The sequence below is a fragment of the Puma concolor genome, chromosome C1 (genome assembly GCF_028749965.1).
Source record: "Puma concolor isolate L17-30 chromosome C1, mPumCon1.1.hap2, whole genome shotgun sequence".
Lineage (NCBI taxonomy): Eukaryota > Metazoa > Chordata > Mammalia > Carnivora > Felidae > Puma > Puma concolor.
This window is the reverse complement of record NC_141674.1, coordinates 148,349,574-149,401,774: the sequence shown is the minus strand read 5'-3', so window position 1 is coordinate 149,401,774 and position 1,052,201 is coordinate 148,349,574. Positions and strand designations below refer to the sequence as shown.

Here is a 1,052,201-nt window from a genome sequence, read left to right as displayed (position 1 = left end):
AGTAGAGTGAAAATTTCAGAGATATGAGAAAATGACCTGGTGAAGGGGTAACCCTGGAGCTGTACTTTGTAGCTTTCCTGCAGCATAAAGAAGTAGGGGCCGTGGAGAGCCCTCTGAGGGCCAGTGCTGGCTGTGGCAGGGTTGGGTCCTGGGGCCTGCAGTGTCACCATCTAGGGGCAGGGTGGGGGTGGCACCATAGCACTCAAGGGCACAGCAGGCACTTCCATCACCAGGGCCACTTCTGCAGTGGGATTTTGTCTTACCTCTGAGTGTGGCTCTCCAGACTTCCTGGCAAATTTTGGATGAGCACCCCCAATCCTTTATCATAAATTCCTTTTCTGCTTAAATCAGCCAGGGTCAGTTTCTGTCACTTGCAGCTGAGCACCCTAACTGATTTGGGCACTCTGGAGGGGAAGCCAGTATTTGCATGTGGACATGTGGGCCAGAGAGGTCATATCTTTCAGCCCTCCGGGGACACCATCTCTACTGCAGGCTCATCGCTGTGCTAGCACCAGACTGGAAGTGCTTCACCCAGGCTACCATATAGATTATTGTCCAAAATGGGACATTTTTGAGAATGGAAAAGCCTTCCATTTATAATTATGCTAGCACTATCCTGGGCAAAAAAACGGTCTTCCTACTTACATATCCTACTGAGAAATTATGTCTTTTTCCTTATACTAGAGAGGCTAATGGGATTGGCTGGAAACGGTAGGTGTCATTTAAGGCCCAGGGCTAAGGGTCAGACTCACTTAATTCTATTTTCAATTTCCCAAGATAAAGTCAGTAATGTCCATTCTGCTAAGTGTCCATTTAATTTCTTTACCAGCAAATATTAAAATCCAAGAGGAAGTACTTTTCTAGAGGGACAATGCCTACCAGTCCTAAAGTATATATGCAGGAAAGTTCTAGATCATGCTCATCACAAACACTAATTTTATGAAAAGCAAAAGGGTAAGTGCTGTATTCTTTTCAATGAACTCATGAAAGTAACAAACCAGGAAATTAACTGGTAATTGAAAACACACTTGAGATAAGGTTAGTGGTTACAGGGAAATTCACGGGGGGGGGGGGGGGGGGGGGGGGCGGGGGGGGGGCAGAAGCAAACAGAGACATTTTACTCTCTTATCTGCTGGTAGATTTCTTCTTGAGAAGGGAATTGTATTTGTTTGGAAGAAATACATATGATAAACTTGGAGGGAAGGGTGAGTCCCCAAGGGGTAGAGCCAGGCAATAAGACAGAGTGGGTAAACTATCTTCCAAAGAGGGTTTCTGGGGAAACCTGGGTGGCTCAGTCGGTTAAGCTTCCAGCTTTGGCTCAGGCCATGATCTCACAGTTCATAGGTTCAAGTCCCATGTTGGATCAGCTGTGCTGACAGCTCAGAGCCTGGAGCCTGTTTTGGATTCTGTGTCTCCCTTTCTCTCTGCACCCCCCCCCCCCAAGATTAAATAAACATTAAAAGATCAAATTAAAAAAAAAAAAAAAACAAAGAGGGTTTCTGTCAATGGCTAGGCCTTTGGTTGAGCACCTTGGGGAATTTGAGTCTGCAGAGATGGGCTGTGCAAAAATGGGCTCAAAGCTGAAGGCTCTGCACAGAAAAAGGCATAGGAAGTAGGGAGGGAGAATGAAGCAGGGAGAAAGCAGAGGGGCTAGGAGCCATATGGAGACCTTGTGAAAAGAAAACGGTTCTGGTAACAATGCTCCTGGGGGCAAGACCAGAGGGCCTCTGGGAGAAGAGAAGGATCTAGTGTGCTGCTTCATTTGACCTCTCTGTGTGAGCCACAAAGCTTCAGTGCTTGAAGTAATGGGGTTCCTGTGATAATGAGTGAAGGATCTACATTCTGCCTCTCAGTTGACATGGGACGAAGACAAAGCTAATACCCTTAAAGAGATGACTGACCAGTGGGTGTCTTCCTGATGAAATGCGCTTATTTTGCATCTTAACAGAGAGCCAGGACAGGTGGGAGCGTGGAAATTGATGAAATGAGGAACTACAGAAGGGAAGACAAAAAGGGTCAGTGTTCTAGGAAGAATGTGGGCAGAGAGTGCTGTCAAGGTTCTAGCTCAAGTACAGACAAGGGGTCACAAAAGGGTGGTGAGGAAAGGGACAGGTCAAATGGATATCTCTGCATCAATGAAGACTCGAATAGCTCACACCATGAGTCCCCGAGAAACATGGTTAAGAGGCCCAGCAAAGAACACAACTTGGGAGACCTGGGGACAAATCTCGGCAATATGAATGCTGAGCTTTGGTGAAGCCAAAGGGCATTTTCCTCCACCTTCTTTTATATTCATTCTCCAATTATGTCAAGTAGATAAGCCAGGTGGATATGCGAAGTGGAAAAAGGCAAGCTGGTAATTTATTTTTTTACTTACTTCCTACTTTCCCCTATTCATGTCCAAATTCTGCCCAATTCCCAGAGTATCCCAATATTTTTAAGGATAAAGATTTTTTAGGATAAAAAATCTCCTGGAAAGCTGCAATAGCCATTATTTCAACTGATTAAAAAATACATATTATCAAAATATTGCTAATGTAATAACCTTTCAATTGGACATTTATTGTATTCATTATAATGGCATCTAAGTACAATTGAAAAAGCAGTAACACATATTTGTCAGGATTGGATCTAACTGTAACAGATATCTGAAAAGCAGGCACACTTAAACAATATAGACATTTATTTTTCTATCACATAAAAGTCTGGTGTGGGGGCTCCTCAGTCACTGGCAACCAGGCTACATCTAGCTTTCAAGTTCACAGTCAATAGGGTGCGACGCTTGGCATCATGGGCCAACAGAGGATTCTATGTAACATTTCCACATCCCAGGAAGTAAGGTGGGAGGAGGAGAGGGAGAAAAAGCAAAGGGCACATGTCTCTGTTGTTGCAAGGAAATTTCTGGAAACTTCCATGTAATCTTGCCTCTTCCATCCCATTGGCTAGAACTTAGTCACAGGGCTACATGTAGTTTCAAACAAGGCTGGGAAATGCAGTCTTTAGTCCTGGCTATCATGTGCTCAGATACATTTTGCCTGTTGCCAGTTATATACAATTGCAAATGTATATTGGGGTGATTAGTACTTTTTGCCCCAACAGATGCGTGTGATTTGTCTGCGGCCACATACCAAGTGACTGCAGAGTCAGGACTACATAAAACCCAGTTCTCCCAGATTTCCTGTTGCTTGTTGTCTGGTATCATTTTTATTCTAGCTCTTTATCTTGTCCACTGAACAACATACATATCTGTACCATAGGCAGATGCCTCTCTGGTGACTTACCAGGTTTCCTTAAATTGGCATTTTCCTTTGTGTGTGTGACATTCTGGAAATGAACGTGATGTGATGTGTGAGTCCTCTTGCCACACTTAATACCACATGGCAGAATATTCTCAAGTTACAACAGACGAGGGATTTGGGGCTTAGGATTGTCTCTTGGGCACCTAAGAAAGTGCAGAGAAAGCAAGGAGGCAGACAAGAATTACTTGCAGTTCATGGAGGAATTCACGAGATAATCAGGAGAAGCTGCATCTGGTAGAGACAGAGATGAGACCCTCGGGGTATGTAAAAGGGTGAAATATGTGAATAATAAAGGAAGTCTCAGTGTTTGGGAGATCTCTTGTGTAATATACTTTCAGAAGGTGGAAAGATATTTATGATGACTATGTTGTTGGTGTGCATAGCTCACAACTAAAGATGGGACTCTTACTATTTAAACAGAACATAATAACCATGGCTTCCAGTTTCCTTTTTCTTTGTGCACTTCTGTGAACTAGCAGGTAAAATTGGGGCATCAACATTTGCAGAAAGCTGACACCCATCCTATTTAACTATCTTTGAAATCAAAAAGGACAATTAAAAACTAGTAACTTCTTAGCCCTTTTACAAAGCCAGGCTCTCATTTTAGAGCTCAAGAAAGAACGTTTACGTGGAGTATTGTCTTACATGATTCAGCTTTATTTTTGCTGAGAATTAGTAACAGATACTGAGTTTAGCACTGTACATCTTTCTGCAGGAATGAGAAGCAGGGAGCCAACTCTTAACTCTGCTGTGAAATCTCTTTGGTTGGTTCACTGCTTCCAACATGGTGAGGCAAAGGGACTCAATCAGGGTTCAATCAGGGAAGCAGAATTACGGAGGAAGGGATTCATTGCACAATTGTGGGAGAGGCTGGGGAAGTAAAATCCTGAAAGGAGGGACTAGAGGACCAGAGAAGAGTTACCAATCTGCCCTCTTTAAGAGTTGGCATTGTGAGCAAATTGCAGGGGAATCTATCTGGGAAACCGGATACATCCAGTTGCCAGAAGAGGACCGTGAAAGATGTCTTCTATGTGCAACTGTTGCCTCTCATGGTCTCTAGTCAAGCTTCTGCTGGGGGCCCTAGGGAGCAGTTGGTCAATAGTGTTGGCAGTTAGGAAGAGCTGGACACAGAGCAGGAGAGAGTGAGGATAAGCTGGAGCTTGTCTGCACCACTGTGTGTGTCTGTCACGTTCAGAGAATAATGGATACTGCTTTACTCCTGCCTTCCAAACCTCACACAAATTCCTCTTTTGGCCACCTCTAGCTCTCAGAACCATAAGGGGGTTCTGGAAAACATAGTTCTAGCTAAATCCAGTTGACACAGCACACATCCCCATTATAAAATAGCCAAAAAAGTGGGAAATCATAGTTTGTACATTTCAAGAGACATGCTAACGAGTCTCAGCCCGCCAGTTTCTTATATTTACAAGTATAAAAATGACAAAATCATTGCAAGTTAAACAGTCACAAAATATCACACAATATTTACATTTTATAAGTGTGCAACAGCTATAAAATTTTGCCCTTAAAATTCCCATCATAGTTATGGTTTTGATTTCCAGTAGTTACAGGGGGGAAAGGTCCAGGAGAGGTGAAACACTGAATGCTTTCCTGGGTTTGACAGAGTATCAAGAACAGAGGGCTGTACTCTGTGGACCACAACGTATCTCACACCATTTAAAACGGCGATTTATCCCAATAACAATCCCACTAATGGTTTCACACTTAGTGCTTATTAATGCTCATTACAGATTATTTCCCTCAGCTCCATTAAGTTTTAATCTCCACTGTTTTCTGGCACATTAACAATATGGCAGACCACCAAAGGAAGGCTGGTCACAGACTTAATGTTATGTACAAGATAATTTTGCCAGTGAATTGGATGTATTGAAAAACTAGAGCAGGATCCCATTCTACTCAGAAGACTTCAAGGTGCTGTGACATCTCAAAAGTGACAGCCTTGGGGGCGCCTGGGTGGCGCAGTTGGTTGAGCGTCCGACTTCAGCCAGGTCACGATCTCGCGGTCCGTGAGTTCGAGCCCCACGTCGGGCTCTGGGCTGATGGCTCGGAGCCTGGAGCCTGTTTCCGATTCTGTGTCTCCCTCTCTCTCTGCCCCTCCCCCGTTCATGCTCTGTCTCTCTCTATCCCAAAAGTAAATAAAAACGTTGAAAAAAAAAATTAAAAAAAAAAAAAAAAAAAGTGACAGCCTTGTCCTCTTCACAGAGGAAAGGCCTAAGAGAAGTATTAGGTTGAAAGCCTCCAAAGAGGCCTCTTTAGTTTTGGGAATTCACACAAAATGGAGAGCATGCTAGCATTTCAGCATTGGCACCCTGTTTGTTCTTTCCCAGGCAGAGGCCAGGTTGGGAGGCACCGGGAGGTGGTGTCCCTTTTCCACAGGCTTCCATTAGCTGTGCTCAGGGCTGGCCCAGGGCCAAACCATGGAAGAAGCCACTCCCTGTCTTGTGCCTCTCCTTCCATTCTCTTTTGCTTTTAGATACACTCTCCCCTGGTAGTCCTTATTAAAGCTTTGGTTGCCCAAGGTCACTCAAAATTGTTTCCTCCTCAGGCCAGCTTTCATTGGTCAATGCTTCACGCTTCAGAGTTTCCATTTTCTCTGCCCCATGTACCATTCTGCTGTTCCTCTGAGACCTTCCTTCAGCTGATATCACAATATTGCTAATGGGTCCAGAAATACTCAGTCAACAAGAGTCTCTTTAGTGGTAGCAGTTGGGTGTGTCTGGCTTCCCAGATTTGCCTGTGAGTTCCAAATTGGGCAGTCGGACAGAAAGATAACTTGGGTGAGCCTTTGGCAGTTTCCACTGGCCACCTACTCCACCCACATATAGGGTAAATCACAGACATAAATATCTGTTTAATTATTAATGTGATCGATGGTTACTGCTTGCTCAAACTCAAGGCCATAAGTGTTTTGCACCTACTAGCTGCTTAATAAATACTTATTGGATGACGTAGTCTTCAAATTGTCCAAGGATTTTTAGTCTCTGAAATTACAGGGACAAGTGGGGCACTATTACTCTAGGACAGAGTGAGTAATAGCTCCAGGGGAAGAGAAGCTATCATGGATGGCAGGCTGGGCGTGTGGCCTAGTGGGCAGAATCCATAGCAACGATGTCTGTGGCTCTAGGCCAGGTTTGTCAGCACACCTAACCTTGTGGCAAAATTTGGAAAAGGAGGTGAGTCATTGCTGGGGTCTACCACCGAAAAGGGCAGGGAAGGCCCAAGTGCAGCCGTGCAAGACAAAGCAACAGACTGAGACCAATCAGTCAGTGCCTGGAAGGAGTTCAGACCAATCAGAGGAGCTCATCTTTTTCTAGAGGGTCTTGGGTTATTGTGTAGATCCTGTCTGTTCACGTGCCAGGAGTTGTAGGGCACGTCTGCAGTATTCATTGCCTGTACGGTATATTTGGTGATTGGCATTAGCCACTTCCTATTGAAAAAAATTCCTCTTTTCTCAATGAACCATCTGTTTGGGGAAGGGGCTAAGTTTTGGCACTGTAAGATCAGCTCCAGATCTCGCCCATGGTAGAAAGCCAAAAATGGTGGTTACCAATGGTATTTGGCTAATTGCTTTGACCTGTGCAGTGTAGTAGAGCAAGAAATAGACTTGAAATAAAGATATTTTGAAACAAATCATGGTTTTCTTGATGGGTGACTTATAATTTTGGGCCATACACAGCCACTCTGGGTGTCAATTTTCTCATTTATTACATGACGGCTTAATGAGCCTGACTACCTCCCAAGATTCTTGGCAAGATCAAATCCGATCACGCTTGTAAAAGTACATGGTTGACTCTAAAAACTAAAATGTAGGAGGGATATATACATATGTATAACTATATCAAAATTCTTATATGTGCCAAAATATATTTAGAGTGAGTACTTGTTCAAAAAGAACTTTCTGGTGAGCTTTTTTGGGGAAACAGTTGAAATTCCAGACTCCAATGTTTCAGAAAAAGGAATGAAAATACTCCACCTGAGAGGAGTTGAACGTGTTTTGGTTTTGTTTTGTTTTGCTGTTTTGTTGTGTATGTGTGTTTAGAGGAAGGGAGGAAATGGAGTGAAGAGAGAAGAGATACAATGACAAGAAATTATCATACCTAGGCTATATGGGCCAGATTCTTTCCACTAAGAATTTTTAGAAGCACAACTTGGGAAATGAATTCTGCCCCTTTAAGTTCATTGTCATCCTTAGAATGCTATCTGCCAGGACACAGGTAGGACAAATGCTTTTTATTTGTTCTGTATAGAGCAGATTGGCATGCTGAGGGGCTTTAGATGATGATAATGGTGGGTGTTGGTGTAACTAGAAGTCAGGACTGACCTGTAGGGTTAAAACATGGAAGGGCACCTGAGTGGCTCAGTCGGTTGAGCATTCAACTTCGGCACAGGTCATGATCTCATGGTTCTTGAGTTCCAGCCCTGCATCAGGCTCTGCGCTGACAGCTCAGAGCCTGGAGCCTGCTCTGGATTCTGTGTTTCCCTCGCTTTCTCTGCTTCTCCTCTGCTCACACTCTTTCAAAAATAAATAAAGATAAAAAATTTTTTTAAAAAAATGTGGAGGGACAAGGTCAGCCAAAGATGGCTGCGCCTGGGCTAGTTAAGCAGAGGTCACCATGGGTGCTGGTTGTGGCTGGGGGAGACTAGGGAGGTGGCAGCTGCTGAGAGAAGAAGAGTGTAAGGCTCAGGATGGAAAACTGTGAGGCAGATGACACTATCAGGCTGATGATACTAACAACTTTTGATATCATAGCCAGAAAAATTAACCAACTTTCAGAAGTAGAAAAGGATCTACTTGAACATGGATCAACATACGTTGGACTTAATGCTGCTCTCTGTGGCCTAATGACAGCCTTTGAAAAATTATTGTGGTAAAATATACATAACATAAAATTTATCATGTAAGTCATTTTGAAGTGTACATTAAATAGCATTAAGTGCTTTCTAACTATACAACTGTCACCACCATCCATCTCCAGAACTTGTTCATGTTTTCAAATAAAAACCCTATCTAGCCACTAAACACGAACTCCCCATTCCCTCCTCCCTCTAGGCCTGGTAACCACCATTCCGCTTTCTGCCTATATGACTTTGACTACTTTCGGTACCTAAGTGGAATCGTACAATATCTGTCCTTTTGTGACTAGCATGTTTAGCTTGTCTTCAGGGTTCATCCTTATCGTAGCATGGGTCAGAATTCTCTTCATTTCTAAAGGCTGCATAATATCCCATTGTGTATATATATACCACATTTTGTTTACTCATTCAGCCACTGATGGACCACTGAGGTTGTCCACCTTTTGGCTAGTATGAATCATACCACTATGAACTTGGGTGTACAAATGTCTCAATCCCTACCTTCACTTCTTTGGGATATATACGAAAGTGGAAGTGTAATTGCTAGATCAGATGATAATCTTACCATTTTTCATAGGGGGTGCATCATTTTATATTCCCACCAGCAATGTGTTAAGGTTCCATTTTCCCTGTATCATCAATAATGGTCTTTTTATTTATTTACTTATTTTGAGAGAGAAAGAGTGTGTGCAAGGAGGAAAGGGCAGAGAGAGAGGGAGAGAGAGAGAATCCCAGGCAAGCTCCATGCTGTCAGCACAGAGCCCAATGCGGGGCTCAAACTCACGAACCATGAGATCGTGACCTGAGCCTAAGTCAGATGCTTAACCAACTGAGACACACAGGTGCCCCAATAACAGTCTTTTTGATGCATCTTAAATGTGACATGAATTAGTATAGCTAGCTTCTGGTTTCCCAATGGCAGTGATCTTATTTTTTTTTTTAATTTTTTTTTTCAACATTTATTTTATTTTTGGGACAGAGAGAGACAGAGCATGAACGGGGGAGGGGCAGAGAGAGAGGGAGACACAGAATCGGAAACAGGCTCCAGGCTCTGAGCCATCAGCCCAGAGCCCGACGCGGGGCTCGAACTCACGGACCGCGAGATCGTGACCTGAGCTGAAGTCGGACGCTCAACCGACTGCGCCACCCAGGCGCCCCGGCAGTGATCTTATTTTTGATGACACCTATATCTTACAAAGATTTTGTAAGGTCATCTTAGTGCAGGTGATTTGAGTTGTGATATCTGTACTATAACATGGGGGTGGATTGGTTGGTCTTGTCTTTGGTAGTCTCCCCCTCCTAGCAATAACCTGTGACTGGTGGCCTTGGGCCAGGTATAACTCAGCCCTGCTCCCAGAGAAAGAAGCATCTCAATTCACTGGATTCAAATTTCTTTTTTTTTTTTTTAATGTTTATTTAATTTTGAGAGAGAGAGAGACCGAGCATGAGCAGGGGAGGGGCAGAGAGAGGGAGGCAGAGGATCCGAAGCAGGCTCCAAGCTCTAAGCTGTGTCAGCTCAGAGCCCAATGCAGGGCCCAAACCCACAAATTGTGAGATCATGACCTGAGCCAAAGTCAGACACTCAACTGACTGAGCCACCCAGGTGCCCCAGATTAGAATTTCTAAGCTCTCTTTAGGAAGATGTTACTTTCCACTCTGCCTCAGACTGTGTTTGCAGCAGTTGTGTTTGCAACACAAACTACATATGAAGCCCCTCTGCTACCTAAACCTGGCCTGGAAGTTTGCTGATTTTAAGCAAACATGCACGTAAAAATAGGATAGTTTAAAAGAAGTGGAGGACGAAGACCCTGCCTGGTGGCCAGGGTGGGAATAGTGAGATTTGTCCTTTGATGGGGGTGTTAGAGGGGGAAGGGGAAGGGGAGTGGGTGGGCACAGAGGAAGCTCCACAGATTTCCTCCCTAACAGCCTCCCCCCAACACCCCCACTCTCTGCCCAGGGCAGGTGGATGCCTGCAGAGGAGCTCTTGGCAAATCACAGGATGTTAAGGAACCACCTTTCCTGTTTGGGCTGCTGATCGTTGATGTTGGCATTTTCAATTTCCTGATATTAAAAGAGTGTCAGAAATGTAATACAGGGTATATTGTTTTCCAAATTGATTTTTATCTTTAATTTTATTTAATTTCTTAATTAAATCCCCCAAATGGGGATTCTTTATCTCTGCCTTTAAGAAATGTTTTCTGAGCCAGTTATTCCTGATTCTTCATGGTTTCTTCTAATTAGTCCGAGGAGGATCTCATGATTTATGCTCCTGATGGCCTTTCCCTAGGCTGGCAGGGAGGGGAACCTCAACCAGTCAAGAATCCAGCTCTTGCTGAGGGAAAGAAGCTCAGAACATGCTTTCACCTGCCTTCAACCCAAGGACAAGCAAGCTTTGGACTTGACCATTGACCTCATATGAATTTCATGTTGACTTAGATGGAGTCTGATAAACTTGGGTTGGTCTGGGCAAGGAGTGTTCAAGCTCCCATTGAACTTGTCATCCAGTGCCCGGTCTTGTTTCACAGTGTCTTTGTAGCCAGTGACTCCCCTATTTACCACTGTGGTAACTCCCTTTTCCTACACACATTCTCTGGACAAGTTTTTACTTGACCTGGGAGGGATGAAAGGGAGGAGAGAGGGATTTTAGAGGCAGGAGGCCACCTACTTGTTCAGGCAGTCATCAGAAACTTGTACTGACTTGGTTAAGAGCACCTGCTTGCAACCATGATGTTCAGTGATGCATGTTCCTGCACAGGCCTTGGAAACCTATTAAACTTTTGGTTGTCCTTCTATGATTGATTAAAATGTTCACTGATTTTTGAAAAAAAAAGTTTTATTTGAAAATTAACAGGGTTTTCTGTTTGTTGGTAAGCAAACTGCACAGAAAGGTAAAAAGTAAAATTCCCATCCCCCCACCCTCCATCCTAGCTTCCCAGTGTTGGGTGTGATCCTTTTGGGTATATTCCCAACACACACACACACACACACACACACACACACACACACACACACACACGTGTGTGTGTGTGCATGCACTTCAAAAAAACTCAAAAAGTCATACTCTAATACTGCTATATGATGTACTTTTTACAGGAATGTCTATGTTAATTCAATTTTTTTTTTAAAGAAAAAATGTAACAAGACAAATAATCAGCTTTCTGATAGGTTCAAAACCTCAGCTAAACCAGAGCATTTAGCTGAGAATCGCTCGTATGACAGGCCCTGGGCTATTGGCTCCCTGGCCACTATTGCCTGCCCCATCTACTCATGAGTACCCACCACAAGGACTCTGGCATCTTGTTAGGTGCTTATCGAAGTGTGGGCAGGGACTCCTGGCGAGGGAGAGTGAGCACATGGCCAGTTTGGCAGGAAAATGGAAAGACTGGAAGATCTCCTGGCTTCACGGTTTTCCTGAAGTTGGCAGAAGTACTTCAAACATTGTCTGGTTCAGTGGATGCTGATGCCATTTCTCCTTATGAATGGTCCAACATCAGCTGCCGGTCTGGATCTCCAGAAACTTACGGATTGCTAGTGGTCCAGACATGCCCACGGAGCCAGATTGCTAGAGTCCAGGTTGTTTTATCCCTACCTGTACTGTGGAGAAATCTGGGAGGGGGAGGGGGGCTTTGTTGTTATGTGTGACAATGATGAAAGAACTTGAGTAGGACACGTTCCTTTGGAGAGTCCTAATTTAAATGATTTCTGGCATTTCAGAGGTTAATTCTCTCAACTAACACTCTCTTCTTCTGAACTGCATCTCTCTAATGACTTCCGGGCCCTCTGTCCTTGGCCCTGACCTCTTTCTTGAGCTCCTGGTCTGTTAGGCTAACTTCCTTCCAGAAAGTTCACCCTGGATTCCCAGGCCACTCACATCTAATATGTTCAAATTGAGGCTATTATCTCTACCTGAAAACCTGTACCTATTTCTTATTTCCACCCATCTGGTCACCCAAGAGAGAAACTGCTAAATCATTTTTAATTCTTTCTAATTGTTTGAGAAGTCCTATAGATTCTAGCTCAATGTCTGTCCAAATTACTCCCTTTTTCCTAGTCCCCCTGCTACTGCCTTCACTGAGACCACCACTGTCTCCCAATTCAATAAATATTATTAAATACTACCATGTACCATGATAATTCTGCCATCCAGGGCTTCATAGTTGAATGATCCTATTTAACCTCCAGAGGGATCTTTCTAAATTATACATCTGCTCATAACTCTTTTCTGCTCAAAACTCCACATTAGCTCTTTGCTGCCTACGAATTAAAACCCACTCCTCAGCTGGACAAGGTCTTTTTGCAACACCAAAGCCATAGCCTCCCCTCTTACCATCCCCCTCAGCTACGCCTTCTGTGGGCTCATGTCCCAGGGCACCCACCCGGCCACTTCATTTCACAGATGCTTGCTTTTGCACATGCCAACTCCTCAGCTGGGGACACCATTCCCCAGACCAAACTCCTGGGAAATTCTCACTTCGAGACTCCACTCAAATGCTTACTCCTTTGTCAAGCCTTCACTTTTTCCCTGTCCTCTCAAGCTTCTCCTTCCCTCCTCTGTCTTCCCACGAGACTTTGCTGATGGCTCTGTGATGGCACTTACCATCCTTACTGCACGATTTGCTCACATCTCTCATGCTCCACTGGCCCTAGCTCCCAGCCTGTCAGCAACTTGAAGGCAGGGGCTACACCTGCTTCATGTTGGTATCCCTGGCACTCAGCTTGATACCTGGCACAGAATACTAGAATATGGGGGTACTATGTTGGTTAACCTCCAGACTGCAACAGGGTTTGTGAGAAGTGTCCTAATACCTGAACGTATTGGTTGCATGTGACAGAAACCAATCTCTATGTAAGCGTAAATCGACTTACACCACTGGTGAAGCCAAGGGTGCATCTGGGTTTGGGGAGCCCACGCAGTGCTGTCAGGGCTCTCTCGCACCAACTCTCATCTCTGGTTTTCTTTTCAGGTTGGTTTTATATTTTTCCTGCTGAAGCCGGCAGCTTTATGCCTATGTCCTTGCAGTTTATGATCCAAAAGAAAGATACCTGCTCTCTCTCTCTCTCAGCATCCACACATCAGATCTCAAGGAAGTCTGCTTGGACCTGCTTGGTTATATGCTTTGATGAACCACAGCGGACAGACAGAGGAGGTACCATGATTGGCCGGGCCTGGGCCACGTGTCCACCCCTGTGAACAGTAGGTGGTTGATGGAGCATCGCAAATGACTCACCCTGTGGGAACTACATGGGATAGACAAGTCCTCCAATAGGAAGAGGAGTGCTAGACAGACAAAAGCATTAGATGTCCACTCCAGTTGCGTGTTTTGGTCAATTAAAAAAAAAAGTTTCATCTGATTTGTCTGTTAGCGCTCAATATAGCTGAGGTTCATGAATGGCCCATTGTATCAAAAGCAGAGTAGAGTTTTAAGACAGTTGATATTCTAAGACAGTTCATCTGAAACTACAGAAATGTGAAGATCTGAAACCACAGAAATCAACCTTTTTTTGTTTTTGTTTTTGTTTTTGAGAGAGAGAGAGAGAAACAGAGTGCAAGTGGGGGGGGGGGGGCAGAGAGAGAGGGAGACACAGAACCCGAAGCAGGCTCCAGGCTCTGAGCTGTAAGCACAGAGCCTGACGTGGAACTCAAATTCATGAACCACAAGATCATGACCCGAGCTGATGTCAGATGTTTAACTGACTGAGCCACCCAGGAGCCCCCTGAACGAAACTTTTTAAAATTCAGGTTCTCATTCAGTAGGTCTGGGGTGGGACCTAGGATTCTGCATTTCTTACAAGCTTGCATTAGTCTGCTTGGGCTGCCGTAAAATACAGAAGACTAGGTGACATAATCAATAAAAATTTATTTTCTTACAGTCCTGGAGCTTGGGACCATGGTTGGTTTCTGGTGAGGACTTCTTTCCTGGCTTGTAGATTGATGCCTTCTCCCCATGTCTTCACATGGCCTCTCCTCTGTGCATATGTGGAAAAAGCAAGAGCTCTGATATCTCTTTTTTTAATGAGGATACCAGTCCTATTGGATTAGAGCCCCACCCTTATAACCACATTTAACCTTAATTATATCTTTAAAGCCTCTATCTCCAAATATAGTCACATGGAGATTAGGGTTTCAACATATGAATTTGGGGCGGGGGGGGGGGGGGACACGATTTAGTCCAAACAACATGTAGAGTTGAATCTGTGTCCTGTAGCATCAGCAGCACCTGCCTGACAAGCAGCGCCGAAGACATCAGAGGTGGATGCAAGGCAGCTCAGCGCCCAGAAACCCATGCTCAGGGGATCTGGAAGGACCAAACACTGGTTGATTCTCTAAGATCCTTTGGGTATTGCTCTCTGAGGAGTTCCCCAGTGAATATTAACACAAAAGTGTCTCTAATTTGGTGATTAGTAGTTGTTCAGTTATTTTGAAATTCAGTGCATACTGCACTGGGTTGGATGTTCTCCTTATTCTATGATGTACCTGTTTTTTTTTTTTTTTTTTAATGTTTGAGAGAGGGGGGAGGGAGGGGCAGAGAGAAAGGGGGACAGAGGATCCAAAGCAGGCTCTGCACAGACAGCAGAGAGCCCGATGTGGGGCTTGAACTCAGAACCGTGAGATCACAGCCTGAGCCGAAGTCAGACACTTAACCAACTGAGCCACCCCGACACCCCAGTTTGAAAGTTTTATAAGAGCCTTTGTTCCATTTTGAGAAGGTGTAACTGTGGAATGTTTTCTAAGCGCCCCTTTAACTCCAGGCCTGCCTGGGAGAAGTTTGTTGATAAAGCTACTATCCCAGCAAAAGGGCCTGTGCCCATGTATGTTCAGTCTCAAATTTCTGGGCTTTATATGCATTATGATATTTAAACGGAAGCGTAGGAAGTAGGGGCAGAAGAGGGGGTGCAAACCCATTACACTGCCTCAGGGCACCAGCTATCGTGCTTGACAAATTGTTCCATACTCGTTTGGGCTGAACGGTGTCTCCCCTCAGAATGTGATTGTATTTGGAGAAAAGAGCTTTAAAAGGGGATTAAGGTAAAATGAGGCTGTTTGGGTGTGGCCCTAATCCAATAGGACTGGTGTCCTTATAAGAAGAGAGAGAGATGTCGGGGCAGGCATGCACAGAGAAAGGGCCACGTGAGGACACGGTGAGAGCTAGCGTCTGCACGCCAAGGAGAGAAGCCTCCGGAGAAACCAACCAGCGGCCACCTTGATCTTGGATTTTTTAGCCTCCAGAACGGAAAGAAAATGTTTCTGTTTGTTGAAGCTACTGAGTCTGTGACATTTTGTTATGGAAACCTGAGCAGACTGATAGAAGACCTCAACAGCTACATTCTATGGTGTGTGAGGAGTAGGAATTTGTCATTCAAATGTTAATTTACTCAACAAATGTGCAGTAGTTCTCTGCTGGTGCTAGGGAAACAAGACACAGTCCCCATCCTCACTTGGTGATGGAGACAGACCCATAAGGGGCCAGAGTAGTGGAAAAAGGTCTGGAGGTTAGGAAGCCTGGCACATGAGGGAAACTGGAGAAGTGGGCGGCTCAGTCCTGCTGGGTGTCCAGTGACGATGGCAGAAATGACTCATGAAGAGGCTGTTGGTGGGGAGGTCACTGGAGCCAGTGTATGTTGGACCTTGGGGGCCAAGTTGGAGAGAGATAGCATTTTGGCACAGAGTGTGGGAGGGCTAGAGGGGAAAATAGGGGCAAGGGGTGCACACACGTTTAATGGCCATTCTCCAGGTACCCGTCATGGTCATTACACGGAATGAGGTTTTTTTAAAATAGTGAGTGGATTTGCATTATGGTTGAATAAGAAGCATAGTGCACTGAGTTGGGTGTTCTCCTTATTCTATGATGTGCCTGGTAAGAACAACTTCTGGGGAGTTTTGTTTTTTGTTTTTTTTTTTTCCCTATATATGTCTCATCCCTAAACACACATGCATATATACATACACACACACAAAGTTGCTTGAGAAAAATGTCATTCCTAAAACGCTTAGTGGAGCACAAACCCTATTGAGCAGGACTTGCTTGACCAGTTAGTTCTACAGAGAGAAAATTGCAGATGCCATCCCCTTCCCAGCCATCTAAGCAGGTAGGAAACCAAAGTGTCACCCAGATGTCTCTTTCTTGCTGACTGTTCCCTTTAAAATCTCCCCCTCTCCCAGGGCCCGGCACTGCTCTCCTTCAGCTCATCCCATCTCCCTCTGCCTGCTGTCTCCAATCCAGCTGAGAATAGATCTAAGCCAGCTTTGCCATGCATGGGTTTTCAATTCTTTTTGTTAGACACCAGTGACAACCAGTCAGTTCAAGGAATGAGCATTTTGGCTCCTGCCTTCTCCCTTCTGGGTTGTAATACAGGGGTTCATAAACCAGGGTGTATGAAATACATCTTTATTTTCATTAGCTTCGAACTGAAATTTAGTATTTCCTTCAATCACGCATAGAAGCAAAACCCACCATACTGTTAGCATAGTGACTCCTTCAGCAGGAGAAATCATGGGTATTTTTATGTCACGCTATACTTGTTACAGATATCTCAGAACACCATTTCTGCTTATCATGACAGTGTAATTATTAGAGAGCCATGAGAAGATTATGTTCTCAATTTCCGTTAATGAAGAAGCACAGAGGGGTGCATGGCATAATAAAGGTTAAGATCCTGTGCCCTCAAGGAGCCCGGGTGGCTCAGTCAGTTAAGCCTCCAACCGTCAGCTCAGGTCAGGATCTCACAGTTTGTGAGTTCCAGCCCCCTGTGGGGTTTGGTGCTGACGACTCAAAGCCTGGATCCTGCTTTGGATTCTGTGTCTCCCTCTCTTTCTGCCCCTCCCCTGCTCATGTTCTGTCTGTCTCTCTCTCTCTCAAAAATAAACAAATATTAAAAAAAATAAAAAGATCCTGTGCCCTAGAGTGTAGCCAGCTATGTGAGGAGACCCCAGCACAGAGGACTGCGGTGTGGAGTACAAGTCGAGGGTGTTGATGATGTTCAAGTGGTGGTTAGAGGCAGACCTAAAACCAATGGCTTCCAAGAGAGATCTTGGTCCTGGCCTCAGGTGAGGCTGGGTCTGCTCTGTCTAGATCTGTGTGGCCCCCTGGTTGGCCCCACTGTTACTTCACTTGCTCAGTTGTCTAAGCATCTGGAATTATAACAGGACACTGTAACAGACCACAGGAACTTAACAAAATATACCTGTGAACTATTTGCTGTCTAATTCTCTACTCCCTGGTAGAGCCCCCCTCACGACTAACGTCCCCTGTTCCAGCCAACGTGCGGCACCAGGGACCCTCCAGCAGCTCCAGATACACTGCCCATCATGTCTGTTTTGTGCTGCTTTCCTCTTAGACACCACGCTCCGTGTGCCTCAGATGCCCTCCTGCAGGCCACCTGTCAAGATCCCGCTGTCCCATTCCCGGTCACCTGTGTGGCTCAAGCTTTACTTTAAGAAAACATTTATGGAGGTGAAATTTAGACAAAAAGAACCACTATAAGCAACTTTGTAGCAACCAGTGTATTCATGGTGTTGTGCAACCACCATCTCTGTCTAGTTCCAAAACATTGCTATCATTCCAAAATAAAACCTCACGCTCATTAAGCAGTCACTCCCCGTTCAACACTCTCCCCAGCCCTTGACAACCACCAGTCTGCTTTCTGGAAATATTCTGGATCTGCATATCGTGTAAACGAAATGATACAATATGTGCCTTTTTGTGTCTAGCTTTCCACTTAGCATAACGTTTTCCAGGCACATCTAAGCTGTACTAGATATCAGTACTTCAGTCCTTTTTATGGCTGAGTAATATTTCACTGTATGGACATACCACAATTTGTTTATCCATTCCTCCATTGATGAACATTTGGGCTATCTCCACCTTCTGGCGATTATTAACAGTGCTATGAACATGTGCGTACAAGGATTTGAGTACTTGTTTTCAGGGTTCTTTTGGATAGACCTAAGAGTAGATTTGCTGGGTCGTACGGTAATTCTATGCTAACTTTTTGAGGATCTGCCAGACTGTTTTCCACAACAGCTGAACCATTTTACTTTCAAACCAGATCTGCACGAGGGTTCCAACTTCTCCACATCGTCAGTAACACTCGTCATTTCAAGCTTTACTTTGTGTTAGGGGGATATTTTTTCTATTTATTTTGTGATTATTAAGGAAAATGTACGCTTGTCAATCAAGCATAGAAAACATATAAGTGGAGTCATTTTGGTGAATGGAAATTGATTTAATTAATTTAACTAATTAAAAAGGGTTTAATACTGTCTTTTTAGTTATTTCACTTAGAAGCTTTACTTTTTAAACCCTTCAGTAACTCCCTCTCTTTTGTGCCCATCCCAGACTCCCCACACCCACATGTGATCCAACCCCACAGCATTGCCCTTATCACACTATATTGCAATTCTGCCTTCGCTTGTCTGTCTCCATTGTTAGCCTTGGCTGGGATTGCGTGGGGGAGGGGATCCTCTGGTGCTTGCAGAACAGGGCTGGCCACTTCAGTAGGAACAGGCGGCTCCTGCTACAAAGCGTGAATGGGGGAGCTCATGGGCTCCCCCTTGCCGTAAGCAGGAATAAGCCTACATACGCTCTCACCTGCCCTGGTCCACCTAACACCAGCTTCACACCCTTTGTTGATTTTCACAAGGATGAAACGAAGACAAATGAGACACCAGATGGGCAAGCATGCTGAGCTCTTGGAGAAGAGAGGCTGTGTAAATCCAAGTCTTTCTTTTATTGGGGCAACAAAGCAAATGACTCCAAATTGTCTTCACTTTATCCTGCCTGCACAAGTCAGTTCAGAGGATGGAAATAGCATTTGGAGGCATTTGAATGAATCATTATACAATTAACATAAGACTCTGGGGAAACTGTGACTTGGATGTGCAGTGCTCCAGACTAGTGATGGGGGGAATGTGTGCCCCTACCTGACTGAGCCCTTTCTTTTCATTTGTTATGTCCCACTGAAAAATTGGAGGAGCATGCTTCTTCCTCCCACTGCCCATGGCCAAGCATTTGCCCACTTCCTATTTACCAAAGGTGCCCAAAAGGTGTTAGGCCCCGGAAAGTAAAGATAAAGAAGATCTCACCCTGCTCTCAAGGTGTCCATGTGTAAGATGATATATGTTAAGAAGCCACATACCAGGATTATTTTGGAGGAAAGGAATCTCGGTGGAAAAGAATCCAAAATGTGTTTCTGGGCATGCAAGAAAGATATATATGCTTTATTTTGGTTTTATGTGGTCAGTTGGGTCCCATCCTCAGACGAAGGGCTAAATATTTCTCAGATGTGTTAGCAGTTCTAGGGCTGTTAGAACACTGATTTTTCTAGTCCGAAAAGAAAGCAGATTAGGTCAGAGAGAATGATTTGACTATGGGTTTTTCTCACCTGGAGCTATTTCACCATAAAAAAAACAAAAACAAAAACAAAAACAATATAAATGGGCTTTCTGGGGGCACCTGGGTGGCTCAGTCGGTTAAGCGTCCGACTTCGGCTCAGGTCATGATCTCACGGTTCTTGAGTTTGAGCCCGTGTCGGACTCTGTGCTGACAGCTCGGAGCCTGGAACCTGCTTCAGATTCTGTGTCTCCCTCTCTCTCTCCTCCTCCCCTTCTCGTGCTCTGTCTCTCTCTCTCTCTCTCAAAAATAAAGATTACAAATTTTTTAAAAAAGGGGCTTTCTGTGTGGAAGAGGCAACACAGGCTATGAGAAGAATGTGGGATTTGCAATTAAAGACCGAGATTTGAGTCCTAGATCTGTTATTCATTTGTCATGTTCCAAGAGACAAGTCTCTGGACCTCGGGTCGCTCATCTAGGTTTGTCTTTGTCATCCCTCAGCCACCTTGGCAAATTAAAAAAAAGCACAACAACTAAATCTGAAGAAATTTCAGCAGCTCACCACATTGTTTTAAGACCACAGGCTTTGTTCCTGAACCCAAATGTCACATTCTTCATTTCTGAGTTGGCAAGGACCATGATTAAGGTGCCTTATCGTTGTCATTATCACGTACGTTTTGGCATTAGGATTGGAGTTGCAGCTATGTCTGATACTTGTCGCTGAAAACCCAAGCCTAAACATCTACTTTGACCACATTCATGCCTGTCCAACTTTACTAGATAGTAACCTGCTCAGAGATCTGGTTAAATTTAGATAATTATGGTCCAGTCCCTTCCCCTGATACCTGTGAATTCCTGGGGCTTACTTCCTTGTGATTCTCTGGCCTCCTCCCCAACCCTGCCCACCTCCTGTGCTCACTGCTTTTATTTCTACACCGTCTCTGGTGCAGAGCTCAGCAGCCCTTCGAGATTCCCGGGAAAGACCCCCTCACACACTAGTGGGCAGCAGAGACCCATCAGAAGGCTTGATGGGGCCGGTGGCCGGCGCTGGAGCCCTGGGAGCACTCACACACTGAGGGGTGAGCAGCCTTCCCTCATGGGGCTTTCTCACTCTTCCATTTGTCCTTCTCACCTTCCTTCCCTCAGGCTGCAAGAAAATGCAAACCCTCAGAACCACTTTGTCCACACAGGTTTCAGCTTTTTCACAAATATTTCCCACTGGAAACAGCTCTCCCTTCCCAGGAGGAATTCTGGTGAGTGGATTTCTTCCAGCTCAGCACCCTCGCTTTGGGAAGCCATCCAAGCCCATGGTGGGGCTCAGGGCTAGGAGTCCAATGGCAGGGCAGCTTCAATAAAACCTGCCAAGGATCTGTGCACAGCTGGGATGTCCATTGTAACACCCAAGACCTGTATTTGGTATTTTAAGTAAGATTCTAAAGCAAGTGGCTCCCCGCCATTAAAGTTTATTATTTAAGTGTTCCGAGGCCCTCTGTCTTTTTGTCTCCCACACTCCCTGCCGCTTTTCTGGGGAAATGACCATCTGGCGGGGACTTCCTACAAATGGCCACTAGAGGGCACATGATTTCCAGCTCACAAGACCCTCGCCGCGGCCAATGCCTGAGGCTTTGCTGCGGAAAGGACAGTTTTTGTTTGTTTGTTTATATGTTTGTTTTCTTTCAGAAACAGGAGGAAAGCACTTGAAATTCCCTGGATGCAGCTAAGGCATTTTCTACGGCATTCATCTGTGAAATGCTGGCTGCAAGAAGCACACATTCTGGCGGGTGGCGGAAAGAATGCATTCTCTGTTGCTGTCACTCATTCTCATCAAGGGGAGGAGAAGAGGGCTGCAGATAGCTGAACGCATGAGTTTTGCTGTTTCTAAGATCACTAGGAGAACATACTTGTAGGCTGCATGTGTCTACGCAGGCCTAGAGATACGCGGGATAATGAGCGGAATGCATTTTGGAATTCAACATATATGGGATTCATTTCCCACAGCAGGGCTTCCTGCCAAATGGCAAACTAGAGTGGGTTGTGGCAACCCTGGAGAAACTCCAGTACTAACTTGCTGGGAGGCAGGAGAGGAGTTGAGATCAAGTGACATGGGAGTGTTGCTTGGAAAGCCCCTTGGGCCTGTCTCTCAGAGGAGGGGTGAAGCACCCTACTAGCTGGGGGGAAGACAGAGACAGGAATGGGATTGAGAAGTTAGTAGGGGTGAATAACATCATGAATTTGAGCCAAAAATTAGGAGTGACCAGTATAAATCAAAATTAGAATACTTAACTTCTAAATTAGCAGGCAAAAATTCAATGGTAAGTGGAAATGAAAAAAAAAAAGGGGGGAATTAAAAAAATCCTGTATTATAAATGAAAGTCTCTTGGGGCACCTGGCTGGCTTGCTTGGTTAAGCGTTGGACTCTGGGTTTTGGCTCAGGCCATGCTCTCATGGTTTGTGAGATCAAGCCCCGCATTGGGCTCTGTGGTGACAGCACAGAACCTGCTTGGGATTCTCTCTCTCCCATTCTCTCTGTCCCTCCTCCTGTGTGTGTGCTCGCTCTTTCTCAAAATAAATAAACAACCTAAAAAAAGAGAAAAAGAAAAGTCTACACTAAGATGCTGAACTAAGGGGGCACCTGGGTGGCTCAGTTGGTTGAGTGTCCAACTCTTGATTTCAGCTCAGGTCATGATCTCATGGTAGGTCATGAGATTCAGCCCTGTGTCGGGCTCTGTGGAGTATGGAGCCTGCTTGGGACTCACTCTCTCTCTCTCTCTGTCTCTCTCTCTCTGTCTCTCTCTCTCTCTCTCCCCACCCCTTCTGTCCTTCCCCACTTGTACTCTGTCTCTCTCAAAATAAATAAACATTTTTTTAAAAGATGCTGAACTAAGTCCTCATAAAACAATGATTAAATAATTCCCAGCTTCAGCACTTACTGACTCTGTGACCTCGGGTAGGACACAAATTTTTTCTCAGCTTCAGTTTCTTGCCTCTAACATGAATAGAAGTACTATGGGTACAAATTTGCTGAGGATTAACATAACGTACATAGGAGAGTCCTCTCCTGCCCGCCCTTGGAAGATGGTCAACTTTCTAGTTCTCTTCTCTCTTCTCCCTCTTTAACATGTTTAGCTCATAATCGTTTATGCCTTTAAGAATATTTACATATTTACTGAGTACCTGTGTCAGCCAGGTTGTTTTCAGCAACAAGTGACAGACCACCTTACCTAAGGGGCAGTCAACAATAAGGAAAAGGTATTATCTCATTTCAAGAAGTCCAGAGATAGAATGGCTAATGTGAAGTCTTAATGAAACCATCCAGAACTCCAAAAGATTCCTCCCACAGTTTGGTTCTATCATCCTCAGCAGGTTCACGTCTGTCCTGTTGTGTCTCTTGTAATGGCTGTGGGACAACTGCCACACCAGTTACCTAGAGACAAACAAGCAATGGGCTCCTTCACACAACTCCTTGGAATTTTCCTGGGACTGTTTCCCAGAAGTCATCCCAGCAGACCTTCCCTCATGTCTCATGGACCAGAAGTGGGTCACTTTGCCCATCCCTAAATCAGTTCCTGGCAAGGTGAATGGGTTTCCATCACTGGGACAGATCGGTCATGATTCATCCCTAAGAGTTCACTTAGTCTTGTGGGGTTGTTGATATCAGAACAAACTAAGGTTCAGTTGGGTTAGAAAAAAAAAAAGGAAGAAATGACTATTGGCAGGCCACCAAGAGTGTTTTCCTGGCGCTGTAGCTGATGTTGAGCATATAGTAGTTAATAAGATGCCATTCCTAGGGATCTTGTTAGGGGAGGTTACACACAAGTAAACTGGCACTAACAATATAGTGTGTAAGTGCTATGCAGGGGGAACTGTGAGGCACTAACCCATAATCAGTGGTCAGGGCAGACTTCCTAGAGGAGCTGCTCTTTGATGGAAACTGAGAGACAAAGTAGAATTTTTCTGGATGATTAGGGGTAGGAGTAGAATGAGAGCTTGCATGAAGCCCTGAGAGCAAAAGCGGTGATGATATGCTTAGGTAACTGAAAGAAGTTCACTGTTGGAAGGGAGCCTGGGATGGAGGAAGCTGAGTGGTTAGCAGGGGCTGATCCTGAAGGTCTTGGAAGCTTTGGGGGGGGGGGGGGGGGAGGGGAGTTGGAATTGTGTTCTGACAGAAATGGATCAGATACATTTATAGCAATGACCTTCAAAATGTGGGTATAAAATCAATACAGTGGTTTAAAATGAGCATATAAAGATAAAATAACACTGGTAAATTCTTTGGTAATTATGACATTCAAGGCGTTGTTTTGAGAGTTTGTGTGTTCTCTATTGACTCGATGATCCTCAGGTGGGTACTGCTGTCATCCCCATTTTGCAGATGAAGCACTTGCCTAAGGTCTGTTATAGGTGGAATTGCGTCTCCCCCAAAACAGACACAGTGAAGCGCGGACTCTCACCATCCCAGAGTGTATCCTTATTCGGAAACAGGGTAGTTGAAGATGTCATCAGTTAAGATGAAGGTCATACTGGAGCAGAGTGGTTCCTTACTTCAACACGACTGGTATCCTTATAAGAAGATGGCCATGTGAAGACCGAGACCCAGGAAGAACACCACGTGAGGATGGCGGCAGAGATCGGAGTGCTATGTACACAAGCCCAGGAACACCAAGGGCCGCTAGCCGTCATCGGAAGCTGGGACAGAGGCATGGGACGGATTCTCCCTCACAGCTCTCGGAATGAACCAACCTGGCCGCAACTTGATTTTGGACTTGTAGCCTTCAGAACTGTGATAGAATACATTTCTGTTGTCTTAAGCCACCCAGTTGGTGGTGCTTTGTCATAGTAGCCAGAGCAACCAAATAGGGCCACACAGCTAGTAAGTGAGGAATGGAGACCGAAGTGAGTCTGGCCCCATAGTTAAACACTCAACCACCCTACTTTTCTCCATAGAAAAGAGAAGGCAGTGTAAGTAGTTGAGGGGAAGGTTTTAATTGTACATATGTACACATGTGTGTATGTTGGGCTGGGTCATAACGTAAAATGTATTTCTTTAAAGTGTGAAAGTCCCTGCCTTAAAGGAGTTAGAACGGAGTAAGAAGACCAGTTTGCATTAAAAAATTTTTTTAAGTCTTTATTTATTTTTGAGAGACAGAGAAACAGAGCGTGAGCGGGGTAAGGGCCAAGGGAAGAGACACAGAATCTGAAACAGTCTCTAGGTTCTGAGCTGTCAACACAGAGCCTAATGAGGGGCTTGAACTCACGGACTACAAGATCATGACCTGAGCCACAGTCAGACGCTTAACCAACTGAGCCACCCAGACCTCCCCCCACCCCTGCCCCAGTTTGCATCTTAGAAAAAAACTATGAAACAGGTCAAGATTTCAAGACTAGAAATCAAGAAGGGTGAACTCTCTTTTGTGGATGAGTTCGAAGGCTTCATTTCTTGGCAGGGTGGGGTGATAGGATATCTGCATTAGGTAGATGGTGGTGGGCAGAAGTATGACCTAAGGTCGTGCAAGTCCAGAGGGAGCTGCTGTCATCTAAGTGTACAGTCTCCTAGAACATGGTGCAATGTACAACCTGTCCATCTGTCTTTGGTGGTCCTAGGATTGGCTTAGAGATATTCATTGAGAAAGAAGCATAGATTGGGGGTGGGGGGAAGCACTCCTCTTGAGCACATTCTTTAAAAATGGTTCCTTGTCAACAGATCCTTAAAGGTAATATGTTGGCATTCTGGGTATAAAGTCTATAATGAACAGCCAATAAAGGCAGCAAGACTGTGAGACCCAGGCATTAGGATGTAGGCTACTCTGGAAGGTTAGTTCCCCACCAGAATGTAACTCCATGAGGATACAGCTTTGTCTATGATACTACTAATCCTCAATGCCCAGAATAAATACTAAGCAAATGCCTGATGAGTATTTGTTGAAGGAATATTGAAGGGAATATAGTAAGTAAAATGAATGAAACTAAGTCACATGGTGGTCATCTTTAATGTCCACGCTCCCCCACTTGCCCCCACTACCCTCTGAGCACCATCTCCTGCCCCACAGGCCCCTGGCTGCCCATCTCTTCTGTGTTCCTTCCACCTCTGAGACTCTACAATTCCATGTCTGCCTTTCCTTTCATTACACAACCAGAGGAAAAGGATGCTGGTGGTAAGTCGTGTGGCCTCTACTGAATCACATCCTCTCTGACAACAAGCCGAACACTATTAACAGCTCCGAGTCAGCTGCAGAGGCGCTCGTGACATTTGTGGATGCCCTGAGCCCTGTTCCACGGCAAGGGATTATAGCAGTGTGCACAAATCCTTGTCTGCTACGACCACAGTGCTGCCTCACAGTGACTGACAGAATTAAACGTGGTCTAGACTGATGGGAAGTCCAAGGGGGATTTATGGCCCAATATAAAGAAATGTAAATTTTGTTCTCATTCATTGCTATCATTGATTTTTTTTTTTTTCTCTAGGTGTCAGAATTAATTCTGCTTCCTGCATTAGAAAGCGGACTCAATCCGAGGCAGCCCCTTGCATAGCCGGGCTCTGAGTGTCCAGATTTACTGCTTCTTGGTGTGCTCCCTGATGGGGGGGGGGTTTGTGGCTCACAGATGTATCATAAGGACCCAATTGTCACCTGAGCTTTGTTCTGAGGGAGACTGTCCCTGCAGGCTCCAAATACAGGGACCCCTTTAGGGTGACCAACTCTCCCAGTTTGCTTGAAACTTTGCCAGTTTTTAGCATCAAAATTCCTGTATGAAAGGAAACCTCTTGGTCCTGGGAAAGGGATGGTTGGTGACTAGAGCACGTCACACTCAGAAGGGGACAGGAGCTTGTGCCTACCTGTTGGCACAACCAAATTGGCTGAAGCCAACTGTTCAAGGGCCTGGCAGGTTAGGACTGTCTTTCCTCTTTGGCCAGGCCACATTTTATTAATCAAATGGAAATGCAAGATACCCAGAGCCAGAGAGTAGCCATAATCGTTTTGCTCCTCACTCCTCCCTGCTGCCCCCAGTCAAATGGGTGGTAGGAAAAATTCAGACTGCCTGCATTCAAATTCTGATCTGAACACTTAAAACTACAAGTTCCTCAACCTCTGTGCCTCAGTGTCCTCATCTGTGGGAAGAGGATAATGAAAGCATTGGTCTCATGGGGTTGATCTAAGGGCTAGAAGAGAAAATATATATACATATACTATAGTCTTTCAACTGTAACTAGTTGAAGTAGGTGCTTAGGAAGTGAGAGCAATTATTACTATTACATCTCTCTGCAGAAATAGGATTCTTATAAAGCTGGCACGGCTTCCAAAGTGATCGGGGTGTGGGGCAGAAACAATTCCGCAGCTATCTGCAGGTAAACGTGACTAGGAAATAGTTCCAGTGGGAAGGTGTAACCTGTCCATCCTGCCCCTTTTTAACCGTTTCTCAAATGTGATATGAATACCAGAAAATGGCATAAAACAAATGTGTAGCTTCATAAATTACTATATGGTGAAACCTCACAAGTGAGTTTGCTAAAAGGTAGAATGTTGCCAGCCATCCAAGGAGACCTCCACTGCTCTGTCCAAACTCTATTCCCTCCCCCTCTGCCCTGCTAAGAGTATCCTCATTTTTGCTGTATCAAGAAATGATTTTTATTTTTTTTTTTGGCTTTTTTTGTTTTCTTCCAATCGTCCATTGGTTTTGTTTCCTTCAGGGGAAAAAAAAAAGTGGCATTGTGGTGCTAGTCAATCATGACTCTTACTTCTTCTAGAAAACACATGGGCCGGGTCTCCTTTTTTATTTGGAGGAAATAAAAAACACAGAAGCATGATTTCTAAAGGAAAAGGTTTAAGTAGGAATTTGCAAATGTTACCTTCCTTTTTGTGACTATGCATGCTATCTCCTGGAAGGGGCGCATAGATCTCTGTGTATGTTGCTTAAAGAAAATAGACAACCGTCACAGTTCATTAAAATGCCATCTGCTTCCCATAAAGTGGAAAAGTCATTACTGGCTGAGTCAGGGGGTCTCAGCTCATGTCGAGGAAGAGATCACCTACTGGTTCTCCCTTACAACCTTGCAGCTTGTGAAGGGCAGAGTCACCTCCTTATCCTTCTGCCAGGTCAGTGCTTTTTACACCAAACCATGTGTCTCCCCAAACAGTTGTTAGTATAAAACATTCCTAATACAATTTTTTCAGTGGTGCTGAAAAAAATACAAGGCCTAAATGTGTGATTACAGTATTAATTGCTAGATTCAGAAAGGGAGAGGCTGCAGGGATATGGGAAAGGTCACTGGGACTTAAGACTAGAGTCAGACAGGGAGGAAACACACTTCCCTAGGGAATGAGGTGTGGAAGGGAAACATGGTTTAAATGGAGGAAATTGTTCGTTGATGGGGCAGGCAGTTAGAAATTAAGACCAGGACGCAATTTGAAATACCTCTTGTTGTATCTGTTAGGACTAGCTTCATCTTTAAAGAACAGAAAACCCAAATAAGAGTGGTTTCAATACAATAGAGGCTAATTTATTTATGCAGCGCATACTGGGTGTGTCGGTTCCATGATGGGCAGGAATTTTTGCCTTCCTGCTTTATCATCCTTAACAAGTCATGTCCTGGGAATGCAAGCTGGTGCAGCCACTCTGGAAAACAGTATGGAGGTTCCTCAAAAAACTAAAAATAGAACGACCCTACGACCCAGCAATTGCACTACTAGGCATTTATCCACAGGATAGAGGTGTGCTGTTTCGAAGGGACACATGCACCCCCATGTTTATAGCAGCACTATCAACAATAGCCAAAGTATGGAAAGAGCCCAAATGTTCATTGATGGATGAATGGATAAAGAAAATGTGGTATATACTCGGCAATCAAAAAGAATGAAATCTTGCCATTTGCAACTACGTGGATGGAACTGGAGGGTATTATGCTAAGTGAAATTAGGCAGAGAAAGACAACAATCATATGACTTCACTCATATGAGGACTTTAAGAGACAAAACAGATGAACATAAGGGAAGGGAAACAAAAATAATATATAAACAGGGAGGGGGACAAAACAGAAGAGACTCATAAATATGGAGAACAAACTGAGGGTTACAGGAGGGGTTGTGGAAGGGGGGGATGGGCTAAATGGGTAAGGGGCACTAAGGAATCTACTCCTGAAATCATTGTTGCACTATATGCTAATTTGGACATAAATTTTAAAAAATAAAAAATTAAATTAGAAAAGTTTAAAAAAAAAAACAAAAAAAACAAGTGATGTCCATCCTTTGGAACCCTATGTTCCAGGATGGCTGCTGTAACCCACACCTATCACCTCCAAGTTTTTAGGCTAGAGGAAGCAGAAAAAGCAGAACAGGGTGTGTCTGGCAACAGTATAGTCTTCTTCTTTTTTTTTAAACAGTATAGTCTTCTAAGTAGCCTCCCCGAAGCTACAGCCTACAACCTCTGCTTACATCTCATTAACATACTAATGAGATGGGAGGCATTAACATACTAATGAGATGGGAGCTAAAAGGGAGGCTGGGGAATATAGTCTTGGCCTTCTGGAATAAAACAGTTTCTTCTGGAAAGGTAGACAAGGAGAATAAATAGGAAGGTGGGGCAATGAATAATCTTCTACATAATTGGAGGCAGTGAAACTTTATAGTGAAGCGTGGAGCCTCTAGATTACCTGGGTTAACATCTGGGCTCTATCACCTATTGTCTGTATGACCAACAAGTCACCCAACATTTCTAAGACGTAGTTTCCTCATCTGTAAAATGAAGAAAGTAACGAAACCTCTCCCAGAGGATTTTTGTGAGAGTCAAGTATGAGCTTGGGCATGGAACGCTCACTGCAACATTTGGCTCCCTGAAAGCACCTCAAGTGGCAGCTGTTACTAGGACTCTGACTTAAGAGAACTGGGGAAGCAAAATCTCAACTACCTCTGTGTTTACACATGATCAAAATTAAACTCAATGCAAATACATGTGTCATCCAGAAAGCATGACTGAGGGGTTTCCAAGCCTGTGTTGATGGCTCCTTTTGAGTGCAGTCCCATAGGAGTAAGTGTTGTGCAGTGCCCTTGAATTCCCATAGGAACGTGTTTGACCAGCGTGAGGGACTCCACATGAACTTGAGGGATGTGGGCTTTCCCTCATCCCATTGCTGTCATCCTGGTGGGGATAGATAGGTGGGTGCTACACTGACCACCCTCCAATGGACCAGGTTGCCATGGAGGTTCTAGAGGACATTGTGCCTCCAGTCTTGATCTGCGCTCACCCCAAGAGTAAGTTTCCTCCCGTTCTTTGCTCCTTCTCTGGGCTTCAAACCATTCTACTTAGACCTTCAGCCTCCTTTACCCCTCTGGAAAGCATTTTGCTTCTACCTTTTGCTGGTCCTAGTCTCACCTAGGGCCCAGGGATCCACTCTCTTTAGTCACTATTTCTTCTTTCTTTCTTTCTTTCTTTCTTTCTTTCTTTCTTTCTTTCTTTCTTTCTTTCTTTTCTTTCTTTCTTTCTTTCCTTCCTTCCTTCCTTCCTTCCTTCCTTCCTTCCTTCCTTCCTTCCTTCCTTCTTTCTTTCTTTCTTTCATTATTTGAGAGAGAGAGCACACACAAGCAGGGGAGGGGCAGAGAGAGAGGAAGAGAGAGATTCCCAAGCAGGCTCCACACTGTCAGTACGGAGCCTGACTCAGGGCTCGATCTCACAAACCCTGAGATCATGACCTGAGCCGACATCAAGAGTTGGATGCTTAACTGAGCTACTCAGGTGCCCCAGTCTGTATTTCTAAGGTTTGTCTTCAGGAACATTAGTCTCAAACTGTGATAGCCATTCCATTACCAAATATGTGTGAGAAACATTATATACTCTAGCCCTCCCTTAGGAGTTCACAATGCACAGAACCAAAGGCTCTGAAAGTCCTGCAAAGAATGAAATTAATGCTCTCTAACTCCACTTTTGCCACTTACTGACTAAAAACCTTGGCTTGGATGTTAGCTTCAGGAGCCTGTGTCCTGCACATCCCAAATCTGCTAAGATTCCTAGTCAAACGTGCATTTTTCTTATGTCCAGCTCTCATTCCTGAGAGGATCTCCTGTTCAGTCTCAGTTTTCAGCCAAGGAGATATCTTTGGTTTGAAACCCATTTTCAGATCCGAGATGATCACCATTGCCTTAAAACCAAGACATGATGCATCCCACTTATAAACTCTCCCTGCCTTCTTATGTTCTTGAGATGAGAGATGAGATCATGTCTGTGAACAGTGCTTTAAAACCATTAAATGCTATATAAATGTTAGTTGTTACTATTACGATGACTCACTCCGGTGCTGCGATCCCCCTCTCCCCGGGAAGTGACATTTTCAGAATTACTGTTTCATAATATAAAAATAACCGAAACCTACACATATAGCAATAGCCATTTCTATAAAAGGGTCCACTCTGTTCATGCAATAAAATGACCGTGAAGTAGTACACCGTCAGTTCTCTGTAGAATGGGGGAAGGAAGAAGCGTAGAGAGCATCCCCTTGAATTCTCAGGTTATCCCCATACACATAAACCTGTAAAGCACCCCACAAACATGTCCAGACACTCGGGGCTGCCTCTTGCCTTGTCTGGCCCAGACCCCCAGGGTCAGATCTCTGGTTCCCCACAGGCTCAGCAGTGGTAGCCCCTCCCGTCAGATTTCACAGTGACAGCCTGCTCAGGATCCCTTTCAAACCAGGCCAGGAAATGCCAGCCAAGACCTGATTCCTCTAAGCCCCCAAACAATGGACGGTTCCTTGTTTGTTTTGAGAGATTGGAGCTGTGGCTCCCCCTTTCCTCAACACCCCAGCAAGGTTCAGAGGCACACCCAGCCAGAGAGCACAGCTAGGGCTGGCAGTGGCTCAAGGGCAAGGTTGAAGTTCATTTTGCTGACTTCATTCAAATCTCTACTCCAGGGAAAACAGAAGAGAAAGCCAGGCCTCTATAGCCCAAGGAAACCAGCCACAACTAAAAATATTTGGCTAAGCTAGACACAAAAGGACATAAATGATATGGTTCCATTACCTAGAATAGGCAAATTATCATAGAGACAGAAAGTAGAATAGAGGTTACCAGGGGCTGGAGGGAGGAAAGGGGAGTTATTGTTTAATGGGTATGGAGTTCTGGTTGGAAATGACAAGAAAGCTCCGGAAATAAATAGCAGTAACGGTTGCACAGCACTGCGCATGTACTTAATACACTGTACATGAAAACATGGTTAAATGTCAAATCTTGCATTATGCATATTTTACCACAGTAAAACAACACAAACAGCAATGGCACCAATACAACATTTGGTATCAGTTCCCCTAACTTGGTGTCCATCCCTGGGGACACCCATCTGTGGTGGCAGAAATGCAGTCACAGGAGGAAGGATAAGATGGATTGGAATTTCAGTCCTGGCCATTGGGCCCCCACAGAAGAATCCCACCAGACTGCAGCACTGAGAGAGCTCCTGTAAGTTTGGGATGTGTGCAAGAAGTCTCCTCTTGTCTCTCTAAAGCATCTTCTTTTTTTAAATGTTTACTTATTTTTGAGAGATGGGGGGGGGGGCAGAGACAGAAGGGTACAGAGGATCCAAAGCGGGCTCTGCGCTGACAGCAGCGAGCCTGATGTAGGGCTCGAACTCATGAACCGTGAGATCGTGACCTGAGCCAAAGTCAGATGCTCAACCAACCGAGCCACCAGGCTCCCCTCTCAAGCATCTTAAGTCTTTTTTTAAATGTTTATTTATTTTGTGAGCGAGAGACTGCAGGGGAGGGGCAAAGAGAGAGGGAGAGAGAGAATCCCAAGCAGGCTCCGCACTGCCGGCACAGAACCCGACGTGGGGCTGGAACTCATGAACCCTGGGATCATGACCTGAGCTGAAATCAAGAGTCAGATGCTTAACCGACTGAGCCACCCGGGCACCCCTCTTTCTTAAGTCTTAAGACAGTCTGAAAAGTTCTATTCCTTTGACAGAGGCTAGAAAGTATTGGAAAGACTCTGTGGTTATACGGTCTCCTTGAGGGTGAGAGCTCTGTGAGCAGAAAGCCATTTTTGAAAAGATAGAAGCAGAATGGGGTCTACCCAGTAAAGATAGGTTTTCTGAAAATGAAACATGAAAAATGAAACAGGAAGGAAAAAGATACAATAGGTTGGTGGCTGGAACTGAGGCTCAATTCAAGACAATGGCCTCTAGGTGGTGCACACACCGTAATAAAGACCCTGAGGAGAGAGTTCATTTGCAAATGAAGCTTCAAGGCTCAGATCAGAAGAGGGGGAGCTTTTATAAATAAGCTACCCCACCCCAGCTGAAAGATAACCCCCAGATCTAAACACTCTGGGTCCGATTTAAAGATGGTCGAGTTTTGATCGTCTCGAAGACAATAGGAAGAAAGGTATGGCATGTACTTGAAGACCATGGAGCTGTGAGCTGTGGCTTTTCCTAGAGGAGAGAAAGAGAGGTACTGTGCACCCATGGAAACGTTCAGCTCTGAGAAAAAAGGGCCTCATTCACCAGGACTATTGTTATTCCCGAGAGAGTGTCAGTGGTGGTGTTTTCTGAACACACAGGTAGAAGGGGTGATTCTCTCAGCTGTCAAGCGAGAGTGTATTCAGTCTGCTCGGCTCCTGGCGGGTTTTTTACCCCCTCCCCTTTTCAAGCCTGCTTGCTCTCAGCAGGTGCCCAAATGAGCGGGAGACCAGGAGGAGGAAGAGTCAGAAGGCAGGACCAGGAGCCAGGAAGATGAGGAGGGGCAGTTCTGCTCCCCCTTCTAGAGCTATTCTTATTTATACAAACAATTAACAGGCACACACGCAAACCCAGGCAGGGACAGACTTGATAATGACCTGGATAATGAAGCAATCCATTGCAGCAGAGAGTGGAGCAAACAGCACTTCACTCTCAGGGCCCAGATTAATTCTATTTTTCTCCATTATACCACACAGCAGTGAGGGGTCACTTATGTCACCTTTGCTGAACAGGTCTATTCATGATTCTGTGCAAACTGGGATCACTCAGTCAATCGGTCAGATGCATTTACGAAGGACTTGCCAAGGGCCCCATGCTTCACTCCTGGCTGTGGTGAGATGTGGAGGAAGCAGAAACTTCTGTCTCAGCTTTTATGAAGCTACCGTCTAGGGCTGCGTTATCTATTATGGTAGCCACTAGTCACATGTGGCTACTTAATTTAAAATTAAAAGTAACGAAAATGGAAAATTCAACTCCTAAGTCGTACTAGTTACACTTTAAGTGTTCAATATCACATGTGACTGGTGGCTACTGTCCTGGGCGGCACAAAAAACATTTCTGTCATTGCAGAAAGTTCTATTGGACGGTGCTACGGCATTTTGGGCAACTTTGGGAACAGAATGAGGCCACGTGCAACAGACATGTTGCATCTCGCAGCCAGTAGGTGGTCTTCTGATTCCTACTCTAGTTTTTAGAGGCATTCTGAGAATGCCTGCATTTGAGATGGGGCCTCAGAAATGTTGCCTTCCATTTTTCTCTTACCTCCTTTTCCTCAGTGAAAGCCAATTCAGGTATGTGTTTGCCCCTCAGGGCTAGTCCCTGTGGAGATTAACCGTTAAAGCCACAGTGTTATATGAACTATGGCTTTGTCCAGTCCAGGATACAGCTCTTCCTTGGAGTTTTGTCCCCAGGTTATGGAATCCTTGCTCAGTTGATTAAGGCCACCTATTTCTACCTCAAGTCCTGGCATTGGTTCCCAAGAAGTTCCTATTTTCCTACTTCCACTCTGCAGTGACCCATGGGCCAGGTTGTCTTTTTTATTTTTTAATTTTCTTTCATGTTTGTTTATTTTTTCATTTTTACTCTATTTTTAATTCATTCAGAACTTTTAGTAAAAACAGAAAATTAGAGCAGTCCTTACATTCTCTGAATTCTACATATCAATCAAGTCTTTAATTCACATATTCTCAAATTTTGATTAATAAGAAATTACAAAGAAAGAAGAAAGCTAAAAAAAGAGTAAAGCAGATAAAAATAGGCATAAAAACAAATTGTAATATAATCCTTTTATATGTGATAGATATTTCAATTTCTTTTTTTTTTAAATATTTATTTTTGAGAGAGAGAGAGAGAGAGAGAGAGAGAGAGAGAGAGAGAACGCGAGAGAGAGCGAGTGGAGGAGGGGCGGGGGGTGGGGAGGTGGCGGTACAGAATCTGAAGCAGGCTCCAGGCTCTGAGCTGTCAGCACAGAGCCCTACACGGAGTTCAAGCTTATGAACCATAAGTCAATGACCTTAGCCAAAGTTGGAGGCTTAACAGACTGAGCCACCCACGTCCCCGGGCCAGGTTGTTTTCTTACCAACTGCCCTGTAACCCCTCAAGGGAGCAGCTGTGTCCCCCATCTGCTCAGCCTCTGCCGACAATCTCTGAACTCTGGCTCCCTGCTCTCTGCTTCTAACTGTTCTCTGCTTCACCCACAAGCCTTTGTTCTTTTGTTCCAGCAGAACCATTCAGCATCTTTCACTCACCCACCGGACGTGGCAGGAGTGGTGACTCCTAACAATGCATTCAGCCGAGTTCCCTCACTAACGTATGCAGGGGAGGGATCTGGTGGGCAGACCTACAGGAAGAGCAGGTAGGTAGCTTACGAATTACACACGGAGACAATACCAGCTACAGCTACACGAGGCAGGCTCTGGTTTCTCCTCTGTGGTTTCCGAAGCCTGGCGGGTAGATGCCTGGCTGAGGTAAAAGGAGAGAGGGAGCCACGAGTCCTCCAGGACCACACGGCTGCTTTGGACACGATCTGAAGCGAGTGGACTAAGGCAGGCTCTTTGGAGCTTAGTTCTGATTTTTTTCTTTCCTGAGAGTAGAACTTGTGTGTGGGGAAAGCAGAAGCTGGAGTCTCCCCAGCCCTTTCAGGGTCTGTGGCTGCTGCCTCTTCCTTGCTTCACCAGCCACACCTGTCTGGGACACTCTGATGGTTTTTTTTATGTCACCCGATCATCTATCTATGGCATTAGCTACAAAAATCTTGATCCCAAGTGCCAAGACTACACCAACTCCAACCATCCTATTGGGCCGAGACGGTGCCTTTGTTACCACTTCCCTCTGGTTGGATGGGTCCCTGGATGTCGACCTGACAGAATTCTAGACCCATCTGGTGCGCCCCATCTTCATATTCAAACTATGGAGAACTTTGAAGGTCAGAACACCTGGGTCCACTTTCCAGCTCCTCCACCGTGTGCCATGTGATCTCAGACAAGTTACCCTACCTATCTGTGCTTCAGTCATCTATAAAGTGGGATAATTTTAGTACCTACTTGATAAAGTCATAATAGGGATTAATAAATTAATAACATGATGTGTTTAGAACAGTACTTTGAAAGTGTCTGCTGTTGTTGACAGTAGACACAGCATCATGGCCACATATGTCCTAGTATGGCTGCAGAGCAAGCCACCACAACCTTCTAGAGTGGGGACAGCCACTGCTTGGAGACCAGCTAAATCAAAAATGAAGTGTGATCTTCTCCACGAATAAATGCACACGGCTTGCTTCCTGCTGAACTATGGCCAGGCTGTTCCCAAAGACATCTACCCTGCCCCTGTCCCCATCAGGGCTGGGAGAAGCATCCCTTTAGGAGAGTTGAGTCTCTCTGGTTCTGGGGTGGCTTCCACTTGCCAGGCTTCTGCTGAGTTGTACCCTATGGCCACCAAGCATTGCCTTTGTTCCTCAGATGGCAAGAACCCGACTGTCCTAGAGGCAAGTTATGAGGAGATTCATGATTCTCGATGTCGAGTGATGTCTCTCCAGTGAAGGGGAGAATAAAGAAGGTGGGACAGTTGCCAGTCCCTTGCTCCACTTGGCACTGAGCATGTGACAGCTGCTGATCTTTAGCTAAAACCCTCTAGCTAACGGTTGCTGCCAGGTGAGACTGTCTTCCCTACCAACAGAGATCACCTCTCAAGTTTCTTTCTATCTTTTCTTTATGTCTATGAAACTTAAGGCTTTGGGGTGAGGGAGGGGAAACGTGTGTAATGATCCTGTCCCAGACTTGTGGAACCCAGATCTCCGAGGACAGAGCTCAATCCCCTCCCTGATTCCCATGCACTTCTCTGCGGGAAAACTATGGATTTATGGGAATCATCTGACCCTGAGGGGTCTGGAGCCAGATGGTCATTTAGTATAAGCTTAGCAGATTTTGTCCAAAGGCAGAAAAGAACTGTCATTTCTCTGTCCCAATTCTAGTTTTCTGAGAATTGCCTGAGGAAGTCAATAGTTGGGTCCAGATGAAAATTGTCTTATCTTTTCTAGTTGAATTTGGACTCCCTGCTGCCTGGCTTCCCAGCCCTCCTCCTGCAGGATCCTATGCCGAGATGGGTACCAGCGCCTACGTGGGGTTCTTTGAATATCTGGGTTGAGGTCTGCCTTGGGTCAGAGTGGCAGAAAGGCCATGGGAAGGGACACGCTGGTCTCAATGGGAGGGAAAGTGGGAGCCACTGTAGGTCATTAACCCAGGTCCCACCCCTCGTTAAGAGCCTGGGGGCTTGACAGGGAAGCCCAGGCACCATCTCCAGCACACCCCTCACTGGATGCTGTTTGGCAGCCTTTGGCAAATGTGAGAACACGTGGCTGAGATATTTCCCCGCAGAGCCCTTCCCAAGAACAGCCGTCCTGGCAGCCAGCAGGCAGCTCCTGGACAGACCACAGGCCTAGGAGGAGGAGGGCTCGGGATACACATAGTGTCAGCCCAGCTCTGAGGAATGAAGCTCTTCCTGGGGCAGGACCAGCCAGGCACCTAAGACTGTGAGAACAGCCTTGTAACGCCCTCCTCAGTGGATTTCATAGGAGAGCCTGCAAGGGTTGAGGGCCACACATTTGCCACTCTTTAAAACATCAAGAGTTTTGTAATCTTATATACTGTTGGTGGGGCTGATGGATAATGAGGATTAAACATCTGTGATGTGCTGTGTTACTTTACCAGAAAAACCACTGAGGCCTGTACTGTTAATCCCGTACCCTGTCAGCTGATAAGGGTGGGCACTCACTGATTTCTAAGGCTGGAGAACATCTGTTGCCATTGTTTGAGTTGTCTCCTCTAGACTTGCTGCAGATAAGCTTTGTAATAGTTATTTGCAAAAGCAGGTGGAGTGTTTTGAAGAAAAGTCCTGTATAAACAGAATGAACAAAACACCAGAATGTTTCACTTTGAGGCTAATCCTACCCCATCCCCGTTCAGGCTCTGTCATGTCAGGAAGGTTGCCACCTTCCCTGCAGAAGGGCCCTTTGAGGCAATGGGCAGAACCACATGGCATCGTGGTCAGAAGATATGAAGATGAGCCCTAACCTGACTGTGTGACCTCGACTAAGTCATTCAAACGTTTTCCTTATTTTGTCATCTGGAAAATGTGGGGAAGCAGAGATACTTTGGTGTTGTGGAGGATTAACTACACAATGCTTATGAAATATATTGGCTGATGGCTAAAAAAAGTCCATAGAAAGTTCTGGTTTCAGGCATGGCTTCATTCAGGGCTCTAAGGATACCACCAGGTTTGCGCCTTGGTCTTTCTTCCCAGGTCATTCCTGGATACATTTGGCAGCTCTGGCCTCAGCCTCTCACCATCACAACACTCAGGGAAGCAGAGAAAAACGTGTGCCTGCAACTTGGCATCCTGGCATTCATCAGATTCAGTCTGCCCACACCAGGTTAAGTCACCTGCCCATCCCTGAACCAACCAATGTGGCTGGGACATTGAATGCGTTGAATCCACTTTACTCGTTTCCTCACCCACTCACCAAGTGTGAGCACCTGCCATCCTGCCAGGCACTATTGTATATTCTGGGGACATAGTAGGGATAAGATAGATCAGACCCCTACCCTGTTGGGGCTTTCTTCCCAGTAAGAGAGACGGAAAACAAACAAGTACATTGTGTAAGATGATACAAAATTGGGAAATGATGACAGCTATAAACAACAACAACAACAACAACAATAAGAAGGTAGAGAGTGAAGTGGGGTGGGGGTGGAGTGCTGCTTTAGAGAAGATGGTCAGAGAAGTCCTCTCTTAGGAAATGACATTTGAATAATGGTCTGAATGAAATGAGAATAGAGGCTGTGTGAAGATCTGGGTATAGAACATGCTGGGTGTCGGGAGCAGGTGCAAAGGTTCTGAGGCAGAATAAGCCAGGCTTATTAAGGAAGAGCCACAAAGGCCCATATAGCCAGAGTCTCATGGACTGAGCAGAGTGCAGTGGGAGAGGGGGAGAGAAGGGGCAGAGCCATGCTATACTGGGCTCTGCAGGCTTCTGACCATGGTGACAAGTCTGGAGTCTTTCCAAAAGGGCAGAGACACAACACACCATGAGTTATGTTTGAAAAATATGTCCACATACAAATGGCCAACAGGTGTGTGAAAAGGTGCTCAACATCATTAAGCATTAGAGAAAGGCAAATCAAATCTAAAATAAGGCATCACATCACACCTGTCAGAATGGCCGTCATTAAAAAGACAAGAGGTAATATTGTTGGCAAAGACATGGAGAAAAGAGAGCCCTTGTGCACTGTTAGTGGGAATGTAAATTGTGGCCGTCATGATGGAAAACAGTTTGGAGGTTCTTCAAAAAGTTAAAAATTGAACTACCATGATTGGGCAATCCTACTTCTGGGTGTGTATCCAAAGGAAATAAAATCAGTATCTTGAATGGATATGTGCACCCCCATGTTCACTGCAGTATAATTCACAATAGCCAGACTATGGAAACAATCTGAAGACCCACCAACGGATGAATGAATAAAGAAAATCGGTATATTTACAATGGAATATCATACAGCCACGAGAAAGAAGGAAATGCTGCATTTGCAAGGACACGGATGGACCTTCAAGGCATTATGCTAAATGAGATAAGTCAGATAGTGAACGGCATACTGTATGATTGCATATGTGAAATTTTTAAAAATCTGAACTTGTAAAAACAGACTAGAATGGTGATTACCAGTGACTGGGGAATGGGGGAATTAGATATGCTTTAAGGATACAAATTTACAACTAGCAGGTAAATAAGTTCTGGAGATCTAATGTACAACATAGTGATTATTGTCAACAATACTGATGATTAACTTCAAAGTTATGAAGAGACTAGATCTGAACTGCTCTCAATGCAAAAAAGAAATGATAAATATGTAACATGATAAAGGTGCTAATGCAACTATAGTAACATATTACAATATATAAATGTATCAAACGACATGTTGTAATTATATCTCAATTTTAAAGAGACACACATATAAAACAACCCCGTGCAGTGTGGAGAGGGCTGGGGGAAGCAGGGATAGACAAGTGTCTGGGACAAGGGGGTGGCATAGAACTGGTAAGAAGTGGCAAGACTTGGGAGTATTTAAGTTATGGGTTCCATCCCTGGAAGTGGAACCTTGTAACCTTCTCACATGGAGATTAGAGACTGGTGCCTGAAGTCGTGAGGGTAGATTCTGGGGGACAAAAAGCATGAACTTTCCATGCTTTGACCATTTGTAGTAGTTTCATGCAGGTTTTTTTTTTTTTCCTTTTGGAGCTATATTCTGACCATCATTAGCCTTTTCTGGGTTGGGGACTGTATCTTCAGTCTTGTTTCCTTCCTCCAAGCCCCAGAATCACAGTGAAGGGTTTTAGAGAAGTGGTCGACCCCAATCTCTTAACAACAGGGGAGAATCCCGAGGCTTTGAACAATTCTGGGATCGTGCAAAGTCCCTCAGCTGCTGAGAGCTGGAGCCAAGATGCAGCTTTTGCGGTTCCCAGGGCTGGCTTCATTCACGAACAAAGGGTACTGCCACGGACTGGTGGGGGTGATAGGAGAGGGTTTAACCCTCCTGCAGTCCCCATCAGCATCTCTCAGATGAAGTATGCTCAATAAACAGGGCTGCCCTCAACCATAATGCCCCCCCCCAAGGCCCCCCAGACAAAAATCCTTGAGACACCCCTATGCGTTTCATCAGCACCTCCAACGAGAGTCAAGAGTCCAGGCCAACGAGAGGCAGGCACACAGATGGAAAACACTAGGGTGTGCCTTATTTGTGTTATTTATTTTTTAGAGGAAACCTCATGTGAAGCGTAGACTTTTCATTCCTGCTGGGAGAGCTGCCAGCGGACAGTTCATTGCTCTTGTGCCAGAGGGACACACGTTAGCTTTTGAGCAGAGCTGTGGTTCTCTAGTCTGTAAAGCAAGATGCATGGGCTGTTCTGCAGGATGGAACAGCCAGAGAGGGGCTGCCTGAAACCCTCCCCACACACTTGGGGGGAGCCGGGGCCAGCCTCCTGTAGGAAAGGGAGCCGGGGACACCTTGCTATTGCACTCAGGACCCAGCACAGCCCCTGACACTCAGGGGGAATTGACACATGCTCAGTGAGAGCAGGGCCAGAGTGGCTCTGCCCCCAAGATAGGCACACTTACTGGGTGTGTAGGCACATGCCCGCTGGGCCGCCTCAGGGGTGATGGGGACATGGGGAGGGGGGAGGAGGGGCTGGGTCTTGCGAGGGTGGAGAAGAGCTGAGTCATCTATGGTTCTCACCAAGGGCATCACAGCCAAGGGCTCTCTCTCATTCTTTCTCTCCCCATCACCCATCCCACGGTTTTAATTTTCTTCTAAGAAAAATAATCCAGCGTCTTTTTAATCAGTAACCACGGTGGTCAGGAGAAGCCAACACAGAGGTCGGGAGGAGTGGTTAGTGGGTTTAATCAAGAAAATGGCCCCGCTGTCCTCTCTGGGGAGGGCAGGGCAGGGCAGCGATGCCTTGGATGGCTGTCTTTCCTCACACTCATTTCAGTGGTGAGCCAGCTGGCAGTGCAGGGCTGCTGTCTCTCAGCGTCTGTGTGGTGCTGAGGGCACAGGCAGGGTGCATAAATATTCAGTAATGAGCTCCCTGAGAGTGCAGGGAGTCTTGACGGAACATACAGGCAGGAAGCGCAGTTCCTCTGGTGTGAAGCAGGGAAATGGGGAGCGGGTCTGAGGTCCACAGGGGAGGGAGGCCTGACCACAGGACGCACTGCTGGCCCTGAGCACTTGATCGAAGATTCTAATGGGCCAGCGGATGCCAGCCAGCAAAACAAAGAGGAACATGGCCCTGGAGGAGTGGTGCAGTGGGGAGAGGATGGAGGTGAGGCTGGTGTCCTGTGATTTGGTCCTATGGTCCTGACTCCTTAGTATGGACTTTAATAAAGAAGGGGTGGGGCACCACACACACACACACGCACACACATGCACGGTTTCCTGCTTCTGACCTCAAACAGGAGTGTGGGGGCTGCCCCTGTGCGTTGGTGCAGGCAGTGGGCTTCGGGATAACGCTCTCTGTGGCTGCTGGCCACCGGGAGGGCACCCTTGCCAACAAGGAGGATAACTGCTGCAAGTGCCCAGGGGGCTTCAGTCAACGCACCCTCCAAAGATGGGCACCGGGAAGGGGCACAGTCGTGCTCCGACCTTCCTGTGTCATTCTGCCCAACAGCGCAGCCCCCTTCCCGGACAGCCACAGAACACACTGCTGGCCTTGAGCACTCAATCAACCTTGTTCCTGGGCCTTCTCATCTCAGCCCTCCGCCCAATGTTGTGTGGAGCCTCCGTAGCTGCTGAGGACATCCTCGAGTGCTCCCTTTGTGCGTGTTCCTATCTCGTCATTCCTAACATTTCCTTGCTTCTTCTCTAGGTGGCAAACACAGCCAGGTGAAGGGTTGACTCCCAGGTTCTTATTTTTCCCCTCCCGTCCCCTGTACCCGGGGAAAGCTCTGAAACAACACACCTCCTGCTCCTTGAGCCCCATGTGGCCTAGAAGAGGCTGCCCATCTTTCCTTCTTACACACAAAATGCAGAGAACACACATATTTTTCTAGCCATGCTATATGGAGATTTCCCTTTATTCAACATTTCAGCTCCCAGTCTATGTGTCTATGTGTATCTGTGTCTATATACGCATGTTGGCCAATTGTTGCCTATCTTAAAAACAAATCATCTCTAACATTTCTGTTCGCATCACAGAAACCCAGCAGGTACCATAGTAAAGTCTTCCTAAAAGGTGGCAAGTTCACCAAGGGCTTTTTTTTTTTTTTTCCTCCTGGAGAGCACACTGAAATGTTTAGAGAAAATAACACCAGATCCAGAGCACAAAGGGCCTCTCTCCTGAAGGAGAGCAGTTGCTATTATTTTGGTTCCACGTGAGCAACATAAAAATGCCAATCGTCTTTTCTCTGGTAACCACTCACGTCAGAGGTACCTCTGTGGCCCTCCTCTCACAGATCAATTTAATTACAGGCACGAATGCCCGCTGAGTGTGGGGTGCAAACTGGGAGCCTTGGATTTCAATGAAGTCCAAACTGCTTTGAAATCCAAATACGGCCAACCCTCAATTATCCACGCCGAGGAAAGGGAGCGTGGATAATCCTGAACAGCAGATGATTAAAAAATCATTTCTTTTGGCTTTGGGGAGGTACCATATGCTATTTGCAACAGAGCAGCAAAATTTCCTCTCTAGTTATGTTTTGCTGAGATTAATATTGCAATGTGCTTGCATTTCTCCTCATGCACCAGCTGACAGCAGTGGGAATAAGACAGAGGAGTGAGTGCAGGAGCAAATTGAGTGGCAGGGGAAGCCAGTGAGAAGGGGAGGAGGAACACAGCCTGAAGTACTGATGAAAAAAATGAAGGCTCCGGGTCCTTCCTGTCTTAACTTGAAAAGAGAGTAGAAGGGAGGAGAAGGAGAAAGAAGAAAAAGAAGAGTAAACAAATTCTAAAACTCTAAATGGAGAGGCCAGCTTTAAGAGACCAAGCTCCCCTGGGGCACTGCCTTACTTCTGTCAAGCTTTCTGAAAAATATAGGATTCTGTGACATGATTCATTTTCTTAGAATACCCAGTCTACTCTGATCTCTGGAGCATGACTAGTGCTTTCCTGCCTCGTTGCTTTTGCTTATTCTAAATCACCTGCCTACAATGCCCTCTTCTTCTCCCGTCCTATCCAAAGTTCATCCATCTTTCAAGACCCAGCACATTTCCTGCCATTCCATAAAGACTTTTCTTCTTTTTTCAATGTTTGTTTATTTGTTTATTTATTCAGAGAGAGAACGAGCGACGGTGAGCAGGGAGAGGGGGTAAAGAGAGAGAGGGAGACAGAGAATCCCAAGCAGGCTCCACACTGTCAGCACAGACCCCCCTGACATGTGGCTCAATCCTATGAACCACGAGATCATGACCTGAGCTGAAATCAAGAGTCAGACCCCCAACAGACTGAGCCACCCAGCTGCCCCTCCATAAAGCCTTCTGTCCTCATATCCACTGGAAGCAACCTTCTTCCTCTCCCATCCTCCTTCTCAATGCCCACAGCACAGTGTTCTGTCTCCTCACCTATCTGGAGTGTAAGCTTCCAGAGCACAGGGAGAGATGTGCCAGGCCAGTTAGTGTTTCTCTTTTTGGTGCATGGTAGGTGCCCCCTACCTGGAGATTGAGAGACCGAATCTTGCAGCAAGGTGTGAAGACACTAAACCAATGATTCTCAAGCTTGAGTGGTATTAGGCTTTCATGGGGGACTTGGTGATAAGAGTTTCCCCAAAATCAGACCCCTGGGGATGCTGCTTCAGAAGGTTGGGGGACTCAGAGTTTTCAACAAATTTTTCGACAAATACTCAGGAGATTGACCCCCGAGAAGTCAGCTGTAAACACATACATCACCAAGGCTCACACACTGAACTTCCATCCTGGGATGCCATTTACACAGCTGAAACCAAAATGTAAGAACAGAGACACTAAAGAACACACTGGCATTATTACTGTTCTAGGTCATGCTTCCTAATGCTGAGGACAGCATTTTCTTAAGTAGGAAAAAAAAAAAAAAAAAACCCTGCTAAGAACAGTGGTGAAAACAGTACAGAAATTTGCAACAGATTCTCCATATTTCCATCAGCTGAAGCTGCACATTTTTGTACTTTTTAGCATCTCTGATGTTGGGGTGCCCCTTACAATCCGCATTTGGGGCACAGCACTGACAGCATTTACTGGCTTGGTCCTAGCTCCTCACTCTGCAATCGTGTGCATCCCTGGGGCTACCTAGGTTGAATTTCACTGCCATTTACATAAGTTTTGAAAGATTATACTATAATTTCGTGTTGAAATGAAAAATTGTGTACACAGAAGGGCATGAAAACAGAATAGCAGGATATAAGTTTGCTGTTAGTGAAACAAACATTTACTGGAGGAATAACCATACCTCTATACTTTCTTGCAAAGAAGTAACCAATTGAGCCAATCGTGTTATAGCTTTGTTACTCAGACTGTAGTATCAGCTGTGTGGCCTCGCCTGGGAGTGTGTGAGAAGGACGGAGTCTCAGGCTCGAGCCCAGACCTATTTTATATCTGCTTTTAAACAAGATCCTCAGGTGATTTGTATGAACATGAAAGTTTGAGGGGCGCCTGGGTGGCGCAGTCGGTTAAGCGTCCGACTTCAGCCAGGTCACGATCTCGCGGTCCGTGAGTTCGAGCCCCGCGTCAGGCTCTGGGCTGATGGCTCGGAGCCTGGAGCCTGTTTCCGATTCTGTGTCTCCCTCTCTCTCTGCCCCTCCCCCGTTCATGCTCTGTCTCTCTCTGTCCCAAAAATAAATAAAAAAAAAAAAAAAAAAAAAAAAAAAAAAAAACGTTGAAAGTTTGAGAAGTATAGCTTTATCCACCAGTAGATAAACCGAGTTATGTTTAGTTACAGAAGGATTGCCTATCACACGCTAGGCAAAAAAGCTTGTAAAAAGAGATGCCAATGACTAGAAAAAAAATTCAGGTGAGGGTGCCTGAGTGGCTCACTTGGTTAAGCATCTGGCTCTTGATCTCAGGGTTATGAGTTCGAACTCAGCATTGGGGTCAATGTTGGGCATGAAGCCCACTTAAAAAAAAAAAAAGATACAGGTGATAATAAGGAAACATCATCAATTCACTTGCAAGCTGGGAGGACATCATTGTAGGAAAAACTATGGCCGTGGATGACTTAAAAGTGATTCTAAAAAGTTCAACTGAACGTGAATACATTTTGCGGAACACCTTAACCAATTTATTTCCCTGTCTTCCTTTTTAGATACGTACAAGAGTGATTTGTGGTAACAACAGATGTTTAAATTAATCTAAAAGAGCTCTTTCAATCAGAAGGAAAACTATGAGGAAAGAAAGCATCGTCATAATTTAATTAGGAACATTCTTTGTTCTTAATGATACATCAAATGATGGTGAATTTTACAAGCAAAGACATCTCAGATGTAAAGAAATACAAGTGAAAGTCCCACACACTTTACCACATTGCCTTTTTTCTTAGAGTTTAAATGTCAATAATAACTGTTTCAACTCTGATAATTCTTAACATCAAATTATTTTGCATAAAAGATGAAATTTTGAGGTTAACTCTGCTTTTTACATTTTCACATTTTTTTAGGTCCACCATTTTTTAGGTCTGTGCCATTCATCTCTTACTAAAAACAAACAAACAAACACAAACAAAAACATTTAGCCTGCTCTAGCCACCATATTTTAGAAGCTAGCTACAGAAGAATGAAGAAAATCTCAAGTGAGAGATGGAAACGAGGCAGAAAGGCTTTGGTCCAGAAGGACCCAAACAGCTATCACACCTTCTTTTCCTATCTCAAACAATGGCAACCACAAAACATTAAAAAAAACCTACTAGCCGCTTTCACATGTTACTGTATTTGATCCTGAGAAACCTATCAAACAGGTATCATTATCCCCTTTTCCACAAGTGAGGAGAGTGAGGTCAGACAAATGAAATAACTCACCCAAGAAGACAAGGATCATCAGTGGTGGGACCAGGATTCAAAGGAGGCATCACCGCAGCCCCTCTGAGCCCAAGCCTCTGGAAGCACAGCTCCTGAAAGCACATCGCCATCTGTAGCCTGGGCTGTGTTGCAACCACTGCCAGCCTGCGATGGCAGATAGTTCGAAACATAGTCCTCAGGGTTAGTGAGCAATCCATACGCTGCCTTCTGTGGACCTGAAGGTCCGCAGCAGTTACTGGCCTGACAGTGCTCTTCTCTGAAAGCGATGGCTCAGAACGCAAAAGCCCTTGCCTCTGAGTGTAGTACAAGGGCCTACCCGTTCTTGACTGGACCTCAGGTTTTCTTTCCATGTAACGTGTCCCTATTTCCTGCAGAGTTTCTTGGAACTTTCTTTCAGATTGAGTTTAGCTCACTTCACACCGGGCTTTCATTTGAGAGCACATCATATGACTGACACATTGCCTGACCATTGGGGCACATCTCATCGCTAACGTTTGAACCTGCTTCATGGCTTCACCTCAAGAACCTTCTCCCTGAGATTCTTCCTCCTTTCTAATTAACTTTCTAATAGTGGCACCTGGGTGGCTCAGTTGATTAAGCATCCATCCAACCCTTGATTTGTTTCAGGTCATGATCTTACTGTTTGTGGGTTTGAGCCAGACATTGGGCTCTGAGCTGACAGCTTGGAGCCTGCTTGGGTTCCCTCTCTCCCCCTCTCTGTCTGCCCATTCACTGCTTGCATGCTCTCTCTCTCTCTCTCTCAAAATAAATAAACTTTAGTAAAGAATGCTATTCTGAAAAGTGATCTCTCTTCTCAGTAATTAATGATTCTCCATCGTTGCTGGCATTAGAATCACCTGAAGAGCAAGAAAAACTCTCCAGAGCTCAGACCACACCTCCTGCCAATTAACCAGAATCTCCAGATGAATCTCTGGAGGGATCCAGGATCAGTATTTTTTAAATTTTTTTTTTCAACGTTTATTTATTTTTGGGACAGAGAGAGACAGAGCATGAACGGGGGAGGGGCAGAGAGAGAGGGAGACACAGAATCGGAAACAGGCTCCAGGCTCTGAGCCATCAGCCCAGAGCCTGACGCGGGGCTCGAACTCACGGACCGCGAGATCATGACCTGGCTGAAGTCGGACGCTTAACCGACTGCGCCACCCAGGCGCCCCAGGATCAGTATTTTTTAAACTGGGCCGGTGATCTCAATAGGCAACCAAGTTTGTGAGGGATCAAATCACAATCCCTTTAGTAATCTTCCCTCGACTACATAGCCATTCTTCAAAAATAGCTTTTGTTTTCATTCTAAAAAAGCCCCACACATTTATTGTACAATTGTTAGCCTTGCAAATACAGCCAAGCAAAGGGAAAGAAATACTAATCACTAGCAACCTCACTCTGAAGCAGTAACTACTGCTAAAGTGTTCAGGAACATAACGCCAGCATCTTTTCTTTGTATCTCTTTTGTACATGTGTATTTTATTGTATATCCGTTTTTGTAGCCTGCTTTTCTCACCCAAACATCCTTTCTCTTGTTCTCAACCTCTTCCCTTTTTCTCCTCTGTCCTGACTTCCGTAGCTTTAATAAGTCAGTCTTTGCTGGGCTTTTCAACAAGGCCTTCTGCTGTGAGTTCTGAAGCCTCTTTTTATCCTAATGGACGATTCAGTTCAGAAGCACTAAACATGTTCCTTCTGGAGCCACTGTCTTTCCAAATGACTCTACCATCTGGCTGCCCGACTGCTCAAGCCAGATGTACCTGAGGTCATCCTAGATTCCTTGGCCATCTCACACTTTTGTTTCTAACCAATGATCAAAGCACACCCATTGTACCTCTTAATATTTTTTGAATCCATATACATCTCTGTATCCTACAGCCGCAACTTCCCTCCATCAAGACATTTATCATCTTTGCCATGGTCTCCTAACTGATCTTCCTCCTCTGCTTTTCCTTAGTCCACTCCCCACACCATCTGAGTGAGTTCATAAAGCCATTCCCATTACCTTGATGGCAGAGTCCATGTGCCTTACTAAGGCTTTCAAAACCTATGGGATCAGCACCTGTTTAACTCATGTCTCCTCCAACCTCCTCCCACAACCCCCCACACACCTGGTCCACAGTGCTTCAGGAACACAGAACTGTATCCCTCTTTGTCGTGCCTCCAACATGTCTTCCATTCCTTTTTCTGGTGGATGCCTACTCATCTTGCAGGTCTCAGATGGTTTCTCACTTCCCTGGAGAAGTCTCCTCTGACTCCCTAAATCTGGATCAGGGGCCCTCTTTGTGTCCCCCCCCACCCCATAATGTCCTGTACCTCTGCGCAGCAAAGCCCGCAATCACAGAGTTGCAATCATCTCTGTGCTTGTCTATATTCCTCTTGAGACTGGAATGAGGGGCCACGTCTGTTTTGCACACGACTATGTCCCCAGCATCTAGTAACAAATACTTCAAACATGTGTTGAACGAACAATGAATGATTGCATTGCTTCATAATATGTCCTATAGTCAATCTTTAAGCACAGAAGGGGTTCTCTTCTCTGGATTGTGATCTTACTTGCTACTTAGAACATTAGCAGAGGCTGGGTGATGTTTTTCTCTGTGCTACAAGGGGAACGCTTGCAAAGGGGTTGGATTTCTCCTGTCCTATTGACCAGTCTCCCAGGCTTTCTCTGCTTCATACCCTTTCCTACTTTCTTTTTTTCTCCACTTCCTAGCTGCCTCCTGCTTTGCAACCTCAAACAACCTTTGCAATTCCAACTGAAACTAGCCAAGTTGACTTTGGTATAAGCCTCATTTTATTTTTCACAGAGGGAAATAATCCTCATCGCCTCATTAATAAGAGACACCATTGTCATCCAAAGCTCGGTAGCTTTTCAATTAAAATCGTGAATATCTGATGAATAGCTGATGTTTGCTTGTTGTTGATACCAGCATCTTCAACACTTTAAAAGTGGGAAACACCAAAGGAACTGGCAAAAGTCGAGATAAGATTGTACGATTTCCAGTCTTTCAGAGTTTGGGTTCCTTCTTCAAAATATTGTGAATCTTTAGTGCCTCTCAGGTAGCTACTTTATTTATTTATTTTTTTAATATATGAAATTTATTGTCAAATTGGTTTCCATACAACACCCAGTGCTCATCCCAACAGGTGCCCTCCTCAATACCCATCACCCACCCTCCCCTCCCTCCCACCCCCCATCAACCCTCAGTTTGTTCTCAGTTTTTAACAGTCTCTTATGCTCAAGTAGCTACTTTACACCACTGAGGATGAGTGGGTTTTTACAGAATATTAGGCACGTGTAATTTAGGGCCCTTTAAAAAAAAGAATACAAAATTAGAAATACAATATACTGTAAGTCTTGAAAAGCGCTTGTGCAGGTTGGAGGCCTCTGAAAATAACCCTTCATTAGGTAAGTCTGTTTTCTGTCTTATATGTCAATCTTTTTTTTTAAGTTTATTTATTTATTTGAGAGAAAGAAAGGCAGAAAAAGAGAGGGGGGGAGAGAGAGAGAATTCTAAGCAGGCTCCGCACCATGAGCGTGGAGCCCAACCTGGGGCTTGAACCTGTAAACGGCAAGATCATAACCTGAGCCGAGACCAAGAATCAGATGCTCAGCCGTGTGAGCCACCCAGGCTCCCCATTCTATGTTAATTTTTGTAACTGGAGAAACTGAGGCCCAGAGTAATAGGTCCATCTGTGAGTTGACTTGAAGACTGATGACTGACGACTGACCTACCCGTCCCCCCTGGAGGACCTCCAGCTTGTTATAGAGCTAGATGGACTTTAAAAATCAGCTAAATCCTCAGTTCCTTATTCCATTTACACAGGCCATGCCAGGAGGATAAAACTATGGATACGTAGGGAAGCCTGGGTGGTTCAGTTGGTTATGCTGGGACTCTTGATTTTGGCTCAAGTCACGATCTCACGGTTTGTGAGTTCAAGCCCTGAGTCAGGCTCCACACTAACAGAACAGAGCCTTCTGGGGTTTCTCTGTCTCCCTCTCTCTCTGCCCCTCCCCTGTCTGCTCTCTCTCTCTTTCAAAACAAATAAGTAAACTTGAAAAAATATATAGACAGGTAAAAAATAAATCTTTTTTTCAGTGAATTCAGGTTCTGCACAAGCAAAAGGCTTCTTAGTCCAGTTGGAAGAGCTGTGGGCCAGGAGGTGGGGGACAGTTCTGTGGGAGCTTGTTTGTACTAGTAAGCACCTACAAAAATTGACCTTCTTATGCTGATTCTGAAACTGATTAACCTTGAGTCAGTTAATAAACTTCTACTCCATGTTCACAGGAAAACAAGTGGATTCTGAACTTGGTAGAGTGGAGCAGTATAGACACCCCGTCAGTTTTATAAGAAGGGAGCAAGAGCCTCTCACCACTTAACCATCCCATTGCTGTCACCCTACAGGGGTGGAGTCCCTTCTCAGACCCCACCTCCCGGCCTGCAAGCCATCCTGAGGCCTGGATTCCCTGTCTGCCTCACTTCCTGAAGACACCCTCATCAGTCTGCCCATTTGTGACTTCAGTTTTGTCTCCCGACTTTCTCGTGGATCATTTCCACTTGTCCAGGGCTGTGGCTCAGGATCCCCGTTTGAGGACAGGACTGCGGGGGGACTCCAGTCTCCAGCTGTGTCAACCCGGTTGTCATCTTGTCAGCAGGAGTCATAACATATTAGGGGGCTATCATTTAAAACTCCAGTCCCAGCTGTGTGCTTTGGAGGGCATCCTTGCTGCAGGTTCCTAGTTTATAAAACTAAGGGCTGGACTTCATGCTCTGGAAGGCCCTTGGCAGCTCCACGGTCTGCAGATGCTAAGCAAAGTTGTAATAAAAATGAAGGAAGTTTGCTCCTTCACATGTTAAGAGTACTTTTATTTATTTATTTATTTTTGGTTAACGATGTCACAGATGAGCACAGTCAGTCCTTATGGGGCACACTGCTGTACCTGCTGCACTTTTTATTTCAAAGGATTAACTTTGAGACTTGTCAAATTTCGATGAAGAGACCAAGGGCATGCTGCCATGAGGGCTGAGCCCGAGCCCCGAAGTCAGCATGCACTGGCTGTTTATATTTGGGTAAGACTCATGACAAACAGGAACGTGTTTGGCAATGAACAGGCACGGTGCTGAGTGAGCTCGGCGGGGACCGGATTTGTCCCACCATCCTCTCTGAGGTGCTGGGGTACAGGCCAGTTCGGGATTCAGGGCAGGAACTAGAGACACAAAGTAGGAGCAGGTAGGTCTAGAATTGAGGGCAGGAGGTTCATTTGGGAAAACCTCACTGAGGCCTTGGGGCAGAGCCATGGGGAATTTTTATAGGACACTGGCCCCTCACCTAGGATGGGGAGGGCAGGGGTGGCATACAGTGGTGCTCAATAAAGGGCAGATTCCTTCCTTTCTGAGTGATTGTGAGGTATAGCTAAAGCATAATTATGGGAGTCAGCTCCATGCCATTGTCCACCCAGGCCTCAGGGGCTTGGGATCACTAAGGCAGTGCCACAGTGGTTTCCCTGTGGGCGCCCTGGGCTTAGTGACCTCCAGAGTCAATGTTAGGCTATTGTTGGGCCAGTTGTGTTTGCTAAAGCTCTTTAAAACAACTCGTACAATTGTAGGCTTGTCGCGCACTGTATTCATGGTCCTGAAAGGGGTTCTTGTGTAGGCAAACCCCCCAGAAGGCCGGAGGCAGGGATGGGGTCACTCCCTGCTTTTCCCGGTCTGGCTGCCAGCCCTGTGTCTGCAGCTGGCACTGGAGTGAGGCTAGGCCTGCTGCAGGCCCTGAGCAAGCTGAACAACACTGTCCTTGAAACCCACCAAGATCCACATTGGCATTGGTAGTGGAGAACAAATGGGGAATTATCTGCTGAGGGTTAATAATGGAGTCCTTGGGGAGACAGAAAGGCAAGAACTAGAAAGGACCACTTGCTGCAAACCCAGGTGCTCCTCTGTATAGAAAACCCCTTCCTAAGTAGGCCAGCTCAGCGGGCCACATGCCTGCCTCAGTCTCTGTGGCTGGGGAGGGGAGAGAGGATCCCAAGCTAGGCTCTACTCTATGTACCTGGGCAGGGCTGGGAATATCAATATTCATTATCTGGCAAAAATGCCAAATGCCAAATGCCCAGCACCACACTTATCTTCATAACAGTTGACCTCACGAGACAGATGCTTCCTGAAGCAGAGCTTCCCCCCCGACCCCACCCAGCCCCCAGGTTAACGATGAGGGAGCAGTTGCAGACAGGCCATGTCCAAAGCTACATGGCCAGCAAGTACAGGGCCAGGATGTAAAAGCAGGTCTGTCCAACTTTTTGGAGCTCTTCATGTTAATTGGACTCAGCAGAACATGCTATGAGCAAGTTGCTTCTCTTCTCTGAGTTGCAGGTGGCTCATCTGTAAAGGAAGGCTAATATACCCCTCTCTAGAGCTGAGGCGGGAATTAGATGAGTATGGACAGAGCCAGGCTCTGTGCTTGGCACACAGTAGGAGCTAAATTTGGCTCTTTGTCCTTCCTTCAGACATGGGATAATCTCAATGGAGTCCAAGATGGGTATGAGAGAGGTTGTGGTCACTTCCTGCTCCCCTCTCAGCCCAGAGCATGTAACAGTGGGAATGCCTGGGTGCCCGTAAGGTTATCAGGTTAGCCGTGGAGGATCTGTGAGGCTGTACAGTGACCTTGACTCTTGACTGCATCCTCACCACTCTACCCTGACGAGTGGACCCATCTTAAGCTGGCCCTTCCTGCTGGGTTGGAACAGCACCCCCAACACTGGAAAGCTACAGAGCAGTGCTCTCATCTGCCCAAGGTGCCAATCCTTCCCCTGGATTTGCTCTTCCTGTGGCTAAAATCCTGGCTCATGACCCTCTTTTCTTCTCCTCCCCATCCCCCGGCTCCATTTCCTCCAGGGTCTGGAACCCTGACAGAGTGTGTAGTAGGCTAAAAAATGGTCCTCCAAATATATCTACTTCCTAATCCTGGAACCTGTGAATGTTATCTTGTATGGCAAAAAAGGACTTGACAGATGTGATTAAGGATCTGGAGATGGGGAGGTTATCTGAATAGATAGGTCTTAAATACAATCACAAGAGTCCTTGTAAGAGAGAGGCAGAGGGAGGGGAGCCTGGGTGACTCAGTCGGTGAAGCATCCTACTCAGGCCATGATCTCACAGTTGGTGAGTTCAAGCCCCGCATCAGGCTCTGCACTGACAGCGTGGATCCTACTCGGGATTCTTCCTCGTTCTCTGCCCCTCTCCCACTTATGCTTTTCCTGTCTCTCAAAATAAAGAAATAAAAACTTTAAAAAAAGAGAGAGAGAGGCAGCGGGAGATTTCATACACAGAAAGAAGAGAAGGCAATGTGCAGGTGGAGGCAGAACATGAAGTGATGTGGCTACAAGCTAACGATGCTGTCAGCAACTAGAAGTTGCAAGAATCCAGGAACGGATTCTTCCCTAGAGCTTCTGGAGAGAGTGTGGTCTTGCTGACACCTGGATTGAGGCCCAGTGATACTGATTTTCAACTCTGGCCTCCAGATTTGTGCAGGTTTTTAGTTTTAAAAATTCTGTTAAAATATACATAACATAAAATGTATTGTTTTAACCACTTTTAAGTGTCCAGTCTGTGGCCTTAAGTACATTCACATGGTTGTGCAACCATCATGTTCATTCACCTCCAGTGTTTTTCATCATTCCAAACTGAAAGGCCATACCAATTAAGTGATAACTCCCCCTCCTCCTGTCCCACAGCCCCTGGCAAATTTCTACTTTCTGCCTCTGTGAATTTGATGACTTTGACTACTTTGGGTACCTCATAAAAGTGGAATCATACAATATTCTTTTGTGTCTAATTTATTTCACTTAGTATAATGTCTTCAAGTCTCACCCATGTCATAGCATGTATCAGAATTTTCTCCCTTTCTAAGGCTCAATAATATTCAATTGTATATATACACCACATTTTGTTTATCCATTCATCCAGCAGTGGACATTTGGGTTGTTTCTACCTTTTGGCATTTGTAATTTTTGTTGTTTTAAAACCCCAAGTCTGTAGTAATTTGTCACAGCAGTGAGAGGAAACTAATACATTGATAATTTGATCCCTGGCACCCCCATTTTCCTCTGTATAGGTCAAACAGTAAAGCCATGTTTCTTAAGGTCTGGTCAGCTGATTCCCTGCATCAGAATCACCTGGGAGAAGGGTGGAGATGAGACACTTTTTTTAAACGCACAGATTCCTAGGTTCTATCTCATATCTTCAGAATCAGACTCTGACAGGACAGGACTAGGGAAGCTGTATTTTTAACCCATGCATCAGAAGATGTTTATATACACTAGTGTTTGAAAACTAGCTTACTGAGTTGCTTCTTTCAAATACAATGTTTGATTATATGTGTCTTCTGGATACAATCCCTTAAACTGAAGGAATGACCTTTCTACTGGGAGTGTCAGGCATAGAGGTGAGACACAGCTCTCTGAGCAATCAGATCACATGGCAGATAGAGTGGACAGATAACAGAAAACACCTGTTATGTCGGAAGTTGAAAGCAATTTTTCTTTTTTTTTTTGGTCTTGAAGGAAGAATTGTTCTTAGTAGGAGAACTGTACATTTGTTGTTTCTCACAACTACAGGAGCCTCCCTCATGCTCAGAAATGTGTTCCCTTGTCATTTCCTATTGCAAGTATATGTCAGCCTATGTGCCACACCGGGCTGTGAGCTCCTCAAGGGAAAGGACTGTCTTCCTCATCTTCCTCAAGGGAAAGACTATCTCTCATTCTGTGTGGTGCCAGACTCCAGATTCCTGGTGTATGGCAGGTACCCAGTGTATTGCTTATTTATCGCCATAGTAGACTGCTGAGCTGGATGGGTAAAGAGAAAACAAAAGAAGGCTAAACAGCTTTTGGAAATTAGGAAATGGTGATGTTTTATTAGCATCCAGAAGGGGAAGAGATGAAAAGATAGAAGAACAGACTAGCAGGAGATGGCCCAGTGGTCTGGAGGGAGCTCTTAGGAAAGCATGGGGCACAGTGTCATGGCACAAGGCTGGGGCATCATATGACAGAATCAGAAAGGAAAGCCCTGCTGGTGAGCAGAAGCAACCAAAATTAGGAACAGTGATGTCTGTCTGAGAGTGAATTTACTTCCTACTTTGTGCTGTAATTACCCTCTATGGCCACTAAACCTTCAGGAAAATCTGTTACACAAAACTGTGTACAAAGAACTTTTCAGGAAAGGAGGACAAAACGTTTTGAACCATGCCAGGAAATATTAAGAAAGGAGAGGGGTGGGCACTGCAGGAAATGGGGTGACAGTGAGGAAGCAGCTGGTAGCAAGGAATGACCAGAAGAATGTTGAGTCCCTTCCCCTGAAAAATTCACACATATTTTGGGGGATGCCAGACTTTCTGTAGTAGGTGGAATCCATTTAATTTTGTATTGGTGAACCTCTCTGATATATGGTGTGTGTGTGTCTGTGTGTGCAAAACAGAAGAGTCATCAAATTATTGAAAGGCTGATAAAAGATATTCTGGAGGCAGAGATCAGTAAAAAATATCTTTTTGATATTTTTCCTTTGTTCTTCCAGGCCAAATGCTCAAGTGTGTGGAATTTAAATTATTGTTTTTAAGTCAAATCAATTTTGGAACAGAGAGAGCTAGAGGTTTATAGACTCCCTTGGTCATCAGTGATTGCTGATTAATGATGCTGGAGTCTGTAATTATACTGCTGTCAGGAGGCTGAGTGTCCTCGATAACTCCAGGCTCATCTGCCTTCCCAAGACACTGGCGGAGGAGTGTCTTGATTTATCCCCCAATTGGCACATGTTCTCTTTACTGTACCTTAGAGAACGCTCAATTACTTAATGGTTTGAGAGGTCAATTTTCATCTTGCTTGTATTGAGCAACCTAGAATTTAAGTGTCCTTGCCCACAATGGTGAGGACATAAATTGGACTTTTCTTCTTATTACCTTTTTGGTTCATTTTTCTCTCCCTAACCTCTTTCATGGAAAAAAAAAAACCAAAAAACTGGGTGTGGTAAACTGTAAAAACGGTGACAAATCACCACTCCTCTCTGAATCATTGTCTGTTAAAATGTGACTTTGCTGCTCTCCCCCTTAAGAGCTGGTATGATGGAGTCTATTTTGCTTCCCTTTGAGTCTGAGATGGCATTATGACTTGCTTTGGTTGACAGAATGTGGTGGAAGGGACAATGTGCCAGTTTCAAGGCTGGTCCTCAAGAGGCTTTCACTCTGCCACTCTGAGAACCCTTCCAGCTGCCATGCGAACAGACTCGGGCTCAGCTGTTGCTCGATGAAAGACACATGTCCATCACCCTTTCCCACTGTCCCCTGTCCTCAGGTCAGAGCCTATATGACGTGCAGCAAACCCCAGCCCATACCAGAAAAACCACCCAGCTGAGCCTAGTGTAAACAGCCTAACTGCTGAATCATGTTTTAAGTTTGGTTTGCTATGCAACATTACTATGGCGATAAATAAGCAATACACTGGGTACCCAGTGTATACTAGAAATCTGGAGTCTGGAGCCACACAGAATGAGAGATATAGAGATGAGGAAGACAGTCCTTTCCCTTGAGGAGCTCACAGCCTAGTGCGGCACATAGACTGACATATACTTGCAATAGGAAATGGCAAGGGAACACGTTCTTATTGGGCATCATCTATATGTCAGGCAGGATGCTAGGCATTTTACTGCATTATCATCTCACTAGTCTCTGCTGCAAGCCTACGAAGCTGACACTATTATTAACCCGTTTTAGAGATAAGAATACCGAGGCTTACAAAAGTGACATCAGGTCCTGACACCAAAGCCCATGCTTTTCTTGCCAGCTCCTGATGCCCCTCTACAACATGTCTAAGTCTTAAGGAACCAGATGAAGGGGCAGCTGGAACTCAGGAAGGAGGCAAAACCTTACCGGGACCTGGCTGTTGGAGGAGACTTGGACCCTGAGGTCACTGGCCACTGAAAGAGCCCAGGGGTGAGCTGTTATAATGGTGATCTGGAGAAGCCCGATAGTACAGTTCAGGCTGGGGGTCTGCCAGGGAGCTGGGAAATGTCTTCAGCTCATTTCCACATGGAGACTGAAGGAGGGAGGCCATAACCTGGGGGAGGCAGGGGTGTGTGGGGACAGGAGAGATTTTTCTTGCTCTCTTCGTCAGAAAGCATTTCTGCTTCCTCTGCTTCAGAGTATTCAACACCAGACAATGCCTGATTGGGAATTTCTGCATCCAGTGGGCTGTTTATTTATTAATTAATTAATTTTTAACATTTATTTACTTTTGAGAGACAGAGTGCAAGTGGGGGAGGGGCAGAGAGAGAGGGAGACACAGAATCTGAAGCAGGCTCCAGGCTCTGAGTGGTCAGCACAGAGCCAGACCCAGCGCTCAAACTCGCTAACTGTGAAATCATGACCTGAGCCAAAGTCGGATGCTCAACCAACTGAGCCACCCAGGTGCCCCTCGAATGGATTATTTATTTATTTTTTTAATAAATTTTTTTAGTGTTTATTTATTCTTTTTTTAAAAGAAAAATTTTTAACGTTTATTTATTTATTTATTTATTTAAATTTTTTTTTCAACGTTTTTTTTTTTATTTATTTTTGGGACAGAGAGAGACAGAGCATGAATGGGGTAGGGGCAGAGAGAGAGGGAGACACAGAATCGGAAACAGGCTCCAGGCTCCGAGCCATCAGCCCAGAGCCCGACGGGGGGCTCGGACTCACGGGGCTCGAACTCACTGACCGCGAGATCATGACCCAAGCCGAAGTCGGACGCTCAACCAACTGAGCCACCCAGGCGCCCCAAGTGTTTATTTATTCTTGAGAGACAAAAGTGTGAGCAGGGGAGGAGCAGAGAGAGAGAGAGAGAGAGAGAGAGAGAGACAGAGAGGGAAACACAGAATCCGAAGCAGGCTCCAGGCTCCGAGCTGTCAGCACAGAGCCCGACGCGGGGCTCGAACTCATGGTCCGTGAGACCATGACCTGAGCCAAAACCGGACACTTAACCGAATGAGCCACCCAGGCGCGTCTTGAATGGATTTTTTAAAAACACATCATTGTTAATAGGAAATTCAGTTTTTCCCTCTGGTGTCTTTTCTGCAATGCTATTTTCAGATGCTTGTTTTTTCTTTCTTTCTTTCTTTTTTTTTTTTTTCATTTTTTAAAAGTTCTTATTTATTTACTTTGAGAGAGAGTGAGCTGGGGAGGGGTGGAGAGAGGGAGAGAGAGAGAATCCCAAGCAGGCTTGACAGTGCCAGCGCAGAGCGGATGCAGGCCTCGAACTCATGAACCACGAGATCATGACCTGAGCCGAAATCTAGAGTCAGATGCTTAACCCACTGAGCCACCCAGGTGCCCCCAGATGCTTGTTTTTAAATGGATTGTCCAGCTTCTTTTTGAGGACTCCTTTGATTGAAGGGATTGCACACTGTCACTGTGTGTGGTATAACAGTCCTGGGAGGTTCCTTATCTACTCCCTGCTCAAACTAGCATTTCCTTCTTTCTGTAAAATATCCATACAGAGGGGCATGGAACAGACACAAAGTGGTGCTAACATTTGCCTGGGCTGACTCCTTGCAGGTAGCACCCAGGTCTGCTCTATTTATTGTTCTTTTACTGTAAGTGGAGGTTTGCTGCAGTAAAAACAGCTAATATGTATTGAATACTATGTACCAGGCGGTGTTGTGTTAATTCATAGTAACAAAAATACTATCATCATCCTGGTTTTTCAGTTGAGGAAAAAAGCAGGGGAAGACAGCTCTGTTCAGGGCTCAGAGCTGGGAAGGAACAGGAAGTGGATTTGAACCAGTGGTTCTAGGGCCCATGGTCTTAAGCTCTAATCCAATTTGTGTAGTAATGAAATCGAAGGGGCAATGGTCTGAGAGGAGTGGGTCCAGGGAGGTGGGCGGGGATGTTTCATGCTTTACTTTATATACCTCTGTAATTGGTTGAGGTGAGTATGTAATAAGAATGCAAATCTGAGGAAAAAGAAGAAAATAAAAAATACCCCAAAATATTCTTGACAATTCATGCAGTGTTAGAGCTGAAAGTGACCTTGGAGATGGTGTAGCTCAAGGAGGGAGTTGCCTGGAAGGTGAAGCAATTGCCCAGGCCACACAGCTAGGTGCTGATGACACAATCTGGAGGAGAACCTGGCTGTTTTTTACTGTGTTTGTTTCTTGGTTTCATCTTCACCTACAAGACAGTATTTATGCCAGGGCCCCCTGAGGGTGCAGCTGTGGTCTGAGGTGAGCTTGCTCTGATCTTCCACTTGACATTCCTCACTTAGCATAATATCCTCAAGGTTTATCCATGTTGTTGCAAATAGCAGGGTTTTCTCATAACGGAATGATATTTCATTGTATATATATATGCCACATCTTCTTTACCCATTCATGTTGGTGAACCCTTAGGTTTTTTCCATGACTTGGCTACTATGAATAATGCAACAATGAACATGGAGGTACCGATGATATCTCTTTGCTATCCTGTTTTCATTTCCTTTGGATATATATATACACAGAAGGAGGATTGCTGGATCACATGGTAGTTCTATTTTTAGTTTTTTGAGAAACCTCCATATTGTTTTCCATGGCACCTGAACCAATTTGCATTCCCACAACAGTACACCAAGGGTCCCTTTTCTCCACATCCTTGCCAGCACTTATCTCTTATCTTCTTGATGATACCCATTCTAATAGGTGTAAGCCAGAGAAAGACAAATACTGTATGATATCACTTATATGTGGAATCAAAAGAGACAAACTTGTAAAAACTGAGAAGAAAATGGTAGTTATCAGGGCCTGGGGGGGTGGGGAATGGGAGGCAAGTTGTTTATGGGTACAGACTTACATCCAGTAGGCAAATACATTCTAGAGATCTGGTGCAGAGTATAGTAAGTATAAATAATCACATATTATAATCATCAAACTCACTAAGGCACTTGGTATTAATTATTCCCACTACAAAAAAGAATTATGTGACGTGATAGAGGTGCTAATTATCATCACAATATACGCAATAATAATCATGTTATAATATACAAATGTAGCAAATCAACATGTTCTACCCCCTAAATTTACACAATGTTTTACATCAGATGTATTTCAATAAAAAAATAAATAAAGTATGCCCCTCCCTCATTCTCACTGTCTGCCCAGGCCAAGCACTTGGGGCTCTCACACTGGCTCCAAGCTGACCACTGTGGCTTTCTGGGCCCTGCTTGGGCCTACTGTTTGGACGTGTTCCACACTTTTCTGATCTTCTTCTCAGTCAAATCTGTCTTGTGTCCACATTTGCTTCCTTGAGCATATCTGGTCATGCTGGAAAAACTAATTCAAGCTAAAGAGTTAACGACTGACACTATTTCCCCCCCTCACATTTTATAGCTGGATTTTAACAGCAGTCATCAGTGACTTAAAGCCAAGGATTGTTATAGCCATTGCACCAGTCAGGCCTTGAGTGAAGACTATTTAAGAATGTAATGTCTCAGTTAATGTCCTCAGCAGTAAGAAGAATTGCTAAGCAGAAGGGAAGAACTAATTGTGGGCAACCGTAAATTCCATTCTCTGGCAAGGCAAGTCAGAGAGAAGTGATATCAACCCCAAAGTCCCTTGTTCTCTCTCATCTCATCCCCCACTGAAGAATTGCCCTCCTCTCTGACCATTTGCAGAGATAAGGGGAGCTGCAACATCACCACAGAGGAAAATGAATATCAAGACCTTCAGACAGGAGCTCTTTTCTGGGACAAATGTTTAGTTTTTACAGCATCATCCAGTGTCTCACTTTATTCAATGATTCTGCCCTCGTGCTGAACCTTCTTCAAAATAAGAGAGTGGTCATTTCCTCCTCCTGATTCCCTGAAGGCAATGTGGCAGACAAATTACTATTGTGTTGTTCTGGGATCACGGGGTTGCTGCTTGGATGTTATGTTTACTGGGAACATTTCTTCTCTGTAAATGCCTTCTGAAGTCCCAGCCACTTCCTGTCTTGAGTCGCACAGTAGGCTGTGGTGGCCAAAGAGGAAGTGAGGGCCAGGGAGCAATTTTGATCCTCATCCTGTATTTAGGATTCTAGCTTCCCCTCACCTCCCCAGAGGTTTTGTTCTGGAAAACAGCACTTGTTTTCCGTGGAACAAAGTTTTCTGGAAAGCAGGAAGACCATCCTGGCAGAGCCCTGTGTGGAGTAGTGAGCAGGGAGCAAGTTTCTAGATGCTCTATGGATATGCTTCTGCCAGAGGGGCCTGAGGGAGGCTTGCTAGGATTCAGGGCATACAACGTCAAAGGGTTGGCCCAGGAGGTCAGACTGCCCTCACGTCTGGCAGGACAGGGCTCTGGTCAGGAATTGCAGGGACTCAGTAATTATGAAGGATCTTTGTAATCTAAAGGCGACAGAGCTAGTTCTGGTTCTTCTAGGAACATACGCACATTTCTTTGGGTCTTTGTCACCTATGGAATAGGGATAGTCACACTTTCTCCTCCAACCTTGTGGGGGTAGTGTACAGATAAAAAGAAATAAAAAGGTAAATAAAAGAGAGTAAAAACAAATGTTACTAGTGTTGGGAAAATGCAAAAGATTATTATGCTTCCTCTACCACTCTACTGTACGTGCTCCATCAAGAGAGAAGGTCCACCCTTCCAGAGACAAGGGAGGATATTTCATAAAGTAAGATACCAGTCCCTCCCTTGTAGATCCTGGGTGCTGAGATAACTCCCTGGATTATGTGTGTGTGGCTCAGTATTTCCAAAGTGGATGCTATTACAAGATATTATTAGATATTCTGGGAAAACATGTTCTATGCTTAAAATAATTTAGAAAACACTGGATAAAAAAATTAAACATATTCTTTACTGCAGATCTTCTCAGAGCCTTTAATATGTCCTCAAAGGGAGGGACATAAAATGAAGACTTTCCCAGATGTTTTTGATCATAAAGGGAATATTATTTGCAAGGCACAATATTAATGGGAATCAGAACAGAGTGGTAAATTCTGATGTTAATTCTCATGCCTTTGGCTGTTCAAAATTTCTGTAGTCTTTATTTATTTTGACTAAATAAGACTATGCTATTCTTGATATCAACTTCAGTACAAAAAACCAGTTTCATTCTCTCAAACTTCTACTTCTGGGAAGATGGACATACTTTTCCCTATGTCTTCTATTAACTACAATTGGAAACCATGGACTTTATATATAAACCAAACATAAGAAGACTTTGAAAGGTAGTGAAAAGAAGGCAGACAGGGTAGAGAACTTGGGACCCAAGGGAATACACAGTGATGAGTTCTCTGCGTTTTCTTTTTGCCTCAAAGTTCTAAGATTTGGGGCTGAAAAAATTGGAAACAGCAACAAGCGCAGGCCAAAAAAGTTCCTGTCAAAGTCTGTTTTCTCTAGCCAAAGGACCAGGAGAGTGGTTTTCTAAGACAGAAAACTTTTAGACAAGAACAACACCACAGAAACAAATTGTGGCCCTTCCTCTGCCTTTAGCAGTGAAGGCCCCATGGGGAATCTAGACTTCCACCTTTATTAAGCTATAATGAGGAGCCCCAACACCCTCAGCAAAGTGATATTGGAGAAAGCCACATAGGAGGCCATGCTGGCTGGTAATTTTGCACCCTCCCCTCCCACAAAGTTTGTGGAAACCACATAGGAAACATGGAGTTCCACTCTGGCCCAAGAATAATAATGCATCTCCTCCCAAACCCCCCCCCCCACCCCGCCCCATCCCTGACTGGGTAGTGTCACAGGAGACCTAATGGAGAGTCAGGATTTCCATCATTGTCCAGTGGCAAAAAGACCATCCCCACGATGATGGCAGTGGAGACCATGCTGGGAGCCAGAACTCCCACCCAGCAGTAAGTAATAAGGAGACCCATCACTCCTAGATATCAATGGAAGCTGAATGAGAAACCTGGAATTCTACCTCCACATGGCAATGATGAGGCAGCATGACCACCCCCTTCCCCTGCTTGTGCAGTGTCAAAGAAGACCAGTTAAAACAGAAAATAATATAAAAATGTCCCAAGTTTCAGTTGGAAATTGCTCATCATACCAAAGACCAAGAAGATCTCACATTGAACGCAAAAAAAAAAAAAAAAAAAAAAACCAATTGATAAATGCCAACACTGAAATGACAAGATGTTAGAATTATCTGATGAGTTTTCTTTTTTCTTTCCTTTCCTTTCCTTTCCTTTCCTTTCCTTTCCTTTCCTTTCCTTTCCTTTCCTTATAATCTCTACACACAATGTGGGACTCAAACTCATGACCCTGAGATCAAGAGTCACATGCCCTCCCAACTGAGCCAGCTAGGCGCCTCTGATGGTGATTTAATGCAATCATGATCAAAATGCTTAATTAAGTCATTATGAACATGGTTGAAATAAATGAAAAAATAGAAAGCCCCAGCAAAGAAGCAGAAAATACAAGCAATGCAATAGACAATATAAAGAAAATCAAATGGAATTTCAGAACTGAAACACATGATAACACCCCCCCCCCCCAAAAAAAAATCCTCAATAGATGGGCTCAACAGTAGAACAGAAGCGACAGAAGAAAGAGCAAGAGGTATAAAACTACAGATTCTGGAAGCTGAGGAAAATACAAATAAGACAAACTCAAATAAAACCACATCAAGACACATAATCACATTCCCCAAAATCAAAGACAAATAATAAAATATCTTGAAAGCAACTAGAGAAAAATAACACCATACCTATAGAAAAAAAACTTATCTGCCAGGCGCCTGGGTGGCTCAGTCAGTTGAGCACCCAGCTCTTGTGTCTCAGGTTATGATCTCACAGTTTGTGGGTTCAGCCCCGCATCAGGCTCCATGATGACAGTGCGAAGCCTGCTTGGCTGCCCCTCCCCTGCTTGTGCTCGCTCTCTCTCTCAAAATAAGTAAACTTAAAAAAAAATTTTTTTAAAGAAAAAAAACCTTATTTTTTCATTTCTTATCAGATTTCTGATCTTCATCAGAAACAATGGGGACCAGAAGGAATCAGCATAAATTAATTAATTAATTTATTTATTTATTCATTTTAAAGTTTTAATGTTTATTTATTTTTGAGAGAGAGAGACAGAGCACAAGCTGGGAAGGGGTAGAGAGAGAGGGGTCACAGAATCCGAAGCAGGCTCCAGGCTCTGACCTGTTAGCACAGAGCCCCTTGCAGGGCTCGAACTTATCAACAGCGAGATCATGACTTGAGCCGAAGTTGAAGGCTTAACCCACTGAGCCACCCAGGTGCCCCATTTTATTTTATTTTTTTATTTGAGAGAGAGTGAGAGAGAATGAGTGTGAGCTGGGGAGAGGGGCAGAAAGAGAGAGAGAGAGAATCCCAAGCAGGCTCCACAGAGCCCAGTGAGGGGCTCGATCCTACGACCCTGGGATCATGATCTGAGCCGAAATCAAGAGGTGGACACTCAACCAACTGAGCCACCCAGGCACCCCAGCATAATTAAAATGCTGAAAAAAAAAGAAAGAATTAGCATTAAGGTTAGCATTCTATAGCCACTAAAAATATTCTTCAGAGATGAAGAGGAAATCAAGATACACTGAGATGAAGAGAAGCTAACGGAATTTGTGGTAAGCAGACCTATCCTAACAGAATGGCTAAAGGAAGTTCTCCAAACAGAAAGGAAATGAAAAAAGAAGGAATTCTGGAATATCAGAAAGAAGAATAAAACATGGTAAGCAAAAATATAGGTAATTATAATAGGCCTTACATCTTGAGTTTTCTAAATTATTTTTGATGGTTGAAGCAAAAATTACAATGCTATCTGATGTGGTTCTAAATGTATGTAGAGGAAATATTTAAGACAGTTATACTGTAAACAGAGGAAGGCAAAGGGATATAAAGGGAGGCAAGGTTTCTATACTTCCCTCAAGCTGGTAAAATGTTACCAGTAGACAGTTACAGGTTGTGTATGCATAGTGTAATGCCTCAAGCAACCACTAAAAAGCTATATAAAAGATATACTAAAAAAATAATAGATAAACCAAATGGAATTCTACAAAGTGTTTAAGCAACCCAATGAAAGTCAGGAAAAATAAAAAGAGAAATTAAAAACAGAGAGAACAAACATAAAACAGAAATAAAATGGCAGGCTTAAGCCTTAACATATTAATAATTGCTTTAACTGTATATAGTCTAAAAAAAATCAATTAATTAAAAGGCAGAGATTGGCCAAGGGGGTAAAAAAAAAACATGATTCACTTATGTAAGAAACTATATAAGAAATTCACTTCAAATATAATGATGAAGGCAAGTTAAAAGTAAAAGGATAGAATCACTTCACATCCATTAGTGTGGCTGTTTTATAAAAAACCTACACAAACAAAAAGAGAATAACAAGGGGTAATGAGGATATGGAGAAACTGGAACTCTTTTTTATTTATTTATTTTTTTAATTTTTTTTTTTTTTAACATTTATTTATTTTTGAGACAGAGAGAGGCAGAGCATGAACGGGGGAGGGTCAGAGAGAGAGGGAGACACAGAATCAGAAGCAGGCTGCAGGCTCTGGGCCATCATCAGCCCAGAGCCCGACGTGGGGCTCGAACTCATGGAACTCTTTTTAAAAAAAAAAATGTTCTCGAAACTAGAACAAGCAATCCTAAAATTCATATGGAACCACAAAAGGCCCCGAATAGCCAAAGTAATTTTGAAGAAGAAGACCAAAGCAGGAGGCATCACAATCCCAGACTTTAGCCTCTACTACAAAGCTGTCATCATCAAGACAGCATGGTATTGGCACAAAAACAGACACATAGACCAATGGAATAGAATAGAAACCCCAGAACTAGACCCACAAACGTATGGCCAACTCATCTTTGACAAAGCAGGAAAGAACATCCAATGGAAAAAAGACAGTCTCTTTAACAAATGGTGCTGGGAGAACTGGACAGCAACATGCAGAAGGTTGAAACTAGACCACTTTCTCACACCATTCACAAAAATAAACTCAAAATGGATAAAGGACCTGAATGTGAGAAAGGAAACCATCAAAACCTTAGAGGAGAAAGCAGGAAAAGACCTCTCTGACCTCAGCCGTAGCAATCTCTTACTCGACACATCCCCAAAGGCAAGGGAATTAAAAGCAAAAGTGAATTACTGGGACCTTATGAAGATAAAAAGCTTCTGCACAGCAAAGGAAACAACCAACAAAACTAAAAGGCAACCAACAGAATGGGAAAAGATATTTGCAAATGACATATCGGACAAAGGGCTAGTATCCAAAATCTATAAAGAGCTCACCAAACTCCACACCCGAAAAGCAAATAACCCAGTGAAGAAATGGGCAGAAAACATGAATAGACACTTCTCTAAAGAAGACATCCGGATGGCCAACAGGCACATGAAAAGATGTTCAGCGTCGCTCCTTATCAGGGAAATACAAATCAAAACCACACTCTGGTATCACCTCACGCCAGTCAGAGTGGCCAAAATGAACAAATCAGGAGACTATAGATGCTGGAGAGGATGTGGAGAAACGGGAACCCTCTTGCACTGTTGGTGGGAATGCAAATGGGTGCAGCCGCTCTGGAAAGCAGTGTGGAGGTTCCTCAGAAAATTAAAAATAGACCTACCCTATGACCCAGCAATAGCACTGCTAGGAATTTATCCAAGGGACACAGGAGTACTGATGCATAGGGGCACTTGTACCCCAATGTTCATAGCAGCACTCTCAACAATAGCCAAATTATGGAAAGAGCCAAAATGTCCATCAACTGATGAATGGATAAAGAAATTGTGGTTTATATACACTATGGAATACTACGTGGCAATGAGAAAAAATGAAATATGGCCTTTTGTAGCAACGTGGATGGAACTGGAGAGTGTGATGCTAAGTGAAATAAGCCATACAGAGAAAGACAGATACCATATGGTTTCACTCTTAAGTGGATCCTGAGAAACTTAACAGGAACCCATGGGGGAGGGGAAGGAAAAAAAAAAAAAAGAGGTTAGAGTGGGAGAGAGCCAAAGCATAAGAGACTGTTGAGAACTGAGAACAAACTGAGGGTTGATGGGGGGTGGGAGGGAGGGGAGGGTGGGTGATGGGTATTGAGGAGGGCACCTTTTGGGATGAGCACTGGGTGTTGTATGGAAACCAATTTGACAATAAATTTCATATATAAATAAAAAAAATGTTTATTTTTGAGAGAGAGAGAATGAGTGGGGGAGGGGTAAAGAGAGAGGGAGACAGAGGATCTGAAGCAGGTTCTGCACTGACTGCAGAGAGCCTGATGTGGGGCTCTAACTCATGAATTGTGAGATTATGACCTGAGCCAAAGTCAGACGCTCAAATGACTGAGCCACCCAGATCCGAAACTGGAGCTCTTATACATTATTGACAGGAATGTAAAACCCTGCAGCCACTGTAGAAAATGGTATGCTGGTTCCTCAAAAAGCTTAACAAAGAATTGCTATTTCATCCAGCAATCCCACTTCTGGGTATACACCGAAAAGAAATGAAAGTGGGGATTTGAACAAATATTTGTGTATCCATGTTTATAGCAGCACTGTTTACAATAGCCAAAAAGGGAAGCAACCCAAGTGTCCATTGATGGATTAATGGATAAATAAAATGTGGTACATATAGTGGAATATTATACAACCTAGAAAAGGAAGGATATTGTGATACATGGGAACACATGGATGAACCTTGAAGACATTATACTAAGTGAAATAAACCAGTAACAAAAGGACATGTAAAGTATGATTCCATTTATATGAGGTATCTAGAGTAGTCAAATTCAAAGAGGCAGAAAGTAGAATGGTGGTTTCTAGGGGATGGTGGGGAGAGGAAAACAGGGAGCTGTGGTTTAATCAGTGTGGAATTTCAGTTTTGTAACATGAAAAGGTTCTGGATGTGAATAGTGGTGATGGTTGCACAGCAAACAATGTGAATGCTCTTAGATGCCCCTCAGATGCCACTGAATGTACACTTAAAATGGTTAAAATTATTTTAAAAAAAAAGTAAAAGCACAGAAAAGGATATATCATGCAAACATTAATCAAAAGAAAGCAGGGGTGGCTATATTCATATTAGATAAAGTACATAACAGAACAAAGAAAAGTACCAGAGACAGAGAAGGACATTATGTCACGATAAAAGGGGCAATTCACCAAGAAAACAATTTAGCAATTCTCAGTGCATACCCACCAAAGAGAACAGCAAAATATGTGGAGCAAAAATGAACAGAATAGAACGGAAAAATAGACAAATCTATGATTATAGTTGGGGACCTCACAAACCCTCTTTCAACACTTGATATAAACAACATCCTTGGCATATCTGAGCCTGATTCTGATACTTGCTCTGTCTCTTCAAATTGTATTTTTTGGCCTTTAGTATGCCTTGTATTTTTTTGTTGAAAGCCAGACATGATGTACTGGGTAAAAGCAACTGAAGTAAATGGGCCATTAATGCTGTAGTGGTGAGATATGGAGGGAGGGGGGTGTTTTGTAGTCTTATGATTAGAACTCAGTCTTTCAGTGATCCTGTGTCCCTGGGCTGTGACCTTCACAGATGCTTCTTTCTCAGTTTTTCCCCCACTGTAGGTGGGACAGAAAGTAGAGGGGGTGAGGTTGTTTGTCTTCTCCTAGGCTAGTTAGGTTCTGTTAGAACCTCAGTACGTAAGGCTCTGGTAAAATTGTTTCCCTTGAGGGAAGGCCTTGTTAAGAACAGAATATTCTAGTGTATTTTAACATGACACTCTTTTCCCTTTTCCTGGAAGCACCAGGGGATCTTTTTTTGTGAGAATCTCAAAAAATGTTCCCCACCTCATCCTCCACTAAGACTGGAGCCCCCGGAGTTTTTAACTGTTAGACTTGAGATTCATGAATTATTGACCATCCACCAATTCATCACTTATAGTTTAGGTTTTCCTATCCCAGTAATGGTTCCCACAGATGTTTTGCTCTGGGGGCAACAGTTTGTCCCGTGACCTCCATTTTCTGGTGGGTGTAAGAAGAGTTGTTGTTTGTCAGTTTGTTCAGCTTTGTACTTATTGTTAGGATGAACTGATGACTTCCCTACATGCCACACCAGAAAATGGAAGCCTGAAGCGTTGCTTAAAATAATTTAATACAAAATTGTTTCTCCAACCTTTCTATTTTATTTTATTATTATTTTTTAACGTTTATATATTTTTTGACAGAGAGGGACAGAGCGTGAATGGGAGAGGGACAGAGAGAGAGGAAGACACAGAAACTGAAGAAGGCTCTAGGCTCTGAGCTGTCAGCACAGCCCGATACGGGGGCTTAACCTCACGAACTGTGAGATCAAAACCTGAGCCAAAGCCAGTCGCTTAACTGACTGAGGCACCCAGGTGCCCCATCCACCTTTCTATTTTACAAGTCACATGGTAAACAAGATACATTTATTTTCCTTTTGTATGAACTGATCTCAAGGGATATGAAGAGTTTTAAAGCCCTAGGGCCTAGACTTGGAAAACAGGACTCTGTCCTTTGCAAGGTCTCTCACTGTCAAGAAGAATATTTGTTGTGAGCTTGTAAGAAAACATCTACACAAGGGAGCCAAATGAACACTGGTTGTACTATCTTGGGGAAAAACATGCCTGAGGATGTTCTGATTTGATTAAGCCTTCCTGAGATGCTATGCCGCTTTCAACAATGCCCTAATTTAGTTTTATTATAAACACAAACTTCCAGAAAATTTAATTTACCTGAAGAGAGTGTAGGTAACCATTCTAGGTATGTTGTGCATCAAAGCAAGGCAGTGTAGAGGCTAGGAGCAAATGCCATAAATTCAGACTGGACTGGCTCCCGGGCCAGGTTCCACTACCTGTGCTGTTTACTTTTCTCCCTCTCTATTAAAGCAGACACAAGCTCACCCAGATTCTGGGGCAGGGGACTGCTATAGACTGAATGTGTTTGCCCAAAATTCGCATGTTGAAACCTCATCTGCAGTGTGAGGGTATTTAGAGGTAGGGCCTTTGGGAAGTGATTATATCATGAGGGTGGAGCTCTCACAAATGCAATTAGAGTCCCCATAAAAGAAACCCCAGAGAACTCCCTCACCTCTTCTGCCATGTAAGCATACATCGAAAAGAGGGTCTTTTGGGAGCTGGGAGGGAGACTCTCATCAGTCACCAAATCTGCTGGTGACTTGATCTTGGACTTCTCAGACTCCAGAACTATGAGACATACATTTCTTTTGTTTATAAGGCACGCAGTCTGTGGAATTTTGTTGTAGCAGCCCAAATGGACTAAGACAGGGATATGCTCTCCCCCTTTCAATGGGAGCAGTGCCAGAGAATTCGTTACCATGCTTTAAAACTGCCATGGAAGGCCCAGACTCCCTACAGGCCCTGGTGTTCCTATGAAGTTCATTTTCCTATGCTATCGGGGAGAGAGAAAGGCTTTGAGCAGGAGAAACACACAAAAGAGGACGGGCTTACTTTTTCTGGCATCTAAAATTGGTAGTAGAGAGCTGGGTATTGCTAGATTTACCTGCTTTACTTTTGATTCTCTGCAGCTGCAGCCTGGGTATTTAAGAAGTAAGAGTGGGCACCGAGGGCTTTTTGTTTTCTAAATCCACTTCCACTCCTCTCAGCTAAAACGTCACTCCTTTCTAAAGTCTATTGAGTTGAATTGTATCCACTCCCCCCCCCCCGGCCCCCCCAATGACAAATTCATGTCTCCATGGAACCTCAGAACCTGACCTTATTTATAAATTGTTTTTTTTGCAGATGTGATTAGTTAAGGATCTGGAGATAAAATCATCCTAGACTTTGGATCATCCTAGATTCAGTGCTAGGTTCTTTATAAGACGACGAGAGAACAAAGAGAGACACACGGGAAGAAGGCCATGTGAAGATGGATGCAGAGATGCAAGCCAAAGAACGCTCGGGGCCATGAGAAGCTGGAAGAGGCATGGAGGTGTCCTCTCCTAGAGACTTTGGAGGGAGCATGGCACTGCTGACACCTTGATTTTGGACTTCTAGTCTCTAAAACAATGAGGGAATACATTTCTGTTGTTTTATTTTATTTTTTATTTTATTTTTTTTTAATATTATATTTGTATACTTACTCATTATACTCTTTTTTTTTTAACGTTTATTTTTATTTTTGAGACAGAGAGAGACAGAGCATGAACGGGGGAGGGGCAGAGAGAGAGGGAGACACAGAATCGGAAGCAGGCTCCAGGCTCTGAGCCATCAGCCCAGAGCCCGACTCGGGGCTCGAACTCACGGACCGTGATATCGTGACCTGAGCCGAAGTCGGACGCTTAACCAACTGAGCCACCCAGGCGCCCCCATTTCTGTTGTTTTAAGCCACCCCACTTGTGGTTCTCTGTTATGGCAGCTGTAGAAAACTAATATATATGGTATTATAAATGAAGAAAGCCCACTGACGGCAATTTTGGACTCAGAAAAATTAGAGCAAGCTTTTAACTTCAGCAGTATTGAAATTTTTGGATAGAGAATTCTTTGTTGGTGGTGGGGGTGGTGGCTGACCTGTCTATTATGGGCTGTTTAGCAGCATCCCTGGCCTCTACTCAGTAGATGCCAGCAGCACTCCCATTTCGGTTGGCCCTTTGGGGGCCAGAAACAGCTCCCTGGTTGAGAACCACTGTGTTAGACAGAGGAGCCTATGACAACTGCTCTGAAGAATGAGGAACAAACACTTAGATTTTTATCTTTTGGGTGGTCCTATAGGCTGGTAAGACACATGTGATAAAATTGATTTGATGAGGCTCTTGGTTGCCTCTTCTGCTGATTTCTCTCTCTCTCTGCTGTGGACACATTCTATAGCTCATCTCCAACGGCTATCTGAGCAGAGAGGGGGAGAGAACAGGTGGTTGCAAAAGCCAATATGGCTTTACCTGGCCTTGGCTGGGGCCCTCCTTGGAGGCCATATTAGAAATCATTTGTCCCTGGGGCCATAGCTTCTATGGCTGGGAGGGAAAGTCACACAACCTGAACCTAATTTGACTTTTGGGGAACAACTATGGGAGACAGGGGAGAGGAATGTTGAATGTAGGTCCAGCTTAATTCCTCCAGAGGTTCAATTCCCCCTCAGGAGAAGACATCTGGTTAAAACTGGACCTACACAACCACTGATTTTTTCCCCCCTTTAATCTTTCTTTTCCCTTTAATCGTGAAATTGTTTGTTTTCATTCTTTAAGAGACAGCTCATTAATTGTTAAGGTGTGGCTGACTTTTTTATTTATAGTGACAGGAGTCCCTGCTGTGTAGCTAGTGGGAACCACAGATAATACCCACCTTCACTAGAGTCCCTCAGCATTGCTTTAACATTTCAGTGGGGGCCAGGGTGAGGAGAAATGACCAAATTCAAACTTCAAACGACAAGGAGGGGGAAGTAAGACACCTGGTTGATTCATAAGAATAACCCGAAAACCAGCTGTTTGTCTTGGTTTCTTGATTTTTTTTTTTCGTGCCTTGGTTCTTTGAGTGGGAAAGCCAGGCATAAAACCAAGTCAGCAGTCAGCACACCACCTGGTTCTGGTCAATATTTGGGGCATCTCTGCCCTTTCTCAGTGCTCTGGTATCCAGGAAACAATAAGACATGCACTGGGGCGCCTGGGTGGCGCAGTCGGTTAAGCGTCCGACTTCAGCCAGGTCACGATCTCGCGGTCCGTGAGTTCGAGCCCCGCGTCAGGCTCTGGGCTGATGGCTCAGAGCCTGGAGCCTGTTTCCGATTCTGTGTCTCCCTCTCTCTCTGCCCCTCCCCCGTTCATGCTCTGTCTCTCTCTGTCCCAAAAATAAATAAACATTGAAAAAAATTTTAAAAAAAAAGACACGCACTGTCCCACACTGGGTGGGAGAACTCACCAAGGCCCTTTGCATCCCTGTCCTTCGAGCTGGGCAAAGGGGTTTCTGCTCCAGGCTCCACACATTACACACACACACACACACACACACACACACCAGTCACTCAGGACCTGGTGCTTTGCTGGCACAGCCTAGACCCAAACTCCCCACCAACTGCTATCCAGACCAGTACTGTTCAGGCCTCACAGAGAAGCTTCTCCACACCTCTTGCACTATGAACTTAAAACTCCAAACTACCGTTACAGAAGGCCAGGAAGGTATAGGTAGAACTGTGCACTGGGTCAGAGACAGATCTTGTTTCAGAGTGCAGGGAGAATTTCAGAAGTGAAAATCCTCGGGAAAAAGTTAAGTTACAAGATTCTTGTAAAGTATCATATTCCATTTTTTTAAAATTTTTTATTTGAGAGAGAGAGAGAAAGTTGGGGAGAGGGGCAGAGAGAGGGAGAGAGGGAGAGAGAGAGAGAGAGAGAGAGAGAGAGAATCCCAAGCAGGCTCCACGCATGGATCCCGACACAGGGCTGGATCCCATGACCCTGGGATCATGACCTGAACCAAAATCAAGGGTTGGACACTCAACCGACTGAGCCACCCAGGAGACCCTCATATCCCACTTGTGACGAGCATCCATTTATTGTTTCTCTTCAAGTTCTCCCCATGGGTCTGCACCTTATTCTGGAATGATCATTAAAGTCTAACACAAGTATGGTTCTGAAAAGTAGTAATGAAGGGACATCTTTTCAGGGGGCAGAAGTTCAGTATGTGAATCTGGCTGTACACATCTTATAGAAGAGATGGCCTGAAACCTAGATCCAACCTTGTTTTAGTCTATTTGGGTTGCTGTAATGAAATACCATAGACTGGCTGGCTTACAAACAAATTTATTTCTCATGGTTCTGAGGCTGGGAAGTCCAAGATTAAGGTGTGGGCAGATTCAGTGACTGATGAGGGCCCATTTCCTGGTTCTTAGATGGCCATCTTTTTGCTGTATGTTTACATGGCAGAAGGGGTAAGGGAGTTCTCTGGGGTCTCTTTTATAAAGGTACTAATTCCATTCCTGAGGGCTCCACACTCATGACCTAACCACTTCCCAAAGCCCCCCTCCTGATACCCTCACATTGGGAATTAGGTTGCAATAATTTTGGGGGAAACACAAATATTCAGTTTATGGCACACCCTATTCTCATCTTTCTTGTGAATTATTGTCTAGTCTCTTGAACTATTCATTCATATTTTTCCTCCTTTTTGCTTCTCTGTGCTGCATTTGGGGTAATTTGTTTAGAACTATTGTCTAGTTCATTAATTCAGACCTCAGCTCCAGCAAGGTATTTAACCTTTCAATTGACATTACTTATTTAAATTATATTAATTTTCATTTCTAGGAAATCTACTTGGGTCCTTAAAAAATATAAGCAGTCATTTTTGAAAGCATCCTGTTCTGTGCACATTTAAACATTATTTTATTTCTTTAATGATATTAAATATGTGTTTGGAATTTTTCTCTGACAATGTCAACATTTGATGCATTTTTACATCTGTTTTTCTTATTTGCAGTTTCTGCTGACTGTTATTCAAGGGGGCTTATTTCCTTGTGCATTATGTAATTTAAGAATATTATATAATCCATTTTGAGTTAATTCTTGTGAAGAATTTGTCTAGATTCTTTGCTTTGCATGTGGATGCCATATAATTCCAGCACCGTTTGTTGAAAGACTATCTTTGCTCCCTTGTATTGCCTTTGTTCTTTGTCAAAGATCAGTTGATTGTATTTTTGTGAGTCTGTATCTGGGAAAGCTCTTTATTCTGTTCTGTGAATTCATTTGTGTATTTCTTCTTGAATATCACACTGTCTTGATTATTGTAGCTTTACAATAAGTCTTGAAGTTGGGTAGCATCACTCCTCTGATTTTGTTCTTCTCATTCAATATTAAGTTGGCTATTCTGGTTTTGCTTCTCCATATAAACTTTAGTTTGTTGATATCCACAAAATGACTTGCTGGGATTTCGAATAGGATTGCACTGAATCCATAGATCAAGTTGGAAAGAACTGGCATTTGACAATATTGAGTCTTCCTAGCCATGAACATGGAATTTCTTTCCATTTATTTATTCTTTGATGTCTTTCAACAGTTTCATAGTCTTCCCCATATAGATATTTTACATATTTTGTTCACTTTATACTTATTTCATGTTTTTGAGGTCCCAATGTAAATGGCAATGTGTCTTTAATTTCAAATTCCACTTGTTTATTGCTGTATAAAGGAAAGCAGATGATTTTTGTATATTAACTTTGTATCCTGCAACATTGCTATAATCATTTATTAGTTCCAGATTTTTTTGTTGCTGATTCTTTCAAATTTTTTACATAGACATCACATCATCTGCAAACAGCTTTATTTCTTCCTTTCCAGTTTGCTTACATTTTATTTCTTTTTCTTATTGCATTAGTTAGGACTTCCAGTATGATGTTTAAAAGCAGTGGTAAGGGGCGCCTGGGTGGCGCAGTCGGTTAAGCGTCCGACTTCAGCCAGGTCACGATCTCGCGGTCCGTGAGTTCGAGCCCCGCGTCGGGCTCTGGGCTGATGGCTCAGAGCCTGGAGCCTGTTTCCGATTCTGTGTCTCCCTCTCTCTCTGCCCCTCCCCCGTTCATGCTCTGTCTCTCTCTGTCCCAAAAATAAATAAACGTTGAAAAAAAAAATTAAAAGCAGTGGTAAGAAGAGATACCTTTTTCTTGTTCCTGATGTTAGCGGGAATTCTTCAAGTTTCTAACCATTAAGTATGATGTTAGCTATAGGTTTTTTTTTTTTTTTTAATTTTTTTTTTCAACGTTTTATTTATTTTTGGGACAGAGAGAGACAGAGCATGAGCGGGGGAGGGGCAGAGAGAGAGGGAGACACAGAATCGGAAACAGGCTCCAGGCTCTGAGCCATCAGCCCAGAGCCTGACGCGGGGCTCGAACTCACAGACTGCAAGATCGTGACCTGGCTGAAGTCGGACGCTTAACCGACTGCGCCACCCAGGCGCCCCTAGCTATAGGTTTTTTGTAGATGTTCTTTATCAGTTTGAGAAAGTTCCCCTCTATTCCTAGTTTGCTGAGATAATTTCATTTTTACAATTTTCAACACGTATCTTTTTGGCCAGATAAAGAGTGGCTGCTATTGATCATGAATATTTAGATGGAATTATACACATACACAGACTTTCTTTACTGTGGTTAAAAAAATAAGCATAATTTGAAATTAACTATCTTCAATATTTTTAAAGGTATGGTTCAATATATTATTAGTATATTATTAAGATATTAACATTATATATTTAGCTAACATACTGTTATAGTGTTAAATATATTCACATTTTTGTGAAACAGATCTTGAGAATTTTTTCATCTTGTAAAGCTGAAACTCTATACTTATTAAACACCTTCTCCCTTCTTCCTCCCTCTAACCCCACCATTCTACTTTCCATTTCTATACATTTGACTACACAGGATTTGTTTTTTTTGTGACTGGCTTATTTCACATAGCATAATGTCCTTCAGGTTCATCCATTTTGTAGCATATGACAGGATTTCTTTTTGCCAAGGCTCAATAATATTCCATCTTATGTATATGTGACAGTTTGTTTACACATTAATCCATCAGTGGACATTTGGATTGTTTCCATCTCTTGGCTATTGTAAATAGTGCTGTGATGAACCCGAGTGTGCAAATAACCTCTTCAATAGTTTGCTTTCAATTCTCTTGGATATATACCCAGAAGTGTGGTTGCTGGGTCATCTGGTATTTCTACTTTTATTTTTTGAGGGTCCTCCATACTGTTTTCCATAGCAGCGGCACCAATTTACAGTCCCACAAATAGTGTACAAGGGTTCCAATTTCTTCATACCCTTGCCAACATTTGTGTTTTTTATTTTCTATTTTTTTTAAGATTTTATTTTTAAGTAATCTCTACACCCAGCATGGAGCTTGAATTCACAACCCTGAAATCAAGAGTTGCATGCTCTACTGACTGAGCCAGCCAGGCACCCCTTGTTTTTAGATAGTAACCAACCTAATTGGTGTGAGCTGTGGTTTCAATTGTGGTTTCAAATTCAATTTCAATTTCCATTTTTTTGATGATTAGTGATGTTGAGCATCTTTTCATATGCCATTTGGCCATTTGTACATCACCTTTGGAAAAATGTTTATTCAAATCTTCTGCCCATTTTTTAATTGGATTATTATTATTATTATTTGTTGTTGTTGTTGTTCTTGTCTCTTCAAGTTCTGATATGTGGTTCTTACAATGGTCAATAAGGAGCAGTGTACTCACAACAGTGGCACATGGTAACTGGGGAAGTGTTGCAGTATTAATTTATGTTATTTTAAATTTATACATATTATGGTCTACAGTTAACATGCATAAAACATGAAAATGATTATTTTGGTAACTAGGTAGACATGCATTTAGAATTGTAAAGTTTCATTTTTATCAAGATAGGTAGCAAGGTTTAATCAAATTTCAAAAGTGAAATTAATGTCAGGTTTACCTGAATTCTTAGATTTAAAAATTTTTATTTACTAATTAGAATTTATATTTTGGCTTTTATAATTTTGAATATACTAGGAGAAAAATATTTTGGAAATGTGAAAAGCAATTTATGTTTTTGAGTTTTACATGTGCTTTAGTTTACATTTCAGAAAAACCTTCTCCTACACTTTGAATACATTACACTTAACGACAACTATACTTTAGTAAACATTTTATAATATGAATAGGACACAAATTATGTAAAAATACTGATCACAACTATATCATTAATGCTTTTGCCAAAATGAAGGCAAGAAAGTATTATATGAAAAAAATACAATAATGTTGTGTTTATTATTCATCCAAATAATGCTGGCCTCTAGATGTGTGCAGTAATTAAAATCAGTCATATTTGATATTTTATAAATTTTTAGTCATATAAAAACCATGCCTTTAGGCATGTTTAAAAATTTTTGTTTTTATGAAGAAAATCTCATCAAGATAAATATACAAGACATTTTATATAACAATTTTAGCAGATTTAGATCTTTTAAATGTCTATATATTTAAATGATATGTGGGTCTCCATCTGTATTTCCTTGTGTGCTGCAAATGTTAGGGTGACTCTAATCTTTTTAGATTTTTAGGCACTTTTGTGCCTCTAATCATGTTAGAGGGTTAACTAGAGCGCAAACTAATGGCCAGCATTTCCTGAGTGCTTATCGTAAGTCAGGCACTACGGAAAGTGCTTACATGCACTATCTCGGCAAATCCACCCATATTACAGGTGATGAAACTAAGACTCAGTGGGTCATGTGCTTTGTCCAAGGTCACCCTGCTCGTTAGCAGGTGAGCTGGGACTATGTCCTATCCACTCAGCTCCAAAATCAGAACTTCTGACTCGAGTCTCATAAACACGTTCTTGCAGAGGAAGCAGGTGTAGCAGCTACTGCCATGGTATAAAGCAAGATCCTCAGGGTTTCATTTTCTCTCATTGTAGCCCAAGGCAGAGAAATGGTCAGCTGTGCCTGAGTGGTCACCTGGGGACTCTACAGAACAAGGACCCACTCGGGTCCTACTCATCTAGACCCACCTCTTGCTTGGTCTTGGGGGTTGGACCAAGGCAGTGTCTCTGGCACAGGTGAAGCATGTCACCTTTATGCTCAGATCTCCCAGAGCTGGTGTCTGTCTTTTCCTCTGTTCTCCTTTGTGTCTGGGCTTCAAACCTCCCCAGGGCCAAGATGAAAGACCGTTTTCATCCTCTTCCCGTGTGTGAAGAAAAAGAAAAGATAGCTCTTCTTGGCTCATTCATATCGTGGGCCCACTCAGGCCCTGCAGGAGAACAGGACATGGGTTATAGATAAAGCTTAAATCCATTTTTTCAGGAATTAGGCAGCTTACAAATGAAGGCAATATCTGTGTTTGCACAATGGCTACCTTGGGGCCCTCCTGGCTTTAATGAAATTCTATACATCAAAGCTCTTTAAAAGCTTCTGAGTCAAGAACATGCAAACTGACCTCTACTCCTTGGGGCTCCAGTAACCCCAGGGAGAAGTGATAGGCAGTGGAGAGGAACGGGTATAGGCCAGGTCAGAGGACTGGGGCTCCCTGAGAGGTAGATCCTCCTGATCAGAGACATGATATTCCCAGGAGCAGAGAGACCCATCAAGGCCTCCACTCCTCTCAGGTGCATGCAGAACAAGAAGCAACTGGGCTAATCATCTGAAGCAGCAATTCTCCATATGTGTTACAAGGATCCTGGGGATCTGAAGACCCTTTCAGGGGGTCCACAAAGTCAAAACTATTACCTTCATAACATGTCATTTTCTTTTTTCACTCTCATTCTCTCACCAGTGTACAGCGGCACATTATGAAGGCCACATGACATGTGACGTCAGAACAGATTGAATCTAGAAGCAGGTATGAGAATACAGCCATATTCTCTTTTTCAAAGTTTATTTATTTTGAGAGAAAGAGAGAGGTAGAGAGAGGAGGAAAGAGATAATCCCAAGCAGGCTCTGTGCTGTCAGAGGAGAGCCCAACAGCAGGCTCTATCCCACGAGCTGGGAGGTCATGACTTGAGCCGAAATCAAGAGTCTGATGCTCAACCGTCTGAGCCACCCAGATGTCCCTACAGTTATATTCTATTAAGCCAGACATAAAGAGATTTTCAAAAATGTAAAGCAATGCCATTCTTCTTACTGATTTTTTTTTGTTTTGCAAAATGATAGTTACTTTTCCTAAAATGTGTACCTTATGTTAGCATGTAATGAATTTATGTTAAAATAAATTATATATTTAAAATTTTTCTGAGTTTTTAATTTCTAACATCATAAATATCCATAGATATAACCCACATATACAAGAATACTCTGGGGTTCTCAGTATTTTTTAAGAACATAAAGGGATCCTGAGACCAAAAAGTTTGAGAACTACTAAAGTTATTGAGTGTACAGAACACCCTACCTCATTTAGAATTGGTACCTGTGGTCATATTATATGCCTATTCCTTACAGCTACAGAATAAATAAATGGGTCCAAATTTTAATTAGGCTATCTTATATTTAAGGGAACCTTACAGTCTAAGAAGGTAAATTTTAATTATAGAAGTATAGAATATGTAAGTAAAAAGGAAGCCTCACCTATGAGTGAGGGGGAAAAAAACCCTTTTATCTACTTTCATATTGCATAGAATTCTACTGAATACTGTTTCTAAAGCAGGTACCCACTCCCCCAAAGAAAAGCTTCTTTGGTCTAATAAACTTGAGAAATACTGGACTTCTGAATCCAGTGTTTACTACAAATCTTCTCAAAGCCTTCAATACAAGCATTAAAGATATTGTGAATCTCTGAGATACACTAGGCTGCATTTTCCAGACTTACCTGACCGTAAAACTCTTCTTAGGGACAACTTGTAGAACTAATCTTTCAAGCAACATGGGAAACTTCTCCACTCAGCAAAAGGATGAAGTGGTCTCCTGAGCGCTGAGAGCTGCTTAGTATCCAGACATCCACCTGCTTGCTTCAGGGAGGGAAGTTAGGGATGGCTGCACCGAGGTGTGCAGATCTGAGTTTGGCTGGGGGTAGTATGGACTGGGAAGTGTTCATCCAACCCAAAGAGAATGACGACTGGGGATAGAGAGAGGTGATTTGGAAGTCCAGGGCAGACCTGGGCAGAACAGCAGAAATGGAGGCTTTCTAAAGCTAGTGGAGTACAGAGATACCGGGGACAGGAGAGCAGAGCTCCCCAGAATGGGGACAGCGACACAGTGAGGGAAGCCCATGGTAGGCCTGACCTGTCCTACACACCCAGTCACATGGGAGAAAGCTGGAATGGAGTTTCCACCTTGGTCCATAAAAGATGAGACGTCCATGCTCATTCCCCAGAGCACCATGGCTGCTTGAGAGGAACTCCTGACCCTTAATCCCTACTCTCCCCAGCAGATGGGCAGTTGTTAATCTGATAGGTGAGAGACTGGTATTCATTTTGGGATGTGGCTCTGGAAACAGACACTCTGCCATTGTCACTTGGGGTGAATTTCTTACTCTCCCTCTACTGGGGTTCCTCATTTGTGGAATGGAGTCAACAGTGGCACTTACCTCATAACCTGAGTAAAATAATCCACGTGAAGGGCTTTGCTCAGTACTTGAGACTAACCATGAATGTTGTGGCGTTATTATTTCTTGTGCCACCGGGGGTGTATATGGGAGTATATGGGGGGCTAAAGGGACCCCACCCTCGAGTGTTTGCTCCGATGGTCTGCTGCTGCGGGGACGCCTGCCACGTGGCCTTTCTCTAGTCTCCCTTCAGGCCTCTAAGGGGTGGTAAGTTATGCTCAGGCTGAATGATGGACTTGACTGTCAATGTCAGGCTGAGAGGGGAGAAGAGGAAAATCTGCATTCAACACCAGATCCAGGCATGTACTGCAGAAAGAACTCACCAGAAGCTGGTTCCTGGGTTCCGGGTGCTGCCCAGGCTAGGGAGGCGGGACTTCCGCCCTCGGTGATGGTTGGCACACGCGCCGGAGACAGACTCCTTTGTCTCTTCCCAGAGAGGGGCCTGATTTACAGCTTGAGGGTCAGTGTGGTGCTGCGTCCTGAGGAGGCTAATCCACACATTCGGGTGTGCCAGACACAGTCCTCTTCTCCCTGAGGAGTAAGCACGGGAGCTCTAAGTATTAAAATGCCGGATCAGCGTTTTTCTTTGCGAAGTGGGACCTATAGCTTGAACCAGAGCAAAAAGGACTGTTCTGTAGATACCTGGATAAACCGAGGTCGCCCTGAACTTCCCAAAGCAGGACTTCAAGCCTCCCTGAGGGCAGAGAGGGCCTGGTGATCCCACTGTGCGGGTGCTCTGGCCTTTACCTCAGACCGGACCATTGAGCACCCCGAGCTGACCTTCCTCATCACCTCACCACATGGCCCCTCCTTTGCCCTTGAAGCAGAGTGAGGAGTAAAAAAGTGAGTGGAGCGCGAAGGGAAACATAAAAAGTTTGTTTCAGCGTCTTCCACAATGTCCGTAGTTACCCTTTTAGACTTTGGGGGGCTGTGAGTGACCATTGTTAGGGAAAGTCTTTCTCCACGAAAGCTTAGGGCAGCAAGGAGGGCCCTTCTTTCCGTCTGAGGCTGAGTTGCCCCTTCAGGCCGAGCTGGGGGCAATGGGCTGGCCCAGGTGGGGAAGGGGGTACAGGGTTCATTTGACATGTGAGTCTTTTGCTGCAGTTCTGCTGAGACTCAGAGCATATATAGTTCATGAACAGGACACTTTATAGTTTTCTATAGTTGTAAAAACATCAACTTTGATTTGTGCAAATAAGGTATTTTCCTAGTTATTTTGCTAAGCCAAACATTAAAACTAATTTGCATTCTTTGAGACTAATTTGGCCCAGGAGCTAGTAGGAAGCTGGAGGGGATTATGCCCTGGAAGAGGGGTTGTCACATGGATTTACTTTAGCATAAACATAGACTACCTGAAGGCTGGAGCCTTCTGGTCTCCTCAGGGAGACCCAAAGGGCTAATGGGGGCTCCAGAATCCAACAGATCTAGGTTATAATCTCGGATTGACGTGAGCTTGGAGCACTTCCTCTATCTTTCTGAGGACTGTTTTCTTTTCCTCTTGTACGCTATTTTAGGACTGTTGCAAAGACCAAATGGGATGTGAGTAGGGCACTTAGCACAGTCTTTGACACCTAATATCCTAGTAAACTCTCGACAAAGGGTTATTCCTAGGTTTGTCTTTACCCAAAACCAGTGAGAGAAACTCACTGTTGTTTCCATCTCTCTCACTTGACCTTCTTCCTGTGCTGGGTTCAGCTGATTTTCTCCTTAGCCCCCTGCCATTCCTATTTATTCCCTGGCACCTTTGCTTAGAATTAATCTTAAGTTCTGGGGCGCCTGGGTGGCTCAGTCCGACTTCAGCTCAGGTCATGATCTCACAGTTTGTGGGTTCGAGCCCCGTGTCGGGCTCTGTGCTGACAGCTCAGAGCCTGAAGCCTGCTTCGGATTCTGTGTCTCCCTCTCTCTCTGCTCCTCCCTCACTCATGCTGTCTCTCTCTGTCTCTCAAAAATAAAAATAAACATTAAAAAAATTAAAAAATAAAAGAATTAATCTTAAGTTCAGCTTGAGTCCTTCTTATTCTCTGAGGCTTTCCTTGACAACTCAACTCAGACTTGATGGTTGCTCTCTATTCTGATGGGTTCAGTGGGGCTCAAATTCTTGAGGTGATGGCAGCCTCATTGGCCTCTAGGTTTCTCCAAGTTGCCTAGGACATTGTATGGGGATGCTCCATAGACTCATGGTGAGTTAAAGTGACTCACTGAAGAAGGCTGCTGCTGTGACTCCACCAGCCTTGCCAGTCAGGACCACACAGAGCTATAGGTCTCCAGGGAGCTGCTCGTAAGGTCATTCATGGACCATACAGTGGTTATCACTACTTTGCTTGGTTTTTAAGCCTTAGAAACTTTGCTAAAATAATCTTACATGGACATATGATATAGGAAGCAGCTCATGGTGGGCTGCTATTGGTACAGTGGAGAGAGGGGGCCACAGTTCCTCCCCTTGACTCCTGAGGTACTTTTGTGGACTCCCGTGGCGTTGCCCCTTGGAGATTGGAAGCCATAATGAAGGCAGGGTTTCTGACCACAGGTTGCTGATGGTAACTGGCTTTTGAAGGTTAACAACTGAACTGAGATGGAACAGTAAATTGAACCTGACCTGCTGGGAACAAGCTGAATTTGAGAAATTTCATCCAATTTTGGTTATATTTCATGTCTAGGGAGGGATGGGTACTATGGCTTCTCCCCAAGCATGGAATTAATACAACACAGGTCTCTGGCGTGGAGCCCACATTCATAGGAACCAAAGTAATGGAAGTGTAGGGGATGCCCTCATAGAATCATCTGTATCCTAGGCAGAGACTGATCTCATTTTCCTTATCCATCTCATTTTCCTTATCAACAGAACCCCTGCATGAGTAGAGACAGCAATTGGCACAGGTAAAATAAGATGGGTGAGGATTATAAAGGTCTTTTAAGAGAATGACTCAGTTGGCAGGTTCCACTTTTGTAACTCCTTGTTGAAGAATGAGGATGTGATGACTGGAGCTTCAACAGCCAGCTGGGAAGCCATGAGGGTGAGGCCCATGCCCAGAGATAATTAGGGAGCCTGGGTCCATGAGAACATTATAGAACTACCATACTCGCATTGGTCTGTCTTTCTCTGTTCATTTCAAAATGTGGAGGAGAAAAACCCCAAAACCTTCTATAACTTATCTTGTTGAAGCCTCAACTTTAGGGAACTTTGTTGTTTCAATTAAATATAATTCCTTAGTGATGATACATCACTACCACAACCCAGTGATGTGGACTTGGAGGACAATATTAGTAGTTTCAAGTGGTGTTGGACCAGCTTTTCTCCAATTAAGATGTTACATAGTGACAGGCTTGAAGGGTTTCAGTACCACCTTACATTTCCTTTGATAGCTTTTCTCCATAGAAGAGTTAATTATCAAAGTTACAATAAAAAAAGTAGGGCACATGAGAGAAAAATGAAAAAGGAGTCACCTAATTATTTGTAAACTGAATAAACACATCATTATCTTTTGACCATAGTTTACAGACCAGAATGAGCCTTCTGGCCGTGACTGCAGTAATGTTGGTGGACATGTAAATATTTTAATCACTTAGCTATACAATACACTTCCTGGTTTGTTTTCACAAAATATTTTTTTAAAGGCTTGAAATACATTCCTTACAGCACAACCATCTCTATAATGGCCAGATCCCCTCCTATGATGGTTATTTCCATCCTGGAGCCCATCTGGGTTGAATTCTTTCCTCTAGTCTTCAGGAAGCTGGGCGTGTCTCACTACTCATTCTCATTTGTAGAAAGGAGAGAGAGCTCCCTGGGATTGGGCTGGGACAGCCACTGACTCTGAAGAGCCCTGAAGAGAGATACTAGAGGGATGTCATCCTCCCTGAAGTCATTTTATTAGATCAGTACTCAGTGGATGGCAGCTCATCAAGGCCAAAGCTCAACATGTTACATTTTATTGCCAGCAAATGAAGGCAAATTTTAGGGGTGTATGCCTGTGGGGGGAGTAAATAATCAGCTAAAGGGGATTTCTGAAGGAAGAATTGGATATTTTCCCATTGATCTCAGAATTACACCTTTGACCCAGTGCAAGTTGTGTTTAATTGTATTTTACAAGACAATGCGTTGGTCAGCTCTGGAATCAATGGGATGTGAATGGAGGGTGAAATAATCCATTGTGTCATGAAGTCTTTATCAAAATTCCCCCAACCGTTGGATGGGCTTTAATAATGAAAGAGCTAGTTATGGCTCATGCAAATGATTATGACAGCACAAAATGGTTTTTAGTGATTTCGAGTTAGAATTAGGCAACAGCAATAGGCACAAACAGCCACTTAGGGGACATGCCAGCTGCTTCCAGCGAAGCTGCTGACATAAAAACAGGGAATGGCACTAAAACAGATACAATTCAAGTCATAATTTGCTTCCTAATAATTTCCTTTTTGTGTCTGCAGCCTTGAAGGATTGTCCTGAATAAGTGCATTCATAAAGATAGCAAGTCAAGTCAAGCCATCCGGCGGATGAATTAACAGCAAACTGCTATCACAAGGGTGAGTGAGGCAGGGGACAAAAGTCAAGATTTCCTAAAGTGAGGCAGAACTGACAAGTACCAGCTGAGGAGTGTTATTCTGTATGATGGCAGCTCATGGCTGCATATAGTTCTCTGAGGATGAGTCCAGCCCTTGGCACAGGCCAGCAAAGGGCAGCTGTCCATCAGGGTGGAAACTACCTAGGGAATTCCAGACATGGTTGCATCCTTTGCTCTCTTCCAGCTCCCTCTGCAGATGCACTCTAATTAAGAGTAAGACTATTCATTCCTTCTCTAGCAAGGATTTCCTTGACTTACAGCAAAGATCCTCTCTGAATTCAAAGTCTGCTCTGCATTTGTAGAGTTTAAAATCCCATTAGCTGTTCTGCCTCTGATTTCACTGATCTGTTTGTTTTGCTGCTAACACCTCTCTGGTACCTTGCTGAAAGGACTTCCCTCCCCTTCTTCCCTGTGGCTTGGGTAGCACTGAGGCGGTGAGATGTTTATTTACACATCTCTCTGGATCATTAGGTAAAAGAGGTGACACACTTCTCTCTCTTGGCAACATGTTTAAACGTGAGCCTGTTTTACTTCTGAACTTACTTTCTTGTCAACACACACGTAAATCTGTACAATCATAGCTCATTCAAAAGACACTCCCATATAGTGCTTTTCAAATATGTATTTTCTAGAATTCTGTTTAAATTTAACTTTGGTAAGCTGTCAGCTTTTAAACAGACTTTGTGTATATAACTACAAAGAATTTTGTGCTAAAATCTTTTGTTTGAGAAACCACTTGTTGGTCTGCAAACTGGCCCCCGTGGATGGAGGGCCAGGGGAGACCAGAGGAGGCAGACCATCCAGATTCGTAGGTGTCAGATTTAATAAGCAAGAGAGTTTATGAAGCTTGTCTTGGGGGGTGACAGGACGAGCAGCTCTCTGCACCTGCCCACCAGGATCTTAGAAGTTTATATAGAAGCCTTAATGGGTTCAGTAACAGACGGCCTCACCACCACATTACTATCTCAAGGCTCTGTGGGGCAGCTTCCAGGGTAATGAAGGCAAGCAGAGTGCACATTCTAAGGACGGGGAGGGGGATGGGGAGCCTCTGACTGCCTGGGTCCAGCTCTCAGGTCAACTGGTGGTCACATCCTCTCAAGAACCACCTCTAACACCACTCTTAAGTAGCTATTTTGGAAGGTTTAAAATATATAAATTGGATTTTTCTCCACTCAGTAAAATCACTGTGATTCTAAGATAGAAAACTACGTCTCAGATGATGTCATCACGTATTTCTTTAGTGCCTTTTAAAACAAATGTTAGGGGGCGCCTGGGTGGCGCAGTCGGTTAAGCGTCCGACTTCAGCCAGGTCACGATCTCGCGGTCCGGGAGTTCGAGCCCCGCGTCAGGCTCTGGGCTGATGGCTCAGAGCCTGGAGCCTGTTTCCGATTCTGTGTCTCCCTCTCTCTCTGCCCCTCCCCCGTTCATGCTCTGTCTCTGTCCCAAAAATAAATAAACGTTGAAAAAAAAAATTAAAAAAAAATAAAACAAATGTTAGTAATTTTTTAAATTGGAATAAACCTTACCTGTGATGAAATGTCTTGTGTGAACATTTTGATGAGTTTTGATTTATGTATACACCTATGTAAAAGCCACCCCAATCAAGATCTAGAATATTCCATCATCTCCAAATTTCTCTAGTCAATACCCACCCCTTTAGGCAACATTGTTCTGATGTCTATCACCATAAACAGGTTTTACCTGTTTTTTTTTTTTTTTTTAACGTTTATTTATTTTTGAGACAGAGAGAGACAGAGCATGAACGGGGGAGGGTCAGAGAGAGGGTGACACAGAATCTGAAACAGGCTCCAGGCTCTGAGCTGTCAGCACAGAGCCCGACGCGGGGCTGGAACTCACGGACCGCGAGATCACAACCTGAGCCGAAGTCAGACGCTTAACCAACTGAGCCACCCAGGCGCCCCAATGATTGGATTAATTGATGGTTCTGTGAGGTCATTTCTGACACTCATGAGACATCCTTGGGCTTCAAAGGACACACATTTTAAATTTTAAACTGGCAAGAAGGAAAACCTCATCTTTCACGTTCCAAGTTTAAAATCTCAATGATAATACTCCAGATCTCTTACCACTCTCCCAGGCAAACTCCACACACCAAACTCCAACCACCAAAATTTCGGGTCACAGGGCAGGAAGGTAGAGGGTAATAGTGTGTGGGCCAAGTGGCTCTCACCTTGACTGCCCATCACAGTCATCCAGGGAGCTTTTCAAGAATACTGGTGCCGGGACCCCCCCCCCCCCCGCCCCCCCCCTCCTTGTGCTTTCGATTGGTCAGGATAGAGCCCTCTTAGTTGTGAAAGCTGCCCGGGTGATTCTAATGTATGGTCAGGGTAAAGACACACTGGTTTAGCTCTCCAACACTGGCTCAGCTCTCCAACACTGGCTCAGTTCAGCCTTGACCTGCAGGATGCGGTTGAAGTGCACTGAGGCAGAAACCACAGAACTCTTTTGGGGGGCATGAATTCCACATGCTACCTTGTGACATTAGGGTAGCAAAAGTCAGCTTTGTTCCAGCAGGGCTTGCTTATTCTTATACCTTGGAAGGAAGAGTAGGATGGCTTTTTGAGCAGGGATACAGTTTTGTATTTTTCAGGCTCTATCTATAGTTTCTTTTCTCTAGTTACAAGGAAGGAGCCATATAGGGCATCAGATCTTCTCTGTCCAATCCTCACCCAAAGGTCTCTTTCTGGCCCGATTAGGAGGTCTGGGTGGACGCCCACGTGGGTTGTAACCCAAATTTGGATCAGTTTTTGAAATCCTGCCTGTCAGAGTTGGGCACCTGTGACCACTAAGTTATCTCAAAGACAGATGAGGTCACTAAAAGCAACAGTTAACTGTGATTCAGCTTAGGCCCGCTGTAGATCCTCTTCTATTCCTGACTCGAGTAAGGGTCTTCAACCCAGACGTGAAAATGTCAGGTCCAAGGAAGTCAGTGATTGAAAGCTCAGATGGATACCGGACATCTCAAAAATCCTGATGCCAGTTCCTCAGGGAAATCTGGCAGTGTCTGCCACCTAGAGGGCTGTTTCTTGAGCTCTGCCAGGGCACATGAGGCCGGGGACATCCTGGCAGTCTTATTGTGTTGTCGTTTCAGATAACCTATACATCATTAAGTCCCCTCACCGGCAGACTTTAGGAATATTCCTGTTTGTACTTGGATTTCCATTTCACTTTGTACTCTAATCTTGGGCTACAGTCTGTTCAACAAAGGGAAACACTATTCTCCTACATCTCCTTCCATATACTCACAAACATAAGCACGCATGTTTTAATCTAGGATTTGTACCTCAGTCGCAGGATATACTGAGCGGAGTCAACAGCTCTGGGTTTGACTTGCCAAATGTGTTGTTTCCCATGTCAGATCCAGGGCGGAAACTGCAAAACTTGGGAAGGCCTGTCTTTGGCCCTTGTGGTGTTGGTACCCCTCGTCTTGATAAATGGAGAAAAGCTTACAAGTAATGCTGCTTGGTATTATTGGAACCCCTGTCACGTATGCAGGCCTTCCCCCACTCTGTCTCTAATCCAGAGATTATTGTCTCATGGGATCATTCAGCAAAAGAATTATTTCGAATTTCTTTTGGTTTCCTACACTGGTGCCAACCAGTTAGTGCCCAACCACTGTTCTTACGTAGTTATTGAGTTCTTTAAAAAATTGCCAAGAGGAGTCTTTGTCAATTTTAGTTAGGGCCGGTCTTGCCAGAGGGACTTTCACTCAGGTGAAAAGTGGTGTTAAATACATACAGCAGTCCGAAGGAAAGAAAAAAAAAAAAAAAAAGATAAAATGGCAATGTACAATAGATTCAAAATAGATCCCCCCAAATAAAAATACTAAGGTGGTTAAGGAGGAGGAAATTTCACAGCTTCATTCTTTGGTATTGTCCATCTTACAAAGTGTATAAATCTAGGAAAAGTCCATAATACGGATATATTTAAGCTGTTTCCAACATGCATTTAGATTCACATTTATAGCATGTGCTTTTCCATATTACACACAAAATAAAAAAAGAACGGGGAACAAATTTCCAAGGATGAAATTTCCACATTTATTTTTCTTTCATGTGCATAGAAAATGGCAGTGAAGTGTCCTATGAAAGAGGCAGGGAATGGGCATGGCGCTTCTATACCAGACTGGACTTTGTGCTTCAAAGGTACACTATTCATTTTGAAAACAAAGGATGTTATAGTTTGTTTTTAATTGCTAACAATTCCTCGGGTTTCCCATTTGTCTTTTAAGCTGTCAGTTTCTTCAAATCTCTTTTCAAATGACACACTGCATTACAAATGATGGCACTTAACCAATGTGGCATTTCCATATTTACACCAACAAAAGAAATTTACAAGACATAATAGCATACAATCTTGACATTTAGTAATAGCAATAAAACATGAAGGGCATCCATTTTATTATTTTTTTTCTGTACAAACTATCAGAACATAACTTTATTCACATTAAAAAAATCATCTTTAATTTGATTTGACCTACACATCCCCCACCTCCTTGCACCCATTTCTCAAACCTCTCATCACATCGCCCACACCTTCACCAGACTACAGAATCTATAAGTAATTAGATCTAACACCTAAATAGAGCTTAGAAAGTCCTCTCTCCCAAAGGTTTCCTCACTTCCCTGATAATTCCTCAAAAAAGAAAAAAAAATGCTCTTCACTCATTCCTTCCATTTCACTTTCACATTTCATCAGCAAATCAGCAAGACGGATTTTTCATCTCAATCCAAACAAGGTTAGAAAGAAGAGTTCCTCTCCCGAGCATCTTGATGCTACACCCATGAGTCCGGGGACCCTGGGTACTGTTCTGCTCTATAAGAAGGTCGTTTTGTGGAATAAAAGTCTACATAATTTGTAGTTGATTTCAGTCCATACTGTGTTGAATAATCAGTAGAAGCTGGAAAGTGAACTCGGTCATCAAAATAAGGATCTTCATAGCTATGAGGAGACTGCAAATACAATCTGTATGCGTCAAAGTTCTTTCTGTTGGAGTCATCTTGACTATAATACAGCTGTTGATGCTGTTGACAAAATGAAAAAGCAAATAAATCAAAGCAATTTTTGGCAATACATGTTTAAGGGAAATTAACGTGGGTTTCCTGCTTCATATTTTTAAAGCAGTATTCAATATTTGTGAACATATGGTTCAGAGTTGTTTCTGGTACATGCTATTATGTTTACTAGTAGATTGTAAGGATTTTAAACTATGTTTATAAGTAGGCTGGCAGAGTTTGCTCAAGCCCTGTTCTAAGGCCTCTAGACGTTGGTGTCTCCAGAGAGCCTGAGGTGGCCTCTGGCTACCTCCTTCCTCACTAGAGGACCAGTTCTGCGCTCTGCTGTGGAGGGGCTTGTTACCTGGGCATGCTCAGTGAAAGGATGGCCTTGATTTTTGCTTTGACACGGGAACCACTAGTACATCATGAATTTAGTTGGAGGCTGGATTTTCATGCTTCACATAGTTGTATATGTGCAGAACCATCTTTTAAAACATTTACCTCAGAGATGAAGATTGAGTCCATCCCTCAGTTTTAGGACAAATGTGAGGTACTATTAAAGGAGTAAGCAATCTCCAGGCAGCAGAGTAATAAAATTGGAAGAGACATGTGAGCAAATGGTTCGAAAGGAAAAGACTTCCCCAAGCCAGGACCAATCGATTTGTAAGGAAGCAAGGTGAGCACATGTGGGCATCCACATCAGGGTACCCTGCCCCCATGTCCTCTTGTGTTGTCTTAGCTCATCTCTGATCTCACATTAACTTCTTCAAATAGGTTTAGAGAAAAACTGTCCTGGTTGTTATGTCTGATTTCCCTCTTGATCATGTCCAAATCCCCTCACTTAGTAAGATGTAACAAATTTACCACGTAGGTATCAAAACATCATGTTCTGGAACTAAACACATTCTAACATTATAAGCATTTCAAAGCTAAATTCTCTTTTTAAGTTAGAGTTATGATTTTTAGTTCTTTTTTCCCCTCTCTTGACTTAAAAACTATGGCATAAATTATAAATAATTTGGGAAATTCTTTTTTTGTCCATCTAGAGAAAAGATGAAATGGAGGGAGGTTTTGGAGCATCCTTATCTGAAGTTGAGGATACAGGCTTGTTTGGAAAACCCCAGTTGTTCATGTATTTTTGGAAGGTAGGAGGAGAGATCAGATGACCCACGTGGGCATGGCATCAGGAAGGACTGAAATAAATTTTAGGTCCCCATGAAAGCAGAGACTGGATGTTATAATCACTAGTACCCACTCTGATGGAGAGTGGGGTCCACCCCAGTAGGGCCGAGTCCACTTTGACTTCTGAGACTAATGGAGACCTGGCCATGGACTCAAGCGTTTTCAAACCATGGCTTGGATATGGAGGGAGTCAGGGAGATGAGGAATGAGGTGTACAGAAAAGAGAACAATGAGATGAGAGAATGAAGTATGCTTACCAACCTTTCCCCACAGAGGATGGAAGAGATTTTAGAGGTGAACAGAAAAAAGGAGTGGGAAAAGGAAATTACTGGGCAAAGAATAGGAGTTAGACTTCTCAGCTGGTTCCCATCAGTGGCATGGTGGTCTCGGCAGCACCGATTTGGATATTCAAGCACCTGGGGCTACTGTGGAGGTGATTTGCTTAAACCACAGAGGAGATTCTGAAGCGCATCGGAGATGCCCCGGGAAAGCTCCTTGGCCCCTGCTGTGTTGGCCCAGCTCTGGTAAGTCAACCGACCCGGACCCCTTCCTATGTTGATCCCTGCTAATCGACCTTCTGTAAAAATGACATTGCAAATTCACCTGTAGCCGTCTATTTTGTTCTCTTGCTGGTGAGGAATAGGAACTGATGTAAATTGGTGAAGGTTTGCTGGAGCCTGTAAGAAAATATTTTATGAAATTAAAACTAGTGCTCATTACTGTGGTCCATTAGGCTGTGTGGGCTCCCTGACAGGGCCTGCCTTTCCCAGTGCCAGCGTAGATCGGGACAGTCAGCAGTCTGAGTTCCCTGGATCTAGCCTGGCTGCTGCTCACCCCAGGGTTGTTAGGGGCTAATGAATACGACAAAGACAAGTCGTGTGTGTGTGTGTCACCAAAAAGCAATACCAGAATACCAGAAGGTTTCCTTCTCAACTTCTGGTCACTGTGGGGAGCTATGCATACCTGTGAAGAGTTCCCTGGCTGGCTCTGAACAGCAGCCTTGCTCCCTCAGCCGAGGGACATCACTTTTCCAGGGCTTTGAGCTAGAGCCCTGGGTCAGATGGGGGAAGGGAAACATATTAGAACAAGCTCCATGCCTTCAGAACAACTTTGATTCCAAGTCCCAGGCCCTGGAAAGAGCAGGCACAGGCATGTTCTAAGCAGTGTGGCCACATGGAGGCACAGTCTTGTGTCTGCCATATTTAACTACATTTTCAAACAAAAAGGATCTGATAATCCGATGATGGTCTTCAAGAGTCCACAGCAGACTCCCAGTGACGTCACTGGCTACCCTTCTATTATTGTTAGGGCTCACAAAGATTTTTTTTTTTTTTAATGAGGAAAATGAAACATACTTGAGGCAAATTAGTTTATTGAAGCAAGCAAAGAAGATACAGAAGGGCATGCATGCTAAGGAGGCGATCTTAAAAATAAAGCAGGCTGCTGCAAATCTGAAGGAACAACGCACTTCAGTTTGTGCATTTCCTTTGCAAAGAGCTTGGTGTTTGAAATGTAGCATCTGCAATTTTCTGAGCTATTAATTGCCATAGTAACAACAGTCGATTAGTAAACAGTCCTGTGAAATCACAATTTCAAAGACAACAGCACAACTGAGACGGCTCCCCCAGCAGTTAAGTTGCCACCAGATTTTATTTATTTCTTTTTAATAAATAGGTTTTTTGAGAAAAGAGTACTCTTTTGTGGTAGCTCAGTCACACTGCCTTATTTGAAACCTCTAGAGTAGTTATAATTTGCAAGAGAGTCAAGAATGGGGACAGTATGAAATCCTGGGAACTCTTAGGGATGGCATCCTTTAAATAAATGTTATGCCCAGCTTTCTGAATGACATAAAAATATTAATACTGTGCAACATTATTTTTGTTATCTTAAAATATAATCACCCTGGGAAGAATCACATTATACATTGTGTTATTCATTCAAACTCTTTTCCATGAAAATGTAAATGAAATTGATCACCATTCTCAGGTTTGAATTTAAAAGAAGAACCAGTCTAGGATGTGTGGCCTTGCAAAGAGTCACAGAACTCAGAGTTCTGATACGTGGGACACACAGGGACACACTGCATGGATGGGGGTTGGGGGAGCAGAGCAAAGGGAATGCGCTGGGGGAGAGCCAGAAACCATCTCCCATTTGGATACAGTGCTCTTTTATTTGTGGTCACTAGGCCACTACCTTAGCTTGTTTTCCTTAAAAGAAGCGGAAAAGGCAACAGCCCCCCAAGCAGGAAATGCTGACGCTAGAACATGGTTTGCTGCTGGAGGGACCGTCTCAATACAGGCATGGGCTATTTCCCAGGCTGCTGGCAGGGTGCCTGGAAACACGTGGCTTTTCGAGATACTCTATCACACACCCAGCTGGCGTCTTACCAGGGTACAGGCCTTTATGTGTGGCATCCCCTTGGCTATTGTAATACTGCATAGGTGGCTGGGTCCTATCGTATTCAGAGCGAGGGTCTCTGATTCCTAACAGTGCTGGTGAGGAGGAGGTGCTGCCGACTGAAGGGAGAGGCAGAAGGAGACGGGAGAGAGAAAGGAGAAGAAAGAGAAAGCAGACTGTCAGTGTCTCTGCAAAATCCTCTCTGGAAAAATACAAATCAGCAATTAGCAATGCCACACAGCTGATGCTAAAAATCAGCCTTCAGAGGTACTGTGAGTTGAAGAGCAGCCAGTGCGACCTGCAAGCCCTGCAAGTCCGCTGCTTCGAGGATCAGTGGGTGTGGCGAGAGCAGAGCTTCCGGAGAGCTGAAGCCCGGGCTGCCCAGTTAGGGGCGCAGCGCAGAAACCATGCAGCTTTCCCGGTAATGGGCCTCAAGGACTCCGACGTGCCTTTACAGCGCCTTTACAACGGAGCGAGGGTAACTTCTTAGCCATGCGAGAGGTACATTTGCTATTTTATGATCTCGGTTCGGTTGCTTGTAAAACAGCCGTCTATTATCCTTTATGTGCAGTTCTTTAGTAAATCGATGTTTTATGGCATATTTTGATTTTTAATTATTTCAAAAATATCTGCATCTCTGAATGTGTTTGAGTAAGAGTACCCAGCCCATAACATTTATACGTCTTTTTATGGTGATCAGCTGTCAGGGAAATTTTATAAACTCAGTAAGCCTGGCTCCTTAAGAAGTTCAGCCTCACAAAACCCCAGACGATTTTTTATCCCAGCTTGAGCCAGATATTTAATAATAACATATACATCCACAGGTCTCCTTTTGAGCATTTCTGCACAGAAGGAAAGCTTCACGCATTTTTTTTTCCTCATTAAAAAGTCATCTTGCTTGCACTAAAGTTAATTATAAATAAAAGTGGTCACTTATTCACTTGATCCACTTGAAAGCAGCAGCCTGCAAACCTTGCCACCAGTGCTTTTGCACACCTTGATGCTTTCAGAGGCAGGACACTGAAATATTTTCCCTAAAAGGTCACTTCACTGCCGTAGGGCTGCTGTGTGTTAAAGGGAGGTGAGCATGCATGGGCTGTGTCTATGTGCTACTCACCTTGCTTACTTTCTAGAAGATAGCAGGACAAAGATCATGCCCACCCGACTCCCACAATTACATTAGCGCAAAGGCGTCAGAAGTGCCAGTAAGTCGAGACCACATCAGTGCTGACAGGTGGAGGATTAGCGCTTAGAATTACTGGAGAAACAAGTGCGAATTCTATCCTTCCTCTCAAACCGAATCCAAAAAGCTACGTTCAGGAACGTGGATGGGCTCATCAACACTGTCCAGTGTATATATGTGAGGCCCTCAAAATAAGTTCATTGTTTAGTAAGTATGCCCTAATCTGTCTGAAATTATCCTTTTGCCTGTGCTACATATGCCTTTGGTTAAGCAGCCAAATCTCTTGTTTCCCCTGACACCCCTATTCCAGAGTCCCTAAAGAGTTCTGAGCATTTTTATACAAGAAGACAGCCACAGGCTACACCTGGAAGCTCAGCAAGGATGTCAAAAACCAAGCATTAAGTCTCTTTGAAGAAAACAACTCATAATTTAAAAACTAAGATAAAAATATACACCAGACGCAGTAGGCACAGACACTTTTAAAAAACTCTTAGTACAAGTGGAGCTATCCAATTATGTGGTAAGAACCACCAGTCCTATATTTGTCTTTCTGGCCACATTTGTCCACATGACAAATAAGACTGCCAGCAGTAGCACAGTTGAATACAACAGATAATATTTATATGTCAGAATGGGAGATTTAAAGCCAAATAAAAAAAAGATACTACTTTTCCTGTTTCATTTAACTAAGAATTAAATTTATAGGACTAACTGGGCTTGGTAGTAATATTCTGTCCTTGTATATAAAAAACAGCCTGAGTCTCAGAACGTTCTTTCTACAAAATTAGGCACTAATAAGTAGGTCGTGTGGTTGCCAAGATTCCCAACTTACAAATCAAAGGGAATTCTTGCGAACCCACCTGTAGAGCCTATTCCCATCAGTCATGGATAAGGGGTGGGGGCAGGTGGCAGGTGGGGGTAGGGTCTGGAATACAGCCAGGGGATGGAGGTTTAACTGGGAAGAAGGAAGGTGCAGGAGATCGTGGCTTCCCCAGAATGCAGATGTAAAGATCATGTCTAGAGGACCTTGTTTCTAAGAGTTCTCACCAAGAAAACTAAAAAATCACTTTGGAGGAGATTCCAAACTTATAGCTAGTGGGCAGGCAGGGCAGCTGTTTTCAGGCATAATCCAGTGGTTCTCAAAGTGTGCTCCTCTACTCCTGCAGCCGCATCACCTGGCCAGCCTATCAAACACAGATTCCCAGACCCCTTCACAAACCTAGTAAAGCAGAATCATGGGGGAGTAGATGGGATGGAGGGCCCATCTTTTGTGGGTAAACTTGCATAAACTTTTAAAATGGAGGGAGGGAAATGGGTCTGTTGTTTATATTGGCATGTAATTCCCAAAGAAGGCTCTTCGCTTGAAAAGCAAATCCACCTCCTAAGTGTTTGGAGGTGACAGGCTTAATTGTCTATGTTCAATCTTCTCTGGCTGGAAAATAACGTCTGTCACACAAATGTTCTCGCGAAGGAGTGGAGTTTGCCTACTGACCTGACTGAATGATGGGTGACATCTGTTGGTTGGTGGTAGACAAGGAAGGATGTGATTTGAATCGGTCTCGCTCTAACGTTGACACAGGTGTAATAAAATGGTTCTGATTCCACCCATCCTGTGGAGTTAAAAGAGAAAAAGAAACCTCTCAAAATGAATAATGACATTTCATTACAATAAATGATTATGAATGTGTGCTCTGATGAATGCTAATTATGCCAAAGCTATTCTTGTTAAGTTACCTTTTTATAAATGCTCCGGAGGTCCCGATATTGCCACAATGTATTCAAGACCTGGGCTGCTGCCTTCACCACCTTCAGAGATGATCTAGGAGAGAGCGAGGTAATGTTAATGAATGTGGGAGGCACATCCTCAGGTTCCATTTGCAGAGATTTAAGCTGCAAACCAGTGATCAAGAGGCCCAGAGGACACAGGGGCCACTGCTGGAAAACATGACCGAGGAATCAGGTGTACCTGGGAGTTGGGCAGGTTCAGGGCTGGCCCAGGTGGCTAGGACCAAAGTGAGACTCTCAGGCAGTCAAGTCTGTGGTGAGAGGCTGTGATTGGCATGAGCCATGACCCTCTAAGCTGGAGGCCTCTTTCAGGTGTCAGCCCCTAGCTCCCCTCCATATCTCCCATGGGGCTGACTTCCCTGGGGCTTTGGGATTAACTCGACCATGACCTCGCATCCTGAGTACTGGAGGACCTTCCCACTTTATTATTTTTTTTTTTAATTTTTTTTTTCAATGTTTATTTATTTTTGGGACAGAGAGAGACAGAGCATGAACGGGGGAGGAGCAGAGAGAGAGGGAGACACAGAATCGGAAACAGGCTCCAGGCTCTGAGCCATCAGCCCAGAGCCTGACGCGGGGCTCGAACTCCCGGACCGCGAGATCGTGACCTGGCTGAAGTCGGACGCTTAACCGACTGCGCCACCCAGGCGCCCCGGACCTTCCCACTTTAAATGTTTCCCCCATGACTAGGTCTTCCTATAAACACCAGCATTGCCTTCTTATTTATGCCTCTGGGTAAACGTACATATGTGCTGTAATGTTCAATTTGGAAAATACGGTCAGTTGTAAGTTCTCTCTGAAGACGTTTGCTGAATGTTGGCGCTCTGTTCAAGCACTGCTCACCATGAGTCACTGCTTTTCACCTCGAGGGCTGCTCCTCTAAATCAGTGGCTTCGGTGATAAGTGAAGAGGGAAGTGCAGCCTCCTTCCTGAGCACAGGCCTGCAGATCACCACGTCAGGGGCGGATCAGCGCTTGGGGAGTCAGCGGTAAGGATAATGGGATACCTCTTCATAGTTCATCTCAACATCGAAAATTCGACTTCAGATGTGTACCACAGTATCTAAAATCTGATTTCCTCTTATCTTCCTAATGAAACCCTTAGGAAGGGGAGAAGTAGTGAGGTGGGCAGGCTGGAAGCACTTTCTCTGCCCCAGACAACAGGATATGGGTTGTAATGATTCTGAGGGCTTCAGGGAGGAGGGAGTATAGTCATGTTCAGGGATAGCGCTGTCCCTGTTCTTGGAGGTGGGGCATTTCTGCATCTAACTCCGCCCCCACCTCCCACTCAAGACTACCTCTCCTCAGTGTTCCTCTTGAGTCAAGGGCAGAACCAGGTCAAAAAAACCCACTCAAAGCTGTTCTAAATTGTACATTTTCAAAATGGACCACAGAGCAGGAGATATCTCAAAACAAAAAATGAACAGAGTTGAAATTTCTGATACCTGGGATGGCCTCACAGGGCCTTCGCACCTCACAACCATGCCATTCTCAGCCAGGTCCTGACACTGCTGCTGGTGTTTATCTCCCTGCCTGTAGGTGCTAGGCAGCCGGGAGGGGGCAGGAAAGACAGACCCCACGCCGGCTCCAAGGACTGCTCTGCAACACTCGAGCAAGCAGGAGTGTGCTGGCTATATACCTTGATACAAACTGCTAGGCTAGATATCTGCAGATGAATTCTATCAGCAGAAACCTAACTCTTGAGAAAATCAAGGAAGCTTCTGTGCTCACCTTTGCAGCACACCTCCTTGGAAGAGTGATGTATCCTCAAAATTCTAATTCTTATCCTCTAATTTCTCATCTTCTCTTAAACGTGTGACATCAGTAGCGTTCAACTGGACAAGTGTCAACTGTCGTTGTCCTATCTGGTTAAGCAGAGCATTTGACACGTGCTCACCTTTGAAGCACTTCCTTGGCTTCCAAGATATCACACGTTCCTGATTTTCTTCTGAATGCTCTGGCTACTCTTCAGCTCTTTTGCTGGCTCCCCATTTCCTTGGGGAAAATTATATCAGCCCTTAAGCCTCTTTTCTTTCCATTTACAGTTCTTTCTTTATTCATCTCAGCCCATTTCACTTTTCTAAATACGCCATTTATACACAAATGACTTCCAAATTTTATTTCTAGTTTGGACCTCTATCCTGAACTCAACTCAGGTATATTCTACTGTTGACCAGACACTTCACATGGATGTCTAATAAAGGTCTTAAATGTAACATGTCCAGAACAAACACCTGGTCTTCCCTAAAACCCTGTTCCTGTAGGCTTCCCCATGTTAGTAAGTGCAATTTCATCCTGTGGTCTTTTTTGCCAAAGACCTTGGGGTCATCCTTGACATTTTCCTCCTCTCCTGCTGCTCATCTAATCCCTCAGCAAATTTTGTTGACTCTTTCAACCATGTCAGCATCAACCACTTCCCCACAACTGCTGCCACCATTAATCTGTACTTGGTAGAGGGGAAGGTTCATTGAGCCACGATGACCCCTTTAAGGGAAGCCAGATTGTGTCCCTCCTCTGCTGAATGATCTCCAGTGGCTTTTGATTTTCCTCAATCAAAGTCCTTACACTGACTCACAGGGTCCTGTATTTCTGGTTACAGAATTTTCTTTTTTTTTAATATACAAAGGTTTTGGCACTGGTTCGCCACACCTTCCCGCACCACTCCTGACTTGCTCTGTTCCCATTGGCTTCCTGCTGCCCATCACATGCGTGAGGCACTCTTCTGTCTCAGAGCCCTTCCACTTCCTCCATTATCACCTTTCCTGTTTTTATTGTTTGCCCCATCTGCATCTGACAGGCTGTGTTTCCTACTCACGGGTACCTCATCTACCTTGCCCTTGCATGTAAGGTACCCAGGGGTAGGGGTTGTTGGGAGATGTGCTCACTGCTGTAGCACATAGCAGGTGAACAGTAAACTTGGTGAATGACTCCTAAGGGAAAATAAATGTGTGTTTAGAGGACAACTTGAGTTGATCAAGAACTTTCTGAGTCTCTTGTTTTGAAAAAAACATTACACTGGATGAGAATTTTTCTTTTTTAATCTACAAAGGTTTTGGCACTGGTTCAGCATTTCTCCAGCTTCTTATGCCTTTCACAAATGAAGGCCCTTTAATGAAATTTTAAGAGCACAAAAAGTGATTATTGGTTCCCTTAGCTTTATCTGTAACATTTCATTTCTTTTGAAATAAAAAGGTGTGTGTGCATTTATTACTAACGAGATAAAAAAGATAGGTAAGAAAAAAGGACTGAAAGGAAATTGGTTAATGTGGTTAATGTTGACAGGTGTGACTTCTAGGGGATGAGAATATGCTTTGCGACATTACTCATATTTTAGAAATTCCTTCAAAAGTATAAACTAAAAGATTAGACAAGAAATAAGGTGAGTTGTAGCACTGTCACTTAGTCAAGTAATAAATGTTTACTGAGCAACAACTGGGTCAGGTTGTTCTCCATGTAGAGGGTAGAAGAAAAGACAAAGTTCCTGCTACCGGGGGAGTCGGATGGCAGAGAAAGCCCTACGTTAACATATCAGGGGTTAATCAGTGCTGTGAAGGAGAACAGAGCAGGGGACAGGGTGGCAAGTGGGGAGAGAGGTGCCATTTTACGGATCAGGTGGCTGCTGTCCTGTGTGTTGCAAAGGCTCCAAGCAGTCCTACTTCCCACTTCCTTGAAGGATTCTTTGATCTGATACTAAGGCAAACTGATAGTCCACTGCTATAACTCTGTGACAAAAAAAATCTTCTATTTTTGCCACCAATTCTCTAATTCCTACTTCTGCTGCTTCATCAATTAGGTGTCACCCAGAAGCAAGGGGGAATGTATGATCCAAGCCCAGGGCACATCCTGAGGCCACACAATAGGCCCTGCTGCAGAGCAATGATTTTAATACTTTTTAGGCACCTGGCAGAGGCATCAGTCCCAGAACTGAGGATTCAATAAGATGTTTTTGCAGAACAGGCCCCAGAGGCTGGAGCAGAGTCAAAGGTGAAAGGGAAACGGTGCCCCCAGATTTTCCTCATCATAGCATTTCTGATTCTTCCTGGGGTCAGCACAACCAAACATGGCTTTAGAGACAAAAATGGATGTAGGGGTGTTACAACAAAGTACAAACCAGAAAAAAAGGGGCCACAGGACTGCAAATGCCTCTCCCAACAAAACAGGTTTTAATTGGTGGAGACTGTTTAGCTTATTAATAGTGTGTATGATATGCAGAAATAAATTGTTTCCAATAGGAAATATCCTCCACAAAAGCCCTTATCATAGGACAATCCCATCTCCCTGCGCCAGACTTGCCTGTCTCCTCTGCCCTTGGTTATGTTCACCAGCTTCTCTATCCCCCCTGAATCGGCCAGGGCTTTGGCATTCTCCATGTTTTTGCTGGTGACCTCATGCAGAGCACAGCAGATGGCCGCCATGGTCTCATCAGACAGCACACTGGGGCCGGTGCCGCCGGGAAGCCGGTTGACCAGGTCTCGCATGGCATATTTACCTGCCAAATGCAAAGGAGTTCATTCTGCTTTCAGAAGGTACAGGTTTTTGTTATTGTTGCTGTTGAAAGATCCTGATAGTGTGTTGTCTCTTGAAAATAGAACCTCAAAAGACAGTAACAGGAAAAAAAAAACATGGCAAAATAGGAAGTGACAAATATTATAAACGTAGGGGGGAACTTAATCTTTACGGCAAAACCACTTGGAGAAATAATTGGTTTATAAAACATTACAGTGAGCCACTAAAAGAAAATGTAAATCAGCATATAGTTTGGTATGCCAATCAAGTTGCTTTAGTTCAACTATCTTCATTAACAGTGAAAAATTATAAAAATAAATTTTACTTTCAATTGAATTCCTATTCATCAAAAATACCTTAACTTCCTCTTAATGCTTTTAAAAACTGATCTTTGAATAAGTTTTAAAATTGGACTAAGTAAGGCTGCCAAACAATACTTTTCATTAAATCTTTCAGGGTCTTAACATGTGAGCTGGGTACAATTACGCATTTTTATCAAGTGAAAGGTAAATATCAGTTCGTCTGACTTCAACAGTGATAACAGGTTAGTTTCTTTTAAAGGACACAAGTAACCTTTGGCGTGAAAATGATGGCTGATTATTTCATAGGAGTGATGCAATATAATAGAGATTTGTTTATTTTGAGAGAGAGCACGTGCACGCATGTGAGAGCAGGGGAAGGGACAGAGAGAGAGGAGAGACAATCCCAAGTAGGCTCTGAGCTGTTAGGGTGGAGCCCAATTTGAGGTTCGATCTCAAAATCTATGAGATAATGACCTGAGCCGAAAGTGAGAGTCAGATGCTTAATTGACTGAGCCACCTAGGTGCCCCAATGTAACAGAGTTCTTGATGGGACAATGCTGGGGAAGTCTCCAGCTATTGAAGCATTTCTTTACAGATACTCTGTTTCCCTTACTTCGCTCTCAAAAGAGATTATCTCTTTTTCAATTTCAATTACCAACTGACAAACTAGAATAACTGCATGACAAACAAAAGAAATGAACTAAAGCTCAAGTAAATATTTTCTTAGTTTTTTTTTTCTATGCTAATAATTGAGTGGATACAAAATGGGTTTTTTATTAAAGACCTATTTATATACAATGGTAAGCAGTAGAAGTTAGGCCCTGACTACACGCTGCATAATTTACTGTATTTCAAAGGGAAGGCTCTGGCTTACTCACGGTGAACATTGTTGTGAATAGGGGGAAAACAGTATTGACATTGTAAGCCAGAAGATAAATGTGGTTTTTAGAACAGATGGAAGTTAGCGCTGGTGATTTTGAATATTCACGAAAAACCAAAACGTTCATGACATGTAATTCGTCATTTTGCTAAGGCACAACTTTAAATTGCCCCCGGAGACTGGGATAAGGCAGCTCACTCCGCCTGTGAGTGAGCCTGGTGGTCCCCTTGGAGCCTGCAGCTCTAGACAGCTGGGCTGGTCCGATTCAGTGGAGTATGCAGTAACTTTCATAGAGTGACAAAACTTGGTTTCCTTGTGAAAAATGGCTCTACAGAGAAAGTCTATTGCTAGTGCTGGTGATGGACGTGAGTACAGAGTGAAGGAAGAAGGGGATGGTTCTCAGAAACAGAAGTACTGAATAAATTAGAGTCGAATATTGAATCTGGGAGGGGCTCAAACCTCAGGAAAGGAGGGATCTTTATAGAGAAAGAAATAAGAAAGTGATTCATGAAACCATTCAAGAATGCTCCAGTTAGGTAAAAAAAAAAAAAAAAAAAAAAAAAAAAAAAAAAAAAAAAAAAAAAGGCTCACAGGTGGAGAGAGAAAATGCTCTTGGAAGTTTAAAAGGGAGTCAAGACATTCACAGAAAACAGAGATGCTCTGAAAGAAGGGCAGGGCTTGGCAAACACGGTCCCCCTTCCCAGAGGTCTTGGCCCTCAGTGGCCCTGCACCTCGGCACTCCTGTGTCTACTCCCCAGCTGTAGAGTGACAGGCCACAATCCTATGTTGTCAGGCCTTTAATTTTTAGCATTAGAAACTCCCAAACTGTATGAGCTTCTTCTAAGAAATTCAAACAGTATGGATGTAAAAATAACTTAAAAAAAAATCTCTTTAGGGACCTGAAGGATTTCTCTCAAGAAGTATGGGAACTAAGAGTTATAATGCATACTGGCATCAGGCACCAGCTGGACTGTATGAACAGAGTGTGGAGGAAGCTCCTTTTCACTCATCAGGGGACAGTTTGGCTCAAAGGAATGGTGTGTTAAGAGCAGGTTAACCTGGGTGGTAATTTAAAATAGCAATATTGCCAGGCACTGTGTAGGGGCTTTCCTGTAAGCTGCCACAGTGAATCCTCAAGGCAACACTTTAAGGTAAATATTATTGCCCTTGTTCTTTGTCTCCCTCCCTCCATCTTTGTGTCCCCCCACCCACACCCCCCATCTCAGGGCAGGCATATTTTAATGAGTTCAGTACCTATTCACTAATCCACATGAGATCCTACCAAATCTCCCCTCCCTCTCTCCTGGCCTGTCGTCAGCTGTGAGGCTGGTGTGGAGCTTGCTGGTTTATAAAGGGCTGCTTCATTCTCTCATTTGATTTGCACAGCAAACCTGCAGCGAGGACAGCAGGGTGGTCGGCTCCCTTTCAGACACGGGGTCAAGGAAGTTTTCAAATTTAGATGAAAGAATTGGGGCAGGGTGGGCTCACCACAGCACACCCCAGGTTACACAGCCAGTGAGCAGCAGATCCAGGGGGTAACTGAGGTCAACTGGAGAGTCTCTGATCTTTCCTTTACCCCACAGTCGGCTTGAGTGTGGCAATGCCCTTGGAGACAAGCAAGCTAAGTTGGTGAGTGTGTCAAACTTGAAGAGGTGCTCAGTGTCAGGTTCATGCAAGTGCCAACCCTACAGCCCTGAGGGTGGATGCTTCCTGCCATTTTGTACCCAGTGTGCCTGACTTGCCTTACCCTAGTCCTGATGCCACCCTTGGGTGTAAATGGCCGTGGGACAGTGGTTCTGCCTCAGGGTGAGCACTTAACACAGATCTGAGAGGGAGAAGCTATAAACCATTTATGTCATTTCTTTTTTTACTTAGAACATGGTAGTTGGTAAATTAGCAGATACCAGTCTCAAATATCAGAAATGGAGAATTAACTTATTTTGTGGCTCAGGAAATGAACCTTTCTTGAAAATGTACCTTCCCTGATCAATGTTTAATTAATGAGCTTGGCTCTTGCTGAAAAGGGATGGTCACAAAAGATAGACACCACAAAGGGTACCCAAATATGCCAAGAAGCCAGAAAGTAGAATTCAGTTACTGATGATATAAAATGTCATCTTTTTATATAAATCAAAAGAAGAGTCTTATAAACGTTACTCTGTTTTTGTAGCTTACCTTGTCACCAGAACATACCTATGAGCTCCTTGTTGCGAACATCTAGTGCCATATTCCTCAAGGCAGTTGCCACAGAAGAAACAACTCTGTCATTATCCATTCTCAGAAGTTCTACAAGGATGGGGAGCCCTTTTTCTTTGCGGACGGCTGCCCGGATATACGCTGCAAACTAGTGAGTAAAATAGGCCAATAAGTAATATAAAATAGAGTTCAACTCAGATGTTACTATCACCTAAAAAAGAGGTTTCCAAAAGATAAACTAATAGATTAAATGTTTTCTTTCCAATTGGAGAATAAATCTGTGGTGTCAGTAAAGAAAAAACCATAGATGGGGATAAAGATAGGCTAGGATGACTGATTTAAAAAAGAAATTCTAAAGCCTAAAAATCTCAAACCACCATCTGCCAGATATTTTTGTGCAGAAAAGAGAAGGCAGTGATTGCTTTCTACCTCAGATACATAAATATGATTAAGGACGGATCTTGGGTCTTCTTGGCAATTGGCTCCATGCCAGGTCCAGAGGCTATAAATAGGATGGCAGAGACAGTAACTGATCACTGCACATTACAGGAGAACCTGTCTCCATCAAGTCATTCTTTTCCTATATTCTCTGCAACAATATTTAGAGTTCAGTAACCTTTCAAAGAGATTGACTGAAAAAAAGCCCTTGCCTCAGAAGAAAAGGAATTCTCCAGAAACACTGAGCATCATAATTCACACACACTGGTGAAAAAGTAAGTATATTTGTGTGCAGGATGCTTTCTTATTCAAGATTAGTTAGCTGCTTTTTTTAATTCATAGTCAAGAAATTCTTTTGTGACTATGAGGCAAGTTTGTTCAGCATGTGTACCATTTGAATTGGAAATGAATGCTAGCTAAGTCATCAGGGAAATAACCAAAAAAAAAAAAAAAAAAAAAAAAAGTAGCATTTGAAAATTGGGTCTTTAATCTTGTTTTGAGCTTTTATTGACATTTTTTACCAATGCAAATTGTTTTTCAAAATTTAGGAAAGTTGAAAAATGTTGCTCATGAAACATCTAATACTTTCCTGCTGTGGTCAAGACATAAGGATAAAGATCTGCCAGCCCTTTGTATTATTTTGAACATTAAAATATATGATTGACCACTCAGTTTCTTGAATGCCAACAGATTACTTAAATAATACAAGTAAGAGGAAAAGACTCATTCCAAAGACCCTATTAACATTCTTTATATGAAACGAATACTCCTATTTTTCTAAATCAGATGAAATCTATGGGGGAGGGGGAAGGGAAATGGAATACTTGATTTGCTATAAAGCACTCAAGGCAGCATTCTCAACTTCTCTCTGAAACCTGCAAGAACAGAGCCAACACCTGGCTCATGTGGAGACCACTTGGCTCAGCCCAGCCCAGAGTGCTTCCCTTCTGGGGCACCACCACTCCCAATTTAGCCTCTGACTTGATAGCATCTGTGGTTAGGATTATCTTAAAATTTTTTTTTAATATTTATTTTTATTTTTTGAGAGAGAGAAAGAGCACAAGCAAGGGAGGGCAGAGAGATGTGGACAAAGCAGGCTCCAAGCTCTGAGCTGTCAGCACAGGGCCCGATGTGGGGCTCGAACCATGAACCTTGAGCAGAAGTCGGATGCTTAACTGACTGAGCCACCCAGGTACCCCAGTATTTATATTTTAAGTGAGCTTGCCATCTAACTTACATTCACTAAATGACCATTCAACACAACTCAAATCATGTCTATGTCAATTATTATCTTATTTATTGTCATAAAATAAGCTGGATGTGAACACTGGGTCACCAACATAAATATTTATCAATACTTATGTGCCACACACAGTCCTAGGTCCTTCACATTTATTATCTCTCTTAATGCTCATAGCCACCTCATGAGGTAGGTCTTATCTCCATTTTACAGATGAAGAAACTGAGGAGAGAAGATCCAATGCCCCTAGCTAATAAGTGGAAGGATCAGGATTCAAAACCAAGGGGTCTGGGTCCAGAGCCAGCACTTAGATGCTAAGCTACTTAAGAACAACAACAAAATAACCCATTGGCTTAGCACTAGGCCGTAAATATCTGTGTACATTCATTATAGCAGCTGACTGCACATAAGAAACCATACCTAGCCTGAGCAGTGCTTTTCACTCTCATGGATAATACAGTGGCCAAAAGCTTCTCATTTGGGGAGGTGGTGGTGGCAGAAGTAGCCAAAAACAAGCATTAGAATAACTTTACTAAAATATACATGTCAGGAAATTTTTAGAGGTTAAAAATATTTCAGACAAGGACTGTCTGGGAAATTGCTAGAGGTTGTTTAAGAAGTTTTGAGACCCTGCTTACAGTAACAGTAGGAAACCACTCTCAATTTTCATAAAGAAGTCACACACCTTCAAAGGGATGTGGTAATGTGCATCATCCATATGTCTGTAAGCATCTGAGAGAGGAACGGTGGCCCCTCTCCCTCCCACCTCAGCCGTAATTCAGGCCCCTGACATGTCTAGCATGGAATCCTAGCCTCTATTTTCCTCTTCTTTGAATTCATCTTCTGCACCGTGGCAGAAGGGACCCAGTAGTATCCACATCTGTGTCACCTGTCTGCTTAAACTCCTTTAGTGGCCCTTGTGGTCTGCAGGTCATGTCCCAGCTTCTGAAGCTTGGCCATCAGACCTGTCTGCGATGGCTGGGTCTAACCCAGGCCACACTTGCCCTGCCCTTGATGCCCCAGCAACCATCTGCAGTCTCTGCCACACTGTCCTTTCCTCTCTTGTCCCTTTCTCTAGATCACTCCCTCTATATACCCAACCTCACACTCTGTTGGCTTAATTCTGCTCATTAAGATTCCATCTGGGTAGCACCATCCCTCTAGGAAACCTTCCCCATCTCCTGGGTTCCCTCTTTGCCTTTTTGTCACCTGCCAGGCTGGGTTAGGTGTCCTTTTTCAAGACGCCACAGTACACATATCCTGTGAAGGCTATGCTGTACTGACTCTATCTGTACATTTTTCTTGCTAGTCTTCAGCTTGTACAGGGAGGGCCGTGTCACATTCATCTTTGGATCTCCAGAACCACTTGCTACCTCCCTCCTTTTTGTGCTCCCACCCTTTCCCAAACTCCAAACAACTGTGTCCTTTTCACCATCATTATTGATCTGGCTGCACAGATGGAAAGAATTGTTGATAACTGGAAGACATCATACCTTCCAATTTCCAGCAGAGAGGTTCTGGAGAGATCCGGCAGAGCCTTCCAAGGTGGCTGGGTTGGAACTTTCTGCCAGAAGAGTCAAATATGGTTTTACCACTGATGGATGCCATAGCATCTCAACCCCTTTGGGGGACTTAGACAGTCCTGGGATAGGACCAACTCCATCCCACTGAAAGACAAAGAGCACACGTGAAATGGAAACAAAATGAACACAACATTCCTGAAAATATTCCTCTCTGCTGGATTCAGCTATAGTTAGGTAGAAAAACTGTATGAGAAATTTTTTTTTCTTGCCAAATATGTGATTTCTTACTCCTAGAAAAATGAAACCTTAGAGTTTCATGTCAAATAAAATGCTAACTTGATCCTCCTGTGGCGTTCTCTTTTTCTTTTTCTTTTTCTTCCCCCAGCAGCTTGGCTCCGAGTCCTTGCTGGGAGACTCTTTTCCTAGTAAGTCATCCAGCTCACTCAGCCCCAGTAGCCGGGCCTGTGGGACCTCCAGTTCCAGCCGATAGGACAGGTTCCTCAGGGTGCACACGCAGTTTTCCACAGTCTGAAAACCAACACGGTGTATAATTAAAACCATCGTAGCACATTACTGCAAAAATGCTTCTGTACTGAGCTGCAGTGATCATAAATAAATGTAGAATATGAGCTCCTTTTTTTACTTAAGGGAACCTGAAACAATCTAAGGAAAGAATTACAGTTCCAGAATTTCTGTGGGATACCCAAATGACAGTGCAGGGCTATCCTCGGTACATCTGTGGCCCCGATCGCAATGCTGCATCTGATGAAAATGTGCAGGGCTCTGGAGGAGAAAATGCCCAGTGTTCCTGCTTTAGCGCGGCTGCACTGGCAGGGGTGTACCCAAGTTGCCACGACGTCACTCCTTTTCGCCACTAGGAATCCTTGCCATGGCAAGAGGTGCGAGCAACCCCCTCTCTGGGGAAGCCCCTCCCCCCAAGTCCCATCTTCGGCCCTTCCATCCATCTCCCTCTGCCCTCCCTCTGAGGAAAGTTCCATCAGCTCTTTCTCTGTTGACATCTGCCTTCTGTACATGGTCTTTTGCTTCTTAAAATCTGTATCACACCTCTTGTTGGGAGGCCAACTGTCACTTCATTCAGAGCGCCTAATGCCAAGCTCAGCTCTTTCCCAGGATGGTCTCCTCCCAACTTGCTTACTCCTCTCCATTTCATCTGCACATCTTTTGGATTAACGAGGTTCAAATAAAAACCTGGCCATCACTTTGAGTTTTTCCCCCATCTTCTCCCTGAGCCTACCACTCATCATTCTCTTCTCTCAGACCCACGTCTATGACACAGGCCTATTTATGGCCTCTCCTTATCTAGCCCATAGCTCGCCCACTTGGAACTCCTGACACTTTTAGTCCCTCCTTTCTGTTTCTTGCCCCCACCTTCCTCAGCTACTGTTCCTGGGGCAAGGATGGGGAAAACTGGAGGGGAGCAGAAGGGGCTCCTACTGGGAACAGACTAACCAGCGAGGCAACAGAAGGAGGGTTGAAAGGGCCACACTGGGGATGTAGAGAAGGGTATCCATGAGTGTGGGGTGGGGGCTGTGGCCTGCACTGGGGCAAGAAGGGCAGAGAGGTTGGTGGGTTATAGTGCCTCAACCAGGAACATTTATTCAGTAATACTCAAATACAGATGGGTCTGATTCTAGGCACAGGGGACACAGGACTGGAGGCAACAGCAGCACGGGCAGTCACTGTGACAGCCCAGAAGAACCACAAAGAAAGTTAGGACCCTGCCACACCACACTAAGTCCTTGGCCACACGGAGTCACTCAGTTTTCATGGTTCTAAGGCTATTTTCTTAAGTTGTCATGTCCCTGTTAATTTGTCATGTCCCTGTAAATTAATCCCCTTAATCTGGAGTGTAGCCTAATGAGGAGGAAAGGCTCAAGAATCCCAGAAAGAATCAATGGCATGCAAGGAGCAGCATCAGGCAGCTGTCGTCATCTGCCACCATACCCCTCACATGGCAGGCCGGCACTGACCTTGCTGTCGTAATCGGATGTGTTCACACATGTGTGGATCACATACAGGAGCGAGTCCACCAGCCCCTCACAGGCGCGCATTTGCTTCCTCGCTTCCTCCCCTGCAGAGCTGAGGTTCCTGAAGGGGCAGAGACACGTGGGAGCTGCTGAGATGAACAGCTTACTCCTTAGCCACGGAGCCTTATCTTAACATCAGAGAAAACCGACGACAGGCAGCAACCGTGTAGATGCCGTGTGAGGAGGCATTTTAACATCGCGAGAACTCACAATAACTAGCTCCCTGTTGTCAACCCAAATAGAAAGGAGCAGGGGCATGTGAATTCTGTATCCCTCTGGTGACACCCTACTTTCTAACCTCCTAAAAAGTTGTTTTGGGGGCTATCCTCCTCAGTTTCCTCACATGTAAAAAGGGGAGAATATTGATCACCTCATAGGGTCGTGTGAGGAAGAGATGCTCCATATAGAGCAATTATTAAAGTGCCTGGTATGTCAGTTAGCTATGGTTGTTATTTGTAGACATGCTTTGCTTCCCTTGTTGGGCCACCAGATATGGCAGGCTCCTGTACCTATTGTAATGTTTTGCATGTAGTAGGTGGTCATAAATGCTTCCTCAATGAACGAACAGAAGAAAGGTCACTTGTTGTATAAATATTCAAGTTAAATATGGACATTTGCTTATGCTACACTTTTTCTCATCTTTTCAAATATAAAAAAACCCTGAAAATTGCTTTAGGTCTCATCCATATTGAAACTTTTTTTTAAGATTTTATTTTTTCAAATAATCTCTATACCCAACGTGGGGCTTGAACTCATAACCCCAAGACCAAGAGTTGCATGCTCTACTGACTGAGCCAGCCAGGCAATCCATATTGAAAATTTTGATACCAGTTTGCCTTCATGAACTGATACCATATATTAAGGATCTATCTCGTTTTATGTGGTATTAGCAAAGGTTCTAGGATACGCTAAGATTTTGCAAAAACTTAGGCTAGATAAGGGGGTCTGGAATGATTTTTCTTTTCATCTTTGTTTTTCTGGGGCCAGAGAGACAATGTCATCTGTGGTCCCTACTCTGTTCTTATCTTGTGTCACTTCTCAGTAGCACTTAACAGCTGCCATCTTCTATTCCTTTATAAGCCCCTGGGACCCTTCACTTCTTTGGTTTTCCTCCCATCTTGCTGCCTTTCCTTCTTAGTCTTTTCAGCCAGGGGGACCCCCTGGAGTGCCCAGGACTACTTTGGTCCCTTCTTGATCTTTCCATTCTCATGGGTGGTCTCCCTCTGCCCCTTGGCTTTAATACAACCCGTGGATCCATGCATGACTCCCAAATGTCTATCGTTAGGCTGACCCCTCTTTAAAACTCTGGGCTCCTTTATCCAACTGCTTTCCTGATATTACCACATGGATAGCTAAATAGACAACTCAAAATGGACATGGCCAAAGCTTTCAACTGTTCACCCCTCTACCCTTTCTTCTTCCTGTGTTGCCAATTTATCCAGCCAAAGATTGAGGTATTATCCTTATCTACTCCCTTTCCCCACCCCTCTATTCAATCCATTAGCAAATTCTGTCAGCTCTCCCTCCACAAAAATACCCCCTATCTCCTACCTCTCTCCAGCACCTGGTGTAGGCCACTGTCATCATCTGCCTGGATCTCTGCAACAGCCTTGGCCTCCAGTCTCTACTGTTGCCCTTGTTTAGTCTTCATGCTGAAGCCAGGATCCAGTCCCATCACTCCCATGATTAAAGCCCTCTGTCAGTTTCCCAAGGCACTTGGAATGAAGTGCAAAGTCTTTCCTCTGACTTCAAAAATCCTGCATAATCTATGGTACTACTCTGTGCCTTGCCCATTAAGCTCCAGCAGTAAGCCCATTCTTGCCCCAGAGCCTTCATACTACATGTTCTCTTCACTTAAAATATGTGTCCTGACCCCACTCCACTCTCAGATGAGCAGCTCCTGGTGGTATTTCAATGTAGGCTTTAATTTCACCTCCTATGAGGGGCCACCCGACCATCAGAATCATCTCCCAATAAATCCTACATTACCATGGCATTCATTGTTATTTTCTTGATTGTTTTCCTCAATAGAATATGGTTCTGTTGAGCAGGGTCCTGTCTGTCTTATTCATCACTCATTTCACAGAGAGGGCATGCACCAAATGTTTATAGTCCTGAACCTGAGGGAGCCTGACTGGTATGTCCTGCCTCTGGGAAGCCTGACAGGCTGGCTGAGGAGTGATCACATTCTCCCCAGATGCAGGGGCAGGGAGAGCATGAGGTGCTCCTTGCACAGATCATCAGTAGGGGATACAAATTGCCGTTTGATGCACACATCTGATTTAGGGAGCTAGCCTGCTTCCCAGGATCCTGACTCTTGTCATCCACCCACAGCAAGGGGGTTGACAGTCACTTGTCACAACAGTGGAAGGCTTCAGAGCAGCAGTCTAGGCTCCCTCTCCATCTTTCAAGCTCTGTTATAGCCTTACATTGGATGTATGGCTTAAATGTTAGCGCTATGTGTCAGATACTTCACTAAGCACTTTATATGGAGCTGATTCTTCACAAGTGTGAGATGGTGTTATTTTCCCTATTCTAAAGATGAGGAAGCTGAAGCTCAGAGTGGGGCAAGAAGCCACTCTGCCCAAGGCTCCTGCTTCAACTTCCCAGAGCACTGTAAGCCTGGGACACTGGGTAGAAACTGAGCTGATGAGTGTTAATGGCAAATAATAAGCACTACTGTCCATAAAGGGGCCTTTATGAATTTCACATGCTAAAGATAATGACTTAAAATAGTATTTGGGCTCATTTTCATTTATTTATAAAACTCAAACCCAATGATTATTTAAACCACACACCTTTTTGCACCTTTTAAAAGCAGAAAGGTTTTAACCATCACATTTTGAATTTAAACAAAAACCAGGCTGTAAACACATTAGCCGTCAGGATGTGATAACCAGAAAAATGCTGTTAAAGTGGAAAACACAGGAATTTTGGCAGTAATTCCGGACTGAAAGGGCCCTTTTTACTAATCCACAGAAGGGTCATTTATCAGATAATGTCTTTCAGGCCGCTAGTCTGTGCTCATGGTGTTTAACTCACAGGATAAGAGTCCAGTGGTCATTTACCTACATGGTAAACGTTAATAAAATGAAGTAAATCCTCTTAAAATCAATTTAACCGTAACACATGCTCTTTAATCAAAGAATTGGAAAGAAGAAATAAAGAACTTACCTCAGGCAACCTGTTGTATTACGCAGAACGAGTGACGTCTGAAATTTAATTTTATGATCATCATCAAAAGAAGAGTTATTCCATCCAGAATGTGGAACGATCACAGTGTTTGTTAAGGTCGAGAGAGCATCTCGAATGATTGTCATCTTTACAGCATCACATGAAGATAAATTCCAAAGAACTCCTTAAAAATGAGATTTAAAAAATCCAATTATCAATTAGAGATCCTGCAGGTTTAGGAATAAACAAATAAACATCAAATGTGAACTCGTTCTGTTCCAAATCTAATCTATGGCCTGAATTTGCAATCAGGCAGGGGTGGACCTCTACTAACTGCTGAGTGAACATATGTGAGCTCCTGGCAGCCCATCACAAAGCCGTAGCAGTCCATCTCTTAAGTTTTAGAGCCGACGTATCTATCAGACAAGATGACTGCGGCTTCTGCAGGGTAAATTAGAGCTACTCTTTGTGTGGGGGGGCACAATCCAATCAAGGGGCACAAACATACAAACATAACACATCTGTGGGTGTCGTAAAGCTGTCATTCACTGCATCATCCCTTACATTCAATGCTCTGTGTGGCAAAACCATTTTTAGACTTCAGTACATGGAAAAAAATTCTTTCTCAAAAGACTGACATGTTTCTCTACATCATGCTTCCTCTTCCTACTGGGAAGCTCAAGCTTTTTTTTTAATTCTTTTTTTTTTTTTTTTATGTTTTTATTTTATTTTTGGGAGAGAGAGTGAGAGCGGGGGAGGAGCAGAGAGAGGGAGACACAGAATCCGAAGCAGGCTCCAGGCTCTGAGTTGTCGGCACAGAGCCTGACACGGGGCTCAAACTCGTGAGCTGCAAGATCATGACCTGAGCCAAAGTCTGACGCCCAACTGACTGAGCCACCCAGGTGCCCCGAAGCTCAAGATTAAATATGCTTGCAGTAACATATATAGAGGGTGGTTACATCTGTTTCACCTCCACATTCAGATAAGGTTTAAACGTTTTTATTTCCACGTTAAGACTTTTACTGCCATGTGCAAGTTACTGCCATTCCTTTTTTGGATCTAGGCGAGACTGACACTACATTACGTCACTCCTACTATAATTCATATCAGGACTGAACAACAGACTTAAATGCAGCTTATGAGAGTATTATTTAAATTGTAAGCCTATTAGAGTGTCTTTATTTCTGTATCAACTATGAGGTGGGTTATTGTTACAGTACATATATTTTCTAATAATTATTCTATAAGATATCAGAGCAAATTCAAGATTATACCTACTCTATGACCCTTTCACATCAGTGCATTTTCCTAAGTCAGAGAAAAGTAGGTAGAGGAGAGGAGGGGCAGCTGGCACTGAGGTCCTGACGTCCCTCAGAGCCCTGCACTCCTGATGCATTGTTGACAAGATGCTCAAAAGCCCATACAACAGTGCTTTTAGAATTATCGACCAAAAAAAAAAAAAAAATGCTTCAGGCCCTGTGAAGGGGAAGGAATTGGCAAAATCTGCCCATTTCCATGGGAGCGTGTCAGGCTTGTGAACATGACTGATCAAGGGTGTTGGAAGAACTGCTGCCTCCAGTGCATGGTAACCGCGGATTGTCTGCTCAGCCTTCTCAGGGCCTGGAGAAATGGTGGGGACCTTTATAAAAGAGGGAGGTGTGACAGTGCTGACGGGACCTTTTCCTTTTAGAAGATGGAGAAGTATAGACAAAGGGCTTGGAGTGAAGATAGTAAACTGATATTCTGACTCTAAGCCGAGAGAGGACCACCCCTTCCCTGCAGGTCTGCCCTGACCTACCCACACTGTTGAGGGAATGGTTGGTAATGGAGGCTGATGCTTGGGCTCTGGCTGGGAAAGCCGTCTGCTCTGCCCTGTGCCTGGTTCCTTTCCTCTTTCACTTGGCTTTGACTTCTGAACCTGGCTGGATGGGTTTCCTTTGTCCCCCAAGGACTTTTACCCTTTCTCTGCTTACTCTTTGGGGTGGGATGGCTCACCATTAGCAAAGGAGTTCAGGCTCAGCAGTGGTTCATCTAGTTAGGCCCCAAATGGGAGGCGAATTTAGACAGTTTGGAATCAGGAAAGTAAAGACACTGCTTTGTCTCTGAAAGCTTGTTGTGTCCACCATTACAGGCCTTTGCTTATATAATACATGGCACACAATAGATAGGTTCTAGTAAAGAGTGTAGCATACACTGTGGGTGCTTATGAAATGAACTTAAATTCGTTAGGCAGAGTTATTTCTCCATGGATTCTGATAAAACTGGCCATGTTTCTATATAAAATGGCTTCAATCCAGGGAGGTTTTAATCTTAGGGAGGTTGTGTTACCTGTTTTCTGGAGGTTTCACTGGACTCTCTCAGGGGCAGCCATGTGAGGTGTGGGGGGAGAATTGGCAGCAGGCTGCCAGATCCCCACCCCGATTCACCCAGAGTGGCTCCATACTTATCTGTCCTCAATAGTGGGCTGCACTGTGTGTTTCTGTTTGAAAAAAGGGGTTCATGTTAAAAGACATTTGAAAAGCACTGTTTCAGGGGAAAGGTATCAGAGGACTGATGACCATGGGTGGGACCTGGGAGCTAACAAGTAAAAATGAGTCCTTGGAGATAGCAGAAGGGAGACAAGATGGAAGAAAGAGAGGGTTGAAGCATAGAAGGGTGGGCGATAAAGGCTGCCACGAACGGGGCTTTAACATTTCCTGCTAATGAGGACAGCCATACTCCACCCAGGATACTGCCGGGGCCTGCTGGGGCGTGAGGCAGCCGCAGGGCAGCATACGACCCAGATACTGTTGGGTGGGAAGGGTCATTTCCTAACCTCCCCTGACAATTTTATAACATGTTTTCAAATTCCTCACTCCACAGAATTCAACCATGGGGGAGAGTGGCATCTTCTAATACGCTATGTTGTACTTCATGGAATAAATGTATTCTAATAAAGTTAACTGTAAGGCAAGGCTTATGGAAAGGAAAGCTCGTTACATTATAGGCTATAGGTATAAAATTACATATATAGCTACAGAAAACGAAACAGTGTGAGTCACAGACTCACATGTGAAAACATGACTAAGAGGAGTGGTTCTTTACCATGATGGATCTAGGAGTTGATGCCTAGAATTTCTCTGATCACTAGCAGCAAATCTTGTTTTTCATGGTTCCTGCCTCCACTTCTGGCTCCTGCTAAGACCTACTTCTGTTAAGAGGCTATTTCCTAGATTTATGGATTTCCTTGATTTTCTGTGCAGGTAGAATTTTGTCCTGCTCTTTCTTTTATCAGGCATTTAGAATGATCAGTGGAGTTATATGTCATTCTACAGTTTACTACTAGCCCTTATCTACATGGGATTGAACAGCATAAATGTGCATAGGTCAATACAAACAATAGTAACATGACCATTTACTGTGATTTTACTCTGTGCCAGGCATTGTGTGCTTTACATATAGTAACTTAAAGAGTCAAGCTGCACAAAATGAATTAAATTCCCATTTAATTATTTTGTAGGACTGAAATTCTACATGTTGATTTTTTTAAAGGATGAGTATTTGTATTTCTAAATTTAATTTTAATTTCATCAGGCAAATACAAGAGGAACAAATACTCCACCATCATCCATTCTTTTACATGTCTTGTTACACATAAGCAGGGCACATAATGGGTGCTCAAAAATAGTTGTTAATGGATCCAGTTTAATAGCATGTATTTATTTTTGGATTTCCCTTTTATTTCCTGTCTGTCAGACTTAGTTCACAATTACCTCCCTTTCATGCCTTCTCTTAAGCTGAGTATTCAGGAGTGTCTTTAAGGTTTATAACTATGGGGAGAGGGTCAGAACAATGTTTTGTACCTGTAAGGGAATTTGCTAGTGTAGTTTTGTTTACCTTTCATATGAAAGCCAAAAGAGATGGCTGTTGAAACCATCTTAGCTCTGAGGATGGGAGAGTCCCATTTCTGTTATACCTCTAGAAACAGAAGAGTTAAATTAACGTGCCAGAATCCCAACCCCTCAAAACTGCAAAATAGAAAAGCTCAGGGTTGCCCAATTATAAAATGTTAAAGTGTTTAAAAGTATGTAACCCTTCTGTAGACCAGGTGACAAGGCTATCTTTTGGTTAACTGAGATGACTTACTCATCATAAAACCAGTCTACTACAAGCTTTCTCTAACCTCAAAAAATGTCCAAAATTATTCTTGACCAGAAAAAAGGAAAGATTCTATTTTTCCTAAGTTTGTGGCCTTCAGAGAACCCACACCAAGGCAGCTTTATCATCCTGCACTGAATTATATTATCCCTCTAATCTTGCACCTCTCCAGGTAACACAAAGAGCTACATCACTGGGTGTGGATTTAAACTAGCCACTTTGAATATCAAAGCAAGTCTCAAGACAGGGATTTTTTTCTTCCCCACCATCTATTTCCAAAGTAAGGTTATGGAAAAACTAAACAATCAGTTCCAATCAACCAATATTGGATGAAGAAGGTTCAATTACACTTAAAAGCCTTAGCTATGGAATGATTAATTTGGCTTATCCAATCAAAGTAAAAAGCACCATTCTTGAGACCAGCTAATAATATCTGTGTGTACTCCACCTCACCAAAGTAGTAATAAAACAATGTTCTCCCCACTTAGTCTGTCTAAGGCTTCATTTAATGGGTCAGGAAGAATGCTGCTAGAGCAGTAAGTAATGAATAGAAAATACACCAACTCCCAGATGTAGCAAGACTGTTGAGAAAAGAGAGAGCTATAGGATTAGCATTCTCCATTAACATAATAAACCTCCAACTCCTGAGGTCCTAATGAGAAATTTGCTTCAAAAAAATTTAGCAGCATACTCCTGGTTTCTAAAGGGAAAGTTAAAAATAAACTATAATTTGGTTTAGGAAACTTGAGTTTTTTTTTATTAATTTAAAGCAATTAGCTATTTGTTGTGAGAACTAAGAATATACACATACAAACTAATTTAGAAAATATCAGAGAATTTCATGCATACTGTTGTAGAAACAGCTGCTTATTCTCTACCACAGGAAAAAGCACACACAATTATGAGTAACCAATAATTGCAAGGAAATACTGCCATGAGAGATGAAAGTTCATTTTCCCCACAAAGAATGAATAAAGTAATTAAAATATTATTTCCCATAAATCCTACGCTGCAGAATTTTGAAAGAGCTCACACTTAAAACTAACTTTATAGCTATTCAAACAACCAACTGATAATCTGATTTTACTGATTAATTAAAATAATGGCACTATTTGAAAAACGTATTTCTTAACTGGCATTAAACACCAACCAAACAACGTTATTTCTCTGGTAGCATAAATATATAACAGCTTGCACAATTGTTTTCCTTTCTAATTTGGAAGAAATCTAAAATCACTAATTTTTATATGGCATTCAGTTTTTTCAGTTTCCTAATTTATAAACCCCTCCCACATATATTTGTGGACATTGCAAAAAGAAACATAAAGCAGCCCAAAGAACTAGCGCACTTCAAACAGTACCACTGGGCATGCTCCTGCATTTTCTTCCACAACCTAGCCTTATTCTTGGTGTCTGTTGTCGATGTCATGTCAGTCCTGCTCTTTCACAAGATGTCTTTCACAAGAGGTAAAAAGAACTGCCCAAGCCTTCGGGAGGCCGGGGGGGGGGGGGGGGGAGGAGGGGGGGGGTTTATATGAGAGGACAGATGAGGCACTGTTGTACCCGCACAGAGAGGCATCATGACTGGTTTCTATGCTTCAGTTCTGATATTTGCCTTTGTTCGCCCCTAGCAATTCTGCGTCTGTGTGCTCTTTGGAATAGGCTGGTGTGGGGATACCCACCCTGCAAGCATTCTTGATAAGTGGGGACAGAAATATTAGGCTAATAGTGAAAATACAGAAAATCAAAGTTTCAGACTGCATACGAAGGTCACAGTGTGTGTGCATCTCGCAAACTCAGTCTGTGGATAACAAGGCAGGAATGTGGGCTTCTGAATCTAGGGCCACTGCCTGCTCCTGCACATGCCTCCGATATTATTCCCCTAGACAGTCTTTGGCTGAAATACTCACGATCTAGCAAATACACCTCTCCACTTCTTCTCATCGCAGCTGCCCCCGAAGCTCTCCCCTAACACCTGTTAGGGTTTCTACAAAGCTCTAAGGTTTTCTCTTGGGAAGAGAGAAATGTTGTGACTCTATGGCTACTACATCTAGTCACACTATGGCCTCCTACGTCCCTGTCCATTAAAGCTATACAGCTCATGCCTTTCAGATGCATGTTACTTATACCCAAGCATGGTATAGATATGTGCTGTCCAACAGAGTAGCTATTGGCCATATGTGGCTGTTGAGCACTTGAAATGTGGCTAGTCCAAACTGAGATCTGCCAAAAGTATTAAGATATACAGTGGAGTATGAAAACTTGGCATGAAAAAAATGAATACAAAACATCTCAATTTTTATATTGCTTATAAATTGAAGTCATTTTATAGTTTAAGTTTATTTATTTTGAGAGAGAGCGTGCAAACCAGGAAGTGGCAGAGAGAGAGAGGGAGAGAGAATCCAAAGCAGGCTCTGCACTGACAGTGCAGAGCCCAATACAAGACTCGAACCCATGAACCATGAGATCATGACCTGAGCCAAAATCAAGAGTCAGATGCTTAACCGACTAAGCCACCCAGGCACCCCTGAAATGATTATTTTAGAAGAGTTGGGTTAAAATAAACTGCCCTGTTAACATAAATAAGACCTGTTCCTGTATCCTATTTAATGTGTCTACTAGGAAGTTCAGAATTACATGTGTCCTACATTATACATGTATTGGAAAGTGCTGGTAGAGACCCGGAGGCGAGTCCTCTGCTCTCAGAGGCCTTGCCACAAATGGTCACAGCACGAGGCAGCCATCACAAAGCATCCAAGAGTAGGAAGAGTGCCGAGCACAGCTCGCATGTTGTCTGCACTATGCACTCCACATCCATCCTCATACAAACACCAAGCAGCAGGTATTGTGTTTACACTGGGGAAGCTGGTGCCAGGTGAGGTGATTTGTCTGGGGCCACAGAGCTGGAAAGAAACAGGTGGATCTCACTCCAGAACCCAGTCACTCCTGACACCATGCTACTTCTCCCTGGATGTTTTTCTGTCTGGTAGGATTGAGGACCACGGCATCCAGGGTGGAGTATGAAGGGCAGAAGCCAGGGAGAAGCAGGCTGGGGCTGGGGAAACCCAGCTTGGGAGGAGCAGGAGTAGAAGAGCCTCGAGGCTTGGGCTGGCCTGGAAGGGGAGGGCAGGGGCTGCAGATGAAGACTTGCCAAAGGGGGGAAGTGTGGAAGGCAGGGACAGGTGTGATCCCAGGGATGAGGGGGAGGTTGATGGACCAGAAGGGGCACAGCCTATGTCCCAGGAAGCACTGTAGGGGGAATGTGATGAGGACCTGAAGGAGTGAGGAGACGGGAAGGCACAGAAGAAGGGCGGGTGCTTGTGATGAGAATCTGGAGCCTGATGCAAGGGGAGGGTAGCATCCAAGCTGAGCCCTGGTTCGGCATGTGTGTGAGGATCTGGAGGTGTAACAGGAATGAGGAAATCCAGGGGCAGTGGGAAGAGAGAAATACAGTGAAAAATGTCCACCATTTGTGGCTTCAGGTAAATCACTCAAGTTTTCCACCAGGACTGGAATGCTGTGAACAAATTATGAAACTGAAATGGAACTGAAATAATGGGAAAGCAATTATTATGAGTGGGACAGAAGGTACTGTCTTTAATCCTAGAAAAGCCTTTTTCCTCCCTCTGGATAAATGCTGAGGAAACGACAGTCATGGTGGTTTATAGTCGCTCCCAGGGTCCCTCAGATGCTACTGCCTCAGCAGGGGTTGCTGAACCGTGTGCAGGGACTCCCAGAGCAGACGAACGCGCAGTCCCGGGCCAGACTGAAAGGCGTGGCTCATGGCTTCCTTCTTCCTACCCTACCGCCAGCCTTGGGCCTGCTTGCTGCCCTCCTTGCTGGCTGGCACAGCTGGCTACTAAGGTGGTGGACGAGTCCAGTGGCCTGGAGGGCTGGGTCGCACAGGAGGCCTGGCCCGGCCAGCTGGGTGGGCCTTACTTTGCTTGCCTGGTTGTTCCCCTCGATTTTCTGCACACAGCTAACACATACTCCATGTCAGACATGGAAGAGCTCCCTCACGCCCAGCTGTAGGCATGGTGGTCACCACCGCTGGTTTCAGCAGCAGTAGTGAGAGGGTGCTTAAGTGGTGTGGGAGAAGGAGACTTCCCTGGAGGGGCAGTGTGGAGTTGATGATGGCCTGGGCCAGCCACCGAGGCTACATATTCAATTTGAAGAGGATTGCTCCTGCTGTTTAAATTCTTTCCCTGCCGAACGGCACGAGCGATAGATCTTTAAAGTCTTTAAAGACCATAAGGGTTAGCCTGCGTTTCTGTGATTTTTCAGGTACAAAGGTGGTGGATCACAGCATCTTTGAAAAGATCTATCAATTTCTAGAGATCCGTTTACAGACTCACATTTACATTTCAACATATTCTTTATTTCAGGTAATTTTCCAACTTCATGGGTAGGCTGAGAGGATTAATTACATAATGTAGTCACAGAGTCCTCTGTACCCTGGAAAAGCATTTCCGCTGAAAATAAATCAGCTTAAAATTCAGAAATGCTGACTGAGAATTGCCCGTAAGGGATGTAAAAGATGGTTCTTTTTGTCAGGGGGAGTTTGTAAAAGTGAACAGGTCGCACAAAGGAAAAATATACCCAAGAGAATCACAGGGATGCAGAGGTGGCAGGGAGGGCAGTCATGTGGCCACCCTGGTTGTTCTTCAGGGTACTTCAGCCTCTGGCACAGAATTAGGTCACTTACACTATCCTAGAGATTTGCCTGAGAAAAAGTCACTGAAGTGATGTGTTCCACGTCTGGCTTTGATGGGTTCCAGCAATGTGCTTTTCCATGTGCACTAAATCTTCAACCTCGTCATCTGGTACCAGCAGAAGAAGCTTACAGACAAAAGTACCTCCAGTCCTCAGCCATAAGAGTTCTATAGACTCAGAAACTGCAAGGTACTCAGGGGACCTGGGCTGGGTTCTCTTGGGCATTTTTTTTTTAGATTTCTATCATATGCCCTCATCTTTCTCAAATATACTGGTTCTCCAATATACTGAACACATGTGTCACTATGGGGTCTCTTTTGTACTGAGAAATTCTACTCTAACAGCTGACCACCTGAGTTCTGTAGGGACCTCTGAGGCTCCCCGTTTGATTGCTTCATTTTGCTTGATATTTAAGAAGCCTACATATAAGGGGCACCTGGATGGCTCAACTGGCTAAGCGTCCGACTTCAGCTCAGGTCATGATCTCATGGTTCATGGGTTTGAGCCCTGCATCCAGCTTTGTGCTGACAGCTCAGAGCCTAGAGCCTAGAGCCTAGAGCCTGGAGCCTGCTTCGGATTCTGTACCTTTCTCTGTTCCTCCACAGCTCATGCTGTCTCTCTCTTGAAATAAAAACATTAAAAAAAAAAAAAAAAAAAAAAAAAAAAAAAAGAAGCCTACGCATAAAAGAAGATCATATTCATCTTATTAGTTGAATCTTTTCATACTCGAACTATAAATCCTGAAATAGTTATAAGACAAAAATCACGTTTCATGTTTTCTAAGCAACCTAACACTTTATGATTATACCTTATCGGTAGTTTGATGTGACTGTGCTAGTGGCCAAGTTCAAACATATTTCTCTGTACTCGCAGATAAAATTCAGAGAATAAATTCAGAGTTTTTTGTTTTTTTGTTTTTTGTTTTTCCTTTTTTGGTGGTAATTTGAAAGAGTAAGGGAAAATGGGCAGGTGCACCCCCAAGTTGTGCACCTGCTCAGCACTTTTCAGTGGCCTGGGGGCAGGGGGCAGAGGCAGAAGAGGAAGGAAGAGCTGCATGCCAGGAACACAACCAGGACTCAGTCTCTCTGGATCCCTGTTTCTCATCTACAATATGGGGGAAAGAATAGATTTCTTTAAGTCCCTTTCCAGTTCAAAGTTGTGACTCTGAATTAGGAGTTGTCCCATCTGTAATACACCGTTTTGTCTTGTTACCTATTAAACTTTTTTGTCATGTTATTCATTACCAATTTTTATGGTTTGAAATGTTCAGTGAATAAGAAAGCAAATGATTCTGTTGCTCCTGTTTTATAAAGTGGGCCAAGTGTAAGGATCCCACTGACTTTGGCTGAGAACTGGGAGGAGATGTTGCTAGATTTGTGGAAACTACCCATGCAGCTCCTGATGGCTCTAGCGGTCCACAAAAAGCAGGATAGAAAGTAATAGGCCAACTCCTCTCTGGACCAAAGAACAAACGACTGTTTTGAAGGCATAATAATTAGACCAAGGGGACATATTTAGTAAATTATTTCATTCTGTAATGGCACTTAACATTCCAAATGGCTGAATGCATGTCCACTAAGCCCCAGCTCTTTATAGAACATCCTACTGTTTCCTAAACTTTAGCTTGGCCTATCCACCCTTCCTTAGTGCAGGACTATCATTTCCTTATAAATTTATTACCTAATTAGAAATATGGTGCTAATGATCAGTAAGGGAATGAACCTAATTTCTGCATAGTGTCTGAAATCCACTGCTAGCATCCAAAAATTTTTAAAATAAACAGTGTGGAAATATTGTACTTAGCCATATGGATGAATAATCACTTGCTAAATTGGAAAGAATGTGAATATAGCAGTCATTTAAACAAAGGCTATTATTATTCAAGAACAAGGGCTACTTTGTGGTATTTAACACCAGTGTTAACAGGGATAATAGAAATGTGGTAGTTTTAGGACATCTGGTACATTTAAAAAAAAAAAAAAAAAGGTAGGTCTCCGAATTCTGTGAAATATCAATTTCTATAGTTTTTAAAAAATGATGCTTTCAGAATGCTCAATAACTCAAAACTTATATTTCCTGGCTTAGAAACACTATTTAATTATCTTGAGCAAATGAGTTCAACATATCTTTTCTAGTGACAAGATGTTCCCACTTTCCACCCATAGCATGTGGCCTAGAAGACATTCATTTTATTACCCAACCAGGAACAACCATATTTCATGCGGCTCTCAAGTTGAAGCACAATAAAGGCAAAAAGTATCTTTGTAATAAAAAAAACCTCACCCTGAGCACCAGATAGATCAGCAATTACTAAAAGAAAAACTCATTAGGTTTCAACCTGGAAAATATTCAACAAAATGAAGAAAACACAAGAATCCTGTTACATATTAGAGGACCATTTTAATTAACAATGACAGCCATACTGTCTTGAGAAAACACACCTGGCAAAAAGTAGTTTTCCCTTTTTTCCCTGCAAGATGTGGCCCAAAATGCAGGTGCTGGGCAATTATTATATTCAAAGCAGAGGAGAGGCATCTTTTTAAAACAAGAGCTAAAATTTCTTCATTTACGTACATTAAAATGCCAAACTGAAACAAAGGGGACTAGAAAAAAAAAGTAAGTCTTCGGATTAATAACTAGGTTGAATTGCTTACATTAAGAATATCAAAATACTTAGTTTTCAAGGGGATAGTAATTTCTTCCAATAATACAATATTTTGAACACAGCAGTTCATTGTGCTTTGACATTTCATGATCTTAAGCCGACGATAATCTCCACTGAGGAGCTCCGACGCCATCCCTGCAAAGGGTAAGTACTGCACTAGGCTAGCCAGGGCCAGAGTACCTCGTGGAGACATTGGAAGAACACGGAAATTTAGAAGGATAATGTTCTGTTTTCAAAGAGGATTTTACAGGAGATGGGCAGCTCATAGGGAATGCTGAGTGATGTGGTCACATAGCACGCAGCTGCCCATGTTTGGAGCAGACACGCCTTAATGAGAATGGTTCAGCCTGAGGCACACTTTCCTGGTTAGGAGAGTCCAGGAGGCTGGATTTAGGGGCGACTGGTCTTCTCCTATGGGGCTATTCTTAGGCCAAATGAACTCCCGAGGGCGTACCTTGCTTGCTTTCTCAAGCCATACTTAATGTTTTCTTGTTGCTCTCTGGATAACTCTGTGCTCAGTCTTAACCCCACAAAGCAGTGAGCTCCCCGTCCCTATGGGTCCGAGTACATCAGGGGTGGCTATGTTGTGTGGAAACTGTACGGGGAATTCAGGCACTGGATAGCTGATGGGACAAAATTTATTTTGAGGTCTCCTCCAACCCTGTGATCGGTTTAAAGATGGTTTATGAGTGTTGACTCAAGGAAGAGTTACTGAAGGAGCTCAAGGAAGTCTTGATATTGTCAGGCATTAAAACACACCAGGGATTAGTTATTCTTAAAAAGTTACTGAACATCATTTAGAGGTGGTACCACTAAATTCTGGAACCGAAAAATATGAACGTATAATTTTTCTTGTCTTCATAAATCTTGGTCTACAAATACGTGCATACATGCAACACACACACATAACTGTGCTAGATTTATATTATGACTTTGTAGTTTCAAATTAGCTGGATAATGGTTATATACAAATCAAACTCAGGTTGACATTCAGCATTCTGAAGCTGGAAATTCACTTTTGAAGTCCTCTGATCCAACTCCTTTATATATGTCAACTGAATGAAGTGTTCACACACTGACCACTCCCATTCCAAAGCAAAGACTACTTTTGAAGAGAACATTTCATAAGCAATTGGTTCATAAATCAGTATAAATTATTGGGAGTAAAAATATAGAGTTATTAATTTTTCCTCCCCTACAAATGTAGACAAAAAATACTTCTTAAAGCCTAAAAGTTACTGGCAGTTGTTTAAAAAAAAAAAAAAAAAAAAAAAAAAGAGGTTGTTGCTAGTTTTACATTGGAAGCAATACGATCTACTGGAGAAACAGCCTTTTTGAATTAATAAACACTCATATCCTCCTTTCAAGGCTAGGACCCATGTCTTAAAACATCTTGCATTCTCAGCAACTAGTACTGCACTCACAAAGAGAGAGTGAAATATGGAGGGAAGCATCTAAATTAGCACTTACATCTGGAGTACGCACCAGGCAAATTAGTACATAAAAGCTCTTAGTGAAGTTTGGCTCTACTTCCAATAAATCGGATTTATTCTCAAATGAAAAAGAAATCGCCAAACTTTCATGTACTTGCTTCTTGTTTATCACTAAATCTTATACATTCCTTGAGCTCAGAAAAAGCACTGTAACCATTTCACCCAAGGATAAAACCTCAGAAACAAAAATCTACCAAACACCTATTCCTCCTGTGAGAAATTATGACAGAAGAGAAAAAACACCCTACACATCTATCATGACTAATCAAAAGAGAACCAAATCTGAGTAGAAGCTATGCTTTTAACATCAGGCTGTCCCCGGATTGCCATGATGTTGTAGGGAGCCCACACACATCAGTTTGCAGCCCTGTTGGCCACACAGGTATTACTGGGAGACGCTATTTGGACAATGACACAGGAAGTTCACAGTCATGGGAAAGAAACAGCAAACAAGGAAAGAAAGCACTCATGCTGCAAACACATGGTCTCCTCTGAGCCTCCCTTACAGAGAACTTAATGTAAGGGAGGGACTATATTGACTTCTAGAATGGATAGGTCTATATTCTTCCTTTTCTCTTAGTTCTATTTATCCTGTTCTAATTTTCATTTTATATACATATGCCATATGTATGTAAGTGTAAATAATTTATTTTTTGGTGTGAGAGGGTTTGATGCCTCGAAAGCATTTGAGAAAGAGAACATAGTAATAAATCAATAGATAATTTAGATGTGTTAAAGCATTAATATTCAAACTATGTTAAGGCAGGGAGTCTAATCCAGAGTTTAAGATTATATATAAAGTGTATTCTACTTTTAGTATGTAAATTTCATACCTTATTTGGAGTACAGGGTACTATATTTTAAATTTTAGTATCTTATGAGAAAGTTGATTCCCCTCAAATATTAGATTCATGATGGTTTGCTACATTCCCCAGTGTTACTGAATTATATGTGACAGAACCTACAGCTCTAATTTCATCGTGAAAGCCAGTGGGGAATGGGGTTAAGTTTTTAAAATGTTGTTAGAGATTTTTAAATTAAATATCTCAGGCATGAAAAATAGCATAGCAAATATAAGATACCCAGGTAACTACTATCTAACTTTGACATTTTGTCTTCTTTGTTTCAGATTTCTTTCTTTCTTTTCTTTTTTAAAGAAACAGAGCTGGATTAAATCTCCCAATCCCTTTTTCTCTACCTGCCCTCCTCCCCACCTCACAGGCAACCACTATCTTTAATGTCTCTTCTGTCATTTCAATGAAAAATTTTAACGTTATTGCATGTGTGTATATCAGAAAATAATTTATAGCCTCAACCTGCATACTGTGAAACTTTATACCAATAGTATCATGCTGTGCTTGCCATCCCACCAATGCTTCTAGATATTTATCTATACATCTATAGATACACAGACATTACAGCTATCCAGAGACAGCTCTAATGCATTTGTCTTAATTCTTATGTCTGGTTTCACTGTGTGAATATACTGCCATTTATTTAACTATTTTCCTACCAGTCAATACTCAGTATTTCCCTCTAATTCTCTATTATAAATAATGCTGTCATTAATTTGCTCTGCTGCAGAACTGTTCTTTCACCTGGACTTCAAGCACCCTTAAACTCAGCTGACAGTGCTGCAACATCGTCTCCCAAGACAAAGCATCACTTGCTTCCTCCTGTTCTCTCACTCCCCACATTGGACCACTGTGCCCTGACCATCAAGTGTGTTTCTCTCTATTCCCTCTTCTCGACCACCCACCCCTTCCTTCCTTTTTTTTTTTTTTTTTTTTAAAGTTTATTTAGTTATTTTGAGAGAGAGAGAGGGAGAGACAGAGAGTGCATGAACAGGGGGAGAAACAGAGAGAGAGGAGGAGAGAGAAAACCCCAAGCAGGCTACTGTCAGCACATGTCAGCCCGACATGGGGCTCAATCTCATGATCCGTGAGATCATGACCAGAGCTGAAATCAGGCATTGGACATTCCACCGACTGAGCCACCCAGGCACCCCAGCCACCCCTTCTTTCTATTATGAATGCGGCTCAAGCTATTACCTCAAGATTACAGGCCTCCCAGATACCACATTCATCTACTTCAAATCAATCCCCCACCCTGATACCTGCTGGAAGAATGCATTTAAAAGCCCAAACTGGCCACACCATGCCCTATAATCACCCCACAGTGTACGGGACACAAGTTCCTCATAAAAGTTCCCCAAACCAGGCCTGTGTTTCTCTTTGGACTTGTCTTCCTTCAGCATGCCTCTCTGGCTGGAAGCTCTGACCCCATATTCCATGCTGGCTTTGAGCTCTGCCTGTGACTGGAAGTATCTCCAGCCAACACCTCTACATCCTTCAGGGCAATTTTGGTTTCACACTGACCAGAGGACTTCCCTGCCCATCCTCTGTGCTCCTAGCTGCAGCCCCTACTGAATCCTGACACTTGCAGCTTCTCGCTGACATTCTCAGAACCACTCCTGTTCCTCCTGAGTCGGAGTGCTACCTGAGGGCAGGGGGTGAGGTTTATTCACGCGTGCATCTCCGGTAGCGAGAAAAGCATCTGACGTACTAACAGGGATCTGGAAACTGGCTGAACTCAAGTGGAAGGTAGTTAATCCATTAACTGTATTTTACTTTCATAATAAAGGAGAGCCAGTCTATTTAACACAAGTAGATTTACTATGGAATACATCATAAAAAAAGCTGTATTCAGTCCTTCACGCACAAGACATCTGTTAGCTGATACTTAACGCACTCAAGTACAATAACTGATACTAGTCAGGATGACCCTGTAGCAGTGCAAGTGCTTTCTGAATCATCGGATTAAATTAGATTCAGCCTTTGTCACAGTTGTGCACACTACATCATGATCTCCTACCTAGAATCTCCAACTTCTTCACTGTGCCACCACACAAGGACATCGGCTAGGTGGCTTTCAACATTTCCTTCAGGACAAGATCACATTGTTTACCCACCTGTAACAAGCTCCCTTACTTCTGCATCAATAGATTTTCTCAACAGTCGCAACAAAGCAGGAATCCCACCAACATTCTTCATTGCTATTTTATTTTCATCTGTAGACTTGCCAAAAACAAGGTTTCGGAGGGCACCACAAGCATTCTTCTGAACTTCCAAAACTCTGTGGTCCAAAAGGTCAACCAGATGCTTGATTCCCCCTAACCTACACACCTAGAATGAAACATATGAGGTACCAGGCCTAAGTGACACATGACTAAAAAGTGATCAAATAAAAGTCTGTTATGGAAATATCACAGGAAAAAAAAGCAAGGCAGTCGTAGGTGGATTAATGGCCAAGTGTAGGTAGCATAGTCCTACTCTACCCTCCTAAACACACAGAGGGGTTATGCTTATACTTCTGAGGGAAATGAGCAAATACACAAACACAGTAAAGCTGTATGGATTAGAGGTGAGGATTTTTGACTGAAGTCATTTGGATTACAGAATTGTTTCTGTAGACTACTCTCCCTAATTTTCTCCCATTTGCCAATTAATTAGTACATTACATGAATATATCTGGGCTTTATTTCCTTCATCCACCTTTAGCTCAGCAGCTGGTATGTTGTTTTGCATACGAAGCTGAGGAAAAACAATGAAGTTCCATTTGCCATTGCAGGGGATAAAATGCCAAAGTGTTAAGAAAGAATCTGTATGTCATAGGACACTAGTCAATAACCAATGACTCACTGTATTTCTATAGATGCCAAAAAACTTTAAAATCTGAAATAAAATATTCATTTATGTTCAGTATTAGTTAATAGTTAAAAATTCTCTGTAACAACTTAATTTCATGTCGGCACCAATCTTAACAGAATCACATAAAGTACATGAGCTCGCTAGTTTCATACACAATTTTTATCTAATAGATTTTTGGAAAATATTCTAAAAACGTAGGTTAAATCGAATTTTGCTTCATGTTTTATAAGTAAGCTAATGAGTAGACACGGGATTTGAAAATGCTAAAAGCACTCCAAGAAATATCCTCATCTTGGTTTCTCCTACAAAATACTGAAATGCACGGTTAAGAATGAAAGGGGTATCTGGTATCACACTATCCCTTTAAAATGGCCTGTGAATTGCAGCCAGTAATTTCTGAAGCACATAAGCACGTGATTGCTCCATGGAAGGCACCGCCCCCCGGGGGCGTGCCAGGCGCTGGGTGCGTACCTCCATTTTCACTTTGTTGTCGCCAAAGCACAGGTGCTGCAGGTAGGCGGCCGCGTTCGCCTGCACGGACGGGAACTGGTGCTGCAGCATGTGAATGACTTCGGGCAACTCGGGGTCACGCCAGGCAAACTCCCTGTGAGAGAAAGACACGGCTTCAAAGCAGGAACGACCGTGTTTTAACAATACACTCGATGAGGAGTCTGTCATAAAAAAAGCTTGGCTGAGACTAAAATTGGAAGTTACAAAGTCCCTAAAATATATAAATGTAAAGAGCTCTTCCCCCGCCCGCCCCGATGAACATACGCAGAGACCGATGCTACTGAACTCAAATAAATCATCAGGCACAGAAAGAGGTTCAAGAGAACAAAGGAAATTCTTAATATGAAAAACTTTTCCATTCTCATTTTCTTCCTCCATTCTAATTTTATGCCTTTCTACCTATGTCAGAAATTTGCAGGTGTGAGGCTCAGGTAAACAAGTGCACTTCAGTCAGGTGAGAAGTCATGTCTGAGCAGAAAGAAAGCTGCTGGGAATAGGCAGAACTGGTGTCAGCTGGGAAATCGCAAGTAATGTGGGCCTGATAATTTTTAAAGAACTTAATATATTTATGGTTGCTCTCGATTATAAGAAGTATAGAAATTTATAAAAAAATATTTTTTTTTCGGTAATCCTATAACCAGAGAAAACCACTGCTGACATTTCCTGTTGGTCTTTTTTCCCCTAATACATATAAAAAAATGTGCACGTGTGCATACAGAATTTTTTCAAAGAAATGGATTATATTTAAAGAGCACTTCGTATTTCATGAGTACTTATTCTGTGCCAGGCACTATTCTAAGCATTTTATATATATGAATTCATTTATTCTTTTTTTTTAATGGAACCACCATTTTTTTTATTTCAATTAAAAAAATTTTTTTTTAATTTGAGAGTGTGCATGTGAGCAAGCAGGGGAGGAATACTGGGGGAGAGGTTGGGAGAAAGAGAGAGAGGAGAATCTTCAACAGGGTCCATGCTCAGTGGAGAGCCCCATTCAGGGCTCGATCCCACGACCCTGGGATCATCATATGACCTGAGCTGAAATCAGGAGTTGGACACTCAACAGACTGAGCCCCCCAGGCACCCCATGAATTCATTTATTCTTATTGCAACCACATAGATATTGAGGTTGAGACAGAGAGGCTAAGCATCTTGCCTAAAGTCACTCAGCTAGTCAACAGAACACTCTGCTTTTAGAGCTGGTATGCTATCCCACTTCTTGTAGAGTGAGTATACAGTCACACTAAGCACGCACACTTATACTCTGCTTTTTCAGATAACATCACATTGTTGGAATTTGGATGTCAACTGATTGGCTCACTGTTTAGGATCCTTTTTAAATGTGCATTCACTCTTGTAACATATAGAGACCAACTTCTTAGAATTGGTTCACATGGGGCACCTGGGTGGCTCAGTCGGTTAAGCGTCCAAATTTGGCTCAGGTCATGACCTCACAGTTCATGGGTTTGAGCCCTGTGTCGGACTCTGTGCTGACAGCTGAGAGCCTGAAGCTTGTTTCAGATTCTGGGTCTTCCTCTCTCTCTGCCCTTCCTCCAATCGTGCACCCCCATCTCTCTCTCAAAAATAAACATTAAAAACATTAGGAAAAAAAAAGGAATGGTTCACAAAGCAACAAATTTGTGGACTTTGCAGAATGAACTATTATATAAAATGAGTAAAATGAATGCTGTTTATAATAAACTCTAAAAAAAAATCTTTAACAACCCAGTGATCCTTCTATTGCCTAGTTATTAAGGCCTAGAGTCTCTTTTGGTCTGGGAGCGCTCTATGTATTAACTTGCTTGTCCACTACAAGGGGCAACCTAAACCTGCACACACATACACGCCACCTGTTCAAATGAATAGTGCCATAGCAGGTGTCAGAGAGATACAAGCACTGAATGAGATGTGGTTTGGTGTACAAGGCTCTGTACATGCAACAATGTCTTATTCAATGAGTTTACCTGTGTCAGGCACTGTGTCAAGAGCTTTATATGCATTATCTCATTTACCTTGACTACTGCCATATGACATAGGCACTACTCAATTAACATTTGATAGAGGTAAGGAACCTGAGATTAGTAATAAGTGATAGAGGTGGGTGAAACCCACCCAGGTAGTCTGTATGTTGCCTCCACACATAAGGAACAGAAAGCAGAGGTTGTGAAGCAGAAGAGTGAGAGAATGTAACATATATAAGGTCACATTTATAAAGAAGAAAACTCTGGTGGCCAAGTAGAGAATGTATTAGAATCAGAAAACATTAGTGGCAAGAAGACTATCCACACATTTGCTCAAAACAAAATAGAGCCATCCTTGACTTCTCTCTTTCCTGTATTCTTCTTGTCCAACCTATCAGCAAACTTTATTGACTATCTCTGAACTATTTCATATAAGCCCAACCCATCCATTCTCTTCGCCTTGCCTGGCCCATCTAATAATCTCCTATGTGCTCTGTCTGTTTCAGACTCCCTTACCCCATCTACTCTTTGCATAGCAGCCAGATGATTTTTTTTGAAAACTGAAGCCAAGGGTAAGAGGGAGATTCTGTCTTGGGGGACAGACTTAATGACTTAATTCTTTGTTTTGTTTTTCAAGGTTTATTTATTTTTGAGACAGAGAGAGACAGAGCATGAACGGGGGAGGGGCAGAGAGAGGGAGGGAGACACAGAATCAGAAAACCGGACCAGGCTCTGAGCTGTCAGCACAGAGCCCAACGCAGGCTCGAACTTGTGGACCGCAAGATCATGAGCCGAAGTCGGACACCTAACTGACTGAGCCGCCCAGGTGCCCCAATGACTTAATTCTTAATAGACATTAAGAATACCACCAATGCCAAAAGAGGCATGAAAAAAAGCACACAATTTGGAGTTAGACTGCCTATGTTGAGGTCCTAGGTCCTTCATTTACTACGTGATTTTGAAAAGCACTTAGTTGTTTGGAGCACTACTACTTTGGAGCACTACATCTGTATAATAGGAACAAAACAACTATCAGTTGTACCTTCTTCTTAGGTTGGCTGTGATGATTAAATTGTGATGGTGTATATTAAAATATTTTCCTTTTAATTATGATATGTTTTGTTAATATTCATCAGCCCTGAAAAAGGAACTAAACAGGGTCACTCTCTATAATAAATTCCCTTTTATATATTGAAGCTATGTTAACTATTTCTGGTCAAAATCTGTCCAAAGCCTGTTATGTAAATCTGTGCTCTAATTAACAGAGTGCAAGGAGTGTGATTTAATTTTTCCTTGATGACTCACAATCATAACAAATACACATTTTTGTCCTCTTTAAGTGGCACAGATATGGTCAAGATTTTCTGGCATCACTGGGTACCATGAGGGCCAGACTCCAGCTGGAGATGGGCAGTTAGGCTTGGTTGGCATCAATTCCAACCCTGATTTTCAGCAGAAATTTACCCTGGAAACACTGCTATCAATTCATGGGCTGGTTGGATGGCATCAATGTCTGCCAGGATTTGCTTCATTACAATCTAAGCCCAGACTTCTGTTTTCAGCCATCATAGAATAACTGATCCTGGACTTGGCCTTTTCACAAAACACAACTATGAAATGTATGTATGAAGGAAGTGTTTTTAGGTCCTGGACAACACATAACACAAGAATGTAATCTTGGGGGACCGACTTAATGACTTAATTCTTAACAGACATTAAGAATACTACCAATGCCAAAACAGGCAGGGAAAAAAGCACACAATTTCGAGTTCCTGAGAGACAGGAACCATCATAGCAGCCCCATATTCCCTGGCTTTCTGCCTAAGGGCATTTTTTTGCATCGTGACATAGGAAGCTGGGCCCATGAAGTGGAGCAATGATGGACTTAGTGAGCTGAGGGAGAGAAGTGAGAATTGAAAATGGTTGGAATTTGAGGGGCAGGGAACTGGGAACTATGTAGAAGAGATTCTACAAGTCTATAGGAGGATTACTCACAAGTCTTTAACTGAATGCTGTACCGTACATGTCCATGACACATGCGTAGGTTGGATGGAGTAGCTGTTGCAGGACAGAGCTGAGTATAGGCCAGTGACTATGAACTTCCAGCCCAGTCAGACTGTAAACCTTTCTGATTACCTCAGCATTTAATTTCCACAAAGAACTACACCAAAGAGTGGAAGCATATGCTAGGACTAAAACAAATCTGAACAGACCCTTCTCAGAAGAACAGAACCAATCTTGACAGGATCAAAAGCATCTGTCAGTAATTTAGTTATCTGCCACAACAAAACTCAGAATCCTAACAGGTCACAACATAATACAGAGTCCCTACAATGTATCATCCACAAAAGTCAGCATATGATTTAAAACTGCTAGGTATAAGAAGAAACAGAAATGTGACCTATGAAGATGTAAACAAAACAAAACCAACCAACCAACCCCAATAATAGACCCAGAGCAAACCCAGATGTTGGAATTATCAGAGGACTCTAAAAGGTCATTATAGATGTGCTCAAAGATGGAAAGGAAAAGATGTATACAGGGAGTGAATAGATGAAGAAATGTCTTTAGAGACATGGAAACTATTAAAAAAACCCTACCAAATTCAAGTATCTGAAATAAACAATTCACTGGATGGGCTTACCAACAGATTGTGGAGACTACAGAAGAAAAGGCAGTATATATGAAGATAGATCAACAAAAAATATCCGGTGTGAAGAATACAGAGAAAAACTATTTTAAGATATACACAGAGCTTTAATAAGAGTAAAAGCATGTAGTACAATAATGTCAAGTTACTCCAGAAGGAGAGGAGAATGAGTTTGGGGCAGAAAAAAATATTTAAAGCAATTATGGTTAAAAATGTCCCAGTTTTGATAAAAATCACCGGCCAATATTCAAAGAATCTCAATGAATCCCAAGCAGGTTAAACGTAAAAAAAAAAAAAACCAAAAAAAAACAAAAAACCATAGGTAGGCCTGTCAGAATAAAACTGCTGAAAGTCAAAGATAAAGAGAAAAACCTGAGAGGCAGCCAAGAGAGAAGATACATTACATAAAGAGAAGAACGATACGAATAACGTCTGATTTCTCATCAGAAACAATCGCGGCTGAAGACAATGAATGACATCTTTTTAAAGTACTGAAAGGAAAAACCCATACCTGTCAATCCTGAATTTTATACCTAGCAAAAATATCCTTTAAAAATGAATGAAATAGTTGTATGGAAACCAATTTGACAGTAAATTATATTAAAAAAAAAAAAAAAGAAATAATGGAAACTCAGGTGATTCATTCTACAACCCAAAAATACTCATACAAAAATGATAATACTGTAATATTTTATAAAATAATAAAGGTAAATAAAAATAAACAAAAAAATGAATAATAACATTTTCAGATAAATTAAAACTGGCAGAATATGTTGCTAGCAGACACGCAACACAAGAAAGGCTAAAGGAAGTGCTTAGAATGAAGGGAAATGGGTCGAGATGGAAACTGGAATTTGTAGGAAGAATACATAGGATGAGAACTATATTTGGTAAACATACAGTAAATATAAAGACATTTGTTCTCTTAATTTCTTTAAAACACAATTGACTATTTACAGTAGAAATAATAACACTATATTATGGGTTTTATTATGTGTGTAGAAGTAAAATATTTGACAATAACATAAAGGTCAAAGGGATTGTACATGGTATTATTCTGCTGAACAGCACAGATTAAGTCCTGCTTAAAAGGAACACCATGAATGCTATTATTCTTTATGTTGCTATCGCTTTCCATAGGAAGTATTTTTGTTACTACTTCTAGATGTGTCACTTATATTACTAATAAATTTTGCTTCCACACTCAACAACTATTAAGAAACCCCACAGATTTCCATTTATATGGAAAATATTAATAACTTCTCCAGTCCTATAAGAAAATTTTCAGGGTAATTATAATACAGCATTAATGGTAAAGAATGTGGACTTACAAGTGAATAGAAATCACTTCAAGTTTGCTATTTTCAAAACTAAAAATTAAAAGCTGTCATGAGCTTTTTACTTTGGTTTGAATATTTAAACTTCAAATTCACCTGGATTCCAGTTTCATCGAGAATAAATGCATTTATTAGAAAATAATCATTTATTCATCTTACAAAACGCATTATCAGTTAAGTTTCACATAATCAAAGCTAGCCGTAACAGTTTTATGCATTAGACTACAAAATTATCATACTATGAATAGCTGAAGTGTATTATCATACATGAAATCCTTATTTATCATGAATCAACTCGTAGCAGAGGTCAAAACTGAAATCTTCAGGGACACCTATTAAGCTCAAAGCTCTAATCACACTTCACTGTCTTTCTGGATAGCTGTTCTTTTTCTCTGCAGGTTCAGCCGAGGTAAAGTCTAAATTGCGTACAATTCAAAACCCTTTTGGGAAATTCCACATCTATTAGGGTGTCTTAGTATTTTGGCATTTTGAGGATTTAAAAAAATGGAATGTGAAAAAATTTGTAAGTCAATTATATTGAAGGTACTGTAAGACAAGTTATTTTAAAACCCTTAAAATGACAAGGACATGGACTAGTAGAACCAAACACATGTGTGAACTATAAAGAATTTTAGGCAAAAGAGTCAGAGTGGAGTGGTTTTAGTGAAGCAGTGGGCTCCCACTCAACTCAAGAGTACCTTTAGTTATTTTGTTTAAATGACCAAAATCTCATTCACATTTTTAATTCACTTTCACTAGAATAAGTTGGTAGGTTGCTAAAAATGAATTGATAATTATAACAATTTTCCAGTAAAACAACAATTTGTGGGCGAAGAGTGAATGAAATCTTGCTAATTAATATATACCTTAATATAACACTCAAGCTGCTTAAAATTTAGTGATAATTCCATTCTTTTAGAAATTAAAATTCTTTCAGTTTCTAAATAATCTTTTTTATTTCCTAAATATTTTAAGTGGCTTTCATTAAAGATGAGACTACTTTTCAAAATCAATCAAGTAGTAAATGAGTCATACTTATCTTAATAAAACATTCTTTCTACATGGCCAAATAAAATGAAAAGGAGGAAACATGTATTACTGGCCAAATATTTTTTGCTTATGTGATATGAGAATGTCTTGTAAACTACTTTCTCCTAAATGGCAGAAAGCTTTTCAAAGGACCTAGTCAATAAAAGCACAACACAGCATTGACCAGTAGGATTCAAAATGTACACAACACTGGTCTTTTCTAGTTTAAAACACCATACATTTTTCTTTTTAATTTTTTTTTTCAACGTTTTATTTATTTTTGGGACAGAGAGAGACAGAGCATGAACGGGGGAGGGGCAGAGAGAGAGGGAGACACAGAATCGGAAACAGGCTCCAGGCTCTGAGCCATCAGCCCAGAGCCTGACGCGGGGCTCGAACTCATGGACTGCGAGATTGTGACCTGGCTGAAGTCGGACGCTTAACCGACTGCGCCACCCAGGTGCCCCAAAACACCATACATTTTTTTTCGGAAGCCCTTATCTAAAAAGTCAGTCAGGATTAAGGAAATTGGGTAAAATGATCCTTTAAAATCATGCGTATATATAATTCAGACAAAGAGGCTAACCCAGGGAGTGTTCCTGGTGAAGCACTTCAGTGATGAGTCCCGCAGATAGTGTGTGCATTCTCTAACTTGTTAAGGCATCGAAAGAAGGAATCGATCTTTAAGATGAAATTAACTTCAGTGACCTACAGTGCTAAAATACAACTGGAAATACTAGAGATTAGGAGTTAACTGATAGTATCATAGACTTGGCAACTTGAAAAAAAGTCAGATTGAAGGAACCACTGATGCCTGTGATACTGTAGCATCCTGGAGATTCATAACCAGTACTTGCCTGGGGTCTTTCTGAATGCTGTCTATCGACGGGGATCTCGTGGTGCCATCATCAGCTGGCGCTGCGTGCTGAAGCCTGTTATAATTGCACTCTTGCACTCGGTATTGTATTGGCCTGTAAGGCTCCGCGTAGGTAGCTGTTGTGTTCAGAGCATAATTATTTCTTTGGTATGTAAGGGTGCTTCGTTGGCTGGATGTCCTTTGCAGATTTCCAACACCTACTAGAAAGTCAACATTTTTCAAAAGATTAGTATACTTTCCACAAGGTGGTACTTTTCCAAGGAAAACTATTTTTTTTTTTATTTTTATTTTAAAAAAAAAAATTTTTTTTTTTTCAACGTTTATTTTATTTTTGGGACAGAGAGAGACAGAGCATGAACGGGGGAGGGGCAGAGAGAGAGGGAGACACAGAATCGGAAACAGGCTCCAGGCTCTGAGCCATCCGCCCAGAGCCTGACGCGGGGCTCGAACTCACGGACCGCGAGATCGTGACCTGGCTGAAGTCGGACGCTTAACCGACTGCGCCACCCAGGCGCCCCAAGGAAAACTATTTTTAAGAAAGATTATAGTCTTTAACAATTATGTAAATTGCTTTATAGATTTTTACCAGTATTTCCAATGTAGATTTTAGGTTTTACCAATCTAGCTTATCAGGGCTAAAGAAGGCACTTAGATTTTTAATATACACAACTATGTCAATTTTATTAACAGAAAAGAGCAAAAATAAAACTATAAATCTGCCTACATGATTGATCTTACTATGTTTAATAAGATTTTGTAACAAAAATGCAAGCAAGGGGCGGCGCCTGGGTGGCTCAGTTGGTTGAGTATCCAACTTAATTTCGGCTCAGGTCACGATTGCATAGTTTGTGGGATGGAGCCCTACATGAGGCTCTGTGCTGACAGCACGAAGCCTGCTTGGGATTCTCTCCCTCCCTCTCTCTCTCAAAATACTAAACTTAAAGAAAAAAAAAGTGCAAGAGAGATATAGGAAAAGAATTAAACTATTCCAAGAAATAAATGGCAAAATGCCATAATTTTACTTAGCAATAAAAAGCAATTATTCAAACCTGTAGATAATTGAGATGGTCAAACTGAACACTTAGTGTACACAGGTTACTTATTTTGAGACACATTTTATTTATAGAACTTTGGATTTTGATAATATTGGAAAATTTATTTCGTAAGAAGGCTGATACATCAAATTCTTCTCTAGGTACCCTCTTAAAATTTTGCATGAGGCTATATATAGAGGTATTGTACACTGCATATAACATTTCTTTCTTAATTATTACAGAAGCTATTTCTCCAATAATTGCAGACATGTTCTTCTCCCAATCAAAAGATTTTAATAACATTGTTTGTTTCTTAATACTATGAAAGAAATTCCTTGGGAGGAGTTCCCCTCTATTTCTAGACAGGAGGCTGAATCACTAATCATTTAAAAAAGCCAATTAGAACTTTAAAAAAATTCCTTAATTTAGAGAACATAACAAGTGAAATATTTCTTGACTGATATCTATTAAAAATCAGTACATTCTATTAGAAGAAAAATCCTGCAGTAAACCAAACTGTCAGTTTTTGGCAAAGAACCAATTTAAATATAGTCTTCTCCCTCTTGGTATTCTGGGAGGCATGCATCCTAGAATGGTGCCTTTATGTGTTATCATTGTGGGCATGTTCATTTGTGGGCATGTTCATAGATGCACTATCTCTTAAAAAAAAAAAAAAAAAAAAAGAGAAGAAAAGGCCTCTTGGGATTCCATGAACCAGGCCGGCAGCACAATCTGGCAGCTCACTTGGCCATGGGCCATAGCTTCTGCTCTGTCAGCCAATATGGGATGGCATAAATGTGAGAGTGGGGGTGCAAGGGTGTGATGCACTCATCCCTGTTTTTATAAATGCAGCTACTGTATTCTGCCTCAGACTGAGTCCATCATAAGGAATATTTCACATTCTACATGTAGACATTCAGAGGAAATCTAGTATCTGAAGAGGAGTAATACCAAATACACTTGGGATACATACATGCTGAAATAAAGATAGCCAAATAACTCATAAAGGAATCTCCTGTAAATACATATTCCAGGCAACAAAAACCACAAAGAAATATTCCAACTCAGGTTTTCCTTTGTGTATCTAACATGTTTCTAATGCAAGAAGAGTCATACGTGTAGCTCTACAAACTTATTTGTGAATTAACAAACTAATCACTGCATTCATTGATTAGACTAAGATGAAAATTTATCACCTATAAATAGGTACAACATGAACTTGTGTTGTACTGTTTATTGATCTACCGTGATAGCTGGTTATCTGACAATTGAATGGGCAACATGATTTCATTCTAACAGGGTACCAATCTCAATAAAATCCGTCTGCTCTTGGGCATTGCATTTGGGAAAACCAGCTAAACAGCACGAAGGCCCACCTGAGCCTGTGCGATACAATGCTGTCTGTGATCCCTGGAGCTCCACGGTCCCGTGGTTTGGGCTGCGGTACACGGGGCTGTAGTAGGTCCTCCCCTCATATATAGGAGTGATGTGCAAGTCAGGAGACACAGCTGAACGAAGGTCTTGCCCAAGCTGGCTGTGCTGACTAGCGTAGGAACTCCGTAAGCCTAGAGGCAGAAAATTACATCATTAAGAAATTGAGAAAATTGTGGAGAGGTTAAAAGACTTAATTAATAGGACCTAACCAATAGGACCCAATGTTAAGACTAAACACTGGACCTGGTGAACTTTACAAGAGAAGGATGCCAGCTATGAAAGGGATGTTATATACACTTTTTGAGTTAAACTTTCTCTTGGCGGCAAAATAAAGGTAAATTTTGTAAGAAAAAAATTATTGTGTGGTTTGATACTCTGAAATTCATTTCCCAACTGTAAGCTATTTTATGGTGGTGACCAAAGAGAGAATGCCCTCTTCTGTGGTTACATGATTTTCACAGTTAAAACATAAAAACGATGGTTCATGTCATTCTCTTTTCCTGCTCTGCAGAACTGGACAACCATCTCTTTGGGGGCAGGGCCCACCATGTCGCACGCCTCTTTAAATCTCAACATCTAAGACAATGCCTATGTAATAGTGCTTAGTGAAGGCTGAGATTCAAGAACACTTCTGAAAGATATCTCTCAATTCACCCATGATTTTTCAGTAAAACATGAAATTTTATGTTACAAAATTTGGAATATTATCAATGAAGCAATAACATTTATTTAGTATTATGAGGTATTATTTCACTATTTGTTATCACTGTATTTTTCCTTTTTAAAAAAAACAAACATAGCTGTTTTTGCAGGAACCCACATACCAGATTCTTGTTTACCTTCTTTCTAGTGCAAAGGAAAAATACAAAGTTAGTACATTAACATTAGATCATTTGAAATATTCTTTCATTCAAATTGCTAATAACTAAAGTTTACACATGGGATTTGTGATAAAAAAAGTACAGTTCAAACTCAAACATTTTATTTGCTTAAAGAAAGTGAATTACTACATTCTATATTAGGATGCTCAGAAGTTTGTGATCTGTCATCATTAGTAAGGACAATCTGTCACTTGGTAAGAATAGTAACTAAGGTTACATTCCAAATATGAATAAGAGAAAGCACAAACATATCTGAAGTCAGCACTTACTTCCTTTTAAAAAGATTGCAAATAATTAACACAGTAACTAATTACAAAAATATAGGTTCATTCATATCCTATTAGCTCAGTTAATCATATCACAACAAAAAGCAAATGGGCCTGAATATGAGTGATAATGTTGCTTAGTGAGGAGTGGCAAGAAAGTTTAATACGTAGAGCTCCTGAAATGAATGATTATTACCTACCCTGGACAGCAAGCTGACATGGTAAGAAACTAAATGAACCAATGTGGGCATTAGCTACTGCTCTCCACTTGCCAAAATGAAGATCAGAGGCTTAAACAATTATGTAATTGGGACATTCTCCAGCCAAACTTCATTTCAAAACCAAGGAAGCTGAGAGCCCAAAAGGAAATGTGATTCATCCCCATCAGAAAACTACCTCCTGGTAGGGCTGAGAGGAACCCAACACTGGACACAGTGAACCCTCCGGGTTCAATAAGACGTGGTGCGAGAGATCTGGAACTCGATAGAGCCCTCTGTGTTCACACAGAATTAAAGGGCAAGTTTAGCCCACCAGGGGTCCATGGAAGCCAATGTAACTCTAAAGATGATACCATGATTGTTATCGTAAAGTTCTCATTTGGAGATTTCAGCTTTTCATTCACTGGCAGATTTCTCATTCTTCTTAGCAGAGGTAAGCTCCATTTCTTTATGGGATGCATTTTGAATTAAAGTGCAGGCACTGTATTTGTTAATGGTGATAGAAAGTGGGCAGGTAAATGTACCTGGTCCTTGGTAATCTTCTCAATACAAGGTGCTATTTTAACTTCAATAAAGCCACAAATACTTGTGATTTGCTGTGATACTCTGTAGATCACTCAACACTTGGGCACAAACAAGCTGAGCACTGAATGCTCATGAAGTTGGCTGAACAGCCATGCCCTCAAACAAAGCATTTTGCACATAATCAGAATGTTACATTCTCACTATGCAAGAATCTGGCTGGATTCTTCACTGGAAACCATGCTATATGATATGATTTATAAATATTTGCAAGTATTTACTATAATTTCATGGGAAAGGAAACCAAATGAGCTTGTTGAGAACCATAAAAAGTATCCAGCAACTATTCACTTGTTATAAGATTATTAGTGAGATGAAATTACTACATGTGACAGACTGAAATGGGAAATAAAAGCCTTAGAATTATACTGAAATGAACATTTATAAATGAAATGTTCATTTCACTATAATTCTAAGGCTTTTATTTTGTGAGTAACATAATCTTTGTGAGTAACGTAACAGTGATGGCTACTAATTTTGTTCACCTGCTCATGCATGCAAACAAAACACACAGTCTTACAGATTTACATTTAAAAAATTATAAAATTACATAGCCTCCATAGATTAAGTAAAATGATTAAGTGTAGAAAGTCCACTGTAACTTAGTGTCTTTTAAACTGGAAGATAAGTAAATATGTTCCATAACTGTTATTAGAAATAACTTTTCCAGAAGCATTTATGCAAATTTTTTATAACCTTATCTCCCCCTCCAAATAATGGAAAATGCTGATCTACAGAATTATTTATGTAACCAATAGTTTCTATTTGCAATTCCACAAATACACATTAGTTTACCTATTACAATGACATATTCCCTGTGATTTAAAATCTTTAAGACATTGCAAATAAACATAAATTTATCTCCCAAATAGTATTCTTCATATTCTCAAAATTTTTCTTGACATGCTATGATTTTACTGAAATGAATATTTTAGGGCAGAGATATTTTTCTGTTGTAGGAAGTAATTTATACACATATTGTATCATCACTTAAATTATGATCACCAAATATCCACGTGTCTGAATCTATTAGAAAATATTGCTTCAGGCTTATCAATTAACAGGTTATTAATCCTTTGAGATCAAGAACCATAATAAATATCATGATAAGCACATGGCTTTTGGAAGTAAGAATGAAAGAAAGGAATTCACAAATTAGGATCCACATTCAGAATAAGCAGGCAGGAGACGATGGGAAGGCAGAGCTTTCCTAGAACCTTTATAAGGACACCCTTAGCTTCTTTTCAAGACTGTAGTAGATTAGGGCAAAAAATCTGTGATAGCCTAGCTCTAAACATAAAGTCTGATTTCACCTGTGATGGCAGAAGACAGGCTTTGTAGACCAAAGAAGATCATCCCTCTCAGGGTTAAACATAGAGACAGTAATTGATGTGCTCACTTCCTTCCTGGGTTTCCACTTCACTCTACGGCAAACATAGATTTCTGCATAGCTATTCTATATGTACACTGGGGGGAATACAGAAATCCTCAGAACTATTTATCTTTTAAGGTTTCCTTGGGAGACAGAATTTCATAAATGATTCCTACCTCACTTTGCTGCATACTTTCAGAGGCATGCCAGAAAATATCTAAGTCAAGTACACTCCTCTGATGACTGAATGAAAAAGAGGTGGTTTCTCCACTAGGAATTTTTTTGAGCTCAAAATCTAGTTCAATATGAATTCTTCATGCAAAATTATTCAACTAGAAGATACCTTTCCCAGAAGCCATAAGGAAATGATATTAATTTTGCTATACAAAATATTAAAAACTTCTGTAAATAAAAAATACCAAAAACAAAGTCAAAAGACAAGTTACAAAATAGAAAAAATACCCGAGAAGTATATTACTAGAAGCTAATTTACTTCAAGTATAAAAAGCTTTCATAAGTTAAAAATAGACAAAAAACCTAAACTTGTGGTTTGGAGAAAAGAAATAAAAAGGCTGATAAACATGTAAAATCTTCAACATCAGTCATAACTCGATAAAGGCACTTAATGAGGTACAGCTTTTAATCTACGACATTGGCAAAGATGAGGCGCTCTGACAATATGCAGTGCTAGTGAAGGTTTAGGAGAACAGATATGCTTAAACCTATTGGTGGAAATAGAAATCTGTGCAGCTTCCCTGGAAGGCACGAGGTAGGATAGTATTTCTTTAAGAACAAATAAGCACCTAGTTTGATCTAGCAATTCTACTTCAAGAAATGCATCCCACAGTTATCTTAGTATCTATGTGCAAATATGCAAGACCAATACAGAACTAGCTACATACACGTTACATTGTTGTCTCTAATGCCTAAATATGAAAAAACCTAAATGTTAATAAGGAAGAGATAAAATAAATTATAATACATCTATAAAAATAGGGTCCTAGGCATCTATTGGCAGAATGGAGCTCTCAGACATATTAAAAAAGAAGATATACATATATATTATACATATTTACATGGTATAAGATATATACAATATATAAATATATAATAGAATCCCATCAGTATAAAACACAGTGAGTGCACATTTGTAATACATACATATGTAAACACACATTCTTTAATTTTTTTTTTACCATTGTGTACATGTTAAAAATGTATTTTAAAACACTAACTAAAGATAAATTTCATTTTGATAAAAAGAACAATGCCTATACATTATGTGGGAAACCCTCCATGAAAATACCCTGGAGGAAATGGCTATAATATCAGGCACCTTGCTGGTGTCTTTCTGACTTAATCCGAATGGCATTTGAAGGTAACATAAGAGCTTTGTGCATTTCCCACTGGGATGCTAAAATCAAGGCAGTAGGTGAGAAAAATCCATATTCTGTATCATTAAAGCATTTCTTTTAAAAAAGCTAAATATTTCAAGAGATATTTCAAGAGAATTTTTAACATAACTTAGAGGTTTGGATATAGGTAGGCCTACCTGGTGAACAATTTTTCATTAAAAAAAAAACAAGCAACCCCCCACAAACCCCAACAAACAGCTTAGAATTCCAATCAATGTTTCTAAAATGCAAAAAAAGTACTTTTTATATCCTAATATTGGGAGGGGGAAAATGCATTCATTGCAAAAGATTTCTGGTTGATATAAATGTATATATGGTTTCGTGCATTAAGAATTATAGAGCCTGAAAGACAAGTCAGCCTGAAGTCAGCAGTATAAATTTTGAGATAAAACTATGAGCTTTTTCCATTTTATCATGCTCTGTTTCGGTGACGACTGCACAGAAGATTTCCTCACCGGGCTTTATGTAGTGCTGTCACCTTGAACTCACCTGTCAGGCTGTCTGGCCGAGGTGGAACCATCCTTTCGTAGATTTCATACTGCTGCTGTCCAAATTGTTCCATGTCGTGAACAGTCCTTTGCAGTGAAGGTCCCAGATGTTGTGGTACGGCAGTCATCCCTGAGCGTTTGGGGGACGACGACCCCACCTGGCCTTGGGATGGGGAAGCTACTCGAGTCTGTGCATCCATCAGGGTCAACGGGGACCCTACTCTGGCGGTGGTTTGGTACTGAGGGGTTGGTCCGTTGGGATTGGAGGTCTGCCGGGAGGTGACTGACCCAATCCGACGTACAGCTGTTGGGGACGCGGGTCTCTGTGCAGAGTATGGAGATGCTGCCCGCTGAGCAGGTAATGTGGTTGAGGAATATGCACTGGGGTTCAGTGGTCGGGAGTCTGTCACTGATGGAGAGCCAAATCCACTACCCAGAGAAGTTCTCAGTGACCCCCTTGAAGGAGACACGCCTGTGCTGATAACATAAGAAGGAGACTGTGCTCTAGATGGAACTGAACTAACTCTTCTCATGGCCCGATTGGCTACTGATGGCTGATGAAAGGGGGGGGAAAAAAGAGAACGGGTTTATCCAGGGTTTTGTGTCCACTGTCATTACAGAACAAAATGCACATAGCTCACTACAGAACATGAATTCACTGCTCATTTTAGGCGTCTAAGTTTCTTTCCTTTTTATGCTTTAGAGCTGGATATTAATTTGTCCTTATTGTGCTTCTCTTGGTCTACTTTTTTTTTTTTTGGTAGTTTAACCTCTAACATTTTCCCCCTCAGAATCAATTAATAAAGAGAGATCTGAAGATACTTAATATTCCTTTTTCTTTTGTCTTTATATTTTTTACCCTCTTGCCTATGCATTTTTCACAACAGATAAATGTTACATTGCCATTTACAACAACATGGATGGACCTAGAGGGTATAATGCTAAGTGGAGTAAGTTAGAGAAAGACAAATACCATATGATTTCACTCATATGTGGAATTTAAGAAAGAAAACAAATGAAGAAACAAAGAAAAAAGAAACAGAGGAATAAAAAAACCAGATCCTTAAATACAGAGAACAAACTGGGAGTTGCCAGAGGGGAGGTGGATGGGGGGATGGATGAAATAGATAAAGGGAATTAGGGAAACACTTATAATGATGAGCACAGAGTAATATACAGAATTGTTGAATCAGTACACTGTACACAATTAAAAAAACGCTGTATTGCAAGTGTAAAGCGTCACTGGATCAATGTACTTATTTTGTTCCCTGTGAGTCAATGTTTTTGGCCATGGTAAGGCATTTGTGTAAAACAAAACAAAATTTGAATGTACCAATCTAAATGTAGCTAGAGGAGGGTCTATAATTTTTTTGTCCTTATGGGTTGGCCCCATTAATGAAAGGAATGTGATCAAATGTGGAATAAATGAATGTCTGGATAGGGCCTGGGGTCCAAAGCGCTCCTCTGTGTATCTATTCTCAAGGGACAGCTCAGTTGCACAGGTTGCCCCCTTGCAACCTAACTCTTCAGCTCTAGGAACAAAATCAACTTACCTTAAGTTAAAAAAAAAAGAAAAGAAAAGAAAAGAAAAGAAAAAAGAGGTAACATGACCACTTCCAGGGAGATAAACAAATGTCTGTAGTTAAGATAATTATTATTCAAAAGTGTGACTTCAAACCAGCTGACATAAAAATTCACCTAAGCCGATAAACTCCTGTAAACAGTCTAGAGCTTCTCACACTTTCCCATCAAAGCATCCCTCATGCACTAGGAATATGATGACTGGAGAAGAAAAAAATAACATGCACTCTATTTTCGTTTGTTTTAATATAGAGATGTTTCTCAATACTTAAAAATTTCTTCTAAACTGTTGAGCCAAAGTGCCAAAGTCCTCTCCTGTTTCTCCTTTGGCACTGGGAAGCCTGACCCATGGCAGTGTTACCTTCAGGGCTTCCTCTACAACATTATGAGAGGATTAGTGTCTGCCTAACTTCTTGATCATCTTGGCATTTTTCAGTTCCAGAGAAATCACTGGGTACTTCGACAGACTGTTATCCCCGCTGGTTACTACCACTCAGGATCCTACTGCTTCCATGAATTTTGGTACATGCTGGTGGATCAAAGTCTGTGAAGTGGCAGTGAATATGGAGCTAAGGAGGTTTTACAAATACATACACAGGCAATCTTTTTTTGACCAACAAGTGAGAAAACCCTAACTTAACAGAATGGCTACACTTCTAAACAACTTTCTATAGGCAAGAGTATCTATATTCTAGCAAAGAAATGTGATTTCAGGGAACAATTCCAAAGATGAAGGCAAAGCATTTTGATTACAACAGGCCAGTGCCATTTTATTCAGGTGTGGGAATAGTGTTCTACCCTCTAGGACTCTTTAGAACATATTGTAGCTCTAGTATTTTTAGAAACGCATAATCCCTAAGGCACTGCAACATTCTACCTAGTTTTCTAATACTCCCCCCACCCCACCAATATTCTTCCTCTCATGCCAAACTTGCTTCCTCTAGAAGAATTACTCTCCTATATCTGGAATTTATTAGAATTTACTGATACAAGCTAATAATTCCTAAAAGTTCTTTTTACTATCACAGACTCTAATAACATTAAATTGATTTTGCTACTTTGTCCATTCTATAAAATCAATCCAGAAAGAATAGTTATGACAGATATTCAATTAGGGAGGTTATTTCGTCACAAGGATCTTGATGTTCTTGGCTTACCTGAACCAGTGTTTGTCCTTCAGCTCTTGAATTCCTCACCAAATGGTTATTAGTTGATCCTATAAATGAATGCTGTGGTCTATTATCTGCTTTACTCAAATTCTGGCTGTTATGGAAACTCCCTGCTTCCTGGTATCCACTGTCAGAATAAGAATTCATTTGTGTTGAACTTCTTGAGTTACCCAATGATCCTGCAGGAATGAAACCAGCAGGAAACACCTTTACTTTACACTTCGGATGCTCATTTTAAGAAAGCGTATATGAAAAGCAAATCGAATACTTAAAAGATAATACAACAGACCCTCACTTTCATGGAGAGATGTCTGCTCTGGTGAGTAGAGGGTCCCTTGTTCTGGCTCTGTCCTGATGAGATAGTTGTTGGGATGGACAGCGTCAGAAACTCTAGGTTTGTTTACACCAGTATTTGGCACATCTGTAAGAAGAGAAGTTTAAACAGTGAAATCTAATGACAGTATTACATAAAAACTTGCTAAAAAAAGGTTCAGATATTTGTACCTTCTTATAATCTATATGTTAATAAAAGACTATTTTCATTGTAAACTGCACAATGATTTACTCTTTTCTATATGGAAGTGTTCCATATACCCGTTGTATTAATATGTTTTCCTAAATTTCATTAAAGTTGTTCATCCGGATTACCACCCCAAGTGAACTTACAAACTATGTTAAATTAAAATCTGAAAACTACCTTGTTCCTCGTTCCTCCTTGGAAAACTCACCACTCAGGTGACATCCTCCAAGAGGACTAACAAACTCAGAACAGTAGCCAAGTGTTTAATAAAAGGTCCTCCATACCTCCAAACTTTTGAAATAAAAACTTGCATGGTGCTTATATTACTGAGCTTGGTAATGAAACCTCTGAAGGTAGAACTAGGCTTTTATGTCATATTTCACGTTATCTAAAATCAGTGGAACTCAGTACGGAGTTTTCAGATTTACAAATGATGGAAACTTTAATTTTTTATCCATTTGCTTATCTTACTTGTAGTCTCTTTCCAAACGAATACAGACAAATCTAACCTGATCCTTGTTTTCTCTAGCCAAATCAGTCTCTTCCATGATCTTATTTTCCTTCCAACTGTACCATTGTGCCATCTTGAACTTAAAAACAAAACTATTTACCTCCTTCCCTATTCCTGCTTTTTTTTGTATGCTACAGCATACAAATCGAGGTGGTGTAATTACACTGCCTGTCCCCATTTCCATTCATATATGACCTCTTTTCTCCATTACCTTCAAAATATATTAGCCCATGTTATGATTATCTTCACAACTCTGTCTTTCCTCAAATTTAACTCTCAGGTTGCTAGTAAACATTTTTTTCAGGAATGCCGGCTTCACTATCTCTTCAAAGATTTATATGAAGTCTGTATCACATTCCGAGTCCAACACAGAGTCCTAAGGATTTCAATGTCTTCATTTGTCTTTCCTTTCTGACTTTCTTCCTTTAGCTATTTTTTAAGGCCCTAACTATGCAGCTATGTGAAAAGACAGGTGTGTGTGTAAGAGAGAAAGAGAGGGAGTGCCTGGGGAAAAGGAGCTTCAGAAAAATTTCCTTAAGGAAGTAATATCTTACCACAGGAGGCCGGCTTGCCCCTTCTTTACTACACTTATACCTCCCTCCACTAGAACATAAGCTCAGCATGAGCAGGGACTCTCATCTGGTATGTTTACTGTTACTTCCTCAGTGCCTAGGATGGTACATTCCACTCAGTAGGTGCCCAGTAAATATGTGTGGAACAAACAAATTCCTAGTAAGAAGAACAACTTCTCTTTACTGAATGCTGATTCATGCCTGGCATAGTGCTGCAGCTTTAAAATGTTCAATAAAGTTTATCTATGTAAAGCGAAGTGAAACTTTTAGGAACTGCTGATCAAGCTAGTTTGGAAAGCAAATACAAGGTTTATAGGAGAGCCGGGAGCCCCACTGCATTCTAAACCTTTAGCTTGACGCTGAATTCAATCCAAGGTTTTGTTTCTTAGCCTCCAGAAAGATTCACTGACATTCTTAATATAGGCTTTTAACGACCTGTCTCCTGATTTATTATTTGACAGTACATTTCTAGGTGGTAGAGTTCTGTGACGGTTCTGAATTCTTAAGCTTGGAATTTCAATAAAGATTACAGATTGTGTATGGTTTCCCTGGTACACACTGAAACATGATCTGAGTCTCCGGCAGGCTGATGATCCTGAAGAGTGATCTGTTTCATTTGTAAGTCTTGTGTTACAAGTTCCAGGGTTCCACACGCTCTTACATAGCACTTCTTGACGGAATTTTACGTAGGACTGAGTAAAATATGTAGTTTGCTAGGCTACTAGAGTTTTCTGTAGAACTGGAGTGCCTGGGAATAGCAATGCAAGGGTCAGCCTGAAGGCAGGGCTGTGCTGAGTCTACCTGGGCTTTGTTCGTCCAAATGAAGCCCAGAGACATTGAATACGAAACGGCAGCAGACATGGAAGCACCCCTGCGGTAGCTCCAAGACTTCTCATACATGGAAAGGGTAGCGTTTTCAAAAGGAAGAGAGGTTTAGATAGTTCTTAGCTTCAGGTTTAGTATGAGATAAAACGTGGGACGCCAATACATCAAAGCTTTTGGCTTGGAAACACTAGGTGGCATGCAGTGTCAGGATCTGAGAACTTATCACCATGGAAACCGAAACCCATTAGAGTTCCATGTATGCCTCTTCATTTTTAAAAAACTATTAGGATCTATTATTTAAATAGGAAAAGAGAAAGAGGCACCCTACAAATCTGTACCTCAGCAATTGTGTCTCCTCACCCAGCACATTTTCTCACAAACCATGTGGCAAACAATTGCGCTCATTTAAACTCTTCAAGAGAAGCTATTTAAAATAATCTTGGGGCACTTGGACAGCTCAGTAGGTTGAGCGTCTCTTGATTTCAGCTCAGGTCATGATCCCAGGGTTGTGGGATCTGGCCCCACGTTAGGCTCTGAGCTGAGCATGGGGCCTGCTTGGGATTTTATCTCTCTCTCTCTCCCTGCCCCTCATCCCCACTTCCTCTAAAAATAAGATAAGTTAAGATAAAATAAATCTTAAATAGAACAAGCACAAATTGTGAGATACAGGATTCTATACTGGTCACCCTAATAAATAAAACTTAACAGAACTAGTATCTCAAAAAATACAAAAACAAACAAAATAAACAAAATTACCCTGAAAGTAGTATAACCATGTACCCTCTCAATGTTAGTACCTGTTTCTTATACTTTGAAATGCAATGCCTCAAACGATAGAATATAGAAAAGGACTTTGAGATGGTTAACTAGAGTACTAAAATACTAAATTCCCATGTCCCCCAAATCCAATTTGAAGATCTAAATAACTAGGTTTAGAGAACAGGATGTAAACTTCATTTTAAAGATTTCATTTTTAAGTAATCTATACACCTAACTTGGGGCTTGAACCCACAACCTTGAGATCAAGAGCTGCATACGCCACCAACTGAGACAGCCAAGCACCCCTATTTTTTATGTTTAAGTAAGTTTTTTTTTTTCAACGTTTTTTTTTTTTTTTTTTTTTTTATTTATTTTTGTGACAGAGAGAGACAGAGCATGAACGGGTGAGGGGCAGAGAGAGAGGGAGACACAGAATCGGAAACAGGCTCCAGGCTCCGAGCCATCAGCCCAGAGCCTGACGCGGGGCTCGAACTCACGGACCGCGAGATCGTGACCTGGTTGAAGTCGGACGCTTAACCGACTGCGCCACCCAGGCGCCCCTATGTTTAAGTAAGTTTTAAGAAGTTGATAGATAAATGAGATTAATCTAATATGAAGTACAAAACAACCAAATTTTAAACTATGAATGAGGTCTTCAGTCATTTCCCTATTTCTGTAATGAAGCCCAATGTAATCTACATATGCAAAGACAAAAAGATACTGACATCTTAATCATTAGAAGTTAGATAATTTTCAGTTTTACTATTATTTACTATTTTGTTGAAAACTTATAATTCACAAATTATATGCACATATATAAATGTATGTATGCATAGATGTTATACCTAAGGTAAGAAGACCCACTTCCTAATTACTGAATAAAGTATTCGTATTGTAGTATGGTAAAGTTCGAAATTATTATATTTTTAAGTTTATTAATTTTGAGAGAGAGCAAGCGAGCGAGCGCATGTGCGGGGGAGGGGTAGAGAGGAGAGAGAGAATTCCAAGCAGGCTCCATGCTGTCAGCGCAGAGCCTGATCTCACAAACCCAGAGATCATGACCTGAGCTGAAATCAAGAGTCAGAGGCTTAACCAACTGAACCACACAGGCACCCAGGTAAGTCTTGAAATTATTAATTATGCACTATTTGTGCAATCTTACTCTAAAATAAATGTCTTTTTAAAAGTTTATTTGGGGGGGGGAGGGGGAGCGGGGGAGGGGCAGAGAGACAGACAACAGAATCCCGAGCAGGTTCTGCATTGTCATTGTGGAGCCTGATGCTGGGCTCAAATTCATGAACCGGCTCAATCATGACTTGAGCCGAAGCCAGATGCTTACCCGACGGAGCCAGCCAGGTGCGCCTAAAATGAATGTCTTTTAAAAATACATACTAGAGGAATAAAAGATGACACTAGTCAAATTTACCAGATAAACCACAGAGCCTCACAGGATGGGATCACTTCATGCTCATTGCTATAAACTAAAATTAAATAGTTGGCATGGTGTGATTTAGCACAGTCAGAACATGCAACTGAGACATTTTTATGAGCAAAAATGACAAACGGATTGTCAATCTATTTCTTTAATCTGTGTACTGAAGAATATGTGTTACTTTTTCACAAACATGTTTTGTGGGACATCAGAAATATATTATGGGGCATTTTCAAACCTGAAATTATCATTTTCCATGAAAATACATGTTTAAAAATGTAGAATTTGAACAAGCTTCAAGGTAGAATGAGATAATCTCCCATTTGTGTTTACGACTAGGAGATTATTGGAAACATGGCCCTTCTTGCCTATTACATTTCTTCTGAGTGCTCCAATATCACTAAAAAAAAAAAAAAAAAAAAAAAAAAAAAAAAAAAAAAAAAAAAGGCAATTAACTAGAAAAAGTAGGTTGCGGCTAGGAAAAATATTAGTGGGTAAGGGATAATAATGCTGTAGGGCTATGTAAATCTCATGTATTATCCACCCCATTAAGCTTACAGAGAAAATACAAAGTGTATTATCTTTTCTGTGATGTATGTCCAAAATATACACCAAGTATGCATAAAAATATGCTCAGGAAACAGGGTAAGGTCTCACTAAAGAACTTAAATTACTGAAATTCCTCTGCTTTGTTAATCTATGTGTCTTACTGTTTAGAGTATATGAAACAGAGGTCTGTCTGTGCTAGGTGTAAAATTACCATGGAAACAGGAACCCAGAGATCAGTAAGGAGATTTTTTAGTATATACAACCCTGTAACTAGTCTTTCTTAGTCCAGCATACTGTAACTTTGTGTGAGAATCTCCTTGTTTGTGGCTGCTCTGAGTTGCTATGGTGTCTAGAGGTTTGCCCTTTTTCCAGGACTCCTGTGATGGTTAATGGAATGAATGCATATGGAGTATCTCACTTTTTTTTCTAACTCTGGACTGTGAATTGAAGTTAGCCTTCATATTCAGAGTGGCAACACTTTATGAAAAATATGAATAGAAAATTTTGTCTTATGGGGGACTCAACTTCCTACTTGGCCATGGTACTGTGGCTTCCTGTAGGGCTACAGGCTCAGAAAGGAGTCTATCCACAGAGCTGTAGAAATAGTCCAGTGCCTTCTTTGGCTAAGAAGTAAAGCTCTAGGCCAAATTCTGGAAGAGAACACGGATGATGGCCTTGAATACACTTCTCTTCAGTAACTTCTTTGATGTACATGAGTCACTTCTACAGCAGGTAACCCAATTATTGGGGGAAATGACATCATTGGGGAATACTGTTGCACAGTAAAAATGTAAATAGGGCAATGGAAACATGAATCATAAAAACATTCTTTGGTCTATAGAAGACATAGATAGATGTTAACTGATATTTTAAGAATATTATAGATACCCAGAGTTTGTTGACTCAAATATAAGTTGCTGTGTGTGTGTGTGTACCCACATATGATACCCTTTAAAAGTTGGGCTTTAATGGAAGTAAAAAATTTAGGAGAACAGGCAGAAGATCATGTTTACAGAAACTATTTCTAGTCTGGTTCTCGAGTGTGTCTAGGTTTCTGGGTCTTATACATGCTTATATTATCTTTTAAATATTAAGACAAAGACTCCAAAAATTTTACTCATCTAGAAAATGTTGAGTGAAAAGTCTTGGAAAGCAGAAACCATTAATGAAGTATCTTCTAGTTCACTTTACACTTTGCTCTAAACATCAATTAATCTGTCTTGAAAGCCACTGTAAAAGCTCATCTGTCTAGATTCAATTTCATGGTTTAAGCAAACTTTGTATCTACATAAGCTGGTATAAAGCACTTTCTTCAATTTCTATAATGACACATCTGTAAAGTATTTTATAGTTTTATATGTCACCAGAGAGATCTTTTGTTCATAACATTGTAAAACTCCTGAATTCCGTTCAGGAATACAAAATGATTAAAAGTATTTTTTAGAAAAATAAAAGGAATTTTTGCAAATAGTCATATTAAAATGAGTATTTATCAAGTATTTTTTTGTCTAGGCATGAATTAAAATACAGGTGTCATACTTACCATAAAGAATTTATATCTGTAAGAGGAAAACTAGAAAAACGAGGAGTTTAGAAATGTAAGAATGAAAAGAAATAGATCACACATGTCAAATTTCCAACACTGAGTTTATAGGTAGGTACTCATGAAAGGCCCTGGGCCTCTTGCTTCCTATAGAGAAAGCCGAAAAAAGAAAAGGATTTGCGGTAATGTCTATGAAAAATAAGTGCTCAAAATCATTCAAATATTTTTCCAAGGACACACTTTATTCCTTAGGGAAAAAGTGTTACCAAATATAAAAGTGGATATATTTGATAGCTGGAGATATAAGATAGATTCCCTCTGTTAAAAAAAAAATTCTTTAAAAAGACCCAGACAAATCTGTAAAGGAGGATATTCACTACCATAAGAAATGAATGGGTCTTCTGAAACTAGGTTTTTCAATAATTTTCTATTGGGTTATCTTTTTTGGTAAAGATTATCAAGATAAACCTAAATGCAGACTAACTTTCTGGCATAAGAATGAAATGTGGAGTTACAGATGATAGCCTGCCTCCTTGATATTTCCCAAAGCAATGACTGTTCACTGAGGAAGTATGGCTCTGTGTGTTGCAGAGATGGTAACAGAAAAGAAGGAGCTTTTAAACTTGATAATTTCTGTTTTATTTTAGGTAGTTAACAGAATATTTCTTCACATATCACTAAGAGCATGAGAACACTTAAATACTTATTTAATACATTTATATTAAACATGAAAGGTTAGAGGCTAGAACTGGATATGAGATTTTCATACAGTCCTAAATCACTGTATTTAAGTCTTTGAGGGATGTATGTAATCCATCCGCATATATTATGTGTAAATGGTGTAGGAATGGTCAGATACATTATTTGCTAAAGTAAAATGCAAATACTCTTATTTGCTGGTTGCCACACATCCATGAACCATGTCCAATACTTTTACTGTAAGTATCTTTCTTGCAGATCACTTTACCATAAGCATTTTCAACAGAAACATTTTCGCTGTTTAATTGGCCATAAGGCAATCTTGCCATAAAAGATAAAAAAATAAAATAAAAATAACCGGCTGACAATTTGGTTTCTTTTCTCCAGTGATGCACTGCTCCTATTTTTATATTACGTAAATCGTAGCCCTCATAATGTACCGTGGCGCAGAGGTTTGCACCCACATTTCCCACAGAACTCTGGAACATCTATCAAAAGACATATGACAATATGCTAAGAACAAACAAGGCTTATCACAGCACAACACAAAATTCAGTTTCAAATACACATCCTAGCATTTGAAATCTGATGCCTCTCTTAATAAAGAAATTTTAGTGAAAAAAGAAAAAGTGTGATGCCAAACGAGGAGACACATCAACAAGCAAAAAAAAAAAAAAAAGTGTTTAATACTATCAACAAAATACTTTGAAGACAAATGCTTAGGTACAACCCACAAAATAAAGTCAGTATTGCCATGATTCTGCCTTCCACATTTTGAATGTATTCAAATATTTTGTGTTTTGTAGTAGTCTTTTACATTTTGCTATTCATTTTTCATGTTTCATTCTGTCCTTTGAGTGAATGTCCCTCTTTTGTTTTTCGTGATTTTACCTTTACAGTGCAACTGCCTTATGGCTAGTTATGCTGTGAAAGTGTCTGTGGCCGAGATATGTACAATGAAATTACTTACAATCCACACAAACACAGTGATAAACGTAGAGTTCTAAACTAGCAGAAAGGCTGATGTCCAGCATGTTACAGAAAATTTTGCTTAAGTTAGGACTCATTTAACAAAATCCCAACTATGTGGAAATACATGTTAAATAGCATCCACTGGCCGAGAAACTCTCTCATCTACCTCAGAGTGGTTTCATTTGTGTCACAGCTAACCTTGGGAGTATGACCAACAGTTGGCTGGCTTTAACATGTGCCACTTTGATGTACTACTTTAACCCACAGTATGCTGAACCCTTTGTTTAAAGAATTTGTATTCAAGTATTCTAAAATTTAAGTTTTCAAACTTTCATAAAAGTAGAGATCAACAAACCACCTCCCCAATTTAAGTTACATTATGCCATACTTTTTATGCTCCATTTATCTTTCTTTTCTACTATTATAGAATTTTAAAACAGATCCCTCACATCAGATCATTTCAACTCTAAATACTTCCATATGTAGCTCTGTAAAATAAGGACTTTGCAAAACTACATTTATTCCACCATATAATGAGTTCACAGTCAAATTTTCCTGATGTCTCAAAAATTTCTTTCTTCAGTTGGCTTGTACTAGTCAGGCTGAAATAAGATTTACTGATGGCATTGGACTATGATTGCTACTTAAGTACCTTAAATCTAAAAAGAGGCTCTCATACCCTCATTTTCATGTTCTTGGCTTACTGAGGGAACCATAGCAACAAACTCATAGGATGCTCCACATTCCGAGCTTGTGTGCAGGTTTCTCATGGTGGCATTAAAACATCCTCTAACCTCAGTATGTCTTGTAAACAGAAAGTTAGAGCTAGCAGCTTTCAGGTCAAAAATTTGTGGTTAGAATACTTTATGGATGGTGCTGTATACTTTACATCTTGTCATACTGTAACGCTTAGAGTTGCTAAGGTCAGCCAATTCAAGTGATGGGAGCCCCATCTTTCCATATTTTCAAGTTCATCATCAACCTGTCTCCTAGTGCAATGGTTTCCAATGTTGGCTGCACACTGCAATCACCTGGGATGGGGTAGGTGCAGAGTTTAGAAACTATCACTGACTGAGTCCCATGCCCAGAGATTCCAATTCAAGCTGTGGTCTGAATATTAGAGATTTAAAATATTAAACATTTAAGATATTAGGAGTTTAAAAATTCCCAAGATGATTCTAATGTGCAGCCAGGATCAAAATACAGTAGTTTTTGCATACACTGACAATCTTTGCTTGAACCATTTCATTAGAGCATGCAAATTGGTGATTTTTCTAATTTTATTGTTCTTTCTACATTTATCAGCAGGAATTCCTTTGGCGTATTTAGATACCTTAAGATAGCTATTAATGGCCAGGATTATTTGGTTATCCTAAAAATAATCTGTACAGGATAGTAGGATAAACTTTTAATTCTTCTCTTTAATTACCAGTAATTAAATTAATTTACTTTTGAGTAAGGCAGTGATTCTCACACTGCACTGTGTGATCATCAGGGCATATTCAAAAAGTTGATGCCTGCTTCGGGCCCCAGACTTCAACAGCTCCGCAGGCAATTTTAATGTACAACAAAGTTGGGAACCTCTGGAGGTGTTAGTACCCGAATTACCTCCAATGGTGATAAACAAAAGTTTGTTGTTTGCTTGTTCTAGTAGTGGTTGTTGCATTTCTGTTGACAGAAAAATGTATGTGATCGTTTTGAGCCAGATATGAAAAGAAAAGAAAGAAGAGCTGACAGGAAACATGAAAATTTTATTAAATTCCAAGATCAGGTTGATCTCCAACTTCCATAAGAAATAATCAAATGATAGAAAGGTCAGTGGTTTGCTGGTCTCCGCACAATGTTCTGATTTAATGAATATTTAAGAATTATTTAAGTGATTTTACTGTTAAATCTGTCTATAAAGCTTATGATATAGGGCATTTGGAAACAAATGGCTTTTTAAAGCCTAATAACTCACTAAAATTTTATATATTCATGAAAATTTACGCTCCTAGACTCTGGCAACATAGCAAGCATGGATAGGCATAGCAGTTGGTATAGGTAGCAATATTTGTAGGGACCCCCTCAGACTCTGACAGTCAGCACGAAGGTTGTTTGGAAGTAAAGACATTTGAAATTCAACAAATGTAGAAACAAGCCTTCTTGGAGCATCCCTTATTTCACTAAAAGCAGAAACTTCTGGGAGTGAGGCTGCCATGGGTCCCTTCTGGGGGAGATTCATGGCATGAAAAAAAAAGTGGGAGGACCACTTGTACCTGCATAAACAAACATTATTGCAAAATTTCTTAGATCCCCATTGTTCCCCTAGGAACCTATTTGTTTTTCCCCCAGCAGCCTTTTCTGCCCACTTCCTCTCCCCCATTAAGCTAGGTAGATAACCCCTAGTGTAGCCATTTAGGTAAACTACTTTCGTGAGCTCCTATGTGTATCTGAATACTTAGGGATTATTTTTCTATTAATTTAACTATTGTCAGTTAAATTCACTGGCTCCCTCAGTCACTTAACCTAAGAAGGCAGAGGAAAAGCCTCACTCTTGCCACATATTGTTAAGCATTTTTGGTGGGCAGTTTGACAATATGTGCCCCCAAAGCCCCCGTATACACACTTGCCCAGGCAGTCCCACTTAAAAAAATGTAAGTGACAAAGATACTCAGATGTGCAGAGAAACCTTTTACCATTGTTCGTCAAAGTGAAAAACTGGAAAAAAAAATTTACTAATAAGGGATTGCTTACATAAATTTTCTAAACCATGGGTATTTAACCATTAAAAAAGAGGTGGGTCTTTATATACTGATAACAGAAACATATGCTTGGTTTTCACTATGCCGTTAAGGAAAAAACCTACATTATAGAACACTGTATGATATATCCTCACTGAATTAAAAACAAAACAAAGCCAAAGGTGTGTGTGTGTGTGTGTGCGCGCGCGTGTGAGTAGGTATCTACAGAGGTGTGTGGGGCAATGGCCATTGTATAGAAAGATGTGGGAATGAAGGAAATTTTACCTTTACTTCAAGTTCTTCAAGACTTACTTTTTGTAAAATATAGAAGGCCTTTTGTAATAAAACATTAACAAGAGAACCTTTTTGTGGTGATCAGGAAGCTATAGTGTTGTAGCTGTGGTAAGAAGAATATCATGACTATGTAGCTAAAAAGGCCTGAAAAAATAAGGGAGGAAAAACTTGGCTGGTTTTAACAGAAAGTCGTATTCCTCCTGTTATTTAGAAGAGAAACAGGAAGGAATGAATATATGATGAAATTTTGTCATTTGTACAATTTATAGCCATAATAAATCATAACATCCAAAATCCTCAATAAAATAATAGTCCTTTATACATGATTGCTAATCTAATATTCTATTTATGAACACGTATAATATAACTTCCTATTCTATCTCCTTTATAAATCCGGCACATTTCTACTGAGGCATAAAGTGTTCCCATTTAAGTTTGTGTCCTATCTCATGATGTGCTGATGCTTTTTTGTATTGTAAATTACTTGCTCCAGATGGAGGAAAAAAAGAAATAAATTGACTTAGGGCTAGTCTCACATTTATCTCTTATCTTCAGTATTTATTTATTTATTTATTTATTTTTTTAACCCACCGCAGTGGGAAGAAAGTCGTATCTATACATTTTAGGAACAAAATTTAAATATGTAAACAAAATACAAAACCCAACCCCTATAAAGTCTTAAAATTAGTAGTATACATTAACTATTAATGTCAGTATGTACCACACAATAATGATTTAATGGACAGTATGTTAAAATTATGGCACTTAAATACATACTCCACAATAAATGGATGTGGCACTGTGAAGTTAAATTACCCTATCAGTTTAAAATTTCTATTTTACCACCATCTTTTTCATTCCCTTTCACATTTTATTGTCAAATATCCACTATTTCAACTGAATGAAATCATTAATATTTTCTCTCTTACTCATTACTTATTACAATAGGCCCACCCAAGTCTCTCTACCCCTTAATGCCTTCTGGGTCAACCAGAAATTTCCCTTACTTTTATTCTCCTGTGTCCTTTGCTAACTCGTTGCTTTAGGAAAAACTCTAATCTTGTGGCTTCTTTATTTTCTTAGAAGTAGTAATTCCCAATCAGTTATTTAACATTCATTAATATCTGCTCTTGAGACTATTTCTTGAGCACTTTCTTCTAGTGAAAGGGAGCCAGATTCCTTGGCCTGTGGGCACAGACAGGTGCACTGCAGGGAAGGGGAGGGTGGGGGGCTGCCGGAAGAAGGCTAGGATTCTCAGGCTGATGCCATGCTGCTCCCCTCCCCTCATTTTACACATAAGTACTAAAACTGGAAACTGCCTAGACTCTAGTATTTTTTTCCTGGAACAGAAAAACTGTTAAATTGTGACTTGTGGCACAATTCACTTTACAGGATGTGGCTGGAGGATTTAAGTAACAGCCAATGAACACTTTGACAAAAGGACTCAATTTATGGCTTCAACAGCTTCTTTCTGGTGGGCAACACAAACTATGTATCTTTTGTGTGTGTGTGTGTGTGTGTGTGTGTGTGTGTGTGTGTGTGTGAGAGAGAGAGAGAGAGAGAGAGAGAGAGAGAGAGAGAGAGAATTGGTGTGCTTTTTCTTAAAAGAGAAGCCCAAGGGTTCCACCTCCTTTCTTTTCTTTAAAGACTATTTTGCATAATATTTTCCATCAAGAAGAATTATAATCACATGTGCATATATTTGTATTCTCACTTTCCTCCGGCTTTTACCTATTATTCTATTATATATGTTTATGATTATGGTGTTTATTTTCTATCTTATTGTATGTGTTCTTAAAAGCTACCTCAAATTTTGGCAGAACATAAGAGATTGTACAAATGCATCAAACTTTAAGAGAGGTGAAGATGTGAACAATGGAAAAATGGAACGCTAATAAAAGAGAAAACAGAAAGGAACATTAAGACAACATTCCCTCCTCACTGCTCTTTAGTGGAACATACATAAAAAAACAAAAAACACAAGGTTATAAGAAATGCAAGGCTATAAGGAAAAGACAGAGCCAAAACAAAATGATAAACTCTCTTCATAAAAGACAAAAGGATGCGCATTTTATGTTTATAGAGAGTAGATATGTAACACTGGTAAGCTAGAAAATATGGGATAATGAAGAGAGGGGAACAGAAAAGCAAGATAACAATAAAGCATAAATACTTCAAAACAACTTTATTACTTCCGGGGAAGCTTCTCTTTAAGACTCCTTCCCAACCAGCCTGAGAAAATTGTAGAGGGGATGGTTCTTCCTTGTGTTTTGGGAAGTAATCTCTTTGAGCCCCAAACTTAAAAAGCTTTGGCTTTTTACTTTCATACAGCCTACTATCCCTCATACAAAAATCAACCAAACAACTGTCAGACCAAAGGACCAACCAACCCTAGCAAACAAACAGGGATTCTGCTGAACTGAATCATAAAGAAATGGAAATCTTTTCAGCCTAGGGCATCCTGAGCTCTTCCTTAGAAAATGACTCTGCAGTAAGTCAGCTATTTAAAAACAAAATTCAGCAGCTGGTCTCAGGTTCTGGCATTTCAACAGAATGTGTAACATCCTGAAAACACCAGAGTAGGCAGGGATCTCTCCCAGGTAGTGATCAAACCATTGCCCTGTTAACAATTCACCTCACTGCTAAAAGGCAAATTTTTAAGTTCCAAGCTTTTCAACTCAAGTTTGTAATATGTATATAAAGGTAGAGCAATTGTCTGCAACAAAATGTTCAAAATATTGAAGAAAAATGAGGAACAATAAGAGACTTTTAATCCTAAATCTTTTCATGTAATCCTTTCTTATTTAGGAAACCAAGAAAATTGAACAAAGATGTACTTTTGTCAAGATCTAGTCAAAGACAAAGACTACCCCTATCTATCCATCTATCTATCTATCTATCTATCTATCTATCTATCTATCTATCTATCTATTAAATTTTAAGCCACCCCTGCCCTTATTCTGGTCAGGACTACCAAATTCTAAAAATGAGAGGATTTTTATACTACATTTAGTATTTCTGCATGCAATATGGTAAAGAGAAGATAAGAGTTAAACTTAACAGAAAAAGCAGCAAAACTGACATTTTATGCCATTATTTACTTGCAATCAAACTTCTAAAGATATCTATCACTACTTAGAAAAAGAAACATGAAACAAATCAGATTTTACGCCTTTATGCATACAATCAAATTTCAGTTTTCTACCCTTATTTTTGTAGCTTATTGCCATGGTTACAACTTAAATGTCATAACTGTGGCTGAAACGTAGGCAAATTTAAGAAGGCACACAAGTAACGTTATTATAGTTAAAATAATAGAAAGTGGAGTAAATAGCAGTTGTGATTGTAGTGTGTGAAGATTAATACACTCCTTCTCCCCCCAAAAGAAAAAAAACAAGATCAGTAAATGTAACTAACACCTGCCAGATCTGAATAGGAGTTTGGTATGAGTATACTCTGACAAAAGTAAGGGATGAAGCATAGTTATTAGGTGTGAATTACAAATGTAGCTGTGGTGAAGACAGATGAATTATTGGAGTTGTTATTTCCCTAACGTTAAAGTATTTGGGGAGGAACTCAGACAATACACACACACACACACACACACACACACACACACACACACACACTTATCTATATTTAACTCATTAGTAAATCGTGAAGATGGTGGTCGAACGACGCTGAGTAAATGTACTAGAGGGGAGGGAGGTAGAAAGGACAGCAAGGCCCCAAATATTTCATTCTGTTATGTGTCTTCCTAATCAAAGCTCATTCTCTCTATATGTAAATCAACACAGTTGTACACTGCCTGGCTGGCTTTTGGTAGTTAGAAACCACCGAACTGCCTTTTCCGGCTCGGCTCAGCTCAGCCGGGGCAGAATGGTGTGTGTCAGGAGCGGAACTGTGCTAAGAAGATCCAGGATGTTCTCCGGCTCTGCTCTAGGCAGCATTTCTGGCTTGGCTTTATCTCCTTCCTGGTTCCAGCTAATGCTGGAAATCTCCCCCTGCCCTACTTCTCACCACTGCTCCAGTTTGGAAACAAAACCACCTAATCCATTGCCCCCTCAGTCCTAGAAACAGTGGCAGCTTTGGTTATGATCAGTCTCATGGGCGTTTGAGTATGCTGTTTAAGTTTCCCAAACCTTCCAATGCGCCCTTGAACTATAAACCTCCCTGAATCAAATCCCTCATATGGAACTAGCTGCCATGGGCTCGGTTTTCCTGACTTGACTCTGACTAATACAGTTATCATCCTTGGTCTACAAAAAGCTCGTGCCTGTCAAACATTCGCACTGCAACAAAAAAGGGCAATATATAAAAGATTTTAATAAAACGATGATGCCAATGAGGAAGTATAAGAGGTTCAACCTCACATTCCTAAAGGGAGGGAAAAATAATATAATCTTTTCAGGCAAACAACTTGGTTGCACATATCAAGAGGCTTAAAAATGTTCATATACTCTAAATAATATTTTTTCTTTAAAAGTCTAGCCTACGATAAATCAAAAGTACGGATATAACTTTATGTACAGGGACGTTTCCCACAATGTTATATATAATTGTAAAAAAATTAGAAACAACCTTAATGTCCAGAAATAGAGATATCAGTAAATATGGCATATATCTGTCGTTCCCCTTTATAGCCCCCCTCCTCCAATTTCAAGTGGATAGCATTACATACCTCCACTAGACCTGAAGCACTTAAGAGGACAAGGATATTTGTTTTAAAGATTGACAGCTATGTGCTAGACAACTGTTTTAAGGCTCTCAAGAAATATTTCTGGAATAAATTAATGATGTACTGTTAAAGATAAACTTACAGAAGAATTTTATATGAAATGGCAAATTTTTGCCACAAACAAGTACGAAACGCACTACTGTGTGCTTAGTATTTTTCTTTACATTTTTCAAATCACTTTTTAATAGTTTTTAGAGCTATTTCTCCTGAAGAATATTTAAATCAGGCAACTTTTTTGCTCAAAGCATTTTCAGTGACTCTCCATGACCTGTGGGAGAGTTAAAAGTCACCAGTATTTACAAATCTCTATATTTTGACCCAATGTGGCTATCTAGACTTTGCACACTTTACCATCTCTCAAACCAGTTTTAAATGTTCACATGCGACATTTCTGTTGTCTCTTTTGCTGCATAGTGACAAAGCGCTCTCTGCAGTAGGCTGTCCATTTACAACAATGTCTCCCACACAATATACATTTGGCATCTAACCACATACTATTTCATGGTATGATTTTCCTTATATTAAGCTACTGTTTGTGAGTCTTATTGTTAAGTAGCTTTTCATATGTCTTTGCCTAATCTATGACTTGAGTAAACAATTCATGGGAATTGGGAATAGCTTCCTTATAAAACAGTGGAATGCCTTGTATGCACTATAAATAACCTTGGAATCCTAATACCAGGTTTTGGTAAACTCAGATATCAGACATTTAGTGATCTGGGTTTTATTCAAGATCAAAATCTGTCTAAAAATTGTCAAAGTATTTAGATAACAAGGCCTATTCTTTTATTTATATATTGATAACATTGTCCTTTATGTTATAAGTTCCAAGGAAGATGCAGAAACATGTACGTGTTGCACCAATCACTGTGTGACCAGCAATGTGTATAGGACTGGGTCCGTGATGTAGGTGCTCAACATTTAATGAATGAACACTGAATATGAAGTCATCAAATATTTATGAAGATGGCAGATACTCTCCTTAATGTAATTCATCCTTTCTACGAAGTGAATTTGGAGTGAAAAGAAAAATAAGGAAATTATATTAGAAGCTTCTGGATTCTATTAGAAGCTACCATATAGTCTGCATCTAGATACATAAAGGATATGAATGTTTCAGGCAACTCTTGAGTGCGGGAAACACTACGAAAGGAAAAATCTTGATTTATATAAATGATCAGTCAACTTTCCCAGATTATGCAGGAACTTTTGTGAGGGCATCCCTGTACTTTCTTATGATAGAAAAGAAAATATTCAGATGATATGTGCCGATATTAAAAATGTCCAGTGGTGATAACATTGATATGCTGATGTCCAGTGCTTTAACTTTCTTTATAGCTGATATCTTTAGGTCTACTCAACAATGTTCAAACGAATCAAGCAAAGTAAGAATTATTTGAAAGTGAAGGAGCTCAGGAGTGTCACCACAAGAGGCAGTAAACTGAGAAAGCAAGCTATATGAATGCTCTTTTTGTGTGTGCAAAACATAAGAAATATTTTTTGTATGATAAAAACTCATACCTGTTGATCTCCAAGGAAATGACTTCTCAGTTGAGCTAGAGAAAAAAGGGAAAAAATGAAATATTTACTTCCTTTGTCATAACATTTAACTGTGGACCTATTTTGCACATAAACATCTAATTTTCACATTACATAAAAGTATAAAAATCTCAAACAAAATTTAAAGCCACTCTTTTAACTAAGTTAATTTTAGACATATTTAAGCTTCCATATCAATTTGGGATGAAACTAGTTCTACTTGGAAATTAAGGCAAATTATAAAGTGATATAAGATTCTTCTTGGATAAGACAAATAAAATAGCACAACTATGCATGATATTCATGGTACTTATGTATTATGTTGCTTTTTGTGATATGAAAACTACATATACGTTAAAAAGAACATATACGTTATATACAAAGAACTTATTATACATGTATACATTGACTACAACACATTAAAAAGGACCCAAAAGGCTGTTAAAAACTTCATTCTAATTCCTGTTAAAAGCCCCAGAAACTAAAAATAAATACATACACACATGCACACATACAAACATAAATGTCTAGAAACTATAATTGACACAAAATTTATTGGTTAGTTTGAGCGGGATGTTAACCTTATATAAGGTTTTAGGGGCATCTGAGTGGCTCAGTGAGTTACGCCTCTGACTTCGGTTCAGGTCATGATTTCATGGTTCCTGGGTTTGAGCCCCATGTTGGGCTCTGTGCTGACAGCTCGGAACCTAGAGCCTGTTTTGGATGCTTGTCTCTCTGCCCCTGCCCCTCCCCTGCTTGTGCCCTCTGTCTCTCTCTCTCTCAAAACTAATTGCCAAATACAGTGAAGCATGGTGCTAAGGGGACAGTGAAGTAGAACACAGGAACAAGAGGCTGGATTATGAAGCATTTATTAAACTCTTGATGAAGCACTTTACATATATTATCTCCTTTTTATTGTCCACAACAACCTTCTGAAAAGATACATCATCATCCTTATTTTACAGGTAAAGAAACTGGTCAAAATCTTATGCTAGTAACCAGAACTGGCTGGGATTCAAACCCAGGGTGGTCTGATTCCAAAGTCAGGGCTTTTCACTAGTGTATACGGCAGAACGGCTTGCGATCTCATTTTTCCATTAAACATGTACACACACACACACACACACACACACACACACACACACACACACACACACACACACAATATGCCTAGAAGGAAAGAAGTCTGGAAAAATAAAAACCCAAGTGTTAGCAGTTATTTCTGTGGGGTACAATTAAAATGTCTTTTTTTTTCCTTCTTAAACATTTGTACTTTTTTGAAATCAGGAAAAATGCACATATTGACTTATTTTTAGGGTGTTTATTAAATTTAAGGAAAAGGTGTGTGACTTTGGACTTAAGGAAACACTATAAAATACAGGACATGGAACAGAAGAAGGGAGCAGTGTTTTTAGTGCTATAGTCCTCAGATTTAAAGTTCTTATTAACCCCCTGTTATTTCCCCAATTCATAAAGTGGTTAATGAAACTCTAGATTTAATAAGAACTCCCTGAACTTCAACTTTGTGTGTGATTTGCCTTTACTTTGGTCAGAGCCCTAGCAGTTTACATTCTGGGACCTTGAACTAGCAGCAAGCAGGGGAGGGGCATGCCCCCAGTGAACGCATATCTCTATTACTCTGTTGATGTTCCTTTATCTGCTGCACTCCTACCTGATTTCAGAAGGGACTGATGGGACAGGAAAAGATGAACATTTGGTCAGATACGAGTTAGGGCACATTTGTCTTCTTGCTCCTAAGGGAAGATTATTACATTCTGTGACTCCAAAAGTGGTTCCCTACACTGAATTTCAACTTCTCTTAAATCTGTTTTTATTTCACTCTATCATCTAAATTAGTTTTCTAAATACTGAGGTTGATATTACCCAACTGTGTTCCTTTCAAAATGTTCATACTTTTGCCAATATTAAAATATGTGATAAATTAAAAACTGCCATCTAGAATTGTTTAACGTACCTCAAGTTTCTTGGGAATAATATCATGAAAATTATTATCTTCTGAGTATGAAACTTACATAAACTTTAATGAAATACTTTCACAAGATTTTTTATTCTTATAATTATAGATAACAGAATATAATTCAGGTTGATTTCTCAAATTGGGCAAGGGTTGTGGCTATTTTGCTCATCTTTTTAATGTCAAGTGCCTGTCATACTATCTCACACATAGCAGATGCTTAATATTTGTTGTTGTTACAACAGATTGGGTAGAATATCAAGTTCTTAACTGTCCTGACTGATCAGGTATATATAAGTGATCAAGCAGGCAACGTATTCTCGTCCATTCTAGGTAGAAAATTGCAGTAGCCTCGGTTAGGCAAACAGCTTTTTTACTGCTGAAAAGGCCTTTGATCATCAAAATACAATAAGCCATTCCTAGGTGAAGTGAAGGCAACAGGAAGTCTCAGTTAATATTTTTCTCTATTTTAGGTAAAAGATAAAAATCATTAGGAAAATAAGCTAATATTAGGATCAAAAACAAGCAAAAATTTCCATGGTATTTTTTTTGAAGACCTCTGTGTTCAGCCAAATTACTTCACACTAATCTTACAATTCTGTTATAACTGGTCACAGCATGTTATTCAGAATGGTCAATTTTCTCTTGAATCATTCACTTTAAATGATTCTCAAATCGTTCTGGGATTCGGGGATCAGACAATAAATATGTGCAATTTTGAAATGCTATTTTAAGTCACTGAACATAACCTGCTTTTCTCAGAACAATTAGAGGTGGCCCCCATGTTAGACATGTAGGCTTCTTCTCCCTTCTTCCCTTCCTCTCTCCAACCATCTAATCCTAGAAACACTTGCCCAACTTGTACTGTCTACAACGTGTCCATAGGCACTGTGCCCACAAATGATTCCATCCTATTCCCTTTCTTATCCTAAGATTCCAAGTGACTCGTGTCCTAGGAGCTTCCCCTGGAATGTAAAACACATTTTAAAATACAAGAACTGAATCATCCAGGTTAACTTTGTTTCAGTGGAAAGATGCATTCACAATTTCTAATAGCTTAATTATCAACAACCTTCTAGAATGAAATTCTTAAGTCTGAGACTGTGGAGTCACACAGTGAACAATTAGAAGTTCATTAGCAAATGAGTAAATCAAGGCTGTTCGTTTTAATGTGGACAATATTAGTTTTGTTTTAAAGCAGACACCATGCCTTCCTCGTAATGTTATAAAAATATATGTAGTAAATCATTGTAAAATTAAATGTTTTATTTTTCATTTCGCAGACATAAATGGATGCAAAAATATCTTTGCTAGATGTGTATGGTTGCACAATGTCTTCAAAACCCCTAATCATTACCACCTAGTCACTCAAAGTGAAGAGCATGGAATCATTTTATTGTTTTCCACCCACTAGTGTGCAACCTCCATGAGGGCAGGAAAGTCTGCCTTATTCACAGATGTACTTCCAGAAACTAAGATAGTCCCAGGCACACAGCAGCCACTTAAAACATACACCTTTTGAATTCATCCCTGCTACCACAGACACAGTTCGGGCCTTCATCCTCTCAGTGTGTTGTGGCTGGATCATCCTTCCAGGCTCTCTTCCACACTGCCACTGCAGTGATTTTTCCAACCCTCGGATATCTGACATCACTCTTGTGATGCTAATGCATAACAGACCCACAGAGGAAACAGCTCAAACATCTCGGTATGCCCCTGACGGCCCTCCACCACCCTGGTTCTTCTAGTCTGCCCTTTTCCACACAAACCTACATTCCAGGCACTTCTAATTACTTGCAGTTCCCCCACATACCATGCTGCTTCATGCTTCCAGTGCAATTTTGGGGATAGAATGTGCGGAAACACAGTCTGGAAGCTCTTTCAGAATTACACAAATTCTAGAGTGGCCAATGCAGGTAACCTGTTACAACATATATGTTATACACCCATGAAACTGAATACGCTAATAAACTTTACTCCATATCACTTAATAACAGAAATTTTTTTGAAAAATAGTATACTTAAGTCTGCACCCAATTTCCTTCCAATTCTCCTATTTCTGATGTGGGCTAGCCTGCGTTAATGGACACTAGTAGGTAAACAGTAGTGGAGGGGACAGTAGAGAATTTGATGGAGCCACATAGAGTAATGTTAGCATGTCATTTCTCTCTCTCTCCTAGGTCTAGATGGGGTTCTTTCCATTAGTAGTAGTGCAGGCTACTATCATTACTCACTGAATTGAATAGAACCCCAGAGTCATTTTTCTGTTGAAAAGAAAGTCAGGCCTCAGCCTGAGACTAGAACGTGGTCAAACTGCAAAACTTACTGCTTTGTTTCATGGAAAACAAATTCTCTGTATTAACAGTGAAGGCAACCAACAATAAGACAAAAAGGTAACTTCCTGAATGGAAGGAGAGGTCTGCAAATGATGTATCTGATAAGGGATTAATAGGCAAAATAAAGAGAAAACTTACACAACTCAACACCAAAAAAAAAAAAAAAAAAAAAAAAAAAAAAAACCAAACAAACCCATATAAGCTGATTAAAATGGGCACAGAACTCAAATAGACATTTTTCCAAAGAAGACATCCAGATGGCCAACAGATATGTGAGAAGATGTTCAACATCACCATCAAAATAAAACCTTATATCTGCCAGAATGGCTAGAATGAAAAGAAAAAAAAAAGACAAATAACAAGTGTTAGGGAAGATGTGGAGAAGAAGTAACCCTCATGCACTACTGGTAGGAATGTAAATTGGTACAGCCATTATGAAAAACAGGATGGAGGTTCCTCAAAAAATTAACAGAACCACTGTATGACTCAGTAATTCCTCTCCTGGGTACTTAACCCAAAGAAAATAAAAACACTAATTTGAAAACATATATATTCCCCTATGTTTATTGCAGCATTATTTACAGTAGTTAGTTATGGAAGCAGCCCAAATGACCATCGAGAGATAAAGAAAATATGGAGTATAAATACACAAAGGAATATTATTCAGCTATAAAAAAAAAAAGAGAGCTTGCCATGTGTGACAACATGGATGAACCTAGAAGTATTATGCTAAGTGAAGAGAGTCTGAGAAAGACAAATACCATATGATTTCACTTATATATGGAATCTAAAAAAACAAAACAAAGAAACAAAAGGCAGAAACAGACTATAAATATGGAAAACAAACTGATGGTTGCCAGAGGGGAGGAGGGTGGAGGATGGGCAAAGTGGGAGAAGGGGAATAGAAAAAAAATCACCTTAAGAAATTTTACACACACACACGTACATGTGTATATATAGAACCCTCATTAATAGTTTAAAATTTGAGTATAGTCAATACAAAGGTAAATTTCACTTGTATTAATGGAGAGGAATCACTGTAATGAATTATTTGAGACTTTTGCTTATAAGAGTATGGGTGTGTGCCACTGTCTAGACTATGTACTCTTTACAGCATTCTCCCTGATGATCACCAATTATCCTTCAAGAATTAATAATAACAAAAAGAATTCAATGAAATTTGATCACATCCTCCTTTAAGCGAACAATGTGCCCAGTAACCTATCTCAATTTTAGGTCTTTTTGTATGACTTTAATTGTAGTAGTTGTTTACCTGCTTCAACTACCAAACTATGACCATCTTCTTGAGGGTAAAGTTTGTGTTTTAATTCTGTCTGTATCAACTAGCTAGCATTGAGTAGATAGCTGATCTTAATCTTAGCTCTTTGGATTCTTTTTTTCAAGGCTAAGTCTATGTGATTGTAGAAATTCTTTTACTAATTTTTTAAATGTTTATTTTTGAGAGAGAGAGAGAGAGAAGCACAGAATCCGAAGCAGGCTCCAGGCTCTGAGCTGTCAGCCTGATGTGGGGTTTGAACTCATAAACCATGAGATCATGACCTGAGCCAAAGTCGGATCCTTAATCGACTGAGTCACCCAGGTGCCCCAGAAATTATTTCAATTATTCTATGAAGGGATCAGAATTCCCCCACCTTGATTTGGCTCTATTATAGTAAAGATGTTTATTGTATACATAACATGAATCCAATTAATAAATATCTGATTATCTACTTGAGTGCCAGACATCATTAGAAGCTTCATTTGCAAAGTCCTTGTCTTCCAATGCTGGACTGTCTTATAATTACTCATTATGGTACTTTTGTGACACCTCCAGTGGATCACATGCCCAAAGGCAAGAAGGTGTCAAGAGACTTTGGAAAGGCTGTTCTTAAAGACAGAAACCTTTAAGAGAGGACTCTGATGGGCCCAGTAGTGTTTGAAGGAAGAAGCATTCACCTATCTATAACAACCCAAAGTGTGAAACATTTGTCTTTTACAACAAAAAACAACAAGATCTAGCTCTCCTTCTACTCACCTAGCAAGAGAAGGTAAATTAGTATTGGGACCACTCAGGTGGAAACCTGAACATGAAGGCTCCAGTGGGAGAGAGATATAGCAATATGAAATGTATTGCCAAATTCTAGAGTTCACTTCAATTCCCATGGATCAAAAATTGTAAAGGGCTAGTAATCAGCCAGTTTGGGAGACCACCAACATAATATTCTACATGTCCAAATAAAACATTTCTCCCTTTTGTATTATGACACTGTCTTCAAATGGTTATTTAAATCATTCCAATTTGGTAGCATTATATCATCTATTTATTTCACTATTACAACATATTCTTCCACAATGTTTTAAAAATGATTCTTAGGTGACCTTCCTTTACTGAACAGAGGTAATTAACAGACGAACACACATTAATCATATGTTCATTGACTATTTTTACTATTAGTTTTACTACTTTGAGTTCTGAGTATAAGTTCTGAGTCTCATACAAAAGTTCTGTATTTCTTCTGTACATGTAAACTCCTGAATTCAAAAATTATCACGTTTACAGATGACATCTCAGTTGCTTAAATAAATTCCAAACTGAGTATCTTTCTCTAACAATTCATTATTGTCTTATTTTCAATTTATGATGCGCTTATTTTAAAAATCAACTTTCAACTTTTCACTTGTTATTGGTGAATATCCCAATATTATATTGGGTTATATATCCCAAACTGGCTTTATTATTCTACTAATTGGTGCTATTCTATTAGCAAGTATGTAGGTCTCCTGGATTCTAAATCCATTGTGAAAACTTCTGGTGACTCTCTATTAGTTTGTTATAATTTCCTTTATAATCTGTTGCTCTAATATTTATGTCTAATGTTAATTGATTCCGAGGTCCATTTCTGGATTAAAAAGAAAACAGCGGAGGGGTGGAGGGCACCTAGGTGGCCCAGCCGGTTGGGTGACCAACTCTTGATTTTGGCTCAGGTCATGATCTCAGGGCTTGTGAATTCAAGCCCTGCATTAAGGTTGCTGCTGTCAGCATAGAACCCACTCAGATCTTCTGTCCCCTCCTCTGTGTCCCTTAATGTTTGTGCTCGCTTTCAAAAATAAGTAAATCTCTAAAAAAAAAAAAAGAAAAGAAAAAAGAGGGGTGCCTGCATGGCTCAGTTGATTGAGTGTCCGACTCTTGTTTCAGCTCAGATCACAATCCCAGGGTCGTGGGATCAGGCCCCATGTCAGGCCTGTGGAGCCTGCATAAGATTCTCTCTCTTTCTCCCTCTCTCCCTTGGCCCCTGTCCTCCACTTGCTCTCCTCTAAAAATAAAAATAACATAACATAACATAACATAACATAACATAACATAACATAACATAACATAAAATAAAATAAAAAATAAAAAGGAAAGTGGTTTATTTGGGTTTTTATTTTCTGGCAATGAATTCATATTGCAATTACTTAGCACCTTGTTATCCTTTAGGCATTACAAATTGCTTTTTAATGAAATGCATCATAATCTTCTTAGATATGGACTCTGGGCTCCACAGTTCCCAGGTCACTTCGTATTTCCTAATATGTACCTAGGATTTTCTACCCCAGAAATCTGGCAAAATAACTACTAATGACTCTTAAGTTTTAGTCTCTACTTGGGAGTATTACAAGATAAATTTAAAACAAACTTCCTTAACTGAGTAACCGTTCTGGTAAACGTAACTTTCTGTATCTTCATTAATTATAATAGTCAATTATGATATGGAGATAATACCATAACATACTTTAAGGTTTTTTTTTTTTTTTATTTCTATTTAGTATTGCTTTGGCTTCCCTTTTAATTTAGTACATTTAAAATTTAGCCGTGTTTCTCTTAACACATTTATAAAGTCTACTAGTTCCTTGTGAGTTCTTAGCTAGGTAGATAGCTTATTCTGTCCTTTAGCTTAATCTTGAGTGCTCTTGAATGCTTGAGAATGCTACTTCTTAAATATAATGTCTGTGGAAGTCCCAAGTCTTAAAAACATTTACCATGTAAGCAGGTCAAATTTCTCTTCACCCTCAGCAAGAATACCCTTGAGCTTATTTTATGCTCATAATTAGCAGGGGGGGAAGTGGGGTCTAGAAAACTGAGATGGAATCAAGACCTCTCTAATGCTATAAGCCAGCTTCTGGTGTTCCAAGAACTCATACCACCTACCAACAGGGAACTGTTGGGCTGGAACTAGTTTCATTTTTCCTATGTTTGGGAAACAAGGACATCACTTGTCACTTTTAGACAGATAATAATTAACTAGGAAATAGATCCTTTACGTTAAAAAAAGACTTAATCTCTGCCCTACCACCAGAACAACTAGAGCAGTTAGACAAAATTAAACAATATATTATGATTATTCTGCCTAAGATAGGTGTGGATAGCTCTTCCTTCTTCCACCAGGCTATATCAAGAAGTCAAAGATAGGAAGGCCAATATGTAGAACAGACAATGAAGGTGAATGCTTTACCTGGCTGAAGCAGAGGTGGGGAGCTGGAAGGCAAATAGCTAGCCCTACAACGACACTGTTTTTAAGGGGCTCTGAGGACCCTAGTTTGAAAAGTCACTAGCCCATACACAATAAGGTTATCTTAGCAATAACACCCAGAAAGCAATCCTTCTTAGCATCTAACTACATTTTTAAGAGCCTCGTCCAAATTTTGTCTATTCATAATCAATCTCAACAAAAACAAAAACTCTTCCTCTAAATTTATGATTTTTCCAGGACTCAGGTTCCTTTCTGTGTTTTTATCATGGTATCAGACCCTGCACAATTCTCTATTGGATGGAGACCGATTTCCTTCTTCCTAAGAAAGGACCACATGATCAGCAGCCAGGAAAAAGGAAACCATGATAACATGCTCATTATGGTAGTTTATTAATGTTTTTGTGTCTTATGGCTCTGAGTTGACCCTGAAATGGTATATGCTTATAATCTGGGCTAAGCAAGGCATAACATATGAGAAAGAGCAAAGGATCTCTTTTCATAATTGTTTATATGATCTGAGGCTGATATTGAGGTTAGAGAAAGGAAAGAGCACTTGCATGAAAAATGATGTCCTTCTCGTAGGATGCAGGTGTTCCTGACCCATCAGTACCAGGACACAAGCCCTGAGTCACCTTTCACTATTGTAGATGGATTTGGGCTGATCCATCTGCAATCTACACCAAGTCACCTGGAGAGCCAACAGAAGGTGCAAACAGAAAGGCTGTAGAAGAGAAGGAATGATACTTCAAGGAATCTGGGAAAGATCTAAGACTTACAGTCTGAGCCATATATTTCCTCTCAGTGACACTTTACCTGAAAAAACTGGTCATGCTCTCAAAATGTGCTTTACAATTTTAGTCTTTAAAAAATCATGAATAATAGGGACAACAAAGTCTTGGTTTTCATTGGCTGTCAGCAAGTTTAAAGTACAATGTATAACCAGCCACTGTGGTGAACATTTGTGGTCTCATTACTGGCTCTATTAGTGTTCACCCTTGTTTTAATTCTTCATTCCACTTCTCCCCATGCTACTCTACAATAGCAATAGTTTTAGACTCCTATAACGGCTATATAAAATGAATTCTAGGAAGACGTAAGATATAAATAAGTAACATTCTGACCAGTCTCCTAAGGAGAAAATTATGTATTTAATGCAGAGCAAAAACAGTAAAGGAACAGATAATACTAGCCCTTTTAACAATTCAAGTAACTTTCATAGGGACTGGAGGTAAACACATTTTAGAAGATGTTAAATATTCTTTGACAAAAGCATTTTGTGTTAGTGCTTTGAATCTATGAATAAAAGATCCAAAAGACCATATGGGAAGGGGAAGATCAAAAAGGATGTAGTACTAGACAAAAATGAGACAAACAGTTCCCTCTGGTATCCCCATAAATTATATAGGAAACATGATTTCTGGTTAAGTCCATCCCACAACAGGTGTTCCAACCAGTAAAAGTAGAAATCAGAATAGAAGGGTTTTCTAACATTTCAGTTGACCTTTGAAAAGAATGAAAGCTACTGAAAATAGTAAAATGGCTGAACACAATACCAGACTCTCTTTCCTAAGAATTGTGCCATGACTTAGGGTGCTATTTAGGCAAAGGTTTAGCCTTGGAATAGATGGGCTACTGCAAATTTGTGTCCATGGTCTAAAAACTGCTATTGTCTCTCTCACTTCTGTTCTTTCCGAAATCTTCCAAAGGTGAAAAAAACAGAAATGAGAAACAGTTTTAAAGATGGAAAATAAAAAAAAGAGAAACAACACACAAAAACACACTCTTTTTAGAAATGTATAAAACAATTTAAATCTTATATTTGAAAAAAAAAAAAAAAGCTACACTGGTAGGGAGCAGGAGAAGGGTCCTGTTTTTCTACTTGCTCTGCATGAGATTGAGCAGCGTTAACACAGAAAGAACTAAGCTGTGGAGATGTGTAGTAAGATATACTGGCTGGCATCCAAATTCCGTAAAACTCATCATTATAAATAGCTTTGTTTATGATGCATACAATTTCATTTTTTACTTTAGGCTTTAAAATGTTTTGAAAAGCCAATATAAAAGTTTACTTAAAAGGAATTTTAAATTATAAAAACCTAAATTTTTTATTAAGCATGTACTCCCCTGATTGTTTATCCCATTTAGACATTCAAAAGCAAATGATTTATTCACATACAATTCTTTATACTCATATAAAGACACTATCAAATTTGGCATATGTCTAAAGAACGATATTCACTTTCTTTCCATTGATCAGCCAAAGGATTGATTTTTTTTAATTTTTATAAACAGTAAAGTTTAACTTCTGAAAAAAACTTTTATTTTCACTATAAGTGTTAAAAGAAAGAACATGATATATTAAATTTCTCCTTTGCTTTTTGAAAAAAAATTATGTTTCTCACTGTAACAGCATTTTCAGTTCTTAATTCACGGACAAGCACCATAAATAGCTGTTTTAGTGCTGAAGGAGGAATGAATTCACACGTGGGATAGACCCAGGATCATCAATAACTGTTCTGAAAAAAGAATGGACAGAAGGATACAGTCAACATTTGGCATAGTATATGCTATGTTTCTATGTAGTAAGACCTATGGAACTTAGGAAAGTGGTTCCAGAATGCTTAAAAGTCTTCTGAAAGCCCTCATAGATCCCTAATTTGTCACACATCCCCTCTATTTATCTCTTCTCTGTTTATCCCCCACATATCAGTGTTTCCAAACTACCAAACAGGAATGAAAAAGAAAAAAAGCCTATTAGAACAAATGAGAAAGAGGGGTGCCTGGGTGGCTTAGTCAGTTGAGTATCCAGACTTCGGCTCGGGTCATGATCTCACAGTTCATGGGTTCAAGCCCTGCATTGGGCTCTGTGCAGACATGTCAGAGCCTGGAGCCTCCTTCAGATTCTGTGTCTTCCTCTCTCTCTGCTCTTCCCCCACTCGCACTCTGTCTCTCAAAAAATAAACTTTAAAAAATTAAAAAAAAAAAAGAACAAATGAGAAGGAATGACAACAATGATAATGGAGGGTCAGGATAAAGTCTCTTAAAACAGCATTTTGGATACAGAAAGGGTGATCCATAAACACTGTTCAGTGGTTGAACAGGCAATCTATGGCAAATAGACAAGGCAAGTATTTGGGCAAGACTGTGTTAAATTCCTAGCTTTCATGTCCAACATTATTCTTTTGAGAGATATGAATGAAAAGGATGACAATGGTTTGCAATATGACAGAAGAAGTGATTGATCAGCTTTATATTTCCTTCTCCCTTTCAGTGCCCTCCCATTCATTGCCATAATAAGCCAACATTATTGATGGAAAAGGCAGCAAGAAATGTGTGGTGCACTCTGTGAAGATTCATAATCTATTCAATTTAAATAGTCTTTATTTGAACTATTAAAGAGAACATCCACCACTCAAATGTTAAGAAATAGAACCATCTCAATTTTGTAAAAATGAAACAGATAAATTTTAACCATAATTTCAGTCAGAAAATAAAGAGCTCAATCACTTAACATTAGAAAACTTTTGTTATGCAATATTTACAACACACACACACACACACACACGTGTATAAAGAAGAAAACAGATTATAATAAATCCCTTATATATTCATTACCCAGCTTCACCTACTATTTTCTTTACATTACTAGATTATTCTGAAGTGAAGTCTCTCAGACATCTTATCACTTCTGTAATAAATACTTTAGATGTACCTCTAGATACTTTAAAGAGATCATAACCACAATAACATTATCACACCTAAAATATTAATAGTAAAATTCTTAGTATCAACAAATATCTAGTCATATTCAAATTCCGTGTTTCAATTTTTTTTTTTAAATTTTTATTTTAGAGACAGAGCAGGCAAGTAGGGAAGAGGAGCAGTGGGTGGGAAGGGAGAGAGAGAGGGAGAATCTTAAACAGGCTCCATGCTGAGTATGGACGTGGGGCTCGATCACACGACCCTGGAATTATGACCTGAGCCGAAATCAGGAGTCAGATGCTTAACTGACTGAGCCACCCAGGAGTCCCTCAATTTTTTAACACAGTTGGTTTGTTTGAATCTAATCAAAACAAGGTCAACACATTATGTTTGGATGCTGGTCTCTAAAATACATCTCTCTTAAGGTCTGGTTTCATCTTCCCTCTCTCTTAATTCTTTCTTTCCTGTTTGAAATTAATTTCATTTGTCCAACAGAAAGATCTGGCTGATGCATCAGCACATTGTCATTTAACATGTTCCCTCAGCTCCATATTTTCTATGACTTGGTATTTATATTTAGATGACTGAGAAATTCTTGGGCAAGAATATATCACAAGTGACGTTATGTTCTTCCAATTGCATCACATCAGGAGGTCATAATTTCTGACTATCTCCTGTTTTGCAATATTAACATAAGAATAGATTGATGGGTTCAGATGCTGTCAGCCTGATCCATTCAGTGTAAAGTTTCCCATCATCTTTTTAGCTAATGATTTTAACTGCTGTTCATGATCACTGATCTAGATATATTATTTTGTCAGTGGTTGCAAAGTTCACCCAAGTTTTTAACTTCTGGACATATTCTTAATGTACTACTTCTCTCAATAATTACTTTCTACCTTTATATTTACATTCATAGAGATACAATACTGTTTCACTATTTACCAGTAAGTCTTACTAAAAAGTATTTTGCTAATACCACTGAGAAAACAGATATAGATCACGTGTTGTCCTTCCTAAGCAACTAAATTCTTGAATCACGGTTGATAATTTTACTTGAATTTTCTCTGTGCCTCAAGTATCCCTATATAGATAATGTAACTGAAGCTGGGGTTAGATCAACCTTTAATTGACATGTTCTGAAGCAGAGATGACACATCGTAGGATCCTCGAGTAACTGGCTATTATTTGTTCTTTTTCAATAAAAACAAAGCTAAAAGAATTAAGCACACACATATACCCTAAAGTCATTCCTCCTTGGATTATGGGAGTCTATTAATGCAAACCAAATGTTGTATCTAAACTATGTGACAATTACACATTAAATAATGTGTAATTATTTAATATAAATTTTTTTTAGCTGTGAAAATCTGTAGCGTACAGGCTTTTATTCCTCTTCAGTTTCAAAAGTGTTTTCCCCCCTATTCAATAGTAGAGCAACACAACTGGAGAATAGAAAAACCCATGCAACAAGCGGATTAGACTGATTTGTTATTAAACAGACTGTGAAGCCTCAGGGAGGATAGCCATAATGACAATTCAGTCACTACAAAGTCTGGCAAACTTGTAGGTTGTCTCCCTCCTTCCCCTGGGGGGCAGACAAGCCATATCCATTTTTAGGGCAAGCTGATCAACTGCTGAAAATGCACTAATGGATGGCACTCACTTTTAGGTAGATAATCACATTCTCTATTTCCTTTTCCATACATCATTGGCTTAGAGCTGTATATAGTAGTAATTCTCTGAAGGGTTAAAGGAACATCTCATTACTTATATCAGTCTTTCCGCTCCATGTCCTTAACCTGCCAAATGGTAATGAGAATGTGAACTTAACACTAAACTTCCTTTATTTCATCACAGAGATTAAAACGATTAGATGAAGAAATGGCAAACTTTCCCCCCTTAAACAACGAACTCCAGAAAGTACATTAGGGGGAATATGTTGTTCAAGAATGTTTCCTAGAATCTTTAATATCTACATGACTTCTTTTAACATGTTTGTGATGGACCAAACTATAAATGGTAACCACTGCAATTTCCATAAGAGACAAAACAGTGGCAGTGGAGACGGGGCTAAGGGCACCATTTTATATAGGCTGTAACTATTGGGAGTGGTACAGTGGATGTAAGTGGGATGTTTAAGTCTTCTCACACCACTTATTGACACCCCGGGGAAAAACCAATAGAACAATGCTATCTTTGGGGGAAAATATCATCCTAATGATAAATTCAGGTATATAGTAATAATTAAAACCAAAGCAAACTAAAACACAAAACACCAAAAAGGAAACACTGCTGAACAGTTAAGATAATGGGTGTGTCTCTGGGGTGCCTGGGTAGCACAGTAGGTTAAGCTTCCAACTTCGGCTCAGGTTATGATCTGTGGTCTGTGAGTTTGAGCCCCATGTTGGGCTCTGTGCTGATAGCTCAGAGTCTGGAACGTGCTTTGGATTCTGTGTCTCCCTTTCTCTCTGCCCCTCCCCTGCTTGTGCTCTGTCTCTCTTGCTCTCAAAAATAAATAAGGGGCGCCTGGGTGGCGCAGTCGGTTAAGCGTCCGACTTCAGCCAGGTCACGATCTCGCGCTCCGTGAGTTCGAGCCCCGCGTCGGGCTCTGGGCTGATGGCTCAGAGCCTGGAGCCTGTTTCTGATTCTGTGTCTCCCTCTCTCTCTGCCCCTCCCCTGTTCATGCTCTGTCTCTCTCTGTCCCAAAAATAAATAAACGTTGAAAAAAAAAAATTTAAAAATAAATAAATAAAACATAAAAAAAATTAAAAGGAAAGAAAAAAAGAAGATAATGGGTGTGTCTGTTATGCAATAGGTGCCCAACGACTATTGTTCTCTTCCTTATAATATAAAGAAGTACTTTAACCTAATAATATAAGAATCAAAGACACCAAATAAAAGCCTTCTGGGATAGAGACAGGACAGAGAATGTAATCTGATCATCACGGAGCTCTTTACAAAATTAAAAATAATAAAATATAAACCTATATTTTATGCTGCTACTAAGGTGCTTTGTCATATTGCTAGTTATGCACAATGGTCCCTTCTGCAGGCTGGGAATTTCCAGACTTTTAGATCTTTATATCTCTACAGTAAAGCAAAGGTATACATATTTACTCAGTGAGTTTAGAGGGAAAAAAAAAAAAGAATCATGAAAGGGAATCTGGAAACAGAAAGCAATGTTCGTATCATCTGTTTGGGCTTTCACCTACCCTAAACTGCAAATTTGGACAATTAGGTATTTATTATTACATCTTTACATATTTATATTATTAATACATATTTAATATTTACATTACTACATATCAATTATTACATATCCTATATAGAATATGTAACTTCTACATACCTAGTAATGATACTAAGGGACTTGTATTCTAAAAACAGATTAGTATAGTAAACTTTTAGTGTTGTAATGTACTAAGACCTGTATTATTTTAACATGTACATTTCAGAGTTATTTCAGTGCAAAAAAAATAATGATAGAACCAAAGAGAATAAGCCAAATTACTCATTAGAAAAGTGGGCAAAGAATATGAATGGATCATAATACTCAAATGGATCATAAAGATACGAAAATACTCAACCCCATTAGTCATCAAGAAAATGCTAAGTAAAATAAGATAATGTTAGATTGGTACAATTTAAAGACCCTGCCTATTATTAAATGTTGGCCAAAGAAAGAAACAAAGAAAGAAAGAGACAGAAAAACAGAACACACACCCTGGAACTTTTCTGCATATTGCTTGAGAGGTTATAGTTGTTGTGCTACTTTAGAAAGCAATTCAGGAAGATCTAGAAAAATTGAAAATGTACATTTATTATAACCCTAATATTCTACTTATAATGCTATATTTTCCAGAACTCTATATGTGTAAACTAAGAGATATCACTGTTTCATTATTTAAAGTATTGGTAAGTGGAAGTTAAATGTTCTTCAATAAGGAAATGGCCAATTTATTATTCTAAGAAATATATATACACAACAATAGTTAAAAACATAAACTAGACCTACACATACCAACATGGATAGATCTTAAATACTGAGTAGAAAAATACTGAGTGCACAATGATACACACACTATACCATTTTGGGTAGGTTAAAAAAGCAACACAAAATACTGGTCAAGGATGTATAGGACTAAAAGTATGCAAAGTAAAGTGGAAGACTATATACTAGTGATCAGCTATTGGGAAGAGAGAAAGGGCAAAGAGGGCTTGAATTTAAAAATAATTTTAAATAAAAAAGGCCAATGTGATGAATTATCAATAATTTTCAATTCCGGGATGTGAGTAGTTGAGTTTTTGTTATATTATTCTCTGTACTTCTTAGTACTTCTAACATTTCTTAAGATAAAGATTAAAAGATGCAGATAAAACCCAAAATGATAGTAAAAAGAAGATATATGATTAAAGTAATTATTAATTCCTACGAAGCAGTAAAGGTCAATTTTTTTTTCAGGAAGTATCTTGAAATATACTCTGTATGGCCTATTTAAATTACTTTATAATTTACCAGTATATATACATAGTTAAAAAAAAAAATGACAGAATGGGGACTGGTAATATAATTAATGTATTGATTGAATAATTAATCACTGTTATATATTTTGAGAATAGTAATTACAGAATGTGAACTATGAAAAATTACAGAAAATGAAATAATGTTATTTTAATTAAAATGGTGTTTTAAAAGACAATTAAATCATGGCATGATACCTATATTTTAGAAGCATGGGCCCCTGACTTTTAAAAAGTATTTTCCTCTTCATTAATTAGTTAAATTGATACATTTGGGCTGCCTCCATATTTAATCAAACATAGTGAAAGAATCAAGATAATCTGAAACCTTGGGGTGCCTGGGTGGCTCAGTCAGTTAAGTGCCTGATTTTGGCTCAGGTCATGATCTCACGGTTCGCAGGTTTGAGCCCCATGTTGGGCTCTGTGCTGCTAGTGTGGAGCCTGCTTGGGATTCTCGCTCTCACCTCGCTCTCTGCCACTCCCCCACTTGCCCTTTCTTTCTCTCAAAATAAATAAATTAAAAAAAAAATAAAAGATAATCTCAAACTGTGATGCTAACTATAAACTTGATCTCTTTTCATGGTTTCTTCTAGCCATATCACCCACTTAACATTTTTAAATGTTCAGTCTAAGAAATAGGTAGTTCATTTTGAAATATTTTTTTTTTTACTATGATTAAAACATTTTGTTGTATAATGTCCATAAAAGACACTCTTATAAAAACTACTTGGCTTAAAATCCACATTCTACATGGTCACGTTCTTAGGTTAAAATAGGTTAGCTTAACAGAATACTGGTTGAATTACCTTGGGCTCACATGCCCTGCAGAAGACCTAGTTTATACAAGTTTAATTCAAATCAGTAGAGATAGTTGTCACTTGGATTTGTACGTCCCAGATGAAATTGGCTTGTGACTGGAATGGCAATGAGAAGTAATAATTAAAATGCCTTCCGGAGGAAATGTGCTTAAGTAAACTGCTCCAGATAAATGACTTCTGTAGAGCTGCAGGTCAGCCATAGACTCATTTATATCTTTCAGATGTGGTACTCTTTACTCTGCTTACAGTAGCAGTTGCATCATAAAAATTCAGTGTTACTAAATCTGCTCATAAGAGCATCCATTTCATAAATATTCACTGCAGAGATCCCCAAGAGAGTTTCTGATAATTACATTCCAATATCAAATAGTTTATTCTTCATCTGGTCTGAATTAGAAGTGAAATCAGAGATCTTTTATTTGTTTGACCATTAAGAGAGAGTGACCATTAAAAGACAACATTTAGGAATGGAATTGGGTGAATTATATTCTGGTGAGTATCACAGGATTCCCACATAGCTTTTCTTACTACACACTTAAAGTAACTCAACACAGACAACTAGTGCAGCAGTATACAAGGATTTAACATAAGAGAAAGCAGAGGAGAAAGGACAGAAGGCGAGTTCTCATGAGGGAGTGGGAGGATGGGTGGAGAGGCTAAGGAAAACTTCTGCCACTCCCTGACCCCCAAACTAAGAATGCTTACAGCAATACCCTTGGGATCTTCCCCTCTTAACACCCAAGACAATAGTAGCATTATTTACAACAGTCAAAAAGTAGAAACAACCCAGATGTCTATTAACTGGTGAATGAATAAACAAAATGGGGTATATCTATCTCTACAATGGAACATTATTTGGAAATAAAAAGGGGTTGAGTACTATACATGCTTACAACACGGATGAACCTTGAAAACAGCATGCTTGGTGAAAGAAGCCAAGTCACAAAAGGCCGTATATTGCATGATACTGTATATAGGAAATGTCCAGTGGGCAAATCCACAGACACAGAAAATGGAGGAGTAGTTCCCAGGGGCTGTAGGGAAGGGAGAATGGGAACGGGGCACTAATGGGTAGAGGGCTTCTTTTTGGGGTGATGAAAATGTTCTAAAATGGAACAGTGGTAATGGGTGAACAACTGTGAAAATTGTACCCTTGAAAATATTAATTTTAGGCTCTAAAAATATATCTCAATAAAACTATTGTTTAAAAAACTCAGGTTTTGACTGGTGAGAGCTCTGAAGGTCAAAGGGACAGAACTTTATCAGGCATCTTCTTGAAGAGGTGCATTTAACATGTAATAAACTGTCAAGGCACAAACATTCAATCTTTTCAAAGACCCTTCATTTTTTAAAGAATGTATCATTTGAGGAGGTTTAGCTCACAATGACTTGAAAATATTCGCTGAAGAAAAGACATGAACCATGAAAAGGCCCTTTTTGCTACTGTCAGCCTAAAACATTTTTAGAATTTTTAATAGTATCAGTGGAAGCCTGATGGGCACTAACAGATGACCCTATAAAGTGTGGGAAAAAAAATCTGAATGGCTGTGGGGAATCAAATCTTTTCATTAAAAAATAACACAGTTCTTTTCTTAAGTGGCGATAAGAAGACTATTTGTCAAGACTGTATGACCTTTTTGAAACCATAAAGAATTCTATTTTAGCAGGGCTTTAAACTAACTGAAAGGGAGAGATAATCTTGGGAAGAGTGTGAAGTTATTTAATTTCAATATTGCTACCCATTCCCCCCCACCCCCATTCAGTTGGTATGGACAGGATTTTTCCAAGTCTAGAATAACTTCCTGACACCAGCAGTAGCCAGTTAAAGGATAATGTGAAAGGACCAAACGCTTCCAAATAGGGTCATCAAAATTTAAGACAATGTATAAAAATCAAAATGAAAACTGAAAAACTGTACTTTGATTCCAAAAGTTGCTATTAATGTTTCTAACAATTAAAAGTCCATTTTTTAAGAATCTCTTTTTGACTTCAATGCAAAGGAAAAGTTAGTGTTTTGTCTTGATAAATGGACAAACTATGATGTACAAGATAAAATACATGGAACCAATTTATGTGTCCTAAAGAAACAACCTTTTTCTTTCACTATCTACAACTTGTCTAGAAGTAACTTTGTTTTGGGGAATGAATGGGAAGATCCCAAGTCTGCACTCAGGTATAGTTTTGAAATTCTGTACAACAGAATCTCAGAAATAGCCTGTTGAAGTCGAAGATGATCATATTTTCATTTATCGACTTTTCAATTCCAATTACATTTTCTTCTCCTTGCACAGTTTTGTTACACAAGTTGAACCACTTGTGTAATTCCTCTGCTTGCATGAAATGTGAAACATGAAATGTGTCTGTACACTTGAAAGCTGAATCTGCCTTGTAGTATTTGCCCTGACCAAGTCTTCCACCCACACCGTGCCCCTTGTCTCTGTTAGGCTGTAATGATCTCTAACCACTGCTGACTTAGCATCCCTAGGTCACTGGTTCAGCCTCAAGCTATCAGGCAGAGAGGGCCATTAAAAATGAGGCCTGGCATGTCAAAGTGCGACTTTAGAAACAAGACAAAACCAAAAGTTAGTGGAATTACCTCAACCTTAAATTAAAAAGATAAAAAAATTTTTTTTCAAAAGAATGCAATGTAGCAAACATTTAAAAGTGGTTGTTTCTTTTTAGCGTTAGTGGAGATGTTCTATATGGTGATGGTTACAAAACTACAAGCCAAAATGCTAAAAAATCATAAAGTTGCATGTTACAAACGGTGAGTTTTACTGTAAGTAAATTATACTTCAATAAACGTAACTTAAAAACAAAGTGGTGGGGCGCCTGGTTGGCTCAGTTGGTTGTCTCAGACTCTTGGTTTCAGCTCAGGTCATGATCTCGCGGTTTTGTGAATTTGAGCCCCGAGTAGGGCTCTGCACTGCCTGAGCAGAGGGATTCTCTCCCTCTCTCTCTGCTTCTCCCCCATCTGCATGGTCTCTGTCTCTCTCAAAATAAATAAATAAACTTTAAAAAAGAAAATAAAATGGTTATCTGAATGGCAGAATTATGGATTTTTCTCTTTATAATTTCCTGAACTTTACAAATTGTCTAAAATGAGCATATTTAGCTCCACAGTCAGTAAAAACCAAACCAAAACCCAAACCCAAACCCAAAAGCAGAGTGAGAATAATGCTTTGGCCACCCCTGCTCCTTTCTATCTGTTGGGAGTATAGGTGGGTAGGGGAAATCTAAGGGTGAGGAGCTGGGCCTCTCACTGAGGGCCACTGGGACCTTCTACTGTCACTCTATTCAGTGAAATCTAAGCTAGACTAGAGTTAGAATGAAACCCCATTGATGATGGGGATGCAAGGGGAAAAATAATAAAATTCCATGCTCATCAAAATTTGGATTTGAAGGTTGTTGCTTAGTCCATGGGAGGCAAGAGGTTTAAAGGGCAGTTTTCCCTGAGGTACCCGTGCTGAGATTCTCCTCCAATGAGCCGTACACACTTCAGCATCCCATGAGGGCCATGCCCCTTTTTAAGGCACTCACACCATGTACCTGCACAGTGACCTTTAACATAGGATATCTCACATTTCAGCACCCATTGTCACCCATGACTGTAAAAGGCGTGGCAGACAGAAAGTCTTCATGGCATGCTGCCTGCTTGGAGGACCTGAAATTAAACCTTCCATCTATACATGCTAAATTCAGCTTTGAGTCTAACTAGTGTCAGAATTGGCCTCCTAGAGAATTACTTCCAGGTAAAGTGCTATTCTATCCATTTATACTCCCATTTAACAATGGAAGAAAGAGACCTAGCAGTCTGATTTTGTAATTCAGAGGAGACTACCGAGGACGCTATTTGCCACATCATATAGTGGCCCCTCAATGTTGACTCACAGGAGAAACCACTCAAGTCCCGGCCTCAGGAATGGCAGATTTTCCTGAGCAACCTGGTTTATTTTTATACTAGCTAGAGACACTTGAATCATACAATTCATTAGTGTTTCTCTCTTTAGGATGGGTACTAGGTCACTCAGAGCCAGAGTGGTTCCCTACTTTTAGCGAATGCGTGGAATGTTAGCAACATACATTTCTTTTTTTTTTTTTTTTTTTTTAAATTTTTTTTTTCAACGTTTATTTATTTTTGGGACAGAGAGAGACAGAGCATGAACGGGGGAGGGGCAGAGAGAGAGGGAGACACAGAATCGGAAACAGGCTCCAGGCTCTGAGCCATCAGCCCAGAGCCTGACGCGGGGCTCGAACTCACGGACCGCGAGATCGTGACCTGGCTGAAGTCGGACGCTTAACCGACTGCGCCACCCAGGCGCCCCAACATACATTTCTTATACTATTTTAACCTTGATTTCATCTTGTTTTTCTAATCATTATCTTGCATTTGCTTTAATTTCCTCTCTCCATCTTTGGTTTTCGTATTTTTAAAAAAAAATTTTTTTTCTTAACGTTTTATTTATTTTTGAGACAGGGAGAGACAGAGCATGAACAGGGGAGGGTCAGAGAGAGGGAGACACAGAATCTGAAACAGTCTCCAGGCTCTGAGCTGTCGGCACAGAGCCCGACGCGGGGCTCGAACTCACGGACCACGAGATCACGACCTGAGCCGAAGTCGGACGCTCAACCGACTGAGCCACCCAGTCGCCCCTGGTTTTTGTATTTTTAAAAGATGTTTCAAATGCTTTTGGAATGAGGGAAAATATTAAATACATAGATGACTACGGTGTACTCAAAACAAATGAAAAAAAAGTGAGACCTTCTTTATTATCTGATTCCATAGCCCACTTTAAATGAAGTGAATATTAAATATATAAAGAACTATACTATACTCAGTATATATGAAAAAAAGTTCTAACTTCCTTATGAAGTATTTCCACAGCCTGCCCTCAGTGAGGTGAAATACTAAATACACAGGTAATGGTAAACGCACAAGTAACTGTAGTGTACTTGGGCACAAAGCAGTGAGGCCGTAACTTCTCTATTAACTAATCTCATAAGTCACTGTAGGCTTTTCAAAGTCACAATGATTATTTTTGGTTTCACATATCATCTTAGGATATAAGCACCATCAATTCCAGTTGAAGAATCATTCTATGTTGCTACTGCTTGGGTTATTAGGGCTTTTTTGTAGTAAATAAAGCAAATGAGAAATCCTATCAGAAATGGGGTTTTTATTAACCTTGTTTAGAACTAGATTTCCAAAGGGGCCTTAATAGAAAAACTAAGCAATTACTTTAATCATTAACATTTTAAAATGATTTTTAATGAATTTTGTTTTTAAGTTCTCAAAAAGGCATATTACAAGTAAACTGCCAATGACAATTGTTCACTTCTTTAGGACACTTCCTAAATAAAAACAAGCACAGGCTCAGTTTCTCCACCTATGAAATGAGAATATCTCACGGCATGGGTTAAAAAGTTATCTTTGGTACTGCAAGTGTAAGGAAATCAAACTGCTCGTTTGGAGGGCCATTCCTCTGGGAGAGGACTCCATAGTGTACTATTTGGCACAACAGAACAACCATTTATTAAATACGACCTCATGCCACTGCCTCCATCTTATTCACAGGGTGAGGCCAATAATGGCAAATGCTTCGAACAGAAAAAGTAAATAAAAATATGCTTTTCGTTTTCCTCTGAGTTATTAAGATGTCATCTTTGGACCAGGAAACATAAGAAAATCTTACGGTCACCTTACCAACTCTGACACAGGATCTAAATAAAATGATATAAAAGACAGATGGTTGTCAAATCCCCCATGTTGCTTACTTGACTTGATTCATGTAAGAATGTCCTGAATCTACTTTGTGACCATAAGCAGTGGTCCCACTTTTAATTTCCTTTGAGCAAATCAGAAATGGCTGACAGGACAGAGGGTTTGGGTCTGAGAGCTAATTTCTGTGTTTCTTTAGAATCTTGCTCTGAGATGAACAGCTGGTGGGGACTAGAAGACACAGGGGATCTCTCAAGTGACCAAAACCTATGCTCTCCTCACTAACATTGTTTTCTAATGGGTTCCTTGTTAGTGTGTAAACCTGGTGGTCACAGAGCAAAGTAATTATGTCAACAGGCTTCTCAAGGTCCACTGAAAAGCACACTGAAAAAGGGCAGAGAGAAACCCAAAGATGCCAACTAGATGACCTCATGATAAAGCATCCTTAACTTGATAAGCTTAAAACACATTGGGCTTCATTAAGTTTCATTATTCATTCAATGAGCATTTGTCTGAGTGCCTGCCCGCTGAGCACCAGGTACTGTGCCAGGGTTGTGGGGACAGGGTGGGCCTTACCACCTCACAGGAAAGCTAACAAAGGCACAGTTAAGAGTTCAGATGAAGAGAGGTGACTTTCCTGGAGAAAGTTGGGAAAGGTTGTAGGGAAGGGTTAGCATTACACGGGAGGCATCAGGAATACATGAAAATCCAGCGTGAGATTGGAGTAGGGCAATCAAAACGGATCACTTATGATTCTTAGCAATCTCACTGAGTGCCAAAACCAGGCTTACTCATAACCCTAAAATTCCGTAACAGATTCCTGTCCTGTTGTCTGGTCTCTCTTCATTCTGAACTATGTAGGCCCTACACTGCCAGGACACTTACCTCCAAAAACAACTTTCCACAGGTCTCCTTTATAGACCTAATGAAGGTTAAGATTCTCATCACCCTCTTTCCTTGTTCGCCACGATCAAATGCCAGATTTACCCTCCCAACTTCATAAGCCATCAGGTCTTTTTAGGACACATCCTAGACACAGGAGCCTCCTGGCACTCTAGTATAACCACAGTGTGGAATCCTATATACCTCTGTGCATGTTTTCCCCCTTCCTCTGGTCAAACCAGCTTCCCTTTCTGCAGGATCCATTCACTTACCCCAAAGTCACCGACCGAACCCAGTGACATGCCACACACCACACTAGGCACTGAGATTCAGACACAAAGCACCAAAATCACAGAGAGTAAATACTATAAAATGTATTTTTACTAACAGATTAGCTAACTAATTAGGAATAAGCTAATTCAACCATATAATCTTAAAATTATTTAATACTTTAAAAATTGAAGTGCAGAAAATGATCTAATAGCCATGAACATATCCACCCCCTTATTTAACGTATGTTAATATCATGTCATTTTGCTGTAGATGGCAATTTATTTTATTTTTTTAATGTTCATTTATTTTTGAAGGAGAGAGAGACATAGTGAGAGCAGGGGAGGGGCAGAGAGAGAGGGAGACAGAGAAGCTGAAGCAGGCTCCGGGCTCTGAGCTGTCAGCACAGAGCCCGATGCAGGGTTTGAACTCATGAACTGCAAGATCATGACCTGAGCCGAAGGCAGATGCTTAACCGACTGAGCCACCCAGGCACCCCTATAGATGGCAATTTTAAATAACATGTTACAGATTTGGCTAAAGCCTAATTTCTGATAGCTTCTTCCTCCCTTCTTTCTGAGAAATACCACTATCGTAAATTGGTGTCATTCCAAAATACTTTTTATACTTCTACACATGCATACATCCATAAACAATATCAAATACTGTTTAAATATTTCATAGTACTGCTGCATATATTTTTTTAAATGTTCATAATGATATACTCTTACATCTATTCTTTTGCAATTTGTGGTTTTCACTCAGGAGTCTGTTTTACAAAGATGTCCATGTTGATACATGTAAACCAATTATTTTATTTTAACTGTTCTGGCATTTACTCATCCACAGTTTATTTTCCATTTCCATCCTGATGGATAATTATGTTCTTTCTCCTATTTCACTTTTGCAAACAATGCTCTAATGCACATCTTTATACCTGTTGTCCTATGCACACTATCAAACTCTCTCCAATGATAGCATATTCTTGAAGTTGTAAATTGTACTCTTCTGCCAGTTGATTCTCACTCACTGTTGAGGTTTTTTTTGACTCAAGTTTTATAATATCTGGCTGTGAGCTCATCTTTAGTGATGTCAATTTCTCGGCTGGGGATTCCTGAACAATGCGAAGAATTACACTTGGACTCCAAACCCACATGCGGTACAAGCTTGGAGTCTGCGCTGGGAAATGGTCATAGGCTGCTTAATGCAGCTATCTTAAGGTCACATGTACCACCTTCAAATTATACCAGGCCTCGTTCTTGGGTCCCTGAATGGGTATTAAATCCAAGACTCTAGTGCTTTTACATGGAAGTGGGGTGGGGTTTGACTGTCTCTAGGTCTCCTGTACAGACAGCTCAACTGCTTCTGGCTCTGGCTTTCAGTTTATTTCTAGGACCTGGGGATTTTCCTTTCTATTTTACCATTTCCTCTAGGTATTGACTTGCTTATTGATGTATCAAGTATTTCTAGGGGTTTATCAAGAGAAATTCTATGTTAGTTTAATTAGCTACATTGCCAGAATAAAAGCCCTAAATGAATTCATTAAATGTTGAATTAAATTCTGTTAGTATCAAATTATATATTTTAAAATCTGTTGGCCTGTACATTTTGGAAACATACAATACTGTATTACTGAGGTTGTGAATTGCTCTTTTTGGTGCTAAAGATACAGATGGCTTTTTAAAAATACTGAATAGAGTCAAAATTAATTTTTCACAATTTTAGCTTCTTTGAAAAATTATTTCATTGAGTACCACAAAGCCAGAGTTAGAAATATTTGATTTACATTTTTATACCTTGCTTATAATTTCCCTTCCTATAAAAATAACTGTCTGGATAACTAAAATATGAACATGTAATTTTATATTTGTATTTTAAAATTTTTATTAATCTTATTTGTATGCTTTATGTCTTACTAAACATACCAATATACACAAACGTTAAGGGTCAGAGATGAAAAAATTCACAAGCACACAATTTATCAGCCTAATATTTTTTAAATCCATAGCAACAATTAGCCTGAAAGGAGAAACAACAGGCAGTACTCTTTCACCAAGAAGGATTTCTTGGCCATGAGTAATAGAAGATACTGAAAAGTAGAACAATGATGATGTTAGAAATAACTTAAGAGACAAGTTACTGTGGGTACATTCCTATGCAAGAGTAAACAAACCAAGCTTAAAAATGTAAGTAACAGAAGTTATTTTATGGTAGGCTGTACTAGAATATGTAATTAACAAGAAGGAAATCCACAAATAGGATAAGTAGTGATTTCACCACTTCATTCTTATAGCAATAATTTTTTATAGTAATGATGTTTTTACATAGCTTAAGAGGCTATTTAAACAGAAAACAGTAATTCTGATTAAACATGCTTTTTTTTCCAGCAATATACTGGTTTTGAATTTATTATGTGAATACACTAAATTATTTCATATGGTAATTATTTTTTATAGCAGTTTTACAGAGTTGTGGAAAACCTCAAGGTCAACTGGAGACATTTTTAAAAGCTACTTAAATGTTATCCTTTAGAAATATTTCTTATTTGAAAAAATCAATGCCAGGCTTTCAAAGCCAATTAGCTTTACCAAGTAATTAGTAATTAACTGTGCAAACATGCATTAACTGTATCTACATATGAGAACTCAAATTTCTAAAGGCAGCATACTAGCTTTTGCTACAGAAACTTACCAATGCCACATAAAGCACTTCAAGCACAGGACTGAAGGATAATCAATATTGCAAGAGGCTTCTCAAATTAGAATAAATTGACATTTTTGGTGTCAAATTCAGAAAGGCAAGTTAACAGTGACAACACTAACAGAATCATTTGCTGCATCCAGGACAACTTAATAAGGCATGTAACTTGAAGGCATGTAAAAAGATAGAGCCATCAGCCCTGTACCTGGTGCTGGCGATACTCGGGGATTCTGCTCCAAGCCTACATCTTTCTAGCTGACTGGCAACGATCTGCCTTTCCACTTCCAGTTCTCGGGTGAGTCGTTGAAACTGAAGCTCCTGTGATTCAAGGAAATAAAAGGTATATAAGGTGCCAAGACAGATATGTGAATTAATGTGTGTCACAGGAAACATGGGAACATATCCATAACAGAGCACTGTATACAGTGTGGCTTTGTGAAATTAAGAGTTTTGGATGGGAATTGTGGGCCTAGATAACATACTGATTTGTACCTGTTTCAAATTTAAAGGCACTAGAATGTTAGCCTTTGTTAGGAATGGGAAACATGTGGATATTTATCTGCTTTTTTGTTCTTTTTGTTGTTGTTAACAGTTTTAAAGGTTTATTTTGAGAGACAGCAATGGGGGAGGGGCAGAGAGACACAACCCCAAGCAGGCTCAGTGCTGTTAGCACAGAGCCCGACTCAGAACTTGAAATCACCAACCGTGAGATCATGACCTGAGCAGATATCCAGAGTCGGACACTTACCGACCATAGCCACCCAGACACCCCTGGTTTGTGTGTTCTTCTAATTGAGGTTTGCAAACAGTATTTCTGTTACAGTACTATATTAAATGTAAGGTCTGCAGAGTCCTTACTTGATGTATCTACATCAGGTGCCCACCTACCAACGTAAGCTCTTCAGCCTCAAGAGCAATTTTTATATCCTTCATTCTATATTGAAAAAATGTAAATTCCCATATGAGAATCACTTTTTCATGTTTGATACAGAGCCTTTTAATTGTTAGGGAAAAAAATCATTCCAATCCCACAGAAAAAAATCTTGCTATATTTATCTGCAATATAAGCAAGAAAAATTTTCTATTGTTACAAATGAATTCATGTGTCACTGTGTGAAGGGCAGAAAATAATGAAGCCTGAACCATAATACGGAATTTAAAACTGTATTTAGAAGTTTGGAAAGACTTTCTACAGATATTATATTATTCATTCTATGCTGCATTATGAAGGCAAGGAAGTTCTATCATAGAAGATGCTTTAATTTCATTTGTGCTTATCTCACTGTTACCTTGACAAGATTTTAATAAACAGGAAGCATGCCATGCTATAAAACATCTATAGATCAAATCAAGTGTACTCCAAAGGCTTTAAGCCACAAATAACATCTCCAATAACACCTCAAGCTCCCCTGTGCCATATTATCTCCTTACAAGTCTACTCAAAGCAAATGCTGAACTCAAAATAGTTTAATTGGGCAATGACTGCTAGTTCAAAATACCAGGTATATGAAGCCTAAGCCTAGAAACTAATCAGAAATAAAGCCACCTTAAATATTTATGAAAATATGTACATATCTGTTTGCCATGCAAAAATTTAAAACAATTTAACTGAAAAATGTGTTAGCGCCCCCTGGATTCAGGCAATCATGCTATTACTTGACAGCCCTGGCTTTGTAAATTCTACAAACTACTCTTACAGCAATTTTTTTAAACTACAGTCCCTGAACTCTTTACTGCTTTGTGATATGGAGAATACTTTTCTAATGAGCCTAGTTGGTGTGGGTATATAAGGCAGGGCCTGAATGAATAATAATAGTTGGCTCAATAATGCTATAGAACATGATCAAAGTGGGAAGATACCTATCTCTGCTCAACATTTCCTAGGCCTCTGTCAGCTTAGCAACAAAAGACCTGATAGATAATAACAACATTCAGTATCAAGCTAAGATAACTGATTTTAAGGACAAATAGTATTATACCTATCTCACACTTGGTTTTTCTTTGCCCTTAAATAACAGCACATTTCTTGTGACACACTTGCATCCTTTCAAGTATTTTACTCAGTTGTTTATTGTACCTCTTATCCGAGAAGATTGGTTGCTTGTATCAAGCTGGGCCAGAAAGGACCATCTGTGAATCCAAAAAATATTCCCAGAGCCATCACATTCACTTTGTGTTCTGAGTTCAGTGGCTACTAGGGATGGGGGGCTGTAGTGTTTTCTTCATTTTGGGATGGCCAAAAGTTACCAGGGTAGAATTGAAGTATGTTTCACATTACAACATAAAAAAAATGTTCATTCATACAAGAAAATTCCAATTCAGTGGATTTTTATCATGTTTGAGGTTGCCTATGACCTTTTGAGCATTCTTTCAAGGAAATGGTTGGGATATTTCCCACTTCAAGGCAGAAAGTTGGAAGTTACTGTCCCATCATTCCTTCCCTCAGAAGCAGAGAGGGTGACTTTGGCTCTGCCAAGATGTTACACTGTGACTCAGATGCTGAAACTAAGACTTTTACTTATTTTTTAAAAATTTTTATTTATTTTTGACAGAGAGAGAGGGAGAGGGAGAAGGAGAGGGACAGGGAGAGGAGAAGAATCCCAAGCAGGCTCTATGCTGTCAGCATGGAGCTTGATGCAGGGCTCGATCTCACGAACCATGAGATCATTGAGAGTGGACACTCAACCAAGCCACCCAAGCGCCCCTGAAACTAAGACTTTGACATCAGAAAACACAAAGCTTATTTTCTCTCTCTTTCACTTTCTTGCTGCAACCTCTGCGACAGGTGTCAAGGTCAAGCTCCCAATACAGAAATGACCTCCCCCAAAACTGCTATGTTTATGCCAGGTGGCAATGTCAGTGGTTTTTTTTTTTTTTTTTTTTTAACCAATTTGTGGTACAGATCGAGACACTGTTTCTGGAAGTTAAATCTCAAGGCTTGTTCTCCAGGCCTTGCAACAAATATGGGAATTCACAAATACACGCTTAATTTAAATGCCTTTTTCTGCATAATCAGCCATGTCAGTCTCTTTTTTTGAACTAGAAATCTTGACTGAAGCACCTACAGAAACCATTTACAGTAGTCGAGTTGCTAGCTAAACCTATGTACCCATGAAGTAGCTACATTCTTCATTTAAAAGTTGGGTAATTCCTTCAACCTTCATACAGACTGAGTAATGTCCACATTATACCCCTAGTGGCCATGGACCTATAATATTGAACATCACCAGCTGCCTTTATCAAAACCATTCTGCACAGTATTTGCTCACACTTCTCATTAGGAGGATGTCATTAAAGCCCTGAAAACAGATTATCAGGAAGCTATAAAACATGAAATTTGTAGAGGTTACCTAATACCTGTGAATATTTACAAGCAAAAATATATGCCTTGTTGCAAAAGTACTCATATTACCCCTACAGAATATAAATCGAACACCCATAAGGGACTGCCACCAAGATGGGTGAGCAGGATATAAATATTTGACAGTTCTGTCTCTACCAGCTTCTTAGACTGCCTGATGAGGAAGTTATTATTACAGTCATATAAAAATACACTTGATCATTTCTAAAATAACACTCATTAATATGATTACACAGAGATACCACCTACAAATTAAAAATTTTGTATTTTATCCTCTAAACTGACATTGTGGAGGGTAACACTTAAATCAGTATCCAAAACTGGGCATCTGAATTATAAGGGGACCCTATATTTGTTCTCCTTTGAGAAGACAAGGAAAGCAATGTTAAAAGCATTTGCCAATGATTTAGCATATGACAGTTTCCTCTTAAATTCTGGCAAACAAGACCATAAACAAACCCAGAAAGTCAAGGCTACTAATATGCTATAAAATGGAGTCTACATGTGTTTGAAACCTTTTCTTTATGTTTACCTCCTCTCTCTCAGGTAAATACATCAATAAATATTCTCTGAGAGTGAGCCAAGGGAATAGAAGAAAAACTTCATTTTCATGCTTTATATGGTGGACAGAGCTGGGCAGGAAGCCTGAGGAAGGACTTGTTGCCTGGCTGTCAGCCACTTCAGGGGTGCCTCAGTGGCAGAGAACGGTCCTTGCCCAAGGGCACGCCCTTCTGGGCGGTTGCAGCCAACCACTGATTGAGGTGGGAGTATAAAGGTGGAGCCCAGATTTGCTTCAGGGCTCCCCAGGGGCTGGGCCAGCCTGCTGAGTATTTGAACTTCCCCTCTGCCCCCAAGTGTTGATCTGTAATAGATACTCCGCGCCCCAAACTCCATCTCCGTGAGAACCCGACCTGAGACAGTATTGTTTTTTGGCCTCCTTTTATATGAAGATAGAAATTTTCTCTCACTCTTAATTTTTAAATTCTGTGAGACACTTTGTACAGAAAAAGTATAAACAATAACACAGTGAAATCTGGAGAACCCGACCCAGCTGTAGCAAATCTTAATGTTTTACTACATTTCCTTCAGGTTTTTTGATAAATAAAATATTACAGATACATTGAAATCCTGGTTTCTTTCTCATGGATCCTATTTCTCTCCCTCCTTTCCTCCCTCTTCAGAAGAAACCATTCACCTGAATTTGGTGTTTAATAGTCACGTGACCAATTTATATTCCAGTCAGCAGTGTATGAGTTTCTACACATTCTCTCTCCCGGGCATCAATTTGCATTTGGGGGCTTAAATCCCCCCTCCCTTTTTGATAATCTGATAAATATGGGCAGCTACTTTGCATGTGTTTTAATTTGTATTTCCCCGATAACCAACATCTTTTCATATGTTTATTGGCCATTCAGATTTGGAAAACCATAGGTATCATGAATTCTCAGGGGGGAGAATTTTCCCTACTTCCAATATCCATGCTCGTCCTCTTGTGTGGGACAGTTGTCTTATTACCCACCTACTAAGGTAGTTTGGTCAAGTTTTGGCTTTGGGCAAGGGACTTCCCATTTGACTCCCCACCTTAAGGATCCCTCAGTTGACAAGTAGCTTGTAGCTGTCAAGTGGCATGCTGAAGATCATCTAGGTTTGGCAAGTACCTTCAAGGTGAAAGCCAGTTTTACTTACTACTTACTTAGCTTAAGATTCCCACTTTCATTTTAGTTTTGGTTTCTGTGGATTCTTTACTTCCCTTCCAGCTTAGTCCTGCTTTTACAAAAAACAATGTAAATATTTTACTCAGCTTATTTAGTTTCCTTCAGGGAAAAGACTGGTTAGGGTATACGTCAGGAAAGAAGAGTCTTAACAGATTTTTCATATTTTCTCTTAATTTCTCTCAGTTATATTCAGGGAAAATTTCTTAGTATTACTTTTTTTTTTTTTAATTTTTTTTTTCAACGTTTTTTATTTATTTTTGGGACAGAGAGAGACAGAGCATGAACGGGGGAGGGGCAGAGAGAGAAGGAGACACAGAATCGGAAACAGGCTCCAGGCTCCGAGCCATCAGCCCAGAGCCCGACGCGGGGCTCGAACTCACGGACCGCGAGATCGTGACCTGGCTGAAGTCGGACGCTTAACCGACTGCGCCACCCAGGCGCCCCTAGTATTACTTTCAATTCGCTATTTCTCTATGGCCCTGTTAAGGGTTTATCTCATCTATTTTAATGACAATATTTTCCATTGCTGAAACTTCTACTTGGTTCTTTATCACACCCACCTGTTCCTGCTACTCACTGAGAGTGAAATCTTTCTCCCTTCTAATTTAGGTTTACCTTTCTTTACCTAAAGTCCCAGGCACCTCGGTCCTAAATTGGTGATTCGGTGTTCCTTTCAAACGGAAACACTACAGATCCTGCACATGTAGTCACGAGGCTATTGTCTACTTCCTCTGGTTTCCAGAAGCCCCAGGAAGCCTTCTACTATCATCTCCTTTAATAAGCACGAAGAGCTCCACCTTAGCTTCAAGGACTCTGGTGTGGGCACTGAAAACAGGGCACACTTTATTTTCCTGTGGCCTTTTTAAAATCCCCACTGATGGCCCGTGGTGACAGATCTCCTGACCCTTTCTAACTGTGCCCTATGGAAGCCTTACTCCAGTTTACAAATTCTCTCCTTATAAACTCTTCATTATTTACTCAGAATATTCTCCGTCTCTGGGTTACTAAGAAGACTCTACAGACTGTATGTGAAATGTAGTTCTTTCCTGAAAATAGTGCTTTTGCTGACCTCTCTCTCTGGCAAACACTATACATTCTTCACAGTCCATACCTGAAGTACCCAAAAGTCTTGGCTCCTCACTACCTCTACTTACTAGTGTAAAGTTGTTTATAATATTCCTCGTGGTCCTCGTGCTGGTAGGATCAGTAATTACATTCCCTCTTACATTCCTGATATTAGTTCCCCCCTTAATTGATAAAAACCATGATTCCTCCAAATATGTACAAAAGCTCATTGTGCTTTCAGGCTCATGCAATCCAACTAGAGTTGCCCACTTCCATCACTACTATCTATATTTACTTCTAGTTATTCTATCTGATTTACTGCTTCAGGGGTACCTACAGTAGTTATTACTGCCGTGATAATGACAAGAAAGAGCAGTGGGCATCACAGCAGGCCATTAGCCATGATGCCCTCAAATTCCTGTCCCCACACTCAACTAATCTTCAATCTCTTCCAGGCTGAGTGGAGGGAGTGGCCCCTTCCTGACTATCCCTAGCCTCTCCACGCCCTCTGGCCTCCTCTGGGATTTGCTTCTTTTTCCTGACTCTGAAGAGTTTCCTCTCAGTTTAATGTTCAAATCTTTCTCATTAGAAAGCACCTACTTGGTCTCAGGACTCCTTAATCTTTGTCTCCTTCCCTTTGACCTATACTACCTTTTTGGTAAATATTTTTCTTTAAGTTGACTTGTTTTTTAAAACACAGTATCTCAGACATTAAAATAATTAAAATCTGGTTTTTAATGCTTTTTACAATTCTAATATAAACTCAAGTACATAGTAATTTTTAAAGATGTTCATCTGTGTACTAAAAATCATTTCACATCAGCAGAGCACGTGGAACACACCAGGAGTCAACATGTCTTTCCATGCCTATAAATCTCAGCAGGAAAGTACTGAGTACTGGTTATGCTGAAGGAAAAAAAAAAAAAAACTGATACATGGTTATTATGTGATGATGCAATCAGTGGTTAAGCAAGAAAGCATTTTTATTTCAATCATTTTGCTTAAAAACCTTCCCCCAAAATGTACACTTCTGTCTTAGCGTGCTGAAAGAGTTTTATATCACTAAGAGACCAATTATCACCAAATAATAATATGTTAAAATTTTAAAGTACAGAAATTTGTGCTGGATATGTCCTGCTCTCAGGATATACACACTATAGCATTTTTTTTTTCCCTCATGTTCAAAATATGAACAAATTATGGCCATGATCATATCTTTGGGGGTCTTCAGCCAGGCCTAGGGATCCATTTTAAAAGTGATTACTTAAAAGCAAATAAGAAATCCTCAAAAACATCCTAAATGCCATTCTTTAATCTAGGCTGGTACTAAACCAAAGCAGCCATATTGTCAAATGGTTCTTGAACTTCTCAGCCTCAAAATAACCAGTCAGTAATGTAAAGGAGATTAAATGTCCTGACTTCCTATCATGGTTAAATAACTGACAGGGGCGCCTGGGTGGCTCAGTCAATTGAGCGTCAACTCTTGGTTTCTGCTCAGGTCATGATGTCACGGTTCGTGAGATGGAGCCCCAAGTTAGGCTCTGCACTGACAGGGTGGAGGCTGCTTGGGATTCTCTTTCTCTCTCTGCCCCTCCTGGATTCGTGCATGTGCACACGCGTGTGCTCTCTCTCTCAAAATAAATCAATAAACATTAAAAAAAAAACCCCAACCTTACAAATCATTATTAGGTCTACTTGGCAATCCCTAAACCATCCATAATTAATTGTAGAAGTGCCAGGCATATCATGGCCATCTCTTCTGTACTGGCTAGTTCCCTTTGTCAAAAGGAAATTCAAAATTAAAAAGATTTAAACATCTAACACTGACTTTCTCAAACTGTGTTCTGAGAACATCAGTGTGCCACAAAATATGCCCTGAAAGGAAGAGGTTCCAGGTCAACTAGATTTGGGAAATGCTGCCCAGAAGATTCCAATTCTTGGGGATTCACGGCAACACTTAGATTTTAAAAGATCTAAGACGTCTACTGATAGGAAATCAGCTTACCTTTGTATAACCTAGCAACTTTGATTTACTGAGACTAAGCACACTTTTTCAAGGAACAACTATTAACATCTCAAGAAACAATATTGTCTTGCAAAACACAACTTAGGCAATACTGAAAAATAAAGCTCATTTATTGTATTTAGGGATGGTTTAAGAAAGGGGTATTTAACCTGTATTCTACATTACAAACATATAAAGGAAAACAACATTTTAATTACTTTTGTCCAGAAAGAATATTTACAAAAGGCAGGGCACCACAAAGGGTTAACCTTCAAATGGAAACTGTTGACCTCCTCCCACTCTGAGGATAAGAAGGGTATGAATGATTAGGGCACCTCTGCAGGGCTAGCCACCCTACACTATATAGCCACAGCTTCTTTCATTTAGATATTGTTTGAGATAAAAGGAAAATACAAGATACAATTACCAGCCTGATTTTTTGTTATACTAGCTAACATTCCAAGAAGGATGAGCAATGTTAAGATCTTATTGTTTTATCCTCCTATCAAACCACACAGGATTATACCAGCTTCTAGCTTTGATCTCTTAGCTTTCAGTTTTAATGAAGCAGAGAGAAAGCAGGGGAAGTTTACCAGATGCTCTAAATTTTTATTCTAAAGCTCAGGCTCTTATCTGTAACTCTGTCACCAAAGCTCCTTTATTAGAAGTAAAAATAAAGGGAGAAAGGTATTCAATACAACATACGAGGAAAGCGTTTTGCCTAGAACCAGATGCAGATGACAACATCAAGGTAAAAAGGTAAAAGTCCAAGCATTTTTATAGTACCACTGATTGCTTTTAAAAAACTGTCCCCTTAATGGTAACTCCTTGCCAGTGGTTCTTCTTCAGTCTCTCACCTGGCAATCTGACCAGAACACAGGTCCATCTACACCTGTGATATACAAATTATCTCTCATCAGATCCAATGTTTGGCTAAGTGGCTGTACCAGCAGACACATCCTCCACCCTGCTACACCTCCCCCTTTCTCCTGTGTTTACTATTTCTCCACTGCCATGGTTTTCAAAGTGTTTGCCCTGAATCAGCAGCATTAGCGTCAACTCTACCTGGAAACTTCTTTAAATCAGAAGAGGTGGAGTCCAGCCACCTGTGCTTGAACAAGTCCTCCAGGAGATTCTTGTGCATGCAGAAGTTCAAGGACTAGCATGCTAATGAAGTCACCCTTTCCTTCTCACCCAGGCTCAAACTGCAAGTGTTTTCACCATTTCCCTCCTTTCTCTTACTCCCCACACCTCTCACGGTAAATGCTTTCCGAAATCGGTTGCCCTAGCTCTCTAACATGGACTGAATCCATTCCCTTCCTCACCATTCCTGTCATTTCCCCTAATTCAGGCTCACATTAACTTTGGACTACTGCAGTACCCCTCCCTCAATCTTTCCCCACCGGGGTGGTCAGGGACCTTGCCTCTGCTTTCACGTTTCTTCCAGCCATGTCTGTCAAAGGCACAATTCTAATCAATAATTTCTATCCTATACTGGCGGCTCTCTGGGCTGCAGGCTCTCTGCTAAGTGCTGTAAACGCACTACTTGGTTAACTCCCCCAATCAACCAGCAAGGAAGTCAGGGTTACCCTCACTCCATACAGGGATGACTTGCCTAAGGTAATTCAAAGCCAGGATTTGAAATCACATCAGCCTGACTCTGCGTAGTGCTAACCATTGTGCATCATGCCCTTCCTACCCCATCCACAATAGAACTTATGAAGTCAGCTCAGCTGTTTTTTAAGACCCAAGGTAGTGTGTGTGCCTCCCCAAATACCTTTTCTTGGTTTCCTGTCACTCTCCTTCAGGCACCTAAACTGAACTATTTATGGCTTTCTATGCACACCACTCAAAGCTTTTTCTCATGTTGTTCCATCCACCTGAAATATTACCTTTCCATGAACACCTACAGTCCTTTATTTAGCCCTTGGGCAAAGAGCTTGGCCCACTACATGTACTCAATACTAAGCTGGACTCTATTTCATTAATCTCAGCATCCTTCTAGCTCCCTGCAAAAGCAAAACAATAAAACCCTGCTAATTCATTCAGGGTGAATTTTATATAGCATATTTTATTTGTATGTTATAATTGATAGCATAAATTTTTAAACTGATTCCTGAGTATTTGTACCAGAGAAAGGCATAATATATTATGGCTGATCCTTTTTTAGGGTCTTAAAACATTTCAGATGTAATAATGATCATATCCTTGCAATGCAGGTAATCAATGGTGCAAATTAATGTTCTACTTTTATTTAAAGTCAAAGGGAGGGGCGCCTGGGTGGCGCAGTCGGTTAAGCGTCCGACTTCAGCCAGGTCACGATCTCGCGGTCCGTGAGTTCGAGCCCCGCGTCGGGCTCTGGGCTGATGGCTCGGAGCCTGGAGCCTGTTTCCGATTCTGTGTCTCCCTCTCTCTCTGCCCCTCCCCCGTTCATGCTCTGTCTCTCTCTGTCCCAAAAATAAATAAAAACGTTGAAAAAAAAAATTAAAAAAAAAAATAAAATAAAGTCAAAGGGAGATGTGGAGGCAGACCTGGGACTAGAATCTCGTTTCCCACAATTTTGTTGATTGCTCTGATAACAAATTAGTTCTATCAGGAATTTCCTATTATTCATGGTGACATGGGTAAAATAAGTTTTTATTTTTTAAAACAATGTGTGCATAATTTCAGTGACACGGTGGTTTATAGCCATTAGTATGACTTAGTCCATGCCACCGCTTACCCCCTCCCTCACAATTACTTATACCTGGTTTTTGGAAAGAAAGAAAGAGAGAAAGTGGGGGAAGGGCAGAGAGAGAATTCCCAAGCAGTCTCCTCGCTGTCAGCACAGAGCCAGGTGTGGGGTTGGAACTCACCAACAGTGAGATCATGACCTGAGCCGAAGTTGGCCACTTAACCCACTGGGCCATCCAGGAGCCCCTACTTACACCTGTTTCCACCTGCTGAATTCTCTGATCTCTCAGGCTTCATGCTCTGCCTCAGAGAAAATGAGGAGTTTCCCAGTGGCAACATGCCATTTTTAAAATCCTGCCCACCAGTCTACTGATCTTTTAAGTCATTGAACTAGCAATGCCTTGTTTTATTTTCATTTACTTTCTCCCCTAAAAAAAGGCAGAATGAATGTGTGTGTGTGTGTGTGTGTGTGTAAATAGAAATAATTCTAGTTGTCTTCTTTTAGTTGAGGTTTTACTAATGCTTAAAAATACATATACGTGAAGAAGTCCTAGTAGTAAAGGAAATATGGAGGAAGGACTACAACACAGAAAATGGACACCTGAGCCAGTATCAGTTGCAGTTGTCAATAACTGCTGCTGTTGTTTCTCTAATAAGGTAGTTCTCTGGTAGAATTAAATGTCAAACTTCTCCAAAGAAGACATCCAGATGGCCAACCAACATAGGAAAAAATGCTCAACATCACTCATCATCAGGGAAATATAAATCAAAACCACAACGAGATACCAACTCACACCTGTCAGAATGGCTAACATTAACAACTCAGGCAACAACAGATGTTGGCGAGGATACGGAGAAAGAGGATCCCTTTTGCATTGTTGGTGGGAATGTAAGCTGGTGAAGCCACTCTGGAAAACAGTACGGAGGTTCCTCAAAAAACTAAAATTAGAACTACCCTACAACACAGCAACTGCACTACTAGGCATTTATCCACGAGATACAGGTGTGCGGTTTCGAAGGGACACATGCACCCCGATGTTTATAGCAGCAGTATCAACAATAGCCAAAGTATGGAAAGAGCCCAAATGTCCACTGATGGATGAATGGATAAAGAAGATGTGGTGTGTGTGTGTGTGTGTGTGTGTGTGTGTGTGTGTGTGTGTGTGCGCACACACACATATTGGAGTATTACTTGGCAATCAAAAAGAATGAAATCTTGCCATTTGCAACTACGTGGATGGAACTGGAGGGTATTATGCAAGCAAAATTAGAGAAAGAGAAGTATCATATGACTTCACTCATATGAGGACTTTAAGAGACAAAACAGACGAACATAAGGGAAGGGGAAGCAAAAATAATGTAAGAACAGGGAGGGGGGACAAAAAAGAGGAGACTCATAAATATGGAGAACAAACTGAGGGTTATGGGAGGGGATGTGGGAGGGGGGATGGGCTAAATGGGTAAGGGGCACTAAGGAATCTACTCCTGAAATCATTGTTAAACTATATGCTAACTAATTTGGATGTAAATTTAAAAAAATAAAAAATAAGTTAAAAGAATTAAATGTCAAAAACATAAGGAAGTTTTTCTTTAAAATGTAACACTTATCTAAATTTTATTACTCATTACTTTAAAATTCATTAAGAAATTATGAAATAAGTGACTTAACAATTTATCTGGTTTTCTAGTATATAAATATTTCAAAATTAGTGAGATCAATGATGCATGTCACGTAATGTTAGATGCTTATTTGAGAGTTAATTGACTGCACAGTAGATGATGATAATGCAAATAAATCATTATTTGCTGAAATGGAAAAGTGGGAAGAATAAATGACCAATCTTCCACTTCCTCCATGTGGACTAGTTACTATAAGCATAGCATAAACCATAAAAATGGTAGCAGAAACAAAATCAAGCCTAAATTTAATCTTCCTTTCTTCAGTAGGTGTAATAAATAGCACTAGGGAATAAGTCTAATTTAAAAAATGATTAATTTAAGATTTGGTTAGTAACTTAATGAAACGTAATGGGGAAAGGAAACAAATACCCACCAGTACAGGTAGACCTTTTCTTGTGACGGTCCTTTTTTAATTACTAAACTTAGTTTATAGTTGTTCTTTCTGTTTTGCAGATATTTTATGGCTACAGTTTATGGGGAATTAGTAGAACTGGAATGTACATTGATCAGTTGGGCCCTAGACAATTAAATGGTTCCTTGTGAAGGCTTGTTACCTGGCTCAAGAGGTATGAGGTGTTCAACTTTTTTTGTCTTCTGAACTCCTTAATTTTACATTTTATCTTTATGGCTCCGTTAACATTATCTTTCCTTTCTAAACCTCCAGAAATTGTCCTGGGATTCTTGAGAAATAAGGTTAAGACAATCAATGTATTATTGATAACCATAGGATATATCTAACCTACAAAGAGCACTAAAGCCTGAGGACAGAACTGGGGCATGTCTAGCAATAGGCTGAGTCCAACTTCAGTACGTCTGCATCCAAACTCCCACCCACTGAAGTCTTCAGGTCCACTGTGTGCCACTCTGTGTTGTTCCATAACGTCTGTCTGTCTCTGCCTCTCCTGCTTTCTCCTCTGACATCCTGCTCCTTCCACCGGTTAGCTATCCATAAGAGCAATTTTCATTTCCTCTTTGTTACTCTTAGTAGTTATATTTCCTCCACTTATCTAAAAGAGCAGACAATATGCTGTTGCTTTTTACTTGTGTGATCTATATGACTTTTATTAGAAAAAAAGGAAAAACAAAAGATAAAAAAGAGACATTTTTAGAAAAACAAAAGTGTCAGGTTTGAACATGCTATTTTTATTGTCCAGATTAATACATCTGTCTGAAAGAATCTCTATTTTAATTTTTAAAATATTTTTAAGTAGGCTCCATGCCCAATGTAGGGCTTGAACTCATGACTCCAAGATCAAGACCCACATGCTCTACCCACTGAGCCAGCCAGGTGCACTGAAAAGAATCTTTAAATTACATTTAGAATTCTTTTTCTCTTACATATAATATATATTCATCAAGAAATATATCTGCTTATGTTTAGAACAGGTACAATCTGATATTAAATGTCTTATTTTCTTATTTCTTGCTAAATCATAACACTGATAATAAAAGTGGGCACCAATGAGTGAATGCCAACTGTGGGTCTGGCACTCTACATATATTTTCTCTAATCCTTAGTACAGGCCATGGAGTTGAGCAATCTTAGGGTGGGAGAGGAAAAATAAATGACCTGTTCAAGGTCACATAATTAGTAAGTGAAGAGCTAGGAATGGAATTCTAAATTCTTGCTCCTGCCATTACAGGAAGCTAAAAACACTGAGGTCTCATTTTCTATTCCTGAAGGTTATATTTAGAACTGTAATAGATTTTACTGCTTCAAAACTTTCTTCCCAAATCAAATAAAGCCCTGGAATGTAATAAGAATTAAAGAGCCAGATGCCGGTATATATGGGAACTTACTAATTATGACAAAGGTAGAATTTCATTCAATGAGAAAAGAACTCCTGGTATAATTAAAGAAAACGAAGTTAGATTAGTATCTCAAGCCACACCACACATCCACACACACACACGTTCTATAATCAATGTAGAAAAAACCCCCAAATATGTGAAAAGATGAACTAAGAGAATATGTCTATAACCTTAGGATGACAGAGACATCCCTAAGATAAGAAATCCCGAAATTGTAAGGGATAAGACAGCCATATTTAACTACATGAAAACAAACATTCATCTGCCAAAAGACATGCAAAGTCAAATGACCAGAAAAGCGAAATATCTGTAACATAATAGACATTTAAAATCTCATATAAACCAATTTTACAAAAACATAGTAAAATGAGCAAAGAGTATCAAACAAAACAAGTGGTCAAAGATCAAATATAAATGCTAATTAAAATATCAGAAAAAATTGCTCAATTTCATTTGTAGGGAGAAAGAAAATCAAGTAACGATGAGATGCCATTTTCATCGTATTAGCCAACATTTTAACAGTGGTAACATCCAGGTCTGGAGAGGAGCCAGCAAAGGAGGAGCATACTATACACATTAGTGTCATTTGTTGTAACCCTTTTGGAAAACAACCTGATAACATCTATTAAAATTAAAAATAAATATTCCCTATGACCTCACAATTCCACTTTTGGATACTTATTCTACAGAAATAAAAGCAACCATATATATGAAATATTAAGTGCAGCATTGTTAGAAAGAATTTGAATGTTGATCTACATAGCGGTATTTTAACAAACTATAGAATCTCCACACTCATGTAATAACTACTATTAAAAGGAATAGTTATTAAAAGGAATAAGCTGAACCTTTATCTGCTGCCTCAAAACGGCTATCTATGATTAAGGGAAAACACCATTTGGAAAGCTGAGTAAAACACAATAAAATAATAAGATAAAAAATCCTGAGTTTGAACATGGAGAAAACTGATAGAAATGTAGGTCAGTAAGATTGGTTATTTCAGGAGGTAGGATTCAGAAAAAGGACTGAGATACTATTTTTTTTTTTTAATTTTTTTTTTCAACGTTTATTTATTTTTGGGACAGAGAGAGGCAGAGCATGAACGGGGGAGGGGCAGAGAGAGAGGGAGACACAGAATTGGGAACAGGCTCCAGGCTCTGAGGCATCAGCCCAGAGCCTGACGCGGGGCTCGAACTCACGGACCGCGAGATCGTGACCTGGCTGAAGTCGGACGCTTAACCGACTGCGCCACCCAGGCGCCCCTCTAATCTCTTTATATTGTTTAAGTTTTTAAAACTAGCATATGACTTCTTTAATTACAATCTAATTCAGAAAATTAAAGAAAAGAATAAGAGGGCTAAAGAAATGAAGTATTATTTGAGCACTATCAGGACAGATCCTGCTTAAGAAACAATCCAATTCCTAGAAAATGGTATTCTGATTGAGAGGAGAAGAGATATTTTTGCTTTTCTGAAGCTATTAAAATAGTTTAAGGGGTTCAGTAATAGTCCAGTGATCTACAGAGGCCCCTAACCATGAGGAAGAGGACTTACCAGATTGCATAGTATGCAGCAATGGGAAGGCTGTGGAGGGAAGTTGCTTTGAGAATGTGCATTGGTGCAAACTCCTGGACAGCAATTTAACAACATAAACAATGTGCCTACCCATTGGCCCACCAGTTCAAAGGCTGCGACTCTGAATATACTTGGGAAGGTACACAAAACTGACCAAATAAAACTGGAAATAATGCAACATCCATCAACGAGGGACTGATTCAACATATTACATACAACTATGTAACAGGACCGCACGCAGTCACTACAGAGGACTGAAGTAAATCCACATGCATTAACGTGGAATCATTTCCAAGAAAGGAAAGCAGAGCCAGGCGGTTGTTTTTAAAAACAATTGGAGTATGCAAAAAAATTTTTCTTGACATGTACTCAAGAAACTTAATTTGGGGGAAAGTTTTAACAGTTTGGGAAAAAGAATTCTCCATTTGTACGATGGCTTACTTTTATACTCTTTATACATATAGATATATTTATATATATACTTTATATATACTTATATATATGTACACACTTTTTTGTAATTTTATATACTTTTGATGAATTTCTTTTAACTTGCACTTTCATTTCTGTTAATTTTATAAATGAAATAGAATAAGAGTTGTTTATTCATGTAAAACCACACAAAGTTTTTTGCTAATTTTTACAATTAGTTAAATGTTCCAATTTTGGCTTACTAAAGAAGACAATGTTTTAAGAATTAGTTTTCATGAAGGGCATGAAATACATGACAACAGTAATAACTATCTTACTTGAAAACACATGCTATATAATGAATTACTGATCTAATGGATTCCACTGTGTGCATTTCTCTTGAAACTCCTCAGGACTCTTTAAGAAAGAAGTGGTACCTTTAGAAAGGTGCATCTCAGCTTGATCTATGGTTAATTTTCTTCCATAAACTGCTAACAAGTAAGGAAGAAAAGAGCAACTGATGCCCAGTATAACCAAAAAATCAAATTTATACAATCTTTCTTAAAAATTCTATACATCAACATACTTTGTGGAAACAAAACACAAAAGAGGATGCTACACTTAACTTTAAATTTTAAATAATTTTAGGGCCAAAACACTTAGGTACTGCATACCAAATGGTAAATTTTTCATTTGATAAACTAAAACTATTAGTTTGAAAGGGTAGTCATTTTATTATATTACATAATTGATAGGTATTCTAAGTAGAAATGTTTTTTAAATGATAGCTGATCGTTTATATTAGTCTTTTTTATTGTGATAAAATATACATAATGTAAAATTTACCATTTTAACAATTTCAAAGTGTGGAGTCCAGTGGCATTAAGTACATTCACAATGCAGTGTAACCATCACCCCCATCCATATCCTGAACTTTATCTTCCCAAACTGAAACGGTGCCCATTAAACAATAATTCCTAACTCTTCCCTTCAACCAGCCCCTGACAACCATCACTTTATTTTCTGTCTCCATAAATTTGACCACTCTAGGTATTTCACATAAGTAGAATCGTACAGTATTTGTTCTTTTGTGACTGACTTATTTCATTTAACACAATGTTTTCAAAGTTCATCTATGTTGTGGCAGGTGTCACAATTTCTTTTCTATTCAAGGCTGAATAATGTTCTATCCTATGTATATACCACCTTTTGTTTATACATTCATCATTATACAATCCATACATACACATGGATTGCTTCTATACATTTTTAAAAACCCAAAATTCTATATAAAACTTAGGCCAAATTCTGCAACCAACCTCCACAAAATTCAGTAGTGAAAGGCTTTATCTACAAGGATAAAACTAGTATTATGACCTTTCTTTCTGTAATTTCTTTTTTTTTTTTTTTTTTTAAATTTTTTTTTTTTTTCAACGTTTATTTATTTTTTTGGGAACAGAGAGAGACAGAGCATGAACGGGGGAGGGTCAGAGAGAGAGGGAGACACACAGAATCGGAAACAGGCTCCAGGCTCTGAGCCATCAGCCCAAAGCCTGACGCGGGGCTCGAACTCACGGACCGCGAGATCGTGACCTGGTTGAAGTCGGACGCTTAACCGACTGCGCCACCCAGGCGCCCCTCTTTCTGTAATTTCAAAGACTGACTTGGCTAAATATTCATTCATTCATATTCATTCATTCGAGTGCCTACTATGTGCCAGGCACTGTGGTGGGCAGAAAGGAAGTGAGAAAGAAGGGAGGAGAGGAAAGGAGAAAAAGAGAGAATATGAGTGCATGAACTTCACAATTGGACCCCCCCCCCAGAGGTCTTTGTGGGGGTCACAGGAGCAGAACAGACAAAATCTGACATCAAGTTTCTGTTCATGACAGTTAGAAACTGGATTAAAATATTCAAGTTGAAATGTCAAAATAAACCCGTACTTTAAGATGCCAAATAAAATTAAGTACCTAGAAAGCTAGTGAACATGAAAAGCTGTGTGGTGCTGATGAGACCACATGGTTTGGCATCCACTTCCTGGTTGTCTGGTACAAGAAGGCAAACACCATCTGCCTCACTAGCTGTTGGGACCATCAAAAGACCTAAGGTGTGTGAAAGCCTTAATGAATTTTCATGTTCCATAAAAAACTTCTAATCGCAGATTTTGGTTTCAAAATCCTAGAGCAGGAGTTGGCCAACTTTTTCTATGAAGGTCCAGACAGTAATATTTTAGGCTTTGTGGACAACACACTAGGTCTCTGTCACAATGAGCCACCTCAGTCCTGGTAGTATGACAGAAGCCATAGAAAGTAACATAAAATGAGTGTGGTTGTTTTTATTTATGAACACCAAAATTTGAATTTCATCTCATTTTCTGATGTCATGAAAACAGTCTTCTGATTGTTTTTTATACAACTAAAAATGTAAAAAGAAAAAAAAAACAGGCCATAAAAAACAAAACAAAAAACAAAAACAAAAACAGGTAGAGGGCCAGATTTGGCCTATGCACAAAAGTTTGCTAACCTAGGCCCAACAGTTTAAAAGCTCATAAGCTTCTTTAAAGGCATATGATTTGAGAAACAAAGATGGCAGGATTATAGGATTTGGGGTCCAATCTAGATCTGAATCTAGGCTCTACCACTTACTAGCTGTATAATATTGGACAAATCACTTTAGCATTTATAAACCCTAGTTTAATCATCTGTTAAATGGGAACAATACCCATATCACATAGGAGTTAGTGTTCATACACGAACAAGATGCTGAGTGCTGTGTAAACTGTCAAGCTTTAAAGAACTAGGCATTATAAAGCAAAAATATACATTGAAAACTGTACCATATTCTCTTCTGAGGTTTATTTGCCAAAAATTTGGGAATGTATTTTCAATTCATAAGTAGAAGAAAAAAATGAAGTAATTTGGAGTATAGACAGATGTCTTGGATTCCATCTTCACTAAGCTATTAGTATTGTACGGTGTTGTTATACCACTCAGTTAATAATTTATCTTTCATCGTCTGATCATATTGTGTTCTCAACAGCTCTGCTTTGTCATTTTGTGTTCTCCCCTCTTAATCTTCATTTAAGAGGATCCAATTTTATATATAAAATCATAAGAGAACACTGGCTGAAGCACCTCTCATAATAAATGACTGAGAGAGGTTGCTTCTTGCTATCATATGCTCTACTTTCTATTTCTTAAATTTCAGAGCAATCAATCTCAGCAAAGCTAGGGACTCTCATGACTCTCAGAAAATTAAAATGCCTAATTTCTTTATATGGCCAGCTTGAAGATATCAAAACATCAATGCCATTAAACAGTATGGGGGAGGGGGCGCCTGGGTGGCTCCACTGGTTGAGCATCCAAATCTTGATTTCGGCTCATTTCATGACCTTGTAGTTGTGGGATTGAGCCCTGGATCAGATTCTCTCCCTTTCTCTCTGCCCCTCCCTCACTCTCTTTCTTAAAATAAACAAACACTAAAAAACAAAAACAAAAACAAAACAGTATGGGGATAGTGGGTAAATATATTAAGTTGTTCTTTAATATTCAGAGACCGAGCTAAGGCACAAAGTCTTGATTCGTATCTTTCATCATCTTACTCCATTAAGAAATTCCTTAATTAGACTTACTGTGGTGATCATTTTGCCAAATATATATAAGACTCATTATGTTGCACACCTGAAACTAATATGTTATGGCAATTAAATTTCAAATTAAAAAATTTTTTCTTATGTCTTTTATGAAAATACTTGAAAAAAAAATAAATAAATAAATAAACAAAACCTGTTTTCCTCTTGTTTTCTGAGGATAATTTGGCCAGTAATTTTCAAGCCAAAAACTCATACCTCTAGTTGAGAGACATGAAAAGATCAAGCTTGATTCTGTAACTGTCTTCTCTCCTTCTAAGAGCAGGAAGTTGATGTGGCAAGATGCTTCCTCTGACCCGAATGCTTGGTGTAAATGATCAGCAGACAATCAGGTTAGCCAGTGCTCCTGTCCAGGGCCTAAGGTTCAGGTAAGCAGAGGTCAGCATGCTGGTCTGCACCCACCTCGGGTGCCATCCTTAGGTCCTGGGACCTTGCCTGCCTGCACGTATATGAGCGGGGGAGGAGATTGGGTCCCACTGGACAGAAGGGATAATACGGTTTGCTACAGGATGAATAAAAGGGCTGTGGAGAGGATCACCACAGGCAGGCTATGGCTATTCCTCACCTTGAATCTACACCTAAATCATCAATTAAATCAACATTTGTGACATTTATCTTTTAAAATAAAGTATGTACAATTAAAATGAAACATTATGATAATATTGGGTAATGAATGTAAAGCATAGAAAAGAGTAGACAAAAATACATGATTTGGCAAATCAACGTTTTCTCTATGGTACACATCAAGTTGGTTTAGAACAGAACATACTTCACTGAATGGATTTAACTTAAGAATAGTGACATTTTCATTATAAAGGCTGCAGGGCAGATGACTGTAGTCCCAGCAGGCTTGCAACTCTGGGACAGTATACAGAATGGCTTGGATGTTTTCTGGCTCCCTATCCCATCTCATTCACGTGACTAAAATTTTTTATGACAGAATTATATCAAATTTTAACCATTCTCTTGTATTTCTTCCTGTTTTTAATAAGACTATATCTGGCACAGATTCATTTAAGAATTTATAATGACACTAGTATTACTGGCTATTATTTGTTAGGTATTTACTCTGAGTTACATATTGTCCTAATGCTTTCTCTACAATCATCCCCAATGAATGATTTCTATGCGTTAAGCACCTCTTGATTTTTATAACCACCCCATGAGGTATATATTATTATACTCATTTTTGAGATGTGGGTCATAAGAGTCGAAGGTCACACAGCTGGTAGATGGTAGGGAAGGGATAGGAAGTTAACTAGTGTGACTCGAGTCGGTTCTCTCTATATCACTGTCTTTCAGCCTCACACCATGACCTACAGAGTGTGGCAATGAAACAGATTTCAAGGTGGAGAGAGGAAGATAATAATCTCTGAAAAACAACACAAGCCTAAGTAATCCATCAAAAGTCTCACTGCCCAGCTTGTTACTTAACCCTAGTGTGATGATCTCCTTCAATTTAATAACTGCCACACATAAGCTCTACTTTGGCATTATCTAAAAAAGAAGGCACTACTAAATAGTACCCTGATGATCTCAAACAAGGAACAGTTTCTAAAGTTCCAGGGAAACAGCTGCAGATGGAGAAAATCTAGTTTGCAGTTTTCAGAGATGCAGTTTTCAGAGTTTTCTTCTCTATGGTTCCCATCTGATACACACAGTGCGTTCTATGACATCCAGTTCACTTTAACAGTAAGACAGTAATGCCTTCATTGTATCTTAACTCTTGGGATCATAAATAAAAACTCCTAAGTGCAAGCAGAAAAAGAAGGAAGAGCCACATTGCTTCATTTATCTATCTGGATTTCCCCATTCTGAATTTGCTGTGAGGATTTTGTTTTTTAGCTCATTATTGTCAATATATCTGATTGAGAAAGAAGCTAAACAAGTCCCAGGTGAGAATGCACCATAGCAACAGGCTTGCCGTGAATTCTTTGGGGAGCAGAATTTCACACAAGTATTTGATTGCCTATTCACACTCTTGATTACAACACACCGAGCTGTTAAACTAAACTGTATGTCATTAGTGTATTGAAGGAACTTTAAAAAATAAACTACCCTGTGTGAAGATATTTTTCACACATACATTCACACTGATATGTGTTTAATTGCACGTAGCCCATTTCTCTTTTATTCGGAAAATAAGAGACATCTTTAAACTATTTCAGAAGTTGCCAATGTCACTGTGTAGTAATGTGATAAATAAGGCATTACCTTTTATCACAGGTAAATATTGAATTCAGATTCTGGTTCATAAATATTTGTTTAATCCTTCATTGTTATTATGACAGAATATAAATGTACTACTCTTTGAATTTAATCAGGAGTATTAAAGTACCTTGAGTTAGGTAAACAGTGGCCAAAATAACTATAGAAAAAAAGGATCTGACATTAAAACCACCTCAGTCTCATAGATTTTGCTGAGCCTCTGGCTCAGCTGGGACAATACACTGATAACAAACAAAAAAGAGGCTGCAGAGAAAAAAAAAAGGAGTTTATATCTATGTATCACCACAGAATGTCAGCCACCCTACAAATCATGTCATGATCAAAAGTAAGACCAGGTGAAGATACAGATGGCATGGGCAAAATCCATCATAACCATCAGAAAATCAACTCAAAGCAAAAGTCCAGATGAGTGTCAATTATTTCCATCCATCTTCATGTCCAAACAGAACACACTTAACTTTCTCCACAGTTGGTTGTAAAGGCGCTGGAGACTGAGTATAACATTTTACAGATATTCAAATCAAAAGACTGAAGAGCATTCATTATTTTTACACAACCAATTCTGTTATTTATGCTACTAGAGACACCCAACGGTGTGAATATAATCCAAATTATTTACATTTGGTTTTGTAATGCATGGTATAATGTTTTGGTGGCAGACTTGCCTTTCTAATTACATTTTGCTTTATTATTAAAATCAGTTTACATGTCCTTAATATACACCTGCTGTATGGGAAAGGTGGTGTCACAGAAGCCTGCTGGGCAGGAGGACAGCTGGCTCACAATTTCAAATACTCCAGACAAGCTCCAGAGAAAAGAGCTGGCCAAACAATTTCAAGCTTTGTATTACTTTGTAAGCACTCAGAGTTTACATAAGATTAGTATAAACTACTTGTTTCTTTTCTTCCATTTTTGATGTTGTATTTGACTTTTGTCTTAGAAGACTGGGAAGTACCTTAAACACCTAGAGCACAATTAGAAATTATTACTTCACTAAACATGCACTCATATTTAATTGATTAGACATGGTTTTTTTTTTTAATTTTTTTTTTTTCAACGTTTATTTATTTTTGGGACAGAGAGAGACAGAGCATGAACGGGGGAGGGGCAGAGAGAGAGGGAGACACAGAATCGGAAACAGGCTCCAGGCTCTGAGCCATCAGCCCAGAGCCTGACGCGGGGCTCGAACTCCCGGACCGTGAGATCGTGACCTGGCTGAAGTCGGACGCTTAACCGACTGCGCCACCCAGGCGCCCCAAGACATGGTTTTTAATGAGAGACAATTTCCTTAGAATCTATTTATGTAATTAGAATATTCAAGACTATTTCAAGTAAGATAAATACTAAACCACAATACAATGGAAACATGCGATGAAGCAAGTATTATGTAGTGGACACCTGTTGATTTGCCACTGGGCTTTTTTTTTTTAATGTTTATTTATATTTTAGAGAGAGAGAGTGCGAGAGCAGGGGAGGAGCAGAAGAAAGAGAGGGAGACACAGAATCCAAAGCAGGCTCCAGGCTCTGAGCTGTCAGCAGAAAGCCCAAGGTGGGGTTTGAACCCACGAACCCTGAGATCATGACCTGAGCCAAAGTTAGACGCTCAACCAACAGAGCCACCCAGGTGCCCCAGCATCTTTTTTACCTTTCTTCTAGATACGGCATTCTGGTTTTCCTACCTTCCCTATTCTTGGACTATGTGAGTTTGGTATATTAAGAGTAGTGTTGGTCAAGGCAAGACCAAAGCACAGGAGCTTCTAATGAAGATGAAGAATTATTTTTGGAGGTGAGTGGTATTTTTTTGGTATTTTTGGACAGTGGTTTTTGGTCTAAGAATACAATGTTTAAAGGAATAGGACACTCAAGATAATGATGCCAAAGGACTGCTCTACCAGAGATTTGATGGGCTATCTGGAGGGACACTGAAATCACCTAGAGACACATGGCAGAGGCGAGCTGGAGAAGTGACTATGAACTGAGAGTTGAGTCTTCAGTGAATGAAACTGAATAACCAAAAGGCTGTTGAATGATAGTAATAAGAAGGAAACGGTGATACAACCAGTCATGGAAGTCTCAAAGGAGCAGGGTGCACATATGTAAATGATTTGAGATGGAGGAGAATAATGAATGGTCTTACTTCCTGAGCTTGAGCAACCCAGAGGTTAAGAGAATAATCAGATGTCCCTAGAGTGAGTTTTAAGGCATATGGAGTCCCCTCAGAGGACATCCAGACTGCTATAAATGGCAAGACGTGGGGAAGGAAAGATATGAGGATGTGACTGAGGATGTGTTGAGAATGTGGGGTTAGTGGTTTCCACAGGAGTTCCAGAGAACACAGAAGAAGAGTTTGGGAGAAGCATGAGGAGGATGGGGGCTAGACTGGGCAAGAGAATAAACAGAAAGAGGAAGATGGAAGACTGGCAGCTAACAGGATAACCAGATAGGAGTAGACTTCTGGTGATGAAAGAAAGAAAGACAATGTGAAGTGTGAGAGATGAAGTCCTTAATGTCTCTAGAAGTAGAGAGCAGGAACTTGCGGATTGTTCCTAGGAGAAAGGGAGGTAGACAGCTGAGTACAGATGTCTTGTTGAGCTTCAGGTGCAGGTATGATAGGTGCTCCAGGGTTTAGAAGGTCTTAGGCCTCAGGAGGTGACTTGGCAGTCACCTGTCCCATGGTATGATAGATCTCATACACAGTGTGCAGGTAGTCACAGCCTGAGTTAAGGGGGTCCTGATCCACAGTGTGATTAGGTAATGTGTGCGGATTACTGGACTTTGTAGCCAAAAGAAAACCTTACTCTTAATATTCTTAGAAGGGAACCCCAGCCAACAACTCCTTTCTGTTTCCAAGTCTTGCTTACTGTCCCCAGACACTATCCTGCAGAGATTACCAAATATTATCACAATTAGAAGGAAGTGAAAAAAATCAAGGCAGGAAGAGCCGAAGGAAGAGTATTCCAGGCAGAGGGAAGGACAAGTACAAAGGCCATGAAATGTGCCTGGCATGGGTTCATTGAGGAAACTTCATCTGAAGCAGTGACTGATAAAGAGAGGAGAAACCGTGGATCTGATCATAGAGGTCTTCAGAGGCCCTTGTAAAGACATTTGGCATCTACTCTGAGAATGGGAAGTCACTGCAAGATTTGGGTAGAAGGGTGACCAAACTTGATTTCCCCTTTAACAGCATCCCTCTGTTGAGACTAAACTAGACCAGACGGGAAAGGGTAAAAACAGGAGAACCAGTCAGAAGGCTTCCGCAAGTCTGGGCTGAAATTTGATGGGGGTGACGTGTGGACTATGGAGTGGCTGGACAATGCAGATAGGGAGTAGCTGGATTCTGGAGAGATTTTGGTGATAGAAGCCCATGAGTCTTCTAGTTCAAGAAACTATCCTACCTAGCTTAGAGGCAGCAGTGGGAAACATGAGGAAAAGAATATTCGTTCCTGTTTTAGCTTCACTGCCACCTCTTTGAAAAAGGCCTTATCTGAACATCCATTTAAAGTAAGTCCCCCTAGATATTTTCCTGTGATATCCACTCTTCATTTACAGCACTTCTCAAAATCAATTCACATATATAAAGTCCTTTGAGTTTATGTGTTTAATGTGTGCTTTCCCCTATCAGATTCTAATTCCAACATGATCAAAAACTCTGAAAAGAGAAGTGGGAAGGGGGCCATCATTAAATTACATAACGATAGATTCTAATGATAAGAATGGCTGAACCTGTGATACAAGTACATATAAGCTTCACAAGGGTAGGGAGCCATGCATTTAAAATTTTTCTTCACCACTGTATTTTTTCCAGTACTCATTCTACTAATCATACATTGAAAGAATGAATGCATCATTCTTTGTCAGTATACTTTTTAACCTCAAACTATTGCCTAACATTGTTATTTAACTACAATCATTTTAGGTCTTAATAACTAAAGTCCACATCTGATTAAAATAGCTAAGATATATTTCAATGTCTTTTAAAGCTCTTCTTTTGTCTTTTATATCTGAAAAACTCATAAGATAAATATAAATCAAGGTAACATTGTTAAAAATTATCTCTACCCAAGATAGAGGAAGAACAACAGAAGAATTCCTTCAAAAATGAAGATCATCAGATAAAGCAATATATATGTATCAAAACCAAGCATATTTTAAAAAATCAAAAGAGCAAAGAAAAAACTTTTTTACAAAAAGGAAAAAATATTTAACAGTACAATCAAGTATTTCCTTAAAATGTTTGATGAGTCCTAAGAATAACCTGGGAGAAATCAAATTGGAATGGAAAATAAAGCAAACATTTCTTGAGGGCTAAATGTAAAAGGGTCACCATATTAGTCTCTTCTGCCTGCTCTAACAAATTGCCATAAACTTGATGCCTTACAACAACAAAATTTTATTATCTCAGAGTTCTAAAGGCCAGAATTTAAAGATCAGTTTCGGTAGGCCAAAATCAAGGTGTCCACAGGGCCATGCTACCTGTGGAATCTCCAGAGGAGAATCCTTTCCTTGCCTCTTATAGCTTCTGGTTGCTGCAACATTCCTTGGTTTGAGGCTCCATCACTCCAATATCTGCCTCCACCTTCATAATGCCTTTTCTCTGTGTTAACTCCCCCTCCGCCTTTCTTTTACAAGGACACTTGTGATGGCATTTAGGCCTCACCTGGATAATCCAGAACAATTTCCCCATCTCAATATCTTTAATCACACGTGTAAAGACATTTTTCCAAATAAAGTAACCTTGACAGGTCCAAGAATAAGGACCCGGATATCTTCAGAGGCAGGGTTGGGGGTGGGGCAAGAGACGGGACATGGCATTATTATGCCTACCATAGTCCATCTGGCCAAAGATTTTTGTCTGTCTCATGTGCAAAATAGGTGGACCCCATCCCAACCCATGATAGAATCAACCACAAAAGCCAAATCTCATGATGTAAACCTCATCGGCTTAAAAGTCCCAAATCTCATGATCTAAACATCTATATCAGGTATGGGTGAGATTCTGGATATGATCCATCCTGGAGCACAATTCCTCTCCATCTGTTGATCTGTGAAACTAGAAGGCATGTTATCTGCTTCCAAAATAAGATGGTGAAGCAGGCATAGGATAACATTTATGACATCCCCAACTCCACAAGGGAGAAAATGGAAGCCACGCAGCCCAAGTAATTTCAAAGTCCTGTGGAACAAAGTTTCAAGGCCTGGAAGTAAAACTCCAGGAGTCCCTGGAGTCATTTTTTTTCCTTTTTCTTAAAGGGTAGCACATATTAGATCCTGAGTAGTTTTATAAGGCTGTTTTCTGCCTATAGAATTTTGGAGGTCCAACAGCCTTCTTATATTTCATCCTGTGTCCCTTTCAGTCAAGTTGGCATTGTTTCTGATTTAATATTCCCAAAAACTATGTGTATCCCTTGTGTATTCGTGCCATTAAAGAAGACGGTCCTCCACAGATCTTTCCTGGAAAATCCCATCTGCATTCCTGTTTCCTGTTGAGATGGTTGAGGGGATCCATGAGTCACACACCTAATTGTGTCAGCACTAAAGATTGTCCAGTTACACCTCTGGCCTACTCTCCAGAGCACACTTTCCTAACAATAAATTTCCTAATTTTAGTGTCTTTTGCAATCTGGATAGAGTGGAAATTTTCCAAATCAAGTTATAGCTCATTTTTGCTTGAAAGTTTTCCCCTCAGTTTATATCTTTCAGCTCACATTTTACTATGAACAAACAAGGCTGCACAAGCAAGAACAAGCAAGAACAAGCAAGAACAAGCGAGGCTGCACCTTCAGCATTTTGGTTGGAAATCTGTTTAGCTAAATAGTCAAGTTCAATGCTTACCTGCTTTCTATAGAACTGTGGTAGACAATTCAGCTAAGTTTTCTCCCACTATATATATATAACAAGGATCACTTTTCCCCTGGTTTCCAACTACATCTTCCTCATTTCCTTCTGAGCTATCACTAGAAGTACCTTTAAAGTCCATCTTTCTACCAATAGTATGTTTAAGGCCTTTTCTACTCTGTCCCTCAAAAATTTTCCAGGTTCTACCTACTGTCCAGTTCCAAAGTCACTTCTAATTTTTAGGTATTTGTTACATCAGCATCCCACCCACCAAATCCTATGCCTGCTATAATAAATCACCACAAATCTGGTGGATTGTAATGATGGAAATTTATATTCTCACAGTTCCAGAGACCAGAAACTTGAAATGAGTGTCACTTGGCTGAAATCAGGTGGTAAGTTGGGATATACTCATTCCAGAAGTTGAAAGGAAGAATCTGGTCATTGCCTCTTACAGCTTCTGATGGATAGTGGCATACTGGGCTTTTGGTCACATCACTGGAATTTCTGTCTCCACCTTCACATTGCATTCTCCTCTGTATATGTGTCAAATGACCCTCTGCTTCTCTCTTACATGGACAGTTGTGAAGGCATTTAGAGTTGACCTGGATAATCCAGGATAATCTCCTACTTTCAAGGCTCTTAATTACATCCATAAAGACCTCTTTTCCAAATAAAGTAACATTTACAGGCTATAGGTATTAGGACCTCATATCTTTGGGGAGGGAAGCATATTTTGCCCACTACAATCACAGTATAGAGGCACAGCATATTAATTTACTATAAGCCTATATGTCTAGAAACAAGTGTTAAAATTGAATTTGGCTCTCTAAAAGTGACCATTTGTTATTAATATTGCAATAAAAAGCTGCAGAAATTACTTTTCCAAGGCTATAATGTTAATGTGCAATACTTATTCTGATTTTTTCATATACAGATAAGTGTAATTAACTATACAAACAATTTTTAAATGAAGTCAATAGTACAGCTAAATACAGTAAGCAATGGTAAATTAGCAAATATAAATAGTTGCAAAGATTTAAAAAAAAACTGCAGAAAGTCAAAAGATTTTAGGATCAGATATCACTTTATTTTAGGAAACTACTCTTTAGGAAAATACTTTTTTCCCTTAGGGGTGGGTAAATAAGTGGCTGACCTCTCTCTTTAAAACTGAGTTCTATCTAGGTTATACCTTCATTCTTTTGAATAAAGAAAGGCCAAGGGTGATCACATACCAGATGGGAGAATACTGGCTGAGATGGTTTTGGTAGAGCAGCAGGCAGCTATTTTTGCCAATTTGATCAATTATCCCAGAAATGGCTTCGCAGCCAAGAAACTAGCTCCCTAACTGTATTTGCTGCTATAGGAAGGAAGGGAAGATTTACAGAAGCACTAGTAGTGCTAAACAAATTAATGCCTTTTCTCTAACCTAGAAGCAAATAGTTTGGGATTTTCCATCTAGACCTGTTAACTGCCAAATAAAAATGGTGTCCTTATTAATAGTTTAAATTGCTTTGGTAAAGTTGACCCAAGGGCCACAGGCCTAGTGCAAATTCGAACACTAAGAAAGGAGATTGTTCTTTTCCATTTAAGCCTAGCAGACAAACCAGAGTTACATTAGAGAATGACCATTAATACTTAATAGTGAAAAGAATAACGATCAACAAATACTTGGATTTGTAAAATATTATTCTAAAAAAGGGATTTGTGCAAGACACTTTGAGTATACAGTTGTATTTTTTATGTAAAAGAGCATAAAAAAAGCAGCAAAGCAACCTAATCTATCTTCTCTGTTATTCAAAAACCAGATTGCTTAGCCCACGAGTTCCCTGGTAGAGCACGCCATTTGTTTCCAAAAAGTTTATAAGCTTTCTCTTTTAGTATTTATTTTGCAAACCTAAACTAACAAAATAACAATAAATATTGATTACCTAAAATGTAAATGCCCAGTCCTGTATAAACTTAAAAATTCACAGCTGTAGAACTTTAGCGATAAGAGCAGTTTCAAACACTGTTTTTCACTGGAACAGAGTGCCAGAAATTCTCCATTGGGTCTGAGAGGAGGCAGACTCATGGAGTCTGTCAAATTGGAAAGGTCTTATGCTGAAAAGATCTCAAGCTGCCACCCTTGCAGACTGTGAAGCCACAGGGAAAGACTAGAGATCACCCTAGCAGAGTCACAACTGCAGTGACAAGTGATTGCTGGGTCACAGTGTGTTTGTTCAGACTATAGCCACCTTTTGGAAAACCATCTACAGAACATCTTCTTGGGGGTGATGGCAATGTTCTGTATTTTGATTATGGTTATACAGCTGTATGCATTTGTCAAAACTCATAGAACTACTCACTGAAAGTGTGCATTTTATTGCATGTAAATTACACCTTGATAAACTTTCCTCAAAACCATTAACACACAGCTTTCTATTTTCTTTTTATTAAGGTATGACATTTTAACCTACAGATGCATTTCTTATGTTTCTGCCAGTAAATACTGCTGTAGATTCACTCACTAATCCACCTTGATGCACATTATGTTTTAGGAATCATTTGTCCTCATTAATACATTGTCCAACTTAACTTCTCCTGGGCAATAGAATAATTTTTTCCTGAGAGATCTATAAACGTAACTTTGGAGCAAAGCCACAGAAAGGGCTGCCAGAGAGTAGGGTTTGGGTCCTCTAAGTGTCCCCAACCCTTCTGGTGTTTTCTCCTCCAAGATGCTGGAAAGATACTAATTACCATTAGCTACACTGCACTGAGGTAAAATATCATTCCCATTAGGTTGAATCATTTTAGAACCCTTTTAAAAGACCACAACCATATATATTAGGCACACTCATATTTTTCACAACTTAGATGTTTTGTTTCTATAAATTCATACAATTTTTTAAATAAGGGAAAGAAATTTTATCAAAGCTACTATATCTTCAAAAAAATCATTGTAATTAAATCAAGAAAACTTTTTAATCTTAAATTTCATTAATAAATGCAAAGATGGGCACTGGAATATTAATGACTCTTTCTGAACTGGTTAACATGAAAGATTAAAGTACTGGGCTATGTAGTTAAACCACTCTGCCTTCTCCCTCTGCTTAGTAATACATTAAGGAGAAAAAAAAAGTTGTCTGTTTCCGATTCCAAATTTGTCTGTGTAAAATGAGTTTCCTAAGAGGTTAAAAGACGTTCAGCTACCCATAAAGAGCTAAAAGGTCTTTGAGCTAGTATCTGGTGATTATGTCAAAATCTTGTATGTAGGCCACTCAGAGGGGAGAGGACACTGGTCTTCACCCTTATAGGAACTGAGAGCTAACAGATGGGGACTGCAGAATCTCACACTGAGCACCGGACCAATGAAAGCACTGATGTTTGCACAGTAAGTTAGTTCATCAAGGAAATGGATCAAGTGTTGGTGATGAATAATATATCCTGGGGGACATGGAGGTCTTACAGCAATATAGGAGTACTGCCAATTAGCTTTACCAAACCCTATAGAAGTCTGTATGGCTATCTGTGGACTGTGTTCCTTCCAAGAACCCCATCTGGGAACCAAAAATGTAACTGTTCAAAACTTTTAAACAGGTATTGGTACAGAGAGGCAAACACCTAGCTAGATAAGATCAAAGGTATCTGTATGCTTGCAAGGCACAAAAATACACTAGAATGTTGAAATATTCTGGCATATAGCATAGTCTGAAGAGAAACTAAGGCTCTTGCTTTGTCATGGAAATCATGGTCCAGAGACATTAGTTAGGATATTTTATGCACAGAAAAGACCAGAGGGAAGAAAATTAGACCTAAATTTTAGCTTATTCAAATTCATCTATGTATGTTAAACTAAGGAGGAGGGGGAAAGGGGGAGATGGCAGATACTGATTTGCTTCAACGTTTAGATGGTCTGTGCCAGGTTTTTCTATTGTTAAGATACTTAATTTCCCTTTGTAATTAATAGTATCTAGCAAGGAGATACCTTGAGACTATGTAAACAGATCATGTAAATAATACTGTTTCTCATGCTAACCCACCAGTTTTAGCAGCCACTGACAATCCTTGCCTGAAACAATTACTACTTTGGCGACTGCCAACTGTGCCACCCCCCCACCCCCATTCTATCATTTTAGGATTAGTTTTACACAAGCAGATACACTGGATGATTCTGAAGAAGACGGCCTATCAAACACACGTCAAGAAATCTGGATCTGGTTTTGACTACCTGGAAGTAAGGCTGCCAGAGGAAGGCTGGACTAACACCATTAAGACCCTCTCCCAGAAGGAAACAGTCCTCTCTGGCAAAATACCAGGTCTGGGGTGTTTTAAGTACCAACTGATTACAAACATTTCATAGGAAAATTGTAGGTAAATGAATGGAGTTGGGGAGAGGCTAATTTTCTTCTCTCTCCAAGGACACACATATGTTCAGTTACAAGAGATGTGTAAGTAGAATAAAATGCTTTCCTTGGATTAACCACATTTGTTGACCCAAACAAGGCCACAAAACCAAATATGTGAACTCTTCACAAAAGGCAAAGATGAGCCAATGAATTCTTACGGTAACAAAAAATAAAAAGGATGAAATCTAGAGGACTTCAACCAAAGCACTCATCCCTTACAGGGATGTAGGTACAGGGCCACTAAGAATTTTCCCCCAAACTGAAAAATACTGCAATAAAATTTTAAAGGATTAAACACCAAAATACACTGACTCAGGTTTATTTTTCACACATGAAATAAAACATGATCCTTCCCTGCGAAAGTACCCCTCTGGTAACACTGAAAACGTAACATTTATGGAGTTGTATAACCTAAAGCAATTTCTTCAGCATTAGCACAGAGAAGCCAAATACAAATATTAAATTTTTCCACAGGGTTAAAGTTTTACTTATCCACCAATTCTGTTTCTTCCTAAATAAATATGAACAGTTATATCTGTTTCAATCTTAAAATACTCCTGAAGCATAAGATGTTATTTCCATAATCTTGGCCCTCAAACAGATGAGTCAGGCTTGATTTTATTAAATCTACTAACACAGGCTTCCTTACGTTATTTCAATAAAATCGTTTCCTATATAAAGTACTCCACAGTTAATCGTCTGAATCCCTGTCTACCATCAAAAGACTTTATCTGTAATTCCAGCCGTGGCAGATTACATTGCACACATTCCTCCCCAATAGAAAAATAAATGTGAGGATGAACAAATCTAAAACAAAAATTTTATATCCAATAGCTTCGCCCAGTCTCTCCTAGACTTGAACTCTGGCCCTGGAGTCTTGCTGGCTGAACTCCAGGGAACTCTGTTCTTCTATTCCCAGCCTATTATGTCACCTTGTTTCTATCTTTCACTCAGGCATTTACTCAAAAACATTTATTGGGTGCCTATTACCAAGCTGCATGGGGAGGTAAAAAAAAAAAAAAAAAAAATCTACCAAAGGATCTGTGCTTTACTGAAGCTGTCTAGTTTAAGTCAAGCCATATGGGATTTAAAAAGACATTAATATTCTTTACCTGTAAAGCCAACTCTGTTGAGATATAACTTACATACAATAAAACACACCCATTTTAAAGGTATAGTTTGATGGATTTTATTAACTGTACACACCAATGAACCACACCTCAAATCATATTTACTTCCATCGCCCTCCAAACACTGTCTTAACTCCTTTGCAGTACTTCTTCCCCACCTGCTTATTGGCAACCATGATTTGCTGTCATTATAGATGAATTTCATCTGTTCTAAAATTTTATATAAATGAAATAATAGCAGTACGCCCTCTTAGGTCTGACGTCTTTAACAGCATATTTTGGAGACATTATCCATGTTGTATAAGGAATTTTTTTGTTGTTGCTGAGCAGTATGTCCACAAGATACTTTATCAACAATCAAAATTTTATTTAAACATTTTTTAATGTTTATTCATTTTTGAAAGACTGAGAGAGAGAGCATAAGCAGGGGTGGGGAGGAGAGAAGGGCGGGGGGACGGGACACAGAATCCGAAGCAGGCTCCATGCTCTGAGCTGTCAGCATAAAGCCTGATGTGGGGCTCCAACCCACGAACTGTGAGATCATGACCTGAGCTGAAGTCAGATGCTTAACCAACTGAGCCATCCGGGTGCCCCAACAATTAAAATTTTAATATGGAGGTACTATAAATAATGGTGCTATGAACATTCATATATAAATTTCTGTGTGGACATATTTCATTCCTGGGTTGTACCCAGAAGAATTACTGGGTCATATGAAAAGCAGACTGGTTAAGTTTAGAAGAAACTGCCAAGCTGCTTTCCAACATGGTTGTATCCACAATACACCTGCACAAGCAAATAAAGTATAATATCCACCTTAGGCACAGGTCATGCAAAAATAAGCGATAGACCAAATTTGGCTGACCCCCATTCTGGAGTTTATACATATAAAATCATCCTTTCTGTGAAAAAAGTCTTACTTTCGCCTTCATATCTGTGTGCCTCTTATTTCTTTTTCTTGCCTTATAACACTGGCTAAAATCTTAAAAGGTAAAGTCGTTAGTATTTCATCACTAGGTTTATGAGCTTTAGGTTTTCCATAGATACACATTAACTTAGTTTGCAAAAAGACTTCAATATAATTGGAAGTTTCATTTTATCACATGCTTTTTCTTTATCTATTAAGTTAATAACATGGGTTTTTCCATCTTTCTATTAATTTGTTGAACTACATTGCTTAATTTTCAAATCCTAAGCCAAGCTTGCATTCTTGGGATAAACCACACTTAGTTATAATGAATTAATTTTTTACATATTGTTGGATTAGACTTTGTATGTAATTTTTTACATATTGCTGGATTAGACTTTGTAAGGTCAAAGTCTCACTCTTTGCAGATGACAGGATACTCTATATGGAAAACCCTAAAGATTCCACCAAAAACTGCTAGAATTGATTCATGAATTCAGCAAACTGGCAGGATATAAAATCAATGCACAGAAATCAGTTGCATTCCTATACACCAACAACGAAGCAGCAGAAAGAGAAATCAAGGAATTGATCCCATTTACAATTGCCCCCAAAACCATAAAATACCCAGGAATAAATCTAACCAAAGAGGTGAAAAACCTATACACTGAAAACTATAGAAAGCTTATGAAAGAAATTGAAGACGACATAAAAAATTGGAAAAAGATTCCATGCTCCTGGAGAGAAAGAACAAATATTGTTAAAATGTCGATACCATCCAAAGCAATCTAAATATTCAATGCAATCCCTATCAAAGTAACACCAGCATTCTTCACAGAGCTAGAACAAATGATCCTAAAATTTGTATGGAACCAGAAAAGACCCCAAATAGCCAAAGCAATCTTGAAAAAGAAAACCAAAGCAGGAGGCATTACAATCCCGGACTTCAAGCTATACTACAAAGACACAAGAACAGACACTCAGATCAATGGAACAGAATAGAGAACCCAGAAATGAACCCACAAACGTATGGCCAACTAATCTTTTACAAAGCAGGAAAGAATATCCAATGGAATAAAGTTGACAGTCTCTTCAGCAAGTGGTGCTGGAAAAACTGGACAGTGACATGCAGAAGAATGGACCTGGACCACTTTCTTACACCATACACAAAATTAAATTCAAAATGGATGAAAGACCTGAATGTAAGACAGGAAGCCATCAAAATCCTCGAGGAGAAAGCAGGCAAAAACCTCTCTGATCTTGGCCACAGAAACTTCTTACTCAACACGTCTCCAGAGGCAAGGGAAACAAAAGCAAAAATGAACGACTGGGATCTCATCAAAATAAAAAGCTTCTGCACAGCGAAGGAAATAATCAGCAAACCTAAAAGGCAACTGATAGAATAGGAGAAGATATTTGCAAAGGACATATCAGATAAAGGGTTATTATCCAAAATCTATAAAGAACTTATCAAACTGAACACCCCAAAATCAAATAATCTTGTGAAGAAATGGGCAAAAGACATGAATAGACACTTCTCCAAAGAAGACAGCCAGATGGCCGAAACATGAAAAAATGCTCAACATCACTCATCATCGGGGAAATACAAATCAAAACCACAATGAGATACCACCTTACACCTGTCAGAATGGCTGACATTAACAACTCAGGCAAAAACAGATGTTGGCGACGATGTGGAGAAAGAGGATCTCTTTTGCATTGTTGGCAATTGCATTGGCAATGCAAGCTGGTGCAGCCACTCTGGAAAACAGCATGGAGGTTCCCCAAAAAACCAAAAATAGAACTACCCTATGACCCATCAATTGCACTACTTGGCATTTATCTACGGGATACAGGTGTGCTGTTTTGAAGGAAAATATGTACCCCCATGTTTATAGCAGCAGTATCAACAATAACCAAAGTATGGAAAGAGCCCAAATGTCCATTGATGGATGAATAAAGAAGATGTGGTGTATATATATATATGTGTACACACACACACACACACACACACACACACACACACACACACACAATGGAGTATTACTCGGCAATCAAAAAGAATGAAATCTTGCCATTTGCAACTACGTGGATGGAACTAGAGGGTATTATGCTAAGCGAAATTAGACAGTCAGAGAAATCCGAATATCATATGATTTCACTCATATGAGGACTTTGAGGGACAAAACAGATAAACATAAGGGAAGGGAAGCAAAAATAATATAAAAACAGGGAGGGGGACAAAAACATAAGAGACTCTTAAATATGGAGAACAAACAGAGGGTTTGGGTAAGGGGCATTAAGGAATCTAGTCCTGAAATCATTGTTGCACTATATGCTAACTAATTTGGATGTAAATTAAAAAAAAAATTAAAAAAAAAAGTAAAACCAGTAGGAATAATCCAGTATGTACCTCAACGAAAACATGATTTTAAGTATTACATATAAACCTTGATTGATCATGTGAGAAACTATATGTAAGAAAAATTGAGTCCTGGGAATTACATGAAGAAAGCAATCATAATTCTTGCATTTATCTAGAGATTTTACCTTCAAAGAATTTTTATAAACATTAATTAAACCATACAATGTATTTGTGAAATTTCATTAACAGTTTACAGGCACAAAAACTATAGCACCAGGTTTGAACCAAACATGACACACACACACGCACACACGTGTATATATATATTTATATATGTGTATGTATAAGTGAATATACATATGAATATGTATATGAATATGTATATGAATATGAATATACATATGAATAAAACTTTCATATATTAATATTCATACATTAGATAAAATATATTTTACAGAAATGAACAGCTATAAAATACATGTAAGTAGCTATATATCTATATATGAATAGCTACAGTTATTCATGGATATGATAAAAAACTATTCCAAGTGTTTTTAAATAAGTATGAAGACTACAAACTGAATACAGGTATTATTAGAAAAATAATTTGCATTTGCTTAGACCCCATAATAGTTGTGTTGTTACTATTAAAAGCATTTGAACGCATGAGATTCTATCAATGCTCTGCAAGAGGTAACAACAGCTTACACATTACCCTCCATCAGTTTACAACTTAAAAGAACACTTACCCATACCTCACATTTTAAGCTCTTCTCCACCTCCCTTTCTTTGAACAAACAATAGGAAACATTGCTGCTGGTAGGACTGTAGGAAGAGCAAAAAGGACAAAGCTGTGGAAGCAGGAAAAGGAAACGGCTGTTAAAGTAAGGGAAGACAGAGGGAGAGTGAGGAAGCCAAGCCTTCGCAAAGAGAAGACTTCCTCCAGAGGAAACAAAGCCGATCAGAAGTAATTCTCAACTGTCTTGTGCCCTGTGGCTCCCATATAAATGTGGAAACTAGACCTTCCCTCTTTCATGCTCTGAACTAAAGACTACAAATGCTGGATCATTGGGTGCCCAATAACACTGTGTATTCATGTGCAGAGGATGGAACCAGATACTGGTCCTTTCACTGAAAAGCCTTGAAGGTAGAAGGTGCTAGGTGGAACAGTTGAGATTCATTCATTAAACTCCAGCTTCCTTAAATGTCTCTTTACTATTACCATTTTCTGTTTCCACCAGCAGGTAAAGAGGGCTTTCTCTTGACATGGTTTCTTCTGTCCTGAAGTTCCAACAGATGATGAATGTGAAGAAGTTTGACATTTATTTATACATGGAAAATAGACGTGTATATACTGAGTTGGATGGATGACTGTATGTGAATACAGGACCTTTTGGCTTCTGGTGGCATGTTCAGTTCAGACCACATTCACTAATCAGAGCAGAAAGAATCACCAATCAAAACAAATTCTTCATTGTTGTCACTGTCTCCTTTACGCAGCCTACATATCAGTGGGATGAAGCAAACATAACACAACCAGGACTTTTTCATTAAGCTGGGGTGGGTGGGGAGGGTACAATAGGAGAATATTTATGGCAGGGAGAACCAAATTAAGATTTCTAACTTGAAAATATTTGAGGCCTAAATGAACCCTTATTTCTTAGTCCACAATGCTATATTATACCACTTCCTAAAGGAAAATAACTGTCATTTTGCTAACTATAAGGATATCATAACAGTGCTTTGAAACAATAAATTTTACAACTTAGAGGATTTCTATATAGTTGTATTCTCATGATGAGTCTTACCCCTCATGCAATAGGCAGTCAACTAATTACTCTTATCCCATTCATCCAACAGAGACTCAGGCTTGGAAACACTATGTGGCTGGGCTAGGGTGACACAACTAGAGAGTGGTTTTGCTTCACCTAAGCGTGGCTCTCCTGAACCTCGGCCAAGAGCACAAGCTCAGCAACTGGTAGTGGAAAGGGGGTCGAGGGATAAGGGAGAAGATTCTTGTTAACTGCATATGAACTGTGTGACCATGAACAGCAAGTCAACCCATTTACACTTCAGTTCTGCCATATTTAAAGTAAAACAATCCCAGGGTACCTGAGTGGCCCAGTAGGTTGAGTGCCCAACTTCGGCTCAGGTCACGATCTCACAGTCTGTGAGTTCGAGCCCCGCATCAGGCTCTGTGCTTTAGTTGAGATTACACTTTGAAATTCACTCATTTCCAATTATAAATTGTAAAGGAAAAAGTTTTCAGGTAATGGGGGGAATTATCTGCCTTCAACATGCTTACAAATATAAATTGAGCCTTGGAGTTCCCTGGAGAGAAACCTGATCATATTATACAAAATACTTAAATTTAAGACCCAAGGGGTAATGAAAAGAGTTTTCCAAATGCAGAAAATGAGAAGTAAAGAAATAGAAACAAAAAACATTTAGGATCTCATAGCAGCATCAATTATTATACTGGGCATATTCAGCAATTTCCATTACTATTTTTCAAGATGGTAATAGCATGTTTAGAGGCCCAGGGCAGGCCACCTCAAATATGCCACAGTGGCATATTGACATTCTGAATTGAAGCTACTTGGGAAACTGTGCAAGGACACTCACTCTTCTCTGTCCTCTCAAAAGCAGGAAACAGATCTTCCATACAAAAGGCACCACCCCTATACTAAGTAAAGAGATAGGGACTTTGAAACCGTGAAAGCTGTAGAAACAAATTTGGTTACTTTTTATTAATCTACTACCTCCACCCAAATTCCACTTAAAATTCCTTACTAACTGAAGTTCCCAAGCATCTGCCTTCTTTATCCTGACAATTCCACACTACTGTACTGTCTTTTTGTCTAAAATGTATAAAAACTGCTTGCCTTGGTCACTTCTTTGGGTCTCAATTTCATTACTGGGCCATCATGCACATTTAATAAAACTTGGGCTTTTCCTCCTATTAATCTGTCTCATGTTGGCTTAATTCCTAAATCGGCTGGAAGAATCTTAAAGAAAAAAAAAAAAGGAAAATTCCCCCAATACATGAAAAGCTCAATATGAGAATTTTTTAAAAATTTAATTTCCGTGGGGCGCCTGGGTGGCACAGTCGGTTAAGCGTCCGACTTCAGCCAGGTCACGATCTTGCGGTCTCTGAGTTCGAGCCCCGCGTCAGGCTCTGGGCTGATGGCTCGGAGCCTGGAGCCTGTTTCCGAATCTGTGTCTCCCTCTCTCTCTGCCCCTCCCCCGTTCATGCTCTGTCTCTTTCTGTCCCAAAAAATAAATAAACGTTGAAAAAAAAAATTAAAAAAAAAAATTAATTTCCGTGATCATTTTACAAATGGCAATATCATGGAAAGTTCAATATGAGGATTTTTAAAAATTTAAGCAGTATCGACAGGAAAGATGAACTTGAAGCATTTTAAAATAAAACGTTACTGAGAATACAAGGGAACCATATTCTCCATAGCACCTCTTTGTTACTAATGTTAAATAGAGAAACAAAACCATCTCTCAGAAAACATAATAATCAGTGTAATGATTCTGATTCTGGTCCTTTATGGACCTACCATGAAACATCCAGCATGGCACAGCCCAGTCTAATGCTAATCTAAAGGAAGGTACAGTAAGGCAGGTGGAAAAGAGCTGAGGAGCAACAAGGCCCAGGTGCCAGAGCACCCCTACTCTTCCCAAGGGGACTGCTGGCTATTAAGAATCATTTTCACCGATCTCATTGTTGCTTAACTGGCGCATGCGTTCCCAGCTTTGGACGCAGCTTGCTGTGAAGAACAAGTGTCGTCTAGACCATGTTCTCCAAAAGGAGTGTGTGTATGTTCCCCTGGTTCTTTACTGCTACCTGCCAGCCAGATCCTAATGAGAACTGAGCCACCTCAGACCCAGAGAAGGCAACCACATGGCAAAGCTGCTTTGGCTAGCTCTGGACCACTACTCTCTGGAATGTTTCATGAGAGAGACTCGATTTCCATCTTGTTTAGGCCACACTATTATGATGTCTCATTATAGCAGCCAAACCTGAAGCCAAGGGAACACATATTTATGACAGAGCTATTTTAGTGCCTACCTTCCTCAACTCTTATTCTGAAGCTTCGGAAACATATACAACCCTTTACTGGTTTGTAACCATCTTCACTGGATTGTGCATCTAGAGGGCTGGGGTCTTGTCTTCAATTTTGGTCTAATATAGGGCTGACTGAAGGAGGAGAGGAGCAGAAAAATGAAGTAATTCAGGCTGTAGGCTTTAGGGTCAGATATTCTCCTGGAACTGAATCTTTTGTTAGTCTCTGGATTCTAACCAGATTGGTATCAAACAAATATCAACTGAGTACCTTTTATGCAGCAGGTCCCATTCTAGGAACAAAGAATTCCGCTGTGGATGATTCTGGAGGACTTGGGTTTCACAAACTCCCTTATGACTCAGCTTCCTTAGTGGTAAACCAAGGCTTATAAATAACAGCAAGAGACTTATTATAGGACGGTTGTGAGGATACAGGAGATGATATGTACAAAGTACTTATTATCACACTGTACTCAATAAGTATTGACAATTAGGAACTGTCAATAATTGATGGTTGGTGAATAGATACTCACTGAATGCCACAGCATCAGAGCAGTATTCGTTAGCGCTCAGTAAGAAACACAATTCAGAACTGCTACATCCAATCAGAGTTTGGTGTTCATTTTATTTGTAGTGTTTTATCTTTTCTTATATCTGCCACCTGTCTGCCAGGAATTGTGGACATGTCTTACAAAGACTTATTGAATATTACAGGGCACTTGTGACCTAATACTAAAAATTGAAAATATTAAAACCTTCCAAGAAATAATTCCTCTGGATTCTTTCCAATATGATAACTTGGGAATCATCTTTAAGGGGTTCAAAACAGAACATTATCCATCTCCCTATGATGGTTTTAATACCTGGAACACACCAAATTGCTTGAGCACACCATCCTGCACTGTGAATCAGAACCTACTGCTTCTACCCAGCCACAGCTCATATTCTCAAAACAATTAATGGTTTCTCAGATCCAGCAGAGAGCGCTTATGGAACAATCATATTACATCATTTTAGACTACATAATGTTCAAATGCATTTCAGGTAAGAAGAAATCCTAAGGCAGGTTCTAGTAGGAAACAAATGGGGATTTTCTCAGCTCACCAAACAAAATTGGAAGATTGGGAATTAAAGATTTCTGGTAGATAAAGATGGAAAATAAATTTAATGCTCTGCAGGAAATAAAGAGCAACAGAGTAAACAATACTCCATACTGGGTGGGTGGCTTCATTTTGCTATAGCAATTTCAAGAGCAACTAGATTTCAATGTCAGCTTTATCACTGAAAAACTCCCCAAAAGATAAAGTGTCAATATTCATAAAACACCTCAGATAGCTCTGCTTCTACAGAGGGACTTGACCACCTATTAAGTACCAAGCATTATTTGCATTTTAAATATACAACCAACAAACTATACATTATTATTCTAATTGTTCAGAGGGGGCAACAGGCTATGAGGGCCTGCCCAATATCATAAAGTTATTTGTTTAAGTCTGGATGTGAGCCAGGTTGGCTGGACATCAATGCCTACATTCTTCCCACTGTACCAAGATGAATTTTGAAACAACTGAAATCATTAGAAGAATACACTGAAATTCTGTAAGAGCTCCCTGATGAGTTAGGATTATCAGATTCTTACCATAAATAATAATGAGGATAACCTCATTTAAAAATATTCACTAGGGTAAAGTGATGTCCTCAGGACAGAACGAAGCTCAGAGGGCTCTGTGTGCCTCTTCTAGAGGATCCTAGGTGCAGACTTGCTGGCTGAGAGGATACCTTGGCTAATGGGATGATCATGATCAGCCTACGTGGAACACCTTCCAAAATATCCCAGTGAAGTGTTAACAGGAGGGACCCGTGCTTTTTTGGCTCAGTTCTCCTGACTGGTACCCCAGACCCACTGCCTGGCCTAGGCTCTTAGGGGGCTATTTGCCATTATTTTTGGAGCTGTCAAGGTATTTGTAATGATGAACATGGTTTCCTCAAGATGTTTAAAAACCAGTCAACATGCTAGCTAAAACAGTCACAGAATAGCAAACTGGTTCTTGTGCTTTGCAATATTTTGTGGCCAACGTACTCATTTTTTGGTATATTTCTACTCTGTCTGGGGTAAAGGACTTTGAAATTGGGGTGGTATTTGTCAGACACAAGAACCGTATTGGATATAGCTCCTTATTTTTTGCATTGCTCTAGTCATAAAGTAAGCAGTCATAATTATTACATTTACCTTTTTGTGCAGGAATATGTCATAAAGGAACGTTTAGAATATACCAATGTGAGTTCTTCCAGGTTAAATAAATCAGTCCAAGTGATTCCAACTGGTTATGGACTATATCCGGGTTATGGAAGGTGAGAACAGATTAGGGGTATGGACCATCACAGCAGTGACAAATTCTCAACTCCTTTGTAAAAGCAAAGGATTTCTTCAGGTTTAGACATGACTCAGTAAAGCTATATTTTCAATGAAAATATAGCAGGAAGCATTTAAAAGGTAGAAAATATAATCATGACAGTACAGACTGACCCCCACCCCCACAAAAATGTATGACCTCATTTCAAGATGTAGTTATTCTTCTGTTGCTAGGCTGTTGGGTGGAGTTGCTGATATCTACGTGTCACACAGGAGAACCCAAAGTGTCATGTGGTTCCAGTTAAGGTGCAAGGACCACCATTACACTTTAGAAAAAAACATCATTTCTGAACAATCTCTTTGGACTACTGATTTTCTGCAAGACTGATTTTCCTAATAGCAAGGAAAAAGTAATCAGGTACAAGCTGTCCTAAACACATCATGAAGAAACTATTTACTTTGGATATGCCCCTCCTACTCTGTGTTCTAGGGAGGGGTTCCTACTTCCTCCTTCACCTTTCCTAGGTAATTAATGTGATGATGTGCACTAGCGTACTTGTGTTTTATTCCCTACTTGTTTTCCATGAATAGTCAAACATTTTGAACAAGTGTGTATTTTCTATAAGTACTGAGAGCTGATTAGTATCAGACACTATTCTAAAACTCTGGAATAAAGTGGAAAGCATCCTTGGAATTTATATCCTGGAGGGGGGCAGTCCAAAAAAATGGATATTTTATATACTTCTTTGCATCTTCCTTCTCTTACTTAATGATACTTGCTAGAATTCCCTCCAAGGCAACTGGTAAAGATGTATCTGAGGAATTTCTTAATGAGATTTCCGAATATATTCTAAAGATAGCTGTAAAGAGTTGAATTTGCAAAATTATATTAAGATGACATAACCTTTATCTCTACGGATCCAGACAGACATTGACCCCTCCGACTAGCTTCATCAGCATGATGACATAAGGGTCCTTAGGCATGCAACCTCAGCTTGGTCCTTTGCTTGGAACCCCTTTCATGGGCCACATCTTAGCCTGGGCATCTCCCTTTGAGTATTTCTCATTCTGGATCCAGGTCCCTCTTAAGTGGCCCCAGGCTAGAACACTGCGCTTCCAAAACCTTTCTACCTTCTCAAGGATAACAACTGTAGTAAATGTTATATTGAGTACTTGCTATTTTAGTAAGATTGGAACCATTATGAGGACACAGGAGCCTCCACCCAAAGTTCAAAGTCACACATCATAGCCAGGGGTAGAAGTGGGAGCTCCTGCTCTTAATCACTGCCATTATACCTTTCTGGATCTGAAGATTGCTAGTCATGCAAAATTTTCCATTTCAACCATGCTTCATCTGACAAGTTTTCCACATTTTATAAGTTATATAAACGTCTTTTCTTTCCTTCTCTGTCAACCATAGTCTGTAGTAACTTTTTTACGATAATTTTTATAAAGGCTTTCTCCCTCCTAGATTCTATTATTTTGTGGCTTTAGGATTTTTATTAAGCACAACATGTGTTCTGTAAGAAATTTGGAAAATACAAAGGGGAAAGCATCTGAAGATTCTTACATAACCTTCAGGAGTATCTCCTGTTTTATTAATGAGTGCATATGTGTGTTTATATACATGAATATGTATTTGTATAGCGATTCTATAACATATAGTTGTATTGTGAACTCTTTCCCCCACATCATTAAAAATTCTTTAAAAATGTGATTTTTAAAGGCTGTGCAAACCCCATCATATACATACACTATTATATAATCATTCTACTCATATTGGGATATTAGGCTGTTGCCAATTTTTAGGTATTAGAAACATCGCTATGATTAATATATTTGTGTTAACAGTAAATATTTCTTTAGACTGGATCCCTAGAATTGGAATTACTGAGCCAAAGACGCAAACATCTTTAATGCCTTTACTACAGATCATTAAAGTGCTTTCCAAAACGGTTGTGCCAATTTACTCTCATCAATACTATGTGAAATTGCCAACATCACAACACTTACACTGTTTTAACTGTTACTAATATAATAGGCAGATATATTCCATTATTCTTATTAATGTTTATTTACTTTTGAGAGACAGAGAGATCAAGCGCAAGAGTGATCGGAGGAGGGGCACAGAGAGGAAATGCAGAATCTGAAGCAGGCTCCAGGCTCTGAGCTGTCAGCACAGAGCCCGATGTGGGGCTTGAACTCATGGACCGTGAGATCATGACCTGAGCCAAAGTCGGACGCTTAACCGACTGAGCCACCCAGATGCCTCCCCATTATTTTAATTCATATTTCTGTGATTACTAGTGAGGTAAGAAAATTATGTCATATGTATATGTCATTTATATTCCTTCTGTCATCAATTATCTGTTAATATCAAATATCTTCCCTTCCCCCCCACCTTGTTTTTCGTTATTCATTTGTAATTACTTTGCACAGATCACCTTCGTTTTATTCATTCATTCAACAGGTATCTGCTAACCTCCTGATGCTTACCTTGTCCAGTGTTAAGGATACAAATCCTATCCTTTGTACTCCAGAACGCCTTTGGGAATTTCCTTACAAGACTTTTCTGAGTATGTATCTTAATATAACTAAGAGCATATTACCAACATTGATATTTTAAGCACAATTAAAATAATACTCACAGGTCAATGGAAGATGATAATAGGAATAGGAATTTGATCCCAGCTCTAACTTGAGACTTTTTTTTGGGGGGGGGGGGTCTTTGCAAATTCAATAAGCCAACAAATCATGACTCAAGTCATTCAATAGAAGTTTACAGGTTGCAAAACATCTTTCATGCTGGGACAATGAAAAGTGCCGCCAAATTTTATTTTAATTTTATTCAATTCTATTTTATTTATTTATTTATTTATTTATTTATTTATTTATACATACATACATACATACATACATACATACAAACAAACAAACAAACAAAGAGAGAGAGCATGTGTGCATGCTCACAAAAACAAGGGAGGGGCAGAGGGAGAGAGAATCTCAAGCAGGCTCCATGCCCAGTGCTGCAGCCTAAGGATCTCAGGACTGTGAAATCATGATCTGAGCTGAAATCAAGAGCTGGATGTTTGGGGTGCCTGGGTAGCTCAGTCAGATGAGTGCCTTGACTCTTGGTTTCAGCTCAGGTCGTGATTTCAGGGTTTTGAGTTCAAGTCCTGTGTCGGGCTCTGCTCTACCAGCACAGAGCCTGCTTGGGATTTTCCCTGTCCGTCCGTCCGTCCCTCCCTCCCTCTCTCTCTCTCAGAATAAATAAATAAACTTAAAAACAAAACAAAACAAACAAAAAACAGTCAGACGTTTAACCAACTGAGCCACCGAGACGCCCGCCACTGAATTTCTAAATGAAATTCTGCATTGACTGGGTGTTCTCCCTGTGGAGTATCTAAAACATGTAAGCAGTTTTGGGGCGCCTGGGTGGCTCAGTCGGTTAAGCGTCCGACTTCAGCTCAGGTCGTGATCTCGCGGTCTGTGGGTTTGAGCCCCGCGTCGGGCTCTGTGCTGACAGCTCAGATCCTGGAGCCTGTTTCAGATTCTGTGTCTCCCTCTCTCTGACCCTCCCCCGTTCATGCTCTGTCTCTCTCTGTCTCAAAAATAAATAAAGGTTAAAAAAAAAACTTAAAACACGTAAGCAGTTTAGCTGCTATTATCAAAAGTGAATCAGAATAAACAATGGCCTATAGTGATGGTCACCAGATTAACACATCCATCTGAACTACTTGAAGTATGTAGCTTGTGGACCACAGGAAACAGGAGAGTACAAGAGAAACTGCAAAATCTAACTGATAACATGTAATAACCCTTGATTCTTGGATTGGAATCTTAATCAAGTAAGGAAAGATGCACTACTTATTTTGTAACATGAATTTCTCATTCCTGAGTCTGAAATTTGGGGACTTTCTGAAGAAAACACATCTTCAATTATCAAAAGGATACCAGGGTGCAGGGGTGACTGTATCTCATGAGACCCTGAATGTCTGAGTATATCTGTTTAATCCTTCACACATTAGATAATTTAGCCCTGTGTAAAACTCTTGGATTGGATTAAAAAAAAATTCCCTTCAACACTCTAAACACATTGCTCTATGCTCTTCTTATATCTACTGTTTCAGCAAAGCTAGATCTCAGTCTGATTTTATCTTTTGCAGATAAATTGCTTTTTTTAATCTGGATTCTTAGGGTTTTTTTCCTCCTATATCTTTGTAAATACAAAATTTTGTCAAGGTTATTTCTAGACTAATCTCTTTTCCATAGGTGATGCCTGGAATGTGATAACCCCTGAGTACACTCACAGCTTTACTTTTTGCTTAGAAAAAACATTTTAAAATTATATTTAACTATTGCTTCTGTTCTAGCTACTCTAAAATGTTTACTGAGAACATTCATAATGCTTATGTTAGATTTATTTTCTATAGGCTCCATGTCTACTAACATTTATCATATCCTTTTTGCTCTTTTCCTTCATATTCCAAGATAACCACTCAAACAATCTTGTCACTGCCAATGACTCACTTTCCCTCTGTGTCCATTCTTCTCTTTATGGACTCCACTGCAGATTTTAACTGTCTAGTAAACATCTCTGTAACATAATTTCCTGTGAATCCTAGATTCCCTACTTATTCACTGTATAAGTTTGGGCAAATTAATCAACCTTCCTGAGTTTCAGTTTCCCTGTAAACAGGGGCAATAATAACAACTCTCTGAATAATTCAGGGTTTTAGGTTAAAAGCAACAGAAAATGCCGTGGCTAATTTAAGGGTTAAAAACAATTTACTAAAACAATTTACCTGTATCGCTTAAAATATTTCCCACCAAATCTATTGAGGAGGGAAAATGCATGGAACAAAGAAATTTGGATCAGATATGTTCAGTGGCCAAAAAAAAAAAAAAAAAAAAAAAAGAGATTTTCAAAGCATCAACTCATTAGGTTGGGATAAGGAATATAGGAGATCCTCAATGCAAAGCACTTAGCAAAATGCCTGGCACATAGTAAGTAATAATAAATGTTAGCTATTAGTCTCCTAATAGATTTCTATTCCATAGAGTTCATGGATTCTTATAAGCTATCCTTATGACAATATCTTTCCTAAGTTTTTCATTGGTTTCCAGTTGTAGTGGTGGTAATAGTGGTGATCATAGGGAGAGAAGAAATAGCAGTCTGGCTATTCGAACAAGTGGCAAAACCAGTAAAGCAACGGGGGGGGGGGGGGGGGGGGGTTGGTCTTTGTGATCACAAAAAGGCAGACCTGACATGGATGGTGCACTGACCATTCTTCTCAAACCTGTTCTACTGGCCTCACATTAGGAGAGCTCTAACTCTGACAACAGAGTGAGTCCTTCATCGTTTTTTATGGAAAATCAAAAGTTTTATCAAGGGTTCAGAAATTAAAAAAAAAATTCACCCAAATAAAATGGTTTCATATTAGTAAAATAGGTTTTCCTTATTCTGTAGTACAAATCAAAGAAGCTACATGTAACAGCATTCTGTTCGGTATGCATAGTTACATAAATATGTTTCCTATTCTTACCTACAGACCATCAAATCTTCTAATCAATCTGCTTAAAATAATGCTAACAGCAATTACTAAAATACATTTTTCTACAAAATAATTTAATAAGAATTCACTTGTTTCATTATATTTTGCTAACTGAAATAAAAGAGAAATAAAGATCCTGCTGTTAAGAGCTTACATCATATAAAGAAAACAGTATTCACCTTATTAAGAAACAGAGGAGAAAATGGGGCAATGGGAAAACTCCAGTGAGCTTCTCTCCTTACAACAATTATAGCTTTAAAGCAAGAAACATATGAGGTAGCTAAGGTCACAAATGAAATAAGGAGGTGTCAATTTACTCTGCACTTGGGCAAGGCAGGCTTACTCTTTAGTTATTATTATTATTATTACTATTAATTTATTTTTTATGTTTATTTGTTTTTGAGAACGAGAGAGACAGAGTGCGACCAGGGCAGGGGCAGAGACAGACAGGGAGACACAGAATCCGAAGCAGGCTCCAGGCTCTGAGCTGTCAGCACAGAGCCCGGCACGATGCTCGAGCTCACAGACCTCAAGATCATGATGTGAGCCGAAGTCAGACGCTTAACTGACTGAGCCACGCAGGTGCCCTAGTCCTTAGTTTTTGAATATAAAGTTAAAATAGTAAGCATCCATTCCCCTAGAACAGCTTAATAAAAGGCCCTATGCAGTGGCTAAGGACATTTATCTTGATTTAGGCTTTAGGAATGATCTTAGGAAAACTTGCAAATCAGATATATTCCTATTATGGACAATGATACCACACAATGAATACTTTTCTGATGTCATACTGCTCTGTGGGAATTTTCATATATAAAAGTCTGCAAATTAAAATATAAATTAAGTAGCCTATACATTAAAACATACCTTGAACTCCAATTTTTAAAGGAAAATTACAATTTCTTTCAACAGTCAAGAGATTTCAATTCTAAGAAAACGATCTTTCAATTTATGATAGCCACATTCATATCTGAAATATAACTTATACAGAATTGCATAACATGCATTTGTCTCCAAGTTTCAATAATGTGCTCTTTCAATTTGCTTGCAGACTGTTTCTATTACATGCAACCCCTGTATTAAGGTTTGAGTGCATAAAAACTCTTAAGATTCTCTAAGCGAAGACATAGATTTATCTTTGAACTACTTGAAAAAAAAAACCTATACGTTTTAAATGATTTTTCTTAGGAATGTCTAAAATGCAATAACCATAACCTAAATTACTTTGCTGAGGTACAAGCAGATCTGATCACTTTGGAAACAATACATTCCTAACATATAAACAGATGCAGCAAGACCATACGGACCCATTTCTGCAAAAGTAACAAAAACGGCAATTTAGAAATCGAGAGCACTTCAACATGAAGATAGACTGTTTTGCTATAGCTATGGAGTAACTGCAGGGTTAGACCTGAGGGGAAAAGAATGTTTCTAAAATATTTTTCTCTCCAGAAATGATTCTAAAAAGAAAAACGATCACGCAGTGCAGAGAATTCAATGCTGAATGATCCTGTCATCCATTTAATCTCACCAACTCAGCAGTCACTCATTTCAACTTTAATAGCATCAACTTTGCATGTACAGGGGAAAAAATATTCCATATATTCATAATTTAACTCTGAACAGGAACTGTTATTCAAGTGAAAAGGAAATTATCATTTTAAACATACAAAGTCAGGGTTAGCTTTAAGTGTTAATAAAGGAAAAATACTGCATTACTTTCAAATGTAAACGAAAGGTAATGCTAATTCAATGGCAAAAATTGAAGTTAAAAATGTCTAAGTTAACAAATTTACATAAAACTGATTCAATACAATACATATCTATAACCTGCTTAAATAAAAAAGGGGGCAAAAACACACATTCTTGGATTTTGTGGTTCCATAAATGAATATTCATACTTGCCAATTACTGCACATAAAGTATACAATATGGTTTGTGCCTCTGCATTCTTCTGAGGTGGCAACTATATGGAACAGATCATCTTTGTAGACCAGCTTACCATCCCTCCCTCCCTCCCTCCCTCCCTTTCCTGGACAGAGTGTTTTGTTTACAGGAGGCTCTCCACGGATATTTTTTACTTAGTTAAAAGCAAGCACTAAAGCTAATTACAGGGGGATACTGAGCATTTTTACATTCCCAGTTCATTAATACAGTAAGTATTTTTAGGCACCTACTATGTATTTCATGTCTACATATGTGATATAGCTATGTGTGCAAAGCCAGACTGAGCCTGTTCAAATTCCTGGAATTTAAGAACTCTTCACATCAAAACAAAGCAAAGCACCCCAAAACAAAACAAACAAAACCTACAGCACCCAATAAACCTAAAGAGTCTCCAACCGACTCAAATAGAACAAATAGTTACTCAGGATGCACTCCTGAGACATATAAGACTGGAGAACTTTGCCAATAGGTCCAGCTGATCATTTATCAGGCCATCACAAAAGGGATATAACTGTTGCTAGCTAACTTGGCAATCTAATTTTTTATCTTGCTGCGGACAATTTTTTTTGCATACACTCACATAATGAATAAAGCTGTTGGCCATACTCAGTTGTATTCCTTAACTAGAGAGACACCTGAAGTGAAGGATACCCTACACCATGAACACATGGAAGAGAAATGTTACAGTCTGACCACAGCACACTTAAAGAAGACTGATCTGAGAAGCAAGTCTCTGGGTTCAGAATTTTTGAATCCAGGCCGAACAGTATCACAGGTACTCTACCACCTGACCTCATCTTGAACCACACTGCCATAATATTGAGGAGATAACGCTTTCAAATTTGATGATCCCACAGAAATCATTAAGAAAAGATCCAATCTTACCTTGTGTTTGATGATGCAGTTCAGGCATGGAAGACTTCACTATACATTATGTGGTAATTACAATCGCCAGAATAATCCAGTTACCAGTAGGAGCAATTACTAAGTTACCACAGGAAAAATGCCAAGTTTTAGGCATTGTTCTTACAGTGCTTTTAGCTAAGCAAAAAACTATGCTTGTTTACAGCTGAAATAAAAATTCTGTCTTCTGCATGTGTTTGAGGTGTGTCAGAGAGAATGATTTTATTGTAAATAAACTTAGGGACCAAATAAAAGGAAGTTGCAAAGGCAGGTGCACAACAGTTGAGTTGTTTCAGTTTCGAAGGAATAAAGTAAATAATTGCACTGGAATTTGTTCAGTTCTGGGCATTCTGCCATACAGGAAGGGTGTGTAATTACTGAAGCTAACATATCCATGTAAAAATGAAGTAATATCAATAGGGCACAGTTGGCTCCAAATCTCCTTATTTTATCTTCAAAAATTAAGGATCTTTAATGACTCTTATTTCACTCTTTGATATTTAAGTATCACCTACATTAATATGGACACACTGAAGGCAGAATTGAAATTTTCACTGAAGTCAGAAAATATTGTCTTGAGGCTTCTCTCTGAGAGCCTCACAAGTAATGAACAGTGCAATTTTAACTCACCAAAGGCAACAAAAGAAGTATACACACTATCTAATTTAGGACTTTACCAGAGTTAAGAAACGTATATGTAAAACGAGCATGTTTTACCAAATCTGTTCTGTGCTTACAATTTCATGCTATCTGGATTGGCCTCAACCTTAAATGTGGTTTTCAAACTTCTTAAATCAGAAGCCAAAAATAAGAGTGTGGTTTGAGGGAACAGTAGAATGGAGGTTAGAGTGCCTGAGTATGGCCAAGTTCAAATAGAGGTCTCAATTATGCAAGCAACTGTTATGACAGAAGATGAAAGAATGTAATAATGTAATTATGCATGATCTACAGAATGCAAATCAATTTGCATCCTATATAGAGCTATGAAATATACTTGTTAACCCTATGATTGGCCACATAGTCTTTTACAGTGTTTCTATAATCCAGATCACTTCCTATCAGTTATAAAAACTACAATATACTCTTCCCATTGATAACAATAGCCTGTACATGGTCTTTGGCTCACTGTTTCCTTTGAGCCTGTGAAGTTAGCACACTGACACATCTAAGTTGCAGGGGGTGGCAGCAAAGTTCTGGATGAGCAGCCAATGTCTTATCAAATTCTAATTATTTTGCATCCAAATATGTACCACCCACTTCAAGGCGAAATCAATCATTTAGGTCTAAGGCTTTCATGGGAGGAGGCAGGGCCCTTTGAGGGCACCGCATTTGGCCATATTTCTTTACCTTACTATGCAAAAGACATTAAGCTAGACACCAGACCATTCTTAAATTTGCCATACATTTGAAAACTCTCAGGATGCAAAAGAATTCCTTGTTTTCAACAAAGGACTTGTTTTCATCGTGGACTACTGGATCCTTATTGGGAGTTGAGTTCAATAACAGAACCTGTCCAATGCTGATCTTGATTACAGCCAACTGGTGGCTTATGTTTACTTGGCTCTTCAGGTAATTTCAGATTTGAGTTCAAGGAGCACATTATTATTCCCATGGGATGATTTTTTATTTCTTTTAAAACATGATCCTTAACTGAAAGAGATTTCTTCGGTGGTTACCTGTATAACCAGGTACGCATGATGATGGTGGATATTTTGTGACATCACCAAGATAACCATAACCTTCTATTCTGTACACTTAATTTTCAGCTAAGTTGGACAGATGGGAGACGAAATTTATAACACGTATGTCATTATCTAACCATTAACAGGAAATAAAATTTTAGTTTGCTCCATGCAGAGATCAGATTTAATTCCTAGATCAGTATGAATATATACAAGTTGTCTGAAGGATAAAAATACACAGGTGAGTAACTAGTTTTCTAAGCGCTCCCTGTGAGATTCTCTGGCTTAGCAGTGTTCTATGAGTGTGGCCGCAGGTTCCATTATCTTCACAGAACAGTTAGCTGGTGACAAAGAAATCTGAGGGCCAGTATTATTCATTCACTCCCTTTCTGATCGATCATTTATTACAAGTCTAATATAGTAAAGGGGATGGGAGAGTAGCCTGTGACACATGTGTAAAACACTGTATAAAACATGGCTCTATCCTTAGATAGCTGACTATATCATCCAAAGAAGCATACAGTAAGAGTCAAAGCAGTGGAATAAAGTGCTAGAGAGGGATATAAAGCAGTGGAATAAAGCGGAGAGAGACCCGACCTCAGCTGGGGTGCAAATGGCTTCACAAAAGAGGCAGAACTTGTTTCCTTCTTTCTATCTGTCAAAAAGCAAGGACTTTTTCTATAACTGCACAGGTATGCACCTAAGTGACCGAATCAATGTGAAAGGTTATTACTTCACAAAAGGGAGAGAACATGCATCTTAGCATTCTGTCAAGAAATAAGGAACAGTTATGTCTTTGGGATCCTAGGGGAAGTGTGGCCCCATAGAGGAAGATTTAAATGTTTTTATGACACCCAAAATCCGATTAAGAGATTAATGCTTTGTTAACAAGATTGCTTTGGTTGCTTGCTATTTCCTTCCCTACTACTTATCTGTGAATGGCCCAGGGCAAGTATGTCTGAGGTGTTTTAGTGGCCTGGATGTACTTTACTCAAGAACCCAGACTTTTCCTCTCAACATTCAGGTGTGTGTTAAAAGGTATTACTCTCTAATTCTTTAACCAAATGCCTTGACATTATGATGGGGTTGCACTAAATCACCATGTAGATAAAATTTATTTTCACATGCTCTATTTCTGATAATACATACATAAAGCAGTTCTAGTTTGTGAGACCAGCATGGTGAAGTTTTCAAAGTTTAATGACATGCAGAAGTAAAATACTACCACAGCATAAACACAGCTCAATATTCAGAAAGTTGTTTTGTCTTCATATCCATGTCCAAAGAAGGTTCACTGAATCCTGATACATACTTAAGAGTAGAATCACCAGATCCTCCTAAGAGGAACCTTTTCTTCTTAGGTAGAAATGCTGATGAAAATAGTAATATTAGCCCTTACCATGAGCCCTTACTAGAAAGTGCCAGGCACCACTGTAAACATTTTACAACGGTTACTTCAATATCTTCAGGATCATTATCACCACTTTACAGATGAGAAACTGAGACACAGAGAGGTTAAGAAATCTTCCTAAGATCACATGGAAAGTAGTGATAGGAACCAGGGCCACTTCAGTTGCACTGAAGGGGTCTCTTCCTTCTGTGCCCTAATGAAACATCCTTCCTGAGACATGGCTGCCACCAAACAAGGTCTCTTCTTTGACAACAGAGAAGCTGATGTTATTACTCCATGGCCATGAACGTTGCATGGTAGCGAGGCTTTCATTTTTTAAATAATTATACATCCCACCCAAGAATATTATTCTTTTGATATAAAACATGATCAAGGACACAATCTAACATTAACTGTTTCATTTGAATCTAACACAATGAAGAATGTAGCATTCTGACTAGTTATTTTCAAATCATATATATAAGGTAAACAGTAATTGGTTTTCTTATTCCTAACTTTTCTGTGCTCTGTCTCATTGGGCAGATGATAGGGAGTGACATTTTAGGAAAGTCCTAAGAAATTTTTACCCCAACTACAAAGAAATTAGAGTATCTTGCCTGGTAGCACAAAAATGCCACAGAAGCTTGAGTTAGCTTTTTAAAATCAGGTAAGTATCTTGGAATGAGACATGGATATGGTGTCTTGGGTTGAACGAAATGCTGAGTGCTGAGCGATGATAAACAATTTTAAAAGAAATTAAGAATGAAAACTGCAAACATAAATTAATGGATTCAAATTCTTAGAACAAGAATAGAAGGGTAGAGTATATCCTCTTACTAAACAAACAGTCTGGGATATATATTTTAATTCTTCTAATAAATAACAAATACCTGTATTCCTCTGGCTATCTTCAGAAACAGGAACCCTTCTTGCTATCTCCTACAAAATATTCATTCAGAATACTATTTATCACCAAAACATAAAATGCTCAAGTCATCTGAGGCCATCAAGGAATTCCAGTGCCAAAATCATAATAGGCTTCCAATTTTATTCAACATGTAAGGTATGTGGTCTCAAAGTACAAATGCAAAGTTCCTGTAGCTATGTTTATGGGACACAGTTTCTAGCTTTAAGTGAGTTCTGGGCATTTTGATAAATTTACTGTCATGTTCCACCAAAATGTGGTATACACTAACAGCTCTAAATAAATCAGAGTCTCCTCAGTTTACAGCTCTTTGGGTCAAATCTTGACAACTAGGAAGTACAATAAGAAAAGAGTCCTTTGTTTTCCTCCTCAAAGGTGAGAGAAGCTTGGATAACCTAGAGTTTGGTGGAAAATGAAAACAGTACTGACAACAATTTTTTGTGTCTTCTCAAATTAGTTTGTGGAATGTTTTAAAAGCCTCACATTTTAGTAAGGGGATGGAAAATATTTTGATATCTTGTTACCAGAATCAGCTGTGAAATTCTTCTTGAAAACATAGCTCTAATGTCAGATATCATTCTGGAGTATTCTTTCACTCTACATACCTAGCTTTAAGTTATAGCAAACAGTGAAATAATGAGGTAGTGAATATTCCTTTCTTCTCTGTCATAATCAGTCATCTGAACTATTGATTTTATAAAAAATATTTCAGCAAATATACATCTAAGTTTATAACTCTTGAGAAAAAAAGAACCAGAGGTTTAACCATAAGATTTAAAAAAAAAAATTACTATTCAATTATTTCCAACAGAAAGAGTCTTATTTTTGAAGGAAGGGGCAGAAAAGAAAACTGTGGAGCTTTAAATTTACATTTACCTCATTAAGCTTTTAAATCTGAAGAAATTAAATGCAGGAGTTCCAATTTCTCTAAGCACAACAGATAAGATCTAATTTAGGAGGTTACTTGTACTTGAAGGATAAATAGTATCCTTTATTAAAAAACTGAACATAAACATGACATTGAAGCAAACTGGCACAGTTTGACAAGTTTTAGAACACTAGCTCACAAAATGAATATACTTGGATTCAGACAAACACAACAAATATAGCCTTTATCCAAAAAAATCACAGAGACAACCCTATAGAATACCTACATGAAAATGTTAGAAGGTTCAACATATCTAAGGATACTACAGGCCTCGGGATGCCAGAGCCCTGACAGAAAAGTCAGCAGCGTAAACTACGCTTCACAAAGCTTGGCGCGCATGCACACACTCTGCGATGTGGGAGAGACAGAGACACCAATCACCATCGATGTTGTCCTTACTTGCAGACGCACAAGTATCCTGCATGTTCCGATTCTGACTGGCACCTGGAGCGGCTCTACATGCCAGTCATCCCAATGTACTCAGGGATGTAAACACCTTATAATTAAAAAACGTGAAGGCATCAAGGACGTTAGACAAATTTAAAACACATCCAAAGATTAATTTTTAAAGGCATTGAAGAAAGAACTGATTGCAAATTCCAGCAAGAGGATGTACCTGCTCCTTCACGGAAGCTAGAATAGTGGTAGCTGTGGTCTCGGGTTCCATGCCTGGGCCAGTGGAGGCAGCTTCCTGGCGTGTCTGTGGCTGGCCCTCCTCCACCAATGAGGCCTGCTCAGGAGCGGGCATTCCTCCTGCAAGCAAGCAGACAAAGAGTTAACACGGGCTCACAGACTCCTATGCAGAGCAGGCAGTGGCTGAGGATGTGCAGATGGCTCCTGGGAAATACCACGGACTTCTACATACAAAGATCACAGCTTCTTACAGCTGTTTGATTTTTAAAGGCAACATCTAGGGCCCAAAGTACAGCTAGTACTACGAAAAAGTAAAATGATAATAAAAAATAATAACAACAGTACATACGAAGAAAATATATTAAAGACATCATAGGAAAAATGACATAAAAGTGTTGGGGAGGAGGGCTCTTAATTAAAAAATACTAAGGACACTAAAGCGTTTTTAGAAGCTTGTTGAATTGCTGAATATTCTACTCAGATAGCCAATAAATATGATTATATCATGAAACAAACAATAATAAATAGATTGTTATAGGGGCCAATTTATAAAGTATACACGTGACATCTACAAATATTCAAATGCTTTACTGGTTACAGAAGAGGCTTATGTAATAGAAAAAAAAGAAGGTTTATAACTTGGGCTTGAAAATAAACAAAAGTCTCCTGTATTTAAAAGAAACGGAAGGCATTAATGACTGAAACAAGGATATCTTTGGAATATTACAGCTAATTTGGTTTCCTTAGTGGATCTACTTTGCAGGCTCATAGCTTCTAACAGAAGAATGAGTTCTTGGCAACAGAGGGGGTGCCTCTCCTAAGATAACACACTGAGAACAGTGTGTTTGCCAGATCAATCACCTGACCTGTTATGGACTTTTCATAAATTTGGAAAAGATTGGGAAAAGATTCCCACCTAAAATGCTGTACCTTTTAGGTACATGTACTTAATCATGCATCAGTCTACCATACCATGAGACTAGCCTAGTGCCTGGCATATGTAATAGGTATTCAATACATGTTGGCTGAATAAATGAATATATAAATGAAGGACCGACCATGTTTTCCATGTCGCATTCCAGTCATTAAGCAAATCTCCCCAAGTGCTATGACGCTCATGAGACCTTATTTGCTCAATGTGTGACTCTGCATACTCATATATGGGTATCTCAGACTATAAAAACTCTTCTTGATATTCTTCAGTTTACTCCTCAAAATTACTCTACTGTTCCATTTCAGCTCTTTATCAACTTCCACAATGTTTAATTCCATAGTATGATCTGGGGATTCCAACCTCCCCATTCCCTCAAATTTCAATACCAGCTTGCTGTTTCTTTCTAAAATCATAACCTGTAAGACAAGGGAAGATATATGCACCACCTGCGCCTCTCTCCGTCTCTCATCTTCACTCTTCTGACTTATACAGTAAGTGAAGGTAGGTTTAAGTTCCGGGCTTTTTATTTATTTATTTTTTTAATGTTTATTTTATTATTGAGAGGCAGAGAGAGACTGAGCATGAGCATGGGAGGGGCAGAGAAAGGAGGAGACACAGAATCTGAAGCAGGCTCCAGGTTCTGGGCTGTCAGCACAGAGCCTGACACGGGGCTCAAACTCACACACCACGAGATCATGACCTGAGCCGAAGTCGGACTGAGCCACCCAGGCGCCCTTAAGTTCTGGGCTTTTAACAGTGATTGTTTTATTGTCGTCATATTAATAGGCAGAAATAGGCAGTGAATGTGATGAGTCTCTAACGCCAGCTTCATGAAGAGTCTGCATGCCTGCTCCAGCAAGTGAATTCTCTCTCTTTATTTCAATGGTGGCCAAGGCTCAGGGCAGAGCCTGGCCTTCAAGGGGGAGGACCTCCTCAAGTATGAGCAGAGGAGGAACTCCCTTCAGTGTTGGAGTAAGTGGGTCTAGGATCAAAACCTAAGTGCCCTTGGACAAGTTGCCATCTTGTTGAGCCCACTTTCCTCATTAAAAAAAGGGCTTACTAATACTTTCTACAGCACAATGGAAGTATTTTATGGTAATCTTTATTTTTTAGTATATGTGGTAGGCTTACTGAGATATGAAATACACTTAAAATATCATCAACTGAATAAAATAGCCCATTTCTATATTTACTGGGTGCTCACTAAAAACAAGATATGAAGTCTATGAAGAAACAAATGCCACACGAAATATCCTAGATTAACATTTAAGGCAAGTAAAGATATGAAAGTATTCTATGCCATTGAAAAACTACACACCTTAAAATAAGCAGATGGTTGCAGAGAACAAAAATGTTACTATGCAACAGTGAAACAAATAATGCCAAGAATCAAAAATTTTAAATGTCAAGAGTAAAATATCATGAAATACCAATGTGTAAGGAAAAAAGAAACGTAAATTCAATGAACAAAGAGAATTTGAGAAAAGGAGAATATAAATATCACTAGGGAAATAATTATTAATTGTTTACATAAATAGGAGAAGTCTTACTGAAAGATATAGAATTTTTTTTTTTAACGTTTATTTTTGAGAGAGAGAGAGAGAGAGAGCGCAAGCAGGAGAGGAGCACAAAGAGAGAGAGACAGAATCTGAAGCATGCTCTGGGCTCTGAGCTGTCAGCACAGAGCCTGATGTGGGGCTCGAACCCATGAACTGCAAGATCATGACTTGAGCTGAAGTCAGATGCTTAACCGACTGAGCCACCCAGGTGCCCTGAAAGATAAAGAATTATATTATTGTTATTTTATTACATTACTGTAAATGTACCACACTTAATTTCACAATATTTGATGATTCTGTCCAGAAGCAGTACTGGATGAGCATTTTCTGAATACCACTCTGCCCACATAATGTGCAGGGGGATAAGGGGATACAGGCATAAGGCAGGGTCACTGACCATTAGTGGCCTCATCACCCAGCTGAGGCATGAATCAGATCAAGGCCAAATATAGCAAGACACAAGTGATGGAGTAACAAACACCACCAAAGTCTATAGGTAGAGGCTGTGAAGAGCTTATAAATTCACAGAAGAAACTAGTACTCAGCAGGAGAGATTTTCATAGGCAGGGATGATGTTTTTCATTCTCAGATTCCTCAAGACTGAAAGGCATTGCAGGCAATTGCTAATACTGTTGGGCTAAAGAATGATGACCATGGTGCCCATGTGTAACTGACGTGAGACACTTCCCTGTCCCTCATCTCTGGAACAGTCTCCAAATACCACAACCAACACTGGGCAGAGGAGGGATGCCACAGCTCCGACAAGTTCTAAACCTAATATAGTCTTCTGTTCACTTTCTTGTAGCTCTTATAACAACTTAAGGAGCTGTAGGATCAAACTTAGAGTCACAGAATATTACTTTTTCCCATCAGCAAAGAAAAAAAACAAATAACAATAAGTGCTTATTAGCAAAGAGACTGTGAGAAATTAGGCTTCGTGCTTCCTTCAATGACCTCAGCTTGCCTGATCTGGACAATCACGTTCTAGGGACAGGAGAAAACCGAACTGTTGTGGGGGCTCTCTGGAGAATCAGAGAAAGGTAGAGGTGACAGAAAACTGGAAGCAGGAAAATGCCATTGCTGTTTTTGAGAAGACAAAAGTAGACTCTCTTCCCATTATAAACTAGAGAGCTAGACATACATCTTAGGTGAGATTCTTAAAAGGATTTTATCCAAGAGATGATTTGTGAGAACCAAAAAGGGGCCCACCAAAGAAAAGTCATGTTAAGCTGTTCTAATTTCTGTCTGTGGCAGCGTAACCATGGAAATGCAGTGTGTCTAGACTCCAGTGAGGCATGTGTATTAGAAGTCCCCCATGGTATTACAATCAGCACAGAAATGGGGCTGGCACAGGGCAACTGCTGACTGTCACAGTCTGGAAACGGCTAACAGAAACATATCATCCTATAAAGGTTTCTAATGTAATGCCAGAGAAGTTTGATCTTGACCCAATCCCAACCAAAAACTTAGGCTATAATGTAAAGAATAACACACAGGGCATGCTCAAATTCTTCAATCACTATGAATACTGAATTAATCTATATAATACAATTAAAATACAAAAACACTGTCACACTGTAGTAATGAGCTGCCTGGATGAGATAGAAACAATAGGAATAAATGTGGGCCTTATATTGAGGTTAGCTCAGCAACACATTGGGGAAAAGATTTAGGCTAGACTTAGGTTCAAGAGCAGGATGAGTGAACCATGCATGAGACAAAGCTGTTCCAAAACCAAGGTGAACGTATGCTGTATTGAGGTCAGTACTTAAGATGATAGGAAGAAAGGGACATGGGAGTGCACACCTCTCCTTCAGGCTCCTGGGGACATGTCCACATCCAGTTATAGATGGCACATTTCCAGGAATGGACACAAATGTATCGGTTCAGGAAACAATGAGTAGGATGGTGAAGGGATTCAGTCATTCTTTCCAGTCACAGGAGTAGGGACAAAATGAATGACAGCTCCTGCTCCTTATGAACTCCTTATGAACTCAGACCTTAATGGTGGGAGGTGGGGGGAGGACGACACAGAAAGAGCAGTTAATGCAACAAGAAGAGAAAGTCTGACTTCAAGAAGAGAGAGACTATGCAGTCAAGCAGATGTCTATAAACCTCTGAAGGGCTGCTATGGACAAACAAGGTTAGATGCTTTAGATTTATGATCCTAAGAGCTAGATCAAAAACTAATGGTTTTGTAACAAACTCGTATTTGCCTTTCATTACAGTCTTTATACTTTGAATCAAATTTGGCTGATGGTTTTATTATTTTTATTGAAAATTAAAGGCTGGAGCCATGAGAGCAAGCTCAGGAGGGCCTTTCCTTTTTTTTTTTTTTAATGTATTTTTTTAAAATATATGAAATTTATTGTCAAATTGGTTTCCATACAACACCCAGTGCTCATCCCAAAAGGTGCCCTCTTCAATACCCATCACCCACCCTCACCTCCCTCCCACCCCCATCAGCCCTCAGTTTGTTCTCAGTTTTTAAGAGTCTCTTATGCTTTGGCTCCCTCCCACTCTAACCTCTCTCTCTTTTTTTTTCCTTCCCCTCCCCCATGGGTTTCTGTTAAGTTTCTCAGGATCCACATAAGAGTGAAAACATATGGTATCTGTCTTTCTCTGTATGGCTTATTTCACTTAGCATCACACTCTCCAGTTCCATCCATGTTGCTACAAAGGGCCATATTTCATTCTTTCTCATTGCCACGTAGTACTCCATTGTGTATATAAACCACAATTTCTTTATCCATTCATCAGTTGATGGACTCTTTCCATAATTTGGCTATTGTTGAAAGTGCTGCTATAAACATTGAGGTACAAGTGCCTCTATGCATCAGTACTCCTGTACCCCTTGGGTAAATTCCTAGCAGTGCTACTGCTGGGTCATAGGGTAGGTCTGTTTTTAATTTTTTGAGGAACCTCCACACTGTTTTCCAGAGTGGCTGCACCAGTTTGCATTCCCACCAACAGTGCATGAGGGTTCCTGTTTCTCCACATCCTCTCCAGCATCTATAGTCTCCTGATTTGTTCATTATGGCCACTCTGACTGGTGTGAGGTGATATCTGAGTGTGGTTTTGATTTGTATTTCCCTGATGAGGAGCAACGTTGAGCATCTTTTCATGAGGGAGGGCCTCTCCTTTTGAAACAAACAGTCCAGTGTCCAACATTTCAAGAATCCTCTAAAGCTGGTACATTCCCTCTCATGAGAGGTCTTTAATCACAGTTCAGATGATCAAGTAGCAGGAATGGTATAGAAGGGATCCTGCCCTGGGTATATGTTAGAAATAGGAAACAAAGTCCTCTGAATCTTGAGGCAGACACTAAGATAAGAAAACAACTACATCTGAACTGATTTCAGTGTCCCTCATTTTTCAGAATGTTGTCTATCATACACAGCTATCTGTAAAAAGGCACCTGGAGGGCAGCAAGTTGTGCTTTTTCTTGACGAAATGATGGACAATGAAAATCTTAGTGTTGTTTCTCTGGCTGGTTATACAAAGCTCAGAGATGAGTTTGTGACCAACTCTTACACGTGTCTTCTCATTTTATTCCAGACTTTACTTATTAAATTTCCTCTTTGACCAGGTCTACTTTTATCATTCTGTTGAGCTGCATTCTTTTGCACCTTGCAAAACACTTTTTGGAAGACAGACTTGTGCTTTCTCTATAATCTTTATCGAAGACAAGCTTTCAGGTGAAACTGTTAGTATAACTGTGTGCATGTGTGTATCTCAATCTTATAGTGAACTATCACTGAGTTATGGGAAATCTTCCTGCTCAAGGTTGCAGGCCACGTATATTCAAGTGTGAGTACTGAATCTTGAGGCAGTGGGTGTAATATATGCAGGGTAGGGATGTAACATATAGCTATGGATGTAATAATATATATGGGTACAATCCATGACTCAATATCTACAATCCCTTTTATCACAGATGATATTAATCCATAAAATCATCTCTGTGCTAAACCTCTCTGGGATAGAAGATTAACTACATACCATATTTTCCTCTATTTACTCATTTCTACTCTCTTCACTGATAATTTTTATTTTTTATTTATTTATTTTTTTTTTTAATTTTTTTTCAACTTTTTTTATTTATTTTTGGGACAGAGAGAGACAGAGCATGAACAGGGGAGGGGCAGAGAGAAAGGGAGACACAGAATCGGAAACAGGCTCCAGGCTCCGAGCCATCAGCCCAGAGCCTGACGCGGGGCTCGAACTCACGGACCACGAGATCGTGACCTGGCTGAAGTCGGACGCTTAACCGACTGCGCCACCCAGGCGCCCCTTCACTGATAATTTTTAGCCAGAGTATACGAAGTATACTTTGTTTCATCTTATCCAGTGATATAAACTGGAGTCTACATATTTTTTTTCTTCTCCTCTTTTGCATTAGTATTTTGGACCATAACATATCTCATGATTTCATTTTCAACACTCACAAAATGTTATGATGATTGATGACCACCATTTCAAAATTGATAGGATAAAATAATAATGCCTAAGAACAGATGAAGAAAAATAATAAAGGACAGAAAATAATCATGAATATTTAAATTCAATTCAAATTAGGATATTAATAATATGGGATAATAAACATTTAAAAAAATTTTTTTAACCTTTATTTATTTTTTTGAGACAGAGAGAGAGAGCATGAACAGGGGAGGGTCAGAGAGAGAGGGAGTCACAGAATCCGAAACAGGCTCCAGGCTCTGTGCTGTCGGCACAGAGCCCGACCCAGGGCTCGAAACTCACAGACCGTGAGATCATGACCTGAGCCGAAGTCGGATGCTCAACTGACTGAGCCACCCAGGCACCCCGATAATAAACGTTTTTGAATAAGCACTAGATAAACAAAATACTATAAGAGAATAAATTACAGAGTATCCTATGTAGTAAAGACAAGTTTCTTTGCTTTACTTGTAACAAAACTGGAAGAATGAAGTACTGGGGAATCAGGAATGTGCCTGAGAAGTTAAACACCTTCAGAACCATATGGAATCTATTCTAGAATTCTAAAAGTAGTACTAGATGAACTTTTCACAGTTAAGAGTATTAAAATATCCTGGAAGTAAGAAGCATTACTAAAATCTGCAACTCTTTAGGAAGCTTACAGATAGTTGGTTACATACTAAACTTCTCATCAGACAGTTATCCAAAAAATTTAAACTTCTTGGCAAGAATTTGTTTAGAAGGAAGCTATATGCCAAACACCATAGTAATTCTAGAGAATAAACTATGTATAGCAGTTAAGTATTTTGACTTAATGGATTTATTTTTACAATCAAAAGATCAGTGAAAGATAACCTGATATTTTTTTTGAAAATGCAAAAAGTGTAAACAGACCTCTTTGAAAAGAGGAAATCTGGATGGCCAAAAATGAGGTGTTCGACCTCATTAGTAACTAGAAAAGTGTAAATTCATACTACAATGAGATATCAATACACAACCCCCAGAATGACAAAACATTTATCAAATGTTGGCAAAGATGTAGAACACTGGTAAATATCACAGGCTACTGATCAGTATGTAAAGGAGCCATCACTTGGGAATGCATTTTGGCATCTATCTAGTCAAGCTACTGATACATATATTCCCCAGCCCAGTAATTCCACTCCTGATTATACAGAGACATTCTTGCACACAAACTCCTGGAGAACCATATTAAGTAAGGTCATGGCAGCACTCTATGGAAGCTATGAATTTCAAACAACCCAAATGACAATTAACAGTGAAATGGGTCAATATATTTTGGTATAGTCATGCACTGTATTTTACCTACAGACATATAACAAATGAATGAAAGGTCTATACAAGAAGAATGACTCTAAAAAGCATATGGATGAATAAAAGAAGTCACAAAAGAATACAAACAGTAGAATTCCATACATGTAAGTTTAAAATATAGGCAAGATAAAATTGTTTATTAGGGATGTATTCATAGGTACCAAGAAAATGACTATCAAAGTCAAAGGAGTGGTTATATCTTCAAGGAAGGTGCAGGCTGTAATTTTAGAAGAGCACATTAAAAACTTTTGGAGAGCTGGACTGTTATGGGGAATTATTAATGGATATTTACACTTTTAGGTGGTTTTCTTAAATTTTTATTTATTTGTTTTACTTACTTATTCTGAGATGGAGAGAGAAGGGGTGGGGAGGGCCGGAGACAGAGGGAGAGAGGGAATCCCAAGCAGGTTCTGAGCTATTAGCACAGAGCCCGATGTGCGAACCCACAGACCGTGAAATCATGATCCGAGCCAAAGTCAAGAGTCAGACACTTAACCAACTGAGCCAGGCAAAAAAATTGTTTTTAATGTTTATTTATTTTTGAGAGACAGAGAGTCAGAGCATGAGGAGAGGGGCAGAGAGAGAGGAAGACACAGAATCTGGAGCCCGACACGGGGTTCAAACTCACAAACTGCAAGATCACGACCTGAGCTGAAGTTGGATGCTTCACCAACTGAGCCACCCCTGCCTTTTAGTGTTTTTTAATTGCATATATATTTTATGTACTCTTCTATAGTTTTTTTCATGAAAAGGGAAAAATATTAATATAGCAGAAAATGATAAATTCTTATTAGATATGATCTATAAAATATAAAAATTTAGAGTATTTATAAATAGATTGCAATAGTGTTTAATAGCTTGAAGACTAAGGAAATAGAGAACTGACATACTTCTGCATATAAAACTACACTAAATATATAACTCATAAATGTGAAGGTATTTATTTCAATAAAAAAGGGGCTTACATTACAAAATAAAATGCCTGAAACCTCATATATCATTCACTAATAATTTCTGAAAATAAAACACATACTTAATATATAACATAAGGGTCAACACTGCTCACACCTCAAAGGGAGAGGTTCACATCGTGCTCTATGTGAATGATGTGCCTTGGAGTGTGAAGAGTGTGGATACAGTCCCTGTAACACAGGCAAACACTGAAAAACTGTTAACAAAATGAAAAAAGATTTTTTATGTTTATTTATTTAGAGGCAAACAAAGGAGTGATCCAAACAGAGCAGTGCCTCAATCAGCTACTGATGCCCAGAAGGAATCAATTCCCTAAACAGGAAAAGTAAAGTGGCATATGTAGAAGTAACAGTGAATGATGCTGTTTTTAAACTGAAAGCTGTGTGCATGAAGGAGAAACAGCTAGTGGCCTTGAAATAAAAAGTTACAAGATAGGGGTGCCTGGGTGGCTCAGTAGGTTCAGCATCCGACTTCAGCTCAGGTCATGATCTCACAGTTCATGGGTTCGAGCCCCACATCAGGCTCTGTGCTGACAGCTCTAAGCCTGGAGTCTGCTTTGGATTCTTTGTCTCCCTCTCTCCGTCCTTCCCCCATTCGTGCTCTCTCTCTCTCTCAAAAATAAACATTAAAAAGAATTTTTTTTAAAGCTATAGGATAAAAATTAAAATCTCATTCAGTAGAATAAATATCAGAATAACATTTTTTCAAAAAGAGTATTTTATAAGAGGGGTGCCTGACTGGTTCAGCCAGTAGAGCATGCACCCTTTGATCTCGGGGGTTTTGAGTTCAAGCCCCACGTGGGCGTAGAGATTATTTTTTAAAAAGAATATTTCATAAGAATGATCTAAATAATTCTCTCAGAAACTTGAAAAAAAAAGACAGAAAAAATAGATGAAGAAGGTAAAAGAAGTTTGGAGACTAGAGACTAGTCCAGGGTTACGTTTATTGACTAGTAAGAGTACTAGGAACAGGGGGAAAAAAAAGAGGATAAATATTAAAGGAAATAAATGAAAATTTCTCAGAGCTGAAAACTAATCATTTAAAATAGGCCAATAAGTGAACAAACTGAATGAAATGAACTACCTCTAAACCAAATCCATTGAAATATCTAGGTTCCAAGGATAAAGAAAAGATTGTAAATGTTACCATGGAGGAAAAACAAATTGCTTACAAATGAATGAGAGTCCATTTGGCATCAGAGCCCTTATCAACTACAGTGGATGTAACAATAGCTTCCGGTACTGACCAAAAACTATGATTCAAATATGAACGCAAAATAAGAGCATGTTAGGACATATCGGGACTCAAGAAAGTTTGGCTTCAACAATCTTTCAAGGAAGTTCTGGAACCAAACAACATATTATAGAAGGACTAAGACACAATATAAACAATGCTAAGCAAGTAATTCTGGCAAGTGAAGATTAAAGTCTAAATAAACTGCCCATGATGTCAGAATGAGAGGGTGAAAAGCTGAAGAAAATAAATTGTACACATGTTCTTACTTAACCTGGTAGGAAAAAATACATACAGAGTAACTCCAAGTGAGTGTGCCTTTGCTGCTCCTCTCCAGAAGAGACAGAGACCACTGTTTGCCCCTTGAATGTGGGGTTGGCCTCTTGTGACTCACACAGTGTGGCCAGTGTGGATGAGGCTAAGTTTTAAAGGCCCTGTAGCTTCTTCATCTGGAACCCTGATATCACCATGCTGTGAAAGAGCTCAGGATTAAAAAGATACTGTGGAGACAGAGGCCCAGTGCTCCCAGCCACTCTGGCAGATACCTCAGAACATATAAGACAGGCCATCTTGGAAGAGTCCCACCCTGACCAAGCCATCAGCTTACTGCAGCCACCTGAGTGAGCCCAAGTAACACCAGAAGAACCTCCTTACCAACCTAGACTTGTGAGAAATTTAAAAAACTGTTGTTTGAGCCACTGAGATTTAAGATGGCTTGTTACATGATGAGCAAGTAATACTAATACAACCATCAAAACAGGAAATGAGGACAAGGAAAAAATTAACTTGTATTATTTTTAAGTATCATAAGATTAAAACATTAAATGCTAAATGCTAAATTATCTTATAAAGATATAATTTATTTAATGCATTAGCGATCTTCCACTTATTATGTATTACACTATAAACTAGATGTTATTGAAAGTACGACATATAAGACTCTGACCTCCAATCCAATTTACAGTCTAAAAGGGAAGACCAAAAAAAAAAAAAAAAAAAAAAAAAAAAAAAAAAAAGGCAACTACAATAAAATGTAGCTTGAGCTAATAAACGAGGCACTAAGAACTCAAACACAGAAGGCAGGTGCTCAGAGAAGGGTTTCGAAAAGGCATGTGTAAGTAGGGAAATTATTCCAGGTGTAGCAGAAGGATGCAGCTGGGGGGAAAGCCCACCTCTGATGTATTAATTAGTTTTATTAAGCTTTTACATTTAAAAATTTGCTTTAGGTTCAATAGATTTCTCAAAAACCTCCCTAGACTACTGTTTCCTCTCATTTGCAATTAAGAATATGGTAAGCCATATCAAATCTCAAGCTGTTTAAATAAAAGATTTGTTTTTATCATTAGTTTTTCATATCAAATGCTAGTGTTAACAAAGATTAAAAACCAATGAAATCACTAACACAGCACATATGGGGATTTAGAAATATGGTAATTTATAAGTGAATTACTAGAGGCAATAAAAATAATGCAAAATTGTTTAATTAAGGACTTGGGCATTTAATAATATTTATAAGGTCTATTAAAAATAAAAAGTATACAGCCCAGTAACAACTTCCTATCTTATACAGTGGTTGTCTTTTTAGTTCCTTGTATTTATCTTTCTTTTTACATGGACTAGCTAAATGATTTTTCAGTGTCTTAGGATTTATACTAAATTGTCTAGCTGAGAATAACCTAGTTCTGTATTAGATTTCTTAGAAGTTCTACAGTAGACATTTATTTAAATTATACATTCACTTATAATGTGACAGATTCCATTTAAAATTTAAAATTCTCTAAGTATGCTCCATAGACGACTTCTAGTATGTCAAAAAGAAGGTTCCTGTGATTAGTAAGTCTGGAGAATGCTACAGAGCCTGATTCCTCTTGAAGATCCCTAAAAACCTTGTTTTCTCAAGTGTGATCTGTAGACCAGTTACACTGGCAGCACTTTAGGGCTTGTAAGAAATGCAGAATTTCAGGCCCTACCCCAGAAGTACTAAATTAGAATCTTCATGTGAATAAGATCCCTAGTGTTTCCTACACACCTTCAAGTTTGAGAAGCAGTGGCACAGAGCATTTTAAAGATTTTGAAAGATCTTAAAATAAATGAACCTGTTTAATCTCATCTTGGTATCTTACACTTACTTGACCCCTTCTCTTTGTGTCACCTAGTAACACTTTGAGGAACATACTTTGAGAAATTCCACAGTATAGTAAAAATTATTATTATTGAACAAATATAGCTAGCAGAGGCACTGCTCCATCCTTTACAATTAAAATTTGGTTCTCCCCAGCTTTTCAATGATGTCAGTTTATTAAAAGAAAAACATTAATTAAGTACTTTTCAGAAAATGGGAAAGAAAAATTTAAGCTCTTTTCAATAAAGATTCCTGCCAACAAAATTAAGCATGAAATTGTGTTTTGGCTGTAAGTTGGGTACCAATTTCTTGGAAAACTTAATTTCTAAGTGAAGGAATAAATGACTTTCCAGAAGAAGAAGCCAGCCTGCTCCAGGCCAGGTGTTTTAATTATATTTTTCATGCTCTACTCATGAACACCCATGTAGAAAAGAGACTAGGTGTGTATATACATGTATGTATATAATGCATACTGGTGCTTTGGTTGGAGAGATCAACTCTCCATCTGGGATATAACAATTTCCTCAAAACAGGTCCAGTTTGGGCAGATGTTAATCTATAAAATGACTTACTGAAAGCACGGGTGAAAAAGAAAAGTTTACATTTTTCAATGACAGTATCATCAAAAACACTGGTTTTACACATGTTTAAAATCACTTAAAAAAAAGTTTATTTATTTTGAGAGAGGAGGGGGAGAGAGAATCTCAGACAGGTTCTGCTGCACTGTCAGCACAGAGCCTGAAGTAGGGCTTAATCTCATGAACTGAGAGACCATGGCCTCAGCTGAAATCAAGAGTTGAACGCTCAACTGACCGAGCCACCCAGGGACCCCTAAAATCACTTTTAATAATGCTGATTTAAGCAATGATGCATCTAATGACTTCCAATCTATTAAGCAGCTCTTTAGTGTAAAAGGGAAAATTCTAGGCATCAAAAATAAAGTTCCAGAGGTGAACAACTATACCTGTCCCTGTCTTCAGCAGGTTGAAGTTAGAGAACTGATGATTTTCTTTCAGTCTCATTTATTCATTTAGATTACGTTTAATGCCATATTTTGTTTTCAAGAAGACAAACACATTTTCACACTTAACATCTCCAAACAGCTTTTTGAAGAAAGCACAAGAAAAAAATACCAAAGGTTCTAGAATTTTGTTGATTACAGATGGAGCTTCAGTGAACCCTACTGTAATTTCCAGTCCACTGTTCTCTGTCCCTCAAGCATACACCTAGGTTCAGTGAGAGCAAGGGCTATTGCCATCTAGACCACCACCGTATTCTCCGCAGCCATAGAAGCGCCTGAAACATAGTAGGTGTTCAACAGAGTTTGTTCAGTGAAAGAATGAAACAAACTGAGGGAAAGGATCAAAGTATAGTATATTGCGTTTCCACTGAAGTAACATTTATATGGCAGGTAGTGTAGGTTTTAGAACCAGCAAGATGCTGAGGGAGCTCATAGTCTAGCAGGAAAGAAAAGAATAAAAATTGGTGACAAATACAACAGTAATGATGCATAAAACATACCACAGTAGGAGGGTCATCAGGAAAGATGACACTTACCACAAAGACAGAGGACAAAATACCACTAATGTGCTGTGTGCAGAGAATGCCAATGGTCTAACCTTGAGGTGGGGATGAGGAGGAGGAGAGAAAGAGGGAGAAAACACTGAACATGAGAAGATGAAGGAACCATAAGGGAAGGAGAGTGACAGATTGCTTCATATGATGGTGAAAGTTGAGGAAAGAGTTTGAGTCAGGTGCCTCTGCCCCAGAGAAGTTGGGAACGTGACCTGGATGGAGTTAGACATTATGAATAAAGAGGAGTGGAAGAGAGGAAAAACTAGATGGTGTCCACTTGGAGTAGCATAAAACATCTGAAAGGCCCAGTGAAGAGCTAGAAAGCAACTGTGGGGAACGGAGCAACTTCTCTTAAGACAACTTCAGTGCCTTGAAGGAGCGCCTGGGTGGCTTAGTCAGTTAAGCATCTGACTCTTGATTTCAGCTCAGGTCATGGTCTCACAGTTCGTGAGTTCAAGCCCCGCATTAGGTTCTTTGCTGTCAGCACAGAACCCACTTTGGATTTTCTGGCCCCTCTCTCCCTGAACCCTCCCCCGCTCACATGCACACTTTCTCTCTCAAAAACAAACAAACAAACAAACAAACAAACAAACAAACAAAAAAGACCATGCCACACAGAACCTGTAAGAGAAAACAATTCTTTCCTTCATGGGCCAAGTCCCAGGGACACAATGATAAATATAATCCTAGAAACCTTGTCCTCATTTGTCCAGGCGGTCTGTTTAAGATGACTACAGAGAAGTCCTCAAGTATCACTACTTCTAAGTTTGCATATCGTCCCAGGGCACATTCAGATGCAACAGGGCATCTCCTCAAAATCCAGAGAACAAGAAAACAGGGCTGCTCCCAGGAGAAGAAATTTAGAAAAACCACTAAAATAAGGATAAGATTAGATATGGGTGGGAAAAAAACCTAAAAATCAGTGCATGTGTTTTCCTAAAGAACTTTATAAAATAATCAAGGAAAAGATCATAACATCCAGACCAGAATCAGAATGTGATTACAACACATCGTGTGTAATTACCATCAGAATTGGAGAAGAGAACAGTCAGTATGGAAAGGAAAACCTAGATTCTGACTCTGTCTGGGGAAGTAAAAAAATATGAGATCTTCTCTATAAGGGACAGAGAGGGTCCTGAAATGAATTCTCTCTTGAAACTATCTCTTCACAGGACTCTAGTTTCACCACTCCAAAAGCTACCCTGATGGCTAAAAGGGAGAAAGAAGCCTATCTGGCAAACATGGACATTTTGGTAATTATGAATTTATAACTTAGCACTGTGCTTTCCATATTAGTCCTGATTCTTAGAACCACAAAACTGAGGACAGGCTCAGAACTGCAGTGACTTCAAAGCTCTGTGGTGTGATTTTGGAGACACCTCCTTGATGCCACTAGTTGTTCTCTCCAGATAACAATCTAGCTAAGTGGTCCCTCATTCTAATTCAGAAACTTAAGAAAGGTGGACACAAAACCCACATAAATAAAGAGGTTAGTCACCATGCACAACATACACCTGTCAGTCACGCAAGAACAGGAGAAAAAGAGCTACACACTTGCAGAGCTGCCGAGGAAGGTTTTCTATGCCAACCGTTCCACCAATCTCTAGCACTGCTGTGCATTTGCTACCCCTGTGCATTGTGTTGCCAACTTACGTTGTGTTATTTAAACTAGATTCTTTTAATATTCATTAGTTTGAATCAACTTTTGCAGAACCATACCTCAGTTCTGAGATGTCAATTATGTCTAATAATCTGTCCAAAAATTTTGCTTTAAAAAAAAAAAGTACATTTCATTATTTGAAATGCAAACAATTTCAAAATCAAGAACCAGGTTCAGTATTCCAAACATGATATCCAGAAAGCACATAGGCAATTACCTCTATTTTACATATTTTTAAATAAAGCCTACCACTAAAGTTCACAGTGCTTTCTGTGTTTCTGGTCTCATCACCCCAAGGCACGGACGCATACAAATGCATATATAACAAGATAGAACTGTCATCAAACTTGCAATAAGCAACCAGGAAAAGTACTCTCCACACACGGTGTATCATTTTAAACTTACAATATAATTCATACCATACCATTTCTACTGGCTTTAATACTACCCACTTCTATGACTAAATATGCTTCATTCATGATTTTTTTTAAAACACCCAACGGGACTGATACGGAGTGGGTATCTCTTACGACTAGCTTCTGTTACATATGCTCCTATTTCATGTGTAAACTTTAAATGGCATGTCTCAGTCAGAGGAAAGGTAATGTTTTCCATTTGAAAAGTTAAAAACTAAATTGCACAACAGAAACGTTGCACTTTGAAAATGTCTTCCTAACTGGCTTCGGTGTGTCTGTCTCCCTCGCTCTCTCAAATTTCCAGAAGGAAATTCAATCAGGTGACACACTTAACTAAGCAAATGCTATTCATCAGATAAATAATACATTAAATTGTTCAAAGTTACAGCAAATTCTCCAACTTGCTAATTTCCTCCAAACATTTGTTTGTTTGGAAGTACTGGTAAATTTTAGCATTCAAATCAACTTGTGTGTCTCAAATTAACTGAAGGGCATACTTTTGATCAACCTAACACAATATGTATAAAAAAATAAAGATCATCAGTTTAAAGGATTTGAGGAAGGGGTGCCTGGGTGGCTCAGTCGGTTGAGTGTCTGACTTCGGCTCAGATCATGATCTCGCAGTTTGTGAGTTCTGGCCCTACATCTGGCTCTGTGCTGACAGCTCACAGCCTGGAGCCTGTATCAGATTCTGTGTCTCCCTCTCTTCATGCCCCCCATTCATGCTGTCTCTCTCTCAAAAATAAACACTAAAAAAAAAAAAAAAAAGGGGGACTGGAGGAAAGGTTCTGTGGGGTAACAGAGTAGGGGACTCTAGCACAGGTTTTACAGGCCTTTGCATGTTCCTTCTCCCCTATGTTTCTCTTAGGGCTCCTCCCTCAACTCACGGAGGCTCACAGGTCTTCCCTGACCATGGTGTGCTCCTTAGGACAACAGGAACTGAAGGGACAACAAGACCTTGAAGGGTGAAGAATTGTAAGAGAATGGTGGGCCAAAGTTAGGTGGAAATTTGGAAGGGGCCCCTCTGTGTGTGCTTGTCCCCAAACTGTGGGCATTCTTGCTATCAGCAGGTCCTTCTCAACACAGCCCCTCTGTGGGGGAGCTATTCTCAAGCCTTTGACTCAGCCCTTCTGCTCCACTCCCCTCACAGAGCTCCAGCCCTGTGCTTGCTTCCTGCAGCTATTTCTAGAGCACAGCCCCTCCACCTCTGGTTTCTAACTTCACAAGCGAGGATAAAACTAGGTTCCCTGACTTTACTTCACCAAACCAACTCTTCCTTCCACACACATACTTTCTAAGAGCCTCACCCTTAAGAAGGCATTCCTCAATGTGTTCTGGAATTGCCTTTTTTTTTTTTTTTTGGATGACTCATCTCTCTAGTCCAACTAATCTAGTTAGAATCTTAACACACAATGCTCATTTTCACCCACTTGTGTCTGTTCCTTAAAATGCTCCCTCACCTATTTAGAGTTAAATGTACTGAAACCAGGATTCAGTTGCGTATGTATTTTCTCTGGTATCTAACACCTGCTGGGGCATTTCCTACATTGCCTGTTGACTGAACTGGTTTTACTATGTAAGGAGCTGAAAACAGAAACTGGCGTTTCACTGCTGCACTTGCTGAAAAATGTTTAATATATTAGATGGCTCCTATTCAAAAGCAAAGAACCCCTGAACAAAGGACTTCCTTAAAGAGGTCCTTTGTTCAGTACTTGGCACTAAAAGAAATGTCAAAAAGAATCAGATTTCTTTTCTATCTTCCTGGTTAGGTAACTTGTTTCTTTTTAGGTGAGGGTCTGACTTCCTTAAAGAAAGAATTTAGGAAGAAGAACCACAACTCAAGGAAGCTACATTCCATTTGCAGGAGATAACACACCCCATGCCAAGATGTGCTCACTCTGCTGTTTCTAAATTCTCAGCTGCAGATCTTAGTGTATAACAAAAGTGTACTTTAAATGAGACCCTATAAATCAGAGTTATGATTCCCACAATAATCTAGAAAGCTGTTAGCAAAGTCTTGTCTGTGTCTCAATATACTGAAACATTACCTGTTCAGGTTAAATGGGCAAGAAAATGAAAGGACTGGATTATTCCATATTATAAAAACAAATTTTTTATTGCTACTATTAAAAATATAGGTATCTGTGCCCTGATTTAATGAACAGATCCAAATCAGCCTTTAGTGATTTTAAAACACTGTGATAGAATGCCTCAAAGATTAAGTACATCCAAATCTTTTAAAATTTTATTTTTGAAAAAAAATTACTTTTTTTCTGCTTAACATTTATTCAGAATGCAAAGCTAACTTCAGTCTATCAAACTGATCACAAATTCAGAATCTAAGTTAATATGACATAACCACGTCTCAAAAAATAAGTATTTTGAGTTTAAAATGTTGTGCCCTACCCAGGTGGGTCAGTTGGTTAAGCGTCCGACTTCAGCTCAGTTCATGATCTCACAGCTCGTGGGTTCGAGCCACGCGTCGGGCTCTGTGCTGACAACTCAGAGCCTGGAGCCTGCTTCGGATTCTGTGTCTCCCTCCCTCTCTCTGCCCCTCCCCAGCTCGTGCACGTGCTCCCTCTCAAAAATAAACAAACATTAAAATGTTGTGCCCTAGATGCATTTTCATGTCATTTTAATTTTGAGGATAAGGGGATGTTTGCTTTTATTAATCTGAAGATCATGAACTGTGATTTGAAGTTCACTGACAGGTTGATAGGGATATGATCATATTTCTCTTAGATACTGCAGAGAACCTACCTAATGCCCTCTGAAAAGTGGAACATTCACCAATAAAGTATGGCATTACAGGGTATAAATAAGTAATGATTGATAAATATTTAGAACCCTGGCAACGCAAAGGAGGAGAACACATGTTAGACGACTTTCCACAACCACCCTAGAATCTCTCTACAATTAAGGTAATAGTGTGAATATAAAATTTTGATGTCCAATCAGCCTAGCAGGATTATAACAGCTGTGTCAAAAGTACCATCTGTCCAAATGGAAGTATGTACCCTCACAACTTGTTAAGAATTACAGCAACAAATATAAGTTTGAACATCAGAGGTACCATGATAAATTAGACATTTAATTTAACGTCTGATGAAGATGGAGTGAGCTGCCACTTTGATGGAATAGAAAAAGACACTGAAACGGCAATCTGCTCATTTTATAGCCCAACAATTCTCTCCTCTTTCTGAGTCACTACGATTATTCTGAGAGCAGCTGGATCTCTCAGTATCAATTTTCTACCCATATATCAATTGTAAACTATTACAAAACACATGCAAGAATTGTCAATGGGAATTAAGAAATGCCTAGAACTTGAAGCGGTTTCTAACTTTCCCTCACTGGTATCTTCATTTCTGTTTTCAATGTTCTATGGAATGTCTAAGGGATCAAGTAGTCCTTGGGTGGGGAAATGCATGTACCTATGAAAGCAGCCACCTTGTGGTAGAGTTACAATAAGCAGAAGTGGAGGTCTACTAATGGGGAAAGATCCAGGAATTTTTCAATCATGGACAAAAGCTCACTGGGTTCACATTACCCTGCATTCGACCGGCAATAAAGATTTTGAGAGCTTTTTCTAGTAGTAGTCAAAGAAATTCCAAGGCCACAAACATCACTTATTTTATTTTTTTAATGTTTATTTTTGAGAGAGAGAGAAGGGAGAGGGAGAGGGAGAGGGAGAGGGAGAGGGAGAGGGAGAGGGAGAGGGAGAGGGAGAGGGAGAGGGAGAGGGAGAGGGAGAGGGAGAGGGAGAGGGATGGAGGGAGAGGGAGAGGGAGAGGGAGAGGGAGAGGGAGAGGGAGAGGGAGAGGGAGAGGGAGAGGGAGAGGGAGAGGGAGAGGGAGAGGGAGAGGGAGAGGGAGAGGGAGAGGGAGAGGGAGAGGGAGAGGGAGAGGGAGAGGGAGAGGGAGAGGGAGAGGGAGAGGGAGAGGGAGAGGGAGAGGGAGAGGGAGAGGGATGGAGGGAGGGGCAGACAGAGGGAGACACAGAATCTGAAGCAGGCTCCAGGCTCTGAGCTGTTAGCACAGAGCCTGACGCGGGGCTGGAACTCATGAACCGCAGGATCATGACCTGAGCCGAAGTCAGACACTTAACCGACTGAGCCACCCAGGCACCCCCAAACTTCACTTTCTTAAAGGCTGCTTAATACAATGTATCTCCTCTGCTCTTTTGATATCTGTGAAAGAAACAAAGGAAGTTTGAGCAAGATACCAACATTAACTCCAATAATCTGATGGTCACAAAAAAAACTGAAAGAGTAAGCTATTCAAGAAGCCCAAAGTCTGTTTGTCTATCAAGACCTGCAAAAGTCACTCCTTGAAGAAAGTGGACTTTCTTAAATGGAGTGAGGTAGGCAAGAGAGGGAGATGGGTAAAGTGTCAGATGAAACACGTCTGAGAGTTAGTTGGGACGGTCTCATGTTGCCATAACTGAGTCCCAGCTTCACAGCACTCTGTTGATCCTCACCACTGTGCTATCTAAACCAGCTGGCTTCCAATGTACTTTCGAGTAACAGCTGCCATGAGCAGCTACTGAAATTACATCACAACAAAGCCACTCTACTAACAATATAAAGTCATCTTCAGACCTTCACAGTCACATGGAAAAAACAACAACAACAACAACACTGAGAAACACACAGGTCTCTCTCTAGACTGGAATTCATGTATTCCAATTCAGTGTGTGATACCACTTATGGGTCAATATATCTGCACAACTGCAAAACATACGTATGGTGATAAGTGTACAAAATGTGAAAATGTACAAGTGATGGGCATGTCGTCTCAGCCTTCAAAGCAAAAGAAGAACAAAACAGCCTAAGGCTGGATGGAAGAGGCTTTACGTTGACCAGGGGAATAACTGGACTGTTTCCTACCCCTGACTTTCTGTAATTCCATAGTGTCATCCAAGAAAGACAAAGTAGCAGCAGCACCTTGCAAGACCATGTCTTCAAAAGTGAGTGCAACCATGAAGAATAACCATTCACTAAATATGGTACTTTTAGAAACCGCTTAGTTGTGCTTTTATTAACTACTTTTGATTTCTCTTCCCTAGTCAAAAATACTTTGAGCAGCAGTTGGCTGGTCCATCCATCCTAACATCATACAAGGCGAAATTACATCTACAGGAACTTCTTGGCAACAGTTCATAAAAGCATTTTAGTCAGAGGGAATAGGGGAAAGTTCCACTCTAATGGTCCATTCTTATTCTCTTCAGAGAATTATTCTAAGGTGAAAAAATAGACATAAGTATAAATTTGAAGAGATAATTGTGTCAATTCTTGGTCAGATTTCAAAAATAACCACAAAACAAATAGTATTAAACATAGGAGAAACTACCACTAAGGAAGCCCTTTAACCAAATACAAGATCAGTTAACAAGCACTTCTGTCAAAGTGCCTGAGATCACCAACAGGTATCAAACGCTGCTGTGGCTAAATTACGTGGTAGCAACATACACGAGGACTCATAAAAACAGCTTCACAGAACTCTAGAAACAGGAAGGACCTTGGAGATCATCTACTTGGGTGGTTACTTTCTTAACCCTTTTCTCTAAATCAACTCAAGAGTAAAACCAACACATTAAAACATAAAAGCAGAAGCTACTCTTCCTGAGCAACCAGGCAGCCAAGGCAGCGTCCCTGAAGAAGACCATCATCGAGGATGGCACTTTAGAGAGATGACTGGAGGCTGACAGCTGGGACATAAGCTGCCTGCAGTCTGGCTAATGGATCTGCTGGTTCTCCCTGCAGGGTTCTTTCACTGCGGGGTGCAACCACAGCAACGCAATCCTAAAAGGAACATGAGTGTGTTACCATCCAACTCAAAGGTACTTTCTTAATACTACACAACTTTTTAAATTTCAAAATTTACAGTATACAGCTTTGAGGGAAAACGTTGGGATTTACTGTTTTCCAAATGCTTTAATGTTTCAGAATGAGGACTTTTCAAATTCACAGTTGAAGGACGTGCCTCCAGAGTATTTTGGAGGTCTCCCTCACAAGTGAAGGCTGGCACAGAGGCTGGCAGCTGTACTTCATGCCCCTCTACCTGCACCTGTACTTCAGGGACATTCCAGCCTCAAACTGCTTTTGTACTTGCTGTTCCAGGCCCTGGCATGCTCCCTCTTTCTAGCTCTTTGTCCTTTACTTCATACTGTTGAGTCACTCACTTCAGCTGAGACTTTCCTGACCTTGACCTTGGCTCATCCCCTCTCAGTCACCCTATGACCCTCACTCCTTTCCCCCTCACTCACTCTGCTTTTTCATCTTAACACTTATTACCACCAGGTATGTTTGTCTCATCTTCCCTCACCTTAAATATAAGTGACAGAAGTAGAGACTTTTTCACTAGTTTATCAACATCGTGTAGGAGGAAGAACTGAAGCCCAGGTCATATGACTGTAGTTCAATTTTCTGATTCCTCCTAAGTTCCAGTAGTTCCTAAGGGTTTGTCTGGTTTTCCTAGTAGATCTACTTCTGGGAATGGGACGTAATCTTTAGGCATTGATGATCACTTCTAGGCTAAACACTAAAAATATAATTCTGGAGCCCTGAGCTCAGTCGCAATTTTCATGTTTACTGGCCATCAACAAGGTTGAGTTCCAGACACTCAAACTCAGCATGTCCACAGCTAAATTCACCATTCTCCTGAATCTGTGTGGCTTATGGAGTGCCTTTCTTATCAGTAGCGTAAGCCATTCAAAATAGTTATTTAATTCACTCTTATAATATCCTCATAAACAAAGCAGGAGCAGTATAGAAATTATGAAAACCCATGAAATTATGGAATGGAGCTTTCTCTTAATTTCCACCTGAAAACACTATTAAGCTCTTTTGTCCATTTTCTTGTGTGGAAGAAGCATCTTTGTGAACACTGGTATGAGCAGTCTACCTGTTCTAACCAGCAGGACAGTTATCAAAAAACAAAGCTAAAATTGCCCTGAAATTACTAAAAAATGGAACGTTACATAGATGTTCAATGTATCCAATATTTTGGGAAATATCATAATAAACTTGGTTAGAATACCATAATAAAGAATTGGAAATTCCTATGAATTCCTAAGAAAGACACAAAAATAATATCTAACTTGCTATCCACTCATACTCCAGATTACCTAAAAAAGTGTTTTAAAAAAATATGTTTAGAAGATCGCAAAGTCAACCTGAATAATGAACCCAAATCATCCCAAAGAAACTTTAAGTTAATACTACCTATTTCAGTGACTAAGTATTACTAACAAGTGAGAGAAAAGGGAAGGCTTAATTTTATGTTTAACTTGTCTCCCACTCTTGCTAGTAGAAGGGCTAAGTTATCAGTGAGATAATCATCCCCCAGGAATACAAGCATAAGAAGCCAAGATAGTAAAAATGGTAAAGTCAATACACCAGCTAACTCTTGAATTTTCAAAGTCAGATCAGCCAAGTTCTCAAGGAGTAACTCCATTATGTTGGAGGAAAATGGACTGCTCATACACCCACGCTCATTCCAACATTTACTGAGCATCCACTGTGTATCAGGCACTGGGCCATGTACTTTATAGAAACCTATTTATACTTAGTCTCTAATACTGACGCAAAACTAACAGCATAAATGTCACTGCAATGCTCCAATCATCACCTCTCAAATTAAAGAAAACTAGCAAATATACGTTTGGCAATTTATCAAGTAATAGCAAACTGTCAGCATTATGTACATTTAAATCCAGGCAAGTGAAATGTAGTATCTTGAGAACATCAAGAAAGGGAATTATGGTTAAAAAGCAATTTAAATACAATTTTACAGCAAAAGTGAACTACTGGGACCTTATGAAGACAAAAAGCTTCTGCACAGCAAAGGAAACAACCAACAAAACTAAAAGGCAACCAACAGAATGGGAAAAGATATTTGCAAATGATATATCGGACAAAGGGCTAGTATCCAAAATCTATAAAGAGCTCACCAAACTCCACACCCGAAAAACAAACAACCCAGTGAAGAAATGGGCAGAAAACATGAATAGACACTTCTCTAGAGAAGACATCCGGATGGCCAACAGGCACATGAAAAGATGCTCAACGTCACTCCTCATCAGGGAAATACAAATCAAAACCACACTCAGATATCACCTCATGCCAGTCAGAGTGGCCAAAATGAACAAATCAGGAGACTATAGATGCTGGAGAGGATGTGGAAAAATGGGAACCCTCTTGCACCGCTGGTGGGAATGCAAACTGGTGCAGCCACTCTGGAAAACAGTGTGGAGGTTCCTCAAAAAATTAAAAATAGACCTACCCTATGACCCAGCAATAGCACTGCTAGGAATTTACCCAAGGGATACAGGAGTACGGATGCATAGGGGCACTTGTACCTCAATGTTTATAGCAGCACTCTCAACAATAGCCAAATTATGGAAAGAGCCTAAATGTCCATCAACTGATGAATGGATAAAGAAATTGTGGTTTATATACACAATGGAGTACTACGTGGCAATGAGAAAGAATGAAATATGGCCCTTTGTAGCAATGTGGATGGAACTGGAGAGTGTGATGCTAAGTGAAATAAGCCATACAGAGAAAGACAGATACCATATGTTTTCACTCTTATGTGGATCCTGAGAAACTTAACAGAAACCCATGGGGGAGAGGAAGGGGGGGGGGGAAGGAGGTGAGAGTGGGAGAGAGCCAAAGCATAAGAGACTCTTAAAAACTGAGAACAAACTGAGGGCTGATGGGGGTGGGAGGGAGGGGAGGGTGGGTGATGGGTATTGAGGTGGGCACCTTTTGGGATGAGCACTGGGTGTTGTATGGAAACCAATTTGACAATAGACATCATATATTGAAAAAATAAATAAATATAATTTTACAAATTATATTATCTTACATTCTCTTGTATCTCACACTCATTTGGAAATCATAAGAGATACTATTTACTGGAATTCCTAACCAGTGGTTCTGAAAGAATAGTCCAGCAGGATCAGCAATGCCTCAGACCTACTGAATCAGACACTCTAGGAGTAAGGACACAGCACTGTTTTTGACAACCGCTCCAGGTGGTTCTGACATCCACTAAAGGTTAAGAACCACTGTCCCAAAATAACAAATCAGAGGTAACATAATAAAACAGAATGCTTTAATCATTCTATACAGAATAATGAAAATACAGTTCAGGTTTATATTTATAGAAAATTTCACAATAAAAATATTAAAGAACACAATTTCTTCTGAAGTATACAAACAATGCTGAAATTTTGGACGGTCAATATTTAACTCAAAAAGTCTTCATTTACTGGGCTTGGAATTAAAAATTGTTTTAAGTAAATGAATGGTATAAACTTTGCCCAGCTGCTAAAATTTTCAGTTAAAAAATAAAAGGTGTTTAAAAAGCCTGGAATGTCCAAAATTTTAACATAAAATTGCAATGTCTTAAAAGCACAATTTCAAAAATTTATGAGTGCATCCCCACAAAAAAAATATGATTTGATAAAATATTTATACATAAATGAAGGTATGATTTCATCTTACAAAAATATTCTTTATAAAATTACTAATGGGATTTACTTTTAGTAGCAAATTTAGTCAAGCCATTGAACTATATGTTTATAAGTTATCACAATACTTCGGAATCAGAAAGAAAATTAGAGGTAAAGGGAGAATCAAGGGCATCTGCAGCTGAAGTGTTATATCTGCTACCAATTAAATGAAATATGAAACAAATTAGAGAGAGAGCATCACTGAAATTCCTCTCGACATATCTTCTACATGAGTTGACACGCATCTAGGAAATATCAGAAACATAGCAAGTATAGTTAACAATTTGGATATTGCTTCTATCATCTGACAAATGTCGCTTCTAGGAGCTTTCCCAATTCCTTCACATGTGTTATGGCTCAAAGTTTTAATTAGGCTAAAGAATTCCTATGAGGGGAGGTTCTGACTGGATTTATGCAAAACAGATGTGGAGAGCAACGCTAAGAGAGGTAGAAGATAGGCCTAAAGTCTTTAACACTTCTTACCAAGAATTCCCACAGCATTCTTAAATATATAAATAGAAGACCATGGAGCAGAAAAGTCTCAAGGATTTGTGCCAAAAGTTTATTTTAAAACAGGGAGAGCTTACTAGTCTTTGCTTTTATGAATGTCTACTTTTATTCTTACAAAAACTATTTCTAACACACCGCAGAGGCTGTAACACACATAAACATTCTGTATCACTATCAGCACCTATTAGCATGTGAGTTAACACAACTTTGTGAACCATTTTTTGTCTCCAATTTCACCAAACGCATTTGAGTATTTCTCTAAAGGGTCGTGGCGTCTTGGAAATGTATTTGGTTTGCCATGAGGCTAGCTGGGCCAAGGGACCAGAAAGAAGCGTGGTGGTGGCTGGAGGTCAGCTAGAAGCCACCGCAGTGATTCACGTGGAAGGTGAGTGGGCAGAAAAGAGTGCGCAGAAGGTGAGGAGCGCGCTGAAGACACCTCGGTGGCAGATCTTCAGTCAGGTAAGATGGCAGGCAAAGAGCAGGAGCAGGGACTGAAGGTTAGGTATTCTGTCATAGAATTTTAAAGTTCAAAGGGACCTGAGAGACCATTCAAACTAAGGTCTCCAGCCCAGGGCGCTAGCTTCTCTGAAAGCTTTCTGGGGAGCTCCCACGTTAGGAAAAGGAAGAGATCAAGCTCAGAAGAAACTAGGACCAGATTTGGTATGTACCAGCTGCCTACAGAGGCAGGAATCTGGATTCTGATGGACCTGGAGGTCATTCATGTGTCCAGTACGTTATTTCCAGGAAATAACATCAAGATATCTGCTAAGTTTTCATCATCAGCCGACCTGGATTATCCCAGTTCCTAAAATGTGATTGCTCTTATGAGCACACTAAGATCTTCAGGTTTCATGCTCATAGTCTTAAACGTACGGTCAACTCTTCATTGTGAATGCAGTAACACAAAGTCAAATAAGCGGTTTCCACTCTACTCTGCTAAGTGCCTTTAGCCCTCAGAAAACCTCAAGAAGACTCTAAAGCATGGTCAAATGTGCTTTGCAGATACTATCCAGAACCTGCCCAATGCCCATGCCTCTGAAGTACAGATTTGGGAAAGCCAAACCTGAGTGACACAAATGATCCTGTTGTCTTGAAGATACTAAGAACTGAAGAGTAAGTGGGAAGATCAAGGTTACAACCTGTTTTAGGGAAGAAAACCTCCTATCTGCATGGTGATATTGTGCATGTGCTAAGGAGACAGTATGAAAATGAATCAAAACCACACATTTTAACAGAGACTTAAATAGTAATCATGTACCTTTCATTGAGCTGTAAACTTGGTTCTGCCGCCAGTCAGGTATTTAAATCTGCTCTTCAACAGAGCAGTATCAGATGGCAAGACAGAGTGGCAAAGTCCTGGAGCATAGCCAGTTCACCAGCATTGAAAACATGCTCACTCCATGCTCAGTTGACTGGACATGTGCTGTGGATGGTTGTCAGCAGGGTATGCAAGCAGCTGCTACATGAGAACCTCAAGCAGGGAGGTTGTGCAGGGCAGGGAGGGAGAAATCTGTGAAGATGCACTACAGCACAGCTTTGAGTAATGTGGCATCTGTGGAATGCTGAGAAACAGAAGCGCACAAACCAAAGTGGCATGTGGCAATTAGAAATAAAATGGTTCATATTAAGTGACATCAGTGGATACCTAGAAAGGCCAAAGGCAGAGTTGCAAGGCAACAATAAATACTGGGTTTGCTGTTGTTTTGCTTTATTAAACGAGATGTTATCATTGGTAATGTTAGCTTTTTAATAACACATATCAGAAGTCAAATAGCCCACTTGAGGCCACAGCCCATGAAGCAACGGGGTCTGGTGCAGCAAAGTAAGGAAGCCTGCTCCAGAAAGTACAGTGTTTGCAGACTACTGCTGAGCCTGGACCCCACCCTAGGGAGTTTCGACGATGCTTGTTGTCCTCGCTAAGTTCAATCTAAAACCCATCTGTGCCCAGGGCTAGCAGCCATGCTAAATTTTACCAGGTTTCTGGAGTCTCAGACGAAGCAATAGTTCTACAAAATGGCTCCTGGCTAGAGGCAGCGTCAAGCAGCCCAGTAAGAGCGGCGAGGCTGGGCACTGTGATTTGGGATCTGTCCGAGCTCTCTGGTATCCGTTCTACCCAGATCAGAGCTGCAGACCAGAATGACCAGATAGCTCCTAAAGGCACAGTTGTCATAGTAGCTCTGAATACAAATACCTTTCTGCTAGTCCAGGTCCTCTCCCAGATACCTACACCTCTCTTTCTTTCCCTCTAATACTGGGGAGTCTAAAAGGCTCTCTCTTATAGGAAACCTTTCCTAACAGAAGAACGGAAATCATTTCCCATGGTAATCAACCCTTGACATCACCAATATACAAACTCCCATGGCCTGCTAAAAATATTAAAAAAAGCATTTAACATCTTATCAGATTGATTGATAGATTTTTTACTCCAAACTATAAAAAGGTAGAGTAAGAAGTCTCTTTCCCTACTTATAGAGCACAATAAATGTTACCACAAAATTCCTCATAAAATTGCTTTAAAAACAAAGGAATGCAAACTTTTCTTATAAATGGTCAAGGATTAGTTTTCTTAACATTTTCATAAATTTTACCAAATTTACAATTTACATAAACTTACCAAATTTATAAATTACAATTTCATAAATTTTACCAAATATCAAAGGCAATTGTAGAGAACAAAACACAGACAAGTAGGAATCTGAAAAATCAAGATCTGTGGATCCATTTATTGATGTGTATGGCACCATGCCCAGTACCATGGAGAACAGTGACTCAGAAGCTAATTCTAACCTCAAAAAAATTAAGTTCAGAAGTAAAAAGTAAGACATGGATGGCTATAAACACATTGTCAAAAAGTATTTGAGGTTATTAAAAGAGGTACAAGTGGGCAATGGTGTGTATACACACATGTGCAGGAGGAAGGAGGGCGTTAGCAATCACGAACACCTTTGAGGAAGCAATACGTGAGCAGGGCCTTAAAGGGTGCAAAGCCCTTGGACAGTGAGTAAAAATCATGGAGAAAATTCAAGGCAGAGTAAAGTGCACGGTCAGAGAGAATGAGGGCAACATACTGTTGGATGTGTATAGATCAGATGATCACTCTGGTTCAGATGAATGACAGGGGGCCTCAAGGGAGACAGTGATAAATCCTGGGAAACAAGGATAGCTAGTCGTGCAGGTGAGGCTAAGAAGTTTGACCCCACATGATGGGCATTAGGGCTCCAATGGAAATGTCAGAGCGGGAGAATGATAGCATCACCTTCAAGTTTCAAGAAAACCACTTTAGCTTCTATGTTAAGCTGGCTCGAAAGAAGAGGGGATAGGAGGCCTTGTGCAAGCTTATCCTAACAGTTCAGGTAGGAAGAAAAATAAAAGTGGGAATTAAGCTGAGACGCTAGGTTTGGGAAATACTACACAGATAAGTCATCAACCAGAAATAGCCAACTGGACATGGGAATAGGGGAAGGAGACAACTCAAGGATGAGCTATAGTTGTATGTCTGGTACGATTAATGAAACTAGGGGAGACATGAAGAGGAGCAAATGATAGGTGCAGTTTAGACACACCAGGTTTGTAGACCTGGTAAGTCACTCTGAGGAAGAAGGCCAGCAGAAAACCAGAAAGGACCTAATCTGGAACCACAACTTCATCAGCTACAGGTCGTTTTTGCCCAGCCAGGGTCAAGGCCCAAACTGGCCAACTCTATAAGAGCATCTCCACAGCCCAGGGGTCTCTGGGCCAACAACACAGGAGAGCTGGCTGGATCTCATTATGCATGCTATCATGGACTCTATGGTTCAAGTAAGCCATAGACTAGGACTTGGAGGCACATCTGTGGGAAAAAATGGAGGCATTACCATCTGCAGTCTTCTATTTTTCCATGACATTGCTGCTAAGTAAGAACTGCATTTTCTGTTGCTCAGGGAAACAAAATATCTACAAACAGGGAAGCCTTCTGTGCCTTTTCTTTATGAACTCAGGTTTTAATAAGGAAGGGTTATCTTTATTTTTTTGCTATTATGCATGTTTATCAAAGAAGAAAAACACATTTGTAAGGCAAAATAAAAATTTCTGCAAGCTTAATAATAGACTTTGACTGGTATAATCACCAAGGCAGTCATCACTGGCAGTTATCAGGATGATTGCTTTCTCTACAGTAGCAACCAAGCTGACTAGGGCCTTCACATTTGCCACTGTGCTATGGGTGTGTGCACTGCACTGCGGTTAGGATGTTCCAGCTTCTTGCAGCAGAAAGAGAACTGATGGGAGTACTAAAAATAGAATAATTAGGAAACAAACATGCAAGATTAGCCTGCCCTGATTATTCATGAATGTAAAACATACTAAATTACCTTCTGTCCTATCCCCAAATGTGCCAACAACTTACCATGGAAGTCTTTCATGACTACTTTCTCTAGCATGAGTACAATAATTTGAACTTACTAACATTTCTGGAAAATTAACATCTCACTCTGATACACATAACTGTACATAATAGAATCAGAAATTGCAAATTCAAGTCCGGAGAGGTGAGACTTTGATCAATTCAAGCATCTGGCTCTTTAAACTCTGAATCTCTATACTCTTTATGTTTGGATATCCTTCATTTTATTCAAGAAAACGGAGACAAATCTATGGGCAAGGGAATTTTTTTCAAGTTGGTCCAAGTATTGCCATTTTTTTCCCCCAGAAATAAATGACCTCATTTCTAACTAAGTGGTTGAAGAGTACTAAGGCAATGGCATGATTTAGAACACATTGTCATCACGTCAGGCCACTGAACTTTCCAACTGTAGTAGGGGTCAGTGGTACTCTGTTCTGCTACCCACACAAACACAAATTTTTCTCCGGGCCAGTGGACACGTGACCAGTTATCCTTTAGAATTATCAGAACACTGACCTATGCTATTCTAACCTAAATGAAGACATGTGTTAAATATTATCTGACCAAAACTCAGCGGTGTTACAATTTCTCTAGAGCTAAAGACACAATTGGGTCACAAGGAACTAAGTTTTCCACACAACAAGGATGCAAACTGAGCAAGGTGGGTCAACAGCATGTTTCACTGACAAAAGGTACAAGATGGGGCAGTTTGCTCAGCAGGAAATCCCCCCCTAACCCCAAACACTTGAGTTATGCATCCTCAGTGCTGATGTAAAGGGGGTCACTGGTCTTATACACTTACTTTTTTTAAGTTTATGTATTTATTTTGAGAGAGACAAAGACAGCACAAGTGGGGAAGTGACAGAGAGAGAGAGGGGGAGAGAGAATCCCAAGCAGGCTCTTCGCTGGAGGTCTTCTGCATTTCTATTATCAGGCGCCTGGGTCTTCTGCATTTAAAATGAAGTTTCCTGGGTGCCTGGGTGGCTCAGCTGATTAAGTGTCCAAGTCTTGATTTTGTCTCAGGTCATGATCTCACAGTTCATGGGTTCTAGTCCTGCCTTGGGCTCTGCACTAACAGCTTGGAGCCTGCTTGGTATTCTCTTGCCCTTTCTTTCTCTGCCCCCCCCCCCCCCCCTCAAGCTCTTGTGTTCTCAAAATAAATAAACATAAATAAATAAGAAGTTTCCAAAGTCTTATTTCTTAACTGCTATAATAAACTGCTCAAACATGTAGGGAATCTAAAGTAATTGTTATTTTGGACCCCCAAAGGTACCCTCACAGCAGCCTCTTTCATGTAGGGTATTTTACAGTTCTTACTGTACATGCTTTCATACTTATTTTGGATTCAGGAGCACTGAACTGATGCAGTAGCCCCATGGGTTCAATCCCTAGGCAGGGAGCTCTGCTCTTTTCTGGTTATGATGTTACCATAGCCAGCTGGGCTATGCAAAGCCATGTGCTGTCAGGAGAGGCATAGCAACTGGATCCCCCCAAATCTCCCACCTCTGGAGAAAAAACTCACAACCTTCCCACTGCTGATACAAAAGCAACAGCATTATCTGAACAAAAGAAGCAGCAGTATATTAAGAGCAAGGCAGATAAGAGTAAGTTCCAGAACAGCCTAAGACTGTCTGCCCTACAAATTTATTTCCATGGTTTAACACTGCAGTATCTCCAGATATTAAAGATATATCCTAGGGAAGATGGCTAAATGGCCAACATCAGCATAACAAACTAGATTCCCAATGATTTTTTTTTTTTTACCACTAATGAACGCTGTAAAGAAAAATGTAACTCAAGAAACGAAATTACTTTTCACAAGTAACATTTTTGAAACACTGGGTAAAATTAATAACATTGACTAATAAAATTCTGAAACAAAGTACCAAAATACAAAATCCATCATGAGAATGCAGTGAAGACTATAAAAATGCTTTTTAGGGGCGCCTGGGCAGTTCAGTCGGTTAAGCATCCGACTTTGGCTCAGGTTAAGATTTCACAGTTCCTGGATTTGAGCCCCGCAACAGGCTCTGTGCTGGCAGCTCAGAGCCTGGAGCCTGCTTCGGATTCTGGTGCCTCTCTTTGACCCTTCTCTGCTCATGCTCGCTCGCTCTCTCTCTCTCTCTCAATAAATAAATAAATAAATAAACATTAAAAATGCTTTTTATATCTGAGTAGGGTTTTTTTTTTTTTTGGTCTATTTCAAATCACGTATATTTTCTAATTTTTAAATGAATTCGTTCATTTAAAAATGTGCGTTACTTGCACAACTTAAAATCTTCTCCTGCTCCCCTTTTTACCATCCTCACATTGCCTCAAGGCAGTCATCCATTCTTCATCATCACCTTTTTTTTTTTTTTTTAACGTAGTTAGGAGCTAAGATTTGTTTTTTCCCCTCTCCCCATACTCCTTTTCTGCCACACTCCACATCTAAGTTTATATAATATTTATATGTAAAACATCAGATGAACTTTTGACTTCTATCCCATGCTTTTATGTTTTGTTGATTTGTTTTGGGGGTTTTTGAATAGACACTGAATAGGCAATGTTTACTGGCATTTTGAACACCAACACAGCATTTAAAATAAAATGTCTGGCCTCCATCTCTGAAAAATTAATGTTACAATAGCAACATCAGCAACAATCTATTGAATACTTCCCATACAGAAGTCAAACAGTATTGAGCACTTTACAAACAATGTATCATTTAATCTTCAAGACAAACCATTCACACATCATCCCTGGTTCACGACTGTTGAAGATATAGAAGCCAGAGAAGTTAATAACTAACCTAAAGTCAAACACCTAGCAAATGGCACAGTCTGGATTCAAGCCCAGGTCTACCTTCTCCTTAGCTCTTTCTAGAAGTTTCCAATAAAAGTGAAAGACCATTTCTAAAGTCACATTTTAAAGAATTGGAAGATTTTCTTTTTTTAAAGAGAAGGTAACTCCTCTTCAACCAGTACTTATTTTCTCCATGTGATTTATATCTAGCACTGGGCAAGGAAAAACAAAGAAACTAAAGAGGAGTAGAAAAAAAGCAGGCAAGAGGGAAGGCAATTTGGAACAGTGAACTAGGCAAAGAGCCAAGGGGAAAAGGAAGGGCACTCAAAAATGCATAAATGCAAATATAGCGCAACACAGAATAGCAAAAGTTAGCCAATCTTGTAATCATTTAAGAAATATGTTTAAGCTGATATCCATTTACCATACTGAAAGCTTAAAAATACAAACATACATCTCTTTTTATTTTCAAAACATAGGACTATCTTTAATGGCTACACAGAAGTCTATTGGATGGTGTATTAACTTAGTATTCAGATTTATAGTTTTTAATACTCTAAACAACTCAGCAGAAAACAATTTTGTTTACTTGACTGATTATTGCCTTACAGTACATTAGAAGTCAGGAACCAAATGTACTTTTTGGATTTTTTAAGGTTGTTAATGCCTAGTGCCAACTTCCTTTCCAGAATAGTTGAGACAACACGAGCTCAACTCACTGAGCCTCATCTGTACAAGGTTCTGTCATTGTTTCCAGTCTGAAAAAAAATGACACCATATTGTTTTAATAATTATTACTAAAAAGGCAGAACTTTAAAAAGATAAAATAACAACCATTTATTTAATCTCACTGATTTAAAAAAAAACCCACAAAAACCCTAATGGTAGGAATTATTCTGACTTCACTGGTAAGGAAACAGGTTCAAAGCAGTTAAAATATTTGCTCAAATTTAATGGACAAAGAGCAAAGCTAAAACTTCTAATTTTAAAAAATCATAACCGTTTACTTACAAATTAAAAGAAATATTAAATGCATTTTATCTACAGTGAGAATATTTAGTACCTCAAAGGTCTTTGCAGTTGGTTTAGAAAAATTTCATATTAAAAAATCTAAATTAAAAAAATGAGTAACGAAAGTAATCTATGATATTTTTAAGTGTTTTTACTATCTGTGATTGCCTAGTTCAAATATTTTATTCTAAAACAAATTACCCTTAATGTTATTAATCATCATTTCAGACTTCTCACATTCCTAATTTCATCTATTTTCAAATAACTCAGGTATATTTTAAGTTACTCAAACTATTGCAAGGAACTTTCTAGTTCACAGTATATTTTTGGCACGGTTGATATTTCAGAACATAACAGTTGAGAAAACATGAGATCAATTCACTGAGCCTCATCTGCACAAGGGTCTATCATTGTTTCCAGTCTGAAAAAAATGACACCATAATGTTTTAATAATTATTGCTAAAAAGGCAGAACTTTAAAAAGATAAAATAACCATTTTTGCTACCAGGAAGTCTTTTTTTTTTTTTTTTTTTTTTTAACAGAACTTGTCTCCCCCTCCACGATTAAGAGAAAAACAAAACAATTTTAGTGCTGAGGTGAAATGACTTTCAGGATGCACATAATGAAAATATAAAACCTCTTGTCCTAGAGTGCTGAAAACAGAGCAAATGTCTAAAGTAGTAAAATAGATGAATATCTTGAGTTGAAGTATGATGAGAAATATGCTGAGTGCAAACAGCTTTTCCCTCTTCATCAGTGAATCACTTAAAAGTTCCTAAATTTTAAAAAAGAAAATGATCCAATTTTTATAATGGCAAGAGTCTGCCTACTTCCTGAAGTCTGAAAATGTCAGACTTATTTTAAATAAATCTTGCACCCCTGGATTCCATTTCCTTCTTCCCCAAAGACCAAAAATGTTAGCAGTGCAATCAATAATCACAGAAGAGCACGAAAGAAGATTGAGAGAAGGGATCTCAATGGAGCAAGAAAAGGGGAAAGAGAAAAGAGGGCAAATCAATGGTCAGATCTTGACTAGCATTCCTGAAACATCAAGAAGTGTGTTGACAAATGAGCAGGCACACACACATCATAAGACCAGGGTGAACCACTGCTCTCAGTCAGTAGCAAGTGCTTGACACCTACAGGGACTAGAGACTTTCTGAAACCGTCTCAAATCCCCACATTTGCTAAAATCACTATATCACTGAATTTATCCCCTAACATGCAGGAGTGTCAGGGGTCCCTTCACTCCCTGGGTAACAGTTATTCAGGTACAGTGATATTCATTTGTGAAGCAGACCTAGAGAGCAACCAGCCCAGTCTGGAGCAGGAAAGACAGGTGTGGCCCCAAGAGGGTGGGTCAAAAGAAAACAATGAAACTCACTTATGACTGGATTGACCACCATAGGGAAAAAGGTACTAAGAGGCTGAAGGAGGGTGTGGAAAGACTCAGCCATAAATCAAAACAAAATTAAGGAAATGGAAAAGGAGAAAAGCATTGCTACTGGAAGATAAATACTGGTACAAGAAGACAGACAAAAGACTATTTGGCTCATTGATGAATGATAATTACATAGTGGAAATAATGCAAACAATGAAGTGTTTTAATTTTTAAAACTTATGATTTATCAGTATTAGAAAAATGGAAAGAGGAAAGAGGTGTAAGGCAGAAATTTTCACTTACACAATAAGTAAATAGTGTCTAATATTAATGATTCAAGAAATAGTATAACCACATTATTTTTATTTTTTTACATTTATTTATTTTTGAGAGACAGAGAGAGACGGGACAAGCGGAGGAGGGGCGGAGAGAGAAGGAGACACAGAATCTGAAGCAGGATCCAGGCTCAGAGCTGTCAGCACAGAGCCCAACGCAGGGCTCGAACTCACAAACTGTGAGATCATGAACTGAGCTGAAGTCGGTCGCTCAACTTACTGAAACACCCAGGCGCCCCATAGTATAACTAGATTATTTAAAAATTAAGAGATAAGTATCAGAGATAAATATCAGAAAAACAGCTCAAATCATTCAAAGTATATGCCTCTAGGAAAAAGAATAAGGCAACAGGACTCCTGTAATTTATTATACGCCTTTTGGTACTATTTGATTTAACTACATACATATTATTTTAAAAGAATTTTTAAAAGCTCAAACAATAACCGACACTAAAAACAAACTATTTGGGGGGCACCTGGGTGGCTCAGTCAGTTAAGCGTCTGACTTCAACTGAGGTCACGATCTCACAGCTCATGGGTTAGCTCTGTGTGGACAGTGCAGAGCCTGGAGCCTGCTTCAGATTCTGTGTCTCCCTCTCTCTCTGCCCCTCCCCCACTCACCCTCTGTCTCTCTCTCTCTCTCTAAATTAAATAAACATTAAAAATTTTTTTTAAATAAACTGATAAATATATATTAAGAAGGGAGAGATAAAGGCAATATATAAAGACTGCATATGCAGCATGATCCCATTTTTTTTTAAGTTATATATTTTTGAGAGAGACAGAGACAGTGTGCGAAGGGGAGGGACAGAGAAAGAGGGAGAGATCCCAAGCAGGCTCTGCACTGTCAGCACAGTGCCCAATACAGGGCTCAAACTCAGGAAACCATAAGATCATGACCTAAGCTGAAACCAAGAGTCGGATGCTTAACTGACTGAGCCACCCAGAAGCCCCAAAAGTTCAAACAGTAACCAACTTAAAAACAAACCATTTGGGGGTGCCTGGGTGGCTCAGTCAGTTAAGTGTCCGACTTCGGCTCAGGTCATGATCTCATAGTTTGTGGGAGCCCCGCATGGGGCTCTGTGCTGACAGCTCAGAGCCTGCTTCTGATCCTGGGTCTCCCTCTCTCTCTCTGCCTCTCCCCCACTCTCACTTTGTCTCACTCTGTCTCTCAAAAATAAATAAATGTAAAAAAATAAAAAATAAAAAAACCATTTGGTAAATATATATCATTAGGTAGGGAGGACATAAGGTTAGGTATAAAGACTTCATACACAGCATGATCCCATATTTCATAAAGAATCAAAATCAAAAGGTTATTTTTAAGTGGTGAGATTTTGGATAGTCTTTTAAATTTTTTCCATATTTCTTACTGTAAACATGTTTAACACTTTTTTAAGAAGAAAAAAAGGTAATTTAAAAAAATAAGTGGGAGCAAAGTAGTCAGCAGGAAATGGAACTTGAGAAATAGGAGTTGGAAAGATGAAAGGAGACACAAAATAAATAGTATCCTAACAGGCAAGGAAGACAAGACATTTCATCAGGGAGTGGGAAGTCAATAGAACCAAAAGCTGCTGGGCAAGATGAAGCATAAAAAACTTCAGTTAGGAGATCAAGGGAATCTTCCTGAGCAAAGCTGGAGCAGAGCGGTGGGAAGACCAGCAGGGAGGGGAAGAGGAGGACAGCACTGGGCACTTGGCTGGGAAAGGTAACGGCAAGCCCCAGCCAGTTCTCATGAGGTGAAGGCAGATTTCTGGCTGTTCAAATTTGGAGAAACAAGTTTAAGAGAAGACAATACAGAGGAAGTTACTGAGGATAAGAGAAAAGATATTATCCCAGTTTAAAAAAAAAAAACAAGATTAACTTTGAGTAATTTTTTTTGGGGGGGGAGGGGTTAATTTTTACAAACCTTAGTTCCTACTCAGTGCCTGATTATATTCTGCCGTTTGGCACAATAAAAACAAAGCACCCACAAGGACGCTGGCCATTCATTACTGGTGTTGACAAACTGAATCCTAATGTAAAATGGGAAGAATTTTATACTACTACTAATATGTAAGTCAAAATTTACCATTATTATCCAGTGAAGAAATGGGCAGAAGACATGAGCAGATACTTTTCCTAAGAAGACATCCAGATGGCTGACACATGAAAAGATGCTCAAGATCACTCATCATCAGGGAAATACAAATCAAAACCACAATGTGATACCACCTCACACCTGTCAGAATGACTAAAATTAGCAACTCAGGAAACAAAAGATGTTGGTGAGGATGAGGAAAAAGGGGACTCTTGCACTGTTGGGTGAGAAGGCAAACTGGTGTAGCCACTCTGGAAAACAGAATCGGGATTCCTCAAAAAGTTAAAAATAGAACTAACCTACAATCCAGCAATAGCAATACTAGGTATTTATCCAAAGGATACAAAAATGTTGATTCAAATGGGCACATGCACCCCAATGTTTACAGCAGCGCTATTGATAATAGCCAAAGTATGGAAAGAGCCCAAATGGCCATCAACTGATGAATGGAAAAAAAAGATGTGGTATGTATATATAATGGAATACCACTTGCCAATCCAAAAGAATCAATTCTTGCCATTGCAACAGCGTGGATGGAGCTAGAGTGATTATGCTAAGTGAAATGAGTCAGGCAGAGAAAGACAAATATGATTTCACTCATGTGGAATTTAAGAAACACAACACATGAACATAGGGGAAGGGAATGAAAAATAAGATAAAAACAGACAGGGAGGCAAGCCATAGAAGACTCTTAAATAAAGAGAACTGAGGGTTGCTAGAGGGGTGTTGAGTGGGGGGATGGGCTAACTGGGTGGTGAGCATTAAGGAGTGCACTTGGGATGAGCACTGGGTGTTATATGGAAGTGATGAATCCCTGGGTTCTACTCCTGAAACCAATACTATACTGTATGCTAACTTGAATTTACATATTTTTTTAAAGTTACTATTATTCACAAGAATATGTAACCACTTTAAGATAATTATTCTATAATACTATTCAGGTTGATTAACAGCACTAGCATACTTGATAACATTTTCAAAATAAACAGTGTTTCATTATGGTTAAATTTTAAACCAATGGTAGGGCTTTAAATCTCACTTAACAAGTACTTACGAAAAAAGCAGAATGCTGAAAAATATGTTTGGTGTGACCTATATTTATTTTTTAAAGTATTGTAAGAATTAGTATTTCTAACACTAGCTACATATTAGAATCACCTTGGGAGGTATTAAAAATATCAAGACCTGGGTCCCACCCCCAGGGATTCTGGTTCATTTGGTCTGAACATGGCCATGGCCTGGGCATTAGGATTTTTGATATTCCTCCCTGGCCCTCTACCTCCTTGCTTGTGGAATAAAGATAAGAGTTTGAAAGGGTTCGTGTTCAGAATTTTTCATTTCCTACTTTTTGCACATTTCTGTATTGACTCCCAAGATAATGAGAATGTTCCACACTTTTTATAATTTATTTTTAATTTTAGAGCGAGAGAGCAAGAGAGAATGCAAATGAGCAGGGGAGGGGCAGAGGGAGACAGAGAATCCAAAGCTTGATTGAACAACCCTGGGATCATGACCTGAGCTGAAATCAAGTGTGAAACACTCAATGGACTGAGCCACCCAGGCACCTCTACCTTTTAGAATTTAAATAGAGATATTTCTGTTAAAAAAAAAAAAAAAAGAAATATTTCTGTTCAAAAATTAGCAAAAGGAGGGGCACATGGGTGGCTTAGTCAGTTGAGTGTCCAACTTCGGCTCAGGTCATGATCTCGCTGTCCATGAGTTCAGGCCCCAAGTCGGGCTCTGTGCTGACAGCTCAGAGCCTGGAACCTGTTTCAGATTCTGTGTCTCCCTCCCTCCCTCTCTCCCTCCCTCTCTCTCTCTCTCTGCCAGCCTCTCCTCCACTCAAGCTCTGTCTCTCTCTCTCTCTAAAAAAATAAAGAAAAGAAAAAAATTAACAAAAGGAATACCCTTTCCTAGGGTTTAAAAATGATTTAAATATGGAAAATACTATTGAATTATATCACAATACTCACTCTTCTGTTACAGGATGTTATAGAAAACATCAGATTTTGTGTTATCCCGTATTATGAGGACGAATGAGGAGGAGTGTGGGCATATCCAAACGGGAGGAAAGATATGAGACAGATGTTGAGGGGTTCCATATGCCCTCTTGAGTGTTCTGGCTTTATTCTGTAGGCAACTTAGGCCACTTAAAGGCTTGTAATCAGGGCCATGACATAATGTGGACTCCCTATGGGAAAAAAGCCAAATCGTGAAATGTAAAATTATAAAGTTAGAAGAAGAAAATGTTGGAGAACATTTTCAAAACCCAGGAATAGGAAAAGACTTAGTAACTACTTTGCCATAAGGCAAAAAAAAAAAAAAAAAAAAAAAGATAAAGATAAAAAAAAACACCTATTTTGATAGCTTATTTTAAGGATTTCTTTTCAATGGATAAAGTTTACAGACAGATGAGAGATTAGAAGATTTTTACAATGCCCTGATAAGGGACTAGTATGCAGAATATGACAATGTCCCACAAATCACCATAAGATAGAACCCCAATAGAAAAGTGGGCAAAATCTAGAAGTAAAAAATTTACAGAAGATTATATCCAAAAAGACAACAAGCAGATGAACAGAGGAAGTTCACAAGTAGAGAAATACAAACTAAGAATGAGGTATTTCATACCTGATAGACTGGCAAAAATTAGAAAGGTGTACCACACCAAACGTTGGTGGGTTGTGGGGATATAGACGGATGTTGCCTTCCTGGAGACCTTCAGGTACTGCTCATGCAGATTAAATGTACTTCCAGTCTATGACAGAGTGATTCGCACAGTTCTAAAACAATTTGTCGTACAGATCCCAAGGGATGTGGATCCCACTTTGTGATGGTGGGGAGGTGTGGAGAAGTAGAGAACCAGAAGAATGCTTATCATGAAATATTTAATTGCACTCAGAACCAACAAGCTAATATTCACACAGGCCCAGGGACAGCTCTTTAAATGAACGGAATGAGGATAATACCATTTACATAACAACTTACATAATATAAAATATACGTTATACAGGAGTACGTACAAAAAAAACCCCACACTAAACACATTAGAAAAAGTGCCTCTGGTAGTGGGGGGTAGTATATGTAGGAGATGACGATAGCAGGAAATTAATAAAACACTGGCTTGGCCCAGACCAATGATAACAAAGTGTCACCAACAGAAATGCATGAACAACTCAACCCTCACTTCAGTCCTAAGTAATTGTTACAAAATAAAGATTAGCACGTAAACAAAGTAGGTAGAACAAATAAGGCAGTTTCATCAGTCTTCTAGGGTGTTCACTACAGAAAACCCAGAAGTGCATGCCCTACTCAAGAGGGGTCAGATGTTTAAAACCATTCCCTGCACGGACTCCTAGGGAACACTGCTGTCCGCACTTCTTCCTCCAGAAAAATGCCTATTTATTCTAACTTGTTATTCCTCATTTCCAAACTTCAACCGTCTAGGACAAATAAACTATTATCAGTATTTAAAGCCCAACAGCATTTTCTTTTTTATCATTTATTTGAGAGAGGGCAAGCAAGTGTGAGCAAGGGAGAGGGGCAGAAGGAAAGAGAGCAAGAGAATCTCAAGCAGACTCCACACCCCGAACAGAAGCTAACATGGGGCTTGATCCCAGGATCCTGGCATCATGACCTGAGCCAAAATCAAGAGTCAGACACTCAACCCTGACTGAACTACCCAGGAGTCCCCCCGGCAACAGCAATTTTTAAAAACAGCCATTGAAAGCAGAGATTTTGGGGCATCTGGCTGGCTCAGTCAGTAGAGCATAGAACTCTTGATCTCAGGGTTGTGAGTTCAAGCCCCACACTGGGAGTGGAGACTACTTTCAAAAAAAAAAAAAAAAGCAGAAATTTCTTATAGGTTTTTTGAAAATCTACAATAAATACATATATTTATGTGTTTTTAACCCCCTCAAAATTCTAGTAAATATGTTTTTTTCCCCTTGTATTATCACCTTTGCTTTCCCTTCAAAGAGTTTTTAAAATTTGTTTTGGTAACTGTGCCTGTTACCAGAAGCCTAGAAGGAAAGAAAGGTGAAAGATTTAATGTCCTAAATCCCCTTGCCTTGGTATGTTCACAACAGCACTGACCAATCTGTGGGCACAGTAACTCTTCATAAGCTAAATTCACAGGTTTGGGCTATACATATCCCAATTTTACCCTTCAAATATCCTAGGTAGATGCCATCTGGTATGAATGATTCGCACACCCTTAAATTGACTGAAATATTTTAAGTAAACCCAACTGTTTGATCTAGTATCTCTAATGTGTCCATTTGATCTAGTATCTCTAATGTGTTCATGTGTCAAAACACAATTTGAGAGTAAGATTTCCCCTGTTAATCTTTAATGACCAGCAGCTAAAGAAACATGATTTACATTCCTAGTTGCTTTCTCAGAGGAGGTTGGGGTGGGGGTGGGGGGGTGGGGAGCAGGGCTGTGAGGAGGGTTTTAGAGCTTACCAGTACAAGAACCAGACCTGAGAAATACAGACTCCCTTTACCTCAATGCCCTCCTACAATATCTTGTTAAAGTTTTGCTGGACAAAATTATATTTTTAACATATATACATGTCTTAATTGACATAGCTTTAAAAATTATTTCCATTAAGTCCAACTGGCAAGATAATTTTGTGAACCATATGAATAAGACAGGGCTTAAACTTAGAATTTAGTTTCTTATGCTCTGAAAAGGGTTAATAAACCTTAGACCTGACAGGGAGGGGGCTCTTGGCAAAAAACCATCCGCCAACATCCAGCTAAAGCAGGAGGCCAAAGGGTCAGGGAACCCCATATAGTATTTTGAGTGCCATCATTAGATACCAGGAACATTTTAGAAGATAGAGGATTTCAGGCATGTCATACCAACTTCACAAGAGGAAAAAAATAAATACAGCGTAGAGAAAGGGACACATCATTTTCCCTTAGCAAGTTAATTTTTAGTTTCAGAAACTTGCAGGTCAGGGACACAAACTCAAAAAGATTAAGATAGTGTGACCACATTAAAACTGCTTCCATAATTACTATAAAAGGTATTACTCTAAGAAGTTAATAAAAATAGGAACTCAAAAAAGAGAAGCCTAGATATGCTAACAACCAGTGAAACAATATCAGAAGTTTTAAGACGGTACATGAATTTCATACCTACAACATGGTTTCTGAAGGAAAAAATTCATTTCACTCTACCTGGATGGGACTTTTTATTTTATTTTCTTTTTAATTTTTTTTTTTCAACGTTTATTTATTTTTGGGACAGAGAGAGACAGAGCATGAACGGGGGAGGGGCAGAGAGAGAGGGAGACACAGAATCGGAAACAGGCTCCAGGCTCTGAGCCATCAGCCCAGAGCCCGACGCGGGGCTTGAACTCCCGGACCGCGAGATTGTGACCTGGCTGAAGTCGGACACTTAACCGACTGCGCCACCCAGGCGCCCCAAGGGACTTTTTATTTTAAATGAAACCTCCTTATCACAAGAAAAATGTTAGATTTCTGGATGTGCAGAATGTGAATTGAAGAGATTTCTCAAAATCCTCAAATTTAACTCCATCCATTAAAGAAAAATGAAAAAATAATGGCTGAAAGAGATATAATGCCTTCCCCAAGACGACTTAGTCAGCAGAAATGAAAACAAGCCTACTTTTGAAGGCCACGTGCCCTGCTCACCTGTTCCCTTCTGTTTCCAGATACCTTTTGGATAGCTCTTTTTAAGCAGTCACAGGCCTTGCCCTTTCCCTGACTCAGGAATGGATTCTATCCGTCTTGCAAATGGATACCACAAAGGTATCAAGAATCATGATACTGGTAACACTGCTCTTAGAAGTGACATTCCATCATGCTAAGAAATATTCTATTCATTAGAAGTGAATAATAAATTCGGGCCATGCTCAAGGGAGATTACACAAAAGTGTGCATTCCATATACCTGGAGGCTATCTTAAGAACTGTCTACCATCTATTACCTCATGCTGAATACTTGGATACAAGTGATATAAGTGAATACCAGAGTCAAGACAGGGGTGGGGATGACCACTTTTTCTTTGTGGATGCTTCCTCGCATTCTTTTTAAGTGGTAGAACAATAGAAGTCATACAGGAAAAAAAAAAATAAGGAAAGAGCACATGGTACATATGTGAATTCTGCAAGGCACCACCTCTGGAAAACACCTCAGAAGTTAGAGTAAGACCAAATGAGAAAAAAGTGAAGGAATTCCAGAAGGGATGGCATGTGCTAGTGAGAGAAGGAAGAGAATGCTCCTAGCACATAGCAGGGTCAACAAATATTTGTTAAATTAAGCTTTTATACATTTTTAAAGTTGATACCCTATCCGCATCCTATACTTCTTCCCCTCCCCCAAATTTTTATAATTTGGTTTCATTAGAAGGTAAAATTTGATTTGTAGGGCATGTATGCAAAAATCTGTAGGACTGCACAGACAATGGTTAAAAACCCATTTCACAGGTAGCAATGAAAGTTGTGGGTATAGAAGGAAGAAACTGAAAAAAGTTGAGAATCTACCTAGAATGTGATCTGATCCTATGGAAGAATGCAGAAGTGAATCCTTCCATACCTGAAGAAACTAATATTTTCATTTATGATTTAGGCACATATCAGGAGTTTCCTACTTAATTTACTTTGTATATTTCACTATCATATTCCCCAAATGATTTCTCTTACAAGACACAAACATCTGCCAAATCTTTTTCCTTCCTTCCTTCCTTCCTTCCTTCCTTCCTTCCTTCCCTTTCCTTTCCTTTCCTTCCTTCCATTCATTCAACTTCATGGAGTCGCTATGAGCCAGATCTGCGTATGGCAGTGGTAGAGTACAATGTCTTTATTCAGCAATCAAAATGATATAAAGAAACAAGTATGAAATAGTATTTGTAGAAACTATTCTAACATTTCTTTCACCACAAGTCTTATCAAAATTTAACTTCAACAATTATATCAACATTATACCTGAACAAACCAAAACTCTAAACTGATGGGTTCTTTCTACATACGACATAGCCCACATTAACTCAGAGCAACAGCATGGCTACAGAGACTTTTTATTTTTACAGCAGAACACTAAGGTTTGGATTCTATTACTAGTTGCAAGATACTAGGCAAGTCAAAGATCTTTTTTTTTTTTTTTAGTCTGTTTCCTGGCATTTAAAACATGTATAAAGATATTATTATTACATATTTCCAAAGATCATAGTTAAGACAATTGGTAAATAAGAAAATATACAGAAGCACCATACAATGGTTCATACAAATGCAATTTTAAAAAGGGCTTTGTGCCAGTTGAAAACATCCTATTTATGTATGGCCTGAAGGCTCCACTATGTCACTTGCAATCGTTTTTAACTATCACACAAAGCTGACAGGCTAGTGCTAAAATCAGTACTAAAGGTCAAATCATTTTGTGATAAATGCTCTGGCCACTTCTCTGTGTTCTGTCCCACCCCTGTTTATAGTTATACCTTATACAAAGTATAATGTATATGTAACATTTCATAAAGAATATAGTCAGTGCTGGAAACAGGTACATGACCATGAAGTTCCATGACCATGGAAAATACTTTTTTAAAATGTTACCTTAATTCTGACCATAACCATTCTTCACATAGCCATAACTAAAATGACCAGTCCCAAAATAGTCTTATTTAACCTACAAAGAATGTCACTGGAGTCACACATTTTACTGTCTGTGATCCAGCCTTGAGCTGTTGGTGCTCAAGGGGGACCATCTCAAGCAAAAAAGACTGACTGCAATCAGTTATTCTGTACTTCATGACAATGATGTGCTGTTGCTGATACGCAGGATACATCTTTTAAGTGTTTTTCCAGACCACTGTCCAAATTTGCTTTGCTATGTAGCAGGCACTAGGTTATTATGCTTGATTTAATCAATTCTCTGCTTTATGGTTTAGTCAAGAAGAGCTAGATTTGGAATATGGGCCACTTGGTTCTAAGCCCCACATTTTACTTCACCCTCCACAACTTTTAGTAAGCTGAAACAGCATTCAGAAAGCTACAGGAGATTGGCAGCTCTTAGGAATCTCAGTCATTTAAAACTTTGTTCTCTAAGGCTTCAGTTTCACCTAAAAGTCAGTTCTACACTGCCACAGAAGTATTAGTTGAAAAACAAAACAAAACAAAAAAACCACGTTAGATTTGATACAGTGGAAAATGTTCAGCCACATTTTGCTTAAATTTCTCGACTTCATCATGATTTATTACTTTAATAATAACCACAAAGAAAATTCTACTTTTTAGGGCACAATTAACATTTTCTCCATACATCATACAACTTAATGAAATTTTCTTCTTATATCATATCTACATGTTCAAATAGGAAGACTAGTTTAATTATAGCCTCTCACAAAAGAATTTAGAAATTGAGCTACCAAGCATTTCCAAAATAATTTTACTGTGATTATAAATTAAATGCTACAAAATACAATGTTTCTTATCAAATTCCAATTTTGTATTTCTTTTAGTTTGAAGTCCACTATTAGTGATTACATAGATTCAATTAGAAGTAAAAAAAAAAAAAAATTCAGTTCACCAGGGTGGCTCAGTCAGTTAGGTATCTGACTCTGGATTTCAGCTCAAGTTATGATCCAAAAGTTGTGAGATCAAGCTCCACTTGGGCTCCATTCCGAGTGTGGAGCCTGCTTGGGATTCTCTCTGTCTCTCTCTCTCTCTCCTTCTGCCCTTCCACAATTGTGCGCTCTCTCTCAAAAAATTAAAAAAAAAAAATTTTTTTAAAGAAATTAAAAATTCAATGAGACTCAAGTCAAAATGTATGTTTTCTTTCTGTAATAAAATATGAACAGTGTTAGGTTTTAAATTTTAAATTAAAATAATAATTTACTATAAACATAACCTTAATTAGATTACACATGCCAATGTATTTTAATTACTGACATTATTGATGGATGTAACTGAACATGAGCTAATTATACCTATTCTTATACTCATGATCAAAACAAAACAACAAAAACAAATCTTTGGCCATTATGAAGTTAAACATTTTTTTGTATTAGAATCCAACATGCTTCACAGACATTTCACTACCACTTTCTGATTTTACAGATGATAATGGACTAACGGATTAAATAATTTTGCTTACAGAAGGGCCGAGTCTCATGGTCAAGCTCAGTGACGGGTCACATCAAATCACTTTCATTTATTCATTCGACCACCATTATTCATACATGGACCAGTAAGTACAATGCTTGTAATGACCTCTAAAAACAATGGTAAAGAGGGAAAGGATGTAATTCCTCCTTCATGGAACCTAGAGTCTTGGAGGAAAGAGAGACTTCAATCAGATAATTCTACAAAAAAATGTGGAATTATGAATAACAGTGATATGGGTTACACTGAGAGCCTATCAGCACAGCAAGTGGTTATAAGCCTGAGGTCCAGGAAGAAGACGCCTGGACTGAAATCCCAGCTCTGTCACTTCCTAGCTGCATATCTCTAGATGACGTACTTCACTGTTTGCGTTTCTATGTTCTCTTTTGTAAAATGGAGCTAATAATACCTGGCTTGTAGAGTGGTTGTAAGTATTAAATGAATTCACATAAAATGTTTAGAATAGTTCCTGCCATATAATAAGCACTCAATAAACAACGACTGTTACTTGAAGAGAAACTGGAAATCTAGACTTGTGCCAATTTGGAACCTCTGCGAATAGAGGAAGGCAGGTCACACAAGGCCTTGTAGGTTACGGTCAGGCTTTCGGTCTTTTTTTTTTTTTTTTTAATTAACTTGTTTTATTTAGGCTTTCAGTCTTTATCACAGAGCAATGGTATGTCACTGTTTCCCTATATAAATAGGGAAGTGACCTAATCAAATGACACTTTGATTCTTTCTTTTCTAAAGACCTGGCACTTGAGGACAATGAGTGAGGTACACTGAGGTGAGACATCAGTATGCTAGACTGGACGGTAACAATATCTTACTGCTACTCCCGGAACTTTACTACTGTAAACACTCCCTTCTACCAAGTCCACATGTGGCTCACGTGGCACCCCACTGAGCAGTTTCCTGTGTTTACCAAACCAGGCTACCTTCTGTTTATCACTTACCCATAACTACATTTCAAATAGATTCATGGGTAACCAGCCACTTTAAGGAAGAAAGTCCATTTATTACAACTTCCTAAAATGCCATTTGGAATAAAGTTCAACTGTTACCAACCTCATCACAGAAAATACACCAGAGGCCTCAGAAGGTAGGGTCTTTGAGAAAGGCATACATGGGCATGAGTGTGCAAAGGAAGGAATTCTTGCTAAGAATAGACAACAACATGCATATTAAGAAACACTAACCTTGAACCACAAACATCTCTACACATTTACTAAATGAGGACAGCAATGGGTACTTCAAACAGCAGAATGTCAATGCTTCAGTTCTCAAAGGCAAGTAGAAGTGATGCAGAATTAGCTCAGAATCAAAAAAGGTCTGGAAAAATGTTAACTATTCATGTTATTATGTTTACTTTATAATGTCTCACACACACACACACACACACACACACATTGTACAGATTCATTAGTTAGACTGGCAAAAGATGAGAAAATAAAACTGAAACCCACTGACAATAAATTTTACTAGCTTTAAAATACTTTGCAGAACTGGGGCGCCTGGGTGGCGCAGTCGGTTAAGCGTCCGACTTCAGCCAGGTCACGATCTCGCGGTCCGTGAGTTCGAGCCCCGCGTCAGGCTCTGGGCTGATGGCTCAGAGCCTGGAGCCTGTTTCCGATTCTGTGTCTTCCTCTTTCTCTGCCCCTCCCCCGTTCATGCTCTGTCTCTCTCTGTCCCAAAAATAAATAAACGTTGAAAAAAAAATTAAAAAAAAAAAAATACTTTGCAGAACTGATGAAAATCAACACCTTTCAGGTTATCTGTTAACTTCTCTTCAAATTTACCTATCTACACACATTATTAGAGTACAACCTAATTCCAAATTCAGTTGGTTTTAATAAGATGTTAATAAATTCAAGAGTTAAAAACAATAATTAACTTTAATAAAAAATATTCCCCATAGTATAAAGTTTCAAAAAACAACCAACAATAAAACAAACAAAAATGACTCTTCCTTAGGGGCACCTGGGTGGCTCAGTTAAGTGTTGGATTTCAGCTCAGATCTTGATCTCATGGCTCATGTGAGTTTAAGCCCCTTGTCAGGCTCTGTGCTGAAAGCTCAGAGCCTGGAGCCTGCTTCAGATTCTGTCTCCATCTCTCTACCCCTGTCCCACACGTGCTCTCTCTCTCTCTCTCTTAAATATAAACATTAAAAAAAAAAATTACAAATCACTTTTCTAGAGAGTAGGTTCCCCAAACACCATCTCAATGCACAAAACAGTACCTTCCACCCTAACATTATGACATTACATATTTTGTCACTAGTGTCCAGCCAGGGCCAATTAATCTCCAGATTAATAGCTGTCTCTACTGACTCAATGAAATTCATATGAATTGATAGAGATCAGGTTCTTCAAGTTAAAGATACAAACCCCAACAATACAAGGACAGAATGAAAGGACAGTGACAACACAAAACACAAATACATGGGGAAAAAAAAAAAAAGCAAACTGTAATACAGAAAGGAAAAAAGAAGAGAAAGGATCAAGAATTCCGAGAATGGCACTAGAAATTAGGAAAACTTTGAGAAAAATGTATTAACAAAGAACAAGTAACTGAGGACAAAAAAGTAACTTTGCCATGAGAATTGGACAAAACAAATCATAGGTCCCTAACACTTGCCTCAACTTTCAAAAGATATCAAACTCCCCAATTCAAAATACTGTACTGATTTTTTGTAAGCACACACCAGTGAGCAGACAGCTTGCTTCACTGGTGATTTAGAAATGGGCCAAAAGATTACTTTTAATGTACAGAACCTGTACTGTAAGTTTCAGAACCTAGCAACAAATATTTACTATTTTCACACTGGGTGGGGAAAAGCTACTTTAAAAAATCACTCGGTCTATGTACAAGGTAAAAACCACTACACCATAAACCTTCAAAATGTAATTCTTTCCCTTCACAGTGTTACCTGCAAGTGAAATTTCAAGGAGTTTCATGGGACATTCAGAGAGAAGTCAATCTGAACCCTTTGGGGAAAGCGAGAACAAAAACTTAACACTTCTAAAGTCATTTGCAGTGTAAAGAAGATGGCTACAAATATCAAAGACAGATGAAATGCACAGGAGTGAAGGACAATGTTAACATGAATAGTATGAATAGATATATTACCATCCAATATAGTGATCTGCACCTTCTCTAAAGTTTCTATATCAAATTCTAAGTCTCTAAGATAACTCGGGCAAAAAAAAAAAAAAATTAATCCCAGTGACAATTTCCTTAGAATAAGAAACTTCAGAATAAAGTAAATCTAGACCAGCACTGTCCAAATGAATTTTCTGTGATGATGGGAATATTTGTGTTGTCCTACATGCTAGGTACTAGCTATGTGTGGCTACTGAGCATTCGAAATGTGGCTAGTGTGACTAAGGAACTGAGTTTTTAATTTTAATTAATTTAAATTTAAACTATAGCCAAATGTGGCTAGTGGATATGTATTAAGCAGTACAGATAATTAGGACATGGTAGACCACAGTTAACAAGCCTCCAAACTTTACTGATATTACTCTAAATAGAATATAGTAAAATATCACTAGCATTAACAATGTTTTAGGGGCGCCTGGGTGGCTCAGTCTCTTAAGCTTCTGACTTTAAATTTTTTTTTTTTTTTCAACGTTTATTTATTTTTGGGACAGAGAGAGACAGAGCATGAACGGGGGAGGGGCAGAGAGAGAGGGAGACACAGAATCGGAAACAGGCTCCAGGCTCCGAGCCATCAGCCCAGAGCCCGACGCGGGGCTCGAACTCACGGACCGCGAGATCGTGACCTGGCTGAAGTCGGACGCTTAACCGACTGCGCCACCCAGGCGCCCCATTAAGCTTCTGACTTTAGCTCAGGTCATGATCTCATCATCTGTGGGTTCAAGCCCCCCGTCAGGCTCTGTGCTGACAGCTCAGAGCCTGGAGCCTGCTTCGGATTCTGTGTCTCCCTCTCTCTCTGCCTCTCCCCCTGCTCATACTCGGTCTCTCTCTCTAAAATAAACATTAAAAAATTATGTCTTAAATCTGATATTAAAGCTATAAACTAAATTGGTACCATTTCAATAATACATCTGGATTGGTTAAGTTGATTTGTATAACCAGCTTTGCTCTTTTTATGTATGAATGTGGCATTCCTTTCTTCACATGTTTTTTACTTATCATTCATTCTTACAAAATTTTCTTTTCTGAAAAATAATTGTAATACTTGTAACAAAAGTACCTGAAATAAGCCAACTCAAAAATGGGCAAAGAGGGGTCCCTGGGTGGCTGATTTGGTTGGGTGTCTTAGTCTTGGCTCGGGTCATGATCTCATGGTTTGTGAGTTCAAGCCCCATGTTGGGTTCTGCACTAACAGCTTGGGATTCTCTCAGCCCCAGCTCTCATAAATAAATAAATATTTTTAAAAAATGGAAAAAGAATATGAACATTCTTCCAAAGAAGATACACAAAGAACCAATAAACCCATGAAAATATGTTCAAATATCTTTAGTCATTAAGGAAGTATAAATCGAAACTACAATGAGGTATCACTTCATACTCATTAGGAAAGCTATAATTAAAGACAGATAATACCAAGTGTTGGTAAGACGGTAGAGAACCAGAACCCTCTGACTCCTGGGGGTTGAAGGGTGGGAAAGTACAGCAGTATAGCTGCTTTGGAAATAGTCTGGCAGTTTCTCAAAAAGTTAAACAGAGTAACCAACCATATGACCCAGCAATTCCACTCCTAGGTATATACCCAGAAGAACTGAAAACATATTTACGGAAACACACCAATGTTGTTCGCATTTTCTTAGTAGCCAAAAAATGAAAACCACCCAGATGTCCACCAGTTGATAAAGGGATAAGCAAAACGTGGGATATGCATACAGGAGTGTTATTCAGTTTTAAAAAGGGATGAAGTTCTAATTCATACTACAACATGGACAACTCTTGAAAACATTATGCTAAGTAAAAGAGGTCTGACACAAAAGTTCACATACTGTATGATTCTATTCATGTGAAATGTCCAGAATAGGCAAATCCACAAAGTAAATTAGTAGTTTCCAGCAACTAGGAGGAAAGGGAAATAGGGAATTGTTGCTTAACATGTACAGGGTTTATTTTGGGGGTGATGAAAATGTTCTGGAATAAGAGTGATGATGACTACGTAACTTGGTGAATAGACTGAACACCACTGAGTTCTACACTTTAAAAAGGTGAATTTAATGGTATGTGAAATATACCTCAAGTTTAAAAAGCACTTCAATTTTTGGTTTTAAATTTTATAAATTTCCTGTTTATATACTTTATCTATCTTGGGGGTGTTTTATTTTTTCCTCTAAAGAAATACTGGTCATTTTAGGGGTGCTGGGTGGTTCAGTCAGTTAAGCATCTGACTTCAGCTCAGGTCATGATCTCATGGTTTGTTAAGTTCAGGCCCTGCACCCCCACTCGTACATGCACGTGCTCTTGCTCTCTCTCTCTCAAAAATAAAACATTTAAAAAATTTTTAAAAAGAAACAATGGTCATTTTAATAAGTGGTTTTGTGTAAGAAGAGATATTTGAAAACAAAGGTTCTTCATTATAGAAGACAAATTTTAAAGGTTGCTAGATATTTAAAATTAAGACAGGAAACATTCAACAAAAATCAGCAAAACCTCTGAGCTGACACTGACTTTTGAACAGAAAAGGACAGGTGTACGCCCCTAACCCAGAGATACAGGGCAAGTCTATAATTAAGGCTCTCACCATAAAGCAGCAGCAGTTCTGAGCCAAATCTGAGAAGAAAGACTAAGTCCCCCTGTTTCTGACATCCTCCTCAGCTGACAAAGGACCTGAGAAGTGAAGATTGAGGCCACACGGGCAGCCCTGGTTGACACTAGAGATGAAGCAAAAGTGGAGCCACGTTAGGAGCAAGCCCTGGGTTTTTCAACATTAAGCCATGGAAATGTAAGAAATGGGCTGAAATTTCTTTCCTTGAAGATACAAAGAGAAATTGGAGTAAAGAGTAAGACAAGTAGGAACACAGAAGTACAAAACTTACATAGATCCAGAAGAGAAAGCACAAATGCTTTAAAAATACACTTTTATTTCATGAGTTGGAAAAAGGATTGCTTGCCTGGGTCATATTGTAAGTCAGAGACTAATAAATCACAGGTAATTAATACATACAAACTCTTACTCAGCTGTCATCTTAGGGAACCAAACTACCACCTCTTACAGGTTAATGAAGTTTTTTCCTATGAAAATGGTTGCTATTAGTTGAATTCTATTCCAAATTGATAAATATATCAAGATTCTCATTTTAAGTACAAAAATGTAAAATTTATTGAAGCTTAAATATGAATATATATCAAGGAAAAATAAAATTCTAAAAATTATGCTGCATTTGTAAGTTAGCTCATATTTAACATCTAAATCGCTAGAGAGCTAACCATGTTGAAAAAAATAATACTGCTTAACTGACTCCTACTAATGGAAAAAGAAAAGTAACAGAAACCTCCTGGTTTGGCAGCCCAGTCTAGAAAAGGAATGGGAAGAAGTCCCTTCCATCAAAGTACTTAGTGGGTGTAACTTACTAACTCTAATACCAGAGAAAAAGTGACAGGAAATCATATAAAGCTAACAAAGATTTTTCAGCGTCTAAAGGCCCATATTTATAAAAATACATGTACACAGTAAAAATAAAAACATGATGAAAAGGATAAACACCAACTTCAGAAATCTTACGCAAATTTGGCAAAACGAGATTTACATCTGAATGATAGTTTCATCAGTGCTCATTCCATTATTCTCTGTACTTTTCTGTATTTGAAATATTCCATAAAAACCTTAAACAAAAAGTCTCATTATCATTAGTGATTGCCAGTTTCACTTACCCCAAAAGCTCAAATTATGTTTTTTTTTTTGAGGTACAACTGACATAAAACATTATACTTGTTTCAGGGGTACAATGTAATGACTTGATATTTGTATATACTGGGAAATGACCACCACTCATCACCATATGCAGTCACAAAGTCATTTTTCTTATGATAAGAACTCTGAAGATCTACTCTCTAAGCAACTTTCAAATATGCAATACAGTATTAGTAACTACAGTCAGCATGCTGTACATTACATCCCCAGGACTTATTTATAACTGGAAAATTTGTACATGTTGACCCCCTTCACCCATTACACTTCAAATTATGTTTTTGGATAACTACCAAAATATTAGGTACAGTTCATATTTTGTGCTTCACCATGCGGATTGAGGTTTAAGTCATTACTAATAACTTAGGTGATTTGATCAAAAATATTTACAAAGCTATTTTACAGAAAAAGAAGCCAAGAAGCCGTGGACAGCAGGCAGACAACACACACTTGCTGATGATTTCATTTATCTCGATTAGTACCGCAGTTAGGTACAATACTTCTAAAACATTTGTCTATCTTTGAGTGCAAAGAATTTAAAGGTCACATGGTCAGCACAGTCCAAAGTGTTCATTACACTTTGAAAGTCAAATTAACAGCAAGTTACCAGCTTGTGAACATGTCATCTTACAATATTCTAACTCCCTGAATGAAGAAACGAAGCATACAGCATAATGTGATACTTTTAAGGTACAAAAGTAATCTTCTGAATGTTTCTCTTTAAAAACTCAAAATAATCTAAATAAATATCTTTATAGTCTGGGATAAAGTCAAAATTCGTCTTTATTCAACGACCTCACATCTTGTAGCTAACATTTGGAGTTCAACTTCAAACCACACCCTTTCAAAAACAAAATTGCAAACTGAAGATCTCTAACCTTTGCCAGTCTATTTTAGAACACTGAAAGTGTTTTTAGCCTGAACCAGAAATCTCTCTAGAACACAAGAGCTGGGAGAATAAACTTTGTCCCTGGCTTATCTGTTACATATATGAAGCATTATTATAGTTATTAGCTTATTTATTTGCATACCTCAGAAGTTAGTTCCTATGACTTAACTGGAATGGAGTTTTAGTCATTTTTTAAATCAGGAAACTATTACCAGGGAATTGAACCTCAGTCTAATCCCAGTTGATCAATATGACAATAGACTTTTAGGGACCCCTGCTATGAAACTGATACTTCACTTTTCTTCACAGTGTCTGTCCCTTGCTGCTTGACTTCCAAAGAAATCAAGCCATACTTAATATTTCAATACTACAAGAGCTGATATTTCTGCTGTCCTCAAGTAGTTCATTCACTTTGGCATGATTTTCTTCTAATTATTTGTAAAAAGCACACCTCCAGCTGAGTTGGCCTGGATCATTTCCTGTTTTTAAATTTTTTTTGTGGAGGGAGGTGGGAGGGAGAGATTAAAGTTCTGAATTCTCATCTAAATTAGCTAATGGGAAACATGGTACCTTGCCCAGGATGCTGCTATGCAATCAGGACCAGTAGTTTTGAGAGTTTCCTGTGGCCTTGAAACAACTGTGCCCACCATCTATTGCTGTCAACAAGTTCTCTTCCTCTCCTTGGTATACATAATGCAGGCAGACTGTAGATTAAAAGCTGATGGAGTACACTGATCTCCTATGTGTGTCCTCCATATAAGGCACGGAACTATGCATGAAGACATCTAATGGTTTAAGACAGGTTCTGGCCAAACCAAGAGGTCAGGTTCATACTCCAGACCTAAATATTTGGTCACTGCCAGTGTTCCAAAATCAGAGACACCTAACCAGCACTTAAGATTTCTGTAATTACTGGTAATGGTTTTACTGCTTTTCTTGGATATACAGACTAATGGATGCCAACTGGTTCCTATTCTGAATTTCTTTTTGCTCACCAACACATGCAGGATAGGAACAAGTCTGGAATTTATGAAGGAAAGGCTTTATATAACAAACAAGTTACAGCCAAATATTGTGATAAAGTGCCTCACAACTAACACATTAGGATAATGTAAATTCACATATAAAAAATGTATATATAACTGAATTGGCACCCAAACTCCCAGAATTTGTGCTTGCCTAGCTTTGTAGGCAGACTCACCTTGCTCAGTTCATTAACCTTGCACTGATCCAACTACACAGTTCACAGGACTGAATTTTCTGTATCCCACTAATACTATTATGGCAGGGTTTGACTGTGCCACTTAAGAGATTTTTATTTTTATTTATTTATATTTCTTTTTAGAAAGAGAGAGCATGACCCGGCCTACCTTAAGCCCTAGGGTAGGGCTCAACTGACATGGGGCTCAATCTCACAACTACAAGATTGTGACCCGAGCCCAAATCAAGAGTCGGATGCTTAACCAACTGATCCACCCAGGTGCCCCAAGAGACTAATTTTAAATTGGCTAGCTAGATAGCATGCATGGGCCTTCCCTGTCACCACCTCCAAGTTTAATTCTTAGATTTAAATAGAATGACCATAAGATATGATGCGTGAAGCAACAAACTAATTGAACTACATGAGCAGAAGACAAATCCTGATGCAAATTTCTTTAGCACATCATTCATTGCCACCTCACCAATTCCTTCTATGTAACTTCTAGGACCGAAGATTTAGTTCAATAGTATCTTTAGTTTAGCTTCTCATATTTACTTTCAACATCACAATGTATCACTAGGCGAAAGCTTTAAGTACTAAGACCAGCTATTTAACATGAAGCAGAAAGATATTCTTGGTCAGGCTGAAGTCCAAGAACAGATAGAGAGGCCACTTGAATGTTTCGGTAACACGGTGAGAAAGAATGATCTAGGGATCAATTACTTGATTCATCTTAAACTGAATATTTGAGTCATTCTGGAAACTGTGTACCTTGTGTTCACTTTTTAGAAAAAGGTATATTTTGAATATTCATAATAGTTTGATTCCATTTTTTGAAGACATTTGAATGCCAAATCTAGGGCTACGTGTGGATTCCATACCACTTGCATGTATGTTTTTTTTTTCTTCAGTACTTCCTAAAATTTAAAAAGCATAATGTAGTAATCACTATACATAGCTTAAAAAAGAACACCTATGAACTAAAACATAAAATCAAACACAAAATTAATCCATGAAATGAAAGAGATAGTAACGCCCAGTAAGGTCAACATATCTTTTATGACCTAGCTAATAATTTGCGGTTATAACACGGTATCTAGTTTAGCTTCAGGCTAAGGCTTGGGTCTGTTTTTCAGCTTTCTGACTTAGATGTGTTTTGGAGATTGGATGACAAAAATGATATCAGTAACACAGATTCCAAAGATGCCACACACCTGCCACTGTTTCCTGCAACTCAACCTGAAGTCTAGTCTTCCAAATAATTCACCCACAGTAACCTAAAGCAAGGGGACCACAGAAGTAGCAGACTGATTACCTTAAGAAGTAAACTAGGAGTGTGGCATGCCCAGAACAATCTGGCATCCATCATAGGAAGGACTCTTCAGGAGCTTGGAAGGCCCAACCTGCAAAGCCTATTCTTACAAAGGATGACTAGGCTGCAGATACACCTAGACACAACTACTTGAGGAGAGCACCTATGCCTCCTGATCCAGGCATGCACATGAACCTGAGTGACTACCTCTTCAGAGCTCTGGTCATTCACCCGGAAAAGGAAGGGACTGCATGTGGTGATTTCTTTTTCTTTTTTTAATGTTTATTTATTATTGAGAGACAGAGCATAAGCATTGGAGGGGCAGACAGAGGGAGAGAGACAGAATCCAAAGCAGGCTCCAGGCTCTGAGCTGTCAGCACAGAGCCCAACGTGGGGCTCAAACTCACAAACTGAAATCATGACCTAAGCAGAAGTCGGATGCTTAACTGACTGAGACATCCAGGTGGTGATTTCTAACATCCTTCCCTGGTCTGAAAGGCTTTAATCCTATAACCATTCACTTCAACAACAATGCTATCCTCAAGTGAGTGTGGATCATGAGGTGTGTGGCTTAATAAATTTAAAAAGGAATTTGACTATTTACAATAAAATGGCAACAGCAGTCACCTCTGGATGCAGGTACATATAGGTAGATTTTACTTTCTTCTGTGCTGCTTTTAAGTCTGCATTTAAAGATTTTTCTACAGGGGCGCCTGGGTGGCTCAGTCGGTTGAGCGTTCCGACTTTGGCTCAGGTCATGATCTCGCAGTTGGTGGGTTCAGGCTCCGCGTTGGGCTCTGTGCTGACAGCTCAGAGCCTGGAGCCTGCTTTGGATTCTGTGTCTCTCTCCTTCTCTGCCCCTCCCCTGCTTGTGCTGTGTTTGTCTCTCAAAAATAAATGTTAAAAAAAAGTTTTTTTTAAAGATTTTTCTACAAAAGTATGGATCACATTTATAATCTGAAAAGAAGTATTTTAACAGTGGATTTTTCTGTATTTAAAATAGCAGTTTTCTATTCTAAGACTAACACTATTTTTTATTTCAGTTAAAACTTCAGAGGATGCACCCTAATTCAAAAGTACAGAAAATTATAAAATGTGACACCACAGCCCATTTTTGCTGTGCATGTGGATGACAACCAGCAACATAAATGCAAACCTGAAATCCTAACCTTAAAATCTAGTCACTCAGATATGATTACATGTGCATCTACAATGCCCCAGTGATTTCCTCATTGCATCTACACAGAATCAGTGTACCAGTTTTCTAAAAGCTGCTCTCAATTCTTAAGCTAAAGAGAAAAAGGCAGGGTATTTCTTTTCATTTATTGCAGTTTGTCCTAACTCTTTGGGAGAGGGGGGGAAAGCAAAGAACCATTTGAAAATCTGTTCAAAGCTGTAACTGCTCTCAAAAAAATAATAAAGTTTGCATACACTCAAATCTCCTTGATTCTATAAACTATTCCTAATACATAGAACCACTTCAAATGTCTAAATATTTATGTGACTTGTGTCTCACTGAGTTGAAATTCTCCAGAATGAGACCCCAAGACAAGGATTTGAGTACAAATAATTGACTTGGGAAGTGGACAAGTAAGATAGGCCAGAGAAGGACATCAATACAGGGTGCATTAGCAAGCAGGTTAGTGCTGTGAGCAAGCAGATCCCATGCTTGCTGGGGACTTCTGGAAGTCTACAGAGGGCGGGCCTCAGAAATACTTCCTGCAAGGGGTGAGGAAGAGGTTACTGGTCCAGCTCCTGTTGGTTAATGGTTGAGGGCTGTTAGGGCTCCTACAGGTGATAACCTCCTGGCTCTTCTCACCTGACCCAACGCTGAAGGCAGAGAAAGCCTTTACACTACAAGTCCCAGGGGCTTGCAGCAGGGCTCTGTTGGGTTAACAGATAATGAACTGATGGTGAGTGCCATGGAATGTGAGTAGGACACAGATTATGCTGCCATCATTTAAGTACAATAATGTCCTTACTTAAGTTAAAATGCAGCTATAATGTCTACAAAGACTTAGAGTGCCTATTCTGTGCCAAGTAACTCTGCTGGGTGCTAAAGATTAAAAAAAAAAAAAAGAATAAGATCAGTTTCATGACATTTAGTTGACAACTTAGTAGGGAGGTGGACAATAGGTTATCAAAAAATTAAAAAGCTTTAATAAAAGGATTTAAAAAGTGGGGCCAGGGGTTCTTGGCATTTCAAGTAGAATGATTATCTTCTTCAAAGCAGCTATAAAAGTAACATTTCTTCCAGGAGAGAGGAAGATCAGAGATCTCACCCTGATGGCAGCAACAAAACACCACACAATCTGCCAATTCACAGCTTTCTTCCAATCTACCAAAGACATGAAACCTCGGTATAACCAATTAACCTGGAATTAAAGGAAGAGAGGCACCTCAAATGACAGTCTGGCTTACCAGGGCAGATGCTGCTGAATGCTGGTAAGAAATGAGCTAGAATTTTTAGCAAATTGCTAAAGTCCAAACGTGGGCAAGCAAGAGAACCCAGAAATCGCCCACGACAAGAGGTGAATTCACACTCAGGTTCTTCTCCATGGACCTCCCAGGTGCTACCACAAGAGTCCTGAGACAGCCTCCCACTAGGTGCAAGGCTGGTGCATGGGAAGAGTGGCTGCTGTGGGAAAGGTACAAAACCTCCCCTGGATCCTCCTCCCCTATCCCTACTCTGGAACAGAGCCTCAAACTGCTGAGGGAAGGGCAAAAAGACTGTCTTCCTTAGAACACCGGTGGAAGCCCATTGCAGCTGGGAATTTCTGTCTGTCAAAGTCAAAGTCTAACTGAGAAACACCATGCTTTTTACAAACACAGCTTTAAGACCACGGTCCACCCAAAGTCCCAGGCCACCAGCCTAAGCCCCTTTTTACAAACACTTTTGCAGCCACCCAGGACAGAGGAATATTTCCAGGCCTTGGAGGTTAAGAGATAATCACAACCCAAAAGGGGGCTTAGTGGAGGAAAGATTTTTAAAGATGAAGGCTATGGATGGAGCAAGGAAGTCAAAGAATAGGATTAATTAATAATCAGGAAGTATGGGTGATAAATCACTTAGCACGAATTTTCTTCTGAATGTTACATCAATGTAGTTGCTTAGACATGCAAGTTTAATTTTTGTTTAAAATAAGGGAAAAATCCTACATGAATAGATTCCTGGATTAAATTTAGTATCAGATTTAATTTTTACAGTCAAGAACAATTAAATTGTCTGCTCGTATTTTCTGGATCATGAGAGCTATTCACACTGAAATGTCTAACATTTTGCTTGTTGTCAAAAAAAAGGCCTTCAAGTGCTGACACGAAGAACTGTGCTTTATTTCAAATTGTGCACATCACTGCAGTAACAGGAGCTCATCACACATATGAGAGGAGACATACTGGAAGTAAGATTCATCTCCTCTTCTAGTTGATTTGACATGAGCAGTAGCATCCAACCTAAATATCAGTGAATGCCTGTTTTAATATTTCTCCAGTCTTATCCACAGTTACAAAATCAGGATGATTTCCTTCTATTAACTGCCATTTATTGAACTAAGCATTATTTCAAAGAAAAGCAGCACCAGTCATTGAAAAGTAATTCCATTTAAGTTACCACATTAAACTTAACAAAAGCATTTAAACACTTCTGATTATTGAAAAATTAAACACGCTTAAATTATTCAGGCTCATTCTACAGATAGCCAAAACTTAAATATAGCTTATCAAATGGTTTTTAAAAGATATATAATGAAAATGTGTTCTTCCTCAGCTCTTTCTCTGCTCCAAAAAGCTTTAAGCAGCTTAGTACAAAACTGCAAATTAAAATGAATCCAAAAAAGGTGAATGAAAACCTATTTTCAAACTGACTCTGTCAGTTCTGTCTTTACAACCCAACTGATTCAGAGCACAGAAGCGACCTGCAAAATACTTACAGCCTATGCATTCACGTGAGGAGTGTCGATCACCTCGTTTCTTACAAGCAGTGAAAAAACTATAACCTATAGCATAGATTTGTTATGTGTTAAATATTTTAAAAAGCATGAAATGTTAAAATATATCAATTTAAAGTAACTCAAATTTTACATCAGCATTTCTGCTTTGAAGTTAATTTATGGATATTTAAGATGAAATTTCTGTGTCTTAAGTCAGCATTAATGAAAAAACAAGAAAAGGGGGAGGACTCTGACCCTTAACTTCCCTATGACTGTGAAGCAAGGGAATAGTCTATACATTAAATGAATCATATTTTGCATGTGGGATTAACTTATTCCATATACTCAAACTTCTATGTGTTCCAGGCAGTTTTTAATTTAAAAATTTTCGGGGCGCCTGGATGGCTCAGTCAGTTAAGCGGCCGACTTCGGCTCAGGTCATGATCTCGCGGTGAGTTCGAGCCCCGCAGCAGGCTCTGTGCTGACAAGCTCGGAGCCTGGAGCCTGTTTCAGATTCTGTGTCTCCCTCTCTCTGACCGTCCCCTGTTCATGCTCTGTCTCTCTCTGTCTCAAAAATAAATAAATGTTAAAAAAAAATTAAAAACAAATTTTTTTCAAAGCAAAACCACAAATGGAAGGTGTTCAGCACAACTGTCCTCCTTCTTTTATCCCCAGAATTATAGCAGTTTTAATTCAAGCTTCTTGAGGACAAGTTCTTTGCCTTTTATACTTTGCTGCCCCTACAGGTCTCAGCATGTAGACGGAATAGAAAGCAAAAGGCTCTGGCCAGCTTGAAGTTGCTACATACGTGAAGACGATCGAGCTTTTCTGTAATCAATAATGACATTTTCTGGGATCTCTGAGGTTCAATTGCTACTATAATGTCACGTCTAAGAGCTAATATCCTTACTGTAGGTCATGAACAAAGGAAGTAAGCCTTTTCTGCCTCATTTCCACATCCCTCCTCACACCTAGCACTAGGCCTCAGGAAAAAAAAAAAAAGGTTATTGACTAGAATTCATTGACCTCCTTTGAAAATTTCAATAGGTAAGCCAAGAGATTTTTTTTTTTAACTTGATGGGATTTTAAGTGAAAGCAAAAATAAAATACATTCATGTACATCCAATGCTTTCCATAATTCATTAATCAAGTATTTACTACTAAATAACAACTATTGCTTTCAGTATGAAGAACTGAACCACAAACTGAATTTATAGTATATCCTAATGCCCTTTTAAGAGTTACTTTTTATTGCTGTGATGATGCTCATAATTTCCTTGCATGTGAAATAAAGGTAGCATATCACCGATTTTATGGTTATTAAAAAGATTAAATAAATATGAACATAAATGCTTTGAAGACTGTAAAGTTATACTATCTTGCTGTGTTATTCTGAAAGCATCTACAATTTTCTTATTTATAATTGGTCCCAGCAACTCTCTATACCAGTTCCAACAGAATTTTCTGCAGTGACAGAAACATTCTTTATCCATTACAATAGCCACTTGCCATCTGTAAGTTATCCAGCACTTAAAGTGTGGCCAGTAAGGATAAGAAACTAAACTTTTAATTAAAAAACTTAAATAGCCCATGTGGTCAGTAGCTAGCATACTGGACATCAACATTTCCGTAGCTTCAGAAGCATATAACCTTTTCCTTGTTAAAACAAATTTCAAGAGGTAAATTTTGTTTTCTCAGCTACAGTTTTGACTCTTTTCAGTATGTGACAGTACTATATATATATATATATATATATATATATATATATATACACACACACACACGCACACACATATATATAAGAAAACAACTTACAGGAGCAAAACCCCCACTTAATACACCTTACTTCACAGATGGGGTCTTTAAAAACTAACCATCAAAGCTTCATTTTGATGTAGCTTATTTGGCTACTGAGGTCACCAAAATATCTAAGTGACATATACCAAAGACTGGTACATGCTAGTGCTTTGCAAATAACTCTAAATGAAAGGACAGATGAGAGACTGCCTTTTCATGGACATTTTGGTATGCCTAAATTAAAAGTTAACCCTGCTTACCCATATCACCAGCAGATACAACCTCTATTTCTTGAGTGACCTCTACTTGAAAAATGTCACTTGGGATAGCACATGTGCAGGACAAGGACACTTCCCTCAAGAGACTATACTTGGGAGAAAGAGACAACAGAAACATTAATAGGTAGAGATGAACAATCCAATACAACAGAAAAACCACCATGGGAAGTTTATCATTAAAAGCCAGAGTACAGGGGCACCTGGGTGGCTCAGTCAGTTAAGCACCTGACTCTTGATTTCAACTGGGGTCATGATCTCAGGGTTCAGGAGTTCGAGCCCCGAGTCAGGCTTCATGCTGAGCCTGATTGGGTTATTCTCTCCCCCACTCTCTCTGCCCCTCCCCTGCTTCTGTGCTCTCTCCCACTATTTCAAAATAAATAAATAAATTAAAAAAAAAAAGAGTACAAGTAAAAACATTTGGAGGACAGAGAACAGTCAACCAGAGTGGTCACAGAAGGTCACCCATACAAGGAAATATTTGAACCAGGTCTTGGAGGGCTGAAAGATTTAAACCTACGGTGCAGGGAAGCAGGTAACAGCAAGTAGAAACTAGTTTTGCTGATGGGGAAGGCTCAGGAAGGAGAATAATTAGGGTTTCATTGTAAAGGGTCTTAAATGGTAGGCAGGCTAAGGAGTGTTGAAGCCATCCTGGAAGGTGAACAACCAGGAGTCACTGAAGGTTAGGGGAGACAGGACAACTAAGATCATAAACAAAGTATTTAATTGTTCATTCACACAAAGCACGCAGCTGGGGCATAATATATGGCAGGCACGTTCCTAAGTGAGAGCTACAATGATGGCTGTGACACAGTAACCTGAGCAGGACTTGCAACATAGCCATGAACAGAGACACAGAAACAACTTGAACACAACGTGACACATGTTCATAGCAGAGTTACATGCAAAATGGTAAGAAAGAAGGGCCAAAGAAGGCTTCACTAGGAAGGGGTCACGGAGTTAGATCTTGAAGGAAAAGAACCATGGGCTCACCAGACAGAGAAGGGCACACTAGTCACCTAGAGAAAAGCCTTCAGGAAATATACAAATTGTTGGGAAGATCATACTTCAGTGAAATTAAAAGGTGCTGAGGTTATATCATTCAAATATAGAGAAAGGATCAAATCCTTAAAAGCATGTGTTAAAAAAGAATGTTACTGGATAAGCTATATTTTAGGATTGCTCATGATCATCAGTTGTCTTCTCAGCTGGGATTGCAGAAGACTATGAATGCTAAAAGCATTGATAAATGTATTATACTAAAAATAAGCAATACAGAACAAGATATAAAACTAACAGATCTGGTGGTATTTTAAACTATGAGAAGAAACATATTTGACATTCAAGATAAGAAGGACATTAATTCAAAAAATCAAATTATTAATAGTAAAGACTTTAGGCTAGACAATTTCAGCATTTTTTTTTCTAGCAGAAATTGTATGTAATCATGCAAAAAGCAGGGGGTTAAGATGAGAAAATGAGAGAATCATGCTTTAAAAAATGTCTTCTCTCCTAGGAAAGAAAGAGTCTTTGCCTTTAAAAATACCAGGTATGCTTATTGTCTTCTACCTGACAGCTGGATCAATTCCAATCACATACAAGGATACTGATGTCTTCATTTTACGTCCCCACTTTGCCTGTTAGCATGGTACACAATAAACACCTTTTTTTGGGAAGAACATAACCTATAATGTTGTACATCCTACATAGGTGAAATTCCAAATAAACGCAACATCAAGAATTGCATTTAAAAATACAGTACTGCTACCAGAAATTAAGTATACCTGCTGTCCAAAACAAAACAGAACAGAAAACAAATACTGAAGTCAAGCTACAAAGCAAGTTCAGGATATCCACTTAAAATGAATGATGTTTTGCTAAAAATAAGGTAAACTTATGGGAGTAGTATTTGTAAAACACTAACAAAAGATAAAAGACTTTATGTTTTATAGACAAGTTGTTTATATATTTTACAGACAAGTTTTGGCAATTTACCTAACTTTACATGAGGCCTCATGTAATTCAGTGTGTAATCACAGAAAGAAAGCTTTCAAAAATTATAATTCAGGGGCACTTGTCTGGCTCCACTTGGTGGAGCATGTGACTCTTGATCTTGGGTTTCTGAGTTCGAGACCCACACTGGGTATAGATTACTTAAAAATAGTATCTTAAAAAAAATCAATCCAGCAATTTCATTCCTACGCATTTTCTAGGACACAGATATCTATAGCAGTTATATTTGTAAGCTTAAAATTATCATAAATTAAAAATAACCCAGATGTCCCTCCATAGGTGAATGATTAAACAAACTGTGGTACATCCATACTATGTAATACTAAGCAATTAAACAGAAGAGATATTGATACAGAACAACCTGAATGAATCTCTAAGGAATTATGCTGAGTAAAAACAAAACCCAAAACTCTAAAGTCACACACTATATGATTCTATTTATGTAACATTCTTAAAATGACAAAATTATAGAAATGGAATTAAATTAAATTAAATTAAATTAATTAAGTTGTTGGTAGAGATTAAGGAGGGGGTGAGGGTGAAAGAGAAGTGAGGCTGTGGCTCTACAAGAGCAACATAGGAGATGCTTGTAGTGATAGAATTTGTTATGTATCCTGACTGTATCCTGGCCATGACACTGTACTGTAGTTTTGCAAAATGTTACCATTGGAGGAAACTAGGTAAAGGGTACCCAGGATCTCTGTGTTATTTCTTAAAGCCACATGTGATTTCAAAATAATTTCACAATTAAAATTTATTTTTTAAATTATTTATTCAAATTTTACCACTGTGATTACTTGAGGTTAGGGGAGGGACCACCAAAATGTCTTAAGAGTATTTCCAACTGCACTATTAAAATCAAACAAAGGTTTGGTGTACCCACTGGGCTAAAACAAGCTATGAAATTTCCTGTTTTAGTATTTTTAATGTTTATGTAGGTTTATAGTATAAATCATACTATTTTAGTAAACTTTTTCCTTAGAAAAACTTCATGTGCTTAAAATTACATCTACTCCTGACCTCAATTCATCAGCTGGGTATATAAAAGTTATTACTAATTTACAAAACACAAGGACACAGAAAATTTGCTCAATGTCATACTGCCAAAACCTGACCAAGCTGGTCTTGGTGCTTGATATCTGCATGTGAATAGTATGAGAAAGAGGACTATGTAAATTCATTTCACCATAGTTATAATATAGGCGATTAAAATTAATATGAATATGAATCAATATGCTTAACATCTTCTAATTGAGGATTTTTAGTAAGGAATTTGATATGATAAATTATCTAGCAAGTTGTATTACAAAGGTAATTTTTCTATGACACAAATGCAGTGTTGCCATTGAAATATGCATGATAAACAGTTTACAAAAATAATTTACAAAAGAAAGAGGGCTGCAGAGAGAAGTTAATCCAAGAGTAGTTGGTGAAGGTATTCCAAAATTGTAATTTAAAACTCATTCATTAATGGGAGAAGACATTTGCAAAGGATTTATCTGATGAAGGGTGAATATTCAAATTATATAAACAACTTCTACAACTCAACACCAATAAACCCCAATCTGATTTAAAAAATGGTCAGAGAACGTGAACAGATTTTTTCCAAAGAAGACATCGAGATGGCCAACAGACACAAGAAAAGATGCTTGACATCACTCATCACCAGGGAAATGCAAATCAAAACCACAATGAGCTATCACCTTATACCAGTTAGAATGGCTAACATGAAAATGACAAGAAAAGACAAGTGTTGCAAGGATGTGGAGAGAAAGGAACTCTCATGCACTGCTGGTGGGAATGTAAATTGGTACAACTACTGTGGAAAATGTTGATACAGAACAACCTGAATGAATCTCTAAGGAATTATGCTGAGTAAAAACAAAACCCAAAACTCTAAAGTCACACACTATATGATTCTATTTATGTAACATTCTTAAAATGACAAAATTATAGAAATGGAATTAAATTAAATTAAATTAATTAAGTTGTTGGTAGAGATTAAGGAGGGGGTGAGGGTGAAAGAGAAGTGAGGCTGTGGCTCTACAAGAGCACATGGAGGTTCCTCAAAAAATTAAAAACAGAAATATCACATAATCCACATAGCCAAGATATGGAAGCAACCCAAGTGTCTATCAATAGATTAATGGATAAAACACATGTGGTGAATGTATGTATGTATGTGTGTATACACACACACACACAGTTGACTACTACATGGTCATTAAAAAATGAAGAGATCTCGCCATTTGCAACAACATGGATGGATATAGAGGATATTATGCTAAGTGAAATAAGTGAGAGAAAGAAAAATACCATGACTTCACTCATATATGGAGTCGAAAAAAATGAATAAATACAGAGCTGAATCAAACCTAAAAATACAGAGAACTGATGTTTCCCAGGAGGGAGGAGAGGTGAACAAACTGAGTGAAGAGGAGGGGGAGATACAGGCTTCCATTTATGGAATGAATAAGTCATGGGAATGAAAGGGACAGCATAAGGAATAGGTCAGTGATACTGTAATAGTGCAGCATAGGGACAGATGATAGCTACACTTTGGGTGAGCATAGCATAACATAGAAGTTGAATCACTATGTTGTAGATCTGAAATGAATGTAACATTGTCATTTATACTCAAATAAAAATTATTTAAAAAAACACAATTTATTCTTACAAATATCTAGAAAGACTAGAGGTCAAGAATAAGTCACACACAAAGACAAAATCCCTGCCATTGAAGAGCTCAGAGGAGGACAATGGGAACCAATATATTCTAAATTCTAGTTATATTTTAGGATGCTGAATTTCTGGATTTATATTGCTTCTATGGAAAACTGTGTTCAGGGCTCCAAACGAATGACCCACAAACAATATTTCTGAAGACTGACACCTGCCAATAGCCTGTCTAAAGATTTCAGACTGACAGTCTGAATTTTTCATCTGCTGACAGTCTGAATTAGACATTTCAACAACTGAGTTGTTTATCACAGTTCTCAAAATAATAGCAGTTCTTGTGCAAGTCCAATTGGGTTTTCGGATTCCTTTTTCAGTGGTTTAAAAAAAAAACTGACTCTTCTGCTTATTCAGTCATTGACAAATTGACAATAAGTGGAAAATTCCCAACAGTACATCAGTCTGAGATTTAAGGTAAGATTCAATGAGACCATTTATTCTAGCAGATGTCACAAGAGATTTTCAAAACATTCTTCTGTTTATTCATAACAACGGAAGGGGATATTTTCAATAATAGATAATGAGTCTGGACTTATAAAGGCACATAAATTGCATAAAGAATAAAGAAAAGCACAAAACACAATAAACCAAAGTACTGCTATATGAAAATGAAAATAAGAACTTACTTAAGGGGCGCCTAGGTGGCTCAGGGCATGATCTCCCTATCCGTGAGTTCAAGCCCCGCATCAGGCTCTCTGCTGACAGCTTAGAGTCTGGAGCCTACTTCAGATTCTGTGTCTCCTTCTCTCTCTGCCCCTCCCCCACTAGCACTCTGTCTCTCTCTCTCTCTCTCTCTCTCTTTCTCAAAAATAAAATAAAAACATAAAAATTTAAAAAAAAGAAGTTAAAAAAAAGAACTTACTTAAAATGGTAAGTCTTGAAGCATAAATTATGGTTTTTCATCAAGAATTCATTTTCATTGTGATCATTTTACACAAGGTATTTGGTAAAGTACTCTAAGAAATATAACCAAATAATCAAGTTCATGATTAAAACCTTTTCTGAAATCTCTACCTTACTATTGGTAACAGTGTACTTTTTCAGACGCAAGGTTTTTCCAAAGAAAGCCACAGACAGTGGTTAAGGCAGGCAGCTGTCTATCTAGATTCTGGTAATGTATCAACACATACCAAAAAAGTAGATTTAGCTAAAACCCAGTTAATACAAAGTCATCTTACAGCTCTTTCTTAACACTTACAGAAAAATTTTGCATGTTTATTTATATACCAAAGTTTTCTAGGACTTTTTTTTTCCAGTTCATGTGTATTATCTTTCCCAACTGGATTGTAAAATTAATCACAAATTCCTTAAAGATGGAGACTCTCAATACTGAATCCAAGTAAAACTCCTGACAGAAACCATTATTTGGCCATGAGGCCTAGCACAGTCTGATACAGAGCAGGGGACTAATGAATGTTGCTTGAAAGGAGCTAAAATGAATCGTGTATCTTTTTAAATAAGAGGTATCCAAAACAAAACACATACATGGTAGGGCTCCAGTAAATATGAAGCACTAACTGTGTTCAGTCCCTTTGTTTGAACCCTTGGTAGTATTCAAGAATAAGAAGTTACTTCTAACTAGCTAGATCAGTCCTTCTTTCCTATTCAATACAGGGTACAGGTGTCAGAATATATGATGCGCTTCACTTCAAAGTGGTTATTACTGGTTTCCATTTTACATGAGTGCTTCTAATTCTTGTGAAGGTATGGAAACTGAAAAGCCTATTCAAGTGTTTACTTTGATCATGACACTGAAAATTAATACTGCATACATTAGTATACATACATAATTCTCCTTTTGAAAATAATGTACTGATTACATTAGCAAAAGAAAACAGTTGATCTCAATATTTTTAAACTACTGTTTATGGATGTATACATATGTAAGTTCTATAAGGATTTTTTCCCCTTTGTAGGGGAGAGCAGGATCTAGAAGAAGCTCTCCTCAACAGAGTTTTTAACTGCTTTAAAAAACAAAAACAAAAAACACAATCCAAGAATATCATCCTGTTAGAATCCACCAGTTTCCGAACACTGTACATTGTCTGCATGCAAAGATTAGAGTTAAATGAAAGAGATCTATATTCTATAATGAGATATGAATTAGTGAGTTCCTACGAACATAAAGTATTTATGGAAAAGCAAGATGTTTTCAGAGGAACAACTCTCAGTTCGTGTCTTTGAGGACAAAACAAAATTAAAGCAAATGGTAAGTGGGTCTTTCTCATTTTAACAAGACTAGTCCCCTCAAATCACCACCTAAATCCCCCTTCTGTTTCTATCCAACTTCCAGAAAATTTAGTCTCAATTAGGGGTTAAGCCTCAAAAGTGCACAGGAACCTGGCTATTAACAAATGAATCCAAGAGGTTAGCCACTGACTCAGCCAACATTAGGTCAAATGTTTGTCTGCTTATATTTTTATGAGCTGAGCATTCCATGTATACAACTTCAACTTTCTCCCCTTATCCTAAAAAGTAAATTTTAATAAATACTTGAGAAGACAGTCCTCATTTCTGCTGAGGGAAAAATTAAACAGAATGACAACATGTAATTCTAAGCATGGTGAAATATAAGTACTAGGGCTCTAGAGAGCATCTAGTTCAACTCCCTCATTTTATACACGAGAAAACTAGAGCCCAGAGGTAAAGGACTTACTCATGGGACACACACCTATGTAGTAACCCAGCCAGGTCCAGAACAAGAGACTCTTTATATCTCTTACACCACTGTCTCTTGGTTTATTACATTAAGTATCTTCCAAACTTCTAGTCTTTCATTGCTTTGGCAATTTCCTGTCAATTTCAAGTGCTCATTTCTGGACAGAAACATCAGTTTGAAAAGCTGATTTAAGGGGTGCCTGGGTGGTTCGGTTGGCTGAGCATCCAACTCTTGATTTCGGCTTAGGTCATGGTCCCAGGGTGGTGAGATCAAGCCCTGCATTGGGCTCTGTGCGGAGCATGAGGCCTGCTTGAGATTTTCTCTGTCTTCCTCTGCCCCTCTCCCTGGCTTGTGTGCTCTCTCTAAAATAAAATGTATATATATATTTTTAAAGTTAATTTACAAGCTGCATTTTAGGCCATAAATGCATATATGATTAACACTAACACTTTCTGAATAAAATCATGAAATTTGCAGCAACGTGGACAGAACTAGAAGGTATTACACTGAGTGAAATAAGTCAGAGAAGGACAGATATCATATGTTTTCACTCATATGTGGATCTTGAGAAACTTAACAGAAGCCCATGGGGGAAGGGAAGGGGAAAAAATAGTTACAGTAGAGAGAGGGAGTGAGGCAAACCACAGAGACTCTAAAATACAGAGAAACAAATTGAGGGCGGATGGGGGGTGGGGGCGAGGGGAAAATGGGTGATGGGCATTGAGGAGGGCACTTGCTGGGATGAGCACTGGGTGCTGTATGGAAGCCAATTTGGCAATAAATTATATTAAAAAACAAAACAAAAAAAAACACTAACACTTTCTTCACGTAAAGACCAGGAAAGACATTGTATAAAATGATACTAATTAGAATTACAAATGCAATAGTTATATACATAATTAAAAGATACTTTACATTTTGCAAGCGTTTCCACTCTGGCCCCTGAAATATAATACTATCAGTCTTTACCTTTCAAACACGTTTATTAAGGAATTATTCAACCAAACCTCCTACATGTGTTGGTTAGTGGTATTTTACGTGCCTTTACATATTGCCTAACTAAAGAAGTTGTAACTCCCCTATTTTATTTTTTTTAATATTTTTAATATTTGTTTATTTGTGAGAGATAAAGTGTGAGCGAGGAAGGGGCAGAGAGAGAGAGACACAGAATCCGAAGCAGACTGCAAGCTCTAAGCTGTCAGCACAGAGCTCAACAAGGAGCTCAAGCTCATGAACACGAGCGAGATCACGACCTGAGCAAAAGTCAGACACTTAACCGACTGAGCAACCCAAGCACCCCAAGAAGTTATAACTTCCCTATTTTAAAAAGGCCCTTCTTTGATTTTGCTGGATTCTTTTCCTTATGAACAATCTCTTGCAAACTAACCAACTCATAATTTCTCTTTCGTAGTTTATATTTTCCCTGAAATATTTTATTTAGATTCATAATCGTATTTACTAAGATAAAAGAAAGCAAGTTAATAATTTGCCCAATATATAGTAGATGCTACAGAAAGTATCATTAAGTACAACAATGCAAGAATAAGGGTTTAAATGTATTAAGAGCTGGCCCTGAGCTTTAAGGGCTTTACATGCATTGACTCATTTATTCCTCACAACCATTTGAGGTGGACACTTATATCATTGTTTTACAAATGAGTAAAATGAGATCTATAGAATTTATATAATTTAGCACGTCACACACCTAGCAAATAGACAGAACTGAACTATGGCAGTCTGACTTCTAAGCAGACACCTCACTGCTTTACTGATACATTTTATGGATTCACCCAGTGTCAAGGTGAAAGTCCAAGGACCTTTTCCGACCTAAACTACCATGGTTAATCCTGGATGAGGGGTGGGTTAGGGGTAGACAGCCAGACCGTGAAAACATTATATACATTAATCCGTTCCTCTCACTTCCCAAAATGATCTTGTTACAAAAGAAAAAAACAAAACAATTTAAGGTGCCCATGAAGGAGATTCAAAAGTCCCAAAAGAGAACTCCAACTCCTTTGTTGCTATGATTTGGGGAAGGAGAAAGAAGACTGATTACATAAACTAATGCTTAGGAAACTTTTCTTTAAAAAAAAAAAAAAAAAGCAAAAGCATGGAGGGCTTTGGAAACCTTGAGCAAAGCAATGCAATCCAAACCGTTCATTTTTACTTGATGTTTATTTATTTTTGAGAGAAAGAGCGCGTGAGAGAGTACACTAGCAGGGTAGGGGCAGAGAGAATCCCAAGCAGGTTCTCTGCACTGTCAGCACAGAGCCCAACGTGGGGCTTGAACCCGTGGACTGTAAGACCACGGCCTAAGCTGAAATAAGAGACACTTAACTCACTGAGCTACCCAGCCACCCCAAACCCTGCATTTTTATTTGTATTTATTTTTAATGTTTTTATTTATTTTTGAGAGAGAGAGAGAGAGACAGAGTACAAGTGGGGGAGGGGCAGAGACAGAGGGAGACACAGAATCCAAAGCAGGCTCCAGGCTCAGCTGTCAGCACAGAGTCTGAAGCAGGGGGTGGGATTTGAACTCAGGAACCCCGAGACCATGATCTGAGCTGAAGTCAGATGCTTAACTAAGCCACCCAAGTGCCCCCAAAACCTTACATTTTTAAAAGGAGGAAGCTATAACCCAAATGTTAAATGGTTTATTAGGGCCATAAGGTTCAGTGGTAGATATCCTAATTTCTGGAGTAGGGTGCTTTTCACCTCCCCGTCTGCAATTGAGAGAGCTTACAAAGGACCAGAATTTCAGACACTACTTCCCAGTGTTTTAAAAGCCTATGTGTAAGTCAGCCGTGGCATGTATGAAAAACTGTATTCCAAGTTCCAGGCCAGGCCTCCAAAGCCTACAGAGTACTCTGATGACCCCTCTTCAACGACACATTTTACCTTTTATATATAATGCCATTTTGATGACAAAAACCCGCATCCACTCTAAATTCAACTTGGAACACTAAGCATCAACTTCAATATTAAATGGCTCCTGAAAAGAGGCTTTCTCTGCCTCTCCAAGCAGACAGATGCATTGGGTGGTAGTGTTTGACGTCGGGGAAAGGGGGCAGGGGAGGGGATCCAGATTAAGGAAGAACAGAATAAACTTCTCTGGATATTTACAACTCACCAAATTTATATTTAACATAGACAATAATGATAGAAGCAAACATGTCTTGGCAGTTGAAGAGGGTTATTGGTTCACTTACCCCCTCCCTACTCACCCTTTGTTTGCTGAGTTCTGGACTTAATGAGGGCTATATGATATTATATCTACCTAGAGGGACTGGCATCTACTGAATCAGCAGGCATTATACAGTTCATGAAAAATGTTTCATAATGACATGACTTAAAATTAATGCAGACACTTCCATATTTTAATTTATATATTTTATAGTATTAAAACTTTACAATCCAATCTCTAATGGCATTTTATCATATGCAGTGAATCATTATGTATTAGTCACAATAAACTATAATATCAAGACTATGAATAATCAAATGATCAGCAATGTAGCTAACATTTATTAGTATACCAAATAACAGTAAATCTAAATTATAAAAAGAAAATACTTAGACCAGTGACAAATGGAATGTCTGCAGTATTCTAAGTTTCACTGAAAAGCACCATCATGTAATATCCCCAATTAGTTACGGTAACAAAGCCCCCAAAAGATGAAGATAATTCCACTGATTTATTAAAGTGATAATGTGAACAACATATGAATGTTGTGCAACTTCTCAACTGAAACCAGCAAGCACATGAATTGTTGCTCTTTGTCACTTAGGCCCTCACCTCCTTATCCTAAAAGGAGCCTGTTATTTCTTACAGCTGGGCATCAAATTGATCTGCTGATTGGGATCATCACTTACTGGCAGTTTATGAAGTCTCACATTCAGGTATCTTAAAGTTTTACTTCCTCTCTCTCTGCAGCTCTTTGTAGTTACAGTTTGGGCATGAAACAGTTACCTAATTTTCTAAACATGATCAGTCCACTGGTGTCCTGTATCAGATTATTCTTCCCCCTTCAGCGCAGGGAAGGCACTACAAAACCATTTAAGACATTGAAGAAGTAATTATCTCCCAGTACAATGAAGGCATGAAGGCAGCTTTCCAAAGTGACATACAATTCCATGAATGTTTATGCCCCAGAATAACCCTAGAATAACCCCTACTTTATCTTCCAGTTAATAATGCATGTATGACTTCATTATTATAATTCTATTTTAAAATTAGACAAATTAGAGATTTACCCCTTGATTGAAATGGCGGGGGGGGGGAACCCCACCAGATTATAGAGCATTCTCAAAATACTTTAAAATTTCAAAGCAGTCAGGTGAGAGACTGGACTTCCCAAATGATTGGTGATGGGACAATTCTCTATTTAAATCAATCCTTGGCCAACAACAAGGAAAGAATTCAATTTTAAAATTGGCAATAACTGTTTTTTTTAAGTGAATTTAAAAGTTTTAAATTAAATTTACTTTCCCAATTTGTATAGAAATAAGAAATTGCAATTCTGACTTAATATAGACTTAATTCAATTACTCAAGGTCATACAATTGCTAAAGTTTTTATTAAACTGAGTTAGGGAGTAGTTTCTTTAAGTCAAATTATATCAGAACTACTCACTGAAATAGATTGATTTATTCAGCCTGTAAATGCAGCAGTAACATTTTTTTTTCCTGGATGAACGCCAGCTGCTCCTACTTTCCGCTTACCTTCTCTTATGCTTCCCATCACTACCCTGCTCCCCTATCTCCCTTCAAAACCAGTATAGGTTAAGAATTAAGAAAACTGGACACTTAATTCCACAATTTAGAATCTTCAGTATAACATCTAATATGTGAAATGCAGTACCTTCTACTTATATAATAGCGGGGGTTGGTAAGGGAATATACTATCATCAAAACACAATTTATGTTATTTTTGATTGTGAATGATTACTAGTTTTAGAGCTACTTCTCTTCAAGTATCTGTAACAACTAAAATCTATTTCCAACTGAAAGCATACCTTTACCTGAAGCAGGTAAAACTATTTGCACAGCCAATCACGTATATACATTATATACTTGAATGAGTTATTTCAATTTCTAAGGTAGCAGAGAAACAATGTACTTTTACTTTCTAATCTTCACATCAAGTCAAATAAGCATGTGTTAAACTCTGCTGTAATATGATATTGTTACATAACAAATTTCCTGTTAGCATCCATAAACACCTCCCAATATCCTACACAGTATTACTAACTCCAATTTAGAGTTAAATCTATAAATAAGAAGGTCTACAGATTAGGGACCTACCTAAAAAACAATGTAGCAGTTAAAACACACAACCTTTCCCAGTGCAAAGTTTTTTCATTTTTTTCTATTTTTCCTTTCTGTTGAGTCCTTAACTAAAAGGTACTCATCTTATACTTTTCAGTGCACTTGATTCACACAAAGTAGGTGTTGGAAGACAGCTAGACAATCAACTTATTATTTTCCTGAATCTGATACAAAAATAACGAAGTGTGGAGAGGCTTGTAGTAAACTCAACCTCCAAAGCAAACTGTGTCAAATATAGGCATACATAGTATGCTTTTCAACATCCAGAAACCTTATTTTGGACATCGGTTGTTCTCATTGTAACGTTGCCATTTCCATAACTATTTCACAGGTACCAGAAAAGATGTTACTTCCATTGCAACACACTGCATTCAAAAAGCAAAGCGGTCTTCTACTTTCCCTTTTAAAATGTAATAATCTAAGCCCAATTCTAGAAACACACCGTCTGTCGAAAATGTGCTTTTCTGCATTACAGAAAATAAAATTTGACGAAAAACTATATTAATTATTATTGATTTTATATATAATTACCATTAGTTAAAAGTTGGAGGGCTGCATTTATTTTTTCAAACTCAGTAACAAAAAGAACTGAGACCTCAACTAATAAATTACATCTTGAAATATACATGATTGTGTTGTCCCCAGTTACTTCCAATGGTAACTGACACGCCCCGAATTTAACTGTACCAGACAGTTCTATCTGTCCCATCGCTGGCCAAACACTGCTTCTCTGTTTCTATTCATTATGTATTATAAGAGGTCTAAACACAACCCAGCATGACGAGAAAAAATTGCAATTCTTGTGACAGCAAAGTGATGCATTCAAGTTCTCTCTTGCGGTACATCCCTATCCATGAGCATTAACAGACATTTCTGATAGTGCTAAAATGCGTTGGCTGCAAGCTCATTACTCTAAGAACCTTAGGCACCTTTCCTGCAGGTTTTCAGAAAACCCTCGTAAAAAACAGGCACTATTCAAATCTTGCAAACCAAACTTGCCAAGAACCTTGTGCGATGATCAATAACCTTGGCTACACCGCCATCCACCCCAAATTCACGATCCTGGAGACCAATGCAGCAAAAACCCAGGCTAAATGCTAGCTGAAGCCCAACAGAACTGCCGCGCTTCCCCTCTGCCGCCCTCTCTGCCGCCCTCTCTGCCGCATGGAGAGAGGCAAGGGGAAGAGAGGAGTGGAGCTAGGCTCACCAGCTCCGAAGATGCTCCGGTGACCTCTGGCTGAGCGGCGAAAGCTGGGCCAGGAAGGCGCTAGTGCAGCCGCGGCGGGCCGAGTGGACTATGCCCCTGGTGCATTCCTCGCATTCCTGCACAATCTGTCGCCAGCCGAGGAGCCCGCGGCGCGCGTCCCCCCCCCCCCCCCCCGATACACACACACACACACACACCTGCCTATTGCTGCGCCCCGAGCGGCCACGGCCGCCGCGGCGCCTGCACTGCCCGCGCTCTCAGTTTGTCGCACTCAGCCAACACGCAGCCAAATTCCGGCCCCGTCGCTCATCCCCTCGTTTCCCGGGTAGGGGAAAGAGGACCAGGCAGCCCCAGCGGTGGGCAGGGACTCCAGAACGGCCCGGGGGTTGCGGGGGGGGGGGGGGGGTACCGCAGCTCCGCTTTAACTCCAGGCAGGGTGAGGTGGAAGCGGCGGCGCAGGAGGGCAGCGGAGGAAGCTCTAGGCTGGGGAACCAGGAGGGGTGGAGCGTGAGGATACGCCGCGAAGAGCGAGGGGCGCGCTGGACGGAGGGGGGTGGGCAGGACCCGCAGGAGCGCGGGACTCGCGGGGCAAACGCGAGACTGTGCAGGCAACAGGGGCGTGGGAGGAAGGGGAGGGGGCCAGGACGCAGGACCTGGGGCTGGAGGGACGGACAGACCGCCCCGAGGGCTGGGGAAGGCGGGCGCCCCAGGGTGTCGGGGGCGCGGGGCGGCGTGCCAGGCGGGCAAGAGCGGGTGAGCCTCGAGGCAGACGTCCGGGAGGGCTCGGCGAGGCGCTCAAGTTCGGGGCTGGGGGATCTGGATCCGAACAAGCCAACGCGGGGAGGGTCGTGCGCGGCGCGCAGGGGAGACCGGAGGAGAGTAATAGCCGGGAAAAGCAAATGGAGGGTGAAACTTGTGCGCCTGCCGGGGGGAGGGGAGCAGGCAGGCGAGTGCGGGCAGGAACACGAGGCGGGGCAGGAAAGCCGAGGCGGCCGCGAGGCGGTGGGGACGGAGTAACGGGAGGGAGGCGCCCGTCCCCCACGCGTCCCTCACAGGCAGGTCCCGGCTCCGGCGCGAGGGGGCGAGGGCCGGGGGTCTCGGGGGCAGGAGTCTTCGCGCCCTCCCGCGAGCCCGCACACTTACTTTCCAGGTTAGGCAGCGCCCGTCGTCGCTCGGGGGATCAGGGACATCTGCGCCGAGGGGTCGTCGCTGCGGCACCCGAAAAAATTAAAAAAGTGCGGCGGCCAAGCGGCTGCCCGCCCCTCCCTCCCCCACCCGCCCCCTCCCCCGAAGCTGCTCTCCCACCACCCCGGGCGGCGGCGGTGGCCAACTTGCCCCTCTACCCAGTGCCCATGGTGCCGCCTCCGCGGCCGGCGTCGACACGGACTCAGCCCCGGAGCCCCCTCTACTGCCCAGAGGCCGCCGCCGCCGCCCGCCCAGCCGCCAGCCCGCCTGCCCAGCCAGCCCCGGGCTCCCGGGAACGTCAGCACGCCGCCGTCTCCGGACCTGCTCCCCGCCAACGCCATTGGTCGGAAGGAGAAGGCTGGCCCTCCCTATTGGCCCGGCCCTCATATTGAACGGGCCAATGCGAACTGCGGTTTCAGGTCGCCATAGAGACCGATGCTGTTAAGAGCGAGAGGGCCTGAAGAAGGTGGGGAGTGAGGCTGGAGGTGTCTCAGGCTTGGGGAGCGGGAGGGGGTGTAGGGATGAAATACAGGGAGATTCCCGCGTGCTGGCTCTGACACCTGAGGCAGCTTGCGCCTTGGCTTCCTGTCAACCCCAGCTGTGCATGACAGGGTTTGTCCCTCATCTCACCTCAAAGGCAGGAACAGCTGAGCCTTTATACCAATCCATGAGAACCTAGGAGTGGGCATTTCACTTTTCCTGCGTCGGGGGAACTCCCTGAGGCCTTGACCTTTGACCTTTGACCTGTGTGCAGCTTCTGCTACTCCAGGTGAGTTTGCTCCCTATCCCTTAATTCGCTGCTTCTTCCTGACGTCACTGATCCACCTGAATTCTACGTGTTTTTCCGAACCACTCCCCTTTCCCTGGGGCGGATCTTGCCTCAAAATTCTGGGTTTAAAAACTTAATGCCTAACCTAAAGGAGACTCAAAGATTTCCTTTGAATGATATTTTAGCAAGGAACTGGCTGACGTATAATATGTTGGATGTCATCGAGTCGTCACTTAAATGTGTTCCCTGCTTTTCCAAGCAAGCCTCTAATCCCTCCATTGAAGGGGTATTTATTAAAGACCCACCTGTGTGTACATTCCACACTGTGAGCTTGGCAGGTGCATGCTCTTTCCCCTCAGTTTACCCAGTGGGGAAAAACAGGTGATAAAGTCAGTTCTTCATGCGTTCCCATGATCTCAGAGAGTAAAGGAAATAGATTGCAGTTGATTGAAGTTTTCTGGGTATTTTCCAGTTTACCTCTAAATTTTATGAAGAAATGAACTCAGTTATGGAATCAGTACACAGAAAAAATCTTGAGCTTTAATAACAGGTTCTATGCTTTCATTTGGTCACTTTGTGCTAGCTTGTCAATACTGATTGTTTTTTGTAAATAACTTTCATAGTTAAATGCTGGCTATTCAAGTGGGTCTTCATGAAGACATTAGACTTTTAAGCATTATACTGCTCTATCACGTAGCCACTGATGTTCTTAGGTTCCTTCTTTTGGTGATTTTGCCATGTTAGTAAGATGTAAGAATATAATTATGTTACTGCCTCTTAAGTTGGAGGGACCATATTTTGTGAAAAAGCAGTTAGGATTTTGGAAATTACAAATATTTGTTGAGAGAAAGAAATTAATGTTTGTGCAAGGTACATATATCTAACTACTGTGCTGAATTTTAAGTTGAATAATATGCTTTGCTATTAGTTTTTATCTTGCTATAGTTGAAAATTGCAAAAATAGATAAGACTTGTTAATATGGTATCTTGATTGGAAAAACATCTCTTACAATTTGTAGCAAAATGTAAACTTCGTTGATAATCTTATGCAGGGTTGAAGTGCAGAATAGAACAGTTGAACATGTGAGTGTTCCCCCCAAATATTTCCAGAATTGGGAAGGAATCAGCAGGGACCATAGAGCCTTGCCATCCTGGAAGTTTGCTCATCATGCCTTTCATTTCTGGCTTTTGTGTGTATGTGTTTGGAAAATGAAAAAAAGTAAAATGCAAATTCTTGTAAGACTCATTTTTCTTTATTAATTTTTTTTAATGTTTGTTTATTTCTGAGAGAGAGAGACAGAGCATGAGCAGGTGACAGGCAGAGAGGGAGACACAGAATCCAAAGCAGGCTCTGGGCTCTGAGCTGTCAGCACAGAGCCTGATGCTCGGCCTGAACCCACAAACCGTGAAATCATAACCTGAGCCGAAGTCGGACGCTTAATGGACAGAGCCACCCAGGTGCCCCAAGACTCATTTTTTTTTTAATTTTTTTTCAACGTTTTTATTTATTTTTGGGACAGAGAGAGACAGAGCATGAACGGGGGAGGGGCAGAGAGAGAGGGAGACACAGAATCGGAAACAGGCTCCAGGCTCCGAGCCATCAGCCCAGAGCCCGACGCGGGGCTCGAACTCACGGACCGCGAGATCGTGACCTGGCTGAAATCGGACGCTCAACCGACTGCGCCACTCAGGCGCCCCCCAAGACTCATTTTTAATGTACTAAGATGATGCCAATGATTTGGTTTAAAAACATTTTTTAATAATAGTGAATGAAAAGAACATGGGAAAAATAACATTAATATTTCCTTTTTTCTTGCCTTAGGCTAGCATAGAAAGAAGACAACAAGAATTAATTTTTTTACTCCAATAATCTTTTCTTTTTGTATTTTACTCAGATCTCAAGTGTGATGAGTATTTTGATATTGTGTATTCCATGTTGGTAATGATTAAAATCTTACTAAAATCTACCATGAACAAGGTCCCCTAAAATGTTGTCATTATCATTATTATTAATTATTATTATTATTATTATTTTGTAATTCTTATACTCGGTTGAAAGTACTACCATGCATTGCTGGACAAGTTTACAAAATCACTGTGTTCCACTAAGAGTTCTAGGCTCTCCAGACTTGGCTGGGTCTTCACTGATTCTCTAAACTCCTTTCCTCAATGAGGAGGGTGATTATCCAGGGTACTTCTCTCAAACCTGTCCTATTTCGCTTTCCTCAAGCCCCCCACTGTACTCTGTCTTCTTCCAGTTCTTTAAGTGATCTTGCCTCATATATGGCTGAGACATCCATCATGGAGTTCCTCTATTTTAACTTTCCTAACACTCAGTCTTCGTTTTTACACTTGATCACTTACTTCAGTCTTGCTGAGAACAGGTGCCCCTCTTTTGTGCTAAACCCATACTCTACTTCTGCTTCTGAACATGGACCATATTCTCTCCCCAGGATTTTGCTCCATTGATTGTAAATTTCTCTCTTACATCGTATGCTATGTTCTCTCCTCCAAAAGTTTTCCTTACATGTTATGCATATCTGACCCTTTGTGAAACCACCTTCCTTCAAACCTACCACCCTTTCCTCACCTTCTTTTCACCAAAAAACAGTCTGAAGGAAATTTATTAAGGCTTTTGTTTTTTAACTTCCAGTATGCTGGCCCTTGAATACAACTAAAAAGATTCTGGAGATTGTGCGTTTTCTCCTCAAAATCATAACCCATTTTGCCAGTAAAGTTCTCTCCTACAAAAAGGGCCTTTTACTTGCTAATTGCAGTGCCTTACTTCCAGATTTCCAGTGGAGGGTGGAGACCATTGTCTCCCACTCTGAGGTTCCATATAAATGCAAATGAACACCTTGAGAAGAAGAAGCATTTAACCTGCTAGCCACACCACTTTGGCGGGTCTACTGCTGGGAAGTAGAGGTGGGAAGCTGGGGGTTGGGGGGGGGGGCGGGCAGGGCTCTGCTCATGCTGATGGTGGGACCTAAGGCAAAGTTCAAAAGACTAAAAAGGTTTGGTGAGCACCACCTTCAAGGACAAAGTAAACAGAAATCAAAGGGAATTTTCACTTACCATCTCAGAAAGAAGTCAACGAGAACCATCATGATTATGAAAACTTTGTACCTTTCTGATGTTTATTTTCATATTAGCTCACCATGATTAATATTCCTGAAAAATCATAGCAGAGGCAGCAAAGAAACGGGAAGAGCAGAAACACTTTCTTATTTCCTTATTTCCTTTCTTATTCTTGGATGCCTACGGAGAAGGTGGGAGCAGTAAATATAAGAATTCCAAAAAACACACTAATTGATAGTTGCTTTTTCTGTTCGTTTGTTTTTAAAAGGAATGTTAAAACAGAGGCAGGTGGCAAATGAGGGAAAGAGAGCAGTGGAATAAACTGGTCCTGCAAATGGCTGCTAAAAATAATAGTTCTGCTCAGGATTGACTGTATGCCACCTCCAGACCATTCTCTGAATATGCAAATCCTCCCCCTTAGAGGCCCAATCCAATACCTCTAAAGCCTTTTCTGAAAATTTCCTCACCTTACCCACCTCTGGAGAGGATGATTTCTGCCTTAGTATTTTATAGTGGCACTTAATACACTCTACCCCATGGTGTAGTTATTTGTGTGAGCCTTCTCCTATAGAAGATAGGATACAGTAAGAGTCATGACTGTAACTTCCGTAGTGCTTTGGACTACTAAAGTGTCCCTCACACTAAGAAAAGCCACCATTCATTAATCCTTTTTTAGTCCTTGAAAGAATTTGACTTCTAACAATGAAAATGTAGGATCAGTAATGTTGGGAGGTACTTAGAAAAAGATGGGACTGGAGGTTCAGTGTAGAAAAGTGAGATAATGTATGGCAGAGCAGCATAGAGGTTTCTGTCATGTAGCCACCCAAGAGAGAAAAGCCTTAGATCTTATCTCTGTGAGGACCTATCTCTACCCCTCAGTGAGGTGGGGTTGGGGGGGCAGTGTGAGAAGGACTGGCTGAACATGCTTTGGCATGACGTTATCCTATTCAGAGTTAAGGCCATAAAATTTGGTGTATTGGGAAAAACAGTTGAAACTCAGCTTTGTCAAGCAGATTAAATAAGGGCTACCTACGTTTTTTTTTTCATCCGAAACATCCAGGTTGCTCTGATTCTTTGTTGTTGTTGTTGTTTGAACACAGTGGAATCATGAGAATTTAACAACTTTATAAAATAAGAAAGGGATCAAACATCTGGTAAATGTAATAGACATGTTTCTAAGTACCTATATCCACAGCCTTTGAAGTATGCAGCCCTACAAGCCTCATGACCTAGTAGCTGGCCATGGTTCAGCCCGGTGGAGACCTGATTCAAATGTGACCAGTTTATTACAGACCATTGACCATACCCTATAATAGTGCCAATCAGATTCTTCTCTTAGAAATTTGAAATTAAGAGAACAAATACAGAGAGAACTGCTGTGTTGGCCCTTGTGTTTTATGGGATCCTATTCTCCTCACAAGGCTAGAACACACTTCATTTTTTAGTACTCCATGAGCTTTCTGTTTCTTAGAGTCACCCCTCACACATTCTTTTCCTGGTTTGCCATTAGTGAGTCTGTCTCTTACAATAAAAAGGTTTTGTGACAATATTATGCAAATATTTGACAACAGAACGTATATTACGACCATCTTGTTGGACTATGAAGAGCAACAAATAAAAAATGAATGATCCAAATATTTCCTAAGTTGGGTAAAAGAGCTTTGTTTAGTGTGATGTCTATTCCTTCCCACTCCCCAAGCTCAAAGCCTTATATTCCTCAACGCTTAGTTCTCCTCCTGTGAAACTGGGAGCAAGAGAAGAACTTCAAGAATATGAGCAATGTGATTGCTTTTTCAAGGTAGAATCATTTACCATGCCACTGGTAGAGGAAGAAAATAATAGAATTTATATATATTTTATACATGTCTAATAATTTTTTAGAAACCAGGCTAAAAAATAAAAATAAGGTAGGAAAATTTACCAGAGATATCAGTGGCACCACGGCTCAGGGGAAACAGATTCCAAAGTCTAATTTCCAGCAAATAATTAAAAAAAAATTCTCAGAAGGAAAACCAAGCTTGATCCAATATTACTGTAATATTTTAGCTAAAGTATCCAATTTTCAACAAAAATATTTGAGACATGCAGAAAGAAAGAAAGAAAGAAAGAAAGAAAGAAAGAAAAAACAGGAAAGCATAATCCAAATTTAGAAAAATAGGTAGCCAATGTTCATGCTGTGTAGTTCCACTTGTTGGATTTAGTAGGCAACTAATCCAAAACAGCTACTATAAATACATTTAAAAACTTAAAGGAAAAATAACTCAATAAATAGGGACTCTCAATAAAGAAAAAGAAACTATAGAAAAGGAATGGAGGGGTGTGTGAGTGGTGCAGTGGGTTAAGCGTCCCGACTTTGACCTCACTGCTCATGAGTTTGAGCCCTGCATGGGGCTGACAGCTTGGAGCCTGGGGCCTGCTTCAGATTCTGTGTCTCCCTCTCTCTCTGCCCCTCCTCCACTCATGCTGTCTCTCTCTCTCAAAATTAACATTAAAAAAATGAATAAACATTAAAAATTAAAAATAAAAAAATAAAAAAGGAATGGAAACTACCCAATCTGAGGAATAGAAAGGAAAAAAAGTTTGAAGAAAAATGAATAGTGCCTCAGAAACTTATGAGACAACTAGGAGTACAAGAAAGAAAGGATGGGGGACCCTGGGGGACTTGATCAGTTAAGCAACCTACTCTTGATCTTGGTTCAGATCATGATCTCATGGTTCATGGGATCCAGCCCTGCATCAGTCTCTGCACTGACAGTGCCGAGCCTGCTTGGTATTTTCTCTCTCCCTTACTCTCTGCCCCTCTCCCACTTGCTTGCATATGCACACACTCTCTCTGTCTCTCTCCAAATAAATACATAAACGGAGTGATAGAAGGATATATAAAAATATTTGAAGAAGCAGCAACCTAAAATTTCCCAAATTTTATAAAAAACTTAATCTATGGATCCATGAAACTCAGTAAACCCTCAATAGAATAAACATAAGAGGAATCAAAACTAGATATATCATCATCAGATTGCTGAAAGACAAGGACAAGAAAATTTTGAAGCAACAAGATCATTATGTAACAATGAAGTAACAATTTATTATGTACAAGGAGAAACCCACAGTAAAATTAACAGCTGACTCCTCATCAGAAACAAAAGAAGCCAGAGAACAATGGAAGAATAGATTCAAAGTGCTGAAAGAAAAACCTATCTGTCAAGAATTCTAGATCAAGCAAAAACAGTCTGTCAAAAATTTGGTGATCATAAATGGATGATCATAGATGGATAAATAGATCATAGATGGGAAAATGGATCATAAATGGATCTATGTTGGAAGTATACTAATTACTAATGGCACCCATATAGCTTTGAGTGAAGCCTAAAGCAGAAGTCTGTCAGACAGATAGATGCAGGGCACTTGGCAAGTCAACAATTTCCATTTGTAAAGTAGCTCTTGACTCAGTGCCAACCCCGGGACATCAAATGATCACCACAACAAAATGTTGTATGAAGTACTGGATTTGAAGTTATTTTCCCTAAATTTCGTGAAAATATGACTTCATTATTTTCTTAACTCCAGAGCTCTGTCTCCGTCAGAAAGGTGGCAAGAAGCCGATTAGAACAGTAGAGGAGAGGACATAAATCATACACAAGCGCTTTCCTTATATCCTATTCTCCTACCGTGGCACCTGGCTCTTCCCATTCCTGTGTCCCTGTTTCTTTACATACCAGTTCAGCTAACTCTCATCACCGGGTTTCCACACAGCTGGTTACAACTTCTGTGCATCTCTGGGGTTGGACTAGGGGGATAAATCAATAGCATCTGCTTGTTATTATCTTATCAGAAACCACAAGTCAAGAATGGCTATATTTTTAAAAATAAGAAAAAATGATGAAAATAGATGAAGTTAAGGCAACTGACAAGATACAACACCCATTCATGATAAAAATGTCCAACGAACTAGCAATAGAAGGGCACTTCCTTGATGTGATAGAGTGCATCTATGAAAAACCTGCACCTATCATCACATTTGTGACAAAAGACTGAATGTTTTCTCTTAAGATTGAGAATGAAATGATATCTACTCATATCTTTTTTTATTTGACACTGTTCTGGAAGTTTTAGCCATTGTAACAAGGAAAGAAAAATAAAGTCGTAAATTGGAAAGGGAAATTTAAAGCTGTCTTTACTTACAAATGATGTGACCCTATACATAGAAAATTCTGAAAAGTATACAACAAAAGTAATACTAGAAGTAGTAAATGGATTTAACAAAGTCACAAGATACAAGATAAGTACATAAAAATCAGTTATATTTTTATAAAATAGGAATTAGCAATTTGAAAACAACTTGAGAAAACAGTTCCATTCATAACACAGAAAAGAACATGATACTTAGGAATACATTTTTACAAAGTATAAGAACTCTGACCTATCGACTCAATGTGATCCCTACCAAAATCCCAGCAAATACTTTATGTAGAAATTGATAAGCCAGTCTTAAAATGTATATACATAGGAACAAGAATACCAAAAACAGCAACAGAATAGGAAGAATTAAAATATCCAATTTCAAGATTTACTATAAAGTTGCAATAGTAGGATATAGTATTGGCATAATAATAGCCATGTAGATCAATGAAATAGAATTGAAGGTACAGAAGTAAGACCTTACATTTACAATCAATTGGTGTCCAGCAAAAATGCCAAGGTAGTTCAATGGGGACTGGCGTGTCTCTTCAAGAAATGCTGCTGGGATGCGGCACCTGGATGGCTCAGTCAGTTAAGCATTGGGACTCTTGACTTCATCTCAGGTCATGATCTCCCAGTTCGTGAGTTCGAGCGCCGTATTGAACTCTGCACTGACAGTGCAGATCGTGCTTGGGATTCTCCGTCTCTACCTGTCTCTCTGCCCCTCCCCTGCTCATGCTCTCTTTTTCTCTTTCAAAATAAATAAGTAAACTTAAAAAATGCTACTGGAATAATTGGACATCCATGTGCAAAATAATGAACTTATACTCTTAGGCCATACAGAAAAATTAACTCTATATACATCATAGACCTAAGAACTAAAATAGTAAGACTTCTGTAAGAACTATTAATTATGTAAGAACTAAAATTATAAGACTTCTGAAAGAAACATAGTACAGTAGTTTTGTGACTTTGCTTTAGGCACAGATTGTTTGGATATGATACAACATCATGATCCATAAAAGAAAAAATAGATAAATTGAACTTAATAGAAATAAAGGTTTTTTTTTAAATAAAATTTTGGTTTTTCAAAACAACAATGAGAAGATATGCCATAAACTGGGAAAGAATACTTTCTTTTTTCTTTTCTGTTTTTCTTATAAGTTTGTCTTTTTAGTAATCTCTATACCCAATGTAGGGTTCAAATTTTCAATCCCAAGAACAAGAGTTGCATGCCTTTTGACTGAGCCAGCAAAGCATCCCGGGAAAGAATATTTTCTAATCATCATCTGATAAAGGTCTTATATCTAGAATTTATGTAGAACTTCTAAACATCAAAACTAAGAAAGCAAGGAACTCAATTTAAAAATGCGCAAAATATTTGGATAGACATTTCACCAAAAAGTTATACAAATCATCACACGAAAAGATACTCAACATGATTAATCATAAAGGAAATGGATATTAAAACCACAACACAACTGTACAACCACTAGAATGGGTATAAGACAAAAGATTAATAACACCAACCTATTAATAATACTGAGTGATGACAAGGGTGTGGAAAACTGGAACTATCATAAATTATGGGTTAGTATACCCAACGCTGGAAAACCATTTGACAGTTTCTTTCAAATATAAATATAAACTTACATATGACTCAGCAATTCTACTTCTAGATTTCTACTCAAGAAGTAAAACATGTGTCCACACAAAGGTGTTTACATCAATAATATTAGCATTTTTCATAATAGGAAAATACTGGAAATAAAATGTCAATCAACAATGATTAAATAAAATGTGGTACAACAGAATGCTATTCAACAATAAAAATAACTGTGGATACATGCTACAACATGGATAAACCTACAGTATATTATGCCAAGAGGAAAAATCTGCAAGAAGCCACATGTTTTATGATACCATTTGTATGACATTTCCAAAAAAGGAAAAAAAAAAGTAGAAACAAAAAGCAGATCAGTGATTACCTTGGGCTGGGACCGGAAGATTGAATCCAAGTGGCTATGACATAACTTTTTCAGGTCATGGAAATATTCTAGAACTGAATGATGGTGATGGTTGCACAATTATACATTTATTAAAAATCACATTGCATGCTTGTAATGGATATATATTCATGGAATATAAATTATGTCTCAATAAAACTATCGCAAGGAAAAACTTTAAAAAATGACATAGGCACATCTTAAAACTCTCATATATGATCACTTGGTAAATTTGGAAACAATTCTCTTTTTTAAAAATGTTTTAATGTTTATTTATTTGAGAAAGAGAAGGAGAGAGAGAGAGAGAGAGAGAGAGAGAGAGAGAGAGAGAGAGATCATGAGTGGGGGAGAGGCAGAGAAAGAGGGAGAAACAGAATCCGAAACAGGTTACAGGCTCTGAGCTGTCAGCACAGCACCTGATGCAGGGCTCCAACTCGTGAACCACGAAATCATGACCTGAGCTGAAGTTGGTTGCTTAACCAACTGAGTCACCCAGGTGCCCCGGAAACAATATTCTAACGTGACAGAAAATCTTCCCAACAGCATTTCAGTGGATTGAGACCCCAGGTTTTAAACATTAAAGGAAAGGGGCGCCTGGGTGGCGCAGTCGGTTAAGCCTCTGACTTCAGCCAGGTCACGATCTCGCGGTCCGTGAGTTCGAGCCCCACGTCAGGCTCTGGGCTGATGGCTCGGAGCCTGGAGCCTGTTTCCGATTCTGTGTCTCCCTCTCTCTCTGCCCCTCCCCCGTTCATGCTCTGTCTCTCTCTGTCCCAAAAATACATAAACGTTGAAAAAAAAAATTTAAACATTAAAGGAAAAAAAAAAAAACTTCAGGGAGAACTGATTGATAGAGAAGTCAGAAATTTGTCAGAGAAAAAGCCTAAACTACAACCTTAGTATAAGTATTAGATGGAGTTGAAATTTGAGTGTTATAATTGAGTACATGAAGTCAAATTTGTATTTCTTCCATATCTTTTTGTGATATCTATTTTAGCTTTTATAGCCCTTATAGCCAAGCATGGGAATAAAATGATCTTAGACTTGAATCCTTCTGTTATCAGATATTAAACCATGATTTTCAAGGTAATGCAACATTTATCACAAAATTCTCACTAAAATTTATTTAAATTATCAGTACTATATATTTCAATACATCTTTTTTGGTGCTTGTGTATTTTCTTATATTTGTGTTTTATAATTTATATAATGTTAGTATGGTATTACATTTAAAAAACTTATAATAATGTTTAATAATAGAGATATGTGATTGATAATGTTTGAAGGGGAGACCTCAGTTTTTTTATTTTATTTTTTAAAATTTATTGTTTATGCATGTATGTATGTATGTATTTATTTATAAGAGAGAGAGAAAGAAAGTGAGTGAGGCAGGGGCAGAGAGAGAGGGGGACAGAGGATCTGAAGCAGGCTCTCTGCTGTCAGCCCAGAGCCTGATGTGAGGCTTGAACTTACAAACATGAGATTGTGACCTGAGCCAAAGGCAGATGTTCAACCAACTGAGCCACCAAGGTGCCCCCAAAGACCTCAGTTTTAATAGGATATATTTAGATAAAATGTACCTTTGTTCCCTGTTGTTTTGGTTTGTTTCTGTTGCTTTTTTAGTTTTTCTCTATTGTCTACCTCAGGTGGTAGGAATAAATCTTTGGAAGACTACATTCTAATTTTTTGGTGTTTTCTTTGTCTTGAAGATCAGTTAGATCATTTACCTCTAACAAGTCACATTTGAATTTTTAACATCATTAGAGACAGTAATCATAACTGTGATCCAACTTGAGAGAGGTCAATGAAATCTTGAGTGTATTGAGAAATTTATTCTTTTGACATAGCCAAATGATGTAAAAGTGAGACATATATAACAAAATACACTAGAAAGAAGGCCATGGAAATTGCCATAAAGTAGAGAATTTGAGATAAGAAAAAAAATTCCATCCACACAGAATTAATTCATTTTTATGGTCAGTAGAAAACCTGATTTCAAAATTCTAGGCTTTCAATGATTTACTATTTGGCTTTGGAAAACTCATTTTTTTTTTCCACTGACTGCCCCACATTAATGAAAATGAGATATAACATACTTCTCCATTCTCACAAACATTACTCATTAACTCTTAAACTTAAAAAAGGTGAAATACATAAACTTCTGAACTTTTAGTATGAGTATACTACTGTGCCTATATCTGACCATTAGTATTGGGGTCTTTGGTATCTAAGAATTTAGCTAAGAAGAGGTCTCCTCATTTTTACTTTACTTCAGCTTTCCTTTTTGCTTTCTCCCTTCTAGTTCTTAACAGGTAAAAAAATAATAATAATAATTATCATAGTCTGAAATACCATAGAAACCAACCATCAGCATTTTATTAATTTAATCTTTTTTTTTGAAGCCACTATAAACAGTTTCTCATAGGCTTATGTTAGGAGATGTATCATAATCTCATGGTCAAATATACTTAAATTATAATATGTTCATCTAGTGTTTATTTCAATTATCAGTTTTCTAGAATTATAGAATTTTAGAGCTGGAAAGAACATTAGAGATTATAAACCAACACTAAAACTGGCTATATAACTCTCAACTAAGATTCTTTCCATCCAACCTTTTCAATTTCTCTGGTAAGGAAGAAATTTATATGATTTGGACATTTCACTCTTTGCCATATATATGCATGTGACTAAATTTTTCAAAGCTAAAATAAGGCCAGCTGGGTGGCTCAGTTAGTTAAGCATCTAACTCCTGGTTTGGGCTCAGGTCATGATCTCATGGTTCCATGAGTTTGAGCCCAATGTCAGGCTCTATGCTGATAGTGTGGAGCCTGCTTGGGATTCTCTCTCTCTCCCTCTCTCTCTCTCTCTCTCTCTCTCTCTCTCTGCCCCTACCCCCATGCTTTCTCTAAACAAACAAACTTTTAAAAACAGATTAAAAAAACAATTAAAACATTTTTCCAAAGCTAATTTCAATTTAAAGATTTTTATAGATTTGTATATGTTATGTTTTAACATTAGAGGTAAAAAAATATGCATTTATGCCAAGAATTCTCTTCCTTGCATTTATAAATGACTACTTTATCTACACTGCTCTTCTACAATATTATTTGTGAAGAGATGATAAGTTAAGGTATTTGTATTTAATCTTCAACATGTATGCTCTGTAATTATTTTTTATGGTCCAGAAATTGAGTCAAAACCATGTCGACCACCACATCTATATTTTAAAAGCTGACAAAGTGTGTTTGATATCGTTGGTGGAAGAGGATTGAGCTCAAAGTCAGGAGATCTGGCTGAGTTTTATCCTTGCCTATGCTACCTGCTTCTTCTTGTCTTGGCCAAGTCATTTAATCTCTCTTGTGTTTACTGATCTGTAGAATGTAACAGTCACACTAAAATCTTCTCTGGGCTTAGGTTAATTTGTGTATAAAGTGAAATGCTGCATGATCTCATTCTAAATCTTGGCTTGGTTTTCTTTATTTTCTTGAAGGAAATTTACCAAAAGTGTTTTTATCACTTTGCTGTAGCCATTGGAAATTGTTTTTTCTCATAAACTGTCTTTGAATATACTTCTTTCTCTTTCTTGGTTCAATATCTGCCTCTCCCCTTAACTCCAGTTATATTTTGCCTTCTTTTCACTCCTTCTAGAAACTTACCTTTACCCTTAGGGAGCAAGTCTCTACTAAGAAAAAAAAAAGATGATAGAGGTCTACTTGTATGCATGTTGAAGAGCACTGCCTATGAGTTAATGTCCCTTCACTGGCAGGGAGTAGTACAGACAGCTCAGGTGTATGGACTGTAAAGCCTGGGTATGCATCTGGTCTCTACCACTCAGTACTATATGATCTTTACCACAGTTTCCTATTCTGAAAAATGGGAACAACAGTGCTGCTTAAGTGTTATTTTGAGAATTAAGTCAATCAAAATAGATAAAGCTGTTGGCATAGTGCCTGGCTTGTAAGAAACTGCTCAACAAATGTTCACAAATATTGCACCTACTCTATAGACCCTCATAAAGTGGTAAACACTTTAGCACAGCTGGAAGAGGAAAGGATAAAGCTGAGGCAGGGGAATATTTCTGGGTGAATTGAATGGTGTGTTTTTACAGTTCAGGGCCTTTTGTGACAACATTCTTTATTTCCTACTCCTTGCCCTTTTCATCCTACTGGGATGTAAATGTTGGGCAAAAGTATGATGAAGAGGAAGATTGACACAATTTATTGGTGATGTCTCTTATTTAATTTGCAGGAATGGCTACCAATGGCAACTTTTTCCTTCAAGTAAATTATCTATTTGAAATGTGATTTTGTTTTGTTTTGTTTTCTGCCAGCATTTTCAACTGGCATGCCATAATTGTTATACTCTGAAACATTAAAGAAAAAAGCCCAAGAATTGTCCTTTGGGCAGGTCTATTTATGTAATGCTCCATTTGAGAAATAGCACTGGAAAAAACTGTTCTTAGCAAAGAATGTTAATTGATGAAAACATTTCTTTGCTAACAATCTAAGGGAAGCAATCTGTTCTTAGCTCTTTAAACCACAAAATAGATTTAGCCATTCATGAACAAAAGCCAGTTATTTATTTTCAATACTACCTTTAACAAATCTTGTTTTTTGATAACGGAGCTCTTTTTCTATTCTCTATCAAAGTAGATTTTAAAAATATAACCACTCTTTTAATAAGAAAAAGACAGCCAGATCTAATAGCAAGATTATCATAGGGTACAAAGCATATTTTCTACCTTAATATTTAACTATGTGAGCTTTTTAAATAGGGAGGGGCTTATCCATTTTGATTAAGGAGTCTGTTATACCTGATGTTCTGTAGAGCTAGTGTAACAAATATGTGATATAAAAAAAAAGCACAAGAGATGATTTGGGTGAGAGGAGAAAATTTATAGTGTTTAGAAAATTATACTGCACATACCTGATGTGCATGTGAACATGGAAGATATTGAATCTGGATAAATCAATGAGTATTTCACTTTTCCTCATGGTTTTCTAAGAAAGAAGGAAAGGATTAGTACATGTACTTTGTCAGGTCATAATCATTATTTTTGAAGTTCAAAAAGAAATATATCAACAAAAGTAGAAATTAGAATTCCCAAGCCATAGGATGTCACTTGGCAAAAAATATGCCTTTTAATAAAACATCTTCAGCATATTTTTATTTAAAATACTAGCATAAGAGAAAAACTCACGTATTACATGATCATGTAGAAAAGGATACACAACACAGTAACAACAACAACAACAAAAACTGGTTAAAAAATGAGTAGAGGAACTAAACAGACATTTTCCCAAAGAAGATATACAAATGGCTAACATGTACATGAAAATGTGCTCAGCATCACTAATCATCAGGGAAATGCAAATCAAGACCACAATGAGATATTACCTCACAACTCTCAGAATGGCTATCGTTGTGAAGACAAGAGATAAGCATTGGTGAGAATGTGGAAAAAATGTGTACTGTTGGTGGGAATGTAGATTGGTGCAACCATTATGGAAGGCAGTATGGAGGTTCCTCAAAAAGTTAAAAATAGAGCTACCATATGATCCAGCAATTCCACATTTTGATATCTATTCAAAGGGATAAAATCACTATCTCAAAAAGATATCAGGAGCCATCAAGTTCATTGCAGCATTATTTATAATAGCCAAGATATGGAAACAACCTAAGCATCCATCAAGGGATGAATGGATAAAGAAGTCATACACACACACGCACACACACACACACACACACACACACACACACACACGCCAAAATATTATTCAGCCATAAAAAAGAAGGAAATCCTGCCATTTGAGACAACATGGATGGACGTTGAAGGCACTAATGCTGAGTGAAATAAGACAGGAAAAGATAAAAACTGTATGATCTCATTTAAATGTGGAATCTAAAAGGTTAGAATTCACAGATACAGAGATCAGATTGGTGGTTGCCAAAAGCAAGGGAAGAGGGCAAAATGGGTGAGGGCCTCCAAAGATAGCAACTTTCAGTTATAAGATTAATCAGTCCTGGGGATGTAATGTGCAACATGGTGACTAAAGTTTAAAATACTGTATTGTATATTTGAAAGTTGCTAAGAGAGTAGATCTTGAAAGTTATCATACGCACGCACAACATTTCTAACTATGTGAGGTAACAGATGTTAACTAAACTAATTGTGGTAATCATTTCACAATACATACATATATCAAACCATCATGCTGTATACCTAAAACAAATACAATGTTGTATGTCGATTATATTTTATTAACTGGTTAAAATTTAATAAAAATGGTTAAATGGTAAATTTTATATATATTTTACCATAATAAAAATTTATATTGTTATCACTCTTACTAGTAAAAAGAAGCTACAATTACATAAGAAAAAATAAAGAAGTCAATAGATGTTCCAGGATATATAAGGTAACTAAGTTCTGTGCTTATTCTGCACCCTTCTAATTAGATATTTCTGATTTATTTTGGATTTTTTGGTGTGATATTTAGCTTATAAATGTAACGGTTAATATAATTAGTTCTGAGAATCTCATCATTTTGCTTCTTTTTTTAGAGTTTTTGTTTTAATTAAAAAACATTTTTAATGTTTATTTTTGAGAGAAAGAGAGAGAGACAGAGACAGAGCGTGAGCGGGGGAGGGGCAGAGAGCGAGGGAGACACAGAATCTGAAGCGGCTCCAGGCTCTGAGCTGTTAGTGCACAGCCGGATGTGGGGCTGGAACGCATGAACTGTGAGATCATGACCTGAGCTGAAGTTGGACGCTTAACCGACTGAGCCACCCAGGTACCTCTAGGGTGTTTTTTTGTTTGTTTGTTTGTTTTTTTGTTTGTTTTGTTTTAATGTTTACTTTTTGAGAGAAAGACAGAGCACAATTGAGAGCAGGGTAGAGAGAGAGAGGGAGACACAAAATCTGAAGCAAGCTCTAGGCTTGAGCTGTCAGCACAGAGCCCAACATGGGGCTCAAACTCACTAACTGTGAGATCATGACCTGAGCCAAAGTTGGATGCTTAACTTACTGAGCCATCCAGGTACCCCTCTTCATTTTGCTTCTTATGTATTGTACATTTAGATTTTTCACAGTTTAATTTGGCCAAATGATAGCTCTAGAAATGAAAATCCCATTTTTATTAGGACCCAAGTAAGAGATGTTAAGGTTGCCCTAATTTGTCCAAATTTAGGGCTGTATGCTAATCCACTCACATCAGGATTGTATTAGTACTTCAGATTTTGTTCCAAATTCTCCTTCCATGAGATCTTTGGATGATCTGCTAATATAGCACATAGGAAATGATTCTCATTGTTAAACATATTCATTTACTTTTTACTAGACTACTGAACATCCATCAGAAATGAGCAGCCTGAAGTAGATTTGTAGTCATTTTTATTTGCACCATAATAACTAATACTTACATAGCATTTATGTATGCCTGACACAGTTCTAAGCACTTCATTTATATAATTTCATTTAGTCTCTATAAGAACTATATGAAGTAGGTACACTGTTATTATCCTCACTTTATAGTAAATTATGGCACAGATAAATTATTGTACTTGTTCAAAATTACTCAGCTACTAAATGGCAGAGCTGGGATTTGAACCCAGGTATTCTGGTTCTGGAGTCTGGCCTTAATGCACTGTATTACATGAAAGACTTAGAGTTGAGTTTCTAAGTTCCAAATGATCTAATTTCCTGATAGATCTTTATTTTTTTAACTGTTTCATATTTCTCTTCTCTTTAAATATTGAACATTAGGACGGAGATGAGTTGTATTTTTAAAACAACTTTATTGAGGTGTAATTTACATAAAACAAAATGTACCTATTTAAAACATTTTTTATTTTAGAGAGAGAGTGCAAGTGGGGGAGAGGGGCAGAGGGAGAGAGAGAGAATCACAAGCAGGCTCCATGCTCAGTGCAGAGCCCAACGTGAGGCTTGAGCCCATAACCCTGGGATCATGACCTGAGCTGTAAATCAAGAGTCAGATGCTCAACCAACTGAGCCACCCAGATAACCCAAAAATGTACCTCTTTTAAAGTATGGTTTGATAGGTATTGGTAAACCAATCACCCTTATAGGTACCAATGCAATCATTTCTCTCATTTCACAAATTTTCCTTACTGCCCCTTGCCAGGCAACAATTGATCTGGGTTTTGTCATTACACATTAGATTTATTTCGTTTAAATGGAAGCAATACAGCATGTTTCTCTTTTGTGTCTGACTTCTTTCACTCAGCATAGTGATTTGAAATTCAGCCATATTGTGTGTATCATTAGTTCATTCCTTTTTATTGCTGAGTAGTATTGTATTATATGTATATACTACAATTTGTTTATTCATCTACCCATTGATGGACATTGAATTTCAGTGTTTGGTTATTATGAGTTAGCTGCTATGAACATTTGTGTGCAAGTCTTTGTGTAAGCACACATTTATATTTCTCTTGGAATTGGTGGGCCTTATGGTAAGTTTATGTTTAACTGTTTAAGAAACTGCCAGCATTTTCCAAAGCAGCTATACCATTTTATATGTCCATCAGCAATGTATGAAGTTCCATTTGCTTTATATTCTTGTCAACACTTGGTACTGTCAATGTTTTAAATTTTAGCTACTCTAATGTGTGTCATGGTATCTTACCGTGGTTTAAATTTGCATTTCCCTGATGACTACAGATGTTAAACATCCTTTCATGTGTTTGTTGGGCATGTATGTATCTTCTATTATGAAGCAACTGTTCAAATAATTTGCCTTTTTAAATTGGGTTGTCTTACTATTGAGCTATAATGTTTTTACATATTCTGGATACAGGTTCTTTGTTGAATATACATAACACAGATATTTTCTCCTAGTATTTTGTTTGTAATTTAAGTTCCTGGATAGTATGTTTTGAAGAGCAAAAGTTTTAATTTTTATTAAGTCTACTGTATCAATTTTTTCTTTTATGGTTTGGGCTGTGCTGCCTTATCTGATAATTCATTGCCTACATTCAAAGTGATGAAGGTTTATGTCAGTTTTATTCTAGAAGTTTTATAATTTTACCTGTTGTATTAATTTTAATGTATGGTATAAAGTAAGGCTTGACTTTCATTTTTTTCCAGTAGATATCCAGCACCATTTGTTAAAAAAGACCATCCCGTTCTCACTGAATTTATCGGCATACATTTGTCAAAATCAACTGAATATAAAACTAAAATGAGCTATCATTTTATATCCATTAGGATGGCCATTATTAAAAAAGATGAAAATAACCCCGCAAATAACAAGTGTTGGCAATGATGTGGAGAAACTAAAACCGTTGTGGACTGTTGGTGGGAAAGTAAATAGTGCAGCTGCTATGGAAAAGTCAATTTCTCAAAAAATTAAACATAGAATTACCATATGACCCGGCAATTCCACTTGCAGGTATATATCCCAAAGAGGTGAAAGCAGGGACTCAAACAGATTATTTGTATACCCATGTTCACAGCAGCATTATTCACAATAGCCAAAGGTGGAAGCATCCCAAGTGTTCATGGAAGGATGAATGAATAAACAAAACGTGGTATATGCATATAATGGAATAGTATTCAGCTTTGAAAAGTAAGGAAATTCTGACACATGCTACATGGATGAATCTTGAAGACCTAACGTTAAGTGAAATAAACCAGTCACAAAAGGACAAATATTGTATGATCCCACTTATATGAGGACATATAGAGTAGTCAAATTTATAGAGACAGGAAGTAGAAAGGTGATTTCTAGGGGCCAGAGGGGAGGGCAAGGGTGAGTGAATAAATATGGAGTTACAGTTTGGGAAGGTGAGAAAATTATGGAGATGGATGGTAATAGTACACAACAATGGGAATGTACTTAATGACACTCAAAAATAGTAAATTTTATGTTTATATGTATCTTACCACAATTTAAAAAAATCAACCCACCATATTTGTTGATTTCTAGACTTTCTTCTGTTTCGTTGATCTATATGTCTATCCTTAAACCAAAACCACGATGTCTTGATATTTGTATCTTTTATAGTAAGTCTTAAGATGAGATAGTTAAGTTCTCCAAGTGTGTTCTTCCTTTTCAAAATGATTTTGGCTGTTCTAAGTCTTTTGCTTTTCTGGAAAAATTTAAAATCAGCTTTCAATTTCTATTTTTTAAAGAAGCCAACTTAGGAAGTTTATTGGGATGGCATTACATTTCATATTACTATCGGGAGAACTGACAATATCATCAAGTTTTTGAACCATTAATGTAGTATATCTCCTCTTTTATTTGGATTTTCATTAATGTCTCTTGGGAATATTTTCCAGTTCTTAAGGTAGAGGTCTTGAATGTACATTGTTATATATTCCTAATTTCAAAGTTTTTATGGGTTTTTGTTTTGTTTTTATAGAGAGGGAGAGAAGGGGAGGGGAGTGTCAGAGGGAGAGGGAGAGAGAGAATCTTAAGCAGGCTCCATGCCCAGTGCAGAGCCAGATGAGGGGCTTGGCTCTATCTCATGACCTTGAGATCATGACCTGAGCTGAAATCAGGAATCTGACAGACTGACTGAGCCACCCAGGTGCCCCATTTTGATGCTATTTTAATGGTATTTTTACTTCATTTTTCAACTGTTCATTGCCAATATGTAGAAACACAATTGAATATTGTATATTGTTCTTATATCCTATGACTTTGCTAAACTCACATATTAATTTCAATAGGTTTTGTTTGTTTATTACTTGGTATTTTCTATAGGTACAATATGCTGTCTTTGAATAAAGACAGTATTAGTTCCTCTTTCCAAAGTCTCCGCATTTTATTTTCTTCTGTTATGTGTGCTTGTGAAGACCAGAACAATGCTGACTAGGAGTTGTCAAAGTATACATCATTGCCTTATTTATAATTTAGAATGAAAAGCATTCTTTTACCTTGCAATATGATTATAATTATAATTTTTTTCAAGTGCCCTTTATCACGCTAAAGAAGTTCCTTTGTATCAAAGTTTGTTGAAAGTTTCAATTATGAGGTGATGTTAAATTTAGTCAAATATATCTGCATCCTAAGATGATCAAATGTTTTTTCTGCTTTATTTTGTTAATATCCCTAATTTAATTGATATTCAAATGTTAAACCAACACTACATTCCTAGGATTAACATCACTGGGTCAAGTCTACTATTCTTTTTTTTAATTTATTTTTTAATTTTTTTAAATGTTTATTTAAAAAAAAATTTTTTTAACGTTTATTTATTTTTGAGACAGAGAGAGACAGAGCATGAATGGGGAGGGTCAGAGAGAGAGGGAGACACAGAATCTGAAATAGGCTCCAGGCTCTGAGCAGTCAGCACAGAGCCCGACGCTTTATAAATAAATAAACATTATTTTTTTAAAAAAAAGATTTGGTCTGTGTTCCTTCTTTAAAGTCGGAAGGAGTTTGGTTGGGATTAGCATTATTTTTTCCTTAAAAGATTAATAGAATTTACCAGTAGAATGATCTGGCTCTGGAAGTTTGTCCTTCAAGGTTTTTTTTTTTATTTTTTTTTATTTTCAATAACTAATATAATTAATTTAATAGGTATGAGGCTATTTAGGTTTTTTATTCTTCAATAATCTTTCATAATCATCCTTCAGTAATTTGTACATTCCATATATATTGAATTTCTTGGCATAAAGTTGTTGATAATATATTCTCTTATTATCTTTCAAGGTATATATTGTCTGTAGTTATGGCCCTTCTTTCATTTCTGATATTGATAATTTGTATCTTCCTGGTTTTTGATCAGTCTATCTTGTGATCTTCTCACCTTCCCAGTGGTTCATACTTCAGTGCCTTATACCTCCACCCTATCCAGTTGCGCTGGTCAGAAACTAGGGAGAGAGCTTGGACAGCTTCCTCTCCCTTATTCCCCTACTGTTCCTAGCTGTATACTCTCTTCATCAGCAAATCTTGCTGTCTTAAATTTTATTGACTACATCCATTTCTTACCATCGCCACTGAATTAGTACAAGCCAAATATCGCCTCTCACCTGACCTATTGTAACAGTCCCTTAACTGACTTCTGTATATCCCCTCTAATCATTCACCCAATATCTCAGGCTAGAGTGATCTTCCAAAACGCAGTCTACACATGTCACCTGCTTCCTTAAATCTCCTCAATGGATTCTCACTGGTCTTAGATAAAGAAACTAATCCTAAACCAGGCCTAAGAGGCCCTGCCTACCTCTCTTTTTCTGTCACCATAAGACCCCTCATTCTATTTTCTAGTCATACTGGATTTTTTTCAGTTCTTGGGAGATTTCACCTTCCTTCTTGCCATAAGATCTCAGCAAATGCAATTATCTTTTTTGGAATGTCCTTTTTCACCTTCGAATCATCTCCTTCTCCAGATTAATTCTGATTTATCTGTAGATTTTAGCTCCTATCACTTCTTCAACACAGCCTTCCTTAACCTTTAAACATGCACTTTGTGTATAATTGTATAAAACTACTTATGTCACGGCCACTTTATCCCCAGTGGAAATAAGCATGTCTCTAGCATTAGGCACTACATAAATATTTGTTGAACGAACGAGTCAATGATTGCCTTCTTATTTTTATAGAATTATGAGCATGATAGATCCTAAATGAATGTTGTTGACCACTTTATGAGTTATTGCCTAATATGCATCATTTCATATATTCTGAATGACAGTTTATTTATAGCCTCTAAAAATGAGGTTCATATTTCATTGAAAATAATAGCATAGAAGAATTTAATTTCACATAAACTTTCATTACGAGGGTAATTTTTTTCTTTTTAAAAATATGGTTGAAAGATTCACCTCCTGGTTGCTGTTTGCCATTTGTACTTCTACGGGGAAAAGGCCTACTTCCAAAATATTTCAGTTTTCAACTGTATAGATTGTGTAAATTTTATAAAGGAGGCAACACTATCCTCCTGTAATAGTATTAGGTAGTTCTGACATCTCTCCCTCTCACACACATACTCTTGAGCACCAGAGACTTACATTGCCAATACATTTTCATTGTCCAGTTTAGCCACCATTTATTGTCTTGTATATTCCTAATTCCATGTTCAGTATCATGAAGCTTCAAAACAAGTATTACTAATAATGCAACATGCATAAGTAGTACTATTTTACACATTAAAAAATTAAGTGAATTACTGAAAGTCATTGTAAGTGCCAGGGCCAGGATTTGCAAAGCCCCAAAACCTATACTGTCCCTGCTACTTCTTCATGAGACAATTCTTGATTATATCATGGAAAATTGAGAGTTGACTTCAGATATGTCTGTTCTTTGTACTTTATGATATCAAATCCATTTAAAGGATTACCTTGTAAAAATGTTTTCTTTAAATTTCTATGACTCATTCGTAGTATAACCTTTTTATAGTGATTAAATTTTCATAGAGCTATTTCATGACTTTATTGTTAGGCATTGTGATTTTCAATTCTTTGGAAAGCAATAGAATTATTTTGATACTTGCTGTTTCCAAATATTAAAACCTCAGGAATTTAAGCCTTTTTGCTCAATTAGTCAGAACATGATCTTGATATTGATCAGCATATAAGTCTATTGACCTTCTGCAGAAAAACCTAGCCGAAAGCTAAAACTAATGCCACTGCTGGCTCACCTTTAGGGTATTATCTTCTCTAATTGTGAAAAACAACACACAGAGCCAAGTTTATATTCTGCTTCTATATGACCCTGGAAAAAATTGAACAAGAAATGATTTTTATAACTCTTTTCATTCTTTTAAAAAGTTAAAATGTATGTTTTCTCTTAGGGTGTATCTATTCAGTTGCTAACTCATTTGTTCATGTGACATTTATTTGTTCATGTGACATTTACATGTTAGGTATCATTCTAGGAGATAAAATGATAAACAAGACAGACAAAATATTTTCCCCATAGAGATTCTACTATAGTGGGGAGAAATGGACAATCAAACAAGTGGTGAAAACTAATAAGACATATAGGGGAATTCTGATAAAGAGGCTTGAGGAAATTATGAGAGGTTTATTTTGGATAGGATGGTCACATAAAGCCTTTTTGGGGGAAGTGACATTTGAGCCAAGGCGTGAACTTTGAGAAGGAGCCAGCCATTTGAAAAGCTGTAAGAACTACTTTCCAAACATATGCAACAGACCTAGAGGTAGGAACAACCGCGAGAGGTACTAGGAACAGAAAGAAGGTGTTGCTAGAACATGATTTATAATGCTGGGAAAAGAGGATTTCAAATAAACCTAAAGTTACTATCAGTTTCTTCTGAAGTAACATTATTGATATTATATTTGCCTTCAAATTAACTTTATCTCCCTGAAACAATTTATTAATTGAAACATATATTAGTATAATATTTTAAGTTGACAGGTTCCTTAGAAATTATGTAGGCCAACCTCTTCATTTTATTTTATTTAAGCTTATTTATTTGTTTGAGAGAGAGAGAGACAGACAGACAGACAGTGAGCATGAGCAGGGGAGGGGCAGAGAGAGAGAGAGAGAGAGACCCAAGCAGGCTCTGCTTTGTCAGTGCAGAGCCTGATGCAGGGCTCAAATCCATGAACCTGAGCCAAATCAAGTGTTGGATGCTCAACTGACTAAGCCACCCAGTAGCCACAATCATTGGCCACATTTTTTTAACTATAAGAGCAGAATAATGCTAATGTTGACTTAGTATCTATCTTTCATTTGACTTTCATTGTACCATCTGTAGAGGTTTTTTATCTGGTGTTTTTACATTCTAAGGAATACACAAATGGGCTTTGAGATTCTATTTTTTTTATTTTTATTTTTTAACGTTTATTTATTTTTGAGACAGAGAGAGACAGAGCATGAACAGGGGAGGCTCAGAGAGAGAGAGGGAGACACAGAATCTGAAACAGGCTCCAGGCTCTGAGCTGTCAGCACAGAGCCCTACGCGGGGCTCGAACTCATGGACTGCAAGATCATGACCTGAGCCGAAGTCGGATGCTTAACCGACTGAGTCACCCAGGCACCCCTTTTGTATGTTTTTATTTTATTTTTTTTTAATGTTTATTTATTTTTGAGACAGAGAGAAACAGAGCATGAATGGGGGTGGGCTTTGAGATTCTATTAACCCTCTAAAAAGTTGCACATTTGTTGTGCTTATGAGTATCATTTCAGCTCCTCTAAGAAATAGACATCAAGATAGGTTTAGGCAATTTATGGGAAAATGCCTGTGGAGGATATAAGAGAGGGAGCAGAATAAGTAGCAACAGACCACAAGACAGGTCTGACATCTGTGAAGGGAGAAAGGGAAGGAAGAATTGGGTAAAAAGTCTCAAACATCAGTACAGTTCCAGGAAAGTGTCAGTCAGGTTGATGAGGAATCCCTGTGGAAAAGCTACTAATTTGAGGTATCTTTTGTCCAGCAGAAAGCCACTGGCACTTGTGTCCCTGCCGTGCTCAGTTATTTGCTGCAAGCAGCCCCAGGGGAAATGTGGTTTGCTGTGAACACTATCAAGGATCCAGGGGGGGCAACAGCTGGGACTGTCTATCAGCTCTGCTCCTGGCAGCAGTGCACTGGAAGGAGACTGAGTACTGCATTTCCAAGAACATCACTAGGCTCATGTGTTGCTCTTGTCATATTGTAGAGAATGCGGTTCCCCCCGCATAAGCTCAGGACCACGGACTATTCTGGCACCTAACTGATTAAATTGTGGCCCTTAGAGAATGCAAACTCGTGCAGCCACTGTGGAGAACAGTATGGAGTTTCCCCTAAATATTAAAAACAGAAGCAATCACGCTCCTGGCTATTTACCCGAAGAATATGAAAATACTAATTTGAAGAGATACAGATACCCCTATGTTTACTGCAGAATTATTTATAATAATCAAATTATGGAAGTAGCCCAAGTGCCCATCCACAGATGAATGGATAAAGAAGATGTGGCATATATACAGTGGAATATTAGCCATAAAAAAATAAAAAAGAATGAAATCTTGCCATTTGCAACATCATGGATGGATCCGTAAAGTATAAAGCTAAGTGAAATAAGCCAGTCAGAGAAAGACAAATACCATATGATTTCACTCATGTGGAATTTAAAAGACAAAATGAACAAAAGAGAAAATAAGAGACAAATCAAAAAACAGACTCTTAAGTATAGAGAACTGATAGTTACCAGAGGGGAAGTGGCTGAGGGGATGGGTGAAATAGGTGAAGGGGATTAAGGGTACACTTATCTTGAGCACTGAGTAATATATGAGATTATTGAATCACTATATTGTACACTATATTGTAATATAACAGTGTATGTTAACTACACTGGAATTAAAATTTAAAAATAAAAAATAAATTGTGGCCCTCAGAAACCAAAGTATGGACTCAAATTTACTACCAGAAGTCAATAAACAGGAGTTACCAAACTACTGACAACTGTGGCGTTGTCCCCATTCTTCCTTCCTGAGTGACAGAGACCCTCATACTTTTCAGATTTATGTTTATCACAGTGAAAGCAACTAATGTCAGAGTACTGATGGCAGGGCTACACAATAGGGTGTGTATCTACTTACCTTCCTTCAGGGGAAGGACTAAAGATGGATGATGGAGACAAAGTTGCTAGGTTCATAATGTGGTTGTGCCACTAGTTAGCTACTTGACCTTGAGTAAATTACTTCTCTGTGCCTCAGATTGCTCATTTCTAACTTGGACATAATAATAGTGCCTTCTTCCACTATTGGATTGTGGGGAGGATTCAGCGAGGTGATCTCTAGAAAGCTCCTCGTACAATGCCTGGCACACACGATTCCTACAGTGATAGGCTCTTAGGTGCTGAACCCTGCAGTATGGCCACTTGAGCAGATTGAGCAATCTAAAACGTGGACTTAGGGAGTGAATGAGTACGTGAAGCACTGATTCTTCAGGCTGCAGAAGGATCCTTTGAAGAGTGAGCTCTTATGACGCATTTGAAAATCATTCAGTTGCAAAGTAGTATCTCTGGGTTGGTAGTGTCTGAGGAGATACTACAGTTTTTCTGTGTGCTTATTTGTATTTTGAATTTAAAAATGATTATGCATTACATTTTTTAAATTTTATGCCCAATCCTTTAACACATTTACATTTTAAAGCAAGTTAGAGCTATAAAGGTGGTCTTGCATAGAAGTGGATTATTCTGTAGTATTATACTATTATCACTGCTGTGATTGCACAAATATTTTCAAAGTTTTCATACTTGCACTATGATCTTTACCTTTCTTGATGATTCATTTTCTATTTATTTATTTTTTTAATGTTTACTTATTTTTTTTTTTTTAATTTTTTTTTTTCAACGTTTATTTATTTTTGGGACAGAGAGAGACAGAGCATGAACGGGGGAGGGGCAGAGAAAGAGGAAGACACAGAATCGGAAACAGGCTCCAGGCTCTGAGCCATCAGCCCAGAGCCTGACGCGGGGCTCTAACTCACGGACCGCGAGATCGTGACCTGGCTGAAGTCGGACGCTTAACCGACTGCGCCACCCAGGCGCCCCTAATGTTTACTTATTTTTGAGAGAGTAGAGACAGCACAAGAGCAGGGGAGGGGCAGAGAGAGAGAGAGAGAGAGAGAGAGAGAATACCAAGCAGGCTCCGTGCTGTCAGCACAGAGCCCAATGCTAGACTCCATCTCACAAATCATGGGATCATGACCTGAGCCACATGCAAGAGCCTATGCTTAACCTACCTACCCACCCAGGCACCCCAAATCATTTTCTATTTGGGTGAAACTGCCTTTCCTCCTTTAACAACTTCCTTGATTTCTCTTGGCCTATTTTTTTTTCTGTAATTCTTTAATTACCTGTCTCCTTGGTATACCTGATTTTCACTATTCCTGGAATATGCATTTTCAGTAAGGCAGACATGATAAAGGCTAAATAGGCATTTGGAAGATTACATAAGCATTCACAAACTATTTAGTCTAGTGATTGGCAAACAGAAGCCCAAGGGTCAAATCTGACCATCAGTCTGTTTGTGTAAATAAAGTTTTATTGGAATGATGCTTTTTAGATTACATATTGGCTGTTTTCATGCTACTCAATGGAATTGGATAGTTACAACAGATACCATTTGGACCACAAAGCACAGAATATTTCTTATCTGACTTCTTACAGAAAAAGTTTGCCAACCTCTGATTGAGTTTACCCAAAATTTTTAAAAGCAGAAGAAAAATAAAAATATATCTAGAACAGGATAGCTTTTTGAGGGTAGGACTGTGCCCGATTCATCAATTTATCCTCAGTAGCTAGCCTAGAGCCAGGCTTGTAGTAGATACTAATAACATATTTGTGGAATTGAATTGATTGCATTAATTTTTAAAATTAAATACTTAAAATTAAAAAGAAATTTCCTCCCAGTATGTTTTTATTAAAGTTGGCACTGTAGAATAAACTAGCTGGGCTAGCCCATTAGAGTGACCATTATAAATAATCTCCCTGGGGTGATTGGTAATACATGAGAAAAATATTCCTTTTGTGAATACACTATTAGTTTAATGAAATAATATGTTTGAGAGAGAATACTTGACCCCCTGCTGCTTCTTTTAACGTTTTGCTTTTTATGCTAAGTTTCCTTTAATAATTTCGTAATACTTTAGGCATGATAATTCATCAAATTCCTAGATTTACATGCATAAAGCTCTCTAAATATTTCAGTAAGTGTATTGTAGTACCTGGTTTGGAAAAATTGAGTAGAAAAGCCTTTGTATCTGGTTACAGATGAATTATAAGATTAACTTTAATACTTGTTATATTGCTATGAAGGTAAAAGTGTTTTAAACTTATAATTTATTAATCATTTGTATTCAAGATTTCACAAAGAAGTAATGTAACTTTTAATAGATGATACTTTTTAAAAATTAGGGCACGGGGCGCCTGGGTGGCGCAGTCGGTTAAGCGTCTGACTTCAGCCAGGTCACGATCTCGCGGTCCGTGAGTTCGAGCCCCGAGTCAGGCTCTGGGCTGATGGCTCAGAGCCTGGAGCCTGTTTCCGATTCTGTGTCTCCCTCTCTCTCTGCCCCTCCCCCGTTCATGCTCTGTCTCTCTCTGTCCCAAAAATAAATAAAAACGTTGAAAAAAAAATTAAAAAAAAAATTAGGGCACAAGTTTATAGGGTTTTTTTTTTGTCAGTCCATTTGGTTTTGTGTAATTAACAAGGACATTAATTAATAGCAGCTTTGGAAATTTTCCATAAAATGCTTCCTATTGGTAAGAATCATCAGGGGCACTTTAAAAAAAATTCCAGGGGGAAGAGATGAATAGGCAGAGCACAGGATTTTGAGGGGCAATAAAACTACTCTGTCATTATACATCTGTCTAAAGCCATAGAATATACAACACCAAGAGTGAACTTAAGGTAAGCTGTGGACTTTGGATGATAATGATGTATCATATCAATGTGAGGTTCATCAGTTGTAACAAATGTGCCAATCTGGTTGGGGATATCGGTAATGATGGATATTGGTAATTGGCTTTTTTGCATGTTTGGGGGGGAGGGGGTATATGAGACATCTCAGTACCTTTTAATGTTGCTATGAACTACTCTTAAAAAAATAAAATCTTAAAAAAATAAAGATAAATAATTCCTGGGCCTCTCCCCTCTAAATTCTGATTCAGTATTTGTGAGGTGGGACCTAACACTTCTTTTTCAAATAGAAGTACCCCATCATCACAGAAGTTTAGGAAATGCTTCTTTAAAGAATACCTTCACATTTTCTTGATAATGTATAAATTATTTGAATGGACTTGAAAAGCTTACCTGAGCCTATAATATACTCCCACCAATGATGAGACCACTTTAATATTTACACATAGAATTTAATATTTGCACTTAAAAGAGTCTAAATATTAGTTAATTTCATCAATTACTTAGAGTGAGGTTCTTTTGATATTTTAGTCACTGACTCTCCTTCAATATTTTAAGCTTATTTGGGTCACAGATTCCCTCTGAGAAGTTGATGAAATCTGTGTAATCTCTCCCCAGGAAAATTAACACACAAAAATTCTTCATATAATTACAAGGTTTTTACTAACCCTGACATATAAAATAGACTCCAACCCTGAACCAAGTTAAGGTCTGTTCTTTAGTTGAACCCACTTTATCTCAATTTTTTCTCTACATCTAGAGGTCTTTAACCTTAATTTTTTTGTCTATAAGATGCCATGCAGCCAAAGATTTAATAGGTATTGGTATCCTGATTGTATATATTTCTCTTTCCAGTTAAATAGGATATGTATTGTCATTGCACTTCTTTTGCTTACCATGTCCTTTAAAAAAATCATGTATTTTGATACAGCTGTGGATTTGGGGGATGCTATTTAGGTAAAGAACAAGAAGTTGACAGTTAGTTGGTGGTATGATAGAGGGACAGATAACCTGAGACCATGTGATTCCTGATGGACCCTAGGATTGAAAAGAAGATGCCTGGGGGCTGGGGGGTTGGGGAGGAGGAAGCTAAGGTAACCAGAAACCGGCAATGAAAAACAGGGCAGCCTGGAGCCAAAGGGGTGAATTCAGAAGAAGCTGGCAGCTTAGGCCCTTGATTCCTCCCTAGTTCTAGAAATGAGAATTCACTGAGGGATGCAAACAGCTTGGGTGGCAGATGGCTTCAGAGAGAACTGTTTCAACCCAAATTTGAGCATTGTATCAAAAACTCAGGCAGAAAGAATCTTGTTTTCTTCAAGGTCTTAGGGATGAGGTTGAAGGGGAGAGGGAGAGAGAAATGTTGAGTGGGGAAGAGAGGAGAGGGGAAGGAGGAGAGGGAAGTGAGACAGAGAAAAGCAGAGAAGTTCAGGAAAGAAGCCAGCCACACTTGTATTAAACTAGACAAAACTGGATTCATTGATTATACTAGAAATGTCATCTGCCTACCTGGCTGTGTTCTCGAGTGTTCTTTAAAAGGACTTCCTGAAAGTATACATTGTAGTGTTTTACGCTTCAGTGTGAGGACAGGACAGTGTGAGAAAAGGGACAGTCTCTCACCTGGACGTGAAATTATGACTCAGGGCTCACATTAGCCCACAGGACACTTGTGTGTGAATTAGAAACAGGCAGTTGCAACCCCATACCACAGCATGTGGCTTGGCAGGCAGAGTATAGTCAAGACTTTTAGCCCCATTTCTTTTCAATGCCAGAACCTCTTATGCCATTAACTCACTGCCCAACCATATGTGTCAGCCCTGTTACAGAGAAATGAATTTCTCTTTAGGCTTCAGGCAGTAGAGAGGATAAGGAGAGCCTTCATAACTGTGTAAAGACATTTCAGGTCTCAGCCAGAGCTTCCACAACATTGTGATTTGTTTCTAGAACTCAAACTATCCAGGGAAATGTGGATCAGGGTAACAAGGTCACAGATCAGGCTGGTTTGGGGAGATTACATGGAGAAATCAAGGAGGAAGTAAGTGCTGGTCCAGTCAGCCACATCACACAGAACCCCTGACAATCAAAAAAAGAGGCAGATGCTTCAGCCAGATTGCTCTCACCTTCATAAACTGGTTATAATTTTTAGGTTTTTACAAATAATTGTAGAAATAGTTTCAGAAGTCATCGCATTCACACAAATGTATAAAATACACACATACACATATATTCACATACATGCAAGATTCTTACATGCCTCATATAAACATATATTTATGAATCCTAGCCATTCTTCCATATGGTTTACTTTAAGCTATTGCAATATCCAAAAGTATACTCTCCAATAAATGTAATTACCTATTGTGTCTACTAGAACAAAATATGAAGTATGTAAATAAGGAAGTCATTAACTTCCCTAGAATTTTAAAAACATGATTCAGTCTTACTGAACTGTTAATTTAATGTTTACTGCTAATTAACTAAACATCTAACACAATTTATTCATGTAAATGATTAAGTTTAAATTATTTTGCACATATTTCCAATATTTTCTTCAGTTTTTTCTATCTTCTTTTGCAAATTTACTGAAAATCTGGGTGATAATCTGATCAAATGTGAATTCTGTCTGTGTCTTCATTGTCTGTTTGTGGATTGTCCTTATAAGACTGGCCCATTTTCTTCATTTAGATTTACTAATCATCATCTATCATGATAAGTAAAGTTTATAGTTGTAAGAGGTAGGGAGGTACCTTTTCTTCCTCTATGCTTAAATTCTGTTTCATTGTAGATTCAAGACAGTCTCTTTCAGCTTTTTACTTAAAAAAACAAAACAGACTTTCTACTTTTTAAAAAATGTTAAATGTGTATTTATTTTAGAATAAGACATTTTCTTTTTAAAAATTTTTAAAAATGTTCTTATTTATTTTTGAGAGAGAGAGAGAGACAGAGCAGGAGCATAGAAGGGGCAGAGAGAGAGGGAGAGACAATCTGAAGCAGGTTTCATGCTCTGAACTGTCAGCACAGAGCCCAACGTGGGGTTTGAACTCAAACTGCGAGATCATGACCTGAGCCGAAGTCAGACATTTAACCAACTGAGCCACCCAGATGCCCCATAATGTTTATTTATTTTTGAGAGAGAGACAGACAGAGCATGAGTGGGGAAGGGGCAGCGAGAGATGGAGACACAGAATCCGAAGAAGGCTCTGGGCTCTGAGCTGTCAGCACAGAGCCTGATGTGGGGCTTAAACCCACAAGCTATGAGATCCTGAGCTAAACCAAAGTCAGATGCTTAACCGACTGAGCCACCCAGGTGTCCCAGACTTTATTTTTTAAAATAGGCAATTTAGGGGCAACTGGGTGGCTCAGGTTGAGCATCTGACTCTTGGTTTCGGCTTGGGTCATGGTTTGTGGATTTGAGCCCTGCATTGGGTTCTGCGCTGATTCAACTTAAAAAATTAAAATTAAAATAGGCAATTTTAAAATTCTTTTAAGTCTTAAAATATTTAATATTTGTCATGGTTCAAAAATTAAAATGATGTCAGAATGTATGCAAGGAGAAAGCTTACCATCATTCCATCCCTGCCTCCCCTGCTCCTCCTGCCTTGTACAAAACCATTTTTAGTAGTTTCTTCTTAATCTTTTCTATATTCCTTAATGAAAACACAAATATGCATTCTTGCTTTTCTACTGTTCTTTCAAAAACAGGCAAAACTTAAAAACTCTCCCCATAATTCCCCTTTTTTCAATTTTTAAAAAAACATACTCATTTAATTTTGCTAAGAAGGAAAATTACATTATTTATTGCTTACTCAAAATATTTATATTTCTATTTTTTAAATGCCAAATTTTTTTGATACAGCTTTAAAAATTTTTTAATTTTATTTATTTTTTTAAGTAAACTCTACCCCCAACATGGGGTTTGAACTTACAACCCTGAGATCAAGAGTCACATGCTCTACCAACTGAGCCAGCAGGTGCCCCTAAAATACTGATACATCTTACCTAACTTGTCATATAGAATTATTAAATTTGAAAAGCACCTCACATGTTTTTTTGTTTTTCTCTTTTTTACTGAAGTATAGTTGACATGCAATGTTACATTTGTTTCAGTGTGCACCATAGTGACTTGACACGTCTATATGTTTTGCTGTCCTCACCGTAAGCATAGCTACCATCTGTCACCATAGAACACTTACAAAATCACTGATTATATTCCCTATGCTGTACTTTTTACTCCCATGACATATTCATTCCCTAATTGGAACCCTCTATCTCCCATTTCCCTTCACCCATTTTGCCCATCCTCCCCCTCAGCAACCATCAAGTATTTATCGGTCTGTTTCTGCCTTTTGTTTGTTTATTTGTTTTTAAAAGATCTTCTTTTCTTTTCTTATATCTATACCCAACATGGGGCTCACACTCACAACCCCGAGATCAAGAGTCAAATGCTCTACCAACTGGACCAGTCAGGCATCCCTGTTTTGTTTTTTAGATTCCACATAAAAGTGAAATTATATGGTATTTGTTTTTCTCAGTCTGACTTATTTCAGTTAGCATAATACTCTCTAGGTCCATCCATATCATTGCAAATGACGAAATCTCATCCTTTTATATGGCCAAGCAATATTCCAGTGTGTGTGTGTGTGTGTGTGTGTGTGTGTGTGTGTGTGTGTATAATATATATATATACTTTATCTGCTTTATCCATTCATCTATTGATAGACACTTGGGTTGCTTCCATATATTGTTTATTGTAAATAATACTACAATAAACATAGAGGTGCATATATCTTTATGAATTAGTGTTTTCATTTCCTTTGTGTAAATACCCAGTAGTAATACAATTACTGAATCATGTAGTATTTCTATTTTTAATTTTTTGACAAACTTTCATACTATTTTCCACAGTAGCTGTACCAATTACATTTCCATGAGTACAAGAGAGTTCCTTTTTCTCCACATCCTCACCAACACTTGTTATTTCTTGTCATTTTGATATTAGCCATTCTAACTGGTGTAAGGTGATATCTCATTGTGGTTTTTGATTTGATTTGTATTTCCCTGATAATGAGTGATGTTGAGCATCTTTTCATGTGTCTATTGGCTGTCTGAAGGTCTTCTTTGAAAAACTGTCTATTCAGATGCTCTGCCCATTTTTTACAGTCCTATCGTTAGTTCTTTTGGTGCTAAGTTATAAAAGTTCTCTATGTATTTTGGCAATTAATCCCTTCTTGTATATATTATTTGCAGATGTCTTCTCCTACTCAGTAGATCGCTGATGCTTTCTTTTCTGTGCAAAAGCTTTTTATTTTGGGATAGTCCCAATAGTTTATTTTTGGTTTTGTTTCCCTTGCTTTGAGAGACATATCTAGAAAAATGTTGCTAAGGCTGATGTGAAAGAAATTACTGCCTGTGTTCTATTCTAAGACTTGTATGGTCTTGGGTCTCACATTTAGGTCTTTATTCCATTTTGAGTTTATTTATATGCATGGTGTAAGAAAGTGGTCCAGTTTTATTCTTTTGCATGTAGTTGTTATCTACTTTTCCTAACACCATTTGTTGAAAAGCCTCTCTTTTCCCCATTGTATATTCTTGCCTCTTTGTTATAAATTAATTGACTATATAAGCATGGGTTTACTTCTGGGCTCTCAATTCTGTTCCATTGATATATGTATCAATTTTTGTGCCAGTGTCATACTGTTTGGGTTAGTACAGCTTTGTAGTATATACGAAATCTGGGATTGTGATGCCTCCAGCTTTGTTTTTCTTTCTCAAAATTGCTTTGGTTATTCAGATTCTTTTGGTGGTTCCATACAAATTCCCATAATGCCCTCTTAATATTGCTACTAACTCATTTGTCAGTTGGTAACTTACCTTTTCTTTGCCAAAGAAGACTAATGAAATCATCTACATACACAGTCACAAGATCTCCATAAGGTTATCAAAATCAACAAGGTTATTTTAAGCAAACATTTATTGGTTACACTCCTAGAAGCTTCCAAGTGGACTGGCTAATTTGCTAGAAGCCCAATGCTTGATTTAAGGATGTCAGAGAGGAAGCTGGTCTTCTCTAGTGATTGAAATATTTTGGTGCACTGTCCAGGTTACTGCCTTCCTGGTTTGATTATTTGGATAATTGCTGTGCTATTTTTTCCACCATTTAAAAATGAGTTTAATTTTTAGCATAAAAGCTATGCTGAAGACACCACATGGGAAGGTATATATAGACCTAATAAGTAACCTGCAAATGTTAAAAACTCTTAATTTCAAAGTGTTGTATACAGTGATATTGCAAAAGAGTTTGACCTGTTTAAATTTAGAATACAGAAAAAAAAATTTATACTGACAGTTGCCCCTGGTATGGTCTTGTCATCAGCTGATTACAAAACTGGATATTTTCATTTTAATTTTTTTATTAAGTTTTTCATTTTAACCCCAGTATTGTTAACATACAGTGTTATGTTAGTTTCAGGTATACAGTACAGTGATTCAACACTTCCATATGTCACCTGATGCTCTTCATGACAGGTACTTACTTGCCTTAATCCCCATCACTTATTTCACCCATCTCCCAATTTATTCTCTGTAAAGAGTCTGTTTCTTGGTTTCTCTCTCTCTTTTTTTCCTTTGCTTGTTTGTTTGGTTTCAAAATTCCACATATGAGTGAAATCATATGGTGTTTCTCTTTCTCTGACTGACTTATTTCACTTAGCCTTATGGTCTCTAGCTCCGACCACGTTGTTGCGCAAAACTGGAAATTTTTAATTAATTTGAGTCTTTCCTTCTCATTGCTAGGTAGCTAGGCATTCTCCTTTACTAATACAATTTTATATTTCATGTTGCTTATCATTAAAACCTTGCTCCCGTTCTAGAGTATTCTATGCTACCAGACTGTGCTACACAATGATTACGTTGACTTTCCATCCCTGCCATCATATTGCTAAGAGAGCCACCTTTCAACCTCAAAAGTGTCTCGGATTGGGTGAGAAATTATATGGTTCTCTATGAGATTTCTCAATTGTAATAATGGCTAACCTTTTTGGGCATTTGTTTTACAACAGGCACTGTGCTAAACTCTTCATATATGATTTGATTTATAACTGCATATAGTATAACTTCCAACAGGTGACTAGTATTCTGATACTTATGTTATAAAAAACAATGGAAGCCAAGAGGTTAAGTAATTTACCCAAGGCCATGCAAGTAGTAACCAAAGAACTAGGACTTGAATTCAGGCCTATTGGATCCACACAATAACCGTTTGTTATTAAGACTGTGTTATTAGGACCAGCCTGTGGCCACCAGTGTCCAAGTGAGTTTGGCAGCTTGAGTTGCTGGGATTTAAATTTATTCAGGGCATTCATCTGATAAATACATTAGTTCTTTTTATTTTTATTTGTTTAAATAAATGCCAAAGAAAAACAGCGTTTTTTTTTTTTTTTTTTTTTTTTTTTTGAGACAGGACCAATAATCTTGGCACTGTTTTGTTACAATGGCTTTTTAAATTTTGTGCTAGATGGCATTTAATTGTTTAGTTTGATGGGTGCATTAGGGACAGTGGTTCACTGTTTTATTTTGGAAAAGCTGCTCTCTGTCAGGTTTGTGAACAGCTTATTGTTTAGTTCACATAAAGGTCAGTGGCTCCAAAAATATACACTTTAATGGGTGATGTAATAGATGGTTTATATGTGCTGCAGGTGCTTTCCCTCAGTGGTTGAAATGAACAATTCTGTACCTTCTGGAGAAAAGGTGTGTGCATGCGTGGCATGCGAATGTGTGTGTACGTGTGCCTGTGCGCACACGCATACCTTGTTTGAAAGCCCAGTCTTACAAACTTCCGCACTGGATTTGTAAATCCCTATCTTACAAAATGTCAACATCTGCCAATCGATTGTGTATCATTGGATTCAATAGGCATTTCATCTAATTTTGAAAGGCAGACTTCGGGTCAGAAAAAATGGACAATAGATTTGTGGTGAGTTTTGTTTGATTAAAAAAAAAATGGAATCAATTGATTCAGTTTAGCCTGGCAACCTTACAGGTAACTTCAGCTTCCGCATCTTCAAACCTATCTCAGCTTTTCCTGGCCCAAGAGACTATTTCTTTCCTTTTGTTTCTTTTCTTAGCTTGATGAAGTGTTAAGATTTGCTCATTTCAAAACAGACCATTTAAAAGTGAAGTAACCACTTTGTTTAGTTCACTGGACTGGGGCCTTAGAGACATGTTCTATTCTCAGCACTGGAAAAATCTTTTAAAGCAAAATCACATGACCTGCAAAAAAAATATTACTTCAGTTTGAGATAGTACATTTTACTTTCTAATCATTGTTGAAAGCATAGTATTAACTGGAAAGTCCTTGGCAAACTTATACCATATAAACAGGCAAGTTCTAAATCCTGGCAGAGAATATTCCTTTGAGTTGCATTTTCCTACAACTTTTTAAAGTCTCTTTTTTGTCTATAATCCTTCATTCCCACTAGAATAATATAAGATTAACTTATCCATTGGGAGGATAAAGGTATTTTGGATGAAGTTACTATAAATCCTGTATGGAAATGTTACTACATTGTAATCTCCAACTCCATTGGTCTGGGGCTGGGTGGTAGGGAAATTGGGTTACTCTGATTTATATAGCTGGGACTTTTGGTGACCCCATATCTGGCACCCTAGAGAAATTGATCTCTTTATTTTTATTTTTTAGAAAGAACACAAGCAGGGGAGGGCAGAGGGAGAGGGAGAGAGGGTATCTTAAGCAGGCTCCACACCCAGTACAGAGCCTAAAGCAGGGCTCCATCTCACCACCATGAGATCATGACCTCAAAAGTTGGACCCTTAACCAACTGAGCCACCCAATCACTCTGAGAAATTGATCTCTTTAGCTATGTTGGCCCAGGCTTTGACATATCTTTTTCTTGACCTTTCTGTAGTCAACCAAGGTATATCTGCATTAAAACAAACAAAAAACAAACAAACGGTAAAACAAACTTCCTTAAGCAAATAAGGAAAATTATAAAAGAAAAAGCAGACCTGGAAACCACATGGTGATCAAAATGCAATTTCATAAGACGATGCAGTAAGCAGTGCAAAGTAATTGGTTTCAGAAGAATTAAGCTCTAGCAATCTTCACCATTTACTGGTTTTGTGCCTTTAAGCAATTGACTTAATCTCTTCTTCGCTATTCATCTGTAAAATAAGAGGATATTACTTCATATAGTTAGCCTGGGATCAAATGATAAACATGAAACTACTTTGTACAAGATGGATGTTAGCTGTTGTGCTGATGATGGAAGTCCCGCCTTGAGGCTGTTAGGTACATTAGGTGCACAGCCTTGTTGTTTTTCTCCACTTTGTGGAAGCCCTAAGGAGCAGTCATTTCAGATTGTGTGCCGTCACACATGGTGGGATTTGCACTATCTATGTGATCTCCCTTTTCTTCTAGTCTTGTCTTTGTCTCACTGCATTCTTGCCCTCTCCTCCCTTGCTCTGCTCCAATACCTCATCCCCAGAGACAGAAGCTTGTCTTTCCTGCATCAGTGCCAATATTTGGGTACTTCCCTTGCCTCTCTGAAACTTTCTACCCCAAAATCTTTAGAGGTCCTACTTTCTCCCTGTTCTGCTTCTGTCTGCCAGGTTGGCTTATCTAAAACATATTTCTCACGGGGATTTTGTAACAGATTTTTGCCGTTTTCACCTGGGCTTGCTAATGAGTCTGGTTTGCCTGTGGTCTCACTGCCTTTGAGATTAGAAGCTCTCTGACTTCATCCCATAGCCAATTTCATTGCGATCATGCACAGTGCAGATAGAAACTACTCTTTCTCACTTTCAAAAGGCTCCGTGTTCCCTAGGGCTTTCCAAGTGAATTTCAGATTCCAGTTTGAGAAAGCAGAAATGTGAATGAAGGGTGTCTGGGTGGCTCAGTCGGTTAAGCGTCCGACTTCGGCTCAGGTCATGATCTCAGGGTTCGTGGGTTCGAGCTCTGCGTCGATCTCTGTGCTGACAGCTCAGAGCCTGGGGCCTGCTTTGGATTCTGTGTCTCTTCTCTTTCTCTGTCCACCCCACCCCCCGTTTATGCTCTCTCTCTCTGTCTCTCTCTTTCTCTCAAAAATAAATAAATAAACATAAAAAAAAGAAATGTGAATGGAGAGAGCCCAGAAGTGCGTTTATCCTTCTCAACAAACAGTAGTACTAATTGTAGTGGTACTACTAGCAGTAATCGTGATAGTAGTAGTAAGTAGTAGCCATCACCATCGTCATCCTTGTCATTGTTGTCACAGTGGTAGTTAACAGTTTTGCCCCTTGTTACAGCCATTTGTGACGAAAAGTTCTTGATAAGTATTACATTATTTAAACCTCACAAGAGTTCTGTGAGATGAGCCAGTTATACTTTCTCTTGCAAAGTTGAAGACACTAAGGCTCTGGGAGGTAACTTGCCTGAGGTCACAAACCAGCAATCTGGAGAATCGGTATTCAAACCCAGATTATCAGATTTCGGAACCTGAATATACTTCTGTGCATCGTGGAATATGTCCATCAGCTCTCGTGGCAGAGGTCACTAACTCAGATGCCCTGGGAACTAGGCCAGAAATGAACATTAGTGTGGAGAGCCTAGAGTTAGCAAGGCCAACAGGGCAAACTGGATGATAAATGGCTGTTGACATTCTTCCTCCTTGTTGGCTGCAAGGCATGGCAAGGACTGGGCCTTCCTGGAGAATGTATGTCCTCCCTAAAAAAGCTAGCTGCTCCTTACTCAAGCACTTGTTTTCATTAGGGAATAAGCTTTTGAAACATGATTTTTTTAAAAAAAAGATGGAAATAGAGACTTTATGTCATATTTCCTGATTATTAAATGCTGGCAACTAACTCAAATAAAAAAAAAAACTAAACACAACACTGTGAAGGCTAAAGTAATTATGTCTGGGGACCAAATTTGGCCTGGTTTGTAACCTTTCCCAAGGGAAAATTTTTGCAACATTCTAACCATTTCAGTGAATGATGACACAGTACAGTAAGAGATGTATTGTTCCCCATTGGCCAGTAGTTGGACCATCCTTGCCTATTCCATCAACTTTCGCTTAACAGAAGACTGGGAAAACCCCAGTCTTTATATTGTATAAAGACTGAAAGAAACAAAACAAAGAATGGTAACTCCTATTCCTAAGTACCTACTGTGTGCCAAACACTTTATACATTCTCTTTTATTCATTTTAATCTCCAAAGCAACCCTGCTTACAGGTGACAAACGAGGTCTGAAAAGTTCAACGAGAACAGCAACAACAAATGTCTTGCCACAAGCGTTCCTCCAGCCAGCAGCAGTGTGGGTGAGAATCCACGTGTACCTATTTCCAAAGCCCTTCCTCTTGCTGCTCAGCTTGCCTGCCTTTACACTGTAATATCCCAACCAGATGAGCGTTATGTTGGAACTCAAGTATGCAGGGACAGCCTTTTCATCTGATTTTCGGTTTCAGTGGGGGATGGTTCCTCGAATCAAAATTATCTCTGCACACTACAGGAAATTCTTCCATTTCACTTTATCATGCACCTTGAAATTCTAGCCTTTAGAGATTCTTTTGTGTTAACAAGCATACTCCTGGGAAGGTCCCTGCTTAAGCAACCTTTCTTTCGTTGACATGTTAACATGAAGTTAAGGAGATAATAAACAACTAGTTGAGATGTGGGGTTTTCCTAGGACAGCAGGGGAGAAGTAGGCACCATTCTAATGTATGGATCACTGTGCAGGTGGAGGGACTGTGTGGCGTTACTTGGGATAGGACCCTAGTGTGAGGGCTATGCTTCTGGCTGCCCCAGAAGCAGGAAAGTAGACACACAAGTTTGTTGCCTACTTTACTTTTTGCCTAGAGCTATTCCCTCAAATAGATGGACCACATTTTTGCTTGGTGCTTTTTATCCTATTACATTTATGCTACAAAGATGCAGCATTTTGACACTTAGGGTGAGCACAACCTAACATATAGAGAAGTTGAATCACCAGGTTGAACACCAGAAATTAATGTAACGCTCTGTGTCAACTATGCTCAACTAAAAAAAAAATATTTTTAATGCAGTGTTTTTGCTTTGAATAGATTTTGAACATCTTTTATACTTCTAAAATTAAAATATGATCTTTAAAAATTGGGTTGTTTTTTTGTTGTTCCGATGAAGGGACAGACCCAATGAATAATGAAGGAGAAAACAAAGCCAAAGAAATAATCACAAAATGGCTCTTTCCAAGGGATAGGATTATGATGGACGCTTTATGTATTGTTTGAATTTTTTATAATAAGATAACTCTTTTTAGAAGAAGAACAAACAACAGAATTATGTTATTGAAGTACAGTAAGTGAAAAAATTCTTAGCTGTCAATGTGTGGTAAGAATAAGGTGGTCAAATTTTACTGCTTATGAGCTAAATCTGGAATTACTTTAATGAGAGGGGACATGGTGGGGTATAGGGCACAAGAAAGGAAGCAACAAAAGAGCTGACTTTTTTGGTTGGTTTTCTCTCTCTCCCCTTTCTTGGAGCCTTATAGAGTATAGGGTTTCCCCAGATTTCTTATTTCCTGCAAGCAAGAGTGAGTGAGAAGAGTTGGAAGAATTCATGGTGACTTGATGCTAAGAGTTCCCTGACATCTGCTAAGCCTCAGGACTGACTGTTATTTATTAGACAGCTTTGCCCAAAACATCCCCTTAATGGTTAGTGTGCCAACACTTGTAGAATTTGCTCATGCTTCCTTGCAACATGAATCCTCTTTGTGCTTTTTGGCAATCCCAGGATAGTTCTATTTTCTTCTCCCTTCTTCCATTTGGGAAACTAGTAATGAAATATTTTTATTCTTTTATTGTGGTTCAGATGCTACCTGGGATCCTCAACTGAAATTCCTGGTCATTTGTTAGTGGTAAATTGTTGCTTTGCCTTAACTATAGTATATTGTCTTTCTGCAAAAGTTTGCATTTTCCAGGAATAGAAGAGTAGTATTTTTTTCCAGCTTTGTTGAAGCATAATTGACAAATAAAATTGTAAGATATTTAAGGTATGTAATATGATAATTTCACATAAGAGTAGTATTTGAATGTATGCATATATTAATGTAGAATAGTTAGCTTTGCTTTTTGTAAATAAATGCAAAACTGGTAGATGGTGATTGTAAGTAGGATACAGTTCAATGACAAGGACTCACTTGGCTATTTGAACCCACACACCTCTCACTGGTCAGTCCCCAGAGTCCCTTAGACATTTTGAAGAGTAACAAGGCTACAAAGAGGAATATTGGGGGCTAAGAATTCAGAAAGCTCTTTGGCCATTAAAGGCAAAATGATCATGGCATCCTTTAAAATCAAATTTGTTATGTAATTATTCCATTTGTCTAACCCACAGATATCTGGTACTAGGAAAGGCTTTTATGGTCCTACTCTCTGTGATATTCAAGGAAATAAAAGCCATTTATTTAGTTATCAAGAAAGCTGCTGTATGGCTGTGTCTTTTAATATGACATGTTCCTCAATGATTTCTCTTTAAAAATCTATCCACCTCTGTGATCTGCTCTCTCATCAGCTCATCTATTTAATTTTGGCTGCCCTTTTCTAAATTGAAGCCATCAGTGTTCTTGGCATCAGCAGATTTCTGCCAATCCTCTTCTCGTCTGTTATTTCTCTGTCTATATATAAAGCTGCCCGCTTGGCCCCCTCACCTGCAGCCACACAGAATTGCTTGTCTGTACTCCTCCAAACATGTCCCGTTCTTGTGCTCCTTGATTTTAAATAGCTGTGTCTTCTAAGGCCTTCTCTCCCCCTATACATTATGAAACCACCTTAATATTCTTTCAGGCTCACCTTACATAACACCAGTCCTACCTTTCTCCACCTTGGCCTCCCACCTCAAGCGAAATGAGGCTGTCTGCCCTTCGTGCTCCGGTACCTCGGATGTCAGGATCTTTGTCACACGATGCAGATGGGTGTTCTTCCGGTGGAGTGCAGGTTGACTCCGTGCAGGAAGGTGCAGGAAGGCAATGTTAGATCTTCCTTTTATATTTATTTCAAACATAAGAAAATAAAGTAAACTTGTCTTATCTTTAATGCATGGATACATCCTGGCACCCTCACTCAGTTCCCCCATTATATACCAAGTGTGCTGTCACTCATTTTCTCATATGCAACATATTCAGAAATGTTATAATTACTTTCATGTGGTTTTACGAGAGCTTATAGATTATGCTAGCTTTTTTGAAAAACCAAAACTGGGGCACCTGGGTGGCTCAGTCAGTTGAGTGTCCGTCTTCGGCTCAGGTCATGATCTCGCGGTCTGAGTTCGAGCCCTGCATCGGGCTCTGTGCTGACAGCTCAGAGCCTGAAGCCTGCTTTGGATTCTGTGTCCCCCTCTCTCTCTGTGTCCCTCCCCCCCTCATGCTCTTTCTCTGTCTCAGAAATAAACATTAAAAAAAATTTTTTTTAAACCTAACCTTTTTAATGGACAAATGCCTTAAACACATTCCTACAAAATCCCTGGATTCCTTATGATATTTATAATGTAGTTACAACAAATGACAAGAAAATATTAGCGCTGACTCCTCTGTACCTCTGTGAGGACTTCCTAAGGAGTAGGATGGCCTGCGGTATGCAGTAATATGCAGTGGCCCTGCGAGCAAAGGCATTATAGGTAAAAACAATAACGGTACCAACCTGATTGTATTTTTTTAAACGTTTATTCATTTTTGAGTGTGAATCTCATTCAAATGAATGAGAATTCATTTGAGAGTGAATAGGGGAGGGGCAGAGAGAGGGGGAGAAAGAGAATCCTAAGCAGGGTCTCTGCTGTCAGTGCAGAGCCCGACATGGGGCTGAAACCCAAGGACTGTAAGATCATGACCTGAGCCAAAATCTAGAATTGGATGCTTACCTCACTGAGCCACCCAAGCACCCGGCACCTCCCGTATTTTCAAGAAGACTTAAATTATTAAGATCAGTTAAATTATAGATTTACATCAACAATTGCTATCTGGGAACGTTATCCTAAGGGTTTATTTTGCCCTGAGATATTAGATGAAAGGAGTACAATAATAGTAATCGCCTATCATAATTGTAAGAATTTGCAAATGGTAAATATCCATTATTGACAGAACATAACAATTTTATTAAGAGTATGGATTAGAAAAACTTAGAGAGCACTAGCATGAGTTTAGAGACCATATCTCAGAGCTGTTAGAGGATACAGCCTGTGTCTTCCCATCTTTGTGGCCCTAGCATCTATTACAGTAACCAGAACATGGTATACACTCAGTAAATGTTGAGTGAGGGAATAAATCAGTGGAAGAATCAGTACAGGATGGTGAATGCCCTGCAAAGAGACCTCAATCATTTCTTCTATTTTAAACGGGTACTGGTGCAACCTTACACTAGAGGTGAGAAACCAAGATGAAAAAATCAGATGACTCAGATGCAGGAAGTAGATTTATGTCTGAGTACATCAGTGAAAGTTTGACCCTGCAATGGGACTATGTCTGGTGAGGTCATCGCTTCCTGGGAAAAGAGAGACTGCCAGTGAAAGGAAAGAATTTGGGATGATTCTCCTTGTGATTTTACCTTAGAAGTGCACCCCATTGCACAAGTTCTCATCCAAGTCTTATCCTCTCATACCTTCCACTTGTGCCTCTGTGACTGTGGAAACTTTGTGGAACTTTGAAACAGTCACCTGCATTCCTGAGTGGTTTTATTTGTCTCTAGTGTGGTCATAGTCCCCAAAGTATTTTCTGATAAATGATTACAACTATGCTTGCATAACCTGGCAAGCCCAGCCTTGTCCTTCAATATAGTGGCAAAAACTTTTCAAATTGATGTCATGATTCTACACCAAAAATCTCACCTTAGGACTTAACTGTTTTACTATTTAAAGATTAGTTACCCTTAGAAGATCTTGGTTTGTAATAGGGGGATCCTTTAATCATTTCTATTCTTAAGTAATAATATTAAGTGCTAAGGAAAGCAATATGGGCTAGCAATTAACTTATGTTTTCTGGAGTAAAGAAAGATTTTCTCAATATTAGAAATATTGAAAAAACAATTTCAATAACTAGTAGTATAAAATAAAGCCTCATTACTTTGTGGCAAATGTTTAATTCATCTATGTCACTTTGATTAAATGTTCTGTGAGATTTGATGGTAGTTATAAGCTGAGCTACTATGTCTTAGGACTGGTAATATAGGCATTTCGCAAATAATATTGATCTTTTCATTAAATGTTCATGATAAATATCGAATATTCATTTGAATACTAATATTTTTGTTGCATTATTATGAAAGAGTAACCACCATCAATAGCAGAGAGAGCCTTGTCTTCTGTAATTCACTGCCCATGAGCACACCAGGCCATTAGTAAGTACCAAGAAAGCAGGGAGCATGTCCACCATTGTGGACCAGATGCTTAGTACACAGTGCCTAGCACATAACAGGAATCCAATAAATATGTGTTGAATGAATGAATGAAGTAGTGTGGGTTCGATCCTTGACCCTAGTCATACATTACACCTATTTCTGTCCAGGAAGACAAGTCTCAAATAATAGGTATTACTTGGGGCAGTGACTTTCAGTTTCTGATCTGGAGAACTTTGGTGCTCTGTGGAGATGCTGAAGGGTTCTGCACACAGTAAAGTACTTTCTGCCAAACATTTGTATCACCTGAGTGTACTTGTCAGGATTCTTAGTTACAATGCAATCTAGCTTAGGCAAAAACAACAACAATAACAACAACAAAAAAAAAACAAAAACAAAACAAAACAAAAAACAACATGTTGGCTCAGGAATACCAACAAAGGGAGAACGAATGAGGCCAAGGAAAGGGCAAGACTCACTGTGGGCCTCAAAAGAATTCACTACCTCCATCTCTCAGCATGTTGGCTTCATACACACTCTGTGCAAACTGGTTTCTTTTAGTGGGAAACATGGTTTATGACAGCTGTTAAACTTTTATGTTTTAGAACTTTAGTCAGCGGGTAAAGACTGACTTCAAACTTTCTTTGGCCTTAAGTTTACAATCTTGGAAAAGGAATTTTGTTTACAGAAGAGTTTGACTATAGGAAAGGGCTTGAAAAACTTGTGCTCTAAGCAATTAATGTGCGATCCCACCACTCTTTTCTTCCCCTCCTGCTTCTATCCCCATCTGCTTTGCTTCAGCATCATTTTCCTCATTGTGAACTTGGATCTCCCTGCCTTGTCTTTCTTTCTTAATTCTCCTCCTGGTGTGTTTGGCTGAGATTTCCTGTTCTTTGGACTTCATATGCCTTTTAGTCCTTCTATCCTCTTGTCTTGAGTGAAGACTGTCTGCCCCGGGGATTCCCCTTCCAGCTTTCTGTCTGGGAGGAAGTGAGCCACATAATGTGCAAGTTTCAAGAGTACACACACCATAGCTGTATTAAATCTTCCTGCTGCTTTTGAAAGGTTTTCACTTAAGGACAAAGGCGGTTATTTTATATCCACTGTACTCCCAAGCAGCATGTAAATAGGGTAAAAGTTCTTAAAATAACTTCTTTTATAAAGTGGGACACCTTCAATCCGCAGACAACTAGAATTTTCTCTGAAATAAGTGCTAAGAAATGACCTTGATTACTAAAGAAGCGCATGCATATTGAAGCATGAGAATGAACAATACAGTCTTTCCTTTCTGTTTCTGGCCAATTAAGGCTCCTTTTCCATGAGCCACAGCAGAGCCTAGCCTGAGTCAAGGTTTGACAATGACATTATCTGACTATGACCAAGGAGGTGCCCGCCCATTTTCAGAGCGGGATATTTCATCTTCACTCTTCCACATAAACTTTTGCACTGAGTTTAGAAAATGTGAGAAACTTGTCCTGGAAATACATTTTAAATCTTGAGAAAATAATAGAGTCAGAGAGCAGAATGAATCTAAATACGTAAGGTAGTAGTCATACAGAGAACTCTACACGTGACTCTGGCGAAATTATTTTTAAATGAAGTTTTTCTTTAATTAGTTTGTGAAGATGTGGATAAGTGCTTTTGAAAGCGTAATGACCTCGCTTGTAAGAGAACGAGGGTTGAAAACTGGAGTTGATCTAGGATCAGCTCAATTAACTGTATCATACTTTTCTCGTGTTCTGCAGTTGATTAGCATGAATTCCATCACACATAAACTTTCTTCTCTTTTCTTTCCTTTTTTTTTTTTTCTGTTCTAGGTGATTCTTATTTAGAATAATTGAAAGAAAGCCTGTCTATTTAAACTAAACTAAAATTCTTAGAGGGCTATTTAATCTTTTTAATCTACCTCAAGTTGTAGAGAGAATGAAAATATATTATTATGTTTTAAGGAGTTATTCCCACACTAGAGATCACCAACATATAATAGGAGATTTACAAGTTCTCTAAGAGAATTTAAATGTTTCATGTTTTTATTTCAAACACAATCTTTAAGGAAGAGGTAAATATATAGTCTTAAATACATTCATACAATTTTAGTGTCTATCTTTGTGCTCACTGATTTATTATGACATAAGTGCCAAGCGATTAACTAAGTGTCAGAGTCTACATTTCTTTTAATGTTTGTTTATTTATTGAGAGAGAAAGTACGTTCAAGTGCCTGAGCAGGGGAGGGACAGAGAGAGAGGGAGAGAATCCCAAGCAGGTTCCGCACTGTTAGCACAGAGTCCAATGCAGGGCTTAATCTTATGAACTGTGAGATCATGACCTGAGCCCAAATCAAGAACTGGACGCTTAACTGAGCCACCCAGGTGGCCCCAGAATCTACATTTTAATATCTTGTTTTTCAAATCAGGGTCTGAGAATCAGAGTCTGTGAGCACATTTTCAAGTATTTGGGAGCACCCTCATAGTAACATTAATAAGTAGTATTTTAATGATTTTTTTTTATGTCAGATGCTCTTGTACGAAATTTTTGTGTATTATCTGGCATAGTCCTCATGACTCTAAGAAGTACCATTTTTGTCCTCTATTTACAGATGGGAAAACTGAAGCACAAGAAAGTTAAGGAACTTCCTAGAGGCCTCAGAGCTGGGTTTAAATCCAATATTCTAGCTCCAGAGCTCGCACTCTTGAGTAGTATGATATTTTCCCTACCTGGAAGGAAAAATGGCTTTCTTTGTCATTGGTTACATACCTATAATTATGATCATTAAAAAGTAATTGCCTTTATTAATTTGATGATTATAGATTTTAATTTCTTAGAATACAAAGACTTGAGAAAATGTTGACCGGTCTTTAAGAGTATGACTGCTTATAGGATAAATTAATTTATATATCAGAAATCCTTAGAGTTGTCAATAGAAAACTTAAATGGTAGTAGGAATAAAGTCAAGAATTTGTGTTAAGGTACATTACCTAGGAAGGCAGCAATGTTTCCTGTATCCAATTTCCTCTTCTTTCTCTTCCTTTCCTAAACAATCAGTCCTGAAGCCATTCGAAAGGGCAGAACAAGACTGGTCTCTACACTGGAATAGGGAGGGAACTGCAGTGACTCAGGGTATCACATTGCCCTGATGAAATATCCCCCCAAATAGGAAAGCATTCATTTGGGAGGGCTGACCTGTGCTGTCAGAGACCAACCAAAATAAGGACCACATCCATGTGGAGGGGCAGCCTTGTGTGGGTGTCAGAACTCAAGCAAAGCTGTGGAGGAGAACCTATAAATGGGAGTGATCCACTGCAGTGTGTTAGAACTCAAGCAGGGGGAGTAGAGTGTAAATATATATGGAAGGGCAGCCTGACATGAGGTTTTGAAACCCAACCAGAGGAGCCACATCTATGCAGTGGGCTGGGGTACCCAGGGGGGAGTCAGAGTGGAAGAAGTCTATTTAGAAGGGTCTAGTCTGACATGAAATATTGGAACTTATATGGTAGTGGTGGAGATATATTCTGTAGAATGTTGGAACCCAAGTAGGTCGAAGAAGGAGTTTGTGTAGGGGAGGAATGGTATCAGAGATGAGAGATGGGTATATATAAAGTGCTTATGAAATAATAAAATATGAAGGGTAATGGGGGCTGCGTTTCTCATTGTTAGAGTAAGGAGTTGCAAATGCAGAAAGGGACAAAATGAGAATGAACTTCATGCTGTTGTATTGCATTTGGAGGTATCAGTTGGCATGGTATGTTCTCTCTCTCTCTCTTTATCTATCTATCTATCTATCTATCTATCTATCTATCTACCTACCTACCTATCTAATTTTTAAGGAGAAATAGAAATAGAAATAAATATAGAGGTAGGTGTGTGTGTGTGTGTGTGTGTGTGTGTGTGTGTGTGTGCTCGTGTTTGTGTGTACTTCTAGCTTTGCCCATAGAGAGGGTCAAGGAGCAATGATATCCCAGTAGCCATGAGCACATCTAGGGGCCAGATCTTAACTTCTAAATACCATCTTCCAAGAAACCAGAGCCATTTGGAAAAAATAGCCAATTCCTGGACTGTGACAAGCAAAGCACAAGATAAGACTGGAACAATACATTATTCCAGAAGACAAGGAAGTACTCAAAGAATGATTTCAAAAGAACACAGAACTTAACCATATATATTTTCTTACATTCTTTTTTGTTCCCTGCAAGAATACTTGTTATATAGCTCAGATATAACAATGGGTTTGAGTTGATTACCAAAGATAGATTGGCAAAAAACTAGAACATAAGTGGGGCAGATGGCTAGGGCTAAAGATGGATGCAAATTAAAAGTAAATGAAGGTGATTGCAGAGAAGAAATCTGGGAAGGATGGAGTAGGGGGAATCCCTGAAGAAGAAATGGACAGTTGGTATCTTCAGAGGCCCGGATATTGACTTTTATCAAGACTTGTGTTATATAGTAATAGGTAGAAGAAACTGTCCTCAGTTTTTGGCTCTGTAGAAAGATGCTAGTTCTAAACATGGACTTTAGAGTATCTGTCTTTGGGTTCAGAGAGCAAGGGGAAAAATTTTTTCAGTCTGAACTTGTGGTGATATCTAGATGCCCCAGTTAAAAGTGTATCTGCTAATTTGAGAGTAAGAGTCTAAGAGGCTGGAGCTGAAAAAAGCTTAGGAGAAAAAAATTAATCTGCAGTATAATCATATTGCATATGGCTAATTTGCTTTCAGGCATAGGGAAGCAGTGATATGTACTATATAGTAGGTCTTAAACTAGGCTAATCATTAACATTCTTAGGGGTTTTTAAAAAAAAGTTTATTTATTTATTTTGAAAGAGAGAGAGAGAGAGAGAGAGAGAGAGAGAGAGCATGAGCATGAGAGATAGGGAGAGAGAGAATCCCCAGTAGGGTATCCCCAGAACCCTGATGCAGGGTTTTGATCTCATGAACCGTAAGATCATGACCTGAGCTGAAATCGAGAATTGGATGCTTAACCAACTGAGCCACCCAGGTACCCCAGGGAGCTTAAAAAAAATTTTTTTTAATCTTTATTTATTTTTGAGAGAGAGACAGAGTGTGAACGGTAGAGGGGCAGAGAGAGAGGGAGACACAGAATCAAAGGCAGGCTGCCGGCTCTGAGCTGTCAGCATAGAGCCCAATGCAGGGCTCAAACTCACAAATCATGAAATCATGACCTGTGCTGAAGTCTGATGCTCAACTGGCTGGGTGACTGAGCCACCCAGGCGCTCCCCAGGGAGCTTTTTAATTGGTGTGTTCTCCATCTATCTACCTACTTACCTACCTGGTCTCAGAAATCACCAGGAATCATTGGAATTTGGTAAAAGTGTGAAACCAGTGGCTTTAACACCAATTTTTACCCTTTCCTAGAAGTATGCCTTTGGACAAGTTAATTAACTCCTTTGGGCCTCAGTTTTCTAACCTCTAAAACAGGACTAATAGTAGGTATTTCATGGTGTTATAAAGAGTTATAGGTGCTCTCTTAATAATTGTTAGCTTCTGTTTCCCCCTTCACCCCATTTAATACATAGTTTTTACTCTCGGATGACTCTCACTATAGCTAAAACCAACCAAAAATCCTACTCTAAAATCTAAGCTGAGAGTGTAACTTAACCAATTTAGTATAAAGGGGAGTATACATTAGGAATGAGAGTAAGTAAGACCATACTTTTGCAATTTAAGGCCTTGGGTAAGGCAGCAGTACAGAAAAGCGGGGAGTTGGGGGGGTGGGGAAGGTAATGCAAAGCCTTCTTGTTCAGGATGCCCTTGTTGTTTGGCAAATGGGCATGACCAGAGAGGTGGTGTCAGAGAATGTTCTCTCCCTTTTCATGTGACCCTGTCTTGACAGAGGGCCACCTCACACTCTAGGGGGTCCCTAAGAGGTCAGCAGGAAGCTTCTTTGACCTACAGCAATGTGAGGAGGCTAATACCCATCTTTCTGTGCCATAGGTGTTTAACTGTAACACAGCTCAAGAGAGATAAAGAAAAGCAGGAATCCATTTGGTGTTTGTACTAAAATTGGATAAGACTACAAAGGCAATTTTGCAACCTCTAATTCCTTCTCTTCTAACATGAGTATGTCCCCTCCTCATTCAAAATTTTTCATACCATGTATTTTTGTTTTTTGTTTTTATATTTTTAAGGCTACATATTATTCCCTTGAATAGCAATATATATTGAGTATTATTTAATCAAACCCATAAAGGGAGATTTTTGTTTCTTTTAAAGTATTTATTATTATAAATATATTATAACTAATGTCTTCTTTCCTATATGTTTGTGTTTACCTCTGTTTATGTCCTTAGGATGAATTCCTAGAAGCAGAAATATTAGGCTTTCAATACACATTGCCAAATTGATCACCAGAAGCTTCTAATAAGAAGCTTATATTTCTTTGATGTTACATGGAGGTGTCATTTCACTACACCCTTGTCATTACTGTCATTGCTATTTTTAAGATTTTTGTGAATTTTTTAGATAAATGATAATAGTAATAGTAGTAATAATAACAGCTAATGCATGTATAGTGTTTATAATGTGCCAGGCACTGTTCTAACACTTTACATAGTAAGTAGTAGTAGGCCAGAATTCTAAGATGGCCCCAAGACTTCCTGCCCCCCAGTGTGCATGCTTTGTTTAATCCCCAGGAGTATGAATATGAGGAGATATTACTCCTGTGATTTTGGTATTTTATATGGCAAAAGGAGTTTGCAGAGGTAATGAGGATCCCAGATCAGTTGGTCTTACCATAGAGAGGTTATCGAGTGGGTTGATATTATCACATTAGCCCCTTAAATCTGTGTTTAATGGTCAGAAACAGAGAAAGTCAAAGAGATTCAAAGCATGCGAGGGATTTAACATGAGAATGATTATTACTGGTGGTCTTGAAGATGGAGGAAGACACATGGAAAGGAATGAAAGCAATTTCTAGTTGTAGAGAGTGACCACTGGCTGAAAATAAGCAAGGAAATGATGACCTCAGTCCTTTGTTGCAAGTTACTGAATTCAGCCAGCAGTAAGAATGAGCTCGCAAGTGACTTTTGTCCAGACAAGCTGCAGAGAAATTTAGCCTGGTTGATACCTTGATTTCATTCAGCCAAGAACCTAGCCACACCATACTAGACCTCTGACCTACAGATCTGTGAGCTAATAAATGAGTATTGTTTTTAAAAACATGTAGAACACAAAGACCAACTTGAAGAGTCTTCTCCTGGCCAATATGAAGATAATTTGAACATCAAAATAAATAATTATAGTAATAGGGCACCTGGCTGGCTCAGTTGGTAGAGTATGCAACTCTTGATCTCAGGGTTGTAAGTTCGAGCCCCATGTTGGATATAGAGATTACTTAACAATAAAATCTTAAAAAAAATAATTACAGTAACAGATTATAGCCTACTGAATAAAATAAACCTATACAGATTTGAGCAAAATAAATATCTAAATTAAATATTTAATGTAGGGATTTTATAGCATTTCAAAGTAAGTCTCTACAAAATACTTACTAATTACAAGTGGAAAAAAGAGTAACTCTATAGTGGAGTACCTTGGTGGATGCTACCTTGATTAAGTGTTCAAAATGAACATCATCAGTAACGGACAAAAGGAAATCAGGTGATCGGATGCAATGAGAAGGACACAAATCTCTTCTGTGACATTCCTGCCACAGACATATAGCCTAATTGTGAAGAAGCATCAGAGAAACTCAAACTGAGGAGCCTTCTACAAAATAACTGGTCTGTGATCTTCAAAAGGATCAAGATCATGAAAGTCAAAGAAAGACTGAGGCATGACAACTACAGGCAATGCTTAATTCTGAACTAGAGGGTTTTTTTTTTTTTACAGCTTTTTAATGTTTATTTTTGACAGAGAGAGACAGAGCATGAGCGGGGGAAGGGCAGCGAGTGAGGGAGACACAGAACTGAAGCAGGCTCCAGGCTCTGAGTTGTCAGGGAAGAGCCCAGTGCAGAGCTTGAACCCATGAACCATGAGATCATGACCTGAGCTGAAGTCAGATGCTTAACCGACTGAGCCACCCAGGTGCCCCTGAACTGGAGTTTTTTTTACTAGAAAGGACATTATTGGAACAATTGACAAAACTTGAATGGGGTCTGAAGATTAGTTGACAGTAATGTTTATCAGTGTTACTCTCTTGTTCATAATTATCTTGCAGTTATGGAGGAAAATGTACTTGTTTGTAGGAAAGTTACCCTCAAGTGTCTTCAGGAGTGAAGGGGAATCAGGGCAGCAACTTTCTCTGAAATGGAACCTTCCTTCAGAAAATGTATGCTATTCTTGCAGATTTTCTCTAAGTCTATGATTGAAATTTTTAATAAATTATTAACTTTTTAAAAAGAAAGTGTTTTTTTTTCCTCAAATCATTTGCAAATTTATAAAATACAGAGCAAAAAGAGGAAAATAAAAATCCATTCACATTTTTTCTGTTGCACGCTGGTGTACAGCTTTTAATCATTTATTAAAGATTCGTGTATATACCTATATATACACACTATTTATAAAATTAAAATTCTTCCTATTTGCATTTTGCTTTAGGACTTTTATATTTATATGTAATCTATATCTCATTAGTCTTCTACAATATTAATTTTTATGGTGACTTTTTTTGCATTTGAGCTACATTGTGTTACTGTTTGAAATGTTCATATTTGGGGGCAACTGGGTAGCTCAGTCTGTTAAGTGTCTGACTCTTGATTTCAGCTCAGGTTATGATCTCATGGCTCGTGGGATTGAGACCGACATCAGGCTCTGTGCTGACAGTGTGGGCCTGCTTGGGATTCTCTCTCTCCCTTTCTCTCTGTCCCTCTCCCCCTCTCATTCTCTCTCTCTCAAAATAAATAAGTAAAACTAAAAAAATGCAATGTACAGTTTGGTTTTAAAATTAGCTGCATGCCTCTCATCAAGTTTTTCAGCTCTGTCACCAAGGCAAATTAACCTCAGCTAGCAATTACAAAGATAAAACCTATCTTGGAAGAAGTATGTTATGCAAACTTTAAAGAAGAATAATGCCCGATGTTAATGTACCCTTTCTCTGATAAACACTTCCCCTTGGACAGAACCATCACATCATTTTCTTGACCCAAGGAGACACTATATTGATGAATATTTTACTACCCTCTTCATCTCCACAGCTTCATTTCCAATGACCAACGTCAAATAGTAAATTGTGAATACACCACAATTTGATTCAACCACTGATATTTGAGTAGTTTCTGATTTGGGGCTACTAGAAATAGTGCTGCTATGAACATCCCTATACGTATCTTCTGGTGAATGTATGTACACATTTATTTCTGTTGGGTATATGTAGGAGTAGAGTGACTGGGTCATAGTAGCTGAACTGCCAGTGAGTTTTCTAAAGCAGTTGTATCAACACTCCCACCAGCAATGTGCGAACGTTCTGGTTGCTCCACCTTCTTACCAACATTCAATATTTTTTATCTTCTTCATTTTATTTTTTAAAAGTTTTTTTATTTATTTTGAGAGAGAGAGCGAGAGAGAGCACGCATGAGCTGGGAAGGGGCAGAGAGAGAGAGGGAGAGAGAAAATCCTAAGCAAGCTTTATGCTGTCAGCGCAGATCCCACAAACTGAGATCATGACCTGAGCTGGAATCAAGAGTCAGAGGCCTAACCGACTGAGCCACCCAGACGCTCCTCTGTCTTTGTCATTTTAGCCACTCTAGTGTGTTTATAGAAGCATTTCATTTTGGTTTTAAATTGTATTTTCTTAATGAATAAAGTTGAACCCTTTTAATATGTTTATTGGCCATTTGGATATCTTTTTTTTTGTGGAGTGTCTATTGAGGTATTCTGCCCTGTTTTCTGTTGGGTTCTCTGACTTTTTCTTATTAATTTGTAGGCATTTAAATGTGTCTGTATTCTGGATACAAGTCTTTTATTGAATATATGTATTACAAATATATTTAACCACTCTTTGCGTTGCCTTTTTACTCTCTTAATGGTGTATTTGGATGAACAGAAGTTCTTAATTTTAGTATTTCCCATCTTACTACATTTTCCATTTATGATTAGCTTGTTTTTGGTGAACTATTTAAGAAATCTTTGCCAACTCCAAGGTCATGAATATGTTCTTCTATATAATCTTCTAAAAGCTTCATTTTTTAATCTTTCACATTTGGATCTTCAATACATCTGGAATTGATTTTTGTTAATGTTGGAAGGTAGGGGGTCAAGATTCATTTTTTTCCATATGGACATCCAGCTATCCCAGGATCATTTATTGGAGACTGTTCTTTGCACACTACAGTGTGACTCACCTCTGTCATAAATCAGGTGACCTTATATGTTATATATGGATCTGTTTCTTACCTCTCTGTACTGTTTATGGGCCTAGTTATCCATCCTTGTGCCAATAACACATTGTCTTAATTACTATAGTTTCATGATGGATGTTGATACATAGCACTATAAATCCTCCAGCTTTGTTCTCTTCTTCAAGCTTTCCTTGGCTATCCTTTGTCCTTTGCATTTCTGTACACATTTTAAATCAGCTTGCTAATTTTACCAAAAAATCTTCTAGGATTTCAGTTGAGGTATATAAATTTGGAGGAGTTGACATCTTTACAATATTAAGTGTTTTCTATCATTTAATTAATTTGCTGAGAGTCCCATAACTTATAAGGGGTGAGTTGGAATTCAGTCTTCTGTAGTCTTACTCCAAAGCCCAACACTACTCTAGAGTTAATGTATATCTCAATTTTGAGAATGTGCTGTTTTCATATCAATTAAATTTTATTTTATGTATTTATTTTTTAAAGTTTATTTTGAGAGAGAGAGCACATGCATGTGCACAAGTAGGGGAAGGGCAGAGACAGAGGGAGAGAAGGAATCCCAAGCAGGCTCCACGCTGTCAGTATGGGGCTCAAACTTACTGAGATACCATGACCTGAGCTGAAATCAAGAGTCAGACCCTTAACTGACTGAGCGACCCAGGCACCTTCAATTATATTTCAAACAAACCCATGTTGTCGGCAATATTTTCTACAGGACCAGCTTTTAAAATCTCCCATTGCATGGATATCTCATGTATCCCATGTCTTCAATTGCCACTGACAGGTAGTAGTCATGTTAGTGAATATTTTATTTATTACTGACCATTATATTTTGGACCAAATTCCTTTGATGGTATTTTTAAAGCCAACTGGAAAATCCTATGCAGCCAAATTCTTGTATTGTTGTCCTTGTATTACATGACAATTGATCCTCTCACCACCCTCTGCTTTACCCTCCTCTTCCACCACCCTAGGCAGAGCTTTTCTTTCACTCTTGTTTTTTTTGTTTTTTTCTTTTATTTTTTTAAAGTTTTTTTTTTTTTAACGTTTATTTATTATTTTTGGGACAGAGAGAGACAGAGCATGAACGGGGGAGAGGCAGAGAGAGGGAGACACAGAATCGGAAACAGGCTCCAGGCTCCGAGCCATCAGCCCAGAGCCGGACGCGGGGCTCGAACTCACGGACCGCGAGATCGTGACCTGGCTGAAGTCGGACGCTTAACCGACTGCGCCACCCAGGCGCCCCTCTTTTATTTTTTTAAAGTAGGCTTCACACCCAGTGTGGAGCCCAATGCGGGGCTTAAGCTTATGACCCTGAGATCAAGAGTCGGACACTTAATGGAATGAGCCACCCAGGTGCCCCTCTTCTTTCACTGTTAAGGGAGAGAAATTTATTTTTCTTCTACCCATCCACCCACCCTGCCCAGATTTCATAAGACATTACTGGGATTTTCCATACAAAGACTTTCAAATTTATTCGGAGACTACGGATTCCTGTAGAAGGAGAACATGAAAGAGAGGATAGTGGAGGATTTCTTTTTCCTTTTCTGTGTGAAGAACTAGGTTGAAACAAAAATCGAAATAGGAAAAGACTGACATCTCTCACTACACCTTCTGCATTCAGTCCATCTGTTCACATCAGATGTTCCATCTCTCTTCTCCAGAGTGGAGCTGTTCATCCTGAGTTAGTTGCCTCCTGCCAATGGAAATCCCACCACACCTGCCTTAGGGCCCACCTTTGATGCTGGAAAATTACCTGCTCTACCTCCACTGTAATAAAACTTCTAACCACTTCAGTGCAGCTGATCCAAACTGTGAGTTTGACTTTGTAGGGTGGAGGATGCTTTCGTTTTTGACCAAACTCGAGGGAACTAGAAATAGGAAATAGGAAATAGAAAATAGGAATGAACACAATATTTTTCTCTTTCTTTGTTCCTTTTAATGTTCTTTTTCTTCACACTTTCTTCCCCCACTTTAAACTTTATCTTGGGGCGCCTGGGTGGCGCAGTCAGTTAAGCGTCCGACTTCAGCCAGGTCACAATCTCGCGATCCGTGAGTTCGAGCCCCGCGTCGGGCTCTGGGCTGATGGCTCAGAGCCTGGAGCCTGTTTCCGATTCTGTGTCTCCCTCTCTCTCTGCCCCTCCCCCGTTCATGCTCTGTCTCTCTCTGTCCCAAAAATAAATAAAATGTTGAAAAAAAATAATTAAAAAAAATAAATAAAAAAAAATAAACTTTATCTTAATTCCTTTAATCTTTTCCTTTCATTTCTTCATGTCTTTGACTAGAGATCTTTCCTTTACACAAAAATTAATTAATATTTCCCACCCATTATAATTATTTCATCCACTCAAAATGTATTAGTGCTACTGTGTTCCAAGCACTGTCATTAAACATAGTTTTGTAGTCTTTGTTGTTAAAGAATGGTTGATGGCCATTTTTTTTATTAAAAATTAAAAAAAATCTCATGTAACATTTAAAAAGAAAATTCCTCTTCACATGGTTGATCTTTTGTGGAAAAACTATTTGTCCTGGAGTATTGAAAACCCACAGATACATTCTTCTGTGTTATTTTTTGATAATGAAATTAAGGTTCCGATTTTTGTTTTCTTTTCCCTTCCAGAATCACCTACACACTTTACCTACTCTCTTTCAGCTATGTTGAACTGTAAATGAAACTCTATTGGAGTTGGAAATTTTTCTAGCTGTGATTTTCTCATGCTATTATTGAAAAGCAACAACAGTATTATTTTCTAGTATTTTATCCTGTGCCTGTATTGATGGGTACTTTTCTAGAAGAATTTTTATATTCCTTTATATGAAAAGGCATCAAAACTTCTTGGGTGCTTCATATTTTCCCTTTCTGTATCAGTCGGGAATTTTGTTTGGCCAAAAGTTATAAAACCTGCTTTGCAGAAGCTTGGGATTTATTTTTCTCATAACAACAAGCCCAGACAGAAGTAGTCCACAGCTGTTGCAGCACATTCTTGCTATCATCGGTGTCCCAAGCTCCCTTTGGCTTTCTTCTCTGGGATAGTTAGTATACATTTTTCATCCTAATCCTCACTACATAGTCACAGATGGCTTCTCCACGTCCAGTTTCACATCCACATCTCCAGGCTAAGAGAAAGGAGGGAAGGACAGGGAAGAAGGGGTGGTGCCCATATGAAAAGACAAATCTTATCCCCAAATCCCCAGCAGACCTCTGTCTGCTTAAATCCCATTGGCTAGAACTGTGTCACATGGTCACTTAGCGTCTCAGGGATATCAAGGAAGGCCAATCTTTTAATCCTGAACAAAAGTGGGTTCTGCTAGGAAAGAAAAAAAGGGAGAATGGATATTAGCACCAAGCTATGTCTGCCACAATTTTAAAATTAAGATGACACAATTTCCTCAGCAGTAATAGTAGAAAGCACATCAAAAATCCATTTAATTGTTGAACTCTATAACCTTGCTTGTGGCCTTGATGTTAATAGTCTTTTAATGAACAAACTTGTAATCAAAAGAATGAGCAGTGCATTTGTGACCATTAATTAAAATGTAAAAATACTGTATTTTGAATCATTTTGTTAGAGAAAATGTCAGAAGAAATTTCTTGTACAAGGCACAACAAATTTGTATGGAAATTATTTACTTATATTCAAAATTAAAGATAAAGTTAACTGGATGTTTCAGGCTGGGCTTCACAGGGTTGTTACAACATGGGAGTGTCAAGGTCCTTTGGCAGTAGTCCAAGTGGTAGCAGGTGCAGAAATGGGTGGGGTTGGGTCATTAGGCTCTGGAGCTCTCACTGGCAGAACCCACTGGATAATCATTTATAAACTCAAATGTAATTGTATTAACTCTACAATAGATAAGATAATTATTTAGAAATAAGATCTTTGGGAGTTATGTTTATTACTCTTAAATATATATATATATATATATATATATATATATATATGTATATATATATATATATATATATATATATATATATATATATGCATTCTCTTTGTAAAAAAGCAAAGATTTCATTACAGATAATCAGAGTCCCCTTTGAAACCAACCTCTAGTTTGGTCTATTTGTATATTCTTTAGACTTTTTTCCTTTGTAGAATGCATGTGTGTGGGGTGTGTTTGTGCAATACAGTGTATGTGTCTTTGCAGGTTTATGTAATGGTATCATATGGTAAATATCATGGTAAAATTTGCTTTTTTCATTGAACAGTATATTGTTGGAGATAAGATCAGATAATTTGTGTGTACTTTGCAAAGCATGGCCTTCTTACCCAAACTCTTGGAGAGGTAAGATGACACAAATGTGTTATGTGCTGTGATTGGCAGCTGAATAGCTGATCAAGGGACACCTTCAACCATAAGTTAACATGAACTTACAATCAGTGCTGAAACTCACCGAGATAAAGTAGGACTTTTTGACATACACCTCAGTGCACTGACCATTTTGGTTTGGAGTTTTGTTTTTGATAATAACTTTCATCTCATACAAGTGAGTCTAGATTTTAAAAATTGGAAAAGAGGATGTAAAAACTATGTGCTTGCCTCTAATAGCACCATGCCTTAGGAACAGGCTCATGATCTGTAATGCAATCACTTGATGCTTTTTCAGCAAATACCTGTTGAGTGTCTAGTATATGACCTACACTATTTTAGGCCCTCTGGAAAAATAGAGATGATTAGCTAAAGGCCTTGCTTTTATAGAGCATACATCCTAGTTGTAGAAGTGAACAATAAGCAAATAAATAAATGAATACATAGTATAATGCCACATAGTTAAGTGCTATGAAGGGAAATAATTAGATTGAGGATATAAAGAGTGATTGAGGGTGAAAGGGGCTACTTCAGAGAAGATGCCTCGGGCAGGTCTCTCTGCAGAGCCTGAGTAACTCTATATCCCTTAGTCTAGTCTTTAATAGATATTCAATAAACATTGAATAAATGAATAACTGCATCAGCTGGGATATACAAAAGTACAATAGTAGCACAAGAGAAGAGATAAATAATCTCTACCTGTATTGAGAAGCTCCAGTAAGATGCTTAAAATGAGACTGAACCGTATGTAGGCATTGGCCAGAGAGGCAGGGGTGGAGAAAGGCATTCCAAGCATAGGTAACAGCATGCGCAAAGGTAAGGAGATGTGAAAGAGCACCGTCAATTTCCTATTGCTAAATAACAAATCGCTACTAATTTAGTGGCTTAAACAACACATATTTATTATCTTATAATTCTGGAGGTCATAGGTGCATAATAGGTCTCACTGGGTTAAAATCAAGGTTTCAGTAGGGCTGCATGCCTTCTGGAGGCTCTACGGAAGAATCCATTTCCTTGCCTTTTCCATCTTCTAAGAGTTGCCTGCATTCCTTGAGTCTGGTCCCACTCCCCCATCTTCAAAGCTAGAAGAGTAGCATCTTCAGAACCATCTTCTCTCTGACCTCTGCTTTTCACCTCACATCTCCTCCTCTGACTATGACACTCCTGCCTTCCTCTTTGCAGGACACTTGTGATTACATTGGGCCCACCTGGGTAATCTCTATAGCTAAAGTTAACTGATTAGCTGCAACCTTATTTCTCCTTAGCCACATATCATATCATATTAAAAGGTGCTGAGGATTAGGATGAGGACATTTTTGGGGAGGTCATTGTTCTGTCTACCACAGCATTGTGTATTCAGGGATCTTCAAATGATTTGAGAATGCTGAAGTGTAGTGTGCATATAGGGTAATGGGTAAGGAAGAGGCTAATAGAGAAGAGCTAGATTTAAAAGGTCATTGTCAGCTATACAGAATTTGAACCTTGTCTGGAAAGCCAAAAGAAAACATTTGGTAGATCAGAAATATTGGGGGTTTTGAGGCATCACACATTCAGGCACTTGTGTGATGGTAGCTAGGGCCAGGAGAACGCTACCGCAAAAATTGACACGAGATTTGGAGGTGGTGAATTATATGATACTCCTCTATTGACAGAAACGTTAAGGGTAAAAGGCATGGGGGGAAGCAGATAAGCTTCTAACTTCAAGTCCAGATATATAGGATGAGGAACTGGATTCCCAAATTGTATCAGAAGAAGGTTGACAAAGTCTCCAGTTTAAGCATGTCCAAAGTGGCAAGTCAAGAAGGGCAAGTGGTGAATCTTTTCACAACAGAGGATCACTTTTAATACTCTTCTTTGATGGGTTGCACATTTATGGAAAAAGTTGGGGACAAAATAGTGTTTCTTCACAAATAATGTAGGGATACCTGGGTGGCTCAGTCGGTTGGACGTCTGACTCTTGATTTCAGCTCAGGTCATGATCCCAGGGTCTTAGGATCAAGCCCCACATTGGGCTCTGTGTTGAGCATGAAGCCTGTTTAGATTTTCTCTCTCTCCTCCCTCTGCCCCTCTCCCCTGCTCATGCATGTGCACTCTCTCTCTCTCTAAAATAAACAAATAAATAAATATGAATAAATAAATAATTACCTAATTTCTCCAAAGCTTGAAACTGTTGTTATGGCTTCAGGTCAGAATTTCTGAGGCTATAAATGTGAGCTTTGTGAATTTATCTATTCCCTTATTTCCTCAATGTCTGGAAATTTTCCTCATCCCCCACCCTTTGTTTTTACTATGTACTGTTTTAAACTAGGTACATATGCAATTTCTCCTGTGCTTTTGAAATGATTAAAACAGCTTTGAGGATGTAGCAGGAATAAAAGCGTGAGAGGCTCCCCTGAAGTTACTTCCACTCTCTGTGGAACTCTAAAGTCTTTCAGAAACTTCTAGGTTCCTTGCTTCAATTAATTGTGTTCTTTCTACTTTACTCTGCTCCCCAGTCTTTTATTGAAAAGCATATGGGATAAGTAGATTTTTATTTTAATCATTTTCATTACTGAGGTTGGTTTAGACTTTCCTCTTTGAGATATTATAGACATAAAAATAGGGATAAACAGAAAGGTTGATTGTATGTAGAATTTGCTTCAGAAGCAAATTTATATGAATTGTGAAAAAGGAAGATATTTTGTAGATTTCCTTTGTCTGATTATGGATTTTTTTTGCAGTAAAAGGGTAAAATATTTAAAAAAAATTTTTTTTTCTTAACGTTTATTTATTTTTGAGACAGAGAGCATGGATGGGGGAGAACTATATATGTATCATGATTGCATTTGGTTTTTTTTTAATGTTTATTTATTTTTGAGAAAGTGAGAGACAGCAGGCGGGGTGGGGAGAGAGAGAGAGAGAGAGAGAGGGAGAGAGAATCCGAAGCAGGCTCCAAGCTCTTAGCTGTCAGCACGGAGTCTGATGTGGGCCTTTATCTCACGAACATTCTGATCATGACCTGAGTCCAAATCAAGAGTTGGGCCCTTAACTGACTGAATCATCCAGATGCCCCAGCCAGTACTTTAATAATTGAAAGAAGAGTTTAATATATTTATTCCTCATACAGCATTAAAAAATAACCTTGTGAGTATTTTAATGCTAACATTTTCAAGTTCTATAAAATTCTACAAATGTATTTAACATATCCTATTTTTTAATAGAAAGACTAGTGAGAAATAAGTCAATTCAGTATTAGTATGGAAAATTATACTCATATATACAAGTTCACATCTTAAAGGATTCTTGATGTCATAAAATCCAGTTTCTTTTTTGACTGGTAAAATATAGAAACTGTAGTATCTTTTCCCCTAATATATAGTGAAATAACTATTGCCCCTGCTCAGTATTTTTTAAAATGTATATTTCTTCTTCGTGTAAAAAATATTTTCTAGATTCTGCTCAAACAAAAAGAGGAAACCAAAATCAACTATAATCCTGCTATCCCCAAATTGCCACTATTAAATATTTGGTACACAGAATTAGAATTATTTTTCTCTATTTAAATTTTATTTCCTTTAATAAGCCTTTGTGGGTGTTTTTAGGGTATGAGTGCTACACACTTCTTGTACAGTTTCTTCCTAGGGATTTTGTTGTTATTTGTTTAGTTGTAGTTGCTGTTTTGAGTCTGAGCTTTTCCATTATGTTTGAATTGAATATGAGATATTTATTATGTAACTGAACACTTTATTTAAATATTTTTATTAACCTTCATAGATTCGCTCTTGGTTCCATTAGTTTTTCCAGGACAATATTTTTATTTGATGCTAACTACAATATAAAATGTTTCCTAATGGAACTAATATGCACCATTCTGCTTAGAATTTAAAAGGGAATTCTGCATGCTAGAAAAATATTGCTTAAACTTAGGCCAAAGTATTTGAATTAACGTTTGAAATGTCATGAGATCTTTCATATGAAAAAGATTATAATTTGGTGCTACATCCAAGATATTTTTCCACGTTGGTGTTGTCCTCACACTGTTTGGCCTGGCAGAAGCCCTATCAATTTTGAAAACTTACCCTCACAGGATGATTGGCTAATCTACATATCTATACAGTTAGACAGTTTAGAGTTCACAAATTATCCATGCATTGTACAATTTTAAGCCTAAGTACAACTGACATTTTCTTCCTTAGTGTATTAAAAGAGATTTTCTCAGCAAAGAGAGGAATACAAATTTTCACACTGTAAAAAGATTACCTTGTTATATAAATGATCTCTTTGCTATTTTTTTCTCATCTCTAGAGAAGCTTACCTACCCCATAGAGACTAGTTGAGGTCATGGATTTTTTTTTTTTTTTGAGTTTAGATTCTCTATCAAGTCTGTAAAAATTAACTTTATATTAAAATCTTGATTCAATCCTGTAGCTACCGCAAAGCTATCATTACATTATATATCAAAACGTTCTTCCTACGCTCTAAGAATCTTCTCATAGAAACATATTACTGGAAAATATTTTCAGTAATTGAATAGCTGTAAAATGTTTAACATTTTGATAATACTCATGAGCAATTTCTAAAATGTCACGTAATGTGAACATGAAATAATTTCTAAAACTGAAAGCTTTAAAATTATTTAACATGGAAAATTCTGTTCGAGTGGCCATTACTCAGCCAAAAGCATCTTAATGGCCAGCTGAAGTAGCCACTTTGAATTTCACTAGTAAGCATAAAGTCGAAATGGCCTAGATGACATATGCTTGTTTGGGAATCAGAGGCTGCTTGTTTTAGTACAGCTTCATAATCCCTTATCTGAAGTCTGTGGTGCCAGATGTAGTGTCAATTTTTCAGATTTTTAGAGCTGTGATATAGAGCATCTGCCCTACATTCCTTAAGACCGATGGTATCTGGGTATCACCCCATACATAAACATATTGACACTTTTGCACAAATGCATGAATGTCCACATTAAATAGAATAAACTTCAGTCTGGGTCAAATTTGCCGCCAAATGATTTCAGCTCAGATTGGATTTGGCCACAATAGTGATTATGAAATAAACCTTCATTTTCAGAGATTTTTGTGTTATGAGTATGATTTAGGACTTGAAGTTCTCTGTGATTTTGGTCATTTTTCTGGGCTGCCAACCATCTCATGCTAAAATGAGAAGTTGGACGAGCTAAATTTTATGCAAACCTTTCAGATTCTGAATCTGAATGTTTATTTAATCCACTGATATAAAAAACACTATAACTAAATCAGTTTTATATTATCTCACTTTAATAATTATTTAGTTCAGAGGTCCTCAACATCCCTGAAAGGTAAGTAGTAAGTAACTATGATTTATATATAAATATTAAAGAATATAGGTCAAGAAGTGTTTTGGATTCATCTTCTGTACAGTTGCAACCAAACTAGATTTCAAGTTCATGAAGGCAGAGTAGTATTTTTTTTTTTTTTGCAATTTTGATTTCCAGGATGTATTCTTTAAAAAAAATTTTTTTTAAATGTTTATTTACTTTTGAGACAGAGACAGCATGAGTGGGGGAGGGGCAGAGAGAGAGAGGGAGACACAGAGTCCGAGGCAGGCTCCAGGCTCTGAGCTGTTAGCACAGAGCCCAATGCGGGGCTCGAACCCACAAACTGTGAGATCATGACCTGAGCCGAAGTTGGACGCTTAGCCGACCAAGCCACCCAGGCGCCCCCAGAATATATTATAAGTTTCTTATGGTCATAATTAATATTTGAACCATGTAGAAATGGTGAGAAATGTTTGGACTTCATGACTTTTCTCTGAACATCAGGAGGAACAAATTAATCAATGTTAGATCAAAGTAACCTAAAGGGAGTCTGCAAAACCCCACTTTGATTCACAGCCTCGATCCTGCAATCTAAATCCCAAGACAAATGAGTCGTAAATCTGAGGGGGCTGGGCTCCCCACTGAGGAAAACCTAAAGTGAATCAATTAAAGAATTGGCGAGGTCTATCCAAGATGGGGATAGTCAGCTCAGACGGGTGGGAGATTGAGATGAAAACCAGAGGTGAGATGCGGAAGGCAGAGCTCACAGACAGGTTGCTAAGTGCAGCATCCATTTGTTTTGGACACTCACTTTATTTGTGCAGTATCTTTGTTAAGAAAAAAGGAAAAAAAAAGATGTACTTGATTATCTTTGGGCATGGAATGCTTTTTAGTTTTCCATGTTTTCTGCAGTCCCTATGATTTTCACTCTCTCATTGACCCGATGGCCTCTGAGGGCATGTAAATGTGCCATTTCTTCCTGTAGGCTATGCTATTAAGGCAGACTTATAAAAAAATGAAAGTTTTTTGTTAGAAGAAAGAGGGTATAGTATGAACTAAGGAATTATTATCGCAGCCCTTCTGGGGGGCTAGAAGACATTGAGCTACTGCCAGCTACCTTTCATTGTTTTTCTCAAATGATATTTATTGAGCATTTACTACCTGTACTAGATACCAGGAATACAATCAGAAGTAAGACACACACAGGCCACAAGTTTGTGGAGGAGGACAGATATTGAATCAGTAAACATGCAGATGTGAAGACTGATACAAATTATTATGGAAAGGAAGGAATGGGATGAGAGAGAAACAAGGCATCCTCCCTTAGTTAGACGGAGAAGTCTGGTTAAGTCTCTCTGAGGAAGAACAACATGTTGGTGTAGCCGAAGGCTGAGTAGGAACCAACCAGGTAAAAAGAGGAAAAAAATGTCTGTAAGGTAGAGAGGACAGCAAGTGGGAAGACCTCGAGGCAAAATAAACGTGGTATGTTTGAGAAATAGAAAGACCAGTGTGGTTGGAATGTGGGATGAGGTGAGAATGGGGAGATGACCAAGGACAAGGTCTTGGAGGGCCTTATAAGCCTCTTGAAGAAGTTTGGGCACTATTTTAAAGAGTAAATGGGAAGCCATTGAAGGGACTCAGCAGGGTCAGACTAGAGTTTTTAAAGGGGTTTCTCAGGCTGCTGTTTGAAGAATGGACTATAAGGGTACAAAGTGGAACTGCTGCTGCCATCAGGTGGGTGGTGATGGTGGCTTGAGGCAGTACAGGTTGATAGATTGGATGTGCAATATCTTCCCCCCCAAAAGAAGAATCCTAACAGAAGTTGTAGGTGTCAGTAGAAACCAGACTATAGAGAGGATTGTCAATGTTACTGAGGGCTTGAAACAAGGATTCCTTGTAGAAGTTACACACTGGAGTTCATCCCTATATTCCAAAAGCTAGTGGGCAATCACCATGATTCTTGGGAACTTGGCAGTTTCCAAAAGTCATGTATGTGTACTACTTTCTCTTCCATTTAGCAAGGTTAGTTTTGCAAAAGCTACTAGATGTGAGTAGTTCAACCTAGTGGATATGGAACAAAATTTGTGAAAAATGGATGCTGTTACTTAAGAACCACTTTACTAGTCTGTAGCCCCAGAGGTGCCCTAAAAAAGATGTCAGTTCAGTTCAGTGCTATTGCAGGTTGGGTTCTCAGGAAGGAGACACTGAGGCAGAGCTTAGGGTGCTGTGTATTCATTAGGCATCCAAACCTGTGAAAGGAAGAGGCAGCAGCAGGATTGGGCAGATGAAAAAGTCAGTTTCAATGTAGGTCCGATAAAGTCTGGGTCAACCCTGCCAGGAGCTCTGGATCAAATATTGCCCATCGGGGTGACCCACACTGGGCCCAAACTGGTGGGGCTTTATAGTTCTGCCTTGCTCAGTCATTGGGTATAGGCTGCCCCAGCAATGGTATACCTTTGGACGAGGTGGCTCTCTGAAACTGAGTCTAACCCTGAAGGAAGTGACAGCTGGGCATCAAGTGCTTTCTAGAAATAGACGGCACATCCTAGTGTCTGCTACAAATGCTGATTTGTTTAATGTTACTAGTGAGTCATTTGGCTAACTGCTTTATTCTTTAATTTATGTAGCTTCTTTTTCCTAGGAACTCAGGATAAAGCTTACACAATTTTTAAATCACAAAATATCAGTCACTAAGGCAATCCAAGAGAAAGGGATTAAAATGTTGGAGGTTCAAAGGAGAGATCAAGAACAGGAAAAGCATAGAGGGAAAAAACTAATGGAAGGAAGCTTCTCGAGGGTGTTGAAGTCAATTTTAGCTAAATACAAAGAGTTCTGGCACCCTGTCCTGGGCCTTGTTTTAAAAAACAGTATGATTAACCCATCTTTAAAAACATTTGGAAAAATAACACTGAAATTTAGCTGTCTTTTTTTATTTGACAGATATGGAGGACATGAATAAAAGAGACCAGCCATTCATGATGATTGAGAAAAATGATAGCCCAGGTATTTTTTTCTACTTCCGTATCTGTTTTACGATTTATGGTGGATGATGCATGATGTAAAGTTGGAATGTTGATTTTCAAAGTTTTAATGGAAAGCTCATTATTTGGTCATATTAAAGGTTTCTCCAGTTCCTTGCAATGCATGCTTTAATCTTTTCCAATAGTGATCAAGGTAACCATACTTTCTTTTACTGTGCTTGTCCTTAAATCACTTGAAGCCTACTTAAAGTCATGAGATTCATGATATAATTAATTAATCTCAATTACTTTACATTACACAGTTTACTTGTTCATATAATTGAGGCAAAAGTGCATTTCTTTTTGTTTGGATTACTCAGATTATTATACTTTATGCTACTTGGCCTATGAATACCTCCTACCTATGGTTTACTTTATCAAAACAGTTAATATCATACTAAACTAGGACACTTTATGTATTTGGATGGAGATTGGCTGCTTGGTCATTTTATATCATTTTATTCCTATTTGGCCCACTAAAATTTTAGGTTTTGTTTTCAATTTTTTTCAAATTTAATTGAAATTATTTCAATTTTTCTGTTAGAAATGCAGCTATGACTTAAAAAAATCTACTTAATTTCATTCATAAGATGAAACTTAAATATTCACCATTGATGCCTAAAACTTTTTCATTTTTTTTAATGTTTATTTATTTTTGAGAGAGACGGAGACAGAGTGTGAGTGGGTTAGGGGCAGAGAGAAAGGGAGACACAGAATCCAAAGCAGGCTCCAGGATCTGAGCTGTCAGCATAGAGCCTGACGCAGGGCTTGAACTCATGAACCGTGAGATCATGACCTGAGCCAAAATCAGACAGATGCTTAACCTACTGAGCCACCTAGGTGCCCTGACGCCTAAAACTTTTTAAATAAAAAGAATGGTCATACTTTGTATCTTGGCATTATAATTTTCTAAAATTCTCAATATATTTACTTAAATGGAAATATTCCCTTTATGTTCTTTTAAAAGTAATTTTATGCAAGAAATATACTGGTGATATTTTTAAATTTTCTAGAGATAGAGGTTCAAGTGTAATATGAGTGTTGTAATATTATTCTTGTTTTTGCTTAAAAATAATTAAAAATAAAACCAACATGTTACCATAACTATATTTAGACCTCCAATAATATGATACTATTTCTTTGTCATTTTCTTTTTTTGATGAAAAACAGACAATCTGATGTTCCATTTGAAAAATGGAATGAGAAGTACCAAGTATAAACCAGTAGACTATCAACAATTGCATGCATTGACTGAAGCAAAAAAATTAGCTTCTGCCTCTACAGAGCTAAAGGTTAGTTAGAAGTTATGCATGTGTGTATGTGTGTTTTCTAGTTTTGGAAAATTGAATTTCCAGAAAGTAAAGTCATATTTATAATGTAAATGTGAAAATAAATAACATTCTGAATAGTTTTTAGAATCTTCCAACTATTACTAGTAGTGAATAGCAACTATCATTTATTGAATGCTCTTGGACAATGTGGCATATAGCTTACATGCATTCCTCATGTAATGTTCATAACAACCCTGAGATATGAATTCAACTTTACTTTTATTTGTTTATTTATTTATAAAAAATTTATTTGTTTATTTTTAAAAAGTTTATTTATTTTGAGAGAGAGAGAGAGCATGCATGTGCACATGGGAGAGGGGCAGAGACAGAGAGGGAGAGAGAGAATCCCAAGCGGACTCCCAGCTATGAGCCCAATGCAGAGCTCGATCTACCAGACCATGAGATCATGACCTGAGCCGAAATCAAGAGTTGGTTGCTTAACCCACTCAGCTTCCCAGCTGCCCCTCTACTTTTAGCTTTCAACAATTTCTAACTTGCTCTGAACAATAAAAATTGCAAATAAGGGACAGCCATGGATTATCATTTAGGGCTCTTTCTGCAACATCATACAAATATGCCCTCAGGTGCCTCTCTTTCCTACAATTTCCTTTTATGCCCTGATCTCAGGAAAGGTGAACCTGGACTAGATTTGAAAGGGGTTTAGGTGCAAGTGATTGTGCACAGTATTTTAGGACCATGTATGGTTTAGGATTACTCATGCAGTATATTTCCCTCTTGTGCAAATAATAAAGTACATTATAAACAACACTTTAATTGCTTGGTTGCATTTTTATTTATTTTTTAAAAATCTGATTTGGCAAAGTAACATATTAAGTAATTTACAAGTTTTTATTTTCATTTAATATTTTTGTGTTTTATTAGTTTTTGATGGCTTTTTATGGTTAATACCTTTTTCTTTTTCTTTTTTTCAGTTTTTATTTAAATTTTAGTTAGTTCATGGTTAATACCTTTTTTTAAGATGTTTTTAAAATATTTTTATTATTTATTTTTGAGAGAGAGAGACAGAGACAGAGCATGGGCGGGGGAGGGGCAGAGAGAGAGGGAGACTCAGAATCTAAAATAGGTTCCAGACTCTGAGCTGTCAGATTAGAGCCTGACATGGGGTCAAACCCATGAACCATGAGATCATGACTTGAGCTGAAGTTGGACGCTCAATGGACTGAGCCACCCAGGTGCCCAATATCTTTTGGGCAAATGTTATGATTCCAAAACACATTTCATACCTATTCTAAAGAAATTACCATATTTCCATGAGCTATATCCCCTCAAGGAAGGGAACCTCTCAAATACGACATTATTTGTTCAGTTCAGATATAACTTTAAAATAATTTGATATTATTGTTGTTATCAGGACAGTGAAAGAAATTTTATGGCAAAATCACTTATATAACTATCATCCTAATAAAACTATTTCATATTTCTGACTTATATTCTGATCCATTGTATTTATATCACATATACACTACATACATATATAGAGACATAAACATATACATACACTTTTTATTTTCTCCCATGATAAACATAAACATGAAATCCTGTATACTTTCCCCCTAACACTTTGCCACATAATCTTTATGATATTTAATTACTCCAGTAAATAAATATTTATTATGTGGCTCAACGATACAATAATGAGCAAAATACATCCCTACCCTCATGGAATGTACTGTGTGCAGGAGAGGAGGAGGAGGAAAGTCAGTGTTTATCAAATAATAAAAACATGCTGTCTGGTGTGTACTAATAGGACTTGATCCTAGTTGAGTGGGAAGGCTTTTTTTGAGGCAATGACATTGGAAATGGGATTTCAAGATCAATAAAAATGAAGTAAAAACAAGAGTGATGAGTACCTCAAATAGAAAAAATGCATGCCTTATCCTGATTTTTGGATATTGGGATTGTATCCAGTTTTATGATATTGGAAATCATGCTTTGGTAATTACATATCTTCATGCAGAGACACCTTTCACATTTTATTATTTTTTTTTTTTTTTAATTTTTTTTTTCAACATTTATTTATTTTTGGGACAGAGAGAGAGCATGAACGGGGGAGGGGCAGAGAGAGAGGGAGACACAGAATCGGAAACAGGCTCCAGGCTCTGAGCCATCAGGCCAGAGCCTGACGCGGGGCTCGAACTCACAGACTGCGAGATCGTGACCTGGCTGAAGTCGGACGCTTAACCGACTGCGCCACCCAGGCACCCCAACACCTTTCACATTTTAGAATCCTCTACCCCCATAGGATAAATTCCCATGATTGGCATGTTTGGGCTAAAAACTATGAATTTTATTTTTAAAAAAGTTCTTTCCCAAGGTATTGTTCTAATAAAGATACCACCACAGACACTTCTCTACACTCTTATCAGTACTGGAATATGTACATATATATTCATATAGATACACATACATTTTAAATATTATCTATGTATCTATTTGTCCACCAATCCATGCGTCTATGCATCCATCCATCATTTACCAATTTTTTTTCTGGCTGAATGTGGAATGGTTGAATGTCAAAATCAGTGTTTGTTCAAAGTGAATTTCTCTTTGATGATAGAATCACTATCAAAGAATAAACATATTTTAAAATTTTAATTTTTAATGTGGTTTTCAAGTTTTGATATTAAGTTCAAGGGCAGTAATTTCTCAGCCCTGTCAGCTGCTAGATTGCTTCTCTGGTTACTGTGCTACATATTTGTGAGATTAAACAAATGATCACTTTCAACTGACATTTTAAATAACATCAATAACCTTGTTGTTTGTAGAATGTAATTCAGGAAGAAGCTTTTTAGTTACATATTTTCTAGGAATAACTGTACCTGGGATTTATTACTTGGCAAATCTCAAAAAAATCCCTTGTCTTCAACTACTGAAAGTGGTTCACAGTGTGTAGCAATCATTTTGATAAGCTTTTTGCTTCAATTTTTAGTTTCCATAGATTCATAATGATAAGGAATTGTCCTGTTAAGGCATTTTTATAATATCTGTTGTTTTGAATTCCAGTTAGTGAGAACAAAATGTGTCCTAGATACCTCATCATTTTCGAATACTTTCTTCTTTCCTTTTACGGTTTTTATTTTTTAGTATAGCTGGATTAAGAAAGATGTATTGGGAATGTTGTTTTACATGATTTTTGGTCTTACCTCTTCATTTAATTTAGAAGATAGCAAGTTGACATTTTGCTTTTAATGGACTCTTCTAAAATGTGAACAATTTCCAAATAGGACTTTTCTTTAAAAGACTCGTGGCTTAAATGGAATTAGATAACTGGAAATGAAAAATAATTCTTAAAGTTTATTTTGTTTAATGTTTTGAATGCTAAGATATATACCAATCAGTCTACACCAACTAGGATTGTGATAATAATGTCATCTCTATTATTCTTTCTTGTATTGGTATTTACATTTTTGTAAAATATGCATTGGCTCAAGAAGAATACTTCTTCCTAATGTTACATAGTTAACACATTCTCTCAATATTTGTATTAAATATCAGTTTATTTCCTACTTCTTTTACTAATTAAACGTGTTTTTTCCTTACACATGAGATTAGCAGCTTTAACAATCATTGTTAATTATTACAGCACTATACTCTGGCAATATTAAATGTAAACATACTTAAATTGAATGATAGAATGTTAACATTTAGAGCACATAAGGAGGTTTTTGCTTCAAGTTATATCTAGAATACTTAATTATATTTGAAAATAAATTAACAATTTCTTTTTTTAAATTTTTTAATGTTTATTTATTTTTGAGAGAGAGAGAGAGAGAGACAGAGCAGGAGCAGGGGAGGGGTAGAGAGAGAGGGAGACACAGAATCTGAAGCAGGCTCCCGGCTCTGAGCTGTCAGCACAGAGCCCGACGCAGGGCTCAAATTCATGAACCACGGACGCTTAACTGACTGAGCCACCCAGGCACCCCGACAATAATTTCTTGTAATAATTATTGTTACTTAACAGTAAATTCAGAAGACCTGCCTGGTTTCTGTTACTGGTATTATACTGATCAGATGTGATAGTCCCTATAAAATCCCTGTCGTTGATCATGCACAAATTTTGGGCTGCCAGATAAGACACTGATATGGACATTGAGTGATCTAGCTTTCACAGGCTGAGATTGAGTCTGAAGCCAAATAGTAGAGTTGGCCTGGAAACAGAGACCAATTTTAGGTACATTGTGTGTTAACTATTCATTTCTAGTTTAGGTAAGTATAAAAGGGATCTTTATTATTATTTTTATTTGAATTGCTTTGCTTAGCAAGAATGAATATTTCTTCTTGTTCAACTAAGTATCTACTAAATTTTTAAAAGAACATTATGAGAAATTGTAATCATATGCAAAATTAGAGTGAATGATATCATTATCTCTATGTAATTTATCTAGCTTCAACTATAATCAACTCTTGCCTATTGTTTTCTCTATACTCCCTACCATAACTTTCCCCTGTGCCAGGTTATTTTGAAACAAATCTCAGGCATCATAACATTTAACCACAATTATTTCAGTATGTATCTCTAAAAGATTAGGGCTACAAAACACCACCCCAAACCCTAAAATACCATTATCATTAAAATATTAATTATTTCTTAATTTCAAATATCCGGTGTTAAATTTCCCTGATTGTCTTCAATTTTTTTCTTAAAGTTTGTTTAAATCAGCATCTAAGTAAGATCCATATATTATAATTGATTTTTATTTTTTAGATATCCTCCTCTATCCTCCTGTGTTTTTGTAATTTATTTTTTGAAGAAATTGTATTTCTTACAGTCTGGATTTTGCTGATTACATCCTGGTGGTGTCATTTAACATGTGTTTCTGTCTCTTGTATTTCCAGCAAATTGGTGGTTATATCTGGAAACTTGATCAGATTCAGGTTCAATTTATTTTGGCAGGAACACTTATTGATAGAGTTTTTGTGCTACATTCTTTTTCTATCCAAATAGTGCTTCAGTGAATAGTTTTGTTCATTTATCTTCTTACATAGTTTTACCAATATAGTTCTCAGATTGATTTCTATGAATAAGGTTAGGTCTAGGTCAAAGGGCAAATCTGTAAGAAATTTTGCCCCACCTCCAGATTCCCTTCTGTGGGGGGCTGCATCATTTTGCATTTCCACTAGCAACATAGGAAAGAGCATGTTTCCCTATGGCCTCACAGAGTGTTTTGTGAAACATCTGAGGTTTTGTTAACCTGCTAGATGAGAAATTTCATTTCAGTGTAGTTGGGTTTTCTCTTTTTATTTTTGTTAATAGCTCTTTATACATTTAACTGTTCTTTTATCTTTATTGAGATATACCTCACATATACTAAAGTGTACATACCTCACCTATAATAAAGTGCACAACTCTTAAGTGTACACCTTGATGAATTTTGCAAATGTATACACATATGTAACCAACACTTCAGTTGCCCACTAGCTGTTGTTGCATGTATCTAAAGATAGGTCATCTGACCCGAAGGGCTATCATGGTATCTCAAGGTGCCTACCTAGAGTCTTATATTATCTTGGATCATCACAATAAATCACATAGGAAACCTCTAGTTTCAGATTCCTTGATGAATTTATTATTTTTGCTATTTTTAATTCATCAACATTCCATATAAGTCATCATCCACCTTAAATATTGATTTCGTATGGCTTATTGCCCAGCAAAATGAATTGGAATCTCCTAGAAATCTATTGATAGAGATCCAACTTTAAATCTTTTTGTTCTTTTAAGACTTTATTTTTCTTCACTTTTGGCCTGAGGATAGAAGTGGAGTCAATGAGTGAACTTACAAAAAATCAAGATGTTCTTTAAAATATTGGAAGTGTCTAGTGAAAAATAGTAGCTTTATTTTGACTTTTATAGTCTACTTAATTGGTCTTTCTCTGGGCTCAAAGACAGCATTGATTTTTTTAGCCATAAAAACGTGTCCGCATCTTTCACCAATGTGTTTTAATTTTTTTGTACGACATGGACCAAATATGTCAAAGAAATCTAATTTTAAAAGTTGTGTCTGCTGCAACAAACTTTAGAGGCTGTAGGTGGCAAACAGTTGCAATGAGTTTTAAACATTCTTAAAGCAAACACTAGAGCATCAGATTTTATTTTTCAACGTTTATTTATTTTGGGGACAGAGAGAGACAGAGCATGAACGGGGGAGGGGCAGAGAGAGAGGGAGACACAGAATCGGAAACAGGCTCCAAGCTCTGAGCCATCAGCCCAGAGCCCGACGCGGGGCTCGAACTCACGGACCGCGAGATCGTGACCTGGCTGAAGTCGGACGCTTAACCGACTGCGCCACCCAGGCGCCCGAGCATCAGATTTTAGAAACATTATGTACTTTTATGTTTTCAGTAGGTAGAATGAGGATTGCTGAATGTTTTTCTGCAGTGTCCTGTTCCTATTTAAATATACTTTTCTCCTAAATTTCATAATTGTAGCCCTCTTAAAACCCCCTGAGGAAAAGATTTGACTTTGGCTCCATGTTTTTGTTTTCTTACACCCCTAATTTTGAATCAGTAACCAGAACAGTGGAAGGATAAACTCAAGGTTGAAGTAATCAGTGAATGACAGCTAGAAATAGCATGCATTCTGAAGAGTCTTTTTAGGATTTGTCTTCTGAAGTTTTTATATCTTCAGCATTGAAGATGTAACTGTTAAGGCTTTCAGGATACTAAGTATTCTAGTAGCAGAGAAAATATAAAATATGCATGTTTCATCAAAGTTTTGATTTGAGAATAGCACTTTCATAGACATTTAGAAGTACTAATACGGAATACGTGAATTCACCGTACACGTAAGTATCAGTCAGCATCCAACCAGGAAACAGACACTGAAGACTAAGAGAGGACAGGTCTTTAATACAGGAAATTGTTACACAGGTGTAGAGCTGAGAAGCCAAACAGGATACCATGAAGCAATGTAGAGGTTAACAACAGAAGGCACTCCCATGCTTAGGTCAGAGGGACATTAGACAAAGCAAGGCTGTACCACATTCCATCTGCTGAATTTACCCAGAAATTGTTGGAGCTGTATTAGAACTGTCAAGAAAAGTCAGAGCAATGGAGAAGATGCAGATGCTTCTGGAGATCATTGTGATACTAGAGAAGGCAGGCGGAGTAATCCTTTGGCTTCTCCTTTCCCCCCTCCCTTCAGGATCCTACTACTAGTGTCTCCCTTGGCTGAACCCGGCTGCAAGTCAGCTAGTCAGGGTGTCTGGGAAACACAGGCTGCTCTGTGATATGGAGCAGATCAGGGAGATGGCCAACAATGGACATTAAGGCAAACAGATCCAGGCCTGATACAATTTGTCAACAAACTCCAAAGTACTAATTATGTGCTACATTTTTGAAAAGCCATACAATCTGGGGAAATTTTAAATTTAGTCAAAAATGTGGGTTTCAATGCTACACGAGTTTTCAGTATTTCTTTGTCAACTTCTGTACCTTCAAATAAATACTTGCCTAAATTTTTAAAAGTATTTTACTAACATTTAAAAAACTTTATTTATGAAGGCATGGAGTTGAAAGATTAAAATTACATGTTCAAGGTCCTATTTCTAGTAGGTGCTGAAGCTGAGACAAAAGCCAGGCCTCCTAACAACTTATCCAATGACTTTTCCCCATCCTATGCTGAAGGATCATGTAAAAGCCAATGTGAACACTAAGGTTCTATGTGATTCTGACATTTATGAGCTTTAGGATCTTGGCCACGTTTTTTAACCTCTCTGAACTTCAGTCCTCATGTGTCAGTGGGAATAGTGATGCCCATAGTGCCTGGCAGGGAAGATGTATCAAAAAGATGAGAAAATATATGGAAAGCTACTGAAAAATTTTCTGAGACTACATGAATTAAGGTGTTATTTGTTGTATGTATGGAAAATATAATTACCTATCTTTTCATAGATACTTTAAAAACAATTTTTAAATTGGCCAGTATTCCAAACCAGTTTCTCTTTCACCTCCCTGGTTTTTGTTTAATGAATTATTTATTTTAAGGTGGACTCTGTATCAGAAGTTGCACTAATAGGACTGAACAGAGATAAATATGTAACTTAGAAATTACAAATTAAACAATTTCATTGTGGAAAACACATTCAGAAAACATTGGAATTGTTCCTCTTTTGTTCCTCTAAATCTAGATCCGAAAAGCAGTGCAGACTTCAAAAGCATCTAAAGAGCAGACACTAATAAAACAACACAAGCAAGTGTGGTGGCAGGAACACCAAAGGCTAAATGACGTCAGGTAAGAATCGAGGGAAATCTCTATAAGAACATTTAAGACTTGCTAAGAGTTGTACTTACTTAGACGTTCTATAACGTTCCGTGTTAATGAAGCCATTAAACTAAAAATACAAAGTTATGCTTTGTGAGTCAAATTAAAATTCTTTCATTTCCTCAATTTAATTTGGAATCCAGCAAATATGTTAATATGGTTTTTGCTTTGCTTTGGAAGAAAAGATAATCTTCTTATATCTGCTGATCACTTAACTCTTCTACACTCCCTTTCATACTTGTAATTATTCATTTTACTCTTAACATATTGAATTATAATGTCTTATTTACATGTTTGCTTTCCCTATGAAGTGGCAAACAAGGGCAAACATACCATCAGCTTCATCTTTTCCTTGTAGGATTTGGAGGAGATCTTTGACTGCTTTCAATGAATGAATGAATGAATGAATGAACTCAGAGATTCAAGTTGTTGACTGATTTCTAGATGTAACTGCATTATGACTAAGTCAATGTGCATTTTTGACTTTTGTCATTATTTCCAGCTCTCATTTCAAGGTGAAGTAACGAAATAATGATTCTATACTTGTTCTTAATTGTAATCTTTGAAAAATAAATTTCTTTTCAAAGGGCAGGGCAAAAGGAGAAGGCAGATGTGTTTTCCCTCCATTTGAGGCAATATACTAGTTTTAAGGTATACTTTAAAAATGTATATTTTAATCAGATATTGTATATCACAATAGATTATTTTTGTAGTTTACTCAAATTCAAATTTCTAAAGGTCATTAACTTTACTTTTTTTTTTACCTGTTAGAAATATTAATTAGAATAGAACTGAATTGGCAAATGGTTTTTGAGCAAATTGACATTTTTAGCCCTATCAAGTCTTTCAATTCACCATTTATTTTAGTCTATTTAGTGTCTTTCAATAGATATAGAGATCTTGCATATCTTTTATAGGTTTATTTCTAAATATTTTTACGCTATTGTAAAAAGATATTTATTTATTTATTTATTTATTTATTTATTTATTTATTTATTTATTTAACATCCAAGTTAGTTAGCATACAGTGCAACAATGATTTCAGGAGTAGATTCCTTAATGCCCCTTATTCATTTAGCCCATCTCCCCTCCCACAACCCTTCCAGTAACCCTCTGTTTGTTCTCCATATTTAAGAGTCTCTTATGTTTTGTTTACCCCCTGTTTTTATATTATTTTTGCTTTCCTTCTCTTGTATTCATCTGTTTTGATCTTAAATGCCTCATATGAGTGAAGTCATATGATCTTTGTCTTTCTCTGACTGACTAATTTCGCTTAGCATAATACCCTTCAGTTCCATCCACATAGTTGCAAATGGCAAGATTTCATTCTTTTTGATTGCTGAGTAATACTCCATTGTGTATATATACCACATCTTCTTTATCCATTCATCCATCAATGGACATTTGGGCTCTTTCCATACTTTGGCTATTGTCAATAGTACTGCTATAAACATTGGGGTACATGTGCCCCTTTGAAACAGCACACCTGTATGCCTTGGATAAATACTTACTAGTGCAATTGCTGGGTCATAGGGTAGTTCTATTTTTAATTTTTTGAGGAACCTCCATATTGTTTGCCAGAGTGGCTTCACCAATTTGCATTCCCACCAGCAGTGCAAAAGAGATCCTCTTTCTCCTCATCCTCATCAACGTCTGTTGTTGCCTGAGTTGTTAATGTTAGCCATTCTGACAGGTGTAAGGTGGTATCTCATTGTAGTTTTGACTTGTATTTCCCTGATGATGAGTCATGTTGAGCATTTTTTCATGTGTAGGTTGGCCATCTGGATGTCTTCTTCGGAGAAGTGTCTATTCATGTCTTTTGCCCATTTCTTCCCTGGATTATTTGTTTTTTGGGTGTTGAGTTTGATAAGTTCTTTATAGATTTTGGATACTAACCCTTTATCTGATATGTGATTTGCCAATATCTTCTCCCATGCTGTTGGTTGCCTTTTAGTTTTGGTGATTGTTTCCTTTGCTGTGCAGAAGCTTTTTATTTTGATGAGGTCTCAATAGTTCATTTTTGCTTTTGTTTCCCTTGCCTCCAGAGACGTGTTGAGTAAGAAGTTTCTATGGCCGAGGTCAAAGAGGTTTTTCCTGCTTCTCCTCGAGGATTTTGATGGCTTCCTGCCTTATGTTTAGGTCTTTCACCCATTTTGAGTTTATTTTTGTGTATGGTGTAAGAAAGTGGTCCAGGTTCATTCTTCTGCATGTTGCTGTCCAGTTTTCCCAGCACCACTTGCTGAAGAGACTGTCTTTATTCCACTGGATATTCTTTCCTGCTTTGCCAAAAATTAGTTGGCCATATGTTTGTGGGTCCATTTCTGGGTTCTCTATTCTGTTCCATTGATCTGAGAGTCTGCTCTTGTGCCAGTACCATACTGTCTTGATAATTACAGCTTTGTTATACAGTTTGGAGTCCGGGAGTGTGATGCCAACAGCTTTGGTTTTATTTTTCAAGCTTGCTTTGGCTATTTGGGGTCTTTTCTGGTTCCATACAAATTTTAGGATTGTTTGTTGTAGCTCTGTGAAGAATGCTGTTGTTATTTTGATAGGCATTGCATTGAATATGTAGATTGCTTTGGGTAGTATTGATATTTTAACAATGTTTTCTTCCAATCCAGGAGCATGAAATATTTTTTTCAATTTCTTTCATAAGCTTTCTATAGTTTTCAGTGTATAGTTTTTTCACCTCTGTGTTTAGGTTGATTCCTAGCTATTTTATGGCTTTTGGTGCAATTGTAAATGGGATCGATTCCTTGATTTCTCTTTCTGTTGCTTCATTTTTGGTGTATGAGAATGCAACCAATTTCTGTGCATTGATTTTATATACTGCAACTTTGCTGAATTCATGGATCAGTTCTAGCAGTTTTTTGGTGGAATCTTTGGGTTTTCCATATAGAATATCATGTCATCTGCAAAGAGTGAAATTTGACTTCTTCCTGGCTGATTTGGATGCCTTTTATTCCTTTGTGTTGTCTAATTGCTGAGGCTAAGACTTCCAATACTATGTTGAATAACAGTGGCAAGAGTGGACATCCCCCCATCTTGTTCCTGACCTTAGGGGGAAAGCTCTCAGTTTTTCCCCATTGAGGATGATATTAGCAGTGGATCTTTTATATATGGCTTTTATGATTTTGAGGTATGATCCTTCTATCCCTACTTTCTTGAGGGTTTTTATCAAGAAAGGATGCTGTATTTTGTCAAATGCTTTCTCTGCATCTATTGAGAGGATCATGTGGTTCTTGTCATTTTTTTTATTGATGTGATGTATAACATTGATTGTTTTGTGGATATTGAACCAGCCCTGCATCCTAGGCATAAATCCCACTTGGTCATGGTGAATAATTTTTTTAATGTATTGTTGGATCTGGTTGGCTAGTATCTTGTTGAGGATTTTTGCATCCATGTTCATCAGGAAAATTGGGCTATGCTTCCTTTTTAGTAGGGTCTTTGTCTGGTTTTGGAATCAGGATAATGCTGGCTTCATGGAAAGAGTTTGGAAGTTTTCTTTCCATTTCTATTTTTTGGAACAGCGTCAAGAGAATAGGTGTTAACTTTTCTCTAAATGTTTGGTAGAATTCCCCTGTAAACAATCTGGCCCTGGACTCTTGTTTGGGAGATTTTTGATTACTAATTCAATTTCTTTACTGGCTATATATCTGTTCAAATTTTTTATTTCTTCCTGTTTCAGTTTTAGTAGTTTACATGTTTCTAGGAATTTTTCCATTTCTTCCAGATTGCCCATTTTATTGGCGTATAATTGCTCATAACATTCTCTTATTATTGTTTGTATTTCTGCAGTGTTGATTGTGATCTCTCCTCTTTCATTCTTTTTCTTTTTAATGTTTATTTATTTTTGAGAGAGAGACAGTGTGCAAGTCAGGGAGGGGCAGGTAGAGAAGGAGACACAGAATCTGAAGCAGGCTCCAGGCTCTGAGCTGTCAGCACAGAAGCTGATGTGGGACTCGAACCCACGAACTGTGAGATCATGACCTGAGCTGAAGTCGGACACAACCCACTGAGCCACCCAGGTGCCCCTCTCCTCTTTCTTTCTTGATTTTATATATTTGGGTCCTTGCCTTTTTCTTTTTGATCAAACTGGCTAGGGGTTTATCAATTTTGTTAATTCTTTCAGAGAACCAGCTCCTGGTTTCATTGATTTGTTCTACTGTTTTTTTGATTTCGATAGCACTGATTTATGCTCTAATCTTTATTATTTCCTGTCTTCTGGTGGTTTTGGGTTTTATTTGATTTTCTTTTTCCAGCTCATTGAGATGTAAGGTTAAGTTGTATATCTGAGAACTTTCTTCCTTCTTTATGAAGGCCTGGATTACTATATACTTCCCTCTTATGACACCTTTTCTGTGACAGTTTTTATTTTATTTTATTTTTTTAATTTTTAGTTTTTTAATGTGAAATTTATTGTCAAATTGGTTTTCTTACAATACCCAGTATTCATCCCAACAGGTGCCCTTCTCAATGCCCATCACCCACCTCCCACCCCCCATCAGTTTATTCTCAGTTTTTTTTTTTAATTTTTAAAAAAATGTTTATTTTTGAGAGAGACAGAGGCAGAATGTGAGTGGGTTAGGAGCAGACAGAGAGGAAGACACAGAATCCGAAGTGGGCTCCAGGCTCCGAGCTGTCAGCACAGAGCCTGATGCAGGGCTTGAACTCATGAGCTGTGAGATCATGACCTGAGCCAAAGTTGGATGCTCAACAGACTGAGCCACCCAGGTGCCCCAGTTTATTCTCAGTTTTTAAGAGTCTCTTATGGTTTGGCTCCCTCCCTCTCAATTTTTTTTCCCTTCCCCTCTCCCATGGTCTTCTGTTAAGATTCTCAGGATCCACCTAAGAGTAAAACATATGGTATCTGTCTTTCTCTGTATGACTTATTTCACTTAGCATAACACTCTCCAGTTCCATCCACGTTGCTACAAAAGGCCACATTTCATTCTTTCTCATTGCCAAGTATATTCCATTGTGTCTATAAACCACAATTTCTTTATCCGTTCATCAGTTGATGGACATTTAGGCTCTTTCCATAATTTGGCTACTGTTGAAAGTGCTGCTATGAACATTGGGGTACAAGTGCCCCTATGCATCAGCACTCCTGTATCCCTTGGGTGAATTCCTAGAAGTGCTATTGCTGGGTCATAAGGTAGTTGTATTTTTTATTTTTTGAGGAACCTCCACATTGTTTTCCAGAGTGGCTGCACCAGTTTGCATTCCCACCAACAGTGCAAGAGGGTTCCCATTTCTCCACATCCTCTCCTGCATCTATAGTCTCCTGATTTGTTCATTGTAGCCATTCTAACTGGCAAGAGGTGGTATCTCAGTGTGGTTTTGATTTGTATTTCCCTGATGAGGAATGACATTGAGTATCTTTTCATGTGCCTATTGGCCATCTGGATGTCTTCTTTAGAGAGACAGTTTTTATTTTAAACTTTATTTATTTTGAGAGAGACAGAGAGCACATGCATGAGCTAGGGAGGGGCAGAGAGAGGGAGAATCTCAATCAGGCTCCGCATGGTCAGCATGGAGCCTGATGTGGGGTTTGAACTCACAAACCCATGAGATCCCAACCTGAGCAGGAATCGAGAGTCAGATGCTTAACTTACTGAACTGCCCAAGCAGCCCTATAATTTTTATTTTAACGAGAATTGTTGAATCATAAAATTTGCAGGGTTTATTTGTACACCTTACTACTTTCACTACACAGGGATGTTTTATAACCAAATCTCTGTTAGGAATACATATAGTCTTTTGCTCACGCTTTTAGTTTTATAACATTTTTTAAATATCACCTTTTTACAGAGGATATCACGAGGTTTTACCAACAACAATTAAATGTTGTCTGTAAATGCACCTTTAAAGATAAAATTAACACCAGCATTCACACTGTATGACTCAGAGCATCAGAGAACTCTCTAAGCCCAGCTCCTGAGTTCATTCTCTAGCCATTGGTTGTGTGACTCCCTTTGTTGCCTCTGTGGTTTGCTCACTTGGGATAGACTCTTTCAACTGAGAAGTGGATGCAATAGCTGATTCTAAGGAACCAAGCTTTCTGACCTGCTGATTTTCTGCAGGTCTCCTGGCTATTAATTCCATTATTGGAACTTTAACGTATTCTCTTGCTCTGCCTTTCGTGATCCACGTCCCTTTGCTGATTGTTTGCTTAAATGGCTTCTGACTACCATTCTTGGACCTGTAGTTTGCTTGTTCTACCAAAACTGATAATTAAGTGGCTAGCCTAGTCATCTCAGGAAGCTCTGGGGATGTTTGATGTTCTGAGGAGACAGATTCTACATCTATAACTTTGGCACCCTCCTGGAAGGATGAGGACCTATATGACAGTAGACTCCTGAGAGTTCAAGAACACGCTTCACCAGGCTGGTTTACCTTACAGGTGGTTACATTGCAACTAGGCAGATCTAGGAAGTAGATTAACATATCATCTAGGCAAATGGTCACACAAGAACTCAAAAGGCTTTTTTGTAGTACCATCATATTTATTGGAAACAGAGGATAGCCCATACAGCATTGGGAGGTACTTAAATTGGCATACATGGGCACAGAAAGTTGCCTTATATTTGTTCCCTCTTCAGATGGGGAGGAGGTTATAATCTGCACAGAGTTCCAACTTGAAGAACCCGGGGGCCTAGTCTAGCATGTCATTGATGAACAGGGCAGGGTTCTCTTCTCCAGAGTTACCATTTTTAATGCTCTTGAATTGCACCACAATCTTCATATTTACTAAATCATATTCTGCAAGACAAATATTCTGCAAGTTACTCCATGGAGAATAATGAATTTCATGTTCCTCTAAATTAGAAAATACATTTCCTACCGTTTTTGTATAACTTCGTTGTATTTTAGCATAATCAAGTTTTTGAGAAATCCTTCACTGTAGAAACATATCTGATTTTATTTACTATTTCCCATCCCCCTCCCTCCCCATGGCATCTCATTGACATTACTGTTTTATAGAACACAATTCAGGAAATGTTAGCCTTCATTCACAAGCTAGTTTCAGATTGTCATAGTTCTAGAAGGCATAAAAAATGCTTTTGGATTTTGTTGGGCCATCAGGACAATCAGCAAAAAGGTCTTGGCAGATGGGTAGGGTTGTTAATCTAGGAAACTAGGATGGAACTTACATGCAAGTAGCAGGTTGGTCTCCTGTGTGAACAAATCTACTTCTCCTGTTGGCTTATATGTTTTACTATGACTTTCTGGATGCTGAAATATAGGTAGGAGAGCTAGAAGGTTGATAAGTACTATGTTTTTGTTTATACAAATCCACTATGCAATAATTTCTGGTTTTAGAGCTTAGGTTTTGCACCCATTCTCCATGTAACAGTTTCAAATGTAATCTTAAAAATACTTCTGGCAAAAACTACATAAAGAGTAGACAGTGAAGTGTCATCTACAATAGCACCCCCCCCCTTTATACATGCAAATAAAGTCTCTGTCCCATGTAAGTGAGTTGGTTTAGAAGATGATGCCACATATATAAAATAGAATACCATGCAGCCATTAAAATAAAGGATAATTATGAGAATTATTTAGAAATATCTTAAATGTTATTGAAAAACCCCAATATAAGATGATGAATATTACCATTAATTACCAATTAATTCATAATTATAGTTATTTAACATACATATGCCTATGGACAAGGGCTAGAAACTTATATGCAAAAATAAAAATAATAATTGTATTAAAGTGTTATAATTGTTGATAATTTCTTATTTTATACCATTTCCAATATTATATTTTAACAATCACAACAAATCAAAACTCTTTTCTATGATTTCGTTAAATCTGCCATAAGCAAGGGATAGACTACAATGTTTTCAGATGTCCAGTTTCAGCTGGTTATGGTTGTACTCTAAAAATGACTATATTGAAATAAAATAAAAATCATTAAGATTTATTGCTTTTATTAGTCTATAAAAACAAAACATACCTTTACTCTCATTTCTCTGGTTCAGGACCTCATCATCTCTAAACTTTTGGAATAACTACCTTGTTGGTCCAGGTTAACCTGATCCTCTCCTTTTCATTTTCTGTTTTTATTTGACTACCCCTCCTTCCAACTCATCCTCTGTTTTGCTACATGGGAATCTTTCTTCTTCTTCTTTTTTTTTTTTAATGCTCATTCATTTTCTGAGAGAGAGACTGAGCACAAGTTGGGGAGGGGCAGAGAGGGAGACACAGAATCTAAAGCAGGCTCCAGGTCTGAGCTGTCAGCACAGAGCCCCATGTGGGGCTTGAACCCATGAGTCATGAGACCATGACCTGAGCTGAAGTCGGAGGCTTAACCTACTGAGCCACCCAGGTTCCCCTGCCTGGGAATCTTTCTGAAACACAGATCTGCTGGGCAGGTGAGATCAGCTTAATATCCCTCAGTGGCTTCCTAGTGCCCTAAGCTCTTTCCATAGGAAGCATTGCCAGGATGTGCCAGGCACTTGCCTTTTCTCACGCTGTTACTTCTAACTGAAGTGTTCATCTGTGCTTCTTTCTGTGTCAGTGTCTGGCAAGTGTCCAATCCATATTAGGAATTTAGTATATGGTCTGAATACATGAATAGGTGAATGGGACCACATTAGATTAAATTTCTAGGGACGCCTGGGTGGCTCAGTCGGTTAAGCGTCCGACTTCGGCTCAGGTCATGATCTCACGGTCCGTGAGTTCGAGCCCCGCATCAGGCTCTGTGATGACAGCTTAGAGCCTGGAACCTGCTTCAGATTCTGTGTCTCCCTCTCTCTCTGACCCTCCCCCGTTCATGGTCTGTCTCTGTCTCAAAAATAAATAAACATTAAAAAAATAGATTAAATTTCTATTTTTAGATATTTTTAAACCCATGTATGTTTATGATTATTTTTAAAAAGCTGATAGAGATAATATCTATTTCAGGTATAAAATGGAATCTGAAATAAAATCCTTTCTCAATGAAGAGAACATTGGAAATGAATGTCTTACTGACCTTACAAATTTTGGTGAGGTTTTTTGGTTTTTGTTTTTATCCTATATTTAAAGGGGAGTTTTGTTTTGAAGATGAAAGTGGGCCACTCACTTTATGTTTTCTTACTGTTAACTGCCAGTTTTTTTCCTAAAGGAATCCAAAGCTAATCTGCACTCTTAATATCCTGTTCTTGAAGAAATTTAGAATAGTAATATATTACCTGGGGGCGCCTGGGGGGCTTAGTTGATTAAGTTGCTGAATCTTGGTTTAGGTTCAGGCTATGATCACGCACACACCATTTGTGAGTTTGAGCCCCTTGTCAGCTCTGCTCTGACAGTGCAGGGCCTGCTTGGGAGTTTTTCTCTCTCCTTTCCCTCTGCTCCTCCTCAGCTTTTGCATGTGTGCGTGTGCACGCACACACACACACATACTCAAAGTAAATAAATAAACTTAAAAAAATAATAAAGTGTTACCTGGATTTAATTTTGTTTCTCCATAGAACAAGAGTTATCAGAACAATGGTGCGTGTATCTTAAAAATGTGATAAATCCTATTCAGCAGTTGAGAGCAGATCTGAAATACAGACAGCATCACATTTCCAAGCATTCATACTCACATACTGAGTTTAACTCAGTGAAAGTACTGGAAGAGGTCAGTATATTACCTTTACTTTTAATAATGTAATACCTCATTTTTATCCCGACTAGAACAGTTTGACATAAGAAACAAACATGTGTCTTGTATTTAAATAGAAGGTATAGCAAATTCTGTCTCTTCAATATCTTAAACATACCCCTGAATCTATCCAAGCATGCTTATTTCTCACCTGAAAAGTTATGATGGCCTCATGACTAGTCTCCCTGCACTCATTCTTGCCCCTCATTACAGTGCCTTTTGGGATTCTACCTTCAGTGCAGTGGGGTCCAGTCATCCCCCTGGTAGATCCCTGCAGAGCTCCTGCTGGCCCACAATTCCTCCCTGTACATCCAGCCCCCTTTTTCAACCTCATCTCCTACCTGGCACTTCCCCCTTTCTCCTAGACTTTGTCACACTGGGCTGGCCTCCTGTCTGTTCCTCATACATACCAGACTCCTCATCTCAAGGCCTTTGCATCGTCTGTTTTCTCTGTCCCACTGATGGCACTTTTTGTCACTTAGGTCTTAGTTTAAATGTTCTCTCCTCTGAGAAGCCTTTCCTGATCACCCATAGGAGAGAAGCTACAGTCATTCTCTATTATCTCGCACTGTTTTTTAATTTTTTTTAAGTTTATATATTTTTGAGAGAGAGAAAGAAAGAGAGAAAGAGAACAGGGAAGGGGCAGAAAGAGAAGGAGACACAGAATCTGAAGCAGGCTCCAGGCTCTGAGCTGTCAGCACAAGAGCCTGACGTGAGGATTGAACTCCTGAGCTGTGAGATCATAACCTGAGTTGAAGCCACTTAACCAACTGAGACCCAGGAGTCCCTACCTCACCCAGTTTTTACATCACCTACCTCCTTTTGATAATTTTCTTATCTATTTTTTTATGAGTGTACTGACTGCCTCCCCTGAGTAGACCGTAAGCTCCATGGTCATAGTTGCACTAGATATAAACTTTTAGGTGATTTTTCTTACTATTTTTCAGTTATTCTGTAGTGTTGTTATATTGATTTCATAAATAATATATTTAAAATAATTTTAAAAAATTTAATGTTTTATTTTTATTTTTGAGAGAGAGAGAGAGAGAGAGAGAGAGTGAGCAAGCAGGGGAAGGGCAGAGAGAGAGGGAGACACAGAATCTGAAGCAGGTTCTAGGCTCTGAGCTGTCAGCACACAGCCTGACACAGGGCTTGAACCCACGAACTGCAAGATCATGACCTGAGCAGAAGTTGGACGCTCGACCAACTAAGCCACCCAGATGCCCCAATAATATTTTTTTAACATTTTTTATTTATTTTTGAGACAGAGAGAGACAGAGCATGAACGGGGGAGGGGTAGAGAGAGAGGGAGACAGAATCGGAAGCAGGCTCCAGGCTCTGAGCCGTCAGCCCAGAGCCCGACGCGGGGCTCGAACCCACGGACCGTGAGATCGTGACCTGAGCTGAAGGTGGACGCTTAACCGACTGAGCCACCCAGGCGCCCTGTATATTTTTTAAAAAGGTATTAAAAACCCCATGTCCAGCTGGGGACTGGAGGCAGGGATGCTAGCGGAAGAAGGGGTGATTGAGCCAGAAATAGTCTGGTAAGCGCTCTGCCTTACCACAAACAAAATCCAAATGAGGGTATAGAGTGTCTATGACCCCACCATACTCCTAGCTCCATTTTTAGGATCGATGTCTGAAAGCCCCCTTCTGGAAAGCACTGCCTAGCTATGGCATCTCTTAAACCCTCTTCCACAGGTTCTCAAAGGGACTTTCTTTTATCTATATGTTACAGGTTGACTTTGTGAAGACACAATTGAAAGCTGTCTTTGAAAGACTTAGCCTGGAGCAACAGAAAATAGAAAACTATCTTTCAGACTGGAGTATGAAAGTAAGTGTGATGCATATAGTAATCTGTTTATCAATTTGTCATTTATGTTAAATAAAACAATCATAAACTGTTTTTCAGATACTAGATCATTCTTCAGAAGAAAGATGTAACCTGCTTAGTGAAGTGCCCATGGAATTAGAAACCTTGGAATGCCCATACCCTGATTTAAAATCTTCAGTTCTTAATGAGTTCTATAACTTTACAGAGAAATATCAAAAGAAACTTCAAGATGTTGATCTGCAGTTAGAAGACATAGCCAGGTGATAAGATAAAGCTACTTGAATTATGTAGATTTTTGCCACTCAATTTTTATTTCTGTTGAAGGCTGCTATACTTCTGCTTTACTGTTTTCATAATTACTAAGTGGTTGAAATGTAGTCAATCAATAAGTTTTTAGATTGACTATTTGTTGAATGAGGGTTCTCTTTCCTCTAAAGTAATTTCCCCAAACAATGGTTGTAAAAATTTTATAAGCTTGAAACATGATGAAAATACTCACCTCATTGAGCTCTTTACTACATAGTTAAGAAACAGTTTTGAAGCATGAATTTTTAGTAACTATGGATTTTGATTTTAAGACGTGAAGCTCTTCTTTAGTGGAAATTTATAAATCAGTACTAATAATAATTGACTGCAATGGAAAAATGTACCCATGGAATTATGTTACTTGTAATTCACTGTGATTTTGTTCTACAGTAAACACAAAATATGTTTTATAAAAATTTTTAAAACACATTACATTTTTTTAAGAAAATGGACTTTTAGTTGTATCTGAAAATGACAAATCCTCTTCTGAATAACAAATACAACATTAGGGGATTTGAAATTCATCTTTGACAGGGTCATCTTTTGTAGTATAAATCCTTCTTTAAAAGTATTTTTTTGGGGAGAGCACCAGGTGGGGGGACAGAAAGGGGGGCAGAGGATCCATACTGGGCTCTGCACTGACAGCAGTGAGTCCAGTGTGGGGCTTGAACTCACGAACTGTGAGATCATGACCTGAGCCTAAGTCAGACGCTCAACCGACTGAGCCACCCGGGCACCCTTTCTGTAGTGTAGATTCTATATTAAAATTAATTTAATGAGTAAAGCCAGAAATGCCACTGTAGGGTCAGATCAATAGCTTACCTCATGTGTGTTTTGCGTGTGAAGTTTCTGCAGAATATTTTATAGGAAAATATGCCTTTTATTCTAGTATATTGACCTCTAAATTCTCTTCAAAGAATATATATTTTAAAAGTTTTTTTAAAATTTATTTTGAGAGAGAGAGCAGGGGGGAGGGGCAGAGAGAAAGGGAGAGAAAATCCTAAGCAGGCCCTGTGCTGCCAGTGCAGAGCCTGAAACAGGGCTCAAACCTACGAACCATGTTTATGACCTGAGCCCAAATTAAGAGTCAGATGCTTAACTGCCTGAGCCATCCAGTTACCCCCAAAGAATATGTATCTTAAAAGAAAGGATAATTATTCAAGTGACACGTTTATAGTCAATTAAAGTAAGCCTTTTACTATATTTCTTATATTTCTTAATGTATTGCCTATAAGTGAAACTCCTTTATATGAAATTGCTAGTGTTAAGGAATAAGTGACAACAAGGAAAACCTTAAATCTTATCAAGTAGAGTTATTTGCTTTAGTAGCTTCTTGATCCAACTCTGGTTACAGCTTTTACTTGTCTTCATATACTAGGCAATCGTAGGTGAAGTCCAAACCTTTCCTGACCCAGGCTTTTTTCTTACATCTCTGTGGCAATGGTCGTGGTTCCTCCTGGGCAGAAACTTTTTGTTCTTCTAAGAGCCCCTACTCACCCTGCCTCTCTGCCTTCCTTTTTTTTTTTCTTCCCACCTTTCACTAAAGCTGGGAAAAATTAATAATATATCATTTATATGTGTTGATTGATTAATTACACTTTAATTGAAACTCAGTCACAATGAAATGTTAACTCAACCATGCACTTAGTTGAAGTCTCTAATTATAAAATAAACTTTCTCTCTCCTTTCCCCATCTCAACCTTGTTAAAGAGTTTTTAGAGCTCATTAAGCAAGAGCGAGACGGGTGTGGGTTTTGTTCTTTTGTTTTTCCGGGGGGATGCATTATAATCAGGCTGCTGTGGCTATTGTGAGAAATAAGCCCACTGACCCAATCAAAGGAGGGATACAGAGACTCAGAGCACAGTGAAATGAGGCTTTAATCAACATTCTTGCAAGAGCATTGTCTGATGGACAGGCACACTGGGGACTGTTACAGCAGGCAATTTATCTCCTAGCATGCAAGTCCCTCCCCTGGTTCCTCATTGGCTGAGTACTACAGATGTTACAGCCTTACCCGGAAGTCACCTATGCCCTTATAAGGCAAAAGTAGTCTGATTGGAACAAATGTATACTCCTTGAGGTGACGCACAGACTTCTTTGGCGCATGTTCATTGCAAAGCCGGTGGAAAATAAGCCTGTGAAATGGGAAGGGGGAAGAAAAAACAGGAAGTGAAGTGTGTAAGGGATTCAGACTCCATTGTGGGGAGGAGGAGGGGTTTGTACATATTTCCAATAGGTTGTAAACCTATTGTTAACTAGACAGCACAACTTTTATTTGGTATTTATGAAAATGAATCATTTCACTTACTTCTCACAGCTATGAAGAAGATCAGTTTGAGTCCTACCTTTTATTTTATTTATTTTTTTAAATGTTTATTTATTTTTGAGAGAGAGAGAGAGAGAGAGAGAGACTGAATGCGAGTGGGGAAGGGGCAGAGAGAGAGAGGGAGACACAAAATCTGAAGCAGGCTCCAGGCTCTGAGCCGCCAGCACAGAGCCCGACGCAGGGCTCCAACTCATGAACCATGAGATCGTGATCTGAGCCGAAGTCAGATGCTTAACCAACTGAACCATCCAGGTGTCCCTTTGACTCCTTCCTTTTAAAGCATGTTGGCTGCCCCATTACAGTTCCTCCCAGATGAATCTTGTCCCCCTAGAACATCTGGCTAGGATTGTGGTGTTTCTAGGTTAGCAGCTCCTAAACCTGGAAAAGTTTGCCTTAGCAGCCCAAAGTGGATGCTTTCCACTAAGACCTATCCTTCACAGCCCATTTCCTACCTTATTTTTCATCTGAACTCAGTTTCTGCTCTTCCTTTGTACAATGCTGTATCACTCAGAAAAAGTTGAGATACACAGTTCTATTGCCATTACTGAAGGTTAAGTAGATAATATGATGGACATACGTCACATGCTAAGTTTTCTTCAGTGGGAAGGCACACTGAGGAAAAAATAGCTTAGGAAAGCTTAGTGGAGGAAATAAAATTCGCTATAGGTTCAAAGAATGAGCAGAGTTTGGATAAGACAGGAGGTAGGGAGGACATTCTAAGAAGGGAGGTTGCATGACTAGACTGTAAACCCCTTGAAGACAAAATAATTTATTAGCAATATTTGTATCCTTAGCACCTGGCCCATCCTGGCACACAGCAGCTTTCAAATAAATGATTGTTCCGTTGAGTTGAATTAAAGGTGAAAACAATGAAGGTAAGAGTGGCAAGGCATGTTAAGGGAGCAGTAGGAATTCACTTTGGAGGAATATAGGTTCATAAATTCTAGCTTAATAGTCTGTCACATATAATTATCCAGAATAAACTTTATATAATTACTGATATGTTTTGCTTGATGAAGATTCATTGGGAAATCCTTAACATACAGTGGTTTCTGCTAAGCTCCTTGGTAGGAGAGTCAACAGACAGACTAGACTAGAATATGGCCTTGCCTTTATGAAGTCTTAGAAAAGGGGTGCCTGGGTGGCTCAGTAGGTTAAGTGCCCAACTCTTGATCTCAGCTCAGGTCTGGATCTCAGGGTCATGAGTTCAATCTCCACATGGGACACTGCGCTGGGAGTGAAGCCTACTTAAGGAAAAAAAAAAAAAAAAAAGGAAAGAAAAAGAAAATAAAAGGCTTAGAATGTTTAGGGGAAGCAGCAAACACACACACATATATCCTGACCAAATAAAGACTATATGCAAGAGTCAACTGAAGAGACTATTTTACAAATATGTTGGCAATAAATGATGAAGCATCAATAACACTGAATGCGTTTTCAGGGGTAGTTTTTTTTGAAGAAAAGGAGAGTGGGCTATTTTGAATAAATACAGAGGTGGTCAGCATCAACAATCTGTGGTTGGTGGTCAGTAAGGCATGTAAATGTACTATTCTAATGAGCACAATGAATTATATGTTTAGTTATAGTATTAACTGGACCTCTACTTTGCCAGTATCTGCCAAGATTTTGATAAGGCCATTTTCCCCTTTGGGTCTAGTTATTAGGCCTTGTGAGAATTCATATAGATTGTGTGCGTTTATGTCCATACCAGCACAAGTGATGGGTGCTTATTTTAAATAGATGCATAGTGCTGTGACATAAGGTTGAAATATCTGGGGGACATTTTTAAACTATAAAATTTTCATTGGGCTAAAGACAGTGGATGCCATCATTAATCCCAACATTTATTTTAATTCTTTCTATTTTTTTAGCAGCTCACTGGTTTGGGTTGGAATGACTGTGTCCCCAGGTCCAAAGGTAGGCTCTGGTTGGGAGTGCGTACCAGTCAGTCACCTCATTTCCCTGAGCTACAGTGACTTGATTTTACTATGAGTGGCATGGAAAGCTACTGGGAGCAGAAGTGTGAGAGGATTTTGGAGTAACAAGACCTAACTTACATTTTAGCAGGACCACTTTGGGAGTTGCTGTGTTTAAGATGGAAGCAGGGAGAGGCAAGAAAAGATTGGACACTTAGGAGATTATTAAAGTAACCAGGTGGGAGATAATGGTGGTCTGGATCAGCAAGTGGAGGTGGCATGAAATAGCCAGCCTTTGGACACATTTTGAGGGTTTAGAGCCAACAGCATCTGCTGATAGAGTTCATTAGGCACGTGAAAAAGAACAACAAAAGAATAGTCCAAAGTTTTTGGGTTGAGCAACTGAAAAGATGGAGTTCCCATCAACTGAGATGAGGCAGACTGTAAATGATGTAGGGTTAGGCTGTGTGGAAGATCAGGTGTTCAGGTTTGGACATATTGAGTTTGAGATGCTATCAGATGTCTAAGTATAGATTTGTGAAGGCAGTCAGTTACATGACTTTGGGGTTCAGGAGAGAGATCTGAGCTGGAGATTCATGTTTGTGAGTCACCACCATGAAATTGGGTGTGATCACCGAAATAGTGAGTGAAGAGACAAAGGAGAGATCCCTAGAATCTGCTGACATTACAGAGTCAGTAAGAAGAGGGGTAACCAACACTGGGTGTTGAGAAAAGATCTGTGAGATGTGAAGAAAACCAAGGAACTATGCTGTCCAGGAAGGCAAGTAGAGAGGGAGTGGTCAAGAGTAGGAGCTGAGGAAGGATCATCACTGAGTAAATGCTGCTAAGTCAAATAATATACGACTGATAATTGACCCTTGGCTCTAGAGAACAAACAACTGTTGAGTCATTGGGAACAAATGCCTAATTGGGTTGGATTTAAGTGACTGGGAGGAGAGGATTGAAGAAAACCTTGAATGTTGTCTTGAAAGTTGAAGTACCTACAACTCTTCTGAGAATTTCTTTTGTAAAGGAGAGCAAGAAAGTAGGGCCAGACTTTTATGTTGTTGCTTGGTCTTTTGTTTTGCTTAAAATGGGGAAAATATTACTATATTTGATGCTGATGAGAAAAATCCAGCAATGGGATTTGGTACACAAGTAGGGGAAGAAACACTGATGGCTCATCTACTACAGTAACTGGTAGGGATGCAGAGTACATGGTGCAGGTGCTGAAGAGGTGAATAGATGTCATAGTGGCAGTCCATGGAATTCTGGGGGTGGTTCCAAATACACATGACAAAGAACTTTACAAAGACCTCCCTACTCATCAAAGCAATAAAATTTTTAAAAAATACTCAGATTTTGGGGCACGTGGGTGGCGTTGTTGTTTAAGTATCCAACTTTTGGTTTTGGCTCAGGTCATGATCTCACAGTTCGTGGGTTCAAGTCCTGCATCAGGCTCTGTGCTGATAGTGTGGAGCCTGCTTGAGATTCTCTTTCTCTCTCTGCCTCCCTTGCTCATGCTCTCTTTTTCTCTCTCTCTCAAATTAAATAAATAAAACTTTAAAAAAAGATTTTTACCTACAAAATGGTAAAGCATTAAAAAAATTAAGGTTGAAAATATGGAAGAAATGGGCATTTTTATACATGAATGGTATATAAACTCTTTTGGAAGGCAATCTGGCAATAAATCATCAAAAATTTATAAATGTGAATTATTGTTGTTTAGAAATAATCTTAGAGGGAATAATCATAGAAGTGAAATAAATAGGTGGTTTCAAGGATATTCAACATTTCCCCCCATTCTTTAATGCTAGAAAAATCTTTGAAATGACTAGATAGCCAACAGAAGATTAGCTTCATCATTTATGATCCATCCATGTAATGGGATACCACAGTCATTAATAATTATATTAAAAAATTTTAATGACACAAATAACTGCAATATGTTGCTATGCAACTTAATTAAGGGTTAGGCCACAAAATAGTTTGTATGAAATGGATTCTCTTACATATTTTTTTTCTTTTCCCTCTGAAAGTGTTACTTCTACATCTATGTAGCTACAGAAAAAAGACTGGAAGCTTATCCAAATAAACAATAAGAGTAGTTATCCCCAGGTAGTAAAATCATAAATAAATTCGACATACATGTTTTTTCCTGTTTGTAAAGCAAAAACACAGATTTTTAAAAATCCAAGTTAAAGAGTGAATTGATATGTAATGAGCACCCGTTACATGACATGACAAGTACATGCCATTTTAATCCTCAACATAGGCCATTTAGACAACTATTTTACAGATGGAAAAACTACAGCTGAGTAGAAAGTGAACAATTTCTCCAAAGTTTCTGAGCTAGCAGATAGCTGAGCAGAATGAGTTTCTTCTGCTCATCTGACTTGAACACTTTTCCCTCACACTACACCACTTTGAGCACTTACATTTATCAATCACATTGGTAAATTGTGTTCACTGCTAGATAAGTAAGTACTGTGCAATAGAAGTTCGATGCGAGATGTGGACCACATAGATAATTTAACATTAAAACTTTAAAAACAATTTTTTTTTAGAGCGAGCGAGAGAGAGCGCAGGGGAGGGATAGAAAGAGAGGGGACACAGAATCCAAAGTAGGCTCGAGGCTCGGAGCTGTCAGCACAGAGCCCGATGCGGGGCCAGAGCTCACAATCCACGAGATTATGACCTGAGCCAAAATTGGACGCTTGACTGACTGAGCCATCTAACACCCTATAATTTAACATTTTTAAGTGGCCATATTAAAATCTTTTTTAAAGAATGAAATTTATTTTAATAATATATTTCATTTAACTCAGTAGTTCCAAAACATTATAGTTTCAAGATACAATCAATATATTAAAATTATTAATCAGATATGTTACATTCTGTTTTTCATAGAAAGTCTTTGAAATCTGGTTTGCATATTATACTTGTAGCACATCTTAGTTGGGACTAGCCACATGTTAAGTCCTGAATAGCCACAGGTGGCTCATGGCTACTGTCTTGGACAGTGTCCTTTAAAGGATATTGTCTTTTACTAAAACATAGTTTTTAAAAATCTGTCTGCAATTGAACTTATTTCTTTATTCAATATGTGTGAAGCTATTTAGATTCTATTTAGTCTGTATTTCATTAGTAATGTGAAGACAAGTTTAATTGCTTGTTTTAGACTCAGATGAGATTGTGGCTTTAATTTCCTAACATTTGGATGAATTAATCATATAGATGAGATATAATTGTCTGATGCTCCATTTAGCTATGTCAGATGTGAAGCCAATATGCAGCAAAAGCTATAGAGTGATAACAAATAATTTCTACGTTATTGTTTGATAGATATATTAAATTTTAATTATTGATCCGTAATTATTCTATTATTTTATGAGATCAGAATCTGAGTACTGTTTAAAATCAACAATGATTATAACAATTCTGTCCCTCTATGTGTATATTGCCAAGGCCCCTAGTTTCATATTTTCTCAACTAAATTATTTCAATTTACTTGTTACTTGAAAGTTACTATTGGGGTGCCTGGGTGACTCAGTCGGTTAAGTGTCCGACTGTGGCTCAGGTCATGATCTCACTGTGCATTCGAGCCCCGGGACCGGTTCTGTGCTGACAGCTCAGAGCCTGGAGCCTGTCTCAGATTCTGTTGTCTCCCCTTCTCTCTGCCCCTCCCCCGCTCATGCTCTGTCTGTCTCTCTCTGGTGTGTTACTTAGTCACATAGGTCACATGACCCGCTTGAGCAACATCCTGGGTCACTGCAACTCTCATTTTCTCTTGGCATATTCCAACATGGATTGGTCCAACCTGGCTTGGAATTTATATTTGTTACAGGGAGGTAGTAGTTGTAGACTATCGTTTTATTTTTTGTCATGTGTATTTAATATCTTTCTCTTAAACGCATCATTGAAAATACTTTATGATTAATTTTTTATAATTTTTTTAATGTTTATTTTGAAAGAGATAGGGAGAGACAGAGTGTGAGCAGGGGAGGGGCAGAGAGAGAGGGAGACCCACAAACCGAAGCAGACTCCAGGCTCTGAGCTGTCAGCACAGAGCCCGACGCAGGGCTGGAAGTCACAAACCACGAGATCATGGACCTGAGCCGAAGTCCGACGCCCAAACGACTGAGCCACCCAGGCGCCCCAATTACTTTATGATTCTTAAATCAAAAGCCATATGTGGTGATTGTTCAACCTACTTTGGGTTTGTCGTGGGAAGAAAGTATATTTTAAATTCTTTTGGCTATAGTGGAATGCATTTTATCAAGGGAACAAATGGATGCAATTTTTGTAAGATACCCTAAAAACTAGTCTTGGAGTTTGCCTTGCTTAATTAATAACAAAGTCTGTATATTTACTTGGATGTTATGTTTATTTAAATGTATCTGTGAAACTATGTCTGAGAATAGTGGTTATAAATTTCTAGGTCAACAGTCTTTATAGTTAGTATCATTGCAGCCCACACCTACCTTCTTGGTATAATTGTTTCAACTAGAAACTACACAGTGTAGTGGTGTATAAGGCTACATTTTTAATAGTTTTGGAAACTGAAGAATCTGTGTTTTAAGGGATGAAGGAGTAAGAGCCATTTATGAGAGGCTTCTGTTCTTTGCTTGATGTGAAATCATATTAATCTTGAGTAAATCAGATTGGAGAAAATGGGAACATAGCAACTTGACAGATTTGTGTCCAGGACAATTGACATATATTATTTTTTAACGTGGATAAAACAGATAGAATTTATTATTAAAATAATAAAATATATGTAACTAAAAACAAAGATAAGATTAAAACTTCTATGGACAAACTTGTCAAATTTTGACAAGAAAGGAATTGTAATGCTATATTATATATCAAATCAATTGCATATAACACGGCTTTCCTACTCCTTATAACTTGACGTCCAACTGTGGATATATATAATCCTTTTGAGGAAACCATATCACTAGAACTGAGACTATGGAGAACCAGTAATGTAATAAATTATCATCATGAGTGTGGCCTGAGGGGAAGGGGAAGAAAAAAAAGAAATTATAATCACTACCTTCATAGGTTTATGTCTACTTGCCATATTAGTGCCTATACAAGAACATTAAGTTAAATATTGTTAATGTCTAAAAAATAATGAACTGAGAAAGAGAACCATCAGACTTCTAATCCACTCATACTTTCTTCATGAGTACTGGTAGTTGGTTTGAGGTGATATGATAGTATTTTTATGTGGCATTTAAAATTTCAAAAGCCTGGGACATCTGGTTGGCTCAGTTGGTAGAGCATGTGACTCTTGATCTTAGGGTTGTGAATTCAAGCACCACTTTGCGGGTGGAGCCTACTTTAAATAGATGATAGATGATAGATGATAGATAGATAGATAGATAGATAGATAGATAGATAGATAAATACATAGATAAAATTTCAAAAGTCCTTATGGTTAATTAAATTTTTCCTCATGCTATCTCAAAGTGGGCCAGTTTTATTATTCTTGTTTTTGAACCTGGAAAATGGAGTCATAATGCCTATGTAAGTAACTTTATTCACTTCAACTGTATTGCACTTAAAAATCTTCTTGCTTCCCCAAAATGAAGAATAACATGGTAACATGGAGACAAATTCTGGCTCAATAGGGTTAAAAAATAGAACTTACCATATGTTTTCATTCTTATGTGGATCCTGAGAAACTTAACAGAAATCCATGGGGGAGGGGAAGGAAAAAAAAAAAAAGAGGTTAGAGTGGGAGAGAGCCAAAGCATAAGAGACTCTTAAAAACTGAGAACAAACTGAGGGCTGATGGGGGGTGGGTGATGGGTATTGAGGAGGGCACTTGTTGGGATGAGCACTGGGTGTTGTATGGAAACCAATTTGACAATAAATTTCATATATTGAAAAAATAAATAAACATTAAAAAAATAAAAAGGTAAAAAGAAATAAAAATAAATTTAAAAAAATAGAGCTTATAATGTGTTTATAGATTATCTTGTCTTTACTGATTCTGTTCATTTGAGTTTGAGCTGTTTTTGTTAGTTTTGGGTTTTTGTCTTTAAAATGGCCCTTGATGTTGAACACCTGTCTGTTGCCAATCATCTGAGGAATGTTAATGTAGATGGTGGTCTCTGGATACATTGGATCTGCATCTCTTCATCCTTCATAGTACTTTCCTTCCAAAGCAATATTAGGATGCCACATTTTATTTTATTTTATTTTATTTTATTTTATTTTATTTTATTTTATTTTAATATGAAATTTATCATCACATTGGTTTCCAAACAACACCCAGTGCTCATCCCAACAGGTACGCTCCTCAATGCCCATCACCCACTTTCCCCTCCCTCCCACCCCCCATCAACCCTCAGTTTATTCTCAGTTTTTAAGAGTCTCTTATGCTTTGGCTCCCTCCCTCTCAATTTTTTTTTCCCTTCCCCTTCCCCATGGTCTTCTGTTAAGGTTCTCAGGATCCACCTAAGAGTGAAAACATATGGTATCTGTCTTTCTCTGTATGACTTATTTCACTTAGCATCACACTCTCTAGTTCTATCCACGTTGCTACAAAAGGCCGTATTTCATTCTTTCTCATTGCCAAGTATATTCCATTGTGTCTATAAGCCACAATTTCTTTATCCATTCATCAGTCGATGGACATTTAGGCTCTTTCCATAATTTGGCTACTGTTGAAAGTGCTGCTATGAACATTGGGGTACAAGTGCCCCTATGCATTAGCACTCCTGTATCCCTTGGGTAAATTCCTAGACGTGCTATTTCTGGGTCATAAGGTAGTTGTATTTTTAATTTTTGGGGGAACCTCCACACTGTTTTCCAGAATGGCTGCACCAGTTTGCATTCCCACCAACAGTGCAAGAGTGTTCCCATTTCTCCACATTCTCTCCAGCACAGGATGCCACATTTTAAAAAGTCATTTTTATTCCCCTCAGTTAGCTATCAAATAGGATATCTAGGGCTGTAAGCAAAAGAATTCCAACCCAAGCCAAAGTCACTTAAACAATAAGGTAATTCCTTATTTTCCACAAAGTACAGAGGTAGAGAAGCCCAAGAACAGAGAAGCCTGGTTTTCTGCATTCTCTTACCCTGACTTCCTACAGCACTGCCCACCACAACACACAGAAACAGAAAAGGACCTTTTCTTCTTCCCTGTAAGCTAGAAAACCTTTGACTTGTAAGACTTCTCCTCACATTTCATTGGCCAGAATGGGTTGTTTGTCCCTGCCTAGATCAAATACTGACCATACGAATAGATGTTTGTAAATGTCTTAAAATAAATCAAGATTTACTCCAAGGGCTGGGGATGGTGCTCACCTTCCCTAGAGTGGGGACCCTATGGGGAAGGTAGATCTTGAATAAAATTAGGATTCTGGTGGGCAGGAGCAGGAGTAGGGGCAATGTCTGCCACAGTTACCTTTTCCTTACACTTCTTATGATGAATATAATTATTAAAAATGTAGCATATGGAGTGGTTGAGCCATTATGTTTTACTTTTAACAGGCTGTTTTATCATGATCATATTCTTTCAAAATTTCCACTAGGAATAATATTGTGTCTTAAAACTAGTGTAGATAGATGTAGGGACAAAGGATGGTTTAGGAGGCATGCCATCATCCCAGATACTCCACTTATAAAAAAAATACACATTCCAAGTAAAAAATTGAGCTTTCTATGAAAACTACTCCAAAAAAAATCTAAGTAAAAATAGCATACTTGCCATGTCAATAGGAAGTGTAGCTTCCAAATAAATCACTTAACCTCCTCTTCTGGCCAGATTCATACCCTTAAACCCTTCTATAAGAAATTCGGGTGCCATCAATTTTCAAACCTGCCATATTTTCACTTTCCTGTCACCTCTCAGAAGAAGGAAGTGTGCCTTTGGATGCTGATGCGAGTTCTGGCTTTACCTTATGGGCCATTTTGTTATTCTTTAATTTAGTGGATTCTGGCCATACTTTTGAGAGCCCACCTTATTCTGGCTGTCACCTCCCACCTAAGAAGGCAGACCCTGGGGACCCTGGAGGTGAGAACTGCTGAGTGGGAATGGCTCTCCTGAAAAGACGATGTACTTACCAAAACAAAATCCAAGGAGGAGATTCTCTTGGTCAGAAACAAGTCTAAAGCTAGGAAGTCCCCTGCAACCAGGCTGAAAATCAAAGATAGATTTATATTTGGACAATGAGGGTAGGGTGGGGTAGTAGTTGGGGAGAGAGACAGTTTCAAGAACCAGGCTGATTAGATTCAGTGTTTGAGTCTGATATGGAAAGATAACATTAAAAAGTAAAGTCAAGCTGTATTTTCTAGAGGGTCAGACCCAATACAGGCAGACAAGCAGATTATGTCAGAGCTATATTTTATCCACATTAATCCTCCAGTGTTTCACTGCAATCCTGCTTCTTAGTGGAGGAGCCCTAGGTGTCTCCTGCCACCGTTAACACTAGAAGAGTTAAGAGTTTTTCTTTGGGCCAGATTCACTGTGGCCAGTTGCCAATCTCGAGCCAGCTGTCTGATGTATCAGGTAGCCTCAGGAGATACTACCATTTTGCTGGAAAGCTGCCTTCACTATGAGAAAATTATAAAACAACTTTGAGCCAGTTTGTAAGCACAATGTTTATTTTCATAGACTTACTCCTGGTGTTAAAGTACCTTTTACCCTTATGTACCTTGCTTGCCACCATTGGCTGCCTCTCTACCTCTTCCCCACCACAAATGTGTTTTGATGTCATGGAGCCAGAACCTTAAGGAAGAGGCTTAAACATGACTAAGAAGAAAATTGGTAGCTAAGTTAATTGTGAGTCAGTTTAGGATTTCTGGAATGATTCAGACAGGTAGAATTAGGGAGACAGTCAGCCTTGGTGTGGTTGGATTCCTACAGCCATGGTTCTCCTTTCCTGAATTACCTATTTCGTTTCACATCCTAGGATATCATGATGAAATTGTATCATGGGACTTCATTATGGGGCAGGAACAGTGGGTGGGGATCGAGTGGTAGCTATCTCACACTTCTGAAGTCTGGAATTTCCTCAACTGTTGGAAGTGCCCAATACACCTGGAAACTGTAAAATCTTGGTGTGCTGTTATAAAGATGAAAGTTATGAAACCTTTGAAATTAGAAATTTTGGATGGACAAAAAGAATAGAAATTATACAAACCTGCCAAAGATATTTTGTCTAAAGATAATTTAAAAATTGCAAAAATTTAGGATGACTTATAAGCCTTCATTAAACTTTTCTTTAAAATTATGGAGTAACTTTCCAAATTGAGAAAATAGGTAAGCGATCAGAATATTTTTCAATAGGTGTGTGGTTTAGCTACTTCTGTCATTATAATCAGCAGCAGAGCAACTAAATTAAACAAGAACTTCGGAAGGTAAAAGCTAACCTTAGTTATTTTATATGGCTTAGCTATCTTACATAGATTTTTTCTGCACAATGGAAAGATGTTTGATTAGTAAAGGTAATGTTCAGATTGGAAGTTAGAAATGCAGATTTATTAAATTTTATTTTATTTTAGAGGCTAAAAAGGGAACAGCTATTTTGTTATTGTGAAGAGGCTCTTATGTTTGAATATTCCTCCTAGATTTTTACTATCCAGAAGACTCAGTGTATATATTATGGTGGGAGCTTTCTCCCTCACCAACTGCATCCTAATGGAGATGTATGACTGAGCCATTACTATTGCTGATGTGAATATTTGCCTCAAAATTTAAGCCCGTGGCTCTGGAAATGGCTATAAATACTCTAAAATAATAATATTGTGAGTATTTATATATCATTTTAAAGCCTGTTTTTAGTTTTTATTCTATGTATATTAGAAAAATGACTTACAATTTGCGTAATTATGGTAATTGGAAAAAGCTGTTGAGATGTGAGGGTTCTAAAATCAATAAGAAGAGCAAAAATGGATCATTTGTGACATATGTGGTTTGAAATAGTTTTACTGTTATATTATCATTTCATATGTTTAAGTGGTTTTAATGTTGTCACTAAAATGGCACCTAATTAATACATTCACACAATATATAAAAACGCACTCAGTACCACAAATTCTCCTGCTGCTACATTTATTTATGGCAATGTACACCCGTTAATGTGTGCTTTTATTTGAAAGGCATTTTTGTAAATGTTTGCTATTTGCACTTTCTCTTAGAGTATAGCCGCAATCTTGCGCCACCATTCAGTATGAGAGATCATCAAAGCAATTAGCTTAGAAGTACTTCTCCATTTACCAAAGGACTAAAACTACTTTTGAAAATTATGGGTAAGATTGCTTCGAGATTATCGTAGGTCAGGTTCTGTAGAAGGAAAGCTGAGACAGGAATTGTAAGAACAAGTGATTTGTTGGGCAATACTCTCAGGAGAAGGATGGTAAGGGAAGAAGGAAAGAGGAGGGGGAAATATCTATGCATGGAGGTGATCTCAGTAGAAATGGGCTGCAGTTTGCTGCCACAGTGAAACTCTCGAGCACGAATGGTATCATGGAATTGCTTCTATCGTGAGGCAAGTAGGCTGGACTTTGGTACCCCCGTATCAGCTGAACATTGGTTGCAACTGGCCCTCAAGAACGGGTGGGAGAGAAGCCTCCTCGGTGAGGCACTTCCCATTTGGTCCAGGGCAAATTCTCCAGAAAAGGGAGGTGCATCTGTGAATTATCAGCATCTTGGTGATGGGAATTCTGGTTAACAAGGGAGATCAACAAGGCAACAACAGCATCTGCTATATAGATGAATGACAACTTAAAAGAACAGAGAATTTACTGGACCTCAGTTCTATTATTTTCCCTTCCTCAGCACACACCCCACCACACACACCTATATTTGTAATCAAATAAAGGTGGGGAGTCATTTTCAAGTCCCTTTGATTAGAGAAACAGTTGAAATTCATAAATGAAGACATGGACTTCAGGCCTATTCTTTTTTGTTTTTTGTGGTGTAGTAATAGGAAATTTATGGGCGCCCGGGTGGCTCAGTCGTTTGAGCGTCCGGCTTCAGCTCAGGTCATGATCTCATGGTCTGTGGTTCAAGCCCCGGGTCGGGCTCTGTGCTGACAGCTTGGAGCCTGGAGCCTGCTTCGAGTTCTGTGTCTCCCTCTCTCTCTGTGCCTCCCCCACTCATGCTCTGTCTCTCTCTCTCTCTCCTTCAAAAATAAATAAAAACATTAAAAAGAAAAGAAAAGAAAACTTATGTGGATGGGGTGCCTGGGTGGCTCAGTTGGTGAAGCGTCTGACTTCAGCTCACTTCATGATCTCACGACTTGTGAGTTTGAGCCCGGTGTCAGGCTCTGTGCTGACAGCTCACAGCTCACAGCTCAGAGCCTAGAGCCTGCTTCAGATTCTGTGTCTGTCTCTCTGCCCCTCCCCTGCTCATACACTGTCTCTCTCTCTCTCTCTCTCTCTCTCTCTCTCTCTCTAATAGAAAAAATAAACATTAAAAATGTTATTAAAAAATTTATGTGGCTGACTCTGCTATTAAAATGCATTTTTGTTATCACAAATGAAAATGAGTTCCTGGAGAGAGGACCTGAGGCATTGTCCATGAAGACTTGAGGGTGTTTCTGCAGGCCTTTCTGCAGGCTTAATACCCCTTTTTGAAATACCTTGTTTGCAGAAGCCTTCTACTGTCTACACATTCATAACTGATTCAGACAGAACCAATGCATTCAGTGTGTTCGATGAATGAGTTCATCTTAAATTCTTTCTCTGCAATAGATTATTACATCATACAGAAGAACTGTAGAGTATGCTTCTTCCTGGTAGAACACCTCCAACCCTCTTTTCTTCCCATTATAGAGCTTAGTGAAGACTATCTTTGAAAAAGAATTTTTTCTTTCTTGCTACTTACCGAAATACTGAAATGCTTTACAGAAACTAGGTAACCTTGTATGAGGACAGTGGAATCCCATTTGTATCACTAATTTAAAGAGATCTTTATTCTATTTTCAATTGTCAAATATTTTTCAAGGGCATAGAAGACATATTATGTAAATTTTGTGATTTGCACAATTAACTTTAAAGCAGAAGATCATTGATATAGTAGAAATAAACAATAGCAAGTCTCCATCTTGGATCAAATAAATACTTGTTGCTAATAATATTCACTCTGATTGCATCTGTATTTGATTATTCCAATTTATTAAACAGGAATAACAATATGCAAATAAACCCAGAATAATAAAGAGACATTAATTCAGATTAGAAATCAAGCTGATATTGCAACCTTTTCACTCTGCATAGGGCTTTGCTAATTCTTTCTATAGAACACAAACCAGGCCAGTGCCTACGAGTATTCTGAAATGCAAAACGCATTTTGGAGCAGGTAGACATATTATTGGATAGGACTTTGAAGAGCTCCTATTTACAAATGATTTCTTCAGTGGTCTGAAATTTAATACCATTGGTAATCTGCTCACTAACAATATCTAGTCTTAATCCCACAAAGTGAGAACTTGAGAGAATAGATGATCATTTTAGACTTGTTTTAAAGTCAAATCCTGGGGCGCCTGGCTGGCGCAGTCGGTTAAGCGTCCGACTTCAGCCAGGTCACGATCTCGCGGTCCGTGAGTTCGAGCCCCACGTCAGGCTCTGGGCTGATGGCTCAGAGCCTGGAGCCTGTTTCCGATTCTGTGTCTTCCTCTTTCTCTGCCCCTCCCCCGTTCATGCTCTGTCTCTCTCTGTCCCAAAAATAAATAAACGTTGAAAAAAAAATTAAAAAAAAAATAAAATAAAATAAAGTCAACTCCTAAGTTAGTGCTTTCCTCAGGCCTTAATTTCCTTTGTACAATTGTTCATTTAATCATCTACATTTGTGTTTTCCTCCAGGAATAAAAATTCCTTTTTAGCCTGTATGTCTTAATAATTTATTTTCCAATATTTGTTTATTTCATCCATTGGTCATGGTTTTTAAAATATTGTTTTGGCAAGATAGAATAAATACTTCTAAAATATTATGTCACTTGGCAACTTCTTGAAATTATGCCTGGAACTCATGGCAAGACCCATAAAGGATTGAAGAACTCACTGTGTTATTAGAATTTAGAACATTTTCTATAGCACACATTTAATTTGGCTAATGTATTAAAAAAATAAATAAACCACCCCAGACTTTGTTTTCTATAATCAGTACCATTTGCTAATAGCTTGAGCAGTGTGAATTCCCTCAAACTCCATGATTGCTTAACAATATGTTGTGACATTTTTCTTGCTTCTAGAAATTTCCACTTAAGTGAAGAAGACCAATGGATTTACCAGGCTGTTCTGGATCAGTATCCTGCAGATCTCTGTGGTAGAAGGACTCTGTATCTCAACATGTTACAAAGATATTTTCCTCACAAATCTAGGCATGATTTGGTGAGTGCTGGACCCTAATAACAGCAAGTTAAATTGTTTCAGTGGTCCATAATAACTAAGCAAAATTTGTATTTCTACAATGGTGGTCTAAAAATTATTTTTTCCTATACTCTAGAAAACAATAGGGTTATAGGTTGAAAATCTCTCATTTTTCTTTTTTTATGTTTATTTATTTTTGAGAGAGAAAGAGGGAGAGAAAGAGAACACACAAGTAGGGGGAGGGGCAGAGAGAAAGGAAGACACAGAATCCAAAGTACGCTCCATCTAGCTCCATCTCAGAGCCTGACATGGGGCTCAAACCCATGAACCATGAGATCATGACCTGAGCTGAAACTTAACTGACTGAGGCACCCAAATGCCCTGAAATTCTCTCATTTTTCAAGTTATATCATCCATAAGAAGGTGGAGAACCCCTCAGGCCACATATATTCTCCCATGCTTACTTGCCCCAGAGATCTTTATTGTGGCTCCCTGGGTTGCTTTGCTAGTGTTTGACCTCTAGGGGTCTGTGCAGTCACTGGCCCACCCTCAGAGGTTCTGCAATCTCTGGGTCTTGCCCGAAAATAGGGTGCTTGCTCATCTGTCCACAAAGCCTGCGCATCTCAGCCTTTTTTCTGTGTATAATCTCCACCTCGACAATTCTGCTTGATCTCTCTAGTCAGGTCTGAAACACATGCCCCAAGTTAGAACTCAGAGTCATGACTGAAATTTCCCTGAGAAGGGCCTGGGAGACTATTGTTTCATTCTCTAGTTAATAAGGCCACAAAGACAAGAAAACAGAAGTTACCATGTCACCAATTAACTTCACAATAACTCACCTTAAAACATATATGTAAACATACATGTGAAAGTCTTAACTTCTAAATGGGCCATGCTTATAAAATATTATCAAATACTTTGCATTTTTGTAGTTGTTTTAAATTAAGCAAGTAATAAGACCAACATGTGTATCAAATTTACCTTATATCAGTCATCTAAACTGCTGTAAGACACATAACATTAGGTGAAAAAGTACTATTTGCATTCCTATTTTACAGATGAAGAAACCGGAGCAAAGGCCACAGCTAGTATGACCATCCTTTCTTATCCTTTCCTACCCCCCACCCCCCACCCAACAACTATTTGTTTTAATTCTCACCTTTATAGCAGATACCTGTTTTATGAAAAACATGTTATACAATAAATAATTCACTCCAGTTTCTTTTGGTCTTAGTTTATTAAATTAGATCTTTCTCTTTATTCCTTGTTGATTCTATTTGTTTCTCTGACCAGCTGTCATTTTTAAGTTTGTAAATTTTTATGTTTACCTGCTATTAACATGATAAAGATTTTTATACTCACCTCTTATATTGGGCTCATTAGTATGCATTTCTGCATGGTATATGCTTCCTTTCTTCGTGTTTGACAGATTTTAAGTATATTTTTGGCTCTTAGGAACAAAGTTCAGAAGTTTCCAGAGGAGAGTTTGGTAGCTGATATTTGGTTTAATTGAAGCCATAGCTTGTTTTATCATGTCCCTGATTAACCATACCTAAATTATTATTTTAGGACAACCTTATCCTACTTGCTAGATTCTTTTCTCCTGCTGTTTAGGGGCTAAATAATGTACCAAATTCAGAGATGTGGTCTATACTAGCAAGATAAAGAATTATGTAGGTCAGTGTGGCTCTCAACTTTAGGAGACACAACTTTATATAAGGAGCATTTCAGAATCACCTACAAAGATTTTTCAAACTACTCAGGCACTCAGGCAATCTCCATTCCTATTCTTTCCCTCAGAGCTCTGAGGTCTCCCATGGTTGGGATGCATTGCCAACAGGAACTACCAGTACCCATGTGAGAATGTCATGTCCATCAGGAGTGTAGGATGGGAAGAGCTAACATCATTGCTGGAATTCCTTCAAGTTTAGACATACAAACACCTGGACATTCAGTAATCAAGGGCAGACTGAATTTTTAGGGTTATCATAGAACTTTATGCTTATTAGCATGTATCTAACTGATGAACTTTAAGTAATTGTTAAGATACCCAATCTGATTTAAAGATGGAGTATTTTGGGGGTGCCTCTGTGGCTCAGTCGGTTCAGCGTCTGACTTCTGCTCAGGTCATGATCTCACGGTTGATGAGTTCGAGCCCTGCATCGGGCTCTGTGCTGACAGCTCAGAGCCTGGAACCTGCTTCTGATTCTGTCTCCCTGTCTCCCTGCCCCTCCCCCACTCATGCTCTGTCTCTCAAAAATGAATAAATGTTAAAAAAAAATTTAAGATGGAGTATTTTTGAAATTATATGTAGGGGAAGCAATGCTTTCTGTTCATAGGTTCATTGCCACATAGATGTGGAAGTTGTGTTAAGGCTGCCTCATCAGACTCTATCTTATACGAGGAAACTAGGACTTGTAAGCTGGTCCTTAGTCACCAGTTAGCCATAAGCTCAGAACTACAGGACTGGTACCTTGTCCTGGTTGCTACATTTAATATTAAGATGTTTGTCCCCAATTTTTCAAAATCATTGGTTATAATTCATTTTGTAACAATGACATAAAGCACAGGCTCAGTTTCATAATAAGTGTTTACCATCTCTTATCAGGTGGAACATGAGAAATATTGTGATCAGTATCGCTTTGCTAGGGAGCAGCGAAGGATCCTGATATCAAATTGGAATAAGAGCAGGAGAGACTTTATGAAGAAGGCCGTACTGACACTTGCTGAGGCCTGTGCAGCACATGCCATGGAGGGCACGTTGGCAAAGGATAGGAGAAAGCAACAGGAACTGTGTGCTCATCTGAAAGCCAAGGTGAGGTGCTCTGCTAAAGGTGTTTCAGGATTTGCCTTGGTATTCATTTAAGAACCCACTTTCCCTTTTGTTCAAACTGAACCTAAAGTTCAGTTTCTCTAAAAATTTAATTTTCAATAAAATTGTTAGTTTGAGGGGCACCTGGGTGGTTAGTATCCGACTTCAGCTCAGGTCATGATCTCGCAGTCTGTGGGTTCGAGACCCATACTGGGCTCTATGCTGACAGCTCGGAGCCTGAAGCCTGCCTCAGATTCTGTGTCTCCCTCTCTCTCTGTCCCTTCCCCACTTGTGCTCTCTCTCTCTCTCAAAAATAAATAAACATTTAAAAAAATCTAAAAATTGTTAGTTTGAGCCATATGAAATCATGATTCTTTTAGATCAACAGTCATCAACAATCAATAATTTCATATGGTTCAAGTGGAAGTTAGCAAGAACCAAGAGGTTCATGTTTACGTTTGGACTGAGAGATATCCAACACGAACCACAAATGCTGCACACCAGAGACAGGTGCTGAATGGAATGTAGAATGTAACCATAAAGTCAAGTCTGATTCTGGCTCCAACACCCTGGGACCTCTCATTCACACTAAAGATGTAAAAAAGGTAAAATTATGAAAAAAAAAAAAGAGAGGATTTGTGAAGAGATATGTTGAGGAGATCTCGATGGGCTGTGTAAGAGCCTTCAACAAAGTGAAAGAGGGAATGGATGGGGTGCTCCTCTTCCTCACACCCAGCGAGGGGCCTCCAGGGTGGCTTGGAGAGTTTAGGGGGCATCTCCTGCAGCTGGAGCTTAAAGATTGGTGTCTGATGCTTACAGGGAAATAGAGGAGCTGCCTCCGTGGCAGAATTGAAAACAAGGATGGCTTCTGTGTTGGGAATAACTGCATTCCCCATAGTGCACGAGTCCTGGAGGCCCCATGTGGAGTGTTGTTGGCAGGACCATTAAAAACAAATTGTATTGGGGCGCCTGGGTGGCTCAGTGGGTTAAGCAGCCGACTTCAGCTCAGGTCATGATCTCGCGGTCCATGAGTTCAAGTCCCGCGTCGGGCTCTGTGCTGACAGCTCAGAGCTTGGAGCCTGTTTCAGATTCTGTGTCTCCCTCTGTCTCTGACCCTCCCCCGTTCATGCTCTGTCTCTCTCTGTCTCAAAAATAAATAAACGTTAAAAAAAATTAAAAAAAGAAAAAAAAGAAAAAAAAAACAAATTGTATTGAGGTACAGCATACACACAGTAAAGTACACAAATCTTTATTTACTGATAAACGATGTGGTAGGGGAACGATAGAGCAACAAGTTTGATTCTATTGGTAGAAAAAAGGTAACCTGGTAGTTGTTACACTATAGCAATTAATAGCTGTAAAATAGCTATGAAATATAAAAATAGCTATAAAAACAAATGTCCCTTTTAAAACATTAGAGGAGGGGCACCTAGGTGGCTCAGTTGGTTGAGTGGCTGACTCTTGATTTTCACTCAGGTCATGATCCCAGGGTTGTGGATTGAACCTAGCATTGAGCTCCATGGTGAGCGTGGAGCCTGCTTAAAATTCTTTCTTCCTCTCTTTTGGCCCCTCCCTGACTCATGGTCTCTCTGTGAAACAAACAAAACCGAAAAAAAAAAAAAAAAAAAAAAAAAATTAGAGGAAAAATGCCTGCTCTGCATTTTTTGTAAACAAAAAGATATTATTTGGGGCATTGTGTAAACTTGGGACCTAGAAGGAATAGAAGCTGCATCAAGTCTAATCTACCATGGGCTACAGATCTAATGCTCGTTTCTTCTCCATCCGTGGCTGATAAGAAACACACAGGGGTCAGGGACTGGGACAAGTCTTTATATACTCATAGTCTTTTTGTATTAAATTTGTACACATTGTCATTAGCCTTTCAGCTACTCTGTGGGGGATATTTTCTTTTTATTGTATTGCACTGAGGTAAACATGCATGCAGTAAAGCACAGAAACATAAGTGTGCAATTGAATGAAATTTTACAAATATATATTACCCATGTAAAAACCACTGAGATCAAAATATATAACGTTTTCTGTAGCTCAGGTTCCCTCGTGCCTCTTTTCAGTATATATTACCCATACCCATAACCCCTATTCTGAATTTATCACCATAAATTAGTTTTGCTTATTCATGAATTTCATACAACTCAAAGCACACAGTATATACTCTTTTGTACTTCTTTCATTCATCATATCTATTGAGTTTCATTCCTGCTGCATGTTGGAATTGTTTGTTTTTCTTTATAGCTGGGTAGTATTTCATTGTAGATATGTCCTACAATTTATTTATATGTTATCCTGTTAATGGAAATTTGTGTTATCTCCAGGCTTTTGCTCTCATGATAACAATGCTGTGTGAACACCCTTGAATATGTCTTAGGGTAGACATATACACTTGTTTCTATTGGATAAATGCCTGGGAGTAGGACTGCTGGATCAGGTGTGTTTGGCTTTAGAAAATACAGCCAAATAGTTTTCCAAAGTGGTTATACCCATTTTCAACCAGTTTCGATTGCTCCACATCCTCACCAACACTGGGAGTGCCAATCTTTACTTGTAGCTAATCTTGTGTATGTGTAGTGGTGCCCCTATGTGCTTTTCATCTACATTCAGAATAGATTATGAGCCACTTTCCATTTGCATATTGACCATTTGATATCCGCTCCTGTGAGATGCCCACTCAAGACTTTTGCCTGTTTTTCTATTGGATTGTCTGTTTTTTCTTATTCATCTGTGTTCTTTTTTTTTTTTTTTTTTTTTTTTTTTCAACGTTTATTTATTTTTGGGACAGAGAGAGACAGAGCACGAACGGGGGAGGGGCAGAGAGAGAGGGAGACACAGAATCAGAAACAGGCTCCAGGCTCTGAGCTATCAGCCCAGAGCCCGACGCGGGGCTCGAACTCACGGACCGCGAGATCGTGACCTGGCTGAAGTCGGATGCTTAACCGACTGCGCCACCCAGGCGCCCCTCATCTGTGTTCTTTATACATTCTGCATGCAAGTTCTTTTTTTTTTCTATGACTTTTCACTCTTTTAATGGTGTCCTTTGATAAACAAAAAATTCTTAATTTTAATGAAATTCTTTTTTTTTTTAATTTAAATGTCTGAGATATAAGTTTATGCAGTAAAATCACCCTTTTATAGTTAGTGTACAGTTCCATGAGTTTTGACAAATGCGTGACATGTAATTACCACCACAAGCAAGGTATGGACTGCTTCATCACCCTTCAGAAATCCTTCATGCCCCTTTGTACTCAACCCCACACCCACCTTCAGCCTTTGGCAACTACTGATCTCTATCCCTATACTTTTGGCCATTTCAGAATGTCACAGGAACATAACCATACAGTATGTGGACTTTTGGGTCTAGCTTTTTTCACTTAGCATAATACATTTATGATCTAGCCATGTTGTTATGTGTATTAATAATTAACTCCTTTTTATTGCTGAGTAGTATTCCATGACTGGGCTTAAGCACAGTTTATCCATTTATGACCTATTTTCAGTTTTTGGCAATTTGTGTTACTTTGCTTATGGTGGGCGTGGGCTTTAAGTTTCCCCTGTGAGCCTGTGCCTGGGAGACACTTGCCACTGTTGTTCCTTCCCCTGGAGTAGATTCTTACTAGACACTTCCTGGCCTGGTAGGGGAGAGGCATTCTGCTTTCTCGGTTCAGCTTCAGTCTCAGGCAAGATTTTTGTCTCTTGGTCTTGGGACTAGAACCTGCTTGGTGATCCTGCCCTCCACCCCATGGCAGACAAACTCTGCCTTGGGTCATGGTGGTTCTTGTGTGGGAGAGATCTTCCTGCCTGCTCCCACCCAGGAGAGGTGGGTTTCTTTTGTTTTGTTTTTTGTTTTTTCCCCAGCTATAATGGGTCTACATCCCTTACCACCCCCCCCAGGGGCTTTTTTTTTTAAGGTTTATTTTTATGTTTATGAGAGAGAAAGAGTTGTGTGTGTGTGTGTGTGTGTGTGTGTGTGTGAGAGAGAGAGAGAGAGACAGACAGACAAACAGACAGACAGACAGCAGAGAGCCAGATGCAGGGCTCAAACAGTCATGACCTGAGTGTCAACCGACTGAACAATTCAGGCACCCCAGCGGTTTTTGTTCTATAGGGGTTTTGTTCATGTCCCTTAGACCTGTGCTAACATAAGAGGCTTCCTCTGTACACCTCCCCTGACTCTGACCTTTCTTAGGAGCTTTCTGTGAAGTTTGTGGAGAAAAAGCCTGTGAGGGGGTGTAAATTCCCCTTATGTCTATAACTTTCACGAGTTCTATACTCTCATGTCTATGACAGCAGCAAATTGTAAAAATTTAACTATTAACCCATTACAGAGGATTAGCTGCGATCTTCTTACCCACTTCTACAGTGGCTGTGTCTTTCCCAGGTGCTCTGTCTCAAGTAAGCCAGTTTCCACGAATGCTTCTCTCCTTGGAGACATCTGCCTTTCTGTAAATTTCAGGTTTATTTGCCCTCTGACCTCAGGTCTCTGATGGGTTCAAGAGAAGTTGTGATGTAGGCTATTCAGGTTTTTCTTGTGCTTAAAGTGGGAGGCAACAATCTTTCCAGCTTCTTACATTCTAAATGGAAGCTGGACGTCCTCATGAAATACTATTTATCAATTTTTCATGTGCTCTATTTAAGAAATCATTGGCTAATGGCACAGGGTCATTTTCAAAGGCATCCTGCTTGAGATTTTTCTGCCCAACAGGGCTCCTGCCAAAGGAGAGGGGATTCCCCCCAAAAAAGTGGGGTGGAATAGCAATAAATGGGAACCTGATAGGTGGAAGAGAAGTAGTTAGACAATGTACATGACCCACATTAGGGAAATTTTTCCAGAAACAGCCCAGCTATCAATCAAGAGAACAAAACTGGTAGGAGGGCAAGAGTCAGCATTAACCACCTGCCGGGTTTACTTGGGACGGCATCGGTCACCAATCTCATGAGAACTCTGCTGTCCTCTTCTGTACATCTTGTCCCCTTTTCCCTCCTGCCCGTGCACTCTGACTGTCTAAGCATCTAGGGAATGAAAGGAGATGTCATCATCTGAATAAAGAGGGAAGAGTTGATGAATCTCTTGGAACCAGACCATTTAATTTTGAGTCAAGACTGTATTTTGTGACTTATGACTGTGGGCCCCTTTGTAACATGGGTGAGTTATGGGTTCTGCTTAGTTTTCATCTCGTGGCAGGAGAAATCTCTAAATGGGGGACAAAAATAATGCTGTGTTTTGATTATTTCCCACATGTAATGCTGTTCAGTGTATTGTGTATACACTGTGGAGTGTTCCCTACATTTCAGGCATTCTAATAGATGCTTTATAGTCATTTTGTCATGTTACCTCCAGTGACAAACCTGAGATGTGCAGGGTTTGCTGCAACAGAGTACCTACCCAGTGAAATCAGGGGCTTGGTTTTTGGAAGCAATATAATATGGTGCCTCCTCAGACACCCATGGTCACAAGATGGTGAACAAATATCTCTGAACCTTTGGAAACGAAGTTTCCGAAAAGTAAATGTGAGCAGAGGATGGTGGGACATAATGTAAACTGTGATACAAAATGGATTCTATTTCCCATAGAGATGGTGTTATCATTTGAGTTTGTGTTCCTGATTGAGGACTGAGGCTTAATAAATTACAGCTGTGAACACAAGTGTATCATAACAGAAAAGGAGTAATCCTATCAATTCTATAGTAATTTAAAATATTAAATTATACTCATTTTGTTTTTACCTGGAAGGAAACTTGAAATTTACCCCCATCCTTCATTTTACAAGTCTAAAACCTAAAGTCCTGAAAGATAAAGTGACTTGCCTAAGGTTCATGCCAGCTCATTTGACTTGAAATTCAAAATTATCTTGGCCCTACATAGCTTTGCATACAAGAATCTTACAAAATAATAGAAGATATTTATTATACTGTGAGCCCCAGCGCACTATAAAATAGACCTACAGAATCTGAAAAATATTACTTCATTGTATCATATATTTGACCTTTTAAAACTAACATGCTAGCTATAATAAACATTAATTAAATGTTTAACCATAATTTTGTTCTTAGTCTTGGAATTTAAAAAGCCTTTTGGGGGATGATTTAGATGACTCGTGCCTTTAAAGAAAAGCATTAAAGGAATTTTGCAATAATGAGTTTTCTCTCTCTCTTTCCCTCCTTCTCTGTTTTATTTTGGCTTTCTATCAGTAATGGATGTGGTAGTGAGTGCAGGCCTCTCACTGGAGCGGTGAGAGGAAAACAGGGAAGAAGAGTTCTCATTCTCCTGCTACCACCAAACCCACTCTTTGATCCCCTAAATTCTCTCACACCACCAGCCCCTCCTCACCATCCAGCCTAGACCCTCTGTTAGCTGTGCGCTTGATTTTTGGCATGCTTGTCTACGCCATGGCTGGGAAACCTCATTCCCAGATCTGCTTTACAGTTGACTTTCTCTGCATCCATGCTGGGTGGCCAAGTGCTACTAAGGAAAAGTCACCTTCATCTGGACTCTGAATGCCACATGAGAGACCTTAGTTCTGTCCTTAGTTTGCCAATTCTCCCCGTTCCTCTTATGACTATTTCAAAAGGTCACCAATCCTTTCAATAACCTTACCTAGTACCATACACCCTCCCCCTCATGCCCCGAGGAGGCAACTTACCTCCTACTTTATCAAAAAAAATGAAGTCATGGAGTTATGAGATAGATCCCTAATTCCTGCCCCCTACCCTATGTCTTTATGTCTTCTGCTAATCCCCCACTTTCCTCCTGATGCAGGATGTGATGCTTTCTACATGTTCATATCCAGTCCTTCTGCCAGTGTTTGGGACTCTGACCCATCTAAACACTTTAGAAACTTGATTCTACTGATTATCTCCTTTGATTATTTTCTTTCTTATTATGTGGGTATTTCTCCCAGCCCATAAATATGGTTAAGTCTTTCTTATTCAAATCAAACCTTCTCTTGGCTCTAAATCATCCTCCAGCTCCTGGGCACCTCCTAATTTCTAACCTTTTCTTTGAAATCAAGTACTTGAAAGAATAATCTATATTTTCTCAGGACTTCTGACTGCCCTACTCTGTCAAGATCCTCTCCTCTCCCCAAGGTCACCAGTGACCTCCCAATTACCTAATCCTGTCAGTGCTCTAGCATCCTTATCTTAGTAGACCTCTGCTTCATTTCTCACTGTTGACCACATACCCTTTGTTCTAAAATATTATTTCAGCTTGTAAAATATTATTCTGTTTCCCATATCTTTGAGGAATACTTAGTCTGTGTGTGCATTTGTCATTGTCTGCACAATCCTAAAACCCTGCTATCCTCCGGTTTCTATCCTCACTCTTTATTCTTCTCTCATTACTTCACTGGTTCCTAATCCCTCTCAGGTTTTTACCTACCTTTATATGCTAATTATTCTTCAATCTCCTCCCCACCTCCACCATCTCTGAGCAGCTCTCTCTTGAATCTCATTTATCCAGCTGCCTACCAATTACATCAACTTCAAAGTCTACAGATGCATCAGAGTCAGTGTCCAAAATAGGTATTTTTGTTTCCCTCCAGTAAATTTGCACTTTTTTTTCTTAAAACTTAGCTTCCTCTTCTCCCTCACGCACCCCCGTAGCTATTTACCACCTTTGGAAATTTTACACCTTAACTCTCCACATCTTTCTTTCTGTCACTAGAAAGGCCAGTTCCTGGACTATTGCAGTAGTGCTCTAATGGCTATGCTTCACATCCTGCCCTTCTGAATTTTTCCCCCTAAGCTGCATGCAGAATGCTCTATCTAAAATGCAGTTTGAGGTACCTTCCCTTCAGGACAATTCCTTGGTGGCACCCTTTGCTTATAACAATGGCCACACTTCCTGGCTTGCTTTTCTAGGTCCCTGATATTATTGATTTTGCCTGGAACGCCTCTCTTACCTTTCTTTGTCTGGCTAAGTCTCACTCTTCTTCAAGATTCATCTTAAATGTCTGCTACAGGAAGACTTTCTTGAGTCCCTGTCCAGATTCAATCCACTCTTGGTTCTCCCTAACCCCTTATATACAACCCTGACTTAATAGTGGTTATGGCACACTGGAAAATCTATGTCTACTACACAACTGCAACCCCATCTTATTCATCTTGGTATAACATATACTCACTCCAACTTCCTTATTCCTTCATGTCCCATCCCAACCCACCACACCCTGTGCTTGGTGCTTGGAATATTGTAGGTATTCAGCAACTGTTGCTAAAGCAAAGTATATAATAAGCCTTAGGAATTACCCCCACCTTCTCAATACTTCCTGATATAGTACTATTTCCACTACCTTCTTTCTACCTTATTTATGAGAAAGCTAGCTGTAGAAACATGTGGATGTGCAAAGTCATTAAGGGGTGAAGTATAAGTCATAATTGTCAATATGGAATATGCTGAAATCTGAAATGCGGTTTTAAAAATAAAACCTGGTAACCATAAAAGGTACATTTTAGGCATAAACAAAGTTACCATGCACTTCTCCACTCTTCTCCAATTCATCTTACTTTTGTGCTCCTTGCTGCATCTCTAGCTGATTGTCTGACCTGATCAAGAAGACACAGTAGTTAGGGAATCAGATAGTAAAGGGATAGAAAATACTTTTTTGAGTAAATATAATTTGGCACCCTTTTCACATTTTGATAGTTTCTCATAGCATCAACCCCTTCTACAATCTTCCTTCTCCACAGATTTCAGGCTTCTTTGCTGACGGAGAACAGACTTAGACTTGAGTTTCAGAAATCAGATGATGAATGGTACCTAATGTAAAGTAGAGGTTTTTTTCAGTTCCTATTTCAGTGATAATGAATAGTTGATATGGTAAACAACTATAAAAATTGAGCAAAATATTTAAAAAAAAAACCATTTTCAGGAATTGGACAAAAAGTGCATAGATAAAATTCTTGAAATAAGAGAAACTTTGAAGGTGAACCCTATATTCACTCTAGATTTCTTTATACCAGTTTTTTTTCAATATAAGGTGGAGGGAAATATAACCCATGTAGAAAATTATAGTCTTTTTTTTAACATTTATTTATTTTTTTTTCGAGAGAGAGAACACAAGTGGGAGAGGGGCAGAGAGAGAGAGAATCCCAAGCAGGCTCCACACTGTCAGCACAGAGCTTGACACAGGGCTCAATTTCATGAACTGTGAAATAATGACCTGAGCCGAAATCAAGAGTCAGACACTCCGCTGACTGAGCCACCCAGGCGCCCTGAAAATTATAGTCTTGACAAGTGAAGGAAGCAGATATTGGAGTTTAGGCTGCGAAGGGATATCTTGAAGTATAGGGTACTAGAGATAAAGGAATGGAAGATAAAGAGTCCTCAAAATGCATATAAAAATACTTCATGGGCCTTAGCCAACCTATAAGCTCTGAAGGCACAAAGTGAGACACCAAAAGGCTAAGAGAGAACAACTACTCAAAGCTGAGAACTGAATAGAGATTTCAAAGGTCATACAGTTTTGGGGAGGGGCAGGTGTTTGAATTCTACCCCAGCCAAAGTAGAGACATCTTGGTGAACACTCTAGACATTTAATTGTACCTCTAGAGAGACAATGTTTTAGAAGTATGGGCTATACTATAAGATTATAGATAAAACTGAAACATACCTGGCTTAAGAAAAGTAAAAATAAAGCATCAACAAGATTCAGGAGATTCCCTGGCAATTTAACTGCCTTCCAGACTAAAGACAAAACACTATTTAGAGAAAAGTAATATAATCTAGAGACCATAGGATAGATCTATTACAATGTCCAGCCCACAATAAAAATGATCAAACATTCAAAGAAACAGGAAAAGCAACTGATAGATAATCAAGGAATAAAACAGACTCAGAATTAAAAGAAAAAAAAATACATTCTAGAAATGCAAAATATAATACCTAAAATTAAGAACTCAGTGGATAAGCTTTAAGATCAGATTAGACATAGCAGAAGAATTAATGAACTTGAAGACAGATCAATAGAAAATATTCAAGCTGAAGCATATAAAGGGAAAATAATAAAATGAAAAGCAGAATAGAGAGCATAAGAGAAATATGGAACATAGTAAAAGTTTTTATATACATGTAATTAAAGTCCCAAAAAGAGGAGAGAGAAAATGAGACAGAGGCAATATTCAAGAAATAACATCCAAGAACTTACCAAACTGGATGAGCAACATCAATGTATTTTTTCAAGAAGCTTAGCAAACCCCAAGATGGATAAATAAAAAGGAAATAATATCGAGGCACATGATAATCACAGTCCTGAAACAAAAGGTAAAGGGAAACAAGGTATGTGAAGGGACAGATATGGCGTGGAGATCCATTTTGTTGGTGTGATCAAGAGCAAAGGTAGCATGTCCTGAGGTCAGTGGTGATGGCAGCAACTTCCCAATTGTGCCATAATCAGTGTGACCTCACCAACTGTGATATGTGGTTCTGGATGTTATTCCTGGAAGCTTAGTCTAGAACTTGCTTCTCTGACCCTTCCAAAGAGTTCATGAACTTTCCACAATCCTGCCATTAATATTTTTCTTCTTAAACTAACTAGGGTGTATTCTGATGTATGCACCTAATAACTCTGACCCAGAAGGTGTCTGGGTTTTGCTATGCTGTTCTAACTTGCCTGCTTGCTGACTGCAGGTTAAGATGAGCAGGCGTCAGAATCAATAAGGACCCACCACTTACCTGGTTCAAGCTGGAAGTGATCCTATAGGCACACAGTACCTTGTATAGGATCATCATAAAGGGGGAGGTGACCACAGAAAGCTTACCCATAAGTCACATGGGCTGAGTGACCACCTGCCAAAGGGAAAGGATGCTTTCATCACATGATAACAGTCTATCAATATTTATAGTTGTAAGTCATTTCCATTTATAAATGTGACATCATCTCAGGTTTTTTCCCCTTGGTAATTAAAGATAAAAGAAATTTCTTCTTGGGCATTAATGAAGCTCACATTACATGCTTCCTTAATCAGAAAAGGAAAAAAAAAACCCAAGACACTGGAAAAACTTAGATGACTAGTCTATCACAGGATCTGGCAAGGATTCAGTAGTTTCTGCCAATTTAGGGCATTTGTTTATCAATGTCTTGGTGTGGTCAACTGTGCCATGCACCATCAGCATAATCAGTGTTATCTATGAATCCCTCACATTACTGGCATCCCTATAGTCTCTGCAGTTGGGGACATTCACAGAGAAGTTCTCTGTGGTTAACCATGGGCATAATATTGGCATAATCAAGAGAGCTCTGAGGAACCATAGGCATCAATACTAGAGTGATTTTTGTTCACAGAGGCAGATGGCATTTCCTCTATACAGCTATATTATGCTATCTGTGGCTCTTGGCAGGTAGCTAATTGAAATTCCACAAGGCCTGGGGACTTGATGAATCTATGTATTAGTTCCAAGTAAAATAATCAAGCTAGCCCTATTCTTAAAATGTCTTAGTTTTAAAAAGTGCATTTATCTGCATTGGGGTCTATTTTGTAAAGTCTAAAAGAGGCTGTACTTTTTAATGTTCTTTATAATGAATGCCTTTTTTTTCAGTGGCAAATCAGAAAAACATCTCATAAGATGTTTTACAAATGAGGATATTGGATATGACATATATTGTCTGTTTCCATTTTAGAGTGAGTTTATGCAATACAACTTTAGGCAATGATAACCACGAGCACTAGGTAATTTAAGAGAAGAAAACACAACTTGGGGTTGGAAAGCCAGTATTTTTTAAATTCCTATTAAAAATAAAAATATACTTACTAAAAAAAAATTTAAGTGTGTCTCATTTAACAGGATAGAGAATCCAGAAATAGACCCACACATCAGTGTTCAGGCGATTTTCAACAAAGACACAAAGTTAATTCAACGGAGAAAGAGTAGTCTTATAAACAAGTGATGTGGGAGCCATTAAATACCCAGATGCAAAAAGAAATGAACCTTGATACATACCTTGTGCTTTATACAAAAATTAACTCAAAATGGACCTAAATGTAAAACTGAAAACTATAAAACACAGGAAGACAATAAAGGAGAAAATCTTTATGACTTTGGATTGGAAAAAGATTTCTTAAACACAACACCAAATGCACTATCCCTAGAAGAAAAAGTTGATAAATTGGACTTTCTCAAAATTAAGAACTTCTACTCATTGTGAAGACAATAAAGACAGGCCTCCCACTAGGAGAAAATATTTGCAAATCACATATCTGATGAAGGGCTTGAATCAGAGTTAATGAAGAATTTTCAAAACTTAATAACAAGTAAACAACTCAATAAAAAAGAAAGTCACTTCACAAAAAAAGATATTTGGCAAATAGGACATGAAAAGATGCTCAATATCTTTAGTCACTAGAGAAATGCAAATTAAAACCACAATGGGATATCACTATATAACCTATTGAAAAGTCTAAAATAAAAATCTGACCATACCAAATATTGACAAAGATGTGGAACATCTTGAATTTGCTTACATTGCTGGTGGGGATGCAAAATGATACAGTCACTTTGTAAAACATTTCTGCAGTTACGTATGCTGTTAAACATACACTTACCACAATACCCCAGCAATCCTACTCCTAGATGTTTATTTATGTAAAATGAAAACCTACGTTCACACAAAAATCTATAAGTAAACACATGCAGCAGCTCTATTTTTCATTGCTAAAACTGGAAGCAACTCCAAGACCCCAATGCCCTCAACTGGGGAAAGGATAAACAAACTGTGGTACTTCCATATGATGGATTATTACTTAGCAGTAAAAGTAACGAACTATTGATACACACAAAAAATGGACAAATCTCAAAGGTATTATGCTAAGTGGAAAATGCCACACACAAAAGGTTCCATACTATGTGATTTCAATTATATGATCTCCTTGCAAAAAGAAAACCATAGAAGCTGGAGAAGGAGGGACTTCCCTAATCAGCAGGAAGAGGAGAAGGCCACATCACTTCCCTTGAAATTTACTTTCCAGAAATTGCACACTCTGGTTCCACTTAGTGTCTCATAAACCAGCACTTTTTCACAACTGTCAGACATGACTGCAAGGTGAACAATATGGGCTGTTTGAGGTGGTTGATGTCCAGCCCAAAGTTAAAAGGTCATTACTATGAAAGAAGGGGAGAATAAATACGAGGGATAATCAGCAGACTATGACTGTGAGTTACCAGCAAGGGATTTGGGGTACCTGGCTCCCTAAGACTCTACTTCTGCTTCGGGCATTCTCACAAAAGCTTATTATCTGTAAGGACAGACACAGGGACCTTGGAGCTGTATCATTCTCTTGGAGGGTTGAGTCGATGGTATATTTTAGGGAAGATCTCAAGAAAAAAATAGGTTTGGTTAAATGGTAACTATGGTCTTTAGCTTCTCTCAGTCCCCATTGGTTCCATCTGTTCTTCTCTCCATGCCTCTTCCACTTGCACTTGCTACGTGATAACCAAATATTTGTGGAATAAATACATGAAAATTTGTTTTAAAAAACTCATAGGTTAAATCATGTCAAATTACTGTTTTTGTAGGTCAGAAATAGTTGACTATTAGCACTTTTATATGGCACATTTTAATATGTAGATAAGTATAAGGTATGCTGGTTCCTTTTGTATCATATACAATGGTAATATTAACAGTGCAACTTTCTCTAGAGATCTGATTTTTATATGTAATGCAATAGATAAATGTGCTCTTCCGTCCCCCATTCCACACTGTTCTTCTCCCCGTGTTCATCTCACATATTGCATTTATTTCATCTGATGTAATGTTTGTATGTTTATTGCTGGACTCTAAACATATGAAGACAAGGATACATACACTTTTTACTCATCTTTGTGTCACTAGTGTCTGACACCAATTATAATCCATCATAGGTACTCAAAAAGCCCAGTATTGATTTCATATACCCTTGAATAAATTATATTTGTATAAAATTGACTTTAATTAAAAAAAATGCTACGGGAAGAATCTTGTATAGACAAGATTCTAATACACACTGTATACGCAAGGTTCTCTGATAATCTACTTGCATTTCATGCTGTTCACACCTGGCTTTTATGGTTTTTCAATGTTAAAAAAATTTTGCATTTTAAAATCAGTTTATGGTATTAACTCATCCAAGTCTTTCTGAGACAATTGTCATGGTTTTTGTAACTCCAGAGCTCATTCTGGTTTCTATATATACTTTTCTCCAGCTAGAAACTCAGAGGGCAGATCTATCTGCTTTTTATAGTTTGCCCTTTTACCTTGGCATTGTTTGATTAGGGAAACTTTAGGCAGTGAACGAGAGGATAATTGGGTAGAAAAACCTAGTCCTGATTCCTTGCTTTTAGCACCAGAAGGAACAGGAAATCTTTTATCAAAAGAATTTCAAGTTTAGGATTAACAGGTTACAAATGGACAAATGAGGTCATCTTTTTAATGTGCCGTGTATTTTCATAGATCTCTTTGGGTAGTAATGGAGAAATTAAATATATTAGTCATTGAAGGACATATCTGTTATGATATCTATGGTACATAAGTACATTTCTACCTAGTGGAGAATTTAGTTCTCTGAACACAATGACTACTTGTCTGTTGTTACCAGGCTGATTCTTACCCAGTGAATTCCCATTAGCCTATTTTCACTGCAGACTACTTGAGAAAATTCCCATTTTGTAAATGTCTAAAATAATGTATATTGAGTTTCTCCTATATTGTCTCACTATGACAAATGTTACATTTGGTTATGGTGGCTTGCTGGAAATTCTTTTTTGTGAGTGAGAGAGGCAGAGTGGTGAAGGGATAGAGTTGAACAAAAAATGAGAAAAGTGATCTGTTGGTGCCTGTGGCATTTATAATAAAGAGAATCAAATTTCTGGGCATGAAAGAACCATAAGAGACATGTTAAAAGTGATTCTTCTGGGCTCTGTGCCTATTTCTTTACTTTCACAAAAGATGGAATTTGGAAAAGACATATGTTGAATGCCTGAGTATCTGAAAGTGACACAAGTTGATTGTTTCTAATTTCCTTAGTGATTATTACAAAAATTTCTTTGTGTATAGCCTAAATCACTCATTTACTCAGTCACCTAATATTTTTTGAGTACCTGCCTGTGCCAGGCACTGTGATAGGCACTATGCATACAGAGATGACTAAGATGGATACAAAGATCTTAGATTCTTTGTAGAATAGTGTATAAACATATAGTTATTATGGAGTGTGGTAAGTGCCACAGGAGAGTATGTATGAAAATTATGGGAGCGTGGAGGAGGGTACACAGCATACAGAGGGAGGCAGCAGTAGTAAACCCTGGGAGAGGCAAACATTTGAACTCAATCCTAAAGGATGGTGTTTATTACTGGTAAAATGAGAAGTGAGAGGACGGACATTCTAAACATGGGTCAGATGAGCCAGTCTCCCACAGATCAGAAACCTGTTGGCATACAAAAGCATTTTGGTGTTTCCTGGTCATAAATTGTGGTCTAGAGAATGACGAGAGGAGGGCTAGCGAGGTAAGTGTGTGCTAGATCTTGCAGGGATGCTCAATGTCAAGGAGCTGGAGTTGTAGTCACCGGGAGTGATAAGGAGCCATCAAAGTGTTTTAGTAGGAGATCGACAGGTTTTAAGATCAATCTGATAGTTTAGGGGAGGATGGGTTTTATGGGACTACTACTAGAGGAGGGGAGGGAAGTCAGGCAACTATTGCCACAGTCTGGGTGAAAGATGATAGTGGTCTGAGTTAGAGTGATGGAAATAGAGATAGAGAGAAGGGGTAGAAGGATATTTAGAAAGTGGACAGAACTGGGTAATGGAGAACAAACAGCAAAAGTTACCCAGGTTTCTCGCTTTCATTACTGGATGGATGGGTTTGTTCATTCATTCTTTTGTTCATTCATTTAGCAAATATTAAGTGAGTGCTGAGTATGTGCTGGCATTTTTCTAAGTACTAGGGGAGTCAAATGTGAAAAAGATCCCTAAATCCCAACCCTTGTGATACATTCTAATAGAAGTTAGTATGCCTAACAAGATATATAAGTAAAATATATAGTGCAAGAGAGTAGTAAGTATTAGTGACAGATTAAGCAAAGAAAGGGACCCAAACTGGGGGGGGGGGGGGGGGGCTGCTGTTGAATGTTTAGATACTCTATGGAAGGCCTTAGAGAGAAGATGACAATTGAGTAAAAACCTGAAAGAGATGAGAGAACAAGCTATGTATCTAGGGGGAATGTAACCAGCAAATCTAGGCAAAGGGAAGTGTGTACAAAGGCCCTGCCTCTTGAGGAACAGAAATGAGAATAGTGTGGTTGGAGTGAGCAAGGAATGCTGTGATCTGACCTAAACAGTTTAACAGGATCCCTCTGACTGTGGGTTTGAGAATAGGCTAGAGGGGCAAGGGAATAAGCTGGCTAACCCATTTGGAGGATTTTGCAGTTAGCCAGGCTAGAGATGATAGTATGAAATGTTAATATATTATGACAACCTTCACTGCCTGGCAGAGCATGCCCTGTGGCCAGTTCTGGCCAGCTGGTAGCCTCCTTCTTCCCTAGCTTGTTGTGGTGACTTATCCTGCCCTCAGCCTGCTGCTGTGCCTCAGCTCCCTTTCCTCCGTGACTCACCTCAGTTTCCATATCTGCATCTTATTTTATTTTATTTTTAATGCTCATTTATTTTTGAGAAAGAGAGCACAAGTGGGGAGGGGCAGAGAGAGAGGGAGACACAGAATTGGAAGCAGGCTCCACGCTCTGAGCTGTCAGCACAGCGCCCGACGCGGGGCTAGAACTCATGAGCTGTGAGATCATGACCTGAGCTGAAGTCGGACACTCAACTGCCTGAACCACCTAGGTGCCCCGGCATCTTATTTGTCACTCTAGGTCTACCATACATACATGTCACCCTTCTTGGCCCCCTCCTCTTCAAGACGTCTGCCTCACCCCAGTCCCTGGCTGCGTGCTTCTCTTAGTCCCTTTCTTTCAGCCTCTTACCCACATTTTCCTTCTCAGGCTCTACCCTGACACCAACCCTCAGCCTCTGAATAGTATAAGCCAATTTTTGTGATAATCATTTCTCTGCTTTTACCACTGGATATGCATCCCTGTGTTTTGCCTGTATTTGAACTTTTGTGAATAGAATCAAATAGTATGTTATAGTATCATGCATGACATCTTTTCCCCTATACTTTGTTGTTGCATGTGACCTTAGATTACCATAATTTATTGATCTGTTTTGCTATTGATGACATTTGGGTCATTTGCATATTTAGAGTTTTTAGGAAGTATGTTGCTATGAACATTTTTACACATGTTCCCTTACACCACATTTCTGTGGAGAATACCTAAGAGTGAATTGCTGGATCAGGGCATATATGTATTTACAACTTTGCAAGGTACGCCCACACGTTTTCTTAAAGGGGCCGCACCAATTTACTGTTACAACAGCTACGTATATAAGCTCCCATTGTTCTAAATTCTTGCTAATGCTTGTATTCTGAAATGTTTTCATTTTAACCAATTTGGTGGATGTGAACTGGTATTTTGCTGTGATTTTCACTTGCAGTTCCCTAATTTCTAGTGATGTTGAAGGTCTTTTAGCATGCGTAATGGCTATTTGGATTTCTTCTTTGTAAAAATTGGCTGTTCAAATCTTTTGCTCATTTTTTTTCCTATTTGACAACCTGTCTTTTTTCTTAGCAGTTTACAGTTATTCACTAAATATTTTGGGTATAAGCTCTTTGTGGTTATATCTGCTTCAGATATGTTTTTCTACTCTTTATCACTCATTTTCATTGTCTGAGTAGTAACTTCCCACTTAGAAAAGTTTTTAATTTTTTAAATTTCTTAATGTTTATTTTTGAGAGAGGGAGAGAGAGAGAGAGAGAGAGAGCATGAGCTGGGAGGGGCAGAGAGAGAGGGAGACACAGAACCTGAAACAGGCTCCAGGCTGCGAGCTGTCAGCACAGAGCCCAACATGGGGCTTGAACTCATGAACCACGAGATCACGACCTGAGCAGAAGTCGGACGCTTACCGACTGAACCACCCATGCTCCCCAGAAAAGTTTTTTAATTTTTAAGTAATGAATTTATTAGTTTTCTCTCTGATGTTAATGCTTTTGTATTTTGTGTAAAATATCTTTCCCTACCTCTGGGGCAGAAACTAGAATTCAAAAAATTCTCTTAAAAATAAAAAAATTGTGAAGACTAATTGCAATAGATACCTTAAGTCCAATTATGGATTGCAAATAAATATTGTGAGTGTTAAGAATATATCATTATTGAAAACTATCTCAGGGCTACTAATGTAGTTGTGCAAAGTAAATAGCACCCTCAAGGGGTTGTGCCATCTGAAGAAATTAAAGTTGGCAGTGCACAACCTGAATGTTCACAACAGGGTTGACTATTTCATGCACAAAGTCCTTTTGAGGAGTTGGGGAGCTACTCTAATGCAACCTGCACTTCTTTGCAGTGACGATGGTTATTCTTGATACTTAACATTTCACACCTACCAAATGTTCCAAATTAGGCTAATGTTTTGTCATAATCACCTTATAATTTTTCTCTCTGGCTCACAAATAAGGAAAATAGGAGCACCTGCATGGTTCAGTCGGTTAAGCATCCGACTTCGGTTCAAGTCGTGATCTCACAGTTTGTGAGTTCGAGTCCCACATCAGGCTCTGTGCTGAAAGCTCAGCCTGGAGCTTGCTTTAGATTCTGGGTCTCCCTCTCTCTCTGCCCTACCCCACTCACATTCTGTTTTTCTCCCTCTCTCTTGAAAATAAATCAAATATGGGGCGCCTGGGTGGCGCAGTCGGTTAAGCATCCGACTTCAGCCAGGTCACGATCTCGCGGTCCGGGAATTTGAGCCCCGCGTCAGGCTCTGGGCTGATGGCTCAGAGCCTGGAGCCTGTTTCCGATTCTGTGTCTCCCTCTCTCTCTGCCCCTCCCCCGTACATGCTCTGTCTCTCTCTATCCCAAAAATAAATAAACGTTAAAAAAAAATTTAAAAAAAAGAAAATAAATCAAATAAACATGAAAATGTTTTTTAAAAAACAAAGAAAACCAAGAAAAATAATAACTAACATTTATGAAACATTTCCTACATTTTAGGGACTATGCCATGTGATTTACATACATGGCCTCATTTAATATTTTAATTTTCTCTATTTTATAAACAAGGAAACAGAAACTTAGATGGGGGTAAGTAATTTGTTTAAGTTTAGCAAACTCATAAGTAATCTGGAGAAGACATGACCTAATATTCTTGGGCTTCAATTTCTTTTTCTCTCAAAGATAAGAGTTGGACTAAATTATCTCCAGGTCTCAAATTCTAGGATTTGCATGTAAAATACAATGTTTGCATCTCTGCAGTAAATTTCCATCTTTGAGTGAATTTCTAGTATTAGCTGCACAGGTTGGAATTTCTGTTTATAGGCTGGTAATTAGTATTAAGGATCATACTTTTCCATTTGTCATATTAACAAAGTGTCAATGTTCTAGAACAAATGAGTGACCTTTAAAATAATGGAGTTTATGGCACCTGACTGGCTCAGCTGGTACAGCACATGACTCTTGATCTCAAGGTTATAAGTTCAAGCCCTACAATGGGTGTAGAGATTACTTAAAATAATGGGGTTTAGTCTGATCCAAGAGACCTTTTCTTTTTTTTTTTTTTTTGGTTATATAAAGTATTTTATTTTATTTTTTCAATATATGAAGTCTATTGTCAAACTGCTTTCCATACAACACCAAGTGCCCATCCCAACAGGTGCCCTCCTCAATGCCCATCACCCACTTTCCCCTCCCTCCCACCTACCATCTACCCTCAGTTTATTCTCAGTTTTTAAGAGTCTCTTATGCTTTGGCTCTCTCCCACTCTAACCTCCTTTTTTTTTTTTTTTCCTTTCCCTCCCCCATGGGTTTCTGTTAAGTTTCTCAGGATCCATATAAGAGTGAAAACATATGGTATCTGTCTTTCTCTGTATAGCTTATTTCACTTAGCATCACACTCTCCAGTTCCATCCATGTTGCTACAAAGGGCCATATTTCATTCTTTCTCATTGCCACGTAGTACTCCATTGTGTATATAAACCACAATTTCTTTATCCATTCATCAGTTGGTGGACATTTAGGCTCTTTCCATAATTTGGCTGTTGTTGAGAGTGCTGCTGTAAACATTGGGGTACAAGTGCCCCTATGCATCCGTACTCCTATATCCCTTGGGTAAATTCCTAGCAGTGCTATTGCTGGGTCATAGGGTAGGTCTATTTTTAATTTTTTGAGGAACCTCCACACTGTTTTCCAGAGTGGCTGCACCAATTTGCATTCCCACCAACAGTGCAAGAGGGTTCTCATTTCTCCACATCCTCTCCAGCATCTATAATCTCCTGATTTATTCATTTTGGCCACTCTGACTGGCATGAGGTGATATCTGAGTGTGGTTTTGAGTTGTATTTCCCTGATGAGGAGTGACGTTGAGCATCTTTTCATGTGCCTGTTGGCCATCCGGATGTCTTCTTTAGAGAAGTGTCTATTCATGTTTTCTGCCCATTTCTTCACCGGGTTATTTGTTTTTCGGGTGTGGAGTTTGGTGAGCTCTTTATAGATTTTGGATACTAGCCCTTTGTCCGATATGTCATTTACAAATATCTGTTCCCATCCCGCTGGTTGCCTTTTAGTTTTGTTGGTTGTTTCCTTTGCTGTGCAGAAGCTTTTTATCTTTATAAGGTCCCAGTAGTTCATTTTTGCTTTTAATTCCCTTGCCTTTGGGGATGTGTCATGTAAGCAATTGCTACGGCTGAGGTCAGAGAGGTCTTTTCCTGCTTTCTCCTCTAGGGTTTTGTTGGTTTCCTGTCTCATATTCAGGTCCTTAATCCATTTTGAGTTTATTTTTGTGAATGGTGTGAGAAAGTGGTCTAGTTTCAATTTTCTGCATGTTGCTGTCCAGTTCTCCCAGCACCATTTGTTAAAGAGACTGTCTTTTTTACATTGGATGTTCTTTCCTGCTTTGTCAAAGATTAGTTGGCCATACATTTCTGGGTCTAGTTCTGGGGCTTCTATTCTATTCCATTGGTCTATGTGTCTGTTTTGTGCCAATACCATGCTGTCTTGATGATTACAGCTTTGTGGTAGAGGCTAAAGTCTGGGATTGTGATGCCTCCTGCTTTGGTCTTCTTCTTTGTCACGATCTCGCGGTCCGTGAGTTCGAGCCCCGCATCAGGCTCTGGGCTGATGGCTCAGAGCCTGGAGCCTGTTTCTGATTCTGTGTCTCCCTCTCTCTCTGCTCCTCCCCCGTTCATGCTCTGTCTCTCTCTGTCCCAAAAATAAATAAACGTTGAAAAAAAAATTAAAAAAAAAAACAAAAAAAACAAAAACAAAAATTACTTTGGCTATTCGGGGCCTTTTGTGGTTCCATATGAATTTTAGGATTGCTTGTTCTAGCTTTGAGAAGAATGCTGGTGCAATTTTGATTGGGATTGCATTGAATGTGTAGATACCTTGGGTAGTATTGACATTTTGACAATATTTATTCTTCCAATCCATGAGCATGGAATGTTTTTCCATTTCTTTATATCTTCTTCAATTTCCTTCATAAGCTTTCTATAGTTTTCAGCATACAGATCTTTTACATCTTTGGTTAGATTTATTCCTAGGTATTTTATGCTTCTTGGTGCAATTGTGAATGGGATCAGTTTCTTTATTTGTCTTTCTGTTGCTTCATTATTAGTGTATAAGAATGAAACTGATTTCTGTACATTGATTTTGTATCCTGCAACTTTGCTAAATTCATGTATCAGTTCTAGCAGACTTTTGGTGGAGTCTATCGGATTTTCCATGTATAATATCATGTCATCTGCAAAAAGTGAAAGCTTAACTTCATCTTTGCCAATTTTGATGCCTTTGATTTCCTTTTGTTGTCTGATTGCTGATGCTAGAACTTCCAACACTATGTTAAACAACAGCGGTGAGAGTGGACATCCCTGTCGTGTTCCTGATCTCAGGGAAAAAGCTCTCAGTTTTTCCCCGTTGAGGATGATGTTAGCTGTGGGCTTTTCATAAATGGCTTTTATGATGTTTAAGTGTGTTCCTTCTATCCCGACTTTCTTGAGGGTTTTTATTAAGAAAGGGTGCTGAATTTTGTCAAAGGCCTTTTTCTGCATCGATTGACAAGATCATATGGTTCTTATCTTTTCTTTTATTAATGTGATGTATCACGTTGATTGATTTGTGAATGTTGAACCAGCCCTGCATCCCAGGAATGAATCCCACTTGATCATGGTGAATAATTCTTTTATATGCTGTTGAATTCGATTTGCTAGTATCTTATTGAGAATTTTTACATCCATATTCATCAGGGATATTGGCCTGTAGTTCTCTTTTTTTACTGGGTCTCTGTCTGGTTTAGGAATCAAAGTAATACTGGCTTCATAGAATGAGTCTGGAAGTTTTCCTTCACTTTCTATTTTTTGGAATAGCTTGAGAAGGATAGGTATTATCTCTGCTTTAAACGTCTGGTAGAACTCCCCTGGGAAGCCATCTGGTCCTGGACTCTTATTTGTTGGGAGATTTTTGATGACCGATTCAATTTCTTCGCTGGTTATGGGTGTGTTCAAGCTTTCTATTTTCTCCTGATTGAGTTTTGGAAGAGTGTGGGTGTTTAGGAATTTGTCCATTTCTTCCAGGTTGTCCAGTTTGTTGGCATATAATTATTCATAGTATTCCCTGATAATTGTTTGTATCTCTGAGGGATTGGTTGTAATAATTCCATTTTCATTCATGATTTTATCTATTTGGGTCATCTTCCTTTTCTTTTTGAGAAGCCTGGCTAGAGGTTTATCGATTTTGTTTATTTTTTCAAAAAACCAACTCTTGGTTTCGTTGATCTGCTCTACAGTTTTTTTAGATTCTATATTGTTTATTTCTGCTCTGATCTTTATTATTTCTCTCCTTCTGCTGGGTTTAGGCTGTCTTTGCTGTTCTGCTTCTATTTCCTTTAGGTGTGCTGTTAGATTTTGTATTGGGGATTTTTCCTGTTTCTTGAGATAGGCCTGGATTGCAATGTATTTTCCTCTCAGGACTGCCTTTGCTGCATCCCAAAGCGTTTGGATTGTTGTATTTTCATTTTCGTTTGTTTCCATATATTTTTTAATTTCTTCTCTAATTGCCTGGTGACCCATTCATTCTTTAGTAGGGTGTTCTTTAACCTCCATGCTTTTGGAGGTTTTCCAGACTTTTTCCTGTGGTTGATTTCAAGCTTCATAGCATTGTGGTCTGAAAGTATGCATGGTATAATTTCAATTCTTGTATACTTATGAAGGGCTGTTTTATGACCCAGTATGTGATCTGTCTTGGAGAATGTTTCGTGTGCACTCGAGAAGAAAGTATATTCTGTTGCTTTGTGATGCAGAGTTCTAAATATATCTGTCAAGTCTATCTGATCCAATGTACCATTCAGGGTCCTTGTTTCTTTATTGACTGTGTGTCTAGATGATCTATCCATTTCTGTAAGTGGAGTGTTAAAATCCCCTGCAATTACCACATTCTTATCAATAAGGTTGCTTATGTTTGTGAGTAATTGTTTTATATATTTGGGGGCTCCCGTATTCGGCGCATAGACATTTATAATTGTTAGCTCTTCCTGATGGATAGACCCTGTAATTATTATGTAATGCCCTTCTTCCTCTCTTGTTACAGCCTTTAATTTAACGTCTAGTTTGTCTGATATAAGTATGGCTACTCCAGCTTTCTTTTGACTTCCAGTGGCATGATAAATAGTTCTCCATCCCCTCACTCTCAATCTGAAGGTGTCCTCAGGTCTAAAATGAGTCTCCAAGAGACCTTTTCAAAGGCCGGACCCAAACCATGATTATCTGTGTATAAATGACCATATTGGTTGCCTACTTAGTTCACAGTATTTCATATAGCTACAAAAAGTCCTTATCAGTGATGATGGAAATGCCATTTTGTGTGTTTGAATGGAGTTACAGCTCACCTAATGTAATAATTCATACTTAATCTTAAAGTTGGCTCAATGGTACAATTAGGCAACTTTGAACACAAACCCAGTAAACTTCTAATGCCTCATCCTGGTCTGATAAGACTCTTAAAAAATTCACATTATATGAATAATTTATGACTAAATATTGCCATTTTACATGTTAATCCTTTTATTACTAAATCAACTTAATTTTTTGGAGAAATTAGGCATCTTTCTTTCTCTGAAAGAAAGAAAGCTTGTCAGGAATTTATAGGTATAATGGTAATACTTTGATTTTAAAGTGAATTTATCCTTAAGCCATAAACTTCTTTGGATACTAACAAGTACTGCTAATGATGTGCATGGGTGATTCTGTCTGGAACTTACAATGCAGGAAAAATGCTCACTATAATATGTATCTTTTCAAAGTCATCATGACTACTTCTATTTTTCCAAAGTAATAATAATTTCTCCAGAGACTTTTTTTTCAATTTAAAATTTCCCCATCAAAAATCTTTTACAAAATACTTTGAATAAATATAACAAACTTCAACTCTGACTTCCAGCTGTCACCAAAGGTCTCCAAAGAATGTACTTTGATTATAAAACTAGATTGACAGGGATTTGAGGGGAAAAGAGAGAAACTCCAAAAAGCCATAGAGTGTTAGGCCCTTTGTTCACATAAATTCCCTAGTATGAAGCCATAGAAAAGTGTTAATACCAGAAACTTCTTTCTTTCTTTTTCAAGAAAGGAAAAAACCTAATTACTCCCTAGAAGTGAGTGGCGTGGCTCCCACTCATGCATACTGATGATCTGAATGGAAACCTATTATATTGTCGAAATTTAAACAGTATAACAATCACAATTTAGTTATCTTCCTTAATTTTTCAAAATACTTTGACATACATATTTCTGTCATCAAAGCTGTCTTAAGAGAGAAGAAAAATTATTATCCCTAAGCCCCAGATAAGGACATTGAGTCACAGAAAATTGGCCTGTCAGAAGTGACGTATTTGGTATTTGATTTGGGACTAGAATTCATTCTGCAGAGTCTTACCACTGCCATTTCCTAAAGACTACAGGATCACTTGCAGGGACATAGGAATAAATGGGAAAATGCTGCTCTGAGAAAAGTAAGGAAGTGCTCCTTCCACTTTCTCCTTTTCTGAGTCCTTTTTTCTTTATATTCATGCCACAGCAAAGTGAGTTGGCCTTGTTATTCCCAGTTGTGTAAATGTTTTGTAGCCACCTCGCTACTAATTTAAACAAATTCATATAAATCCGTTTGACTCTATTGACTTGCCTCTTTATTCTTGAAATTCTCTCATCCTTGTTTCTGAGAATCCTCTCTGCCCAGTTTTTCTTCTAGTCTATGGCCATTCCTAACTCTCTTGGACTGCAGTAATAGTCTCCCACATCGATTCCTCCTACCCCCGCCTTATGACCCTAAATCTATCCTCCAAATAGCCACTAGAACGGTCCACCTGAAGCAGAATATCTAGCTGTGTTACTTCCCTGCTTAAAACTTGTGTATGTATTCCCATGGACCGTGGCTGTGGTTGTCAATGCCCTCAGACCCAATACCCTGTATTTGCAACAAATGTTCTATAAAATCTCACTTACTCTCCTGAAATGAAATACATAGAAAATACAACCAACCTACACACACAGAACTTGAAAACGCAGTCAATAAAATACCCTAAAATAATGTAAAAGGGAAGTAAAGTAAAATAATTGACTGTAAAATAATATGTATTTCAGTGTGCAAATGTGTGGGTGTGACACCAGCAGGAGACATGATGGTCAGACACTTGCACCTATATGTAGAATCACAGTGACCGTGATGGCTGCAGATACAGATGGATACAGGTGTACATATTCATGACTCAAATCTATGAGCAGTGTTGCTGTCAGTGACATGATTTTCTAAAATGGTAAAACTTAGTGATATAGTTTGTGACACTATCTTCTCATACTTCGATGTAAACAAGAATCACCCGGAGATCTCCTCAAACTTCACATTCTGGGATAGAGTTTGAAATTATGCTTTTCTAATGAGCCTCAGGTGATCCCTGTGCTGCAGGCCCATGGATCACGTGTTGAATAGCCAGAGCCTCGAGTACGGGGACTTTGTTTGTATGCAGAGGCTAATAACATGTATGGATATTCCAGTAACATTTTCATGGTCCATGCAAGACGTTATGAATTAGATAGCATGGGAGTCATCTATATATTGGAATAACTGCTATCTTGAAACATAGCCATGGAGGTCAGCAACCATAGGCTCTGAGCCCAAAGCAAGGGCCAGAAAGCCATAGAGAAAACACTATCCCCTTCTCTGAGAAAGAGTCCGTGGCTAAGGTTGGAATCCTCTCCAAGGGACTTGTGATATTTTGCAGGGAGGACAGTGGAGAAAGATAGTTCCTGCCAAACCCAAACTGATTCTGTAATCTCATGCCATGTATCTATCCAGGTTTTCAAGTGCCTGAGACAAATGTATGAGAGATGATGGTGGAGGGATGGCATGGCATTTGAATCCTTTGAAACAGGGAATAATGAACATGATGCATTCCTGTAAGGAACCCAGAATCACTGTGGTACAGAAAAACTGAAGAGAATGCAGGGCTAGCTAGCACCTCTAGGGTTTGGTGGCTTTGCGAGCACCAGCAGATGGCTTGCAAGGAAATCCCTTGTAAAAGCTGCAGACTTAGTGGATCAAAGTAGAGATGGCAGATCCTCCCCTGACATGTAAGAAAGAGGCAAATGCCCATCAGACATGTACCTGTTAGTATACCCTCTGTTAATTTCTAGAAATACTTTGGGGACATTTTACAGTGGGCTGCAATCCCATGGGAGGAGGTAAGCATAAGGGGGCAGTAAAATTTGTACCCAAATGTTAATGTGACTTTATTTGTAGTCACAGGTTGAAGAAGTCTGGGGACATTGTTATTTTCTACTGGGGACTGGATGTATTATTTACTACTGATAATCATCAAACACATTCTTTACTGTTTTTCTCTATATATCATGCCTGCTATCACCACAATGTACACTTTTTACCCATCTTCATCTCCTTGTAGTTTGCCATCTTCTATATCAGGTTTGTATGACTCCCACCTAAATTTTCTTCCTGATCTTTATAAAATGCTCATGTAGAATTTGTTGATATAGAATCCTACTTTGTGGTGCAGGAAGCAATTTTTTTTTCTTGATTCTTTGTTCAGAGCCAGAGGCTTACTGCTCACATTCTCTAACGTCTTCCAAATACATAATTTCCAGTTAGAAGAAAAACTAACCTATTTCTTGTGTCTCCAAGTCTTCAATTTGTGGGACAAGTTTTTTAGACCCAAGAGATAGACACATTCTGGGTTTCATTATTTCATTCTTTCCCAAAGAATAAGCAGAGATGTGAGGGTTGGTGTGCTTGATTCTAGACAAGCTCTTTTTGAACCTTGACTGAGTACCCCAAGAAGATAAATTTCCCATGTCAGACTTGCATTCAGTGTTCTGTCCTCTGCAGTAAGCCCCACACATCTATGCCCATGCAGAACTGGCATCTTCCTCTCTGGGCAAGGCTTCTGCAGCTTCATCAGAAACTGAGTCTATTCTGCCTGGGAGAGTTTCATACCTGATGGAGAGTAAGGCATTATAGACTTTACTCTTTTTCTTATCTGTGTCAAAGATAAGAATTGCCAAAGCATTGAAGTAATTGTGCTCTTTTTCTTGTTGACTTTCATTCAAGGATACTTTATTCTGTTCATCCAAGACTGTACTTCACCTTCCATAAACCAGAGATGTAGGAGGAGTTATGAATGCCTCCTCTTCCATTGAAGAGACTAACTTGGATTTAGGACCCATATATTTGTCTCCACCTCTAGCACATGCTCTGAGGTTTGTTCTAAGATCATTCATAAGTCTGAAGTTGAGCTACAGCTCTTTGTGCTTTCCCCAGAAATTCCCACTATAAATGATCTTATGAAAACCGCTTGGAATGCTGTATTTAAGCTTGTCAGGCAATTTTCATGTCTTCTCAGAGCTCACATATAATTGGTCCTGATATTAATAGACTGAGCATCAACCTAGCCTTTTGGACTTGGACAGGAAGAGAGGGAAGAGAAAAGAATAACAAGGAATGAATTAATATAACTTGATTTACTATAGGGAGGCAAAGAGGATGTAAGATACCTGAAATTTCCAACCTGAAGGGTTTAGAATAACAGAGAAAAGAGAAGAACAATTCACTTTTGTGACAAAATCACTAAGTTTGGTTATAAGGTGTGTTGTTTAAATGATAGCTATACTCCTAACTAAAAATAGTCAACATTTTCTGTGATTTTAGTTTAATAAAATAGATATGTTGCAAGCTACTCACCAATAATACTGGTGAATTATTATCTGAAAGGTTTAGAAGGGTACACATAAAACCCTCAGAGTAGCTTATTAACCATAAAAATCTATATCATTAATTACATTAGTTGGTGACAGAGAAGGTGACGATGATTATGGTGGAAAAGGATAGGTCAGTTTCATGAAGGCAGTTTGTCATAAATGTTTACAATGTTTGATTATTGTATATACTAAGCAGTTATCTATATAATTTCCTCTTAGGGATTTTAAAAATCTGGAATCACATCACACCTAAATTGCTCATTTTTCCCCAGGAGCTTTTCCTCCAGGATTCATCTATGAAACCTAAAACTGTGTGTGAATGAAATTCAGGAGGTATTCCCTAATAGAGCACACATATGTGGCTTCTGTCTACCACTATGTCAGCTTCTACATTTTATGAAGATACTAAGAATGCTTTCTACAATAGGAAAAGGACTCCCACTCAAAGAGTGCCTTTGTGTATGTGGTGTGTGTGTGTGTGTGTGTGTGTGTGTGTGTGTGTGTGTACGTACATACATAGTATTGTGCCAGACAGATCTGTGCCAAAAAGCATTGAGTTATACTTGTATTGTCATCAAGAAAATTTAGAGATCTATCCTTATGAACAGACTTTCTCTTGCTTGCTAACAAACATCCAGAAAAGTAGTATCTGTTGTCAAAAGTGATGATAATAATACAAACCTTTGTAAGATCCCAAGTTTACCTGTGAATTATTTTTCTCTATGGACATTTCTAAGGGTTATCTTTGTCTGATCCACTTGGATATGGTTTTAGTGGCCAGAATTATCAGGATCAGGACTCTGCTCCTGATACAAAACAGCAACCCTTTCCTTTGCTATTTGCTTCTGTCCTAAATAACACAAGGGTCATTGTCACTCATGTTCTCTGTCCAGATCTGATGTGAGCCCTTGGACCCAGAACAACTCCCTTCCATAAGAAACTACATCTAAGTAAGCCACTTCAGTTGTTTTTCACATTATTCTCATGAGACTCTGTCACAAAATGTGCAAACAAAATAAAACAATGCAAATTTACAAATTAGTGAAGAGTAAAAGTTAAATATTAATGTTCAGCGAGTTGACATTAATATTTGATTATTTTCAATAAATCTGAATACTATCTTCACATATTTTATTGAGATTCTAATCAAAGAGACATATTTAAGTATTAAAAATCCAACAATTTAGACATATAACTTAGCAAACCTCTGCTTGAAAGCATGCCTACAAAGTACCCACCAAAGGGGGGGGATGTGTTACAGAAAGTATTGGCATAGAGACTGCTTGATTCTGTTATTTACTTCCTCTTTGAGCTGAAGGACTTTCCAAAGATGCTTCAGCCTGGGTATATCCTAAAGCAGAGCCCAAGGAAAGGCTTATGTACAGATAATTTATTTTGGGAAGTAACCTCAAGGAAGAAAAGTAGGGACTTTGAAGGACTTAAACAAGGAAGGAGGGAAAGCTATTGTTAAGATATATTCTTTTGCTGATCACCACTGCAGGCTGTGTTCATTCAGTCTGTGTTCATTCTTACTGGGGATCCTCTGAGGAGACATAGAGAAAATGCCTTAGAACTATTTTTCCAAGGGATGGAACCATTCTTCCAAGGGGAAGAGTATGTAGTCACAAGCTTCCATCTACTTTTGGCCAAAAGTTTCCCAACAGAGTATGAATTTTCTTGCATTTCTAGGTTTATGTATGCATTAGAATCAAAGGTTTTTGCAAATATTTCACATGGGGGGTTGGGACCAAGAAGCCATGGGGCAGAAAGTGAGAGATACATAGTGTAAGTGAAATCAAGTTGCGTTGATTTCAGGTCATACCTGGGAGCAGCTGGTTGCCACAACAGCCACTGCAGTAAAAAGATTTGCTAATAGGATGTGAGGTGGGACACAGAGATGCCTGATATACCAGCTAACAAGGATGAGTAAAGATAAAATGATTTATAAGAGGTTAGGTGAATTGAAACCACAATGAGATACCACTATACTTCTGTGAGAACAGCTTTTTTTTTTTAAATTTTTTTTTTTCAACGTTTATTTATTTTTGGGACAGAGAGAGACAGAGCATGAACGGGGGAGGGGCAGAGAGAGAGGGAGACACAGAATCGGAAACAGGCTCCAGGCTCTGAGCCATCAGCCCAGAGCCTGACGCGGGGCTCAAACTCCCGGACCGCGAGATCGTGACCTGGTTGAAATCGGACGCTTAACCGACTGCGCCACCCAGGCGCCCCTGTGAGAACAGCTTTAATCATTCCTCCACTCAAAAACTAACCACCCCCAAATTTGACAACATCAAGTCCTGGAGAGGTTGTGAAGGAACTGGAACTCTTATACATTGCTTATGGAAATGCAGATTGGTGCAGCAAAGTTGGAAAAACAGTTTGGCAAATTCTGATAAAGTTAAACATACACTTACCGTATGACTCACTGATCCTACTGGGTATTTATCCAAGTGAAATGAAACTTATGTTTATACAAAAACCTGCAGCAAATGTTTATAGCAGCCTAATTATAACCACCCCAAACTGGACGCAATCCAAGTGTCCTGCAATTAGTGAGTGGATAAACAATCTGTGGTGCATCCATACAATGGAATACTCAGCAATACAAGGGAATTCGCTTCTGATGCATGCAACAACATGGTTGAATCTCCAATGTATTATGCTGAGTCACAGAAGCCAAACCCAAAAGACTACGTGGTATATAATTACTTTTATATAACAATCTGGAAAAGGCGAATTTATAGAGTCAGAAAACAGGGTGGAGCCACTGCATATAAGTAAAGGACTGACCAGCCTGAAAGAAGAGACAGATTGTGAGCATTTTTCAGTTAAAGCTAAAGTTGTTATTTTGTATGAAAGCAAAGTTAAATTCCTTCAGACATCAGTGAAGGTCTCTATCTGTTTCTGATTGTTAATACTTTATTATAATCTGGGGAAAATGGCAGTCACTTATGTGCTATTTCATTCCAGTAGTATTATGTGTTCAATAATAGGCTGTGGGTGGGGCACCTGGGTGGCTGAGTTGGTTAAGCATCTGACTCTTGATCTTGGCTCAGGTTTTGATCTCAGGGTCCTGAGTTCAAGCCCTACATTGGGCTCCATGCTGGGTATGAAACCTATTTTTTTATTTTTTTTTTTAAATTTTTTTTTCAACGTTTATTTATTTTTGGGACAGAGAGAGACAGAGCATGAATGGGGGAGGGGCAGAGAGAGAGGGGGAGACACAGAATCGGAAACAGGCTCCAGGCTCTGAGCCATCAGCCCAGAGCCCGACGCAGGGCTCGAACTCACGGACCGTGAGATCGTGACCTGGCTGAAGTCGGACGCTTAACTGACTGCGCCACCCAGGCGCCCCCTGAAACCTATTTTTTTTAAAAAAAGGGCTATGGGCTAAGAATAAATGTAAAAAGCTGAATAAGTCTTTGTGTTAAAATAATTCTGTTATCTGATTGAGGAGACAACTTTAAAATAAATAATTTCACACTGTGATTAATTCTGTAATAAGTGTAGGTCTTAGAACAAAATAATTTTCTGATTGTGGCTGGGTCTGGGAAGGCCTTATAGAGGAAGAGATACTTAAGTTGAATCTGGAAGGGTGAATAAAAATTTCTGTTAAAATAAAGGGTAAGTAGGGGTAGCAGGATGTTCCAGAAGTAGAAAAGACTGTTCAAAGCCATGGGGGCCTGAAAGCAGCATCGCATGTAGCTTGTTACGGGTACAGCATGGAGGGTGAAGAAAGGAATATTCTTAGATAGATATTCTGGTATGTGATGCCAAGAGTTGGAATTTTATCTAAAAGATGAGAGGTTGAAAACTGATGGCCTAAATATTGATTAGGTCTTCATGTGTTTGTTTTTTAGAATGTAGGTGTATTTCCAGCATTGTGATTTTGGAAAATGTACATAAAAATCCAGACTTCCAGCTTCTCTTGAAAAATTGGAACATCTGGTGGCCCAGGACCTACATTTCCATGACAACAACTAGCTGGAATCAAAAGCAACTGCCTCTCTTAAGTGCCTTTAGGTAGGGCATGTGCCTATCCATCTGAGTACAGTCCCAGCCACCACCTGTTGTCTTACACACAGTCCCCTTCACTAATTTTATACTCACCTGACACTGACAGATGTTTGAACTTGTTCCTCTCCTAGAGACAGTGGGGTACCATTGAAAGGCTTGAGCCAGTGGAGAAATATGATCAGATTTTTCATTATAAAGGGATTAGTCAGACATGATGTGCAGGATGGATTGACATGGGATAAATCTGAAAGTGGGAAGCCCAGTTAGGAAATAATTCTCATGATCTAGGAAAGCGATGATGAAAGTTTGACTGAACATGGTATCTTTGGTGCTAGAGAGGAGATAAAAGAGTCTAGACATACTAAGAAGGATTTGGTGACAGCATCTGAGTGGAAATGGAGACAATGGAGTCTAGAGTGGATCTTGACTTGGGCAACTGGGTTATGTATAATGCCATCAACCTAGATAGGGAATACAGGTTCTGAGAGAAAGATGGTGATTCTTCTTTTTTTTTTTTTTTAATTTTTTTTTCAACGTTTATTTATTTTTGGGACAGAGAGAGACAGAGCATGAACGGGGAAGGGGCAGAGAGAGAGGGAGACACAGAATCGGAAACAGGCTCCAGGCTCTGAGCCATCAGCCCAGAGCCTGACGCGGGGCTCGAACTCACGGACCGCGAGATCGTGACCTGGCTGAAGTCGGATGCTTAACCGACTGCGCCACCCAGGCGCCCCTCTTTTTTTTTTTTTTGAATGCATTACTTTTAGAGGGCTGTGGATTACTCTTTGGGGAGTTGGAAATATGGATCTGGAGCCATGGATTTGGGAGCTGTGAGCACATTTATGGTACTGGAGTCCCAATGGGTTAAGTCAAAAGGAAAGAACTAAAAGGAGACCCTGGGAACACCAGGGGGTATATAAAGGAGGTGGGTCCAGCTAGGCAATAAAGATTTACAATTGGCATTATTAATTCTGACATCTTACTAACTCTTTAAAATATGCTTTTATTCAATTATAAATTAGAGCTATTTTCTTATTAATGTTGCAGAATATGTCTTAATTTAAATGCTAATGATAATATTATTCAAGGACTAGATCCTCTTCCTGTGTGATTCATGGAATGTGTATGACATAGAGGATTCACACATACGAGAAACCTGGATTGCCATAACTTTTCTGACTCCTATGAAAAGACAAAGTTCTTTTAAGTGTAAAAAATCCGAGACACCTGGTTGGCTCAGTTGGTTAAGCATCCGACTCCTGATTTCAGCTCAGGTCATGATCTCACTGTTGTGAGATACAGCCTCGAGTCGGGCTCTGCACTGACAGCATGGAGCCTACTTGGGATTCTCTCTCTCCCTCTCTCTCTCTCTGCCCCTCCCCCACTTGTACTCTCTCAAATTAAACAAATAAACATCTGAAAAAATAATTCTAAAAAAATCCCCATGACATTTGCAAATGATGATGTACAGAATTACTGGTCAGTAGCATTAGCTCTGTTGTGACAGATAGGATCATTTTTCTAGCTGGGAATAATTATCTGTAAGCAGGAAATTTGCAGCAGAACATAGACTTGAAAAACCAAATTCAAATTTCTAAATCTCACAGCTTAAGTGGCAATTAGATTCACACCATCATGCTTTATATGTTCTATTTAATATGTTTTTATGGATTAGGACAGACTTGTCTCTTTGGCTGAGTAGTGTAGAATTTTATGTAAGGGGTCATAGCTATTTCTCTGAGCAACATATGCAGAATAAGTAATTAGAAGTTTGGGGAAGGTAGAGGAATATATAAGTGAGCTTCAGTGAAGTCATCATTTAGAAGTAAAACTGGTTAAATTTTGAACATAAAATAAATGAATTCAAAATAATACATATTGTTCTAGTGTTTATCTGCTCAGAACATTCATTTCAGAGACTTACTAAGACTTTATGGAAAGGAATAAGATTTCCCATTTCCATGAACATATTGTAGTATCAGCATAGCATCCTGCTTCTTCCTTAGTATCTATTTGGAAAAAGTTCAAGACAGGATTTATCATCTTGTGAATGCTTGAGGAATTATTGTCTGTAACTTCCATTAACATTTTGGAGGATAATCTGGGTGAGGTCCTTGTGCACAGATACAATGCCACCTTAATTTTGCATTTTAACTTTTGTCTTCCTCAACCCCCCTTTTTTTCTCTTGTTTTTTTTCCCCATAAGAAGATATTGCTTTTTTTTTTTTCATTGATATGTTCTGACTGTACTTTCTGCAGGAAGGCATTCAGGCAATACACATATATCAATATGCACTATATCTAGTTTGAAATATTTATTGCCGAATAACATCCTAAGTGAAGGGGGTTCTGCTGATGATAATGGAAGTCACTTTCTTTTATGATTTTTCCCATTTAATCTTTTTGTGATCTCTGCTTGACTTCTCTTCTTAGTGCCCATATAGGTAAGATATAATGAGTTTCTGTGAAGAGATTAAAAGTACTGCCAAGTTCTATAAATTATCTGTTGTTGGTTCTGCGCTATATCTATAAAGAACTGAGCTGATGGGGGAAAACAATGTTCTCATTGAAGGCTTCCTGTTTGAGTCCTAACAATTAGGAAATCCATAAACTGTAATCACTTTTATCATAGTCTATAATCATTTTCCTTAATTTTTGTTCTCAGCAGTGGTCCCCATCTCATAGCTCCAAAATTATCTTATTCTCATAAAAAACCCCAAACAAACCGGTTCCATTGTTTACTGGCCTATGAGCATTTCTCTTGAGGCTCTGTTAATTAAAATGATAACTCTAAGGGAAATATCAGAGCTGTGAGGTGTATGACTATGCTAGTGTAAACTTGTGCATTTAAGAATAGTTTACTGATGCTTATTTACATTATATAATACACATCTTCCACTTTCCCTCTCTAGATATCATACCACCCTAAATACAGGGAAGGATTCTAGATAACTCCTTCTCTTGTCGGTAATCCCTTTCACTCGCATTAATTAAGCAAATGCCTTGTTAGGCAAATTTTATTTGTATTTTATTTTTAACTATAGCCCAGGGTAAGATAGCTCAGAATTGCAGAATAAGAAGAGAAGTCATTCTGGGGTTGGTGGCTTTATGGAAAATCTCTGATACAAAATTGCTATTATTTCTGCTCAGCAGAAAGTTGCCTCAACTTTCTTATAGGATGTTTGTAAAATCACAGATATCTTTATAACGTGTTTCATAGAATACCTTCCATGAGTTTGCATTGTAGTGGATTTTATGGATTACAAAAACTGCAAAACTTGACCTCAGAATATAAGCGGTACATAATCTAGTTGGGATGTGGGATATGCATGTGAAACGGTTAATAAACAAGACCATTTTTTTTCTTTTCTTAAAAAATGAGATATAATTGACTTATAACATTGTATTAGTTTCAGGTGTACAATATAATGATTTGAAATATGTATATATTACATGAAGTGATTACTACAATTATTTTAGTTAACATCCATTGCCACACATAATTATTATTTAACACGTAAGATTTACTCTCTCAGAAATTTCAAATACACACTATAGTTAACCATAGTCATCATTCTGCATATTACCTCCCCAGGATTTATTTCTCTTATCATTGGCACTTTGTGCCTTTGGACTCCCTTCACCTGTTTTGTCCACCCTCAACCTCTCTGTCTCTAGCAACCACCAATCTGTTCTTTGTATCTATGAGTGCATTTTGTTTGTTTTAGATTCCACATATAAATAAGATCATACAGTATTTGTCTTCCTCTGACTTATTTCTCTTAGCATAATGCCCTCAAGGTCTTTTGTTCTCTTTTATGGCTTAGTAAACACACACACACACACACACACACACACACACACACACATAATGTGTATAAGACATATTTTCTTTATCCATTCATCCATTGATGGACAATTAAATTTTTCCCAAGTTTTGGCAATAAACATGGGGTTGCAGATATCTTTTAAAAATAGTGGTTTTACTTCCTTCAAATAAATACCTGGAAATAGAATTGCTGGATCATATGGTATTTCTATTTTAATTTTTTATACTGTTTTCATAGTGGCTACACAAATTTACATTCCCCTTTTGTCTGCATCCTTGCCAACACTTGTTATTTTTTGACTTTTTGATGATAGCTGTTCTAAAAGGTGTGAATGAGATCTCATTGTGGTTTTGATTTGCATGTCTCTGATGATTAGTGATGTTGAGCATTTTTTCATGTACGTGTTTGCCATTTGTATGCCTTCTTTGATAAAAGAATCTATTCAGATCCTCTGTCAACTGGATTGTTTTGTTCTCCTACTGAGTTGCTTGAGTTCTTTATATATTTTGGACATTAACCTCTTATCAGACATATAATTTACAAATATTTTCTCCCATTTGATAGATTGCCATTTTGTTTTGTTGATGGTTTCCTTTGCTGTGCAGAAGTTTTTTAGTTTGATGTAGTGTCACTTATTTATTTTTGCTTTTTTTTTTTTTGCCCTTTTATGTCAAAAAATCAAGATAGATAAGTAAGAGCTTATCCCCTATGTTTTCATCTGGAAGTTTTATGGTTTTATAAAGAAAACCTTTTTATAAAAGACAATAAAGTACTAAATATGTTTCACACACACTTAATAAACATTCACTGTGTTCCAGACACTGAGATAATTTCTATGGGAGATAAAAAGGAGAATAAGTCAGTACTCCTTATCCACCAAGAGAACATAGCTATGCACATATATAAGCCTAACCTTTCTGAAGACCTTCATTCCCAGAATATATACCCTAAAGTAGAGTCTTCATGTGTTCTGAAGTATTCTGTTCTCTTACAGTCTAATTCTCCTTCTTTCATGTGAAATAGTTCAAAGTTGAGCTCAGATCCTACCAGCTGTGTGATACCTTGATGATTTCAGCCTATCTTGTTAACAAAAGGGCAGAGAGCAGAGAGAAAGAGAGGATAAGTGGAAGGAAGTGTGATGTGTATAAGGAAGTGATCAGCCTAAAGTTTCCTACTCTAATTATGGAATCCCAGAAGTGACATGCTTGATAGTAGGTATCTGGATCTTAGGTTTACATCCTAAGCAAGTAAACAATTTCTAATCTCAGTCTTGGACACTCATTCATTCACCCAAGAAATATTCATAGAGCACCTGCTTTGGGTGAGGCACTGTTTGAGGAGTGGGTTAGAGCAGTACATAAGGCCAAGTCCCTGTTATCATGGAGCTAAAAGTTTAGTGAGAAACACAGACAAGAAAATAAATTAATTGATGAATGATATGATTTTTTTTCAGTTTTGAGAAATAACTGGTGTATCACTATATCTTTAAGGCGTACAGCGTGATGATTTGGTATACATATATTATGAAATGATAACCACAACAGGTTTAGTTAATATCCATCATCTCGTAATCTATAATGTACCTAAATGTATCTAACAATAAAAGAAAAGAAAAAAAATTCTCCTTGTAATGAAAATTCTTAGGATTTTATATAATGGTAAGTAAAATGAAAATGAAGCAAGACAGGCTTGAGAGTGACTGGATAGTGTCTATATTAGACACCATTCATGAATATAGATCAGAATTGGGATGGCAAATGTTGGGTGAAATCATTAGATGGGGCCCTGAATGACCCTGAAGGGCAGATGAACAGGAGTGAAGGCTTTCTAGGCAAATGCCTGGGATAGAGATAAGCATGAATATGTAAGAGCAGGGAGGAGAGGAAGAGGCAGAAGAGGAAGAAAGTCTGGCTTGTCTGCTCTGGGGAGTAATAGGAAATAAGGTCAGATGTGTGGGTTCAAGTCCAAATATGCCTTTAAAGATTGAATCCTCCTTTTGAATAAGGTGGTGTCCAAATAAGTAGGTATAGAAACCACTTGAAATGGTAGCCTGTGCAAAGCCCCTAATATTAGAATCTTGAACAGGGGAGCAAATATATGTGACAAATAATCCAATAGACAAATGTATACAGAATGGGTTGAATTAAAGTGGCATGAAGTCAGGAAAGTCAACTGGAAAGCAATTGTAGCAATCCAAGAATATAGTTAACATTTGTGTAGCACATATACCTTCTTATCTCATTTATTCATCCAAACTTACTCACTGCACATTTATTAGGGTGTCAGGTGGTGTGTAAGGCACTGGGGATGTAATGGTGAGCTAATCTGGTGAGCTAGATAGTCCCTGTCCTTGTGGAGATCACAGTCTGCTTGAGAAGCAGATAGTGGTCATGTAATTACAAGACTGAATGTCACATTTTAAACCGTGGTAAGTATCTTGAAGGCAAAGTAATCTGTTACAAGAGCATGTAGCTGGGGGCTTCACCTCATGTAGGATGGGTGCATAAGGCTTTACTGACCGCATAGGAGCTGAAATTTGAACTAAGTAAGTACTGAGTAGGGAAAGGTATGGGGGAGGCAAGGAGGAAGAGAAGAGCATTCCAAACAAAGGAAATAACATATGCAATATCCACACAGCTGAAGAAAATGTGCTCTCTTCGGGAATTTGTAAGATTGTCACGTGCTCCTGGAGTGCAGAGGTTGAGTCTATGCTTGCTATGGGGTTATGACCTGGGGCTGCAGACATAGGCAGGGCCAAATCCTGGAGGCCTTGTGGCCTATAGTTGGAAGCAGTGGAAAGCATTGAAAGTGTAGGCAGTAAGATGGGGCTGTGGTCATGGAATGAAATAAGAGTAGAAGCCAGATGCATCCTTGTAGCATTAGGATGGGGGCTGTGAAGATAGAGAGAAGTGAATGGGTCTAAGAGATAGTCAGAGGTACTTGGTAATGGATTACATATGGAATGTCAGGGATAAGCAGTGTTGGAATGATGCTTGAGTTTTTGGTTTGTGCAGATTGATGGTGTTTGCGCAGCAATCCTGTAAAGTGTGCATCACTGTTATCCTATTTTACATTAGCCTGTAGTTCTAGGTAGTTAAGCAGTGTACCCCAGAGAATACCATTAATCATTTACAGAGGTAAGACTCAAGCTCTGGTTTATGGTCACAAAACCTGGGTTCTCTCATCTGTCCCGTGCTTCTGGGTTTATTGCGGAAGGAATAAGGACTGTGGCTTAATGATGACAATACAATAGTTTTAGTCTTTACATCACAGAGTCATAGAATTTTAGCATTGGAAGGAATTATAGAGAACTTCCTGCTGTATTTTTCAAGCTTCTCGAAATAAAATGAGAAATGTATTTTACATCACATCACACACACACACACACACACACACACACACACACACAGAGGAAACAAAAATTTCTTGAAACAGCATTACTATAATGACATGAGATGCACTCTGATATTTTCTGTTCTATTTTCTTTGATAACACTAGTTCCCATTCACAAAATTGATTTTATTATCTACTAATGAGTTATGGGCCTCTGTTCAAAAAAGTGATCTAGTCCTTTTCCTTTTCCAAAGAGGATTTGAGGTCCAAAAATAGGAAGTGATTTCCCCTGGATCTCGTAGCCAGCAGGCAAGTGATTTCCTGACTGTTAGCCCCATTTTCTGACAATATTATACAATTTGGCTTTGTCAGCTTCACACACAAAATTGAGAAGCTTGTAGATTTTTGTGCCTTATGAAAAAATATCTGTTGATTGTTTTCTGCTTATGACATTTAGTTTTTTTCTTTTTTTATTTATTTATTTTTTCAACGTTTTATTTATTTTTGGGACAGAGACAGACAGAGCATGAACGGGGGAGGGGCAGAGAGAGAGGGAGACACAGAATCGGAAACAGGCTCCAGGCTCTGAGCCATCAGCCCAGAGCCTGACGCGGGGCTCGAACTCACGGACCGCGAGATCGTGACCTGGCTGAAGTCGGACGCTTAACCGACTGCGCCACCCAGGCGCCCCAGTTTTTTTCTTTATCTACATGTCTTGTTTTACAGTAAAGTTAAGACTCTGCAGGATCCCATTAAATGAAAGTTTGCAAAACTTTCTTTGAAAAGTAAAGGACATGAAACAGTCAAGATAATAGAGAATAATCTTTGAGATTCTGAGAAAGACTAATAAAAAGCCACAGAAAATGGAAAGTGGTTATTCAAGGGAGGTGATAAAAAATGGACTTATGATGTCACCCAAGAAACCAAGGGACAATTGTGAAACCAAGAGGAATAACCAAGTCTTTTTGCTAAGTGAAAATGCCAAGGAGAGAATAGAAAGCGTTAATAACATATGCGAAATCACAGGTCCTTACTTCATGAGTAAAGTTTCAACACAAATGGAACACATGAGATTAAAAAGCTTAGGTAATATCGAAAAATAGTGGGACAATTGGAAAGAATTTAATGGAATTATCAGAATTTTTAAGATTTAATAAAATGAAAATTTGAAGTTTACTCAGGTGAACTGAATCTACAAACTTATAGGAACATTGAGGAAAAAGAGAAGGGGGTTTGCTTGCCACATTTTTGCACAATGTCCTCTAATATTGCTAGAAGCTGTTGAAAATCCTGGCAAGGTTTCCTGGATATTTTCTCTGTCAGACAAGCAGAGGAGGAGATTAGGAGGCATGCAAACAAGTAGGACTGGGGAAATCAAGGATCAAGAGTCTGGTGTGGGGGAGTCAGAAAATGGTAGCATTATGGTGGTGGGGGGTTACTTTTTTTTTTTTCTAAAGACAAGTCCAGTGGGAGGAAGGGGAAATGTTAGTCTAACTTCCAGGTATAACCTCCGAGCCTTACCCATGCATATCCCAAGTATTTCTTGAACCCTTATTAAGTACCAGATACCATGATAAGCTCTGTGTAGAGTTTATGAGTAAGACAAATTTGGTTCCTGCCCTTAAGAAGTTTGTAGCCAAGTGGGAAGTACAGATAAATGATTTAATGCATGTTGTAATAAAAGGGAGGGACAAGGTGCTAGGGAAGTAGAGAAGAGGGACCTAACTTTGGACATGGTGAGTTAGGGAAGGCTTCCTGGAGCAAACAATATCTGACCTTAGACATGCATAAGAGTAAGTGGAAGTTAGCCAGATGGAATGTGAAGATGATAACTTGCTTGTCTCAAAGATCACATCATATCTTGTGTTCAATGCTTTTATAAAGACTAGGCCTGGCACACAATAAGCCCTCATAAATGGCAGTTTTTAATATTTTATTATTGCCAGTTATAGGTAGTGGTCAGACAGAACTTTTCCTGTATAAGGCAACACACATGACACAATGTTTCCATGAATATGAGAGAATTCTATATTAATTTTAATTGTCTATTATTATTTAACAGGCTTATAAAATACTGATATTCCTCATTGCAATTCATTTTGCTTGCAGAGGAAAATTACAGAGCATGTCATATATCGTGATATCTCCATTTAAGGAAAATATAAATAAAATAGAATCAGGATAATATGACTTAAAGAAATTGTAGAAGTCACCTGATCCAGTCCTCCCTTTTAACACATAAGAAAAATGAGTTAGCCATTTGCTCAAACTAACAAAATTGTTGGTTAGTGCAGAGATAAGACCAAAAAGCAGGTGTTCTGACCAACATTTCAATACTCATGTCCTTTATACCACATTGCCACTTGTAATTTTTTCAAAGCACTCAACTTTGTTGCAAAATTGTTATCTTGATGTTAATTTCCATTACTACCTTTGATGTTTTGATGGGCTTCATTTTTTGCTTTTCTAGTACTTTATTTACTCTGAGAATATGTGTGTTTATTAATTTCACTTCAACCATTTTACTTTTACATTAAGAGCAAGGGACACATGTAATGCTACCAACCATTTTCATTTTAAACCCTTAATTTATTATTTGTAATAGATGAATGTATTTTAAACTTCATTTGTTCTTTGTTGGGTTAAGGTTTCATTCAGATTGTACCTTTGGCAAGAATATTGAAGTATTAACTAAAGACCTGGAAAAATGTGCTGTAGTTAATAATCTAAATAATGCTTTCCTTATAACAGGCTCCTGCCTGCCACTGAGGTAATGTTCTTTCATGGTGATTATTGTTGCAGTTATGTTCACATGCTCTGTTTAAAGCTATATAATTAACAAACCCTTTAAAATAAAACCACTAAAATGTTCTTCTGGGTCATTCTTCCTTTTGCTCACTGTTCACTAAAGAATCTTCTATACTTTAGCTTATTGTGATAATATTGATTCCTTTGACCACCTGCCAGCTTCCTTATTCTTGGGCATCTCGAAAATACCATAATTGGTTGTCATTCTCTCCACATGGGAGCCATCCACATCCCTTGGCTGCCTCTGGGGATCCATTGGATAAGGATTTTGTTTTCAATGGTACCCTTTTCACCAAATTCTTTACCGTGTCCATTGTGCATTCCAAAAAGCCCTGTTCGTCCTACTGCCTGGACACCGACTGATGCAGAGCCTGTTTGTCATCAAGATCTCACAACCCCAGCTACTTAGGATATAATGCTACCTTCCACAACTTTCTCTCCTTTCTTCTTTACCTTTTTTTTAGGTATGGTTATAATTACAGATAATATTGTGAGTTATTGATTTCAAGCAAACCTCTACAGGTCCCTGACCATTCTCATGATTCCAATATTAAATGGAAGCAATTTAGTTTCTAAAGGCTGATGCTGACTTGCTCGAGAGTCTTTTCCCCAGAGTTTTATATATACGTGTATTGCCTGACAACTGAACCCATTGGCTTTTGGTTACTAAACCTGTATTTGTTTCAGGATTCTTTAGTGTGTTTTCCCACTTAAAAATCTACCATAGTCTCTCATGATATGGTTTTTACTTATGTGGATTTAATATAAACTTAACCAGTTAAAAAATTAAAAAAATAAAAAACTGCCATAGTCTTTTCTTCTCTGGAGAACAGGAGAAACATCATTAATAACATTATTTAATGATAATTCCCTTAAGTTATTTTAAATCAAAAGGTGAGAAGAGTACTTCTAGAACCCAAACTTCTTTTACTGAAATTTATAAAAACAATTTTAGTATTCAGAAAGGCTAAATGTATGCCATTTTTCTTTTCATTAGTTCAGTGTGTCTCAAATCTCCCTTTCTACTGTCTGAGAACTTTGAGGCTACAGCATTTTATTATATGAAACTCTTTGGACATACATGATATTTTATGGTTTATTTATTTACTATTTATTTATTCATACAGAATTTTTAGTGTGGAAAAATTTAAACACACACAAGTGTATTATCACTCAGTTCCAACGGTTATCAACTCACTAGTCAAATTTGTCTCATCTATATCCTTACCCACTCTCCCATGACCACTGGGCCATAGTGAGCAAATTCGCATTTCATCTGTTAGTATTTCAGTATCTATCTCTAAAATTAAAAACACTCTTTAAAAAAACATAACTATATTATAATCATATCTAAAAACACTAACAATATTTCCTAATAGCATCAAGTAACCAATATAGAAATATTTTTGCTTTGTAATTTATTTTTATATTTAGTTTATTCAAATCAAAACCAAATATAATCTACATATTGCATTTGATTGATGTTTCTTAAATCTTTTTTTTTTAATTTTTTAATGTTTGTTTTTGAGAAAGAGAGAGACAGAGCATGAGCCGGGGAGGGGCAGAGAGGGAGACAGAATCTGAGGTAGGCTCCAGGCTCTGAGCTGCCTTCACAGAGCCCCATGTGGGGCTCAAACTCACAAACTGAGAGATCATGACCTGAACCGAAGTTGGACACTTAACTGAATGAACCACTCACATGCCCCGAAAGTCCTTTAAAGTTTTTCAAATTTCAATTTTGTTGATTGCATGTTTCTCCACTGTCTGAATTTCCTATATCTTGATAAATAGGTCTAGATATTTGATATTCATTTTTATTTCTTTTGCAAGTATACTTCATGGCAATATTGCATATTTCCATCAGGAGGCCAAGATATCAGCTTGTTTCTCTGTGACATTAAGATTGTTCAGTGTGTTCAGTTGTTGCTAGCCATTATAAAGTTTCCCACCTGCTATTAATGTGTTTAGTAGCCACTGATGATCATAAACAAGGATTTATTATTTCAGCAAGTGTTACAAAATGATCTATTCTAAAATTTTTATTTCTTCTCCATTTATTAGGCTTTTTGAAAAACATTTTATTTTGGTAAATTAAATAGAAGGTAATTATTGAGCACCTATCATGTGCTAGCACTCTGCTAGAAAGTGTAAGAGGAAAACAAAATACATAGGTATCATGGAACTTGCTATAAATAAAAATTAAACATGCTTAAAATGATTAGAGAACAGCTATGGTATGGTAAGTGAAGTAAGAAAAGGGAAATGACCATGGGTTGAAAATGTTTCATGAAAGATGCAGGACATGTATTGGGCCAAGGAGCATCCTAGGAAATAGGGGGAGACTGAGGGTGTTCCAGGTGGGAGAATAGTTTGGACTATGCCATGAGGCTAAGAACAAGAATGGCCACATATGAGAAGGCACAGGAAAGAATCTGTGTAGAGATTACACTTTAAGTTAAAATGGGACATTGATTGTGAGTAAGAAAACTAAATTACTAAGGTCTTATTTGAATAAATTGGCATCACCCCATGAACTCTGGTATTTTTCTGAATACATTTGGCAGGTAGACTTTGGGTGAACTAGGAAACTACAGCAAAGTGGTCAAGGGAAATTCAATACGTTAGAAATTGATTTGTCATAAGTAAAACCCATCTGATCTTAAGAAATGTAAGATTAGGGGCGCCTGGGTGGTTCAGTTGGTTAAGTGTCCAACTCTTTATTTTGGCTCAGGAAATGAGCTCACAAGTCATGAGTTCGAGCCCCGCATCAGGCTCTACACTGAGAGTGCAGAGCCTCCTGTGGGTTCTACCTCTCTCTCTCTCTCTCTCTGCTCTTCTCCCACTCACTCTGTCTCTGTATCAAATAAATTAAAAAAAAAATAAACTTAAAAACAAAGAAATATAATGGGAATGCAAGCTGGTGTAGCCATTCTGGAAAACAGTATGGAGGTTCGTCAAAAAACTAAAAATAGAACTACCCTACGACCCAGCAATTGCACTACTAGGCATTTATCCATGGGATACAGGTGTGCTGTTTCGAAGGGACACATGCACCCCCATGTTTATAGTAGCACTATCAACAATAGCCAAAGTATGGAAAGAGCCCAAATGTCCATCGATGGATGAATGGATAAAGAAGATGTGGTATATATATACAATGGAGTACTACTTGGCAATCAAAAAGAATGAAATCTTGCCATTTGAAACTACGTGGATGGAACTGGAGGGTATTATGCTAAGTGAAATTAGTCAGAGAAAGACAAAAATCATAGGACTTCACTCATATGAGGACTTTAAGAGAGAAAACAGATGAACATAAGGGAAGGGAAACAAAAATAATATAAAAACAGGGAGGGGACAAAACAGAAGAAACTCAAATATGGAGAACAAACCGAGGGTTACTGGAGGGGCTGTGGGAAGGGGGATGGGCTAAATGGGTAAGGGGCACAAATGAATCTACTCCTGAAATCATTGTTGCACTATATGCTAATTTGGATGTAAATTTTAACAAATAAAAAAAAAAAAGAAAGAAATATAAGATCGCCCAAGTCAGACATAAAATGTAAAGAATTAGTCATTTTGATAGGTGTACACAATAATAAAAAAATACAAACCACACAGATGCTTGTGGTTCCACAGAACAATCCCGGATGTTTGAAAGAAGAGACAGGTGCACAGGGCTTGGTGTGAGACTGTGGCAATATTAAAGATGTTGAATTTAATTTTGAAAATATTGTATTTTGGGTGCACATGCAAAAAGTAAAGGCCTTAAGCATTTGTTAGGATGGGATTGCAGACAAAAAGGCAAAGCTTAAATTGTACATTTTAGTCATATGCACAGAAGTGATAGGTTAACTTGTAGGAGACACACATGAGCATAGAGAGGCTGAGCTGAGGTCAAAGAGAAAGGATAACAGTAGAATTGGGGGTGGAAGGTGGACAAAGAGAGCAGGAAAAGAAAAGAATAGTATCCATTGGTGGAGAAGTAGAGAGAACAAGGTTGACAGGAAAGAGCTGTCATCAAGAAGAGATGGTCACCAGGGTCCACATGATATACCACCATCACTAGCAACACTTGACAAGACGCATGACTTTAATACAGTATGTTACAGATGGAAGATGGTTTGCAGAAGGAATGGTTTGGAAGCAGATCAGGACAGAAAGCATGATGATCTTATTCTAGGAATGGGCTTCCAAAGAAGATAAATATAATGGCCAGGATAAGCAGCAGATTGGGAAACCTAGGTGTGTCTGAGAAACAACAGTCTGAATTTCCTTGGTTATTCTGATAAATACGGGAAGTATATTTTTAGAAAACAGACTTTGAATATTGAAAGTGAGAAAAGAGCTTAACTATTAGTCACTTTAATTCCTTGTATTTTATATATTCCATTCTCATTTTATGTATTACCATAATGAGTCATGCTTATATCAAATATAAGACATGAGGTATTAAATTGGTAACGCTAGTTTCTTCCTTTTCTAAAAAGAATTCTGCACACATCTCCATCTCCCTTTTATCTGATTTCTCAGCTTTCTTAGTGTGCATGGAAAGTGTAAATGTTTGTTTCTATTTTGTTAGTTTCATTGGTTTGCTGCCTACAAAGATAACATATTTGTTGTGAAAATGTCACTCAGTACAGAAAGGCTTAAAGAATAAATTTTTAAAATTTCTTGAAATGATGCTATTCAGAGATAACTAGTATTATTACTTTGATAAATCTCCTTCCAAAACTTTTTCTATGGATAGATGCATAGATGATATTTTATATTAAGGACATCATATTTTTAATGTGGTTTTGCACCTACTTTTTTGCATCTAATAATATGTTGTGGATATTTTTTATGTCAATGAATAAAGGTATATAATATTCTTTTTCAATAGCAGTCATTATATGAAAATGCCATAATTAATTTAAGCCACCACCTGTTGCCAGACATTTAGACTCTTTCTAATTTTTCTGTGTAAGCAGCATTGCAGTGAACATTCCTATGGATACATTTTTGTGCACTTATTCAATTGACTGTCTTCTTTGAATAGATTCCTCCAAATGGGATTGTGGGTCAAAAGGTTATGCATATTTTATATTGTGATACATATTTACATATCGCCTCGGGTCCTTTAGAAGTGTTATACCAATTACTCTTCTACCAATAACACCTACCAGTACCCAGAAAGTTCTTTTAAACGTCTTAAACATTTTTTTTTCATCTTCATTCAGGCTCATTTCCCTCACATACGAAATTAAAAGGATGAAATATATTAGTGGTTCTTAAGCTTTTTAGGATCTTAGGATCATTTCAGAATTTTTGAAAACTGTTGACCAGAAACTGGGACCGTTGTTCCAGAAAAACATACCTGTGCAAAAACACAGAAATTTTTACATACTATTTATGAGAATTCATAGATTATTTGAAATCAATTCACAGACTCTTTGGGATCTCACTCCATGAATCCAAGTGAAAAATCTCTGAAATGAGATGATTTTAAAGTTACTCTCTCTTTTTAACATACATGCATACACACACACACACACACATTTCATATACATCATGCACATATCACACTCATGTGCACACAGAATTTTAATGAGTATTTGGAAAAACTTTGACACCTGCTTGATATAGAACCTAGTCTCATTGTGATCTGTGAAATCACTTGACTGGGTATAGCTATTGGAATGAATTTCTATTTATTTCAGGTTCTTCAATGGCGAGCCCACCAGGAAGAAGTAGCAAGACTGGAAATGGAAATTTCTGCCAGAAGAAGAGAAAAGGAGGAGGAGAGAGAGAAGCTATGGAAGAGGAAGGAATTGTTTCAAAGAGCAGAGAAGAAAAAGAAAGTATGTAATCTGCTATTGTCGTGAATGTGCGAATGAATGTTTAATTGCCTGATTGAGCTTTGAGTGATCTTGGTGTTTGGCATAGAATCATCATAGGTAGTTCTTAGATTCATGAGATTCTAATCTTGCTTCAGTTCATTTAAGCTTCAGAGGTTCATTGGACATGGAGGGGAATCCGCTTTACTGACCTGCATGAGCACAAGAAATTGTGATTAGAAGTAATGCTATAGGTAAAGACAAGACAGGGTTTGTGACTGCTGAGTCTTGTACTAACTAGGGATACGTGGGAGAGCATTTTGTTTGCAGTGCAGCAACTGACGGTCAAAGGTGTCTTTGCTGATAAAATACGTTGTACTAGGGTCAGAGCAACTCATGCAATACAAAAGGCCCTTTAAAGAATTTACTTCTTGTTTTATTATTTGTTATATTGTTTGTTTTTCATTTACTAACATAAATTCATGACTCTACTTTTGAGAAAACATTTGCTTCCCAGTTTTCAAAATACTAATCACAACACTTATTAACAGCTTTAAAACGATTGCCAACAATCTGTGGAAGAAAAAGTGTATTTGAGGCAGGATTTTAAAAATATATTTGGGGTATTTATTTAGATATTTTTGTGTGTTTACACCTCAAAAACTGATAAAAATAATCACATTAGTACTCATCACTTAGCACTGAGTTTACTCAGGATACTCAGGACCTCCCCAAAGTCAGTCTCGATCATAAATTTTATTTCTATCTTTCCAAGCCATGTATTGCTTTTAACATCTTTTAATACATAGTTTGTGACTTTTACATTTTCTTTTCATGAATACTCTCTTACTGTATCATTTTGCAGCATGTACTTCTTTATTTAACTCTACATTTTTGAGATATAGCCATGTTAATAGGCAGAGACTTAGTTCACCCCTTTCTACTGCTACATGATATTTCATTATAGAATGAGGCTACCGTTTATCCCTTCTGTTAGTGGTTGACATTTACATTTCTAAAGTTTTGTTCTTGCACCTGTGCTGAAGCAGTCACTTGTCACATCAACTGGGGCACATGTGCACAGCTTTCTCTACAGTACACTGAGGAGGAGAATTAGGATTTCTATGCTTTCAGTTTTATATGCTTTTTTTCTTTATAAGGTATTATAAATTTTCTTTTTGACTTTTGCCAATGTGATGAATATAAACAGTATCTTGGTGTCTTCAACTGGATTCTCCTGATCACTTGTGAGATTGAAAATTTCCTCATGTTTATTGGGTGATTTTCTTCCTTTGGGAATTGCTTATTAGTACTTTTTATCTACTTGTCTATTTTTCTTTATTAATCTGTAGAAGTTCTTTATAAGCTCTGGATATTATTGCTTTCCGTTTGTTATATAGGTTGCAAATTTATTTTCTTTCATTGGACATCTGCCTTTACATTTGGTCTGTAGTGTCTGTAGTTCATGGAAATTTAAAGTGATCAAGGAATCAAAGTTATTAAACTTTCTTTAAAAGATATTTTATTTTATTTTTTATTTTTTGAGAGAGATAGCAAGAGATAGAAAGAGAGAGAATAGTAAGCAGGCTCCAAACTCAGCATGGAATCTCTTGCATGGCTTGATCCCATGCCCCGGGATCATGACCTGAGCCAAAAACAAGAGTCAGACACTCAACAGACTGAGCCACCCAGATGCCCCTAAACTGTTTCTCTTTGTGAACTGTGTTTTCCTTATGAATCATGACCTGGTAGTGAGAACATCTCTACACAGTTTATGCTTCTGCTCAGGGCCCTACGCATTTTACTGGCTCAGGACCAGTGCATATATTAACTGTGAGATTTGGGACCAATTCTGTGAGGTTGGAGTGGCTGCTGACTTAGCACTCATGCACAGCACCAGCCTGGGTTCTGCTGCTGACCCCTTCCCTGCTCTGGTCCCAAGCAGAAAGTCAGCTCCCTTGTCACTTCTGGGGAGTGGTCCTGGTGTGTCTCAGTCCCATTTGGTGTTTGGACAAGTTCTATAGGACTTCTTGCTCTTTTTTAAGTGACATGGTTCCAGCTCCTGTATATAAATCCCACACCTAATATTAAACACCCAACCACTAGCTCCTCAGGCCTGTTTCAGGCTCAATTCTGCCCAAGGGCCCCTTGGCTTTGGCTCCCTCTTACTGCTCTGACTTTATGTTCCGTCTTTATCTTCAGCACTGGGGCATTGTGTGTCTTTGTGTTATAGTTTGCCCCAAATTTCTATGTGTTTAAACTGGGAAAGGAGATTTCTTTAAAAAAATTTTTTTTAATGTTTTAATTTATTTTTGAGAGAGATAGAGCACAAGTGGGGCAGTCGCAGAGAGAGGCAGACACAGAAACCGAAGCAGGCTCCAGGCTCTGAACTGTCAGCACAGAGCCAGACCCGGGCCTCAAACTTGTGAGCTACGAGATTATGACCTGAGCTGAAGTCGGACGCTTAACCGACTGAGCCACCCAGAGGAACCAACTGAGCCCCTAAACTGGGAAAGGAGATTTCTTTTTTTTTTTTCAATATATGAAATTTATTGTCAAATTGGTTTCCATACAACACCCAGTGCTCATCCCAAAAGGTGCCCTCCTCAATACCCATCACCCACCCTCCCCTCCCTCCCACCCCCCATCAACCCTCAGTTTGTTCTCAGTTTTTAAGAGTCTCTTATGCTTTGGCTCTCTCCCACTCTAACCTCTTTTTTTTTTTTTTTCTTCCCCTCCCCCATGGGTTTCTGTTAAGTTTCTCAAGATCCACATAAGAGTGAAACCATATGGTATCTGTCTTTCTCTGTATGGCTTATTTCACTTAGCATCACACTCTCCAGTTCCATCCACGTTGCTACAAAAGGCCATATTTCATTCTTTCTCATTGCCACGTAGTATTCCATTGTGTATATAAACCACAATTTCTGGGAAAGGAGATTTCTATGTCAACTCAGACATACTGACCAAAGTTCTGGCTGCCTTTATATATACTACAAATCCAGACTCTCTTTGTTCTAACTGTTTTATATGCTGAAGACAAATTTTAGTTCTTTGGTGTTTAACAGCAGTTTGGCAGAAACCCTCCTATAGTTTCTCAAGTCAGAAGCTCCCCTGGCTTGAAGCTGACTGCTTTGTTAGCTGGTGCTCTGTTTTTCTCCATCCACCATCTTTCCTGCCTGGATTTCTCTTCTCATAAGTGAACAGCAGCAGAGATAGAGAAACAACTCCATGTATAAAACCCCACATGAGGATTCTGAAGAACAGAGAATTCTCCTAATTTTTCTTCTCAGCAATTTGTCTGTTAGAGAATGATACTGTCTTTTTTTTTTTTTATGATACTTTTTGTGGAGTAACAATGTGTGTATCCAATGCCAAAGTTTACCATGGTAGGTGCCCAGTTCTTTTCAAACTGATCTTTAAATCTGTGCTTTAAAACTTGAGTTGAACAAAACATTCACAGTTTTCATAGTTTTATCCCAAGACTCAAGGAAAGTTTTGAGTCATAGGCTGTTAGGTGATAATGGTAATATTTCAGAAGCATCTCTTCACTTTTAAAATTATTGTCATGATAAAATCAAAAGATAAAGTCTTTCCATAAACTATCCCTAGGAGCTATTGTAAGAAACAAAATTACTGTGCTAGGTGAACCTTAAAGCGCCCGATATGTAATATTGGTCCCAGTGCTCCCCTTTCACTAGACGTGACTCTTTGGGTGGCTTGGAGAACATAAAAACTACTCTGCATCACAGCATTTTAAGATGTTTTGTTGCTGCCTGGTGCCTGGTGTTCTATGGGATCAAAGCAAGGATAGTTTCAGCCTCACTCAAAACAGAGATTTCAACCAAGGCTCACATAAAAAGGAGACCTAGTCCTTCCTTAGTCTAGCATGTCACAATTCTCTCCCAGTGTGACCAGTTCCTAATCTATCATTGAAGCTCCCCACATTGTAGAGCTGAGGGATGGAGCATGATCAGGGAAGTCAGAATAACTTCACCAGCCATGGTCCACCAGCCCTGTGACCTTCTGCCTTACCTCAGAGATGTTTCTGGGGAGGAAGCTATCGTTTTGTGATCTCGTAGCCTCAAGTGACATATCAGTAAATATCGATAGACTCAGCCTTCCATAAAAGCTTGGCATGTAGGTGGTCTCCCTTGTCCTCAGGTAATGTGGCAAATACTCAGAATTATATTCATCCCACAGGTAACCAGGGAAGAGGAGAAACAGTTCTAAAATAAAAGAAGGTAGGCTATCATAAACAGAATGTAGGCTAGAGGGCTAGAACACTGCTTCTCAGAAGATTCGAGAAGCTCTGTGCTTAGGAGGGAATCCAGAGTACCTTCTCAATTCAGATCAAGGCTATTCTCTCAGTGTGGGAGTCTGTGGGTTCTTATGAGAACAATTTATCATGAAATCTCTTTCCCAGTGTTTCTTAATCTAATAATATGCTGATCTAAAGAGCTACGAGTGGCGGGGGGTGGGGGGAAGGTAGACACAGAAGAATGATAAAAAAATAATAATAATTCCCAGACTATAAAATCTACTTCTTCAGGATTGTTGGGATATAAAGGGGCCAATGGATAATGGCCAATGGGCCTGTGACAGGCAGGCTCCTAAGATGGTCCCAGAGATTTTCTGCCCTCCTGGAATACATATCCTAATCACCAGAACAATAAATGCTGCAGGTTAGGTTATATTATATGGCACAACCTTGAGAAAGGAAAATGACCTGGATGGAGAGCAGAGTTTGAAAGTACAGAGTTTTCTTTGGTCACAAGAGGGGTCGGCAGAGATTTGAAGCATGAAAAGGACATGACTCAGCATTTTGGCTTGAAGATTGAGGGGGTCACATGGCAAGGAATGTGGGTGGACTCTAGGAGCCAAGAGTGGCCCTGGCTGACAGCCAGAAGGGAAATGGGAACCTGTAACCTATAGTCCTACAGCTATAAGGAACTGAATTCTGCCAAAAACAAGAATGAGCTTGAAAGCATATTTTTCTCGGGTCTCCTAGGTGGTTCAGTCGGTTAAGTGTCACTCTTAATTTTGGCTCAGGCATTATCTCATGGTTTGTGAGTTGGAGCCCTGCATTAGGCTCCATGCTGACAGTGCAGATTCTGTTTGGGATTCTCTCTCTCCCCTTCTCTCTGCCTATCCCCCACTCACACACATGCTCTCTCACTCTTTCTCTCTCTCTCAAAAAACAAAAACATTGGGGCACCTGGGTGGCTTAGTCGGTTAATTGTCTGACTTTGGCTCAGGTCATGATCTCCCAGTTTGTGGGTTCAAGCTCTGTGTCGGGCCCTGTACTGACAGCTCAGGGCCTAGAGACTGCTTCAGATTCTGTGTCTCCCTCTCTCTCTGCCCCTCCCATGCTCATGCTCTGTCTGTCTGTCTCTGTCTCTCTCAAAAAATAAACATTAAAAAAATTAAAAAAAAAAAGCAAGCAAGCAAGCAAGCAAGAAAATATTGTTCTCTAAAGCTCCCAGATGAAAACTCAGTTTTGTCTACACCTTGATTTCAGTCTTGGGATGTCATGGGCAGAGAGCCCAGCCACAACATACTGGACTTCTGACTTATAGGAGTCTGAGCTCATAAGTGAGTGTTGTTTTAAGCTGCAAAATTGGTGGTTATTTGTTACACAACAACTTAAGAAAACTAGTACAGTTTTTGGTATTTAGAAGTGAATTGTTGCTATAACAAATACCTAAAAATGTGAAAGTAGCTTTGGAGTTGGCAAGTGGGAGGAAGCAGGAAGAATTTTGAAGAACATGATAGAAAAAAAGACAGGAATGCCTTGAACTGACGTAGCAGAAATGTGAATGTTAAAGATGTGGCTGCTGAGTCTCAGAAGGAAGTGATGAGCATACTATTGAAAGCTGGAGAAAGGAGGATCACTGTTATGTGGTGGCAGGAATCAATTCTGTGCTGCAGTTAGTTAGAAAACTTTCCTGAGTAATGAACTTCATAGGTGATGAACTAAGAAGATTTCCGAAGTGTTGAAGATGTCACCTGGGTTTTTTTGCTACTTATAGTAAAAAGGAGAGATTTGATGGTTTGGGAAATTCTCAACCTATCTAAATGGCAAAAGACTCTAGACTTCAGAGATTATTGCTGTCATCATGCCATAGAGAAAAGGCTGAAAGTATGAATATACAACCCTTTGTTATAGCCTCGAAAAGATCACAGGGACAGAGTATTCAGTCATATAAAAGACCCTTCCAAGAGATTAAGGGTGTTTCTCATAGATCTTCTCAAACTAGAGAGCCTCTGGGAAGTTTAAGGGCAATTTCTCTCAGCCACCTCAAGGGAAAACCAAGGAAGAGAAAGGGTTATCTTGAAAAGACCTGTCAGTGTGTGGCTTTTGTCTAATGGAGTGAATCCCCATAAAATCTGCAAAAGCTCATTTGTTTCTTGAGAAAATTTTATCAGAAACACTTCCAGCTTGGACTGAAAGAGAGTGAGTATGTAATGAAAGGAGGCTCATAGACCTCCTAAAATTCTAGTGGCAGGAAGCAGAAACTTGGAATTCCTAACACTTCTGGTGCTGGACCAAAGCCACCTACCTAGGGTCAGGAAAAGCTTCTCTTCACTTCTCACCATGTTATACATAGAGTAGTTGTATCAGTTCCCAGTAAGAAATATTGATGGTAAGATTGTGTATAAACTCAAAGGGGCCACTAAAGGTCCAATAGGACAATCATTCATCCATTTATTTATTTATTCAATAAGTATGTACCAAGCATCTTTAATATGACACATATTGTACCCAGTCCCTCATGCAATTATAAAATGTCGCCCCACTCAAACAGAAATTGCCCCTTTTCTGGTATCTTTTTAAAGGGATGTGTTTATGGAGTACTACATGGCAATGAGAAAGAATGAAATATGGCCCTTTGTAGCAATGTGGATGGAACTGGAGAGTGTGATGCTAAGTGAAATAAGCCATACAGAGAAAGACAGATACCGTATGTTTTCACTCTTATGTGGATCCTGAGAAACTTAACAGAAACCCATGGGGAAGGGGAAGGAAAAAAAAAAAAAGAGGTTAGAGTGGGAGAGAGCCAAAGCCTAAGAGACTCTTAAAAACTGAGAACAAACTGAAGGTTGATGGGGGGTGGGAGGGAGGGGAGGGTGGGTGATGGGTATTGAGGAGGGCACCTTTTGGGATGAGCACTGGGTGTTGTATGGAAACCAATTTGACAATCAATTTCATATTAAAAAAAAAATAAAGGGATGTGTTTACCTGCTCCACCACAAAGATAATATGCGATTCTTGGTTAGGTCAGTAGAAGCTTTTACTACTAATAAAGAAGGGTTTATTTTAGCTCCAAACTTAATGAGTGTAACAAAAGGGCTAATAGAACAAAATTAAAAATACAAAATGGAGTGAACTATATAGAGTCTACAATTAGTTAAATTAAGCATGACTACATATAGTAAATTAAATATATATGCATATATACACAGTATTTACAAATGGGTATATTTGTGTACCCCCTCCCCCCCACACACACACAATTATAGTGTGACTTTCCTGTCTCTCTCAGTGGGTAGCGATAGCTGAAGGAGATCAGGACAGTGCCTTTGCCGTCATTCATGCCTAGACCTCCTCTTCTATTATTTCCTGATCCTGTATCATCAAACCGTACTGTGGGCATCTATCCTCATGTGATGGCCTGTGCTACTCTGAATGCTTCCTAGTGTGCATCCTCTTATGCCAATGAAACTTACTAGTTTTGCTACAGTTGATCAAGGTCCAGGCCTTCGCATATGAACTTTTTGCCCTGACTGACTCTAGTAAGGTTCATCAACTATCCATTAATTTTTCTTTGTGTTTGGGTCTTTAATTGCTCCCGTATACATTTGCATACTGCACGATACAGAACTGTCCTATGCAATTTCCTTCAAATGCCTGTGACTGATTATCTTTCATTTCCAGTGAATGCTCTGCTATTGCAGAGGGAGGGGGATATAGATTTTGAGGATTTAGGTAGTGGAAAAAAGGACCTTTAAGATCAGAGCACTGCCTGGAAAACATCCCCTGACAGAGACACCTCTGAGATGGCACCTTGTAGTCTAGACCCTCTGTTTCTTCCAGGTCCTTTTGTCTCATGCTGCTCCTTCTCAACCTTGATGAAAGGAGTGGTGTGTGTGTGTGTGAGAGAGATTGTGATCTAAATGGATCCCACTTAGACTAAAATGACTTAAGCTATAAATATTGTAAATTTATGTAATATATCACTGAGGACTGACTGAGTTGTGAACATACAAAAAAAAAAAACCCCACAGCATTCGGCAACATAGTAATGCAATGACGTTCAGTTGATTTAAAATGGGCTTACAGCACTCTTTACATTTTCATAAAATGGAGACTATGAAATATAAAAACTCATTGATGCCTTGGACCTTGGAAATATGTCTTTGAAATTCTCTGAACTCCAGTTTGATCTCTGCTGTAACTACACCCACCTAACTCTCTCACTGCAAACATCTACTTTTCAAAGGAACCACCTGCCACTAAAGCCAAACTATCCCCAGCTGGTTGAGTCCCAATCTGTTGAATTACTTCCCACCCTCAGTTTTGTGGTTCTCTCAATTACTAACTCCTAGAAGTGTGAAGTTTCAGTAAAAGTTTGAGGGGGTGTTTGTCTTTTAATTATTGTTTCTTTTATTTGGGAATCTGATGAACATGGGAACTATCAAACCTAATGATAACTATATCATAATATCCTAACTATTAGGATATTATAATTAAAAGGAGAAGATAGTTATATTTTATGTAAAAATGACTCCAAATAAACTGGGGGTCAGAGTTTATTTTCTGAAATTTTAATATTAGTCCTCTTTTTTATATGAAATTTATTGTCAAATTTGTTTCCATACAACACCCAGTGCTCATCCCAACAGGCGCCCTCCTCAATGCCCATCACCCACTTTCCCCTCCCTCCACCCTAATATTAGTCCTCTGAATAATATTGTTTAAGTAAAGAAAGTAATGTAATATGGGAGGTTTAATTTTCCAAAAGAAGTCAAGGATTATATAATTTAAAAATATTCATAACATTCCTTATTTTGTTATTAAAATTTAGAAATGAACATTAATGTAAGCTTATTAATTAATGGATTCTAACATTCTAATATGAGACTGAATATAGAGTCAACTCTCAGTATGAATCAACAGGTGGCATAAAGATAGGATGGTAGTCTAAGAACCTCAATTTTCTAGTGTCAACTGTCTTTTAAAAGTGAAAATTTCTAGGTGATGTCACCAGGATGGTGACCTAGTTTGTTCCTGACTTCATTCCCTCTCAGAAAAGGAACAACTGACTTCTATTCCAGAACAAGACAGCACTGGGAGAATCCTAGAACATGGGGGTGAGGCTGAAACAGCACCTTACACCAGAAACCATGACAGACTGCATTAGAGGGGTAAGAGAAGAGGCTACACATTGACACTGCATTGCCTCTCCCCCTATGACAGTGCAGCACCACACAGGTCTCCCTTGAGCCTCCAGTTTGTCTTTTGGAAAAAGGCCAGGGGGAGACAACCAGCCTCTCCCAGCATTGTGGGTCATTTTGTGGGAGCCCCTCCTCTGATCTCATACAACACGGATTGCAGGGAATCATCAGGGGCCCAGCCACTAGGCATCTGTGATGGAGAAGGTGTGTGTGTGTGTGGAGGGGGGATGGGCTTGCAGCAACCAGCACACAGACCTTGGCAGACTGAGTTCATATCTGCAGTGTCCACATTGTAACCCCAACCAGCAGTTTTACTCATCTGCAATACCAAACTGGGGGTGCAGATCTGTCTAATTTGGATCCTCAAATAAGGAGTTTTGCCAGTCCTAGAGCCTGGTCTGTTTATGCCCAGTCAGGGTGCTGAGTCACAGCCTCACCCCGTGGAAAGTATCTCCTAGTCCCATTTGACCAGATGGGATTATAACAACTTCTGGAAGCTGTGTGGTCCAGTGGCACTGAGAGGTGGGTGGAAAGAGCTGATAGCCCCCAGAGCAAAGCCAGTACAGAGCATGGAGCTTCCTGGGCTATGCACAGACATTGGGATTAATTTATAGACAAGTCTGGGGGTAACTACTGGACAGTCAGAACTAGAGGGTCTGTTTGGGCATTTGAGCGCCACCTGGAGTATCCCCTCCTTCTCACATTCAGGCAAGGGTGCTGAGACATAGCCCTACCTACTATGGAAAGTGTCTTCCAGCCTCATCTGCCCAGAAGGACTGGTGAAAACACCTGAGAGCTGTGTGGCCCAGTGGTATTTGAGTTGAGAGAAGGGCAGCAGAGCTGATAGTTCAGAGAACAAAGGCAGTAGCTAGGGAAACTGGGGTGGCGGTTGGCTTCAGTTAAGAAAACAAACAGAGATTTAGAACTGCTTCTCTCACTGTGCCAGGGAAGGGAATTTAATTTGTAGCCCTGCTTATCACTGAATATAACCTTCAGCCTGTACAACCAGGGAACTTAACCAGAGCACATAAGAAGCTGCATAGATGATTCAACAGCCCTACATGCAATGGCACCTGAACAGAGAGCACAGCCTGTGGCTTCCCTTATCTGCAGAGCAAACTGGTTGTCTCACTTGACCAGGGAATTCAATGCACAACCAAGCCTCATTTGGTTTCCCAAACAATAAGCTATACAGGCCCTGGGCCCTGTCCTACTGCCCTGCCAGTGCAGGGAGGCTAACTCATAGTTCCACCTATTACTGAATATTGTACCCAATCCTAACCATCTAGTAAGCCTGGCCAGAAAATTCAGACAACCATGGAGCCATCCTACAGCCACACTTGTATAGGGAACCAAGCCAGTAGTCCTATTTAAATGTTCTTAGCCAATAACAACCCCCCACCCCAATCCCTGTCCTCAGAACTTGAACAATTCCCTCACACAAAAATAGCCCATAATATCAAACCCCACCTTCCCAAAGGCATTACTAGCAAACAGACTCAGAAACCCAAACTGAGCTGACTGGTGAAGAACTATCTCTGCCAAAGCAAACCTGTATAGTCTGCAACAGGAGCCCCATTACTAAAATGCATAAAAACCAACATAGGGAATCAGGGATTATGAAAAATCGTGTAAATATGACACCACCAAAAGAAACCAATAAAACTCTAAAGATAGGGAGATCTATGAACTCTCAGAAAAGAAATTCAGAATAACTCTCTTAAGGAAGTTTAGTGAAGTACAAGAAAACACAGACAACAAAACAACATTAGGAAAACGGTACATTAACAAAGATATAGCAACCATCAAAAACAAATAAACAAGCAAACAAACAAGCAAACAAAAAACCCACCCAAACTCAAACAAACAGAAATCCTAGAGTTGAAAATATAGCAACTGAATTGAAGAATTCAACAAGAGTTTCAGAAGTAGACTCAACTATTCAGAAGAAAGGTTCAGCAACTGAGAGGGTAGGACATTGAAAATTACCTAGTTAGAGGAGAAAAAGAAAAAAATGAAAAAGAGTATTAGAATATAAGGAGAAAAAGAAGTAAAAGTGTAGAATGTATTAATTCTATCGAAGTCGTCAGTTTAAAATAGGGTGTTATAAGTTTAATATATTTTATGTAAACCTCATTGTAACTGCAAAGGAAAATCTTGTAGTAATGACACAAAAGAATGTGAAAAAGAAATCAAAGAATATCAATACCAAAATACAGCAAAACTCAAAAAAATAAGGGTAAGAAACAAGGAACAATGGATCTACAAAATAACCAGAAAACGATTAACAAAATGGCCATCAATAGTAAGTTCTTACCTATCAAATATTTACTTTAAATTTAACAGATTAAACTCTCTAATCAAAAGATATATAATGACTGAGTGGATTTAACAAAAAAACAAAAACCCAGACCCAATAATATGCTGCCTACAAGAGACTCACTTCAGCTTTAAAGAGACACATAGACTGAGAGTGAAGGGGTGGATAGAGACATTTCAAGCAAATGATAACCAAAGCCAATCAGCCAAGCAACAACAACAACAACAACAAAAGATCAAAAACAAACAAAAAAACCCCAAAGTAGCTATACTCATATCTGATAAAATAGACTTTAAGCTAAAAAATGATAAAAATAGACAAAGGTTATTATATAACGATAAAGTGTTCAAGACATCAAGATGATATAACAACTGTAAAAATGTAAATATTTACATGCCCAACATTGGAGCACCTAAATATGTAAAGCAAAAACTAATAAAGCTAAAAGGGGAAATAAACAGTAATGCAATAATAGTTGGGGACTTTAATACTCCACTCTAAACAATAAGTAGATTTCCAAGCAAAATCAATAAGGAAACAGTGGATTTGCACAATACTATAGGACAAATGGACCTAGCAGACATATACAAAACATTCTATTCAACAGCAGAATACACATTCTTCTAAGAGCACATGGAACATTTTCTAAGATTGATCTTAAGTTAGGCCACAAAACAAGTTTTAGCAAATATAAGAAAGTCAAATATTAATAAAATGAAAGAAAAGGATTGTATGATCATCTCAATAGATGCATGAAAAACATTCAGCAAAATTCAACATACATTCATGATAAAAACTCTTAAATCAGGCAAAGAAAGAACGTATTTCAATATAATAAAGGCCATATGTTGGGATCTGTGCTGAGCATGGAGTCTTCTTGGGATTCTCTCGCCCTCTCTTTCTGCCTCTCCCTCACTTATGCTGTCTTCAGAATAAAAAAGATTTTTTTTAAAAAGGGGGCACCTGTGTGGCTCAGTTGGTTAAGCGTCCAATCCTTGATTTGGCTCAGGTCATGATCTCATGGTCGTGAGATTGAGTCCCACATCAGCTTCTACACTGAGCATGGAGCCTGCTTGGGATTCTCTCTCTCCTTCTCTCTCTGTCTCTCCCCCACTCACACTATCTCTCTCTTAAAATAAATAAATAAACATTAAAAAAAGAGACAAGCCCATAGCTAACATCATACTCGATGGTGAAAGGATGACAGCTTTTTCTGTAACATCAGGAACAACACAGGATTCCCATTCTTGCAATTCTATTCAGCATAGTACTAGAGGTCCTAGGTAGAGCAATCAGGCAATGAAAGTGGAGAGAAGAGAAGGGAAGGGAAGAGAAGAAGGAGGGAAGGGTATCAGGATTGTAAAGGAAGAAGTAATAGTGTCTCCATTTGCAGACAACATAATTTTATATATAGAAAATCCTAGAGAATCAGCCAAAAAGTGTTAGATCTAATCATTGATTTTAGTAAAGTTGCAGGATACAAAATTAATACAAAAATTAATAGCATTTCTATACAGTAAAAATGAAAATTTTTAAAATGAAGAAATCAATCCCATTTACAGCAGCATCAAAAGCATCAAAAACTATAAAGTACTTAAGAACAAATATAAATGGGGTCCCCTGCATGGCTCAGTCAGTTAAGTGCCCGACTTTAGCTCAGGTCATAATTTCATGATTCATGAGTTTGAGTCCCATATCAGGGTTTCGGATCCTGTGTCCCCCTGTCTCTCTGCCCCTCCCCTGCTTGACCTTTCTCCCTGTCTCTCTAAAAATAAATAAATAAACTTAAAAAATAGAACAAATTTAGTTAAAGAGGTGAAATCTCTTCATACTAAAAATTACAAGACACTGATGAAATATATTGATGAAGACACAAATAAATGGAAACATATTTTGTGTTCATGGGTTGTAAGAAGTAATATTGTTGATATGTACTGAAAGCCATCTACAAATTCACTATCACTATCAAGAGTCTAATGGCATTTTTTACAGAAGTAGAAAAAACACTATTAAAATGTATATGGATCCACAAAAACCTTGAAGAGCCAAAGAAATCCTGAGAAAGAACAAAGAAAGAGGTATATAATACTTCTTGATTTCAAGCCATGCTATAAAGCTACAGTCATGAAAGCAGTATGATACTGGCATAAAAACAGACAAATAGACTAATGGAACATAATAGAAAATTCAGAAATAAACTGAACCCTCAATGGTCAACTAATACTTGAGAAGAGAGCCAAGAATTCTCAATGGAGAAAATACAGTCTCCTCATTAAATGTAACTGGGATAATTGGATATTCACATGTAAAAGGAAGAAATTGGAACCATATCTTATACCACTCACCAAAATTAACTCAAAATGGATTAAAGACTTAAATATAAGATCTGAAACCATGAAACTCCTAGAAGGAAACGTAGGAACAAAGCTCCTTGACATGGGTCTTAGTAATGATTTTTCAGTGTGATACCTGAAGCTCAAAGCAACAAAATAAAAGATAAACAAGTGGGACTACATCTAACTAAAAAGCTTCTGCAATCAAAAGAAACAACCAACAAAGTGGGAAGACAACCTAAGTAATGGGAAAAAATATTTGCAAACCATACATTTGATGAGGGGTTAATATCCAAAATATATACAGAACTCATACAACTTAACAACAAAAACAAAACAACCCAATTTTAAAAATGGACAATTTTTTTTTAATTTATATATGAAATTTATTGTCAAATTGGTTTCCATACAACACCCAGTGCTCATCCCAAAAGGTGCCCTCCTCAGTACCCATCACCCACCCTCTCCTCCCTCCCACCCCCCATCAACCCTTAGTTTGTTCTCAGTTCTCAACAGTCTCTTATGCTTTGGCTCTCTCCCACTCTAACCTCTTTTTTTTTTTTTTTTGTTCCCCTCCCCCATGGGTTTCTCTTAAGTTTCTCAGGATCCACATAAGAGTGAAACCATATGGTATCTGTCTTTCTCTGTATGGCTTATTTCACTTAGCATCACACTCTCCAGTTCCATCCACGTTGCTACAAAAGGCCATATTTCATTTTTTCTCATTGCCACGTAGTACTCCATTGTGTATATAAACCACAATTTCTTTATCCATTCATCAGTTGATGGACATTTAGGCTCTTTCCATAATTTGGCTATTGTTGAGAGTGCTGCTATGAACATTGGGGTACAAGTGCCCCTATGCATCAGTACTCCTGTGTCCCTTGGATAAATTCCTAGCAGTGCTATTGCTGGGTCATAGGGTAGGTCTATTTTTAATTTTCTGAGGAACCTCCACACTGCTTTCCAGAGCGGCTGCACCAATTTGCATTCCCACCAACAGTGCAAGAGGGTTCCCGTTTCTCCACATCCTCTCCAGCATCTATAGTCTCCTGATTTGTTCATTTTGGCCACTCTGACTGGCGTGAGGTGATATCTGAGTGTGGTTTTGATTTGTATTTCCCTGATAAGGAGCGACGCTGAACATCTTTTCATGTGCCTGTTGGCCATCCGGATGTCTTCTTTAGAGAAGTGTCTATTCATGTTTTCTGCCCATTTCTTCACTGGGTTATTTGCTTTTCGGGTGTGGAGTTTGGTGAGCTCTTTATAGATTTGGATACTAGCCCTTTGTCCGATATGTCATTTGCAAATATCTTTTCCCATTCCGTTGGTTGCCTTTTAGTTTTGTTGGTTGTTTCCTTTGCTGTGCAGAAGCTTTTTATCTTCATAAGGTCCCAGTAATTCACTTTTGCTTTTAATTCCCTTGCCTTTGGGGATGTGTCGAGTAAGAGATTGCTACGGCTGAAGTCAGAGAGGTCTTTTCCTGCTTTCTCCTCTAAGGTTTTGATGGTTTCCTGTCTCACATTCAGGTCCTTTATCCATTTTGAGTTTATTTTTGTGAATGGTGTGAGAAAGTGGTCTAGTTTCAACCTTCTGCATGTTGCTGTCCAGTTCTCCCAGCACCATTTGTTAAAGAGACTGTCTTTTTTCCATTGGATGTTCTTTCCTGCTTTGTCAAAGATGAGTTGGCCATACGTTTGTGGGTCTAGTTCTGGGGTTTCTATTCTATTCCATTGGTCTATGTGTCTGTTTTTCTGCCAATACCATGCTGTCTTCATGATGACAGCTTTGTAGTAGAGGCTAAAGTCTGGGATTGTGATGCCTCCTGCTTTGGTCTTCTTCTTCAAAATTACTTTGGCTATTCGGGGCCTTTTGTGGTTCCATAGGAATTTTAGGATTGCTTGTTCTAGTTTCGAGAAGAATGCTGGTGCAATTTTGATTGGGATTGCATTGAATGTGTAGATAGCTTTGGGTAGTATTGACATTTTGATAATATTTATTCTTCCAATCCATGAGCAGGGAATGTCTTTCCATTTCTTTAAATCTTCTTCAATTACCTTCATAAGCTTTCTATAGTTTTCAGCATACAGATCCTTTACATCTTTGGTTAGATTTATTCCTAGGTATTTGATGCTTCTTGGTGCAATTGTGAATGGGATCAGTTTCTTTATTTGTCTTTCTGTTGCTTCATTGTTAGTGTATAAGAATGCAACTGATTTCTGTACATTGATTTTGTATCCTGCAACTTTGCTGAATTCATATATCAGTTCTAGCAGACTTTTGGTGGAGTCTATCGGATTTTCCATGTATAATATCATGTCATCTGCAAAGAGCGAAAGTTTGACTTCATCTTTGCCAATTTTGACGCCTTTGATTTCCTTTTGTTGTCTGATTGCTGATGCTAGAACTTCCAGCACTATGTTAAACAACAGCGGTGAGAGTGGGCATCCCTGTCGTGTTCCTGATCTCAGGGAAAAAGCTCTCAGTTTTTCCCCGTTGAGGATGATGTTAGCTGTGGGCTTTTCATAAATGGCTTTTATGATCTTTAAGTATGTTCCTTCTATCCCGACTTTCTCAAGAGTTTTTATTAAGAAAGGGTGCTGGATTTTGTCAAAGGCCTTTTCTGCATCGATTGACAGGATCATATGGTTTTTCTCTTTTTTTTTCTTAATGTGATGTATCACGTTGATTGATTTGCGAATGTTGAACCAGCCCTGCATCCCAGGAATGAATCCCACTTGATCATGGTGAATAATTCTTTTTATATGCCGTTGAATTTGATTTGCTAGTATCTTATTGAGAATTTTTGCATCCATATTCATCAGGGATATTGGCCTGTAGTTCTCTTTTTTTACTGGGTCTCTGTCTGGTTTAGGAATCAAAGTAATACTGGCTTCATAGAATGAGTCTGGAAGTTTTCCTTCCCTTTCTATTTCTTGGAATAGCTTGAGAAGGATAGGTATTATCTCTGCTTTAAACGTCTGGTAGAACTCCCCTGGGAAGCCATCTGGTCCTGGACTCTTATTTGTTGGGAGATTTTTGATAACCGATTCAATTTCTTCGCTGGTTATGGGTCTGTTCAAGCTTTCTATTTCCTCCTGATTGAGTTTTGGAAGAGTGTGGGTGTTCAGGAATTTGTCCATTTCTTCCAGGTTGTCCAATTTGTTGGCATATAATTTTTCATAGTATTCCCTGATAATTGTTTGTATCTCTGAGGGATTGGTTGTAATAATTCCATTTTCATTCATGATTTTATCTATTTGGGTCATCTCCCTTTTCTTTTTGAGAAGCCTGGCTAGAGGTTTGTCAATTTTGTTTATTTTTTCAAAAAACCAACTCTTGGTTTCATTGATCTGCTCTACAGTTTTTTTAGATTCTATATTGTTTATTTCTGCTCTGATCTTTATTATTTCTCTTCTTCTGCTGGGTTTAGGCTGCCTTTGCTGTTCTGCTTCTATTTCCTTTAGGTGTGCTGTTAGATTTTGTATTTGGGATTTTTCTTGTTTCTTGAGATAGGCCTGGATTGCAATGTATTTTCCTCTCAGGACTGCCTTTGCTGCGTCCCAAAGTGTTTGGATTGTTGTATTTTCATTTTCGTTTGTTTCCATATATTTTTTAATTTCTTCTCTAATTGCCTGGTTGACCCACTCATTCGTTAGTAGGGTGTTCTTTAACCTCCATGCTTTTGGAGGTTTTCCAGACTTTTTCCTGTGGTTGATTTCAAGCTTCATAGCATTGTGGTCTGAAAGTATGCATGGTATGATTTCAATTCTTGTAAACTTATGAAGGGCTGTTTTGTGACCCAGTATATGATCTATCTTGGAGAATGTTCCGTGTGCACTCGAGAAGAAAGTATATTCTGTTGCTTTGGGATGCAGAGTTCTAAATATATCTGTCAAGTCCATCTGATCCAATGTCTCATTCAGGGCCCTTGTTTCTTTATTGACCGTGTGTCTAGATGATCTATCCATTTCTGTAAGTGGGGTGTTAAAGTCCCCTGCAATTACCACATTCTTATCAATAAGGTTGCTTATGTTTATGAGTAATTGTTTTATATATTTGGGCGCTCCGGTATTCGGCGCATAGACATTTATAATTGTTAGCTCTTCCTGATGGATAGACCCTGTCACTATTATATAATGTCCTTCTTCATCTCTTGTTACAGCCTTTAATTTAAAGTCTAGTTTGTCTGATATAAGGATGGCTACTCCAGCTTTCTTTTGGCTTCCAGTAGCATGATAAATAGATCTCCATCCCCTCACTCTCAATCTAAAGATGTCCTCAGGTCTAAAATGAGTCTCTTGTAGACAGCAAATAGATGGGTCTTGTTTTTTTATCCATTCTGATACCCTATGTCTTTTGGTTGGCGCATTTAATCCATTTACATTCAGTGTTATTATAGAAAGATATGGGTTTAGAGTCATTGTGATGTCTGTATGTTTTATGCTTGTAGTGATGTCTCTGGTACTTTGTCTCACAGGGTCCCCCTTAGGATCTCTTGTAGGGCTGGTTGAGTGGTGACAAATTCCTTCAGTTTTTGTTTGTTTGGGAAGACCTTTATCTCTCCTTCTATTCTAAATGACAGACTTGCTGGATAAAGGATTCTCGGCTGCATATTTTTTCTGTCTAGCACACTGAAAATCTCGTGCCAATTCTTTCTGGCCTGCCAAGTTTCAAAAGAGAGATCAGTCACAAGTCTTATAGGTCTCCCTTTATATGTGAGGGCACGTTTACCCCTTGCTGCTTTCAGAATTTTCTCTTTATCCTTGTATTTTGCCAGTTTCACTATGATATGTCGTGCAGAAGATCGATTCAAGTTACGTCTGAAGGGAGTTCTCTGTGCCTCTTGGATTTCAATGCCTTTTTCCTTCCCCACTTCAGGGAAGTTCTCAGCTATTATTTCTTCAAGTACCCCTTCAGCACCTTTCCCTCTCTCTTCCTCCTCTGGGATACCAATTATGCGTATATTATTTCTTTTTAGTGTATCACTTAGTTCTCTAATTTTCCCCTCATATTCCTGTATTTTTTTATCTCTCTTTTTCTCAGCTTCCTCTTTTTCCATAACTTTATCTTCTAGTTCACCTATTCTCTCCTCTGCCTCTTCAATCCGAGCCGTGGTGGTTTCCATTTTGTTATGCATTTCGTTTAAAGCGTTTTTCAGCTCCTCGTGACTGTTCCTTAGTCCCTTGATCTCTGTAGCAAGAGATTCTCTGCTGTCAGCTATACTGTTTTCAAGCCCAGCGATTAATTTTATGACTATTATTCTAAATTCACTTTCTGTTATATTATTTAAATCCTTTTTGATCAGCTCATTAGCTGTTGTTAAAAATGGACAATTTTAAAGGATCTGAATAGACATTTCTCCAAAGAAGACATATAAAGGCCACAGGTACATGAAAAGATGCTCAATCACTAATCATTAGGGAAATACAAATTAAAACCACAATGCGATATCACCTAATGCTCATTAGAATTGCTATCATCAAAAAGACAAGAAATAACAAACACTAGTGTAGATGTGGAGAAAAGGGAATCCTTGTGCACTGGTAAGATTATGGATTGGTGCAGCCACTGTGGAAAACAGTATGGAGGATCCTCAAAAAAATTAAAAAAAATAGAACTATCATATAATCTGGCAATTTCATTTTTGGGAATATATCCAAAGGTATCATAAACACTAACTCAAAAAAATATCTGGACCCTCATGTTCAAAGCAACATTACATATAATAGTCAAGACATGGAAACAACCTAAGTATCCATCAATGGATGAATGAATAAAGAAGTTGTGGTACACTCAGATATCACCTCACACCAGTCAGAGTGGCCAAAATTAACAAATCAGGAGACTATAGATGCTGGAGAGGATGTGGAGAAACGGGAACCCTCTTGCACTGTTGGTGGGAATGCAAATTGGTGCAGCCGCTCTGGAAAGCAGTGTGGAGGTTCCTCAGAAAATTAAAAATAGACCTACCCTATGACCCAGCAATAGCACTGCTAGGAATTTACCCAAGGGATACAGGAGTACTGATGCATAGGGGCACTTGTACCCCAATGTTTATAGCAGCACTCTCAACAACAGCCAAATTATGGAAAGAGCCTAAATGTCCATCAACTGATGAATGGATAAAGAAATTGTGGTTTATATACACAATGGAGTACTACATGGCAATGAGAAAGAATGAAATATGGCCCTTTGTAGCAACGTGGGTGGAACTGGAGAGTGTGATGCTAAGTGAAATAAGCCATACAGAGAAAAACAGATACCATATGTTTTCACTCTTATGTGGATCCTGAGAAACTTAACAGAAACCCATGGAGGAGGGGAAGGAAAAAAAAAAAAAAAGAGGTTAGAGTGGGAGAGAGCCAAAGCATAAGAGACTCTTAAAAACTGAGAACAAACTGAAGGTTGATGGGGGGTGGGAGGAAGGGGAGGGTGGGTGATGGGTATTGAGGAGGGCACCTTTTGGGATGAGCACTGGGTGTTGTATGGAAACCAATTTGACAATAAATTTCATATATTGAAAAAAAAAGAAGTCGTGGTATATATACACACAATGGAATATTATTCAGCCATTAAAAATGAGGAAATGTACCATTTGCAAGAATATAGATGGACTTTGAATGCATTATGTTAAGTGACATAAGACAGATAAAGTGAAATCATCTGTTAAGTGTAGTCGCAGAAAGTAATTATACTAAGAGAAGTCAGACAGAGAAAGACAAATACTATATGATCTCACTTATATGTGGAATCTTAAAAAAAACAAACTCTGAAAAAGAGCTCAGACTTATCACAAGAGAGGGGGTGGCAGGAGGGGAAATTGGAGGAAGACAGTCAAAAGGTACAAACTTTCAGTTATAAGATAAATACGTAAGAGAGGTTTAATGTACAACATGGTGACCATAGCCAAGAGTACTGTATAGGAAAGTTGTTAAGAGAGTAAATTAGAGAGAGAGAGAGTATGACACAGAGTGTGAGTGGGGGAGGGGCAGAGAGTGAGGGAGACACGGAATCTGAAGCAGTCTCCAGGCTCTGAGCTGTCAACACAGAGCCCAACGTGGGGCTTGAACCCACAAACTGAGATCATGATCTGATCTGAAGTCAGACACTCAACCAACTGAGTCACCCAGGTGCCCCTGTCAGGACACAGTTTTAGGAAAAAGTCAGATGGAGTGGGGGGAAAGCAGCCTGGGTCATCAAAAGCCAGATAAATGATTCTCTGTAAGAGATTTTCCAATAGATAGTTAAAAAAAAATTTGTTTTAATTAACTCAAGGTATCAATTTTTTTTACAGTTTCTATGTCTTGGTTATTCATGGTAATTTGATTTAATTAACAGACATCTGTATAGTGCTTGCTATCCCAATTTCTCTGCCACTACCATTTCTCTCTTCTCTTCTAGACCTTTCCTATTAACCTACAAATATGCCATTATGACTTCTATTTAAAAAAACTACTCTTCCTTTACCCCACACACCCTCCCTTAGAAACTGTACCATTCTATGGCCTACACACTGTTTCCAACTTCTTTCCACTCATTCTCTCTTGAGCTATTTTGTCCCTCCACTCCAGCCAAGCTGTGCTTGCCAAGGTCATCATTGATCTCCATGTTGTTAATTTCAGGAGTCAGTTCTCAGTCCTTACTTTACTTGAACTATTAAAAGGAAGTGATCACTCCCTCCTCTTTGGATATTGGGCTTCCAACTTAATACTTGGCTTGTAGGAGGCCATTTTCTCTTTGCTCTTTTATCTCACTTCATTCTTTTACCTCACTGATTTCTCTTTCTCAATAAATTTGGATGAATCCTCCTCACCATTCTGACTTCTAGGCCTTGGAGTGTCCCAGGGACTCAGTCCTAAGTATATATACTTCTTGGGTGATCTCAATCAATGCAAAATTACTTATATGTCATTTATATGCTGACAAATAACAACATCTCTGGTCTAGACTTCTCTCCTGAACTCCAAATTTACACATCCCACTGCCTCAAATCTAGTATGTCCAAAATGTATTCTTGTTTTTCCCTCCAGACCTACTCCTTCCTCAGTTTACCTTTTCTCAAAAAATGGGAACCTATGCACCCAGTGCTTGGGCCAAAAGCCTTGGTATTATCTTTGTTATTTTTCCCTGCACACCTCATACTGATAAATTGTCATAAATAGAAGCCTCTATCTTCAGTCAGAGCTGTTATTTTTTTAAATATTTTTAAAAGTTTATTTATTTTTGACAGACAGAGACAGAATATGAGTGGAGGAGGGAGCAGACACAGAATCTGAAGCAGGAGACACAGAATCTGAAGCAGGCTCCAGGCTCTGAGCTGTCAGCATAGAGCCTGACTCAGGGCTTGAACTCATGAACTGTGAGATCATGACCTGAGCTGGAGGTGGACGCTTAACCGACTGAGCTACCCAGGTGCCCCTCAATCAGAATCTCTGGATGTCTCTGCTCCCTCCTTTTCTATTCCCACACTATTTCTTTTGTCTATTTTCCACACAGCAGTCAGAGATGTTTCTAAACTTCACGTCAGATTATGTTAGTCCCTGCACTACACTCTATATCTCTTAGATCTCATATCCTGCCACTTTCCCCCTCACTCATCCTGTGGCAGCCCTATCAGTCCACTTCCTCCCCTTCCAACACCCTGGCACATGACCTCTTAGGGTGTTGCATTGGCTGTTCCCTCTGCCTGGAATACTACTCCCCCAGATGTCTGCACAGCTCACTGTCTTGCTTCATTCAGGCTTTCACTCCAATGTCATCTTAGAGAGAATGTCCATCCTTGATCACCAAACTTAAAATAACATTCTTCTTCCCTCTTACTCTGTCCATTTATTCTATTTCATGTTTTTTCAGCACTTATCCCACCTGATACCTATCTATTTATTTATTCACTGTCTTCTCTTTTTCTTCTAGGATGTAAGCCCCATAAAAAAGAGGGGTTTCTCTATTTTCATTGTTTTACCTGCAGTGCCTGGCATAAGGCATGCAATAAATACTGCTTGAATGAATGAATGTAATGAATGAGCAGGATACCACTGAACCTTCATGGTGAGGTGGAGAGGAAAACATGCCAAAGTAGGAGGCCCCAACAAGGTGGGGTGACCTTGGGCAACTTACACAGGCTCTGTTGGATTTTGCCTCCTCAATTGTAAAATGAGGTGTTTGGATTAAATGATTGCTAAAATCACCTCAGCTCTAAGAAGTTATGATTGAATGACTCTGAGGTTTGATTACTTTTCACTTTTCACTCTCTGTGACACCTCAGGCTGTGAAATACAACATCCTCAGTATATATACTCCCTTCCTAATGAATAGTGAAAAGAGAGAAATTAAACAAGATTACAGACAAATCCATTTTAGCAATATCAACATATGACATGATCATTATGTAATATTTCAATGCCCATACTGAAAATAGACCTTACTTCTAACGAAGACATGACAGTTATTTTTTAATCCACCTGGCATTTCATTAAGAGGGAGATAACTAATGTGTTTACCTCAGAATACTTTCTTGGCTCATCATTGTTCTAAGGACATAAGACTACATCAGAGCAGAAACTGCTATTGGCAATTCAAGTAGGCAGCTCTGCCATGGAAAAATACTCATGTAAGTGACCAAAGTGAACACCACCTAAAAAGAGATTTCATTTCATTTATGTATTTATGCATATAGACATCACCTACTTCCAAGAAAGTTATAAGAAACATTAATACTATTGTGCTGGACATCCTCCCCTTGGATCGTATCTACTCTCCATTCTTTTCTGTGGCCCAGGGAGTTGTGTTACATGGCTCCCTTGACCCCTGGATTCTGGTTGGATTCAGTCAAAATGGAACACTAGAGATCAGGTTAGGAAGGAGACTGAGGTTGGGAGAATTGATCCCCCTGTTCCTACCCCTGCAGAGTTGTGTTGACCAGCTGTGTCCTCCACCAAAGTTCTCAGCTCCTATCGGGTGGCCCTCCCCACATAGCTGTCTTTGACTGGTCAATGGGTGGTAATGCAGCCCGGCTATTGCATGATGTCTTGTGATTATCCTGAATTCCAACCCTCCTTTGTCAATTGTCCTCTTATTATATTCTTCTTGATTTATTCTAATTTTGAGTGTGCCATCTGTTTCCTATTAAGAATCATTAAAATAGAAAATTAGTAAGAGAATGTAAGACAAAAAATTAAGAGGATGGGAATATAGTTATGTCAGCAAACCAAGACTAAAATGGGGTGCTGTAATTGAACATGGTTAAAGTTAAAAGGAAGCATTTAGCTCTTATTTGCTAATAATAGACAACATCCTAGCACATCAGGAGCTGACAGCATGTACCGGGGGGAGGGAGGCAAACCACCCAGTGGATAGCATTTTTAGTAGAACTGCTTTACAGAAGAATCTAAATCAATCCTCATATAATATTGCATCAACCTTTATAAGGCCTATGGTATAAAATTAAATTATAGTCCTGTGAAACTTTCTCTAGAAAGTGAAAGTGATGCTGCACACAAGGTGATAAAAAGTGAAAATATTATATAAAGGTATATACAATGTTCTTGTCATCTGACTTGGTATAGAAATAGAGTTTGGAAACTTCAGGAATGAATAATAGTCATGTCCTTATAAATATTGATTTTTTTTCTGGCCAAACCTTCAAAAAACATACTTTTGTAACTATAAAGTATTTATGTCCATTGTAGATAGTTAGGAAAATACAAACAAGCACACAAAATGTAATAAAAGTCACACCAAGTCCTAAACTAGTATGAAAAGAAAATTATTAACAATATCCATATATCCTTTTTCTATATACATGAGGAATTTAACTTACCTAGAATCATACTCCACATATTATTTTTAACCTATTTTTAACATGTATTAGTATATCTTGTATACCTTGTTTGTCTACCACATAATTTTTAGTGTTTGCATAGTGTTTCATTATGTGAAATATTGCATTTAACTGTTTTTTAAAGTTTGTTTGTTTGTTTATTTATTTATTGCGAGATGGGGAGTGCATACGTGCATGCAAGCAGGGGAGGGGCAGAGAGAGAGAGAGAGAGAGAGAGAGAAAGAGAGGGAGATAGAGAATCCTAAGCAGGCTCTGAGCTCTGAGTTGTCAGCACAGAGCCTGATGCAGGGCTTGATCTCATGGACCACGAGATCATAACCTAGGCTGAAATCAAGAGTCGGACACTTAACCAACTGAGCCACCCAGGAGTCCTCTATTTAACCAATTTCTTATTTTACAGTGTTACATGTAACCTTTCACATTTTTAAGGCTGTAATGAACATACCTATACCTGAATCTTTGCATATGTCCCTGCTTATTAATTCTCAAACTTTGTTTCTTAATTCTTAAGGCTTTTGCCAGTGATTTTATTTGTTTTTCAGGAAGAGTATAACAATCTACCCTCTTACCAGTGGTGGATGTACTTGTTTACCAGGTTGGAGATTGGTGGCAAAATGTTCAAGTGTAAGACACTGATAAGTAGCTGAAATACAAATAATCTGAAATGTGGACTGAAAGGAGTTCTATTCAAATAATCTGGCAGGATGGTGGCAAATTTGACTTTGTATTGTGATTTCTTACCCATGTAGAGAGTTTTCAAATATGTACATAAAGAATGTCATGTAAAGTAATTCTCTTGGGGCCAAATTTTTATTCAGAAGCTCCAGCAGATCCTGAGTTGAAGCCCACAGAGATCTCTATGCCACAAGTATAGAAGAGATGAATGTTGGCTAAAAAGTTTTGAGGCCAGAGGTGAGAAAGTGTCCATCTTTAGAAAAAAAAGTCTTTAATCTGATTTGTAGACAATCTGATTTAAAGACATACTATGCCTTCAGGCTCTTTTGAGATTAAATGCACCTCCATCCCACACATGACTTAGTGAGTAGACTACTGACTGTTTATTGTCTAACTGGATGCTTTATTAATAGTTTTGGATTTATATAAGTTGATATAAGAAAAGTATTGTGTGCAATGTTGCTTTTCTATATCGTTTTTCCCTGGATTTATTTGGCAGTTGCGTATCATGTACATTTCATTAGCTAGATGCAATACTAGATACAAATAAGTACTACAGCATAAGGCATGTTTCTTACCTTTCAGCAATTCACACAAAAGTGTGAAAAGTTATCTGGTGAAATATAGATGCTTGTCAAATTCATTGTATAGAAAGAAGAGTCATACTTCAGTTGGTGACAATTTTATGGGATACAGGTTGATCTACACGGAACAAATAGAAAAAAATTACAGTAAAAAATATGAACACTTTCTATTAAGAGGTCTTGCTGCTTTCATATGTAACAATATCACTGTTTTGTGAGGGTTCATATTCCAGACCAAAAGTAGAAAAGAGAGCTGTAAGATGCAAAGAATTAGCTAAGTAAATTAGAATCTAGAAAATGGACTGAAAGTTGCTCTATCTCCATAGCTTATTAGTAATGGCACTGGATATTTTGAACTTCCTATTTCATACATTTTATGTATCTGGTTAAGAATAATGAACTCCTTCTGAATAAGTCATTAAAGTCTTTGAAATAATGATCTGGGAGCAAGGTGTAAAAGTTTGTTCAAAAATTCAACACCACACATATTGCTTGAAATCAGAGACCAAACTGTCTTCCTTCTATGATATTTGAGCCCTAACTTTTTGCTTTCATGAAATTCTTATTTCATGTTGAATTATAATAATTCTTGGACTGAAGGAGTGAAAAAATATAATTTGATGGTTGTGTACTATTAGTACAAGTTTTAAAAAATTAAACCCTGAGGTACTCCAATGCTGTAAACATCACTTCCTGGTGGAGTTTTTAATAGGAAACATATTGTTTGGAAGATTAGAAAGGTAAGGTAGGATATAAAAGTGATCTCAAACTCTTTGAAAAGTTAGCATAGCATTATTTTAGAGAACGGTTTCTTCAGTTTATTGACACTTTTACTGGCTTCACTTTACCAAAATGAGCAAAATGTGGAAGAAGGAAAGGGGAACATCCCTGATATGAATCTGAGATTATAGAGGGGTAGTAATGAGGGCCTGTTTTGCTTTTCAGAAAAGCAAGCTTTTTCTAGAAACCTCATCTGTGGGAGTTAAGGGACAAGCTTTAAATGCAACTCTTCTCATTTTAACTATCCTTCTGATTTCCCTATCACTGGAATATTAAAAGTATCACTCAAGAAGTAAAACGCAGGGTGTTTGAAATCTGTTTCTTAACAAATGTCCCAAAGGGCTAGTTAAATATCCTTAGCCTTAACTTTAGTTTGAGGCTTTCAAAGCCAATAATTCTTGACATACATACTTCCCGCTCCTATTAATTGACAAAAGGTGAATGGAACTGTCCTTAGGGAAGTGCTTAGTTCAGACTTTACCATCCTGCAAATAAAACTGCTGGCCTTGTTCCCATCCACAACTTTGTTATTCTCAGACCAGAGACCAGAAGAAGCTTCCACTCACCTAATGGTGATCAATTAAGCCCTATTATGTGTGAGACATGATACAAGGTACTATACTACAATGCAAAGATGAATAATGTGAACCAATATGGAAAGTGCTATGCTAAGGACACATAAATAGTGCCTTAGAAGGTACACCTATGTCTGGAGGAGAAAAGAAGGAGGAAGGTTGAGAAAGCAGTGTTAAAATTGCATCTTAAAGGATGGACAGGAGAGATTTAGCAGGCCACAGGTAGGATAGACCATGCTAGGCATGTAGTAAATGCCTAAATGTATCAGTAACAGTGCATTGTCAGAGCCTCATGAAAATGAATCAAGGAATACAAGGCAGGATGAAGAATGGAGAGTAATAAACCTTCGCCAATGGTCATTGGTGTGCCAAGGATGGCTAAGCTTTTTTTCCTGGAGGGTTCAGAGGATGATTCAAGGAGATTTGTTTTGGTAATAAGGGTAGAGTAAAATTGACAGGTGGAAGAGGGAAATGGAGTCATTTTTGTTGAGAAAACTTTGCAAAAGGCAGATAAGAATGAAAGTACATAGCCACCTTTTTCTTCTATTTATATTCTGACCCTAGAGATCTCTTCTAGTCCTGAGGCATCAAATGCCATTTTAAGTAGATATTTCCTTAATTTATACCTCCAGCCCTGAATCGACCCTTGAGCCACCCATCTGTACCTCCACACGTTTATTTGGGATCTCCACTTCAAGGTCTTGCAGTCACGTCAACTGTTCAATGTTCAATACTGAGCTCCTGATGGTCTTTCTTTCCCAGACCTGTTATTCTTCCAGTATTCCATCTCAGTTATTGGTACCATCATTCAACCAGGTGCTCTAGCAAAAAGCTAGGAATCATCCTTGATTCCTTTTTTCTTCAGCTTTAATATTCATTTCCTCAGTGAGCACTCTGGTCCCACTCAAAAACCATCTCAGATATAAACATTTCATTTCCTGGTCCAAGTGATCATTTTTACCTTATTCTTCTATCTCATCCCTTGTTTATCCTTTGCTTCTCTACTGTCTTATTTTTAACTCAATATCGGGAGCTATCTTTTAAAAATCTCAGTCAGATCACGTCACACCTTGCTTTAAACTTATCTATAGCTTTTCTTTGTTTCTAGACCTAACTCCTTGCCAAATCATCTAGCTCTCAGCTAGCTTCTCAATCTCACCTCCACTCTTAACTCAACCACATGCTCCATCCAGCCACACTGGCTTCTTCCCAGTCCTGAAAATGCACAAGGTCTTTCCCACTCAATGCTATTGGACCTAGAGCTCCCGCTTCCTGTGGTGATCACCCTCCATTTCTTCCCATAATTGTCTCACTCTCATCTTTTAAATTTTGATTCAAATGTCATTACAAAAATATGCCTTCTAGTAAAAATTCTACCCAATTTTTTTTAAATCATTGCTATAATTATTTCCTTCTTAGAATGTATGATGTAATATTCTGTTCATTCATTTACATATTTATTCTCTTTGTCTCTCTCTTTCTAGAAAGTCCCAGCAATGAGGCAGAGAACTTATTTCTCCTTTGAGCATCATATCCCAAATATTCAACACAATATCTGGCTTAAAGCATATGTTCAGTAAATATTTGTTGAACAAATGAATGCCAGAGTCAGTAGTGTCTTAATACTACATAGATAAGGGTTGACAGAATCAAATACACAAAGAAATTATGTAAAATAAGGATTGAAAAGGATCATTTTGTTCACTCACTTGGAAGTCAGTGATAAGAGTAGTGAATTTTGAGGGAAGGCAGAGATAGGAATATTACAGATGAGGAATAAAACAGGAGATGAGAATTGAAGAACAGTAAGTAAGATGCTTGACTGAAGAAGAGAATAATGAAGGATGAGGTGCTACAGTCTCAGGGGTCTAAAGAAAGTCCTTTTAAATTTTTGTAAATGGGTGAGATTTGTACATATTTCCATGTGAGGAGAAGGAAGCAGCACAGACCAAGAAGTTGAAGGTATAAGGGAGAGAGGGGTAAATGATGGAGTAAGTTTATGGGGAAGATGGAATTAGGGAATAGGATCTGGAGCCCAAGAGGGATTTATTGCCCCTTTGTACAGACACCTCTTTTTCTAAAAGGCAGGCATCAAGGAAGGTACCATTTATAGTCTCCATTTCCCCTGATAAAAGTGAAGAAGAGGAGGCAGATATTCGGCTTAACATAGTGAATGGGTTTGGAATATGTCCATGAGAACACAAGAGGTATTAACCAGGAATTCATAAAAGGAATGCTGATTATCAATGAATATTCAGTTGAAACCATAAATTTGGTATAATTTTCTAGAGTTGTGTAATTCATTCATCAATCAAATGTTTATTAGGTATATATCATGTTCTAAACCCTGTAGTTAATGTTGGAAGTGCCAAGATAGATAAATCACATTTTCTGAAGTGCAGTGGGAGAGAGAAACAAATATACTAATTAGCAAGGCCTTGAGAAGAGGGCTATAATGGAGGAATAAAATTATATGATCAGAAAACTGAGGATGATAACAAAGGAATGGGTAGGTCCTGATCATAGAATCAATGGCTATAATTGAAGATTTCAGAATTGAAACTGAAATGTGTTTGATGATAATAGAATCCTGGAGGAAGTCGTGACTCCTGGAATAGAGGAAGTTATGGAACTGTGAGATTAGTAGGTTGGAAGGGCATTCAGGCAGATGCTGAAGTTGTCTAGGGAAGAAAAAGGGGTTGTTTTGGACAAATTCTGTGTGGCTGTGACCCTCATATCTGAATTCTTCATGAATATTTGAAAATGACCTTTAGTGTAAAAGTAGCAGTTAACGAGGAAAATGCTCGAACCATTCCTCAGCCTCCTGGCATGTGGGGCACCAGAGGATAAGCATCCTTCGCTCAAAAGAATTCCAGTCAAAATAATCATGTAGTGGTCTGAAGTTTGAAGATGTAGAGGATTTTATGTGTGATGACACAGGGCTTTCAGAGAGCCCAGTAGAAAGCACTGAGAAAGAATAAATTGGGCTCACATAAGAGAGGGAGGGAGGGAGGGAGAGAGGGAGATGGAGAGGGAGAGAGAGATTGAGAAGGAGAGGTGGTGAGAGAGAGATAGAGGAAGAGAGAGAAGGGAGGAAAGGGAGAGTTGGAGGGAGGGAGGGAGAAAGAGAGGAGGGGAGAGAGAGAGAGAGAGAAAGAGGACAGAGAGAGAGAGAGAGAGAGAGAGAGACTCACACTGTAGCAATGTCTGAGCATACTAGAGAGTTGGGCATGGAAACTATTGATCCTGAGATACCAAGCCTCTGGTGTGACATATTTATATGACCTTCAGAGGATACTGCACCAAATGGTATCTGTCTTCTGAGGACACCAGCAACCTGGTTGTCCAGGTTGGACCTAAAGGGTTTGTCCACTTGTAGACAAGGGATTGTCGACAAAAGGACCACTGACTTCCCTCCAAGGCCAACACTGAGAGTAAGCAAAAATTGTTGGTCATTTAGAGCCTAGAGGCAAATGCTCTTTAATCCAATATCTGTTCTTTTTTAAAATTTAGTTTTGAAGTAGCTTTACTTTCTCTGATTATGAAAGAAATACATATTCATTGCAAAACATAAAGTAACACAAAGATTACACAAACTGTAAAATAAACACCATTTAAACCCCAGAGGGAGATGATATAATCATTGTTAACATTTCCATATCTGACACTGATAGAATGCCCCGGCATTTATCAGTCAGGACTCTGAAACACACCTTATCAGTCAGTGTTTTCTTTCTCTGCCTCCCCTACCCTCTCTTTGCTATCTTTCTAGCTTCATCTCTGTTCTTCCCAAATTCAAATCTCAGTTATCTACGGAGTGAAATCATGGTACCTTGACCTCACCCAGTTACTTGTTATGCTTTGAGCAGATGTTTCCATTGTGACTGCGGGTGTGGCGGCCCTGTGGCAGAGCTGCTATGACTGTGGCCGTGTTGCTTGGGAGGCTTCCTTTGTTCTCCCAGTGGTCAGAGACCATGTTGCTAAGGCAAGTCTGGAAACCACTTAGCTTTTCATATTCACTTCTCAAAAGAGACAATGCCACGTTGGGGGTGAAGCTAACATGTCCTCCACAACAGACCTTCTGCTGGCAGTCACTCATTATCATTCACCACTGAAGTACTCTACTTTTCACCAACAAGATCCAGTCTCTTGAGTTGCACACAACATGGCAAGCCAAGTGGTTGAAGGGGCCTCTGTCAAATACACATTAACTTCAATTGTCCCATCACCAGGGGAACCTTGAATGATGGTTTCATCCTCCTGAAAATAGCATACGTAGGGGCTCCTGGGTGGCTCAGTCGGTTAAGCATCCGACTTCAGCTCAGGTCAGGATCTCACGGTTCATCAGTTCGAGCCCTGCCTCAGGCTCTGTGCTGACAGCTCAGAGCCTGGAGTCTGTTTCAGATTCTGTGTCTCCCTCTCTCTTTCTGCCCCTACCCCACTCATGCTCTCTCTCTCTTTCTCAACAATAAATAAACATTAAAAAAAAAGAGAAGAGCATATGTATACTTCCAGTTTTCTCAGGCTGTCTCCATTTCCAGAGAAGGGAAATAAAACAGGCCTAGTAAGAACAATGCTTTCACCTTTTTGAGCTTGATAAATGTGTCCTTTATTTTACCACATAAGTCAGAACTACTATATATCATAACTCTGCTATTTTTTTCTTGTTCTCCTTCCTCCCACCTATCTCCTGCCACTTCCCCAGAAGCATAAAGCTTTCAACATCCTGCTGTCCATTAGCATAAATAAACTCATGCTTTTAAAGTAAGAATAGGTTTAATGCTATATTTGTTAAAGACTGCATTACCATAAGAGGATAAAAATATTCTTGAGTAACAGGTAGATCATATGCTTTAGAGACAATAACATACTTCTATTGTGGTTCCCTGAAAGTCGATTATTTTAGCCATAGATTCAGGCTTTAGATCTTGGCACAAGTTACATTTCCACTTCAGAAACCGTTAAACCATGCAGTTTCTCAGGACTTGTATCTTCAGGTTTTCATTTATTTTTTGTCTGCTGTCAATATACTATAGGCAGATCTAAGAAATGAAAAATATAAAGTATAAAATATAAAGTTTAATATTGGCTATAGGAACCACAGGATAATGTTGTTATAACTTTTCTCCTCATTTTAACATATATGTTGTTAATTTAAATTTTATGTAACATTTATACAATAGATAAGAAAATATTGGGCTAAAAAAGAACAGAAGTGGCAAGAAGTGGAAATGAGAGATCTTCAGCGTCTAGAAGAACTGAAGAAATTAATGGCTGAACAGTCAGTAAAAGACAGAGAAAGGTAAAAAAAAATCTTAAATTGCATAGTAATGGAGATGGTTTGGGTAAACAGTATCAGAGGGAGCATTTTTTTATACTTAATGTGTCCTTCCAATGTTTGTATCCCACAAATAGATAAAATGATACTTGTAATGTATTTCAGTCTCTCATATTCATACACAAATCTCTGGTTTGCCATTTTGTTCCTTGGATAGCTTCCTAGTTAAAACCCTTACAGAGGATTTTATAGTATTTGATTGCCCATTGTGTGCATGAAAGGATACTGGGTGCTACTATGACTTAATATGTTGACCTAGAAGGAGGAAACCATTATTCAGGTAAGAAGGGAGACCCATTTAATATAATTGAGGCTGAGAAGGACAATACACAATTATACTGTGTATGTGATTCATTCTAGTATACTTAGAATGCACTCTGTAGGAAAACATGGAGGGTTTCTTGGAATGGTGTCTTTTTAGAGCTGAAAAGGGCATTTGAGACCAACTAACCCAGTGTCCTCATTTTATGAATGAGAAATTAAACTGAGAAATTAACTGAGAAATTAAAATTATTTTTCCAAGTTTACTGTATCAATCAGGGTCAGTGAAGAGACAAAGATAACATAATAATTTGAATAGGGAAAGTTTAAGATAAAGAATTATTAATTCTAACAGAAAACCTCTGTTATGTAAAGAGATAAAGAGAGCTTTGAAGACAACTCCAGGGCTGAAGGAAGGTTCCCATAGAAGAAACAAATATGGAAGTGCCTCACCAACCCCCCCCTCCCGACCCTCCATGGTTGAGATTCAGATCTCATTGTAGAAGGCATGGTTGTGGCCCACTGAATGGTGGAGAAATTATTATATGGGCTCAACCAGGTCTTGTTCAGAGTCACTGGGAAAGCAAGAAACACCCTGCCTGGGTGTAGGAAGCCAAAGCTGGAAGTCAACCATTGGGATGTTTGCAAAACTCAGTGGGGATCTGACCATGGGAGTGCCTCTTAAGTTTGTTGGGAAACTGACCATTGGGCACCAGTGGAACTCCATGGGCACAGGTGCCACTGTGTGTTCCCCACACATGCAGCCGGCAGCCATGTGGTAGGAGCAAGAAGGGGTAAACACTGGAATCAGGAAAGAAAGCCCCTTCCTCCTTCAGTATCTTTCCAGAACCCCTTTCTGACATAGCTTAACATTGTGCCAGCTGCAAGGGAGAAATAGTTACAGGGTCTATCTTGTTTTCATAGAGTAGGCAATGAAGGGTGAATTTGGAGTTAAGAGACAATAAATTGGTACCCCACATAGTTATCTAGTTTACCTAGCTTCTGAGTAGATTTTCACAGGAGACAAATTAAGAATAGCTCTTTTATTTCATAATGGAAGTCACAATAGTTTTTTCTTTACTGTTAGTCAATGTAAAAAACTTGCCTGGAACTCTGTACTTTCTGCTCAGTTTTGCTGTGAATCTAAAATTGCTCTAAAAACAAAATCTATTAAAAAATTATTCCTTAGATTTATACATAATCTTGGGGGACATAGCCATTTTATTTATTTATTTATTTTTAGAGAGACAGAGACAGCGTGAGGGGAGGGGCAGACAGAGAGGGAGACAGAAAATCCCAAGCAGGCTCCGCACTGCCAGCACAGAGACCAATGCAGGGTACGAACTCACAAACCATGAGATCATGACCTGAGCTGAAACCACGAGTTGTATGCTTAACCGACTGAGCCACCCAGGTGCCCTGGACTTAGCCATTTTATACAGCTAGGTTCACTTGTATCTAGGAAGCTTCCCCTGTGACCCATGGGGCAGTTATCTCAAACTCCAGTCACCAAGCTTGCAGCCTAATGTGGAGTTCCACATACATGCCAGGCTATTCCTAAAGATTTTCTGGATGAAATTCGCATCATTTTCTAGGTGTCTCAGGATTTTAGAGTTCAAGGCTAAGAGGTGACAGTCAATGAGAAACCAGCCAAACAAACACAAAGTGCTTACCAGCAGATAGGCCATGCCATGGGTCAGAGGCAAAAATCCCACCAACAGCTAAATACTAAAGAGCAAGGCAATGGTGGAGGTCAAAGTCTGGGTGGATAGTCTGAAGCTATGCTGGGGAAACAAGAGAGCCACAGGAATTAAAGGGGGTGGGAAGAACAGAACAGATGTGAGGTCCCAGCATCTAGCAGACAGGCTTCTAATAGAATCTCCCCTCGCAGCCAGGGAGTTTCTTTGATTACAGAGCCATTTCGGTCTTTTCCTTCCTGTTCCAATAATTATCAAGATTAGCTGACTCAGAAATCCAGTTGAAAAGAAGAAAAGGAAAATCAGATTAATCTGCATTACATAACAGGAAAAAATAGGCATATTACAACATAACGAAAAGAGTACTAAGGACTAGGAACCAGGGGACCAGGTTTTTAGTCTTCAATCTTCTTGGAATAGTGTCTGATCTGGCCAAAGCCATTCAGCCTCTATAGGGCTCTGCTTTGTACTTTGTAAAATTGAACTGTATAACCTCTGAGGGCTAAGTAAGCTATCAACGTTTAAGGGCCTATGATCTGTATGTTCTACTCATGCGAAATGTAGATTCAGAAAGTTATGAATCTAGTTCTTTCGTGCCATTGGGAAATCAGTGAGGAAGGCCATTAAAATATCAGGATCATATATCAAGAAATAGTTCCCAGAAAATTTTGGATGATGTTGTAGATTAAAGCATAGTCCTGATTCTGTGATGTAGGGAGATGGAACTCAACGTGTAAAAACTGCTGGTAGCTTTTGCTCCTGGCAAGAACCAGAAGTTGTGTTCCTTTATAACCATCCTGACACTAAGAAATTTGGTTGGTTTGTTTTTCTCTGCTACTGAAATACAATTCACAAACCTCATGTTTAATATTTTAACTGGAGGCTCGTTTTTTTTCATATCAGAATAAGAGCTTAAAACTGTTTCCAGATCTGTTAAAAACATGCACACATGGCCTTGAGGGTTTAAAAATGTCCATTGTTTATTTTCTTTTTCTAGTTTTTAATTCTAAGGTTAAGTTTCTTGAAAACAATATTCATAAATTAGCAGATATATTATGTTGAACCATAAGAAAATTCCATTTTTGCAGGTCAGAAATGGTTAAGTATTGGCAGTTTCATGTGGTTCAACATAAAAAGATAAAGTAATTCATTTTACTTATTAATTATGTTTTCCTTCTCAGTTCTACTCTGCGTTTTGCCCTTATTATTTTATTGTTTTTGTTTTTGCCAAAGTTTCCACTAACCCTAAGGCCTATTTTCTTTCTGAACATGCCAGAGAGGTTAAGAAGGAAGGTTCTTTAATTAAGTTGTCAACATTGGAATCCTGGCTCTATCCTTTATAGCTATGTGACTTTGGGGTAAATTATTTAACTTGCCTATGCTTAAATTTCTTCATCTGTAAAATGAAGACATATATAATGTCTACTTCATAGGAGTGTTGTAAGGATTAAATGAAGTATTGAATGCAACACTCATCAAATATAAGTGATTACTATCAATTGAATTTTTTAAGTTTATTTATTTGTTTTGAGGGAGAGAGTGTGTATGGATGTACTGGCACACTGTCAGCACAGAACCTGACATGGGGCTTGGTCTCATGAACCCGTGAGATCGTGACCTGAGACTAAATCAAGAGTCGGGTGCTTAACTAACTGAGCCACCAGGGCACCCCAACCAATTGAATTTTTAAAACACAAGACACCTTCTAACAATTTTTTTCTCAAAGTGTTTAAGCATTTTAAATATTTTAGATAAAACATGTAATAATGAGGACATTTTTATTAAAAATAAAACAAGGTTAAAGCAAAAGTGCCCCTTGATCACTACCCTCATACAGTGTCTTCTCTAGAAGCCCTTTCTGTTTTCCATTGTTTAATACTTATGCATACATACTATGTACCTACATAAAAAATAAGTTGAAGAACAACAACAGAAATCCAATACATTTTATGATATAATACTGTTGTATTAGCTCAGACCTCCATAATAAAATACCAGACTGGTGGCTTAAACAACAGAAATTTTTTTTCTCCATAGTTTTGGAAACTATAAGTCTAAGATCAAGGTGCCAGCATGGTGAGTTTCTGGGAGAACTTTCTTTGTGGCTTATGGACAACTGATTTTAGACTTTGTGCCCATAGGTGGGGAGAGAGACAGTAGCTCTCTGTCTCTTTTTATAAGGTCACTAACCCCATCATGAGGGCCCACCCTCATGACCTCATCTAAACCAAATGATTTCCCAAAGGCCTCTTCTCCAAATACTATCACATAGGAGGGTGGGACTTCAACATATGAATTTTAGAGAGACAAGTTCCATTTATAGCAGCCATTTGTGTTTTTAAAAAAACAAACAAAAGCATTTATGTATCCACAAATTACTTATTTACTATTAAGTACTGTTTACTGTTGCTGCTAGTATATAAGGTTTTTGTTCCAATTAGAAGAGGTTCTACCTTCTGGTGGCAAAGTATGTAGATCCCCTATCCAGAAGTAGACAAATTAGGAAAAAAAACCCTTTCTGAACCATGGCACTCAGCTTGACAAGCAGCAGCAAAGCTGGATGTCATTCCCTATTTATACTCCTGGTCTGGCATTGCTTTTGCAAAGCACAAACTTCAAAACGACACACGGCATTCCTGCAAATAGACCTACCTAATTCTTTTAAAATAGTATATATCATCCAGATTTCTTCTAAAGTTTAGCCATCTGGAATTTATTTCCAAGAATGATACGAGCTAAGTGTTTGACTTTCATTTTTTGCTCTAAATTGATAGCTCTCTCAACACCAATTATTTAATGATTCATCCTAACCCACTGAGTTGAAATGCCACCTTTATTATATATTATACTTCTAATTATACTTTCATATCCATATGGACTCTTATTAGATTAAATAAAAACTGATCTATATTTATATTTCTACATCAATACCATGCTATTTTTTTTTTTAATTTGTTTTCAACATTTATTTATTTTTTGGGACAGAGAGAGACAGAGCATGAACGGGGGAGGGGCAGAGAGAGAGGGAGACACAGAATCGGAAACAGGCTCCAGGCTCTGAGCCATCAGCCCAGAGCCCGACGCGGGGCTCGAACTCACGGACCGCGAGATCATGACCTGGCTGAAGTCGGACGCTTAACCGACTGCGCCACCCAGGCGCCCCAATACCATGCTATTTTAATTAATCTCTTTTGCTATCTGTTAGAGCAAGTGTTCACTCATTATTCTTTTCAAAATATCTTACTCTTTTTTTTAAATTTTTTAATATTTGTTTATTTTTGAGAGAGAGACAGAGACAGAGTGAGAGCTGGGGAGGGACAAAGAGAGAGGGAAACACAGAATCTGAAGCAGGCTCCAGGCTCTGAGCTGTCAGCACAGGGCTTGACGCAGGGCTCAAACTCACGAACTGCAAGATCATGACCTGAGCTGAAGTTGGACGCTTAACCAACTGAGCCACCCAGGTGCCCCATATCTTAGTTATTCTTATGTCGAATTTCATTTTTAAAAATCTTGTCAATTGTTTGCATTGATATTTTGTTAAAGAATGCTGCCATATATACCAAATTAAATTTCCAACCTAGGATCATCCTTCTAGAATAGCTCTCCAGTTCAAGTCTTCTCTCAATTTCTTCCGAAGATTTCATAGTTTGTTGGTTTTTTTGTTCTGTTTTGTTTTGTTTTGTTTTGTTTTGTTTTCTGGTGAAGGCTTGGAATAAGTAGAAATTGATGACCAAGAAGCTGATTCTGAATTTTCTTTAGTAGCAGTGTGAGGAAAAGTGTATGAACTAGGAAGTAGCAGTGGGGATGCAGAAATGACAAATGTTCATCAAGTATTTAGGTAAAATATGATGACTTGTTTCATTGGGAATGGAGTTTGAGGTAAGACAGAGGAAGAAGCATGATCCTGAATATTACTGAGCTATATCTATCCTCTTAGGTTGAAAATTTTAATTTATTTTCAGTCTCTTTTATTTTCTAATAAATTTATTTGGCTATAGGTTCCTTTTTTAACCTGTGTCTCTTGGCCTGCATTCTATAAGTTTTCAAATAATGTTTCATTATCTAATTTCTAAATAATTTACATTTCATTTTTGATGTCTTAACAATAAATTGGTAGATATTGGAGTGTTTTCCAAAGGCAAGGTTACTGATAGTTTTCAATTTGTTTCTACTTGTCTACTTTCCATGTCTTTTTTTCTTTTTAAAATTATTTTTACATTTATTTATTTATTTTTGAAAGACAGAGAGAAACAGAGCACAAGTAGGGGAGGGGCAGAGAGAGAGGGAGACACAGAATCCGAAGCAGGCTCCAGGCTCTGAGCTGTCAGCACAGAGCCTGATGCAGGGCTCGAACCCACAAACCGTGAGATCATGATCTGAACCTAAGTTGGATGCTCAACCAACAGAGCCACTCAGGAGCCTCATTTTCCATGTCTTTTCATAACAATGTGCAAACATTTAAAATGCTTTATGGAAAGCTACCAACCCTTCTACTTTTAACATAAAAAAAAACCCTCTATTGAATAACAATTTATATATGAATTCTCTTGTTTTCAGTGTACAATGAAATGATTTTTAGTAAATTTATACACATGTACAACCATGGCTATGGTCCAGTTTTATATCATTTACATTAACCCAGAAAGATCTGTCATGCCCATTTCCATTAATTCCTATTCCTACACAGCCCCAAATGACCACTAGTCTATTTCTTTCTTTTTTTTTTTTAATTTTCTTTTTTCTTTTTTAAATTTATATCCAAATTAGTTAGCATATAGTGAAACAATGATTTCAAGAGTATATTCCTTAATGCCCCTTTCCCACTTAGCCCATCCCCCTTCCCACAACCCCTGCCGTAACCCTCAGTTTGTTCTCCATATTTATGAATCTCTTCTGTTTTGTCCACCTCACTGTTTTTATATTATTTTTGTTTCCCTTCCTTTATGTTCATCTGTTTTGTTTCTTAAAGTCCTCATATGAGTGAAGTCATATGATTTTTGTCTTTCTCTGACTAATTTCACTTAGCATAATCCCCTCCAGTTCCATCCACATAGTTGCAAATGGCAAGATTTCATTCTTTTTGATTGCTGAGTAATACTCCATTGTATATATATACCACACCTTCTTTATCCATTCATCCATCGATGGACATTTGGGCTTTTTCCATCCTTTGGCTATTGTTGATAGGACTGCTATAAACATGGGAGTGCATATGTCCCTTCGAAACAGCACACCTGTATCCTGTGGATAAATGCCTAGTAGTGCAATTGCTGGGTCGTAGGGTAGTTCTATTTTTAGTTTTTTGAGGAACCTCCATACTGTTTTCCAGAGTGTCTGCACCAGCTTGCATTCCCACCAACAATGCAAAAGAGATCCTCTTTCTCCGCATCCTCGCCAACATCTGTTGTTGCCTGAGTTGTTAATGTTAGCCATTTTGACAGGTGTAAGGTGGTATCTCATTGTGGTTTTGATTTGTATTTCCCTGATGATGAGTGATGTTGAGCATTTTTTCATGTGTCAGTTGGCAATCTGGATGTCTTCCTTGGAGAAGTGTCTATTCATGTCTTTTGCCCATTTCTTCACTGGATTATTTGTTTTTTGGGTGTTGAGTTTGAGAAGTTCTTTATAGATTTTGGATACTAACCCTTTATCTGATATGTCATTTGCAAATATCTTCTCCCATTCGGTCGGTTGCCTTTTAGTTTTGCTGATTGTTTCCTTTGCTGTACAGAAGCTTTTTATTTTGATGAGGTACCATTCATTTTTGCTTTTGTTTTCCTTGCCTCCAGAGACGTGTTAAGAATTTGCTGCAGCCAAGATCAAAGAGGTTTTTGCCTGCTTTCTCTTTGAGAATTTTGATGGCTTCCTGTCTTACATTTAGGTCTTTCATCATTTTGAGTTTATTTTTGTGTATGGTGTAAGAAAGTGGTCCAGGTTCATTCTTCTGCATGTCGCTGTCCAGTTTTCCCAACACCACTTGCTGAAGAGACTGTCTTTATTCCATTGGATATTCTTTCTTGCTTTGTTAGAGATTAGTTGGCCATACGTTTGTGGGTCCATTTCTGGGTTCTCTATTCTGTTGTATTGATCTGAGTGTCTTGTGCCAGTACCATACTGTCTTGATGATTACAGCTTTGTAGTATGGCTTGAAGTCTGGGATTGTGATGCCTCCTGCTTTGGTTTTCTTTTTCAAGATTGCTTTGGGTATTCAGGGTCTTTTCTGGTTCCATACAAATTTTAGGATTTTTTGTTCTAGTTCTGTGAAGAATGCTGGTGTTACTTTCATAAGGATTGCTTGAATATTTAGATTGCTTTGGGTAGTATCAACATTTTAACAATATTTGTTCTTCCTATCCAGGAGCATGGAATCTTTTTCCATTTTTTTGTGTTTTCTTCAATTTCTTTCATAAGCTTTCTATAGTTTTCAGTGTATAGATTTTTCACCTCTTTGGGTAGATTTATTCCTAGGTATTTTATGGTTTTTTTGTGCAACTGTAAATGGGATCGATTCCTTGATTTCTCTTTCTGTTGCTTCATTGTTGGTATATAGGAATGCAACCAATTTCTGTGCATTGATTTAATATCCTGCCACTTTGCTGAATTCATGAATCAATTCTAGCAGTTTTTTGATGGAACCTTTAGGGTTTTCCATATAGAGTATCATGTCATCTGCAAAGAGTGAAAGTTTGATCTCCTCCTGGCCGATTTGGATGCCTTTTATTTCTTTGTGTTTTCTGATTGCAGAGGCTAAGACTTCCAATACTATGTTGAATAACAGTGGCGAGAGTGGACATCCCTGTCTTGTTCCTGACCTTAGGGGGAAAGCTCTCATTTTTCCTCATTGAAGATGATATTAGCGTTGGTCTTTCATATATGGCTTTTATGATCTTGAGGTATGCTCCTTCTCGCCCTACTTTCTTGAAGATTTTTATCAAGAAAGGATGCTGTATTTTGTCAAATATTTCTCTGCATCTGTTGAGAGGATCATATGGTTCTTGTCCTTTCTTTTATTGATGTGATGAATCATGTTACTTGTTTTGCGGATATTGAACCAGCCCTGCATCCCAGGTATAAATCCCACTTGGTTGTGGTGAATAAATTTTTAATGTATTGTTGGATCCGGTTGGCTAATATCTTGTTGAGGATTTTTCACCCATGTTCATCAGGGAAATTGGTCTATAGTTCTCCTTTTTAGTGGGGTCCCTGTCTGGTTTTGGAATCAAGGTAATGCTGGCTTCATAGAAAGAGTTTGGAAGTTTTCTTTCCATTTCTATTTTTTGGAACAGTTTCATGAGAATAGGTGTTAACTCTTCCTTAAATGTTTGGTAGAATTCCCCTGGAAAGCCATCTGGCCCTGGACTCTTGTTTTTTGGCAGATTTTTGATTAATAGTTCGATTTCCTTACTGGTTATGGGTCTGTTCAAATTTTCTATTTCTTCCTGTTTCAGTTTTGGTAGTGTATATGTTTCTAGGAATTTTTCCATTTCTTCCAGATTGCCCATTTTATTGGCATATAATTGCTCATAATATTCTCTTATTATTGTTTTTATTTCTGTTGTGTTGGTTGTGATCTCTCCTCTTTCATTCTTGATTTTATTTATTAGGGTCCTTTCCTTTTTCTTCTTGATCAAACTGGCTAGTGGTGTATCAATTTTGTTAATTCTTTCAAAGAACCAGCTTCTGATTTTATTGATCTGTTCTACTCTTCTTTTGGTATCGGTAACATTAATTTCTGCTCTAATCTTTATTATTTCCTGTCTTCTGCTGGTTTGGGGTTTTATTTGCTGTTCTTTTTCCAGCTCCTTAAGGTGTAAGGTTAGGTTGTGTATCTGAGATCTTTCTTCCTTCTTTAGGAAGGCCTGGATTGCTATATACTTTCCTCTTATAACTGCCTTTGCTGTGTCCCAGAGGTTTTGGGTTGTGGTGTTATCATTTTCATTGACTTCCATATACTTTTTAATTTCCTCTTTTACTGCTTGGTTAGCCCATTCATTCTTTAGTAGGATGTTCTTCAGTCTCCAAGCATTTGTTACTCTTCGAATTTTTTTCTTGTGGTTGATTTCAAGTTTCATAACGTTGTGGTCTGAAAATATGCACAGTATGATCTCGATCTTTTTGTACTTACTTAGGGCTGATTTGTGTCCCAGTATATGGTCTATTCTGGAGAATGTTCCATGTGCACTGGAGAAGAATGTATATTCTGCTGCTTTAGGATATAATGTTCTGAATATATCTGTTAAGTCCATCTGGTCCAGTGTGTCATTTAAAGCCATTGTTTCCTTGTTGATTTTTTGATTAGATGATCTGTCCATTGCTGTGAGTGGGGTGTTGAAGTCTCCTACTGTTATGGTATTACTATTGATGAGTTTCTTTTTGTTTGTGATTAATTGATTTATATATTTGGGTTCTCTCACATTTGGAGCATAAATGTTTACAATTGTTGGGTCTTCTTGGTCTATAGACCCCTTGATTATGATATAAAGCCCTTCTGCATCTCTTGATACAGTCTTTATTTTAAAGTCTAGATTGTCTGGGGCGCCTGGGTGGCGCAGTTGGTTGAGCGTCCGACTTCAGCCAGGTCACGATCTCGCGGTCCGTGGGTTCGAGCCCCGCGTCGGGCTCTGGGCTGATGGCTCAGAGCCTGGAGCCTGTTTCCGATTCTGTGTCTCCCTCTCTCTCTGCCCCTCCCCCGTTCATGCTCTGTCTCTCTCTGTCCCAAAAATAAATAAATGTTGAAAAAAAAAATTAAAAAAAAAATAAACTCTAGATTGTCTGATATAAGTATGGCTACTCCAGCTTTCTTTTGTTGACCATTAGCATGATAGATGGTTCTCCATCCCCTTGTTTTCAATCTGAAGGTGTCTTTAGGTCTAAAGTGGGTCTTTTGTAAACAGTATATAGATGGATCTTGTTTTCTTATCCATTCTGTTACCCTATGTCTTTAGATTGGAGCATTGAATCCATTGACATTTAGAGTGAGTACTGAAAGATATGAATTTATTGCCATTATGATGCTTGTAGAGTTGGAGTTTCTGGTGGTGTTCTCTGGTCCTTTCTAATCTTTGTTGCTTTTGGTATATATATATATATAAATTTTCATCTTTTCTCCCCTCAGAAAGTCCCCCTTAAAATTTCTTGCAGGGCTGGTTTAGTGGCCACTAACTCCTTTAATTTTTGTTTGCCTGGGAAACTTTTTATCTCTCCTTCTATTTTGAATGACAGCCTTGCTGGATAAAGAATTCTTGGCTAAATATTTTTCTGACTCAGCACACTGAATATATCCCACCACTCCTTTCTGGCCTGCCGAGTTTCTATGGATAGGTCTGCTGCAAACCTGCTCTGTCTTCCCTTGTATGTCAGGGACTTTTTTTCCCTTGCTGCTTTCATGATTCTCTCCTTGCCTATTTTGTGCATTTGACTATGATATGCCTTGTTGATCGTTGGTTTTTGTTGAATCTAATGGGGGTCCTCTGTGCTTCCTGGATTTTGATGTCTGTGTCTTTCCCCAGATTAGGAAAGTTTTCTGCTATGATTTGCTCACATAACCCTTCTCCCCCAATTTTCTCTCTTCCTCTTTTGGGACCCCTATGATTCTAATGTTGTTCCTGTTTAATGAGTCACTGGTTTCTCTAATTCTTAAATCATACTCTTTTGCCTTAATCTCCCTCTTTTTTTCTGCTTCATCATTCTCCCTAAGTTTGTCCTCTATATCGCTGATTCTCTGTTCTGCCTTGTCCATCCTTGCCGCTGCTGCATCCATCCGTGATTGTAGCTCAGTTATAGCATTTTTAATTTCATTCTGGCTATTTTTTACTTCTTTTATCTCTGCAGAAAGGGATTCTTCTATTTTCAACTCCAGCTAGTATTCTTATTATCGTGATTCTAAATTCTGGTTCAGACATCTTGCTTGTATCTGTGTTGGTTAAATCCCTGGCTGTCGTTTCTTCCTGCTCTTTCTTTTGGGGTGAATTCCTTCGTTTTGTCATTTTGAAGGGAGAAAAGGAATTAATGAGGTAGAAAAATTGAAATTAAAAAAATTAAAATTAAAAAAATATTAAAATTAAAAATTAAAAACACACACACACAAAAAGTGAATAAATGATGCTAGATACTAGGTGTGTTTTGGTCTGGGTGTTGAAAGTGGTTTGACAGATTAGAGAAAAAAAAGGGGGGGGAAGAAAAAAAAGAAATCGTTTGAGAATTTGAAAAAATGAATACATTGAAGTAGACTAAAATGAGATGATGGGGGTAAAATTGAATTTGAAAAATTATATACAACAGTAAAGAATATAGTAGAAAAAATTAAAGAAAAATAGTTTTTAATAAAAATTAAAAATAAATATGATTTTTTTTCTTTTCCTGTATTTAAGAAAAAAGAAAAGAAAAGAAAAAGAGAAAAAAAATTAAAAATAGAAATCGGTTGAAAGTTTGAAAAAGTGAATACACTGTAGTAGACTAAAATAAAATGATGGAAGTAAAGTAGAATTTGAAAAAATTTACATAGAAGCAAAAAATATAGTAATATATATTAAGTAGAAATATTTTTAACAGAAATTGAAAGTAAAAATGAAGTTTTTCTCTTCCTGCATTCAAGAAAAAGAAAAGAAATGAAAAAGAGAAAAAAAGGAAATTGTTTGAAAATTTGAAAAGGTGGATAGACTGAAGTAGACTAAAATAAAATGATGGAAGTAAAGTAGAATTTGAAAAAATTTACACCAAAGTAAAAAATATGGTAATAAAAATTAAAGAAAAATATTTTTAATAAAAATTGAAAATAAAAATGAACTTTTTCTCTTTCTGTATTCAAGAAAAAGAAAAGAATTGTAAAAGAGAAAAAAAGAAAAAAAAGAAAGAAAATTGAATAGGTGAACCTGGTAACAGATTGAAGTAGGACTGAAATTTCTTTGTTTTTTCCTAGAAGTCAGTCTGTGTAGCTCTTTATAGTCCATAAATTAAGCTGGCAGTGAGACTTGTGTTCTTGAAGAGTGAAGTTGGCCCAGATGGGCAGGGCTCAGCGTAACAGCTCCGCTCTCCAATAGATGGCGCTGCTGGCTTACTGGGGTGGATTGTTGCGGTGCTCGTAGGTGCGTATGCGCTTACGTGGGAGAGGTGAAAATGTCACAATCCAGCCACCCAGTCTGTTCTCCCAAAACCACAATTGCGCACGCGTCCTCTGTCTTCAGCTCTTGTCCACTCCCCGCTTTTTCACTGTTTGTAACTAGGCTTCAGGCAGTACCTCTCTCCCGACTTTTGTCTCAGATGCGGCTGTTTTCCCCGGCCCCTTACTTCTGAAGGACTGCGGCTTTGACCCATTCCGCCCCTCTGCAGGAGGGTCTCACCGAACAATGGCCGAATGAGCAATGGCTGAATATCGGCTGCGCCCAGGAACGCCCACTGGACCCTGCTGCTGCCGGTGCCCCAATATTGCAGCCAGGTGCCAGCCCGCCCCAGAAAAAGTTCACGAGACGGTGTAGCAGCAGTGTTTCAGGGATTATGGAAAATCACAACACACATCTGGCACCAGGCTTTACCCTTAATGACCTTGCCCCAGCACCAGCGAATGTGGCGGCCTTCTGGAGTTTGCTGGGACCAGGTGGCTTCAACAGTCTCTACCATATGTCCTTCCAGCAGTGGAACCGCTTTTCCCTGTGTGGCCCGAGAACCTCCTGGACCCCACTCTGTTCCTGGGGATTTGCCCTTCCCACCAGAGCACCGCAAGATATCGAGCTGCAGAGTTGCAGACTTTGCGCTCCCCTTGTTTACAGTCTTAATGAAATTTAAACCCTCTCCTTTCTTCTTTCTCCCCTTTTAGTTTAGTCCCTGTGGCTGTTTCCAATTGTCCACTTTCTCTCCAGCTGCTTTTGGTGAGGGGTGCTTTTCCCGTGTTCTTCCTCCCTCCCCAGTCTCTGTCCTCTCTGCCCCCAAAAGTGGTTCTCTACCCTCTACGGCTTCTCGCTTCCCAAATTCACCTCTGCACACCACATACCTGCTGAATTCTGTGGTTCAGGTTGTGCAGATTGTTGTGTTAATCCTCCAATCAGTTTTCTAGGTGTGTAGAATGGTTTAGTGTTGGTCTGACTGTATTTCATGGATGTGAGACACACAAAAAACTTCCATGCTGTTCTGTCATCTTGGCTCCTGCACCACCACTAGTCTATTTCTGTCTCAATAGATTTGCCTTTTTATATAAATTATATATAAATATAAATTTTATATACATTTTGTATACATTTATGTAACATTTTATTTATTTAAAAAATTTTAGTGTTTATTTATTTTTGAGAGAGAGAGACAGAGCATGAGCAGTGGAGGGACATAGAGAGAGGGAGAGAGAATCCGAAACAGGCTCCAGGCTGTCAGCACAGAGCCAATGCCTGGCTTGAACTCACAAACTGCAAGATCATGACCTGAGCTGAAGTCAAATGCTCATCTGACTGAGCCACCCAGGGGCCCCTATAACATTTTATATACATGTAATCTATCTGGGTTCTTTCTCTTAGCATAATATTTTTGAGGCTCATCCATGTAGCATGTATTGTTTTTTTTCCTTTTTATTACTGAATATCATTCCATTTCAGCATTACTTTATATATCTATTTTTGCAGGACAATATATATATATTTTCCTGTTGGTGAGAGATTAACATATGCAGGTTGATTAAACAAATAAGGCTCAAGGGATGCCTAGGTGGCTAACTTAAGTGTCAGACTCTTGATTTCAGCTCAGGTCATGAGCTCATGGTTGAGACTGAGCCCTGCACTGGGGCCTTGCACTGTCAGTGTAGAGCCTACTTGGGATTCTCTCCCTCCCCCTCTCTCTGCCCCTCCCTTGCTTGTAAGCAGGCATGTGCTCTCCCCCCTCTCTCTCTCAAAAAAAAAATAAACTTATTTTAAAAAGTAGGGTTCAAAATTTATATAAAGTATGATATCAATTCTATAAAAGACTTTACTTTGTACTGAGGTCAAATATTTACTCACACCACTCCCAAATGTGTGAAGAATAGTAACTGATCTCAATCTCTTTGAGACCCCTTCCTGCAGGGTAGTGAAGAAAGATGGAAACTTTTCAATTAAAATTATCTCAAGCTCTTTCATTTCAAAGTGATCTGATTTTGGATTCTGTCTGTTTAGGTGGACAAAGTACAAACTGCACTCTCTGCTGGAGGTCAGGCAACCTCCTTCAATGGAAGGATGGCATAGCTGGTCAGCCTCTGGGTTCTGACACCCTGCAGCGTCCTCATTACCCTGCACAATTTCATCTCATCCCTCTACCTCCCCAGGGTACAAGGCAGAGCCACCCAATAGAAATATTATGTAAATCACACATGTAATTTTAAATTTTCTAGTAGCCACACTTAAAGATATAAAAAGTGACAGGTGGAATTGACTTTAATAATAAATTTTATTTAACTCAATATATCCAGAAACATTGTCATTTCAACATGCTATCAATATAAAATTTAATTTTTTATTTTTTTTAAAGAAAGGAAGAACATAAGTGGGGAAGAAAGGTAGAGGAAGAAAGAGAGTGTGAGAGAGAGAGAGAGAGCGAGAATCTTAAGCAGGCTCCATGCTCAGTGTCAAGCCTGATGTGGGGCTCGATCCCATGACCCTGGGATCACAACCTGAGCCTAAACCAAGAGTTGGATGCTCAACTGACTGAGCCACCTAAGTGCCCCTTAACAAGATATTTTACATTCTTTTTTTTTCATATGAAGTCTCTGAAACCTGTACATTTTATACTTTCAGCACATTTTGATTTGGACTAGTCACATTTCAAGGGCAGAATAACCTCAATGTGATGAATAGATACTGTGTGGGCCACTGGAGGTTTACAGTAAAGCTGAACGGCCTTCTTGGCCATGGATGGTTGAGTGGCTGGTCTACTGGCAGATTCTGACTTTCTTACAGGGTTAATGATATACTTTATACAAATTTTGAACCCTGCTTTTTTCATCATCTTGAATAATTCAGGGTCTTCGCTACCCTTGTCAGGATGTCCCTGATATCTCTTGCCTCATTTCTTATACGATCCACTGAAAACATACTGGACTCAGCCTTAGGATGTGGGCCAACATATGCTGCTGCTGACCACATACCCTGCCATTGCTTTTGGTCCTCAGCTCTCCTCCAAGTCTTGCCAGACCTGGTTTTCCCAGCACACGACTTATACTTCCAGTAAGACTTTGGCCAAGCCATGAGAAACAAATATTTTCTCATGCAATCCCTAAATATCTCCCTCTGTTCCCATGTCATGGTAGACAGGATGCCATGCTAAATGCAAGGCTTCCCTGGGAGACATTTTATATCAGGAAAGTGGAGACTTAGCCCCATGTTCTTAGATTTTCCCAGTGCTACCTCAGTATTTTTTCTAAGCCTCAACCCTCACAGTTGATCCACTAAGGGGTAGAAAGTGATGAAGCTGGTTTCTCAGAACCTCACCTACTTCTCCTTTTCATACCAGTGGAATGGCCAAAGGGAAACATGATTTCTAGGAGAAATAAAATAGATGAAGTTAATATTTTAAAAATGTTATTTCTTTTCAACGTTTATTTATTTTTGGGACAGAGAGAGACAGAGCATGAACGGGGGAGGGGCAGAGAGAGAGGGAGACACAGAATCGGAAACAGGCTCCAGGCTCTGAGCCATCAGCCCAGAGCCTGACGCGGGGCTTGAACTCACGGACCGCGAGATCGTGACCTGGCTGAAGTCGGACGCTTAACCGACTGCTCCACCCAGGCGCCCCTTAAAAATGTTATTTCTGTAATGTTTATATAAATAAAAAAATCTTGAAAGAAACATAACCCTATGATAACAGTTTTTTTTCCTCCAGGAAATAAAATGAAAGATGGTTTTGATTTTCACCTGTATTTTCCAAAATTTCCACAATGAGCATACATTTCTGATAGTAAGAAGAAACAATAGTAGTTTTGAAAACAATAAATAAAACATACTTTTCTGGGGCACGTGGGTGGCTCAGCTGGTTAAGCGTCTGACTTCGGCTCAGGTCATGATCTCATGGTTTGTGAGTTTAAGCCCCAAGTCATGTCAAGCTTTGTGCTGACAGCTCAGAGCCTGGAGCCTGTGTCAGATTCTGTGACTCCCTCTCTCTCTGCCCCTCCCCTACTCATGCTCTGTCTCTCTGTTTCTCAAAATAAACATTAAGAAACTTTTTAAAAAATCCATACTTTTCCATGTTCATTGATTGGCTGTGGGCTTCAAACTGATGTGCAAAGTGGTAAGTCACATAGAAGGGAATATACTGAATCAAATATAAAAGTATTAAATAGAAGATACCCTTTCCACATAACAGAAGTATCAGACTTTAAAATAAACATAAGAACATACATGTCTCTTTTATTATTTGCCACAGTGTTTAAACCTCGTATTATCTAATTTCCCTAATTCTACACTCCAGGTCCTTTGCTAGCCCTCCCACGTTGTCATGTGACCTCCTAATGGCCTTCTTTTCCCACCCAATTGCTGGAAGTTAAACTCTCTTCTCTTGCATACAGCGGTTCTTTCTCTCTAGCAGGGCTCTGAATGCTCTCCTTCCCCTCAGCCTTCCTACTCAGCCTATTGGGGCCAATACTGCAGCATGAGCCATTTCAGTGTGTGGCTCTGTAAGCCACAATGGTTCTGTGAGGCATATTTATATTGTCTACAAACACTTTTTTTTTTTTCTGAGCATTCTTTATGTTAGATATGCACAGGGAAGAGTAGGATGCAAGGACTTGTAATGGCCATGTCTCATTTTTTTTTTTGTCTTTAGATTCATTGCTTCCCATTACCACTGAAAGTTGCAGAGTAAATAAGAAATTAGATCATCCTTCCATGCACAGGGCCCTCTCTCCTCTTGTCATTATGACATTTTGTAAAGGTTTGTTAAAATGTTCAATCTCTAACTTCAGCTCTGTCCTCCCTCTGTATTTGCCAGTTCTTATCTTTACAAGGATGGTTGTAATTGTGACATTTCACTTATTTATATCCATTGTTGCTCCTAGTCATTTAATAAAAAGCCCACTTTTCCCACTTACCTCCTTTGTAATAACTTTAACAGTTTTAAATTTTTAGCTATGTGCCCTGGAAGGTAATTTAAAGATTCCTAAAGCATTTTAGGAACCTTTCTTGGCTAAGCAGCTCCTCTGGATAACATTTCATAAGAGAAGACTGAATGGAGCTGGCATGACCAACAAATGGAAGGGAAAGATGTTAGAAATTCATCAGTCACCCAATACCATACACTCTGTGATCAAATGTATATGACATTCCAGAAGAGGCAAAATGGTAGCAAAGAGTCATGGTTGGGGAGTTGTCTATAGAGTTGCGCAAAGGGAAATTGAGGAATGCACTTGTTGTGATGAGCATAGGGCTTTGTATGTAAGTATTGAATCACAAAACTGCACACTTGAAAAATTAATATTATACTGATTGTTGACTAACTGGGACTTAGATAACAACTAAATATAAATAAATAATAAAAAAAGAAATTCATTAGTCAATGTTAATGTAATACGAGAGCCCTGGTTGCATTCTTTGCTACAACAGAATCCCTTGGGAAATATTTAAAAGTCCTGATGCCTAGACAAAGCTCCAGATCAATTAAATCAAAATCTGTGGCATTAGGATTTTGGTCCCAACAGTTTTTGAAAATCTTCAGGGGATTCTGAAGTGCAGTGAAGTTTGAAGGTTAGTGTACCAGAGTTCTTTTTATAGTTTCTGAAGTATGGGCCCCAAATCATCTATTGGGTTCTTGAGAAGATCCTACTTTTTGTAGAAGTGCCCCTGAATTCTTTTTTCCAATGCGATTCCCTCATTGAAGTAGTCCAGGGAAGTCATGGAGGTAAAACTTCATATTCACGGAGGAGGTTAGCAATTCAAGAATCCTCTGCAAGCAAAAATCTTGCATGTTTCTGTCTAAGCAGCTGTGTGTGTGTGTGTGTGTGTGTGTGTGTGTGTGTGCATCCATGTGCACGGATGTGTGTGTAATGGAGAAAGCATTGCTTTCTGTAGTAACAAACATTAGATTTCAGTTATTGTTTCCAAAGGAATGGAGTTTTTCTATGTTGCAAAACAGTACATATTTGAAGTTTAAGATGGTGATGACCATGTGGGAAGGAAGAAACTAGAGCCAGCTGCCTTCCTAACACTAAATTGGCTTTGTTAATCTAGTGTGTGTTTTTGGGGTGCTTGCCAACAGCAGGCAATTGACAATTATTGCATTTTCTAAGTAGTAAAACCAGATGTTTCTATTTTCCATGTCTTTTCTTAACAATATGCAATATTCAGTATGTTGTATTGGAAGACATTACGGGCATTTAAAGTGGGTTCATAGTCTAATCTGTGAGATTTTAAAGAGTACGTTTATTAGAGTGACTTCAACAGAAACTTTACAAACATTTGTTATGTTTTTGCTTCTCAGCAAGAGATTTCCCAAAATTAGTAGAATACTCTCGTTCATTAAATCTCTGTCAACCAAATCCCCTTTCCAAGTGGATGTGCCAAATGATGTCAACCAAAGATCACTGTGAGGCATTAAACAAATACAGTTCTTAGTAAGACTGTCTGTTTTGTTTTTTAAGTGATATCAGAAATGTTTCACAAATTAGCATTAATTTAAAAGACTGAAATAGATCCTACTGTTAGCCAACATGCTATCTTCCAATCCATAGAGGTAATTTTGTCTAAAAATAATAATAATACTTAGAACCTGCTCATCAGTATAACATAACTATGAGTGTGTGTGTGTGTGCGTGTGTGTGTGTGTGTGTGTGTTTTCATATATTGGGGCATGAATATATAGATTATTTGGACATAATTGTAGTAGTCTGTGAATGAATCTTAGCTGACCAAGCATAGTTGACAGAGGGAGGCTAAGAAGTTTATGAACAAAGCAATGTACAGTAATTTTAATGTGAAAATAAACAAGCAAGCTTGTGCCAGTGGGCAGACGGAGCACCAGCTGGGCAAAGATGGCTCAGCTGAGGGTCATTGTAGAGGTCTTGGATGATGATTTATCTCCCCACGTATGCAAGTCCAGCTTCAGATCTGTGATCCTTTTTAAACCACAGCAATCAGATAATGTTTTTTGTTCAGTAGTTTGGGTTGCTTTTACTTTATTGTTTACAACTTTGATTTTTGATTTTAGAAATCTTTGCTCATTAAAAAAGCTCCTGGATTTCTACCGTATGCCACACTGAGCTGTTTGGTGCAGTTAGGACACAAAATGGAATGTTAGCAGGTGTGTGTTTGGTAGAGGGCGGGCAATATTCAGAAATCCTTATAATACATTTTTTATACAAAATGTGCATTATTGCTTCCCTGTAGTGAGCACCATTATTTGTCCTCCATACAAACATGTCAGTGAAGTGACCACAGATGCTATGATTTCAAATAGAATGGCCAGATGCTATGGTCTTCTCAAGAATCTGTTATCTCATATTCTCTTCCCCAGGAACACAGACTTTTATCTTGGTCCATAATTAATGCTACAGACATTTGAAAGTTCCTCATTGGGCATCAGTTTGTTTTGATACTGCATTGCCTTTCTCCCATTTACTACTTACATCTGTAGAGGTAAATTATTTTCTGTGTCTTTTCTGCAGCAAAGGGACACTGTGTCCTCCAAAGCTCCACACAGTATTTGTGAGTGAAGTGGAGGCAAGCATTCTTTAGGTTTACTGAGGTTTTTATAACGAACTCTGTAGCTAGGGAGTTTTACTAAGCACTTTCAGGTAATGAAATACTCACCTTTTAGGCATAAACTTTTAGGAAGATCTTCTAAAGATGCAGGGCTAGGTAGGCAGAAACTTAACAACCATGGTTACATGAAAAAAGTATCAAGTCATGGATTGGGAGACATGTAAAGGTAACTTTCACAAAATACCTCTACTGTGGTGGGTAGAGTATAGCTTCAAGCACTGGTTCATCCCTCCTTTCTTTGCTTGGAACCGCTCCTATAAGAAAAATACACACACACACACACGCACACACACACACACACGGCTATCAGATGATATTAAATAATACTTAGTGAAAGAAACATGCTTACAATCCAGGTTATTTTCGTACTTTATGTATTTTAATATGAGATTTATAAAGTCATGTTATTTTAGAGCTTGGAGGAATCTTGGAAAGCATCTAGCCCAGCCCCCTTGTATTAACTAGGGTTCTAGTTTGCAAACAACAGAAAGTATTTCTACTTGAATTTTGCAATAAAAATATTTTATATTAGGGTAGCTTAACAGAATCATTTTCAGAACTGAGCATAGAAAATGTTTGAGAATGACAGAGGCTGGGAAGATAAGAAGAGTCAAGACTGGGGGCGCCTGGGTGGCTCAGTCAGCTAAGTGTTGGACTCCTGATCTTGGCTCAGGTCACTATCTCACAGTTTGTGAGTTCAAGCCCCACATTGGGCTCAACGCTGAAAGTTCAGAGCCTGCTTGGGATTATATATCTCCCTCTTTCTGCCCCTCCCCAGCTCTCTCTCTCTCTCTCTCTCTCTCTCTTGGTCTCTCTCTCAAAATAAAAATAGATAAAAAGAGTCAAGACTGTACCCCAATTCCCTACACAGAATCATCCCTGCAAGTCCAGTCACTGAAAATTAGATGCCACAACTTGGGTTTTCTCCTCTGCCATCTCTGGACTCTGGACATCCCACTTGGCAATGCTGCTTTTATCCACACCCCTGCCATGCTTCTACTGCCAGTATCCTTGACAGTGTCTCCACAGGCCCTGCTTCTTTGCATCACTGGCTTCCAAGTGCAGCACCTGAAGGGCTGAACTCAGATCAAATGCTCATGAGCTAGTTGCAAACGTGGGAAAGCAAGTATCTGACGTCACTTTACAGGAGGGATTTATTAGAAAGAAGAAGGGGGCCCAGATGCTGAGAAAAGAAAAGGAAAGAAAAATATAAATGAATGTCTTTTATAGTCCACAACTGTAGTTGGCAAAATCAACATACCCTTCTTTTTATACTACTCTGCCAAGAAATGTCCTTCTACCCAACACTGTAATTTTACCTTGTACAACCCCAAACATGCTTACCCCATTCCTAAAGGGAATCAACTCGAAGTCTTATTTATTACATTTTTGTCTAGCTCTAAATTCAAGATCTCTAAGTGAGATCTTTTTGTCGTACTGTCTTCTGGTTCTGTTATGATCCATTTCAATATTTCATGATCTATGGACTAAATTTTACTCTACTACCAATAAACATGCCTTAAGTAAAATTGTAAGGAAAAGAGAGGTGAAGAAGTCAGGCAGAAAATTATTATATATATGAAAAGAATTTTGGATTTGGATCTTTTCCTGGGCTAGTGGTGTGTAGGGCGATACTTTCCCCTGATGCTGGGCAGTGGCAGAGAGCTGCAGCCTCCTGTCAGCCACACGAGGGTGAACAACCGATACACTTACACTCATACAACCATCCTTTTTTCACTTTTAGTACAGTATTTAATAAATTACATGAGATATTCCACAGCCTAAAATATTCCAGAGCCTAAAGTAGGCTCTGTGTTAGATAATTTTGCCCAACTGTAGGCTAATGCAAATGTTTTGAGCACATTTAAGGTAGGCTAGGCTAAGCTATGTTTGGTAGGTTAGGTGTATTAGACACATTTTTGACTGACAATATTTTTAACTTATGATGGGTTTATTGAGAGGTAACCCCATCATAAGTTGAGGAAGATCTGTATTTATACATATTATATATAGGTATCTCTGTGTGTGTATGTAAATGGCAGATGATGAATACCTTCTTTCAGTAAATGGTCAAGATCACAATTCAAATCTATTATTCTCTTTTTCTACTATGCATTACATTTGCTGTTTGCTTTCAGCCAGCATCTTGGCTGGGTGAGGTTCTTTACCCAATGGGTTGACTTATACTGGCTTGTATATGATGACTTTTACCATTGGCCATGCAATACCACAAGGTATCCTAGAAGTTCCTTAGATTCCATCTACTTCGTTCTGCCTCTGTTAAATGACAGCAGTCCTATTTCCCTCTGATATCAATTGTTCCAGCCACCACTGTAACTTCCTTTTCTACTTCTTTACTTAGTGGTATGATAAACCCCAAAAGGCAAATATTTGCATCAGTTCCTTTCAATGTAACTGTTACTCCTGGTAGAAGTACTAGAAATTAAAACCAGCAGAGAGTAGAGTCTCAGGGATGGGAAAAAGAGATTTTGCAAATGTGTCTTTAGGGTTAATGGTGAAAAACACCTTTCCCACCTGTACTTACTGGTCCACCTATGTACATGATCTGGCTGGGTTGTGAAATAGCACAATATATTGGCCATTACTTCAGAGGAAAACCACCTCCTATAGAATAGCACCCAACCTTCCAAAATATTATCTTGCAGCTTATGACGTATCTGGGTCTTCAACAGGCCATTTCTTTGTTTTATAAGGACAGCAGCATGTGGGCTTCAGCTCATTGTCTTACTTCTTGCACAGTTAAGGGAGTTCCTTAGGAAGAAGCAATATCTTGTGGGATATACTAGGAGTGCACGAATAGTGCAAACATGGTATGTAGGGAAAGAAAATCCAAACTCTTTTGCCTTTCCCATGATAGCATGAATGTGATATAATGTTTTAACCAGGTAACACTAATTCTCCTGTTATATTTTACTCTGTCAAGGGCTCAGAGTGACAGTAGCCAGATTAGCCTTGAGAAAGGTAAATTCATGTAACTGAGCAATGTATAGCTTCTGTTCTCTTCACTGGGAGAATTTTATCATGAGCCCATTGAACAGATACCAGTCTGTTGGAGAAGAAGACCGACACAAACTAGCAGATCATCTCTCCCACCTAATTCTTTAAAATCACCCCTAAATTATTCCCACACTCTGAACCCATTTCTTTAGGTCCATCAACATAATCTCTCTGAATCTTCCTGTCACAAATCCTCCAATCACATTCCTTCAATGTCCCTAATCAGCTGGCCAAACCATTAACTACTGCCAACAAATTGTCATTAATCCATTATTTATTCATTTACTTTAAAAATATTTGAGTACCTAATATGTGACAGTCACTGCTTTACCTCAGGTAAAGTGAACGTTAAGATATTCCTCTTGACATTATACCTACATGGAAAATTTCCCTTCTTTACCATCTTCCAGGGAGATTTCCCAGCAAGGCTATCCACCATAGCATTCTACTTCTGTCTGAGGCCAGTAGATGTGTAGACCTAGCTATAAAACTGGCTCATTTGTTTTTTTTTTTTCTTTCTTGGCTCATTTTTTTCCCAGTAAGCTAGTTACTGAGAATTCCCCTTGGCCATATGTGTGGGTTGAGGGACAGATGTTAATGTGGAAAGTAAGCCACCGGTTCATACAAATTACCTGTGCCTTCTGATCCTGCTCGAGCCCAATGTACTTTCATTTCATTAGTCTGTGCTGCTAATCATGCCCAGCTTTATGACCAGGTGGTTCAGATAACATTCAGCTCATTAGGAGTAGCTAGAGTCTCACTGTCACCAAGTGTCTTAAAGTCAAAAGTCCAGTTGATACCCACCCTCATCTATAAAAGATAGATAAGAAAATAATACTTATCTCATAGGGTTGTTATGACAAATAAAGTTAAAACATGGGAGCACTTACTACAATGCCTACTATGTTGTGCCTGCTTGACAAATGATAGTTACCATAATAATTACCAGGATCCATTAGTAAACCAAGAGCTAGCTCTTAAAAGAAAAATAGCAACTTGCAAAGAAGGCATGAGTGTGCTGTTGAATCCTGAGGGTTTCTACTAGACAAGATCTATAGAACATTCTGATCATCCAGAATACACCAGTGAATCCACAGTGTCAGGGCCAAGTGGCATTGCTGTCTGCACTGTGGCTTAGACCAGCTGGACAGCTTTCTTTTTCTCTGGCCCCTTTTCAAAACTGTAGCTTTTTAGGTCACCCGCTAAACTGACTAGAGAGGCATTCCCAAACGCCGATTTTGCTGCTTTCAAAAACTGATTTTTTTTTTAATGGAAAATAGAACCATGTGTCTTTCACTTCGAACTGGAGTAAGATCTATATTGAAATTTCTACCCTACACTGTCTGTCTCTCTGATCTTAGGCAGGTTACTTACCTCTCTGAACACTCCCACATGGTTATCAGAATTATAATTATAGAAATAATATCTATAAATTACATGGGTTAAAATACACATTTGGTAATATTAGTTCCTCTCCGTACTTTCCTCCTTACCTATAATATTTAACCAACTGTCTTCTGGCTTTGCCACATGGATGTCTCTCTGGCACTTCAACAAAATTCTTCATTCCCCAGATGGAGCTATTCATCACTGCTTCTGATCTGTTCTTCCTCCGCTGTTGCCTTTTGGATAAATGACACCATCACTCACCTCACCACCCAATCAGAAGCCTAGACAACTCCCTCCTCCCTCACTCCCCATTCCCACAGCCAAAGGTTTATAAATCCCATGAATTTACCGTTTGAATATTGATCCCCGTTGCTATCCTGATCAGCCTACTATTACCTCTTACCAGAATTAAAGCTATAACTTCTTACTATTTCAGCCTTGCCACAGTGCAAACGTATCTAGTCATGTCATTCTGATACCAAAAACCCTTCAGTGGTTTATCTTCACACTTCTGGTAAAGCTCAGACGCCATAATATTGTTTATGAGAGGATCATGGTCAGACTCTCCTTCACTTTTATAAAAAATATTTTTATTTATTTATTTATTGAGAGAGAGAGAGAGAAAGAGAGCAGGGGAGGGGCAGAGGGAGAGAGAGCAGCCTCCACTCTCAGCACAGAGCCAGGCATGTAGATTGATCCCACAACACTGGGATCGTGACCTAGGCCGAAATCAAGAGTCGGATGCTCAAATGACTGAGCCACCCAGTTGCCCCTCTGTTTCATCTTTTATCTCCCACCTGACTTCTGCCCATCCCACTCCTCATTAGACTACTACACTCTACCAGTTCCTAAATGGCCCCAGTATTTCTCTTGCTTCTACGGGTTCTTCAAACAGACTGTTCTTACTTGTTTATGTCTCTACTCAAATATGACTTCCTCAGAGGCCTTCTCTGGCACTTAAACAAGGTTAGATCTTCTTCATACATGTTCTTATGGGCCTGTTGTGATGAACTGTTTTATAAATGACCCTATAATTTATTGGCATAAGACAACAATGATGTTATTATTATGCTTATGGATTCATTGGGTCAGGAGTTTGGACAGATCCCAGAGAGGATGGCTTGTCTCTGATCCTTGAGGTCTGGACTATCAGCCTGGAAGACATGAATGACTGGGGAGGACTTGAATGCCTGGGGCTGGAATGATCTGGTGACTTCCTCCTTAATTAGGACTGGAATGACTAGAAACCTAGGTGTAGCTGGAAACTATCAAGTGGAGCTCTGCATGGTCACTCTTTGAAGCTTGACTTCTTCAAAGCACAGTGGGCTTAGAGTAGCTGAACTTCCTACAAGGTACTTCAGAGCTCCAGAAGCCCATCTTCCAACAAACAAAGCAGAAGCCTCATGATCTAGAAATCACATAGTATTACTTCTTTTTATTAAAAAAATATTTTTTAACATTCATTCATTTTTGAGAGACAGAGAGGGACAGAGCATGAGTGGGAGAGAGAGAGGAGGACACAAAATCAGAAGCAGGCTCCAGTCTGTCAGCACAGAGCCTGACATCGGGCTCAAACTCATCGACTGTGAGATCATGACCTGAGCTGAAGTTGGACACTCAACCAACTGAGTCACCCAGGTGCCCCCACATAGTGTTACTTCTGTTTTGTCTTTTGTTCAGAGTAGTTATAAGCCCAATGAGATTCAAGTGAAGGAAATTTAGCCCCAAATAATTAAATTATCAAATAATTTGTCATCATGTTTAAAGACCATCACAATGGAAGAAATGGGCAGAAGACATGAATAGATACTTTTCCAAAGATCTCCACATGGCTAACAGACACATGAAAAGATGCTCAATATCACTCATCATCAGGGAAATACAAATCAAAACCACATTAAGATACACCTCACACCAGACAGAGTGGCTAAAATGAGCAACTCAGGAAACAATAGATGTTGGTGAGGATGTAGAGAAACAGGAACCCTCTTGCATTGTTGTTGGGAATGCAAACTGGTGTAGCCACTCTGGAAAACAGTGTGGAGGTTCCTCAAAAGATTAAAATAGAATTACCCTATGACCCAGAAATAGCACTACTAGGAATTTATCCAAAAGATACAGCGTGCTGATTCATAGGGACACATGTACCCCAATGTTTATGGCAGTGCAGTCAACAATAGCCAAATTATGGAAAGGGCCAAAATGTCCACCAACTGATGAATGGATAAAAAAGATGTGGTTTGTATATACAATGGAATACTTCTTGGCAATGTGAAGGAAGGAAATCCTTCCATTTGCAACAATGTGGATGGAACTGGAGGGTATTATGCTAAGGGAAATAAGTCAGAGAAAGACAGATATCATATGTTTTCCCTCATATGTGGAAGTTGAGAAACTTAACAAAAGACCATGGGAGAAGGGAAAGAAAATAAAATAGTTACAAACAGGAAAGCAAATCATAAGAGACTCCTAAATACAGAGAACAAACCGAGGGTTGATGGGTCAGGGGGAGGGGAAAATGGGCGATAGGCACTGAGGAGGGCACTTGTTGGGATGAGCACTGGGTGTTGTATGTAAGTGATGAATCACGGGAATCTACCTTTAAAGCCAAGAGCACACTGTATACACTGTATGCTAGCTAACTTGACACTATCTAAAAAAAAGACCATCACAATGCCCTATATCTGCACAATCTCAACACCCATATTTTAATTGTAATTACTTGTTAGATTTTTATCTTTTCCAATAAATTGTAAATTCTATAAGAGTGGAATCTGTGTCTACCCAATACCCTCGTATTTTGTACATTGTAGGTAACACACAATCTTAATAAATATTCATCAAGTGGGAGAATGCATATAATTAGAGGAAAGTACTATTCGACAAATGGTAGGGCCTCAATTTGTTGTAGATGAAGGAGCCACGCTTGTCTTTGTTGTGGTTAAACTAGAGGAATAAGGAATTGCCTCACTCTTTTGGTTATTTATCCCCCTTTTCTTTTCCTACACAGAAAATAATACCATCTCAAAAGTGTCAAGCCTAAGTGTTAAATGTCATAAATCATAAAGGTTACCTAGTTCAATGCTTTTAATTTTTTTAATTTTTTCTACTACCTCTACAAATGGTCATACATCCTAGGTATGTATCTCCGGATGCTAAACTTGCATCTTCCAGGGCAAGTCCATTTCATTGCATCAGTCCATTTCATCTTTGGACAGCTATTGAATTTTCTTTCCTCTTGTTATTTCTTTATGTTTTGGTAGTAAGCCCAGTTCTGTCTCACCAGCTTCCACACATTACTCCTCCTTCTATTGCTTGAGATAATGTGGAAAAAGTCTGAACCTTCCTTCCCTTGACAACCATTTAAATACTGAGAATAGTTATATATTTCTCTTCCCCCATCTCCATCTCCATTCCTATAAGCCCTTTATTTTGTAAGCTCTTTTTGGAGAGGTATGTTTTCAACTCATTTGTCATTTGCAGTGGAGGAGGGGCTTAGGGGGAAACCCTCACTGGCCAAAGGGGCCCATTGTGATTCAGCACACATCACGGTTCAGGGTCACTATGGAAATAATTATCAAAGGATAAAAATTATTTTTTTAACATTTATTTATTTTGAGAGATTAAGAGTGGGGAAGGGGCAGAGAGAGAGGAAGGGAGAGAGAATCTCAAGCAGGCTCCATGCCATCAGCATGGACACTGAGGTCAGTACCTGAGATCATAACCTACCGAGCCACACAGGTACCCCACATAGGACAGGCATTATTGTAAATAAAGATTATTACTTAGGAAATTATTTCTGTCAGTATCTAATATACATTTATTTAAATAAGATAAGTTTATATCTACAAGCAAACTAATTTGATTAGACAGAGGTATTAACATGAGATCAAGTGATCAAGTACGAAGACAGTGGATGAGGTTGGTTTCACTTGCAGAAGGAAGTAAATGGAAAACCTCTCTAGTTCCAGGTGGATCTTGGGCCAATAGATTAAGATTCTACTTGTTACTACCTACATTATGACTCCTCCTAATTACACTGATTGTTAACTTGGAACGAACCTTTCTATTTAGAGCAGCTATTGGACTTCTTGAATCTTGGTGGTCTGGGAGGAGAGTTACTATCTGCTCAGTGGCTTAAAATCATAGAGCTGCTTAGCCCTGTCATGCTATCCAAAGGAGCCCCTTTCCATCACCATAGCCAAGTGAGACAGCAAAAAGGCAGCCAGCACAAAGGAGTAATTGTTAAGTTTTTCCCTTTTGTTTTCTGGTTTGAACCACATCTACCCTTCTGTTTTTTTGTATCATCTGTAAGCTAAGAATATTTTTTACAGTTTTAAATGCCTGGGTAAGAAAGAAATAATGTGAAAACCATATGAAATTTAAATTTCTGTGTCCATAAGCAATGTCTCATTTGAACACAACCATGTCCATTCATTTGTCCATGACTACTTTTGTATGCCACCATGACACATAAAGAGTGACATACACAGCAGCAGTAAGGCCCACAATCACTGTGTATCTGTGTGTGACATACAGTGGCTGTATGAGCAACAGGCCTGAAATATGTATTATCTCACCCTCTAAAGAAGAGTCTGCTGACCCCAGGTCTAGTGGGATGGTAGAAGGAAAGGACATTTATGCTGTTGCTTTTTGCAAAATATCCTTGTGTATTTGGGTTCTATCCTTAACTAGTCTCTAGATAAACTGAACTGGAATGAAGGAAAGCTAGGAAGACCTGACATTTTATTCACTCTAATACACTATTCTCTCCTCTGATTGCATCCTTTTTTTTCCCATTCTATTTCATAGTAAAGCACTTCAAGCTCTAGGTATGCTCTGACCCTCTGCCAAAGCAGAGCAGAATTAAAAGCTTCTTCCCCAAGACACATGTAAATTAATCTTGTCCAGGTAACATAGCGTTTGTGCATGTGTATATGAATCACTTTTTAAAATCTATATTAAACTAATGATCATCTTTCTCTCTTCTCCACTTTTTTCTTTAACTTTGGTAAAATCTCAAATTTAAGGAAGAGTTGCAAAAATGGCACAAAGAATTTCTACCCAGATTTACTAATTTTTAGTATTTTGCCCTATTTGCTTTATCATTTGTACTCTTGCTCCCTCTGGCCCACCACCCCCCCCCCCCCCCCCCCCACACACCGTGGTCTGCCATATTATTTAAAAGAAAGTGCGGGCAAGTAGCAGGAGTTGCTGTGCTTCAGCTCCCTCCCTGCCTATGCCTTCCTGGCTCCCTGCTGCAATGAGCTTCCTCAAAAGGTCCCTGCTGCCATTGAGGCTGAGGGCTTTGGCGACAGCCAGACACTGAGGCTGTGCTGAATGGCAGGGGCCTCAGCACCGGCCCCTTTGATATCACTGAGAGGCACCTGTCTTGGTTTGGTGACTCTGAATTGGGATTCTTTTTTTTTTATTTTTTTTATTTATTTTTTTTTTTAAATTTTTTTTTTCAACGTTTATTTATTTTTGGGACAGAGAGAGACAGAGCATGAACGGGTGAGGGGCAGAGAGAGAGGGAGACACAGAATCGGAAACAGGCTCCAGGCTCTGAGCCATCAGCCCAGAGCCTGACGCGGGGCTCGAACTCACGGACCGCGAGATCGTGACCTGGTTGAAGTCGGACGCTTAACCGACTGCGCCACCCAGGCGCCCCTGAATTGGGATTCTTAATGGAATACCCCACCATTAGTTTGCATGCAGTGTCCAGGGACTTAAATGCCTATCCATGAGAGCATTTGTATGTTATGGTGAATGCCAAATTTGGAGAAGAATCAAAAGAATCTGTTGCTGGAGAAGACAGTGATGATGCTGTCGAACCTATTGCTGAATTTAGATTTGCGCCTAATGATAAGTCAGCATTGGAGGCAACGTTCGCTGCAATGGGTGAATACCAGGCTTTGCATTCAGATCCTGAGGACGAAGATTCAGATGATTGCAGTGGAGAAGATTATGATGTGGAAGCATGTGAACAAGGGCAGGGAGACATCCCTACATTTTACACCTGTGAAGCAGGACTATCCAATATAACAGCAGAAGGCCGAGCCTCACTGGGGAGATTAGAAGAAATGCTTTCTCAGTCTGTGAGCAGCCGGCATAACATGGCTGGTCTGGACAAAAGACTCAACAAGAGATTATGAAGATGGGATGGAGGTAGATGCTACACCAACAGTTGTTGAGCAGGTGGAGGATGCAGACATTGATCACTGAAAATGATTTATGCTGCTGTGGGATTGTGCTCCTGACTGCAGAAAGAACTTGGTGCCTCTTCTACTGTGGAGGGGGTGTTGATGAAAGTCTTTTTCTTTCTCCCAAACTTACCCGAATCAATTCTCTTTTGAGACAGACTATACAGAGACAAAAAGTTGTTACCAGTAGAAGAAACTATGACCTTTATTAACAAAGGTGAATTAACTTAACCAAGAGGGTATCTGTAGTTTATCATCTACCTCAAAACTTTCTGTGTATAGGTACCCTCAGAGTGGGCCTACAGTTCCTGCCTTTACTGTATGCATCTTCTGTAACCTAGCAGGACTATGTGGTGAGAACGCACAGGCACTTGAAGGTGTAGGTGGACTGACTGGGAAGAAGGGGGGCTGAGTCTAAGATATACCCCCTTAGAGCCTAAGGATCCCCTTACCTCTTAAAAAGAAAGACAAAGGGATCTCAGAGAAATCCTGACCTCCACTCATCTCCATAAGGGTAAGTTTCTTTTTACTAACTTGGGACACAGATAAATTCATTCAGGCATCACTAGGGAGTCTCTTGGGAAATATCCTAGCCACATATACCACTAACACAAGTGCTTCTGACTACCTTTTACTCCTTTCACCACGTTTCACAAGTCTGTTTTGTTATAATCTCTTAGTTTATATCCTTTAATTCAAACTTCTTGGGTCGGTGTCCATAACAACAGGTGAAATTGGGATGTAAGTACTCCGAGTGCTGCAGATGAAATTGTTTTGTCTTTGTTATAGTTTAACAAATAAATCCAGGTTTTCTAAAAAAAAGAAAAAATAAAGAAAATTTCAGACATCATGAAATCTCACCACTAAATATTTTGGCATGATTTAGCTAAGAATAAGGACAGTCACCTACTTAACCACAATACCATTGTGATAGCTAAGAAAATGAACAAAAACTCCAAAATATCCTCCTGCATCTAGTCTATATTCCAGTTTCCCTAGTTGATATTTAAATTTTTTCATAGCCTCCCCAACTAAGATAATATAACCACATGAAGAAAAAATTATTTCAACTAACTTTTGAAACTAATGCTTTTTACAGCCTTTGTTGGATGAATTCTAAGGGAAAACTTTCTGTTTTACTGGAAAAAAATCCTAAACTTCACTCAGTAGGTTTAATATTTGTGCTAATTGTGACCTTGAAATATTCTACATTTGTGGTAGGACAAAACATTTAAAAGAACGTTTTAATGTTAATGGGGCTAGGACTGTGTGTACAAGAAAAGATACCAATGTTAAATTAATAAAATTTTAAAATGTCAGTATTAAACATAAAATGAAGATATCAATAAGGACTTGTGATTTTTTTTTTGTTTGAAATAAATTTTTCTCTCTCTGGAAATAGTCACTGAAATGGCCTAGAAACAATGACACTTCAATAGCAATGAGTATATCTAGTACTATTTAAGTCTGTGATGGCCCTCCCTTCTGTTATCCCTCTGTAACTGGGGTCACTACACTTTTTCTGTAAAGGGCTAGATAATAAATATTTCAGCCTGTGGGCCATACACTGCAGGTGCTAAATCACACAGACTAGCATCTACCTCAATTTAGGTATTGATTCCTAAATATTATTTTCTCTTTTTTTCCCCCATTTCTTTTTCTTTCTTCCAAGGTTTTATTTAAATTCAAGTTAGTTAAGGGACGCCTGGATGGCCTAGTCAGTTAAGTATCTGACTTCGGCTCAGGTCATGATCTCACAGTTTGTGGGTTCGAGTACCACATCAGGCTCTGTGCTGAATTGCTCAGAGCCTGGAGCCTGCTTCAGAGTCTGTCTCCTTCTCTCTCTGCTCCTCCTCTGCTCACTCTCTGTCTCACTCTGTCTCTCAAAAATATATAAATGTAAAAAAATTTTTTTAAATTCAAGTTAGTTACCATATAGTGTAATATTGGTTTCAGGAATAGAATTTAGTGATCCATCATTTACATATAGCACCCAGTGGTCATCCCAACAAGTGCCCTCCTTAATGCCCATCACCGATTTAGCCCATCCCCCCACTTATGTCCCCTCTAGCAACTCTGTTTGTTCTCTGTATTTTTAAAAAATTTTTCTTTAATGTTTATTTATTTTTGAGAGAAGGAGACAGAGTGTGAGCAGGGGAGGGTCAGAGAAAGAGCGAGACACAGAATTCAAACAGGCTCCAGGCTCTGAGCTGTCAGCACAGAGCCTAACCCGGAGCTCGAACTCACAAACTGTGAGATCATGACCTGAGCCAAAGCCGGATGTTCAACCAACTGAGCAACCCAGGCACCCCTCTTGGTTCTCCGTAATTAAGAATCTCTTATGGTTTGTGTCCCTCTCTTTTTTTAATCTTATTTTTCCTTCCCTTCCCCTATGTTCATCTATTTTGTTTCTTAAATTCCTCATATGAGTGAAATCATATGGTATTTGTCTTCCTCTGACTGACTTATTTCACTTAGCATAATACTCTCTTTCTATCCACATTGTCGCAAATGGCAAGATTTCATTCATTTTAATGGTGGAGTGATATTCCATTGTGTGTATGTATATGTATATTTACATATATATATATATGTATATATATATAACTCATCTTCTTTATCCGTTCATCCGTTGATGGACATTTGGCCTCTTTCCACAATTTGACTATTATTGATAGTGCTGCTATGAACAGTGGGGTGCATGTGCCCCTTCAAATCAGTGTTTTTGTATCCTTTGGGTAAATACCTAGTAGTGCAATTGCTGGGTCATGCTGTAGTTCCCTACTGGTTTCCAGAGTGGCTGCACCAGTTTTCATTCCCACCAGCAGTGTAAGGGGGTTCCCCTTTCTCCGCATCATCACGAACAGCTGCTATTTCCTGAGTTGTTAATTTTAGCCATTCTGACAGGTGTAAGTTGGTAGCTCATTGTGGCTTTGATTCGCTCTAACCATCATTTTCACCTAAAGAAACCAGGATTAATTGAAAAGAAAATGGCTGATTCTAGGTCTAGAGCTGAGAAATTATAAGTGGAGCTTAGACTGTTTTATTTTGTCAGCTCATAAATGTTGAAGAAATAATAGATTTAGAAACTGGCACTTTTTTTTTTCAATATATGAAGTTTATTGTCAAATTGGTGTCCATACAACACCCAGTGCTCATCCCAAAAGGTGCCCTCCTCACTATCCATCACCCACCCTCCCCTCCCTCCCACCCCCCTTCAACCCTCAGTTTGTTCTCAGTTTTTAAGAGTCTCTTGGGGCACCTGGGTGGCTCAGTTGGTTGAGCAGCCGACTTTGGCTCAGGTCACAGTCTTGCGATTCGTGAGTTCGAGCCCCCTGTCGGACTCTGTGCTGACAGCTCAGAGCCTGGAGCCTGTTTCGGATTCTGTGTCTTCCTCTCTCTGCCCCTCCCCTGTCTCTCTCTGTCTCTAAAATAAATAAACGTTAAAAAAATTTAAAAAAAAAAGTCTCTTATGCTTTGGCTCTCTCCCACTCTAACCTCTTTTTTTTTTTTTCCTTCCCCTCCCCCATGGGTTTCTGTTAAGTTTCTCAGGATCCACATAAAAGTGAAAACATATGGTATCTGTCTTTCTCTGTATGGCTTATTTCACTTAGCATAACACTCTCCAGTTCCAACCACGTTGCTACAAAGGGCCATATTTCATTCTTTCTCATTGCCACATAGTACTCCATTGTGTATATAAACCACAATTTCTTTATCCATTCATCAAACTGGCACTTTTCAATCTCCAATGTAATAATTATTTCAGGCAAAGATCATCAATAGATAGTAAAATCTTTGGATGGAAAATTTTTGAGAAATAAGATATTTATGCAGAGCCAAAGTATCACTCAATGAATTACTTACTAAATGAAAAGAGGGGGGAAAACATGCCTGTACAATGGGGAGATCTGGGTATCGCCACTTTAATCAAATGTACTAATTTAACATGACTCATAGTGGACTAATAGCTTGACATTGTGCCTTCTGAGATGATGCAATATTAAATACATCTTACATCACCTTTTTGCCCAAAATACTTTATCTCAGTATAACTGATTTTCTAGTATAGGAATTGGCAAAGATTTTTTAGAAAGAGATGGACTGTAATTTTTTTAGGCTTTGTGAGCTATATGGTCTCCTGTGACCAGTCTCAACCCTGTCCTTATATCAGGAAATCAGCTATAGACAATATGTAAACTAATGGGTGTGGCTCTGTTCCAATAAAACTTTATTTACAAAAAATAAAGTGGGGTATTGGATTTGGCCTGTGAGTTATAGTTGGTCAACCCTTCCTTGTTTGAGACTTAACTTACAGGAAATTCAGGGGGAAGAGGAATGAAAGGAAATAATTAGATACCAAGAGAAAATAATCAGATAAATCCAAAATGACAGACATGTTGCAAAACCACTTTAAATGCTTCAAAAAAGTGAATATCATGGGTAAAAGAACTGATAGAACTGTTCAGACTAAAATAAACTAGTGAGACATAACCCGTTTCAGTGTGTGGATCTAGATAACAATCTTTTTTTTAATGTTTATTTTTTATTTTTGAGAGAGCGAGAGAGAAAGACAGAGCACGAGTGGGGGAGGGGCAGAGAAAGAGGGAGACAGAATCTGAAGCAGGGTCCAGGCTCTCAGCTGTCAGCACAGAGCCTGACGTGGGGCTCGAACCCACAGACGTGAGATCATGACCTGAGCAGAAGTCGGACACTCAACCGACTCAGCCACTCAGCACTCAGCCACCGATGGCGCCCCAACAACCATCTAATTTTATACATGGGCCACTAAACCCTGCGTCTCCACCCCCATTCTTGTGCAGATGATTTTTTGGATGAATGTACAGAATCTTTTGATTATCCTCTCCCTCCATCAGAATGATTTACAATCACTACCAGAACGACCAGTTTGAGAATGTCTCAACCCTCCTGGGTTGCTTTTCAAAGTCTCATGACATAAAATTGATCGTATTTTTTTACTAAACTTTTGATTACAATAATTAAGAAAGCAAGTTTATGAAGAAAGAGGCAGAAAAAAAAAAAACACCTATGCTTTAATCACCAATCTTTAGTTATCATCAGTTACAAGCAAGCTTGTATCATTTGACCCTTATATTCCCAAAGGAAAAGAAACATTTGCTTGTTCCTGATAACAATCTAAGCAGATAACTATATTTTTACTAATAATTATAAGGCGACCTTCCTTATTCACCTGCAATTTTCTTGTGAGACATGACTTGGAATTAAAATCTCAATTTATTTCAGAAAATGTCATTTAGAACTCCTAAGTTCTGCTATAGAAAAATAACTTAAAAATAACTTGTCAGTTGAAAACGGGTTTTACCCATGGGGGAGGGAAAGGAAAAAAGAAAGAGGTTAGAGTGGGAGAGAGCCAAAGCATAAGAGACTCTTAAAAACTGAGAACAAACTGAGGGTTGATGGGGGGTGGGAGGGAGGGGAGGGTGGGTGATGGGTATTGAGGAGGGCACCTTTTGGGATGAGCACTGGGTGTTGTATGGAAACCAATTTGACAATAAATTTCATATATTGAAAAAAAAAGAAAACGAATTTTAAATTAACATCAACATCTCTTTGTACTGAAACTATTTTAAGAAAGTTATTTTCCAAGCTTGAAATATCATATACTTTAGAGCAAACTAATAAAGACAAGTAAGATTTCTTATAGACCAAGACAAGATGTTTTTTCCCCCCAATTCACACCTTACTGCCATGACACTTTTCTGTTCTCCCAGTAGAGCCTATACACAAATTTAGAGCAGACTTCCTTACATTCAACTAATCTTTACTAGTCTGATCATCCCTTCCTTGATTTTTCCACTCTTGTTTTAGTTTCCTTAATAAGTCATCTTTGTGAGGACAAAGCTGTTTCAAAATCAGGGCTTAATGTCCCTCGTCGCATTGAAAGTTTCTCCTGCTTTTGCTTCTTAGGGGAGATGTTTTTGAACTTCACAGTGGCTTTTCAGTTATGTTTAACAAAGGCTAAATAAAATGTGTGCTACCAGTAACATACAAAATCAAACAAGATAAATTTAAACACAGTTCACTGTTTCTACCTTTTTTATCCTACAAACCATCCTTACAGGATGATAATTTTAAATGATCTTTTCCAACCTATAAAATAGATCTTGGGCCACTACAAGTATTGCCTGCAGATATTAGCCAAGAAGTTCAATGAAATCCCAGACACAACTACAAAAGAAAGCAAAAACATGAATTGGCACGTGTATAAAAATCACCATAAATTTGCATTTGGGAGACTGAATGATTCCTAGTGTGATTCAGAAAAATGATGAGTATGACTCATTGGGCTATTCTTTGTAGAGGGCCAGAGTTGATGAACTGAGCCTCTAGTATGGAACTCAATAGTGATTTTATTCCGAATCTATTAACCTATTTAATTTATAAGTTAATAATAACCGAATGCCTTCTATATTGTCATAGAGTAATGAACAAAAAGGACAGTCCCTGATTTCAAGGACCTGACGGTCTAAATGGGGAATTTAAATACTCTTGGTGAGAGCAAGCGCAAAGTACTATGGGAACACATGGAAACAGCATCTAAACCAGGTAGGCGGTGGCAGGGGGGTCAGGAAGTCTTCGTGGTAGAAGGAAACATCTTTCAGAAAGGGGAAATATCTTTCTGCCAAATACCTGTGGCTATTTTAAGGAAGTGCCAATAATTTGGTATAGTTGAAGCATAGGATTTGGAGTGGCTTGGGGAAAGGTTCCAGTGAGAGAAAAGGTTGAGTAGATATATAGAAGCCAAATTATGAAAGTCCTCCAAAGCCTTAAATCTTGTAGGGTTTGAGTAGGGTAAATTCTGACTTTTTAAATTTATTAATTATAATTAATTGAGTCGAACAATTACTATATATTTAGTGGTTTATACCCTATTTCCCCAAAAAAGTTTAATGTATGCACAGAGATTAAACAAATTCCAGAATACTAGAATAAAAAACTATGGAAATAATTACCCTGGGAGGTTGCACATGTTAATGTATTAATGGGTTCAAAATGGGATTAGACACACAAAATGGATGTAGTAGGTTATTAGGGGAACTTGTTTATTTAAGGCCCTCCCACAGAGGGATCTCATTGGCATGATCAGACACTGAGTCTCAGACAGAATGTTTTCTTGGTCTGAGTTAGTATTATGTGTCTTAGGTATTTATAACCTTATCCCTTATGTATACATACCCATCTATTTGGGGTACTCTTAGTAAATATGATCTTCAGGTGAGCTTAGAACATCAGAGAATATTTAGAAACCTGAAGTCCATATCTACTTTTGGGGAAAATCCAGACATCCCATCTTCCATTGACTGCATTTTTGGGTGACTTTTTAGTAATAAGATTCTCTACCTCCAAATTAAGCTTCTATGGAATCATTGATTAAAATGGCTGATTAAAAACAACTTTAGGGGGGAAAAAACCGTTAAGATAATTTTCTTTTACTGAATTCCTCTCAAGTTCTATGAAGTGCCGTAAGTTGAATCTCTCTGAACTTATCCTAAGTGGAAACTGAGAACAATGACTCCTCTGTATAAAATTCCCAGGCATTCTGCAAGATCACTTTCAGCTTACCATTAGCCTTATCACTGCCATATAAAGAGTCTTACTTTCTTTATATTTTCTTGAGTCAGTTCCTGATCCTTTAATAACATTTGCTGACCTCCTCCTGAATTCCCTCTTAAGAATTCAACTATTGATTCAAAGACATTTAATGATCTCCCTTTGTAGTGTCTTAGTAGATACAGAGTTGGGCTTAAATTGTAGTTATTTGAAGTTCAACTTAGCTAATAAGAAGTAACTATACAACTGCTGTACAGAGCCCAGAGATATGCCCACACAAACACTGATACACACATGTGCAGAATAGGGTCTAGGGGACAATGTAGGTAAAGGAGCAGGGATTTCAAACAGAGAAAAGTCAGATATAAAATTTATATAAAGGAATTTCTGACTTCACCTTAGAGAGGAGTGCCAATTAATAAAATAACAATTCAATATGAACATTATTCAGGTCAGTTGTTTGATATAGTTATACTTCCACATGTTTTGACTTGGGAGATGTCAGACCACTTTGAAAGGAAAGAAGGCTGGAGGAAATGGGAACTTGTGAATTAAAGTCAGGAAATTCCACATAATTATACTGTACCTTTGTGTTTCTCCATCTTAATACTAACTGGATTCACAACAATAATGTGCTGGTAAATATTCAACAACTTTCTAGGGGTTTGGGATACGGCATGGAATAAGCCCTGATATGTAGTAGCATTTACTGTCTTCTGTGGTGTACATACTTTTACCATGGTTTATTTCAAACAACCTACTTGATGTCACTTAACACAGAGTTGAGATACTTGCATACCATTATATATTATTTCTACTGTATAGATACCACAGACATAAATAACCTCAAGAGCATAGATAATAGTAAAATAATTACTATTTGATTTTATTTGTTACCTTTCTTTTAATTTTTCAATTTTTTGTATATTGTATTATTTATACAAGTTATTAATTGTAATGTATTTACTCCAGTAAACATGTTAGATTATTTTCAGGTGTACAATATAGTGATTCAACAACTCTACGCATTACTCAGTTCTCATCACAACAAATGCACTCCTTAATCCCCATCACCTATTTCACCCATCTCTCCACCTACTTCCCCTCTGGTAATCATCAGTTTGTTCTCTATAGTTGAAAGTCTGTTTTTTTGGTTTGTCTCTCTTTTCCTTTGCTCGTTTGTTTTGTTTCTTAAATTCCACATGAGTGAATTTGTATGTTTTTTGTCTTTCTCTGACTTATTTCACTTAGCACTATACTCTCTAGCTCCATTCATGTTGATGCCAATGGCAAGATTTCATTCTTTTTTATGGCTGAATAATATTCCATTATGTGGAATAATATTCCATTCCACATCTTCTTCATCCATTGATCAATTGATGGACATTTCAGCTGCTTCCATAAATTGGCAATTGTAAATAATACTGCAATAAACATAGTCATGCATGTATCCCTTCAAGCTAGTGTTTTTGTGTTTTGGGGGTAAATGCCCAGTGGTGTGATTACTGGAATGTAGGGTAGTTCTATTTTTAACTTTTTGAGAAACTTCCATACTGTTTTCCAGCGTGGCTTCACCAATTTGCGTTCCCATCAATAGTGCATGAGGGTTTTTTTTTTTCTCTACATCCTCACCAATACTTGTTTCTTGTGTTTTTGATTTCAGCCCTTCTGACAGGTGTGAGGTGCTATCTCATTGTACTTTTTGATTTGTATTTCTGCAATGATGAGTAATGTTGAGAGCATATTTTCATGTGTCTGTTAGCCATACTGCCTTTGTTTCTAAATATAATTTATTTTATTGTAAGTTAATATAATTTCATGTTTATTGATGCCTGTATTAAGCAACTAGCTTGCAAAGATCCTAAACATCTAGCAATTGGCTGTCACCAGCTGGTATGAGGCAGCTTTGGCGCTTGACCCCAGCAGATGAAAGCAATCATGACGTAGGTCGCATGAAGAGATAATTGTGATTCCCTATGGATAGCTATGGAATTGCCTGTGTGCAGACCTACTGTGCCATATTAGCTGTGCTGCCTCCCCTGTGAGTTCTCTCAAAATTCAGAAGTGAGGTCCTATGCCTCATGCACCCAAGAGACACTCTATGCTCGTTGTGGCTTGTCTGGTCAGTTTGAAGAAAAGTAAAAGCTTTCCCAGAAACTTTGAAGTCTTGAATGGAAGACTGAAGGAACTTCAGTCTTCAGTATGGAGGTGGTGTTTTCATCTGGTCTTGTTAACACTGGTAGCTTAGGAAGCAGAATCAAACACAGAAAACTCTCAGGATGTGCTGTACATGATTGTGGGGAAATAGGTTCAAAAATTCCTTATACTTACATAAATGAGGTAGAAAAAAGCTTAGGCCAGAAAGCTGCCACCACGGGACGAAAGCACCCAAGGTTAGTTACTGAGATATTGTAATGAGATCACAAGAAACTTGTTATATCACCTGCAGGAAATTACTTTCCATCTGGCACCAATGTACCTTGATCACAAACACCACTTGCCCCTCAGACCCTTTGCTTCTCTCACACACAAGTTAATGATTACTGACTGATTGTTTTCTCCACGCTCACCACGTGTATACTATCTTGTTTTCTCCACATTCACCACGTGTGTAAGATCTTGAGTACTCAATAAATACGGAGATAAAATGCCTGTTCCAGCTTTTGTCTCCTCCTGGACGTTAGTCTCTCTCCTATTTAATTCTGTGTCCACTCTCTTGCTGACAAAGGGAGAACTCCAGGTTCCTAGCCTGTGACACATGATCTTTTAAAAATTGTTTCCTGGGTGGTCTATGACCAGAAAGAGGGGCTCTGAGCTAGGAACAAAGATATTCTTGAAGAGGGAGCAAATATTTTCGACAGGAGTCTTACAAGCCTAATAAAGGTGGGGGAGGGGAAGAGTATTATCCTAAATTTTAAGAGAATAGGCAAAAATTCAGAGAACAAGAACAAGACCTTGGGGCTAAATAGGTGCTGAATGGTGATGAAACCCCATGCGTATGACTGGAGGTTTGATCATTATAGGGCAGAAATTTGGACAAACTTTAAAGTCAGGATGTTGGATGTGCCTTCATGTGAAATGGCCAAACACCCGAGGCACATCAGGAGACAACAGTATCAGTTAATATATTGAGGGGGAAGTGGAAAATAACAAGAATAGCAGACTTTGGGAGGATTTGGAGAGTGGGAAAAGCAGAAGATACATACCTTAAATACAGAGAATAATCCCATAAGGTCCCTTAACTGGAAATAAAAGCAGAGAAGAGAGAATTCCTCCTACCTAAGTCCACATCTGGGCACCAATGGCCAGAAGTCAGGGAGGGAGTATCTCACATGTTCCCATAAACAACAATGGAGTAAACTTTGTTAAATTATGTTTTAAGAAGTTTATTTTGAGAAAGAGGGAGAGCATGGGGGGGGGGGTGGTGTCAGAGGGAGAGCGAGAATTCCAAACAGGCTCCATGCTGTCAGCACAGATGGGTCATGAGATTATGACCTGAGCCAAAAACAAGAGTCGTACCCTTAACCGGCTGAGCCACCCAGGCACCCCAGGAGTGGAGTAAATTAACCCCAAGTGAGACAAGTAAAAATTGCAACATGTGCAGAGCTATCAAAGTGAGTTTAGGAATTACCAGCAGGTGATGGCGCATACACACATATCAGGAGTCTGTGGCAGGAATCTAAACCAAGCTGATGAGCAGGACAGGGATGGGATGCTGGAAGGAGAATATTATAGTCAGAAGAGGCCAAGTGTGTGGGAACATCCAAAGTAAAATATTAAGCGGGTAATGAACCAGGCATTTGAAAGTATTATGAGCACAGGGCAGGACTAGGAAGGCAAAAAGCAGTATCCAAGAGACTGATTACTAGAACAATCTACCTTCTTGAAGCTGGGTTTTCTATTGTTCCCATGCAACAGCCACTAATCCCAGAAAAGCAGTGGTTTCCAAATTTACAGAGCAAAAATATAACCTAGTGGGCATGTGAAAATACAATTCTAGATTTGTACCACCAGGGATCTTAAGATTAAGCCCAGGAATCTGCATTCTAAATAGAAGCACCGCTGAAAATGCCATTTCAGTTGGCTTACCAACCACTGTCAGAGAAAGATAGCAGTGTGATTAATCCAGGGGCCCTGATGGTAAGACAGTTCTGTAAACATCCTGTTAAATCGCCGAGAGTTTCAGCATCCCCACCTGGCGAGCAAATGCTAACTCCTGTGAGAGGCAAGTTCATGGCCCAGCTGTCACAACTTGTTGCAGTTGCTTGGAAACATCTACTCCTTTTACTTGTTTTTGTATCTTCTTTGATTTTTAATGTTGCCATTTTACCCTGGGTTTAATATTCTGCATCGTTTCCAATCTTGTTTGGAAACAGGTGGGATATAAATCCTAATTAAATAAAAAAATTGCTGATGGCCTCTCATGTAATCAGAAGTGGAAAAAGGGAGTAATGCTGTTTAGTTGAATAACAAAATGTTTTATACTGAGTCTTTCTAGATAATGTATGGGAGAGTACCTTGAAAACTGTCAAGTTTTATACAATGAGATGATTTTTAAAGTATCAGTACTTTATATGTACCAAATAAGTATGTGTATTTATCTATTGTATTCCTATAAAGTATCTACTCAAAGCTTCTTGTACTTAGGTTTTAGTAATTGAAGGGGGAAAGACCACGTTTCCATCGAGTATACCTAAAGAGAAGAATACATCTCTTTGTCAAAATATTGTGGCTCTTTATTCTTTGTAGTTCTTCCAAATCCTACAAACAGAGAGAGGATTATCAGTACCATCTGAGTATGTGTGGGCTTGAAAGCTCTAGATGTTTCTAAAAGATCAAGGCTTTTGATGCTTTTTTTTTTTTTTTTTTTTAAATCCTGGGAGCTTTTGGTGCAAGTTAATCCTTATGATGTCTCAGACTATCGCTCTACAAACCCTTCCTAAGGCTTCGATGTAATGGACATAAACCATTTTATGTTGGACCAGGTTCAGCTAGGGTCTTCCTGTGGTCTGTGCTTGGCAATTGGCCTATTTGCAGAAAGGCTTGTCTCCATCTGCAATTATGCCAAGGTCTTCATATAAATGCTGTTATGCATTCAAATGGAGCAGTCCAAGCAAGACATTTCTGATCAGATTGAAGAATACATATAAGAGAGAAATGTTGGCTGTGCCTGGCTAAGGTGATAAAATTACTTTCACAACGGAGGATCTATGCAAAAGATAGATTTATTGATGTGACAGTCTTCAGGGAAACCAGAAACATGATCTCAGAAAGATGTATACTCAAAAGGAGGCCTTAGGGAATATTCTTGTCTCTTGAAATAATGGGGAATCTGGCAGGAGGAGTTGTGACAATCAGGAGAGGACAATAAAGATTAAAATTTAGAGTTGGTTGGAGAGAGAATCTGAGTTGCCTTTCATATATGTGACAAGGTTGGCTATATCTCTAAGAAATTAAAATTATGAGTGAATACAGGGAACAAACTGATGGTTGCCAGAGGGGAGGGGAGTTGGGGGAATGGGAAAAATGAATGAAGGGGAGTGGGAGATACAGTACTCCAGTTACAGAATAAGTCACAGGGATGAAAGGTACATCATAGGGAATACAGTCAATGGTATGATAATAGTGTTGTGTGGTGACAGTTGTGGTGAGCACAGCATAACATGGACTTGTCAAATCACTGTTACACACCTGAAATGAGTATTGTGTACCGTTGTGTCAACTATACTTCAGTTAAAATAAAGTTATCAGGTTGAAGGATGTGTAAGTGTCGACTTAATATTTGAAGAGCTATTTTAACTATTGACCATTGTGTTATTTGGGGCAACCATTTTTAATTTCTGTTTAAAGAGAATATTTATTTTCCCAGTTTTATCAATTTTGCTGATGATAAATTCTTGATGCCAAAAAAAAAAAAAAAGAAATTAGAATTACGTGGATATTCAGCTTATAGCTTTTATAGAAAATGAAATAGCTTTCTTTTGCTATCCAGGCCACTGGATCACCCAGTAACTTGAGGGAGAGTAAATAATTTACCTTTGAGGAGCAAGATTAACGCCGCTTCTGTTAGTTTAACTTGGACTAAGTGGGTTTTCCTGTGGGCTTAGTGTTTGGGGTCATGATTAGGCCCCTAGGAGAGCTGGGCCTGTTTCTTCTCAGAGCTTGATTACCAAGAAGGTCTTGTGACAAGAAAGAGCTCTTCTTCCTAAGAAACCACTCATGCTGTCGCTTTACACACGGTGCAAAACGTGAAAAGAGACACAACCCATCTCCTGGTGTCCTTTGTTAGCTGTGTCTAGAGAGGCCAACATTTGGCCATTGTAACTTTTATTAGAGTAAAATTTCATAAAAATTAATTACCTGTTTCGTTTACACCAGCAACTTAGGAAACTCTGCCCTACTTCTCTTCTAGCCTGTCCACCCTTTCCCCGGCTGCTCCTTAAACTTGGGATTTAGCTATAATATATAGCTGATACACTGTTAAATTGTACAAAGTGTGGTTTTGTCGACCTATTTCATTGTGCTTCTCTGGTCCATGACTCTCCTCAAGGAATTTCTCCATTTCTCCGTTCAAAGAGCGGTCCCATGGAATGTCAGTGTGTGTATCTCTAGCTTAATGTAGGAAAGGAAAATACAGGGTTCTTGAGATTTATTTCTGCCCTTACCTAAACAGTGCTGCTGAGGAAAAAAAAAATCCTTTAAAGGGGGGCTAAACAAACAGGAAAAAACACAGTGCCTGTGTGTCTGTTGGTTAGGTAACCAACACCTGATTTTGGTTCAGCTCATTGATCTCCATTCCCCAAGATAGAGCCAGCCCCCCACGGGGCTCTGCAAGGCTCTCTGCCCCACCCCTGCTCACACATGCTCTTGTGCTCACTCTGTCGAAAGATAAATAAACTTTAAAAGGGGGGCGGAGGGTCACTGAATCAAGTATTACTTATACATTTATCTGGATCTCTGCCCACTTTATCTTATTTTTCCCGGTAAAGTTGGTCACTTTAGCCTACAGTACTATGTTCGAGCTGATGTGTCTGCTTGAGTTCTGGAGAAAGCCACAGATTTCTCTCTTGGCCTCAATAGCCTTTCTAGAACATCGGCTTCAGCATCTCACCTGGCCTCAGAGCTCATCAAGCCTGCACGGGGGACGGGCCCCCTCCCCCGAGATGCAAACGTGTCAGCGTGCAGTTGGCTGGACTGCCGGGTGTGCTGCTGTGTGGAGGTGTCAGTGATTCAGTCCCAAAGGCTGAATTCTGAGACCTAAAGGAGACAGAACTAAGAGAGGCATGACTGGGCTGAAAGTCACCAGAGGAGGGAGTTGAAACTTGGAGGCGGAACCCCCAGGGACAGCAAACGGATCAGCATTTAAGGGAGCGAGCGGAGGAAAAAAGCAGGAGGAAAGTCATGCCCAAAATGTAATATACTTTATCTTTTGTTTTTTTAAAAGGCATAATTTAAAATGCCTAACCAAAAAGTTGTGGTAAAGAAAATATTCTATAATGTTGGTAGAGGAGGGATTAGAAGGGTTACTTAAAAAAAAAAAAAAAGAAAAAAGAAAAAGAAAAACCTTCAAAGGTGTTTATGACAGTAACCATTCTGCTACACTGATTTTTTTCCTGGTTTTTTAAGCTTCAAGTGTTAAAGAGGCTGTTTATGAAGCCTCTTTGCTGATCATTTCCTAGACTAAAAGAAAATCAGGGTTTACTTCATTGCTGTGGGTGGCTGAATCAGTATAAAAATCTTCGGTCCTTTTGATGTTTGCTGCCTATAGAAGTTCTGAGAAACCTGGGAAGGAAAGAAACAGACCATAAGGGGATTTTCAAACAATAGTAGAGACGGCAAGTTTTATTAATCCTATTTACTTAAGTCATTTGTTTGAGGGGAGAGGACTGTGTTTCTTTTGTTCTTAATGCCATCCTGTCAGGACTCCTGACAAAGGGAAACCAGTTCCATCAAAATGGCCTATATGGCTGTCTCTGGAAAGACAGGACCAATTAAAATCAGAAGTTGAACATAGATAAAACCAGAGTGAAATATTTTAATTTGGTAACCCAGTGGTATATTTTATTAGTGTGGCTTTTTAAAATTTCATACCCACACAATGCTTCCTTCAGTTGTGAGTCTGAAAACATTCTTATTGAAATTAGGGTCATCAGAAATTATATGTATCTTAGAAGAATTCTTCAGGGAAGAAAATCCAATGAAACTAATCACCTATGCTTCTCCTCTTCTTACTTTAAAATTTTTCTTTTTCTTGGGCACCTGGGTGTCTTAGTCGGTTAAACGTTTGACTCTTGATAATGGCTCAGGTCATGATCTCACAGTTGGTGGGATGGAGCTCTGCATCAGGCTCTGCGCTGACATCATGAAGCCTGCTTGGGATATTTGCTCTTCATTCTTTCTGCCCCTCCCCCACTCACGTGCCGGCACTCTGATGCTGTCTCAGAATAAAAAAATAGCGTTAAGAAAAATAATTTTTTCCTTTCCAAAGTGGGAAAATAATTTAAAGAAACCTAATATTGTGAAGTAAACCCTCAATATGAGTTCCCTTCTTATGTAGTTGATAGCATGATAGCATCTTAAAGATGTTTTAAATGCAATACATATTAGCTGTGACATTAAACTTTATCTACCATAAACCATTTGTGAGTTCAAGAGTTACTGTGCAAATTACCCAAGTAGTGTTAAATGACAGATGTCTCTTCTTGGTGAACTCCTGTGATGGCAAGTGGCAAGCCCCGTATGTATTCAAAAATCTAGATGTAGGCTGTGTTTGTCTACTTGATAGGTATATCTAATGGCTCTGGGATTTTCTTATGTGATTTGGTAGGAGTATGATTTTTACACACTCATATATGTGGCACTTAATACAAATACGTGGAATAAATGAATATATGAAGGCAGTGAGGCAAATAAATGTTGATTTGCCTGGGTAGGTTGTTAAATTCCAAATCATATTTCCTGAGAGCCAACATGTCATTTGTGCCTCTCCTGCCCATCCAAAATCACGGTACCAGGAAGCTCGTGTCATGGAAATCATCTTTGAGTTTGCCTTTTAGCATCTATAGTTCCTGATCATTCAAAGGAGCCGGACACTTGATTTGAAGTTAAAGTGGTTCAACTTCTCTTACTACTCCTCAAATGATTAAGTATGTTCCAAAGGAATACCCACTGATTAACAGAAGAGGGTATATTCAATTTATTCTTAATTTTTTATTTTGTCAACTCTTCTGTTATTTACCTACAGTTTAGAAAATTTAATCAAATGTTTGCCATAACTTTAAAAATTTTAATCTCTTTCATTTATGGGTGAATAATGAATATTGCCTTCTGTTTTAGGCACTATGCTAGTTGTTGGGGATACAAAGGCAATTAAGACATAGCCAATACCCTCAGGAAGTGTAGTCTAACACAAACAACACATGGAAACAAACAACTATAGTACAAGTGAATAAGTGTATATGTGTTTATGCCTATTAGTTTACTTGGATATCCATCCCTGCCTGTTCAATGGAAAGGCACGTAACATTTCCCAAGCTGGATTCTATTCAAAAAAGCTTTGATTATCAGATAATTTGCGGAAATTAGTATACTAGTCGTCTTTTTGAGAATTCATATTGCATACCACTATATTCTAATAACTATTCTGAGAGATCCTACTGTGAAGAAATCTATTTCACATTGTTTATCTTTCTCAAGCTTACTTGAATACCCAACACAATATCCATGGCACACATGTTAACATCCTGTGGAATATTAGCATTCCATGGGCCATTAATTTGGAAAACAAACTGATTATCACTTGGAACAGCTTGGCACATGCCCTTCTGTTACAGAGGATGAAAAGATAAGTATTCCCTTATACGTAGAAGATATGTTTACTGGTCAGGACTACTCAGAAGCAACTGAGAGAAACCTAACTCACACTAACTTAGGCAGAAGGGAGAATGAATGGGAATCCAGGAGGGAATCTTGCTTCAAGGACTCAAATGACATCTTCAGGTTCCTCTCACTCTCTTTCTGCTTCTTTACTCTTACGGGTTTGTGCATTGGAATGGACTTCCTCCTATGGGCTGGGGAAACCAGGAGGAAAAGAGACCTGGCTTGATTTAATTACATTATTTTAGGTAGTGACCGCAGAGAGAAAAGAAAGCTTTTCTTCAATATTCATATATAAATCCCCAGGGAAAGATTCTTTTTTTTTAATGTTTTTATTTATTTTTGAGACAAAGAGAGACAGAGCATGAGCAGGGGAGGGGCAGAGAGAGAGGGAGACACAGAATCCAAAGCAGGCTCCAGGCTCTGAGCTGTCAGCACAGAGCCTGATGCAGGGCTCAAACTCAAAGACGGTGAGATCATGACCTGAGCCGAAGTCAGACGCCCAACCGACTGAGCCACCCAGGCGCCCCCCCCCCCCCCAGGGAAAGATTCTGATTGGTTCAGTTGAAGCTCACTGAGGGCCAATCACTATGGTCAGATTTATAATGTACTAATATTAACCATATCTGGTCACCAGGAAAAGTTGGGAGACTCTGATTAAAGGTTTCAACAGACCTACAAAGAATAAGGAAAGGCAATTTGAAGGGGATTGATAATTCTAGATTGATGATAGGGGATAAAAAAAACCTGACATGTCTACCACAATGTGGTCAAATTATTAAAATCTAGATTTAGCCATAATGGGCAGTTAGCCCTAGTATCCAATTACTTCCAGAAAGGGGGTGGGGTGGGGTGGGGAATCTGCTCTTCTAATAGTAAAGTCATTATTTTTGGAAGATATCTCCTAATTTATAAAATGGTTTATAGTTAATAATTCCAAATGTTGTGACCTCAGATGGTTAATTATATAAAAGATTTTCTTGGCTCCAGGAAGTGGCATTGCTCAAAGTTATACATTCTACTATTTTTTAAAGTGGTTGAAATGATTAACCCTGCTGTAAATATTACAGGTTAAAATTGTTGCAATATATGATGAGGTATTAAACAAGGGGAACTTAATTCTCTGCTTTTGGATTAGAGCAAACCCAAAATAATTGAGTAGAATCTCGACCCTCTCCCATGGTACATGGTGGCTTATCTCCAAGCAGACGTGAAGAGGCATGTGCCTAATAGGCATGTTCTAATAGGCATGTGTCATTACGTTTGTTCCTAAATTTTTTGTGTATGAAAAGGATGTCCACTCTATGCGAAGCTCAGATGCCCACTAAAGCAGCAGCTCTGCATTTAACTAGCAATATGATATAGTTACACTTGAGAGATTTGTCTGAAATGAATCTTGATATTACATGAAGAAAAAAATAAAAGATCAATGGATTTGGGGGTATGAAGGAGGTGGAGGCCACAGATATTGATGCCTCAATTGTAGCAAGAGTCAGATCTCAGGGAAGATGTTTTGAAATTAAGAAAAGAAGTGGATTCACTTTGGAACCATGGGTGAACAAATAAGAAGGAGCAGGTAAGGGGCGCCTGGGTGGCTCAGTCAGTTGAGTCTCCGACTTCGGCTCAGGTCATGATCTCACAGCTCGGGAGTTCAAGCCCCACGTCGGGCTCTGTGCTGACAGCTCCGAGCCTGGAGCCTGCTTCGGATTCTGTGTCTCCCTCTCTCTCTGCCCCTAACCCACTCGCATTCTGTCTCTGTCTCTCTCAAAAGTAAATAAACATTAAAAAAAAATTTTAATTAAAAAAAAAAAACACGGAGCAGGTAAAAGAGAAGGAGGAAAGGCAGAGAAGTAGGATGTACATTTCAAAGAGGTGGTCATTAGGACCAGCCATTGTGGACAGGTTCAGTCAGAGGAGCTCTAAAAGACTCTAGGTTTACAATTTGGAGTTCCTGGTGACATTGGGGAGAATGGTTTCCAGATAATGGAGGAGGCAGAGGCCGGACTGCATGGGTTTGGGATTAAATGAGAAGTGAAGAACTTATAACAGAAAGTATAGCTTTTTCATCTAACAAATTTCACCTAGAAGGAGAAAAAAAAAAAGGAGGATGGTAGTTGAAAAGAGACACACTTTCCCCATTTGAAGAAGTTTGCATGCGGAGAAAAAAAGAATCATGAAGTGGGAGAGAGAAATATTGAAGAAATAGGAAAGGAAGAAATTCATTTCTGGAGCAAGCTCCTAGAAACAAATAGGCTTATGGGATAAAAGCCCAGATTTAATTTTTTTTTTTTTAACGTTTGTTTATTTTTGGGACAGAGAGAGACAGAGCATGAACAGAGGGAGGGTCAGAGAGAGAGGGAGACACAGAATCTGAAACAGGCTCCAGGCTCTGAGCTGTCAGCACAGAGCCTGACGCGGGGCTCGAACTCACAGACTGAGATCATGACCTAAGCCGAAGTCAGATGCTTAACTGACTGAGCCACCCAGGCACCCAAAAGCCCAGATTTAAGAAGCAAAGGATGGGTAAAATGGAGTCTTGACAAGATTGGAAGTGGGCAGGACATATTGGGGAAATGAATGCTTGTGGCCTCTGCAGTAAAGTGGGAGGTGAGGTTCTCTGCTTAAGAGGGAGAAAGTTAAGCAGCTGGTGTAAATAACATTAATCTGGAGGAGTGTTGCATGTCCAGGTAAGGTTCGACTTCATAAATGCATAATAAATACAGCAAAGAAGCAGGGCTGGAAATTGGCAGGGCAGATGTGGAAATAACAGAAGACAATTAAAGGATACTAGTGATTATACTCTTAAAAGCAGACCCAGGGATCCACAGCTGGAGAGAGAATAAAGTCTGTGTCTCCTAGCCTGGGAGGAAAGGAAGAAGTAGGACAGTAAACTTCACGAGGGAAGATCTAGCCCAGTGTCTGGCACACAGAACACAGTTTAAATATATCGTTGAAAATGGAGAGTCTGATGAGCTAAAGTAGCAGGTTGAGTAAGGCTAAATGATAAGAACATAAGGAACATAGGCGGTTAGCAGGCAATCCACTCCTAAAGTCGTACAGTCTTTATCAGTATATGTGTTGGCCCTAGACATTGGAGTCAGAACGGAATCCCTCTGTTTAAGATTTTGGCAGGAAACTGTTCTAGGTGATGCCAAGCTCCAAGTCTGGTCTAAGGAATGAGCTGTTGAAGCAGCGGGGGAGAGAATGCTGTTGAAGCACAAGGCACACTGTAAGGGTGGAGTTTTGAATAACCGTTGGTGAATGTTGGGCAGTGACCTGGGCAGCTAGTAGTTGATTGCAAGAACCCAATGACAAAGAGGATGGTATAACCCCAAAGTCAATAGAAAAAGCTTTTCTGGAATTGTTGCCTGAGACCAGGAAAATGCCAGCCTTCTCCATCAACAATTTTAAAGGGAAGCAATGGTGGGGGGGGGGTACCCGTGTGGCTCACTTGGTTAAGCATCTGACTCTTGGTTTCAGCTCAGGTCATGATCTCACGGTTTGTGGGTTCCAGCCCCGCATCGGGCTCTGTGCTGGCAGCTTGCTTGGAATCTTCTCTCTCCCTCTCTCTCTGTCCCTCCCCCACTCCCTCCCTCTCTCTCTCTTTCTGTCTCTCTGAAAATAAATAAACTTTAACAAAAAGGAGGAGCGATGGGAGTAGTGCCACCTGGGAAGCACTGGTTTTCAATTAAGAAAAACTATTAAAAGGAGCAACCAAGAGTGAAGTGAAATGGGGTTGTGTGCTCCAACGAAGGGAATATTTCATCACTAACTTCGTTTAGACTTGCTAGTGCGTGATCATAAAAAAGACAGACTTTTATTGTTTTTTAATTCCTTATAGACAGTGCACTCTGGAAATGCTATTGGAAGGGACGATTCTAGGCAAATTTTAAGGGCATGAAAGAATTACTGAAACCTATGTTGAAAGTGTTAGGAATAGTTCAAAAAGAGGAGGGTAGATAAATTGTAGTAGAAATGTCTTTCTGCACTAATTTGGGGGAAAGAGCTAATATATTTGTCACATTCTTTCTGTAACTTACTCCCCACATCTTCCCTTGTATTCAAGTCCAGATTCCCAGGCTTAAGTCCTTGTTTCACAGTTGTTTATAGGTCTGTACCTAGAACTCAAGTGAACTCAGACAGCTATGTTGAAATTGATCACAACAAACAGGAAAATGTACTTCACTCGTATTTGTGGGTTTTCACTTTCAGTATGAAAAATATCCACCCCCTTGGAACTACAAGATTTAGTCCCAAAGGAAGCGGCTCGTACCTCCTTTTTAAGGCACGAATACCTTGAAGTTATTTCTTCCTTCTTTGCTTTTACTGAGTATACCCTTTATCTCCAGTAGTCTGAGGTTTTCAACTGTCTTCAGGGTACACCAGTGTTTTGTCCACTGGAGAGAAAGAAATTGGTTCTGTAGCAGCCATTCTTGTAACTGCTCATCAGACACTGACCCAAGACTTGAGAGGGCCACTGTGGTTGGGGGAACCCGTCATTTGTGTGTGTTGGGGGTCATGGAGGCTGGGGCGAGGGTGAAAGATTCTGCTACTTGTCAGTAGCACCAAGGCAGGAATTTCTAGTTTGGATCAATCCTGAGGCATGTAACTGTGCTATTTGGCACATGAAAACAGAAACCAGTCCTGGGTAGTAAAATATACCTGGTTTTGTCTTGATAACAATAGGCAGGATCCCTCTAATCTGAACGTTTATCTATACTATAATTCTTTTTTTTTTAATTTTTTAAATGTTTATTTATTTCTGAGGCAGACAGAGAGACAGAGCATGAGTGGGAGAGGGGCAGAGAGAGAGGGAGACACAGAATCCGAAGCAGGTTCCAGGCTCCGAGCTGTCAGCACAGAGCCCGACACGGGGTTCGAACTCATGAACCATGAGATCATGACCTGAGCCAAAGTCAGTCACTCAACTGACTGAGCCACCCAGGCACCCCTATCTAGACTCTAATTCTTAAAGTGTGGTCCCTGGCTTAGCATCGCCTGGAAACATAAACGTAAATTTTTAGACTCTACTTCATTACTACTGAATGAGAAACTCTAGAGGTGGTGAAGTGATCTGAGCTTTAACAAGCCCTCCAAGTGATTCTGATGTTAGCTCAAGTTAGGTAACCAATGGGCTAGGTGGTTTTGGCTTTCAGGCCTGGCTGCACATTAGAATCAATTGGAGGAAGTTTTAGCAAAATACCAACGCTTGAGCCCCAACATCACAACACCAGATTCTGATGTGATTAGTTTGGTGCGGGACATTGGCATCAGAAGTTTTTACATGTTCCAGTGATCCTAATGACTTTTATAGTTGAGAACCATCACTATAGCAATACAAGAAGGGGCTAATTTAGGACTTTGTGATAAGATTGTTCTTGACAATTATTTTTTAATCTATGTATTTTATTAGAATGTTAATTTAGGCATGCTTATAAATAACCACAAATAATATAAGACTTAAGAGAGTGGGGATCTTTTTTGTCTAGTTTAAATTTTTCCCTATTGTATCCTAAGCATTGGGGACAGTGCTTCACACATAGTAGGTGCTCAACTAACTGTATGTTGGCTAACTGAATCAATCGATTAAAGAATAGAGTTCCAATAAGAACTTGCTCTTACACCTCACAAAGGAGGCAGTAAGTGCTCTGAGCTGGAAGAATAGTCTCTGTTTGGGGCTGGCATGGGTTCCTCTCCTCTTGGTTCTGTGGATTCTCTATGAATCCTCTTTGTTCTTGCCCACGCCTATCTGTACCAGGATGTCACTGCCTTGCATCAGGATTTACATTCTATTTGCAGAAATTGGTCTCCGCTTATGCCCTTAGCCAAAATCCCCACTGAGTAGAGTCTCATTGCCTATATCATTAGAAGCATCCAGTGAGCATCCAGGTTTTTTTCCTCTGGGCTAGCTTCTCCTTCTCCCCCTTTCCCCCATCGCCATTTACCTCTTGACAGGTGCTTCCACCTGGCCTGTGTTTTGATCCACATAGTCTTCCCTATTACCCTATATCTAATAGAGCGGTTTCTCTCAATTTGGTGGGAAGAACAACTTTCTGAGTGGGTTTGAGCCAAAAAAATGGATTTCCCAACAGGCAGGAACAGGTTCACCATGCTGCTGCTGAAATACCTCCGGCATGTGCCTGTTTAAAGATTTCTCACTCAATATTGAGTAAGCCACATGACCTAAACACTAAGTAGCAAGTTTGCACACAAACTGCCTTTAATTCAGTAGGGTAAATTACTTCCCTGAAATGTTTTTGGGGGGAGTTCAATACTGGTTACAGTGCCCTAATTAAGATATATCTTTATGTTGTTTTATTTATTGCATAAGCTTTTTGTTAAAAAAAAAAAATGGTAGCTCCTGCCACTCTCCGTTGTTCCTCAGGAGTCTTCCTAATCCCCCTTGGGTGCTGTAGGTTTGTTTAGACTGAAGTTACCTGTCGCTCCAAACAGGAGGCAGGTCAAGGTTTAGTACTTAATATTTTGCCCAGTTCTCACTGAAGTTTCACTGAAGCAAAGGGATGCTGCTACTAAAGTTCAAGGTGTTCCCAAGCCACTTGCATTCGTATACTCACCTCTTCGAGTGCTGTACACACACATAAAGAATCTCCTAAATGATACATAAACTCTCCATTCTACATGAAAGCTTCCTGTCCCTTCAACTACTCTCAGGCCTGGAGGCTTAAACAAAATCCTTTCCAGATTATTGTTAATGCTGTGCCTGATTCTGCAGCAGCTGTTGCCTTTGAACAATACGATGCCTCTCCTCCCCCATGAGAAGTTGAAAAATGCCCCTTCTGCAATACTTTGAACCTTTGTAGAAGCAGGGAGCATAAAACGGACTGAGAGATGGACCTAGGAATCCTGTTTGAGAATTCTGTGTACAATTTAGACTTTTGAGCTTCGCCATTTCCTGACATTGACTTTCATAGCAACAGTTTAATTTGGAGAAAATCTGCTACCTCAAATAGCTAAAGGTATTTATGTGGAAAATTTTCCAAATGATTGACTTTACTGTGTTGCTATTTTCTTTCCCCATGAATATGTGAGTATTTGGATTTCTCCCAAGAGTTTTTCTGCATCACTTCTCTTTAGGCAAAGAAAAGTTTCTGTCCAGACTGGGAGAGGAGAGAGGCACCAAGAGTTTCCCCTTTCCAAGGGGATTATTATCTGAGTTTATACCACAGCATCTGTATAAATGAAGCTTTTGAGTATGTCACCTATTTGCTTAAATTTTCGTGGCAAGGGGCTCCTGGGTGGCTCAGTCGATTAAGCTCTAATTTTCAGCTCAGGTCACGATCTCATGGTTCATGGGATCGGAACCCAAGTGGACCTGTATGCTGACAGCATGAAGCTTGCTGGGGATCCTCTCTCTCCTTCTCTCTCTGCCTCTCCCCTACTCGTGCTGGGGCGCTCGCTCTCTCTCTCTCTCTCTCTCTCTCTCTCTCTCTCTCTCTCTCGCAAAATAAATATTTAAAAAATATTTTCAGTGGCAAATCCTCAAGGTGGCCAGAGTAACGTTGGTCATCACTTTGGAGCCAACACAAGTGTGATCAGCTGCGCGCTCCCTCCAGCGCCCTCAGTCTTGCTGAAGGGGTTGTCTGCTCCCTCACTCACCTCCTCAGCCCCACTAATCCTCCAGCCACGTCTCTACTGACTGCTCCTACCAAGATCACAGATGACTCCCTCTTATTTAATCTAGTGATCATTTGTGGGTTATATCAGATCTTTCTGTATCATTTGACATTGTTAATGCTGTTTTCCTTAGCTGCTTTGGCATCATTTCTCCTCATCCTCCTAGTTTTGTCTTCTGTCCTTTTCCTAAATGTTTCCTTGGCAGTCACTCCTAGACCTACTTTTCTTATTACTCTACACTCTTCCTGATTGATTCCATCTGCTCCATGGCCTCGATTCCACGCCGTTGATAAAGATCTCCCATTTACATCTTCAGCCCAGATCTGTGAAGCCTGGTCCCTGTCCAAAGGAACCTGATTCCTTCTCTTCCCTGTTTCTCTAAGTTCCCAGTTTTAGCGAGGGACGCCATTGCTCACTGTGCAAGAAGGAAACCTTAACTCCTTCCTCTATCTCTTCTGCTCTGCCATAACATTAACAAATCAAATTAATTCTATCTTCTACATAAACTTTAAATCCAAGTCTTCCCCTTCAGCATCTCCTCCAGGTCTATTTCCTACCAGTTCCCTAGGTTAGGAAACCATCAACTTGCCTGTGGATAACCCTCTCTGGTCTCGACTCCTTATTATCACGTACATATTACAGGAGAGGTTTTTCAGATCACCACATTTCCCTGATCAAAACCCTCATGCATGCGAAGCCCCAGTCTGGCCTCTCATGCCTCTCCAGCCTCACCTTGCATTGTCCACTTTTGGTCTTTCCGAGTATTTTTCAGTTCAAAAAATACTGTGCTTTCTCACCTTCATATGCTCTTTTTCTCTGCCTGGAACGTTCTTCCTATTCTTTCCCCCTCTGCTCCTTTTTCGGGTGTGAGATTCAGAGCACTTCCTCTTGGGTGCTCCCCTAAATGCCCCAAGTCTGCAAAAGTGCCCCTCCCAAGGCCTACATCCCACTGTGTCCTCAGAGCAAGGGCCACCCCTTAACAAAATTGCCTGGGTCTTTGTATCCCTGCTAGACTGTTAGCTCTGTGAGGACAGAAATGTGTCTCCTGTGTTGAAATTGTATCTCTAGTGCCTGGAACAGTGGTTGATACAGTGTAGGTGCTCAATAAACATAGGTTGAACGAGTGAGTGAGCCTCAGGGTAAACCATGAGCCGGGCTTCTTTAGGCACAAGTTCAAATGCCTTAGTCTGATTTGCAACTTCTTCCTCACAAGTCAAGCTCCCCTAACTGGTACAACTCTTACTTTTTCACAGCAGGCAAAACTTTGTTGCAGACAAAGCAACCTATATATCCCAAAGGAAGAGAAAGTTTTCAAAGGTTCTGAGAATTAGCATATGGTAATGATCAAATCCCAGGGTATCTTTTAATTGAACCTTCACAGTCGTTCACTTAGCTTGTACTCAGTACATAAATTGAGTAGAACCTTATTAGGGAGGTTGTGTCATGCCCTAGTGAAAATGGAGAGAATGAGAAATAGCTTTCCATGACATGGAGGCATTGGAGAAAGGGAGCAACCTGGTCTGTAGCTTGTTTAACGTGTGTCAGGCTACTGACTCCTGTATGGGAGATGAGGAGGAGGACAGCCACAGCCATCAAGGTTTAGGACTTTCCTCCTAAATCCCATTGTGGGTTTTGTACTCTGCAAGGATCAACTGCACATTCTGCTCTTTTCCTCTCCTACACTGCTGCCTTAATGTCAGCCTCAGGAGCAACCTGGTTTTGGAGATTTTTCCTCCCCAGGAGCAAATCTTCCTGAAGGAACCACATGACTACCAGGCTCACCCTGCCAATACTTCCCTGGGCTTCTTTCATTCACTCACTCTGTTCAGATGACACAGGTTCAAATGCCTTACTCAGTCTGTCCTAGCCACCCTGGACTCTTCCTTTCTTGGGACTGTAACCAGCGAGGCAAGCAAGATGCCCAGGGAGCAAAACTTAAAAGTTGCTCACTCTCAGATGCCAACCCTGTCTATGCATGTGCCTGAGTGGGAGTGCCTTTCTGAACTCACCCTTGGCCTGGCACTCTCTTCCAGGAAGGCCAGCCTCCTTTCCACCATCACGCCTCTCCAAATGCTAATAATCCCTGGGACCCAGCTCAAATGCTGCCTCCTCCATGAAGCTCCCAAGTCTTTTCCACAAGGTCCCCCAGCAGACCTTGTTTATACCTCTCTGAAGGAGCTCTATACCTTGATTAGTTCTTAGGCTTGTCTTTTTGTATCCATATTAAACTACAAACTTGGAAGGGCTGTCTTCTCCATGTGCTTCCAATACCTCGCACAGGTACAGCACACAGCAGGTATTCATGTCAGTGAGGTGAGTAGAGCAATCAAGGGAAGGAGAGAAGAGCATACGGGCTAATTGCACAGTAGGGGGAGGGCCGGGGTCAGCGTGGGATCTGGGGCCAGTCTGCCTGGGTTTGATCTCTGGCTCTGCCACTTGCTGGGTGTGAGAACATGAGCAAATCACATCACCAGTCTATACCTCTATTTCTTTATCTTTAAAATGGGATCAATATTGGTGCCCCAACATCAGGTTGTTGTGAAATCTAACTGAGCTAAAAGACATGAAGGTTTTAGCAACAGCCTCGATGCATAGTAAACACTTCAGTTAACATCAAGATCCAGAATTAAAAGGGTCTAGTGAAGGTACATCCGTGGAAAATGCAGGTATGCACACTAAGGGCAAAGCACATCTGTGACTGATGTCTTAAAGAAAGTTAAATCTAAGCCATCAATAATGGAAGACAGAGGCAATGGCCTCATACTCCCTTGAGAACCCAAATGTCTACTTTTTTAGAAAAGACAAATCTCCTCTCTATAATTCAAAAGAAGAATAGCTTGGGCAAGAAGATGGGAAGGGAGGCTGCCTAAAAAAAGGCAGCAGAGGGGGCGCCTGGGTGGCGCAGTCGGTTGAGCGTCCGACTTCAGCCAGGTCACGATCTCGCGGTCCGTGAGTTCGAGCCCCGCGTCGGGCTCTGGGCTGATGGCTCGGAGCCTGGAGCCTGTTTCCGATTCTGTGTCTCCCTCTCTCTCTGCCCCTCCCCCGTTCATGCTCTGTCTCTCTCTGTCCCAAAAATAAATAAACGTTGAAAAAAAAATTAAAAAAAAAAAAGGCAGCAGAGGAGGGCTGAATGAGTTTGGAGGTATTAAAATGGGTATTGAAATGTGCTCTGTTTTAATATCTGCTGATTTTAAGGAGAATGAAAACATAATGCTAAGGGAAAGTCATGTTTTTGCTGCCATCTACAGTCAAAGTGTAATTTTTAAACCACACACACACACAAAATGGGGGTTCTAGACAAAACAAGTGAAAATATAGATAAAATTTTAAGTTCTAGTATTGAGACAATTTGGGCATATTATTATAGCATTTTATTTACTCTTCTTTCTATGTATATTTAATCAGTAAGGTAGCCTTTTTAACATCTCAAATTGTGTTGAAACTCCTTGAAGAAACTGCTAGAAGAATCACTCAGGAGTGAGGCTGTCCTCTGGTGCGTTGATTAGCTATAGCTGTGGCAGCTGACAGACAGTTTGAGGGTCAATACAATGATTTCAAAGTAAGAAAGAGATGGATTGGATTTTTACCCTACTTTTTTCCTGCCCTGTGATCTGCAGTTCTCTCGTTATTTTAGACATTTTTTTTTAATTTACATTTCTTTATTTTTGAGAGACAGAGCACAAGTGGGGGAGGCGCAGAGAGAGAAGGAGACACAGAATTCAGAGCAGGATCCAGGCTCCAAGCTGTCAGCACAGAGTCCGACGTAGGCTCAAACTCACAAACCGCGAGATCATGACCTGAGCTGAAGTCAGACATTTAACTGACTGAGCCACCCAGGCACCCCAGCAGTTCTCTGGTTATTAGAATTATTATAGATTGCATTTTACACCAATGCATTTTATTGTTTGGTTATGAGAAATCAACCAAAAGCAAGTAAAGCCAAAATATGACCGTGATGTCACCTCTGAGATGCCTTCTGCCCCTATCTATGTTCCTACCCATATAATTTACACAGTTACTATGATGCTTTCCCAACTTCCTTGTGCATTATTTTTAAAGGGTTAAATATAGACAAGAATTACTGGAAAAGCGTTTGCTGGAGAAAAAAGCAGTGGCCCTCCAAGAAGCTCATGAAGAAGGCGAGAGAGAGAGGCGACTAGAAGCCCTTAGGAAACAGGTGTTTTTAATTTGGAAATTTTCATGGGTGGTTTCTAAGTGTTCTTAATAACATTATTAGTAGGGCTTAGTTACAACATCTGTGATATGAAATGTAACTTTTCCAAATTGGGACACTGATCTTCATTGCTGGGAGCAATTAGATTTATGTTGAATAATTTCCAGTTTCTTAGTATATTAAAAGAACTTTATCAGCACTTTTCAAAAGGCTCTCCCAAGATTTAAATGCATCCGTATTACCTCTCGTTTATTAGCTGAATAGTACCCATTTACAGGACTGAAACTTTACATCTAGCAGGATTTTCTGCTCCTCAAAAAACCTGGTGGAGTTTGAGCAAGACCATCATCTTAGGGGTAGAAACTTCTGTTTGGAAATCCCCTGTGGTCAGCAAACATGTGAAAAACCATTTTTTAAAAATATATACTATTTTTCGTGAGAGAATTAAAGCCTCCCATTGCATTGCCTAGTAAAAGTAGGCAAAAGTTTTTCAATTTGAGAAGTGTGATAAAATAGTTTTACTTGGTAATTTTTCAGAGGTTTTGATCTGGAAGTGATTAGTTCAACTCCTAAGCTCCAAAGCCCACTGACACCCCTACACAACTGATGGGAAATGACTGTCTGATTTCCCTTCCATGTCAGTGGAGGCAACATGGAATCTTGGATAAGAACTTGGCCTCTGGTATCCTTCAAACCTGGGTGCAACCTGGTTCATGACTTACTGGCAGAGGAAACTTAGATCATTTACTTCCCTAAGCTTCATTTCCTCCTCTGAAAAATGGGAATAATGATAGTACCTGCTTCAGAGGTTTGTAGTAATGTGTGTTCACACTTTTAAAATATTAAATATAAAACCCTCTTCTAAATGCTCTTAGGTTTTAGCTCAATCTCTACAACAACCTCATGATGTATGTATTTATTTTCGTAGCAATATTTCTATTTTATAGAAGAGGAAACAGAAGAGCCACAGGTTCCCCGCAAGTTCACACAGCAAGCAACTGTCAGACTGGATTCAAACCGAGGAAGTCTAGTTAAACTAGTTAAATGGCATAGTTTACAGGAAGTGTAAATGCATACCGCTATTATGTCATCATCTTTGATAAAAATAGATTACAGAAATAAATTCAAAGAGGAATGTAAGACCTGGTCATGCTAGATTCAACAAAATTTAATCATTAGCAAATAATTATACACCATGGCCTTCTGGGGACAAAACTTAATGTCAGTATTACTATGTACGTTCTTGTTCAAATATATATTTGATAACTACAGAGTCCATATGATTAGAATTCTCTCCATCTGTGAACTCTTTGAAAGAGGAAATATTTTTGCCCGTTACCTGTAGCCGGTGTTTAGAACTATAGTTTAAGACATTTTGGCTAGGAAACCTATAATAATTAAAGCATATTCAACCCCCAGTTTTGTCATTACAGTTTCTAAATGGCATTAAAAATGCCATTCTCTTAATGCTAATTCTTGACTTTAGGAATTAACAGGCAGGTGTTACTAATGGTGCATATAATTTACAAAATTAGTGGCTTCTTTCATTAGGATACAGGTTTGAATGATTTCAATTATCATAAAGGACAAGGGCATTTAGGTTAAAATGACTCTACGGTTTTTCAGTAGAAGGGGAAACAATGGTTTACAATAGTCCCTGGAAATCTCATTGCTGAACACAATGGAGATTCACCCATCTTGCCCAGTAATGCCAACATAACTCAACTTAATGCATGAATAATATACTTTAGAATGATCTTGATCATATTAAACTTTCTAGAAAGCTTTGTGGAGTTGTCACCATGACCATATATTGCTAGTAGTTAAAAATTAATGTTTTTTATCTTTGGTTACTTTTTAAGGTAGTTCAATATATAGATTTTCTTTATAAGATTTCCTATGACTTAGTACCAGAAAAATACATTTTTATCTAAATTTAATCATAACTGTGATAACTCAATCAGTAGCAAACCATATATATTATAGCCTTTTAAAATGTTTTGTTTTTAAACCATTAGCTCCTTTGGGGATCTCTATGACTGGCCTGGCTTAATATTTTGTCTGTCCTTCCTTCTTGGGTTTTATCTTTATTTTATTTTTTTTTTCAACGTTTATTTATTTTTGGGACAGAGAGAGACAGAGCATGAACGGGGGAGGGGCAGAGAGAGAAGGAGACACAGAATCGGGAACAGGCTCCAGGCTCTGAGCCATCAGCCCAGAGCCTGACGCGGGGCTGGAACTCACGGACCGTGAGATCATGACCTGGCTGAAGTCGGACGCTTAACCGACTGCGCCACCCAGGCGCCCCTTGGGTTTTATCTTTAATAATATTTCCTACCTTTAATGGACATTGAACATTAGTAGTGCTCCCCAGAAGTAGTTAGCTTGTATCGTAATCCAAATAGCCATGCTTTTTCTTCTTTTAGGTTGCTATTGTTGCTCAATTTGATCCTGTTAGAATGATGTCAGACACAATGGCATCAAAAGCAAGAATGGGTATTGGAACTGAAGAAGAATTTATTCTTCAAAAGCCACTCTTTACATTGAATACATACAATGAATACCAGGTAATTGTGGGAATTAGCATGATTGATGCAAAAGCCATGATGATAAAAAGATTTATAGAAGTGTGTGTTTTGGGTTAAAAATTATTTTCAATATTTACATTTGAATACCATGTGGATTCACTTAATTTTTACTGCTAAACGATAGCACGCAATTACTGCATGATTCTTAGCCCTGTAAAATAGTTGATAGGTGACCATAGAACAGTTTGTCTGAACATATTATAAATCTGACATTGAAAATTATTTTTAAAATTGACATTTCTGCATTAAAATATCTTTAAAATTTACAAAATTTTACTTTAAAGTTGTGTTTAATGTTCTATTTTAAGTGTTTCTCTATCATTCAGAATTTGTTTAATGTTAAATTCATGATATAAATCCTACTAAGGCAACAACTGATGACACTGATACAAGACAAAGCAGAGGGAAGCTTTCAGAAATTAAAATGAACTGAAGATAATACATCAGAGCTAATGATAAAAGAAAACATTTTCTGTGGAAAAGTATTAAGGTGTTATTTAACCATTTCTAGGAACTTCTGACTCCTTTTAGTCTGTTCCTGTAACTGAGAAGGGATTTTAAAAAGTACTTTCAGGGGTGCTTGGGTGGCTCAGTTGGTTAGGCGACCGACTTCGGCTCAGGTCATGATCTCACGGTTTGTGAGTTTGAGCCCCGCGTTGGGCTCTGTGCTGACAGCTCAGATTCTGTGTCTTCAGATTCTGTGTCTCCCCTCTCTCTACCCCTCCTCTGCTCACACTGTGTCTCTCAATAATAAATAAACGTTAAAAAAGTTAAAAAAAAGTCTTTTCAGATGGATGGAAGGCAGGGAGGGAGGACAGATGAATGAATGGATATCACTGATATTAAGGGAGAAAGTAGTTCTCCCTAGTTTGTTAATTTTGCAAGTCTAAGGAGAGAAGCTGGACACTTAGTTAATTATTTACAGAGTAGGAAACTTCATCCATTCACCCATTGACAGATCAAGTGTGCCTCTCCTATGTGCTGTATACTTCGCTAAGAAATAAAAAAGATGAACAGTTCATTTATCAATTGGACAATATTTACGGAACGTATTCTATATCTGGCACAGTGGAGTTGCCAGGGCTACATCCTGAACAAGACTGACTTACTCTGTTGAAGGAAGTGAGCAGGGCGTCTGGGTTAGGAGGGAAGGTAGCATGTGTGAAAATAACGCCCCTGGGGTGAGACTACTTCCATGGTGGAGGTCTAAGGCCTGTAGCGGCACGAAGGGAACCAAAAGAAATGCAGACTAGGGAAGTCGGACCAAGTATTGAAGAGGAAACTAAGCTACATCTTAGTCGAGGATTTTTGGCAGCAGTAACAACATTTTTTCCAGGTTGATTTAAATTAAAACCAAAAAACTCAGCTGGGAGGAGGGGTTGGGCGAAAGGAAAGGGATTAATTATAAGGATGCAAGTGTATCTCCAGAAGCCAAAGCAGGAAGGGCAGCTGGGGCTGGCAAAGAATTGAAGTCAAACTGGAAAGCTCTCAGGTACCTGGGCTGAGGAAATAAGGGTTTCACCAAGCAGAGGAGGGTGGAAAGAGGCCCTTACTGGCGTGTCTTCAGTGTAAAGGTACACGGCAAGGGTGGGTGCTAGGAGATGAGATTGGAAACATAGGTTAGGGTCAGACTGAAAAGTATAGTAGCTTTTGCTTGCTAAGATGTTATCCTGTGAGCACAGGTGAGACTTAGAAGCAGGTGAATTATATACTCAGATATGCTTAGCAACGTATCCTGGATGGAAAATTGGTGGGGGTGGGAGCGGGGGTCAGAGTCTTTTAAGATGGCAAAGTCCTCATAAATGTGGGAGGGTGTGGCATGAATGGCTCTGGCTGAGAGGAGGGAGTAATGAAAGTGAGGATGATTCTAAGCCGGGCAGCGAGTGGTACTGAGAAGAGCCTGCATTTTGGATTCAAATCTACATCTGCTATTTACTGGCTATGAACTTGTGTAAGCTATTAACATCTTTATGTCTTGTTTACTTCATCTGTAAAATAATAATTTGTAAGGTTCTTATGAGGATTAGGATAATAAATGTCAATTGCCTAGGATATTGCCTGGCATCTACAAGTAATTCAGTAAATTACAGTCATTATGTGTGGCTGCCATTAACCATATAAGAATACAGAAGTAAAAACAGACTTCGGGGAAGAGTATTTATTTTGTTCATGTCATGATTAGGGTGAAGATGTCTAGAACACGTTTACAAGAATCTGATTGGTTGCTTCTGGGGAGGTGATTTGGGGAAATGCAGGTCAACTTTCCAGGGAGATCTCCATTTCACTTGATACCTATTCTAAAAATAGGATAAGGCGATCTTTTAAACCTCACAGACCCAAAGCTGAGAAGACAGGTGAATCCAGAAAAAATTAGGGAGTACACAGGCAGAGCATGAATCCTTGGAAGTGGATAAGGGTGACTACAGAGATTGTATCTAGAAGAGGAGAGACTAATGCTCAAAATATATTGCTTCTCAGACACAAATCTCTGTATTATTTTCGACTTGTGTGCAATCATTGCTCCTCGTCCCTGTACCTCACCAGTTGCCAAATTCTCTTGATTCTTCCCTTCATAGTGTTTCCAAAAGTTCTCTCTTCCTTGCTACCAGCCAAGTTTAGTTATTTATTACTTCATGTTTAGACAATTGTAGTAGACTTCTGCTACTCCAGTGTTCTACCCAAACTGCCCTGATCCTGAATTGACCTATTTCACCTCTGAGTTTGCATGTGCCTTCCTGTTTTGGCTGTCTCTTTTCTTCCCCTTTTTGGCTGTCTTCTTTTGCTTCATAGAAGAATAGGGTGGACTTTACAGTTAGCTCACGTGCTCCTCCTCACCTGAGGTCATCCTAGTCTAACCCGCACCAGGAGATGTACTTCTGTGATCTTCTATCCTTGGAACATCAGTCACATGTGCCACCAGCTGTAGTTATCTGTATACCTTCTTACTGCCCCTATTGGTTTAAGAGCTTCTTGAAGGAGGGCTGCTTTCAACAGCTTGCTATCCCATCCTCTAGGGGGACTTGAAGTCCGTGTAAAATGCCTCATTAGCTAAAATCCATATGTGGTTACCTTATTGCAAGCAGCGTCTGTTGACATTTAATATTCATGGAAGGAGGGGAAGAGGAATAAGGTCCAATCAGCTATAAATGAAAATAGAAATTGAGCTACTCATATTTCCATTGCCACTTAGAACCACATTGGTGGAGACATTTTCTAATTCTGCTTGAAATAGAAATCAGCCTTGGAGAGTTCGATTGATTTTGTTTTTTAAGTAGAGGCCATGTGTTTAAACATAATTTACATATTTCAGAATGATGGAGAAATTAGAATGTCTGGTTAAAGACGAATGTACCAAGAGTGTGGTTTAGATTTATTTTAATCAATGATTGTCTATATTTTGTAATTCTAGCTATGAATAAATAATGAATCAATGATAGTACTGAAAGTAAGCTTTTTTTTACTCCATCTTTTTAATAATATCAATATGTTGTATTTTGACTAATCTAGTATAATATTCTCTGTATCTTATCTCGGAAGCCACGGATGTACTGGAAAATGATAATGTCAAGAACATTTGGACATTTTCAGTAAAAACAAAACAAAAAAAAAAACCCCAACCCTCTCCCCCTTAAAAACAGCAACAGAATATAGTCACTATATACACAAAGTTTATTGTCATCTAGTCATCTACCCAGAAGAAACAAATTATATAGCTTGAGCAAGTATAGAACTAAATGATAAATTTTACTTTAGTTCAACGAATTGCTACTTATTTAAATTGTATTTTATTTCTACAGATAATTTCTTTTTTCTTTCTACAGATAATTTCTGACCCTAGACTCCGTTTTGAGTTAGCAGTTCGAGAAGCTGGACTTCATAAAACATTTTATGCCAGAGAGATATTACCAAAAATCAGTCCTCAAAAACCTCCAAGAAAGGACATGGAGTCTACTGTATTTAAAATCTAGAGTTCTTCTGTAAATCCTATTATATGTAAACAAGATTTTTCTTTGAATACATTTATATAGATAACAATTACTACTTTCCAAAAAATTTTAAAATATCAGACATAGAAATCAAAGCATTCATTAACACAACTTTGTCTTTTATGACTCTTAGAATTTCATGCACTATTTCCTATATCTTTGTTATGTCTGATAGTACTGAATTCAGCAAGACTATGGAACATAATTATAATGCATATGATACATATATTATTGTTCAGTAAGCTGCATATTGGAGATTGCATTATCCCATGAAAAGACCTTAAAACAACCATTTTCAGGAATTACAATTTATGTTGCTACTACCTGCTAAGGTTCATTTCTGCTTGTTATTTCAGAATTTGACTTTTTAATTATGGAAGCTCCATTATCATTAATACTTCTATTTCTTGATTATTACAAGAGGAGACTCAACCTTTTTCTAAATTTAGAAACCAATTTGGTGTACCATGTTTACTGCAAACCAATCATCCAAACAATTTCATTTTGCAAATTAGCCTTTAAAAATAAATTAGAAATTAGGAACAGCACTTCAAGCATGGGAATATCTGTTTGGGCTTAGAAAAAAATGTATTTGGTTGTTTAGAAAGAATATTTTACAATTTATAATATTTCAAATGTTATCAAAAATTCCAAATTATTTAATATCTAGATGGTTTTATACATAAAGAGCATTTCAAATAAATATCAACCATATATGTCTACTTTAAAAACTTGGTTAATCAGAATCACAAGTCAGTGTTGTTGGAAGTTGCCATTATTACTGTTAAGACTACCTCCCCCACCTTCTTTTTCTTTCTATTGCAACTTCCTGCCATTTCCTCCCTACTTCTAGCCCAGAATTGCTGTTATTGGAGTAATGCAAAAAAAAAGACCAGTCTGACTGGTGGAATATTAGGTTTCATGATTATTCCCAACATGCTGGGAATAAATAATGCAGCAAGCCCAGCTCATCAGAATAAACCTTCACAAGAGATTCTGTGGACAAAATCTGTATCTACAATTCATTATAATGCCCTCTCCATTCAACCTTTTGCATCATCACATCTCCTAATTGGAAGAGGAGAAGGAATCATGAACAAGACTCAGGGCAGTGGGCAGTAGCAACATTCTTGAGGATGTCTCCCACCATCACAATGTTCCTTTAAGGGTCCTCGCTTTACTTGATGTGAAGCCCCAGACCATAAACCATGAAAGCCCTGCTTTATCAGAGCACATCCTCTCTATGTTGCAAGACATATTGTAGTCCTGTTTCTCTAATGTCTCTCCTTCCTTATCTGTGTGGATGTTATTCTTCTTAATCTGTTTTTACGTTAACTTTAAGATCTGATTCTTTTTGCTCATTTATACTCAAAATTTGTCTTCCTCAACTTTTAGAAATAGTTGTGACTCAAGATAACCCTTCTAACTTCATAGCTCTACAGTTCTCTCTTTTGTTATATTTGTGTATGTTCAAAAAATTTGCAGCTTACTTTCTGGAGATATTTCCTCCCCTAGTTTTATCTGGACCTGTTATTTCCTTTGACTTTGCTGTTCCTGTGGTGCTCAATTTGGATTTTCCGTGCAACATTGTCTCATCATGGGACTTTGTCCTAGAAGTGAGTTTTGACTACCTGGTCTGGGATTTCATGGGGCCCAGATTTCTGTGGCCCCTTCAGAGTTCACTGCAAACACTTTGTACTCATTCATTATCAGAGTGTAAAACCCCCTCTTAATTTTATCAGAAGCTTCCAGTGAGTACTTCTTGGCTCTTTAGAGATCTCAAGTCCATCTGATGTCCCTTGCTTCCCTCTGTCCTGCAAAGGTGTTGGTACAATCAATTCTTATAGCTGTCAGTGGTTGCTCTTTATCCATTCATAATTTGTAGTTTATGGGAGAACCTTGTCACTGTCACTGTCGAAGATTATCTCCATTGGTGTTTGGCTTTATTCTGCTTTTTGTTTCTTTTTATAGGCTGCTCTGAGGAGATTAAAAAATCACCCCACTTCTGCTGTCATCTTCCCAGAATCCTTCCAAACCGAATTATTGATCCTAATGGCCTTTCATGCACTAAATATGCCCACTGCATCTCCGTAATGATGCCACCATCCACCACATATACAAATCTGAAATCTGAGAGTCACTCATACTGCCCTCCTCTCCCTCATTTGAAGTATCTAATCTATCAAAACCTACTGACTTTCTGGCTTCTATACTGCAACCATACATCCAATGGAAGATATTTGCCGTGTTCTGTGACTTTCTAGCCACACCATTTTCACATTCGGGGATTATTCCACATTATCTACCCCTCTTCCAGAGGAGAAGCTAGCCCCTCAGTTTTCCTGGTTCTCATGATATATTCTATGGCAATCAAATGAACCTATTTGAGATTTCCCTCATAAGAGAGCTATGTGAGAAGGTAAGAATCCATTTTCTGGCAAGGCTGGCAGTAGAGGCTTTCAGCTTTGGGGGGTCATAGTTGCAGAGCTATTAGTATCTAGCACTCAGGGGAGGTGATGCTAATAGAGGTGTGTGGGACTACCAGAGCAGCCGTGGGTCTCTGTGAAGCTGTTGCCTAACGAGTATTTGGCTAACCTCAAACACACACTCTCTGGTCTCCCAGAAATACCTAACACTCTTTAACAAATTTTCTGTTTATACTAGCTTAAATGGGTTTGCTACTGTGGATGCAGAGATACACTGATCTTTTTGCAGTTCCTGTTATGCACCAACCACAGTCTCATGCTCTCCAGTGATAATCCCTCTGTCTCTGTAATCTGTTCTCTCAATTACCATTTCCCTTCTCTTCAGAAAGTAGGAAGAAGAGAACATTTCAGGCTTTTTTTTTTTTTTTTAATGTCACCTTAATTGCTGAGTACTGTTTTTCACAGCAATGATTTTCACTCTAAGGAGAGGCCTACTAAAAATTACTTTCAGGCACCTGGGTGGCTCAGTTGGTAAAGCATCTGACTCTTGATTTCGGCTTAGGTCATGATCTCAGAGTTGTGAGATTGAGCCCCATGTTGGACTCTGGGGTGAGTGTGGAGTCTGCTTATGATTCTCTCTCTCTCTCTCTCTCTCTCTCTCTCTCTCTCTCTCTCTCTTTCTCTTTCTGTCTCCTTCTCTCTCTCTCTTCCTCCCTCCTCTTGTCTCTCTCCCTGCTTGTTCTCTGTCTCTCTCAAAAAAATTACTTTCTCTCTCCCCCCAAAATTCATTCTATCTTCCCATATCCAAAGTCCCATATAGTATTTTTTTTAATTTACATCCAAGTTAGTTAGCATATAGGGCAACAATGATTTCAGGAGTAGATTCCTTAATGCCTCTTACCCATTCAGCCCATCCCCCCTTTCACGACCCCTCCAGTAACCCTCTGTTTGTTCTCCATATTTAAAAGTCTCTTATGTTTTGTCCCCCTCCCTGTTTTTATATTATTTTTGCTTCCCTTCCCTTGTGTTCATCTGTTCTGTGTCTTAAAGTTGGCATATGAGTGAAGTCATATGATATTTGTCTTTCTCTTACTGTCTAATTTAGCTTAGCATAATATCCTCCAGTTCCATCCACATAGTTGCAAATGACAAGATTTCATTCTTTTTGATTGCCAAGTAATACTCCATTGTATATATATACCAAATCTTCTTTATCCATTCATCCATCAATGGACATTCAGGCTCTTTCCATACTTTGGCTGTTGTTGATAGTGCTGCTATAAACATTGGGGTGCATGTGTCCCTTCAAAACAGCACATATCCCTTGGATAAATACCTAGTAGTGCAATTTCTGGGTCGCAGGGTAGTTCCATCCATACAGTATTTTTAAATGGGACACTTGGGTGGCTCAGTTGGTTAAGCATCCGACTCTTGATATCAGCTCAGGTCATGATCACGGTTCATGATCTCAAGCCCATTTTGGGCTTCATGGTAACAGCTCGAATCCTGCTTAGGATTCTCTTTTCCTCTCTCACTGCCTACCTCTCTGAAAATAAATAAACATTAAAAAAAAAAGCATGAAGAAGCTGGAGCTTCCTCTACCTGGTATATATTTGGTTATTTTCTATGGAGCCCACATTTTCTTGGGTTTTATTTTGCCATCATTAAAGCAGCTCCATCATCTCCTTAGCTGTGCTAGATTTTAATTCTAGGACACAGGTAAAGTATGAAGTCATTTTGAAGGTAAAAGACATTTAAAAAAGTATTTTTTAACATGTATTCATTTCTGAGAGAGACAGAGTGTGCATGCAGAAAGAGAGGGAGACACAGAATCCAAAACAGGCTCCAGGCTCTGAACTGTCAACACAGAGCCCAATGTGGGGCTCGAACCCATGAACCATGAGATCATGACCTGAGCCGAAGTCAGATTATTAACCGACTGAGCCACCCAGGAACCTCAAAAGGAAAAGACAGTTTTAAAGAAACTTGGATAAATTAGAGACTTTTTAAGATCAAGACTCTGTTTGCCTGGAGAACTTATGAGGAGAATCTAAGATACAGAATTTTAAAGATCTCCATCAAATCCCAGGAATGATGGAGTTTGACCTAAGGTGGAAAAAAGATCTGAGATTTCTACTGTTTTTGACATCTGATCGATTTGTTTTGGAAAAATGGTATATGCTTGATGATGCATTTGAAGATGAACACTTGCTAGATTACTGCTGAGTACCAGAGAGGTCCTGAGGGGGAGAGTTTCCAGGAACTTAGACATTAAGCATTTAGGAACAGTGAATATTGCACTTTGAGACTCAGTGTGGGACTTGATTATAATAATAGAATCCATGAGCTGCATGACCTCATGGAATCAAGTCTCAATCCCTAGAGAGGAATGTGGTATTGAATATGTTCTGTTCTTGTCATGTTTTTAAAATCTCCAGAAAGATGTTTTCCAACCTCTACAGCAATTCCTCTTTTTACACTAGCAAGTGCCTATGTCTTTTGCTTGCCCACCTCAACAGCAGTTGGGTCTAAATTTTTCAATGCTTTGCCTGATTCAGGTTTGCATTGAAGTACATGTTTTAATGTCACTGTTAAGCTTTACTAATTTTACCAAATGCCGTTTGTCCCCCCTCTGAGTGAATGTGTTATTTTGTATGTGGGAATGTAAGTGTGGGGAAAGAGGAGTTGCATTATTTCCCTCTGTTTTGCACATTTTCCCAGACATGTCAATATTACTTAGCACCCCATATGCTTAAAGCTCCTAATATTTATAAATAATTTCAAAAACAACTTGCTTACATTTCTTTAGACATTTTATAAATATTGTATTAATCTGAAATGCTTACCTTCACAGTATATTTAAAACAAATGCTGCAAAAATTGTCCTATTCATATTGAAATATTATAAACTAAATTTGGGAAGCTTATTAAAAGTAATATTTATTTTTAAACTTACTGAAATGAAACAATATGTTACTTGAAATTGAAAACAATTGACTTGCTAAGGGAAATCCAGCATAATACAACATGAATTTATGTCCACATGGATTAGGATCCTGCTATCTGGAAAGAAAAAACACAGATACTGTGAAAAGGATATGTTTTCATCCATGTTGTTATATCAATATAACATAGTTGCTTAAAAGGACCAGCAGAAGCCTTGGAGCTTTCTTATTTTTATGTTTCTAGATAATTTTCTTTTTTTCCTCCACTTTCTCAGTCCAAATCTATAGTTTAAATCAGTTCAACAAATATTTACTGAAATTGTGGCATAAAACAAAATCTCTGCAACCGTTAAAAAGAATGAGGATTGTCATGATGGCTGCACAGCTCTGAATATTCTAAAAACCATTGAATGGGTGATGGCAGGCTGTGTGAATTGTATCTCAATAAAACTGGTTTTTTTTGTTTTTGTTTTTGTTTTTTCAGAAAAGAACAAGGAGAGGGGTGCCTGGTTGGCTCAGTTGAGCATCTGGCTCTTGATTTTGGCTCAGGTCATTACCTTGGGGTCATGGGGTCATGGGATCAAGCCCACGCTGAGCATGGAGCCTGCTTGAGATTCTCTCTTCCTCTCTCTCTGCCCCTCTTCCTCACTCACACCCCCCCCAAGATAAAAAATAAAAAATGAATTAAAAAAGAACAAGGAGAGGTACATGGCCCTTTATGAGAAGAGAACCAAAATATATTGTATAGATGAGAGGTGTGGGCAACAACAGAAAAATACATATAGAATGGTCTTATTTATGTAAAAAAAATACAAATTTCTGGAAGGATATAGAAAGAACTGTCAGCAACTGTTACTTTTCGGCTATTGGAATGGGAAGTTTGGGTGGAGTAGCAACCAGAGGAGACTTCTATGCTGTTTTGGTGTTTACAATGAGATTGTAGTATTTTCATAATTTTATCTCTTTATTTTTATAATTTTAAGGCTGAATATTTTATAGGGTGCTATGTATCAGATGCTGAGGAATCTAAGAGTTCCAGAGCCTGCATAAACTGCCCGGTGATGAGCAATGCACGGCAAAGGCTTGAGGTGGATAGGAGTCAGTAAGTGATTATTGACTCCATGACAAAATGGGTAAATGGATGGATGGGTGAACTGTAAGAGTTTTGTCTTTCTATGGCATAACCAACTAACAAGTAATTATTGCTACTCTGAATAAGTATAAATATATAGGGTAGAAAAACACAGTTTAGAATAAACCCCTTCTTTTCCCAAAGTAGGCTCAGAATATGGCTTGAGGAGGGGTGCCTGGGTGGCTTAGTGGGTTAAGTGACTGACTCTTGATTTCAGCTCAAGTCATGATCTCACAGTTCATGAGTTCAACCCCGGTGTTGGGCTCTGCACTGACAGTGCAGAGCATGCTTGAGATTCTCATTCTCTCTGTCTTTCTGCCTCTCTCTGCCCCTTTCATGTGCTTTCTCTCTCTCTCTCTCTCTCTTTTTCTCCTCTCAAAAAGAAACATTTAAAAAAAATATGGCTGAGGAAATGAAACCTCTCCTATATTTAAGAAAAATACAAGTAAAATGCAGTAGACACGAGAGGACTACAAAACAAGGCATTCTTATCTTTCTTGCTACCCTCATTTCTTGTGCTCCAACGCCTCAGCTTCTTGAGACATTGGCACAGCTTGTGTCTTCTCCATTCCTTCCCTGCCATTGCTTCCCATCTTATGCAGAGAGATGAGAAAGGACTAGGAAGTGAGGGGAACAGAGAGGGTAGATCAGTTTGAATGGGTGCAAAGGTTTGTGTCAAGGGGTAAAAGGGAATGTTATAGTAAACATTGTGCAGCACATAGATAAGTATGAGGTTAAAACATGAAATTGGGACACCATTGCAGAGGACTTCTATGGTTGATCATGATGCAAACTGCCCTCCTGGAGAACTGGAAAATCTCCTAATCTCCTACAAAGGTACAAATGAAGGAAATTGCATAACCTGTAGTTTAGACACAGGAAAAAAGGTGGTTGAATGATAGGCAGCAAGAATATGGGGACCCAGAGCTCAGACATTGGGCATAGATTATTGTCCTAAGTGATGTGACTTGCTGAGTGGCTTTACAAGGTAGGAGAAGTTTTTTTGGGGGTGATAATGCAAACCTTTCATAGTTAAGAATGAATTTCTGGGTGCCCTTTTGTTCAAATCTGGCAAGCTTTTTTTATCCCTGCAGGCTGCTAACCATTGTCACCTCTGTGGTCTGATGACAAAAATGATATATCATTCAGATGTTTCCTTTGTGCTGTTTGTGCACTCTTTAGGCTTGATAAAGCTAGAAAGCAGTCAATATTGCTATGTGAATTTCATTTCTGTCATTCTCTAACTCAACCCCATATTCTCAGACACAAGCCCATGGCCCCTTGAATAACAGCCTAAGGTGTTCAAACCTTATCATGCAGACAATACTAAATAGTTAAGTTTTCTTAGGCAGAGACACAAAGACAATGTTTCTGGAAGGCTAACATGAGAGCAGAACACAAGTTGGATAGAAGTAGGGAGATGACTGGGTTTGGGGGGAGACCTTGATGATAAGCTAGACTATATCAGGTGTGAGATGATGTGAATGTGGGGAAGAGTGGAATCTATTAATTTAGGGGGAAAACTGAACTCTGAGTTCACCCATTCCTTTTGCTTTTATAAACTTCCTTTAGACCATACCCAGTGAACCATGGCTCCAGTAGTCATGCCCTTCTGTAGTCCGCTCCCTCCACATTGAATCTGGGTGACCTTGTGACTTCTTAATCCAATATAATGGGCAGAAATGACGCTGTGCCAGCTCTGGGCCTAAATGCTAGGAAAGGCCTGGCAGCTCCTGCTTTTGTGTTCTCAGAAACCAATTACCATGTGAGACGTCTGGGTGCCCCACTGGCAGGCCACACAGAGAGCCCTGGAGGATGAGGACCCTGTGGAGAGAGACATCATGTTGTGAAGCACTAAATCACCAGGCACCAGAGGGAAGAAGTCATCTCAGGCATTCCAACAGATTCAGGCGTCCCAAAGTCTCCAGCCCCAGCCACCAGCTGATTGCAACCACATGAGAAACCCCAGCAGAAGAAACACTCATCTGAGCCCACTCATCCCACAGGAATTATGAGAAGTGGTGATACATTATTATAAAGTAATCTATTGTGCAGAAACGGATGTCTGAATCTAAACTCTTGAATAACAGATCCTGGACTTGCCTACGTCCAGTCCTTTGCCTGAACTCCCAGTAGGAGCAGCCAACATCCAGTGAGCACTAACTACATACCAGGCATTGTTCTAGGTGCTTTACTTGTCTGAAGTAATTTGATCTGCAATAACAAGTCTATGAGCTATGGACTAACATCATCCGCGTTATTCAACAGAGAAGCAGGTGCAGCAAAATGACTTGCCTTGTACAATCTTACACAGCTCATCAGTGCCTAGATTTAAAGCCTGAACTCTACTGCCTCCTAGTCTCAGGATTTGCCAATCAGGCCATCCTTCTGTTGTCACTAATCTCTAGAACTATTTTGGGGCCTTGATTAGAAAGGATGGGATATAGCCACAAGTCAGTCACAAGTGGTGACTCTTCTCTGGGTTTTTGCCTGGGTATGGAATCAAATGTATCGTAATAGTGTGATTTAAGAAGTGCTGAGAAAGTCCCCTAGCAATCCCCTCCCATACGTCAATGATCTCTCATTATCTGCAATAGATGCTAAATTCTCTTGAGTGGTGAAGCATTTATGAAAATGTCAATCCTCTGGGTTGGCTGCTAGCTTAAACCATTGTCTTCAAGGTCTATCCTATAGAACCTTCTTCCCCCAAACTGGTGACTATAAAGTCTCACTTTCTTTTTATATATAGTTTATCCACAACCATTGGCTTGTATTTTCACCTGCTTCTCCTTTACACATGTTTCTGGGAAGGCCCATACATCACATAAATGTGTCCTGATTGCAGCTTGCCATCTTAGCCAGCTCTGTGGCTCCAACCACAGCCCTATACTCTGCAGACCATCTTTCGCCATCTCATATTTGGTCTTGTATAAGCAGTTGCCATTCTGTCTCTATGCTTTGCTACAAGCATGAAAACAGGGTATTTCCTTAATTCCACACACTGATAACTATGATCAGCCTGTAGCAATTCACAAGATTTATTGAAGGCTTAGAGACTAAGAGGGGATTCTGATCAGAGAAATAAAGGACTAATATATGAGAATTGATCATAGGCCAGCTCTTCCACAGGAGGTCTCCTAACAGCCACCATCCTCCACTTGCCAGGATGTAGCGGTGCCATTATGTAGTAGTGGCCTGCATCCAGGAAAGACCCCAAGTGTCTCTTCTGCCTGGAAACAAGCTCCAACTCTGTCAGACCCCAAGGGATGAAACTATTCCCCTTCTTTAGTCTACCACAGTGAATGAAAAATGCACAGAAACAACAGAGAGGAAATGTTGATAACACCTCATTTTGAGTAAAGCTGGAAGGTGCAGAGAAAATGCCCTTGAAGTGGACCTCTAAGCCAGTGGGCTGCTTTTCATGGGGGGCATTTGAAGCAGTGTTCAGTCTAAGCAATGGCTGCCAATTTCAGAGTAACTCCCATCTAGAGCAGGGCAACTGGCAGGTTTCCTTATCCTCAACTCATCATTTCATAGACGTAGACTCATGTCAGTTGTCTGACTTTTTTGGAGAAGTGTCCATTTAACTTTCCTCACTGTGCACAGACTGAAGGCCTGGGTTTCTGTTTTCACTCCTCATCCTATGCCAACCCCAGCAGGCATGAATCCTCGTATCTTGAACCCCTGGAGCAAGGGCCTGCAAACCTTTTCTGTAAAGATATAGTTAAATATTTTCACTTTGAGGGTCATATGATTTCCGTCTATACGACTTAGTTCTGCTGTTACAGTGCAAAAGAAGCCAGAGACAGACAATATGTAAACACTGGGCCTCGCCAGGTTCCAATAAAACTTTACAAACCCAGGAGGCAGGCTGAGTTTGGCTCCCAGGCTGTAGTTGTTGACCCCTGATCTGGGGTAGCATCAGTTTCTGTGTTTTTGTTCATCTGCTTCTGTGGTCTGGGCATTCTCTTTGCTTTTTCTGTCTTCAAAGGGTTTCCCCTATTTTCTTGTGAGTATAATAAGACATTTTCAAGTGTCTTTGAGGGGCACCTGGCTGGCTTTGTTGGAAGAGCATAGGACTCATGATCTTGGGGTCATGAGTTCAAGCCTTATGTTGGGCGTAGAGATTACTAAAACAAAAACAAAACCCAAAACTTTAAAGTATCTTTGAGTGGTTTGTCCAGATCTGGGTGTTCTGGGGTGGCAGAGGGATTTTTATACCTAGTTCTCGATCTTATTGGAAATATAAATCTGGTATTCTTTTCTGTCGCTTTAATGTCAACCTTCAATGTCATTATGTTTTTAGAAGTTCTCTCATAAATGGAATCTAGCTGGATTTTGTTTTACTTTTCAATCTGATAGCCTCTGCCTTTTAACTGGTGAGTTAATTTATATTTACTGTGATTACTGTTACATTTATTTCTGTCACCTTACATTCTATTCCCTTTACCATGAGATTTCTGTTCTTTTTTTTCTCCTTTTTTTATTTCATTACATTAATCATATATTCCTTTATTTTTTCCCCTCTAATTATTTGGAAGTCCAGCATTTTATTTTCCTTCTTTCGGTATAGCCTTTATATTTTAATATGCACAAGTAACTTAATAAAGTCTAACACCATTCCAAATCTCTATTCTCCTCACCACTCCAGTTTTAAATTTTCTTTCCTTTCTTTTTTTTAAGCACATTTTAATTCTGTTCCCAGATTATTTTATGGAGCTTTCGTAGATGTTTCCAGTGCTTTTGAGGTATGCTAGCTCTCCATCTTGCAGAACCGCAGGAGACTTCTTCCTTCACATAATATAATTTCACAACTATCTTCCTTCCTTACCAGTCTCCCTTCCTTCTCAATATTTCCTTTTATTTTTTTTCTTATCACCTTCCTCTACTTCACACCAGGTTCTTTCCTTCTTTGGTAGCATATCTCAATCCTACAGAGTCCGTATGTGCTATGTCAACCTGAAAAGATAAATAACTTTATTAATTGGTCTTCTACTCTCATTGAGACACCAAAGCATTTATACCAAGGGCAACACATATTAGGTTGATGCAGGAAAATTTCACTTTAAAATCAGACTTTGATCCTGGAGAAATATTTCCTGTTGTCACTCTTCTTCTCTTCTCTCTAGTGAGTGTTTTAGATTTAATCATTCTTTCTGATAGCTATTGATGTGTTAGTCGTATTTTCTCACTGCCTTTGTGACTATGATGAACTGTGCTTTGAAAGATAAGCTTGGTTTGCTACGCTATCTTGAGGAAGAGTACCCAGACTGGCTAATGCAAAGATTCAAACCTCCTTGGCAGCTATCTTCCTACATTGGAGATTAAAACATTAGGCAAAATAATCTCTCTCCTGGTAGCCATTACCATACCCAACTCCTTTGCTCTGATTCCTAACTCCCCATGCTAACTTCTTAGAGGCCATAACTCTTCTCTTGGAACAGAGGCCTGTGTAGAAAGGCCAACCTACAAGCCTGATTCTATCAGGCCACATAATGTGAACTTTCTCTCTAAAAATCAGTAAATTAGAATTTGGCTTTATAAAAACCACACTATGGACCTCACTGAGCCATTGCTCTTTAAAAATCATAGTAAAATGTACACGCCATAACATATGCCATGGTAACCCTTTTTGAGTATCCAATTCAGTGGCATCACGTACATTTACTTTATTGTGAGACCATCACCACCATACATCTTCAGAGCTTTTTCATCATCCCAAACTGAAACTGTACCCATTAAACACTAACTCTCCTGTCTTCTTTCTCTCAGCCTTGGTAACCACTGTTCTACTTTCTTTCTCTATAATTTTTTTAATGTTTGTTTATTTTTAAGACGGGTGGGTGTGGAGAGGCAGAGAGAGAGGGAGACACAGAATCCAAAGCAGGCTCCAGGCTCTGAGCTGTCAGCATAGAGCCTGATGTGGGGCTCGAACTCATGAATCATGAGATCATGATCTGAGCCGAAGTCAGATGTGCAACTGACTGAGCCACTCAGGCGCCCCCTCTTTCTCTATAAATTTGGTACTCTAGGGACCTCAGATAAGAGGAATCATGCAGTATTTGTCCTTTCGTGTCTGGCTTATTTCATGTAGCATTATGTTTTCAAGGTTTATCCATGTTGTAGTATGTGTCAGAATTTCATTGAACCCTTACTTTTAATATATTGAATTTTATACATTTTTCCTCTCTGGGAAAACTAATTTTTTATTAGTCACAAAACCAGAAAACATTTTATCTGCACAGATACCAAGACCATGGCTGACATCTCTCCCTCATCGGCCCTTTTGATGCCATTCTCTTCCATAGCTGTTACTCTGGCTCCGTCATGCTTGAACTTTCTTTTGCCTTTTAGCAAAAGAAAGGCTTTGGAGACATATCATCTTCACATGAAAAGGGAATTTTTATTCTGCAATATGTAAGCTGCTTAACTTATTAGGTGAAAATTTGAAGGCACTGACCTTCACAAGTAGGGGACCTGACTAGTCTAACAAGAAAATGATGTCGTTGGCGGCCTCAGCTTGTCTTTAATCCATCTCTGCCCTCCCTGCAACCTTGGGATATTGTGGAATGTATCGGTCAAGTCTTGGTCATCCATGCCCAGACGCAATTTCTTGTTACTGGTACTTCTCTTTCTCATACTCCCCCTCCTCCCACTTAGCCCGAAAAGACTCCTCATCAGTCCTGCTCTATGCCTCTCAGCCATCTCCCTTTGCCTAGGCTCAAAGCCCAATCTCCTTAACCTGACTTGTAGGATCCAATATAACAGAACCCCAAGTTACCTTTCCAGATCCAGCCAAACAGGACACTACTATTCTGGTTGTGTCCTATATTTTCCTTCTTTGTCCTCTTTCATGCTTTTATTTTTGATAACACCCTCCCCAAAGTCTCTTTCAAAATTATGGCCCTTAAATAAAACTCATCTCAAACATCCATCTTGTCTAAGAAACCCCTTCACATCCTTCCAGCTTCATATGATCATTCCCTCTGTTGACTCCTCAAAACACTTTTATTTCTACCTCTCTTTTGGAGTCTCTCAGATTATCCTTTGAATTATAACTATGTACACATTTGTCTTAGTGCCGCAAACTTAGTAGGCTATACTTAGGGAAGTTACTGTATCTTGTTCTCCCACAACACCTATCACTGTGACTTGCACAAAGTAGGTTCTTATAAATCTATTTCGTCCATCATTTGCTTTTTACTTAGAGCAGGTCTGTGGTATTGCAACTTTAAATCAATCATGGTACCAGTTCTATAACAGGTAACTCCTCTGGAGTCCAGTGGAAAACAGGGGAAGTTAGAACAATGAAATGTAAGAAATAGACCTGAGTAGTGGACTGGTTTCCACAGCTGATAATTTACCCAGAGTAAGTAGAACATAGATAACATTTTGTTTGCCTCTTCATTGGTTTTTGTTGGTTGCAATGTTGGGAAGACATGGGAATGCAAAGGACCTTAAACTCAGATGAAAGATAAAGTGATATGCAGAGGCATCTGGGTGGCTCAGTTGGTTGAATGTCCGACTCTTGATTTTGGCTCAAGTTATGATCCCAGGGTCATGAGATGGAGCCTCATGATCAAGAGAGAGAGATTCTCTCTCTCTTTGTCCCCCTCTCCTCTGCTTGTGTACACACTCTCTTCAATAAGAAAGAAGTGATATGCAAATAAAAAGAAGAATCTAAATGTTAGATAATTTATTCTTCATGTTCTAATAGGGCATGGGGCAAAATCACATTACTCAGATGATTTCTCTAACTCTGGAATGCCCACAGTGTTTCGTGATGGTAATGATTAAGCTACTGTAGACAGTAATGGCTTTTCCAAGAAAATTTAGAAATTTAGAAAAAATATGTACAATCCTAAATCACTACATTTTGTAGCTAATTCTTTTTTCTTTAACGTTTATTAATTTTTGAGAGACAGAGAGCATGAGCAGGGGAGGGGCACAGTGCCTGATGCAGGGCTTGAAACTCAGGAGCCCCAAGAACATGACCTGAGCCGAAGTCAGTCGCTTAACGGACTGAGACACCCAGGTACCCCTGTAGCTAATTCTTGAGTAATTCTCTACAAAATATATAATATTGGTTTCTAGGTTGTTTGCCTGATGATTTTAAAATTATTTTATACTTAAACATAACTTAAATGTTACTTTTATAAGGTTTCAGGGAAAAAAAGTGGTTTAATTGTGGGCTTTTGTTTTCCAGTGAAAATTGTGATGCTCAGTGTTTAGAAAAACAAATCATAAATCCATTCTGGTTTGAATGATACCTCTTTAGGGGGAGCAAAAAAGGCAAACCAGAAATGAGAACGGTTGAGGAGTGAATAATGAAGCAGGTTGCAAATTATAAGTATTTCAGTTATTTATCTTGGGAGACATCAGATGCCAGAGCCACTGGCTATTATTTTAGGATTCCTGGAAGATAGAAAAAGTCCTGAAGGACTGAGGAACAAAACATTTATGAAGTTCATTTATTTTTTAAAAGGGAGAGAGACCCCAATAACGAAATATTTTTCTTTGTTTACTTTGCTCTAATTCTGAAATGAAGATTGTAGATCAAATCCTCAAAAATCCTGTTTGTGGTATTGACTTCCACAGGCACACAGGATCCTGTAGAGGAACACCGTGGCTTTATGAAACTCAGTATGTGTCAGAGCATTTTAATTTCCTTTCATGACAGGATGACGGGACATGTAGCTGGGAGGCAAGCAACAGAAGCCATTTATCTGTCTTTAATTCAGGCTTTCAATTCTTTCCTACATGTGATGCCCAGCAGCCAGCTAGGAAAATAAGTCAAGCACCATGTTTCTCAAGCTGCAAGCCCTGGAGAATTCTATGAGAATTTTTACATGTAATAATAAACATTCTTGTAGAGAAGATTATTGTTTAAAAAGTATCCTACCAGTTAAGAAGAAAAATACTAACTTCTATTCTGCAGTAAAAAATTGCAATCCGGGGGCACCAGGGTGGCTCAGTTGGTCAAGTGTCCAACTTCGGCTCAGGTCATGATCTCATGGCTCATGGGTTCGAGCCCCGCATCAGGCTCTGTGCTGACAGCTCAGAGCCTAGAGCCTGCTTCAAATTCTGTGTCCTCCTCTCTCTTTCTGCCCCTCCCACGCTTGCATGCTATCTCTCTCTCTTTCAAAAAAAAATAAACATTAAAAAATTTTTTAAAAATTGCAATCGGAAGATCTTCACATGGAATGAAGTTTCTTAAGTCAGTGTTTTTCATAATGGTTTTGGGTCCCCAGATGTATTTTGGAGGTTGTATTACTGGGCCCCAGCAGGAATCGGATGGCACAATTAAATGGGAGAACAGAGAGAATTACTGAAGGGGTAAATTCTCTGAATTTACAAAGAGGTGGTCAGGATTAAAGGGACGACAAAGGACAGTGTGGCTCAAAGGACGGTGCGGCTGGGAATAGCTGTTACCAGCCCTGATGTGAGGGAGCAGGAGGGAATCAATTACCAGAGCCTGGAGAGGACAGTAATATGTCAAGGTCTATCAACACCCAAGTCTGGCCATTGGTAGGGATACAGTTATCCTGCCATGACCAGCCTCAGGAAGGTGTCTGGACTCAGGAAGTTATATGCAAATTTGGGGATGTATGTGTGAATGTGGCTTCTCCTGCAGAGCCGGCCCATAGAGATTTTAAGAGTTCCAAATGTTAAGAGTTATATTTTTAAATGTTTATTTTTATTTTTGAGAGAGAGAGAGAACGGGCAGGAGAGGAGTAGAGAGAGGGAGACACAGAATCTGAAGCAGGCTCCAGGCTCTGAGCTGTCAGCACAGAGTCTAATGCAGGGCTTGAACTCATGAACTGCAAGATCATAACTGAACCCAAGTTGGATGCTCAACCAACTGAGCCACTCAGGTGCCCCAAGAGTTAGATTTCTCAGAGATGGAAATAAAATTCAAACTGACTTTGATATATTCCTGAGTTTGATGGTTTATAGCCATCAAACAGGGTTAAGGACATACAGGGTACAAAGTACTAAATAACATTCTGTAACTAGATACACATAAGCCAGGAGAAGTTATTTTGTGTAATTTGGACCAAAGATTCAGTTTTACTAAGCAATTGTTAATTGTGTCAATTATTTAGTTTGTTGGTTCTTAGAAGTGAAACATGGAACCCAAGAGCTAGTCATAGGTGTTAATGAACTCATATAGTAAATTACGTTGAATAATATATACATATTACTTTGAAAGTTTGGTTAAGGGATAATATTTGGGCAAAATTAAGTTGACAGCTATGTATTTGCTTTTTTTTAATTAAAAGAATAAAGTTTATTCATTTTTGAGAGACAGAGACAGCACGAGCAGAGGAGGGGCACAGAGAGAAAGGGAGACCCAGAATCCAAAGCAGGCTCCAGGCTCTGAGCTGTCAGCACACAGCCCGACCCGGGGCTTAGACTGGTGAACTGCGAGATCATGACCTGAGTCAAAGTCGGATGCTTAACCGACTAAACCACCCAGGTGCCCCTATGTATTTGCTTTTATGTATTTTTCTATCTCTCTGTATCTATCTATGTAAGGTGGTTTTGCTTTTTGTTTTTTATTTTTGTATATATATTTTCATATACTATACACATACACACACACACACACAAACACACATGTACTGTGCCTGGTATATTGTGAGAGTAAATGATGTATGCACATAAATTCATTACATATGTGTGTGTGTATATATATATATATATATATATATATATATATATATATATATATATATATACCTATAGAATATATGTCTTAATAAGCTCAAGCTGACAAAATACTAGGTGGCTTAAGCAGCAGAAATGTATTTTCTCACAGTTCTGGAAACTAGAAGTCCCAGATCAAGATTCCAGCCTACTCCATATCTGGTAAGCAGATGGCCAACTTCTCACTGTGTCCTCACATCACCTTTCCTCAGTGAGTGTGTACACACAGAGAAAGAAAGTGAACTTTCTGGTGTCCTATCTCATAAGTACACTAATCATATCGAATCAGAGATCCACCCTATGATCTCCTGTACCTTAATAATTTCTTATAGGCCCCATCTCCAAATACAGCCACACTGAGGATCAGAGCTTCAACATATAACCTTTGGAGGGGATACAAAAATTCCTGTTTTAAAAAATGTATTCTTTGGTGAGGACACTTAAGGCTTACTCTTTTTAAAATTTATTTTTTAAATTATTTTTTAAAATGTTTGTTTATTTATTTTGAGAGAGGGTGTGAGAGCAAGCATGAACAGGAGAGGAGCAGAGAGAGGGAGGGAGAGAATCCCAAGCAGGCTCCACACTGTCAGTGCAGAGCCCGAGGTGGGGCTTGATCTCACGTATTATGAAATCATGACCTGAGCTGAAATTAAGAGCCAGAGGCCTAACCAACTGAGCCACCCAGGCGCCTCAGGATTTACTCTTATAGCAAATTTCAAGTATACAATATTACATTATTAAATATAATCACCATGTATAATCCCCAGAACGTATTCATCTCATAACTAAAAGTCTGTATCTTTTGACCAATTTAGCCAACATCTCCCCATTTCCCCCACCCCTAGTTCCTGGTAACCACCATTCTATTCTCTGTTTCTATGAGTTTGACTTTTTAAAAATTATTCCATATATCAGTAATACTATACAGTATTTGTCTTTTTTGTCTGTTTATTTTACTTAACAGAATGCCATCCAGTCTCATTGCTGTTGTCACAAATGGCAGGATTTCCTTCTTTTTATTCCATTGTGTACATATGCCACATTCTCTTTATTCATTCATCAATGGACACTTAGGTATTTTTCCAGATCTCTACTAGTGTAAAAAAGGGAACTATATGAGGTAATGGATGGTGTCAATTCACTTGATTGTGGTAATCACTTCACAATGTACATGTATATCAAACTATCACACTGTATACTTAAAATATATACAATTTTATCTATCAATTATCCCTCAATTAAAAAATATGTATACTGTTCCTGACATTGAGGAACAATATTCTGAAGACTTGTAGAAGTTCACCCAGAGGAATGCCTTGCCATACTCATAGCCTATCCATTCTTCTAAACATTGGCTCTCGACCCCACCTGCAAATAACCGGGGGAAATTTTTTAGATAGAGCTTTCCAGTCCCATTCCCGGAGATTCTTATTTTGTTGGCCTGAAGAAGGGGCCCAAATAGTGTTTTTTCAGGGCTTCCCTGGTGATCCAAATGTGCACTAGTGTTGAGAACCACCTGGAGTAGATGCATTGACCCACTGCCCACCGCACACCCACACCCAGGCCATCTGCTCTGGGGCCCACACTCCTTGCTACACTACACTGTGATCTCTTAGAATCGGGACTAGTTGTTCTTCTCCTAATTATTAGTTCACATCTTATCTTAAAGACACTGTATATTTTTCTATTTATGAAACAATGCTAGCCAGCTCAGAACCATATTAGGGCCTGCCATCTGCCACTGCATAGACTACATGGGATGCATCTATGCAACCCAGTATCAGTTCCAGGCTCTGTGTCAGTGATGCCCTTTCCCTTCACTTTTCCCTTTTCTTTTCCACTTATTCTATCTAACCTATACTATCTTGGTATGCTTTATTTATCCTTATAAACTGTTCCTAGTTATTTCTGGGAAGAAGGAGGGATATGTATTTATAACGAATGAACAGAGGAACAAACATACCAAAAAATGCACATGAGCACCCATACATAGAAATAACCAGAAGAGAGTTTTTGCAAGCCTTTCTGTTTCTTGAAGAGTGTTCAAGGAAAGCAAGATTAAATGAGTGGAAAAGATGGAATTAGAAGTGAGGTGAAAAGCCAGTGTCTAGGCATAAGGCAGGCATAGTTGAACAGTCCAAGACTGCCTACAGAGGACTAAACTCCATAACAGTCTAAGGATAGAAGGGACACACAGGCCTTTCAAGTGAGGACAATCTGGGTGGTCATAACCCAAATTCATGAAAAAGGATGAATGTTCTCAACACGATATATGAATGCGAACAAATCGGTATCTTCTTAGTGCAACCCCAACTCTAAGTGAAAAAGAAGGGAAATTATTATGGGCTGAGAGGGAGCTAAGCTTGGAGAACTTCCCAAAGTTGATTCTGGGGTTTGGTTTTGACAAGGAAAGCCATGTGCTATAGGAGAAAACACGAGGTTCTAGACATCACAACTCTACACTGATAGTACGTGAAATGCATTAAGAAGGACAGTCGGGGGAGCCATCTGACAAGGGACTGACAGAGGAAAGGATGAGTCTCGCAAAGATTAGGGACATTTTAGTGAGAGTTTATAAGGGAAATGCTATCAAGAAGATTCATTCTTCATTTAACAAATATTTTTTGAGTACCTGGTATGTGACAGGCACTGTTTTAGGTTCTTAGGGTACATCAGTAAATAAAACAGGTACACACTTTGCCCTCGAGAACCTTATAATCTAGGCAGTAGACATTAATTAAATAATGACCCAAATCACAACATAATTGCAAGCTGTGGTGACTGCTTTGAGGAGGCAGTAGAGGGCGCTGTGGGAGGCTGAGGGCGAGGTTGGCTCGGAGGAATCTGGTTTGAAGATTTAGAAGGCAGTGGACAGATTGGAGAAACATTTAGGAGAATCAATTAATAGGATATGGTGATTGATTGGAAGGAGAAAGAATCATCAAAGAGGTTTCCCAGGTCTCTTGCTTGTTCAACTGATACCATTTTCTGAGATAGGAAATACTAGTGGGGAAAACCGACATATACAGACTTAGGTGGGTGGGCATACACACACTCCCAATCAGGGGTTGAGAGGAGGATTAACTGCAATTAGTTCTTTCTTCTCTGTCTTTCTTAACCTCCCCTTCTCCCAGTAAAAAGGAAAATAAAGGAGATTTCCCAGGAGCAGACAGGTAAAATTTCAACCTGAAGGCTTATGGAGAACATTATAAAGTATTCCACTTGGTCTAAAAAAAATTATGAAACAAAGTGAAAACTTGACTAGTGACTGCAGTATTCTTCTACATTACTTTTAGCTCCGATCTTTATATTTGATCAGTTATGGGGGTACTTTAAGAATCTCACTCCAAGCACACCTAACTGCCAGAAGAAGTTCCCAAATGGATGCACCTCACAGGATGTTGTTTATTGTCACTGATTAAAAGAGAAAATCCTTGGGGCACCTGGCTACCTCAGCTGGTAGAGCGAGTGACTCTTGATCTTGGGGTTGTGAGTTCAAGCCCCATGTTGGGTGTGGAGATTACTTAAAAATAAAATCTTAAAAAAATTTTTTTAACATTTATTTATTTTTGAGAGAGAGAGAGAGAGTGCTAGTGGGAGAGGGCCATAAAGAGGATCTGAAGCAGGGTCCATGCTGTGAGCACAGAGCCTGATGTGGGGCTCGAACTCCTGAACCGTAAGATCATGACCCAAGCTGAAATCAAGAGTTGGCTGCTTCACCAACTGAGCCACTCAGGCACCCCACTTAAAAATAAAATCTTAAAAATAAATACAGAAAAAATACAAAAAAAATAAAAGAGAAAAACTTTTTCTGAGCAGGAGCAGACCCCTTTAGATTCAACCAGGCTAGACCATGTTGACCACCAATAGAGAAGCCCACCCTGTGCCTCCACTCTGTCACTCATGAGGCAATAGTTTCAGGATGCAAATAATCTTTATTATGGAATTAAACTTTACTTGAACCACAAGCATATAAGTATCTGTACACGACATACACCGTAGAAGCATGTCAGCCATCCTCCATCCACGCTTCCCAACGTCTAAGTGTGTAGGCTTTAAAAACTTCCCAGGTGGTAGCACCTCATACAAAGCATTGCCACACAAAATGACAACTTTAACATCTTTTTTTTTAATGTTTATTTACTCATTTTTTGAGAGTGACCGAGGGGCAGAGGGAAAGGAGGAGAGAGAATCCCAAGCAGGCTCCACACTGTCAGTGCAAAGCCCTACTTGGGGCTTTAACCCACCAACCATGGGATCACGACCTGAGCCAAAACCGAGAGTCAGATGCTTAACCGATTGAGTCACCCAGGCGCCCCTAACATCTTGAACTCAAGCCTAAACTCAGTTGTTACTAATTCCTCAGCCTATTCAATCAAGTTAATATTGAAATGAGATTTAAAAATATAGCCTCCTTGAAACACATTTTCTCAAAAGAAAAGAAAATTACTAGAAGGCAATTTAGTCATTTGTGAGTTCTGAAAAAAAAAATGAGGATCATTCTCTGCATTACCTGGGGTTTTCATCTTCATATAAATGTGTGGTCTAGAGTCATTCTATTCCATGATAAAATCGCAAACATAGGCAAACATAAGCCTCTAATCCTATTCTGTGGTGTACTGAAATCATGCAGGTGGGGCAGGGGGTTGGGTGGGGGGCAGAAAAGAAGTGTGATCACATTTCCTGAAGGGTAGCTTTCGCTATAGACCTACATTACACTGACATTTTTTTTTTCCTGTAAATATTCTAAATGTGCATGATCAATTTCTGTCACTTGTCCAACACCTAGTAAGTGCCTGACAATGTTCCAACATTTCTGGATTGGTTTCAGAAACAGAGTGACTGGTAACCGTATCTACAAGTGGCTAATCTATTTTGATGTGAGTTTAATTAATGCTGCATATGAAACTCCAAATGTTACAATCCAGGAGTTTTAAATTTTTAATTATTAGACTAACTCAGTTAACTTATTCCAAGATGAAATTTGAATTCGATTTAATGTGAGTATTAAATTCTTTTACAATAAATTCAATTTTCAACAGAAAGGGGTTTTATAAAACCACTCTATTACAATTTTAGCACATGATGAGACCTATATAAAAATGTCACAAATAATATATGACTTTAACACTACAGTTTGAACTACCCAAACTTGCAGGGAAGGATCAGGCTGCATAGTTATAACATCTGGTCCTGAAATCTAAGCTGCTGTCTGATGAAGCTGGAGATTAGGGGCTGAGGCTGTTGCCGTTACTCTGCTAAAACACCATGGGGCAAGCTGATCTGGTCACATTTAAGTCTGTCAAGACATGTCACACACCACAGCAGTTGGAAGAGCAGGTAGCACTTCTACTGGACAAATGGGTTTATCTTTTGTATAGAAACATCAGACAAACACCCTCATCTCCCTAGCATATGTACTTTGTGTTATTTTCTCTGTTATGTAGCTACAACCCACGAACCTTCTAGCCTTCCATATAATTCATAGTTCTGTGGACTCCAGCAAACACCCCATCTAAATAAATTAACTGAGATAGTTTTAAGTACTCTCCTTTTTCCTTTGTAAGGTTCAGGAAAGGTTTGTGTTCAGGAGAAGAACACGGGGTGATCTTTTTCATTCTAGACACACAAAGCTCCAGCTTTCTATCCTATTGCCGGTTCTTAGAGAAGGATCTTCTTACAGGAGGGTAGAAGTGGAGAGCTAGTCATTACTCCTGAGATGACATTTTACTCTGGGGTGCAATGTTTGAGTTTGCCTAGCCCTTGGTAAAGAGCAGAGTAAATACAGAAGAGGTATGAACACAGACCTCAGGAAACACCAATAAACGTGATTACTGATCCTTATGAAATTTGAGAAGGAAAATATGAAATAAAATGCGTAAACTTAAGAACCAGCTCCGTGAAGGAGCAAACTTATTAAAATTGAGTGGCTGAAGAATAGGAATGAAATCTTTAGACATGAAACCAGGGGAGAAGAACAAACACCTTAAAAAAAAATGAAACTCAGTTTTGAAAAATCACCATGCAGGTGGGGTCTGTGTTTTTTTCCACCAAGAAGAACGAGAGAGAAAAATTGGGTCCCCACAAATTCTTTATGGTCACTTTCACATGAAATCTTTGATTTCAAGGAATGTGGTTACACACATTGAAATCAATGTTACCTACTTTAAGTAGATAGCAATGTAGTGATGTCTATCTTCACCTGCATCATCTTATTTTATTTTTAAAGTACGTTCTACACCTAATGTGGGGCTCAAACTCAATGACCCCAAGGTCAAGAGTCACATGCTCTCTGACTAAGCCAGCCAGGTGCCCCGTGTCTGCATCATTTTAAACCATTATACATTTCAGTGTACACGGGATTAGATGTGCCTACATTAACAAGCTTAGAAGGCATGGAGATAAAGTTGGGTGTGAATATAATACTTTTTTTACTTCTCCACTATTTCAAACTTCTTAATAAGATCTGGATTTGGGAAGGATAAATGGACCATAATGATAACAGATGCTCTTTGTTTGGTTTAGTTCTTGTTATATGCTAGGTATTTATGATATCATTTAGTCCTTATGGCTGTACCATGAGCTAGCTATTATTTTTATCCCCTTTTGACAGATGATGAAATGAGGGCTTAAGGAGGTCAAATAAATGGCCCAGAATGACACAGTTAGTAAATAGCCAGTCAATTCCCACCCTCCTAAAGTGCTGAGAAGAGTTCTCTGCCTTTCCATCCACTGCTCCCCTGGGAAGGCACATGATGAACCATTACACAGACCTGCCCCAACCTACTGGTCAAACTGACCTTCCTGTTCAGTGAAGTGAGAAGCAATGAAAATATTCAACTTGAGCTGAGTCAAATATTTTATCACCTAGGACCTACCCTACTTATTCAAAACTCACTCGCTTGTAAAGCAACTTGGTTGAACAGGTAAATAAGCAAAGGGAAGGGCTAGAAACTTCCCCAGCTTTTCGAGTTAATGATCAACAAGTCTGTGAAGCCTGACATGGGCTGGCAGAAACAGGGAAAAGTTGAAAGTCCTTCTCTAATCCTTCACTTGGCAAAAGGATAAAAGGAAACTCATGCTCTGAACTTTTCACGGAGTGGGAGCTGACTTTACTAAACGTCTTTTCTGATACTTTCAAGGGGAATGCCAAAGATGGAAAAGAACAGGTCATAGCAATCCCAGTGGTGTTTTCTTGACCCTGGAGGGCCCATTAACAAGCAGCATATAATAATCTTGTCACCTAAAATTACTATTTCCACGAGCCATTAAAAGGGACTAATTACCCAAAACAATTTGTCAAAATTAAGCCTGACAGCTTTGCTACCATAATCCTCAGATTGGGCATGGAGGGGTGCTCCTGTGGAGAGATACTTAGTGACCTAGCTGTCACCAAAGAGGATGTCGGCTAACTGACCTTAGACTGCAGTGTGATGGAGCACTGCGACATGAACACAGAGCTTGACGCACCCTTGGTTGTGCCAGGGACTCCCAGTGGCTTTTCACTCTTTGCAGTCATTTATGGTCCCTTTGAGCACTGATGAAAGTTGTAATTGGAACCTCTTTTCACAAAAATACACATATGCCTATACACACAAAATATTCATGTATAATTTCAGGAGGTTCAGGGTCCCTGAATTCCACTGTGAATCCTTGAGAATCTACAGACCCCCATTGGACACCCGATTTAGCCCCACCTCTCTGATTCAGAATGGACTTCCAGGAAAATCTTCATATAAACTGTAGGCAAAGACAGCAAGGTGAGGCACAGATTCCCCCATGCACCACAGAACCCAAACAAGGCTGGGCCTTGGAAAATGACAAAGCAGCAAAGGTTAGCTTTGGAGTTTCCAATGTGGCCCTTATGACTTCTCCTCTTCCACTTATCCCGTCTTTTTCATGGCTCCCTTTACTCCTCAAGGTTTGAGTTTATTAAGCATTGTTATTTCATGTATGCCTGATAAATAAAGCATAGGAATCTCAGCAACCCAGAGCCTTTGCACTTCCTCTGTCTTCCCTGAAAAATCAATCTCAGGCTATTGGCTGCTAATCAAAACCAAGTTGAGAAAATATATATTCAAAGGGAAGATCAAAGCTAAGGAGCATAGGGATAATTTGTTCTTCTAGGTTGGTGTTTCTTCAGATGTGCCCCACTGGCCACCTGAATCACTACCAGAGCTTAATAATGCAGACTCTTAGGCTCTATCTTGGACCTATAGATTGAAGGATGAGGGTGAGAGAGGACAGTGATCTACATTAGGGAAAAAAAAAAACCTTTGTAGTAAATTATTTTCACATTAATATTTGAGAACAATTGCTTTTTAAACATTTTTAAATTTTTGAGAGAGAGAGATGAGCAGGGGAGGAACAGACAGAAAGGGAGAGACAGAATCCCAAGCAGGCTCCACATTGTTGGCACAGAGCTCAATGTGGGGCCCGATCTCACAAGCTGTGAGATAATGACCTGAGCTAAAATCAAGAGTCGGACACTTAACCGACTGAGCCACCCAGGCACCCTCGAGAACAATTGCTTTAAAGACTTTAAACTCTATCCTGAATCAAATCATGTTACAACAACATAACTGAACCCTCATGCTCTAGGTTCCCAAAGAAATGCTGATTCAGACAGAACCAAGATTTAATATGAACTCTGTCAAGAATTGTCCCATATCTTTTATAAGTGTTATTGAAGACACTGTCCATTATAATATAGCTGACATTTTTTAATTAAGTATAATGTTTGGATGAAGTTTTTATGATAAACTTCAAATACTAATTCAGTGTTTCCATTTTCAACTTACCTCCAGGAAACTCAGAACCAAATCTGAGTATTCAGATTTAGTATTGCACTCCCAAATGGCCTCCTTCATATTGAAAACTCCCCATCCACTCTCTTAAATACATGCCTCTATTCACCTTACCTTTGCTTAAATTATAGTAAACATTCATCCTTTATTGAAAGCTGCTGCTAATGCCTATTCAAAAAAATAGAGAATACAAGTAACTGTCAGTAGATAAATATGTTACTCTTTTATACCTTATGAAATAGTGGAGGGAGTGGGGATCAGGGGATGGGAAATCTCAGTTCTAGTCCATCTGTCTTTCTCTGTCTAGTTGGCTTTCCTTAAGCAGGTTGCCTCCTTTCACTCTCTGAGAAAGGGGCAGGTTGGATCTCAGAGGTCTCTCCCAAGTCCACACCCTCAGCTTACGTGCTTCCCATCCTCTTGCTGGTGTAAGGACCATGCTGTCATCTCCAGGAGGTCCAGCTGCAGCCATGGGTTCTTGATTGTCTGCTGGGTGCTGGACTGCCAACCAGAGACATGTCAGGATGGGCAGAGGATAGAGCCTGATGTGCTGGGGGTGGGGGTGGGCTCCAGGGGGGGCACCCAGGAAGCCTCACTGGGGTCATAGGGAGGAGTGGGTCACAAACAATGCCAACCATACAAGGGATTCAGTCAGTGGTCCTAAATGGTCCTCTAATATGTGAGTGTGTTGGTATGAGGGGAGGGAGGAGTTGGATAGAGGGTAGAAGAGGAGAACTAGGATAAATCAAATAAAATGATAGAGGCTCACCTTGATTAAAAATATATAAAAACGGCACCTGAATGGCTCATTTGAGCGTCCGACTTCGGCTTTGGTCGTGATCTCGTGGTTCTTGAGTTTGAGCTCCACTTTCGGCTCTCTGCTGTCAGCGCATAGCCCGCTTCGGATCCTCTGTCCTTCTCTGTCCCTGACCCTCCCCTGCTCATGCTCTGTTTCAAAAATGAATGAATGAATGAATGAATGAATGAATAAATAAATAAATAAATAAATAAATAAATAAATAAATAAAAACACCAACAAAGTAAGAAGAAACCATTTTTTTAAGTCTTGTTTTTGTAAAAGTAATAAATGAATTACCTAACATTTATGTATGATTTCCCAGATAAACTGACTGATTTTCTTGGCAAAATAATGGCTAGGCAGAGTACTGAAAAATTGTCAAATTAATGCTTTATTTGACTCTAGCACTCACCATCTCGGTATACGCTGAACCCTTAGGACTTGCTTGCTGAAGTAGCACAACTCTCTGCTCACAACTTTTAAAATAGAAACATCTGCATAGTTGTTGTTGTGAACAGACTCTATGAACTTTGTGTATTTATGGGAAGCTGCTGGGATGAAGCAGCCGAGCGTGCTGCCAAGGGGCCTCCAATCAGAGCTCGGTTCAAGTCCCTGCTCAGCGGCTAATTCACTGGGAGAATTTGGGAAAGTTACTGAACGTCTCTGAGCCACAGTTTCCTTTTCTCCTGTGAGGGTGAAGAGAGCTGTAATTGGTTGCCTCATCCCCTTCTGCAATAATATTTCAAAACCCTGACTTGTCTCCATTTTATTTTATTTATTTATTTTTTTTAATTTTTTTTCAACGTTTATTTATTTTTGGGACAGAGAGAGACCGAGCATGAACGGGGGAGGGGCAGAGAGAGAGGGAGACACAGAATCGGAAACAGGCTCCAGGCTCCGAGCCATCAGCCCAGAGCCCGACGCGGGGCTCGAACTCACGGACCGTGAGATCGTGACCTGGCTGAAGTCGGACGCTCAACCGACTGCGCCACCCAGGCGCCCCTTGTCTCCATTTTAGAGTTAAGAAATGCTCCAGCTCTAGACTGAATATAATCTTTAATCCTTGTTGTAATATCTTTTTTGCTTTATCAGTGATCACTGCACAGTCCCCACAGTCCACCATCCTTCATTGCTGGGACCAGTGGAAGAATATAAAACTGAGTTAAAATCAAGATTCTACTCCCTTTCATTGAACTGTAATAAAGTAATATAAAGACTGACTATATCCCCAAAGTTGCCAGTATCTGTCAAACGAAATAACACTGGATTCTTCCTTTATCCTAAAGAAAAAAAAAACACTGTGAGTGCTGCAAACAGTTAAAGACAAAGAAGAGGATTTAAGCAGAACTTAATCTTAAATAAACGTTAGGTTTCATGTGTTGCCATGCAAGCGTGTGTCAAAAGGCAGCACTGTCTTTTAAAAATGGATACAAATTGAACGTACTTATCACAAGTTCACAGTGCAAAAGGATTATCATCTTTAATCAGAATGTTAGGGGTTTAATTAAAGTAGATTTTGCTTTAAGGGAGGGACAGATGTATGCATATTACAAAATCATGGGTGAATTCATTTATGCACTATATAGTGGATTTACGTTATTCTGAAGGTTTAGCCTTTCGATGGAAAATAATTCTGTGAGTGCCACTATTTCCCTTCACCCTAATCTTTGTTAACACAACGTTGGATTTCCACTGTTCTTTTTCGGGATAATGAGATCAAGATAACAACAGTGACTTATGGGTGTCAGTGGCCACATTTCAAGCAGGTTGTACGCCTATCAAACATCAAAGGATCCCGGGGCTAGAGATACAGCAGCGTTATTGTATGAACTTTACTGCAAAGGAAGGCTTAACTCTAAGGCTTTGCCTCTTCCTATGAGGACAGTTTGGAGGTGCCCTAAGGTCCTTTAGGCCATTCTCCCGAGTCATTAATGTAGCCAGGGAATGAAGGAACCAGATGGATTTGCCATAGCCATCTTTCATGGCAAATGAGAGTTAAAGGTCATTGCTTTCATTCATGTGTTTGTTCATTTAGCAAATACTTATTGAAGGCCCATATGGCAGGTATTATTCTAAGTGCTGGGGATATAGCAAGAAAATTACAAACAAGGTCCCTGTTCTCATGGTGCTTATATTTCTAATGGAGAGAGATGCTAAGTACATACCTTCATGCATTAATATATGTAAAATAATATATAAGTTAATAGGTAAAGAAACCAGAAGAACAATGGGTGAGTGAGTTGAGTTGAGGTCATCCTACAGGCAAGGCTTCCCAGTGAAGTGAGAAGGGCCCTGAGCTGTTTGAGCCAGGTGAAATACATTTTCCCATGTCGTTTACCACTGATATATTCTCCCTCCCTTCCTCCATGTTAAAGCAGCTGCTTGTGAAGCCTCCCTCAGCCTTCCCCCCAAGCAAGTTTTTCTAGCTCAGAGTTTTTTCAGAGCTTCACTGCTGTGGCGAACTGATGTTAGGAAGCAGTGATGCAAGGTCGAACATGGTAGCATTGTACGCATGGAGTTTGGGTCTGTGTCCTGGTGGTTGATCTTCCAGGGGGGCCTGTACCAGGAATTCACCTTTGAAAACAGGGGTGTCTGAAGGAGGTGAGTCCTCATCACCTCGAAGAATTTTAGACCGAGATACTCCCAAGAACTACAGTGTTAGAATCACAGCTGCAACCTTTAGCGTGAAGGTTGGCAGTCTGGAAGAGGTTGGCTCCCTGAAAGAGCTGCAGGAGTGGCTTGGGAGAGAGCTGCTAGCGGGCTGAAGTCAGCTACCAACAGCTCCGGCATCCAGCCGCGGGGAAAAGGCAAATGCTGCAGGGCATCAGGAACTACAGGAAATAAGGGAGGAAGGAGTCCAGGAGGGTGCCTGCAGGCAGCAGAGAGAGCAAGGTCACAAGGACTTGCAGCAAGGACAGAAAGATCCCTCATAACAGAATCATTTCTCTGAGGGCTTGGCAACGTCCTTAAAGAGAGAAAGACCAGGGTCCAGGGTTCACAAGCTGAGAACTCTCCCTGGTTGCCAATTGATGCCTCTTAGGAAAGAACTGATGGTCATCACCAAACTGACATCAGGGCAGCACGTTTGTCAGTAGGCATTTTTTTTTTTCCTTCTAAGTTAACTGGATACCAAATTCTCCATTTGCATACTATGTGGGGCCGTGGCTCAGGTGACCACTTGTTTCTATAATAAAGAAATGTGAGGAGGCATTTCTTGGAGCAGAAATGTCTAAATCTGGGTGTTTCTACAGGCTGTGTGCTGATGGGACTGTTGTTCAGGTCAAGGTCAAGCTGCCACCACCTGTGGCTCTCACTCTCACTAACTTGTGGGGAGAAAAGCAGATGCTGTTGTTTCTCTGAAAGGGGGTATTAATGATGACCTTCGAAAGAGGATAAGGATTCGTTTGCATTCTTCACCCATATACTACAAGGATCTGCATGGACATGAATTCGGGGAGATGGGAGTAGTTAAGCCTAGTGGTTCTACAATTAATCTCTTCTTATGAACTACGACTTCTTTCTAACATGTATTTTTGGAAATTTTACCATATATATTTTGTTTATAGTATTGGATATATACATATATTTTTAAAAATTTTTTGATGTTTATTTCTGAGAGAGAGAGAGAGCATGAGCCAGGGAGGGGCAGAGAGAGAGAGAGAGAGAGAGAGATAGAGAGAGAGAGAGAGAGAGAGACAGAATCCGAAGCAGGCTCCAGGCTCTGAGCTGTCAGCACAGAGTCTGACAAGGGGCTCGAACCCACCAACCACAAGATCATGACTTGAGCCGAAGCCGGACGCTCAACCGACTGAGCCACCGGGGCACCCCTGTAGTTTTATATGTTAAAATTGACTGATTATAAGGACAACCGTTGCAATTAAAATTCCACTTGTGATTAAAAGACATATTAACAGGGTCGCCTGGGTGGCGCAGTCGGTTAAGCGGCCGACTTCAGCCAGGTCACGATCTCGCGGTCCGTGAGTTCGAGCCCCGCGTCGGGCTCTGGGCTGATGGCTCAGAGCCTGGAGCCTGTTTCCGATTCTGTGTCTCCCTCTCTCTCTGCCCCTCCCCCGTTCATGCTCTGTCTCTCTCTGTCCCAAAAATAAGTAAATGTTGAAAAAAAAAATTAAAAAAAAAAAAAAAAGACATATTAACATGCTATAATTCTTTACGTGTTCTTTGAAGTTTGCTTCTCTGAATTCCAGGACATTAGACTCTCCAGGTGTACTGCCAATTCCACTGGCCTGGCCAAATTTGAGATAATTTGAGTATCCAAGACAATAATGACAGAAACCATTTATAACACATTGATTTGAACAAGAGTCACAAAACAATAGTAACTACCCTCCACGACCAAAAAAGAGAGCGAGGGAGAAAGAATGTGATGAAGAAAAACTTTTCTTAAAGTAGAATTCCAGCTATTAAATGTAGAGGGAACGATGGAATTGAAAAATCACCATTTTGCAACCCGTGCTAAAATCATTAGTAAAAGACAGTTGGGTTACTGGGTGTTCATGCCGTGCCACATAGTCACCACAGAGATTGCTTGTTCCACACAAAGAGGGAACTTTCACTTCTCCATGGAAAGTGATGGAAGTTACCCCTTGGACCAAGTGCTCCAACTTGAAATGACTAATAGTGGGACATCTTCACATTACATCTCCCTGAGGTGGTACACTACAAAGCTTACATTACCATCAAGTGTTCTTGCCATAAGGCTGAATCTAGTGAGGCCACTAGACTTCACTTCCACCTACAGGAAATCTGCAGTAGAGATGAACAAGTGAGACTCCATGATGAAACACACAGACAAATCTAGAACATGGTATATTTAACAAGATAACAGCCTTGATGCGTTAAACAATCCATTGTCATAGGAAAAAAAGAGAAAAGTAGGGGAAACTCTTCTAGAACAGAGATATAACAACCAAGTAATATAATGTATGAAATTACCTTGATAATGGGTAAGAAAAAATCTATAAAAGATATTTTAGGAAAATTAGGGAAATTTAAATATGGAATGGATACTAAGTGATATTATGAAGCTACTTTTACTTTCCTTAGGTTTTTGGGTTTTTTTTTTTTTGATAATGGTATTTTGGTCATTACAAGAATACTGTATTCTTAGGAAATGATGCTGAGGTATAAGAGTTAACTGGCATGATGTTTGCAATTCATTAACAAATGAACCAGGGAAAAAAGCAAATAGATGTGTGTATACCTATGTTTTCACACATGTATATGCATATATATGTGTATATATATATTTATTTTTTTCTTTTTTTTTTTTTTTTTTAAATTTTTTTTTTCAACGTTTATTTATTTTTGGAACAGAGAGAGACAGAGCATGAACGGGGGAGGGGCAGAGAGAGAGGGAGACACAGAATCGGAAACAGGCTCCAGGCTCTGAGCCATCAGCCCAGAGCCCGACGCGGGGCTCGAACTCACGGACCGCGAGATCGTGACCTGCATGAAGTCGGACGCTTAACCGACTGCGCCACCCAGGCGCCCCTGTATATATATATTTAGAAAGCATGCATAAATGTGGCAAAATATTAAAAACTGTTCAATCTTTGTAGAGTGTAGATAGGTATTATACTATTTTTTTCAATTTTTCTGAATTATTAAAAGTTTTCAAAATAAAAAAGTTGGGAAAAGCAAAAATGCATGTAAATTAATTTTAAAAACCTACTCCACTGATGCTTTGTCCTTTGAACAGTTTTAGGAATATTTTATTTTTATCATGTCTTGATAAATTAAATTGTAACAGCAAACAGCAGCCACTACCAGGATCAAGAAAGTGGAACTTGCTGTGAAGTCCTGACTACATAACCTTCATGACCTTGGGCAACCCGTTTTTAACCCCTGAGGCTTGGTTTCCTTATTTGCATAATGAGAACAATGTTCTGCCCTCTCATAAGACATTATGATCATATTTAAACAATTATAAGGCATGCGTTCAACCCCAAGTAATATATAGTTGGATTCCTTTTTCTTCTCCTGCAGAGTGAAAATAACTTCATGAAAAAGTTCGAATTGGACCTGAGGCTTTCATGAATAGCTTACCTTTTAGATCACAATTTCTACGTGTAGCCAAGGACACTGCAGATTCCGTTTCAGTATTCCTGATGCCGGCTTTATGTGCTCTCTTCAAGCAGTGAAACTTTTCTTCTCTGGAAAAGGACCACAGCGCTCCATCTAGTAGACCCTGGACTGAAAGAGAATGGAGAACACTTAGTGGCTTGATGTCCTACCACAGTGGCAGTAGCATCATTAAAGGGCTTACTGTGGACCCAAGTGCTCTATGGCTGACTCTAACACTTGGGTCTGCACTCCTGGGAAAAATCCAGCCATCTGAACTATCCTGTCAAGGTATTTGGAGCAAGGCTGTGCCTGGCTCAAGAGTCTCTTGTGGAGAGGAGTCTCCATGGTGCTGAGTGACCTAGCTCTGGAACAAGTAACCATTGAGTGGCCGCAACAGCTAGCACTGTGCTCAGGGATAGCATGACCTGGAGGCTTGCTAGGAGATCTGCCTTTGAGAAAAATCTCAGGTTGCTTCTGTAACTGGGGAATGGCTCAGGGAGAGGTGCCGAAGGAGAAGCAGCAGCTCCAAGCCTCAGTGATGCTCCTGAAGCTACTTGAGGACCAGGATGGTGGTTTGGAGCCTGCAGTTCCCCATCTCCATTAGGACAATGGAGCCACATACGGACAATGGACTTGTCCACCGTCTTCTCTGCCACGCGTGTCTCAAGTTGCATGCCACCCTTTTGTGATCACTTTTTCCCTTCTAGGCTGCTCTCAGTGTTCATTTAGTTTCACCTGTGTCAACTAGTGAAGCCAGAAGGAAGCCAGGGAGGGGAGCCTGAAGCTATTTTGTCTCCTCCACTGTGCATACACTGCTCCCAATTGAAGAGGGAGGATAGAAGCAGGGAGGCCAACACACTCTGTCACCATCCATTATTTGCATAGTCCCCATTTTGGCTCCCTTTCTGCTCTTGTTCTCCCTTTCCTCTAGTTTACACACCACTTCCACCATGGCTGTCTGCTCCTCCTTGCTCCCTCCTCCTCAGTGCTACCTGCCAACACCTCTAATACTGTGTTATTTAAGCCAATTCAAACTCAGATGTCCCAGAAGCTGAGCAGGTAACATCAGTGAGGTCTGCCTGGTCTAAAGGGAGAAGCCTTGCCTCACTTTCAGTAAATGCAGCCCAATGTGGGCTGGGGCTTGCTAGGGCTGCCATGAATATATCATTTCATATTTTTTATGTGATGTTATCTCAGGAAGCCAAAAATCTGGACTTTCATGTGAAACCTCCAGAAATTTTCAAAGTTGGCAAAATAATTCACATTTAAAAAAAATACTGTGTGGGCCAAAGAAAACATCGACTCCAACAGGTTGCCGTTTGCAAGCTCTGACTTAAACCTAGTGATGACCCTCCCAGTGAAGGGGCCAGTGACCTATCACAGAGTCTCAACCCTATTAGACCCAACATTCCTCCTACTTTATAACACACAGGTACTGACACTACTTTTACTAACCTCAGGTAATGTTTGTACATAATATAACCTGTCTCCATACATAATTTTAAACAATTATTTTAATGTTTAGTTTTTGAGAGAGAGCAAGTGGGAGAGGGCAGAAAGAGAGACAGAGACACAGAATCCAAAGCAGGCTCCAGGGTTTTAGTTGTCTGCACAGAGATCGACACGGGGCTCAAACTCACAAACCATGAGATCATGACCTGAGCCAAAGTCAGATGTTTAACCGACTGAGCTGCCCAGGTGCCCCTCCATACATAATTTTCTTTTAAAGTTTACTTATTTTGAGGGAGAGAGAGAGAGAGAGAGAGAGAGCATGAATTGAGGGAAGAACAAAGAGAGGGAGAGAGGGAATCCCAAGCAGGTTCCATGCTGTCAGCACAGAGCCCCAAGCAGGGCTCGAACCCACAAACTGTGAGATCATGACCTGAGCTGAAATCAAGACTCAGATGCTTAACCAAATGAGCCATGCAGGAGCCCCCATATTTTTTTAAAATTCAGTATAATACCCTAAGTTTGATCCAAGAGACAAGAAAAGAAACATAATTTAAAATGAATTAATACATAGTTTGATGAATTTACACAAATACAACTACACCTTAAGATTTCTAGAAGGCCCTTCAAGAAATGGTAACAATCCTGGTTAGATTCTTTCTTCTGGGATGAGCAGAGTCTGCCCTTGAGACTGTTTTCTCCCGGCCCCTCACCCCTTGGAGCTCTTGGATTGCCAAGAGCTACTACTTGGCAATCACCTTCAATTTGTGTCAAAGTTGATTTGGGCACCCTTCATGGTTGAGAGATAAAAGAACCACTCTGAAAGCACCCATCCCTTTAGGATTCCCTCCCCCAAATATTTCTCCCTGTTTCCTGGTCCCCACTCTTCCCTGGGTACCAGATCTGTTCTGATATATAGGTGAATATACCTCAAAATGGTAGAAACATAGAATCAGCATAATCCCTTTTTCCCAGAGTTACCAGTGTAAATTAAAGGCATAAACAGAGGTATGATTTTGCTAACATCACTAATTGCATTTTAGTATTTGATTTGTTCTTGGAGGATTAAACCCACTCTCAATATAAATTCATTATGGATGTTTCTCTGCTGCTTATTATGTCCTTGTGCTCCCATGCTCTAGTAAGTTAAAAAGACTGTTTCTGTTCCTTTTTTAATCCCCAACTATTTAATTTTCTAAAGCAGAGTTTTTAATATAAATTATGGCTTTGAATAACAAAGAGTTCCTGACAAATTTCTGTTGCTTTCCCAGTTTATAACTTCTTCTGTCTTCATACAAATCTCCTAGGTACACACTGCATGTCTGATGAAGATTGGGAAGTGGGAAGTCCCTTTACCATAGTTGAGGAGCTCCTCAGCCAGGTCTTTGTCAAGCTCAGCACTTCAGGTGGTGATATGGTCCGAGATTACCTATTCAAACCAGGGCTTAAGGAAGGAGTCTGTGGCCCCAGCTGCTATTACAACAGACCTTGGTGCAGTATTGCAATGTGAGATTAAAAGTGTGGTTACAGAAGAATGTCACTGAGAGTTTACTTTTGACGTGTAGTATGTAATCTATTCTGCCAACACTAATTAATGCTGGTTGCTAATGATTCTCCCTATTTTCATCTTTTACATTATTTTCTTTTACAAATGCAATTAAATAATATTCAGAACAAGCATTTACATTTGCTGTCTTTCCAGATTCACATTTACAGTGTGATCAGGTTTAGATTTCAAGACAAACATGACTCTTGGACATGCAAATTAGTACCGGCCTTCAGGCTCAAATTTGAGTAAATTAGGTCAGGAATAAACTAAATGAGCCTGCCAGCAAGTAGCTTTCATGAAGTGATGTGACTACTTGATATTTAATCTTCTCTGCAGCTCCTTGATTACTATAATTTCTTTGCATCTCTGTCCTCTCTTCCTTCTGATTCTTGTCACATCCACTCCCTCCCCACCCCCCCCCCACCCCCCACCCCCGCCATGTAAATTAGGCTTCCTGGCTGACCTTCCATTGCTGCAAACTCTGCCTTGCTCATGGGACTCAGAAACTCAAGTCTCAGGGACTCAAGAAACCATTTTCTGCCAACTCATTCTTCCTGCCTGTAATGCCTTCTTGACCCACACTCTTTCACCAGATTACCTGCAACTCATTCTCCAGGTGTGAATCCATGGAGGGGGAAACGTCTGAAAAAACATCTGAATCCATGGAGGGGGAAAGAATAAAAGGCAACACAGATAGGTTACATTAAATTTCTTCAGCCCAGCTTTTGATCTACTTTTGGATCCATTCTGATTTCTATTTAGAGCCTGGATAAGGGGATATGTATTGATAGTACCCTTGATTCTGTGTCTTAACATTTATTACATTTAGTATTTACTCCTTGCATGTCTATTGCCCGGATAACACATGAACTCTATAAAGGCAGGAGCAATGTCTGTTCACTGTTGTCCCTGTAAGCCTAGCATTCTGCCTATTACATTAAAGGTACTGATAAAAATGTGTTGAATGAGTGAATGCTTTCACAGAGATGCCATAAAGCAGAGATCTGCAAACTATAATCCATGGCCCAAATTCAACCTGTCTTTATAAATAAAGTTTTATTGTAACACAGCCACATTCATCCATTTATATATTATCTACAGTTGCTTACACACTACAATGACAGAGTTGAGAAGTTGCAACAGAAATCATATGGTCTGCAAAGCCTAAAATATTTATTATCTGGCTCTTTACAGAAGAAGTTTACTGATCCCTTCCACAGGGTATAGTCATATCATTCTGGGGTTTTATAAATTCTAATACTAATCAACATGCGGTTAATTTAGAAGGTTCAGGTAGAGACCCAAGGTGGGCTCTGATGAAAAAGCCTTGGTGGGTCAGATACTTTTAAAATAAGTCAAACAAGTGGCTCCTTGAATTATTCACAATGTCCTAAGAGTAGGAAAGAGATTGAGAACAAAGTTGAAAATGTGGGCGTCAAAACTGATACTATTCACAGGTCATCCTGATATTTAGAGATTTTAGAACATTTATATCCGGGTTAAAGTCTCTTAAAGGTCAAAGTATTATTTAATCAGGTATTTTATCCTCATGAAAGTTTGCTGGCTTGCCTAAGGAGTGGGAACAGCAGCAGAGGAATTAGCTTTACTTCCTTCATCTCTGAATTCAATGCTGCTTAAAACAAAACAAACATTCACATCCTAGCAATAAGCTAAGAGTTCTTAATGAGGATAAAACTTCAACATGAAGGTATCTACAACAGCCCAGTGGTTTTATTTCCCACCATTTGTAGACCTCCGCTGTGATACGGGTATAGCCTGTGGGCTGGATGTATCTTGTTGCCATAAAGCAAAAGACCTAGAATTCATGACCATGAGTTGGATAGGCAGCAGAGTGCCTTGTGCATACTGGACACTTGTTCATATCCAGTGGCAGCCACAGCAGCAAGGATGGTACATTGCACTGGCATGTGCTATGCAGACAGATCCTTGTATCCCACACCCCCAAATTATAAGCAATCTTAATAACAGTACTATCCATTTCATTACCGAATGCACTGTTATCTACTACTTATTTGGGGGTAACAATGGATAAACAACAATCTAGAAGGATACCTCATTTAACAATGATTGCTAATATTCTCCTTCTGTTTCTAGATGGGCATCCATGGATGTTTTTCTTTATAGCACCTGTGAGGGCCATGGCTGGACCTTACCCTGTACACAGCTATGGAAAGGGCATAATCTTTTTGAACGTGTCTATTTCTAGTGAAGCATGGCTCAGTCACTTGTGGCTCTGTGATACTGGACAAGTCACTCCTCTAGTTCTTTGTCTGAAGTTAAATAAGGTTGAAATTTATCCCAAAACTGTGTCATTCTGTGAGCAAAATCACAACCCTTTTTATAATCTCTGTGCAGTCCTGCCATTCTGTCAACCAAACCTTTTCAGTTACAATGCCCTGTCTATATCTGCATTTGGGTACATAGTAAAATCACCTCCTTACAAGGTCTGCTCCTGGAGAAAAGATTTAAAAAGAAGGAGGTTTCCTCACTGCAGAAGCACATGCATGGCCCCTGACCAGCCAGCCACCTGACCAGTGGAGGTGGAAGGGCGGAGGGGAGGCTCTGGGAAAACAGTAGGAAGCATCACCTGGCCCTTCTCTAAAAGCCCAGCCTTCTGGTGTGTTGATGAGGAAAAGATCCAGCCAAGAAAAGGGGTGTAGTCACTGATAGGAGCTAAAACAAAGTGTTCCCCTGGAGGTATGAAGTCTGCTTACTTAGCTGACAAACAAGGCAAACCTTAGTGATTAATTTTTCCTTGAAAGCACATATTTCTGTCACTTATAAAATTCCTCAGCCTCAAAACTTATACTTATCCTCATCCATATTCCCTAGCAATTCTTCCAGTCTTCCTCTTAAGAATACCTAAGTCCATCTGGGCAATAGGCAGTGTGATCTCTCATGCCAGGTTTCCATGGAGAAAAAAAAAAGGAAGATAAAAAAGAAATACTTCTTTAGATTTCTTTAATTTTCTTTAAATTTAAATTTTTATAAATTTCCTCAAGGCCAGCCTCCTGACACCTTCTAGCCCACCTGGGTCTCTGCTGGTCTGTAAGTATGTTGCTGTATTTTGGCAGCCACCCTGTATGGAACAGTCACTTGGATTTCATAGTAGAAACCAACCCATCTCACCTATTCTCCCTGATGTACCAGTTCTGATAACAGTAACATCACAGCACCGGGCATGGTGCAGTAATTTGATGAGTTCATGAAGCATACGCATAATAAAAATGGAGGGAATGCCAATGCCATGCTGTTGAGAGAAAAGAGAAAGTCATTATACATCTTGCAAACTGGTACATGCACAGGACATATTTTCTTACTTCATTACAAGTTAACAGCCCTCAGATAAATTTACATAATCATTATGACTTTGCCAAAGCTGAGGAAAACGTAAGTCAGCTCTAACTGATGCCTACCTGACATGCTGATAGATGTGTCCATCTGTGAGGATCAGACAGAGACATCTCCCTGCCAGTTACACAGAGTTCAGCCCTCATTGTCAAGAGCAGAAGGTGGGGATAGCATGGTGTACTCATGTGTCAGAGCATGGCCGTTTCTCATCTCCCTACTGGGTTCTTTATAGTGAGCTTTTGAAAAAGAGCTTTTTGCAAGATTGACTTGATTCTCAGGAAATGTAAATTTGGCTGCCATGTTATTAGTCCTCTTCTACTGTACTAAGTGAAATAGTAAATCCATTTCATTGCTCTCATGTGGCCTTGTTCATTTGCTGCTAATTCTGTGTGAGCTCTGAAAGGTATGAGGGTAGAGGTGTGGTCTGCATCCATACCTGACAATTCGGAGCATAGGCAAGGCTACATTGCTATACATCATGACCACAACGCCTATTTCCATCATAACCCTTATTTTCCTTAGCATTTGCTGCAACAAAATCCACATCACCAGAATAGGGGGTCAACATAGGTTAGAGGATTTAGCGACTCCTGGTGGTTACAATATGTTCTAATAACTCTCCAGAAAGATTGTCTGTATTGAAATTTGTAGTAGCTGGAGCTGAGTTTTGAATTAGTGGTGATTTCATTTCTAACATAAACATTAGGGGGCTCCTGGGTGGTGCAGTCGGTTAAGCGTCCGACTTCAGCCAGGTCACGATCTCGCGGTCCGTGAGTTCGAGCCCCGCGTCGGGCTCTGGGCTGATGGCTCAGAGCCTGGAGCCTGTTTCCGATTCTGTGTCTCCCTCTCTCTCTGCCCCTCCCCCGTTCATGCTCTGTCTCTCTCTGTCCCAAAAATAAATAAACGTTGAAAAAAAAATTTATAAAAAAAAAACAAAAAACAAAAAACAAAAAACATTAGGGAGTCAAATGTGTTCTTCAATGTATTCACCTCTTGAGCACAAAGACTTTGTATGTGGAACAGCACCAGGGGTATCTTGGCAATTAGGTGATGCCTGCCACTAATTGCAACCATGACCATGATGTTCTCACCTGAGTTCCCTCACTGTCACCATCAAGGATATTAAACTAATGGGGCACCTGGGTGGCTCAGTTGGTTAAGTGTCTGTCTCTTGATTTTGGCTCAGGTCATGGTTTCTTAGTTTGTGCGATCGAGCCCTGCATTGGGCTCTGCGCTGACAGCTTGGATCCTGCTTGGGATTGTCTCTTGCTCTCTCTCTGTCCCTTCCCCTGCCACCTCTCAAAATACATAAATAAACTTAAAAAAAGAAAAAAAGAATATTAAGCTGTGGAACGTTTGAATCTCTGGGTTCACCATTTTTGGTTCCCAATGAACATGTCCTGACTTCCAAATGCATTGTAAGCCTCCTAGAGACATGAATCAAATCTGTATTAATTTGTATGTCCAAGATTAACAAGTCTGGGCTTTGGCACTGTCTCTGCCACTAATGAGTAGACTCTCTAAATCTCATTTTCCTCAACTATAAATTAAGAGAATGAACTATTATTTCATCTATTAGGTTCCTTCTAAATCAGATATTTGATAGGTTTATGATTATCACTTATTATGCAACATGGTAATAAAATGACAAATGGGCTTATGTGTTCCTGAAAAAGTCTCTCTCTCCCCCACTCTCTTACACACACACACACACACACACACACACACACACACACACACACATCCTCAGCAGCTGCTGGGGAGAAGGACTTTTTAAAGAAGGTGTCCCAACTGGAAATCCTCTGCCTTAGTAAAGGCCACTTTTAATTGGCAGACTCCTGAACATGACACACATTTCAGGTCTTTTTCTCAGACAGGACAGCAGGATCAGTCTAGTGCAGTTTTTCTTGCTCTGAAGTTTTACTGCTTGTTTATGATAGTTTCACATTTATATAAACAATTACTTTTTTGTCCTTACTCATTTACCGTGCAAAAAAGGAAAAACAGTTGTAGTCTAAAAGTCAGGCAAAGATGAGTAAAAAAAAAAAAATTGCCAGGATCAGAGAATATTCATCTTCCTTCTAATGTAGATCTCCTATAATAGTTAAATGAACAAATGATTAAATGAATGGATTCCCCCGTTTGAGTCCCCAAAGCAGTTCTGAGGCATTCATTGCCCAGAGGGGAGATCAACTTGGCTGCCCCAATTGGCATTGCCTAATTTTCCCTTCTTTACTCCAGCCTTCCAGCCAAGATGGCTCATCTGTCCTTCCTCATCTGTCCTTCCATCGCCAGGTGCTATTGAGTGACTGATGGACGAAGGCTATTCCCTGGTGCAGGGGCCACGGGTAATTCAGCTCCTTAGACTTGTCACACGTCTGCAGTGGACTCTTCCCCTCTACTCTGGCATGCCTGGTGGTGCCCCTTAGGAGGGCCGCAGTGTCCAGACACGTGACAGACATAGAGCCGTGGTTTCAGACCACAGGCCTGTGGCAGACAGACGCACTTAAAAGGTGAGCTGGGTGTTCACGTGTATCTACTCCCTTTATGCATATGGTGCCCTGAGTTGAAGAGGGAAGTGGTCTGTGTTTCCTTAAACTGCAAATCGTTCTGCTTTCATTTTGTGTTAGGACACTGTGTGTGTCGGGAGCTGTTAACATATTCCCAATACGGAGAGCAATTCACAAGAGCTTGTGAAAATGCATTAGCAGCTTTTCCAGCGAGCTTATTATAATGTTAAACAGCACACTTTGACAATCCTGAAAATTGGCCCCTGTGTACGAAAAGCTCAACATTCCCAAAGCTAGCTCAGGGATAGAGAGAAAAGTGCTGGTGGCTTAATCAGTTATAAATTAAAGAGAGGAGGTGTGCTTTGAGGGTGTTCTTCCCCCCTAACTTGAATAGCTAAGTGGTAGCTAATAAAGAAAAGTGACAAGGAATGCTGTGTTCTGCCCCTAGGACTTTTTCCAACAATGAATGTCACACCTGGGCACTTAATTTAATTGTGTGAAAATGCAAAGCAGGTAAGGAGAAAGAACTCCTGTATTCAGAATTTCCCACCTTTTTTTCTGCTAGCTTATGATGAGTACCTCAAGGGCAACTATTGAGTACGTAGACTGATGGAGGGCATGAGACAAGTTCTGTCCCTGCAAGATCTGTCTGTCCCGGCTCAGATGTTCTTTCTGTCCTCTCCACTCTCCTCCAAGTCGAGCTCCTTGCTCATAAGGAGTGCAAACTCTTTCATTGTGTTGGGGCTCCCACCAACGCAAACTGTTAATAAAAATAAATAATTACCTGCCTTATAACTGATGTAGGAAACAAGGGTCAGCTTTCAACTTTAATATTTTTATTTTATTTTTTCAGTAATTTACATGAGAGTACGTATAGACATAATGGGTTACATTTATGAGTTAGCTAATTTGCATCATTAACCTGTAAATAAGGCAACCAGACGAAAACTTTGATGGTACTTAATTAGTAAAGGAAAAAGATAATCACAAAATCAAAGTAAGTGTTGATTTTGTTCAAGGAGGTGTTTCCTGGTGTTTTTGTTTACAGTGAACATCATCCCGCATCTTGAGTTGATACAGACAGCTTGTTTCAGGGTATTAGCAGGCTATATGGAATATAAGTAACATGAGAAAAAAAAAAGAACTGTGACTTTTAGATATGTCTTCCCATTCCATATTCCCAAACATTAGTTTTTATCGTAAAATGTGCTATGTTAACTTAAAGCTTTAAACAATCACATCAAGCCTTTCCAGCTTCTCAGTCAGAAGAAATCCTCGTGTAATAAGCCTTATCATTCATTGTAGACTGGAAATGTCACTATGCTATTTCACCAATTCCAATGACTTGTTTTTGTTTTGTTCACATTTTAACATCTCTGAAATGATAACAAATGTTGCAGTCAAGGGGGTCCACTCGAAGAAAATGTGGTAACACAATTGTGTTATAGTGACTTGTACAACGGCCCATTAGGGGTGCACCAGCCTCGGGAGGATGGGAGCAGCCTAACAGCAAGGGTGAGCAGTGGCCTGGTGATCACTGGGGGTCGGCAGCGGAGTAGATGAGCAACAGCAGATGTCCTAGACCCAAGGAAGCACAGACCGTAGAAGGGCTCCAGGAGCAAAGCCATTCAGAAATCTAAGCTAAGCCGAAGCGTCCCCAGAAGCTGAAGAAGGTCCATGTCAGAGAGATAGGTAACAAATGTAGTGTTTAAGCGCCTGCCCTTTGAGATCAGATAAACCTGGCTTTGCACCCCAACCCTGTCAGTGATTAAGTGACTTGCCTAGTGTTACACACATAATCTCTATGTGCTTCGGATCATCGTCTCCAAAATAGAAAAATGCAGAGCACGTCGGGGGGGGAGGGGGTTGGTAGAGACAAAACGGGATAGACTATGGCAGAGGACATTGCACAAAGCCAGGTAACTTCTGAGTGTTCAACAAATGGCAGCTGCTTCCTCTTTTTCACATCATGTAGCAATTTTCTGGCCTTGCTTTTAAGCTTGCTTATTGTTTCTGTATTTGCAGAACTTAGTACAAATGAAGCTGGTTCAAATCCCGTAAGGAAAAGGCAGTTGGTGGTGCCTCACCGATGTGGGCAGCATTAGGCACAGGATCAGAAGGATTGTTGGAGAGGTTCTTCCTAGCAATGAAGACTATCTGTCCAGCCTTCAAGGAAATACCTAACAGAGGTTATAGTGTAGGCGTCCCCACTCACAGATGACTTACTGGGACTATTGGGTGGTCTGATTACATGATGCATTATGTTTCCATTTAACAATAATTCCTGTGCCAGACTAATTTTTCAGTTTTGGGATGTAATTATCCTTTTATCCAGGCCCTCTGCTCCTCTTTTACTATCATTATTGTCTTTTCTGTGCCCTTTCATGGGTTTCTCCAATGGGCCTGTGGTTGGTAATGAACTGCAATGAAAGTTAGCCATAAAGGCTAGTTAGCAAAGAGGTAAGGCTGTGGTCTAAGGTGAGTTCTTAAATTATTATTGATAATTCGTGAGATTTTTTTCCCCTCTGTTGGTATGGATAGTTGAGACTTGGCTCAACATGTAAGTACAAAGAGGCCATTTTTGTTGTTTTCTTTTTACAAAATACAGTAGTTTGAAAATAACCTCATTGTGTGGTGTCAGTGAACGTAAATTACAACTATTCAGATTGACCATAAAACCAAAACAGATGTTAGAATAGCTTGTGGTTTCAATTCTTCTTTGAACTGTAGATATTGCTGTAATCAACAGGAATTTCTGAATGTTTCTGGAGACACAAAGATATATGTGTAGACTGAAACATTTTCATTCTTGAAGACTTACTCCTAACTGAGACTTACAAAATATCACCTCTAGACACAATTTTTGGTCTGGCTGCTTTAATGAGAAGTAAAATATGGCTGAAGACCACCAACCAACATTGACCTTAAGTGACATTTTCTGTGATTTATGCCCCAAACAAAATTATCATTTTTCCTGGTTTTATCAAAGAAGATAGAAATGCATTGGAAAGGAGTCTGAAGAATTACAAAAATATGTTATGGACTTTGCCTAATGACTGCCAGAATGAATTCACTTTCAAATATACCCAGTGTCTTAAAAGACTTAACTTTGCCATGTTGTCCATGTTATATTAATCTGGTCCTATTTCTAGTCAGTTTGATAAAGACTGATTAGCTGTTCACCAAAGCTGTTTTCCTTCTTTCCAGACACACAGTTCAACTTCCTAGCCTCCTTTCCAGTTAGCTGAGGCCATATGCCTGGATTCCAGCAACTAGAATGTGAACAAATTTGATGGATGCCACTTCTAGTCCCAACCCATAGAAATCTCTCATTGGTGCTCCAATAGATTGCCTTCTTCTGTCTCCTGGAAGGGTGTAGACACCCAGGGAAACTTCATAAGCTACTCTTTGAAGGTGAATGAACAACAAGATAGAAGGAACCTGGGTCCCTGAATCACCAGTTGGAGGAAAGTCACCATGAATATTCACTTTATACTCAATGTGAGTGAGAAAAAAAAAAAAAAAACTTAGGTTGTGTTAAGCAACTGGTATTTTTCAGCAGCAGCTAGCAAACCCTTTTAAAATCTAGCAAGCAAGGAAATGAAGGAAATAAGAATGGTTATCAGAATCTTTAAGATTTAAATTTTACACACCCAGAGTTCTCCTTTCCTTTGAAGATAATGCTATTAATAATCCTTATCATTTCTATAAAGACAAGGCTGAGTTTTAGGAACTGATGGATTTTATCCTCCTTCTTAGCTAGAATTACTGCCCTGGGATTTAAGGGAGTCAAGAGATTGAACCTAGCATGTTCTCATTCAAAGATAAAAATGTGGCTGGAAGAAGGAAAGTTTCCAAGAAAAGCATCTGTATATGCAGAACGGACTTTACCTACTGCGTCTCGAGAATCCTGCTATAGGTTAAACAGCCAATTCTGATCATTTGGAATTACACTACCTGCTCCCCAGTCTACACACACACACACACACACACACACACACACACACACACACACACTTTTGCCTCCTATCCATCAAAATGGTCCAATAATAAGAGTTAACTCTCTGGTGGAAACAACAGGTTCTAATCAGAACATGTTTTTATTTTTGTTTTGTTTTTGTTTTATCCAAAAGAGAATCTACTGAAGATGTCCATAACCAAGTGGATGGTGAGTTTATAAGTTTGGATAGTGGCTATGACAGAGTGTAAGAATAAGTGCGAATGAAAATCTATTCAGGTAGAAAGGTAAAGGCCTGATTCCTGGGATTGTAACAAAGATGAGACAACTGTGTGTGTGTGTGTGTGTTTGTGTGTGAAAGAGAGAGTGAGAGAGAGAGAGAGATATGTGTGAGTCCTGTAATTTTCATGTCTAAGACAAAGCTTTCCATCCCAGTGGTTTCCCAGAAACTAACAGTTAGAATAAAAGTGTAGTACTTTTTTCTTTCAAATAGAGAAAGAGCCACTACTTTTTCCATCAGAGAAACTTAAGGTTTAATCCCAGCTTTTTTACTTACCAGTTGCATTATGACTGTTACAAATGCTCTCAGAGAGCTGGAAGGGGAGGAAGCAACTTAGCACCTACAATTAATGAATATCACAAATGTCCGTCCTTCCTTCCTTCCTTCCTTCCTTCCTTCCTTCCTTCCTTCCTTCCTTCCTTCCTCCTCCATCTTCTTTTCTTCTTTTTCTTTCTCTAGCTAACTTCTTCTTCTTCTTCCTCCCTTTCTCAATGCCCCTCCCAGGTAATGGACTATTCTCAGTTACTATGACTCACAGAGCACACCTAGTGCAGTGGTCAAGGAGACCAGGAATGGGACTTGGAGGAACTTGGTCCAAGTCCTTGCTCTACCACTATGTGGTGTAACTTATTTAACTCCTTTGGACTTCCAGAACTCAATTGCCTTGTTTTACGGAAGAAATTAATATCTGCTAACCCCACCTAAAAGAGCTAATGTGAAGATTTAGAAAGATGATGAATGTAAGAGCTTTTACTTTTGCTCCTGGAGTTGCTAAGAAAATAAAGGTCAGATAAAAACTGCTCAATTCTTGCAGATGGTTCTCACAGAATTCTCTCATGTGTGAACACAATGTAATCTATAGCTTTATCCAATCACTATGTTGTACATTTAAAACCAATGTAACAATGTGTGTCACTTAGACTTCAATAAACAAAAAATAAATAAAAACAATAAGAGGAAAGAAAAAAAGAAAACTGTACAACTCTCCACTGGTAGGATTATGAATAAGGGTGAACTTTTTAGAAAACAAAAGTTCTTTAAAAAATTTAAAGTTTATTCCCTTGACCATTTCTGTGAATCATCCCAAGCAAATGTGAAAAATCTTTAGGTACAAAAATGTCCATTTGAGTGCTGTTTATAATAGAAAATACTTCCGTATAAAAGTCATCAATAGGCTATAGAATGTAGGGCACAACCACTTGATATCCGTATGCAATGTGTTTCAAAGAAAATGTCATAATATGGGGAAATGCTAATGACATAAAGTTAAGTAAAAAAATGCAGAATGCAGAGGGAAAAAATTTCTGACTCTTTTAAAACCTACTTATTAAAAAGGATTGGAGGAAAAGCAAATAAGTTGATGGTGTTTGTGTTCAGATAGGAGTTTTTTAAAGTTTATTTAGTGTGTGTATGTGTGTGTGTGAGAGAGAAAGAGAGAAAGAGACAGAGACAGAGAATGAGTGGGGGAGGGGCAGAGAAAGAGGGGGAGAGAAAGAATCCCAGGCAGGCTCCACATGTCAGTACAGAGCCCAATTAGGGGGCTCGATCTCACAAACCCTGAGATCATGACCTGAGCCAAAACCAAGAGTCAGACACTTCACCCACTGAGCCACCCAGGCTCCCCTAGATGGAAGGAGTGTTTTTTTTTTATTTCTTTGATTATAAATAATGAACATGAGTTGCTTTTATAATTAAAAAATATATATAAGTTAAAATAATACAGAAGCACAATTTTCCTAACAGTATTCCACAAACAATTTTCTCAGAATATTTCTTATGAAATAACACAAATCTTAATAATATGAAATATTAGGTAAGTTACATTCAAGAAGCAGAATAAGATAGTATTGTTTTGTTATTTTATAATTTAATAGAATGAAAATTAGTGAGGTTCAGCTATGAGTGTAGATGTTAAAGAGTGAACTGAATCATAATGAATTCTGAACACCCAGCAGTATTGTCAACAAAATTGTATTTATCTCTAGGGACCAGAGCAGCCAAATAATCATGTTTGTATTCAGTTTAGTTTGGGAACCTTTATGTCTCGTTGCGGTGGAAACGATTGCACATTCTAACTGGTTTCAGATTAGGAACATAGCTTGGGTTCCTGTTAGGACCTCTGATATTTCTCTAGCCAAAGGTATAAATGTTATGTTGGTAAAATAAGAAGAAACAGTGACAGAGAAAACTCCATTGTTTTTCCTAAATTTAGAAATAGTTTTACCTCTACATTCCCAAGTGTTGCTGGTGGGTTGTGTTCTAATCTTATATCCACTCTATGAGGCAATACTAATCATTCAGTTTACAAATGCAGAAGCCAAAGCTCACAGAAGTTGGAAAACTCGTGCAATATTATACAACCAGTAAATTACAGAACAGTAATTTCTCCAGTTCTGTCTGGCCATAGTGGCCATTTTCTTTCTCTGCATGGGGACTGTAAAACATAAGCTACTGGGCTTGGACTCAGACTGCCTGGGTTCTTGGGTAAGTTACTTTATCTTTGTTCTTTAGTTTCCTCATCTACAAAATGGGTATAGTGAAAATAATAACTGCTTTGCAAGATTGCCCGAAAGCCAGAGATAATGTTTGTGACCCACTTGATGTACAGTGAACAGAGAATAACTAGCCCTCATTATTACACCTCCCAACATTGAGAGTCTGAAAGACACCAGCTTTAGAGAGACTGACGTGAAAAAGTAGGGTGTGGCAAAGAATGCAGCGTGTTCATCAGACCCCAATTCTTCTCCCTCTTGAAAGCATTGTAGAACGTATTCCCAACTTCCCTGCAGTGAGGTGAGGTCATCTGACTGAGTTCTGGCAAGTGGAATTTGGGTGGAAGTGACACACTTACTTCTCGGCGTGACTCATAAAAACCAGTATCTCACTCAATCCCTTGCCTTCTGGCTCAATGCAGGAGATGGAAGGCTCTAGATCTCTGAATGGCTGAATAGTAGACACCTCTCTTTACTTCACCACTGTTTTAGATTGAGCAAGAAGCCACTGATATTTTAAACAGCGTTAGCCCACCTGATCAATAAGAGGTTTTTAGTTCTGTCAACATAGTTGACAAATGTGACCTTTGTCACTTTAGGAGATTTTAGTGAGAAATAAGTGAAATGGATGATGGACTGAAAGCACAGAGCTGAGTAGGAACCTGAGAGACTGAATTTGGTTATAATAGGCACAAAGAAAGAATGAATGGGCATGTAGTTCTGTAGAAACAGGACTTAGAGCTTCTCAAGAAAAGGAATGCTCAAAAAAAAGCATGAAGGAGAAGACATGAGGCTAAAGAGCTTAGAGAAGGGGGAGTGAGACATCCAAATTTTAGCAAACGTGTGACAGAATAATACAGAATTATTGTAATAAGGTAAGTGAAACTGAAAAACAGAAGTAAGAGAAGAAGGCAGACATTTTTGTGTGTAAACTATTTGTCCAGCAGCATTCCTCCACCAGATTCCCAGGAGAGAATGTGGAGAAATTACTAAGGAACCAAAGGAAGATGGCTTGCCAGAAAGAAAGCACTAGAGTCAGAAGACCTTGCAGCCATTCATGGTGCCAGCCCCTCACCCCATCACCAATGTGATTCAGCGGGTGCCTGTTCACTCCCCCTCATCATCCTGGGTGTGACGTCCCAGCATACCCTGGCCACACCATCCATCCTAGCAATGCCATGGCTGTCACTCCACCTGTCCCTTCCTATGTCACATGAGCACTGCATCCTGAACCAGCAGCCTTATGTTCCTATGGTAATCCTCCCATATGCCCTGTAGAGAGGGCCTTTCTCACTACTATCTCTCCATCTCACACACTTCTTTGTCTCCTTCTTGACTTTCGATGGGTTTTGTGTATGTCTGGGTCTGAGGCTATGTGGGCATGTAGTCTACGAGTCCTGTAGCCTCTTTCAGCTCTGTAGACCAGTGCTCCTCAAAGTTTAGCTAACATAACAATCACTGGACTCTTCATGGGCTCATTTTCCAGAAATTCTGATTCAACAGGTTGGGGATGTATGTATCAGAATTTGCATTTATTCTTTTTTTTAATGTTTATTTCTTTATTTTGAGAGACAGAGAGAGAGGGAGGGAGAGTATGTGTGTAAATCCACATGTGAGCAGGAGAGGAGCAGAGAAAGGAAGAGAGAGAATCCCAAGCAGGCTCCTAGTTAGCATGGAGCCCCAACTGGGGCTTGATCTCACAACCACGAGATCATGACCTGAGCTGAAATCAAGAGTTGGACGCTTAACCAATTGAGCCACCCAGGTGTCCCCAGAGTTTGCATTTTTAATAACGTTCCTCATTCATGCAGATTTTGCTGGTCCAAGAACCACACTGGGAGTAACACTGACATTGAGGACTCACTCCATCAACTATACTGAATCTATCCCCTTTCCTCCCCGGTGGCCACTGCCCCAGGCCTCCGTCACAGGAGTCCTAACTGGGCCACCAGCACTTCCTATCTCTCGGTATAATAATACATGACACGGAATGCAAGACTAACTGCTACTATAGGAATGACCTTAATTCAATCTAATTCATATTTATGAAGCACATCATCCACAGCCTTCGGTTATTTCAGTAATAATTATATACTACTTTAATTATTAGTGATAACAAGTTTTCCTCCCCACACCACAGTGGGTCAAGCCATCTTTGCCAAGAACCATCTGGGACTTCTTTGCTCTACATTTCTCCCACTTCCTTCCAAATACCTCAAAAAATCTTAACAAATCTTTGTGTCTTTATACATCTCCAGTGATCCTCAACCTAATTGCACATTAAAATCACCAGGGAGCTTTTCAAAAAACACTGATTCTCGGGCTCCAATTAATTTAGATGCTGAAAGTACTTTTTAAAGCTTCCCAGATGGTCTGATGTGCAGCCAAAGTTAGGAACCCCTGCTTTGGTTCTTTGTTCTGAAGCATCCTTCCCCTCCCCCCCCCCCCATTTTTCATGAATTGGAATCCTACTCATTCTTCAACTTCATAGTCAAATATCACCTCCTCCATGAAGGCTTTTCCAAGCGTCTTTCCTCCCTGGTCAACATGGATTCCCCACACTGTGCTCCTAGAGCATTGATTTAGCATTTCACATGTTAATTTTCTGTTTCCCCAGAAAGATTGTGAATTCCCTCATGCAAGCTGTCTCATATATCTTTTTTTAATCCCTAAGGCTTAAATTCTATTTGTTGAATTAAATTTAACTGTTCAGGAAGTGGAACAGAAGTACTATTAACTTCCTCCTCAAAAACATTTAGAGTAACAGATTCTTAATTAGTTAGTGGATCATAGCTGGTTTCAAAAATAAAGCATTCCATGATGTTAATACACTCTCCTTCTTCAGAATAAGCCTCAAAACCTTAAGGCAAAAGGACACCTCCTTTCTTCTCTTGGTGAGGAGCAAGAGGACATTTACCCATAGTTCCCTGTTAGACAAAATGTGGTCAGGGAAGCAGCACCCCAGCAGCATTGCCTGGGAAGTTTGTTAGAAATGTAGAATCTCAGTCCCCACTCTACACCCACTGAATCAAAATCTGGTTTTAACTAACTTTTATGCCACTCATGTGCACATTAAAGTTGGAGAAATACTGCCATCCACTTTCTCCTCCAACTTCTCTTATCCTTTCTGTTTTACTCTGCAAAACTGCTTTCACTATCTGGAGATTTCCCAGTGGAATCTATGAATCATTATTCTGCAAAAGCATGCCGTTCATCTACTTCAGTGATTCTAAACTCTAACAACATTTCAAAATCACCTGGGGTGCTTTAAAAGGTATTGATACCTTGGCCCCCACCCCTAGAAATTCTAATTCAGTTGGTCAAGGAGATCTGGGCCTTGGTATTTTTAAAATCACTGATCTAGTCATTTTTCCTATCTTCAAGAAGAAATTCTCAAACCAGCAATTTTATTCTCTTGTATGAATTATAATACTCCTATTAATTCATAAGGGGGATATTCTTTAGTTTTCCTTGATGTCTGCTCCCAACGTCTGATGACCCCTTTGTCAAAAAATTGGAGAGCTAGTCCATAGAAAGTTTTTATCCCCTTGATAAGAAGCACTTCTAAGATGATCACTCTATCAGGGACCAAAGGAAAGACTAATTTGGGCATCAAACCAAATTCAATCCAGTATGAATCTGGCAATTGCAATACTTTGATCTTCCCAAGATATATATTTTTCACTAAATAGAATTGCTTTTACCGTGTCTTCTTCAACCTTGTTTGGTATTTTCTTTTTCTAAAACATGGGCCAAAGTTGCCCAAAGTTAGGAATAAAGTCTTTAACAAACCGTGAGAAGTTACACAGAATGGTTAGTATTATATATCAGTGACCAAAGGAAAGTGCTGGCTGAGAAATCTTTCATTTTATTCTGACCTTCATCTTCATAATTTTTCCTTTTCCTCTCCTTGAACTTCCTAGAGAAATAAACATGTAGGAGGTTACCTCTGTTTGGGATGGGTAAGAGGAGCACTTCTGAAATGCTGACATGATAAAGGCTCTAAGCAAGACATTTCACACAACTCTTAGTGAATCATAGGGAACTTGCAGGAATTCCTTAAACCTCATGAAGATTATTAATGCTCTATTATGTTCTGCGAACCTGGGGCAAGAATTGGAGCTAAATTTGCCGACTGCTTTGGCAGATTTATGTCTACTCCTGAGATGAATAACATACACAGTATTTTAGAAGTGAATTCTATGTAAGGTCCGTCACAAAGCACATGAAATCACCTCATAATAGGCTGCAACACAGTTAAATCTCCCTTAGGCACTAGGAGCCTCCTTTAATTATTTTTTAGATACAGCCCGTGATCCTGGAATTAAAGGCTGAATCCCAGGCTGAACTTTGATTTTGTTCACTCATGCAGGCTGAACTTTGATTTTGTTCACTCATGTTTTTTGTGACATTTTTTTGCCTCACTTTTTTTATTGAGACATAACTGATACACTCCCCCACTTTCTTAGATGAGCTAAACCCCAGAACCAAAGGATGAAAATTCCATTGGAAAGAAAATGTGCATTGTTTTTATTTTGTTTTGTATTATAAGCTACATTCCAATGTATTGTCTCTAAACTAAAGAAATTTACATAACTGTAGAGGTTCATCTTATGAACATTTAATGTAAAATCCAAAGAACATCCATCTCATCAGAATAAATAAACAATCAAAATTACTCACCCAACATATGTATTCCTGTCAGATTTTGTGGATTTATTGGAAGCAGGTAAATTTGAAGCCATACTTTTTACTATATGGATAGTCATTCTTAACTTGATGTTAAGAAAAAGAATTGCAGGGGTGCCTGGGTGGCTCAGTCAATTGGGTGTCCAACTTTGGCTCAGGTCATGATCTCAAGGTTCGTGGGTTCAAGCCCCACGTTGAGCTCTGTGCTGACAGCTCGTAGCCTGGAGCCTGCTTTGGATTCTGTGTCTCCCTCTTTCTCTGCCCCTCTCCTGCTCATGATCTGTCTCTCAAAAATAAATAAATGTTAAAAATTTTTTTGAGAAAAAGAATTGCAATTTGCTATTACAGATATGCTATTAAATTAAATTGCAATGTTAAGAAAAATATTGTGAGTTGTTATTAAATTAAAGATCAAATCATAGTGGTTCAGCTTAGAATGACACTCTCCTTTAAAACCTATGTTTTCTTCCAAAATTGCTTAATGGAACTTTTCCCTGAGCATTCTAAAGTCCCTTATCAATTCAAAAATATCCTCCCTGACATAGCCTTTTATACTCCAACCCAGCGCTCAGAATAGCATTCCCCCTAGAAGACAGACTTCTTTTGAAGCTGTGGCATCCTGTCTCTTTGACCAGATTGGTTAGCTTATTAACTGTTGGCCAGTGAGCCTTTCTCTCACATCTGGCCTTAGTCCAGCATGGGTCTGGTGGAGCACACTGACTTATTTATTTTGAGACAATAGTACATGGATGTCAGTCCTCCATTGATTTCCATAACAACTCCACCAGGTTGTCTCAAAAATGTGTCCAGTGCACGTGAGAACTTCCAGTTTCCAAACATTCCGTTTTCTTACCCCATCCCATCCCTCAACAACTTGTTCTTATTCTTTGTGATCAGAAGTGAGGAAAACATCCAAAGTCAGGACCTCAGAATACCCCTTTATCTGAATGTTCCCCATTCAAAATCACACAGAAGTTCTGATAAATAAACAAAACCTGTTTCCTAGGGTCTCTTCATTTAGCTAAACCCTAGCTAAAATCCAACGAACTACTTGTCAGAGGCCAATCCAGGTAGAAAAATGAACTACAGTCCAAAATTTTTAGAAAACAGAGTATCTGTTAAGAAATCCATGAATTCACAACTTTGCTGCTGCTTTTCGCTTTATGCTTTCGGGACAGAAAGTCTAAGAGACTTTTGAGGAACTTCATCTTGTTCCTTTTTTGCCACATTAGTCTCATGGTTTCCAAGTCAATCAAAGTGCCCAAAGAGCAGCAAATACCAGGCATTTCATAATACACATGGATTTCTCTCTACGAATGTGCATAACAGCCAATAATCAAATGTCCATATCTTTTTTTTAAAGTTTATTTATTTAGAGAGAGAGAGCAGGGGAGGGGGAAAGAGATGGTGGAAGAGAGAATCTCAAGCAGGCTCTATGCTGTCAGCCTAGAGCCTGACATGGGGCTCGAACCCAGGAACCATGAAATCCTGACCTGAGCCAAAGCCAAGAGTCAGACACTTAATTGACTGAGCCACCCAGGAGGCCCTCAAATGTTCATATCTTACCTGGGATCTCCATGTTAGAAGATACTCCTCTTCCTGGTGATAGTCACTCTGGGCAAACCCCTCAAATTCCATGCTGGCCTCCTTTGGTCTATCCTGGCCAGCTAACAAAGCTTACAGAATGAGACGGAAAGAGAATAGGGAACCAATGCAGAAGCCTAAAGCTTGCCACTGCCACCACCAAATAGGTACTGGTAACTTTGCCCAAAGTATTCACAGATCCCTGATCCTAGTAAGGGTGATGACAGCTTTGAGGCTAAATAAGCCTGAACACGTGTGTTGCTTCTGTCACTTGGGACAGTAGCTCCTGTTTGTAGTTTACAATGATACAGATGTCTCTTACCTCATGACCCACCTCCAACTGCTCCCCCTGCTGCGCTTTCCAACCACCACTGACAGTTTGGCGCCTCAGCAATTGCCACCATGAGGCCTCCACACTTGTGTTTGGTATTCCATGCTGCATGTCTCAATTTATTTTTAGGGTATAATGAGTCCGACCACCGAATTCTAGTCTGGCATCTACCTCTGGCTCTGACAGGTGAAAGTGGTAGCTAATTAGAAAAGTGTTAGATAATTAATTACTCCTTTGAATTAATTAGACTGATTAACAAGTCTGTTTCCAGTGCAAATTCTGTCAGCCAATGGTCTCAATCACTAATGGTGCCAGATAATGCCAGCCAAGATTTCGGGCCCCGTGTAACATGTCGCAGGACATTAGGGCAAGAGGTCATCATGTGGGTGACATGCTAAATAGTTTTGTGGAGTCTACGAAAGCAGAGTACCGATTCCTGTCTTCTGGAGAGTCTTCAATTATTTTCCCGTTTTCAATCTTTTCAAGACCCAATCCTACTCTTCTGGTAGGTTGTTCCTGGATGATTGTTTTAACTGTATTGCAATAGGCCAATCATCTGAACGGCAGTGGATAAACTTTTCATTTTTAGAAGCACGTACACAGACCGCACAAGGTAAGTGCAGGCCATCATTGGCTGTTTTACAAACAAAGGCCGTGTGCCAGGCAGAGCCCCACGACTCAGCACGACCTTGAGGTCAGTATGCTTGTTTTCTCTCTGCCAGATCCATGCTCCATGGTGTCTGGCCTCAGACAAAACCCTCGATTTCCCACCATCTTCCTCCACAGTGTCAGCATTTTTATCTTCTCGCTTCCATAACAATTCTCTATCTGGCTTAATTTTGCCACAACACCTTTAACATGGAGAGAAGAAATCAGAGTCCTGGTGTGCAACTGGAGGACATTGGGGTCTCTCTCCGTTTGATACGCTGCTTAATCTGTGAGATGGTGTAGACATAGAATCACACCGACACCCCGAAAACAGTGTCCGTATCACTCTGGGGAGGGCCCTGGGTAGGAATTGGGGCTTCCAGAACCTTGCCGTGAAGACTGGGCATCCACCTCAAGCCGGGCCTTGGGCTAAATTCTGAGAACACAAAGAAGATGAGATGCATGGCATCTGCCCTAAAGGCATTTATACTCTAGTGGGAAAGAGAGATGAGCAGGGTTATCCTAGTTATAAAATATATACTTTAAAAGTTTACACTTAAGGGATTGGCATCTTGACTCTTTTAACAAAGAGTACAGTCAAATTGTGCTGCTAATCACAAGACATTGCAGGGCCTATCAAAATATTTCTTAATTCATCACACACCGTAAACTTAATAGAACACAAGTTTAAAAGTAGCTTATAGTCTTCCCTTCTCTCAGTGCAGTTGGTGAATTTTTATATATACATATTTACAGTCTAATTTTAGACCAAACAGCCCCCACCTCTGGGCCCACCAGGCCAGGTCTGCCTCCTTGAGACCATGCCTCAGTGCTCTTTTCTTTTCTTCCAGACCAACCCTTTCTGCCCTGGGCTCAGAGTCTCTTCTCTGAGAGTGTCTCTCCATGAAGCACCTTTGGGTCCTCTCAGTTTACCTAAGGCTGCACAAAGCACTCTTGTCTGGGAAACCATTACACACACAGGCAAACACACAACCCCAGAGCCACCCTCACAGCCTGTGGGAGATGGGTGGCAATGCACAGCAAAGTCCCCACGTCCACCCCTTTCTTTCTTCCCTCTTTCTGCAGCGGGGCCCTCGTGGTGAGGACGGGGTAACAAAGAGTGCCTATCTTCCTGCCACCCCACCCCACTCCACTATTTGGCCCAGGGTACCATCAATGGCTTGCAAGAGCTCAAAAATGTTTCAGTTATCCACTCAGATGCTAAGCAGTTTATTTTTTCATTTATTCATTGAACAAATATTGACTGAGCACACATGATGCTCCAGGAAGTCTAGGAAGTACCAGAGATACGGTTATGACTAAGACAGCTCCTGCTTCTCTGATTTCTTCCACAAAAACTTTGACGTTGCATAAACAGAAAAGATACAAGTTACCACACTTCTTATACTAACCTTCCCCATGTCAAAACACAGGATTAAGTGTATCTTCATCATTCCATTTTTATTCTTTTTATTTTTTAAATGTTTATTTTTTTTATTTTGAGAGAGTGAGAGCAAGCTGGGGAGGGGCAGAGAGAGACAGACAGACAGAATCTGAAGGAGGCTCCAGGCTCTGAGCTGTCAGCACAGAGCCTGACACAGGGCTCAAACTCACGGACCATGAGATCGTGACCTGAGCTGAAGTCAGACGCTCGACCGACTGAGCCACACAGGTGCCCCTATACAGTGTTATATTCTGTTCTTCATACCTAATAACTAAAACTTATTGAGTCTTTGGATCTTTCCCGAAGTGTTTACCTTCCAATACATAGACTGTAGCTGCCTCAAATCCTTTTTGGAAGAGAGGAGGTACAAAAAATAAACAATTGTTTCCTTTATCATATAGACATGTTGCAGCTTAACATTTGCCCACATATGTGCAAGGAAAATGCATCTTATTTTCTATTAGCCATCCAATCTCTCCCACTATGCCTACCATCCTGAAAGTTGGGGTAGAGGGTGGTGACTTTAAACTTGCCAATCAGAAGCATCTTCCTGTCTTTGTTTTGGACAGTCTCATTAGGCGGCTTGTTCTCTTTCAAGTACACGTTTTCCTCCCTCTGCCCACTGCTCCCATCTGATATAACACACAGTGAATGGAGTGGATGGGGAGGGGCTTACTTGGTTTCTTGACAGTAAGGAAGAGAAGGGCTCTGGGATACACGTGCTCAGGTCCTTGTCCTGGGAGGTGGCAGGTCAGGCACTGTCCATTGCATTCTTGTGACAAACCTGCAGCTACTTGGGTTGGTCTGTGGGTCTCTGAATGGGGTGACTGAAATGCATGCAGCTAGGCCCATCCAGCAGTCATGGGACATTATGCTGGCACCCACCTCTGAAGTCTGTGGCTTGTCTATTCATCTCCAGCCTCAAAGTCTCCTTTCCTCGTGGCCTCTTTGTTCAGTTCCCATACCCGACAGCCCACTGGTATCTGGGAACTTCTGCTTCCCTTTGTGAGAGCAATCAGAACGTTGAGGCCCCTGCATGCCAGACATAGCCCTTGGTGTTGTCTTGGGCTGTCTCTCTCAATTCTTCTCTGTCCACCATGGGTGCACTAATGTCCAATACCATGCTGGATGGAGATTCTCCTGCAGACTTGAAACCTCTCCTGGGCTACATCAAAGGATGCAAACTTCTGGCTCCAGTGTCCTCAGGCTGACCTATGCCTAGTTGGATAGTTACATGGCACTTTCTCCCTGGCATTCATCCCCAGAGGTAGATGGTGACCAGGGACCCTGTATGAACTTCTTGCCCTACTTCTTCTCCCTGCTCCCACCCCCACAATTCTCATCACAAGGAGGTGAGGTCCTCTTTGTACCTTTTCTACCTGACCAATGTGAGATACCCTTATATCATATACTGAATGCTTCCTGGCTTCTGGCAATCCCCATATTCAAGTTCACTGGACCTAGCTTCTATGTTAATGAAAACAAACATTTTTAAAATCTTATTGTTCTTCACACTGCCTCCCTAGGGACTCAAACTTCCTGTTAAAAGAGTTCTAATTTCCTCCTTTAATCTCCTTTAATTCCCATTGCCCAGCAGGTAGGTAGGAATGTGGACTATGAAAATGGTCATGTAGGCAGAAAGGAAAGAAAAGCTTGGCAATATGTTTCAAAACTACTATCTCTGTAAATGTTATAAGTAATAAGAATTGAATCCCTAGCACAAAGGCCAGGAGTACCAGTGTTTGTATTTTTCCTTGGAGCACTTACCCATCCACAGTTCTATTAGAATGCTGTACTCAAACCTTATGACACTCTTCCAGACAAGACCATGCAGAGGGGCAGTGGATGAAGCCTGTGTCATGAGCGGAGTCACTTGAAGGGGACTCTAGTGGAGGATGACCCACATTGAGACCATGGAAAGGGTGACTGCATACCCCAATCCTTGCAGAGGACTGAAGCCTCCTGTTTTCAGTCCCATAGGATTCTAGAGTTACTTTGTTTTAAAAGTTCAATAATTGTGGATGAGATTAAAAATACAAAAAAAAAAAAAAAAAGACATATTTTCCAGAACCCACAGAGCACTGACCTCTGGCATATTTACAAAGGTGAGATTTGCTTTAAGAAAATAATTGCTTCTTGAAACACAACAGAAAGCCTAGAAATAAGCCCAACATTCTATGGTCAGTTAACCTTTGACAAAGGAGACAAGAATATGCAATGAGAAGAAGACAGTCTTGTCAACAAATGGCGTTGGGAAAACTGGACAGCTACATGCAAAAGAATGAAACTGGACTACTTTTTTACACCAGACACAAAAATAAACTCACAATGGATTAAGGACCTAAATGTGAGGCCTGAAACCATAAAAATTCTAGATGAGAGCATAGGCAGTAAATTTTCTGACATAGGCCATAAAAACATTCTTTCTAGATATGTCTCCTAAGGCAAGGGAAACAAAAGCAAAAATAAACAATTGGGACTACACCAAAATAAAAGGCTTCTGCCGAGCAAAGGAAACAACCAACAAAACTAAAAGACAACATACTGAATGGGAGAAGATATTTGCAAATGATATATCTGATAAAGGGTTAGTATCCAAAATACATAAAGAACTGATATAACTCAACACACAAAAAAAAACCCCAAATAATCCAGTTTAAAAATGAGCAGAAGACATGAACAGACCTTTTTTTCAAAGAAGACATATAGATGGTCAACAGACACATGAAATATGCTTAGCATCACTCATCAGCATGGAAATGCAAATCAAAACTACAATGAGATATCACCTGTCAGAATGGCTAAAATAAAAAACACAAGAAACAAGTGTTGCAGTGAAGTGGAGAAAAAGGAACTCTCGAGCACTGTTGGTGGGAATGCAAACTCGTGCACCCCCTGTGGAAAATAGTATAGAGGTTCCTCAAATTAAAAATAGAACTACCCTATGATCTAATAATTATACCACTGGGTATTTACCCCCAAGATACAAAAATATTAATACAAAAACATTAATTCATATGTTTATAACAGTACTATTTAGAATATACAAATTATGGAAGCAGCCCTGGGTCCATCCATAGATGAATGGATAAGGAAAATGTGGTATATATATATATATATATATATATATATATATATATATATGCAATGGAATATTATTCAGCCATAAAAAAGAATGAAACCTTTCTATTTGTACCAACATGGATGGATCTAGAGGGGATAAAGCTATGTGAAATAAGTCAGAGAAAGACAAAAACCATATGATTTCACTCATACGTAGTATTTAAGAAACTAAACAAATGAACAAAGGTGGGAAAAAGAGACAAATAAAAAATACAGATGCTTAACTATACAGAACAAACTGATCAATACCAGAGGGGAGGTGAGTGGAGGGATAAGTGAAATAGGTGAAGGGGATTAAGAGTACACTTATCTTGATGAGCACTGAGTAATGGATAGAATTGTTGAATCACTATATTGTACACCTGAAATGAATGTAACAGTGTATGTTAATTACACTGGAATTAAAATAAAAAGAAAGGGGGCGCCTGGGTGGCGCAGTCGGTTAAGCGTCCGGCTTCAGCCAGGTCACGATCTCGCGGTCCAGGAGTTCGAGCCCCGCGTCAGGCTCTGGGCTGATGGCTCGGAGCCTGGAGCCTGTTTCCGATTCTGTGTCTCCCTCTCTCTCTGTCCCTCCCCCGTTCATGCTCTGTCTCTCTCTGTCCCAAAAATAAATAAAAACGTTGAAGAAAAAAAAATTTAAAATAAAAAGAAATAATTTCTTTAAAGAAAATAACTCCTCTTGATTTACAAAATTGCATTGATCTTTTTTTCCTTCCAGAATTATATTATCTAATATTTAAACTATATATAACCAGAAATTTATTTTTGGACAATGAGTTAAAATAATAAAAGAACATATTTCAAATTGTGCAGACATTTATTTATAGGGCTGTTTTGGGGCATGGGAGGACTTGACTGTCATCAACCATCCTAGATGGATAGGATCTGTTTCTTAGTCTGTTCAGGCTGCTATAACAAAATAATACAGACTGGCTGGCTTAACCACCAAACATTTATTTCTCGCAATTCTAGAGGCTGAGAAGTCCATAGTCAAGGTACCATCAGATCAAGTGTCCATGAGAGACTGCTTCCTGGTTTATAGACCACTATCTTCTCTCTCTGTCCTCATATAGCACAAAAGGAATGAGAAAGCTCTCTGTGGTCTCTTTTATAAGCCCCTTCATGAGGGCTCCACCTCATGATCTAGTCACTTCTCAAAGCCCCCTATTTCCTATACCATCACCTTGGAGGTTAGGATTTCAACATACAAATTTGGGGGAGACACATTTAGTCCATAACAGTCTGTTTTGAAGTGAATCTGCATGGAAGGTGCCATACATACTCTGCAGTAAGTAATTACTAAAGCACCTACTCTGTGCTAAATTTGTTCCTGATTGAAGTTGTACAAGAAACATAAAATAATGTTTCTTGGGGCACCTGGGTGGCTCAGTTGGTTAAGCACCTGACTCTTGATTTGGGCTCAGGTCATGATCTCAAGGTTTGTGATCAAGCCCCACATCTCTCTCCCCCTCTCTCTGCCCCTCCTCTGCTCACATACACTCTCTTTAAATAAATAAACATTACAAAAAATGTTTCTTGTTCTCTGACTCATTCTTCTGTCAACCTCCAAATTAAAGGAACTTAACTTACAACTGCCCTGGCTGCTGTGGTGATCTTTCTTCCTGGGAATATGACTCCCACAGTGTGACTAAAGCTTAAATTTCCTGTTCCCCAATGGCTGACCTTAATACTAATGCCAGGGTCTCAATTAGTCAGCGGGCCACACTGAGATGCCAGCGAAGGTCAGCAGTGCCTCAAGTGGCTTGGCCAATAGAGACACTTAAGGCTGAAGCCACTTGATTTCTGAATATGTTTGATTTCAATTTTTAAAATATTTCTGTTCATAATAATGTTTGAAAGAAGGAAATATGAGGCAGAATATCAGACAAAAATTCAAGAAAAGCTATTGTATTGGGAATAAATCATGACATTTTAAATCAGTAGTAGTCAGGAATAAAATGTAAACGTTTGTCTCTAAAATCAAAATAATCCCTCTCAATTCAGAATGGAAATCTGAAGAACAAGGGAAAAATAATCAAAAGAACAGTCAGAAGAAGAATGTCAGTAACAATAGTGAATTCAAGCATTACACCAGGCTAGACTCTGGACCATCTCATTCAACCCTCACAACAACCCTCTGAAATGGGTGTTATTATTTCCCCAATTTTCAGATGAGGAGATTGAAGTCCAGAGAGTTTAAATGAAGTGCCTACAATGAGTAATCCAAGACTGGGATTCAGACCTTGGTCTGCCCATCTACAAAGCCATGGGGACTCTTTCTATGTCAGCACTGTTTTTAAATGTTAGAGTCCTTTATTTTTTTTAATGTTTATTTATTTACTGAGATAGATAGAGAGGGAGGAAGGGAGGGAGGGAGGGAGAGGACAAGTGGTGGAGAGGGAGAGAAGGAGAGAGAGAGAGAGAGAGAGAGAGAAAGAGAGAGAATCCTAAGCAGGCTCTGTGCTGACAGCACAGAGCTTGACGTGGGGCTCACTCTCAACCATCACGAGATCATGACCTAACCCGAAATCAAGAGTCAGATGCTTAACTGACTAAGCCACCCAGGCGCCCCTGTTAGAGTCCTTTAAAGAAGACAAGAGTCCAAGGAGAATGGAAGAGAAGGAAGGAACATCAACATCAACAAAAGAAGGAAGTGTGATGTGGGTCTTAAAAATGAGGTAGGATTGGGATGTGAGGAGCATCTCTCTACAACATCTTGCCTGCTGGTGGTAAGCACTGTTGATTTCACTGATTATGGGAAAGGGGTGCATAGTAAGCCATGGTGGGTGTTATGTGAATGCTGCTGAAGAAATTAGTCCCACTAAAATGATAGCCCAACACTGACACAGATTTTAAAATCATCTCATTGTCAAAATTTAAATTGACCTTTAAAATGGGCTTCAAACACACTTTAATTTCCACTTTAATTCATCTCAGGCTTACCACTTCCCTAAGATTTTACCCCAAAAGTTTGGTCCAATTTAACACCCTGCCCATAACCAGTTCTGTCTGCTCCTGAGTGGTTTCTGAAAAGAGAATTAAAAAGCACTTGGCTGAGAGGTTCTTAACTCCCTATGGTTTGTCCATTATGCACATTTGAGGCATTGGTGATTAAAGCCCTGTGTTTGTTTCTCAGCACCAGATGAAAATGTCCCATCTGGGAGAGCATGTGGCTGGTTCACTCTGCAGAGCATGCAACTCTTGATCTCAGGGTCAGGAGTTCAAGCCCCATGTTGGGTGTAGAGTTTAGTTAAAAAAAAAAAAAAGAAAAGAAAATGCCCCACTTGAATGTGAAGTACATTGGGAAATCAGACTCTCCATTGGAAAGAAGCTCTTTAATTTGACAGATCTCACTCTGAAATGAGAGAGGGTGCTATTTTCCTTAGAACTCAAGGAAGTGCAGTCCTAACCTCTAACAAAAAACAAGGTTATTGCTGCTGCTGCCCAAGAAAGCTCAGATGGGAAAATAATGCTAATGCATCATGGAGGTGATGAATTCCAGGCCCAGAATGTCATGAAATTTCAAAGCGGACTGATTTTACTTTGGGTTTAGCAGAGTGACAGAGAATGGTATGGTCTATGGGCACTCTTCTAACCTACTAAGTGAAATACATTGAGTTAGACGTCAACTTTTTTCTAAAAGTGTAGAAAAGCTTGGGTCATGGTCACATTTATATTAATGCCTTCCTTAGGAATGTCATGACTTTCCTAAAGTGATTATTTTGAATACTTCACCTTGGCTTTGCATTTCATTTTCTATTGTGATGATTGTGGGTATTTCTCTCAGTATTTTATACTGGTCAATATTATTTAAATTTTTAATTATGAAACAGTTCAGGTGATATCATGACCTGAACCCAAATCAAGTGTCAAATGCTTAACCTACTGAGCCACCCAGGCACCCCATTCCTTGTGTCTTTTAAATTTTCTCTTTATATTCTCAAGTTTTCTAAAGTATGTTTAGATGTCACTTAAAAAAAAAAAAGTTCTTCTCAGGACTCACTGTGCTTCCAAATTATGAGAAAGCAAATCCTCATGATTTCTTCCTTGAATACCCGGTCTTCTCTGGCACTCCTATTACCTATGTGTTGGGCCATCTCAGTCTGTCCTCCAAATGTCTTCACTTGTTCATATATTCTGTCTCTTTGCTTCGCTGCTACAAACGGAGAAATTTTCTCTGGTCTTTCTTCTTCACTTGTTCTCTCGGTAGGTGTGTTTAAACTAGCTTTGTCACTCAATGGCCATCTATTGCAGCAATGCCCTTGATTCCTCATGTATCCTGTACTCATACCCTCTCCCATATGACTGTGCAGTACAACACCCTCTCACCACAGATGGAGTGACCTGTCCTGCCCCGTGCTGGGTTCAGCCATACCACTCTTTTGATCCAGAAAATGAGGCAGTGTGTCAGCTATTCCTGCCCTTGAACCTCTATCATTGTCCTAAGAACATGCCCAGGCTAGTCTGCTGGAGGGTTAGAAGCATGTAAATCAGAGCCCAGTCACCCCAGGAACCCAGCTGAGGCCAGCCTGGATCAGCCAACAGCCAGCTGATGCCTCAAATGTGAGCAAACCCAGCCGAGGACAACAGGGCCACCTAGCCAGCCCCAGCTGACCCCAGGCACGTGAGCAATAAATGCTTGTTGTACGTTGCTCAAGTCCGAGGCCATAGGGTGATTGTGGCAACAGAAACAGATAACTACTATCCTCTGGGATCTCTCTTTCAAATAATGGTTTTTTCATTTGTAGATATTCCAACTGTCATTTTTGTCAAATTGCCTATACTTTTAAAATTATGTCCTGTTTCCATACATTTCTATTCCACATTTTGTCTACTTGATCATTTTAAACAGAACTATTTTATAGCTTCTTTTAGACTTTAATTCTAAGTTCTCAGGGGTGCTGATCTTCCCATTTGTTGTGCCTGTTGATGTTTCTCATAAGGGATTTTTTCCTGGTTTTATTTATAATTTTTCTTTTTGAATCCATTTCCTATGAGTGTCCAATATATATACTGGTTTATGAAAGTGTTCCTAAGCAGTGGTTTTGTATTTGCACCTTCCAGGAACGCCCAGGGTAGGTATCCCCAGTCTAGGACCAGGTTTATATCAATTTCCTATCTGAGGATCTCAGCACCATGTAGCTAGCATAAATTGTCATTTTACGATGACACATCATACTTTGTCTCAGTTACTCACTAGAAACTGTGCTTCTATCCACATTTGCTGACAAAAATTCATTTGCATTTCAAGAGTGGTCATTAGAATATTATCTTTTACTGAAGGTACAGAATTTCCAAGGTCCCAGCTGAATACGGGGTTTTAGGTCCAAAGTCCACCTCTGGCAGGTCAAGACCATGTATGTGCATCCTGCAAAACCCCTGTACATTGGCATAAGGGTCTCTTCCAAGATTGATCCTCACTGCGCCATGATCGCATCAGCTCATGACCTGATGATCTTCATTTCTGAAACCTAGGGTTTGCTCTTTCATTTTTCAAAGTTCACCCATTAACATTTACACAATACTCCTCTTATTTACTTTAAGAGACATGGCCATGTGGCTCAGTTTTCCATGTTGCTTACACATGCTTTGTTTCATAAGCAAAGCTGCTAGTGTAAAAATTAGAGATTTTTAAAACTGACTTGGTCCTTAGGCAAAAGGAAAATGTGGCAGAAAAAAAAACAGTACAGAGAAATTAGTTCATTCAGGGCCACAAGTTTTTCTTAAAATAGGCTTGATTTTTGTTAAGCACTAAAAATAGCCTCTATTTCTAAAGAATTGACATAAGCAGTTTTTGGACTTATGTTCTTTTTTTTCCACAATGTCAGCATTTCACACAATTCTATATTCTATGATTTACTTGATGAGAATGTATCTATTCCTTTATTTTCCTGGTAATGCTTGATTCTTATGTCTGTAACTCATTTGAAGTGTAACAACACTGCAAATCAACATTTAGAATAATAGGACACAGGCACAGCTCACTATTAATACTAAATGTTACTTGAAAAATTTAAAATGCATGCCTTTAAATGAATACTTTTAAAATGCTACAACATGTGGCTTCCTAACAACCCCTGTTACTGGACATTTTCCCTCTCTTCTTGTCAGAGCCTGGCTCTTTCTCCATTCTTAGGGTAAGGGAAGGGGGCAGGCCAACAGGACTAGAGAGATGTCCCGTCCCGATTGGAATCCCCTACTTCTTTGCCTTAATCCTTTCATTCACACACTAATTGGCACATAGTCTGGGAAACAAAATGCAGAGACTGGGATTTTGGTAAAAGTGTCACAATTCTTTTTCAAAGCGTTTGCAATGGAAAAAAAAAGTGTTTGCAATGTTTAGCAAGTTTTGACTTGAGTTGAGCTAGCTAGGAAAGAGAACTATGACTTTAATAAGCTTGAAGAGAGGAGAACATCAAGATTTATAAAAATAGACCAACAACATTCCAAATGATGCATTGTCCCTGAGTATAATCAGTGTGTGGATAAATGGAAAGTCATTGCATTCAGAGAAAAGCCATATTCTTGGCTCTGGAAGTAGAAGGAAGAAGTAAGCACAATTCTATCACAGTATATGAATGCTGTTTTGTTTCATAATGGTAGACTAACAAATGGCACCTACCAAGGCAACATGGTGTACTAGAAAGATAATTCTTTTTATGCCAAATGGATCCGTGTATTGTTGGGCAAGCTCATCATCTTTTCAAACTTTAATTTGTTTGCTTATTTCCTGTAAAGTGGAAATAATAGTAATTTCCATACAGGAGTGTTGGAAAGATAAAATGAAAAAATACGTATTAAATACCTTGTTTATAACAAGCCCATTATAAAGGATGACAATTACTATCTTAATACCATTTTAACATACCCTTTTTACAAAATTGTGGAAGGGGTGCCTGAATGGCTCAGTTGGTTAAGTGTTAGATTCTTGATTTCGACTCACAGTTATGAGATTGAGTCCTGCATCAGGTTCCCGCTTAAGGTTCTCTCTCTCTCTCTCCCTCTCACTCTGTCCCTCCCCTGCTTGTGCAGTGTGCACTCTCTCTCTATCTCTCTCACAAAAAACAATAAACTGTGGAATGTGCAGACAGAGAAATGTGAAATGATGTGTGGTTCATGGAATCTGAATCTCTTTGTCAAATAAGAATTCTCCAAAAGGGGGATTCCAGGACAGCCATGGGGCTAAGGCCAGGCATGTTTATGTGTTTGTACTGTCCCTAAGCAGAACTCTGCCTTGGAGAATCAGACTTCAAACACAGGTAGCAATGACACTGAACAGCCCAGATATCTCTGTACACATAGTGCCTGACAGACAGGAAAGTCATTCCTGTGCTACATTTTTCTGAATGCAGTTAGCTTTACACTTACACACCCTGATTCTGTGTGCAGAGCAATGAATCAGGCAGCATATAGCTCACCCCTCTCTCAATGACTGTGACTCATTCTAACTCACTCAACCTTTCTTTGCTAGATGCACACTCATCATTTGAGAGCAGAAATAGTCACAAGTAAAGGAGAAAAATTGGAAAAGCTTTTTAAACCTATTTTTCTTAAAATATACATGGAACTCTGGGTATATATCCAAAGGATATAAAATCAAGACCTGGAAGAGATATCTGCACTCCCATGTTCATGGCAACATTATTCACAATAGCCAAGATATGGAAACAGCTTAAGTGTCTATCGACAGATAAATGCATGACAAAAATGTGGTAAGTATATACACTGGAATATTATTGACCCTTAAAAATGAAGTAAATCCTGCCACCTGTGTCAATATGGATGAACTGGAAAGACATTATGCTAAGTGAGCCAAGCATGGAAACACAAATATGACAGGGTTTCACTTTATCTGTGGAATCTAAAGTAGTCAGACTCACAGATGCAGAGAAAGCAGAATGGTGGTTGCCAGGGGCTGGGGAGAGAGAGAAATGGGGAGATGTTCGTCAAGGGGTACAAAGTCTTCTTTTTTTAAGTTTAATTATGTATTTGAGAGAGACAGAGACAGCACGAGCAGGGAAGTGGCAGAGAGAGGGAGAGAGAATCCCAAGCAGGCTTCACGTTGCCAGCGCTGAGCCTGACACAGGGCCCAAACTCATGAAACTGAGATTATGACCTGAGCCAAAATCAAGAGTCTGATGATTAACCTAGTGAGCCACCCAGGTGCCCAAGGGGTACAAAGTCTTAATTATGGTAAATGAATAAGTTCTGAAGACCAAATGTACAGCAATACCACTATAGTTAATAATACTATATTGTATACTTGAAATTTGCTAAGAAGGATTTTCACCACACATCAAAAAAGAGAGAACAAAAGGCAGAAATGATTTGGTGAGGCAATAAATACATTAATTAGTTTGATTATAGTCATTTTTCACAATATATATGTATGTCAGAACATCAAGTTGTACACCATGAATATATACAATTTTCATCTGTCAATCTTACCTCAATAAAGCTGGGGGATGAGGGGGACAATGAAGCTTTATAACATATACCTGTAGCAAATAGTGCCCTCTTTCTTGAAGACATGTTTAGTATCTCTACTTGTATCTTTGTGTAAAATCATATAACTGTGTCGGTATAAGTAAAATCATGCCCTTTCATAATCTTAAAAAAAATAAAGTAAAATATACATCAAAGAAATGTGCAAGTGGGAAAACTAATTGTGCGAAATGAAATGGATTCAGCATGATTCAAGTGCTTTTTCAGTTTTCTGGTTTCCCTAAATGTGTCTGATGATGACAAGTGCTTCATGTATGTGATCTTGTTTCCTCTTCACAACAAACCTGTAAAGTAGATATTTCCTTTTTACAACAATGTTCATCCATTTGCCTTACTTCCCTAAGTGGTGAATAGCCTATGTGTCTCTGACCCTAAATTCCACACTCTTCCCCCAACCCTTTCTACCTAAGAAGCATATCTTGGATCAGTTTTTTACATTTTAATTTAAATGTGTAGGGCCATAGGCAAATAGTTGCTTAATTAATATTTTTGGTGAATAATGTCACTGTGGCAGACAGGAAGGAGCACCAGATTGTGAATCAGGCTACTGGAGTTCTGGTCCCAGCTCCATAATTAACTGGTTTTGTGATCATAAGGAAACTATAATTTTTCTTGTTCTCAGAGATCTTATCTATTAAAGGAGGTTGGTGTCTTCACTGAAAGAAAAAGACTTAAGCTTTTGTTGTAAGGAATGTTTAATTTCTGGGTAGAGATAGGTAGAGATGTCTTACCTGGAATGGGTAGGGATGCCCTATCTGAGTGACACCAACATAAATGGGAGAGCTACCAAGACCTCCAGGGTAGTTCAGTTTGGGTCCATTCATGAGACAGAAACCACACAGGAATTTACACAAGGGACAATTTCATATAAAGAATGGCTAACTCTAAGAATATATCAGAGTAACAAGGGGTTAGCTAGTGAGAAATGAAGAGAACTCTAACAAACATAGAAAGAGCAGCTCTAAGGATCAGGTGCTACCCTTAGGGCTGAGATAGAGCACCCAAGAAGGAGCCATTCCACTTAAGGCTCCAGATCTTGTTGGAGGGCATGATTGTGGCTCACAGATTGCTGGAGAGGTCACTGTGGTGCCCAACTAGTGGAACCTGCTGGAAGTCCTCCCTCTAGGCTATCATGAAAAGCTGTTTACAGGGAGGTGTCTTGCCAGAAGTATTCTGCTACAAATGTGCACAAAGACTTCCAGGGGAAGCTGCTTGGCCAGGATGTACTGTGGAAGCCAGGTACTGGAGAAGTTCTATGCACTACAGTAGACAGATGCTAAAGAAGTCACCCACACTGCAAAAGCTGGCCTCTGGAGAAGCTTCACACCCTCCAGAGACTGGACACTGGAGAAATTGTGCTGAATCCAGTGCCAAATCCAGATGCTTGAGAAATCATTCCCAATGCAAAAAAAAAAAAAAAAGTGGGCGCTGAAGAAGTCACGGCACTGCAGTAGCACTAGAGTAGCTGCGTGCAGTGCAGGCGTCAAGTGCATAAAGAGACTCCCATGCTGCAAGAGCCAAATGCTAGAGAAGCTGTGCACCTGCAGAAGCCGGACACTGGAGAAGCTGCCTGCCAAGAGGGAGCCCACCAAGAGAGCTCACTGGAATCAGGAAGTAAACTTCATTCTCCTGAAATCTTTCTCCAGCACAACCCACCAACATAGCTTAAGCTTGTGCTACCTGACATAAGAAAATTATCTAAAGGGCCCATCTTAGTTTTCATAGAGCAAGCAAAAGGGGCACATTTCAACCTGAAATGCAGTAACAACTTGCACAGGTGGACATCAAAAGCAGTTTCGTAAAAGAAAAGATATGGGTTCGTGGAACATGATTTCTTGTACCTTAGCAATCGTTCACTCCAGAGGCAGCCAGCCAGAGTCCTGCTCACCAAACCAGGACAGGAAAGAACTTAAACATTTTGAATGTGAGTGCTTTAAGGAAGGCCTTCTGGCTAACCAAATTCTCAATAATTCCCAGTGTCTTAGCCAGAGCAGGCAGGCTTCACACAGATACATGCCGGGTCCCTGGGATCGTCTGTGATCCTGGACCATCTATTTGCTTCATCTTACAGATGACAAAACCAAGGCTCAGAGAAATGAAACAGCCTGCTTAAACTAGCTACTCTGTCCCCTGATCCCATCTCTGTCATATTCAAACAGATGGCAGAGTGGAAGTAATAAATAAACCTATCTTAAATGTTGATTTGACTGAAACATTTGCATTAAATTTGGGCTGTATGAATTGCATAGACATTGCTCATTTGCATAGAATCAGGAGATTGTTGAAAGAAATGTGTTCAGGTAATCCTTGATAGCAAGAAAATACCCAGGAGCTTATCAAGACTTGTTTTTCATTGGGTGAACTACCCTGATAGTAAGTGTGCCCTCATGCATAATCTCATTCACAATCTCTGGCAACCAGATCAGCACTTCGCAATCTATAATTACTACTATAAAAACAATTTCATTGATTCCCCCTTTATCCCTTCTCCTGTGTTTTCAAAGCTATCACTCTCCATCTGATGAGGTTATGCACCTTCTTATCACTTTACCAAAATGGGAAATCTATGCTATTTTCATTAAGTAACTAAGTGTTAGGCGATTTCCAAATCTTAAATAATTTCACACTCTTGGCAAGGTGAGAAAGAAAACTGTATTACAAAGTTTTTCCAGGATTGCTGATAATGATCATAGTAGCAATGCCTTATTAATGCAGAATACTTCATGGCTGATGATATGCTTTGCTATGTGTTAATTCATTTAAAATAAATCTTCCAAAACTTTATTTGCCAATACCCTTTTGTTTTCTAAGAAAGAAGCCTAATTTAACTTCAATTGCAGCTTAAAAATGCTAGGTTAAACATAATTCAGAAAACCTTCTAGTTAATTCCAAATAAAAATTTAAGTAATATCCACAACCCAATTATTTTATTATAAAATAAAAGACACCTCCAGAAGTCATAGATATTGAAATTTTAAGCAAATACACAATTTCCAAAATTAATCTGAGTTGCAGTATTTATGATCAAATAAAGAATGGGGGAAAAATTAGAATGTCAGAAACAGGGCATGTGGGTTTATATACATCTTCTCTTCCAGCAATGGGTCATCATTTAACTTGTTAAAGCTTTGTTTTTTTTTAATCCATGATGTGAGTGGGATTCCACGTTCTTTTATAATTTTCGATCCGCTGTAAGGAAAGAGGTCTATAGCCTCTATCTCCTCTGGCCTTTTCTAAATTCACCCCCAGTAGGGAAGGAGCTTTGTTCATTTTAAAACATCAAAGTATGAGGTATAATCCCATTTTTTATTCATTCGAAAATAGGCAAGGCACAAAATAGACACACAGATCAATGAGACAGAATAAAGAACCCAGAAATAAACCCATGATTATATGGTCAGTTAATCTTTGACAAGGAAGAAAGAGTATGCAGTGGGAAGAAAACAGTCTCTTCAATAAATGGTGTTGGGAAAACTGAATAGCTACATGTAAAAGAATGAAACTGGACCACCTTCTTACACTGTACACAAAAACAAATTCAAAATGGATTAAAAGACATAATGTGAGATGTGAAACCATAAAAATTCTAGAAGAGAGCACAGGCAGTAATTTCTCTGACATTGACTGTAGCAACATTTTTCTACTTATGTCTCCTGAGGTAAGAGGAACAAAAGCAAAAATGAACTATTGGGGCTACAACAAAAAAAGCATCTTCACAGTAAAGTAAACAACTAACAAAACTAAAAGAGAACCTACTGAATGGGAGAAGATATTTGCAAATGATATATCTGATAAAGGGTTAGTATCCAAAATACATAAAGAACTTATATAACTCAACACTAAAAATATAAATAATCTAATTTAAAAATGGGCAGAAGATTTGGACAGACATTCCTCCAAAGAAGACATACAGATGGACAACAGACACGTGAAAATATACTCAACATACTCAGCATCAGGGAAATGCAAATCAAAACCACAATGAGAGATGTCCTATCACCTGTCAGAATGACGAAAATAAAAAGAAAACACAAGTGTTGCAATAATGTTAAAAAAAAAAAAGGAACTCTTGAGCGCTGTTCATGAGAATGTAAACTGGTGCACCCACTGTGGAAAATAATATGGAGGTTTCTCAAAAAGTGAAAAATAGAACACCCCTATGACTCAGTAATCACACTACTGGGTGAAAATTACAAAAACATTAATACAAAAACACTAATTCAAAGAGATACATGTACCTGTATGTTTTTAGTAGTATTATTTACAATAGGCAAATTATGGAAGCAGCCCAGTGTCCATCAGTAGATGAGTGGGTAAAGAAGATGTGGTATAGGGGTGCCTGGGTGGCTCAGTCAGTTGAGTGTCTGACTCTTGATTTCAGCTCAGGTCATGATCCCAGGGTCATGGGATTGAGCCCCGTGTCAGGCTCTGTGCTGAGCCAGCCTAACATTCTATCTCACTTTCCTTCTGCCCCTCTCCCCCACTCACGCTCTCTCTTAAAAAAAAAATGTGGTGTATCTATATACAATAGAATATTATTCAGCCATAAAAAGAAAACCACTAGACACTAGGGTTATTTAAAATAAAATTTCAAGTTACCAAAATTAAATCAAATTTAAATATGGTTCCTTGGTTGTACTAGCCACATTTCCAGTGCTCAATACCTGTGTGTAGGTGTTGGCCACTGCACTGAAAAGCACAGATAAAAAACATATCCAACATTGCAGAAAGTTCTATTGGACAGCATTGTCTAGACTAGTGATCAGCAAACTTTTTCTCTAAAGAGCCAGGCAGTAATATTTTTGACATTGTGAATCACACAGTCTTCTTCACAGCTACTCAAAAGTGGTATGAAAGCAGCTACAGTCCATGTGTGAATGAATGATCATGGTCATGTTTCAGTAAAACTTTATTTACAAAAACAGGCTTTGGACAGAGGGCCATAGTATGCCCATCTTTGGTCTGGAGGATCCAAAGCTCCCAGGTGCTTTAGGGAAGGGACAGGGGCCACAGAAAGAATTTACAGACTAGCAGAGCCCTGGAATAGGACCAAATTACCTGATCTTGCACCCAAAGGTGATGCAGGTCCAGGAGCAACTCAGCAGACACCAGTGAAGGACCAGACTTAGCATCACAAAACAGCACACAAACTTGCACACACAGAGTCAAGTGTTCTCCATTTTGAGAAGAAGCAGCAGGAATGGGAAGAAACCCGAAAGACCAAACCCAAGTAAGACAAATGATCTAAAAGAGACTAAGTGGGGGAGACAGTGATACTGTTTGACGGCAAACATAGGTGTCACCACCCACTGTCTCAAACCCACCACTCCCTGTACCCCCATCTCTCACACTGAGGGGGTTGGAGGGGGCTCAGGAGGAAGTCTAGACCCATTAGAGAAAACAAGCCATGATTTCTTTGCATCTCTGAGGTACAGTGCAAATAAAAGTTTAACACCACAGACGAAGAGCAGGAAAGGAAATCTTTGCACTCCCTAGGAGCTCCGGTTTGAACTCATTCATCTCTACAGCCTCACCAGGGCCTCCCTGTGACTGATGATGTACACCAAGGCCTTGTGTGGAGAGGACACTGGTCTCAGAGGGAGAGAACTTGACTCCAGCTATGTGGCTTCTGCTAAAGCTTTTAACCACTCTAGGCCTCAGTGACCTCATCTGCCACATGAGAAGGTAAATCAATGACTCCTAAGTTCTTATCCAGCTCAGGAAACAATTTTGTGATTCATCTAAAAGTCATCTGGGGTTTTAGACTGTGACTATAATTAATGTAGTGAACGAGATCACATGTCAATGAATAAAGTTTTAGCTTTATTAGGAAGTTTCTACCAGGTCACTGAAAGGTTCTGACATTTTATACTTGGATAGTTATAAGATCATCTTATCACTCAAACTGTATTAGTCTGCTTGAGCTGCTGTAACAAAATGCCATAGACCAGGTGGCTTAAACAACAGACATTTATTTTCTTACTGTTCTAGAGGCTGGAAGTCTGAGATCAGGGTGCCAGCATACCTGGTTCCAGGTGAGGGCCCTCCTTCTGGTTGCAGATGGCACCTGCTTGCCATGTCCTCACATGGCAGAAAGAGAGAGTGCACTCTCTGGTGTCTATTCTTATAAGGGCACTTAATATCACGAGGACTTCACTCTCATGACCTCATCTAAACCTAATTACCCCCAAAGTCCCCATGTCCAAATACCATCACATTGGTGGTTAATGCTTTGATATGTGAGTTGGGGGACAGGGGTATACAGTTCAGTCCATAGCACAAACCTTGAAATGACATTCTGCTTAGATGCTGAGTTCCTGGAATTTTGGTCTCTGGTCACGGACAAAACAAAAGGAAATGCTCTTCTCATTACTAGGAGACTTTTGAGAAAGAAGTATCACATTGAGTCCTACCTTCTCTGAGATTCAAAGCAGAGGTGGAATGACAGAGACAGGGGGGATGACTGCTTTGATGATCAACTATCATGATAGCTAACATTTACTGGGCAGCTTACCGTGCACCAGGCACTCTTCAAAGTGTATTGTATGAATCATCTCATTTCACCCTACGATTTTATTTGACCTATGTAGGTTGAAGAGGCTGCAGTAACTTGCATAAAGTCACATAGCTAATATGAAACTGAGTCGGAATGTGATTCATTAGCAGGCTAATTCCAAAGCCTGCTCTCCTCGTCTCTACAGCCTCAGGTTGGACACAAGCAATGGGGAAATTCCTACACCTACACACAAACACACACCGCAAGATATGCTTGACCAAAATCACATGTATTAATGACATATACTAATTAATTTACACTTTATAATCGACTTATTTAACCAACCAATCAAAGTACTTTTTCTTAACATCCGGCTGAGGTCAGAATTTCAGGAATGGGAACTTTGATGAGTGGTAACAAGCAAGAAGCTATTTTGGTCTGGAGCCTTTGAAGGATGAGAAGCCTGGATAGAAGGCTGAATTTAGGAGCCATGAACAGCTAGGTATCAGACAAAGACATACATGTCTGAGGGGAAGAAAAAGGTTGGAGGTGAAAGAAGAAGCCATATTAGGAAGATGGGTACAGAAAGCGGAGTGTGCCTTCTCCGGAACTCTGTGTGTCAGACACTGTACCGAAGACGTTACAAAAATATTATCTCATTTCTCCCCCAAATTATCTTATTTTTACATCTCAATTTCTCATTTTTATTTTTAATTTTTCTTTACTTTTTGATTTTATTAAGTTTTTTATCTTAATTCCAATATAGTTAACATACAGTGCTATATCAGTTTCAAGCATGCAAATAGTGATTCAACAATTTTATACATTGCTCAGTGTTTGTCATGAGAAGTGCACTGCTTAATCCCCATCACCTATTTCACCCACTCCCCACCCACCTTCCCTTCTGTTAACCATCAGTTTGTTCTCTATAGTTAAGAGTCTTTTTTTTTTTTTTTTGGTTTCTCTCTTTTTTTTCTTTGTTCATTTGTTTCTGCCCACAATTATCTTTTGAAGCAGACTTTGTTACTCCCATTTTGCAGCTCTTGAATCTTGGGGATATTAAAAAGCTACCTAAAGGGGCGCCTGGGTGGCGCAGTCGGTTAAGCGTCCGACTTCAGCCAGGTCACGATCTCGCGGTCCAGGAGTTTGAGCCCCGCGTCAGGCTCTGGGCTGATGGCTCAGAGCCTGGAGCCTGTTTCCGATTCTGTGTCTCCCTCTCTCTCTGCCCCTCCCCCGTTCATGCTCTGTCTCTCTCTGTCCCAAAAATAAATAAACGTTGAAAAAAAAAAAAAAGCTACCTAAAATTATATAGCAAGTAAGTAGCCTACATTTGAACAACAACAACAACAACAACAACAACAACAAAAACTGTACTCTGTATACAGCCTCCCTAGACAAGGTTTATATACATTTACCTTATTGCCTAACATACCAAAGTCAGTTGCTAAAACCTATCTTTGTGCCAGCCAGGTGCTCAAGGTTGGTCATGCCTTGCTGCCAAGATTTGATATATGGCTTATGTTAAAACATGACCTCACATGGGGAAACACTCAAGAGAAGCTCAAAGAGTTTAATGGTCTAGTTCAATTAAAAATTGATGAATACCCAGTTATCCTAGCCATCAATTAAATAGCCTCATAATTGAAATACTGATAGGCATTTGTGTCCAATATGAAGCCGAATGAGAGCACCAGCTTGGTTACTTGATGGTCAAGTACACTAAATGGCTAGAGCTGGGCAACAAATTTTGTAAGTGCAGAGTTCCCCTACCATGTGTTTTTCCATCTTGGTTGGCATTTTGGAGGGGATCTATGATCTTACAACCAGCTAGATAGTTGTTTTTTTGTTTACTGAAGATCTCCTCAATGACTGATAATTAACAGTTTACCTAATAACAGGGTCATTTGCTTTGATAGTCCTCGGCTGACTTTGGGACCTTCTGTATTTGTCCTCTTCATTTACATCCCTCTACTCATCTCTTTTCCATAACCTTTCTGACCTCTAATCAGTGAATCTTTGCTTGGCCTGAGCAACTTCCTTTCTCTCTTTTTCATGGGTATTGTGCCCACAAATCTCTTCTTCCTATCAGCTTCCTGAGTGAAGTGGGATGAGGTGAGTGTGATGTGGGAAGGTGTTGGTGAGGGGAATTGGGGGCCAGACCCCACACAACCTTGAAACCAGACCAAAGATTTTGTCTTTCCCTAATGACAATGGGAAACTATAAAAGATATTAAAATTTTGTGGGGGAGGAATGAGTAACATCATCATCAAATATGTACTTTCAGAAGATCACTCTGGCTACAGTGTGGAGAATGGATAGTCAGAGATGAGGTGGGTTTTGCACGCTAGTTAGATGGCTACTGCAGCAGTCCAGGTGGAGCCTGACGATATCATAAACCAGGGTGGTGGTGGTAGTAATGGTGGAGGAGATGGGGAATAGATATTTGAGAGGTATAGAAAGTAAAATTAATGGTATATTTCATGAAGTTAAAATAATGAAAGGGAAGTCAAGGATGACTTCTAGGTTTCTGGTATGACTAGCTGGATGGATGAATATGTCATTCACTGAGACAGAAAAATATGAAAGCAAAATAAGACCAGCTGTGCCAAACTCCTTGCCATTTCTGAAATGCACCATGCTATTTCATGCCTCAGTACTTCCAACACTCTGTTCTCAGCACTTGGAAATATGCCGTCTCCCTTCCCTTGCTTTGAGGAAATTGTGTTGTATTTAGTAGCACACACTCAGTGCCTAACACAACACCTAGGTATAAGAAGTTAGGACAAGTATAAAATTAGAGTATAAAGTCCCCAGGATTGCCCTCACTTCTTGACATTAAGCCACACTGTTGACCTTACTAGCCTAGCCAGCCCCATCCTAAAACTTATATGAATGTAGGTGGCCCCCAGTATAAATACACTGTTAGACTGAATAGATTGTTAAATCCAGTATGACCCAAAGGCCTCAAGCAAACAAAGATACTCTTATTAGGCATAACTTTCCAAAGGCTCAGATATTGCCTCCCAGAAGTCAGAGGCAGAGGCCAGAACTTCTCTTTGGACCATGCTAAATTCTTTAGCACACAAAAGTGCATAGTAAGCTCTCAATAAATGTCAAATAAAGGAATTAAGAGTTGGGTTTTACATTTTCTGGATAAATGTGATCTTACTTTATCTTATTTCATTTTTTAAAGCAATTCTTTTTTTTAAATTTTTAATTTTTTAACACACACACACACACACACACACACACACAGAATGCACATGTAATTAGGGTAGGAGCAGAGAGAGAGGGAGAGAGAGAGAATCCTAAGCAGTCTCTTCACTGTCAGCATGAAGCCTGATGTGGGCCTCAATCCCATGAACCATGAGATCATGACCCAATCTGAAATCAAGAGTCAGATGCTCAACCAACTGAGCCATCAAGGCACCCTGATGTTACTTTAAAATAGAAACTCCTAGAGAGCTGCCTCTGTGCTTCCTCTCTATAGAGCTTAGCACAGTGTTGTGTAAAAGTTATTAGTCCATGATGGTTGCCAGAGGGAAGGTGGGGTGGGAAAATGGGTGAAGGGGAGTGGGAGATACAGGCTTCCAGTTATAGAATGAATAAGTCGTGGGAATAAAAGCCACAGCATATGGAATATAGTCAATGGTGTTGTAATAGTATTGCATGGTGACAGATGGTAGCTATACTTGTGGTGAGCATAACATATAGAAAAGCTGAATCACTATATTGTACACCTGAAACTAATGTATCATTGTCAATTGTACTCAAATGAAAAAAAAAATGTTAAGAAATCAGTAGTCTTGGGGTGCCTGGGTGGCTTAGTTGGTTGAGCGTCCAACTCTTGATTTTGCTCAGGTCATGATCCCAGATTCATGGAATTGAGATCCACATTGGTCTCCATGCTGAGTGTGGAATCTGCTTAAGACTCTCTCTCTCTCTCTTCCCCTCTCCCCCACTCACACTCACTCTCTCTCTCTCTAAAACAAAAAAATAAAAAGAGAGGAATCATTACCCCAACCCATGTTCACAGTAGCATTATTCACAATAGCCAAAAGACAGAAGCCACCTAAATGTACCTTGACAGATAAATGGATAAGCAAAATGTGCTATATATGTATAATGGACTATTATTCAGCCTTAAAAAGGAATGAAATTCTGATACATGGTATGATATGGATGAACCTTGAGGACATGAGGTTAAATAAAGCCAGACACAAAAGGAAAACTACTATATAATGCCACTTACATAAGGTACCTAGAATAGCACACATATAGAAACAGAAAGTAGAATGGGGGTTGCTAGGGGTTGAGGGGTGTTAGGAATGGGGAGTTGTTTAATAAGTACAGTTTCAATTTTGCAAGACCATAAAAGTTCCAGAGATGGATGGTGGTAATAGTTGTATAACATTGTGAATGTTCTTAATGCCACTGAACTGTACACTTAAAAAGTATTAACTGGTAAATTTTATGTTTCATGTATTTTATAACAATTAAAATAATTTTTAATGGAAAAAGTTCTTAACCCAATGTAATGTGAAATTCACTGACTGCTTATGGGGATGAGAGGAGTCAACTAAAATACCAGTGGTGATGTTTCTGGAGAAGGCTGTGATAAAGCTACAAAGCCTAACCCCTAAAGCTCCCCTAAGCACACACTAGACTCCTACAAGTCACTGGGTTTGGGATGGTTTGCACATTTTTGATTGCCTCACATTTATGCATGTCCCAATACAGCAATTTCAGCACAATCTCATGTTACCAGGGAGAAATGACCTTCAATATGCAAAGTCCACGGCTCTCCAAAGCACACAGAGAAATACAATATTTAGTTTCCTTCCCATACTTTATAAGAATTTTCTTCTTTAAGAAAACAAAACAAATAAACAAAACCATGAGAAAGTAAACTAGGACTTGCAAACCTGCATTTTTCCTTTCTGTTGCTTTTCTGCATATACAGATCTTTACTCAACACAGCTACTAATATTTTGCTGTAAGTCAGAGTGAAATTGTCCAAATGCTTACAGCAGATACACTGTCTCATCAAACCTAGTAAACGAAACACCTTATTTGGAATAATACTCTATTATTTTCTTCACTATTTATTTCTACCTCCAGTTAAAAAGACCTTCATCTGTCTATGCCCAGCTCTCCACATTTGACTTATAGAAGGTAAATCCTTCAGCCTTCAAAAGTAATGGTAATGAGTTCAACAACTTGTGGGTAAAATGCTTAAAATTCCCTGGAAGAACTGTGAGCTATAGCTTCCTATATTAATTCATTCCCTTCTACAAATAATCATCGAACAGTACTGAACCAGGCCCAGTACAAGGTGCTAGTAATATGGTATGGGAGTCAAGCATCCAGACACTGGGGTCAGACTGCATGAATTAAACTCTGGCTAACTGTGTGATCATGCGAATCTTTCCAAATATCAGTTTCCCCATGTTCAAAGTAGGGATAGTCATACTACTTGTTCTTTTTAGAGTTTGAGCTGTACTAAATCAGATAATGTACATAAAACTCTTATCACAGTTGCCAGCACACAATAAGCATCCAGTACATGTTAGATATTGTTACAAAAGTGCATAAAATTCAACTTTTTCCTTCAGGGTTTTGACAAAGAGCTTACATGTTTCTTCCTTATTCCTCTAGGTCAGGAATTCTCAAAAGGAAGGTGTACTGGGAATAAATAACTTGCAAAAGACATATCTGATAAAGGACTGTTATTCAAAATATCAAAGAACCTTAAAATTCAACAATAACAAAACAGCTCTATTAAGAAATGGGCCAAAAACCTTAACAGACACCTCACCAAAGAAGATATACAAATAACAAAAGCATATGTCATCTGATAAGATGTTTCACACCCATATGTGATCAGAGAAATGCAAATTAAAACAACAACGAGGGGCAACTGGGTGGCTCAGTTGGTTAGTGTCCGGCTTAGGCTCAGGGTCATGATCTCGTGGTTTGTGAGTTTGAGCTTCTCTGCCATAAGCAGAGAGCCCGCTTCAGATCCTCTCTCCCCTCATCTCTCTCTGCCCCTCCCCTGCCCAATCTCTCTCTCAAAAATAAATGGATTAATAAATAAATAAACATTAAAACAACAGCAACAATAAGATACCACTAGACCCTTTTAGAGTGGCCAAAATCCAGAACACTGACAACACCAAATGCTGGTAAGGATGTGGAGCAACAGGAATTCTCATTCATTGCTGGTGGGAATGCAAAATGGTACAGCCACAGGGAAGACAGTTTGGCAGTTCCTCGAAAAACTAAACATACTCTTACTGATCTGGCAATCATGCTCCTTCATGTTTACCCAAAGGAGCTGAAAACTTACATACACACAAGAACCTGCGAACAGATGTTTATAGCAGCTTTATTCATAATTGCTGAAACTTGGAAGCAATCAAAAGGTCCCTCAGTGGGTGAATGGATAAATTAATTGTGGTACATCCAAACAGTGGCTTATTATTTAGTACTAAAAATAACCGAGCTTTCAGGCCATGAAAAGACATAGAGAAACATTAAATATATATTACAAAGCTAAAGAAGCCAATCTGAAAAGTCTGTATATACTATGTGATTCCAACTACATGACATTCTGAAAAAGGCAAAACTATAGCGAGAGGAAAAGATCGGTAGTTTCCAGGGGTTGAGGGTTGGGGAGCAGGATGAATATGCAGAGCACAGAGACTTTCTAGGGTAGTGAAAATACTCTGTATGGTATCCATAATGATGGATACATGTCCAATGATGGATACATGCTTGTTCGAGCTCAAAGAATGTACAAATCCAAGAGTGAACCCTAATGTAAACTATGAATTTTGGGTTATGATATTATGAGTCGGTAGTTAATCATTATAACACATGTGCCACTCTGATGGGAGATGTTGGTAAGGAGGTTATGCATATGTGGGTACATGGAAAGTATGGGAAATCTCTGTACCTTCCCTTCAATTTTGCTGTGAATCTAAAACTGCTCTAAAAAATAAGATCATATATATGTATATACATATACACATTATTCATATACACACATATGTATGTGTGTGTGTGTGTGTGTGTGTGTGTGTGTGTGTGTGGAGAGAGAGAGACAGAGAGAGAGAGTGCAGTTGCCATTCACCACACACAACTGATGCCCTGTCAGAGATAAATTCACACTTATCCACCAGTTTCCAAAGCACCTATTTCCTTCCTTCCCCATGATAATGAGATTTGGGAGACCGAGGATCCCCGCTTTAAATCAGGAATTGGTATACTATAACCCACAGGCCAAATCTGACCCAATGCTTATTTTTGTAAATGAAGTTTCATTGGAACAGAGCCATAGCCATTCTTGTGTGTATTGTTTGTGGCTGCTTTCTCACTACAATGGGCAGAGTTGAGTAACTGTAACAGAGATATTATGACCCATCAAACCTAAAGTATTTACCATCTGAGGCTTTACAGAAAATGTTTACCAATTCCCATTCTAGATGATGATGATGATGATGATGATGATGATGAAGAAAAGCCATGTCTGCAATTTATGGAGTAAAAATAACTCTTAGAGTAATATCAACTCTATTACACAAATAAAGACACTGAAGCCCAAAGATATCATGTAACACAATCAAAGTGACAGAGATAATACATGGCAGCTAATATCACTCCAAAGTTTGTGCTCTTAACTTAGTAGTGCCATACCTATATAACGAGTGACTGCTGTCGGTATCCAGAGCATTAGCCATTAGGGATATAACGGTATATCTTATTCTAGGTAATAAACTGAGTCCATTCTAGATAATAGCAGACCTTAATTCTGTCACTGTTTATTGGATGTTTACCACAAGTACACTTTTTCCAAGTTTACCCACATTCTGGGGTCTCCATCTTCATACTTTTTCCAACAGCTGCATGTGCAAATGGGGTAAGTAAGGTGCACCTTTTTTTTCCTTACGAAGATTCATTGCTGTTCATTGGACTCTAGGCTCATTGTTGGGTTCCAGTTTCTTGCCTGCTTTTTCCTTCAGTCTTTTCCCGCTCAGTAAATGCTCATGATCCCCCATATAGAGTCACCAGATAAAATATAGCACATTAGTTAAATCTGAATTTCAAATAAACAACAAATAATTTTCAGTATGGTAAATTTTGTGTTACATGTGTGTTACCACACTTAAAATAATTTTAATGGAAAAAAAATTTTCCCATAGAATATTTAGGACATGTTCAGGATGTCCTATATTTGTATTTGCTAAAACTGGCAACCTTAACCCAATCGCTATATTTTGGTAGCTAGAAGATGAATTATCCACTGCAGGGATATTCACATAGGACATTTACATAGAAGGCCTTGTGGATTAGGAAAAAGAATGCATGATTTCTTGTTAGAGGATGTGTATGCCAGGACCACTGGGCAACATACCTACATTTCAATGTACCTACATTTCACTCCCATGAAATGGGAATAATAGTATCATAGTGGCTGGGTTTTGTGAAGACTCAATGAAATGTTGTATTGAATAACACTGGGCTTGGTAGAAAGTAGTAATCATTGTTTCCTTTCCAAGTAAAATTTGTTATTTCATTTTACTTATTCCCTCTAATAGTTCACATTCAGTTCATATTCTTCAATATGCCCTCAGCACAGCCCAGTTGGATTCTGTCCCCAAGCTCCTTCCTTTCCAGCATCTGACAGAGGAATCTCACTGATCATTAAAGTTGATTTAAATATGAAGTACACAAAATCATCTTTGGTTTATAAATTCCATAGAAAAAAATTAGTTAACCAAGTTAGGTTGCGATCAAATGAAGGATATTCTATACATATATTCCTGGGAGTTCCCACAATAAATTTTAATAGCTCACCACCTGTAATAGCTGCTCTGATGGCCACACTTATTCAAATTTCATCTTTACATTTGATAGCAGCAAATACAAACTCATTTAAAACAAAATTTCTTGACGAATAGAATTTTTGTCCTCTTTGTTCACTCAGCAAATGCCAGATCCTTCTTATTCTAAGATCTCTTTCAGAGACTGGAATTTTAGTTAGAGCCAATGCACTTTTCATCTGTTACCTTATTGGAAAGCAAGGACAGGATAAAGTAGCATGAAGGAAGGAAAAAAAAAAAAAAGAAAACCCAACTTAGCCAAGTAATCCATGTAAACAAATTGGAACCAAATTGTTCACCTCCTAATCTTCACTTTCGAGTCTCTACCTCTAGGCTTTTAGCAACCTAGTTGCTAACAGTTCACGCAGTTCTTCAAAATGCAGACTAGAGAAAATAATAAGTTTTCTGTCTGCAGGAGATGCTCTATGTCAGAATATGCTCACGGAAAGCCTCAGTCCACAAAGGTGTTTATTCCTCATGAATCTTCCCAGCTAAATCTCTTCGCTAAATTTCTTTGTCAGGAACAAAGCCTAAAGCCCCCTACTCTCCATTATTGCCTATCATTCTTAATATTTTCACTTCTCCAATCAGGAAGAAAAGAGAAAAAGGAAATTGAGGAAATCGAAGATATTGACTATTAGAAATAAAAAATAATAAGTCACTGCTGTTAGGGAAGAACCTGAAACCAAGGGCACGCTTGTCTCAAGTTGTTGGTCTGAATAAATAATACCACATAAGAGCCATTTTGCTGGAGTCTCTTGCAAGTGAACACTTTCCATAGGATTTAGGCCTTAAACAAATACATTTGAATTCTAACGTATAATCAGAAGAAACTAATGGAAAACATTTACAAACTTCTTCCCTCCAGGTAATAGTTCCCAGCTCACTTTAGAATTCTAAATGAAAGCTGATGACTATTCTCGTACAGACTGATTTTTGAAATGGCTTTAGATCCCAAAGACATGAGTCGGTCCAAGGGCTCGCTGCTCCTACTTCCTGCAGGGTATATGAGCCTCTGATCGCTGCCTCCGGTTCTCTCCAACCACGATTTCCATACACCTGTCGTTCACAGTAGGGGAAAAACTCACTACTGTATCTCACCTGAAAACGAACAGAGCCTGAAAAACCATTCTCTGCTACTAAGAAACACTGGGCCACAAACAGATGAAGAAATTTAAAAAGGAAAATGGGGGAAAGGACACAAGACCTGTTGTCCTCTGGTTTGCACTGCACCTGAGAACAACACGGAACTTAACTCATGAGACTAAAAGAAGAGAGCAGGGCCGCGGCATGAATGCGGAAGTTATTATCCCCCAGGAACTGTGATTTGCAGGGTGCACTGTCAGGTGGCACAAGCCCGTAAATCACTCTCCACCTGTCCCATAGCCTACCATGCCAGATATATTCCTTTGAAATAAACTATCTCTCATGCTTTCTTTTTCACCTCTTTGTCTCCCTCTGAGGAAGAAGCTGGACATTGAGCCATAATCCCCCATTATTGTAGAATATGATACTCTGGTAAAAGTCACTAATGAAGCCCTAAGGGGATCCAACACGAAACAATTAAGTTGTGATGGGGGTGGGCAAGCAGAATGTCTGGAGCCACACCGGGGAGACCTAAATTGTCAGGGCTCACTCCACCAGCACTGACGCCTGAAGGAGGGGAGGGGCTTCAGTGGAAAACAGATGGCAGAGGTCACATTCACTCACATCACGTCTGTAAAGAGTCTGCTCTGCTTAGCTGGGAGATGGGCAGGGGTTGAAATTGGGTGGGGGCTCACCTCTATTTCCCAACACCCCTCAGGTCCTCATGCAGCTTTCTGATGTCCTTTTCAAGCCACTCAAATGGTTCAGGTCCTGGAGAGACTAGAAGAATATGGTTAAACATGGAATCAGGAATTTGGATAGCTAATAATTGGCACCCCTTTAAACCAATATTCTTTTTTAAATATCTATTTATTTTTGGGAGAAAGAGTGTGCAAGTGGGAGAGGGGCAGAGAGCTAGAGGGAGACAGATCTGAAGCAGACTCTGTGCTGACAGCAGAGAGCCTGATGTGGGGCTCAAACTCACAAACCATGAGATCATGACCTGAGCCAAAGTCAGACACTTACCTGACTGAGCCACCCAGGCGCCCCTAAACCAATATTCTTTAAGTACTTTCTTGACTTAGAGTACAGACTACATGCTATATCAGGTAAACCTAGAGGGAAGACATGTGGGGGTGTCCTCAGTGCCTCAGTTACATTCCTGAGCAGCTCAGCTCTGGTCAGGACCTCACCCATGTGGACAACTAGAGGCACAAAAATACTCTTTTAACATTCTCTATCTCCAAAGCCTATCCAGTGGGTGGTCCCACACTGCCCCTGCCCCTGACACTGCCTACCCCACTTGTCCAAGCATTCCTTCCAAATGAGTACAATCTCTGAGAACAGTTCTTGCAAAAACCTGTGTTCTTTCTTATTTAGTGCCCTGTAATACTTAGTGCCCCTTCTCAATTAGGTGCTTGGCAGGAGGCAGAAGCCCCCCCATCTCTGGTTGAACAGCTGGCTATGGATTCTCACAGGCCCTCACCCTTTCACCTACCCTTGACCAAATGCTGCTCAGGACTGTTCACCCCCCATACCTCTTCTCTTCAGATTTTGAGCTGATCCAGGAGTGAAAATCCCACAAAACGAGCAAATACCCTAATATGCCAGGGCTGAGGTTGGAGGAAAGCTGGCTGAAGAGATTTGGGCCTCAGCAATTTACAAAAAGCCTGGAATCTGGTAAATGTTTACTGAATGCTTGTTGAATAAAAATACATTAATGGATAAGCCACCGGGGCATGGGATAAGGGTGATAAGCTGTTCCCTACCTGCAGGTATAATTGGAGGTACATTCATTTATAATTTGGCTCTATCTTTCCTCATTTTCAACAGTTACAGCTGATGTTGAAGTGATGTTATTTTCACATATGACACTAAGGAGTGGCACTGAATTAGAAAACATGAAACAGACTTTCTGTGTCTTCCCATTTGTATTGGTCTCACGCCTTTGGGTAGGCGGTAATACCCAGGTTTACAAGTGATGTCAGCCACCAAATCCTCCTATCCACACTATCTATGTCAAGTTGCTCTTGCTACTGACATACGAATCTGAGAAAAGGGCAGGTTTAAACTTATGCTGATATTAGGCAAATGAGTAAACCAGCCACCACCTATGTATCCAAACACCCCTCAGGTGTAGCTTTCCTGTTAGCTCATCAGCCCCGGGCTTATGCCGAAGTGTGGATCACCTGGAGTGGGCTTCATGATTGCTTCTCCTTAGATGAGACTTAACATCCCTGCTGTGTGAACATGTGGAGTTTCTGACAAAGGTGTTCACGAGAGAGGAAATACACCACAGGGCAGCGCAAAGTTGCTTTTGGATGGAAGGAAATTTGGAATAAATGCAACATGAGACAGAATTATAAATTGACTTGGACTGTTAACCCAAACTCAGATGCACATATAAAGAACAATGATAACTGATTTTCATAATTACAACCCAGAGAGACTGCAAAATACTAAATTATCTTCAGAATCTTCAAATAAGAATAGTGTGTTTGAGCATGGGATAAATGAATTAATTTATCTGTTTCAATACATTTGAATTCTTTGAAAAATCATATTCTACTTATACAATGGCAAAATTTTATTAACTGTAATAGCTGAGTAACTGGACTATATAAATAAAATTCTGCAAAAAAGAATTGACTGATCCCTGGTTCCCCATATGGGAGAAGGAGGTGAAATTCACAGGACACCCTAAGCTTATTTCTGGTAGGGGAGAAACTCAATCACAATTATGAAAGTCTACTGGTGAGATACAGAGGTAGGAACATTTTGTTGAGATAGAACATTTTTATGCCTTTATAGGGCAGTTTTCCAAGTTTTCCTTTGGTCATGACTTGAAGCATAGGTGAAATACTAAAGAATTGACTATGCTATTACTTTATCTACCTCAGATGTTTTTCTAGAACTTCCCCTTCATACGGTTCTGTCTCCTATTGCCTGACTCAGAGGTCAAATCTCAATGCACAACCTGGCTCAAAAAGACGATCTGGTCAAAGAAGACTGGTGAGTCCTTAAGCTAACAAATAGTGGGCAAATTAGACACTTAGTGAGAAATGAAATTGTAGATAATGATTTAGAGAGCAATTGGGAAGTTGGCCGGAAAGTCACGATGGACCATATTCAAGTGGAAACTATGAGCAAGCAGACAGCCTCGTGGTAGGGTTATAAATTTATTTAAACTATAATTCCACAGTGTAGAGAAAGTGTAGCTTCCTCATTTGATTTGTAACTCCTTTAATCTTCTTCATGAGCCCCATTGACTGGGCAACAAAAGGAACAGAGCAAAATAAAACAAAACATCTTAGACCATTTCTTGGCTTGAAGTAATAATTTTGACATTTCTTTAGGTATTACCCAGTATTTTAGAATTTTATTTCTTTCCCCTCTCTATTTCAATATGGCATGTGGGTCTATGGGGCAAATAGGGATTAAGTGACTTCATGGCTTTGAAGGAAAGAGCCCTAAAAGCCATATGATATCCCGTGTCTCTTTTCCTCCCCACAGCCATGATCCTGAACATTCAGTCACAGCTGGAACTGCTGGCATGCACCACTGCCATTAGTAGGTGGTATTACCTGTGATCTGATCTCTTGCATCTTGGACTGTGGCTGGTGGCCCTCCATCTCATGTGGCCTCACTCTGTTCCTGCTGATTTGAAAGGCCTGTGACTCCCATTCATCTGCCACAACATCAAAACACTCTTGCTCAGAAATAGAGCCCAAACTCTCAGTTTCCTCTGTGTTGAATCCACACCACTGGAGCACCAAAAGCAAACAAGAAACACTAAAGCATCAGATAAGCCTGTCTCTTCCACCACACAACACCACCAGGACTGCTTTGAGGAAGCTGTCCCAGAGGTGACGTGGGAAGTGGTTGCCTTCTGGAGTCCCAGGTAGGGGTACAACAGAACTCTCATGGCATTGAAGACTCCAAGTTACCTAGATGTTCCTAAAGCTACCCACTGTCCTTCAAGGTTGGCCTTGAGGCTGAGATAAGAGGAGAACAAAGTAAGTGTCTGGTATCTCCTTTCCTCCACCTCTACCTCTCTCCTTTCTCCCAAGGTCCTTCAGGCCAGAAAGAGTGGGGTTTTCCATCATTTCACCTGCATCGGATCATCCTTCCACCATTTCTAGTCAAGCCTTGGGACATGGCTAGGTTAGATGGAAAAGGTATCTCCATGCCCTGCAAGGAGTTCTATGATCTGACCCAAACAGGTTAACTCCTGAAATTCTGAAGGCGTTTAGAAAATCTTCCTCACCCAAGCCCCGGTTTCAGAACAACTATTTTCTCACAGGACAAAAGATTTCATGGCTGAGCCTCAGAGGTGGAGAGCTACAATGAACATGATTTAAGAGGGGAAATAAAACATATCAGTTTAATGTTTTTGCAAATAGTATCCGCACTACACTATAGAGACTACAAAATATAATTTTAAGGGTGAGGGACATGGGGAGAAGTGAGAGATGGAGATACAGAAGCTCGGAGAAAAATTAAGTCTGTTATTGGTAGAGCACTAAAATGAAACACATGGACATTTTACTAGAGCCATTTATGTTAGAGAAAACTCTCCAGTTACCATCTCCCTGAGGCCTCCTTTTGTTTCTTTAGCTTTTCCTGAGCCCCTATGCTTGTGTACAAATTTTTAATTACTCAATTTAACTTGAGTGCATTTCTGTTCCTTAAAACCAAAATACGTGCACGAACAAGAGCCTTCAGTTAAGGCTTTCATACTTCACAATGTGTATGCTGAGCAGATGAGCATCAAGTCTCACTTCCTGTTTCCCGTAAAGGTCTTTCTAATCCATCCCTCCACCCAGCCCCAGATCCCCAGCGTCACGCCCCCAGATCACTGCCCCATCACCCTGGCTGGCCAGCCTGACTCCAGGCCCTCTGCTCTCTGCTATCCTCCAACTTTTGCCCCGTTAGTCATCCTGAAACTCCACCTTCACCACATCCACTGCTGTTCAGAGATGTCAGGCTTCTCCCTCCTCTCTGGTTGGTTGGTTTTGCCCCAGTCGGGTTGTTGTTGTCTCTGCCCTTGTCAACTAAGCCAAATGCTTTCTTTGCTCACCATGCCTCCAGTTTAGTCTGGCCCATGAATAGGAACACCACTGTCTGTGCCTTCTCTCATGTTTTTTGCATGTCCTGAACAGATTTGTGCTCCTCTCCACTGATCATTCAAATCCAGCCCATTTTTTTTTCCAAGCCACTGAAGTGGTTCAAAGCAACTTATTTTCTGTTTCTCTGAACTGTCGGTTACATTATGCCATATCGTGCTACTTTAGGGCTTAGTTATATTCCATCTTTGAATAATGGTAATATCAATGGCTAATATTTATTGAGCACCTTTTATGGGGAAAGTGTTTCACAGGGATAGCTCATTTGATGCACACCATCCCTGTGAGGTGAGCACTAAATATGTATGCCTGAAGATGACGAAACAGAGTCTCCTCTGCAATTTGAAAGCTTGCCTAAGGTTATACAGCTGGCAAGTTGATGTGGGCAGGGTTCGTGCTGAGAAATTGGACTCCAGAGGCCATCCTTTCAGTTGGTATGGCTTATCACCCCCAGAGAATTGCTCCTTCTGACTTCATCTGTCTTCATCTCTCTCCCCAACTACACTATAAACATCTATATGGCAAGGTCATGATTTTGTGCTCTCTGTCCTCCTACACAGGCACATAATAGACCTTTGAATGGCACTTCTTATCTCCTCCCTAACTGTCCTTTCCTGTTGAGTCATCATTTTTCAGATACAGAGCAATGTGACCTTCATAGTCAAGGTTTGCTCATACTCTGCTGAGGTTAGGCATTTCTTCTCTCTTCCTGTGAAAGTTCTATGAGCCCCTGCATGGTTAAGGTGCCGACCACCAAAGGTAGGAGGCAGCTGATATCTTCATGGAGACTCCATTTTCTCTCTGCCTATCTTCCAGGCCTGACTTCTGATGTCCCAGGATCTTGGCCACCACCTGACACCCTCTTGCATTGCACAGTCACACAATGTTCCTAAATCCACCTTCCAGACACCTGTCCCAAAGGATTTTATAAATAGGACTGTAGCCCGTAGGAGGTGGTCTCAGGCCAACTGCCCTGCAGCTGGGCCTTTTGAGCAGTGTTGAAAGGAGACCCCAAAGATCCTGCATTAGAATGCTCAGCAGCCCTGTGATTTATTTGGAAAGAAACCAGCTGCCCCAGCGAGAGTGGAGAAATGTGTGGTTTGCTAACAGATTTTAAACATTAGAGCTTAGGACTTCAAAGCGAGTTTTCCCAAGGGGATTTCTCTTCGCTGTCCTAAATGAGAAGCTACAAGCATTTAGGACTGCCTTAAGATGTAGTGAAGTGAGGCTTTGAGGCTGTCCACGTTTGTCTTGGGTCTTTGTAGATGGTGTGTGGGAGCTCCACAGACCTAGGCCTGGCAGGAGAAATCTTGGCAGTGGCCACTTTGTGGTAAGAGGACTTAGCAGGGGTGGGGCTGGGGGGTGCAACTGGCTCATTTCCTCCCAACAAGCCATGTTGTGTCTCCCTTCTTCTCCTGGCAGCATGCCATTCTCTCCAGAGCCTCTGCCCCTCACCCCCCTCTCTCTTCTCTCTCTCTCTCTGTCTCCTTCCCCTACCCACCCTTGAGAGGAAGAAAAGAATGAAGCACATTCAAAGGGGTCCCCCCAGTCCTTCAGAGTGCAAGCTTCTTGTCATACTAAGGTCAGACTGCAGCCTGGGAACGACACAGTCACCCATGACGTGACAAGACCGTTTCAAGAACCCCTTTAAAAGTCTTGTTGTTTGTTTAAATCTTTGCCCACAGCTGCCTGTTTAGGAACTCTAACAAAAGCACCATGAAATCCTGTTTGATCTCAGCCATATTCACTCCTTAGCCCCCAGGACAGAAGAGTGGAGTTTGGTTCCAGATGGGGGAAGCGTGGCTTTTGTGATTGCCACAAATATCACACGCTTTCCCTTCCAGACATGCCAGGGAAGTGATAGGACAGGGAGGCACTAAGGAAAGGTAGGGCCATGCTTCCCTAGCCTGCTCATGTCTCTAATCATCCATTCGTCTTGCTTGCAAGGGACCGTGAGGGGCTCTTGCTCTACAGGCCTCTATTAGGCAGCAGGGAAGGGGAGTTCCCTCCTTCCTGCCAGGTGGGGGACTCATTTCTACACCTGGCCTTCCTGCGCCTGCTTCAAATTGTTCTTGGACCTGGCCCATTGCCTGCAGAGAAAAAAGGTGAGGCAACATCACTCGACCCCCAACTCCCTAAAGCAATAGGGATGAACTTTGCTCTAAGAAAATGTGATTCCTGGAAATTCAGGTTTGTGAAAAGTAAGATTTAGTCAGGGATTGGGTAGGTGTTTCCTTTTACTTGGGAAACATCAAAGGATGCCTTAAAATAGTGTCTCTTATGTGAGGGCACTTGAAATACAATCTGATTCTTAAGAATTTGATCCCAAATCAAATTCTTGGGACATGGATCCTATACAGTTTTAATGGGAACAGGGAGACTCATTAACTACATCTTTGCAGTGTCAAGATTTGGTGAGGAAGCAAAAGTTTCCAGGACAGAAAAAGATTCATTAATGAACTGACCATTTTTACAATTAGTTCCCATTTAATCATAACTTTCCATCATGCTGGTGTCTATTCTCACATATGGTATCAAGATCTTTGTTCGACCCTCCCGTGTGGTCAATAATACAATGCAAATCAAATGCAAATTGATTGCAACAAAGTGAAATTGCATATCCTGCAAAAGATGCGGGCTTTCATCTGACTTGGATGAGGGACAATTTGAGCTTCAAAAGAGACTGATTTAAATATCAGAGAATTAAAAGAGACCCTTGGGAGAATGAGCCAAGTCCGTTAATATTTTGGCAAAAACTGACCCTTTCAGTAAGTGTGTAGCAAAAATCAAATGTGAAGAAAAGGAGACCTTAGCGTTTTGTCAGTCAAGTTAAGCCAAAAAAAATTGACACTTGATTCATTTTATGATTCCAAAAATTAGCAAATAATTACAGCTATAAGATTCTGGAAAATAGAAGATAAACTTATTTTTAATGTTTCATTTTTAACAATAGAATTCAACCAACACCTAAAAATACCATTTATGGTAAAATTTTCGTTCTTAAGTGATTTCTCCTTTAATTTTTTTTTTTAATCTCAGTTATCTTCAAGAAATGAGTCTCTCCCATGGTTCCTTGCCATTTCATGTATATTATTTGATTTAATATTCACAGTGACGCTATCTGTTAGACTGAGTAGCTGTCCGCACCATTTTACAAGGAAGAAAATTGAGGCCCCAAAAGGGTGATTTGAACAGCACCATGAAGTTAGTAAACATTAGTTTCGCTCATGTAAACAATGCAAGTATTCTTATTGACTGTTGGCTACATGGTTAATAATATTAGGCATATCTGAACCCAGACCTTTAGACTCCCAGGGATTTCTTTACAGACAAAAATAGCAAATTGTGTCATACCCAACATTTTGAGTACTTACTACCTACCAGGTACCACCCTAAGTGTCTTACGTTCCTCTCATCTAATCTTTATAATAATCCTATGATATGAATACTGTGCTTTATCCCTATTTTACAAAAGGGGAAACTAAGGCTCAGAGAGGTTAAGTAAGTTGCCCAACATCCCACAGCTGGTAAATGACATTTCAGCTAGAATTAGAATTCACGTGTTTATCTATCTTGGTGCTCTTAATTGACACACCACAGTGCCCTTTTCCAGGAATAGATTTATTCCAGAGCGAAGCTCAGGATCTTTGTCTTTAACAGGTATAGGACAACCACGCATTGTGTAACACATTACATCTCAGAGGGAAGTTGCCTGGAACTCTCCTCAGCTGGTTTATAAAGGAGAAGGTAAAAGAATGGGACACGGGATACTTAAATTTTACAAAGTTGTTCAAGAGCAGGGATGGCAAACAGGCTTCTTCCACAGAAGATGGCAATCTTCTTTCATCAGCTGGCAATCCCACTTAATGAGTAGAAGCTGCTAGAATGAAGCCAAAGCCTTAATCTGGGCTCCGTGGCAAAGAGTGGCACGAGTTTTGAGCAAGCCTGGAAGGGGAATTGGCCCACACACGGGCCATGTGTTTCCTATTTACCCTATGGGAGAGTGCCAAGGTATGGCACTTTGAGATTCAATGGACTCAGATTATATTCCTTAATATTTCATACCACAGTGAGTACACAGGCTGCCTGAAGTAGCAAGTGGGGGCAGGAGGTGAACATAAAAAGTGTCCATACTCCAAATTCAAGAAAGATTGACTACTCTTTGATTGTAGGAACAAGTAACCACCAGATTCAGTTGTAAACTCTTCCCAATCAATTAATGACAACTCTGAAATGGTAATCAAGCTTCTGAAAGCCAGCCAATAGCAGCAGCCAGTTTTAGTAACTGCTTTCCATGGCCAATCCCTGACCACTCCTGCTTCTGAGAGGCCACCAATCTCTGAGTGCCTAGCTTCTCCAAGCCCCATATAAGAGCAAGCATCTGCTCTCTTCAGAGTCCGTGTTCATTGGTTTTTTGCTTAGAAAATAATGCATTCTGCTCTTTGTTTCATTTATTCAGTGGTAGCCTCTTCCTTGTCCAGAGAAAGAACAGAGAAGAAAAAACATGGAAAAAAAAGGCCTTGTTTCATACGTTTGAAAGGTGGAAAAGAAATCTCTATCAAACATACATAATGAAAACATAAAAATCCCTAGAAATTCTCTCTCTCTCTCTTTCTCTCTCTCTCTCTCTCTCCCCTCTCTACTTTTGCCTTAAAGATGTCAAAGGGAAACCTCTAGGGTATTCAGGAAGCCAGGTTCTGTTGCAACCCCCATGCCAAGGGAAGGATAATCATTGTTAAAGTATATGTTTAATTCATTTAAGATTGTGTTAAATTGGTACTTCAGTGGTGAATACAGCAGGCTATATTCTTCTTCGATGACCTGTTGGCCAAAAGTTCCACAGTGATTAAACACTAAGCAAATACATACATAAGACAAAAATAGCACTCAGATGTTGAAAATCTAAACTTACCCAGCACATTTAAGCCTAGTGCAGCGAAGTATCTAGTTAGTATCTGTTTTTATTAATGGATTTCTATTTCTGGCTTATTTTTCCTTTCCTGCTTTGGTAATGCTAGGTGTATGTACAAAAATCTACATATTTATTCAGAAATTGGTACTTTACTACTGATGAGTTGATACAAACAATATAACTAGGGCCATTATAATGTTAAGTGAGTTTTGAACAAATAGAGTTAGAAATCCAATTATCTTTCTATAGAAAGCCTTTGTGTAGAGTCATTGTTAAATAAAAGAGGGAAGTCAGTGGGAAAGTGAGAACAGCAATTTCTCCTGCCTGCAAAAGGACATTGGAGAATTTTATCCTGAACATGCATTAATCTGTTCACAATAGCCTCTGCCCTGTGGTCAGCTCACAGAGATACAAAGATCTGTTCTAGCTACTGGAAGCTTCCTTTTGGAAGTAGAGCCGACAGTCAGGAGCATATGACTTGGGTAAGAAAGCAAAGAAGAAACACAGATCCTTGCACTGGGCCAATGGCTTAGAACTGCAGGACGGAAGTCACCGCAACCCTTCCCCGGCACCTCAGTCTAGGGCCTTCAATGCTTACCAGTGGGGGCAGAAAACAGAAATCCCTTGCAGTGGTTCCAATTGGGCCTTTGGTCAGTCTTAGATCAGTGCCCCTCAAGCTTTACTAGGCACATGAATTACCTTGTTATCTGGTTAAAAATGAAGGTTCTGATTCATAAATTTGGAGTGAGATCTGAGATTCCAAATTTCCAAAAAGATTGCAGGTGATGGCTATGTTATTGGTCCATGGACTTTGAGTAGCAAGAATATAAGTTAGCCTAAGCCTTATCTGGGACACAGGGGCTTCCACTTGGCTTCCACAGCAATAGAGATTAAAATTTTAGTGAGAAGGGAGCTTAAAGATCATCTGGTCTTTGAAAATCCCTAGCTGTGTGATGTCAGGCAAGTTACTTATCCTCTCTGTGCCTTGTTTCTCATAAAAGTTTAGTTATAAGGATTAAATGAAATAAGGTTTACTACAGTGCTTGATATTCAGCATCTGCTTTGTAAAGGCTAACTAAAACCATCTGGCTTCATTCCTTCATTTTGCAGATGTAAAGATAAGTCGTTCTGACATGAAGAAGCTTGCTTAATGTGACACAGCTTGCTAGTGTCAGAGATGGAGTGAGAACACTATCTCCTGACTTCTAGGCAAAAGCCCTTTCTGCTGTTTAGTTAGAGCCCAACAATAATTGAGAAAGCTGGCCCCAGCATGCGCTCAGCCCACTTTCCTGCCCCGGCCTCAGACACCCACAGAACAACTGTGGCTTAACCCACATGCCCAAATATTTTTGCTACAGCCAGTCCTGACAGCTCAAGTCTTCTGCCGTTAATTATGAAGATTACCCAGATAATTGATTTAATTGGGAACAGAGAGTATCTCAGTGCAACCAGCCAAAATGGATTAGATCTCCTTAGTGCAGTATACAGATCCCTGCAGCTCTGAAGGGAATGCATTTCCTCCCTGGGGAAGATTGTGGATGCCCCATGGAACCTATGGTATAGTCTTGCTGACCTGTTCCCCAGAGATACAGTTAAATCTAGTCCAAGTGTTGGAAACATACAGCTCTCTCTTTACCCCCATTGTCTTTATAAAAGCCCTCAATAGAGTTTTTAATGCTCACACTTGACAGTGATGTCTTTGGGGAGGTCAGAAAGCAGAGAGTAAAAAATCCTCTCCCAATATGGTTTTGCATTAGCCACAGGCTGTTCCAAGTCAATGGTATGGAGAAGTACAAACTCTTTTTTCTGCAGTAAAGGGAACGAGATGACTTCTTTCTATTGCAGTGCTGAGATATGAATAACTGAACTGGAAAAACATATTAGCTGTCTGTCTAGTGTTGCTACATAATACAAAAAAAATCATTCCAGCATCTGCCCAGTGAAAAGTTATAAACAACTAGCAAATATATGCTATGAAGTATCATTGCTTTGGTTGTCCTCACTATTGGTGCAATCCAAATGGGGTTATCCATCTAGTTCTTTGAAATCAACTATTTGTGTATCCACTTATCCTAAAGACACCACCTTTTTAACAAATTATCTTCCTATTACTTTAGCCTCTGTGGGGTAGTTTTTCTGTTTGTACATGTATTGAAGTCATGTTGAAAATCTGGTAGGTAGAAAGCTTCAGGGAGGGAAGCCACCTTAACAAATACAGAAAACTTGTATTATTGATCAGATACTGAAAGATGTGTTCCTGACATCTTCAAATTTGAGACACTAAAAATAAGATGAATCTGAAATTTGGTGATGGGATATGAAACCTTTCTCTTCTAGGTGACAGTTGACATTCTAATCAGAGCTGAGATGGAAAAATCATGAAACAGAAACACTTCTATCCATTGGGGATACATTATTGGATGTCTTAGTTTCAAAGGCCCCTTGGACCTGCCACTACACATCAAACCTATCCAAGATGTTACCATACATGCTTTGGCAACATTCATGATTTGACAGGGCCAGATAGTTTCTCATTCCTATTATGGGTTGCAATGTATCCTTCCTCCCCCACAACAAATATATATATATATATATATATATATATATATATATATATATATATATATATATCTGTATATGTGATAGCTCTAACCTGTAGTACCTCAGAATGTGACCCTATTTGGAAATAGGGCTATTGCTGTTATAATTCGTTAAGATGAGGTCCTCCTGGAGTAGGGTGAGCCACTCATCCAAAATACCTGGTGTCTTTACAAGGAGATGGCCATGTGAGGACAGACAGAGAACACCAATGTGAGGATGGAGGTGAGGATTGGAGAGCTGTATCTACAATTTAAGGAATGCCAGGGATTGCAGGCCATTAATCCCTGCATGTCACTAGAAGCTGGGAGAAAGGCAGTGGACAGTTTGTATCTCAAGGCTCTCAGAAGCTACTAGCCTTGCTGACACTTTGATTTTGAACTTGTAGCCTGCAGAACTATAAGAGAATAGATTTATTTGCTTTAAGCCACCTAGTTTATAGTACTTTATTATCATAGCTCTAGGAAATTAATATATCCCCCTCATAAGGATTGTTATGTTTCCATCCTCTATCAGGTTAGACTCCGGTTGGCTCTCTCAGGTGGGAATGAATCTGAGATTTTAGGAAATAAATGATCTTGAAGATAGGAAACTTTCCCAACCCAGTGCAGGCTTAGGACTGATCTGTGTTTTGCTGAAGATGTGTCGCTTTTTTTTTTTTTTTTTTTTAAAGAACATATAGATGACCTTGGGTCTCCTTGACTGTTTGGGACCTGTCAGTATGAAGCAAAACACATCTAGAAATGTGAAACCTTGACTCTACCCCTTTCAACTGATCACCATTCTTGGCTTCATTCAATGAATATTTATCTTCTGCCCACAGGGACAGGAAACTGACGCGTTGAGTACTTGGAAGTAACTGGTCTTATCTTCATTTGCCTTTCCATAAGCATTTATATTCACAGCGTCACCATTGCAATCTATAGTTGATTGATTTTGAAGTTGTGTCTTTCTCTGAGACTTATACCAGCTTGTGAACAGATAGGAGCTAGCAAAATTTCTGCTCAGGGTCTTACATAAATGTGCATCACTGGTTACAGTTTATGATGGAAAGTGGCTTTCATCTTGCATGGCATCCAGTAGGCCAACACTAATGGACTGAGTAATGAATGCCAAGGTGGAGAGCTTTGTACTAAGTTCAGTACTTTGTAAGACTGCCCCCTGGACTTAGCAGGAACACGTAATGTCTCTGATTAGCTCATGGGGCTATAACGGTGGTGAATGGACTCTTTGCCATCCCCTCCTTTTCAGGTTCAAGTGGAAAGACTTTAGGTTCAACATCGAAAAGAAAACTGTAAAACACAAAATATAACTTTAATAACAGAATGTGTGACACTATGAATCTTGGAGAATGGCTTAAGAAACTCAACAAGCACTTTTCCTAGCCATTCTCTGATGATAATGTATCTAATATCTTAGAATAAAGAAGCAAAGCTGGTATTTTGCTTTTTTAAAATGGTCGCTTTTTGGAGGTGGGAGGGGCAGAGGGAAAGGGAGGAGAGAATCTTAAGTAGGCTCCATGCCTTGTGCAGAGCCCAACTCAGTACTCAATCTCATGACCATGAGATCATGACCTGAGACAAAATCAAAAGTTGAATGATTAATCAACCGAGTCACCAAGGTGTCCCTAAAATGGTAACTTTTACTTTTCAAATTGTGAGCCTTCTTTCTTTCAAGGTCCAAGTTCAGGATCCTTTTCCTACCGCCAAATGATTCACATGTCAGAGCAGCAACAGCATATCCAAGGGCTCAAACTATCGGGCATCTATTTGACACAATCCTTGTCCTTCAGAACTCACTAAGCTAAGTTTAATGAGAAAATCAACTTCCTAGACATCCCTGTCCAAGTAGCTTATAATGATAGTAGCTGATTATCAGATGAAAACCAATTTCAATACCTGTACATTTGAGCAACTGCATCCCATGTAAGATAAGAACATCTCTGGATCAGTCAATCCTTTCCCTGGGAAACTTCATGCTGGTTTTTATATAGTGTTAACCAGTTTCATTGACCAAACATTGTCAATCTATGGATTAGTTTCATTCCTTTAGCTGTAAGAAACAGAGAACAACTACGTAGTGATGTCAGTGTGCCCTCATCAGCCAGGTTAGATCACAATCCCATCCCTGTGGTAGCTGGTTATGATGCCTGATTGATACCTCTACCAATATCCTATAAACTGGGCTGGAGCTCCTCTAAATGGAGCCAGCACGATAAGGACAGGCTAGTAGCTGGTCAACAATGAATACCAGAGTCCACAAGATACTGATTCCCTTAAACTCAGGCACCCCCACATCATATCTCTCAGTATCTTCCATAGTTTCTAGCACTATCTTTGAAATCAGCAGTCTTTCAGTAAATGCTGATCAGACAAAGAGGATGTAGGGATGTAAAGACTTTTCTCCAGGGGCACCTGGCTGGCTCAGTTGGTGGAGTGTATGGCTCTTGATCTCAGAGTTGTGAGTTCGAGCCCCATGTGGGCGATTATTTAAAAATAGAATCTTTAAATAAAGAAAGAAAGAAAGAAAGAAAGAAAGAAAGAAAGAAAGAAAGAAAGAAAGAAAGAAAAGACTCTTCTCCATACCTCTGCCTGATCTCTCCTAGAATCTGGTCTGATGCCAAGCCAGAAACAGGGCCCCAACCCAAGCTATTGTGGCTCTAAGGCTTCCAGTTTGCACAATTTCGTGTGGTGGAGGGTCACCTTAGTATAGAATGGAGTCCACTATGCTGGTCTGACGTGGCCTGGGTTCTTCACAATTACCTCAGCTAAGGCCTCATGCAGGCTGAATGAGAAACCTGAAGCTGATTTGAACAGGCTGCCTCTAGGTAAGGTCAGATGGAATTGTGCCCCGAGGCAAGGAAAAAGACAGAACAACCCCCTTTCTGGTGCCTTGCGATATCTTTCTAGTCAATCATCATGCATTTCTCAGCCTAGGCTCTATGGTACAGACTTCCTAGAATCCTCAGACACACAACAAATCTCAGTTCTTCTCCGCAAGGAAAAGGATTTCTATTTTCCCTCTTTGCCCTCCTCTTTGGGAACTCCAGTCATCACGGCCCTTCTGTCAGTCACAATCCCCTGAGAAGGCCTTGAAAACTAAGCTGGTTTGGAAAAGAACACACTTGATTGGTAAGCCAGACTCCCTGCACATCTTAGAACTTACTGACACCTGCTGGACGGTTTCCCTCTCTCTGGAAAGCATCTGAGCAGGTTTTTGATCTATGAGTGATGGTCCCAGGACATTGGCTTCTGGACTGGGATAGAAATGGAGAACTTTCCATGCTCTAATGAGCGCTGTGTCTGCTTAGTGAAAACGTGCCTCCTTCCCACTGAAAACAGACTTGAGAATCTCCAGCAAGCTTCAAAGACAAGACCCTTATGGTAAAAATGAATGCAAGAATAGCAGACAAAGCAGGTCAAGATTAGAAGGGTGGAATTGGTAATTCTGGTCAAACTCTGGGTTCCTATGTGTTTTCCTGCTGGAGAAACTGAATAAAATAGGGCTTCAGAAGCATCCATTTTAAATATTTTTTTAATGTTGTATTTATTTTTGAGAGAGAGAGACAGAGAGAGAGAGACAGAGTAGGAGTGGGGGAGGGGCAGAGAGACAGGGAGACACAGAATCCAAAGCAGGCTCCAGGCTCTGAGCTGTCAGCACAGAACCTGCCATGAGGCTCGAACTCACAAGCTGTAAGATCATGACCTGAGCCAAATTCAGATGTTTAACTGACTGAACCACGCAGGCACCTAGAAGCATCGATTTTAGAGCATAATTTAAGGCATTCCAGAGCCCAGGAGATGCTGCTTGACTGGGTCTGTGTTGGCCCATGGCAAATCCTAAAGGAAGTGAAAGTGGCCCTTGGTACTATCTGCTCTCTCAATTCAAGATATTTAGCTTCTTTGGCTACCTTCTCCAACTCCTAACGTTTCCAGGGCAATGCACTCCTCTTACTAGGGAGGAATGACTCAATTGACTAATTTATTGTATCCAGTGAAACTGCATCTTTAAAGAGAAACTAAGGGTGAGATTTACAATAAAATCCAGGGAATCCATCTTAATGGTAGCATTTTAAACCTCAGAGTAGGCTAATGTGGAAGCTACCGAGGGGCTTCTGGGGCCCCTCAATGAGAACATGTGGGGCAGTTATCTGTAGGCAGCTCCTAAACAGAGCAAGGTAGTTATTGCTGCCATCTTGGCCAAGCACTCATCCTGCATGGAGACCAACTGCTGCATTGCCCACTTTCCAACTTCTCCTTCTCTCAGGAAACCAGAGAAGCACTGGCTAGCTGGGTAGCTACCTGGAGACAGACTGGAATAACTTTCCTTCCCACTCTCTGTGTGGACCACCCCTCCCATCTGGGGTAGTGGGTCACAGGAGCAGCCCTGAAACTCCTCTCATCTTCCCACCCAAGGAGTTGAGCTAAATGCAAGAAGAGGGAGAACAGACAAGTATGTGCTTCTGAGGAAGTGGAGGGGCCAAGAGGAGGCCTGAAGCCAGTGCTGAGGAGAGAGGGCCTCCCTGGGAGTGGGCTGCAGCCCCCCTACAGGAACACAGCCTACCCATGCCAACCTCAGAAACCACATGCCTTCACTGCAGGCAGGAAATACTAACCTCAAAGTCTCCCCACCTTTGGGGCCCCCTCCCATCTCCAAAATGCTTCAGGCCAGAATTTAGGGATAGCTCTGAAATTTGAGTTCTAATAGCTGGGTGTTGCCTACACTTGCTGTTTTAAATGACCTCTGGCCCCCTGGGGGTAATTATACAGTGGGCTTTGAGGGTTTAGGGGTGGGTAGGCTAATACTGGCAAATGCCAAAAGAATGTACTATTTCCCTTAAAAGCCTGTTAGGGCTAGAGACTCCACTGATGAAAGAGGTCAGGAAAATGCCATGACATTACTTGCTTTCTACCCTAACATTTGGCCTCTCTGAGGCACTGCACAAGGAAGCCAATACTGCCTGTCAAGTATGAAAGACATTGCTATTTAGTAACTCAGGTACCAGTGGAGAATGTACTCCAACAACCTACAGTTCAAGGATTTCCAGTATCTGGCCTTCACAGCTATCTCCAATCTCTGAGTCCTCCCCTCACAGACCCTCCTCTCTATTCCTGGTATCCACATTGTTCTAGCATAGCCTTTTGTTTACAGTGTTCCCTGTAGCCCCAGCTGCACCCCTAGAATCTCCCCAACCATTTATCTGAGTCCTCCAATCTCTGAGTCCTCCCCCCACAGACCCTTCTATTTCTGGTGTCCACATTGTTCTAGCATAGCCCTTTGTTTACAGTGTTCCCTGTAGCCCCAGCTGCACCCCTAGAATCTCCCCAACCGTTTATCTCAGTCTCAGCACATTTCAACACCCACCCCGTATCCCACCTCCTAATGAAGCCCTCTGCATCTGCCAATTCCAGGTCCTCCCACAGCTCTCAGTATCTCCCCTGGTCTGTAGCATGCACTTCTTACATTGTTACTTATATTTTTATCTAGGCATCCTTTCTTCTGGAAGACAGTAGGTGCTGACAAGGGAGGCACTTTGTCATACATCTATTTGTATCCCCAGTTTAAACTCAGAGCCTTTCACTGCAAGTTACCCGGGAGGTATCCTGGATATGGCGTCCCTTTCTCTCCATGGACATTTCTCATGACTTCATGACTTCATCCTAGCCCATTTCAATACTGACTAGACCCAAGTTTTATTAAGTTCTTCTTTTCACAGAGCCAAAATGAGCAATATCTGGATCTGCCTCTTTTTTTTTTTAAGTTTATGTATTTATTTTGAGAGGGACACAGAGCGAGTGGGGGAGGGGGAGCAGAGAGAAAGGGAGAGAGAAAACCCCAAGCAGGCTCCATGATGCCAGCACAGAGCCTGACGTGGGGTTCAAACCCACAAACCGTGAGCTCATGACCTGAGCCGAAGCCAAGAGTCAGACCCTCAGAAACTGAGTCACCCAGGTGTCCCAGGTCCCACTGCTGCATCTGGGCAGCCAGCAGCTCTCAATTTTTAAGTTGAGATTTGCTTCGCCAGACTAGAGACGCTCAGTTCTTTTGCCTGTTCTTCATTTATTGTAGTTTCCAGACCTGTACCATCCCCCTCTCCTGGGAGCTTTCTGGTTTCCAATATCCCTCATGAAAAGTGCTGCCCAGAATTAAGTGTAATATTCAGCTATTGAATATGTGCAATCTTAGCCCAAACAGAGGGAAAGAGGCACTTGAGGGAGGTCTTTTTATGTTCATTGTGATGACGAACACAACTGGATTCCAATGATCTTTGCTTAAAACAAGGAAGGAATGCTTTTTAAAGCAAGCAAGCAAGGATTTTTACCCAACCAAGGGATTCCAGTTCTAAAAAAAACCAAAAGTGTCAGAATTAGAACCACCTGGATTGCAACATGGAATCCATTTTTTAAATTTTATCTCACAGCCTTTTGATGGTATAGTTGTGGTTTGTGTGTGTTCTACAAAGAAGTTCATGTACCTGGTTATCCAGGAATATGTTACGAACCAAAAAGGGAACCAGAGCAAGTTAGAAAATGAAGCGCATCCAAGCTGCAAGCCTCCCAAACCACCACTGGCTGACTCTCCAAGTACCCTAGCAGTCTTAGAGGTGCTCCAACACCCCGGCTCCCCATCTCTACACTCGTCCCCCACTCCTAAGCCTGCTTCTCGCTCCTCAAAATCTCTGAAGTTCCTTTAAAGGGCCAAATCAAGAGAATGGAGTCATCAAATTTAAGAGGAAGGCCACCAGGATCACATGATTTCCTTTTCCCCAAGCCACTCAATGCAGCAAGTAATACCTCGTTTCAGGGTTTAGAAGTCTAGATTATTTTCTCTGGTCCTTAAGGGCCTTTTATGTATCTATATAGGTTTAAGTACGTGAATTCTCCTCACTGACCTTCAGCATACTTCTACTCCAAAATCTGTAAAACTAAGTTTACAGCGAATGAAGAAAGAAGCCTCATTTCTTTTCATCATGGAAGCTTCTGATCTCTTGTTTCTTTTTACCTCTGAGGTGTTCATTTTCTGTACCATCAATGGCAACCTTTCCCTGCCCGTTTGCTTCTATTTTCATAGAGAAAAGCAATAGCTCTGGAAGGAAAGTCCTCTAATTCCGTCAGAGAGTTTGAGGGATTTGCCTGAAGTTGTACAGCCGGTTAGTCCAAGAGTGCATCTTATCTAGCCCCGACTAGACTCTCAGCTGCCAGGAGGCCAGAAGAGACCAGACTGACACAGTCTTCTTTCCAGATCCACACAGTGGCTGGTCTTTGGTCGATGTATCCAAGGCCACCTTAACACCATGGGTTAGGCTGGGGTCCATGACGGAGGCTTCTTAGGCATGTGATGGAAAGGAACTGTCCCTGAGCCATTCAGTGTAGACGTTGCTTGCAGAGACCCTGGTGTGCATCAGTGAATCTTGCACCTGCTCATATTCATCACCCCCTACCGCATGCATGGTGGTATTCTGAAAGACAGCAGCTGGACTTATGACAAAAGACAAAAAGGCATAGCTCACAGGTTCAGTGTTTCACTGTATCACCTGGAGTCCTAATAAATTTTCTGCCCAGGCAGGAAGTCACGGGGAACCCCCGTATTCACCCAGCCTGAATTCCAGGAGCCTGTTGCTACCAACCTACACAGAACAGAAACCTACGTGGTTTGGACACATAAGCTTTGGGGAATATAAATAAAATATTCAAGTGTCTAATCAAAATACTGAATTTGTTAATTAAATTATATATTGATATTAAAAGTCAGGTATTACATAAAATAATGCTTAATTTAACATTTTTTTTCCACTTTACATTCAGTCTCCACATACGTTTTCCGTCTTCATGACAATGGCCAATTTTTTTTTTTTTTATCCTTTGCTGAGTCATCCAGAGCACATGTCTTCACGCTTCACTTGTTTGACATATAGTACTTTTAAAAATCAGGCATGATGATGTTGCTGAAATATTTCCTCCAAACCGTAAACTTTCATAACAACAGGAATTTCCATTCATCCTATAGGTTAACAGCACAACCACTTACTTTTTTTTTGCTTTTGTGACTGTTTGGAAAATCCTACCAAAAAAAAAAAAAAATGATGAGGGACTGCACCCAGGAATAATTGTGAAATCTGTGTCAAATTTCTATCCCTCCTTTTAAAATCTGATTTGCATTAGTTGATCTCTACAAAAATGCAAAACTAGGAGTGGCTGAATCGTTTCAGGATGTCTTTCCTAAAGAGCATTTTGTAGTTAACAAAAAAAGGAATTTGACCTGGAATATGAGTAAGTTCATGAGAACCTGAATAACATTGAGAATTCTATCTGTATCTTCCTTCTTTCTGTGAAATAACTTTAAAGGACAAAAGCTTGCCGTATAAGCAAGGAAGTCCCAGTTTATATCTATTTTCCTGGAGTGATTATTAATTGTGCCTCCTTTTATTCTCAAAAGTATCCCAGTTTGGACAGTAAGTTACATAGTTACTCTGCTTTTAGCAAGGAGCATACTATATATTGTTATTCTGGTGGCCTTGCCAAGGCATTCAACATATTGGCCATTCAGCAAATTTCCTGTGAGACTAATACCCACACGGCTGCCAGACAGAACTCAAAGGCACAGTAGCTGAAAATTAAAGCAATGCGGCTAATTATCTAAAGTGATATTACAATGTCTAAGATTCTGGTACTTTGACTGCCAGTCAACACAGCATCTGCTTCCAAAGGAAACAATTTTTTTTTAATAAATCTTTAAAAGAAATCTAATTATAAGAAACTCTTTCAATTAGTTAAGAAGAGCTGCTTTGATCTGAGAACAGTGCCTTTATTATTAGTTTAATGTTTCTAAATATTGGGAGGGAAGTTGTCTTTATTAATTTTATGATTTAACCATCCATACTTGCCAAGATGTCTCAGCTAAGGCACGATTCACTTCCGGTTGACCGTCCGGCAGGCGAGTGAGCTGTGTGTAATGAATGGTGTGGGTGCAGGTGGAGCAGGTGCCCCCTGCACCCGAGCTCTGGGTCCCTGAGACCCCCAGCAGACGTGCAAGAGAACTTCCCTCGCTTTTTGTGGGTTGGGCTGCCTGCACAATGCCGACGCTTGTGCAGAGACTGAAGAGGAAGTATTTGTGCAAATCCACTCCCACTCGTCAGGAAATCACGTAGAGCACCAGCTCGCCTCCTGGGAGATCAGGAACTTCATCTTCCAACGTAAAATCTGCCATGCAAGGAAAAAACCCCGCCAAACAAAAACTCAAAAACTTGCTGGTGAACGCTATCTTCTTCTGTGTTTCTCCATTCCTGCCTCTAATGGTTGATTGCCTGAGTGTAAGGAAATCAGCCCAGGTCTGAGACACACGTACCCCAGAGTTAAGGCATTTATCACACTGGATGTGGGATATGGTTTGCATTTAGAGGGTCACTAAATAAAACTGCTTATCCTTAAATCACCTATGATATTTTACATTACTCATGGCCCAAGGTCTCATGACAGTTGGCGAGATATGAGCTCTTTCTGTGTGTCCAGCTTTGGGCAGCCCATCTCCCCAAATCCACGGATAATGCAGTGAAAAAGGGGTCTTGTCGAGGGGAATGTCTCTCAGGCATCCCCTCTCCTCAGCTATATAAGCATCTCGCTCAGCTGCTTAGCAGCACAGGGAAGGTTCTAATGGGACACTGTCCTGCAGACACACTGGCTCCATAGAGAACATCCATCCTGTCTGCCAAAGCTCTAATATGATTTTCCCTGCAGTGAGGGGGGTCTGAACAGAGAATAACCAAAGGATGGCTGTCCCTTAAAACAACCAGGACCTCAAAGCCTTTGCCCCAGCCCCACACTGTGAAGAATAAAGAGAAAAGAAATATCTCCGACATCTCTCCTGCAGTCTCTGAGTTTCTAAGACAATGGCCCCTTCAGCCTTTCTTCTTGAAAAGAGTTTTCCCCTTCCAACCGTTTTCCTGTCCTGACCAAGAACACGATGGGAGAATCTGGGAAGGTGGGAGGGAGGAAGGCCCAGCTATTGAGGCCCGTTCTATTTCCTCACCACCTTTTATGTCCTGGTGGCCGTTCGTGCTTCCTTCAACGATATTCCCATGCCTTCCAGGGTTTCTTCTTTGAGAGGAAGCTGAATTAAGAGGGTAGAATATGAAGCCAACTTTGCCAAGTGCCCTTGAAAGGTGAGAATTGATTTTTATGCCTCGGCCCCCTTCTCCTACTGGCCTTTCTAGACACATTGTTTCTACACTCAAATGTGTCAGGGACATCCTCAACGTGGGGCTGTGGCCAAGGGCTAAGACGTAGATACATATGGCCCAAAGCCCACAAGGTGATCGGCAACCTTGTCCCCTGCACTCTCCACTGGCCTGAGGCCATGGCTGTCTTTTGTAGCCTATTCCTGTGGAATGTTATCTTGGCCTCACTTTCATGCCAACCACTAGCCTCTCTGTGTCCTGAAGTCCCAGGACCACAGTGACCTTGCCAATGGCTTGGCCTTCCAAGTCTGAGGCTGTGCTGCTTGGCTTGAAGTTGTGCTGTGGTGAGCACTCACAGCCTCCTCTCTCTGCTCTCAGGCCACTGGCTTCCTCGCCTGCTGCTGCACCTCCCAGGAGGCCTAGCGGAGTTGCTGGGAAAAACTCAGGTCCACACCACCCAAGCCGCACCTCCGCCTTCACTTTTGGTTCAGAACTGCACCAGTGTTATGTTGATCCAGTGTTGTTTCTCTCTCTCTCTCTCTTTCATTTTCTGATCCTGACTACAGACCAATAAAAAGGAAATTTTACCAGATGATGCTTTTTTTTCTATTTTTTATTTTTTAATGACCAGATTGTACCTGCTAGTTCTCAAGAAAAACCCAACTTCTCAGAAAGCTTTTAAGATACTTTCTTTGAGTGACATTTTTCATCTTGCAAAGACTACAGCCTTTACTCAAACAGATTTTTATCTTTTTTTTTCTGGGGTTTGATGTGGAAATCTCACTAAGTTCTTCCATCTAGAGTATGTCAGTATTTGATTGAAATGCTAGTTTGAAGGCTTGCCCGTTAAACCATTTCTCCTTGCATCCTTTTAAAATTAATGCGTACTTCTAAAACTAATGATGTATTTAACATTGGAAATAAGCTAAACCTGAAAACTCACAGAGCGTTTCAAATAGATGCAGAAGATCGCCACCTTGTGGCCACTGTGGAATCTGCCACTTGGACTTGTGCTGGTTTGTCACCGGGTTTGGGGCCCTGCCGCTAATTAAAATAGAGGCCTTCTAATGTGATCTTTTCCCATGCAGTTCACACCCTAATCCTGATTCTTTGCTGGTCCACTTGTGGAGATTTCCTGCAATTTGGAGAAAGGAGTCTATTCAAAGTGGCCTCAGTGGTCTAGTTGAAGGATGCCTTTTTGGTCCTTTAACTTGGTTTCATAAGGAAAGGGAACAACTTTAGGGGAGCCCAGCTCTTTTTTTTCTTCAAACCCTATATGCTTGTATCCCTGTATTTTTTTTTTCAAAATGTGCCCTAAGGGGATACATGTACCACCATCCTGAAGATTATATTTAAAAAGCAGGTCTGGGCACACTTACGCTAAGACCTAAGAATTGGAATGTATAGGGATAGGTTCTGGGATTTCCATTTTTAACAAGTTTCTTAGGTGATTTTTTTTTTTTTGTTTGGTTTATTTTTTGAGAGAGAGAGGACATAAGCGGGGGAGGGGAGCAGAGAGACAGGGGGACAGAGGATCCAAAGCAGGCTCTGCACTGACAGGCTGACAGCAGCAGGTCTGATGTGGGGCTCAAACTCAGAATCGTGAGATGATGACCTGAGCCCAAGTCAGATGCTCAACTGGCTGAGCCACCCAGGAGGCCCTCTTAGTTGATTTTTATACACATTAGATTGCTAACAGTGCTGCATTTTAGTCTGTGCAAAAAAGAAATTAGACAGGGATCTAACGAATTAAACAGTTTGACCCTGAGGAGTCTCCCTTAGGCCCTGGGAGGGAGGGAGTTTGGAACAGAGGAGAACTCAAGACACTAATGCTGTTCCAAAGCTCCTGCCTACCTGAATGTTTGCTGTTTGAATAAAGACTCCATTAAAGACTGCAGTGACCTGTGACTTCAGCTGGACCCTCTAAACAAGAAGCCATCATCTACCAAAAGAGTGACCCCCTTATTTAGGGCGCCTCCCTCAGCTTGTATGGGAAGCAGCAAAAAGGAAAAAGGAGAGGCTACCATGCTCCCTGTGTCCAGCCCTCCAGAAGCTCCTCACCAGGTAGTCATGGATGTGGAACCCAGGCTGGGGCAGGAGACAGGACACCAGCTTCCGGGCCTGACTCTCCCACTGATTAGCTGTGTGGACTTGGGCAGGTCACTGGCTTCAGTTGTCCTCATCTATAAAATGGGAGTGGTTGGATGACCGTTATGGAATTTCTTCCACCGCTAACCAGATCTTGTAATGTTGAACTTTCAGGGGAAGAGGACTAGTCTTTGCTGTTTGCAAGAATCCATTCTTAAGGAGTGTCACGGTGAAAGATGAGATCCTTTGTCAACATGAAAATGACAAATAACAATAATAAATAACACACTTCTGCATTGTCAACTCTTTGTGGGAAAAAACTTCAGCACTGGGCCAAGAGATCCAAATTTCCCCACAACCCTATGATCTCCTCATTTCCTCTCCCCTCCCCCCACTATAACCCAAAGACTTCAGCTCACCCTGTCATCACAGACTCCCTTCCTGTGCCCACCCTTCACCCCAGGCCTCTGGTGAATGGATCCACTTCCTACCTGAGAACTTATTTTGGAGGGCACTGAAATGGCTGCAAGGGATTGTCTAGTCAGAGATTATCCGGCCCATCCTTCTTATTATCTTATTCAAACTCTCCACCACCAGGTGCCACTTCTCTGTGATTCCATCACTACCTGGGTAACCTGGCTCAGTTCTTAACGCGTGATGTGATAATCAATCTGCATGCCTGTGGCCCTAGATGTAAGACCTACGTCTACCACATGGTGAATATTCAATAAGCATTTTATTGAATAAACGAAGCCAAGAATGAAAAGTGAGTAAACGAATACATTAAAGAGTTAAGGAGATGGAAGCTGATTATTATACAGAAGGCCTGGGTCCAGACTCAATGGGCCCTGAAGTATTATGGGGAGAACCCAGGAAAGGAGGTCTGTGCTTAGGGTTGAAGAAACATGGGGACTTATCACAACATTGCTTGTCAAAGAACAAGTCACAGACCATTGGAGGATTGTGAAATCAATTTAGTGGGTTCAGACCAACATTTTAAAAGGAAATAGAACAGAATCGAATTAGAAAACATTTCTTTTGGTAAGAGCAAGTACATTTGATGGAACTTTTGTTTTTATAAGTATATGTGTGTAGGGGCGCCTGGGTGGCTCAGTCGGTTAAGGGTCTGACTTCGGCTCAGGTCATGATCTCACGTTTCATGAGTTCAAGCCCCACGTCGGGCTCTGTGCTGACAGCTCGGAGCCTGAAGCCTGCTTCGGATTCTATGTCTCCCCCTCTTTCTGCCCCTCCCCTGCTTGTGCTCTCTCTCTGTCTCTCAAAAAATGAATAAATGTTAAAAAAAACTTTTAGAAGTATATGTGTGTATACATATATATGTAATCACACACACACATATAATGATGTAAAATATGTTTCTACATATTGTGGTCAAAAAATATAGAAGCCACTGATTTAGGAAATGCCATCCCTATATACTTCATTGACTCCATTTGAAAAAACAACTTACCTTATGGTATGACTTCCATTTATTGGAATAGGGGGCCCCATTTATAAGCAAATGCATATGGAGTCAATAACTCTTTTGAGAGATCAATATATTTTCTAATTATATGAAAGTATAATTACCTGATCTTACCTAATTTTAATTAAGTTCAGAACAGGTAAAATCCTTCTTATATATTATTATTGTAGGAAATTTTCTCTGAAATAAGGGTCTTCCCCTCTGTTTTTGCTTTGGTGTCTACCCCTGTGTTACCTTTCTAGGCTGTCAGCATGACACTGGATCTCCCCTCTTTCCCATAAGGGTAAAAAAAAATCCATTTTCTAAGGGTTAGTGAAAAGAAGTGATGAAAGCAAATTAAAAACCTTAAATTCTAAAGCCAGACTTAAAACAAAATCTATCTAAATATCTCAGTGGGAAATCACAGTGGAAGATGGGATGCTAAAATTAAGATCACAAAGGAAAGAAAATAATGACCGACCCCGTCATGAACTAGAACCCAAGCACATAGGATCCTTTATGCCATATTTTGTCCTCTTCCATCGGACAAATGGCCAAATGTTAGGCTTTCCCTGGTTTGGCTTTATGATACTGTCCCCATTCTTGTCTGTTGACATCATGTGGGATTGTCACCACCACTTTAGTACAAAGAATCTCCTACAACGTCTAACATGGAGGTTTCGAAATGGTGATCACCAGGCACCCCAAACCCAGACATGTGCTGAGGTAAAATGGCTTAGTGTTTGAAAAATGTTACATTGAACTTAAGAATCAGAAAGCTTCATTTAAAAATTTGGAACCTGGCTTCTGTTAGAAAATAAAAATATTAGGCATTATACCACCCACATTGCTACACAGGTACAATTGTTTTAAACCTTGACCTATGGAATCCCTGTGTTTTGAAATAATAGTTTCCTTTGTAATCTTATGTATTTTATTTCATTTAAAAACAGCATCCTGAGAAGGGATCTGGAAGTTTCGCCAGACTGCCAAAGGGGCCAATGGCCTGATAAAGGTTAAGAACCCCTAGTCTATGGCCAACCAGCAGCTGCTCCTTTTACCCATAATTGGCCATAGTTCTCATCAGTCTTTACTTGCTCCGAGGCCATGCATCCATTTCCATTTTCCACTGCACTGATGCTTTTCCCAGTGTCATGAAATACTTCCCTGTGTTCATATCTCTTTCAAAAGTTGGGGGAAAAATCGAGCCAAGACAAGAGAGACTCGAAATTCTAATACTGAGCTGCCCCCCTTGTTTATGCTGCCTCAGTGGTCTCTCTCCACAGGGGTTATGTTCACCATCAGTGAACATTGGAGCACAGCCACTGACCAATTGGAATGGATATTAGTTGTAAACAGGCGATTCAGATGCACGCCGTGTGAACTTCAGCCCTGTGCCTGGAGTCTTTTTCATGGCTGCCCAGTGGGCTTCTCTAGCTCTCTGGACATTATTCCCTGCTGCATCCTACCTTCTTCCTGGAATATCAAGGCATGGCTGGGGGGTGGGGGGTAATGTTTAACACATGCTTGGGAGTGTCAACACTAAGAGTATCCTGGGGAACAGGGCAAACCAACTCCTTTTCTGTTTCTCCTTTTCAGCAAAGGAGCAGAGGTGCTACCTCGACCCGAATGTCTGGTCTTTGGACGTGAGAGTGCGTGGAGCTGGTCCAAATAATGCCCATACTTGTGTTACATAATGTCGTTTACACAGCTCTCTCCCTGGACTCTCCTCCTCACCCCAACCTTTCTGAGGAAAGGAAAGGAATCAAACCCACTTTGCAGAGGAGGACCAGTGAAGTTCAAGAGATGTGAGATGCAAAGTCAGAAGAAGGGCACAGACTTTTTGACTTTTAGTCTATGTGACACCTGTGGGGGGAAACAAAACACCCTCTTCTCAGAGAAAGTGACTTTTGGGGAACTGCACAGCAAGTGTTTAATAAGTGTTTTTTTAGTTGAATGCCTTAATGTTTTAGCAGAGCACGACTGGGCATTTCAAGTAAATCTAGTCTCTTCCCAATAGCCACCTTAGCCTTTATTGCCAATTACAGAAAGACAGGCAGACAGACAGACAGAGACCTGGGATCTTACAAGGGAGCTGGGCTTTTCTTGTGTCAGTAAAATGTTGTATTTTATTTTTCTTTTAAAATTATAGCACAGTAAAATTGACTTTTTTCTTTTGGCATACAGTTCTATGAATTTTAACGTATGTATAGATTTGTGTAACCACCACCTTCTATACATAGATCCATCACACCAAAAATCTCCTTAATGCTAGCCCTTTGAAATGATTTTCAAAATAATTATACTGGTGTACACATAAATGAAAATCTACAGGGATAGTTGTAAAATGAAGTCATTTTCTTTTCTTTTTTTTAACCTTTATTTATTTTGAGACAGAGAGAGACAGAGCATGAACGGGGGAGGGGCAGAGAGAGAGGGAGACACAGAATCGGAAGCAGGCTCCAGGCTCTGAGCCATCAGCCCAGAGCCGGACGCGGGGCTCAAACTCACGGAGCACAAGATCGTGACCTGAGCTGAAGTCGGATGCTTAACTGACTGAGCCACCCAGGCGCCCCTGCATTTTCTTTGAAGATAGAACTTGTGTGTGTGTGTGTTTTAAAGGATTTTTTAAATATTTGTTTATTTATTTTTTTGAAAGAGAGAGAAAGCAAGCCAGGAAGGTGCAGAGAGAGTGGGAGACAGAATTCCCAAGCAGGCCCCACCCTGTCAGCGCAGCAGCCTGAAGAGGGGATGGAACCCACTAACTATGAGATCATGGAGCCCAAATCAAGAGTTGGTGGCCCAACCTACTAAGCCACCCAGGCAACCCTAGAGGATTTGATTTCCTTCCACTTTTGAGGATATAATAATTATTGAAAAAGAATCCACACAGGCCCTTGTTGAAGAGCCTGTTCAATACTTTTTTAAAGCAGGGGCGCCTGGGTGGCTCAGTGGGTTGAGCATCCAACTCGTGATTTGGGCTCAGATCACAGCTCTGCTGAGTGTGGAGTCTGCTTAGGATTCTCGCTTTCTCTCCCTCTGCCCTTTCTCCTGCTTGAGCGTGCATACTCTCTCTCAAAACAAAACAAATTAAAATGATTTTTCAAAGCAAAATGATGGTTTGATTGTTTTCAGGTTGTAACAGAAGACATCAGAGCATACTGTGAACAGTGGGGCGATGCCTGAGGAGAGTAGTAGCCTCTGAAGGAGGCCTCTGTGCATTCCCCTTCCCCATCACCCAGGGGAGGGCCTTCACCCTCCCCACCTCCTGAGCCCACCCTCACTCTCAGACCCCGCCCCCACTCGCTTAGGCTCCTGGCTTCTCTCTAGTTTCTTTCTCTCTTCCCCTCATGCCTCCATCCCCGTATCTCACCCTGCTGGCCTCTACCTTCTTGTCACTCTTACATCGCTGGCAAGTATGATGGGAATGGAAGAGTCTATTGACAAAAGGGAAAGGATTTCCTTTTTCCCTCCCACTAAAACCTCCCCCAGTACAGACTTATGTTCACCTAACATTCCCTGAAATAAAGGACATCTGTCCACACTGCCCACCCGCTCTCCAGCCAGCCAGACTAAGCAGCACACTTCCCCACAGACACATGGGACACAGCCATGCCCAAGCCTTCCAGCCTGGCAGCCTGCTCTTCTCAGCTCAGTCCGCTCAGTCTCTCCTCGGCTTCTCCCCTTAGAAAGAAACTGAGGCTACAAGTAGAGACAGAAGAAAGGAGAAATACAACTGAGTACTGATAAAAAGGCAGCTGAGTCTCACACAGTGATTTCCTATTGAGGAAAAAAAAAAAAAAAAAGACACAGTGCCACGTTCCCTGCCCTCTCTAAAAACTGACATAGACAGTATTCATGCAACCCAAAGGGTCTTATTTAACAAGACCTCTGAATTCTGTAAATAATTGCATTCTTGCAAGTATTGTTGCAGGTAGATATTTTATGGAGTTTGCAGAAAGCAGAACTTTCAGTGACGAAAACCAGTGTCTTTTGAATAATGCTTAATATGGCACCACAGAAAAGAAGTTGTTTACTAGATGTTTTCTATTGGTTATGACGCACTCTAGTTATTGTACGTGACTTCAATGAAAAAGAGAAGAAATAAATGAATCACTGCTTTCTCATTTTTTGTACACCATTGAGATACCCATATGGGGCTGCACATATTGTGTTCATCTGAAGACCATTCTGTGTGTATGTATATAAATACATACATACATAATATATATATTTAATAGACAACAACTATTTTCAAAGAGTGTAAGATTAAAAAGAAAAAAAAAAACAAAGGTAGAAAATGAACGGTTTGTTCTTGACAGAGAGATGTACGGGAGCTTGATGTAATCAGGGGATTGCAACTCAGTGATGAAACTGCCAGTAAATAAAAAGCGCTTGAGAATCTTAATTAGTTTTTGGACTTAAAATTAGTTCTCCATATATGGGAATGAACTCATCCCACAGGCCTAAATCAGCTTTTAAAGGTCCAAAAACAACAACCCTAAACCAGGTGTTGGGGGTATGAACTTTTCTCAGTTTCAACACTCAGGCATACAAATATTTGACTTTCTCTATGTTTCTGTAATAAGTGGTGTTAGCTTTTGAGTCCTCGTTTCAACTTGGTGGCAGGAGTTTTAAGTTTTCCCATTTGAAGTAAAACTCTGTCACTTCTGGAGTTAAAAGCTGTGTTTTGGGTAAACTGTTAATTCAAGGTTCTTCCTGCTCTCACTTCCTTCCAGGAGAGATGTGAGTCCCACAAAGGCTTATGTATTGTCGAGAGAGGTGAATTTAATAGCTTAAATATGTTGTTCTATTATTCGCGAGGTACTTCTGGGTCACCTTTACTATAAAAGTGGAGAATATTTTTTAAATAAAGTTAGGGCACACTCCATAAAAGTTTTACAACTCACTTAAAATCATAGACGAGCTGTGTATTTCAAGATGAAGATTTAAACTCTGGTTATTTAGCAGGGTCTGGGGAGGCAGGAATTGCTGTGTCAACTAATGTTGTGCTCTGTATTTCATTACCGCCTTTATGTTTTTTTAAATACCTCAAGAATAAAGTTTATTTAAAATGTCACACTTTGCCAGCAGCACATTATATCCATAGAATATACTGGTACCATTGCCATTACTCTTATTTATTACAGTAGATTAGTTATGGACCCTCTGCCATAATATCTTGGCTTATTAACATGCTGCATACTAAAAAGTGTAATGAATGGCCCTGTAATGAGCAGTTACAAAGTCTAGTCACTCATTCTTCTGTGGCTCTCCTCTTTGTGCAGAAGGAAAATTTGAAGTGGATTGGACTTAAGCCTGAACCATCACCTACCTGATTCAGCTTGTGAGGTGAGGAGGGAAAGGGTTCCCCTCAACACTTAATTACTGAGAAATCCTTGGGCTCCCTCCAGGGTTAGAGAGGAGGGCTAGCAATCATCAAAGTTGCCTGAACTAATCTCAAGTTCAAGTTCCACAGGAAGAGGGGGTGGGCTTGGGTCATCCAGACGTAGACCTACAGCATTTATCATACTTAGTTTTTAAAAACAAAATGGCAGAAACACACCAATGATGTAAAACTCACCACACCACCTGCTTCACAAGAATTTTTTTTGCTGACATAAATTGCCCATCAACTTCTGCATAAGGTGAAACCTTTAAGAGAGACCTTGATCCCTACAAGATACTCAATAAATACCAAGACTCTCAAAGAAGGTCTTCATGGGAAGGACTGATGAAAAATCTTTTCTCAACTCACATTAACAAAAAAAAGGGATCTGCCATCTTAAAAGATGCTTGTTCATTTCTTTTAAATGGCCATAAGCAAGATGAATTAAACGATGCTCAGAAGATTCCTTAGAGAATAGGAATGCAGGTACTTTTATCCATAGGGCTGCTAGCCCAAGTTTTCTGCCTCTTTGTCAATTCTTTTTTTTTTTTTTTCAACGTTTATTTATTTTTGGGACAGAGAGAGACAGAGCATGAACGGGGGAAGGGCAGAGAGAGAGGGAGACACAGAATCGGAAACAGGCTCCAGGCTCTGAGCCATCAGCCCAGAGCCCGACGCGGGGCTCGAACTCACGGACCGCGAGATCGTGACCTGGCTGAAGTCGGACGCCTAACCGACTGCGCCACCCAGGCGCCCCCAAGTTTTCTGCCTCTTATAAATCAACTTGGCCGGGCATTCTGAAACACGGTATCCCCATAGAGCCTAAGGATCCTTTTGGAATATAAGCATTATTTTCCAAAGAATCTGTGGCCTGACAGTTAGTCAGCAACCAAATTTCCCCAGGAACGTCAATGGTTTGGGTGTTTTGGAATGGGAGATGTGGTGGAATTTGGTACGATTCTTTTGGGGTGCTGCTTCTGTGTTTTTGGTATTAGAGACTACCTGCATCCACCCGGAGCCAATTATACAAGGCACATGTCTTATGTTTCATTGCTTAGTTTTATGCTGTGCAGCAGCAATTTGCTAACCACGATCTTGATGAAATATAGCTGTGCACCAAAGGGAACATTGATTATCAGAAACACATTTCATTTCTGACATTAAGGCGGGGGGAGTCCAGATTAACCATACTTTTACTAAAATATGGGGTGCAATTGGAACACTGTTAAGGAAACCGTGGCTTTAGCGTGGATGCTGGGAAGCCCATCACAAAACTTCCCTATCTTCCGGCTTCATGCTGCAGCAAGGCCCCCTCTCCAGAGCCTGTCGCTGCTTGCTGAGCTCCAGGGAGTCGTGTGGATGGGGTTGTTCTAGGACAGGCAATCGTCGCTTGATGGGCTCCCCTGCTTAACTTTCCTAATTGACTCTGCCAGACCGTCCTGGAAGACTGGCTGCTACCCTCACCCATCCCTCCGGTAGCCTGGCTCCTGATGACGGCAACGTCTTCAGAGACCCCTTGCCGGTTCAGAGTTGGGCCTCAGAGCCTCAGTTCCAGGCTTGTCAAGCAGATGCACGGTAAAGGCTGCAGCCAAGTGCATAGCACGTTTTCCTAAGTGGAAAGACTGTATTAGAGACAGAACATTACTTAACAGTAGGTGGGCAGTTCATTCCTAAACAACTCGGTTCCTCCCCATCAGGGACCCTGCAGGCTGTCGGCTCTTTGTCGGGCGTCAGAGGGAGAGGCAGCTCTTGCAACCGTTAGACACAGGCCGTGGCTACAGAAGACAGTCTCTCCAGAAGCCTCTGTCTGTGACTTTCCTACGTAAACAATATACAACAAAACCCATGGGCTTATCTTTCATACAAGCAAGCGGAACAAAACCTTCCTTCACATTCATATGCTGGTTTGCTGTTCCTCCTTTAGGTTTACTGCTGTGTAAAGGTGTTTTTGTCCAGATATGCAAAGATACCTAGAAGGTTCACAGATGGGCACCCTCTCCTTCTCGGGAAAATGAACAAATATTGAGTGCTTCTTGCTATCCAGGGACTCCGCACCCATATTCTCATCTCTACCTCATCAATCACATCTATCCCAAGCCTGCTGGCATCCAACACAAAGTTATGCTTCTGTTTTTATTCTTTCAAAATGAGAGAGAGAGACAGGGAGAGGGAGAGGGAGAGGGAGAAGGAGAGGGAGTCAAAAATGGTGTCCTACCATCTCCCCTTACTAATCCTCTCCACTCCAGGCCTTTCGACATCTGAACGAAATATCTGACCCTTCTCAGCCGGACCCACCCCTAACATCTGTGGGGCCTGGGCAAGACTGCGACTGGAGATCCATGTACCATATGTCTAAATATTTAAAAGTTAGAACATATCTCTAAACACAGACACTTCATGCCTGCATCAGATATATTCACCGAGACTTATGTATTAGAACCAATTAAAGTAGCATAAACTGGAAACGGTGTAAATGTTCAACAATGGGCCATTTTGATTAATTATAGTATCCATTCATATAGTAGAATAACAATGAGCTATTAAAAATTGTTAATAATATAGAAAAATGTGAATTACTCTTAAGTGAATAAACATTAATAAAGTATCTTTGTAATTACTCTTGTTTAAAGTCTATGTATGCATGAAAAATTATATATCCAATAAAATTATAATAGTTGCTATCTCGAGTAGTGAGCTTATTATGAATAATATTTATTTTCTTGTATGTGTTTTTAGCATTTTCAAAAATGCTATAATAAATGAAATACATTTTTAATAAAAATATTCATATACTTTAATAATCCCATTTTTAAGAATCTTTTAAGGAAAATTAACATATGGTTAAAGATCACAAGGGAATTCATCACAATGTTATTTATAAAAATAAAAATTGCAAATAACTAAAATTCCAAGAACAAGGTAATAGTTACAGTTATGGAAAAAATACAATAAAATATTATAAAGATCCAAAGAAAAGAAATGCTCAGACAAAATGTTACAGGAAAAGCAAAAGTGAATTTAAATGATTTCTGCAACAAAACTTGCTTCAGTATTTAAAGTTACAGCATTGTGGTGGAGACAAAAGTTCCTTTTGATTGTGCACATGTTTCAAATACCTTAAAAGGGGAAACCTTTGAAACTTCCTCATGTTTGCTATTTTTAATTGTTCTCCCTATGTGACAAGGACCACAGGGGTGCTCAGGAAAGTGAAGGCAACTGCAAAGCCAGAAGTTAGGAGAAAATACCCAAAGGATAAAGAAGGCATTCACTGGGTAAAGTAAAAAACAAACAGTCAAACAAAAAAACAGGATTCTTGGTTTGAGCTCTGACAAAGGAAGAAGAATATACATGACCACAGCCAGGGATGGGGAAAGGCCACACGATTTTAATAAGGGAAGGAAACCTGTGGTGTCTCCAGCTCCAGAAAATAGCCCACCCACCTCTAACCCCGCCCCAGTATCACTTATGCCTACCCTGGGATCTTCTAATCGGCTAGAAAATTTGCCATTCGTCAAGTAAATATTATTGGGTGACTAGGGGCGCCTGGGTGGCGCAGTCGGTTAAGCGTCTGACTTCAGCCAGGTCACGATCTCGCGGTCCGTGAGTTCGAGCCCCGCGTCGGGCTCTGGGCTGATGGCTCAGAGCCTGGAGCCTGTTTCCGATTCTGTGTCTCCCTCTCTCTCTGCCCCTCCCCGTTCATGCTCTGTCTCTCTCTGTCCCAAAAAAAATAAATAAACGTTGAAAAAAAAAATTAAAAAAAAAATATTATTGGGTGACTTGATAGACAGGACAAGAAAGGTGGGAATCTGTTTCAAGTATGTCTATTGAACTATTTCCCTCCCTCTTTAGAGAAACTACTCCTTCTCTCCCTCCCTCCAGATCGGTGTTCTGTCATTTCACAGGATGCTTTCCCACAGTGATTGGCTGGGTGATGGCCAACTTACCCAAGTTTAGCCAATCAATGTGACTCATTTCCTCGGGCTATTGCAACTGGCCAAAGTGTGGTCATGTGGCCCAAAACAGGCCAATCGGACTTCGTCTCTTGATTTTTCCAAAACCTGGATAGGAAAAGAGAGCTGCTTCCCTCCACTTAGAGAGCTGGGAAGGTGGGAACCTGGAAGCCGCAAAGAGCCAGTTAAGAAGCAGAGTAGAAAATGGGACAACAAGCAGAGATACTCCGAGACACAAGGTGGAGAAAGAGGCCTGCTGGCGTTCAAATCCCTGTTTCAGTCCTCCCTAGTTAACCACTTCTTCTGTTCCTCTGGCTGTTTGGTTACATGAGCCGTTACCTTCCAGCTGGTTTCTGCCACTTGAAACCTCCCCAGTGCAGGCGCCTAGCATTGCAGAGCTCGGTGTTAAATGGTAGGATACGGGGATGGATAAGAGAGCCTCCTAGGGCTCGTGAAGCAGGTAGGTGCAAGGTCAAATGATTTAGCAAGATAGTGAAGGAGCTGATGTTGCTTTGGGGGGGGACCTTATTGCACTTTCTCTCATTTTTAAGCACCGTCCCCTCCCCCTTCGCTCAACATAAACTCATCCAGTATTTCCCTCCAGTCTGTGGACTTTAAAACTGAATGGATGCATGCTCGTTCTTCTTTCCTCCCTAATTTCATCCATATTACAGGGCAAATTAAAAGGGAGGATCCCACTTATGCCCATAACTGTGAAAATGCAACGTGTATTTGATGGAAAGATTCCAGACAACCACAAGATGGGGCTGTTAACGCAGGGAAAGTAGAATTTTATGGAGCACGTGGAGAGGAAGCAGTGTTCTCCAACATCCGGAATAGAACTTTGAAATCTTTCCTCTCTAAAAAATAAGAAAAACGTGTTTTGTGAACGTATATGCTACTAAACTTTATAAAATCAAGGCGCTGCTTATAACAAATTTAGGGAGTACTCCTTAAAAAAGCCTACTGATTCCTTTTTGAGGAGAAAATACATGGTTATTACATTAGATCTTTTCCTTTCAGAGATTCTGGCTACATCAAGGTTGTTTACTTGTCTTCCCCTCCCCCCTTCCTTTCTTCACTCCAGTGTCTCTTTCTGTGAAAGGCCACAATATAAAATGGAAATGCATTGATTTATTTTTTTGTTAACAGGCTTCCAGGTCCTCTGTATTCAATTTCGAAAACAAATGCATGGCATTTGACCTTTTCTATCAATATGCTCTTGTTTCCGGCTCTCTTCATCCTCGATCTAAATGAAATCATTTTGACCTCACTACTTCTATTCCCTTCAGGTTTATAGTTTGAAGATCTGGACAACTCTGGGTGAAAAATGATAACGTGAGATCGCCACTCTCTCAGAAAAATCCAAAAGAGACTTCCGTCTCCCCCTTTTGAGGGAGAGTCCCCTCGGTATGCTTTTGCCTTCTCAGAAAGGACACGGATTAATGGGGCCAGGTGACCATAGGGGGCAAGGAGCTGGAGAGTTCCAGTCCCCTTGCCCCGGGAGGTGCACGAAGCAGGGGGGTTTGGGGAGCAAAGCTGGGATAAAGCACAGAGACCAGGCCTCCCTCCTCCTCCCCAGCACCAGACGGTCTGTGTTGCACTAACTTAAAACTGGGAACGTCCTGTTGAGAAATGGAAAACCTAAAAATAGGCCTGCAGAAAGTACTTTGACCTTGGCTTGAAAGTCAGCCCAGTGCTATGACAAGAAAGACCTTTTCCATGAAGATTATGTTCTTAAAAGCCATATTTCATCTGCACACAGCCTCTCAGTAAAACCACTCATAGAAAATGTTCATCTTGGCTATCCTTCAACTGTAAAATCATTATATTTGGCTCTGGTTATTCTGGACATTAGATGTCTATGTCAAGGTTTCTTTCCAAAATTCCTCATACAAAATGTTGGAGGTTATAATCTGGATTAATAGTGACATTTAAGCAAATCTGCTATTGCTGTATGTATCCAATACTTAATGATTTTTGGAAAGAATTCAAGGACAAGGCAAGAAAAATGTTGCATTCAAGTAATACAGAATGTACATGTTTTACAATTAACTACAATAAACTACTAACTTGTCTTGAAGAAATCTATCCAGGGTACCAAGAGAATATATGTATTTTTAAGTTTTAGTAATTAAATCCAAAATTAAAGGGTACTGTCCTATAATTTCTTACATATGTTGGAATTAATAATATCTGAAAATTTCAATATCAAAGAACTTCAGGGGACCTTCAGATGTATTCCATATATATTTCAAGGATAACTTAAACCATGATTTTTTAAAAAAGCCATTAAACGGGGAAAAAAGAACACTTTTATGTACTTGGGTAACTTTCTAAGGAACAGCTGCCACCAATTAAACAACACATACTTTTTAAAGACTCCTGGGGGGGTTCAGTGCTCCTTTAGTGGACTGACAAATCTGGAAAAATGGACTCCATTAGCTATTACAAAATTATTGAAAGGATATTTGAAATGGCATTTAATACCTGCAAAGACAGCAACAATCGGTGGTTTAAAGTTTCACTGTAAAGATTGGTAAATAACACTGATTACAGGTCTTATTCGAACAGAAAATAATGAATATGTGATGAAAGGAGAATAATGATCCAAATTGCTCTTAATCTTGGAATTGTGCCTATTGATTGGCCTAGAAATAATGGTGCTAAGCGCACGGTAAGAAAGCCAAGTGCTTGAGAAAGTCATTAACTTTGGGGGAACAGGATATCCCTTTCATTGTACTTGTACAGCATTTTATTGAGTAAACTCTCCAAACAACTGTGTAGTTTGGGACACATTTTAGTGTTAACCCAAGTCAAATAACATTTTCCTCCACTCCGCCATAACTTATAAAAGCTATTTAAGTACTCATTATAATTCACAAAACATTTGCTGAACACCTACTGTATACCTGGCACACAAGAGAATCAAATGAGCAATTTAGTGTTCCAAGAGATAATTGCTAATCTCCCATGGGCTTGTTTCTAATAAGCTAAAGAAGCAATGGCCTCAAATCAGTATATTTACGCTTTCGACTGGCATTCCTGAAAGACTCTAGCAAATTTCATGAACAAACATATTTATAAGTAAGAAACCATGTTAAAGAGACACACAATGGGTTTTGTAATTGTAATTTCTCCTTTCTAAGAAAAGAATTTTGAATTTGAAATGTCCTTGTTTCCCATTAACCTGTCTTGAGGACCCATCTATCGAATTAAAGTTAAATTTGCATTCTTTTTAATCCATTTTTGAGACCTTAAGCGTATTCTTAGAACCTAATCTTGACCATTGGTTGTACAATTATGTGGTAACACATAGGCATCTGATTGATGAAAATACAAGTATGTAAAAAAGTCATGCTCCTCAGCAAACATGTGGCCCAAGGAACGCTAGTCAGTAGTAAGGATTGCCAGGTGGGGGCGGCAGAGAGCACCTTGGGAAGACACTGGTAAGCTGAGGCCCTCAAGACACCGTGGTTGCCAGGGAACCCTCAGGACACCAAGCACTGGGCAAGATCAATCTGTTGTGAGGAAGTCAGCTGAATAGAGAGGCTAGTAACAGGAAGCACGAGCCAGGAGAAACAAGGAAAGGGAACAAGAGAGGGCTGAATGCAAAGAGGAAAGAGCTTGGGCTTTGAAGTCACAAAAACCTGACTTCTGACACTTACCAACTGTGTCACCTCAGGCAAAGGACTTAGTCTCTCAGGGTTGGTGCTTTTCATGTGTAAAATGAGTATAATAATATTATATTACCACCTTGCAGAATTATTACAAGGTTGTAAGACGATGCACATTAAGGGCTTGGCACATTGCCTAACAGTATACAGAAAGGGCTTAACAAATGTTGTGAGCTATTATAATTTACTGCTGCTGCTGCCAGAGAGGCTGGCAAAGTGGAATGAGTGCCAGCCTCGGAGAAGGAAATGAATGGGTGCTCACAGACGTCCAAGTCTAGGGGATGAAGGAAGCAAGGCAAAGGGAGTCAGGAGGGTTAGGGCTCTCCTAACTGCTCTTTGAGTTGAGCCAATGGCTTTTGTTTCATAAAAATCGTGTACACTTAAATCTTTCCACTAAGGATGTCCACCTGTCCCCACCATCCCTTATAGATATCTTTGAATCCAGCCATTTGAAGTAGCTGCTCTGGAAAGAAAACCTAGTGTCGTGTCTGATCGAGACCCAGTTATATTACAAGTGCATTTATTAAATAAGAATGGAAATGAGAAAGGGTCTTGCAGATACACATGGTAGGGCATCCACTAAAAAGAGATTGCTTTTTAGCTTGTTTGCCAAAACAACTGATTCTTGGGAGTTGCCTTTATTTTGTATTTATGTGAATGGCCCCCTTATTTCCAAAAATGTGAAGCAAGGACCTCTCTCTCTTGTTTTTGGCAATGACGGGAGGTTTCCAGATATCTGAGTACAGATGCTACAGTCTGCAAGATGTGAAGTGTTGTGCTTCATGGTGGGAGTTATGAACATTTTTAAGTAGATTGTGCTCTTAAAGAATTTAATGAATCTTTTTCTGGCCATAAGATTTCATAAACTGGACTATCCGCCCACTTACTGTACTTTACCAAAGAGCCCAGACTTTGAGAAATTTACTTTGGGGTGTTTTGCTGATTGGGTGGTGTAGCTGAGGCCATTGCCCCATGTGGAAGATGGTTTCTCCCATCCTTAATCATCCTGAGGTAGAAGATAAACACGCATCAGAATAGAAGAGGAGAGAAAAGTGCTTAGCTTTAAGGGGACTGATGGTTTAGGCATGGGACTGAGGCTTGCAGAGGCCTGGACATTTTGCAGGAGGGCGTTGGGCTGGTGCTGGCCATGCAGAGACCTCCAGGGGCTAGGCTGAGACGCCAAAGTTTGTTTCAAGCCAGGTGTAAGCCCCAAAAGTACCCATTGGTCCCTGTAGTGTCAGGCAGTCAATATTTCTTGAGATTCCTTTGGCACAAAGTTTTAATAAAACTTTGCCATGGGTTTTCCCCATTTTTAACGAATGGCACAGCCATATAAATTTACCCAAAAGTTTAAACTACAAACTCCCCTATTCCTTCCCACTCCCACACAAAATCCATCGGCAAGTACTTCAATTCTGCCTCCAAGTAGACCACATCCCAAGCCCATGCGGCTTCCCTGTCCTAGCTTCCTCTCCAGTCCAGCCTCCACATTTTCCACCTGGGTTACAGCACAGCCCCGCTCTTTCTGCTTCTTCTCTTGACTTTTCTGCTCCATTCTTTACAGAGCAACCTGAGGACTCTTTTTAAAATATAAGTGAAGTCAATCATTCTCTTCCTAAAACCTTTCTGTTTTCTCAGTGTTCTCCGGATATAGACCCAAGTATTCAGCATACTCTGCAAGGCCAAATCTAAACTCTATGTGCTTTGGAGACTTTAGTACAAGCCCTGGCCTCTGGGAAAAGCCACTTGGAAAACCCAATTATAGGGCAGTGCCAAAGTGACCATTTAAAGTGTGGACTCCTGGGTAAGTGACAAGAGACGGTGACAGATTTCTTGGGATTCCTTCGGGAAGGTAACCCAATAGAATTATGGACTTCCTGTCCCTGTGGGAGAGAGGTGTGATAAGACAGTGAAGGAAATGTGACTAATCATGTAGGTTGGTAAGGTCTAGGGATATATCAGTGACACTCCCAACCCAGGGAAGGCAACAGCTTCCCTGTAAATCAAAGCAACCCTGTTTATTTAGTCACAAAAGCAAGAACCCAAAATTGTGGCTTCTGTTTATCAAGTACCTGCTAAGGGGCTGGCTTTATGCCAGACAGTTAACATATTTGATTACAACAACCTTATAAGATAATTATTATTATCTCCATTTTTGATATATGGAAACGGAAGCTCAAAAGGTTACTAAAAGTCAAATGATCAGTAAGACATAGACTTTTAAAAATTACCAAATTACTTTTCTTCATGGAGGAAAGGGACTGATCTAATGTTCAGTTTATCACCAACTGGGTATCATATAAGACTGGGTGTTTATTATCTGTCTCCCCACTACTAGACTAAGAGAGCCCCATGAGGGCAGGGACTCTGTTTTGTTCACTGCAGCCTCCATAGCACATCAAACAGTATCTGGTCATAGGAGTTCTTAAGTAGGGTCTTGTCCATAGGTTGAAAAATAGAATAAATAAATGAACTTTGATAGCCGCTTTAATCACCCAGTGCTTCTGATTCAGAGCTGTGCAAAAGTAGGAAAAATTAGTGTAAATATCCATGTGTTCGTGGATTTGGTGTTGGATATGTTTTTCTCATTCTTTCTACTAAAGCACTGCTATTAAAATACAACTATGCCTTGTTCAACCAGAGGTTTCCATTAGCAACAAGAATTAATTAAATTATGAGTCATCAGCAGATGACATACTAAGGCAGATTATCCCCCTACGATTATTGGGTTTTTTTTCTAATTATAAAAGTGATAAGGTAAAGAACACAAGCTAGATTTATTAATTTTAAAAAAACAAGGTATGTTTTGTTATGGAAAGATCTCCAAGATATATTCTTAGTGAAAACAGAAACAAGATGCAGCATAGTCTTCGTGATAGGCTTTTATCCCAGGGGATAATAATAATAGTTACTTAGAGCTTACTATGTGCCAGGCACTATATTATACCCCCTACTTGAATTATATCATTTAGTTCTTTTAACACCTCAATGCTGTTAGCATTATACCTCTATTTTAAATAGTACCTCTACCCTATAGTAACATGTTTTTAATTTCGATTTTAGAACCATCTCAAATTAGAGAAAGGTTGCAACATGCAAAGCACCCACAAACACACCCATGTATATTTCACATCTATATTTACTTCTATATCTCCATTCATTGGAAAACATGAGATCATGTGAATATCCATAATTTAATTCTTATATCACAGAGTTTTATTTTTTTTTCTCTGTTTAAAGTTCATTTATTTATTTATGTAAGCTCTGCACCCAATATGGGGCTTGAACTCATGACCCCAAGATCAAGAATCACATGCTCTTCCAACTTAGCCAGCCAGGCACCCCCATTTTTCTCTTTTTATGTATATTTCTCTTTTCTAATAATGAGAAGTCTGACTCCAATTGTCCTCAGTATATTTCTTACTGAATCCATCCCCCTGCGTATAAGGAATCTCCTATTGCCTCCACTGTCCCCACCCCCCAGTAGGGGTGTCTCTCTCATTCCCAGTCTCCAAGGCCACATCAGCCACTCTTGCCACTCCCTCCCACCCATCATGGAATAACCTCTCCCCCCACTCATGTTCTGACACCCATGCCAGCACAGAGCATAGACACTCTCCTTCCTCCATGCCAGGTTCTCCCTGTTCTACTAGCCAACTCATCCCAACACAGCAGGGACAACTCCCTTGCCCATTTGAGGAACAGCTGCAAGAAACTGGTATGTGTGTGTGTAGGGGGCTAATATTTTGAAGTTGGGTCAAGTCTAACATGTTGGTGTCTTTGGTCATCAATTCTTGAAAAGACTAGGAGCATGGATGGCCATTTAGCCACCTGTTTGCATGAAAATGAAACATGAAAGGTGAAAGAAGGAAAATAAAGGAAAGGAAAAAGGAAAATAATTGCACCAGAGAGGAAAATATTTCATGAGCTGAATCTCAAGCAGCAAAGTCACCACTGATGTCACAACAGTGTTACCAGCTAATAATGGGCTGCTTCTTAACTGTCGGGAAATGCAAACAGCACAATATTAAAATGGTTCTATTTTTTCCATCCTTACAATAGCAACACAGCGACAGAGTGCTGATCTCCGAAAGACAAAGGCTGTGAAAATAAACATGCACTTAAGCCAGAGGGCACTTGGGTTGTGAGTTTTCTTTTGAGATATTAGGTAATATATCCAGGATATTCAAACCACCACTGGGACCATCTCTTCAGGTACCAGTGAAATCACCCGCCCCCCCCCCCCCCCCAGCCCCAATCTCAAATGGCTCAGCAAATCTCTTGTTTGGTGCAGGCCTGCTAGACAGTCAGGCTCTCTCTTTTCCTCACTTGCCTTGGCTGAGTTGCTTCCAAGGTGTTTCAGAAAGCAAAAGGCCAGATTCAAAATAAAGAGCAGGCTCCCAGGCCAGACCTGCATTTGCCTCTAACCGAGTTAATCGGCAGCTGCTTGGCCTGTGGTTCATCTGTCACAGCCAAAGCTAGAGTAAGGCCTGCTCTTTCTCTCTACTTACAGGATAGATTGTGGTTTCCAGGCTGCAAGTTTATCTCCAGTACTTCTCACTTTCCATATTTTAATTCTTCACCTGTCCCCTTGACTTCACTTTTATCTGTATATTTCCCAGCAACTTGCTTCAACCTCTTCCCCCCTCTCTTGTAGGTTATTACTATTAATTTGTATTTCCTTGCCCTACACTAGTGGCTTTCTCTCTAAAGACATTGAAAAATGATGGGGTGCCTGGGTGGCTCTGTTGGTTAAGCGACCGACTCTTGATATTGGCTCAGATCATGACCTCACTGTTTGTGGGATCTAGCCCCGCGTCAGCCTGTGCTGGCAGCCCACTTGGGATTCTCTCTCTCCTCTCTGCCCCTCCCCCCTCAAAATAAATAAGTAAACATTTAAAAAGAAAGACTTTGAAAACTGAGGTGAACTTTGTGTCTGTGGTAGATGCTGAGGTGGATCTTTAAAGCCACTCTCAGTTGTGTCCTCCTACGTGAGTCCATGTAAGGTAACAGCACTCCTTTTTTGATGCAGATTCTCTCCAGTCAAGCAGTAAAACTGTCCCTTTCAAAAACCGGCTTGATTTAGTTCAGGGCTGAAGAACAAAACCTCCTGTCCCACGGCTGCATATGTCAGGCACTTGCAACTGGCATTTTGCTTTCTTAAATACCAGACTGTGGCTTGCAGGTCATTTTCCCCATTCCAGGTTATAGAAGCCCAGAGTTTCCTACCTTGGGACCAGAGAAATCCTGAACATCCAAAGGTTTTGTGAATATGATTGGGAATAGATTGTTCTGAGAAGAGGGACAAAACCCTGAATCCAAGTGGACCGGCATATCAAGCAACAGGGTTAAGGTGGGCGTGATGCACACCCCTAGGGAAAAGGCCCAAAGATCTAGCATATGCTGCACATGTCCCATTTGTTCATCTAGTCTACTCTTTGCCCTCTGCCCCCCTTCTCTGTGCCCCAGGCAGGAGGCTGGCCTATTGGACTGTAACAACAGGCTCCTTGTCTTATGGCTTCCTGCTGGATTCACCTAGTGGGGAGCACTAGAGATCAGGGAGAGGTAGAGGTCAGGTTATTTATTCACTGGCTCCCTGTCTGTGGGATTACTACAGGCTGGCTGAATGTCCCAGCCCTGGCAGGTGCCCTCTCTCTCTGGTTCTAGTTACTATTCTGTCCTTTGTCCTTTCAGGCCTTGGAAAATAACAGTACCCTCCTACTAGCCCTGGGTCCTGCCCCACCCCTCCTGATTTCCCTATAACCTGCCAGCACCCTTGTTAATAATCTCTTTGTTAAACTCTCTTCAAATTACCACCTCGAGTGGACTGTCTGCTTCCTGCTGCTAAGTTGACACAGGGGATTTCTGCATAGGGAAGGCAGAAACAAGTATATTTGAGAAATTACAATGGAAAATGATCAGGAACCCAGTTACCTGGGAACTGAGGCCCACAGGTGAGAATTCAAGTCATTCTTGGCCCAGAGAGACAAAGGAGAAACTTCTTTACTGAGAATTAGTGATGCAGAGAAGTGAGTAAATTTACTGACATCTGGAAATACCAAACTCAGATTAGTGATAGTCACGTAAGATGTACTGTGCATTTATGACAGGCCAGACACTGCTCAACTCTTAATACATTATCACATTTTACATTGTTTTACAGATGAGGAAACTGGGTGCTGGAGATCAATGCTGTTTTGTCAACTCAATGCCCCTCCCTCAGTAACTTCTAGTAACAAAACTGTTACCAGTCAACTGGTCAACTGACCCAAACAGGTCAATAAGTCTTCCTTGAGATTAGTTGTATGGGCTTAAGGAAGGGGCTAGCAGGATGATTAGGTAAGCTGCTACTGCTTGGAACCATTTTACAACTCTGCTTGGCAGAAGGTCTCTCTAGTAAGAAATCATATGTTATTATGCACACACATTGGAGACCAGAGTTAGCTGGATAAAGGGCAAGAGTGAGCACAAGAGAGAAGACCTAGTTTTGCTTTTGCATCCACTGTCCTCAAGTGGGTTCTATCCCTAGATTTTTCTTATGAATCAACAAATACTTTTTTATTTTTTACCTAATCTAAGTTGAGTTTCTGTTATTTACCATTAAAAATATCCTACAAATATGATGAGGCTTACTTGGAGGTTCTTCAGCTGCATATCGATCAGCATATGCATGTGCAGAAACCATTGAAGTCTGGGGAAAGACACTCAGAGGAAGCAGGTGAAATGACCTTCACAGCTCACATACATCCAGAAAGAGATGGTGATCCCACAAGCCAGAATGAAAAAAAAATCTTGTAATACATGGGACACCAGGTAGAGTACTCAGAAATAAATTACATGATTAGTAGGGGGAGAGCATCAGCCCTAGACTTTGTCAGTACTGCAAACCTTAAAAGTATCTGTTTCCAAGTAAATTAACTATATTCTAGAGCAAAGCTCAGTGATATATATGTAGAAACACAAAAATATACAACATCTAAAAATGTAAATTTCACAATTACTAGCATCTAATAAAAAATTACCAAGCATGCAAAAAACTAAAAACAAAACAAAACAAAAACACCCCATAATGAGTGATAAAGAAAAATCCATTAAAACCAACTCTGAATATCCCTATCAAAATACCAATAGCATTTTTCGTAGAACTAAGACAAACAATCCTAAAATTTGTATGGAGCCACAAAGGACCTTGAATAGCCAAAGGGGTATTGAAAAACAAAATTAGAGGTATCACAAAACAGACCTCAAGCTAGATTACAAAGCTGTAGTAAACAAAAATGTATGGTACTGGCACAAAAATAGACACATAGATTAATAGAACAGAATAGAAAGCCCATAAATAAACCCACAATTATATGATCAATGAATCTTAGATAAAGGAGACAAGAACATGCAATGAGAAAAAGACAGTCCTTTCAACAAATGCTGTTGGGAAAGCTATATGCAAAAGTATAAAACTGGGCCACTTTCTTACACCATATACAAAAATAAACTCAAAATAAATTAAGGGCCTAAATGTGAGACCTGAAACCATAAAAATCCTAGAAGAGAACACAGGCAGTAATTTCTCTGACATTGGCAATAGCAATATCTTTCTAGATATGTCTCCTGAGGAATAAGGGAAACAAAAGCAAAAATAAAGTATTTGGACTAGATCAAAATAAAAAGCTTCTAGGCATTAAAGGAAACAACCAAAAGAACTAAAATACAACCTACTGAATGGGAGAAGATATTTGCAAATGACATATCTGATAAAGGGTTAGCATCCAAAGTCTATAAAGAACATACACACTCAACACCAAAAATAATAATAATAATCAAATTAAAAATGGGCAGAAGATATAAGCAGACATTTCTCCAAAGAAAACATACAGATGGCTAACAGACACATAAAAAGATGCTCAACATCACTCATCATCAGGGAAATGCAAATCAAAACCAAATGAGATATCACCTCCTACCTGTCAGAATGGCTAAAACCAAAAAGATAAGAAACCACAAGTGTTGGCAAGGATGTAGAGAAAAAGGAACCCTCACACACTGTTGGTAGGAATGCACACTGGGGTGCCTGGGTGGCTCAGTCGGTTGGGCGTCCGACTTCGGCTCAGGTCATGATCTCACAGTCCGTGAGTTCAAGCCCCATGTCGGGCTCTGTGCTGACAGCTCAGAGCCTGGAGCCTGCTTCACATTCTGTGTCTCCCTCTCTCTCTGCCCCTTCCCTGCTCATGCTCTCTCTCTGTCTCAAAAATAAATAAACGTTAAAAAAAAAAAAAAAAGGAATGCACACTGATACAGCCACTATGGAAATCAGTATGGAGGTTTCTCAAAAAGTTGTTTTTATCCCCAAAATGCAAAAACACTAATTCAAAGGGATACATGCACCCCTATGCTTATTGCAGCATTATTTATAATAGCCAAATTATGGAAGCAGCTCAAATGTCCATCAATAGATGAATATACATAGTTCTATGTATATGTACATATATATGTGTGTGTGTGTGTATAATATATATATATATATATATACTATGTACATATATAATAGAATGTTACTCAGCCATAAAAAAAGAATGAAATCTTGCCATTTACAACAACATGGATGGAACTAGAGAGTATATATTTTTAAAGATATTTTTGTTAAAGTTTTATTTATTTTGAGAAAGAGAGAGAGAGAGAGACACAGAGAGGGACCACATGTTGGGGAGGGACAGAGAGAGAGGGAGAGAGAATCCCAAGCAGACTCTGCACTGTCAGCACAGAGCCTGATGTAGGGCCCAAACTCACAAACCATGAGATCATGACTTGAGCTAAGATCAAGAGTCAGGTGCTCAACCAACTGAGCCACCCATGCACCCCTAAGATTTTATTTTTAAGTAATCTCTGCAACCAACATGAGGCTTGAACTCACAACCCCAAGGTCGAGAGTCACATGTCTATCGACTGAGCCAGCCAGGCATTGGAGCTAGAGATTATAATGCTAAGTGAACTAAGTTAGTCAGAGAAAGGCAAATACAATATGATTTCATTTACATGTGGAATTTAAGAACCAAAACAAATGAGCAAAGGAAAAAGAGAGAGAGAGAGAGAGAGAGAGAGAGAGAGAAACAAGAAACAGACTTTTAACTATAACAGAATAAATGATGGGGGCACCTGGATGGCTCAGTAAGTTGATCATCTGACTTTGGCTTAGATCATGATCTCATGGTTGGTGGGTTTGAGCCCTACATCAGGCTCTGTGCTGACAACTCACAGCCTGGAGCCTGCTTCAGATTCTGTGTCTTCCTCTTTTTCTGTTCCTCCCCTGCTCACACTCTGGCTCTCTCTGTCTCTCAAAAATGAATAAACGTTAAAAAGAGAGAGAGAGAGAGAGAGAGAACAAATGATGGTTACCAGAGGGGACGTGGGGATAGTGGTGGCGTAATAGATGATGAGCACTAGGTGATGCATGGATGTGCTGAATCACTATAATGCACACCTGAAACTAATATAGCACTGTGTATTAACTACCCTAGAATTAAAAGCAAACAAAGCAAAATAAAATAAAACTAACCCAGAAAAACACATATATTAGAACTAAGTAGTTAAGGGCATTATAACTATAGTCCACATCTTTAAGAAAGTAGAGAGAACCATAAGCATGTTAGGGGGAAAAATACAGAATAGTATTTTAAAAAGACCCAAATCAAACTTCTGGAGTGGAAACATACAATGCCTGAGCTGAAAAATATACTGGGTAGGATTAAAAGAAGATTAGAAACTACAGAATAAAGCATTAGTGAATTCAAAGACATGTCAATAGAAACTACTCAAAATGAAACAGAAAAGAATGATTGGGGGAAAAAATCAACAGAGCATACTATGGGACAACCTTAGGTGGTCTACCTTCCATATAATTGTAGTCACCAAAGGAAAGGAGAGAGAATAGGGGACAGAAAAAATATTTGAGAAAATAATGACTGAAATTTTTCCAAATTTATTGAAAAACATAAACATCCAGATCCAATAAACTTAATAAAGCCTAATTTAAAAAACAAAGGAGAAGAAACCATACCAAAGCACTTCATAATCAATGACAGCATCCCCGACAGTTCGTATCTGGCCTTCAAATGATAGCAACTACAGTATTTAAAAGATGCAGATATTCCCTTCACTAATGCATTTTTCAATGGCTTAATGCAAGGGCCTTCTAGTGGAACAAAGGTGTGGGATGGTATGTAAGTTGCAGATGATAAATCCAGTTCAACGTTCCTATCTCCCCCAGCCTGTGGATTTCCTCCTCTACATCATGTCTAGGAAGCTGTGACATGTCATCTCATTAAATGCAGGTCACCACTAAGTCCAAGTTCTAACTGACCAAGAAAGATGTTAGAGCAACCTCCAGCTTCATGAACTGACACATTAAATCCAGAATCTCTAGGAAGTGCACTTATATCAATGAGTTCAAACCAATCTACTGTTATATCTTCTTTGGACAAATGCCCTTGGAATGCCCTAGGTTTCTATTGATACATATTATTAGCAAGGTCTTGAGATTCTTTTGGGGTGTAAATTGTTTCCTCTTGGATCATAGTGTGTTCCCATTTCCTTGGAACATGCTGAGATTTGACTCAATCCATTGGTCCATGGTAACGGGGTGGTTGTGGTAAGTCTTAAGAAAATGGACATTTCCATTCTAGGCATCTGCCCCAAGTGAGGTTATCATAGGGTTTTCCCAGTCAAGAAAGTACAACAATGAACTAAATGATCATGGAATTACATGGTCTTACCACAGACCCATTTCTCAGAAATGGTTGGGCTATTTGAGGGCTGATATGGCTTACTGAAGACTCTGTTATGGTGTTTATTGAGAGACAATAGCCTAAAAAAATGGAAGTTTTGTCTTACCAGATGCAGTATATGCTTTGAATCAGAGACCATTACATGGTGTCATTTCCACCATAGCCAATATACATAGATCTGGAAATTAAGGAGTGGGAGGAGCAGGAAAATCCGTACTAAAAAGGGAATTCAAACTTTTATCTCTAGAGAAAGCAGAATTTGCTAACAATTTAAAAATAGCTATTTCCAGTCTCTTGTCCTGCCTTCTTTCTATTACTACTAAGCAACAGGGTTCTAAAAAAATATTGAAATCCAATTTTAGCTACCTAAAAACGTGGGGATCTTTACACATGTTCAATAGTGGATTATAAAATGATAACCCTATAATAAAAAAGAAAAATACGAGCAAAGATTTTCCAAAATGAGCAGTAGAGTGCCTAGCAGCAAAACAAAAAGTGAGAGACAGAAAGAAACAAAATATTATGTGGTGTCCCAAATATGTTTTCCTGATTCTCTGATGAGCTCTCTAATTCATCCTCCTACTTGACCTAATAAGCAGAGAAGCAGCCCCCTTAGGTTCCAGGCAGACAAATTACCCTTCAAGTTTAGGACACAATTCCAAAGAGATGTTATGAGAGAACAAAAGGGAAGGACTCTTGTATGCAGTCCTTCCTTCAGCCTGCTAGAGGCTGCTACAGTGGTGTAAAGATACACAGCTGAGGTTAAAAGATAAAGGTCAAGTTGGTGTTATTATTCTCTTGGTCCTTTTGCTGACTAAAATGTATTAGTTGAGATGGAAACAGTTAATGAAAAGAATTATGATTACTTCATTAGTATGACTGAATAATGTCTCTTCAAAATGCAGTTTATCATTCAAAACATGTCATATTGCCTTAAAATTACTTACTCCATTTCTGGCTACAGAGGATTTCTTTTTAACAATTCTCGATTAAATTTCTCATTGATATGAGCCCTGATTGGCATGGCCTCCAGTAAAGCAAACCTAGAATTTGGAGAAGTATCTAAGCTCCTTTGAGTAATATCTGAGTTGACCCAAAATGTTGGTTTTCAGGCTGCTGCTTCTCTGCTGAAATCTAGAAAGCTCTAGAATTTTAATAGCCATGAAAATCCTCAAAGAACACAACACAAGCATAAAAATGGCTATGAAAGGTTTAGAATTAATTGGAAGAGGGGCTCCTGGGTGGCTTAGTCGGTTGAGCATCTGATTCTTGGTATCAGCTCATGTGGTGATCTCAAGGTCATGGGATTGAGCCCCACATCGGGCTTTGCACTGAAGGTGGAGCCTGCTTGGGATTCTTTCTATCCCTCTCTCTCTGCCCCTTCCCTGCTCGCTCTCTATCTCTCTCAAAATAAATAAATAAATATTTTTAAAAAAGGAATTCGTTGGGAGAATTATTTTCTTTAGGATCTAATACTCATTAAGTCATTTTTAGGAGTTCAAAATTAGGCAAAATTAAGCAACAACAGGACTAACTCTGACTTCAGATTGGAAACCTTCCATTGATAGGAGATAAACAAGTGCTAGGGCAGCATGTGAGAGAATCAATTAGTCATTTTCTTCTAGTAAGAAAAGAAAAGCCTAGAGAAAATTAGAGCTGAGCTTAAAAAAAAAAAATGTATGTTTAGGGACTAGTCATGTCTCCTAACCAGAGCTATGGTGAATAAAAGCATAGAAAAGCTATAGTAAATCATGAAGAAAAGCTCTTTTCTCCAAAGGAGAGATAAATTTGTGGTCTCTACAATCATGTGGACCCAGTGGATGTGGTATAGTGGCCGAACATCTCTGCTCTCCTGAGGTTCACAGGATGCACCTTGGGTTGACAAGCTGTTGGAGAAAATTAAATAGATTGAGATCCAAACTTTATTTTTTAAATTTTTTTAATGTTTATTTTTATTTTTGAGAGACAGAAAGAGACAGATCATGAGCAGGGGAGGGGCAGAGAGAGAGGGAGACACAGATTCCGAGCAGGCTCCAGGCTCTGAGCTGTCAGCACAGAGCCTGACGCAGGACTCGAACCCACAAACCATGAGATCATGACCTGAGCCAAAGTCAGACACGTAACCGACTGAGCCACCCAGTTGCCCCCATGATCCAAACTTTAAAAAGAGATGTATGCAAACAGGCATTCTCACACTAAACTGTGATTATATATTGGTAAAGCCAATCTGTAGGGCAAATTGGCAATATACATCAAGGGCCTCAAAATTTTTCATGTCTTTTAGCCTAAGAAAATAGATTTTTTTTTACAATGGTCTTTATAGCAAAAATTAAAAATTAAAAATAATGGAAATAATTAAAATGCCCAAGAGAACCATTGAAGTGGTTGTTTTTTGTGTGTGTTTTTTTTTTCAAAATTATTAAAGCTCAGTACACTAAGTAGAAGAAAATCCAGGTTAAAACCATATGCCCATTATTTTCCATTTTGTAACTCTGTGAGTATGTGTGTGCATGTAAAAAAATATGGAAGGACTTAGAATAATTTTTCTAGAGTCTTTCTTTTTGTATTGTCTAATTTTTCTCTGACTTAAAAAAGTTCTTTTTGAAAATTTTTTCTAATGTTTATTTATTTTTGAGAGAGACAGACAGACAGACAGAACACCAGTGTGGGAGGAGCAGAGAGAGAGGGAGACACAGAATCTGAAGCAGGCTCCAGGCTCTGAGCTGTCAGCACAGAGCCTGACACAGGGCTTGAACCCACAAACTGTGAGGTCATGACCTGAGCTGAAATTGGACACTAAACCAACTGAGCCACTTAGGTGACTGTAAAGAAGTTCTTTCTTAAAAAAGATATTAAGAGTAGCCAACCACCTCAGAGAGAATTATGAATGCATAATTAAGTAAGGTGATTGAAAATAAGGCACCCATATAGGGCTGCTCACAGAGCATGCTCTTTTAAAATACTCTTCTCTATCTTCTATAATAGCTGCCTGACTTTCAGTGGGCCTATAGCTTCAAAACACTTGCAAAATTGTGCCAGTATGTGTTCCATCATCCTTAATTATTTGTGCCAACCAATGGGAGCTGAAATATGGAAAACATCACAAAGATAATCCTAAATTAATTTGGATTTGGGTTTGGAATATGACCAGACACATGTGCTTAGACATGAATGTATTTACCCCCCACTAAACCTCAGACCTGGTCCTCACCACTTCTTGGCCTGGCTCCCACATGCAGCACTGGGGAGGTCTCCAGGAACCAAAGAAATTCTGAGAATGATTGTTTGGTGATGGAGATGTGGCTCTGAATTATGAATATGGATAGGTATAAATGTTAAAACACCCACATATAATCATCCACATATTTATAGTCCACCTACAGTAGTTATTTTTCCATATTTCTTTGATTAAAAGAGTTTTATTTGTGTAGAACCCTCCAGATTTGATGAAAGTGGTGACTGAAGTAGTGGAAAGAGAAGATGTCTCGGCAAGCCTGGCTACATAATCTAAGGGATCCTGTGCAAAATGAAAATGTGGGGCCTGTTGTTCTAAAAGTACGAAGCATTTCAAGATGGTGACAACAGCACAAACCAAGAATGGGACCCTTCTAAGCACAGAGCCTGGTATGAATATACATAGAGCTGAGTCTTGGAGTCAGGTAGACATGAAATCAAATTCTAAGGTTTTTCATTTATAAGTTGAGTGAGTTTCTTCAGAAAGTTACTTAAACTTTTAAAGCTTTACTTTTCTCATCTGTCAAATCAGAGTAATGAGAGTACAATCTCATTCCCAAGATTGTTGTGATAATTAAGAGAGACCATTACATATATACAACATTATTCCTACACTAAGCGCATGGCCTAGTGCCTGGCTTGTGGAACTCTGTCTTCTCCATCGTGTGTACTGCAGCAAGAATTCATATGCTAAATGTAAGCTTGAGGGTCTCTCCCCAACTTAAAGTTATTTTTGGTTACCCACTATCTATAAAACAAAATAAAAATGTACATTATGGCACGTGAAGACCTTTACTACCAGGCTTTATGCACTTCTCTGGATATGCCACCTGTCACTGTTTCATGTATTAAGGTCTAAAATACAATTTGTGAGGGCACCTGGGTGGCACAGTTGGTTCAGTATCCAATTCTTGATTTTGGCTCAGATCATGATCCCACAGTTTGTGAGTTCGAGCTCCATGTCAGGCTCTGTACTGACAGTGTGGAGCCTGCCTGGGGTTCTCTCTCTCCCTCTCTCTCCACCCCTCCCCCACTCATGCTCACGCACTCTCTCTCTCTCAAAATAAGTAAGTAAATAAATAAATAAAAACTTTAATATATAATTTGTGAATATTTTCACATTTCCTTAAGAATCAATAATTATAATAGGTGTAAGTGGACATATGTTAAAAATAAGATAACAGGCCATAAAGGCTTAAGCTAAACCTTACATCACCAAAGGTGAGTCCTAATTAGGTTCAGTTCTCCCAGAAATGTAATCTTAAACCAGTCAGGCAGGATTCGCCTGATCAGCACTAGTTAGGTAATCTGGCTAACAGACCCCTGCCATCCCTTCATAGAAAGCCACTTTGCAATAACCAACCATCTTTTGGCCTAGTCTGACTTCCCTGGTCCTGCCCCCCTCTGCTGAGTCTTTCATTTTGTACAGCTCGTAGGAGCTTCTTTTTACCTGCTAGCTGGAATGCTTCCCGATTTGAATCAATTTTTGTTCAAATAAACTCTTACCATGTTTAATATGCCTCAGTTTATCTGGTTATATTATCATATAATAAATGTTTCTTTGTGCCAGATCCTGGGTTAAATATTCTGTTGCAGGGACCACTAATTTTCCACTCCCGATGTTTTTTTCCCATGAGAGGAAGCTCCATGAGCTGTAACACACACAACTGGATACCTTCCACCCACCCCCAGGGGAGGAGTGATTTATTTCATTGGGGAGCTTGGAAGAAACTGGGTATTTATAATCCAGCCTCTTCCTCTCTCTGTAGCAAATCTCACAGAGAACATGTGTTCTCAGTTGATCTCAGGCACGCTTTAATTTAAGCTTAGTAGCAAATACCCTTTCCCAGTAGGAGATCTGTTGTATAGGCCTGCTTGTGACCCGGTTGGTCAGTCTGTTCATTTCTGGTGGTTGGTGTCAGGAAGCCCATGTTCGCCAGTGTCAGCTTTTCCTATGATAATGTCTTTTGTCTGCCCTACTCTAGTCTATTTGTTAATTGGTTCAGAACTTGGGTGGGGAAAATGAGTACTTTCTACCGAAGCTACACAAACACCTTAGTACCATCTACATCCATTAGCTCCTTTAAACTTCATAGTTACTATAAGAGATAGGCATTTTTGTCACCCAATTTTTATAGACAAAGTGAGAATTAGCAATCAACGAAGTGGCACTGTCAGATCTGAACTAGGTCTATCTGATGCCAAAAATCATGTCCTTAAATTTCCCCTTTTTTTTTTCTTTTTGCACGACAGTTTAATAATAAACAATAAGAACATTCAGATTTGAGGTTGATGTTGAAAAGAAAGCTAACGTAGTATTGTATCCGGTATACTTATATTCTGTTTGGCAGAGAAGAAAGCCAAGCTAAACTTAAATTCAGCAAATGCTGAGTTTTATTTTAAGAAGAGCAAGCTGCAACCATAATAAAGCACTGTATTTACAGCTAACAGCAATACCCATGTTACTCTATAGGTCTTACACTACAATTTGAAACTACGTTTCAGGATTTATAAGGTCTGAAACATAAACAGTAAGGGTATGTTTTTGGACATTGCTCATTAACAACCATAAAACTAAGGATTTTGTGTCGAATTGTTTTGTCTATTCTTTTTCAAAACATGTGCAAGACATCTCTGCTGGTGAACTCATTCTGATTTGAACATCTGCCTATTTTCAACATCTGAGGAACTCCTTCACACCCCACCTATCTCTGGGAAGGTTCAACTCCCTATTCATTTGGTAGAAAGGGGGAAATTTAGAACATTTGAAGTATCAGACTGCCAATTTATGATCAGCTGAAGAATGACTCTGCCTAACCCGGGTCCTTCAGGCTGGTATACAAATGAGTCATCCAAAATTCACTAATATTTCAATTATTTATGCTGATGGCTGTTGTGCTAATGAGAAAGACAACAAAAGCGTGCGGTGCCCAAGAAGTAGTAGATCTGGCAAATTTCATGTGTTCATTTATATTCATAGTCTAACCCCTTCTCATATGTTCCTAGTTATTATGTTCCAGAAGAATTCCTACCAAGACCCCATCCAGTGTCCCCTCTCTCGTGGTCCTAGGAATGTGAACACTGTGCAGTATTTTCTTCTTTATTATGTCTGTATCCCTCCATATGTTGCTGATCAAGATGTATTTTTCCCTTTGTCATTTGTATCTAATCCTACCGATTCACTGCATTATCTTTCTACAAAGAAAGCAATACATATAGAAGACTCCCAAGCATTTAACCAATTTTAAAATGTCGGTCTTTCTACATTTCCCATATACATTCCCTGACCTGCCATGTCTCCCTTTTCAAATACAGTGCTTGCCACTCTTGATCGTGTCTTTAACATTTTATCCAAAATCTCAACTGGAAATGCAAAGAAGACAGAAGGTGAAAGAATGTAATTTGTAATCTTTGTAACTTTCAGTATTTATCAAAAATACTTTTTTTATATATATAACCACTTTTGTAAAAGTTCAAGACATGCCTAACAGCCAGTGTTTGTTCACTCTTTTATAGGCCCAGTGACTAATGGAAAACCTAGAGAATCCTGGCTTGGAAAAGGCAATCAGTAGGGTTAGTTTGATGCTATTTACTCTTGGAGAAATCATGTTTTCTTTAAGAGAGGTTGACTGATGGAAACCCAGAAGAGGTTCTAGAGAACAGTTGTAGACTCAAAACATGGGTGTTAGTCTGCATGGGCGTAGCACCTTGTTTACAAAATGGCTTCACCTTATTGCCTCACTGATAGTCATATAACCTAGTAACATAGAGAGAATTTTGTCCATCTTTTAAGGAATGATAACATGAGGCACAGAGAGGTAAATGACTATAAAAAGAACAGGTGATCAAATAAGTTTCAAGTTGTAAACTTTGAATCCAAATTCTACTCAATAACCTGATGGTAAAAAGGACTTCCCATTCTCAAATTTCCTCAAATGCATAATGTAAAGAATTTGGGAGCATGGCACCAACTTGATTTGTCTTGTTGCATAGAAGGCTATCTAGGGGCACCTGGTTGGTTCAGTTGGTAGGGTGCTGGACTCTTGATTTCAGCTTGGGTCATGATCTCATGGTTCGTGGGATTGAGTCCCACGTCGGGCTCTGTGCTAGCAGCGTGGAGACCGTTTGTGATTCTCTGTCTCCCTCCCTCTCTCTCTCTGCCCTTACCTGCTCACACTCACTCTCTCTTAGAATAAAAAGATAGACATTAAAAATATGTTTAAAAAAAAAAGAGGGATATCCAACTTGGGGTTGAGAATTCCACATCAAGGTCTACAGGCCTTTTCCTTCCTTCCCTTTCTGCCTTTCCTGCCCAGTAGTCTTTAGTCTACCCTCAATCTGCTGCCAACAGCACTCCTTACCTCTCTGTTTTAGGCAGGCAGTTCTAAATAGTTGGTGGTGGTTACCATGGTAACAGACACTTAAGTTTCAGCTTCAAATACCCCTTTTAATGAGGCAAATTTGAGAATATTCATGATAAGTTACCAGACCACAAACTTAACTGTGGGAAGTTTTGTTTTTGGAAAACCTAATAAGAAGAAAGCAGAAAGAATGAACAGCAAGGGCAATAGAGAAAATGGGGCCAGACTTGGAGGGGTGAATGGAAGAAATGCCAGCTCTGCTTACCACAAGCCAAATCCAAATCAATTCACACCAGAGCTTTAAATTATAGATGGTCATTGAAGGGCTATAACCAGATGGAGCCAAGATTCCTTGGGAGGAAGAATGGTAGAGTGAGGGGTGGAGAGGGCAAGCATTGAGTGTGTCCTCCAGAAGGCTGTGCATTTTAAAGAGCTTCCGTTTTCTATTTTATTGCTGACTGTGATGGCCAAATGTAAGCAACAATCTTCCTTTTGTTTCTCCATGTCTCCATTTATGAAACCAAGAAACACTGCAATCTGGAGAGAACGCAATTGACTAGAATGTAAAATTTGGCATAAGTGAATTTTGTAGCAACATAGGTTATCCACAAACCCCAAAGACATAGCAGTCCTGATAATGTTCCAGGATTCTGTTCTTAATCTCCTGTCTGTTCTACCCACTAAAATTTCACAGAAAAATACAAAGACTTACAATACATTGCTAAACGCTTACATGGAAAGGAACATAATTACCTAAAGGAAAACGTGTCAATGATCCTTGTTATTATTTAATATAAAAGTATGCCTCATCTAGATAAGATAGTTTAATTTTATACCTGGTCAAAGGAAGACAAGCAGATAGCCTAAAAGAGCTTTTACAGACACTTTAAGTTTCTGGCCAGGTTCCTTAGGTCCCTACAGGAATGTCTTACTCTTGCTGCTCACAGAAAGCACCAGGGAACAGATGCATTACAGTTTGTGACAGGAGAACAGCCTGTGGATTCCGCCTACTCCCTCCAGTCCATCTGGGAGGTGGGTGAGACAGGGAGCCCACAGAGAGGGGGGCTCTCCTGGGAATCCCTTTGGGGTGTCATGGCTATTGGTGCTTTATTTTCAGTAGATGGCACTGTGTCTATTGAGATAAGCAAAAGGGGAATCTAGATGGGAAATCTAATTATTCCTGGAGAAAGCACACTGCATGTAAGAATGCATTTTTTTTTCTATTTAGTAACATGATAACACAAATACTACTCACTATTCATGTTAGCACCCTCTTTGGAGCTTAAGGAACTTTGTGATTTGTTATTCTGGCTCAGATGCAGGGTTGCGGCAGAGCTCAGGGCCATTCTATGAGGGATATAGTTGGGATAAGAATAAATCACACTGAATGTTCACTCATTTGATCACCCAAACACCCATATCTGTACCTGTACTCCATCTGTGCCCTGGGTCCCCACCCTTTATCCCTAAAAGGAAATTCTGACATCTCAGTTTCTACCCAGCACACAGGAATCCTCACACCCCCAGAGTCAAGGCAACCAGAACAGTTTCTTACACACTGGTGGTCCTGTGTGGCAGATACCATTACTTACCCATTAGCCATTTTCCTTTATAATACACAATTATTTTTTCTCTTCTGAGTGCTTTCAGAAAAGTAGACCCCAGCACCAGAAGACAAATCAAGTTTATTTTAAGCCGGTTATGGTTTTTAATTTTTTAATTTAATTTTTTTAGAGAGAGTGAGAGAGACAGCATGAGCGCAGGGAGAAGGGCAGAGGGAGAAAGAGAGAATCTTAAGCAGGCTCCACGTTCAGCATGGAGCCCAATGAGGGACTTGATCCCACAACCCTGGGATGATGACCTGAGCCAAAATCAAGAGTTGGACACTCAACTGACTGAGCAACCCAGAAGCTCCAGCCAGTTATGGTCTTTTATATGGGAAGAGAATCTTAAGTTTGCTTCTTAGAAAATAAACTCTAAACACAGTATGGAGGATGAAATAGAAGAAAGAAGGCTCTGTGATCCAGGCAATGTGCTGTGCACTTAATAGAATACTCTCTTTTATTCTTTACAATAATCTTAAGACAGGTACTAGGCTACCTATTTCACAAATGTGAAACTGAAGCTCAGAAAGTATAAATAATCTACATAAAATCACCCTTGGAATTGACTGGGCAGTATGAGGTTCTAACCATTAGAAGAGAAATCTGCTATGTGCCTTACAGGAAAGGAAGATGCAAGGAAAAACCTCCTATTTCTGTCCGAGGACATTACCTTATGAATATAACCCGTAGGACTCCCTCAGTCATCTTGAGACAATCACAGGAGCCAACCTAAGAGAATGAGACAAAACTCTGAGGATGACAGGGCAAAATGCTGTGCAAGAACCTGGGACCTTGATAATGCCATTGAGCTATTGAATTCACCAACTCTCAAACTTCAGATTTATATTTCAACCACTTTGAAATATATGTTCTGTTACTTGTGGCCCAAAATATAATATCCTAACTAATACAACCTAAGATCCTAGCCATAGATGATTAGAAAAGGATTAGCACTTGAGCTGAAAGCAGCCATCCATATGGTGAATGCCAAGGAGTCAGGATAGGAGAGTCCACAAGCAGAGTCTCTATAATGGATCATATCTGATGAGACTAATCAGATCTTTTCTGCAGGAGTCTGAAAAAGATAATGTTTTCTCTCATCTGCTCGGGAACATTTCTCCATAAGTTACCCCATCTCTTTTCTGTATCTTCAATGTTTTCTGTGGAAAGGATCTCTTTACTGGGTCACTGGGGAACCATAGTTCTAAGTATTTTCTTTTGTCGTGTAGGTATATTAGTGTTGCTGCTGTGGCGTGGGGATGCACCTTCTTAAATACCATTTAAATTTCTCATATAAAAAGCTAACAACACCTTTGTAAAATTCAGGCCTTCTTATATATATCACTCTAAATAGCTTTTACTCTTTCATAATCAACTTATTAAAATAGTTGTCTCCAGTTTCTGTCCTTTGTCACTCTTCAATCCATGGCAATTTACACCTGCAAAACCTCAACAGGACATTGTCTCTTATAAAGATTAAAACATAGTAATAAAATAAATTATCAATTGCTAAGTAACAAGCTGCCCCAAATTTAATCATTTTAAACAGCAGCCACTACTTATTATCCTTCATGATTCTGTGCGTTGACTAAGCTTGAGCGGATACTTTTTTTCTGCATGGCTTTGGCTGGAGCTGTGGTCATCTGGAAGCTTGACTGGACTAGAACATCCACTATGTCTCATTCACATGGCTGGCAGGTGGTGTTGACTCTTGGTTGGGAGCTTAGCTGGAAGTGACTCCTTTTCATGGCTCTTCCATATGTGGGCTTCCCACAGCATGAAAGCTAAGCTTGAGGAGGGAATGTTTTAAGTTTGTGAAAGAAGAAGCTCTCCAGTCGCAGATGTTAAACAACCTCACTTCTGCCACATTTTATTGGTCAATATAAGCTCTATACAGTCCAGATTCAAGAGAAGGGAAAATGATTTTATCTCTTGACGGGAGGAATAGCAAAGAATTTGCAGATCTCTTTAATACGCTACTGTAATTAATGGCTTTCCTTATTGCTAACTCCAATAAAAACAATACGGTCCTTAGTTTACGTGACATCTCAATTCTTGAAATATTCTCTTCTTTCAACTTCCATGACAACACACTCTTCTTGTTTTCTGGCTACTTCTAGAGCTATTCTCATTTTCTTGTGATGAATCCTCAAACTCAAAACATCACTATTCCTTAGGTTTCAACCTTTGGTCCTTTCCTATCATCACTTCATACACTCTCATTGGACAGTCTAATAAACTCTCAAGACTTTCATTACTATCTGCATATTAATCATTTTCAAATATTTACTCACAGCTCCTATTGCTTACTTAAGTTTCAAACCTAGATACCCCATCTTTAGTGAACTCTCCTATTTTCATTTAAATATCCTACTAGCATCACAAATTTAAAAAGTCTAAAATTGAACTCATTGTATTTTTCCCCAAAGCTCCTATTTCAATGTTATCCTTATCTGTGAATAGCACCATAATTCTCTCAGAGAATTAGTCATTTTGTCTCTCCTTTTACTCAACTATACATCCAGTTGCCAAGGCTAGTTGATATTATCTTCTAAATACCTTTCAAATTTGTTAAGTTGCCTACATTTATTCTCCAATAAACTAGTGCTGAATCTAGATCAGACCTCTATCATCTTTTACCTGATTTACTTCAGCATTTTCTAACTGGTCTTCTCACCTCCAGACTGGTCTCCTCTTTGGTTCATTTTTCACACTGAAACCAGAGTAGTTTTTAATGCCAATATTAGATCATGTTATGCCCAATTTGGCAGCATATATACTGAAATTGAAACAATACAAGCAAGACTAGTATGGCCCCTGTGCAAGTATAACTTATACATGTATAAAGTATTCCTTATATTTTCTGTGTTGATAGGCACACAGTCTATAAAGATGCAATTTACTGCACAAATGAGGGGAGAGGTTGAACTCATATAAGAGCAAAGTTTTGCATACTATTACAATGAAATTGGTATTAATCTAAACTAGATTGTTATGAATTAAGATAATTGAACACTCATAGCCACCACTAAGAAAACAACTCAAAAAATATAGTAAGAGAAATAATGACATTAAAATAGTCCACTAGAAAATATTCTTTTAAAACAAAAGTCGTCAGTTATGGAGGAAGTATAAAAAAATACATTTAGAACACAAATAGAAAAATGGCAAGCATAAACTTGACTTTATGAGTAATTTCATTATATTAATAGGGATTGAATTAAAGGGGAGAGATTTTCAGGATAGCTTAAAACAAAACAAAACAAAAAACCCAAAACCCAACTATATGCTGTCTATTAGAGACACACTTTTATTCAAAGACACAAAGAAGTTGAAAATAAAAGTATGAGAAAAGATATACTAGGTAAACAATAACCGAAAGAGACCTAGAATGGCTATACTAATATCAGACAAAGTAGACTTTAAGACAAGAATTATTTCTAGAGCCTAAGAAAGACATTTGATAATAACAGAATTAACTCATCAAGAAGATATAATACCCATAAACATATACACACCAAATTTATGAAGCAAAAGCTATCATAATTGAAGAGAAAATGGTCAATTCAACAATAGTCAGAATTATCAATATCTCACTTTCAATAATGGTAGAACAACTAAACAAAAAAATCATCAAGCAAATAGAAGACTTGAACAACACTATAATTCAACTAACAAACAGACCTATAGAGCCTTCCATTCAACAACTGCAGAATACATATTCTCAAGTAAATGTGAAACATTTACCAAGGTAGAACGTATGTTAGGCCATAAAACAAGTGTCAATAAATTTTAAAAGACTGAAATCATGTGACGTATGCTCTCCAATCACAATGAATGAAACTAGAAATTAATAACAGAAGGAAGTTAAACAAATTTACAAATGGAAGTTAAACACAATCATAAATAATCACAGGGCCAAAAAAGAAATCACAAAGGAAGTTAGAAAATACTTTGAGGAAAACACAACATACCAAATCTTAGGGATACAGTGAAAACAGTATGTAGAGGGAAATTTATAACTGTAATTGCCTGTCTTAAAAAAGAAAAAAAAATCTAAAATCAGTAACAACATTCCACCTTAAGGAACTAGAACAACAAAAGCAAACTAAATCCAAAGCAAGCAGAGGGAGGTAAATAATATAGGTTGGACTAAAAATAAATGAAATAGAGAATTGGGGCACGTGGGTGGCTCAGTCAGCTAAGCATCTGACTTCAGCGCAGGTCATGATGTCATGGTTCCTGGGTTAGAGCCTCTCATTGAACTCCATGCTGACAGCATGGAACCTGAAGCCTGCTTCGGATTCTGTGTCTCCCTCTCTCTGCCCCTCCCTCACTGGCTCTCTGTCTCTCTCTCCCAAAAGTAAATAAACAAAAAAATTTTTTTAATGAAATAGAGAATAGAGAAACAATAGAGAAAATCAACAAAAGTTGCTTTATTGAAAAGATTAACAAAACGACCAACCTTTAGCTAGCTTAATCAAGCAAAAAGAGAGATAAGACTGGGATGGCTGGGTGGCTCAGTCAGTTAAGCATCTGACTTCGGCTCAGGTCATGATCCCTCGGTCTGATGGTTCAAGCCCATGTCAAGCCCTGTGCTGACATCTCAGAGCCTGGAGTTTGCTTTGGATTCTGTGTCTCTCTCTCTCCCTCTCTGCCCCCCGTCCCCCTGTTCACTCTCTGTCTCTCCCTCTCTCAAAAATAAACATTAAATAAATAAATAAGCAAACAAACAAATAAATAAATAAAGACAAAATTACTAAAATTACCAACAAAAGAAAAGACACAACCAAACTTACAGGGAAAAAAAAAAAGATTCTAAGGTATTGTGGACTGAATGTTCATGTCCCTCACAATTCTTACATTGAAGTCCTAACACTCAGTGTGATGGTGTTTAAAAATTGGGCCTTGGGGAGGTAATTTGGGCTAGGGTAAGTCATGAGAGTGAGGCTCTCATAATGAGATTAGTGACCTTAGAAGAAGAGAAAGAGGGGCGCCTTGGTGGCTCAGTGGGTTAAACCTCCTACTTCAGCTCAGGTCATGATCTCGTGGCATGAGTTTGAGTCCCACATCAGGCTCTGTGCTGACAGCTCAGAGCCTAGAGCCTGCCTCAGATCCTGTCTTCCTCTCTCTCTGGCCCTTTGCCTCTCAGGCTCTGTGTCTCTCTCTCCCTCAAAAATAAGCAAATGTTTAAAAGATTAAAAATAAAAAGAAGAGAAAGATTCTTCTCTCTCTCCCCACCCTTCTTCCCCACGCCACCCCCATCCCAGGTGCACACACCCAGGAAAGGCCTTGTGAAGACAATGAGAGGGTGGTGCTCTGTAAACCAGGTAGAGAGCTCTCACCAGGAACTAAATTAGTTGGCACTTTGATCTTGGACTTCCCCACCTCCAGAACTGTGAAAAATAAACTTCTATTGTTTAAGCCACTCGGTCTATAGCATTTTATTATGGCAGCCTGAGCTAACTCAGATTTTGGTGCTGAGAAATGGAGTACCACTGTAACAAATATCTAAACATGTGGAAGTGGCTTTGAAACTAGATAATGAATAGAGGCTGAAAGAGTTTTGAGGTGCATGCCAGAAATGTGGACATTAAGGGAGATTTTGGTAAGGGCTCAAAAAGAAGGGGAAAGCAAAGAGGAAGCTCCTTCTTCTTAAAAAAGACCTAAAGAATCATAAATGGACTTTGGTAGGAATATGGACATTGAAAGTCCTTGGTGAAAGCTCAGATGGAAATGAGAAGCATGTTACTGGAAACTGGAGAAAAAGAGATACTTGTTATAAAATGGCAAAGACCTTGGCTGATTTGTGCTTGTGTCCTCGTGTGTTGTAGAAGGTAGAACTTGTGAGTTATGGAATTGAATATTTAGTTTAAGAGATTTTTAAATATATTTTATTTTATTCTTGAAACATTTAGTTGGCACACAATGTAATGTTAGTTTCAGGTTTACAGCATAGTGATTCAATAAGTCTATATGTTATGCAATGTTCTTCACAAATGTACCAACATACAACATGGTTACCACATCATTGGCTATATTCCCTATGCTGGGCCTTTCATCCTCGTAGACTTATTCATTCTATAACTGGAAGCCTGTATCTCCCATTCCCCTTTAATTATTTTGCCCATCACCTACCCCTCTCCCCTCTGGCAGCCATCAGCTTGTCTCCCTGTACTTATGGCTATATTTCTGCTTTTTTCTTGTTCATGTATTCATTTGTTATGTTTCTTAGATTCCGAAATAACTGAAATCATGGTATTTGTCTTTCTCTGACTTATTTCATTTAGCATAATAACCCTCTAGGTCCATCCACATTGTTGCAAATGGCAAGGGCTCATTCCTTTTTATGGTTATGTAATATTCCATTGTTTATTATACCACTTCTTCTTTATCCATTTGTCTATCGATGGACACCTAGGTTGCTTCCATGTCTTCACTATTGTAAATAATGCTGTAATAAACATAGGGATGTGTATAACTTTTTGAATTGGTATTTTCATTTTCTTGGGTAAATACCTAGTGGTGGAATTACTGGATCATGTGGTAGTTCCATTTTTAATTTTTGAGGAACCTCCATACTGTTTTCCACAGTGGCTTCTCCAGTTTACATTCCTACTGACAGTGCATGAAGGTCCCTTTTTCTCCATGTCCTTGTTAACACTTGTTATTTCTTGTCTTCTTTATCTTAGCCATTCTGACAGGTGTGAGGTGATATCCCATTGTGGTTTGACTTGCATTTCCCTGATGATGAATGATGTTGATCATCTTTTCATGTGTTTCTTGGCCATCAGGCATCCTTTGGAAAAAATGTCTGTTCATGTCCTCTGCCCATTTTATTTATTTTTTAATGTTTATTTATTTATTTTGTGAGAAAGAGCATGCAAGTGGGAGAGGGGCAGAGGAAGAGAGAGAGAGAATCCCAAACAGGCTCCATTCTGTCAGCTCAGAGCCCAATGCAGGGCTTGATCCCAAGACCATGAGATCATGACCTGATCCAAAATCAAAAGACGCTCAACCAACTGAGCTACCCAGGTGCCCCAATTCTCTGCCCATTTTAAATTGGATTATTTGGGATATTTTTTTGTGTTGTGCTATGTAAGTTCTTTATATATTTTGGATAATAACCCTTTCTCAGATATATGATTTGTAAATATCTTCTCCTACTCAGTGGGTAGCCTTTTCATTTTGTTAATGGTTTTCTTTGCCATCTAAAAGCTTTTTACTTTGGTATAGTCCCCATAGTTAATTTTTGCTGTTGTTTCTCTTGCCTGAGAAGATATGTCTAGAATAATGTAGCTAAAGCAATATCAAAGAAATTACCATCCCTGTTTCCTTCCAGGATTTTTATGGTTTCATATCTCACATTTAGGTCTTTGATCCATTTTGAGTTTATTTTTGTTTATGACGTGAAAAAGTGGTCCAGATTCGTTCTGCATGTAGCTGTCCAGTTTTCCCAGAACCATTTATAGAAGAGACTATCTTTTCCCCATGATATATTCTTATCTCCTTTGTCATAGATTAATTGAGCATATAATCATGGATTTATTTCTCATCTTTCTATTCTGTTTAATTGATCTATATGTCTATTTTGTGCCAGTACCATATCGTTTGATTACTACAGGTTTGTAAAGTATCTTGAAATCTGGAATTAGCTGAAAATCTTTCTAAGCAAAGTTTTGAAGGAGTATCTTGGATCCTCATGACTGCTCATATTAAAACACAAAAAGAGAGAAATGAATTGAAGAAGGGATTGTTAAGCAAAAACAAACCCAAACCTGAAGATTTGAAAAATTCTCCACCTACCCATATTACAAAAAATTAGAACATATGTATTAAAGAGAACACCATGAGTGTGCCTGTGTCTCTTGATAAAGACTTTGTGGGATCATATAATCAGAAATGCTGCTGGTTTGAACTGAAGAAAATGGAGGTGAGGCAAAATGAAGAAAGGCTATGGGACTTTATGAAATTAATAGCACTGGATGATAGTGCTATTCAGCTAGAACATGTATTATTCTTCAAGAAGAAGAAAAAATGACCCCAAGGGTGATTCAGAGATCATCAGAGCCACACCTTGGTTTCAATAGACCAGAAGGCCTCTCACAGAGACCTTGGGATTGGGACCATCATGCAGAGCTGTGGGCTCTGTGGGGGCGAAGCCTCTACCTGGCAGTCCTCGGAGCACAACCCCAGCCCAAAAGAGCCTCAGAGACAGGATCTCTGCTTCAGTGGTCCAAAAGCATCAAACCAAAGATGGTAATCTCAAGCCTTAGGATCTGATGGAACTCACCTCTAGGGTTTTTACTTGCTTGGGACCCATTACTCTTTCCTTGTTTCCTATTTCTCCCTTTTGGAGATAGATTGTCTATCCTATGCCTGTTCCACCATTGTATTTTTGAAGCACATAATTTGTCTGGTTTCACAGGTTTACAGCTGGAGAGGAAATTGTCTTAGGATGAATCACACCTCGAGTTTCACTATATCCAATTTAGATATTTAAATGAGACTTTGGACGTTAGACTTTAGAGTTGATACTGGAGCAAGTTAAGATTCTTAGGGTTGTTGGGATGGAAAAAATATATTTTGCATCTGAGAAAACGTGAATTTGAGCCTAGGCTGGAATATTATGGACTAAATGTTTGTGCCCCTCCCCCAAATCCATATGTTGAAGCCCTGTACCCCAGTGAAATTGTATGTGGATATGGGGCATTTGGAATTTAATTAGGTAATTAAGATTAGATTAACTCATGAGGATGGGCCCCTCATGAAGGGTTTAATGACCTTAGAAGTAGAAGAGGAAGAGAGTAAAATCTCTCTTTCTCTCTCTCTTTCTATATATCTCAACATGTGCATGCACTGAAGAAAGACCATGTGAGATCATAATGGGAAGGTGGCTGTCTGTAAGCCAGGAACAGGACTCTCACCAGGATCCAAACCAACTAGCACCTTGACCTTGGACTTTATAGCCTTCAGAACTGTGAAATAAATTTCTGCTGTTTAAACAACGCAGTCTGTGGTGAACAATTGTAGGCCAACAAAGTAGATAACCTAAATGAAGTGTACCAATTCCTAGAAACACAGAAACAAACAAAATTGATTGATGAAGAAATAGAGGATCTGAAAACACATATAGTGAGTAAATAGCTTAAGTTAGTAATCAACAAACTTCCAGCAAAGAAAAGCCCAGGACTTTATGGCTTCACTGGTAAATCCTACCAAACATTTAAAGAAGAATTAATACCATTCTGAATAAACTTTTGCAGATAATAAAAGAGGACAGAACATTTTCTAATTTATCATTTAAGTCCAGCATTTCCTTAATGTCAAAGCAACACAAAGACCACAAGAAAACTTCAGATCAATATCCTTATAAATATAGAATCAAAACTCCTCAACCAAGTAGTGGTAAACTAAATTTGGCAAAACATATAAAAAGATTTTAGACCTTACCAAGTGAGATTTATTGTGGGAGTGCAAGATTGTTTCAACATATGAAAATCAATCCATATGATATAACATATTAATAGAATAAAGGGGGAAAAGCTTACACGATCATCTCAATAGATGCAGAAAAAATATTTGATCAAATCCAACACTTTTTTATGATAAAACACACTTAGCAAGTTAGGAATGGAATGGGGCTTCCTCAATCTCATAAAAGGCATCTATAAAAACTCCCATAGCTAACCTCATACTTAAGGATGAAAGAGTGGATGTTTCCCCTACCAAGAGCCAGGAACAAGACAATCACCTCCAGTCTGACATTACTTTATAATTTTATAATTATGTGTTGTAGCTAAAAATACTTTTTGCATGCTATGACACAATTTTTATTCTTTATAAAATTACATATGGCGCATAGAAATGATTTTTTGGAAGTCTATGCACCAAGATGATGGCTGTGGTAATCTTGGGATGGTGGCAATGACAGTAATCTTTATATATGTTTTGTTTTGTTTTAAACAACATTATTGAGTATAACACATACCCTACACTCCACCAACTTAAAGTGTGCAATTCACTGGTTTTTAGTATACTTATTCAAGCATCATCACTATCCAATTCCAGAACTTATTCACCACTCCAAAAAGAAACCTCATACCTATTAGAAGTCACCTCACTTTTCCCTCTCTCAGCTCCTGACAACCACTAATCTACTTTCTGTTTGTATGGATTTGCTTATTCTGGACATATACCATATAATAAATAGTATCAATGTGGCTTTTGTGCTGGCTTCTTTTCATCTAGCATAATGTTTTCAAAATTCATCCATGTCATAGCATATATCAGTACTTGCTTTTTCATGGCTGAATAATATTCGATTATATGGCTAGATACCACTTTTGTGGTATACCATTCATCAGTTGATAGGCATTTGAGTTGTTTCTACATCTTGGCTATTATTAATAATGTTGCTATTAACATTCAAGTACAGGGTTTTGTGTACATATGTGTTTTCATTTCTCTTGGATGTATAGTAAGTGTGTGTTTAACATTGTAAGAAACTGCCAAGGAGTTTCTGAAGTATTTGTGTATTTAACATTCCCATCAGCAATGTATGAAAGTTCTAATTGTTCTATAGCCACAGCACCATTTGGTTTGGTTCATTTTTTTTTTAATTTTAACTCTTCTAATGGATATATAACAGTATCTTGTGATTTCAATTTTCATTTCTCTGATGACTAATCATGTTGAGTGTCTTTTTATGTGTTTATTGACTACAAGTGTATTGTCTTTTCTAAAGTGTCTTTTCAAGATTTTGTCCATTTTAAAAATTAAATTGTTTTTAATTTTGGTACTGATTTGTAGTTTTTATATATTCTGAACACAAAGGTTTATGAATATTTGCTACCAGTCTGTGGCTTGCTTTTTCATTTTCCAACTTTGAGTCAGGCTCTACTAGGCTTCATACATCGGACAAATCTTAAATGTTATCATCTGTCCCACATCCCTACTTCCTGTGAAACCATTAAAAGTGAAAATATCAAGGTCACCAGAGTTTGTCACATACGCCTAAGGCAAAATCTATGCCTAGGACTTCCTCACCTCCTAGGAGTTCTTTGTTCACTTCACTTTTTGGCTTCTTACAATCTTTACTTCTTAGCAGCTCAGTGATGTACCTAAAAGGTTTTGTTTCTTTCTTTGTGTTTTACATTTGATATGTCAGTATTATTGCTTTCTGTGGGAGGATCATAGCTTCCCTTGCAGCCAACACTAGCCATGTGACACAGTTCTGTCCAATAAGATAGAAAAGGAAGTCTACTAGCAATGATCCTTTCCTCTTCCTTCCCCTTTTCTGCTTTGAATGCAGATGTAAGACCCAAAGATGCTGTGGTGATCTCTAATTCATGAAGTGATAAAAGAACAGACTTGCCAAATGGCAAAATGGAAGGAAAATAGGAACCATAGACAATGACAATATTATGAGTTGTGGCACCAAACCTGGGTGGCCTAATTCTAAACTTCTTAGTTAAAAAAAAAAGTTTGTATACTCTAATTTGTCAAACTAGAGTTAGCTGGATTTTTTGCTACTTGCCATCAGAAGTTAAAGTTATTTTTAGAAATATAACATTCAGGGATGCCTGGGTGGCTCAGCTGGTTAAGTGTCCAACTTCAGCTCAGGTCATGATCTCGCGGTTCTTGAGTTCAAGCCCTGCATCCGGCTCTGTGCTGACAGTTCAGAGCCTGGAGCCTGCTTCAGATTCTGTGTCTCCCTCTCTCTCTGTTCCTCCCCTGCTCATGCTCTGTCTCTCTCTCTATCTCAAAAGTAAAGATTTAGGGGCACCTGGGTGGCTCAGTTAATTGTCCGACTTCGGCTCAGGTCATGATCTCGCGGTTCGTGAGTTTGAGCCCTGCGTCAGGCTCTGTGCTGATGCCTCGGAGCCTGGAGCCTGCTTCGGATTCTGTGTCTCCCTCTCTCTCTGCCCCTCCCCTGCTCATGCTCTGTCTCTGTCTCTAAAAAATAAATAAATGTTAAAAAAATTTTTTAAAAAGATTTAAAAAATAAGAAAAAAGAAATATAACATTTATACATTCATTCATCCATCCCATCAATAAACAGGAATTAAACACATACTAAGTGACAGATAGTGCTTATAGCAGAATTTCTCAATAAGCATGATATTACTTGATATCATTATATACATTTGTTACAAGGACTTTACAGTGTCAAAATAACTGGGATCTACTAGATGGTACTAAGAACATTGCATTTCTTTTTTTTTAATTAATTTATTTATTTTGAGAGAGAGAGAGAGACATAGAGAGTGAGTAGGGGAGGGGCAGAGAGAGGGGGAGAGAGAATCCCAAACAGGTTCCTCGCCATCAGCATGGAGCCTGATGTGGGGTTAGAACTCACCAACTGTGATATTATTACTTGAGCTGAAACCAAGAGCCAGATGTTTAACCAACTGAGCCACCCAGGTGCCCCTGAACATTGCATTTCTTAAAATGCATGGGGCAGTCCCATGAAGTAAGAATTGTCCCGTATCCTTCATACTTTTTGACATCCACTGAGACATATCTTTAGGTAGAAGTGGTTTTTTAATTATCTGAACTTAGAACCTAACTCCATTCTACAAATAAATACCAAATATTTTCTGCACATGTTTAACAGATTTAAATTTTCTAGGAATATTTTGTTAGAAATTTACCACAAATTATTCAACATTTAAGCAAATAACATCAGGAGCAGCAATGCTGCACAAAGTTTTTGAGTCTCTGGTATAATATACTTGTATCAGTTTACATTTGCTGTGGTCTCATTTACAAGATTCTACATATAGATGCAAACATCTATGTTATTATGTCTACTAGTCAACCTCGACATTTGCACATATAAGTACACACTAGTTTATAATAACCAACTCTGCTTTTATTACTCTTTTATATTTATAATTAGGCATTGTGTTGCTTTTTTGAAATTATGTACATATGTATGTTATATTCATTTAACATACATTCTTTATTTATTTAAGGAAAGAATTATAATCAGACCATAAAATATCTATCATAAACAGGGGAGCTGGACTTTGATAGAATTAAGAGTTGCTGGTTTTCTTCCTGGCTAAGTTTTGGAAGGTTATATGTTTCTAGGAATTTATCCATTTCTTCTAAATTGTTCGACTTGTTGCCACACAGTTTTTCATAATATTCTCTTACAATCCTTTGTATTTCTGTGGTGTCCGTTGTTTCTGCTCCTTCATTTCTGATTTTGAGTCCTCTCTCTGTCTCTCTCCCAGTAACTCTGGCTATAGGGGCAGAAGTTCATCAATTTTGTTGATCTTTTCAAAGAGCTAGTTCCTAGTTTCATTGATCCATTCTATTGTTTCCTCAGTTGCTGTTTCATTTATTTCTGCTCTTATCTTTATTATATCCTCTCTTCTACTGATGTTGGATTTCATTTGTTTCTACTTTTTCTAGTTACTTTAGGTGTAAGAGTAGGTTGTTTATTTGAGATTTTGCTTGCTTCTTGAGGCAGGCCTGTTTTGCTATAATCTTCCCTCTAGAACAGATTTTGCTGCATCTGAAAGGTTTTGGATCATTGTGTTTTCAGTTTCATTTGTCTCCATGTACTTTTTTAAAAATTTTCTCTTTGATTTCTTGGTTGACTCATTCATTGTTTAGTAGCATGTAATTTAGCCTCCATGTATTTGTATTCTTTCAAGATTTTTTTGTCATGATTGATTCCTAGTTTCATATAGTTGTGACCAGAAAAGGTGCACGATATGATTTCAATATTTTTTTTAATTCGTTGAGACTTTTTTTGTGGCCTAATGTGATCTATTCTGGAGAATGTTCCATGTGTACTTGAAAAGGATGTGTATTCCACTGTATTTGGATGAAATTTTTGGAATATATCTGTAAGATCCATCTGGCCCAATGTGTCATTCAAAGCCACTGTTTTTTTGTTGATTTTCTCTCTGGATAATCTATCCATTGTTGTAAGTGGGGTGCTAAAGTCACCTAGTATTATTATATTACTATTAATTTCTTCCTTTATATCTGTTAATAGTTACTATATGTATTTGGGTGCTCAAATGTTGGTGCATAAATATTTATAACTGTTATTATATGGTTATATTCCTTTTTAAATTTTTTTTATTTTTAAAATTTTAGTTCTATTAGCTCAAATGTTGGTGCATAAATATTTATAACTGTTATTATATGGTTATATTCCTTTTTAAATTTTTTTATTTTTTAAATTTTAGTTCTATTATAGTTAACATACAGTGTATATTGATTTCAGATGTACAACATAGTGATTCAACAATTCCATACATCACCCAGTGCTCATCATGCCAAGTACAGTCCTTAATCCTCATCACCTATTTCACCCATGCTCCCCACCCACCTCCCCTCTGGTAACCATCACTTTGTTCTCTTAGAGCTAAGAGTCTGTTTCTTGGTTTCTCTCTCTTTCTTTCCCTTTGTTCATTTGTTTTGTTTCTTAAATGCCACATAAGAGTGAAATCATATGGTATTTACCTTTCTCTGACTGACTTATTTCATTAGGATTATACTCTGTAGCTCCATCCATGTTGTTGCAAATGGCAAGATTTCATTCCTTTTTATGGCTGAATAATATTATGATATATATATATATATATATATATATATATATATACACTGCACCTTCTTTATCCATTCATCTATTGATGGACCCTTGGGTTGCTTCCATAATTTGGTTATTGTAAATAATGTTGCAATAAACATAGAGGTGCATATGTCCCTTTGAGTAAGTGTTTTTGTATTTGGGGGGTAAATATCCAGTAGTGTGATTACTGGATGGTAGGGTAGTTCTATTTTTAACTTTTTGAGGAAACTTAAGACTGTTTTCCACGGTGGCTGCACCAGTTTGCATTCTTACCGATAGTGCGAGAGGGTTCCTTTTTCTCCACATCCTTGCCAATACTTGTTGTTTCTTATGTTCTTCATTTTAGCCATTCTGACATGTGTGATGTGATATCTCATTGTGGTTTTGATTTGCATTTCCCTGATGATGAATGATGTTGAGCATCTTTTCATAAGTCTGTTGGCCATCTGGATGTCTTCTTTGGAGAAATGTCTGTTCATATATGGTTATATTCCTGAAACAAGAAAGAAATAGAAAATTTGAACAGACTGATTACTAGCCATCAAGTTTAATCAGTAATCAAAAAACTCAGAACAAGCCTAAGTCCAGGAACAGATGACTGCATAGGTGAATTCTACCAAACATTTAAAGACGAGTTAATAGGATACCTGGGTGGCTCAGTTGGTTAAGCATCTGACTCTTGGTTTCAGCTCAGGTCATGATCTCACAGTTATGAGATTGAGCCCCATATCAGGCTCCATGTTGGGTGTGGAGCCTGTTTAACATTCTCTCTCTCTCCCTCTCCCTCTGTGTCCCTCTCCAGCTCATGCTCTCTCATTCTTGCAAAGAAAAAAAAAGAGTTAATACCTTTTCTTCTCAAACTATTCTAAAAAATAAAGGAGGAAAGATTCCAAATTCATTCTATCAGGGCAGCATTACCCTGATACTAACACCAGATAATAATACTACAAAATAAGTCTTCCCTGGCAAGGGAAACAAAAGCAAAATTAAACTATTGGGACTACACCAAAGTAAAAAGCTTTTTCATGGGTGCCCGGGGGCTCAGTCAGTTGAGCGTCCGATTTCGGCTCAGGTCATGATCTCGCAGTTTGTGAGGTCGAGCCCTGTGTTGGACTCTGTGCTGACAGCTCAGAGCCTGGAGCCTGCTTCGGATTCTGTGTCTCCCTCTCTCTCTGCCCCTCCCCCGTTCATGCTCTGTCTCTCTCTCTCTCTGTCAAAAATAAATAAACATTAAAAAAATTAAATAAAAAAAAAGCTTTTTCACAGCAAAGGAAACCAGGAGCAAAATAAAAAAGCAACTTACTGAATAGCAGAAGATATTTGCAAGTGATATATCCAATAAGGGGTTAATATCCAAATATACACAGAATTTATGCAACTCAATACCAAAAAAAAGGCAAAAAACAAATAATTCAATTTAAAATGGGCAGAGGGGGGCGCCTGGGTGGCGCAGTCGGTTAAGCGTCCGACTTCAGCCAGGTCACGATCTCGCGGTCCGTGAGTTCGAGCCCCGTGTCGGGCTCTGGGCTGATGGCTCAGAGCCTGGAGCCTGTTTCAGATTCTGTGTCTCCCTCTCTCTCTCTGCCCCTCCCCCGTTCATGCTCTGTCTCTCTCTGTCCCAAAAATAAATAAACGTTGAAAAAAAAAAAATTTTAAAATGGGCAGAGGACAGGTATAAACATTTTCCCAAGGAAGACATCCATATTGCCAATAGACACATGAAAAGATGCTCAACATCATTCATCATCAGGGAAATGCTAATTAAAACTGCAATGAGATACCATCTCATACCTGTCAGAATACCTAAAATCAAAAAGACAAGAAATAACAAGTGGTGACAAGGACATGGAGAAAAAAGGATCCTCATGCGCTGTTGATGGGAATGCAAACTGGTTCAGCCATTGTGGAAAACAGTATGGAGAAAGGATGATATCATACCATTTGAGACAGCCTGGATGGATCTAGAGTATAATGCTAAGTGAAATAAGTCAGTCAGAGAAAGACAAATACCATATGATTTACTCATATGTGGAATTTAAGAAATAAAACAAAGGAAAAAGAGACAAACCAAACAATAGATTTAACTATAGAGAACAAACTAGTGGTTCCTAGATGGGAGGTGTGGGGATGGGTGAAACAGGTGAAGGGGATTAAGGATACACTTGTAGTTATAAGCACTTAGTAATGTATAGAATGGTTGAATCATTATACTGTACACTTAAAAGAAAGAGTCACTGGCTTTAATAATTCCATATCTTTAAGAAATTGTTAATAGTATTTAATTTGTTTTTACGAGGGATGTTAAGAAAATGTCTGCAAAGAAAACTCCTGGTTGTCTGCAAAAGTTGACCCTCCCCAGGAATTCTCTGCCAATAGATTTTAAGCATCTGAGTTTATATGCTATGGCTGTTTCACTCAGATTACTTAGAAGTTCGTGCCTCTCTACAAACTGCCCCCATTCCTGGTGTCTCCTGGGGAGGGTTGTGAAATCATCTTTCCAAAAGTTTGGATTTATTTCTACAGAGGTGTGACATCTTTCCTTTGAAGGGAAGAGCACAGGTAAGGGGGACTTACATATAGTAAAAGATTGACAGAAGTGTACCTTGTCTAAGATCATGCAAAAGTGAGCAAGTGTTGGCACAAAAACAGACACATAGACCAAAGGAAGGACGCACAGAAGTATGGCCAACTAATCTTTGACAAAGCAGGAAAGAATATCCAATGGAAAAAAGACAGTCTCTTTAACAAATGGTGCTGGGAGAACTGGACAGCAACATGCAGAATGATGAAACTAGACCACTTTCTTACACCATTCACAAAAATAAACTAAAAACGGATAAAGGACCTGAATGTGAGACAGGAAACCATCAAAACCCTAGAGGAGAAAACAGAAAAAAACCTCTCTGACCTCAGTCACAGCAATTTCTTACTTGACACATCTCCAAAGGCAAGGGAATTAAAAGCAAAAAATGAACTATTGGGACCTCATGAAGATAAAAAGCTTCTGCACTGCAAAGGAAACAATCAACGAAACTAAAAGGCAACCAACAGAATGGGAAAAGATATTTGTAAATGACATATCGGACAAGGGGCTAGTATCCAAAATCTATAAGAACTCACCAAACTCCACACCTGAAAAACAAATAATCCAGTGAAGAAATTGGCAGAAAACATGAATAGACACTTCTCTAAAGAAGACATCCAGATGGTCAACAGGCACATGAAAAGATGCTCAACGTCGCTCCTCATCAGGGAACTACAAATCAAAACCACACTCAGATATCACCTCAGGCCAGTCAGAGTGGCTAAAATGAACAAATCAGGAGACTATAGATGCTGCAGAGGATGTGGAGAAATGGGAACCCTCTTGCACTGTTGGTGGGAATGCAAACTGGTTCAGCCGCTCTGGAAAACAGTGTAAAGCATCCTCAAAAAATTAAAAATTGGTCTGCCCTGTGACCCAGCATAGCACTGCTAGGAATTTACCCAAGGGATACAGGAGTGCTGATGCATAGGGGCACGTGTACCCCCAATGTTTATAGCAGCACTTTCAACAATAGCCAAATTATGGAAAGAGACTAAGTGTCCATCAACTGATGAATGGATAAAGAAATTGTGGTTTATATACGCAATGGAATATGACTTGGCAATGAGAAAGAATGAAATATGGCCTTTTGTAGCAACGTGGATGGAACTGGAGAGTGTTATGCTAAGTGAAATAAGTCATACAGAGAAAGACAGATACCATATGTTTTCACTCTTATATGGATCCTGAGAAACTTAACAGAAGACCATGGGGGTGGGGGGGGGGAGGAAAAAAAAGAGTTAGAGAGGAAGGGAGGAAAACCATAAGAGAATTTTAAAAACTGAGAATAAACTGAGGGTAGATGGTAGGTGGGAGGGAGGGGAAAGTGGGTGATGGGCATTGAGGAGGGCACCTGTTGGGATGGGCACTTGGTGTTGTACGGAAACCAATTTGACAATAAATTTCATACTAAAAAAAAAAAAAACCAAAAAAAGAAAAAAACAAAAGTGAGCAAGTGTTAACAGCTAAAATGAAAATCCAAATTTTCTGACTCCTGAGGCCAAATAAGTTTTAATCTACTACTGTATGTTTTACATGTTGGAAAAAAAGGGGGGTGGGAAATGAGAATATCTGTGTATGGTCAGGAAAATCTATCTCCTTCTTTGAGCTTAATGATTAAAAAAAAAGTGGCTTATGCTTCCATATGAACATCTTCCACTGAATCTTCTTTTCCTAAGTAATTTCACATGCATAGTTGCCTTGGAGCCTCAAGGTAACAATCCCGTTACCCCACTTTGTAAGTGTCAAATATTAATTGACAAGGTGGAGATTCAGCTCTCTGAAGTTCTAGTCAAACTTCTTTCATATAGCAGAGTATTTATGAAGGGAGTCAATGTTCACCTTTATTATGACTTTAAAATGTCCTCATTAGCCAATTATGCTGGGTCCTCCTATGACTCTGCCATCATCCTACTCAGTCACCCACCCCCCCCCCCATCTCTTGTGCTTGGTACGTGAAGGTTTCTTCCTTCATGTTGAGATCTTTCCCTATGGCACTACCAGATAAATTTTACGTAAGCAAATTATCAGAATCCGATGAGAGATTTCAAATACAATGTGATCCTTGGACTCACCTAAGTCTTGGGCAAATGTCTGAAAGTCACCATAATTCAGTTTATCATAGCTTTATATCTGTGATTATTTGTGCTTTATAACATTTTTTATGTTTATTTATTTTTGAGAGAGAGAGACAGAGGAGGGGAAGAGAGAGAGGGAGACACAGAATCTGGAGCAGGCTCTAGGCTCTGAGCTGTCAGCACAGAGCCTGATGTGGGGCTCAAATTCACCAACTGTGAGACCATGACCAGAGCTGAAGTTGGACGCTTAACCGACTGAGCCACCCAGGTACCCCTATTTGTGCTTTATAAATATCCACAAGAGGGTTATAAAATCCCAGGCATTAATTTAACCCATAAAGCTATCTGAAAATTTATGTGGATGGTAAAGAGAAACAGAGATGGGTCTGGTTCTACTGGGAATCCAATAGGTCTTTGACAGTGTGGACTCTTTTCTTGTTTTGCTTGTGGAGGTGGTCCAAAACTAAAGTAAGAAAACTTATGCAGGATATAGGGGTGAAATACAAGGCAAAAAGGTAGGAAATTGAAGAGAACAAGAATATATATATATATATATATATATATATATATATATATATAGTACATTTTGTAATTAAGAATGTAAAGGGGAATGCTCAAATAGTATGTTGTGAAATAATAATAGCACATAGCAAATGGAAAAATTTTGCCTGCACAGGACAGAAAACTCAACCAATAGTGACAACCATTAGGACAATTCTTCTTCAACTGGGAGCAATCTGGAAGTAGGTGATCCCTAGTTGGTCTGGAAGCTCATGGTGAAGTCAAGGGTCTAGGGCTTTTCCTATCTTTCTTCCGGGCTGTCCTCCACATGTCAACCAAGTCTCCCATTGTGGTCATAGAGTGGCTGCTGGAACTCCAAGCATAGGTCTCACAAAATACCTAAACAGGAAGGGAGGAGGAGTGGTTAAAAGAAGACTTTCTTTTCATGCCTTTCTCTTACCTAAGAAGCTGGTCTTTTCTTCAAGTTCTCAACAGAGCAGAACTTGATGACATGCCTCTAGACCAATTATAGTCAAAGAGAAATGGGATTTCCATGATGGTTTAAACCAATCATATATAATTCATGCCCTGGGATAACACATATTACAGCAAGAAAGAAGGTAGAAAGGCCAATGGGTGGGAAAACATCAGAGTCTGTCACATAAATAAATAAACACACACATATATACATATGCCCACATAAGTATGCACATGCACAGACTAGCAAATATAGGTATAGTCATACTTATTTTATATATTACCCTCAATCTCAATGTTCTTTTACAAATATTAATACATTTTGTAGATTTTTATTTCTGCTTCAGTATACATATAGAGCCATCTCTGTTTTTAATTTACTGCGGAGTATTCCATAGCATGAATGTGCCATTGTTTATGTAGTTAGTCCGAACTGGTGGGCAATGTGTTAACCATGCCCTTTTTAAACCTCCCTAACACGATCACCACCCGTTCCTGGTCATAAGGACTGGGTAGGCCGGGTAACTTAACACCAGTTGGTAACTTCACACCAACTGTGATTTCTTTATTGGTTCAGTTCAATTCAAATGCATTAAAAAATCATTAAATGAGTAACTCCTATGTTTCCGGTACTGGACTTAACACAAGGAGTACAAAGATTAGTAATACACAATCCCCCAAATCAACTAGCTTACAGTCTATTTGATTACCTCTAAATAAGTACTGAGATAGAGGCAATTACACGGTGTGATGGCCATTCAGAAGAAGAGCATTTAGGCCAAACTGGGGGGTTTAGAGCAGGCTTCCCGAAAATAGTGACAGTGTACAGGATCCCTAAGTTCAGGCCTCCTCAGCCATGCCTGACTCACTGCATGTGCATGTGCTCGGTGCTGTGCCCCACAGGGGTTGAGGGGCAAGAGCACTGACACAAACATGAAGCTCCTTGCTGTGCCAGAACCAAGAAAGTTCTTTATACGTGATGCCTGAGTTTCCTGTCTTCTGTGGACATCAGTGAAACTATGACAGGCTAACCTGTTAATCTGCAAATAGAGTAAACTCTCCGACCCTTCACAATTCTTAACAAACGTGCTTCTAGAACAATAGGATGTTTTATGATCATCTTGTTCTTTTCCTGCCTCAGCCACTTCTTCAACAAGCCCTGGCTCCTTGAGTAGAAAATAGTATTACAAAGACACATCTGGGTACTAAATATGCTCCTTAGGGTCAGCATGTCCCTGGGCTCAGTCCTTCTCAGTAGACACAGCCAGCTACATGCACACACGTGCACACACACATACAGTTGCATCTATTTTTATTTCTTTATCTATATCTATATGTTAACAACCAAGAGTTCACACCAATGCCTCCCCCACCAAGCTCAAGAATGTATTCTTATTTTCTCCTTTTCTGTGTTTGTACTTCTCCAACAGTGAGAAAACCGGCTTCCACTGTCTTAAATTTATATTTACTTGTTTGACGACCCCTCCAGATTTGCTCAGCCAGAGCTCCCCCGGCTTTCCGCCAGGACAGAGGGGTAGAGGACCCCTCGGTGTCCACCTGGCCAGCTGAGGTGGAGAATGTCCCAGGGTTCGCCCGAGGCACAGACATGCGGAGCTGCAGGAAGGCCTCCCAGAGGGCACCCCGGGGCTGGAACGACCTCTAGCTTCGCTTCCCCAGGGCGCAGCACCTGCCACTTTGCTGCAGCTGCGGGAGCCAGCTGGGACCCACCCGGGGGCCCTGGGGAGTTTGTCCCAGATGCGGATGTGTGCGGGGCTGCAGCGGCTTGAGTTCTAGGCTCAGGACATGGAGTATACAGCAAAGTTTTTAGAAGAAAGCATGATCACCTCACTGGGAGAGGCCTGAGGAAGTACTGCTAACCATGTACACTGTCATCAAAATAAAAATCTTCTTGGATTCACATAAGCCACAAGTTAGATCCAGATCATCACCCCCATGACCATCAGAAGGCCATCCCCACCTATGAGGGACCGCAAGTTGAGAAATTCCTGAGCATACTCAGGCTCCAGAAGCAGATGACACCATGAAGTAGGCAGCTTTGTCCAAGATCTTGAATCAAGAACGTTGTCTTCATTTATCTACCCTTTCTCCCTGACCTGGAAAATTCTCTGATGTAGAAATTTTTTTTAAATCCTTCCTCTTTTATTTACAAAATCAATCAATGAATCAATCAGTTTATTCATTTTTATTTGTTTAATTCCCCAGTATTGTAAATCTTCAAACTCTGCCATCGTTCTTGCTTCCCTATATATGCTTTCCTTGCCCTGATCAGTAGTTCTTCTGTCCCATTCCATACTAGCGCCACTTTGAGGATACCTTCCTCACATCTTCAGAGTAGGGATCAAGGCTGATATAGGTTGAGCTCCAGGAGCAAACTCTGAGATAAAGTTTCATGCAAAGGAAAACTGATAAAAAATCAACATTCATGGAAAGAAGGGGAAGGAAGTATGATTGAGCAGAGACAGAAGTTGAACTACAATGGGATTCTAGCAAAGTCTTAAGTAACTGCACTGGGAACTCTGGAATATATATAGCTAATCAAAGTTGTTGCACAGTAACCCAAAATGGCTAGGCCTTTAAACCCTCACATGACAAGCCATTGGATATAAGATACCCTGGAAAGGGTGTGGTGTTGAGCAAGGCAACTGAGATCAAGTCTGAAGGAGCTAACAGGACAGCAAGTCTTTTCTCGAAGGGGATCATTGTAGCTCATGTCCATATCCATTACTGTTCACTCCCGGTGCCACTCGGAAACATTTCTTCAAGGACAATACATATATATATGAAGAGTGATTCTTCCAGGATTCTAATGTACCTCTCTTCCCAAAAGAAACTTAGAAGAGAAAGGTTAATGGGACAAATTACAGTTCCTGCCTAGAGCTGATCTTAGGACCATGATACTCATCGTCTTTCTCCTCCAATATCCATTGTAGATTCCTCTTACCTCAGCACTACTTCTGATTTTGGTGACTTATCTATTGGTGTTACCCAGACTCCCACACCTGAGGGGTGTTATTACTCAGGACACCATGTCCTCTTGAGGCCAGGGTTGCTGACATGTCTATTTACCATTACAATTGAGCAAAGGAGTACAAAAACACACTCAAGTGTATTATCTGGATGCCACACATATTTACCCCTTGTGTAAAAGCACCTCCACTGCCTCCTGAAGACCAAGGTCCCGTTACCCCCTCCAAGATAGTAACTCCTCCCCTTGTTGGCCAGTCCCTGGCACAAGGAATCTGAAGTGCCTAGTAGCACTTGTAGTGGCAATTGTAGTCTATATTTCAATGGGAAGCTTGCTAGGTCCCCTTGCAAAAGTGTCCTCCTTTAGAATCCAGGACCTCTCACCTTATAGAGTGTAGAATTATGGAGCCAAAAAGGACAAAGTCCCTAGTGGATCATTAGGAGATACAGTAATTCAGGTCTCTCCTACTTCCATCCCTTAGTTACTGGACCTATGCATTCATCTTACTTGGGGATACAGTGTCATATAAATTTTTTTTAATTCAGTCTTCTGGAGGATGGATACCTTTTCTTACAAAGGGCTGCTTCTAAGCTAGCAGTTCAACTGTGTCCTCAGAAGATCATTTTAAGGCTCTATCAGGTAGGTCACTTCTGATTAGAATGGTATGTGGTATGACCAGTGGATCCGGTAGTCATAAGCCCACTCTCATACCTCCTTTTAAAAAAAATTTTTTTTGGGTCGCTTGGGTGGCTCAGCTGGTTAAGCACCTGAGTCTTTATTTCAGCTCAGGTCATGATCTTGTCGTTTGTGAGATCAAGCCCCACATTGGGCTCTGTGCTGATGGCACAGAGCCTGCTTGGGATTCTCACTCTCCCTCTCTCTCTCTCTGCCCCTTCCCTGCTCTCTTTCTCTCTCTCTCAAAATAAATAAACTTGAAAAAAAGTTTTAAATAAAGAATTTCTCTTTATTAAGTAATTTCTACGCTCAACGTGGGGGCTCGAACTCACAACCTGAGGATCAAGAGTCATATGCTGTATAGACTGAGCCAGTCAGGTGCCCCTTCCATATCTCTTCTGTAGTAAAATAGGCTCTGTGTTCTGTCACAATTTTATATAGGATCCTTTCTCAGGGATAAAATATTCCATAAGTTTTTGGATAGTCATAGTGGCTGTGGAGGGCATTAACATATAATGCAAAGATTTTCATACTCTGTTCTTCCACTATGCTCATCCACCTCCTTGCTCCATTCTTTAAATCTTACTCTTTTCTGTGTACCTGCCTGTGAGTCCTGATATATTGCAACCTCAAGCCACTTCTTTCACACAAAGTGGATAAACAGGTGCATCACCCAAACGCCTGCCCATCAGGAGGATTTTCCCTCACTAGTGTCTTTCAAAGCCACTTCCGAATGAGGCTGCAGTGTGGCTGCTTCCATTTTTAAGCACTGGCATACTAAGCTTTTCTATTTGTAAACCAAGCTTGTAGATTTTGCTTTTCCGTCAGCTGAGGATAAGAGATTCCCAGTATGATCAAAGTGAGGTGAGGGAGAGGTGCTGGCGCACAGTGGTGAGGGTCACGGGCTACTTGCTCATGCAGCTTGTTTTTGCTCTCTAGTCCTTCGCGTGCTTGAGCTCATGCTCATCTCACAATAGACTGCTACAGGATTCTAGCAACCTTACATGAACCCAGCTCTGAATGGGTGGTTCTAGAAGCATGGTCATTTAGTGTCTCCTGGTCAGGCATTCCATCTCTACCAATGTCCATTAGCACCCCAGATATTTTTGTTTCTTTTAAGTATATAATGTTGTTTATGCCAGAATCTCAGGAATGTGCACCGTTATTCTCTCGCTGGGACTTGCCATAAACCGTGCTGCTACATTGCATCTTTCCTGCCACTTATCTCTAATACCATGGGACTTGCAGGGACTTACAGCTCAGGTGGCAAAGCTGCTTGCACTGCAGCTTGAATTTGCTGAAGAACTCTTTTTTGTGCTGGCACCTACTGAAGGCTGGCATCATTTCTCGTCACCTGGAATATGAGCTAGATAAGTATTCTCTAGTGTGGAATATGCTGACTCTAGAACTGAGAGCAACCTATCAAGGATAGGAGTTCCCACTCAGTAGTGGGAGGTCAAGGTATAATGATTTGTCTTTTACTTTGGAAGGTATGCCCTAGCACACCACTGACCTCAAGACTACAAAATTTTGGGGTGTCTGGGTGGTTCAGTTGGTTGAGTGTCCAACTCGATTTCGGCTCAAGGTCATGATCTCAGTGTTGTGGGATTGAACCCTGGATTGGGCTCTGCATTGAGCATGGAGCCTGCTTGGGATTCTCTCCCTCCCACCCTCTGCCCACCCCTCCCCTCTGCCTCTCTCTCTAAAAAAAAAAAAAAAAAGACTACAACATTTTATTTATGTGTCAGGATTCCCATTCTTTATAGGGTTCGTCTTGCATGGAATGTATGTGTCTTACTAAGTCCTCCAGCATGCTAACCAATCTTATTCATTAGCTCCAATTAGCATAACATCATTGATATAATGGATCAATGTGAAGTTCTCTGAGATGCCCAGATGGTCCAGATCATTTTGGCCTATATTCTTATAGAAAACATAGAATTAACATAGCTTTGGGAAAAACTGTAGAAATGTATTATTTACTCTATGTAAATGCAAACTGTTTCTGATGCTATTTTTTAATCAGAATATAAAAGAGTGTATTTGCCAACTTAATTGGCATGTGTCATGTACCTGAAAAAATATTAATTTATTCTAGCAAATATATTAATCATACATAGTACCATGGTTGCAATTAGGGAGACAATTCATTTAAGTTTGCCATAAACTATCATTTTCCAAGAGCCATCTTACTTCTTCTGGGGGCCAGGTGGTCAAATTAAATGGAGATACGGTAGAGTCCTCCATTTATACAAAAGTTATAGCCTTAACTTTTGCCATCTCCCTATCTGGGGTTGTGATATTGGTTTTGGTTCTTAGATGGGACTGGGGGGATGAAGAAATATTTTCAGAGTCTTCTACTAGGGATTCCCCATTATGACAGCCCATACCCTAAAGGCCAAGAACCCAAAGTTGGAGTTATGCCAACTACAACATAGGTCAATCCCAACTACACATTTGGAGATCATGAAAATGACTGTTGGGCAGATCAGTAGATCCAGTAGGTTCACTGTAAGCAGGACCTTGGTCGAAACTCCACAAACCTCCATTCAGGAAAACCATGATGATACTTTGAGTATCTTAAGATCTATATTAACTGAGACCTTTGTTTCCCACAGTCTCCAAAATGTTTGTGATAACTAACTATAAGTGACTATTCAGTCAATGGTTTCTACACCTGAAAAACAATTCAGGTCCAGGATCATAGCAAGACATCAAAGCATATAATTGCCCTCAATTTAGTGTCCATCCATCTCTTTTTCTTCCAACCGTATAAGCTGAGTTGTACCCTTATTGGGTGCCCATCTACTTTGCCCCTAGGCATACTGTGTCCATTAACCATCTCTATTTTTCTGCAGATCAGGCCCCCTTAGGTACCCTATGACTCTGCCACTCATTAAGAAAATTACATCCATCTTGCTTCTGGCAGTTAAGTGGCATTACCTACTCTGTATTGTTTTGGAGTCCTAACATCCCTATTGCTATTATTGAGCCTAATTCTGTAACTTTCCCACTTTCCTAATTCTGTAATCTTTCCTAATGTTAACCCTGTCTTATCAAGGACTTTCCTCACTGAACCTTTTAGTGATGCTGTTGCCCCTCCCGTGAGTGCATTACTTATGACCTTGGGAATGATGTGCCCATTAGTCCTTTCCAGGGTACATAATCATCTGGTGTCTTTTTAGCCTTACATATATATCCATTTAAGCATGCCCATTTCCCTGGGCATTTAATCCCTTTCTCCACTGTCTACCATAGCAATTTTGGCATTTCACCTTCATCTAGCATGAGCCACCTTTTTTCCATGTTTCTAGCATCCATACTAGTGGTGAGTTCACACTGTCTCCTCAGATCTTTGACAGGCTGTTAAATCTTATATTTTGGGAAGTGTCCACAAATCAGTAAACTCTCCTTTATCCAACTGTTCTGCCTGTGTGATGGAGTGGCCTCAGAATCCAGTTTCTGTAATACTCCCTCAGCTACTACCAATACATTATAATTAGGTCTTATAACTCCTTTAGGTAAGTCTCTTTCCTTCCTTATCAGGCCCAGCATGTCCCCCAACGATGTTATGTTGAAAGTTAACCCTAATGATATAGGCCTAATGACCAGAAAGAAAAATGGGGGCATATCATGAGAAAGGCACATTCTGCATACAGGGAAAGACATCTTAATGGTCCTCAAGAAGGAAAGAATGCTGACTTTTAATGGAGATGGGCGATCACTTCTGTGAACCAGGAGGATTCAAAGAAGTCAAGGGTTCAAAAGCTTAAATAGCATCTACCCAAACGTCTCCAGCTTGGGTGTCAGTGTTCTATATTTTTGAACCATGACCCTGATCTTGGCATAACAGAGTTGCTTTGATTCAGCAATTGGCCTTTTCCAATTATTGATATCAGATTAAAACAAAAAACCAAAAAGCCTCTGTGTCTATGTGTACAAGTACACATACAGGCACATACATGCCATTGGAGTACACAGGCATTTAAAGAAATTTCTGGAAGGAAACATTTTACCACGGTTAAATATATGGAAGGGAGTATAATGGGAAGTTGTGGAGAGAGGAACTTCAACTATTTACTATACATTCTTCTGTATTTTTTACAAATATTTGTACAATATTTTTAAAGTATTAGAAACATTAAAATGATCATTGCCATAAGAGGAGAGAAATGAAAGAAGTCTTTAGTAATGTTCTTTATTTTCCCTCAAGATGCTTGACCTCACTTGACCTCATCCCTTGGGGAGAGAAGGGATATTGAAGGCCATTGTGCAATGAACCAGTCTCTTGCTCCTGGAGAAGTGAGGGGGAAAGGGCTTGTTATCTGCGGTCAGCCATATTCTTTTACTTCTCTTTAGAAGGGGCCGAAGAGCTTTGCAACTAAGACCCAGGAGCAATGGAAACTGCATCAGAAGCAGAGCAACCTGTGTGCCTGTTAACGAAAATCATTCAATTGGGGGTGGTCTGCACATGATACCACAGAAGGAGTTGAATCTTTGCATTAACAACTTTTCTTGGGAACACCTGGCTGGCTCAGTCAGTAGAGCATATGACTCTTGATCTTGGGGTTGTGAGTTCATGCCCTACTTTGGGTGCAGAAAAAGAAAAAGAACAAGAGCAACTTTTCTCAGCCTTTTGGTAAGTTTGCAGGATAGAATGTGCCAAATAACTTACATAAATAGAATAAAATTTCTGTCTTTTATAGCTTTTGGTTAGACAGATTTTCAATACATTTGAGAAATGTATTTAAGATGGTGTATTTGTTTCCTGCAGCTGCTGTAACAAATTATCACAAATTTGGTGTCTTCAAACAACAGAAATTTATTCTCTCACAGTTCTGCAGGCCAGAAATCCAAAATCAGTTTCACTAAGCAAAAATCAAATCATCAGCAGTGCCACACTCCCTCTGGAGGCTCTACAGGAGAATCCCTTCCTTGACTCTTCCAGTTTCTGGTGGCTGTCAGTATGTCTTGGCTTGCGGTCACATCACTCCGATTCTGCCTGTCTTCACATACCCCTCTTTTCTGGGTGTGGGTGTAAATTCCTTCTGCCTCTCTCTTATAAGGACATTGTAGCAAATTGGGCCCACCCATATAATCCTGGATAATTTCTGTATCTTAAGATCCTTGACTAAATCACATTTGCAAGACCCCCTTTTCCTGATAAGTTAACATTTACAGGTTCCAGGAATTAGGACTGGCATCTCTGAGGTCCATTATTCAGTCTACTACCAAGGGACTGATTTAAAACATGTAATACATATGAAATCAATTTGTGGGGCTCCGTCTTTTCAAAGACAAATCTGCTTCTAGAACCCAATACTGAGAAACAATGGGAGTTTCATGTATCTTCCAATCAGAAGAAAACAACCATATGAATTAACACACCATGGATAGAGAAAATAATTGGTAATTTCAAATTTGACTTTCCCACCCCTGAACTTCTGAAGCAGAATCTTTCCATCTAATTCTTACCCTACCCAAAGGTATAAGAGTAGACACTGATATATAGTCTCCAGTTCAGAGTCAAACTTCTTCTCACATGGGAAACTCCACATAGCTGACTTCTGGGTTATAAGCAGGGATTTACTTATTTAACCATGTAGGATTCACCAGTCAGGAAGTCAAGCTGGAATACTAGTAAACATTTGTTAAACATTTATTATATCCCCAGTACTGAGTGAATTACCTCACACGTATTATCTTATTTAATTCTCAGAGCTAACTTTATTTTTTGAGTTTATTTATTTATTTTGAGAGAATGTATGTGTGTGCATGCAAGCAAGGGAGAGGCAGAGAGAGAGGGAAAGAAAGAGTCCCAAACAGGCTCTGCACTGTCAGCATGGAGCCCTTCCCGGGGCTTGATCTCATGAACCATGAGATCATGACCTGATCCGAAATCAAGAGGTTGATTAACCGACTAAGCCACCCAGGCGCTCCTCAGAGCTACCTTTTGAGGTGGAGTGATTCATTAAGGCTCTTTGGCTGGATCCCACATAACCCAAAACAGATTTATGAGTAAGCCTCTGGACTGGCTCGTGAATCAGAAGAGCTGCACAAACAGGGTTAGGAAAGACAGAAAGGACAACACTCTGAGGCACTCAGCTGCAGCTCTTGGTTCTCTTCTCTGTCTGTGGCCCTATCATCAGATGACTCTACCTACACTGCCTTCTACTTCTGTGGGTTTTCACTGACAATTCGAATTCCAAGCAGAGTTTAATTTGACTCCACTGGAACAAAGGTACTATTGTTGGCCCTCCCTGAGACAATGCCCACTATGGGCCAGAGGTACATGTTCAGTTATAGGGGGAAAAAAGAGTGAGCAGGAGGAATGGATCAGACCAAAGTGATAATTGCTTCATAAATAATGTTACCCTCATTTTACAAATGGGAAAAAAAAATGAGCCTTAGAGAATTTGCAGCTTAGTAGCAAGTCGTAAAGCCATAATTTGAACCCACTTCTGCCCAACCTGAAGCCTGGATTCTTAACCACAATTCCCATCTTGGTATCTGCTGAAGCCCAGGAATCAAAGACAGATTCCAAAGCAGTTTCTGCATGAATTTCCAGCAAGAGTTGTGGTATTTCAGCCAATTTGGAGACCCAGGAAAGTAAATGTACAATGAGAAATCTCTCTGTGCCTATTTTGTGAGCAGGTATTGATTGCAGTGTTGGATAAAATGGACATTTTAAAAAATGTTTGTTTTTGAGAGAGAGAGAGAGAGAGAGAACGCAAGCAGTGGGGGTGGGGGAGTGCAGAGAGAGACACAAACACCCATAGATAGGAAGACAGAGGATCCGAATCAGGCTCTGCACTGAGAGAAGAGAGCCTGATGCACGGCTGGAACACCCAAGCCATGAGATCATGACCTGAGCTGAAGTCGGATACCTAACTGACTAACCCACCCAGGCACGCCTAAAATGGACATGTTTTATAGCTTAAGTGTGGTTGCAAGAAGGTAAAACCCAACTGTAACAAGCTTAAACCAAACAGTATTTATTGACTCAAGGGAATGGGCAACCTAAGGGAGAAACAGCCTTCAGCAAATCTAGATGCAGTGCCATCAAGACTGGTCCCTCTCACTCTTCATCTTCACGTTCTCCTTCCCTTTGTGTTCACTTCACTCCCAGGTAGACTCTATCTGTGTGAGAACAAAGATGGCCATCAGCATCACTAACAGTCAGCAACATCAAGGAAAAGAACTCTTTTTCTCCCTGCATCCATGGCAATCCTGAGAAAAGATTCTGATTGGCTCTTCATGGATCAGGTGCTAAGTGACAAGCAGACCAATCACTGTGTCCAGAGAAATGGTGTACACATTCTGACATGCTGTTCTAACTCCTGTGTCGATTCCTATGGTGGATTACATGGGACCACATGACTGACAGACTCACCAGAATCACACAGAGTGGGCTAAAATCATTTCCTAAAAAAAGAAAGAGAAAGGCTGTTGCAAAAAAATGGGGGTGGAGAAGGAGAGCAGGTATAAAAAAATTGTAAACACATTATAGACAAACGATGGTACACACCTTTGGGCCCCACTTCACCTACTGAATCAGAATATTTCTGCATGATTCTTACACATGCTAAAGTTTGATCCATACTACAGTTTGTAAAATGAAAGGAATTCCAGGAAAGACATTGAGGAAAAATAAGATTATGAGGTGAAAGAAGTAAATCAGAGCTAGAATGAAGAGTAGGTAATAGATGGATGAAATAAAGGGGAGAAAGGGAGAAATAGAAAAGCAAAAACAAGCAATAGCACAAGCAGCATTTGGACAAACAAGGCATGTTCTCAGGAGTCAGTCAACTTTACCTTCGTATATCCTAGGGGCTGTTGTATAAGAAATCACTTCAGCACAGTGCTGGAAAGAGCCGGGCTTAGGAAGGAGAAAGGCTTGGGTGTGAATTCTCATTTTGCCACTAATCAGCTTTATGAATTTAGGCAGATGACTCATCCTCTCTGGTATCAGTCTTCTGATCTATAAACTGGGGATAATGATATCTTGCTCACAATATTCTCCTGAGGCTCCAGAGACTGTAATGCATGCAAAAATAGTTGTTCTTGTCTTAGATGCCTCCCAGTTCTCTTAACCCTTGCTGCAGAATTAAGACCCAAGAGGTAGGGAAAATTTAGGAAGAGAAAGGCTTGTGCTTAATATGAAGAGCTTTCTAACAACTTGAGTCACCCTACAACCTAATTAGCTGTGACCTCATTGATAAGGACTGAATGTGTTTCCCCTGACCCCAGATTCATATGTGGAAACCTCAAACCCCAATGTGACTGTTTTTGCAGAGAGAGCCTTTATTGAAGCAATTAAGCTCAAATGAGGTTATAAGGGTGGAGCCCTGATCCAATAGGATTAGTGTCCTTATAAGAAGAGGCATCAGAGAGCTTGTTGCCCTTTCTCCGTGGAAGGGACACAGCAAAGAGGTAGCCATTTGCAAGTCAGAAAGAGAGCTCTCACCAGGAACTGATCCCTGCTAGAACCTTGATCTTGGACTTCCCAGTTCCCAGACCTGTGAGAAAATAAACTTCTGTTAAGCCACCAGCCGACAGTGTTTTATTATCACAGCCTGAGCAGACTAAGATCCTCTCCTCACTGGAATTAAAACAAGCTGACAGTCACCTTTCAGAGATACAGAGGGACTTTCCATAGGAGGACAGTAGAATAAGAACAAACTATCTCTAAGTCTATCCCAGGACTTCTCAACCTTGGCTGCATATTAGAATGACCTGGGAACTTTTTATTTTTATTTTCCAAGATTAAATAATCATTTAAAAAAGAATGCCACTCATGGGAGGGAAATCAATGTTGTCTCCCATAATTCTCTGCATCTGGGACTATAGAAATATCACTGTTCCTGCCCCACAGCTTCAAATTAACATTCTCAAGTCACGACAATAACTCTTCCCAAAGGGGACCTTCTGGAAAGACAAGCTATTTCATCAGCTCATATTTCCCTCTTTTTGTAGCATGTACTAGCTACCTATCCAAGAAATATACACTGGAGAGTAAGGAGGGGATCCAAGAAAGCCCCCAGTTGTTGACAGCCACAAGATTAGAGACAAGCACAAAGGAGTAGCTCAACATACTGGTAAAAAGTCCTATGACAGCTTGGGAATAACTTTATTTCGTTCATGGTAGAAACCCCACTGTCTAGTGCATAGGTAACAGAGCAGTGACTTATAAAGCCACAAGGAAATGATGTCACCTAGGAGTTGAGGAATAAAACCCACAAAAAATCCTAGGATGCCCTCTTCACAATAGAAGGTTACTATGGAGTCACAAATTCCACAGTACTTGGATTCTCTGCCAATGAATTGTACCATAGATCTCAGAGTTGGTCATGTGGAAGGGATTTATGATGATGGTAGCAGCAGAATGAACCGTCATCTCTCCTGAGTTGTATCATTCATAACTTGGTCAAAGGAAGGTGTGACTTCTTTCTGTTCATTTCCAGGGCCTAAATCCTGTAAAACTTTACCATAGACCACAGTTCCAAGGACTCCTGAACACAGTCTTAGAGTCTGTGAACAACTCATGCTTCCCATCTATGCTCCCAATGTGCTGAACATGATAAAACAGACAGGAAACTGACATACTTGCTGCCCCCAAATATTTTGTTCTATTGTTGGAAGAAGAGGCTTATATCCCACCTGGATGAGCACCTTCAAGTGCATGAGAGACTGGGACAGGATAGTGAGGCAGGAGCCCAGGAGCACTTGACAGACCATATTTGCCATGATGGCACCTGGAGATGGACAGACATATGGAACCACCAAGCAACTGAGTTACTCCCAGGTCTGACCTCGGAACTTTTTAAATATACTGATGTGAAAGAAAGAAAGAAAGAAAGAAAGAAAGAAAGAAAGAAAGAAAGAAAGAAAGAAAGAAAGAAAGAGGAAAGAAGGAAGGAAAGAAAGAAAGAAAGAAAGAAGAAATACAAAGGAAAGAAAGAAAGAAAGAAAGAGAAAAGAAATACAAAGGAAAGAAAGAAAGAAAGAAAGAAAGAAAGAAAGAAAGAAAGAGAAAAGAAATACAAAGAAAAGGAAGGAAGGAAGGAAGGAAGGAAGGAAGGAAGGAAGGAAGGAAGGAAGGAAGGAAGAAAGGAAGGAAGGTACTGATGCCCAAATTCTCCCTCCTAGACCAATTAAATCAGGCTTTCTGGGTGTGTGCATTCTAAAATAGTGTTCCAGGGGCGCCTGGGTGGCGCAGTCGGTTAAGCGTCCGACTTCAGCCAGGTCACGGTCTCGCGGTCCGTGAGTTCGAGCCCCGCGTCGGGCTCTGGGCTGATGGCTCGGAGCCTGGAGCCTGTTTCCGATTCTGTGTCTCCCTCTCTCTCTGCCCCTCCCCCGTTCATGCTCTGTCTCTCTCTGTCCCAAAAATAAATAAACGTTGAAAAAAAAAATTAAATAAATAAATAAATAAATAAATAAATAAATAAATAAATAAAATAGTGTTCCAGGTTACTTTAATGCACAGCCACGGCAAGATTGAGAATCGATACCTTAAGAGATCTGAGACTCTTTCCAGCTTAATAAATTAGTATTAATTTATTAAGACTTACATCTGGTGACCTAAGAAAGGAGTATGTGTCAGGAACCCCACTTTGCCAGTACGAAAGAGAGAAAAGAAAGAATTGTGAAGTTAGTTCCCCAAGTCATTAAACAAGCAGATAATGAAGTTGTAATATCTTATCTTTCCATGTATGACCTTTGGAATTCCTAAACTATATTTAACAGTGTAGTAGACATTTGTCATTTTTGCTAGCCAGCATCCTTCCCCTTGTATTGGAAGTAGCTTGTCTTTGGGCCGACTACTCCTTACAATTCTATGGAGTCTTAATAGGACAGTTGATTACAAGGTGCCCCATCACAAATTAATCCACCAGACTCTTTCTTCAGGGAGAATGACAGAGGGACTCTAGGTAGGTGGAGCTGTACTATTCCCATGTCACAACTAAGGAAAGAGAATGTATTCCTCAGTGAGACCCTATAGCTCCCTCCTTCCCTTTCTTCCCAACACATGGCTCTCAGCATTTCCTTTAATTCTGTGAGCTATTGAGTATGCTTCCACTAACTTCCTTTTTCCACCTAGATGATTCAGAGCTTCTTCCAGTAGCTTGCAGGACTGGTTCAAAATAGGTATCTGGAAGTAAGCACTGCAAGCAACAGAAATCTCAGCCGTGGAAATAGCAGATGTAGGTAGGTACAAGGCAGTGGAAATCCTCCAATTCGGTTGAAAAAGTTGAAGCCAGTTCTTTTCTTGAAATTTCCAATTTTCACATGCATCTGTAAATTTCTTGTTTTGCTCAATCTAGTTCTGATTAAACAAGCTATGTATGCAAAATGCAAGGAGTCACAACAGCAAGGTGTTCCCCTCTTTGTGGTTATTTGGGACATCAGTAGGTTGGGGCTGCCATTGGGTGGGCCTTATAGCACTTTTTTTTTAACCCATTAGAGTAGTCTTAATGCACATCAACACCTGGCTGAAGCCAAGCCTTTTGCTGTCATAGGCCTCCAAACAATAAATGGGAATTGGAAATTTAGACCCAGAGTGTAGTACCCAACCAAACTCCCCATCTAAGATTGTTGTAATAGAAAGAGCCTATAGAAAGCAAAAAGGCAGAGACAGCAAGTGGACATAATAATAATGATGATGACCACCATTTGTTAAGCCCTTACTGTGAGCCACTGATCTATGATGTCATTTAATCCTAGAAGAGTGATACTATTATGTTTTGTTTTGTTTTATTTTGTTTCTAAGGTTGAGCTGCAGATGCACAGAATTGAATTGATTCAGTCAGTCATTCTTTCCTGTTACTGGCATGATATAATCATCTGTCTAGACATGACCCCTATTTTTTCTTATCTTCTTTATCCCTCATTCCTGAGTGTATCGAATATATGTTGTTCCAATCTATTCTCCATAGACTTACAGATCCACAAAAATATGTAGTGTAGTGTCTGCTTTTAAAATATATATAAATGGATCATACTGCATGTCTAACTCTGCAATTTGCTTTTTTTATTCAGCATTATGTTTCTGAGACCCATCCATGTTGATATATATAGAGAGAGCTAGTTCATCTGTTTAAACTGCTCCATGGTATACTATCATATGGATATACTATAGCTTATCTATATATTTCCCCCTGATAGAATCTATGTATAGATAGATATCTATGCATTTCTCCCTGTTGTTAATTCTTTCCTATTACAAAAAATGCTTCAATGAGTAATCTTGTATATGTCCCTCAATGCATTGGGCAAGAGTCTCTCTAAGATTTACCTAGAAGGAGAATGGTGGGGCTTTAGGCTTCATGCATTTTCAGTTTTAGTAAATCCTGCCAAATTACAGAGTAGTTTTGCTAATTTACACTCCCATCAACAGTATAGGAGAGTTCTTAGGATAGATACTATTATTATCTTCATTTTGCAGATGAGGAAACACACAAAATGTCCAAAGTTAAACACTATCTATCTGAACCACATCTATCTGACTCCAGGTCTACACAACACAATATCACTACACAATATGCACTAATTAACACCTGGAAATACATTCAGCTGCAAGTGACAGAATCCCCTACCTGTGGCTTAAGTAGCATGAGTATTTATCATCTCACTTAACAAAAACAGTAGAAGGAGGTGGTTCCAGAGTAGCTAAGCAGCCCAGCTATGTCATCGGCAACATGGACACTTTTCGTTTTTAATTTCGCTATCCTCTACTGTCGAGTTATCACCCCCATTTCATTTTCTCTCAGCCTTAGGATGCCTGACATTGCTCTGACATCATGTCTAAGTTCATAACAGTAAAGGGGGGTTGGGGATGCGCAGTGGCAACATGCATGAAGTTCTTCTTGTTCTTTTTTTATAATAAAGGAAAGAAAAATGCCTTCCATGAATTCCCCACTCACTACACCCTTTGCCATTTTTTCTCATTGGTCAGAGCCTACAACTGGTCCAATCTTCGGGCAGAGTGGCATGAGATTATGTCTGGTTTAGATCAACCACAACTCAGCCACAGGGACTACAGATTTATCTTTTTAATACCAAGCCATCTCCATGTCTCAAACCTGTTCTGTCAGTAAAGAAGAAAGACATTGGCTGTTGGATAGCAACTTGGTTTTCTTTCATCTTTGACATTTTCTTCTCAATTTTTTTACTGGCTTCTCCTCCTCACTCAGTTGTTAAATACTTGCTTCACCTTGGGACTCTTCTCTTCCCAAAATAGTTAAGAGAGGACTAACAGATGGCCAGCAGGTCAAAATTGAGTTTGTGACCCCTGCTGTATACCCTCTCCCTATGTTGACAGCATCCATTTTCATGGTTTCATATACCATCTACATATTGATAACTCCTAAATTTGTATCCCCAGTTTCTTCTTCTTTCTTGAGCTTCATATTCATATGTAACATAGCCTCTTTAGAGATTCCTCAGACTTATCAAACTCAACATGTCCAAAACTGAGCTTTTCACCTGCCACCCAGACTTGCTCTTTCTTTTCTGGTACAGTCCATCTCCAAGAATACAATTCCCTTCCACTAGAGTCACCCAAGTCAGAGACCTGTTTCACTTCCCACACAATAGCTCTCAAGTTTGTTTGCTTTTCTTCACCTGTACTGCAAACACCTTAATCTAAAACTGCTACTAGAGAGGCGCCTGGGTGGCTCAGTTTGTTGAGCATTTGGCTCTTGGTACAGGCTCAGGTCATGATCTTACTGGCATGAGAAGAGCCCCACATCCAGCTCTGCACTGACAGCACGGAGCCTGCTTGGTATTCTCTCTCTCTCTCTCTCTCTCTGCCCCTCCTCCACTCTTGAGAGCTCTATACCTCTCTCAAAATAAATAAATAAACTTTAAAATAATAAAACTGCTAGTAGAAACTTTGTGGTATATCTACAGACCAGCACCTGTGCACCCGGGTTATAAATGCAAATCTTAGGCCCCACCCCAGATCACTCCTGGATCAGAATCTGCATTGTAACAGGATTCCCAGGCAATTAATTAAAATTTGAGAACTTTTCATGTTGACTTTTGCTATAGCTTATTAACTGGTTTCCCTGGATCAGTGTCTTGCCCCTAAAACTCTTTCTTGACACTACAAACCTCATAAGTCACTTCCCTTATTAAATCCTGTAACTAACCCCCCCCCCAAGATCCCCCTCCTCACTGTTGCCTTGGAGACAGAAGGCAAAAGCCTACAGAATAGACACCTTATAGAAGTTCCCCTCCTGACCAATCTCCCGCTGCATTCTGGCTTGCCCTCTGGGCTCTAGCCACATTAGTCTTCCAATTTCTGTGCCCAGCCATCTTTTTCCCAAGTCAGGGACTTTTTGCCTGCGATACCCAGCATGATCCCAACTTTCTCTGGCACATAGCTAACTCCCACTCACTTCCTCAAAGAAGTCCCCCTCTCTTACAGGCCTTGTGAGGTCAGCCACTCTCATGTTAACCTCTCTTTTTGCACACTGTGCTCCTTCAGATATTTATCACGGTTGTAGTTAAAAAAAAATGGTGTGCATGTTTTACTGTTTAATGTCAGGCTTTCCCCATTGAATGGAAGCTCTAAGACAACTGCATCAGCTCTTGTGTTGTTACATCCTTCTGGCACCTAGAACAGTGCTTGACACATGTTCCGTACTCAATGAGTAGTTGTTGACTCAATGAATATGAATGAATAACAGTCCCCAGGGAGTTGTCCTGGCCCGCGGTGGCCCTGCTTTCTTAGTTCAACTGGAATTAAGAATCTGCAAAAGACTGAGGAGGGCCAAGGAAGCATAATTTGACCACCAGCAAGCTAACTGGGGATGAAAACGTCCAATTCTGACAGATGTACCCCGTGCACGTGCTGAAAGAAAAACAGAAGCAGCCGCCTGAGAGTGATGGTAAACATTTTGTTCCCCAGCCAGTGCCCTCCTCAATACACTCCCAAACTGACCTTTAGAAGGACTTTTGTATAGTGGGAGGTCTCTTTTAACCTCCAATGAATAAGAGTGTGAAGTGGTGTTTGCTTTTTTCCCTTTGTTCTCTGGCTGAGAAAAGTCTGGAGGCGGTAGAGTGAGGCTTAGCAATACAATTGCCTTCCCTTTCAAATGCTAAAGAGGGTTTTTGCTACTGGTTTAGTATAATCTGAGAGTTGTAGAGGTCTGGAAGGGATCCACTCCCCTTCCTTTTGGCATCTCATTTCCTGCAGGCTAGGGGCAACTTGGCAATTAATAGAAAAACCAAGGCTGCAAAAATATAGTCAACATTGTCCTCCAAGTGTCTCTGCATGGTGAACAGCAGAGAGCTAGATGCTTCTCTCAGGAGAAGTACAGGATGTATAAATTCCCACAGTTCTGAGGTGGGCTAGAGATTGTGCGGTTTGTGGCTTTCTCTTCAACTGGGAGGGAGCTGGAATCAGAGGGCGACTCGTTCAAGATAACTGTTAGCACTGCCTTTTGACTCCCCTACAGCATGGATCGGTGTTTTGAGGGACCATAATGTTTAAACAGTTTGGAGGGCTCTTTTAAAGAAAGAGAACATAAAACTATGAATAAAAACAGATTCAGGGCTTTGGAAAGAACTGAGGGTCTTCATTAGCTTAATGATACATCCATCTCTGACCCCGTGAGTGTACAGGAAAAGCTGAGGCTTTGAAAGTCTTGGGCAAGTTATTCACTCCCTAGAGCCTTAATTGGGTAACCAAAAAAATAAGACCCTCTAGTCCTCCTTCTTAGAAATGGTTTAAGGAGAAGATGCATGAAACAAAAGTACCTTTATTTGATAGGACGTGCTCAATAAAAATGTCATTTTGGAGACCTCCTCTTTAGGGACTTATAGATCCATTCGAGTCACCTTCTTTCCTTAGGTTTACTGAAGTTTTTGCAGGTGTTGCTATAATCTATCTGGAATAGATATGATTACTTGGAGACTTAATCGAAGTTCCCATACTGGTAGCTGAAAACAACACATTTTTTTGGACATTCCAAGGATCCCTAATAAATTTAATTTGTATTACTTTTTAAAAAGCTAGTCCATGGCTATTTGGTTTGGTTTTCAGTTTAATTTGATGTGTTGTTTAACGTGTGTGTGTGTGTGTGTGCACATGCCCAGGCTGAGAATCATATTGTTTACCATCCCTAACATTGATCATACTTCACCAGTTCTTTCTACGTGTATAATCCTAAAGGCATCTGAGTCTATAATAAATGAGGATCAGCAGTAAACCTGTGGAGGAATGGAACAGGAAGAAGGAAAATAAAAAGGCGATGAGGTGAAATCATAGCTAGCAAGTAGGTCAATAGTATTGGGGTTAGTGGGGGAGCCTCTGGCCTTGTACTTCCTTCTTCAACTCCCAGCTCTGCCACTTACCAGTTTTCACCTATAGCTACATTCATTTGAACCTTTTAAATCTCACTTTGCTCATCTATAAAACTGGGATATTTATAGGAGTTTCCTAAGAGGTTTGCTAGGAGGATTAAAATGAGAAAATCCTCTCAATGTGCTAAGAACGGTAACTGGAACAGGGCAAACCCTCCATAAATGTTAGTTATTATTAAGAGCAATTCCTGCGTAGCCTGTAGTGAGCATTACGTGTGTCATGTCTTGTTCACAATACTGGGGGATTAAATGGCCCTCCCCAAATGGGGAACTATCGGAATTTAGACAAGAGTCCAGTTTTAATGAGTCTCTGTTTAGTGTTCTTCACCAAATCAAAGATCCATGGATTTGTAAGATGAATGCCTATTTCTAAGTAGTAAGATGTGGGAAAAAGTGTTTCTCAGAAATGAAATATAGTAGCGCTTTTTCCTCTGTGTTACCTCTTGCATCTCTTCTACCAATTTCCCTTCACTAGAACTGTTAAAAGATAAACATAGGCATATGTAAAAATTTTAGGAGTTTATTTGGGCAAAAATAAACTCAAATCAAGCAGCATCCAAACTAGCAGACCGAATGAATAGGGCTCCACGGAGCTGTACAAAATGATAGAATTTTAATGATCTCATGGTTCATGAGTTCGAGCCTTGCATTGGGCTCTGAGCTGATAGTGCAGACCTGCTTGGGATTCTCTCTCTCTCTCTCAAAATAAAAATAAACTTAAAAAATGATAGACTTTTATAGGCAGAAGGGAGCAGCTCTTTTTTTACTAGGCAAAAAAGTGGGTTGGTTATTGCAAGGTTACTTTCCTTTAGGGGATGGGGCTCTATCAGGCAGAATACCCTAACTGGTGCTGATCAGGTGATTCCTGATTGAGTGGTTTAAGAATCCATTTCTGGGAGAGCAGAAACTATGGTTAAGTCTCAGATTGGTGTTGTGGAGTTTAGCATAAGTGACTCTTCCTTGGGCCCACTGTGTTGTTTTGTCTTATTTTGTTTTGTTTTGTTTTACCAGCATATTGTTCAGTAGTGAATGTGCCCATTGCCAGAAATATTTATGTATAAAGTTAGGTTATATATAGAAACATCAGTGTGGAGTCCTGTAGAATTTTCGTCATACCCTCCATTGTCATCACTTCAAGATGTAATCCAGATACTTGGTAGATTAAGTTTGGAAGGCCACTCTTTTCCTATCTAAAGAAAACTACTAGGCAACTACATGGTGATGTTCAAAATTATACCCAAATTCAGGTTTTGATCTGATGTACACTGTAGAACACTTTAGCTGAGGCTGAGAAGACTCAGATGTGGGAATCCCACTGTGGGGAACAGTGTGATGTAGTAAAGAGACATGTTTTTTGGTATGGAGGACTCAAGTCACAACTTCTTCAGCACAAGTAGCCTTCAGACTTTGCGTGAATAACATTGCCTATAAAATGGCACCAATAATCCTACCCTGCTTATTTCTACCATCAGAGTAAGGGTCAGAATGTAACAAATGTGAAATGTGATACGTGTGGGTGTCCTGTAGAAATGTAACCTTTTTAAATGTAATTTTTAATTGCTATAGGTTGTTATTTTTAGAGGAAATGAGATGGTGGAAGTTGGACAAGTCATATGTAGAAAAAAAATATATATATATAATTATGTATGTATTCTGAAAAGTTTATAAGGGTATAGGCCAACTTGCTTACATGATGAGGTTTTCATATTTACTTCTTTATTTATGGATTGTTTGGATTCATTTTACAACAAGCATGTATTTTTATAATATTTTTATTTCAATAAATTCCTCTAAAACAACAAAGAAACCCTGTGCTAAAAAGAAGTTCTTTCAAAAGCTGTAATTTGGTCAAATTGAATCTATTTTAACACATTTTATTCCAGTCCCTCACCCCAGTAAGTTATTAGATGATGTGAAAACAGCTCCTACTAACACACTTCTCTTTAAATTCTACGGCCTAATATTTGGTTGTTGGTTTTGGTTAGATACCCTCACATAAGAATAGAATACCTCTTTTGGAAGAAAAATGATGAATTTTCACAATTTCTAATCAAAAGGGACCCAACTGAGCAGAGGATTGGCAGTTTCCTCAAATCACAAGTATGATGTCTCAGAAATTATTAGTTTCAATAACACGTTAAAGACAAAAAAGTTACTTTTTTGGAAAACTAAAATGTGTAATTTTACCTCGGTGGCCAGTCTTTGTCTGGCTCTTTTGCTACTCAGAATTCCTCCTCTCATCTTAGAAACTAGTAACGTGTTTTATGTGTGTGTGTGTGTGTGTGTGTGTGTGTGTGTGTGTGTGTGTTTTAATGCAGCTTAATTTGTAATAGCCAAAAACTGGAAACAATTAACATGTCCATCAATAGGTGAATGGATTAACATGAATGTATGGTCACACAATGGAATACAACTCCACCATAAAAATGGGTGAACTATTTACAAACACTATGGCATGCATAAATCTTAAAATAATATGCTGAGTGAGAGAAGTCGGATGAAAACAAGAGTACATACGTACCATATGATTCCATTGATATAAAATTCTAGAAATGCAAGCTAATCTACAATAACTAAAGCAGGTTCAGTGGTCACCTGGAACCAAGTGGAGGGTGAAGAGGGATGAGAGGGAGGGAATCACAAAGGGCATGAATAAATTTTTGAGGGTGACAGCCACATTTCTTCTTTTTCTTTTTTTCCCTCATAACTATTCTCTTTATAGATAAGCTTACAATTGGTGGCAAATTTTTATAGAGTGGAAAGCTTTCACTATATATTGTCTATATTTAAAGCTTGTTTATCTTTCTGAAGAGAGAAGTTCTAAGACTAATAGGTACTGGAGCTAACAAATTTAAGAAATTAGATAAACTGCTAGTTTATTAAATTTGTTTAACCTGATAGTTATAGCTTGTTAAGTTAAAGTTATATATTTTGTTTGAGAGTGATTGGTAGTGATAAAAGTTATCAAAAACAATGACTCATGTGATATTTGGGCTTTAAAATGATACCATACTCCAAAAAATATCAACTTTCATCTTTTAGGAATTGGTCAAATGTAAATACATGTTTTTCATTATATGTTTGTCTCTCTGGTTTATTCCTCACAATAGTTTCTGAAAACGATCACCATAACAGGGTTTATTTCACAGAGGGACTTATGCAGTGAAACATAGCCAACAAGCACTACTCATACACATAAGACAACTCAGTTACCAGTGCCTGTTCACATACCTTTTCTCTGTCATCCCATCTGAATGCCACACTCTCCAGCTTCAAGAAAACTGTCATTTTCATAACCAATTCCCAGATTACCAGGTCTGTCAAACTTCAGCACTCCTACCCCATCCATCACTCCCCATCCCCACCATATATACACACACTTCATTATAAATTCTTACATGCATCAAGCAACCTTAAGGAATTTAAAATCCATCATTCTAATATCAAATAGCTCTTTAAAAACTATGGTAAGCACAGAGAAACACATAGGGCTTGTTGTGATGCAGATTTTCATGCCTACTCAGACCTTTTAATTTTATAGTTCTGGGTAAGGAATCAGCATTTTTATCTTGAATCTTTGACATTTTAATTATTACATGTCATGGTGTGGGCCTCCTTGGGTTTATCTTGTTTGGAGCTCTCTGTGCTTCCTGAACCTGGATGTCTACTTCCGTCCCCAGATTATGGAAGTTTTCAAGTATATTTCTTCAAATAATTTTTCTGTCCCCTTACCCTCTTCTCTTTTTGGGATCCCCTACAATGCAAGTGTTTGTTCACTGCTGTTGTCTAAGACATCCCTTAACCTATCCTTACTTTTTTTTTTTTAATTCTTTTTTCTTTTTGCTGTTCAGCCTGGGTGCTTTCCATTACCCTATCTTCCAGATTGGCTGGTCTGTTCTTCTGCATCCTCTAATCTGCTATTGATTACCTCTAATGTATTTTTTCATTTCAGTTATTGTATCCTTCAACTCTAATTTGTTCTTTCTTGTATTTTCTCTTTGTTGAAGTTCTCACTGACTTCACCCACTTTTCTCTCTAGTCTGAAGAGCACCTTCATGACCATTACTTTGAACTCCTTATCAGGTTGATTGCTTATCACTGTTTCATTTAGTTCTTTTTCTGAGCTTTTGTCTTGTTCTTTTATTTGGAGCATATTCCTCTGTCTCCTCATCTTGCTTGACTTTCTGTGTTTGTTTCTATGAATGGGACAGCTACTGCTCCTAAACTTGAAGAAATGATTCTGTGTATGGTTGTACCCTATGTAAACTATGTGTGCCTGGTGACTTTGTCTGGCTGCCTGGAGCTGTGGCTGGCATGGGCAGGGGGTCCTGGGACACTCTGTGCTGGGGCTGCCCTGGTGGGATGACTGGAGCTGAAGTGGGCACAGGCCAGGGCTGTCTGTATTGAGGGCACCCTGGGATGACAGCTGACGCTGAAGTGGATGCAAGCTCAGGTATTTCAGGGTGCTCCATGCAGGGGAGACCTGGCAGGGCAGCTGAAGCTGAGGCATGTGTAAGCCAGATGCTCCATGCAGGGGCACCTTAGTGGAAAGAGTCTGGAGCTAAGGTGGGGTGTGGACCAGGGATCCTGAAGCACTCTGCGCAGGGAGTGCTGTGGCAAGACAGATAGAGCTGAGGCAAGTGCGGGCCTTGGGGTCCTGAGGTGCTCTGTTCTGCGGGTGCTCTAGCCAGCCATCTGGAGCTGAAGTGGTGTCGGCCTGAAGTGTTCGGGGTATTTTGCATGCATGTCATCTTGGTGAGATGGCTAAAGCTATACTGAGAGCTGACCAGGGGTGTCCTAGTAAGCTGTGGCTGCCTTGGTGGGACAGCTGGGACTGATGTGAGCTAGGGACCTGGGTCCCACTGAGATGGTAGACTGGCTATGATATCCAGAATCCTGTTCCCATCTCAAAGTGGAAGGGGAATGTAAACCATGCCACCTGCAAGCCTGTTTGACCCAGAGAGAGTTCCAGCAGCTCCCTTACCATTTGGCGGGGCTCTAATGTTAGTTCTTCTGTGTTCTAGTTGTTCTTTTAGACTACACTTTTTTTTTCCTGTGCCGTAGGGCATTTGGGGTTGGTGTTGGCTAGGGGCCTGGGGCCCTGCTGAGGTGGCAGGCCAGCTATGGTGCCTGGTACTCTGCTCCTGTCTGAACAATCAAGGTAGAGGGCAAATGTAAACTCTGGCACTCATCAGTTCCTCTGACCTGGAAAGAGTTCCAGCAACTCTCCTGCTGTTTGGCAGGTTTCTAGAGATGGCTCCTCTATATTCTAGTTGCCCTTTTAAACCATGGCTTTTTTTTTCTGTGCCCCAGCGCAGATGAATCTGTTGATGGTCCCTGTATGTCCCTTCTTTACTGTAGTTCACCATGTGGGCAGACGGGGTTTCCCTTTGTTACCCTGCTTCCATCTCTCTTGCCATTCTCTATTTGGTTTGTTTTTGTTTTTTGTTTTTTGTTTTTTGTTTTTCTTTGTCTATTTTTTTCTTCAGGAGGAATTGCTTTATAAATAGGTGTAGACTTGGTGTGTCCACAGAGGAAGTGAGTTCAGGGTCTTCCTATGTTGACATTTTGGACTGGAACTCTGATAACATGTTTATAGTCTAACCTCAGGCCAACCTTTTCCCTAACAGAATCTTCTATCCCTTTATTCCCCACACATCTGGTATCATCTCTTTGCGTGTAAATTCCAAATATTTTTCTCTAGCTTCAACCACTCTTTTCATTTCTGAAAGGCTTTTTAATTATCAACTCAATTTGGGTTCATTGCTGATCTCTCAACTCAAACATACTCAAAACCAAATTAATCTTTTTCTTTTGTTCTTTTCCTTCCCCTCCTTTCCCTTCTCTTCCCTTCCCTTCCCTCCCCTCCCCTCCTCTATTCTTTCTTTCTTTCTTTCTTTCTTTCTTTCTTTCTTTCTTCCCTTTTGTCAAGGGAGACACGATAATTCTCTCCAGGTAACTGGGCCTGGCCAAGACTATCATTTTATCTTGAACTTCTCCCTTCTCTGTGTCCATCTTCCCCACAATCCTTTGCTTAGACTTTTATTACCTATTTTGCTTCTTCCCACATCTACTTCCACCTCCCTGGTTCAGGCTCTTGCTTTCAAAGAAAACAACATGAGTGAAGAGAACAAGCAATGAGAAGCCCTCATAATGGGGCTAGCACAGGACTCAGAAATTGAAAGATATTTTCCTTGAGTAGAGAATTTTATTCCAAAGTAATGGAACATCATCAATAAAGGCAACCCAGGCATACAAATGCCTGGCATCATTAAATAAAGGCAGGGAAGCTTGTGCGGCTTTTTCAGGTTGGGTATGTATAGACATACTCAATGTTAGACTGGACAAGTATGTTTATTCTGGACGACTTTGAATTTCATTCAGTAGCCAGTGGAAAAATACAGATTTATGTGGCACAAAAACTTGTTATAAAATTGTGTGATAGTTAAGAGAACATACCATGCAAGCATTAACTATGGCACTAGGAATTGATATACAACATATTTTGCTCCTAGAATTGGTTGTTTTAGTGGCTAGTTGCTTGTGGGAGTGGAAAGGATGGGAGAGGAAGGTGCCAGAGATGACTCTGAGTTTGGTAGCCTGGGTGTTTAAAAGCATGATTAACCTGAGGAAAAACACAAATTGAGTTTCGTGTTTGTGAATGACAGTGGAGTTCAGTCTTAGGCATGCAGAGTGTGATGTGTCAGTGGGATACACAGGTGGAGGTTTCCAGGACATACTATTACCTCTGTGAGGATGATCTAGAAAATCTATTCCTAGCTCACCATTGGATATATGGTTTTTATTTATATATTCCATCAACACAAAGACAACCTGTCTGGCCCTAAACCCATCATGACTGCCTTACCTCAAACATCTTGACCTTCCCACTGCCCCAGTTGGTTAATGACATTTTTATTTCCAAACCCCTTGTCTACTATCTATGGGTTGTTTTCAATTCCTCTCTTTCCTTTGATGCTCTCATACTTACTTAGGCATCAAATCTTATTGATTTTTCTTTTACAGTGTCTCTCACGTCTGCATATCTTCTGCCTCTTTTAACTTTACTGCCTAATCCTGGTCATTTTTTATAGCTTAATAACCACCTTCTAACAAGACTCTTCCCCCAGTCGGTCTGCTAAGAACCCATTCCGTCTACCACAATAAGATCACTCTTGCTAAAACATAAGTTGATCTTGTCACTCCCTTTCTCACAAACTTTCATTGACTTTCTGTCACCAATACGAGGAAGTTCAAATTCCTTAATATTATAAAATTCATAATATACCTACTCTAGCATTCTCTCCAGCCAAACTGATCTATTCTGCATCTGACAACCTACTTTTCTCTCTCCCAGCCTTGCTTCATTGCCTGAAATGTTATTGGAAGTTTGTGAAGGGTGAAAGATGTTTATAGAAATATTTTGAGATGGAAGAAGAAAAGATCTTAGTATCCTGGCAAAGTCTCGAATGGGACCCTACTGAATATACCTAGCTAATCTGCCATGCTAGTGGGCTCCAATCACAGACCTAACATCTAGAGAAGGGAAGAGAAAGAAGAGGAAATGAAGGAAAGAAGGGGAGATAAAAGAAAGAGATGCATAGGAGTTAGCCAGGAATGACACAAATATCAGAGCTAAATAACAGTCTTTATAAACCTAAGAGTGATTATTCTCTTGTCTTTAAGCTTCTCAAGGGCAGAAACCAGATCTTGACTCTCTCTGTCTCCCAGCACCCAGCACAAAGGCTGGCATATAGATACTGCTCAGTAAGCATTTCTAAAATGAATTGTCAGCAATTGACTGGTCTTCAACTAAAAGATCTCAGTTCTCTCACTATTCCCTCAGGTTGTATTTTGTAATTGTAAAAATTTCCTTTACTTTTTGTATGCCTTTTCCAATAAGTCCAGAACAATATTGAGGGGAAAAAAAACACAGGACTCAAAAGAGTGTTTCAAATATGGTATATAATGGGGAAATTGATTTACTCCAACAAAGTCTTATTTTTTCAGTACATTTCCAGAATCAGACTTGACTTTTCTGTCTCACTTCCAGCTTATGAGCAACTTTAACCATTAACTCTTTCCGGCAACAATTATTCATTGTTAGTCACTGCCCTTGCTATGCTGGTATAATGTTTTCCCTCTTAATAAATGTATTACTCTGTGCTAGTTGCTAATGAAGTTCATTCTTTTTGCCTCCACCTCTTCTCCATCTTGCCAGACCATTTGGAATTCTAATCCTGTCCTGGATGCTAGCCCTCCTAACTGACGATGGGTGTCATCTGCTAACAGCATGTATCATCTGTCAGCTTTAGGAGCTTATTTTCTGTTCTATCCATGTAAATCATTGATGAAATATTAAAGAATCAGTCCCAGAATGAATGCTGTGGGACATGATTTCTAATATCTCTGAGTTTGACATCAATGCCATTGATAATGAACTTGTTGTAAGACTGCCTACCATACAGTCAACATTTCTCCAGTGTATTCATTGAATGCATTCTTGGAGAAGACAATCAAAAGTCTTTCTGGGGCCAAATAGCTATGGAAAAGTTTAGGGAGAAACTTAACATGCTGACTGCCTGCTTTTCTGCTAGGCATTTTATGTGTGTTAATTTAATCAATCCTTCCACAACTCTCTAAGGCAGTATAGTATAGTGGTTAACACCATGGTTCCTAAGGTTAGACTACCTGAGGTTGAATTTTTCCTCCATCACTTAGAGCTGTCTGATCTTGGCAAGATATAGAAATTCTCTGTGCTTTAGTTTTATCATCTGAAAAATAAGGAAAATAGAATTCACCTCAGGAGACTTTATTGAGGATTCCATTGCAGGTGAAGCACTTAACCAGTGTCTGGCACGTAGTGAATCTTAAACGAATCTTAGTTATTATTATTATCCCACATTAAAGTTGAGGAAATTAAGGCTGGTATGTAATGGAACCAAAATTTGAGATCCAGCAGTGTCTGATTCCAATTCATAAGCTCTTTCTACTCTCCTGTATAGACTTTTAAAATTATATCCCAAGGGGCGCCTGGGTGGTGCAGTTGGTTAAGCGTCCGACTTCAGCCAGGTCACGATCTCGCGGTCCGTGAGTTCGAGCCCCGCGTCAGGCTCTTGGCTGATGGCTCAGAGCCTGGAGCCTGTTTCCGATTCTGTGTCTCCCTCTCTCTCTGCCCCTCCCCCGTTCATGCTCTGTCTCTCTCTGTCCCAAAAATAAATAAACGTTGAAAAAAAAATTTTTTTTTAATAAAAAAATAAAATAAAATTATATCCCAAATATTTTCAAAAGAGACTTCAGATGAAAATGGCCATGGCAGTCAGAAATATATATGATTATACCCAAACTTTATGATTTAAGCCAATATATTTGGGGTAGGGGGAGGGCGTTTATATTTGACTAAAATCTTTTTTAAAGACAAGTTACTTTATGAGAAAAACAATCAATATAAACTTAAAATAAAAATCATAGAATCTTAGGTTTGAAAAACTATAGGGATCATCTAGTTGAAGCTACTAGTGAATAAGAGATTTTGGAGTTTTTTTTTTTTCTTTTTACTCCCCCACCCCCCCCCCCCCACTTACATAAGTGGTAAGTGCTCAACATACAAGACTTGGATAACCCTGAGAAGCTCTGAAGAGGAAAATCACCCATAATTCAAACACTAATGGCAATCATTATTAATGTTTTCATGTACGGACTTTTTAGTGTTATTCTTCCACACACACATATTTTTTGACAAAATGGCATCACAATATATATGCTATTATAGCCTGGTTTTTTTTCACTTACTAACAGAGTATGAGCATTTCCCATGTCATCATTTTATTGATGTTTAACATCTGTAAAATCTGTAAAAAATAAATAAATCATATGAGAGTACCATAATAATCTAATCCCCTACTGTTGGACATTTAGGTTGATTCTATTTTCTTTCCCACTATTATAAATAAAACTGTCATGAAGAGCCTTGTATTATGTTGTTGCATAATTCTCTCATTATGTACAAATCCTTTTTATCCTTAGCAGATGGTTAGCCAGCCTCTGTTTGATCACTTCCAGTAACAGGGAGCTCACTTCTTTGCCAGACAGCTCATTCCATTTATGGACAACTCTAATTGTTAGAAAGTTCTTTATTTTTAACCAAAATCTGTTCCCTTTAACTTACACTCATTGATTCTAGTTTTGTGGTTTGGAATTACCCAAAGCAATCTTTCCTTTTTGTACTTGGCAGCCCATCAAATACTTGAAAGAGGCCGTAGTGAAACTCCCCAAGTATTCTCTTCCTGAAGATAATTATCCATGCTCATGAATCTTATGATAAAAAAGGATGAGGAATTGGTAGCAGTAGGGGGTTCCTCATGAAAGATATACATTTGATAGCATAATATTTCCCTTTCTGCTTTGGCCTACTGGAAGCTCAGAGCCTCATTGGTTGCCCCATCTTTCTAACAGTATCACCTTATACCTGCGTATCTTTGTGTTATCTTTGCCCTTGGGTCCAATAGCCTATATTTTCTTGGCTATTACTTTTCCTTAAAAAAATTTACTGAAGATGACTCTATAAGTTCTGTACCTCCATGGTGCAAGGTATATTGTAATGAAAAAAGTTTCTCTATTTCTTTTGGCAATTCTTTGTATGAAACTAGTTGACATTTTTGTCCCCTCTCATCATATAGGATACACGCATGTCTTCTACTCCCCAAAGCTACCAGAACAATGGAATAGTTTCAATTCCCTGCCCCTTCTCTCTGTTGGAGAAGCTTAATGTAATGTGAGAATAGAAAGCCATCTCAATCCTCCTGAATCATTAGTTCCTATAAAATTGTCAATATCTCTTCTGTCATCCAGCAGCACCATTTTCTGTTCTTCAAAGAAATTAGAGAACATACCTTTCCAGCCCCCAGATCCATGATGAACATGTGTGTGCCACTGTAGGATGGGTAACCCTCCCCACAACGCCTCTGAGAGGATGGTAGTGTTATCCTCATTTACCCTAAGAGAACAGGGGCCCGATAGGCGAGGTTTGAACCCAGGCCCCTCTGACTCTGAATCTGAGAGCCCATCCCAGTCCCTAAAGGGCGCGGGCTTCAGATGAGCTCTGGACTGACTCAGGCCACAAGGATTCCACTGCCATTGGGCGAGAGGCAGGCGACTCTGCATGTTCCTCCTTTCATTCAGGAATCCAGCTCTGATTATCCTCTTCCCACTGAGAGAAGTGTGGTGGCTGCCAGTTGCATATGGCTTGACGAAGATAGGAGAGGACATAAAGGCGGCCCCCCTCCTCTCGCTCCTGGATGAGAATCAAGCAGATTGTTTCCTATTTGGAGGAAGTCGATGTGAGAAACCTAAGGCAGCAGGCAAACCCCAAATGGGTGAGAATAAAAAATACTCCCCCGACCCCCTTGTGAGGTTCTGCCTGGAGGAGCCAGGTGTGAAGGCACCAGGGCTGTCTGTGGGCCAGAGAGCCAGAATATTTCTGCCCCAGGAGCTTCCTTCCTGCATATCCCCTCCTGACGAGAGGCCGCGATTGCCTTCGGCCTCCCTGGAAGACCTCTTCTGCTGGCAGGCTGGCCTGTGTAACAGCTCTGAGTTGAAACCCTCTTAAAAATAGCTCTGTTCCCTTCTGGGTTGAGCAACTCACACTTGAAAAGCTCTTTATTCTTTATAATGAATAGAGAGCAGGGACTTTTCATTGAAAAAGAAGAGCGATAATGCAAAATAAAGGCAGACTGAGGGTAGTTGTTCTTTTGAAGCGGCGGACAGGGAGGCCTTCGGCACTCACAGCTTTTACAGGTAGCAACCCTTTCCTCGGATTATTCCTGGAATAGAGGCATGGAGAGGCTTTTGAGCGGCTCTTGCTGTCAAAAGCATGTGTGTGGCGGGCAGTATCTCAGGTGATAGCGCGGGCTAGAGATGGGGGCAGAGCAGCCTCAAGTTGAAATTTTGATCTCATTAATTGACTGAAGAAGCAAAAAGCCTCCCCCCTCGGCCCCCAAAAGAACGCATAACTCTTTGCTCTCCAGACCTCTGAGGCTCACGCCTGTACCCTGGAAGGACCAAGAAAGGCTGGAAATTAAAGCGGGAGGCCAGAAAGCTGGTGCCTACCTTGGCAGGAAGAATCACAGTTAGGTGTGTTGTGGAGTCTTGTCTGTTAGGGAGGCTGGACTCCACCATTTGCGTCTCTTCCAGAAAGAAAGAGGAGTTCAGATGGAGAAATGAGATAAAACTCTTGGCCTGCAACGTCAAATCTTCTTTTAAAGTAACGTGTCTCCTTTACATCAAGTTCAATGCAACTCTTAGGATCCCAGTGAACCAGCGAACAGCTCTATCTCAGCTGTTACTTGGGTATCCTGCTCTATACCAGATATAAGCCTCTGAGAGGTATGTGTTGCATGGGAGCTAGGGGTTAGACATCTGAATTGGGCAGGGCAATTAAAGCTAGTTATTGTGTAAGAAAAAAAAAAACAAAAACAAAACTCCAGATCACAGTCTCTTAGGATAAGAGGTTTGTCCCTTACTCTCATGAAGTCCAACATGGATATTCCTGGTCAGGTAGCCATGCTGGGCAGCTCTTGTCAAGTGGTAACTCAGGAAATCTTTCCATCATGGGATCTTCCAATCATCCTCTGGGCTTTGCAATCCTTTGCTTCTTGCCACTCAGACCAGAAAGTGATTTAAGGTGGTAATGGGGAGATCATGGAGACATCCTTAAGGGGCAGGCCTAAATGTGGTGTACATTACTTCAGCCAGACTCAAGCACTTGGCTCTAATTAAATGGAAGGGGACTAGCAGATAAGAAGAATTGACTTGTGTATCCAGGAAGGATGGGTGAAGTAGATATTGATGGAATTTAGCATTCTTCTCCAAAATATCTAATCTTCAGGCCACATGATTTCTTGTTATTTTCTCTGTTCACCCCACGTGGTCCATACAAGCCAGGTGCTCTTTGTGGCTGCAGAATACAGTGAGGCTAGAAGCCATGTCCTCTTGTGGTCTTGCCACTTCTCTTGGTAAAAGGCATCATGGGCCCATCAAATCCTAACCCTTTCCTGCCTGGGCAAAATCTCTTTCTCTCTCTTCTCTGATCTTCTCTAGAACTCTTAGCATAAACTTTTCAACAAGCTCAGCTTTTCCCAGAAGATAAGAAACAAAGTTATTCTGACATAGCTTCAGGTTCAGCCAACCGATAGGCCAACCACCTTCTTGAAATGAAGGGAGAAGGAAAATACAGAGAACACATTACAAATCAACATTTCAAGAAACCATCATGCCACCAAAGTGCTTGAGTTCACTGGCATTTGTGAGACATTTGACTCAAGACCTATTTAAGCTTTTAAATTCAGGACTGCCATCTTTTCTTTAGACCTTTTTGATTTCCATCATAGCAATAAGAAATCATGTTTTGCCCCAGCATCTTTTTCATAAAGACAGAGCGGTTGTAATCACCATGATGAGATAAAGAGTACACACAGAACACATGGTTGAGATGGGGACATTGGGCAGGTGACTAGGCTGTCACCAGCTAGGCGAACTGATGCCACCTACCACTTATGAGAGTGGGCCAGACCAGATGCTCAGCAAAGTAACAAATTATTGCCGACCATGGATCTCTGAATCTCTCAGGCAGTTGACAGCTTGGAGTGACAATTGCTATGGTTTGTTTTAATTTTCTCAAGAGACAAGATTTGGTAGGAATTCATCTGTTTGGTTTTTTTGAATTCACGTCTCTGGACCTTGGGAATTACATTCCAAGGGACTGAAGGAAATGCAAGTGCCATTTGACAGCCACAGAAATCTTAGAGGAATTGTGGTTCATGGGAGTGGTTTTAAAAGACAAGATAAAGAGTAGTCTGATTATCAGAAAGGAGAAAAAGTGAGAATCATGGAAAATACCAATATATAACTTGAAGGCTAATTCTTTTTAATACTCATCTAGGTTTTGCTAAACAGCAGATAACTGGTAAGTTTCTATAAGAACACAATAATTGCTATGGACTGAGTGTTTGTGTACTCTCCCAGATTCATATGTTGAAACCCTAATCCCCAATGTGATAGGATTAAGATACAGGGCCTTTGGGTGGTAATTAGGTCCTGAGGATACAGCCATCATGATGGAATTAGTGCCCTTAGAAGAGACACCAGAGAGCTTTCTGTCTCTTCCCTCCCTCTCTTTCTCCACCCCCTCCTCTGCCAACCCCAACTGTTTGAGGACATGAGATGGCCAACCAAAAAGTGAACTCTCACCAGAATCCTGACCATGCTGGCACCATGACCTTGGACTTTCCAGGCTCCAGAAGTGTAAGAAAATAAATTTCTGTTGTTTAAGCCTACCAGTCTAGGGTAATTTGTTATAGCAGCCTGAACGAAGATAACAATCATTTCAAACTATGATCTGTTTGCTCGGAATAAGTCGTACCTAATTCATTACTTTTCACTTTTTAGTTGGACTATCATGTTGTCCGATTAGGGGAATATCATAGATCTGTCTTTAATCCTGATTATGTTGAAAGTCTTGAATAGTAATATATTTTGATACATTTAAAGCCGTTGAACAATCAAATGTAGGCTGAACAATGAGAAAAAGCCTGAGCTTTGTTTGGGGTACCTGGCTGTAGGGAGAGCATGCAACTGTTGATCTCAGGGTTGTGAGTTTGAGCCCCACGTTGGGTGTAGAGATAATTTAAAAAGTAAAAAAAAAAATTAATCTTTGGAAACAGGCAGTTAATAACAAATTGTTCTTATGTGTCTAGATTCTGAAGCAATGGATAAATAAATGTAGGTGTCAACCTAATAAAGAAAAAAAAAAAAAAAAAACCCAGCCCTTGTTTTTGGTTAAACTGATGGAAGAACCTGACTGGGTATATGCCCACAATCTCTCCCCTAACAGTTCCTGATATTTCAACGCTATCCAGTCATGGCATAGCTGGGCCACAACAGGTCACCCCTGAGGAGACAGCTCAGTGTTTAGTGGAGAAGAATTTCCTAGAGCAGAGGCAACTCCGAAGAACTCAGAGAGGATGCATTCGGGCTATTTTCAGTGCTTTCTCCAAAAGTCACTAATCACCAAACATGGGCAGAAGTAGAGGGAGTAGACTAGAAGTGGCAGAAGTTATAAACCTGACATTTCTAGAAAGGCAGGAATTCTTATTTTACCAGCCAAGTCAGGAATGCATGGAGAGGACTAGAGTGACTACTCCTGGCAAACAATGAGAGAACCTAGAGTGAGTCTTCTCTTACTGCCACTGTTTCAGTCAATATTTTGCTATTTGATTCATATGAAAATACAGAAGGAATGTATATCTTTGTTGAAGCTGATGCCAAAATAGGGAGAATAGCTGACATGACAAATGATAACATTGCTATTAAACATTATCTAGGAGGCATCTAGGTGGCTCCATCAGTTGACTGTCCAACTCTCGATTTCGGCTCAGGTCCTGAATCCTAGGTTGTGAGATCAAGCCCCACATCAGGCTCCGTGCTGAGCGTGGAGCTGCTTGGGATTCTCTTTCTTTCTCTCTCTCTCTCTCTCTATCTCTTTTTCCCTCTGCCCCACTCTCTAAATAAATAAATAAATAAATAAATAAATAAATAAAATAAATCCTTAAAAAAAATAATCTCAACTGAGCTGGAATCCACCAGGCTGGAATCTCCTAGATATAACTGGCTAGCAATAAATATCAAGGCCTTTATTTAGGTAAAAATGTTAAAAAGAAGATTCCATACACAATGCAACTGCTCAGACACAGGGTAGAGACAGACAGCTTTGACATTAGTTTATGTAAAAAATGTTCTAGGGGTTTTAGTTTATCTGAACTTACTATGACAACTATTATGTGTCTGCTGAAAATGTTAATGCAGTCTCCATCTGCATTTGCTCAATAAATGATTGCTTACAGTGTATTCCGTAGAAGACACTGTGATGAGTTCTGGGAGCTGCCAGTAGCACAGTGTCTGGAGCAATCTGTCCAGGGAAGGGCACATACTTTAAGAGCAGCATTAATAAGTTAAAGTATGTGCCCATAGAGCACTGGTGGGTGAAGATTTAGTCCTACATCTTTAGGTTTTCATGAGGCAACTTTTACTAACCTGTGGGAACAATATTTGAGTATTTTATTGGTAAGAATTATTTTACCTGGACATAACAGAAACGCTGATAGACCTAGCTTAAATAACAATAAGGAAATTTAGTTTCTTTTATAATTAAAACAACAACAACAGGCATGCATTGGTGGCTCAGCCAGTTAAGTGTCCGACCTTGGCTCAGGTCATGATCTCGCAGTTCGCGAGTTCGAGCCCCACGTCGGGCTCTGTGCTGACAGCTCAGCACCTGGAGCCCTCTTCAGATTCTATGTCTCCCTCTCTCTCTGCCCCTCCCCAGCTCATACTCTGTCTGTCTCTCTCTCAAAAAAAAAACTAAAAACAACAACAAAAACAAATGAACAAAGATAGAGCAAACCTATTATAATTAGAGCTGGAAATCTATTTCTCTGCTCTTCTTTGCCTCTTCTCAGCCTCTAGGGGAAGGCTTTTTTCTTCAGACTGACTCTTCTGCAGTTAGAAGATGGCTACTCTCAGTCCTTGAACAAAATGCTTCCTCATTAGAAAATCTCTTTTCCAACTGTTCAAGCAAACTTCTTATTCAGTCTAATTAGGCTAGTTTGTATCATGTGCCCATCCCTGGTCCAATTGCAGGATCTAGAATAATGCTGTGCATTCTATAGCATTCTATAATAATGCTGTGCTGAAAGCTGAATTCTAGAACCAATCACTTGCAAGGGGATTAGAGGTACTACGATTGGCTTGAGTTGAGAATAGGGTCACCTTCCAACATTTGGGCAACGTGGAAGAGGGGTCTTCTATAAGTAACTGGGGATGTGTTTGAAAGAGACAAAATAGTGGGAGTGGGTGGCAAGTTGGCCACCAGAGGAGAAGGGCTGTCTTCTTAGATGAGTGAGTTTGAAGGAAGAGAAACTAGGTGTTTTTCCTTTCTCTTTCAGGAAAATGTGTCTACTAGTGGTGAACCCTTTATATGGTAATAGCAGTGACTCTTACCCTCAAAACCTTGCACATTGGTGAAGATTCAAGCATCCTGCTTCTCTGTATCTGACTATGTCAGATAAGTTCAACTAGGTGGGGGTTATGAGGAAGGCTGATTGCAGTGAAGGTCCAAGTTGTACTTTCCATATATGTTTGCTGGAAATAGAGCTGACCTTTTGATCTTAATCTGCTGGATTCTAGTGTCTAGTTCTAATTAATGTATAATAATGGGAGACATGATTATCGTCCCCCAAAACCTTAGCAAGTATGCCCCCAGCAGCAACCCAGAATCTAGTGGATTCTGAGAATTCTGTCACACAAGGGATATATAGAGTTCAATATTGAGATATTCAGCTGCTATCAGATATCTAGAGATGTCTAGATATATCAGATATTTAGAAAGTTCAAAGGGTGTGAATTTTCACAGGAATAGCTGTGGAAAAGGCTGCTCTGCTGGTAATGAGAACCCTGTCATTGGAAGTATTCACACATAGACTGGATGACCATCTTCCAAGTATGCTTTAAAATAGAATTCCTGAACACAGTTGTTTCTACAGTATAATGCAACTTTTAGTTCTATGTACTCCTATTTTGTAGGTATCTTAGACCTGTAGTTTTCAAAGTGTGATCCCTGGGGCAGCATCAGGATCACCTGGGAAGTTGTTACAAATGCAAATTATCAGGTCCCACCCTGGAATTCCTGTTATCTATTGAATGTGCCCCCTGCCCCTTAAAAAGATATGTTGAAGCCTTAAGCCCTAGTACACCAGAATATGAAACACGGTCATTACAGATGCAATTAGCTAAGTTAAGATGAAGTCATACTGGAGCAGGGTGGGCCCTTAATGCAATATGACTGGTGTCCTCTTAAGAAGAGAGACATACCCAGAGACAGACGAAAGAGGTGAATGCTGTGTGATGATGGGATCAGAGATCAGAGCTACGTACCTTCAAGCCAAGAATCACCAGAGATTGCCAGCAAACCCCCAGAAGCTAGGAAGAGGCAAGGAAGGATTCTTCCCTACCTAAGGAAGGCTTCAGAGGGACCATGGCCTTGCCAACACCTTGATTTCAAACTTCTAGCCTCCAGAATTGAGAGACAGCATAGATTTCTTTTGTTTTCAACCACCCAGCTTGTGGTAATTTGTTATGGCAGCACTGGGAAACCAGAATATACCTACTAAATCAGAAACTCTCAGATCGATGCCCAGCAATGTGTGTTTAATAATTCCTCCAGATGATTCTGATGCATGCTAAACTCTGAGAACCACCAATTTCTATTTTGGATCTAGACCGATGCCTCTCACTCGGACATGCGTATGAATGAATTAGGGATTTTGTTAAAATGCAGAGTCTCATGAAGTGGACCTGGGGTAGGGCCCGAGATCCTGCATTTCCAGTAAGCTTCCATGTGATGCCATACTGCTGGCTCAAGGATCAGACTTCGAGTAGCCACGCCTAGATCAGCACTGCCCAATAGAACTTTGTATGGAAATAGAAACATTCATATCTGTGCTGCCCAGCAGGTCACTAGCCACGTGCAGTTGTCAGTCAATGTGACTATTCTGACAACTGATTTTTTTTTAGTTTTATTTAATTTTAATGCACCTGAATTTATATAACCCCACGTGTTAGAGACAGTGCAGGTCATTGTATCCTTATTCCTAGACTTAAATGCCATGTTTTAGACAAAGCTTGCAGGGCTTCAACTTCTGTTCATCCAAATCATCCATAATTTAGTAGTTAGGACTAGTGGTGCCGTGCCCTATGGAAGACTATGTGTGCTCAACTGTGTACTAGGAGCCCCCGGAGAACATAAAGTAGATTAGAGGGTCTTTGCCCTTAAGGAACTTCCTGTTTGTAACCAACTCTCATTGTATTTCTACCAGTTTCTGCCAAGCCTGAAAGTGTTAGTTCAGTGTTAAAGGGGGAGGGGGGGGTGGAATTAAGAAATAATTAGAAGAGATGATGCTTGGCAGGGGCTTTTTTATCTCAAGGCTACCAGATTTTGTTCATGGAATTTGAGAACATGAGTGATTTGCATATGTTGCATAAATTTGCATCTTGTATTCAAGAGCCTTGACTCCAAGTCTATGAAGTACAATTTAATTAATTAGTGGAACCTACTAGCGTTGTATTCAGAACAGGATTCAGGGCATAACACACATGGAATAACTAGCTGTTGACAACAATTCAGGAGATTCCAGACCAGGTTAGGAGACCAAAAAAAAAAAAAAGGGAGCGGAAGAGGGTCACAGCTGAAGGGAAGGAAGAGGCACCAGGAGCTTTGTTATCGCTGACCCCTGCCTTCTCTGCACCTCAAGCCTTTGTGTAAGCTATGGTTTACTTTTCACAAACTGCACAGCGTCAGCTGAAGTTCCGCGAATGCATGGAATTATGCCTTTTGTGCCAGCTAGTGTCTGTTTCCTCCTCTTTGGTATACCCCACCTCTCTTGCCTTGCTTCTTGGCCTACAACTGAATTCTGCATGGGTGTCAACAGATCATTTTAAGGAGAAAAGAGTGGATGGTAGGCCTACAGCAAAAGAGAGGATGCTAGGCTCCAGGGGTAGAAAGTTAAATAACACAGGGTCTCTGCCGTGAAGGAGCGCAACATCGCAGCGGGGGGATGGACGCACGAGCAGTAACTACCATACTGTGTGTTAAGGAAAATGGTGCAGCTGCGTTTTAGCAGGAGGAGGGCCCACAGGAGACACAGCCAGACTCCTCTCCTGTGGAGGGGTGGGAGGAGAGTCTTCACGCAGGAGGAGCTTCACAACAGAGAAGGACTGTGGGTGGGGTGGTGGGTTCCAGGCCCAGAGAACAGCATGGTGTGTATAGCAAACTCTAAGCATCACTAAATGTGAAGGGGGGGAGGGAGGTCAGGGAGAGGTACGAAAGCCAGACCAGCCTATAAATGCGTCATTCACTCGCTTTCAGAGGCAGGGGGTTGTAACTAAAATAGAGCACTTTAGCCCACCTCACGGAGGAATGAAAACGTGCCAGAAATCCAAACAGAAAGGCTAAAAGGTCTTTCCCCGAGGACCGATGTCATCCTCTCCTAGCATCTCCTGACCTACGTTTGCTGTAAACCTGCCTTAACATTTCCTACGTATGCCTTTTTCTAGGAGATTCTGAGTGCCTTTATGACCCGAGTTGACTAGCAACAAGCATCTATACAAAATAAGCTGTGTTTGAGGCACAGAACCAAATACACTCTCCTGTGTGCTGGGCGGCCGTGGGGGTTGGTTTAGACAGAGTGGATGCCAAACATGGCACTTAAGTGGATGTTCACGAAAACCACCCAAAGATTTCCCTCAATTATCTCACCTCTTCACTGTGATGGCATTTATTCCCTCTTTCTCTTGGAACCTCAGAATAAACATGGCCCCTGGGTGCAGCCCCAGAGATACTACAGATTCATTTGGACCCTGCCGTGGCCAAATCTGAGAGCCACAAATTTCCCATCACTGCCAAACTAGCAGGATGGCTGAAGGAGGGGGACTAAGTCTGGTGCCTCCCCTGTCTCACCCATGTAACGCTGCTGTATGAGAAGACTGGCTTCCACATCTCGTTGATTTACGAATTGTTTGCGAAAACACAAAGTATAGAACATAAATTAACTAACTCATGTATGTGCTCCTCAGTTTAAGAAATAAAACATTTCGGGCACCTGGGTGGCTCAGTCAGTTAAGCATCCGATTTCGGCTCAGGTCATGATCTCGTGGTCTGTGAGTTTGAGCCCTGCATAGGGCTCTGTGCTGACAGCTCAGAGCCTGGAACCTGTTTTGGATTCTGTGTCTCCCTCTCTCTGTACATCCCCTGCTTGCACTCTCTTTTCCTCTCTCTCTCTCTCTCTCTCTCTCTCTCTCTCTCTCTCAAAAATAAATAAACATTAAAAAGAAAAAGAAAAAAGAAGAAAACATTTCAAGATTAGTTGAAGCCTTGTGTATCACTCTCTTCTCACATTCTGACCCTTCTTCTCAAGAAGTAGTCACTATCCTGAATGTGGTGTTTATCATACCAAATACTGTCTTTCTATGATTACTCTGGTGTATCGTGTTTTAAATATTTTAAGATTTATAAAAATGTTATTCAATGGCATCCCGGTAAATGCTTAACAACTGGATCTCCAGGGAGGGGAAAAAACTCGAAAATAAAAGACCTGATTTAAAGCATCTGCCAGTTTCTATGGTGTAAACATTCCCACCACAGCTGATTTCAAGCTACCACCTGATGTCAGTGAACCCAGAGCTGGGAAGGAATGAGCCCGAAAGACATGAACTAGCTCTCAGACTCCACTGATACGTCACACTGCTCTACATGTCCGGTAACTTGATTTTTTTCCCCCTCATCATTATTATATTTGAGATTTACTCACGTTGATGCATGTATTTCTAGGATCTTTTACTTCTAGTGCCATATAAGGCTGGGGATTGCGTGAATGCACTAACATTTATTGTTCCTTTTGATGGATATTTGGGTTACTCCCGATCGTTTGTGTCTTAAAAACAATGCTGTAAGAATCATTTCTGAATGTACTTCATGGTGCACTGATGCAAAAGACTCCAAATCTCAGAATAGAATTTCTGGGTGTTGGTTATTCATGTTTCAACAGGACTAGATTTTGCCTGATTTTTCTCCTCAGATTTCTTCTCCCACTAACAGTGTATGAGAGTCTCATTACCCTCATCTCCTATTCTTAGTTTTGACAGATGTTATGGGCTGAATCGTATCCCCTCAAAAGTCATATGTGAAGCCCCAACCCCCAATGTGACTGTATTTAGAGATAGAGTCTTTAAGAAGGAAATTAAGGTCAAACGAGGTCCGAATCTGATACAACTGGTGTTCTTATAAGAAGAGGAAGAGGGGCGCGTGGGTGGTTCAGTTGGCTAAGTGTCCGGCTTCAGCCAGGTCATGATCTCATGGTTCATGAGTTCGAGCCTCGTGTCGGGCTTTGTGCTGACAGCTCAGAGCTCGGAGCCTGGAGCCTGCTTCAGATTCTTTGTCTCCCTCTCTCTCTCTGCCCCTCCCCAACTCATGCTCTGTCTCTCTCCCTCTCAAAAAATGAATAAACATTAAAAAAAAGAAGAGGAAGACACACCAGAGCTTTCTCTCTCCACCCACACAACAGAGGAAAGACCCTGTGAAAACACAGCAAGAAGATGGCCATCTTTGAGCTGGAGAGCTCTCACCAGAAACCAGATTTGCTGACACCTTAATCACGAACTTTTAACTTTTAACTTTTAACAACTGTGAGACAGTAAATGTCTGTCGCTTAAACCACCCAGTCTGTGGTATTTGGTTATGGCAGCCCAAGCAGACTTATTCTACAGACTTTAATTTTTGCCTTTAAACACATGCAGTTTTTCTTTGTTTTATTTTTAGAAACTGCTTCCTCCTAATCAAACGTCAATTCTTATCTAATTTGACAAAGCAGGCCTCTCCCTTAAAAATGCACCTGTTTGCTTATTCCCAACTTACTTGCTTTGCTCCACCTAGGCTGATTTTCTCAGATTCCCCAAACATGCTCATTCTCATCTCTGGACCTTGCCTAGGATACTCTGCTTTCTTCCCTGAGGATATCCAAATCCTACCCATTTTTAAATACATCATTCAAATCCCACTCTCTAAGAGTTAGGACTTTTGGTTCAAATGGCAGAAAATCCAAACCAAACTTCTGTGGGCACAAGATGGAAGTCTGGCTTCAGAAGAATGGAAGAACTTGTCTCAGGGAAGCCAGGGATCCAAACAGTGCTACGAGGTCCACTCTGCCTTGGACTTATTCTCTTTTCTATGCATTTCTTTCTCGACTGAAGGGGCTGACACAAGGCCACAGAAAGCTCCAAAGTTACATCATTCTGTCTTATGCATCACCCACAAGAAAGAACTTTTCCCTCTCTCTTTCACTTATAATATCTAGGTGGGGAGGGGAGGAGGGAGGTTCATTGGCCTGCTTTGGATCAAGTGCCATTCCCTTGTTCAATCATTCTGGCCAGAAGGGTGGGATGCTACAGTAGCTGAGCCTGGGCATATGCCCACGTATAGCCAGATACTTGCTCCAGAGAAAGTTTGCATTGTGTTATAATCACATGGTACTGTGACTGGCAAACCCAGTAAAACCACTTGCAGGGGAGAAGATCAAGTACCCTGATGGGGTGCCTGGGTGGCTTAGTTGGTTAAGCATCTGACTCTTGGTTTTGGCTCAGGTCATGATCTCATGGTTTCGTGGGTTTGAGCCTGGCTTGGGATTCTCTCTCCCCCTCTTTCTCTGCTCCTTTCTGGCTGCTCTCTCTCTCTCTCTCTCTCTCTCTCTCTCACTCTCTCTCTCTTTCAAAAATAAATAAATGAACATTAAAAACATTAAAAAAAGAAAAGAAAACAATATCAAGTTCCCTGAAGAAGGGATCTTAGGACCTACCACATGCCTTGTCCATGAAGCCCCCACTATTTCTCTAGCCTTCCTTCTCGCCACTTCCAAACTTGTAGTGTATCTAAAGCATTTATCACTCAATTATCTTTGTGTTTCATGCTAAATTATATTCTTCCCAAAGTTAAGAATCATGTCTTCACTTTCTGTGTATCCTTTGTAGCCCCTAACAGAGCTGAGCATGTAGGAGACGTCCAATAAATATATATTCATTCTTAGAACCTGTGGCCTGCTATTTCTTTCGTTTAAAAAAAATAATGTTTATTCATTTTTGGAGAGAGAGACAGAGCACTAACAGGGGAGGGGCAGAGATAGAGGGAGACACAGAATCTGAAGCAGGCTCCAGGCTCTGAGCTGTCAGCACAGAGCCCGATGCAGGGCTCGAACTCACAAACCATGAGATCATGACCTGAGCTGAAGTCGGACCCCTAACCAACTGAGCCATCCAGGTGCCCCTCTTTTGTTTTTTAAAAAAGATCTTATTTTCAAGTAATCTCTATACCCAATGTGGGGTTCGAACCCACAGCCCCAAGACCAAGAGCCTCATGCTCCACTGACTGAGCCAGCCAAGTGCCCCTGTAGCCTGCCTGCTATTTCTAATAGGAGCAGATCTTTTAAATCCATTCCCGTTGGCTTCAGCCACAGTTTTAACTCAGATTAGAATTCTGCAGCTATAATGAGATTCTGGAGATAACAACACTGCCAAAAACGTGTATAATGCATTGCAATTTAGGAAACACTCTCACATTCTATGATCCTTACAAGTGGATAGAAGGCAGGTGCTATCCCCATTTTATAGATGAAGGAACTGAGTCTCGGTGTAGTTGAGTGTCTCGCCCAAAGCAGACTGGCTGTTAAGTGGCAGAAACAGATAAACCACATTCTGACTGGGCTTTTGGGAACAAAGCTCTCTCTCAGCCCCTAGAGGAGGCTGAGTGTTGCAGAAAGTGTGACAGAAAGTGTGAAGAAGTGAGGCCTCTTCTAGAAACAGCACTCTGGGGGCTGTCCTCAAGAAGCTCTGATCACCTCTCATCACGTGAAGCGTCCATGAATGGACTGGCCTATGGAAACTCTACCTACTTTTGGGCACTCGCCGCCCGGAACATGTGTTTGAAGCCTGGAACTAAAGCATCTTTGTGGCCCTGGACGTTACTGAGGAGAGATTCAGCCCACATTTAAATGCCAGATGACAGAAGCAAGTGGCCAAGCAGTGCAGGCATTTTTGCCAAGTTGGAATGGGAGCAAGTGTGACTAAGCCAATGGGACTAGAGGTGGCAAACAATTCGTGTCTGGTTGGAACCAAGCACTGTGTTGGCGATAACACTTCCAGAACAAGCAAGGGTGACCATAAACCCGTGTTCCAAGGAGCCCTGCAAAGGAATGAGCTGCACACACTTCTGTTCTCTAACAGAAATTCACCGATGGGACCCATCTTTTAACCTCAGCAAGAACAGAAATGTCGGCAATGTCATCGCCAGCCTTCCCTGCTTCCTGCTGGCCCAGCAGAAGCTTGTAAAGGCAGAACTTCAGGGCCCAGACATCTTGTTTCTGTTGCTTTTGCCAGAGACTTGCTCCAGAGGAGGTTTGCATTGTGTTATAATCACATGGTTTGCAAAATGATAGTTAAGAGTCTGTTAGCATTTCCACCCCAAACCTCATATTTTCAGCTGCTCACAGTGACTCAAATATAAGAATTCTCTTTAGGCTGAAATTTGGCACACAGGGTCTCAGGCCCAGCTGGGGAGCAATTTCAACCTTTTTTGGGACCGGATTTCAATAACATCCATTTGGCTGTTTTTGAATAACAGCAGAAGCACAACAGAAGAGAAGTTAGCATTTTTATAGCAAAATGTTGCCATTATGTGACTCAAAAACTGGTGTGGGGGGTGGGGGGTTGGTGGGGGGGGGGGGAACCACCCTAGCAACTTTCAATAAACCCTGGCAAGTGATTAGCCTTTGGGTGGACTAAACATGTATACTATTTTCTTAAATCTATATTAAAAAACCCAACCGCTAGTCTGTTGTTCAGAGCAGAGGAGAGATTTTGTTTAATAACATATTGTGTTTTTGAAAAGCAAAGTTGACTCAGGAACAATGACACATAGCGGTGGATATTGAATTTCTACTACACCCACACTCCTTGGTACAACTGGGGCAGTGGCAGATTTTAGGATGTAACTGCGTTCCCAAATGCAATGGGAAAAATTGCAAGGGGGGAGGGAACCGGGAGAGAAAGGCAATGCCACAGCTTGCAAAGATATGAGGAATATTGCTAATGATCTAAAATCAGGGACCCAAGGTCTTATCTTTCTTTCTAGAAGGAAGAAGACTTCAGAATGGAGTCTTTTCTCCACCTCTCTCATTAATGACAATGCATGAAATCACAAACAACAGATTCCAAAAAAGCAAATGATAACAAACTTATTTTTTAATGAACGATTTCAGAAAAAAATAGAGGAAAGCATGGGTAATAAAATATGTACCCATGTACCCACCACTTGGTGCATAAAATGAAACATTGCACATACAATTGAACTCCCTTCTATGTATTAATCAGCATTTTTGATGATTTCCTTGTCTCTGTCTTTTTTAAATGTTTTATTTATTTATTTCCAGAGAGAGAGACAGAGAGAGACAGAGAGAGAGAATGCAAGCAGGGGAGGGGCAGAAAGAGAGGGGGAGAAAGAGAGAGAGAGAAAGAGAGAGAGAGAATCCCAGGTGGGATCTGTGCTGTTAGTACAGAGCCCGCGGTGCTCGAACTCACGAACCATGAGATCATGACCTGAGCCAAAATCAAGAGTCCCACGCTCAACAGACTGAGCCACCCAGGCACTCCTCCTTGTCTCTTAGTGTAAAGGTTTATTATTGTTTTCTTTAAATAGGATGTTATATCTCCAGTTTGTATTTCACAGAAGTAATTATTTATGACCGCCCCTCCTCTTTCTTCTACATTATTAAACTTTATCTAAATTCTGTTTAAATTCATGTTCCCCTCCCCACCCGGAATGTTGTAGTTCCCACCACCGAATAGTAGTCACCTATAGCAATGTTGAGAACTTGAGCTGCAGAAGCACCTTTTTGGTTATAGTCAAATGATGACAATTTCATCAGCCTCTGCCAAAATAATGCCCAACATACTTAAAGAATTTTCTGGGGGCGCCTGGGTGGCGCAGTCGGTTAAGCGTCCGACTTCAGCCAGGTCACGATCTCGCGGTCCGTGAGTTTGAGCCCCGCGTCCGGCTCTGGGCTGATGGCTCAGAGCCTGGAGCCTGTTTCTGATTCTGTGTCTCCCTCTCTCTCTCTGCCCCTCCCCCGTTCATGCTCTGTCTCTCTCTGTCCCAAAAATAAATAAACGTTGAAAAAAAAAAAAAAAAGAATTTTCTGGCTGTTCCGTTGTAGAAGTTGATGCCCAGAGCCTCTAAATTCCAGCTTTGTATGCTTTCTGCCTATCAAACTGCTTATTCTGGGGTTTAGGAAAACTGCCTCTTGACATGGCCATCAGCCCCAACCCTTCTGCGCTGATCACTGCCTTTGCAAATAGAAACCTTGACCCACAGTCGCCTTGATTCTGTGTGAGCCACCTCAGGTTCTCTCCTGATCTCCTAACCATGACCTTGAGAGAGCTTCTAACCAGACTAAAAATAAAATGGTCAATCCTGAGACTTAGAGATCCATTCGATCCAAGAAGTCTCAATGCAGCAGGCTGTAGAAATCACTGTAGTTCCCTCTCCAGAAGCCATCCCTTATCACTTCCTGGATCTTAGACCCCAATTTTGTACAGCTGTCAGGTAGCCCTGTGCTTCAGGGAGGCAGGGCTCCTCTCCAGCCTCAGGGCAAGAAGTGGCACCACCACAGGGTGTAAGAATCTGGGCTCATTATTCCTTTAGTTAGTAGTTGTGTGACTTCAGGTAAATTACAAAAGCTTTGTACATTTCAGTTTGATTCTTCTTGTGAAAAAGGGTTATAGCTGACATGCTGGGTTTGGCAGAATTCAATAAAAACAAACTTTGTCTAGAAACTTGTTAGTGTTATCGAGTCACTGAACTAACCAATCATAGAACATAAGCTCCCTGAAGACAGAGATTTTTGTCTGCTTTGTTTGTTCAAACGTCTCCAGCACCTAAAACAGTACCAGGCACTGTTGAATATTGGTTGAATTGAATTGTCTTGAATCTCAGATTCGCCAAATTTCAGACATTCCTTTTTGTTATACAAGATAACAAATATCCTCTTACTTATAGCCCAAAGCAACTTAATACTCAGATACCTTGTCTCCAGATAGTACCATCCTTTTCTAGGAACTGCTTCCTCACACCTAAACAAACATGGATATGATGGGAGCAAAGTTAATGCAGGGCGACCCTATGGTCACAGTTAATTCATTCAGGAATAAGTACCTGACCCAAACTTAGCCCTTACTAGGGAATTTGGAATTAGACTAAGAGAGTCAAGCTTCATCTGGCTGCTTTTTGAAAATGGAAGAAATGTGAACTTGTGGCCTTTTGGTGGTGTATTTCCTGTGAATACTCATGAGCACCAGAAATAGGTTAGGAGTCAGAAAGAGGGGAGAATGAAGCAGATCGATGGAGACGCAAAGACAAAAGAGTATTTAAGTGTGGTTCCAGTTGTTTATGAGAACCGCGCATATGCCAGTTCTTGGATCTGGGAAACACATGTATATTCTTGTAATGAAGTCTCCTCTTCCCTTGGGCTGTGTTGAGTTCTGCTCATTGCAAAAAAAAAAAAAAAAAAAAAAGACACTAAGTGTTTTTTGTTCATTATAGCTATGAAAACTGTGCAAACTGTACCTTACTTCCTAGAACATATATGTACCCATGAAAAGCAAAAGTTTAAAGTAGAAACACTGAGGGAAAACTATAACTCAAAACATAATCATAAACCTTTGGAAACTTACAGCAAGAACAAGCTATATGAGGCCAGTTGTCCCAAGTCTATTTTTAAGCCATCTTTTACAGCCCTTCCGATCCAATCCTCATTTGTCCAGACAAACATGGTGATCAGTTGAATATTTTCCAAGGTTTATAATGCCATGCTTCCCTATCACCCCCTGGTTTTTCCATGAGGTACGTTCCATAACTAGAAACCCTTTCTACTCTAGCTGTTTAGTGCTTAACTCCTGTAATGTGCTCTTTTTTTGTTAGCTTCAAATAACTTTATGGTTTGGCTTCTATTTTCTTGGAGGCTTCAATGTACAATCAAGAACTATCTCTACCAACCTGAAACCATTGCCGGGTTCCACGTTGATTTTTTAATTTTTTTGCTGGACCATAAGGACCATCTGGTCTACAGCCATAGCTCTGTTTGCCATTTTTGCAGCTGCCTGCACATCTGTATGTTCTGATGCACCTTTTTATTGTCTGCTTTCCATTGCATGTTGTCAAAGTCCTAGGGACTGCATCTGTTTGAATTTTATTTGTAGGCTGTGAGCATAAAGCAGTGTGTGGTTTGGAACATAGAAAAGATTCTTCTAAACAAACTGGATTCATGGAGTCATGATGAACGGAAAGAACAAGAAAGATTTGAGCCCAGGAATAGGGACTGGATTCATATTCAACTCCAAGGTAAGAATGCTTATTTTAAATGTTCCTACACTGAGCTACCTTCTTAGTGCATTGAGCTGAGACCTACTCATGTGATGGTTATTTCCTTGTAAATACTTATTATTTAGTTGAATAATCCTTTCACTCTTTCTCTCTCCCTCTCTCTTCACACACAGACATACATAGACACACACACACACACACACACACACACATACACACACACACACACGTGTGTGTGTGTTCATTTGAAAAATCAGGCCTTAGGGCTGGATCTATACTTGGCCAACATCTTCAAGGTCACTGATGTTACCTCTTGCTTCTGCTGTGTGGGAGCCAACGAGAGTGAGTCATCAGGGTGAATAATGCCTGTGTAATACTACCAGATTGTGTTTGTCTCCACTTCAAAACTCTCAGCTTTAACAGAGTAGTATTTCTCCATCCCGCCCACCCAAACAGCAGTCTGGGGCTGCAAGGCAACAGTTAGATGAACAGTAGTATCATTTCCATTGGATGGACTATGCCTCCCACCCCCTAGACCCCCCAAAACTGCAGGACCTCTTGTGGAAGTTCTTAGGCCAAATTCTACACAGATTTTGCTGGCTGGAGATCACATCCCACCCCCTTTGTTTCTCTTTTTTCTTTCCTTCTTTCCTCATTCCCTCCCTCCTTACCTTTTTCTTTCTTTCTTTCTTTCTTTCTTTCTTTCTTTCTTTCTTTCTTTCTTTCTCTCTTTCTTTCTTTCTTTTCTTTCTTTTCTTCCTTCCTTCTTTTCCTCCTTCCTTCCCTTTCTTTCTTTGCCTTTCCTCTCTTCTTTCTTTTCTTCCTTCCTTCCCTTCCTTTCTTTTCTTTCTTTCTTTCTTTCTTTCTTTCTTTCTTTCTTTCTTTCTTTCTTTCTCTTTCTTTCTTTCTTTCTCTCTTTCTTTCTCTTTCTTTCTTTCTTTCTTTCTTTCTTTCTTTCTTTCTTTCTTTCTTTCTTTCTTTCTTTCCCTTTACCCATTTACTTTTTTCCATCCAAAAGAGTATGACTGGGTTTGTAAAAGAAAAAGAAAAAAGAAAGAGAAAGGTTTTATACCCTAGAATCTATTCCCATTTCCACAGCATCCTCATGACTCCTCTTGTAAGGGCTCATTATTTTAAAAGTCATGTTTATTTGGTGGAACCACAATGCCGTGGCCATGATGGAAAGAATAATGTCAGAATCACCATTACAGAGCACCTAACCATGGTGCCAGATATTTTATACATATGTTTTTTTAAATCCTCACAACCAAAGTAAGCCTTATTATCTTTTTCAGACATGAGTAAAGTAAGGTTCGGGGATGTTGAATAACTTGCCCAAGGTCACAGCCAGTAAACAGAAAAATGGGATATATCTAACTTGATATGAGGCCAAGATCCATGCTTTCTTGTTCAGCAGCTTGGGTGAGAAGGGAGACATTAACTAGTATAGAATTCCTAATTTGTCCATGCTCTTCTTTCTAGATACCAATTTATGGAATAACTTGAAAAAGTATAATTTTCTTTCATCCTTCCTACGTTACTTCAGCCCAACATACCTCCTTGTGGTTGCTGATGGTATTTGAGTGTATCTTTCCTATACTAGTGAATAGGAAGCGTTAGACATTTTGCTAGCCCTTATTCATGTCCTACATGTGCTAATCAAGTTCCTCTAGACCTCCAAGGTAATGAATGATATAATTAATCATACAAACTGGGACAATTTTGATAATGCAAAGAAGTGCTATTAATAACGATGCTGGGCAACTCAGGGCTGCCCCAGGCAAACTGGGATGCATGGCCACCTTCTTAGGATAAACTATAACCAAGCTAATATCTCCTATGCACAAAGAGAGTATGAATAGTCCAGCCTTAACTAAACACCACGCAAAATAAGGGAACAGAAGCCAAAGCTACTAGATCCAAACCTCTGCCTCGCAAGCAATTGCTGCATTTTTGAGCCTGGCTGTGGGTGGTGGGAGAGGAAAGGCAGCTGGAAATGACTCAAAATTTGCATGATCACTGTTCCTATTTCTTCAGAAGGTGGCTCTCCAACTTTAGCGTGCTCAGGAATCACCATCGTTTTTATTCAAAATGAGGATCCCATAGCTTAAAAAGTTGAAAATATAGTGTGGAGTGGGCCCAGGAAACCATATTTTAATACCCTCCCATAGAGATTTTGACATAGGTAATTTACGAACTGCCCTGGGGATGAAGAATGTTCTATGACATAAAGTCTTTGCATACGTACTTTGCAAAGACAGGCATGATTTCAGAGGAAGTCCCTGTAGGACTTAACACAATTGTTACATGACGATTTGTTCACAGATACCATCTCTATGACCTGAGTCACCATCTGAATAAAATATGTCAATGACATTTACCTTATACTTACTTTCAACGTAGATTCCCAGGGATACATGTGTATGTATATATGTACATACATTAAAAATAGATATATTTTTTTCTCTGTATCTTTATTTTGAATTCAAGGAAAAGAGAAAGCATGTTTTATGTTTTCTGATAATCACAGCAAAATATTTGCTGTGTATCGAATGATGATCTTGCACTAGGAATTTATATACCTTTCTTCAAACACAAAAACCCTCAAAAGTAAGTCATGCTGTCTCTGTCTTATAGGGGATGGGTCCCAGGCTCAGAGAAGTTAGGGGACTTGCTGAAGGTCTCATAGCTAGTAACTGGCAGACGTGCCCTTCGAAACCAGATCAGCTGCCTCCCCCTGGAAACATGTAGAGAACTCCTAAGCACCCTGTGAGTACCAAAAACAAAAAACAAAAAACAAAAAACAACAAAAAAAAAACACTTGCTGGAAGCTACATCAGGCATGTAAGCTAGTATCACCTTTCTAGAAGAGTAATTCCTAGACACAGAGAAGACCTGAGTGGTGACTTTGAGGAAGGCGGAGGCAATTCATTGATATAAAAAGGCAGGGGTAAAGCCAATTATCGGCTAACGTTTGGGACGCTTGGGGGGTATTGCTAACCATCCTTCAGGCTGGCCTTTGGATTTATTTCTCTTTTGCTGGCTGTGCCGCTGCTATGCTCTTTATTCATATTTTCAAGGAAACACAAGTAAAGTGACTGTTCTCTAATTGCGCTCCCTTGCTGCAGTCTGCCCGCTCCTTCTGAGCACCGCGGGCTGGTTCCATACGCGGCTCGCATCGTGTGCAAGGGCTGGTGGCAGCTGCAAGTTGGTGTGTGACACATTGAGTAGTCATATTTCTCTTCTCTGTGGCCCTCCAAAGCCCTTTCCAACATAACTTTCCCCCATCTGTTCTCGTTTGCACTGCATAATAGGGGACAGGTTTTGGAACTTGGGATTCAAAAAACAACATTAAGAGAAAATAAAAATGAGATGGAATTTCAGTAGAAAGAAACTCACGGGCTCCCCCCCGCCCCGAGTCTTCAGTTATTGGGATCATTACCAGAGTATTAAATCGATCAAGTTTGTACTTTAGCCTAGTTGGTCCTCTTTATGTGGTGGTGGGGAAATGTGAGAGCATTTAGAAATCTCTCTGAACTGTCTGCAGAGCAATAAGAAAGACAGCATGGCCAAGTCATTAGCAGATACGGTATTGCCCAGGACCTGACTTAAAGTTTTTCCACATTTGCTTAGAATCTCTAATAAGTTACGTTAATTGCCTCATGCCTCAGCTTCCTTCTCTATAAAATGGAATGTGTGATGTGAATTTTAGAATACTTAGAAACATGGTTTTCCAAAGTGCCACGGGCCCACCTCTGTGCGTGCAGTGAATGGTTTGGAAACTATACAAACATCTTTAAATTTTAAAAGAAAGAAATTTCTTCTAATATACATTAGGGAAAAAAAACCCTGCAAATAGCACAACATACCCATGATTTCCCAGATATTTTTTCATAGGATGAGCCTAAAGTAGGCATTTAAGTTTCAAAAATGAAAAATTTAAAGAAGAACATTCAGTAAGGAATAATAAAAGTGAATATGGCAGGGGTGCCTGGGTGGCTCGGTTGGTTAAGCATCAGACTTCGGCTCAGGTCATGATCTGACGGTCCATGAGTTCAAGCCCTGCATCAGGCTCTGTGCTGACAGCTCAGAGCCTGGAGCCTGCTTTGGATTCTTTTCTCCCTCCCTCTCTGCCCCTCCCCTGCTCACACTCTGTCTCTGTCTCTGTCTCTCTTTCTGTCTCTCAAAAATAAACATTAAAAAAATTTTTTTTAAATAAAATGAAAGTGAATATGAAAAAACAAAAGCAGAAGTACAAGAATGGTGCCTTAGGAAGCAACTGTAGCAGAGCAGTGGTTCTTTAATTCTTTCTTTATGGTTTCCTGGAAAAGCCTGGCTGTATGAGCCTCAGGGTCCCCATGTTGGATGAATCATATCCCTTGGGTCCCTGCTTTTACTATCACCATCCACCTAGTGGGGGCCTATCATCATTTTGAGATCACAGCCCTCTTTGAGAATCTGGAGAAATTTATGGATTTCCCCAGGAAAATGTATATTCTTATATATAAACAAACTCCTGCTTATAATTTGTGGGTTTTCAGGGCCACTTAGAGTTTATCTTGTGGACTCCCGGAGATCTCAAGTTCATATATTCAAGGTTGTGTCCATTTGCTTGGCAATCCCATTCTTTGCTTTCTTAAGTTCATAGGTCGGCATTTGAGCCTCTAAGCTACACCTATATTTCTGCAAGGAACAGCATCTTCCTTCACTGTCTGCCCAGGGCAAAACCACGCAGGCTGCTACCAGGACTCATGTAGGTAGTACACAGAATACCCACTCTCTTCCCTCTCCCCACCATCCCCCCCTTTAAAGCCAGAAATACTACAAAAACGTCTGCAGTTGAGGTCTCTTGTGTTTTGTCCACCTCCCTTCCCTGCTCCTACAATGTGGTGTCTGTGAGTGCTGACATTTCCAGTGTGGCCATCACTGACTGGCCTCGAGCAAGGCACTTGCCCCAAGTCAGACAAATAAGTGTCTTTCCAGTTTCCTTCAGAACTTGGAAAGAGATGCGCATGATAGGACACCCAGGAGAGGGTCCTTATTTGTTAATTGCGAAGAGAAGAATGCCAGGTACAGAGAAGTGGTCTATAAATGTTTAAAAACGATTTTGTTAATGTTTATTTATTTTTGAGAGAGAGAGACAGAGCAGGAGCAGGGGAGGGGCAGAGAGACAGGGAGTCACAGAATCCGAAGCAGGCTCCAGGCTCTGAGCTGTCAGCACAGAGCCCAATGTGGGGCTCGAACCCACAAACTGAGAGATCATGATCTGAGCCAAAGACTCATGCTGAGCCTCCCAGGTGTCCCAAAATAGTTTTGATGATACTGATTCCTTCAGCAGACCCCTTTGGAGATGAAAATGTAATCATTGCCTTAACTGCCACTGTGATTTTTCCACGCTTTCCCCCAAATACCCAGTGATTTGTAAGAAAGGTGGAGATGGTATTAATAAGAAGAGTAATGGAAACCCATTGCACTTACTGACCATATCGAGGGACCACCCTACCCCACACTGTATGTGTACTGTCGTCTAATATCTTCGGCTCCCTCATGAGACAGGTAATATTATCTTCTCTACTTTGCAGACAAGGAAATGAAGTTTATGGAGTCAGAAAGGGCTAAAACCGGTCCACTGAACCAGGCCTGCCTCACTCCAGACCTAGCAATTTTTTTCTTCTAAACTTTGAACTTTTTCCTGTTCAAAGTAGTGAAATACCTTTTCCCTGCCTTTCTGTTGTTTCCATTCCCACTCACCCACCACTGTCGTCAAGAATTTTTGTCCAGTTGTACTAGCCAATATACATGGCTATTTCTCCTTTTTAACTCAAATGATAGCATGTAATTCAATTTCCTGAACTTTGCTTCCCCACCCCCTCCCACTTAACCACTATATTGAGGAGCTCAATCATATCAATACATTCAGAACTTCGTTATTTTGTTTTAAAAGCTTCATGGTGTTCCACTGTAAGGATGTATCATAATTTAGGGACCCTGTCCTATCCATAAACATTTAGGTTGTTGGGGTGCCTGGGTAGCTCAGTTGGTTGAGCGTCTGACTTCAGCTCAGGTCATGATCTCGTGGCTCATGGGTCGAGCCCCACATCAGGTTCTGTGCTGACAGCTCAGAGCCTGCAGCCTGTTTCGGATTCTATGTCTCCCTCTCTCTCTGCCCCTCCCTTGCTCACTCTCTGTCTCTCTCTGTTTCAAAAATAAACAAACATTAAAAAAAATTAAAAAAAAATACATTTAGGTTGTTTTCAACCTTTTACTTTTGCATGTAATACTGCAATGAAAACTTTGTACATACATCATTTCACAGGTGGGTGAGGATATGTGCAGGAAATTAGGAATCTAGAATGGAATTGAAGATCATAGGATAGGTGCATTTGTAATTTTGCAATATAATGTCAAATTACCCTCCACAGACCTTATACCAACTTCCAATTTGACCCTAATGAATGAGGGTAACTTTCAGCATTGTCCATATTTCAAGTATTTTTTTTTTCTATTCCCACACCTGTAAGTTTCACCTTCTCTAAAATGTCTCAAATTGTTTTATTAAAAAGAAGCACATAAAATTTATGCCCAGTTTCTGCAACCTGGTTGCATACGCACAGGTAGAATTTTTTCTGTTGTACATTTTCACCTACTTTGCTTAGAGCTCCCCCTAACTTCCATCGGAAGCTCAGAGGATACATAGTTTAAAGACTGGGATACCCTCAGTAAGTCAGTGGTGCATAACCACTCCATCAGCAGATGGTTGATCTCCAGGCCATTCACCACTAAGCCTTTCCATAAGGTTTCCAAAAACATCTTCCTCCTCCCTATGCCCAACCCTCCCTCCCCTCTGTTCACCGTCAGGCACACCCGCACAGACCCCCTGCCTTCGACCTTCCTAAGAGTTTGTACCCATTACATCTTTGCACCACCCCATTCTATTTATTCTTCACATTCTTTGGGAGGTTAATGACTTTGTGGAAATCTAAAACAGTCCCTCCTCAGGAAGTGGTAAAAGTCTCTTGGAATAACAGGAACGAGTCTTGAAAGAGCTCTTGAATTCATCAGCATTTTCAATTAATTAAAAATCCCAAAGAAGTAATGATATGCACAAAATTCAAGAGGCTATAATGAGCAGTGACCAAAACCTGATAATATGGATACTGTTATTTAAGTATGAACAATTCCAAATATCAAATGGGGGAACAGAAGCACCCTCCCTCCGTCTCTTTTTCACAAATTCACATCCCTTCTCCTTTAAGTGATTTTTGGATATCCATTATTTAGGAAAGAAGATGAACCAGAAGCAGTAACCTCTTTGTAGAAATAAGGCTTTGTCTTCACGGGAACTCAAGTTCAGTTCAGAAACTTTCAGACATGGTTTTAAAGGCTTTTGTGAGTCAACTGTAATGAATCACACAAAAGGGACCTTTATTAATAAGCATATTCTGTTCATTATAGAGAAATGAAAGCCTCAGAATAATCCACCAAATGTTTAAAGAGAAAACAAAAAACAATGTGGTAAACATATCAGGACTTGATGAGCTGTCTAGGTAATTGGTTGTTTCTGTGCACCTGGTTCCAAAGACAATATTTAATGTGTAATCTGTTTCATTTTGCTTGGGGAAGTAAGTGTAACTCTACCCCCTGGATCACATCTGCATTAAAATTAGGGGAGGCAGAGTCTTGTTTCAGTGAGTGGAAATTTATGCACATGAGTTGTCTTTTACATGGAGACAGCAATTATACCCCTAGAAATGCAGTCTGTGGGAGAAAATGACATATTCAACGCTGGGGAACAAAAGCCTAATGCTAAGGGGACATTAACAAGGTTGGGAACCCCCTTCCAACAATTAACATGATCATTTACAAAATCTGCAATCTATAAAATTATTTTAAAAACATGTTTTTTCAAAACAATGTGGTTTTTTTTCCTCCTTCTTTCTAAAAAAAAAAAAAAAAAGACTCAGCAGCAACCATGCAGAATCTATTCCACTGTAACAAGTAATATTTTAAAATCTCTTCAGATATATTTAAGGATTGAAATAAACAAACCCCACAAAGTGGTAGGTGACCCCTGTTTTAACAGCCTAATAAGGAAGGAGGGGAAAATGTAGCCAAGAATTTTTCATTTTTATGTGAGGAAGTTGTGGTGGTTGAAAGCAACAATTCCTAATCAGAATTCTAGAACACAGGAAGAATGCATGGAGCATATGCAAATAAAAGTCTGTAATAGCTAAAACTGGCTTTAAAGAAATGATTTGTTGGTTGACTTGTTAAAAAGGACAAAGCCAGAGCTGCTGAAATGGATTTAAGTTTTTGTTTTTTCTTTCCATCTTCTCTGGAGGCTGTAAGAAATGAGTGAGGAGTTTTTTTCTGCTCTCAATTCCACCATGTCCCCTCTACCTCCATGCTTCTTGGGAACATACAAAGTGTCGATGACCACACTTTATTTCACGTCCTAATCGTATCATCAACAGAAAAATATATCCCTGCTTGACGAAAATAGGCTATAGTAAGTCAATTTGTTTTTGAGGTTTTCTACGTCTTTAGTGCTTGAGTCTACTTTTTGGTCTGTGTGTCTGTGCGATTTTGTTGGAGTAGTTTTGCTTCCCATTCCCAGTGAAAGCAGTAGCACTTTTCATTGGTCCACTATGAGATTTTTTGTTTTGTTTTGTTTTTTGGACAACCTGAGTCTCTGAATTAGTTTTGGCATTTTTTCAGAAAGCAACAGTTATAGAGTAACTTTAATGGGCCAGGCCTTAGGGAAAAGCAAGCTGCAAATTCTAAGTCCTGACTAACTTTTGGAAAATACTGGGGATTTTAAATGTCAGCAAACGTGGCAGAAGTAGAGTTTAAAAACGTTTCTAATGTTTTCTGAACCACCAGAACGCTAAAGACAGAGATGGTGTAAAACTGTGGGATAGCAACATGGGATATGGGGAAGGTGTGATAGAATGGGATTAGGAGATTCCACTCTGTATTGATTCACTACCTCTTCTGGGGGGATTCATTATTTAAGCCTGAATCTCTTCAACAGAAAGTAAAATGGAGAAGCCCATTGAGCTGATCTTATCAACAAATTGATGGCGTCACCACCACCACTACCAACAAAACGGAGTGGAGTTGGGGGGAGGATGGAAGGATGAATTGATCTCAAAATTAAAGGAGACTTTATAAAACGCCAAACAGCCAAATGATAAAAAGTCATTGTCTGCATTCTGATCTGATAAAAGACTTCTCTGAGAAAGTCGATGCAATTAGAATCGCAACTGGGAATTGAATGTACCAAGTAATCATTAATTTTGTTAGGTTTGATAATGGCATTATGGCTGGGTAAGAAAATGTCCATATGTTTTAGACATGCTTGCTGAAATGCATAGGAATGGAATGCCATGGTGGCTAAAGTTTACTTTCAAATAATTTGCAAAAGCTAAGGTGGGGGGCAATGTGTGCAGGCTAATCTTGATCATTGCTCACCCAGGTGCTAGGTATATGGGGTTTATTATCCTATTTTTTCTCTTTCTGATTATTCTGTTTATTCTGATTATTTTCTGTTTGAAAATTTTCATTAAAAAGAAACACCCATATCACGAAATCTTAAAAAAAGGAAAAAGAAACCTGGAAGCTGTATTAAATCATTTCTAAATTTTCTTCAAAATAGAAAACCCCATCATTGTATTTCAAAGACTGAATAGTGATGGCTGTCAAAATATAAAGCCATTTTGAGGGGCTTCTGGGTGGCTCAGTTGGTTGAGCATCTGACTTCAGCTCAGGGCATCATCTCATGGTTAGTGAATTCGAGCCCTGCATCGGGGTCTGTGCTGACAGCTCAGAGCCTGGAGCCTGCTTCAAATTCTGTGTCTCCCTCTCTCTCTGCCCCTCCCCTGCTCGTGTTCTGTCTCTCTCTCTCACTCTCTCTAAAAAATAAGTAAACATTAAAAAAATAAAAACAAAATATAAAGCTATTTTGATTTTCAAAATCAAGTAATATCAAATTAAGGCTATGTTCTGGTTATTACATTTTATCGATGCCTGATATATCAGTGAAAACCAAGAAGTAGACAATTCACAGTGGAAGAACTTCTGATGAACAGAACAAATTTGTCACCAAATCTACACTTGATTTGTCAACAGGAAACCCCGACCTTTAGCAGCAGCAGAGTAAGCCTGGGTAAATGAAAAGCTCATCTCAGCTCTACATGAGGTTGTGGTATGTTCACCCAGATCAATAAATTGCCTTTTTCCTCTCTCTCTCTCTTTTTTTTGTAATCAAATACATTATATGGCCATTTTCTATCCATGAATAATCACTCTCATCAACACTTTTTCCTTGGTGTTTGTGTATTTCTTGTTTTCCAAGGTCCATTCCATTATCGAGCGATTCAGACGTCTTTAGCTATTTATTATTTTTATTTATTTAGTTTTAACTTTATTTATTTAGTCTTGAGAGAGAGCGAGAGCAAGCAAGTGTGGGGTAGGTGCAGAGAGAAAGAGGGAGAGAGAAGATCCCAGGCAGCCTCTGCATTGAGCTCGACCTCATAACTATGAGATTCTAGCCTGAGTTGAAATTAGGTGAAATCAAGAGTGGGTCACTTACCGAGCCACCCCGGTGCCCCTGTTTAGCTGTTTATTTATTTATTTATTTTAATTTTTTTTTTTTCCAATTTTTTTGGGACAGAGAGAGACAGAGCATGAACGGGGGAGGGGCAGAGAGAGAGGGAGACACAGAATCGGAAACAGGCTCCAGGCTCTGAGCCATCAGCCCAGAGCCCGACGCGGGGCTCGAACCCACAGACTGCGAGATCGTGACCTGGCTGAAGTCGGACGCTTAACCGACTGCGCCACCCAGGCGCCCCGTTGTTTAGCTGTTTAAAGAGTAAGACGTTTACTTCCTTTCTTCCAGATAGGATCTCTGTTAGAAACTGGAGAGTCTGATAACCTTTAGCGCTCTGTTTGGAGCATCAAGAGGACTGAGTTAGACTTAAACTTCAGACTGTTCATTGGTGTCACCACTCATGCTTGTTGGAGAGAAAAGTGAAGTGAGATGTAGGTGTATCTTCTACACCCTGGTGCTGTTTGATCCAGCATTGATGTCATTATCCCTTATAGGGACTGATGAATTTGGTTGAACACAACCTATATGGCTACTTGGGAAAATCAAAGCTTATTAATGCCGTTTTTATATTATTGGTAGTGAATATATTCTGGGGAGCTTTAGAATGAAATTGGCAAACAACCATTTTATCAAAATGTAAGGAACTTCACAGACTGGTCCCTACCTCATCCCTAGCAATCTCTTTAGTACGCTAGAAATGTAGAGTCCCCCTAAAGAAAGGTAGCCAGTCCCACTGCAAAGATGTGGGAAATAATGACTGGAAACCAAGTTAATCTTTAGAAGTTATTAATAGATTGGAATGTCTACGTGCTCAGTGCTCAGCAGGAAAGAAAAAGGAAAGCTCTCTATATTCTTATCAATAAAAATGACGCTAACATTCCAATGGAACAATAGGTAAAGGGCATTAACTGAAAAGAAAATTGGAAAAATACAGTTGATGTATTTATGAGCAAGGTGCTAACTCATTAGCAATCAAATAAGTGCAAATGAAAACAGAATTTTTTTAAATTTCCAAATTGGCAAGTATAATAGAGAGGGTCGTAACAGAGACAGTAAGGGGTGTGGTGAGTGGGACAAGCCCCTGGAAACAGTTCAAACCACCTAGCAATTGGAAATATGACCTAGATTCTTACTTTTAGGAAACTATCCTAAGAAAACAATGCAATGCTGTCAAACATGATACCTTCAGGGGTTTAAATCAATCCAAAAATCATACTCTCAGAGAATATCTAATAACCTAGGAAAATGTTCGTAATATGATGAAGAAGAGCAAGGAAAACAATGCGTATTTATGTATAATATAATAATGTATATCCACAGAAAAGATAAAAAGAAAATTATCCAAAATATATCTGTTTATATTGGAAATAGTAAAATTAAGTAATTTTACTTTCTTTGAAATACTTTTCTGTATTTTCTCTCTGGGTTTTTATAGCGAATATGGCATTATTTTAATTTTTTTTCTTTTTTTTGTTCTTTTAAACTTAAAAAAAAAATTTTTTTAATTATTTCTTTATTTATTTTTGAGACAGAGAGACACAGAGCATGAGCAGGGGAGGGGCAGAGAGACAGGGAGACACAGAATCTGAAACAGGCTCCAGGCTCCGAGCTGTCAACACAGAGCCTGACACGGGGCTTGAACTCACGGACTGTGAGATCATGACCTGAACTGAAGTCGGTCAACCGACTGAGCCACCCAGGCGCCCCTATTTTAATTTTTTTCTAATAGATTTATTTATTTTTATTACAAAAATAACAATCACTGCAAAATGTTTTGGAAATACGACACAAGAGTAAAAAGTGTACATAGGGTTTCTTTTGGGGGTGATAAAAATGTTTTAAAATTGATTGTAGTGATATTTGCACAGCTCTGTGAATATACTAAAAACCATTGAATTGTACACTTTAAGTGAGTGAACTGAATGGTATGTGAATTGTATCTCAATGAAGTTGCTGTAAAAAATAAAAAGTGAAAGATCCCTTGTATTGCTACCATCCCAAGATGGCTACTGCCAGCATCTTGGTGCATAGCCTTATAGTCTCCTTTCTGTGCATCATACATACTTCCTTAAAGAATGAAAATCAGATCATACAATGCATACCATTTGAAAAATATTTTTAATTATAACATGTATAACTTTACAAACAAAAAGTATAATCAAACCAAAGGATGATTAGGACAACCAAGTTCCAGTTCCAGCCTTCCTTTAAGGAGCCATGAGAACTTGAGGAATCACAGGATTTTTCAGGAACAAACTTTTTCTTTTTTAAATTTATTTTGAGAGAGAGCATGAGTGGGGGAGGATCAGAGAGAGATGGAGAGACAGAATCCCAAGCAGGTCCTGCACGGTCAACATGAGAGCCGACTGGGGGGCTTGAATTGACAAACCATGAGATCATGACCTGAGCTGAAACTAAGAGTCTGATGCTTAACAGACTGAGCCACCCAGGAGCCCACCCCCTTTTTAAAATATAAGTTCTATGCCCAACGTGGGGCTTGAACTCACGATCCCAAGATCAAGAACGAAGAGGTGAATGCTCTATCAACTGAACCAGCCAGGTCCCCCGCAGGGACAAACTTTTTTATATGTAAGAGACAGAACTGGGACTAGATGAGATCTTCGTTCCTTCCAATTTTAGATTCTACGAGTCTCTGCTTCCCTGCGTGGGGGCACAATAACAGAAATTTGGTATAATAGCTTTGTTATAATAGCAAAGTATTTATCAAGATATGCTTTTATATTGATAAATACGGGAGCAAAGGATAGACAAGTGTATGGCATGCTACTATCCCTGTTAAAGCAAATGGGAATATGGGTATAGTTTCATATGCCTACCGCGTTTCTATAAGGATATAGAGAAGCTGGCATGAGGGGAGGGAAGTGGCTAGCTGAGAAGCTGGTAGTTCTGGAATTTATTTTTCACTATACAATATATCCTTTTGCACACATGCATATTTTGTATTTCTTTTTTAAACAAAATAATCATCTGGGAAATCTTGCTAATGGAAGAACATACATATCTTGGTTGTAATGATAAGTGATGTTAATTAAGCAAGCTTGTCACTCAGTCCCTTGCTTAGCCCCTTTTAGTCCCTTCCCTTGCACATTTCTTCTGAGACCTGCATGACTGGGCCAGGCCGCCTCAGTCCTAAGGCCGTTTGTCCACGTGGTCCTTTGATTCCTATCACCCTGGCTTCTGTCAATTCCTGGAAGTCTTAAGCTCTTCGCCCCCAGAAATGTCAAGTGCAGCATCCGCAACTTCAGATAATAAGCTTCTTTAGGACTTCCAACTCAAGTTGTATAATTTCAAAACAGAGAGACCTCCAAAATGCAACCCATCCCTTACTTTGCACCTGAGGAGAAGTGAGCCTCTACAGTCTGAAGTTATCTGCCTGAGGTCACATAGCTAGTTCTCTGCTATATGTAATTAACCTTAGCAGCTGATCTCTGGAGTTTCATTAAACAAAAGTAGGTTAATAAAAAGGAAGCCTTTAGATTTTAGATATTGGTAGAATGGGGCTACACTAGGACTTGGAAAATTAATTTGATTTCTTATCCATGAAAATGTCTTCATGATGCCAATGCTCAGAGGGACCAATCAGGCAAAAGAATGTTCCCTAAAAATGAAAAGCCTCTGTGATGTTGGATTCTACCAAGAACCACACAATTATATTTGAAATATATTTGTTTAATTTGAGGAAGAAATTAATTTGATAGTCCTGAGGGCATTCATCCACAGGACTAGCTTTTAAAATCCACATCTCTGCCACGTAGCTAAATTAACCGTAGTTAAGTAAATTAGAAACTCAAGCAGCTTCAGAATGTGAGCAAGACCACGGACAGTCCTGATGAGCATCTAGCCCTCAAGGTTACAAGGAAATGGGTCACAGACTGAGATGCAGGCAAAGGATGAGATAAGGCTGAGCCCTCCGGGAAATGATTTTCTGAAAGAAATGCACCTTCCTGCAGAGCACAGAAAATGCCAAATTTGAATTCCATTCTCTACACCCTACCTCCCACTTCGCAAGTATAAATTCATATGTAACTTTCACCAGTTAGGTTTTGTTCCATGATTGCCAGACTCTTTTAAAATATGTGCATTTCCACTTTTATTTTAATTAATTAATGAATTAATTTTTCAGTAAGCTCTAGGCCCAAGTGGGGCTTGAACTATCAAGAGTCTCATGCTCTATTGACTGAGCAGTCAGGCACCCTGCATTTCTCCTTTTATAATGTGTTTTGTTTTTTTTTTTAATTTCTGCTTATAAAAGTAATATGTTATAGAGAGGGTGGAACCCATAGACCTGTGTAAAGAACATAAAAGTCAAACATATCCATGATGCAAAGATAGTTACTGTACATCATGGAATATTTTCCTCTAGTTTTTCACCTTTAAGGATATGTGAACATGAGAGATTCATGTGTTTATAAGGATTATGGAACCAAAATATAACCTTTATCATCCATTTTTTTCAGTTTGCGCTTTATTGTTGGCATTTCCAAAATTAGTAGATGATCATCATTTTATACAAATCTTTGAGTGATTGATGATTATTTTCATAGCATAAGTTCCTGACATGGGATTAAAGTGTCAGAGGGTAGAAATATGTTTAAGGGGTTTGATACATATCACCTACTAATTATCTTCAAGAAATTGTTTTCCAGTTTACTTTCTCTGCAACAACTGAGCATCCTTTATAAAGTCAGTCTTACCAATAGGGAATATGTTCATTTGCTGAAAAATTATCTGGAATATTTTATCTCAGTTTTGTTTATATTATCTTTCCTTGAATCTTTAAACTTTTTCCCTAATATTCACACATAATAATTTTGTTTTTGTCTATTCATAACATCTGACCAGCTTTCTATTAAAGGGTGCATTTTGTTGATTCATAAGTTTGTTTTTTTTTAATATATTAAAGATTTTAACCCTTTGAGTATAGGTTGTAGGTAGCTTTACTACTTGGCTTTTCCCCTCCTTTTATTTGTTTCCTAAGAAAAAATTTAGGGAAAAATTTTTACAAAGTCAAGTCAACCAGTCTACGGCCATACCACCCTGAACGTGCCTGATCTCACCTGATCTCAGAAGCTAAGCAGGGTCGGGTCTGGTTAGTACTTAGTACTTGGATGGGAGACAAAGTCAAGTCAGCCAATCTTATTTATAGCTTTTACGTACAAAGTCCTTTTCCCATCCGAAGATGCGCATCTACCTATATTTGCTTTGAGTTAACTTACAGTTAAAAAAAATAGTTAATTCTTATTCCCTCTGGACATATTTTCAGGAATGGTGTGAGAGGGAGCACTAACAGTTTACTTTCCTGGTGCCTCAACACTGCTGAATGAATAATCTTTCCTTTCTGCAATGGTTTTGTAATGCCTCTTTTATCACATGGTCAGCCCATAGTTGTCTGCTAGTTTGCATGTAACCTGCTGTGCTCAGAGTGTCTGGATTAACTTTCCCAGTGGGAAGCAGCTGTAGGCAGCTTGAGGACTCCCTGAGCGGCAAACACAGTTCCCTGAATAGGGTGGGTGGCCAAAAAGGTCTTGTATGAAATGAACAATTAATGAGTCATTCATACACCTGGGAAAGTTTAACTGGAAGATAAACAAGTGTCTGTCCTGACTGGTTAAATGTTTACCTTTTGGAGAAAGGGTGCCACGACTGATACGATTTCTAGTGACCCCAACAGGTTATGATTTTCCCTTCTATCCCCCTACTGTTCTGATCCAGTTACTTCCATCTTTGGAAAGCAATAATGGTTTCTTATGGGCCTTAGGATTAGGAATAAATTCCATATCATTGTCATTCAATAAATTCATCATTTTCCAAGGAGAGTTATGACGCAGCTGGGTCACGGTTTCTCATAATTTGAGTCCTATAAAGGACACCTTTAAAAAGAAAACAATCTCCACAGACCTTCAGTGACGTCTTAAATTATATTTATAAACGCATCGTTTCGATAAACTACATATTCTTATAGGTACATGGCAAAAAACGGGTAGTGGGATCATGGCTACATGATATTCATATGACCCAGAATATGCATCATATTAACATGATATTAATTTCTTTTAAAAATATCATCAACTGAAGCAAAACCACAAATTCCATGGATTTTACAGAAAACTCGGAGATCCCTGGAGTAGGAGTCCCACTTCCAGTCTAACAAAACAGAAATTGCTTTCCCATAAGCCACATCCAACCCTCAAAGTCTGCCCTCTTTTTAAGCAGTTTGGATGCCTACCTTGTCTTCAATGCTCAACTTAAGTGTGAATAATCACTAAACTGGATGTGAACTAATCTCCATATGCTTATAACCATTACAGAACTGTAAAACCAAAATGAAATACGAACAAAGCTATAAAACCAATGTTTCAAATAACTTTATTTAATGAGACAGATGATATTGTCTTGCTGAACAAAAATGTCTGCTCACCTTGTAAACACAGTGCTGATGTGTGCTAGGAACAGGGTTTTTTGTTGTTGTTGTTGTTGTTGTTGTTGGTTCTACATGCCCATACTGAGTGAACAGACTTATCAGAATTAGTTCATTTCTTCAACCATTAGTCTTTATTTTTTATTTCAAGAAATCTTTAGAAACTAAACAGCAGCTTATCAGCCCATCAGGATTTTCAACAACAACACCAGCTCTAAACATCCAAACATTCTAAAGAACTTGCTTCTGGAAGCTGATATGTACAACTAAGCTGATATTTGCTTTATAGGTTTTAATAAACCACGTTCTCTATACCACTATGAAAGGAGAACTATTTCGGTACCAAAGAGAAATGGCTTCAGGATGAAAGAAAAATCACTCAAAGTAGTTACTTATATATTTTAAATGAAAAAATTTCTAAATATCACAATTTATATTCTATATCACTTACAATCTGAGTGCAGAGACGCTGTGCGGTAAGTCCAAGAGCTTAATTGTAACAGGGACACTTGCTGCAAAATTTTATGGAACAAATTCTCCAGATTTTATAGGAAAATATTATATAGGACTCTTAGGTTGCTCAAGACTCTGTTTCCTAATAGTTTTTGAAAGCTGTTGACTTTTAGAAATGAACATGTTGATCTGGGTGTAAAGGAGGAGGATATGCAGAAAACAGAAGAGATGCCAATTCACAATGCAGCAGGCAATTAATTAACAAGAGTCGTGCTCCTTGAAACATATGATGGAAGAGATCTAAGAATCTTGGAATAACAGAAGATGTATTTCTTTCAAGTTACTTTACTTGTGTGATTTCTCCACCAGAGTTAAATCAACGGATTAGATGTTGGGGTAAGGCACTAGTTCCCAATCAGGGGCAATTTTGCTTCCAGGGGACATTTAGCAATGTCTGGAGGCATGTTTAATTAAATGTTAAACAGTGGGGAGGTGGCGCCTGGGTGGCTCAGTCAGATAAGTGTCCGGCTTCAGCTCAGGTCATGATATCATGGTTTGTGAGTTCAAGCCCCATGTTGGGCTCTGGGCTGACAGCTCAGACCCTGGAGCTTGCTTCGGATTCTGTGTCTCCCTCTCTCTCTGCCCCTCCCCTGCACCTGCTCTGTCTCTCTCTCTCAAAAATAAATAAACATTAACCAAAAAAGTAAAAACTATGTCACAGCTGTGGAGAGAAGGCATCCTCTTTGCATCTAATGGATAGAGGTCAAGGATGCTGCAAAACATTTTACAATGCACAGGACACACCCCACAGCAATTATCCAGCCAAAGATGTCAATAGTACCTAGGTTGAGCAACTCTGGATTAAGGTATCCAAAGGCAAAGGACTGTATCTGGGCTGTATCCTTGTGTGGCTAGGGCTTGTGTGACGGGCTATACCCTTGCGTATCTATCCTCCTGCTTCACACACACACATGCACATGTACACACATGTGCAATCATCAATTTATTGTTACAAGGCCACAAGAACTACCTTGAATCCTCCCAGATAGTCTCCTGGAATACAAGTTAGTCACAGGAATGTCGAGTTAGAGGGTTTTGCATTGAGCCAGTCACACAAGACCACTACTGAAGGAACACATAAAATGAACAGTTAAAAGCATAGCAGGATTCATTAGTTCATTTATTCACTTATTCAGCAAACTTTTGCTGGACACCCACATGTGCCACTCTGCTAGGCATGATGATGATACACAGTGAACACCACCAAACCTGGCCCCTGCCCTCATGGAGCTTACAGCCTATGGGAGACTACAAAGGCCACCAAGAAGAGGCCAGTAAAATGAGAGCTCCAGAAACGTACCCAGTTGAGGAACATTCACACAGCACCTTGAGAAGCTTTTATGTAAGTGTAATTTCATTTGAATCACACAACAAACCTGGAAACAGGCTTTATTCCCTTCATAGAGGTTAAATACATGCCCAAGGTCACACAGTTTATAAATGGCAGAGCTTCAGTTAAGTGACACAGAGGTCCCTGTTCTAATGTTCTACAGAGTAGGTATGCATATAGGCACTTTTGCTTGATTGACCTGGAATTTCCACTCCTGATTCTCACCAGGCATACAGGTATTGTCTTTCCCTTTATGAAAAAATGCCCCCCCTTTCCTACATCTTTTTGCTTATGTAATAATACCTGGGTATGATTTTCTAGATGTTTCACGTATATATGCCTTGCGTTCCTAATTGGATTGTAAACTGACCTGCAGGGACCAGATCTTCCATTTCCTTTGCAACCTTTGCAGTACTGCAGTCACCCAATAAATGCCTGCTGCATGAATGAACCTGTAGAGATAAAAATACTTTATGGTATCCCCATTTATTGGTTTCATGCTTTTATTTTGCTTTGTGATAGGACTGTACATTATAAGCTTCCAGAGGGCAGAGGAAATGGCTTGGTGCTTTCCTTACACTCAGCAGGCACCATGCAAAATTTGATCCTCGCATGCCTTTTTGATGCTCTGGATAATATTAGAACACTGGAGTGTTTTTGTGTATCTAAGGACCGAGGTTGTCAGCCTCTCTGCGGCGGGGAATGTTCCTTCCTTTCCACAGTAAGCTCCCCTGGCGCCTAGGACAGGGCTAGATGACTGCAGAAGCCCCCTCCCCCGCACGCTCCCTCCTCCCCCTCTCCCCCCTTAGTTTTATCGGTAAGGAGGCCGACTGCAAAAATGGTAAGCTCTTGCATAACCCCAGACCTTGCAAGGAAATGAGCAAAGTGGAAGGGGATTTGAAGGCAGGTCAGAAATGGCCTGGATGAGAACACTGAGGCTTCTCTCTGACCTGCAGGACCCCAGCCGGGCGCCGCCCGCAGTCGAGGGGCCCGGGAGGCAGCCCTCCCGCCCCTCGCGCCCCCGGGAGCTGTCCAGACGGCCCCGCCCGCGCCTACCTGGGCACTCACCCGCGCCGCGCGGCCTCTCCTCCTCCCACCCCGGCCGCGGGAGCCCGGCTCGGGCCTGCCCCGCCGCCGCCCCGCCTCTGAGAAGCCCCGCGGGCGGCAGCGCTCGCAGCCTCCTCCGGGCCCGCCAGACCGCGCCAGGCGCGCCGGGGGCGGCCAGGCCAGGCTCGGCGGGGCTCGGCGGGCTCGCCCCCGGCCGGGCGCCTGCAGGGGGCGCGGGGACGGCCCCGCCCCGCCGCCTTCCCTCTCCCTCCCGGCTCCCTGGATCCGCGCCGGGAGGAAATGATGTGTTGCTGCCTGGTTAATCACAGCTCCAGACACTCATTGGCCGAGCGCTCCGCAGCCACTTCCTTCTCCTCCTCCTCCCGCTCCTCCCGCTCCGGCTCCTGCTCTTTGCAGCCGCCGCCGCCGCCGCAGCCTCCCCCTCCGCGCCGGGGGAACTTTTCTACTCTCAGTGACCGTCTCCCCCGCCGCCCCTCGGGCGAGCCTACCCCCCGGGCCGCCCGCCCCGCCCGCGGCCGCCCTCCAAGCCCGTGCCGCTGCGCCTCGGGAAGTTTATTCCGCCCGCCCTCCTCCCCTTCCTCCTCCTCCTCCTCCTCCTCCTCCTCCTCCTCCTCCTCTTCACCCCGCCTCCCCTCCCTCCCCCGGCTCTTTTCCCCGGGTGGCTGCCGCTGCCGTCGCCGCCGCTGCCAGGCTGCTCCTCGGCCAGCCGCGCCGGCCCGAGGGCTGGGGAGCCCGTGGCCGCACGCACCGCCCGGCTGCAGCCGCCGCGGCCGCCGCTCGGGGCCGGCCGCCGGCCCTCGGCCCCGCAGAGTTCCGGGCTCTCTCGCCGGCTGCACCGCCCCGCCCCGCCCCGCGCCGCGCCGCGCCGCTCCGCGCCGACCTGCAGCGCCCGGCTGGCTCGCACTCCGCCTCCCGCGGCTCAGCCCCGGCCGCGGCGGGACCAGAGGTGAGGGCAGGTCGCCGGCCGCGCCGCGGGACCCGGGAGGACCGTGGGAGGAGGGAGCCTGGCTGGAGAAGAGGCTGGGATTGGGGGTGGGAGGGTGGGCGTCTGCGGTGCCTCCCCCTCGCTTTCATTCCTTTCTCCCCCAAGCTTCATCCACTCTCGGTGGGGGAAGCAGCCGCGGAACAAAACTGTCTTGCTTTGGGCCTGAACTGCTGGTGGGATATGGGAGAGGACAGAGGCATGGAGTGGGGGGTCTCTGGTTTGCGGAGTGTGCGCGTGTGCCTCTGTGTGTGTGTGTGTGTGTGTGTGTGTGTGTGTGTGTGTGTGTAGTGAACTCCTTCAGGGTGTGCGCCGCTGACTTGTAAATCGATCTGGCCGCCTGGCCACGGGCTCACCTTCCCAGCTGAGCTTGGTACGGAGTGAAGGGATGGACTAATCACCCCCACCCTCAAAATATCCGTCTCTTCCAAGAGGAATTTTCTGCTGGAGAGACAGCCAATAAACTCTGCTCAACTCCCTCCCGCCCTCCGTTCTTCCTAGCTGCAGTTTCAAAAAGCTTCAAAGCCAGGAATGTGGGATTCATCTCCCGATCCCCAGAAGGCAAATGTGGTTACAGATGTTGCACGGTACTTTGCCAAGTTTAAAACCCTTCCTTCAACACTGTAACCAAAACAGTGAGGCTAGAACCTTGGGCGCGCTGGGGAGAGATGTGGGGCCTCTGGGGCCGCTGGATTCACTAACTTCCTTCGGGTTCTAGGCTGGCTTAGGTCTGTCCAGTTTGCGCCAGACATGTCTCCCCTCCTCCCCTCATTTCCCTGGAGTTTTGAACGCTCCTTGCATGGGAGAAACGCTGTAGAGGAAACTACTTAGGGAAGAAAACATTCCACTTAGTAGCAGAAGAAAAGTCTTGGTTTAAAAGTTGTGCTTAATTTGGCTTTTAAAGAGAGGTAGTAAAGTAATCAGTGGATTTGTTCATTTTATTGGTGTTTCTTTTCTTTCTTTTTTGAGGTGTGTGTGTGTGTGTGTGTGTGTGTGTGTGTGAGATGGGAGTTACGTGATGAGAAAAAGGACTGATCTCATACATAGTTTGTATATTTTTGAAAAGAGGCCCTCTAATTGTGACTTAGATATAACCCAGTGGTTTTAAAGAATCCTGTCCCAGAGATGCAGACTGCTCTGACAGCCCAAGGGAAGGCGGTGGCAAAAAATAGACACCACCTCCCTTTTCCCCCAAAAAAATTCTTCCTGGAAAGGTGGTGTTAAGAAATTTCAGAGATGGGCTGATCCAAGTGGCAGGCCTTAAATGGAAACACTATAGTATGTCTTGGCACTTGTCTCTGGAGCTGGGTGGCTGGCCAGGGGCCCGGGCTTGGGCAGCCAGCAGACATTAGACTTGTGCTGACCTCAGGCACTGGTCTGGCCATCCAGCTTTACAGTATGCCTAAGTGTGAAATATGGACCTCACCTATTTCACTGATGGGGACGTGGGTCAGGAAGTTATCTTAAGGCCTGGACGGGACTTGGACCATCTGGCTTCTAAGACCAAATCCCGTTTTTTGTGATTTAGTTGTTTTTTGTTTTCTGGCCTGGAACAAAAACCAAAAACAAAACGGAAGTCTTTTGAAGCTGAAAAGTGCAGGCCTTAAATTGATGGAATTGTGTGGTGGGTAATAGCATTGCTACTGTCACCTCTCATGCAAACACTCAAAGGTGGTGAATGAGGTTGCAATAAATTCTGGATAGCTGGCAAAAATCAAGGGCTGGAATGGGTATGGATGGGGTTCATGCTCATTTTCTGGTGGTTTGGGCGAATTTTACGTGAAACGGTGAGAGTGGTTTTGAATAAAATTTGATTTGGGTAGTAGTTTTACAACTTTTGTACCTTGGAAGAGAGTGATTATTTGAATCTGAGTAAGTTTCTTGTTATCTCTAAGTAATTTAAAAGAATATTAAAGATGCCAAGTAGAGATCGAGGAGTATGCCTTATTTGGGAATGTAATTAATTTCAGAAGTGGGGAACTTAATGCCATTAATAGCATTGTAATGATTTTTTTTTTCAAAGTAGTGATTTACTAAATTTTCTGCATGTGTCCATGGAACAGCTAACAGTGATTGAATCGGTAGATAGAGACGATGCCTCTATCTTATTCTAGATTTCCCTGAACTAATACTGTGGTGATCATGATAAACTTCTAGGTAAGGTTAGATCAAGTAGTCCAGCCTTCTGGGGGAGGAAGGGACAGGGCAGAAATGCATTTGAAAAATGATCCTGTGATTCAAGGTCATGAGGTAAAAATGGGATCAACGTGTGTGTGTGTGTGTGTGTGTGTGTGTGTGTGTGTGTGTGTCAAAAGTACTTTAGACAAAGAGGAGCGAGGACTGGGAACTGTCCTCTGTGCATGTTCTTCTCTTGGATCCCTGCACCTTGTTTTATTTTTATGTGAAGAGATCTAATGCACAACTTGGTAGAAATTGGAGAGAAGGAAACTATTAATGGTAGCAAAACCCACTGATAGGTTTTGAGTGAATTTAATGACAGATATGACGGTGAGCTCTGGACATGTGTGAGGTACCATGCTCAGCTCCTTACATGCATTTTTCATTACATGCTCACAACAACCATATGTTTTTATCATTATTTCAGGCGTTTATGGTAAGAAATTGAGGCTTCTCAAGATTGAGCGAGTTGCCCTCATTGTAGAGCTGGTCAGTAGTGGACTGGGGATTTGAACCAGGAGTTTGTGAGACTCTGGAACCCATGTGCTTGGGCACTTTTGCCAGTGTTTGCCAAATTTCACTGACTCATACACTGTCTTCATGAGTTTACCATGGCTAAGTTTCAGTCTATCAATCATTTAGTATTTTTCTTTAAAGCAGTGATTGACCTTAAAAAAAAAAAAACCTAAAAGATATCATCTTTTAAGAGGAAGCACTATTTCACTGCCATATTTGGAAAGCCAACTCACTTTTTGGTAATAGGACATAAAGATGCACTTATACTTAAACTAAAACCCCAAATACAGGACAGTGATTACCTGGTGTGTGTTTGCGTGTGTGCATGCGTGTGTGTGTGTGTGTGTGTGTGTGTGTGTGTGTGTGTGTGTGTGTGTTTTGCAAGAACCTGGGGATCAGGGTGGAGGAGGTAGGTAGATGATAGAGCGTGGGTGACATTCTGGTTTTTGGGTTGAGCGGTGGGTTCAAAGGTGCTGATTTTATTTTTAGACTTTATAGCCTGCATACATAATACATATTTTTGTTTTGTAAAAAGATAAAATTAAACACATGACTATTAACATAATGATTACTTGGGGAATATTTCACCACACTATTCTGACTACAGACTTAGCTTGGTGCTTGTGTGAATGAAGTAGGCATGCAAATCTGTTGGCCGATTGGTGAGACCCCAGGTGATAATTTTAAAGCAAGCTGATTGTTGTCATACCTGAATGAGATTGCGGTATGTCCCCTCTTCTCTATTCTGCTGCCACATGCATTTCAATATTGTGACTAAAATAATAGCATGGGCTGCAGCATGGTTTCTCTTGACTGTGGTTATGGGAGACTTGGGCTTAGCTGAAGCTGGCACTTGTCAGCCTCACCTTGTCGCCTACATCTAGTGCTCAGGATGGGACAAAAAATGCTGTCATGAAGTGTTAACAACGCTTTCCTTTTTACCCAGTGGGTAAGTATGGCCATTCCGAATGGGAAGCTGGTGTTTAAGTTAAAGCAAAGCCTGGGTAAAATGTTAACAGCATTAAACTGGTGAGGCTGGGAAATAAAGCCATCAGAGATTTTAATTGGAGTCCACATAGTCTCTTGTTTTATTTTCCCAAGCAAGTATTGGGCACTGCGGCTTTATTCCTGGAAATGAGAATTTGAATTTGGTTTCCTGGTACAAAATGCCTTCTTTGATCTCTTGGAGTGAGAACTTTGTGTTTCTTTCTGTGGCCAATTTCAACTCTCAGAAGGACCAAGTGGAAGGTTTACCTCTTCTTTTTCAGCAGTTGGCCATAGACTGCTCTTGCTTGCCGGGCTAGTTTAAGAATCAGAAGTTCCAAAGTGGGATTTGTCTGTTGGAAAGGGCATTCAAATAAAAGATTCCTTTTGAAAGAGCTTCATCAGGATGGTGTGGTTGGCAAATCATGGCCTTTGGTTCCGATGGGAGGTAGTTTTGCTTGACCTTATGTTCCCCAAATGAACTAACGAGACCTAGCAGATTCCTTTTTGAAGTTAAAACCGATACTTTCCCATCCCCAATATTCAAACTGTAGAGTCAAATAATATTCCTGTGCTCTTATATGCATTTGGGGAAATCTGAGCTTGTTTTTATGTCTAAAGCCTCTTCTGTGATCCATGAGAGTTTTGTTTTTCAGAGCCACTACTCAGTTGTTTGATTTTTGGGTTTCAGCCTCTGACCAACATTCCACTTTGCCCATTCGGGTTGCTTCATTGTTTGCTCTGGGTACTTGGCCTTTATTTCTGTGACCAGGAAAGTGACACTGAATTTTAGTTTTTCCAAATTTTATGGAGGTTCATGCAGTAGGTTGAATTTGTTTTTTTGGATGATGAGCAAGTTTACAGGGTCCCCTCTAGCATAGGTGTCCTGATAGGTTCTGCTCTTTCTCATCATAAGGCCAAGCCTTGGAGTCTGTCCCTTTGCATTGCCCTTCCCCCCCCCCCCACACTTTTGGGGACAGCCAAATCCTTCGGGGCTCAGAGTACTCTCATTACAGGAATGCTTCCTGGATTTTGTGTTTTGACATTTTCCTAGCATTTTATCATCTTTACTACTCATCCTGGGACTTGATTGATATTTTTGAGGGCAAGGACTTCAAGTTATTCATTCCTCCATTTATTTGTTGGACACAATTCATTGTTCTTCCCAGTTTAAAACCTTTCAAAATTCTTTCACTGAGCTCTTTGAGGGCAAGGACTGTGTCTTACTCATCTTTTGTATATGTTTTGCACCTAACACAAATGCCTGGTCCAGACCACACAGTCAGTAAACCGTTTTTTTACTTGTTGAGAGACTAAATGGATGATTGCGTATTAGAGAAGCAGACAAGCCCAGCACTCAGGGGGACAGCCTGAGAGAAGATGACCTCTGGTAAGACACAGAGGTCCTTAAGGATGAGTTTAGGAAATACTGTAACTTAGTGAATCATTTGAGTTTATGCTAACTTTTTTTTTTAAGGTTGTTTTGGATTTAAAGGTAAAAACCCTTTTTTTTTTTTTTTGGAAGAATATCTCAACTCATGCTTAATATACTACAGAACATGGAATCCTGTGTATATGGCTGGGACTCACTTTCTTGGATGAATTGACTCCTTCACTGACTTTCTCCTGTTGCGCCTATTCACAAACGGTCGACAGTGAAAACAGCGTGGTAGGCAGTGCTCTTGTGAGAGGTGGAATGTGGACGACCTCTTTGGACGATAGATGGAATTCAGAGTGAACTTCTCTTTTGATAGGTTTTAAGGGCTGATTTGAGTGGGCGTGCCATGTAGACCTTTTCTGCTTGAATACTTGATAGCGGGGTGCCTTGCTCATCTTTGAAAGCCGGGATGGGTCTTTGCTAGCCTCCATGCAGCATGGATGACATTGAAAATAAGATGGTTCTGGGGCACCTGGCTGGCTCTGTCAGTAGAGCATGCTACTCTTGATCCTCAGGGTCACGAGTTCAAGCCCCACATTGGCTGTAGAGCTTACTTAAAAAATTGTAACAAAAGAAAATAAGAGTGCTCTAGTTTTTATTTTTCCTTTTTAGGCAATTATGAAAGAATTATTGATTGAACCTCTAAAAATAACCTTGAGTTTGATAGGAAATATACAGAGGGGATAAACGAACATAGGGGTAGTCTTAGGCAAAGCTGGATATTAGATGTGGGATGGTACTTGGAGTTTGAAGACAGTGGGTACTGAGAAAGATGTGCAATGAAAAGAACTTGAGGAAAAGCATTCAGGTGTAGAGGGGATGAGTTGAGGTGATGTTTCTTTTTTTTTTTTTTTTAACTGTCTTTAATTTTTTAAAAATTTACATCCAAATTAGTTAGCATATAGTGCAACAGTGATTTCAGGAGTAGATTCCTTAGTGCCCTTACCCATTTAGCCCATCCCCCCTCCCACAACCCCTCCCGTAACCCTCAGTTTGTTCTCCATATTTATGAGTCTCTTCTGTTTTGTCCTCCTCCGTTTTTATATAATTTTTGCATCCCTTCCCTGTGTTCATCTATTTTGTATCTTAAATTCCTCATATGAGTGAAGTCGTATGATATTTGTCTTTCTCTGACTAATTTCGCTTAGCATAATACCCTCCAGTTCCATCCACGTAGTTGCACATGGTAAGATTTCATTCTTTTTGATTGCCGAGTAATACTCCATTGTATATATATACCACTTCTTTATCCATTCATCCATCGATGGACATTTGGGCTCTTTCCATACTTTGGCTATTGTTGATAGTGCTGCTATAAACATTGGGGTGCATGTGTCCCTTCAAAACAGCATGAGGTGATATTTTCAACCAAGTTCGGAATTGAAGCTGTTGATGAATGACATTATGCTCTTGGTGAAAACATAATGTGCTTGACTGATCATTTTCCTTATGTTATAGGTTAATACTTATAAGTAAATACCACTAAGAAAGCTGGAGCTGTGGGGCTTGTAACTTGATGTCAGGGACTTACACAAGGAAGAAGTATACATAGGAACATCCAGTAGGAAGAAAAAGTGTAGGTGGTTATCTAGAGTTACATTTACCTTCCTTTTGAGAATAAAGAACATGGTAAGGAGAAGTGTGCCCAGTGATATTTTCTTTTTTTTTTTTTTAACGTTTATTTATTTTTGAGACAGAGAGAGACAGAGCATGAACGGGGGAGGGGCAGAGAGAGAGGGAGACACAGAATCGGAAGCAGGCTCCAGGCTCTGAGCCATCAGCCCAGAGCCTGACGCGGGGCTCGAACTCCCGGACCGCAAGATCGTGACCTGGCTGAAGTCGGACGCTTAACCGACTGAGCCACCCAGGCGCCCCAACCCAGTGATATTTTCTTAAATGTGTTTTGAACTTGGAAGAACTGAACTATTGTGTGCAACAGGTGGCAAGAACCAATATTCTCTTATTTTATGAGTATGGCCTAGTAAAAAATGGAAAGTTTCAATCCCTGGAGATTATATGAACATAAATGTTCTATTTCAGTGTTTTGAAAACATTTTCTACTCTCAGCAATACATTTTTTACATCATGACTGAGTACACACACATACACACATGCATATTAAAAATAAGGCTGAATTATATTTTTTAATAGATTTGTTTTTTTTTTTTTTTTCAACGTTTATTTATTTTTGGGACAGAGAGAGACAGAGCATGAACGGGGGAGGGGCAGAGAGAGAGGGAGACACAGAATCGGAAACAAGCTCCAGGCTCTTAGCCATCAGCCCAGAGCCCGACGCGGGGCTCGAACCCACGGACCGCGAGATCGTGATCTGGCTGAAGTCGGACGCTCAACCGACTGCGCCACCCAGGCGCCCCTGAATTATATTTTTTATAAAACAGTACAGTAGTGGGGCACCTGAGTGGCTCAGTTGGTTAGGCGTCCGACTTCAGCTTAGGTCATGATCTTGCAGTTTGTGAGTTCGAGCCCCACGTCAGGCTCTGTGCTGACAGCTCGGAGCCTGGAGCCTGCTTCATATTCTGTGTCTCCCTCTCCTGCTCATGCTCTGTCTCTCTCTGTCTCTCAATAATAAATAAACGTTAAAAAAAAAACAATACAGTAGGGCTTCCTAATTTCTAGTCAGTTTTTTTATGTTTATTTTTGAGAGAGAGTGTGAGAGAACCTGGGGGAAGGGCAGAGAGAGGGGGACAGAGGATCTGAAGTGGGCTCTGAGCTGACAGCAGAGAGCTTTATGTGGGGTTCAAACTCACAAACCATGAGATCACGACCTGAGCTGAAGTCTGACACCCAACTGTCTGAGCCACCCAGGCATCCCTCTGGTCAATTTTTTTTTTTTTTTAAACGTTTATTTATTTTTGGGACAGAGAGAGACAGAGCATGAACGGGGGAGGGGCAGAGAGAGAGGGAGACACAGAATCGGAAACAGGCTCCAGGCTCTGAGCCATCAGCCCAGAGCCCGACGCGGGGCTCGAACTCATGGACCGCGAGATCGTGACCTGGCTGAAGTCGGACGCTTAACTGACTGCGCCACCCAGGCGCCCCTGGTCAATTTTTATAAAAAAAAAAATCTGGTCTTGGGGTGCCTGGGTGACTCTGTCCATTAAGCAGCGACTTTGGCTTAGGTCATGATCTCACAGTTTGTGCGTTCAAGCCCCACATTGGGCTCTGTGCTGACGGAGTAGAGCCTGCTTGGGATTCTTTTTCTCTCTCCTCTCTCTCTGCCCCTCCCCAACTTACGCCTTCTCATGCTCTCAAAATAAATAAATAAACGTAAAAAAAATTCTGATCTTTATTGACTAAATTGATTTCACAACTTGCTGATGGATTTTAGCCAGGAGTTTGGGAACAAAACAAAAACAAAAACAAAAACCTTCTAGATATTGTGGAAATCAGCCTTAATTTGTTTGTTGGACATTTGCTAACCAGGATGAGAATTTTGTTTTTCTTTTTGTATGAGTCTCAGTTATTCTACAGATGGCCTGGGCCCTTCTGCTCTCCCACCATTCCCCCCGAGCCATTGTTCTTTTCTCTGTGTAGGGGTCTTTTCGTGTTTCTCCACATCAGATTAAAGTGACTAATATGTGCTTTGGACCAGCTCCAAGAGGGTATCATCATCTTGATCCTAATTAGCATCAAAGGTGGGGCTAATTAATTTAAGCTGGTGGCAGGAGCCACTTAGCTCCCTGTTTGCTAAGATTATATTTGAATGGGATGGTGACTCTCAGTAATAAGGGGACATTGGGAGTCCCTTTTTAGGTCACCTGTACCAAAAGGATGGGAGAGAGGTAGAGAAGATCACCCGATACAGTTATTGTTCACAAACACAAAACAAGGTTAGTAGGGGACAACTCTTTCTTTGCATTTAAAGATGTAAGAGCTTAATTGGTGGCTGCAGTCACCATTGTTGTCATTGTCCTTACCGTTTTTTTTCATTGTTCTTATTAAAATCTTCCTGCCTTGCTGCCCATCCTTCATCATTTCCCCTCTTCTTCTTCTTTTATTGAGCATTTGTCAAGTCTTCCTGTCCTTGGGGCTGGGCATGGAGAGTACAGTAAAATAAAGTAGATCTTCAGCTGCACTTGAGGAAGGGATTGAAGAGTTGCACATCTAGCTATAAACGGCAGAAGGCCATGTACCTTGGTCACAAGATACAGAGGGATAACGATCACACAACACCTTTGAGGAAGTGACTGGCTGGCCTTGGAAAAAGGTACCACTTTGATGTTATCCTTTTGAGAGAGATCTGTCTATGTATAGGTGGTGGAGTAGGCAACCTGTCAAAACCAGGGAACGGGGCAAGTAAGTACGAGGTAGTTGGCTTTTGTTTAAGAGCCAAGTTGTATAAAAACATAGTTGCCCATGTTTTCGTCGCTAGACTCAGACTCACTGCCTTGAGGTGCAGCTTCTCAGAGAGGCCTCGTGCCCTGAGACAATTGGAAGGAGTGGCCGACTCACGTCTGGCTATGTGCTGATTCCACAGTCAAAGTTAAGTCCAATGGTGGGTACCATTTAAACGGCTCTGTTGTACCCCCTCCCCCACATTATTTGTTTACTTTTTCTGCCGATTGTGTATGGTAACTCCTGGAAGTCAAAAGCCTCAGGATGTGACGTGGCTGTGTAGAGTATACTAAAATGAGCAATGTAGAGGAAAGATTCGAAAGGAAGCCTTAGGGCCAAATGAAGGTTTATGTTGAACGCCAGGCTAGCGATTTTTGACTTGATCCTAAAACAGCAACTGTAACGGAACATCTGTAACGGAGGCCCTGGTCAGGCCCCTTACTTGCATTCTCTCATTTATCGCTCACACCCACACTATAAGGTACCTACTTTTATTACCCCATTTTACAGAAGGAGAAACTGAGACTCGGGTGATGGAAAATGTCTGTAGTCATACATCTGAACTTTAACTTAGGCTGTATGTTCCAAAGTCACTTGCTGTAAAGCAGGGTTTGAAAACTGGTGGCCCCCCCGGACTGACTACACCTGAGAGTTATGTCCTGTCAGATTGCACCTGTAAAACATTTTACTTGTTTTCTTTTTGAAATGGTTGCCGTTGTTTACATATGGGGAGATTTCCTGTAAGAAGTTCCAATTTCCACCTTCTTCGGCAGAACTGCAAGCCCTGGCCGCCCGAGACCTGCATTCCTGCAGGAACCTGCCAGAGCCCCTTGTGATTCTGTCTGTCTGAGCGGACATGTGTGCTCTGTTTGCCACAGTCCCGGTTCACCCTGTTTTCTCCCAACACTGAGGCCCAGCCTTACCTGCCATTGTTCCTTTATTCTCTTAGCCTGCTCACTCTTACATCCTAACTTTACCTTGTCCCTACAGGCGTATGGGTTTGAAACCTCTGATATCTATAGCCTTCTGTATAGCCTGTTAGATAGCCACAGATTAGTGGGAAGGGTAGAGGCCCAGCAGCCAAGGGAAATGAGAGTAGGTACAATTAGGGGTTTGGCCTTGGGCTGGAGAAGCCACAAGGTGAACAAATCATTTTTGAGAAGAAAGGAAGGGTGAGTGGGAGGCGGAAGTGTCTGACGTATGGAACATGGATGGCTGAGAAAATGGTGTTGATCTTCAAACGAAGGGGTGAGAGGAGCTGGTTTTGAGTAGGGCTTGTATTGGGGTTCAGGTTCTGATGGAGTAAGCACATAGAAGAGGGCTTCCTTGAGGCTCACGTCAAGTTGGAAGTATGACACTGGAACCGGCAGATAAGGGGTTGGCACTGTGGCTCTTAGATCCGTGTGAGAGGACGCCGTCCTGGGACATTTGGATCTGGGGGAGAAAGGTCCCATTTGGAAACAGCAAGAAGTGGGCTAAGGTCTGAATGATAAAATGAACCAGTTACAAACAGCTCAAAGTCTCTTATTGACTTTTTTGGGGGTCAAGTGCCTTATCTTGCAAATCAAATGTTTATCCTAAAAAAGGATACAGTAACAGTCTTCAAGTTTTGAACACGGGACCTGATAAACAGCTCATGGAATCAAAGACTGTTCTACTGTTTGAAGGATGACACCTGTACTTTATGTTTACGACTATTTCACTGAGCTTAAAATAGGCCAAAAAAAGAAAAAAAAAAAAAAGAAAAAAAAAGAAAAAGAAAAAAAAAAACCTGACAATGATTTTTTTTTTATTTTTTTAATATCACAGGTGATAGAAAAAGTGGTTGCTGTAGCCCTGAGACGGGGAAAGCAGTGCCAGAAGTGAATGACTTCTTTTGAGATTTATTCTTTTAGCCTGTTTAGCATGGAATGTCTTTTGCAAATTACAGATGAGGGTTTTTTTGTTTTTTGTTTTTTGTTTTTTCTTCTTATCTTGGCTTGTTTGTTTAGGATTCCCTCCAGCTCATTGTTACTTCATCAGCAAGGTCCTCCTCAGCTGCTCTCCTTCTCCCACTTGGTTCCCGGTTGGTCCCTGAAGGTCTTAACGGTGTAGGACATTCTAAGCACAGGTGGAGTGAATCTTTCACAGATGTGGATATTTAGCATGAAAATCTTCCAGGAGGGCATTTCCTTTGTTCTCATACTTTTATTTTAGAAAACATTTTTTAATATTTTTTGTTTTATTTTATTAAAAAATTTTTTTTTCATGTTTATTTAGTTTTGAGAGAAAGAGAGATGGAGTGTGAGCGGGGGAGGGGCAGAGGGAGAGGGAGTATCAGAATACAAAGCCAACTCCAGGTTCTGAGCTGTCAGCAGAGAGCCCTATGTGGGGTTCGAACTCACGAATCCTAAGGTCATGACTTTACCCGAAGTTGGACGCTTAACCACCTGAGCTACCCAGGTGCCCGTTCTCATACTGTTTTTAAATTGAGCTTTTTATTTTAATTCCAGTACAGTTAATACACGGTATTGTGTTATTCTCATACCTTTTGTCTCAGACATTATGGTCTCCTTTTTGGGCCACATGACTCTAAAAAAATCACATTGGTGTTTTTATTTCTAATTCATAGCTTTATTTTATCACATGAATATGTTAATATGGGTTCCCATAATTTTTTTCTTAAAAATAAAATATATACTTTTTTTATAATAGCTTATGTTTTAGAGACGTCATTTATGTTGTATTACATGTGCTCCGTACAAGATTTGAAGTGTAGGAAGGTAACTTTTGTCCTCCAGACTTCTACTTTCTCTTCCTAAGGAAATACCATCATTAAAACTAATTGTAGGGGCACCTGGGGGGCTCAGTCGGCTAAGTGATGGACTCCGTTTCGGCTCAGGTCATGGTCTCACAGTTAGTGAGTTTGAGCGCCCAGTAGGGCTGCACAGCTTGTAGCGTGGAGCCTGCTTGGGATTCTCTTTTCCTCTTTCTCTGCCCCTGCCTTGTTCACACTCCCCGTCTGTCTCGAAATAAATAAATAAACTTAAAAAAGAAAGTAATTGTATATCCTTCCAGTGATCATCTTTACATTTACAACCATACACTAATGTGTTTTTCTTATAAATACAGTATCATAGTGTGCATATTTCAGTTTTGTACCTGGCTTTTTTCACTCAGTTTATCTTGGAAATCTTTTCCTATTAGTATGAGCAGTTTCCTTATTGTTTTGAAAGGTATTCCATAATGTGGGTGTTTCATAATTTATTTAACTAGTCTTTTACATATTTTAGGTAACATTATGTTACAATGTTGCAGTGACAATTTTCACATATGCTACTATGTGCGTCTATAGATTGGTTTATATGTAGGTGTAGATGTACCTGTCTGCTGTATATCTGAGGGTAAATATCAAAGACTGGAATTACTGAATCTAAGGGTTTTTACATTTTATTTATGTATGTATGTATGTATTTATTTTTTAAATGTTTGTTTATTTTTGAGAGAGAGAGAGTGCACGTGAGAGCAGGGGAGGGGCAGAGAGAGAGGGAGACAGAGGACCCCAAGCAGGCTTTGCACTAATCAGCACAGAGCCTGTTGCCTGGCTGGAGCTCACGAACCCTGAGATCACAACCTGAGCTGAATTCAGATGCCCAACGGACTGAGCCACCCAGGTACCCCTACATTGTAAATTACAGTATAGGTTGTACCAAGAATTTAATTTTTGAGCTGTATTAGTAGAGCAAAGTGGCCTGGTGGAAATGACAGAGCAGCCCGCAAGACTCCAGCAGGGTCTGTTCTCCGGTGTAAACCAAGTTTATGGTCCAAGAAAGTCACTTTTCTGAATTTAAGTTTTCTTCGTGGTGCTTTTCTTTCCTCATCTGTTAGGAAGAGCATAGACTCAGCTGTTTCTAAAGTTTACTCATTTGTTGATTCTCTTTCAGTCTCCCTCCTTTTTGGTATTTCCAGTAAATGGAACCTGATGACTTTTTTTTTTTTCCCCCTGTGTAAGTTTGAGTCTAAAGAACCCTGAGCTTTGGAAGCCTTGCTAACCACAGCTTTACTTTGATTGTTTTAAAGCACCGTGTCTGGTTTGTGCTTTATGTTAAAAGCAGAGCTTATGGGGCTGATTATCTTTAAGAAAAAAAATACAGTGAGTGGTAAGTAGGCATTTAGTGACCAAGAAACTCATATAGTCAGCTTTTTATTATTGATGAAGAATAGAGGCAATGGATTTTTAGACTTAGGGAAAAAAGTTTTATTTTTATAATAGGTTTTTAAAAAAGCAATAAGCCTATGATAGACAGTTTTCAAGAAACAGCAAAATTTTATTTATGATTTGGGAGCATACCAGAGTGGACTGCTTTTGATCTCTCAAAGTTTTTATAATCTGAAGAAGATACAATAGGGGATTACTGGGAATTTTGAGTTGTCTAGCTGGTGTAGCTTAATAAAATAGTTGGGTTTTCTTGCAGTTTCCAAATTAGGTGATTTAAGAATTCAAACCCAAGTAAATAAAATTTAATATAAAATTCGTGTTTTTTCCCATGCTGCATTTTTTCTTTAGAAATTGGCTCCCCCAGAATTAAGCAACATGCTTGGATTTTCCTTTCAAAGACCTAAAAATTTTGGACTGCTAGTATAAATGTAATTTTCCTTGAAAAGATTTTGAGCCCTTGGTTACTCATAAAAAAAAAAAAAAAATACTAACACTCTTTAAATATACAAATTTATTCATCTAGCTGTAGAGTAGCAACAACAACAAAGAAGGAAACAACTTAAATGTTCTATAATAACCTACATATATAACATTTATATATATATATTTATATATATATTATTATTATTTATATATATACATATATATACATATATTATTTATATATATATATTATATATATACACACACATTTTTATTAATAAAATGGAATATTATATAATCACCAAAAGTATTATCCTAGATGAATTTTCAGGGACAGATCTCACCTTAAATGGAACCTTCTCAAAAGAGGGTTTTGCTGGCTATCCCATCTAGTTAGATTCTTCCTCCTTTTCTGTATGTTACATATATACTACTACTATATATATATATATATACACACACACACACACACACACACACACACACTACCAGTATCTCGGGTAAATACCAAGAACAGAGACTTTGTTTGGTATTCTGAGTGTACATGTGTATCCTGTGTCTAGTATATTGCTTTATTTTATTTTATTTAGGCACGCAGGAATTTTTGGAATGAATAGACCATGAAGAGTATACAAAACAAAATTAAGTAGAAAAAGCGGGACACAAAAATGGTACAATTCCATATCCATAAATTGTATACAATTCCGTAAATGTAAGTAAACATAAAACATAGTACAATTCCACATTTGTAGTTACGTACGTATGGACAGAGAAAAAAAAGACTGATGGGAAATAAATGGGAATATTAACAGTTACTGTCTTTGAGCTGTGGGTTGTGCCTAATTTTGAAGAGAAAAATCTTTTAATACAAATGGGTGAGGTAAATATTGGAAGATTATGTCACCTCAATAATGTATTTTACCCTTTCAGCATTAAAGGTGCTCACCTTACCTAAAATGATGTATTACAATACCACGGCCTTTTCTCCTCTTGAGTAAAATGTACTGTATCTTTGTAGCGTGACAGGTTTTATATCTACTTTAGAATTAAATTATGATCTGAGAGTTGCACTTTTAAGAAACTGGTTTTAATTTTACATCAGTTGAAGTTAAAGGGTAGTGAAAGTATATTAGATCTGGTACAAGTGTCTAATTATAATTATTGACACATTTTCAAATGCTCTCTTAAGTATGATACATTGCCCATGATTTTGACAGCTGTGACTACATTAAAGCTGTTGGAACACTCTTTGCACAAAGGTTTGTTTAAACTTAGAATTGTCAGAAGGATTCTTTGTAAAGTAGATGAACACAGATTTGGAGGTCAAATGGTGCTTTGTTTCCCACTGTGCCTGGTGATTTTAGTCTGTTAAATGTTAATCAGAAGATTATCTGGATTTAGTTTTCATTTTGAGAAAGCTGGAATTTTTTTTGTATAGTATAAAAAAAAAGGTGATGATACTCATTTATGACTTGAATCTCTGCACTGTTCACTTAAATTCTACTTACTTCTCTTGCTAAAGGTCCCCAGCCACGAAACTCCAAAGCTTCAAACTTGATTCTGCATAACAACTTATTTTCTAAAGGTCTCCCTGGACCTTTCATGTATTATCTCCTTTGTGTGGCCACTCCTTCCTTCTATATAGATTTGTTGAGTAGCTACCATGTGCCAGGCACTGAGCTTATAACCATAAAAAGGTCGTCAGAGAGCTCAGAGGCAGAAAGAGAGTCCAGCTACCACAGAGCAAAGCACCAGAATGGAACTCTAAACATGAAGATGGGATGTGCAGTTTTGTTCGGGAGGGCATCTGAGGTCATCTTTTCAGAGGAATGATATTCTTGAGCATCTTAAAGGTTGAGGAGGAAGGTGGTAGGTGGGAAAAGGGCCTTTGAGGCACAGAAGTATCCGAAGAACAGTATCCTTCAGAACTGAATGTAACCAGAGCTCTGCTACTCAAAGATGTGGTGCCTGGTTCAGCAGTAATGGGACGGTTTGGGCACAGGCCTGACTAGAAATGTGGAGTCTCAGGGCCACCCAGTTCTGCTGATTTAAAATCAGTGTGGCAACAGTATCCCCAGGTGATTTGAATACTTCTGAAGTTTGAGAAACACTGGACTAGAACATAAGGAATAGGCAAAAGATGGGAGAGCTGGGGACGTAGAGGACCTGGTTAGGACTTTGGACTTCGGTGTTCAAGCATGGGATTGATAATGAAGAGGTAACATTATCAGATTTATATTTTCCCCACATTATCTGGAAGTACAAGTGAGGCAGCATGTTACAAAAAGTTTCTCGAAACCGAAATCAAAAAGTACACCACGAAAAAAATGCCCTCGAATAAGTTTGAGAAACGAAGGACATTATACCCTTTTCTCAGTGTGAATTTTTCATACTACACTGAAAGTTCTGAGAAGCCGGCATTGAGGAACACCTTATCTTAATCCTTTATCCTGGAATATCCCTGGTCTTTCACGTTATTCCACAGTGGAACCCTTTGTAGCTATATGCATAACTGTTAACAGCCTAGGGAGAGTAGATAGCGTTTTGGAGAAAGTATTTTGGGAAATGCTAGCACTCATTCCCAAACTTCGGACACTGTCTTATCTGCAGAGGATGGCCAAACTGTCTGGGATTGCCTGGGACTGAGAACCATCCTAGGTTGCTGGACTTTCAGCTCTAAAGTCCTGGATCTGCCAGGTGAGTTAGGTACCCTTCCTAACTGTTTACTGTGCCTTTGACTAATTAGTTCCTTTTCTTTTGATGGGCTCAACCATTTCCCTTAAATGCCTGTTTCAGGCTCATTCTAATGGGGTGATTCCCAAATCTGTTCTCACAGTGGAAGCACCTCACAGTGTGAGGGGGGTTCCAAACCCAGTGCCCATTCCTACCCCACAAGGTTGTGCTTTAATTGATCTGGATGTACCCTGTCAGTGGAAGTTTTAAAGGTCTCCAGGTTAGGGGCATGAAAGCTTGTTCAAAACAACCGTAATTGAAAATGCAGTATGGATGTGCACCTTAAGAATTTCATTTCATTTCATTTCATTAATTTCTGTTGTATAATAGAAACACTAATCGCGGTAAAGAAAAAAAAAAGTTTAAATAACTTTATCTAGGGTCATATTGGGCGACCACCAGTAGGACCTGTTCCACACTTTGGGAAACACTTGTGTGGAGGCCTGGGGAGCATCAGAGTGGCCAAGAAGTGGTAACAAATGTAGCTGGAGAAGACACTGCAGATTTCAGAGCCATTTAGGGGGTTGAGCCGATGTGATCTGTGTGGTCTGGGCTATAGCAGGTATGGATGCTGTACCTTAGGATGCTATACTCTTAGGCTATAGCAGGTATGGATGGTGATCACATGGCTGAATAGGGAGGAGTAGAGAATGCAGGAAGGGGAAGGGCTGAATTTGACGAGTCCTGTTTGAGAGGCCTTGGGACCTCCTTGGGGAGGGAGGGTTGTCAGAAGAAAAGAGTCAGTGGCTAAAAAGGTCTGTTCTGGGAACAAGTAAGAGCCTCTGCAGGTCCGGGGGAAGTTCCAGGTGGGGAATCAACTTGCTTGGGGGAAAGGGTTGGGAGGGTGATCTACACCCAGGACCTCTGCTCAGTGTAAGGGTAAGGAGCCTGAGAGAAGAGTCTGGGACCAGCCAAGGAGTAGGCGTGATGCTAAGGAGAGTGTGTCTTCCTCCATTCGCCCCAAGGAAGGTAGACCTGTGAACCACAGATAGATAAGAGCTCTGGAGGGCAGTTTGTTTTGGTAATTTAGGACGTCATTAGTCATGTTTGTGTAAATTTAGCATGAGGGAGGAAACAAGATTATAGCGAGTCCAGAAGAAACAGACTCACTAGAGCTAGTTTTAACTGAAGAAAAATCCTGGGATAGTATGGGATCTTAGGGAATAAATCTAGGTTTGTCTGGGAAATAGTCATCCTCTGGTTACTCATAGATGTTATTTCAACAAAGAGCAAAGATTATAACAAATAATCAGGTATTCACAGACAAGTTGCCTGAGCTCTCTGGGGCTCCATAAAATTGTTTTACTCTCCAATCATAGCCACTTACCGTTTCCCTCTTTTTCTTACTATTCCCTGGACACAACAATGTCAAATTCTGAATCTATATGTTTCTAAATGTCATTCAACCTTTTTTTTTTTTTTTTTTAACGCTGATGATAAGGCAGCTTGTGATTCAGTATGCCATCTTTGTTTCTGTGTCGTTCCCATTTGTGGAGGGCTTTGCAGTTTACCAAAGCAACACAGCATCTTACGTGAGCCTCTAAATAACCTTTGTGTAGAAGGCAGGGCTAAAACCAGTATCATTCCATTTTACAGGGAAAAAAGAATAAAAGTTCTAAAGTTTAATATATTGAGGACTCGCCCATGATTAATGACATAGTGATGGGTCCCGGATGGAATCCTGGTCTCCTGGCCCATTATTTCTTCCATCATATTCAGGAAGGGGTGGGGGCGGAGAGTGTGTTCTCCTCCCCCCACCCCCTTTTTAAATTAGTTTATAAGTTCTTTGAGGGCAGCGACCGTGTGTTCATTGTTGTCTATGAACTTCTTCACTCACTACTATGAAGAGGCCTTTGGAAATGGCAGTGGGCAGAAGGGCCTGTTGGCCAAGCTTCCCTCTCACAAGGTGCCTCACACTGGGTCTTGACATTACTTTTGAATGACAGGGCCTTGGAAATAAAAAAAAAAAAAAAAACAGGATTGAAAGAAGGCATCATGGGTCGCAGAACACTGAACTTGTGTCTCATTACTGGGCCATGTAATTATCTAGACCCAGTAATATTTATTGGCCTAGCATGTTTTGTAAATATTTGATACATACACAGTTTTTGTCACTCTGTTTTGGCGTTTCTTCATATTTTAATACCAGAAGTCATCTATCGCAGAAGAGGCCCAAACCTCTCTGGACGTCAGAGGGGCTCTCCTTTATGGTATGAGATACTCTGACGGGCAGCGTGGAGTGCTGTGAAGGTAAATCAGCCTCTCCGACAAAACAGTTCAGGAAAGCTATCTTACTGTATAATCCCTGCAAGGCTTGTAGTGGGAGCTCAGCAAATACTTGTTATTTTGAATAAAGGAGACGCTGTTTTGTATTCTTCCATTTTATCACCATGGACCATTACCAACTTTTTTTTTTTTTAATGGTCTTTCTTTTCCCTGTGGGTCATTAAAGATACGGTGTTAGGATTTGGGGAAAGGGAATGATGAAAGAGAATGGAGAAATGGAATCAGCAGGTTTTAGGACAAGAGACAAGAGATTTTGAGTGAAAAGTTGAAAGCAGGAAGGCGTCGCCCAGGGGGAACTGGGAGGATGTCAGGCACTTTTAAAGGAGTCCACGGAGGGGAGGGGAGGATGAGACAGGAGTTATTCTAATCTGATGATGTCTTAGAGGAGAAAACCGAAGGTCTTTTTCAACCTTAATTATAGCCACAGGACAAAAGCACACTATAGCACTCACCCCCCCACTTCTACTAAGGGATGGTAGTGTGTAATCTTTTTTGTAGAGCCATGTCTAAGACTCTGTACCTCAGACTACATTAAAATATTTTATTTTTTAGAGTGCTACGGATTGAGGAAGAAGAATAAAATTTGGAGTCCCTTTTTTTTTTTTGTATTTACGTTAAAATTTCAAGCTACCGGTTCAGTATGAAGTGGGGAACTTTGTAGTCACTGAGGAAATTTAGGCAGATGAGTTAATGTTTGGTCATCAGAAAATGTCCCATTTGGAGCTTGTTTCTCTTGAGAGGAGAAAAAGGCAAAATATGAGTCAGAGCATAAGGGCATTTCCCGCACTTAATTCAGCCGCCACCCTTCTGCAGGACCGTTGACCCACAAGGCTAATTCAGACAGTCATGATGGCTGGCTTCTGTCCCGACCTTACCTCTGTATGGCTTCCCCCAGGATCACCCGCAGGTTTGCTCTGACTCCTGTATATGAAGTCGGCATTGCTGAGGAGCGGGGTGCAGGTGAGTTGTTTTTTTAGGGAAGGGGCTTTGATCAGTTTACAACCTAAAAGTGCCATCAAGTCTGAATGGGACCGAGTTTTCTTTAAGGGCCCTTCAGTCATTCATTGGCTTTCATGAAAAAAACGAGCAAAGACAGTACTCTGGTTGGAGGAGTGTAAAGCTTTTTTTATGGATAAAGACCCTGCTGTGCATTGTGTGTTGGCCAGTCCTGTGGCCAAGTGCCATCTCTCTTTCCCTTTGTCTTTGTTCTTGATCTTCCAGTGGTTTCTATGTTGTTTTCCATTTTGCCGGTGATTCAGATGATGAAAACTTTGTGTGAATTTCTAACTGGAAATATGTCTATGGAAGATGGATGTGAATTGCTAGGAATAAAAAAAAAATGCTTCATCTTTCTTTTTTCAAACTTTTATTATGTATTTATTGTCTTTTTTATGTTTATTTATTTATTTATTTAGAGAGAGAGAGAGAGAGAATGAACAGGGGGTGAGGGGCAAATAGAGAGGAAAAGAGAATCCCAAGCAGGCTCCTTGCTGTCAGCATGGAGCCCATCACAAGGCTCGGTCTCATGAACTGTGAGGTCATGACCTGAGCCGAAATCAAGAGCTGGATGCTTAACCAACTGAGCAACCTAGGTGCCCCACCCCCACCCCCCCCCTTTTTTTTTGAGAGAGAGAACATGCAAGAGCCAGAGAGAGGGCAGAGGGAGTGAGAGAGAGGATCTCAAGCAGGCTCCATGTAGAGCCCGATGTGGGTGGGGCTTGATCTCATGACCACGAGAACATGACCTGAGCTGAAATCCAGAGTTAGGCTTGAGCTTAACTGACTGAGCCACTCAGGCACCTTTATGGTGTATTTTCACTCATGCTTTTATTTGTTCATTTTTTTAATCTAATACAGGTGAGATGGTAGGCCCTGTGCTGGTTCCAAAGGTGCTGTTCCTAGCTTGGAGAATTCAAGGCTTCGTGAGCAAGACACACGCATGAGTGGTTGCAGTATAGATGGGCAAGTGCTGTCCATCACAGCAGTGTACAGAAGGTACAGCAGTGAGGCCAGAGAAGGAATACCTACCCCACCTTGCGGGGAAGGATCTAGAGAAGTTTCTGACCCCAGGAGGTACTGAGCGCACACTTTAAAAATAAGCAACAATTAGCCTGACAGTGCAGGGTCAGGGTATTGTAGCACAGCACACATTCAGAGTAAAGGTAGAAGGCATGAGAAGAGCATGGTGCATGCTGGGAGCCATAAGGGACTTTAGTTTAACTAAAGTTATGGTAGGTGGGGATTGATGCGGTGTGAGGTTGGAGAGATGGGCGAGGGCTGCATTATAAAGACTCCTTATTCTGTGCTGAACAATTTGATCTTACTCCCAAACTATGCTGGCTATTAGGGACTTTTAGGTAAGAAAGGAGTTTGGTTAGACTTGGATTTGGGAACATTTACTGGCAAAAGTTTTGAAGGTAATCTTTGATGATTTTATCTGTTCATCTGTGCAGTGGACTGAAGTGTGTGTCCTCCCCCCCGCCAAACTTCACATGTTGAAACTCTCCCCCCTCCCCTGCCTCCGCCCCAGTGTGATGGTATAGATCTCCCTCGACTTAGGATAGAACAACGTCCTACATTGAGAATATCCTACATTGAATATGTATTTAATACATCTAACTGAACTAAACATCGGAGCTTAGCCTAGCCTGCCTCAAATGTACTCACAACACTTACATTAGCCTACAGTAGGGCAAAATCATCTAACACAAAGCCTATTTTATAATAAATTATTGCATACCTCATGGAACATATTGAACACTGTACTGAAAGGGAAACCCAAAATGGGTGTCTGGGTATGGACATATGTCCATGTCTGGGTATGGGTATAGTAAGTGTATTAGTTGTTCACCCTCACGATCGCGTGGCTGACCGGGCGCTGCATTGCCGGGTATCACGAGAGAGGATCATTCTCTACATTGCTAGCCTGGGTAAAGATCAAAATTCAGAATTTGAAGTTTGGTTTTTATTGAATGTGTACCACATTCACACCATCGTAAAGTAAAAAAAATCATAAGTTAGGGACACCTAGGTGTCTCAGTCCGTGTAGCATCTGACTTTTGATTTCAGCTCAGGTCATGATCCCTGTGTTTGGTTCTGTGCTGAGTGTGGAGCTTGCTTGGGATTCTCTCTCTCTTTCTCTCTCTCCCCCTCCCCCACTCAAGCTCTCTCCCTCTCTCCCTCTCTCTCTCTGTCTCGCTCAACTCTCTCAAAAATAAACATGAAAAAAATCATAAGTTGAACCATCCTAAGTGGGAGACCGTCCATACATGAAGAAAGGGTCTTTGGGAGATAAATACATTCAGATGATGTCACGAGGGTGAGGCCCTCAGGATAGGATCGATGCCCTCATAAGGAGACACCAAAGAAGCTTGCCGTCTGCCACATGAAGGCACGGCAAGAAGGCAGCTATCTGTAAATCAGGACCAGTGTATTCCTCAGGAACCGAATCAGCTGATCCCTTGAACTTAGACTTCCCAGCCTCTAGAACTGTGAGAAAGTGAATTTCTGTTTAAGCCACCCAGCCTACGGTGTTTTGTTGTGGCATTCTGAATGGACTGATACGGTCTATTTTATTTACTTGGGTAATAATGAAACTAGGCTTACTGGGAATTGATACCACTTAGAGGATCATGATACCTATGGTACCTATCTTGTGTGCGTTTGCATAGCTATGTAAACAAGAACGATGTTGAGTACCTTTATTTGTACATGTGACTGTGTGTCTAAAACATGTCACCCAGCCCTTACTGTGTCCCAGATATTTTCAGGTTGAGTCTGTTCTCCTCTCCCAAGGTCTTGTTTATTCTCTGTCTGCCCTTTCCTCCCAACCTCCTCTAGTTTATCCTTTTTTGTTGGCTTTTGCCTTGAGCTTAGAAATAGGTTTACATCTTCCCTATCATGAAACAAAATGTTTTGAACCCTATAACTTTCATAAGGTGCATCCTGAGGAAGCATTAAAAAAACAAAACAAAACAAAACAAAAAACAGTCTGTATTCATTGCTGCTGCCGCCTCTAAAGCCCCTTGTCATTGTCCATGAAACCTAACATTCTGTCTCTTTCCCCCTTACTCTTCTAAAGTTACTCCCCTTCACTAGATGTCTCTGCAATGCCAGGTTAGGATCAGATGCGAGTGCCTCAGGGGTGTTCGTGGCTACCTCAGTGATCTCTTCCTAGTGGTAGGGTCACAAGGTTGGGAGGCTCTAGTCCAACCACTCTGCAGTGGTCCCGCATTGTACCCTCTTTGGGCGCCCCCAGGCCTCACTGAAAGTCTGCAAAGTTAAGGGACACAGTGTCGACTATGAGCCCACTCTGCCTTTAGACAAGGTTGACTGTCAGGGGCTGTTGTTTGTTTGTTTGTTTTTGTCTGTAATAAGTGCAGCTGCTGTCCATCCTCTGGTCATAGTTCTTTGTTTAGCTATAAGACATAGAGTATACTACTGTATTTACATGATTAGAGCTTCCACATTCACCCCTGGTGCTCTTGTATCTGAGCAGAATCTCTCGGGAGCTTCCGGTGGTCTTGCCCACCTTGTTGCCCCTGTCTTTGTTTGATTGGAAGTCTTTCAAACTTGATATTTACAGCAGATTGCAATGTATCCGACTGCATTTTCTCTCTTCTAAGTTTTTGACTCCCATGCTTGTATTCAGCCAAAACTGCTATAATTCGGAGAGCCACATGGTCCTACTTAACTGAGGTGACTACCAATAGAAGTCTCAGAATTTCTGTTATATCATATCTACCTCATATCATAGATGCTGCTGCTGGATCATGTTTCCCTCGAATTCTGCTTGGCTACTGTGTCATTGTTTTTTATTCCCTTTACTACATAAACGAACTGAAATGTACCTTGGTTCATTTTCAGTTTGTCAGTTGCTATTTGTTGCAATAACCTTGAACATTTTGGATTCCATTTCCATAAGGTTAGGAAGACATGAGATCTTCCCAATGCACCCTTTGAATGCAGTAACTTACATTCAGATACAACTTACAATAAGCAGATACAACTGCTTATCTTTTTGCCCATCTTGACCACAGGTATTTCATAAGAGCCTTTGTCAGCCGCTTTGCTAAAATCTAGAAGTGTATGTTTCCTTGAACTCACAGTTTCAGAATCTTATTGAAAAAGGAAATTAGGTTAATCTTGTATGACCTGCTCTTAGCATTGGGGTCCCCAGGGATTATCACTCGCTAAGTGTTTAAAATCCATTCTCACATCTTGCCTGGGACTTTGGTCTGTGTCTGTATTCTGTTAACATTTCCCCTTGTTTAAAATTTTTTCAGAGCTTTTATTGATTACTTAATCCTTTCTGACTTGGTTCTTACTGGCTTCATTGTACCCTTTCCCCCACATTTTGGAATTTTCTGAGATAGAGTGTTTCTTGTAGTCTCCATCCTCTAAGATGATGATGATGATGATGATGATGATGATGATTCTTCTTCTTCTTCTTCTTCTTCTTCTTCTTCTTCTTCTTCTTCTTAAAGTTTATATAGTTTGGGAGAGAGAGAGAGAGTGTGTGGGTGGAGGGAGCAGGGAGAGGGAGAGACAGAATCCCAAGCAGGCGCCACGCTGTCAGCATGGAGCCTGACGCAAGGCTCGAACTCACAAACCATGAGGTCATGACCTGAGCCGAGATCAAGGGTCAGTTGCTTAACCTACTGAGCCACCCAAGGGCCCCTAAGATTCTTTTTTTTTTTTTAAGTTTTAATTTTAATTCTAGTTAGTTAACATACAGTGTTATAGCCGTTTCAGATGTGCAATATAGTGATTCAACACTTAACATCACCCAGTGCTCATCACAGGTGTACTCCTTAATCCCCATCACCTATTTCATCCATGCCCCCACTTCCTCCCCTCTGGTAACCATCAGTGTGTTCTCTATAATTGAGAGCCTGTGTCTTGGTTTGTCTCCCCACCCCCCACCCCCCTTTCCTTTTTCCTTTGCTCATTTGTTGTCTAAGATTCTTGATATTTCCGTTGTCCGGTAAGGTAGCCACTAGCCACAATTTACATAGAGAGGTTATTGGCTCTAAGAAGGCTTCTGACTTCAAGTGGAAAGCCAGAGCAGGAAACACTGACACATAGAGTAGAAGGTTAAGGTTGACTATTCTGGGAATCAAAAGAAGAGCACCAAGGAGAAAAGTAGCCAAGATTTAACCAGTCACACTTGCCTGTTGCTATTGCCAGGTTATCCATGCATGGTATATTTGTGGTCCTGTCTGTTGCTAAGAATGAGTCATTTTGCAAATAAATATTAATACATTTTTGTGTGCAGTATTTTTTTTTTTTTAAATAAAACTCTGTGGGTAGTGATGATTAGTTTTGCAAGCAAAATCTCAAATTGGTAATTTTGACATGTGATTCTGCATAGTGCTACTAATATATTTGTTGTCATTTCCCAGTGTTTGAATATTTTTATATGCTTCAGTTTTTGTAAATACTACTAAACTTAACATTATGTACTTATGAAATAATTTTTAAAAGAAATTCATAGTAGTAAAGAGTGAAGAATATTGGAAATATTTTAAAAATAATTTGTGATTTCCAGAATTTCCAGGAATTCCATCTTCTTGTTCTTAGAGCCCAACGATTGATGTCTACAGGGGATTTGGACCCAATAGTCCATAGTGTCCTTAGAGCCCAATGATTGATGAGTCCATGGTGCTTATCTCTAAAACTGCTTGTTCCTAATCTGTAATGTGATAGGTTCAGAAATTATGTTTAAGTGTTTAGAAGCTGTTAAGGCAGTTTGATGACTGACATGTGATCAGTGGACCCAACTCACTGGACAGGATGTTTTACATCCAGTATTGATCCATCCCATATGGTGAATTCAGCTGGATAAGCACTGGTCTGCATGAGAGATAGTGATGGCTTGGACCAGGCTTGGAAGTATGAGAAGAGGTTGATTAGAATCAGGATATGCTTTGAAGATAGAGCCATTGGGATTTGCTGCTAGATTAGATGTCAGATTATTCTAGGTTATCTTTCCCTCAAGCCCTTCCTTTGTAAAATGGGACAGTTAGGAGATCTGCACTAGGGATTGTCTATCTACCTCAAGTGTTTCTCTGGAGTTTGCTGGAAATCCCTTCTCTATGCTGCTGCTAATATAATCTCCCTAATCCATTCATATAATTTCCTTGACCTTTAACCCATCAACTACTCACCATTGCATGTAGAAGAAATTTTAAATTGCTTAAATTGATTTTTAAGATTATGTGACATCTTCCTTCACACTCTTTCCCATGGTTACCTTCTACCACTTTCTCTTCTACTCTTGGCTGTACTATTCTAGTCTATCTATTGCTGCACAGTGTACCATCCCAAATGTAGTGGCATAAAATTACAACCGTTTTATAATGATCATAGTTTAGTGAATCGGGATGTGAACAATACACAGCAAAGACCACTTATCTTTACTTGTCTTTACAGTGTCTGGGGACTTAGCTGAGAATATTTGAAGGTCGGGGGCTGTAATTATCTGAAGTCTCATTCACTCACGTATCTGGTGGGCGATATTGTCTGTCAGCTACAACACACCTACATGTGGTCTCTTCAGGCTTGCTCAGAGTATGATGGCTGAGTTCCAAGAGCAAGTGTTGAGAAAACAGGGAATGGAAGCTGATAAGTGTCTCGAGCCTTGTTCCTGGAAACCATTACAGTGTCACTTCTACCTCATCCTGTTGGTCAAGCATCACATAGCCCAGATCCAAGGGGAGGGGATATAGATCTCACGTTTTGATGGAAAGAGAGCCAATGACTTTTGGGGCCCACAACTTACTATTAGCCAGCTTCCTCTGTTCTGTGTTTAATTCTGTCCGTCAGCTGCTCTCCCTCCTCTTTCTCCCCCCCTCCACCCTCTCCTCCCTCCCTGGTTCAAATGCCATTTATTTTACCATGCAGCCCTTGCCACATCCTATTCTCTGGCTAAAATCAGTTTCTTTTCCCCTTAGTGCTTTATTATTTTCTTTATTGGTAGATTATAAACTTCTTGAAGGTAAAGACCATATCTTGTTTACCTTTGCCTATCTCCTAGCAGATACGTTCCTCGAATTGAACATTCAGTATCAAACTCAGTCTTAAATTTGGGACCCAGATGGGTTGGGACTTGGCAGTAGTGAAGTAGAAAATTTTAATGAGAAACTTAAAAACTTACCTTTTAATACAGATTGTTTCCTTTTAATACAAATTGTTTCAAAGATTTTTTTTTTATTGGCTTTCTGTTGAAAAGTGAAACTTCTGAACTTTTCTCCCCTGTAGCATAACGTTGGAGGGGAGTAGCCTTTTGATAACACTTTTTTCCTGTCCAGTTCAATCCCTGCGAACCATGCTTTATTGTTTTTGCAAACTGTGGGTTGCTATCTATTACTAGATCAATTTAGTGAGTCATACTCAGCATTAGAAATAAAAGCTAATAAAAGTTTTGAATAAAAACTCACGTATTGCAAGAATAAGAATTGCCTTGTGAGATTTTTGTTTCAGTTTTATTTATGTATGCACGTAATGAGTTGAAATGTAAGATATTTTTTATTACAGGTGCAGATCAAAAACGCTTGAAAGATACTCCTATTCAGTTGCCTTCTAAACTCTTGGTATTCTAGTTTCTTTTTCTTTTATTTTTTTTAATGTTTATTTAGTTTTGAGAGAGAGAGAGAGAAAGAGAAAGAGAAAGAGAGGGAGACAGGGCATGAGCTGGAGAGGGGCAGAGAGAGGGAGACACAGAATCGGAAGCAGGCTCCAGGTTCCGAGCTGTCAGCACAGAGCCCGATGCCGGGCTTGAACTCGTGAAGTGTGAAATCATGACCTGAGCTGAAGTCAGATGCTTAACCAACTGAGCCACCCAGGCATTCCTTTTTTTTTTTTTTTTTTTTTTAAAGTTTATTCCTTTTGATGTTTTTACCTAAGGGCTTATCTGTAGATAAGTACCATATATACATGATCTGGGTACTGTATATATATGATCTTTTTTTTTTTTTTTAAACGTTTATTTCTGAGACAGAGATAGACAGAGCATGAACGGGGGGGGGGGGGGGGGGATGGTCAGAGAGAGGGAGACACAGAATCCGAAACAGGCTCCAGGCTCCGAGCTGTCAGCACAGAGCCCGACGTGGGGCTTGAACTAACGGACCACGAGATCATGACCTGAGCCGAAGTCGGCCGCCCAACCGACTGAGCCACCCAGGCGCCCCTATATATGATCTTTTATGCTCAAACTTTTCTTCACCCCTCCAGCCCAGTGGCCCAGTGTGACATGTTGCTTTCTCTCTTCTCTTTTGAAGACTTTAAGCCTCCTCTTCTGTCCTCAAGAGAAGAGGTGGAATCAGATATATTTTCTTTTATATTTTATATTATATTTTTTCTTTTATATTTTTGCTGAGGTACAGCATACATACGGTAAAATATATACATCCTAAGCCTGTAGCTGAATGAATTTTGACATTTTATTTCATCCATGTAAACTCACACAGATGAAGATATAACACATTTTCATCCCAGAAGGAAAGAGCTTGTTCTTAAATCCTTTCTGGAACAAGGTGGGTGGGTGAGTAAATTAGTAGATTCTCTCCAACTCCCTCCCTGGCATATGTAGGTAATAATGTTGAGTTTTGAAGTTCATGAGGGTCTAAAACAACTGAGTTAGGAAGTGTTAAAATAAAACATGTTGAACGTGAACTTGGGAAGACTAAAACAGGACTAGCCTAGGTGAACAAAGGGGATTGGCGAGAAAGAATCATTTTGGGAGGAATTCAGGGTAAGAAAGGTTTATCCAAATTTCAGAGAAGAAAACATGAAACTTAGTTTGCTATTGCCACTGTAACAAATCGTGACAAAGTCAGTAATTTGAAACAACAGAAACCTATTTATTCTCTTACAGTTCTGGAGGCTCTGAAAGGGGAGCGTATTTCCTTTGGTCGGTGCCTCCTTTTTTCTGTTTTAAGCGCACATCCCTTTGTCCCTTGGGTCTGTTTCCATTGTCCCTTTGCTTTCTCTCTGCAGTTCAACCTCCCCCTGCCTTATTCCTAAAAGGACACTTGTGATTACATTTAAGGCCAGCCCGGATAATCCAGGATAATCTCCCCATCTCAAGATCTTTAGTTTAATCACATCTGCAGAGTTCCTTTGTCATAGAAGGTAACGTTCACAGGTTCTGGGGATTAGGACTTGGATACTTGGTTTCTGTTCTTCAAAGAATCTTTCTTCACAAAAGGAAGGTTTGTTAGATATTTGCTTCTAGTTCATTCTCCCTTTTCATGTTAGATTAATTTTCCTTGAACACTACATGGCACATTTGATTGCCTCGCTCAGACATCTTTGGTGACTCCAGTATTAGCTAATAAAATTAACATGACCTAGATAGACGTTCCAGTCGCTGTCTCCCCTGTGTTACGTCCACGCTTCTTTCTCTGGTCTCTGGGACCACAGCGTGCGTTTCCTCATTGTTGTTCCTCCACCGCTGGCTCTCCTGCCTGTGCTGCCCTTGGCCATCCTGCAAGGCCTTTCCTTGAGCAGCATTTTCCTCACCATCTGTGTTTGTTTCCCAGGGCTTCCATAACAAATCACCACAGACTTCGTGCCTTTAAAACACCAGGATTTTATTCCTACACAGTGGTGGAGATCAGGAGTCTGAAATCAGGATGTTGGACCTGGCTGTGCTTCTCTGATAGCCCTGGCGGGGTTTGTGGGGGCGGGGGAGAAATCCTTCCCCACTTCTGGTTTCTGGTGCTCCAAGCATTTCTTGGTTTGTGGCAACATGACTCCAGCCACTGCTCTGTCTGCACATGGCCTTCTTCTCTTCTCTCCATGACTCTCTCTGTCTCTCTTATGAGGACACTTGTCTTTGGAGTTAGTGCCCACCTGGGTAGTCCAGGACGATCTCATCTGTACATGCTTAACTTAGTTATATCTGCAAAGACGCTTTTTCCAAATAAAGTCACATCCACAAGTTCTAGGAATTAGGATGTGCCTAGAACTTCTCTGCGGGGGGGGGGGGGGGGGGGCACACCAATCATCCCACTACACGTCTCAGCCAGCAGTCATGGTTTATTTCTTCCACCTCTTGGCCATTAGTGGCATAACTCTAGACTTGGAACCCCTCATCTCTGTCCTATTATTTTATGTTTTAATGCATAATTCTTGCCCTTGAAGGCAAAAAGGCTTCTTTGGCTATGCAACCCTTCGCTCCTGGCAGGGAGCTTAAGAAATGATAAAGCTTTTTTTTGTTTTGTTTTTGTTTTTAAATAAACAGAAAGTGGCATGTAAAAATCCTGGCATGGCGATCTTCAGGGTGCCATTTTGACATATAGCAAGTGATCTTTCTCAGCGCACGTTTTTTGTTTATTCATTTCTGGTATTCTTTTGGGGGGAGCTTCTTATTCCTCAGAAACCTTAAGTGAGGAGCTGGGAGAGGCTGGCACTGAAACAGAACTGAGAAGCCTTTGCAGGGTGGGGCGGACCTGGGGGGCCGGTGGGGTTTGGAGCCCTGCCCCAGGTAAAGCTCTGGGGCTGGTTGGCAGACAGTCACTGTTGGGACTTTGTCTTACGTGCTCTCATGGAAGTTTTTGGCTTCACTGGAACTCTTTCCAGTGGATTCTGGAACGTTAGAGGACGGTTCTCGTAGGCACCAAAACTTGATCTCCCTCAGCATGATGGAGCACCCTGCTAAGGGCAGCACCCAACCTTGCTTTCCCTGAAGAGCCAGCCAGCTTCACAAGGTCCTCTCCTTGGCCTGCCCTGTGGGCACAGCTGCGTTCCTAACTGTTTTCTTCTCTTCATCTGGCTTAGTTTCAAGGTTATCTGATAATACCTTTTTTTTCTTTAGTCTCAGTCTTATTTTGAATGGATGCTGGCAGTCTAACCCTATTAAAGTTTAAGTGGGACTCTGATGCTTTTTTGTACCAAGCATTTGAAGGTGACTGATTTTCAGCCTTTTTGGTATTTTTGAGCTGGTGATATCTTCATTTGGAATTTTACTATATCCATGAATCCTAATATAACTGGTCGAGTCTGTGAAATGTAACTTGCTTGCAGTGACATCATTCTGTGGCAAGATTGCTTCATAAGGTCCCTGTTAATCCTTCCCCATGATGCAGAGACTTTAACGGAATGGGTCAGAATGGCTGATGGTGTCATGACACTGTGGGTGTGAATTTCTTTCTGCGGGGTCCAGCTTTGTGACCTTAGAGAACTTACTTAGCCTCTCTGAGCTTCAGTTTTGCTGTCTGTAAAATGGAGATCATAATTCCTGTTGCATCGTTATCCATGTTGGAGGACCCATTGTGATAGTGGAGATGCTGATCTCTAACGGCACTCTCTGGTACCTGAGAAAAGTTTCAAAACTTGTGGGTGTTATTATTATTCACTTTGCAGGGAAAACTGGGATACTAGTAATACTAAGGAATGTTTCCAAGTTACCCACAGTAAGATCCTAACTTGTGGGATTTAGGAAACAGACCAGTGTTGTGTTGGGTGATGCAGTGTTGAATATGTCAGTCGTTATGATCTGGCTGTGTGATTATTTATTTGGTTTGTAGAAACATAGAAAAATGGCAGGAATAAAAACACATGGTTGGAGGCATGTATTGTGCTAGCTTTATAGAGCTACACTTCTCATTCGTTCAAGGCTTCTGTCTCCAAAGTCAATGGGAGGGTCGAATGTACAGTACGGCTCGATGAGTGTTAAGTTCATGTATTTAGTAATAATTTTGTGATGGTTACAGTCCGAGAGCTTTAAAGTCTGAGAGTAATTCTGTATCACCTGGCTTGTATACTAGAGATGTGATGAAACACATTGTTCTTTGTACTAGGAAAGCTTCAATTCATATACTACCTCACTGATTTTCAGGTTGAAAAAAGAAACCATAGTAGATGAGCATTGGAACAGTCCCTTGCCCAGAAGCATCATTGTGTATTAAAATGACTTTCCTTAAAGCCCCTCTGTGTATCAGATCATTTCAGGGGAAAAAAAGAGGAGGGAGCACAAAGTGGTAGAAATTGAGTACATTGGGCCATCATCTGATACTGAACTTTATTTTTGTGACTGGGTGTCGAAGACTTTTTCCAGAGTTAATTGGTTCATGACTTGAAGAATTCCTTCTATGTAGGGGTATTGGTTCTTATAATGGAGGGAATTTTCTCTCAGATTTACGTCCTTATAGCAGAAGACATGTGGTTAGATGCATGAAAGAACTTCCATGTAGAGTTTTCTGCCTGAATGTAAACTGTGTAAGAGTAGGAACTTGGTCACATTTGCTTAAAACAGTGCCTGGCTCCTTGTAGGTGCTCAGAACATATTGGTCAAGTGCATGAATGACCATGGGGAGGAAAGGCAGTGAACTTGGTAGGGTTCAGAACACCCTCTGCCCTCTATGCCGTTTATTTTTGGAGGGGCCTTCCCTAGGGGTCAAGAAGTTGTTTGGAAGAGAGATCCATCCATGCTGGGGGCATGGCATGTTGAGATGCCAACTGTATGCGCTGTGCCAGGTGCTAGAGATGAAATGGTGCAAAAGATCTTATCTAGGTTCTTCCTCACTATTTGGATCATTGTGGTTTCTCTGTTTCCACAGTGACTGTAACAAAAGGTATTTCCCCAGAATGACTCCTCCTGAAGTACTGGCGTGAACTCTGATTCAGGGGATCGGGTGGATCTTCGGCTAAGTCAGTCTTGAGAATTTTGGTCCCTTTTATTGCCTTTGAGAAGCAGCTAGACAAATGCGTCATCTGTTTACAGGATTGCCCTACGTGGTTTTAGTGGGCTTCCTGTGCTGCTTTCTGTTCCCCACGAGTGAGGGGTCAGGACACCCTGCTCCCTTATATCCTCCAATAAAGAATGACTCTCAGGGTCTGGGATCCAAACCTCATGACCATCATGATGCAAAGGGGGGTTGAAAGTGGGTTGATCTTATTCTCTTCCTCTCTCTCGCAGTTCTGATCCTGTGTTGTACAGTGTCTTGTAAGCCCCAAACTGAGATTTAAGCCATAAGATTTTCAACTTTAAAGTCTCCTCATTTTGATCTTGGGGATCAGACGCCAGGTATGGATGAGATGAGGGTGGGAAGCAAGGCTTGCCAGGGCACTGAGCTCGCTCGCATGCATATGTCATCATTTTGGCCATCCCCGGTTGTGCTGAATTTCTTGGGGGGAAAAAGGCCTGCAGTTAGTTCTATTACCAACAAGGGAGCAGGAATTGTGGTTGCTGTCGGGCCGGCAGCCAGGAGGATATTTATAGTTGTAGTGAGTGGCTGTGAGCCCACCGTGGTTCTGGATATGCCTCCTGCCTTAAAGTTCCCGGTGTTCTTGAACCGAACCCTGCCCTCGTTGGCCAGACAGTAGTTAATGATAAAGCGGACGGCTGCAGGATGTGGCGCGCGTGATGGCCTTGGCGGCTTGCAGCCTGCAGGTGCTTGTGCTTTGGCTGACCTGAAGCCCTAGCAGAGGAGCAGATGTCCCCCTCCCTCCTCTAGTCAGGGCGGCGACGCTTTCCTGGCCTTTCTCTGAGTCGGCTTCATTGATACAGTCCTGATGGACCACTTGCTGACCAGAGTCCACGTTTTCTGTGCCACATGGGCCAGGCCATGTTAAGGTCTGCGACACCAAAAGAAAATGCAGATCACGAATTTAGGTTTCTCGTTTCTCTTTGAATTCAGGTCAGAGGTTTAGACTGCCCTTGCAGAAGGGGCCCAAGTCAGACGATGCTTTGCATATTTTAGCAAATATGCACAAATAGGTGGCCATTAGGGTACAAGAACTAGAAGGGAAAGTGAAAGAGTAAGTTCTCCAGGAAAACAACCAAAAATACAAAACCTTTTTCTTTCTTACATGGTAAGGTACAACATGTGTGTTTGTGTTAACCGGTGGGTGTTCTTAGGACGGAATGTTGGTTCATCTGTGAGTTTGCATTTGCAAGTGACAGAAAACCCAGACTGGCCTTAGTAAGATGAGAATTCAACTGTTGCTGTACTGGGGAGTCCGGAGTAGGGCAGGTTTGCGATTGGGGTTGACCTAGGACTGATGCAGGTGTCCCTGGGGCCCTATTTTCTCCCTAATTCTTCTTTCTTTGCCGGCTCCCTTCTCAGTCAGGTTCTCCCGTCATGGTAGTAAAATGGCTGTGGCATATTCTCCCAGATCCCAGTATAATGAGAAAATCAAACTTTCTTTTCGAGCGGTTCTGGTAAGATCCTAGGAGTCACTCTGATTGGACCAGCCTAGGTCACGTCCCACCCCACAATCGCACGCGGTGTGTCGATTGGGCCAGTCCCTCTACCCTAACATTCACTCAAGAAAGGAGGGATCATAGCTCCAACCCAAGTCACGGGTTGCTGCTGGAAGTGGGGGTGGTGTTGGAGAGGCACGCAGTTCCTAAAAATGATTCTACGATTCGTATCAGGAGCCTTTGTTACCATTTAAGAGTATTGTTTTGGGACCTCCTGGATTGTTGCTTGGTGGTTACCACCTTGGTTTTCAGGAAGTGGTAAGCTCTTGATGTGTTTCCTAGGTAAGTTTGGCGTCCGTGGGAAGCAGAGGGCCAGTGATTTTGCTGATGCCCCAGGGATGCTCACTGCAGGGTATCAAATTCCAGTAGGTCTTAATGGATGCCGCGCTGGGTAGCTCTTTGGTGTGACATTAGCTCAATTAGCTCTCACTGTATGCTGTGACATCGAAGATTGTAGCCGGACAGCTATTCTTGACATATGTTTTGTTTGTCCCTGAGAGCACGTGTTCCGTTTCTCCCTGGCCATTCAGGTTCATTTTGAGTGACTGTCAGCCTGGGGCTGGGGAGAAGGGAGGAAAGGCTGCATTTTGGCAACACTTCAAGCCCGGAGCAGCGTCCTGCAGCCAGCACCATAAGCTGTATAATTTGTCCACGGAGGCCTATGCATTATAGAAATGAAAATTCCTTCTCTGACAGCATTCATTGCTTACTTAGCACGCCGCAATTTGGCTGTCAGAAACAGCTGGCCCTGCAGGGTGGGACAATGGAAAGGCGAGACCGGAGAGAGGCCAGTGCTTACTCAAGTCTCCCACTGTGAGAAGATCAGGTTACTGAGACTGTCATTAACCACAGACTGCAAGGGGCTCTAAGGCAAAGCTTCCAGTGAGCAGGAGCCTGGGGCTCAGACAGTGAGTGATTTCTCCCCCGTTTCGCTGAATGGAACAAAAAGATAAATTGAAAATAAACTATTAACCTTTGCTGACTCTCAAATTTGGGCTTTTCCTAAATGTTCAGTTCGGATTGTGTCTTCTACGGGATGATGAGTGAGTGCTTCTGGGGAAGTCAGTCCCTTCTAACCTAAGTATGGTTGTTGTCGGTGCGTTCTAGAAAACTCAGAAAGGACAAGGGCGCGGGGCAGGAGGGATTGCTTGACAACTGGGCGGCTGAGGTCTGTAACTTTAGTTTCTGCTTCTGTAGAAGGAATGCTGAGAAGACCAGCACCGAGGACCGCCTGAGGCGTGTGCAAGCCTGGGGTAGAACGCGGGTGTCCATTTCCCCCCCTAGTGCATGTGCTGGAGACAGTAAAGGGACAGTTGCTGAGTGGCTTGAACCTGCTCCGTCGTGTGCATCTGCAGTGTGGCTGGCTCTGTGCATTTTCCTGTATTGATTCCATGACTCACGGAGTGATCTAAGCAAAAAGTGCATTTAAACTACAGAGGAGACAGCTGTCTGTTACAGGAGGACATATTTTCTGGGTTTAATGGCGCCAGTTTTTTTCCTATTAATTTGTACACTAGAGATGTACTCATTTGTTATGTGTCATAAAGGGTCTTTATTTTTTTTTCCCTTTTTGAAAAAAAAATGCATTCTCCTAAAAATCATCTTTTGAATATTATTCTTGACTTCTTTCACAACTGAACTTGCCACCCAAGAAATCAGTAATAAATTTTTTTCTTCTTCTTTTTTTTTTTTTTAAGTGACATGTCACAATGGGATTATTTTCATATAGCAAAGGTCTTACAGGAGGAGGTTTAAAGCAATGCGGTGGGAATTACCTTGCCTTCTTGAAGTGAACAACATTTCGGAGATCTTGAATGGCTCCAGATAAGTTTGGCTGTTGGAATTTGGTTGTTGTTCAGTGTGGATGGAACGGTCTCCCCCCTCCCTCTAAATCTGTTTCCTTTTTATATGATAGAGGCTGAAGTTCCCAGATGTTGTTTGGATTAAAGATGTGTGTGCGGAGGGGGGGAAAAAGCTTTCTTAATGATAATAACAGAGTCAGACTGGCTGGTTCTGTACTGACAGGAAAATGGAGAGATAAAAACTCCATTAATGGTGTGTGCACTGCCTAAGTAGCCAATAAAACAATGCTGTCCTCACTGGAAGCCGGTCCCAGACTGGTAGTGCTTCGTGCCAACTGCAGGAGACAACAGCTGCAAAGAAGGGCAGAAGCATTCAGTCAAGAGTCTGTGTTCCACGACCGGCTTGGGGGCGGTTCTTTTGTTCTCTTCCCCCTCCCTTGCCCCCCTCCTCCGCTTCTTCCCCAACCTCTTCCCCTTCCTCCTACTCCCCCTCTTCCTCTTCCTCTTCTTCCCCATCCTCTTCCCCTTCCTCTTCTTCCCCATCCTCTTCCCCTTCCTCCTCCTCCCCCTCTTCCTCTTCCTCTTCTTCCCCATCCTCTTCCCCTTCCTCTTCTTCCCCATCCTCTTCCCCTTCCTCTTCTTCCCCATCCTCTTCCCCTTCCTCTTCTTCCCCATCCTCTTCCCCTTCCTCCTCCTCCCCCTCTTCCTCTTCCTCTTCTTCCCCATCCTCTTCCCCTTCCTCCTCCTCCCCCTCTTCCTGCCCCCATTTCTGCCCATTTTCCTCGATGAGCCCTTCTTAATGCTCGCTGTTCCAGAAATTGAACCACATCTGATTAAAACTTAATGGTTACTCACAGAATGAAGTTGGCTGGTAGTTTCCAAGCCTATTTGTCTGGGTTAGTTTGAGTTTTTGACAATAGAAATTGTTAACTTGTATAAAGTGTATCCAAGGGTTACGAGCCTTAAAGTTTGATGGTTCTGCTTAAGAACCGGGAGAATAGTCACTTGTCATTGATATAACTCTGTAGTTTCTCTGCAGACATCTTTGGATTTCCGTTCAAAATTAGTAGCAATAATAATAATAATAGTAATAATTTTTCCCCCAATGTATCTCATTTTGGAGAGTGGCAAAGGGTTGGTTTAATCACATTCATTCTGTGTGTGCTTTCTGAGCCCATTCTCTGAGTTTACTCTCCTTGGACCCTGGGCCAGGCAAGGCTGCATGGAGGGACCTCCCTTGAGAAACTTACTGTCTTGAGGATGGGTAAGCGCTGGCCGCCTCCAGAGAAGGGCAGGAAATAAATGCTATTTGAGTGGTGTAGAACAGCAGTTTTGGAAATTCAAAAGAGAGGTGATGCAGTGACCTAGTGCTGTCTCTGTTTCCTGGGAGTTTATAATCTAAGTTACTTGGACTTCTTGATTTATGGTATATGAGGTGGAGGGAACAGATACTTGAGTGTGGCAGTGCTCTATCAAGACCTTCCAGAATGCTGGTGTGGGGGGGGGGGGGGGGTAGGAGCACCTGGAAGACTCTGTGGTGAGGACAGACAGTCCTGTATTTTTCAGCACACTCCTTTGAGTGCATGCCTTATGTCAGACATTATGCCACGGCCAGGAGATGCAAATCTGATTTTAGGTGTGACCTGTGTTTCCCTTTCAGAAACTCCATGTTTGGATTGTTAGCATTCTCAAGGATCCTAGCTGGAGACCTGTCCCTCCCAGGCCACTTCCCTGCCACGCCACAGGGCTGATGTGGCCATGATGTCTGAAGCATGGTCTCTTCCCTCTTATGAATAAAGATAGGAAAGTAAGATTCATGGGCAAACTATCTTCTTTAGATGAAAAGAAGTTAAAATTTTTTTTTCATGCTTATTATTTTTGAGAGAGAGAGACAGAGCGTGACACAGGGCTCAAACCCATAAACTGTGAAATTGTGACCTGAGCTGAAGTCAGACACTTAAGTGAATGAGCCACCCAGGCACCCCTAGATGAAAAAATTTTTAACGTGTGTGGCCTTTCCTAGTATAGTTTTTATTTAGATGGCAAACTCGAGAGACTGTTCTGAGGAAACAGGGATTCCTCAGTGGTTAATATTAGGTATTAAATGGCCTTTAATATGTCATGTTTACAGTATTGTGCCACCTTGTCTTTTGTGAAATGTCAGACCATCACTGTATTAATTTTACGTTATTTAAAGGACTTGGGAGAGTTCCAGATGTGAGTCTTTGGTTTTCATTTTTAGATTTTATCGTATATATGGCTCCATAGTGATTTTGATAGATGTTCATTTATGCATGCATATTGACAGAGAGAGGCACTGTGTACCGAATTAAGGTATCGTTAAGTAGGGGCGCCTGGGTGGCTCAGTCGGTTAAGCTTTTGACTTCTGCTCAGGTCATGATCTCACCATTTGTGAGTTCGAGCCCCGTGTCTGGCCCTGTGCTGACAGCTCCGAGCCTGGAGCCTGCTTCGGATTCTGGGTCTCCCTCTCTCTTGGCCCCTCCCCTACTCACACTGTGTCTCTCTCTTTCTTTCTCTGTCAAAAATAAATAAACATTAAAAAAATTAAAAAAAAAATAAAGTATCGTTAATTAAAGTGTCATTGGCTGGTTGGTTGGTGGTGACTTGAATTCAGTTTTCTCCTCCGTGGATAACCTCCGAGGGATAGAACCTGCGAAGTTGGTATCAATGTGAAGGTTCCTCTTTAGTCTGTCCAGAAACTCTACTGGTTGAAGGATCCTTGCTTTTGTCATTGGTCTGCAGTTCTGCAATGGGGCAGAGCTAGATGGCAGTCCAGTGTGAGTGTCACAAGTACTTTATTATTTATTACTGAGGTAAAGAAGTTTTGATTAGAACTGATTCAGCACCTCACTCCCCAGTGCCTTCTATTGTGTCTTCCAGAATGAGAAAAGAGGGAAATACCAAGATAAGCCAAAGTAACTATAGTTTTTAGTTGTTAAAAGGTAAGAACTATTGGGGCGCCTGGGTGGCTCAGTCGGTTAAGTGTCCGACTTCAGCTCAGGTCACGATCTCGCGGTCCGTGGGTTCGAGCCCCGCGTCGGGCTCTGGGCTGATGGCTCGGAGCCTGGAGCCTGCTTCCGATTCTGTGTCTCCCTCTCTCTCTGCCCCTCCCCCATTCATGCTCTGTCTCTCTCTGTCTCAAAAATAAATAAAGGTTAAAAAAAAATTAAAAAAGGTAAGAACTATTAAGAAAAGGAAGGAAAGGATTATCATAAAAGTTAAGATTATGGTTCTAATAGTAACAACAGCATCAGCAGTAATGACTTACCCTTTAATAGTACATATATTTCAGGTTCTGTTCTGAGTGTTTTACCTATATTCACTCGTTTAACCCTTGTAATAACTGTGAGGTAGGTACAGTTTCTTGTTTTTGTTTTTGTTTTTAATCTTAATTCTGCAGTTGAAGGAAATGAGGCACACTAAGTTATGTGCCCAAGATAGCAAAATGCAGGGTCTAGATTCTGATTCAGGCCGTCTGAACTCAGTTCTGGGTTTTAGCTCAGTGTAGGGGAGGAAGAAGATATGATTGGGGTAGGGTACGGAGTGCTGGTAGTTTCCTAGGAAAAATAACTAGGCCCTTCACTAAAGGTTTTAGTTGCATTTTAAATATATATGGATTAAATATACATTCATATAATTCACATCCATAGATCACACTGTATTTGAGAAATAACAGATGTGGGTGTGAGATACTTAGTTTCCTTACCATTCTTGATGTTGGATGTACAAAAACCCCTATAGTAGGGAACCGCTTATCTCCCTCTAGAGAAAGAGCATATTCATATACAGAAGTTTTGGAAGCTTTTCCCAAACCTGGCATACTACTTCCATGGAATATTCATATTTATTTGCCTTTTTTTCCCCCGCAAGTACCTTACATATTGGATCTTGTCTTTGCCAAAGGCATTAGGAGTTGAGTATAATTCTGAAGTAGAAGAGAAAGCATTTTGTGTGTGTGTGTGTGTGTGTGTGTGTGCGCGTGCGTGCATGCCTGTGTGTATGTGCACACGTGCACATGCTAAGAAAGTTCATACAAAATTAAATGTAAAGTAAAATACCTTCTGAACATATATTTGACCTACTCATTGTATGTCCAAAGTGAGAAATGATGGAAGGACTCCTCACGGTTGTGTTAAACCAGTCTAAATTTGGTTGTAAGTTCTGGGAGACTCCGTTGAGTTTATGCTAGAGTGTGTTTATTTTAAAACCCGGCTGCACAGCAATGCTGGTAGAACCAACAAAAGTGCTGCTCAGGAAACAACTAAAATTTTATTAAAAAATTATTATTTAAGAGACCCCTCCCTCACTGCTTCATGCTTTCAGGATTAGAGCTAGCAGAAGCTAGCCTTTCCTTTCCTGCCAACTTTGGAAAATAAGCTATTCTAAAACTTACAGAACATTATCATTTCCCTCTGGGATTTAAAAAAGTAAAAAAAACAAAAACAAAATCAGGGAGACAAATATTTATAAAATGGATGAGGGTTTAGTGACGTGAAACTCAACAGAATTTTTCTCAGAGTTGTTGACAGTATGAATGGTAAACAGAGGCAGTTGCTAATGTTTTATTTCCTTTTAATACTCTGTGTGGTGCTTTCCTGGCCTGTGTACATATATACACATATATATACAGCCTGTGTGTGTGTGTGTGTGTGTGTGTGTGTGTGTGTGTGTGTGTGTAGTTACTTGATCAAATAGAGCACATTTTAGGTGACAATGGTGGTGTCAAAACGACCATGAAGAATTAACTTCACATTAGAAATTCTGGCCCAGTTGGGAATTTGACTTCTTGACGGTAAATATAGATTGTTCGTATTCATTGTCAGGTAAGTTGTTTCTTAAGAGTTGGAATATCACAAATGATCGAAAAGCTGGTGTTTCGACTTGTGCTGATGTAAATTAAATCACAGGTGTGGAATCTTGGGGCTTGCGATGAAAATCTGCTAACACAGTCAACTTCAGGCATGTTTTATTTTATAGAATTAATCTGTAAAAAATGAATCCTGGTGCAAAACTATGTGTTCTAATTAATAGTCCCAATTAAGAACCTATAGTCCATTAGTGGACTGAATGCTTAATGACTCTTGAGGTGATTTAAAAATATGGAAAATGTGTCTGCTTTGTGGTTACTCATATAAAATTACTTGGGTAAAGTGGCACCTGGGTGGCTCAGTTAAACGTCCGACTCTTGATTTCTGGTCAGGTCATGATATCACGGTTATGAGATCGAGCCCTGCGCATTCCATGCTAAGCGTGGAGCCTGCTTGGGATTCTCTCTCTCCCTCTCTCTACCCCTCCCTTACTGTCGGTCACGTTCATGCACACTCTCTCACTCTCAAAATAAACAAAATAGAATTACTTGGGTAAGGAATCCAGACATTTAGGTGTCATAGATAATGTAGGCTGATAATCACACATGCTTCTAGGAGCAGGCCTATCCCATCTCCCTACCCTACGTCACTCTGACCCCAAAGCATCATTGGAACTCAAAAGAGGATTCCAGAGGGGTTTGCCCTGATTCTAGGTAGGCTGGCCTCGGTCCCTACTCTTCACTTACCACATCTTTTCTGCTTTTGTGTCTTCTCTTTAGTTTTCACACAGCTGGCATGTCCTTTTTTACAGCCCCTTCCATTTTAATTTTCTGCCATTTACCATCAGTCTGAGTGCACTGGTGATCTGCAGACTCATTCTGCTCATCTGATGGGGGGGGGGGGGGGACAGTAACATGCTCAAGATCCCAGGGCCTAGGAAATGACAGACCTAGGTTCAGTTCCCAAACTGAACTGTGATTTTCAAAGCTTCAGCTCTTTCCATAGAAATGAATTGGGAGACACACGGAATGTCTCTATGTAGTTAACAAGCACAGCACAGCAAACGCTTAAGGTCTTAAGCTGTACAGAAAAAGGCCTAAGAGCTTCCAGACTGATTTTGTTTTCAAAACAGTTTTATTGAGTTAGTTTATATACTATAACATCCACCCTTCCGTGGTGTGTAATTCAGTGTCTTTGAGTAAATCCACAGATTGTGCGTCTGTCACCAGTCCAATGTTAGGCCATTTTCATCACCCCAGAGAGAAATCATCAGCGTTTAAGACTGATTTTAAAGCTAAGATTGTTGCAGTAGAAGCCAAAGTCTGGCTCCCAATCATCCTGTACACTGGGTCAAGGGAGAAGCCGAGCTCCTGGACCAGTCCCCTAGTGGGCAACAGAGTTCTTGACTGTGTCCCAGAAACCTTCAGAACAGTCATTTCTGACCCTGGTGGGTTTTTGTTTTTTTTTTTAATCATCCAATTTTGATAAACTGTCTGACATTCTTCTGCCCATTGTAATAAGAAAACGACAGGATTTAAGTTTTTTCCAAGCACATTTATGTTTTTGATTTTTCTACAATATGTCTGCCACCCCCATTCTTTTGATTGGAGAATCATGTGCATCTCCAGACTTCTAGGTCATCTTCATTGCAGGTTTGCTTGAACATATTAAATGAATCCATACAGTCATGATTTGAAGTGACTCATGCATTAAGCAATTTCATGTGTAAACTTAAAGTGATCCTAGCCAGTGAGCACTACCAACAGCCAAGTGTTTTCCTTGGATCTTCCTTCTCTTTTCCTTAATATTCAGCGTTGGCCATTGCCTCCTTTCTGTTACCTACTTTATGCTTCTTGAATTAAGCTCAGTTACATTACATAGCAATTTATGCATTTGTTCTTTTTTTTCCTGCTATGTGGTATAGAAAGTTTGGGGCTGGGGAAATGGGTAGTGGGATGGGGAAGAACATTAAGAAAATAGCCTTGTCATGGTAAGAGCAAGAGCCCCCCCTTTTGCCCACCCTGGCCCTCAGCACCTTTACTGAAGACATCTGCAAGGAGGCCAGGGAGTCAGAGCCTAGCCTTGAGAACCGCATGGGGGCCTGGCTCCAAGTGACCATCTTGGGAATAATTTTGTGGGAAAAAGTTAATGTTTTTCTTATAAGATGAAGCATCTTCCTTCTTACATTTTACTGACAACATCTTCGTTTCCAGTAATATTACAGTGTTAGCATGGTATTTAAGTGTTGTTCTCAGGTTACTTTTCTGTATATATAATTTAGAAGAAGATTATGTTCTAAAGTGTTGGACTAGGAAATACTTCCCTGTTTTCATATGTAAGTCAGCGACTATGGTTTAGTGTATACATTTAGTTTACACATTGTCTTTTTTGTATGAAATAAACACTTTAGTTCTCAGTCTCTATAATTGAGGATTTGGGGATTTTTTTTTTCTTTTTTGCCTTGAATTAAAAGCCATGACAGCACTAAAAGTGGATTCTGGTAGGCCTACCTCTTTTTTTCCATTAGCACAGTTCTCAGTTTTTATTGTTCATATTTCTTTTGGAGCATTCCTCTTATGCTTTGAGTCCATTATCAGGGTTCACCCATTCATTCATCCATCAGTGTTTACTAAGGACCTGTTATTTATAAGACTGCCCCTGGTGTTCCAGAGATGAAAAAATACTACTTATCTTTGAGGAGTCACAGACTCACTAAGCAGTGAAATTAAAAAAAAAAAAAAAAGAAAAAGAAAAGTGAAATGTACTTTTTAGGTGCCATGATAATTACGTTTGGGAACAACAGAGGAGGGTGCATGTACCTCAGACAGGGTGTAGGCATGGGGGCTTCAGGGAAGGCTTCCATCCGGAAGTGATTCTTGAGCTGATCCTGAAGCATAGGGATTTGACAGGTGGAAAAAGACATTTGGGGGTGGGGGCAAGGGTAAAGGCATGAAGGAAAACAGAAGTATGGCATCTTCATAGTGCTGTATGGTGCAGTCAGGGTCAGAGTACCTGAAGGGTGGTGACTGATGAGGGTGGAGAGGTCTTGGGCCAGGTCGTGGAAATCGGGACTCTGTTCATGATGAGGAGAGCCGCTGATGGTTAAGCAGAGGAGAGGCTGCTCAATGGTTAGTGACTGCACTGTTGGCAGGTCCCCAGAGGAGATCACCGAGGAGGCAGTTGGAAGTCTTGCTGGTGGGAGACAAGAAGAGCTGGGACAAAGGCACTGGTGGGGTTTGTAAGATGAACCCCTAGTTTCCAACCTTGCCGTCGAGGTTCATTGGTGTGATTCCACTGTGTGAGATAAAACATAAAGGAAAACTGGCACATTTGGGGTGGTGGGTAATGTGGACGTGCTGACTTTAGTTTTATTCATCTAGATTCTTTGTCTTGGGAACTGGGCATATTCCGATGCCCCTACTGTTCTTGATAGACACCCCACTGTGCCACTTCTTTTTGTGTATTTTCTTAATTATCCTTCAGTTGGCAAACAAATTATTGGTAAGCAAATTAAAAGCAAACCTGTATGAGTTAAGAACGAAACTGCTAAATTAAATGAAAAATGTTACTTTTCCTTTTTTTTTTTTTTTCCTCTAATGAGTGGGTTGTGTGTTATCTCAGTACAGGAGTAGATTGGAAAACCATCTTTAATGAAAAGACGTAGCCTTTCTTGTTAGCATAACTCTTGAGGAATCCTGCTAGTGATTGTAAAAGAACTATCTAAACAGAAAATTTGGAGCTGGAGGGAAACTCAGCAGCTTGGACCGCCATTCTCCATTTATAATCAGGGAAAATGGATGTCAGAGACGATAAGTGATTTCCCATTGTCACACATGTGTGGTGCAGGGACCTGTCAAGCTCCTTGGCTCAGTGTTTTTTCCTCCATACCTTGAAGACAACCTACAATAATCCCATCAAGATGACGGAGCAGAGTGGAAGGCTATGTAATCTCTGGTAGACCCAGAGTCACCTGGATTCTTGACTTGAATCTTACTTTAATTAATCTCCCTGTTCATCAGTCAGCAAGTATTTGCTGAGTCGTATGGAAGGGATGCTGCCCCAATTATTATAAAGCTTAAAGATAAATAAGAGGCTATTTTTCTCTTTAAGAAGTTGCAGGTTAGTTTTTCAGATAACTCATTATGGGGCTGGCAACTACTTATAAAATGCATAGCTTGTCTGACATAATTATGGGCATGTAGTATACACACATGCACAGAAACAGTACAAGAAGACAAAGCCATATAGTATACTGTTCACTTTTAATTCTTTTAACCTTACTGTTTTTTGTTTTTGTTTTTTATTTTTGCTTGTTTGTTTTTGTTTTTTGTTACCTTGTTCTCTCTGCACAGGGGGGCAGGTAGTTTTCTTGCGTCCCCTTGGAAATGCTTATATGCCTGTGAGGAAATAGGTTAAGCCAAACGGTTAGAAAAAGAATGTCGATTGCCCTTTTTTTTTTCCAATTTATTCTCAGTGAGTCTCAATTAGGGAGAACGATCTGGTAAAAATTTTATTTAGGTTGGTAATTGACATAAATATTTTCAAGAGGGCATTGGAAGAATGGTTTTTAAAAGCTTTAGTTCTCTCTTCATTTGTTTTGGTATTCCTGTTTTGCAGTGGCCCTTCAGTGTTTCTGGACATTTCTGTAGCTAACAATTTTGAAAAACTTCACCTTAATTTGGAGTTGTTTAGTTAATAAGTGTACTAAGAAAACTTACTGCTATTCTAAAGTGAAGCCTGCTTTTATGAAATAGTTTTTTTCCCACAATTTTTTATATGTTTCTTTGTGCTTTTTGTGTTAACCTGTTCCCCTCAAATAAGAGTATTTAGTATGTTTTGCACTGTACTGAGTTTAAATGTAGGGTAGAAACTTAGCCACTTAGTGATAGAAAAGCTTCTTTTAACAAGTTTAAGAGCTTGCAGTTGATAATACTTTGGATTTTTCTGTAATTTTAAGCTCCATTTATTCCACAAATACTTAAATGTCTGGTGATCATAGACCAGGTTTTGGAGATACAGCAGGATATTGTATACACAGAGTCCTCACTTCCAAGAAGCTTCCCTGTTGAAGCTTTGCTAATGTCTATCTAGTGAGGGCATATATACTCTGGAGTGTTTACACCAGAGTACAGCTTAGGAGAAACAGAATGCCAGACGCCCCATTAGAAAACCAGAAAATCTGGTTCTGGCCCACGTGGGAGGCATCCCTGCGAACTCTTGTAAAAGTGCTTTGAGATCATCATCTGATGAAAGCCTCCATAGTTTAATGTGTGAGGGTGATCATCAAGGATTGCCACATTACTTCCAGACAGCAGATAAAACACAGCAATGGGGATTGCTGAAATGCTGCGGGAATTGGATTTACATTTGTTAAAGCTGACCCAACAGACTGAGAAAGGCAAGCTAATTACCAGGGAAGTCTAATTCTGTTTTTTAAGTGTACGGGTTGGGAGGATGGAAGAAATGACATGTTCCTCCTTTTTTTTACCTCTAACCTGTTATTCATCCGCTGTACACAAGGTATTTTGAGTCCTCACTTAGCACCTTTTTTGAGATTTAGAGATAGCTGGAATAGAGCTACTTGGGTTTGGGCTGGTGAGGGGGCTTGAAATTCAGATCTCATCCAGGAACTGTCATGACGCCCATGGATCAACCACAGACCCATCAGCTGGGTGAGGTCTAGGAGGACTTGAAAAAATTAACACCTACGGTATGAATGGAAGACAGAAAAATAACAGGGAAAATGCAGCGGATCCATTGGATATCTTTATCGAGCTGCCAACTGCACTACGAAGCCTACCGAAAAGCTTGCTGTGCATTCAGTAACGTCAGCTGAGCAGAAGTGCTCTGTCCTTCCCCAGCTGGTTAACAGGACACCATTGGGCTTTGCCTAGGGAAAGAAATAATTAAGGGAAAGGACAGGGCAGCAGTGGAGAAGGAAGGAGAGAGGGAGCGAGGTACGTGGGCTACCTAGGAGTGAGGTGTATGTGTTTGTCTGTCCTTTGTTGAATCTTCTCCTCCCTAAAGTCACACCTCCTCTCTAGTGAGGAGTTGACTAAGGGGTATTCTATTTTAGTCTGCAGCCTTCCCATCTGGTGTCTGGATTCCTTCTAAGCTTCCCCCAGTGGGGGAATGAGGATGGGGTATTAGTCTTTCATGCTGTCTCCTTTCAGGCTTCCCTGCAGAGCCCTTTATAGTATTTATTTAAAAACTGCTATTTTTGTGAGTCAAAATGGTCAAATGTCAGCATTTTCAAATGATTCAGTGTAATAAGTCAACCCTTTTGATTCTCAGTCTTTATCACGCTCTCCTCCTCTTATTCCTGCTCCTTAAATACTTTGTTTATAATAATAGCTGCCATTTATTAACACCCACCACGTGCTGTGGGCTTCGCAAGGAAGTCATGGTGTCCATTTTGCCTGCGAGAGACTGAGGCTCAGACGGTTGGCCAGTTGGCCCAAGATCACCTGTCTAGTGATTGGCAGGGCTGGGACTCAACCCAGGACTCTTTGGTTCAAGCCTAGAACCCTTTTGGTGCTGCTGTATCCCACTGCATTTGTTCCCTTGAGTTTTATCCTTGGTCCTCATGCTTTGTATTTCTGGCACAAATAAATGAATCTTTGGCCGGACTGATGGATAAAGGGGATTTTGGTGGATCACCCAGCCACTTCAGAAGAGGGTGTTTGAGATTATAAAGTATGAGCAGGTTATTTTCAGAAATAGTGTGGTGTTTAATTACACTTAACTCCTGTCATAACTCACAGCGAATGCCTGTCATGGCAGCCAAATTAGAACTTAAGTTCGGATATTTGGGCCTTAAATCTGTCACTGGGGCCATCGCCTTAGGAAATGTCATCTTCATCTGAACCTCCACTTAGGTGTCCCTTCTCTCTAGGCTTTGAGACAGACCTTAATCTTTTCCTTAAAACATCCCGGAGACTTTGTTTTTCCTCATCCTCCCTCCTCTCCTCAACTCTTTTTCTTCTATCCCTTAAAAGTCCAGTGAGTGTGATCTAGACTCAGTCTCGCTACACCTGAAGAGAATAGTTTATTTCCATGGCAGAATTCCTTCCAGGGATTTCTTGGGAAATTTATGTCTTTTCAGATCCCCGGAGCAATCAGGTGAACGGGAAAAAGCGTGTTGCAATTCTCCTGTGAGAATTAAACAATTAGCAATAGAGACCGTGGTAGACTGAAGGAACCCACTGATGTTGAGTGGAACGTGAACCTGTGGAGCGAAGGATAAGACTGACATTGCCCAGAGCCAGGACAGGGTAGGAGCACAGAGGAAAGAACTGGTCGTGATTGCTTGTAGCTGTTGCTATGTTATAAATATGTGTTTGTGGCCCTGTCTGCTGCTACCAGTGAGTCATCGTTGCAAATAAAATAAGTTTATATACATAGCATATTGTATACAAATCCTGTGAGCGGTATTCCAAGAAATATGTTTCTGAAGCAGAATAAGTCTTGGAAATGGCAACTGCAACACGGGATTCGGTGTAGTGCGGTTAACCTTCCTCATAGATCCAAATGCAGGTTATTTCAGAGGTCAACAAACTTTTTCTCCAAAGGGCCAGATAGTAAATATTTTAGGCCCTGCAAGGCATATGGACTCTGTCAGAACTATCAGCTCTGCTGTTTTAGTGTGAAAGCAGCCGTAGACTATACGTAAAATGAACAAGTGGGGCTGTGTTCCAATGAAACATTTATTTACCAAAACAGACTGCAGGCTGGATTTGGCCAGCTATTGGAATACTACCCAATAATGTTCACTGGCATTTCCTAGCATTTGAATGTTTGTTATAGGCTACAATCCTTTGTAAATAACACTATTTCTTACATATGTAACATTTAAAAAACAAAAATATATATACCCATAATAATGAGTAAAGAGTATTTGGAAGTATTTTAAGAAAAGCTATAATTTGGGGAATTCTGGAGAAATTCCTGGAAATTCCCATCTCTCATCCCTAAGTCCCAAAGATTAGTATCTGTTGAGAATTTGGATACGCCTGGGGAAGGGGATCTGCTATATCTCCATGCTCCTCTCTGCTTCCTGGTTCAGTCAGCTTTTATCTTTTCTCAGCCTTGTATGGCTTTCCTTTTTTTTTTTTTTTTTTTTTTTTTTTTTCCCTCCCTGCTCCATGGTGTCCCCTGAGTTTATCAGTTGTCTAGGGCATGTGACCTAGGTTTGTGCCACTGGGAAAGTGGTAATCTTGGGAACCGGCCAATATCTCCATTGCCTTTCTCCAGCATTACTAAGCAATCATACCTGTCTTTCTCATGTATTGAAGTGTCTGGAATAGATTATTCTTCAAGGATACTTGACATTGGTTGTAGTGAGACAAGAGGACATTTGTAGTGTGATTTTGTAGATGGCTTGTGTGATTGTTTGGGATTGGTGTGCTTCCTGCTGTTCCTACCACAGTGCTTTAGCGCTTTCTATTATTCTAAGGAGTAGAAAACAGGAAAGGGAACTGAGAATATTTACTATGAGCATTCAGCTCAGTTCTTATAAAGAGTCACGATGCAATTTTACTTAATGGCAGTTAACATAGATTTTGGAGTCTGAAAAACTTGAATTGATTCTTGGTCTTGCCACTTATTAAAAATTATGATCTTGGGCAGTTATACTTAACCTCTCTAACATTGTTTTCTTATCTTTCAAGGGGGAATAATAACACCTTCCTCAGTTTTTGTGCTGTTAGGATTAAATCAGATAATGCAAGTGTGCGGTTAGCACGGTTCTAGAACTAAGGGCACGCTAAATGATAGCTGGCGTATATTAGTAACTTTCAAAGGTGGAAGGTATTTACCCTGTGTCATGGGAAAGGAACCTGAAACCCATAGAAGTTAAATGATTTGGGTAAGATCACATTAAATAGGTTGGAAAACTGGGTTTGGCTCTTCCCTAAGTCCATGTTCTTACAACCATATGGTGCTTCTTAAAGTAATTTCAGTTAACAGTAATTTTACAGCAAGATCCACCATGGTTTATTTGGGTTATGGGGCTGGGTAGATAAACAGGGAAGGTATGGGTTGATGTCTTTTTTTAAAAAATTTTTTTTTTAATGTTTATTTATTTTTGAGACAGGGAGAGACAGAGCATGAACGGGGGAGGTCAGAGAGAGAGGGAGACACAGAATCTGAAACAGGCTCCAGGCTCTGAGCTGTCAGCCCAGAGCCCGACGCGGGGCTCGAACTCACGGACTGCGAGATCATGACCTGAGCCGAAGTCGGACGCTTAACCGACTGAGCCACCCAGGCGCCCCTTTTTTAATTGAAGTATAATTGGCATAAAACAGTATCTTAGTTTCAGGTAGATAACACAATGATTCGAAATTTATGTATATTGCAAAGTGATCACTACAATGAGTTTCCTTAACATCCATCACCGTACAAGGGATGATGTCTTGAAAGGACAAGACTTTTCAGTATTGGGAAGCTACAATTTCTGGAGGCCAAGGATACAGTTATAATTAAATACTTGAGGAAACTTGTCCTGAATTTTTTTTTCTTCCTGTTGCTTAGCTGCTATGTTGACTGCCAAGAACTTGTTTGATTTTAAGTATCTTTTATGCTTGCCTGTTACTCGGGTCCCATCATATTACAATAACTTTTAAGAAACTATGCATGTTCTCTTAAATTGGATTAAAGAAAAATATACTGCTATGTTAAACCTGCATTTGGAGTAAGAACTTTTTTTTTTTTTTATTTCTCTTTCTCCCCTTTCCTCACTCTCACCCTTCACCACTTCACAGGAATGTGCCTCTAGCTTCTATAAAGGGTCAGATTTTCATATGGCACGATTAGCCACCAATAATTAAACCTCAATAGCCAAACAAATGAGTTGGCTAAGATTTTAGGAAAAAACTCAGCTCAATGGAAGTTTTGGGACAAGATGCTGAAGTTTGCTACATAGATATTTTTTAGCACTTCCCCCTCTCCCCCTCTCTTCTCTCTCTTTCTTTTGGTTTGTTTTTATTTTTTTAATCACTCTTGGGGTTTTGTGCGTAACTGCTTTCCACTACCTTTCAGGCTCTGCCAAGCTTGCTTATTGGCATGAAGTATATTTGTGGGGAGATGGGTCCTGAGTAGAACGTTTGAAGACCTAAGTTTCTGGCATTTGCTCTCCACTTAGCTCCCTTTTTGCCAACCTGTTCTTCCTTGTGGTACACCACTGTTTTGACTTCAATCCATGGTTGAGAGCCTGATGAATTCTAAAGCAAATCTTAAATTACGTTTAATTTGAAGAGTTTTATCCGATAACTCCTGAGCACCAACTATGTGTTAGGTATTGGGAAGGAATGATATAGCAGAAGGATAATATGTGAATCTCTTCTAGTTTTAAATTGGCTGTGAGACAAACCCTGTTCAAGGCAGGGGATCAAGTGCCAGGTTGAGTCATATAGAGTAAAAATACTGGAGGAATCGGAATGGAAAGATCTGGACAAAAGAAGAATCCTTAGAGAAGGCTGAACAGAGACAGGAGAAGCTGAGCCTGCTCTTGAAGGAATTCCTTGCGGTGAAGGTAATAGGTAAGACTGGGGAGTTGGAAGGGAAATAGAAGCACCTTTGTAATTAAACAGTCAATCTCTGATCGTTCTTCGGAAAGAATCAGGAAAATATGCACCCGTGTTTTCTTATTTTCCTATTGTCTAAAGCCCCTTCCCAAACAGTATCTATGACTTAAAGACATGGTTAGTGCCAGGCGGGGTAGCTTAACAGCGGCCCCCTTCTAAAACACAGTTTTTTGCCCAAGGGGAAGGCAACGTCAATGTGAGACCCTGACCACCAAATTTCCCTGGCTCCAGCGGCTTGGAAAACACCGGGATTTTAGCAATTAGTTCTGAAACTGAAGGTTGTGGATGCTGCTTCACGAATGAGTCTGTTTTTACAGATGTCCACTCTAGAAATGGGTTTTTACCCTCTGACTTCACTAAATGATTGCTGAAAATGCAAAATTTCTGGTTGACTTTCCTATGGGGGAGATATTGTTGTCTTATTTTTTGTGTGCCTTTTACATAGCTAGGCTGTCTTTTCAAATTGGTTGTGAGCCTTCATTTAAACTGAAGCAAGGAAAGAGTTGGTATTAGTTGTAAAGCATTCCCCTTGAATTTCAAGGTTCATGTGGTTTTCCTTCCCAATAATTATTTAGGAATGCTGTATTTTGGGTTTGTTTTCTGCTTAGATTTATTTACATGAACGTTTTCTTGGCAAAATGTTCCCTGAGGTTAAAAACAAAAAAAAAGGTGCTGTTTTTTTGAAAGGAGTAAGTTCTTCAGTGTTTTGTGTGACTTATTTGGATGGAAAAATTTGGTTCTAATAAAAATTTCCTCTTCCTTTGGCAAATGTTGATGTTTTTAAAGTCTTCCCAAAGGAAAGGGGAACTTGGGTGGCTTTGTGTTTTTTTGTTAGTTATCTAGACCCCTTCCCTTCCGCTTGTTGTTCTTTCCCCACTATTGTTTTATGAGCCTTTGAACTAGTTCTGTCTATGACTGAGAATGGGTTGGAAGTGGACCTAAACCAGATTGCTTCTGGGTGGGATACACAAGGAACTGGTTACTCTGGTGCAATGGGCTATCTAGGAGCAGCTGGGGGTCTGGAGAGAGACTTTCATTCTGTACCTGTGTACCATTTGAGTGGTTTTGTTTTTAACCAAGTACATATAATAATTAATATGTACAAAGCCTTTTTTTTTTTTTTTTTTTTTTTTTTTGCTGTTTTTGTAATGGGCTGGAGTCCATGGTATATGGGCTTTGAAAGAACTTGATTTTGAAGTTTACCAACATCCTGTGTGTCATTGTTTTTCAGCGCCTTCCATATTTGCCTCAGTTGTAAATTGGCCTTAGTTTTGGGGTCCCAACCGAAAGCCTTGTCAGGTGTGCACTTTGAGCCAGCACACTCACAACTGCGGAATTTTCTTCTCTTAGCTGGTGTTCTTTCTTTTTCCCCAACTGCAGCCCGGAGCCGCTTGTGAGTGTCACATTGCCGGAGCAGAACTACTGGGAAGCTTTTTCCTCCAGGAGACTCCAGGAGCACCTCTCCCACTCCGCTGGTCTCCGGTGAATGGGGGACGAGAGAGCGGAGCTCTGAACCAGAGCGCCCTGCCCGAGGGACCGTGGCGCGACATGACGGGGCACCAGCCCTAAGGTAGCTGAGTCAGCTTACCCAGGAGCTCTCCGGAGCAGCGTTGCCAGAGCCAGCTCTAGAGCCATTTCAACAGATCACCTCGTTTAATGCTCTTTGGCAGAGATCAAATCTACACGGTAAATTCTTAGCCACAGTGATGATTTCGTTGGTTTGTATGAATCCAGTATAAAAAGGTTAGGGCTCTAGCCTCATAGTGCTTAATTCTTGCGTTGCCTTGAAGGTGGGCTTCTCTCTCTCTGTCTCTGTGGCAGAGCTGCTCGGTTATTCTTTAACTTTGGCCAGTTTATTCCAATATTATCAATATTTCCCTACATACGAAATACTTCTCCCGTTCTTTCCCCCTTATGGGGCCACTTTTCTTTTTTTCTCTTTCAGACGGACTGTGTTTCATGGCAGTTTTAGAATGACAGCAAGATTGAGCAGAAAGTACAGAGAGTTCTCCTGTACCCCCTGGCCCCATACACAACCTCTCCCACTGCAGCAGGACCCCCTTTTTTCACCCCTTTGCTTTCCATGGTTTGTTGCCCACAGTCAGCCGTGGTCAGCAGATGAAGCAGATGATCCTCCTTCTGATATGTGGTCAGCAGGTCAATAGTAGCCTAATGCTAGGTCACAACGCCTACGTCATTCGCCTCACTTCATCCTATCATGTAGGCATTTTATTATCTCACATCACCACACAAAGGGTGAGGTATAGTGCATAGAAAATATTTTGAGAGAGAGAGAGAGAGAGAGAGAGAGAGAGAGAGAGAGAGAAAATGTTTACATAACTTTTATTATAGTCCTGTATGTTGTCATTGTTTTATTTCACTATTAGTTGTTGTTGATCTTCTCCTGTGCGTAACTTACACATTAAACGTTATCTTAGGTATGTATGTGTAAGAAAAAAACGTGGCATATATAGGTTTCGGTACTATCCATGGTTTCAGGCATCCATTGGAGGTCTTGGAATGTATCCCTCATGGATAAGGAGGGACTACTGTATCAGTGTAGTGGTACATTAATTACAGTTGTTGAGCCTGTGTTGACCCATCATTATCACCCAATGCCCATGGTTTTACATTAGGGTTCACTCTTGGTGTTGTTTGTTCTATAGGTTGGGGACAAATGTATAATGACCCTATCCACCATTTCCAGTATCAAACAGAAAAATTTCACTGCCCTGAAAATCCTCTGTGCTCCATCTATTAATAATTCTTCTCTCCCCCAGTCACTCCCTGGAAACTACTGATCTTTTTTTGTCTCCATACTTTTACCTTTTCCAGAACTACATTTTCATAATATGCTTCTATGGAGTATTTTGAAATCTATATAAAGCATTCTTGCTATCATTGTGTTAAACTATAGGGGAATACAAATATTTTTATTTTATTTTATTTTAAAGATTTTATTTTGAGTAACCTCTACATCCAGTGTGGAACTTGAACTCACAACCCTGTGATCCAGAGTCGCATGCTTGGGGTGCCTCAGTGGCTCAGTTTGTTAAGCACCCGATTCTTGATTTCAGTTTAGTTCGTGATGTCACAGTTTGTGAGGTTGAGCCCTGCTTGGGATTCTCTCTCTTCCTCTCTCTCTGCCCCTCCCCTGCTCATGCTCGTTCTCTCTCTCTCTCTCTCTCTCTCTCTCTCTCAAAATAAATAAATAAGTAAACATTAAAAAAAGAGAAAGAGGGGTGCCTGGGTACCTGGGTGGCTCAGTTGGTTGAGCGTCCGACTTCGGCTCAGGTCATGATCTCGCAGTTCTTGAGTTCGAGCCCTGCATCAGGCTCTGTGCTGACAGCTCAGAGCCTGGACCCTGCTTCAGATTCTGGGTCTCCCTCTCTCTCTGCCCCTTCCCCGCTCATACTCTGTCTTTCTCTGTCTCTCAAAAATGAATAAACATTAAAAAAAAAAAAAGAGTTGCATGCTCTACTGACAAAGCCAGCTGTGCACCCCACAAATACCTACTTTAGAATAGAGTCTATAAGATGTTTCTGTGAGGGGAGGCCTGAAGTGCTAAATATTGGTGGGTGTGTCTCTTGAGCTGAATGTTCAGGTTGCTCAGATATGGTTGGAAACTTGCACATAGACACAGAAACACGTAACTCAGGATTAAGGCTTGTAAGGGTCGGTCTATGCAGCCTCCTTGGTTCAACACTTTTGGAAAGTCTCCAGTACCTGTCCAACGTTTTTGTTTTGTTTTGTTTTGTTTTGTTTTGTTTTGTTTTGTTTTGTTTTTAAAGGAAAGTCTAATTTACTATTTTTAAAAACCTTATTCTTTATATAAATAGTTTATTTTTGATTATTTAATTGCAAGTATTACAAAACAGTATAAAATACAGACATAGGTACAGGTAAAATTTCCTCTCTGTCTTTGCTCTTTTGCCCATAGCTGATAATTTGAAACACATACTTACTCATACACAGATCTTATCGTATTACAAACAGTATGCATATTCATTATGTTGAAAGCTTGATGAACATGACTATACATTTTGTTTTACAAGTTGCTTTTTCCTTCCACTTGATAAGTTGTGGGCATTTTCCCTTTCAAGAAGAATTTTTCCTTTTAAGCAGAATGTCAGTCTAAATAATGACTGCTTAGTGTTCCTTATAAGGCTGTAACGTAATAACCGGTCCTCAAGTGAGGGGTTAGCCTATAATTTAAAGGGGGATGCGGGGGGAGACCTTTCGCATTAGGCAGAAAACAAAAGCCACGGCTGTTGACATTGGACTTTTAGTCTTAACGATGTGAGTTTTTATTTTCCAAGGCAGATGATGCACAGCTTTGGATTGTTGCCCAGGTGACAGTTATGGCAATTTTTCATCTTCTGTGTGACTGCAAGGAACTTCTTAGGCACCAGGCTGTGTTAATATATTAGTGGAATTGTTGGTTTTGGCTGCCATCCTTGGAGCATTTTGAAATATTTTCATGCCCATTTAAGGTGGGCATGAGGTTGAATTAGTTTTAAGAGGAAGTAATGAATAAACAGGGACGGAACTAAGAGACTGACTTTATTTTGCATATGTATTTGTTTGAACGAGTAGGAGATGATGGTGTTTGTTAATTGCTAACCCTGTGATTCTTAATTATGAAACAGGGTTAAGATTGTTCAGCTCACTGGTTTTCCAAGTGTGTTTGACAGTAAGAATCGCCAGAGAAGTGTTCAGATTTCTAGGGGTTAGAGATAAATATTTGTAATGTTTTTACTTGGTAAAATATTTATATTCAGGAGGTGATACAATCAATGTTTATAAGATTAAAAAGGTACAAAAGTGAGAAAAAATAAGCCTCACTCCTCCCCATCTCCCAAGTGCCCAATTATTCTTCCTAGAGGCAATTCCTACCAAAAATTCCTACCAGTTTTTTGTGTTTTCTTTCAGAGATTTCAGGGCGTATATAATATACAACACATAACCTACAGATTATTGCAGTTTCTTTTGTGTGTGTGTGTGTGTGTGTGTGTGTGTGTGTGTGTGTGTGTGTGTGGTTTTTTTTTAACCCAGATGGTAACAATATATACTATTTTGTACCTTTTTTCACTGAGATAAAATTTCTTGGAAGATCTTATATTAATACTACATTCTTTTCTTCTTAATTTTTGAAATGTTCATTTTTGAGCGAGAGCGAGCATGAGTGAGTGGGGGAGAGGCAGGAAGAGAGGGGGACAGAGGATCCGAGGTGGGCTCCCCACTGACAGCACAGAGCCCGACACGGGGCTCAAACTCAAAGTGCGAGATCATGACCTGAGCAGAAGTCAGACGCCCAACCGACTGAGCCACCCAGGCACCCCAATACTGCATTCTTTTTTAATGGATGCCTAGTATTCTACTGTGGACCAGTGCTGTAATTTACGTAACCAGTGCTATGTTGATGGCCATCTAGATCCCTTCTAGTTTATTTTTTATTGTGAACACGGCTGTAGGGAATAACCTTGTACATATAATATTTCAAACAGGGTCACAAACATATCTGTAGGATCCATTTCTTGCAGTAGAACTGCTATGTAAAAGGGTACACGCTTTTTAAATTTTGTATAAATTTATTGCCAAGTTGCTCTGCTCATTGAGCTTGTGGAGTTTTTGATTTCAACAGCAGTGGATGAGAACACTGCTTCCTCATACCCTTGCTGATCACAGTATGATTGTCAAAGGTGTTTTTCTTTGCCAAATAGATAGGTGAGAAATGACAGTTTAATGTAGCTTTAGTTTGCATTTTTATTTCTGTTGACATCGAGCATCTTTTCATAATTTTAAACACTTTCCAATTGTGTTCCTTGTATGTTGGTGTCCTTTGTCTATTTTCCTATTGGGTTATTGATTTTTTTTTTTTATTATCAGTTCATAGGTGTTCCTATGCATTAACAAAATTAAGTGTGACAAGTGATATTTATGTTTTGTCATTTGCACAGAAATAATTATTGTGCTGTGCATATTATTTAAAATCGTGTATACTTAAGTATACCAATTTATTCACTCAGCAAATACTTATCGAATGCCTCTTATATATTAGGCACTTGTTCTGGGCAGCTGTGTATATATAATAGTGAAGAAAACAGATCCCAATTCTTGCTACGTGGAGCTTACATTGTAGTGGAAGAGACAGTCAATAAAAGATGTTCAAAAACATTTGTAGCGCTACATAGATAATCAAACTTTCTGTGACTTCAGGAATTCGTATCACAGGAAAAAGACCTTTTCCATTTCTAAACTAAAAATCTATCTCATGATCCCTTGTATGTCATGTGGCTCGGTGTTTTTTAGGTTTAAATCTTTGATCCATCTGGAATGTTAGGTATGAATCCAACTTAATTTTTCTCTATTAATTAGGATAAGGCTGAGTTGCTGTAATCAGGGGATATGCTATGGTTCAAAGAACATGGAAGTTGATTTTTGTCCTCACCTAAAGGTACCGGTGTGAGCAAACCAGGTCAGCAGACCAGCCCCTATCCACTGGTCATTGAGACTTATGTTCCTTCTGTCCAGTATTTATCTGCATGGTCATAGATGGGTTGCTCCTGTACCTGGGCTCCCTCCATGCAAAGGACAATGGAGAAAGTCCAGGGCAAGTGATCAGAAGTTGCACATACACCACTTATACTTCCATTGGTGAGAACGTGGTCTTGGGGTGCATCAAGCTGCAAGGGAGAGTGGGGAATGCAGTCTCTGTGGGTCAGCATGTGCCCAAGAAGCAGCCAAGAAGGAATTTTAGTGAGAAATTAGTGGTCTCTGTCACACTGGCTAGTTGTTCCAATTTTACTGAAAGTCCCAACTTTTCTTCTTTGATTTCTTTTGTATTCTATATTCTCCTGTACATCTTGGTCCATTTTTGGGGTATCCATTTAGTTTCACTGATCTATCTGCCCATGCGTGTACGAGGATCACAGCTTTTTAACTCTCAGAGCTTATAGGTGTTACTCCTTGTGATGGGGGCAGTTCCATTTTGCAGAATTTTCATATTTTCTTTAAGTTCCATTTGGTGGAATTTTAAAGTGCCATTTCACAGAATATTCATTCATGTCTATTTTCATGTGTGAGGTTTTAAAAAGTATATGGGCACTTGGGGTGCCTGGGTGGCTCAGTTGGTTAAGCGTCTGACTCTTAATTGTGGCTCAGGTCATGATCTCACTGTTGTGAGATCAAGCCCCACATCCGGCTTCGTGCTGAGTGTGGAGCCTGCTTGGGATTCTCTCTCTCCCTCTCTCTCTGCCCCTGTTCTGCTTACTCTTTATCTCTCTCAAAATTAAAAAAATAATAATAAAATAAATTAAAAATACATGAACTTTAAAATAATCATATCTAGTCGCCACTCTCTCCCCTGTAAGAAGAACACCTGCTGATATCATTATCAGGATTGTTATATGTATATATACGAGGGCTCACATCTTTATGATTTTAATTTTTGTTGCTTGATGATAGCTTTACACTGTGCTTGGGAAACATTGATCTGGACTCTACAATCTTCCTATATCCTTGGCCCGTGAAACTTATATAATTGAAGGAGGAGAGAGGAAGGACCAGCCTATCATACGATGTATTAATTTTATTTAATACTTGATTTCTGATTATGACTAGCTAACTCATGCCTATTTCTCTATTAACAGTTAATAAACTTGGAACTTGCAAAAACAGTTTTCATGTTGAAGATAAAAAATAGTTGATATTTCAAAAGTTTATTTACAAAACCTTATTTATGTCACAGAACTGGGGAGATTTTTGTGTATATATACGATACACAGTGCTGTTACTTCCTGAGAGAGAGAGAGAGAGAGAGAGAGAGAGAGAGAGGGTGAGAGCGAGCATGCGTGTGCGTCTGTGTGTGTGTTTTATCATGAATGTGCCCTTTTTTTTTGTTTTTGTTTTTGTTTTTTAACAGCACACATTCTGCTTTGGTCTTCTTTTTATCTTTTTATTATAAGATCAAACACAGCTATCCACATAAACCATACATAGTTTAGGTAATTATTATAAAGGGAATATTTTTTGTGACCACCACACAGATCAAGAGAGAGAGTATTAGCAGTTTCCCTTGAGCCTCTGGTGTGTCCCAGGCCAGACATAGCCCCTCTCTCCCTCCAGAAGTCACTGCTTTCTTCACTTCTGTAATAATTGCTCTGTTGCCTTTCTTTATGGTTTTATCACCCATGTGTGCATACCTAGCCCCTGTACTCTAGTCTTGAGCATCCTTTTATGTCTTTTAAGTCTCTCAAACCTCAGGTTCCCCCAGCAACCCTTTCCTTTCCTTCTTTCCTTATAGGTTATCTGTTGAAGAACTCATCCATTTGATCTCTAATTTCCTACTGGCTGGATTTGGTGATGGTAACCATGGTTCAATTCAACTTGTTCTTTTTCTTTTAGTGAGAAGTGGTGTTTTAACTCCACTGTCTGGGCACTAGGAATACCTACTGCCTAGGTCATTGTTTCTAGGCCTTTTAGTAGACAAAGGATAACTATATATAGAATACTTCGTAAGTTCATACTGGTGCTTCCAATTCAAATTGAGTTTATATGGTTCTTACTTAACCTTTTCTCTATTACATGTATATATCCTTTATTTCACACACAGATTTCTGGTTCTCTGAAACAGCGGGAGATGCTAGAATTCGAATATACCATAGTAACTCATTTGCTTTCTGCCACATTATATACAGAGTATTCTCAGTACTGCCACAATCCTAACACTGAACCTCTCGTTATAATAACGGAAAACAGTGAAAACAACTTATTGGTATGCTATCCCCATTTTCCCTGTAATTTTTTTTTGTGTGTGTGGGGGGGAATGCAGGGGATGTTTATAGTTGAAAATCAGGCAAATTGAAACACTGATTAGCTTTTAGATGATATTTGGAAGAGGGATACTTTTAATTTTGTTAGGTGAGATGTTGATTTTATAGTTGTATTTAGAAGAAGTCCTTATTTGTGAGAGAATTTGCGGGTGAAATGATGTGACATCTGGGATGCTCATTAAAATACCACAGGAAGAAAATGGGCAGAACAGAGGAAATAAGATCACTTATTTTTGAAACTAGATGGTAGGATGGTGCTTATGATTAAACCTGGGGGGGTCAAAAATCGGGTTTTTTAAATACTTTTCAGTTTTTACGTAATTTGAAATATCTAATACAATTTTTTTTAACGTTTATTTATTTTTGAGACAGAGAGAGACAGAGCATGAACGGGGGAGGGGCAGAGAGAGAGGGAGACACAGAACCAGAAGCAAGCTCCAGGCTCTGAGCCATCAGCCCAGAGCCCGATGCGGGGCTCAAACTCACGGACCGTGAGATCGTGACCTGAGCTGAAGTCGGATGCTTAACCGACTTAGCCACCCAGGCGCCCCTCTAATACAATTTTTTAAATTAATTTTATAAAGAATGGAAAGACAAGGACATATGGTGGGAGAAGAAGGTGATAAGGATAGGAGTATATGAGTAACGAAGAGGCGATCCCATTCTCCACCTGGTGGTTCAGTCTCAGCTCAGTGGCCTTGATGCTATGGAATTGGGTACCATCTTGAGTGAGAAGAGGGAGCAGAGATGTGAGGCCCTGTGGGAAACTAAGATTTCAGGGATGAGTGGCAGAAGAGGAAAACCCCATCCAAGGAAACTGAGAAGGTCCAAACCATAAAAGTAAAGATCTAGGGAGAGTGGAGCCTCTGAATCCCAGCCAGGGAGGAACCCAGGGACAGAAGGGGGTCATCACCACCATGTTGCAGAATGGGCAAGTGAGCCCCCCCTCTATTCTCAGCACCACCTGAATTGCTGAGGGCTTGGGGGGTTCCTGGGCCTCATGTCTGGTCAATCGAATCAAAATCTCAGATCCCTTACAGATATGAAGGATAAGGTAAGGTCTACAAAGAGACCCTTAACAAGAGGCACTTCAGTGATGGATTGGATAGAGGAGTGGGAGCACATGGAAGGAGCAGATTGCTCTTGCTAGAAAGTTTTCTATGAAGGATGAAGAGGGTCAATGTGGGAGGACTAGGGCCTGAGGTAGGAGGTGGTTGTCCAAATAGCTGTCACTTACAATAATAGAAGAGGTTTGTCTGTTAAAATGGAGAACGTGAATGGTTCCCCAGGCAAGATGGCCGAATGGTCAGGCTCAACATGGGCATCTGCCACCCCTCAACCGGAGAGATTATTTTTTGGCAAGAACTTGATTTTTGATGGTTCAGGGAAAGCTTGGAAATCATCATCATGGAATAGATGTTCCTTTTATTTGTTATTATTTTGAATTACGTATTAAAAGAGGAGAGGCACCCAGGTCTTCAGTACCTTTGCTTCTCAAGTTCCATCAGGCCTTAGGGCCCATCCCTGAGGAAGAAGGAAGGAATGGGGTCTGCAGGACCGACCAGGCACTTGTTTTTGTCATTCAGGGCTCTCTTCGCTCCTCTTCACAGTCTCTGATTTCTTTTTCTTGGTTTCCTTTCCTTTGTGCTCAGGTGGGCACTGTCATGTGCGTGGAACCTCTAAAAAGTGTTGCCTGGTGTGGGGTGATAGTTTTCAGTTATTTGCTTTGGGACTATTGGAGGGATTCCCACATTTCACGATTTCATAATCACAGTCTTCGAAGGTTGTGGGGAGAGGACTGACAATCCCGTTCCTCCTGTTTTCCTGGGTCTTTGTTTTGTTTTGAATAACAGATTGGGTTCCTCATTTCTACCCTGTAGGCTTTCTACCTCACAGTACTTGGGAGCATCAGCTATTTCCTAGATTTCATTTCTTTCTCCCCACGTAGTAGAACTCATTTATTTTTACGTTTAACTGGCCATTAATTTCTTTTGTAGGTCACGGAGTGTTTGGGGTTGGGCAGGTGGTCTTTCAGTTCCTTCAGTTTTCTGGTCTCTCTCTGCCCGGGATGCAGAGCCTCTCCCAGCCGTGACTGCCCTTCTCCTCCTTGTTGTCTGTTGTGGTTACTTCAGTGCTAACCCGTTCGACTTGTGCACTGTCCCTGTGTACACAGTTCCATTTTCTTTCTCATGATCGTATTTATACTTTTGATGGATATATTTAAATGAACAGCTGTGCATTTGTTGAGTCATACCACAATTATCTGATTCTGCTTTAGCTGCTCAACTGGCAAAAGCATATTTCAAGCTAAGTTGTGAGAGAATTCCATTAATCGCATTCTAGTCCGGGGAGGGGAGAGGAAGAAGACCACTAAGAGAAGTCTTTGTAGAGATTGTTAATTAGTTACTCCATTATTTTAGAGTAGGTTGATTTAGTTGCTCTTTGAGGGGTCACCTGAAGAAACTTGACAAAGATGTAAATAACTATAAAGGTTTAATGATATCAGTCTTGTAAGCAAAATTCCGCGGAATCATTGCTGTGTAGATAAAGATAGTAGCTGGTGCTGGTCTGTTTAAACAGATAAGGGGTCCTTTAAAAGTGCTCCTTTCTGTAAAGACCAGTATTTTTGACTGAACATTTCATTAATTCATTGGCAGAGTATTTTGTTGTAAGCCTCCTGGACAGATAACCTATGATACCGAAGATGTTACAACTTTTCTTTTTGTTCAAATATATTAATTGCTAATTGTAACTCTGATTGAGTCTTTGGCTTCCACCAGCCAGATCTGTTTTTCTCTTGACACTTCCTTGGGGTTCTTTCTGGAGGTTATTAATAGGCATGGAAGCATGGCTTTCCAAATAGCATCAATAACTGTTAGAAGACTGGGGGTGGGAGGAGGAGATAATATGTCAATTTCTGACTTGTAGAAGATGTATTTTCAAGCTACAGAAGCTGTCTCAGAGGTCACTGGGGATGGCTCTGGGCAGATCGGCTGGTGTCTGCAACTAGAGCTCCATGCGGTCCTTTCCAAATGGGATATTGTCCACCAGGGAGTTGTCTGGTATACCCGGAGTCTGCCAGCCGACTTTTTGTTTGGCTGCTTCTCTTGGATGACACCTTGGAAAACTGAAATCCAAGTTACAAAGGAGATCTTTTCATTTATCTCAAATACCTGGTTGCTACTATATTAAATTGAGAATGAGGAGTATTACCCTCCCCCAGTCATTTCCTTGCCAGGCTGTATACAATTCCTTAAACCTCCCCTCCCTCTCCCCACCTGAACCAAAGCATAGCATAGACTAAGAAGTTAAAGTTACCGTGTCTTAATTGATATTGAGTGCCCAGTATGTGCCAGGCATGGCGATGTAGCCATGAGTTAGGTAGAATTTTTACTCTCGTGTTAAATATTAAATATATATATATATGTATATATATATATATATATACATATATATATATATGTAATGTTTATTTTTTACTCTTGTGTTAAATACATATATATATGTGTAATATATAATATATACATATATGTAATGTTTATTTATTTTTGACAGACAGAGCACAAGCAGGGAGGGGAGGGGTAGAGAGAGAGGGAGACAAAATCTGAAGCAGGCTTCAGGCTCTGAGCTGTCAGCATAAAGCCCAGTGTGGGGCTCGAACTCATGAGCCATGAGATTATGACCTGAGCCAAAGTCGGACGCTCAACCCACTGAGCTACCCAGGTGCCCCACTACTTATATTTTGATAAGTGGGGGAAGGAGGGATGGGAGAGGGGGGAACATAATAACGTGAACTAATAAATCAGCAAAACAGATTTCACAGTGCTAAGTGCTAGGAGAAAATTTGGCAGGGTAATATAATGTAGGGGCGAGGGCGGGAAGGTCTGAGGTGGGAATAGGCTTGAGTGTGTAGGTAGTATGGATGGGAAGGAAGGTTCTGGTCAGGCTGGCATATAAAGGGTGGGTTTATTTGAGGTTTTATTGTTTCTTTTTTGTTTTTGTTTTTTTACCTCCACAGAAATATGCTCTAGTGTCTCCAATGTAAAAAAAAAAAAAAAAAAAAAATGAGAGAGAAATACCTCCTTGGTACTGGTGTCTCTTTTATTTCATCCTAGCCTTCCCTCCAGCCTTCAAATTATTATAGGTTAATCATATTAGCCTTAGAATTGGGACAGTTTTATCAGACAGTAGTTGCCTGAAACACCATTTGTCCAGTAATGGGTACAAAAGTCTGCACTATTAGGTGAAAGGGGAAACTTCAGGCATAGTTAGAAATGAGAAGACAGAGGGTCGAGGCAGCATCTGACTGAGGATTTAGGGAGGAAGTGGGATTTTAGATGGACTCCACAGTTGGGCATCCACAAGTTTTCTCTCGGGCCAGTGGTGGGGGGAGGGACTAGGGATAACAGGGTCCTTCCTACCACTGGGTAAAAAAAAGGAAAAATCGTTCCAGTCATAGTATGTGAACTAGAGGGAGAGGCATGAGCCCTGAGCTACCTAGGAGAATATAACAAAACAGCTGGGAGTTGATGGGGTCCTGTAAGTTGAAACAAAGCAGGAGAGCCATGGCTATTTGATACACAGGGAACGAAGTGGAAAATGAGGGACAGTTTCCATGCAGTCAAGCGTGTTGAAATAAAACCTAGTCTTTGGATACCAGTAAGGCATGCAGTGGGTGATCACAACATCAAAATCTCAGAAGCTTTACTTAGTATTATCTGTAAATTGGGTAGGGGTGCAGCAAAGTCAGTTTCGTCCTGTATACATTTAAAATAAATTTACTGGGGACTCTTTGGTTCTTACATGCTAGCCTAACTTAAACCTTTCACTTTTCATTCAATGAAGGCTCATCTTCCCCACCCACCAAAGCCCGTTCAGATTATATTGTTCTTTTCCCCTCCTTTCCAAGCCTTGTCTTGGGTCCATCTGTCACAGCTGGAATGTTTGTAGTGTAACTCTTTCAGTCAAAACCCTTTCTTTCCTGAAATAATCTGTAATTATTTCCTCTAACTACAGGATGGACTGATCCAGGGGCTGGGTTTCAGTTCTATAGGACTTGTCCAAGAAGCTATTTGTATTCATCTATCGCGGAAGATCAAATTACATGCTAATATTCTGAAAGTAACATCCCACCAGAAACCCTCCAGCAGCAGTGAAGTCTATATAAAACCAAGCCCTGGCAACTTACACATTGCCAGTTCAGACACAGTGTGGTGTTAAATATATTTCACAGGTCATTTGTGAACTGGAGAAAAGTCCCTGACTTATATGGTATGATGGCTTCGGGTTAGCTTTTTTTTTTTTTTTTTTTTTCTTCCCAGCGTAACTGACAGCCGTCTTTTCACCCCTTCCACAGGTCCAGGTAGTTGCGAGCAAGCTGTCCTTGGGTTGTCTCTCGCCTGTTGAGCATAGAAGAGACAGAATTGTTGGTACATAATGGATGATTTTTGTCCTACTTGGGGGTGGTTGTTTTAAGTATACCCTCCTGCAAAGTTTTATGTCCAGAATTTGTCTTACTACTAACTCTGTCCCAAATGTGCCTGGCTTACACTAATTTCTGCTTTCATATTGAGATGTGAGCTACAGGAGAACCAGAGAGTGGATTGAGAGGTGGGAGATGGAAACCACTTGATGAACAGTATCAGAGTGGCTTGGTTTTCCTTTCACATTTAGATCTTGTTTTCAGGAGTGCAGAGACAATCTGAGTTTGCAGAGCCTATGAAATTAATTTTGAGGTTAGAGCGACGGAAAGAGGGCATGAGTGAAAGATGGTCCAAATAGCCGTGAGTAAAGATTATTTTCTAAGAGGAAAATCAAGATGGTTAAAGCACAGAATGTGTTGAAACTTGGATAAAATGTTAAGGATGACAAACACACATTGCTAAACTGTGGCTGGCTGGTTTAATGAAGGTTGTAAGTCATGGTTTAATAACACCTGAACTCTGGTCAGGTGGTCTTGGGTTTAATCTTGTGTCCTTTAGCAAGTTACTTCTACCCACTCATGTTCTTATCTGTAAAATGGGATTAATATGAGTATTATTTTAAGAGTGTTTAGGGGAGAGATTGAATGAGACAGTGCATATGATCTCTAAGCACAGTGTCTGACTAGTTAGTATGTGCCACTACTGTTAGGGTGAGAACTATGTAATGTTAACTGATAACAAGAGAAAACAGAATTACTCTTGCTCCTTTTCCTGCTCTGCCTCTACCTTTTATATTAAAGAGACTGAATTTGTTTTCCTAATGGAAGGCATGGCAGAGACCAATAAAGAAATACAAAGAAAAAAACTGGAAAAGTAGTGACAACCCTCACCAGTTATGAGAGAACAACCGCATGTAGATGGTGTAAAAGTTATTCAAAATTGGGAGAGGTGGGTGTACAACCTCGGCTTTTAAGATTCTTTCTAACTTGGAGATTGTTAGAAGATGAATTGAGGAGAGTATCAAGAAAGTCCCTATTAAGTAAGTACTCAGTAAATTATGTGTTGAACAAATGGACAGACCAAATGAGTTTAGACTAGTCCAGACAATGAACACTTTGTAGACCTTTCTGATGGGAAAGTATCTTAATTCACCTTACAATTTTCCTTCATCTCCAACATCGCAGATAACAAGCTGTTTGCTGTCCTTAAGTCTAGGTTTTAGGAATATCCTTTGTTCTAATAGTGGATTAGCAACTAGATTGCTTAATATGAGTTCCAAAAATTGAATATAGAAGTGTATTATACTCTTGTTTATTCTGTGATCAATATCAAAGCGTTTTGTGATTTTGGGGGGAGAGGAGTTAATGTATTACAATGTGTCTCTGGCTCCTGTCCAGCTGTAAAATTGTGATGCGTAAAACAAGTGCCACACTTGGTCTCAAGCCCACACGTGTTCAAAATTGAGCTCTTTGACTGGATATGTCTGATCTATAAATGGAGTTTAAAAAGTACCAGGGGATTTTGAAAGCGGATCTGTTCTGCCGTGGTGATATACCTGTTTGTAGCAGAAAAATCATGGGGCTGTTCCTTCTCCTAACTAAGAGTAGTCCTGAGACATTGTAAGAGATGGTGCTGATTTAAAGAGGGTACCTTAGTTAACATGGGTGGGTCCTTAAACTTTTTCTGAATAGCTCTTTCCCTTGTGTCTAAAGGAAAGACAGATCAATTACTAGGGATAGAAGACCTTATCCAAGAAAAGAAAGGAGATGACATATACTGGAGGCAAAAATTTATACTCTGTACCCTTCAGATAATAAACTGGAATCCCCAGGAGTCTATGATTTTTCAGTTAGCTAACCGTAGAACATTGCATATGGATTTTGGTTCAACCAAAGTAGATGAACAGTTGAGTACCTTCTTATCACAGGTTTTATGTCACGTGTAAAAAATATTTAGTTGTGTACATAAAGTATTCTTCCTACATTCCAAACAAAAGTCTAATGCCTTCTTCCTTGACCATTAGACTTGTTGACTTCTTTGATGATAGAGAAAAGTTAATGAGATTTCTAAAGCTATAGAACAGTAACATTTTTGTCATGTATTGGGTAAATGCTTATCCTAAAATATCAGGTACCATCTGGTTGTCTGGTATGGTGGAAAGAATGAACATTTAAAAGAGTAAGGCAATGATTCTCAGTGTCCAGAATCTCGTGGAGTCTCTGTGATGTTCTCAGTGGTTCCAAGAGGTCCTTCCAAGAGTGTTTATATATCAATCATCTCTCTGATTCCTCTGATACATATGTGCAAGGTTGTATTTTCTATGTGTACTTCAACAAGTACAACATGGCATAGCAGATTGAATGCAGAATTATATAAGAGAATCCAGTTGTTTTCTACTAAGCCAAACATAGAGATTTGCAAAAATGGAAAATAATGCCACTTTTCTTACTACGTTTTTTTGGACAGGGTAGTATGTTTATTGTTATTTTATTTCTATTTTTTAAACAATTATTTGATTATTTTGAGAGAGGGACAGAGAGAGAGAGAAGGTGTGTGCATGAATGGGGGAGGGGCATAGAGAGAGAAAGAGAGAGGATCTCACCTGGGCTGTGCATGGTCAGCCTAGAGACCAACACAGGGCTCAGTCTCACAAACTGTGAGATTATGACCTGAACCGAAATCAAGAGTTGGACCCTTAACTGACTGAATCACCTTTGCACTCCAGCATGTTTAATGTTATTTTAAAACAAATACAGTATTAAAAAATTCTTCAGTTTAAATTTCTAATAGAGTAAATATTGATAGATAAAGCTCACATTGACAAGCTCCTTAAGGGGCTCAATACTTTTCAAGACTGTAAAGTTATTTTGAGACCAAAAAGTGTGAAAGCCAGTGGAGTAAGGCATCCCCAAACTATTGAATTATTGTTCCTCTCTTTTTCCACTACCAGTCCCTCTTTTTTGCCAACCTACATCTGAAACTTCATACGCCGAAATACTTGAGAGCAGGATAATTGAAAATTTACCTTTAAAAACGATATTTTCTTTTCAGTGTATTTTAAAGTTGGGAATAGATCCTTGAGGCCTCAAGTTGGGACTTTGGGATACTGATTTTTTTTTTTATAATTAAAATATGACCAGGGAATTTATTCCAGAACATTCTCCTTTCTACATTCTTTTCCCCTTTCCTTTTAGATGTACTGTTTTTAATAGCTGAATTAACTGGTTAGCAGAGACACTCCAGACACTGAACAAAATGGCAACCAGTAGCGATGCTCATATTTTTTTCCAAAGATTTTTTTTTTCTTGTGGCAGGTTTGAGCTATCTATCCTATAAACAGACTAGATTGGGAGATTAACTTTATAATTTTTTTTCCTGTTTTCCATTTATGAGCCTAATATCAATGTATTAATTTTGCTTGCATGATCATAATATGTTAAAATGTATTTTGGGGCATGGGCTTTTGTTGGCTTTGTGACAGGAAATATTGCCAATGGTGATAGTCTTTTAATTTTAGTCTTTTAGGGTTTTTTTTTAATAGTAGAAAGATTCTTGATTTTGAAGTTTATTAACTGCTGACTTCTGTTAGTACCCAAACTAAATGGTAGAGATTAAAGTCACAGAGATGATACATATCTTAATCCTGTCATTTCTTTGCAGTGTGTATGTGCTTGTGTGTTGGAACATGGGAGTGATAGCTAACTCTTTAGAATTTAAACTTAAATTGAGCTGATTATTTCACGGAAATTTTGAATTTAGTGATATTTAATGTGCATCTACTTGGTAGTGGTTAATAAAATTGACTGTAGAATTTGCTACCACAGAATCTACAGTCTAGTGAGGAGACAGATGTTCAAAAGCACACACGGGTATGAACACATAATTATTAATTATGATAAGTGCTGTGAATGAAAATTAACAAAGTGGTATATGAAAGTGTAATGAGGGCTGTGAGGGTTGAGGCAAGGACAGTCTAGAAGGAGGTGATAGTTGAGACTTGAAGGCTGAATAGGAATTAGCCAGGTTGGACTCTAAAAAAAAGGGCCTACTCTTGAAGAGCATCATGTATACAAAGCTAGGAAGCCGGCTGGTCAGAGTGCCTGGGAAAATGGATGGTTAGTTAGGGACCAGATGTGAGAAGGGAGAGGAGCATAGTTGGCAAGAATGTCCAGAGGTGAGTGAGTGGAGGGCTTCCCTGGGCTTTTTGTGCCTTATCGAAGTTCCTCCTCTGCCTGCCTTCAGCCTTCTTGGGTTTCTCCACCCTCTTTAACTCTTCTTTCTAGGCTGGCTGTGACCCAGCCTGGCTTTTTTCTTCACTTCTGAAATATGCGTAAATTTGTAGGACTTCATGCTTGTCCTGGCTGTAGGGCCTCTGCGTAAGCTGAGAAGCTGCGCCTTTCTCCTTAAATGCTCAACGTGCTACCCACCCCAACACATGCGCGCGCGCGCGCACACACACACACACACACACACACACACACGCATGCTTACACACTCATCCTTGTTCTGGTATCTTCTACTCATCTTTCTGATTCCTATTTAGATATAACCTTCCTGGGGAAGCTCTTCTACTCAGAAAATGTCAAGTTATTTTGTTAGCAGTTCTATTTAACCCATTTGTTTTTTTATAACTGGCACTTCATTTAGTTTTTAATTATAAAATCATTTGGATGACTATTTGGTTATCACCATAGATGAAAGCTCCATGATAGTAAGGGCTATGTTTATATATCTTTATCATTTTAAGTTTCTAATGTCTAATACATGAGTAGACCCTTAATAGGTATTGAAAGAAGGAAGGAAGGAAAGGAGAATTGGGAATTCACAGATAAGAACAAGATAGTCCAGTGGTTTTCAAAGGCTTTTGAGGACTTATCCCATCCATTAAAAATATTTTTAAGCAGGTACCCTCACTGTGTGTGTTGCTTGTAAGTTTCATATAAAATAAAAACTATGTATGATATAATATACATAAAATAGAAATTTTAAAAAGATTGACAGTGAAATATTTAAGGTATTGTTAATGGTGATAACATTGTATTATTCAGGATAATGTTTACTGTTTATGATACTGGAAGCAAATCCATTTTCAAGTAGTTTTTAATTTTGAATTTGGGGAGCCTGCTTCTTGTCAGATTGAACTGAATATTAACTGCTTTTTTTTCTAGTAAAGTGATTAACAAACAACCACTAGGAATAGAGATACCAACTCCACCATTTTCTTATTCTTTCTGGTGCTTTCATTAATAATATATTCAATCTGTAGTTTTAGAACACTTGTAATCTGGGGAGGGCTTGTTTCATAACATACTTAAATTGACCCTCAGAAGTATAGTACGTGGCTATACTCTAAGCAAATCATGTCCACATTTCTTTCTGGAAGACATCTTTTGAACTAGACTGTCAAAGGAACTGAGAGAGACACCAAATAAAGCCTCAAGTTATTTATCGCTCTATTAGATTTTGCATAGGATACAAATTCTAGTATATACAGTCCCTGACTTCTCATGGTTTGACTAAAAGATTTTTTTGACTTTGCCATGATGTGAAAGTGATAAACATTCAGTAGAAACTGTACTTCGAATTTTGATCTTCGGGTTTGACTTAGAGATTTTTTTGACTTTGCCATGATGTGAAAGTGATAAACATTCAATAGAAACTGTACTTCGAATTTTGATCTTTGGATCCTTGGGTCTTTTCCTGGGCTACCAATATGTGGTATGACCCTCTCTCGTGACACCGGGCAGCAGCAGTGAGCTGCAGCTCCCAGCCACGCTGTCACCAGGGTGAACAACTGACACACCTACCACCATTCTGTTCCCTGAGAACCATTCTGTGTTTCACTTTCAGTACTGTATTCAATACATTACATGAGGTTTTCAATACCTTATTGTAAAACAGGCTTTGATAGGCTTTGCATTAGATAATTTTGCCCAACAGTAGGCTAATGTTAAGTGTTCTAAACACATTTAAGGTGGACTAGGTTGAACTCTGATGTTTGGTAGACTAAGTGTATTAAGTGCATTTTCCACTTCTGATATTTTCAACTTAGGATGGATTTGTCAGGATGTAACCCCATTGTAATAAGAGTAAGATCTGTATTTTCATCCTGTAATTCAGTAAATGTTCTTGCATGACCCTAGGATCCATGTATCTCTTTTAGGGACAGGAAGGTTAGCGTTGGAGACTGACTTAGACAAGTAATTGATTTCAAGTGGTGTTAGCCCAGTGCTGGGTGCTAGAAGTGACTGCTGATGGAGAGGTGTTTCACCAAATGTTTGCCTTTTGAGCTAGGTCATGAATGACAGGAGGAGGGGAGTAAGTAGAAGAAGGGTAGAAGAGGACGCTTAGGGCCGTTGAGGCAGAGGGAACCAGCAGTGTGCTCCCCATTCAAAGGCGTGGAGACAAGATGGTGATGGAGGAGTCTGTATCTGGTTGTGACGACACTGGCAGGCACATGAGGCACTTATATGCCACAAATCAGGGGCTTGTCATAGAAAAGATCTTTGTGAACATGGACATAATAATAACAGTAAAAGAGGACACTCAAGTTTCATGTGCTTTAAAAAGTGTAAAAAGAAGGTACATTGCTTCTTCCTTACATTGCTATTCCTTACATTGCTATTAGAGAAGGGGTGGACTGAAATATAATTATGGACCAATTGAGATGAGGGTGGTAAGATAAGATGGGGACGTGGAGAATGAACAGTCTGACCACCAACCAAAATTTTTGATTTTAATAAGAACCAGAAGGTGTCCACTCCAGGCAGCTTACATAGCAATAGGCTTTTGCTCTTTGCTTTGAGCTCTAAGTGTAAGATAGCACACTAACGTGTGCATTAAAGAACTTGACCAGTTTTCTTGTTTATTTACCATCCAGAAGATCACAACTAGTCAAAGGTTTAATTTTTAAAAATTATTTCTTGTACTAAAGAATTAGTATAACCAGACTCTTCATCATATTCCCAACATTTTGCAGGAATTATTTAAGTTATTATTAAAAAGTTCTTTGTTGTAGTCCTTTGACTTAGAAAATTGAGCTTTTGCCAATTTAGGGCAATATCAACTTGAAACTCATATCTGGTATCTTGCTTTCTCTTGATTATATAGTTTGATGTATTTCACATTTACATGATTTCTTCCTATCCTGGTTGTGTCTATCCTGCATTGCTTTGTCATAGATGAGGGATACGTTGTAGGTTTTTTTGTGTTGTTTTTGTTGTTGTTGTTGTTCCCCTTTTGGGCTGTGTGATGATGCTCTACCTCTAATTCTTTTAAAGTAGAAGTAAGGTTCAAAAATTATGCTTGAATTATTCAGTCACTTAATCTTTAACATCATGTTACAACAGTCTATTCATATTTCTCAGAGGTTTTAAATTTAGTGCCAATTTTGCATTTCATAGGATAAGATAAAATTCTAGCTTAAAATTCTTTGAGAATGCTTAGCCTTCTAGCTGGGAATTTTTTGTGTCCTTATTGAGTTGCCTCTAAGAGGGTAGACCCTCTGGACTCAGAAAGTCGCAGCTGCCTTAGAGTGGCCACCAGTGGGAGGTAAATCTGATTAACTCCTTAAGATGATTTGTTTAGAAATACGTAAAGGGTATATGTTTAAATTTACCAAGAAATAAGGCGACATATGTGAGGGGGATTTGTAAGAAAGGCCTTGAATGGCAGTTTGAAGATAGTATGCTTAATTTAATTTGTCATCCTACGGTTAAATTTTTTGTTTTACTTATATGTCTTATTTTTCCTCCACAGTTGTACAATGGTAGATGGAGTGATGATTCTTCCTGTGCTAATGATGATTGCTTTCCCTTCCCCTAGTATGGAAGGTAAGTGTCTCACAGCTATTTGGAGTAGGGTAAGTTTCTGTGTAGTGTTTGGCTCTCTGTGAACTAGGTTGTTCTTAATCCTGTCACACTTCACACTCCTCCATTCTCCCCCTTTGTTAAGACTTTATTTTTTTTAAAGTCATGTTTTTGGTTCACAGCAAAATTGAGAGGAAGGTATAGAGAGTGCTCATATACCCTTTGCCCCCACACTCCCCATCACCAACATCCCCCGCCAAAGTGGTACACTTGTTATAACTGACGGACCTACACTGACACGTCATAGTTATCCAAGTCCGTAGTTTACGTTAGGGTTCACTCTTGGTGTTGTGCATTCTGTGGGTTTGGACAGATGTATAATGACATGTATCCACCATTATAGTACCATACAAAGTATTTCATTGTCCTAAAAACCCCCTGTTTTTCCTGTTCCACCTGTTCATTCCTTCCCCCCACCCTCCTTACCACTAGCAACCACTGATCTTTTTACTGCCTTCATAGTTTTATCTTTTCCAGAATGTCATATAGTTGGAATCGTACGATATGTAGTCTTTTTCGGATTGGCTTCTTTCACTTGTGAGTAGGCATTTAAGGTTCCTCTGTGTCTTTTCAGGGCTCATTTCTTTTAGCAGTGAATAATATTCCATTGTCTGGATGTACCACAGTTTTATTTATCCATTGACCTACTGAAGGGACACATCGGATGCTTCTGGGTTTTGGCAGTTAGGAATAAAGTTGCTCTAAACATCCGTGTGCAGGTTGTGTGTGGACAAAAGTTTCCAGCTCCTTTGGGTAAATACCAAGGTTTGTGATTACTGGATTTTATGGTAGAGTATGTTCAGTTTTATAAGAAGCCTCTAAATTGTCTTTCAAAGTGACTCTACCATTTGCATTCCCACCAACAATGAATGAGAGAGAGTTCCTGTTGCTCCAATTCCTCAGCAGCATTTGGTGTTGTCATTGATTCTGGATTTTGGCCACTCTAATAGGCGTGTAGCGGTATCTCATTGTTGTTTTAATTTGCATTTTCCTGATGACATCTGACGTGGAGCATATGCTTTTATATGCTTATTTGCCATCTTTCTATCTTCTTTGGTGAGGTAGCGGTTAAGATCTTTGGCCCAATTTTTAATCAGGTTGTTCGTTTGCTTATTTTTGAGTTGTAAGAGTTCTTTGCACATTTTGAATAACAGTCTTTTATCACGTGTGTCTTTTGCGCATATTTTCTCCCATTCTGTCACGTGCTTTTTCATTCTTTTGATGTTGTCTTTCACAGAGCAGAAGTTTTAAATTTTAATGAAGTCCAGTTTATTATTTCTTTCATAGATTGTGCCTCTAAAAAATTATTGCCGTACCCAAGGTCATCTGGATTTTCTCCTATGTTTATCCAATAATATTACATTATGTAATACTACGTAATGGGCTTTACATTAAGTTTCTGTTGGACAGTGCCGTTGTAACCAATTTAGGTATCTATAGTCTAGATTCTGTTCTAAGCAGTGTTAAAAACATTTCAATAATGCTACAGTACCAAGAAATTATAAATTAAGATATAAATATATAAGATAAGATATAAATTAAGGATCCCCTGTGGTAAGTTGAAAAGAATTGGAGGTGTTTAAATCAGAGGAAAGGTTGGGTCCTAAGTTGTAAGAATTAGTAAGAATTGGGTTGGAAAAATTTGATGGTAGTTCAAATTTTTAACAGTCAAATTTTACCAGTCGTTCTCACCTGGGAGTTATTTTACTCTCCAAGGAACATTTGACAATATCTGGAGACCCAACAGGAAAACAGGAATTTTCCTCCTCTGTGTTTGCCATTGCTAAACTATGGCAACTAGGAAAAAAAAAATCTACAGAACATAGTGGCACAAAGTCCCTCCAAATTCCATTCCCTTCCCTAGATATAGTATCAGTTTCGTATGGTATTAAGCAGTTCTTACTGGTTTCATTTGATATCATGGGTGGGCCTGTGGTTGTGGGTATGTAGTATGAAGAGAGAAGAAGTGGACAAAGAATGGAGAAGAAAGAAGGAGAAAAGGGTGTTTATGAGTCAATATTAACAACCTTGTCATGGGTTGTTTTTTCCTGCTTTTAGCTCTTGAACTGCCCAAAGAATCCGGCAGATGACCCCCTAAAGCCCCAGTGCAGATATGTCATGAAACAAGTCAGTCTGGCTGAAATGGAAACGGATTGCCCCTGAAGTCCTGCTCTTTAACATATCACCACCACTAGGATGTTTACAAGGAAGGAAAAGGACTCTTTATTCTTTAGTTGCAATAGCTTTTTTTTTAAACCAGAATATCCAGTGCCTGCTACAGCCTAGAGTGCTCTAATCCTAATAACAGTCGCCTTAGTCCTGTCTTCCTTTCATGACTCAACTCCTTGTTAACTGTCAATAGCATATTCTGTGAAAAGACTCTTTGTTTTTGTATATTTACTAGGAATTAAAAAAAAAAAAACCCACACTGAGAACCCTTGATTGTAATGTACTCTAATATATTCAACATTAGTCATAAAGCAAATGTTAAGTACAAAATATTTCACCAAAAGAGGTAAATAATAGGGCAGATAACTAAAATCTTTATACTAGCTCCAAAGATTGTTGAGTGCAGACCTTTAGACTACCAAGTTTAAAAGGAAATAGAACCATGTTTGATGTTTGCAAAGTAGCTATGGCACCTGATTGATTGTGCTTCAGTGGAGCTAGATGGCATTACTGGGGCATAAATAAGAAAGTCATAGGGATTTTATTCCAATATATTTTGTTGGGTAGTGTACTCTTTTTAGTTCATTGAAAAACAACAACAACAACAACAACTTTCCCTTTGTCTCCCAAATTACTCCCACATGTTTCTTAAATATTGATTGGAAATAGTGTGCACTTCAAATAATAGGTCCCCAATAGTGATTTTGGTAGAGTTTGGTTAGTATGAGTGTACTTTAGAATATTTCTCAAGTTGTATGGAATCCTAAATACTCCATGTCAAAAAAGACTAAATAGGTCTGGAAAATACTGCTTACTATAACTATCTCCTTGATGATCATAGGCAATACTTACTGAGTGGTGGCTAATATATGCCAAATGTTTTATATGAGTTATTTCCCATAATTCTCATGATTACCCTGATGAGATAGGTTTTTGGGGATGTGCCTTTGAATTGGTTAAAACTCTCGCTCAGGATTACACAGCCAACAAAAAGGTATAATATACTTTAAGGAATGGTATTCAAGAGCTTCAATCATTATCAACCTTCTTCAGAATATTGCTTTTTTTTTCCTGTACCTTGAATTAGCTACGTCCACACTGACATTATATCTGATGCATGCTAGACTCCCCCTCAGTCCAGTCTGTTTGAGAGCTGAGATGAGAGCAAATGATCAGGCTCCTTTACCTGGGTTTATGTTTTTTTATTTGTCATCTCTCATACCAATATTCATTTTTCATGTTCATTATATACACAACTCTAGCTGCAGGAAGAGTTTTATTTGCTCTCACCGAGAAGAGCACTTGAGTCCTAATTATCCGTATATCCTTCCTATCCCTTCCCATTAATAAGACTAATCATGCTCTAATACTGCTATTATGCCACTGGGGAGAAGTCCATTTTTGTTCCAGAACCTCCATGTTTGGCTTTCCCTTTGTCCCTGAGAGCATTTGCAGGTGACGTCCATGACACAAATACTTAAAATGGAATATTGCTTCAGAAATATTTCTAAGCTAAGATGACCCACATTTTATCAAATTTGCAAGCCATAGTTAGATTTTATTATAGCAGGGAGCACTGGACTTTTGCAGAGGTTTGTTGCAAGAGGTTTTGGCCTGTTCTAGAGAAGATTGCTAAGTTCTAAATTAGTTTGTGGGCTGACTTGATTTTATTATTTCCAAAGCCATCACCACTCAAGACTTCCCAGCCCAATTACCCAATGAGGGAAGGAAAGGGATAACTTCAATGGACTTTTTGTTAGGGTCCACAAAGGTGCCCCTCTTTGCGACTGTAGAAGAAGAATAGAATAAGCCTTTCTTTGAATTTCTCATTATTGAAGATTCAGGAAGTTCTTGAAGGGGCGAGTGAATGTAAGAGAAATGTCTTTATTAAATTTGTTGCTCTCATTTCTCATTAATTTATCCCTTTTCAGAATAAAATCTTTTTCACTGACACATCATCAAATGAGAGACTTTTTGGGGAGAGAGATGAGAAATATTGAGCTATTGTTTGCCACTCATTACTAGGACCTAAAGTGTAAATATCTGATGGAAGTGCACACTTTTAAGATACTGTTTCTTTATTGTCAGATTTTCTTCTCTCACAGACTGGTGGTGTGTTAGTTGATGTCAGGTGAACTACGACAAAGTTTCCTTTTAGTTTTTTCTTCTTAGCAGATGTTTGTTTTGGCTGTGGGTAAACTGAAGCCACATCCATTTTTTTCCCCAGTGGACATTATAAAATGTTCATATTTAGTGCATTTATATGAGAGGAGGGTAGTAGCAGTAGGAGGTGGAGAAGACTAAAAATTCGATCTAAGTCAAATACTGAACAGATGTGAAAACAAATCCAAGACCCACGCTCATGAAACGATTTCCTTGTGGTCTGCAGTGAGAGGGCAGCGCAATAGCTTCTCGGCTTCTCTTTTTATGAAGATAGGTCTCAAGAATGAGAAGATGGTTGCCATCTCCTCTTTATGGAAAAACTTGCGAAGCAGGAAATTTGTAGATGTGTCATATATGCAACTTTCGCTCTTGTAAAGAAGCAAACACCAAGGAAAATAAGACATAATAAAAAATTGCTTTGTAACTCCCAAAACGCTATTAGCCCGTCCTCAGGAAGTTACTTCTGCAGCCCAGCATGACCTCAGGCAAGCTTCCACAGATAATGATTATATGGAATAGTCATAATTACTCAGAACTCATGTCAAGTCCAAGATCATGTAAGACACAGGGCGGAGTGACTTTCAAACTTTTCACTGTGACTCACAGTAAGAAACATTTTAGCGTTGGACCCAGCGCATCTACATTTAGAAACGTTTTAGAGTAGGACCCACACACATCTGAAACACAAAATTCGTGCAAAAACAGCAGCTACTCTTACTATGTTTAACGTACTCCCATTTCTTCTCTTTTTTATTCCATTCGGCTTTATTTTAATTTAAAAAGAAAAAAAAAAGAGGCCTTGTTTTCAACCACAAAATCGATTTCCCAACCCACGAATGGTTCATGCCCCATGGTTTAAAAAGGTGACTCCAGTCTGCTCCTAGGAGCTCCCTGCCCGGAAGTGCCTGCTGCCCTCAGGTGAAAGCTCTGACCACCGACCTGTGCATTCTCCAGCAGAGTGGCCTGGAACCTTTTATTTTTTCACGAGTTCACGAAGCCCCGACCATCCTCTCTGTCCGAGCCAGTAGTTTGACAGGAAGAGGGAAGTTTACATTTGTGCCTCCTCAGCCTTGGTCGTTAACACTGGAACAGCTGCTGCCTGATTCTAATCAGCTGAATCTGAGCTCTGCAGAGCAGGGTGTTTTCCTAGATCCACGGTAATGCTCCATCTAATTCTTTGTTATGGGTTAGAGCGGAGCACCGACCTTCCGAGGATATGAAATTTGGGGGATGTGGCCAGGAGGGAAGAAATAAGAGGAAGAATGAAATTTCTTTGGGGCAGGAGGTGGTGAAAATCACCTTAAGGAAACAAAAACAACCACCTCTGCCTGTAATCGAATGGTGATTTGGAGTGGGAGTGGCCTTACTTATTTAGTTAGTTGGTTAGTTGTATTTATTTCCCCTTCTACATTCTGGTACCTACACCAAGCTAGTTTGTATGAAAAAAAAGAATCGGATCCATTCAGAAAGGTTGTAAAGAATAGATAGGAAAAAAAAACAAAAACAAAAACCCATAGTCCAGTTTAGAATTGGACTCATCTGGTGTGTTTATAATACTACACACTGCCATGGTGAATTACATTGTCATGGCTTCTCTTTATCTTCAACATCGTGTCCTAATTCATCTGCTTCACAATGTCAGTTTTGCAAAGTGTTAGGGTAATTTTTGGTAGGTAAAAATGATGTGGTTAGTCAGAGAGTCTTCTGAAGGGAAGGCTCTTGGCCATGCAGAGGAAGCAGGCCTTTCTCAGGAGAGAGACAGAGTGAGACAGAGTGAGACTGTGTCATGAGCCATGTTCTTCGTCTTCACTGCATCTGTGTGTGTGTGTGTGTGTGTGTGTGTGTGTGTGTGTGTGTGCGTGCGCGCGCGCACACACACGTGCGCGTTATTTCACTTCTCAGGGTCTATTCCTGCAGCGGTGCGATGGAAACAGTGACAGGGTGGTTGTGAGGAGTTTATGGGGAGTACAAGCAAAGTGAGCCCTGGAGCGTAGGAAGCCAAGAGTTCGTGGTGTTCACCATCTTATCCCCAGTGTCGAAGACAGCGCCTGGCATATAACTGGTGCTCAGTGAATATTTGACAAATGAATGAATAAATAATGTTGGCTACAATACTAATTATTATAATATAAGAAAAAAAAAGAGGAGACAGGGACTGGTCTGGGCTGAGGAGATGAGAAGAGCACATCTTTCGAAGAATTTATTCTGAGTTTGGGAAAAAAGAATCAGTTGTAGCACAGTCTTACAATCTCCGACTGATTAATTAGCACGAGTATGCTGGTAGGCGCTGGTGATGTCAGCATAACTAGAAGTGGTTCCTTCTGTCAAGGAGTCACAGTCTGGTTGGATAAGGCAAAGGTTAAAGCACAGCACCGGGGATATCAACAGGAAGGACCTTCATATCACACTGGGCTGGGACTGGGGACAGCAGTCCAGGGAGCAGGAGTTTGGCAGGATGAACGGGCATTAGACCAGCAAAGGAAGGGCCGAGAAGGACTTCTGATGCAGAGACGGGCCCCACCCAGAGAAGTCGTGGAGGTGGGGGAAATGTGAGGACACCACCTGCACGGTCCAGCATGGCCAGCGCAGTCTTGAGAAGGGAGCAGGGTTGAGAGTTCAGGTCCTACTGGCCTGGCAGGGTCTGGGGTACTGAGGTGGTTGCTTCCTATCCTGAGGGGAGCGAGAGCCACTGAAAGATTAAGTAGGGGTGGTTTGCATTCGCAAAGATTTGTGCAGCGGAAGTGGATCACGGGGTACGGCAAGGCGAGAGGTACACGGGTGAGGAAAACTGGTCCTCCTGTGGTGGTGGACAGGCCCGCATGCCGTAGTTTGGGAGGCCTCCCAACTGTGGCAACTTAATGGTGGCAAACAACAAAAACAAAACCTGAGTTCAAAGAGTAGACCTCTGTTACAGACCTTTGTTATTATTATTCACGAATAACAACTGCAGTGGCAACTGAGAATAACCTAATAATAATTCCACTGCTACTTTTATTATGCAAACAGAAGCCTGAGCTGCTGACTTTTCTAGCAACTTTTGCAGGACATTTAAATCCCTCTAGCTGGCCCTTTGTTCCTGTGTTGCCATGGAGTGTCAATAAGCCCAGCTCAGAATAACCCAGGCGGTGAAATGCGAGGTACAGCTTGCTTGCTGGCATGTTGGCTGGCCAGGTTATACTGTTTTCATCGCTCCCGTCTTGGGAGGAGCACTGGGCAGCTGGTTGCCCTGGCAGCTGTGAAAGGTGTACGTCTCTTGGCTGCCCGGAGTTTGAAATGCAACCCAGGCTTGCCTGCCTACTGAGCATGTGCGGCTCCCGATTGAGCTGATAGCAACTGAAAATAGCCCACTGAGCACCTGTCCCTTGTACACCAGCCCCTGGCCGACTGCCATTTAGGACAGTGGGGACTCAACTTGGTGGATAGGTGAGGGGCTGCGTGGATTTTAATGGTTCTTAGGAAGATCTTAGAAACTTTGGCCCTGGCTGAAAAGGAAGAAGAAGAAAAAAAAAAAAAAAAGCAGCAGCCTCTTCTGAGCGGTACTCTTTGGCACGTCTGGGGTTAGTGGGTCGTCACGGTGGCTGCATGATATACAGTATGTGCTGAAGACACCATACAGTTCTCTTTGCTCAGCCACAGTGTGGTCCAGTAGACTGAGAGAGAGGTATATGTTTTCTCTTGGAGATAATAGCTTTCCTGAAAAACTCCTGGAAGGTAGCCATCCAGGGTTTATGCTGTTTCAGTCTTAGAACGGGGAGGCATGGCGTTAAACTATTTTGTTTGATTTTCTACCTGTTCTTTAATCCCCAGTGATTGTCAGTAGACCACTTCTGCATGGTGTCTCTTTGCTAGATTATTCTTTCTCAGCAGTCCAAATGCGGCCATAGAATAGAATCACAGCATGTTATGGGGCTGCCTGTGCCCCTTTGGGAATCCTTCCCTTTCCTTCTGGGCTTTCATGTCTTCAGCGGGCTTGCCATTGTTGGGCACAGTTGGCATGTCAGTGTGGATGGAAGCGGGCTCTGGAAGGAAATACTTCTGAAATGACTGGGGGTATTAAAGCTACTATTTAAAAGTGACCCTTCGGAGATACTTGGGTTACCTTCAGGCTGTCAGTGCCCTGCAGCTACAGGAGCCGATGGGAATCTGTGGAAAGTCTGGCCTGTTGCTTTCGCCTTAGTTTGTGTTTAGATATTCTTGCTCCCTAGCCAGTGGCCTCGTGACACATCTCAGATTTAGCTGCCTTTCTTCTGCCAAGGTTCAAGATGATTGTGGAAGCTGGGAATGGTATGCAGTGCCACAGAGATTGGGGGCGGAGGGGGAAGAGAGGGTTTGAAAAGCCAATTATGGTCCACAGCACTCTCAAAAAATGCTTTCAGTGTCTACCTTGAGCGTAGGCACCTGGAGCCTTTCTGCGGGCTCAGGGCTGAAAAACGAATAAGCTCAAAATGACCCCCACTCAACCATGGCCTGGTGACTGCAGGATCCTTTAGTCTATTGACTACCACGCCAATCTTCTTCTTAAGCGTTGAATTTGGGAGTTAGCGGCTTCTTGTGGACCATATTAGTTAGACTGATAGGGAAAAGAAGATATGCAAAGCAAAGATGAAGCTAAAGGCTGGAGTACAGATGCACAAGACATGTATTCATGGGATTGAAGGCATGGGATTCGTCTCGTAATTAACCTTGCCTTGGCGCTCTGGACCCGATAGGGCCTTAGGACGTGAGTTGGGGAATTGGGGGAGAGGGTGGTAGCGGTATTGGAGGCTTGAGCAGTGCCCCCACTTTTTACCCTCGGATAGCTTAATCTCTTGTGCTTCATGCAGGCTGTAGAGAATGTAGTCTAGAAATCCCCTGTTCTCTCCGTGCATTTTTCTGGGGGTGGGGTAGAGTAGGGAGCTAGAGAGGAGGAATTTAACTAATTGTGGACATTTTTACCTTTGACTCCAGGTACTGCATTGCCTAGGGGCTGGCATTCTAAGACTATTGTTCAACAAATTGGAGCCCTGCCCATCTTCTGAGGGATTTATCTCTGTGGTTTGAAAGCTTCCAGAAAGGTTGTTGGGGATGTGGTGGTGGTTTGTTGATTGTAAGTAAAACCTTGAAGGCCACGTCACCGGTAGGGCACAGAAGGGCAAATAGAGGTGGGAGCCTTGTGCTGAGTCCACACTGTAGTTCCTTTCCCATCATCCTATACCACGCCGAGCCCTTGGTTAAGGTTTCCTGTAACGGCAAAATTTTCAATACAGCGCTTGGCTAGGAAACCCTTACTGGAGCAGCCGTGTACTCCCTAGTTAGCCTGTGGAACCCACATGAGTCAAGCACACCTCTTCCCACACTGTGAACAGGGCTTCTAGCCTCAACATTTGACGGATGGTTACCACATCGCTGGTTCTCTTCAAATCCAAATGACAAAGGGATCGCTTCTCTGAAATGTTTATAATCAACCAGGTCTTTTTCTCTCCACCCTCAGGCTATGGTACTCTCTGTTACTCTTCCAATGAGTGGAGATTCACTCAGGGCCAGGCGTTGTCAATATATGGGGGTGGGGTGGGGATACTTTCTGGTCTCCAAGAGAATTCCTTAGTAGGTAATTTCCGTTAGGTTTTGTAATCATTTGTTTTTCTGAAGGGAAGATTGAAGAAGTGTGAAGACATGATGAAGAAAAGGGTCATTATTTTCCCCCTATTAAAGAGTTGCTTCATTGACATGGTACAAGTATTAAAACGATGTCTTTGCTACATTCTGGGAATCGTAAAACGCATGGAAAAGACAGACCAATATTGTCTTAGGTCAATACCCCACAATGTGCTTTAACTTGTTAGTCACTTAAACACAGACCAAGTTTTTGGCTTTGAAATAGAAGGTGTGGCTGCTGCAATAGGGCTTCATTTACAGGGATTATTTCAGAGACAAGGAGTCAGCTCAGACACAAAATAAACAGATGGCACTTTTTTTTTCCCCCCTCTCAGCTTCAGCAGTTCAAATGCAGGATGACTTAGGAATCCTTATCACCTTCAGCAAAGCAAGAAGGGGAAAATGATGTAATTCACTCTTTCCCTACTCCCTGCTGAAAACGCCATTACTTTCACTGATAGGAGAAAAATGGCAGCAAATACCAGGGGCGTCTTTTTCACTGCTGAGCAGACAAGTCCTGCATGACTCCCCTAATGTGGCCGGAGGCCAGGCACTTACTATGTTTTGATCATTCTGGTCACCTTAGCATCAGAGTAGCCAAACGTCCTCACGTCAGCCATCCAAGGAAGGACCATCCATACAAGCCCTGCTGTTCTATTAATGTGTTAAATAAGTCCTTGTTTTAGGGGCTCTTGTATTTTACCTCTTTCTTCTAACAACCAGGCAGACAGAACACCTACTGTACCACACCGCAAGTATTAATTTTCTACACTTGTAAGCCAGAGTAGGTGAACAGATGTGACGCTATGGCGAACTCCTCTAGGAAGAAATGGCTTGCACAGACATGCTGGCTCGGTGACTAAGCCTTGCCTTAAGATCTCTGCTGACATTTAAAGACTTTATAGGCTCAGTCTGCTCTGAAAACCAGCATCATGTCTCTTCCCACCTCTAAATCCTTTCCGTGAAGAGAAAATTCATCCGGAAGCAAATATCCATCAGGCTTGTACTCCTGTCAATCACTGAGGCAGGCGGGGGCTCTGTAACAGTGAGCAGAGTAGGGTCAGTCCCTCCCCTCATGGCGCTCCTAGTTCGGAGGAGAGACTTGGACATTCAGTAGCCAGACAGACACATGCATGTGAGTGTATACAGGTGGTTCTTACTTTAAATTTGAGTGTGTGAACAAAGGCTTCTTTAAGAGAGGGTAGATGCTAACCAGGTAAATGGAGTGTAGGCAGGGAGGGAGGTAAGCACTCCACATGGAGGCAATTCCCTACCTAAAGGACCTGATATCTTGGAACAGGAGAGGCCTCCCAAGAATGGAGGGGATAAGAGGGGAGCCTAAGGACATGGGGATCAGCTCCACCAGGAAGGACTTCTGGCCACATTAACCCTCCTGTCTCTCTTTGGAGAGTCACAGAAGACAGAGAGGATTACATCTGAATGGGGATGTGATTTGCTCGGTTCCAGAATGCTGGAGGCAGGGTACATTTGTAGACATCATCAGTTCAAAATCTTGTGAATCCTGAAATCATTTTATGTCATTGCTTTCTAACGACATAGAATGTCTATTCAATCTTTCTTAACTCCTGGAATATGTTTTCTTCTTCGCTTTACAACTTTGCCAAATATCTGTTTCTCTGATCAGGGGTAAAAAACAAACAAACAAACAAACAAACAAAAACAAATGGAATTTGGGTTCCCTAGATGGGGGTTTTATGATGAGAGCATTTAATGGTGTTTGGGGTACCGTATTCCCGAGCATATAGCTTGCCTTCTCACCAGACCATCAAATGCCCTTCACTAGGCATTGCAGACTGACCTTTGTGTTTCTGTCTTAGGAGCAGGCTTCTGGCAGTGATACCTGGCATTGCAAAATCCATCACTGAGCCTTTGTTTAATGCCAGAGATCTCAAATGCTTTCCGATTCTGGAGAAGTGCCAAGCTGCACTTTCAGATTAGGAGGCCATGGAAGGACTCCCATATCTATAAGCCTAATATAGGCTGTCATTTCAAATGAATGAATCGTTTATACTGTTGGAAGGAGTCCAGATATGTTTGGGGTTCCTTTTTTAGCCTATATAGTTCTGAGCTATCTGACTTTTATAATAATAGTCTAATAACCATATTGTCATCTGTGCTACTTGGAGGTGAACCTCTAAGAAATTCAGCCTGTTCCTTTTGCTGACCTCTGGGGTGATAGTTGCAGGCTGGTTTACTTGTAGCAGTTTCTCATTTGTTTTTTGTGTCAAACTTTAGTGGGAGATGTGAGGTTTTGTGCACCATTTAGAATGGTAATCAGTTTAAATGCTTTAAAGCATTATGGAGTGCATGACTGAGAATGTGGGGGATAAGCCCATGGTGGTGTGCTTAGATTTCTCAAGTCCCACTTAAAACATAAATGTGAAGATTTTTACTCCGAGGTACAAGAGCATCCCAAACTGTGGACAGACATAAAAAGTCCACGATGCTCTCTGCTCTGCCTCTTCCTGTGACGACAGTCTGTTGTGAGGCTACGAGAGTAGGTGTGCACAGAGGATGAGCCCAGAACGAGATCTTTTAAGAGGTTTGGGCTTCTGAGCCTGCACCTCTGGTTGTGGAGCCAGCCCCCAGTCCTCCCAGGTGGCGTCAAGAACTCCCTGCGGCTCCCAGCCAGACCTGTGAGTGTGTTTGCACAGACCTGGTCCTGGTGATACAAAGGGCGCACAGTGCCAGCCATAACACTGAGTAATGCTGGGAGGTGCCTTTTAGAACAAACAATGTGGGTGAGCTTCGCAGAGAGGGAATACCTCTGGCTTGACATTTAAATTACTGAATTATTTAAATGAATGTCAATTAGGTGGAGTAGACTTGCTGCCTTCTGCCAGGGCACTTCCTAGTTGTTTGCAGAGGCAAGTGCAAAGGGCTTCGTATCAGATACGGCGTTTCCTGTCTGTACTGTTGGAAATCAGTCACGGAAGGTGATTATCCATTCCTTGGTGTGCCTCGATGTGTACTACATGTATGTCACTGTTAGAGAAATCCGAGGTCCACAGACACTTACCCGTGGCCCTAAAAGGGATTTTGTAATAGTTCTGTCACCCTGCGTGCCCCCTACCCCCAACCCACCCCAATTAAAAAATCACAGGCCCACACATGTTATGGTTATTCCTAAAATTGGACAAGACTGAAACAGTGAGACATGGGCATTCTGGGGCCTGTTCTGTTCCTTAGAATTGTGGATGTTGAGATATGAAAATGCTGCTGTCTTGCTTTTAACCTTCTTTGTTGAATTAGTAATCCTAGCTCAGAAATCTCTTTGGCATGTCTTCGACTAATCCACTCTGTCAGATGAAACTGGCAAAGTGGCATTTAACTAATGTGTGTGTGCATGCAGGCATGTGTGTGGTATATGTGGTCATTCTTCTATTCTTATGAATTTAGGGTCTGCGTTTATATCTGGCAGTATATAAAAAATAGATTCATAATGGGGTCTTCTAAGTAGTTATACGGAAATACCCAACTTAAGAAGATTAAATGTTGGTGAGAAGCAAAATTGGACGTGAATCTGGTAAAGCTTGTGTACTTTCCCATTAGCTAACAGCTGGACTGAGCTCATGGTTCCTCATATCAGAGATTAAATTAATTATCACATAGCACTGACAACCGTCCTTCTTCCCCTTTTTTCTTTTTCTGGACTGTGGAGGTGAGGATATGAAAACTCTAGTTTTTGACACCTTAAAAAGAATTACCTGTTTAAAGGTAGTCAGCCCTCGGCCATCTGCATACATACAACTAGTAGAGGGATGTAAAGATTCAAGGAGAGTGTTTACTAAATAATTGAATCCCTTTGACTCCGTTTATGACCCCCACAGGATAAGGTCTGATTACAGTTTATAACCTGTCATGCCTCATAGTTGGGTATAGTGAATTGACCTTTACTGAAGTTGGTATTTACTCAGGGCTGCTCAATTCTGGCAAAATTCTGTAGGTTACATTCCAAACATCTGTCAGGCCATCCCCACATCCTGTCAAAAGCTAGAGACCTTGGAAGGGGGGGGGTCCACATCTTAATGTCTGTGAGCTAGAGTTCAGTTTCAGCTCTAATTTTATTATCTATCTATCTATCTATCTATCTATCTATTTTTAAGTAGGCTCCACACCCAACTTGGGGCTTGAACTCTTGACCCTGAGATCGAGAGTCATATGCTCCACCGACGGACCCAGCCAGGCACCCCAGGGCTCTAATTTTAAGAGCAGAGCTCACTCTGAGAGCACATTAAAGAAATCGTTGTTGTTATTTTATTTTTTTTTTTAATTTGACCTTTTTTATTAGAACCACAAGATGTCGTTAATTCTTCTTACCAGGACTGTCCGTTTCCATAGGATCAGTGAGTGAGGCCTCTGTTGCCTACGGTTACTCGTTTCTGGGTGTTCCTACTGCACCATTGGCACCGTCAGTTGAGGGGCGCATACTCCTCAGTCCATTATCAATCCCTGAACAGCTACTCTCTTAACGTTATTTTCATTTACCCTTTCATCCTCACACGAATCCTTCAGCCCCAACCCAGTGTCAGTAGACACAACCTCTCTAAGGATGTATATCCTGGGATATCTTTGACCTTTGAAAATATTTAGGATTTTAAAATACATGTTTGTGTTTCAGATTTTCATACATTGTGTTATGGCACAGTTTTCAAACATAGTATTTTAAATTCCCTGCTGTAGATCACAAACAAATCAACATAATACCGTTAACCACCCCTCCCCTTATCCTGCTCATCCGTTTCCCTCCAAAGAATCATCACCTGTTGGGCAGCATAGTTGGCAATGCTCAGCCCAGCTTTGTGCCATTCAAGAGTGGCAAGCATGTCTAGACTCCCTGGAAATATTATCTTTCAACTCACTTTTGGCAAGTGTAAACTTTTGCTGGGTTATGTCAACAGATATATATGTTTCTCATCCTCATAGAAATAGATTGGTGCTGGAATTTCTCTAGGCAGGGAAAATAAAGACTATCTTTTGGCTCATTAAAATTTTTGCTCATTAAAAATGTCTGAGGCTCTTGATTCTCGGGGGTGAGACTGGTGACATACATACACTGTCAGCGGCTATTTTGGATCTCCTGCTTTCAGGCATGTCTTTGCTCTTGGATGAGCCCCTTGTGGTTTTCAAAAGAACTAGCAAGTCAATTATAAATAGAAGGCTTGTGTCTGTGTGTCTGCATGCACTTACTCTGTGGGATGAGGCACCCACATTACAGTGGGTAGTGAACTATTTTTCACTTCTTTGAAGAGGGAAGAAGAAAGATTAAGAACACTTTTCTCTTTTTGAGATAACCCACGTCTCTACAAACACCCACACAAATCTGTGTAAATGAACTTGACATTTCAAAGACCTTACCTTAAGGTCTCCTCTTGAAAGCGCAGCTACCCGACCTGTTATTTTAAGAAAGAAGTAGTTATCTCACAGACCTGCTACAGAGGGTTCAAGAATCAGAAGGCAGTCACTCTGTGCCATAGACCTTTGGAGGGAGCTCTGAAAGCTGAATTTCTTTATAGGAAAACTGCTTTGGAACCTCTAGGACTTGGCTGTTTACATTCTTTCTTCACTTTTCTTCCCTCCTAGTGCAAACTGTTGGGACCAGCAAGTCTGAACTAATCATTCTCACAAGGGAGGGGAAAAGAAAGAGTGATTTGAAAAATTAGGTTGCAAAAATTAGATTGCAGATGTTTCCAGAAGGAGACAATTAGGAAGTCTGATTAGGTGTGCTTCACTGATGGACAAGGCACATCTTTCCATCACACCTTGGACCTAGCAGGTGTTGACTGCTCCTGTGGTCTCACCTCTTACCTTACTTTTAAAACATTGTTCTATTCCTTTTGTCTCCTTGTACCCTCATCTTCAATAATCAGTGCCATTTTTTTTTTTTTCCTGCCAGGCAAACATGTGTAAGCAGTGATGAATTTCCATTGTAATCAACATGAAAACTTCAGTGTTGTCACTATTGAAACATTAATCTAAGGCATCTAGCTGGAAATATTGGTAATAGACATTTGTAATTATAGACTGCATCCTTGTAAACTCTCGATTATACTGGGCTATTACAGATAGTGGCAGGAACACCAGCATTCCTTGTATTACTAGTTGATGGATTAGTATGGAGTTAGCAGGAACTGGCATTAACAATGGCCCTATATTTAGGAGCCTTTAAAAAAAAAAAAAACATAAAATAAAGGTGATGAGCATAATGTCCTGGAAAAACATTTTATTTTGATGTAAGAATTGGGATGTGAGAGCCCATCAGGCTGAAGAGAATGTGAAAACCACAGTGAGGGGAAGTTCATTTTCAGAAGCCTCTGGGTACATGATAACTATTCTTTGGCCTGGTATGATCTAAAAGAGCACACAGTTTGTATAAATGTGTTCCTGTACTGAGAGGCGATTATCATTTGGTAGTTGGTCAAGTGAGAAATACAAGATAACAAAATGTGGACATCATGGCCAGTGATGACACTTGGCCTGACTTGCTGTTTGGTGAATGTGTTGTAATGGTCTTGGAGAAACCATCTTATTGCCCTAATGGGGGTAAAACCCATGTAGTGATTTTTTTTTCCCTTCTTCTTGCTTCTTTGCAGATGAGAAGCCCAAGGTAAACCCCAAACTTTACATGTGTGTGTGTGAAGGCCTCTCCTGTGGGAACGAAGACCACTGTGAAGGCCAGCAGTGCTTTTCCTCACTGAGCATAAATGATGGCTTCCATGTCTACCAGAAAGGCTGTTTCCAGGTCTACGAGCAAGGGAAGATGACCTGTAAGACCCCGCCGTCACCTGGCCAAGCTGTGGAGTGTTGCCAAGGCGACTGGTGTAACAGGAACATCACGGCCCAGCTGCCCACCAAAGGTTCCCGTGGACTTTTCTATTTCTAGATCAAGGGTTTCTGTTAATGTTGTTCTGTGTGGGTTAAAGATGAAAGTAGCCACAAGCTTTTCCTCCTACTCCTTGAACTAGAGGTCATGGGTGACAAGGAGGGTAGCTATAGATGAAGAAGGGAAAGGCATGTCCTTTTGGAGTGTGAAGGGGGATAAATATCTTTGGGCAAGTGAGCAAGATGTGTCCATCTTGGGGAACAGCTTGGGTGACTAGATCTCTCTTGGTAGTCATGAGCAGGTGAAGAGCTCCAGATACCCTTTTCTGTTGAGGAGCCATGGTGTCATAATTTATGAAACAGTTTGGCTTGGTAAATAGTCATCTCTTTGTTGAGTGTGTAGGAAGTAAAATGGAACATAAGAATCCAGTGACTGAGTAGAATATGTTTCCTTCTTTTTGAGGAAAGAGACAAAGCCTCACTAACCTTTGCTCCCATATCTGATTTCCCAATGAACCATTACTGAAGCTTGAAGCTGGGTAAGATTTCACATGAACCTTGTAGTTTCTGTGGAATCTTTTTCCATGTTGTGTTCAAATGGATTCCATGTTCAGTGGAAATCAGTGTTTCTCTGAAACTGTTTCCCCATAAAATGAGCCCTACATTGCTATCAAAAACTAATGTTCCTTAGTCTTTGTAGACTCACTCTAAGACAAAGTTAATTCTCTTAATCTACAGTACATTTTTAATAGGCATAATTATTTAATTTTGCACTCACAAAAAGAAGAAACAAACCAAGAAGTGGAGTAGGAGAGGCTACTAGCAATGCCCACTGTCAGAAATGTCAGCTAACAGGGGGAGAGACCGAAAAATGAAAACAAAACAAAACAAGACAAAAAAACTGACACAAGATTATGTTGTGCAGTGTTTCAGTTACGGTGGTGACGTTAAGACATATAGAAAATGTTAATTTTGATAAGCAAATGTTAATTCTGTTAATTCATTGAATAACGAAAGAAAATGTTTAAAAGAGAGATTAAGTATTCAAATGGTTAAAACAAAAAGGGTACTTGATGGAATAAACTTTACTCTTAACCTTTGTGAGTTAAATTGTTATTAATAGAGTGGACGGACACAATCAAGTATCTGCACTCACACAAAAGTTATACCTACAATATGGAAAGTTCCTAATCAGCAGAACACTGCAAGACACTGAGTTGTAATAGAAAATTTATTTTCTTTACTTAAGGAATCTCTAATTCAATTAGGGAGGCTCAATATTTATAATTTAATGTTGTATATAATTAGTTTGACACTTTATCGTACAAGTGACATGTACCATGGAGTGTAATGTGCCAAGTTGGAAGTTAAATCTCCAAGATTTGGGAAGTTAAAAGAAATGTATAAAGGACATCAGGCTTGCACTTGGATTGTGGAAGGAGGCAGGGATGTGGAAAAGAGGCATATGTGGGGAAGAACAGGGCTCGGTGACACCATGTCATAAGGGGTCTGACATTCAGAGATAATTATTGTTTGGGGACTTTTTTAGTGTTTATTCATTTATTCAGAGAGTGAGAGAGAGAGAGAGGAAGAGAAGCAGAGAGGGAGGGAGAGAGAAGGTCCCAAGCAAGCTCTGCACTGTCAGCGTGGAGCCTGATATGGGGCTCGATCCCATAAACCGCGAGATCATGACCTGAGCCAATACCAAGAGTCGGTCACTCAATCAACTGAGCCACACAGGCACCCCTGTTTGGGGACCTCTTAATTATGGGGCTTCACTATCCAATCAAGAAATTTTTCATTTACCTCACTAGGCAAGTAGAAAGTCTTTGTGTGTATCTGCCTGAGTGGTATGTGAGTGTTGGAGTGAATGCACGGATGTTTGAATGGGTAATGTAATAATGCCAAGCTAGGGGGTGAATGAGTGATTAGGCGAGTGAGTGAATCAGTGAATGAATGTTTTGAGTGAGTGAATGAATATTGGATAAGTGAGTAAAAGAACAGATGAATGAATAGGTTCCTAGGCAGAAATCCTAGGCAGAAATCGTGATGTGAAAAGATCAATGAGAATTCTGCGGTAAACATCCAAGATACATTGAGGAGAACCACAGATTGGGTGATTTGGATTTAACTCAGATAGTGCTTTCTCATAGGAATATTACGTCATAATTTCTGTAAGGGCTGAGGATAAAGCATTTGTACAGAGATTTGTGTAGTACTCCATATTTGAAAAGTACTTTCACGTACATGCATTAATACAGTTGGTTCTCTGTGGAATCTTTTCAATCTCTGGCTCTGTCTAAATGAATAATGGTTCAAATGACTGGGCCATTGGCCAGGTGTTAGGAAGTATTTTAGTTTTCACGGTTTGTGACTTGCAAGACTATGTGGTCAGCATCAGGACCTACTTGTTAGGTGTTGGTTATGCTGAATAGTAAGTAAACACTGATCCTTACAGCCAATTGCCCTTTTCTCCCCCATCTCCAGGGAAATCCTTTCCTGGAACACAGAATTTCCACTTGGAGGTCGGCCTCATTATTCTGTCTGTAGTGTTTGCAGTATGCCTTCTAGCTTGCCTACTGGGAGTCGCTCTCCGAAAATTTAAAAGGCGCAATCAAGAACGCCTCAATCCCAGAGATGTGGAGTACGGCACCATCGAAGGGCTCATCACCACCAATGTTGGAGACAGCACTTTAGCAGTGAGTTTGTGACCCCAGGGAATCCCAAGCATAACAAAGATGGCTAAAGATGCTTTCCCATTCCCACCATGAAATGCTAACCAGTAGCTGGTGACTGGACAACGTGCACACTTACCACTGGTCACTTGTGTCCTAGGCAAGCATATGTTGGCACCTGTTTAGTCTCCCCTATAGGAGAACATTTATTTTAGGCATTTATATTAAATAAGAGGGGGGGATTTATTTTAGTAGATTCTTGGTAGTTACTTTTCTTTTGGGAGTAAGGGAAAAGGTACAGAGAATGGTTGCCTATAATTTCGGGGTGGGGGGGGGGCTTGAAGTAATTCAGTTACTCTATTTTTAGCAATAAAAGTACTTTCAAAAAAGCACCTTTGCTTAATATTAAAATCACTTTCCTTTCTAGATTATTTTAACACCCTGTAATTTAAGACTTTAAAATTTGACATCCAAAAAAGCAGCAATTAAACTTTTCATGCTCCTGTGCTGCCCCCTTGTGGAGTGTGGCCATTTGGTTAAACAGTGGTATCCAATAAAATATGTGTGCCATATATTTAATTTTAAGTTTTCTAGTGGCTGCTTAACAAAAAAAAAAAAAAAAAAAAAAAGTTTAAAAAAGCCCCACCATAGGTGATACTAATTTTAATAATATGTTTAACCAAATGAATAGAATTATCATTTTGACATATAATCATTAACCATAAAGAATGATGAGTGAGATATTTTACATTCTTTTCTTTCCTTCCCTTTTTTTTTTTTTTGGAATTAAGTTTTTAAAATCTGATGTATACTTTACAGTCACAGCATGTATATCAGTTCAGGCTAGCCACATTTCCCTTGCTAAAAGCCAACATGTGGCTGGTAGCTGCATTTATGGACAACTCAGTGTCAGACACCATTGTATTTATATGTTTTAAAGTTATTCTTTTGCATACTTTTAAATGAAATCCCATTAAAATGTGTCTTCCTTTCTTACTTTTAAAATTGTGGAGTGTTAATTTTACAGAAACTTTAAACTTCAAGCGAGACAAGGGAACCACTAGCTATAAATAGGTTACCATAAAATGCAAAAGAGAGAAGTAATAGCCTTCTAAAGTGATGCTATGCTGAGTCTGATGCATCCTTTGAAAAAGGTGAAGATGAGTGAGTGTTAGGTGTTAAAGACATGCTAATACGAAATCGAGACTCTCCTTGTCATAATTTGATGGAAGACCGTCAAGGTCATAGCTTTCTAATGTGATTCAATGTTATTTAATGCCATGGCCATGCATCACCTAAGATCATCTCATATTAAGTCTTGTGCTGCTAGGGGACAAGCTTAATAGTGTCTGGTCCTTCTCCACCTAAGCCTGCCCTGCAACTACCTTTTTGCTGGAGAAGACTCACCCTCACCTGTCTTTGTAGCTCTGGCGCTATTCTTGGACCAACTGGGCTAGTTGTTAAAACATTTGGTGGTGGCTGATACAGGCTAGGAAATATCCCATCCTCCTCTGCCTTCCCTGCTATTGGGCCACCGGTCAGGTGTACTTTTTTGTATGGAAAGGGGGAAGGAACCTCGTTTTCTTCCGTTCACCTATCTATTTAGATTGTAGTACAGCAGAACTGGGAAAACAGGAGAAGAGGGCGTTCTGTTTCCCAAAGAAGAGAATCACGGTTTTTTGTTAGAAATGTATTTTGGAGTTTATTTCAAATATTAAGGAAAATTAAACGAGTTTATTGAGTCAGTAGCAAGAAGATATGAGGCTGAATCCTGAGAAAGCTTTAGCGAAGCAGGATTCTCAAGCAGATTAGTCAGAACTCTGTTCCCCAGAGCTTGCCAACCACAATGGACAATGATAGGAATATCTAGTGTAAAATGCTGTTAAGTAGCTTCTGTAAGTCTGGAAGAGGGATGGGAGTGTGTGCTAAAATAGTCTTCTCAACACAGCCATGTTGGATGACAGTATATAACGATATGATAGCACAGTAAAGAACACTGTTTAAAACAAGTTATCATTATTCATCTATATACTTGCTTATTTAAGTGATGTGCTCATATATGTGGTTCAACAAACTCTATCTTACTGAACAGCTTCCTACATTGAAAAAGAAGCCTTGGGATCCAGGAGCTGAAGTAGATGTTTGTTAGTCTGGTTGATTCTCCTCCCCCGCCTTAAGTCTATGAACCAGATTTAAAACCACGATTATACATGATGAAAAAACAACACATTTGTTTAATTTTCAGAGTTATTCTCTCAAAAAAATTGAATGAATAATGAGAAAACAGAACAGCAAAAGAGATGGTTAGGGAGATATGGAACTGCTTGATCTACATTCAATTTCTTGTTGATTATCCATTTTGTGGTTTTTAAGGATTCTAAATATCTTCCTTTGGATGTTCAGATTTTGGTAATTTTGCTGATCAACAGTACTTCCCAGTGGTGCTCAGAGTAAGGAAAAGAAGATGAAATGCAGACAAATCAATGTATTGCTCTAACAGGCTAGCTAAAACGTCTGGGAAAGGATGAGCTTTGGGGAATGTCAGCTCAACATTACTGCAACCACAACACCTATCACCATGGGCACAATACTGTGTATTACAAATTATTAAGTCCTGATACAAAAAGGCATCTACTCTTTGACTTGCACTGACAATAAGAAGGAAAAACTTATGAATGAACTAATTGGGAGTTTTTCCCACAGTATGTTCCAGTAGGTTTGGGGCACGGTTTTATGTTTTAAATGAAAGTTTATTTTTCCTCTCTGCTTTGTGTATAATTCACACCGGGAAATGACATCGAGGGTTAACTTTTGGGATGCTTTTGTTCCTCACCTACCTAAAGGGTAACCTCCATCCAGGTGGCCCTTCTCTGCTTGTGTGTACCAGGGTGATGACCCACGTGGCCACTGGAGTCTTTCCAATATAAGCAACATTGGAATTGTTTGTTCCTTATTCCTAATTCGTTTATTCCTTTTTAGAGTTCCTTAGTTGGCATGCCAACTATAGTGAATCCTTTCATAGATAGTTATGAACAGAGCAGAACGTGGTTAGTTATGCCCAGCCTTGGACTTGAAGGCCCCTCTTTTTGCTCCACTCGCTGCTCTTTCTCTTGCTTCCCTTTGCGCTCAGCCTTGCTCCTGGGACTTTGTAATTTGCATCTTTGACTTTGTGCCCTCAGCCTTTTTTTTTTTTTTTTTTTAAATATATACATTTTTATTCTAAAACTCTGGATGCACAAAGAGACTGCTTATCCCTCAGCAAAACCTGTCTTCTATCGGGGGAAGGGCTAGCTTTTGGTTTTCCTAAGAAAACCAGTTCTTCCTCCAGTGGGACGTTCTGTGCATGCTTACGGGCCACATGTCCAGGATTGCTATGTCCGTGAGTGTTGCTGTGATACACGTGCTCATACTCTGAACCGGGAACTGTTTCTCAGTAGTTTCTTTTTTTCTCCTTGTCTTGAACCACAGGATTTATTGGATCATTCATGTACATCAGGAAGCGGCTCTGGCCTCCCTTTTCTGGTACAAAGAACGGTGGCTCGTCAGATCACACTGTTGGAGTGTGTCGGTAATTTTTTCTATTCCTTTGTGGGTTATATGCAGTGTTCACTGTGGCTCTAGAGGCAGGGTGGGACTTGAAAAATCTGCCCCTTGCTGCCCGTTGCTCATGAAATCACAGGAGACGGTGTGGCTATGTATCTGACCTGCGTCAGAGCACCTCAACTTGTTGAAGTTCTTGTCAAAGGAATCTGTTGCTAGTTAGTATGCAGAATGGCTAATCAAAAGCCTTTAGTTGTAGGTAGACCCTTTGGGGGTGATGGGAAGGAATGAGGAAAGAATTTGTATAGTATGGCTGCTCCTGACTACAGGCATTGAGTGATCTGAGGTGAGTAGGCGTTTGGACAATACACTTGCTTATGGCAGTTCTCCAATCCCACTCACTCTCCCACTGACGTTAAAAATAATGAGATAAATTTACTAAGGCTACCTTTAAAATTGTTGTATTTAAACAAGAGTGATATCCATTTCTCTGTGGCCTGTTCTATTTTCCCCGTCTAGGAACAGGTTTATATATAGATGTAACATAGTGTGTACACGATTTGTGTTCCTCCTGTCAGTTTTAAGCTCATGTACATTTCCATCTATCTGTACACATCACAAGTATTTTAAAAGATTATGTAATCATGATCTTTTGAATGATCGTTGAATTTTCATGGTACTGCTCGGAAAGGCTTTTGCATACCTTGCGTCTTTCTTTTGAGTGCTCAGAATAAATTCCCAGGAATTGGGGTTCCTGGGTCAAAATTTGTGACATTTTTATGGGCTGTTTATCAATTGCTGGTCGCCCTCCGGGAAGATGGTACAAAATGCCCTTTTTTTGGGAAGTCCTGAGTTTTAGTAGTTTTACTTTTATTTGGCGGGTATTTCTGATCACCTGGTAGTTGTCATGAATTTCTCTTTTGGACGGTGTGCAGGAATGGCCATGGGGCGGATAGGTAGGCAGCATCCCTACATGCTCTTTGTATTTCTCCAGCTTTCTTTTCTTTGCAGCTCCAGTCATCCCATCTTTTGCTTTTGGGAGGTGGCTGGCTGCCATTAGCTGCCTTCACCACTTGGCTGCTACCCTCTGACTTTTCTTTCTGTTTTCATGGAAATCAGGACCCCCTCAGGCCGGATAATGGGAAGGGGGCTAGGCAGCAGTGGTAGGAGCAGCAGGTGCTGCCTTCAGGCACACAGGGGGCCAGCAGGAGTCCTTTGCCTCTGCTGTAGGTCTGCAGCTGGGGCGGTCTCTGAACCACACTTCACGTTTCTCTTCTACAGTGGACCATGGTGGGCAAAGAAAAATGGAAAAGCCCCAAATGTGCCCATTGCATACAACCAGGCTTGTCCTCTTGTACTACCTGACATCCCATTTGATTATGAACAGGGACAGGTATTTGAGTAGGAGTGAGAAGGCAGTGACAGGGATGTTTTCCTGTCTCGCTTCCCCCTACCCTCCTGTCCCATGGCCGGTGACATTTCACAGGGCAGCCGATCTCAATAGCAGTTTTTAGAGACTGAGCCCAGAGTCCAAAGGGCAAAATATTACTGTGCCTTTAAAAAGACATGCTGTTTGGGATAGTGTGGATATTCTTGAGCATTCTTTGAAATAGTGTAAATTCAATTATAGCATTTTGTTGCTTCGGTGCTAAAGACTTTCATAAAAGCAATGCCATTTCAGTAGCTTATAGTTAGTGTTCATGTGGTACAGTCTTGAATAAAAATGTATGGGATGAACTGCTTGGATAGCACGTTACCATTTCGGGTTCAAAAGCATGGGAAGTTGGACTAGATCAGTTGTTACCAGATAGTGATTAGTGAACCCCCCAAATTTCAGATACCTTAGGGATTTCCACGGGGGCTCCATGGCCAGTACTTTTGGGCAGTCCTGCTTCTGTTTTTAGCGACTTCCCCATAAGGTTGCATTTCTAAAAAGCATTTGACAACTTAAAAGCATTTGAAAACCATTGAAGTTGAAGTATGTTTCTATTTTAAATCTGTCTACTTATCCTGACATCCATCTCTGTTTTCTTACAAAAAAAAAAAGGGATTTAAGGCAACTTTATAGTAATGTATACAATTCTCCGGCATGTTTTTTCTCTCCTTCCTAATGAGAATATGAGGACAAAGGGCAAATAAAGATACAGAATTTTACCAAAGGCAAGAAAAGATCAGCATACTATTTTGTAGCAGCCTATTTTATACTGTCTTAGCACTAGCCTTCATCTCGCACTACAAATGCTGGGCAATTGCTATGACTGTATTAAAATTAGTCCTGCTCTAAATACTATTTTTGTGACCTGACAGCAGCCCACAATGATGACTTCCTGGCCCCATTTAACATCCTTTTGGAAGTAGTCATTGGTATTTAATAGGGACATTGTTTATCATGAGGGATTCTAGATTGAGTGGTTTGGATTTTGTGTCAGGACATAATCACCTGGATAGGCGAGCTTGCTTCCTCCATGTTTGGGTTTCTTCCTCCATGTTTGGCTTAATTTTTTTTTAGCAAAGAGCTATGTTCCTGTGTGTGCAGGTGGTGCTGCAGCTGCTTATTACAAGCTGTGACTCCCAGCAGCCACTGGCCCGGTGGAAAGCGCCACTGCCCCGCAAGGTGTATCTCCTGCCTTTGTTGTATCTAGGTGCCGCGTGTGTCTTTACCCTGATTATACCCTGTGTTGATCCCCGTAGTCTCGTGGTAATTACCTCCTCCTCCCAGCCTCTCCCATCACCCCTACCTATAATTAAGGAGAAGAATGGAAGAGGGAACAAGTGGTGGACAGGCTGACGGACGTGTTGCTGCTGTAGGAGGGGGCGTGCCCCCCACGGGGCAGATCACAAACTAGAGACACCACGTTTTGGGAAATGCCTTCTCCAAGGGGTCTTTGCAACGTGGCCCACTTCTGGCACCACCGGGGCTGTCTAACAAGCAAATACCCATGACCAATGTCGGGAATCAGAACTGTTCTAGGATTATGTCTTTAAGACTCTGCAAATCCTCTTTTGAAATATATCCTCTGCCAAGAAATCCTTTAGGGAAGGTACTGGCTGCTTGTCGGTCTCCTACACAGCACTGTTTTTTGTGTGTGTGTTTACGTGTGATTTTTTTTGGGGGGGGGATCCTTCAGAATGCATATCTCAAACTTAATAGCCTCTCCCTTATGAAAAATATAAATGCGTATGTAAATTCACAGATTTGGACTCCCAAGAAAATATCTACATTGATCTTGTTTGAAGGGAAGGAGTCCAGAAAGGTATTCAATTTGGACACGTGCAGGTTTTTAATTTTTTTATATTTTTGGCTTTCAGCACAACAGTGAAATCTAATACTCTGTACCATTTTCTTAATTTCACTAACTTTCAGGTGCTTTTAAAAACCATATATGTTTCATAGGTTTTAATAGAGGAATTTAACTGTAAACTTCGTAATTAGCAGCCAGTTGTACTGTGCAGACACTGAGGGTGTTGAATTTGTTATGACAGTGGGTGGCCAGGAGGGGCAGGTTCCGGCTTACTTTTGAATGTCTTCACGGGAGAAAGGTGGTGCTGTTTATAGCCCCAGATTCAGTTCTTGCAAGTAAACAGTGGAAGGGGGTAATAGATGCAGGCAAGAGATGTCCTGGCTACCTCTCCTGTTCACCAGTCCCACATCACCTCTGTGTTGCTTTCTCCAGGGAAGGGCCGGTATGGTGAGGTGTGGAGGGGCAGCTGGCAGGGGGAGAACGTCGCTGTGAAGATCTTCTCCTCCCGGGATGAGAAGTCATGGTTCAGGGAAACAGAATTGTACAACACTGTGATGCTGAGGCATGAAAATATTTTAGGTAAGTACAAAGATAATCCCCTCGTTAATTTTATCCAGAAACAAAGAGTTGCCTCCCTTTGCCCTCTCAGAGTTGGTGGCTGTGAATTTGCAAGTCTCCCTCAAAAAGGGATAATAGGGATCGTCAGCATTTATATAAAGTTTAATTTTCTTTTAATGCTAATTTCTTGTTTAAATCTGCAAAGAAGCGAAGTTTGAAGATTCTCTGGATGATGAAAATGAAATCATTATTGCTAATTCTTATTCTGTAGGTTGTTATTTAAGCAACAAAAATTTACCCCATATTGTTCACTTCAAGGCTTCATCCGTTGTTCTACTTACCGCACCCTTTTTGAATATTTATTGAATCAAACTAAGAAAGCTCTTTGGACGATTTCCTAGAGATTCACAGCTCCCAGGGACATCATAATTAAATGCACGTTCCCTCAAACTAGGCATGGTTTTTAAAGCCCAGATTTACAGAGGGATTTAGCATCCATTTTAATTTGGAAACGAAGGCTTAGAACCATTTGTGAAATATGTGAGGAGCCCATTGAAATACTGCTTTGGAAGTATAAGGGGTGAGAATATTCCTTGTTCCCATTGACTTCTGTGTCTTGGGAAAGTTTCTCTAAATGTGTTTATACTAATACATGTATGGGAATGCTGCTCAGAGTGCTTTATTGGTGGGTATAAAGTTTATATAGAAATGGACTCTATAGGATAGTGTTGGACACCTCGTGGCTATTGGGTGAGATGTGGCTTATAGGAAGGCCATTACTAGAATTTATTTCTATTCCATCGCTGCCAATTTCGTATTAAACCCGAGTCAGGTTGTCCGCAAATAACGGTTTGACAGTTGTCTACAGTTTTGCTTTGACAGGATGGTTGTGTGTTCCATCTTAGAATTGTGTATTTCTGCTGCTGTCTTCTCCCCTTACCTTACCTGCTGGGCTCTCACTGTCACCCAGTCGTGCTCACTTGCGTCATTGCTGTTGGTCTCCCGTTTCCAGTCCATCTTGCTCCCCTGCTATACTTCTCATGGAGTCTTTGATGACTCCTGCATGGCCTGCCACATTTGTGCCTTCTGGGCTTGCCAACCCAGACTCCTTATTTGTTGGGGTCCAAGGAGTCTCAGCCTTCCTCTACAAATATCCCCAGAGGGCAGCCACTTCTGATATTTGCCATTACTTGGGATTGCCACGAACATTCAAGTGTCCGTACCTTCGTTCGGTGGTCTTGATCACCCATGAACCCACCCCACACTCCGCCGACTCCTCCTTCCATCAAAATCGCCCAATTCCCTTTCAGTTTATCCCAGAGGACTTACTTGTGCTTTTCTGCACGCCCTCGCTTTGTAACTGCGCTGTGGCCCTGCTCACATACTACCTTGTGTCATAGTTTGATGCATGTGTGAAACAGCAATGACTAGTCAACACCAGTTACACTAGTTACTACTTACACTGCTGTACACGCTTAATGTGCATTTTCTCGCGTAATCTTCACCACAGTCATAAGAGGGTGGATACTCTTGTTTTGCTAGTTTTAACGGATGAGCTAACCAAGGTATAGAGGTTCCCGGCACCCATCAGGTTAGAGAGTAGAGCTGAGAGTCACGCTGGGCAGTCTGTCTCTAAATCACAGTTCTGTACTCTATGTGGTAGCGAGCTTGGGGAACTGCTTCTGTGATTCTACAGTGAAGAGTATGAGGTGAAAATTCATCCACAGTCAAAACTATCCTTAAATGTCCCAATTGTTCCTCTGACACTGGGACAGACAGGTTGAGTAACAGATAAAGCGTCAGTTATGTTAGAAGCCGTGATGTATAAGGAATACTGGTCTTTCAAGGGTGGAATTCTGTTAATGGGCAGGTGCACATACTCTTAATAAGTACGTATGTGGGCTCTGAGATTCATTAGCGGAAGGGAATGTTTAGGCACCCCTTCTTATTCTCATGGGCTCACAGGTTCATCGAGCAAAACGCTCTAGATATTGCGGGGCTATGCAAATCATCACTTTATCAGTGCTTTTGAGTTAAATGAACTGTGATACCATTCCATTGTATACCGAGAACAAGAATCATTTCCATTGTTTTTACTTTCATACTCAGAACCAAGGACAGTACCCAGCACATGGTAGGTGCTCAGTAAATGTTTGTTGTAAATTAGATTTAATCATAAGAGAAATCTGAAAGTCACTTTTGCAATAATGATTCACATGAGAGAAGTGACCACATAGTTGCAAAACACTGTTCATTTCTTATTACCAAATGATCCAAGGAAATTCTGTGTTCATGAGATCCTTCTAATAACATCATCATAATTGCAGCTGTATGAACTGATTTTACTGTGTAGTTCTTTTAGTTGAGAAAGCTCATTTAAAAATGCATCACTTTTTTTTTTCTTTTTTGGCTAAACTTGGTTCAACTTCTTTCCCTTGCTGTACCAGTTTTCTGGATATAGAGACTTTAAGGTTTTCTGTGATCATTTCCTTTTCTATCAAAGGAGCATGTTGTATTGGCTATCGGATCATTATTTCCGTCCACTCTTGAGTATTGCTAACTCTAGCCCCTCAGAGTAAAAAAATTACAAACATTTACACATATATGCATACACATAAAACTCCGCACCCTCATTGTTTATCCCCCTCCAACAATATCTTTCAAATGACTTGTGTGGCTTTCAGCTCTTCCTTCTGCTCTGTCTGGTGTAGAAGTCAACAGACAAGTGGGTAATGGGAGGCTGTGCTATGTGGTGGCAGGAACGGTGGTCAGGAACTTGAGAAGCTGGTTTCTACTCTCAGCACCACTAACAACCCCACTGTGTGACTTTTGGCCAAAGTTATATGTTGCTGAGTGTTCTTTTCCTCATTACTAAGACCAAGGGAGTTGAGTCAATGTGAGAATTTTACTCCAAAGTCTCATCTTACACTCTTTTAAAAAAAAAAAAATAGTAAAATGTGAAGTTTACTTTTTTAATCCTATTAAGCAGGAAGTTCAGTGACATTAAGTACATTCTCCGTGTACAACCATCGCCACCCTCCATCTCTAGAACTGCCTCATACTCCTAAGTGGTACTGCCTAACCATTTAATCAGAAGTTCTTGAGAACAAAGTGGAAGTAAAGGAAGCCACCCGCAAAAGATAGTACATTACAAAATTGTTGTGGCTTTAATTGAATACTGAGCTATTCTAAAATGTAGTACTAACCAGCTATTCTCGATACTTCCTGTGTTGGGCATCATATGAAGCACTGTACCTATAATTACTCTTCTATTCTCACAGTACCCCTTTGAGATTGATGATGACGTTATCCTTATCTTACAAATGAGGAAACCAAGGTGGAGATCTTACATGACTTGTGTGAGATCACCCAGCTCGGGAATGGTGGAGCCGATTGGTACCCAGCCATCCAGCTCTGGGGCCCAACCCTCTGCAGCACGTGCCCCACAGTGTAGTGGCCTCACTCCTCAGCTGTCATAGCTACCCAGCTCCTGGTTCCTGGGCGGGTCACCAAGGAGAGGCTCACAGGGGCCACTGGTGACCTAACATGATATTTTGGGTTTTATTTTCATTTTTGAGGAGGCTGGGAGGATGACTTTAGCTGTTAAATAAGAGGCTTTTGTTCTTTTAAAAAAATTTTTTTTAAATATTTATTTTTGAGAGAGAGAGAGAGAGAAAGTGTGAGCAGGAGAGGGGTGGAGAGAGAGGGAGACACAAGAATCTGAAGCAGGCTCCAGGCTGTGAGCTCTCAGCACAGAGCCCAGTGCAGGGCTTCAGCTCACGGACTGCAAGATCATCACCTGAGGTGAAGTCAGATGCTTAACTGACTGAGCCACCCAGGCACCCCTAAGAGGCTTTTGTTCTAATCACTTTTTCTCCCTGTTAATGAACACATCCAATGGCTATGCCTGTGTTCTGCCCTGGTACCTGTTCAATCTTCCCTAACAGTAGAGAGCTTTGACTGAAATTGCAAAAGTTCCATAAAAATGCTCTAGCACTCTCAAACAAATGTAGTTCTATAATTCACACTTGGGAGATAAACAGTTAAAAAGAAATCCTGCCTATTTAAAAGTCATTTTCCTGGAAGGTCTAGAGCATAATTAACGGGACAAACAAAATCCTTCCTAAAACCTAAGGGGCTTAGGGGAAGGTAAGTGAATAAATAAACTTACTTACTTTCTTTCTTTCTTTCTTTCTTTCTTTCTTTCTTTCTTTCTTTCTCTCTCTCTCTCTCTCTCTCTCTCTCTCTCTTTCATCAATCAGTCAGTCAGAGACTGTTCTTTCTCCCTTAAGCAGAGAAATCAGTAGAGGCTATATAAATACACAAACAGTAATTTAATTTCTTTTCAGTGGTGCTTATAGTTTAGGATATTTATTTTTGAACATGATTAACAATATCATTTGGTTGAAAAGGATAAAGCAGAAACATTTTCTTTAGTAAGAATGACTAATAGGTAAGTACACATATTATGGCCTGTGAAGGGCTCCAGGAGAAATCGCTATGGGGTGACACAGACTGGAGAGGGGAAGGCGTGCAGGAGTGAGGCTGCCTGTGGGAACCAGCTCAGAGGGAAGTGGAGAAGGAGGTAGGGTATCACGGTGTGGAAACATTACTTCCTTTACTTTGCAGATGTCCAATGGATACAAGTGTCAAATTGTCTTTCTCTGCGTAGAAAGGAGCTTGTTTGGGGGCAGTATGGCATCATGGGTAAGAGTAGCGGTTCTAGAGCCAGGCTACTGGGACCATTACTGGCCTTAACGTCAATGATGTCCTCTGCCTCCTTTCTGTTGTTTTTGGAGGATTATGTGCAGACCGTGTAGAACTTGTTAGTCCCAGTATTTACTAGCTGCTTCTGTTGCTGATGATGACGATCAAATAGGGGACATTTCTTTGTTCCCAGAGTTTTCTGTGTAAGCAACGGTGTACCCAGATGGCTAGCACCAAACTTGGGGTCAGCAGCTACTTAATGGATGTGTAATTTGGCATTTCCTAAAAGCAGTTTCATTATTTATAAACTGACTGTAATGATATCTGTGTTACTAGTGTATTGAGAAAAATCCCATGAGAAAATACATGTGAAAGTGACACGAATTTTATATCAAGCACTATGCAAGTGTGAGGCATGTTCCACGTATTTGTGTTTTTCTACATCCTTTCACAAGTCATTTAATCCTTCCTGGAGCCACATCTTTCTTTTGTTTTTAATATCCTTTTATTTATAAGTTCCAAATGTCACTGCCTGTAGTGGACATTAGCGGGGTATTGTGTGTGTGTGTGTGTGTGTGTGTGTGTGTGTGTATAAATATTTACATGTGCATATATAAAATATGTATATGTGTGTATATAAAAAGATATGTGTGTGTGTGTATACACACACACACACACACACACACACACACACACACACACACACATATATGGAGAGAGAGAGCATGTGAGAGTGAGTGCATGGAAAACACCTCTAGCAGAAAAGGCAAGCATGCACATCACAATTTATTCCATAGGTTAGAAAGTTCTAGAGGTCATTCACTTTGCTCAAGGGTCCCCTCAGAATGTCTAGAAAAATCTGTTCCTACCACTTTATCGACCTCTGTCAAATCTCACTTCTTGAAAAGAAGTCTTGAAAAGTGGTCTTGAAAAAACCACTTCAGTTATCACTTCTTGGTGGAAGCCTGTTGTAACATCTGGTCTGAATTATTAGCAGTCCCTATTTGGGACTCCTGTTGCCCTTTACAGATGTAACAGTACTTTTCATTATATTCATTACATTATATTGTAATTTTTCCTTTTTATATCTGTCTTCTTCTCTAGCCAACAGACACTATTATCTTGGTTTTCTTGTGTGATTGACAAAGAGCATCATAGGTGCTTATTATATTTGGTTTCTTTTTTATTTGATGAGTAGTCAGTCATTTAATATAAATTTATCCCTTTATCTTTCATCTGAGTAGAGATAATCCAGAGAACCTAAACGAGTGACCCAGTATTACACAGCAAATCACAGGCAGAGTCAATATGAGAACATAGGTGTCTAGATACTATATGTTTTTTTTTTTAATGTTTAAATGTTTTTTAAAGTTACTTATTTTGAGAGCAAGCAAGAGTGTGAATGGGGAAGGGCAGAGAGAGAGGGGAGAGAGAATCCCAAGCAGTCGCCACACTGTCGGCGCAGAGCGCTGACACAAATTGTGAGAGCATGACCTGAGCTGAGATCAAGAGTCTGTCGCTTAACCGGTGGAGCCACCCAGGTGCCCCTAGATACTATGTTTTTTTATTCTTTTTGGGTGGTCGATGAATAATCTGTGCTTGGAATATGAGCATGATAAAGAGTTTGATGCTATCATTATGGGTAAACACGAAGATATTATTCCTATCTTAATGCAATGTATAATATTTTAAAGGATTATTTGTCATGGAAATGAATATGGAAATTTCCTATTCATTAGCAGTACCTTGTTATGGAATAAATAGTATTGCATTTTTCTGTTGATGCCTCTGTAAACCTCCTTTCATGGAAGTTTAATGATTTTTTGTTGTAGGTGGTATCTATCTCATAGGTTTCTGTTTCTGTGTACTGAAAGTTATAATGTGAAATTCTTACATGTCTGCTAATTTTGTTCTTGCTCTTTCCAGGTTTTATTGCTTCAGACATGACATCAAGACACTCCAGTACCCAGTTGTGGTTAATTACACATTATCACGAAATGGGATCGTTGTATGACTATCTTCAGCTTACTACTCTGGATACAGTTAGCTGCCTGCGAATAGTGCTGTCTATAGCTAGTGGTCTCGCACATTTGCACATAGAGATATTTGGGACCCAAGGGAAACCAGCCATAGCTCATCGAGATTTAAAGAGCAAAAACATCCTGGTTAAGAAGAATGGACAGTGTTGCATAGCAGATTTGGGTAAAGTTTTAAAAATATTTCTTAATTACCATTTTTACTTCTGTTGCAGTCCATCCTTTAGCTAGGTTGCATCCACCACCCCCCCCCCGCAACCTTTCGTTATGAAACATGTCAAGCATGCAGACAAATCAAAAGAACTTCATAGTGAATAGCTGTATACCCACCGCCTAGATTCTGCCATCAACATTTTACTATTCTTAAGCTTTGCCACACATCATCCATCCCCTCATCAATCCATCATAATCTTTGATGCTTTAAGTAAACTGCACACAAAAGAGCCCTTTCTTGTAAAGACTCGAGCATGTATACCACTGTGTCATTCACCAGAGTGACTACTGTGTGTTTACTTTTTTCTTTCCAGGTGAAATTTCAATTTCATGTGAAATGAACAAACGTTAAGTAATACATTCTCAGAGTTTTGACAAGTGCTGTAAAATCCAAATGTCTATCGAAAGTTAGACCTTCGCATTACTTTGGAAAGTCACTTCATGCCCATGCAGTGCATCGCTGCCCCAGCCCACCCTCAGAGGCAACCAATAGTGTGTAGCATTCTCATTTCCCAAACCTTTACACAAAGTAGGTACACAAATAACCTAGGGAATGAGTTCATCTTGAAAATGTTTCTAAAGTTGTTTTTTTCTGTAACCATGGCAAAATTATCAATGAAGAAAGAGAAAACCTAACCCAGTTCGCAATTTGCCCTGCTGGGATACCTCATTCCTGTGGTATTAGGATACTGCTCAGTGTGAGCTTTAATTGCATTATAAATAAGACTGTTTTCATTTATAGCGACATTGTATATAAAACCATCTTCAACTTAGACTCCTTGGATATTGGCTGAGTAATTATGCTAATGGGAACTGAATTGTAATATTGGTTATTCATGTCAGTGGACTATTGAGAGTCCTCACTCTATTTGATTAAAAAATGGTTTATATTATTTTCTTCCATATACCTGTAGTTATTGTTCCTAGTATTCCCATACTTGTAGGCTGATAAAGGTTTAGACAGTATTAGCTCTATGATATAAATGATAGAATTTATTCTTGTTTTTAAACACAAAAGACTCGACATGTCAGGAAAATTCATTTCTTTTGTTATTTCTTTAAAGTCTTTGCATTCATGCTGAGAATTATTTTACAACGTTTTGCAAGTGTGAGAAGACAGCTACTAAGGATAGCATTGAAAGGGCATGGCTCTAAAGCTTTTTGTGGGCAGTTGTAGTTGTGGTGTACTGGACTTTCATGGCAATGCCATGGCTTTTGGAGCAGGGTGATTTGGGCTGGAATCCTGATTTTCCCAGTTATTCACCCCGTATATCTGTGCAGGTGTTTTAATCTATTTACCTGCCCGAAGTACACGACCACTTATTTTCGATGTTAGGGTAAGGGGCTTAGCAAGGAACACTTTAGCGTTTGACACTGTGCACTGTACTTCTGTACTGTTTCAAATGTTCATAACGCTGCGTTCAACTATTACTCATGTTACTAAAAATCACTTATGCCTACCTCACATGATTCTTACAAGATTCAGAAGTTACAATACTTGCGTTGCAAATGATAAGCATTCAGAGGGTGGTTGCTGTTATAGTCCAGTGGTCTAGGGGAGATGGAAAATTGAGGAGGCTGTTGGCTTTGGTTATGGGACTTGATAGGGAGTCAGAGGTGTTTTTCAGTAAGTCCAAGTAATTCGTGATTCATCTGTCTTTCTTTTGGCCTGTAGCCTTCCAGTTAGATACATAGATTTGTAGAAAAATCTGTGTTAAGGTGTTTATTATTCAGGGAGTAGATCCTTTGAACAGAAGACAGCTCGTCCTGTAAGATCATCATTTGTTTAATTTTTCACTTTATACCCAGAAATTAAGGATCACTCATTAGAAATCATGTTCTATTATTGAAACTGCAAAAATTTCAGTATTGTATTTATTTTTCTAACTTTTTATTATAAAAAATTCAAACATACAGAAAGGCTGAGGGAATAGTAAGTATAAAGATCATTCATACCCACAGCACTGAGATTCAGCAGTTGTTAAAATTTTGCCATATTTGCTTTATCTATATGTAGCTGAACGTGTATCTTTGCTGATACATTTGAAAATAAGTTGCAGACATCACAACACTTCTAAATATTTCAAAATGCATCTCTTAAAAATATCAAAATATATCTGCATGATCCTTTTATCAAACCTAAAATTATTGATAATTCAATAATATCATTTAATGTCCATTTTCAGATTTTTCTGTTTTTTTCAAACAAGAAATCAGGCAAGGTTCACACATTGCATTTGGATATTTTGTCTCTTTAAGTAGTGTGATAATTATCTATTACTGGGTAACAAACTCTCTCTAAAACTTAGCAGCATAAAATAACAAATTTGTTATCTCACATAGTCATCTGAGGGTCAGCAATCTTAGAATGACTTAGCTCTACGGTTCTGGCTCAGGATCTGGTGGGGGTTCCAGTCAAGCTGTCGATTAGAGCTCCAGGCACCTGAAGGCTTGATGAGGGCTGGAGGAACTTCCAGGATGGCTCCACTCACATGACTATTGGTGGGAGGCCTCAGTTCCTTGTCACGGGGACCTCTCCACGGGGTTGTGTGAGTGGCCTCATAACACAAGAGAACTGATAGCGAGCAGAGAGGAAGCCATGATGCCTTATATGTCCTGACTTTGAAGATATACACTCATTTCTGCCAGGTTCTGTTTGATAGCACAGCCTACCCTCAAGGCAGAGGGAGTTGAACTTCACCTCTTGAAAGGAGAAGTCTCAAAGAACTTGAGGACATATTTTTAAACCACCACAGTTAGTACTGCCATGATCTATTTAAACTGCTCCTTTGTATATTCTGTTATTTTGACTCCTCAGTTCTGGAAACAGTAAAGAGGTATATATGTTTTGGGAGACAGTGGCCACAGAATCTTGGGGTTGATTATAAAAGGCAGGGAAAGAGGAACCGGTCTGATTTAGTGAATGCAATCGCTGATGTCTCTAGTAATTTTTCAGGGTGAGATAACAGGTGCCATCCCTGTGGCATGATAAGGAGTCATCATCCCACACACTCAGAGCCACAGAGCAGGAGCAGAAGTGTTCCTAGATGGCCTGAGGGATCCCCAAAGGATCCTTGGGTTGCAAAGGTTTACACAGGCTGCTTGTTCCAATGTGGCACTTTTCATTGTGTGTTAAAGGAATTACTTTCAGTTGGTCAGCATGGATATCAAAAAGTAATGTTATCCTCACAATGAATCATGCATGTATCTGCCTAACCCTCCTGGTCTGTGTGGAATGCCAGGTCACTCTGATTGAGGAATTCTGAAATGAGGGATGGTTTAAGAAAGGGCTTCAAACCCATTTAACAGGAGGGCTGTGCTTTGAATTGAGGGCAGTTTAATGCTGTCTGTATGCATGACTTTAGAGAAAAGCCTGTGGGCTTGGTCAGCATTGCTAAGTCTCAAATGAGCATCCCTTCCTCAAGGGATGGAGTCTGCCCTTTAAGTAGTGATACGTTACCGCAGATTCGCTGCCTCACACTGTTGGAAATTTGTGTTTGCACACAATTGGGAGCTGTGGCGGAGCAGGAGAACTTAATTTCCTTCTGGTAAGACACTTGGAGATTCCCACTTAACATGTGAGCCTGTTTTCCTGTGGACTTCAAACACTGGCCACACAGTGCTTCGGTGCTTCAGTTTATTATTCCCCCAAGTCTTTTTGTCTCAGGGGTTCATGTGTTAACTTAATAGCGTCAGAATGTTTCTGGCATTAGTTCTTTTTTCTGTTGGTGACAGGTGTCATCACAACAGTATTCCAGATTGCTCTGGATGTAGTGCAGCAGTGACCACGATTACCATGAGAGGGCGCTTCTGATTGGGGTTGGTTTGAAAGGCCTTCAGCAGCCCTCTGTGAGAAAGGTCGTGAACTGACCCGCCCTGTTGTCTTCTTCCCTTTAGGCCTGGCAGTCATGCATTCCCAGAGTACCAATCAGCTCGATGTGGGGAACAACCCCCGTGTGGGCACCAAACGCTACATGGCCCCTGAAGTTCTAGATGAAACCATTCAGGTGGATTGTTTTGATTCTTACAAGAGAGTTGATATTTGGGCCTTTGGACTTGTCTTGTGGGAGGTGGCCAGACGTATGGTGAGCAATGGTAAGTATCTGATCTCATGTAGTAATGTCCTTTTCCAAGTCGTCTTGATTCTACGATCTTTAAAAGGGCAAAGGAAATATTTAAGTCCACAATGCACCATGAATCATACTTATTCCTTGAATCATACATCAGGCTATCAGCATCTATATTTGATTTATGGCTAGTAGGTGGAATGTAATGGCATTATATTTTAGCTACACAAGAGGAAATGATGGTTGAAAAAGAAGAATATTTTGGGCTGGGACATCTGCTCCTAGCGCTGCCTCCCCAGTGCCTCAAGTATAAGCCCCCAATAAATGCTTCCTGTCTCTTAAAAAAAAAAAAAGAATATTTCTGGAAAAGACTGTTCTTCAGCTTTTCTTTTGATTGGTCCATATTTCATTCTTTCCTTTCTCCATCTTCCTATTCTCCCTTTCTTCCCACCCTCCCTCCTCCTCTTCTCTTCTCACAAGTGAGGTTTAACATGAAAGAATGCTTGAGTAAATCTAAGTGTGAATCCTGCTATGTTAGATATTTTTACTTCCTAAAGTTGGATTATTGAGAAAATAACGCTCAGGTTGCATACTCAGAATTCACTTCTTTGTGAGAAGCAGTCTATACCTTCTTAATTAATGAAGTTTGAATTCAGGAAGTCCTGAACAGGTGGTTAATGCTGGGCCTCTTAGAAGTACGTTTTCTGAAATGGTGTTGTCGTAGCAGTGAGAGAAGCATAGGTCAATCATTTTTAACCTGTGACTCATACAATAAAGTCTTACTTACTCTTGTCTTTCGCGTGTCCCCATTAGCCACAAGTACGTTGTTGAACTTTACTAGAAGTACACTGTATTCTGAAAGAACTAAGTATACTGTTCCAAATTGCACACGCCCCAGCTACCCACAAAGTGGTTATTATAGCCAGCTCTCTTGACTCACCTAAATAAACTTCTTCTTCTGAACTGGAAGTCTTATTTCAGAGGACATGTCTGAAATTGTTGCAGAAAAACAGGAAAATGGCATATATTTTGATTAATACTCATTTTCAAAAGCTACTTTCCCCTCCCAGCACTTGCTGGAATCCTGGATTTGAAGTATTAAATAATGTGCGAACTCTCAAGGATTGAGATTCTTGGGGCAATCATAATTTTCCTGAACAACATAACCAGAGAATAGGAAGTTCTTTGAGGAAAGTTGAATCGGGGTAATTTAACATAGCTTTCGTGTGCAATAATTAAAACTGGCATGCCTTCACGGTAGCTGCTGAAGTTGCCGCTTTTCCTTTTTTCTTTTTTTAAATTTTTTTTTTTCCAACGTTTATTTATTTTTGGGACAGAGAGAGACAGAGCATGAACGGGGGAGGGGCAGAGAGAGAGGGAGACACAGAGTCGGAAACAGGCTCCAGGCTCTGAGCCATCAGCCCAGAGCCCGACGCGGGGCTCGAACCCACGGACCGCGAGATCGTGACCTGGCTGAAGTCGGACGCTTAACCGACTGCGCCACCCAGGCGCCCCTTTCTTTTTTTTCTCTAACAGCAAAGGCTGTCTGGCTTTGATACCCTTAGGGAATTTGTTAAAAGCAATTGTTTCAGATTAAACATAAACATACACGCATCGTAACTGGACAGTTCTTTTAGTTTTCTTTTTCTTTTCTTTGTTCTGATGGAGCCACGAACATTTTCTTGGTAATTGTTTCTCAATCATTGGGAGCTTACTGACTTGCATTTTGTGCCATTCAAGTGCCTTGAGAATTATCTGCAACAGGGAGATTGTTTTGCTGATTTATGAAGTTCTGAACTTTGTCTGGAATTGCACATCGGCTTCATTTGCCTACCCCCTCACCAATAATCTTTGAGCATCTTGGAACTGAAAATCTAATTGTAATTAGTTTATTTTATCAAACAACTTAGAGACGGATTGGCATCATAATGAACCATGCAACAGGGAACCTGCCCCAAATTAAGCGGAAACGAATATGCCAAGGCTAGGACGGTGGCAGTCCGGCGGTGGGTGTGCTGGAGCAGCACCAAGCAAGCCTGCATGACGAAAGCCAAACTTGGCAGAGACGTGGGGTTTGGGCTTTGTAAGAATTCTTGTTGCAAACGTGTTCCCTCTGTCACAGGCATAAACCCAAGTGGCTCTTAGAAGCTTAATAGGAGTCCATTTGAAATTAGAATCATCAGTTTAAAATTTAGCTCAACAAATGGTAGTTTGCATCATCTGTTTAACATTATTTTGGGGAAAAAAATCATGAGGAGAGAAAGACTATTTTGGTGGGTTTTTTGATTGATTTCCTCTTACGTCATCATTTAGGTGGTTCTCAAGTTCCTAAAATTCTGGTGAGTCGAGCTTCTCTTCTGTGTTGTGGTTTGAGTTTTTGGAGGAGGTAAGGGTATGTTGTGTCTCATTTTAAGTCAGTGTCCCTTGGCAGTGACTAATTTGATATTTTCCCGTCTCTTTTTAGTCCCCCTTTTCCCATGAGTGTTCACATGTGCACGCACTCATGCACACATGGAAATCACCTTATCTGAACTCAGAGTAGGTTTGCATGTGGGATTGAACACTTTCAGGTTTATTATTAATATTTTAGTTATTACTACACCAAAACAGAAAAATGAGAGAAAATCTGCCCTTAGTTCGAACATCTATATGCCTTTCCACTTCTCTGTGCACCCACGTGTATGTTTCTGACTCCATTGTAATCATAGTATATATACAGTTCTGTATCATCTTTTTTCATTTGAGTGTGCCTTTAACGTTAGTCTGGTTTTAAGTGGTCACGTGGTATTTTAGTGGCCACTTTTATATTTTAGACATCCCGTCTCCTCCACCTGGGGCATACTAGTTCATACAACTTTTTCACTTGGGGAATTAATTCTTTTCAACGTTTTTTATTTATTTTTGGGACAGAGAGAGACAGAGCATGAATGGGGGAGGGGCAGAGAGAGAGGGAGACACAGAATTGGAAACAGGCTCCAGGCTCCGAGCCATCAGCCCAGAGCCCGACGCGGGGCTCGAACTCACGGACCGCGAGATCGTGACCTGGCTGAAGTCGGACGCTTAACCGACTGCGCCACCCAGGCGCCCCGGGGAATTAATTCTTAATCCGAAAACAAGTAGACCTAATAGGTCAGAGTATGGAGGTTTTTATGGCTTGATACATATGCCAAATTGCTTTTCATAAAAGTTGTACTAATTTACAATATCTCACTCACCCGAGGGTGTGATGTACCTATTTCACGTTCTTGCCAGCTTTAGGAGCTGTCATTAAAAGAATATATATTTTTGAAATTATTGCATATAAAACGTACCTCATTTAAATATATGAATATCTTATCTTAGGAAGGTCATTATAATTATGCATCCTTTGAGTTTCCGAGCCCATGATAAAAATTGATGACCAGATAGTTCTCCTGGAGCAGTATGATCCTCAAGTGAACCATGAGTATAAAAATATGTTGCATTTTGTATTTTCATTGGAATGTTGCATTTATTTGCTGCTAATAATAAGCTTCATGCTGTTTCTGTACAGGAAATGAGAATTAAGTCCATTTGCACATCTGAAAACTTCTCAGTAGTGTCTTTTGGAATTCACTTCTTATGTTTAGATTGACACTGAATTTGGAATTGGTAGCAAGGAAAATGGTTTTCTCATCTGTCCTGTGTGAATTTTCTGTACCAATGTAAGGCAGGGGTTGGCCTGGATCAGTAGTTCTTTGAGTGTGTGTCAGATTTTTCTAGAAACACAGAATGCCCCACCCCAGAGTTTCTGATTTAGGAGGTCTAGGGTTGGACAGAGAGCTTCCCTTTCCAACAGGGCTGCAGGTGATCCCCACATTACTGTTGGGTCAGGGGCCATAGTCTTGAGATCTCATGTGAACATGGAATCAGTCGGTCTTCCCGGGCCGGGAAACAGACTGCCTCCAGAATGTGGACAGTCTGTCCCAGCAGGATACCCATGACTTGTTTCTGATGCTTTAGGTGTAGATACTTGCTCTCTCTTGCATGCTTAAGAGGGGTTCATTTCTTTAAGAGTCTTGTAGATAGACCCTGGCCTTTCTAGATTTTTTGCTACTTCTCTGAGAGTATTCTGGCAGTATTCTTCTTTTGATAGTTCTGCGGATACATTTGTGTCTGGTTACCTGAGTTCAGTGTGGTGTGAGGACAGCACCTTACAGGGGGGTTGCATAGGTAAATGGGTACATCATCACTGTCAACTTGTGCCATTTAGCTTTGGTCTGATAGAAGACCTTTAGTAGCCCCTTCGAAGCATCCCCCAGTAGCATGTTACCTCTCCAGGATAGAAGCCCTTTCCCTGGAGCATCAGCTTTCAGTGTTCTGCCTTGTTTGTATCTCTGTATGCAGAAACCCCATAGTTGTGTTGTTCTCGTACTGTGATCACCTGCTCATGGATTTCAAAACCAAATAAGATCATCTCCATCACCCATCCTCCAGCATATTTTTGTAGTGTCATCTGGGCAGAATGAGCCTCTGTTCACCTCCATGCAGCTCACAGTCTACTGTTACATATTTTAACAGTTTTCATTGAGATTTAATGTCATATAAGTTTGTCATTTAGGTGACAGGCACACTTCACTATCGTCAATACACTAGCAATTTTGAAAAGGCACTATACCCATATTGGAGAGGCAGACACATTCCGAAGATAGGATAGATACTGTTCCTTTATTGTGTTTGGGTGCTGAACATCTTGTTGTGACACGTTTCTGTCTTCCCTTGCTGTGGCTTTCCTCGGGGCCAGAGCACCGCTCCTAGAAGCTGTCGAGTGGTGCCCTTTGTGTGCCACTGCCCTTGGGCCCTCCTGAGGCGGTGCGACATCATCCTTAACATTTCAGGCTGTGAGATCATACTCTCCGACTTGATCACTTACGTCAGTTTCATCATCCAAAAAATATTGGTGGTGATAATATTCACTTTAAAAAGCTCTGATGATCAACTGAGACAATGTATGTAAAGCATCTTGTGTGTCTCTGGCATGTAGTGAGTGTTCGGTGATGGGGCCATGGGTATTTACTGTTCCATTGAAAATGAGTGTCAGGGGGCGCCTGGGTGGCTCAGTCGGTTAAGCGGCCGACTTCAGCTCAGGTCATGATCTTGCGGTCTGTGAGTTCGAGCCCCATGTCAGGCTCTGTGCTGACAGCTCAGAGCCTGGAGCCTGTTTCAGATTCTGTGTCTCCCTCTCTCTGACCCTCCCCCGTTCATGCTCTGTCTCTCTCTGTCTCAAAAATAAATAAACGTTAAAAAAATAAAAAATAAAAAATAAAAGAGAATGAGTGTCAGAGGACAATGGTGTGCTTGTGGACCTCAGTTGGCCTTCCCTCACCTCTCTGTATGCTAATCCTTCACTCAGATATTACATTTGTTTTTCTCTTCACTTCCCATGGGAGTGCTGGGTGGACACACTCTTGTTTCACCATTACTGGCTTTATTTTGTGATGGACTCCAGTGTTAAAATGTATCTCATAAAAAAAATCCTTGCTGGCCCGGCTGCATCTTTTAATGGGGTGAAGACTAGGAAATATTTGTTACAATGGGTTTTACAAAGTACATGTGTCAAACACAAATTTATTCTAAATAATCCTTGGGCTTCTGTTCCTAAGCACAGTGCGCTTGTATATGAAAGCCATGACAACTTTTATTTTCTTTAGCAACTTAATATCCACTATATTTCATGATTTCATCTCACTAGTGTATATTAAGTTTTGAACAAAGGGAAGAATAATCATATTAGGAAATTTTTTCAATATTCATTAGAGTAGTTTCTTTCAGGTGTTTTGTTTGGTTGAGCCTTTAATTATAAGTGGCTGGGGACAGGCATATGGAGGTGGAGTGGGAAGGAAGGGTATTTTCCCACCGATTCCTAGAATTTCACATCCCTGGTTTAGAGAGCCAGACCAGAGGACAGCAATCATGCCCTCATGACAAAATAACCTGAGTCCGGCAGAACTTCATTGGTTCAAGTAACAGTGTGTTAAATCTTGTAACAGCCCGGCATTCAGTGAACAATACATTCTTCACCTCATAGGAGACCGCTGTAGGTGCCAACTATTTGGACCTTCTGTGGAACTGCTCTCTTTAGGTTTTAACACTGTGCCAGATCTAAGCCCTCTAAGCTCTAGCTTAGAGCAGGGCTCTGTAGCTCACCTACACTTTTTGTCCCCCTCCTCTGACAACTGTGACATTAATGTATATTGCTAGTAGGGCCTCACTACACAGTAACCTACAAACCATTTGCTATGTTACGTTGATAAGAATCCCCAAGATAGCAGTTACTTTTATAATTCTAACACAGATCTCTGAGAACAGAGTCAGTCTTGACTTGAGTGACGTGCATGGTCCCATATACCTGTGGATTGCAGTACGGGAGGAGGCATGGACCTGCCACGTGTATACTCTACCTAGCAGGGAACAAAATGGGGTGAATTTTAAAGCTGTTCTTCCAACCCGCTTCCTGTTTCAGAAAGGAGTACTTGGCTGTGGGGTAAGGCAGGGCTTCCCAGTGAGTATGCGGTGTTAGGTTACAGAAATGCCTGAGGTACTGATTCTCTTAAACCTCCGGCAGGGAGACGGGGCCCACGGGGACCAGAACCCCCTACACTGTCGGCACCTCTAATTCAGCAGCCTCATCCATTTATCTGCAAGTAATGTTTGATGGGGGCCATGGCACAAAAAATGTTTGAAGTCCTCCCGTTAGGAATAAGTGAGACGACACACATCTTAGAAATACCTTTTTGAATCTTGGAAAACAGTTCACGGAAAGGCATTCTTTCCGGTGACACTAATTTATACACGTATTACTTCATGCTTTTTTCCATACCAAAATGGTACTTTTACCATTATTTTACTCTTTCTCTTTTCATTGGAGTTTTTCAAACTTAGTCTTTTGAGGTCTAGCTGATACACAACGTTACATTAGGTGCAGGTATACAACATAGTGAGTCAAGTCTGTATGTTGTGCTCACATAATTGTAGCAACTGTCACCATACAGCACCATAACAACACTGACTGTATTCCCAATGCTGTACTTTCCATTCCTGTGACTTATTCTGTAACTAGAAACTGTTACCTCCTTTTCACCCATTTTGCCTCACCCCCTTCCCCTACAGTACCCATCAATTTGTTCCCTGTATTTATGGGTCTGTTTCTGCTTTTTGTTTGTTCATCCGTTTGGGTTTTTTTAGATTCCATAGTAGATAAATTCATCTGGTATTTGTCTCTTTCTGTCTGACTCACTTCATAGCATAGTACCCTCTAAGGAATCCATTTTGTTGCAAATGGTGAAATCTTATTTTTTTTTATAGCCGAGTAATATTTCCTTGTGTACCTATGTATGTGCACAGAATGCCTTTCTGTGAACTCTGTTTTCCGAGCATCAAAAAGGTATTTCCACTATGTCTGTTGTCCCACTTCTCGTTCCTAACAGGAATACTTCAAACACATACATAGAGTCTTTACCCATCCCTCTGTCAACGGACATGTGGATTGCTTGCATATCTTGACTATTGTAAATAATGCTGCAATAGGTATAGGTGTGTATAGATGGTTTTGAATTAGTATTTTCATTTTCTTGGGGTAAGTACCCAGTAGTGGGATTACTCAATTGGATGGTATTTCTCTTTCAAATTTTTTTGAGGAACATCCATCCTGGTTTCCACAGTGGTTGCACCAATTTAGATTTCTACCAACTGTGCACGAGAGTTTTGCTCTACGTCCTTCACAGCACCTGTTTATTTCATGTGTTTCTGACACTAGCCCTTCTGACACGTGTCGGGAGATACCTCATCGTGGTTTTGATTTGTATTTCCCTGATGATGAGGGATGTTGAGCATTTTTTCATGTGTCTGTTAGCCATCTGGGTGTCCTTGGAAAAAGATCTCTTCAGGTCTTCTGCCCATTTTTTAAATTTTTTTTTTTTCAACGTTTCTTATTTATTTTTGGGACAGAGAGAGACACAGCATGAACGGGGGAGGGGCAGAGAGAGAGGGAGACACAGAATCGGAAACAGGCTCCAGGCTCTGAGCCATCAACCCAGAGCCCGACGCGGGGCTCGAACTCCCGGACCGCGAGATCGTGACCTGGCTGAAGTCGGACGCCAACCGACTGCGCCACCCAGGCGCCCCATCTTCTGCCCATTTTTATTCAATTTTTTTTTTGGGGGGTATTGTCTAAGTTCTTTATATTTTGGATATTAACCCTTTATTGGATGTATCATGTGAAATATCTTCTCCCATTCACTGAATTCCCTTTTCATTATGTTGGTTTCCTTCACCGTGCAAAGCTTTTAATTTTGGAATCATCTCAGTGGTTTATTTTTCCTTTTGTTTTTGTTGCCTGAGGAGACAGATCTAGAAAAATGTTGTTATGGCTGATACCCAAGAGATTACTGCTGATGGTACTTCTAGGAGTTTTATGGTTTCCGGTCTCACTTTTAGATCTTTAATCCATTTTGTTCATTTTTATGTATGGTGTGAGAAAGTGGACCAGTTTTCCCAGCACCATTCATTGAAGAGAATGTCTTTTTCCCATGGTATATTCTTGCCTGCTTTGTCATTGATCAATTGACCATATAAGTATGTGGGTTTTTTCTGGCTGTCTATTCTCTTTCATTTATCACTGTGTCTGTTCTTTACTGGTGTCATACCGTTTTCATTATTATAGCTTTGTAGTGGGTCTTGAAATCTGGGAATGTGATACCATCATTTTTCGTGCTCACGATTGCTTTGGCTCTTTGGAGTGTTTTGTGGTTCCACACAGAACTTGGGATTATTCTAGTTTTATGAAAAATGCCATTGGTATTTTGCTGGGGATTGTATTGAATCTCTAGATTGCTTTGGGTAGTACAGACATGTTTAACGGTATTAATCATTCCAGTCTGTGGTATATCTTTCCATTTGTGTCATCTTCATTTCCTTTGGTTAGTGTATAAAACAGTTTTCAGAGTACTAGTCTTTCATCTCCTTGGGGAAGTTTATTCCTAGGTATTTTATTCTTTTTGATGCAATGGTAAATGGGATTGTTTATAGAAATGCAGATTTCTGTGTATTAATTCTGTATCCAACTTTACTGAATTCATTTATTCTGATGGCTTTTTTTGGGGGAGTCTAGGGCTTTCTATATATAGTGGTATGTCATCTAAAATTAGTGACAATCTTACTACTTTCTCACCATTTTGGATGCCTTTTTTTTCTCTTTTTCTTGTTATGGTTAGGACTTTTCAGTAGTATGCTGAGTAAAAGAGGCAAGAGTGCATATCCTTGTCTTATTTCAGATCTTAGAGGGAAAGCACTTATTGGCTGTGAAGATCAGTTTTGTCCATGAACCACTTCCCATTTTCTCACGTGCCACTCTTGAAGGAAATGCTGTATTAGCTTATAGTTCTCTCAGAAGCCAAAGGCCAACCATTCTAATTTTTATTAAAATGACCTCAGTTTTAAAGTTCTAGTCTTTGAAAGATTTCAGAATTTTTGTAGGAGTTAACATCCACCTGCATGTGGATGCAGGTGCAAGGGACTAGGTTCTCTTCACCTGTTACCTGGATTTCAGTTGTGACTACCCAAGTTGGAGAACAGTGAAGAGAGATAGTGAAGTGAGCATACTGTGACAGGAGATTAATGCAGAGAAGCATATTTTATTATGTCATTGTTGGCTTGTTGGGAGGAATTCTAGAATATAAACAGGGCATTGGATGTTAGTTTAGCTTTGCCATTAATTACCTATGAACTTGGACAAGTAGTTTTCCTGTGTGGTCCTCAGTGTTTTCTTCTAAAGGAAAGGAGGACTGTGACGTAATCTACATGATTCTAATATCCCACGGTGTCTCTTCACCTTACCTTCAGATTTTTCAGAGTACAGCCAGGTCCATTAGGGATTATGGGGTGAATTCATTTAGCAGACTTGACCTTAATTGACATGAGTCTATTTATAGCCTTTATGTATCCCATTAAGTGGGACTATTTGTATATTTTACACAGAAATGTGTTTGATGTGGGGTATCCCTCCGACTCTGCTAGTGTGTCACATAAATATGGTGTGTGCCTCTTATCTTTAAAATGTAAAAAATTCCAAATTCTGCAAACACAACTAACCTCAAGGGTTTTGGATAAAGGACCATGGATATATAATCAACATTCACTCAAGTAATATGTATGCAAGTGTGTATAATACACGAGGTACTTTTTTAGGCTCTGGGAAGCAGTGGAACAAAAAAAATATGATTTTAATATTTCTTTAATAGATTAAGCCACTATGGTTGAGGTATACATGGAGGTGATTGAGTATAGGGAGGACGCTGAATTGTTCTGGGATTGTGGTAGCAAGGTGGGAAGGTCTTCTTGGAAGATAGAAAGCATGAACTGAGTCATAAGCGAGATGAATAGGAGCTAGTCAGTTGTACTGGTCTGGGCAGACGTGTAGGTGGGAATGAGAAAATTCGATGGTGATAACAATCGGTATCCTGGGCAAAAGGAAGCACCATGGGGAACCTAAAGGTGCCCTGGTGCTAAAACTGCAAGCCACTGCGGTGTGGCTGACACCCAGATGGGTGAAGGAGCACTGTGGTGGCCCATGAGCAGGATCCCATGGAGACATAATGAGCTTTTCCCACAGTTTTTCTCCCAAGGCTTTTGCAGGGGCTGATGGGATATGGTGGATGGCTAGCAGGGGAGGATTCCAAGCACAGATACCTGTAGGTCCCAGAGACAGCTGTTAAAGGGGGAACAAAATGGTACACTAAGGCTTTGGTAGGGGGGATCACAAAGGCGGCTTTCTTTCCAGAGGGTGGTTTAAATGCAACTGTGGCATTTCATGCTTTTTGGAGAACTGTCTAGGACATTCTTCTTGGTCTGTGTATCAGCTTTGTGATGTGTGAAGGTGCTGGAACCAAGGCATGGCAATTAAAGGGTTTACTCAGAACCGTGCAACAAATGAATGGTAGGGATATTGGTTGGTAAAGATATATTTGCCCCACAGAATAGAAAAGTTCCAAATAGGCATATGCCCAGGGGAAAAAAAAATTAGCGTATAAATCAGATACATATGCCAAGGGTTGTGGGGGAGTAGGTTATGAATAATTCCTGATTCTTTTCTTGCCCTTTGAGTCACGCCAGCCACCTTTCATGGGAAAGCAGGGCCTGGCTCAGTTCATCCTTCCTCGACTACTGTTTCCCATGCTCCTGTTCTCCTGCATTCCTGTGCCCTTTGTTGTGCACACCACTCATGTGCCACTCAAAGTACTTTGCAATTTTAGTCACTTTTCTTGCTGTCTTCTGCTGGCTCATAATTTGGCACTTGTTCATCAAGTGCTATCTATAAAGGGACTTAAGAGTTCACTTTTTGCCCAACTTCCCACCTTGACAACACATCATTTTAGTCTGCCCTTGACCTCTTGCTCTCCCTACCACTATGTGCACCTGACTTCAGCCACAGGGAATTCTCCATCTTTGCAATGGGTAGGATCCTTTGTAGCCCTTTGTCTTCATCGCCACCACCACCACCCCCCGACATGAATGTCCCCTGTTAGGCCATGTTTCTCATCCCCATCCTCTTCCCTGCCTTGCAAACTGCTGATATTTCTAGGTCTGCCCGAGCCCTAGCTCTTGGAAAGCCTACTGATGGCACCCGGTTATATTTGGTACTGAAGCCACACAGCTCTTTTTTTCCTCTAAGACTGGTTGAGTACCATTTCCCTGCATCTTCTCCATGCTCTTACTGCTAATGCTAATTTGTAATTTCTTGTATTTCCCTTTCCCCTTATTCTGGGCCTCACTGCCAGCACTGCATCTTTTTTATTTTTGTATCCCCAGTGCCAAGCACAACCTCTGACTCAATAACCATTTTGATCCCTTAAACTATGCGTGCCGATTTAGGAACTAGCATGTACAAATATATTCTGAAAGGTAAAGATAGTGGGTGAAAAACATCTTTGAGCTTTTACAAGATTTCCATTATCCAAGGAAAGAAGGGCTTGTCCCCATCTTACACTGGATTTTGAGTTCCTCGACAGTCAAGAGCATGTCTTGCACTTTTATCATCCTCAACATTTAATATGGTGTTCTACACATGGTAGGTACGTAATGTACTTTCTATTCATTGAAATGGTTGCTTTCTTTGACCAGAGGAGTTCCACGTGACTGCCAGAGTTTAATCCCGGATTTATTTGGCACTGGTCATGCTTCTCCACAATGAGTTGGAGAAACCATCCACAATTGACCAGTGGTTGAAGAAAGAGAGGTGTGACTAAATCCCAGGCATAATCAATTAAATGATCTTTTTTTTTTTTTTCAACGTTTTTTTTTTTTTTTTTTTTTATTTTATTTATCTTTGGGACAGAGAGAGACAGAGCATGAACGGGGGAGGGGCAGAGAGAGAGGGAGACACAGAATCGGAAACAGGCTCCAGGCTCCGAGCCATCAGCCCAGAGCCTGACGCGGGGCTCGAACTCACGGACCGCGAGATCGTGACCTGGCTGAAGTCGGACGCTTAACCGACTGCGCCACCCAGGCGCCCTTAAATGATCTTTTTAAATTTGATTCTTTTTGTTAAAACATGGGACAGTTAATGAGATTAAAGCATGGGGAATATAAACAGGAGGGAACACTTCAGCTTTGCATAGTGAAGTTTGTTGTTTGGGATCAGTAGATCCCGTGTTTAAAAAATTCACCTATGCTTTTTTCTTCTGCCTTTATAGAAAAGGTCCACTTAGCCCTTCCCAAGCTAACCAGGCAAATTATCCCAAATAGCTGGCTAAGCAAATGCAAACAGTTATACTATTATGCTAGATTAAAAAAAAAAATAGAATAAATGTTAAAAAAGATTTGTTTAAAGGGGTGTCTGGGTGGCTCAGTTGGTTAAACATCTGACTTCAGCTCAGGTCATGATCTCACAGTTGGTGGGTTCCAGCCCTGCATCGGGCTCTATGTTGACAGCTCAGAGCCTGGAGCCTGCTTTGGATTGTTTGTCTCCCTCTCTGTCTGGCCCTCCCCCACTCAGTCTCAGTCTTTTGAAAATAAATAAATGTTAAAAAAAAAATAATGAAGTAGGTTAACTGTATTCTCCTTCAGAGAAGTGGACAGACCAGTAAAGGACCCATCTCTTACTATGGCCTATAAATTCATGTGGCCCCTAAAAAAAGTATAAATGACCTTACATGTCCAGTTGTATGATATGTCTTAGTACTAGAAGAAAATAGTTTTGTTTGAAAGCTTCATGGGATCTTCCCAAGAGGGGGGAGGTAAGGCCTTTGAGATGGGCTGTCACAAATCCTCCGAAAGTGGTGGTTTATGTTTTGCCTTGAAAAGCTTTAATCCATTGAATAATATAGTTTACAAATGCAATTGTGCAATGTGGATAACTTACCTAGATTTAAGCGATCTCACCCAGAAATTTATTTTTACATTACTGAAAACATGGAATATGGTATAAATTAACTTAGTCAAATCTGTGAAGTTTAAGAAAATCCATATGATTTCTTTAACATATTCCTATTATCATGGCTAACCTTGTGCATCAACAGTGTATATTTTTATAGGGTTTGTGAAATGGATTCTTGCACTTAATTTCTCTGAGCAGTGAAAAGGAGATTGAAGATTTTCAGGTGGCTTGTAGGAATTAGAACACTGTGAGCAAAGTTATAATTCAGTTTTTCTTTTTCTCAAACAACCTGTTAGGTATTTAGGAACAGAAGAAAGTGACATGGAGAGAGGAGGAGGGCAATAGACCAAGTAGTCCCCTGTCCTCATTGTCAAAGCCTTTGATGGTGCAAGAAAAATGATTTCCTTGGTTTCTTCTCTTTAAAGGGAAGAATCCATTTTCTAATTCTAAGTGATGAAGTTTTAAATTTCTCTATTTGTAAAATTACATCAATTTCTTTCACAAAGAAGAGTAGTTTTTCTGGGAAAAAGGGCTTCTAAGGCATTGGAAGCCATGCCGGGGTAGAAGGTAAGCTGAAATGAACCACTTCCATACTGGTTTAGGGAAGGGGAGAGTTCATCCTTTTGTCATTCTTCTGTCTTTCCAAATGACTGTCTTTTCTCTACATTTTCTTTTGTGCCTTCAGTCTGAGAGTAAATAATAGAGCCATCAAGCACACAACTGTGTCTGGCAGTTTGAGGTTGCTCATTGACTATAGAGTGAATGAGGAAATGAATATTTCATATTGTTTGCATTCTTCCAATGGGGGGAATTATTTCATAGCAGTGATTTCCCCCCTAAGCATCTCATAACCAACAGGAATATCTTGATGATGGTCGTGGATTAGCTACGTATTTCTATTTGTGGTCTGAAACCACTAGATTCATGTACCTTCTTTCAGAGGCCTTGTCTCTATTTTTTTTTTTTAAGTATAGTGGACAATGTTACTTTAGTTTTAGGGTTACACCATAGTGGGTTTCACAACTTTCTTCATTATTTCATGCTCACCACAAGTGTAGCTACCTTCTGTCACCATACAGCACCACTCATCCTCCCTGACATTCATTCCATTAACTAGAACCTTGTGCCTCCCACTCGCCTTCATCCCTTTATGTCCACTTTCCCAACTATTTTCCTGCTACAGCCACCAGTTCTGTGTTTACGGGTCTGTTTCTGCTTTTTGTTCGTTCTCTTTTTCCACATAAATGAAATCCTCTATATTGTCACAAATGGCAAGATCTCATTCTTTTTTTATGGCTTAGTAGTCTTCCAGAGAGAAGGGCTGGGAGAGGTGTGTATAATACATCTTTATCCATTCATCTATTGAGGGGCACAGGTTGCTTCTGTATCTTGGCTATTCTAGATAATGCTGCAATAAACATAGGGGTGCGTATATCTTTTTGAATGTGTTTTCATTTTCTTGGGGTAAATACCCAATTGTGGAATTACTGGATCATATGACATCTTTTTCATATTGGGGGTAACCTCCCTACTGTTTTCCACAGTGGTTGCACCAACAAATTCCCAGCAACAATGCACAAGGGTTCCTTTTTCTCCACATCCTTGCCAATATTTGTTATTGATCCTAGCCCTTCTGACACGTGTCAGGTGCTATCTAACTGTAGTTTTGATTTTCATTTCACTGATGATTAGTTGTGCATCGTTTCATGTGTGTTAGGTATCTGGATGTCTTTGGAAACATGTCAGTTGAAGTCCTCTGCCCATTTGTAATTGGGTTGTTGTTAGTTTTGGTGTTGGCTAAGTTCTTTATATATTTTAGACATTAACCCCTACTATATATATCATTTGTAAATGTCTTCTCCCATTCACTGGGTTGTCTTTTGTTGATGGTCTCCTTCTCTGTGCAAAATATTTTATGTAGTCCCAATAATTTTTCCTTTCATTTTTTTCAACGTTTTTTATTTATTTTTGGGACAGAGAGAGACAGAGCATGAACGGGGGAGGGGCAGAGAGAGAGGGAGACACAGAATCGGAAACAGGCTCCAGGCTCCGAGCCATCAGCCCAGAGCCTGACGCGGGGCTCGAACTCACGGACCGCGAGATCGTGACCTGGCTGAAGTCGGACGCCTAACCGACTGCGCCACCCAGGTGCCCCTTTCCTTTCATTTTTATAGCCTGAGGAAACCTATCCAGGAAAATGTTGCTAAGGCTGATGTCCAAGAGATTAGGGAGTTTTATGGTTTCAGGTCTTACAGTCAGGTCTTTAATTCATTTTACTTTTGTGTATAGTGAAAGAAAGTGGTCCAGTTTTCCCAACAACTGAGGAGAATGTCTTTTTCCCATGATATATTCTTGTCTGCTTTGTCTCTGGGCTGTCTGGTTCTATCCATCTATATGTTTATTTTTGTGCCAGTACCATTCTATTTTGATTACTATAACTTTGTAATAGGTCTTGAAAGTTAAGATTGTGATACCTCCAGCCTTGTTCTTCTTAAGATTGCTGTGGCTATTCCTGGTCTTTTTTGGTTCCATACATATTTTAGGACTGTTTGTTCCAGTTCTGTGATAAATGCTATTGTTATTTTGATGGGGATTGTATTGAATCTGTACGTTGCTTTGGGTAGTATGGACATTTTAATAATATTCTTACAATCCACGAGAATGATAGGTTTCTTTATGTCATCGTCAATCTTGTAGCTTTTAGAGTACAGGTCTTTCACCTTCTTGGTTAAGTTTATTCTTGGTATTTTATTCTTTTTGGTGGAACTGTAAATGGAATTGTTTTTATTTCTTTTTCTGCCTCTTTGTTATTAGTGTATAGAAGTGCAACAGATTTCTGTAAATGAGTTTTGTATCTTGCGACTTTACTGAATTCATTTGTCCATTCTAATAGCTTTTTTGAAGGAGTCTTTAGGGTTTTCTATGGAGTCCTTGGGATTTTCTGTGTGTAGTAGGTCAACAGCAAATAGTGACAGTTTTATTTTTTTTTCTTACCAATTTGTTTGCCTTTCTTTTTTTTTTTTTTTTTTTGGTACTTCTAGTATTTTGAATAAAGGTGGTAAGAGTGAACATCTTTGTCTCATTCCTGATCTTAAAAAAAAAGTTTTCCCTTAATTCTGAGTTTGTAATATATAGCCTATATTATGTTGTGGTACAATCCCTCTAAACCTAAAAAAACAAAAAAAAATCTAAAAAAACCTTTTTGAGAGTTTTTATAATGAACAGATGTTGAATTTTGTCAAGTGCTTTTTCTGCATCTATTGAGATGATTATTTGATTTTCATCTTTTGCTATTGTGGTGTATGACTTTGGTTATGAATATTTAACCATCATTTCATCCCTGAAATAAGTTCAACTTGATTGTGGTGAATGATCCTTTTAATGTATTTTTGAAAACAGTTAATATTTTCAGGATTTTTCATCTATTTTATCAGGAATGTTGGCCTATAGTTTTTTTGTTTTTGTTTGTTTGACTGGTTTTGGTATCAAGGTAATGCTGGCTTCGTAGAATGTATTTAGAAGCTTCCCTCCTCTTCTAATAGCTTGAGGGGGAATAGCTTGAGGAGAAGAGATATTAACTCTTTGAATGAATGGTAGCATTCACTGGTGAATCTGTCTGGTCTTGGACTTTTGTTTTTTGGGAATCTGTAGTGATTCAGTTTCAATACTAGTAATTGGTCTGTTTGGTTCCTATTTGTTTCAGTCTTGGAAGATTGTAGGTTTCTAGGACTTAAATTTCTTCTAAGTTGTCCAGTTTGTTGGCACATAATTTTTCACAGTAATCTCTTTGATCCTTTGTATTTCTGTGGTCTGTTTTTATTTCTTTCACTTATTTATTTGGGTCCTCTCTTTTGCTTGATGAGTCTGGGTAAAGGGTTATTAATTTCCTTGATATTTCATAGAAACAGCTCTTGGTTTCATTGATCTTTTATTTTCTAGGTCTTCTCTAATTGTCACTGTTTCCTTCCTTTTACTAACTTTGGGTTAATTCTTTTCTGGTTTCTTGAGTTAGGCCTGTATTACCATATACTTCCTTCTTATAACTGCTTTTGCAGTGTCCCAAAGATTTGGGACCATTGTGCTTTCATTTTTGCCTCCACGTGTTTTTGTATGTCCTTTTGATTTCTTTGTTGGTCTGTTCATTCATTAGTAGTATGTTCAGGCTCCACCTGTTTTGTTTTTCCACAGTTTTTGTTTTTTTGTGATTTTGTGTTTCTATTCAGAAAAGAATCTTGGTATGATTTCAATCTACCTAAATGTATTGAGACTTTTGGGCTGAAATGTGATCTTCCCTAGAGAATGTTCCATGTGTGCTTGAAAAGAATGTGTACTCTGTTGTGTTTGGATGGAATATTCTATACCTGTTAAGTAAATTTTGTCTAATACATCATTCAGAGCCACTGTTTCCTTGTTGATTTTCTGCCTGGAATATCTATCCATCCATTGATGTAAGTGGGGTATTAAATCCTGTACTATTAGGGTATTACTGTCAATTTCTCCCTTATGTCTGTTAATATTTGCATTAGATGCTCCAGTATTGGGTACATCTACATTTACAATTGTTACATTCTTTTTTTTTTTTTTTTTCCATGTTGAGAGAGATTGAGACACAGAGTGTGAGTGGGGCAGAGAGAGAGGGAGACACAGAATCCAGAGCAGTCTCCAGGCTCTGAGCTGTTAGCACAGAACCTGACCGGGGGCTCAAACTCACAAACCAGGGGGGTCACGACCTAAGCTGAAGTCAGATGCTCAACCAAGCCCCACCAGGCCACCCAGGTGCCCCAACAATTGTTAACTCTTGTTGGATTGATCCTTCTGTCATTATGCAATGCTCTTCTTTGTTGTTACAGTCTTTGTTTTAAAATCTATTTTGTCTGATAGAAGTATTACTTCCCAGGCACTTTTTAAAAAATATTTTTGGCTTTCGTTTGCATGGAATCTCTCTTTCCAGCCCAGCCCTTCACATTTGGTCTGTGTCTTTAGGTCAAAAGTGAGTCTCTTGTAGGCAACATATAGATCGGACTTGCTTTTTTGATCCATATATCAATAGTTAGACCATTTACATTTGAAGTAATTGCTGAGAGGGGATGAGTTAAAATGGCAGAAAAGTAGGGGGACCTGGGCTTTTCTCATTCCTCAAACACAGCTATATTGAGGTCAGATCCTTGGAGCACCCAGGAAATTGATCTGCAGAGTGGCAGAAGGATCTCCACAGTGGGAGGGAGAGAGCGTGGCAGGTGTGAGGTACATGGAAGTGAATTGAGAGAAAAACAGCAGTGCTGCAGAGGGGGAGAGAAAGAGGAGTTGATAAAGTATAGCACTGAGTTTGCACAAGAGGAAAACATCTCTGGATCATAGACTGGGGAGCAAGAAGTACTGAGTAACACAGGTTTTTTTGTTTTTGTTTTGTTTTCATTTGTTTTTTGCTAGCAGCATTTGGAGCTCAAACTCTGAGGTTCTGGTGGTGCATGACTTTCTCCAGAATGGAGCTGTGGCACGTGCTCCTGGGGATAAGGGAATTGGCCCCTCAGTGCATAGCATGATGTAGGGATCTCCTGGGTTCATTGGGAGAGAACATTACCCTTCCTGGAGTACTTTTGGAAGAGGGTATATTGCCTCCCCAAGGACAAAAGACACTGCAGGCACCAGCCAAAAGCCTTTCATCAGCAGGAGACAGAGATGCACCCAGAGGGAATATAAACTTTGCTGCGTTTAGTTGTGCTACACCACAGATTCCATGCACTGTGCTGGTGTGGGATGGTTTTTCAGGGACAGGCCTTCAGACACTGTGGAGAGGCTCTACTTCAGAGGAGAGGGTTGGATCCATGAGGTGCTGGGTCCTTTAAGGCTTTGGGTTTTGATCCTAGCAGTGAACTTATGGCACAGGGTGAGCTGACTGGCCTACCTATTCTGTGAGGACTGCCTGAACAGTCTGGGAACATGAGATTGGGGTGACTCCATTTTTCCCGCAACACAGTGGGACTTAAGAGAGCAACACAGTATGGCTCCTAATGGAGGCAGGACCTGCTTACACCAAACCCCACCCCCTGTGTCTGGCAACTGCTTGTTTACTGGGGCAAGACTGAGCCAAAACAGAAGGCCTCTCCTCCAGAAGATCAGGACAGCCAGCACCCTGCATGCACCAAGTGTACTGAAAATCGAGCACTTCAAAACTATACCTGTAGTTCTGGTGGAAATAGAAAAAAGAAAAATTAAGCCTGGCTCTATTTTTTCTTTCAGAATCAGGCTCATAGTTTGTTTTTTTTTCATTTCCTTTTCTCTTTTTTGGATTCTCTTTTTAATTCTCTTTTTTTCTTTCCTTCTTTTTCCTTTCTTTTTGGAATTAGCCCTATAACTTTTTGATTCTCTGGTTGGTTTTTTTTGTTCCCTTTTTCTTTTTTGGGGGGGATTAGGCTTCCCCCAGCCTTTTTCCCAGGCTTATTTCAACAACAACAACAAAATCAAAGCACACCTAGTTAAAAGGCCAAACACTCCCCACTGCAAGCAAGGAGGAGCTTGCGGAGGACTGATCAGTGGGAATGAGCAGCCAAAATACAGTAATAGAGTATACACCACACACACCAGAAACACTTCAAGTGCCAGGCCCAGGACAGTGTATGATCCCTTTTAATGCAGTACTCTCAGGTGCAGGAAACATATAACAAGTTTTTAAAACATGCAAAAGACAGAAACTTAGCCAAAATGACAAGATGAAGAAGGTTTCCCCAAAAGAAAGGTCAAGAAGCAATTGCAACCAGGGACTTGCTCAAAACAGATATAAGCAATATATCTGGACAAGAGTTTAGAACAACAGTCATTAGACTACTAGCTAAGCTTGAAAAAAGCACAGAAGACACCAGAGAAACCCTTACTGCACAGGTCAAAGACCTAAAATCTAGTCAGATTGAGATTTTAAAAAATGCTATAACTGAGATGCAATACTGACTAGATACAGTCCTAATGAAGATTGAAGAAGTAGAAGAGAAAATAGGTGATACAGAAGAAAAAATTATGGAAAATAATGAAGCTGAAAAAAAAGAGGGAAAGGAAACTATTAGATCACAAGGAGACTTAGTGATTCCATAAAATGAAACAATATCAACATAATAGGAGTCCCAGAAGAAAAGCAGGAAGAAGGGGAAAAAGGGTTATTTGAACAAATGATAGCTGAGAACTTTCCTAATCTGAGGAAGCAAACAGGTATCCAAGTCCAAGAGGCATAGAGTACTCCCTTCAAGATTAACAAAAACAGGTCAACACCATGACATATAGTGAAAAATTGCAAAATGCAAAGAGAATTCTGAAAGCAGCTAGGGACAAATGGGCCTTAACCTACAAGGGTAAACACATAAGGGTAGTAACAGACCAGTCCACTGAAACTTGGCAGGCCAGAAGGGAGTGGCAGGAAATACTTAATGTACCAAATGCGAAAAATACGCAGCCAAGAATTCTTTATCCAGCAAGGCTGTTATTCAGAATAGAAGGAGAGATAGAATTTCCCCAAATAAAAACTAAAGGAATCTGTGACCACTAAACCAGCACTGCAAGAAATTTAAGAGGGACTCGGAGTGGAGGGGAAAAGAAAGACCATAGCAACAAAGACTAGACAGGACCAGAGAACATCACTAGAAACACCAACTCTACAAGTAACAAAATGGCATTAAATCCATATCTTTCAGTAATCACTCTGAATGTAGATGGACTAAATGCTTCAATGAAAAGACATAGGTATCAGAATGGATTTTAAAAAATTCATCTATATGCTATATACAAGAGACTCATTTTACACCTAAAGACACCTGCAGATCGAAAGTGAGGGGATAGAGAACCATCTATCCTGCTACTAGATTTTAAAAGAAAGCTGGAGTAGCCATACTTTTATCAAACTGGACTTTAAAACAAAGACTAACAAGAGATGAAGAAGGGCATTATATCATCATTAAGTGTATATCCATCAAGAAGATCTAACAATTATAAATATGCCCTCAATTTGAAAGCACTCAAATATATAAATCAATAACAAACTCATTTAATACAATAGTGGGAGACTTTAATATCCCACTTACAACAATGGACACATCATCTAAGCAGAAAATTAACAAGGAAGCAATTGGCTTTGAAGGATACTGAACCAGATAACAGATACATTCAGAACATTTCATCCTAAAGCAGAATACATTCTTCTCAAGTGCACGTAGAATATTCTTCAGAATACATTACAGACGGGGTCACAAATCAGCCTTGAACAGGGGGTTGAGGTATGATTGAGATCAGACCATGCATATTTTCAGAACATGATGCATATTTCAGAACACAATGCTATAAAACTTGAAATCAGCCACAAGAAAAAAATTTGGAAAGCCCTAAAATACATCAAAGTTAAAGAACATCCTACTAAAGAATGAATTCAAAAACCAGGAAATTAAAGAAATTAAAAATATATGGAAGTAAGTCAAAAAGAAAACATGACAGTCCAAACCCTTTGGGATGCAGTAAAGGCAGCCCTATTAGGAAAGCAATTTCAGGCCTATCTCAAGAAGCAAAAAGGGTCCCAAATACACAAGCTAGCCTTACACGTAAAGGAGTTAGAAAAGGAGTAGCAAATAAAGCTGAAAGCCAGAAGAAGAAGGGAAATTATAAAGATTAGAGCAGAAGTAAATGATATAGAATCAAACAAACAAAAACCCAGTAGAGCACATCAGTGAAACTAAATGGTGGTTCTTTGAAAGAATAAACAAAATTGATAAAGCTCTCACCAGACTTCTCAAAAAAGCAAAAGAGGTTCCAAATAGATATGAATGAAAGAGGACAGATCACAACCAACACCACAGAAATACAAACAATTATAAAAGAATACTATGAAAAATTATATGCCAACAAACTGGGCAATCTGGAAGAAATGGGCAAATTCCTAGAAATTCGCACACTACCAAAATTCAAACAGGAAGAAATAGAAATTTGAACAGACCCATAAGCAGCAAAGAAACTGAATCAGTTATCAAAAATCTCCCAACAAACAAGAGTCTTGGGCCAGATGGCTTCCCAGGGGGAATTCTACCAGACATTTAAAGGAGAGTTAATACCTATTCTTCTCAAGCTGTTCCAAAAAAATAGAAATGGAAGAAAAGCCTCCAAACTCATTCTGTGAAGCATTACCTTGATTCCAAAACCAAAGACCTCACTAAAATGCAGAATTACAGGCCAATATCCCTGATGAAACTAGATGAAAAAGTTCTCAACAGGATCCTAGCACATCAAATTCAACAGTACATTAAAAGAATTATTCACTATGATCAAATGAAATTTATTCCTGGGCTGCAGGGCTGGTTCAGTATTCGCAAATCAATCAACGTGATACACCACATTAATAAAAGAATGCATAAGACTCTTATGATCATTTCAATAGATGCAGAAAAAGCATTTGACAAAGTATGGCTTCCATTTATGATAAAAACCCTCAACAAAGTAGATTTAGAAGAAACATACATCAACACCATAAAGGCCATATACTAAAGACCCACAGGTAATATCATCCTCAATGGGGAAAAACAGAGCTTTCCCCCTAATGTCAGGAACATGACAAGGATATCCACTCTCACTACTGTTGTTCAACATAGTACTAGAAGTCCTAGCCTCAGCAATCAGACAACAACAACAAAAGGGCATCCAAATTGGCAAACAAGTCAAACTTGCACTCTTTGCAAATGACACAATAATACTCTGTATGGAAAACCTGAAAGACTCCACCCCTAAACTGCTAGAATGGATATGAATTCTCCAAAGTTGTAGGATATAAAATCAATATACAGAAATTGGTTGCATTTCTATACACCAATAATGAAGCAGCAGAAAGAGAAATCAAGGAATGAATCCCATTTACAAATGCACCAAGAACCAGAAGATACCTAGGAATAAACCTAACCAAAGAGGTAAAAGACCTATATGCTGAAAACTGTAAAAAGCTTATGAAATAAATTGGAGAAGACACAAAGAAATGGAAAAACGTTCCATGCTCATGGGTTGGAAGAACAAATATTGCTAAAAATGTTGATACTGCCCAAAGCAGTCTGCACATTCAATGCAATCCCTATTAAATAACAATAGTGTTTCTTCACAGAGCTAGAACCAACAATTCTAACATTTGTATGGAACCAGAAAAGACCATGTAATTTTGAAAAAGAAAACCAAAGCTGGAGGCATCACAATTCCAGACTTCAAGCTGTATTGCAAAGCTGTACTCATAAAGACAGTATGGTACCGGCACAAAAACACACACATGGATCAATTGAACAGAATGGAGAACCCAGAAAAGGACCCACAAATGTATGGCCAAGTAATCTTTGACAAAGCAGGAAAGAATATACAATGAAAAAAAAAAAAGACAGTCTCTTCATCAAATGGTCATGGGAAATCTGGACAGTGACATGCAGAATGAAACTGGAATTTCTTATACCATACACATAAAAAAATTCAAAATGGATGAAAGACCTAAATAGGAGACAGGAAACCATCAAAATCCTGTAGGAGAAAACAGGCAGCAACCTCTTCGACCTCAGCTATAGCAGCTTCTTACTAGACATGTCTCTGGAGGCGAGGGAATCAAAAGCAAAATGAACAACTGGGATCTCATTAAGATAAAAATCTTCTGCACAGCAAAGGAAATAATCAACAAAACTAAAAGACATCCAAGGTAATAGGAGCAGACAATTGCAAACGACATATTGGATAAAGCATTAGTATCCAAAATCTATAAAGAACAAACTCAACACCCAATAAACAAATAATCCAGTGACAAAATGGGCAGAAGACATGAATAGACATTTTTCCAAAGAAGACATCCAGATGGCTAACAAAAATGAAAATACCCAGCATTACTCATCATCAGAGAAATACAAATCAAAACCACAATGAGACACCACCTCATACCTGTCGGTATGGCTAAAATTAACAACTCAGGAGACAAGAGAGTTTGGCGAGGATGTGGAGAAAAACTGTTTTGCACCTTTGGTGGGAATGCAAACTGGTGCAGCCACTCTGGAGAATGGTGTGGAGGTTCCTCAAAGTAATTAAAAATAGAACTGTCGTATAATCCAGCAATTGTACCATTAGGAACTTATCCTAAGGATACAAAAATGCTGATTCAAAGGGGCACATGCACCCCAATGTTTATAGCAGTGCTATCAACAATAACCAAATTATGGAAAGAGCCCAAATGTCCACCAGCTGATGAATAAAGAGGTCGTCTGTACACACACACACACACACACACACACAATATTACTCAGCAATAAAAAAAAAAAAAAAAAAAATGAAATCTTGCCCTTACCAACAATGTGGATGGAATGAGAGGATATTATGCTAAGTAAAATAAGTCAGAGAAAGACAAATATATGACTTCACTCATGTGAAATTTAAGAAACATAACAGATGAGGGGCGCCTGGGTGGCGCAGTCGGTTAAGCGTCCGACTTCAGCCAGGTCACGATCTCGCGGTCCGTGAGTTTGAGCCCCGCGTCGGGCTCTGGGCTGATGGCTCGGAGCCTGGAGCCTGTTTCCGATTCTGTGTCTCCCTTTCTCTCTGCCCCTCCCCCGTTCATGCTCTGTCTCTCTCTGTCCCAAAAATAAATAAACGTTGAAAAAAAAAATTAAAAAAAAAAAAAACATAACAGATGAACATAGGGGAAGTGAAGGAAAAATAAGATAAAAAGAGAGTGAGGCAAACCGAACAGACTCTTAAATAACAGGGAATAAACTGAAGGTTGCTGTAGAGGAGGTGGGTGGGAGAATGGGCTAAATGGGTGGTGGACATTAAGGAGGGCACTTGTTGGGATAAGCATTGGGTGTTCTGTGGACATGATGAATCACTGGGTTATACTCCTGAAACCTTTACTACCCTGTATGCTAACTTGAATTTAAATAAAAATAAAATAAAAGTATTTGCTGATAGGTGTGTACCCATGTCATTTTGTTCATTGCTTTCTGGTTGTTTTTGTTATTCGTCTTTTCTTGATTTCTTTCCTTGTGACTGATGACTTTCTTTAGCAATGCTTGGCTTTGTAGTTCTTGTGTACTATTATAGGTTTATGTTTTGTATTTACCATGAGATTTATATATGGCATGTTTATAATAATCATCTAGTTTCATAATTTTCTTCTATTTTTTTTTTCCTTTTTCTTTTCCACCTAAAGAAGTCCTGTTAGCATTTCTTATAAAGTCTATTTAGTAGTGATGAGCTTTAACTCTTGTCTGGGAACTCTTTCCCAGCAAGGTTATTTAGAATTTAAGGAGCGGGGCGCCTGGGTGGCGCAGTCGGTTAAGCGTCCGACTTCAGCCAGGTCACGATCTCACGCGCGGTCCGTGAGTTCGAGCCCCGCGTCAGGCTCTGGGCTGATGGCTTGGAGCCTGGAGCCTGTTTCCGATTCTGTGTCTCCCTCTCTCTCTGCCCCTCCCCCGTTCATGCTCTGTCTCTCTCTGTCCCAAAAATAAATAAAAAACGTTGAAAAAAAATTTTAAAAAAAAATAGAATTTAAGGAGAGCCATTCTTGACTTTAGACGTTTTTTCCTTTTAGCACTTTGAATATATCTTGCCACTCCTTTCTGGTCTGCAAAATTTCTGAATAATCAGCTGATAGCCTTATGGCATTTCCCTTTTTATGTAACTATTTGCTTCTGTCCTTATCTTTATTCTTTGACATTTTACTTATCATGTGTCATGGTATGGAATTCCTTGGTTTCCATCTTGTTCAGGACTTTTGGTGCTTCTGGACCTAGAAATCTGTTTTCCCCAGATTAGGAAAGTTTTCAGCTATTATTTCTTCAAATAAGTTTTCTGCCCCATTTTTGTTTTCCTTCTGGACCCATATAATGCAGATGTTTTGTGATATTAAGAGATCTCTTAAGTTATCCTTATTTTTTTTCCTTTTTCCTTTTCAGCTTGGCTGCTTTCCAAAAGATAATTGACCATTCTGCATTCTCCAATTTACTGTTGATTCCCTCTAGTATAGATTTCATTTCAGGTATTGTGTCTTCAACTCTGACTGGTTGTTTCTTTGTTGAAATTCTTCTTGAGTTTATCCATTTTTCTCTCCAGTTCAGTAGCAACTTTATGGCCATCCCTTTGAACACGTTACGAGGTAGATCGCTTATTTCCATTTCGTTTACTGCTTTCTCTGAGGTATATTCTTGTTCTTTCTTTTGGAGCATCTTCCTCTGTCTCTTCATTTTGCTTGGCTTTCAGTGTTTCTATGAATTAGGGAGAACAGCTAAACTTGAAGGGATGGTCTATTTTATGGTCCTCCCCTGTGAGACTGTCTCTAGTTACTTTGGTTGGCTGTCCAGAGCTGTGTCTGATCTGTGCTGGGGCTGCCTTGATGGGATGACCAGAGCTGAATTGGTCAGAAGTCTTGGGGCTCTCCTGTCAGAGGATGCCAGCTGTGGGTTCCTAGGGTTCTCTGCATGGAGGGCATCCTTGCAGGACAGCTGAAGTGGCTGCAAGCCAGGTTATTCCAGGGTACTCCTACAGAGGGAATCCTGGCAAGGTAAGTGGAGTTAAAGTGTTGTGCTACATGAAGAGGGCACCCTGTTAGGTTAGCTTGCGCTTAAACAGGTATAGAGGCTTGGGGCTCCAGGGTCTTGTGTACTGGTGGTACTTGTAAGTTGTCTGGAGCCTAAGTGGTGTGGATCTGGAGTGTACCTGGGTAATTTAGCCAGAGGGCTGGAGCCATAGTAAGCGCTGACCAGGGGTGTCTCAGTGTGTGGTTGCCTTGGTTGGGATGGCTGGGACTGGTGTAGGCTATGAGCCTGGGGCTCACTGAGGCCGTAGCCTGGCAATGGTGCCAAGATCCCACTCCTGCCTTCACTATCAAGGTTGGGGGGCACTTAAGGAGTGGTGTTCACACCAGCCCCTGACTGAGAGTTCCAGCAGATCCCCTGGCATTTGTTGGAGTTGTAGGGCTAGATCTTTTATATTCTAGTTGATCTTTTAAACTTTGGCATTTTTTTTCTGTACCCCGAGGAAACCAACCTGTTCGTGGTCCCTCAGTACTGTCTCTACCCACAGTAGTTCAACAGTGTTGGGGGTGGGGTTCCTTTCATTGCCTTGTCTCCATCTCTCTGGCCATACTCTGTGGTCTTTTGTTGTACAGAAGCTTTTCATTCAGCACTCAGTTCTTCAGGAGGAATTGCTTTATAAATAGGTGTAGATTTGGGGTGTCCATGGAGATGAGGCAGGGTCTTCCTATATCGCCATCTTGTACCAGAATGTTGTCTCTTTTTGATCACCAGAGGAATTTTGTCCTCTGTTACATTTTGGGTATCTTAGAGTTGTTTATATACACTCTTGGAGCATTTTATCAACATTGTAATTACATGAGTAGTAGCCACATTTTCTTCCAACAGAATTCCTAGACAGATTTGGAGGAAGAATAATTACTTATTACCTTGTTCTCCACTTATTCTGTAGCTTTCAGAATCACCATGAAGAGAAGATGTTCAGTACTTTTTCCTATCACATTATAATCTGTGGCACCGATCAGTAAAATCCTAGGGGAAACTTCTGCTGCTCTCTTGCTAACACAGTTCTTGTCCATGTGTGCAGGTATTGTGGAGGATTACAAGCCACCATTTTATGATGTGGTTCCCAATGACCCAAGTTTTGAAGATATGAGAAAGGTGGTCTGTGTGGATCAACAGAGGCCAAACATACCCAATAGATGGTTCTCAGACCCGGTAAGAGTGTCAGTTTCTTAGTTCTAAAACTATCTTCACCTTTTTACTAGGTGAAAGTCCAGAGCAAGCAAATAACATAACTCCTGAATGATTTGCCTTATCTATTGCTTTCTCTATTTTATGTAGAAGGGCCTTAGACCTAAGTGAGTAGGTTCACAAAATGGTCTCGTTGCTGAAAGAGCATTCTGATTGATCTTGCTAATAAATGATAATATTCACAAGAATTTCAACTATTGACTAACTCCAGTAGTTAGGAGACTCCTGCCACTAGCCCTAGGACTGCAGTTTTACAAGTAAAACAAGAGATGAACCTCTTTTCCATCACTGCATATCTGAAACTCCAAACAGAAGCTGTTTGGCTCAAGATTCTTATTGCTTCCCATTGGGAGCAGCAAATCTGAAACATGGAGAGATGACTCCATCTGCAGATTTCATTATTAAGTCGGGTAGCATGATCTCTTTTAGCAAACATAAAACATCAGGGGGTGCAGCCCATCCCATGTAATTTACCTCAAAATCAGCTGGTTGAAAGGAGGAGTCCAGAGGCCAGGGTTCATGAAACTGAAGAGGGGCTCCTTATCCAGCAGTCACGGCCTTGATTATTTGTTTAAAGAAGGTGGCGGGAACATCGCTTAACATCCACCCAGTTTCTGGGGCCACTGAAGAGCCACTGTTTTAACTGTGGTGTTTGTTTCTTTCCCCTCAGACATTAACCTCTCTGGCCAAGCTGATGAAGGAATGCTGGTATCAGAACCCATCCGCGAGACTCACAGCTCTGCGGATCAAAAAGACTTTGACCAAAATTGATAATTCCCTAGACAAATTGAAAACGGACTGTTGACATTTTCACGGTGTCAAAAAGGAAGATTTGTCGTTGTCATTGTCCAGCTGGGACCTAATGCTGGCCTGACCGGCCGTCAGAACAGAATCCATCTGTCTCCCTCCGCAAGTGGCTGCTTTGACAAGGCAGACATTCTACCCAGCCGCGTGCGGGGGAGACACCAAAACCACCCTAACCTCGCTCAATGACCGTGAACTGGGCATTTCACAAACTGTTCACACTACAGAGACTAATGTGGGACAGACGCTGTTGCAAAGGTAGGGGAACTGGAGGAACACAGAGAAATCCTAAAAGAGATCTGGGCATTAAGACAGTGGCTTTGCAGATCCTTCACAAGTCTCCTAGACTCTCCCCATGGGAAACTCACGGAGGTGGTGAATTTTTATCAGCAATATTGCCTGTGCTTCTCTTCTTTATTGCACTAGGAATTCTTTGCATTCCTTACTTGCACTGTTACTCTTAATTTTAAAGACCCAACTTGCCAAAACGTTGGCTGCGTACTCCACTGGTCTGTCTTTGGATAATAGGAATTCAATTTGGCAAAACAAAATGTAATGTCAGACTTTGCTGCATTTTACACATGTGCGGATGTTTACAATGATGCTGAACATTAGGAATTGTTTATACACAACTTTGCAAATTATTTATTACTTGTGCACTCAGCAGTTTTTACAAAACTGCTCCGTGCATATGTTAAAGCTTATTTTTATGTGGTCTTATGATTTTATTACTGAAATGTTTTTAACACTATACTCTGAAATGGACATTTTCTTTTATTATCAGTTAAATTCACATTTTAAGTGCTTCACATTTGTATGTGTGTAGACTGTAACTTTTTTCAGTTCATATGCAGAAATGTATTTAGCCATTACCCATGTGACACCACCGAATATATTACTGATTTAGAAGCAAAGATTTCAGTAGAATTTTAGTCCTGAACGCTGTGGGGAAAATGCATTTTCTTCGGAATTATCCATTATGTGCATTTAAACTCTGCCAGAAAAAAATAACTATTTTGTTTTAATCTACTTTTTGTATTTAGTAGTTATTTGTATAAATTAAATAAAAGGTTTTCAAGTCAAAAAGTGAATTTTTTTTACCATATAAAAAATATCTGCATTCTAGAAAGCATTTTATTATGGGAACAATAGAAGCAAAAAAAAATGAATTTGTAAACTGAATTTGCTTTTCAAGTCTAGTAACAATTTTGAGGGTCCTAGGAGTATGATTTCCAGCTTGAATTTGGTATCAGAAAATTTGAATCTTGTTTCTTTGTGATTGTTTTTTCTTGGTCTGTGTTCCTAACTGTGAAATGAGAGTAATGGACCTTTCTAACCTGCTTTCTTCACATGGGGGTTGTGAGTATAAATGGGATGAATGATGTCGAAGCATGTCCATTTATAGTCATGGGGGTTGCCAGTATAAATGGAATGAATGAGGTCCCACATGAGTGGAAAGCAGTCTTCTACATCTCACCCTACTGCTTGGGGAGGGTCCATTGTTGGCTTTTTCCACTTCTTGTGTTCACCAGGATTGAAAAGGTAAGGTTTAAAATAGCCCGATTAAGAGGTGTGAATTTTTGGAATGTTTACCAGAGGTAAGTTGATAACATCATTAAGATACATTTATTTATGGGTTATTACATTGACTTAAGTTGTGATCAAATACACATAAGAGTTTACCATCTTAATACCACTGGACTGTCCATTTAAAGGTAGTTAAGTATGGGGTACCTGGGCAGCTCAATCGGTTGAGTGTCTGACTCTTGATTTTGGCTCAGGTCACGATCTCACAGTTGGTGAGTTTGAGCCCTATGTCAGGCTTTGCACTGGTGGTGCAGAGCCCACTTAGGATTCTTTCTCTCTGCCCTTCACACGCGTGTTCTCTCTCTCTCTCTCTCTCTCTCTCAAAACAAAAGTGGTTAGGTACATTCACATTGTTTTGCTGCTGTCTCCACTATCCATCCACAGAACTCCTTTCACCTTGCAAAATTGAAACTCTCTGCCTATTAAGCAATAGCTCCCCATTCCTAACTCCTTATAGTCCTTGGTAACCATCATTCTACTTTCTTTCATTACAATTTGACTACTCTACCTGCCTCATATAAGTGGAATTATACAGTATTTGTGAGACTGGCTTATTTCACTTAGCATAATGTCCTTAAGATTCATCCTCATTATAGCATGTATCAGAATTTTTCTTTTTATGGCTGATAATATTCCAGTGTTACGTATATAGAGCATTTTGTTTATCTGTTCATCTGCTGATGGAGAATTGGGTTGCTTCCATCTTTTGCCTGTTGTGAATAATGCTGCCATGAACATAGGTATGTAAATCTCTATGAATCCTTGCTTTCATTTTTTTTTTTTTTTTGGCTACATACCTTAAAGAATAATGGAATCACATTTAACTTTTATTGTAGTATTGCATACATGTATAAAAGTATACCTATGTCCAACTATACAGCTTGATGCATGTTTATAAATTTTTGTAAATTGGTTACTGTCATGAAAACAGCACCCAGATCAAGAAGCACAATATGGACTTCTCTAGAGTGAAGTCAGCATCACGGTGGCATGAATTCCTTTTCTTCTTACCTTTGATTTACAACTAATTGTACATCAATAACCAAATAAATGTGCCTCTACATAGCACACCATGACACCTGGGCAACTTCTACCCACATATGCATCTGAAAGTGTGTGGATAGGACCTCGAGGAGGAGACTGTGGATCCAAGGGAGTGAGTGAACCTGCCTCAATTCCCTTTGCTATGATCAGGAAAGGGGGAACCTGGAGAGCACAAAACTGGGTGAACACTCAAAGGAGATAGAGAATTTATAGAAGTTTAGCCAACCTGACAGAAGATCCCAGCAGGATAGGAGTTTGGAGGCAAAGGAGAGAGAGGAACTGTGTGGTATACACTAGATGGCTGATTTGTACAGGCACATCCTGAATGCTTTTGTTAATCACTATCCTGAGAATATATAGAACCCATCCTACCTCTGTATCTCATCAAGCAGAAGATATAGAAGAATGTGTCATTCAGCATTCAAAGTCAGGGGCTCTGGGGATGGCCAACCTGGAGCATCTTCTTTGTAACAAAGAATATGTGGATGGCAGACCTTGATCTCCTTAGAACGCTGGCCATGCAAGGAGGGGAAAGGCTACAGATAGTTGATAGTTTAGTTGCTACACTATAAAAACTTACCTCATGCAGATTCTAGCCATGGATGCTTTGTCCAGTCTGCCTTAGACTCCTTTGGTCTCACAGGACCACCTCCCACCCTTGGCCTAGAGTCTCCTGGGTTACAGTTACATTGGAGCCCACCAACACTTTCTCCAAGGGTGTCGTGGCAATATACTAGGTTATTGTTGGCAGCAGTGAGTAGCTACCTCTCTGCTAGAGGGAGTGGAAAGCAAAAGTGGTTGCCCGCCTGCAGGGGTTGAAGCTGAAGTGACCCGTCTCTCTCCAGTAGGACCCTGGATTTCTGAGAGGGATCTCCATCACCAGGAGGAAAGAAAGGAAAGGAAGAGGCCAAAAAAGAAAACCAACCAACCAAAAGAGACAAAGAATTCCAACCAAAGGAATGTCTTTCCGGCTGTCTGCAGAAGGTCCACCTATGGACCTCTTGGAGTCCCATGCTGGAGAATCCCCCTATCAGCCATGTGCACCCGCCCTAAACCCCACATTGTAAGTCCATGCACCCCTTCTGTAAGCTCGTTTTGTATGCTGAGTGCAGTCCCCAGCCCCCATAGAAGAAACTAAAAACTTGAGCTGTAGCACCACCTCTGGGACATGAAAAGTTTCTAATCATCAGCCACTTGAACTGTAACAGCAAAAGTGAACAGATTCTTCACTAAAGAAAGGATATGCACCTCTGCTTTTGCATTTAAAGTAATAAACACTACAAAAAAAAAAAAAACAAGGAAATATGGTATTACCAAAAATAAATGATAATTCTTTAGGAATGAAACTCCAAGGCACAGAATATTGTGAACTGATAAAGTATTCAAAATAGTCATTATGAGGAAATTCAAAAAGCTACAAGAAAACTAAAAAGGCAATTCAGTGAACTCAGGAAAAAAGTTCTTTACCAAAGAAATTTGTTCTTTTTTAAAATTTCAGACAAATTCTGGAGCTGAAGAATTCTATGAGTGAGATAAAGATGGCATTAGAGAGCACAGGTACAGGATAGAGCAGATGAAATTGAGAACAAGTGATGTGGAAAGAGAACTAAGATTTTTTTTTTTTTAAAGCAGAAATCCCATAAGCGCTACCAGATTCAATCAGCAAAAGCAAATGGACTTAACAGCTATAGTTAGAACATTTCATCCTAAAACAGAATACATATTCTTTTCAAGTGCAAATGGAACATTCTCCAGAACAGATCACATATTAGGTCACAAAACAGGCCTTAACAAATACAAAATGATTGAAATCAGACCATGCACCTTTTCTCACTACGATGCTATGAAACTAGAAGTCAACCACAAGAAAAAAAAAAATTGGAAAGACCACAAATACATGGAGTTTAAACAACATGCTACTAAACCAATAGGTCAACCAGGAAATCAAAGTAATTACAAAAATGCATGGAAACCAATGAAAATGAAAATACAATGGTCGAAAACCTTTGAGATGCAGCAAAAGTGGTCCTAAGAAGGAAGCATATAGCAATACAGGCCTACCTCAAGAGGCAAGAAAAATCTCAAATTAACAAAGCCTAAAGCCAGCAGAGGGAAGGAAATAATATAGATGAGAGGAGAAATGAATGATATAGAAACTAAAAATCCAATAGAATGGATCAGTGAAAACAAGGGCTATTTCTTTGAAAAAAAAATAAAATTCATAAACCTCTAGCCAGATTTATGAAAAAGAGAAACGACCCAGATAAATAAAATCACAAATGAGAGAGGAGAAACCACCAGCATCACAGAAATACAAATAATTAGAATATAATGAAAAACTATATGCTAACAAATTGGACAACCTTGAAGAAATGGATAAGTTCCTAGAAACAAACAAACTGCCAAAAATGAAACAGGAAGAAATAGAAAACTTTAATTGACTTACATAACCAGCAAAGAAATTGAATCAGTAATGAAAAAAATTTCCAACAAACAAGAGTCCTGGGCCCCTGTTCTACCAAACATTTAAAGAGTAAATACCTATTCTTCTCAAACTATTCCAACAAATAAAAAGGGAAAGTTTTCCAATTCAATCTATGAAGCCAGCATTACAAAACCAGATAAAGACTCCACTAAAAAGGAACTACAGGCCAATATCCCATATGAACATGGATGCAAAAATTCTCAGTAAAATAACTAGCAAATTGAATCCAAGAATACATTAAAAGAATCTTTCACCACGATCAAGTGGGATTTATTCTTGGGTTGCAAGAGTGGTTCAATACATAATCATAATCATAATCAATACATAAATCAATCAACATGATACATCACATTAATAAAAGGATAAGAACCATATGATTATTCCAATAGATGCAGAAAAAGTATTTGACAAAGTATAACATCCACTTATGATAAAAACCCTCAACAAAGTAGATTAAGGCATATATGGCCATAATAAAGGCCACGTATGAAAAACCCATGGCTTTTTGTCATCCTCAATGGAGAAAAATGGAGAACTTTTCCCCTAAAGTCAGCAATAAGACAATGCTGAGAGTGGACATCCTGGTTATTTAACACAGCACTAGAAGTCCTAACCATTGCAATCAGACAACAAAAGGAAATTAAAGGCATCCAAATCAGTAAGGAAGAAGCCAAACTTCCACTATTTGCAGATGACCTGATATCTATATAGAAAACCCAAAAGATTCCACTGAAAAACTAGAACTGATACAAATTCCATAAAGGATAAAAAATCAACATACAGAAATCTGTTACATTTCTATACACCAATAATGAAGCAGCAGAGAGTTATTAAGCAATCAATCACATTTATAATTGCACCAAAAACAAGATACCTAGGAATAAACCTAACCAAAGAGGTGAAAAACCTGAACTCTGAAAACTATAAAACATTGATGAAAGACACTGAAGAAGACACAAGGAAATGGAAAAACATTCCATGCTTATAGGATGGAAGAACAAATACTGTTAAACTATACTACCCAAAGCAATCTACACATTTCATGCAATCCCTATCAAAATATCAACAGCATTTTTCACAGAGCTAGAACAAAAATCCTAAAATTATATGGAACCATAAAAGGTCCCTAATAGCCAAAGCAACCTTGAAAAGAAAAAGCAAAGCTGGAGACTTCACAATTCCAGACTTCAAATTATATTACATAGTTGTAGTGATCAAAACGGTATGGTACTGGCGCAAAAATAGACACACAGATCAATCAAGCAGAATAGGAAATCCAAAAATGAATCCATAACTATATGGTCAATTAATCTGTGACAAAAAAAATTTTTTTTTTCTGTGGGAAAAAATATACAATGGGAAAAAGGCAGTCTCTTCAACAAATTGTCTTGCAGAAGCTGGAGAGCAACCTGCAAAAGAATGAAACTGGACCACTTTCTTATGCCAAATACAAAAATAAATTCAAAATGGATGAAAGACCTAAATGTGAGACCTGAAACCATAAAAATTCTAGAGAAGAACACAGACAGTAAACTCTTTAACATTGGCCATAGCAACTTCTTTCTCAATAGGTTTCCTGAGGCAAGGGAACAAAAGCAAAAATAAACTATTGGGACTTCATCAAAATAAATATTTCTGCACAGTGAAGGAAACAAACTAAAAGGCAACCTATGGAATGGGAGAAGATATTTGCAAATGACATAGCTGATAAAAGGTTAGTATCCAAAATATATAAAGAATTTATAAAACTCAACACCCCAAAACTGAATAATCCAATTAAAAAATAGGCAGAAGACATGAACACTTTTCCAAAGACATACGGAAGGACAACAGACACATGAAAAGATGTTCAACATCACTCATCATCAAATCAAAACTATAATGAGCTATCTCCTCACACCTTTCAGAATGGCTAAAATCAACAACACAAGAAACAACAGGTGTTGATGAGGATGTAGGGAAAGGGAAACCCTCTTGCACTGTTAGTGGGAATGCAAACTGGTGCAGCTACTCTGAAAAACAGTATGGAGTTTCCTCAAAAAGTTAAAAATAGAACTACCCTACAACCTAGCAACTGCACTACTAACTATGTACCCAAAGAATATAAAAATATTAATTGAAAGGAGTACATGCACCCCAATGTTTATAGCAATGTTATTGACAATAGCCAAACTATGGAAACAGCCCAAGGGTTCATCAACTGATGAAAGGATAAAGAAGATGTAGTGTGTGTATACACACACTACACAATGGAATATTATTCATAAAAAATGAAATCTCACCATCTGCAACAACATGGATAGAGCAAAAGAGCATTATGCTAAGTGAAATAAGTCAGGGAAAGAAATACCATATAAGTTCACTCATATATAGAATTTAAGAAATCAAATAAAGGAGTAAAGGGGGAAGGGGGGGCAGCAAACAAGAAACAGACTCTTAGCTATGGAGACAAACTGATGGTTATCAGAGGGGAGATTGGTGGAAGGAATGGGTTAAATAGGTGATGGTGATTAATGAGTACACTTCTTGTGATGGGCACAGGGTGATGTATGAAAGTGTTAAATTATTGTACTGTACACCTAAAGTCAATATAACACTGTGTGTTAACTAACTGGAATTAAAATAAAAACTTAAAAAATATTAAAAAAATAAATTATAATACTAAAGAACCTATTGTAATCAACCATGTTAAAATAAAACTGAATTATCTTTCTATACATTCTATAGGGAAAATCTTGTAATATTGTTATCCTGTGAAAAGATGGTCACAGAATATAGCCAAAAAGTAGAGGAAAATAAAACTGTTGTAGAAGTTCAGATTCTTAATTAAACTAAATAAAGGTGTAATTTTAAAAAGATGCTATTGGAGGAGGAGGAGGAGACGATGGCTTGCTGTACCAGAAGAAGGGGACAGTTTATTTTAGGAAATAGCTGAAAACTTCCTAAACCTGGGGAAGGAATTGGACATACAGGTTCACAATGTTAATAGAACACCTATTATCTCAATGCAAAAATACTTCAAGCGGGACAGAAAAAAAGTAGACTAATGAGGTTTTTTTTTTTTGCAAGTTAGCAGGTTTTTCAGCATAAACTCTACAAGTCAGAAGAGAGTGGGATGAAATATTCAGTTTTGAAAGATAAACTGCCAGCAAAGAACACTCTGGGAAAGTCTCTTTCATATCAAGGGTAATTTTGCTGGATAAATAAAAGCTGAGGGAATTCACCTGTACTAGACTTGCCTTGTAAAGAAAAACGAAGAGATACTAATTAGTGATACAAAAACTATGAAATACGTCATGTTCTGGTAAAGGTAAAAATGAGAATTACATGTTTTATGTAAGCTTCATGGTAACCACGAAGCAAAAATCTAAAAGAGAATCACAAATTCTAAGGGACAAGTTAGGAATTGGTGATTTTCCCTTGATGATGTGCTCAAAGGCAGGCTGAAATGGAAAGAAAAGAAATAGAACTACAGAACAAAACAGAACACAAACAATAAAATGGCAGTAATAACTACTTAGGGATTGTTAATCACTCCAAAGGTAAATGGGTTGAATTCACCAATCAAAAGGCACAGAGTGGCTGGATTTTTTTTTTAAAGGCCCAACTATATGCTGCCTACAGAGACTTCATCTCTAAAGACACACATAGGCTCAAAGTGAAGAGACAGAAGGGAATATTCCATGCAAGTGAAAAACACCAAAAAGAAAGCAGTAAGAGCCATACATCAGCAACAAAGCTGATAGAGCCATACTTCTATCAGACAAAATAGACTTCAAACCCCCCCAAAAAACCAGTTACAAGAGACAAAGAAGGTTGTTATATAAGAGGATCAATAAATATATACATCATAAATATATACACACCCAACATCAGAGTACCAAAATATATTAAGCAAATACAGACCTAAACGGAGAAGTAAACAATACAATAATGTAGGGGACTTAAGTCTATTTGTTGTAAAGTATGGTATAATATCCCACTTTCAGCAATCGATAGGTCACCCAGACAGAAAATCAGTAATGTTAGAACTTAAAAGATATTTATAGAACATTCTGTCCACCAGCAGCCATATATACTTTCTTTTAAATAGTTACAGAATCTTCTCCATGGTAGATCATTTGATAAAACACAAAACAAATCTTAGCAAATTTAAGAAGACTGTGCTCAGAAAAGATAGTTGGTATGATTTCAGTGGTATAAACTAGTAATCCTCAATAGGAATACTGGAAAATGTACAAATATGTTGGAACGGAACAAAACTCTACTGAACAACCAATGGGTCAAAGATGAAATCAAAAAGGAAATAAATTATTCAAATAAAAATGGAAATACATGTCAAAATTTATGTAGCAAAAGCAGTTCTAAGCAGTGCATCTATGAAGAAATTAGAAATATCTCAAACAATGTAACTTTAATATTTTTTAAATTTTGTAAATGTTTATTTTTGAGAGAAAGAGCATGAGAGAAAGAGGGAAACAAAGAATCTGAAGCAGGATCTAGGCTCTGAGCTGTCAGCACAGAGTCTGACGCCAGACTTGAACTCATAAACTATGAGATCATGATCTGAGCTGAAGTCAGATGCTCAACTGACTGAGCAACACAGGCACCCCTCAAACAACCTAACTTTGTACCTCAAGCAACTAGAAAAAGAACAAATTAAGCCCAAAGTTAGTAGAAGGAATGAAACAATAAGGATCAGAGCAGCAATAAATGAAATAGAGTCCAGAAAAACAATAAAGATGAATGAAACTAAGAACTGGTACTTCAAAAGGATAAAATTGACTAAGAAAAAAAATACAAATAAAATTATAAATAAAAGAGGAGACAGTACAACAGATACCACAGAAATACATAGGATCACAGGACACATTTGAAAAATTATATGCGAGCAAATAAAGTAACCTAAAATAATTGGATAAATGTCTAGAAACACACAACTGAACAAGACTGAGCCATGAAGAACTAGAAAATCTGAAAAGATCATTAACAAGAGATTGAATCAGTAATCCAAAAAGCTCCCAACATAGGGGTGCCTGGATGGCTCAGTCTGTTACACATCTGACTTTGGTTCAGGTCACAGTCTCAGGTGAGTTTGAGCCCTGTGTCAGGCTCTGTACTCAGAGCCTGGAGCCGGCTTCGCATTCTGTGTTTCCCTCTCTCTCTGCCCCTGCCCTACTCATGCTGTGTCTCTCTCTCATAAGTAAACACACACACGCACACACGCAACAAACAAACAAACCTCCCAACATAGAAAAGCTCAGACCTGAGCTTTCTACCAGTGATTTGCCGGTGATTTCTACCAGACATTTAGAATAATTAATACCAATCCTCTTCAAACTCCTCCAAAAACTTGAGGAGAAGGGAATACTTCCAAACTCATTCTACAAGGCCAGTGTTACCCTGATAAAATAAAACAAAGCCAAATAAAAACACCCTAAGAAAACTATAGACCAACATCCCTGATGAATATAGATGCAAAATTCTCAACAAAATATTAGGAAACCAAATTCAAGAACACATGAAAAGGATTATACATGATCACCAAGTGGGATTTATCCCTCAGACACAAGGATGGTTCAACAAATGCCATCAATAAATGTAATGCATCACATTGATTGAGAGGTAAAAATTACATCATCACTGATAGGAACAGAAAAAGCATACAGCAAAATACAAACATACTGTCACAATAAAATTTTTCAAAAGAATGGAACATATCTCACCATAATAAAGTCCTCATATAACAAACCTACAGCTAACATTATACTCAATGGAGAAAAATTGAAAGTTTTTTCTTCCACGATCAGGGACAAGAGTGCCCACTCTCACATTTTAATTCAATATAGCACTGGAAATCTTTGCTAAACAATTAGGCAAGACCAGGAAATAAAAGGTATTCAAATCAAAAAAAAAACTAAAACTGATGCTATTTCCAGACGATGCAATTTTAACTACAGAAAATCTGAAGACTCAACTAAAAAACCATTGGAACTAATTAACAATTTCAGTAAAGCTGCGGGAAACAAAATCAACATTCAGAAATTAGTTGCATTTCTATACACTATTTTTCATTAAATAGTTTCCTCATTAAAGAAAATAATCCCTTTTACAATAGCATCCAAAACAAGTGCTTAGGAATAGATTCAACCAAGAAAGTAAAAGGTACATATAATAAAAGCTATAAGACTTTGCTGAAAGGAATCAAAGGGGACACCAATGGAAAGCCATCCCATGTGTATGGACTGGAAGATTATTATTGTTAAAATGTCCATACTACGAAAAGTCATCTATAGATTGAACACAATCCCCACTGAATATCAATGGCATTCTTCACAGAAAAAAAAAAAAAATCCTAAAATATGTAAGGAAACAAAAAAGACCCTGATAGCCAAAGTAGTTCTGAGGAAAAAGTGTGAAGGTGGACGTATCACAATCACTTCAAAATATACTACAAAATTATAATAATAAAAACATACGATACTGGCACAAAAATAGACACACTGATTGATGGAACTGAGTAGAGAGCTCAGAATTAAACCCCTGCATTTCTGGTCAACTCCTATTAGGAAGAATGGAACCAAGAGTATTCAAGGGGAATGGATAGTCTTTTCAACAAAGGATGTTGGGAAAACCTGCAGAACGATGCTATTGGACCCCTATATTACAATACTCACAAAAATTAACTCAAAATGGATCAAAGGCTTAATTCTAAGACCTGCTACTCTACAACTCCTTAAAGAAAAAGTAGGAGAAAACTCTTTAACATTGGTCTTGGCAATGAGTTTTTTTGATAAGACACAAAAGCAGAAACAACAAAAGCATAAACCAACAAGTGGGAGTACATCAAGCTTAAGAAGGTTCTGCACAGCAGGATGAATAGTTACCAAAATAAAAAGGCTATATACAGAATGGGAGAAAACTCTTGCAAGTCATATATTGGACAAGGGATTAATAGTGATCTAAACTGTATTTTAAAAATTATACAAATCACTATCAACAAAAAGTCCGATTTTAAATGGGCAAAACTAAATGACAGTTTTCCCAAAGAATACAGTCAAATGGCCAACAGGCACATGAAAAGATGATTAGCGATATTGAGCATCAGGAAATGCAAATCAGAACCACAGTGAGCGATCTCACACCTGGTAGAATGGCTAGCATCAAGAAGACAAGCAACGACGAGTGCTGGCCAGGATACGAAGGGAACCCTGTAATGCTGTTGATGGGCATGCAAATTGATTCAACAACTATGGGGCTTCCTTAAAAATTTAAAGATAGGTCTACTATGTGATCTAGCCTTTTCATTTCCAGGTAATATTTAAAACAAGTGAGAACAAGGTTTTGAAGAGATACTCCCATGTTTATTGCCGCATTTTTCACAACAGCCAAGGTATGGAAACAACCTAAGTGCCCATCAATAGATGAACAGATAAAGATGCATATTTTATTTACTCCTGGATACATATGTGGCGATCATTCAGCCATGAGAAAGGAGGACATTTTGCCATTCGCAACATCCTTGAAACATCCTTGAGCAAAATATGTGAAGTGAGATACGTCAGAGAAAAACAAGTAGTGTGTGGCATCACTTACAGTGGAATGTAAAAAAACCAAACTTGTAAAAGCAGGGAGTAAAATGGTAGTTGGGCCCAGGGGATGGAGAGTGGAGGGATAAGACAGATGTTTAAGGGTACAAACTTAGTAGTAAATAAACCCTAGAGATATATTGCACAGTATAATGAATATAAACAATACTGCATTATAAGCAACAAACTTGCTAAGAGATTAGTATTCCAGCCACTAAAAAAAGATAGTTATGTAATGTGATTGAGGTGGCAATATTACAGTGTGCAAATGTAATCACATGTTGTACACATTAAGTTTATGAAATGTATGTGTCAAATATATTTCAGTTTAAAAAAGCAGAACATTCAAAGCACCCTAGAAGCCTTCCTTCTCCTGTCTCCCTTGTCAACCCCCAGAGTAACTACTATCCTGATTCTTAACAGCATAGATTATACTCATTTATTATTGAACTTCTTAATAATTATACAGTATGAATGCTGGTAGGTGGCATATGAGTAGAATCACTGGATTATAGGGTTTGGAATAGGTGTGGCTTTAGTAAACATTACCAAACCATTTTCCAAAAGGGATTCAATTTATATTCCTAACAGCCATGCATGAGAATTCTGGTTGTCCTGCAACTTCAATAGTACTTAATTTTGTTTTTTCATTTTAGTTATTCTGGTGGATGTTGTATACGTGTTTCAACAAAACAAAGAAGGGATGGAGTAAATGATACTGTTTACATAGCTCTTGCCATTCTCAGTAACTGTAGAACCCATGTGAGAACAAGTCCTATGATGTATGTATAGATTTCAGTTGCCAGGTGCTGGCTGAGTCCAGTATTTTGTGATACGTGTTATTATTGACACAACATAAGCCTTCAACAGTCTAACAGCTTCATCTAGTAACTCATCCTTTGAAAGAGAAGTTCCAACTCTAGAGGACGATCTGGCTGTGCAGACTCATAGGTTACCTCTAAGTTTCAAAATGGCATATTTCTAAGCAAGTCTGACCACATATGATCTCTGCCTCATTTGCTGATCTTGAAACCTCACCACAATTTAAGATTTATGTACGTGAAGAGGTCAGGTCAGGGACAACAAAACACACCAGTCCCTCTAAAAAGCCAGGTTTACAGAGAATCATACTATCTTGGTGCCCAGTAAGGAAATTGAGGTCCAAAGAGTTTTGCTGGTGAGTCGGGACTAGACCTTATGATCTAAGACCACTGCAAGCTTTCTCAGGCTACATTGCAGTTTTCAAAAGTAAACTCTTCCACCTTCATTTGCATGGAGTCACATTATCCACGCTGCATAGCCACTACTGAAAGCTCTGGGTGAGGACTTATTTGGTCTGCTCACTTTCTTAAGCATATCTGCCCCCCGCCCCAGTTGTCTTTTAAGATAACGGAAACGTCCTGTTTCAAAGGACCTGTAAGAAGAGACAAGCAGGCTGTTATTCTCTTATGGGCACTGTACCAAATGTGAAGCTGTTATCTCCCAGCTGAAAACCTACCCTTTTATAATGCACATTGTGATGGTTGGCCTAGGGGCACACCAGCTTGGCTCTGCCCTCAGGGCAAGAGGCATTCGAGGGAGACTAAAGGCAAGAAGACAAAGAGGGGACTTGCCCCTTATACCAAGCTTTCTGTTGGGTCAGCAGCATTCCAGCAGGGGCAGGCAAATCCAGTTTGTTCTAATATTTGCAGAAGTAGCTTTGTTATACCCCGCCTCAAAATTGAGCACCAACTTTCAAGCATTCACTTCTTAGAGGGCAAAGTACCAGCTGCCTGGGGGCCCACCTCTAAACTCAGGGACATTGGTGTCAGCCCATTAGCACACCCTGAGATATGGCAGTTCTGTGGTCCTCCCCCTTAAACTTCTAAGTTCCAATAATTCCACCCTCCTCCCTTTGTTGCTCTACCCTTAGGGGTGTAAGCTGCTCTGGTAGCTGCTTTCTTTGCCTCACTTTAATGTGTCTGGTTGGCCTTTTTAGTTACCCTATTAATAATTGGTTACACCTAGTTAACTATTCTAATAAAAAACAGAAATGTGGTGTGGTCTCCTGACTATTGGTGATAGAGGCAATATCCCATTGCCTCTTTCCTGACACTTTTTGAGGTAGAGATGTTCCAACCCCAATTTATAGATCAGAAAACTGAGGCAATAGTAAAGTGTGAGTGTTCAGCTAATTAGAGGCAGGTCTAAAATTGGATTCTTAAGTTTTTAGGTAAGAGCTCATTTACCTTGTGCCTCCTTCATGCCTATCCCAACACTTGTCCCCAGTTTATAGATATCCCTAGGATAAAGACTAAGAAAAGGAAGGCCATTTGGCCTGGTGTTTGTGGTTTTATTTCTGACTGTGTTTGTATTCCACAGGAAGATCAAGTGACACATGGCTTGAACTAATGGCTTTTCCCCTAGAATGTTCACTTCTGTACAGAGGAGCCGGTCTAGCCTCCTTCTCTCCCTATTCCTAAATAAATGACAATATGTCAACTTAAATTGGAATGCCTTTAAGGATTCTCTCAGCCATTGGAGGTCTGTGTTATCATTGAACACTTCTTTAACTCCCAAGTTTTCTTTCCAAAGCTTCCTGCCTCATCTTCTCCCTCTGTCAGACACCCAATACAGTTTTTCAAAACCCAGTTAATTCACATATTTCAGGAGGTGTCCAGCCATGCATGACTTACACTCTGAGTTTACTCCTGCAGTCTGTTTTGATAGTTTCCACCAGCTCCAGCTAAACCACCCTCAATAGCTATTACCCTCCCCATACAGTCTTCTCTTAATCAATCCCAAAGTTATCAAGTCTCCAAGTCACTCCACAAATGCTAAGGTTTTCCACTAAAGTGTGTCTATGATTCACTTATTTAACAAATAAACACGGGAGTATCTACTAAACCTCTCCAGAGAGCAGAGACTTTTTTCCTGTCCTTCCTGTCACACTGGTAACACTTTTTGTGTGGTTTCGTGACAGTCCTTTGCTTATCCTGCCCTGTGTATATTTTTTCAGTGTGAGTTTCAACCTCTACATGGTTATTAAGCATAATAACTTCAGTAATAATGGTTAATATTTACTGAGCATTTACTACTGGGTGCTTGGTACTGTGCTGTTTTATAGGTACTCCTTGCAAGAGGAGAAGGTAGGTATTATCATAATTTTATTTGACAGAGAAACTGAGGCTCAGGGCAATTGTGACTGTATCTATCCCACAACCAGAAAGCAGTAAAGCAAGATTTGAACCCAGGCCGACTGATTCCAGCACCTGTGCTCTCCATATACTATGTACTGCGGCTTGTTAAAAGAAACTACTCATTTTTTCTGCTTTCTTTTTCGTTTGGAAATAAAATTACTGACTTTCTTTTCAGTTGAACATACATACTAATTTTCTAGATTATGAGTTGTGGGAGGTTGGCATTTATTTTCTCCCCAGGTGATTTTTTTCCTCTTGTTTAGTTCCAATGATTTTAGAAATGAATATAGGACACAAATTTGCATGCCAGGTATGAATTCAGTTGAAAAAATACCTAGAAAAAACTCAGATTATACAAAACTAACAGTATTAGCTTTTAGTAGTGCTAATCCAAGTTGTTTCTTCATATTTTTATATTTTCCATCTTTCTAGAATGAGAATGGGGGTGCCTGAGTGGCTTAGTCGGTAAGCATCCAACTTTGGCTCAGGTCAGGATGTCACAGTTTGTGAGTTCAAGCCCCATGTCAAGCTCTGTGCTGACAGTGGGGAGCCTGGAGCCTGCTTCAGATTCTGTGTCTCCTTCTTTCTCTGTCCTTCTCCTGCTCATTCTCTCTCTCAAAAAAAAAAAAAAAATTAGAATGAGAATGTATTATAAAATGTTGAAGGAATGGCCATTTTGTACTAGTTTGAGAAATCTGGTTTTTCTAGTTAATGAGAAACTTGATGACAAAAATTATTTTAGTGAACTTATAATTTTATTTTTTCTTAAGCTATGCATGTCATTATATAAAAAGATGGATAGTTCTAAAAGGTTTATAATAGCAAATGACAATCTGGAGTCACATCACCATGATGGCAACATAGATATTCCTGATGTTGCTCTACTTCATAAAAACAACCAAAAGCTATTTCATGGATAAGACATCACACAAAGTTCTAGAACACAAGGGTGAGGCTGCAGTACTTCCTGAACCACAGATACCAAGACAGAGTGCATTGGAAGGGTATGAGGAGTGGCTACATGATGACCTCATTGCCCCACCTCCAGGCTGACACAACACAACGCAGAAAGGTCTTCCCTGGGCCTATGGTTCCTTTGGGGCAGTAAAGAGGGCTCCAGATGGGCATCAAGCTCCCTCAGCATTGTGGATCACTTTTTTGGGAGTCCCCACTTTATTCTCATCCCATGGGGATTGCAGGAGGATCTATCTGAATGTGACAGAGAGGTGGGGAAGGTCTTGTAACAATCAGCGCTCAGATCTTGGCAGACTGAGTTCCTATATGCAATACCCAAGTAATGGTACCTACCAGTGGTTTTGCTCATCTGTAGAATAAAGCTGACCAGAGAACTGACCAGAGAACTAACCAGAGAAATTGGTGGTGTACAGGTCTGCCTGATTCAGGTACTCAAACAAAGAGGCTAGCCAGCCCTGGGGACCAGTCTGACAGGCAGGGATGTGGAGTCATATTCCAGTCCATTGCTGAATGTAGCTTTTGGTCCTGCTTGACCAGAAAGGCTGGCTAGAATATCTGGAAGTTGCATAGCCCATATTATCAAGCAGAGAGAATGGAGGCAGAGGAAATAGTCTAATGAGCAATGACAGGGGGCATGTTTGGCCAGGAGCTTGGTGGGAGAGTTGCCTTGAATCAAGACCATAAATAAAGAGCCTTAATGGCCTTGAAGCTGGTTCTCCACTATGCCCAAGTATGCAAACTTATTTCTAGACCTGCCATTGCTGAATACAGCTTTTAGCCTACCCAAGCAGGGAACCTAAACAAGCCACAGAAAGCTGATAGCCCATCCAACAATCCCGCTTACAGTGACACTTCAACAGAACACAGCCTGTGGCTTTCCCTATATTTACAGCAAATTAGTGGCCTTGTCCAGCCAGGGAATTTAATTCACAGTCTTGCCTAATTTAAGTCCCCAAACAATGAGCTGTGAAGACACTTGGGTGCATCCTGCTGCCCTGCCAGGACAGAGAAGCTTATTTATAGCCCTCTTACTACAGAGGATAGTCCTACCTAGTAAGCCTGACCAGATAACCCAGGAAAACCCAGAGCCCATCCTACAGTCCCCCTTATGCACTGAACCAAGCCAGAGGTCATCCAAATGTTCATAGCCAGTGGCACTCTGTACCCTCAGCCTAGAGCAAGGGCAGTGGCCTCATACAAAAAATTGGACATAATAGCAGATCCCACTGCCCAAAGAAATTACCAGCAGACATATATAGAAACCCCAAACTGAGCTGAGTGGTCAGGAACCATCTCTGCCAAAATGAACCTCTAAGGTGTAGAAGAGGAGACCACTTTTTAAAATGCACAGGTACCAATGTAAGGAATTAAGGATCCTGAAAAATTAGGCAAACATGACACCATTAACAAAAACTAATAAAGTTCCAGTAACTGAACCTAAAAGAAATAGAGGCATATGAGTAAAGAATTCAGAATTATTTTAAATTTAGTAACCTGTAAGAACACACAGACAGCTAAACAAATTTAAGAAAACCATGCATGAACAAAATGAGAAGTTCAATAAAGAACTAGAAAAAATAAAAAGAAACAAATCTTAGAGCTGAAAAGTACAATGCCCGAAGTGAAGAATTTAATAGAGCTTCAAAAGCAGACTAAGCAGACCTGAAGAACAAATCAGTAGCCCAGGATACAAGGCATTTGAAATTGTATACAGGGGAAAAAACAAACAAAACCCTAAATCAACCAACCAAAAAACAGTAAAGAAGGTCCAAAGGACTAAAATGAAACAATATCTACATTTTGGAAATTCCAGAAAGAGAAGGGAGAAGGTGATTGGAAAGTATATTTAATGCAATAATGGCTAAAAACTTGACAAACCTGAGAAGAGAAATGAACATCTAGATATATGAGGCACAAAGGATACCAAATAGGTTGAACCTGAATATGGCTACACAGAGACATCTTATAATTAAATTATAAAAAGTCAAAGAAAGAATTTTGAAAGCAGCAAGAGAAAGGCAATAAGTTACATAAAAGGGACCACTCATAACACTCAGATTTCTTAATGGAAACTTTTCAGGCTATGAGAGACTAAGATGACATATTCATAATGTTGAAGTGGGGGGGAGGGGGACAGAATCCTGTCAACTGAGAATCATATACCCAGCAAAGCTGTCCTTCAGAAATGGATAGTTTTCTGAATCAACAAAAGCAGAGAAAGTCCATCATCACTAGACTTGCCTTATAAGAAATGCTAAAGGAAATTCTGGGAATAAAGGTAAAAGGATGCTAATTAACATAATTAAAAACATAAGATAGCATAGCACTCACTGGTAATGGTAAATATATAGTCAAAGTTAGATTTTATAATGTGGTAATTTGTTATATAATTCACATACAACTCTTAGTTTTAAAGTTAAAGAACAAATGTGGTAAAGGTGACCATAATTACAATATTTGTTATTAGATGCACAATATAAAACATGTAAACTATAACAATAAACTAAAATGTGAGGAAGGAGGAGAAGTGAAAGTGAAAAGTTTTGGAATCCTATTGAATTTGAATTTTTACCAGTTTAAAATAGAATGTTATCATTTTAAGATACTTTATTTAAGCCTCATAACCACACACACACACACACACACACACAACCTGTAGAAATTATACAAAAGACAAGGATAAAGAACTCCAAGTGTAATGATATGAAAAAATACGTAAACAAAAACACAGCAAAATTAGAAACAAGGAACAATGGATGTATAAAACAGCCAGAAAACAATAATCAAAATGGCAGTATTAAGTCCTTACCTACTAATAATTGCTTTAACCATATATTAATTTCTCCAAGCAAAAGACATGGAGTTAATGAATTTTAAAAAATCTAACAAGAGGTTGCCTATCAGAGATTATTTTAGCTTTCAAAGCACAAATAGACTGAAAATAAAGGAAGGAAAAAAATACTTCAAGCTAAAGGTAAAAAAGGCAGGGGTACCTATACTTGTATCAGACAAAATAAAATTAGAATATGGTAAGGAGACAAAATAGGTCATTAATTTAATAAGGGATCAATCCATCAAAAATATTTCTATTTTAAATATTTATATACCCAACATCAGAGCACCCAAATACCCATAGCAAAACTAACAAAGATAAAAATAGTAATAAACAGCAACACAATAATAGTGCGGATGTTAAATCCTACTCTCAACGATGAATATAACAGAGGAGGCGCCTGGGTGGCTCAGTCAGTTGGGCATCCAAGCCTTGATTTTGGCTCAGGTCATAATCTCACAGTCTTGGAATGGAGCCCCACATTGGGCTCTGCACTGAGCATGGGGCCTCTTTGGGATTCTCTTTCCCTCTCTCTGCCCTTCCCCTGTTCACACACTCTCTCTCTCAAAATAATAATTTAAAAAATGCATGTAACAGAGAATCAGCAAGTAAATAGCAGATTTAATCAACACTACAGACCAAATAGACTTACCAGACCTATAAAGAACATAAATCTAATAATATCCAACAATAGCATTTCCGTACAATCCAACAATAGCAAAATACACATTCTTCTTAGGTGCACATATGGAACATATTCTAGGATAGGTCACATGTTAGGCCACAAAACAAGTCAAATACAAACAGGTCAAATCATACCAGTTATCTTCACTAACCACATGGGATGAAACCAGAAATCAACAGCAGCAGTTAAACTAAAAAAAAAAAAAAATCACGGAAATTAACATTCTCCTATATAACTGACTTTCAAAATCCTTAAAAACAAATGCAAAGAGTTAGACATATGAAGAAACAAGGAAATATTTCCAAAGAACAAGAAAAAATCAGAGCAAAAGAGCTGAATGAAAAAGAGATAAATATGATTGATAAAGAATTCAAAGTAATGATCGTAAAGATTATATTATACTTTAGAAAAGAATAGATAACTCAGTAAGAACTTGAAAAAAGAAAATATATGGAAAGCAAATGGTGAGATGATACATGTAATAAATGAAATAATAGAGTATAGAAAAAAACCCAGCATATTAGAAGATTCAGGAAGAAGAAAAGAAGCAGTGACCTAGACTACAGGGTAATGGAAAGCAACCAAGCCGAGAAGCATAATGAAAAAAGAATTAAAAAATAAAAGTAAGTTAAAAGAACTCAGCAACATCAACAGCCATAACAATATTTGCATTATAGGGATCCCAAAAAAAAGAGAAGGAGAAAAGGGCAGAAAACTTATATGTAGACATATGTAAACTTAAAAAATTGTATGTAAAAATAAAGATGTAAAATATGACAACATACACAGAAAAATGTGGAGGAGGAGAGTAAAAATGAAGTTCCTTTAGAATGTGAACTTAAGTGACCATCCAGTTAATATAGACTGCTGTATACTTAGGATGTTGTGTATGAGCCTTATGGGAACCACAAACTAAAAACCTGTAATAGACATATACAAAATAAAAATGAAGCCAAATAGAATACTAAAGAAAGTCATCATTCATAAGGAAAGAGACCAAGAGAAGAAGAAAGGAATAGAGAAGAACTACAAAAGCAACCAGAAAGCAAAGGAAAAAATGGCAAGGGAGTACACACCTATCAATGATCACTTTAAATGTAAATGGTGTGTATGCTCCAATAAAAAGGCATAGGGTGACCAAATGGATGAAAAAGCAAGTCCCATCTATATGCTGCCTACAAGAGACTCACTTCCAACCTAAAGACATATACAGACAAAGTGAAGGGGTGGAAAAAGATATCCCATGCAAATAGAAGTGGAAAATGAGCTGGTGGTAGCAATACTTATTATATCAGAAAAGAGAGACTTTAAAACAAAGATAGTGGCAGGAGATAAAGAAGGGTGCTATAGAACATAATGAGAAAGGGATCGATCCAACAAGAGGATGTAATAATTGTAAATATCTATGCACCCAACATTGTAGCATCTAAATACATAAAACAAATATTAACAGACTTAAGGGAAGAAACTGACCATGACACAATAATGTCAGGGGACTTCAACACCCCACTTACATTGATGGATGGATCATCCAGGCAGAAAATCAGCATGGAAATAGTGGCTTTGAATAGTGCATTAGACCAGATAAACCTAACCTATATGCAGAACATTCTGTCCCAGAACAACAGAGTACACATTCTTTTTCAAGTGTACCTAGAACATTCTCCAGGATAGGTCACATGTTAGGCCATAGAATAAGTCTCATTAAAGTTAAGACTGAAATCATATCAAGAATCTTGTTCAAGCACAATAGTATGAAACTAGAAATCAATTGCAAGAATCTATCTGGAAAGAACACAAGTACATGGAAGCTGAACAACATGCTACCAAAGAACTGATGAGCCAATGAAGAAATTATAGAGGAAATACAAAAAAACATATGGAGACAAGTGAAAATGAAAACACAGTGGCCCCCAATCTTTGGGAAGCAGCAAAAGCAGTTATTAGAGGGAAGTTTAGAGCAATACAGGCATACCTCAATAAATAAGAAAATCTCAAATATACAACCTAACCTTATACCTAAAGGAGCTAGAAAAAGAAGAACAAGCAAAGCCCATGCCAGAAGAAGGAAGAAAATAATAAAGATTAGACCAGAAACAAATGAAATAGAGACTAAAAATACAAAAGAATAGAATGATGAAACCAAAATCTGGTTCTTTGAAATGATAACCAAAATTGATAAACCTTTAGCCAGACTCATCAAGGAAAAAAGAAAAAGGAAGTAAAAATGGGGCAGGGAGGGAGGGAGAGGGAGAGAGATGTTGAAGATAACCAAAACCAAATATAAAGGTATGCCATGCTCACGGATTGGAAGAATTAAATATTTGTCTATACTACCCAAAGTAATCTACAGAATCTATACAATCCCTATTAAAATACCAATATTCCTGGAAACATGCAATCTTCTAAAACCAAATCAGGAAGAAACAGAAAATCTGAACAGAGCAATTATTAGCAATAAAATTGAATCAGTAATAAAAAAAAAAAATCCCAACAAAAAATCCAGGACCAGATGGACTCACAGGTGAATTCTACCAATCATTTAAAGTCTTAATATCTATTCTTCTCAAACTACTCCAAAAAGCTGAAGAGGAAGAAAAACTTCCAAATTCATTCTATGACGATAGCATTACCCAGATAAATAAAACCAGATAAGGACACCACAAAAAAGAGAACTCTAGGCCAATTTGCTGATGAACATAGATGCAAAAACTTCTCAACAAAATATTAGCAAACCTAATTCAACAATACATTAAAAAAATCATTCACAGTAGTCAAGTGGGCTTTATTCCCAGCATGTGGCTGGGAATAAATGTGGCTTGATATTTTCATATCAACATGATATATCACATCAACGAGGGGAAAGAAAAAAAACCAACATATGGTCATTTCAATAGATGCAGAAAAAGCATTTAACAAAGTACAACATCATTCACGATAAAAATTCTCAACAAAGTGGGTTTAGAGGGAACATACCTGAAGATAAGGAAGGCCATATATTAAAAACCCACAGCTACCATAATATTTACTGATGAAAAACTAACAACTATTTCTCTATGATCAGGAAGAAGACAGGGATTTAACTGTCACCACGGTCACTATTTGCAGATAGCATGATTATCTAGGAAATCCTAAAGACACTACAAAAAATGATTAGAGCTAACAAATGAATTCAGTAAAGTCACAGAGTACAAAATTAATATGCAGAAACCAGTTGCATTTTGATACACGAATAACGAAGTAGCAGAAAGAGAAGTTAAGAAAACAACTCCATTTACTGGGCATCTAGGTGGCTCATTCCATCAAGTGTCTGACTTGATTTTGGCTCAGGTCATGATCTCACAGTTTGTGAGTTTGAGTCCTGTGTTGGGTTTTGCACATGACAGTGCAGAGCCTTCTTGGGACTCTCTCTCTCTCTCTGCCTTTCCACTGCTTGTGCGTGTTCTCTCTCTCAAAAAAAGAGAAAAAACCAACAACTTCATTTACAGTAGTACCAAAAATAATAAAATATCTAAGCATGAACTTAACAAGGAAGTGAAAGACATATGCTCTGAAAACTAGAAGACATCGATGAAAGATGTTGGGGGCAACTGGGTGGCTCAGTGGGTTCAGAGTCCAAGTTTGGCTCAGGTCATGATCTCACGGTTTGTGAGTTCGAGCTCTACATCAGGCTCCGTGCTGACAGCTTGGAGCCCGGAGCCTGCTTCAGATTCTGTGTCTCCCTCTCTCTCTCTCTGGCCCTCCCCAACTCATGCTCTGTCTCTGTCTCTCTCCCTCCCAATAACTAAATAAACATTAAATTTTTTTTAAAAAAAGAAAGAGGTAGAAGATAACCAAAAGCAAATGGAAATGTATTCCATGTTCATGGATTGGACGAATTAAATATTTGTCTGTACTACCTAAAGCAATCTACAGAGTCAATGCAATCCCTGTTAAAACCAGTACTATTTTTCACAGGAGTGGGTAGATCATCCCCAAATTCGTACAGAATCACAAAAGATCACAAATAGCCAAAATAATCTTAAAAAGAACAAATCTGGAGGTATCACAATCCCAAATTTCATGATATACTACATAGCTGTAGTAATCAATACGCTACTGGCACAAAAATAGACATAGATAGTGGAACAAAATAAAGAGCCCAGAAATCAACCTACTCCTACATGCTCAATTAATCTGAGACAAAGAGGCAAGAATATACAATGACAAAAAGCCTATTCCCTCCAATAAATGATACTCAGAAAACTGGTCAGCTACATGCAAAAGAAACAAAACTGAACCCCTTTTTTATACCATACCCAAAAAGAAACTCAAGGTGGATCGATGATGTTAATGTGACACCTGAAACCAAAAACCTCTAAAAGAAATAGAGGCAGTAATCTCTGGACCATCATCCTTAGAAGCATATTTATGGATATGTCCCCTCAGGCAAGAGAATCAGAAGCAAAAATAAACTCTTGAGCCTACATCAAAGCAAAGAGCTTTTGCATGATAAAGGAAGCTATTGACCAAACACAACACCAACCCAGTGAATAGGAGAAGATATTTGAAAATGAAATATCTGATAAAGGGTTAATATCTAAAACACATAAAGAACTTGTACAATTCAATGCTAAAAGAACAATCTGATTAAAAAATGGTCAGAGGACCTGAATATTTTTCCAAAGAAGACATACAGATGGCTATCAGACACATGAAAAGATGCTCACTAATCATCAGGGAAATGAAAATCAAAACCACAATGAGATGTCACCTCACCCCTGTCAGAATGGCTAGCATCAAAAAGACAAATAGCAAGTCTTGGCAAGGATGTGGAGAAAAGGGAACTGCCCTGCACTGTTGGTGGGAATGTAAATTGGTACAACCACAGCAGAAAACAATATGGAGGTTCTTCAAAAAATTAAAAACAGTAATACCGTATGACCCAGTAATTCCACTACTGGGTAATACCCCCCAAAATTTCAAATACACTAATTCCAAAAAATATATAAATGCCATCTCATGCTTATTGCAGTACTTATAAGAGCCAAAGTATGGAAGGAAACCAAGTGTACATAAACAGATAGAAAGATCGGAATATGTGATACACAAATGGATTATTTCTCAGCCATAAAAAAAAGAAATATTGGCATTTTCAAGAAAATGGATAGACGGATATTATGTGAAGTGAAAATGTTAGAAGGAAAAAGTCCAATATCATAGGATTTCATTTATATGTAGAATTTCACCATCAAATGAATAAACTAAGAAATAAAAAGCTGAACAGATCCATAAATACAGAGAACAAGTTGATATTTGCCAACATCGAGGGTTTAGGGAATGGGCATGAGTGACAGAGTGAGAAATAGAGGCTTTCATTTATGGAATATGTCATGGGGATCAAAAGTACAACATAGGTAATATAGTCAATGGTATTTAAATAGTGTTTGTCATGCTAGATGGTAGCTGTACTTTAGGTAACCATAACTTATAGTTTCAAATCACTATGCACCATATCTAAAACTATTTATCTGTATACACTTTAATATACATATACATAAGTATATATAATGTATACTAGTGTAGGTATATATATGTAGTATGTGTATACTCATATAAGCACGTATGAGTACATAGCTGTGTATTTATATATACGTATGTTTGTATATGATATATATATGTGTGTGTATATATATATATATATATATATATATATATATATATATATATATATACATACACACACACACACACACACAATTTTAAAATTGTGCTTAGGACCTAAACATATACCCTTATAAAGGAGATATATGACTGGCAAATAGGTACATGAAATGATGCTCAACATTACTAATCACTAGGGGTATGCAAATAAAAACCACAATGAAATATAACCTTATACCTGTTATAATCTCTGGTATTAGAGAGAGAAGAGATAACAAATAAACTGCGGCTGTGGAAAAAAAGGGATTCTTTCTGCACTGGTGGTGGAAACGTAAAGTTGTACAGCTAGTTTAAAACCAATATTGAGGTTTTCCCCCAAATTAAAAATAGAACTACCATATAGTTTATCAATTCCACTTCTGCAAATGTATCTAAATATAAACATTGTGTCGAAGAGCCAGCTGCACTGGCATTTTCATAGCAATGTTATTTAAAATAGCTAAGGGATAGAAGCCACCTACAGTTGAAACCCTTAAAAGATGAATGGATCAAGTTGCTATACGTACATTTATATCTATGTATACTTCTACATACATATGTATAGATGTCCACATACATACGTATACTCACAACGGAATATTATGAAGTCACTAAAAGGAAATTGTTCCACTTGTGACAACCTAGATGGACCTTAATGGCATTATGCTTGGTAAAACACGTAGACGGAGAAAACCAAAGTATTCTATCACATATATGTGCGATCTTACACATGTACAAAGCGAACTCAAAAATCTAAGATTTGTGATTACCACAGGCTAGGTTTTGGGGAGGGAAAAGTAGATGAAGGTGGTTAAAAGGTACAAACTTCCAGTTATAAGTACTGGGAACATAACAAAGATCATGATAACACTTCTGCATGGTACATATAAAAGTGGTTAAGAGACTAAATGCTAGGAGTGCTCATCACCAGGTTCTTTTTTCCCCTTTTGCTGTCTTTTGCATCAATTTGAGATGATGTAGGTTAACTTATGTGGTAAACATTGTTCAATATACATAATTTAAATCAATTTGCATTACAACTTAAACTTCTGCAATGATGCTTTCTGTGTCACTACAACTGCAATAGTAGCTATCATTTGTGATTTTCCACATCCATTTCCTCATTCCACAAAAGCAACCATTGCTTCTAAAACTGTCTATTCTGGCTTCTGCCTTTGTTTTTCTTTCTTTTTTTTTAATTTTTAAAAATATTTTACTTTTTGAGAGAGACAGACAGACAGACACTGTGAGCAGGGAAGGGGCAGAGAGAAAGGGAGACACAGAATCTGAAGCAGGCTCCAGGCTCTGAGCTGTCAGTACAGACCCTGATGTGGGGCTCAAACCCATGAACCATGAGATCAGACCTGAATCAAAGTCAGACACTTAACCTAATGAGCCACCCAGGCACCCCAAGTTTATTTTTGAAAGAGAGAGAGAGAATGAGAATGCAGGTGTGAGAGGGAGGGGGCAGAGAGAGAGAGGGAGAGAGTATCACAAGCAGGCTCTGCACTAACCGTGCAGAGCCCGATGTGGGGCTAGAACTCACGGACCAGGAGATCATGACCTGAGCCGAAGTAGGACACTCAACCAACGGAGCCACATAGGCACCCTTTGCCTTTGTTTTTCTAAATAGAATTATGCTTTAAGTTGTATAGATTATCAAGTTTCATGGAAGATGACCATTTATCTCTTACCAGATTTTCCCACATCCCCATTCTACCCCCGACTGATAAGAAAAAAGGCAGTGATGAACAAAACAGACAAAAATCCTTTCCTCAGATTTTTACAGCATGTAATTTTGGGTTGAGTCAATGTCCACCGTTTATTTTGTCATCAAGTAAATATTATTCACCAACGATTGTATTTCCTTTCCTATAAGTTTTGGTATCTTTGAGGTGATTTTCTTTTTGCATTTGCTTAGTTTCCCACTCACTAGAATTATTGACCAAGCATGCTGCCAGTGTGTTAATGTCCTCTCTGTTCATTCATATAAGATAATCAATATTTTCCCCCAAGGATATCCCTTCTGGAGTCCTCTGTCCCTCTGTGCCAACCTGAGCTGGTTGCTGTCTAAACCTGCTATAGCTGTGCTAATGAGATATTCCATCATAATTATCTTATGAATTTCCTCTGGCTCACTGGTGTGTAGGAATCTTGATTCTTAGTATCTTTAGCACTTACTCCTTTGTTCTGTTGAAGTGCATTGCTTTCAATACATTTTTGATAGTGTGTTTAGTAAATGTTTTGAGTGCTTTCAGGTCTGAAAGCATCTTTATTCTACTGTATCCCCTAATTAAGAGTTTGCCTGGGTATAGAATTTAATGTTATAAATCTTTCTTAAAATTTTGAGGGTATTATGACATGACCTAGCCTTTTCTGTTGATGTTGAAAGTCTCATGTATTCTGATTACCAATGTTTGTGATAATCAGTCTTGTTTCTCAGAATTTTTAGAATCTTATCTTTGTCCCCACATTTCTATCTGAAGCTCCTATTTGGATGTTGGACCTTCTTAGCTAATCTTCTCATTTAAAAAACTTACTATCCAGATTGTTGTACTTGCCTTAGCATGAAGGTATGAAAACTCCTACACCTGGTAGCTGTGTAATTGTGACGTCACTTTATTTTTGGGAAATTTAGTTTCTTCCTCTATAAACGGAGCTAGTAGTACTCATCTCACAGGTTTGCTAGGATTAATACCTATAAAAGACTTAGAACAGTGCCTGGTACATAATAAACTGTCAATAACTATTAGCTACTGATATTTCTTCAGTTTTACCTTTTAATAGTTGTTGTTTTTCCTTTCTCAATGTTTTTATTATAGATTCCATAAGGTAGGTTTCATATTTCATTTGTTCACAATTTCCAAAAGTTGCAAAAGCACCTTTTTAAAGACTCTTAAGTAAAATTCTACCCTTCTGAGAGTGTTATAGGTAAGTGTTCTTTAACACCTTCATTTGTTTCTTCTTGATTCTTATTCAAGTTTGTGTTCCCCATGAGACAAATCCCTTAACTGTCAGAAGATACTTGGTTGTCTATTCAGATTTAAGAGTAAGACACTGGAAAGCCAACTAAAAGTTTATTATTTCAACAATATTAGTATTTTTCATAATGTTTGAGAGAGCGAGCATGAATGACCTGGGGAGGGACAGAGAAAGCAGGAGAGAGAGAATCCCAAGCAGGCTCTGCACTGTCAGCACAAAGCCTGACGTAGGGCTCGATTTCATGAACTGAAAGATCATGACCTGAGCCGAAATCAAGAGTTGGAAGCTTAACCAATTGAACCACCCAGGCACCCCTATATTAATTTTTATAATTGTTTTATTACTGTTCATTATTAAAATTATGTGTGAATCCATATTTAAGTCTCTTAATCAAGTTAGCCAAAATATTTGATAATCATGCTTTTACCTAATGGTAGGAGTTCTGCATCAGCTACATTAAGAACAGGATAAGAGTGAGGACATCCAACATGGAGAAGTAGGGGGACCCAAAGTTCCCTTGTCCCTCAAACCACAGCAGTGTTGAGACCAAAGGACATTGAATTCTAAGAGTCCAGACTTCAGGATGACAAAGACCTCTCCAGGGACCCACAGGGACAACCTGGCAGGCCATAGGTGTGTGATTGCAAACTAGGAGAAATAAAGTGGGGCACATAGGCATGGATGGAAGGGATCCCCTTCTGTGGAGAGACAAAGGGAAGAGAAGGACGCTGAAGAAGCACAGAGGCTGAGAAGTGTAGGACTGACTGTATGTGGACAAGAGAAAAACCATGGACAGAGACAAAAAGATCCAGTCTCTAACTATGGGGCTTTTCTCCAATCTGGGGCTGAAGCCCTGTTTGCATGCCTGGGGTGGAGGGGAGCCAGCCCAGGTGTTGGTACTTAGTTCAGAGGCACAGTCCACAGTGGGAGAAAGCAATCCTCTCCCTGGAGTGCTGTTGGAAGAAGGTATCTAACCATTCAAAGGATAAAGACTGCCTGCGCCCACCAGCCAGAGACCATATATCAGCGGTGCCCCAAAACTGGGGCACATGGAGTGGGACCCTTTAAGACATTGGGGTTTAAGTCCCAGCCAAGTGCCAGGGAGGCACGGGAGTCAGCAGAGCAGGACAAACCACCTCGTTTTGTGCCTGTAGCACCATGACGGTGGCTTGAACTAAGTGGTTTGGGACACCCTGTCCATGGAGGGGAGACTGGGGTGCTGCTCTGCTTCTCCCCATCACCTACAAGGTGGGGCTTCAGGGAACAGTCAGTGGCTGGCCCGCACAGTGGAGGTGGGACCCTCCTACATAACTGATAACTGTATCTACAGGAGTGGGATTGATGCTGACCAACCAGACAGCCCCTCCTCTAGACCAGCGCTGCCTCCGGTTCCAAGGCACCCAGAAGTTTTGCACTTCCTGATTTAATTCCTGGGCGATTCTTTTAAGTACATTTATATTCTTTTATACACACACACACACATATATATTATATTTCCTCATCATTTTCTCATTTCTTCCCTCTCTAGCCTGGTTATTCTGATTGTTGGTTTGTTTAAGCAGACATATTTATTCTCTTTACAGCTTAATCCAAGGAGGGGGAAATAAAGGATATATAGAACAGGTATAGAGCCTCTCTGGCTGGTAAATTTTCTTTTTCTTTTCCCCCACCCCTGTCATGTCTCTCTTTGTATGGGATAAGACCTCTTCATTCAACACCACCACCACCCTGTTGTTTTGATGTAGCTGGTTTTTGTTTTTTTGTTTTCCTTTCCAGGGCTACTTCATCAAACAAATCAAAGCACACCTGGTGGAGGGTCCAAAACATCCCTATGAGTAGGGAGATAAAGCAACCAGAGTCACAACAGCAGATAGAAGTAACACACTCCAAAAAATACCTCCTGAAGGGCCAGGCCCTGGACAGTGTATGACCCCTCTTTGATATAGCAGTGCTTGCAGGTGCAGGACACATAACAAGCTTTAAACCACATAAGGGACAGAAAACTAGCCAAGATGATGAAACGGAAGATTTCTCCTCAAAAGAAGTTCCAGGAATAAATGAAAGCTAAAGAATTAATCAAAACAGATACAAACAATGTAACTGAACAAGAACTTAGAATGATAGCCATAAATTAATCGCTGGGCTTGAGAAAAGCATAGAAGACAGCAGAGAATCTATTGCTGCAGAGATCAAGGAACTGAAAAATAGTCATGATGAATTAAAAAATGCTGTAAATGAGGTGCAAAATAGACTAGAGGCACTCACAGCAAGGATTGGAGAGGCAGAGGGGAGAATAAGTGAAATAGAAGATAAAATTACAAAAGGATGAAGCCAAGATAAAAAAAAAAAATTCTGGTCCACTAGGGGAGAATTTTAAAACTAAGTGATTCAATGAAACAGAATAATGGCTCAGGGGGCCAACATGGCAGACAAGTAGTGGGATCCATACTTCCTGCCTCTCCTAAACAAAGAAGAGCTGAAGTCAAAGGACTTTGAACCTCAAGAATGTGGGAGGCAAAGAGACTATGTCTACCAGGGAGAAACCGGGACAACTTGAGAGACCATAGGTGGATAATTGTGAAGTGGGGGAGATAGAATGAGCCACAAAGGCATGGGGGGGAGAGATCCCCTTCTGCTGAAAAAGGGAAGAGAAAGATCCACTGTGGAAGTGTAGGACTGTATCTGGACAAGAGAAAATAAACCTCAGACTGGGACGGAGAAAGATCCCATCTCAAACTGCAGGTTAGAGGATCTCTTAATGCAGGTCTCTTCAGACTGGGGCCCACTGCCCTGTTCACATACGTGGTGAGGAGGGGAGCCTCCCCTGGGTTCAGTGGTAGATCAGGGGTGCAGTCAGCAACAGGAGAAACTGGTCCCCTCCCCTGAAAGGATGTGGCACAGGAAAAAACCATTAAGAAGCTCATATGGGAAGATGCTTCCCCAGTACCAAGGCACAAAGAGTGGGAGTTTAAATCCCCAGCCAAGTGCCTAGGACAAAGGAGTCGGCAGAGCAAGACAGCCTCCTTTGCACCCACAGCACAGTGAGGACGGCTCCAAAGGAGTGATTTGGGACACCAGGTTGTGGAGAAGAGACTGGGGGGGGTCGCCATTTTTCTCCCCACCACCACCAAGGTGGGACTTCAGGGACCGGTCCACAAGGCCCTTAGTGGAGATGGGGCCAGCCTGCACCAAACCACGCCCCTCCATGCCTGGTAACTGTTACCTACTGGAAGCAGATAGATGCTGTAAACTAGACGGATCCCTCCTCCAGACCAGTGCTTGTGCATTGCCTGGAGTAATTCTAGGACAATTCTTGATATATATTCTCCCCCTCCATTTCTCCCACTTACCTCTTCTCTCCGCTAGGCTGGTTACTCTGGTTATTGGTTTGTTTAAACAGACCTATTTAATCCATTCTCTTGATATATGTTATGCATCTCCTTCTTTACATTCTTTTCTCTATGGAATAATCAAGCCATATAGTTTCTCTGTCTGGGTAACTTTATCTTCATTTCTTTTTCCCCTGCTTCCTTATTTTCCTTTCTCTCTCTGGATTAAGTCAGTTTCTCTGCCTGGTCAATGTATATTCCTGCCCCCCCCCCAACTATAATTTTCTCTTGGTATGTGCTCTTCCATCAGCACTGCCTCCACCCTGTTCTTTATTTGTAGCTGGTGTTTCTGGTGTTTGCTTTTGTATTGTTTTTAGTTTTTTAGTTTTTGTTTGTGTGTTTATGTGTTTTGTTTTCTGTTTTCCTTTACAAGGCTACTTCAAGGAAAAAAATCAAAGCACACCTGGAAGAGCGTCCAAAACATCACTAACAGTAGGGATATAAAAAAACCAAAGTCACAACAGAGTAAGAAACACAGTCCAAAAAACATCTTCTGAAGGGTGAGGCCCTGGACAGTGTATGACCCCCTTTAAAATATCAGCACTCCCAGGTACAGAGCACAATACAAGTTTTAAAACTCATAAGGGACAGAAAACTAGCCAAAATGATGAAACAGAAGAATCCTCCTCAAAAGAAATTCCAGGAAGAAGTGACAGCTAAAGATATGATCAAAAGAGATTTAAGCAACATAAATGAACAATAATTTATAATAATCATCATAAAATTAATTGCTGGGCTTGAAAAATACACAAAGGACAGCAGAGAATCTATGGCTACAAAGATCAAGGAAATAAAGAGTCATGATGAGATAAAAAGTGATATAAATGAGGTGCAAGATAAAATGGAGGCAACCACAGCAGGGATTGCAGAGGCAGAGTGGAGAAACGGGGAAATAGAAGATAAAATTGTGGGAAAAGAAGCTGAGAAAAATAGATTAAAAAAACTCATGATTACTTGGGGAGAATTAGGAAACTAGTGGATTCAATCAAATGAAACAATATCCTTGTCATAGGAATTCTATAATAAAAAGAGAAAGGGGAGAAAGGTGTACTTGAATAAATCAGATCTGAGAACTTCCCCAATCTGGGGAAGGAAACAGACATTGAAATCCAAGAGGCACAGAGCACTCCCTTCAGACATAACTAAAATTGATCTTCTGTGCAATATATCATAGTGGAAAACTGGAAAAATACAAGGATAAAGAGAGAATTCTGGAAGGAAATACAGAAAAATGGCCTTAATCTACAAGGGTAGACACATAAGGGTAGGAGCAGACCCATCTACTGAAACATAGGAGGCCAGAAAAGAGTGACAGGAGATTTTCAATACACTGAACAGGAAAAACATGCAGTCAAGGATCCTTTCTCCAGCAAGCCTGTCATTCAGAATAGAAGGAGAGAAAAACGTTTTCCCAGGCAAACAACAACTGAGCACAGGGTGTTGTATGGAAACCAATTTATCAATTATATTAAAAAAAATAATTTTAGGGGCGCCTGGGTGGCGCAGTCGGTTAAGCGTCCTACTTCAGCCAGGTCACGATCTCGCGGTCCGTGAGTTGGAGCCCCGCGTCAGGCTCTGGGCTGATGGCTCGGAGCCTGGAGCCTGTTTCCGATTCTGTGTCTCCCTCCCTCTCTGCCCCTCCCCTGTTCATGCTCTGTCTCTCTCTGTCCCAAAAATAAATAAAAAAAGTTGAAAAAAAAATTAAAAATTTGAAAGAAAGAAAGAAAGAAAGAAAGAAAGAAAGAAAGAAAGGGAATAATATCCTTATCACAGGAGTTCAAGAAGGAGGAGGAGAGAGAGAAAGGGGCAGAAGATGTACTTGAACAAATCATAGCTGAGAATTTCCCTGTCTGGGGAAGGAAACAGACATTGACATCCAGGAGGCACAGAGAACTTGCTTCAGATGTAACTTGAGTCGATCTTCTACATGACATCTCATAGGCAAACTGGCAAAATACAAAGATAAAGACAATTCTGAAAGCAGCTAGGGACAAACAGGCCTTAACCTACAAGGGTAGACACTTCAGGGTAGTGGCAGACCTATCTACTGCAGGCTAGAAAGGAGTGGCAGGAGATTTTCAATGTGCTGAATGCAGTCAAGCATCCTTTCTCCAGCAAGCCTGTCATTCAGAATAGAAAGAGAGATAAAGGTTTTCCCAGGAAACCAACCACTGCAGAAGTTCATCACCACTAAACCAGCCCTACCAGCGATGCTAAGGGGGACTCTGTGTGAAATGTTGCAGAAACTACAAAGGACCAGAGGCATCATTACAAGCATGACACCTACAGATAACACATTGACTTTTTAAACCCATAGCTTTCAATAACACTGAATGTAAATGGACTAATGCTCCAATCAAAAGACATAGGGTATCCGAATGGATCAAATAAACAAGAAACCAAAAACAAGACCCATCTATTTGCTGTCTACAAGAGACCTATTTTAGACCTGAGGACACCTTCAGACTGAAAGTGAGGGGATGGAGAACCATCTATCGTGCTACTGGCAGTCAAAAGCAAGCTGGAGTAGCCATCCTTATATCAGACAAACTGGACTTTAACCTAAAGACTGTAACCAGAGATGAAGAGGGGCATTATATAATACTTACAGGGTCTCTCCATCAGGAAGAGCTAACACTTGTACAGGTCTATACACTGAATTCCGGACCACCCAAATATATAAAAGAATCACAAACATAAGCAATCTTATTGCTAAGAATGTGGGAATTGCAGGGGACTTTAATACTCACAACAATGGATAGATCATCTAGACAGATCTCTGTCGAGATAGACATCTAGACAGAGACTGTGTAAGGAAACCATGACCCTGAATGATACACTGGACCAGATGAACTGGACATATTCAGAACTGTGCACCCCAAAGTGGCCAAATACACATTCCTTTCAAGTGCACATGGAACATTCTCCAAGATAGACCACATACTGGGTCATGAAAGAGCCCTCAGTAAATACAAAAGAATTGAGATCATACCATGCACATTTTCAGATCACAATGCCATGAAACTTGAAATCAACCACAGGAAAAGGCTTGGAAAACCTCCAAAAGCATGGAGGTTAAAGCACATCCTACTAAATAATGAATGGGCCAACCAGGCAATTAAAGAAGAAATTAAAAAATATGTGAAAACAAATGAAAATGAGAACACAGCAATCCAAACCGTTTGGGATGCAGCAAGGGCAGTCCTAAGAGGAAAATACATTGCAATCCAGGCCTATCTCAAGAAAGCAGGAAAATCCTAAATACAAAATCTATCAACACATCTAAAGGAAATAGAGGAAGAACAGCAATCACATTCCAAACCCAGAAGAAGAGAAATATTAAAAGTCAGAGCAGAAACAATATAGAATCCAAAAAAAGCCCCCAAATAACAAAAAACCAGAACAGATGGATGAAACCAAGAAAAAGTTGGTTTTTTGAACAAAATTGATAAGCCTCTAGCCAGCATTCTCAAAAAGAAAAGAGACAGAGAGGACCCAAACAGATAAAATCATAAACTGGACAACGTGGAAGAAATGAACAAATTCCTAAACACCCACACATGACCAAAACTCAAATGGGAAGAAATCGACACTTTGAACACACCTGTAACTAGTGAAGAGATTGAATTAGTTATCAAACATCTCCCCACAAGTAAGCGTCCTGGACCAGACAGCTTCCCTGGGGAATTCTACCAGCTATGTACAGCAGAGTTAGTACCTATCCTTCTCAAGCTGTTCTAAAAATAGAAATGGAAGGAAACCTCCCAGACTCATTCCATGAAGTCAGCATTACTTGGATTTCCAAACCAGACAGAGACCCAGCAAAAAATGAGAACTACGGGCCAATACCCCTGGTGAACATGGATGTAAAACTTCTCAACCAGATACCAGCAAATCAAATGCAGCAGCATGTAGAAAGAGTTATTCACCACGATCCAGCGGGATTCATTCCTGGGCTGCAGGGCTGGTTCAATATTCGCACATCAAGCAACGTGACACCTCACGTTAAGAAAAAAGAGAGGAGCCATACAATCCCGTCAATAGATACAGAACAAGCATTTGACAAAATACAGCACCCTTTCTTAATAAAGACCCTCACGTTGGGATAGAATGAACATACTTCAACATCACAACAGCCATTTATGACAAGCCCACAGCTAATATCATCCTCAATGGGGAAAAACAGAGCTTTCCCCCTGATATCAGGAACACGACAGGGATGTCCGCTCTCACCCCTGTTGTTTATTGTAGTGTTGGAAGTCCTAGCCTCAGCCATCAGACAACAAAGTGAAATCAAAGGCATCCAAATTGGCAAGGATGAAGTCAAACCTTCACTTTTCTCAGACAACCTGATACTCCATGTGCAAAACCCGACAGACTCCACCAAAAGTCTGCTAGAACCAATACAGGAATTCAACAACATCTCAGGGTACAAAAACCAACGTACAGAAAACAGATGTATAGTTTTATTTACCAATAATGAAGCAGCAGAAAGAGAAATGAAGAAGCTGATCCCATTCACCACTGCACCAAGAACCATAGAACACCTAGGGATAAACCTAACCAAAGATGTAAAAGATCTGTATGCTGAAAACTATCGAAAGCTTTTGAAGGAAACTGAAGAAGACACAAAGATGTGGAAAAACATTCCATGCTCGTGGACTGGAAGAATAACTATCATCACAATGACAATACAACCCAAAGCAATCTACATATTCAATGCAATCCCAGTCAAAACTGCACCAGGATTCTTCTCAAAGCTAGAACAATCCATCCTAAAATTTGAATGCAACCACAAAAGACCCCGAATAGCCCAAGTAACATTGAGGGAGAAAACCAGAGCAGAAGGCATCACAATTCCAGACTGTAGCCTCTACTACAAAGCTGTAATCATCAAGACACTGTGGCATTGGCACAAAGACACCTAGACCAATGGAACAGGATAGAGGACCCAGAACTGGACCCACCAATGCATGGCCAACTCATCTTTGACAAAGCAGGAAAGGGTATCCAGTGGGAAAAAAAGACAGTCTCTTTAACAAATAGTGCTGGGAGAACTGGACAGCAACATTCAGAAGAATGGAACTAGACCACTTTCATACACCATTCACAAAAATAAACTCAAAATGGATAAAGGACCCGAATGTGAGACAGGAAACCATCAAAACCCTAGAGGAGAAAGCAGGCAACAACCTCTTTGACCTCCGTCCCAGCAACATCGCACTTGACACATCCCCATAGGCAAGGGGATTAGAAGCAAACATATGCTATTGGGACCCTCATCAAGATAGAAAGCTTCTGCACTGCAAAGGAAACAATCAACAAAACTAAAAGGCAACCGGCAGAATGGGAAAAGATATTTGCAACTGACATATTGGATAAAGGGCTAGTATCCAAAACCTATGAAGAACTCACCAAACTCCACACCCAAAAAAACATATAATCCAGTGAAGAAACGGGCAGAAGGCATGAACAGACACTTTTCCAAAGAAGACACCCAGATGGCCAACAGACACATGCAGCGATGCTCAACGTCAAGCCTCATCAGGGACATAGAAGTCAAAACCACACTGATATACCCCCTCACGCCAGTCAGAGTGGCTACAATGAACAAATCAGGAGACCACAGATGCTGGCAAGGACATGGAGAGATGGGGACCCTCTTGCACTGTTGGTGGGAATGCAAACTGGTGCAGCCACTCTGGAAAACAGTGTGGAGGTTCCTCAAAAAGTTAAAACTACAACTACCCTAGGACCCAGCAATAGCACTGCTAGGAATTTACCCAAGGGATACAGGAGTGCTGATGCATAGGGGCACATGTACTCCAATGTTTATAGCAGCACTTTCAACAACAGCCAAGTTACGGAAAGAGCCTAAATGTCCATCAACTGATGAATGGATAAAGATGTGGTTTATATATACAATGGAATACTACTTGGCATTGAGAAAGAATGAAACCATTTCATTTGCAGTAGTTCAGATGGAACTGGAATGTATTATGCTGAATGAAATCTTAGAAAGCCTGTTATCATATTTTCACCAATACATCGATTTTAAGAAACTGAAGCCATGGGGGAGGAAAGGTAGAATAAAGAGAGAGGGAGAGAGGCAAACCATAAGAGACTCTTAAATACAGAAAACAATGTGAGGGTTAATGGGGGGGGGGTGGGGGAGAGGGGGAAATGGGTGATGGGCATTGAGGAGGGTACTTGTTGGGATGAGCACTGGGTGTCACATGTAACGATGAACAATGGGAATCTACCTTAAAAACCATGAGCACACATTACACACTGTATGTTAGCCAATTTGACAATAAATTTTATTAATAGGATAAGATTTATATTTGTAATTTTTTGGTTGCTTTTGGTTGCACTATAACATTTAACCTGGAGTTTCCTTGTATGTTTCCCTTTAAATTGTCATTTTCTAGGAGTTGGTTTGGCTTGAAGTAGATACAGATTTCACAAATTCACTTAACCTTAAGAACAATTTGTTGTAATACCTTGAAAGCAAACAAATGCTTGGGGGAGGGGTGCTCTGTTAGCTCATCTTCACTGGGCTTTTCTCCACTCTTCTGATTTGCAACATATGTTGCCAGTGTCCACCCTCATAATGCTTAAAATCTTTACATGTCATTTGAATATATACACCCATAGAAATTTCTTCATGCCCCCCCACCAGATGTTAGACACCTGTGATGTATGGAGCCTGGAGTCCATTCTGGAGATTCATTTTCTTATTATCATCACTGGGCTAACTCAGATCTCAGGCAGCTGGGAAGAGGCAGTAATTAGAAACCTAGCTTCATAGCAGGGTTCTTTGGTGGTAAGGAGCTAAAAACAATATGGATTCTCTGATTTTAAGACTAGATAGGTCATTCTGAATAAAGCCCAGGAGTTTATCATTTTTCACATCACCTTAGTGATTCAGAGACCCTTGTTACCATTCATAATAATTTTGGAATGAGAAAATAACACTGGACATTGAGTCAGGAGATCCAAGGTCAGGTACCTCACTGCCAGACTACTAATCTGGCTAAGGCACTTGATTTCCCTTCAGGTCTCCGTTCAGTAAAATGAAAAGGTTAGAGGAGAGATGATTTAAAGTCTCTCTCAGTGCTAATATTTCATTAATCACCCACATGGCAGGGAATGTCTTTTCTTTTTTCCCCTAAATGGGTTGAAAACTCTTCAGAAATTGACATTAACATTTCCATATTTTAAGATGTTTGAAGGTGATTTTTAGCTTTAAAGAAACTTAAAAATTGACGTTCAGAGAAAATAATCCATAAGAGTTAACCAATGTGTCAATCTATAGTCAGGTATTAGAGCCCAAATTGAGTTTACTGGGGAGCCTGGTTGGCTCAGTGGATTAAGCATCCAACTTGGGCTCAGGTCATGATCTCTTGGTTCACGAGTTTGAGCCCTATGTTGGGCTCTGTGCTGACAACTCTGAGCCTGGAGCCTGCTTCAGATTCTGTGTCTCCCTCTCTCTGCCCATCCCCCACTTGTACTGTCTCTCTCAAGAAAGTAAACATTAATTACAAATTGCATTTACTGACCTCAATCTTTCATCACCCAATCTCCATCAACAGGTGTTTTATTTACTCCAATACAACAGCATACATTGGCAATGACATGTTCAGGAAGTGCCTTTTGAACAGTGCCCTGAATGAACCTCCTTATGGAAGAACCTAAAGAACAAAGACCTGAGAACAAATACATGTAGAGACTGAGGTTTGTTCGGGGAACACATGTGAGGATAGCTACAGGAAGTTTAAAATTCAGATGAGGTGGAGTTAGCAAGAGCCCAGTCATCAATGGCAGGGAGCTCATGTTTAATGACTGGAAATAGGCTAGAGAACTTCGCAGGAAAGTCATACACAAGCGGGTACTGATACAGTACCTTTTAAGTTCAGTTGTGGGCCTGATGCTGCAGGCAGCTAGACTCCAGAAACCATTTTGAGGCTTAATGTGTAGAAGGGGCCTTTCAAATTCAGAAGTCTGACATGTGGACATTTTAAGTCTAAGGAACCGTAAACTACTGCCATGCCACTCAGATTAAAAAAACAAACAAAAAAACAAAAACAAAAACAAAACATTATGAAGCCAGATTTAACACATCTTTGTAACCAATCCATTTGGTCTGATTAGATACTCTTTACTAACCACTGTAGAGATAAACGTACTCTGAGGACCATTAGGACTCATGAAATTGTGTTCTTTCTTCTTTGTACTTTTTTTTTTTTTTTTTGCTACTTTGTTAGTATAGCAGAATTCTTTGTTTTGTATATAACTAGGATTTCACTTAGAGCTACGAAGGACTCACTGGCACTTGGTTGGGTGGTCAGAGTCACGAGACATCCAGAGGCTCTTCGTGTAGGCAACTCCTTTTAGGAAAGCAGTTGCTTCTTGGGGTTTACTAATCATCTTAATCATTTTTTAAAAAGTTTTTCTCAAGCTTCAACTTCCAGCTGTTATAGCCTCAGAGGACAAATAGACCATTAAGAGTAAGGGAGTCAACTTTGTTCCCACATTCTTGGTCTAACTTCAACTGAAAGTGTTTATAAAGCCTTTGTTAGCAAAGCATCTTCTGTGTAACCCAAAGTGTTCTTCTTATGGTGTTCTTCCGCCATCGCATCAATAAGTGTTGTAGCAAAAACGTTATATATTCCCAAGCTACTGATATGCAAACGTAGGTACGTCTTAGGAAAAAGCCCCAAATGTATATTTGGGTTACCATTAGAAAAGGAGGAAATGCTATTAGGTGCAACTTATATTGATCTTCTGAAGTAGGACAAAATTGGCATAGGAGCTAAGAATTTGATAAATTTAAGACGTGAACCCTGCATAAAAGCCAACATGTGAAAGAGAAACAACCAGTGTATATAAAAAGATGTAACACATAAATGTTCTCTATATTAAGATCCTTTTCATTAAAAAATGGGAAACTTTCAGATCACATGCTTTCCTCTTTATTGTGATACGATGTATAAAATCTAAAACGTAACATTTTTATTGTTTTAAAATGTATAATTCAGTGGCATAAAGTACATTTACAATGCTGTGCAATTACCACTCTCCATTTCTGCAATTATTCCAAACCCTGTAACCATTAAATAATGCTTCTCATTCTACCCTCTTTCCAGTCCCTGATAACCACTATTATTCCTTCTTTCTGTAGGAGTTTGATTATTCTGAGTACCTCAAAGGTATGGAATTACCTAAGATTTGTCCTTTTAGTGCTAGCTTAGTTCATTTATCATGTTTTCAAGGTTCATCCCTCATCCCATGTATTAGAATTTCATTCCTTTTTAAAAATCGTGGCAAAATACATGTAACAAATTTTACCCTCTCAACATTTCAGTGTAAAGTTTAGTGTTAACTAACCCACGTTGTTGTACAACCAATTTCCAGGACTTTTCGTCTTGCAAAACTGAAACCATACCTATTAGACAACTCCTCACAGCTCCCTTTCTCCCAGCTCCTGGCCACCACCATTCTCCCATGTCTCTAATGAATTTGACTACTCGAAGTACATCCTATGTGGAATCATCTAGTATTTTTTTAACTGGCTTAACTTACCACAACATCCTTAAGGTTAATCCATGTTGTAGCATATGTCAGAATTTCCTTTATTTCCTTTTTTGCATTGCAATTTTTATTTCCATTTCCATTATAAATGCTAATTATGATAATGCATTTAAAAAATTTTTATTGAAGGTATTTGACATAACATTGTTTACATTTAAGGTGTATAATGTGTTACTTTGATACATTTATATATTGTAATAGGATTGTTGCTATAGTGCTATTTACATTATATAATTATAGTAGAATATTGTCACTATACTGCACATCCACTTTGGTTTATTTACTCCTTGGAAGTGTGTACTTTGAAACACAAACTATTACCACAACCCCCGCCCCCCCACATCCCTATCTTCTAGTAACTACTATTTTATTCTTTCTCTTTGAGTTGGACTCTTTTTAGATCCCATATAAATGATATACAGTACTTTCTCGGATTTATCTCACTTAGCATATGTTCAAGATTCATCCACGTTGGCTCACATGGCAGGTTATCCTGTCTTACGGTTGAATAATATTACACTGTGTATATATACCATATCTTTATCATCCATTTATCTGTTGTGGACATTTATGAGGTTTCCAGATCTTGGCTATTGTGAATAATGCAGTGATAAACCTGGGAGTGCTTAGGTCTCAAAATTCTGTTTTCATTTCCTTTGGGTATATATCCAGAAGTGGAATTGCTATATCATAGGGCATTTTTTCATTATTTGAGGAAACTTCACATTGCTTTCCATAGTGGTTGGAACAATTGCTATTCTCACTGACAGTGTATAATGGTTTCCCTTCACCACATTGTCACCACCTGTTGTCCGTCCTCTGGATAATAGCCATTCTACCAGGTTTGAGGTGATAGCTCATTGTGACTTTGATTTGCATTTCCCAGATGATTAGTGGTATTGGGCATCTTCTCAGGTGTCTATTGGCCATTTTGAGGTCTTTCTTAGAATAGGCAGGAAAACCAGGACATTTTTCCAGTCAGATTTGTTTGATTTTTAGATATATTTTGTATATTAATCCCTTATCCAAAATATGGTTTGCAAAGATTTATTATTCTCTCATTTCATTCATTTTGTGAATTGTTTCTTTTGCTGTGCAGGGGCTTTTGGGTTTGCTGTAGTCCCATCTGTTGGTTTTTGCTTGTGTTGTTTGCACTTTTTGTGTCAGGTCCAAGAAACTCATTGCCAAGACTAATGTTGAGTGAGGATCTCATTTTTTACATTTTCTTTTAGGAGTTTTAGGGCATCAAGTCTTATGTTTAAGTCCTTGATCTATTTCAAGTTAATTTTTGTAAGTTGTGTGAAATGGGAGTCCAATTTCATCATTCCTCATGTGTTTCTCCAATTTTTCCCAGCACCATTTGTTGAAGGGTCTATTCTTTCCCTGTTCAGTGTTCCTAGCTCCCTTATCAAATGCTGAGAGTCAATTCTGGTCTCCTAGGTCTTATTGGTCTGTGCCCATTTTTTTTTTTTTTTTTTTTTTTTTTGCCAGTACCATACTATTGTTATGGCTTTGTAGTATAGTTTGAAACCAGGAAATGTAATACCTCTGGCTTTTTCCCCCCTAGATGGATAAGAACCAAACAAAACAAGACTCAACTAGATATTGCCTACAGAAGACTCATTTCAGTGCTAAAGACACACATAGTACTTCATCCCCTCACTTTGAACCTAAGGGTATAACATAACCAATCTTATCACACAAAATACATTTCAAGCCAAAATGGTAACAAGAGACAAACGAGGGCGTTTTACAACGATCAAGGGATCTATCAAGATCATCTAACAACTTCGGGGTGCCCGGGTGGCTCAGTCGGTTGAGCCAAAATCAAGAGTCACTCAGGTCATGATCCCAGGTTTGCGGGATTGAGCCATGGGTTGGACGCTGTACTGAGCATGAGCCTGCTGAAGATTCTCTCTCTCTCTCCCTGTACCTCTGTCTCCCACCCTTTTTTCCTCCCCCTTGTACACATGTTCTAAATAATAATGATAATACAAAGATCTAACAATTGTAAATGTATGCTCCCAACACACAAGTACTGAAATGTATTAAGCAAATACTAACTGATCTTAAAGGAGAAATAGACAATATATCATTCAGACAGAAAAATCAACAGAGGAATGTTGATAGTGAACCATACTTTAGAACAAATGGATTTAATAGACTTAGGAAATTTCATCCAATAGCAGAATATACATTCTTCAAGTGCACATGGAACATTCTCCAGAATAGATCATAAGATAGGATAAAAAAAAGAAATCTTAGCAAGTTTAGCAACATTGAAATCAATTATCTTTTCTGACCACAATGATATGAAGCTAGAAATCAACGAGAAAGTGAGAAGAGCTACAAATATGTGGAAGCAGAACACCTCTAAACAACATACAGGGCAAAGAGAAATCAAAATAGAGATCTCAAAATAAAAATGAAAATAGAGCATACCAAATCTTGTCGGATGCAGAAAGAGCAGTTTTAAGAAAGATTAGGTCAGTAAAAGCATATTATTTGAGATCTAATTTCTTAAATGAATTTCCTTACTTTTTAAGATAATTTAATATATTTATTTTTTAAGTCTTTAAAAAATCTTAATTCTGGTGTAGTTAACATACAGTATTTATTAGTGTCAGGTGTACAATATAGTGATTCAACACTTCTGTACATTACTCAGTGCTCAGCAAGACAAGTGCCCTCCTTAATCCCTTTCACCTATTTCACTCATATTCCCATCAACCTCCCATCTGTGACCATCTGTTTGTTCTCTATAGTTAAGATTTTGGTTCTTAGTGTATCTTTTTTCACCCTTCATTTATTTCTTCAATTCCACATATGCATGAAGTCATATGGTATTTTTCTCTGATTTATTTTGCATGGCATTATACTCTCCTAGATCTATCCGTGTTGCAAATGGAAATATTTCACTTTTTCATGGCTGAATAATATTCACTGTGTGTGTATGTATACACAAACACCCCCCCCATCTTCCTTATTCACCTATTGATGGGAACCTGGGCTGCTTCCATAGTGTGCTATTATAAAAAATGCTGCAATAAATATAAACATATGCATAAGCATATATGCTGCATATATCCCTTTGGATTAGTGTTTTCATATTCTTTTGGTACATAACCGTAGTGTGGTTACTGGATTGCTAGGGTTTTTTTTTTTTTTTTTTTGTGAGGAACCTCCAGGCTATTTTCCACAGTGGCTAAAGCAGTTTGTATTGTCACCAGCAGTGCAAGAGGGTTCCCCTTTTTCCACATCCTCACCAACATTTGTTTCTTATATTTTTCAAGTTTAGCCATTCTGAAAAGGTGTGAGGTGATATCTCATTGTAGTTTTGATTTTCATTTCCTCGAGGAATAACGTTGAGTATCTTTTCATGTGTCTGTTGGCCATCTGATTTTTTTTTTTTTTTTTTTTTTTTTAGGTTTGAGAGAGGGAGGGGCAGAAAAAAATCCCAAGTAGGCTCCATGCTGTCAGTTCAGAGCCCGACACAGGATCTCATGAACCAGGAGATCATGACATGAGCTGAAATGAAGAGTTGGACGCTTAACTCATTGAGCCACCCAGGCACCCCTGTAGGTCTTTGGAGAAATGTCTTTCTTCTGCCCAGTTTTGAACGGATCATTTAATTTTTTGTGTGTATTTAGTTGTATCAACATATTTTGGATACTAACCCTTTTTTGGGTAGGTCATTTGCAAATATCTTCTCCCATCAATAGGTTGTCTCTTAGTTTTGTTGGTTGTTTCCTTTGCTCTGCAGAAGCCTTTTATTTTGATGTAGTCCTAATAGCTTATATTTGCTTTTGTTCATCTTGCTTCAGGAGATGGATCTAGAAGGATAATTGCTATGACAAATGTCAGAAATTGTTGCCTGTGCTTTGTAGGATTTTTATGGGTTCAGGTCTCACATTTGGATCTTTGAGTTTATTTTTGTGTATGTGTAAGAAAGTGGTCCAGTTTCATTCTTCTACATGTAGCTTTCCAGTTTTCCCAACACTATTTGTTCAAGAGACAGTATTTTTCCCATTGCATATCCTTGCCTGCTTTGTTAAAGGTTGATTGACCATATAAATTGGGGTTTATTTCTGGGCTTTCTCTTCTGTTCCATTGATCTGTGTGTATTTTTGGGCTAGTACAAAAAACTCCCAAACAAAAGTCCAGGGCCAGATGGCTTCACAGGTGAATTCTACCAAACATTTGATGAAGAGTTAATACCCATTCTTCTCAAATTTTTCCAAAATATAAAGGAAAACTTCTAAATTTGTTCTATGACAACAGTATTACCCAGATACCAAAACCAGATAAAGACACCATTAAAAAAAAGAAGAACTACAGGCCAATATTGCTGATGAATAGATGAAACTCTCAACAAAACATTAGCAAACTGAATTCAACAATATATTAAAAAAATCATTCACAGCAATCAAGTGGGATTTATTCCCAGGATGCAAGCATGATTCAATATTTGCATATCAACATGATATATCACAACAGTGAGGAAAAGGAAAAAACGTATGATCATTTCAATCAATGCAGAAAAAGCATTTGACAAAGTACAACATCCATTCGTGATAAAAATTCTCAACAGAGTAGATTTAAGAGGGAATATAACTCAACATAATAAAGGCCTTATATGAAAAACACACAGCTAACATTATTCTCAGTGGGGAAAAACAGAACTTTTTCTCTAAGATCAGGAATAAGACAAGGATGTCCACTCCCACCACTTTTATTCAACATCATACTGGAAGTCCTATCCACAGCAATTCGGCAACAGAAGAAATAAAAGGCATCCAAATTGCTAAGCAAGAAGTAAAACTATTTACAAATGATACTATGACTATAAACCCTAAAGACCCCACCAAAAAGCTACTAGGACTGAAATCATTTCAGTAAATATGCAGGCTATAAAAAAATCAGTGTACAGAAATCTGTGGCATTTCTATACACTAACATGAATCATAAGAAATTAATAATCCCATTTACAATTGCACCCAAAACAAAGTATATAGAATTATATGTATTTTATATATATTCGCAAGGAGGTAACTTGTACTCTACAAACCATAAAGTATTAATGAAAGAAATTAAAGAGGACTCAAAGAAATGGTAAGACCTTCCATACTTATGGATTGGCAGAACAGATATAGTTAAAATGTCTATACTACCCAAAGCAGTCTAGACGTTTAGTGCAATCCCTATCAAAATACTGACAACATTTTTCACAGAACTAGAACAAATATTCCTAAACCACCAAAGACCTTGAGTAGTTAGAGCAATCTTGGAAAAGAAAAACATACTGAAGGAATCATAATTCCTGACTTCAAGCTCTATTACACAGCTGTAGTAACCAACACCACATTCATCAATACATCTGTTGACGTACACTTGGGTTTCTTCTACGTTATGAACAATGCTTACAGTTTTAGAACATACGTGTACAATTTAGTTCACACTCTTAATTTTTTGTCAATTTGCTTTCTCAATGGTGCATGTTATCAATATCAACTATGACATATAATATAGAAGTATTTAAATTCTGACTGGCAAGATATGATCAAGTGTGGCCTTATTTAGGCCCCAAATAAAGATTAGTTATAAAGTTGGGAGGTTGGTTATTGCTTGGCAGGACAACAGTAATAGTGATTACCTGGGTCAGTTTGACTACAAAGCTTGGGTTCTCAAAAAAAGGCACTTTACCTTCTATCAAGGGATGATTCCTTTATGTTAGTCATTTAGTAATGTGTAGAACTCAGGACAGGGTGGGGAAAGTCTGATGGGAACTAGAAAGAATCAGGAATTAGGCTGCAAGGATATTTCCTGCATCCAGAAGACCAGGACCATTTCTAATTGTAATGGATGGTTCATGCAATTCAGGTTTTTCTGGGGAAGGGTTACCTAAGAGAAATGCTCAGGAATCCTCAGGAATGGGTTGGTCTTTTGTTTTGCTTTTCCATGAAAACACTCTGCATTTAAGAATTCTAGATTTTCTGTAGTTTGTTTTTTGACAAGAAGCTAATAATTTTTGTTCACAAAAGTAGATTTAGGCATGGACAATGGAGAGACCAGTTTTTTTGAAATATGAATGGCTAAAGATGATGTGACAATAAGTCTAAGAAACTGAGGAGGAAAAAATACTTTCCCAAGTAACAAAGTATACCTGAAACCTTCCAGAAAGTGGGTAGCTTAAAATTAAAACTTGACATTATGACTGATAGATCTCATGAAACCTAGCCCTTGTTTATTAAGATTCTAAAATGTTTTCCTATTTCATGTTGACGACTAGGGCATGCTGGCTTCATGTTCCTCATGAGTCTCCCCCAACCTCTTATTTTTTTCTAGGTTGGTGGGGGAAGCTGAGTGTGGGGGGTGGGTGGAAACTAGATAATTCCTAGTTACCCAGATAAACCCGGATGATGCACTAAAAAAATTAAGCAACAATTAAAAAGCTTTTTATAATTTCCTCCTATATAGTGTTTTCAGGGCTCTTTATTTTATAGAGCCACACATTGTTCTGGTACCATTTTTCTTCTGCCTTTAACGTTTCTAAAGTTTTTTTTTTTTTTACTTTTCTCATTGCTTTTAATACATCTTTAATCACTGGTTTTGAACATTTATCTTTTTTTCTTGTTTTCCCATTTTTCTTCTTGCCATTTCTTGAGCTCTTTAAGCCTGAATATATTGTTTAACTTTGGAAAATACAGCTCTTCAAACAATGTTTCAGTTCCCTGTGTTATTCTTCCCCTTGGGGATTTTAACTGTGTATATTAGGCTGATGCTATTTTTAATAGTTTTCTTTCTAGGTTTTATTTTAGGGAGTTTCTACTACTATCTTTAAGTTCACCAATCTTTTCTTTTGCAAGGTCCAATTTGATGTTAATCTCCTCTAAGTGTTTTTCATCTCACTGTTGTAGTTTTCTACTTCTAGAAATCTAGTTGAATCTGTTTTAAAAATATCTTCATGTCCCTAGACTTTTGCTTATATAGGATACAGTTCAATAACTGTATCACATCTATGGCTTCTCATTTTAACACCCATGGCAACCTCAGGACAGTTTCAATTCATTCATTTTTCTTCTCGTTATAGGTCCGATTTTCTTGCTTCTTTACAACGCTGGTAATCTTTTATTGGATTCCAGACACTGTTTAATTTTACCTTACCGGTGCCAGATTTTCTTTTATTCTTTCCAATACTTTTATATTTTGTTCTTGGTTCAAGTTACTTAAAAGCAGCTTAGTCATTTTGGTTCTTGCTTTTTAAGATTAGGTGGGCCTAGAGCTGTGCTCAGGCTAGGGACAGCTATTCCCTCTACTGAGGCAAGACTCTATGTACTCTGACCAATGCCCCATGAATCAGTAGTTTTTTTCCAAGCCTTAGTAGAAATAGGCATTACTCCTGGTTGGGTGTGAAAACCAAGGACAGTTGCATCCACTCCTTTCAGGTTTCTCTTTCTCCAGCTTTGGGTAGTTTTCTTACACACATGCACTGATCAGTGCTCAGCTGAATATTCTTCATAAAATTACTGGCCTTTGCCTCCAGAAGACATCATTTGAAATCTTTATACCATTTTACACATATAATTCATAGCATGTATTTTCTCTAGTGCTTAAAAATTAAGTTTGGATTTTGAGTAGATACCTCAGGACATTGGTTCTCTAAGTGTGACTCTTAAATCAATGGTATCAGCATCATCTGGCAGATTAGAAGCGCAAACAGGCTACACCTAAGACCTACAGGATTGCAAACTCTGGATGGGGAGGCATTGTGTACAGCCAGCAACCTGGGTTTTAACAAGCCCTGTAGATAATTCTGATAGGTGCTCAAGTTTGAGAAACAAAGTCTTAACATTCACAGTTTGAATAGGTAGAGACGGAGTCCTAAGGAATATTTCCAGTGCCCTGGAGTCCTCAGAATCAGGCAGCTGCCAGTCTCACTTGCTTACAGGTTTGTTCTGATCAGGCAGGGGATTGAGTGCAACAGGGGTTACTTAAGCTGTAGAGAACATAGGAAGTAGAAAACAGCCTCTCTTCTTGGAAAGTTTCTTGATTAGAAATACTCTTTTCAAATTTTCTCTTCCCTCATAGCAGAGGGAGTTTGGGAAATGAGAGGGTTGTACAGAGTTGGGAACTGGTGGTAACTAATCCTATTTCGCACATAAGGCTTTCAAGGGAAATGAGCTAAGGGACCACGCTCAGGGACCATAGCGCCAGCTTCTGGGATTTCTTGATCCCTAATGCCATGTTGGGTAAATAGGCTATTGGCTCCAGAAAGGAAGTTGGCAGTATTTAAAAAAGGGGGAGAGTTCATGCCACAGGGCAGCATGCATTGAAAAGGAGTTGCAACAGTGTTGGGCAAAAGCATTTATCTTGAGAAAAAATAGGCTTTCAACAGCAGCGGGCCGGATTCCCAGACAGGCAGATTTGTTTGTCCTAAAAGCCTCACTCTAGCCTTTGTTGTCTCTTAGCCACATAATGACCCCACCTCTCCTGCCAGTCAAGAGGAGGACAAGAACAGAAGAGGAGACAAAAGTGGCTGCTCTCTTGATTTCTGTAAGTGGTTTGGCTTTTCCTTGCCAAAGGGAAAATTTGTTCATTGTTCAAATGATCAGGCTCTTCCTAAACAGACCCTAATTTGAGAAAAGATGGTTAGCTTGAGGAACACCGTGGGTAGTATGAAAAATGATTATAAAGAAATTGATTTTGCTAATGGCTGGACAAAATACACAATTGATATAATCACCCACAAATTTTGAGTACTCAAGAATTTAAATTGGTAGCATATTCTTTACCCATAGAGGTGTTGAGTTTGCGAGATGGAACGCCTTTACCCTCACCTCTGGCCTCAGCCCTGCCATTCCTAAGGTTTTGATATCAACCTAATTTTAAGTCCTCAGTTATTAATACACTTCTTTCATGCACTTGTTTTGATAAACTTTTATTAGTTACCTACTAAGAAGCAAGCTTATAGCAGGTACTAGGAAACTTTAAATTTCCATTAAAAAAAAGGGCAAAAATGCAACGTGTACTATCATAGTAACAGGAATCTTTAGCCAGGAATTTTTATTGCTGCAAGGTCTTTATAGTTGTTTTGTTAGCTGTAGTCTGAGCTCTGCATATGTTCCCTGTAATCAAATTTGTTCTGGTTCCCCATCCTCATGTTCCTTCACCTCACCACTGCCACCATAATCAAGTTCCTTAGAAAACGGTCTTAAGAGCTATAAGAGTTTAATATTAAAGTGAATTTATAAATTCATGGACATTTATAAACCTTTGTTCTAAGGTGCTCTAAAGGGCGTTAACATTAGCTCACCTACTATATCAAGAACTCATTTAATTCTCCCAACCCAATGAGAGGTTATCTTCTCCATTTAAAGAGGAAATTGATGTATGGAGAATTTAGATAATCCTCATTCCTGCCTTGCATTGACAGTCTCCTTCAGTTTTTTGCTTTCTGTCCTAAATGCAGATTCCCCTGAGTTTATACTTGCCACCTGGAGGAATGTGGATTACAAAAGAGACAAGCTGTTTCTTACCTGGGTCTTAGTGTGGATCTTCCTGTGGATAAACCTGGACTGTTTATCTAATTGCCTCTCTTACTAGACTACAAGCTATTTAATAGAAGGATTCACTTGGCACATACTTGGTACAGAATATTTTTTTCTTCCCTTTATTATAAATGTTGCAGGGGTCATAAAGGCTGCTGGACCTTCCTGGAGTGCCGGTCTTACTTGGCAGTTTTGTCTAGTCCGAGGCTCTTACATTTAAATAAGTCAGGTAGGCTAAGGGTGATAGGAGTGGCAGGGATTGAGACATACTAGAAAGTATGTGTTCGATCAGTGGAGGCAAGTGTTATTCACTTCCAGCCAATTGCTGCCATACAACGACAACCCCATGTTGCCAAATTTTCCAGTTTTTTAAAGTCAGAAATTTGTATTGTTGTGTAAAATTTTCCACTAAAAAAGCTGCTACACCAGTATCGGAGGTTCAAATTTTTTTTTTAGAGGAGTCATGTATGTTTTACTTTTGTAAGAGCTGAATTTTTTTTTATAATTTGGTTAGGATGCAGAGACACACATGAGCACTAAAAATGGTAGTTTATGAGGATATCCGTAATGATGGCTTAAGTTAGTAGAGGCAGCAAGGATTTCAAAAGGAGAGAGAACAAAAGTGAAGAATAGAGGCCAATGAAAAAACTCTAAGATAAAGGGGAAGTGTAGGAAACTAATCGCTGGGCTAAATAGAGCTTTCACTAAATCTGTTCTCTTAGGAAAGTGGCTGTTCATAGGATATAGGCTAAGGAGTTGTGATGCTTTGCCATTGTGGCATCCATGTGACTGGATGACACTCGGTTTTTGGAGTTCAGGAAAATGTTTCTGCTGAGTTGCTTTGCTCATTGGGGAACCTGCTGATTTGTGGAGGTATTTTCTAGAAAATCCCTTTGCCTGCGATCCTCATCATTATTGACCAAGGTCCATAACACAAGGTCTGAAAAAGATTTTTCCCCCCATAAAACCCCAAGGGTTTGAGTACACCATAGGTTCATAGGGAATGTGTGAAGAATTTCCTGGAAGATGGCACCATCTTGAGGAAAGAGAAGCATTTGCTAATTTTTATGACTGTTTCTTCAACACCTATCACGCACCAGGTGTGGTTTTAACATTCACTGGCAAATAGGTAAGAAATAAAAGCTGTCGTGTCTAGGTTTTCAGAAATGTACAATTAGCTTCCAAAGAAAACTGAGCCAGCCACAGGGGAGTACATTTGAGGAAGTTGCAAAATATGAAGGAGGAAGGGAGAGAAAAATCAGAGAAGGGAACAAGCATTCTGACTTTTGACTGAGAGTTTCTCTGCCAAAATCTCCTCACACAGAAAGTCTTATTTTCTTTCATACTCTTGCAATCTAATATTGCAAAAACAAAGTGAGATTTCTTTTTAAAAATACCTCAACAAAGTCTAGGCCTTATTAGCTTTTGCCAGTCACTGCAAAAACTTAATATGACCTTTAAATAACAAACCTCAAAATGTGTGGTCAATTGGGACTACTTTACCTAAGATCAGAAGTGGACATACACAAAAAATGAATTTTTATAAATAACCAAAAAGACCAGGGTGACGGGCATATGGATGGTACAGTCGATTAAGCATTTAACTTTGGCTCAGGACATGATCTCATGGTTTGGTTCATGGGTTCTGGCCCACATGGCACGCCGTGTTAGCACAGAACCCACTTCAGATCCCATTTCCCTCTTTGCCCCTTTCTTGTCATGTGCATGCTATCTAAAAAATAAACAGACATTAAAAAAAATAACTAGGGTGAGATCACCAAGATGGTGACATAGTTCATTCCTGACTTTATCCCCCCCAAACAAGAACGGTTTATAAAGACACCATTGAGAAAATCCTAGAACACAGGGGGAAGGCTGAAGCACCCCTTTGTACTACAGAAACCAAGTTAGACATAAAATGGCTAAATGCTGATTATATTGCCCTTCCTGCAGGCAAGGGTAGGTCTCTGTGGACCCAGGGGAGACAGTTGGAGGTCTACTCCTGAGCCCATGGTTCCTCTAGTGGGAAGAGAGCCCACGATGGACACATCCAGCTCCCAGAGCATTGTGGGTTATTTCTTGGGAAACTCACTCTGGCCTTACTCCATAGGCATTCAGGGAAATCTGTGGGCTTTATCACTGGGAATCTGATTGTGTTGGGGGGTGGGGAGAGACTCAAATCTTGGCAGACCAAATTTCTATCTGCAATGACTAAATAATAGTCCCAGCCAGTGTCTTTGATCATCTGCAGAACCAACTTGGTGGTATAGTCTTATCAGGGAACCTGGTAGGATATAGGTCTGCCTTATTTGGGTCTTCAAACAAAACATTTTGCCAGCTCTGGAGTCTATTCTGCCCCAAGTAAGGTAGGGGATCTTAGTCATAGCCCAAGCCCACTGCTGACTGTAGCTTTCTGCCCCACCTAAACTAAAAGGCTTGCCAGAATACCTGGAAGCTGCATAGCCCAGCAATGTTTGGGGTGAATATGGCAGGCAGAACTGATCATCCACAGAGCAAAGATAGTTGGCCCTATGTGTCCAGGAACATGGGTCAGCTCAAGTCAGGACTGCAGAGAAGAAAAAAAAATAAAAAGGCTTGTAGGACTTGGAGCTGGTTCTCCTGCTCTTCCCAGGCAAGGAAGTGAATCCATAGCCTCACTCATTACTGAATGACACCTTCAGCTTGCCTGTCCAGGGAATCTAATGAAAGGACATCCAATGGCCCTGCTTATAGTGGCATCTGAACAGAGAGTATAGGTTGTGGTTTTCTCCATCTGTGGAACAGAACTTCATGACTTGTCCAGCCAGGGAATTCCGTGTGCATAGTCTTGGTTAAATTCAGGTCCCTAAACAGCGAGCCATGCAGGCCTTGGGGCCTGTTCTGCTGTCCCAACAGGTCAGAAAAGCTAATTCATAGCCCCAACTACTACTCAGTATAGCACCTGGTCCTGAGCATGTAATAAGCCTGAGTAGAGAATGCTGGAAACCATGGAGCTCATCATACAGCCTCACTTGGGCAGGAAACCAAGCCAATCCAATTCTTAGCCAGTGGTACCTCTCCTAACTTCAGAGTTCAATCAGTGGCTTTGCTCAAAATAGACCATAATAGCAAAGCCTATCTGTCCAGGGAGGTTATCAGTGGACAAGTTTATAAGCCCAAACTGAACTGGCTGGTAAAGAATGGTCTCTGGAAAAAAAAAAAAAAAAAAAAAAAAAAAATTATATATATATATATATATATATATATATATATATATGTTCTGCAAGAAGAGATCATGCCATCAGATGTGTAAATACTAATGTAGTAATGTAAGAAATCAAGGATCACACAAAAAAATTCAGGTAAACAGGCCAGCAAAGGAAATGAATAAACCTTCAATAACCATAAAGAAACAGGTTTATGAACTTCAAATAATTCAGAATAATTCTCAAGTTCAGTGAATAAGAACACAGATAACTAAACGAAATTAGCAGAACAATGTATAAAAGAAATAGAAACCATCAAAAAAAAAAAAAGACCAAATGGAACTATTAAAGCTAAAAAAAAATCTAATAACCAAGTTGAAGAACATGGGAGAGCTTCAAAAGTGAATCAACTGAATAGAGTGGGGGAAGGGGAGAAGTCAGTGTCCTGTAAAAAAAAAAAAAAAAAAGTGGACATTTGAAGTTATTCAGGCAGAGCAGTAGAAAGAAAAATGAAAAAGTGAATAAAGCTTATGGGAATTATAAAGACACAGTAGAAAGAAACAATATATGTATTATGGAAGTTGCAGAAGGAAAAAAAAAAGTATATTTTAAGCAATGGCTAAAATTTTCCCAAACCTGGGAGAGAAAGGGATATCTGGATCCATGGGGCCCCAAAGGACTCCAAATAGGTTGGAACCAATAGGGCTACAGATTATAATTGTCAACAAAGACAAAAACATTTTGTTTTCAATACACAAAGAGCATAAAAGTTCTATACGAAAAACCCTTCATTAAACTATCAGATTTCTCAAACGCTTCAGGCCAGGAGAGAATGGGAAGATATATTCAAAACGTGGAAAGAAAAAGTTGTCAACAAAGAAGCCCATACCAGGCAAAGTGGTCCTTCAGAAGTGGAGAAAGGAAGACTTTCTTGAACACTGCGAGAGTTCAACATTAGACCTGTCTTATACCAAATGCCAAAGGAAATTCTTTGGGTGGAAATAAAAGGGTTTTAATTAATAGGATAAAAACCTAAGTAGTGCCAAAATCACTGATAATAAATATATAGTCAAAGTTAGATTCAGTAATATAGTGTGTGATTCACTTACAACACTAGTAATAAAAGTTAAATCATAAAAAAAACCTAATAATTAGACTGTTATTGAATAAACCATATTAGAAGTATGTAAACTAACTTCAATAAGCTAAAATGTGAAGGGGAGAAATAAAAGTTTAGGACTACTACTGAAGTTGTAGTAAGTTGTTACAAGTTTAAAATAGGGTATTATAACTAAAAATATTTTATGTAAGCCTCAAGGTGACCACGAAGGAAAATTAAACTGTAGAAATTCTACAGAAAAATTAAAAATTTTATTTTTAGAGAGAGCATGTGCGTGCAAGGGAGAGGGGCAGATGGAGAGAGGGAGAGAGAGAGAGAGAGAGAGAGAGAGAGAGAGAGAGAGAGAGAGAAAGCATCTCAAGCAGGCTTCACACTCAGAATGGAGCCTGGCACAGGGCTTAATCTCACCACAGTATCATCATGAACTGAGCCAAAAATCAAAAGTCAGCCATGCAACTAACTGAGTCACCTAGTTAAAATTTAATAAAGTTATATTTAAGTAGTTCAAGAAATTATAGAGAAAAGACGTTATAGCATCAAAGCATACTACCAAACGATAACAAAGACTACAGGATAAAAATAAGGAAAAAATGGATCTACAGACAGCAAGAAAACAAAATGGCAATAGTAAGTCCTTACCAATAACTACTTTAAGTGTAAATGAACTAAATTCTCCAAATAAGAGACCTAGTATGGCTGAATGAATTAAAAGAACACCACCACAAATCCCCTAATATGCTGCCTGTAAGAAATTCACTTTAGCCTTAAAGACACAGATTGTTCTCACTTCAGCAGCACATATACTAAAATTGGAATGATACAGGAAGATTAGCATCGCCCCTGCACAAGAATGACACACAAATTCATGAAGCGTTCCATATTTTTAAGAATATTAGCTGAAGTTAAAAATAGAATCCCTTTCTATGGAGGTAAAAAGTAAAAGCTAGTCAGAATGAAATAATGTTGTAACTGAGCTACAATCTCCAATGAATGCCACAGTGGCAAGGATGGATGAGGCAGAACAGGGAATCAGCAATATAGAGGAGAAACTTCTGGAGAATAATGAAGCAGAAAAAGAGGGAGACTAAGGCAAAAGAGCACAATTTAAGAATTAGACAAATCAGTGACTCATTTAAAAGGAACATCAGAATCATAGGAGTCCCAGAAGATGGAGAAAAAGTGGTAGATGGGTTATGTGAGCAAATCAGAGGAAAAGTTTCCTAACCTGAGGGAAGACACAGACATCAAAATCCAGGAATCAGAGGGCTCCTATGAGATTCAACAAAAACCGACCACTGACAAGACATATCATAGTTAAATTCACAAAATACTCAGGCAAGGAGAGAATCATGAAAGCAGCAAGGGAAAAAAAAAAAAAAAAAGAGTCCCTAACATAGAAGGGAAGACAGATCAGGTCTGCAGCAGACCTATCCAGAGAAACTTGGCAGGCCAGAAAGGAGTGGCAGGATATATTCAGTGTGCTGAATCAGAAAAGTGTGCAGCCAAGAATTCTTTATCCAGCAAGGCTGTCATTCAAAATAGGAGAGATTAAAAGTTTCCCGTAAAGCAGTTTGTGACTACTAAACCAGCCCTTCAAGAAATTTTAAGGGGGACTCTCCAAGAGGAGAAAAAGATAAACAAATAATACATACCAAAAGCAACAAAGACTAGAAAGGACCAGAGACCACCACCAGGAACTCCAACTCTACAAGTAACATAATAGCAATAAATTCTTATCTTTCAGTACTCTCTAAACGTCAATGGACTAAATGCTCCAATCAAATGACATAGGGTAACAGAATGAATGAGAAAATAAGAGCCATCTATATGCTGTTTACATGAGACCCACTTTAGATTAGAAGACTCTTCAGATTGAAAGTGAAGGGATGGAGAACCATCTAACATGCTAATGGTCAACTAAAGAAGGCTGGAGTCATCATACTTAGACAATATAGAATTTTAAAGACTGTAACGAGATGAAGGGCATTATATCATAATTAAGGGGTCTATCCACCAAGAAGACCTAACAATTGTAAACATTCATGTTCCAAATGTGAGAGAACCCAATTAATCACAAATAATCTCATTGACAGGAATACTCTAGTAGTAGGGGACTTCAATACCCCACTTAGAACAATGGACAGATCATCCATTCAAAAATTCAACAAGGAAACAATGGCTGTGAAGGACACACTGGACCAGATGAACTTAACATATATTCAGAACATATCACCCTAAAACAGTGGAATATACATTTTTCTCCAGTGCACATGGGATGTACTACTCCACAATAGACCACATACTGGAACACAAATCAGCCCTCAACAAGTACAAAAAGATCGAGATCATACTGTGCATATTTTCAGACCACAACACTAGGAAACTCGGAATCAACCACAAGAAAAAATTTGGAAAGGTAAGAAATACTTGGAGACTGAAGAACATCCTACTAAAGAATGAATGGGCTAACCAAGAAGTTAAAGAGGAAATTAAAAAGTACATGGAAGCCAATGAAAATAACACCACAACCCAAAACCGGAGAGGCAGCAAAGGCCGTCATAAGAGGCAAGCATATAGCAATCCAGGCCTTCCTAAAGAAGGAAGAAAGATTTCAGATAGACAACCTAACCTTACACCTTAAGGAGCTGGAAAAAGGACAGCAAATAAAACCCCAAATCTGAAGACAGAAGATAAGATTAGACCAGAAATTAATGCTATCAAAACAAACAAAACCAGATCAATAAAACCAGAAGCTGGTTCTTTGAAAGAATTAACAAAATTGATAAGCCACTAGCCAGTTTGATAAAAAAGAGAAAAGGACCCAAATAAATGAAAGGAGAGATCACAACCAACACAGCAGAAATACAAACAGTAAGAGATTATGAACAATTATACACCAATAAAATGGGCAATCTGGAAGAAATGGACAAATTCCTAGAAACATGTAAGCTACCAAAACTGAACAGGAAGGAATAGAAAGTTTGAACACATCTATAAACCAGTAAAGGAATCGAATTAGTAATCAAAAATCTCCCAAAAAACAAGTGTCCAGGGCCAGATGGCTTTCCAAGGGAATTCTACCAAACATTTAAGAGTTAACCCCTATTCTCTTGAAGCTGTTCCACAAAATAGAAGTGGAAGGAAAACTTCCAAACTCTATGAGGCCAACATTACCTTGTTCCAAAACCAGACAGAGACCCCACTAAAAAGGAGAACTATAGACCAATTTTCCTGATGAACATGGATGCAAAAATCCTCAAGATATTAGCCAACAAGACCCAACAATACATTAAAAACATTATCTACCACAACCAAGTGGTATTTATACCTGGGATGCAGGACTGGTTCAATATCTGCAGAACAGTCAATGTGGGGGGGGGGGGGGGGGGGGGAAGAAAAGAACAGTCAATGTGATTCATAAATAGAAGGACAAGAACCATATGATCCTTTCAGTAGATGCAGAGAAAGCATTTGACAAAATAAAACATCCTTTGATAAGAACCCTCAAGAAAGTAGGAATAGAAGGATCATACCTTGAGATCACAAAAGCCATATACAAAAGACCTAATTGCTAATATCTTCAATGGGGAAAAACAGCTTTCTGCCTAAGGTCAGAAGGCAGGGATGTCCACTTTTGCCACTACTATTCAACATAGTATTGGAAGTCTTAGCCTCAGCAATCAGACAACACAAAGAAATAGGAGGTGGTCAAACTTTCACTCTTCCCGGATGACATGATACTCTATATGGAAAACCCAAAAGATTCCACCAAAAAACTGCTAGGATTCATGAATTCAGCAAAGTTGCAGGATATAAAAATCAGAGCACAGAAATCAGTTGCATTCCTATACACCAACAATGAAGCAACAGAAAGAAATCAAGGAATCAATCCCATTTATAATTGCACCAAAAACCTAAAATACCTAGGAATCAACCTAACCAAAGAGGTGAAAAATCTATACACTGAAGACTATAAGAAGCTTAAGAAATTGAAGACAAAAAGTGGAAAAAAGATTCTGTGCATCTGGATAGGAACAAATATTGTTAAAATGTCGATACTACCCAAAGCAATCTACATATTCAATGCAATCCCTATCAAAATAACACCAGCATTCTTCACATAGCTAGAACAAATAATTCTAAATTTTGTGTGGAACTGGAAAAGACCCCGAATAGCCAAAGCAAGCTTGAAAAAGAGAACCAAAGCAGGAGGCATCACAATCCCGGACTTCAGGCTGTACTACAAAAGCTATAATCAAGACAGTATGGTACCGGCACAAGAACAGACACTCAGATCAATGGAACAGCATAGAGAACCCAGAAATGGGCCCACAAACGTATGGCCAACTAATCTTTGACAAAGCAGGAAAGAATTTCCAATGGAATAGAAACGGTCTCCTCAGCAAGTGGTGCTGGGAAAACTGGACAGCAACATGCAGAAGAATGAACCTGGACCACTTTCTTACACCATACACAAAAATAAACTCAATGGATAAAAGACCTAAATGTAAGACAGGAAGCCATCAAAGTCCCAGAGGACATAGCAGGCAAAAACCTCTTTGGTCTTTGCTGCAGCAACTTCTTACTCAACACGTCTCCAGAGGCAAGGGAGACAAAAGCAGAAATGAACTACTGGGACCTCATCAAAATAAAAAGCTTCTGCACAGTGAAGGAAACAATCAGCAAAACTAAAAGGCAACCGACAGAATGGGAAAAGATATTTTGCAAATGACATTGTCAGAGAAAGGTTTAGTATCTGAAGTCTATCAAGAACTTACCAAACTCAACACCCCAAAAAGAAATAATCCAGTGAGGAAATGGGCAGAAGACATGAATAGTCACTTCTCCAAAGAAGACTTCCAGATGGCCAACTAACACATGAAAAAAATGCTCAACATCACTCATCATCAGGGAAATACAAGTAAGAACCACAACGGAGATACCACCTCACACCTGTCAGAATGGCTAACATTAACTCAGGCAACAACAGATATTGGCAAAGATGTGGAGAAAGACAATTTCTTTCGCATTGTTGGTGGGAATGCAAGCTTGTGCAGCCGCTCTGGTTAACAGTATGGAGGTTCCTCACAAAATTAAAAATAGAACTATTCTACGACCCAGCAATTGCACCACTAGGTATTTATCCAAGGGATACAGGTGTGCTGTTTTGGAGGGACATATGCATCCCAATGTTTATAGCAGTACTACCAACAGTAGGAGAAGTATTGTAAGAGCCCAAATGTCCATTGATGGATGAATGGATAAAGATGTGGCGCGCGCGCACACACACGGAGTATTACTCGGCAATCAAAAAGAATGCAATCTTGCCATTTGCAACTATGTGGCTGGAACTAGAGGGTATTTATGCTAAGTGAAATTAGACAAGGACAAATGTCATCACTCATATGAGGACTTTAAGACACAAAACAGACGAACACAAGGGAAAAGAAGCAAAAGTATAAAGACTGAGAGGGACAAAACGTAAGAGACTTTTAAATATGGAGAACAAACAGGGTTACTAGAAGGGTTGTGGGAGGAGGGATGGGCTAAAATGGGTAAGGGGCATTAAGGAATCTACCCCTGAAATCATTGTAGCATTAGAAGCTAACTGGAATGTAAATTAAAAACATAAGAAAAAATAGGAAAAAAAAGACACTTTGAGGATGATGGGATGGGTAAAAGATATTTTAAGCAAATTGTAACCAAAATAAAACAGAGGTAAGCTGTATTTATACAGACAAAATGGAGTTTACGCTAAAAATATTAAGGGACAAAGAAGATCTTTATATAATGAAGTTGTCGATCAAGATAGAACGATTGCAAATATATATTCACAGAATATCAGAGCACCCAAATTATACTGGGTAAAATAAGTGAGACAGAAAGACAAATGTAGTGGCATCTTACATGTACAATCTAAAAACCAAAAGTAAGACCACCACCACCCTCCCAAACTGAGAGTAAAATAAAGCAGATTTGTGGTTACCAGAGGTGGAGGGGGTAGAGGAGTGTCAGGATCTAAAATTAAGGCAGATGAATGTGGCTAAAAAAGGTACAAACCGCCATTTTGAAGATCAATAAGTACTAGGGGTATGATGTAGAATGAGGACTACAGTGGATACTGCTGTATGGCCAACTTATAAGTTGTTAAGAGACCAAATTCCAAGAGTTCTAATCATGAGGGAAAAATAAGTTATTTTTCCTATTTGTATCTGTAATAGTTGATGGAGGTTAACTTATTTTGATGATTTGACTAATATTGTGAAATGATTGTTATCACCTTCAATTTATGAGTGCTAGGTATCAGTTATGTTTGAAAATAAGTGGTGGGGGAAAAAAAAACTCAAAGATCCCACATCTTAGAAAAGGAGCAGTGTATTCATATAAGCTCACAGCTTTATAGTAAAATTTTCAACTACTAGGAGATGTACCTTAGTAACTCCATATCTACATCTATTTATAACTTGTGAGTTCTAACTTACAAGAAGTAACTGTTTAGAGATCTAGGAATTAGAATTTTTCATTTTCCTCATTTACATTCTAGTTTACAAAAATATAAATGGAAATTAACTTTATGCTTTTGAAAGCCTGTTGCCAATGGTATTCTTAAGACTGTAAACAGTAGGGTTTAATGTTATATAAGAAGTTACTTTTGGGGTACCTGAGTGGCTCAGTTAAGTGTCCAACTTCAGCTTAGGTCATTATCTCTTGCTTTGAGTTTGAGCCCCATGTCAGGCTCTGTGCTGACATCTCAGAGCCCAGAGCCTGCTTCAGACTATCTCCATCTCAGTTCCTCCCCCACTCACCCCTGTCTGTGCATCTCTCTCCAAAAATAAACATTAAAAACTTAAGTTACTTTAGATTTAGGTCTTAAGCCACCTCCAGTAGCAAAATTGGGAAGATGTTATGATGGATTATTTGCTCTTTGTTGTAGGTAGATTAATGTTACTAAGGATGTTATCCTCCTTATCTGCAGAACTCTAAAAGGTTACATGGAAAAGGGGAATTAAAAGGGTGTAGATGGAATTAACTTTAATCACCAGCTAAACTTAAAAGAGGGAGAGTGTCCTGGATTATTCAGGTGAACCCAATGTAATCACCAAATTTAAAAGTAGAAGAGGTTGGCAGAAGGGAGGAGTTGGAGACATGTGACTATGGAAACTACGCGTAACAGATGCAATGCTTCTGGCCTTGAAGATGAAGAGTGCCTCTAGGTGCTGTAAATCAAGGAAACAGATCTTCCCTTAGAGCTTGCAGAAAGGATTGCAACTTTATCGAAGTCTATTTTTACCCAGTGAAACCAAGTCTGGGTCTTCTGACCTACACAACTGTAAGATATTCTGTTTGTATTATTTTGAGCCAATAAATTTGTAGTAATTTGTTTTGGGAGCATTTGGAAACTAACACACCTTAAAATGAGTGAATTATAAGATTCTAGAGATTTTTGGTTTTTTTTTTAAAGTGTTAGATTTACTTAAAACATAATCCAGACTTCCTGAGTGCAAGGAAGTTCTGGATTACCTTCTTACAATAGAAAATTGGATGAAATATAAAAGAGAACAAAAATGAAAACATTATCAGGGAGTACAATGGGCAACACTGGGCTGTGACACCCAGGAGGTGGGAGACAAGGGAGTTAAGCTTTATAAGGACATTCACTTTCTGCTGTAAAGAATGGAAAGCCAAATGAATAGAGAGGATGTAGAGATGGGGAACAACAAACAATCCTTGAAATATTTCCAGGTTGAGCAGATTGGAGAAACCATGGCAGCTGGAATTTGCATAATTCCCTCCTCTCTACTACTGTCCCACGGCAAAAGAACAAGATGTATGGGGGTGTGCTCAAATCTCTGGCTGAATAACAATTTGAACCTGCTTAAAAGTTCTTATTGTCTAGCCTTATGAAGTTCTACCATAAGGAATAGATAATCCTAGGGGAGCTATAGAGTTAAGAATTCCCTAAGCTCAAGCATGTATAGAAATTGCTCACAATAGCCAGAGTAAAGAATGCTTGTTGAATACATAAATATTCTGCAGAGACTTCAGAAGGGCTATGTCTTAGTAGCAGGGTTTAATTAACCTTAAAATAAAGGCTCTCATAAGCTTATTCTAGAACAAAAAACCAAGCACACACACGCCAATTATAATTTTCAAACTCCTTCACAAATAATTTAGATATTCTCCCAAGTCCAAAACTCCTTAAATCTAACAAGGCCCCTTGCTCAACAGGGAGAATACACAATGTCCAGCATATAATAAGATTTGTTGCACATACAAGGAAGCAGGAAACTAATACATAACTAAATGACCACAAAGACAATACAGATCTAGATGATAGAAATAGGAGGGGAGGATGCTAAAACAGCTAAAACAGTCTAAATATGCTTAATGTGTTCATAGACTTAGAATGTAAACATAAAGAGAAAAATGAAAGATGAGAAGTTAAACCACTAGAGGTGAACATGATCCCATACAAAATGGAAGTGTTACTTGTTAGGATACCAGATTAGAGGGAAAAAGTTAGTAAACCTGGAAGACCTAGCAATAAAAATTAAAAATACGAGAAAAAGTGCTTCAGTTATTTGGGGACAATATCAAGAAGTCTAACATATGTAATTGAAGTCTCAGAAAGTGAGGAGAAAGAAAATATTTGAAGGAATGAGGCCTAAAAATTTATCAAGTATGATGCTTTCTACACACAGATCCAAGGAGATGAATGAAAACCCACAAACCAGAAGTCAAATAAACACAAAACCAGATAAAAACTAAGAAAAATCATACCGAGATGCATCAGAATCCAATTGTTAAAAATCAGTGCTAATGTGGATTTTATGAGAGTTCACAATATATACATAGGAACAATTATTCAAACTTTTCATTTAAAAGTATGCAAGTTGAAGTCATTGGAAGTGGCACTCTTTTTGGTAAAGGTTTTTATTTTTGAGAAAGTGAGCAGGGGAGAGGCAAAGAGGGAGAGATGGTCAAAGGATATTTGATGCAAACTTGGATTTACAAAAAGGAATAAGGAACACTGGCAAAGGTAAACATGTTGAAAAATACACAATTTTCATTTGAAAATCTTTAGTTATATGGCAGTGTCTAGTTGAGTTTGTAACAAGAGAAAACGTATGACAATAAGAGGAAAAGTGAAACTTTATAAATATACATTACACATAAAGGGATTAATTTGAAGGGATCCATGTTGTAAACTCTAGACCAGCCACTAAACATAAGCACAGACACACATAGCTTATAAGCCAACAGTAGAGAGAACATAAGATATATTCACTCTGAAAAAGACTGGCCCCTAAGAAGTCAGGAATAGAGAGGAGAAAGACCTGAAGTAGGAAAAAGGTGGTAAAAAGGTAGATTTAAATAAAATAAATTAATAGTTCAAATAAACATACCAATTAAAAGTCAAGACCCAATTCTATGCTGCCTATAGGAAGCTCACTTTAAATATAAAAAGACTGATTAAGTAAAAATGAAAACACAGAAATAAGTTATCCAAATCCCAATTAGAAGATACCTGGTCTAATTTTAACAAAGCTATCAAGCCAAAGGACTCTATCTGGAGTTCAATTGATCCCCTGTGAAAGTTCCTGTTAAATCAACCAAATAGAAGGTATCATAAATATGTATGGACCTAGAAATAGGTTGAAAAAACCCCAAAAGATCACAAATGACTGTTGGATTTATTGTTCAATATTCTTGGTTTTGCAAAAACAGGTAGATATTTATGTCATCTACATAATTTTAAACCAACTTGACCCAACTTTTATATACAACTCTCCACTCATCAACAGAAATGAATTCTTTTGAAGTGCACATGGAATATTCACCAAAAGACCCTAGATCCTTGGTCACAAAAGTAGTCTCCATAGATTAAAAATAATTGAATATAGATTATGGTCGTTTTGACCTCCACAGAATAAAAAATTAGAGTATTTCCCAAGTTAGGAGTTAGACACTGAAGTAACCAATGGATCAAAGAAGAAATCAAGATAATTGGAAAATATCTTGAAGAGAATACCAAGTATCAAGATTTGGGAGATGCAGCTGAAACAGTGCTTAGAAAAAGTTCATAGCATTGAAAGCTTCTATTTAGAAAAGATTATCTCAAAGGATTTAGGCTTCCTTGAGAAGTTAGGAAAAGAAAAGCAGTTAAATCTGAAATAAAAAGAAAATATAAAAGCAGAAACGTATAAAATTAAGAAAAGTGAAAATCCGGGTCTTCGAAAAGCTGAATAAAATGTGAAAACTGATCAAAAGGTCAGAACATAAGAGATCTACATTATCAGTATCAGGAACATGTAAGGAATAACCCTAGAGATTCTCCAGACATTCAGAAGGATAAGATCAACAAGTTTAGGTCAGCAAATTTGACAACCAAGGTAGTATTTCCTCAAGCACAAATTATGAACAGATTTAAGTAATATAGAACATAAGCAACTTCATATGCATTAAATAAAGCCAATGTATATTTTAAATCCTTACTGTGAAGAAAATTCAGGTCTGAATATTACTAGTAGGTTTATCAAATGTTTAAAGAAGTAATACCAACCCTATGCAAACTCTTTATTTTTTAAGGACTGTCCATATATTTTATGAGGCCAAATTAGCCTGCTAGCAAAGATATTAACAAAATTTCTTATGGACATAGATGCAAGACTTCTTAAAAGTTAAAAGAAATAAAATGTGGCAATATATAACTTGAATTCAGCCACATACAAAAACTCAGGTCCTATCTGGGAATGCAAGTTTGGCTTTATGATTGGCATCCAAATTGTAGAGGAAGAACTAAAATGGTCACGATTTGCAGATGATAGGATATTATATATGGGAAACGAGATTCTACACACACAAAACAGAACTGATCAGTGAATTCAGTTAAGTTGCAGAATATCAATGTCAGTGTACAAAAAATGTTGTATTTTATACACTACAAGTGAAACTACCAGAAATTAAGGAAACAATCCCATCTATAATTGCATCAAAAGTACTTAGGAATAGGTTTAATAAAGGAGATAAAGCTATACTTAAAATTACAGGACACAGATAAAAGAAATTAAAGAAAAAAATAAGTGGAAAGCTATTCTGTGCTAATGGGTTGAGAAATTTTTTAAGTGTCCATACTACCCAAGGCAATCTATAGAAACAACCCATATCAGATTATCAATGGCATTTCCCACAGGAGTAGAAGGATTTTAACATCTGTATAGAACCACAGGAAGACCCTTAATAGCCAAAGCAGTCTTGGGGGGAAAAAAAAAACTGAAGGCATTTTACTTCTTGATTTCAAAACATGTTATAAAGCTGTAGTAATTAGAACTGTATGGTATTAGCATAAAAGACACAGAGCAATGAACAGAATAGAGAGCCCAGCAATAAACCCATGCATAGATGGTCGATTTACAACAAAAGATGCCAAGAACATACAACAGGGAAGAGATGGCAAGAACATACAAAAGATGCCAAGAACATACAACACTATGAATGGTGTTGGGAAAACTGGTCAGCCTCCTGCAAGAAGGAGACTGGACCCTTATTTTACGTTATACACAAAAATCAACTCAAAATACATTCGAGACTTGCATGTAAGACTGAAACCATAAAATTCCTAGAAGAAAACACAGGCAGGTTTCTTGGCATGGGTCTTGACAAAGCTTTTTAAAGATTTGACACCAAAAGCAAAGGCAACAAGAGCAAATATAAACAAATGGGACTACATCAAACTAAGAAGCTTCTGTACAGTAAACTATGAAAAGGTAATATACCCAATAGGAGAAAATATTTGTAAATCACATACCTGTTAAGGAGTTAATATCCAAAGTCTTTAAGAAACTTCTGAAACTCAGTAGCAAAGAGATTAAAGAATGGGCAGAGGAACTGAGTAGACATTTTTATAACGACAAATGGCTTAGTGATCCATGAAAAGGTGCTCAACATCACTCATCATAAAGTAAATGCAAATCAAAACCACAATGAGGCATCATCTCACATTTGTCAGGATGGCTGTCATTGAAAAGACAAAAGATAAGTGTTCATGAGGATGTGGAGAAAAGGGACCTTTGAACACTCTTGGTGGAAAAGCAAATTGGTAGTGCTATTATATGAACTGTATGGAGGTTCCTCAAGGAGTTTACGAATTCCCATATGATCTAGCAATTCTATTTCAGGGTGTATGTCTGAAGGAAACAAATCATTGTCCTATGAAGATATCTGTACCCTGTGTTTACTGCAGTATTATTTACAACAGCCAAGATGTAGAAACAATCTAAATGTCCAGTGATGGATAAAAGGATAAAGTAAATTGATGTATTACATGCATATACAACACGTGCACATATATACAATACAGGAGTACTATTCAGCTGTAAGAGAAGGCGATCTTACTGTTTATGACAACATGAATGGACCTTGATTTGAGGGCCTTGTGGTAAGTGAAATACAAAGGAAGATACTACTATATTATCTCACGTAAAATTCAGTATAAATCACCTCATAGAAACAGATTTTAAATTTGTGTTTGCCATAGGTGAGTGGTAGAGGAATTGGGTGAACGTGCTGAAGAGGAGGCTTCAGTTAATACCAGCATGGAGGCTACAGTTAATACCAGATTTGAAAGTTACTAAGTAGATATTAAAAGTTCTTATCACAAGAGGAAAAAAAATTTAACAAATGCAAGGTGATGGATGTTAACTAAATTTATTGTGGTAATTGTTTCACAATCCATAACTACTTGATATATAAAGGTATAAAGGATACATGTATCCGTTATATCTAACTACACTAGGGGGGAAAGAGAATATCAATTTAATCCAGCTCTATGTATTTTGAATCCAGTCATATAGACAAAGTGGAATACATTCTGGGAATGCAAGTTTGATTTATCATTGTGAAAGCAATGAATTTCCGATCTAAAGATGGCAGACTACAAGAATCCTGAGCCAACCTCCTTCCACAGATAACCAAGGCTGCAACTACAGTTGACCACTGAACAGCATGGTGTTAGGGGCACCTACCCGCAATGTAGTAAAAAAAAAAAAAAAAAAAAAAAAAAGGGGCGCCTGGGTGGCGCAGTCGGTTAAGCGTCCGACTTCAGCCAGGTCACGATCTCGCGGTCCGTGAGTTCGAGCCCCGCGTCGGGCTCTGGGCTGATGGCTCAGAGCCTGGAGCCTGTTTCCGATTCTGTGTCTCCCTCTCTCTCTGCCCCTCCCCTGTTCATGCTCTGTCTCTCTCTGTCCCAAAAATAAGTGTTGAAAAAATTAAAAAAAAAAAGTCTGTGCAAGGGAGCCTGGGTGACTCTATCAATTAAGCATCTGATTCTTAATTTTGGCTCAGGTCATGATCTCATGGTTGAGAGACTGAGCTCCATGTTGGGCTCTGCACTGGGCGTGGAGCCTGCTTACAATGCTCTTTCTCTCTGCCCTTCCCCTGCTCATGCTTGCTCTCAAAAAAAGAATTTTAATAGTATGTTAATTGTCCCAGAGGTCCTTTAAACTAGCCTAACATCTACTTTATAGGAGTCCCAGAAGGAGAAGAGTGAGGAGTCAGAAAATACGTTTGAAGAACTACCTGAAGACTTCCCTCACCTAGGGAGGAAAATAGAAATCCAGGTCTAGGAAGCACAGAGGGACCCCAACAAAATGGCAGATGAAAGCAATTCATCTCTAACAAAACACCCATAAGGCTAATAGCTGATTTTTCAGCAGAAACATTGAATAGATCATGCCACCTACCTCTCTGGCCTGTGAGGTGTTCAAAGGAAAAAAAAAAAAAAAAAAACTATAATAAAGAATACTGTACCCAGCAAGGTTATCATTCAGGATTAGAAGAGACCGAGTTTCCCCAGATAAAAGTTGAAGGAACTTATCACAACTAAATTGATCTCACAATTATTAAAGGGGATTATTTAATTGGGGGTGGGGGTGGGGAAGGCCACAATTAGATTATGAATGAGAATCTCACCAGAAAACCTGTTGAAATAGTGTATCAACCATATATAAAAACTAGTGTAAAAGTTAAAAGACCAAAGTGGTAAGGTCAGTTAGGTCTGTAATAGTTAAGGATACAGATGCAAAAATGGTGTAAAATAGGTCATTAAATACACAAAATGTGTGTGTGTCGGGGGGGGGGGGGGGGGGGAGGAGTAAAACATCGCTATTCAAAGGTGTTTTAACTTAAGTGACCATCAACTTAAAATAATGCTGTATAGCTAGGGTGTTACTTGTGAACTTCATGATAACCACAAACCTAAACTCAAGAACAGATATGGAAAGAGTAAAGGAATTTAAATGTGAAAGCTATTGAATCACAAGGCAAGAGAGCAGAGAAAGGAACAGAACTTCGAAAAAAACCAGAAATCAATGAAGAAAATGGCAATGAGCACATACCTGTTAATTTTTTTTTTTTTAAACCTATTAGTTACTTTAAATGTAAATGGTCTAGGGGCACCTGGGTGGCTCAGTCAGTTAAGTGTCCGACTTCGGCTCAGGTCATGATCTCAGTTTGAGTTCGAGCCCCACATCAGGCTCTGTGCTGAAAGCTCAGAGCCCGGAGTCTGCTTCAGATTCTTTGTCCCCAGTCTCTCTGCCCCTCCCCCGCTCTCACTCGGCCTTTCTCAAAAATAAGTGTAAAAGAAAAATTAAACCTAAATGGTCTAAATGTTCCAAAAGACGTTGGGTGACTGAATAAATAAGTAAATAAGACCCATCTATATATGCTGCTTACAGAAGACTCACTTTTGACTGGAGGACACATACAAATTGCAAGGGAAGGGATGGGATAAAATAGACCATGAAAATGGAAGGGAGAAGAAAGCTGAAGTAGCAATACTTATATCATTACATAATGATAAAGAGATTAATCCAAAGATATATAGCAAATATAAGTAATGCTCCAATATGGGAGCACATAAATATGTAAGGCAAATATTAGCTAACACAAAGGAGCAATTGACAATAGAAGAAGACTAACTTACATCAATGGATAGACCATGGAGGGGGGGGAGGGGGAGGGGGCGAGAAGTCAGTAGGGAAACAGCAGCCTTAAACATTAGACCAGATAAACTTGGCAGCTGTATATAGAACATTTCATCCAAAACAATACAATTTAAGTGCACGTGGAACATTCATGACAAATGATAGGATTTCAATTCTCTTAAGACTGTCTATCAAGCATTGTTTTCTAATAGCAGTATGAAACTAGGAGAGAAGAAAAACTAGGAAGAAACATGCAGGCTAAACAACATGCAAGTAAACAACCACTGGGACAATGAGTAAACCCAAGAGTCAATCTAAAGATAACGAGACAAAGGAAAATGAAAACAATGTTCCAAAACACCTATGGAACACAGAAAAAGCAGTTTGAGAGAAATTTATAGCCATACAAGCCTACCTCAAACAAAAATCTCAATCTAACCTTACACCTTAAGGATCTCGAAGAACTAATGATGCCCAAAGTTTGTAGAAGAAAGGAAATAGGGATAAGAGTAGAAATAGATGAAAAAGAATAAAAACAATGAAAAGGTCAATGAAATGATGGGCTTTTTTAAAGAGATTAGATGGTGGTTAAGTCTTTTTTTTTTTAATTTTTTTTTCAACGTTTTTATTTATTTTTGGGACAGAGCGAGACAGAGCATGAACGGGGGGCGGGCAGAGAGAGAGGGAGACACAGAATCGGAAACAGGCTCCAGGCTCCGAGCCATCAGCCCAGAGCCCGACACGGGGCTCGAACTCACGGACCGCGAGATCGTGACCTGGCTGAAGTCGGACGCTTAACCGACTGCGCCACCCAGGCGCCCCAAGATGGTGGTTAAGTCTTTACCAGACTCAAAAAGAGGACTCAAAATCAAAAAGGAAATTACTAGTAACAGAAATCCAAAGGATTAGAGACTACTATGAACAATTATATGCCAACAAGTTGGACAACCTACAAGAAATGGATGAACTCCTAGAAACACAATCTTCCAGGAGTGAAAGAGAAAAAAAAAAAAAAAAAACAAAAAACCAGAAATCTGAACAGACTACTAGTGATATTTACCCGATAATAAAAATCCTCCAAAACTAAAGTCCAGGACCAGAGGTTTCACAGGTGAATTATATCAGACATTTAAGGAAAAGTTACTTATTTTCAAACTATCCCCCCCCCCCCAAATAAAAATCGCAGGGAATGTTTTCAATTCGACTCTAGGAGGCTAACCTTATCCTGACACCAAAAAGCAGAGAACACTCAAGAAAATTATATGCCAATATCCTTGACAAGGATATATACTCAAATAATTTGAGTAAGCAAATAATATTAGTAAGCAGAATTCAGAAGTATATTAAAAGGTACATAAACCACCATAATGTGGGATTTATTCTGTTGATATAAGGATACTCAATAACTATAATCAACATGATATGCTATATTAGCAAAATAAGAGAAATCATGATCTTAACAGATGCAGAAAAAGCTTTGGAAAAATTCAACATCCATTAATAAACTTGCTTAACAAGTAGATATGGAGAGAATATAACAAAGTAACAGCCATTTAGGACAAACCCACAGCTAACATTTTATTCAATAGTGAAAACCTGAAAAGTTTCCTCTAAGATCAGGAACAATAAAACATACCTAATACCTCTCTTTTAGGATTAGAAGACCCAGTTCCAATGTGGGGGGAAGGGGTCCCCCCCCACAAGCCATTTTTAGACGCCAGCCAAGTGTCTGAGACTACCAACCAAATTCTCAAATTATTTACCCAGAGACCACATTAGATTTCACAGGTTTTTGGACTCCGTGAGTGCTACATGGCTGTCTTTATCCCTTCATCCCTTACTTCAGACATCACTCATGGGCTTCAAGCTGTAACCTGTGCTTCTGACCAACTGGCTAGATCAGAGTTTCTCAAGACCTCTTCCTTAGGTTCTCTTGTTATAGTGGCTCACAAAACTCAAGGAAACCCTTCTGCTTACTACTTTATTAAAGGGTATGATGAAGTATACTGAATCACCAACCAGATGAAGAAATACACAGGACAAGGTATGGGGAAAGGGCACAAAAGCTGCCATGCCCTCTCCACTTCTTACTCTCCCTGTTATGTCCAGTGTGCTCACCCACCAAGACAGCTCTCTGAACCCAGTCCTTTTGGTTTTTTAGGGAGGCTTCATTGCATAGCTGTGATTGACTCCATCAAGGACTGTTGGCTGAATCTACCTGCAGCCCTTCTCCCTTTCCTGGAGGTCAGGAAGTATGGTTGAAAGTCCCAATCCTCCAATTCTGTGGTTGGTCCTCAGGGAACAAGCTCCTATCCCAAATGGGGTCCAAAAGCTACCTGCATTAGTATTAGGACATCCATGTCCCCTAGATGTTCTGAAATGTTTTTTAGGAACTGTGGGTGAGAACAAAATATGACCAGGTAGATTTCTCAGATATAAGAATAACCAACAGGATTTTCTTACAAGTCGTTACATCACAGTCCAACCCCTGGTCTTCAGACAGATCTTTTACAGGAATGGTCATAAAATTCAAGAATATTATCACATGACTAAAATCTCACTGAGTCACTATTAACTATCCAGCCTAGCATTATACTATATGAGAAGTTATCCCAGGGTGAGCCCCCCCACCCCTCAGGTTTGTAGGCTTCTATTTGATCTTGTCAGATTCCAAAGGCTGGAATGGTCTCCATGGTAGACTTCTCCCTTTCAGCATCTGGTATAATCGAGCTAAGAGGCAAGATTCTCTTGCTCCAAGCCTCCTTCCAGGTGTTAATGAAGTATTGGAACCCATTTTTTTCATTCCCTCACCCTCAGTTACTCTTTTTCTTTCCATTTAGATCCACGTCTTTCCATGTAGATCCATGTATGGCCACTGTGCGGGTCTAGATTGCAGGGAGCAATACTAGTCTAGGAAACACTGACCCGTCGGTCTACTCATTTTCCTGGAATAAGGCCACACACACACAGAACCAGTGCATTATCTGGCAATGTAACTGCATTCACTGCTAATCCCAATTTTGCAAGATGAAGTGAAGGCACATCTTGCCCCATCAGGCCCTTAGGAATTCTGACAGGTTTACGAAGTGTGGTTACAATTTCTTGCTTAGAAATTATCCCAGTTTACAGCCCTTGTAATTGCAGTCCTGGTCTTAGGACTCCTGCACCAAGTAGGTAGGGGACAAAAAAAAAAAAAAAAAAAGATGTGGGGAATAAAGAATATCAGCACCTTCTCCAGCCCTACCTCTGCAGATCCACCGGTGGGTGGGGGGTGGGGGAGATTTATCCAGCGGGACATTCCTTTAAGCCTACTTATGTTCCTATGGAGTGTGGCTGCATACTCATGAAGGCATGTAAGCCAGTCCTTCAGGCCTTTTTCTAGCCCCCTCCACCCACCCATTTTAGAAGGCCAGTATTTTAGTTGCCCTGTCCATTTATCTGTTAAACTTACTCTGAAGAAGATAACTCTTTTCCTCTTGTTGGGCGTTATGGGCTATGCTTCAGCTAGGTTCAGGGCATTCTCACCAAGGAATCTGCCACATAGCCACTTGAAATTGGTCTCACTTGTTGGCAGACAGAACTGTTCTTACTGGCATTTTATGCCTCAGAAGACACAAAATACGCCCAGATTCAGCCAGTTTCTGCATTGCTACAGCATCCCCATGTCCACTTGTTTAATGGACCAAGATGGCCATCTCAAGGGGGCCCCAGGAGATATAGTTTTTTTTACTTACCTTCTGAACCTGGAAGCGAGTTCTTCGGATGGGAAGCATTCCTTATATGTTCCTTAAGTTCGAGTGTTTTTCCTAGGGCCATTCCCCACAAGGATATTCTCTCAGTCCAGTTTTCTACTGTACATCTTCTTGACCATATGGCCAGTCCATTGGCCACCTCCCATAACCAGTAAAAACCTAAACATAAGGGCTTTTACTACTTACTGTTCAATTATCCAATGACTGCTAGAAAAACAGCATGCAGTTTGTCCCACCAAGCTTGTTTTTATCTTCAATTATGGTTGTAGACTTCTAAATAGTATGTTGTCCATTCACCTTGGATCAATAAACCAAGCAGCTCTGTTCAGCAGAGAGCTGTTCATAAGGCATTGTTCATGTGACAGTTCATTCTGGAAGCTTCTCGGGGAGCTCCAAAATTGGTCCTAGAGGAAAAGACACCCCTTGTTTTTGACTATCTTCTTGTATTCAGCAGGCAGCATGGTTTTACATAAGCCATTTCTATGTGATGGAATTTTTCTGGGCACTGCCGTTTCCATTAGGGCATTCCTCCAACACCATTTTAGGCACTGGGTATTTTGTGTTTTAGGATCATTTTAGGTCTTTAAGCCATGGGTTGGCTTCAGTTAATGATGTTCAGTAGCAAGGTGGTAATACCCCTCAGATGGAAATTTTCTAGTCCAATAGCCAAGTAGCCATCACGGAGAGGGACTTACAGGCTCCTGTCACAAGCCCCAGTCTAGGTTCCACATAGGGCGAGGGCATAGAAAATTGGTCACCACAGTGCTTCAGTTTCTACTCTGCACTGGGTGGGTTCATGCAATCTTATTGATTCCCATTTAGCATGTTCAATTAATACTGCTTGAAAGCAAGTTTTATATGCCTTCTTTACAACACTAGAGAAATATTTCCCAGTGAACTGAATTGTCCATCCCCACAATAGTCAGGTAAAATAAGCCACAATTTCACTTAGAGGATTTCTAAACTACAAAATTCTAGAAGCTTTTAATATAATTCCATCAACTCATATTTGTAACTGTAGCCTGTCAGGACTTCACCTGGAAGACTCGGTTTTACAATACTGTGTAGGTAAAGGGTTTTTTTGGCCAGACATAATGCTTTTTCCCAGTTAACCATTCAGGTAGAAGAGACCCTTCTTTGTGGAATAGCTGCTTAACCATTCCAACTTCATAATCCTAGCAACCATTATGTTTTTAACTTTTCTTAATCGTAAGCCATGTCAAACCTTTACTGATGGGTTTTGGTACAATGGTCCATGGAACTCCCATGTCAGAGAGTCCTGGAAAATTTTCTTCTTCACCATCCCCAACCCACCCCTGGCCATTTTAACTACTCATTTGTAGAAGACTTTGGGTCCCTAGCAAGGGGTTGAACCAAGGGACTCTGGCCCTTTTTGTCAACCTTCAACTTGATTACCCTGCCAAAACTCTGCCCCAAGAGGTTGCTGGTCAGGTATCTCATAGTCTTTGCCTTTTTTTTTTTTTTTAATTCTTCCAAATGGTGGTTAATAGAGCAGACTTTTTGGGGGGCCCTTTAGTTGGGGGAAACAAGGGGTCCCTTTGGTCTATTCACCCCCTATTAGTGCTCCATCAAGATCTTTATTTTAACTCCATCAATGTTGACTTTACTCATCCTAGTTTTCAATAGCCATCTAAAGACTTACACCTTGTTTGTTCCAGTCCCTTGACTCCTCCCCTTTGTTCACTGCCACAGCACCCTCCACAACCATTTTCTTAGTTACCTTAATGTTTATAATATCAGTAAGAACCATACAGGGAAGATAGTAAATAGCATAGGACTCAAACAATTTTCAGTTTTGTAGCAGAAAAGTTACACGGCATGCTAATATAACACAGGCCTCCTTCATCACACCATTTGCCCCAACATGGGTAACAAGTATATCCAACAGGTAAACATCTTAGTCATCATAAAGCCAATTCCACATGGTTTGCACGTGAAACATAGCTGCTTCATCTGAGGTGTTCCATTTGGTATTTACTGAGGGGAGTTGGGCAGCCCCTCTTGGGATAAACACACTGAAAAGTGGCTTTTATCTAGTCCAACAGGCTGGCTCTTCCCTCTGGAACAGCCTCCTGTGTGTCTGGATTACATAGTCATCTGTGATTGCTCCATAGTGAGCTGTGGGTCCTGCAAACTAAATATGCTCTTGTAGTCTGTAGCATTCAGAACAAAAGACACAGCCCTCAAATTGGTTGCTCTCACAATTTCACTGAAAGGTTTCTCAGGAAGTTGATGAAAGTGATCTATAAAAGGAAACCACCCCTTCACATTAAACCCTCCGATTTCGATAGTTTTCTGGTTTTGCCTTCCTCCACAGCACTATTACAGATAAAATATTCTATCCTGTGGTTATTGTCTTTTTCTTATTAGGTTGCATTTCCTTATGTATCAAGTGAACTAACTCCCTACCAGTTGGAACCATTTTTAAATTCCATTGGTAACTCTTGCCTTTAATCACCGACTGCAGCACAGTTGCCATTCCAGACCCTGAGTAAAGACATGGCCACCTTGGAATCAAAGGTTTCTAACTCTTGCCTTTGTCTTTTCTCTTAGAAGAGCCACATGTTTCTGTAAGCCAGTGCTGGTCTAACAAATCCCACTTCACGGACACCAACTCCCCTTATACCGACTCTTTTTCATGATCTCAAAGTTCCACTGTGAGGAGAGGGGATCTCCTCACAAAAACACTACCAAGCAATTCTGAAACACTAGGAGGGTATTGGAGAATTCAGCCCAATTCTAATACTACTTACCCAGAGACAGCATCAGATTCTACAGGTTAAGAGATCAGTGCTTTCCCTCACAAGATGGTTCTTTACCCCATACTTCAGAGGTCAGTTGTAAGCCCCCAATTATTTCCTGGGCTTCTAAACATACTGACTACAGATTGGAGTTTCCAATGACCTTCTCCACAGACTTCACAGATACCAAGTCTAGGTTGTTACCTATAGTTCTGACTGACTAGAAGTCAGAGTCCTGGGAGCTCCTCAATTTCTTTTGGTTTACTAGAGTGGCTCACAGAGGTAAGGGAAACATTTAGGTTTGCTACTTTATTAAAGGATATGATCAAGTATACGGATCACCAGTCAGATAAGGAGATATATAGGGCAAGGGACACAGGGTATGAAGTTTTCCATGCCTTCCACAGCTGCCTCGTTCTCGCCTTACCTCATGTTCAGTAAATCAGAAGCTCACTGAACCCAGTCCTTTTCAGCTCCTATGGAGGCTTCGTAGTCATAATTAACTCAGTCAATGGCTATTGGCTGGTTCAACCTCCAGCCCCTCTCCCTTCCCTGCAGGTGGGGAGAGGGAGGAGGGGCTAAAATACCCTCTTTTACATGGTTGGTCCTCCTGGAAAACAGCCCCTACCCTTGGATGGGGTAAGGTGGCTACTTTTATTAGTATCAAGACACTCATGTTGCCGTCATAACTCTGAAGCATTCTTAGGACTTCTGGATGACCAAATACATCTGAGAAACATTTTGGTCATCTAAATGACAAAATACATACATTTCTTATAAATTGTATGGCAACAAGGATGCCCATTCTTCCTGCTTTTTATTCTATATAGTACTGGAAGTCCTATCCTAAGCAAAAAATAAAAATGGAAGTCGTCCAAATTGTAAATAGGAAGTAAAGAAGTCATGGGGTGCCTGGGTGGCTCAGTTGGTTAAGTGACGGGCTCTTAATCTGGGGTTAGGTCACGATTTCACTGTTTGGGAGATCGAGCCCTGCATTGAGCTCCATGTTGACCGTGCCTAGCCTGCTTGGGATTCTTTCTCCCTCTCTTTGACCCTCCCCTGCCCGTGCAGTCATCTCAAAAGAAAAAAAAAAAATGTCAGAATAAACTCTCGAAGTGGGTTTAGATTCCCATGCCAACATAACAAAGACCACATTTGAAACACCCACAGCTAACATACTCAATGGTGAAAACTGAAAGCTCTTCTAAGATCAGGACCAAGACAAGGATGTCCACTCTTGCCAATTTTATTCAACATAGTACTGGAACCATAGCCACAGCATTTGTACAAATAAAAGAAATACAAGTTGGTAAGGAATACGGTCACTTCTTGCAGAGGATATAGTTTATGTAGAAAAACTCAAAAAAAACCCACCAAAAAAATTAGTACACGTGAATTCAGTAGTTGTAGGATATAGAGAAATCTGTTGCATTTCTATGTACCAATAATGAAGTAGAATAAAGCAATCCATTTAGAATTGCACCAGAATAGTAATAAACTTGGAGTGAGGAGACCTATACTCTAAGAATTATGAAACATTGATGAAAGAAACAGGATGATACAAACACATGGAAAGATATACTGTGTTCATGAAGAATGTTTGGAGTAATATGGGCATTTTAACAACCTACAAATTCAATGCAATCATCAAAATACCAATATTTTTCACAAGGCTCGAACAAATAATCCTAAAACTTGGATGGAACCAGAGACATCCTCATCTACCCAAAGCAGTCTTAACTTGAGGTATCATAATCCCGTATTTCAAGATAAACTACAAAGCTATAATAAAAGGAGCATGCTGCTGGTGCAAGAAGATACATAAATCAATGGAACACAACAGGGTACCCAGAAATAAACCCATACTTATATGGTCACTAATCTACAATGGAAGGAGGCAAGAACATACCATGTTGAAAATAAGCAGTGCTGGGAAAAAGAACAGCTACATGCCAAACAATGAAACTGGATCACTTTCTTACACCATACACAAGAATAAACTCAAAATGGATTAAGGACCTAAATGGAACATCTGAACATCATACTACTACTAAAAGAAAGTATAAGATGTAATCTCTTGGGACTTTAGCCTTAGCAACATTTTTCTAGACAGGTCTCCTCAGGCAAGGGAGACAAAAAGAAAAAAAAAAAAAAAACCCACACAAAACAACAACAACAAAACTATTGGGACTACACAAAAAATTTTTTCACAGGGAGGGAAACCAACAAAATGGAAAGACAACCTACTGAATGGGAGAAGTTATTTGCAAACATATCCAATAAGGGGTTAGTATCCAAAATATGTAAAGACCTTATACAACTCTACACAAACAAAAAACTACACATAATCTATTAAAAATGGGCAGAGGACCCGAATAGACATTTTTCCAGATAAGGCCTGCAGATGGCAAACAGACATGTGAAAAGATGCTCAAGATCCCTAATCTTTACAGAGATGCAAATCAAAACCACAATGAGATATCACTACACACCTGTCAGAATAGCTCCTATCAGAAGCACAAGAAATAAGTGTTGGAAAAGATGTAGAAAAAAGGAAATGGTCATGGAAAACACTATGGAGGTTCCTCGAAAAATTAAGGAATACCATAGGACCCAATAATTCATTCTGTTTTTTTCCTGAAGAAACTAACATTGATTTGGAAAGATAGAGGAACCCTTATGTTTATTGCAACAAGATCTGAAACAACCGGTGTCCATTGATACATGGTTCTAGAAGAGGTGGTACACGTGTACACACACACACACACACACACACACACACACACACACACACACACACAAAATGGAGTATTACTCAGCCATAAGAAGAATGAAATCTGGTGTGCCTGGGTGGCTCTGTTAAGCATCAGACACTCGATTTCTACTCAGGTCATGATCTCCCAGTTTAGGGGATTAGCTTTCTGCTCCCTGGCTCTCACACGCTCTCCTTTACTCGCTCTCAAAATGGATTTTTAGAAACTTAAGAATGGAATCTTGCCATTTACACAAACATGGATGGACCTACAAGGTATTATGCGAAGTGAAATAAACCGGATTGAGAAAGTCAGAGATCCTAGAATTTCACTTATATGTATAAGGATAAACGAACAAAATGAAACAGACTCAAATATAGAAAAAAAACTAGTGGTTGCCCGAAGGAATGGGGGTGGGGGCTTGGCAAAATAGGTGAAGGGGATTAAGATGAAAAAAAAAAAAAAAAAAGAAACCCAGTAATAAGTCACAGGGACATACTGTAGAGCATAGGGAATATAGTCAATAATCTTGTAGGATGACAGATGGTAACTAGACTTATCCTAGTAATCATTTTGTGATGTATATAAATGTCAAATCAATGTTGTATACCTGAAACTAATAGGATTTTGTGTGTCAACCGTACTTGAAAAACCCGATGTATTTAGTCATGTTAAATGGATAAAAGAAATATATACATGATTTTTGGAGATACAAAAAAAGTGTTTAACTTAATGCCCATAGGTAATAAAAAACCCTCAGTCAACTAGGAATAGTGGATTTTCTCCACCTGACAAAAGGCATCTATGAAGAGTCTACAGCTAACATGCGTAATGGTCAAATGCTATGTTGCTTTCCCCTTAAAATTCTGAACAAGGGCGTACCCTTTATATTTTCTATTTAACATTGTATAAAAGGTCCAAGTCCAGCCTTAATGCAAGAAAGATTGAAAAGCAGAGTTTGGAAGGTAAGTAGTAAAACTACAAGATCACATTTAACACAATAGCTATCAAAATAGGAACAGCAGTTCGCAAAGCTAGAACAAAAAGATGTGTATGGAGCCACCAAACATCCCCAAATAGCCAAAGCAACCTTGAAAGAGGAAAGCAAAGGTGAAGGCCTCACAATTCGGACTTTAAGCTGAATTACAAAGCTATGATCATCAAAACAGTATGGTACTGGCACAAAACAGACACATAGATGAATGTAGAATAGGGAACCCAGAAATGAGCCCACAACTATCCAGTCAGTTAATCTTCGACAAAGCAGGAAAGAATATCCAATGAGGAAAAGAAGCTCAACAAATGGTGTTGGACGACTGGACAGGGACATACAGAAGAATGAAACTGGACCACTCTTATACCATACACAAAAATTCAATGGATTAAAGATCTAAATAGGAGACCTGAAACTATCAAAATTCTAGAGGAAAACATAGGCAGTAACCTCTTAGACATCAGCCACAGCAACTTCTGTGGATAGGTCTCCTGAGGCGAGGGGGAAAAAAAAAAAAAAAAGCAAAAATAAGATATTGGGACTTCAAAATAAAAAGCTTCTGCACAGTGAAGGAAACAGAACTAAAAGGCAACCTATGGAATGGGAGAAGAGATTATATTTGCAAATGACATAGGTGATGAAGGGTTAGTATCCAAAATACATAAAGAACTTATCAAACTCAACACCCTAAAATGAATAATCCAATTAAAAAATACAGAGAAGACCCGAATAGACATTTTTCCAAAGATATACAAAAGGCCAACAGACACAGAAGATGCTCACTCATCAGGGAAATACAAATCAAAACTACAAGGAGCTATCACCTCACACCTGTCAGAATGGCTAAAGTCAACAACAAGAAACAACGGGTGTTGGCAAGGATGTGGACAAAGTGGAAGCTCTCACACTGTTGAGGGGAATGCAAACTGGTGCAGCTACCCTGGAAAACAGTATGGAATTTCCTCAAGTTAAAAACAGAGCTACCTATGATCCAGCAATTACACGATTAGTATTTTTGTATACTAAATACCTGATTTGGGTAAATACCTAATTCAAAGAATTACATGCACCCAGTGTTTATAGTGGCACTATTTACAATAGTCAAACTATGGAAACAGCTCAAGCTTCCATTAACATATGGATGGATAAAGATGTTTATATATACACATGTGTACATGCACACGCACACTCACAATGGAATATTACTCAGCCATAAAAATGAAATCTTGCCATTTTCAAGGTAATGGATGGAGCTAGAGTTTTAGGATGAGCAAACTAAGCCAGAGAAAGACAAATACCATAGGATTTCACACATACGTGGAATTTAAGATACAAAATAAATGAGCAAAGGGTGGGGGGGAGAAGAGGCAAACCAAGAAACAGACTCTTAATTATAGAGAAACTGATGGTTACCAGAGGGGAGGTGGATGGGGGGGATGGGTTCAACAGGTGATGGGGACTAAGGAAAGCACTGCTCATGATCCATATCCAGGTGATGTATGGAGGTGTTGAATCACTATGTTATTTAATTAGTTTCAGGTGTACCACAGGAATTGAAAAACTTAAGAACTTGGAGATGTTTGCCTTAAACTACATGATCATGCTGTCTAGGACTAAATATAGATAGGAAATTCCAAGGAATGCATAGATGCCATTAAAGGAATTTAGCAAGATCAATTTACAATAATCAATTAGACTTCTACATAGCAGAGAACAGTTGGAAATAGAAATGAAGACACAATACCACGAACCTATCAAATAGCATCAAATCTGAATATTGCTGATGGGAACGCGTCAGCCAACTGATTTCATGCTTAGGTACTTTCCAAAAGAAATGAAAACCTATGCCCACACAAAAATAGAGTAAAATACTTTCAATATTTATGGTAGAAAATTACAAATAAAACCTAAAGGATATAGATGTATACAAAACAGAAAGTGAGAATACTGCCTCTTTTTCCAATCCTCTTTCTATATATTCACTGTTAATAGTTTGTCATAGCAGGTCATTCTGGACTTTTTAATGCCTAAATAAGCCCAAAATAAAACGAAGAACTGTTACATTATGCTGTAATGGACATTAACTGTGACAGTAACTTTTCAAACAGCTGATTATGGCACTATAGTTCACTTAATAGACGTTCTATTAATGGACAGTTAGGCTATTAGTGTTTTACTATTATGAAGTTTTAGTACACATCTGTATATTTTGATGTATTTGTGGAAGTCCTTCAGAATTTTTAAAAATGAAATTTTAAATTTTAATAGTTACTGGCAAATAGTCCTTCAGGATCTTGCCAGGTACACACCTATCAATAGCATTCTTAAAAAGTTACTTTAAAATAGAATAATGCAGAAGCAAAGGAGTTCATTTTTTCCCTTCTATTGTTCAACTTGAGAAAAGATTTAAGAAAATATTTTTTTTTTTGCTTATAGCTGGATTAGACACCACACCATCACCTTCTTTGTAGCTTCAAGTTCAAGATCTCAGTCTTGGAACACTAAATATAATTTATGGGTGTTACTGATCATTTCTTTATCCAAGTATTTAGAAACATCTGGTGATCCATTTAAGTGGTGATATTAGTTCAAGTGTAAGTGAGACTAGTAATAGATTTTCTTGATTTTAATTTTATCCATATGGTTTGTTTTAGGAACATGAAGAGAGATTATAAAGACATGTTCTTTTATCTATTAACTTCATATTAGTGCAATGTTCTCTCCATGCACTTTAGGAGCATTTAAAAATCTTGGCTGGAAGAGTATGATATTCAAACAGGTAGAAATGGTTAAGACACAAAAACTGTAGTTCACTTGTATTAATGGATACTAATAGACACATAAGAAATTGGTTAAAATCATTCTCTATTTAGTAAATCCCTACTATGTATAGAACACGGATAGGCTTTAGAGAGACTATGTACTTTATTATCCTTTTAAAACATTTACTAAATCATACCAATCTTAATAAACTAAAGTCTTAAGAACCACTTACATAAGCCTGTTCATCTTAAGGGAAAGGAACTACTTAAAGATAGGGCTCAGCAGGGGTCCAGTCTATATTCCTAATGAGAGTGCAAGACCTTTATGGGGTCAATTATTTGCATTTTGCTTGACCAAAACCAGAAGGACCTTGGAGATATAGGTTGGAATACTTAAGCCCAGTTTTTATCATAGGTTCTAAATCCTTTGAGCCCATATTCATGCATCTATTAGATTATAATATTAAGTGATGGAAATACACAAATTGTGAATGTAGAGTCTTTGGGATTTGTCCTCTCCTTTTTTCCTTCTGACAACTTCAGAGCCCAGTAAGACCTGATACCCAGTTTCATCAAGAAAAAGTGCTACAGGGGCGCCTGGGTGGCGCAGTCGGTTAAGCGTCCGACTTCAGCCAGGTCACGATCTCGCGGTCCGTGGGTTCGAGCCCCGCGTCAGGCTCTGGGCTGATGGCTCAGAGCCTGGAGCCTGTTTCCGATTCTGTGTCTCCCTCTCTCTCTGCCCCTTCCCCATTCATGCTCTGTCTCTCTCTGTCCCAAAAATAAATAAACGTTGAAAAAAAAATTAAAAAAAAAATAAATAAAAAAAAGAAAAAGTGCTACATTTGAATTTGAAGAAGACTTACTATTAGGGGGAATCAAAGGCCACTTAAACACAGCTGATTTTGACTGTGGAGAAATTGGGAGTTCTTTGACAGAATGAGGTGTGAGAGCTCCATGTGTGACCTGACCATTAATTTAGAGTTGGTGCCACCATAGAATTTTCCAGTAATGCCTCAAGGCTTGTGTTAGGCTCTGAACCATGATAAGCCTCTGAAAGAAAATACTCTAAGTATGTAGGCACATATTTAACAACTGGTGAGGGGGTGAGGGGACAGAGGAAAGGAGGGGAGGAAAAAAAAGATCAAAGGGGCCCAATGTGAAGCACTTGCTCATTTTTGTGGTGTAAATACCCTCACCAAGGCAGATTTCAAGCTACCAACATAAAATACCTGAACAAAAAATTAGGAAGAAATATATACAATTAATCTAGCATATTACTGGCTCCATGGAATAATCATAGAAGGACATGTTGATTAAAGGCCCTCAACTGTCATTTAGCAGCTCCTTAACAGACTTATATTAATTAACTCTCATTAAGTATGTGTAGTAGCTCGGTGTAGAAGATTCTAGATTGTGGTCAGTAGCTGCAATATCAAGACAATAAATACTGTGTACTACAGACACTTGCAAAATTCCTTTTTTAAGATTTGTTTCTCTAATGCATAATTCTTTAGGATTTAGAAGCTCAAATCATGAAAGCATTTTCTTTTACACATGGTCTTTATACTCTTTGTTCAACAAATATTTTTTATTCACCAAAAACCTACTGGGTCCCTGCTCTATGCCAGATACTGGAATATACAACGGACATGGCCTCTGCTCTCATAGAACCAGAATCCAGTGTTGGAGAGAGAACTTTTTATATTTACAAATGCAAGTACATGCTATAAAAGAAAGTGCTATAAAAGAAATCTGTTAAGCAAAGAAGGATGAGCTTGAGATCTGAAGGAAGAAATGGAAGTTAACCAAATACAGAGGAGCTGGAAGGGGAGGGGAGAGATTAAAACACGAAAAATAGCCGACATGGTTGGGAGTGCTGGAGGCAAGGCTAGACCAAAGGGCATAGGTCTGGCATGCAGCTCTTGTAGTCTTGTCAAGGGTGTAAGGATAATGGAAAACCACTGAAATGTTTTAATTAGGTAAAGAATGAGATCAGATTTAGCTGTACTGTAGGAGAATGGATTACTACCTCTTCACTCATTTCTTCTCCAAACCTGCATGAAAAACCTTCTGGTTAGGCTCTGTAGTCAGTCAAAATATAGAGGACATAGTCATGCTCTTGAAATGCTCACAGTCTAACTAGGGAGAAAGGCATTTGTGTTAGTTTCCTACTGCTTCTATAACAAATTACTACAAACCTAGGGCTTAAAAAAAACCACAAATTTGGTACCTTACAGTTCTGGAGATCAGAAGTCTCAAACGGGCTTCACTGCGCTGAAATCAAGGTGTCTGCAGGATCACGTTCCTTCTGGAAGTTGTAGAAAGGAATTGTTTTCCCATTTTTCAGCTTCTAGAGACCACAGTTCTTGGTTCGCAGTTCTGCAACGCTCCTTCTTCCGCTTCCATGGTCACATCTCTGACTCTCCTGCCTTCGTCTCTCCCTTTTAAGAAGCTTGTGATTCCATTGGGCACACCTGGAGACTCTCCCATCTCAAAATCCTCAATTAATTCCACCTGTAAAGTCCCATTTGCCATAGGAGGTTAAATAGTCACAGGCTTTGGGAATTAGAATGTGGACATCTTGGGGGAGGGGCAGTATTCTTTCTATCAGAGCATGCAATTAAATGACAGACATAAAGCTGAAAAGGACAGTTGGAACCCAGGCAAGAACATCTCTCTAATTTGCCTTAGTTTTGATAGATACCTGAGTACGCTGTTATGATTCTGCAAAGGACAGTTTGCTTTCGTGTTTTAAATCAGACTGATTCTGAAATATTTTTACATCTGAGTGAAAAAACCGTATATATAGAATCTTTCAAATCATCACTACAAAAAGCATGATGGATTATTTGTTTTTGTGATATGATAAACAGCAAAATTCATCAGGGTTTTTATCTATCTCCTAGGTGTAAATTGAAGGGAGCATAGAACAGCATTTTCCAAACTTTAATGTATATAGAAATCTGGTTAAAATGCAGATTTTGATTCATCAGGAGTGCAATCTGAAATTCTGCTTTTTAATATGCCCACAGGTGATGTGGTGCTGTTTATCTGAGAACCACACTTTGGATAGCAACGACTGAGATTCCTGTCAAAAATTATCCTAAGAGGGGCGCCTGGGTGGCTTAGTTGGTTAAGCATCAGACTCTTGATTTCAGTTTGGGTCACGATCTCAGAGTTGTGAAATTGAGCCCTGCGTTGGGCTCTGTGCTGGGCGTGGAGCCTGCTTAAGATTTTCTCTCCGTCTACTGCTTGTGCTCTCTCTCTCTTTCTCAAAAAAAAAAAAAAAAAAAAAAAAAATCTAACATGTACAAAAGAACATATGGAGTACATAATTTAGGGGAGGAAATAGTCATTAGCTCATGAAGAAAATACTAAGGGGTGTGTGTGTGTAAATGAAATAGTTTATTAACTACTTATGCTATTTCATGCAGAGGAAGAGCTTATTATCTTCATAATTTCTTGGGATCAAGGATCAAGAAATGCAGAAAAAGCTTTGCCTCTGAACTAATCTTGACTGAGTTATAAAATTGGTGGTGTGTGTGGGGGGGGGGGGTAGGGTGGGGGCGGGGGTGGAGGAGTTCGTTCCTCTAGGCACTAGTAGAGGTAAACTTTTACCTAAACAGCTCAATAGTTAAGGCATGGAGCCATTGATGTGCCAGAGCTGGTAGGAACAAGTAATGGTGAAATAGTCAGCAGTTTTGTGAGCTGGTTCTTAAATCACTGGTAGATTGATACCATCTGTGGTGGGAGTATTCACATGATGGAAATGGATTAAATGCTACAAATGGGGCTGGCTTGCTTTCTTGCTTTCCCAATTTACTAGCACACCGCTGCCGTGAACCTACTGTTGCTTTTAATTTGTTCATTTTAGCAACTGGCAGGCAGTATGCTGGGTCCAGACTCAGTCTTTCTTCCAAGGTCACCTGCCTTTGCACACTGCCAGTGGCTCCCACTCTATAAATGCAACTCTATGTGTGCAAGTAGCTTCACATGCATCCTCTAAGCCTGAACATCTAATTTTCTAGAGCTGAGTTGCTGTTTTGGGCAATAAGTGAGTTTCTCAGAAGTAATTTAATGTACTCTATAAAGAAT

The 1,052,201-nt window shown here is 39.7% G+C and overlaps 4 protein-coding genes, 2 long non-coding RNA genes, 2 other non-coding genes and 2 pseudogenes across 32 annotated transcripts; 6 read left to right on the top strand and 4 right to left on the bottom strand.

Annotated features, from left to right (window-relative positions):
• Window positions 1-89,775: 89,775 nt before the first annotated feature.
• On the bottom strand, window positions 89,776-330,350 carry PKP4 (plakophilin 4). 14 transcript variants are annotated; one of them, XM_086718656.1, is made up of 23 exons: window positions 330,214-330,350; window positions 251,412-251,548; window positions 194,450-194,562; window positions 166,790-166,824; window positions 149,421-149,552; window positions 149,120-149,310; window positions 146,383-146,935; window positions 141,102-141,290; window positions 138,668-138,891; window positions 130,799-130,927; window positions 129,589-129,802; window positions 113,610-113,793; window positions 110,379-110,496; window positions 108,724-108,915; window positions 108,358-108,531; window positions 105,184-105,334; window positions 101,596-101,791; window positions 97,253-97,337; window positions 97,011-97,128; window positions 94,326-94,454; window positions 92,542-92,615; window positions 91,258-91,329; window positions 90,672-90,783 (listed from the first exon to the last, which is right to left on the bottom strand). In XM_086718656.1, the coding sequence occupies exons 2-22, from the start codon at window positions 251,541-251,543 to the stop codon at window positions 91,291-91,293; spliced, it is 3,372 nt and encodes a 1,123-aa protein (XP_086574782.1). In that variant the 5' UTR covers window positions 251,544-251,548; window positions 330,214-330,350; the 3' UTR covers window positions 90,672-90,783; window positions 91,258-91,290. The 14 variants fall into 14 exon arrangements, with proteins under 14 accessions (XP_086574774.1, XP_086574777.1, XP_086574778.1 ...); XM_086718648.1 differs by lacking the exon at window positions 91,258-91,329 and having other exon boundaries at window positions 89,776-90,783; XM_086718651.1 differs by lacking the exon at window positions 91,258-91,329 and having other exon boundaries at window positions 89,776-90,783; window positions 138,668-138,888.
• Window positions 330,351-330,375: 25 nt separating this feature from the next.
• On the top strand, window positions 330,376-594,686 carry CCDC148 (coiled-coil domain containing 148). Of its 5 annotated transcripts, XM_086718662.1 has the most exons (15): window positions 330,376-331,024; window positions 398,814-398,876; window positions 400,064-400,185; window positions 408,375-408,478; window positions 417,431-417,513; window positions 417,979-418,130; window positions 419,893-419,988; window positions 420,067-420,248; window positions 437,751-437,889; window positions 440,477-440,683; window positions 488,711-488,851; window positions 521,580-521,698; window positions 582,167-582,284; window positions 584,708-584,848; window positions 588,691-594,686. In XM_086718662.1, exons 2-15 carry the CDS (start codon window positions 398,816-398,818, stop codon window positions 588,835-588,837), a joined length of 1,812 nt encoding a protein of 603 aa, XP_086574788.1. In that variant the 5' UTR covers window positions 330,376-331,024; window positions 398,814-398,815; the 3' UTR covers window positions 588,838-594,686. The 5 variants fall into 5 exon arrangements, with proteins under 5 accessions (XP_086574788.1, XP_086574789.1, XP_086574790.1 ...); XM_086718663.1 differs by lacking the exon at window positions 400,064-400,185; XM_086718664.1 differs by lacking the exons at window positions 330,376-331,024; window positions 398,814-398,876; window positions 400,064-400,185 and adding an exon at window positions 408,867-409,023 and having other exon boundaries at window positions 408,373-408,478.
• Window positions 552,478-554,274, top strand: LOC147578493 (methylosome subunit pICln pseudogene; annotated as a pseudogene).
• LOC147578492 (uncharacterized) lies at window positions 568,003-570,791 on the bottom strand. The gene is made up of 2 exons (XR_015255244.1): window positions 568,808-570,791; window positions 568,003-568,378 (listed from the first exon to the last, which is right to left on the bottom strand). It is a non-coding gene; the product is annotated as an uncharacterized LOC147578492 (long non-coding RNA).
• Window positions 594,687-610,317: 15,631 nt separating the features above from the next.
• On the bottom strand, window positions 610,318-647,108 carry UPP2 (uridine phosphorylase 2). Its single transcript, XM_086715216.1, is given in 13 exon segments — window positions 610,318-611,417; window positions 615,278-615,373; window positions 615,627-615,820; window positions 621,738-621,884; window positions 624,561-624,691; window positions 625,344-625,407; window positions 627,904-628,024; window positions 630,624-630,643; window positions 631,261-631,395; window positions 632,723-632,801; window positions 643,621-643,730; window positions 646,553-646,693; window positions 647,027-647,108. Coding segments are annotated over 13 exon segments (1,491 nt in total). The 3' UTR covers window positions 610,318-611,246.
• A 4,478-nt stretch (window positions 647,109-651,586) lies between these two features.
• Window positions 651,587-708,462, top strand: LOC147578490 (uncharacterized). 4 transcript variants are annotated; one of them, XR_015255241.1, is made up of 7 exons: window positions 651,587-651,913; window positions 677,671-678,058; window positions 681,231-681,388; window positions 682,944-683,030; window positions 702,117-702,163; window positions 705,806-705,869; window positions 707,831-708,462. It is a non-coding gene; the product is annotated as an uncharacterized LOC147578490 (long non-coding RNA). The 4 variants fall into 4 exon arrangements; XR_015255240.1 differs by having other exon boundaries at window positions 677,671-678,173; XR_015255243.1 differs by lacking the exons at window positions 702,117-702,163; window positions 705,806-705,869; window positions 707,831-708,462 and adding an exon at window positions 697,346-697,559 and having other exon boundaries at window positions 677,671-678,173.
• A 27,803-nt stretch (window positions 708,463-736,265) lies between these two features.
• On the top strand, window positions 736,266-736,372 carry LOC112849095 (U6 spliceosomal RNA). Its single transcript, XR_003222537.1, has one exon. It is a non-coding gene; the product is annotated as a U6 spliceosomal RNA (small nuclear RNA).
• A 29,595-nt stretch (window positions 736,373-765,967) lies between these two features.
• Window positions 765,968-823,128, bottom strand: LOC112848691 (mitochondrial carrier homolog 2-like; annotated as a pseudogene). Its single transcript, XR_015255239.1, has 3 exons — window positions 822,764-823,128; window positions 822,078-822,159; window positions 765,968-767,165 (listed from the first exon to the last, which is right to left on the bottom strand). The product of XR_015255239.1 is annotated as a mitochondrial carrier homolog 2-like (transcript).
• A 125-nt stretch (window positions 823,129-823,253) lies between these two features.
• ACVR1 (activin A receptor type 1) lies at window positions 823,254-965,308 on the top strand. 4 transcript variants are annotated; one of them, XM_086718646.1, is made up of 11 exons: window positions 876,864-876,980; window positions 883,909-884,070; window positions 897,310-897,383; window positions 914,000-914,263; window positions 916,716-916,927; window positions 920,372-920,471; window positions 924,118-924,264; window positions 930,877-931,152; window positions 935,097-935,294; window positions 963,252-963,382; window positions 964,089-965,308. In XM_086718646.1, exons 3-11 carry the CDS (start codon window positions 897,317-897,319, stop codon window positions 964,221-964,223), a joined length of 1,530 nt encoding a protein of 509 aa, XP_086574772.1. In that variant the 5' UTR covers window positions 876,864-876,980; window positions 883,909-884,070; window positions 897,310-897,316; the 3' UTR covers window positions 964,224-965,308. The 4 variants fall into 4 exon arrangements, with proteins under 4 accessions (XP_086574773.1, XP_086574771.1, XP_086574770.1 ...); XM_086718647.1 differs by lacking the exons at window positions 876,864-876,980; window positions 883,909-884,070 and adding an exon at window positions 823,254-823,721; XM_086718645.1 differs by lacking the exon at window positions 883,909-884,070 and having other exon boundaries at window positions 876,689-876,864.
• Window positions 965,309-1,020,878: 55,570 nt separating this feature from the next.
• Window positions 1,020,879-1,020,984, top strand: LOC112849031 (U6 spliceosomal RNA). Its single transcript, XR_003222482.1, has one exon. It is a non-coding gene; the product is annotated as a U6 spliceosomal RNA (small nuclear RNA).
• The last annotated feature ends 31,217 nt before the right edge of the window (window positions 1,020,985-1,052,201 follow it).

Excerpts from the sequence above, each read along its gene's own strand:
- PKP4 (XM_086718648.1), bottom strand. The coding sequence starts at position 251,543 with ATGCCCGCTCCTGAGCAGGCCTCATTGGTGGAGGAGGGCCAGCCACAG. Across the intron at positions 108,532-108,723 it reads GAACGCCACAGGAGGATCAA|TGGGATGGAGTTGGTCCTAT; the intron begins GTTAGCATTTTA and ends TTTGTCTTTCAG. Across the intron at positions 97,338-101,595 it reads ACCAAGGGCAGAGGAGACAG|ATCATCTCTGAAGGTGGTGA; the intron begins GCAAGTCTGGCG and ends GCTCTCTCCTAG.
- CCDC148 (XM_086718662.1), top strand. The coding sequence starts at position 398,816 with ATGGAGGACATGAATAAAAGAGACCAGCCATTCATGATGATTGAGAAA. Across the intron at positions 419,989-420,066 it reads TTTCAGACTGGAGTATGAAA|ATACTAGATCATTCTTCAGA; the intron begins GTAAGTGTGATG and ends ACTGTTTTTCAG. Across the intron at positions 582,285-584,707 it reads TAGAAGCCCTTAGGAAACAG|GTTGCTATTGTTGCTCAATT; the intron begins GTGTTTTTAATT and ends TTCTTCTTTTAG.
- ACVR1 (XM_086718647.1), top strand. The coding sequence starts at position 897,317 with ATGGTAGATGGAGTGATGATTCTTCCTGTGCTAATGATGATTGCTTTC. Across the intron at positions 920,472-924,117 it reads CACACTGTTGGAGTGTGTCG|GGAAGGGCCGGTATGGTGAG; the intron begins GTAATTTTTTCT and ends TGCTTTCTCCAG. Across the intron at positions 963,383-964,088 it reads ATAGATGGTTCTCAGACCCG|ACATTAACCTCTCTGGCCAA; the intron begins GTAAGAGTGTCA and ends CTTTCCCCTCAG.